Source organism: Macaca nemestrina, chromosome 1, assembly GCF_043159975.1.
Source record: "Macaca nemestrina isolate mMacNem1 chromosome 1, mMacNem.hap1, whole genome shotgun sequence".
NCBI classification, from domain to species: Eukaryota; Metazoa; Chordata; class Mammalia; order Primates; family Cercopithecidae; genus Macaca; species Macaca nemestrina.
In genome coordinates, this window is record NC_092125.1 from 230,440,475 (window position 1) to 231,563,026 (window position 1,122,552).

A 1,122,552-nucleotide genomic window follows, 5' to 3' on the forward strand; every position below is an offset into this window, starting at 1 on the left:
GTTTTTCTTTTCTTTTTTTTTTTTTTTTTGAGACGGAGTCTCGCTCTGTCACCCAGGCTGGAGTGCAGTGGCCGGATCTCGGCTCACTGCAAGCTCCGCCTCCCGGGTTCACGCCATTCTCCTGCCTCAGTCTCCCAAGTAACTGGAACTACAGGTGCCCGTCACCACGCCCGGCTAGTTTTTTGTATTTTTTAGTAAAGACGGGGTTTCACTGTGTTAGCCAGGATGGTCTCGATCTCCTGACCTCGTGATCCGCCCGTCTCGGCCTCCCAAAATGCTGGGATTACAGGCGTGAGCCACCGCGCCCGGCCGGAAGTGTAAGTTTTTCTATGAAGATTTAGTCTAGGAGGAATGGGCTCGGTGGAGTGGTTCATAACTGTAATCCCAACACTTTAGGAGGCCAAGGAGGGAGGATCACTTGAGCCCAGGGGTTTGAGACCAGCCTAGGCAACATAGGGAGACCTCAGCTCTCCAAAAATTTAAAAAAAAAAAAAAAAAAAAGGCCAGGCGCAGTGGCTCATGCCTGTAATCCTAGCACTTTGGGAGGCCGAGTCGGGCGGATCACAAGGTCAGGAGATTGAGACCACCCTTGGCTAACACAGTGAAACCCTGTCTCTACTAAAAATACAAAAAATTAGCCAGGCGTGGTGGCGGGCACAGGTAGTCCCAGCTACTCGGGAGGCTGAGACAGGAGAATGGCGTGAACCCGGGAGGAGGAGCTTGCAGTGAGCTGAGATCATGCCACTGCACTCCAGCCTGGGCGACAGAGCGAGACTCCGTCTCAAAAAAAAAAAAAAAAAAGGCCGGGCGCGGTGGCTCAAGCCTGTAATCCCAGCACTTTGGGAGGCCGAGACGGGCGGATCACGAGGTCAGGAGATCGAGACCATCCTGGCTAACACAGTGAAACCCTGTCTCTACTAAAAAATACAAAAAACTAGCTGGGCGAGGTGGCGGGCGCCTGTAGTCCCAGCTATTCGGGAGGCTGAGGCAGGAGAATCGCGTAGACCCGGGAGGCGGAGCTTGCAGTGAGCTGAGATCCGGCCACTGCACTCCAGCCTGGGCGACAGAGCGAGACTCCGTCTCCAAAAAAAAATAAAATAAAAAAAATAAAATAATAAAAAAATTAGCTGGGCATGATGGCATGTGCCGGTGGTCCAAGCTACTCAGGGTGCTGAGGATGGAGAATCACTTGAGCCCAGGGGCTCAAGGCTGCAGTGAGCCATGATTGCACCACTGCACTCCAGTCTGGGCAACAGAGCTAGAGCCCAGCTCTTAAAAAAAAAAAAAAAAAAAAAAAGGGAAAGGAAGGAAGGAAATGAAATAAGTGAGTTCTCAGTTGTAACGGGGGCATCCAGTGTGTATTCGCACAGGTCTTGTAGTGGAAGGCTTTTCCAGTTTAGAAATGTGTGGCCACAGCATTTGGGGGTGGCCACTGGGGAACTGCTGGCCGGCAACCCCCAGCCCCGGCACCATCAAGTCAGGGCACAGAACTGCAAAGGACAGTTGTGCTGGGCGTTCCTGGTCACGCTGTAGCCAGGCCATAGGCTGCGGGCACAGCCAGGAAGCAGGGCACCTTGTCCCTGCCCCAGCCCTACCCCAGTTTCCGTGAGGCCTCAGACAAGTCCCCTCCCCTTGCCAGGCTGGAAAGGTGACCAGCGTTCCAGGTCCTACAGTGACCACAGCAGTGGGAGCAGGACAAAGACCAGTCACCGAGGGCCCTCCAGCAAACCCAGACCTCAGCCTGCTTGGATCCTCAACTCTAGGGGCCGCTGCACCAGCTGCACCCCAGGGAGAGCCCCCTGCACCGGCTGCACCCCAGGGAGAGCCCCCTGCACCGGCTGCACCCCAGGGAGAGCCCTCACACACGTGTGACTCTGAACAGGAAGAGGCTCACACCAGCAGTTACGCCCCCAGAGAGCACAGGTGGGCTGGTGAGCGGACTGTGTGGCCCAGAACACTAGCCTGCCCAAGCTCCCTGGGGCTGAAAAACAGGCTCTCTGCCGACTCCTTGGTTTGACTCAACCTAGGGGTTCTCACCAGGGACAACTCCAACCCAGGGGATGTTCCCATCTGGGAGCATTTTCAACAGGGTCAGAGGGTGCTGCGGAACCTAGTGTGTGAGACAGGGATGCTGCTCAGCAGCCTACGTTGCTTAGGGCAGCTGCCCACAGCAGAACGCACACCCAGGTGTTGGGGCCACGGTGGAGAGGGGGTGCTGTGCCATCGCTCCAAGCTGAGGCTGGCCGGGCACTTTGCAGGGCCCCAGGCTCACACAGCAACCCTGCCCCAGTCAGGGATGAGGAGGTAGAGGCTGGGAGGCCCAGTGGCTCGCCCAAAGCTACCGAGGGCTGAGGAGCTGGGACTCCAGCCAAGCCCGGGTCCTCTGATGGCCTGGCCACACCCGAATGGTCCCCTCTGCCCTGTGGGGAGGAGTCCTCAGCCCATGAGGGGCTCTCAGGCTCTCTCATCTCACCCTGCCCACCACCTCTGACCTTGTCTTCCATAGCTTCCCATGAAAACCACAGCCCCCTGTCCCCATGCCCTGTCCCAAGCATTCCCTCCCTGTCCCCAAGCATCCCCTCCCTATCTCCCATTCCTCTGTCCTCTCCCTGCTCCCCTGTCCCCATAGGTTCTTTCCCTGTCCCCTTTCCCTTTGTCCCCTAGCTCCCCATCCTCTGTCCCCTCCCCATCTCCTGTCCCTCTGTCCCTCCCTGTCCCTTGTCCCCATAGGTCCCTGCCCTATCCCCATGGGTTCCCTCCCTGTCCCTGTCCCTTTGACCTCTCCTTCTCCCATCCTTCATCCCCTTCCTAGTTCCTGTTTCTGTGTCCCCTCCCTGTCCCCCATCCTCCTGTCCCCTCTGTCCCCCACCCTCTGTCCCTCCCCATCTCCTGTCCCTCTGTCCTCTCCCTATATCTTGTCCCCATGGGTCCCCTCCCCATCCCCTGTCCTCAGTCCCCACATGCCTGGCTATGTACTCTCTGTGTTCAGCCTTTGTCCACCACCTCCTCCCCACCCTGCCCATCTCACCCCTATCCCTCCAGGCCAGGCCAGGACCCGGCCTCCTCCAGGAACCCCGTCTCTGGTTGACAACCCATCCTCTCCCCTCACCACCTGACAGGAGGTGGGAGCACAGACACCTCCTGGGCCATGGGCCCACAGGTAAGGCCTAGTCAGTTCTCCCACCCCTTCCACCTCTGCCCAGGCCTAGGGCAGACAGGGCTCCACGACCACCTCAGATAAGTCAGGACACTCCACCCCGACTAAGCCCACTCTGGAAGAGGCACTCCCCATGGGGACACCCACTCCCGCCTGCAGGGGAACTGGCCGCAGGGCTGCTGTTACCCACCCACCCCTCAGTGGAGCTCTGAGACCGAGCCATCTGCACTCAGCCTGGGCAGGAGCCGTCTGCCCCGTCTGGCCCGGCAATCCCGGACGCTGGCTCTTAAGGGGTATCACAGGAGGGGTGCAGGGTGTCCTCCTCCATCCAGGGAAGAGGGAAAAGCCCCGAGGAGCTCCACCCGCTCGGGCCACCCCTAAAGCAAACAGCTCAATGCGCTTCTGATTCCGGTGCTTCCCCATCCGCCAATGATTTCACCTGTTATTTCAGCAAATCAATGGATTCCAATCTGAAGTGGCGAAGAAACCTGAGGCCACTGTGGGAGGAGACGGCTTCAATCCCCTTGTGCCCTTTACCCAGGGACTCAGACAGAAGGTCCCAGGACCCAGAACCCAGAGAGCCCCCGCCTGGGCAGAGGGGTCGGGCGGTCAGCGCTGGCCCTGTGTGTGACAGCGGCTCTCCCAGGCAGCGGCCCCGTCGAATTCCTGCAGGGCGTCATCAGAGTCCAGAGAGGGGCCTCACTCTCCCTTCCCACTACCCCGAGAAGAGGGGCCACTCTCACATGGTGGGCTGGGGCCAAGGACAGGGGTCCCCCAGAGTGAGGGCCAGGAGGGCCTCCCTCTCAGAGGCGAGGCCCTCTACCAGCATTGCCTGCCCCTCCCAACAGAGGCCAAGGACCATGTGGCTGGCCTCCCTCTGTCGGGAGTGGGTGGGATGGGGCCAGACCCTTCCGCCAGGGTTGCCAGGATGGCTTCGTCAGCAGGTCAGGGGCAGGGGTGAAGACCTGTCTGCAGGGCCTGGTGAGGAGGGTGCGGCTGAGAGCCCCCCTCACTGCTACAGATGGCATGCCTGCCGCCCCGCTCCCCTAGTCTGGGGGAGCCGAGCATGGGGATGAAAGACAAACACAGCCTCCCACGGTGGGGCAGCGTGCACCGTGTGAAACACGCAGACAACTAGAAGTGCCTGAGCAAGCTGCCCTCTCCCTCCTGGGCCGTGGCCCACAGGAAGCGGGAGGAGAGGGGAGGCAGATGCCCAGGACTGTCTGAGGGAATACCTGAGCCTCACCCCAGAAGCTTGAGGCCATGACCAAACCAAAATGCCGGAACCCCCATAGGTGGGGGTGCCCCCGACCAGCTTCCCAGGTCAGTTCACATGTAGCCAAGTGAAATGAAGAAACACCAAAGCATGGCCGATTCCCGGGGATTCCGGCCACCCCACAACAGCCCAGTGAGGCTGCACCACATGCCATGTTACCAGCCAGGAGACACGCACAGAGAGGGAAGGCCAGCCCTCCACGGGCACACAGCTGGTCAGGGTGGAGGTAGAACCCAGCAGCCTGGCTCTACCCCGGCCTGGCCTGGAGCTGAGCATGGGGGGCGCAGGCCCAGCTGCAATCCCCTCCCCAGTCCGTGTTCCCACCGCACAGCCCCACCCCGCACCCTGCCTGGGAAGCCCCTCTCTGGAAAGCCCCTGCCTGTCCATCTTTCATCACCGGTACATCGAGGCCCAAGCCACACCCAGACATCCAAGGGGCCTGCCCTGTCCTCTGCTGCCTGCCCAGGCCTTCTTGCCGTCATAAATGTGTTTGGGTCGTACCAGGACACACGATTCCTGCCCCATCGCTTCCTGCCCTGAAGCCCAGCACTGCCGGGCACACACCCCAGTTCCCTCTCCTGCTCTGCCCACGCAGCCCACCTCTGCCCCTCTCCAGCTGTGTGACCTCAGACAGATGTCTTGCCCATTCTGAGCCTCTGTTTCTTTGTCTGTACAACAGAGATAATTGTAGTGCCTCCCAGAAGCGCTGGGTGGAGTGAAGGAATTCTACGCATATAAAAAGCATAAAGCACTCCTCTGCCTGGGCACCCGGCGGCAGATGCCCCATGAACAGTATCGAGCTGCAGTTGACCGATGACTACTTAGTATCAGGTGGTGGCAGTGGAGAAAGCACCAATGAGGCCCGGGTCCCAAGGGCACCAGGCTGAGGAATAGAACTGCACACACGAGGGCCAAAAGGTGGGGTCTGGAGGCTGCTGGGTCCCTGGCTCCTGAGTGCCTCTCCATTGCACGGTCAGCTGGTGTGTCTCACCCCCTTTTTACAGTGGCCACCGCGCCCTTTTGCAGAGCACCAGCCTATCCTCGGTCTCTCAGGGAATGAGGCGCCTTCGAAACGGGTAGTGCCCAGTCGCAGTGGCAGCCCGGTGCCAGCTCCATGCCCGGGGACGTGCAACGTGGTAAACAGATACCCCTGGCCCACTGGAGGCAAATCATGTATGTCTGCGAGGCCCTCAGAGGCTGGGTATGAGGAGTGCGGGTGGTGGAAGAGGAGTCTCCACCCCAGCCCCAGCTTGCTTGCACCTCGGAGTGGGCAGTGCTCCTGGGGGTAAGCGGGTCAGGAGAGTTTGGAGGTGGGGGTCAGAGGCATGAGTGGCCTGATGGGCTGAGCGTCCTCTAAGAAAGGGGCAGAAGGGGTGGGCAGGGACATGGCCCTTGGGGGGACGAGGTTGGCAGCGGGAGGGAACTGAGCAGGGCCAAGTCAGGGCACTGGGGCTGTGAGCTTGGCGACGCTTCCTGCCAGGAGCCCACCTGTTAGAGGAAGGGCCACCCCGGCGGGGGCGGTGGGAGCAGAGCTGTCACAGGGAAGTTCAGACCAGCACGGTGAGCACAGGAAGAAGACCCAAGGGACCGACTGCCAAGGACGGGGGGTGGGAGGTCCAGGGCTGGGACAGAGCGGAGCTTATGGCCAGAGTGGGTGTCTGAGTCGATACCTGTGTTCACAGGTGGTGAGAACAGCGCTGCCCTCAGCAGGGCAGGTGACTGACGGGGCCGCAGCCGCCTTCACTGGAGCTGCCACAGCCTTGCTCTGCTCAGACACATCCCTGTCCCCTGCCCCCTCCAATCCTCCTCTCCCACCCCCTTTCTACCCCAAGGATCACACCGGGGGTCACAGCCCTTGTGTGGCCAGTGGCCATGTTGGAAGTGCCTGTGTTGTCCTCCAGAATCTTCTTTCTCTCCCCGGACAAGCATTTCCGCTCCTCCAACCAAGCAAGGATGACCCTTCCCAAGCTGCTGTCCCCACCTGGCCACTCTCCTCTGGACACCCCTCGGCGGGGATGCTCCACTCTGAGACGTCCCCACCCTGCACAGACCCCTCACCTCTGGCTCTGGGCTTTTCTCTAAGGGGTCTGGGATGCGCCCACCGCACCCGTGGCCGTGTCTCCCTGCTGACCACTCCCCACCCTGCGGTCCGAGTGGACGTGCCCTTCCGGACAGCTGTCAACCCCCTGAACTTGTCACGCATCCCGCTGAGTCCCACCCTGACTCAGTGCACAACACTCGCTCCTGGAGTGCTCCCTTCCCGTTCTGCAGTCAGCTGCTCAGCCCTGTGACCTCCCCCGCGCGGCAGTGACGGGGTCCACCCGCCCCTCACTCCTTCCAGAGGCAGCCTCTATTCTTCCTCAGAGTGGCTGTCCGCTGGCCCTCAGGATTGCCTTTCTGATACTGCCACCCATCATCCCCTGAGCCCTCACCCTGTGCCAAACCCTCCATATTTTCAAGCTCATTCAATCCTCAGAGGAACTCAGGAGGAGGTCTCCAGGTGTTCCCAGAGGCCCCGAGAGGGCGAGCAGTCTGCCCAGGGCTACACAGCTCGGAAGCGCCAAGGCTGGCTTGGCCTGGGCTCTGGTGAGCTCCACCTTCCTGCCAGGCAGCCCGTCCTCTGGAGGCTCTGGCTCCTGCAGGGCAGACAACGACCCAGCCTTTGACCCCAGCGTGAAGGGGGCTCCAGACAATGGCAGGGTTAGCCCAAGAGCCGTCAAGGCCCTGGGCAGGGCTGTGATCTTGTAAGACTCACAAGCGAACGGAGGGGCGCTGGCCATGGTGGAGCTCGGCCAAGGGGCAGCCTGGGCAGCCCGTAGGTCAGGGAGAGGCGGGAACAGCAACCTGGGGCTGGACAGGGTACAGGGCCACCTAGGGCACATGGCTCGTAGCCTCCATGCTACTCCAGGTCTAAGGGGGCTGCCTCCTGCCGCACTCCCGGCTCTCATACCCCACGCCTCTCCAGGGACAGGCCCACTCCTGGCCATCCCTGAGGCAGTTCCAGCTGGAGCCCTGGAACCCCGAAACCTGGATAAGTGCCAGCCGACCTGTGCTCTCAGCCCAGCCCTGAGGGAGGCTGTGCAGCCAGACCCCACTCTGACCAACACGGCACTCATGAGGGACGGCTGTCAGGAAGCCTCATTTCTCAGGGCCCCTGCACCCCCATTTAAGAGACGCTGGTCTCCCTCAGACCTGCCAGGCCTCCTCTCTCTCAGTACCCACCGCATGGGGAGACATTTGCTTGCTGACTCTTTGCGGCCAGACCACCAAGCCCTGCCTGCTGTGCTCTGCAGCCCCAGCACCCGCCTGGCACACGGTGCTCCGCACTGCAGCCCCAGCACCCGCCTGGCACACGGTGCTCCGCACTGCAGCCCCAGCACCCGCCTGGCACACGGTGCTCTGCACTGCAGCCCCAGCACCCGCATGGCACACAGTAGGTGCTCCGTGAAGAAGCGATGACAGAATCAATGAGTTGGTTTGAGCTACTGGAGACCAGCAGGTCAGGTCAGGACAGGACCAGGGTAACTGCTGAAGAAGCACCATGTGGGGTTAAACTGCTTGACTTCCTCCTCATTCCTCCTCACTTTTCTTTTTCTTTTTCTTTTTTTTTTTTTTTGAGATAGCGTCTCGCTCTGTCCCCCAGGCTGGAGTACAATGGTACAATCTCAGCTCACTGCAACCTCCGCCCTCCAGGTTCAAATGATTCTCCTGACTCGGCCTCCCCAGTAGCTGGGATTACAGCTGGACGCCATCATGCCCAGCTAATTTTTGTATTTTTAGTAGAAACAGGGTTTCACCGTGTTGGCCAGGTTGCTCTCGAACTCCTGACCTCAGGTGATCCGCCCACCTCGGCCTCCCAGAGTGCTAGGATTACCGATGTGAGCCACCACATCTGGCCTTCTTCCCTGCTTCTAAGGGGCTCCTGTATATCCCCCACCTGGACATGGGGCTCTTGAGTAAGTTCAGTCTGCGGGACCCCAGGGAGATGACACCGGCATTCCAGAAGCCTGTGCCGGTGTGGTCCCCCTGGCCCCATCATCCCTGCCTTCAGGATGGGCAGAGAGATCCCCAGAGCGGAGTGAAACAACCCAGAGCGACACAGCAAGCCAGGAAGAGCCCACAGTCTCGCCCCCGAGCCACATGTCCATCCAGGAGGCAGGCTGGAGTCTTTGCTAAGAGCCAAGGGAACAGGATCCAGAGGCCCTGGCCCGCCCCTCGGATATTCCCCCAAGACTTCAGGGAGGAGCCGGTCACTCAGTTTCCCTACCCACCGTCTCACCTCCAGCATCGCACTTGCACACACGGGCACGCGCACACACCTATTCACATATGCGCACATGTATGTGTCCATAGGCATTGCCACGTACACCCTCTGCCCTCCTCACAGCAGATGCCCACAAGCCCCTTCCCTGTCCTCCAGTTTGATGGGTCCCTGAGGATTCCCCAGCCTGGGAGTCCAGCCCTGGAAGCAGGACCCAGGCAGAAGGAACAGGACAAGCCCAGCCCCTTCCTGCCATCCAGGTCTGGGTCAGGCTTGGGAGCAGCTGCGTGAGTGCCAGGGTGGCCAGGGCATGGCTTGCTGTTGCTCGAGAGGCTCCGGGGCCACAAGAGAGTGAGGGGGCTGGGGAGAACTGGGAGGCTCTGGATCAGCTGTGTGAGGCTGAGGATGGCGGCCCCCAGCCGGGAAGCCCCTGGACGTGCCAGGCTGGGGCAGTCACTCTGCGCCTCCTTGGCAGGGAGTGGAAAGAGGTCCTGGCGGGTCCAAGGGGTGGAGGTGGCAGTACCAGAGCCACTTCTGCCCCCCAGCCCAGGGTCACACGAGGAGCCCTAATGTGCCACTTGGGGCAGATGGCTCCCCAGAGCTGTGGCTTGTCCCGTCAGGAGAACCATGGGCAAGGCCTCCCAACCCTGGCCTGAACAGTACTGTTTCCTGGCTGCCTCCTGGGAGGCAGTAGGAAGGGGCTCTGTGCACCCCAGGGTGGGCCCCTGGAGCCAGTGCACCCACGGTGGCGAGGAGACTCCCCCCGACTCAGGCTGAGAGGAGGGCGAGCCAAGCCCAAGCCTACCTTGGCTAAGCCTGGGCCCCGGAGGGTCGGTGGGGCCAGGTGGAAATGGCCCTCGGCTGGCTCCTGGCTCCCGAGGGCAGGCGGTGGCAGCAGCGTCCCCGTCGCCTAGGTGATGACATTGGAGCTGGGAAACTAGGCAGCAGCGGCAGCGTGGCTGGCCTGGAGCTGCAGGGCAGCTGGGGGCGGAGCATGGCCTGGAGCCCTGGGGCTGGAGATGGGCCTGCTGCTGCCCGCCACCCGGCATGCACGCGCCACCCTGCACCCCTGCTCCCCCCGACCCTCCTCAAGGCAACCGACAGGGCAGAGCTCAGGGCAGCCAGGACAGGGCTGTCTCCACCCAGCTTTGCACTGGTTTCTACTCCTCATTGTGGACACTTCCAAGCACACTCAGAACTAAAGGGAACGGCCCAGGAATTCATCCGCAGTTCTTGTCACTCTGACCTGCGGCTTTTTGTTTCCTGGGGCATTTCACAGCAAATTCCACCTGTGAGACCATCTCATCGGTAATACGCCAGTACATGCTTCCAGCAGGTAAGAACCTCTCTTAAAATATTAGGTAAAACCATGAAATGGCTGATAATCAACTGTTTTGGCCCTACCAACAACACACACACACACACACACACACACACGTGCAGCAAGTTCAGATAATTCAACATTATATGCAGCCATAATATCAAATTCTGAATCTTTAACGCTGGTCAGAGGATTTTGAGGAGCCCTGCCCCAATTCTGGAGAAAAGAATTTGTATCGCTGCCACTGTGCCACCTTCCTCCCCCGCCCACTGCAGCAGCACGGAGCGGACAGGACGAAAGGGACTTGGCCGACAGGATGAAGGTACGGATCTCAAGACGGAGAGATGACTCAGGATCTTCCAAATGGCCCCATGTAACCACTGTGTCCGTATAAGAGGGAGGAGCAAGGACAGGGAGGAGAGAAGGCGCCACGTTGCTGGCTTCAAAGATGGAGGAAGGGGCCAAAGGTGAGGGATGCAGGCGGCCTCTAAGCCTAGAGAAGGCAAGGAACAGGCTCTCCCCAGGGCCTCCAGAGGGAGTGCAGGCAGCTCCACCACACCTTGACCTCAGCCCAGTGAGCCTGACCTCAGGTATCTAAGCTCCAGAACCAAAAGAAGATAAACCTTGATCGCTATAAGCCACTAAGTGTGTGTAATTGGTCATAGCAGCCACAGGAGACTAATCAAATGCCACGAAACTCCAGCTTGGGAAACCTCTCTTGCAAGGATGTCTCCATTGCCTGGGGGCCCTGGAACAGGCCTAGAACCAAATTCCGTCTGAGCAGAAAGCCTGCAGGTGCAGGCGGCTTTGCTGGGTCATGTGCACAGCTCACACCGCCCCGCCCAGGGACCAAGGGGCTGGCGTCTCTTGTTGGCACAGTCCGGAGGGATGCCTGGTGCTTTTCTCCGCTTCCTGGGCAGGCAGGGGAGGGCCTGCATCTGTGCCCCACACACGGCAGGAACACAGCAGGCTGTGCGCTTGGGAAAGTGGCTCTCAGATCAGTGGCTGTTCCAGGTGAAGTGGCAGCGTGGCAGCTGAGGCTTCCCGACTCCCACTGCCCCGGGGACACGTGCTGAATGCGGGCACATTGCTGCGGAGCGGTGTGTCTGTGTGTAGTGTGTGCATCCGTGAGATACAGCGCAGCGGGGGATGTATTAGTCATGGAAAGTCAGTGCATTTCTGCCTACGTGCTGCACGGATGTGTGTGTGACCGCTACTCATGGGTGTTGGCTCCCGTTGGGGAGATGGCCCCTCATTGCAGCCAGGTGACTCACTGGGAAGTGTGTTCGTGGTTCATTCTCGAGCGCACCAATCTGGGTTCCTCAGCTGCGGTGACTTCCTAGCACGCACCCCTCCTCCCCCACCCCCAGTTCATAGGAAAGTGAGGGGAAAGACCCACATCCAGCGAGGTTGGTGCCTGGCTCCTCTCAACATCCTTGTTGGGGACAGAAGGTGGGTGGGTGACAGGAGTGATAGCAGCTGGACCCTGGCCACAGCCACGGCCAAGTCTGTTCCCTGGTCTGAAGAGCAACTAACACAGAGTGACAGTGGCCATGGGCTCTGGGGGGACACTCAAGGGGGAGTTAAAGGAGAATTTTTGCACACCTGTGCGCCGTAACACAAGGGTCGAAAAGCTATTCCCTAACTCTCCTACCCTATTTTAAGCTGGGTGGTCCAGATGTGAACTACAGGGCAAGCCCTTGTTTATTTCTCTCTCTGTCTCTTTTTTTTTTTTTTTTTTTTTGAGACAGTCTCACTCAGTCACCAGGCTGGAGTGCAGTGGCGCGATCTCGGCTCACTGCAACCTCTGCCTCCAAGCTTCAATGATTCTTCAGTGATTCTCCTGCCTCAGCCTCCCGAGTAGCTGGGAATACCAGCATGCACCACCACGCCTGGCTAATTCTTTGTATTTTTAGTAGAGATGGGGTTTCACCATTTGGGCCAGGATGGTCTCGATCTTCTGACCTCATGATCCGCCCAACTCGGCCTCCCAAAGTGCTGGGATTACAGGTGTGAGCCACCGTGCCCAGCCGCCCTTGTTTATTCCTATCCGGCAAGAGCTGGAGAGGGGACTGTGCAGATGTGAGCACTGTCTGTTTTCCACAGCTGCTGTAACCAGTGACCACACAGTGAGCAGCATAGAACGAGACAAATTTACACTCTTACAGTTCTGTAGGTCAGAGTCCGAGATGGGTCCCAGGGAGCTAAAACCAAGCTGTGGGCAGGGCTGGCTGCTTCTGGAGATCCTGGGAGAATACATTTTCCCCTCTTCCTGTCTTTGGGGGGCCCTAGGAGAATCCCTACTTCCCCGTCTTCTCCCGGTTCTGGAGGCCCTGGGACAATCCCTACCTCCCCGTCCCCTCCGGCTTCAGGAGGCTGCTGGCATTCCTTAGCACGTGACCCTTTCCTCCATCTCTGAAATGCATCCCTCCAACCTCTGCCTCCATCATCAGCTCCTTCTCTGACCCCTCTTGTGGGGCCCCCTGATGCCACTGGACCCACCTGGATCCTGCCAGATGGCCTCCCCATCTCAACATAGCTGAATCACGGTCCCCTTTGCCGTGGGAAATAACATAGACATGGTTCTGGGGATTGGGACACGAAGACCTTTGGGGAGCCACTTTTTTCGCCAGCCATAAATGTCCCTCATTGAAAAACATGTGGCCGGGCACGGTGGCTCAAGCCTGTAATCCCAGCACTTTGGGAGGCCGAGATGGGCGGATCACAAGGTCAGGAGATCGAGACCATCCTGGCTAACACGGTGAAACCCCGTCTCTACTAAAAATACAAAAAATTAGCCGGGCGAGGTGGCGGGCGCCTGTAGTCCCAGCTACTCGGGAGGCTGAGGCAGGAGAATGGTGTAAACCCGGGAGGCAGAGCTTGCAGTGAGCTGAGATCCGGCCACTGCACTCCAGCCTGGGTGACAGAGCAAGACTCCGTCTCAAAAAAAAAAAAAAGAAAAAAAGAAAAACATGTTTTCTGAGCCCTCTGTTTGGGGGTCAGTCTCAAAGCTGCCCCAGGAGAGACATCCACACAGCACCGAGTTGCGTCTGTTCAGATGGGCACCATCCCTACCACCAATGCTTACCCATTTCTGAGCTGAAGGGCTTCTGGGATGGTCTGTTCCTGCTCAGTGAGACACACAGGGCAGACCTCTCTGAGGTCAAAGGGCACCATAGCCTGCAGTCAAGGCCAGGGAGGTGGGCAGGTGGTGGCGGGGAGGGAGCCAGCAGAGGGGCCATTAAAAGTCCCCTGCCCACGTACCCACCTTCACCGTCAGACCCCTTCCTTTCTCCCCACAACTCTTCAGTATTTGCCAGCAGCCGCCTGTGTGCAACAGTGAGTTCTTGAGGGCATGCACAGAAGTGAAACTGTCACTGTGACCCGTAAGCTATGCCCCACCCAACACACAGCTTACTCTGCACCAGGCACCATTTAAGATTTTACATTCGTTAGTGTGGGAGACACAGCCAGACCCTGTCTCTAAAAGTAAGAAACAACAAAAAATAACTGGATGTGGTGGTGTGCACCTGTGGTCACAGCTACTCAGGACACAGGCAAGAGGATGGTGGCCTGAGCCCAGCAGTTGGAGGCTGTGGTGGTCAGCCGTGACTGCACCGCTGCACACCGGCCGAGGCTGCAGATGCAGATTCTGTGTCTTTTTTTTTTTGAGATGGAGTTTTGCTCTTGTTGCCCAGGCTGGAGTGCAATGGCACGATCTCGGCCCACTGCAACCTCTGCCTCCTGGGTTCAAAAGTGATTCTCCTGCTTCAGCCTCCCAAGCAGCTGGGATTATAGGCATCTGCCACCACACCCAGCTAATTTTTGTATTTTTAGTTGAGACGGAGTTTCACTATATGTTGGCCAGGTTGGTCTCGAACCCTTGACCTGGTGATCCACGTGCCTTGGCCTCCCAAAGTGCTGGGATTACAGGTGTGAGCCACCACGCCTGGTGATTCTGTCTCTTTAAAAAAAAAAAAAAAAAAAAAAGGCTGGGCATGGTGGTTCACACCTGTAGTCCCAGCCACTCAGGAGGCTGAGGCAGGAGAATTGCTTGAACCTGGGAGTTGGAGGTTTCAGTGAGCCGAAATCACACCACTGCACTCCAGCCTGGTGGCAGAGTGAGACTCTGTCTGAAAAAAGAGAGGCCGGGCGCGGTGGCTCACGCCTGTAATCCCAGCACTTTGGGAGGCTGAGGTGGGTGGATCACGAGGTCAGGAGATCAAGACCATCCTGGCTAACACGGTGAAACCCCATCTCTACTAAAAATACAAAAAAACTAGCCGGGTGAGGTGGTGGGCACCTGTAGTCCCAGCTACTCGGGAGGCTGAGGCAGGAGAATGGCGTGAACCCGGGAGGTGGAGATTGCAGTGAGCCGAGATCTCGCCACTGCACTCCAGCCTGGGCGACAGAGCGAGACTCCGTCTCAAAAAAAAAAAACCAAAAAAAAAAAAGAGAGACAAACCAAAGGATCCAAAGGATCCAAAGGATCCAGGGATCAGAGAGTTATGAAACTTCAGAATAGGAATGATTTACATAATCCCACTCATATCAAGTCCTTCTGGTTTTAAAGTTCTGTTTTGCATAAATCTTGTACACTTCATTGCCAAGAATAGACTCTTCCTGTTATTCTAATAATTTCAAATATCAAATCAACCAGCGGAACATTAGATAATGTTCTTGGAGTTCTATTGGCCTCAATCTTACAAAGGTGTATTTTGCTATTTTTATCAGAATTCATCATTTTCATATTAATCCAGTTAGCATCCTGTTTACCAATACCTCGTGTTTTAATTTGCAGCTTCCTTCTAAAAGCTTGGGGGGACTTTCACAACTCGACTGTCCTCCCTCATTACTGCCAAATAATTAGTCAAAGAGCTGTCCCTGATCAAAAATTAAGAACCCAGAAGCAAGTTGGAGCATGCCTCACTCCAGAAGAAAACATGACAGGAGACTCGTGCAATCATGAGGGGACTGGTTGGTGGTCATGATGGCAGCTGGCAAAGACTGTGATAGCAGGAAGGAGAGACATGCACCGACCGAATCGTGAGCATGGCAGACCGCAGCTCATTAACTAGCTCGGAGTTTGCATCTCCTGTTTAACTGACAATGACCGCAGAGCCTCTTGCCTGTAATTTGCGGGCTGACTCCACCCTGCATTGCGCACGGTGCAAACGGCAAGGACCACAAAGAGAGGACGGTGAGTTGCCCTACCCGCTAAATCGGGCACCTTATCTGGGTCATTGGATTCACAGGAATCACCTGCCTCTAAAGGGGGAGCACAACTTCCCTTTGTAGCCTGACTGCATCTGGCAAGAGTGGCTGGGTTTTGTGCAGAAGACAGACCCCTCTCTTTGGCCCAGCCAAGGCCTCCCGCAGACTCAACAACCCCTGTTCCCCAGCCGTCTCACAGTCAGGGAGGACCCACACTGGAGCAAGGCTGCTCCCCTGTCCCCCATACAACCAGGCCCCGGTCCGGCCAGTGGGCACCAGCCAGGTGGACCCTGAGGCCAGGAGGCCGTGGAAGAGAAAGCTGCAGATCTGGCTTACGTGTTCAGGCTGGTGGAGAAAATGGAGCCAGGAAGTCATTGCTAAGATCAAAGGAAATGGTGCAGTACAGGCGAGCGGGAGCTTCCCTGCCCTCTCCAAAGGACCCAGTGAAACATGGCACTTCTCCTGCAGGAGGGGCAGCCTGCCCCCTCAGCCCAGGCTTCTCCAGGTGCCATCCCCACCCTGCCTGACACCTCGGAGCAGCAGGCGAGCTATTAGAGCCCCCACCCCTCCTCACAGGCACCCTGAGCCACGGGGGGCCTGGCAGCTGGTACTGGGCAGGGAAACAGGTGGGTCCTTCCTGTCCAGTGCAGCGCCCCTGGCAGGGGGATACACCCTGGGCTGGGTGGGAGCCCTGCTGGCTCAGGCCCCGCATCTGGGCTGGTAGGAGGGTAGGAGTCGCAATGCCCAGGTGCCTGTGCCCGGGCTGGGAGGGCAGAGGGGCTGCACCAGCCTCACCTGCCAGTGGCAGGTCTGCCAGTGGCACCCTTGGGGGTTCTCAGGTCCCACAGGCAGCTCAAATCGAGCTCACAGTGGGGACACAGCAGTGGCCTCCCCAGAGAGCCCGTGGCATGGAGGCAGGTGGGCCGGCCACTGACTGGGGTCAGGACATACCACTACCCCAAAATCTGGCCTGTAGAGGTCCCTCGAGGCCCCCTTGTGACGTCCCCTCCACAGCCCTGACACCTGCGTTGGGGCTCAGGACACACCACCCCACCCCAAAACATGGCTGGAGGGGACAGAATGTGCCACCCCAAACATGCCTTGGGCATATCGATTATTTCGAGAAACTGCAGACACAGGAGTGGCTCTGCCCAGCGCCCGTCTGGGAGAGAAATGAAAGACATTTCCATTCATAAAGGTCACTATGTCGAGAGGAGAGCGGCTCCAGGCAACTCTGATCACCTGAGAGACGCATGTCCGCATGACGAGCACATTCATTCACCAGGCAACTCCCCTGCTACAGCTGGTCCACACCAGCCTGCAGCAGCCCCACGGCCCTGTATCTTCCTGCAGCTCAGGATGACACAGATGCCTCTGCCATCTGGCCCCTTCCCCCAGTTTCATCTTCGTGTGGGACTCCCATTTGTGGACATATCATTAAAATGGGTTTTCTCCTGTTAATCTGTCTGATGTCACTTTTCCTCCCCTGCAGCTTGGTGACATGAAAGGATCTCCGTGGCTGGCCTTACTCCCTGTGGATGCCACAGCTGCAGGATACTGGTGCCCCAACAGAAGCCAGTGAAGGAAGAATTCCTGCTCCAGCAGGTGCCTGGTCTCCACCTTCAGGGGCTGCTCAAGGAGAGCGGTAATTTGGGGCAGCAGGAGGAAACATGGGTGTGAACTAGTTCTTTTTTTTTTTTTTTTTTTGAGACAGGGTCTCACTCTGTTACCCAGGCTAGAGTGCAGTGGTACAATCATAGTTCATCGCAGCCTCGACTCCTCAGCCTCCTGAGTAGCTGGGAGACAGGCAAGCACCACCATACCCAGCTAATTAAAAAAAAAAAAAAAAAAAAGGCCGGGCGCGGTGGCTCAAGCCTGTAATCCCAGCACTTTGGGAGGCCGAGACGGGCGGATCACGAGATCAGGAGATCGAGACCATCCTGGCTAACACAGTGAAACCTCATCTCTACTAAAAAATACAAAAAACTAGCCGGGCGAGGTGGCGGGTGCCTGTAGTCCCAGCTACTCAGGAGGCTGAGGCAGGAGAATGGCGTAAATCCGGGAGGCGGAGCTTGCAGTGAGCCGAGATCCGGCCACTGCACTCCAGCCTGGGCGACAGCGTGAGACTCCGCCTCAAAAAAAAAAAAAAAAATATATATATATATGTATATATACACACATAATACATATATGTATTATACACACACACACTCTATACACACACACACACACATAGAGTGTGTGTGTGTATATAATACATATATGTATTATGTGTGTGTGTGTGTATATATATATATATATATAATGCGTGTGTGTATTTACACTTTGTTGCTCAGGCTGGAGTATAATGGTGCGATCTCAGCTCACTGCGGCATGAATCTCCCTGCGCTCAAGGGATCCTCCTATCTCAGCTTCCTGAGTGGCTGAGATCACAGGCATGCGCCACCATGCCTGGCTAATTTTTGTAGTTTTTGTAGAGACGGGGTTTTACCATGTTGCCCAGGCTGGTCTCGAACTCCTGGGCTCAAGCCATCTGCTGGCGTCAGCCTCTCAAAGGGCTGGAATTACAGGCGTGACCCATCACGCCCGGCCAGATCTAAGATTATTTGAAACTATCTAACTTTCTGCATTTCTCTTTGAATATTTCATTGTTACTTTGATTACATGAGAATTAAGTATTATTTCATGATGACGTGGGATTCCATTTAATCAAGTGCTTTAAGCCTTTTGACATTTTGACAACTTTCCAAAATCACACTCTAAATTAAGTCTTTTTGACCCCGAATTAACGTTTGGGATTTCCCTGGAATATCTCAAAAGCATTCTTTTCTCTCCTTATAAAAAGATAGATTATTTTGCCAATGTTAAAGGGAAAATTTTGTTAAATAAAATAAAAAGATATTAAATAAGTCAGGCTTATTTGATCAACTAAATTTGCATAGAAGCACTGTAAAATATGAGGGGATGATTAAGCTTCTCTGAGTGAGTTATATTTGCATGGATAAATATTAATATAAGAGTTTCAGACATTTTATGAAATTCTTAGAAATCTGATACTTTCTATACTAGTTGTAATTCCAGTTATTATCTAAAAGTATAGGCCGGGCGCGGTGGCTCACGCCTGTAATCCCAGCACTTTGGGAGGCCGAGACGGGCGGATCAAGAGGTCAGGAGATTGAGACCATCCTGGCTAACATGGTGAAACCCTGTCTCTACTAAAAATACAAAAAAAAAAATTTAGCCGGGCATGGTGGCAGCACCTGTGGTCCTCCCCTACTCGGGAGGCTGAGGCAGGAGAATGGTGTAAACCCGGGAGGCGGAGCTTGCAGTGAGCTGAGATCCGGCCACTGCACTCCAGCCTGGGCGACAGAGCGAGACTCCGTCTCAAAAAAAAAAAAAAAAAAAAAAGGGTATACACCGCAGGAATAACCAAACTTCCTCATCAGTTACATTATAGTGATCTCATCATATCTTTAGCCAAGGCCATTTTAAGCCTTTCTGTCATACACAGTTAATTGTTTCGCTCTGATGGTTTCCTGAAAGCTTTTGCAAGCAACTGTAATCCTAAAGTCTCGTGTCTTCAAGAAGATTTCATGGGGAAGACTTTGACCAGTACAGGTTTCTGATACATTAAGATCACACCACTGCATGGCAAGAATTTCCAGAACGTAAGTGAAGAAACTACTTATAACTTACAGCATTCCGGTACATTATACTTTTGTAAGCAAAATTGAAACGATGACTTTTCTCCCTACCTGATCTCTAGAATTTGGAAACTATTAGCAATTTTGTTGTTATGGCCATAGAGTTATTTGCTTAAGTTCAGTATGAATCTGCTCCCTTGTAATAGGAAACAATTGGAAATATTGGTTAGCTTACAAAGTGTTTGACTGGAATATCATATTTGAGAGTGATGTGCATAAAATCAGATGTGAGTAGCTTTAAGGAACTAGGGTTGACTTTATGGAGCCAATGAAACCCCTTGGAGGAAAACAAAATTGCCCTTGTACCTGAATTAAAGGGCTTCTGTGGCCTCACAGGTTGAGGAAAGACTGTCCTTTTTTGGCAGTATTTCTCAAGAATATGTCGGGAACCTTGAGAAAGAGGAATTCACCCAAATCTATAGGTATTCCAGGTAAAGTCTGATATCAAGTCCTTGGCTTGACTTCTTAGCTTCAAGAGGCTTTTGAAAGCCTAACCTGAGATTTCTTATTAAAAGTTCCAGCAGCCGGGCGCGGTGGCTCATGCCTGTGATCCCAGCACTTTGGGAGGCCAAGCGGGTGGATCACGAGATCAGGAGATTGAGACCATCCTGGCTAACATGGTGAAACATGGTGAAACCCCGTCTCTACTAAAAATGCAAAAAATTAGCCGGGTGTGGTGGTGGGCGCCTGTAGTCCCAGCTACTTGGGAGGAAAATGGCGTGAACCCGGGAGGTGGAGCTTGCAGTGAGCCGAGATCACACCACTGCACTCCAGCCTGGGTGAAACAGCGAGACTTCCGTCTCAAAAAAAAAAAAAAGAGAGACAAACCAAAGGATCCAAAAGATCCAAAGGATCGGGGGCAGAGAGTTATGAAACTTCAGAATAGGAATGATTTACATAATCTCATTCATATCAAGTCCTTCTGGTTTTAAAGTTCTATTTTGCATAAATCTTGTACACTCCATGGCCAAGAATAGACTCTTCCTGTTATTCTAATACTTTCAAATATCAGATCAACCAGCGGAACATTAGACAATGTTCTTGGAGTTCTATTGGCCTCAATCTTACAACGGTGTATTTTGCTATTTTTATCAGAATTCATCATTTTCATATTAATCCAGTTAGCATCCTGTTTACCAATACCTCGTGTTTTAATTTGCAGCTTCCTTCTAAAAGCTTGGGGGGACTTTCACAACTCGACTGTCCTCCCTCATTACTGCCAAATAATTAGTCAAGGAGCTGCCCCTGATCAAAAATTAAGAACCCAGAAGCAAGCTGGAGCCTCACTCCAGAAGAAAACATGACAGGAGACTTGTGCAATCATGAGGGGACTGGTTGGTGGTCATGATGGCAGCTGGCAAAGACTGTGATAGCAGGAAGGAGAGACATGCACCGACCGAATCGTGAGCATGGCAGACCGCAGCTCATTAACTAGCTCGGAATTTGCATCTCCTGTTTAACTGACAATAACTGCAGAGCCTCTCGCCTGTAATTTGCGGGCTGACTCCACCCTGCATTGCGCACGGTGCAAACGGCAAGGACCACAAAGAGAGGATGGTGAGTTGCCCTACCCGCTAAATCGTGCACCTTATCTGGGTCATTGGATTCACAGGAATCACCTGCCTCTAAAGAGGGAGCACAACTTCCCTTTGTAGCCTGACTGCATCTGGCAAGAGTGGCTGGGTTTTGTGCAGAAGACAGACCCCTCTCTTTGGCCCAGCCAAGGCCTCCCGCAGACTCAACAACCCCTGTTCCCCAGCCGTCTCACAGTCAGGGAGGACCCACACTGGAGCAAGGCTGCTCCCCTGTCCCCCAAACAACCAGGCCCTGGTCCGGCCGGTGGGCACCAGCCAGGTGGACCCTGAGGCCAGGAGGCCGTGGAAGAGAAAGCTGCAGGTCTGGCTTACGTGTTCAGGCTGGTGGAGAAAATGGAGCCAGGAAGTCATTGCTAAGATCACAGGAAATGGTGCAGTACAGGCGAGCGGGAGCTTCCCTGCCCTCTCCAAAGGACCCAGTGAAACATGGCACTTCTCCTGCAGGAGGGGCAGCCTGCCCCCTCAGCCCAGGCTTCCCCAGGTGCCATCCCCACCCTGCCTGACACCTCGGAGCAGCAGGCGAGCTATTAGAGCCCCCACCCCTCCTCACAGGCACCCTGAGCCACGGGGGGCCTGGCAGCTGGTACTGGGCAGGGAAACAGGTGGGTCCTTCCTGTCCAGTGCAGCGCCCCTGGCAGGGGGATACACCCTGGGCTGGGTGGGAGCCCTGCTGGCTCAGGCCCCGCATCTGGGCTGGTAGGAGGGTAGGGGTCACAATGCCCAGGTGCCTGTGCCCGGGCTGGCAGGGCAGAGGGGCTGTACCAGCCTCACCTGGGCACCTCAAGTCTGCCAGTGGCACCCTTGGGGGTTCTCAGGTCCCACAGGCAGCTCAAATTGAGCTCATAGTGGGGACACAGCAGTGGCCTCCCCAGAGAGCCCGTGGCATGGAGGCAGGTGGGCCGGCCACTGACTGGGGTCAGGACATACCACTACCCCAAAATCTGGCATGGTGGCATCTGAGAAGCCAGGGAAAGCAGAGATAAGTTTTTCTTACAAAAGAAAACTTCATTTTTCTCTGAGAACCCTCAGAGCGGCTGGAAGAGGCAGCCCCATGTTGTCCTCACACCAGGGACGCCTCCCTGCACTCCCCAGCCAGGTCTGTCCTGAGGCCTTGCGGGGAGCTGATTCCATCTCCAAGGCCTGTAGAGGCCCCTCTAGGCCCCCTTGTGACGTCCCCTCCACAGCCCTGACACCTGCGTTGGGGCTCAGGACACACCACCCCACCCCAAAACATGGCTGGAGGGGGCAGAATGTGCCACCCCAAACATGCCTTGGGCATATCGATTATTTCGAGAAACTGCAGACACAGGAGTGGCTCTGCCCAGCTCCCGTCTGGGAGAGAAATGAAAGACATTTCCATTCATAAAGGTCGCTATGTCGGGAGGAGAGCGGCTCCAGGCAACTCTGATCACCTGAGAGACGCATGTCCGCATGACGAGCACATTCATTCACCAGGCAACTCCCCTGCTACAGCTGGTCCACACCAGCCTGCAGCAGCCCCACGGCCCTGTATCTTCCTGTAGCTCAGGATGACACAGATGCCTCTGCCATCTGGCCCCTTCCCCCAGTTTCATCTTCGTGTGGGACTCCCATTTGTGGACATATCATTAAAATGGGTTTTCTCCTGTTAATCTGTCTGATGTCACTTTTCCTCCCCTGCAGCTTGATGACATGAAAGGATCTCCGTGGCTGGCCTTACTCCCTGTGGATGCCACAGCTGCAGGATACTGGTGCCCCAACAGAAGCCAGTGAAGGAAGAATTCCTGCTCCAGCAGGTGCCTGGTCTCCACCTTCAGGGGCTGCTCAAGGAGAGCGGTAATTTGGGGCAGCAGGAGGAAACATGGGTGTGAACTAGTTCTTTTTTTATTTTTGAGACAGGGTCTCACTCTGTTACCCAGGCTAGAGTGCAGTGGCACAATCATAGTTCATCGCAGCCTCGACTCCTCAGCCTCCTGAGTAGCTGGGAGACAGGCGAGCACCACCATACCCAGCTAATTAAAAAAAAAAATATATATATAATACATATATGTATTATGTGTGTGTATATATATATATAAAATGCGTGTGTGTATTTACACTTTGTTGCTCAGGCTGGAGTATAGTGGTGCGATCTCAGCTCACTGCGGCATGAATCTCCCTGCGCTCAAGGGATCCTCCTATCTCAGCTTCCTGAGTGGCTGAGATCACAGGCATGCGCCACCATGCCTGGCTAATTTTTGTAGTTTTTGTAGAGACGGGGTTTTACCATGTTGCCCAGGCTGGTCTCGAACTCCTGGGCTCAAGCCATCTGCTGGCGTCGGCCTCTCAAAGGGCTGGAATTACAGGCGTGACCCATCACGCCCGGCCAGATCTCAGATTATTTTAAACTATCTGACTTTCTGCATTTCTCTTTGAATATTTCATTGTTACTTTGATTACATGAGAATTAAGTATTATTTCATGATGACGTGGGATTCCATTTAATCAAGTGCTTTAAACCTTTTGACCTTTTGACAACTTTCCAAAATCACACTCTAAATTAAGTCTTTTTGACCCCGAATTAACGTTTGGGATTTCCCTGGAATATCTCAAAAGCATTCTTTTCTCTCCTTATAAAAAGATAGATTATTTTGCCAATGTTAAAGGGAAAATTTTGTTAAATAAAATAAAAAGATATTAAATAAATTGGGCTTATTTGATCAACTAAATTTGCATAGAAGCACTGTAAAATATGAGGGGATGATTAAGCTTCTCTGAGTGAGCCACTTTGGGAGGCCAAGGTGGGTGGATCCTGTGAGGTCAGGAGTTCAAGACCAGCCTGGTCAACATGTCAAAACCCTGTCTCTACTTAAAAAAATAATAAAAATACAAACATTAGCTGGCCGTGGTGGTGGATGCCTGTAACCCCAGCTACTCAGGAGGTTGAGGCGGGAGAATCACTTAAACCCGGGAGGCAGAGGTTGCAGTGAGCCGAGCTCATGCCACTACACTCTAGCCTTGAGCGACAGAGTGAAACTCCATCTCAATAATAATAATAATAATAATATTAATAATCTTACTGAGATTATTTTTAGTAGAAAGAGAGGTGATGTAGAGAGAACATATATTTCAGTAGAAAGCCATATTGTGTGCCCCATATTAGATTCTCATCCTGTTTAATTTCTTTGGGGTTTTGTTATCTATTGATGTCTATAAACTGGACTGGTTCCTGATGTTTCTAGTTTCCTTCAGTATCTTGCTGCAACTCTCCAAATTAACACTTTCAATTTTCTCCCACCGTTCTTATTGGAATCATGAAGAACAAAACTGCCCTTTGCCCAGAAATCCTGCAAACTGAAGCTGGACGACTTGAAATAAACATCAGTGAGATGAGCACGAAGCCCAGGTGTGAAGGGCCCTCATGCCTGTTGCTGTGTGGGCCTCCCAGACATCACCAGAGACCAAACCGCAGAGGACGCTCGGAGCCCAGGATCTACAAACCGGCCCTGCCACAGCCCCCACACCCAGAAACGAGTTTTTAGTCAGCTCCAATGATTAGCATTTTTTGTCTTTTGTTTTTAAGAAATGCCTCTTCACAGCATTACGAGACAACACACCAACCCAGTTTCTGTACCATGGAGCTTCTTGGGGAAGTTTCAGACTGGGAAACAATGGGACTCAGGACACATCACCCCAAAATATGACTGTAAGAGACCAGGATATGCCACACCAAAATGTGACTGTAGGAGACCAGAATACGTCACCCCAAAAAATGACTGTAGGAGACCAGAATATGCCACCCCAAAATATGACTGTAGGAGACCAGAATATGCCACCCCAAAATATGCCATGTTGATATGTTGATTACTTTGAGCTAAAAGAAACTGAGAACCAGCCAACAGATAAAAGCTCTTCAACTCCCTAAAATAAAGCGTAAAACTCTCTTTTCTAAAGGAAATTGACATCTATAAAGGACATTTTCGTTAGTAATGATATGTGCGCCAGGAAGAGAGCCGCGCCAGGACACATTTTCTCACCAAGAGACTGATAGCCTCACCACGAGGCAGCCTTTACACCCAGATGTTTCCTCCCTCACCCTCTCCTCGTTTGTCTCCACCGCTCCCGAGAAGCCCAGGCCCCCTTTCCTTTCTGTCGCTGAGGACGGACATCTGCACTGCTCCCATCTGGCTACTGCCGAGTCTCCTGTTTTTATGGCACTTCCAGGCGTAGGTACAGCCTTAAAACTGTTGTCTCTTGTGCATCTGTCTTTTGTCAATCGTTTATTGGCAGTCTAAGAATCCAGTTGGGAAGAGGGAGGCAACTTTCCCCTCTCCACAGCTTGCTCTTTGGGGAACCTGATTTAATCTCCACGGCCCATGGACTCTTCCGGCCACTGTCCATCTAGTGTCCCCCATGTCCCCTCCATGGTCCCTGCTCCATGAGACCTGCCTTCTGTGCCCTCGATCTGGCCCCAGCAAAGTCCTTCCTGCCATCTGGTCTCTCCAGGCCTCACTGGAGGTCACCACTGGGACGGCGTCTCCTCTCTGTCCCAACTCCCTGAGAGGTGCCTCTCCAGACCCTTCAGTGCAGGCCGATGCCCCCTGACCCTCTGTAGTACCCACAGCCAGGTCCAGGGCTGGGGCCCAGGTCTCGCCTCTCCTGGTGGGGCTTCTTGTTCAATATGTGTCTGGTTTCTCTCCCTAACTGGGGGCTATAATGGCCCAAGCAGTTCCCAGGTAGAGGAGCTGCTGGAGTGCGTGGAACGGCCTGTTTTCCAGGATGCAGAGGCTGTGGAGGAGGCGCCAGGCAGGAGGTGCTGGGGGAGAGGGGGGCTGCCCATCTTCGGCTGTGCCCAACCCTGACCTTCAGTGTCCGGGTTCCTGATCCTCTTCCTAAAAAGACGGGCATGGCTTAGACTTGGCTTCTTCCCTATTTGCACCACGACCCCTCAGGGAGCCTGGGGAATCTCAGATGCCTTGTCTGGGAGAATGTTTTAAATACATGAAACAAAATACACAGGATGGCGAGTTACTGAAATTCAGCCGCTCTAGTGGGTTGGATGCAGCCTCCTGGAATGAGCCTCAGAATGTGATGTTATTTGAAATCAGGGTCTTTGCAGACGCCACTTAGGTAAAGGTCTCAAGATAAGATCATCCTGCATTTTCCAGGTAGGCCCCCGATCCAAGGACAGGTGTCCATCTAAGGGACAGAAATGGAGAGACATACAGGGACACAGAGGAGAAGGCCATGGGAAGATGGTGGCAGAGACTGGATGGCACATCTGCACGCCCGGGAACCACAGGATGGCCGGCAGCCCCCCAGATCCTAGGAGGGAGGCAGCCCCCTCTCAAAGCCTCCGAGGGAACCCGACCCAGCCCCCACCTGGCTTCAGATTTCCTGCCTCCACAACTGTGAGACAAACACTCTCCATTGTTTCCAGCCACTTACTTTGTGGTCATTTGTAATGGCAGCCTGAGAAAACTAAAAAAGTGACCCTAATATTTAAAAAGCAAAATTGGGAGGTGATTGTATGTGTGTTTCTTTGTTCATACATGAAGTCATAAGCCTGAGAGCAGATCTAATCACCGCCGTAATTGTAACTGAGCAACAAGCACGAACCACTTTTTAAGATTCTGCAGCAGTCACCGGACACCGTGAAAATATCAATGGTTCCTACTGGTGAGGTCACAGGTACTGCTATGACTAGTTTGCTGACTACATTCAAAACTGGAGGAAATGCTGAAATTTGAAGTTAATACAAGGTGCCGTTTTTCCCCATCCAGGCTCACAGCACCTTGGATTCTCTACCCCTGGCTTGGATGGTCTGGAAGGGCCCTTCTGGGATGAATGTTCCACGGTTCTAGGTGTCTGGGGGACGTGTCTTGTATTTGCAGTGGGCCTGAGCCAATGGCAGACTCAGGTGAAGGATGGTTTGGCAGCCCCAGGCCCAGCTTCATGGTCATAGCTGGAGTCCTCACTCCCATACTTTGCAGCTGTGTGACCTTGTGCAAGTAGAATAGCCAGTTGAAGCCTCAGTTTCCTCATCTGTAAATGGGCATAATTATAGTATAACCTCAACGGGCTATTGTGGGGATTACAGGGAAAAAATGTAAACGTTTTAGTCACGTACCAGCTCACAGCCACCATGGGCTAAATGTGAGTTATTACAGACATTCAAAAACAAGAGTTGGGCTGGATTATCATTTTCTTCTTTGGGTCTCTGATGTGCAGCTTGTCCAGGAAAAGAAAGCACTTTGGATGAGCGAGTGTTCAGCCTGCAAAGAAATACTGAGCACAGAGTGGTCAGGCAGAGGGCAGGCAGGAAGCCTGTGAGCACATGCGTACGTCCATCCGAGCCCACTTTGGTATAAGCTGTCTTAACTCAAACGCCAATGAGCAGAGGGATTTTTTTATTTTTTAGACGGAGCCTCACTCTGTCACCCAGGCTGGAGTGCAGTGGTGTGATCTCGGCTCACTGCAAGCTCTGCCTCCCGAGTTCATGCCATTCTCCTGCCTCAGCCTCCCAAGTAGCTGGGACTACAGGCACCCGCCACCACACCCGGCTAATTTTTTTTGCATTTTTAGTAGAGACGGGGTTTCACGGTATTAGCCAGGATGGTCTTGATCTCCTGACCTCGTGATCCACCCACCTCGGCCTCCCAAAGTGCTGGGATTCCAGGTGTGGGCCACCGTGCCCGGCCTTAAAGCATGTTTTGAAGACTTTTTCTGACTTTTTGCAAACCCAAGGTTCACCGTGTTGCGATGTTACTTTGGTGTGCTCGGAGTTTCAGGGTTAACACCGCTGTTGGGCGAGGGCAGGGCCTCGTCCAGGTTCTCGAGTGGGTGTGTGGCTCCTCTCTCGGACCTCAGCCTCTTCTCTTCTCTCTACTTGAGCTATGCATTTCACATGTGCTCAGTGTTATCAATCCATTCTTGGACCTGGGTGGGGCATGCCCTATAAATAAATACTAAACCAGGCATCCTTGCCCCAGTGCATACTTCTGACAGATGCCATCGGCCTCCACCCATGCCTCAGGCAGATGCCTGCCTTGCTGCCATCCCTCCTGCCCTGGAGATAGCTACCAGCTACTAAAGAGCCGGGTCTCTCCCCAGGGCTCCTATCTCTCCCAGCTCTGGAACAGAGCCTGGGACCCAAAGCCATCATATGTGGGGACACCGAGCTGGTGCCAGGCACTCTCCCAAGCCCTTCGGATGGCAACTCACTGACTGTTCTCCAAGCCTCTGAGGCAGGAACTATTACCCTACTCTGCAGATGGGTAACCTGAGGCTCCAAGTGGTTAAGTGACTTGCTGGAGTAAATAGGGAAGGGGAGATTTGAACCCCAGCATTCTGACTTCCACACTACTCCCTTAACCACTGTGCCAGATCAGCTTCTCATGGGACTGGCCTTCGGGATTCGGAGACAGCCATCTGTTCACCGTAGCCTTCACAAGAATGACTGCAAGGCAGGGCTCACATCCCTGGCCATTCTCGGGCGGCTGCGGTGCACAGACAAGCCCTGCTCAGGCCCTCCTTCTACTCACCCCAGGCAACCCCTGACTGACAACAGGCAGCTGCCACACTGCAGCCTCTGGCACCAACTTTTTATCTTATTTTATCTTTTTTTTTTTTTTTTTTTTTTTTTGAGACGGCGTCTTGCTCTTTCGCCCAGGCTAGAGTGCAGTGGCGGGATCTTGGCTCATCACAAGCTTTGCCTCCCGGGTTCACACCATTTTCCTGCCTCAGCCTCCCGAGTAGCTGGGACTATAGGTGCCCACCACCACACCCGGCTAATTTTTTGTATTTTTAATAGAGACGGGGTTTCACCGTGTTTGCCAGGATGGTCTCGATCTCCTGACCTCGTGATCCACCCACCTCGGCCTCCCAAAGTGCTGGGATTACAGGTGTGAGCCACCACGCCCGGCCATTTTATCTTATTTTTTGAGACAGAGTCTTGCTCTGTTGCCCAGGCTGGAGTGCAGTGGCGTGGTATCAGCTCGTTGCAACCTCTCCATCCCAGGTTCAAGCAATTCTTGTGCCTCAGCCTCCAGAGTAGCTGGGAGTACAGGTGCCTGCCACCACGCTCAGCTAATTTTTGTATTTTAAGTAGAGACTGGGTTTCACCATGTTGGCCAGGCTAGTCTCGAACTCCTGACCTCAGGTGATCCACCCACCTCAGCCTCCCAAAGTGCAGGGATGACAGGCGTGAGCCACTGTGCCCAGCCAACTTTTTATCTTATTTTAAAAACTACATACGTAATGCATACATTCATATATGGCAACATTTCAAACACCATGTCCTGTTCTTAATGCAATGCTTTTTAATCTTTTCCCGAATAAATCCAAAGAGGGGTGGCTCAGCGCTCAGTAAGCGCCAGAGGCCATGCGTTTTGTTTTCTCCTCCCCCAGAGCTAAGCCTGAACAAATAAACAGCAACGACAGCAACAAAAAACAAAACAACACAAACCAAAGCATTGTGTTAATGAGCCTGAACCATTTCCAAAAGTCCAGACAGTGGAGAAACAGATGGCAGCACCTTCGGAAGCAAATGACCTCTGGTCAGAAGTTTGGGGTGCAATGCGTTTCCCTGCACCCTTGCTAGTTGAAGATGGTCTACCTGTCCCCTGTTTATGTAGCAGACATGTGCATACTACGTGGGCTTATTTCCTAGTGTCCAGACCAAAATACAAGCTGAATGAAGGTAATCATCGCTCCCCAGTCCAAGCAGCAGCGGGAGAGGCAGGGGCTGCAGGAGGAAGCGGCCCAGGAGCTAAGGGGGCGGGAGGTGTCTCCCTCCAGGCCGGCCCGGACCGTTTCTTCCCGGGCTTTCTCTACCTGGGACCGATCCCGCGACAGGTCAGGAGCCCTCGACTGACAAACTCAGGGCCACAGGGAGCTGTCCCTCGGAAAACCATCGAAACCGCTTAGTAACCAACTCCCTGGGTCAAGGCCCCCGCCCAGATCCTTCTCCCTGTCCAGGGAGGGCCTGGCTCTGGCTCCTCGGGGGAACTAAGGCCTCGGGATTGGCACAGCCCTTCAGGTCGGAGGGAGCGCGGGGGCGGGGAGGAGCTTGCTGGCGATTTCCACCTGCACCCGCGGCCCGCACCCCTGCCTCTTCCCGGGGTTACCCTGCCAACGGCCCTCGGAGCCCGGGGTGGAGAGGGGACAGCAGGAGGAGGGCCCTCCCGGAACCCCTGCGGGGCTGTCTTTGGCGCCAAAGGCGGCCGGAGCTGAGGGCAGGACCCGCATCTCCTCGCAGTCTCGACTCTGGCCGCTCCAGCCCCTCGCGAGCGCCAAGTCCCAGGGGCCGATCCAACTCCGAGGGAGCCCCTGTGTCGCCTTGTCCCAGCTCGTCCCCGATCGTCCTCCCCTCACCTCCCAGCTTCGGAGCTGCGAGCCCAGGTGGCTGCCCAGCCCTGCGCTCCAGCTCCTGCCTGCCGAGCCGAACCGCGCCCCGGCCCCGGCCCTCCTACCTGCAGCCGTCGCAGCTCCGGGCATCGGCGTCCGTCCCGGCCGGCCTGGCGCGGGCCCCGGCTTCGCTGCGTCCCCTTCGCGGGAGCACAGGCCTCGGGGCGGGTGCGCGGGCGGGGAGGCAGGGCGGGCGGCCCGGCCCCTAGGCGGGTTATATGGGCGCGGGGAGGGGAGGCGCCGCGGGGAGTAGGCGGCCGCCGGCGTTAGCGCCTTTTTAGCCCGGCGCGCGGGAAGGCAGCGCGGGCCACCCAGTCGCGGCGGGGCCAAGGTCTCCTCCCGGCGCTCCGCCTCCCCAGATGGCCGCGTCCGAGTCGGGGTCCCGGGCGCGCTCTGCCCCGCCTCCTTCCCGCCGCCGTTTGGCGCGCGTCGCCCCTGCCGAGCCCGGCGAGGCCGCCCACTCAGGGCCGAAGCAGGTCAGGCGCCAGGGCCCCTCCCGCGGGCCAGACCCGACCACGACCTTCGGCTGGGCTGGGGACGCCGGTGCCGACTCTGCGCCCGACGCCTGCGTTTCCCCCGGACTCCCTGCTGTCCCCCAGACGGCCCATCTTTCCCAACACCCGGATTCTCTCCGGGCCGCCGCCACTGGCGCTGGGCCCTTCGGCGCGCGGGGCGCTTGGAATCCAGGGGGCAGGGGATGCGGCCGGCGGGGAACAGGGGTGAGGGGCGGGGAACAGGGGTGAGGGGCGGGGAACAGGGGTGAGGGGCGCCGCTCCAGGGCCGGGAGGAGGGGAACGGCTGCAGTCCGCCAAGCAAGGCTTGCCACCCACTCCGCCTGTGGAGCCGCGGTCCCGCCCGGCAGAGGATCCCGCGGAGACCCTCTGGGGGCTGCTCTCCCAATCTCAGCCGGAGTTTGGGCCCCATGTCCTTCCAGGGGTCACTCAGGACGCGAACACTACCGGGCGGCGGCCAGCACCCTGCTCCCTCCCCCGGCCGCCGCCTGTGGGCTCGGGCTCTGGATCCCCTCCGGTGTTTGGAAGGAGCTCGCGGGCGTCGGTGCGCTTGGAGTTGCTCTCTGCGCGCACCAGACCCGCGCTAGGTCAGGCCGAGACTCCCTCCCGGCCGGCGGCACACGCCGTCCCGCTTGCCTGCTCCTCCTAGGCCACTGGGGCTTCCAGGGCCCTAGACCACGTACACCAGGCCCTGGCTAGGGGACCGGACATGCTGGGCGAGTTCCGAGCGGCTCTCAGTGGCGGCGTTGTTTATGGTCTGATGCTTACGGGGCCCGTGATCTGGCTCCGAACCGATGCCCTCTGCCCATGGTTACCCCCACGTCTTGGAAGGTGGCGTCAGTGAAGCCCTAGGCGTCTCGAGCTAGCCGGGCTGGTGCAGACTGGGTTCTCTGGCCGCAGCAGGTCCGCGCCTGACCGGGAGGGTCCGGCTGACTTCCGCACATCTTTATGGCTCACTCACTGTTTGCTGGGCGCACGGGGTGGGGACACAAAGACGAATCCCATGCAGGGGTTTGGGTCCAGTAGGGAATAGAAAAGGCCGGCACCGCCAGAGTAGGACGCGCGCGCACCACCATCCATTCCCCCGGGGAGGCTGGGGCGTCCGCGGGGAACAGACCCAAGGCTGGGCGCCCGGAGGTGCGAGCAAGACCCTGGCCGGCTCTCAGCTCCCAGAACCCAGGGCCAGGCGGGGATGACAGGGTCTGTGCGTCTGGGGGGCCCTAGAGGCGCCGGCGGGGCCTGGCGCGGACTACTAGCGGCCTGCCGGAGCCAGGGGTGGAGGGGGCCGCTGTCTAGGGAAGAGGACCGGGGTCCGGAGTAGGGGAGAGGACGAGGCACGGCCTTGAGCCTGCGAGACCTGCGGACCGCTCGCCCGCGCAGGAGCTCGCTCTCCGGTGCCTGGGGCGGCTGCAGCTGGGCCCCCAGGTCCCGGACCCGCACAATTCTTCGCCCGGTGCCAGCCCAGATGCGCGCGGGTGAGGCACTGGCGGTGCCCGCGATCCACGCGCTCACTTCGCCCAGTCAGCGGCAAATTCGTTCTCTCCTTGATCTCAGTGGCACTGGAGCGTGAGGCAAGGGCCAGGAGGCAGGTAGCGGGGCCGGACTCAGCAAAAGCAAACAAAATCCCAAGCAAACGAAATAAATACTTATACATTACATACACGATATAATATATGTGCGACAGACACCGTATTACGTATTAAAGATATATTTGTATGCAAACATATATTTACATGTAAACATACATTTACATATAAATATAAATATATATGCATGTGTATACACACGCAGACACACAGGTCGCCCAATTAAATTTGAATTTCAGATTAGCGAGTAATTTTTCCTTATTAGCATGTTCCGTGCAATATTTAGGAACATACCTATAACTAGAAAGCGATTTGCTGTTAATCTGAAATTCAAATTTTACTATGCTTTCTACATTTTTATCCGCAGCCCTAGCTGGAGAGGACTCCAAGGCCTCCCGGCCTTGAGGGAAGGTTCTCTGGTCAGAAAGCCCGGGTCGGAAGAAACGTGGGCGTTTCCCTTACAGCCCTGCGGTACAAGAACTACAAGCCCCACAATGCTGCGCGGCCCCCTGCGGCGCTGATAGGCTGCAGCTCACTTCCACTTTCTGACTTCCGGCCTCGGAGGCCGGCGGAGGCGGTTGCGGACTCCAGCGCGTCCGGGGGTCCCGCGGGTTTTCGAGCGCAGGGTGGCGCCCGCGGCAGGCGGCGGCCATGAACTTCTCCGAGGTGTTCAAGCTCTCCAGCTTGCTCTGCAAGTTCTCCCCGGACGGCAAGTACCTGGTGAGCGGCGGGGACCTGGGCCGCGGGCAGGACATCCTCGGTGCCAGCGTCCCCGGCGGGGAGGGCCGGGGGCGGCCGCGTGGCCCAGGGGTGGAGGCAGCTCGGGGATCCTGCAGGTGCGGTGCCCGGACAGGTGCAGGGCCCGGGCAGGTACCCGGGGCAGGCGCAGGGCCTGAGCAAGTGCCCCAGACAGGTGCGGGACCCAGGAAGATACCCTAGGCAGGTGGGGGGTCTGGGGAGGTGCCCTTGGAAAGGTGGTTATCTGCAGCGCCGATCGCACACAGGTGACGGTATAGGACATGTCGGCTCTTTGTTGTTATTTTGTCACAAAAGGCAAATTGATCATTCTGTTGCCTGTAAACTGGTAAGTGGTGTGGCTACTTTGTCATCTCTACTTCTCCTCTTAATTCTCTTCTCCTCTACCACATGCCGAATAAATGATTTAAATGCTAGTATCCTATCCCCAGGTAGGGAAACAGTTGTCCCCAGGTAGGGAAACAGTTGTCCTCATGGCTGGGATTTGAGGTCTTTGTTCCATGGGTGGCAGAAAGGTGCTTAAATCACAGAGCTGTAACTTTTAAGCTTCAAAACATACAGTGTATGTACCTGGATGCCTAGTAGTGTATATCCTCAGAAGAGGGGGATAACCCAGATGCCGAGTACACATGTCCTCAGAAGGGGGATAATTGGCATTGGAAAGCCACTAAGAAAAAACATGCCTCCTAAAAAGTGGGATTCATTTTCTTTATCCACCACCTCTGCTAACTGACTGATGCGTCAGGATGCTTTTTCAGGTTTTGCTTCCCCTGACAGTCCTGTGCTCTGTCTAGCCTTTGAGAGTTTAACTCTCAAATTACGTTTTTACCTCTTCATGGAGGTTTTATTCCAAATCACATAAAATATCATCAGCTACCAAACAGAAAACCTCATCAGTTTAAATGGCACCTCAGCCTTGGTATATTTTTCAACGTGCCCCCTCCCCAATTAAATTAGAGGTTTGTTTTTTGTTTTTACCATTTGTGAAAATTTCAGTGAATTATAAGGAGAAAGAGTACATTTGCTTGCCTCACTTGGGTGTTTTTTCTGGCTCCTACGCTCGTCAAAATACCCTGAAACACTTGGTAATGATCTGTTACTGGCATCTTCTTGAAAGCCCTGAGGACTGGGGAGAGCAGGTCCATGCTTCTCGTTTTAGTGTCTTGCAGTAGAGTTTATATGGTTCCTCAAGGTGTTAAAAATATTCCATGTCATAAGGAATTCACTGTAACTGATCACAGTTTTCAAAGCTACAGTGTGAGAAAGTAAGGGCTGCGATAGCTGCTTGTTCCAATCTGCAATCACCCGCCCGTCTCTCATCTTTCCGATGGAAAACTAATGTGGCTTTCTCTTTTGGTATCAGTTCATAAAACACAAACTAGTTTGACCTTGATAAGTAAAACTAACGAAGCAGTTAACATTTAAAAATCAGTTCTTGATCTTTAGACTGTAGTATAATATACAATCAGCAGGTGAGTACTCAGGTGTTATTTATACTTGAAATTGTTTGCTTAGATAGGGACATAATCAACAAATATGGACATGAAGAAACTATCTTTAAGAAAATAGTGCTAGGCCGGGCGCGGTGGCTCACGCCTGTAATCCCAGCACTTTGGGAGGCCGAGGCGGGCAAATCACAAGGTCAGGAGATCGAGACCACGGTGAAACCCTGTCTCTACTAAAAATACAAAAAATGAGCCGGGCGAGGTGGCGGACGCCTGTAGTCCCAGCTACTCGGGAGGCTGGGGCAGGAGAATGGCGTGAACCCAGGAGGCGGAGCTTGCAGTGAGCCAGGATCGCGCCACTGCACTCCAGCTTGGGCAACAGAGCAAGACTCCGTCTCAAAAAAAAAAAAAAAAAAAAAAAAAAAAAAAAAAAAAAAAAAACAACAACAAAAAAAGAAAATAGTGCTAACACTTAAACATTTCCTGTTTTGTATTAGGAATAGGTTAACAGAGATAAATGAGCATTATATGAGGTGTCTTTACTTGTGCAGAAGTGAAAGCCTGTCTTTTGACCTTCTGTTGTTTTGGTTCTGAGTTCGGCACTGCATAAGAGGATTGAGGTGTTCCTTGCCATTTTCCTTGTGAACTGGGAAGCCTTGATTCTTATCCTTTATAAATTTGAGGAAATTGTCTAAAAGTGTTTATAAAACTAGGAGAGGATTTTGGTTATTAGTTCACAGAAGAGCTTTTTCTCAATGCTACTTCCCATGTAAGTTTAGTTTTTGACATACAGTTAAGAAGGGACTTAAAAATGTCTTAGCTTTAAGTGGCGAGTTAAAACATACTTTTGGGCCGGGCGCGGTGGCTCAAGCCTGTAATCCCAGCACTTTGGGAGGCCGAGACGGGCGGATCACGAGGTCAGGAGATCGAGACCATCCTGGCTGACACGGTGAAACCCCGTCTCTACTTTAAAAAATACAAAAAACTAGCCGGGCGAGGTGGCGGCGCCTGTAGTCCCAGCTACTCGGAAGGCTGAGGCAGGAGAATGGCGTGAACCCGGGAGGCGGAGCTTGCAGTGAGCTGAGATCCGGCCACTGCACTCCAGCCTGGGCGGCAGAGCGAGACTCCGTCTCAAAAAAAAAAACAAAACAAAACAAAAAAAACATACTTTTGGTCAGACGTGGTGGCTCACACCTATAATCCCAGCACTTTGGGAGGCCGAGGCGGGCGGATCACGAGGTCAGGAGATCGAGACCATCCTGGCAAACATGGTGAAACCCCGTCTCTACTAAAAATACAAAAAAAAAAAATTAGCCGGGCGTGGTGGCGGGCGCCTGTAGTCCCAGCTGCTCGGGAGGCTGAGGCAGGAGAATAGCGTGAACCCGGGCGGCGGCGGAGCTTGCAGTGAGCGGAGATCGCGCCACTGCACTCCAGCCTGGGCGACAGAGTGAGACTCCGTCTCAAAAAAAAAAACAAAACAAATCCTGGTTTGTATATTTCAACATTACCCTTGTAGGAACTGATCTTTAGGGGCTGGGGATGTCACTGATGATCTAGACGTGAAACCTCTGGCAGGAGACAAGGCCACAGTCACTGAAGGCCGGGGCAGTAGCGTTCTGAAGGCCCCCCTCTTTTGGAGTGGAGAATGTCAGGTGCCTGCTTTCTCGTATTTTTTAGGCTTCCTGTGTCCAGTACCGGTTAGTGGTCCGGGATGTGAACACCCTTCAGATCCTTCAGCTGTACACGTGCCTAGACCAGATCCAGCACATCGAGTGGTCAGCCGACTCACTCTTCATCTTGTGCGCCATGTACAAGCGAGGGCTGGTGCAGGTGTGTGCTGCTGCGTCGCCTAGAATGTGGACACCTTCTGAGTGCCACTTGGAAGGAGGGTTTTTTTCTGTGCCTTTCTAGTTTGGAAAAAAAAGTCAGTGCAGCTCAAAGCAAGTTTGCAGCACTTTGGGAGGCCGAGACGGGCAGATCACGAGGTCAGGAGATCGAGACCATCCTGGCTAACACGGTGAAACCCCGTCTCTACTAAAAAATACAAAAAACTAGCCAGGCAAGGTGGCGGGTGTCTGTAGTCCCAGTTACTCGGGAGGCTGAGGCAGGAGAATGGCGTAAACCCGGGAGGCGGAGCTTGCAGTGAGCTGAGATCCAGCCACTGCACTCCAGCCTGGACGACAGAGCGAGACTCCGTCTCAAAAAAAAAAAAAAAAATTATAATGTTCTCTGAAGTTCAAGAACACTTAAACTAAGGAAACTAACGTAGTCTTAATTTCTAAGCAATATAGTTGAGAAGCAGGAGGTGTTGACAGATAGCAGTCTAGCCACTCGGACATGGTGTGTTTCAGGAAGTCCTAAGAAGTCATGTTTTCTTATGTGTCCAGAGCTTAACTAAATGAGGTCTTAGGAATGACAATGTGAATAAACTGTTTTAAAACGACAACGAAATGAAATCACCAAGAAGCGTGGCTTACTTTTACAGTGAAACCCAGTACCAGCCCTTCATCATGAAAGGTTGTAAGACACCCTGTGCGATTGGGTCTCCGTTGGTTTTAAGCCAGCTGTCTGTCGGCGAGGCCTCGCTGTCAGGTGCTGATGAGTTCGCACTTGTGTGTTTCTTTCTTCTCTCAATCCAGGTCTGGTCTTTAGAGCAGCCCGAATGGCACTGCAAAATAGACGAGGGCTCGGCTGGGCTGGTGGCTTCGTGCTGGAGCCCAGACGGGCGCCACATTCTCAACACCACGGAATTCCATGTAAGTGTCAGCCTCAAGGCACCTCACTGGCCGTGTGATCCTGTCCTCTGCTCCCAAAACAGCTGGGGAGTGTGCGAGGGGATGTTTGGAGTGTGCTAGTCTCTGCTCATCCCCAGGGGATGCATTCTAAGACCACCAGGGGATTCAGATCATACCAAACCCTGTATTTCCTATGTTTTTTCCTCTACAGCATACCTGTGGTATATTTAATTTATAAATTAGATACAGTTAGAGATTAGCAGCAATAATCATATAGAACAAGGATGACAATATACTGTTTATAATTGCATGGATGGAAGATTTGGTCTTACTGAAGATCTTAGCAACAACCTCAGCATAGGATTGTTTTTTTCTTTCCTTGTTGCGTCAAGAACTTTCAGCTTCTCATTTAAAGGAAGCACTTTGCGGCTTTTCTTTGGCATATCCAGATGGCCAGCACCACTGCCCATGCTTTAGGCTGTTACTGAGTCAGATAAGGGTGTCATGAACACAGACACTGTCTGCTGCCCTGGGTCTGATGACCGAGGTGGCTCCTGAGTGGCTGATAGATTAGGGGGGTGGAGGGGGGCCGGGAGCGTATATGGTGGTGTGTATATTTTAGGTCAGAATATTATAAGCCATTAAGTATTATTGTCTGATCTTTTGTCCAGTTTTAAAGAAAAAATTTTTAAAATCTTAATTTAGACTTTTTAGGATTTTGGCAGTCCCTATTCAGCGATAGAAAATGCCCTGTGATATAAGCCGGCTCGTACTTTTCCTTCAGGAGCCGGGTCTTGGGGGTGGCTCCAGGCGTCGGCAGCTGCTGATTCACCTGCTGTAGGTACCGCACACCAGCCTCCATGCGGAGGGGAATGTCGACATCCGAGAGTAAATCAGAGGGATCTGGGATAGGAAACTGCATTTTAAGTTAAAATTAGGCATATGTCAAGTGTTTAGATACCAGGTCTTTGGTGCCCGCAGTGTCTTTTTAAGATACAGAAAAATGCGCGAATCTCTTTAATAATGTGCTTTTCTGATGGGGTTAGATCCCGGTGTTTCGGCCCAAGTCCACTGAGTGCTCGTAGCCGTCTGGGCTGCTGGCTGCACCTCGGCAACCCTCCGTCCCGCTGCGCCGCGCACACTGCGAGGAAACCCGCCGTCCCAATGCGCTGTGCACACCACGTAGCTGATGGCACTTGGGAGGACTTCTCCCAGCGTGAGGCTGCAGACGCCCTGTAGGGTTTCATTCGACTTTTTTCAAGCTGGCATCAGCTGGGATAAAGTTTTATCTGGCCATGAGGGGTTGCTGAATCAACTGCTTCAGATGGCTGGATGGGTTTACATCTTTTTCAGTTTAAATTTTAAAAAACATTCTAAATCTGATGTCTGCTATTATGGGCTGTCAGAGAATAAGACAGGAACCAAAGGCCCACCAACGTCTCCGCACTATGTATTGACATTGGAAGACACCTTCGGCCCGAGTTTTTCAGAGAGGATAATTTGAGCTTTTCATGCAGCTGAGTCTAACAGTCTTCAGGCCTGTAATGCTTTGGGCCCAAATCTGTCCTCCAGAAGGCTCACGGCATGGGGTCAGCCTTGCTGTATTCTCTTATTAAATGGCCCAGAAGGAAAACTACCATCTATGGAGTTTAGAAACCTTAAAAGATGTATGAAAACCTGGTTTTGTTGAGCCTCCCATGTCACACACACCAATATTGAAAACACCTTTGCTACAGGCAAACTGATTTTTCATAGAGTACATTTAGATGACATTGTTCCACCTAAGACTAAGGTCATGACCACATTGCTGGTGGCCTTAGAGGAAACGTTAAGACCAGGTGGTGGACGAGGACTGGTAACCTCATGGCACGGGGCATCTTGACCAAGATATCAAAATGTGTCTCCAACTTTGCATGCAAACTTAAATGACTGCAAGTGAGGAAACAAAACCGGAATTCCAGACGTGTCTGCTGGCCAGGAAGGGAGCCTGCAGCCACCATCCATCAGTCTCATTCACAAGAGCGAGGACCAGGCCCGTTCTCTGGGGCTTAGCGGGGCCACTGGGTCCCCTTCTGAAGGCACCACCCCATGTCCAGGCCTTAGCGGGGCCTTTGGGTCCCCTTCTGCAGGCACGACCCCATCTCTGGGGTTTAGCGGGGGCCACTGGGTCCCCTTCCGAAGGCACCGCCCCTGTCCGGGGCTTAACGGGGCCACTGGGTCCCCTTCCGAAGGCACCACCCCACATGAGGGTGTCGTGGAGCATGAGAGATGTCCCTGCCTCTTGCACTTTAACGTGAAAAGGCAAGCTTGCGCCCTTTAGACAAGGTTCAGTGAGTCATCAAAAGCAGCTCACCCCTAGGCCTGCAGTGGAACACCGCCATGCTTTCAGAGCCCTGCTCTCCCTCGTAGCAATGCCCTCCCCACCCGAGGGCACCTTTGTCCTGCATCTTGCGTGAGTCACATCCTCACTGTTCTTGAGTCTCACTATATAGATGTGTCTAAACACCACATTGCTTGGTGTGCAGTGTAAAGTTGATTTATAGGGGCTCGTACTTTGCAGTCTCTGCTGTTGCTTGTTCACATCACTGTTTTTAGACTCCTCCGTGTTGACAGGCATCGCTGGGCCTTCCCTTCCTTGTGAGGAACGCCATTCAGTCCTTCCCTGCTGGACGTGTGTGTCTCCACGGACGGTGTGGCTGTGAATGTATTGTCCACGTCTCCTGGGCACATATGCAGAGAGCCTCTCTAGGAGAGCCTTGCTTGGCCGTAGCAGATGGAGAGGTTTCATTTGCCAAGGCTTTTGTGGCAGGATTACAGTGATTCCATCCAGGCGACTAAATGATACTGCAGTTTGGATTTAGTTTGCATTTCCCTAATTATTGGTGAGGTTGAGTGCTTTCCTATCTTGTTTCATTACACACATGCTCACACACATGCTCACGCGCTCACACACGCGTTCACACATGCGCTTACTCACGTGTGCTCACACGCGCTCACACATGCGTTCACACACACGCTCACTCTCACACATGCGCTCACACACGTGCTCATACATGCGCTCACACACACGTGCTCACACATGCGCTCACACGTGCTCACTCACGCTCACACGCTCACTCACACGTGCTGACACGCTCACACGTGCTCATGATCACACATGCACTCACACACACCCTCACGCGCTTACTCTCACACGTGCGCTCACACACACGCACTCACACATGCGCTCACATGCACGCTCACACGTGCTAACTCTCACACGTGTGCTCACACACTCACATGTGCTCACACATGCGCTCACACACACACACACATGCTCCATTTAAATGAAGCAGGTTCACATGGAGTTTATGGTGGGGCACAGTGTGGGGTCTGAATCCATTTCTACCTTTTCCCAGCAGCATTTTTTTTTTTTGAGACAGAGTTTCATTCTTGTACCCCAGGCTGGAGTTCAGTGGTGCGATCCAGGCTCACTGCAACCTCCGCCTCCCAGGTTCAAGCAATTTTCCTGTCTCAGCCTCCCAAGTAGCTGGGATTACAGGTGTGCGCCACCACGCCCGGCTAATTTTATATTTTTAGTAGAGATGGGGTTTCTCATGTTGGTCAGGCTGGTCTCAAACTCTCGACCTCAGTTGATCTGCCCACCTTGGCCTCCCAAGGTGCTGGGATTACAGGGGTGAGCCACCGTGCCTGGCTCCCAGCAGCATTTATTTAGAAGACTATCTTCACCAGCTATAGCAGGAACTCAATTCCGTTATACCTGCAGGATCGTTTCTGGTTTTCCATTCCGGTCCACTGTCGGTCCATATATGTGCCAACGCCACACTGTCTACATTATTGAGGTTCTGTAGTATGTTTGAATATCTGCTAGGACTGATTTCTCTTCATTGCTCTTGTAGTCTGTCAGGTTTAAAAAAAATTTTTTTTTGTAGAGTTGGGGTCTCCCTTTGTTTCCCAGGCTGGTCTTGAACTCCTAAACTCAAGCAATCCTTCCTTCCCAGCCTCCTGTATAGCTGGGATTACAGGTGCACAACAGTACACCCAACTCTGCCAGATTTTTAAATGTATTTTTGAGACTTTGTTGTTAGCTGCATACAAACTTTTAACTGTTTGTAAACAGATTTCCTAGTGAAGCAGTTTTCATGCTTTCACGGTGGCCCAAGCCTTTTGTTGTAAAGTATTCCTCTTTCTGTCTCATGGTTCTTTTTGTTTCAGAGTCTGATTTTTCCGGTACGAATGCGGCAGTGCCACCTTTCTCTTGGTTAGGATTTTCATGAAATGTCTTTTTCTATGCTATTACCTTCTACATTTCTACATCCTTAAACTTGAGTGTGTTGTAAATAGCCTATAGTTAGCTTTAAAAATACATCCAGACTGAAAACTTTTTCTTATATCTGAATAAAGGCAATTAAAACAATTTATAAGCAATAAAATTCACCCACTTTAAGAGGATAGTTGAGTGAGTCACTCTGCACATTGTTGCCACCATGATCAGGACCGAGGCTGTTCACTCCATGGTGCGGGGCTGCTGGTGCCCCTTGTGCTCAGTCTGTCTCCCACCTGTGCCCGGCAGTGGGTACCTGCTGCGGGGCGAGCAGCACTACCTCTTTGGAATCCCATCTGCACAGAGCCGTGGTGCGTGGACCTGTGCGTCTGCTTCCTTTCCCCTGGCGCCTGGCTGGTTTTCAGTGTGCTGGGTCGTGGCGTGGATCAGTGGCACGTTCCTCCATCTTGAGAGTGCTGGGTTGTGGCATGGATCAGTGGCCTGTTCCTCCCATCTCGAGTGTGCTGGGTCATGGCCTGGATCCGTGGCCCATTCCTCCCATCTTGAGTGTGCTGGGTCGTGGCCTGGATCCGTGGCCCGTTCCTCTCACCCCGAGCATGCTGAGTTGTGGCCTGGATACGTGGCCCGTTCCTCTCACCCCGAGCATGCTGAGTTGTGGCGTGGATCCGTGGCCCGTTCCTCTCACCCTGAGCATGCTGAGTTGTGGCCTGGATCCGTGGCCCGTTCCTCTCACCCCGAGCATGCTGAGTTGTGGCGTGGATCCGTGGCCTGTTCCTCTCACCCCGAGCATGCTGAGTTGTGGTGTGGATCCGTGGCCCGTTCCCTCCATCTTCAGCACACTGGGTCGTAGCGTGGATCAGCAGCCCATTCCTTCCCTCCTGAGTGCACTGGGTCGTGGTGTGGATCCCTGGTTCTCTCTTCCTGCTGCTGGGCGCTGTGAAGCCCATCCCATGAGTCTCTGCTGGCTTCTCCAGTGCTCAGGGGAAGGTAACAGCGCTGATGAAGGTGTATATTTAACCACCTTTTTTTCTTACTGGGTTTTTTAAAGTTGCAAACAGTTATCTTTGAAAGGTTTTTTGTTGGTTTTTGTGGGAGATGAAGGTAAAAATGAGGCTTAAAGTGCTCCGTGCATTTCCTAAGATGTGCCTGAGTGGGCAGCCTCAGCCAGGCACACCCCACGGGGATGCAGGGCCATGGGTGGGAGATGTGCTTTTCTCCTGTGACTCTGCAGTGGGCTCTGGAGGCGGGTCTCTGCCCTGGATGGCACAAGGACGCTCCTGATGTCCAGAGGCTCGGGCGCTCCACCCTGCCCTGCTGATGCTGAGCGGCTTGGGCAGGGTTTCAGCCTCAGACACGCTGGTGGGAAGTAGCACGCTTCCTCGCTCAGGCCCCAGCACCCTCCTTGGCCTCAGCTTGCGGAGCTGTTAGAGGAGCAAGTGCTCCGTCCAGCTGGAGTTCCGAGGCGCCGGTCCCCAGAAGGGCCAGTGTGTTTCGGGTTCAGCATCAGCACTGGAGCCCTGCCGTGCTGCCACGGTGACCCCTGGAGCTTGTGGATCCACTACCTGTGTGTTCAGGACTTTTCTCCTGAACGCCGTGTATGTTGTTTGGAGACACAGTTACAGACATCGGATTTTCTTTTCTCTTGTAAGAAGAGATGATGCGTAGACATTTAAATTAATTCATTTGTTAATATCCTATACTGAAAACCTGGCAGCGTTTGGAGGAGTGACATTGTGGACACGCGATGCTACACGCTGCGTGTGGCTCCAGTTACTGCTGGAGGCGGTCCCCACCCCGGGCCTCATCCTCACTGAGGGCCCCTGCCTGACACACACGGACCTGGCAGTCAGCACCGCACCCCGCACGGAGCCGCGCAGCCCTGTGTTCCTGCACACGGAGCTGGTGGTCAGCACCCCACCCCACATGGAGCCGCGCAGCCCTGTGTCCCGCCCCCCGCACACGGAGCTGGCGGTCAGCACCCCACCCCGCACGGAGCTGCGCAGCCCTGTGTCCCTGCACACGGAGCTGGCGGTCAGCACCCCACCCCGCACGGAGCTGCGCAGCCCTGTGTCCCTGCACCTTGTGTCCCCACACCTTGTGTCTCCACACCTGGGCCACATTTCAGTTAACTACCAGATTCATCAGTGGGCCGGGTATGTGGGAAGCATGATGATTCCCTGGTGGGCTCCACAGCGTCTCAGTGGGAAATGTAGGTGGAGGGATGCAGTAGCCCTGTAAGTCCCGCGGCGCTGCCACGGGGAGGGCCGGACCACCTACTGCGGTGCCTCTCCCCCAGCGGGCACGGCCTCATTGGCCTGGTTAGGAAATCATCTTTTGGCCTCACCGTGCCAGTCTAGTCGGCTCTCAGCTCCCTGAGTCAGGGAAAGGGGTGGAAAGGTGGACAGTCCAGCAGCGCATGTTCTAGAACCCTCTGCAGATGCAGCCGGGCCAGCGAGCACGTGCAGGAGGTGGGCGGCCACCTTCTTGGGTGTTGAGTGACTGCTCCTGCCTCAGGGCTGCAGATGCAGGCTCACAGCCCCCTGGTGAGCCCCGGAGCGGCAGCATCCAATTTCCACATCCTCTGTCTTCCCATAAAGGAGACCTAACGTGGTAGTTTCTAGATAAGATTTTTCTCTAAGTAACTCAGGGTTATTTTAACCTGCAACCTGTGGTCACTTTGAAAAAGCTAATGAAGGCCGGGCGCGGTGGCTCAAGCCTGTAATCCCAGCACTTTGGGAGGCCGAGACGGGCGGATCACGAGGTCAGGAGATAGAGACCATCCTGGCGAACACGGTGAAACCCCGTCTCTACTAAAAAATACAAAAAACTAGCCGGGCGAGGTGGCGGGCGCCTGTAGTCCCAGCTACTCGGGAGGCTGAGGCAGGAGAATGGTCTAAACCCGGGAGGCGGAGCTTGCAGTGAGCTGAGATCCGGCCACTGCACCCCAGCCTGGGCGACAGAGCAAGACTCTGTCTCAAAAAAAAAAAAAAAAAGAAAAGAAAAAGCTAATGAAAATGCACTTCGAATTAACTTTGTGTCACTCAATATTGGTATAAAACAACAACAACAGAAAACCAAGAGCACTAAATTTACCTTAACCACAGTAAAATATGCATTTGAATATTCCGGTAGGAGGGTAGGAATCCCCCAGGTCCTGACAGATCCACTCCAGCAGTCAGGCCTGTACTTGGGGATGCTTGGGCAGTTTGAGGATTGAGACAGTCTCTAATGATGCTAAGGAAGTGTTTCCTTTCTCTTTCCCTTTTCCCCCAACAGCTGCGGATAACCGTCTGGTCCTTGTGCACAAAATCCGTATCTTACATCAAATACCCAAAAGCTTGTCTGCAGGGTGAGTCGATCGGAGCTACGCAAAAGCCATTTCTTTGCAGTTGTTTGACTTTTTGTCACGGGAAGTTTCAAGTAGGCGGAATTAGCTTCAACAGCATATCAACGCATAGCCCGTCTGTTTGTCTCTACCCACCCCACCAACAGCATATCAACGCATAGCCCGTCTGTTTGTCTCTCTACCCACCCCGCCGACAGCATATCAACACATAGCCCGTCTGTTTGTCTCTCTACCCACCCCGCCAACAGCATATCAACGCATAGCCCGTCTGTTTGTCTCTCTACCCACCCCGCCGACAGCATATCAACGCATAGCCCGTCTGTTTGTCTCTCTACCCACCCCACTGACAGCATATCAACGCATAGCCCGTCTGTTTGTCTCTACCCACCCCCCCGACAGCATATCAACGCATAGCCTGTCTGTTTGTCTCTCTACCCACCCCACCAACAGCATATCAACGCATAGCCCGTCTGTCTGTCTCTACCCACCCCCCCCGACAGCATATCAACGCATAGCCCGTCTGTTTGTCTCTCTACCCACCCCACCGACAGCATATCAACGCATAGCCCGTCTGTTTCTCTCTACCTACCCCACCGACAGCATATCAACGCATAGCCCGTCTGTTTCTCTCTACCCATCCCACCGACAGCATATCAACGCATAGCCCGTCTGTCTGTCCCTATACCCACCCCACCGACAGCATATCAACGCATAGCCCGTCTGTTTGTCCCTATACCCACCCCGCCGACAGCATATCAACGCATAGCCCGTCTGTTTGTCTCTCTACCCACCCCGCCGACAGCATATCAACGCATAGCCCGTCTGTTTGTCTCTCTACCCACCCCGCCGACAGCATATCAACGCATAGCCCGTCTGTTTGTCTCTCTACCCACCCCGCCGACAGCATATCAACGCATAGCCCGTCTGTTTGTCTCTCTACCCACCCCGCCGACAGCATATCAACGCATAGCCCGTCTGTTTGTCTCTCTACCCACCCCGCCGACAGCATATCAACGCATAGCCCGTCTGTTTGTCTCTCTACCCACCCCGCCGACAGCATATCAACGCATAGCCCGTCTGTTTGTCTCTATATCCACCCCGCCGACAGCATATCAACGCATAGCCCGTCTGTTTGTCTCTACCCACCCCACCGACAGCATATCAACGCATAGCCCGTCTGTTTGTCTCTACCCACCCCCCCGACAGCATATCAACGCATAGCCCGTCTGTTTGTCTCTCTACCCACCACCCCGACAGCATATCAATGCATAGCCCGTCTCTCTACCCACCCCGCCGACAGCATATCAACGCATAGCCCATCTGTTTGTCTCTCTACCCACCCCGCCGACAGCATATCAACGCATAGCCCGTCTGTTTGTCTCTACCCACCCCCCCGACAGCATATCAACGCATAGCCCGTCTGTTTGTCTCTATACCCACCCCACCGACAACATATCAACGCATAGCCCGTCTGCTTCTCCCTATATCCACCCACCCCTTGGGCTATTTTGAAGTAGGTCTTAGGTCTCCTCATGCTTCATCTGTAAATATTTCCATGCGTGTCTCAGAAAGGCAAGAGTCCCCTTTTAAAACATGACCACAGTGACTCAAGATAATGTGGCTTAAGACGTGGAAGAACAGTGGCGTTGATGCCAGTCTCCTTGACCTTGGTGGCAGAGCTGGGCGTTCAGACCCCTTCCAGCCGATGCCTGTCGAGAGGCCCACCTCAGACATTCAGTTCTGAGCTTTCTCTCTTCTGTGGACTAAATATGATCTCTGCGAAGGCAGGAGGTCTTGCCGTCATCTCTGGGCATCCCGGAGGGATATGTGACCAGTGTCCCTTCCTTGTGGAAGTCTGTGAGCCATCTGGAAGAAAGGGGGCCGGCTCAGGGTGGCCCACCACCAGCGCGTCTAACTGGACGGTGCAGAGCTAGTGGGAGGCGCCACTCCTGAGTCCTGAACAACACGCAGTGTCTTTCACGGGATGAAACGCTACATGGTTGAAATGATGCTTTCATTCTTCTCTGTTGCTGCCAGCGGTTTGGAAATTGCATTTGAATAAAATGCAATCACACTCTTGTTTTTCGTTTTTATAGTTGGAATATTAGCGTCCCTCCAGATGAGACACACATTTCTTGAGTGGACACCATATTAGCACCCCTCCAGATGAGACACACACATTTCTTGAGTGGACACCACGGTTTTGTCATTTGAGGTATTCTCTTCACTCATGAATGATGAATTCTGGCCTGGGCTTTTAAAGCTAATACAGAACTGGCAAATAGAGTCTAACATTTTCAACTAGTTTCTTCCACATTTTCGTCTTATGATTATTTTTTTGAGACAGGGTCTTGCTCTGTCACCCAGGGTGGAGTGCAGTGACGCAATCACAGCTCAGTGCCGCCTTGACCTCCTGGGCTTAAGTGATCCTCTCACCTCAGCCTCCTGAGTAGCTGGGACTACAGGCACACACCACCACACCCGGCTGATATTTTGTAGAGACGGGGTTTCGCCAAGTTGTCCAGGCTCCTTTCAAAGTCCTGGGTTCAAGTGATCCACCTGCTTCAGCCTCCCAAAGTGCTGGGATTATAGGCGTGAGCCACCACGCCTGGCCACACATTTTCATCTTTAGTTTACTTCTTCCAAATAATTAAATTCAAAGGTAAAATAAACATGGCAGGAAACAGCCACCTTTTGCCTAGCTGGAGGTACCCCTGGGTGTCTCGCAGCTTAGCCATGGGGGAATTCGAAGGCCTTGTGTTTCTCAGTCACATTTGTGATTAATCAGAGGTCACATCACTTGGTATTTTTCACAGAGCCTTGCAAACCAGTTCCTGTGTGTGTACAACCCTCCCCCAGCACGCACTGTGTTGTGAGGGGTGAAGCCACAGTGCCTCAGGGTTTCTCCTCTGTGCTAGAATGTTCTCGCCTGTCTGAGGAGCAGTGCTCGGCATTGTGCCATTTCCCTTCTTTTCACTTCTGCTTTCTCTTCCTCCTCCTTCCTTCTGAATTACTACTGTGGTTTCTCTTGCTTGATTTTGTGGCCGCTTGATTTCAATGCATTTTCCTCTTCCCGCAGGAATCACCTTCACGAGGGACGGCCGCTACATGGCGCTGGCAGAACGGCGCGACTGCAAAGATTACGTGAGCATCTTCGTCTGCAGTGATTGGCAGCTCCTGCGGGTAAGGCGTCCCCCAGACTGGAATGAAGTTGTCCTGGTTGACTGTGGAGGGACTGAGTGAAGTAGATCCTTTTCCAGATTCCAGGGGATCTTTGGTAGGATATGGAGCAAGGTGATGTTGTATTAACAAAGGGCAGGTGCACTGTGAATCGCTGCCAGCGGCACCCGGTTGTGTGTTCAGGAGACTTGGTGAAAAGGACACATGCCCAGGTGTTTTTAAAGTGAAGATGCCGTCACATTTGAGCCCTTTTCCTTGTCCTGTGTGATGGTGTTTGCGCATGTGTGTGCCACGTCGGGAGTGGGGAGGACATGGAAGTTCACCTTGGCTGAGGGCCTGCGTTAGGCAGGGCGCTCTGCCAGGTGCCCAGGTGCCCCCACAGCAGACATGTGAACACGATTCCAGCACAATCCATCGTTAAGGTACAGCAACCTCTGTAATGCTGTCAGAGCACAGAACCCAGGACCCAGGCAGTGCTCTGGAAGGGACTTGTCTGAGCTGGGTCTAAAGGAGTGAGCCTGGCCAGGCAAGGAAAGGTGAGCGGGGAGAGTGCACGTGAGTGCAGGTGCGGGGAGACCAAGCCGCCCTCGTGGGCTGGCCAGGCACTGATGCTGGCACCTGTGGGGGGTGCAGCCCTAGCAGCAGCTCCACAGGGATTTCCTGCATTTCCAAGATAGAGCTGTTGAGATTTTGTCCATTTCTATATAAGAAAATTAAGTGCATTAAGAACATAAGTTATAAATGCAATTATTTATTTACAAAAATATTTTCCAAATTTAATGTTGCCCCCACTTCCTTTGGAAGCATTTTGATACGGACACCCAGGATCTCACAGGGATCGAGTGGGCCCCAAACGGCTGTGTGCTGGCAGTGTGGGACTCCTGCTTGGAGGTATGAAGATGGCCAGGTGACGTGTTTGCTTTTGAGAGCTTTTCCCAGAATTTCATGCTTTCTGACTGCTGCAATATAGTTAGCTTTATCTTATTTCAGATAACGAGTTGAGCTTTGTTTTAAAAGACAGGGTTTTGCTCTGTCACCCAGGCTGGAGTGCAGTAGTGTGATCACAGCCCACTGCAGCCTTGACCTGGGCTCAAGTGATCCTCCCACCTCAGCCTCCCCAGTAGCTGGGACCACAAGCGTGCACCACCATGCCCGGCTAATTTTTGTATTCTTTGTAGAGATGGGGTTTCACCATGTTGCCCAGACTGCTCTTGAACTTCTGTGTTCAAGTGATCTGCCAGCTTCAGCCTCCCGAAGTGCTGGGATTACAGGCCTGAGCCACGGTGCCCGGCCGAGTTGAACTTTTATCAGCGAGCCATTAGGTTGACCTCCCAATTTCCCCTTTTTCTCATGCTCTCACTGCCTCTCCAGTGACTGTCTCAGTTCTAGCTGGCAGTTCCAGCTTTTCCGGGGCCATGCGGACAGTCCTGCCAGCTTTGTGCTGTCTGCACCAGTGTCGCTCTGCAGCACCCACCTCTGTGGCGTGTTCCCGGCGAATGGGACGTATTCATCGTTAACGGAAATGTCTCGTCTGCAGTACAAGATTCTGCTGTACTCCCTGGACGGCCGGTTGTTGTCCACGTACAGCGCTTACGAGTGGTCCCTGGGCATCAAGTCTGTGGCCTGGAGCCCCAGCAGTCAGTTCCTGGCGGTTGGGAGCTACGATGGAAAGGTGGGAACCAGTGCAGGGCACTCAGGAAGTCCGACTGCCCAGCCGGCCGGGCCCTGCCTTACCTGTGCATGGCTTCTTTCCTCAGGTGCGCATCCTTAATCACGTGACTTGGAAAATGATCACGGAGTTTGGGCATCCTGCAACCATTAATAATCCCAAGATAGTAAGTCTGGAACACGTGTTTCTGCCGGAGCAGGCTGCTGGGGAGGGCGGTGGGAAACCGCTCCTTAGCTTTTGCTTTCTTGATTGCGGTTTATTATTTAAACCGGGCACTTCCATCGCCGTAAACTTGCTGCTGTGACATTTCACATGTCTGGCCCTGCCCCGGCCTTTGTTCTTCCTCCTCCACGCTGTCCAGAGGGTCTGAAGTGGGCCTTGCCCTGGCCTGTCCTCTGCCACTGCCACCCCAGCCCGGGTGTCTCCTTCGTGGTCTGTCTGGATGCAGATCCCCCGAGTGGTCGGGGTCTCCTGCCCCCAAACACTGAGCATCTGCTGTCGTGCCAGGCACTGTGCTCTGGGCCGCAGCCAGAGGAGAACAGACAGACACCTGCACCTGCAGAGTGCGGCTGGAGAGACAGGGAAGGGGCTGGAGAGCTGGGTGTCTCCATGGGGTGGCAGGGAGTGGCCACCAGCGAGGGATCAGGCACAGATGCTGAACCAATGTTCAGGGGTTCGGGGAGGGAGCGTTCCAGGCCAAGGGAATAGGAAGTGCAAGGGCCCCGAGGAGTGGGCCACTCTTCCATGTGTGCAGTGGGCACTTGCCGCGCCTCTGTGTGCGGTGGGCACTGCCCTGGAAGACAGTCGGGGGCCAGAGACAAATGCTGCCCTCCTGGTGTTGACCTGCAACCGGCAGAGCTGAGTGAAAGGCGGCTTGGATTCGATGAAGAGGCCAGTGAGTGGCTGGGGCTGGGCATTCCAGATCAACCACAGACGGGGATGCATCCCAGAGGGTGTTTAAGTGCAGACCAGGAGGAGGAGCTGAGGAGCCGCGCAGTGTCTGGGCAGAAAGGGCCACTGCCGGGGACGCATCCCAGAGGGTGTTTAAGTGCAGACCAGGAGGAGGAGCTGAGGAGCCGCACGGTGTCTGGGCAGAAAGGGTGTTTAGGCAGAGGGGCCTCCTGATGTGGCCAGTGGTTTGTGTGGCTGGAGGCCAGGGCATCTGGACAGATGAGCCAGAGCAGAGCTGGCCACACAGGTCCTGAAGGTTTGCCTGCGATTCTGGCATTCTCCAAATTCCTTCGCCACACAGCAGCAGAGCGCGCCAAGCTTTAAAGGCACGAACCAGGCCAGGTGACTCCCTTACCTGGGGCTCTTCAGGGGCGCGGGGGCTGCCCGCCTTCCACTGAGCCTGGGCCGCTGTCCTTTGCTTGGCAGGCTCTGGGGCACAGATGCCCCCACCTCAGGTCTGTGTCTGCCGCTCCTGGGGCCTCCGCTGTCTTGGCGCACGTGTTCTGTGTATCCCCTTATCACGGGGAGAAGGCCAAGCCCGTTCCCTTGCTGGATGATGGTGGCTGCAGTGGCCTCCCGTCTATAATCACAGGGCACACATTTGCTGCCTGTGTCTCATAAGGGTGGGCTCCCCAGCAGGACATGAGCGAGGGTGGCTGGGTGATCTCAGCTCTCGGGACTGCGGGATTCGTGTTTCCGTCTCTTTCTCCCAGTGGCAGCAGGACCAGGTGTCATGGCAGGTGCACGCCTGTTGACCATGTGCCGTCACAAGCATTTGCCACATCTATCCTCATCTTCCGGGTCCCTGTCCTGAGCTGGGCGTGGCCACCTTGTGTCTTTCAGGTGGTGTATAAGGAGGCCGAGAAGAGCCCGCAGCTGGGGCTGGGCTGCCTCTCCTTCCCGCCCCTGGGGGCCGGGGCTGGCCCTCTCCCGAGCTCAGAGAGTAAATGTAAGTAGCACTTGTGATGACATTTGTTTTCCTTTTTAATGCAAGATTCCTCATTGTCCAGATAAACTTCGGATGTTCCTTATGTTTAAAAAAAAATTTTTTTCCTTTCCGTGCTTCCGGCCAGCGTGCCCCTCAGCCTGTTGGCTGGAGGTTGACTGAGGTCTGAATTGTGTAGTGGGCCATGAATGCGCGGCTTCTGTTACTGAATATGAGCCCTGGAGACCAGGATCTGACAGCGGGAGCTCCGAGGGGGATGTTTTCCAAAGAAACACTTTTCCGTGGGTGGTGCTCAGAGCGCGTCTGGAGGCCGGCGGTGCTCCCGAGCGCTGTCTCCAGCTTGAGGCCCGATTCTGATGCAGCCTCTTGACTCTGGGCATTTCCTATGTGTCTGTTTCCGCATCACTGAAATGGGCACAGAAAAAGCACTCACCCCACAGGGGCACGAGGGCATCTGAAGGTTGCAGGTAGAGGAAACGGTGCCCCGAGGGCTGATGGACCCACCCCGGGGCTCGGTGTGTGCTCAGGACGGGTTAGGACAGGTGCAGCCTGGCACACAGGAGGCGCTCCCCAGGAGCCCAGGGGCGTCCTTGTTCCACAGCTCCTGCCTCTGCTGTGATGATGGTTTTCCCACAGCCAGAAAGTCTAAGGGTACTGATGCTGAGGTGGAAGGGATTGTGAACTCAGATGCTGGCAGTTGACAGAAAAGTGCCGAGGAGTTGGAGCTGCTGACATTGCAGCTGGGACCCGTCCATGCTCCTCTCCAGTCAGCCCCCAGCACGTGGGGTCCACCCCCCACCTAGTCGGGCCTGGCAGGTGATGGTGCCACTCTTATCTGGGGCACTTGCAGGCAGGCCCCTCGCTGCAGCTGCCAGGCTCTGCTCAGCTTTTCCTGCCCTCGGGCCGCACTTTCCTCCCCTTTGAACAGAGGAGCTGGGTTCGTGGTGCCTGATGCAGGCACAGCAGCCTCTCAGCCGCGTACGTACTTCCTGAAAGGGTGATGATGGCATGTTCTTCTGTTGGTGTTCTAGATGAGATCGCCTCTGTCCCAGTCTCCCTACAGACACTGAAACCTGTTACCGACAGAGCAAACCCGAAAATCGGCATAGGAATGCTGGCATTTAGTCCTGACAGCTACTTCCTGGCGACAAGGAATGGTCAGTTGTGCTGACGCGGGTGCTGTCTCACCCCTTACTGTGTCCTGTGGCCCCAGGTGTAGAAGCAACTGGACACAGCACCTCCTTCCAAGTTTCTGCAGTAGTCGAGCTGCTGGGCCTGCTGTCCTGCAGCAGCTGCAGGCCCACACATGAGCCAGGAGGCCTCCGCCTCGCTCACTTGCTCTGCTCTGCTGAGTAGAAAGCAGGGCTGGGCACACTGCAGCCCGTCTTTTGTTAGTGATGGCCATCCTGGCCCTGGCCAGGAGCCCTACAGGGCCCAACTGAACCCAGACTGCAGGGTGGAGCCGCCCCACCCCACCGGTTCTTCCCCTCCCCTCCTGTGGTGTCAACAGCAGAGCAGAGGGGCAGGGCCGAGGGGCAGGGTGACACAGAGGAGTCAGGCAGGGATGACACCGGTGCCCTGTCCTTCCTTCCTCAGATAACATCCCCAATGCCGTCTGGGTCTGGGACATTCAGAAGCTGAGGCTGTTCGCGGTGCTCGAGCAGCTGTCCCCAGTGCGCACGTTTCAGTGGGACCCACAGCAGCCGCGGCTGGCCATCTGCACGGGAGGCAGCAGGCTCTACCTGTGGTCCCCAGCGGGCTGCATGTCGGTGCAGGTGCCTGGGGAAGGTGAGCACATCCCCGAGGCCACGGACGTGGCAGGCTTGCTCTGTGCAGTCTGGCGTCACACGGGCTGAGCTGTTGAAGCCCAGCTGCTGTCTCCAGCCCTCAGAGTCTGCATAAACCTCAAGGCTGGCACACAGGGGACCTGCTGCCCTCAGCTTTATGGGCTAGAAGCAGCCTCTCCCTGACTTGAGGCAGCTCTGGGGCTCCACCCTGGCTCTGCCTATGTGGGTCACTCCAGGCACTGTGCTGGCCTGCAGGACAAGGGGGTGCCCATCCCGCAGAATCTGGGCCTCTCCCGCTGTAATCCTCTGGCCACCTGTCTCTCTCTAGGCGACTTTGCAGTGCTTTCTCTGTGCTGGCATTTAAGCGGAGACTCGATGGCCCTCCTCAGCAAGGATCACGTCTGCCTCTGCTTCCTGGAGACGGAGGCATCGGTCAGCACAGCCTGCAGACAGCTGGGCGGCCACACGTAGCAGTGGTGCAGTAACGTGCGTGCAGAAACAGGGACTACTCTGCGTGTTTCCAGTGTGGGAAAAAACAGAGCTTCACCAGGAAGTTCTCCACCTGTGATGGTCTGGATTCAGTGATTGATTCTATTTTTCTAAAGCAAAGCATTTTTGTAAATATGTATGGTATAAAACTGGAGTTATTATTATTTGAAGTAAACACTTGCTGATTCATACAACTGCTTCTCTTCTCGAAACATTTAGGTCCAGGCGGGTTTTCTAGGTTCGAGTTTCTGGTCAGTGTTAGGGAAGATGGACAGCCCTACAGTAACTGAGCCCTGGGCCACTGAGCTCCCGCCAGACACCCGGCCTGCTCTGGGTTTTCTATTTGGATGTGTTAGGACAAGGGGGGATCTCTGTGGGGCACATCCAGCCTCCCCACAGTGGGTTTGCTTTGAAGTGTGGGAAGGGAGCCTTGGCACCTGAGTGCAGCGCCACCCCCAGGTCCAGTCCCCTCAGGACGGAGCTGCAGGTCCCTGATCCACTGAGTCAGTTCCTCAGGAAGTCTCACGTCTACTCTGGTTTGAGAACCAGTGCGCGTGGGTCTCCACCCTGGCTATTTGCAGAAGTGCCTAGAACCACCCAGAACCATCCCATCAGTCTCTCCAGCTGGTGCTCGGCAGGCAGCCAGGCTTGCTTGGCACCACAGGTGGGGGGCTCAGAGTTGCAAACCTAGGTTGTTGCGTACCGTCATCTCTCTCTGCAGAGAACCATACTCAGCACTGCTATGAGGCAGTCCTCGTGGCACAGGCAGAGCAGGCCCACAGAGCTGGCAGAAATGGGGCAGGCTTTCAAAGAGGGAAGACACACTTTCTTGGTTGTTGCACCTACTTTAATACCAACTTCAGAAAAGGAAAAACATCCATCCACTTCTAAATGTCTTTACGAACACAGAGGCTGGAGTCCCCAGCCAGCTTCCGAGGCAGCCCTGCACATCCCGCAGGTGGCCACACTCAACCCACACCACACCGTTCGCTTAAAGCTACAAGTCTAGAGACAAAGAGCTGGCGAGCCAGCACGTGAAACTTATCAACAGCGCTTCTAGCCACATGAGCAAGCTGTGTAGATACGGGGAGGTGCGTGGGTCCCTGTGGAGAAATCCTCCAGGCACATCAAAGCCCGGGCATGTTTAGTGCGAGACGTGGACAAAGCCCCGAGTCTATGCTGGAGCTGTTGAGGAATCAAGGCAGGCATCAGCTGCTTCATAAGGATCTGAGAGACGGAGCCTTGCTCTGTTGCCCGGGCTGGAATGCAGTCAGTGGCGCCATCTCAGCTCCCTGCAACCTCTGCCTCCTGGGCTCAAGCAATCCTCCTGGCTCAGCCTCCTGAGTAGCTGGGACCACAGACGCGCCACCACGCCCGGCTGTTTTTTGTATATTTGGTAGAGACGGGGTTTCACCGTGTTGCCCAGGCTGCTCTGCAACTTCTAAGCTAGAGCAATCTGCCTGCCTCAGTCTCCCAAAATGCTGGGATTACAGGCGTGAGCCACTGTGCTGGCCTGACACGGTTCCTTGTTTTAAAGTGCATTATTCAAAAAGCAAACCACCCAATTCCCTTTTAAATATGAATACAATCCAAACTCAGAATCCAGAGTTGTAAAACCTGTGTGCAAAGAACTGTCAAGGTGACTTTCTCAAATTAATAAATTGTCTTAAAATGATTTTCTGTAAAGCTTTCTGGGTCTGGGAAACAGACCTGAAGTATTAACACAACTTGGGTTAATTGTGGAAAAAGTGTGACTTCAGGTCACCCATTTCCAAAAGAGCAGCGGGTGACCAAGGGGCCCACAGGTACAGACCGGTCTTAGTCAACCGGTCTGCTGGCTGATTTCACATGAGCTGAAGTACAAATGGAACATTTTAAAATACAAAACTGGACACCAAGTGTAAACATACTTGCAACTGCAGGCACTCAAGGTACCAGGTGCCTCCGTTTTCAGCAGCCTATGCGAGCGCTGAGGGGCGTGCTGTGGGTCCCGCGTGCTGGGCCAGCGAGGGTGGGAAAAACCGCAAGAAGCCAAGTAGATACTCGAGGAAAACACCAGAACTGAAGTTACAGAGGATGAAATACCAGCAGCACAGAGACAGCAACAGTCTTTTGGCTTTTGTCTGTAGCCTGTATTAGCAGAGTCCCATATCCAATTAAATAGATAGAATTCACTTTACTATTCTAATGGTGCTGAGATCCCTAAAGGTAAAAGACCTCCATCCTTCCAGCCGGCAGCAGGGCGGCATGAAGACTGCCAAGCCTCCCAGTCCCCCAGCCCCCACATCCCTTGGCCTTCTCGGGACGGGGAGGAGCTCCCAGAATGCAGCCAGCTAAAAGCCTATTTTGCCCCTGGTCATGGAGTAGCCTAGTTTAGCCTCGTTGTTAATGAAGGACATGAGTCCCACGTAGGTCTCGATGAGCAGGGGACGCTCCAGGATCAGCACGCCATTCGCCTGTCCTGGCAAAGGGCTTTCTTTTTGGGCTTTTTTGACAGCTTGAATTAACAGAGCCTTGAAGCTTTCCAACTTTAAAGAGAGAAAAACATGGAGCTTTAACTGGCAGGCAAGATAAGAGCGTCTATTACTTGAAAAAATTAGCATTCTGAGACACTTAAATCCCTCCAAATGCCACCTATCTCTTCGTCCCTTCACTTGAAAGGGCTGCCTCTGCCACATCCTGGCAGTCCCTCAACTCTCGTCCCCATGGAGCTCTCTAGGTGTATGGAAATCTCACCACCATGCTCTTCTGTAGCCAATGGCAGCCAGCACCTGCAGAACCCTTCCTGTATACAGGGGCTGAGTGGCTTTGCCCTCACCCAACCTACCAGGTCAGTAAATAGGCTGAGGCACAGAGCTGGGGAAGTACAGGACCCCCGCCAGGCTCTGGGCTCTGCTCTAACCCCAGCCCCGAGGCCTCCTCTCCTGGTGTGCATCCGCCCTGGTCATCTGGCACGGCTGGGTCTGCTGCCGCTCTCTGAAGCCCAGTGGGGGCCCTTCTCCACCCAGATCACCATCAGGAGGTCACATAACGAAGCTAGGCTGACCAGCAGCCACTGGCCGCACAGGGCTACTTTAACATAAATTAACCAGAATTTCTGAAAAAGTAGGGAATAAACTCTAAAATGAGAGTTTCCTCTCTGTTCCTAGCCTCGTCTCAAGTGCCCAGCAGCTCCGCGTGGCCGCCGGACAGTGCAGACCTGAGTGTCTCCGTGGCTGGGGAGGGTGTTTCTGTCACTGTGGGGGGGGTGTCCGTCACTGCGGGGGGTGCGGCTATTACATGCCCGTCTTCTTACCTGGCACAGAGCTGCTGTCTTCTCATCTGCGCCAGCCATCGGGTGTTCTGTGAAAGTGGCATAGGGCACGTTGGTGGACCAGGGATTCCATCTGTTTATGAAGGAAGGACGACTTTGCTTGTCCCACTGAATTCGAATCCCGAAACCTTCTCGCCTGAAAAGTCAGAAGAAATAGCCAGACTTAGCATGGCAGGCCACAGTGCTCCCACGGACAATCTGACAGTCTCATCAGTTAGGAGAGGATGACGGCAAAAAGCACTTTCACGTTTACAGAAAAGACCTATGACATATCACAGTGGAAAATGGCTAGTGGTTTTTAAGAGTAACTTCAATCTCAACAATTGCTTTAAATACTGTACTTATAAATATGACAAATTAAATATATTTTGGTTATTAAATGTATCATTTTAGTAATCTTTACATGATTAAAAACTAATAAACAGGAATACTGGCTGGGCACACTGGCTGATGTCTATAATCCCAGCACTTTGGGAGGCCAAGATGGCAGATCTCTTGAGCCCAGGAGTTTGAGACCAGCCGGGGCAACCTAGCAAAACTCCATCTCTACAAAAATTACAAAAATTAGCTGGGCTTGGTGGCAGGCACCTGTAGTCCTAGCTACTTGGGAGGCTGAGGTGGGAGGATCACTTAAGCCTAGAAGGTGGAGGATACAGTGAGCCAAGACTGTACCACTGGTGCTTGGGTGACAGAGTGGGACACTGTCTCAAAAAAAAAAAAAAAAACAAAGAGGGAATAATGATAGATAGGCTATCCAAATGAGTGAAAAGCAAGTGTAACTTTCCTTTCCCTTATGTCATATTAAATGTTCCTTAAAATTTTTAAATAAAATTTTAACCAACATTTAATAAAAATAACATTTTATTTTTAAATATAAATTTATTTTTATTTATTTTTAAAATAAAAATATTAACCAAAAGCTAAAATTTTTATTTTAGCTTCCTGAATTCCCCACCCAAATCTCTCCATCAAAAATCTAAGTTCTACAGCTTAACTGACTGTAGTAATGTCTAGGTTCCTCACATTTCAGAAAATTATCCTACAGCAAAAAGATCAACTCCTTAAAGTTGGTCATTAAATATTTCCAAATTTGTCTAACTTTTAATGGTATCTATAAATTAAAATGGGACCCTCCTTTTCTCTTTAAAAAATTAGCCAGAGCAAGACTTGATGTGTCATGCATCTGTCCCTGGCTGGAGAAAAAACGCAGAGTTTGGCCTTTACGTGAAGAACATCCAAGTTTCTTTTTATCACGTTGGGCTCTACTTCAGTGCATCTTGAACTCATGTAAATCTTTTTACTACAAGCCTAATAGCTGCCTTCTGTGCCAGATTTCCTTTTAATGCACTCAATTGCCCAGAAGTCGCTTCTTTTTAAGGAACTTCCCATTGATATTTGGAGCTGGGGCTTTTATGCTTATAGATAATAGCAGAGAAGATACGCCACTTGGGGGGCTGATTTAAAAGGGCTGAATTGTAAGGTCCACTCTGGCGCTTACGTCCAGGGATACCGGACTCTGAACAGACTTACTTGTTGAGCGATTTCGGGGGAAACTGGAATTCTCCGTAGGAAATGGTATCTACTGCGTTGAGCGCTATCCGGACCACCTGCTGGCACTGGAGACTGATGAAGTCGTATTTACAGATAAGCAGTGACTGCTCCGTGACCAGCACCAGCCGCTCCTTCTCATTGTTCCAGTGATCCACCCTGCAAGCAGAGGAAGGGCCTCAGTCCACACTGGACGCGACTGTCTCGACTTAGGCAAAGCCAGCCCGCCTGGAAGGGCAGCAGGGGCGGCGCGGGGCCCCTGAGCGTGGCACGAGCACCCCGGGAGGTCCTCGCAAGGTGCTGCGCGGCGGCTCGGGGCGACTCCCCCCAGAGAGGAGCGCGCAGCCCCGGCTTACTCGGTCAGCAGCCACACTCCCTGGATCTCGCCGTCCTCCACGGGCCGCACCACCACGCGGATCTCCTCCACGGCCTGCTCGATGCTGCCGGGCTGGGCGGGAGGGCGGGGCGGGGGCAAAGATCACAGGTCACAGGTCGCTCCCTGCGGGACCGCCCGGCGCCCGCCTCCGCCACCACCCGCCACCATCCTGCCCCGCGCCCTCGGCCCCGGCCCCGGCCTCACCCGGAACACGAAGTACTCCTTGACGCGGGCGCGGCGCGTGGGGTCGTGGATGCTGAGAGGCCAGAGTGTCTGGCGCAGCGGCGTCCCCGTCCCCGGCCGCCCCCCGCCCGGGCCGCCGCCTGCCCCCACCTCCTCGCCGGCCGCCAGCACCGCCGTGGGGCTAGTGCTGGCAGAGTCCACCGAGTCCCGCAGCTGCAGCATCGCCGCGCCTCTTACCGACCCCAACCCTGACGCCGACGCGGCCGCCGTCGCCGCAGCCACCGCCACTGCCACAGCCCGGCCGCGCCCCGGCCCCGCCCCGCGGACCCTTGCGATTGGCTCCGCCTTGCCGGCCGCGCTTCTGGCTCCGCCCCTTCCCGCGCCCGCTGACCCTCGGGATTGGCTCTCCTCCTGCCGTTTTCCGCGATTGGCTCCGCCCTGCCGCCGTTCACAATCGCTCCCGCCCCTCCCCGCGCCGGAAGCGACCGTCACGCGCAGGCTCACTTCCTGTTTACAGGACTAGAAGGGGCGGGGCCGAAGCCGGTTGTCAGGGTGTCTCGGAGCGGCCCGGAAGGAGGGGCTGGGAATCCTGTAGCCCCTTGGCCCGCGGGGAAAGCGGGTGACCCGCCCTGCAAGTGGGATGCCCCCTTCGGCCTTCTGGAGCGCAGGCGGGAACTCGCACTGCACGGAGGGTCGCGGTGCCCGGGAGTTGAGGTTGGAGGATGCGGAGCGGTGGCCCCGGTGCACCGAAGGGGAGTTCGCACGCCGGGCAGCGGTCTCCTGCCGGGACCCGGCGTTCGTCACACACGGCGCATTCGTGACTGATCAACAGCACAGTACACTCTGAGGCGGGAGGGTAGAAAGTGCTGGAGTGCGCGCCCAGGCCCTGGCTGTCGCAGCTCCCAGGCTGTCGCGAGCCTTCAGCGAGCCAGTGCGCACGGAAGGCTGCCCAGAGCTCCCGGTCAGCGCTCGCAGTTCGAGGTGGAACGTGTGTGTGCCCTGCGCTAGCCCCCGTTCCCGGAGGTGCCCCCAGCGCGTGTGGAGGGGGCGATGAACGGACCCGCAATCTGGAGGAGGCTGCGGGAAGGAGGCGCGGAGTCCAGGGGTCAGGGTTACCTTCGGGCAGGAGAACAGATCCCTCTGCTCGGAGGTGAGGAAGACACACGAGGCGGGGTGCACGCAGGCGAGGAGAGTGAGGTGGGGGGAGAATGAGTTCAGGGTACATCTGTTTCCTTCAGTCAAGGAGTGGGGATGGAGCGGAGTGCTGGTAAAGATGGACAGTTTAGAATCGCCGGAATGAGAAACGGGCAGAGAGAGCTGATCAGGGGAGGGCATGGGGATCTCTGAGCAGCTGCGAGACCCCAGGGAAGTTTGCAGTGGCGCCTCCCACGCGGCATCTGGGGCAGGGGGAGAAACCAATGCTGGGCTGGTCTAGACGGAGGAGTTTGCTGGTTAGCAGTGGTCAAAGACCAGGGAGAAAAGGGAGGCCAAGATCCTCGAGGGGGTGTTTGCCCAAGAATGGTGTAGTGCAGGAATTCTGCCCCACTTGCCAGCAGACAGGCCAGCCTGCCAGAGTTGCGTGGGCGCTGGCAGAAACACGCAATACCCCCGAGTCAGAGAGGAAAGACTACAACGGAAAATGGGCGACGCTGATGTGCCCAGACACATGTTGCCCCACAGTGGGTGCGCTACAAAACGGCACCCTGGAGCTTGTGGACCAATGTGGTCTTTGTCCCAGAGGGAGGCTGTCTCCCGGGCAAAGGTGCCCACTGCAAGCACAGGCCTGAGAAATGGCCCAGAAAAGAGTGGTCAGGGCAGTATGTTCTTGGCACGCCCAGCAAGACCGGCCAGAGGGACTTACAGACGAGTGTGCCTCCCAGCTATCTCCCCAGCGGGGACCTTGAGGTCCACGTGTCCAGTCTGGTTAGAAATGGCCGCAGATCCAACAGGCGCTGGTGAGTGGGAGAATACCCCTGAGGGAGGAAGAACAGAGGGGAGGAGGGAGCTGAGTGAATGTAGATGAGAAATACCTGGACACTGCAAGCTGTGGTCAGTGATGAGCAACTAGAACCAGAGGTTCCAGAGAGGGAGTGAGAAAGAGGGAGGGGAAGGGAGAAAGAGAGGGAGAGAGAATGGGGGCGAGAGAGAGGGAGAATGAGGGAGAGTTCTGAACGGACGCCAAGGATGGAGCTGTGGTCCTGGAACCAGATGCCCGGGGAGTGGGATGAAGAACCCTGGGCATGGGAGCCCAGGGCCAGTGACACTGGCTGGGGCCGAGGCTGCAGGCTGCTGGCGGGAGCTGGCAGGACAATGAGGATTATGAACCAGGTGCCTGAGCCTTCTGTGGATATGGGGAGTGACTTGGATGTCTATACATAAATTCCAGAAATGACAGGAGGGATAGATGATGGAGGGACTGTGTTTTAGACAATAAACACATTTCAGTCAGTGTGGATGAGTTTCCTGGGCTTCTGTCACAATGCACCACAATGCATCACAAACTGGTTTGTTTTAAAAACAACAGAAACGTGTTTCCTCATAGCTCTGGAGGCCAGAAGTCCAAAATCAAGGGGTGGGCAGGGCCATGCTCCCTCTGCAGCCCTGAGGGTTGAGGCATGCCTTACTCTGCCAATGTCTTGTGTTGCTAGCCATGCTTGGCATCCTGGGCTTGCTCATGCACTGCTGCCATCCCTGTCTCCATCTTCATATGACCTTCTCCCGGTGGGTCTCTTCTGCAAGATCCCTATTGGATTAGGGACCACCCTAGTGACCTCATCTTTAGTTGATCATCAGCATCTTTGACCAAATAAGGTCACTGTGTTTGTTTGTTTTCACACTGCTATTCATGTGAAGAACTTACCTGAGGCTGGGTAATTTATAAAGAAAAGAGGTTTCATTGACTCACAGTTACACATGACTGGAAAGACCTCAGGAAACTTACCATCATGGCGGAAGGCAAAGGAGAAGCAAGGCACGTCTTACATGGCGGCGGGGGTAGCAGGATGTGCCACACTTAAACCATCAGATCTCGTGAGAATTATGACAAGAACAGCATGGGGGAATCGCTCGCCTGCTCCAATCACCTCCCCCCAGGCCCCTCCCTCGACGTGGGGATTACAATTCGAGATGAGATTTGGGTGGGGACACAGCCAAACCATATCATATTCTACTCCTGGCCCCTCCTAAATCTCATGTCCTTTTTACATTTCAAAACCAATCATGCCTTCCCAACAGTCCCCCAAAGTCTTATTACAGCATTAAAAGTCCACAGTCCAAAGTCTCATCTGAGACAAAGTCCCTTCTGCCTATGAACCTGTAAAATCAAAAACAAGTTAGTTACTTCCAAGATACAATGGAGGTACTGGCACTGGGTAAATGATCCCATTCCAAAAGGAAGAACTTGGTGGAAACAAAGGGGCTAAAGGCCCCATGCAAGTCCAGAATCCAGTGGGGCAGTCATTAAATCTTAAAGCTCCAAAATAATTTCCTTTGACTGCATGTCTCACATCCAGGGCCACACTGATGCAAGGGGTGGGCTTCCAAGGCCTTGGGAAGCTCTGTCTGAGTGCCTGTGGCTTTTCCAGGCGCAGGGTGCAAGCTGTTGATCTACCATTCTGGGGTCTGGAGGACAGTGTCCCCCTTCTCACAGCTCCACTAGTCAGTGCCCCAGAGGGGACTCTGGGGGCTCCCGCCCCACATTTCCCCTCTACATTGCCCTAGCAGAGGTTCTCCATGAGAGAGGGCTCTGCCCCTGCAGCAGACTTCAGCCTGGACATCCAGGCGTTTCCATACATCCTCTGAAATCTAAGCAGAGGCTCCCAAAGTTCAACTCTTGTCTTCTGCACACATACAGGCTCCGCCTGGGCTGTACCTTAACCCCTTTTGACCCTGACTGGAGCTGATTTTGCCTCCAAGGCCTCTGGGCCTGTAATGGGAGGGTCTGCCGTGATGCTCTCTGAAATGCCCTGGAGACACTTGTACAGCTCATGGCTTGAATTTCTCCCCAGAAAATGGGTTTTCTACCACATAGTCAGGCTGTAAATTCTCCAAACTTTTATGTACTGCTTTGCTTTTAAACCTAAGTCCCAATTTCAGATCATCTCCTTGTGAATGCACATGACTGTACGCTTTCAGAAAAAGCCAGCTCACATCTCGAATGCTTTGCCGCTTAGAAATTTCTTCTACCAGGTACCCTAAATCATCTGTCTCAAATTCAAAGTTCCACGGATCTCTAGGGCAGGGACAAAATGCTCCTAGTCTCTTTGCTAAAGCATAGCTTTGCTCCAGCTCCCGGTAATTTCCTCATCTTCATCTGAGACCACATCAGCCTGGACATTGTCCATATCACTATTAGCATTTTGGTCAGTACCATTCAACAAGTCTCGAGGAAGTTCCAAACTTTCCCACATCTTCCTGTCTTCTGAGCCCTCCAAACTGTTTCAACCTCTACCCATTACCCAGTTCCAAAGTCACTTCCACATTTTCAGGTATCTTTGTATCAGTGCCCCACCCTCCTGGTACTAATTTTCTGTATTAGTCCATTTTCACACTGCTCTAAAGAACTACCTGAGACTGGGTCATTTATAAAGGAAAGAGGTTCCATTGACTCACAGTTACACCTGGCTGGGGAGCCCTCAGGAAACTTACAGTCATGGTGGAAAACGAAGGGGAAGCAAGGTACGTCTTACATAGTGGCAGGGGTGCGGGACAGGAAGTGCCACACATTTAAACCATCAGATCTCCTGAGAACTCACTATCACAAGAACAGCAAGAGAGAAATATGCCCCCATGATCCAATCTCTTCCCACCAGGCCCTCGACACGTGGGGAATTACAATTTGAGATGAGACTGGGGTGGGGGCATAGAGCCAAACCATACCCGTCATATTCACAGGCACTGGGGTTAAGACGGGACTGTGCCTTTCTGGGGGACACACGTAATGATGTGTCACACATGTGCATGATGGAACGTCCAGCCAGATGGCCGCTCTCTCCACACACACTGGTGGTGGGGCAGGGAAGATGGTTTGTGATTGGGGTCTGGCTGTGAGGTCCCAGGAGGGGAGCCCCTGAGTTTGTCTATTTCTTGGGGCTTTGAAGAAGCTATTTCCATTTCTGTCAGCAGGTGGCAGCATCAACCATGCGAGGCCTTCCAATCAGAGGGCACGGCTTTGTGCTGGGTGTGTATTCAAGCTCTAGATGAAATCATTATTTATCTTCCTGCCCCTGGAAATCTCAGCTGGGAAGTGTGGGTTCTTATCTTAATTTCCATATGTTATGGTTTTGCATTTTACAAAATCAGTGGGTCCTGCCTTTGCCCTCATTCTCTGATGGATGTGGGAGTCAGGGGGCCACGTGCCAAAGGGCAGCCCAAGGGTGGGGTCCTCTAGGTGCCTGCACCAGCTCCCCCAGGCTGGAGGTCAGTGCGCAGCCTGGAGGCTCTTCCTGCATGCAGGGTCCTTGGCTTCCAGAGACAGCTGTGCTTTGGGGGATGCACTTTGAGCTGAGGAATGTTTCTCAGCCTCTCCCTTCTCCATGGAGCCAGGGCTGGGTCTTGGCGGGTCCCAGGGCTGCGTGCAAGGGTCCGGAGCGCTTGGGGCAATCATGAGCGCTCAGGTGGTGTCTTGCAGACACGGCCCTTACTCTTTGGCAAGTCATGACAGAAGCAGAAGCAACTTCCACAAATAAATGCCTCTCCATGCAGGCAGGGAAGGGGCCTTTCGGATGGGTTTGAGGATCAGGAGCAGGCTGCGGGGGAGTAGCAGGGGTGTCATTCTCATGCAGTTCTCAAAGGCTGAGTCACGTGGATGGTCATTTCCTCCATCCCTGCACCCCAGCAGGAAGACGGTTTTGCGCTGCTTCCCACCTGCCCCTCGCCGTATGGGGCCCAGGGTCCCCAGGTGTTCTCTCCGCCGTGGATCCAGTGGGAAGGCCTGGTCTCGAGGGGTGGGCTTCCTTTGGGTGAGCGGGACCCAGGAGGAGGCTGGAGACTTCAGGTTAACTTGGGGGCCAGAAGGTCTTAAACAGAATGTTGCTGGGGACTGGGTGTCGGTTCTGGTTCTGGTCAGTGTGGCAGGCAGGGTGGGGCCCACACCGCTCTGACCCTGAGAAACGCACAAAGCCTGCTGGACAGCAGAGCGCCCTACCTTCCAGGCTCGGACTAGACGGGGACGGCGCCAGGGTGACGGAGGAGTCTCCGTTCCTGTGTGTAGGTGCCGCTAAGGCGGCCAGGGCCAGGGGTCTGCAGGGCATCGCTGCCCCAGGGCCGGGAAGGGCAGCATCCTCTGTGGAGGCCCTTCTCCTCTCTGAGTCGGGGGCTCCCCAGTGACAGGGCCTGAGGCGCCTCACTCAGGAGTTTCCTGCAGTGCTGTAACAAGTGACCGAGGACTGGGCTGGCCTGTCTCTCTCCCAGCTTCTGGCAACTCCAGCAACCCCTGGTTCCCCTTGGCTTGTGGACACATCACCTCGGTCTCTGCCCCTGGCTTCACGCTGCGCTCTCCCTGTGGCTCTGTCTCAAATCTCCCTCTGCTTTCTCTTACAAGGACACCTGTCCAAGGATTTAGAGCCTGCCTGGAAAATCCAAGACGCCCTCATCTGGAGATCCTTTACTTGATTATATCTGCAAACGCCTTTTTTCTTTCCCAGTTTAATTTATTTTTTCTTCAACTTTTGTTTTAAGTTCAGGGGTCTGTGTGCAGGATGCGCAGGTTTGTGACACAGGTAAATGTGTGCCGTGGTAGTTTGCTGCAGAGGTCAGCCGTCACCTGGTTATTAAGCCCAGCATCCATTAGCTCTTCTTCCTGATGCTCTCCCTCCTCACTGCCCCTCCACAGGCCCCAGCGAGTGCTGTTCCCCACATGAGTCCATGTGTTCTCATCATTCAGCTCCCACTCATAAGCGAGAACGTGGGGCAAACACCCTTTTTTCAAATAAGGTCACATGCACAGGAGCCGGTGGCAGGGGAGGATGTGGGCCGATGTCTTCGGAGGCACTAGGCTGTGTCCTGAGCTGCTAGCAAGGTGGCGAGAGTGGGTGCAGTTTTCCATCTGAGTGTCAGTGCCTGGTCTGAAACACCTTCACATTTCCAGACCTAGCTCCATCCTGATGCTGCCCCCAGCATTGGAGGGAGGGATGGCAGAAGCTGGGGGAGGGTGCGGGGCGGGCGTGGGCAGTTGGGGGGGCCTGCATGGCACAGCCCAGGCCTGTGTGTCTGGGGTTGGAGGGTTGGAGGGTTGGAGGGAGGGACGGCGGGAGCGGGGCGTAGAGGGGGAAGCCTGCACGCTGACCCCCAGGCCTATGTGTCTGGACACCGTCTAGTCCTCAGAACAGCAGCTGTGCTTCTGGTACCATGGTTCAAACGCTGAGCAGGAACCGGAACCGGAACCGGAGGCTGCCTCTCTGCTGTCTCCACTGTAACCCAGGAGGACACAGGCACAGAACCAGGAAGGCAGGCAGCCCGGTCAGGCAGCAGTTGGGAAAGGGGGGGTTCTGACCGGGCCATCTGCTCCGGGATTCCCGTTCTCCCCCGCCACACTTGGGGCCACATCACGCAGCCCACGTTAGGTATGCCACAGATTGGCCTTTTCATTTTACTTTCTCTTTTGGGGCAAATTCAGAGGCTCAGAAATGAACTTCAGAGTTGGCTACCCTAAGGCTGGCCATAAACTCAGTGACGTATTTGGTGCAGGGTTTCTGGTGCGATCCTTTGCTATCTGGAGAGCCTCCCACCCTCTCTCTCATCCCTGTCTCTGGCCATCGCCTGCGTGCTGGACTGTGCTGGATTTTGTGGTCCTCTCACACGGGGGGGTGCTGGCAGAGACCGGCGCAGTGCGGGGCTGTCGTTGGTGTTGACGTGAGGACTGGTGTAGGCGCCTTGCATCTGAAGGTCAGAAAACGCCTTTAGCATCAATGACTTTGCTCTCTCTCCTGTCGGGAGAATTGTCTGTGAAAATTCAGAAACGATGCTGGATTATTTTCTTGGACTGACAGAAATGTTCGTTCAGGGAGCTTTCGGGGATGTTTTGCATTTCCCTCTGTGGGACTCTCAGCTCTGGAAGGAGCGTGCGGCCACCAGCCCGCGGACCGGTCACGGGGAGCAGTTTGCTTTGGAAATTAGCGCCTCAAGTTATCCACCGAGCTGGTGGTTTGATTCTTCTTTCTCTCTCTGTTATTTCTCCTCCATCCAAAGGTTGTTTTTATTATTTCCAGCAGAGAATGAGACGAAAACATTGAAAGGTAGTGTCTTTTAGTAATGCTTTTCAGGCAAGTTAGAGGAATTCTTTACCAGATTTAAAAATGGAAGAAATGGAAGCATATCCACCCCTCGTGTCTGTTGGGGAGAGGCTCTGAGCCAAGCCCAATTTCCACCCAGGAGTGTAACCCAGGAGTGGTGGCCTGGGCGCCCCACCAGGCCTGAGGTGTTCAAGGCCAGGTGGGATAAAGAGGGCTGAGGCCCCTGGATAAGGCGGTGGGTGGGGAGGCTGGGGCCAGGTGGGTGGGGCCCACACCCAGGCTTCCACGCCAGGTGCCGCGGCTCAGGGCCCTCTTGCAGGCTCAGGTGAGGGCATCTACATTTGGGATCTAATATAGACCTCCATTCGGCCTGCTTCCCACCCGGTGCCTTCCCAAGAACACGCAGGGCTGTAATGACCCATTGGGTCTGTACCTCCTAAGTAGAGTTAGCAAACCTAGCAGTGGAATTGGGATGTTTGGCTACGATTTCCTGAAAGATTTTTAGGATGGAACTTGTTCTGGGAGCTGAGGCCTGAGCTGCAGCTGTAACCCAATGGGTCTCTGAAGCCATGGGAAGCCCCCACTTGGAAAGAGGACCAGAGGGAGGCCAGTGGGTCCAGCCACGGGACCAGTGGGTTCTAATACCTGTGTTCCGCACCAGGGGGCAGTGCCCCGCAACAGTCTCTGCAGCTGCCCTTTCTCTCCTTCGCCTCCTTGGGGGTCAGAAAGTGCACCCCCTGCTGCAGTCCCTGCCCTTCCCAAAGTGTGATGACTCTGAAAATGTCCATTTTTCTCCATGCATACATTTAAGGCAATTGCAATGAGAAGTCCAAAGCAACTTTGAAGGGACAGGGCAAAGTGATTCCAAAATTCATTTGGAAGAATGACGGATAGGAATTACCAGTATAATTTTCAGGGGAAAGATGAGAGTATGGGGGAGGTATTGGCTGTGCCATCGTTTAGACGTGTTCCCAATAAGCTGTCATGAGAATCAACATGGCGGGCCCTTCTGTCTCGTCCTGGGCACGCAGGGCAAGGAGGTAAAACAGTCTGGGGCTGAGCTAAGACCCAGTGGAAATACCCAGAGACAGAGTCTGTTTATGATGAGTTCAGGATGAAGAAGCTGCGTCACATCAGTGGAAGGAGCTGGGCTGGCTGATGGTACCTGAACCACTGGCTAACCAGGGAGATTCCTCCTTCACAGCGGACAGCAGAATAAATGCCGAGGGAAATACATAAATAAGTGCAACGGAAGCAACAAAAAAGAACAAACATTAGTGAACCTTCTAAGCTTAGTGCTTACTTCTAAGCAATGGAGGGAACTGCAGAGAAAAAACTACATGCATCTTACATGAAATTCGAAGCTCATATAGTCTGACAACCTCAGTAACCATATTAAAACCAAAACTACAGACTGGGAAAATGTTTGCAGTAACTGTTCCACAGACTGTCACTTTATTATGAAAATGGACAAAGATCATTCTTGGAGAATATTTACTGTGCTCTGTGTAGTTTATTTTTTGCTACAAAAGAAACCTTGTCTACCATGAGTTAAATCTGCATATAGAATTATATTAAACACACACGCCAGGCTAATGCCTTTCTTCATATATCAAGTCTAGGCACCCTCTTTGGTGTTCGGCTGTCTTGTGGGCAGGAAGACACACTTTGGGACTGACACGGTCACATGTCTGAGTGACACCCATGCCCTCCAGTACCAGGCTGGGCAGAAGACCTGGGCTTAGGGTGGAGGCGGTGAGATGTAAGGGCACAGACCGCCCCAGGGGCCTGCCTGTCAGAGAAGTGAGCTCCCTTCTGTGCCTGAGAATGAGGGCTCTGTCTAGGGACAAGCGAGCGAGCGCAGTGGGGGAAGACCACAGACCGCCCCAGTGGATTGCCCCCATCACCCTGAAAAAACTAGGCATGGCCTGGGAGGGCGCAGCAGGTGTCCTGGTCACAGGGATTTCCAGCAGGAAGGACATGTCCCCTTCCTGCCTGCTTCCCCACCTGGGGCCTGCCCAGGACTCTTACCTGCACCCCCCCAGCCACTTAGCGCAGTGCCTGGGACAGGGAAGTGCATAGCAGCAGTGCCTGGGACAGGGGAGTGCACAGCGGCAGGGTTCTGCGGGGCCAGCAGAGGTCATGCTTCAGGGTCCTAGAAATGCACACACGAGGTAGAGTATTTTTGTAAAATAACTTACTTTCGTATGATTTTACTTCCAGATGGCCCCTCATTTTATACATTTCAGGCTGCTCAAAACCTGAACCCTCCCCTGCCCGGAGACCTGCTTTTGAACCCACAGGATCCATCCAAATTCTTTCCTTCTTCCTCTGATAAACTGGAGAATGTTCTCAGTGAGTCATCCTCCTCCACCCCCGTCCCAGGGCTGGCTGGAATTCAGCAGAGAAGCTGGTGAACTTTTTCAAGGTGTTAATTCATTCACTTGACACACACTTGTTGACCACCTGTGTATGCCAAGCCAGCTCTCAAAGAGCAGTGATCAGATGTAAAGATGGGGGAGTCATTCCACAGCTCTCAGGGCCGGGGAGACACTCACGGGTTTGCACCTCCACCCGAGGATAAGGGCCCAGCGCAGAAATGGCGCACTGGGGAGGTTGTCTTGGGTGCAGGCTCTTGGGAGACAAGGAGGAAAGCAGCCCCAGACCCAGGCTTGGGGCAGCCCCTGCAGCTGAGATCCCGGGAAGGGTGGTCAGTGGGTGTGGGTGAGGGGCAGAATCGAGAGCCCCGTAGGACAGACTAGGGCAGCATTTGGACCATCAGCAACGGGGCACCAGCTGGTAGTTGGGGTTTCAGCAGACAGTGAACTAACTCACCTCTTGGGGACTCCCGGCTATTTTGTGCCTGTCAATGTTTGTTGTTGTTTATAAGTAGCAGATTACAGGGTTAGGCGAAGGTCCCCGAGCCAGACACCTGTGTTGAGTTCCTGCATCTGCAGTTCACAAGCTGGGTGATTTGGGGTGCTCCCCCTCCTGTGACCTCGGTCTCCCCTTCTGTAAAGCTGGGGTGACAGTGAGGCTGGCCAGATGGCCACCCACCCCCAAAAGACTGTAGCCTCCAGGTGGTGTGGAGGCACAGACAGCCTGTGTGCGTTGGGGGTACTGTTGAAGACAGTCGGGGTGCTCCCTTCCCAAGGCCCTCCCAGCCAGGACTCCCTCCAGTGTTCCCTATTAGAAGTTCCTCCCCCAGACCACACGAAGCCTTGGAGGGGGAAGGTTCCAAGGAACAGGGCCTGGCCAGGCTTCAGTGGCTGAGCTGATGGCCAGCACGCCTCTCTAGCAGGGACCAGCAGGGCTGGCTCTTTGTGTGGCTAATGAGGGGGCCACATCTGGCCCCCATCTGGTCCCACCCAGATTGCACCTCCCTCCACTATTCAAAAAGACTCTCCTGAGTGATAGCTCTGACCCGGGAGCCTCCATCTCCATCCCTGAGGCTACCTGGTCCTGGTCCCTGGAGTCAGTCAATTTCAAACCAAAACCAGGTTTCAAAGGAGACAAGTGAATCTTGCTTCACAGAAGCCTCGCCCTAGACAGTGCCTCTGTGCCCATGGGCATCCTAGAAATTAGCACCTCCTCCGGTCTGCGGCTGGGACCCCACGCCCACCCACACCAGGCCACTGTCCAAGAACACGCAGCACAGAAAGAGGAACGGGGATGCCCACAAGGTGGTTGGGAACCAACAATGCAGGTCCCCGAAGCAGGGGTGTCCAGGGTGCAGACGGGCTGCAGAGGTTGGCCACGCCCTCCTCAAGCCCTTCCCCGACCCCTGCCCTGCGGGAAGCGGGTGAGGTGTCAGGGCGAAGGTGGACGGAGCGTCCACGGGCAGGACAAGCCCAGGCTGGCTTCCCCGTGGGACTTGAGAAGTGAGGGAGGCTGAAGGCTGTCTGTTGAGGTCGAGGTCTGGGGTCCGGGACCCCAGAGAGCTGCCTTTGCGGGGTGTGGCCCCCTGGCGCCTGGCCCCTCCTGGATTGGTCACTGGAGTCGGTTAGGACTTGGACTTTCCGCATGAGACGGAGTAAGGAGCGCAAAGGGGCTGCGCCAGCCCCGCGGGGGTCTGGGGCGGGACTCGGGGAAGGCTGTGGGCGGGGCCGGGACCGGAGAAGGGAGGGGATGGGGCGGGGCTGGAAGCAGGAGCCTGGGCTTGGGTGAGGGATCCGGGCAAGTCCAGGGGCCGTGCCGGGGGCGGGGTGCTGGTGGGGTAGGAGAGGGGGAGGGGAAGGGGCGGGGTCGAGGGCGCACGGGGCGGGGGAGCTGGGGGCGGGGTCGGGACTGGGGTCCGCGCTGGGGGCGGGCCGGGGGCGTGGCGGCCTTCCAGGCTCTGGGCCCGGGGCACCGTGCTCACCGCGCTGGGGCGAGTGTCTGCAGGGTGGACCCGGCGACCAGGTCTCCGCATTGCTGCTTCGGGCGCGGGCGGGAAGCCGGACTCTCCGCACCTGCAGCGACTTTGGGCTCCGCGGATCCGGCGCGGGCACCTGTGGCTGCGTCCTATGGCGCACGTGGAGGCGGAGGCTCCGGGGAGCCGCCGGAGCCGCCTGTGAGCCGGGAGCGGAGGAGGCACCGGCGCGCACGATGTCTTTCCTTGAAGAGGCGAGCGCAGCGGGGCGCACGGTGGCCCTGGCGCTGGTGCTGCTGCTGCTCCCCGCCGTGCCCGTGGGCGCCAGCGTTCCGCCGCGGCCCCTGATCCCGCTGCAGCCCAGCATGTGAGTAGCAGGAGCTGGGAGGGCTCGGAGGGTCGTCCAGAGACCGCGGGGCCCGCGGTGGACCGAGCTCCGAGGCTTTGTCCCTGGGGCTCCAGAACAATGGGCTGTTTGCGTTAACTGGGGAGGAGGTGGCTGCGACCCAGGGCTCCTGGGTCGAGTCTGGAGCCCTTCCGTGGCAGGGCCCCTCGCCGTGTCCCCTCCTCCTCTCCCACTCTCCCCTTCTTTTGCTCGGTGATGTGGGTCCTGCAGGCTCAGGCAGATACTGTACTTGGAAAGCGGTGAGGAATCTGGGCCCCTTTCCGGGCAGGGTCTGGCCCCAGAGCCCGGCTGGGAGAAGGCAGAGAGGAAGCCGCCTGTTCCCGTTTCCCTCCAAAGCTTGTCTCCTGGGGTCTGGGGGCCTTCGCAGGGGCGAGCCATGCCCAGACGGGGGAGCTGAATGGAGTTGGTCTGTGTGTTAAACACGTGTGCTTTGGGCTGTTGAAGAAGGAATTTAGTGCCAGAATGGGCAGGAAGAGAGGGTCAGGGAGCCAGCCGAGATGAATTTAATTTTGAAAGATGATTCCCTAACGGGCTGTTTAGCGGTCTCTCTTGAACAGCAAATCAATCCTTGTGTTGGCCTCAAAGGAAAACTGGTGCTGCAGTGGAGAAGGAGGAGGAGGAGGGGAGTCGCTGGCGCCGCCACCCAGCACTCCCTGGCCTTGCTGGGCAGGGGCGGTGGGCGAGGGCCAGGCCCAGGTGAAGGCCTCCTGTCCGACAGCCTCTCCCTCCAGGGACCACAGAGGGGCTCTCAGGCTGTTCCTGTCCAGCACTCCCCCGCAGGGCCTGGTGCTCGAGGGCCTGCCACAAACCTGGCCGTGCAGGACCGAGCTGCAACTGGCTGGGGACTGAGAGAAGAAGCTGCCACGTCAAGCTGGTGGAGGGGAGGGGGTCCAAGCTCCCAAGATCCCACCCTGGGTCTGGCTTTACTCCAAAAGGCCTCCAAGAGGCCTTTTCAAAGCCGTGCGGTCCCTGGGTGGGGGCCTTGCCATCCGCAATGTGAACGGCCCTAGTCCTGCCTCCACATGACGACAGAACGTTCCTCTTTCCTGTGATTCCAATGCCTTTGTCTGAGGAGAGCTGCAGGCTCAGAAGGGACACCACAGTGGCCTTCGCTGCTCAGCCAGCCATCTCCTCCCAGGACCAGCCAGGGGCTTCCAGGGGCATAGGCTCCCCGGAGTCCCAGGGCTGGGCTGCTTCTCGGCGGATGGCCCGCTGTCTCTGCTTGGATGTCCCTGCTTTTGCGAAGGGCCTCTGCCACCAGTGCCCTGCGGAGACCGTCGGTGGCCTTCCTGGGCCCCTGCCGGACTCGGACTTGCTGGGGTCTCCAGGAGAGGAGTGGACGGTCTGCTTCCTGTGTTCTGTCTGTGCACCTGGGCTCGGGAGGCCCTTCGTGAGCCTGGGGCAAAGCCGTTTGAAATGGTGGAAATGGGTTGCAGGAGAGTTGTCTGTCTTTGCTCATCCTTTCTCCAAACCTCCCCTCCTCTCCCTTCTCTATCCTTCACATCCTACGCTTCTCCTTGGGAGCCTCCCTGGCTGCAGTAAGTGGCGATGGCTACGCTGGGGGCCTGTGCCCCTGGTTTATCTTCTTGGCTCCAGGCATATCCACTGGGAGCCTCTGCTCACTCTGCTCACAGATTGTCCACCAGCGAGAGTCTGAGTTCTGTGACAGTGGCAGGCATGCCTTCCACAGGCCAGTTGTCCTGTAAGCACCTGGCACGTGCCTGGACATGCAGCCAGGCCACACTGGGCCACAGTGTGCTGAAGTTGGCCGGCTGAGTGAGTGCGGGGACCCTGAGCTGGACCCTGGAGAGGTCCCCACTGGGCTGTGGAGAGCAGGGCCTGTTCTGAGGCTCACTCTGTGGGGCAGAAAGGAGGAGGAAGCTGTGGGCTCTGGTATGGGGGTGGGGCAGGGGTGCTCTTGGCTCCCTTACCCCAGAGGAGCAGGCCGGTCCCAGAGAGTGCTCGGTCCCTACTGATCCTGTACTCCCCACCACCCTTTCCTCCTGGGAATCTGATGAGCAGGCAGAGCCTGGCATGGGGCAGTGGCACCCCCTCTGGCTGAGTTTTCCTGAACCACTGGCTGCTGAGTTGAAGCCTTACTGCCAACCTCCTGTTAATGCTAGAAGCCGGGGCCTCTGGGAGACGCTGTTGGGGGCAGTGAGGGGGGTGTCCCTCACTCGCAGACCCAGGTGCTTTGCCCCATCTCTGGAGCGGGCAGAGCTGATCTATGTGCTGATTCAGGTCACTCTGAAGTGAGTTTCCGCTGCGAGGAAGGATGGCTGGCCTCTTTCCTGGGGCCTCATGCAGGACGCCCTAGGCTGCTGGCTGGGCGTCTGGGAACAGGGTCTGGGAGAAGGGGGCGATTGCCCACCTGCTAAGGCATGGACCCACAGGGCTTGGACCAGCCATGGTTGGAAGTTCCACATTTTGGAGACCCTGAGAGGCGCTGCTGGGCTGCAGAGAGCTCAGGTTCTCTCTGATGGAGTCCCCTCTGGGCAGCTGTGCTGCAAAAATGGCCAGTGCTCTGGAATCAGCTAATGATGCGATGCCTCCCCTCCAGGACGGGTCGGGCCCTGCAAGCTCAAATCCAATCTTGCAAGTAGCTCTTTGGAACCACTGGCGCCATGGGCTCCAAGGGCCCCGTTTCTGAGCCTGAGGCCTGCAGGTTGTCAGCAGGTCTGCTCCCCAACCCCAGGGTGTAGAAAGCAGCTGTTCTCAGCCTCCCCTTAGGGCCCTGAGTTTCACAGCACAGTGACATGGAGGAGAAGGAGCTCTCTGTGAGCTGCTGCCTTTGGGGCTTCAAGTGACATTGTTTGTTGTCTCCTTGTCTTTGGGAAGGCACCTGAGGGTCTGAGGGGCCCCAGGGCAGGAGCTGGGCTCCCCCAACCCCAGGGCCTTGAGATTCCCCCCATGCTGGCTGCGTGGGGGCCAGGGAAGCATAAGCAGAGGAGAACCGTGGGGGTAAAAACGAGCCTTTAAAAATAAATGTGAGGACCGCAGTCCTGAGCAAACCCCCCAATTCCCCCCTCCGGCCCCCGCTGCCCACAGGGGTTTGTTCAGGGGCTGCATTCAGCCAGGCTGGGGAGCTGAGCCAGGCTGGCTGCCCGGTTTCTGGATCCCCCGTCCCCAATCTGGTGATGCCGTCGCTGGGCCCAGACTGTCACTGCCCGCCCTGGAGGGACCCTGCGGCATGCCCATCTCTTGCCAGTGGAACCCCAGGTCTGCTCGGGAGCAGATGGCCCGCCAGCTGGAACGCATTCCACCTCTGACTGCACCGGGCCCACTTTGTAGTTTGGGAATTCCTGTTCCACCCCCCAGATGGGAGGCAGGCTCCAGCCGCAAGGAACAGTGAGGCCTGGGACTCTGGTCCTGTCTAAGGTCACCAGACGTTTTATTGGGTTCTTCTCAGACCCATGTGCAGCAGTGGGCAGGTTTCTTTTTGTCCGCTCCTCTGCCTGCCCTCCCCCCGCCACCTTCTCCATCCTCCCAGGTGGGAAGGCCTCTGGGGCCGTGTGTGGGGTGCGGGAAGGCCTCTGGGGCTGTGTGGGGTGCGGGAAGGCCTCTGGGGCCGCGTGTGGGGTGCGGGAAGGCCGCTGGGGCCGTGTGTGGGGTGCGGGAAGGCCGCTGGGGCTGCGTGTGGGGTGCGGGAGGGCTGCTATGGCTGTGTGTGTGGTGCTGAAGTCCCCAGAGGAGACAGTCGTTCCCACACTCACCCCTCCATCCTTGAAAGCTGGCTTGATGGATGATCAATCAATCTTGTTGGGGGTCACTGCAAGAGCCACCCAGGAGCCGTTTTCAGGGACCACAGCCTGGCTGGGCAGGGCAAGGGCCCTCTGGCCTTGGGGAGAGCCGTGAGGGGGAGAAGTTACTGGGGAGACATAGGGCGCACCAGGTGGGCAGGGGCCTGGAGAGTGACGGGTGTGATGTGCGGGAAGGGCTGCTGGGTGGTCGAGGGTGGGGTTGGCAAGGGGTCTTGGTGAGTCCTTCAGCATTGTCATCTTGCTGGTTAGTGGCAGCTGAGATTGCTGAGGTTTGAGGAGGGCCAGGAGGGACAAGAAGACCCTTCAGAAGGGAGCACCCAACCCCTCAGGACCCCCAGCCCCGGCCGTGTCCCCGATGTCTCCAAGCCCCAGGGGCCCGAGCTGTCATCACACCTGTTTTCCAAATGCTGAATTGAGGGCTCAGAGACGGTCAGTGATTCCTCAGGCTGCACAGCAAGCCCCAGGCCTGGGGTGTCTGCTGAAAACCTAGGCTCACAGCTCTGCCCTCTCTGTGTCATCTCCATCCTGAGATGGTGACAGAGTCCCTTCACAGTGGCTACCCTCAGCACAGGGGCCATAGCAGAGTCAGGGGCTGGACCCTGTAGCCCAGAAGCTCGGGGATCATCGGCCTACCCCCACCCTGCCCCCCACTTCTGTTTTTTTATGGCAAGCAATTCAGGGCCACTTGTGCCCAGGGCTCGCCGTGGGTAAGTGCGTTGCAAGGCACAGGGGCAGCAAAAGCGTTCAATGCCTGTAGCAGTTCCTATGGGCCCACTTTTGAGGTACGAGTGACACTTTTTCCGGAATAAACAGTCCCAGCATCTGCAATAACACTGGCTCACACCTCCCGAGGGCTGTCAGGAGCCCTTTTCTGTGCGGGCTCACCTAACCCTCATGACAGCCTGGCAAGGTCAGTGCTGCGAATCCTCATTTTACAGGTGACGGAACTGAGGCAGAGGTTCAGTAACCTGCATGTCTTAAAGACGGGCTGTGGGGAGCTGAGCGTCAAACCCAGGCTGCCTGGCAGTGAGACCTTGCTTCAAACCGCTAGGCCTGGGGTTACAAGCTTGAGTGTGCTCCGGCATCCCCTGGTGGGCTTGGGCAAACACACGCAATCCTTCCCTCCCCAAGGATTGCTGGGCCCCACCCCCAGCATCCTGGATTCGGTGGACCAGGGTGGCACCCAGGAGTGTGCATTTCTGCAGGTTCCCAGGAGGCGCTGCTGGTCCCGGCCGGGGGATCCCACTTTGAGAACCAGTGCATGATGCTTTGCATCCCTAGAGCCCGACGGTCGGTGGGGTGGGTGCATTCATCACGAGTTCTGCCCTCCAAGATGCACTAGTGCTTTAAAACACCCATCTCTGATCCCAAATTTGACACTGTTACCTGAAAGCGTGGCTTTTTGAGTTTCAGAGGGACAGTGTATCTGTTAGTAGGAGGAGGACGGGGTGGCACTGTCCCAGGAGGGGTTGGGGAGGGGTGTTCACAAAGGGTCCATGCTGTGTGGAAGGTGCATGGGCGAGGAAGCACGGGGGTGCCACCGTGGAGCCAAGGCCATTCCTTGGGTGGGGGCTGGGTCCTGGAACCTGGAGAGAGGGGGTGCGGCCCCTGCCCCTGACAGGAGGGCCAAACCCCAGTGCCTCTCCCACATCTCTTGCTGGTCCTCCCGTTGACTAAACGCACCCTGCAGCCAGAGGGCAAAGTGTGTAAGTGTGTGCCTGTGTGTGTATCTGTGAGTGTGTGTGTGAATGGGAGTTTGAGAGTGCATATGTGTGTGTGTGTGTGAGTGTGTGAGCTTCCATGCGTGACAGTACAGAAGTGTGTGTTCATGAGTGTGTGTGTGGTTGTGTGTGTGTGTGTGTCATTGTATGAGTGTGTGTGATTGCGAATGTGTGTGTATGTGAGTGTGTGAGTGTGTATGAGTATGTGTGATTGTGTTTGAGTGTGAATGTGTGTGTGTGATTGTGTGTGAATGTGTATATATGTAATTGTGTGTATATGTGTATGTGGGTGAGTGTGTGTATGAGGGTGTGTGATTTTGAGTGTGAATGTGTGATTGTGAGTTTGTGTGTACGTGATTGTATGTGGGTATGATAGTGTGATTGAGTGTGTGTGAACATGTATGAGTGTATGAGCATGTTGAGTGTGTGAGCATGCATGTGAGTGTGAATGTGTGTGATTGAGTGTGCTTGTGAATGTGTGTGACTGTGTACGATTGTGTGTGTGAGTGTGTGAGTGCATTGTGTGTTAGCGTGAGTGTGTTCGAGTCCATGTAAAGTATGTGTGACTGTGTGTGGGTGTGTGAGATTGAGTATGAGTAAGGGTGTATGTGATTGTGAGTGTGTGATTCTGTGGGTATGAGTGGTTGTGAATGTGTGTGAGTGTGAGTTTGTGTGTGATTGAGAGTGAGTGTGAGAGAGAGAGTGTGTGTATGTGCAGGTGCTGGGAGGATGTGATCCACAGAGGTCAGCCTTGGGTCACAGCAGGATGGGGTGGGACAGTGGCCCTGGGGGCTGTGAGACCATCCCCCATGGGTGCTGTAGTCTGGGGGTCAGGAATGAGGTCAGGACCCAGCTCCAGGGAGGCTGAGGAGGGACCTCCCTGGAGACTTGACCCTCTGTCCCTGATCCAACCTCTGGCCCTGCCCCCTCGCCTATTTTCACGCTGGGATCCGTGGCTCTTGGGACACAGAGGCCAAACAGTGCTGGTGGAAGGTGGGAGAGGCCTGGCCCTTAGTCCTGTCTGTACCTCTCATTAGCTGGTGACCTTGAGCAGATCAGGGGGTCACTGTCACCTCCTCCCTGGGAGGGGAGAGATTCAATGATGTAACATCGGGAAAGGACCTGGTGCTGGGCACGGAGGAGGCCCTCCTGAGCGAGTCACCTCTTCTCCAGCTCGCGGGTAGAAATAGGGTTTTTGGAAGTCTCGCTCCCTGCCCAGGAGGGAGTTGTCTTCCTGGTGCAGGAAGAGGCAATGGCAGAGCCTTTCCACCTGCCCTGAGTTCCTGCAGCTGATTCCACCTGGCTGGAGGGTCCCCATGGCTGTGGAGGCTTCTTGGCTGCAGCTGCAGGTCTGTCTGGGAATTGGTGGGGAGCCTGGACTCTGCTCATGGCCAGGAGGAGCTCTGCCCTGCCTCTCACCCTGCCTTGTGCCCCTGCCCTGCAGTCACCTGAGCTTGGACTCCAGGGATCAACGCTGCCTTGGGTGGGCAAGCCTCAGCCCTGGGATGGGCAGTTTGGGAAACTGCGGGAGAGTGTGGGCAAAACCTCTCAGCAGGAGGTCACAGCAGGACGTGTCCAGCGGCAGCCCCAGCCCCTCTCGGACTGGACTGGAGATCTGGAGCTGGACTCTGGTCCCAGCCTTCGTCTGTCCCTTTGTGGGTGGGCAGCTGGAGGCCAGGGTCCCTCCTCTGTGCCACAGCTGCCTGGTGGAGCCCCTGCTGTCCCAGCTGGTGAGGTCCTGCCATTTGCTGCTCTCAGCTTGGCGCCGCTGTGCTGGGTCTGTGCTTTCTGGATTTGTTCAGCACAAGGGGGTGGGCTGAAGTCAGAGGGGACACAGGGCTTCCCACACAGCACGAGCCCCAGGAAAGAGGAAAAATATAGTCCTCCATCGCGAGAGCCTCCATCTCGGGGTGGCTGGCCTGGGGCCAGGGTGGCTGTACGGGGCGGGCAGTCTCTGAGTGCTGAGCCAGGGTCCGGCCCACCAGGTGGCGGCGGGTTAGGGGCTCCTGGCAAGGCCTGGGCAGAGGGCGGTACCGAGCCTGGACAATATTCCTGGTGGAGTGGGGACCTCTGATGAGGGGCTGGGGAACCCCTGCCACCTGCTTGCCCCCAGGAGGTGGGAGGGGTTCTGGCGGGATCTGCCAGGCTTGCTGCACCTGAGGCTGGAGGGGAGACACCGGCCCACACCAGGTGTGCCTGGCCCTGGTTCTAGGTAGCAAGCCCAGAGCTGGGAGAGCAGGACAAACCTCTTCTTTCCACTGAGGCCCCCCAGACATAACCTGACTCAGTGGGACACGAGCGTTGGAGCCTTGTCCTCTCCCCTCAAATTTGCTTCTGTAGAGGGAGCCCGCCTCACCCCTCGGTCAGGGTAGGCCAGGGGTGAACCCCTGCTCGGGGGGTGCTGGCCCGTGTGGCCGTCTTTGGAGGGTCCCTCCCTCTGACCCTTCCCCCTGAAGGGTCTGAGTCCTTTCTCCACCTGCTCCGAGCCCGGTGGGGTCTGGATGGCTGGCTTAGGGCACCTGTCCCTGGCGTGTTCCCCTCCCCTGGTTTATGCAGGCTCTGGGCTGGAGAGGCCTTGGAGGGGACCTGAAGGAGTTTGGCAGGGATGGGCCTGGGGTTTTCACCTCCTCCTCTGAGAGCAAACACTCACCAGTGTGAGTAATATGATGCCGGGGAGCCACTGACTTCACAGCGAATGGGCCCGTGTTCACCTCACCTTGCCGTGGGCGAATTCCTGCTCAGCCGTGTGCCCCAGCAGCATCAGGGCTTGGGACATCTCTGAAGCAAGGCGGGGAGGGCTGGGGTGGAGAGGACAGATGGGTCTGGGCTTGGTCCTGAATTCTGGACCAGGCGTGACTGTGCCTCGAGGCTACAGTTCCTGTCTGTTGAGGCAGCGTCATTGGTGGTTGTGTCCTGAGGTCTTGGAGGACCAGGAGCCACGCTGTAGCCCATGCATAGGGATGTGTCGGTCATCTTGCCTTTTCCCCTGAGCTCCTGTGCCCTCAAGCCTGGGAGAGTGGCACGGGCACTGTGCTGTGGAGGCCTGGCCATGGGTCTGGACCTCACTCCAGATGGGCTGGCACCCAAAGCTGGGGGTGCAGGAGGGGTGGGTGCTGCTGGCTAGGAGTGGCCGAGGCGCTGACTCTCTGTGTCTCTGTTCCAGGCCCCACGTGTGTGCTGAGCAGGAGCTGACCCTGGTGGGCCGCCGCCAGCCGTGTGTGCAGGCCTTCAGCCACACGGTGCCGGTGTGGAAGGCTGGCTGTGGGTGGCAGGCGTGGTGCGTGGGCCATGAGCGGAGGTAGGTGCAGGGGCCCCAGGGGCCATGTTGGGGGAGGGGCTCTGTTCACACAAAGGGCAGCACTGACCACCTGGGAGCTGGGCAGCTGAGGCTGGGACTCCGTCCTGGTCCCGGGGCCACGCAGACCCCTGCCTGAAGCCCTCATCTGAACCTGAGGCCTCTCCCACCCTCCGGGTGAGGCTGCCATGGGGCTACTCAGATGCTGTAGCCCTCACCTGTTTAGCCAAGCACCTGGCCCAGGAGGATGCTGGCCACGCAGGAGGGGGAGACTGGTCTCAGCCTGCCAGGGGCCCGGCGGGAGACGGCTGCTGCTTGGCCCTAGGGTCTTGTTCCCAAACACACGTGAAACTTTTTATTGCTCAAGATTTTATTTCAACACCGAACTTGAGTGCCTGTGCACACCTCTCCCCTTTTATAGCCTCAGGCTCTGCAGAGCCAGCCCCACTGCAGAGTGGGTTGTGTGGGGAACTGGCAGCCACCCCATGTCAGGTGGAGGGTTTCCGTGTGTCTGGGGGAGGGAAGGCAGGAACGCGTTCTCAGATAAGAGTGTGGCTTGGCTTCTCAGCCTGGGACCTGTGGAGGAGCTGAGGCCCTGCTCTGTGCTGCTCTCGTGGGCGTGAGGTCCACGCGGGACACCTGCATCTGCTGTGCCCACTCGAGGGGCCCCAGCAGCTTTCCAGTCAATGTGTGTTTGCTGTGCAATTCAGGTGTGTTCAGAGTAGAGGAGAAAAGAACCGTTAAGCAATAATGGCGGTTTTCACTCAGGGACGGTTCTGTCTTGCTACCCCGGGACAGTGGAGATGGGGAGTCAGGTTTGGTGACAGGTGAGCTGGGCAGGTTGAGGGGCCAGGGATGCTGCTCAGCATCTGCAACATGCAGGACAAGCCCCCAGATAGATGACCCAGCCCAGTGCAGCAGGGCTGAGGCTTAGGGACCCTGAGCCCCCAAACAAGAGATCTCAGGAGGGCTGAGGCTTAGGGACCCTGAGCCCCCAAACAAGAGATCTCAGGAGGGCTGAGGTTCATTGGCCCTGAGCAAAAAGAAGAAGAAAGCTCCTCTCATTGTTTTCCCCAAAATAGCAGCTTTCAGTCTATCCTGACTGTCATCTGTGTGTGGACGCGGGCCCGTCCTGTGGGTGTAACGCACGCGTGGACGCGGGCCCGTCCCGTGGGTGTAACGCGCGTGGACGCGGGCCCGTCCCGTGGGTGTAACGCGCGTGGACGCGGGCCCGTCCCATGGGTGTAACGCGCGCGTGGATGCGGGCCCGTCCCGTGGGTGTAATGCGTGCGTGGACGCGGGCCCGTCCCGTGGGTGTAACGCGTGTGTGGACGCGGGCCCGTCCCGTGGGTGTAATGCCTGTCCTGTGGACACGGGCCTGTCCCGTGGATGTAATGTGTGCGTGGACGTGGGCCCGTCCCATGGATGTAATGTGTGCGTGGACGCGGGCCCGTCCCGTGGATGTAATGTGTGTGCGGACGTGGGCCCATCCCGTGGATGTAATGTGTGTGTGGACGCGGGCCCGTCCCGTGGATGTAATGCCTGTCCTGTGGACGCGGGGCCCGTCCTGTGGATGTAATGTGTGTGCGGACGTGGGCCCGTCCCGTGGGTGTAATGCGTGCGTGGACGCGGGCCCGTCCTGTGGGTGTAATGTGTGCGTGGATACCGGTGGATTTACTTGTGGGAATTTGGTCTCCTCAGCCAGGTCTCCCGTCAACAGCTCGTGGTGGAAGAGCTCCGTTTCTGGAAGCAGCCAGAAGCCACCTGAGCGCAGGGCTGGAGAGTCCTGGTGGCCCGGCTGAGGAAGTCCCCCTGCCGTGGGGGTGAGATGTCTCCGTTGCGGTCTCCAGCTGGCCTCAAGGCAGGGTGGGAGCAGTGTTGCTGATGTACCAAGTTCCTCAGCCTCCTGGCAGGGCACTGGGGGCAGCCGTGGACAAAGTCCCCCTGCCTGGAGGCCTCCGGCAGGGGATCCCCTCCTGGCATCACCCAATGCAGGGTGTCCGGGCCTCTTCACCAACGCTCCCTCCCGAAAGGTGGCCGTTCTGCCCCAAGGTCCCAGGCTTGTCACTGGGGAGGGGCTGACATCCACCTCCGAGGACTCTGGGCTGTTCTCACCTGGCCCCCACTCCTGGGGGAACCAGAGGCCTCTTCCCACCCTGGTGCTGGGGGATGGGCGTCTCGTGTGCTTTACTGGAACCAGCCCCAAGTGAAGTGGTGACACACGGCCCGGGCTCCTGTCCCTTTGGGATGCTCCTGGGGCTGTTCATGTGCACAGGGTGCTCCCAAATCCCACGTTTCCTCTTTGTGTCCCCTCCCAAGCCTCTGGGGGCTGAATCCAGCTGTGCAACCTTGGGGGAGTCTCCTCAGATGCCCGGTCCAGACGTCACTCCACGCGGCGAGACTTTGGGTCGAGACTGGCCTGGGGCCTGCTCCCTTCATCCCTCCCAAGAGCCAGCCCTGTCTCCTGACCTCTGGCTCCCGCCTGTCCTCTTTCAGAGCGTTGCTTCTCCTCCTCTGGCATCAGGAGTCCCTGTCCCTAACCCTGACCCCTTGCCCGTTTGCCCTCGAGCCCCCAGTGCTTACGACCAGAGTCCCAACTCGCTGTGGAACTGGTGGGGACCCCAGCATCCCAGCTGGGCTCTGGGTGGCATCATGGAGGTGGGCACAGGCCAGTCTTCCTGCGCCCACGGGGACAGCTCTGCCATGCAGCGGACGCCTGGGTATGTGTGACTGGGCTTAGCAAGGGCAGGGCTGCTCGTTGGCTTGGCCACCATTCAGCCGGGGCACTGAGCAGTTGAGGCCCCTGGATTCTGGGGAGATGCAGGGAAGGAGGCCCGGGCTGCCCTTAGGAGGACGCAGAGGGGCGAGGGCTGGGCAGGCCTCTGGCATTGCAGCCCAGGCCGGGGCAGCTGAGGCAGGACCCCAGAGCACCGTGGCACTGAGGGGTGACTCAGGGGTTAGCTGGTGTCGTGGGAGGCTCGTGGTTTCATCACTGGCTCCACCCCTACCAGCGTGGCGACCTCAGCCTCCTTTTTCTCACCCGTGAACTGAGCTGACAGTGTCTCCTGTACCTGGGGTCGTGCCTGTCACAGCCTCACCCTTTCTGGGCTGCCTGGCACAGACTGGGGCTCAGAAATAGGGTGCGCAGGTGCAGAACAGCCCCAGCAGGGCAGGGGTCAGGGGCTGGCCTGGGCTTCCGCAGGCCCTGGAGTGAGGAGCAAGCATGAGTGCTGGCAGGCAGGGCACCATGCTCGCCCCTCAGCCTCTACACACCTCCATCTGCCTCCTCGCCAGCTGGCCGAGACTGCCACCAAGTCCTCCACCATCACGTGGCTGGGTGGCTGGTGACTTGGGCTGTGAGGCCACAGCTGGGCTTGGCGGCGGGCACCCTGCCCAGGCCTGAAGGGCACCACATGTGGCTCTGGATGTCCAGCTTTGCCTGCGGCGTGCCCGTGCCAGGTTGTTGGGGCCTCGTTGTCAGGGCCGTGTCCCCGAGGGCTTGGCTTCTGGCCTTCTCTTTCTGTAGCGATTCTTCTCCACTGGTAATTCCCAGGTGGTTGGAGCAGGGTGCAGGGTGGCTGAGAGCCGAGGGCGAGAGGCAGCAACTGCGCACCCCACAGCCTGAGGGCACTCTGGCTTGCCTGGTGCAGGGTCACCGTCCTGCCCTGGACAGACAAGGAGACGCCTCCTCTCCTGAGTTCTGGGGGGAGAGGCCAGCAGGCTGGATGAGCCCCAGTAGGGTGGGAACCTGCTGTAGCCTCAGTTTCCCCACCTGGCTCACAGCAGCGGTGAGGATCAGATGAGCCCCCTCCCCGGGCTGGCCCCGAAGTGGCTGTGTTGTGGTAGCTGCAGTCAGAAGGGCAGCGGGCATCAGCCCCTCGTCTGCCTTGTGGGCTGTGGAGCCTGCTGCCAGCCTCAGGCAGGGCCGCAGGGTGATGGGTGCTCCAGCTCGGCCCAGAGTAGGTGAGGCTGTGAGTATAGCTGAGAGAGCGCCTGGGTGTTCAGGGGTCTTGCTCTCAGCCCCCTCAGTGGGTACTTCCCCGATAAACCCAGCCGGGGGGCCCTGTGAATAAAGGGGCTTCCGCCCTCTGAGGAGCAAGGTCCCTGAGAAGGAAGGGGTGGGGGAGGGGCTCTGAGGGTGGAGCTGCTGCTCAGGTCCCTCCGGCCAGGCCCACACTCCCTGAGCGGTGGCCTCCACTGTGAGCTGGTAGCGCCAGAAGGCAGAGAAGTGGGCACCTGGGGGCGGCCTCATTACCACAACGACCCCTGCCCTGCGGGCACCAGCTCCCCAGCGTTGGAGTCCATGTGAGCTGGTGCTGGCTGCAGGGGAATGAAGGGCTGGTCTTCACGGGGGCTGTAAGGGCAGCAAGGGTCATTCCCTTTCGGGGGGATGGAGGGGGTGGTCAGTGGCCCGGGGAAGCAGCACGTAGCCCGGCACCATTGCAGCCCGGGAGAGGGAATAAATATTTACCATGCACAGGCCCAAACACTCTCAGCTCTGCCAAATATTGTTCACTGCGGTGGTCGGTTTCTGTCCGGGCAAGTGGTTTCATGTCCTGCCAAGACGGGGTTTGCGAGGCGCTCCCAGAGCGTCTCTGCAGTGCGCGTGCATGAGCCCACGCTTCCGGGAAGCGGCCGCCCGCCGGCCCCTGGCCCCGCTTGTTTGTTGGGTCAGGGTTCCCAGGGCCCACCTCCGGCCTCCCATGCAGCAGCCCCGGCAAGCTGCGGGTGTTTTGTTACCCAGAGATGGCAGCCTGGCTGCCCCGGCCGCTCCCAGAGGCTCAAGGGCCCTTGATCCCAGGCTGTTGGCTGGGCCCCTGGTCACCGCCCCTGCAGACAGCGGCAGAGATGGGGGAGGGTGGCTGGCTGTGGGGTCTGCAGGCTGCGGGGCAGGCCCGCGGCGGCTGCATCTTCTACTCCTTCGTTTTCTCTTCCTGTGTCTGTCTGTCTCGCCTCTGTCCCTCTCTGCCTCTCTCTCCGTCCTCCCGCTGCGCACATCCACGTGAGCTGTTGTCCTTGCAAACACAAAGGCCTCAGAGCCCTGGGACCCGTGGGCCTGTGCCACGCAGAGAGCTGTGCGAGAGTCTCCTGCCACTGCTGCAGTGAGCCCTGGAACCAGGTGGCTTCAAAGCAGCAGGCTTTGTTCTCTCCCAGCTCCAGAGGCCGGAAGTCTGAGATCAAGGTGCGGGCAGGCTGGACCCCTGCAGGGGCTCTGAGGGGGCGTCTGTTGCAGCCCCCAGCTTCTGCTGCCGGCGTCTGGGAGTGCCTTGGCTTGTGGCCGCCACTTCTGTCTCTGCCTTCCTCTTCACACAGCCATCCCCTGTGCCCGCGTCCAAATTTCCCTCTTCTTATAAGGACGCCAGTCACTGGATTAGGGCCTCCCATCCCCTGTGAATGACCTCATCTTAACTTGATTGCAGGTGAAGCAAAGACCTTATTTCCAAGAAGTAAGGTCACATCTGGGTGGGCCTGAATTTGTGTGGACATTAGTCACTGCAGAACAAGCAGCGGGAGACAGGGCGTCCGGGTGGGCAGGTGGCACAGGTGGCCGTCTGTCTTGCTGGTCCTTGCTAGAGTGAGGGTGGAGGCTGCTTGGGCAGCGGAGGGGTGAGGACCCAGGCGTCGGGATGGCTCCCCGGGGAAGGACGGCAGGGTTGGTGGGCAGGTCCTGGGGTTGATGTGGCCCATGCTCTGAGGAAGCAGGAAAGAAGCTTCCTCGAGAGGCAGCGAACCTTCCAGAAGGCAGAGGAGTAGGCACCCGTGTGGCAGAGGCCTTGTTCCCCTGATGACCCCAGCCCTGCATGAATGAGCTCTCTGGTGGCAGTGGAGCCTGTGTGAGCTGGTGGTGGCTGCAGGGCAATGAGGGGTCGGTCCTCACAGGGGCTGCGGGGTCTGCAGGCGCACCAGTCCTCTCCAAGGGTCGTTCACTTTAGGGGCCATGGAGCGGGTGGTTGGTGACCTGTGGGGGCAGCTTGAGTTGGAAGAGTCCCAGGCAAGGAGGAATTGAGACTTAGGAGCCCCGGGCCGGGGGTGTGATGGTGGGAGGCTTGCTGGGGCTGCGTGGGCTGGGGTGCCCCCACCTCCCACCCTCCCTCTGCTCAGGGCGAGTCCCAGAGTGGCAGAGGCAGGCCCCTTGCCAAATGCTCTGCCAAGACTTTCCATGCAGGGGGCTGGTGATGCCTGCAGGAGCAGGGTGGAGACAGGGGCTGGGCAGGGGATGGCGCAGGGTGTCCTGAGGTGACCGGGCTTTGTGGGCTGCACGGTGTTGGTGGCCTGGGGCAGCCTCTGGACTTGGGGAGGGGGATGGCGTGTTCTCTGGGTAGCTGGGGTCTCTCTGGCTGTGGGCACCTTCTCCCGCTGGCCGGGTTGGGCTGCCCATTCCCTACCATTTTCTGCTCAGCCTTAGTGACAGCCCCAGCCCATCCCGTCTGAGCAGGAGCCAGCCTGTGGACCAAGGCTGCCCTGGCCACACTGCCCCCGGGAAGCCCTCCCTGCCTGCCCGCTATGGCATCTCCTCTCTGACCTGGGCCCACACAAGTCCTCCTGCTGCTCCCCATAACCACTTCCTCCAGGGCCCCTCTGTCTCCCCAGCTCAGCTTTGTCTTCCTAGGTGTAGGGGTCGGTGGCCATGGCACCTGTGTGTGGGGCTCCCACTGGGGCCATCTGCTTCACTGGTGGACTGAGAGTATGGAGTCTGAACTGGCACCTCCCGTGTCTGGCACAGCCCACCCAGCCCCGGGCACCACGGGCCCACTTGGCTTCATCCCAGAAGCCATTCTGGCTCCAGGGCTAGGCACTCTCTAGGCACTGAGAGCCAGATGAGCGGTGAGATGCGCATCCCAATGCCAGCCTGGAGCCAGGACCACCATGGGGAGGGAAGGGGCCGGGCAGAGGCAGTGGGGTAGTGTGTTCCCGGGTTGCATGCAGCACAAGGCCACTGTCGCTGGCTCCAGCACGGCCCCTGCTGCCTCCATGCTGCCCCCTCATTCAGAGGAACCTGGCTGGGCATTAGCATCAGCCACCCCACTTGAGAACCGTGATTCCACAGCCTGTGCAGCTGGGAACCCGGCTGACGCAGAGTCAGTCTCCCCAGGGGTGAGTGAGAGCCAAGTACAGCCGGTCCTGCGATGGTAAGCACTTCCCTTCTCTCTTTCTTTCTAGAACTGTCTACTACATGGGCTACAGGCAGGTGTATACCACGGAGACCCGGACCGTGCTCAGGTGCTGCCGAGGGTGGACGCAGCAGCCCGGCGAGCAGGGCTGCCTCTCGGGTGAGTGCCGCCTGCGCCTCCCCGCCCTCCCCTCCACCTCCACCGCAGATGACTCAGTAGAGTCATGAATCTGCGCCCGGCCTGGTGGGGATCGCCCTTCCACGGCAACACGAGCGACGCAGGGGCCACTCGCTCAGCAACGCCGCTTGCCAAAGGCTGCAAAAGCAACCTCAGCCGAGGCTGGCAGAGCTGTGGAAAGAGAGCTGGGGCCGGGTGGGGTCAGTCCACTTTGCTGGCTCTTCCAGAGGATGGGAGCCTGCCATTGGTAGGGTGTCTGAGGGTATCCTGGGGGCACGCATTGGTGTCTGTGGGTTCATGTACCCCTGAGCCTAGTTCGGGGTTCACCTGCCACACCACGCTCACCCCCGGCTCCCTGAGTCCCTCTCCCTGCCCCATTTCCCTATACCATGTTCTCCCAAGGCTAATCTGGGCCGGGTGGCAGGCCTCAGCCTCCATGGGTGCGAGGGAGCCGCTCCTTCCTCTCTCTGTATGTAACCAGCACAATTCGAGAGGCCCATGCTGCATACAACCTGACCCGGGCAGGTGCTGGGGTGCTGGGGCTCGGAGGTGCGGGCCCAGGACTGGAATTGGGTGGTCTGAGCTGAGTGGGCGGCTCTCAAGCCTCTGGTTTGTGAAAGGACTGGGGTTCACAGCTACAGAGGTGTTTGGGAAGAGTTTCAGGCATGGGGACAGGAGTCCCGCAGATGCAGCTGCCTGGGCAAAGGGGTCAGTGTCCCCCGCTGGGAGGGGTTGGCACAGAGGTCGTGGGACCCTGTCCCATAAAGCCGGCCTCCGCTAAAACATTGAGGTGGCATCCTGCCAGTGAGGGGCAACATTGAGGTGGCATCCTGCCAGTGAGGGACAACATTGAGGTGGCATCCTGCCAGTGAGGGACAGGCTATGCCATGGAGTGTGGCAGAGAGTCACGCACTCCCCACATTTTTATTTTTATTTTTTACTTTTTATGTTTATTTATTTATTTATTTATTTATTTATTTTTTTTTTTTTTGAGAAGGAGTCTCGCTCTGTCGCCCAGGCTGGAGTGCTGTGGCCAGATCTCAGCTCACTGCAAGCTCCGCCTCCCGGGTTCCCGCCATTCTCCTGCCTCAGCCTCCTGAGTAGCTGGGACTACAGGTGCCCGCCACCTCGCCCAGCTAGTTTTTTTATTTTTTTAGTAGAGACAGGGTTTCACCGTGTTAGCCAGGATGGTCTCGATCTCCTGACCTCGTGATCTGCCCATCTCGGCCTCCCAAAGTGCTGGGATTACAGGCTTGAGCCCCCGCGCCCGGCCTTATGTTTATTTTTTAGAGGCAGCGTCTCACTCTGTCAACCAGGCTGGAGTGCAGTGGCACCATCACAGCTCACTGTAGCCTCAAAATCCTGAGATCAAGCGATCCTCCCAGCTTAGCCTCCCAAGTAGCTGAGACTGCAGGTGTGCACCACCACGCTGAATAGTTATTGTATTTTTTGTGGAGACAGGGTCTCACCATGTCGCCCAGGCTGGTCTTGAGCTCCTACGCTCAAGCAATCTTTCCACCTCGGCCTTCCAAAGTGCTGGGATTACAGGTGTGAGCCGCCATGTCCGGCCAACACTCCCCACATCGAGGGTTAACGGGCAGCGGGCTCCCCCGGACTCCGGTGACAGGAACAGAACCCAGCTGTAGGGGTCTTTATGGCAGGTAGTTGCCTGGAGCCGCAGGGGCTCTTCTCACACAGGAAGCGTGCAGACTGCAAACCAGGGCTGAAGTTGCCCGTCCTGGCTTGAGCTCCGGCAGGAAAAGGGGAAGAGAAGGGATGATGGCCGTGTTTTTCCATTAGAGGAAGTGGATAATTCTCTCCAGGAAGGGAGGAGAGTAACAAGGAAGAAGGAGGCGACGGGGCCTCTGCTGGCAGCAGGGAGGGGGTTGCTGGCCAGGCGCCCCTCGGAGGGGATCCCAGCCTCCACCGTCACTGATGGCGCCTGAGCTGTGCCCTGTTTCTCTGCTCCTGTCGTCTGGGAGGAACAAAGGGGTCTTTTTAGTGGGGAGGGGGCAGACATCAAAGCCAAGGTTCCCCTGAGTTTCCACTCTGAGGCAGGGATTCTGGGGCCTGCCCAAGGGGATTCTAATAATGGGGCGAAACAACAGGCAGCTTGGAGCAGGGTGGGGGCGGGGAGGGGAAATGGGGCTGCCAGTCCGAGTCCCCAGGTTTACGGGGGGAGAGCGGGCTTTTTGCTCCCAGGGGGGACTTGAAGGCCCAGCTGCATGGATGGCTGGGGCGGGGCTGGGGGTGTCCCTGGGCCTGGGGTCCTAGGTGGGGCAGGGGCGGAGAGCCTGGGCAGGGAAGGCAACTGCAGGTAGACGTGTGCGCGGCCGTGTTTCCCCGAAGCCGTCCCCTCTGAGCCCCGAGCTGGGCTCTGGCTATCCTCGTGTACACCTTGTATTCATCTCCATCAGCAGTGATCATCTCAGAGTCAGGCTCGAGGGCAGGGGCCGGGCCAGTCCCCTGAGGCTGCTTCAGCCTCTACCTGCTGTGGGGACATCAGGGTCTCGATGGTCCCAGCAGGGCCTAGTGAGTGTGGCCATCTCCATCACCAGCCTGGCCCAAGGTGAGCTTTGGGCCTGTCCTGCCAGCTCCGTCTGCCTGTGCCGTGGCCAGGCCCTAGGCCGCCATCCGAATATGGGACCCAGGGGCCTTAGGAGAACATGGTGGCTCTGCCCTGGCCGGGCTCTGCTGGCTGGAGTGGGGTGGAGGGCGTCTTGGCTGAGACCCTCACCAGGGCAGCCCGGGCTGGGCTGGGTGGAGGAGCTGGGCTGAGGCCGGGGGCGGGGGGCAGGGGAGGGTGGGGGTCCTGGTTGTCACGTCGGCGGGGTCCCCACACGGATCCTGGACTTGAGCTTTTCTTATTGTTTTTAAAAATTCGTTTTTAGCGCAGGATTTGCTTGTTTGTGTGTTTTGCTTTTATTTGCTTGTTTTCATGGCCCCGGGAATCCCTGTGATCTCCTTCTCCGGCCGCTCTGTTCACCCCCACGGCTGGGTCCCAGCAAGTGAGGGAGGCGGTGGGTGGGTGGGAGTCAGTGTTCACAGGGGCTATGCCTGAGCCCCAAGGGTTGGAGGGGTGTTGCCTGGCGTGTCCCGTGCTAGCCACAGAGTCATTTGTTTATTTGGTCACTCAATTGTTTGCTGGGTTTTGGCTCAGCTGCTGCCGAGTACTGGGGGTTCGAGGACCCTGGCAGTGGGTGCTCACCCATGTGGAGCCCATGGCTGGGAGGCTGACCGTGAGCAGATGCTTCTCATGTGGCCAGGGTGTGACGAGGCCTGCAGAAGTGAGGATGGGCAAATGAAGGCCAGCGGGGGTCTAGGGGGTGGTGCTGGGGACAGCAGGAGTGTCTGGGGGGCAGCCTGGGAGTCTGGAACATCAGAGAGGGCGCAGTGAGTCAGGGTCAGTGGGCGGCCTGGCCAAGGCTTTTTGGACCTCCCCCACCACGAGGCCTCCAGTCCAGGCAGGGAAGCCTGTAGGCCCTTCCTCAAGCTGCCCCTCTCAGGGGAGTGGGCTGCACGCCGGGACCCGCAGGCCTAGGGGCACTGTGCTAGCCTCTCTCTGGACCGGCTGCTCTCCCAGGGCCACTGTGTGAGGTGGTTGGGCCGGCTGGGGCTGGGGGCTTCTCTGCATCCCACAGGAGCGCCCTGGCAGGGCAGAATGGGTGGCCTCGGGGAGCCTGGCCTGGCCTGAGCCAGCATGTGGAGCAAGTGTTTGTTGATGGGCTGGATGCCGATGCCCGTCTAGGCAGCCAAGAGTGGAAAACATGGCTCAGTCCTGGGCTCAGTTCCCCCAGGTACCTGGTGAGCTCTGAGACCTGGTAGCAGCTCCCACCAGCCCCCTCGCTGGAGGCCCCATCAGGCCTCGAGCTCCAGGATGTGGGTGTGACAACGTCCACCTGAAAACCTGGGATTAAATGAGTCACTTCATGTGGAGCCTTTGTTTGGTGCCTGTATACAGTAAGCGCTCAAGCAATGCCAGCTCTTGTTCTTAGAGGAGGAGGCCTGGGTGAAGCCTGCTTGGCCTATGGTGACTCCTGTTAGCAGCAGTGACCGTGGCAGTGGCACACACGGTGCTCGGGCACCTCGGTCACGGCATCACTTGGCCAAGGGCTTGGGTGCAGGGGCTTGTGGGCAGGGCTCTCTGGTGACGGAGCCCAGGGCCTTACCCGCTGCTCGGTGGTTCTGGGACGTCTCTTCCCGCCTCCCCATGCTCAGCTGAGGCTCTGCCTTCCTGCCCCGGGTGAGCCGAGCGTTTCCGACACCACGTTCCAGCTCTGTTGTGCGCTTCCCATCTCTGCCGGCTCATGCAAGGAGGGCAGGGCGCAGCTGCTAGCGGGGTCAGGGGCTTGTGTTGGGTGGGAGTCTCAGGGTCCCTGCAGGTGCCAAAGCCCCTCAGCCCCTGGGAGGCTCTCCCTCTGTGGGGTCAGCTGAGATCACACGTGGCTGCTCACGGTCTCCCCAGTCAGTGTGCCTGTGGGCATTGGGGCCACACCCAACCAGGGTCCTCCCTGCTCCCCAGCCCAGGGCACCGCTGTCCTTGAGAGCCGGAGGATGGCAGTGGGGTGCACGCCCCCGTGCAGGACAGATGCTCACTCTTTAGAGGGCCCTGTGGGTCAGGGCTTGGCTCTGCCTTTGCCTTCCCTTTTCTCACCCTTTGCCCCTTCCTCGTTTCTTTGTCCCCCTCCAGCCCCTGCTGGCAGGGGAAGGACAGGGGAGGCCCCTGAGCCGATGTTTCCCCACCCCCAGTCATTGTGAGATTTCCTTGCTTCCATGTGACCTGGACACCCGGCCATGGAGGACAATGTCAGGACCTGGGAGCCCTGCCGTGTTTGTGTAGGAGCGAGGAGTAGGCTAACGCCCGTGAGAGACTGGCCGGAAGCTGCTAATCGTGTTATGATTTCCCTGAGAGCCACTTACTTAGTGCCAGGTGGGGCGGCTGGGCCTCATGACCGGGGCTTCCCAAGCCCATGAGGCCCTGCAGAGCCTGTGGCCTGGGTGCAGTGGGGTTCGGAACTACTTCTCTTGCTGGGGGGTGTCCTTCCTGCTCAGGGATTCTCTGAATTCCGCTTTTATCGTGGTCCAGTGCCAGATTTTTCCCAGACCCTGACAATGTTTCAGCCGGAGTCCCCCTGGTCCTGGCAGCACCAGTTACCTTGGGCACCCCTCCTCCAAGCCGGGCTCCCAGGTGGGCAGAGTGGCAGATGAGTGCCAGCCTGGAGCAGCTGACTCGCCGGTCCTTCCACGTGTGCACCCTGAGATGGAACTGTGGAGGAATGGGGCCCAGGAAGACCCTGCTGCAGCCCCCCCATCCCCCGCAACTCTTCATATGGGTTGTGCTGGCCTGGCCTGGGGGAAGGGGAGGCCACTGGATGGAGAGGCAGGGCCTCGGCGTGGAGCTAGGAGCTGCACCAGCTCCGTGCGCTGTGACGGGCACTGGGAAGGGATTCTGTGTTCCAGTAAGCGCTTCCTAAACCAGAGTTCAGCAGACTTCTTTTTTGCAGGAATTCTCAGAGCCTTTAATATGTGAATGTGCTCTGTGGATTCCTGAGACAGACTATACAGGCTTTTCCAAACTAATTGCACCTTGAATCTAGAGGCTGTCTGAGAAAGGAAAAATAAAGAAGCCACAAAGTCACAGAGATAAAACAGTACCCTAAAGTCTGTGTTGAACAGGGCTGATGCAGGCGATCTGCTTGACACACGGTCATGGAGGCCTGGCAGCGGCTGGCACGGTGCTCAGGACCCAGAGGGTAGCAGTGAGCAGAATCCTGCACCTGCCCTGACCTCCTGGGGCTCTTGTCCTTGCAGGGGACACGCAGGAAAGGATGAAGCTGCCATGAGAAATGCTATGGAGAAAAGCGAGGCAGGAGGAAGGGGCAGAGGGTAGGGTGAACTACAGTTCACTCCATAGTCAGAGCCGAGTGGTGCTGGCTTGGATAGGGGTCCAGGAAGGCTCCTCTGTCCAGGTGGTGGTGGTCTGCTGATGTGAGGGGTGGGCCTTGCACATGCCTGGGAAGAGATCCCAGAATAGGGAACAGAAGGTGCGGGGTCCTGAGGCAGGATCTTGTGTCTGGAGCAAATGGGACGGGCGTGAGGTGGGGGTGGGAGGGGGCGCAGATATGAGCTCCTGGGGCTGCCGCAGCAAGGGACCACAAGCCAAGTGCTGAAACAACGTGAATGTCCCTCTTTCTCAGTTCCGGAGGAGAGAAGCCTCAGATCAAGGTGTCAGCAAGGCTGTGCCCACTCCTGAGGCTCTGGGGGAGGGTCCTTCCTATCTCTTCCAGCCGCCGTGGTGTTCCGTGGTTGTAGACGCCTCATTCCCCGCTCTGCCTCCGTCTCTACGTGGTCGTCTCCCCTCTGTGTGTCTCTGGGGCCTTTTCTGTAGGCCCTGGGGCCCACCCTAACCCAGCAGGGCCTCACCTCAGTCGCGGTGTTCTTCACATCTGCAAAGATCCCATTTCCAAACAGGGTCACATTTGGAGGTCACAGGAGGGCAGGAATATTTGGGGGACAGGATTCCCCCCACCACAGGGGCGTAGGCCTGGGGCCCTCATGAGGGCAGGGCAAGGTCTGTGCAAAGGAGAGGCTGGGCCTGCTGTGCGGGGCAGAGGTGGCAGTGAGGGCTGCTTCACGGTGGCCCTAGTGAGAGGTGACAGGGCTGAGTTTGGGGGGTCAGGAGGGCGGAGAGAAGGGGTGGGATTCTGGATTTGCAGAGGGAGCGAGAACTGAGTCTAGAGAGCTCGGACCTGGCTCTGCCTCTTCGAAGGCTGGGGGCTGCAGGACCTTGGAGCCCCTCTCTGTGCCCAGCCTGCCTGGCCCTCGACTCTGGGGCAGACCCTCAGGCACCCACGGCCCAGGGAGGATGCCTTAGTTCGACTACCCAGAGCTTCTCTCCAGGCTGTCCCACGCCCTCCTGGCCACTCCTGTCCCCTCCTGTCGACTCCTGTCACCTCCTGGCCACTCCTGTCCTCTCCTGTCCCCTCCTGTCCACTCCTGTCCTCTCCTGTCCCCTCCTGTCTCCTCCTGGCCCCTCCTGTCCCCTCCTGTCTCCTCCTGGCCACTCCTGTCCCCTCCTGTCTTCTGGCCCCTCCTGTCCCCTCCCGTCCACTCCTGTCCCCTCCTGGCCCCTCCTGTCCTCTCCTGTCCCCTCCTGTCTCCTCCTTGCCCCTCCTGTCCCCTCCTGTCTTCTCCTGGCCCCTCCTGTCCCCTCCTGTCCACTCCTGTCCCCTCCTGTCTTCTCCTGGCCCCTCCTGTTCCCTCCTGTCCACTCCTGTCCCCTCCTGGCCCCTCCTGTCCCCTCCTGTCTCCTCCTGTCCCCTCCTGTCCCCTCCTGTCTTCTGGCCCCTCCTGTCCCCTCCTGTCCCCTCCTGTCCACTCCTGTCTCCTCCTGGCCCCTCTTGTCCCCTCCTGTCTCCTCCTGGCCCCTCCTGTCCCCTCCTGTCTTCTCCTGGCCCCTCCTGTCCCCTCCTGTCCACTCCTGTCTCCTCCTGGCCACTCCTGTCCCCTCCTGTCCACTCCTGTCTCCTCCTGGACCCTCCTGTCCTCTTCTGCCCACTCCTGTCCCCTCTTGTCCACTCCTGTCCCCTCCTGGCCACTCCTGTCCCCTCCTGTCCCCTCCTGGCCCCTCCTGTCCCATCCTGGCCCCTCCTGTCCCCTCCTGGCCCCTTGCTACCTGGGGGATGCTGGGCTGTCCAGGGAGGACAAACATATTCTCAGGAAATCCACGGCCTGTGCAGGCTTTGACTCTGTAGGGAGGTGTTTGTGATGGTTTTTGTCTCATGAGCAGTGCAGGCTCAGAGATAACCAGGTCCATGCACGATCGTGTCTTCCCGCAATGTCAGACTTTATTGATGCTGTTTCTATCACAGAGGCCGTGAGCTCCATGGAGTTCCCGAGGAGGCGATTCTCCTTCGTGCTTCCGGTTTACCCTGTAGTCAGAGCCACAGGCACACAGGCTCCCGCCACTCCACACGCCTGTCAACATTGCAAACTATATATCGTAGTTGTACTTAATATATAAATGCTATAGATTAAACATTTCACAACAAACAAAGTCACATTGAACACTGGGAGAAAAAGAGATAGGAGAAAGGGTTAACGGGAGAAAAGACAAAAAAAGACAGAACAAAGACAAAAAGCATCTCCTGGTCTGGCCCTGGTGGCCTCCGTGGGCCTTGCAAGGGACTCTGATATGGCAGAGACTTCGGGGCAGATGCTGACTTCTTTCCACGAGGACAGCCCTTTTCAGCAGCTGAAGGCCTGCTCGTGTTATGACCACGGAGTCCTCAGTGAGGCCTGAGAGTGGAGCGTGCTTGTTTGTGTTACATGCAGTCTTTATTTTTTAAATTTGTTTATTAAGCAAAAGGCATCTTGTTCTTGTTGGCAAAGTGCCCTGTGAAATGTGAAATAGAGTCTGACTCTTAAGATGGAGTTATTTATGTCAAGGGTGCTATATACAGCTTGTATTGTTGCAGAAACCTGGGACAGGGTTGGTGCCCTTCCCCCTTGTACACAGGTGGAGTTGGCAGAATCGATGGGGGTCCAGGCCACTGGATACTGCCCTGGATCTGGGCTCTGGCGCACCTGCGACCTTGGCACCTACAGTCGGGGGTGCCCAGGGTGAGGCCTGGGCTTGGGGCCCCGTGTCCAGCTGTTGGACCATCAGGCCGCCGGGCCCTGCAGTCTATCTCCCCTCCTTGCTTGTCCGGGCCCCACGGCCACTGCCCACCAGGTTGGCTGGGCCTGCTGGGAAGGGGCTGCAGGCCCTCTGTGGGACCCCATGCATCACTCACACCTACAGACAGGTCACATACACACAGAACGTGTCACACCCACACACAGGACATGTGTCCTTACTCACACTCATATACAGGACATATGTCACAGCCACACACAGGACATGTGTCCTCCCTCACACCCACACACAGGACATGTGTCCTCCCTCACACCCACACACTGGACATGTGTCCTCCCTCACACCCACACACAGGACATGTGTCACTCACACCCACACACAGGACACATGTCATTCACACCCACACACAGGACATGTGTCACACCCACACAGAGGATGTGTGTCACTCACACCTACACATGCTCCCATTCATGGCTGCAGCTCCATCCTCACACATAGCCCAGAACTTCCTTCTCTTTCCTCTTCAGCATAAGAGCTGCCCTGTAGGGTGGTGGGTGGGGAGCCCCGTGACGCCTTAGAGTCCCCAGGCATCTCCGGGCTGGGAGCCCCATCCAGGGGGTGTGCAGGTGCTGAGAGCAGCGGCCTTACCGCCCGCCCATGCCTCCCCGGTGCTCAGGGGCAGAGACACTACCCTGGATTCTGTGGTTACCGTCTCAGATGCAGGCCTGGGGACTGCTCGGTGTTCTCAACAGAAGGGGCAGGAGTCCCTGATCCTCGGCTTCATCCCCATTCCCTGGAGGGCTCTGCTGGTGCGTGGTGAGGGGACGTGGGCCTGCCCTTTGGTGCAGGGGGAGCACAGGCCATGAGGCACAGAGGTGGTGCCAGTCACCAGTGTCTGGAGTGACCCTTAGTGGCAGCCAGAGATCCTCCTTCTGGAAGGTTCTGGGTGCACTGCCCCTACTCCAGCGATCATCTTTGGAGAGCTGGGCTGGTGGGCGAGGAAGGATAGGACGGCTTGATCCGCCTGGTGGTCACCCCAACTTCCCATAAGATGGCTGGGTTGTTCAAGGGGACAGGAAGAAAAGTTGCCAAGGGCTCTGGCCAAGCGGCAGCTCCAGAGAAGTAGCTCAAGGTCTTCACCTGCAGGAACTGAGCCCCTGGAGGGGAATCCAGTCCCCTTTCCACAGTTAACCGGATTCCAGAAATGAGCTCCAGCCACTGCAAGAGGTGTTTGCTTGTGGTTCAGTTCAATGTGAGAAAGTAGGGGTTGTTAAAGAGGCTACAGACATGGACATGCTGCCATGCACTCCCCAAATCTGCCATCCTGTGCCAGTGGCACCCCGGATGCCTCTAAGGGCCCTCCCAACCTTTGGTCTAGGAATTTGAGGTAGACCTGCCCAATTTCACCCCAAAGCAGACGCCTGGGAAGCTGGGCAGCCGGCAAATGGCCACGGTCCTCACTGCCAGTTCCAATTCTTTGAATGAGGGAGAGGTGTGGCCCTTGACGGCTTTGGAGGCCGGGCTGCTGCATTGTCAGGTGGCTGTGCATCGTCAGGTGGCTGTGCATTGTCAGGTGGCTGTGCATCGTCAGGTGGCTGTGCATCGTCAGCACATGCTGCAGTGGGGAGGGGATGTGGACGGCTTGGGGATGTCTACCAGGAGCACCTGCTCTCCGTTTGGAGCACTGCTTTGTGCATCTTTGTTTTAGGGCCTCCTGGTGTTTTTCCACCCCTTGGGAGGGAGCAATGCCTTGTGCAGCCCTCCTCCTCCATCCCCTTGTGCCCTCCCTTTCCCCAAGGAGCATCCACAGGTGCCTCTCACACCCGGCTGGCCTGGCCATGCGGTGGTTTGTTAATTCATTCACTCCTTCGTCAACAAGCTTGCCGGCACACCTGCGTGTCGGAGCTGGGTGGGTGACGGTGATCAAGATGGAGTTCAGGGCTGCTCTCAGGGAGCCCGGGGCCTGGCATGGGAAGTGAGTTGTCACCCCAACTGAATGCCTAATCATGGTTGAGGGGCACTAAAGGGGGCAAGAGCGGGGCTCTGTGGGCCCTGATTTGGAGACGGGGCTTAGGGAGCCTCCCTGTGGAAGTGACATTTGGGGAAGAGAAGAGTTGTGCATGCAGAGAGCAGCTTGTTCATGGGAGAACCCCAAGCAGGGAGAGCTGAGTCTAGGGGGAGGCCAGGAGTTGGACGGGGGTCGGATAGGGAGGATCTGGGGACCGCGAGTTTTGTGCCGAGTCAATGGAAAGCAAATGAAGGGTTTTGTAACCAGGGAACCAAGATCTGAGTTGTCTTCTAAAAAGTCACTACGGCAGTGGGGTAGAGAATGGAAACTGAGTGAGCAGGAGAAGCTGGGGCCAGCTAAGAGGCGTCTGCGGAGGGCAGGAGATGACGGTGGCCTTGGTGTCATGGTGGAGACGAGGTGGAGAAACGTGGGTGTGTTCAAGGTACCCTGAGGGTGGACCCAACTGGACTGGCTTTGAACAGGATGTGGGTGAATGATCCAGTGTGTACGGTGCTATCTCCCAGACCCCTGGTCTGAGCCGCTAGGTGAGCTGCTAGAAGGATTCGCTGTGTGCTCATCTGAGTGACTGGCCCGGGGTCCAGGGAGCATCTTGTGGCCGTGCCCTTCCAGCCTGGGACAGACGTTAATCATTGGTCTCTGTGTCCTCTTTCTAGCCCAGGATGGAGACCAGTGATTAATGTCTGCCCTGGACACTGAAGAGAGGGCAGCGGCTGCCCCGGGCCTGGTGTCCTGCTGGGTGCACATGTGGTAGGGTCCGTGTGCGCCCCTTTCCGCCGGCGAGAGTCAGCTCTGCCTGCCTGAGAGACGATGTCTTCATCCGCGGCAGCGGGCACTCTGGATCTGGCTGGGATTTTCAGAAGCACACTCCTTTCCCCCTTCGTTTCGGATTTAGGCAGATGCTTCCTGGGGGAGCAGGGAGGGAGGGAAGGTGTGGAGTTTAGAGGAGGGATACAGGGTGGTGGGTGTGGGCTCCAGGAGAGGGGCCCTGAGAACAGCAGGGTGGGGTCCAGCCGGTGGGAAACAGAGTGGGAGGGGGGAGGCAGTGAGTGGCTGCTTTTCCCCGGGCTCAGAGATCCGGGCAGGTCCTGCCTTCCATCCTTCAGCAGAGCCCGGGGAGGGCAGCGTCCTAGGGGTAGACTCCGGGCCGGCACCTGCTCCCCACCCAGGGGTGACTGGTCTTGGCTGTTTGGGGCTGGAGGTCTTCAGGACGAGGAAAACCGGAACCTGCGTGGTGGGAGCTAAACACAGCTGGTTTGCTCTTGCAGCTGTGCGTGTCAGCAGGCTTCAGGCCTCACACCTGGGACACGGATGTTTCCTGTTGCGGGGCCCCAGGCTGGTCCCCTGTCCCTGGGGAATTTCCTGGGCTGCTTCCAGGGTCATGGCAACTTCCATCCGGCTTCCCTGCAGCCCCCCGGCCCCTACCCTGTCGAGTTCGGACACATCCTCCAGCTGCACGTGTTTGGCTGGAGGGAAGAGGCTGGTGGGGCCTGGATGTGGCCAGATGCGTGTGAGGGCCCAGGCGGGGAGGGGATGCCCCCATGCCCGGGGCAGCGGTGGTGGCCGTGATTGCAGGAGGCGTGGGAGGAAGAAGCTTTCACAGGGACCCGTGTTTCTCTGTGCCAGTCCAGACCCAGGCCCGGTCGTCCTGATCCCAAGTCCAGGTTTGAGTGCTGGCCTTGGGCACATCTGTAAATGGGACGACCACACAGGCCCTGAAGCCCGAGCCAGTCATGGCTCACTCTGTGGTCCAGGCCAGGTAATGAAGTCTGTGAGCCTTGGTTTCCCCACCGGGCACAGCCCCTGGTCTGGGGCTGCTTAGATGATGAGTGGCCAACTGTCTTCCTTCCTCTCAGCTGACCTGGCCCGTGCCTGGGAATCCTGGGAGCCCTGGCGCAGCCACCACAGGGCCCACCTGGCTAGAGCTTCCCTCCCGACTCCTGGCAGGGGGGCCATGAGTGACACACAAACTCACTGAGCCCACAGGTCGCACAGGCTCTGGGTGGGGCAGGGGTTCCCAGGTCACTGCCCTGACCATGCAGTCACCCAGCGAGCACCCCTCAGGAGTGAGCGCAGCCCACGCACCTTGGCCTTGCCCTCCTGAGTAGTAACGTGCAGGGTAGGGGTTGCCCGGTGAAGGAACTTGGTACTGGAGTCCCTGGGGGGCACCTGGTCCAGCCTGGAGGGCACCTGCTGTGGAGGGGGCAGCGAGGCAGTGTGGGACTGCCAGTAATGGGGCTGCCTGCCACGCCGCACGGCACCCCCCTCTCTCCAGAGCCCCCACCTGGCCTCTCAGGTCCAGCTGTGGCCTCCTCCACCCTCACACCCTGGCCTTGCTTTCCCCAGGGAGCCCCAGGGCAGCTGCTATCAACACTTGGCTCCCCACCTGCTAGGACCTTACCTCGTCCCCTCCCTGGGGTCCGACTGGCCTGGGCCGGGGCCACCCCTCCCTGAGAATGGGGCCATCCTAGTAGGTTCTACCATCAGGGTCTTGAGGGGGGTCCTCAGCCGGCCCTTGTAGCTGTGCAGTGCTGACCACTGGGCAGCCCACCCCTCCCCACTGCACCCCCACCTTCCCTCCCCCACCCCTCCCCAGCCCCCACTCCCTGCGCACCTTCCCCAGGAAATGCCCTTGGCTCCTCCCCATCTAGGTGAAGTGAATTAGGGCTTTACTGCACTCTAGAGGGGTTCCGCCTAACCCCAACTGCATGTAGCCGTGGCTGGGGGTTGGGGGACACTGCAGCCACCATTGGTGGCTGGGCAATGTGTGACCCAGGACAGAGAGAACAGGGCTGGGGACCTGGCAGGCTGGGTGGGCTGCCTGCCCGAGAGACCCTGAGGCCTCACCTGCCCCTGCCTCGCCCCTCCTTGCCCGTCTCACTGATTTGCTCCTTCCCTCCGCAGCTGAATGCAGTGCCGGCTTCTGTTTTCACGGTGGCCGTTGTGCGCCAGGCTCAGCCCAGCCGTGCCACTGTCCCTCCGGCTTCCAGGGACCCCGCTGTCAGTATGGTGAGTGGAGCCCCTGGGGCACCAAGGCCCTGGTCATGGCCAGCCTGTGGGCGAGGGGCGGAGATGTGTCGGCCACTGGCTGTCCCCAGCACAGCTGTGTAGGGCACACCCTGAGTGAACGGGCATTCTTCTGAGGACGTTCTGCAATCCCTCCACCAGTTCCCTGCAGCCCCTCTGAGGGTGTTGAGAGGAGGGGTGACCCCAAGAGAGCCCCCTCAGTGGATGGTGCTGGAGCATATCATCTTGGCGCCCACCGCGCCAGCCCTGCTGTTTATAAAAGGGGATGCTGGCCCCCTGGAAAGGCAGAGGGTGGCCAGGTCCCAGGGTCTCCAGCTGTGCTGCCACCTTGCCGAACTGTGGTTGTCCTCAGTGTTACAAGATGGGGGACACCCGGGGGTCCTAGCCAAGGCGACTGGTTGAGTAACCGCAGCACAGCCTAGACAGGATTCCCTCACAGGCCCCAAAGACCAGGTTGAAGCAGAGCTGGCAGTGGGGAGATGCTTGCAGGGAGTGGGATGGGCTGAAAGCAAGCCATCGGGTGACGGGATTTCTGTGAAGAAAAGTGCGCGCCAATGTGGGGAAAAGCGGCAAAGCCTCGTCCCGATTCCTTTGGGCCATGGGCAGCGGGAGTCTTCCTTCCTCTGTGGCTTCCTGCTCTGTCCCGGGTTGCTTCATCCTAGCCTCACGCAGCCTGAGCCACAGCCGTCCCGATGGCATGAAACACTCCCGGTGGCCCTGGGGCTTTGGGACTGCTTGTGTGGTGGCCACCGGGGCTCCATGCCAGGCAGATGCCAGGGCAGAGTGAGAGATATGCTCCGGCGCCCAGGCAGACAGCGGGGGAGACTCGAGGAAATCAGAGGAATCAGGAGGTCCCCACGTTTGTGAAGGGCACCTCTGCCCACTCCACGTTCCGCTGGGGGCCGGGCTGAGGAGGGGTTCTCGAGAGGTGCTGGTCTCCCCAGAGTTCGGAGCTGGGTGCCAGCAGCCTGGGGCATTGGTCATTGTTGGAGGGTTTATTGGTGCTGGAGGGTTTATTGAATGTCCTCTGTTAGCTGGGACGGCCCCTGCCGAGTCACCGTGAGTGCCTGTTGCTTCCTGGATGCTAGGCGGCTGGGAGGGCTGCTGCCCCGGCCGGGGACTGAGACCCGGCTGTCTCATGTGGACGAAAGGGCCCCCCCGGGTCCCCTGCCCTGTCACTGACCTGCGACATCCAGGCTGCAGGCCTTGGCCAGGCCTCCCTGTGGTCAGAGGTGACCCGTCCCAGCTCCGAGGGCAGATGGGGGTCCACACAGGATGGAGTGGGCTCCGACTGTCACGTTTGGCCTCTTGAGAACTGTAATTATGGCCACAGGTAGGAGTTGAGAAATGCCCCGAGGGCCTTTCCGTCTCATTTGTCTAATCTTTTGGCGTGTGCGTCGCTTCATTTCCGTTTCACACGGAAATACCAGGGCTGACTGGGCTGGCTGGGGAGGTTTCCGGGACAGGGCTGTGGCTCACTGGTCAGCCAAGCAGAGCCTCCGGTGGTCTCTGTTCCTAGGGGAGGGCAAGGAGGAGGTGGCCTTGGGGGGTGGCCTTTCCTGGCTGTGTCCTCTGGGAGGGGATGGAGGACACCTGACCTGCCCCCTCAGGGCTGGCCTCCTGCCCACCGTCAGTCCCCTCCTCCCACCTCATCTTTGTCAGGAGCCTGCTCAGAGCCCCCTGGTCCGTGAGACCCTGACACGCGGCCCCCAGGGCACCAGCAGGCACAGGGTTTGTAGGAGGCTCACTGGGGGCTGCACACCCCGTGGGGGAACTCGGCGTCTCATGGGGGCAGGGTGCACTCAGGTGCCCTGTGCCCCACCAGCCTCTTGGCTCTGACTTCTGCGTCACAGACTCTCACGGCGCCTGGGCTCCAGGCTCAGCCTCCAGAGCAGCAGCCCCATGCGCCGGTCACCGTGGGAATGCGCCAGTCACCGTGGGAATGCACCGGTCACCGTGGGAATGCACCGGTCACCGTGGGAATGCACCGCAGAGCAGGGAGGCTGGAGGCCGGGAGCTCCCTCCTGGCTCCCAGCCACTCTCTTCCTGTGTCACCTCATCAACTCCACACTTCATTTGCTTCCTGAAAGAGGAAACCAAGGTTGGGGAGACCCGGCAGCTGCTGGTGCTCAGCTCGCAAGTGGCCTAGCTGGGGCTGAAGCCAGGTCTGTCTGAGGGAGTGCCATGTACTCCCTTCTGGCCATGCTGCCACCTGGTGCAGGGAGAAGCCTTGGTCCTGGGGGAGCCGCTGAGATTTGCTTTGGAGAAGAGGGGAGCAGGGTCCCCGGCAGGGCAGGAGCGTCCCTACCTGTGGCTGGCTTGTGGCCCTTGGGTAGTGGGCCTCCTGGGAGAGTGGCCAGTTAGGGCAGACGTGGCCTTCACAGGGGGCAGTTGACAAGCTGGAGGGTGGCTGCCTGGCCTCCTCCCTGGTCACTCTCTCTCGGAAGAAGGGGAGGGTGTGGAGGCTGGGTGTGCAAAGCCGAGGGTACAGGGCTGAATTATGCAGGGTCGAACTGTGTAGGGTGAAGTGTGCGGGGCTGAATTATGCAGGCCTGGGCATTCAGGATGGAGTGCGTAGAGCTGGGTGTGCAGGGCCAGGCCTGCAGGGTTGAATTGTACAGGGCCAGGTGTGCAGGGGTGGAATGTGCAGGGCTGGGCATGCAGGGTGGAGTGTGCAGGGCTGAGTGTGTAGGCCGGGTGTGCAGGGCCAGGTGTGCAGGACCAGGTGTGAGCGGGTGCTGCCTGCAGGTGTAGCCCCTGCCCTTAGCACTCCCACCTAGACCTCTCACCATCACCTTCCTGTCCCTCCTCCACTCTGGGTCTGGACACTGTAGACCTGAGCTCAAACACAGTTGGGAATATTTAACTAACCCCCCAATTATAATAGATTCTAGTTTTGAAAATAAAAGCCATATTTTCTGGTTCCCCCAAATTATTTCATTTGAACAACAGAGTCGGGGAGGGAGACAGGAACTCTCTGGGCAGCTACGGAGGGCAGTTGTGGGAAGGAGCCTTCCCCGCTCCCCACAGCCCCAGCTTTCCCTCCTTGGCGCAGACGGGGTCAAGTCTCGGGTGTACAGCAGGCGGGTGCTTTGCAGCAGTTTCCCTGAGGCCCTGAGAGCCTTTCCACAGAAGCAGCGGGAGCTGTGGGAGCACAAAGCGGGCCTGTCTGCCCCGAAGGTGGAGGGCCTGGCCTGGGCCAGGGCCTGCAGTGAAATCTTCCCCGGCCCAGTGCAGGCCTCGGTGCAGTCAGAGTCAGGGCCAGCTGCTCATTTTGTCCAGGGCTGGCTTTGGTATTCCCCAGGCCTGTGCCTGTGTGACCACTCCACCTCTCGGACCCCGGGTCCCCCTTCTGTTCAGCAGGGAGGAGATTTGGCAATGTTTTGTGCAGGTTGCGTGAGTCCATGTAGGTGAGGCCCAGAGTGGGCCCGGCAGAAGGGTTGGGAAGTGGGGGTCATGGCAGGGACAACCATTGCGATGGCTCAGGTACAGACTTTGTCCCCAGCTGGTATGGTTTGGCTGTGTCCCCACCCAAATCTCACCTTGTATCTCCCATAATTGCCACGTGTCATGGGAGGAACCCCGTAGGAGGTGGTTGAATCATGGGGGCAGGTCTTTCCCGTGCTGTTTTTGTGATAGTGAGTAAGTCTCGTGAGATCTGATGGTTTTATAAGGGGGAGTTTCCCCGCACAAGCTCTCTCTCTCGGCCTGCTGCCATCCATGCAAGACGTGACTTACTCCTCCTTGACTTCTGCCGTGATTGTGAGGCCTCCCCAGCCACGTGGAACCGTGTGTCCATTAAACCTCTTTCTTTTGTAAATTGCCCAGTCTTGGGTTTGTCTTTACCAGCAGTTGGACAACGGACTAATACCCTGGCTCTTGGGTTAACTACACACTGAGCACCCAGCTGCCATGTGGAGTCTCCCGGAGTGGTCCAGGGTTCGGAAGACCCCCCAGGACTGCCAGTATCCTTGCCCTGTGGGTCTGCAAAGGAGGGAGGAGGGAGGGAGACCCTAAAGACCCCCTCCCCTGTCCCTGGGAGGGCTTTGGGGTCCCCTCAGAGCATCAGTTTCATCAGACCAACCAGGAACAATTTTCACAGCCAAAAACCTGGCCTCGTCCTGCCTTTGCACCCAGGTCCCACCTGTGTGTGCTGCTCTGGCAAGCGTGGGTGGACGCCCCCACCCCTTCCCCAACACCCACTGGTGACCTGGGCTTGGCACAGAATCTGTAATGAAAAGACCGGCAAGAAGAAGTTACTGAGGACAAATGACCTCCTAATAGATGTCTTTTGTACCACACAAGGTGACAGAAATCTCTACAAATCTACTAATTGCTTGATCTGGTCTCAGCTGACCTCGTGGAACAAGGGCAGGCTCTGAGAAATGAGGCCTGGGTCACCTCTAGGTACTTTCTTGGTTCAAGAACCTTTGGCTCAGGCCAGGCGTGGTGGCTCACACCTGTAATCCCAGTACTTTGGGAGGCCAAGGCAGGCGTATCACTTGAGCCCAGGAGTTCAAGACCAGCCTGAGCAACGTGGTGAAACCCCGTCTCTACCAAAAATACAAAAATTAGCCAGGCGTGGTGGTGGGTGCCTCTAATCCCAGATACTCAGGAGGCTGAGGCAGGAGGATTGATTGAACCTGGGAGGTGGAGGTCTCAGTGAGCCAAGATTGCGCCCGATTGCGCCACTGGACTCCAGCGTAGGCAACAGAGCGAGACCCTGTCTCAATCAATCAATCAATCAATCAATCAATCAATGTCTTTGGCTCTGATTCCCTTCTGGGCCTCAGTTTCCCCCCATCAAAGGGGCAGGTCAGACGGGTCTCTGGCACCACCACACTAGAGTGTTGCCACCCTCACTCCTGGGTCCAGGTGAGTGGTCAGGGCTCCAGCGATGCCCAGCAGAGGCTTGGCTGCCTCAAGGACTTCCTGGAGGAGGTGGGCCTGTGGGCTGGGGAAGGGTTGGGAGGTGCAATTTGTTCTGGACAAGTTTCCAGATGGGAGAGAGACAGGAGCTGAGGAGCATAGTGGAGGAGGAGAAAGTCATTTTGGCCCTGAGATACAGGGTAGGGAACGAGGGATGCATCAGCCAAGCTTCTAGAGGGTCCTCGGCCTCTCTCGGTGAGATGGAGCCAGGCGTTGCTGGGGGCTGGCTGGCAGGTGCTCCCAGGTACCTGCTGTGTGCCTGCCGAGCCGGGAGAGACGTCAGTGGTCCTGCCTGGAGCCTCAGCACCCAGGCCCACTCTGAGTCCTGCACCTTCGAAGGAACCTTAGTTTCCCCACCTTGAGCAGGAGGCCCTCAGTGGGGGTCTCTCGGGTGTGGGCTGGAGGTGGCTCTGGCAGCTGTTGGGGCCCTGAGGCTATGCCAGGAAGCAGAGCCCTGGAGAAGCTGGGGTGGCCAGGGCTGGGTGGGGTCCTGAGCCTGTTTAGCCCTCGGCGTTGGCACAGGGCGACTTTCTAAACTGGGATCATTGATTAATGGAGAGGAAGCGGCCCTCCCCGCTGCCCTTCAATGCTGCCCACTGTGTCTGAGGGTGGGAGTCTGACCCCTCGCCCGAGCTCCAGATGCCACCCAGGGCTGCTCTTGGCGACCAGCCACGGCCAGGCCTGGGAGCTGCTGCTGCTGGCCTCGGACTCTGTGCCCCAGGGAGTGGTGGGAGGGGAGGAAGGGGCTCCTGGAAGGGTGGGCTCCGGGGCAGGGATGTTCTTTTCACGGCCTCTCTCCATGTTGTGCACGGCCTGGCTGGAGCTGGAGCTGGGGCTGGGGCTGTCTCTGGTCGTGCTCCCTGCCATGGGACCCTGTGCAGAGGCCTGCAGCCTGCAGCAGCCCCAGCCTGGGCTGATTCCTGGGGAGGCATCTCGTCTTTGTCCTGTGGACGTGGCCTTGGGTTAACTTGACCCTGGTCCTGGGCTGTGGTTCCAGGCTCCCCACACTGGTTCCCATGCTTACCTTTAGGTGCAGGCAGGCAGAAGGTTTCCATCTGGGCCTGGAGCTTAGCCAGGAGGCCACCCTGGGGGAGGCTTTTTGTGTCTGGTGTGAGAAATGATCCTAGCATGCCCTGGGAGGACTAGGGGGCACCTGGCGGGGGGATCCAGCACACCTGGAGGACCCAGCAAACCTGGGGGAACCCAGCACACCCGGGAGGACCCAGCACACCAGGGAGAACCCAGCACACCCGGGAGGACCCAGCACACCAGGGAGAACCTAGCACACCCGGGAGGACCCAGCACACCAGGAAGGACCCAGCACACCTGTGAGAACCCAGCACACCCGGGAGGACCCAGCACACCTGTGAGGACCCAGCACACCAGGAAGGACCCAGCACACCTGTGAGAACCCAGCACACCCGGGAGGACCCAGCACACCAGGGAGAACCCAGCACACCCAGGAAGGACCCAGCACACCCCGGAGGACCCAGCACACTGAGGAGGACCCAGCACACTGAGGAGGACTCAGCACACCAGGGAGAACCCAGTACACCCAGGAGGACCCAGCACACCAGGGAGAACCCAGCATACACAGGAGGACCCAGCACACCAGGGAGAACCCAGCACACACAGGAGGATCCAGCCTACCAGGGAGGACCCAGCACACCCAGGAAGGACCCAGCACACCCAGGAGGACCCAGCACACCCAGGAAGGACCAGCACACCCAGGAGGACTCAGCACACCAGGGAGGACCCAGCACACCCAGGAAGGACTCAGCACACCCAGGAGGACCCAGCACACCCAGGAAGGACCAGCACACCCAGGAGGACTCAGCACACCAGGGAGGACCCAGCACACCCAGGAAGGACCCAGCACACCCAGGAGGACTCAGCACACCAGGAAGGACCCAGCACACCTGTGAGAACCCAGCATACCTGGGAGAACCTAATACATCCGGGAAAGACCCAGCACACACAGGAGGACCCAGCACACCAGGGAGAACCCAGCACACCCCGGAGGACCCAGCACACCCAGGAGGACTCAGCACACCAGGGAGGACCCAGTACACCCAGGAAGGACCCAGCACACCCAGGAGGACCCAGCACATCCAGGAAGGACCAGCACACCCAGGAGGACCAGCATACTAGGAAATGACCCAGCACACTTTGGGGGAGGATCCAGCACCCTTGGGGCGGACCCAGCGTGTCGGGGGAGACCCCCTCACCCAGGATCCTTGCTCCCTGGCCTTTGGGGCAGGGAGGACCCAGCATCCTTGGAGAGAACCCAGCCTGTCTGGGGGGACCTCCTCAGCCAGGAACCTTGCTCTCTGGTCTTTGGGGCAGGCTGGCCTTGGTCTTGGCGTTTTCCTGCTCTCTGCTCGGGGGTGGGAGTCCTCTGAGAGCAAGACCAGGCTTCTGGCCTCCATGGTGGGGTCGTGTCCTTTGAGCGCCGGACACCAGACCGCTGGGCCGGGAGATGCCTCACTGATGCCCGCCCTGCCTGCCCTGCCTGCCCTGCCCGCCCTGCCTGCCCTGCCTGCCCTGCCTGTGGCTGCCCTGGGTTCCAGGCTTGGAGGAGCACTCTGGTTTCTGGGCCATTGGAAAACCCAGCCGCCGGCCATGGCGGTCCTCTCTCTGTGGGATGGCCCAGGGCTGCCCCTGGTCCCCCAGACCCTCTCTCTGTGTCCTGCTCCCCAGGCTGATGGATGCCTGTGCCCACAGTTAATGGGGTCCCTGGAGGCCCCCAAGGAATATGGAGGTGTCGACCATGAAGACAAGCCGGTGCTGAGCCGGCTCAGAGTGGGAGGTAGGGCTGTGGTGTGTGTGTGTCCCCGTGTGTCACAGCCTCCCTGGGGCCCTGTCCCTGGGGATTGGTGGAGGGCGGAGACTGGGTGGTCCTGGGGATGGCTGGAGGGAAGGCTGAGCCTCCGCCGTGTGAATGGGGAGGATGACTAGCCTCCTGGGCAGGCTCAGTGCCTGGTACCAGGCTGGGCAGTGGAGGGGACAGGATAAGCTGCTGCCAGGCCAGTTGTGGGCTTCACACCCTGCAGGCAGTGAGGACCTGGCGCAGGGACAGCCTCCTGTCCTCTCATTCCCAGGCCCGCATGGTCTTTCTTGGAGGTGAGGTTGGTGGTGCAGTGGTCGTCCGCTGGGCAGGGCTGGAGCAGGTGTGCCCCGGTGGGTAGACAGAGCACCTGGCACCTGGGCCGGAAGATACCTCCTTCACTCTCGCCCTGTCTGGCCGCTCTCGGGTCCCAGGCTTTAAGGAGCTCTGCCTAGTTCCTGGGTAATCAGAAAACCCCATGCCCAGTGGCCCGCTTGGCTATCCTTTCCCTGTGGCCTCCGGCTTTTCCACACCCCTTTAACTGCACTGAGCCCCTGGAAATCCCCTGAGTCCCGCTTCCCTGTGGGAGCCAGTGCCTGCCGGGCAGCCCCTTCCGCCTGCAGGGCGTTGAGCGGGCGGGCAGGTGCCTGACTTTGGCTTCTCTGGCCTCAGTCCCTGCATGACAGTTGGCTGGGACAGGTGTGGCTCCTCCAGGACCATCTTGCTATGCTCAGGCCGGGCCACCTCCTGGACAGGACAGCCGGGGAGACTGAGACCGCCTGCAGAATCCACCCTGTCTTCCAAAGGGCTGACTCTGGGTGGGGGATTTCTGTTTGCCCAGTGAATTGTTTAATTACCAGGTTTGCTCTTCCCATTCCCTGCCACCCACAAAAGGGCCTCTGTCTTTATCCTGGGATAACGCTATCCTCCCTGGCCTTGGCTCTGTGCACAATGGGACTGTGTGGCCTCTCCCAGGCTGGTTTCACAGACGGGGTGGTCTTTTAATGTCATGATTACAGCAGGAGACATTAAGAGGCAGACCCTCCCAGGCACTGCAGGGCGGGGGGCTCTGTGGGCTCCCCCCACTGCCCCCGTACTGCCTGGTGAGTGTGCACCTCAAGTCTCCCTGCCCATAGCACAGACGGCTGTCCAGACAGCTGCCGAGCCCAGTGGCAGGCCACTCTGACACCGTTCAGAGGATGATCAGGCCTCTTGGCTCCCTGTGCCTGCTGCAGACTGGAAACCCTGTGGCTCCCCAGTCTCCTGGGTGGTCTTGGACAGCTCTTCCCACCAGCTGGGTACATCAGGGACCTTCAGCCTCCAGGATCCTTTGAGTCCCCTGCTCCCTGCCTCAGCCATCCTGTCCCTTCTAGACCCCCTGGACTTCAGGGCAACACTGGGGCTGGCCGTAGCATCCAGGTGTGGGGCTGTGCCTGTTCCGTTTCACAGATGGGGATACTGAGCCCCTGGCAGTTCTTGAGTTGCTTGGAGTCAGTGGTGGACTTGGTATTGGCCTTTGCCCCTTGACCACCTGCCCAGGGCAAGGCTTAGGTCCTTTGGGGGCCCCGGCTGAGGGGCAGCTGGGTGGTGTCTGGGCACTGGTGTGGCCTGGGTGCCCTGCGCTGGGTCCCAGAGACTGTCCCTGCCTCTTTGGGTCCTGCATCTTTGAAGGAGCCTCTGTTTCCCCCACCTGAACAGGAGGCTGGTGTTGGGGGTGTCTCGGGGGTGGGCTGGAGGTGGCTTTGGCGGATGGAGTCGGCTGCAGGAGCTCCCTCCGGGAGTGTCTGGGGTTGTGGGTTGTGCCCGGGCCTCTGGCAGACCCGTACCGGGCAGCTGCCAGCTGAGTGAAGCCAGGCTCTGCCCACTCACCCAGAAGCTGAGTGCCCAGCCTGACAGCTCTCATGGGCCACACTGAGGGTTTGCATGTTCTCTTCTGGTGGAGAGGCTGGGCCAAGCTGCGTGGAGCTGGGGTGCAGACCTACACCCTGTGAACATTCTCTGCAGGCCCTTGCGGGCTCAGGCGGTGTCTGGCTGGTGGAGGGAGCAGAGGGGCAAACACCACCCACAGGGCTTCTGTGAAGTGCAGAGGACACAGGTGTCCCCTGCGGTGCTCACGGCCCATCCTGCTGATGTGGAGAAACCCACCGTCAGGAGGGGCTAAAGGGCTGGCTGGCAAGGTCACAGGGCACTGGCTGGCATCCAGGGCAGGGCATGGGGGCAACAGAGGTGGCTCGAAGAGGCCAGGCAGGGGATGGCGTGTGGGTGTCCTTGCATCTGGGGGCTCTCAGCCTGAACGCTGGGGAGAGCTGCTTGGGGTGCAGGTGATGGGCCCCCGTCCTGAAGAAAGTGGTTGTGTGCTGGGATTCCTGAGGAGCCTGGCGGGCTGAGATGCTGCCTGAGCCTCACTGTCCTGCTGTAGCCAAGGGGGTGGCCTCGGACCACTACTGAAGTCCTCGTGCCCCTGCCATGTTCCTGGAGGCCGGACCCCTCAGGGCCTTGGTTTTTACCCAAGCACAGAGTGGGTGCGCTGAGGGCTGAGGCCCAGAGTGTCTATGACACGTTCATGGCAGGTCCTGAACACCGTACCCGCTCATCACTCCAGCAATCTCAGGGAGCCTCTGCACCCCAGGCCTGGCTGCGGTAGACATGTTGACGAGTCAAATTGCAGCCTGTGGCTGAGCTGCGGAGGAGACTCTGGGTGCAAATTCCTGGGCAATTCCTGCAGACGATCCTGCACTCCAGGCCTCCCAGGCATTTATGGGACGGGTTCTGCCTCCTCACCAGCTGGGCCCTGTGGCTGGGCCTGTCCCACAGCCTGGCAGTGCCTGTGAGACCCTTGGGAATGAAGGGTCCAGGGTGGTGGGCAGCAGCCTGGGGGAGCCCAAGGCTGGTTTCTAGGCTCCTGGCAGGTCTCAGCCTCCTAAGGGAGGAAAGAGGGGAGGGGCTCCTACATCGAGGTCCTGCCATGAAGGTGTCATAGAAACACAGGCCTGTCCTGCCTGCACCAGGTCCCGGAGGGCAGGTCGGTGGAGGGCTGTCTCCTTCGAGGTCCCTGCCGCCTCCCAGCTTGCCTCTGGCTGGACAACCCCGGCCTGCAGGTTAACACTGTGTCACAGGTGCTCATAAGGACCGAGGCCCATGGTGTGATGGCCAAGGAGCTGGGCCAGGCTGGCCATGTCCCCGGCAACCGGGACCTGTGGTCAGAGCCTCCCCCTGCAGGGCTGCGTGGTGCTGGCTGGCAGGTGGCTTGTCCTGGGAGAGCCTCGGAGGGGCCATGTCCATGCTGGGCGTGCAGGAGGGATCCCTGCCATACGCAATCCACGTGCAGTCAATAAACACGCAGGGTCCGCAGTCCCTGCCTGACCTCTGGCAGTGCCGGTCCACTGAGAGCCCCGCTTTGGGGAGCTATGCCTGAGACAGGGGCCTTTGTGGGGAGGGGAGGGTCCCAGGAGAGGTGAGGAGGCAGAGCCTGGGCCTCCTGGAGCTGTGGCCTCAGGGGCAGGTCTGGGCTAGGTGAGCCCTGGCGGGTAGGAAGGGAGGAAGCATGTCCAGGCCCTGCCCGTGTCCAGTGCATCCCTGGGAGGGAGGAGGACTCCGTCTCACCCCTGTGTCCCGGCTCCTGCTCACATCTTTGCCTCTAGCACTCTGGCAGGGTAGGTGCAGCATTGCCCATCTGCCAGCACCGTGTGACCAGGGCTGGGGCCCTTCTGGCCACCACAGGGCAGCAGCAGGCCCCGAGTGCCCCTGCCGCCGGGGTGTGGGGCCCTGGTGGGTTTGGGCACTACACCTGGCCAGGACAGCATTGCTGTGTCTCAGTTTCCTCCCTGGGAATCCAGGTGTGGTAGTGAGGGCCGCTGTAGGGGGCCGTGGTGAGAGTCAGACGGGCACTCCACAGGACTCGCTCGGTCTATCACCCGGTTGTTTCTGAGGCTGGAGGAGAGAGGCGCCACTGCCTCCTGAGTCTGGGTGAGCTCTGGGGGCCACTGCTGTGCAGCACTGAGGACCCAGCCAGCCCAGGTATCTCTTGGGAGCCCTGCAAAGCCCCCCTCGGGCGTGCCCTCATGTGCCTGGGCAGCTGACCTGGGCTCTGTGGCTTCTCCAGCCCCAGCCATTTCCAGCTGTTTCATGGGGTGCTGGGGGGCTCATAGCATGGAGTGCATTGGGGGAAGGGCCCCGGGGTCCCTCTGATGGGCCGAGCAGCTGGTCCTTGGGGTCCGCTTGTGACGCTGCCCAGAGACGGTGGGGCTTGCTGGCCCTGCGGGGTTCCTTCCAGCAAGGGAACACCCAGGTCTTCCAGAGCAGCTTGTGAGCAGCTCGGTTCTTGGCCTGGCCGCCAAAGTGAGCCCCAGGTTGGCCGGTGTCCTGTGCCCCCCCTGCCTGAGCGCTGGCCGCCCAGTGCCAACCCTGTTCAGGAAGGCAGATGCCAGGACCTCTGCTGATTGCCCGTTTTCAAGATTTCTGGGGCGGTGCCCATGCCCCCCTTCCCATGGCGTAATGAATGAGGCTCTGCAAGCGAGGGGCTGCGTGCTTCTGGAATCTGTTCTCTGACTTTGCTGCCCCAGGCATTCCAGAGCAGGGCCCGGCCCTCTGGCCCGGTCAAGCTGGGGGCCTGGGCAGCATCACTCAGGCCAGGCTGGCCAAGAACAGGACAGTGACTGCAGGAGAAGGAGGTGTCTGAGGTGCTGACAGCCTCCTAAAGTCTCCAGCCAGTGCTGGCCTCGGGAGTCTGCTACCCAGGTCAGCCTCACAGGCCAATGTCTTCTCTGCTGGGAGCGTCGGGGGAGGTCACCCACTGTGGTGGGATCAGGGCTGTATGAACCTGCAGGGTAGTGGTCCACAGCAGGTCCTACAGCGGCTGACCCTGTGGTCTCAGGGAGGAGGAGGCTGGATCCCCACTGCACCCCGCGAGGGTCCCTGTGCTGCCGGGTGTCAGGGTCCACAGTGCCTGCCCCGGATGGAATGCCGAGTGTGGCTGGAGCAGAGTTGGAAGGCACCCGGACGTCCACGCACACTGCTGTTCTTGGTGACGTGGCCACGTCCACTTGGGGGTCCTCTGCCCTCCTGGGAAACTGCGGTGTGCTTTGGCATACGCAGGCCCCTGAACCCCTGGGGCAGGGAAACCTGGACAGCCCTGTGCCACCCGGTTTAACTGGGCAATTCAGGAGGTTCCTGAACACCGGGCACCCTGGTGCTGTGCCGCAAGTCCCACCATGGGGACCGTCCAGGGCCAGGCCAGGCAGCCCCACACGAAGCATCCTTTTCTCAAGCCAGGCACTGATAGGCTCCTGGTCCTGCTCCCTGGACCCCTCCTGGAAGGGGCCTTCGGCAGAGGAGGGGTCCCCACCTCCCTTCTCACCATGTGCTCAGGGTGGGGCGCTGGCACCCCCTGGTGGCCCTGAGAGGCCAGAGCAGGCGCAGGGACCCCGGGGGTTTAAGGTCCGGCTTGGAGGAACTTGGTGAACTCCGGGGCAGAGTGAGGTCTGAGGATGGGCTCTGCACGTGCGTTTTCTCACCCACTGCCGATGCCATCTCAGTGCCACGTCTGATAAACAAGGAGGTGCCTGGGGATGCCCAACTGCCCAAGCCTCGGGGACACAGTGGGAGAGAGGATGAGACCCAGGCAGGGGGTTCCAGGGCAAGAAGGGGATACCTAGGGGGCTTCATTCATGTGTCCATCGCTGGACCCCACTGCGTGCCAGGCCCTGTGCTGGGAACCCACCAGCCAGTCCAGCAAAACGCCTGCCCTCCCGGGTCCGTGTCCCGGTGCTGGGATGGAATTGGAAGGAAGGAAAGGTGGTAATTCAGCCGTGGTGCCTGCCGTGGAGAACGTCAGGATACGGGCTGGAGAATGTCAGGATACGGGCTGGAGAATGCCTCGGCCGGAGCGGGGCCGTGGTAGTGAGGATGTCGGGGCCTCACAGGAGGGGAGGTCTGTCTGTGTGAGGACCTGGGCGGGCCTGGATGGGGGTGCAGGGGGCCCATTCCTGGGTTCTGGCGAGCCTGGTGCAGGGTGGGTTTGTCCGGCGAGACCCTCACCCCTGTTGCATGGCTGAGGGTTTTAAGGAAGTGGGGGCCAGACCCCTGCCTTGGGGAGCTCCCTCTGGTCATTGGAGGTTGAGGAAGGCAGCCTAGTGAGGAGGTTGTGTGGCCACCAGGGGAGATGGTGGTTTGTGCCAGGGCTGGGCTGGTGGCCAGGGCAACCTTAGACCAGCACAGTGGGGAGAGGAGGCTAGAGCTGGGCACAGGAGAGCGGAGGGAGGGGAAGCTTGGGCTCCAGTAGGTGTGAGGGAACGAACAGGAGTGTTAGGGTCACCCCGACCAGACTGTTCCCCCTCCCTTCCCATAGGTCTTACAGTGCAGTCCTTTGTGACCTCCTCTGCTTTTGCCAGGAGGTAGCCCGGCAGGATTTACAATAAATGAGCTTGCCCGAATGTGGGTCTGCTGGCCTCTTTCCTTCCTCGGCTGTCCTTCCAATTATCCCTCACAACACGCAGTTGCTGTTTGTGCCTTTGCCCAGGAGGGGCTGGCCTGGCAGGACAAGTGCCCTCAGGTTGCAGGGCTTTGCCATGGCCTTGGGAAGTGGCGGGTTCTGGCCTTTCGGGTCACCTGGCAGGTCAGACTTCCCTCCCCAGATGCGCAGACACCACAGGGCCTGCGCCTCCCCGACTCGGGGTGTCTGTGCCAGCCTCTCCGTCTCAATGTTCCCATCTGTAGAATGGGAGCAGGACTTGCTGGCTGTAGGGCCTCCTTAATTCAAACAACATCAGCCTCGTCTCTCTTTCTTGGGGATGTCTGGGGAGCTGGAGGGGGACTCTTTGCAGAAAAACATAGAACCGACGCCAAACCCAGCTCATGAGTGAAACATTCCTCACTGCATGTCCCGTCAGCAAAGTGCGTTCTTCCAAAATGTCTGCTGGCCTTTCCCGGGTGCCAGGCACGACTGGGGGCTGGCCAAACCCTGGTGGCGAGCTGGCATGGCCCGTTTTCAGGGACCTACAGTCCAGTGGGGAGGCAGACACCCCCTACCCAAGCTGTGACTCCAGCTACGATGAGGGGACGGACCTGTAGCTGGGGCATGGCCTGGTCCGCGGACAGGGCAAGTGCTCTGGGTGGCGGGAGGCTCTGTCCACCAAGCCCAGACATCTGGGGTGCTGTAGGTGCCAGGCAGGGGGCTTGACTCTGGGGCCTGCAGTGCCCAGCCTCGTGGCCATACATGAATGACAGGGAGACAGGCTTGGATCATGGGAAACGATGGTCTTGATGAAGGTTTGGGCAGGTGGGACGGGCCACCCACAAGGTGCAGGTGCGACGCGTGTGACTCACTGTGAGGGGCCGGTGCTAGGCTCGCACATAGGTGGTAGGGGGCAGGGCTGCTCAACAGAGCAGGCAGCCTCCAGGGAGGGACCCTTACTGGACCAAGAAGGGGTGTGGGCAGCACCAGCAAGGGGATGGCAGCAGGTCAGGATGGGGGCTGCCTCAGTGGGCAGGGAGATGCCTCAAAGCCTTCCTCCAGCCATGGCCTGGGGGCTCCTGAGGACAGCCCACTGTCCTTCCTGGGGGTGGGTGCACAGAGGGGCTGGCCCAGCAAGGTCCTCACCTCCACTGTCACCAAGGTCCTGTCCGGAGCTGGCCCAGAGGGAGGTGTTGCTGCCCGGCCTCGCGTGCTGGACAGGGTGGTCTGGTCGAGGGGCTGCTCTGTAGGTGCTTGATCAACAGAGGCTCAAGCCTGTCCAACCCTTTGTTTCAGACCAGAGAGATGTGAGGGTTCGGCTGGTCCAGCCTGGTGATGGCTCTCCAACCTGGGGGGTTCCCAGCGAGGCTCCAGCCCACCCCGGCAGGGGTCTGAGCTCTGCTTAAGGAAATACTAGAAAAGTGCTGAGCCCCGGATTCTGATTCTTCTTGCTCTGCACTCAGAGGCTGAGCCAGAGGTGCTGGGAGTGTCACAGCCTGTGTCCAGACTGAGGGGGACACTGAGGGGGACGCCCGGGGCTGGGCCCTCTAAGCCTCTGGGTTTCTTCCTGCGGGTATTGACTATGTGAGGGTTTGGGGGTCTGGGCAGACCCCATGTGAGTCAGAAATCAGTGCCCTTGGGGGAGAGACAAAGACAGAGAGGGAGACACAAAGAGAGACAGAGAGACACAAAGAGAGACAGAGAAACAGATATTGAGAGACACAGTGAGAGACCGGGATGAAGAGAGACAAAGAGAAAAAGACAGAGACAAAGAGACACAGAGAGACAGAAAAAGATAGAGACAGAGAAAAAGAGACAAACAGAGACACAGAGAAAGGACAGAGAGACCCAGAGGCAGAGACAGACATTGAGACAGACACAAAAAGAGACAGAGACAGGGAAATAGAGCGTGTCTGAGAGATACACGGAGGAGAGGGCGGAGAGCCTGCCAGGCTCGCCCACACCAGCCCCCTACCCCTACCCCTTACCTCTGCTTTGGGGCAGCCGCTAGGCATGGCGCTGGCCTCCCACCAGCACTGCCAAAGAATGAAACGTCCCAGGAACTCGGCCGTGGGGGGGAGTGAAGACCTGGATCTTTGGGGGAACCAAGGAATGTTCTTGGCTTCCTTCCCAGCCTTTGACATTTTGTCTCGTTTTCTGAGAAACAAATGGGAAAGAAAAACCCCCTCCCACGTTTTGGAGGCTGGTTTGTAGAAACAGGACAAACCTGGTAACTTCAGAGTCAGCAGAGAAACTGTCAGAAGTCAGGAGAGCGAAGTGAGACGGGGCTGGCAGGACTGGCTTCCCTGCTGTGTGCCCCCTCACCCGACCCCACCACCCCACCCCGTGTTTCCTATTGCTGCTTCTGCGTTTCTGGAAGAGGCAGGTTTCCTAGGGCACACCCAGGGTGTGGGCAGGAACAGTCTTTGTCATCAGCCGCACCTGACTTTGAATCCAGACCTGGCTCCTGGGCCTCCCACAAGCTCCCCCGGACCTGTGACTCTGTCCCTGCGGGGTGCATGGTCCCCGACCATCCAGGCCGGGAGTCTGCAGAAAGGGCCTCTCCACTGGCAATGACGGTGAGGGCGCTGGGTCCTGGGCTGATGGCAGAAGGTGATGGGGTCCTTCTGGTCCTGCGGGGTGACCCCACTTCTGGAAACAGTGTTAGTGACTTCTTCACCCTGGGGTTCTGCGTGGGAACCTTCAGGGCCTCCCGTTGCCAACTTGCCGGCCCTTCCAGATGGCTGAGTCCCTCCTCCCTCTCCAGCTCGGGTCCCCTGGGGGCTCCTGGCTGGACAGGAAGCTCTGAGTCCCCCATAGCCCTTGCTCCTCAGTTGAGTGTGAGGGGCCCTCCCTTGCCCATTCCCTGGAGCCCAGCTCAAAGCCTGCATCTCCCCCTTTCATCAGCCTCAGGCCTGCGTGCAGCCTCCGCTCGACCTGCCGCGCCGTCTCCCCTTGGAAAGGCCGTCTGTCCTGCCAGCGGGTCCTTTCCCCTCGTAGCATCTCCCGCCAGAGACCAGGGCAGACTTGGGGGAGAACCTTCAGCTTCACGTGACCCAGAGACTCCTGTGTGCCTGGCTCTGGGAGTACAGAAGGGCCTAGAGCTGACCATGCCCTCCGAAGCCCCTGGGGCACTAGATGGATGTATGCCAGAGGGTAGTAGAGGCCCCGGGGCGTAGAGCCCAGCATCCCCTTCCTGTAGAGACCTGGGGGAACAGCCCAGCAACCCCCTCGCAGCCAACCCCTGAGGCTGTTCCTGGCTGCTCCGGTGGCTGCCAGAGGGGACTGCCGGGTGACCCTGGAAATCCAGAGTGGGTGGGGCCTGTCTGACCATTTCTAGGCGACCCACTCTTGGTTTCCAGGGTTGCCCTGGAAACCACAGATGGGGAGGGGTTGATGGCACCCAGCCTCCCCCAAGCCTGGGAAGGAACCTCGGAACCCCAGAGCCTTTCCCTGCCTATGGAGCTTTCCTCTTGGAGAACGGGGGAGCCTCTCAGCCCCTCAATGCAAATTGCTAAGTGAGGACAGCAGGCTAAGGCCACACACTGCTGGGAAAGGCCACAGCGTAGACAGCAGACACGAGGGGATGCCAGGGGTGAGGAAGGAGGGAGGAAGGGGTGAATAGGTGGAGCACGGAGGGTTTTAGGGCAGGAACTCCTCTGCGTGATCTTACAATGGTGGATCCAAGCCACGAGCCACTTGTCCAAGTCCCTGGAATGCACAGCCCCAGCGAGCCCCGAAAGGAACCCTGGACTTCAGTTAATGACAATGTGTCAACTTGGGCTCGTCCACCGTGTCATTCCGATGGAAGATTGAATGATACAGGAAATTATGTGTGTTGGGAGAAGGAAACTCTCTGTACTTTCTGTCTGGTTTTTCCATAAGCCTAAAAGTGCTTTAAAAAATAAAATCTATTAGTTAAAAAAAAAAAAAACCCAGCCTTCTTTGCCTTCTGGGACTAACCTTGCCAGGCCTTCTCCTGCCCCTAGAGCGCCTCCCTACTCCCAGGAGACGGGCTTATCGGTTTTTGTTTTGTTTTTTTTTTTTTTTGAGACGGATTCTCACACTGTCGCCCAGGCTGGAGTGCAGTGGTGTGATCTCCACTCACTGCAACTTCTGCCTTCCGGGTTCAAATGATTCTCCTGCCTCAGCCCCCTGAGTAGCTGGGATTATAGGCACTTGCCACCATGCCCAGCTAATTTTTTGTATTTTTAGTAGAGACGGGGTTTCACCATGTTGGCCAGGCTGGTCTGGAACTCCTGACCTCAGGTGATCCACCCGCCTCAGCCTCCCAAAGTGTTGGGATTACAGGCATGAGCCACTGCACTGGCCAGGCCCATTGTTTATTTGGGTGCTTTCTTGCTTGGTGCATGTTCAGATGCCTCCTTTCCTGTGTCTTCCACAGAGGATGGCTCCGTGCTTTCGGTGTCTGGGCTTGATACTCCCACGGCCCCACTCCCAAGCCATTGGGTTTGTAATTGTGATTACTACAAGTGTTTGCAAGTAGACTTCCTTTTTTTTTTTTTTTTTTTTTTTTTTAAGAGACAAGGTCTAGCCCTTTGTCCAGTTTGAGTGCAGTGGCACAATCATAGCTCACTGCAGCCTCGAACTCCTGGGCTCAAGTGATCCTCCCGTCTCAGCCTCCCAAAGCACTGGGCTTATAGGTATGTGCTACCTTGCAGGGCTGCAGATTGATGTTTGAGCGGTCAAATGTCAAGGTTCCTAGTGGAGTGAGGAAGCTCTTCTGTTGCAAGACCAGTAACCTAAATTAAGAGGAACCGCCCCATGGAAGGCAGTAGTTTTGGAATGACTTTTCAGGGCCTGAGGCTTAATGACGGGGCAAGTGGCTGCCTTGCTGAATGGCCTTAGTGCACTGCAAAGGCCCCCAGGGTTCCTCCTCTACCCACCTTGCAGAGTGAGATGCATCCCGGAGCTCCCAATGCAGAGGGGTGGGATGAGGGATGGAGAAGAATCTTCTAAGATATGTGGTTTAATTTTTTATTTTTATTTTTGTTTGTTTTGTTTTGAGACAGGGTCTCACTATGTCACCCAGGCTGGAGTGCAGGGGCACAATCATGGCTCACTGCAGCCTTGAACTCTTGGGCTCAAGTGATCCTACCCCTCAGCCTCCTGAGTAGCTGGGACCACAGGCACCCCATTATGCCCAACCAATTTAAAAAAAATTGGTAGGCCGGGCGCGGTGGCTGAAGCCTGTAATCCCAGCACTTTGGGAGGCTGAGACGGGTGGATCACGAGGTCAGGAGATCGAGACCATCCTGGCTAACACGGTGAAACCCCGTCTCTACTAAAAAATACAAAAAACTAGCCGGGTGAGTTGGCGGGCACCTGTAGTCCCAGCTACTCGGGAGGCTGAGGCAGGAGAATGGCATGAACCCGGGAGGCGGAGCTTGCAGTGAGCTGAGATCCGGCCACTGCACTCCAGCCTGGGCAACAGAGCGAGACTCCATCTCAAAAAAAAAAAAAAAAATTGGTAGAGATAGGGTCTTGCTATGTTGCCCAGGCTTGTATTTGTTAGAAACAGGTGCTCGGTGCCGCAAACAAGAACCAGTACTCAGACCGAAAATTTCTCAGCAAGGCAACTTTACTTCTGCAGAAGCGTGCTGCTCACATCCATCACGATCGCAAGGGCACACCGAACACAGAAAGGAAGGGGTTTTTATCCCTAACACAGTTCTGGTTTCTGTGTCTTTCCCCTATTGACTGGGGTTGGACCGAACAACCTAAGCTGATCCCAGTTGGCTTAGATCTAAAGTTTTTCCAAATAGGGAAAACATGTATCTTGTAAGCAAGAAAAAGGGAAGTGGGGGAATGAAGGGGGTAGAGTTGATTTACAACCTTACAAGTTATGACCAGGAAGTTGAATCTTTGAAGAGGAACTTGTTGTCCCAACATACTGAACTCCTGGCCTCAAGTGATCCTCCTGCCTTGGCCTCCCAAAATGATGGGGTTACAGATGTGAGCCACCGCACCAGACCTAGATATTCAGTTTTAGAAGAAAATTAGAAAGGAGGTCGACAGAGTCACATGTACATTTATGCATGACCAGTTGATGGAGCGAGAGAGAGAGGGGACGAGAGAGGCAGGGTCCTCAGAGGGAAGAAAGGAGAAAAGCTGGTCAGGCAGTTCCTGGAGCTGTCACCTGGGGGTGACATTGGACCAGGACAGCTGGGTGATGTGTGTCCTCCAGGCAGTGAGTGCTGAGGGTCTAAAGGAGACTCTGAAGTTAGCACATCCAGACCATGGCCACTGGCCCAGCTGAACCACTGCACGGAGCGGGGAGGGGAAGGCTGGCTGCACCGCAGAAGCCTGCTTCCTGTGCAGAGGGCTTTGCGTGGCTCTGTTAGACAGCAGACCACCCAAGAACACTCACGACAGGGCTGAGCTGTCAGTGTGTTTCCTGAAAGCCCGTGGAGACACCCAGCCCTCTTGACTGCTGTGCCCGCCCAGACAGCGCCTCATAGATTAGATGGTTTTCTCTGAGCCTATGCAAGTGACGTCTGCCCACAGGCCGCTTCTTCTGGGAGGCCTTCCCTGATGTGCCCTTCGACACTTTATCCCCTAAACTCCCCCGCCGCCAGTGCTTCCTGGATCCCCCGTCTCTCTTTGCCTGGTCTGGGCATCCCTCGGTACTCTGCAGTGCTGGCTGTGGGAGTGAGTGAGGGATGAGCGGGCCCCGTGTCCGGCTCTCTGTAGGCTGTGCCAAGGCGGGGCGGGGTCTGACGGGAATTGGGATTGGAATGTTCTGGCTACCGCAGGCTGGCAGGCCTTCTGAGCTGCAGGCGCAGAGATAACCGCCCAGCGAGGTGGGCACGTAGCCTGGACGCCGGGCTTGCTTAGACAGTGGCTCCCCTTCAAGACCCCTCCAGGCCAGCCTGGCCGGGCAGGATGCCCCCGCCATCCTGGGAGCCAAGGGCAACTGCAGCCGGGAGCAGCCTGCAGAGCTCTGCGGGGGAAGCTGGGTTCCGTTTGTTTTTCATGGTAAAGGTTCAATTTTTCTTTTGCTGCCATGAGAAATGGTTAGAAGTGTAATGCTTCAAACAGCACAGATCTGTGATCTCTAGTCATAGAGGGCAGAATCCCAGCTCGGGTCTCCCTGGACTTACGTCAAGGTCTTGTCAGGGCTGGTCCCTTCTGGGGACCCAGGGAGAGTCTTGCCGTCTCCCTGCCTTTTCCAGCTTTTGGGGAGCTCACACATTCCTTGGCTCGTGGCCCCTTCCCCCATCTTCCAAGGCAGCAGCACCCGTCTCTCCTGGCTACTGAGGCGTCCTTACCTCTCTCTCTGACTCCGACCTTCTCTCCTGCCTCCCCTGCATCCCCAGCACCCACGAAACTCCAGGTGATTCCACCGGGCCCCCCAGATAAGCCGGGATCGCCTCCCTAGGTCAGGTCAGCTGAGGGGCAGCCTTCGTTCTTTCTGCAGATGTGGCTCCCCTGGGCCGTGAGGCAGCCTAGCCATCCTCACCCGGCAGGCTCAGCAGTTTTTAACATTCTCCGGTCTGTGAACGCACGTGGTTGGGACAGGAACACGAAGTACCTGCATCCTTGTGTTTTTACCGGGGCCTCTTCTGCTCTCCAGTGTCCTGTTTTGAAAGATAATTTATGTGCCACCCCCTGTCCACAATGGAGCTCTTAAGCTGCCTGGTCTTGCTTGGCGGTCAGTCCTGTTCGTCTCCAGCGTGTCCCAGCCTCAGGCAGTTGCGAGGTCGTCTGTCCTCTCATTTGCAGGGGCTGCAGGTAGCTCTGCTGCTGCAGCCTCCATGACCTGCTCCCAACTCGCTGGAGTGGGAAGCAGGTAGAAAACCGAGTGGGCGGCCGAGAGGAGGCCCAGGGCATCTCTTGCTTTGCCGAGGTTTCTCCTACCCCTGCTGGCTGCGGCTCCACGAGGAGGTCCCGGGCCAATTTGGTTCAGCTGGCCAGCGGTTTTGGATGTGCCACTTACCATGAAACTCACTTAATGAGTGTGACGTCATCACCTCCGGGAGCTTGTGGGGGTGTCTTTGTGCCAAGATCATGGAGTTTGATTCTGACCCGGCCTGCTGGCCTCACACAGAGCTCCAGGTTATGTGTGGGGACCCGCCCCACTCCCCCATCCTGGGAAATCCTGACGGAGCTGGGGGAGCAGAGTGTGGACACGCAGGGTGGCCCCGCAACAGGGACGTGGTTCACTCAGTGCCCGGGCCACGGAGGGCCACGTCTGCTGTAACAGGCGGAGCCCCACCCCCGAGGTCTCTGAACCCAGCCCACCTTGGAGAGGGGCTCCCCTGGCCACGGACTCCAGCTGGTTCCAGAGCCAGCCAGGATCCCGCGAATCCTGTGGGAAGGTGGGCAGACTGGAGATATAACTGGTCCTGAGTGGACTCGAAGCCACAGCCCCTCCCCCAGAGATGATGGGACAGCTTTTGAGTTGGGGACTTACTTGGGGCACTTTCTTCTTGGATAGATGCTCAGGAGGATGCCAGCTCAGCTCTTCCAGGATACCGCGCTTCCTCAGTTGGGGGCAGGGGCGAGTTCAGCCTTTGGATGTCGCCGTCAGCCCGGCTTCCCGGGTCTTGGCCTGAGACCCCAGGAGGAGCTTCTAGCAGGAGCGGCAGCAGGCGCCTGACCAAGTAGCCCTGCGGGGTGGGGTGGGCTGGAGTGGGCTGCACTTGGCCCTGTAGGCTCCTGCTGTCTTACTGACAGGTTCAGCTCCCTGGGGCCCCCTTTGCAGCCATGAGAACCACAGGGGTCTTGGAGCTCTGCCACCTCCTGCTTTCATTTCTGACCCGCCCACATTAAACACAGCGCCCTCAGTGCTTACTGGAGTCTCCTTGCACCAGCTCTCATCCTGCCTGTATTTTCCTGTCTCGTCTGGACATGGGGGGTGGAGGCCCAGAGTGGCTTGGGGATCAGCCACACCCAGCAGCCTGAGGCCATGCCAGCCTGAAACCTGGTCCTCAGGCCTCTGCCCTGCCTTTGGGCACCTGGCTTCCAGCTGAGCATGGGTGGAGGTGCAGGGAGAGGCCTTCTGCAGTTCACACCCTCTTCGTGCCCAGCTCCTCCTGCTGGGTGTCATTTTGGGCAGAAGATGCCCCTTCTCGGCCCTGATCCATAGCCCTGGGTGGATGGGTGGTGGGGACCACCTGTGGTTCTCTCTGCCCGGCAGGCCCCGGTCCTGGTGGGATCTGGGCCTTGGTCTCTCCTGCTTTCTCCCATTGCCCTGAACGAGAGGCTGTGGCTGGGTTCCAGGACAGGAGAGGGCCGGGCAGGGCCTGGGATCAGCCCTTGTCCCACTCCCCTGCCAGCCGCCCTGTCTCTGCCCTGAGGGAGCTGGAAGAGGCCAACGCCCAAATCAGTGGCCCTAGCCTACACACTGTGGTCTCCTAAATAATGGCCCCACGATGTCCACAGCCTAATCTCGGGGACCTGTGACCTTTACTTTGAATGGCAACGACTTTGTAGATGTGATCATGTTAAGGAATTTGAGATGGGGAGGTGGCCCTGGGTTGCCCAGGTGGACCCTGAATGCTGTCATACATGTCCTCGTGGAGGGAGAGAGGCTGGCACAGGAGAGGAGGGGCAGCGGGACCACGGAGACGGAGGCTGGAATGAGAGGATCTAGCTGTGGGAGAGGCTCTGGAGCACCTGCCCCAGGGGCCCAGTCATTCTGACTTTGGACTTATGGCCTCTAAAACTGTGAGAGACGCTTCTGTTGTTTAAGCCACCTGGTTAGTGACACTCTGGTATATCAGCCCCAGGAAACGGATATAGCTGCCGCCTGTAGTAGCTGGGACCCTGGGGCCCTTACCTGACTCCAGGTGAATTACCTGCCCCTCTTCCCCCGGGTCGAAGCCACCCTCCCCTCTCACCGGGACCCCTGGAGTTCCGTCCTCCTCCCGCCTGGCCCGGCTGGGTCCTCACCCCTCGTTAGATCCCGCCGGCTTTTCCAGTGCCCCTGCCATCCCCCAGTGGCCCTCTCTGGAGCCGCCTGGTCTGGGCGCTGGTTGATGCTCCCGGCACAGTGTGGCAAGCCCGAGCCCCCACCGTCTCCTGCCGAGGTGTTGTCTTAATGCCCATGCCCATGGCATGCAGCAGGGTGCACGGCAAGGGGGCCATGGTGGCTGCCGGGGGTGGGATGGGGTGCATGTGCTCTGCCCCACCCCAAGTGGGCGTTCCGGAAGCAGGCGCCAAGCTTGTTCCCCACAGGATGCTGGGAGGCGTGTCGGCCCCGCAGAGCAAGCTCGCACAGGGCCCCCCGCTTGTCCCTGCCCCTGAGGTGTAGGGGGACCCAGCTGGGTTCCAGGCAGAACATTCCTGGGGAGGGAGACCAGGCAGGCTGCAGCTGTGCCACACACCCACGTTGGCACTTTCTGGTGTGCTGGCCAACGGGGAGCTCCCGGGCCCACCTGTTCCCAGAGGTTGGACCTCTGGGGCACAGCAGGTGAGAGGCTGCCCACCCATCCTGGAGGGGGGCCTTTCCAGCGCAGGCCCCCCTGTGAAGCCCCCGATGCCTGCCGTTCCCCTGCCTCTCCCCTGCCTCTCCCCTGCCTCTCCCCTGCCTCTCCTCTGGAGCCACGCGCGGCGGACTCCGGGCCAGCTGGTTTTCGTCAGCGCTCCTGGCTGAGGTTTTGGGAGCAGCCCTGACCTGCCTGGGTGACACCGGGCTGCAGGCTGGGAAGACTCGTGGCCTCCCGGGCAGGCAGGGCCTCGTAAATCCTGCTCCTGCCGTAGCCCGAGGCCCAGTGGGCGGACTTGGCTCAGGGATCACCGTCTCTGAGGACAGCTCCCCTGCCTGGGGTGTGGGGCGGCCTCTCTCCCGTGGCTCCAGCCTCTATCCTGCATGGTGAGGCTCCCCCTCCTCATCAGCTCTTTCTCCTGGGGCTGGCAGGGGGGTCTTTTGCCTGTGCCCCCGTTCCGCCTGTTCCTGAAGACTCTCAGGAAAAGACCCAGCACGCCCAGGGATGTGCAGTGGCGGTCCTGCTGGAGGCACCAGGCTCACAGGGTACCCAGAGCACCCTGGGGTGGGGGGAGCTGGGCAGGCTGGGCCCCTGGTGGCAAAGCCAGTCGGCCGTGGATCCCCATCCTCAGGCTGGAGCCAGGGAGGGAAGGAAGAGGATGGGGGGGATCAGTAGGGGGCGGGGCATGTGATGGGGCAGTCTGGCTCCAAGGCCCTGGTAGTTAGGCGGAGCTTGGGGCCTCCCTGTACCCTCAGAACGGAGCTGTGCATTCCCTTTGAGGTCCCTACCCACCAGCCCTAGTGGCAGCTAGGTCTGTCTGGAGGAGATTAGGGACTGGGCACCTTGCAAGGTGTCCTTGGGGCCTGGTCAGGCCCCGAGCCTTGGACTGAGCCTGAGCTCTAGCGGGGACCTGGGCAGCAGCATCTGATCTGTTCACTGGTGGGGCCTCAGGAAGAAGCAGCAGGCTTAACTGGTGGGGGACTGGAAGACCCAGCTGGGCTTGGGGGGCAAGGCAGCTGCCGAGAAAAGTGGGGGGTCTGGGCCCAGTGGGTGGGCACAGCTGCCCTTTCCCCTCAAGCCACCCTGGCAGGCTGTGGCCTCCCCACTTCCAAGGGGAGTCTCCCCAGGTTTCTTTTCTTTTTTTAGAGACAGGATCTTGCTTTGCTACCCAGGCTGGAGTGCAGCGGTGTGACCATATTTCACTGCAGCCTTGAACTCTTGGGCTGAGGCCATCGATCCTCCTGCCTTAGCCTCCGAGTAGCTGGGACGACAGGCATACGCCACCGCACCTGGCTAATTTTTAATTTTTTGTAGAGACAGGATCTCATATGTTGCCCAGGCTGGTCTCAAAGTCCTGGCCTCAATAGATCCTCCGGCCAGAGCCTCCCAGAGTGCTGGGATTACAGGCGTGAGCCGTCATGTGTGACTTTACCAGGATGCCTCAATGCTTTCTTGGCTCTGTCCTCAACCCCATCCTGCTGCCCTCCTGGCATCGGGTGCAGCCCCAGGCAGCTTGTGTTCCTGTGGGGACCTGGACACCTGCCCTCACCATGTCCTCGCCATGCGTGGCCTTACCAGAATGCCTCAGCACTTTCTTGGCTCTGTCCTAGACCCCTGCTGCCCTCCTGGCATCGGGTGCAGCCCCAGGCAGCTTGTGTTCCTGTAGGGCCCTGGACACCTGCCCTCACCATGTCCCCACAGCCTGGAGCAGGGAGATGGCCCTGCCTGGGAGGCTGGCCCTGGTGGGCGGGGTTGAGTGCTAAGGCTTCTTTGTGGCCGTTTTGCATTCACGCCCATCGCTGTGCCCAGGGCTCAGGGGCCTAGGGAGGCTCCGTGCTTGTCGGTGGAGTGGCAATCCTGAGGGGAGCCACCGCTGGGGTCCCGAGGGCAGGGTGAGAAAACGCACCCAGAGTTGAGCCACAGTTTAGCGTGTCCAGAGCAGGAGTCCCCTCCGGTGCCTGGGCTGATGCTAACGTTGACTTGGGGACAAGTGTGGTTCAAGGGGCTGGGATTGCCAGATGTCTGAAACGGCCCACCTGGGAGCCCAGCAAGGCTTGGTTGAACACAGGCACCAGAGGGAGCTCAGCTCTCAGGCTCCCGTGTGGAAGTGTGGATTGGGAGGTGACAGGGGTTTTACAAGTGCCGGTGGCTCCCAGAAGGTGGCCTCGGGCAGGGGGATCACCCGAGTGGCTGGTTTTCCTGATGGAAGCCACAGCCCTGCTGGTTTCTGGATGCCCCCATCCAGCTCCTGACTCTCCGGCTGCCCTGCAGTGTGGTGTGTCTGGGCAGAGGGGTGTGTGGGGAAGGTCGGCAGATTGCTGTCTCCTGTCCCCTGCGGCCATGGCAGTATAAGTCAGAGCCAGCCTGTGACCGCTGAGAGGGCGAGAGCTGGCCCGCATCCTGGGAGCGTGTGTTGGGTCTGTGTTGACCCTGTGTCTGGGAGGGAGGGTTTCCAGCCAGCCTGCTAAGGGGTTGTATTGGCCTCATGGCCAGTGCCTGGTCCTAGGGGAGACACAGCCCGGAGTGACTTGTGGAGCTGGACTGGCTCAGGGCCTGATCCTGCCCCGTTGACTCGGAATTTGGCGAGAGTTTCTCCTGGTGGAGGCTCCCCACATCCCACCCCTTTGGCCCCTTGGGTCCTGTCGTCCCCAGCAGCCTCTCTCAGAGTGGTTCATGCTGGCTGAGACCCCTGGGGTCTGCACGCAGGAGCGGGCTGACACCAGCTGTTCCATCCCCAGGTGTGATCCTTGGAAACACTTTGTCACCTGCATGGGGTGGGGCCACCCCCAAGCAGAGCCCCTGGTGTCTCACCACCACGGGGGCTGGGTCTGACAGCCCCACATCTGTGGGGCATCTGGCCTGGTGTAGGCCAGGAGGCTGGCATCGCTAGAGGGGAGCTGCCCAGACACATGGCCACACAGGTCCGGCTCTCGGAGCTGGGAGCCACATCTTCTTCCTCACCTGCTGCACACTCGGGGGTCCCAAGGCACACAGGGAGCTGCCCAGCCCCGGCCGGCTGGAGCCTCAGATCCTGGCCCTGTCCACATCTGGCGGCTGATCTGAGAGCCCCATTGTCACACCCGTTAGGGTCTCCTGCCAATGGACCAGCACAGGGCGGACACTGGCTCCCCCAAGGTGAGAGTGCCCAGGTGGTGGGGATGTGGGTCCCCTCTCGCTCCCCCTGGGTTCTCGCTCTGCAGCCTGTGCTTGCTGGATCAGCTGCAAAGGCTGGGTCTTCGGAGCCCCTGCCCCGGCTGGGTGGCTGCTGGGTACTTGTGACATTGCTGTCACTGCTGCTGAGTTAGGCCCCTGACATGGGGCCAGATCTGGCATAGAGCACCCTGGAGGCCTGGGCACGCCTGCTTCCTTCTGTACCAAAACTGCTGGAGAAGTGAGGTGCAGCGTCCAGTCTTGAGATGCCATTTTTTTCTTTTTTCTTAAATGAAGGTGAAAGTCACATTGCATAAAATAACCCCCTTTGAAATGTAGCAACCCTTCATGCATGCATCGTGCTGTGCAGCTATCACCTCTATCTCATTCCAAGGCATTCTCCTCACCCTCCCAGGGGACCCCGGACCCGCCAGCAGGTACGCCCCATCCTATACTGTGTTACCTTTCGAGATGGGCTCCTTTCACGCGGCACGAGGTTCGAGGTTCCTCCTCGCTGTCGTCCTCCGTGTCTGTCTCCATCACCCGCTGGTGGGTGCCCAGGTGGCTTCCTCTTTCTGATGGTTGTGGACGAGGCTGCCGTGAGCGTGTGCACACACCGTGGTTTGAGTCCCTGTTTCTATTTATCTTGGGCAGGTGCCTAAGGGTGGGACTGCTGGGTCTATGCGCCTCTGGGTTTAACTTGTGGAGGGAGCTGTTGCTTTCTGCTGGTAGAAAACTCCTGGGATGGGGAGGGCTGGGGGCGTGGAGCCTGCCCCTCACCACCCTTCAGGCTGGACTCACAAGGTGGCATCCGCCATCACTCACAACTCTGGGGAGAGCGGGGACCCCTGGGTTGGGGCTGGCGAGAAGCAGTGAGGGCAACCTTTGTGAGTCTCCAGGTGAAGACCCAGAGCCCCGCCTGTTTCTGACCTTCGACTGCCCGCCCGTGCATAGGCTTGGGCCGCCTCTGGGAGAAGCTGGAGCAAGGGGCCTGTCCAGTGCCCATGAGAGGTCCCTGCTCAAGACTCACCTTGTGCAGGAAGGCTGGTCAGCCTCTGGGTGGTTCCCTGGGCTGCAGTGTTGCCAGGTAATTCCAGGGCACAAATGACAGCCCATAGCCCGAGCTGGAGTCCTTGTGGGGCCAGAGAGCAGGGTGAGCTGTGGGGAGCAGCAGGGCCGGGTGGCCCTGGATGCCCCATGCCAGTGTCTTCGGTGACTCGATGGACCCTTCTGCATGCAGTCAACTGATGGGGTGCCAGCCACCTGCCAGCCTACACCTGAGCCTGACCATGGGCCCCAGAAGCCCCAGGCAACCTCCCGCCTTCTCACCTAGACTGGAGCCCTGAACACCCTGGTCCTGGGTTTTGGAGGAAACGGAGGCTTCTACCGGCTTTGGGGAGGAGCTGTCACCTGCTCCCAGAGCTGAGCTTCTCCCTCCTGGGCTCTGGTCTGCCTGTGGCCATGGGGCATCAGCCTGACTGGTACCCAGAGTTCCAGCCCAAGCCTGGGGCAAGGGTTGGGGGAGGCCCGGCTGCCCTGGAAGGCTCTGGCTTTACTCCTGGTGGCTGGTTCACCTGCAGCTTCTTCAGTATTCACCAAGGGTCTCCTGCGGCCCTTGTGGGCTTGTTCTGGGCTGAGCGTGGGGGCCCCGAGACTAGTGGGGCCAGTCCCCACCAGAGCTTGCGTGGTCCAGCTGGGGGCAGATCACCCATCCAGAGCCACGGGCATGTTAGAGCTCAGCCCAGCCTGGGATGGAGGCGGTGCCCACAGGTACCCAAGGTGGGGTCCCAGCCAGCATGGAGATGCTGGGGTTGGGGGCTTTGGGGGGATAAGGAGCGACTGCAGCCTCAGCGAGGGTGACCAGGCAGCGGTAACTGTCCTGAGTGCCAGACCCTACAGCCCCCATGCCAGGCCAGGCTAAGGGGCTTTTCCTGTGGGTGTGGGGAGTCCCTGAAGGTCCCCAGCTGTGGGCTCCTTTCTCCGTGGAGCGTAGCAGCGTCAGGGTGGGGTGCTGGGAGGCTGCCCCGGTGCTGGGGACCCGTGCTCACGTGGCCAGCAGTGTTTCAGGCCTGGGCAGCTGGGGACCCAGCTGTGCCAGCAGCTGTAAGGAAGCTCACCTGCATCCAGCCCCACCTGCCTGGACACCGCCCTCCCAGCCACCTGGCCTAAGTGTCAGGACAGGTCCCAGAGCTTGGGTGCCTGCCTCACACTGGAGAAGGGGCTGCTGCTTGCCTGCCAGGGCAGGCTCTTGGGGCCAGGCAGACAGGGGACCCTGGGCACCCTGGCTCTGACCCCGGCCTTGGCCGGCCTCCGTCTCGCCCTGTGTAACTCTCTAGGAATTCCCAAAAAATTCCCACCGTGGACCTCCGCAGGGCTGTGCTGACAGCTGCATTCCAACAGTCCGGAGACGGCTGGCCTGCATTCCGCTCGGCCGTTCTCATGGGACGGTGCTCACCCTGAGGCCCTTGGCCCGACCCAGGGCTCTTCCAGGGCCTGTCTTAAGGAGGTGCGGAGAGAAATGCCCCCGGCGTTGGGGAGCCTTGGGCCGGCTCAGGTCCGGAAAGGTCCTCACTGGGTTCTGTCTGTCTGGGTTGCTGGTGGGAAAGGTCGGCCTCATCTTCTGGGAACAGCACGCTGTGGGCTGGGCTGGCATCTGGCCATCTGCATCCTCAGCATGCTGGGGGCTCCACTGGCTCTGAGCCTGCCTCCAGGTTCCGATCCCCATGCAGCTGGGGAGGGCCTGGCTTTGGCCTTCAGAGGCAGCGCACGGGGGCTGAGCATTCCCGGAAGCTTGGGTGGTGCAGCTCAGCAGGGGTGGATGGGCAGAGGCGCCTGGTCCCTGCGTCACCTCAAGTTGGGTCCAGTACCTTCTCAAGGCAGGTCACTTGGTCCCCTTCGTCCCTCAATCCCCTACCAGCCCAGTCAACTTGTGTGGGGAGGCAGCAATGCAGCCTCTGCCCAGGACCAAGTCCCGGGGGGCGTCCTGCTGCCTGAACCAGGCAGAGGCACACCCCTGGAGAACTGCCACATTCCTGCACCCGCAAAGATGGAGGGCGGGCTAGAGCATGGGCTCTGGATCCTGGCAGGCTGGGCTCAGCAACATGGCGTGGTGTTCAGGGCTCCTAACCTGCTCTCCAGGCCCGACTCAGATGCCACAAGATCCCCAGAGACGCACCAGGAAGGGAGGATGGGGCCTGGGGCTGTCCGAAGCGGGGAGGGGGTGTTGCTGTGCAGGTGACGGTGGAACTCCCGGCCTCAGAGCCGAGGGAAGCCGGGTTTTTCCCGAAAACCCAAAGCTGTGGCAGACCGCTTGACCGGAACACACACAGCGGCCGATCTCTGGGGACTCACAAAAAGGGTGTGGCTGTTTTACGGGAGCAGGGCCACCTCCTCTGCCAAGCCATACCCAAATGTTGCTCCTGCGAGTCACACCACACTGAAGGCCCGGGGAGCGGCCACTTTCCCTGGGAGCGAGGGAGGGACCCTTTTTGCAGTGTGGCTCCGCTGCTGCTCAGTTTACACACGCAGGCCTCCCTCCGGTGGGCCTGTTCTGCTGGACCATGTCCCCTGTGCTGTGGGGAGCCCTGAGCCTCATCCATCTGAGGCCTCAGGTGGGCCGAGGCTGAAGGGAGGAGGTGGCCGCGTGGCTGGCACCACACCTGCTTCTCCCCTCGCAGACGTGGATGGGTGTGCCGTCGCCAGTGGGGGCTGTGCGGGTTGGTGCCGTGACACCGTGGGGGCTTCTACTGCCGCTGCCCCCCCGGACACCAGCTGCAGGGTGATGGCAAGACTTGCCAAGGTGGGGCATGGCCCAGCCCACTGCCACCCTGCCTCGGTGGCCTCCCTGGCACCCTCCTTCCTGGCCCACAGGCTGCTCCAAGGGCTCCACTAGGGGTACTCCTCACCCAACTTGCTCCGTAATCCTGACATTGCCTCTGGGGGGACTCAGAGGACCTGGTGTTGGTGGGAGCCACCTTGGGGGCCGTGCAGGGGGAAGGAGGGGCAGGCAGGGATGGCTCAGGCAAGGCCCAGGGTTTGAAGAGTTTGCGAGCTCTGGGCAGACCCTGTAGCTCAGCCCCGCCATGGCTAGCAGGCTGTCGGCAAAGTCAAGAACAGACAGAAGGAAAATCCACTGGGAGAGATGGTAACAGTTTAGAATTGAGGTGGGGGAGGAGGCCGAGGGGGGTGGCGGTGGGGGCCCTGAGCTGTCCCCATCTCGCACTCACACTCCTTTGCCTGCTCCAGCCTCTGCCCTGGCATCTGACCCTGGGTGAGTCTGGGCAGCCTGGCCCCTGGGAGAGAGTCCTCAGGCCTCTGCTCTGCTGTCCCGGGTCAGACACTTACTGTCATCATCTCCCAGAACTTCCCCTGCCAAACCCAACGCTGTCTCCAGCTGTCCAGCTGCGAGCCGTCTGGAGCGGGGCAGGGGCCAGCCTGCTGGACTTGGGGTCAGGAGAAGTGGGAGGGGCATCTGCTCTGTCTGGGATGTTCTAGAAACAGATTCTGTGTGCTCCTCTCCAGCCTGTGCTTGTGGCCGCGTGAGGCTGGGGGAGGGGAGAAGTTGCTGTGACCTTTGGGGCCTGGGAGGCTCGGGAGCCCTGGCTTAGTGAGGAGGGAGGGTGGCTGCACCTGTGCATAGTCCCCGCCGGCTCTCGGACCCTGCTCCTTTCTGACTTTTGCTGTGGTTTCTGTGAAAGGGGCTCCACTGGGCTGGCGGAAAGCCCCAGAGGCTCCAGGACGAGCCAGGTGCAGGTGGAGTTGGGCAGGACAAGGGGAGGAGAACCCCCTCCTAGACCCGGGATGAGGAGGGGCCCGGCTGCCATGCCGTCTCTCATGCAGGGCCCCTACCCTTATCCACTCCAGGTGTGGGATGGTCCCGGGACTTGGCCACCTCCACACGTTGGAGGTTCCCAACCACCGAGGAGCCTGTCCCAGGTGGGATGCAGGAGGAGCGGGACAGCTTACGTTTCCCCACCTGGGGCGGCCTGTGCAGTCCCTCAGAAGGGTCCACTCAGCCCCCACCCAGGGCTGCTCACCGGCGGGGACTGGGGTGTCAGGGTTAAGACCAGACCCCGCTACCTGGCCTCTGGCATTGTGGGGTGCCTGTGCTGAACCGATTTCACCTCAGCCCTGGGGAAGCAGCGCACCCCTCTCAGGCTGGTGTCCCCGGGGCTGGGAGTCCCTGCAGAGGCAGCACCAAGACCCGCAATGGACACAGGCGCCCCCCGGCCCCTGAAACTCGCCTGCTGTAACGGAGGGGGTGGGGGCCTGTGTGTCCTGGGGAGAGGGCTGGCCCCCCTGCCAAGCCGTGGGACCCAGGCAACTTCCTTCTCCCCCAAGAGCCTTGTATATGCTCCCCTTTAAAGTGGGGGTGCCCACCCACCTAGGGTAGGGAGCAAAGGGATGGTCACTGTCCAGTGACCCGAGTCATCCCCCCGAGGTCAGCCTGGACCCGGCCCTGAGTGCCACCTGCCCCCTCACCACCCTGCCCCCAGCTCCAGGTGGGCCCCTCTGCCCCACTGTTCCTCGGCCCAAGCCCGCTCGTCTCCCCAGTTGCTGCATGGGGTCTGAAACCCCACTCCTTGATGGTGTGTGGGAAGCCACGGGTCTGCCAGGCCAGGGCTGGTGCCGGGCCTTGGTGGGGTGTGGTGTGGCTCCCAGGTGGCCTCAGTGCCCGTGGCTGGGAACGTCAGGCAGAGCAGAGTGAGAGGCCCAAGACCCTGCTGGGGGCCTGGGCTGGGGGCTGCCTGGCAGGTTCCCAATGCTCCAGGGCTGCGGTTGTGTGGCACACTCCCCAGGCTGGCCAGCATCTGCTGGTGTTGGGGCCTGTTCCAGCAACCTCTGCATGAGGGCAGGCTCATGCGGTGGCCCAGGCTGCTGCGTGGGGCGGTCCCTCCTAGGAGGAGCTCCACTGACCCTGCCCAGGCCGGCCCAGGGAAGCCAAGAGAGAGGCCCCAGGGCCCCCTGCACAAAGGCTGTGCTCCGGAGTTGAGAGCACCTGTTATGGGGTGCAGACGGTGCTTGGGGGCAGAGGGGTCGGGTATCGCCCTGTAGCCCCACGAGTCCCTATTCAGGTCTGTGGGCTGCAGAGCTTGGTCAGGCTGGCTGCTGTGATGCTGCGGGAGAGGGTTAGCCTGATGCTTGGGCCTTCCTTGTCTCTCTCAGCCTGGGGTGGTGGGAGGCCCCATAATGGGGTCCCTGGCAGGTGTGTGTCAGGCCCCGGAAAACAGAGTGACCACACTCCCCCTTCCTGTGTCACCAAGTGGTGTGGCGCTCAGAGGCCCTCCTGCAATCCAGCGGCTCCGGGTGGTAAACGGGCTTCCCACTCCCCGTGGCCAGAGCTCGGGGTCTCGTGATTCGTGTTCTGGGGCTGCTGGCCTGTGTTTATGCCCCTCCAGGGCTGACGCCGGCTGGGCGTCCAGTCACGGCAGGTGGTGGGCCTCTGGAATGTCAACTCCATGACAGACACTGCCGAACCCAGCACGGTGACGGCAAACACATTAGTCCCGGGCCTCGACCTGTATCCCTTCGGGAGGTGCTACGGACGGGAAAGGTCTTTGCCATCTGGCAGAGCTGGCCAGAGGCAGGGGCATGGACCGGATGACCCGGGGCCAGCCAGGAGACTAGACGGCATCTCGGCCAGGGACCGGGCCACAGACCCCGCCTCCCAGCAGCAGTAATGCTTCCTCTCCTGCCCGATCCCTGGCCTCGACCCCCCATACTGTCTGAGCGTTCTCACCCCCAGCCCTGTGTGTTTGGGATGGCTGGGGCTCCGAGTCACCGTGTGGCCAAGGGGGCTCTGCCAGGGGCCAAGAGCCTGCTGTGTTTTCTCTGTCCCTCTGCCAGCCCAGCCTCCCCCGAAAACGCAGCCTTGCCGAGCGTGTGAGTGAGCGCGTGGCTCAGGGGGTGTGTGAGCCCCAATGCAGGATTCGGGCCGTTCCGGAGCAGGGAAGGGCCGCGTTGCTTGGCCACTCACAGGGCAGTGTGTGGCAGGTTGATGGGGTGGGCCCAGAACCCGCTCGCAGTGATGACTGGGCCCCATGAAGCTCGGAGTGCGTGCTGGCACAGGAGCCTGGCCTCAGGGTGCCTTGGCCCTGGCCCTGGGAGCATCTCCAGGCCAGTGTGTTTGTCATGTTCTGGGAGACTGGCCTGGGGCAGGAGCTGAGCTCTGCTCTGCTGGGCTGGGCAGTCCGGAGAGGGCTCATCTCCCAGGTGAGGCTGGATGCCTGCCGCCATTTTTGCCATTTCCTGGGCAGGGCGCGGCTCTGACATGTGCCCACCCTCCTCCCAGGACTCTGGGCAGGTGGGCTCAGGCCTGTGCGTGACGGAGCTGGCAGGCCCTGGGGAGGAATTTGCACTCCACTGTAGAGCTCCTGCCTGGGCTGCCTGGCCCCGAGCTCACCTCCAGGATGGCCCGGGCTTTCCAGGGAAGCCCCTCTGAGAAGGCCACTGCAGAACCAGCCACTGGTGTCAGTGAAGGCCAGGTTTGAGCTTCCCTAAGCTCCTTATTATGTGGCCTTGGGTGAGTCGCTCTGCCACTCTGAACTCCAGTCTGTCTCTGTAAAATGCGGCAAGTAATGCTCTCAGCCGTTACAGTAATCTAAAGGATTTGGGGGAAATGCTCGAGGCCCACGGCCTGGGCTGCAGGGAAATGCCCAGTGCCCAGTCCCAGGCCTGGACAGAGAGAAGAGCTACCCCACCTGCGTGGCCCATCCTCCCCTCGGCCTGGGCTCCCCACCCTCTCCACCTGCCTTCCTCTGCCTCCTCTCGACCATGGTCCTTGGAGACCAGGACCCACATCAGGCTGAGTGGGGGTGGCCAGGACCCTACATCCAGGCCTGGGGACCCCTGGCAGGTCTCCATAAGCAGCTCCTTCCTCCACTGCCAGCTGGGTTGGAGTTCAGTCCTGTGAACATTCCACCTGTAAAATGGGTCCAGCCCTTGCATGAAGCCCATGGTTTGTCTGGAAGACCATAGTGACAATGCACTGGGGAGAAGTGTTCTCTGCTTTTCAGAAGGAGAAAGCTGTGCTGCATTCGGCCTCCGGGGCCGGGTGGACCCCCTTGTCCAGGCCTGAGGGCTGCCTTCGCACACTGGGGCTGGATTCAGCCCCGAGACTGTGCTGCTCCCACCCCGGCTGACCCCTCCTTCCAGGAGATAAGGAGGGATCGTGGGGAAGGGGACAGCCAGGGGTGGGGGGAGGTGGCCAGGCAGGGGCTGGGCGGAAGAAGGTACCTTCTCTGGTGGAAGTGGCAGCTCTTCCTTCTCGGTGCCAGACCCCGGCTCTCAGCTGCTCCTTGGCTGCGGGGGCTTCCAGGCTGGAGGTGGGTCTTCATTGGAGTGTCTGTGGGACGCCAGCGGGCTGTGTGGGATGCCACCCTTGTCAGGAGCAAAGGGACCTGCTGTAAGGGGGTGAGCTCAGGGTAGCACAGACCACCAAAGAGACTCCACCGCAGTGCCCCTAGGGAGTCCCTGTGCCCGGGAGTCTGTCGCTCTGCCCTTCCCACCCATCCCTGCCCACTCTCTGCTGCCACTGTGGGCTCGGCCTTTCACACCCTTGCCTGCTGCCTGAGGGCACTGCCAGGTTCCCACTGTCCCCAGGGAGAGGAAGGCATGTGGGAAGTGACCGAGGGCCACGGACTAGGAAGCCTGGGTGCTGACCGGCTGCCTCCCTCAGGCCAGCTGTGCCTCTCCCAGGGAGCCCAGGCAGGGGAGAAATGAGTAGGCAAAGGGCCCTGATTTGGACCCTGGTCCTGGCACCCAGGGCAGGTACCTGCATGTCTGCCTGCACTCCACGAGGGCCTTGGTGCTGGAGCTTTTTCTCTGACCTTCCTGTGGGAGCAACGCTTTGTCCCACCCATGGCAGGGCCTCCACCCAGGAGAACGGCATTTCCACGGGCATCTCCCAGGAGGTTTTAGTGCTTTCAGGACTTTGTCACTTCCCGGGACAGTGTACTCTTGCTGAACCGGAAGAGGGGGCATGGTGGCCAAAAGCCCCCGCAAGCTCTGTGTGACCCACACTCCATGCCAAGTCTGGGCGGCAGCCCTGCTCCATGACGTTAAGTGCTGAGGCCCCCGACGGAGCAGTGCCATGGGGGGTTTAAAGAGTGAAGCAAGAGGCCCAGGGAGCACAGGAGCATTTGCAGAGTCAGAGCTGGAGGGTGGCAGAGGGGATAGATGCCCAGAGCCCCTTGAAGTCCAGGGCAACCTCCAGGGCCCCATCCTGCGCCTGGCCCCACCCAGCCCTGACGCCTGGGCTGCTGGCTGTTTGGCCCCAGGATGCCATCTGCCCTTTCTAGCTGGTGGCTTCACTGGATGTGGAAGAGGTTTCTTACTCATTCCCAGTCCCCGTGCCAGCAGCGCCTGGCACTTAGTGGGTATTCCACAAACATCTGGTGTCGTGACCTGAATATCGGTGTCCCTGCAAAATTCCTGCGTTCAGATGGACTCCCCAATGTGATGGTGTGAAGAGGTGGGGCCTCGTAGGCAGTGAGGGGGCCAGGAAGGCTCTGCCCTGGGGAATGGGATTACTGCCCCAGAAAAGGTCGGAGGGAGCGGTTCCCCTTCTGCCCTGTGAAGCTGCCCGGGAGGAGGCAGAGGGCTGGTCTGCTGTGCCTGGATCTTGGACTTCCCAGCCTCTGGAGCTGTAAGACATACATCCAGGGTTTGTAAATTACCCGGACTAAGGCATCTTGTAGGAGCAGCAGTAGTGAACAAGCGAACACAGTTGTGGGGCAGGCTGCCCTCGCAGGGAAAGAGATGGAGGCCGGAGGTGTGGCGAAGCCTCGGCGTCCCTCGCGCATGGGCCCTGCCCAGGCCTGAACCTGGGCCTTCTGGTTGCAAAGCTGGGGCCACGTTCCTGCAGGTGGCTGAATCTGGGCCTCCCCAGGCCAACATTCTTCAGCTGGCTGTCTTCCCAATGCAGCGGGAAGCCGGGCTGCAAAGTGTGTTCCTTCCAGGCAGGATGGCAGCATTTCCGACAGGGCGTCTGTGGTCAGAGGCCTCCTCCGTCCGAGGCGCTGTGAGTGAAAAGCTTTCATTTCCTGACTCTAATGAGCAGACCCTGGCAGGCACGTTCTCAGTTAAGGCCAAGCCGGGAAAATAATAGCCTTCAACATCAGCGGTGAGAGCCAGCCCAGCAACAGAAAGACAAGAGGCTTTCTGTGACTGCCCAGAACCAGGACGCTGGGGCGGTTTCCCTGAGGACACCCCGAGCCGGGCAGCCCGCAGGCGTCTGTGGCTGTGCTTCAGATGAACACAGAGGGCTGAAGGGCCGTGGGTTTAGGCAGCAGCCCGGAAGGCCTGGGTTTGGATCCCAGCCCTGATGGTGGACAGGTGCGACCCCGGGGGCCTGCGTAACTCTCAGAGGCTGCAGTCCTCAGACTCGGAGCTGGGGGAGGCTCAGTGGACACCCTCACATGGCAAAGCTCAGCGCACCCTGGGACCCTGGCCTGGCCGGGGAGCCATCTGTTGGGAACATAAGCCCGCACCTGGGAAGGTGACCAGTGATGCTTCAGGCAAGGCCTTGCCCTGGTCCTAGAAGCTTCTGCCACCAAGTCAAGGGCCTCCTGGGCTGGGGAAACCGAGGCGTCAGGTAGCCACTTTCCTCTAGTCCTCCCGGAAGCCCCAGTGGCCCCAGCTTGGTTTCCCAGGGGCTACTCACGAGGAGGCTGGAGCGATTGCACTCCAGAGTCCGGGGCTGTGAACTCTCAGAGCTGCGGATGCCTCAGGAGGGCAGGTGCCTCCTGCATGACCCGCGCCCAGTCACGTTCCCCCTGTGCCACCTGAGAGTGGAACCCACCGTTCCCTCCTGGCAGGGCCGAGGCGCTGAGCCAGGTATGTGCGGGTGGGGCCGTGTTGCTAGGAAGGAGAGACCCTGCTGAGCCCCTGAGCCTCCCCCTCTCCCGTCATGTTCCCTCTGCTTTTATCTCCCACACCCACCCCGGCCCCTCCCCATGCCTGGCCTTTCTGTCAGGGGTCCAGCCTCCTGATGGCCGGCCGCTACTGCCGTGTCCCCGGCCACTGCTCCTCTCTAGGCCTTGGATCTGTAGTGACACTGCACCTTAGACCCAGCACCCTGGGCTGCCTCCTCACCACGCCCTCTCTTCCCCAGGGCACCCATGAGCATTGGATTCGGCCCAGGCCTTCCCCCGATTCTCTACCCCTCACCCCAGGATCCTGCAGGGCTCTTGACCCCACTGAGGCCTCAGCCAAACCCCCAAATTCTGCCTCGAATTCTCCACCTCCCCCAGACTGGCCAGACGTAGCTCTAGGGGTCGGGGAGGTGGGCTGTGCAAGGAGGCAGAGGGCCAGAGCTTCCCTTGCCTGGAGAGAAAGCAGTGCCCAAGGCCGTGAGAGGCCTGGAATGACCAGACCTCTAGGGCCCCAGCACTTCCCGTGGGAGACCTGGAGGGGAGGGTGTGGACGCTCCGAGCCTCAGGACTGATCACGAGTCCAGGCAGGGAAGCCCAGTGAGTTAGAGCTTTGCTTCTCTGCGTTCTGTGTAGACACGGTATCCTGAGCTGGGCCCGTGCGGTGATGCCAGTGGCCTTGGGGACTTGAGGACTTCTGGGATGGCTTACCCAGGAGTGATGGGCCAGGGCGAACTCCATGCATGGACTGGGGAGGGGGAGCCACACTGGGGGCCTCAGAGGCAGAGGAGGGTGGCATAGGGGCCTCAGAGGCTGATGGCCAGGCCCTGCCAGCTTCAGGCTTGGGCAGCTTCGAAGGCAGCACAGGCTGCTGGCTGGGCCCTGGGCACAGGGTGTGATCTGGCTGCCACCCCCCGACCCCGGCGTTCTGTGAGCAGGTTCTGTTCCGCTTCCGGTGGAGAGAGGTCAGCAGCAGTGACACACTGGGCCCCGGGGTTGCTGGAAGCCAGCCTGGCGATGTACCCCGGCCACCAACTACTGGTTCATTTGAGCTGGCCAGGTGCCTGCTGTGGGCCAGGCCCTGAGCACCATGTGGCATGTCTGGGCTGGGTTTCCAGGCACACAGCTTCTGCTAAAACTCCCTGCCTGGCACCTGGGCCTTCCCTGAGCACCCCTACCCCCAACCTCTTCTGCTGCCTTGCCCAGCTATCCTGCACCCACCCCATATGGCCTCCAACAAGCCTGTTCATGTCCCTGAAAATGTCATGTCCAAAGGCCAGCTGAGCACCACCTCCTCCAGGAAGCCTCCCGGATCACTCCTCTGAGTGCAGTGTGAGACATCCTCTTGCCTGTCTGCAGTCTCCGTTCCCCTGGCAGCTCTGATGTCCCAGCGAGAGTCTGGGCTCTGGGGCGTGGGGCCAGCCTTGCCTGGGGACTACATCCCCAGCGGGTGCTGTGTCAGCCCTCGAGGGCTCAGGTGTCCCTGGGCCTTGCACAGCTGGGTGGGAAAGAGCCTGGCAACAGAGAACCACAGACAGCGCGGTCACACACACGCACACATGCTCTGCTGGCCCGCAGCAGAGTCTTACCGGGACAGACAAGGCCTCGGGCTCTCGGGGGCGGCTCTGGGAGTCTGATGCCTCCCTCAGAGCCGGGAGACAGGGCCATTCTATCCTGGGCTCACCCGGGGACTGGTGTGTACAAGAGAAGGGGGCTCCCCCCTGTTTCTGCCTGGCCCCAGCCAGGGACAGCTGCAGTCAGGAATGGCAGCTGGGCTCACGGAAACAGCGGTGGTTTCGATTTTCCTTCCTTTGGCTTGGGTGAGGAGTGGAGGGACAGGGTAATGGGTTTACCATGAGGCTGACGTTGGAACGGTTTGGGGAGGCCCTGCCAGGCCCTGTGTGCTCTGAGGCCGGGTGGGGGCCCCTCTGCTTCTGATACAAGCTCTGTGGTGGCAACAGTGAGAGAAGGGGTGGGAGGAACGTTGGGGAGGCCATTCTGCTCTGTCACCACAGGGAGGCAGCTTAGACTGTGTGAGACCCCAGGCCACAAATGGACCTCCTGCTCTGGGCTGGGCTCTGGAGGTCAAGAGTTGGAAACCGCCGGGCAGGTCCACATGCCACTCACGGAGGTAGGGTGGCATGGGAGGGCTTTGGGGCTTAGGAGCCTTGAGCCCTTGAAGGCAGATTAAAGAGAAGCTTGAGAGTGGCCTCCTTCTAGCAACTTCCTGGCCATGCTGTCTGTAGTGGGGGTCAGCAGGTGCACACTGACCACTGCCCTGTCCTTGCAGCCCTGTGCCCCTTGCTGCTCTAGGTGGCTCCTTTCCCCAACTCCAAGCCTGGTCCCAGCCCCTCCCAGGCCACCGATCTCCACCCTCCCCCTGCATTAGCTGGGATAGTCTCCACCTGTGTATGGACCAGCACTTTTGCGGGGGACACGCCCTTACCTTCCGGTGTCCATGGCCCACCCCATCATCCCATCCAGACCCCAGATCAGGTCCCCTTACCAATGCATGTGCCCAGGGCAGAAGTGGGATGAGAGGACCAAGAATCTCACACTTGCTTTTAAATGTCATGGCCGGAAGTGATTCCTGTGCCCTCCGCTCATGTGGCCACGCCCACCATCTCCTGCCTTCTGTGGGAGAGGGAAGAGTGAGCTGCAGGTGTCCGTGAGGGCAGAGCCCAGGGTCTGGTGCCCCCCAGTCACTCGTTCAGGGTCCACCTGCCCACCTGGGAGCACCCCTGGCCTGGCACACAGGGCACACGCAGGCCGTTGTGGGCGGTGGTGATTGCCACTCCACCTGGGTGCCTGCTGGGCCTGTGAACCCTTTCCCTGCAATGTGGCCACCTCAGTCAGGACTATGGACTGTGGCTCCTGGTAGCTTCTCTGAGTGTCACTCCTTCCTCTCATACCCTCAACCCGCCCGCCACCAGCCAAGGGCCTATCTCCTTCCCCCTGTTTCATGCCAGGTGCTGGGTCTGTGATGCCATCCCCAGGAGCCTGGCCAGGTGGGAGATTGCCCGCTGAGGAGGTAGACTGGGCTGGGCACTGGGCTGCCTGGGGCCTTGGCCCCCTTGGGCCCCACTGGCGGCCCCCTCTCCCCATGCCTGAGCCCCTAGGAACCTGGGTGGAGGCAGCCCGCACTGTGCCCACAGCCTCTCTTACTCCCATACCCAACCCAGCTTTGCCCAACACTAGCTCTGTGTTCAGAGGCCGGGGCAGCATGGACAGCCCGGCATCGTCTCCCTCTCAGGGAGGTAGAGGCACGTGTCCAGGCGCCTGAGCTGCAAGGCCGGAGGGGGGCGTTTGTGGAGCGGGTGTCAGAGGTGAGCACTGAGGGACAGACACACACAACAGTGGGGGTGTTGGCTGAACCCCGTCCACTTTCAGGCTCTAGTTTTGCCTGAAGTTCTAGAGTCAGGGCCCAGCCCCAAGGGGGAGCAGTGACATTTGGGGGTGGCATTGGCCCTCACCCTGGCCTGGGTCCTGGCAGGAGACCAGTGGCCGCCCAGTTTGGAGAGAGAGGAGAAGCTGGAGCCAGCCACTGGGGGCTGGGAGAGCCTTCTGCTGACACACACACATTCCCAGGCACAGACGCCGGCTGCATTTCCACATCGGGAAAGCATTTCCCAAACAGCTTCCAGACCCCACAGGCTCCGGCCGGGATGTGTTCGGTGGCGGCACTGAGTGGGGGAGGGGTGTTGCGGGTGCAGCCTGGGCCTCGGAGGCGCTCTGCCCCGGTGTGCTGCTGCCCCCCACAGCCACGCCCGGAATCCTGCCTAGCCTAGCAGGAGGGATGGCCCGGAGCCCTCCGCACCCCAGAGCTTCAGCTGGGGCTCATGTATACTCCAGCCCTCCCGGGCTGTGGGGACCTGGACGGACATCTCAGTCGGGTGGGGCAGTGCCACCGTACCCCAGAGCCACGTCCTGCCCGTGGTGGGCACACACATCGTTGTTGAACGAAAAGCTAAATGAATGAGCCAATGGAGGGGTGTGGTAGAGGAGGGTGGGCAGGGGTGGGGGGTCCAACCTAGGGTGGGCCGGCCAGCCGGGCAGGCCTTGCAGAGGTGACCGCTGAGTTAGTGTCTTTGCAGGGTGCATCGGAGTTCATGGTCTGTTGGGCAGGAGGAAGTGTGGGTGTCTAGACTACCACGAAGGTTCGTTCGGGGAGGCCAAGGCCACCAGAGGACGACCAGAGCCAGGGTGTGAAGCTGGAGCTGCCTAGAAACACTTTGCCCAGGCCCCAGGGATGCCCCCTTGGGGAGGTGCAGCACTGAACCCTGCCCGACAGTCTGCCCGGTGCCTGCCATGACCTGGGGAGGGTAATGAGCAGGAGAGACCATGTGCCCAACCACAGGGGCGCCTGTGGGTGCCCGCCAGAGCCACTCCCTTGGAGGAACCCGAAGGAGGTGGCCCAGTGAGGACAGGATTTGGGGGAGAGTCGGACGTGGGCCTCCTGGGCTGCGCTTCTCTTCCCTGCGTGGCCCTGGGGAAGCCATTTCTCCTCTGGAAACTGGCTTAGCAAAACCACAGGAGAATGTCCCAGGAGCCGTGGGCAGAGGGCAGGACCCAGAGCCGCCAGGGGGGCAACCACACTGGGGTTCCACCTGGGCAGAATGAGGGTTTAATCATGGGCCTGCATGTGAGGGCAGAGGGGAGGTGGGCAGGTGGGCGCGGTGCAGCAGAGGAGGGGAAGGGGAGCGGAAGTGGGGGACTCCAAGCTATGGGGTAGGAGGAGCCTGTGTGGGGCCAGGGTAGGCTGTGTGGGGGTCCAGGGGGCTGGGTGAGCGGAGAGGGCAGCCTCCCTGCTGCCTGTCAGATGAGGGTGTCTGATGCGAGCAACCCTGAGGGTGAGATGGGGATGTGATCCCAGGAGGCTCCCATAGCTCCTGGGGGCTTCGGGGCAGAAAAGATAATTTCCTTTGCCTGAATTTGTTGGCAAGAAGCTTCCCGAAGGCCTCGCTGCACTGTGACAGCTGCTCCCTGGAGGCTTGCTCTGCTCTGTTGGCCGCCCTTCCCTGCCTGGACCCCGCGGCCACCGTGGTGGTGACACACCTGGTCCCGGTTCTCCTTCCCAAGTCACATGTCTCATTGCTTCAGGGCCCCTGAGCTGGTCTCATTCCAGCCTCTGCCCATGCACAGATGAGGAAACTGAGGCCAGAGAGGCCCTGGGATGTGGCCATGCCATACAGCCCTTCCGTGCGCCAGGAGCTGCCTCTGTGGTCCCAGTCCTGCGCTGGGTACTGGGCACACGGGCTGTGGTAGCCCAGCCCTCACCCTGGATGGACGTGGGATTTGGAGTCCAGATGAATGGAAGGGGTGATGGTAGCCCCAAGGGGAATGGGTGGGCCGGAGCGGTGGCCCCCAGACGGCTCTGGTGGGGTGCTGAGGTGGGGGTATGGAGGTGATGGCTATCAAGGGAGAGGGCCAAGGCTCAGGTCCATGGCTGGCTTCCAGGATGCCTCTGGACTATGGCTGTGTCCACCATGGCTTAGGAGGTGGACAGGTCCCAGGATGTCCCCTGCCCTCTGAGAATCAGCTCTGGACACTGTCTCTCCCATGGGTCTCTGCATGGCCTTGGGGTGTCTGCAGGAGCAAGGGGCCGGGAAGGGGCATGGTCAGGCCTCCAGACTCGGCCTCCCAATCCCACGTTTGTTGACTTTTATGGACCCTCAGTCAAGTGCTTTTCCCATAGGAGTGAGGTACTATTGTTACAGATGGGGAAACGGAGGCACAGAGCGTTTCCATGGCTCACCTGGGGCCTCAGTTCTTAGTAGTAGAGCTGGGGCTATTCAACAGAAACAGAATGTAAACCACACATGTAAGCCACACACACTGTCTCACAGTTTCTCAGGGCCACGCTGGAAAAGCAAAAGTAAATAGGTGAAATTGATGTTAATACTATATTTTGTTTAACGTAATAGGTGCAAATATGATCCTTTTCAGCATGCAGTCCATCTAAAAATGGCTCATCAGGTAGTTCTCTTCTACTCATTCTTACTAAGAACATACTAACTGAGATGGTGACGTGTGACGCTAGCACGCATGTCCATTGGGACAAGCCACAGTGCACGGCTCAGTGGTCTTTGGGGCTTGTGGGCTCCGGCTGGCCCTAGACTCTGGGCGTCTGCCCTTCCCTGCTCAGGGCCTCACGCAGTGGCTCCTGGGCTCCTTCCTCCTCCTCGAGATAGCGCGAGGCAGGAGCCCTTTCCCAGGTGGGCAAGACTTGGGGGACAGCGTGGGATCCTGAGGGTGCGGCTGGTGCTTCCCGCTTCCTGTGGATTTCTTCCTCCTCCCATGACCCCGGAGTCTGGAGGGTGTCAGAGTGGGGCCTGCATGAGCTGGGATACAGCCTTCGAGGGCCTCTTGAGGGACCTTCCCCAGATGGGGTGCTGATGGAGGACCCCAGCCCCGTCGCCTGTTGGTGAGGGTGACTGGAGTCAGAGGTGCAGGGATTCTGTTGCCCAGGCTCCTGCTGAGTACTGGGCCCTGTCCTGCAGCAGGCGGAGAGGCACAGAGACCAGGGAGAGCTTGCAGGGTGGCCGGTTGTGCACCTCCCGGAGGATGGATGCTGCCTCTGCGGCCCATGCCCTTGCAGGCCTGGCCTCTGATGTCTTCCCCTGTACCCCTCTCAAGCCTGGCCCCCACCTCCATGGAAACTGCTGGACTGAGGCCCTGTTGGACTGTGGCTGTGGAGGGCGGGACCCTCGAGCTTCCGTTGGCACTTGCTGGTGAGCCGTTGGCAATGGGATGCACATTACGGTCATAAATGATGTCGCCCTGCGTGGAAGGCACCTTCAAACCGACCCGTCAGCCTGTCTATCCGTGAGATTGATGGAGGCTGCTCATAGCCAGGGCTCAGAGGCTGACGGGAGGGGCTCCCTAGGAGGCCCCGCAGACAGGCAGGGCCCAGGCAGGCCCGTTTCTGCAGAGTGTTGGGGGCCGAGGGGGCGGGCTGTCCTCTGGATGGCGGACAGGACGGGGCAAGGTGAGACAGGCTGGGACTGGGTGGGGCCTCTTCTTTCCCACGTGCTCAAGGGTGGCCCCTCAGCCCTTGCTCCCAGGTGCCTTGGATCAGCAGAGACTGCTCTCTGCCACGTCTTAGCACTGGGCAAGCTTCTGAGGGGTGGGTCTCGGCTGGCAGGCAGGCCCCTGGCTGTAGTGGGGAGTGGAGAGAAGGTGGAGGCTGGAGGCTCTGCTGGGATGGGCTGTCTGCTTCCCTGAGTTGCCCGGGCTGGAGTCCTGCTCAATTGAATTTGACCTGAGGACAGCATCCTGGTCTGTCTGGGCCTCAATTTCCTCACCTCTAAAATGGGGACAGTAGCCCTCCCCTGCAGGGAATGGTGAGGATGGTGCTGTGTCTCCAGAACCCGGGGCCTGGCATGGCAGCTGCAGCTGAGGTTGGCAGTCCTTCCCCGCAGCTCTACCCGCGGCTCTGCTCCTGACCCGGGCTTGCCCAGATACAGGGCCTGCTGGCCCAGGGAGCATGAACCCTCCTTCCTGACAGCTGGAAGATGTCCCCAAGCTTTCTGTCTCTGCAGTGGCCCCAGTCACGTGGCTTTGTGCCCACTGCTCACCTATTGTCCTGTGAGAGGAGACACAGGCTGTCTCTGGGGACAGGCTGAGCTCCAGGGACGCTTCTCCTGCCTTTCGGAGGGAGATTTTTGGGCCTTCCTGGAAAGGCTGGGAACAGTGTGGGCGGGCGCACAGTCCTTTTGTGGACCCTCACCGCCAGTGCTGGAGGTGGTGCTGGGCTGGACCCAGGCAGGGATCACTGCTGAGGGTCATTGAGCACCCCAGCTTGCTGGTCAAATCTCTTCCATCTCCATGGAGGCTAGCAGTGGGAGCCCAGTGACCCCCCAAGGATAGGTGCAAGAAGGGGCTCAGAGAGGATGGGGGGCTCGGGGAACTCTGGTCCAAGCCGGAATCACAGCCCTGGCTCTCCTGCAGAGATTAAGTGCTGGACGAGGCTCTAATATGTGGTTCCTTCTGTTGCCGACCCTAGGAGGACTGCCTCCCCCAGGCTACGCCCTCGAGGAGCATGGGGATCCAGGGCTCTGGGGTGGGAAGCACCTCCATGGCCTTTGCAGCCTGACACCTGGCCACTGCTGGCTACCCTGCGGGCAAGTTCTCCCTGCTCTCTGTCCATCACCACCTGCTGCAGGGATGCCAGGGTCCCTCCAAGTACGGGCCCTGGGCCAGGGGAGGGCAGGACAGAGCAGGCACTGGAGGTGGGGACTGGGGACTGGGGCTGTCTCAGCCCCCGTGTTTCCACATTGGTGCTGCAGTTTCAGGCCCGTTCCCCATCTTCCCCACCCTTGTCAGAGTTCAGCCCCACCAGCCGCCTCTGCAGGCCCCACCCCCACAACGCCTGGCCAGGACAGCTCCCTTTGCTGCTTTGGCTTCTTTTCTGTGTTGGCTCCAAGAACACACATGTTTGTGCATGTGTGTGCCTGTGCGTATGTCCGTGCGTGTCTGTGTACCTCCTGTGTGCATGTTTGCACACATGAGTCTGTGTGCCTGTGTCTGTGGGTCGCATGTGGATGCCTGGGTTTGTGCCTAGGTCCCCATCTGTATCCGGGTCCGGGAGCGCGCACTCTGGAATGCGCGGGGCGGGCGGGCCGGCGCGGCCCCCTGGGGGAGGCTGGGCGGGGCTGGGGGCGGGGCTGGGGGCGGGGCCAGGCGGCCCCCTCGGGCGTCCGCGGACTTGGCGTTTACCTGCGGGGGCGGAGGGAAAGCTGAGAACTTAAAGGCGAGGGGCGGGGCGCGCCGGGCCCAGAGCGGCTCCCGGGCGGCGCCGAGCGGAGCGGAGCAGAGCGGATCCCAGGGCTCGGCTTGCGCACCCGCCCGGAACCCAGAACCACCCCGAGCCGCCTGCCCCGTCGCCCGGCCGCCGGCTTAGGGCGCAGCGCGGCTGGTCCTCGTGCCCTCCCGCCCGCTGGCCTACCCGGCCATGGTGACGTCCCGGGACCGCAGGCTGGCCGCGCTGTGGTGCCTTGGGCTCCTGGGGGGCCTGGCGCGCGTCGCGGGCACGCACTACCGCTACCTCTGGAGGGGCTGCTACCCGTGCCACCTGGGCCAGGCCGGCTACCCCGTGAGCGCCGGTGACCAGAGGCCAGGTGGGCGCCGGGCGAGCCTGGGCAGGGGCGGGCGGGGCCAGGGCGCCTTCTCCCGGGCGTGCTCCCTTTGTTTCCTCTTTTTAAAGTTTGCGCCAGGGCGCTGCCAGCTAGGCTGGAGGGAGCAGGGCGGGGCAGTGCCCTGCTTCTGGGACAGGGCCCGTGGGCGCTGAGAAGTCGGACACCCCCGTCCCCTCTCAGGGCTGTCGGCAGAGACTGCTAACGGCCGGGTCCCTTGACCGGAGGAAAGAAAAACATCCCCTGTGTTTGTCTGTGGGAGCAGGGTCCCCCGCTCCCCATGGCACTGGCGTTTTGGCAGGTCAAGTGAAAAGGCAGGCTGGAGAGAAAGGCCCTTTGGGACCCCCGGAGCTGAGTCCCCAGGGTCCCCAGAGCTCAGCCCCTTTGGGGTCCTGTCTGTGAATGTGGCAGGTGCCGTTCTTCCTGGAGCCCCACAGGCATGGGCAACTGAGGACCCTGGTGACCTGGGAAGCAGGTTACAGCGCTGCCCTCTTTCCATCATGCCTTTCTCTGCAGCTGGGATCTGGGGCCCGCACTGGGCCTGCCTGCCTCCACGTGGTTGCTTTGAACTCCCCGGGATCCACAGAGCTTGGAGCTGGGCACCCTCGGGAATTGGAGGAGGGCTTGTGGGGTGTGCAGCTCCCAGTGAGTCATCAGCTGCATTATCTGGGGTAGGCAGTGGCTGGTGGGGGCCCTGAAATGCCTCCTCAGAGACATCACCCCTCCTCAGCTGTTTCCAGTGCTGGTCCGAGCCTCTGCTTCCGTCCTGCCTGAAGGACTAAGCACCACGCCCTCAGTGTGGCAAAGGCTTCCTTCATCCCTGTCTTGGTCACTTGGCCTGGGGGGGTCCAGGCTCTATCTTCGCTGGGTAGGCAGCCTTCCGGCTGGGTGGCTCAGCCAAGGCCAGGTCCACCCACAGTGGCACAAAATGCCTTGCGACTGAGTAGCATCCAAGGCCTCTGGCTGGGTGTTGCTGGGCTCTCCAGAGCTGGGAGCCCCTGTCCTGGTCCAGGCATGCTCCAGCTTTGCGGGGGGAGAAGGAGAAGGGCCCGTAGGTAATGGTGTGTGCTCCCTAGGGGTGAGGACCCCGTGGCATGTGTGGGGGACAAAGCAGGGCTTGGAACTTGATAACCGCCCTGAGCGGAGCTTTCTGGCAGGGGCCCAGAGCCCTCTAAGTTTCCTGTAAGTCCCGGCGGGCTTCAGAAGGGATGTGTCTTGGGTGGTTTCTGCAGAGGCAGCTGGTTCGAGGCAGCCCAGCCATGCCTGTCCACTTGCCTTTGTAGTCCTGGGCTGGGAGCTGTGGGACGTGGGTGATGGTCGCTGGGGGCCCCGTGGGCTCCCTGAGGCTCCTCCACTCCCCAGCCTGGTAGACGCTACAGGTCCACTCCCCAGCCTGGTAGACGCTACAGGTCGCACCAGTCTCCCGGTGAACCAGCCTGTGTTGGCACAGCCGTGTCACCGTGTGCCAGTGTGCTGACGGTTCTGTTGTGAGGCTGCCAAAGTCCATAGTCTCGTATCTAGCCGAGGGCAGCAGCAGGATCCTGGCCCAGCTGTTCCTTAAAATAGCTGCTCTCTGAGCCCACTTGTCTCCCACCAGATGGCTCCCCCCAGGTTCATGTCGCAGCTGTCTGGGGCCTGTCTGGCCTGCCACCTTCCCCGTGTGGGGCTTGACCTGGGACTGGGCAGGGACAGTGGATTTGCCTCCAGGCTGGGCCGTTGTCACTGGAATGAGCAGGTTTTGTTGCCTGACTCGTAGGGGCCTCCAAGCTCCTTTCGGCCTTTGCTGGGGCCCTGCCCACCTCAGGCTCAGGCCCTCATACTGGCCTCTGAGTCTCGGGGGCCAGTGCTTCCTGGGGTCCCTGGTCCCACTGCGGGGCTCAGTGGGCAGCACGGTCTGTGTGTAGGTGGCACGGGCTGGTCCTGGAGCACAGGTCTGCAGAGGAGGGAACCCAGGGAGCCAGCTTCTGCAGGGCAAGCAACTCCCGTGAACCTGGCTGTGCGACCAGCCCCACAGAGGGCACAGGAGCCAGGGGGCTGGGCTGCCAGAGCTGGCACTGGGAGCCCCAATTTCCAGCCCAGATGGTCTGAGTCTCTGTGACTCCTGAGACGACAGTGAAGTGCTCTGCAGTTGTGTCCCGTGGGTGCGGTAACAAATAACCATACACTCAGTGCTTAGGACAGCATGGATTTATTACCTGACAGTCCTGCGAGGCCCAGTCCAAAGTGGGCTAAAATCAAGGTGTGGGCAGGGCTGTGCTCCTTCTGGAGGCTCTAGGGGGAGTCTGTCTCTTGCCCCTTTCAACCTGTAGAGGCCGCCCGCATTCCTGGTCTTGTGGCCCCTCCTCCATCCTCAAAGCCTACAGCACACACCTGCCAATCCCTGCCTCCCTCTGACCTCTGCTTCCATGCTCACATCTCCTCCTCCCCACCCTCTGACCCTCCTGCCTCCCTCTTATAAGGACCTTGTGATCACGTTGGGCCCACCTGGATATGCCAGGATAACCTCCCATCCCAGATCCTCAACTCAGTCCCATCTGTAAAGGTAGGTCCCTCTGCCAGATGAGGGTCTGGGGATGAGGATGTGGACATCTCTGGGGGATGTTCGTTATTCAGCTGACCACATTGTCCTGAAAGGCCACTGTACCTATGGCTCTTCAGGTCACAGCCACAGCCAGGGTCACCGGCTCAGCACCTGCGGGGTCCTTGCAGCCATCTGAGAACAGCTCAGCCCTGCCATCACGTGGGGTGCCTTGGGAGTGGGGCGGAAAGGGTTTGGGTGACGTGTTCCTGCCTTACTTTCTGAGCAAAAATCATTTCTATTAAGGCGATTTGCTCAGTTCAAAGGGGCCGAGATCTCAGAGTGGAGGGGACCCCGGCAGGAGGTTGTCTGGCCAAGTGCCTGTCCCTGTAGGCCTCTGTCGTCCAAGTGGGAGGCCCCAAATCCTTCACCCTTGAGCTGGCTCGCTGTGTCCAGAAGCTGATCCTGGCTGACAGCAAACAGCAGGCACCGGAAGCCTGGGTGTGCTTCAGCGCCCCCACCCCCCAACCCTGTCTCCATCACCACAGCCCCCTGCCACTACGAGACGGTGCGGCTAGGGTGAGAAGGGCTTGGCCTAGCCGACCTGGGCCTGTGCATTTTCAGAAGGAGCGTGGAATTTCTGGAGGGACTAGTGGCTGAGAGAGGTGGGGCCGAGCCCTGCGGGGATGCTGGAGTCCCACTGTTCCTGTCCACATAGCAGGAGGACACTTACATCATTACTTTTCCCCCTCTCGGGGGTCTTGGATGAAGGGATCTGAGCTCAGGGGGAAAGGGCCTCCTTCCTGAGCCCTTCAGGTGGGTGCCACCCACCCTGCCCTGCCCATTGGGCATGAGTCTGCCCCCCAGCTGACTCTCATTGGAGGGCACCAGGTCCCTCTGTCCCTCGAGCTTCTTTGGGGCACTGTTGGGGGCCTGTTAACCCTTTGCTTTCAAGCTTCTTCCTGGAAACCATCCTGGCCTTTGTGAAGGTTGCACTGATGACTTCATGGTGCAGGTGGAGAGGGTTCCTGGTCTCATTTGCAGCCCCCTCTGGGAGGCAGCCTCAGGGCTTAGGGACCCTGGGGGTCTCCCCAGAGTGGGTGTAGCTTGTGCAGGGAGTGGATGGCTCTGGAGGTCCCAGGCAGAGACCCCGGCCTCCTGGGGCTGTTGGTGTCATCTCTGGGTTGCAGGCACATCCTCAGAGCGTGGATGGGCAGCAGGGTTTCCATAAGTGGTGGGCACAGCCTGGTGGGTGGGTGTCATCCGTGGACTCAGGCTTGGGGACAGCTCTGAAGAGCTTCTCGGTGTGTGCTGGCGCTGGCCGCTTGCAGCTAGCTGTCAACAGTGCTCCGATGCCGGAGTTTTAGGATTTAGTCCCGAAGGCGGGCGTTTTCACGGGGACCGTGGGTGGGAACTGGTGGTGGGAAGGCTTGGTGGTCACAGCTGATCATGGACCTGGTGATTGTTAAGCAGAATTAGAGAGCCTCGGCTCTGTGTAGCCCCTGGAAGTGAGGGATCAGGCTCGCCATGTTTCCCATGCGGTCGAGGACTTGTCGTTTGAAATCATAACATTTTCTCTCAGCGAGGCCATGCCCAGAGGGAGTCTGCCGGTGGCATTTTGAACTGAATGTTGCCTTCCCTCTCGAGGCAAGGACAGCGGGCAGGTCCTCCATTGTCACCCTGGCCAGAGGGCCCCAGACGCTCGGCTCAGAGCTTCCGGAAGAGCACGTGTTTGTCTTTCTCCCCATGGTGACTCCTTGGCGGCTCTCAGAGGCCCCTCCCTCTCTTCAGATCTGTGAACCCGGCTGCGGGGTGGGTGAGGTTGTTGGATAAAAGGTGTCACCTGGGCTGGGCGTGGTGGCTCACACCTGTAATCCCCACACTTTGGGAAGCCAAGGCTGGCGGATCACCTGAGGTCAGGAGTTTGAGACCAGCCTGGCCAGCATGGTGAAACCCTGTCTCTATTAAAAATACAAAAATTAGCCGGGCGTGGTAGCGGGTGCCTGTAATCCCAGCTACTCAGGAGGCTGAGGCAGGGGAATCGCTTGAACCCAGGAGGCGGAGGTTGCAGTGACCCAAGATCACACCACTGCACTCCAGCCTGGGCGACAGAGCAAGACTCTGTCTAAAAAAAAAAAAAAAAAAAAAGCGTCACCTGGCCTGAGTAGCAGGCGTGGACTGCGGTGCCTGGGGTGATGCCCATGTCTGCCCTGACCTGGGTACTGGGCTCTTGCCCTCCTCTCCTGGCACCTCCTGTAGTTGGTCCATGCTGTGTATATGGCCCGCGCGGTCTCTCCCTCATGTTAGCCTTGGCCTCTCTGGCCGGGGCACTACTGGCACTTCCAAAGCTTCCACCGTGCCCAGAGGCCCCGGACCCCTAGGAGAGTCCTCCTGGAGTGCTTCTGGAAGTCTCTCCAGTGGGGGTCACGGTGTGTTCTCTGGGCAGTGCTGAGGCTGCACAGCTCCATCTGTGCCCGCCACTGGCTTCTTCTCCTCTGAGAGCCGCTGTGTGCTGGGCGCTCTGGCCAGCTGGCAGGGCTTCTGACCCAGGTTAGCCCAGGGGCTGCACACACAGGTGTCCAGGAAGCCTGTGGCCTCCTGCCTGTCTGCTCTGTTCTGTTTGCCTCGATCGCTGCCTGGATTCCCCTGAGGCCCAGCTTGGCGACGTGGGCCTGGAGGGTGAGATGAGAGGCTGGGCAGCCCAAAGCCATCTCCACATCTGTGCTTTCCTGCTGCGTTTCTGCCGAGGGTGGTGATGGGCCTGGGTGCAGCCCCCTGGGTCTCCAGCCCTGGCAGGGTATCGGGGGAGGATGCCTGGAGCACCACCGGCTCTCAGCTCGTGGTGCATTCTGGGGGTCCTACTGCACCTTTGGGCTTCCAGCCAGCACTTTCCCTATGGCCTGTGCCACGGGGCTGGGGATAGAAGCAGGTGGGCCCAGGTGTCCTGTGGTAGGAGGCTTCCTCTCAAAAGTGGACTTGCCCTTGGATCCCTCCCTGTTCTCTTCAGCCATGCTTATTCAGGGGGCTTTGTAAGCAGCTGGGAGGACAAGGGTCCTGCGAGGTGTCTGTGGCCTTGGGTGGCTGCTCTGCTCCCCTTGGCCAGTCCCCAGGCTGTGGAAGTCCAGGCAGTGCAGATGCATGGAGAGTCCTCAGGACCAGACTGCCCTCGACCCCTTCCTGCTCTCCTATTCCCCTCTCCCGACTTTGAGTGGGGCCTCAGCTAAGTCTGGAACCTGAGGACACGTGGTTCTAAACTGAGCTGGCCCTTGGGCAGGGAGGGTCTGACGGGGTCTGGGCTGCTCTGGGATGGTGGGTGGCACTTCACAGGGGAGGGCACTGGCACAGCGGGGCCTCCTGCCCTGGGATGTGGTGGAGCTGCCCTTCTGGGTCCTTGCATGGGGAGCCTGTGGGTGTGGGGGGCCCAGGCTGACCCCAGCTGCATTGGTTTCCCAGGGCTGCTGGAATAAACACTGCAAACAGGGTGGCTGCAAACAATAGAAGTTTCTTTTTTGACTATCTGGAGGCCAGGATTCTGAACCCAAGGTGTCCACGGGGTCACGCTCCCTGTGAACCTGTAGAGAGGACCTTCCTGGCCTCTTCCTTCTGGCCGTCCTTAGTCTGTGGCCTCGTCACCACAGTCTCTGCCTGGTCTTCACATGGCCCTCTCTGAGTGTCTCTTGTCGGGACACGGGCATTGGATTTAGGGCCCACCCTCATCTGGAACAATCTCATCTGGAGCCAGGACAGCTGCAAAGACCGTGTTTCCAGACAAGGCCTCACTGGGAGCCTCCAGATGGCCATGAACTGTGGGGACACTCTTCAAGCCAGCACGTCCTCTCCTTCCCTCCCATTGCTCAGACTTCCCCCCACAGCCTGGGCATGGCCATCTCAAAAGCTGTCAGTTTCTTTTTTGGGGGCTTGTGGGTCCTGGTGAAGTGGTTGACACTGACCAGGAAGCACTTTGTGGATTTGGACTTAAGAAAACCGCGTGTGCTCCAGGTTCAGTCTTGAAAGGCGCTAGGGGCCCAGCCTGTCCCTGGAGCCCTCTGCTGCTCCCCACCTTCCGGCCGGCCCTCGAGGCGGTGGCTCTTCCTTCCTGAGCAGGTGTCCAAGGTGGGAGCGCAGACCCTGCCTCCTCTGCTCCGGCTCCAGCAGGTGTGGATGAGGGGCTCAGGGATGGTGCCCTCGAGGCACAGGGGGGTCCTGGGTCTGGGTCCCCGGCACCTGGGGGGCTGTGTCGGCAAGGCAGGAAGGCGCGGGTGCCCAGCTGCTGACCCTTCCCCATTCCTGCCCAGATGTGGACGAATGCCGAACCCACAACGGTGGCTGCCAGCAGCGCTGCGTGAACACCCTGGGCTCCTACCTCTGTGAGTGCAAGCCCGGCTTCCGGCTCCACACTGACAGCAGGACCTGCCTGGGTGAGTGTCGCCTGGAGACCCTGCCTGGGCTCCTGGCTTCGGCCATCCCTGCCTTCTGGGGTGTGCCCGGGCCTGGCCTGAGAGGGTGGCTGTGGACATGGAGAAGCAGAGGCCGCTCTGGCGGTGGCTCCTTCCTGTGGAGCGTGGCTCTATGGAATCCTGGCCGCACCTTGCCCCAGGCTCAGGCCAGGAAAGGGACCGAGTGCCAAGTTGCCGGGTCCCCATAACCCTAGCTGCAAACCCTCTGCAGCCACAGTAAGCCTCGCTGTGATGCTGAGGCCTCTCTTGGTGGACTGGGGAGTGAGCCCGTGGGTGGAGATCCTATTAAAGATTCTCTGCAACAGAAGCTGCCGTGGTTGATCAGCAGGGACCTGGACTGGTTGTGATGTCCCTTAGATTTGATTTGAGGGAGGCCTGGGTTGCTCACTAGGTGGTGGGGGAGGCTGGCCGAGGAGGCCTGGTCCAGGGCAGGGGCTGCATGAGGCCACCCGTCACCTGCAGAGCCGGGCTTTGTGGGCCCAGGTGATCCCTGCCCATCCTTGGGGAGCCTGGAGGGTGTGGGCTGTGGCAGGTGGGGTAGGGGTGACCGAGAAGTGGGACCCTGGCCCTCAGCTTCCTCTGCGGGGTCTCTTGGATGTGGGAATGGGCTGGAGGAGGTGTCAGGGACAGGAACTGTGGCCGCAGGGAGGGAAGGTAAGAGGGAAGGAGGGGAGGTGCCAGGCCCCGAGGAACCGGCACAGGGCTGAGCAGGGGACTGGAGCCCAGGAATCTGGGGTGAAGAGTAAGTACACAGTCAGCCACCCTCTCGTGCCCCCGCTCCTGGCTGGCTCTGGACACAGGCGCCCCAAGCAAGGACAGGACTGACCCTTTCGCTGGCCTCTGTCTGGAAGGCATGGGGGGTCGTTCTCTGGGTGACTGGGGTCAGGACGCCCCTTCTTTCTGCCTTGGAGGCCCGGAGCAGGGCCCAGGCCGGCTCCGAGGAGCCTCCCTCCTGGTCCTGCCTGCGATGTGGCAGGGCGGCCTGCCAGCCCCGGGGGCCCCCCCGCACACACTCACATGTCCCGGCCGCCGTGGGGATCCAGGCAGCGGCTCTGCAAAGTTTCCCTGGGTCTGAAAGTAGAAACAGATGCAGGAATGTTGTGATGTACTTCAGGACAACGGAGATGGGGTGCGGCCCCCACCCGCCGCCCTGCGGGGACTTCTGGGAGCCTGGGGCACTTTAGCCTTGCACCCCCCAGTTCCCTCAGGCCCCCTGGAAGAGGCAGCTCTTGGGGCACATGTCCTTTTCTGGACCCTCCTCTCAGGCAGGGTCTTCCTTGTAGAAGGCCAGTCCAGGTGTCAGCCGGTGGGGCCTCTCCTGGCCTCTAATCGCCCCTCCTGGCCTCTACTCCCCTCTCCTGGCCTCTAATCCCCTCTCCTGGCCTCTAATCCCCTCTCCTGGCCTCTAGTCCCCTCTCCTGGCCTCTAATCCCCTCTCCTGGCCTCTAGTCCCCTCTCCTGGCCTCTAATCCCCTCTCCTGGCCTCTAGTCCCCTCTCCTGGCCTCTAATCCCCTCTCCTGGCCTCTAGTCCCCTCTCCTGGCCTCTAGTCCCCTCTCCTGGCCTCTAGTCCCCTCTCCTGGCCTCTAATCCCCTCTCCTGGCCTCTAATCCCCTCTCTTGGCCTCTAGTCCCCTCTCCTGGCCTCCTACTGTGAGTGGGGGCCTTGGAACACTCACTCTCCTAGGCTTTGTTTTCACCATCTATGTGATGGTGACCTTCCCTGAAACCCTCAAAAGGGACAGGGACCACCCCACCCACCACATCCCACTGCCCACCCGCCCGTCACTCACTCGGCTGGAGCCTCCTCCTGTAGCCGGGCCTTCTGGGATTTGCCTCCTAGGAGGCTGTCCTGGGGATGTCTGCACACTTGGGGCCCCAGAAGTCTTAATTTGTGGTACTCGCCCATTTTAAAGGTTTTCTCCGGCAGATGCCAGGGCCCCTGGGCAGGGCCTGCACGGCCTGGCAGGAGGCTCCTGGGACCTCGGGGCCCGTCTGGCCGTCACCTCCCAGGGTGCCCCCTGTGTGAGTGGTGGGCTCCCGGTGCCTCCACAGCCTTCTGCAGGGCTGGTACCGGGCTCCTGGCCTCCTCGCTCCATGGAGGGCCCAGGTGAGACTCGCCTGCATGCCAGCCTGTCACCTAAGTGTGTTCACCTACTTGGGTCTGCTGGACGCAGAGTGGTCACCTTGGAGTGCACCTGCTCTTTCATTGGACTGCGACTCCCAGCAAGGCCTTTACACCGAAGCTTCAGGAAGTACAGCCCCGGAGCTGTGATGCATCTCTTTCGCTACGGAAGATGCTGGATGTTTCACCCCCTGGGAACAAGTGGTGACCCTCGCTTTGACAGCAAGAGTGACTTGGGTCCCACTAGCCTTTGGCTGAGTTGAGTTGGAGAAATGCCTTCCTCTCCCTAAAGTCCCTGGTGGTGGCCTGGGCACCCCTGGCCTGGGGACACGTGAAGACTAGCCCCATTCCTAGGCCACCCTGCCGGGGCACCATCCAGAACCCCTTCCTGGCACTATCTGGGGCATGTTGTCCCCCCTCGTCCCTTGCCCATGGTGGCCTCTGTGTGAGAGGGATGCCACAAAGGCTTTGCCTCTGTGGGTGGGGGATACCAGATGGCGAGTTCCTGGGAGCTGACACCTGCAGGGGTGGGGCTGGTTCCTCAGTCTCCCAGGAGTTTCCAGGATTGGCATGGGTTTGTCAGCCTGGGCCCACCGGGAGCTGCTCTCTGTGGGGGCCTGAGAAGCTTCTAGAGTGGGGCTGGAGTCCTCTGGGGGCCACTTCCCAGGCAGAGCCAGGCATGTTTGTTTGAGGGCTGCCTCACCATCTCAAGCCCCTTCTTGTTGCTGAGGACCCGGCCAGGGTGTGGGCCTGAGACGCCGGCCTGGGATGGGGAGGGTGTTGCGGCATCTCAGCTCCTGGCCAAGGGCTGCCCTGAGGGGGGTCTCCTGCGGCAGCTCAGCCTGGGCCTGTCAGAGGACACTGCCCACCCAGTCTGTGCCAGGCTGCCTGGACTCTGTGAGGGCTTAATGGGGGTAGGGCTGGATTTCTGGCCCCTGGGGAGTTTGGAACCCTTCACCCTCCACTGCCTCACCTTCCTGCCTCGGTGTGGGGGCATCTTCAGATTCACACTGGCACCCTCTGCCCAGGCCTCCGTCGGCAGGAGTGGCCTCTCCCATCAGCTGTGGGCGGGCTGCTCGACTGGAACCTGGAGCTGCTGCGGAGCCCCTCCCCTGGGCCTGCCAGGGTCATCCTGGCTGGGAGGGTGCTGTGACCCCTCCTGGGGCTTTGCTGGGGGACAAGGAACATGCCCCACAGGCTTGAGGCCCTGCAGTTAGACTCCCCACTAGCAGCTTGGAGTGAGGCTTGCAGAGAGGCTGGTGGAGAAGCTGCCCAAAGATCCGCCCTTCCTTCCCCAGCCTGGGGCCAGAGCTCTCAGGGTGCTGACACCTTCAGGGCCCGGAGCAATCTGGGAAGGCTCCAGAGGAGGCTGTATCTGAAGGGGGCCTTAAAACACTCCAGAGGGGCCTTGAAACACACTTGAACTTGCCTCTGAGGCAGAGAGAGGGCAGGAAAGGTACAACCTCCACACCTCCCTGCCTTCTAGATGATCTTATGGAAATCAGACACCCAAAGGGTTCCCCCCTCAAAAGTGAGAATCTACAGGAAGGACTTTGCCGTTGGCTCCCACGTTGCGAGAGTGTGGGTGTCCGTTCCCCAGCCCTGGCCGCCCAGTCCTGGTGCGCCCCATTGCCCTGGCCGCCCAGTCCTGGTGTGCCCCATTGCCCTGGCCGCCCAGTCCTGGTGTGCCCCATTGCCCTGGCCGCCCAGTCCTCATGTGCCGTATTGCCCAGGGCGTCCAGTCTCTGGGGTGGGAAGAGCAGGGCCTAGTGAGGCCCAAGGGCGGGGCCACACCTGCTTCTTATTCTCAGTCCCTGAGCCTGAGCCCGCCCTTGCCTTCCCCGGTGGTGTGGGGAGCAGTGGTCTGGCCCGAGTGTCTGCTTTTCCATGACACCCTGCAGAGTGCCAGCGTGCAACACCCAGAGAGGGAGCAGCTCCCATGTGGTCTAACACTGCACTGGAGGCCTCCGCCTCCATGTACCTGGGGTGCTCTGAGCCGGCACGATGCCCGCCCGTGCTCCTGGAGGCGGCCTGGCTGCCCTCTGGACCGTAGCCTTGGACATGGCTGTTCCCTTATGTCCCCTGGGTCGAACAGCACTCCCAGGACCTGTCTAAGGGTCACAGATGTCACTGGCTCAACCAGCAGAGGTCCCTCCAGATGAAACGCCCTGTGCAACCCCAGGGAAGAGGTGGGCCCTCTGTCCTCCCCATCTCAGCCCATGCCCATCAGGCCTTTGGGCTGAACACTGTGGGGGAGGGGACTCTGTTGTCACCCCCTGGTGGCCTGGCCACCCCCTGCCTGTGTCCCCCAGAGTTAGATGGACTCATGTGCACACGGCTGGGGAAGGACTCCCGGCCCTGCCTCCCCACCTGGCTCTGCCATGGGTGTGCTGTGTGCCCTGGGGCAGACTTCCCTCCCCGGGCCTGGGTCTCCCCATCACGGCAGTGAGAGGCTGCATAGACCCCCCACCTGGCCCCTTGGTTCCTTCTTGGAGGGGAGGCCCGGCCCAGAGGAGGCTGCTGGCAGGCAGCTCAAGTGTGTGAGCTCCGGGCTGCTCCTCAGAGCACACGTGTGCAGACCCAGGACCTGAAAAACCCAACGCGGACTGCAGTTGCAAACTGGGAGTCTGCCTCTCCAGCCTTATGGCTTCGAGAGGCTGGCCTGGGCCCAGCCAGTAGGAGACAGGGGAGGAGCAGCTGATGGGCAGCCCCCTCAGTCCAGGAGACCACCCTGGGCTTCCGCACATGGGAAGGGGGCCTCTTGTGGCCTTGCCTGAGTCTAGAGGTGCTGGCTGAGGCAGAGTGGGGTGCTTGGGTACAGGGGTGGGGGTGTGGGATGGTTGCACCCCAACCCAGAGAGGCCATCTGGGTTCTGGGTTCAGAAACCCAGCAGGAAGGTGGGGCGCTCGGGCTGGGGGCTGCCTTGCTGCAGTGGGAAGGGGAGCCGCTGCCCTGCCACGGTAAGAGTCGGGAGCAAAAGGAGGTGAAACCAGCAGAAGGGGCTGAGTCAGGGCTCGTGTGGGGGCAGGGAGGAGTGATAGGAGAGGCCTGGGCCATGCCTTCAGCTGTGGTGAAGGGCCAGGGCTGGCCGCCTTGCTCCCCTCTGACCGCCGCCCGGTGTGCTGGTGCCAGGTACTGCTTAGGGAGTCGGTTGCTGTCCTGACGATACAGACCAGGCCTGCCCTCCCAGGGCTCTGGTGACAAGGAAGCCACCTTCCTAAATGCTCTGAAGAAGCTGAACCAGTGTGATGCTCACGCAGCCGTGGGTCGGGGCCTCCCTCACGAGGGCAGGTCAGAGCTGACACTCAGCAGTGAGTAGGCACATGTGGTGGTGCAGGCGCTGCGGGCATTGGGTGCCCACAGTGCACCCTGCAGCTCCCACCCTGGAGTGCCCCTGTTGGCGCCTGCCGTCTGGCCGCCTTCATTCCACGTGTGTGGTCCAGCTGCCGCCCGCCACTCCCTAAATCACCCGGTGTCCCTGGTAGGCCAATAGGATGCTGCTAGCACTTGTCTCTAGGGACCCACCTGTCACCTTGGCCAGTGGGTCTGGACCACTGCAGCCAAGCATGGGCCCAGCTGACCACCCAGAAAGGCGGGCGCTGGGCAGGACAATCTGGCTGGCCCTGGGCGGGGGTGGGGGCCTTGCTGCAGTGTGAGCTGTGGGGTCAGCTTAGCCTGGCCCATGGAGGGGGATGGTGGGTGTTTCCTTCCCTGCTCCGTCTCTGGATGCCTGGTGGCCATGCTGAAGGGTCAGTGTCTGCCTGGTACTCTGTGTTGTTGGGGTGACATCATGGGCTCAGACCCCTTGGCGTGTGGATGAGGACAGCCACTCTCACAGGCTGTGAGTCAGTAGTGCCCTGTGCCACAAGGAGACCCCATTGAGAGGGCAGGGGATGGGGCAGGTGTACAGGGCAGGAGGGCAGGGCCGCCTGGAGGGGAGCTGGGGGATGAACACGCACCCCAGCCTGCCATCCTGGCCGTGTCCCCAGCAGAGGGCTTCCTAGAAGGCAGGGCTGCGGGTGACCACTGACCACATGTGGCAGGAGACTCAAGGCCTAGAAACCACCCCAATCTGAGGGCAGTAATTATAAGCCCCGTGAAACCAGCAGGGACCAGAACCACCCTGGAGAGCTGGCCTCGAAACCACTGGGCTGGGTTTGGAGGCTTGGGCAGAAGAGCTGGTGGGCCCACATCCAGCCCCTGCCTCAGCTCTCAGTCAGCCAACGAGCTCAGAGGCTGGGCCTGGCCACTGATGCCCCACCCTCTGTTCCATCCGCCGCCCAGGACACTGCGCCTCCAGCAGAGACCAAGCTGGATCAGGCGGAAGGAGGCCCCTTTACCTTTGCAGAGCTCCAGCCTCACACGTGCCAGAATCCTGGGTGGTGCCACCTCCTGCTGGCAGAGGTTGGCATTGCACCCTAGCCCGAGTGGACCTGCATGTGCCTGGGCTGGAGTGATGTCTCCTAGAATTGGTAAACTGGGGAGTTAGGGTGACCCAGGCAGCTCTGGCTGCCATAATGGAGAGAGTGCTCTGGGTCTCTTCCTTCAAGGACACTAATCGTATCTGGTCAGGGCCCCACCCTATTCCCTCTCAGAGACTCTATCTCCAAATACATTCACCTTGGGGATTAAGGCTCCAACATAGGATTATTTTAGGGAGGACGCATTCCATTCATTACAGAGTATCCCCCAGCAACAGTCAGTTGCATCTAATCTGGAAGTGGGCGAGGACTGAAGTTAGGTCTTGGCAGAACAAGACTCCAGAGTCAGGAAGGGACGGAAACGTTGGGCAGGATCGCCAAAGCACCCGGTGCGATGACGCACACTGACCATCAAACTCTCACTGGGTGGGGATTTTTTCCTTTGAGAAAACACCACTTCAGTATTAAAGAAGCGAAAGACACAGTAGGGCTTGCCGTCAAGCCCGCGTCTGTCCACAGGCGAGCCAGGTGAGGGCTGTGGAGCACAGACGGGGAGGGTCTTCCCCCCCGGGAGGCAAATCCCCAGTCCGTGTCTGATGGACACACTCAGCTTTGCCGGGTCTGAGCTTGGTCCGCTTTGCAGGGCTGTAGCAGGTGCCAGTCTTTGGCTGTGGCCTGGGCAGGGGTGGCTGGGCTGTGTGTTTTGCAGCCAGGTCTCAGTGTCCCAAGGGTTCTGGACACATCCCCAGCAGTGCTGGGCACGGGCCATGCAGGGGTGGCCGTTCCTGAGCTGCATGTCCCAGTGCTGGTGAAAATCTGCCTGGTTCGGCTTTCCGGGAATCTGTGGCACGGGATATATGCGATGACACTGGGCTTGGCTCCCGGCTGTGCACAGCTTGGGAGCATCTGGGGTGTTAGAACTGTGTGGAGAGCAGCAAGAGGATGGGCTCTGGGGGGATCCCTGCCTCTGACCCCCCGCCCTGGTGGGCTTCAGTGGGCGCCATGCCCGGTGGTCCCTGGGTACATCTCGGGTCTCTGCCCGTCTGGAGGGGCTGACGAGCAGCCTCTTTCCCAGCCCTGCCACAGCCTCCTGGGTCCTTGTGGTGCCTGGGTCCTGATGGCCCAGCTTCCCTGCCATGGGCTCTGTGCCCCCTGTGCCTGCCTGGCCTGCCAGGAGGGGTCTGTTTCCTATTACGTGTTCCAGACAGGGGTGTTGTTGCTGTGGTGAACACAATAAACAGGGCCCCCCGGGAAGGCGGGGCCGGCCCAGGCCTTGTTCAAAGTCCCCTGGAGCCACGGTAGTGGCTTCAGCAGAGCTGTCTCAGGTGAGGCAGGCTGGGCCTGGGGGCCAGGACAGCTCCCATCTTGTCTGGGCAGTTAAGTGGATGGGGCTCGGGGCTCGGAGGCAGACAGGCTTACCTGCGTTCTGCCCTGGGCTCCCCACAGCCTGCACGTGTCAGGGCCACGTGGGGCGGGAGACAGAGCCATCACTGCAACCCCCAACAGCCTCCCAAGGCTGGCTCTGCCCTAGGAGGGGACCCTCAGCGCCTGCTCCCCTGTGGGAGACAGGTACGGCGAGCAAGGTGGGGTTTTTAAGCCAACTTGCTCTGAGGGGCCTTCTCAGGGCCCAGAGGCAACTCCACTGCTCCAGCCGCTGCCTGCTCCGTTGACCTCTGACTGCCCTCCCCTCCGTGGTGCCGGGCTTCCCATCCACCATGCAGCAACAGTAGATGGGTTCCCCAGTCTTGGCCCCGGGCCCAGCCGACTCCCAGGGATGTTGGCAGCCCCCCAGGAGGTGCCCCAGAGGAGGCGGCATCTCAAAGAAGCCTCCCCGCTCCGAGAGTCTTGGCGCTTTGGTAATGGGGTTCGGGATTGCTTTGGGCACAGGCCTGGGCAGACGGCGTCCCCTGCCCGGGCACAGGCAACAGCACATTCTTGCGGCTTCTCTCTGAGCTTGGGGCTGACTCCCTCCCTAACCACAAGGCGACTGCCAGAGACATGACAGTAACCAAACCCCCGCCAAGGGGCTGGCTGCAGCTTCTGGCAGAGGTCTAGTGCCCACCCTGGGTGCCCAGCCTGGCCCAGCACCTTCTCCCCCCGTCCCTGGGCCAGCTCAGGGCACAGCCCCATCCATCCACTGGGTACAGGCACCCGCTGAGTCAACCTGACCCCACAGCCCATGCCCTGCAGGAATGCGCATGGAGGAATGAGAGCGTGGGCACTGCATGGGGTCAGCCGTGAGGTGTGGCCTGGCCTGGGGTGGGTAGGAGCTGTACTGGTCCCTTGGGAACTGGGGGCCAAGCCTATGGCCCATGGCAACTGTCCATGGCATCCCCACACCTGCCTCCACCCTGGCCTAAGGACCACGGTGGTGAGATGCCTGGGTCTCAGTCACCGCCTGCCAGCCTGCAGCCTCCTCCAGGGAGATGCAGCTTGCTGGGGCACTGAGCCCTTACTTGCAGCTTCTCAGAGACCCCTGGCGCTTAGTGTTCTGTGCTGGGGGGTGCTGGGCTTCTGTCTGGGTGGGGCCCCCTTCTGTGTCCAGCCCTCGAGCAGGCCGGGGCTGGAGGGTCCAGTGAATCCCTCGCGGGCCTGAGGATTCTGTCTGCGGCAGAGAAGGCAAAACCAGGCTTGTGGGCTGGGCAGGAGGCAGCGTCTGACGGTGGAGATGAAAAGGCGGAGGGGCTCGGAGTGCCTGCGAGGGGTCCTACAGCAGGAGGAAGTGGCCATGCCACTCCTTACTCCATGCCAGCCGGGGACAGACTGTTGGCCAGGCGTCCTCTTGGGCTGACCTGGGGTCCTCTCCGTGTCCCCAGCCATTAACTCCTGTGCCCTGGGCAATGGCGGCTGCCAGCACCACTGTGTCCAGCTCACGATCACTCGGCATCGCTGCCAGTGCCGGCCCGGGTTCCAGCTCCAGGAGGACGGCAGGCGCTGTGTCCGTGAGTGCAGCCAGCCTGGGAGGGATGGAGGACCTGGGGGTGGAGGCAGGATGAGCTGCCTTGCCTGGGCTGCTAGAGGAAGTGGGTCTTCAGGAGGCCCCCAAGCTGCTGAAAGGCCTGGTAGGCCATGGCCCAGCCCATTAGGCTGTGCCCCAGGGTGGCACATCTGGGGCCAGGAAGCTCAGGATGGGAGCCGCCTCACTACTGTAGGTGCCCACCTGATGGGGGCTGCCTCACTTCCATAGGTGCCCACCTGAGGCTTGCTGCCCCTGGGAGGAGGAGGCGGGCCAGGCCTGGTTTGGCACTTTGCTCTGAGTCCTCAGGACTTCTTCATGGAAGGAGGGGGCTTTGCTGATGGTGACGGTGGGGCAGGCTCAGCGGTCCTCCAGAATATGGAAATGGGGGCTGTGGGTGGGCAGGTGCTGAGAGAATGCCCCCACCTGGCCTCTAGGGTCCTCCCCAGTATGGGCATGAAGGGGCTGGAGTCACAGAGCTGGGGGGCCACCGCCCTGGTGTCAGCGCCAGCACCTGGACAGAGAAGGGTGGTGGGAGGAGCTGGCCTGGGCTGCGGTTGACCTGGGCTGGCTGGCCTTGTCCTGAGACTGCAGAGTCTTCTTGGCATCTTGGGGGCTTCCCGCACCGGGGAGGAGGGAGACCCACTGCCCAGCCCATCAGCCTGGAGCACTGAGTGGGGAGAGCACTGGGTGAGGGGGGTCTCACAAGAAGCCTTGGGGCAGGTGCCCTGCAGCCACTGGGATCCCCTCTCCCCAACCCCCTCCTTGGGTCCGTGGCTGCAGGGAGAAGCCCGTGTGCTGACAGGAATGGCGGCTGCATGCACAGGTGCCAGGTGGTCAGGGGCCTCGCCCACTGTGAGTGCCACGCAGGCTATCAGCTGGCAGCGGACCGCAAGGCCTGTGAAGGTAGGACGCCCCTCCCCTGCTCTGCCCCACCCAGGGTCAGAAAGCACACCCAGGCACTATGAAGGGACCTGTGTCTAACTCTGGGGCTGTGGCCTCCCATGGGACCAGGCCCTTTGGGAGCAGGGCTGGCCCTGCCTTGCTCCCCTTGGGTGACCTGGGACGTGACGGTCTCATCTCCCCTGCTGGGGGCTGAGGGGCGACGGTAGGAAGGCTCGCCAAGGGTGCTCCCAGCCCGAGGCTCCTTTCACCAGAAGTGCACCACGGAGCCCAAGTGTTGCTTATAGTTTTTAAACTATTGTATTTCCTAAGTAGTGCCTGCCTGGCAGGAACACCAAAGAGATGAATAAGAGAAAAGGAATGAGCCAGGCACGGTGGCTCACACCTGTAATCCCAACACTTTGGGAGGCCGAGGAGGGAGCATCATTTAAGCCCAGTTGCTCAAGACCAGCCTGGGCAACGTGGCGAGACCCTGTCTCTAAACAATAATAAAACAAAATTAGCCAGGTGTGGTGGTGCTGTCTGGAGTCCTAGCTACTCAGGAATCTGAGGCAGGAGGATCACTTGAGCCCAGGCAGTCAAGGCTGCAGTGAGCTATGATCGCGCCACTGCACTCTAGCCTGGGTGGCAGAGCAAGATTCTCTCTCTCTTTAAAAAAAAAAAAAAAAAAGTCCAGGCATGGTGGCTCACACCTGTAATCCTAGGACTTTGGGAGGCCGAGGTGGGCAGATCACTTGAGTTTAGGAGTTCAAGACCAGCCTGGACAACATAGTGAGATCCCCGTATCTACAAAAAAAAATAATAATAAAACCCAACTAGCCGAGCATGGTGGTGCACACCTGTGGCCCCAGCTACTCGGGAGGCTGAGGCAGGAGTCCCAGCTACTCGGGAGGCTGAGGCAGGAGTCCCAGCTACTCGGGAGGCTGAGGCAGGAGTCCCAGCTACTCGGGAGGCTGAGGCAGGAGTCCCAGCTACTTGGGAGGCTGAGGCAGGAGAATCACTTGAGCCCAGGAGGTTGAGGCTACAGTGAGCCATGATTGCACCACTGCGCTACAGCCTGGGTGACAGAACGAGACCCTGTCTAAAAATAAATAAATAAAATAATAATAGTAAAATAGAACTAAAGAAGAAAGGAGACGTTGCTGCTGAGCCCAGGAAACACCTGGACATGTGGGATGGGCTTCTGCCTCTTTGCTGAGGCTGTTTGTGAATGTGCTTGTTTAGAGTCGGGTCGCAGGCAGGTGCCATTGTTTGGAACCCACTGCCACACCACACCACCCTCTGCAGCATGGCTGGGGAACGTTTATTTGTTAACCCCTCCCTGCACATCTGGGTGTTCCTGACTCTTCCCTGGGTCAAGCGGCCTTGGGGAGCGATTTGGTTGCCGCCACCCTGGGGGTCCACAGGGTGAGTCTCTGAGGCAGCAGGGTGTGTCCAGACCAGGCAGTGGTCAGTTTCCAAGGGTATTAGTCCATTTTCATGCTGCCAATAAAGACATACCCAAGACTGAGCAATTTACTAAAGAAAGAGGTTTAATGGACTTACAGTTCCACATGACTTGGGGAGGCCTCACAGTCATGGCGGAAGGCCAGGAGGAGCAAGTCACACCTTACGTTGATAGCGGTAGGAAAAGAGAGCGCTTGTGCAGGGAAACCCCCATTTTTAAAACCATCAGATCTCATGAGACTCATTCACTATCACGAGAACAGCACAGGACAGACCCGCCCCCATGATTCAGTCACCTCCCACTGGGTTCCTCCCACCACACGTGGGAATTGTGGGAGTTACAATTCCAGGTGAGATTTGGGTGGGGACACAGCCAGACCATATCACCAGCACCTGCCAGATGGCCACGGGGTGTCGTGGTGTGTGGTTCCATGTCTTCACTGATACCAGGAAAGTGTTGCTTGGGTAATGGCACCTGGTCACTCAGTGGACTTAGCGTGAGACCCATGTGGGTCCCAACTTCTTCATCCCAGGGGACCTGCAGGGCTGTGACCAGTGGTCGTCAGGGACAGTGGGATTGGCCTTGAATGCCTGTGTCATGTAGCCACAGGCCCTGCGTGTCAGTGGGCTGTGTGCTATCTTCCACTGGCCCCATGCAAAGGCCCTTCCTGGCACCTCTGAGTCCTCCCCGTGGTCTCTCCCCTCCAGATGTGGACGAATGTGCCGCAGGGCTGGCCCAGTGTGCCCATGGCTGCCTCAACACCCAGGGGTCCTTCAAGTGTGTGTGTCATGCGGGCTACGAGCTGGGCGCTGATGGCCGGCAGTGCTACCGTGAGTGGGCAGTCGGCAACAGGTTGAAGGTGCCCGGGATGGCCATGCCACTCCCCAGGACCCCACGGCCTGCTTTGGTCGAAGAACAAAGAGCTTCCTTGTCAATCAGGGGCAGCCCTGCGTATGAGCCCTTGGTGGGCAGAGGGTCGAGGGAGGGCAGGGAGTCCCAGACCCGACAAGGCCTGGGAGCTCCATGTTGCTGCTTCCCACGGGTGTCCCCGGACCCGAGGCTGGCTGCTGGGTGGAGGTGGGGGGAACCAAGGTAGGTGGTGGTCATCCTAGCCGCCATCCCACATCCCGCGTGGCTGGTCTCATGGCAGGGATCGAGATGGAAATTGTGAACAGCTGTGAGGCCAACAACGGTGGCTGCTCCCATGGCTGCAGCCACACTAGTACTGGGCCACTGTGCACCTGTCCCCGTGGCTATGAGCTGGACACAGATCAGAGGACCTGCATCGGTGCGCACTGGCTCCTCCCAGATGCCCACACCCCCCTCCAGGGACCTGCTGCTGCCCTGGGTCTGGGATCAGTTCCATGCCATGACTTGGAGGTCCTCTTCTGTCTCCCTGAGTCCTGGTCTGGCTACCTGGGCCCAGGCGGGGTGGTAGGGCAGACCTGACAGAGGCAGCACCCTGGCCAGGAAAGACCCTAGGTGCCCACATCAGCCTGCAGGGCCCATACCCACGGTCATGGCACCCCCTTACCCCGTCAGCACCTCCTCAGTACCGCCCCATCACCTGGGAAGGACCCAGTGTCCTGGGAGTCACACCCCAGACCCTGACTCTCAGATGGAGTCCCCACCCTCTAGCCCCAGTCCCAACACCTTGTTCCCAGCTGACAGGCGGGTGGCCCCGGGGCTGTGACATGTGTCCTGTGTGTGTCTGTGTATGCGGGACCAGGAACATGCATGTGCGTGGGTGCGATTTTGTGGTGGGTGCGATTGTCTGCAGGTGCCATTATTTAGGTGTGCACGCGTGAGACTGTGGGCAGGTGCACATGCAGTAGGGCACATGGGTTGTGTGTGGTTGTATGCAGTTGCATGCAGTTGTGTGTGGGTGGGAGCGTGTGCACGTGCAGGTGCCTGGTACCAGGGGGCCCGTGGTGTGTGCCCACAGATGTTGACGACTGTGCAGACAGCCCGTGCTGCCAGCAGGTGTGCACCAACAACCCTGGCGGGTACGAGTGCGGCTGCTACGCCGGCTACCGGCTCAGTGCCGATGGCTGCAGCTGTGAGGGTGAGCACTGCCCTGCCACTGCACAGCTGGGGTGGCCTGGGAGCAGGGCCGCCCTAAGGAAGGACACGGGGCTGGCTCTGGTCCCCCCGTGGTGGGCATGGGGTCAGCCTGCTCTGTGCCCTGCTGCGGGGCTGTGGGTTCTGGTTGAGCACCTGCTGCATGCAGGGCTGTGGGTGTTGGCTGAGTGCCCGCTGCATGCAGGACTGTGGATATTGGTTGGGTGCCTGCTGAATGCAGGGCTCTGGGTATTGGTGGAGTGCCTGCTGTGTGCATGGCTGTGCTGACCTGCCCGGCTACATGCAGGGCTATGCTGACCTGCCCCCTCCCTCCCTCTGGCCTGAGGTCACTGGCTGCTCTCTCCTGGAGCTGGGCCTGTCCCCCTGGCTGCTGCCTGGCTGGCCCCGCCCAGCCTGGCCCCTCTAGCAGGTGTCTGCCATGGCTCTGACCCTGGGGTGGGAGGGTGGCCAGAGTGGCCGCTGTGGCTGGGGGTGAGTTTTACTGGCTGGTTCAAGAGATGAGCCACTCACCTCTGGCAGGGCCACCAGGGCTTCAGTCCTGCAAATAGGACTGGGTGGGCAGGAGCCTCCCTGGTTCCCCACCTGGGAGCACAGGCCTCAGCGGCCCCGGGTCACCCGCAGATGTGGACGAGTGCGCCTCCAGCCGTGGTGGCTGCGAGCACCACTGCACCAACCTGGCCGGCTCCTTCCAGTGCTCCTGCGAGGCCGGCTACCGGCTGCACGAGGACCGTAGGGGCTGCAGCCGTGAGTCTCCCGCCCTCCGAGGAGCACCGGCCTCTGCCTTCTCGAGTTTGCCCCAGCTGACCCTGTATCCCACAGGCCTAGCCCGCCCCACCCCCACCTGCCTGGGGTCCTTTGTCCCCTGGCCTCTCTGGGCCAACACCACCTCAGAGGCTCTTGGGCCCCTGGGGACCCACTGGGGTCCTGCCTCTTCTGAGGGCCATGTGGGGATTGAGGACAGTGGGGGGGGGAAGCTGGTGAGGACAGGCATCCTCCTGCAGCCCAGCACCTGTCCTGACCAGGTGAGAGAAGGCACCGAGACCTAAGGTGATGTCCCTGGGACTGATGGCAGCTGCTCCCACCTCTACCCCTCTAGGCCCCAGAGTCCTTAGAGCTGGGATGAGCCTGGGGGCAGAGGGGCAGGATTCAGGTCCTCAGGGCCCGGAGCCTTCTGTCCTGAGAAGGAGGGTCGGGTGCAGCTGGGATGACCCCGGGACCAGGCTGAGGAGGTGGGGGTAGTGGAGGCAGTAGGACGGTGGCAGGGGCCCTGGGGTGGGGCTCAGGCCCAGCCCTACCCGCCGGGGAGTCGCTGGGGCAGGCAGGTGGGTGGCAGGGGCTAAGGGGCATCTGTGCCCCTGGCAGCCCTGGAGGAGCCGGTGGTGGACCTGGACGGCGAGCTGCCCTTCGTGCGGCCTCTACCCCACATCGCCGTGCTCCAGGACCAGCTGCCGAGACTCTTCCAGGATGACGACATCGGGGCCGACGAGGAAGAGGCAGAGTTGCGGGGCGAACACACGCTCACAGAGAAGTTTGGTGAGCACGAGCCCAGCCCCCCGGGGGCTCCTGCTCGCAGGGCCGGCAGCCAGCGACCCCTCGGGCAAGGCTGCCATCCAATCAGAGGTTGGGGACGTGAGGAAGGACCCCTGCAATGCCATGTGAGACCAAGGCCCAGAGAGGTTGTGCCACTGGCTCAGTTTGCACAGCTCATGCGGGCTGAGCCTGGGCAGGACTGGGCTTGCAGGTCCCAAGTTAGGTCTCCTTTTGGCCCCAGCATCTGCCCTCATGTCACCCTTTTGGGCCCTCGTGGGCTGAGGATGCCCCTTATGCCCCTTCCCTGGCATGAGGATCTATGCCTGCTGAGGCCAGGGGTCAGGCTCTGAACACCCCCATCCTGGTCTGCCCCCCAGTCTGCCTGGATGACTCCTTTGGCCATGACTGCAGCTTGACCTGTGATGACTGCAGGAATGGAGGGACCTGCCTCCCGGGCCTGGATGGCTGTGACTGCCCCGAGGGCTGGACTGGGCTCATCTGCAATGAGAGTGAGGCGGCTGGGCAGGGGCTTGGGGCTGGGAAGGGGCCTCTGAGCCCCAAGACCTGGGGACAGCCCTTTGAGCCTATTCAGTTTTACTCCTGGCTGCTGGCCTTGGGCGGGGAGACCCGTGCAGATCCATTCATTCATCCATTTGTTCAGTCCCTTGATAACATCCCCTGGCCGTCCACTCTGTGCCAGGCACTGTTCCAGGCAGCAAGGATTCCCTGGGAACAAGCGAGCCAAGGTGTTTGTCCTTCCTAAGTATCAGTCTTCACGGTCCAGCAACAAGCAATCCAGCAAATAACTAAGACAGTGAGGGCTGTCTGCTGAAGGGTTGGGTTCCTCTAGCTCAGATGGCCGGGGGCCCGTAATAACTGTGAGGCTCTGCCTGTTTGAAAGAGCTGGTTCAGAAGGAGGAGACTCCTGTCTCTGCTGGCGTTCGGAGAGAGGAGTCAGTGATCCGTTAGTGGTGTCTCCCATGAGCATGGGCAGGGGTGATGTGGCACAAGTGCCATCATTTTATCTCTAGGCAATTCCTTCTAAACCCAGAGCCTCCGACCCTAGGAAGGGGTCTCAGAGTGTCGTGCTGGCTGGTGACCCTGACGCTTCCCTGTCACTCTTTGTAGCTTGTCCTCCGGACACCTTCGGGAAGAACTGCAGCTTCTCCTGCAGCTGTCAGAATGGTGGGACCTGCGACTCTGTCACGGGGACCTGCCGCTGCCCCCCGGGTGTCAGTGGAACTAACTGTGAGGATGGTGCGTGCAGTCTCTTCTGATGCTTCTGGAATTACCCCCTGGGCTGTCAGGGAAGTGGGAGGCACCACCCCTCCTTGTCTCCTTCCTCCCACTGGAGCAGGGAAACTGCCACCAAACTTTTCCTAGACTCCCTTCCCTTCCTGCCTCCCCGTCTCCAGAGGTTTAGGCTGTGCTTGAGAGGGAACGAGGCCCTTGAGTGAAAGGGGTGTTGCTTTTTCACTGTTGCTAATTTTCCCAGGGCCTGACTGTAGCAGAGGATAAGACTTTACAGAGCAACACTTTTAGAATGGGTTCCCTTGGGAGGCAGTGAGGTCCCCGTTCCTGGAAGCATTCAAGTAGAACTGTGTGATGGCTGGGTGAGGTTTGCAGAAGGGATTACTCAGGGGCCAGTAGCTGCAAGGGATGATGTTGACGTCCTTATTAACTGAAGTTTCAGCCTTTCTGGAGGAATTAGTTCAGAAAATGTTTCCCAGGTGGTTAAAGCTTCATCTTTAAGTCTCCAGACTTCATCATTTCTGCTTCTTTCGCTGGAGAGTGTAGCTAACGTATCATAAACTTTCTGCCTTCGTGACAGCAAGATAGCCAGCCCTAGAACCTGTGCCCCATGCCCAGGTGGCCCTGTGAGCTTGCCTGGCTGTGTGTGCTGTGCTCTGCAGGGCTGGTTGCCTGGTGGTTGTGGGGACCCCGGGCAGCTGCACAGGGCTTCCTACCTCTTCCCTGTCGGCGTGCCTCCCTTCCCCACTTTGTCTGCCCTTTCTATTCTACAGGGGGCTGGGGAACCCCCATATTCATTCCCGGGCACTGCACCCCTGGGATTGTGCTGTACCCTCCAGGCTGCCTGCAGCATCGAGGGGTCACCTCCTCTTCTCTAGGCCTCCTCTTTCTGTCTCAGCCTCCGCCTGCCTCTCTGATGAGGATATCTGTCTTTGGGTTCAGGGCCAACCTGGATAACGCAGGGCTACTATGGCAAGCCCTGTCGCAAGAAATGCAACCGTGCCTTGTCTCCAGGTCCTGGGGCATAGTCTCCATGTCGTTATCGGGGCACCTTCAGCTTACTACTGCCTTCAGTACGAGGAAGGACGTGGGGCAGGACCCAGCCAGAAGGAATTGTTTGGGGAAGAAAGGCGAGGACCTTTATAGCTCTGGGGCCACCTGTGGCTTGGGCCTGGGACCCTGGCCACTGGGGCCACGTGTCCTTCCTGCTTTGAGGTTCTGAGGTCAAGCTTAGTGACTGCCGTGGGACAGAAGTCAGGCGGCTCCTGAAGGGAGCCGGACTTTGGGGAGAGTGGAGCGTGAGCTTTGTGCATCTCTCCAGTGTGGGCCAAGGAAGGTGCTCCTCCACCCGCCCTTGCCGCAAGCCCTGGGGGCAGGGGATGTAGGGGACGGACCAGCCAGGGCAGACAGCCAATCCTCGAGGCTCACCTAGTGCCCTGGTGGGGGCTGCTCCCAGCTCCTGTGCTGGGCCCTGGGCCCCTGAGCATCCTACCACGTGGGAGTACCACATGTGGTAGGCTGGCTGCCACCAAGGTTCTCACGGAGCCCCGCTGCCCCCAGGCTGCCCCAAGGGCTACTATGGCAAGCACTGTCGCAAGAAATGCAACTGTGCCAACCGGGGCCGGTGCCACCGCCTCTACGGGGCCTGCCTCTGTGACCCGGGGCTCTACGGCCGCTTCTGCCACCTCAGTGAGTCTCACCGCCCCTTCCGATGTCCCCAGCGGCCGCAGCGGGTGGAAGGGATGGTGTGTGTCCTATTACCTGTAGTCTGGGTTGGGATGAGACCATCAGGGCCCAGCCAGGTCACCCACTGGGATGTGGGTCTGGGATCTGCCCTGAGTCTGTGGACTCCGAGCCACATCCTCTCGACGGCAACTGTGCTGGCATCCAGGGCGTCTGGGTGGACGGTCCCCAGCCTCGTGGTGCCTCCCAGCCCTGATGGGTGGGAGGGTTGCCGATGAGGGCAGGGCCAGGCCTTTTGCAGAAGCCTCCAGGGGATGAAGCCTATCTTGACTTTTGGAGATTCCTGGCAGCAAGGCCAAGCTCTGAGTCCCTGGTGGGGTCACCCATCCCTGGGATTCAGACACTCGGGGAGGAAGGGGCGGTGGGCTGCAGGGGGAGAGGTGGATGAGGACAGCTCCCTGCATGATCTTGGCTGTCGTCCTGGCTGACCCAGGGCCGGTGGAAGTGGTCTGGGAGGGCGGGGCTTCAGACGGGGCCCCTCTCATGGCTCCGTGGGTGCAGCCTGCCCGCCGTGGGCCTTCGGGCCGGGCTGCTCGGAGGAGTGCCGGTGTGTGCAGCCCCACACGAGGTCCTGTGACAAGAGGGATGGCAGCTGCTCCTGCAAGGCCGGCTTCCGGGGCGAGCGCTGTCAGGCAGGTGAGTCCTCGCATGGGGTTTGGGGGGCGCCAGGGCCGGCTGACCCCACCCACCCCTCTCTCACACCCTGCAGAGTGTGAGCCGGGCTACTTTGGGCTGGGGTGCCGGCAGGCGTGCACCTGCCCAGTGGGTGTGGCCTGTGACCCCGTGAGCGGCGAGTGTGGGAAGCAGTGTCCTGCTGGCTTCCAGGGAGAGGATTGCGACCAAGGTGAGTGGCTGGCTCCTGGGGCTCCCGGCGGTCTCTGTGGGTCTAGGCTGCCTGGCTGGCTGGAGGGTGGGCTTCAGAAGGCCCTGCATGGCTGTCACTATTGGCCTCCTTCGCCTGAGCTCAGGTGGTGCCTGGCCTTGACAGCTTGTCACACAGCAGTGGTGCGGCTGCTAGTCTGAGTCTGGTCTGCTTAGGGCAGGTCTGCTCTGGGCCTGGCCCAGAGAGGGGTTGGTGCTTCTCCAAACTCCTCCCTTGCCTCGACTGGAACAGACTGTGGGCTTCTCTTGGAGGCTGGAGCAGCAGCTTCCTCCTCACATGTGAGCCGGCAGCAGAGGCTGCCCCTGGAGGTGGTGGTTCGGAGAGTGGTCTGGGCCGCAGTGCCGGCCTGGGGTCGTGGCTGCAGGCCCCTGGATGTGGATGCTGCGGCCTGGGTCTAGCAGGCACAGAGCCTGGGAGCCCCACACTCACATGGCAGGCAGGGGAGGAGGCTGTTAGGAGCTGGCTGAGAGATGGACCAGCTGAGTCCGTGCTTAGGTATTTCTGGAGACCCGGGGACTAACTCCCCGAAGTGATTCCAGCCCGGCGTGCATGGGGCTGGAGGCTTTTCCAAGAGGGCTAGGAAGCTGGGGGTGTCCTGGCTGCCCCAGCTTGCACTGGCGGGAGGTGCAATGATCAGGACAATGGCATGTGGTCCTGGCCAAGCAGAAAGCTGAGCAAGCTGATCTGAGGCTCAGAGCTGCGGGATGGTCACTCCTCAGTCTCATGACCGGGGTAGGAAATACCCGAGTGTGTCATCGGCTCATGAGGGGAAGGAAGACATCCTCGGCATGAGTAACGGAGCTGCCGCAGCGGCCACCGACAGGGCCTGGGCAGGTTGGAGCCTCCCTTGGCGCGGTGCACGCTGTCCACACCCATTGGCCGGGAGAGACGGGAGCCACGAGGGCCTGCCGTGTGACCAGCATGACCACGTCCTGGGCTGGAGAGTGAACGAGAAGCCCGGTGCCAGCCCCCTCCTCTGCCTCCCTTGGGGCCATACTGGGGGCTGTCTGGACTCAAGCCCCCCCAGCATGGGCCCTTCCCCTCCCCACTTCCATCTGGGGAATGAGAAGGGGCCCGCAGAGGGAGCAACGTCCACCCAAGGACCCACCAGCCAGCTCTTAGGCCACCCTGGTCCCAGCCACTAAGGGTCGGAGCACTCTAGGCCAAGACTCCCAACCTGGCCTCGAAGGAGCTCTGTGGCCTCAGGCCGGCGTGCAGCGGCTCTGAGTGCCCACTCCCCATCTGTGCACAAGCCCTAGGGCTTCGTGAGTGTGTGGACGTGGGACTCGCTCCTCCTGACTCCCTGGCATCCTCTCCCACCCTTCCTCCCACTCCCCTCCCCAAACGTGTACACGCACACGTGCACACACCACTTACACACACACACACATGAATGCAGGCAGGCGCACGCACACACACGCCAGCAGTTCACCCTCCCCTGATGCCTGTGACCCTCCTTCCACTCCCCGATCTCTACACCGGAGACAGTGAGGAGGCCTCGCCAGAGACGCACCTCCACCGCTCCCAGAGCCCCCAGTTCCTAAGAGGAGGAAGGCTCCTGCCCTGCCCCTCCTCCGCTCCTCCTCTGCCCCTTCCCCTCTTTTGTTTAAGAGCCTCTGGTGCCCCGAGGATAAGCCACAGGATGACATCTGAGTGCTGACATAAAGATCAACACTCTTTATTAAGATAACATCCTCTCTTGTTGGTTCTGGAAACTGTTTCTGCCCTGCACTCATCTGCCCCAGTTAGTGGAGGGGGCTTCCCTGAGGCCCTGTCGGGCTGCTTTGACCAGCGACCCCCCAACCCTGTGAACACCACCCAGTGCCCTAGGGCACGCTGAGTGCCAGGCCTGTAGTCCCAGGGACGTCCTTGTGTCCCTGTGTCCCTGGGGATGGGCCCTGGTGACAAGGGTTCACCGGCGTGTGTACTCAGGGCCTCAGCGGGGCCAGGCCTGGTGCTTTGCCTGTATTACCAGCGCTCCTCCCCAGGCTGGGCACGTCCTGGCTCTCAGCCCCGCTGTGGGCTTCTGACGCGTGGGCTCTGTGGAACTTGGGTGTGCAGCACAGGGTCTCTGTCGACTGCCTTCTTGGGGCTGCTGTGATGCCGTTGTGAGCCCAGGGAGAGGTTCAGTTCGAGCAGCAGGCAGGGGCATCACAGTGACCGCGCCTTGCTGGGGGAGGCAAGAAGGCTGCCACCACAGCTCCCGGCCCAGCCTCGTGCTCTGTTGTCCTCACAGGGGAGGCCAAGGCCGGGCCCTTAAGGGCAGGGCAGGCGTGGGAGAGTAGAGAAAAGCTCTGCCAGGGAGGCCGATCCAGGGCTCCCAGCACCCACGGCTCTGCCAGGCCATGGGGAGCGGCCCCTGCAGGCCCTCTCCAGGGGTCCCGATCCTCAGCCCCCACGTTCTCTCCCGAGGTCCCCCTTCCTGGGATGCTCTGACTCCCTGGCCTCTGTGCTCCCTGGGGTCTCATTCACCTGCTGGGTGGAGGAGGGGGACCCTAGGCCTCCAGGAGGCCACCTGCCCTCTCCATTCTAGCCCTATCCCACAGGGAAAGGGCAGTGGCTCTGGGGGTGGAGCGAGTGGGTGCACAGCCTCCCTAACCCTAGGGCTGAGTCCCTGGAGGGGCTCCCAGCTGGATGTAGGGGAGTAGGAGAGACTGGACCAGCATCGCCAGGTTGGGCTGGGGGCACACTGGCCTGACCAGGACAGGTCCTCTGGTGACTATGGTGGCGGAGGAAGAGTAGGCCCTACCTCGGGCTCCCGGGAGCTCTCCAGGGTCCTGGACAGCTGAGGGATCTGCTTCAGCCTCTCCCAGGCTGCCCCAGCAACCCTGCCCCTCCCCTCTCCTCCCATCCGTCAGCTCCCCTTTCTCCCCTCCCTTGCCTGTTCCTTTGACCTGCCTGGCCACTCTGGGGACCCCAGGTGTGCTCAGCAGCCCCCCAACCCCGGGGCTAGAGCCAGAGCCCATGTGGGGAGGCGTGGGAGGCACACTCGCCAGGAGCCCCTGGGGGAAAGGCTCTGGTAGGGCCGCTCCACATGGCGTGGCTGAGGCCCCTCGTGCTTCTTCCTGCAGAGTGCCCGGTGGGGACGTTTGGTGTGAACTGCTCAGGCTCCTGCTCCTGTGGGGGGGCCCCCTGCCACGGGGTCACGGGGCAGTGCCGGTGTCCGCCGGGGAGGACTGGGCAAGACTGTGAGGCAGGTGAGTGTCGGCTGCAGCCCCGGTTCTACCTCCCTGGGCTGCACAGCTCCGAGTTGATGGGGCCCTGAACTGTGGGGGCCCCAGCCCTGCGGATCCCAGGTCCGTCTGTAACAGATGTGAGAACTCAGAGTGCACTCCCGTGTGGTAGGGAATGGGGATCTGTGGCTGCCCCACCAAGCCCCTGGGGCCTACAGGCTGCCCTCTCGAGCTGCTCCCTCTCTCCATGTGGTTCCCAGTCTCTAACGGGCTTGGCTCCTTGTGTTGCCAGCTGAACTGTGCCTGGGGCTGGGGCTCCTCTCCCATGGTGGGCACCCCGCAGCCCGCAGCCCCAGGAGGCGCCCGGGCCCTCTCTCCTCCCCGGGGCAGGCTGAGATGGTAACAGTGGTTCCGCCTCCTCGGCTGTGGCTCCAGGGGCATTGTGCCATGTTGTGTTTATTGATGTGTTGAGCAAGGACAGCTTGGGCACTGACTGGCCATGGGGGGTGGGTGCTAGATTGTCCCGAGGGCCGCTGGGGGCTGGGCTGCCAGGAGATCTGCCCAGCATGCCAGCACGGTGCCCACTGCGACCCTGGGACTGGAGCCTGCCTGTGCCTCCCTGGCTTCGTCGGCAGCCGCTGCCAGGATGGTGAGTGAGCTGGAGCCGCCCCTGAGCCTTTGACCCGGGGCAGGTGGCCAGGCCCCACTCACCCTCTCTCTTCTGCCTGTAGTGTGCCCAGCAGGCTGGTTTGGTCCCAGCTGCCAGACACGGTGCTCTTGTGCCAATGATGGGCACTGCCACCCAGCCACCGGACACTGCAGCTGTGCCCCCGGGTGGACCGGCTTTAGCTGCCAGAGAGGTACAGGGACGCTTGGCTTGCCCTTTGTCCAGACGTCCCTCCTTTCCTAGCCCTTGGAGAGGCCTCTGCCCAGGGCCCCTGAGGACTGGGGGCTTGCATGAGGCAGTGCCCCAGTCCTGAGATGCCCCTGTGCCTGACTTGGTGGTGGTACCTGTGGCCTGCACTGGGGCCTGCTCTGGATGACTCTGAGTTCTGTTGCAGCCTGTGATAGTGGTCACTGGGGACCTGACTGCAGCCACCTCTGCAACTGCAGCGCTGGCCACGGGAGCTGTGATGCCATCAGTGGCCTGTGTCTGTGTGAGGCTGGCTACGTGGGCCCGCAGTGCGAGCAGCGTGAGTCCTGGCCCTGCCTTTGGCCGCACCCCCCTCCTGAGCACACACACACAGAACCTTTGGCCATGCCCCCTCCTGCGTGCACACACACATATGAAGCCTTTGGCCACACCCCCTCCCATGCACACACACATGCACAGAGGCACACACACACATGAACACACACAGAACCTTTGGCCGTGCCCCCTCCTGTGTGCACACACACAGATGAAGCCTTTGGCCACACCCCCTCCTGTGCACACACACACGTGCACATGCATGCACACATGAACACACACACACACAAAAAAACCTTTGGCCAATACTCCCTCCTGCGCGCACACACACACGAAGCCTTTGGCTGCGCCCCCTCCTGTGAGCGCATACACACATGCACATGCATACACACACACACACAGACTTTGGCCGTGCCCCCTCCTGCGCACCCACACACCCCAACACATGCACACACACACATGCGCACTGCGGCTGGGCCCTGGCCTGGCTTCCTCTGTCTTCCCTGAGCTTTCCAGCGCCCACCACCCCACTCCACAGCCGGGACTAAAGTCTAGCCTGGACTAAATGATGCCCCCGCTGTGTGGAGAGTGTATGAGGTCCCTGCTTAGCCCAGGGTGCTGCAGGGGGTGTGCCGGGTCCTCCATAGGAGACTCCCTCCTGCCACCTGTCCTGAGTGACCAAAGCTGCCAGGCAGCCCCCCGGGAATGATGCTTTGCTCACTTGTGCCAGAGTGTTGGTCCTCTCACCGACCTGCACCAGGCTCACCGGAGATGCAGCAGGAAGGGGCAGGTCCCGTGCCCCACTGCGGGAGGCCTGGCACCTGGGGGATGGAGAAGGGGTCTGCTTAGGACTGAGGCTGGTGTCCTCCAGTGTGTGCCCCCAAGGCTTGGTTGGTGGAACTAGGGGAGGCCTGGGTCGGGTGTCCTAGAGGCAGCCCCTACAGAGTTCCCATCCCTAAAGCTGCTGCCTGGAGCTCCCTCAAGCCTCCCGTGGCCCCACCTGGGTGGGGATGAAGCGTGTGAGTGAGCCCAGTCTCCCTTGGGTGAGAAGGGGCTTCTCACGAGCCAGGCCTGTCCCACAGTCCTGGGGAGGGCGGCAAGGCCCAGGCACAGCTGGGTCAGGCTCCTGGCCCTCTGACTGATAGTGGGCCGGGGCCGCATGTCTCAGGGTGTCCCCAGGGCCATTTCGGGCCCGGCTGTGAGCAGCGGTGCCAGTGTCAGCATGGAGCAGCCTGTGACCATGTCAGTGGGGCCTGCACCTGCCCGGCCGGCTGGAGGGGCACCTTCTGCGAGCGTGGTGAGCCAGGGCACAGGCGGGGGCTACCTGGGTGGACTCCAATGTGGGCCCCTTCACATCACTGCCCCCTGCCTGCAGCCTGCCCGGCCGGCTTCTTTGGATTGGACTGTCGCCATGCTTGCAACTGCACTGCTGGAGCCACCTGCGATGCCGTGAACGGCTCCTGCCTCTGCCCCGATGGCCGCCGGGGCCCCCGCTGTGCCGAGAGTGCGTGAGGTCCCTGCTTAGCCCAGGGTGCTGCAGGAGGGGGTGCCGGGTCCTCCGTAGGAGACTCCCTCCTGCCACCTGTCCTGAGTGACCAAAGCTGCCAGGCAGCCCCCCTGGGAATGACGCTTTACTCACTCGTGCCAGTGTTCGTCCTTTTTTGTGGCCACTCTGCTGAGTGGGTGGCCTGAGCCAGAGGGAGGGGAGAGTTGGCCACAGCAGTTGAGGGGACCCTGGCAGATCTGCCCAGCTGCCTGTGATCTGCTGCCAACCCCTGGGGTCCTGTCCACCTCCAGCTCTGACCAGTCCTCTCCACCTGCAGCTTGCCCAGCCCACACCTACGGGCACAATTGCAGCCAGGCCTGTGCTTGCTTTAACGGGGCCTCCTGTGACCCTGTCCACGGGCAGTGCCACTGTGCCCCTGGCTGGATGGGGCCCTCCTGCCTGCAGGGTAAGCCCCACCCAGGAGTCCAGGGACCGGGGTCTAGGCCTGAGTGAGGGTGCTGGCCTCTTGCGGGGCCCAGAGGACACTTGGTGCCTGCGGGAGGGAGGAAGGGGCTGTTAGGACTGAGGACCGTGCCTTTCACCTGTGCCCCTCTTCAGGCAGGGATGGTGAGTCAGGCTGAGCTAGCAGGTCATCCTAGAGGTAGCCCCTTGCAAGGTCCCTGACCCCAAAGTCCAACATGGGGCTGGAAAGCCAGACAGACCCTGTGGGGCCAGCTGGCTGGGGGATGCAGGTTGCTCCCTCTTCCCCGGCCCCAGCCTGCCCTGCCGGCCTGTACGGCGACAACTGTCGACATTCCTGCCTCTGCCAGAATGGAGGGACCTGTGACCCTGTCTCAGGCCACTGTGTGTGCCCGGAGGGCTGGGCCGGCCTGGCCTGTGAGAACGGTGAGTCCTGGGCGGCAGAGGAGGAACATATCCCAGCATGCCTGGTGCAGCCCTGTCTGCAGGCCTAGGAGGGCTCCCAGGTCAGGGGGCAGCGCCCTGGGGTGGGGGCTTTGGCCCTGTGTAAGGGAAGCATGAGCCAGAGTCTCCTGGACCCAGGAGGCAGGACCCTCACCCTCATGCCTGCCTCTGTTCCTGTAGAGTGCCTCCCCGGGCACGTCGGAGCTGGCTGCCCGCACAGCTGCAGTTGCCTCAACAGGGGCCTGTGTGACCCGCGCACGGGCCGCTGCCTCTGCCCGGCCGGCTGGACTGGGGACAAGTGTCAGAGCCGTGAGTGGGGCGGGGCAGCAGGGCAGTCTGGAGGCCCTGCTGAGAAGGGGTGTCATGAGCCTCATTGCAGGGCTGAGGACTGTGCCCGGGGCGGGGCCTCACCAGGGGATCTGTTGTCCTGTGAGTGCAAGAGCTGCCGTCTGAGCACCAAGGGTTCCTGTAGGCGGGGGCTCAGCCTAGGAAGCTGGCCTGTGGGGAGAGTGCGCTGCCTTGCCTTGGCAGGGGTGTGTGGCCCCGGCCAGCCCTGTGGTGGGTGGAACGGAGGATGCTCTGGGGCTCGGGGGCCGCTGCTGCTTCCTGCATGCAGAGAGGGGCCCCTTCACCCCTTGTCCTGGAGCCTGTGCTGGCTGGGGGCCTCCTGCCAGTGAGGGGTCTGCCTGTGGCTGCTGTGCCAGCAGGGCCTGGTTCACCCAGCAGGGCCTCGGCCTCTCCAGAGCCCAGACATGCCAGGGCAACACTGCCTCATTCCTCAAAGCTCCGGCCTCCCACCCAAGCCCCTAACACCAGCCCCCTTCCAGCAGGGGCGCCGTCCTCACTGCTTGGGGTGCAGCGTGGGCGGCCCCTTGCTCAGGGCCGGAGCCTTGGGTCTGCTGTCTGAGGGAAGCCTGGGCACTTGGCTGGCCTCAGGGCTGTCGCTGGCTCCCGTCGCCTCAGTGCTGAGCCCCAGCTGCCATATCCCTGCTCCTTCGCCTTCCATGGGGCGGGGCCGCTGGAGGCTGAGCTCTCAGCCCTGTCTGGTCCCTGCAGCCTGTGCCAAGGGCACATTCGGGCCTCACTGTGAGGGGTGCTGTGACTGCCGGTGGGGAACCACCTGCCACCATGCCACCGGGGCCTGCTTCTGCCCTCCAGGGTTGGGGGGACTCGAGGTGTGAGAATGGTGAGCACAGCCCCCAGTTCAGCCAGCACCGGGTGGGTCCTACCCACAGCATCCACTCTGGGCCTGTCCTGGCCCACAGATCCCCAGCAGGCCCCTCCCAGAAAGCCTCCCATCCCTCATCTTTCTGCAGGCTGCCTGCGGGGCTGGTTTGGAGAGGCCTGTGCCCAGCGCTGCAGCTGTCCACTCGGCGCTGCCTGCCACCACGTCACTGGGGCCTGCCGCTGTCCCCCTGGCTTCACTGGCTCTGGCTGCGAACAAGGTAGGTGCTCCCAAGCCCCCACCCCGAGGAGCAACTGGGTCGGGGGAATCCAGAGAGGCCACCTGTTCCTTGATCGGGCTGGGCCAGGACCGACCCTGCCTGTCTGCACCCAGCCTGCCCCCCCGGCAGCTTTGGGGAGGACTGTGCGCAGACGTGCTGGTGTCCCGGTGAGAACCCAGCCTGCCACCCTGCCACTGGGATCTGCTCATGTGCTGCTGGCTACCACGGCCCCAGCTGCCGGCAACGTGAGTGCTGCCCATGCCCACCCAGGGACTCGGGAGTCCTGCTGGGCCAGTTCCCCTGGTCCCCGGGAAGGCCCTCGTCTGAGGGGGTGGAAGACGGAGGGTGTCGGGGCCTCACGAGAGCTGCCTTGCTGTGTTCAGGGACACTGGGGAAGCTCCAGCCCCAGCCCCTGCAGCTAGCCCTCTCCCTGCAGGATGCCCGCCCGGGCGGTATGGGCCAGGCTGTGAACAGCTGTGTGGGTGTCTCAACGGGGGCTCCTGTGATGCGGCCACGGGGGCCTGCCACTGCCCCGCTGGGTTCCTCGGGGCGGACTGCAGCCTCAGTGAGTGGCTGGTGGCAGCAGGGCTGAGTGGTGCCTCCTGTGTCTCCGGGGCGGGGCCAGCCAGCCTGCAGGAGGACGGCCCCCAACTGCCCACCTCCCTGCCCTTCAGCCCCCTCTGGCTGGGCCTGGCCCCAAGTGGGACTAAGCCAGAGGGGCAGCCCTGGGGGTGTCTGTGACACCAAGTCCCCACCAGGCTTCTGCTAGCTCTGTCCCTGCACCTGCTGTGCCTGGTGACCTGCGCCATGTCTGCCAGGGGCTTGAGCACAGCCGGGCACAGAGGTCAGCTGGGCAGCTCAGCTGTGGCCAAGTGTCCTGCCAGGAAACAGGCCTTTTCCCGGAGTCGTGCAGGGACTTTCCCTTTCTGGAACCCGGCAGAGCTGGCGGGGTGGGTGGGGGTGGCAGTGAGTCGCTGCAGAGCGGGTGGCAGCGGCCGGACCCCCAGCAGGGCCCGTGGGTGGAAGGGAGATGCCAGGGTGGGTGCATGGGAGCTGGCTGGCCCCACCCTGTCTGGGGCAGACCCAGGGTCCCCTCACCCCATCCCATCCTGTCCTATCCCCCCGCCGGGGTTGACTGGGCAGGGAGAGAAGGGAAGCCAGCCACGCTCACCGCTTCCTCCCCGGCAGCCTGTCCGCAGGGCCGCTTCGGCCCCAACTGCACCCGTGTGTGTGGTTGTGGGCATGGGGCGGCCTGCGACCCTGTGACTGGCACCTGCCTCTGCCCCCCGGGGAGAGCCGGCGTCCGCTGTGAGCGAGGTGGGTGTTCAGTCTGGAGGGTGTGCTCACGGGCCCCTCAGAGATGTCACTGATGAGCCATGGGGATGCTGGAGGGTGGGCCCAGCCCAGGCACCCACACATCCTGGCTGCCACCGGCTCCCCACTTGACCGTGGGGCTGAGGCGAGAGTGCTGTAGCTTGTGTTGACTGTGCTGCCCTACTTGGGGGGATGGACCGTCCCACGACACCCCAGCCCCTGCCTCGACACTCTGCTCCCGAGGCTTAGGCCACCCAGTGACCCCATCCTCATCGAGGTGGCCGTGAGGGCTTCAGGTTCCTACCCAGCACCTGCCTGGCCCCTTGCAGGAGGGACCGGGTGGCTGTCTTCTGCCTGAGGGTGGAGTCCTTCCGGCCCTTTCTCCCAGACCCAAGGCCCAGGGACCAAAGTGGAGGCGGGTCTAGAGCACAGTCCAGAGTAGAGAGACGGGCTGGACCCAAGGGACAAGCGTGGTGGCTCCTGCTCCCACAGGCCCAGTCCCCATAAACACAGCCACAGCCTCTTGGGCTGGTCCCACCCTTAGTCTGCATCAAGGGGCTGGCTGCCCCCCACACCAGTTCTTGGCCTTCGGGACCCGTTGGGAGCCTGTGGCAGCAGAGGGTTCAGGATCCCAGGGCCCAATCTCCAGCCAGGATGTAGCCTGGCCCCGCCTCACTGCCAGGAAGGATAGTGCCATTGGGCTGGTCACCAGGCATCCAGCTGTAACAGCAGGGCCGCAGCTGGCCACCTGAGCCCACGGCAGCCCAGCCATGTTACTTCTCAGGCCTGGAGGATGTCCACTGACTCCCAGCTGGGAGACAGCTGGTTCACAGTGGGCCGCTGCCTCCATGAAGCCTTCCGTGAATCCCTTCCTGCAGGCTGGGCAGGCGCTCACCCAGCCCCTCCATGACTGAGCCACCCTCAGTTCCTAGACCAGGCCTGGTACTTGGCAGCCTGAGATGACCAATGAATGAGAGGATGCGGCTGGTGCCACTCCCTGGCATGTGCCTGTCCAGCAGGCAGAGACTAGCACTGACAGGCCTCAGGAAGCATTTGACTGTCAGCCTGTGGGGACACGTCCCCAGAGGGAGCCCAGCCCTCGGCCAGAGCTCCAGGCAGCACCTGCCTTCTCTCCCCAGGCTGCCCCCAGAACCGGTTTGGCGTGGGCTGTGAGCACACCTGCTCCTGCAGAAACGGGGGCCTGTGCCACGCCACCAACGGCAGCTGCTCCTGTGGCCTGGGCTGGACAGGGCTGCACTGTGAGCTGGGTGAGTGTGTGGGGCCAGTGGGACCCCAGCATCCCCTCAGGGATGTGCCCTGGGCTGCCATAGGGTTGGGCAAGGCTGGTGCCTGAGGACTGTCCGCCCGTTTCTCCCCGCCCTGCTCTGTCCCCAGCCTGTCCCCCTGGGCGCTATGGAGCCGCCTGCAGTCTGGAGTGCTCCTGCCGCAACAACAGCACGTGTGAGCCCACCACGGGCACCTGCCGCTGCGGCCCCGGCTTCTACGGCCAGGCCTGCGAGCACCGTGAGTTGGGGGCCTGTGCAGCTGGGCTGGGGCCCCTTTCAGCCACTGTCCACTCCTCCCGTGTGGGTGATCTGGATTGCAGTGAAGTAGATAGGTGGGGAGCCAGCAACAGTGGGGAGGGACGAGGAAGGGCAGGAGGGGGCTTCTCACGGGTCCCCGAATTGGCGGGTTTTACTCACTCTGGGCAAACTGGACATTTCTGCCACCGTGTGTCCTTGTCTCATGGTAACTGGCATCCTTCAGCCTGTCCCCCTGGCTTCCATGGGGCTGGCTGCCAGGGGGTGTGCCAGTGTCAACATGGAGCCCCCTGTGACCCCATCAGTGGCCGGTGCCTCTGCCCCGCTGGCTTCCACGGCCACTTCTGTGAGAGTGGTGAGTGCTTCATGCCCTCTTCCTCTCCCCACCCTGAACCCCCACTCCCTGGCCCCATCCTGTCTGGGTACAGGGCAGGAGGGGGACACTGAGCCCACTGCCCCCACCAGGGTGTGAGCCAGGTTCATTTGGAGAGGGCTGCCACCAGCGGTGTGACTGCGACGGGGAGGCACCCTGTGACCCTGTCACCGGTCTCTGCCTTTGCCCACCAGGGCGCTCAGGAGCCACCTGTAACCTGGGTGAGTCTGGAGTCCTGCTCAGGAAGGGTGTGGGTGTGGGTCTCCAACAGTGACCAATACTGATTGGTTGGGCCCTACCTGTGCCAGTCCTGGGCTGGGCACTGTGCCCTCCTATGGCCTCTGCACCTGGCCCATGCCCTCTGGGGGGGTTGGAGTCAGCTGCTGGGACATGCAGTGCCAAGCACGGCACTCCTGCTGGAGCCTTAGGCCAGGCTCTGCCCTGTGGGTCCCACAACGTCCCAGGAAGGCCATGGTCATGGGAGGGGCTCTGGTCGGGTGGAAAGACTTCCCTGGATCGGGGGATGTCGAGGGGGCTGTGGCCCCTCCAGCCCAGAGGGCCCCACCTGAGGATAGGAGGCGCCCACCTGAGGATAGGAGGGGCTCACCTGAGGATAGGAGGGTCCTACCTGAGGATAGGAGGGGCTCACCTGAGGATAGGAGGGTCCCACCTGAGGATAGGAGGGGCTCACCTGAGGATAGGAGGGTCCTACCTGAGGATAGGAGGGGCTCACCTGAGGATAGGAGGCGCTCACCTGAGGATAGGAGGGAGTCACCTGAGGATAGGAGGGGCTCACCTGAGGATAGGAGGGGCTCACCTGAGGATAGGAGGGTCCTACCTGAGGATAGGAGGCGCTTACCTGAGGATAGGAGGGAGCCACCTGAGGATAGGAGGCACTCACCTGAGGATAGGAGGCGCTCACCTGAAGATAGGAGGGGCTCACCTGAGGATAGGAGGGGCTCACCTGAGGATAGGAGGGCCCCACCTGAGGATAGGAGGGTCCTACCTGAGGATAGGAGGGGCTCACCTGAGGATAGGAGGGAGTCACCTGAGGATAGGAGGGTCCTACCTGAGGATAGGAGGGGCTCACCTGAGGATAGGAGGGAGTCACCTGAGGATAGGAGGCGCTCACCTGAGGATAGGAGGCGCTCACCTGAAGATAGGAGGCGCTCACCTGAGGATAGGAGGGGCTCACCTGAGGATAGGAGGGTCCCACCTGAGGATAGGAGGGTCCTACCTGAGGATAAGAGGCGCTCACCTGAGGATAGGAGGCGCTCACCTGAAGATAGGAGGCGCTCACCTGAGGATAGGAGGGGCTCACCTGAGGATAGGAGGGCCCCACCTGAGGATAGGAGGGTCCTACCTGAGGATAGGAGGGGCCCACCTGAGGATAGGAGGTGCTCACCTGAGGATAGGAGGGGCCCTGCTGCTGGGGCTGCATACCTGGCCCTGTGGCTCTCAGACCTGTTGTGCCCTGAGGGGGCATCCCTGACCACTGGCTCCCATTTGCCCTCCTGGGGCAGGGCAGGAACACAGTGGTGACTGGGTGTGTGCCTCGGGCCTGGGCTTTCTCATGCAGGAGCTCACTGGCTGCAGAATGTAGCTGAGGAAGGCAGGGCAGGGACTGTTTACTCCTCAGGGGAAACCGAGGTCTTAGCTTGGTTAGAGGCCCAAGGTCTTAGCTCCCACACATACCCAGGCGGAAGCTTCACAGCACCTGGGCTCTGCCGGGGCCCCCTAGGCCCAGGGTCCCTGGCGCAGGGAAAGCAGGGATGATGCTCAGGTTTGTCTCCCACCCCCCGGCCTTGCAGATTGCGGAAGGGGCCAGTTCGGGCCCAGCTGCACCCTGCACTGTGACTGCGGGGGTGGCGCTGACTGCAGCCCTGTCAGTGGGCAGTGTCACTGTGTGGATGGCTACATGGGGCCCACATGCCGGGAAGGTGAGCTGGGCTCCCTGGGGAAGGGCGGGAAGGCACCATCCTCCTATCAGCACCAGCTCCACCCTGGCCGAGGACCCCTGTCTCACTCACTGCAGAGTTGGCCAGGTCACCCTATGGCTCTTCAGTCATAGTGAATGTCATCTGTCCCCACCTGGTACCCAGAGTGTCACTTGGCTTCCGATGGGTGGAGTGTGAGCTTCACAGTCACTTAACCAGGGCACGGGGTGGGCCATTCTGCCAGCCGGAAACGGCTTTCCCAGCCCCAGCAGCTGCAAGGCTGGGCTGCAAACTGCACCGGCGGCCTGAAGAGGGTCATGACCCCATGGCTGGGCCGGACTATCCACAGTGTGGGTGGACGCTGGCTATCCCTACCCCTGCTGCCCCCCACACACATGCACCAGGGTGCGAGGGTGTGTTTGTGCACGAATATGCAAGGGTGAGCAGCAGGGTATGTGTGCATGTGTGCCAGTACATGTGTGGCATCCAGTGTGTGCCAGTCCATGCATGCAGTCCTGCACTGGCAGCAGGCACCTGTTTGTGTCAGTGCCTGTGTGTTAGGTGTGCATCAGTGTGTGAATGTGGCCAGTGGGTCTGTGCAATAGTGCCCGCATGTGCTGCAGGGGGCAAAGGCATGTGTGCCAGGCATGTGTGAGCGTGCACCAGCACCTGTGTGAAGGTGACTCCTTAGCACCTAAGCCCTTGAGGCTGTCCTGGAATGTGCTCTCTGCCTGCAGGCAGTGCTTTTGGGATGCCCCCACCCCTCTGGCCAGCCCAGACTTTGCTGCCCGCCCCTTCGAACCGTGTACCCCGCAGCAGTGTTGGGAAAGGTGGTCTCTGCAGAGGGAAGTGAGAGGCAGGCTTGGGGCGCGTGCAGGGCAGGACATGTGGGCGGGGCAAAGGCCGGGCGCCAGGCTACAGGCTCTGCCTTTTGGCTAACTGGGGATTTCACACTTGGGGTCCTCGGCTTGGAGGCCCCCAAATCGTCTTGGCTTTGTGTATGTGTGCATCTGTTTGTGCCTTTCTAAGGCAGTCCTGGTTGCAGATTGTTCAGAGCCTGAAGACAGGGGAGCCCCGATCTCGGTGGAGTGGGGCGGGGCGGGGCGGGGCGGGGCGGGGCGGGGCAGCAGCCTGTGCGCTGGTACAGGGGACAAAAGGCTGTCCGGCAGCGGCATCTAGTGGTCAGATATGGTGCTGCACCGCCGGCTGCCGGGCACCTGGGCTGGGTGCTGGGGGCAGTGCCTTGACGTTGAGCTGGAGGCCTCGGGAGCCTGGGGCCTCATGGGCAGGGTCTTGCTGGGCGTGGGGAGTCCTGGGTCCTGTGCCCTCCACTGGAGTGGACTTGGCTTGGCGTTGGGTAAAGCCCCTGTTATGGGTAGGGGGGGTTGGCGGGGCTGAGAGCTCTCCTTTGGGGAGAGGGAGAGCCCCTGGCCCGCCCCTGTTCCTTCCCTGAGTGCAAAGGAGTGAGAAGGGAAGGAGGCTGTGCGGGGAAAGTGAGGTCCTTGAAGCCTGGATGGGGTCATGCCTGGCTGAACTCAAGGCTGGGGGTACTAACATGGCTTGCCCTCTCTCCCCTCCAGGTGGGCCCCTCCGGCTCCCCGAGAACCCGTCCTTAGCCCAGGGCCCAGGTAAGGGGTGTGGGGAGTGCCTGTGGATTTGCCAGAAGGGTGGCTTATGGAAAGTCAAAGCAGAGTGCTGAAGTATAATCTGGGCCCCACAGGGCAGCAGCTGCACCTGGGACCTTGGGGCCCAGGAATCTGGAGCTCAGAGACCAAGGCCAGGGCCAGAGCTGGGAAGGACAGGCTGGGAAGGACAGGCTGGGAAAGACGGGTGGGCCCCGCCCCACCCCCGCCCCACCCCCGCCCCACCCCCGCCCCGCCCCGCTGGGCTGAGCTGCTGAGGGAAGGGGTGGGAGGGGGAGGTGCCAACCCAGAACCCAGTCTGTTTTGGGAGCACCCGTCCCGCCCTAGACTGGGCCTCCTTTCTCCTTTTCCCCAGTAGCCACGCTGCCCGCCTCCAGCAGACCCACGTCCGGGAGCAGTGGACTAGCGAGGCACTAGCAGAGGCGCCCCGTGGAGCCCGCCTCTCCATTCCAGCCAGACGGGACCCAGGCCTTTGGTGACTACTGAGGACACTTCATGGGCCCAGAGCTCTTGGTACTGCCCTTCCTCTGAGGGCCGTGGAGGGCTGTGGACAGCCCAGCAACCTGTTGCTCTTGGAGGCTGGTGTGGCCTTGAGGAGGGAAGCCTTGCATGGCCGCTGGAAGAGAGGCGCCGCCTGGCCTGGCTCTGCAGAACCCAGGGGCACGCTCTGGGCCTGGGCTGAGAAGGCCCCACTCTCCCTGCGGCTCTGAGTTGGGCTGAGGACAGGTGTGGGCGTCAGTGTGGGCGCAGGTGCAGGCACAGGGCCACTGTCCTCCAGGCAGGCTTTTTGGTGCTAGGCCCTGGGACTTTAAGCTGCCCAGCCCGTATTTATGTAAAGGTATTTATGGGCCACTGCGCATGCCCGCTGCAACCCTGGGATCAGCTGGAAGCTGCCCGTCATCTCCTGCCCGATGCCCAGAAACCCTGATTCAGGTCTGTAGGGTTCTGCGGGCTCACCAGGCTGCTGGCGCCGGTACCGTGTAAACCCAGGAAGGTAAAGGAGCAGGCAGCCTCCTCGTGGCCTGTGTGTGTGCTGCGTTACGTGGACTCTGTGTGGGCTCCTCCCTGGGGCCTGGCCAGGATAAGGGTGCACACGGGGACCTCCCAGTGTACCTGGGACCCTTTGCAGGGGTGGGGGTGCCACACAAGTGAAGAAGTTGGGACTCATCTCAGTTCCCGGTGCTATTGGGGAGAATGCTGGGGCTGCATTCATTACCACTGAGACCCCCTGAGACCCAGAGAGTGGCTGGTCCCGAAGAATGGCCCAGGGGGAGGAAGGCTGGTGTGGAGGGGCAACCTGGACTGAGGCCGAATTCCCTTAGGCCCACCCCACCCACCCCTACCTAAGCATCAGCAGTCGGGGGGAGGGGCTCCCTGGGTGAGTACAGGCCGACCCTCCCGAGCACCTGGCACTCATGGGCTGAGGCTGATGTCTCCTGGAAGAAGGGCCCAGAGTGGACAGTAGAGGCAGAAGGTAGAGGCGGTGGCTGGGGGCTCCTCTGAAGGGTGGAGTGGCCAATGGAGAGGGCTGCACTCAGACTGCAACACAGGATGCTCTCTCCCTTGAGAAGACCCCCTTAGGGTCTGGGCTGCTGCCCCCCATCACCCTAAAACCAGCCAAGGTAGCTGAGGCCCCAGGGCAGAGGATTTCACCAGCAGCAGGAGGAGGAGTCCAGTGAGCTTGGTTGCTCACAGACAGCAAGGGAGCTGTCACAGAGGAAGCCAATGAATGGACCGCCGTGGGGAGACTTTGAAGTAAAACAGTGATAAGGGAGGGCAGGATGGTGGGGATGCAGGAGCAGCAGACGGAGAGAGATGGACTGCGGTGCAATGGAGTGTGGAAAACGCACACTGGGAAATGAAGCATCCAGCAGATGGGGTGAGTGGATACAGCTCAGGAGATTCTCCCAGGAGTAGCAGGGAGGCGTAAAGAGAGACAACGTACAGAAGATAGACGAACGGAAATGGGTAAGGGAGGTGTTCATTCACCTCCATCTAACTGCAAAATACAAAAATAAGAAGTCATTGACATGAAGAACGATGACCAAGACATTCTCAGATCTAAAGGTGAATGATCTCAGTCAGACTGGAAATGCACAAGGTGGAAAAATAACAAAAAAGCCATAAGACCTTGAAGAACATCAATGTCAAAGATAAATTCTAAAGTCCCAGAGAAAAAAGAATGAGAATCGAATTGACCCAAGACTTTACGCGAGAAACACGGAGAGCCAGAAAACTGTGATGTTCCATCCTCAGAGTTTGAAGGAAATATTTGAAGCCTGAATTTTATGTCCAGCTAAACTATCAAGGGCATGCAAAGTCTATGTTATTCTTAGGCCTTCAAGGCCTCGGCCGTTTTTCTACAGAAAAGCCTGATTTGAAAATGCTCTTAGAGACGTTCTCCAGCCAGAAGAGAAAGCAGCCAGGAGGGTGCTATGAGATATTCAGTCACCACAGTTCCCAAATGGCCCAGCAATTCAGAGAATCAAAATATCCCCATTACTCCCCAGTGGGAACCCCCGAAAGTCTCAGCATGGTGTGAGGGTGTGGACGGGGGCAGGTGCCAATCACTCAACCCGCTCAGTGAAGACACATGTTCAGCTACAGGAAGCCATAAGGCAGGCTGAGCTTCTGCCCACCCGGAGGAAATCTCAGCTATCCAACAGCAGTCAGGAACAGAGGAGAATAAAGCAGAATAACTAGAAAACAGGCTCACAGATCCTAATGCTAACGGTTACAAATGACAATGGAAAAACAAATTCCTGACCGTATATTATATAGTTTCAAATAGCTAGAAGGAGGATACTGGACGTTCTCAACACACATAATAAACGTTTGAGATGACGGTATGCTCATTACCCTGATTTGATCACTAGACATCCTATGTATCAAACATCACTGTGTATCCAATGAATAGCTATAATTATTGTCAATTAAAAACATTAAACACAGACTAGACTGCATTAAAAATATACTAAATAGTATTTTCACTATAAAAGACATGCTTCAAAGGGTAGAAATACACGCAGAGTAAACCAAAGGAGAATTGGGGCAGGCGTTTGAATATTTCAAGGTGAGAAGCATCATGATAGTCTGTAAATGTACATACACATATATGCACCCAACGAGGCTCAAACATTCATTCAGCAGCGATGGATAGAACAGGTCGAAATAAATCGCTGTCATGGGTGATTTGAATGTACATTTTACAAAAACCAATGGGTTGGCTGGGCACGGTGGCTCATGCCACTAATCCCAGCACTTTGGGAGGCCAAGATGGGCGGATCACGAGGTCAGGAGATTGAGACCATCCTAGCTAACATGGTGAAACCCCGTCTCTACTAAAAAATACAAAAAACTAGCCGGGCGTGGTGGCGGTGCCTGTAGTCCCAGCTACTCAGGAGGCTGAGGCAGGAGAATGGTGGGAACCCGGGGGGCGGAGCTTGCAGTGAGCTGAAATCGGCCACTGCACTCCAGCCTGGGCGATAGAGCGAGTAGAGCGAGACTCCGTCTCAAAAAACAAAAAGAAAAACCAATAGGTTAAGAAGGTGCGCTTTATAAAAACCCATCTGTTAAGCAAGTAAGTTAGCAATGATAACCTGAATAAGCTTGAACACACATGGTACATCTGTATTTATCCTTACATGTTTACTGTATTGACGTATATGTACCTTTTCAGTGTAACAATATGTATGAAGTTAAGGGGTACATGTGCAGTTTTGTTACATGGACATATCGCATGGTGGAAAAGTCTGGGCTTTAGTGTTACCATTACTGAATAGTATACATATCTGCCCACATCCCTCCCACCCTCCCACCCTTCCAGTGTCCAATGTCTGTCATTCCACTGTCTGTCTGTCTGTACATGTTATTTAGCTCTCACATATAAAAGAGAGCATGCAGTATTTGACTTTGTTTCTGGGTTATTTCACCTAAGATAGTGGTCTTCAGTTCCATCAATGTTGCTGGAACAGTCATGATTTCATTCTTTTTTATGACTGAGTAGTCATCCATGGTGTGTGTGTGCATGCAAACACTGCATGTCCATACTACATGGAATGTATATATATATATGTACAATTCACACATGTGCGTGCACACACACACCTCCACACACCACATCTTCATCCAGTCATCCACTGATGGACACAGGTTAATTCCCTATCTTTGCTAGTGTGAACAGTACTGTGATAAACACATAAGGGTGAGCATCTTTTTGATATAATGAATTCCTTTCCTTTGCATAGATGCCCCGTGGTGGGATTGCTGGATCGAATGGGAGTTCTATTTTTAGTTATTTGAGAAAAACCATAGCGTTTTCCATACAGGCTAAGCGAGTTCCCCCAACAGTGTATAAGCATTTCCTTTTGTCTGCATCCTCAGCAACACGTTATATTTTTTGACTTTTTAATAATAGCCATTCTGATGGTGTGAGATGATATTGTGGTTTTTTTATTTTTTTGAGACAGGGTCTCACTCTGTCACCCATGTTGGAGTGCAGTGGCACCATCTCAACTCACTGCAACCTCTGCTTCCCGGGTTCAAGTGATCCTCCCACTTTAACCTCCCAGGAAGCTAACTACAGTTGCGAGCCACCATGCCCGGCTAATTTTTGTGTTTTCTTTTTGTAGAGACGGAATTTTGCCATGTTGCCCAGGCTGGTCTCGAACTCCTGAGCTCACGCGATCTGACCGCCTCAGCTTTCCAAAGTGCTGGGATTACAGGTGCGAACCACTGCACTCGGCCTCGTTGTGGCTTTAATTCACATTTCTCTGATGATGAGTGATACTCACACTTAGGTTTCTGTGTATAAACTTTATATTCAGCAAGTGGAGAATAATGGAATGCTTAAGAAAACCAAAATTTCCTTCTTTGAAGACTAAGAAGCAAGAAAACACCTTGCAAGACTGATTTTTTAAACACGAGAAAAAAATACAGAAGAATCAACTGCAGACACAATAGAGAAGAAGGCATAAAAATTATGAGCAACTATCTACCAATAACTTGGAAAACACTTAGAAAAATGATAACCTGGGGGAAAAATGCCGAGACTGGTGTAAGTAAAGAATAAAATTGCATATCAGGCGGTGGCCTAAGAAGAGATAAGGAGCCACGGGAGAGCCGCTCCTCCCTCTGCTTAGCCCCAGGAATCCTGGCACAGCTGTAGCGTGCATGGTTACACCAGGTGTACACCATACACTTGTCAACCAGGACTCGTTCCAGAGATTTTAAATGGCGGAAAAACAGCTCACCTCATCCCACAAAGGCAGCGGAAACTTGGTTCGAAAACCGAGAGAGGACAGTAACAAGGAAAGGTAACTGCAGACTCATTCTATGTAGGCAAAAATCCTAAATCAAATATTAGCTATCCAAGTAAGAGTATTTTAGCAAGAACACTGGCCTGACCCAATGGACCAGATCAAAATCAAGGACAATTTCACATCAGAAGATGCGTCGGTGCATTTGGGTGAGAAGAGAAATCAGATGACTGTACTGATGGCAGCAGAAAGAACGTTGGACAGAGTTCAATGCCTATTTGGGATAGAAATTCTTGGAAACCTGCCAAAGGACCTTTTTTTTTTTGAGACGGAGTCTCGCTCTGTCGCCCAGGCTGGAGTGCAGTGGCCAGATCTCAGCTCACTGAAAGCTCCGCTTCCTGGGTTTACGCCATTCTCCTGCCTCAGCCTCCTGAGTAGCTGGGACTACAGGCGCCCACCACCTCGCCCGGCTAGTTTTTTGTATTTTTTAGTAGAGACAGGGTTTCACCGTGTTCGCCAGGATGGTCTCGATCTCCTGACCTCATGATCCGCCTGTCTCGGCCTCCCAAAGTGCTGGGATTACAGGCTTGAGCCACCGCGCCCGGCCCAAAGGACCTTTTTAAATAGTGGTTAGGTGCAAATGTCATGTTTAGGGGAGAAACTGATGAATTCAGGTCTGTCCAAAAGATGCCGCCCAGCAGGGCCTGCTGTGCCCACTGGGGTGACGGTCGTCTGGTCCTGCTATACCTCCTCCCAGCCGCCTACTCTTCACAACCCTGCCATGACATCCTGTGTCTTTGCTAGGCCTTCCCCATCACAGCACAAACTCCAGAGGCAGGGGCTTAGCTGCACACCCGGACCACCCGGAACTGGACCTGGGGAGAGCACGATGAGTGCCGTCACAAGAGTGAATAAAGTCAAATCAGAAGATGCCGGCATCAGCCTCGCTGCCCCCCACCACCCCAGCAGAGCCCCAATGGCTGCAGGCAGTACCTTCAGACAAGGAGAAGCAACTGAGGTATAAGGATCCCAGAGGAAGACACACCTGCCGTGGTTCTCAGGGGACAAGATTCTCTCCACAGAAAACCCCAAAGGGCTAACAGACATTGTTATAGCTGATAAGGATTCAGCAAGGTTGGCAATAAAATCCTATAAATCATGGAAAATGTACAACATGTGTAAAACCTATAACATCAATAGTGCTTCAACACCGACAATAACCAACAAGAAAACTACAAAACAAGACACCGCTCAGCATCGCAACAAAACCTGTAAATCTACAGGAATGTATCTGGCAAAAGAATTTCTGGATTCTTTCAATTCTTCTAGTAGCGTTTATAAAGACCTCAAAAGGCCTGAACAAATGACAACTGGAAGGCACATGTGACGTGAAAAATGTCACTTCCCAGCTATGTCGGATGCGTTCCAGTTTGCTGGAAAGGCTTAGCAACGGAGCCCACAGGTGGCATCTGGTGGGCAACCTGCCATGTCTAAAACGGACAAAGGTCTGGGGTCAAGAATGGCCGAGCCGAACCAGAGAGAGGAGGACTGAGCTGAGCCGGAGAAAGGAGGACCCAGCCAAACCAGAGGAGGATCGAGCTGAGCCGGAGAGGGAAGGAGATGGGCAGAATTCACAGAGACCCCACAGCCAAGGCCAAGTGTACGGAGAAGTTCTGCCCATCTTGCCAAGACCAGAGATCTGCACATCAAAACACCGGTCAACGGCTTACTCCCACTAGCAAAAGTTGGAGGCAGAGGGCTCTGAGTGAATGTGGGGTGAGGATCCCCCCAAGAACCACTGGGGTCCCAGGGCCAGCCCTGGAGCCGGCGGCAGTCGGGGCATCGGTGGCCCTGGGGCCCAGCCAGCAGTGCCTCTGCCAGACACCAGGTGGCGCGAGAGGAAGGCGTGCAGCAGGCTGGGGAAGGGGAGTCCCTGCAGAGGACACTGCCAGGGCGGGGCATGTTCCGGAATGTTCCAGAGGGGCCAGATGAGCAGAGCGCCACTCAGATAGATCCTAAAACATGGTTGTGCAAGAGCAGGAACTAGGATGAGGTCATGTGTGTGCGCACCCTGTGTACAAATTCTCTGCCGGTCACAGGACAGCAGTAGGGGCTCTGTGGGCTGAGGACGCACATGGCACACGGGATGGGGTGGCGGGGACATGGGGGTGGGATGGAGGGACGTGCTCACTGTGAGACTCCAGATCTGACAGGTGACAGACCCAACTGTGCCTGTATAGACAGACTGGTGGCCTGTCCCATCTCTGGCTGGATGGAGGGACCGGTGGCCTGTCCAGTCTCTGATGGTTGTCCTGGCCTAGCCGGGGCGGCCTCTCCCACCTGGCTTCTGTGCCCCTGTGAACCACACCCCCCTGGCTCGCACAGCCCCAGGAGAGGTTAGGTGATGCCAGTCTGGACCCAGCAGTGTCTGGGGCTGCCCGCCCAGGGCTGGGCACTGAAGTTTGCCAAGATGAACTCCAGCCCTCGGCCTGGGCTGCCCCGAGCCTGGGCTATCCTGCCCTGGGTGGCCTTGGGGACGGGGCTTGGGTTCAAGGCCTCAGCAGCAGCCCCCTCCCACTGCCCTGCATCCACACAGCCCCCACGGCATCCCAGGCCAACCATGACCTGCAGGATGGGCTGGGACACCAAGCGCCACGGGCACCCTGGCACCCTACTCGGGACACAGGCCTTGTTGGCTAGACGGGTGTCTTTAGAGCCCTGATAGCCCCCTGCAGTGGGGCCCACTGACCCCTGCGGTGGGAAGAGGGTCTTTGGGCCTCAGTTTCACCCCCTGCAACGGGAAGGTCTGGACCTACCTAGGCTGTGCGGCTGCACAGGAGGGCTGGGCCAGGCAAGTGCTGCCTCCCGGGACCCCTCTGCAGCTGAGCCGGCGTGGCAGGAGCTCCCACGGGACCCCTATTATCTGGGGACTGCGGGCAGGGAAGTGTCCCTGGGTCCCAACACTGAAGTATGGGACGGGCTGAGGTTCCATGAGGAGAGTGAGCAAGAAGACCCTGGGGAGGGGGTGGTCGTCCTGGGGGTCCAGGCTTGCTCTGTCCTGCTGAGGGGGCCATGGCACCGGGGCCAGTGAGGGCAGCACCCCAGGCTGAGCAGGGGCCCTCGGAGGGGCGTGAGCTGACACTGGTACTGGGGACAGGGCTACACAAGTCTGTGGCCCTCTCTCCTGACGCCCCTCCTGCCCAGAGGTCTCGCCCCTGCCTGGGCCCCCACACCTCATTGGCAGCCCAGGCCTGCGCTTCCTGACTCCTCCTGGAGGGGTTCTTGTCCTGAGCAGGCCTGAACCGGGCCCTCCCCCAGTTTCCCCAGATGCCCCCAACAGCCTGGCTGCTGTCGCAGCAGGACAGCCACCCAGCCTGGGCCCGGACCCCCTTCCTGCAGGCTGAGCATTATCATTGCCCGCTGAAACGCAGAGGCTGCTGGAGCCGCTTGCAGACGGAACTGAGGTGCAGAGGCTGAGTTACCTGCCCCAGGTCACATACGCGAGTGAGGTCACAGAGTCAGAGGCCAGGCGTTCCAGACCCACCTTGCTCCATGAGCTGAGCATGAACTTGGCAGTGAGAACCACCAGGAGGCTGCAGGGCAGCTGGGTTTACACGAAAATGCTGCCCCCTGGCCACCAGACACACGCAGAGACAGACATGCTAGCACATGTGTACACACCACATGCCAACACACATGCCCTACCTTGGCTGCCAGTTTGCTCCCACAGCAGCTCCAGGAAAAGCCCAGGGAGTAACCAGTTCACAGGCGGGATGGCGGAGGCTGGAGGTGGCCATGTCGGGAGTGGAGGGGCTGGCCCCATCTCGGGATTCTGCTCCCAGGTTCCTCCTCTTTCCCAGAGCCCTGGCTGTGCCCCACCCTGCGAGGTGGCCGATGACCAAAGCCCTGCCCAGGACAGTCCTGCGTGGGCTCTGAGCCTGGCCTGGGCCATTGCTGCTGCCCAAGGCCATGGAGGTGACCGGGAGAGGAGCTGGCCCTCCGCCCACTGCATGGCCCTCCAGACCTCGCCTCCTCCCCTGAGCCCTGGTCCAGCAGGCCGGGGCTAGGAGGAGCTCGTTCTCTCAGCCCACCCCACCTCTCATGCACCAGGTCCTGCAGCTGCCCCAGGCCTGGGAGGGACGGAGGGCAGCCACCCATCACCATTTCTGGTTGGCATCTGGGGTAGATGAACCCCTGACTTTCCTGCAGAAGCCAAGGGCCCCAGACCCAGGAGGATCAGGGCAGATTCTCAGGTGTATGCTGGGTGCTCCCTCCCTAAGGACAGCATTACCCAAGCCCGCAAAGGCAACGGGCATTGGCGTGGGACACAGGAGGGCTGGCAGGGGCTTTCCTGGGACAGAGAGAACCAGTCCTCCTCTTGCCGTGCCAGCCCAGGTCAGCCGACTGGCTCGGAGACTGCCTCTTCTGCCTGCAGGTCCCAGGACGAGATGGCTGGGAGGAAAGGCTGGGCGGGACGTGGGGCCTGCCTCCAACCCCGGGGACACTGCAGAGGGATCCCCAAAAGTTCTACTGAATCCCTGAGTCCTCTAAACCACTGGCCAGCCTGAGCCCTGCAAGGCGCAGCTGTGCTGCCCCTGGGTTCTCAGCACACAATTGGGCCACTGGCCCTGTTCCAATGCTCCAGCCAGTGAGCAGACTGGCCACACCAGGGGCAAGCTCGGGGCAACCACGCATGAGGGGGTCGGTACTGGCCCACAGCACCCAACACAGGGGGGCCATGTCCAGGGGGCCCGGTGCCGGGCTGCAGCATCCCGAGTATGTCCCTGGAAAATGTGTGGCCACGGCCTTTGCCTGGGCTCAGAGTCACTGAAAATCCAGGTTCTTAAGAAATAACTTTAATGTATTTAGAAACCTCAAAACCGAAATCTCCCTGCCGGGTCCCCTCCCTCCAGCCAGTCCCCCTCTCAGAACGTGGGGCACTCCTGGGAACTCAGGGTCCTTCCTGTCCCACGTGGGGGTAGGAAGGGCATAGGACGAGACCTCACATTGTCCCCAGTAATTGCTCATGGTGGCCCCTGTGCCCATCAGTCTGGGTGGAGTTGCCCCGTGGGTGCAGCGGGGAGGTGGTGGGGCCCAGCAGCTGAGAGAGGCCCAGCCAGCCAATGGGACTAGGCTGGGCTCCTTGGGACACGGCATGGCCCCCTCGAGCTTGACTAGGGGTGCCTCTCAAGGGACATGTGATCTTCATTCTGTGAAGTGTCCGGAGCCCGGCACCACAGTCACAGGGTCTTGGGAAGCCCCAGGGAACCATACTGGGTCCTTGAGACAAGCCCCTCACACTCTCTGTAGCCAGGCACGGCCACTTGCTGATCAGGGGACAGGCTGTGCTGCCGCCGGCTGGCCTCACCAAGGCTACACATCTGTCTCCACCCGCAGACGCTCCATCCTGCGGACATTGCCCTCCACGGCCACACGGCTGGTGATGAAGCGGGCAAAGTCCTCAGGGAACCAGCCTGTCTCTCCGTCCCGGAGCCTCTCGCCGTAGAGCCACCCTGAACACGGATGGGGTGGGAGGGAGGTGAGAGGAAGGCCATGGGTCCCCCGGCCCCTTTGAGCTGCTGTGCATGAGCACGCCAGGGCCAGGCTTCTCCTAGAACCGACCACCCGCTCCTGCCTCAGAGCAGACAGCTGCCGAGGCCTTGCTCACAGTCACCAGGCACCCGGCCCCTGCTTTGGTGCTCGCCACTGAGAAGGGTGCTGGGCTGAGCACACCCCACACAGCTCTGCCTGGCATGAGGAGGTGCCCTGCCTGCCCTCCTGCAGGCTCGTGCTGGGCCGGCTGAGCGGGGATTCCCTGGGAGGGCAGAGACACCTCCTCCTCCCCACATGGGACACAGTGACCATGAACTCGCTTTTGGGCTCATGGATTTTGGGGCTCGGGGATGTGGGAGTGTTCCCTTTGAGGAAGCCCTTGAGGGAGGGTGAGGCAGGCTGGAAGCGCATGGGCAGCTTGCAGCCCGGCATGCTCTGGGCCTGGCCAGGCTGGATGGTGACTCACGCCCGCCTGTCCGTGCCTGCCCATCTGTGCCCGACACGCCCACACTCACCGTCCTCCTGCTGCAGAACCAGGACCACGTCCGCCTGCTGCAGTGTGACCTCGTCTGCCTGCTTTGCAAAGAAGGCCTTGGTGATCTCCACCTGGGGCAGGTCTGGGTAGGGCAGTGGCCATCACAGGGCTATCAGGAGGCGTGGGCCGGGCTCCACTCCCCGACGGCCTCCAGCAGACACACCCCTGGGGCCGGGGTACCCCACCTCCCGACTGCTGGACCCCACCACAAGGCCAGGTGCCAGGCTCCCTTGGGCTACAGTGGGGGCCAAAGTGCCCAGCCGTGGCAGAGGGCCAGCCCCGCAGGCCCCCAGCCCGCACTCACCTCCTTTGTTGGAGAGGCCCTGCCACTGTCTCTCGCTGTGTGTGAGAGCCACGATCCACCGTGCCCGGTCACTCCTGGGGGCCAGAGACAGCACGAGTCAGGCCTGGAGGCCGATCCCGCCCCTCTGATGTTCCCTGACTTCTGACAGCCACCCATGGGGGTCCGTGGCAAGAAGATGGGTGGTGGGGGTGGGCAGGAGTGGCTGGGCAGACTGTGCCAGGCAGGCTAGCCCCCAAGTCACCCCAGCCCCAGCTCGCAGAGTTGGGTAGCAGCCACACACCCAGACCCCAGCCTGCTGGACCCAAGGCCACCCCGTTTCCTGGCACTGGGTCCTAGCTCCCTGCCCCTCCATTTGCTGTGGCAGACTCAGCCCCAGCATCCTTGTTTGGAAATAGGGCCCAGAGCTGTCCTCGGTCAAGAGGAGCTGAGAGGGAATATGGAGACTGGCGCACCTGCGTGCCTGCCTTCCACAGGGGCCCTGCAGAGACCCCATCATATGCCCACTCCCATTTCAAGCACCAGGACCACCCTGCTGTCCAAACTGGCCCCCACTGGCCAGGCTCGCTGCACCCCAGCAGCATTGCGGTTTGCCTGCAGCTGTGCCCTCAGGGCCCAGGGCTCTCCTGCCTCGGGGCCTTGGCACAGCTCCACCTCTGCTGAGCAATCCCACCCTCCAGCCCCACCTCCCTCTGCTCACGTGGGCTGAGCCTTCCACAGGGCGCCCCCCGCACCCCACCCCCCACCTTGTTTCCTTTCTTGTTCCCACTCCTGGTGGCCCAACTGTTGGTGCGTCCCCTCCCGGGAACATAAACGCCACGAGGACAAGGCCGTTTCTGTTCTGTCCCCGGCTCTACCTCGGCACCTACGGCAGGGCCAGGTGCACGGTGGGTGTTCAGAGCCAGCCGTGGAACAGCGAGTGAGGCAGGCAGACAACCCGGTCCCCGTGGAGCTAATGTGCCTGGGGCCTGGGAACCACCCTCCTAGGAGCCCCTTACGCAGAGTCTGAGGAGAGCAGGAGCTGCTCCTGGCGGCCCTCACTGTTGCGAAGCAGGGTCACTTGGAAGGCATGGGGCACGGAGGAGCTGCGGTTGCCGCCCCCGGGCAGAGGGAGCTCAGACGGCTCTATCTTCTCCACCTGGATGTGGTTCATCTGGGCGTAGTCCTGGACCACGTAGCTCTCCTCGCTGTGGGGACACGGACAGTCAGTTGGTGGGACCGTCCCACCCAGCTCCTACCCGGTGCCTGCTGGGCTTCCGGCCAGGTCCCACCCGGCTCCCCTGCAGTGGTGGGGAGGCAGCCATGGAGGACAGGCTCCAAGAGTTCCCCCATCCCACAGAGCAGAGGCCACAGCTTTCGAGTCCTCCTCGTGGCTGGCACAGGCAGACCCTAGTCTGCAGGAGGCCAGAGGCTGCACAGCGAGCATCACCTGCCCCCGAGTGTCACACAGAGCATGTCCCGAGTGGAAGCCGTGCCCCAGCTCTGAGGTCAGAGGGGCCCAGGGCCAACTCCCCCAACCTCCTGCCCCAGGGCCAGCGGCCCAGTGTCCACGGAGCGGGGCTCCCCACACCCTCCTGCCCTAGTGCCACCTCTTCTTCTTGGTCACAACCAGGACATCGTTGAACAGGAACAGGTAGCACGTTGGCCGGCTGGCGATTTTTCGAAAAAGTCCAGTTTCTTCCACTAAGAACAGCTCCCCACGCTTCAGCAGCCACCGGGAGGCGGAGATCAGTGGGAGGGACTAGGGGGATAGAGCCAGGATGAGCAGGTCCCCAGGGGGTCAAGGACACACAGCACCGGGTCGGACTGACCCCTGCCTCTGGACTGTCCCCAGTAAGGGTTGGATAGAGGAAAGCGGCACAATGTGTCCAGGCCTCAAATCAAGGTGCGACAGGCCCTGGACCAGATCCTGCCCGACAGCCCAGGGCTGGGTGACCACTGAACATTTCACCCAAGCCAGGACCCAAAGGCCAGTGCTGGGGAAGCCTCCATGCACACCTCACTCCTCCGTGGTGGGAGGGCTCCATGGCGATTATGCAGACGCTGGGCCTCCTGGGCACAAGGGCCCGCTCAGCCCCGAGGGAGGGTTGGCAGGGGCAGGCCCCTCCGTGATGACCACGCTCCATGTCTAGAGCCTTTCCTGGCTCCTGAGCCACAGAATACCCTCCCCCATGCCTGGTGCTGAGTTGCTGGAGTCAGTGGGGGGCAGAGAGATGGCAAAGGCCAGGGGGTGAACAGTGCAGGGGTAGTGGGGGTGGGCTGTGTGGGGGTGGGCATCGCAGTGGAGGGTGGCAGCACGGGGCATGGGGTGGGCGGCACAGGGGTGATGGGGGTGGATGGCACAGGGGCGATGGGGTGGGCGGCATGGGGGCGATGGGGGTGGGCGGTGGTGGGGGGGTAAGGGGGGTGGGCGGCACGGGGGCGATGGGGGTGGGCGGTGGTGGGGGTGTAAGGGGGGTGGGCGGCACGGGGGCGATGGAGGTGGGCGGCAGGTGGGCGGGCATCGTGGGGATGATGGGGGTGGGCGGCACGGTGGCGATGGGGGTGGGCGGTGGTTGGGGGTAAGGGGGGTGGGCGGCACGGGGGCGATGGGGGTAGGCGGCATGTGGGCGGGCGGCGTGGGGGCGATGGGGGTGGGCGGTGGTGGGGGGGCGATGGGGTGGGCGGTGTGAGGGCGACAGGATGGGCAGCGTGGGGATGATGGGGGTGGGTGGCGTGGGGGCGATGGGGGTGGGTGGTGGGGGGGCGAGGGGGGTGGGTGGCACGGGGGCGATGGGGGTGGGCGGTGTGAGGGCGACAGGATGGGCAGCGTGGGGATGATGGGGGTGGACATCGCAGTGGGGATGGCAACACAGGGTGGTGGCGTGGGCAGCGTGGGAATGAGGAGCCTACCCACCAGCCCCCGCTCCTCAGCCACTGTTGACACCTCCCCACCTGCTCCCTGTGGGGCCCGCCCACCGTACCTGTGCCCACTATAGACTCACCTCCCACTCCTGGCCTGTGCCACCACCCTCCCTCCTGGATGAGCCTGCTCTCCCCACCCCCACACCCGTTTCCAAGACCAACTTCAAGACCACGTGGGGGTGAGAGCCCCACTCGGGGGTGGGCCAGGCCTGGGAGGGGGTCCTTGCTCTGCCAGGGGCAGATGTTCTAGGATCAGGGAGACAAGTGTGAGGCCTGCACGGGTGTGGGCTTGGCAACAGTGGCGCGAAGTCACCGCCCTAACGCCCGCTCCAGGCAGCCGGCCCTGACCCACCCTCCCCGAGCTGGGACCCCTGTACCCTTGCTCGGTTGTCCATGGCCCTGAGCGAGGGTGGCCTGTAGCCTGTCACCCACTCCTTGCTCCCCCCTGAAGGGCACCCACTGGAGGGAGCACCAGGACAGGAGACCCACCTGGGCCCGCCTTGTGGGAGGGGCCCTGGGCTGTCCTGGGACAACAGAGGACGGGACCAGTGTGTGGGATTGTGGGTGGTGGGCTCTGGAGGGAGAGGTCCGAGCCCCGTCCATTTGTGACAGGGACTAGGGCTGTTGGGACCTGGGCTGGAAATATTTCACCCTACCCAGAATCCGGGCCTCACTGGGAAACATGAGATCTGGGCCGGCCCTAAAATCACCCTGTCCCCTCCCCTCTGTCCTCAGGCCCTGCCCAGCCCCTGAGGGGCCAGCAAGGAGCCCTGGCCCCGGTCAAGCGTACTGACAGGGCCACTCCTGTTGCCCCCTCCGCTTGGTCACTCAGGGCCTGGGGTCTGCCCTTTGCCCGTGCAGTCCTGGGGATGGAGCAAGGGCCACAGAGGCCCACCCAGTGGGAGTAGGGGAGGGGACACAAGGGACACTCCCAGATGGGGAGACTGAGGCCTGGAGAGACCAAAGGCACCAGCCCTAGGAGGCCCAGCCCCCAGGCCTCATGAGGGCAGGCACCCACTCTCCAGCCCTCAGGCTCAGGGGTGTGACCTCTCACGCAGGCCAGCAGGGCGGGCCGAGTGGGAAGTGGCCTGAGTTGCCTGATGTCCGGGGCCACCTACCTTGACCTTGCTGAAGTCCAGCTGCGTGTGCAACGTGTACATCTGCTCCATGCGCTCCATCCTGTGGGCCCCCTCGTTGCACTGCCTCACCAGCTGCAGGGCATGGTCCCCGTGTGAGGGGCTGGTGCTGCAGGGCCCTGGCACTGCCCACACGTTCCACAGTGTGCCCAGGACTCCTGCCCAGCCAGCCCCTGGCTGACCACAGTGCCTGCCCTAGACCAGCTGTGCCATAGGCTCATCAACTGTGCGAGAGTTCCACTGGCTCTGGGCCTCAGTTTCCTTGTCAGCGCTGTGAAAGGCTTGGGATGGATAATCTGAGAACCTCTGGGCCTCAGTTTCCTTGTCAGCGCTGTGAAAGGCTTGGGATGGATAATCTGAGAACCCTCGCTGCCCTGGACGGTAGGGGGAGCCAGCCCTATGCCACCAGGTAGGGTGGGGTGGGGACAGGGTCAGGGTACAGGACTTGGGCGGGACTGGGGCCAGGCCCCATCTTACCTTGCTGATAGCCTTCAGTGCGCGGCTGGCGGCCTTGTACCTCTCGGAGTGGCCCTGGGTCTTGAGGCAGAGCGTCTGGATGAACAAAAGACACGGGACACAAAGTCCCCTCTGGCATCCCAGGTGTAGAGGCTCCCACCATCACCAGACCCTGGGTGGGGCTGCAGGGTGGTCAAGAGCTGCCCCCAGAGGGCTCCTGCAGGGCCCCACCACCAGCCCCTGAACGGCCTCTGCACCACCTGGAGCTCTGCCAGGTCCTCAGGCCAGGTTGAGTGGGAACAGGAGCTACCACCCCTGCCTGGAACCTTCCCTTCCCGTTCTTGGCCATCTCCATCCTCTCCATCCAACCTGGGGAATCGTCAGTGGAGGCCCCCTGGCAGCCCCATTTCTGCACATCCCTGGGGCCCCCAGGAATGTGAGGTTCTGTTTGGCTTGGGCAGTCCTGCCATGTGTAGCCTCAGGGAGCTTAGCTCAGTCCTGCCATGTGTGGGGCTGTGTGTACGGGCAGCACGCACACGTGTGACTGTGCCTGTGTACTGTGTGCGTGCATGTGTGCCTGCATGTGTATGCATCCACATGTGTATGTGTGCACTGGGTGCATGTGTGTGTGGTGCCTGTGTGTGCATGTATGCAAACGTGTGTGTGCACTGTGCGCACATGTGCATGCATGTATATGTGCAATGCAGTGTGTGCACATGTGTGCAGGCATGTGTGTATTGGTGTGCATTGATACACATGCATTGCGTACACATGGGCACCCATATACATGAGTACATGTGCACTGTATATACATGTGTGCGTCTGTGTGTACACCTTTTACCGTCATGCGTCCTCTGCCCTGTGGCATCCCACACACACAGCCCACGCTGCTGGGCCCCTCTGAGCCCCTCTCTGCATCCACAGAACGGGGAGAGAAGGTGCTGGGGACAGGGCTACCACGTCTAGGAGGACTGGTGGGGCGGGGGCTGGGAGGAGGCTCAGCAGGGCTCTGGGTGATGCCAGTTCCAGATCGTCAGTGTGCCTAAACCTCATGAACCATTGAGTAAGTGAACACAAATTCGCCAAGGGCTGGAACAGCTCCCGGCACAGTGAGGTCTGTGGGTGGCGGCGACCACAAAGTTATCCTGGTTATTAAAGCCATCTTAGGATCATAACTATTAGAATATCATAGGCCAAGCCTGGAGGAGAAGGTCACAAAAGGGTAATCAAGGGGGAGATCCGGCAGTGGGACCCCAGGACAGTGTGCCCAGCCCCAGCCCCAGCCCCGGGCCGTGGACTCACATCCGTCAGGAGGGGCAGCCGGGTCACCCGCTGCATGGGGAGGATCAGGAAGGAGAGCACGGGCAGGCCCCCACATGCTGGCCGCCTCTCAATCTCTCTCAGGACCTCTCGGAAGGCGGTGTTGCTGCTTCTGCAAGAGGACAAGGCTGTCCTTCCAGGCTCTGGATGGCCGGCCTGTACCCAAATCAGGCAGCACCTACAGAAGCCGGGCTGGGAGCAGGAATGTGCTTTGGGAGACCAGGGTGCAGGATGCTCCCGAGCCACCCTCTGGGCCTCAGGGCCACCCACTCACGTCAGCTTCTGCAGCGTGCGCTGCTGATAGACCTCGTTGGAGCAGTAGGCGATGTAGGGGTGGAAGTGCTTCTCGGCGTGCTCCTCCAGGATGTCACTGATGTCCTCGACCAGTACCTGGGCCTTGTGCCGCTGCTCCAGGTCCTCGAAGAACCTGAAGGCAAGGAGGGGTGAGGAGGGTGCCACGGGCCTGGTGGTCGGGCCCCATGTGTGCACACACACAGACGTGCATATCACACATACTCACACATACATATACGTGGCAGGAGCTGAGCTCAGCTCCCAGAGTCAGCAAGCAGCAAGCACTCAGGGCAGGACCCAGACCTGGGATGCAGGACAGCAGGGAGGGCAGGTGGGAAGTGGTCACAGAGCCCCCCGCCACGATCCCACGCACTGGCACTGTCCCTCTGTTGTCCAGGGGCAGCCCCAGGGGCTGTCTCCAAAGGTGGACCCGTTTGGACCTCCTGTCCTGGTGCCCTGTCCAGTTGGTGCCCTTTGCCCTTCAAGTTCCTTCCAGCTAAAATGACTGGGCCTCCACACAGGCCCGGGCCCCCACTGCTGCACCCGCCTGCCCCTGGGAAGAAACTCAAGGACAGAAACTCAGGGGACAGGCACAAGAGCCCAGCCTCTGGGTCACAAAGAGGGGCGATGCCTGGGGCCACCCCCTCCAAGGATGAGTCCCCAATCCCAGGCAGCTCTGCTGGTCGAGCTCCTAGCTGGGTTCGCGAACTGTCGGCTGACTTTCACTGGGTCCCCCACCCCGTCCTGAGTGAACAGTCAAGGCCAGGGGGGCCAGGTTTGGGCTCTTGGCAGACTCTGACCTCCTCCGTGACCCACGCCTTGGCCCGGGGTGATCAGGACGAAGGGAGTTAACACTCGGTAAGAGCTAGGCCAGGGCTGCCGGGGTTCTGCCGCCATGGGCAGCCAGAGCCACCCACGATGTTCACTTGGTGTGTGAGGCGGTGGCCGGAGCCTTGTCCATCCCACAGACCCTCAGAGCACCCAACCTGAGACCACATCCATGTCTCCAGGCCCCTGCCACAGGAGGTCCTCCCACCCCAAGAGCTCTGTCCTTCGGAGGACTCCCTTGCCCAAGGTGGAGGTGGGTGGCAGTCCCTCCTCCCCCTGCTCACTGGGCCCGACTGGGCCTGCCACCCACACAGGAGCCATGCTTCCTGCAGGGAGAGCGTCCTGAGAGCTGCTTGCCCTAGAGAAGCCCCAGGAAAGCTGCAGTCCCCGTGGATGAGGACCCAGGAGGCCATGGGAGGCCTCGGCTGCTGGATGAGCAGGGCCATGACACGTGTGGGTGCCGAGGCCGGCCAGGCCAGTCAGCAGCTCACATGGGAGACTGCAGGTTCTGAGAAAGGTCCGGGAGAGCTGCCCACCAGCCGCCGACCCCAAATAGCGATGATTCCCCAGAGAGTTCACTGTGAATGCCAGGAGCTGTCCAGGACCCAGCTGGGGGAGGAGGCTGAAGCTTCCCCCCCTGGGGCAGCAATCTAAAGCCCCAGGAGGTCAGAGGCAAACACACAGCTGCCTGAGGCAGAGGGGACTGGAGGACACAGAGCCTGCATGGCTGGGGGCAGAGCTGGGGGAGGGGCAGCCGCTATCCCAGACCCCTCCCCCTCCCCCTCCCCCAACCCCAACCCACAGATGAGTCAGAGTTTGGGAGTTTCCCATAGCTGGTCCCTGGAGCTCTACAGGAAGCCCCTGTCTCCAGGGACAAGGCGGCTCCCCGCCCACCCTCAGGGCCCCAAAGCTCCGCAAGGGCACCCCACAGGCAGCAGATGGGTGGGACTCGCCAGGGGCGTGGCTGATATAAGAATGCGCCAGCAGCCACCACTGTTGGAGCAGCCCCGTGCCAGGCACTACAGGCCCCTAATCATCTCCCAGCACCACCCAAGCCCATGAGGGGGCCAGAGGCACCGCCCCTCAAGTTAGCATCGAGGCTGAGGCTCAGGAGACCGAATGATGCTCCAGAGTCCACCTGTATATAGGGAGCAGCACAGGGTTGAGACCACACACACCCCTGCCCACGCACACAGGCCCCTGCCCACGCACACACACCCCTGGCCAGGCACACAGACCCCTGCCCAGGCACACACACCCCTATCCACTCATACCCCTGACCATGCATACACATGCACACACACCCACGCACATACACCCCTGCCCACGTACACACCCCTGCCCGTGCACACACCTGTCCACACACATACATCCATGCACACAACCGCACACACACAACCATGCATACACACCCCTACCCCGACACACCCATGCACACACCATGCACACCCACGCACACACACACCTGCCCACGCACACACACCTGTCCACACACACACCAATGCACAGACACCCGTGCACACACCCCTGCCCACATACACCCATGCATACACACCCGGGTGCTGGATGCTCCCGAGTCACCCTCCAGGCCTCGGGGCCAGCCCACTCACACACACCCCCCACGCACACCCCCGTGCATGGCTGCAGCTGCATGTCCGGCCTTTCCTCCACCTCCAGGCCCTGCAACCAGAGCTCAGGTCCAGCCACCAGACACCTTTGGGTGGAATATGACCCAGAGCTGCAACTAGAGGCTTCCTGCCTACAGGTGAGCAGCTTGTGGCCACCGCTGCCTGGGTCACACAGCCCTCTGTGGCTGGGCGTCCTGGTGGGATGGTGCTTGGCAGTGGGGCAGGGCTGGACCCCTGGGAAGTGCTCCACATCTTACGAACAACCTGGATGCTACAGCCCCAGTGCTCAGCCCGGCCCTGGGGCCAGCTCTTGGTGGCCTCAAGGACCATCAGAGGTCATCACACTCCATGGGAGCCAGCAGCTGCCCTAAACCATCCCCGATCAAGGTGCAGCTCAGGCTCCCCAGGGCCTGCTGCCGATGGTGCGGTGCCCATGGGGAGAGGCACCTTCCCGGCAGAGGACCCTGTGCAAAGGCTGTGGCGTGGCCTCACCTCTGACTGGCACCCAGGACATCCAGGATGTTGGAGAAGAGGTGGTGGTGCTCCATCTGCGTCACGGTCGCCCGCAGCTCCTTGGACTGCAGGAACTCCTCCACCAGGACGCTCAGGCTGTGCTGGTAGGAGAACTCCGATGTGAGGATCTCGAACATGGCCTGCGGAGAGGGGCCTGGGTGAGCCCCACAGTGACGCTGGACACGGGCGTGCCTCGGTGGCCAATTCTCAGAACAGGAGGACATGCCCCGGGTGGCAGGGGCCGGTGGGGACAGGAGTCCCGGACAGACCCCTGGATGGGACCATCAGGATGGCCAGCCTGGAGACGCCAGCCTGACGTCCCTGGGTGCCCCTGGCTGGGTGCCTGATGAGCCGCATGAAGCTGGGCAGCGACCCCACCTCCTCGTCAGAGAAGGGGGAGATGGCGGCCCCTGGACTCCGAGGATTCACCCGGTGGCGCGAAGGGGCTCTGTGAGGGCCTGGTGCAGGTGGAGGCACAGCCCGGGCCTGTGTGAGGCGCTGGTGAGTGTGACGGGGCCTGGCGCTGGAGGTGGCCGCAGAGGGATGGCCAGGTGGCACCACTGTGGCTGCTGCCCCTCCCCGGGTGTTGCATGGCCCAGGCCATGGGGGACAGCCCTCCCGCCCAGGGCCCTCCCCTCCCGCCCAGGGCCCTTTTACCTCCTGCCTCTTCCGCTCCTCAGTGGAGAGCTGGTCCAGGATGCCCAATTCCACCACCTGGGGGGACACAGGCCCAGGAGCTGCAGGTCACACATCCTGGAAGCCTGGGCCAAAGTCTCCCTTCTTTCCTCTCCTGATGGACCAGGGCCAACATGGCCAGCAGAGGCGGGGCCCGGGCAGAGCACCCACAGCCACCCCACACGGCTCAGGGAGGTCCGATCCTCGAGTAGGCCTGTCCTGCCCGGGGTCTATCCCCGTCATCTTCCTCTCTGTGGACCCTCCTCAGGGCAGCCGCCCCCACCCCCGCCCAGCCAAAGAGCCGCAGAGCAGCCCAGAAAGAGCATGGGGCATCCAGAGGGAAAGGCCAGAGGACGGGAGATCTTGTCCCGAAGACCTTCCTGGCAGACGGAGAGGCGTGGAGCCCACCCAGGGAGGAAGTGTGGAGGGCAGGACTGTGACTCAGACCCCACCTGGGCGAGGCGAGTCAGTGCCCTGCCTGGAAGGTATGGGTGATGCTGTGCCCGCCGGGCTCCCTCCTCCTTGGGGCCCACAACTGGCGGGTCGCCTTGGCGGGAGCGTGGCTCGCTTGGGGGAGCGCATCAGGACCAGCGGGGCTGCTACACTGCCCGGGGGTCCCCTCTCCCCTCTGCAGCACTCAGGTCACCCTGATTCGTGCTCTGCTCCTCACTGGGCCGGGCAGAAAGGCCTCCCACAGCGCCTGGGCCACGGGTGAGTCCCCCATTCCCCAAGCCAATGCCTCCTTCCTATGCAGGGTCGGAATCTCTGGCAGTTACCAGGGTGCAGTACTGGACACTATCCCAGACAGAGGGAGACCACACGCCCCCAGCTCCCAGCAGGGGAGTAAGACTGCACTTCCAGACCTTTCTATCTGTGGGGAGGCTGCCCGCTGCCTGCCCTCACCCCACACTGGGCCTGCCCTGGCCGGGGTCCCGGGGTACGCAGCACCATGGAGCGTGGTGGGCGGGTGCAGTACCAGCCCCTCTGGATGGCAAACAAGGAGCCCCATTGTACCACAGGTGGGGGCCCACCCTCCCTGCTTCCCGCCACGCCCACGGCCACATGGTCCCCTCCCTCGGGCCTCAGGGCGCGGGTCACATGCTGGTCCACCTGGGGTAGGAGCAGTCACCTCCCCCAAGCACAGGGACCACTGCCAGGCCACGCTCTCCACTGAGACCCCCGTAGGGCAGAGACGGGCCCCCCGTTTCAGATACGGAAAGTGAAGGAGTGGCTTGGCCCTGGCCTCAGCTCCAAGCCCCGGCCCCTCCTGTCCCAGCTGTCTCCCTACGAAGACCCCTTAGCTCTCTCCTGGGGCGGGGGCCCTGGGAAGGGACTCATGGTGCCCGCAGCTCCCTGCAGGGCAGTCTGAGCAGGGCCGGCCCTTGCACGCACAATGGCAGGGCCCTGCATGGGCAGGGCGACTCTGAGGGCACAGGAGGGAGACTCCCAGGTCCGCCACCCACAGCCGAGGGGCTTCTGGGAAGGCTGCCCACCCTCCCTGGGAGGACTGGGCTGCTGCTGGGGACCAGCCACCTGGGCTCAGGGAAGAACAGTGGGGGGACCCCTGTGGCTTCTGCCTGCCTGCCTCTGTGGGGCAGCCTCACCCACCCTCCGGCGCTACCTCCGGGAGCTGGCTCCAGGTGATCTGGGCAGGCCGGTAGCTCTTGACCACAATGGTGGTGTCCATCTTCCGGGCTCCCTCGGGGCTGGAGGACTCATCAAGGATGTCATCATCAGACTCCTGGCTGGTGTTCAGGCCCCGCTCCTGGATCTCCTGGTAGAGCTGGGGGTCTAGAGAGAGAAGGAGGGTGACCTGTGGCCCTGGGGGATTGGAAAAGGCTGCGCCTCCCTGGAACTTGCCGGCTGCGCCCTCCCAAGGGCATCTCAGAGCCCATGATGACACGAGGCAGCACAGGCCCTCGCGGGTGGGTCCTCTAGCACCCACAGGCTCTCACGGCTGTATGGGAGAGGGAGGCTTTGGGAGGGGACTGCCCCAGGCTGGGCGCCAGTCCCAAGACCTCTTCTATGCCACAAGCCCCACCTGAAATGGGCTGGTCCCGGCTCAGGGCACCTCCAAACCCTCACAGCAGCCCCCAACCAGCCTTACCCTGAGACACGGGGCATTGCTGCTGCCTCCTGGGGACACTTCCCAGAGATTTCTGTAGAGGAGGCCTGGGTACCCCCTCCTGGGCCCGTCCCTATCCACAAAGCTTCTGGGGGATGGAGGGCGCCACTGTGTCTTGGGGCCTCAGGTCTGGAGCTGGGCACTTGAGGCCTTAGCCCTCCCCAGGCCTCACTGCCTCCGATCTCTACACCCCTGTGCACTTTGATCCAGGTAGCAGGCACCTCCCTATGTCAACCTCCCCGTGGGATGTTCTCATCTCCCCCTAGCAGGCTGAGTGTGCACCACTGCCACCCCTGCTGGAGGCCCCAACACATGGCTGCCCTTCAGCCTCGAAGAGTCCGGGCAGAGCCCGTGGCGTGGGGCCGGCACCCTCTGATCTGGCCTCGGTACCCCAACACGGCCACTGTAGGCTGGGCCCAGTACACATATGGGGTGTTCAGGGCAAGACTGGGGGCTCTGTCTGTGCCCTGCTCTTCAGAACACACAGAATAGAGTCCAAGTGAACTTTCTAGACCTTTCTAGACTCAACAGGGCTACATGGTGAGACCAGCCACTGGGACCTCAGGACCTCAGCCTCTGGAAGGATCCCGTCAAACAGCTTTGGTGACCCCGAGACACCAAACCAAGGCCCACCCGAACCCCAGGGTGCCCCAGTGAGTCCAGCTTCAACTGGAACCCAGCCCAGCCCAGCCCGCGGTGCCTCCCAAAGCCACACTCACCGTCCTTGAAGGAGCCCTTGTGCCCACGTTTCCGCCCCAGCGTCTTCTGCACAAAAGAGACAGAGAAAGCGCAGCTGTCAGCCGAGGCGGGCGCGGCCCACAGCGATTCTGCCTCGGGACCCCAGACACCTCACGGCTCCACACGCGAAGCTGTGCCCAAGAGATGTCAGCTCCAAAGGGCCTCAGGGCTGCCAAGCAGAGGCCAGGACAGGTGGGAGGAGGGCTCAGAGCAGGCAGGACGGGTGACTGAGGGTTGTCAGGTCCAGGAGGGCTGCTTGGAGGAGCAGGAAGGGTTGAACTCATCTCGAAGGGATGCTCAGGAGAGTTTCGAGCAGGACTGGAGGGAAGCCGGTGGCAGGGCAGTTACGGTGGGGAGAGGGCTGTGAAGGGACAGTGGGGCAGGACACAGGCCCCTGGGGACCAGGACCTGGTGGGGCAGGTGAGCAGGGACTGGTCAGTCAGTGTCTAGCCCCAAGCCTGGGCCTGGGGGCCCCAGCAGGAGGCCGGGATGGCAGAAGCGATGGGAGGGACTGGGCTCCTGGGAAGCCCCCAGGCTCAGGTGCCCGGCTCGGAGCCCACCCTCCTTGGCTGGGACACCACACTTTGCCGACGCCACAGGTATGCCGATTCCCGGAAGGAAAGGGGCTGATTTCTTGGAACGAGTTGGGGCCTGTAAACTCCCCTTACTGGTTGGGAGCGTGTGGCGCTCCCAGCTGCACCTGGCCTGGCACCCTCAGCCCCATGCCCCGCACCCCACCTCAAGGGCTCCCCCTAGCCCCCTTTTGACCTCCAGGTCTGGCTGGAACTGTTGCCTCCCCCACCCCTCGACCCCGTCCTCTCCTCCTGTCTGCCTCTACCCTAACCCTCCTTCCTCCGGGACCCTACCCTGACCCAAGGCCACGGGGAGCCCCCTCCTCTGTGCTCCCAGCAACCCCGAGCTGCCCTCAGCCCAGCCCTCGGCATTCTCCCTGCCCTGGTGGCCCTCTGAGGACCAGGCCCATGCCCCTGGGCTCACTTTGGAACCCCAGCACCAAGCATGTGGCAGGTGCCCAGGAAGTGTCTGCTGACTGCATGAAATCAACAGTCAATGAAAGAATGAGCCCCGTGGGCCTACTCCTTGTGGGTGCAGAGAGTGCTGGGGCCCTTCCAGCCCCTGGGGTGCAGGCGCCTGTGGCAGAGGTGCCGAGGCATTTCTGAGTCCTGGGCGTCTCAGGTAGGCACAGCAGGAGAGAGCCGTGACTGAGGATGGTGACTGGTGCTGGAGACATGGGGGGGCCCCACCTCAGCCACCATCGGCCTCCAGTGGACGCCGATGGGACATTCTGACAGGTGGTCTTGGCATCCCCTGAGGCTGGCACTGCCACTCACAGTCTGGGCAGGAGCCGGGGCTGAGGAGGCAGCAGTGACGGCAACCAGTGAAGAAGACGCTCTGGCACGTGCCTTCCGTGGACACTGTCCAGAGGACGCCCAGAGGACGGCTATGATCTTTGCTTCCACATGGGGAAGCCAAGGCTCAGGAAGGTTCAGGAACTCGCCTGGGTCACACGGCACCTGCCCCCGCCCTCGTCCTTCACTGAGGCAGCCCATATGCTTAGGGCCTGTTTTCCAACACGTCTGAGCGAGGCACCCAACAAGAAGGGTGGCCCTGGGACCAGCCCTGTACCTGCTCTGCATTCCTGAGGGTGCTTGGCGCTGCCAGGGCCTCCTGATGGGTGGTTCCAGAGCAGCTCGCCTCCCCTACCCCAGCCCTGCCTGAGCCCAGACCCACCAGCTAAAGAGACCAAGCAAGGGCCGGGCGCGGTGGCTCAAGCCTGTAATCCCAGCACTTTGGGAGGCCGAGACGGGTGGATCACGAGGTCAGGAGATCAAGACCATCCTGGCTAACATGGTGAAACCCCGTCTCTACTAAAAATACAAAAGACTAGCCAGGTGAGGTGGCGGGCGCCTGTAGTCCCAGCTACTCGGGAGGCTGAGGCAGGAGAACGGTGTAAACCCGGGAGGCGGAGCTTGCAGTGAGCTGAGATCTGGCCACTGCACTCCAGCCCGGGCGACAGAGCAACACTCCGTCTCAAAAAAAAAAAAAAAAAAAAGAGACCAAGCAGGGTGGCCAGAGTCCCAGTCTTGGCCGGGGGGGTGTCCAGGTGCCATGCCACTCTCCCTGAACACAGCTCCCAGCTCCAGGGCTGCCTGAAATGAAGGCCTGACCCCCAGCCTCAACGGATGGTGACTCTGAGGATGAGGGACACTGGGCCCAGGAACCCCAGCAGGACGCTCTGTCCCCTGGGCCCTAGTGACACATGCAGCCAGGCTACACCCTGCCCAGCGAAGGGTCTGCCGCCACCATGCCCCAGACCTAGAGCCACCGCCAGCAGGCAGGGAAGCAGGCTCTGTACAGCGGGAGCGTGCACACTTCTCCTGAGCCCGAGGCCGCTGCACAGCTGCCCCGCCTGAGTCCCTGTCCGGAGCTGCGGGGGCAGATGGAGCCCAGGCCAGTCACTGCAGCAAGGTCACCCTGAACCCTGTCATCCAGGCAGGCTGGCTCCTGTCTGGGGCTTGGAAACAGGGACTGGGCCCTTCCAGGGATCTGCCCTCCAGCAAGGCTGGGAGCGGGGACACCAGAGTCTGGGGCCTGGATAGAACCCTCGACCTGTCTGAGCCTCTGCTGCCTCGTCTGTAAGGTGGGATCTTCACACTCACAGATTGGGCTGAACTGGAATAAACCAGTTGAGAGTCCTCATGCAGCAGGTGCTTACTAACGGCAGCTGCCACGATGCAGAAGATGACAGTGGTGGAGACGGCCAGGCCACCCCTCTGCCTAGCAGCACCGTCCCCGCGGTCCACGCGGGCAGGCCCCTACCTTGTTTTTGGCTGGGTTCCGAGTGGGAGGCTGGCTGGGTTCCTCGGCCAGAGCCTGGAGCTTAGGGCTTAGCGGGATGGCGTCCCCCTGGCCACCTGGCTTCCCCAGGCCCTTCATGGCCGCCCGGTAGGATTGGTTCCGCAGGTTCCGCCTCAGCATGCCCCCGGGGTCCTTGTCCATGTCCATGTCGTCCAGAGAGAAGCTGGGGGCTGGGAGGAGCTCAGGGTCCCGCCGGGCGGCCTCCCTGCTAAGTACAGCCGCCCCGAAGCTCTGGTGGCGGGCTGGGGTCTTTGCCTTGCTGGCCACGGCCAGGCTCTTGGGGATCAGCTGCTGGGTGCCCAGCTTGAGGGCCGCCGGGCTCTCTGTGCTCAGGACGATGGGCCGCGGCTCCTCGTGCCCTGGGGACCGAGGCTGTGGGGGTGCCGGGACCTCGGGCTGGAAGACGGCATTGTCCCTAACACGCAGGGAGCCACGGACCATCGGGAGCCCAGAGGCTGGGTTCCCACTGGTATCCAGCCGGAGCTCCGAGTGGAAGCGGTATTCCAGGAGCTTCTCCTCCAAAGAGCTGTCTGAGTGCCGCTGGGACATGCCGGGTGGCTGTGGGGTCCTGGGGAAAGGGCAGAAGTGAGGGTGTCGTGAGGCTGCTCTCCCCTGTCCCCTCAGGTGTCCACCCCCCTGCTCTTTCGCGTATGCCTGGCCGGGGCCCCAGTACAGCTCCCGGGACACAGCGTGCAAGCACAGCAACGCAGCCAGGAGCAGAGTGGGTCAGCGGCACAGCCAGCCCTAACCACCGGGAGCCAGCCACGTCTGACGCCGGAGGCTGGGCACAGGACGGGATTAGGCAGGCACTGGTTCTCCGAGCTCCAAGGGACCAGGTGGGCACAGCTTATGGGGGGAGGCTGGACCTCAGAGGCTGGGAGGCCACACTGCTTCCTCTGACGGGCAGCACGCGCTGAGGACACATTCCTGAGCCGGGAGGCAGGTGGGGCAGCTCAGGTGCAGGGCCCTGGAACCCTGCAGACCTGGCCTGGACTCCTGGCTCACACCTGGCAGCCAGGCAGCCTCCTGGAACCACTTCCTTGTGGTGAACATGAGGGTGCTGGTGCTGCGCTGGGGGCTTCCTGAGGTCAGCATCAGCCACAGTGGCAGTGACCACAGCCTCTGCCTCACTGGGGCCTTCCAGACGCCCGAGCCAGGCTCTGCTGGTGGGGGTCAGGCACATTTGCCCACATGCTCCCGGCCCGAGCCCAGGCCTGTGTGATTCCCCTCTCTCAGCCACGCAGGGACATGACTGTGGCGGACTGTCCATGGAACATTTCCACACACCAGGCAACACGCTGGCATTTTTCCACGTTTCTGAACTGGGCATAAAGCTGACAATTCTGGTTTCAGGGAGTCCCACCAGGCACCAGCCTGAGAGTCTGGTATGACACCTGGCCACTGGGCAGGTATGGTGGCGGCAGGGGTGGCAGCCCAGAGTCCCACGTACACCACCCAGCACAGGGCGGGAGCTGACCTGCAGACATCGTTGTAGCCCGATTGCCACACCCTGTGGGCTGTCCCACCCCCACCACCCTCCTGCCCGTCCCTCCTGGCAGCACGTGCCCCCCAGCCCATCTGTACCCCACTGTTCCCTTCATGGTCCAGGGCTGGCAGCCCTGCCCCGACACTGCTGTTTCCTGTTTCTCACCTTCCTCCTTCCAGACCCGAGGCAGGGCTGCCCTACTGCCCCTTGGGAATGGCACAGTCCTGTGACTGACTTTGGGACATGTGTCCCCGCCAGGTAGGAATGTGGAGAGCCAGCTCTCGACCTGCCTCTGCACCTTCCCTGGGTGCCATGACTATGAGCTCGCGTGGCTAGGCAGAGCCCCAGTGGCCTGGAACCCGTGTGACCGAGATGTGCAGAGCCCCCAGCCGACACGGCCTGCAGGAGCCGGGGCCTGGAGGTCTGTTTCCAGGCACTTCGCTGGGCTTTTGTGGCTACACATCACCTCCTGAGTGACAGCACATTGCTTGCCACAGCGGTTAGGCCCACAGCAAGCTTTCACGCCCCAGGCTGCTTGCAACCCTCAGGCCACTGAGCAATGGGTTCTGAGGGTCTGGTCTCCCAGGCCTCCCAGCTTTCCCCTCTGCTGCTCAGGGGCTCCCCACACGTGTCAGGGGGCAGCCCTGACCGAGGCACGTGGTCAAGTGATGCTGCCTCTCTGTGCCTCAGTTTCAAAATCTGTAAAATGGGCACGATAAGAGCAAGGCCTACCTCCTGAAGGTACTGCAGTAAGTGTAAAGCGTGCAAAGTGTGTAACAGGCCTGGCCGGTGTGAGGCCTACATCCACGTTGTGGTGACCAAGCCTTGCTGAATCAAAGACAAGCTCACGTTCCCTATGCTCAGGGAGCTTTGTAGGTTCAAAGGCAACAACATGGAGAAAACTCACTGCTTTCATTCTTTCCCTTTTAAAACATAAATACAAAAACAGTAAGAGCCACCACTCAGTATGCCTCCTATACACCCAGAACGTCACACGCATGAAAATGACCGGAGTCTCTCCGGGGTGGAAACTGATTTTTCTGATGGGAAAACAAGGCTGAGTCACTTGCTCCAAGTCACCTCCTACAGGGAGGTTGCCTACAGTCAGCCACACAACTGACCTGAATTCACACTTTTGGAGCACCCGCAGGGCACCTGGGACACCGCTCTGTCCCTGCTCAGCCCCAGGAGCCACCAAACTCTCCCAGGACACACATTCTCTGCTAAAACCATCCCAGGAAGGCACGTGCAGCTGAGCCTCCCAGGCCGTAGGGAGGGGCGGCCCCCACGCTGGCTGGGAGGGTACATTCCTCAGGACATTCCGAATCACCGGCCGAGGACAGCAGCAGACACAGCAGGCCTCCCCCGGGGCTGGTGTCCATGACACTGACCCGGCGCTGGTCTGCACCATCCCAGGATCACCCGCTCACAATAACGTGTCTGCGTTTTACCCAGGCCTGGCCGAGAAATCTGTTTCTTTTAGGTTTCTGTCTACATGCCAAGCAGAACGCACTCCAGCGGGCAGCCAGTGTAGGCGGCCTACGGTCCTGCAGTCCTTTTATTCTAAACGTGATTTCTTTACCTGGGGGGCATCTGACGTGGGTTGACATGCCCACGTCGTCACTGTGCCCGGTCTCCCACCAAACAAATGTCCCCAAGACCCCACAGCCCCCAAACACAGAGGCCCCAGCCTGCACTGTCTCAGCCTCCGGCTCTCATAGAGGCCTTCCTCCTCCCTAATGGGGCCAGACTGCCCAGGCCTGACGGTCCCTGACCACGTCCTCTGAGACAGTGTCCTGGCCCTGGCCAGCAGCATTCCCTGGCTGGCGGCGGCTGTCCCAAGAGAGGGCAAAGTCTGCTCCACTGCCAGAAGGCGCCCAAACGGGAACCTGTCAGGCGAGCCAGAGCCAGAGCCATTGCTGGGTGTGACCTCCGCGCCCACGGAGGCAGCCACACCCACAGGTCTAACAGCCCTAGGGGTGTGGGCAGGGGCGCTGGAACCCAGAGCTGTGGCCCTGGCAGGCACCCGCACCCGTTGCCTTCTGTTTTTCAGTTTTTCTAAAGAACTGTGAAGACACAGACACCGTTTCAAAAGTCAACGAGCACCAAAGACTTAGCATGAAAGCCCAGCGTCCCCTCCTCCACGCTGCCTGGATCCCCAGAGGCCACCGCTCTGGGCTCCTCAGCTTTTCCCAGAAAAAGGCACAGCCTGCTCTCAGTGACCCCCGCCTATGGGCATCCCTACCTGCTCCTTGCCTCTTGGACGAGGACTCCATCACAGCCGGCCCCATCACACGGTGTCTGTGCCGGCACAAGGTGCTAAGCCCTGGGGCAGAGTAAGGCCTTGCCCACCTCTTGTTAATCATGATTTTCTCTCATTCCACCGGCCTGGTTTTCCCCAGTTAAATTTTCCCTGAGTGTTCCGGCATCTCTGCCATGTGCTTCTTGAGAATATATTCTATACGCTTGGCAGGCCAGCTCTGTGTTTTTCCCAGACACCCCCTATCCTCCCTCCCAGAGGGCCTGGTGCTCTGGGCCTCACCCTGGGCGGATCCCAGGACCTCCTCTGCCGCTTCTGGGGCTGGAGGCTTGGCCCCCAGTCCCCTCTCACCCGCTCCGGGCCCTCACTGTGCTGAAGCACATCCCCAGGCACTGAACCCGGAAGCCACACGGGAGGCATCTTTTGGACGCCTGAAAATGTCTTGTTTCTTCCTCTCCCCTGACTGGTGGCGAGGAGACGAGTGTTCCCACTGTAGATGCTTTTCTCCCAGAGTCGGGAAGGGCCCTTCCCTCATCTTCAGAGTTGCTGGGGAAGGGCCCCAATGCCCCGATCTCTTCCTCGTATCATGACCGGTGTGTGGTTCTCCCTGGCCCCACTGAGGGTCTGGGGCACCTGCTGGAGGCTGGAAGCTCTGGCTGTCGTGCTGATGTGCCTCTGTAGGGTCCACATTCGTTCACTGAGCCAGGCACTAGGTGGAAACCCCCATGCGGTCACTCTTGTCTTCAGGGCTGTACGGATTTTCATATTATTTCTTCCATTTTGTTTTCTCTTTTTGGAATACCCACTAATGAGTATTAAGCTCTGGCATTTTCTCCTAATTCCTTACCTTCCCTCCCCTACTTTGTTCTTTGTGTGAGGTTTTCTCTACTTGATCTTCTTATCTGCCCCATGGTCTTGTCATTTTCCTTATCGTCAAAGAGCCCTCTGCTCTTCATTCCTGGCATCCTGCTCTTGTTTTATGGGTGTAACATCTTCTATTATCTTAGAGAGGAAGGATTACGTTTTCTTTGGAGGGAGTTTCTTTCTTTCTGTCACGGGCTGCTGGAGCTGTGCCCCCACCCCACACTTCCTCCCGTCTCCGCCTCTGCTGGCCTCTGTCTCTCAGGCACAGGGCCTTCCTCTGCTGGCCTCTGTCTCTCAGGCACAGGGCCTTCCTCTGCTGGCCTCTGTCTCTCAGGCACAGGGCTTTCCTCTGCCGGCCTCTGTCTCTCAGGCACAGGGCTTTCCTCTGCTGGCCTCTGTCTCTCAGGCACAGGGCTTTCCTCAAACATCTGCTGCTGGTGGTTGATTTGCTTCTGCTTCTATTGAGGAGAGAGGCCTTATGCTGGTGGGAGGCCCAGGTGCACACGCCCTGAGCACAGGTGTCTCACTGGGAGGCCCTCTGGGACCCCCAGCCCCACGCCAGGTCCGTATCCTGAAGTCTCTCCTGAACGATGGCTGGTTTCTGCAGTGGCCTCTCTCCATCTCCTCACTCAGATGCTGGTCTGCTCCTGGTGCCTGGAGCCAGTGAAGGGGAGGGGCTGAGAGCTCAGACTCCTTTCAGCAGCTGGCCATGCTGTCCGGGCCACAGTGCCACAGAGGTCGGTCAGATTCCCTGCAGCAGCCTCGTGGGTCAGTGGCAGACCTGCTCCCCAGTAAAGGCAGCCCTGACTTGCTGAGTGGGGGCTGCCAGGAAAGCTCCTTCAAGCATGCACAGGGCAGAGGGAGCTGCAGGCTGTCTGTCTGTCTTTCCTGTCTCCCCATGTGTGTGAGCCCTTGCAGGGCAGGGACAGTTTCCTGTTCGTGTCCCCACAAACAGTCGGGCTCAGTTCCGGCACTAAAAAGCAAATGCCTGCCTCGGCACGTGCTCTGCCCTGGTCTCCTTACCTTGATTCTGTGTCTTCCCAGAGAGGCCCTGGTGTTCCGTGCCAAGAACCAACTTGCAAGGGGACTTTGCTCAAAGTGAGCAGAGGCTGGGCCAGGGCAGCCCACAGAGGTTCCAGGCCTGTCTGTGCCACTTTTTGGGCGACTTCCTGCTGCTTCTGCTCAGGGTGGGCTGGAAAGGACCTCCCATGGCTGAGCCCTGGGACCCAGAGCTGTCTCTTTTCCCTTTACCACTGAATACCCCACCCTGGTATCCCTGACGCATATAGTTACAGGGCACGAGGGACTTGTGCAGGAGGAGGCGTGTAGCAGAGGTGAGTAGGTGGAATCCGTGGTCTCTGGCCAGTCTCAGGGGCCCCTGCCCAGCCTGTCCGTTCCTGTCTGCACTTGGCCTTGGCTGATCTGCCGGATCTCAGACCCAGCCTTGGTCGGGTGGGCCACTCTGCAGTCCCGCCCTCCTGCCCCCTCATTCTTCCGGAGAGATGGGCTTCTAGTGACTCTAGTGGGTGCCAGCCCCATCCCTCCTACATCCCCACAGCAGTACAGTGTCCCAGCTGAGGCCTGGGGCTCTGAGCACAGCTGCTTTCATGGCCACCAGGACCTAATTGCCCAAGTTTGCTGCCCCTCCAGTTAGGACGCTGCACGGGCCTCCAGCTTCATGTGGTCCCACCCTCGGGCATTTCTGTCCCTCCTACCCTGGCCTCTAGGTCTGGCTAACCCCACTCGGCCCAGTGTGGCGTGGCCTCTCTAGCACCTGTCCATCCAACCTCAGTGCATGCAAACTCAAGCCACAATGATGCCCTTGTACTCCGGTAATTCTGCCCAGCCAAACTTGACTCAGTCACATAATCTGAGGGGAGGACTTGGTTTTGTAAATCATGCAGCACACATCAGCCAGCTCCGTTTGCAAGGTGGCCAGAGGTTCAGCTCTGCGGCCTGCACTGGGGCAGTTTTGCCCCCCAGGGCACATTTGGCAACGTCTGGAGACACTGCTGGTAGTCAGGAGTCCTGGCTACTGGTCGGCAAGGCTGCTGGAGAGACCTGTTATCTGGATCAAGGCCCCTAGGGCTGCGGTGGGGAAACCCTGGGCAGCTAAGCAGAGAGCCACCCTGCATGGTGGGGGCGGGGAAGTGCATTTGGCCCTCCCACCTGGACGTAGCCAGCTCAGCCCAAAGCGCATTCCAGTCACTCCCCAGCTCCGGCTCTGAATGAGACGTCCCATAAACCCAGGCACTGTCCCTGGCTCTGTTGCCACTCACGGGGTTCCCCCAAAGGGTGGGAATCACAGCCTGCCTCTGACAGGTGCCTACGCGGGGGATAGGTCCCCTGCCACCCAACCAGGTGCAGAGGGAACGTGGCCTGCCTGGGTGGGACTGCTGGCCAGGCCCTGTCCTGACCTGGATGGCTGTCCCCAAACGGGGACGGGGGGGCAGTGGGGCTTCTGGCCTCGGCCAGGGAGTCACTAGAAATAAGGACACTGCTCCAGACAGACGGTCCCCTGCGCTAAGGACAGGAGCAGCCCAGATCCATCCGGAAACCAAAACTAAAATTCAGACCCAAACTCACGGGGAGCGCCTGCACCTGGATCACAACGTGAACACAGATGGCCATCCTCAGGATGGGGACCCGCGCTCCACATGTGAGCTGTGGGGACCCTGGCACGCCGCTTCTCACTGCTTCACTTCTGTGCCTCGGTTTCCTCATGTGTAGGTGGAAAGTGCTTCCCACATAGGGTGGTCCTATGGGTGAGAGACGGCCCCTGGAGAGCCAGTGCCCTCAGGGAGGCACCCCCAGCAAGGGTTTCTCCCCAGTGTCCAGGTTGGGGGAGTGGGGAGGGCCCATCCCACCCTCCAGGTGACTTTGGTACAGGTGACTTACTTCTTCCAGGAAGCCCCCAAGACACCTCCCTTCCAGCAGGACTGGGTGGGTGGGGAGTGCCCACCTTCAGCCCACAGCTCCTGCTCTGGATAGTACCTTTCACCCTGTTCCCCTCTGCTGGCCGTGGGCATCGCATAGCAGGGACCACATCTGCCTGGCACACTTGTGGGTCAACATCTTCTAACTCCTCAACACTCCTACTAGTCCCATTTTACAGATAAGGAGACTGAGGACCCAAGAGCTGTTAAGTTCACAAAGAGCCAGGATGTGATGGGCACACCTGGGAACTATGCCATGGAGATGTCAGGGCCTGCAGCCATGCACAGCACCTGGACCCTGTTGCTGGTCCAAGCCAGGCCCACATGCACCCCCTAGGCCCCCATGTTAGGTGGTACACACACTGTTCCCCTCAAGGACACAGAGAAGATTCAGGCCTCGATTCAGGTCAGATGCAGAGGCCACCAAGACCTGCCATCACTGCCACTCCCTCGGTCCCCCCACCTACTCAAATCTCAAAAGGGAGCCTGTTCCCATTTCACAGACGCAGAGAGAGGCTGAGCAGGCAAGACAAGCCGCCACGGCTCCCTGGTAGGTGGGACGCCCCCCTCCCCCTCCCTGCCTCCCTTCTCAGGGGAGACAAAGCAGGTCCCTCCCTGCCACCGCCCACCAAGTCCACGGGGTGGGGGAGGGGCGTGTGGTTTGGGTTTGTCTGGGGTGTTGGGTTCTTCCTTCTTGGAGCTTTTCTGAACTTTTGGGACCAAAGCAGGTTTGGGCGTCAGATTCCCCAAAGAGCTCCCGGGAGGGTCGTTCTGTTCTGCCCCCCACCCCATGCTCTTTCAAACTCTCTGGGGCTTCCAGCGTCCTCCGCGCTCAAATCGGAACCCAGGTTCCGGTTGCATGCAAGTTTTCCTTTAGGAAGAGGAAGCGGCCACTGGGGGTCGAGAGCGGGCAGCGAGCGAGCGTGCAGGGGCAAGCAGGGGGCTGCCTGGGGGCGGCTTAGCCCGCGAACCCTGCCCCTCCCGCCCCGGCGGAGGCACGGGAGGGTCGCGAAGTTGTTGCGGCTCCCGGGGCGGGGCTTGCGGGAAAAGCGAGGGGAGGAGAGGCGCCCCCGGTTCCCGGCGCCTCCCCCGGGCTTACCCCCCTCCCCCGGCTCCCCCGAGCCCCGGCTCACCTGTCTCCCGGCTCACCTGTCCCCCAGGCTCTCACCTGCGCCGCAGGGCGGAGGGACGGAGGGGCGGCGCGCGGACGGTGCAGCTTCCAGCGCCGGATCCCCTCCTATCCTGCAGCCGCCTCGCTCCTGCGGCCGCGCGGTCCGGCCCGGGGCGCCTCCTGCACTTCCTGCGCTGTCTGGCGGGAGGGCGGCGGCTGCGGCCCCGCAGGTGGGCGCTGGGCGGGCGGGGCGGCTCCGGGTCCGAGGGCTCGGCCGGGGAGGGTCGGGGAGGGGGCGGGGCGCGTCCCGGGCACCTGTGGCGGCGCCGCCTGCGTCACAGGTCACAGCCCCACCTGGGCCGGCTGGAGCCCACGTGATCGCCCGGACTGGATCGCGCTTCTCGATTCCCTCCGAGCCGCCGCCGCCCGGTGCCTGCGCCTTCCCTCCCCGCGCCCACGCCCCCTCGAGGCCGGCCCGGGCGTCGCCTGCCAGACGTGGGGCCGGAGCGGCTCGGCTCCCTCCTGCGTCACTGTCCTTCCAGGCCCCGCTCCACCGCCTCCTCCAGGAAGCCTTCGGGGAAGGAGACCAGCCTTGCGGGGACCGATGTTGGCTGTAGAAAGGCCCGGCCCTGGCCTTCTGGATTCTTGGAAGCCAAGCGGCCAAAGACAGCCAAGAGGGCGCAAAGCACTCTGGCCACCTTCTTGGTGTGGTTGAGTGGCGGTCATCCCCATTTCACAGAGAAGGACCGAGTCCTGGAAAGGAAGGCTCTCGCCAGCGTGCACACGGCTGAGCCTGGACTCCGAGGCTGGCCTTTCCTTGCTCCGCCTGCTGGGAACCAGTGTGAAGGTGAGGGAGGGCCCCCCAGCTGGGGGTTCAGGAATCAGGCTCCCTGGTGCTGTGGGAGGGGCTGGGGGTTGAGCCAAGCCTCCCAAGCTTGGGCCTGGCCATTCAGGAATGTGACCTGAGGTCCCAGGGCTCAGACCCACTTCTGACCTGCCTTCCTCATCCCCTTTTCAGGAAAGGCCTGTTGCCAAAGGCTTCCGTGTGAACATCCACACTGGGCTTTGGATCAGCTTCCACTGGCGTCCCCTCACTGACCCCAGGCCTCGGGGCGTGGGCCGGGCACCTGTGTGCCAGCCAGAGGCACTGACCGTCCTCCCTCCCAGGACCTGCCTCCCTGGGCCGGGCAGCCCTGAGATCCCGTTGCGGGGTGAGGAGACACCGCAGGCTCTGGGGCTGTAACTTGGCATCTTCTCAGGTGTCATGGTTAGAGGGACTGCCTGCCCTTCTCCTTCTGCACTGGTCGCCCCACCCACTAGTCCCCCAGTGTCTGCCCTGCGGCAGGGGCTGCCTGGGTGTCAGGTGCCACCTGGGCAGGGCACAAACTGGCCTCAGGGATGGGTCCCATGGGCCATCCGTCCTCCAGGGGGCGGGATGAGGGAGGAGCTAAGAGCTGACCCCTGTGGGCGGCAGCCTCCACCTGGAGCCGTCTGCGGGGAGGTTCCACTTCCAGGCAGCTCCTGGAAAAGGCAGGTGGCTGCTGCCCTCCAGAGTCCATGATGGGTACTGCACCTACAAGGCCCAGCTTGCCGGAGGGAGCTGGGGTGACCCGGAGCCTTGACCCTTGAGGGGACTGAGGTGCGTTGGGGTCACTGAGGCCCCGTGGGGGGACGGAAGCCTTGCATCAGGCCACTCAGTGGGACCCAGGTTCCCGATTCCCACTGAGTGCTTTCCTGTAAAACCCTCTTTCAGAAGCTGCCTCCGAGTTACCCCCAACCCCACACCTTCTGTCCAGGCCCTGCTCGGCCCGTCCAGCCATCTTGGGTCTGGCTCTGTCTCTCCATGTCCTGCTGGCTCCTGAAGGCCACTCAGCATGTGCTTAGGACAGTCCCTTTGCTGGGGATGTCACCTGAGCTGGTGGCAGGACCTCTCTGTGCCTCTGTCACCTCCGCTGTAAATGAGGGCCTGATGATGACCCAGGAGATCGCCCTGGCACGAGGCCCAAGGCAGAGGTTGGAAGGAACCAGCCTGGAGACTTAAGGGGCTGGCAAGGAGAAAGAGACTTTGGGGAGGCCTGCCAGCGGGGTAGGCTGTGGCACTCTCTGCACCTCTGTGGTGGGATCCAGAGCCTGTGGCTCAGCCATGTGTGTTGCCTGCCCTGGGGGCCTTCCCCTCTCACATAACCAGCAGGGGAGAAGATGTGGATCCCCCAAGCTTAACAGCCACTGGGCATTGCTACAGGGTGGGCAGCGCTCTGGCCGGGCACCGGTGTGCCAGCCAGAGAGCACACCTCTGTCTGCAGGAGCAGAGCTCCTTCTCTGCGGCTTGAGGTGGCATAAGCTCCTACAGGCCTTGCTTTGAGTTTTCCAAGCTTTTGCTCAGCCACTGGGGCCACAGCACAGACAGCCCGTGGCCTTAGGTGGTGCCTGAGGCCAGCAGCCCCATGGGAGGCCTTTTGGCTTGACCTTCCAGGGTAGGTGCCCAGGGCTGAGGGTGAGCTGAGGCTGCTGGGCAGGTTTGTCCTCCCTGCTGGGCCGAGTGGGCAGTGCTCCTACCTGCTCCTCTCCCTCTCTGGGGCCCTGAGGAGCACACGGGGTGGAGGGAAGGTCATGACAGCCCTTAGTCCTCAGGCTCTCAATGCTGGGCTGCCCTGTTACCCACTGCAGTTCCATGGGTGTCCTGTGCAGCCCATAGGCAGCTGGGAAGGCGCCCCAAGGGTGTGGCTGTGAGTGGGACGGAGGACAGAGATGCGTCTGTGCTGGGTGGGTGGAGGCCCATGGCTGGGGGGCCGGGCTGGTAGGGAAGAAGGTTGGGTTTGAGGAGCAAATGCCCCTCCTCCTTGTACCCTAAAATAGCAGGTGGTCATTACTTCCCATTAAGCACCTACTATGTGCCAGCCTCATGCTGAGGGCCTTGCATGCGTCATCTTAGTGAATTCTTACGGGAACCCCCTCAGATGTCGTTGTTGTCCCCACTTAACTGAGAGGAGAAATGTTTTGCCCCTTGTTACCTGGCTGGTAAGTGACCCAGCCGAAGTGAGAGTCCAGGTCTGTCTGATGCCAAAGCCCAGGATCCCTGGTCATCATTAGGGACCATTTCTGGTTTACAAAGACATAACTATAGTCTTTATATTTTTATATAAAAATGTATAAAAGCAACCCCATGTATCTTGCCCAAGTTGAGAATTTAAAACATGTCACGTGTTTTGGCCATGACGAAGTCGTCGGTACCAGACTTATCTGTCACCACAAACAACTCGAACACGGAACAAAAAATATGAGAAACAGCTGTTTCTAACACTGGACAACAGGTGCAGAGACAGAAATTCTTGGAGGAAGAGGCAAATAAGCCTTTGGCCGAGAGAACCTGGTGGCTTCACTGGGCTGCAGGGGACAGAGTTGGGAAACCAAGGAGGCCAAGGACTATGGACAGAGTCCTGGAGAGAAGGCAGCAGTGCAGGGGAGCCCCGAAAGAGTCCTGGAGAGAAGGCAGCAATGCAGTGGAACCCCCAAAATCCCCACAAGGGTCCACTTGACCCTTTGGCTGAATACTGAACTGTGCATAAGCAGAGTAAGATCCCACGAAGCCAGGGACCAACAGTGACCAGGGAGCTCTGTAAGCAGAATGACACCAGAGTTCACACCAGGCCAGGCGACGCTGGAACACCAGCCACCGGGAGCTAGAGTTCACACCAGGCCAGGGGATGCTGGAATGACGACCACCGGGAGCCAGAATTCACACCAGGCAGGGGATGCTGGAACACCGGCCACCAGGAGCAAGAGTTCACACCAGGCAGGGGACGCTGGAATGCTGGCCACAGGGAACCAGAGTTCATACCAGGCAGAGAATGCTGGAACGCCAGCCACTGGGAGTCAGAGTTCACACCAGGCCAGGGAACGCTGGAATGCCGGCCACGGGGAGCCAGAGTTCACACGAGGCAGGGGATGCTGGAACGCCGGCCACCAGGAGCCAGAGTTCACACGAGGCAGGGGATGCTGGAACGCTGGCCACCGGGAGCCAGAGTTCACACGAGGCAGGGGATGCTGGAACGCTGGCCACCGGGAGCCAGAGTTCACACGAGGCAGGGGATGCTGGAACGCTGGCCACCGGGAGCCAGAGTTCACACGAGGCAGGGGATGCTGGAACGCTGGCCACCGGGAGCCAGAGTTCACACGAGGCCAGGGGACGCTGGAACATCAGCCACCAGGAAGGAAGAACCCTCCCTGACTATCCGTCGTCGACCTCAGCTGCTTGGGAGTCTGAGGAGGGAGGATCGCTTGAGCCTGGGGAGGACAAGGCTCCAGTGAGCTATGATCAAGCCACTCTACTCCAGCCTGGGTGACAGACCAAGACTCTGTCTCAAAAAAAGAATGGCTGAAAAATTTCCAAGTGTGATAAAAACCCGTAGATCTGCAGATCCAAGAACCTCAAAGCAATGGAGAGTAAGTACAAAGAAGTCAGAGCAGCATACGTACAAAGCAGACCACGCCACAGTACCTCATAATGAAATGGCTGAAAACCAGGGACAGAGGGAAAAACTCTTGACCACCCAGAATATGCAGTAGATACCAAAGAAGGCCATGTCCTAGGTGAAGGGCTGAGGTAATCCTAGGGTGACAGCTCCTCTAGACATGACCTAATGAAGGTTCAAAACAAGTCCCGAAAGGACCAGGCTGATCCACAAATATGTTAACTGCATCAGCATAACCCTCAACATTTTTTTTTTTTTTGAGACAGAGTCTCGCTCTGTTGCCCAGGCTGGAGTGCAGTGGCTGGATCTCTGCTCACTGCAAGCTCCACCTCCCAGGTTTACGCCATTCTCCTGCCTCAGCTTCCCAAGTAGCTGGGACTACAGGCGACCGCCACCTCGCCCGGCTAGTCTTTTGTATTCTTTTAGACTACAGGCGACCGCCACCTCGCCCGGCTAGTCTTTTGTATTCTTTTAGTAGAGACGGGGTTTCACCGTGTTCGCCAGGATGGTCTCGATCTCCTGACCTCGTGATCCGCCCGTCTCGGCCTCCCAAAGTGCTGGGATTACAGGCTTGAGCCACCGCGCCCGGCCAACCCTCAACATTCTTGAAAAGAAGGCCAATAAAATCCAGAAACTCAAACACTTTGACATTTACAACCTCCAGCACCCAATGCAAAATTACTAGACATGTGAAGAAGCAGGAACAGGAACCTGTGACAGATAATTGGGAAAAAAATCAGTCAATAGAAACAGACCCAGAAATGACGTGGATGACAGGATTCACAGAGAAGGCATTTAAAACAACCATCAAAAATACGCCCAAGGATCAGCTGGACACGGTGCTGCATGCCTGTAATCCCAGCACTTTGGAAGGCTGAGATGGTGAGTTGCTTGAGTCCAGGAGTTCAAGACCAGCCTGTGCAACGTGGTGAAACCCCATCTCTACAAAAAATACAAAGAATTAGCCAGGCGAGATACTCGGGAGACTGGGGTGGGAGGATCAATTGAGCCTGGGATTTGGAGGCTGCAGTGAGCTGAACTCGCACCACTGCACTCGAGCCTGGGCAACAGAGCCAGACCCTGTCTAAAAAAAAAAAAAAAATCTATCTACCTACCTACCTACCTACCTCTTCAAGGATTTATAGGAAACCATGATCATAGTCAAAGGAGAGATGGAAAGTATAATAATGAATCAAATGGAAATTCTAAAGATGAAAATACACAATGTATGAAACAAAAAATCTACTGGATGAGATTAACAGCAGATTAAACTACTCAGTAAACTTGAAGCCAGGATAATACAAGTTACTTGAACTGAAGCATGCAGAGGAAAAACCCGGTGAAAAGGAAGAAACAGAGCCTTGTTGACCTGTGAGACAGCATCAGGCATCAAGCAGTCTAACAATATGTGTAACTGGAGGACCAGAAATGGGGGAGGGGGAAGGGAGAAAATATGTTTAAAGAAATGGCTGGGCTCAGTGGCTCACTCCTGTAATCCCAGCACTTTGGGAGACTGAGGTGGATGGATCACTTGAGGCCAGAAGTTCGAGACAAGCCTGGGCAACATGGTGAAACCCTGTCTCTACTAAAAATACAAAAATTAGTTGGGCGTGGTGGTGCATGCCTGTAGTCCCAGCTACTTGGGAGACTGAGGTGGGAGGATTGCTTGAGTCCAGGGAGGTCAAGGCTCCAGTGAGCCGTGGTTGGGCCACTGTACTCCAGCCTGGGTGACAGATCAAAGCTCTGTCTTATTAAAAAAAAAAAAAAAAGAATGGCTGAAAATTTTTCATATATAAAAACTCGTAGGTCCACAGATCCAAGGACCTTAGAATGAAATAGAATAAGTACAAAGATGTCAAAGCAGCATACGTACAAAGCAGACCACACCAAGGTATCTCATAATGAAATGGCTGAAAACCAGTGACAGAGGGAAAAATCACAAGGGAATAAAGACAAAAATAACTGCTGGCTTGTCATCGGAAACACTGAAAGCTGAGAGAACTAGAACAACATCTTTAAAGTGCTGAAAGAAAACAAAACTGTCAACCAAGATGTCCATTTCTCGTGAAAATATCCTTCAAAAATGAAAGGAGAATAAAGACATTTTAAGGCAAATGCTGAGAAAATGCATCACCAGTAGACCTACACTATAAGAAATGTCAAAGGAATTTTTTCAGGCTAAAAGCAAATGATATCAGATATAAATTAAAGTCTGCACAAGGCGCAGAAACCCACTGGAAATGGCAAATATGTCGATAAATTTGAGAGGCGTTTTTTCTGTGCTTCAAAACATTCCTTTTTTTTTTTTTTTTCTTTGAGATGGAGTCTCACTCTGTCACGCAGACTAGAATGTAGTGGCATGATCTCAGCTCACTGCAACCTCCACCTTCTGGGTTCAAGTGGTCCTCCTGCCTCAGCCTCCCAAGTAGCTGGGACTACAAGCATGCACCATCATGCCTGGCTAATTTTTGTATATTTTTAGTAGAGATGGGGGTTTCACCATGTTGGCCAGGCTGGTCTTGAACTCTTGACCTTGTGATCTGCCTGCCTTGGCCTCCTAAAGTGCTGGGATTACAGGTGTGAGCCACCACACCCGGCCCAAAACATTTCTTTAAAAGATCAGAGACTAATGTGAAAATAACGACAGTGTATTATCACATTTATATGTAAAAGTGAAATATATTACAGTAAAAGCACAAAAGGCAGGAGGAGAGAATAGAAATATACCAGAGTAAAGTTTGTATATTTTACAGTGAGTATAATATCACTTAAAGATAGATAATGATAAAGGTAAATACTGAAAACTCTAAATCAGACACTAAAAATTAAGGTGAGGAGCGATAGCTAATAAGCCCAGGGAGAAGAGAGAATTGAATCCTAGAAAATACTCATCCAAAAGAAGGCAGGGGAACAGAAACAAAGACGAAAACCAGATCTGACAAACAGAAAACAAATGGCAAGATGGTAGCCTATATCTAACCATATCAATAATTATATTAAAGGTGAATGGATTAAACACACCAATTAAAAGGTAGAGATTGTCAGACTGGATCAAAAGCAAGACCCAATGACATGATGCTTATTAGATAGGGTGATTCAAATATAAAGATACAGATAGGATGAAAGTAAAAGGAAAGTAAAAGATATGCATGCAAATACTAGTCACAAGAAAGCAGGCATGGCTCTGCTAATAGTAGACAATAGCATATTTCAGAATAAGAATATTACCATGGGGAAATATGTAATAATAAAGGATTCAGTTGGTCAAGAAGATAGTCCTAAGTGCCTATGCACATAATAATAGTTTCAAAATACACACAAGAGCAGATGATCACTGACCAGTCTGAAAGGAAACCAGACCCACAGTTATAGTTGTAGGTTTCAACACTTGCTCTCAACAACTGATAGGACACTAGATAGAAAAATCGCCAAGGGTATAAAACACTTGACCAACCCTATCAACCAACTTGACCTAATTGACATTTATAGAGCACTGTATGGACTATATGAACTCCAGAATTCATATTCTTTTCAAGTACACATGAAATATACACCAAGACAGACCACATATTAGGCCATAAAACATGCCTGCATACATTTAAAATGACTGAAATCCCACAGAGTATGTTTTCTGACAATACAATTAAATTAGAAACCAATCACAAAATGATATCTGAAAAATTCTTAAATATTTGGAAATTAATGCACTTTTAAGAAACCTGAAGGTCAAAGAAGGAATTGCAGAAGAAATTAGAAAATATTTGAACTGAATTATAATGAAAATACATAATATGAAAATGTGTGGACTGCCCTTAACGATGACTTTGAATGCTTATTAGAAAAGAAGACATGTTGAAAATTGATCTAAGCTTCCATCTTTAAGTGAAAAAAAATTAGTGCAAACTAAAGCCAAAGTAAATTAAAAAATAATAAATCAATGGAAATCAGTACCATAGACAATAATAGAGAAAATCAATAAAATAAAAGGCTATCTTTGAAAAGATCAATAAAATTGATAATACTAGATTACAAAAGAAAGAGATAAGGCTCAAATTACCAATATCAGGAGAGAAAGAGGGCCATGCTACTGATCTTGCAGACATTAAAATGATAAGAAAATATTCTGAGTAAGCTTTTGCCAATAGATTCAATCACTTAGATGAAATGGCCATTTTTTTTTTTTTTTTGAGACAGAGTCTCGCTCTGTCCCAGGCTGGAGTGCAGTGGCACGATCCTGGCTCACTGCAAGCTCCACCTCCCGGGTTCACGCCATTCTCCTGCCTCAGCCTCCTGAGTAGCTGGGACCACAGGCGCCCACCACCACGCCTAGCTAATTTTTTGTATTTTTAGTAGAGACGGGATTTCACCATGTTAGCCAGGATGGTTTCCATCTCCTGACCTCATGATCCACCCACCTCGGCCTCCCAAAGTGCTGGGACCACAGGCATGAGGCCATGTTCTTTAAAAGACACAAATCATCAAAACTGGCATAAGAACAAATAGAAAATCAAAATAGCACTGTGTCTATTGAAAACATGCAATTTTATATTTTGTTTATTATTACCATTATTATTTTTTGAGACAGGGTCTCACTGTGTCACCCAGGCCAGAGTGCAGTGGTGCAATCATGGCTCAGTGCAGCCTCGACCTCCCAGACTCAAGCAGTCCTCCTACGTCAGCCTCCTGAATAGCTGGGGCCACAGGCATGCACCAGACCCAGCTGATTTTTAAATTTGTTGTAGAGATGGGGTTTTGCCTTATTGCCCAGGCTGATCTCTTGAGCTCAAGTGATCTGCCAGCCTCAGCCTCCCACAGTGCTGGGATTACAGACGAGAGCCACTGCACAGGGCCTGTTTTTTATTTTTTTATCCCTAAACTTATGGTAAGAATCCTTAATTAAAAAACAAACAAAAAACCAAAAAAACCTTTACACAAAGAATACTCCAGGCCGTAATGACAGCGCTGGTGAGTTCAGTTAAACATTCAGTGAAAAGGAAGAAATAATACCAATCTCACATAACCTCTTTCAGAAACATGAGGAAGAAAAAAACATTTCTCAACTCATTTCATGAGGCCGGTATTGTCCTGACACTGATACTAAAAAGTCACAAGAAAATAAAAGTATAGACTAATATTCGTCATGGATATAGGTATGGAATTATTTTATAAAATATTAAATCCAGCTATTATCTAATCAGTAACATCTCATGATCGAGTGAGGCTTATCTTAGGAATGCAAGGTTGGCTTAATATTTGAAAATCAGTCAGTGGCCAGCACTTTGGGAGGCCGAGGTGGGTGGATCACCTAAGGTCAGGGGTTTAAGACCAGCCTACCCAACATGATGAAAACCCATTTCTACTAAAAATACAAAAAATGAGCCAGGCATGGTGGTGGGCACCTGTAATCCCAGCTGCTCAGGAGGCTGAGGCAGGAAAATTACTGGAACCTGGGAGGTGGAGGTTGCAGTGAACCAAGATCGCATCACTGCGCTCCAGCCTGGGTGATAAAAACTCCATCTCAAAAAAAAAAAAAAAAAAAAGAAATTCAGTCAGTGTAATTTGCCACATTAACAGACTGAAGGAGAAAAATCATATAACTTTTCAATAGGTCAAGAGAAAGAATTTGACTCAACCAAATGCTTATTAAAAAAAAAAATCTAGGCCGGGTGTAGTGGCTCACACCTGTAATCCTAGCACTTTAGGAGGCTGAGGTGGGTGGATCACAAAGTCAGGAGATCGAGACCATCCTGGCTAACACGGTGAAACCCCATCTCTATTAAAAATACAAAAAATAAATTAGCTGGGCGTGGTGGCCGGCACCTGTAGCCCCAGCTACTCGGGAGGCTGAGGCAGGAGAATGGTGTGAACCCAGGAGGCGGAGCTTGCAGTGAGCCGAGATCGCACCACTGTACTCCAGCCTGGGTGACAGAGTGAGACTGTCTCAAATAAATAAATAAAATAAATAAAATAAAAATCTCAGTGATGTAGAAACGGAAGGTCACTTGCTCAGTGTCTTAAAGGGTACCTGATAGCTCACAGCAGACCTGATGCTGGAGAATGGATGACTTTCTCTTTGGGATCTTGAGCCTGGCAAGGAAGTCCACTCAGCACTGCCACTCAACACTGGCCTGGCTTGTGCAGTGAGGCAACAAAACGTAAAACAGGATGTAACAGTAACTGTCTTGTTCTCTCTCTCCTCTCTCTGTCTCTGTCACTCTGCAGGTGACCTGAATGGGATTTAGAGAACCCTGAAGTGTCTACAACTGCACATAAAATTGAAGCCCACCCTCCAAGCCTGTTCACTCCCCCGGCCCCCAGCCCACCACCTCCCTTTCTTTCTAGAAGAAACCACAACTCGGAATTTGGTATTTATCCATCTCATACCACATTTTTGTTCCCTTGCTATGGGCATATGTAACCATCAAAGCCTACAGCGCTGCTCTCTGTGTTTTTAAACTCTTTGAATGATATCAAGCAGAAAATCTGTTCAGAAGCTCTGTGCTGGCTCGGAGGGGCTGGAAGTAGGCATACCCCAAAGGCCTGGGGCCAGGCAAGGCTGGGAGCCCACAGCACTGGCCCTCAGCAAAGCCAAGACCCTTTCTGCTCCTTGCCACCCACCCTTCCACCCCGCCCCACGCCCCCAGTCTCGAGGACCCCCTGGGCTTGCTGCTGGTCAGCTTGTGCTTTAGTGGGGGAAGAGCCTCTCCAAGGGTAGGAGTGTAGGTCTCAGGGTAGGGGAAGCCTGGGTGAGCCTAGGAGTGTAGGCCTGGGGGAGTGGGGAGCCTGGGTGAGAAGTGCTGCTTTAAGCTGCACCAGGGCCTCCAGGAATGGCAGCTCCATGATAGACCCCAGCCTTAAAGTGGGGATGGGCGGGACACACAGTTTTTGACAAATGATGTTAATCGAGGCACAATTTACGTGCAGTAAAATCCCCCTTTTAAAATGTACAGTGAGATGAGTTTTAATGAATGTATACCTGTGTAACCACCATCATGATACAGGATGTGTCCGTCGCTCTAGAAGTCTTGCTGTGCCCATCGCAGTAAGTCCCCTGGCCCTGCGCCCCCGGCGTGGATCTGTGCCCCATCCCGTAGCTTTGCCTTTTCCAGACATCGGTTGCACAGAACTCTCCAGCCCATGGCTCCCTTCACTGGCACACTGGCTTAGAGATTCAGCCGTGTGGCTTTGAGGCCCGCACCAGCGGCTGTCCCATCATTGCCGAGCAGTCTTCCTTCCAATGGAGGCATCACTGTTTTCAGAGGTGAAGTGGACCAAAGGCCAGACCATGTGCAGGACTAGAGCACACTCAGCAATAAGAAAGTGCCCACCTGAACAGACCCCTCACAGAGAAGATCTGCAGAAGATCTGAAGCAGTGGGGAGACACTCCACATGGCATCGTTAGGCGGCTGCAAATTGAAGCCCCAGTGCGTTGCTGGTACACGCCTGTTAGAACGGCCCGAATCCAGAACACAGGGGATGCCATGTGCTGGTGAGGATGTGGAGCAACAGGAGCCCTCCTTCGTGACTGATGGGAATGCAAAACGGTACAGCCATTCTGGAAGACTTTGGTGTTTTCTTACAAATGTAAACACACTTTCATCGTAGGACACAGAAACCATAGTCCTTTTCACCCAAAGGGGTTGGAAACGTATCCAAACAAAAACCTTTATAGTGGCTTCCGAAACTTGGAAGCTGGCACGATGTCCTCCAGTAGGTGAGTGGTTAAATAAACTGTGGTCCATCCAGACAGTGCAATATCATTCAGCGCTAAAAGACATGAGTGATCAACCCATGAAAAGACATGAAGGAGGCCGGGTGCAGTGGCTCACACCTGTAATCCCAGCACTTTGGGAGGCCGAGGTGGGAGGATCACCTGAGGTCGGGAGTTCGAGACCAGCCTGATCAACATGGTGAAACCCCATCTCTACTAAAAATACAAAAATTAGCCAGGCGGGGTGGAGCATGCCTGTAATCCCAGCTACCCAGGAGGCTGAGGCAGGAGAATTACTGGAACCCGGGAAGCAGAGGCTGCAGTGAGCCGAGATTACGCCACTGCACTCCAGCCTGGGCCACAGAGAGAGACTCTGTCTCAGAAAAAGAAAAGGAAAAGAAAATACCTGAAAGCATCTTAAATGGATATTTCTACGTGAAAGAGGCCAGTCTGAAAAGGCTGCATACACACTGTGTGATTCCAACGACATGACATTCTGGCCAGGGCAACGCTGTGGAGAATAAAAAGGTCGGGTTGCCTGGGTTGCAGGGAGGGAGGGATGAAGAGGCAGAGCCCAGAGGATTTTTGGGGCGGTGAAACCCAGCTGTATGACACTGATGTGGGGAATCCGCGCCAGTCCACGTTGGTCAAAACCCATAGAATGTACTCCAAGAATGAACCCTGACGGGGACTGTGGGTGAGGACGTGTGGATGCAGGCTCATCTGCTGAGATGGGGGACGGTGATAATGGGGGAGGCTGTGTATGTGTGGGGGCTGGGAGCACATGGCCATCTCTGCACCTTCTGATTGGTTTTATTGTGAACTAAAACTGCTTTAATAATGAAATTTTATTTAAAAAAACAGCACTCACTTTTCATTGCTGCAGCAATGAAAAGCACTAACGTCTGCCACAGCTGGCCCCCAAATGGCCAACACTTGATTGGTAACTGACGGCCTCCCTAAGTTTTGTCCCCACTTCAGTTCATATTCCAACTCTTCACAGGCCCCCTCCCTAATCCCGAAGGACACCTGCTTCTGGTCAGCCGCCTCCAGCTCCCCAGGCCAACAGCCTCCATCGGGGCTCACCTGGAGCCTTCCCATCTCCACTCTGAAGCTTCCCAGCCCCTTGCCTGCCTTGGAGGCTCTGCCAGGCAGGCCATGGCGGCCGGCTCTCTTGCTACAGCAAGCTCTGAGTAAGTGGCCTCTGCCTGTTCTCATTTGGGAGGTCTTTGTTTCTTTGCATAGTCCCTGCAGGCACCAGTGGGTGGACGTTTGGGTCCTTTCCGGGTTGGAGCTGTGATGACAAGGCTGCTGTGGGCGCTGGTGCACAGATCTTACATGGATGAGTGCCTGCTATTCACTGCGTCTTAAAGCTGGACCCTGCTCTGTCCTTGCCTCTCTGGCTTCCTGGAGCCTCCGGGTAGCCTGATGGGCTCAGGAATCCAGGACCACATACCCCAACGCGGGACAGAGGAAGAGCCAGCTCCCTCCCTCGGGCTCTTGGGTGGGCCTCAGCGCCTCTTTGGGGTTCGGGTCATGCCTGGGCTCTGCTTGTCATCTCAGAATTTCTTTCTCTTATTCCCTGGAACTGGGGGCGTGAATTCCATCCGGTTTCCCTGTCCTGAATGAGGACCAAGGCTTGTGGGAGACATTGTCCCGCCGTGGAGAGCCCGGACCCCGTCCACCAGCAGGGGTGGCAGCCAGGCTCAGGGCTGGTGGCTGCCTCTATCCCAGAGTCCCCCTTGAGCAACTTATGCTGCGGGACACATTTCTCTGGGCACCTCTGTCTGTACAAAAGCCACCCTCGTTCTGGCCATTTTACCCTGAATGAGGACACATTTTGATTTTTGGGAGGCTTTGCTGCCATGAGAATTAAGGTTAATGCTTCTCAAAATAGCTTCTCTGCAAATAACTGACAAGCTCACTTGGCCCAAAATGAATCTGAAGGGGAATTAAAAAGCATCTCTTTTCCCAGAAAACAGATTCCTCATTGACACATTTTTTTTTCTCCTGTTGATTTTTCCCTGTTTCCAAAATGGAGCCTTTTTCCTCAGTCTTTTATGCGAGGAACCGGCCGCAGGAAGACAAAGTCCACTTGTCAGCAATATTCTGTGAGTCTCTGTTCTCTCTCCCTCTGGGGTCGCCCTGACAATAGGGCCATTATCAGATAGCTCCCTTATTCCATAGATTTTTTCCTCTCTCCTCCAGGGCTAATGAGGAGAAAGTTTGCCAGGCTGAACAAAGATGGGAAGGGTTTTTACTCGTGGAGGCCCAGCGTGGCCAGCTCCAGGGAAGGGCCATTATGCGGAGGTTGTGTACTGTCATTCGATTGCTGTGAGTGACTTTTGGGATCAGGGCCATCCATCAGTTCTGTGATTCACATAATTTGTCCTCTGAGAGCGGAAACGTGTTTCCCAGAGAGAAGCCTTCCAGGCTGTCTCTGGGCCTCAGGCTCCCGGGGCCAAGCCCACATCTGACTGAGGGGGCTTAAGATCTCACCGCCGCTTCGTGAATCACATCGGGAAGGGAAGGAACCTTGAAATATTGAAAGGCATTGCCCCAGCTAGTCCAGCACTGTGTAAACACTTCACGTGGTGTTGTTAAGAACATAAAAATGCTCAACACCCCAGACTCGGGTCTGGGATCTTGTTCTGAGATCAGCCTCTGCGTGTGCCCGTTTGGCTGCCAGCAGGAGCTGCCGTTGAGGACCCCGGCCCACCCTCCCCCCCCCCGCTTCCCTTTACCTACATTAGAGCCTTCTCTGGCCGCTCGGTGGACTTGGGAGGCCCTGGTGATCCCAGAATCCATGCTGAGTAATGGCCCTCACAGCAAGCCACTGATTCACTCATCCCGTCATTCATTCAAGCAAGCAGCCTTCTCCCAGGCATGGGCCCCAAGCCAGGCTTTGGGGGCCGAGAGATGAATCAGGGAGCCCCCAGGAGTCCTCACAGCCCCAAATCCAGTGCATGTGGTATTTTTGGACTCAGTGGACAGAGGCTAAGGGGTGCCCTGCATGACCTGGGGTCTCAAGGTGCCAGTCTACGGGGAGGCTTAGAATCCCTGAGCACTTCAGCTGTGCTGGAGGAAGCTGAGCTAGTTCCCTGCCTACAGCTGCCTCTCCTTCCACAAATGCGAAGGGATAGATACGGGGGTGTCAGACGGGCAGCCCAGGGCTCTTGGCGTGTGGAAGAGGCGCTGCCGAGCCCCCTCCCGTGTGGTCTGGCAGGTGGGGAGGATCTCTTGCTGGTGGTATTATAGGTCCTGGGAGTTCGGGGCTGCTCCCTGGGGACTGGAGGGGCTGAGGAGGGTGGCATGGAGGGGTGGGGGTAGGGAGCTTCAGGGAGTGGGGAGGGGAGGCTGTAGGCAGGAGGGTCTGTGAGGTCTCAGGCAGGTGAGAGGTTCCCATAGGCACGGCCAAGGCGATAGCTGTGGTGGTGGCTGATGTGAGCAGGTGTCTGGCATCATAAATGTCAGTTTTATAATCAGCCTGGGCCACTCTCAAACAGGGGCCCTTGGAAGAAGATGCTGCTGGGAGATGGTCGAAGGCCCGCGGTGTTGACTCCGAAGCAAGGCTGTTGACCGCGTGTCATGGGTAATGACTGCCCACCTTCCCGGAACCCCAGCCAGGCCTGTGTTCCAGACACTCGGGGGTGAGGGAGGGGAGAGGTGTAGGGCACAGCTCCAGAGCCTGGCAGAACGGAGCCCAGGAGGCATTCAGAGGCCCTGGGTGGGAAGCCAGGTTGCCTGGGGCACATCAGTTCACCTCTGTGTCTGCAGGGAGCCAGTGGGGACCTATGTGGGTGAGACTGTTTGGGGCAATCCTGGCTGGGGAGGCTGGACTCGGCCTGGCTGGACATTCCCCTTTGAGGTTTACCCACCCTAGGCTTCTGGGTCGGGGTCAGAGCAGAATCGGGGTGGGGGATGGAGCCTCTCCCGGAGGCAGGAGGGCCCCAGGAAGGAATGCCAGAGAAGCCCCTGAGGAAACTGGGTCTTCTCCAGCCCCAGGGCCTCTGCTTCCCACCCCCCACCCCATGTGGCTGTCCCTTGTCAGGACAGTGTTAGGCTGTGTGAGGTGCTGGTGGACACAGCTTTCAGGGAGGGCTGACATGGGGAGGGCCACCCTTAGGAAGGGGTGGGTTGAGGACCGGCCTAGAACAGAGGTCCCCAGACCCCAGGCCATGGGCCAGGACCAGTTCTTGGCCTGTTAGGACCCGGGCCGCACAGCATGGGGGGAGAAGTGGTTGAGCGAACCCAGCTTCCTCTGTGTTTACAGCCGCTCCCCATCGTCCGCATCATCGTCTGCGCTCCACATCCTGTCAGATCAGCGGCAGCGTGAGATTCTCATGGGAGCGTGAGCCCTATTGTGAACTGTGCGTGAGGGATCTAGGCTGCTTGCTCCTCATGAGAATCTAATGCCTGATGATCGGTCACTGTCTTCCATCACCCTTAGATAGGACCATCTAGCTGCAGGAAAACAAGCTCAGGACTCCCACGGATTCTACACTATGGTGAGTTGTAGAATTATTTCATTATATACTCTAATGTAATAATAATGGGAATACAGTGGACGATATATGTAATGCACTTGAATCAGCCCCAAGCCATCCATCCCCTGGTCTGTGGAAAACCTGTCTGCCATGAAACCAGGTGCTAAAAAGCCTGGGGAATGTTGCCGTGGAAGATCGGTTCCCCCAGCACCTCCAGCAAGGAATGCTGCGTCCCCCGGAGGCCTCGGGGCAAGGCCTGTGGGGTAGGCCCTGGGTCCTGTGCACCTGGAGGCAGGCACAGCTGGGGGACATGCCTGGAGGCTGCTGCATCTATAGGCCATCATGCTTGGCGGAGGGACACACCTGGAGGTCACCGTGCTCACTGCAGGGCTGTCCAGGGAGTTGATGCCTTCCTGAGCTTATTCTTTTCTGGAAAATGGGAATAGCCAGGAGTCTGCCCTGGAAGATGGAGGGAACAACGCTCCAAGGGCATCAAGGCCTGGCCCCGGGACTCCTCAGTCAAGGCCAGGGAGCCTGGACCTCGGCCAAGTCCTGGCTTGCGCCTCCTCTCCCTTCCACAAGCCTGGGGCCTCTCCCTCAATGAAGCTCGCGGGCACCGAGGCTTAGAAAAGCACACAGATTTATTGCATATCAATCTCATGTATAAATTCATTGGAGCATTGGAAAGATTACATTTGGTATACAGTCCTATTCTACAGCATTAACCTCAAAATCAGCTTCTCCTAGGCCTTCTCTTAAGGAAATGTCTCTACACAAGTACATTTGTCTTTATCACAAGCATCAGAATGAAATTTGCAAAGTTGTTCTTTTCATGATTTCCTACACTTCATGTCTCATTTCATTCTTCTCCCACAGCGATTTCCGTATTAATTGGGAACTGTGCCTCTTTTGCGTCGGCAGTTCAGGACTCCTAGTCTCGGACGTAGATCCTAATCACATATTCAATAAGTGCATCTACAGAATTTTCCTTTTAATAAAAATTTCACCAACAGACACGATAATGACCGCTACGCAGGAGTCATGCACAGTTTACTTATAAACAGAAGCAATTTACAATCAAGGGGGACGTGGGGCGAGCGCCAGCCTCCTCCTCAATGGTCTTTTTAAACATTATATGAAAACCGGACATTTACATTTGATTTGTTTTTCAACACTGTACAGTTCTAAAAGAAAAAACAAAACAAAACAAAACAAAACGAAACCAAATCTATCATGTAACAATGGCAAAAGGTGGCGGGCGGCACAGGTCTGTGATTCTGCGAGGATTCTTTATATAGACCTTAAGGGACAAAGTCCGTATACACACACGCTTTAAATTACGATTCTGACACCAGGGCTCAGCATCCCTTGTGCTGAAAGAGAAGTGGCAATGCACGTGACGCCAAAGGCAATTGTTAGAATGACTTTTGTTCACGAGTGAATCGCACGTTTGGAAACTCAAGCTGCCTTTTATTTATTTATGTAGTTTTTTTCCAAAAGTGGTGATACGAACCAGTGACAGAGAAGAACAAAACAAACACAAGTATGGAATGGAAGGAGCTGAGGAGCTCTTCTCAGAAGAACGCAAGAATGTTTTCGTCACAGTATCACTCATTGCTACAGAGACACAGTTTCATGGCTTTTGATACCCGGCTGACCTCCACTGACCAGGAGCAGCTACGTCCTGGCATCCCTGGCTGGGAGGGGAGCCTTGCCCTCCCCCCCAAGGCTGCAGTGCAGGGGCGAGCTCTCCTCTCCCTCCCCTAGGACAGCACAGTGAATATAGCTCAGTAGGTTTCAGTCACTTGGGCAGGGGGACGGGACAGAGGAGCAGGGGACCACAATCCAGTGCTTCGAGGCTTCGAGTCTAAAATACGTGATATGTATTCAGGCAAGTGCTTTGCAGACGCTCACGGGGAAGCGGGGAAGGCAGAGGACACCAGGGCCCTTGGAATTTCCAGGGCTGGACTCTGGGGATGTGGAGGTCTTGGCCCGTCGGGGTCTGGATGGGACAGCTGCAAGCATGGCCTTGTAAAGGAAGGCCTCTCCAGCTGGGTAGTCTCTCAGGCCACGCCATGCCCATCCCAGCCACTGCTCCACACCCCAGGGCCCCATGCAGGGTGCAGGGGCTCGCTTCTCTGGGTTGGAGTCAGTGACATCTTGGGTCCCCCTCATGAAGGGTCTGCCGGGCCCACAGAGGAGCAACCCCATGGGCCCAACCTGGGGATGAGAGCAGGAACTGGTGGGGACGTCGGCTCGCTGGGGGTTGGGTTCTGAGGAGCAGCAGAGGGCAGGTGCGAGGAGGCCTCCTTTGGAATTTCCGTTTGGGGGATGGGGGTTGACAATCCAAGGAGTTAGCATTGGGGCAGCATTTAGGCTGAACGGAGGGGCCCTGGACCCCTGGCTTGCAGCCCTGACCCTGGCCACCTGGCCACAGACACAGCCAGTTGCCTTGTCGCGTCCCTGTCCATGCTACACAGCGACATGGGCCCCTTATAGTGTGGTGACAGTTGAAGGCCAGAATCTCTGAATTCTCACACCTGGGCCGGGCTCCCTGGCCCATGTCATCTCTGGGCACCAACACTGCTGGGCGGAGCAAAGCTGGGAGGGCAAGGCTCGCTGGGGCCTGGGGCCACGCTAAGTGTCGGCGCCATGTTTTGGGGTGCACCAGCCCAGGAAATAAGTGCTGTCTTTGTCAGGGGCAGTAAGAACAGGGCCTCCTGAAAATGCCAAGTGCTGGGACCTGGGGGCTGGATGCTCAGGAGAAACTGGGCTTGCTATCATTTTCAGGGGGACAAAAATATGTGACTTAAAATGTGCAACCAGGACTCTTGGGAAGGGTGGAAGGAAAGAGCGCCGAGAGAAGACAGGATGCTTGGGAAGACAGCTGAAAACGGTGGGATGGGACAGGGAGATCCGGAGAGCAACGGTAAGGGTGGCCCTCATCGGTTCTGCTTCTGCCGAAAAGACGCGCTGAGGGCTCCATCCGTCCGAACGTCCCACTTCAGAGAGATGGGGCCGTATTGCAAAAAAAAAAAAAAAAAAAAAAAAAAAAAAAAAAAAAAAAGCACACACCTTACTCTTTCACAGAAGAAATCATATAATTTGGGTTTACAGAAATGGGGTGTTTATGTCCGAGGTTGAATTTTTACAAGAATCCCATCTAGATCAAGGAAAACTGGAAATTCCTATGCGGTACCTGGTGGGTCTGACCCAGGGGATGTTGTGGAAATGCATAAGGAGGCCTGAACGGTTGTGTTTGCAGATCCTGAATCCTTCCCGACACACCAGCTGGCTCTTCTGCAGGCAGCTCCCCCGCTGCCCCGGGGGGCCACCCAGGCCGCACGTGGCCCCAGCGCACGCACAGGTGGGTCTCGTCTTGTCACGCCGTGCAGATCTGGCGTGGGAGGGGTCCCTTTCACTGTGATACATCAGGTGGAGCCTCCTGCAGGAACCTCCCCATGGCAAGTCTTCAGTGCAAGCCTGGACCGCCTGGCACCCACAGAGACGATTGTCTTTTGGCCTGGAGCAGCCAGGACATCTCCTGTCACCGCTGGGGACAGCTTGAGATGTCCACGCGTGACACAAACCCACACCAAGGTGGCTTGCACCACTCCTGTTTGTATTTACGCTCTTTTTTTTTTTTAAGGGCAACGTGGGCGTTTTTTTTCTCTTCTTGTTGGGACACTATCATGATTTTTTCTTCCAAACAATACAAGAAATAAATAGAACACTTGTCTTAAATGCAAATGCAACTGAAACGCAAATTTAACAAAAACATATGATTGTCTGGTAAACGGCAGCAGGGACAGCAGGATTCATGGGGGGGACGGGGGTATTTGGCACATAAAAAATCGCCCCACTCCCACACGACACACAACCTTATTACACGGTTTTGGTCCTTCACCAGATACTTATATTAACATTATTTCTTCACAATAAGAATGTCTAATGCCAAAAATACTGTTAAGGAGGAAATAAAATAAGAAAAGAAATGAATTAGAAAAAAATTACAAGTTATATACAGATTAAGGTAAATTCCATCAGGGAAAAAATTATTATTTGAAATTGGCCCCTATGGGAATAATTTAAAGCCCATCCGAGTGGGGAAGAAGTTGCATCCCGAGAGAGGGAGGCGGCCGGGCCCCGGGGGTTGTGCTGTCTCTGCTGCTTGCGGCAGGCTCCCCCGACGCCCTTCTGTTCTCAAGCTGTGTCTCACCAAGAGCGCACAGGAAGAGCGACGTGGTGACTGTGTCGTCCATCCGGAGTCTCAGGCACAGGTACGGCTTGGTGGCCCGGAGCCATCCGCTGGGATCGCTCCCCAGGGCAGCCACGTGGAGGACACCGGAGAGGCTGGGGTCAGGTGGGAGTTGGGAGACCCAGGACATGGCCAAGGCCCTGCCTTCAGAAGACGGCGGTGGGTTCCGGCGTGGGGTGGCCAAGGCAGGGACAGAGGAGGGAAGGAAGGTGGGTGCCCGGCCACATCTCTGCATGGTGGACTCAAGCCATGGGCCCTCGACTTCCCCGTACAATTGAGGGGTCTTAGGTGGGGGCCTGTGGATTCCTCTGAAGGCCACGTGGCGGCCCTGGCACCAATTCCATGTCACATGATGGCAGGCATGCTCCCCATCCCAGCCTCGGGCAGGCCTGCAGCCCAGGGCACCCTGTCTAAGACTTCCTCAGCAGTCTGCACGGCTCGCGGGTGTGGTCCCATGCCTCTTGTTCTGCCTCGGGGCACCCAGCGTCACCTTGGTGTATACAAATAGGGACAGAGATAGAAAATTTCTCCATTATCTACAGTATAAAGAACACGCCCAGGCACAGTGCGGGTTCCCAGGCAGACTCGGGTTTGCAAACGAGCTCAAATTTCAAAGCAATGCAAAATTACTTTTAAAAAACAATTTGCAAGTCATTTTTTGATTTTTAAAAAATACTGTCTATTTTTAAAACCACATGCTTAAATAGACTCTGTAGTCAATACGATTACCAAAAGGGTTATTCTTGTCATTTCATTATAAAAATCATTTGAGTGATCTCTCTCTTTTGAGCACACCCGTCTATCCACTCCCTTCTGCGACCCCACGCAGGCACCCAGCAGTGGCCACCAGCTTCTGTCTCAGCGGAGCGTCCACCTGTCCACGGGTGGATTCTGTGTCTCAGCGGAGCGTCCACCTGTCCACGGGTTGATTCTGTGTCTCAGCGGAGCGTCCACCTGCCCACTGGCTGATTCTGCGAGGCAGCTCCGTTGGCTGTCTCTGGACGGCCGCCTGCAGGACCATCACTGAACAGTGTTCTCAAGACCAATCGTTGGAGATTGTGAGATTCTACGGCTGCTTTAGGGACTTTCGGGGTCTGAGTTTCCACTGGAAAAGTCGGAATGAAACATGGTGGGTGGGGAGGATGCTGAGGAGTGGCCACACGCAGGGACGGGGTCCTCCGCGGCCCCGTCAGCCTCCGTCCTCCGCGGCTGGTGCCCTCACTCTGGCCGCCGGCCCCCGGCCGCCCAGCCCGTCAGAGGTGGTTGATGGGGTGAAATGCTCCAGACTCCGACGTGGCTCCAGTGATGTTCAACCAAGCGTCCAAAGAGCCCTGGGAGGGGGTGTGGAGAGGAGTGTCTTCGGAAAGGGACAGCATCATTGCATATGCCTGGCGGGGAGGGGATGACACACACACAGGACAGGCAGGTGAGCATGTGGGCAGGGCGGGCCATCCCAGACAGGCAGGTGAGTGCGTGCGCCGGGCGGGCCATCCCAGACAGGCAGCGCATGGGCAGGGCGGGCTGTTTCACACAGGCAGGTGAGCGTGCGGGCAGGACAGACCATCCCGGGACGGCAGGGCCAAGCCTCGTCTGTTCCCAGCCTCCCGCAGCCCTGGCCTGGCTCAACCTCGCCCTGGTCCACAGTGGGAAGAGGGAGCAAAAGGGACTAAGAGACCCAGATTCTCTCCGCAGCCTGGAAGAGGAAGACATGAGCAGCCGTGACAGTGGGAGGGAGGAAGGCCACCCGCTGCTCAGAGTGATGCCGGGACACTGGAGTGCCAGTGCGGGGCCTCCTGTGCACACCAGTTCCCTTGGCTGCTTTGGGGTCCTCCCCCTCAAAGCCTCCTCTCCTTCCCACCCCTTCCCCCCAAGTTTTCTCCACTTGGTGATCAGCAGAAACTACAGACACGTGTCTGGTCTAGGAGGGCCCTGGGGGTCAACAAGAGCCACCCCTGCCAGGGGATGCCTGTTTTGGTGACCATGGGGACACTAAAGAGCTGCCTCTGGGACAGGGACGTGCAGCATTTCTGGGCCGATGGGATTCTTAGGAAGTGCAGGTATGTTTCCAGGCATTAGCTCATGGGACATCCTTCTGCCCCCAGCACAGGGCAGGTGGGGATGGGACTTGGGGAGCGTCGTGTGCGGGTTAAGGGCAAGGAAGGTGGGGAAGCCCAATGCTGTCCCACCCGAGTTAACACTCCAGACAGAATTAGTAAAAAGACAAAGACAGACACGCAGACGGCTTTTGCTGAGACCTGGGGCGGACCTGTTTCCTCTGGGAGGGCTGTAGAGAGCTGAATGAGACCCCCAGTCCCTATAGACTGGAGAGATACGTGGGCAGGGCCCTGGGGCCACCTGCCCTAAGGAGAGAAGCTGAGAAGCACCTGGGGCCAACCCTGGTGCCCTTGCTGACCTCATAGCTCCAGCCGGGAAGCAGAGACCGCCCGGCTGGACAGCTCTTCCCGTGGGAAAAATCCGGACTGCAGGCCACTGGGGCCCAGCTCAGAGAGGGAGTGAGACGAAGGCGGCTGGGCGGGCCAGAAACCTGCTCACAGACCTTTCCCACTGAGGACCACAGGAAGGTGAGCTGCCCATGTCCACGAGTGAGCTCCCTTGTGAGGGTCCCGCCAGGGTCATCGGCTCTCAGCCCCTCCCTGCTGCACCCCAGCTTGCGGGAGGGCGGTGGTCACTGGGGCCTATCTGGAGGATGCAGCACGGGGGCGTTAGTAGTGATCAGAGCTTCCCCAGGCCTGGGAGGGCCACGGCGGGAGGTGAGTGCTGGCTGTCCCCTGGCTGAGGAGGCCAGGTGGGGTGGGGGCGGGGCTCTGGTGGGTACCTACCTGGTTCTTAGCCTGCCTGCACAGTGTATGTTTTAAAGCCTCAGAATCTAAGGTGGAATTAAGCACATCTTTAACTTCAAATGCTTCCTCAGCTGCTCTGCGGAGGTCCAGCCCCTTCCCAAAAGTCGGCATCGGCTCCAAAGCTAACAGACCGCCTTCATGGTCCTCAGCACACCTGCACCAATGACCGGGGAGAGGGAGGGCCTGCTGTTAGCAGCCTGGCCTTGGCCGCCTCTCTGATGCCGCAAGGCCTGCTCCGGGCCTGCATGCACGCCACTGCATCTCTGCCAGCCACATGCACAGGGAGACAGACACACGGACACACAGACGCCTGGACGGGAAGCCACACGGATGCAGGAGAGTGACAGACAGAGGTCAGGGCGGGGGTGAGTGCGTGCACACACATCAGGCAGCAGGCAGGGGGCTCAGATCTTTCGAGTGGAGGGTGGAGAAGGAGGCTTCAATGCTCTAAGACCCCAGGCAGCTCCGAGAGGCCCGGGGCTCCCTCTCCCCGGGGAGGAAGCACCGCCTCCAAAGGGCCTCCTGGGGGATCTGGGAATGCTGGCAGTGTCGCCCAAGCCTGATACTGGCGGTGAACACTGAGGACATGGGGAAGTGGCTCTGGCTGGCACAGAATAGTGGGTGCTTGGCCCCTGTGCCCACGGCCCTCTAGGGGCTGCACACGCTGTCCCAGGCTGACGGGCAGCTCTGCTGCAGGGCTGGGGGCCTCCATGTCTGCTCAGTGCAGGGAAATGCCTTCCCCTCCACACTCTGCTTCCAGCCTCCAGGGCCCCTGGGGGTGGGTGGGGGGCTGAGAGCCCCTGACCCTGTTGCCCGTGGCTCAGCCTTGCCCTGGCCTGTGTGTAGGAGCCCCGAGAGCCCCGAGGTGGCTGTGCTGGAGTAGGGGCTGAGCCTGGGATAGGCTCACAAGTGGTTGAAGAGGGAGGTCCCCCTCCCGATGGACGCCCACGTTCCCCCCTTGCCCCGTCCAGGAGCACACGGCTGCCCCCACCTTCGGGTGTGGTCAAAGCCCACGGCCAGGGAGGTGGGTGGTTCCTCGTCCTCCTCGTCCTCATAGGTGGCCTGGGGTTCGGGTGCGGGGGACACCGTGTCGTCCTGCGACTTCCCGGCCAGGCTGTCCTCATCGTCCTCCTCCAGGTCATCGTCATCCTCCTCCTCCACGTCCTCCTGCTTCTCGCTGGCTAGGCCTGGACACTGGGAGCTGCCGTCCACGTCCTGCATCTCCGGCCTGAAATGACACAGGAGGAGATTGGCCAAGTTCAGGCGTCTCTCTCCTTGCCACGGACCCCCAAAGGCTGGTGACTTGGCTCTGCCCCCACTGCCTGCCCCAATGACCCTCAGCCCCCTTCCTGAGGGAGCTCCCACCGGTCCCCGGGCCCAGCCACTGAGTCTGCAGAGTGAGAGGCACGGAGGCCTTGGGGCGGTCCCAGGAGAGGAGGACAAGTGCTCAGGGTGGTGGGGGCGGGGCAAGGCCCAGCAGCAGGCGGCTGTTGTGGCCGTGAGGGCACCAGGGCCAGGCGGTGTTGGGGAGGAAGAGGTGGGCAGTCCTGTGGGGAAGCTGGTCCTGCACTGGTGCGGGGACTGCGCACTGCACGAGAGGCACCCTCAGGGCAGACTTCGGGGGGAAGGATTTCAGGCTGACAACTTGAGGACGTGAGCACTGGCCCGAGAGCCGGGAGCCCCGGAGGGCTCTCTGGGATCTGGAGAGTGAGGGCCCAAAGCCTGTTGTCAGCAGTCTGACAGCACCAGGACAAGCTTGCTTCAGAGCCTGAGGGGACTCTCCTGCAGCCCAGGGCTCTCCTGACTTCCCCCAGGGTCACTGCAGCCTGGCAGGACCCTCCACTCCGGTTCCTCAGTATTAAGAAAAGAACAAAGTGTGCATGGGCGTGGCTGAGCGTTCTCATTTCTTTCAGGAAGAGCCACTAGAGTTTGGCTCATCTCCATGTTCATGGCCAAGAGCTGTGTCTTGGGTGGGCTGGGCCCCAGGGGAGCCGAGGGCCCCTGGGCAGGTGCTGGACATGCTGGTAGACGGGCCCAAGCAAAGGGCAGGGCACGCAGTTCTTGGACTGCCCACGCCCAGAGCCCCAGGGCCACTCTTTCTTGTCCTCACTCTGCCTGGGGGCACTGCCCCCCGCCGCCCTGGGAGGTACCCACAGTGCAGGGGAGATGCAGGAGTCCTGCTCTTGGCATCCAAGCAAGAAAGTGACAGCGTCTCCCAGTGACTGACTTCCATGTCTCAGACTCGCCTGTGTGCACAGGAACTGGGCTTGGGGAGGCCGTAATCCCCCGGCTCTCCACAGATGCCACGTCTCTATCTCTTGTCTTTCTGCCTTCCAGGATGGACAGAACTCAGCAGGCTTCAGGGCTTGAGGACAGTTCCTCGGTCCTGGTCGCCTATGTTGGGTGCTGGGAGTGTCTTGTATACACACCCATCTCCTCAGCCATGGAGCTGCTGGGATCTGGGTCCTGGTTCTCACTCTGGTTGTTGGTGAGGTGCCCTTGGGTGGGGTTGTCTTTGGGGCCTGTGCCCTCTCGATGACCCGAGGACATGCCCCTCCCTGTCCACTCTGAGGACGGGATGAGATGGCGCAGGATGAGAGCCCAGGCTCATCACATGGGTGCCTTCCTGTCCACTCCGAGGACAGGACGAGATGGCGCAGGGTGAGAGCCCAAGCTTATCACATGGGCATGTGCCGTGAGATCCATCTGGTGGGCCCACGTGGGTTTGCATGGAATCCCCGCCAGCTGGGGGCAGGGGCTCTGCCCTCTTTATGTCTGCTGCACACCCCCTGTGCACAGAGTATTTGCTTTCCAGTGTTGGGGAATGGAGTGTCCGGCTCGGACACAGAACAGGGCCTGGTGGCTGGTTCGGCTCCAACAGGGAGGACAGTCAGTTTCCCAGAGCTGCCCAAACCAAACCCCACAGTATGGGGGCCTGAAGCAGCAGCCGTGGATGCCTTTATAGCTCTGAGGCCAGAAGTCCAAGATCCAGGCGAGGGCAGGCCGGGTTCCTTCTGAGACTCTGGGGGAGAATCTGTCCCTGGCCTCTCTCTAGCTCCTGCTGCTGCTGGCCCTCCTTGGCCATCCTTGGCAACCCTTGGCCTTCTTTGCCTCTCCTAGGTGACCCTTGGCCCTCCTTGGCCATCCTTGGCGACCCTTGGCCTTCTTTGGCTCTCCTAGGTGACCCTTGGCCCTCCTTGGCCATCCTTGGTGACCCTTGGCCTTCTTTGCCTCTCCTAGGTGACCCTTGGCCCTCCTTGGCCATCCTTGGCGACCCTTGGCCCTCCTTGGCCATCCTTGGCGACCCTTGGCCATCCTTGGTGACCCTTGGCCCTCCTTGGCCATCCTTGGGGACCCTTGGCCCTCCTTGGCCATCCTTGGGGACTCTCGGCCCTCTTAGGTGACTCTTGGCTGGGAGGCGCATCACCCCGACCTCCGTCTCCGTTTTCCCTTGGCCTTCTCCTCCATGTGTTTTTCTCCAAGTTCTCCCTTTTTTCTTTTTTTTTTTTTTTTTTTTGAGACAGAGTCTCACTCTGTCGCCCGGGCTGGAGTACAGTGGCCGGATCTCAGCTCACTGCAAGCTCCGCCTCCCGGGTTTACGTCATTCTCCTGCCTCAGCCTCCCGAGTAGCTGGGACTATAGGCGCCCGCCACCTCGCCCGGCTAGTTTTTTGTATTTTTTTAGTAGAGACGGGGTTTCACTGTGTTAGCCAGGATGGTCTCGATCTCCTGGCCTCGTGATCCGCCCGTCTCGGCCTCCCAAAGTGCTGGGATTACAGGCTTGAGCCACCGCGCCCGGCCACTCCCTTTTTTCAAGACTGTCAGTGCCGCTGGATTGGGGCCCACTTTACTCCAGTGTGGCCTCTGCTTAATCCCTCCTTAAAGACCTTATCTCTGAAGAGTCCCATTCTGAAATGCTGGGGGCTGGGACTTCCACCTGGGAATGTTGAGGGACATAATTCAACTCAGGGGTTCGCTGGGCTGCAGGACCAGGACGCCCGACAGGCAATGGATCCTTTCTGACGGCAAAGGACAGGAGCTGGTTCCGCAGGAGGCCCAGGGAACGCCCTGCCACCCCAGGGACTGGCTGCCTATGTCCCTCTTGCCCTATTCTCATTTTCGACAGTGACGTGGGGGCTCTCAGGACGAGGCCAGTTGGACCTGGGGACTTTGCCTCTGCAGGACGGGCCTTCCGAAGGCCTGGGTCTGTGGCCAGCTGTGCCCATATGTTCTGAGGTGTTGAGAGCCTCCCTTGTCCCCATCCCCAGGGCTGTGAGGAGCAGGGCATGGTGGGCCTTGGCAAAGGCGATGGGGAGGCCCAGCCACACGTCTTTCTCCTGGAGACAGCCCTCTGTCCTGGTGGGGCTTCTGCAGTATGGCCGGGCTGCCACCCTAGCTTGGGGCACGGGGGCCTTGCTGTCTTCCAGGTGGTTCAGCCTCTGCACACACTCCTGCTCCTGGGCTCACCCTGGCAAGGATGCCATTGAAGAATCCTCGCCCGTTCCTCACCTGGTCTTGCTCTGGGAGCTGCAGTTTAGGGGATCGTGCCTGAGGACAGGGCTGTGGGGCGTAGGTAAGGCCTGGCCCATGGCACTTACGGGTCTGACATGCAGCTGCAGGGAACACGAACAGCTCCCGTGCGGCTGTCTCAGCATGGCCAGAGCTGAGTTCCCTTCAGGCCGTTGTTCCTGGAGCCCAGCGGGGAATGCAGGGACAACCTTGGGGCTGCAGAGCAGGTGGGGTTGCAGCAGGGTGGAGGTGAGGCTTTTGGGACCATGGCCCATGGCCAGCTTCTCCCCCTGACCTGGGCTCTGATGGAAGAAGATGCTGAGGGCCCTACAGGCGAGCTCACCTACCTAGGAGGGGCAGACTTGGAACGTGGCTTTGCCAGAGCCAGTGTCCAACTGCCTCCTGTGTTTATTGCTTGGACGCCTCTTTCCAGGTACCCCCACTCTCCTAGAAGCAATGACAGGAAGACGCAGCCCTGCCCTGGAGGAGCAGATGGACTCTTAGGGAGCCCGGGTTTCAGGGGGATTATTCCTCACCTGCTGGAGGTGGTAGGGAGTGAGCTGGGCCCTGCGGGTACACAGCCTTAGACCACCCATGGCCAGTGCGATAAGAGCGTGGGCTCTGGCTCCAGGTTCTGGGCCTGAGCAATGCACCTCACTTCCGTGGGCCTCGTTTTCCCTTCTGTAGAATCAGGGGATCACCCCCTCAGGCCTCTTAGAGTTTGGAACATCTTCGGTTCTCTGCCAGCTGGCCTGGCTTTAGCTTTTACACAGGAAGCAGCTCTGCTAGGGTGTCTGAAGGCTCCCCCAGAGTAAGTGGGGCACATGGAGCCCTGATAACCCAGGTTGCACAGAGCACGTGCCAATATTCTTGGATCTGAATTCCCCCCTTGTTCTGCTGCTCTGTGTGTTTATATACACATGTGCACATGCATGTACATGTGTCTCTATGTGTATGCACATGACTGTCACACGTGTATGTGCACACACTGTCCATGTGCATGTACTTGCATGTGTGCACATGCATGTGTGTAGATCTATGCAGATATGTTTACGCATGCACATGTTATGCACACATGTGTGTGCATGTGTGTACATGCATGCCTGTATTTGGGCACCTGCATGCACCTGCATATGTATACATATGTATACACACATGCATCTCTGTGTGCATATGTGCATGTGAATGTGTACGTGTACATGGGGCATATACGTATGTGCACGTGTGCATGCATGTGTATTACACACGTGTACACATGTGTATGTGTGTGCATGTGTGTATTTCAAGGTGAAGCATTTTGGTTTGGAAACTTTTAGTGCCTCAGATTAAATCAAAATGTCCTCGAGTTTCAGAGGCACAGCTGAACTTGTGGTCGGCTTGGTCACCTGGCTAGTGTTTTGCGCACATATCTGTTAATAGTGAGGTCAGTAAGCCCAGGGGTGCTTACTCTCATGACTCTCCAGGTGGAGGAACTGAGGCAGACAGCACAGCTTCCCCAGGTTCCCAGAGCCCGGGGGCCTCACCCTCTGTGGTGAGGCCCCCACTGTGCCTTTCTGGATGTGCCAGGGGCTGGTGCTGGGGTCCTCTGAGGGTGGCCATGCAGGGCTGTTGGCCGGGTCCACACCTTACCCAGCCCGAGATAGTTTTCTTACCGTTTCTCTGTTCGCGTTGATGCTTGGTTCATCTCACTATTGGCAATAAAGTTTCTGATTTCTGAGAAATAAGAGTCTTCTTTCTCATCTAAAAGTGCGTGGTTGTCCGACTCTGAGGTTGGAGAGGAGGCGCTGGTCCCCAGGTGGTTCGTGAGGACCCCAGGGTGCTGGCTCACTGCGGAGGGGAGAGAGTGTCAGGCAGTGGCCTCTCGGTGATCCCCTCCCTCCATGGGGCAAACCAGCTGCGAACAGTGCACACTTGGGGTGCTCTTAGGGAGGCAGGTTTCTTAGGGACACTGGAGAGCTCTGGGTTCTCTTGAATGACTACGGTTTGAGGGGTGCCTGTTGGCTTCCTGAGGTATCATCTGTGGCCCTCTTCCCTGCCCGGTGCCCCCTACCCTCCTCTTCCCCTCCCCCTCTGTGGGGCCTGACCTTGTGGGTGGCCCACCTGGTGCGTTCTCGTGCTCGTGCTTCTTGAGGTGCCGGTCCAGGTTGGTCTGCTGCCCGAAGCAGCGGTTGCACAGGTGGCATTTGAAGGGCTTCTCCTTGTTGTGGATGTTCCGGACGTGCCGCTGGAGGTTCGAAGAGATGCTGAAGGAGCGGTCGCAGTACTTACACCTGGAAGAGGCACACGCGCTCCTCAGCGCAGGCTCTGGCTCTGCCTGGCAGGCCGGGCCACAGAGGGTGGGGGGAAGGGAGCTCGTGTCCCTGCCCTGCGCCCCGTGCACAGCTTTGCCCCGCTGTGTCCCGGAGGCTGCTGGATATCCCAGCTGGAGAGCCAAAGGCGTCCTGGGGAAGCTGTCCCTAGAAACAGCCCTGACTTCAAGAAGTAGGGGTTCAAGGGCCGGGCACAGTGGCTCACGCCTGTAATCCCAGCACTTTGGGAGGCCGAGGTGGGCGGATCACAAGGTCAGGAGATCAAGACCATCCTGGCTAACACGGTGAAATCCTGTCTCTACTAAAAATACAAAAAATTAGCCGGGCGTGGTGGCGGGTGCCTGTAGTCCCGGCTACTTGGGAGGCTGAGGCAGGAGAATGGTGTGACCCCAGGAGGCGGAGCTTGCAGTGAGCAGAGATCGCGCCACTGCACTCCAGCCTGGGTGACAGAAAGAGACTCTGTCTCAAAAAAAAAAAAAAAAAAAAAAAAGCAGGGGTTCATTCTTCTACTGTTCTGTGGGTGGTGGATCCCCCCGGAGAGTGTCCCACGTCCCCTGGGCAGGCGGTGCCCCTGATCTTCCAGCGTCTCCCGCCCTCTGTTGTCTGGTTCTCCCTGGTCCCCAGGCCCCGCGGTGGGCAGGTGGGCCGCCGGGGACGACGTGCTCCTTGCAGCCTCCGGAGGGCGGCCTTGCTCCATGGAAAGACGCATGGCAGGGCCAGTCTCCCAGGTGAAGGCTTCCACAGACCAGCACCCAGACCAGCTCCCTGTGACCTTCCGCCTCCAGCCCTCGAGGTGGCTGGGGGCCCCTGGGCAGGCCCCACCTCACTTGGAGCCTCAGTTTGCCGATCCATTCATGGAGGGCTTGGGGGCTGCCCTGGAGGCTGCTACCTGTTGGCTGCCTCCTCTATTAAGGACACAAAGATCACACTGGCCCCTTTGAGCACTACCAGCTCCGGGCTCGGCTTATCTTTACTCCCCCAGGGTGGGCAGGGCTGCGGCCAGCCTGCACCACGCACACGGGAAAGTTGGGATGAGACCCCCTTCCTCCATCTAGCCTCCACGGCATCAGGCAGAGCAGGACTCTAACACCCTGAGCTTAGCAGAGCAAGGCCTTTTGCTGCTGGAAAGTCATCACAACGAGCGATCGAGGAGGGCTGTGTGTGGAGGTTCCCCCTCAGCGTGGGGCCCTTGCGCTGGGAGTGACCTCCACAGCCACACGTGGTGACCCTGCAGGCAGGAAAGGGGAGGGTTGTTCGCTCTCATTTTGGAGAGCGGGGCTGAGAGTTAGGGGGCCTGAGCAACGTGCATTGAGCAGCAAGAAAATCACGCCTGAAACGGAGAGGGAGAGCTGGGCATGAGCTAAGGAGGAACCCCACGAGCTCTGCAGACGCACGTGCGCTGCCTCTGTGAAGACACAGCCTCCTCCCTGGGGGCACCCAGGGCGGGCAGGGCTGGCTTACTGACACCCGGCTGGGCTGGGTGACGGTGAAGGGAACCCTGACTGCTTGGTTTTCGGTTGCACGTGTGTGCTTGGCGTGTGCATGTGTGCCCCGCCTGTGTGTGCACATGTGTGTGTGCTCTTGGCTATCAGAACGCCCGCAGGGGTGCTTATCTGATCCCAGAGGCACACACACACACTTGAACATTCTGTTTATATGATCGTGCATTTTCATATTTTGAAAACAAAACAAGCTCCATGATGTCCACGGCACAGCACGCAGAAAGTCCATCTGCTGTGGCAGGATTCTGGCAGTGGGGGCTCGGCAGCAGCCAGAGACTGGGCCAGGGCCTCTGTGGGAGCCTCTGTGGAGGCACCAGGACCGGGCAGGGTTTGTTCACCCGAAGGGGGCATGGCTGTTTTAAGCACAGTGGCCTTCATTCCCACAGAGGACAGGACTCGGAGAGGCCCCACCCCGCCCCGACCGGTGCTGGTAGCCCGCTCCAGTGCAGCATACGGGTCATGTGCCCTTGTCACATGGATGGGGACGTGCCTGGCGACACTCGGGAGTCCTGGCCTACCAGACCGGGAAGGGGTGTGGTTCAGCCTTCTTGGCGCAGTGCTGCCCTGTACAGGAGGGGCCTGGACTGGTGTTTGCTATCACAAAAGCCTGGCGAGGGAGTCTGACCGCCATCAACACACCCGCAGGGGCCTCCCCGAGGCAGAAGCTGCAGTCCCGCACCTTCCGGGCCCAGGAGCTCAGCATTCCCCACACGGAGGGGCTGTGGCCGTGAGAAACTGTCCTTGGAATCTCAGAGCCTGCGAGTCTCCCCGGCTCCCCAAGCTGCCTGGTAGAACCTAGGAAGTCTGTCTGATAATGGGTCCCCTAGAGAACGGAGGCAGTCCCGGGAGAAGGGCCCTCCTCTCCCACACCTGGCCATGGCATTTCCACGTCCCACCCACTTCGCCCCTGGCGCTGCCCTGAGGCTTCATCCACTCAGTTCCCGAATCTTCCAACTGTTGCCAGAGGTCAGGCTCACTCTGGCCTCTTCCACGGGAGACAAGCAAAGAACCATTTGTGATGGAAGTCCCCAAGCTCCCCCGAAGTGACCCTCAACCTTCTCTGCTCCTGAACCCAGGGGCCCGGCCTGTGGGCTTCTCTGGGAGCCCCTGCTCCTCCCCAGGTCAGCTGAGCTGCCTCCGGGTACCCAGGTCCCAGCCTCTCCTCCCGCAGCCCAGTGACAGGCAGCGTCCTGGCTTGTACCGGCCATCCACAAAGCCTGCCCTGGGCGGCGCTGCAGTTTTGTTTTACTCGGCCTGTGAACTCACACAAGAGTAAGGTTGAGGATGGAGCCCTTTCGGCAGCTGGGGTGGAGATGCTTGGGTGCCCCCCTACCCGACATGTCCCACACAATCTCCGGGAAAGGAGGGATTTTACACCCCCGAATGCATTTTCTCACATCCCCCACCCTGATACATCCTTAGACTGGAACGGTGGTGCCCGGCCCTGGGACCGCCCTGCTTTTGAGGCTGACAGACTGCCGAGAAAGGACACACTGGACCCTGCGTCTCCAGCCCAGATGCAAATTCAGGCCCTGCCCAGCCAGAGGCTTCCCACCCAGCTGGGGCCATGTGCCCCTCTGGCATGTGGACGCAGCCCAGTCTGTCTGCCTGCCTGATTGTCTGTCTGCCTGCCAGTCTGCCTGCCTGCCAGTCTGCCTGTCTGTCTGCCTGCCTGTCTGTTCATCTGTCTGTCCATCTGCCTGTCTGTCTGCCTTCCTGCCTGTCCACTCTGCCTGTCTGCCTTCCTGCCTGTCTGCCTTCCTGTCTGTCTGCCTGCCTGTCTGTCCATCTGTCTGTCTGCCTGTCTGTCTGCCTTCCTGCCTGTTTGCCTGCCTGTCTGTCTGTCTTCCTGTCTGTCCGCCTGCCTGTCTGTCCGCCTGCCTGTCTGTCTGCCTTCCTGCCTGTTTGCCTGTCTGTCTGTCCGCCTGCCTGTCTGTCCACCTGCCTGTCTGTCTGCCTGTCTGTCTGCCTGTCTATCTGCCTGTCTGTCTTCCTGCCTGTCCGCCCTGGCTATCTGTCCACCTACCAGTCTGTCTGTCTGCTTTTTGCCTGTTTGCCTGTCTGTCTGCCTGTCTGTCCGCCTGCCTGTCTGCCTGCCAGTGTGTCTGCTTGTCTGTCTGAATGTGTGCTCACACACAGCTCATTCAGTTCCTGGTTTCTTTGGAAATGCAGTGACCTTTGCAGAAACTCCACCTAATGGCTCCTGTGTAAACCCCGCAACTGGGGATCCGAGGTGAGAAACGGGATTGGAAAAGAAGCTTGTTCATGAAACTGGTGGAGAGCAAGTCCCTTGTGTGAAGTTCTGGGGCCGGGGAGAGCCACGGACGGGGCTGTGCATTCCATTTGGTTGCGGAGAGCCCTGAACGTGGCCCTCTCTTGCTTCTAATCTAAATAAATGGCCCAGAGAGAGAAGTCCATTTGAAATTTAGGGGAGCCGTGAGCCCAGGGCTGCAAGGGAGCAGAGTTCTCCGAGCAGCTGGGGTCTGCGTTGTAAATAAGCTGACAAGCGGCCGGTGAAATTGATGGCCTCACTGTGTAAAATAACACGCCTGTGAGCTCCAAAAGGAAGGAGAACGTGCAGGGTAGCCTGGCCCCAGCACACTGCGGAAGGGAGAGGACCTTGCTGTGACAGTGCCTGCCGCACTCCCAGGGAAGCCATCGGCAGGGGGACAACAGAGCATGGGCAGGTCAAGGGGAGGTGGCCAGGGCCCCCGAGCCCCTGAGCCCTGGGCAGCAGCATCCTTCCTGGGATCCAGTGGGGTCTCCTGCAACCACTACAGGGGGAACTGCTTTTGGTGACTGTAAAAGGGAGGGAAGAGGAAGAAAGAAGGTATTTTGAAACCCAGCAGTAAAAATAAAACTAAAAAGGAAAGGACAGGCATGGGCCACCGGCAGCCCCCGATGGAAGCACAACTATGGCTCCCTTGCACGCTCCAGCTTCACACAGAAGGCAGGACTGAGCCTGGGGGGATGACGGAAGCACACGGCAGACCAGGGAGCCAGCAGCCCTGAGGCGGGAATCTCAGGTCCCGGCAGGAGTCCTGGGCAGCCCGAGCAGGCTCGCATCCAGGGTGTGACTCCAGGCTCCACTGGGCATCGTCCCAGAGAGACCTCCAGGCCGGCCGTCAGGATGAAGACCAAGGAGCAGCCCCCTTCCCCATTCCCATTTCAATGTTTATGCTTCTCCAACCCAAATCCCACAAAACCTACATGCTTTATTTTTATTTTTAAGAAATAAGAGTGACATTAACTGAATCTCACCTTCCCACTTCACTCAAAGACCTCGAGGCCAGGAGAAGCTAGGGGCCAAGTTACCTCCAGGAAATGTATTTGGTGCACCAAAGGCTCTACGTTCCCTACCTCAGGGCTTTGAAACACATTCTGAATGATTTCAGGTCATTTGAGGCAAGGACCTAAACGGAAGAGGCTTCCAATGTCATCTGGTTTGATTACCCGATCGCTCTAGGCAACCCATGAGAAGCCCGCTTCCTCCTGCTTGCGTGGGGCTGCGTCAGCCCGACCTCTCCAGGGCACACACATACGCACATGCAGCGGGCACACGCGTGGGTGCTGGCACCGGGAAGGAGCTCACACTGGGGTGGGCATGGGGGGCTTGGGCTCCTCTTGGCGGGCTTCTGGGGATGGCCAGCACTTTCCCTCCTCCAACTTAAAATCCTTCTGATTATCAAAGCCAGTCCAGAAACCAGATTATCAAAGCCAGTGGTATCAAAAGGAAAGCTACACGCTCCAAACCCCTCGGCACAGACCTGCCTTGAGCCAGATAAAGTCAGGATTTGCAACACAAACTTGCAAAGCAATTATTGTTACCAAAGTCGAAACTCAGATTGGAGAGAGCAAAAGAAATCAATGATAATTAAATTCTTCTATAAACACCACCCCAACCCTCTAGGGGCTCTTAGCACACAACGCTGTCCAGAAGTCGGCTCTCATTACAGAAAAAACACACAGCTCATTTTCTGGGAGGGGACCAGACCAAATAAATCTTTCTGTTGCTAGCCTTTGTTAAGTTGTAAGTCACTATTTTTTGAAGGGTGGGCAAGGGGGGGCCTGTGAGTTGGGGAGGGCTGTGAGCATTGAACAGATGACGTATAAGTAGTATGAGCTGTCATTTACCCTGCGAGTTGGGACACAGCCCTGGAGCAGCCGGGGATGCTTGCTCTGTCTCAGAGTGGGGGTCAGTGACCAAAACATGCACAGGTGCCTCAGCTGGTCTCCTTCCCCAGGGATGGAGACACAAACGGAGTCCCCAGTGCTTGCATTATCATGTGGTCCCTCTAGCTCTGTGTGGCCAGAGGAGAGAAATCTTACGCTGTCAACTTAAGTCGTGTGAAACACTCTTTATCCCCAATGGCCTCTGTGAACAGACACACCCTGCATGTGTCACTAAACCAACCTTGGCAGAAAACCAGTGTTTCCTCCTTCGCCTCCCAGTTACCATTGTCTGGGGCTCTCGCTTAAAATGCCCACTCCCAGGCACTGACCCTGGTGATTCATGGGACATCTCTGAGCCTCGGGCCCCTCATCTTTGAAACGGGATGACAAGCCTGTTGGGAGGCTGTTGTGAGCTCCAAATTCAATGCCTTCCCCATCCTGATGAGCTGTGTGACTGCTTCTCTGCAGGTGGCAGCCGGCTCCTCAGGTGAGAGGAGCACAGGGGGATCCTGGAATCAGACGCACCGCTTCCCATCCAGGCTGTCCCTAGAACCCCTTAGAATCCCTGGTGGGCTCCAAGTGCAGAGTCCCATCCTGCCTTTAGCCCACTCCCTAGCCCACCAGGGGTGAGGGTGTGGGGGCAGCTATGGCTGTAGCTGAGATGAACGGAGTTGGGCTGGGGTGGGGAAGCTGTTTTCTCCCATGTGGACCCTCTGGGCCATGGCTCTGCTCAGCCCTGCTCTGACGGGGATCCCCTGCCCAATGGACACCCTAGGGTGGCTGGAGAGCTGCTCCCTCACATCTTCGAGAGCCAGGCAGATGCCTTCCAGAAGGTTCCTGGGCACCTCCTGCCTCATCCTCACAACATCCTGGTGAGACCAGGAGGGGAGGGCCAAAGTGACCAGAATTGAGCACCCGGCCCCGCCCACTGCCTGCTCACTCCAGCAGAGAGCCCTGGGAAGGGCACACTGACTCCTAGAAGTGGGTCAGCAGTGCACGGAGGCAGGTGGCCCCGCCCCACACCCGGCCCGGGCGGCACCTACCTGTACGGCTGCTCCCCAGTGTGCGTCCTCAGGTGTCTGGTGAGATTGGCTGATCTGGGGAAGATCTTCCCACAGTACCTGGGGTGGAGGGAGGTGGGAAGGGTGAGGGAGGATTAGGGCAGGTTCACAAGGCCATTTCCCAGAAATGGTTTCATGCTAATGCTCAGGGTCTCACACCTGATGCACAGGTGGGCCCATCCCAGCATCCCAGTTTCAGTCTCTTCTACAGCCCTGAAGCCCAGCCTCAGTTACAGAGCAGCCTGCCATGGGCCACAGGAGTAGACAGACCAGCCCCTGTCCTCTGAAGCAACCTGGCCCCTCAGTCTGGCATTGGACAGTGCAGGCTCCAACAGAGACTTGGACGGGCCTGCACCAGCACAGGGTGGCTGGGAGGGTGTCATCCTGACACTGCAGAAATCGGCTGAGGCTGTAGCACTGGACTGCCCATCCCTCCAAGTGCTGAGGTTAGTCACTGACCAGCACACCCCAGCCCCAGCCTTCCCAGTTTAAGCTGGGGTGAAGTTGCATTTTCTTGAGCTCACACGAGCACAGCATGGTGTGAGGCAGGGGAGGCCACCCATGTCACTTATTTGCAAAGCATGACCTCAAGCAGATAATCAACTGATTACGGTGCTGTGCTTTCCTGTGGCCAGGACTCTGAGTTTTTCCTGGAAGCATAAGTTCACAGCCACAGGTGTAGCATTTGAGCCCCAACAGGGCTGTCCCAGCAGCACCCTAGGACCCCTCACCTGCACGTGTATCGCTCCTTGCCCTTCCTGAGGATGGGATCAGAAAGCGTTGGGGGTGGGGACCGGAAGTTGAAGGGGTGGTGGGAGAGGGGCTGCAGGGAGCTGCCCGAGTCGGCCTTCATGGCTGCAAAGCTCTCTAGCTTCTCCGTCATGGTCTCTATGGCTGACATCTGTAGGCATAAGAGTGGGAGGTTATGGACTCAGCTGACTCTCACCTGTTTTCAAGGGCATGCACTGTTGGGGGTTCTGTACAACAGCATATCTTAGGGTGCTCAGGTGGGCACTGGAAGCAATGGTCTCCTAGTATCTTCTTGGACCCTGGGTTGGATTCTTACACCTTTCTGTAGCCAGCCCTGCTCTTGTTCTTCCCTGAGTCCCTCGTTTATAGTTTAAGGTCTTGCCTGCAGGAGCTGAAACTGACCTTTAGCCACCAGCCTCACTGCCTGGTTTGGGTGGGACCTGAGTGAAATGGATAGCTGATGTTTATGATTACCCCTTATCTGACCCAGGCCGGCAAAATGCCCAGCTGACTTGACTCCTGGCCAGCACTTCTGGTTGGCTAGTTTGGGTTAAATGTAGAATTACATTTAGTTTAACATCAAACATTTCATTTTTTAGTCTTGAAAAATTAAAATAGCAACCTGAATCTCAGTTTAAAACATAGATTGTGGGCCTGCCAAACCACTGCCACCACGTGGTGGCATGCCATAATTGCAGGCAAAGTTCTAAGGAATTCAACAGCCTCTTTAAGACTTAATCCCACAAAGGAAATATTCAAAATAATAACGCCAAATGTCACATGACACAGGGCAATTTGATATGGGCAATAGGAGCTGCCTCTCTGCTCCCTGAAGATGCCCAGGGCTTGCTCGATTAGGAGAGTGGAAGCATGGGATTGGTCATTTTCACCCAGTGGGCAGGCTCTGATCAGAATACCAGACTGTCCTGGCCCCACTGAGGTCTCCGACAATAGTGACAGGAGAGGGGAGGGGCTGGGCTGATGGAGCTGCTCAGTGTCAGCCCCGCCTCTCCCAGCTCCTTTTCTCTTTGAAGATAAGGAGTAGCTCCCAATGGAGAAGGAGACGGGCTGTGATACCTGCTGTGTGCCAGGCCCTGTAGGGGGCTGCGTAGGGGCTGAAAAGGAAGAGTGTTCATCATCACCTGAGGGGTAGCAAAAGGCAACACAGGGAACAAACCCGGGGCCTCCGCACCACACCTCCAGCCTCCAGACACCTTTGCTAAACAGGTATTTTCATAGCCCGCCTCCCCTGGGAGCTCCCAGAGAAGGGGATGGTGAGGGAGGGCAAGGGTGAGGCAGGAACTGATAGAGATGCAGAGGGAAGGGAGAGCTTGGGGTTCCCCAGGTGCTGGTGTCACTGGGAGGAACTGGCCAGGGTGTGGGTTCTTGGCACCCAGTCTCCACGGAATAGGTGTGGGGGTGAGGAGAAGGGCAGGTGGGGACCTGCCTCATCCAGGGCCCTCGTGTGGGGCTCGCTGCCTCTGGGCAATGCTCAGAGCCAGCTCCATGGGGGTGACCTGCCCATTTACAGCAAGACCCTGGCCCTGGCTGCCCACTGGCAAACAAAACTATCCCATCACACAGCTGGGGCCTCTCAGAGTCCGACTGCCTGGCACTCAGCTTTTCGGAGACCTGCTTGCCAGGGACTTATCCAACCACTGCTGGTAGGGAGCAGAGGGCTTTCTACAAATGCTCCCGGAGACCACACGACTCCATAGTGGGGACGTTTTGCTATTTGGGGAACAACTGACTGGTAACAATAAAAATACCCAGAAAGAAATGAACAAGTAGACACTCGTGTCCGTCCACAGTGGCCGAGGCCTCCCCTCTGGCCCCTTCCAGCCCCACCCAGGCCGTGGAGGTCAGGCGTCTCCCGCCTCTGGGAGGCAGGCATGTTCTCATCTTGATGAGAACCGGTGATGGGCAGATCGAAGCTGCCCCACTCTCTGAGCCATCAAGTGGACCTCACCAGCCCGTCTGCAGCCCGGAGCAGCGGGACTGAGGTCTCCGCACAGTCAGCCTCTTGGGCTTTGTCGAGGCCGTTAGTAACTGGTGCCTTCTGCTCGAGTGATGGCCCAACCTTAGACCATTTGGTGACTTATTAGTCATCTCTCTCTTCCCACCCCCACCTCCTGGCTCCGGGCTGCAGGGACAGGCAACGGGGGTGGCAGGCCTGTGGGGACAGCAGGCAGGAGGGACAATGGCAGCTGCCCCCCGCCAGGCTCCCTTCCTCGGGCCTGGGTGGGCCTCTTCTGCCCGGCTTGTTCCGCCCAATCAGATATTCCCGGCCTCGATCCCCGCACAAACACAAACACAGGATGCGCCTGGCTGGCTCGTGGCTCTTTCCAGCCCATCCCGAAGAAAATCAGGGGAAGTTATTAACCAAACTCCACGGCCCCGGGGAAACAATGGGAGGCACTAAGTTTAGCTGTGAACTCAGCTTGGGCGCAGGTTTCACAAACCGGGGGTGGGGGGCCCCGTCCACAGCAGGCTCAGCCTGGGCGCAGGTTTCACAAACTGGGGGTGGGGGGCCCCGTCCACGGCGGGGAAGGCTGAGAAACAGAACAATGCCCCGGCCTGGTCTGCGGTCTGCCAGGGCCAGGGCCATTGAGCGACCCCCAGAGTGCAGCCCTCCAGGTGCAGCCCACAGCCCTGCGGAAGGGGCCAGGCTCCCAGCAATGAGACCAAGTCAGTAGGGGACAGGAGACTGGGGAGACTCTGCCCTGGCCATGCTGCCCACCCACTATTTTGCTCCCAGGATGTGGCCTCAGGGGCAGGCAGGAGCGACTCCAGGCCTGGCAGGGTCTGCACCCGCCTGTCCAGACTGGGGGGCCCTCTGGGTCTCTTTCCAGACCCCCTGCCCACCACCTCCCTGGGGCCTGGCTCCATGCCCCTCTCTGCATGCTCAGGCCCTTCCTCTCTTCTGGTCCATTTGAACACACTCAGGTCCTGTGCACCCCGGAGAGCGCGCCCACGCTGTGTCCTGGGGCTGCCACCTGAGGCTGCTCCCCTCACTCACAATCCCTGCCCTCGATCCTCCAGGCTCTGCCCATGACTCCAGTGAAGCTCCTTCTCCCTCCTGGAGCCCAGATCCAGGGGTCAGAGACGTCCCTGGGGCGGCCCCGTGAGAATCACTCTCAGTCCTCAACCTCTCCAGCCTACAGTGACCTGAGGGGCCACAAGGGGAGAATCCTTCTCCGCCTTTGAGGGCGTCTGTGCATGGTGTGGCCTGGATGGGAACTCAGGCTCCAGCCTGGCCGCTGAGCCTCAGCAGCCGGGCGGTGGGGCCCCTGGCATGTGGGTTACAGGGCGTCCTGGTCTGCACTGAGGACATACCTGGGGGTGGAAGAGCAGCGGGGACGGCCGCAGGTACTTCTCCTTCAGGGCTCCCACGGGGTCCGTGACCTTCCGCTTTTCTACCCTGCTGGACAACAGCACAGAGGGTTACGTACCCCACCGAGCCGCCGGCCCTGCCGAGCCACCCGCCCCACAGAGCTGCCCACCCCACCTGTCCATATGCCCGGCCAGTCACAAGGTCATGGTGTGGGCCTCGCTGGGGCTGCCCTAACTTTGACCAGACTCCTCTGTGGGCCTTGGGGATGTCAGGGGCCCAGCCCACCTGCACCCCTAGACGGACCCTCCCTGTTACCACTTGCCCCTGAACATCTTCCTTGGTGGTTCCCAGACACCTCCCACACCTCCAAGTTCCCCTTGAGAGCCTTCAAAGACCCCTGGCTGCCAGCACCCCTGCATGTCATGGGTACTAAGCCCCCACTGCCAGCACCCCTGTATGTCATGGGTACTAAGCCCCTGCTGCCAGCACCCCTGCATGTTCTGGGTACTAAGCCCCCACTGCCAGCACCCCTGTATGTCATGGGTACTAAGCCCTCATTGCCAGCACCCCTGCATGTCATGGGTACTAAGCCCCCACTGCCAGCACCCCTGCATGTCATGGGTACTAAGCCCTCATTGCCAGCACTCCTGCATGTCCTGGGTACTAAGCCCTCATTGCCAGCACCCCTGCATGTCCTGGGTACTAAGCCCTCATTGCCAGCACTCCTGCATGTCCTGGGTACTAAGCCCTCATTGCCAGCACTCCTGCATGTCATGGGTACTAAGCCCTCATTGCCAGCACTCCTGCATGTCATGGGTACTAAGCCCTCATTGCCAGCACTCCTGCATGTCCTGGGTACTAAGCCCTCATTGCCAGCACTCCTGCATGTCCTGGGTACTAAGCCCTCATTGCCAGCACTCCTGCATGTCCTGGGTACTAAGCCCTCATTGCCAGCACTCCTGCATGTCATGGGTACTAAGCCCTCATTGCCAGCACTCCTGCATGTCATGGGTACTAAGCCCTCATTGCCAGCACCCCTGCATGTCCTGGGTACTAAGTGCACACAGCTGGAGTCTTCTCTGAAGGCCCTGTGCACCCCAGCCTCCCTCCCGCTAACTGGCCGGTCAGCCCTGCATGAGTGGGGACCACTCTGACGGGGGTCCCTGGACCTGCTCACAGCACAGTGTGACTCACACTGGAGGCTCAAGGCCTCCTCCCCTCCTTCCCTGACTCAGCCCTTGGCACACATGGGCGTGCTGCCCGTGTGTGCTGATGAACGTGAGTGACCAGCAGGTTTCTGTCCTGGGGAGGTCACCAGGGGCTTCCTGCGGCACCCGGACAGGGGCCTGTCTAAACACCCTCCAGGGCTGCTGGAAGTTACAGCTCCAGAACCTTCCCCAGATGCCGGTGACAAGCCTGCTCATTGAATCACAATACAAATCTCCTGTGGTAAACAGAGGCAGCGGGCAGAGCCATCTGCTGGCCCTCCTTTGGCCTGGCGGCTCTTGAAGGCGGCCTGCTCTTCTCTGTCTGCCTGGTCTGAGGGTTAGATTTGGGAAACTCTTTCCCGTCACTGAGAACGCTTTGGTAAATCTGCTGCCCCGCTCCGAGACCCAGCACCCCCAGCATGTCTAGGACTGGCCGCTTTTGCTTTATTTGGACGGGACTTGCTCAGGGTTGCCTGCCTGTCTCCTTACATGGTGAAGCGGAGAGCACAGGGAGAGGTGCTGGTGGGGTTAGGACCCCCTCCCCAAGCCTGGCCCTACTCTCCCAACCCACCTGCATTCTAGGGAGGGGCAAACCTGCCCAGAAATTAGGGAGTGGCATTAAACTCACCTCTCCCCAGGAGGGGCATCAGAGACATGGGGCACTGGGGTCTAGAAAACTAGAAAACCCTCCAGTGCTTGCTTCCTCCCGGCCTCCTTCTCCCCTCCAGGGACCATTGGCTCCTTCTCTGATTCCCCTGGGCCTCCAGAAAGACGACCCCTCCCCACTCCCCCTGCTTCTGTGGCTCCAGGGGCAGGAGCGCACCAGGAGGGGGAGGAGCGCACCAGGAGGGGGAGGAGCGCACCAGGAGGGGCAGGAAGCACTCAGCCCAGGCCCCTCTGACTTCTGCAGGTGGGGGCTGGGGAGATCCGGACCAGAGACGACAGCTGGAGAGAGGGGTGGGGAAGGGTGGGTTTGGGACGGGGGTGGGGGTTCCTGGACAGGAGGGGCTCGAGACCAGCTGTGTGATGTCTGAGTGGTCATCAGTGCAAGAAAACCGCACGTGTCTGGGAGCACCCATCCTGGCCTCCCAAACACGGCCCGGGCCAGGCACCTAGCTTAGGAACAGACAAGCCAGGCATCCTCCTGAGGGGTGCAGACCCCCCCAAGAACAGGGGCATCTTCCTGAAGTCAGCAAAGGCCAGGGGATGACCTTGGAGGAGCTTGAAAGAGACACCACCATGCACTGAGCCCGCCCAGCACTGCTGCGGCCCCGCCCCAGGGAGAACCAGTGAGGCTGGGGTGCTGAATACCTGTAGATGGGGTCCATGAAGAAGGGCGAGGGCTTGGCGTAGTGGAGTGGGGGCTGCTGGGGCATCCGCGCCGGGCACACCTGAGGCAGCCCCTCACCGACACCCAGCTTGCGTTCCCCGTAGACGTGGTTCTTCCGGGGCTCCCGCCCGCCGCCGTTCTGGCTGGCACGGGCCCGGCTGCCGATGCTCAGGTCCAGCGGCTGCTCCTCGCTGGATGCGGGTGCCGAGGGGCCCTTGGGCATGGGAAGGACGGGCTTCACGTCTTTGGGCTTGGTGGTGAGATCGAAGGGGCACTCGGCACTGGGGCCGCCCACCTTGAGGGCGTCCCGGGGTGACTTTGGCTCGGCCTTGACCAGCAAGTTGTGGGCGAGGGCTCGGTCCGTGAAGGGGTAGAGGGAGTGGGGAAAGTTGGGCAGGAACTGGAAGGGGAACGCCGAGTGGTAGGGGAGCGAGCCCAGCTTCTTCTCCTGCATCCCCATGAAGCCGGGGCCAAAGTACTTCTCGGCAATGGACGCGATGGCCTTGATGGAGTCCCCGGCAGCGCCCGTTGCCGTCAGTAGCTGCTCGTCAGGCGGCGGGAAGAATGAGTGCTGGGAATAGAAGACAGGCACCTCGGCCACGCTGTTCGGGGCTCCCGGGGGCGCCAAGCCGCCCCCAAACTCGGGCTGGCCCTCGGCCGACTTGCCCTTGCCCTTGTCCTTGTCGGGGTCGCTGTCTACGTCGCTGTCCAGGTCCGAGCCCGTCCCCGTGGTCGTGTCCAGGTCGGTCCCCGTGGTGGTGTTGACGTCCTCAAAGTCACTGCCGTCTGACATGTCGCTGCTCCTGGTCTTCAGCTTCTCCACACAGGAATCCTCCAGGCGGCTCTCGAACTTCTCCTCGGGCCCCGCAGCTGCCGTCGTGCCCTGGCTGCTGTTGCTGACGGCGGAGACCAGAGGCAGGGCTGGGTTCCCCAGGGGGCTGGGGAGCTTGGCGTCCTGGGTGTGGTTCAGGGGGCTCTTGAGCAGTGGCGTGGGAGGTAGCAGAGGCGGCCGGGGGTACAAGGACGGAGGGAAGATGCCCGGGAAGCCGGGGGTGAGTGCGGGGAACGCGGGAGGCGCCGTGGAGAAGGGCAGGCTCCCTGGGTGTGGCCTGGAGGGGAAGTACTCGTTGAAGCCCAGGCTGGCATGATTGAGGCTGGGGGAGGGTTTTGCTTTGTCCATCATGGGACTGGGGGTCAAGGGCAGGCCCGGGGCGAAGATGCCGCCCGGCGTGTAATGGTTCTTGCCCTCGCAGAAGCGCCGGTGCTTGTTGAGGGAGGAGGTAGTGCTGAACATCTGGCCGCAGTCCTTGCACTTGATCTGCGTGCGGCAGTCGGCGTGCATCCGCTTGTGCCGGCACAGGTTGGAGAACTGCGTGTAGGACTTGTGGCAGACCTCACCTAAAACATCAGCAGGAGCCAAGACAAACCCGCATGAAATGACCGGGAAACCCTGCTGAAAATGCCGCATGAAATTGCTGGGAAACCCAGCCGCTGGAGGGGCAGGGCTGGGGCTGGAAGCAGTCTGGGTGCACATGCATGGGCATGGGCGGATATGTGTGTACTGTGCGTGCATGTGTGTGCATACACACAAATATACAGGCAGGTGCATGTGTGTCTGTGTGCGTAAGTGTCCGTGTGTGGGGGGGCAGGTGTGCATTCTGCAAGCGTGTGTGTCTGAGTGTGCATACACGTGCACACATGAGCATGTGGAAATATATGTGAGTGTGCATGCGCCCACCCCAAGGCTGGCCTCCAGTGACCAGAACAGATCCTGGGGTCAGTTGGTACAGATCCTGCTGTGCCTCCACCTTCTTTGCTGGAGAATGGGCTTGCGGCTGCTGTTCCCACCCTCCTAGCCCATGGTGTTGCTAATTTGGGAGCCAAGATTTTCAGAAGTCCTTGGGGAAGGCGAGCCTGCTCCCCAGGGTGGGGCACGGGCAAAGCGAAGGTATGTGATGGTGTCTGCCACCCCATCAGTGGACTCAGGGCAAGCTGGCTCAGGGACTGCCCTGCTTTCGTCTTCACTTCTGCAGCTGTTCTAGGAGGGGTGGGGGCAGGATGCTGACCATGCAGACTGGGCCTTCTCGTCTCTAGAATTTCACAGTGTTCCTGGCGTCCTCCGGCCTCCCCCTCCACCCCAGTTCCTGCTGCCTGCACCCCAGAGAAGGTAGCCTCTGGGGTGACACAGACAGTTCCTGAGGTTCTCAGGAGGCCCCAACTCGGGGAGCTCAGACTTTGGGGCTCCTGGCGGTACTCGGCCACCCTTTGGAGATGGCTCGAGGTGGACATGGATAGGAGGTCACCCTGGGCAGGCGCCCCATGCAGAGGGACTATTCCCTGCTTGAGAAAAGTGAAAATCCTGCCACTGGGCACCTCCTCGGACTGGAATGGAAGCTGCCGTGCCCAGCTCTGGCTGGCGAGCGCCAGCATCTTCTCTCAACAGGAGAGGGCAGTGCCGGCCCGGCCAGAATCCAGGACCCAGCGGCCTGGGGGTTCTGACCATTTTCCTAAAGGCCTGTGAACGGGTGTCACCAAATTGCCAGCTTGTCTTTTGCCTCTTGTTTTTCTAAGAAGAAAGGGAGGAACACACACACATCTACACGCACACACACACAAGCACACACCACATTCATACACATGCACACACACACCACACACAACACACACACACACGCACACGCACACACACACCACACACGCACACACAACACACACACACGCACACGCACACACAACACACACACACGCACACACAACACACACACGCGCACACCCCTCCACACACACGCACACACACAACCACAACCCCACAAGCACACACACACCACATACACTCACATACACACACACCACACACCCCCACACACACCACACGCATGTACACATACACCACACACACACATCACACACACACCACACACACAACCACACACCATACACAGCATACATACACCACACACACACACCACACACACACACACGCATGCACATGCACACATGTGCACACACACATGCCACACACACCACACAGACGCACATACACACCACACCCACACCCACCACACACACAACCACACACCACACACATGCACACATACACCACACACTCATACCACACACACGTGCACATACACACACCAAACACACACCACATTTACATACACCACACACACCCCTCACCACACACAACCACACACAACACACATGCACACCCACCACACACACGCACACACATGCGCACACGCACACACCACACACACACACACACACACCCTGGCGAGTGTCTCTCTCTCTCTGTAGGACGATTTGCTTCCTAAACACAGCGCAGTGGAAACAATGATTTCAGCAAGCTTCTCGCTCACCAGAAATGGTCGGCGGCCTGATCTCCTTGGATTCCAGCTGGGAGCTTTTCCCCTGAGATTATCATGTTCTTTCATTACAACATCTATTTATATTAACCGCTCTACCCTCCTGCTCGTCCAGCCTGGCGGGGCGTTTGCAAGGCTGAGGGGAGAAGAACTTGGTCTCGTTTTATCAAATCTGCCCTCTCTGGAGGGCGGCTGATGGACAGGTGACCCTCCACAGAGAGGGTCTGTAAATGCCCCTCGGTCACCTTCCTGGCCCTTGGGGAGGCGCTCAGCCCTGCCGGCCAAACCAGCACACCCTGGCTGTATCCTGGCCTTTGCCAGGCCCTAGTGGTGCCTGGTCAGTGGCTACTGCCATCCTGACTTGGAGACTGGCTTTGAGCAGCCTCTGGCCCAGGGCAGCTCCAAGGAGGGGCCTCCCAGGCCAGCGGCTGTGCCTGGGCTCAGGGACCTTTGGTTCCCACCCATTCTCACTGATGGAGGGCCCTGAAGTGGGGAGATGTACAGAAGGACTGGGGAAGAGGAGGCGACTGGAGAGACTGGGGTCTGTGCAGGGGCAGGTCCTGAACCCTGGGGATGGCCTCAGCTGGCTCAGAGCTGGCAGAGGGAGGCAGTGACCTGAAAGGGTGGAGGACGGCCTGGGCAGCCAGTGAACCGGACCTGGGGCCAGCGCCTGCAGAGGGAGCCCCCCTGGGTCCTGCCGAGATGGGAAGGGTCCAGGCTGGTGCTTGCTCTGGACAGCAGTTTCTTCTCCTCGCAGGGTATCTGTGTGAATGCACACTCACACTCAATCCTGCACAACTCACACACACCGACACACGCACCAGCTCACGTGCCCACACTCACGCTCTCACACACATCGACACACACACCAGCTCATGCGACCACACTCTCACACTCTCACATGTGCTGACACACACACCAGCTCATGTGCCCACACTCACGCTCTCACACATGTCAACACATGGACCAGCTCACGTGCCCACACACATGTGCCGACACATGCACCAGCTCACGCACCTACACTCACACTCACATGTGCTGACACACACCAGCTCACGTGACCACACTCTCACTTGCGCCAACACGCACACACTTGCACCAGCTCACGTGCCCACACTTACACAATCTCACACATGCCAACACACACACCAGCTCATGCACCCACACTCTCTCACACACCGACATATGCACCAGCTCACGCACCCACACTCACACTCTCACACATGCCAACACACGCACACACGCACCAGCTCATGTGCCCACACTCACACTCTCATGCTGACACATGCACACATGCACTAGCTCAGGAGCCCACACTCACACTCTCACACACGCTGACACATGCGCCAGCTCACGTGCCCACACATGCTCTCACACCAACACGCACCAGCTCACGTGCCCACACTCACACGCTCTCACACACATCAACACATGCACCAGCTCACGTGCCCACACTCTCACACACGCACACACTTATTAGAGCAAAGGCCCTTTCTGAAAAGTGCCCAGTGGGAACCTGTCCACCTCATTCCCGGATATACTTCCTCTCTCTCCTGTTCTCCTCTCCTCTCTCCCTACCCCCCTTTCTCTTATACCCATGCACACACACACTTGCGTGTACACACCCCAGCGCACAGGTGAGTTCCTTGGTGGGAAAGACATCACCAGGAATGACACCCTGTCCGTCTGTGTGGCCAGTGAGGTGGGGGCTTAGGGCTTCCATCTGCCTGTGCCATGGGTGTGTCACCCAACGGGTGGACAGAGTCTGGCTGTGAGTGCCTGCGTGACTGTGACCTCTCCTGCAAGCAACTGACCGTTCCTGGAAAGGGTCACACTATTTGGGCTCCCTCGCTTGTTTGCAAATCCTCCTCTCCAAGCCTGAAGACCCCCTTCCACAGGTGCGCCAAAGGACGCTGTGCCGCGGCCTGGGGGATACCAGGGCTGGGTTGCGTGTATCTGATCTAATTTCTAAGGGAATGAGGTCTTTGTAAACCCGATCTGCCCATCTCTGGGGTTTTCCTTTAAGCTTTATCCCCTTAGCCAAAAGCCAAGGCACAAAGGTGAGCCAGGAGTGTAGACAAGAGGTGCAAGAGCCGCTGAGGCCAGGCAGGGCCAGCCGAGCTTCCCTGTCCTCACTCCCTCCACACGGGATGGGGAGCAGCTTGCAGCGTGGTGGGAACTGTAGGCTCCAGCCGCCCAGGGTGCTGCAGCTCCTGGAATACACATCATTAATGTGACGCAACGGGACTTTAGAATGCTCGTCTGCACGCCCAGAGGGGCAAGGACGTTTAAATCTAGGTCCAATGTTTGTGCTTCTGAGCTTGCTATAGAACTCCGCACTGTCATCTGAGGCACTGACTGGTGCTGCTCTCGCGGTGGGAGTCACTTGACCTGCATCTGGGAGCAGTCACCCCCCACCTCGGCCCCTGACTCCTGCCCAGCTTGCCCGGTGCTGGCTTCTCCCAGAGGGAAGGGGTACTGTGCATCGGGGCGCCAGAGCCGGGCACACTGCACGCAGGCTCCTCCTGGGAGATCGGTGGTCAGCAAATGGGAAAATGGTACTTGTGGAACGGCCAGCAGGGAGAGCTCCGTCTCCCTTTGGCTCTTCAGTTGGTGGGGGCATGTGGCCCAGGTTGGGCTGGGGGCTGAGTCATCCCTAGCAGGACGGCTGGACGCTGGGGCTTGGGAGGTGGGTGGGACGGGCACAGTCCAGGTGCTGACAGGGCCTGGCTGGCTGGCGGGCACAGTTCTTGTGCAAGTGGTCAGTGCCTGAGTGGTCCTACATCAGCAAGAACACCTGAGCCCAGGTTCCCAAGCTCCCAGCATCCCTCCTCTCCATGCTGATGCAACAGAGCCTGGAAGGTTCAAATCACCCAGCCAGGGGCCAGGAGCCGGGCTCCCAGAGCTGAAATTTGGGCTGCACAGCCTGGCCTTGAGCGCACAGTCACTTAATATCTTGTGGCCTCACTTTCCTCCTATGACAGCTGGAGACAGAAGCGCCCCACTCTCAGGCTTTTGTGAGGATGCCACGTAAGAATGCTTGGGAAGCGATGACTTGACACAACGTGTGTGTGAACTGATGACTCGGCACAAGGCCCAGCAGACAGGACGCTTCAGAGGCCTCTGACTTCACTGAGAATCAGGGTCAAAGTCCCTGCACTGGCCTGCAAGGGTCCTGGGACCCGGCCCCGGTGACTTCTTACGTCTCTCTTATTTATTTTTATTTCTTTACAGACAGAGTCTTGCTCTGTTGCCCAGGCTGGACTGCAGTAGTGCGATCTTGGCTTACTGCAGCCTTGAATTCCTGGGCTCAAGACATCCTCCCACCCTTAGCACCCTGAGTAGCTGGGGCCACAGGCACGCACTCACATGGTTGGCTAATTAAACAACTTTTTTTTTTTTTTTTTTTTCCGGTAGACATGGCGTCTTACTATGTTGCTTAGGCTGGTCTTAAACTCCTGGCCTCAGGTGATCTTCCTGCCTGGGCCACCCAAAGTGCTGGGATTACAGGCATGAGCCACCCCCTGGCCGTTTCTTCTCACTCCCCTCACTCACTCCTTAAACAAACCCTGGCCTCGGGGCCTCTATGCTCACAGCTCCCTCCTGAGCCTCCTCCACAGGTGCCCAGGGCTCACTCTCCTCGCATCTCTGCTGGAACGCCTCTCATTGAACAAGCAGGCGCAGCTCCCATGCCAGGCTGCCAGCCTCGCCCCCTGTGAGGCTGTAACCCTGCACCGCTGCACCCAGAGCTGTGCCTGCTGCCTTGCTTATCTGGCTTGCCTGTCTTCTCCCGTTGGTGTGCGAGGAGCCCCATAAAGACAGCTGCTCTTTTATTTAGGGCTGGCCCCGCACTGGAACAGCGCTGGGCACACACAGGGCCCCCTAGAGACACCACCCTGACAATCCCCGTGGGCGTCTGCTGGGACTGCCACGTGCAGGGCAGCACAGAAACACGCCGTTCTGCAGTTCGGCATGGGTGGGTAGTGAGTTCGCGGGACGGGAGTAGCCACAGGGAGGGAGGGGCCAGCTCCTTCTGCAGGACCCTGGTCCCTCCCATCACCTGCTGCCCCCCTCCAGCCCCTGTGAGGCGAAGCAAAGGGAGCCGTGGAGGAGGACGGGATGGGGAAGGGGAGCAGTGAGGGACAAACTCGGAGGGTGCCTGCTGGGGAACAGGCTGCACATGGCACAGATGTCAGAACCTGCCAAGATGCTTTCGGAACAAACTGGGGTCCCTTGGATTGGGGGAGACCTTGGGGGACGGCACACCTCGGCCCGACTCCCACAGCATCCGAGCACTCGGAAGGCGGGCAGCCAGGCTGGGCGACCACTTACATATGAAAGGTTTCACCGTGCTGTGGATATGCTTGTGCTGCTTGAGGCCGGAGGATGTGGCAAAGGTCTTCCCACAGTCGGGACAGGCGTGGGCCCGGGCGCCCACGTGCTGCGAGCGGATGTGCCGCTGAAGGTTGCTGGGGTCCGTGAACACCTGGGGAGACGGAGGCCGTTGGCTCGTGCCCTGCCTGGACACCCGCCTTGGCCTGGTTCTGGCTGCCGGACCAACCAGCCGTGAGAGCAGGGCCCTGCCTGTCTCCCTTGCCACGTTGCGGTTTGCACCGAGCAGGGACAGGTCTCTGCTGTAGCCAGGACCCGCTGGATGGCCTTAAGTGAGCCACGGAGCCTCCCCAGCTGCTCTCCTCAAGAACAATGACTGAACTGAGGCTGCGTGAGACAGGGCTGCAGAAAGCGCTTTCAGCTGTGGCGCTGCGACCCTGGCGGGCTGGGGGTGGAGGCTCAGCCCCGCAGCCTCTTCCTTCCACACTGGCGGGAGGACAGGAGCCGTGCCCGGGAGGGGCCTGGGTTCTGGTCTCGGCCCTGATCCTTCTGACCTGGGGGACACAGTCTTCCCTGAGACTTCCTTTCCTTCCTAGTAACACGGAAGGGCCCGAGCCACCACAGGGCCCTCCTATCCACTCTGCCGCACTCCATCTGCATTTGGACCAGGGGGTGTAAGGAGCATGGGAGCGGGCGCCCGTCTGCAGCCTCCCGCTGTGGCGGGGTTCAGATGCGGCTGCCCTGCATGTTACCTTCACGCAGTTTTCACATTCGAAGCGTTTGCCGCTGTCGTGGGACATCTGGTGGCGGATGAGGTTGGACTTCCAGTTGAAGGCCTTGGGGCACTGGTCGCATTTGTACTCACGCTCCTCCGTGTGGATGACCATGTGCTGCTCCAGGCTGTGCAGAGGATGGGGCTTACTGTGGGGCCCAACTACCTACCCTCTGCCCAGGACGGGACCCCAACCCCGCACAGCTTGTTCCCAGTGCCCCTTTGGAGCCCCCACCACACTGCCGGGGGACAGAGCACATGCTGGCGTCTCCCTGCCCACCTCCTCTCTGTGATGGCCGGGGTGTAAGGGGCCGAAGTGGCCTTCCCCTAGCAGATGAGGAAGCCGGCACCTGGACGGTTCTATCCCTCACCCAAGACCACCCCCAGGGCGGCTGGAGGCAGGGCTGGATCCTGGCCCACACTGCCTGGGTGCCTCTCAAGATGGTCCTGACCTTGAGGCTAAGCTTGGGCCTAAGAAAAAGGGGGTTCAATGTTGGCATGAACCCAGGAGTGGGGCAAGTCCCCAAAATCCAAGGATGCCCCTCTGAGTGCTGGGCACACACCAAGGAGGCAGGCCGGGAGTCACTCGGGGGTCTCCAGGTGACACGGAAGGGTGCAGAGCACAGCTGCTCGGAGGGGCCGCTGCACTTGGATGAAGGAGTTGCTCTAATTCCCTGCTCTCGGGGGACCCCCGGCTTCCCCCGTCCCAGGGATGACCGTTAATCTTCATGAGCAAAGCAGTGATATATCACGGCTCGTTAATTACGGGGCCCAGCCATCCATTCAGATCAGAAACGCCTGGTTCCCGAGCATCAGGAGACTGTATCTTTTCCCCTGTTGTTAATTGTGATTTATGTGTTTATGTAAAGAAAACACGGACCCTCTTGAGCGGCGTTTACTGGGAAGGGCCGCAGTCGGGATTTGCCCAAACGCTTATTTTCTCAGTCATCTGTTCCGGGTGGAGGGTTTGCCGTCCCCAGGGAGTGGCGCGGGGATGGGCGGTAATCCCCAGCAATCACATAGGCGGTTAGTGGCCTGATGGGCTTTGCTCTGACTTTGCGAGGCTGTCCTGGAGGAAACCCTCAAAGGCAGGAGGAGGGGCCCATGCTGGAAAAGTCTCCATAGCTCCTTGCAGCACTGGACTGAATGTCCTGGTTTTACTCCCCAGAGAGACCAGGAATCTTGTCGTTCCCAGGTGGTCACAGGTCCCTAAGGCCGCCCAGGTCCCAGATCCTGGCTCCTGCCTGGTCTTAGGGCAGGGGAGGGCCAGTGTGGGCCCGCTCACGTCTCTGAAGCCCCTCCTGGGACAGGCCGCTGCCATCCGGTGGGGGAGCAGGGCTGGTGTCTTGGGGATAGGGGTGACCCCTTCCCGCTCTTGCCTACCATCTGAGAGGGAGTCGTTCCTGTGTCCAGAGGGTGGGGCCGCCATGAATCCCTCAGTGGTGGGTGCTGCCACCCCCATCCCGGCCTAGGACCTTATTACAGAAGTAGCCTTGGGCTGAGCGGCTGCAGGTCTCGGCTCTGGCCTGAGTTTTCTCCTTTCTAGTTTCTCCCCCTAGCGGGCTGGTAGGCAGGGCCACGAGCCTAGGAGGTGGCTTTCTGGGGCCAGGACATTTGCGGTCAGAGCCAGGGGACACCTGCGGCTCTGGCCACGGGACCCTGCACCTGCTCTGCAGTGTCCCCCCAGGGGTGCATATCCCCCAGGGTGTGTCCCACTAGGGGGACCTGTTGGGGGGCGAGGCAGGGGAAGGGAGGTGGGGAAGACTCAGAGGAGGGCGCAGCACCTGTACTTGTTGGGGAACATCCGCTCACAGTCCTTGCACTCGTGGGCTTGGCTGCTGCCACCTCCAAGGCCCTCGGGCTTGAGCTCCTCAGCCAGGCCCTCGTAGAGCGCAGCCCCCACCGAGCCGCACGTGTACTTCTTGTGGCGCCGCAGGTCCAGCTTGGACTGAAAGAGTTCGTCACACTCGTCACAGCGGAACGTGGGCTCCTCTGCAAGAGACAGAACGAGGCGGTGGTGAGAGAGCCAGAGACCCAGCCCAGGGCTCCTAGGGGACTCTGGAGACCTGGCCCCTTCACCACGGTGCCCCAGGACCTGTACCCAGGCTGGCCAGCCCTGCTCTGCCTCCTGCCAAGGTTCATCCTGGGGCCCACCAGCCTGCCATGGAAACAGGCATGTGGAGTCCCCAGGGCCCAGCCCTGGGCAGCACCAAAGGACCCCCGAATCTGTGCCTCAGCGGGAGCCCCGAGTGACACCCGGCCCTGCCTGTGCCTCAGGCAGCCACCGTGGGCTGGAGAAGGCCCCGAGCTTGGGAGTGGAGGAGGAAGCCGGGCCAAGTGCTTTGTTTATGAATCAGGAGAAAAACGATGACAGAGCTCCAGTGCATATAATAAATTATTGTCGTCAAGGTCAAACAAATTAAAAGGGGGGCAGCTATTATTAAGTTTACGAGGCAGCATCCTGACCGCCTTGCCAAGCCAAACAACCGGCCTGGAGCTGTCATCCTGGTGGGGGGCTCTGGGCCCGTCCCCGCCTCCCCTGCCTGCAGCAGCTGGGCCGCAGCCTTCCGTCTAAGACAGGAGGCCCCTCCCCGCAAGACGCCTCAGCCCCCAGCTTGGAAAGAACGCTGGCACTGAGCTCTTTCCCAAACGAACTGAACAATGGTGTGTGCACCAGTGTGTGGGTGCACGGGGGCGTCTTGGGTGTGAGCATGCAGCTGTGTGTACACATGTAAGTGTGAATATCAGCATATCTGCATCCACATTTGTGCACCTTTGTGTGACTGTGTGTGCGTGTCTATGCACTTACACCCATGTTTGTGTGGGGCTGCATGGGTACACATGTGCACGTGTGTGAGGGTGTGTGTTCCTGCATGCACCTACATGTGTGAATATTTGTGTTTACTGGCATGTTTCCATACCTGCACATGTGTGGTTTGTGTATGCCTTTGTGTTTAGGTATGTGAGCACCCGTGTGTTCATGTGGGTGCATAGTGTGAATGCATGTGTTTCTGTCTGCATGTGTGTGCATTTGTGTTATGTATGCATAAGTGCATATTATACATATATGTTTGTGTGCATGGGTGACCGTGTATTATGTGTGCATGTGTGTTTGATGTGCACACATGTGCGTGTGAACGTGTGTGAACATGCACATTGTGTGTTGACCTGTCTGTGTGTGTGTGTGCGCCAATGGGTGTGCAGTTGTGCACATGTGAATATGTGTACACATGCTTGTATATGAATGTGCATATGCTAACGTGCATGTTTGTGTTTGTGTGCATGTGATGTGTGTGTGCATGTGATGTGTGTGTGTGCATTTGTGTGCTTGTGGGAATGTGTGTTTGGGTGTGTATGCATGTGCACAAGGACTGACCCAGTGCCCAGCGCTGAGCAGAGTCTTAATGAACTTGGTCTGAACGTTGGCTCAAAGGCCTGAACCTAAGGATTGCTGAGGAGAGGAGGGGATGGGGGCAGATGGAAGAGGGCCGTCACTTCCTGTCCCCTCCCTGTGTCAGAGAGACCATCATGGTCATAGGCCTTTAGAGTCCTAAGGAAAGGGTGGGCTGCTTTGCAGTCTGGGCAGTGCGGGGGTTGCCAGAAGTGGCACCTCCTTGCTGACTGGAAGCTTCCCTGAGCCTAAGGGTGTAGATGCTGCTATTTGGCCTGGGCCACCCCAGCACCCCTGGCGAGTCCTCAGAGCCTGGCTCCTTGAGCCTCAGGTGCCCAGGTGGGGATTCCATCAGGGTGCTGGCCCTGAGAGACCACAGCAGGCATACTGGATGGCACCTCCCCCCCCACCCTTGCCAACCAAGGCACAGACACCAGCTCTCCAGATGTGATTTTCACTGCTGTCTTTGGACAGAGGTGAGTATCTGGCTGACAGGGAAGGGGTGCCTGGCCGAGAGGAGCCCCGGGGGTGTGTGCGCTGGGGGTGAGTGGGCGGGCACCACTGCCGGTCAAGATGCGTGAAACACTGAGATTTCGTTCTCAGCCGGTGTCCAGGTATCCTGGTCCTGCTCGCTAACCTGAACCTCAGGAAAGCACTGGTCTGGGGGAAAACAAGATCATGAAGGGAAAAAAGCCAGAGGATTCCCAGAGCCTGCGTAGTCCACTTCCCACAGGACTGCCGTCCACACCTCAGCTCTGTTCTCTGGGGCTTGGAAGCCTCCGTCCCAAACCTCTCCGGGGAAGGCTGCCACTCAGAGCTTCCCAGACGCTCGCTGAACAAACCAAACCCACCTAGGAGCTGCCAGGAGGGATCCTCAGATGGAGGGATCCTCAAACAGGGAGCATGGACTGGGGGGATCCTCAGACAGAAGGGATCCTCGGACAGGAGAGATCCTCAGACAGAAGGGATCCTTGGACGGTGCACAGACTGGGGGGATCCTTGGACAGGGTGCACAGACTGGGAGGAGGTGGGTGAGAAATACTCACCCCAGAAGTCTACAAAATGCCACCTTGAAATGTGATTCAGGCCTGCAGATTGTTCAGAAAGTGCTCAATGTGCAAGTGATGTGGGCGGCAAGGCTGACCCCTGGGGTCTGGTGGGAGCCCCACGTGGCAGGTCCTGTCCTCAGAGCTTAAGAGAATCCGGGCACTGAAGCCTTGCACGGACCTGCGAGCACCCAGGGAAGGGCGATGGTATTCGCATGCCCGCTTCAGAACTGGCAAACTGAGGCTGGGTGAGACTGAGTTGCTTTTTCAAGGAAGAGGTGGGCCTGAAGCCTGCCCATGGTTTTGGGGCCCAGGAAGCAGGGCTGGCAGGGCCCCAGTTTCCCACTGAGGGTTTTGGGGAAAGCGAGGTGAGCCTGTGACAGAGGGATGCTCACCGTCACGCCCTCTCAGGCCTTCCCTTGTCTTCAGAAATTGGGATTTTCACTGGGGAACAAGCCCTGCAGATCTTGGTGCCAAGACCACTGCGGAGCACAGCCAACCCGCAGACCCGGGGAGCTGCCTGTGGGTGGATTCCAACGCCCCCGGCTGGAAGGAGGCTGAGATGGGGGCCTCCAGCCAGCATCGTGATTCAGTTAGAAATGCCAGCTTTTATTTTACTCTTTCTGGACCCAGTGAAGAACAATCACAGAAGTTGAAATTTGAAAACAAAGACAAGAAGAAATGCCAGCCCCACCTACTCATATTACTGACCAACTTATTTTTTCCAGTTCTCATTTAGAATTTGGGATGAAAATAAAAATTTAGATTGCAAGTGAGAATCCAGTCTGATTCTCACTCCAATGGCTTTGGAGGGTGCCCTGGACGTGATGGAGCGGACTTCAGTGACCATCCCTGCCCTGCTGCTCCCTGCCCCCAGCCCTCCACGGACGGAGCTGGGCCCCCATCAGAGGACAGGGCCGGGGACAGGACACACCTGAGCCTGGCCTGCCCTTACTGAGTGGTGTGGATGGGTCTCCCGGCTGTCTTCCAGGCAGGTAAGGCTGGCCCCGAATACACCCCTGGGGCTCGTGGAGGGGCCGGAAGCGGGGGTAGTTTATGGCATTTTCACTTTCTCGGCACAAGAAACTTCTGCCTTAAAGAAATGCTGAAAGAACACGACCTATTCTGATAATGTTTCCCATCTTCTTATCTCTGATCTCACGATCTGGCTGGCTCTGAGCTCATTCGCTCTGTGCCCCGTGCATTGCCTCCTCTTGGCCTCTTCTGGAGCGAGGAGAAGCAAATTATCAGGAGGCTCTCTCAAAAGAAAAGCGTATTGGAATGGAAGTAACTTTCTTTATTTTCTCCCAAGAGCAAAAAGTTCTCACGAAAGAGAATTCTTTCGTCTCCATTGTAAGTGTAAAAACAAAACACAAAGTCAAATGCATCTGAAAGTGGCTTCCCCATGGTCTGAGTCACTTGTGTGAAAATGGGCCTTGCATTCCTGACAGAGCCGCAGCTCTGCAGAGGGAATGTGTCCAGCCCCGGGACTGCGGGGCAGAGGCTCGGTTCTCCCGAAGCAGGCTGGCCCCCAAGGGTCTCCTGTGTCTTCTTCGCTACCTGAACGTGGTCTCCAGCCAAGCCCTCTTCTCCCAACAAAAGCGCAAAAAACAGTGATCGGAAATGAAACTCTCTTCATCTGGCGGGGGTGTGTGAGCTGCTGTACAGCATCCACCTGTCACCTACGCCAGCTGAGCCAACGCCGTGGTGAACTCACATTTTGTTTGTCATATCTGCGCCTCGCTTGCCTATCTGAAGTTCCATCAGCAACTTTCATGGCAGAGCAGGAATGTAACAGAAAAATAAATCAGTGCCTAATGGCCCCGGAGAGCCGAGGGGTTCACAATTATGTGGCGTCTATGTACTAATCTACCAGACTCGAGGCTCAAAGGAGCTCAAGAGCCTCCTCCAAGTTCCTGCAGTGATAAGGGGCTGGCTGCATTGAGCTGGGGTTGGGATAAAAGATTTTTTATGATAATTATCTTAGTGAGGAACATTTTTGCATTTTCTTTCTGTGCGATTCAGAGTTTAACTGGTGGGGGAGGCGGTTACTGGGGAAGCATGATCTTGACAGGAAAGAGGAGGGAAAGTCAAATATTTGATGTTGGGCTATTATGTGTGGCAAGCAATTAGCCCACAGATGTTTGATAAATTATTAGGAAAATGTAGACCCAGGTTATTTAATATCGGGGCTGGAGGGGGGTGGGGAGCAGAAATCAAGGTTTTTAAAAAACCTTTTGGAAGAAAGAAATTTCATTGTACAAATGAAATTCCATAGTCAAGCACTCTCCTTAAGTCAAGTAGATTTGTCTCTTGGAGCTCTTGTGTGCTATCTGAGATTCATAGATCTTTTCAATAATTATTTTAAGGAAAATGAGGCCTTCCTCCCTGCTACCCAGATCTCAGCAATTTATTTTTCTTTTCTCGACGGCCTAAATAAAACCATACTTTAGAGGACAGTGCAGATAGGCTTCCGCTTGTTAAACTGTCATTCTGTAGTCATTTCCTTTCGGACACTCAGGGACATGAACGGATACTGCACCAAGGAAGGACCCCGCTAGCTGGGCCACGCTCGGTGATGGAAAGGGTAAATGAAGGCAGAGTTCTCCATGTCTGGTCTCAAAGCCTTCCTGCTAATTCCAGCACCATTCCGTCACCGTGAAATCAGAGTGGTTCCTTGGAGAAACTTGCAGTGAACCGCATTAATCATTAAGCCTTGGTGTGTTTGGAGGGGAGGTCCAAGAAGCAAGCAGGAAAACTCAGCCTCCCTTCAGGCTGCAGCACCAGCAGGAATCACCAGCTCTGGAAATGGCCAGGAGGGAGCTTGCGTTCCTATTCACTTGTGGGGTCTCACCCAAAGAAAAGCAGTTAGGCTCGAACTCTGGAGCCGTCTGCTCAGAGGGACCGGCATGGAGCCGATGGGCCAGGGCCCCGCTGCCCACAGAGCCTTTCCTGGCCAGCTGTTCCAGGACCCCGTAGGGGAATGGACACATGGCTTCATGATGTGACCATCCCTGCCCTGCTGCTCCCTGCCCCCAGCCCTCCATGGACGGAGTTGTGCCCCCATCAGAGGACAGAGCCGGGGACAGAGGAATGAGCCTTCATCTGAGAAGAGCTCATCTGTGTCGGGCTGGAATTTTCTCAGGCATCCTCTCAGCTGTACTTGGGTGCAGAGGAAGGTGAAAGGGAAACTCACTTGTCCCGCCTCTACTCGACAGAGAGGGGCTGGCCGATCTAGGGAAAAGGAAATTCGGAAGGCTTCCCACAGCCCAGTCCGGAAGAGCAGGGCAACTCCGCATCACTGTGAGACCCACCTCAGACCCTGCATTTTCCCTCTGCCGAATGAAACTTCCCCTCACACTTCTCTTGGACTTTTAGCTACAGATGCATATTTTGCTTTGAAAGACACACATGCCATCATCTACTCTCTTCAATGAAACAAAATCTTTCCACAGCACAGAGAGCTCTGGGGCAGCCAGAAATGCTTCGAAGCTACAGAACTGGCTTGGTGTTTGTTCGTTTAAGTACCGGGGAAAGCAAAGGCTGCTGTTGCTGCTGCTAATAAGAACAATAGCAATAATAAAACATAGTTTAAAAAAATCACCTGGGACCCTAACACTGCAAAGCTGTCATCCACTGGGTATCAGTTCGCCCACTGCCCGAAGCCCTTCTTAAATTCTGGGTGCACCTCCTGGGTGCCCCAGGGAAGAGGAACAAGAAAGCCATTAGGTTGAGCCTTTGTGGGGGCAGGCAATTTCTGCCGGCCTGGGGTCTGCAAAAATGGAGGCACCCGGCAGTTGGGGGCCGCTTGGCCCTCATTAGGTGGCTTGAGGTGATGAGAGGCCCTGGGTCCTCCCAGGCGTCTGCTCCTCTTCCAGGTGGGCTGGGGTCTCCCAGGGGCCGTGGCCCAGTTCGGGGGAGGGGTCTTACCGTCCAGGCAGGGCGGCACTGTGCCCAGCGGGTAGATGCCTTCCTTCACGTGCACCAGCAGCTCCTCACCTGGCTCAATGTCCTTAATGACTTTATAGTAAATCTAGGATGGAGAGACCAGAGAGAAAGGGTGAGTGTGGTTTGCTGGTGTCTAGAGAGCCTCTCAGTGCACACTCAGCCCTCACACTGTGGACGCAGCTCAGCCTGCACTTGATTTTCCTCTAATTGCCACCAAGAGGGTCTCCTCTAGAACTTTTGCGGAGTATGCACAGAAGGAATTGCGTCCCCTTTTAATTTGCTTTATTGGGTTTTAGGATATTCATAAAGGGGGTGGCTGACTAAATAGGTAGGATCCGCATCAAAGTTCCCAGCTGGGGGTGTCCTGGGGGCACAGCAGAGCCCTGCTTCCACCAAGAGCCCACCTGGGTGGGTTCTCAAGTTTCTTTTGTTCAATTTCGTGTATGTAAGTGAGACACCCTTTGCCAGTGGTGGTGGGGGACGGGGAGCTCAGGGTGTGGAGTGAATCTGGTTGTTTCTGAAAGTGGCCATGAGCTGAGCCTGGCCAGTGGGTCAGGACACAGGGCTGTGGTTCTTCCATGAGCGGGGATGCCATCAGCCAGGATGGCTGGGGTGGGCAGGACTGTGTGCCCACTGTCAACTTGGCGCCTTGAGGCTGACCCCACAGGCGAGAGTCTGGGATGGAGGACACCCTTGAGAACTGGTGGGCTCAGGTAGATTCTGCAGCCTGGTCAAGCCCTGGGGGCGAGGGGACCTCCATTTGGAACTCCACTCACTGAGCAGTGCTGTTGGGGGCTGTGTCACCGTGGCTTGCCAGGGGCCTCCTGAAAAGAGGAGGTTGTCTTGGGGTGTGGACGTGGTGGTCGAGATGAAGAAAATTAGAAGCTCAGAAAGGGGAGGCTGGGCCATCTGAGGCCTGGGTCAGGGCGTGGGCTGTGCCGCCAACACCAGAAACCCTGCGTCTTTGGTCTGGGAGTGTCTGGTGGTAGGTGTGTTTCTCTTGGGAGAATCATTGCCCACCCCGCACATGTGGGTGTTTGAGACTCTCTTCTGATCACAGTAACTGAGGAGCTTCCAGGGACCTGCAGGCCTGGCCGGAGGACTGGCTGCGAGGCTGGGGAGAAGCCCAAGGGAAATCCACCTGCCCCTGCGGGATCTGGGGCTGAGGCTCCTCCAAGAAAACAGAGTGGTTCTAGACTCAGAAAGGGAAGAGCTCCCAGGGATGGAGGGGACACGGCCCTCCTTGTGGGTGACACTCCCATCCCCACTGACCATCCTGTGTCAGGCCAGGCTCTCCAGCAGCTGGACCTGGCTGGGGTCTGTGGCTGGACACAGCTGGGCACCCCCAAGACAGGGCTGGGCATGGCCCCTGCATGTTCCTTCCCATGACCCCCACATTGTGGATTTCACTACAGTCTGCCAGTCCCAACTGACTCCAGAATGACACCAAGGAACTCTCAAAGGACACACAGACGCCACAGCATGACTGTAACGCCCAGTGTCTGTTACTCCCAAGACACCCAGACAGGAACTGCACGCAGGAGGATAGCAGGCGCACAGCCTCCCTCAGCAGTGTGTGAAGTTCCCTTAGGGTGCGTCACGTCACAAGTTGCTAAAACTATGAGGAGATGTAAAAGTGGAGAGGAGAAATTGGCCCACGGTAACTTCTTCAATTAAACCCATTGTTATTAGGACCCCAGTTTTGTATCATCTTATCAAAAAATAAAATCACACAGTGGCTGAATAATTGTCTCTTTTTCGAAAAAGAAACTTGAGCCACTGTATTAGAAAATTGGACCCAAAGTGCAGGATGAGAAGCGGCAGCTGGGACAAAGCCCGGGTGACCCTGTGAGCCGTGCTGCGGGTGGCATTGTAGCAGACGCAGGTGGAAGGGGCTGCTGAGTGTCCGGCCTGGCTGACGCCCCTGGGGCAGGTGGCCTGGCCCGGGCACTGGGCAGGAGAGAGGAGGGTCAGCGGGCGCATCGGAGGCTTCTCAAGGGTCCCTGTTAGAGGGTGATGTGGACCCTGGCCTCCGGCCCCTTGGCTCCAGGCCGCACCCCCCCCAACATGGAGGGTCCTGATGTGAGACCTCTGGCATCCTCCGGCCCACCCCGCTGCTCAGCCCCGCTCCAGTGGCGGGCAGAGGGCTGGTGGGCAGACCGGGGGTGGGCGCGGCCCTCCTGGATCCTCCGCCTGGCCCCCTCCGAGAGCCTGCGAGACTCCCCTGACCCCCGCCCCCAACCCATCCCCTCTCTGAAGCCCACAGACACTCCCAGGACACCGCCCAGACTCCCTTCTCTACACCCTACCCTCCCAGGGCAGCCAGATCTCCTGGGATGCCCCCCACCCAAGGGTGCTGGTCCTCCAGGGATCCCCCACCCCAGCTCCGAGGGCGCCAAGCCTCCCTCCTCTGATCCACGGGGCTGCGGAAGGAAACCCCTTCCCCCCTCTTCCCCCAATCCGAGGGCCCCCGTGTCTCCTGGGACCCCACTCCGGCTCCGAGGGCACCAGATGTGCCGGGAGACCCTGCCCTCCGGCGCAGACACTGCCCTGGAGCCGCCGCGGCTGGAGGGCGGCTGGGCCGCGGGCGCCCCCTCCCTGGCCCGGGACCTGCAGGAGGAGGGCGCCTTGGCCACGGAACTTGGAGCCGCAGTCGGAATTAATCGCTATTATTGCTGATCGCAGGGCCCGAGGCGGGGCGGGGCGGGGTGGGGCGGGGGTCCCCGACCTGCCTCCAACTGCTTTGGGGGTCAGAGGTGAACGGGAATCCGCGCAAACTTTTCCGAAGTCGCAGGCCCCGCCCTTGCCAGCGGCGCTGAGGTGCAGACAAAAGCCGGCTGCGTTTTTACAGCCTGTCCCCGGTGTCACAAAGGCCTTATCAGCCAGACGCGCCGAGAACGCCACTGTTCCTGGCCGGCGGGGTCAGGCGACTTCCCGGGACAAAGGCCGGCTGCGGTGGGAACCGGGCGTCTGCGGACCCAGCCTGGGCCGGCTCCTGGCTCGAGGGCGTCACAAATTGCGCATTTACTGTACTGCAGGCCCCTTCCTGCAGGGCCTGTCATAAATTATGACTGCAGCTCCCTACACATTCCTGCCGTCTGCTTATAATCCTCCTTCCTTGTGCGACCCGCGGTGGGTCCTGCTCAGACCGCACTAAGGCAGCATGGTGGGAGAAGTTTGTTCAAGCAAAAATAAAGTCTGGAGTTTCTGATAGCCTTTAGCCCCCAGCAGCGGCCTCAGGGAGGGGGACTGGCCCCCAGAAAGGAAGAAGAACAGTATATTTTCTTAAGCGACAGCATCTAAGCATCTATGCCTTTTTATAAACACTTGCGTCCGCTAGGCTGTTGAAGTCGTGCCTGAGTCCCCGGGTTGTGTTGCACCGGCAAGGCTGGAATTTTCTCTTTGGTTTAAGGATCTGAGAGGGTGGGGAACCCTCTTAACAACAGCTGAGTTTACTAGCGCCAATAAATGTCTGCTCTAAATGGCTTTAAAAAATAATGACGCCAAACAGACTGGATTTGAAGTTAAGTCCTTGTTCCAACACTTCAGGTTCTCTTTGTAACAACAATGACTTGACTGAACACGGGTGAACCACACGAAACACGGGTCCTCGGAATTCAAACTGTATTTAGCATGACCCTGCCTATTTTCTCCCCCTTTTATCACTTTCCAGACACAAAGAGGCGGCTTCTTGTAGGTAAGCGGAGTTCTGGGACAAATAAATGGCCACGTTCTCAACAGAAGGCAGAGAAATTGCCTGCGAAAAAGCCTAGAGTCAGGCTGGGGTTTCGGGGTGTGTCAGCGTTCATTCAGGCGGAGCCTTTTATGAAAATTCATATCATTGCTCCCCCGCAATATTCTTTAAGACACAGAAATCATTTAAATTTACAATGGCTGCCAGCTTTGGGATACCTTCTCCTTACAGGTCTTTAAAGAAAGCTTTTTAAAATATCAAATCAATTCACAAGAAAAGAGACGACTTTCGAATATGAAGCTCTAAGTGGTACGGTTTTCATTCCCGCTTAATCATAGAATTTAACAATATACATAGACGAAAAACTCCACGTAAATGCCACCAGGAGGGAATCACCCGACTGCAGACTAAAAGGCGCTGGGGTGAATCTGAGCAGCGGCTCTTCCTGTTTTCTCTTTCCTGGAGTAAATGAATTTTTTCCATCAAGCGAACTTTTGGGCTTTCTTGTCTCTTTTGGACCAGTATAAGAAACTTTAAAGGCAGGCTTGAATCAAATAGGTGAACCCTCCTTCCATGTGCTTACTGGAAAAAAACTCAATCGCTCACCATTCTGGATTTCAGAATTCAACTGTGCTTGAGTTTGCTGTGCGAGACGCTTTTCTCACAAAACATGTGAAAGCAGCCAGTGGAATCGAAATTCTTCCAAAACCGTCTCCCAAAAGCAAATTCCCCTGGTGACCCAGTCTGCCTCTCACCTGGCCTTGGGAGAGAGAGAGGAGTTGGTCTGAGGATTGTCCCCTGCATTTTGGTTTTAGCTCTCGGGACCTCCCCGGAGGCGAGGCGGCTGGGTCTCCGCGCTGCTCCCGGCTTCATTTTAACTCCTTGCTGTCTCCACGCGCTGTGAGTGTGGGAAAGCGCTGTGATCCCCCCAGCCCCGAGGCTGGCCCAGAAGCTGAGCATGTAGTGGTGATGGTGCTCTAAATGCCAGCAGGGCCAGCACCCTGACTTGCAGTGCTGGGGTATGGACAGAGGTCTGTTTTCTCCCTCCCCTGTGCACGCCTGTGCTCACGAGCCTGCCTCTGGCCGGCCTGGCTTCCCGGCTTCCCGGCTTCCTCTGTGCTAAGCGGCTGGAGGAGACCACAGTCAGGCTCCCAGACTGCAGACAGTCCTGTCCTCTGGCAGAGCGAGGAAAAGCCCGCTGGAGTCCCGGGCTTTGCCACATTCTTCTCCTCCCGCACACGGCTGAAGCATTTTTATTAAGCCTAAGTTTTATGATTGTGTTGTGTGCGATATGCCGTCACCTTCCCAGTGATCAGACACGAAATAAAACTCTGTGTACACTTATCTGTTTCTAGTTGTGTGGTTTGGATCTGGATTATAAAAATGTAAAGGACGGGTCCACAGTTAAATTACCTTGATCATTCTTAAATAGCTTCTTCTAGTAAAGTGAGCCTGTGATGAGCAGGAAAGGAATACACACATCCCGACAGGTGGTTTGCGAAGGGGTTCAGACGGCACAGTTGAATTTAAACCTTTTTTTTCACCAAGAAGAGGATCAGTTTGTTCCAAAGGGGGCCCCGTAAAATGGGAATCAAAGCAACTTGAATATGCTTTGGGAGTCTTTTGTAAGCTGGTTATGAAATGCTGAAAGGAGCGCCCTGCCTTCCTCCTTCCCATTTCAAGGGGGTAAACTGTATCTCATGGTTGGAGGCTCCTGCGTGCCCTGACCAAATTACCAATCTATGATTTTTAATTTAAAAAAATTATGAGGATGGCCGGGGGTGATGGCTCCCGCCTGTAATCCCAGCACTTCTGAAGGCCGAGGCTGGTGGATCACTCGAGGTCAGGAGCTCAAAACCAGCCTGACCAACATGGTAAAACCCTGTCTCTACTAAAAAATACAAATTAGCCAGGCATGGAGGCAGGCCCCTGTAACCCCAGCTACTTGAGAGGCTGAGACAGGAGAATCGCTTGAACCCAGGAGGTGGAGGTTGCAATGAGCCGAGATCGTGCCACTGCACTCCAGCCTGGGCAACAAGAGTGAGACTCTGTCTTAAAAAAAAAAAAAAAAAATTGTGAGAGATAAAAGCAAAGGGAATGTGGACATGTCTGGGGTCAGGGCAGAACAAGATGATGGGTGTTGGATGCCGTCCGTTTAAAATCCCAACCCTGACAGGGCATACGCCCAGACAGAAACGCAGGACACAGGTCAGAGCCCAGGACGACAAAGCAAAAGAGAAAGGCCCTCTGCCGACCCGGGAGACCCCGGGTTCTCATGCACACCCAGCATGGGCTCTTGTCCACGCGGTGCTGCCTGGCCACCGGCGGCCACTCTTCTAACACAATGCCTTCGCGGAACACGCTCTGTTGGGGGGCTGCGCTGCTCCACGGCGGGCGCCGGGACCCCTGCTCTGCCCCTGGAAGGCGCAGGGGTTTCGGGGTTTGTCTGCTGCCCAGGCAGCCCCAGGGTACTGTGCAGATTGGGGCTGCTTTTCTCAACTCAGGGGTGCTGCAGGTTGTTTGCGAGCCCCACAGCCGTTCCGAGGTACACTGGGGGGCCCGCACCCGAGTCTGGCTCCCTGACATTCGTGTTCGACCTCAGCCCCGTCCCCCGCCATCCTCACCCCGCTAGCCAGTTGACATCCCACCACCACCATTCTTGCGCTATTGAGGCAACGTGAGAAAAAGAAAAACCAAAAAACAAACAGCGCCGGCCGTGAGAGTCCCTTCCCTGCCTCACGCGTCCCCCTCTGGGCGCTTCATCGCCAAGCTCTTGTTTTCTTTCTTAAAGTTAAAACAAATTCAGGAACTGCCCCTGTCTGTGCCTCCTGAAACATCTCAAACCAGTTCATTTGTTCATATTTACAGGAGAAAGCACCACCCAGGGGTGATCTGAGTGTCTTGAATTTTCCAAAAAGGAAAGTAGGAGCCGGAGGATGGTGGGGGGGGGGGGTTGCGCATCCCCAAAAAAGTGCACGGAGATCCCGAGGGTCCCTCTTACGCTCATGCTCAGATGAGGCAGCAAGTCAAAGTCTCCCACGACGACTTCTGACACCTCAAGGCCCTACCTCCCTTGCAATCCGATTGCCCTGAAAGTCCCAGGGCAAAGGCTCGGTCCCCCAAGCTGTGTGCGTGGATGTTTCGCTCCCCGCAGCTCCCCAGAAAGCCTGTGCTGCTTCAGGAGCAGCGGCACCCTTGGCCTCGGAAGGGGCCAGCGTGTCCTTGGCTGTGATCTGGGGCCTCTTTGTGCAAATAGAAAACCACAAGTCCCCTGTTGGGCGACACGGCCGGGCCCAGGAGCAAATTCATGACCCATTGTGGCCTCTGCCTCTGCTCAGCTCTCCCATGAGCCATGAGGAGGCCTGGGATGGGCCTTAGAGAAGCAAGGGCCGGGGATGGGCCCCGTCACCTCTCAAGACGTCCCCTGGGGCCAGGAGGGGGGATCTTATTGCTAGATGAGAACGTGGAGGTGGGGCCCACAAGCAGCCCCCTCAGCCCCACACCATGGGGATAGCTCTTGTTCATGGAGAGGACGGTCCAGTGCCCTTAGGGCCTGAGATGGCGAGGGACAGGATGCTGGGCCAGCCCCGCCTGGGAAGGAGGGTATCCGGGCCTCCATGCCGCCCTCAGCTCAGCCGATCCTGCCTCCGTTCATGAGGCACCGCGGGGCGGCAGGGCAGCGGGGAGCCTCTGGGGAGGTGCTGGCCGGTTGCTGAGGCTTTCCAAGCTCTGGGGCTCACATGTTCTCAAGCCCCTGTCCCTTGCCTCTCCCCAGTGGCTGTGGAGGAGCACATAGCCAGTCCTCTTTTGTACAGGGCAGGTGTCTTGGGGCATGTTAGGTGATGCTAGGGAGAGGGACACGTGGTCAGTGATCTGAGCAGGCTTCTGAATGGGTCCTGGCCAGACAGACAGAACCGGGCCTGTGGGTGCTGCACCACCCAGCTCAGCAGGTGCCCTGGAGCGCCTGAAAGCATCAACTAGAGCGCCAGTACACTGCACAGAACCATGAGGGATGTGGGGGTGGCGCCGCCCCCAGACCTCATATCAATGCACAGCAGCCCGCATCCAGCGAAGGCCAGGAGGAGCCCGGGATGGGCCAGAGGAGGTATGTGACTCCCCTGCCTCCAAAGTGCCCCTGAAGTGTGGGTCTCACCCCAAGGACATAGGAGCACCCTGGAGCCCAGGCCCCAGTGTTTGCTTAAGTCCTGGCTGCCACTAGCAGGAGACTCAGGAGGAAAGCCCCAGCCTGGGTCCCCATCTGAATATCGACCTGAGTTTTCAGTTCAGAGCGACCTCTCTCCTCTGCCCAGCAGGAGAGCTCATCTCTTCTGGGAGGCTGTGGTTTCCAGAACTTTCTTTTTAGGATGTTTGGACCATCTTCTGCCCCAGTCTCCTTTTTCCTCTGAGAATGGGGGCTGAGGTCACATGTCTCGAACCTCAAAATGACGGTGATGCTTTTCTGACCGAAGTATTTTCCCTGCTGAATGCCATTTGGCAAATTCGACGTTGTTTTACGGACCTCAGATGTTCAGATACGGTTCCTTCCCTTCTGTGTCTGTGCTGTATTAGAGGTAGGGTGTGTGTGCAATCTTGCAAAAGAGAGACAGAGAAAGAGAGAGGGAGAGAGAGAGGAAGGGAGGAGCATTGTTCACTTGTGTGTGTTTGTGTGGGGGGAGTGTGGTGTCCATAACAGCCAGAAAATCCCAGTGGAACTTCTGGCCTGGTGGAAATCTGAGAAATGGCGTTAGTGTCATGTAATGTTTCTTTCTCAAAGAGAAGCTGTTAAAAACTTTTTAAAAATCTTGGTTTTATTAATATTTCAGGGCCATTTTTATTTGAGATCCGCATAGAGTCAAATAGGTTGCTTTGCAGGAACCCACGTTTCCGTGGTCAAGGCCAGGGAATGGAAATGCTTTCCACTGCGGCCATGTGGCCATCACAGCGCACACGAGAGAGCATTAAAACACTAGATTGAAATCTATGATATCCCTTTCAAAAAGGCATTGCTAAAAGTCATTTCATACGAGAGTCTATGGGTTTCTGAGAGCAGTTTTTCATATTTTTAGTGTTTAAATGTTATTATTATTCGAAGGAAAATACGTCCCACACAATGCTCATTTTCCTTTGATAACTGAAATTCACGGTTGAGATTTCAGGAGGAGAAGCTCCCAACTCAGCCACCTCACTCCCCGTGCCTGGGCAGCGAGTCTCCTCCAGCCTCCGGCCGGCTCCTGCTTTCCCGGGCGTTTCCCGGGCATTCCAGCCACGTGGCTTATCCAGCTCAGAGGCGCACCTTTGCGGGGACATGGGCAGGAGCGCTGGTGGCCCTGTAACACCCGATGTCACCCGCCGTGCTACCTATGAGGGTGTTCTCAGAGCAGAGGGAAGGGTCACACAGTGCGGTTGAGGGGGTCAGAAGTGCCCTGAGCGGAGGAATTTCTCTCTGCTTTGGGCCAGTTTGGCGTTGCATTTGCTTAAATGTGCATTTCAAGTTCCCTCTGGGTTTGTGGCTTTAATTCAGCCTACCGACCGGACCGAAAGCAGAGAGAATGAATCCCTTGAGGCGGTGTTGGAGAGAGCCGTCTAGCGGGTCAGGAGGTATCCCAGTAGTTTTGACATTATCTGTGGTTTGGGTAATAGAGCCAAGTACGTTTCTGACTCTAGGACGGAGCTTTGGAGGGAGTCCGCACTGTGGGATAACGGCGGGGTAAAGGGAAGGAACGGATCAGGATTCAGGATCATTCTTCCATCCTGGCAAAAAGGATTTCTGCCCCTGGTCCTGACCACGGAAACACAGTTGGCTACAAAGCCGTCCCTTCCTTTTGGACCTCGTGTGTAGCTAAAAGGAAAGCTTCCCTGAAATATTAATAATACAATGAAGATTTTTTTCAAAGACAGGCTTCTCTTTGAGAAGATTACACATCTGTTTGTTTTTTAAAAAGCTAGACACATAAAGATACCCACTTTACTGCTTAAGTTTAGTTCCAATGTTCTAATAAACATTTATTTCTTAAATAAAAAACTCTGGGTCCTTCATTACTGTAGTTTGCATCTCACAAAAGCACAGCCCTGCCCCAGCACTGTGGTGCCCCTGCCCCTCGGCTTCCCAACAGACGACCAAGGACACACACTCTCTGCAAATCTGAGCCCCAGAAAAGGATGGAAAGACGCGTCCTTCTACGCACCTCAAGCCCAATTTTCCTTCACTCCAATTTCACTTTCATCTGGAATAAGGAAAATATTTTTTTAAGTTCTGTTCTTATGTTTATGATTATTCTTTTGCTTCCTCTCTGTATTTTTTTTTTCAATCATAAAAAGTTATTTTAAACAGTTTTGGCTCTAACTGAAGGCCATGGAAATCCTGGTAGGACAGCAGATTCATGTCCCCATCCAGAACGAGCTTGTCCAGCAGAGCAACTGCTCGGTGGAGACTCTGCTCCACAGCCAAGGGGACAGCAAATGAGGGAGAGCCCCTGGCAGCAAGCCGGGGCCTGCGGGACCTCCCTGGAGTTTGCTCTCTGCATTTCTTAATGCAAAATTGTTTCTCTCAAGTCGAGAGCCTTGAACCACTTTCAATGGCTTGCACAGGCTACCCGGGAATGTTCCGCGACGTGGTCTTCACACACATTTTTCACAGCCATAGGATCCCTTTTTTTTTTGCAGATGAAATCTCATGTATGACCCCAAGATATTACAGGAAAAACCAGACTGCTGTGATGGAAGGGGCCGGGGACCCCGGGCACCCCGAGGAATGCACGGTGTTGAGCACGCAGGGTGGAAAATGCCGCCCGGGAGGCCTGGCTTGAGAGTGAGAAGAGCCTCCAGGGGCCACTGGCAAGCTTGGAATAGAGAAATTCATGAAGCAGCGACCAACTCTGGGGACACGGTGCCTTCTGGAGTGGAAAGAGACTCCACATCTTCTCCCCTGATCAGCCTGTGGGTCTGGACGCCTGTGCCGGTGGTGGTGTGGACCAGCCGTGGAGGTCGAGGGTCCAGTGAGCTTAGTGGGGGCCTCAGTCTTGAGGTGGCAGGGACAGAAGCGAAGGTGTCTCTTGCCTGGTTCACTGCCCGCAGGACAGGGACTTTGTGCCAAAAAGGCCAAGGCCTTCAGCAGGCTGGTCAGAGGCCCTGGAGGCTCGAGGAGGCCCCTGAGTGGCTGCCTCATTGGCCGGTGCTGACTCTTTGGAAAATTTGGTTAAACAGCGCCATTTAGATGGGTTCTTGCAGTGACGATTCCTGCTTCTGCTTCTCCCGTGTCCTTCGGGGAAGCGGCATTTGCAGGAAGTGTGGACCGTGTGATCTGGGGTCCTGCCTGCTTCATTGCTCTTTTCCACCCGAACCACCATCCTGGGGTTCAGGAGCTGCCAGCCTCGGGCAGGGGCCCTGAGCAAGGCTCCGATGGAGCCCTCTCGGGGTGAGTCAGCTCCCCAGAAGCCAGCGCTGGCCGAGCACCAGTGCCCCCACCGCAGGCCAGGGCTTGGCAGATGTCCCCAGAGAGGCTCAGACAACCCTTGCCTCGGCACCTCCGCCAATCTTGGTGCCGCGTCCTCAGGGACAATTCCAAGGGGCAGAGGTCCCCGTTATGAGCCCGGACCTACCTGCTCACTGATCTGACACATGGTGAGGTTCTGATCATCGCAGGAGCACGCCACACGGATGTACTTGAGCCAGCTGCCGGCCCCGGCCTGATTCGCATCCACACAGAACTTCTCGCTGCCCAGGTCTTCGGAGATCTGCTGGGAGGAAAGTGAAGCAGGAGTCAGAGGTGCCCTGTGTGCTGGAGTCTGCACACTGCCTCTGGCCACCCGGAAACCTGGCTGTTTGGGCTCAAGGAGGAAGGCAAGTCGGCGTTCAGACCTCAGCCCACCCTCCGGGCATCAGCGGGGCTCCCAGCCCACCCAGACTGCCCAAGCCTGGGAGTCTCCAGGAGTCTCCAGGAGCCCAGCGGAAAGGCAGGGAATGGCCTTTTCTTTTCTCACCGAACAGATCACTGCCCTGGCCCGGCGATAAAATGAGCCTCCAGAGTCGCAACCCCCACCCCCGCAGCAAAGCTGTCCCACGTGTGAGAAGGCAGAGACCACTGCATCTGGGAGCAGAGCCCTCTGCTGAGGAGCTGGGGCGCTGGGCTAGAGAAAAGCGTGTCTGAAGGCGAAGGTGTTGCTGGGCGTGCATGTGCGTGTGTGTGTGCACGCTCAGGGCAGCCTGCACACCACTCTGACAATAAGAAAAGCATCTGGTTTCTTTAAAGCTGGAGAGTTTCAGTTTGACACCCAGCAGCGTGAAGACGCCTAGCTGTTCTCACCACGCCCGCAAAGTCCCACACACACCAACTTGACTTTATTTTGTTGTTGCTGTTGCCTCTGAATGGGCAGAGTGGCCACCCCTAGGGCTTTGCTTATTTGCTGTTACCCCTACTCCTCTGAGGACCACTGATGAGGAGACCTGACCTGCTGTCCACTGTGGAGAGATGGTGTCACCTCGACCAGCCTGACCACGGGTGGCGGCTGCAGGCCTCCCAGTCTCCCCCACTCTGGCCAGTGGCTTCTCTGGGTTCTGAATTCAAACCAGCGGCATCTTGGGCAAGCTTCTTGGGCAGCCCAGCCCAGACAGGGCAGGAGGGAGGACAGGGGGCAGGGGCTGGGGACACACCACACTCAGGTCCCAAAAGTAGAAAGGCTATGTCTCTGTGGGCAGGAGTGCCCTTGGGCAGGTGTATCCTCCTGGATAGGTGTATGTGGGTGGGCAGCTGTGTCCTTGGGCAGGTGCGTCCTGCTGGACAGGTATGTCCAGGTGGGCAGCTGTGTCCTTGGGTAGGTGTGTCCTGGTGGGCAGCTGTGTCCTTGGGTAGGTGTGTCCTGGTGGGCAGCTGTGTCCTTGGGTAGGTGTGTCCTGGTGGGCAGGTGCATCCCTGAGCAGGTGTTTCTGGGTGGGCAGAGGTGATGGATAAGGAAGTCAGAAGGAGCCAGGGAAGTCAGGATGCGACAGTGACCTGTCCAAGTGAAAACAGTGGAAGCTGACTCTGGGCACCATGGGCTTCTTATTCTCTGGAGTTTTCCTGACTGCTCCATGGTGAACTCTAGGACCTGGCAGAGGGGAGGAGCCGCCCACCTGAGGTCGGGAGCTGCCCTCTTCTGACCAGAGAGTCAGGTGCTTTGTGAACAGTGCAGGCGTTCCCCGGGCATCCTCAGTGACCAAGGGCCCACCTGGCCTGAGAGTCCACAAGGAAACGGAGGTTTCAGGAGGCAGCTGCTTAGCTCAGGGGTGCACAAGGGTGCTGTGGAGTCCGCCTGTGCATCTGCATCCCATCGGCCCTGAAACCACACCCCCATAGGGCCCATGGGAGCTGCTGTGGCAGCCTCGTCCTCTGAGTGACAAGTCTCTGAGCAGGTACACTCGGGCCAAGCTCTGTGGGACACCTTAGGGGCTAGTGTGGAAAGAGGCTGTGAGCTGAGGGGCCTCAGTTCTGAGACTTTTTGCTTTTTGGGGACTTTATCATTCGTGCCAGAGCCAAATGGAATGGACCTAATTCTGAAAGGGAGGACGTGGACCACAGACAGCCAGGTGGAGCCTGGGCAAGGCGGAAAGAGGCAAGGATGTGAAGGATGGGGAGAGACAGCTGAGGAGCCTGCCAGGGCACAGAAGCGCCCCAGCCCAGCCTCTGTCCTCAGCTGCCAGCGTCCAGACCCTCAGGAGGTTGGGGCCAAGAGCATCCACTCCTGTGTGCACAGGTCCTGGTGACCCCAGTGCCTGACCCTCAGATGCTCAGCATGCACTCTCCCGGGTTCCTGGCCATCTCAGGCCTGGTTCTGGGATTCTTTTGAAAAGTTCAACGTCAGCACCAATCAACGGGGAAGCGTGTTGTCCACGTGCCCCGGCCTCTGTGTGTGGCTTCCAGGGAAATTTGCCCCCAGAGCACAGCAGAGACGGGGAGAGGGCCTCGAGTCTCCTTTCGCTTCCACTTACTCTCAGTCTCCTCGCTGACATCCTCTACCAAGCTGGGGTTCCCGACTAAGGGTTTCCAGAGGTGCTGGGTAAGACAGATTGGGGTGCAGGGTGGGCGGTTGGCCAGGGCAGACGGGGGTGCTCCTGGGGTCCCCCTATTACACATAGCCGTGCCTGCCCCTGGAGCCCTTCTGGCTCTATCCAGGGCAGTGGGAGATTCACTTGAAGGCTGTCTTATTTCAGAGACGGCAGTGGCAGAAATGCTCCCAAGCTCATGGGCTGTGGTTGCTCCAGTCACCAATGAGTGTGAGTGAATGGCCAGGCCCCTTCTCTGCCCGGGGTTGGCCGTGAGTCCTGTCCACTCGGAACTGTAGATGGGCCTGTGGTCCAGAGAGGACGTGGATCCGAGAAGCATAACTAGGCTAGAGGCTGGCGCCCGAGGAAAACATTGGTGGCGGGGGAACGCTCAAAATACAAATGATGAATTAGCAGGAGCACAGCCGGCCACATGGGGCTGGCAGCATCCCAGTCCCGTCCCCAGCCCATGGGTCCACTTCTCCATTGAGGCCTGCTGATGTCACAGCACATTGCACACAATGCCTGTGGGCTGAGGGCTGGCACTCACCCAGGGCGGGCCGTGCCCTCCCACCTGGGACCCGGACTTTTGTCCTCAAAGCTGGAGTACCTGGGCCACAGCACTCCACTGGTGCAGCCAGGAGTACGTGCTCCTGAGTGCATCCCCCGCTGAGCCCAGGGACCAGCTGATGGGGCTCAGGCCACTTCCCGAGAGGCAGGACTCACTCCTAATGCACCCAACATATGGACTCAGCCAACACCTTCCCCTGTTCTGGGTCCCGGTTGGCTCAAGCCTCGCTTTGGTGGGGAGTCTGTGGCCACCCCGCTGCTCAGGACTCAGGGCAGGCTCCCACGGAGATTCTCTCTGTGTTACCAGCTTCTGCAGAGACAGCTCTGCCCTAAGCAGGACTGCAAATCCCCTGACATTTGAGGTCCTGTTTCCTAAGGGGCTGCAGGAAGGGCCCTCACGCTGTCCACGGAGGTCACTGCCTGTCCTGCCCAAGTCCAGGGCCAGCCCAATCCAAGAACCACAGACTCAGCAGCCCGCCCCACCGCACCCCATCTCTTGCCAGGACAGGAGTGGCAGGGGCATGGCATGGAAGGGAGGAGGCCACAAGCGGCTGGTTGCCACTGGGAAGGTAGGCTTCCCATCCTGTAGGTGCAGACCCAGGGCCACCAGCCCACATGGTGAGGCCCCTCCCCAGGCACAGAGACCTCTCAGGGCCCTCTCACTTCCCACCCTGACTGCTGGTGCGCATCAGGAAACGGCTGGAAAGGCTCGCCAAGCCAGAGCTGTGGTCGGCAGCCCTGCCATCTTCCTCTGCCACAGGGAGGGAGTGAGGCTGGGCTGGCCAAGACCCACAGGGCCCCGTCCCACCTCATCACTGGCCAGGTCTAGGCTGGAGGTCACTATGGGGCAGGGGACTCACAGCCCCTGTATAGGTAGGGGCCTGGGTGCCGGTCTCTCCCTCTCTCTCTCCCCTGCTCTGCTTCTCTGTCTGTCTCTGTATCTCTCCCTCTCAGTATGGGTCTCTTTTGGGCTTTCTCTCCTCATATACGGTGCAGGGGCTGGGGAGAAGATAAATGACGCTGTGAGTGACCACAGCCATGGCATGGGCTTCTCCTGGGGCCTGGTTGTTGACTCGAGAGTGTTGGCCTCCGTCGGGCGTGGTGGCTCACGCCTGTAATCCCAGCACTTTGAGCGGCCGAGGCGGGCGGATCACCTGAGGTCAGGAGTTCAAGACCAGCCTGGCCAACATGGGGAAACCCTGTCTCTACTAAAAATACAAAAGTTAGCTGGGCATGGTGGTGTGCAGCTACTTGGGAGGCTGAGACGCAAGAATCACTTGTACCCAGGAGGCAGTGGCTATAGTGAGCCGAGATTGTGCCACTGCATACCAGCCTGGGTAACAGAATGAGAGACTCTGTTTCAAAAAAAAAAAAAGGAGTATTGGCTTCACTTTGACTTCCAGGCCTTGGGGTCCATTTCCCCGGGAAATCCCTGGAAAAACAATCTGTGTCCCTGGCTGGCTGACCAACCACTATTTTAAGTGCTCCCAAGCCCCTCGCCTTACAGGCGCGCATGTGTCTGGGTGCGTGCTTGTGTGTGGGCGTGTGCCTGCATGTGTGCACAGGTGTGTGGGTGTGTGTGCATGTGTGTGGGTGCACCTGTGTGTGTATGTGTGTGTGTGTGTCCATGTATGTCTGCTTGTCCTGGGGGAACGGGGCGAGAAGCCTTCGGTGAGCAGAAGGCTGACGCCGCAGGAGGACATTGAAGCGATGGCCAATTCCCTCTCAAAAACGTGGGTTCTGTGTCTGGAGGAGAACCCTGGCCCCTTCCATCCAACCCCACATCTGAGGCCTCCTCAATGCCTGTGATCCGGCCACTGATGGCTGCAGGTCCAGGGACCCACCTGTGCCCTGGGACAGCCAGTCTCCGGACACACACCACCGTGCTCTGTGGAGCAGCCGCCCACTGCGCTCCCAGGTCGCCGGTGTATTGTTGAATGCATCGAGTCACCGGGAATTGGTTTTTGGGGCATAGGCTCTCCTTTCTTGCAATGCCCCCCTCACCTTGCAGAATAAGCCTCTCTTTTCCACATGACGGCCCTGCAGGTATTTGCATGCGGCCTAAGTCCTAACCCTCCCGTGCCAGGGTGAACATCTCTGGCTCTCTCAAACGTGTCTGAACAGGGACACGGCTGGTTTCCCACCCACATGGGACAGTGTTCTGGAGCGTCCGGTCTGTCCCTGACCCTCTCGGGTGCAGAGGCCTGGAGACCGGAGGCAACAGCTTCCCCAGGGGTCCTGGTCCTGAGTGTGCGCCCAGACTTTGCTGCCCTGCTGGTGGGGTCCCCTCCCTGACAGCCTCTCCTCCCTTGTCACTCTCATTTCCTGGGCATTTCTCCTCGTCCCCGGGAGGCCTGGGCCCCAACCCCTGACCAATTGGATGGTCACAGGGTGGGAGTTACACCTGCCTGGGGTGACTGAGGAGGGCTTGGTTAACTCCTTCCTTCTACAGAGGGGTGTCTCTGAGGGGGGCCAGGTGGGCGCTGACCCTTCCTCCAGGAGAGCCAGGACGAGCCCTGGTCTAAGGGCCCTGAACCAGTGACAAGTGTGCTGGGAGGGGGTGCTGGAAGGACATGCACCAGGAGGGGTGTGCCGGGAGGGGGTGCACTGGGAGGGCTGTGTTGGGATGAGTGTGTTGGGATGAGTGTGTTGGAAGGGGTGTGTTGGGAGAGGGTGCATGGTGAGGGATTGCACTGGGAGGGGTGTGTTGGGAGGGGTGTACTGGGAGGGGTGTGTTGGGAGGGGTGCGCTGGGAGGGGTGTGTTGGATGGGGGTGCATCTGGAGGGGGTGCACTGGGAAGGGTGTGTTGGGAGGAGTGTGTTGGGAGGGGTGTACTGGGAGGGGTGTGTTGGGAGGGGTGCGCTGGGAGGGGTGTGTTGGGAGAGGTGTGTTGGGTGGGGTATGTTGGGAGGGGCTGCGCCAGGATGGGTGTGTTGGGAGGGCTGTGTTGGGATGAGTGTGTTGGGAGGGGTGTGTTGGGAGGGGGTGCCCAGTGAGGGATTGCACTGGGAGGGGTATGTTGGGAGGGATGTTTTGGGAGGGGTGTGTTAGGAGGGGCGAGTTGGGAGGGGTGTGTTGGGAGGGATGAATAGGGAGGGGTGTACCGGGAGGGAGTGTGCTGGGGGAGGGTGCACCTGGAAGGGTGCGTTGGGAGGGGTGAGTTGGGAGGGGTGTGTTGGGAGGGATGAATTGGGAGGGATGCACTGGAAGGGGTGTGTTGGGAGGGGTGTGTTGGGAGGGGTGTGTTGGGAGGGATGAAATGGGAGGGGTGCACTGGGAGGGAGTGTGCTGGGGGAAGGTGCACCTGGAAGGGTGCGTTGGAAGGGGTGAGTTGGGATGAGTGAGTTGGGAGGGGTGTGTTGGGAGGGATGAATTGGGAGGGGTGCGCCAGGAGAGGGTGTGCTGGGAAGGCCAGGCCTGTGTCTGCTATCAGAGTCAGGTGTAGGATCTCCCCTGAGATGCCTGACCACATCTGGCTGCCTGTCCCAGCCCTGTGGGGATCCTGCTGGACCCATCTGGGAACTCCTGAAGGAGGGAGGAGGTAGAGCAGGAGCTTGGACGGAACTTCAGAAGCCACTGCTTTTCTGCCTCAGACCAGAGAAATGCTCCTGAAGTGGCCCCGGGTCGTGGTTCTGGCAGGTGGAGGTTCAGGCCTGGCTTCTTCGGCATGTGCCGTCTCTGATTCCAGAAAGGGCAGGTGTTGCCCCAACCGCTGCCTCCTCCTGCTGCCTTTCCTGTCCTCTCTCGCCTTCCTCCCCAGGGTCTCTGTGCACTCGGGGCCACACTGGGTGCTGTCGAGACCCCTCGCTCAGTGCCGCGGGCCTGTGAGGTGGATACTGTGTTGCTGCCCCACAGTACATTTTGTAGAGGAGAAAATGGAGGCCCCTGGAGACAGGGCCAGCTCCCAGCCCAGGCTGCTGGACTCCAGAACTGTGCCATGGCCGCCCCGTGTGCTCTCCAGGGCCGACTCAAGGACCAGAGGGAGGGCCCACACGCCCTGTTCTGGGGGTCACAGGATTTCATGTGCTCTGGAATCCACACAGCAGGCCTGGGCAGTCCCAGGTCCCGGTCCCTGCTTCCCTTGGCGTGACACTTGTCGGCACCCACAAGGACAGAGAGAGGCCACCCCTCCCTAGCTTGGTGGCCCTCAGGCTGCCCATGTTGCATCTGACCGGGGCTTTCCTGGGCTCTGGGTGCTCCTGGAGATCAGGGATCCGTGGAAGAAACATTGGCAACAGGGAGGCTCAGAGGGAGATGGTGTCAAAGGTCACAGCCATGTACACCTGAACACAGGCTCCTTACTGTACCAGGTGGGGCCAGCGCCAGGATCTGTGCCAAAGGCAATGCCTCTGCCTGCCCTAGGGCGTGAGCCCAGCCTTTCCAGCCTGGGTGTATGCTACATCCGGCCACGTCTGGGAACTGGGCCTGTTTTGGTGTAAAGTCTTCTAGCCCTGACACCTCCAAGGCCCTCTGGGAACCTCTTGGGCGGGCCTGAGTCCTGGGATGTTCTCCGTGACATAGGAGGCCAGTACAGATGAGAAGTGGGTAGATGAAGAACGGACGCACGCACAGTGACCTACCCAGGCTCACTGCTCGCTTCTATTTACATGTGATCAATGAACGCAGGAGGGAGCCACAGAGGGAAGGAGTGGCCCAGTCCACATGTCTCCACATGGCCAGCTTTAGCAGGCAGTGGCCTGGAGGCCACTGTGGCCATTGGGCTGTGTCTCTCTCCAGATCTGGAATCCAGCTGCCTGCCTGATCACTACTTAAAAGCCTGGCTTTGGCTGTTTGGGGCTGAGCCTCAGGAGTTCTAGGACTTCCAAAGGAAACTGCCCTCATGCCCATTCTCTCCCACTCCCCGGTGCCTAGCAGCTCCCCGGCGCCTAGCAGCTCCCCCAGCTCATAAATCAACCCCATCAGAAATGTTGAGCTATGAAGTGAAGGAAAATTTCTCTTAACCTTTACTTTTTTTGCATATAATTTGAGGTTTCCTGCACTTCTAATTTGTGGGCTCTCTGCTGGGCTGGTCCTCCATGTTCAGTGGGCACGGCCAGCCGCTGGCCCCGTCCAGGGTGTGCGTGCAGGTGGGAACGCCGCGGCGTCCATCATCAGCTTGCCTAGTGGATTCTGAGCGTGCAGGGAGCAGCAGAGCCCTGGGACGCTGCCCCCTCGGTCCCACCTCCTGCTGCTGCCACGAGGCTCCCCAGAAGCCCATGGTATGGAGTCCACCTCTGACAGCCAGGAGCTGGCGCGAACCGGGGGGAGGGTCTCCTTACCCTGACCCCCTTCTTTGAGGACCCATGCGCTGATTCGGAGTAAGAAGCCCTGGCTGTGGAGCCCTGTCATAGGCACGTGCGCACACGTGCACGCACACAATGGTCACAATTGATGGTGTCCACGAGTAGCTGAAACAGAACAGCCCATTCTTGTGATGCAAGGAAGTGGGGGAAAGGCGTTCTGGAAACACCTCAGTCCGGTGTGAACAGAGCCTGGATGAGCTCATAAATCCCTGTCCTGATGCCCCAATGGGGGGCTGGGTGGTGATGGGACCCAGTGCTAATGAGAAATGTGGCTGGTGGGATGGGGCCACACCACGGCCAGGGACACGGGAGGCCTGGCCGGCGGTCAGCAGGCCTGGGGCCACCTGCTTAGGCTGAGAGGGAGGTGGGAGGAGAGGAAAGGATGGAGGATGGGAGGGTTGGGTGGGGGAAGGGTGAGGGGGAGAGAGAGAGAGAGAGAGAGAGAGAGAGAGAGAGAGAGAGAGAGGCTGCTGCTTGAAGAAACAGGCAACTCTTGGCAGCCATTCCTCCAAGACGGAAGCCAGCCTCTCGCCGAAGCCCACAGAGAGACAGGGAGCAAGGGTGGGCTGTCTGGGGTTTGTCCCTGGAAGAAGCTGGAGGGGCGGTGGCTCTTAGCTCCTGCCTGACTGTGGTCTCACTGGATGGTTCTCAGGCCGTGGGGCGTGCTGGGGGAGAGATGAGGGCCAGGGTCCCAGGGTCTCAGAGAGCCCCAAGAACATGGCCCAGAATTTGGATGCTTGTGGCCCGGAGGGACTCTCATGGCAGAGGAGGGCCCAGGACATGTGGAGTCTATGCCTGGGGGGCTCTGCTCTGTGTCAGCGCTGGGCAGATCTGAGGAATGCAACACGCTGGAAAAAGAGTCACCAAATTCCACACTTTGTAGCCTCTTGTGAAAACCTAGTGAAAGCCACAGACCAGAATTCACAGAGCCACCCAAATGCCACGTGGAAGCTCAGGGTTTAAGAGACCCTCTCCCTCTAAAAGCTCCAGACACCCAGATGCCCTGCAAACATGGAGGCTCACAGATTATCTCCCCCTAAACACCCAGACACTGGGATGCTGTGGCGCTCCCGGGGTGCACTGACCATCTCCCCCAAAGCACCCAGACCCCAGATGCCGGGGAACTCTGAGGGAGTGCATGGCCCTCGGCAGCCAGCACACAGCCCAGGTTCCAGAGCTCTGCCATCTCTGCTATGGAATTTCCTCTTAGTTCTCTTTCTCGCCTTCGTTCCCTCCTCCCCTTCCTTCCTATTCCCATTTTCTTTATTCTTTGGGCGGGGTCTCCACTTGGGCAGGCGGCGACCTCCCAGCAGCATCTATGAACACTGAAGAAAACTCTGGTTGAGACAGAGAAGCAAAGAAGAGTTTCCATCTGACCGTGCACAGCTCCCAAGCCCCTCAAGGTCCCCTGGGGTGGGACTTACACACCCTGATCTCACACCAGTGGTGGACAGGGGCCACACAAGCCCGGGCCTCGAGGCTGTGCCATGCCACCTGCCGCAGGAGTGGTCCCTACCCCTTTCTGCAAACTGCACACAGCGTGCCCCTGGTGTGTCCCCAAACTCGGCCCTGCCACTGCTCTCCCAGCAGCCTGGGGGTGTTGGGGGCTGGGCTTCCTCCTTGGCATGTGGCTCGTCCATCGTGGCACCTCTGAGGTTTGACTTGTTAGCCATGGGCTGTGGCCCTGACTGTCAGAAATAAAGGAGCATGCTGGTGACTCAGACCCACGCTGTTGCAGCTTTAGTGAAATGAAGGGTTGAAACACAGGCTCATGAAACATGGAACACCTAGAGGTGATTGGCAGTGCGTGGAAGGAGCAGGGTCTGCGGAAACCTCAGGCCCGGCAGCCGGTGGGGTGGACACAGTGGGGAGCACCATGTCCTGGGGGGAGTACCAGCGGGACTTGGTGGCCCCCTCCCTCCAGGATGCTTCAGAGACTGACCTCTGAGTCACACAGACCCTCCCAACCCCGATCTCCCACCGTCCTCATCATGACAATGTGGGGGTTGTCTGGGGTCCTGCCTTGGCATCCCCCTTTGGAACTAGAAAGCCTCTTTTCTGCTTTCCAGCTGCTTGGAGGCTGTGGCTACACGCAGGCGTGGTGGGCTCTGAGGAACTGGGAGCTGGCCTTCGGCACCTGCTGAAGACGTCCTGGAGGACCCCTGTGCTCAGCTCTGCCTGGACACTGAAGGTTCTCTGCTGTGTGCCTGTGGTGGCCACTTCGGGCCACTGGTGGCTTGGGGGCCTGCAGCTCCCCCGCCTGGCTGCTCCTGCTCACCTGCTCTTCAGAATGAGGCCTTCCCTGGGTCTTTCAGATAAGCAAGAAGTGCAGGCACCTCTGGCCCTTTGGGAAGCCTTTAGTGGGGTCCTCAGGACCCCCGAAGGGACAAAGCAGCCCTCGCAGTGAGTAGGAGAGGGGCACCCAGTGAACAGGCTACGCCGTGCGCTCTGCCTTAGAGAATGCTTCTGCCGCCGCTTGCAGAGCTCCCCCTCCCCATTGCAGAAGGTCTCAGATGTGCACGGGGACCCCAGGAGAAAGCCCACAGTCGCACAGAGGGCCCTGGGCTGAGCCTCAGGGGCCTTCCTCACCGACCCAGGCCAGCTGCTAGGTGGCCTGGACCTTCCTCTGGGGGCACACATGTCCAGGGAGCCTCCGTCCCTGCCACAAGTGTTGGGAGCAGCTTAGGTATAAGAGGTTTCACCTCTGAAAAGCTGTGTATAAACCGTATTTCTGTAACGGGGATCCCAGCTCACAGGTGTCATTTTTAAAGGGATCCTGAACTATGGTCAAGTGCAATGCTCTTTGCCAAGGGGGCACCCTGGGTGCCTTTGCCTGGCTCTGCTGGCTTTGATCTGGGGACCCCAGAGCAGGGCAGAGAAGGGTCTTGTGTTGATGAGGATATGCTGGTTTCGGGGCAGGGGTGGAGGCAGCAGCAGCATGAAAAGCCGGCCCTGGCCCTTGGCGGTCAGCGGCTGGGATCCCAGGATCCAGTCCTGGCCCTCCTGAGCGGTTTGCCTGGTGCTGGCCTTATACAATACTCCCTTTGGGAGGGCATGGGGACCTCCATGTAAAGTGGCAGTCACTTTCCCACTCAGCAAGCCCCCAGGAGGACACCTAAGCAGGCCGAGCTGCACCCGGAGCTCCAAGTGGAAGCAGCACGGTTGACTCCAGTTGGCTTTGGTTGGCTCTGGTCAACGCCAGCAGCCTGCGCAGGGTCTGTTCCCTGCTCCGTCCTCTTCCTGTGGATACTTTCAGGCAGGACGTCCCAGGCCCGGCCATGTGTCCCCGTGGGGACAGCAGGGAGGGCAGCACGCGTTGGCTGGGCTCCTTCCTGGCTACAATCCCTGCTGTTTTTCTCACGGAAGTGCAGGCTGGAGTGGGTTTGCCTCACGGGGCCAGGCTGCTGGAACTGATGCCCCAGCCCCGCTCGCCCAGCACCCCCAGGAGAGAAGCCCCAGGTCCCGCATCTGTCCTGCCTGCAGGGAGGGACCCCAGGAGTGGTCACGTCTGTCACGCCAGGTTGACCAGGCCTGGTTCTGTGGCCTTGCAGGGGCATTTTTCATAAGCACAGGGACAGATTTCCACAGCTGTGTAGACGACTGGGTCAAAGCAAGGATGTGGGGGCCCGAGCCTGAACCTGCTGAGAAACGTCCGCAACGACGGCCTGGGACATCCCCCTGAGCCCCCTGGCTCCCCGAGGAGATGTCTGGAGTTGCCACGGTGTCTGCTTGCCCAGATGTGGGTCCCCGCAAAGGCACGCTAGGGTGGGACCCTCACTGTTTCTCCAGGGCATGGCGATGTCCGACCTCAAGGAATCTAGGGGCTCTAAGGAGACTCTGGGTGTGAATACTCTGGCATTGTTGCCATTTGCCGCTGGCACTGCTGCCCTCTGCTGCCGGCACTGCAGCGGGGGGACCGAGACTGTCCTGTGGAGCTCGCATACAGAAGCAGGCTCCCCTAACCCCCATGCTCCCAAGAAACCCCAGCTCTGAGGAGCCTTTTGTGTGTGCTGAGCTCAGCCCCGCCCCACTGGGTATCCTGCTTCTTACGAGGTGGAAGCGTCCACGTCCTGGTCCTGCGGTGGTGAAAGTTTGATGCCCAAGCTGCTGCTGTGATAACATCCAGGCAATCTGGACGGGTTAAGGCCATTGGTGCAAAGTCCCCCAAGCCCCGCTAGCCGGTAAGTCATTCCCTGAGCCCGCAGGCTCTGCCTCAGGCCCACTCCCCACCCTGCCCCGCAGCAGGCCCCGCACCAGTCCCCGCTCCTTATGCTGGGCCCAGAACCCCGTCCGTGGCGCTGGCTCAGGCTCTAGAGGAGGGTGGGATCCGGGGCAGCTATGCCAGAGCAGCAGCTTCTCCACCCAGAACAGGCTGCCACAGTTCAGACATTAACAGCTCTAACAGGTGTTCAAACCTGAATTTGATTTAAGTTGGGTCAAGAGCAGGAGGAGCCTCTGAGCCTGAAGCTTGCACGTTACCGCAGACTTGGCTGTGACATTCTCAAGTGAGATACTTTTGTTTTGGTTTGGTTTTTGAGCATAGCAAAGATTAGAAGAAAAAAAGCCCAACAGCCCCAAACCAAAGGCTCATGGCAACGTCCTTGCCCGGGGTGAGGCTGGAGCCCAGGTCGCCCACAGGAAGCGGTTTCTCTGTGAAGTGACACGAGGCCCTGAGAAGTGTCACAGTCATAACCTTTCTCTGGCCACTTAGATGGTGACACACTGCAGAGCTTGTGAATGTGGCACCCCACAGCAGATGCAGGAGGAATTCTTCATGATAGCTTGAGCTGATGCAGCTGGGGGTGGGGGTTCCCTAAAATAGCTGGCTTGCGCCCTGGAGCCAAGGGAAGCTGGGCCTTTGGGGCAAGCCCAGAACTTTCCTTTGTTGGAGAAAAGCCCCCAAATGTGGCGGCTGAATGCCAGGCCGAGGAGCCTACCAAGGACTCCTGGGGTCTCTCCCCCAGCTCTCCCCCGTTAGTTGGTTCCTGGGGCGTTGTGCATGATCTCAGTAAGAGCTGTGTAGAGGCTCATGGCCTGGCCACCCTCAGACCCTCTCAAATGTGCAGGCTGCACCTGGGGAGTGACTTCCAGATGGACCTTAGGAGGACCAGACACATTTGAGCAGGAGCAGCTCAGAGTCTTCTCACTAGCTTATTCTCTGGAGAGGCCAGCGCTATGCAGAGCTGAGGCCCACAGGTGCTGAGACTCACCACTGAGTCACTGTATGCTCATGTCTCCCCCAGGGGTAGCCACCCTCATATCCACATTTGTCAATGAGGGAATGGAGGTACAGAAGAGTTAAGTAATTGGCCCAAGTTTGCAAAACCAGAAAGGCCAGATGGGCTGGGCAGTGGGCACTGGCTGTCCACCTGACTTCTTTCACACTGTCAGGACCAGCATCATGCACCCTGGCTTGCCCTGCCCTGCTCACTCTCCTCTAATTGATGATGGTAGCCAATAGCAACTGAAGCTCTTCAAGGACCTCACCAGGATCAGTGTTCAGTCGGAGCTCACTGAATGTTTCCATGAATGGATGGATGGATGGGTGGATGGATGGATGCATGGAAGGATGGATGGGTGAGTGGGGGGATGGATGGATGGATGGGTGGATGGATGGATGGATGGGTGGGTGAGTGAGTGGATGGATGGGTGAGTGGGTGGATGGACGGATGGGTGGGTGGGTGAGTGGGTGGATGGATGGATGAGTGGGTGGATGGATGGATGGATGGGTCGGTGGATGGATGGATGGGTGGATGGATGGAGGGATGGGTGGGTGAGTGGGTGGATGGATGGATGGGTGGGTGGATGGATGGATAGATGGTGGATTGGTGGGTGGATGGACAAATGGATGTATGGATGGATGATGAATGGATGAATGGGTAGATGGATGGGTGGATGGACAAATGGAAGAATGGATGGAAGGTGAATGGATGAATGGATGGATGATTGAGTGGATGCATGTATGGATGGATGGATGGATGGATGCATGGAAGGATGGATGGGTGAGTGGGTGGATGGATGGATGGGTGGCTGGCTGGATGGATAGATGGTGGATGGATGGGTGGATAGATGGGTGAGTGGATGGATGGATAGATGGTGGATGGGTGGGTGGATGGACAAATGGATGTATGGATGGATGATGAATGGATGAATGGGTGGATGAATGAGTGGATGGGTGGTGAATGGATGAATGGATGGATGATTGAGGGGATGCATGGATGGATGGATGGATGGATGGATGGATGTTGAATGAATGGATGAATGGATGGTGGATGGGTGGGTGTGTGGATGGATGGATGGATGGATAGATGGTGGATGGGTGGGTGGATGGACAAATGGATGAATCGATGGATGGTGAATGGATGAATGGATGGATGATTGAGTGGACACATGGATGGATGGATGGATGGATGGATGAATGGATGGTGGATGGGTGGGTGGATGGATGAATAAGTTAATGGATGGATGGGTGGGTGGATGGATGGATGAATAGATGGTGGATGTGTGGGGGGATGGATGAATAAATGAGTGGATGGGTGGGTGGGGAGCAGACCCTCCCCTCAACTTGCCCAGACACTTCTGGCTTCCCCAGCTTCCTATGGTGAGACACAAGGGAACATCCTTCCAGGAGTTGTCATGGTGGCAGCACAGGCACCTCTCCTGGAAAGCCTGCCCTGGTCCTCATGTCAGGCTGAGGCCCCTCTCAAACACTCTCACAGTCCCTACCCTTCTTAGCATGGACACTGCACTGGGCCATAGCTATCACATCGCAGGTCATTTCCTCTCCTCTAGTGGTTGGTGGGGTTGGAAGGTTTTATCTGGCTGATTCCAGACCCAGGCAGACCGTGAGTGCCTGACACATGCTTGGGGAACAAATGAATGAATGAAGGCGCCTCCAGATGACTGAGACTGTCCCCCAGCACTCCCTATGCCTCCCTTTCCCAGGGTTCTGTCCTCATCCCTCCATTTCCCGTCCTTTCCCTTCTTATTCACGGACTCTGCTGAGGGATGTGGAAAGCCTTTTCCTGGTTACTTGCCTCTCTGGAAATGAGAGTTGCAACATTTTCCAGGTCATTGTCCTCTGGAAAGTGTTATGGTTGCAATTTTCCCCTAGGTGCAGTGTCACAGTGGCCAGTCTCCCCTAAGCAGAGGCCATGGTGGGCTTGTTCATCTCAGCACCCTTTGGGCCCTGGCACATAGTAGGTGCTTAGCAAAAGTCTGGTTGCATAGAGAAGGTCCAGGACGGATCCAGTCCGGTTATATTTAGTGCCTTCCCTGCAGCTGACTCAGTCTCTCCAGGCCCATCCCTCTTCCTTCTCCCTGTAACATGCTGGGTTAGAGGAGCTCAGTGACTCACTGCCTTTCGTATCAGGCCTGATGTTTTGAGATCAACTCTTGCAAATAGCTCAAATCTCAACAGGCCAAGTCTAAGCAAATACCTTGCCAATCCCCATAAAGAACAGCTCTTGCTGCTCTTTGACATACAAAAATGGTCATTGGCAAAGGATTCTTGGTGCAGACAATGTTGTCTTTGGATGCCCTGCAAATAGCCAACTCTGGTTTCTTCCCGGACTAGGCCCAGGTATGCGTGCATAAAAAGATGCTGGCCTGGGCCTCCTTTGGGCTTAATTGAGAGAGGCATGCTTTTCCTCCAAATGGTTCATTATAATGATTCTACTTCCCAGGATTTCTATTTTTCTCAGCAGAGCCTGGAGCTCAGCCACAGTCCGGCTGGTTGCGTGGAGAAGGGCCTCAGGGTCCATGAACTGGAACGAATCAGCCCATCCTTTCTCCTGATACCCAGCTGCCCAGCGTCAGATGTGGAAGAACGGAGGCACTGGAAGATGCAATGCCGGATATCTGGATGACACAGGCTCCTTCCTGGATGAGCTGCTTCTCAGGTGGTAGCGGCCCAGCCAGAGACCACCCAGATGCTCGGTGATGGGCTTTGAGCTGTGTGCTAAGCCCACTCTTGGATGTGAACTCTGCTCGAGACATCTCCCTTGGAAGCCAAAGCTGGCTTCCTTCCCAAACCATGGGCACAATGGGTCAGATCGGCAGGTTAGGAGGTGATGCATAGACAGAAGTGCCACAGAGTCACTTTTGAGTGACAAACGGAACCAATTAAGTTCAACAGCGCACTCACCCCCCCGAGTTCCAGCCTGTACCTACAGCTATCACCTTTGACAAAGTATATCAAAGGAATTAAGAGTGTGTCCCCCACAATGATATTACCTGGATCCTTTTCAGGTCCTCACCAGCCACGTTCAAACATCTATGCAAGCCCAGGAAACAGAATCAAAACGGTTTATTAAAAATCTAATCACAAGCACTCCTATGTCACAAATGATTCTGAACTGCATCCGCCAGCCCCGGCCTCTCGGAGGGGAGGCACAATGCGGCCGATTACCCGGAATTTGAATGGGGGTGTTTAGAAGCCGCGGAACATTTTAATCTTGATCTTTCTTTGTGGATTTGGCTATTGTTATTTTTTTTTTTTCTGTTGAAAAAGACAAAGATGGGAGGACACATTGTCTTTCCTCCCTGGAGGGAGCTGCAGCGATGACTTATTCTGGCAGATCTGCCTCTATTGATGTTATCAGGATGTGAATAAAAACTCATGGGAAAAGAAGAAAAAATCCTGCAGAATTTAAAGCAGTACAACATGGTTTACGGGTGGGTCTCTGTCTGCTGTCCTGAGTCAGGACACCTCCCTGGTGACTGCACTGGAGCTTTCTCAAGAGGAGGACCCTGCGCGAGGAGGACCCTGCCCAAAGAGGGCCCCTTTCCCCTCAGGGTGGGAACTGCTGGGCTTGGGGAAGGCACTGTCTTTGGGGTGAGGCATGGTTCGTGGCCTTTGCTTGGCTTTTGGCTGTCTGGAGCTCTAGATTCTTCACAGGCACTCAGAACAACCATGGATACAGAAGAGTCTCCTTTGGCATCTTCCTGGCCGGGGCTCAGCCAGAGCCAGGGCTCCACCACCCAGGGCTCCACCACCCGGGACTCAATCATGGCGCCCTTTTCTGGTGGCCAAGGCCTCCCCCCCAACTTCCCTCCAGACAGAGGTGTTGAAGCCTCGCCCCTGTTGCGGCTCCTAAGCTGGGAAGTCCACCATGAGGAAGCATCTGTTGGGGCTGCCTGCTAATGAAGGTCAGGTGCCTGTGTCAGCCACGGGCAGGTGGCTCTGGAAGGATGAGCAGGTTCTCAGTGATTTCAGTAGATTGCCCTCACCTCCTACCCTCTGTTGGGAATGGATAGACTGCTTTCTAGAAGGTTTCCTGACTCTTTGAGGGGACTGGGTCCTCTGGCATGTCAGATACAGAATGTCCCCCAAACCCTTCATCTCTGTCCGCTCCTCCTGCTCTCTGCAGATGATGACTTTACTTTTATGTTAAGTTGCTTTTGTTTAGTCTTCCTCTGTACACAACAACTACTTTTAAATGATATTTTAAAGTACAAAGAATTAGTTTGATTCTTCCTCAACTGCCTTCTTTTGAAGACAAGCTTGCCTTTTCAATTTCATATCCCATTTAACTAAAACAAAATATCACCGAATCATAACATTGAAAATCAGTGCACTCACTACCGGCTCCATTAATTCTTATCAGTATAAAACATACATTCAGAAGTGTAAGTGCTTTAAAATACACCCCTTCCACTCTTGCCGGTATGTTCTATTTATACACGTCGTCTACAGTGGGGGAAGAAGTAGTTCTCCCTGTGAACCTAGGGAGCCGCAGGACGGCACATGTTTTTGGACAATGGATGCTTGAGCCGGGCACTTCTGAGAGCCGTTGGGCTGGCAGCTGTCACATTCCAGCCACTCCCCAAATCCATTTGGCTGTGGGTGCGTTAGGCCTGGGATCAGCTGAAAGGTAGCATCGAGGGGTGTCCCCACCTCGCTCAACCACGGCAAAGAGCTTGAATTCAACTTTCCTCTCTGCCAGACAAGACCCTTCCCAAGTCACATCTGCCATGAAACCCGCATGCACTTCCTGTCCACATGGAGCAGAGACCTCCCCATGGCAGCTACATCCTTGAGTTGCAAACGCTAAAGATGCTTCTCCATCTTTTTTTTCTTTTCTTTTTTTTTTTGGAGATGGAGTTTTGCTCTTGTTGCCCAGGCCAGGCTGGAGTGCAATGGCGCAATCTCTGCTCACTGCAACCTTCACCTCCTGGGTTCAAGAGATTCTCCTGCCCAGTAGCTGGAATTACAGGCATCCACCACCACGCCCAGCTAATTTTTTGTATTTTTGGTAGAGACGGAGTTTCACCATGTTGGCCAGGTTGGTCTCGAACTCCTGACCTCAGGTGATCCGCCCACCTCGGCCTCCCAGAATGCTGGGATTACAGGCATGAGCCACCGCGCCTGGCCCTTGCTCCATCTTTAGCCGGTCGCCAGCATCCTGAAAACAAAGCCCGGCAAAACAAAACACGCACGTGCAGCCCCCTCACTCCCAGCATGCTACAAAGTTCTCTTTGTGCGCTACAGACCGGGTCGACTGGCGTGGTGTTCACAGAGACGGTTACAGCCTGATGTTATGCAATAGCATGTTAACCACACATTCTAATGAAAAAATAAAATAAATAATAATAAACATTTGACCTAGAGTAGAGATCTTTCACGAGACGCCCTAATCATTTTTCTGCTCCGACCTCAGTTTTTTCTGGAACTGCTCCAGCAAGCCCAGGGTGGTGCGACGGCCTCTTTCTCTCTGGGAACAAAAGGTCTTTTTTAGTCCTCAGGGCTGTCAAGTTTATCCAAATATTCTCAGCTTACTACTAGCCCCTTTCTGAATTGATATTTCCAATAAAAGGACACTTTGTATCTTTAAACCACACTGGCCCCCGAGCAGGCTACGGAGGCTGGGAGGCCCGCTGCACAGCCCTGGTCGGTACGGCCTGGGAGATGGGCGGGAAGAGAGTGTCCCGGCTTAGTGAGCGGGAATGGGCATGGAGGGCCCAGGGCAGGGGTCACGGCCGTCCACTTGAGGGGAGAAGGCAGAACCCACAGAGTGCTCGCCCTCCCGCCAGGACATCAGCGCGTCCCTGAGTCTTGCTGCACTGGGTCTAATTTTGGCCAAGCCTGTCTCGTCTGCGAGCGGCCGCCAAGCGCATTAAGTCATGGTCGTGCTCAGTGGCAGGAAAGAATTCATTCCAGCCAGGCCAAGCTGTGCGAAGCCTGTGTTCTCCGGCTGTCGGCACATCGGGGCGCTGGAGCCCCCCTTGAGCCACAGGTCAAGGGTTATTTCTTAGCCTCACCTCTTCCCCCTCTTCCCAGACCCTCCCTGGCCCCACAGGCCAGTTCTGTGTGCATGTGGCATGAACATGTATGTGTGTGTGTGTGTGTGTGTGTGCATATGTGTGCGTGTTTGTGTGCATGCGTGCGTGTATGTGTGTGCATGTATGTGTGCACGTTTGTGTGCATGCATGCGTGTACGTGTGTGTGCATGTGTGCATGCGTGTGCACATGCATCCCTGTGCACATACACACATGCAGCCGACAGCCTTCAAACTCGTCCCTGCAGCCACACAAAGGGCATTTCCTTCCACCCCAACCTCCTCCAAACGGCTCTGATTAGCACAAATGATAATTCTCATTAATCACCTTTGGCTGCTGCAGAATGGAAACGAGGCCGCGGTGAGGTGACGGGAGCCACTTAGGCGGGATTTATGACCTGTGTGTGCAGTGGCAGCTCCAGGGCCTGACACCTCTGCCTGCGGCTAACATTCGGGGCCGCCGGCTGCCTAGCACAGAGCCCCCAGTATTCCCTCTCCTCGTCTGTTGGCTGACTCTAGGGGTGCCACCAACCCCATGGATCACCCCATGGTCCAGAGTTTAGAAAAGCGGTGGCTCTTTTAGGTCCCATGGTAGAATAGAGCGTGGCTTTGGGGTGTGGGCCTGCTCAAATGGGAGGAGGAAGAGGCAGGAGGGAGCACTTGTATCGGCCAGGAAGTCCCCTCCTCACCGCCTCTCCTTCCTTCCCAAACCCAGCCACACGCCCCTTTCCTCTCCCTCACCCTCAGGGGCATGGACTGCCCCCAGCCCAGGGGTGGGGAACCACATCTGGCACATGTGTGACACACAGTAGGTGCTTGGTAGGGGTTTCTCGGCGCCACAGCAGGCTGAGTGTGCGGCAGAGGAGGACGGCGGCACAGGGCACCCAGGGTTACTGCACCCACCCAAAGCCCCCTGGGCACTGCCAAGCTCCAGGCAGGGGACCATGCGACCCGACTCCCACTGTCCTGAACAGACCCAAAAGGAACCCACAGCGCCGGCTCCAGGTTGCTGCCCTCGCCCACTGGCCGAGTGGCTCCCTGGCTCAGACAAACCCATTTTCTCCAGGGGACCCCGGTGCCTTCCCTCCCTTTGCATCCCCTGGGAGGAAACTTCAGGGGCCCGGCACTGGGTAAGGCTTCCCCAGGCTGTGGGAGGGAATGAGGCAGCGCGCAGAGGGCAGTCGCCATGTGGGAACAACGGCACCCAGAAACCACGGGGTCCCCGAAAACATGCTGCTTCCTTCCGAAGCAACGTGTCCTGCTCGGGGCACCTGGGCTGAGGCTGCACAGGCCCATGTCGGGCCTCTGGGCCTCCTGGCCCAGCCATGAAAATTACAGTTTTGCTCTGCCTCTGGTTTCCACAAGGCCTCCCTGTCCCCCGCGCGGCAGAGTGGGGGAGGAAGTCACTGCCCCGCAGCAAATAACTATGCTGCTGTCCAGCCTGCTTTAATTTTGCCCTTGCACCAGGGGGCCACGTGCAGGAGCCCAGGGTCATTACTAGGCTGTTGCCGGGGGTGAGGGGCTGAGCGGTGGGAATCCTGGGTGTGGACGGCTCCGTGGAGGCCTGGGTTGGAATGGAAGAGGAGCTGTCCTCCGGGGGCTTGTCCAGAAAGTGCCCCAGACAGGGCGGGTGTCACCGTGTCGACTTCCAAGCACTTCAGGAGGCTGTGGCTCCTTGCTGGGCACTTTTGGGTTTGTAAATTTCCAGGTCAAGGTGAGGCTGCCAGGCAGAAGAGCGACTTGGGGGCCACTTCATGGAAAGCCTGGGGCCCCTGAAGAACCAGTAAACCACCCATAATACAGACCTTCGCCTGGGATCTCACGCTGAAGGAAAAGCATTGCTCTGTCTTCTTAAGCAATTCACTGCCACATTGTGGCCACAGTTGGGTGGATTTGGGTGGGTCTGACCCCTATTCCCTTCCAGAAACCCACCTGGAGCTCTCAGAGGACTGAGGCCGCGTAGCAGGACTTTGCATCTTATCCAGCAGCTTCTATGCCCGAGGCCACACGCAACAAGACGTGGGGGAGGCATGTAAACCTCCCTTGGCGGACAAAATGAGCGAACTTGTGAAGGGCTGTGGTGTGCGGAGCGGGCTGGCTCGGGAGGCACTGCCTTTGGCTGGGCTGCTTCAGCTGGAGGTGGGAGCTACAGCGGGCCTGCGTTGTGATGTTTGGAGTTTGCTGCTTTCTCCTCCTTCCTTCCTCCTCCTTCTCCTTCTTTGAACGGATTTTGGTCCTGACATCTCAGCTTCCCGAGTTTTTCCTCCTGCGTGGCTGTGGTCACTTTGGAAAAGGACCATCAGGCAGGCAGTTCTGAGCTGTGCACCTACCGGTGGCCACTGTGGGGCCTTGTTTCCTGGGGGGCCTTACTGGGGGGCAATGGAAGTTTGCTATGAATTTCATGCTCGTGAAATCAAGGCAGGATCAGATTCTCACAAAGGAACACGCCCATGGATGGCACTCAGGACGCCCCAAGAAAATCAAACTGCCTGAATGCAGGATCTGGGCCCGAGAAGGGCTTGGCAGAGGCTTCCAAGTCCCAGCTCCCCCGTGTTCTCCGGGATCCCTCGGCCCTGAGCATCCGGGGACCAGCAGCCCAGAGACTCCCTCCATGGTGGGAGGAATTTCCCGGAGACGAATACCTTCCTGGGGTTATGTTTAATTAAGGGCCATGTGAGCTTGTCCATCTCATGTGGGACGGTGCTGTGTTCAACAAGTTGTCAAAGGAAAATGACAGCGGACAGACAGCAGTTAATGGGACACCTGTCTTGGGGGGTGGGCAGCCCTTCTCACACTGTCGGGGGCCCTGAGATGCAGTCAGGACCGGACAGCAGCCTTTCACCACCCTGACCCCCCAGGCTGGAGGGCTTTGGGCATCTGCCTTTGGTCTCCCCAGGGGAGGTTGTCTGTGACAGGCCTTGCCCAGTCAGAAAGCGCCCACTCTGGCAGGGCTGGCAGCCTCTCAGATGCCAGGGTCCTCCTCTCTGCTCACTGAAGAGCAGCCAAGAGGGGCTGATTGGCTCCTACATAATGATGCAAGCTGTGGTGTCTTCGAATCCCGAGGCCATGTTGAGCTGGAAAGAGGGCTCGTTCCTGTGTGAACCCTGAACAGTTCCAGTTCCGGGCCGCTGAGAGTGCGCTGCAGGGAAGGCTGTGCTGTTCCTGGCTCCCCCACGCTCCCTGTGGCTCCCCAATGCTCCCTGTGGCTCCCCGATGCTCCCTGTGGCTCCCCGACGCTCCCTGTGGCTCCCCGACGCTCCCTGTGGCTCCCCGATGCTCCCTGTGGCTCCCCGACACTCCCTGGAGCGGGTCAGGGCAGGCTGGCAGGAGACCATCCCACGGGGGGCAGATTTTAGGATCTGTAAGGTTGTGAGGCGACCTGGCCGGCTTTGTGACAGCCTCGAGAGGGCTCCATCCTCCGGAAGATTCTTCCTGCCATGGGATCTGTGGTAGCTGCTTCCAGAGAGTTCTGACGAGACACACTCCCACTCTTTACAAAGGAGCATCTGTGACCCGAAGGCCCTCGGCAGTCCCAGGTGACCCTGCTTCCTCTTCTCTGTCTCCCGCCGGTTCCCACCATGAGCCTGGCCTGGTGGACCCTGCCAACACCCGCGCCCCATCCTGCTGAGCTGTCCTGGCTCCTCCGGACCCATCTCTGCCCGCCCGCCCCATTCCTGGGCGCCTCCCCAGCCTCCTTTTCATTTCCTTAGCTCTTCTTGCCACAACCATGACCGCCCGGTGTGAGCCCGAGTCTGTTTTGGCTGCCTGGTTCCCAGGTGGAAGGACGCCTGGGGTGCCCCGTGCAGAGGGTGGACAAGTACACACACCACATGCCCGCTACGCATGGCTCCAGAACTTTCCATCAAGTTTGACATTTGCACTCACTCATCTCATACGCCAGTGGCACGTCTGCTAGAAGGAGGACAGGGTCACCAGGGCTAAAATGAGGACAAAGGCAGGGGAGGGAGTTGAGGCCACTCCACGCTCCTTGGAGAAATGTCTGCCTCGGGATGGGACTGAGTGAACCCAGGTGTCTTCCTTCCCCTTCCAGATAGATGTCGCCGGGACCAGCTGGCCACTGGCAGAAAACCCTCCTCCCAGGCTGCAGGCACTTCTCACTGCCCGGCCACGTCGTCTTCTATTCCGCTCTTCACCCCAGCCCACGTGGGGTCTTCTCACTGCCCGGCCACGTCGTCTTCTATTCCGCTCTTCACCCCAGCCCACGTGGGGTCTTCTCACTGCCCGGCCACGTCGTCTTCTATTCCGCTCTTCACCCCAGCCCACGTGGGGTCTTCTCACTGCCCGGCCACGTCGTCTTCTATTCCGCTCTTCACCCCAGCCCACGTGGGCACTTCTCACTGCCCGGCCACGTCGTCTTCTATTCCGCTCTTCACCCCAGCCCACGTGGGCACTTCTCACTGCCCGGCCACGTCGTCTTCTATTCCGCTCTTCACCCCAGCCCACGTGGGGTCTTCTCACTGCCCGGCCACGTCGTCTTCTATTCCGCTCTTCGCCCCAGCCCACGTGGGCACCCCGGCCACGTCGTCTTCTATTCCGCTCTTCACCCCAGCCCACGTGGGCACTTCTCACTGCCCGGCCACTCGTCTTCTATTCCGCTCTTCACCCCAGCCCACGTGGGCACTTCTCACTGCCCAGCCATGTCGTCTTCTATTCCGCTCTTCACCCCAGCCCATGTGGGGTCTTCTCCAAAAGCCCCACAACACCATCCTTCCGATTCCCCACTTGCTGCCCATCCGAGGAGCTCAGGGTTGGGCCGGCGTTATGCCCCAGGTCAGCTTCAGGGTTCCAGTTGGGTAGGTTGTGAACTGTGGCATGGAGGAACAGCAGGGCCATGTTCCACAGATACCCTTTTCTTTGTAGCCTTTTCCTTCCCTCCACAAAACTGCAATTATCTTGTGCTACACACAACTTTCAGGGGCCGTTCTGCCTGCTGGCTGTGAGGGAGGAGGGCAGCTGCCCAGACATCGGTGGAGGGTCTGGGCCATGAATTCCCAGTGTGGCTCTGGGTCCTGGACGGCTTCAACACGTCCTCCCCAGAGACCCCCTCTCCAGCCCTGCCGGGCGCTGGGTGCAGTTGAAGCCTGTGCTGAGGAGGGTCCCAGGGAAGACGACCCACAGCCTGTGATGGTGCAAGCAGATGCTCCATTTAAAGGGGGACGTCTCAAAGGGTATCTGTGGCACCCTCTGTCCACGCCCCAGAGCCGAAACGTGGGGCAAAGAATGCGGCCTCTTAAAACTGTTCCCCACTTGAAAAGGCCTTTCCTGTGTTCAATGGAACGCTGTTCCACAGACACTGCCGCCATTGTTAGTTGGCGTCCTCGCTCCAGCACACACAAGTGGCTCCACCGAGAAAACGAGAGTGCACAGACCCCGGCCGCCAGCCGCCTGCCTCCTTCCCGCCGCGGGACGGCGCCCGCACATCTGGCCCCACGTTTGTGACTTCCCAGGGATGTTCCACTTTGGGAAAACGCAGTGGCCTGGTCCTAGCCGGGCCTGAGTCGGGGGTTCCTGCTGGGAGCCGGGCGGGTGGGACGGCTCTTCCGCTCCTGTCATCATCCCCGGGCGCTGTGGCCACAGCACTTGGTCAGTTGGATTCCTGTTCCGATGGGTGTGCCAGGCCCTGTGCTTGTCCCACCCAGGTCTGCCCAGAGGCCCACGTGGCCTTCCCTCCTCCCCACGGGACCAAGGGAGGGCGTCAGCATGGCATCTGGCTCTGATGGCCCTCCTCCTCTGCTGTGAGTGGGGGTCTCCGGATGTAAGGGCAGTGACTGGACAGCCACAGAGCAGCGAGCACCTCTCCCCAGCATCTTCGCCACAGTCCATCCCGCACTTGGCCCGGGCTCTGCTGGGAGCTCACCGGCAGGCCTGGTGCCCAAGGATGATGTGTTGGTGGTGTCGACCGGTGACAGAGGTGAACCGAAGCCACTGGCATTGTTCTTAGCCTCGTGTTTCTGGCTGGGGACCTATGACCTGGCACAGAGGTGCATGCCCCTCACAGAGCACGAGGACCTCCATCCCGGCAGGGCAGAGCCTGGAAGACTTGTTCATCCAAGAACAAAGAGCCAGCACAGGCTCCAGAAGACTCCGCTGCTTCTAGAGGGGACCAGTCGCTCTGGCCCGTAAGTGCCCTGAGCCGCACCCGAGCTGCCGCGGAAAACGTGTCCCGGACCTGCCGTTCCTGATCAAGAGCACGCAAGCTCTGCACATGTGTTCAGCATTACAGCGCCACGTCCTGGACGACGAGATAAAAGAAGTGTTCGATTCATTTACCAGAGCTTTCAGAGATGTGACAAGTGGGGAAAGGGATGGCGGCCGGCTAACGGGAACGCATGGAGTTAATTACGTTTGCTGTTGCTTCTCGTTGGCTGCTGAGCTGTGGCTGAAGGGAACCGTTCTGAGCTGGGCGGCCTTCTGTGAGGAGCTGGATGCCGTCTGAGCGTGCACGTGGCATCCGTCTTCCGAGAGACCCTGCACACGGAACACACTGGAAGCCCTTGTCAGGTGCCACCTTCTGAGTAAACATCACTTTGAGCACGGGCGTGGTTTCGGGCCGGGCTCGTTTTTCCCACCTTGCCTTCTGGCTGCCGCTGATGGATCAACCCAGCGCGTTCCCCTCAGCCACACAGAGGACGCTTTTCTTTCAAGGGGGAAAGAAGTCAAGATTGCCAAAAATTTTCTAAAGACCCTTTAAGACGAGGCCCGGAGAGATGGGGCTGTGAGTGTTGAGGAGGATAAACAACGATGACAGGTGGAGGGGAGGTTGAAACCCAAGCCCAGAGTAGCTGGAGGGAGAGATCCAGTGCAGATGGCATGGACAGGCTCACCTCGGGAGGCCGCAGCCACTGTTCTCCTGGGCTGCAGATCTTGCTGCTTTGTGTCTCTTTCTGGAAGCTCTGCATCAGGCCCTGGCTGGAAGGGAGACCCTGATAGGTCTGAGGCTGTTTTTATGGACATTAACACCCGGGACAAAGGGAGCTGCCCTTGGCCAGGAGGGTCAGCAACTTCAACAAGTCTGCATTTAAAAATGTATATAAGCCTGAGGAACATAGTGAGACTCCACGTCAACACAAAATGGACATATTAACGAGGCATGGTGGCACCTGCCTGTGGTCCCAGCTACTCAGGAGGCTGAGGAGGGAGGATCGCTTGAGCCCGGGAGGTGGAGGCTGCAGTGAGCTGTGATGGAGCTACTGCATTCCGGCCTGGGCGACAGAGTGAGACCCTCAAATAAATGGATATTTGTCTATTTGAAGACTCTAGTTGACCAGCGGGGACTCCGCAAGTCAACTGGCTGCAAGGTGACACGAGATGACAACGTGAGTCGCAGGGCTGTGCTTTCCTCCTCTGACTCCTCATGGGAGCTGGCTGCGGTGCACATCTTCACGGCCGCGGTGCACATCTTCGCGGCTGCCCCACCTCATCTGCAGCCCAAGAAGGGTGTCTGTTTTCTTCAAAACGGTTTGAGTTCGGAATGAGGTCTCTCCTCCCTGGCAGGAATAGTCACACGCTGTGACTTTGTGGAGACTGGAACGAGGTGGGACTCACACACAGTGTCCTGGGGTTAGGGCAGGTGACTCAGCTCTGATCGCACACGTGGCGATGTTTGTTCACGGGAGCCCCAGCCGGCCTGCTGCTCGGGGAAGATGGTCTGCATGGTGTCCCAATCGGAGACGTTTCTGAGCTCTTCGGCGAGGGCTGCGGGCAGGGAGGGGTCCGAGAGCTCCTTTTCCGGCCCCGTGGGAGAATTCAAGGCTCTGCCTGGTGACGGGAAAGGGAGCACTGGAACCTTATTCCAGCTGCATCCAAAGCCATGGCCGGGAGTCAGGGGCGCAGTGGCTGCCTCCAGAGACAACACGTCCTCTACAGTGGGAGATTTTCTATGCCCGCTGGGGTCTTTTGTCATTTGTCCCCATGGCTGCCACCCACTGCCCAGGTCTTCTCCAGCACCCTCGGTTGTGGGGAAGGTCTCGCATCCAGAGAAGACCTGGTTCAGGACGTGCGTGACTAAGGTTCCCTGGCAGGCTGGGCCCCCGGGAGGCGGAACCATGGGTCTCATGGTGACTTTCTCTGTGTACAGGGACAAGGACAAACTTCCCTCCAAGGCCAGAAAGTGGCCTCCTGCGCCGTGTCTGTGTGGTCCACATTGCCCTGGGCGAGGGGGTCATGGCCAGCCCCAGTGTGTGGTTCCAGGATGGACCCATGCATGAGGCCAGGACACTGGGCACCCCCGTTAGCCAGGGCACCCTCCTTCAGTGGTCAAGGTAGACTCAGCTCATGGGTGAGCATGTCAGCGAAGGGCACAGCAAGATTCATGCGTGGGCCTCTTGCCTTGTGGTCAGTGTGGGTCAGTGGTTTCGCTGTGTGAGACCGCAGGGTTTCTCTGCCTCACCACTGGCGACGATTTGGTCTGGTCACTTCCTGCCGTGGGACCTGTCCTGGGCACTGCAGGATGTGGGGCAGGGCTCCTGGGTGCCAGCTACCAGATGTCACCATCCTGAGAGGTGACAACCACAACCATCTCCAGGCATTGCCAGTGTCCTCTGGGGGTCAGAGAGGCCCTGGGTTGAGAAGCGCTGCTGGAAGGCCACTGCTCCGGAGGCAGAGGCACTCGCGGCCATGGGCGTAGATGACTGGGCAGGAAGAGAGCAGGTTAATCGCAAGAACAGGACTGAGGACAATACCCGGTGGGCCGGCTGTCTCTCTCCATCGGCACTGGCTGGGGGCCTGTGGGGGGAACGGCGCTTTCTGGATCAAGGGGAAGGAGGGGTGGACCCAGAGCTCTGGAAAGCTCTGACCCTGAGCCTCGCGGGAGGCACCGGCCCAGGTCCCGCGGTAGGACTCCCCATCCTGCCTGTTGACTGGGCTCCATTTCCCGCGGCTGGAGCTGGAGACCTGGGAGGGAAGCACACAACTGAAGGTTCTCCAGCTCAGGGCAGGGGCAGGGCTGGCATTTAACAAGAGGCCACCAGGCGCATCCAGCCATGAAGAGCAGGAATGGGGAAGGCAGGAGGCTTCTTTTTCAGGAGGGCACAGCAGGGCCTGACAGTGAGGTCCCCGTTCATGGTCCAGGTGGAGGCATGCAGACGCTGGAGGCCAAGAGCCAGGTCTGCCTGCAGGTGGACTGGCCGCTCAGGCTTCCCAGGGCCCGGCCCCAGACAGCAGAGACGGGCCGGCATGCAGCCTTCCTTGGGGCCGGAGGCTGTTTACGCGGCAGAAACTCCTCTTCTGCGCCCAGCTGAGGATGGCAGCAACTTTCAGCGTCCTCAGTGGGGGCTGCTGTGGACAAGCCACAGCCGGTGCAGCCTCTGCATCTGGACAAAGTCCAGGCTGGTGTGTTTGCTCCAGAGTGTGTGGAACGGAAAGCAAAGCCACTCGGCTCTCAGGAGACCCGGCCCTCCCGCTGCCGGGATCCAGGGTGGCCAGCTGGCGCCTGGGTTCTGAGGGTCCCTAAGGTTTATCAACCTCAGCGCTGGAGATGAGGAACCACCACACTGGCCCAGTCTCCAGGACTCTCACCTCTGAGCCTGGATCCATCCTGTGCCCACCTTCCCGAGCTGCTCGATCTGCCCAGTGACTTCACGTCTCTTGCTGTCAGCTTGTTGGTCTGTAAAGGCGGTTTAGAGACAGTGCCTCTTCCTGGGGCCGCTCTGGGGCAGGGCTAAGATCATCTACGTGAAGCATCCAGATACAGCAAACGCTCCATGGGCTGTCTTGGCGCTGCGGCTTTTATTTTTAAATACTCTGCACCCAGGCAAAGAAGAGCAGAGCTGGGGGGAAGCCTCCTCTGACTGACTCCTGACAGTGTTTCTCTGTTGGAGAGGGAGGATTTCAAATGCCTGCCTCCCCTACTCCCGTCTCCTGGGAGGGCAGATTGTGAACAAGGGGTCAGACCTCCCTCCGGCTGATGAGACGGTGGCCGCACGTCGTAAGCGGATGGTCATGCATCAGGCCAGAGTGGCCACCTTGGCTGGTGGCACTGTCACCTTTAGAGATGGTGGCTTGGAGCAGAGGGTCTGGGGGGTCTTTGGAACAATTCCACAAACACCAGACACGCCGGCCTGCTTGAGCCCCCTGCGTGACTCATCTGTGCCCGCACGCTGGTGTGCGCAAGGACATGATTTGCTCAAGATGAGGGAGGTTCTGCTAACGCCCTTGTGGGAGTCATGGGAAGAGCGAATGGCACCATTTCCAGAGGAACATGGGAGGTCTTGGACCCTGAAAGTTGCACTGGGTTCAAAGTCCATCACCTGTCACCGATGGGCCACTCGTTCTCATCAGGACGTGCCTGGAGGAGCGGGGAAAGGCGTGTTTGCTCACATTCACCTCAGATCTTGTGGCCAGGGTGTTAGTGGGAGGAAGGGCCTGAGATCCACAGGGCACCCTGATTTTCACAGACACACAAGCTGGGCAGGCAGGACTGGCCTCTGAGCCAGCAGCCTTGTGCACCCTCACACGGCAGTCCACTGTCTCGGGGGCAGGTGGACGGCAACCCCTGAACAGTACGGACCCTCAGGGTGGCGGCTGCACTTCTCCTGGCCCCAATTTCTCATCTGTGTGGTCTGACAGGTGCTGAGGGTCCGGGGCCACAGGAGTGAAGGTGTGTGGCCAGCATAGCAGGTCCCCCAGCAAGAGAGCACCCACCGTGGGGCGGATGCTGCCCTTGCTTTAATCGTCATCGTGCACGCTTGGCTGCAGGGTCAGGGTCCCTGCAAAACCCCTCCTTCAAACAAGAGCTGCTACCAGCAGAGCTCCTGAGATGCAGCTCCCCAGGAAGGCCCGAACCAACCAGTAGGGACTGTTTAGTTCAACCCCTTGCCTGAGAGACAGGAAAACGGAGGCCAAGCCCCCCGCCAGGCTGAAGAAACGGAAGGAGAAGCTGTGTTGGAAGAGCAGGGGCGATTACTTCGTGAGGTCAGATGGTGGGGTGTGTGGCCATCTCCCTGCATTAGGCCCTTCTCACTTTGCACCTGATACCCCGGAGGCCTCCACTCTGTACCACTCCCCCTCTCCCTCCTGCCAAACCTCAGGCCCTGGCCCAGATGCAGCTGCAGAGCTGGGGAGCTCGGAGCACCCCCGACACACCTTCAGGTCTGGGCATTCTGTGGCCCACGATCCAATCCTCAGCACTACGAGGCCTGGTCTCAGGGCGGGAATCCTCACCTCGGCTGGTCTGCCAGGCCTGGTCTCAGGGCGGCACTCCTGGCTTTGTCCCAGTGGGGTCCCCTCCTGGTGCTCAGCCACGGAGCACACTGCGGGTTTTTGCCTCTAGTCAGATTTCCACCTCTCCCAAGCTCTGGACTCACCGACCCCACTCCCTTCAGCAGGTGCAGACCTGGCCAGGTGGCCCTTCACCCTGCGGCCCAGTTTTGCCTCTTTTGCCTGGGAACAAAGAGGAGACCTCGCCATCCATCGAGGTGTCCCCTCCTGTGTGTGCATGACTTGGTATCAGCCGCCTCTTGCCTGGGTCGGGATTTAGACGTCCCGGTCCCAACCTTGGAGCCGGCGCTGACTCAGTGAAGAGGGAAGGAAATTATCCAGTGAAAACGGAGCCCTCTGCAGACACTCCATCAGCACAGAGCTACAGCACTTCCCCCAGACCACCAGACACCCCAGCCTGGGGAAGGCGACTCTGAGCCCCCATGGCCCCTCTGTGGCCTTGTCCACCTTTGGTGAGTGCCTGTGGTCAAAGGGCTGAGGGCCTGGATGACCCCAAGGAGTGCAGTGGAGAATCTGGTGGCAGCTCTAAGCTATGTTTGTTTTGTTTTGTTTGTTTTGTTTTGGGACAGAGTCTCGCCCTGTCGCCCAGGCGGGAGTGAGGTGGTACAATCTCGACTCACTGCAACCTCTGTCTCCTGGATTCAAGTGATTCTCTTGCCTCGGCCTCCTGAGTAGCTGAGATTACAGGTGGCGCACCACCAATGCCTGACTAATTTTTGTATTTTTAGTAGAGATGGGGTTTCCCTAAGTTGGCCAGGCTGGCCTCAAACTCCTGACCTCAGGTGATCCGCCCACCTCGGCCTCCCAAAGTGCTGGGATTGCAGGCCCGAGCCGAGCCACCACGCCCGGCCCAGCAATGGTTCTTTCTCTGCAGCTTCTCAAATACTATGCAGTCCAGAATACGCCGCCATTTAATGTTTAATGGACATTTGTAATCCCTGAAGGTTTCTCTGTGGAATTCAGGAGACAAGTGCCTGGACCAGGACCCAGTTCCATGAGTGTGGCTGGGGCAGGAAAGCTACTGAGAGCCTGAAGTTGGCCATGCTTCCCCTTTCTCTTGGGGCTGTGTGGGCTCAGCAGTGTGGGGTGGGCAGCCCTGCATCCACATGTGTGTGCCAAAGGACCCCTTGGCTTCTAGAAAGACCCCCTAGGTCTACAAAGCTGCTCCCAGCTGTGCCTGTCATCACTGCTGGCTCCACTGGGAGCAGGGGGTCCCCAGGGTAGGGCCGCATGACAAGACACAGAAGCGAGAGTCAGGAGGTCCGGCCCCAAATGTAACCCCCTTGGCCACTCTCTGGCTGCCTCGGCATCCCCAAACCTCCACCAGCCTGAGCTAGGATTGTCCCGTTCTCTCTGCAAAGCCCGTGGGCGCAGTGAGGGTGGCCTGAGTCAATGGTTTGTCAACTGCCGGTCACACTGTGGGGCTAGACTCATGCCCTGTGGCCTGTGCCCTCAGCCTGTGCCCCCGCCCCCCAGTACTTGGCTGGATTGTAAGAGGGTGGCCAGAGGGGGCCATCCTTGGGCTCCCATGGCCCAGGTGCCTGCCAGAAGCCAGGGCCAGGGCTAAGATTCCTCGACGACCCCAAGGACAAATGCAGAGGCTGCAGGATGGCGTCCCCCACGCACATTCAGGTCCACTTTCAGATGTGTCCAGAAATACCCTGGGCCTCCCCCGCCCAGTCAGGGCCCTGCCATAGCGCCCAGGCTGAGCCAGGCTTCTGCAGGGACCCAGGCTTCAGGTGAGAAATGGGCCGTCCCAGGCCTACAGCCGCCCAGCCCTCGTAAACTTTTACCGCACCTCAGGCAACATGCATTTCACACCCGGTTAACTTTTACTACGGGAGGGCATTGGTCAGGAGGAAGCAGCAAATCCTGCTACGAGGGGCGGCCCTGCGTGGGAGTCTGGGCTGGGGGCCAGCTTTTGAGCTCTTCGGGTGCATGGCTGCAGCCTCCCTTTCCTGGCTCCCGGCTTCAGAGCCCCTGGCCTGGTCCTCCTCAGGGCACTGCTCTGAAACAGCCCTCAGCCCAACGGGGAATTCCGCTGCCAATGGCCTCGCTTGGGCCCCGAAGCCTGCAGGGTGGACACTCAGGCCCCTGCGCAGAGGACGGCCCCCTCCCCATCGCAGGACTTGTATGAACACCAAATGCGGCCTGACTGCCACCGAGAGCTAGCTATTGTTCCTGACACTGGGCAGAGGCCTTGGAGGCGGCCCTGAAATTTGGGAGGGGGACGAGTTGGGGGCGGGGGCTGTCTCATGTCTGTTTTCAATATGCAGCCAATCGCAGCCTGCTTCTCTTCTGTTTAGGATAATTTTATACTGGGTGGGTGTATTTAGGGCCTGAACGGCCTGACAGTGATGATTAATACCGTGCATTAGGCGATTCCAGCGCAAGTATTCGGGAACAAGCTGTGCCGCGCGGTTCTCATCAGATGGTCAGGCCCGCAGGCCTATTAAAAGCAGCAGGAGGCCTTGAGGCTTAATCACAGAGGCTGGGCCCGTGGAGGGAGAAGAAAGGGAAAGGAAAGGAGAACAAATGAAATGATAGAGCGGAGGGCGGAAATGCTACTGGAATCCCTGTCCCCTCCCCCAGCCCACGGTGGGCAGCAAGGGGGGTGCCGGCTTCGGAGGGGAGGGAAGGTCAGTGGAGAGCATTTAAAACAATTCAAAGCTCCAGCCAGCCGCCAGGACCGCAGCTCTGCCGTGGGAAGTCGTGGGAGGGGTGGGCACGCCTGGGAGGGGGCAGAAACAAATCAGTCAGCGGGCGGGGGCGGCATGGCTGGGTGGAGGGGAGCACTGGCCCGTGGCAGAGAGGGCCAAACACGGAGGGAGAAGGGCCCCCAACCTGCAGTGCCGGGGCCAGGCAGGTGGACCATGCACCAGTGTGCCAGGGTTGGCCTGGGGCTGTCTGAGCTGGTCATGCTGCCCAGAGTCATTCACACCACATTCGCTATTCCCTCCCAGGAGTGTCCCCTCTGTAGGTAAAGTGTGTGGTCATCTTGCTCTTTGGGGAGGTCCTTAGGTTCTCTGGAGGGTTTGGGTGAAGCTGAGGATGGTACAGCGCAGCTACCCTCAGGCATCGGCCCCTCCCTGCCCCCCCCCCCCCAGCTCTCCCTTCCACACCAAGTCACAGGTACAGAGTAAGTGTGTGAGTTCTCAAGGGGGAGGCAGAACCCCCCAAATGGCTGGAGACTGCAAGAGGAGGGGCTATGGTGAGAGAGAGCAAGAGAGAGGAAGGGAGGAAGAGAAACAGAGGGAGGGGAGAGACAGAGGGAGGAGGAGACAGAGGAAGGGGGAGACAGAGGGAGGGGAGAAAGAGGGAGGGGAGAGAGAGGGAGAGGGAGAGGGAGGGGGGAGAGAGGGAGGGGAAGAGAGGGGGAGGTGGAGACAGAGGGAGGGGAAGAGAGAAGGAAGGGAAGAAAGAGGGAGGGGAAGAGAGATGGAGGGGGAGAGGGAGAGGGAAAAAGAGGGAGGAGGAGACAGGGTGGGGGAGAGAGAGGGAGGGGCAGAAAGAGGGGGAGAGAGACAGAGGGGAGAGAGGGAGGGGGAGAGAGAGGGAGGGGGAGAGGGAGGGAGAGAAAGAGGAAGAGGATGAGAGAGGGAGGGGGACAGAGAGGGAGGAGAGAGAGGGAGGGGGAGAGAGAAGGAAGGGAAGAGAGGGAGGGGAAGAGAGGGAGGGGGAGAGAGGGAAGGGGAGAGAGGGAGGGGGAGAGAGGGAGGGGGAGAGAGAGGGAGGGAGAGAAAGGGGAAGGGGATGAGAGAGGGAGGGGGACAGAGAGGGAGGGGGAGAGAGGGAGGGGAGAGATGGAGGGGGAGAGAGAAGGAGGGGGAGGGAGGGAGGGGAGAGAGGGAGGAGATGGAGGGGAGAGAGGAGGAGGGGGAGATGGGGGGAGAGAGGAGAGAGGGAGGGGAGAGAGAGGGAGGGGAGAGAGGAGGGGAGAGACGGGTTCCGATATGACACAGTGAGCTAAGGGCCCAGCGTTCCTATCACGACGGGTTCTGATGTGACACAGTGAGCTGAGGGCCCAGGCACCTGCTCCAGGACCAGGGATGGGAAGGGGAAGACCTATGCCCCGGCGCTGCTCCCTCTGCGTTCCTATAGAGATGGGTTCTGGGTTCCAAAGAAATTTTGGGACCCCACATGGGCCCTGGATGGAGCTTTCTCCCTAAACCCAGCCCAGGACGGCAGGTGCTCCTCAGTCAGAAGCCTCTCCGGGGTCTTCAGAATGCCAAATGAACCTTTTCCACCTGGAGGGACCGGGAGGGACACCCTGTGGCCACTCCCTGGCAAGGGTCCCTGTGGCTGGCCACCCAAGTGCCTGGCGGGCATGAGAGCTGGCACCGGCCAGGGGCTGGGGTAGACCCCGTGGGAAGCAGGTGCTTCTGAGACCACAGCTCAGAGACTCACGAGCTGGTGAACATGTCCCCAAAAGGTCTGGCCCAGCAAGCCAGTGGCCATTCCCAGGACACGGGGATCTCCTGGCCTGTCTGTGCCCTGTCCAGAGGGCCGCCAACCAGCAGCTCTGCAGACAGTTCCCGCTCTCTGCCGGCTATTTTTGGAAATGGTCTTCTGACTTGTTTTTCTCCCAGGCTCTATAATAAAGCGAGAGCTGAAGCGAATCCCCAAACCCCCTTCAGAGTGGGCTCTGCAAGGAGTGGGGGGTGTGTACCCCAGAAGTGTCTGGCACTGGCCGGGCCCCACCCACCTGGGCTCAAAACAGAGTTTGAGGCCCAGAAAGAGGAAAACACTGGACGTGGCATTGGGAAGAAGTCGGCAGACACAAAGCTCTTGTCCTGGGAGGAGGAACCAGCCCGGCCTGGCCATCTGGGAGGTTCATGGTGCCAAAGTCCTGCCTTCTGGGTGCTCCCAGGGCCCTGCATGGAGCCAAGCTGTGCCCAAGTCCTGGCTGGGCAGGGCTGGCTCCCAGCTCTGCTTTCCACCCGTCCACGGCTGCCTGCCACCCCGGTCCCCTCCCCTTGTCCTGCAGGCTGCTGGGAGGCCACACCAGCCCCGGGCCCTTGATCTTAGCACACATTATGTCTGGATCCAAGTGTCACCAAACCTGACTAAGACTGCAGCCCCAGGCTGCACGGACGGAGCCATGGGGACCAGGAGGGAAAGAGGGGGCGACTTTAAGGGTGCCCAGGTTGGAGATGGCAGAGCCGCCTCCCTCCCACTTCTAGATCTTTTCTTTTCATTTTTTTGAGACAGGTCTCACTCTCTCACCCAGGCTGGAGTGTAGTGGTGTGATCACAGCTCTCTGCAGCCTGAACCTCCTGGGCTCAAGCAATTCTCCCACCTCAGCCTCCTGAGTAGCTGGAACTACCGGCACGTGCCATCACATCAGGCTAATTTTTGTATTTTTTGTAGAGATGGGGTCTTGCTATGTCGTCCAGGCTGGCCTCAAACTTCTGGGCTTCCTCCCGCCTTGGCCGCCCAAGGTGCTGGGATTTTGGGCATAAGCCACTGTGCCCAGCCCAGGTCTTTTCTGCCCTGTCCTCTTCCCCGCTCGAAGACAGGAGTCAGGTCCAGGCCTCTGATGGAGTTGGGTCCAGGCCTCTGACTGTGGTCTCTCCTCCAGGGCTCAGGACCCCGCTAGGCAGAGAAGAGGCTGCTTTCAAGGGGCTGGAGGGAGCAGAGCTAAACGTTCACGGCAGAGGGCGCCTGAGCAAGCCCAGCCCTGGGCTGCGGGGGCTGCGGAGACTGCAGAGGCTCGTCCGTCCCCAAGCCCCGCACCGTGGCCAGCAGAGCCCAGGCCTCTGTGAACACTGAGAACAAAAAGCTCCCAGTAGGCAGCTCAGCTGGGGAGCTCTAAAGATCCCCAGAGTGCAGGATGCCGGGCTGCATTTGAGTGGGAGGGAGGGGAAGCTACCGCCCAAGGCTGGTTTCACGGGTGGCCCCCAGCTCTGCCGGCTGCCTCGGCTCCACTGCCCCCCTCCCCAGCACACCAGCTGGTGGGGAGGAGGGGTCAGCTGCCCCGGGACAAGGACATCCTGGGTTGAGGATGACAGCTCTGAAATAAGCTCGGAGCCAAGCCCTGCGGGCAGCCAGTGGCTGCGCCGATTGGGTGCTGGGTGCACTCGGGTGGTGCAGACAGCCCTGCTTCCCGCCACGGCCACTTGCTGGGAGCCTGACCTCCAGGTTATCGGGGCAGCAGCTTTGGCGATGACCTCATTAAGCACGGTGCCACGTCAGCACCTTTCCAAAGCCCCTTTTATCACTCACAGCGTGCCGGTGCGGCCCCGTCCACACCTCCTCCCCGACACCGGCTCTATCTTATCTCCCGTGGGGCGGGGACCCTCGCTGGGAGCCAGAGAGCAGGCCCAGGAATGCTGCGCCCAGACAGCCTGGCCATTGGCGCTATGCGGATGGAGGTGGGGCAGGGCAAGGCTGTGGTTTCTTGCTGACAAAATTGTGCAGAAATGCATTGACTCCTGGCTTTTCAAATTCAGTAATCGTTATGGTGATTATTACAAAGCCCCAGCCGCTCCAGCCACGCTGGGCCCCGCCCGCACCCCCACGAAAGGCAGGAGCACACGGCCATGCCAGTGGGCTCTTCCCAGGCCAGCACTGCCCTGGCGGGCCCTTCTCCTAACGCCTCTCAAAGTAGGGTACCCCACCAGGTGCCTCTCCCCACCACGGATTCTAGGACATGGGCCGCTCCCTCATTTTGGCCGGCCTGAGTGGAAAAACTGCCCACTGCAGATGCGGGAAGCTCTGAGCTCTTTGGGAGGGTGGGTGGAGTTGGGTGAGCCCCAGGGCTCCCACCCCAGGCTCACTGCGGCCCTGGCCCCCAAGGGCGGAAGGGAGGACAGACTGTTCCCGTGAAGAACTGAACAGCTAGTGTCAGGAGACAGGGACAGGGCTTGGTGGCACCTGACATTCAAGGTCATGTCCCAAGAGGGGCACTGTGAGTTCAAAGCTCTGGGGAAGCCCCACTGCTTCTGCTGGAGGCCACGGCGGAGGCCTCTTTAAGAAGTGTGCGTGTCCCTCCCCACTGTCCCTGCCCATTCAAGCTGCCTTTGTGGGCAGTAGGAGCCGTGCCCGCTGCTCTCAATGAAGACGGCTCTTTGTCCAAATGTCCTTGGCCCGCAGATTTTGGGGATGGTGCTGAAGAGCTGCTCCCACCGCTGGCCTCTCTCCACTCTGCTTCTCCCAGGCCCGAGCACACGAATACTAACAAGTGACCCGGCCAGGCAGCCGAGTATTTGTTCCAGAAAGCTCAGGGCCTGGAGCCCAGCCTTTGAGGGTACCGAGGGCTGCACCACACGGGCAGATCCCTACGGTCCTGGACTGAGCCAGCGAGCCTCATCCTTGCAGCCAAACCCCTACAGAACCATTCAGGGGCCCAGAGGGCCACGGCTGGGCCAGAGCCCCCAGGCTGGGATGTGGGTTGGGGAGACTCAGCAACCCCTCTGCGCCCTGGGCAGAGCTCTGCCTGCTGCCAGCAGATGGGCACAGGCTGCCCCGTGCTCCGACCAGAGGCCTGGGCAACCTGACCGGAAGTTCGGTTCTGACCTCGGCCAAAGCAGACTGAGCCACCAAGATGCACGGCCCTGTGTTCAGAGGCTCATGGAACTCAGCGCCCGGCACCAGCCCTGGGTCTGCTCACAGCCACTGCCAGGACCCCGAAGCCACAGGGGATGGGCTCGGGCAGCCGCTTTGCATGAGGAACCCCTTCCTCCTGACCACACCACCAGGTGGCTGCCCTTCCTGTTCCTGCCACAGCCCTGAGCCCTCAGGGGCTTCGGAGCAGGCCCCAGGCCGGGTCTGGATCAGGGGAGCCTGCAGCTCTCACCAAAGCCCAAGCATGGAGTTTTGCTCCTTAGACCAGGACCTGCCCATTCAACTTTGCTACCCCAGAAGTCTGAGAAGGGCCAAATGACTCCAAAGTGGGAGCTGGGGCAGAGCCAGGGACTCCCAAGCTACTCCGAGGACTGGCCCTCCCCAGCAGCGGGAGACGGCTCTGCCCTACCCCACCCCTTGACTGCCTCTCGCCTTGATTCCACAGGCCCTTGTTCCCACCCAGTGTGCACAGAGCCTGCGTAGGACCAGAGGCAGCAGGGCTGGGCCTTCCAGGAGCAGATGAATGGCTCTTGCCAGTGGGACCTGCACCACCGTAGTGGGGCCCAGGGTGCTCCAGGCTCCTTCCTGGGATAATGCCAGGGAGCCAGTGGCTGTGGCCAGCGTGTATGGAGGCCCTGAGGGTCTCGCCCTCTCTGGGCCTGGTTTCTCCTTCTGGAATGGGGCTGAGTTGCTTTAAGCACTGGGGCCAACTCTGGGCTGGATGGAGCCCCTCTGCCTGTCTGCCTGGTGCAGAACCTTGTGGAAAGACTATCATCCAGGAACCGGTGGCCTGGGACGCATGGCCCCCGTCCCTTCCCACACTCCCACTCCCGGGGCTGCCTACTGTCCTGATCCCTCCACCCTCCCAGGAAAGACTGGGCACCTGGGTCTCCTGGGCACCTGTGAGGCCCTCAAGGTGGTCGCTGCAAGTTGCTTCAGGGGCGTCCCGAGCTGACGGTGAGCGCTGGGCACTTCCAGAGAGGATTAGGTTGCAAAGCCAGCCCTGACACTCAGGTGTCCCCAGCCCCTGCCTGGGGTCCCTCATTTTACAGATGGAAGCACGGAAGGGGAGCGGCGGAGCACCGGTGAACAGTGTTAGGAGCTGCTCAGGAGCCACTTGGTTGCATGGTCACTCGTTCTGTCTGTTCAGTCAGTCACCAGGGCACCGGGGCGGGTGGGCATGAGAGGAGCCCCTTCCCTTGCAGAGCCACCCACCCTCGCCTCACAGTGGGGCGGGTACTGTCAGGCACCAGAAGTGACCCCGGCCTGGGTGCAGCGGGGGTGAGAAGGCGCATCTGCCGGTGCCTCCTGACAGCCGGCTGGGAGGAGTGAGGGGTGGGCCCGGCCAGCCATCGAGAGGCTCGCGGGCGGAGGGGGTGCTGTTGCCTGACCCCAAAGACTGGGGACTGTGGAGGAGAGAGAAAGGCGACAGCAGGGTGAGCAGGGAGGCGGGAGGGCCATGTGCTCTGCGGGTGCTCCAGGCGGAACTCAGGCTGCTGAACAGGAACTGTGGGACAGTAGTGTCTCCAGAATGTTCCGCCTGTGCTTTAAGCACCAGGCAGGCTCCCATGTTATGCCCCAGCCAGGCCCTGACTTTTCCAGGCCCTCTTGTCCATGGAGCTCCATCAGGCTCCTCCACTGGAAATCCCCAAGCCCCCTGCCTAGGTCGCACAGAACTCGACGCACAAACACCTCCGAGACGTCCTGGAGGAGGATACGTTGCTCACCACCGCGGGGCAGAGCCAATGGGAGATACAAAAAAGGAAGCCTGATAAACAGTTTCCATATCCAACATTTTCCACATTCAATTAGTTTTAAATTAAATAATCTCTCCCTAGGAGAAAAAGGAAAGTTCTCGCTCAGCTCAGCGCAGCCCTGCCAGGTCTCACAAAGCCCACATTGTGGGTGCTGACGGAGAATGAGTCTCCTTGGAGCCCGCCCCTCAATGCCCCCTTTGATATGCACACTCACAGGCAGCCCCTCCACTGGCCCCTGGATGGGGGAGACACTGGCCCACAGCCACGTGGCCTCTTTGGGGCTCTTGTTGGCTCCCAGGAGCCCAGGGTGGGGGGACTGAGCAGCTCTGGGTGGAGTGAGGCAGCTGCCAAGAAAAACCCTGGGCTGCAGAGGGCAGCACGGGAGGACCTGAGGGGTGGCCCGGACCGCAGAGGGGGGTCCTACTGCGTCCTGGTGACACATTTGGAACCAACAGTGGAAAGAGCATGGGATTTGCCATCAGCACCTCGGGATTCAAGACCCAAGTCCCATTCCTACTGGCTGGGTGTCCTTAGGTGGGGTACTTGGCCAGTTTGAACCTCATTATTGCCACCTGTAAAATGGGATGCTGCCTGCTAGCCACTTCCTAGGGCTGTGGCAAGGATGACAGAATGAGGCCACAGAACTCTCAGTGGAGATGCGTGAGGCTGTTGGTTTAAAATGGATGTGCATGTGGCATAATAAAGAGTGGGGCCCAGGAGGCTCCGGTTCCCACAGTGGTAGAGCAGTTTTTGTTGGATGTATTCTCCTGCAGATAACAAGGATACACTTGGAAAAAAATAATTTAAAACAAACAAACAAACAAAAAACTTGATAGCACTAGAGAATAACAAAAAGCAGGTAGGAGCTGGAGGAATTGAACCCTTGAGGGAAAGCAGTGCACTGTGACGGCCACTGTCATCTGGATACTCCCCCAAGGCCACTGTGCAACCCACTTTGTACAGGGCAGCTGGAACTCGGGCAGAAAGCTGCAGTCATATGGGACTGATGCATCAGAGGATGCAGTGTGAGGCTGTCAAAGCATCTGTAAGTTGAGGGGAGAAACCCTAGAGTGGAAGGAGCCATAAAGACATGATCCTCCAGTGTACACATACACCCATCAAACCCCTGAATTGCACGTGCATTAGGGAGGTGGCAAAGGGCCTCAGAGAAAACAAGAGCTACACAGAAATTTCACCTGCTGCTGACCAAAGCAGGGTTTTGGAATTTGAGTCCCATCAACTTAGAAGAGCTTGATGATCACCTTTGGCTTTCTATTAAAGTCCCAGAAGGGCTTTGCCTTAAGAACAAAGACTAATCCTAAGGACAAAACTGAAGCAGATCCAACCTAATAAAGTGTAGAGCCACACTTCTGCAAACTCAGGGTGAGCAGCTAGTGATTGAAATGCTCTCTAGAACCAAACCCGAAACTTTTCAGAGGAATACAACAGAATCCAGAGTTTCTACAATGTCATCTACAACATCCAATACAATAAAAAATTACTAAATGTTCACAGAAACAGGAAAGTGTCACCCATAGCCTAGAAAAAACCACAGCCAATCCAAACCAACTCTGATATGATCCAGATGTTAGAATCAGCAGATTTAAAAATAGCTTATAAATATGTCCAAAGACTTAAAGGCAAAGGTAATCACAATGAACTAACAGAGGGGAAATGCCAATTATAATTAAAAACCAAAAGAAAATTCCAAAACAGAAAAGTATACTGCATGAAATGACAAGTCCCTAGATAGGCTTATTTTTTTTTAGATGGGATCTTGCTCTGCTGTCCAGGCTGGAGTGCAGTGACATGATCCTGGGCTCAAATCATCTTCCCACCTTAGCCTTACAAGTAGCTAGGACTATGGCTGTACACCATTGCAACAGGCTAATTGTTTAATGCTTTTGTAGAGAGGGGGTCTTGTTATGTTGCCCAGGCTGGCCTGGAACTCCTGGCCACAAGTGATCCTCCCAGCTCAGCCTCCCAAATCACTGGGATTACTAGCATGAGCCACCACACCCAGCTCCTGGATGGGTTTTTAACAGCAAGTTGGAGATGACAGAAGAAAGACTGAGTGAACTTGAAAACAGATCCGTAAAATTATCCAATCTAAATAATAGAAAAGGTACTGAAACCAAAGGAAAACAGCCTGGGTGATGTGTGGGATGATATCTGATACATACATAACTGGAGTCCCAGGAGGAGAGAAGAGAGGGGAAGCAGAGCAAAAAATTAAAAAAAAAAAAAAAATCTGAACAAAGCACTAAACCCAAAGGAAGAGATTTAAAACATTCACCAATCAAAAGACTCAGTTAAGAAAATAAAAAGCCAGCCCACTCATTGGGGAAAAATATTTGTAATACATATAAACGACTAAGGACTTGTATCTAGGATACATAAAGATTTAAAAATCAATTGATAAAAAGACAAACAATCCAATTTAAAAATGGACAAAAGGCTTGAGCAAACACTTCACAAAAGCAGTTACACCCAATGAAAATATCACAATTCATCACAGAAATGCATACTAGATCCACAATGAGATATTCTTTCACACCCACTTAAATGGTTATAATGTAAAAGACTGACTACACTAAGTGTCGGTGATGACAGGAAAAGCTGGAATGCTCACACATTGCCACTAGTGGAAATGCAAAACAGTACACCTCTTTGGAAAACAATTTGTCTCATAAATTTAGACATTCACGTATCCTACAAGTGAACAATTTTACTCCTGGACAATTTACATCAAAATGAAATGAGATGAAAACTTAGGTCCGCACAATGCTTGCACGTGAATACTTGTATAAACTTTATCTGTAATAACCCACATCTGGAAACAACCCAAAATGCCCATGCCTAGGACAATGGATAGACAACCTGGGACCTATTCACACCATGCCATGCTACTGCCATGCAGAATAAAAGAACATGCGGCTGACAAGCGCAGCAGCATAGATGGCCCTCAGACATCCTCATGTTGAGCAAAAGAAACTGGCTACAAAACAGTGCCTTCTGCTTGGATGTCTTTATACGGAGTTCAAAGACAGGTAAAATGAATCCAAGGTGACAGACATCAGAACAGCGCTGGCCATTTGCCCTTGGGGGATATTGACTGGAAGAGACCAGGAGTGATGGAAAAACCTGTTGATTCTAGTGGTGGTTATGTGTGTCAAAGTCATCCAAGTGTGCCCTCATGGTATGTACAGGCTACTGTATATATCACATAGCATATAGGCATGGGGGCTCTGAGGCCAGACTGCCTGGTTTGAACCTCACCTCTGTCACTTCCTATCCTAGCCGCTGCTAACCGTGGACACTTATTTTAGCAAGCTGCCTTGCCTGCAGGCAGAGAGGTGACATGGCAGAAGGGGCCACTGAAGTAGTGGGTGGCTTGGCTGCTCCCACCTGCCTGGAGGGCTTCCCAGGTATGAGTTGTTAATTTCTCTCCCCTGGAACTTTCCACAAAGAACTTGATGTGTTTTGGGAGTTGGGAGGGTATTATCTTAGGAATGTTCATTCATTATCCCAAGGACCTGGTATGGAACTGTGGGTTCCAAGGTTACTTCTGGGGCTCGGTGGGGAGGGTGTTGGTGGCACGGGTAAGCCACACTGGCACGAGGCTGCCCTCTCAGAGGCCAATGTGTGCCCTGGGTTTCCCTAGCTGCCTCATCCAGGCTGAGATGCCTGGGTCGGGAAGATCACCAGCAACCTGCAACCTCAATCATGGTCTTTCCCATCCTTACATTTAAAAAGGACAAGTGCTCTTCAACTTGAGATTCAGTTACCTCCCAAGAAGCTCATCATAAATTGAAAATATTGTAAGCCAAATGCATTTAATACACCTAACCTACCAAAAGAAGACAGCTGGTCTCACCTGCCTTAGATGTGCTCAGAAATCTTACAGTCAGGCAACATTGTCTGGCCACACAGTGCCCTGCTGAGCGTGGGGGGGTTCACCTTCATGACTGTGTGGCTGGCCTGGGAGCTGCCACTGCTGCCGTTGCCCCACATAGCAAGAGGGTGTTGGGCCACAAATTGATAGCTGGGAAAAGATAAAAATTCAAAACCTGACGTATGGTTTCTATGAATTGTTATGATCACTCCCCCACTGTCATGAAGTCAAACATTCCTAAGTTGAGCTATCATAAGTTAGGGACCCTCTGTGTGTGTGTGTGTTCTGACATCCTGGTTTGTTCCTCTTTGTGCTTCACAGCGGGTCTCGCTAGCCAGGCTGGCCGGACACTGATCTCGGTCTGCCGGATGGCCCCGATTCTTCCATTCAGGAGCCGCTTAGGAAGCACGAGGCAAAGTCGTCAGGTTGCCTCCCTTGCTTCCCCTTTGGATGGGAAGCTCTTTAAGGCAGCAGCTGCAACCACAAGGCCCAGGGCCTGCAGCCTCTGAAGGAGGACAAGTGAGCCCCGGTCACTCCCTCTGAGACCTGCCCTTGCCAAAGGGGCTGGAAACCTGGCTGGGGTAAGACAGCCGCCATCTGCCGAACCCTCCAGACGGCCGTCATTTCTTGAGTGCTTTGCACCCCAGAGCTTGTGCAGCTCTGCTGCATCCTCTGTGGCCTGGATGCTCACCCATCATAGCCCAGGAGAAGTGAGGGCTCAGAGGGGCAGCAACTTGGCCAAGGAGCGTGCAGGGCTGGACGCATCCCCCTCCCTAGCCTGGAGTCTTTTGCTGCCGCACTGCCCAAGGGAAGGTGTACTGGGGCCAGCTCAAGGGGGCCATGCTCCTCTTCCTCCAGGGAGGACTCCAGCCAGCTCCGTCCTGCTGCCGCACGGCCCCCAATGCCAGCTTCACTTCTGTCCTCCAATCTAGGGGTACACAGGGCCTTCTGCCTTCAGCCACCCCATGACTTCTGCCCCACACCCTGCCACCATTTTGGCTATTAATTTCATGAAGAGGCCGTTGTTCATCTAGATGGTCTTTACAAAACATGTCCCCAGCGAGTGGAAACATTTAGTTAATAATTTAACACTGTGCTGGCTGCTGAATTTTCAGGCCCCCAAATAAGATCGATGGAGCTAACAATTGGCTTATTGAGTTTCCCGGCTCTATTTCCTGAAGACACAGACGCGCGTAGAAGGGACAGAGTCGGAGTTGGGGAGGGGAGCCCTGTGCAGGGAGAAAAATGTAGATGGTATTGATGCGAGTTGTCAAAAATAATTGTTTTATTTTCCCTCGGAATGTTCCAGACATCCCCGGATGCACTGATCCATGACGCTGGCTCTCCGGGAGCAGGAGTTTGGTATTTATGGCGTCTCGCAGCACCCCCGGAGATGGGGATCCGGTAAACACTCCTGCCTCACACTGGTGCCATCTGTCCCCAAATTGTTTCAGGAATGGGGTGAAGGGAGGGAGAGGCCACCACCTGTATCTCCCTCCAAGGAGCAATGGTGGCTTGGAGGGTGGGTTCGCGGGGTCTGCTTGGGGATTTAGGGGGTACTGTGTGCAGAGGGCCCAGGTAAGAACTCGGGTACCACAGCAGAGGACCCCAAGGAAGACCCAGACCTGGAAGCCCCCACCCATGTTTTACCCAAAGGAAACAGGGTCACGCTTTACCCATGAAGCCACTTGACAGCAGATTCCAGAGGACAGACCTGCAAAGCCGGGCAGCGAGTCCGTCCATATGCAGCAGGGATCACCTGCCATTGACGGAGAATCAGACAGAAATTTCACGTGGGTCCCAGGGAGAGTGGGAGGCGCGCTCAGGGGATGGCATGCCTGTTCCCCCAGCCTGATGGCCCTTCCAACCTCAGCTGCTGCCCAGAACCGCATCTTCCTATGGGACTGAGATGGGCTGCCCTAGCACCGGCCCTGGCCAGAGTGGATTCTTCCTCCCTTTGAGTGACAGGGGCTCTCTGAGGATTCCAGCAGCTGGGGAAGGGAACGGTGGGGGAGGTGAGAGGGGGATTTAGCCCCATCTCCCACAGTTCTGAGGGTGGCTGAGGCAGATGGGGTAACTGAGCTCTGCACACCCCCCACCACACACACAATGCAGCCAGGGGTGCTCAGTAGGACTGTCACCTTCACTAGCAAGGTGGGAGGTGTGGGCGAGACAAAGGCGATGGTCTCTCTGAAGCCTTCTTCCACACTCCTTGCCACCTAACTGCCTGAATCCGTTGGTGAGAAACAAAGCCTTGTTGCTCTCTAAGTCCCAGCCTAAGCAGCGCTTCCTCCAGGAATGCCCTGCAGATTCACTGGGTGGGTGTCGTGCCCTTTCTGCTCTGCTCTGAGCACTTTCTAGGGTCCTACTGACCACCCAGGATGGTTGCCACTCATCCACCCATCCCTCTGTTCCAGCTTCCAGGCACGGATGTGCGGCAGCCCACCCTGTGCCTCACCCTGGGCAGGGGCCAGGGACGCCATGACAGGCAGGACCTCTGTCTCTGACGGTACTGTGGTGGGTGGGTGAGCTGTTTCCCGTGGGGGCAGTATCCCACAAAACGTGGTCTGGCTCTCAGCAGCTGGAGGTGAGAGTGGCCAGGAAGTTGCCCTCCAGAGAGAGAAAGCAGGAGATGCCTCTGAGCACCCGGAAAGGCGGGACGTGGGGAGGCCACAGAGGGGAGTACACGGAAGTTCCCCTTCAATGGCCTTGAAGGGTGCCTGTCACTCTCACAATGGGCTTCTTCCTGCTTGCTGGGCTCTGGGGAGCTCAGCACAGCCTCATAGAAAAGGGCAGAAATGGTCCACTGCCATCAGACAGCCCTTTCTCTGCTGGCCTGTCCTCATGGGCTCAGCCTGCTGTGGTCAGCTCCAAAGAAAACAGGACGGTGGCATGTGTGTCCATGGTGTGTCCTGCCCAGAGAGGACCCTGGCCTGGCTTGTGCTCAGACACCTTCTGTCCTGGCTGCCTCTGGGGCCCCAGGAGGGCATGGTAGCCACAACCCCCCGGGTTCACCCAGGAGCTTCCCCAGCCAGCCAAGCGGCCCTCATGGCATGGGACCCTGAGTGGTGGAGGCCAGAGGTGGAGGGGCTGAGCACCCAGAGGTCAAGCCCTGGTGAGATACTCATCAACTGGCCACCCTGGGCAGCCAGACAGATGAGGCAGCTTTCCCTGGGCGCCCCATTCCCACTTGGAAAGGAGCCTTTGAAATGAGGAAGTCGGGTTGGAAGCCAGGAGGGCACCTTGGCCCTGGCTTCCTGGTTCACTGCTCAGATAACTGAGGGGTAAACAGAGCACCTGCTCCGTGGACAGTGTGTTTGTGATAAACCCAGAGGCCAAATGTCCTGGGGCCTCAAATTGGGCCCCAGAAGAGCAAGGGAACATCTGTTCCCCACAGGGCTTCTCATCTGAGGCCACAAGAGCCCCTGGCAGGACCACGGAAGCCCTGGCATCTGGGAGGCTTGGGGCCCGGCATGCCCCCTTTTCCTGCCTTGCAAGGATCCTTGCAACTCCTCAAAGAGAATTCGGCTGCGCTTGTTTCTCTGGAAGGATGAGAATAGAATAAATGACAGCCGAGGCTAGAACTTCATGAAGCAAGATGTTCCTGCGTGTGCGCACGTGTCTGTGTGCATGTGTGTGCATGTCTGTGTGCATGTGGTGTGTGTGTGCATGTCTATATGTGTACACATATGTGTCTGTGTGTATTAATTTGTGTGCATGTGTTTTTGTGTATTATGTTCACACATGTGCATGCCTGTGTGTGGGCATATGTGTGTACATGCATATCTATGTGTACACAAGTGCCCATGTGTGTCCGTGTGTGTGCCTATCTCTGTGCCCGTGTGTGTGTGCCCGTGTGTGTGCCCATGTGTGTGTACCCATGTGTGTATACCCGTGTGTGTACCCATGTGTATGTGCCCGTGTATGTATGTGCCCGTGTATGTATGTGCCCATGTGTGTGCCCATGTGTATGTGCCCGTGTGTGTGCCCGTGTGTGTGCCCATGCACGTGGGTCTGTGCGTGTGACTTTTGTTTCTTTTCCCTCCATCTTTTGTTCCAGCACCAATGCTCAGTGTCAGGCTCCAGGTCACCAGGGTGAGGGGTGGAAATGCCTATCAGCCAGGAACTCTATTCTGTGCTCTCTGGGGATCCCCAACCAGAGAGACCCAGTGGAAAACCGCACAGCATCACACCAAGGGAAAGCCAGCCAGCCTGGGGCAGAGATAGTTGCATGGTGTGTGCCCGCAGCCCCTGTTGGGGGGTTTCCCCCAGCTCCCATCCTAAGGGCCTCTAGCACAAAGGTCCCTGCACACAAAATCATGATTCCTTGATGATGTCTTGGTGACCTGGCATGGCCCCTACTCTAACCCACAAGACCCCAACTTTAGACATCGAGCACCTCCTAAGAACCCTAATGAGCCTGTTCACCCAGAAAAGAGGGTGGCCACAACCTCAGGAGCAGCAGTCGAGTGCCTTCGATGGAGGACTTGGGGGGGATGCTCAGAGCACTGGGGAGAAGAATGCGCCAGCTCTCAGGCAGGGCCTTTCTCTCCTCTCTCCAGAATTAGAATTCACAGGGGGATTCACAGATGCACATGCACGCAGACTCACACCAACACACGTGTGCATGTATGCATTCACACACAGAGACTCACACCAACACACATGTGGATGCATACGCTCACACATGCACACAGACTCACTCCGACACACATGTGCATGCATGCATTCACACACAGAGACTCACACCAACACACATGTGCATGCATGCATTCACACACAGAGATGCACAGCAACACACATGTGGATGCATGCACTCACATAGATTCACACAAACACATGTGCATGAATGTGCACACATGCACACAAACTCACTCCAACACACATGTGCATTCATGCACTCACACAGACTCACACCAACACACATGTGCATGAATGTGCTCTCACACAGATTCACACAAACACATATGTGTGTGAATGTGCACAGACTCACTCCAACACACATGTGCATACATGCACTCACACACACAGACTCACACCAACACACATGTGCATGCAGGCACTCACACAGACTCACACCAACACACATGTGTATGCATGTGCTCACACACACAGAGATTCACACAAACACATATGTGAGTGAATATGCACACATACACACAGACTCACTCCAAAACACATGTGCATGCCTGCACTCACACAGACTCACACCAACACACATGTGGATGCATGCACACCAACACACATGTGGATGCATGCACTCACACATGCACACAGATTCACACCAACACACAACTGCATGAATGCACTCACACAGACTCACACCAACACACGTGTATGTATGTGCTCATACACAGATTCACACCAATACACATGTGCATGAATGTGCACACACACAGGCTCACTCCATCACACATGTGCATGTATACACTCACACATGTACCTGCACAGACATACTAACACACATGTGCATGCATGTGCTTACAAATATGCACACACACACTCCCCTCCACATGAACACACACACGCACATATACACACACAGTTACAGACACATACGTGCTCATACACAAAGATACACATGCCTATACCTACACACAGACACCAACATACATATATACACACGTGCACACACGCACACATAAGATACACACACCGATACATATGCATGTCCCCCGCCATCTTGGCACATCAGTAAGCCTGAATGCAGGGGCTGGACCTAGCAGTCAGACCCCACACCCTCTCCCTCTGTCTTCACTGCTCTCAGGCATGGCCACGGAGACTGGGGTCCTGCCATTCAGCGTCAGTGATACTCTGGGCAGGCTGTCAAGACATCATAGGCTCCTCTGTAGGGCTGCCTGGCGGATCCACAACTGACTTCAGGGAGGGGAGTTCATAGGAAGGAGGTTCTGAGGACCAGAGAGAGAGCAGGGCTGGGCCAGTCATGGAGACCAGTCTGAGCTCCCCCACGTTTCAGTGCAGAAGCATGGGGCCCTTGGCCCCTGGGGCCTCCTGTGAACCTGGGCAAAGGTGGCTGGGGTGCCGGGGGAGGTGTGGGCAGCTGGGCCCTGCGGGCTCCTGAGTCCTCCTTGCCCCTGCCAGGCCAGCATCTTCCACCAGGATGCCGGACAGAACGGGGAAGAAGGCTGGATTTTGAAAGAAGTAGGTGTTTTTCTTTGGAAAGTTTATTTGCAGATTTATGTCCAAGGGTGTGTGTGTGTGTGTGTGTGTGTGTGTGTGTGTGTGTGTGTTTTAACCTCAGCCAAAGGTTAGATTTCAGATATCCTCCGATGCTCTGTTTGAAGCCCTGTTTATTTGTTTGGATTGGCCAGTCGAAAGTTAAAAGAAATAAACTCTGCTCCCTTTGGAATCCTGTTGAGCACACTTTCGGACACGCGATGTGCCAACGCAACCGGGCTAAGGACGTGTTCTCTATGGATGCCCTGAGGGGAGGAACTGTTCCGTGTCCTCCAAGGGCCTCCATGTCCTGCTATTTCCAGGCCGGCCCCCGCCCTCAGTCAATAACGTTCTTTCATTCACTTTCCCAAGCGGAAGGTTGTGAAAAGCCTCCTTCGAAGTGCCTTTCTCGGTGTGGGGACGTGGCTTCCCTTTGCACCCAGACGCCAGCTCCCCAAACACGCCTCCTCTCAGGCCTCAGAGGAGGATGCTGGGGCTGTGCAGGGCAGGGGGAATTCGCATGCTGGGCTCCTTCTAGGCAGGGACAGGGGCCTTGAAGCGAGTTCTTGCAGGGCACCCACCTTCCCAAAGCCACGGCAGAGAACCTGGTCTCCCTGCCACCCCGTCCTCTCTGTGCCCTTGACATGGCGAGGCTGGTGCTGGGGACTCTGGCTCTGAGCCTACGGGGTCGTATTTCTGCTATTTGTACAGGCACATCCTACGGGGTTGGAAGCACGGACAGCTCTCTGCAGAAGCTCAGGCCATTGCTGATCCTAGTTGGTGACCTCAGAGGCCTCGTTTCCTCATCTGTAAAATGGATTAACAGTACCTGCGGTACAGGGTGGCTGTTGGAGTGAAATGAGCTAAGTGAGGGCGAGCGTTCGTTAACTCTGTTCCCGGCGAGCACTCGGCGATGACCATTGATGGGCAGAGCTGAGATCCTGTGAGGAGGACGTGGGTGAACCTGGAAGTGGCGGAGGCCACAGCGGTGGCTTCAGTGGAGCAGAGCCCGGCGGTCTCTCAGAAAGCCTGGGCTGGGCTGGTCTCCTCCACTGGGCACAGCCTCTGCAAGGCAGGCGTCATGGCCATTGTAGGCGTCGAGGGCTGGTTCCCTGTCCCACTTTCCTCCCCACAAAAGGAGTTGATGGCGCCCAGCCAGGAACCTCAGAGACTCCGTGGGAGCCAGAATTTGAGGACCTGGTCCTCAGCCACGCTTGACTTCAGAAATGACCCCAGTGACATCTGGGGCTCTCCTCAGAGAATGTGGCGGCAGGGGGGCGGGTTATGGGCATACTCACTGGCCTCGCCATCTCCCCTTGGCCTTTGTGCCCTTCCCGATGGAAACCCCCGACGTGGCGGGACCTGTGGCAGCCCCTACATCCAACCCCAGCAATCCCTGGCTGGGCTGGGCCAGGCCGCAGTTCATTGTCTGGAAGCTTCCGCGCCTGCTCTGTGTTCCCTCTTTCCCGAAGGCTCAAGGCCTGGTAAATGCTCGTCCTCAGGGTTTGGGTTATTTTGTGAGCCTGTCTCTGTTTGACAGCTGAGGAAGTGGCTGCCCAGGGAGTCACAGGCTCTGCCCTGGCTCACACTGCTGGTAAATAAACCCTGTGCCAGGTCAGCTGCACTTTACGTGTGTTACGCCGTTTTGCATTACTTCAAAGAAACACCTGAGGCTGGGTAAAGAAAAGAGGTTTCATCGGCTAATGTTGTTCCTGCAGGCTGTATAAGCATGGCACCAGCATCAGCCTGGCTTCGGGGGAGGCCTCAGGGAGCTTTTACTTATGGCAGAAGGGAAGGGGAGCCCACGTGTGACATGTGATAGAGCAGGCAAGAGGGAGAGGCTGGGGAGGTCCTAGACTCTTTTAAAGCAGATCTCACATGAGCTAAACGAGGGGGGACTCACTCATCACCAATGGAGCCAAGCCATCCATGATCCATGAGCCACTCGCCTCCCGCCAAGCTCCACTTCCAAAATCGGGCATCAGACTTCAACATGAGATTTGGAGGGGATGCACATCCAAACCCCATCACCACATCTGTGACTTTAGCCGTGATGGCTCTTGGCCAAGAGAAGGTTCTAGATGCCTTTGGAGGAAGGCTTTTTGGAGGAGAGGCATCTGTGCTCATCAAAGGGGCAGACTTTTCCTCCCTCACCGTGCTGCTGTAGGTCTGAAGCCTCTTTTCCTGCATCCCTACACGAGCTGGAAAGCTAGGGCACATTTTGGAGCCTGGTTTCCAGACTCTTTGGGTCAGATGCAGCCCCAAGATCCTGAGATCCTGGAGCCAGGCCAAAGCGCTGGCCCTGCTCAGCCTCCCCATTGTGGGAAGTGGCCCCTCCTCCAGCACACAAGGCCCTGGGCTTTCTGAGCCAGACCCCTGCCATGCCAAGGGAGTCTCTGCTACTCCTGCCTCCTCTGCTGCAGCCTCCCTCACCCCCACGAGGGCCTCTCTGTGTCTGATGCAGAGGGACAGGCACTCACTTCTCCACGATCCCTCGCTCTCCTCCCCACCAGCCTGCTGCCTGCACTCTGCCACTGTAAGCTAAGGAGGGAGACCACATGACCTGCAATCCCAAGCCTAGATATAGACCCAAGAGAGCTGAAAACAGTGTTCAGACAAAAACGTGCACACCCATGTTCGTAGCAGCACTGTCCAAAATCGCCAAGAGGTGGAAAGAACTCGCAGAGGAGTCTGCAGTGGAGTATTAGCCATGAAAAAGAGTGAGGCACTGGCCCATGCTACAGTGAGGAAGAAGCTGGAACACAGATGCTCAGTGAGAGAAGCCAGGCACCAAAGGAGGCAGATCATAGAATTCCATAGAGAGGACAAATCCAGAGGCCGAACAGGGATGGATCAACGGTTGCCAGGGCCTGGGGGGACAGGTGGTGGGGAGTGAGTGCTGCTGGGGTGCAGTCAGGGCCTGGGGGGACAGGTGGTGGGGAGTGAGTGCTGCTGGGGTGCAGTCAGGGTCTGGGGGGGACAGGTGGTGGGGAGTGAGTGCTGCTGGGGTGCAGTCAGGGTCTGGGGGGGACAGGTGGTTGCCAGGGCCTGGGGGACGGGCGGTGGGGAGAGTGCTGCTGGGGCACAGTTTCTCCTGGGGTGCTGAAAACCTTTGGGAAGTAGGCAGAGGTGGTGTTTGCACAACACTACGGATGTACTAAATGTCACCGAATTACACGCCTTAAAATGGTTAAAAATAGAAATTTATGTTATATGTATTTTTGCCACAATAAAAAAAAAATCAACCCTTGAAGTGTAAGACTGATCTAGAATGGAAAAAAGCAACCCATAAATCCCCCAAAGCAAAATAAACCAAACCAAACCAAGGGCGGGCCTTGGCCGTGCCCCCCACGGTTCCCTAGCCGCCCCATGGCCTGCCCCACCCCTGAGCCCCCCACGGCCCCCACCACCCAGACATTAGAGGCCTGGGGATTACTTGCCTAATCCAGCTCCCGCTGTAACAACAGGGCTGCCTAATTGAAACGTATGAGAAACAATTAAGAGTAATTGGAATCAATTAATAGATGATTTTCTCGGGAGTGAGTACACAGCGCGTGGCAGATTCTCATCATCACTTCCTAGTGCACGCACCACCCAAACCAGGCCAGCCTGGAAAGAGGTGAGCGCGTTGTCGGGAAAGCACGAGATGCAGAGGCCTGAAAATGGTGGAAGGCCATGGCAAGAGGGTCGGGGGCTTGGCCAGACAGAGGTGGGGGACCCTAGGGTGCTCCGGAGCAGGGAGCCTGGCAGGGTGGGACCTCCAAGCCCGTCCCCAGGGCCAGGCTCTATGTTTTAGGGGCATGATAGAGCCGCTGCCTGGGCAGAGAGGTGACCCTCCCTCATCCTGAGAGGTGGAGATATCTGTGTCAGGAGCCTGGAGTCCCTGAGGCCCCCCAGGGCTGTGTGCAGAGCTGGCCACAGACGGGGCCGGGCCACCACTCCCACCCGAGCTGGGAGCCTACTGACAAGGCGGCACTTAACCCACAGCAGAGCCATGGTGAGCCCAGGATGCAGCCCAGGAGCCCTGGGCCCGGGTGCCGGGCAATGGGGAGGAAGGCTCTTCTCTGCCCATTCCCACAGAAGGGGCTGTCAGCCGCCCTGGGCACCAGGATTCCTCTGGGCAGCAAACTAGAGGATTTGGACAAATGTGTTTCCTCTCCAGGGTCTGGCTCCTTAAAGAACGAGGCTCAGAGAAGCCCCTCCCAGCAGCCCCCCTCCAATGCGTGTCCCTTTGTAGTAGTTACTCAGCCTGGAAGTGGAGCCTGGACTATTCGCTCATCTGTTCATTCATTCATTCATTCATTCATTCATTCATTCACTCATGCATGCATGCATCCAACAAACGTACTTTGAACCCCTCTGTACCTGGGGTCCTGCTCGTGGGGGTTCCCTGGTGGGCCGTGTTCTCTGTGGAGAGAGTCCGTTCATCAATGGACTCAGGGGTGAAGGGGGTTGCTCGGAATGCCCCCCACCTCCAAGTGTGCCGGGAGGGAACTGCCTTTCTCCAGACTCCAGGCAGCTCCCAGGATGCGCCCTCCCAGGTTGGCAGGGGGAAGGGGCAGTGGAGAAGTTGCACAGCTTCCCCCCTGCAATCCACAGGGGACCAAAGCCCACTCAGGTGCCGGGGGTATGGAGGCCAGGGCAGAGGAAGGCCCCCTCCTAGGCTGAAGGGCAGGAGCAGCTTGTAGGGCTGAGCGGGCTGGCGGCCCCTCCCTTGGCCCCTGGAGCCCGGGTGGGCGCTGGGGCCTGTCAATGTGGGGTTTAGTGGGGCCTTATCAGATGGAATCACTGCTATTCTCCGCATTCAGACCCACTTCCTGTGAGCTGAAAGCCAGGCCCTTATCTCCTCACCCCCTGACCCTGGCAGGCACACCCCAGGCGGCTCCGATTTCTGCCCCAGAGCAGCAGGTGAGAAAGTCTCTGGCTGGAGGCAGAGAGAGGAGGGCCCTGAGGGCAGCTCGGGCCTGTGCGAGCCAGGGGCCCCTCCACTCGGCCAGAGATCCAGGGTCTCTGGGGTCTGACTCTCCCTTGCTTAGGAGGCTCTGTCTTGATGACTGCAAGAGCTTCTCAAAAACCCACCCTCCCCAGCAACTTCCCTGGACTGTTTGTTTTCTGTCACTGGACTGGCAAGTGGGTACTGAGGCTGTGGGGCAGGCGTTGCCTCGGGATTTGAGGTCGGGGGACAAGGGTGTGTCCGAGACCCCAGGATTAGAGAAGTGGCCCCTGCTGAGGCAGCAGCCAGGCAGCCCCTCTGTGCCGAGGGGTGACGTGGTGGGGATGCCTAGGGAGCGAGGGGCAGATGGGATGAAGAGCAGAGGAGAATGGGCTCTGTGCAAGGCCTCTGCTCTCTGTTCAGGGCTACTGTCATTGGCATTATTTTGTCCCTGAAGTCTTACAAGGCCACCAGAGAAGGCCTTGAGCGGATGCCTTGCTGAGTGACAATTCAGAAAAAAAAAAGGATGAAGACTTAGACATGAAAAGCATCTCCAATTTCTAATTTCAGTTTCTGAAGCATCTGGGGCCTCCTGCTCTGCTTGCCGGCCAGGGCCTCTCTGCTGAGCCCTCAGAGTGTTTGGGGTGTGAGGCCCACCCAGCCTCATTCCCCACCTCTAGCTTTGTGCTCGGCTCTGGCCAGGCAAGAGTTAAACTCTGCCATTTGATTTGACAAGCCCAAGGTGAAGTGGGTGACCAGAAGTCTCAAAGGCATCCTTAACCCCTCTTGGCGGAGGGCTCTGCTGCTGTTCTCTGGGCAGACTCTGCCATCATCACTTGTGATCGCAATCAGAGCCCTGGCAGAGGACCTGCATTCTTAAAGGGACAGTGATCTCCAAGCCTCCTTCCAGGGCCATCTGTCCTTTCCCCTGACCCACCTCCTGGGTGCACTTCTTCCCAGCGGGCGGGGCTCGGCTCAGCCCAACATAAGCTCAGCCACGGGCACCTGTGGGTGAGGCAGGGACTGCGTGGGAGCCCAGAGAACGCAGCCCACTGTAACCAGGGGACCTCTCCCAGGCGTGCCCCTCTCTCTAGAAGCCGCACTGCCTGGGGTGCCTCCTGCCCACTGTCCTGTGAATGTTTTCTTCCCACAGCCAGAATCACACTCAACCCATTGGGCCGGGCAGCTGGAAGAGAGGGGTGTGAAGGCTCATCCCAGGCTGGAGGGCTCTGGCACCTGTGGGGCCAGCTCCCTGTGAGCCCATAGCCCCTTCCTCTGCCTGGTTTTCCTGTGACGATGATGAGGTCAGGACGGCTCTAGAGACTGTGCCCCATGGTCTGCCTGTTAAGTTACTAAGTGTTGCTACAAACCCCTCGGCCCCCGACACTACAATCTGGGATACAGCTTGGGTCTCTCCTTCCTGGCTCTCTGTCCAGGGATCCCGTTAATTTAATTCCTGCAAAACTGGACAGTGAGAAACAGTTGGGAAGGGGTGGTGAGGTGGTGGGTTGGAGGGGTCCTACCTGGATGCTTGAACCCTCAAATGAAGAAGTGGGAGGAAAGGCCCCCCAGCCCCCCAAATCCAAGCATGTCTGTCTCCTGCCCTGGCGCCATCTGGAACGCCACCGCGAACACCACCATGCCCGCTGGGCAGCTGTACCCGGCCCAAGGCTGCTGGCCAGTGCTGCTTCTGGGACAGGATGTGGTTGGTGCCTTCCCTGGGCAGTTTGGGAGGCCCTTGGGGGCAGAGCTGGTAAGTGTAAGAGGGGTGGAGGGGGTCACAAGTTTCCTTGGAGGGGCCCAGGGTGAAGGCACCCTTTCATCGCCTGGGAGAAAGGGTCTGGCTGGGTCCCTGTTCTCTGGCCTGGGAGGAGCTGGGTAGTTTCATCGGTGCCCTCCCAGGGCAGGCCCCTGTGGATGCCGGGCTTCACGGTCTCACTAAATCTGAATGGGGGGTCCAGGGCTTGGGCTCTGGCGTCTGTGTCTCACCCTTTACGTAGGAAACGGAGGTGCAGGGGTCGGACAACGGCCCAAACCCAAGCCCCCACCTGGCTGCACATTCCGAGTATGAGCTGCGTGAGCTGCTCCATGTGCCCGAGTCCTCAGCAGGCACTGACGCCCAAGCCAAGTCTCTGGGGCCCTGGGGGGGTTTCCTTCCTGGGTCTGATAAAACAGACTCCTGGTCTGAAAGCATCTGTTCAGGCCTCCGTTCTGGGAGACAGCTACGCCCTCTGATGGGAGCCGCATCCACCACAGCAGCCCCAGACAGGACCCCTCGGCCGGCAGCACAGGGCCCCGTGCCCTTTGAACCCACAGGATCTCCGCCTGCTTTCCACCTGCTTTCCTGAGAGCCCCGGCTGCCAGGTGAGTGACAAAGCTCTGCACATGCCGCTAGCCCTCCCCCAGGAAGGCTGACACAGGCAGGGCCCTGTCATCAAAGCTCCTGGCCCACGACCAAGGAGAGAGCTCTGGTTGTCACTGTTGTCTACTGGGCAGAGGCAGAGACGTTGTGAGCACCGCCCCCCCACTGCATAGGACGGCTCCCCACAACAGAGTCATCTGACCACAAATGTCAGCAGTTTCAAGATTAAGAAGCCCGACCAGGGAACAAGTCCCTCAGCCACAGCAGCTGGGGGTGTGGACAGGGCTGTGGTGTCTGGGGAAAGGGGGCATCTTGGAGCTTCTCGCAGGCCTGGTCTGTTCCCTACTTGGCCCAGCAGGGGCCTCACCTCTGGGACCCCAACACCCAACACATCCAGCTTCCCGGAGGCTCCAGCCCCAGGGCTCGGAGCCCCACAGGGCTTCCCTCCTGTGAGGGATTCCGGTCCCCAGAGACGCCTGCTCCTTTCCCCAAGGAGTCTCTGAGAAAGCCCAGCATTTTCCAGCTTGTTTTCTTGTGTGAACTTGCATTTCTGTGTTGTGGGTGAGGTCACACACTCTGGGCCGCTGAACCCCAAGTGTGGGCTGTGGGTAACAGTGGCCTTGGCTTCCCAGGTCACTGCCAGCACCAGCCAGTGCTGGGAGGCAAGCGAGGAGCCTCCTGGGGCTCTGGGATCACCGTGTGGGGTTACTGTGAATCTCTTGGGGTCTCCCCTGCAGGTGGGAGGGGGCCAAGTGTGGTGGTGGCCCTTTGAGTATGCCTTGGCATCCCCTCTGGCACCCACGCACCATCTGATGTGCCCATCCCTGCCACTGTGACCTCCGCCTCCAAGAAGAGGCTCAGCTTCTGGCCCAGATGTCGTGGGCGGCAGCCGTGTGCAGCGGCTGATACGCTCTGCATCAGTAACCAGATCAGCACTGGGGTCAAATAACTCCCTGTCGGGCAACAGAATCCCTGCCCAGGACCGCCGCCGTTGTTGGTCCTGACCGTGGGATGAGCGCTGAAAGACGACGCCTGTGGGTGGGCCTGGGGAAGGCGGGGCGGGGGCTGAGGGGCCACTGGGACTGGGTGTCTGCATCTAAGGGAGGCAGAGGGGGCAGGACTCCCCCAGGGCCGCCGCCCCACAGAGCTCCAGGCTTCTCCTCGGAAACGGCCTCTCCAGCCGGCCTGTGGCGCCGCCTCCTCCAGCAAAGACCTCACAGGCAGAGTTCTGCGTGGGGCGGCCACACCTGGATTTGGGCTATTTTGTCCCTGAAGTCTTACAAGGCCACCAGAGAAGGTCTTGAGGGGGTGCCCTGCCAAGTGACAATTCAGAACAAAAAAAGATGCAGTCTTAGACACGAAAAGCATTTCCACTTTCCAATGTTAGTTTTGAAGAGTCTGGGGCCTCCTCGCCTTGCCTGCAGGCCGGGCTGACTGCTGAGCTCCCAGAGGCGTTCGGGGTCTGAGGTCAACCCAGCCCCACTCCAAGCCCTGTGCGTGGGCTCCTCCCAGGGCAGGCGTCTGCGGGTCCCTCACGGCCTGGCGGGGCCTGAAAGCTGATTCCTGCAGAGGGATTTTCTCTCAGAGACAGAGGAGACATTGTGCCTAGTGAGGCTGAGCGTGGCCCAATGGGGGCAGGAGCCCACCTTCTCTGTTCCCGACCCTGAGACAAAGTGGTCCCCCCTGCTGTCAGGCCATGCGGCGGCTGGCGGGGGGCTTGGGAGCCAGAACGCTCCAGAGAGACGACTGCCAGAGGCCTGAAAGCCACAGCCTGTGGTGGCCACTGCTTCGAGGCCTCCTTCCTCCAGACGGAGGCCCTATTCCCCGCTCCTCTAATCAGCCCTCGGGGAGGTGGCACACTCATGAAGATGGGCACAGGGCTGGGTGGGGGCGGTGGTTCTGAGGTGCCAAAGGGGAGGGGATGGGTCACCTCTGCCGTCACCCTTGGTTGACCTCCAGGCCAGGTTGGATTCCAGGGCCAGCTCCCACCACGTCTGGCATCCTCAAACACAAGCCCTTCCCTAGGGCTGACTATGGGCCCTGCAGCAAGCTGAATCGTGCTCTTCCTAAAATTCATGCACTCCCAGAACCTAAAAGGTCACATTTTTCTGGAAATAGCATCTTTGCAGATGCAAATTAATCAACATGAGGTCACATGGAATCAGGATGGGCTCTGAACAAGGAAGGAGGGTGTCTTTATAAGAAGACACACAGGGAAGTGCTCATGTGAAGACAGAGGTGGGGATGGAGGTGACGTGTCTAGAAGCCAAGGATGGCCAAGGAGGGCCAAGGATGGTCAAGGATGGCCAAGGAGGGCCAAGGATCATCAAGGATGGCCAAGGAGGGCCAAGGAGGGTCAAGGAGGGCCAAGGAGGGCCAAGGATGGCCAAGGATGGCCAAGGAGGCCCAAAGAGGGCCAAGGATGGCCAAGCAGGGCCAAGGAGGGTCAAGGATGGCCAAGCAGGGCCAAGGAGGGCCAAGGATGGCCAAGGATGGCCTAGGATCACCAAAAATCGCCAAGGAAGGCCAAGCAGGGCCAGCAACACCAGACCTGGAGAGGTAGGGGACAGGGTCTCCCTGAGAGCCTCAGAAGAAGCCAACCCTGACCTCCCCTGGATCTCAGGCTTCAGGTCTGTAGAACTGTGAGAGCATACAGTGTGTAGATTGAAGCCACCTAGTTTCTGGTACTTTGTTACAGCAGCTCCAGGAAATAAACACAGTCCCTGAGAGTCACCCAGGGCGCTCCTGCTGGGACACCCATCTGGCCAGTGGTCAGGGCTTCAGGTGGGACCATCCAGTGGGACTTGTGTGTGCCTCTACTCTGGGGGCATGGCCAGCCCTCAGCCTCTGCCACAGGGACTCGGTCCACTCCCAGGAAGGGCATCCCCTGCGTTCATCTCCCAGAGAGAGCTGATGCTCAGAGCTGAGCTGGCTCCCTGCAGCTATGCGTACCCTGGGGCTGGCTGACACCTCCTGGGAGCCCGGCCACCTACCCCAGCCGAGCAGCTTACCCAAGTCACTCCTCCCTGGCAGGCTCCTCATTAGAAGAGGGGCTGCAGCTCACAGGCGTGAGAGATTTCCTTGGGGATACTCCCTGTGTCCCTCAGAAGGATCTGGGGGTTTAGGGGTCACCCCTCCAAGGGACGCATTTTCAGTAATTAAAGAGACAGTGGGGCCTGGAAGAGGCTGAGCCAACTCTGGGCTGGGGGAGAGGTGGTTGGCAGAGTTCAGAGGCCACATGTAAGGGCCAGAAACTGCCCTATCAGGTGACCAGTCGTGTGCATCCTCCCCCTGGGACATCAGTATTTTCTCCAGCACCACCCAGGGGCGTCTGTTGGCCTGGACCCTCAGGGATTCTGGCCCAGGGCAGGGTTCTGTGTCACACCAGCACAAGGGAGGGCTGGATGTGCTGCCCACCACGATGCGAGTCCCACAGCCGATCTGCTCACTCGCCGAGTTTGAGAATCAAGGCTGGGCATGCAGGGGGTTGGCGACGGAATCAAGGGGGACATACAAGGGAGGGTTGGATGTGCTGCCCACGACCGTCGGATTCCCACAGCCGATCTGCTCACTCGCCAAGTTTGAGAACCAAGGCCGGGCATGCAGGGGGTTGGCGACGGAATCAAGGGGGACATACAAGGGAGAGTCGGATGTGCTGCCCACCACCATTTGAGTCCCACAGCCTATCTGCTCACTCGCAGAGTTTGAGAACCAAGGCCGGGCAGGGAGGGGTGACGACGGAATCAAAGGGGACATCTGTGCTTTAGATCCTAACCCCTATGGAGTCGGAGCCTGCCTGTACCTACAGGATCATGCCAGGGCCTCAGCGCTTGGGTGGGGGCCATGTGTCCAGTTCAGAGGCCAGCGTCCAGGGAGGGTGCTGGGTCACTCGGCTGTTCAGATGTTGTCACAGGGGAGCCCTCTGGTTTCCGTCCCCGGGCATGAGGCTTCACATCAGGTGCAGTCTTTTGGCCAGGAATGAGGGGATGAGCGAGTGAGCTGTCAGATCCATGTCTGAGGACCCTGAGCCTAGCCAGGAGCATCGTGGGGCGTGTGGAGAGATTGTCTGGGAGTGGGTATAAGGGTTTAGGAAGTCTTTGTGGGGGCCTGTCAAGATGGCCAGGACTGGCAGGCGGGGAAGGGTGGCAAAGGTGGCCTCAGAGAGGAGAGTGAGCCTGGCAGGCTGGGGGCAGCCCTTCAGGAGGAGTCCCCCTCCTTGGGGCTTCTAGTGCCCCAGGTCCCGCTGTGGGTGTCCTGCTCTGCGCCCACTTTGTAGAGTGGCTGGGGAGAGATGGAGACCCCTGGAGGCCCCATGCTCCCTCTTGTCTGCATCGAGGCAACACCAGGACTCACTTCTTTGGCTGGCAGGAGTGTCCAGGAGGGGCTGGCCCTGCTGCTGGTAGATCTTCCTCCCACCCCAGACAGAGGGAGGGTGGCAACCCCCACCTCAGCAAGCCCTTTCTTTCCTTTTCCCAAGATGAAGAAGCTTCTCCTGGTGTCTCAGGAGCATCCGCTGCCTGCAACGTCGGTGGGGTAAGGAGACGTGGACGGTGCAGAGCCGGGGGAGCCCTTGGGGGCGTCTCTGAGCCGAACAGGCCTCTTTGACATCATTACATAAGCCATCCCATTGTCACAGGCCATGGCCAGGAGTTGTAAATACTCAGGGAAAAGCCCTCTTTGCTTTGAGGTTCCGGGATGTGAGACGGTGCAGCTTTCACTGCTCGGGATTAAAGGAAGCCAGGCCTGTGGGGAAGTGTAACCGCTCCCGGCACCGGCCCCGCCCTTGACGGTGCTTTTTATGACTGCACATGTGGGTTTCCAGGCGGGAGCTGGGGGTTCCCTGGCCTGGGACCCAGCAAGCACTGGAGGCATCTGGCAGGGCCCCTGATCCTCACGGACTTCCTCCTCCCTCCGTCGTCTCCCCGGCCTCCCTGGGCTTCCCAGGACAGCGCTCCGTGCCTGCTGTGGGAGGAAGACGCTTTCCCGAGGCAGGGGCCAGGCAGCTTCTGTTGGCGCCTGGAACAGCTTCCGCTCACCGCTTCTGGTGGCACACACTGCACGGAGGTGAGACTGCAAACGCCGCCCACCCCACGTGGTGCAGGCCGAGCGCTCTGGTGTTTGTCTGAGCTGTTCCAAGCCCAGGAGGTCGGACTCTCACCATCGTCTTGGTGATGGCGACCCTGTGTCCTGCCCCACCTCATGGTTGCCCCTGACCTGTACCAGCGAGGCCTTGGGATATGGGTGGGGTGGATCCTGCCATTCTCAAGGGCTAAGTCCCGAGACCCTTTCGAAACCCCGTTTGAAAAGGTGACCATAGCATATGGCTTCCCACACCAAGTGCACACAGAACACTAACGATAGGCACACGGGCAACACAAAATGGGCTGCTCCGTGCTAGGGCGTCGCAGAAGCACGGGCCAGAGAGCCGGTGGCTGCCCAGGACCAAAGGGACCCACATTAACATGCTGGGCACCGGGGCCTAGAGCGTGACCAGAGCGTGATTAAAAGAGGCCAGATCACAGGAAGCCCCAGTCCACCGAACCACAGCCAGAAGGTAGAAAGGGCAGAAGGCCACGAACCCCTGCTTAAGAAGAAGACACCACTGCCCTCCCTGTTCCCCATCCTGGGACACGAATAGGGTGGCGTGTCCTGAGCACTGAGGAGGTGCTGATGGCAGGGGCACAGTGATGGGCAGGGAGCAAGGGATGTGGATTTCTGGGTGACGGGTTGCTGCACCTCGTTAAAGGGTGGCATCTGAGGGAGAAACAGCTCTGAGGACCCTGGCATGGCCTGTCGACTGGGGGCTTCCAGGCACCGGCCTGCACCACACTGGGTGCCACAGGTCTGGGAGGAAGCTGGACGCACAGGGAGGAAGCTCCGGAGACAGCGGTGGCCTCTTCGCCACTGGCCTCAGAGTGAGGGTGGGTGGGAGTCCTGGGTGCCAGGGAGAGTGAGAGCCCCAGCCAGGGGCACTCACTGGTTCATTCCCGAGGCACAGGAGCTGGAACTGAGGAGCCCAGGAGGCTCAATTGTGTGTAAATTCTGTTTTTACAATGAGCATGAGATTTATAGGCTCTGGAGGGGAAGAAAATAATGTAACTCGAGTCAATCAACAGCCCGTTTATTCCGGGCCTGTTTCCCCTCTCTCTGAGCTCCCCGGCCACCGCTATACACTCGGCCATAACAGAAAACCACCGCCACCCACACACACACGTGCAAGTCCACACTCACGCACACAATGTGCACACACACGCATAGTGCACCCACACACAAATACGTGTTCACCCACACATTGTGCATATCACAATCACACAGAGCCACACACATATGTGCAGCCTCACACACGTGCACTCCCCACACACACACGACCTCCAAACACTCTCACACACATCTGCACTCACACACATACTCACACACACATACACACTCACACACACCCACCCCCACACAAATATACAGTTTCACGTACATACATGCATGCCAAACACACACACATATGTACCCTTTATACATGTGCTCCCACACACATATATACACCCACACACAAATACATTCACACACAGACACACACATGCACGCACATTGACCCACAAATGCACACATGTACACGTGCACCCATACACGAGCACACACACATTTGCACAGCACACACGTGTACACATATACAAACACACATTGTGCAGAGCACACACATGTTCATCACATACAAACACACACATGCACTCCCACACATTGTGCACACCACACACGTGCATCATACACTCACACATGTGCACCCCCACACAAGCACACACACGTGCACCACACACATGCGCACCTACACATTGTGCACACCACACAGAGTGCACCCACACACAAACACACATGTGCACCCACACACATGTTCACTCATTGTGCACATCACACACAATCACACATAGACATACACATATGTGCAGCCTCACACACACGTGGAACCCCCCACAGATATGTGACCTCCAAACACTCACACACACCTGCACTCACACACAAACGTACACACACACACATGCACCCACACACAAATATACAGTCTCATGCATGCCCCACAAACACACACACGTACCCTTCACATACATGCCCCCTACAAACACAAACACATCTGTGCACCCACACACAAATGCATACACTCACATACAAATGTACACATTCACACACGGACCCACACACAAATGCACACACACACGGACCCACACACAAATGCATACACTCACATATGAATGTACACACTCACACACGGACCCACACACAAATGCATACACTCACATACGAATGTACACACTCACACACGGACCCACACACAAATGCACACACACACGGACCCACACACAAATGCACACACTCACATATGTGTACTGCCACACTCACATACATATAAATATTCACATGCATATTTACCCCTGTGCATGTGTGCACACATGCTCTCCCGTCAGCCCACCCGGGGTTAAGGCATCTCTGAGGGAGCTTCCACACACACCTCAGATTCCCCTCTCCCAATTTCTCCGATTCCTCTAGTCCTCTTTGTGAAAGTCCCCTGGTCTCGCACAAATGACACCCACGCAGCTCCCATGGTAAGTGATGAGGGCAAACCACAGTGTCCAGGCTCTGCCCCTTGCAGAGGACACAAGTCAGGCTCCATGAGGAAGGGCATGCGTTCATCTCCCTTGGGTGCTTGGGTCAGCCATGTGCCTGACTGGGGGCTGGAGCAGGCAGGCAGGGAGGGCGTGCCAGCCCTCTCCCTCAAAACCACCATCCTCCCCAGGACCTGACCTAGCCAGGCTCCTCTCAGAGGACTTGGCTGGAGCCCCAACTGAGCAGGTGTAGCTCAGAAGCTCTTCCTGTCACAGCAGCAGCTGGGGTGTGTAAGCAGGGCCTCTGAGTAACCTCTGCATGGAGATCGATGGAGATCAAAGAACTTGACCTTATCTCGGGAGGACCTTTGCGCGGGGCCAAGGGGGTGGGTTCAGCAGGAAGGCACTGGGCTTTCTAACAGCGTGAGAGTTTTCTTTAAATAGGCAGGTCCACATTATTGATTCCTCCTCTCTGCCCCTCTCTGTGTCGGGGGGACAGACGCAGACTTTGTGCCCTGAGACGATAATAACAGTGACCGGGGTCACCTGGAAAATGATCTGTTCTCCAAGAACCCTGGTGGCAGCCAGCACACAGGCCCTTCACCCCACCTGCTGCCTGTGACTGCACCTGGGAGGCAACCTGGGCACACAGCCTTTGCAGAGACCAAGCCCCACATTCTCACTCACATACACCTGCATGTTCACACCAGTGTGTGCATGCGTGCATACACACACACACACACATCTACTCTTGAGTTGGACCACGAAAATCCCAATGCCTCACACTGAAATTCCTAGGAACCTGTAGGGTTTGGTCCTTCACAGACAATAGTCTCTTTTCCTGTCACAGCCCACTGTGTGTGTCTTGTAATTTGGCACATGTGTGTTATCTTATTTTGGTGCTGCAGTATAGCTAACTAACAGTAGAGGGCAGGCGTAGGTGTACACTCTGCCTGGTTCTATATCCAGGAACAAGGAAGTAGGTCTCTCAAGAGGCCATACCTGGTAGGTGTGGCCACCAGGCCCAGGCACTGTTTTCTAGGGAATGCTCTCTTCATAGTCACCCACTATGCGTAGCCAGTGGCTGGCTGACTATGACAATAGTCATCCCTGGGACACTTGGCTGTAAGCCCTGGAGGCTGGAAGGCCCATTCGCCCAACATGGCTGGTCCTGGCTTGTCTAACTACTTGCAAGTATGGGCAGAAAAGGCACCAAAGCTCTGCCGGAAAACCAGTGAAAGCCATGGGAGGAGCGCCCACCTGCTGGTGAACAATGGCTTCCAGGTCGTGTGGTTGGCTGGGTGGCTCAGAGGAAAGAGCCTCAGATTGGAGGCCAGCAGACCTGGGCTGAACCTCATGGGGAAGTTAGTGAACCCCCAGGCTTCAATTTCCCCAAGCAGCCAGCAAAGTAGCGGGTCAGAGGAATGCCTGATGCCTCCACACTCTCCTTCCATCCCTGGAGCCAGGGGAAACTGGCGAGATGCTGATCCACAGCCCCGGCCTGGGAGGGCTCTCCCCTCTCACTGCCCTGACTGCCAGCCTGGTCCGATGGCCTCAGGCTTCTCTCTCAGCTCTGCCAGACCAGGAGGCAAGGCATGGTCCCCATCACCCTGCATATCCATCCCCCTGCCCTAAAGACTGACCCTCTCATGGTGGAGAAGGCCAAACATTTTGGAATAAATACCCAAGGATATCAGAAGAAAACAGTGACCTTTTTGCCCTTCCAATGTTGAGCCTTGATGCCAGCTCTTAATCTCTCCCTTGACCTTCAGAAGGGAGAGGAGGATCCCATACTTTAGACCCAACGATCCCTCACATCAAAGCCCTCTCCCAGCTCCCCATCTCTGCCGGGCAGCAGGGAGCCCTGGGCTGTGCCCTTTGGAGCTGGCTGGACCTCCAGCCTCAGCAGTCCCCACTCATGCTAGACGACCTCTGAAAAGTATTTTTGCTCCCTGGGTTCTGAAAAAAATATTCTCCTCCTGACTTAGCAACAACCCCCGCACAGATAGTCTGAGCAGGACTCACTGGGCTGGAGTTTCTGGATGTCACTCCAAATGTCACGCCACGTTTGTAGCCATTTGCAGCATTAAAAATGTAAATGAATTAATTACAGAGCTCAGGGGCCTTTATTTTACACTCACAGTTACGCTTTTCCTAGGAAAGTGGGGAGAGTGCTGGCAGCAAGCTCAACTCCTTTGGCGTTTTTATTACTTTTTATTGTTACAAATCTTTCAATAGGTAGGGGGAAAAGCCCTCCTTTTTGGCATGCCTTAGTTATCCAGATGATGCTGGGGGGATAAGTTCATTTCTGTGACTTGCAATTTGGAAATGTGGTTACTGAGATTTGCTACCTTAGGGAAAGTTCAAAGGTCATGAGGGTTGGTCTGGCGAGGACACAGCAGTGTCTCATGTTGGAAAAGAAATTAGACAGATAGATAGATAGATAAACTGACAGATACATAGACAGATGAGTGATAGATGATCATTTGATTGATAGAGAATCAATAGATAGCTAATTGATAGATGGATTATCAATTGATTGATAGATAATCGATAATAGATGGTAGAAAAATAATCAATATATAATCAATCAATAGGTGATAGGATGTGTTGAAGCTTCCTTTCCCGCATTTTCTGGTTTAAATTGTAGAAGAATAAGAATAACAACAAAAATTACATGGAAAAAAGTGAATTTGAACCAGATCACAATTTTCTTAAAAAAAAAAAACAACAAAAAACCAACCAACAACACCCAAACTGCTCAAGAATCGGAATAAGCTGGAGGGAGCTGTAGGTTAAGAACCTGATGGGACTAAGCAGAAAGGAGCTCGGAAGATCTTCTTAATGCAGTTATTAAAAGTCCTATACGTGTCTTCCCTTGTCATTGAATTTCACCACACAATTTAAGGAAAGCCACACAAAAAAAACTTGCAGTAAAAAACTGGGGTATAATTTTCTTCAATCAACTCCGGCTCATGACTGCAATTACCCCGAACCCTTTGCGAGGCTCGCTGTGATGCTCCGGGGACAGGCCTCGGAGCCGCTGTGGGTGGCTTCCTTTCATGTGCCTCTCAAACCCTTCTTTATTGTAAGGTTTCAAATTAGCGCTAGCAGCAATGAGCAAATTTGATAATTCGATCTCAAATTAGTTAATGTAATGTGCCAGTAACCACTAACTAGTGCATTACAAAGAGGAAAATGTATCTTTTTGGAGTTGGGATATAAAGTTAACCAGCCTGTCATTTTGCCTTTGGAAACTTTTCTGGGTCTCTATTAAAAGGGAATAATCCTATAAGAAATGTGCATCCTCAGGGCACTGGTGGTGTCCGGAGGAGGAGGCGGTGCTCATGGGCGGGCTCCGGGCCGGGGCACCCATGCACGCCCAATGGCTGCCCTCAGACGGCTTCCCAGGAGCGGTTGCGTCTGCAGGCCAGGGCTGCTCAGAGTCCCTGGCAGAGTCAAGGGGCAGGAGGGATCCGCCCCATGTGATGGCTTCGCTTTCAGAAGTCAGGCGCTGAGAAAGAGTGGGATCTGGATGGAAAGAGGGCACTGCTAGAAACCCAAAGAACCCCAGACCTGGAGACCTCCAACTGCCTCATGCCGGACACCAGGACCCTGACGGCCACGCCCGCACTCCTGCTTAGCGAGGAAGCCAGCATCGGCAGTGCCTACCAGACAGAAGTCATACTCGTTAGTCCGTCCTTGTCAGCTGGGGCTCACTGCAGCCTCACTGAGGGTACAGCTAGGAATGTCCTTGTCCTCATCTCCTCCCTGTCAATTCTCCCAGGTAAGAGGCAGTAAGGTCTCCAAGATCCCTTGTTTAGGTCATAGAAGTAGACAGCCAGGATGCAGACAGCCAGGATGCAAACATCCCTTGTACCAAGTGGCAAGAAAGAAATCATCCTCACACCGGTCACACTGTCCAACCACAGCAGATGATGGGCGCCAGTCTGTGGACAACCTCAAGCGCATGTAGGGCACTGTCATTACATATGTCACTGCGCCTTGGCTCTACTGTGTCAATGTTTTCTGGCTACACTGTGTCCCTGCTTCTTGCTTACCCTGATACTGCTTCCTGGCTACCCCATGTCACTGCTTCCTGGCTACCCTGTGACACTGAAACCTGGCTATACTGTGTCACTGTTTCCTGGGCACACTGTGTCAATGTTTTCTGGCTACCTCTTGTCAATGCTTCCCAGCTACACTGTGATCAACTTCCTGGCTACATTGTATCATTACTTCCTGGCTATACCGTGTCAATGTTTCCTGTCTACCCTGTGTCACTGTTTCCTGTGTATCTTGTGTCACTGTTTTCCTGGCTCCACTGTGTCACTGTTTCCTGTCTACCTTCTGTCACTGTTTCCTGGCTTCACTGTGTCACTGTTTCCTGGCTCCACTGTGTCACTGTTTCCTGTCTACCCTGTGTCACTGTTTCCTGGCTCCACTGTGTCACTGTTTCCTGGCTCCACTGTGTCACTGTTTCCTGTCCACCCTGTGTCACTGTTTCCTGTCTACCCTGTGTCACTGTTTCCTGTCTACACTGTGTCACTGTTTCCTGGCTACACTATGTCACTTTTTCCTGTCTACGCTGTGTCACTGTTTCCTGGCTCCACTGTGTCACTGTTTCCTGTCTACGCTGTGTCACTGTTTCCTGTCTACCCTGTGTCATTGTTTCCTGTCTACACTGTGTCACTGTTTCCTGGCTACACTATGTCACTGTCTACACTGTGTCACTGTTTCCTGGCTATACTATGTCACTGTTTCCTGTCTACCCTGTGTCACTGTTTCCTGGCTCCACTGTGTCACTGTTTCCTGTCTACCCTGTATCAATGTTTCCTGGCTACATTGTGTCACTGATTCTTGGCTACACAGGTCCCGTCATCTCTGCTATGTTTTCCACTCAGGTTCCCATCCCAGGTCCTCCCTGTCCTGAATCCCTCCCAGTACTTAGTGTATACCATCGGCACTTCATAAGTGCCCATTCTTCCCTGGAAGCTGGATGGGTGTGCAACTGAGGCTGGGGATCCTGCAGCTTTTGCAGGCTAGACCAGACCCTGCCTTAAGAAATGAAAAGGCAGGTTTCCTCCAGAAGGCGAGGCAACCCCAACCCCACCCCCACAGTGTGGATAAACCCGGTCAGTGACTCGGGAGAGAAGGATGGGGAAGGCTTTCCAGAGCTCCGCTGCAGCCCTGGACTTGCTACTTTAATCAGAGCTGAAAGGTTCCTCCCGCCCCCACCCGCCCTCAGTCAGTGACAGACGATTCCTGCCTGAAACGTTTAAAAAGGAACAGGAGAAGCTCTTTATCTGTGTGGCCTGAGCCCATTTACTCCGAGAGAAAGGCCCAGCCCCTGTCCGACTGAAAGCCACAGCTTGTTCTCTCATCTGATGGATGAAAGGCATTTGGAAGCCTGATACTGTCCCCTGAGATGTCATTCAAATCCTGAGATACCTTCTGCAGGCAGGGCCACCGCCACTCGGGCAACGCATCTCTTTGCCACCCCCACCCCATTCATCCCGGGCCCCTCACCTCGGAGCCCGGCTCTAATCAATACAAACCAGAGTGACCTGTGGGAGTCTCCGATTGGTGGCCAGGAAAGTAAAAACATGATTAGAAATGAAGTCGCCAGGGATGCCCTAAATTGGAGCTCTTTGAAACCAGCCTGGGCAGATCGGCTTTCCTTCATGGAGGGGTTTCTTGTCAGTTTTCATGTAAAGGAAAAAGATGAAAAATGTAAAAGACAAAAGCACTCAGGCCCCTCCTCTCCAGGCTGTGCCATGTTCTCTTGGCTCATTAAAAAAGTACAACAAAGAACAACAACTTGTTAAGTGTTTCCTCTCAGAAAGAACAAAGAGAAAGCCGCAGGTCTTAATGGTTCTTATTGATGGCTTATAAATGTGCCCATGTCCTTCAGCAAGAAGCTCTTCCTACCCAGCCCTCCTTGGTTTGATTCCAAACTCTCCTTCCACCGCCAGCCCCCACCCCTCCCAATCATAATTCAGCTAAACTTTAAAATCTATAGATGCGGCATTCCAGGGTGATGGATTTGCCCCTCTTCCTGAAATTCAAATATAAATCCCCCAGCCTTCTGCGAAGTCACCATGGCAGCTTGATTTATTTGGGCTGCTGTGGAACTGCCCTGTAGAGTTTCAAACACTTGGAAAAGGCAAAGAATGTAGGGAGCGGGAGGGAGGGAGGGAAGCAGGGCAGACGCGGAGTGAAGCGGGGCAGAGAGAGGAGAAAGAGAGAGAGGCGGTACCAAGTGTCTCACTGCTCTCCCAGTTGGGGTTCCCGGTCCCACTGGCCTTGGAGGAGGGGGGCTTTCCCAGGGGCTGGGGAGGGAGGGTGGGGCTTTGTTCAGAGCGATGCCATGCTCTCAGTCAATCCATCTTTCCCCGGATATGGCTAATCCGCACATTTCTCTTCCTGTGTGATGTTACCATCACTTTATCATAAATGGGCTATGAAGACATTTGGAGCTGCTACTGTTGTAATCTATCCAAGATGAATAGGGCGAAGGCTGAAATAAACTCCCCGTTTCCTGTCCCATCTGTCTGCCAGACTGCCGCTGCAGGTCAGAGCATCCTCCCTCCAGGCTGGTAATTGCAAAAAACGAAGCAACTGAACCCGAACTAGAAGATCAAAGAGCTCAGGAGATGAGGAGGAGGGGGAGGAACTTTTCTGAGAACAAACTGGCTACGGGGGCGAAGGCGATTAGGGGAAAAAACAACAACACACAAAAACCCCCAGCCTTCCTTCATTGACAGAGAGAGGGAGAGAGAGAGAGAGAGAGAGAGAGAGAGAGAGAGAGAGAGAGAGAGAACACTCACACACACTTGGCAGATGAAGTTTGCTCCTGGATAGAGCAGGATAACTGTGTGGGGAGGTTGGGGGACTTTGTAAGGTGGGAGGGTTTCAGGAGCTGTCCTTGTCCCCATCCTCATTGTGGCCTTCCTCTGACCTGCAGACTGTCTCTGCTACCTCATTAGCTACACAAAAACAAATCCTTCTGATTCGGTACGGAGACACCATCTCTCTCTCTGTCTCCTTTCCAGGACCGATTTTAGAAACAGTCCAGGGCACACCAGGGTTGAGAGGAGCCACCCAGAGTGATGCAGACTGTTCCAGCTCTCTAAACCGCCACCCAGACACACTGGTCCTGTCCCTAAAGGTCCGTCCTCTCCCACCACATGGGGCATCCTTGTTGCGGTCCTGGAAACCCTGCACTCCAGTCTCCCTGGGCCACTCCGGGGCTCAGGTGGTCTGCTCCTTAAGGAACAGTGGCTTGGGTTCATTTTATGTTCCCGCCCCCTCGGTGGGTAGGGACGGCATTCCTGGGCGTGGGTCCCATGCCTGGACCTTATTTCTCGAGGCCTGACACTGGGTGACTCATTAATTACATTTCATATTCAGACGAGTGAAACTCTGCGAGCAACCGATGTTTTCCCCACAATCGGCAATAAATCGCAGCCGGGGCGCGAACAGTGTTCACATTTGCTCCTATTAATGCTTCCTGTCTCTGGACGCTGGGCCGGGTCCAGATTCGCTGCACTACAAGGCTTCCTGCTGGAGGAGCGAGGCCTCTAGGCTGTGTTCCAGTTACAACTGGCAGCTAATGCCTTCACACATTCGCAAATCCCAGGCCCGCCGGGGCAGGAGGCTGCGCGGTTTGCCTGGGGTCAGCAATTGCGGCAGGGGCGGCAGCCCCCGGGAGGTGGCTCTGGCCCCCAGGCGGGTGACTGGAGTGGGGTCCACGTGGCCTGGCAGGCGCAGGCGAGGGGCTTTGAGGGAAGGACTCCTGAGCAGGCCCAAAGGGACTATTTCAAATTTTGGATACAACTTTCCATTCACATCTGAATTCTTCTTTCCAGGTGGTTTCTCTCCCCTGGATGCCTGTGGGGGTGGGGGCAGCAAAGCCTCAGATACTGCCCGGAGATCACTCGCCGGCTCCTTTTCCCGCCCTGCAAGCTGCTCAAGACGTCAGACGAGGCCAGGCTGGTCAGCACACGGGCTTCTGGTAAGTGCCGCCCTCCCGTCTGGGAGCTGAACTCTCCCCTTCTGACTCACTGCTCAGCACTGACTCATCGTGACGGCGAGTGGGGCTCCAGCTCCGCGGCGTTTCATAGACAGCGCGGTCACATTCCTTTCCAACAATCGCTCTGGCCTTGATGTCTAAGGCTCCGTGGGCAGCGGGCCTGTGGATGAGGCGGTGGAAACCACATCCTCTTCATCATCCTCTCATGAGGAAGGACACTGACAACTTCGGACAAGGCTGCCCAGTGTCTGCAGGTGCCCTTGGGAGATGGCGTGGGACGCGGTGCCTGTGCCTGCGTGTGCACACCACGTGGGAACACCAACTGGGAACGTGGCCCCTTCACAGGCAAACTCAGGCCTCCTGGAAGTCACAAGTTGATAGCTGTAACCGCCCCTTTTGAAGACGCACGCCCAAGGCATCCGTGTGTGCGTACATATCTGTGTGTGGACCTCTGTCCACACGTGTGTGTTTCGAAAAGCCTTTCTCGCCACATGTTAGGATCACACGTGTTCAAAATCTAGGCACACTTTTCAGAAGTTATTTCTGGAAAAAATGTTGAATCTCGTAACAGCAATAGAAGGAAAATACCACCTCAGCCAACATAAATGTCTCTTTGGAACATGCCTGAAAAGCGGCGGAATATTTGTGTAAGTTTCAATTCCAGCCTCAGAGCCGGCAGCTTGGCCGAGGCCGGGTTCTGCACAGGAGGGTAGCCGATCCCTTTCTGAAAGCCCCTCACCAGACTTCTGGGAACCCGGAACCCATCCCGGCAACCCAGCCTGCCAGCCTCGGATCCGGATGGGCTCCTGATGCGTCCCTCAGGGAGGATGCTGATGTCAGACACCAGCAGGCTGGGGAAGAGTGGCTGTGAGGTGTAGCCGCGGGGTGAGAGGCCAGCCTCCAGGACAGGCCTCGGAGGAGGGTGGGGGCCGCCTGCTGTCCTCAGGGCCCTGTTGTCCCACCACACCCGTACCTGTCCCAGTGATCCTCATGTTGCTGGGCCCATGTTGCTGGCCCAGTTGCAGGCTGCTGAGTGCTGGGCTGCTCCCCCTCGGAGGATGAGTGTGGGAATAACCCAATGGGGAGAGGATGCTGACGGCGCCACGGCCGCCCACTGAGGGCCCGAGATGGGCCAGACTGAGCTCTGTGCTTTGGAGTCAGATCTCATGTAACCCCAGCAGCACCTCCCATTTCACATGTGGGAAGGTGGAGGAGTCGGGATCAGAGAGCAGGGCATCGCATCGGGGAGCAGCTGGGCTGCGATGCGAACCCTACGGTCTGCCCATGAGCTGCGCTCCTGGGCCGGATGCTCCAGAGCCTTCTCAAGCAGCTTTCTTGGGGCTCAATGAGCACCTGGCTGGACGCTGCTGGTCTGGAACTCTGGACGGGGGCCCTGGGAACTGCCCTGCAAAGGTGTAGAGCGACTGCGAGACACTGGCAGCTTCGCAGCCCCTCTGGACCCAGGATGGGGTGGGCTGAGCATCTGGCCTTCTGGGTCTATCTAGGAGGCAGGGCTGTCTCAGATCTGGGGCCTTCTGAGAAAGATGTTGAACCCAGGCTTCTTTGGAGAAGGAGGCAGATGGAGCCCAGATCACTCTCCCGGGTGGGAAACCAGCTCTGGGGGTGCCTTCAGGGTCGGGCAGACCTGGATTCACCCAACGCTTGCCTTTTCTGGCTGTGTCACTTGATGAGCTCCTGAGTCGCTCTGTGCCTCGGTTTCCTTGTTGATTAGATCAGGCCAAGGATTAAATGATGGCAAAGCTGGACCACGCTGGCCGGTTTGGGGCCTGTGGGGATTCTTGATCATTTCTTCTCTTTCTCCTGCTGCAGCTCCAGGCTACCCTGAGATTTGCCTGCCGGGTCTGGGCTTCATGGCGGGGCCAGGTTGGTGCCTCGGAGCAGAGGGCACAGGACAGAGCGGGCACCAGTGTGCGGGCAGGTTTCCAGGCACTTTGGGAAGAAATAAAATTCCACCCAAGAACCTCTCCCCAGCTGTGGCCTTGGCTCCTCCTGTTTGTTTCCAAAAGTGAAAGAAGGCAAAAGAGTGAGCCGAGGCCCACCGGGAACAACAACGAAGACCCGGCTTCGGAGGCAGCGCCGCGGCCACTGCTGCAGGAGAGCTCTGGTTTCCATTAGTGGGAAGCGACCGCTTGGTCTCAGGTCAGAGCTTGGGCCTTCAGCCCTCGGCGGGTTAACCCTTCCCCACCTCACTGCCCTCACCACAGGCAATGGGCACCCCTGAAGCTGGGGAGTCCTGGGGCCACGTTCAGCTGAGGACTCCCTGCATCCTGCCACCACCACCACCCACACTGGCGCTCACAAACACACATGCACACTCACATGCACGCACATACGCACACGTGTGCCCACACACGCCCACACATCCCCACACATATGCATGCTCACATATGCACACACACTTATACATGCACACATGTGCTCACGTCCACACCAGCACACACACACATATATACACACACACACGCACATACACATGTACATACACAGACATGCATGCACATACACACCCATGCATGCAAACACATATTGCTACACAGGGACACACCACTCCGGAGCCATGTCTTCTGAGGCCAAATGAAGGGTGGGCAGAGGCGGAAAGCCCGGAGAGGTGGCGTGGAGGCCAGAGGAGGCCCCTGGTGAGAAGTGTTTGCTGGCTTGGCAGGTGGAGGGACTTGGGGACCAAGTAACCCAGCTCAGTCAAACATTCTCCTCTGAGGCACTGATGCTGTGTCCTTGAGGAGCCTGCCCTCCCCAACTGGAGCTTGGCTGGGACTCCTCAGCATCCCAGAAGGCCCCTGTGGGCTGATGCCAGAAACAGAGCCAGACTCAGAGGCAGTACAGGGACTATGGCTCCCCTCGAAAGATGGCTCAGGGTCCCCGGGCTCAGCAGAGGGAGGGCGTGTCAGGGGCGGTGACCAGGTGGCTTTAGGAAGATGGGTGGGGGGCACTTAACTCCCAAGGCTGAGGGAGGAGAAAGGTGTGTGCTCACCGCAGGCATCCGGCCTTTGGGCCTCACAGCGCACCCGGTAGGTGTTATCTCCATTAACGGTTGCAGCCGTTGTGGAGGTGGCTGCCACCATGATACCCATTGTACAGATGAGGAGGCAGAGGCAGGAGGGGTGTGGCCTGTCTCCACCTGACAAGGATGTGTGTATGTGGCCACAAGTGGACTTGTTGTTTTAAAATTTGGATTCTACTGGGGACAAAGATGACAATAAAGTGTGTGTGTCGCACACAGGAAGGCATGCCCACTGGGTGAGGGTTGGCTCCAAGGGGCCTCTCGCTGCAGGTCAGGCTCGCTCCGGGGCGGTTGTGCCTGGCCCCTGTGTGAACCTGGAGCTGGCCATGGGGAGAGGCTACTCTCGGGCTTTTCAGAGAATCTGTGGTTGAACCTGGCGCTGGGCGCCACTCCTTCAAGGGGGCCACGCTCCTCCTCCCTGGGTCCCCTCCCCAGCCCCTTCTCTCTCTCAGGTCCTCCCTCTGACAGCGGCTGAAGCCCTCTGCTTCTAGCCCAGGGCAGCCCTGGCTGCTAGAGTCACAGTCACGTGTTCAAGGGCTGGCCCCTTTCACAAGGTGAGCTGGTCCTGCAGGGATGTGGGAAGTGTCAGAACATAAAAACAACCAGGACAAGGACAGCTCAGCTTACCCCCGTCCAGCAGCTTCTCCGGGTCCAGCTCTTGGCCAGCCCTGTAGCTGCCTCCTTGTTCCATCTCTGTGGTGTTTTATAGATGAGAAATGAGCACAGAGAGGTTAGGAACATTGTCCAGTGCCACAGAACTAGCATGTGCTTGTCTGGGCTGAGAACTCTATGAAGCCTTAGAAATGCTCCCTGCATACGGAGCGGCGTGGTCAGGCCCCACCTGCACCATGGCTGCTGGGGGCAGAAGGGAAGGATAGGCTCGGGTCTCGCATCCCGGGAAGAATTTCTCCTCAGTGCAGCAGGGAATTTCGCCTGGTGATGGACTCAGGTTCTTTTCCCCATGACCCCTCCACCATTAGTGTTCCCAGAAAGTCGGGGACTGCTGTGCACAGAGGAGGTGCACCCTGGGAGCACCATCTGCAGGAGAAACTAGAACAGAAACTAGGAACAGATGAGGGACAAAGGAGGGAGGGCAGAAAGTCTGCTGCCCTCAGTTTCTCTCCATCCTTGGGTCGGAAACCTGGGATGGAATGAGTGAGGTCCACAGGGACAGGATCTGGGGGATTCTAGGGGCTGGGGTTGCTCATTCTTTCCCAAGGAGGAGCCAGGGAAAAATTAAGCTCATAAGGAATGTCAGGTTCACTGGGCCTGGTGGACTCCAGATCCCAGGGGCAGGGCACCCACACATCTCTCACCGGCACGCACCAGGCCCCCGAGAGCCGGGCACCATCATGGCGAATTACATTACATTGCATTACCCAGGGACCGTTATCATGACCATGTTGGGAGAGGAAACTGAGGCACGAAGTTGCCAAAGTCACACAGCCCACAGCACCGGAAGGCAAAGCAGCTCTGTCTGTCTGGAGCTCAGAACTGGAGCTGTCCCCTCACTGGGCGAGACCTAGAACCCCGTGTTTGCTTCTTTTCAGAGTAGCAAGAAGACACAGCAGGGCTGCCCCCAGGCTGGAGGCTTGCAAGTTGGAGGTGACCACTCTCTAAGCAAACCAGGCATGAGGAAACACATTCGCAAGCCTGAGAGGATGAGTGGTGATTATCGGCAACACAGAAACGGCCTCCTGAACAGGACGGGAAGAATCCCCACCCCCAACCGCCTCCCTGAGCTGCTCCATTCCCCACGTTCCTGACCTCCTAGGGGAAGGAGCAGGAGGAACCTGAGGCCACCAGAGGGGCCTGGACTGTGGGTGCTGCCGAGTCTGTAGGTGACCCGGTGACCAGCCCAGTTTGCAGGGTTCTGAGATGCTTTCTGGGATGCGGGGCTTTCAGTGGCAACAAAAAGACCCCACTCGGCAGCCCTGGCAATCCAGGACAGCGGGTCACCCCGCACAGCCTCACACCGCGACGTGGAGTCTGCAGCTGGGCAGCACTGGGCTGGAGGAGGGAGGATGCTGCCAGCATCATGGGGAGGTCACCTGTGAGACGCTGGTGTCTGATTTCCCCTTCGGGGAGCTTTCTTCACTGCCCCGTCCTTGGAAAGGGTCACCCAGTCAGATCACAGAGCCTGGACCATGATCTAAAGCTGAGTGGCACCCACCAAAGACAGTGTTCGCAGTGCTCAGGAGCCCTTGGGCCTTTGTGAGGTGTCTACCTTGGGACTAAAAACACACCTGTCCTCAGCTGACAGCATGCTGCCTTTGAAACACAGCTCTGTGAGAACACACCTGGCAAAGGCAGTCTTGGGGGCCACGCGGCAGGGACCCCTTTCCTTTCCCAACTCTCCCAGGCTGAGCCGCTCTCGCTATGAATGTATGTGGCCTTGGTATGTTCTCCAGCAAGTTTATAAGTGGAGGATGGAGTCGGCTGGGAAGCGAGGCTCAGATCAAGGAGGGTTACCACCAGGATCCCTGCAGAAACGGGACACAGGCAGAGATGGAGGTAAAATCCTTGAGCTTTAAGGGGTAAGCTCATGGAGCCCTTAAAAAATATGATCGCATTGCAAATGTCGACTTATAGACACAAATATTGTGGAAGGAGGGCACGTTCAGTCTCACACACTGTAGGCTCTTCCATGACTGGCAACCTTAGTCACCTGCACCCTGATCGACCTCTCATCCCTAAAGCCTGCTGGGAGGTGTCTGGGAACAGGAATGAAAATTTACAATGTCCTTTGGTTGTTTAATTTTGAATTTTCTCCCTCATTATTACTGAAACTGAAACACCTAAGAGGACACCCAGATTTATCTGAAACCAGAAGATGACACGTTTGAAGGATCAAGCATCCATCACAAACATAGGCAGGCCAAGGAGACCTAAACACATCTAGGACCATGCCAAGCGTCAGTGACGATGTGGAGACATGGAAAGCAGCAGTTCCTTGAAATGGAAAGCAGGAGTCCCATGACCCAGCAGTTCTACTTTCAGGGAAGTCCCCAAGAGAAACAGAAACGTACATCTTCACAAAAGCTTGAAAATGCATGTTCATAGCAGCATGATTCATAAACATCAAAAAGCAGAAACAGCCTAAATGCCCATCAGTGGATGGTTGGATAAGCACAACGTGGCCCCTCCATACGACACAATATTACTCAGCCATAAGAAGGAGTGAAGCACTGGCACAGGCCACAAAGTGGGTGAACCTGGGAACCATGGGACTGAGTGGAAGGAGCCAGTCACAAAAGGTCATGTGCTGTCTGATTCCATTCATCTGAATTTCCAGACTAGGCAAATCCTAGAGATAGAAAGTGGGTTGGTGGTTGCAGTGGCTGGGGGCAGGGGGACAGGGGGAGAATGCAGAGTGAATACTAATGAGTGTGTGGTTTCTTTTTTCAGTGATAAAAATGTACTAAAATTTACTGTGATGGTTGCACAACTCTGTGGCTGAAAACCACTGAATTATACATTTTAATGGGGTGCATTGTTTGCTGTGTGAATCATATCTCAATAAAGCTATTTTTAAAACGCAATTATTGCACAATGCAAACATTTTTCAGGGTTTCTATTTCTCTGGGATACTTAAAATTTCCTCCAAATGGCCCAAATCTGTCTGCAGGAGGAGCTATGAGGTAGTAGATTTTGAGGGACAACTTCCATCTATAAGACAAAAGTCTGTCTGTGTCCACGTGGCTGTGTCCAGGTGTAAATGAAGGTCGTCCTTCCAGAACCTGTCAGCGCCTGAGTTCTTCCAGACATTCAAGTCCCCCTGGTGAGAGGGGTGCCCTCCTTTCAGCCCCTTGCTTTTTTATATGGGAAACTTCTAACATGTGCACCCCGTGTCTTGGCCTCCTTAAATAAGAGAAATATCAGCAATGTGGGTGTCATTGTCACTGATTCTGTGCAGTGACACTGTGATGTCCCCAGCACTGAACTGCCCACTGCAGATGGCCCAGCGATCTTTAGAGCTGGCTTGTGTGGCAGGTCCCATCTCTCTGCTGTCAGGACACCTGATGGCACCTGCCTTCCAAGCGGCAATGAAACCATGTGGTCTTTTGTTCAAGAACATTTCCGTGCAGATTTCTGAAGGACCTGTCCCAGAAGAGGTTCCCACAGACACTGAAATAACAAAACGTCAGCCACATCACCGCAAGCCCCCAGGAACCGCACGTGCAGAGCCCAGCACTGATGGCCCTTGGCTAACTCCCCCAGCGAGTACTTCCCCCTTGCTTGGGATGTGCTAGAGCTGCAGAGATCAGAGAGCTGGATGGTTAGAACCGTTCACAACCTGGAAGGAAGTGGTGTCTGAGAAAGGCTGTCTCATCCCAGCAGAGAAGGAGTGCTGTGCCAAGGATGCCTCGAGCTTGGGACCATACCCAGCATGTGACCTTGAGGCAGATGCAGAGAGTGTCACTAGGGCCCAGTCCTGTGCTTGGCATAGGTGGCTAGTGGCAAAGTGTTAAGTCAACAAGTGAATCAGCAAATAAATGGGCAGAAAAGCAGCCCGGAAGGGGTCCCTTCTAGCATCCTGGATCTCAGTCCCGTTCCGACAGGTGAAGCTGCCAGTCGTCTGTGGAGATGAGGCATGTGATGCGGATCCCAATCTCGCGAAAGTCGCAGAGCTGGGCCTGGCAGTCCTGCCTGCTCCACAATTCCCCACCATTTTCCATGGGGTGCTTTCTGCCCTGCCCGGGGGCCTCTGACACTTGAAGCATTCAACTATGTTGACTCCACGAAGGATATTATTGACTGATCAACTTCCATTCAAACAGTGAGTTTCAGCTAACATCGTGAGCTGCATGTGGGAGGCTGTGGACGAGTGGGCAAACAGACATGAGATGGTCACCAAAGGAGCATCCGCTTACACCTAATAGGGAGCTGGGCAGTAACCACGGATCGGGCCCTGGGTGTCCAAAAACAAACACCAGCTGGAGGCAGCACAGCCAGGCGGGGCCTGGGCACCTGGGCCTCCTGTACGGGTCCCATCAGCTCTCTGCCTGCGCCAGGCTCTGCACATGTGGTTCCTGGGGGCCTGCGGTGATGAGGCTGACATTTTGTTATTTCAGTGTCTGTGGGAACCTCTTCTGGGACAGGTCCTTCAGAAATCTGCACGGAAATGTTCTTGAACAACAGGACCACATCACTTCACTGCTGCTTGGAAGACAGGTGCCAGCCTCCCTGCGTCTGCAGGCTTTCCGGCCTGGAGCACCGCACATGTGGGTTTATTCACCACCCCACCATCCATTTCTCAACGCGGTTCACTCGATTGGTCAGAAGTGCAGGAAGGCAGAGCACTGTCCTGCTTCAGCTGGGGACACAGACGCCGGGTGCCAGGGAGATGGGCCCCCAGTCCTGGGTGGCAGCAGAAGGCAGGCCATGGAGGAATGGGGTCTGCCTGGGTGGCCACCTCCCTGGGCTCCTCCACAACTGTGGTGCTAGGGCTAAGGAGGAGAAGGCCACAGGGGCAACAGGGTGCCCTGAGGTCACTTCCTGCTGCATCTAGAGAATTCCAGAGCATTGGACCCCTGCAGGGAGGGAAAGGGATGGTGAGTGTCTGTTAGGAGCCATCAGACATACTCACAGGGACACTGACACCGCCCTCCCTTATTTTCACTGTCATCAGTGCATACAAAAGACCTACGTGGGGACATCAAGCAATGCGCTCCAGGCCGTGCCCCTCGTGTGGACGAGCAGTTGAGGACAGTGGCTCTGTGACGCCAGGGATGCAATGCAGGCTTTCATTGTTCATATAAAACGGGGCAGGCATTTGTCTGAGGCTGCAAGTTTGATTTCAACGGATGGAGATCACCTGTCAAGGGAAAGCCAGCTGGAAGACTGCCTTCTATTCTCCCCACTCTCTCAGAGGCAGTGTTGCTCACACGGACACGACCAACCGGGACCGCAGGGCTTGGCTGGGGTCCCACGTCACTGTCCCCAAGGATTAAATAGCCCATGGCCTCCTTTGCTCCCCAGCGCATCCCTCAGAAGACAGAGTCTCAGTGCTCCCCAGTGCATCCCTCAGAAGGCACAGAGTCCCTGCGCTCCCCAGCGCCTCCCTCAGAAGACGGAGTCTCAGTTCTCCCCAGCGAATCCCGCAGACGACAGAGTCTCAGTGCTCCCCAGCGCCTCCCTCAGAAGACAGAGTCTCAGTGCTCCCCAGTGCATCCCTCAGAAGGCACAGAGTCCCTGCGCTCCCCAGTGCCTCCCTCAGAAGACGGAGTCTCAGTTCTCCCCAGCGAATCCCGCAGACGACAGAGTCTCAGTGCTCCCCAGCGCATCCCTCAGAAGGCACAGAGTCCCTGCACCCCCCAGCGCCTCCCTCAGAAGACAGAGTCTCAGTGCTCCCCAGCGCCTCCCTCAGAAGGCACAGAGTCCCTGCACCCCCCAGCGCCTCCCTCAGAAGACAGAGTCTCAGTGCTCCCCAGCGCCTCCCTCAGAAGGCACACAGAGTCTCAGTGAGATGCACAGCACCCCGCAGGATGGCTGCAGTCCCAAAGACAGGCCGGTGTCTGCCAGGACGTGGGGAAGTTAGGACCCTCACACTCCTGGTGGGAATGTGAACCGGTGCAGCCGCCCTGGAGAACAGTCTGACAGTTCCTCAAAAGTTAAACAAAGCCATCTGACGACCCAGCAATGCCATTCCTAAGAATACGCCCAAGAGTAATGAAGATGTATCTCGACACAAACGTTTGCCCCGGGACGGTCACTACGGCACTCTTCACAACAGCGAAAGGCAACCAAAAGTCCATTCGTGGATGGACGCAGACAGAAAATGTGGCTTTCATGCAATGGGGTATTATTGGGCCGTAAAAAGGAATGGGAGACTGACACGTGCTCACCATGGCAAAACCTCAGGAGCCCTATGCTGAGTAGAGAAGTCAGGCCCTAAGGATGGCACATTGTATAGTCCCACTTACAGGAAACGTCCGGAAGAAGCAAATCGGGAGGAGCTGCTAGTGGTCAGAGGTTTTTTTTTGGGGGGGTTGAATTGCTCTAAGATTAGACTGGCGAGGGCGTGCCACTCTGTGACTATACTAAAATCTAACACTTCTAAAGGCAAAATTATATGGTATGTGAATTATGACTCAATAAAACTGACATATATATTATAAAGCTGGTATATAAGTATCTATATCAATAAAACTGATATATATGTATATTATATAGGTTTTTATTTATACAGTTGAGCCTGATTATACCCAGATTTTATATTCCTGAATTCGCCTACTTGCTAAAATGTATCTGTGACCCCCAAATCAATACATGAAGCGTACCCAAGGCTATTCCTGTACTCGCACTGAGGGGCGAAGGACCAGGTTGTCCAGCACGTGTGCTCCCAGCTGGGGTCTTCTCTGCCCTCTTGTCTCAGCCCTCGCACTGTGACCAGGTGTTCTTTCCAGGCTACTTAGCGCCATGTTTTCCACGTTTGGTTTTTCTTTTTTTTTTTTTTTTTGAGACGGAGTGTCGCTCTGTCGCCCAGGCTGGAGTGCAGTGGCGCGATCTCGGCTCACTGCAAGCTCCACCTCCCGGGTTCACGCCATTCTCCTGCCTCAGCCTCCCGAGTAGCTGGGACTACAGGCGCCCACAACCGCGCCCGGCTAATTTTTTTTTTTGTATTTTTAGTAGAGACGGGGTTTCACCGTGGTCTCGATCTCCTGACCTTGTGATCCGCCCGCCTTGGCCTCCCAAAGTGCTGGGATTACAGGCGTGAGCCACCGCGCCCGGCCCCACGTTTGGTTTTTCGTGGCTGATTCCACTGTTTAAAATGGCCCCGTGCACAGTGCTAAAGTGCTGTCTGAAGTTCCCAGGCACAGGGAGGCTGCAAGGAGCCTGATGTAGAATTACACGTCTTAGGGCAGCTTAGTTCAGGGGGAGTTACAGTGAGGATGGCTAGACAATGTATCCAGGCACACTTCATTTCGCTGAGCTTCTCTTTGCTGTGCTTTGCAATATTGCTTTTTTTTTTTTTTTTTTTTACGGATGGATACTTTGTGGTAACAAACGGATACTTTATGGCAACCCTGAATCCAACAACTCTACTGGTGCCATTCTTCTAACAGCAGGTGCTTACTTCATGTCACTGTCCCCTTTTCTGGGCAATAAAGTATTTTTAAATTAAGGTATGTACATTGTTTTTAGACACAATGCATTGCACACCGCACATACTACGGTATAGCGTAGACCAAAACATTTGTGTCACTGGCTTTATTGAAATATTTATTGCGATGATCTGGAACCAACCCCGGGAAATCTCTGAGTATGCCTGTGTTAGATAAGGTGTTTTTAAGCAGAACCACATGTAGGACACGGTTGTTTATTGACCAGTTGATGAAAATGTGACCAGAGGCTTGCAGGAACCTAACCCAGCATTTCTCCTAGGAGCAACAGTTTAGCACCTGCTAATTTGGTGTTCCTGGCAACTCTACAGAACAGAACTGCAGCTGAGAATAGTGAGAATGAACTGTTTACTCCTATCAGCAGAACAAACTGCACTCTCATTTAGCCACAAGGCTCTCCAAATTCGGCCGGAGCTAAGTCGGCAGTCCCCCAGTGACCAGCAGGCGCCAGATGGATTTCCACAGGAAGGGCCCCAAACAGGGCAGGCATCAGGAGATATTTCCACAGAATCCCACGGCTGGGAGCTCCTCTGCAGGCCTGGAGCACACAGGAAAACACAGAATGTGGCTGAGGTGTGGTGTGTGCCCCTGTGTGCCTGGGAACACCCTGGACGTCTGGGCCAACTTGGGAGAGTGGCTTTGCTTGGGGTTAGTAACAAGCCATCAGACACAGAGTAGAACCCAGTTTTCTGGCCAGGCCTCCTCTATCCCCTGTCCTGCCCACCTGACATTTTTCAAGTCCTGGATACAGTCTGTAGTTGGGTCTTACAGAGTCCTTGCTAAAGGGAGCTGGGCTCCTCTAGAGGTTTCAGCCTCAGCACGCCAAGATGTCTTCTCTTAAAAATACAAAGACAACTAAGGGTTTAATAAAGGGGTCACTTAAAATGACCAAATCTAACATCCCCTTTTCTTTAAAGCACATATCCCCAACTACAAATGCATTTATTGGCTTTTCATGTATTCATTTGTTTGGCAAGCATTCTTTTCTTCCTTCCCTCTTTATTTTATTTTATTTTTTTTGTGAGATGGGGTCTTGCTCTGTTGCCCAGGCCGGAGTGCAGTGGTGCAATATCACAGCTCTTTGCAGCCTTGACCTCCAGGTGATCCTCCAACTTCAGCCTCCCGAGTAGCTGGGACTACAGGTACATGCCACCACATCCAGCTAATTTTTAATTGTTTTTGTAGAGACAAGGCCTCGCTAGGTTTCCCAGGCTGGTCTCAAACTCCTGGACTCAAGCAATCTGCCCTCCTTGTCCTCCCAAAGTGTTGGGATTACGGGCATGAGCCACTGTGTCCGGCCCAAACATTTCTTGAACCTCACTCCATGTCAGGCTTGGTGGGGGGTAATGAGTGCAGACTTGCACTTGACAAGCTCCCTTGGTGGAGATGAGAAAATGGGGACTGCCTTCTGGGTGATAAGTGCCAAAAGTAAACAGATAACACCATCTCTTGCTCAGTGGGTAGAGTAATTGACTTCACATGCATAAATGGGGGTGGAGGGATGGTACAAGGTGGAAAAGACAAATAATAACAAAGAGAAAGGAGAGGGAACTCTTAACGATCACATGTGGATCTTGGTAGAGTCAGACACCGGCAGAATCCATTTTCCCCGGCACAAGTGCGCCCCAGTTGCACCGTGGTTCCGAGGCTCCAGGGAATGAAGACTTGCTGGAGGAGGAAATGTACTCATAACGCTGGAAAACCGCAACTGGGATCTGAAACATCACGGCCATCGCACAGCATCTTCAACAAGGGCCGAGTCAGCGTCTTGAGGGAGAGGAGAGAAATGCTGTGTGCGTTTTGGTGGTAGTGGCGGTCCGAGCACAAAATTCCAGGAAGCCCATTTACGGATCCTGCAGGTCAGACCCTTCACATCCAGACAGCCCTGGCTGGACGGGAGGAGACCGAGCCTGAAGGCCAGAGCACTCTGCTGGGGCCAGGCTCGTCGGAGATGTGGAAGAGACTTACGGCGAAGCGAAAGTCCAAAGACAAAAGCACATTTTGGCCAAACGTGGTTGGAGAAGCATGAGATGGCCCCTTGGTCTACGATCCCTACAGCTCCAGAACTGGCATTTCTAGGAGATTCCTTTGCCTATTTCCTCACCAGCCCCCAGGAACCAAGGGCCAGGGGTCCAGGCAGCATCCTCAGACCTCAGCCACCAGAATGTTGGCATTGAACAAGCAGGAGAGTCTCTTTAGCTAAGACTGGAAGGAGCGTGTCTGATACGAACTGGGAACCACACAAGCAAAGCTGCTAGCACAATTCGGTGAGGACCCACAATGCGCTGTGGACACACAAAGGCATAACATCCGGGGCTGCCCTGGCCAGCGGCAGTGGGGCAGGGGTTCGATGTCACTTAATTAAAACTAAGTAAAGTGAAAGCTTCCGTGCCTCCATCGAGCAACCAAGCTCATTTCCGGGCTGGTGTCGGCCGTCGGGGCACCCAGCCCTGCAGTGCTTCCCTCCTCCTGACAGCGAGGCTGTTCTGAGCCTCTGCTGGTGCATTCAGGCCTTCAAGGAGGCAGACAGGCTCTGAGTGCTCAGAACACAAGAGTAGGACAGGGAAGGAGAGGGGTGCAGGACTCGAATACGAGGCACATTTGTGGAGGAAGGTGTCCCCTGCACACTCAGGGTCTCTGATCCATGCCTGATGGGAATCCACTGATTTAAGGAGCGGAAGATGCTGTCACTTACACAAACCCCCAAGCCCCAGAGGTTGAGCTGTCAGAAGCCTTCTCTGGTGCGTGGCCCACACTCGGAACGTCCATCGCCTGGTGCTGCAGAACTCTCGGCAGCTTCCTTAGTGTACCTTGGGTGACATGCTGGCCCCTGCAGAGCTTGCAATGCAGTCTGGCCGTGTTTCCCTTTGGGGCTTCTATTCCCTTTTTCCTCCTGGAGTGTGGGACTCTGTACTTTTTTCTTCTCTTGGTACCTTACTGCCATTGGGCAGCCCTTCCCTGACTCCCTTCCTGTCCCCCGTTTCCTGCCGCTCCAGACTGCGGTGTTGTGGGTAGGAGTCGGCCTGCTGCCAGCTTCAGTTTGACGCCAGGACCTCATCCCCTTCTCTTATCCCTTCTGCCACCACCAGCTCCCTACCTGCCTGCTATAAAGCCACCCTTGGTCCTCAAAAATCCTCTCATCAGGCCGGGCGCAATGGTTCACACCTGTAATCCCACCATTTTGGGAGGCTGAGGTGGGTGGATCACCTGAGGTCAGGAGTTTGAAACCAGCCTGGCCAACATGGCAAAATCCTGTCTCTACTAAAAGTACAAAAATTAGCCTGGCGTGGTGGCAGGCGCCTGAGGTCCCAGCTACTCAGGAGGCTAAGGCAGGAGAATCGCTTAAACCCGGGAGGTGGAGGTTGCGGTGAGCCAAGATCATGCCATTGCACTCCAACCTGGGTGACAGAGAGAGATTCTGTCTCCAAAAAAAAAAAAAAAAAAAAAAAATTCCTCTCATCAGACATTGACCTGGACGGGATCTCACTGCTTCGGGGCTCACCTGAAATGGACAGAAATGCTGGTGATGCGAGCTCGAGGAGAGGCTGGGACTTGGAGAGGCCACTGGGCAGAGAGCGGACAGACGACAAGGGCTGACGGCTCCCCTTACGGTTCGTACACCCCACGAGGTCTGAGCTCTGCAAGCATTCAGTGGAAACCGTGCTCTCAGGGCCCACACGGCCATTCTGATTTTACTTTCGGTACATTCAATAAATTATGTGAGACAGCCAGCCCCTTACCCTGAAATAGGCTTTGTGTTAGATGAGTTTGCCCAACTGTAGGCTGATATGACTGTCTGAGCACGTTTAAGGCGGGTGAGGCTAAGCTGTGCCGCTCAGTGGGTTTGGTGTGTGAACTGCGTTTTTGAGTTAGGATATTTTCCACTCGCAGTGGGTTTTTTGGGACTTGCCCCCATTCCAAGTTCAGGAGCAGCTGTACTTAACAATGGCACATGAGCGTTCCACAGAAAGATTCTTCTGAAAACAAATCGGCCCTCCTTCCCGGCCATATCCTTCCTACTCAGCCCCTCTCTGCATCCAGGCTGCCCATCCTGGTCCACACACGACCGCCATGGCTGCCTCTGGCATGTGCCCACTCTGGCCTCAAAGGCACCCATGGCCTCCTCTGGCTTTGGTCCCCCTGTTGGAAGCCACTGCTGGCTCCCTCTTGGCCCCCTCCTCTCCCACACATCAAACAGCAGCATGAGGCACCGGGTTAGGGCCGGTGCAGCCTCTCGCCTCCTCCACTCAGACAGGCTCTGGAAGGCCAGGCTGTGCCCATTCCTATCTCTGCCCCCGGCTCCGGTTCTGCACAGAGTGGAAGAAGGATAAGCATTTGTGGGAGAATGGGTGGGTTTCTCTCCATGTCTCCAGCTCCCTGACTGCCTTTCGGACCATAACGACTTTGAGCACATCTCTAGGAGGAGAATGTGGCTCCGGGTCCCTGCAGATGGGAAATGGGGCTGGACGGCAGCTCCAGGGGGCACTGGACATGTGCCTCACAGCCAGCAGGGACCCATCAATCAAGCCGACAGCCACTTGCCCGGGACACTCTGCCATGACCCGTGCGGTCACGGGATGTAAGGAAGTGAGACCCTCAGGTGGGTCTGAGCAGATGACCACCCAGGCTGAGGCTTGAAAATGGCTCCAGCTGTCCTTTTGGGGAAGTCCCCAGGTTAGGATGGAAGTGGGGCTGTTGAAGCTCTTCCTCCTGCCCAGCCCCACTCAGGTCTTCTGGAACATTCCACTGCATAAGCTCTTCTGATCGGGGAGGGCAGGCCTTGTCTCAGTGGGCTTCTTGTGGGGGGAGGGGTGTCACGCCCCAGTTACCCCAGTTCTCACCATGCACAGCTTGACCCACGGCAGCTCTCCAGAGAGGCAGGAACTTCCCCACTTCACAGGGTTATTCATTCTCCCCTCAGGCTGCACACGTGGTGTCTTCAGCCTACAGAATTCTGGAAGAATTTGGAGGAAAAAAGAGCCCATCGCCCAGAAACCCTGTCAACGGAGCTTCCCCCAGACTAAACAAAGCCCACTGTGGGCGAGCGTGGTGCGCAGGCCTCGGAGCCGGGTGGTCAAGCCTGCCGCCACCGGTGGGAGGGAGAGGAGGACACTCGGCTCCTGAGTTACGTCCCCCGGGGTGGTGACAGTGAATGGGGCCCTGCGTTCACTCCGCACATGTGCACGGCTACCTGCACACCTGCATCGAAGGACAGCCTCTTCCCAGCCCCCACACGCTGGGGCTCCTGGAGGTTTGGGGTGCAGGGGGTCCTCCAGGGATCTGGGAGGAAGTCGCACCTCCGTGAGCTCATCATGGAAGTCCAGAGGGACCAGCCGAGGTGAGGAACCCGGAGAGCTGTCCAGTCCCCCCGCAGCACTGACACCTTCCTACCAATTCTCAGCTGAGCTGCACCCTCATTTAAAGAGGGGAAACTGAGGCCAGGAGGGGCTTACCCTGCAAGCCAGCTGTCCTGCCCACCACCTGATGCCTTTCCTGGATACCCTGTAGCTGTAATGCTGTAATGGCCTGGCTTCTCGTGTTGTGAGCAGGGACCTCATGCATCTCACCTGAGCAGTGCCATGAGTGTACAGATGGGCCTGCCACAACCTGGGTCTCCTGGGAGGCAGAGGTGGCTTTTAAAGAACAATTTCGGACCACAGGCAGAAGAGCACCTCAATGAATGCCCAGTGGGGCTGAGGGTGCAGGGGTGAACCACCCCAGAACCTGCCACAGCCTGCCCGCAGTGAACAGGCAGGGGAAGATGTCCCTGAGACGGGGCCTGACGCCGATGGCTGCTTCCGTGGGGTCTACCCCTCTCCCCTGGGTCTGCAGTTCTTAAGGCACGTGGGGTTGGTTCCGGTTTGTGCGTGTGATCAGAGAAAAGAGAAAATAAGAACAAAAACATTGGCCATGCCCGTGATCAGGACCTGGGCTTGGTTTGTGTTTGATTCTTTAGGAGCTCTTGGCTCTGAGTCTCTCGTGGGCTTTTCTTGGAGGAGAATGGAGGTGACTTTGTCAATGCTCAACCAAACGCAGCTCAGCCCGCAAGGCCCCGGGGACAGAGGATGGTGCTGGCCGAGGGGGCTCAACCAAACGCAGCTCAGCCCGCAAGGCCCGGGGGACAGAGGATGGTGCTGACCGAGGGGGCTCAACCAAACGCAGCTCAGCCCGCAAGGCCCGGGGGACAGAGGACAGCACTGGCTGAGGGGAGGCAGCATGGGAGGAGGTGCCTTTTCCCCCAAGTCCCTCAGGATACTGTTCTAAAGGGGGCTGCTCTGGGGACGTTCCTGGGGGGAAGAGAAAGGGGACACATGGAGGGCCTGGAATGGAGGGCTGTGTTGCTGATGTCGGGACAGAGGGGCTGGACACTGACCCAAGGGTTTACCTGGTGATCTGGGAAGTCAGGGGCTCCTGAGGCCCCTCCCTACCTCAGTCCTGTAGCCCCTTTGGAAGAGAAAACCCTGAGGTGGGGTCAGGACTGCCGGAAGTGCCTCTGAAACAACAGCTGGCGAGAAGATGAAGAGAAGGGCTCAATCTATTTTCTCCCTGGGGAGAAGTCCGAGGATGCCCTCCAGCCTGGATACACCCCCACTCCACAGCGACTCCTAGCCAGCAGACTCTGCCCCCAAGAGAAGCTCTTTACACCTGACAAGGTTTCACCTGTTTACCTGGTAGACAGGTTCTAGGTAGGTGCCATCATTTCTGACTGCCAAGGCTCAGGTGGGCACATGGCAGGAATGCCTGGTCCCAGGGGAGTAAGGAGTCACCACAGTGGGGCAGGGGAATAGCCTAGCCCAGGCTTCTAGAGAAGCCAGAAACCCAAATCCTGTCATGTGCTCACAGATGCACACACAACACGCATGTACTCACACACTTCAGGCACCCATGAGTGTGCTGGGATTACGGGGGTGTCTCCAGGCCCTCAGACACCTGCAGGGGCTGGGTCGCGCCATCGCCTCTCCGAGGGGCAATGTTCACCAGGAGATGGAGAAGCCGGCGAGGGATGGAACAACATCGCCGCCAACTCCCGGATCCCTGGCGACCACTGAGCATCCTGCACAAACAGCCGTGTAGGACTCGCCCATAAATCCTGCTCAACAAGCTCTTAACAATGAAATACCCTACTATTAGCCGAGACAACCACTTACTCAAAACAAATACTATTCAGAACGGAGCTCAAACGCATTCCCCTCTGATCATCGGTTCCTGGCCTGGGTACTTCAATCTCTCTATTTATGAAACAATAATGGAATTCTATTTAGCGGCGCAGCGCGGAGTTCACTGCCTCTGATAAGTTTGCATTCCAACTTTGCCCCTGGCCATCGCGCCTTCCTATTACCTCCTTGTCCTGGTTCACAGACAGATGAATCATCACCCAGATAGCAATACAACCTTTACCCACATATTATTATCAAAGCCGGCGTTCACGGTGTTTTCAAAGGTTGCATGCTGACACAGCTGATGGGCCTGGCATGCGGTGCTGGTCCCGCTGAGCTGGACGGGGTCTCACTGCTTCTCAGGTGGAGAGGGAGCCCCTGGGCTGCTTGGCTTTCCACAGGCTTCACTGAAGCCCCCTCGCCCCCCAACTTAGGATCCTCTACAGAAGCAGGTTCACTGCTGGTAACTCTGCCCAAACATGCAGTTTTTCACTTAACACACGTCTGAGCCCCGGCCACATGCCAGGAGCTGGGGTGGAATATGGGGTCAATAGGATGCCGTCCCTCTCCTCATAGGTGACATCCCTGTGAAAGGCACCTGGATGTTCCCTTGTCCTAGTAATTAGCTGCAGAAAGACAGCCGCACTGAGGCTCCCTCAAGAGTCCAAGTTCATGCCCGGAGCAGAGTGCCTCCGTGACGGTCAGTCCACAGAAGATGAACAGGAAAAGGCCAACGCCTCCTCCCTCCTCCCACGGGTCTACTCGCCCCTCTCGGCTGCCAGAAACGCACCCAGGCCATTCAAAGATACAAGAGTTTCGTCGCTTGGCAATGGGACCGTCCTCCTGAGCCCCCACCGATGTGCTGGTGGAGGACATTCAGCCTGGGGTCCCCATTCTTCCCTTCATGCCAATTCTGTGACCCCTGTCTCCTGGGGCCACCCCCACCCCCAAACCTCCACCCCACAGGAAGGGAGGCGGGTTCCTTCGCTATCTGGCCCTGCCTTCCCTTCAGGGGAGGGGAGGACAGACTCTCCTTTCCTCTTCCGTCTGGACAAGCCGCTCTCATCCGGACAGTGCGGTCAAGAGTGAAGGTCACGGTGCCGCTCGCCAGGAGAACTCTCTTCAGCACTCGGGGAACGCCGCGGCCCCAGATAGAGGCGCAGCCGGGCGGAGAGCGACGGCTCAAGTGTGGTTTATCTCTCTGTGTTCTTTGCTTCTCTCTTGCTGGAGACACTGGGCGGAGGATCAAAGGCTGAGGGACAGAGCCGGACACCACTTTGATTCCTAGGAGCTAAAAATGAGCAGGTTTGGAAAGCCCAGGCCCGCTGCGCCCGCGTTATCACCTCGGCTCTGCTCTGGCTTTTCGGCGTAATAAGCCAAGTGTTGAGTAACAGGACTTGAGGCTGGGCCACGGCAGGTTCCTCCTGGCGACGGCATTGGACAGAACAGCTCAACCCGCTCTCCCCTCAATAAATCCGTCATGGGCCCCAGGTTGTCAGCGCAACCTTGAGAGGCCAGCATCCTGCCAAGGCCTGTGGGCCCAGAAACTCTGCCCTCTCCACCAGCCTTGCTGAAGGGGCCGTGCACCTTCCTGCCGCGTCCTGTGGCCAAGCCCAACACACACAAGACGTAGAGGTATCTTGAGTGTGCCAGGCACCGGATGGGCCCCAAAGGAGCCCCAGGAGAAAGCACCTGCTGTGTGTGGGGAGACAGGCCCAGGAGGGGCCCTGGGAGCCTCCCAGGTTGGTCTCGAGCAGTGGCAGGTGCTCTGTTACCTTTGAGGAGAGAAGCAGTTGGAACCAGAGTTCACCTGCTATGTCCAACCCAGTGGGTCTCAAACTGGAATGCAGCTGTCTCTCCGGGCTTTGACACGGAACCCCCGTCTCCCTCAGTGCTGAGGCTCAGGGGACTTGCATTTCTAACAAGCTCCCCGGCACTGCCAAGAGCTGTCTTGACTCAACACGGGTGCTTCGTAACATTCAGACCTTATTTAAAATGGACACCGATGTGATTACTTAATAGGCAGCCCATGGCCTGGTGAGGCCCCTTCAAGAGGGGATGGGCAGGGGTGGGAGAAGTGTGGGACTCTGAGGTCTGCGGGGCCTGTGGGCCCCTGGAGCTGGCCCTCCCATGTTCCAGCTGCTAGAACAGTGATGAGAGCGGATGGTGTTTACTGGGGTATCTTCCAAAGGTCAGACGCCTTTCCTTGGCCTCCCTTAACCTGCAGACAACCCCATGGCAGCTATCGGGATCCCCGCGGTGCAGAGGAAGCAACAGAAGGGCAGAAGGAGTTGGTCCCCCAGGGGGCCAGGTGGGGCCACTGTGAGCGCAGGTGTGTGAGATGCCCAGGCCTCTCCGGGCTCCCTGTTCCTGGGAACGCCCTGACTGGGGTCTCCTGGGCCTGGCTCTCTCCGGTGTCTGGGGCATCGTTATTGCCACCTCTGAGAGAGGCCGTGTGGGCTGCACTCAGCTGTGCATCGTCCTGGTCACGCCCTGCCTCATGACCTAAGCATCCATCAGGAAACTGCTACTCGTGTCTCCAAGGACTCCGGAAGCGGGTGGGGCCGGTCCTGCCTGGGCGATCCTCCCGCACCTCTCCTCGAAGCCGGAGACAAGGATGGCCTCTCCCAGGCCCCTGGAGTCAGGAGGCCAAGCCGCTCCTATCACATCGTAAGAGGGTTAATAAGGCCCCCGATGAATGATGAGTATGGATTTCTGCACCACTAATTTCCGTAACCATCACTCTTTGAAAGATACCTCGGGCCCCCGGCGCTCCGGGCCCTTCCCAAACAGAGCGGCATTATGTGGCCAAGTTCAGCTCGGCGTATCCCATTTCAGGGATCTCATAGGGCCTGCCTCGGGAAACTGCAATATTTTCGGATCCACAGCTCCCGGCTTGAGTTTCTTCCACGCCCTGCGCGTGGCCCACCACGGCGTCCTGGAGGGATCCTGCAGACGGAGCCAGAACCACGGGGCTTCTTTGGTGATGCCATCTCTCGCTGTGCCAAGCATTCACCTCTGTCCTCAGCACGGGAGGGGCTGGCCAGACACAGGCTCCTTTGAGCTCAGAAATGTGAGGGCACAAGGGCCGCAAGAGAAAAATCACCGCTTCGAACACAGCAGGTGGGGGCAGCGGGCTCTTTGGGGAACCGGTGAATCTCCCCCTCTCTGTGCCTCCTCATCTGTAAGGTGGGGATACTGAGAGGCCCTCCTCTTCGAGCCATTTTGAGCATGGAAGGGGCTGACACCGAGGACCCCCGAGCCCTGTGGGCTGGCAGGCAGATCTCTCCCACCCCGTTGTTCCTTCCTTCCCATGTCTACTTCCAAATGCTCGGAAACCTGCCCACCTCATGGGAGCCCCTGCACTGGCCAGCCTTGGAGTCGTAGGGCGTGATGCCCAGGAGAACAGCGCCCAGGTTGGTCACGTCAGTGTGACACACGCACTCTGTGAGTTTTCATTCAGGAAATAACTCTGCGCTCACAAGCACACTTTAATGCCAGAAACTGCTCCACAAGGGCAGGCACAGCCGCGGGGGCAGCCCTGGGTGGGAGTGGGGTCCCGGCGTCCAGAGAGGGAGTGGGGTCCCGGCACACGGAGGGGGAGTGGGGTCCTGGTACCCGGGGTGGGAGTGGGGTCCTGGCATCCAGAGGGGGAGTGAGGTCCTGGCACACGGAGGGGGAGTGGGGTCCCGGCGTCCAGAGCGGGAGTGGGGCCCCGGCACACGGCAGGGGAGTGGGATCCTGGTACCCGGGGTGGGAGTGGGGTCCCGCCACATGGGTGGGAGTGGGGTCCCGGCACCCGGGGTGGGAGTGGGGTCTCAGTATCCTGGAGGGATTGAGGTCTGGTGACTTGGATTGAGTGAGATCCTGGCACCCTGGAGGGAGTGGAGTCCAGTGACCGGGCAGGAGTGGGGTCTCAGCTCCCTGCAGGGAGTGGGGTCCTGACTCTCAGGTGGGAGCGGGGCCCCGGCCTTCTTTCCATCCTTTGCCCTGGAACTAGAGCTGACACCACAGGCACAGCAGCTGTGAAGGCCATGACTGTCCCATGTTGCCTGGACACGTCCCCTGCTGTCCTGCCCCGGGGCTTTGCCTGTGCCGTCCCCTCCCCTGGAAGGCTGTCCCTGCTTCTGCCAGCAGCTCCGGGGCTCACCGTGGACCTGCCCAGCTCCTGACCTGCCCGCAGCCCTTGCTACTGTGTCTGTCTCCTCCTGCTGGGCTGTGGGCACCGGGACCGGGTTTCCCTCACCCTAAGCCCCCAGCCCTGACACAGGGTGGGCACAGGTGTGGGTGAGGAGGGTGAAATGATTTCTGGAAGCACCAAACAAAAACAGCGCGGGGAAGCAGCACGTGGGAACTCACTACAGGCAGGTACTTGTGAATTTGTCAATGGACACCCATCTGGCAGCTGCAGGGGCTGCACTCAGACTCCAGTGGGCATTGGGACACCAGGGAGCTTGCCCACGTGCAGATTTCCAAGCTGACCCTCTCCCTGTCAGTGCACCCGGGAATGTTTAATGCATACCTCGGGGGGCCTAGGCAGGGGGCTTGGGCCTCAGTCTCAGCAGCCCTGCTTCTCCCCACCTGTGACCTTATCCGGGGCCTTGTCCGTGGCCACACAGGTGGGTCTCCCTCCACATGCAGGTGCTCCCACCGGAGCCCTGCAGCAGGGGCCGGGCGAAAAGCACAGGAGGGAAGAGGCAGTGGTCACCCCGGGTGCAGCCTCAGCCTCCTCTTCTGCAGGGCTTGGGGTCTTCGGTCAGGGGCTCATGGGTAGCTAGTCAAGTTCCGCTGCCCCCAGGCCCTGTGAGGAGGTGGTGAGCACCCAGGATTGGCAGGCCCCTGCCTGCTGTTCTACTCTAGGGGACTTCTGAAGCTTCAAAGACCCAGGAGCAGCAGGCACTGGTCAATGCGGGAGGAGAACACCCAGGAGGCCCCACTTTCTTCCCCAGAAGGGGCAGCCTGGACCCTGCACGTGACATTTGGCCCCGCCCCTTCCAGGGATGTCTGCTCCCTGCTGTGAGGAGGGGAGGGCTGGCTGCCCCTCTGGCTGCAGGACTTGGGTCTTTCTTATCTACACCTTGGAGGTTCCCATCTTTAGAGCCCCTGGGGTGGTGGGGGAGGGGTTATGAGTGGTGGTGGCCTCGGTCCCACCAGGACCCCCAGGCGAGCACAGGCACATCGGCCCCCCGTTTGGGCTGGAGCTGGGCTGGGGACCCACAGGACCCTTTTGCCACCACTCCTGGCCACAGGCTTGGGTCTCAACATCTGGTCGTTCCCAGCCAGGACCCTGGGCTTCAGAAAAAGCCGGCTGGAGCCCTGAAGGTGAGGGTGTTCCCTTCCAGCTGTGGGATGTAGAGCCCAAAGAAGGCCTTCGTCTAGAAACCGAGGTGGAGAGAGACAGAGCAGGGAGTGGGAAGGGTCCCGGCTGTCTGGCCTTGCCCCTGAGCCTGGGTCCACACAGGACGACCAGGGACCTGCTCACGGTGGGCCCCCAGGTCTCAGCTGCTTGGCCCACATGCTGGGCCTGGAGGCATGAGGGTCAGAGGCCAGCCCTCCACAGCCACAACCTCCAATGCCGGAATATCTGGCACCTCTTCCAGGCTAAGACCAGCTGGCTCCTCGGGGACTCCATTTGTCAAGCGTTGTGTAGACAGACTCCTATGGCCAGGCAGCTGGCTGGCCCTGCCTGGCTTTGCGGGCCTTGCCTCTTTGTGGCCCCCATGGCCCTGGGCTTGGTCAGGGCCACCACCCACCCCTGGGCCCAGGGCTCTGCCTCTATAACTCAGCAGTTTATTCTCGCCCTGTGAAACGTGGCGACGCAGCTGCCCTGACCGGGCTGAGAAACCCTGGCCGGGGTGAGAAACCCCAGGGTGTGTGAGGCTCCGTGCAGGGAACAGCTCCAGTCCCAGTGAATGCAATCCTGGATGCCTGGGGCCTGGAAATGTCTGCGTGGCTGGGAAGTGGAGCTCTCTTACGGCGCTCAGGGCATCCTGGAGGTGCCATGGTTTCAACTTCCAAGTGTCCATGCTGCCGCCCCAGTGGGGCAGGCCTCCTGTTGACCCCAGGGGACTCCAGGCCCGCAGGACCTCATGGGCCAGACCAAGGGTGGGAAAATGAGTGTGAGGGGAACAGGACCCCAGCACCCAGGAAGGGTGGGCAGACCCAGCTTTGAGTCCCACGCTTTCCATCCTCTCCCATCTGAGCTGGGTGGCCCCTCCGCCCTCTGTGCCTCTGTTTCCCTGAGTGAGGCTTGCAGGCCTCCTGTGAGTTAAGCGCCCGGCAGGTAGAGGCTGTCAGTATGAAAATGGTGACTAGAATTGCCACCAGCACAGTTGGTGTGGGAGGAACTTGGGGGTGCAGAAGGCTGAACCCCCAGGCCCTCAGGCCCTCACTGAGGACACGGGGTCCCTGAGCATCCAGCTTTCTCTGAGGGGTCCATGTCCTCTTCTTTCTCCTCTCCTGCCTGTCAGTTCAGGAGGCTGCAGGCTCCGCTGGGTCCAGCTGGTGAGGAGGTGTCACCAAGAAGAGGGAGAATCGTGGCCATGTTACCGTCTGCAGAGCAGAGCAGGGGCTGATGGGAAACAGGAATCCAGGGCTGGAAGATTCCGGAAGGCTTGCATGCCACCCACCCAGGGCTCTGCTGGCGGGGGATGGCCCTTCGGGCTGGGGGCACGTCATGCTCTCTGAAGGGTTAACTGCAGTTGCGGTCCCCCTCGGTCCGCAAACACTGACCACTTTATCAACACGTGCTTCCCATTACCCACACAACTTGCAATATTCCTGGTGTCTGTATCAACTTGATTCAATTACTGGGACCACTGTGAGGGAACATTTCCTATAGGGGAGCAAACGCCCCAGCGCCTGTGGACGAGGAGAGGCTGTCGTGGGGAATGCTGACTCCATTCCTTGCAAACTCCTGTAATTGACTTTTTAGAAAACGGCATTAGCATTTAAATGGTCCCGTAGTTATGGGGGTGAAGGTTCAGCACAATATGATCAATTTATTGAGCTCGTCAAATGTTCTTTTGATATTTATTTTTCCTTGTGTCACGCCGCAGGGGCCTTCTAGGTTTTCTTGTTGGCGGAGCACAGATCTTTGATTGGGCTCCACGCTCGGCACAGACGAAAACCACGACGTCCACCTGCCCTGGGGTCTGAGAAGCTCTTGCCGGAGAGGCCAGCGCTGCTTCCCCAGGTGGACATGCCACGTATCCAGGGGAAGCTTTCCTCTGCCATGGCCTGGGAGCAAGGCTGGCGTCTGGACAAGCAGACCTTCATACAGCCATTTCCAGGGGGAGGAAACCGACCTGGGCCATCCAGGGACCAGAGACGGAGGGGCTCAGACATGCCCTGGGCTCAGGCTGGTTGTGACCATGGCCGATGTGGACGTCGCGGGTGTGGGTGAAGAAGCCTGAGCAAGCGTTTCACAGCACAAGGACCAGAGTCCCACCTGCGCCCAGGAAGGCAGGGGACATGTCTGTCCCGAGCTTTGTGAGTCGGGGCGACTCAGCAGCTGCAGCAGGGGTGCTCAGTGGCCTGGGAATGCTTTGCAGAATCACAGGGATCAGGTGAAAATGTAAAATGACCTGAAAGGCAGCCTGGGGAACAATGGGGTGAGGGCAGGGGACAGAGCTGCTTTCTCAGCCACACCTGGAGGGGTAATCAGAACGCCCAGGTGGCCAGCTGGAGGGGAGAGGCATTGCCCTCCACCGGGCTGGGGCCGGAGGCCCGGGGTGCCCCAGGCCAGACTTTGCTCCCAGCTGCAGTCCACACAGCCCACCTCACCCCAGGTTTGCCCAGTGGGCTCTGAAAACCTCACCAAGGACCTCGGGAATCTCAGCAGGAAATGCTGGGGGCTGACCCAGAACTCGGGGGGCCAGAGAGTGCCAGCCTGCCTCCCTTGTACCCTGTCCAGGGCACCAGATGAAGCATTCCATGGTCAAGGGCTGTACTGGCCAGAGAAACCTACCAACATTTGCCTCCGAAAGCCCCAGGCCCAGAGGGGAGCAGGTCACTCGGGGCTTACAGCCCAGGAAGGGCCAGTGTGGTGAGTAGGTGCACCAAGCTCAGAAGCTTCCCCGGCGGCTGCAGACTCCTCAGCTCGGCCTCCAGCTCTGACCCCTCTCTGCTCTGCCCTGGCCTGGGCAGGACCATGCTGGGTTTCTCAGGCTCTGCCGCCCCAGGTTCACAGGTGCTCCCTGAAACCCTCGAGACGCAAGGCCATTTCTAGGAGCAACACCCTGATCCTCCTCTCTGGCTGAGAATGAGCCCTCAGATTCCCCGTCATAAGGCCACAGAGTCTATCTAAAGACGATCTGTATCAAGACCACACTCCCACGTTCTCAGGGTGCAGGGCACCCCCGGCCGCCCCTTTCCCTGCAGGGCTGAACTCAGGCTGCTGGCAGGGCCCGGCTCCCAAAGGCTTCATACTGACAGTGCCAAGAGAAGCCCGCCCTGGCAAGCCAGCCCCACCTCGCAGTTGCTTTGCTCTCTACAGACTCCTAGGCCACAGGGAAACAAACTCATCATTTTGGCCACGCCTTGTGCTGGTTTTCTCTGAAAATTCTGTCCTAACAGGAGAAAGCCCACCTGGTTCTTCCTCCCTCCCTCTCCAGATAAATACTGCCATCTTAACACTTTAAAACACACGCTCCAGGAACCACTCGGTTTACATAAAAAGCCAGACGGGGGCTGAAAACGCTTGACTCTTTATTTTAAAGGTTCCCAAAAGGCAGATAATGTCTGGGGAACCTGGGACGCTTAATGTCGGTTTGCAAAGGCAAACTGGTGTGCTTTGGCGAGATGTCCCCCAGGCAGGCGATAGAGGGCGCCTCCACCCCAGCTTCCCGGGCGGGCGGTGGGTGGCAGGCGGCGGGCGGCAGCCCCTGCCCCAGGCCCAGGCCGTGGGAGGAGAGCCCCCAGCTCCAGGCCCCTCCAGGCCGGCTACCCTAGGATGTCGGCATCCCAGGCAGGACCACAGGCCAGGCCCCCAGCGCGCTTCTAACCCTGCGATGTGCCTGCTTCTCCCGGACACGGCGCGGGCCCGGCCCCCAAATCTGAGCCGCGTTCCTCCCGCTGAGGCACTTGGGCTTCTGCAGATCCTAACCTCTCAGCTTTGCAGGCTTGGATATGGGTCAGGGAGGCTGTGTGGCCGCACCACCACCAGCCGGCTTTGCTAGAAGATGCTGGGGGAAGAAGGCGGGAAATGTACTCTTCCTCTGACCTTGAGGTCTGGTCCCCATAACCCTTCGCTGCCCGCCCCCTCTCTCTTCCTCTGACCTTGAGGTCTGGTCCCCATAACCCTTCACTGCCTGTCCCCTCTCTCTTCCTCTGACCTTGAGGTCTGGTCCCCATAACCCTTCGCTGCCCGCCCCCTCTCTCTTCCTCTGACCTTGAGGTCTGGTCCCCATAACCCTTCACTGCCCGTCCCCTCTCTCTTCCTCTGACCTTGAGGTCTGGTCCCCATAACCCTTCGCTACCCGCCCCCTCTCTCTTCCTCTGACCTTGAGATCTGGTCCCCATAACCCTTCGCTGCCCGTCCCCTCTCTCTTCCTCTGACCTTGAGGTCTGGTCCCCATAACCCTTCGCTGCCCGCCCCCTCTCTCTTCCTCTGACCTTGAGGTCTGGTCCCTGTAACCCTTTGCTGCCCACCCCCTCTCTCTTCCTCTGACCTTGAAGTCTGGTCCCCATAACCCTTCGCTGCCCGCCCCCTTTCTTCTGTGTGTCGGTCTCTACTGTGGACTTAGGGGCACCGCACAGCATGGGGCAGAGGCTGTTCTCTCCACTGTGGGGAGTGGGCGAGTTGGGTCTGCCTGGGGCTGTCCTGTGCCATAGAGCCCACCTCCAGTGTCTGCTGCAGGAGGGAGAGAGGGAGAGAGGGACAGACGGAGGGGCATTGGAGAATGAACAAGGTTTGGGGGGGCAGTTGTGTCCTCCATTGGCCCAAGGCCATTTGCAGCCACCTCAGGCCCTGGCCAAAGACTGGACAGATATTCCCTGGCACCCCCCTTGCAGGGGCAGCTCCGCCTCTAATGGGCAGCTGTGCCTGGGATGGGCTGTGGAGCCCGGGCAGGAGGGAAGGTGACCAGGGGCTGGCTGGCTAGTTCCCACCCACGAGCCCGGCCACTGGGTCAGATCCCTCCAAAACCAAGTGTCGGGAGGGGCAGAGTGAAGATGCACCTGCTGAGAAGCACTGCCTCCCGCCCGACCTCACAGCCTCGCCTGTCCCACAGGGAGCCTTCTGCAGCATGGACTCTGCACTGAAAGATGACAGTGTCAAAGAAAAGTCAGAAGGAAGGGAAAGGAGACACCCTCCTCAAACTGCCCTGATACAACCCCACCTCTCAAAACTCAGAAGGAAGGGAAGGGAGACGCCCGTCCTCAGCCGCCTTTACATGACCACGCCTCTCACTGTACCTGCAGGGGAGCCCTCACTGCTCCTTGGAGTGACCCTGGGAGCTAGGGCTGGCGCTGGATGGCCACAACCCTCGTGCCCCCTGGCTGTGGCTGCCTCCTATGCCCCGCGTTTGCCAGGCTTCGGATGGACAACAGTGTCTCCTCCCCAGGCAGAAAGGAAGCTGCATGAGGAGCTTTGCAGTGGCGGTGACCAGCTCTGGTGGCCATGCTGATTCCCGGGTCCCGGGAGATGCCTGCTCTCTTGGTGAGTTTTTTCTGGACACCAAGACCAGGGAGGCTTCAGTGACCTTGGCGATAAGCCTTTCCCCATCTCCCTGAGAAGCTGACCATCCTCAAGTGGGTTGAATCGTAGTGAGAGGTGTGCATGGGGCAGCATCAGGGGAATCCTCAGCTAAGTGCCCCCTGGGGCGGGGCTGAGGAACAGGCTTTCCAAACCAGGGGGCCCTGTGGTGCTGGCCCCAGGGCACAAAGCACGCCAGGTTCTGCTGAGGGTGACCCTGGCCTGTCCTAAGTCCGACAGTGGGGGGACAAGGTCTCTGGGTCGAGGACCTGTGGGGACCAAGCAAGGAGCCTAGAGCCCCCTCCACACACAGGCAGCCCCCTACTAAGCCAGCTGGTAGGGCCAGCCTGTGTCTGGGGAAGGGCCAGTGTCTGGCACCCACTGACCTCTCCAGGGAAATGTCTGCATGCTGAAGCGTGACCTCCCCAAGCACATGCCTCTTCTAGAACATTCTGGGAACTCACTGCTCAGGCCTGTGAAGTGAGCCAAGGTTCGGAAGCTTTTCATGTGCAAGCCCAAAGCTGCTTCGGTGGTAAGGAGAGAGCTGGTGTCCCATACCCAGAGGCTGGACCTGGGGTTCTCTGTGCAGGTTACATGTTTGACTGAAGGGTTCATGGCTGACCTGACTGCAGCCCAAGGCCTCTCCTGCAGGCCAGCACTCTTTCTAGAACACCCCTCCACACCCAGGGCTGTGGGCGCACACCCCAGCCTCACGCCAGCCCCAGGCAGACCGGGGCTCCAGTCTCCCTGAGCACCCTGCACTCCCTGGTACAGGGATGGCGTCTGCCTGCTCCTTATCCCTGGTTTCTCTTCCTGAAAGCAGCTCATCGATCTGACCATAGCTCGTCAATCAATCTGGCCATAGCTAATCTGTGAATCCAACCGTAGCTCATCAATGAACCCTATCAGAGCACACCAATCCGATCATAGCTAATCAATCAAGCTGGTCATAGCTCATCAATGAATCCAACCATAGCTTATCAATGAACCTGATCACAGCACATCAATCTGATCATAACTAATCAATCAAGCTGGTCATAACTCATCAATGAATCCAACCATAGCTCATTAATGAAGCCGATCACAGCACATCAATCTGATCATAGCTAATCAATCAAGCTGGTCATAGCTCATCAATGAATCCAACCATAGCTCATCAATGAACCTGATCACAGCACATCAATCTGATCATAACTAATCAATCAAGCTGGTCATAACTCATCAATGAATTCAACCATAGCTCATCAATGAACCTGATCACAGCACATCAATCCGATCATAGCTAATCAATCAAGCTGGTCATAGCTCATCAATGAATCCAAACGTAGCTCATCAATGAAGCTGATCACAGCACATCGGTCTGATCATAGCTAATCAATCAGTCTGGTCATAACTCATCAATCTGATCATGCCAAGTTGTGAATAACTGATAAAGTTCAAGTCTACTTCTCTCAAGGAGATTGGTGTTTTATTGGGAGGCACAGAAGTCGTCCTTATTTCAATTTCATGTAGTAGACATGTACTTATTTCTAAACAACCATGGCTGGGGTGGGCGTCTTGGTGCCAGCCTGGTCTGGAGCACAGGTGGAGGGTTCTGACCATCGGCAGCTGTAGGAAGGGAGTGTCTCAGCAGCCAGGCCCCCTCCTGGGCGACAGTGCCCACAGCTGCTTTCTCAGGTAGGGGCTGGGTGTGAGCCAGCAAGGCAGATGGCAACATTTCGAGTTGAAGAGGATGTCTGGGCATCTTGCAGTGTCCTCCTAGGGCCCAATTTCTCAGGCTTCTTGACAGTCCGGGAGGCCGATTGCCCCACTTTAGAGACAGTGGGCTGAGGACAGGTGCAGGGACTTGCCTGGTGTTGAACAACAACCCAGGGAATGTGGCCCGGGCAGTGCTGTCCTCAGCCCAGAGCCAACCTCTCTGGGCAGCCACTCGGCCTCCCAGATTCAGAATTGGGGAGAAAACAAAACCCATGAATGGAGAGGCCCTGAGAGTTCTGCATTGTTTCTGACCAAATTTCCCTGCCCCTGCCCCAGGTGCTGTGAGAACCTCCCCTTGATTTCTCCTGGGAAGAGACCCCTTGGAGACAGGGTGGGTACAGCCCTGGACGGCCAGTCTATCCTGCTTCCCACTTTACCCAGGAACGGGTCTTTCTCCAGGTTCCCTTTCATTCGCATTTACTGTTTTCAAAGCTAAGCAACAGCCTTCATGCCTCAGAGAAGGTCTTAGTTCTTAGTTGGTGCCAGTGTGACCTTAATGCCACAAACTTTGCTGGGGTGACAGGTGGGTTCTTCCAGCAGCTTCCAGGCTCCACGTGGGGGTCGAGGGAGGCAACGGAAAGTCTGAGGTGGGAAGGATGAAACTTGTTGGAATGTACGCTGTCCCTCCACACTGGAAACTCGCTGGCTTTCCTCTGGTGCAGGGTTGGACGCTGGCAGTAAGCGTCGGGGACTCGGCAGGAAACCACTTCCTCTGTGTGCAAACAGAGAACTCTGCATCCTCCCAGATACACCTGCCGCCAGTGAGACGGGCAGCCACACACTTGAAGACACGTCCCCTGAGACAGCCACTGGGCTGCAAGCACGCACACACATGTGCACACACATCAGGTCACGAGCACACTCATGTGCACACGCCATGTGCAGATGCCAACACGCGAACACACAGAGTCAGCTTCAACAAGCCACAGACTTGGCACTAAGCTGGTGACCCGCTCGGGGCAGCCACCCCTACCCACGCCGTGGGTGTTGAATGTCTCTCTCTGGCTATAACTGGCTTCCACACAGCAACAGAGGACTCACGGGTAACTCTGACGTTCTCATTTAAATGTTCTTGTTTGTTTGTTTGTTGTTTGTTTGTTTGTTTTTCACCCTGCTTGTTTTACAAAAACCGTATGGCGTTATCATGATTGGAAAATAAATCAATATTTCTTTTAAAAGACTCGGGATTCCATGAGGTTTTGTCCTGACAGCTCATGCTTCTCTGCTGATGTCCTGGGGAATGGTGTGGACCCACGTTGGTCGTGGGTGCCCGGGGGTGGGAGGAGGGGCTGCCTGTCCACTCCACACTGGCTCAGGGATGTGCTGGCCCCAGAGGTCGCTTCCCTGTCCCCACCCCCACTGCAGGCCCGGGTCCTTAGGCAGCAGGGGAAGGGGCAGGAGGTGGTGGAGACCCCTTCTTCCCGCCTTCCCTCCTCCACCATCCCGTTCAGCCCCATTCCCCCGACCCTCTGCCCTCCTGCAGCGCCAACCCTCCCTGATGGCTGCCCGTTCCCAGCACGTGGCACAGGAGCCTGGAGAGGGGCCGGCACCTTCCTCAGAGCCTCTTGCTCAAGTCTTTCCCTTCATCATCCACAGAGACAGCCCAATCGCAAGGGGGCTCTGGCCGAGGCAGCTCAGAATGAAGCCAGGCTGGTGGCAGGGGCAGGCGTGCAGGGCGTCCCGGGCTGAGGCCACCGGGCAGGGCAGCTCTGCAGCCAGTATGGCCACTTGGTCCCTTACCCGGAGCGGCCGGTGCTGCTCACCACAGCTGCTCTATGGCACTGTGAGGGCCTGCCCTTCCTCCCTGCGTTTCAGATCTTAGGGGAGCACATCTACCCCGTCCCGCTGTGGCGGTGGCCTGACCGCAGGCTGTGCAGGACCCAGGGATGACTCATGCTCTAGCTTCTGCCAGGCTTCTGCTCAGCCGAGGGCCTGCACCTGGGCATGAGACGCCGGTCTTTCCGGGAACGGTGAGCGATGCTCTGAGGCTCCTGGTGACCACCCGCACCCCCGGACTCGGGGTCACAGCTGCCCAAGTGGCCCCTGGTGGCAGCTTCCACGTCCACCTCTTTCGCAAAGTTGACATGGAGAGAAACTGGAGCCAGCCCAGCTGCCCCCACCCCAAAGGTGGACAGGGCTGACGATGACAGACACGGAGCACACGGCCAGAGCCGCGCTCGGCACCGAGTGGCTCTACGTCTCTGCAGAGCTGGCCGGAGGGAAGCGTGGGGGGAGGGGAGAGGCCACAGCTCGCTGAGTGTCTGCAGGAGCCGGGCCACGTTGAGAGGACGCAGCAGGGACGTTTTCTGAGTTTCGACACGTCTGCCAGAGAGGCCAGCAGTCACACTGGAGAAGTTCTCGGGTGGCCAGTTTTCTAAAGGTCCTCAGATCACAATACCCTGGCCGAACCAGACCACAGACTCCAGAGAGGGCGGCCCTGTGGCTGCCGGGTGTCCTGGCTGACTGCGCGCCCCGCCGGGCAGCAGGGAAGTTTCGGGTGCGGCTGAGGTTCCGGGGCCTGTTTCGTGCCCAGCACAGGGATGGTCCATTTGCTAGTGATCACGCGTTAGGTGGGTGCTTAGAAGAGGGGGTTGCTGATGTGAGGAAATGTGCTGCTGCTGAAATACCCTGCATGAATGTGAACTCCGCACAGGCCCCTCGCACACTCTGCAGGCTGCCCCGGGGTCCTGCCTGTGCAGTGGCGTTCATTTGGTTCCCTGTTTCCACCCGGACAGCATTAGGCCTAGGTGTGGCTGCAGGGGTGCAGCCAGGCTGTCCCTGGGAAAGACGCCCCTTTATCCACACAATGTGGGAGATGGCCCACGGGGAGGGTATGGGGTGTTGGAGGAGACGCAGCATGGCCCTGAGGGGGTCTTCTCTGCCCCAGGCAGGGTGGGAGGCTGGAGAACCAGGTGAGGACGGTAAGGCCGGGCTATGATAGGGGTTTAGGGACCTGGGTGGGGTTGGGGGAATAGCCATGAGGATGAGGAGAAGCCTTCACACTGTCTCGAACTTGAATTAGGAATGACCCAGACACAGTTCCTGCAGTCACAAGAGTCTATCCCAGGCCCTGCCCTGCCCTCCCTCCTTTTCAGAAGAGAGGGTCGCATGGCCTGCTAGCAATGATTGCTGACCTAGAGCTCCCAGATGCACGGACTTCGCGGCGTTGGAGAAGTGCGTGTGCTCACGTGCACGAGTGTATGGGTCTGCGTTCATGTTTGTGCCTGTGTGTGTTTACACATGGGTTGTGCACATGTGCCTGTGCATGTCTGTGCACGTGCGTATGCTTGTGTTCACAATTGTGCATGTGTTTGTGTGTGTGCATGTGTGTGCATGTGTGTTCATGTGTGTGTGCGTATGCTCGTGTTCACAATTGTGTGTGCATTTGCGTGTGCATGTGTGTGCGTGTGTGCACATGTGTGCGTGTGCATGTGTGTGTGTTCATGTGTACGTGTGTGTGCATGTGTGTGCATGTGTGCGTGTTCATGTGTACGTGTGTGTGCATGTGTGTGCATGTGGAGTGAACAAGGGCTCCTTCCCCTGCTTTGGGAGCTCTGTGGATTCATCTGGGGTCAATGCCTCTTTGTGCCCGGGCCCCAACCTTTGAGACACTTTCACTGACCCTGTCCCCAGACAACATCCCAGGGGCTTCAGCAGACTCACAACACAAACCCATTCTTCCTCCCAGAGAAGGAGAGGGTCGGGGCCAGCTTGGGGCTTCCCTTTACTGGGATCCTATCTCGACAAAGGCACCCAGAGACCCTGCAGTGAGGAGAGGCCTGAGCAAGCACACCGCATGGCAGGGAAGGGCCCTGGTGGCCTGGGCTTGGGGGTCCTCGCAGCCTTCCTGGCTGACGTACCTGCTGGCCTCTGAGGTGGGCACGGTGGATACCAGTGCACCCACAGGGAGAGTGAAGCGTATGGCAGATGACACCATCCCCGGGTGGCGCGGCAGCCAGGACTCGACTGTTTGGAAGATCCAGCCGTGTGCAGAGGGGCATGGGGTGGGCCACATCCGTTAGTCCCACTCGGCCCTGAGCACAGGCCCGGCCTCTCCCGAAGCCTCATCCTGGCCTGGCTCTTGTCTGTCTGCTGGTCATTGTGTAGTGACCACAGGCAGCAGGTGACGAATGGCTGGTGTCAAGTCCTGTCATGCCAACAGGGTCCTGGGGGAAATGCAAGAGGCTCTGAAACCAGCTTTATTACCAACCTGTGGCCACCGAGATGATCAATCAAACTGATCGGTGATGGCAAACACCACGGGGACGAGAGGCGGATGCTGCCAGGGGTCGTGATGGGGGATGGGGAGAAGATGGTGGAGGAAGTGCTGAACTTGACCAAGCCCAGCCCCGTTTTGGGCTCGCTCTCTTTCCATCATCAGGCTGGCCTTGGGGGTCCAGGCTGAGGCGGTCCAGGCAACAGGAGATGTCAGATGGGGCAAAGGGGTGATTTACAGGCGGCTGGCTCTGTTCTCCACGGAGAAAGGGGTAACTCTGGGGAAACAGGCACCCCTCGCTGGCTTTGTTCACGGCACCTTGAGCTGGCTGGGGCTGACGAACTGAACACACTGCCAAGGCCCGGCAGCTTCCCTGGGATGTGAGCCCGGGGCTTCCTGTAGGCCATGGGCTGGGACAGCTCGAGGACAGACATCGGTGGAGTTAGGGCCATGGGGCTTTCCTGCGAGTGGGTCCGGGTCTCCGGCCAGTCTTCATGCAGCTGACGGTGCGAGAGGCTCCCACAGCAGAGGCGCTCAGGGCTGGGCATGAGAAGAGTCCGCTCTCCCCTCCTGAGCTCCCAGAGGTTCAGGGGCTGCTTTCCTTCCTGGGATGGGCCCACGGAGCCCTCCACGAGGCCTGGTCGCTGCTGGAGGCTGCGGTGCTGAGACCAGGGCTCCCACCACGGGCCCGACAGCAGGCCTGGCGAGGATGGTGGGGGCGGGGGGGCTGCCGGGGCAGGATGAATCAGACCTCTCTTGGGAAATGACTCCCGCACAAGGACATTTTAGTCAGACATAATTGCAAGGAAAAATAAACCTGCCTTAACAGAAAACAGCTTTCCAGTTGCTTTCCCCCCCCTTGAAGGCTTTTCAACTCCAGGTTTTGGCAAATCCTGGCTGTGGGTAATTGTCAACACGACGTGGTGTCCGGAGACCAAAGCCGGCAGAGCGGAAATGGCACCCACAGCGTGAGAGAGACCCGGGAGGCTGCGGCAGGCGCGCGTGTGCTGGCGCGCACGGACCCACAGGGCGCAGCTGGGTCACAGAGAAAGGGAAACACGGTCTTGGCCGCAACGCGAATGGCTCGGGAGGGCATCTCAAGACTCTGACCCCGTGAGAGGAGACTAGGGCCTGGCTGGGTGCCGCCAACTTCCACGCCGGGTGTGCACGGCTCTCCCCAGTTTGGAACGACTCCCCTCCCGCCCCCCTGGCTCTCACTGGTGGTTCTCACGTCACCCTCAGCAAAAGGTCACCTAAAGTCCAGGAGGAAGGTCCCTTTGAGCCCTGCCTGGTCTCTCCTGGAGGGGACCGGATCGAGTTCTTGAGGGAATTGGAGCACTGGATAGGGCCGGCTCTGGCATTTGGTTTGAGCACTGTGCCAAAACTGCCCCTGCCGAGTGCTGCTGCCTGCGCCAGGACAGGGTGACCCACTCACCTCGGGGCATGCCGAGTGCCTGACCACTGTTTGTCGGGAAGCCCCAGTAGCCAGGCCCCCCAGGCCCTCCTTCTCCTTGCCCTTTCTTGGGGGTGCCCTGAAGAGGGGTAGGGGTGGGCAGAGGGGCCAGTGAGAGACAGGCAGCCAGGAAGGAGCGAAGGCTGGGGTTTGCCTATGCCTGTGGGACGCGGTGCCCTCACTTTTTCATTCCCGACATCCGGTTGATCATCTCCAGGAACTTGTTACAAGGTCTGTGAAGCCCATGGCTGACAGGCCGATGTTACTCACTTGGCTGGATTCTGGCAAGCTCAGGTTCATTTACCAGGCAAAATTAATGAGAAAAGAAAGACTTAGATGATGAGATAGTAATTTACGACTTTCACTGGGCCTGTCTCCTGCTCCCGGTGCGCGGCGGCACATTTCATTTGAAACAGCAGCCACCTAAGCGTCCAGAACGGCTCTGCCGGGCGCACCTGGGAGCCAGCCAGATCCGTGCTCCTGCTGAGCTGGGGGATGCTCGGAGTCCAACCGTGTTGTCTGTACATGACAAGCGTTCACAACACCCATCTCAAATCTCGAGCAAAACCAGCGAATTCCCAGCGTATCTGTGCACCCTGCATCCCCAGAGCAAGAACGGCTTTAGCAGATGCCGGGTGTCCCAAGCTGGCTGTCTCAGGACCCGGGACCCACACCCTGACATTCCTCCTCGTGCCTCCATGCCCTCGACACCACTGCGCCCGAACATACAAAGGAGAAGAATGTAATGGAAAAGGCAGCCATGCAGCAGCAAAATAAACCTTCCCTAATGGCTACCAAACTTGCGAGTCTGTAATAATCACGCAGCTCGCAGACAAGGCCTCGCTCCGGCAGGAGCCAACGTGACAGAGCCTGGAAGGCAGGTGCTACTGTAATTAGCTATTGTTTGACTATCAAAAGTCAGGGCTGATTAAAGCCACTAAGCACAAGTGCACTATTTTATTTCAAAGAATATTATGAACTGCACGCTGGGGCCCTTTCAGAATGGACCTTCCTTCCGCAGCCGGCTAAGAGCCCATGCCAGCAGTAATCAAACGCAAAATCTGCATAAACCTTCAGGGTTTAATTCAAGCAGAGACCTTTCATTAGAAATATGTTACTTTATGAAATCTGGTCGCCAGCAAGGGGAGAGAAATGTGACTTCTTAAGAAAAGTGAATGGCACCTCTTTAGTGATTAACCCGAGATTAATGGAGGCCCCCACTGCTCGGCCTAAGTCCATTTTATTGCTAATTCATTTAGGTACCATTTCAGAGATGCCTGATGAAAGTTACCTGCCAGGGCGTCAGGTTTTGGCAAGCGAGGATAGCCATTATGGTCAAATCCCAAATACACTTTTTATTAAAGAAGCTTTGAAAAGTGTCTCATATTCGTCTTTTCCTCCCTTCTTTCTTAGGGACTTTCTATTTAATGTACTCAATTAGTTAAAAATTTGGATCCTAATTCACTGATCAGAGATGGATGTGGCTGGTTCCCTTTCAGCGGTGTTTTTTTTTTTTTTTTTTTACCTCCCCATGCCAAGTCCACGGTGACAGAGTGGTGCCTGGGACACACGCACACAACACTTACATGCCACACATGCACATGCACCTACCCACACGTAGGCTGGAACCCCCATATAAGCAGCCCATATACACACACACTCACATTTACATGCACACACACCTACCCACACATGTGCACACACGAGCATGTACCCTTATATATGCAGCCCACAAGCACCCACCCATGCACACACATGTCCTTACATGCTCATCCATGCACATGCACCTGCCACACACGCACACACACACACACACACAGGAATGTACCCTCATAGATGCAGGCCATGCACACATATGCATGCACACACACACGCTTACATGCCCACACATGCACACACACCTACCCACACGTGCACACACAGGCATGTACCCTTATATATGCAGCCCCCATGCACCCACACATGTGCATGTACCCTCATATATGCAGCTCATACACACATGCATGCACACACACACATTCACTCGCACCTACCCACACGCAAGCACACGTGTGTGTGCACCCTCATATGTGCCCCTCTTCCACACACAGATCAGAGTATGCCAAGGGCACCACGGGTGGGATCATAAGAGATGTGGAAGTGTCGCTGCTGCTCCCCACTCCTGCCCAGAAGGCACCTCGAATGGCAGAACAGACTTTCTTCTGGGCATCGAGGTGGTGATCCAAGGTTGGTGCCCTGGGGAGGCAGCCTCCCCATACCCAACAAAGAAACCAGCGTTGGGGGATGGTTAAGAGCCGGGTAAAAACCTGCTCTGCCATGTTGCCCACCTCATCCTTGCCCCTGCTCCCCACTGCCCCGGACTCCTCCCTGTTTCTGGGCCTTTCTGCCTCTCTCTCCTTTCTGCACCAGCTTCTGGTTCTGAACGCACACCCTCTCCCGTGCAGACTCTGGCTGCCCTCTTGGCCGCAGCACCAGCGTAACTGCAGCCTCAGGTAAGCCCCCCAGGACGGTCCCACGACCAGGTCCCCACCATTTGGCAGACACAAGACTCGAGATTCAGAGTGGCCCGGCCCTCAGAGCCCAGGCTGGGGACTGGCAGAGCCGTGAAGTCACCTCTGTGTCCCCTTCACTGGCACAGGAAGCAGGGGAGCCAGCCCTTACTGTGGGGACACAGGGCAGCTCCAGAGACAGGCTCGGCCTCGCCTACCTTGCTCCAGGCCTGGAAGGCTGGCCCCCAACCCCACATTCAGGCAGAGCTCCCAGTGGCGGTGGGGCTCACAGGCATCCCATAGGGAACTTTCGAATCTTCCTGAACGAATGTGGAACTGAAGCAATGCAGCCAACACACGGGTTACCCCGGGACCCGCACACGGGAGCTGGGGTGGAGCATGACTGTCCTCAGGCTCACTGGCGGGACGTCCCTTTGGGGAGCGGAGCCCCAGGAGGCAGGTGTTTCCTGAGCCCCCAGTGTGAGCCTCCCCGAGGTCCCAGAAGGAGCCCCACGGCAGAGGCTGTACAACTCTGGCGGTCATGCCCAGGGCAGAGTCCAGCGCGTGCCTGCGCACCGGGGTATAGATTTCTCTGTGCCCTGAGAGCTGCAAATGAGAAACACAGCCAGCCTTGGCCTCAGAGACCATGGGAACCTACAGAGGCCCCACGGAGAGCCTCCTACAGAGCCCCTACCTCCCTAGATGGGCCGTAAAGTGCCTGACTACAGCCAACTCTGTTGCCACCTTCCCACCACGCACCTGCCCCCGCGGAGTGCTGCAGATGCAGGATGAGCAGGATCCGGTCTGAGAGCCTATGGGCCTCGCCAATTTGCCCTGGAGGAAACTGTGAGCCCAGATTCCCTGGGGTGTGAGCACTGCCTGGCCACCAGCCATCTCTGGAAGTGTCTGCAAGCACTGGAAGTTCTTGTCCTCCTGCCATTCATGTGGGCACCATGTCCCAACCCAGGTAGCCCCTGGTAGACAGCAGGTGCTTTCAGGGCTGGGAGAAGCTGTCTCATTCTGTGTGTCCCACGGCAATGTGCGGTCTTGCCATCAGGCACCTTATCCTACCTGCAAGACAGGCGGTGGCGGTGGTGTGCGCAGGTGGCAGCAGGGACCCGCAAGACAGGCGGTGACGGTGGTGTGCGCAGGTGGTAGCAGGGACCCGCAAGACAGGCGGTGACGGTGGTGTGCGCAGGTGGTAGCAGGGACCCGCAAGACAGGCGGTGACAGTGGTGTGTGCAGGTGGCAGCAGGGACCCGCAAGACAGGCGGTGGCGGTGGTGTGTGCAGGTGGCAGCAGGGAGACGTCCCCAGATGGGAGCAGAAGAGAGAAGGGAGCCCTGTGCCCAGGACTCCGCAGCCTGCCACTGCTTTCTGTGCTGGGGGTCAGAGATGGGCCTGTGCCAGCCAAGGTGATGCCAGGATCGTCCCCAGCCCCTGAGGTAGGAGCTTTTCCTGCCACCAGGTACCCCCTCCAGCTGACATCACCAGGCGGCCCGGGCTTGCCATGAGCCAAAGCTGAGAAATCCAAGCCCTTGGTTCTCTGCCAGGCCCCCGGACTACCCGGACAGTCCCCCTGTCTGGCCTCAGGCTCCAGCTCACGCAGCAGGTTCTAGATGGTTCCCCCCACAGGCAGCTCGCAGCATCAGAATTTCCACACCTGCTGCAGGACAGCGGCCTTGGGCTCTCGCCGGGTCGAGCTCCTAACGGCTACCGTTTTCTTTATATTTTAGATTTGGCTGGGAGTGGCTTAAGAGTGAATTCTTCACCCCACACTTCCCTTAGCCACTGTTCCCCACTGAGGGAGGCCTGTGGGGGGAGAGCTCTGCTAGAAAGAAACGAGTTTTTCAGGAAGCCTCACTCTGACTCCCCGGCTCTCAGACGCCTCGCAGAGCCAGACTCTGTTCAGCTGTGGGAAGTGGCCTCCTCGCCTGGCGGCAATGCTTCGTTCCTTCCTCAAGGAATATCAGTACGAGAGGACTGGGGCTTTCATTCTGACCTGGAGACGTCCAGGGCCCCACATTGGTGTGAATGTCCAGTCTCTGGCCTTGAAAATCTCCAGCACTTCCTGCCACCCCATATCCCCTGCATGCACGTGGCGGGGCAGGCAGAGCCACAGCCACGGCTGGGAGGAGCGTGGCAGACACCAAGGCCCGCCTCTGGGAGGCCCTGGAGGACTCAGGGAGCAGGGCCCACACTGTCCTCCTCTGGGACTGCTCCTCTGGAACTTCCATCCTCCCCCACTGTCCTCCTCCGGGACTGTCCTCCCCCCGACTGTCCTCCTCTGGGACTGTCCTCCTCGCGACCGTCCTCCTCCGGGACTGTGCTCCTCCCGACTGTCCTCCTCTCCAACTGTCATCCTCCAGGACTGACCTACTCTGGGACTGTCCTCCAGGACTGTACTCCTCCCCAACTGCCCTTCTCCCAACTGTCCTCCTCCCGGACTATCTTCCTCTGGGACTGTGCTCCTCTGGGACTGTCCTCCTCCCGACTGTCCTCCTCCAGTACTGCGCTCCTCCCGGACTGTGCTCCTCTGGGACTATCCTCCTCCTGACTGTGCTCCTTCGGGACTGTGCTCCTCCCCGACTGTCCTCCTCTGAGACTGTGCTCCTCTGGGACTGTCCTCCTCCTCCAGCTGTCCATCTGGGACCCCAGCCACTGCCTGCTCCTTGGGACTGAACCTGTCTCGGCCCTGAGAACCCCCGTGGCCATGGCCACTGCTCTCTGGCCTGGAGCCTCCTTTTAAAGCCCACCCCAGAGCCCACCCACCTGTCTTCTGTTCCCCACTTGGGAGCAAGAAACAAGCCCGAGATGCCTGTCTCTAAGACCTGCTGCTTCTGCAGTGCCTGTTGAGGATGTGGGGGCCTGGACAGGCTCCCTGGGGGTGGGAAGCTTTGGAAGGACCCCCAGGTCATGGGGTCCCCTCAGGTAAAGCAGCTGAGGTTGGCTTGGCACAGCACGTGGAAGCTTCTGACACTGCCCCTTGCCCTGAGGCATTCGGTGGGGCAGGCTGGGAGCCCCTGGACCAGGTCAAGGCTCACGACTGCCCTCCTTGAATATACCAGGAATATTAGAATATTCTAGTGACCCCAATGGGCTCTGAGGCTGCGGTTGGGGGTGAGAAGCCCTTCTTCAGGGAACTCTGGGGTTCCCACACCCTTGCGCCCCTGCTAAGGCAGACAGGTGGGGAAGGGGTGCTGCAGGGGCAGCTGTGCTTTCTGCTGAGAGTGATGGATTTTTTAAAGCTGGCTGTAGGAATGAGGGTGAAGGCTTCCTGTGACCTGCCCCAGGTTGCCATGGCCTGCCAGGCTGCCCACTGTTGCTCATGAGCCTCACCCCTCGCAGGGCCCGTCTGCCCTCCCCGGCCGCCCTGCACCAGCCTGGCCATCCTGTCCTCCAACACCCTGGTCTAGCGGCTCTGTGAAGTGCACGTGTTAATTATCCTGCCACTGCTGTAATTTCTCCCCGTAGTCCATTAATTAAGGGGTCACAATCCCAGAGCATGTTTACCCAATAAGCCTTCTTTTTTAATTATCCTAATTGCTCGGAGACTGACAAAGACTCTGCCCTTCTCCTTCCCCCGTGGATTAGCGGATGACAAACACACTTCCACGTACACCCGGTCTGACATGAGCCGTAGTGGGGGCCTGCAACCATGGCAGGAGCCTCGGGCCCTTCCCTCGGGGCCAGTGGGCCAGCCGGAGTCTAGGGCCTGCTCACCATACGCTCCCACGCGTGTGCAAACAGGCACCCCGTTAGATTCGGGGGTCATGGATTGAGGGCCGGGGAGCCATGGTCCGCAGGCCCCTGAGGTCAGCAGCCGGGTCGGCTGGTTTGCACCCACGTTGGTTGCGAATGGCAGGCAGATCCACCCCGTCAGAACAAAGCCAAAACAACAGTGTGGACTCCTCAGGGTTCCCACCTCCTTCCTGGCTTGGAATCCACTTCTGACTCGGCTTAGGATCCACGTCACGGACCTGTGTCCTATGGACCAGGGAGGCTCCTTGTGGGCTGGGGAGCCAATGCCACCACCGACACCCACTGTGGACCCGCAGTGGCTGGGGATGGAGAAACGGTTCACAGATGGAAGGGCTGGTACTCCGCTCAACTTTCAGAAGGAGGGGCAGGGGCTGGAATCACCCTGGTGCTGGAGGGGCCACCCCTTCAGCCGCTCTGTGAGGCCGCTCCTCGTTTCTGAGCCGCTCTGAGTCAAAAGAACACAGGCACCCCGGGATATGAAATGATATAAACACCGTGGTAAAGAGTCTGGCGGTTCCCCAAAAAGTCAGACATAGCGTTATTGTGACCCAGCCATCCCAGACCTAGGCTGCTCCCCACGAGAATCGATCCTTGTACACACGTACACAGAGCAACACGATTCACAACACCCGCAGATGCAAACAAGCCTCACATCCTCCGGTCAGGGATGAGTGGATAGAAGAGGTGTGGCCCCTCCACACAGGGGAACATTACTAAGTCAGAAAAAGGCACAGAGCTCCGACATGAGCTACAACATGGATAAACCTTGACAACATTATGTTCAGTGAACATTTTAGCCATAAAGGCCACACACTGCATGATTCCATGAGATGAAATGTCCGGAACAGCAGATCCAGAAAGAGAAGGCAGACTTGTGGTTGCCTGGGGCTGGAAGAGAGGGGATGGGAGTGGCTGGAAGAGAGGGGATGGGAGTGGCTGGAAGAGAGGGGATGGGAGTGGCTGGAAGAGAGGGGATGGGAGTGGCTGGAAGAGAGGGGATGGGAGTGGCTGGAAGAGAGGGGATGGGAGTGGCTGGAAGAGAGGGGATGGGAGTGGCTGGAAGAGAGGGGATGGGAGTGGCTGGAAGAGAGGGGATGGGAGTGGCTGGAAGAGAGGGGATGGGAGTGGCTGGAAGAGAGGGGATGGGAGTGGCTGGAAGAGAGGGGATGGGAGTGGCTGCCCACGGGTACAGGGTCTCCTTCAGGGCTAACAAAGATGCTGCAGAACTAGACAGAGGTGGCTGCAAAATACCAAATGTACTAATGCTGCTGCTTGTCCATTTTAGAATAATTGGTTGTATGTTTTGTACATTTCACATTGATTTAAGAAAAGAAAGAAAAGGAGACGGCTCTAAAATGCATGTGGTTGGACACAGTGGCTCACACCTGTACTCCCAGCACTTTGGGAGGTTGAGGCAGGTGGATCACCTGAGGTCAGGAGTTCGAGACCAGCTTGGACAACATGGCAAAACCCGGTCTCTACTAAAAATGCAAAAAAAAAAAAATGTAGCTGGGCCTGGTGGCGGGTGCCTGTAATCCCAGCTACTCAGGAGACTGAGACAAGAGAATTGTTTGAACCTGGGAGGCAGAGGTTGCAGTGAGCTGAGATCGTGCTATTGCACTCCAGCCTGGGTGACAAGAGCAAGACTCCATCTCAAAAATAAACAAACAAACAAACAAAACGCATGCCCCACCGCAGTCTGGCTGGAGCGTGGGAGCGGCAGAGGGTGCAGGACCATGCCTCCCACCTGTGAGACAAGCGGGTCTGAGATCCAGGGAGTGGCTCCCGCTCCTGGGGCCCTCTCCTCGTTGGAGGAGCGGAGCAGCAATGCCTCCAACGCAGCTCCCTGATTAACTCTTTGCAAATGCGAACTGCTCCGTCCTCGCCGGCCTCTCTGGGGCTCTCAGGGGCAGAGAATTAACTCGCATCTGCTGAGGTAAGCGCAAGGGGCTCTCGGGGAGAAACGGTTGCGGCGCGCATTTTTCTCCGGTGGATTAGGGGTGCTCGGCCATCCTTGGGCCACCCCTGCCCGGCTCTCCCGGCGTCCGGCTGTGCCAGGCAGGCCTGCTCGTTCCGTGGAAGTTTACGTCTCTTTAATAAAGATTAAGATGTCAGAGGGCCAGCGTTGCACAAAATCCCACTTTTATTAACTTCTCATTACCAGCTGAAGAGTGAAGCCCATTTCTGAACTTCTGAAGCAGCGCATTTTCCCCAGGAAGAAAATAGTTATTAAATATGCATTTATGATGACTGCAGCTCACGGGTTCTTGCTGACTAAGCGACGGGCCGCACACCGCCCTGGATGGACTCGAGACGACGGGGACTTAATGGAAAGAGGGGCCAGGTGGCCTCGCCAGGCTGGAGGGCGCCCCTCGAGGTGGGGGCTGGGCCTGGCCTCGCCCTCCTGGGCTTTATGAGGCACGCACCAAGGAACCCTGGGGAGCACTGCAGAGCCCTGGGGAGCACTACACGACCGTAAAGGGATCACAGAGAGCGAAGGACCTGGGCACGACCCACCGAGGCAGGATCTGGGGGCTCCCTGGGCAGTGAGGACAGGGCATGAGGTGCCAGTTGGATAACGCCTGTCTGGCTGGGGCTCACCGTGACCTCCTGGTTAACCATGGTCAGCTCCTATCCTCACCTTCCCAGGACAAACCCAGGCAGCCCCGGGGCAAGAGGTCTGGCCTTGGCTGTAATTTCAGGAGCTCCCAGTCCCAAGAGGGGCCTCTTTGGTCTGCTTCTCCCTCTCCCACCAGGACAAACCCTTCTCTTCCCATGAACCTTGGATGGGTCCCTTGAGTCATACACCTCTGCATCTGCCTCCTCCTGGCAGCGAAAAGCAGGCAGGGCAACTCACCTTCCCACCCTGAAGCCTCCTAGCCCCTCCCCAACCCCCTACTGGGACACGATCTCAGCCTCCACTAGGCCCTTCACATCATCAGTCTCAGGCCCGTCAGGCCTCCCTATGAGCTGTGCCCAGCAGCTTAGCCCTCTAGCTCCTGTCCATTTTCAGCCCCTTCCCACCCACACCTGCATTCCTGTCCCCTCCCCCTGCACCCTGGGCTTCTGTCCCAACCCTAAGGGACATGCTTTTGTCAAGCCATGGTCACAATTTCTCTGGACCCAGAGCCCTGCTCCTGTCTCATCCCTGTCCACCACCCTCAGTCCCAGTCCTAACAGCCACTCCCCTTGGCCTCAGTAGGTGGCTCCAGGGATTACAGGGCTGCTTCCCGCCTCCCTGCTGGTCTCAGCTCCCTCCTGGGCCCTGGGTCAGGGAAGGGCTGGGGGACTCAGTGGCTCAGTCCAGGTTTCTCTGTGCTCAGAAATCTGCATCTGTCTGCCTGACGCCTTCTCTGATATCCACCATCTCCATTTCCGTCTCTCCGCCACCCAGTCCCCTACCCTGGGCATCAGGGCTTCCCATCCCTGCCAATGAGCCCATCCCCACTGTCCTCAGTCCCTGTTTCCATAGACTGATCCTTCTCCGAGACGTCCCAAATATGCCTGTTTGTCATCTTCTGTTCCATCCTTGTCCAAGCCCCTCTGCCCTTGGCTCTCTGCAGCCCCCTCCCGTCAGCACCCCAGGGACTCATGTGCATGGGACCTGCAAGCTCCCTCCACGCCCCTCCCCTGCCTCCCCCCTTGGCCTGGGGTCCTCGAATGCCCCTCCACGCCCTTCCCCTGCCTCTCTCCTGGCCTGGGGTCCTCAGATGCCCCTCCATGCCCCTCCCCTTTCCTCTCCTCCTGGCCTGGGGTCCTCAGATGCCCCTCTGCGCCCCTCCCCTTTCCTATCCTGGCCTGGGATCCTCAGATGCCCCTCCACGCCCCTCCCCTGCCTCCCCTTCTGGCCTGGGGTCCTTAGATGTGCTGCTCCCTCCACCCGGAAGGCTCAGCTCTGCTCCACATCCTGCTCCAGCTCAGCCTCAGGGACTCCCTCAAGGCCCCTCCGCAGAGAGGCCCCGGGTCACACAGCAGCCCATTTTCGGCCTCCATAGCACTGCTCACGACATTGTTGTTTCTTTTTGTTTTTTATTCCTTTCCTTTAGGAGGTGGTGGGCTCTGGGGAAGGGCCTGACTACTCACAGCCTTGGCCTCGGAGACCTATGCTCCCTAAGCTTGCGGGAGGAGACAGCCAGGTGTCTGCTCAGCTGCTCATAGCTTCAGGCAAAGTCCTGCCCCTCCCTGAGCCCTGGAACCCCCTGATGAAGTGGGGGTCATAAAGAGAGAGGGCGAGTGCTTGTGCAGGAGGCTCCGAGAGGCGTCGACTGAATGAAGGAACCAACAACCACAGAAACAAAGGAATGAGTGGATGGCGCTGCCACCTCCCACCTGCACCATCTGCCTGGAGGTGGCTTTTCTAATGGGGGGCAAAGCCTTCTCCTGGTTTCATGTTCCAATTATTAGATGAGACACCTCCTTTGGTATATCCATCTTGCCATCCAGGCGGCCTCCCTGGAGCCGTGGTCAGGGCTGTGAGGGCCTGGAGGAGCCTAGTCAGGTCTGGCATCTGCAGGGCAGCATGGGCAGGAGCCAGCAGAGAACTATGGCCCAGACATATGGGCCATGTCCCTTGGGGCAAGTTCCCCCATAGGATGGAAGAGCTCAGGGACTCTGGCAACCTGTGCCACTCTCGGCTGCATTCAGGCTCTGCTGGGGTCTCTGTGAGTGAGATCTGGGTGAGTGGCCAGGACAGATGCCCAGGGACCACTAGGCCAAGTTAGGCCCCCCAGGATTCCCACCACCAACAGGTGGTCCCATCTAGAGCGGGCCTGCGGGGTCCCTGCGGGAGAGCAGCACGCCCTGTCTACTTGGGATGGTCCCAGAATTCTGGTCTAGACCTGATGTTTCTGCACCTGGGGGCGAGGCCTTCGACAAAGCCGGGTGGGGCCGGAAGAGCCTTAGACACAGTCAGTGTCCCGGTGCTCAGCCTCAGCTCACCGTGTTCTCTGACCAGCCTTTCCCATCCCCGGGCACTCAGAGCAACTGAGGACAGAAATGGAAGAGGCTGCTGGTGCTTGAGACCCACGTGGGGTGGGAGGGGCCGCCACACAGGCTGCAGGGTCTGAGGAGCCCCTAGGGTGCACACTGAGCCGTCATCTACCAGAGGCCACGTGCCTGGAGCAGCTGGTGCCCCCACGATCCCCTGTCCACCAGGGCACCTCCATCTGAAACAGACCCTCTCTCTACGGCCCTGCCAGAGGCACGATCGCTCACTCTCAAGGATCCAGTGCTTGGCCGTCACCCCGCACCTCCCAGCACCGTCACGGTAGCACCCCGCAGGTGTCATCCCTGGGACCCCATACCCGCACACCCTCGTGTTGTCTCTGTGTTGTCATTACTGCTGTCATCGTCACTGAACTGCTTCTCCCACTAAAGAGCACGTGTGTGTCCTGTGGGATTTTTCTCTGTGGGGTCTTTTCAAGCTGCACCTCTTCCCCACAACCCCTCAGCAAGGACCCCATCACTCCAACTTCATCATCTGGTTTTGAGGAGAGGAGTGGCCAGGAATAGCCTGCAACCAGGAGTAGGGGGCCACAGAGGGAGGGGCCCTGGCCAACCACACCTCCCGCCAAGGGTGACACTGTGGATCCCGGGCTCCTTGATGAAGCTGGTTCCTTGGGGGCCCCAGGGAAAGACTCCTGCTCCCTCTGGCTGAGTTTTTCCCGATGGCTGAGTTTTTCCCGATGGCTGGCTTTGTCTTCAGATGGACTCCTGGTGACTCACAAGTGTGGGGCTGTCTCTCCGATTCCCATGTTCCCAGAATAATGTGGAGTCCCTGGGGGAAGGAGGGAGCCCTCGGTCTTCAGAGTCCGGGGACGCAACTGGGTCACAAATGCACTTTAATGGGTCAAATAGGAGCCTCATGTTGGTGCTTAGCACACAGAGCCAGAGCGCCTGCGTTCAATGCCCCTCACAGCTGTGTGATCTTGGGCAGGTTACCGAACTTCTCTGTGCCCCATTTCTTCACCTGTAGAATGGGTACTGCTCACCAAAAGCACAAGTGCCTGAAGGCACATTAGCCAAATAAACAAGCAGACTGGGTTTTCAGTCCTTCCCTCTGAAAGTGCCCTGTACTGGAAGCTTCCATTCAGTTCCAAGGGCAGCAGAGCAGATGGCTTAGAAAAGAAAAGCAGACAGGGTTGGGGGTAGGATGGCAGCTCTTTTCTTTCTCCTCCTATTGCCTCATGGCCCATGGGACCAGGAGTTGAGCAGGCTGCAGGCCAGACCCCCCATCAACTGAGCAAACCTGGTCCCCGGGGCACGTTTCTGAAAGGAGCCAGGATGGAGGGTGGGGACCAGGATGGAGGGTGGGGCAGGCGGAACGCCAGTTCTTCCAGCCTCTTTCAGGAGGCAGGCTGGGCTGCCACAGGAGGAGTGGAGGAGGTTCCTGAGAGTCTGGCTCCAGGGGTGTCTGGGCAGGTCTCCCCCGCGAACCCAGTTAGGTGGGTCTGGTGTGTGTGTGGGTGGGCTGGTGGGCAATGCCGTGTGTACAGGTCATCTACCCGGCCCCCCTGGGTTCAGTGCCTGCGCTCCAGGGCCTGTTTGCTGGAGAGGGTGAAAGGGACTCTCGCCACTGTGTAAATAGACTTTGCAAAGGCCTCGGCTTTCTCACCCCGTCTCCAGCTCTCCAAACTCACGCTATGAATTGGTGGGCTTATCAAACCCCGTCTGGCAGTTAAAAGATGTTTCCATGCATTGTGAGGCTGCATGGAAACCAAGTCATCTCGCCCCAAGGACAAAGGAACTCAAGTGTTTGAAATGCAAAAATATTTTGACCCGACTACATCATTTTTCAAAGGAAAAAAGTAATTCGCGGCTCACAATTCACTTGCTATCTCACAGGAAGTCCTGTATTTCTTATTCACTCCCCAAGGCCTGCTTCTCTGTGTGAGAGGTCACCTAAGAGGACCAGGGTGTGAGGGACATTCAAGAGTTTTCTTTCCGCCTCTTCCTGTTTTTTTTTTTTTTTTTTTTTTTTCTTGTTAATGCCTCATGTTTGTGAAGTACTCTCCTGAGCCCTGTTCTATGCCTTATCTCCTGGGGTCCTCCCCACCCCAGGAAGCTGAGTGGGGTACAGAGCATCTACCCTCTGTTGCCAAGTCAGAAAGCAAGGCCCTAACAGGTTAAGTGACTTGCCCCAGGTCATGCTGATTGATGATGGAGCCAGCACTGAAGCTCCTGGGGTCTCCCGGTCCCTTGATGTCTGCCCTCTCCTGGGCTCTTTAGTTCTCCCATGTAATGACTGTGTCTAGATGGGACCTTGAGGCTCATCATCATCATTGTCATCATCAGCAGTATCAACATCATCATCACTATCATTGCCATTGTCATCATCTCCCTCATCACCTAAATGATCCTCCTCCTCATCATCTGAATCACCACCATCACCAACATCATCACTATCATCACAACCATCACCATCATCATCACCACCATCACCATTATCACCATCACCACCACTATCATTATCACCACCATCACCATCATCGCCATCACCACTATCACCATGATCACCACCACCATTACCATCATCACCATCACCATCATTATCACATCATCAACATCATCACCACCATCACCACCAACCCCATCACCATCATCATCAGCACCACTATCATTATCGCCATCACCACCATCACCATCATCATCATCACCACATCACCATCACCATCATCACCATCACCACCATCACCATCATCACCATCATCATCACTACCATCACCATCATCGCCATCACCACTATCACCATCACGACCATCACCATCATCAGACCATCACCATCATCACCACCACCATCATCATCATCACCATCACCATCATCACCACCACTATCATCACCATCACCATCATCACATCATTACCATCATCACCACCACTATCATCACCACCACCACCACCATCACCACCATGACCATCATCACCACCACCACCACCACCATCATCACCATCACTATCATCACCATCACCATCATCACCATCATCATTACCATCTCCATCATCACCACCATCACCATCACCGTCATCACCACCATCACTATTATCATCATCATCAACATCATCATAATCAAAGCTACGATCATCATCGCCTTCATCACTAACATCATCACTACCACCACGGTCACCGTCATCTTCATCTTCATTATCAACTTCATCACCACCATCATCACACAAATCTTGATCTCACTATGAGTCTCAGGCATGTGCCAGGTGCTATTTCAAGTTTACTTTACACCCCACAACTTGTCTAGTCACCACCATAACTCTGAAGCAAAAGTTATTATTTCCACTTTACAGATGGAGAAATTAAGGTGTCAGTAGCATAAAGAAGTTTTCTTACAGGCCCTTTGCCTTCCAGGAAGTTCTTTTCACCACTAAGTCTCCCAAGTCCACAGAAAGTGCTTGTGGACAGACCTTCATGGGGACTCTGGAGCAGCTCAGAAGAGGCTTAGCAGAGAGGCAGCCTGTGGGGTTAGAGCTGAGTAAAACCCCAAAGGCCTGTGGAGCTGTGCTTGGGGCCTGGCCCCCAGAACCACAGAAATCCAGACAATCAGGAAGTGTTCCCTGCTGGGCCAGGGCTTGGGTACTTGCTTGGGTTCACACAACCAAAGCTGTTTGAAGAGCAAGAGTTTCTCTTTGAGAGTGGGGTTTCAGAAGGGGTTCCCTGAGGGGTACACTGCAAGGGAGATGCAAGTCTTCCCTGGAGTTGTGTGGGGAGGTGTGAAGGGTGTATGACGCTGGAAAACCAGGGGCCCAAAGAAGGGCAGGGGGCTTAGGGGATACTATGGGGAGAGTTTGAGGGCCACAACTTAGTAATGGAAGATCCTGGGCACCCTGTAAGGAAGCCTGGATGAGGGACATGCAGACGGCACCTGCTGCGCTAACGAGGGACCGACAGCTGGGACCAGGCCTGACCATGGAGAAGGGAGGCATAACCCAGGCCCAGGACACGGTCCCACCATGGAGCGGGGAGGCGCATCCCAGGCCCGTGGAGGCGGCTCGTGCAGAAATCCCTCGCTTGGGGCTGGTTGTGGGGACCACACCGTTTCCAACCTCAGAAATCTGGACAGCCCAGAGCATGCGGCGCTGTGGGCTGCACTGCAAAACACTTCACTGGGTCCCCTCTTGCTCCAGCCTCCTGTTCACTAGTTGGTCTGGGTTTCAGGGCTTTCTTGGGGGGCCTGATTTGCCACTTACTGCCTATGTGGCCTTGGGTGGTGAGTTTACCTGCTTGAATGCAGTTTTCTCACGATTATGTGGAGGGAAAGAAAGGCAGCTGCCTCACAGGGCCGCTGTGTGGCCCCAGCACTCACTGGCTGTGCCCTAAGATCATCCCTTGGAGAGCTGCAGGGCAGCCTCTACCACCCAGACCTGAGCCCAGCGTGGCCAGACTTCGCACAGGGAGGGTGCTGCCATGCCCAGGCACAATCATCGTGGTGAACGAGGCCCGGAGATGTCTCGCCAGCCCCAGCTGCAGCCCCTGGAAGGAATCCCCGGGGCCTTCTGCTTCCGGCGCCTGCCTGGACCCTCCTCGTGGGTAAACTGAGGGTGACTTGGGCCTCCCCTCAGGCTGGTGTGACCTGCCGAAGGGCTGTGCGTGGGCAGACACGGGACAGAGGTGCTGCTCGTCCCTGGACCTCCTCCCCCGACCCAGGGTGCCCACGAATCCAAGCCTTCCTTCCGGTCTAATTTGCTGCTTTCTCCACCTTGCCAGTTCCCTTTTGCTCCCGCCTCTGCATTTCTTGTCCAAAACAGAAATACAAAGGGAGGAAATCTATTCAAAAGTCCTCCTCCTCATTTTATTTTTGCAGCTCTCTGGGGTGCCCAGGCTTCAGATTCTCTTCCGATAATTATCTGCCCTTTCGGGGCCTTGGTAACCCAGAGCCTCAGGTTTGGGAGGCAAGAAGGAAGCTCTGGCCTGGCTCGAGCAGGGAGCCCGTTCCCCAGCAGACACCGCCGCGCGCTCGCCCCTTCCCCTCTAACCCGGTGTGTGTGAGCCGGCTACAGTGGTTGCTTTTTGTCTCTGAATATCTCCACTTCCTCTCAGCTGATCCGTGATGAACACCAGACCAGACTCTTTTTATGTGATAATTTTCCATCCCAGGCAATTCAAACATTTCTGTGGCTAATAATCTGAGTCTTGGCCATTGCTCAGAAATAACAGAGGCGAGGTTCCAACATAAAATAATACGTCTTGCTTTTTATTACTTAATTCATCAACACTATACTGGAGAAACATCTTGTTAACTGGGCAAGAAGAAACAGTTTCCCAATGCAGCCCTGGCTGATGGAAGCGGGTGTCAGGTGGAGTAATGAATCCCGTTAGCATAAAAAGAGGCCAGCGCTGAAAGAGGGTATTATTCAAAGAGGGAAATATTACTAAATAAGAAATCGGTACACTCGCACGGAATCTGTTACATTAAGAATCCCACTCTTTCTGGCCAAACTCAATTTGTTATCCTCACAATCTCCCCCCGTAGATAACAGATGAGAAGAGGAATAGCCCCGAAAAAGTGACCCCTCGGAATCTGCGAAGTACAGGGACGCAGCCAAGCCCACCACAGCATGACAGTAGACGCTTGCCTTTCCCACCCTCCAAGGTCTGTGATGATCTGATTTGGACCCTCACAGCGGAAGGCCCCCAGGGACCTGGGGCACCAAAAGCAAAGGCCTAAGAGGTCCTTGTTGCAGGGAACTGAAGTCCCAGAAGAATTCAGACTCCAGGAGGAGTCTGATGAGCTTGGTGGAATCTAACCTCATGTCTCCAGCACCCAGGACAGCTCCCCACCCACAGTAGGTGCTTCCTAGACACAGCCAGCCCTCGCATGTGTGGAGACGCTGGTTCCCACTCACCTCCTCCCGCTGCAGGTGCCCAAATCCAAGGATGCTCAAGTCTCTTATAGAAAATGGCATCACAGTGAATTAGCCCTCTGACTCTGTGGGTTTCAATGTGTGGTTGGTTGTATCCCGGCAACACTATTAAATGGAGAAGGGTCTTCAAACGCCAGCCTACAAGACCCCAAGGCAGGCATATTTGTTGAATGAATGAGTGAGTGAATGAATGAATGAGGGACGTTTTGAAAATGTAGAACTGAATCAGACACAAGGAACTCACTGAGCAGATCAGTCAGGGCGAGCATGGTTATGCCAACGTAACAAACAGCCTCTAAAACTCTGTCTTAACCAAATAACAAAGTCTTATTTTTCCTAAATAAACGTGTGACTTTTATTTTTTTCCCAAGCCCAGTGTGACTTGGCAGGGCAGCTCTGCTTGTGGTAAAGACTTGAGGAGCTCTCTGGGACTCTCTGGTTGCAGGGTTGGAGAGCAAAGAACTCCGGAGGGACCACACCAGCAGCTGGTGCCCGGCCTAGAGCGGCAGTGCCTACCCTCATACTCACCGGCCCGATGCTCCACCCAACCCCAGGTGGGCAGAAAGTCTCATCCTACCTCATTCCTGGAAGGCAGAGAGCCAGAAACTGGGGCCAGCTGTGCCAATGGCACCCACACACATGAAGGGATGACCCACAACCCTGGGCCACAAGGATTTTAGAATCCAGCCAACTAGAAGAGCCTTCCACGGCCTGCCAGGTGCTGCCAGTGTTCACTGACTGCCTTTACCACTTCCTGAGTGTGTGCTGCAGGTGGCACAGCCCTATGTGCTTCACTTCACATATTAACAAGTAAAACACCCCCTATTGGTGTTCATTTAAAAAAATCATTATCTCACCAATAAGGGATATTATCATTTAAAACTATTTCCAGCCGGGCTTTTCAGACACATATGTCTTTATGCATGTGCACGTTGTTTGCATACAACATGCATCTTCTAGAAAACTCTTTTTTAACGAAGACTTTATTTTTTAGAGCAATGTCAGGCGCACAGGAAAACAGGATGGACAGTACATTGCTCCCTTCGACTCACTCTCTCCCTGTCTCCCCGCAATTCCCCCGTGACGCACACCTACGTTGGTGTGATACTCTTGTTACAATGGAGGAACGAGTATCAGCCCGTTATTATTAACGGACGTCCACAGTGGACCTCAGGGGTCATGGTCACGTGTGAATGTAGAATGGCGCCTGGACCCGCCCTGGGAGTGTCACACAGAGCCCTGCCCCTGCCCTGCCCACTCGTCCTGCCCCCCAGCCCGGAGCAGCCCCTGATGGTTTTGGTTCTTCTACAGCGTTGCTTTGTCCCGAGTGCCGTGGGGTTGGAGGCATGGAGCATGCAGCCTTCTCAGACTGGTTGGGTCAAGCCGGTTTATCTTCTCTTATCCTGATGTCTCCTCTCCTCTTCCCTCCTGGTTAACCTCACTACCAGTTACTCAGCATCAGCGAAAGCAAGGGGCAGCCTGAGCTGTTCTCCAGTCCCGCTCCCAGGTGAGGCGCTGTCACTGTGCCACATACCTGCTCTCTGCCATGTAACCATGTCCTCCCCTGAGAGGCGGGCTCATTCCACCCCTGTGCTGTTGGTGTGGCCCCGGGGTTGGCTTTGGGTGTCGGTGTGGCCGTGGGGTTGGCTTCGGGTGTCGGTGTGGCCGTGGGGTTGGCTTCGGGTGTCGGTGTGGCCGTGGTATTGGCTTCGGACACAAGTGACGATGGGCTTGTTCTGAGCCAAGGCGTAAGGAGGATGAGGACTACGTGTGTCTGCCGTCCTCTTCTGCTGCCACCAGGAATATTTCATGCCCCCAGATAGCTCCAGCGTCCAAGGAGGGCAGGCAGTCAGGACAAACTGGGCCCAACCGCCAGTGTGGACCAAGCCCTGCTGCGTGTCCACAGCAGCTAAGTCGAATGCGATACGGATAGGCACCATGTGTGGTTTCGAGCCACCGAGTTGGGGGATGGCTTGTGTCTCCCGCCCCCTCCCCATGCCACTGTGGCCACAGATGAACACTGCACCTCCCAGAACTCCACCCTGTCCGTCCTGCCTCTCTCTGAGCCCAACTGTGTTGACAGCTCAGTGCCATCCTGGGCTGGGCTCCTGAAGAGTCGGGGGCAGCCCTGACTTCGTGCTGAGAGCCGTCTGGGAGGCCATGTGCTGCACGCGACCCTCAGGACCCCACTGTGAGGTCTGCAGGCTGGCGTTTGGAAACTGTCTCCTGCGATTAAGAGTGTCGTGCATTATTTTCTGACGTGGCCTGGTGGGGGTGATACTACCTGGATGGCTAGTGTGGAGATACATTCAGGAGAATCGTGGAGGCTGTGGAGCGTGTGGCGCCTGGCGAGCATTCTGTAAGCGATGGTGACATGCACAGCAGCAGCGAGCAGGCTGGAGGGGTCCCTGCACATGAGGCTGGTGTATGGTAGAGGACAGCCCGGTGTCGGAACCAGGGAGGGGGAATGTTGCATCTCCATGAGCACACACCCTGCCTTTTTCCTTCTTTCCTGCATGACCCTCCTTCCCGCCCCCACCCCCTCAGCACAAGGCTGAACACACACCGTCTCATGGCCAGCCTGGAACCTGCAGTGGCAGTGAGGCAGGAGGGGGAGGCTTGGCACTGCTGCTCAGTGGCCCCAGCTGGGACCCTCACGGTCCACACACCTGTGGGATCACAGTCGGCCCCAGGAAGCCAGTGCCCCCACCAGAGAAGTAGGCTCATGGAGCACAAGCCTGGGATGCTTGTGGATCTGCAACCTTCTCCCGGGGCCTGGCTGCCCCACCCTGCTGCCCACCAGCCCCACCCCCAGGGCAGGTGCTTTCTCTAACAGCAGGTGGCTTCTTAGATAAGGTGGGGAGATACCACCTTCCATGAGGGGCCCACCTCCTGCGGAAAATTTCCACCAGCGAGATAGGCCTCACGGACCCCCACCGCAGCCCCCACTGGTCACATGAGGCCCTTACTCTCCCCAGAGCCTTCTTCTGGCCTCTAGAGCAAGACTGGACCCCAAGAAGCCCGGGAAGATCCTCCCTCTATTTGAGGGATTCAGGGCCCGCCTGGGGCCCAGCCTGGACACCGCTATGCAGAGGAGCAGCTGCAGAGCCCAGCCCCTAGTGCCCGCACAGGGACACCACTGGGCATGGCAGGACTTCAGAGCCCAGCCCTCGTAGCCGGGAGCACTCAACCTGCACCACGAGAGGGAAGTGTGCTCAGGCCATTGGGTACCTCACCTAGGCGGAGACAGTGTTCGGGGAGAGGGGTGGCACAGTATGACATCACGGACAGTGAGGAGCTGGGCCTCGGGAAGGGACCCAAGTAGTCCCAGCACCCAGGAGAGCTGCCCTCTTTTACCCTGGAGGGGAACCCGCCCCCCGGCTCACTAGCGCACAGAAGCCCAGGTGATGAGAATGGTGGTAACGAGGTTTGGCAGGTGTCTCAGGAGGGAGGCGGTGTGGCTGTGTGGAAGAGAGAACTCCCCGCCCAAACCAATTACCGCAGACTTTGCTGAGGTGTGTGTTCATGTTTAAAGCAGAAGAGGCTAAGCGGGGCTCAGAGCTGATCTATTTTTCTCTCCTAATAGTGCGGCACAATTTAATTAACTCAATATTGCACCCACCTGAAGATTACGGACGGGGTTTATTGACACCACCATCTGGCTCCTATAAAGCTGGTAATGTAGCCAATAAATCCTGCTTCAGAACCAGGCGCCTGCGAGAGGTGTCCCGCCTGCAGGGTCTCCCCGTGCGCCCTGCTGCGGGAGCTGCTTGGGTGGCCACGATGGAGGGGCTGCCCTGGGCACCCTGTGGCATCGGTTCGGTTGTGGAGAAAGGGTGCTGGTTCCAGGGCAGTACCCGTGTACCCTGACCCCCGCAGGGGCCATGGTGCCACTTCAGAGGCAGGTGTCTGCCCAGGGGCCCCCTACCCTGGTCACTGGGTTCCCGCTACCCCGACTGGTCCCCTCGTTCCCACACCCAGTAAAGAGCAGCCAAGCCCTGGACATGGGTTCTCAGATGCCGGGTGCCCAGAGCTGTGCCTGACTGTTGCACTCTCACCCCACCTCACCCCGGGTGCCCAGAGCTGTGCCTGACTGACATGCTCTCACCCCAGTTCACCCCGGGTGCCCAGAGCTGTGCCTCACTGCCGTGCTCTCACCCCACCTCACCCCGGGTGCCCAGAGCTGTGCCTGGCTGACACGCTCTCACTCCAGTTCACCCCTGAACCACGCAGCATGTGAGACTCATTATCTCCCATTGCAAAGGAGGAAACCAAACGGCAAGGCCTGGAGCTCAAGGCTGAGGGCCGCACTGTCCCGGGCAGAACCAGGTCCAAAGGGCAGGGGTGGGCGGGGAAGGGGCCCTGGCTTGGTCTGGCTCCTCTGGGTCTCCAAGGTAAGAAGACCCCTCTGTTTAACTTGGGGTTAAGGCAACGTCTCAGTGTGTCCTAAAATTTGTGATGTTTTGTCTGCTACTGGAATTTAAGTTTCAGCATAAAGGCTTAGCACGATAGAGGTCATTCCTGATGACAGCAGGGTCCCCAGAGCCACCTGTTCTCATGCCGAGCCAGGGACCCCGAGATGGGGGACACAGCTCCCTGCCCTGCCTTCCAGGCTCCGTCCACACCAGCCCCACTTCTGCGGGGCCTTTATGCCAGGCTGTACCCTCGTAGGCCTTTCAGAAGCTTCCCAGGGATGCTTCAGGGTGAGAAAGAAACCCAGGCTCTTCTTTCAGTCACGCAGAAAAAGGACAAGTTAAATTCTCATGTCCGCCCACACACTCTTGGACTTGGGCTGGATCTGTGTGAACAACCGCCCTCCCCAGGCTGCCCTGAGCCCCCGGCACCCTCAGGCCCTGGGGCCTTGCAGAGCAGAAAGGAAGCCACCTCAGACACGCAGGGCGGAGACCACGGCACCACCACAGCAGGTAATAAGCCACTGTGCAGGACGGTAATTAGCTACACCCCTCCCAGCCGAATCTGACGGTTTCCGCTGATTCAAGGGATCCTTTGGTTGAGGTGGGGGTGGGGTAAGTGGAATCAACTCAATTTAGAACGGGGGGAGGGGAGGCGGCAAAAAGGTTACGTTGATAAAGTCGTCACCCAGCCTGGAGCTGCCCATAACTCACCTTGGGCCACGCTAAACGGGCCATTAATCACCCTTATCAGCCTGTGAAGGGGCCCCTGCGGGACCGCCCTACCCCAGGGGGCAAGTTCAGGTGTGGCGAGGTGGCGAGAGGTCGGAGTCCACCCAGGGCCGGCTGCCACCTTGGAGGCCACGGGAGCTGTGGCTGCGGCCCCTCCCTCGGGCCTGATTTCTGCCCTGCGGACTGGAGCCTCGGGAGCAGAGCAGCCTCTCCAGACAAGCCGCAACAGTTGTGAAAACAGGATCCTGGGAGTGGGGTCGGGGGAGGCGGGAGAGAAGGCGGAGAGGGCGGAAGCCAGGCACCTGGGCTGGTCCCCGGGGCAGCTGAGGGTCCCCAGGGCCATGGCCCAGCGCTGCCTTGGGAAGGGGATGGCGCGGGCGGTGCTTTCTGACTTTCTGCTGCCTGGGCCGCCTTACACCTCTCCGCCTGCAGCCTTTGATTCAGCAAAATCAAGGATGCAAACTTCTTAGGAATACTTAGTTTCCATGGTAACCGTAGCTGACCTCAACATTATTGTTCTCAAGAGGGGACTGACTTTACTATATGTTCATTCACTGAATTAATGGACTCCCAGTTCTTTTATCAGCAACCCTGGGACAATGGAAAGAGAGACATGTCGTCAAAGGGCTTTCAGCCACTGTCCAGCCTTTTGTCCGCGGCTTACTGCAACGAAGTAAGTCTATTCAGGCTGAGATTATCAAAATCAACTCGGGGCTGTCTCCGGGGCAGCTAAACACACTTGGATTTCATAAAGACATAACTGATCCCACATGCAAATTAATAATTTGGATAGCAGGGTTCTTAGGGTTAGGGACTTGGGTGTGCATTTTTTTTTTCTTTTTTGGTAATAAAGCGCATGGGTAGGTAAATGCAGTTTAGTGACAGCACTCTGGCGGGATCTGTGTTGCTGGCTGGCTGCTAAGGGAACAGGGGGAAAGGCGGTCTGAACCTCACTCACCTCGCTGGCATAGACCTCAGCAAAACCAAGCTTAGGGAGGCCGCAAAAAGCCTTCTAGATCCGGTACACACCATAGAGCCTTCTAGTTCCCATATGCACCAGCTGAGCCCGACGCATGCACAGCAGCACCTCCTTCTGCAGCTCTGTTTTTCAGGGTCCCTGCATCTCTCCAACCCCATCCCCTCCCCTCCCTACCCCCGCCCCCCACTCCTTTCCTCCCCATCCCTCCAGCCTCCTTGAGGAGGAAAACAATACAAACAGAATACAGTAAGCCACAGGCCTGGACACCGAACAGCAGTCTCTGGCTGCGTGGTGCTGTGCTGGGCTCAAAGCCCGGCATGGCCAGGAACTCGGTGTTATCCCGCTCGCAAACTGCCCGGAGTCCCAGCAAGGTCCCAGCCGCGTTTGGACCTCAGGGTGTGTGGCCTCCTCCAGTAACTGCTGCACAAAAGACACTTAGCAGTTGCCTGTCTGTCTCGCTCCCATCTTCCTGGGATCAGGAGTCATCCTTCATTAGCCCCCAGTCCCCACGGGACGGGCACAGAAAACCTCTGGATTCCTCGTTACCGGAGGCATTTTGCCCGGGCCGAGCTATAGAAAATGCCCGCGCCACAGCGCAGTGGGACAGGCCATGGTTCTAACATCCAAATAATCATTTCACAAATTATCATCATTATCAATCAATCACCCTGTTTGGACAATGCGAGGCTGGGCTATCAGATGACTTTTATGACCTGTAGCATTTTGTATGTAATAATAATAACCGGGAGAGATTTATGGACCCATCACCGGCCCCTCTTCCAGCGGAATGACTTTATTAGCTCGATTTATTTTTGACCCTCCTCTAAGCCTCTGCACTCCCGCCCCTCGCCCTGGGGGCTGGCTGGGGTGGACGCATTTTTCCGAAGCTTCTGAAGGGTTTTTTTCAGGTCCTCAGGCCTAGCCGTCCCATGCGAATTCACGATGTATTTATTTTTGGGAGGAGGGGGATAAAGAAGCGGAGGGGAAGAGAAAATAAAAATAAGAGAAAAGGTCACTTCCTTTTGTGTGTGTTTTCCCGTTCTGTATTAACACGTCTTTCCTTTTCAAGAGGGGGAAGGAAAACACGATAAAGTGGACAAAGGGAAAGGCTGCCGGGCCATGTTTCCCCTTTCATATCGCCAGAGATTGAATCAAAATTCTTTCAGCTGATAGCATCTCCCGGGTGGACTACACTCTTGTTAACGGATAAATTCAAGCCCTCCAGAAAGTCAAAGAATAAATTTAAGCCTTTTGCCAAATGTCTATCCTATTGGATTTTGATAAGATGGCCATTGAGCCTTAATAATGTCTTCCATCCATTTTCAGCGAGCCCTTAACACGGCTCTTGATTCGTCCCCAAAGCCTCTTCGCCCGGCCTTTTTATTACCGGCTCTGGCGGGCTCTCCAGGGAGCCGCGCGCCCCGAGTGATGGATGGACAACTCGCTAGATTATCTCCCGCAGATGTTTGCTCTCCAGGAGCCCCCGGGCTTTCCCTCTAAGTAAACAGAGACTAAATAGAGAGTCCGCTGGAGGGAACGGTCCCAGAGGTCCCCGCACCGCGGCCAGGAAAGGCGCAACGCAGCCCGACCCACAGTCAATGTGACTTTTGGGAAGCGCCGGTGACGCGCGCCCAGGGCGCACCAGAGCGGGCGCGGGGACGGGGCCAAAGCTCTGGGCTGCGCGGGCGCACGAGCTGCGGAGTGAACGAAGGCGCAGAGGCCCGGGTGGGAGACAGAGGGGACACGGGAGGCCAGGGCGAGGCTGAAGGGGCACAGGAGGGATGAAGGAGGACCCTCCTCTGCGGTTGCTGGTGGCTCCGCCCTCCTGGGGGCGGGGGTGGGGCTGACGGGAGGCACCTCTGTAGCTCCCACAGGAGCCCCGCCCCGCGCCACAGTCCTGGGTTCGAATCCCAGGCCTCCATACATCCCCCGACCCGGCCACCCTCGCCTGTACATTCTGAGTAGAGTCATCCTGCATCCGGCCCCTTCGGAAACCTCGCTCTCTGATACTTAAAATTCCTAACCGTGGCTTCCTCACAAAATATCACCTTTTCTGTAGCTCATGTGCCAAGCTGCTGATTGAATTAATTAACTTCGTCACATTTCACTGAGGCAGATAAAGAACAGGAAGTTTAATCCTCTCAGCAGTGGATGAACTGAAGTCAGAGACAGGAGTTGCGCACCCACAGGTCACACAGTGCTCCCCCTCCCCCCCGCCACACCGTGATGTTCCCCTATGAGGTTTTTAATGCTCCCAAGTGCGCCTTTGGGTGACGCAAACTACAAAACCTTGAAACCAGAGTCCTCGTCCTATAAGTAAGGATTGCACTGAATTCATCCTGAAAACAGCACCACAGTGTGCACAGTTACCGTAGCAATCCACACATTGCACCTATACCGATAGCTCTAAGTGGCGCCTCTGTTTGCAGGGTGGGGCCTCTGTCTGGACTGATGCCTCTCGAGGGCTGTCTGTCCTGGTCTTCCTGGCCCCCGAGTCTGAAACCTTTGCCTTTGAATTTTAGCTCACATCTCTCAGTCTCTCAGCCCCAACTCCCCTGGGCCCCCGAGAGTGCCTGGAAATGTAACTGAACGGGTCCAGTCAGAGCCCTGGGGTTAGGGATCTGATTCTCCCACCAGCGTGGCCTTGGCAAACACTCGAATCTCCCAGACCTGACGGTGTTTAGTGTAGAGGCTGAAAAAACTGTGAGTTGACAGCTCAGGCAGTGCTGTGTGGCAGCCTCCCCCTCTGGTGGAGCTGCGCCTAAGGACTTGGGTGAGGACGCCTCCTCCAGGCAGCCCCCAGCCCCTCGGACTGGGCTTGCAGGACAGCGGCAGGGAGGAGCCCTGGGCTGGGGTCAGGGGGCCTGCTTAGACAGGACCGCCCACCAACGCCCTTGATGCTGGCTCTCGTACCCTGCACTGAGCTCCCTGCAGCTGCAGTGGTGTTGTGGGGGGTCTCGTGCATCGGGTCTGCTCTGATTCTGTGGGATGGCGGAAGCTGGAACTCCTCAGCCCAACCCAAGGCTCTCAACCAGCTTTCCAAGGGCCTGCGTCAGAGGGATGCCTGTTGCCCTGGGCACTTGGAAGTCGGCCCCTGGCTGGACAGCACCTCATACCCACCCCGGGAGCCGCTCTCAAGAATGACCTTGGGCCACATTGGGCAAGACCTGATGGCCCCATATATGAGACAAAAAGGCAAACCCCACTGTGGCCCAGAGACACAGAAGGTGGTGCCCACTTCGCCCTCCTTCTGTCCTATTTCACTCTGGTTCAGAAGCAGCCAGCACTTGCCTCCTCCGTGCCCTTTAAATCTAGACTTGACCTTTTAACCTTCTGCCTTGACCCCTGTTCCTAGACCAAGCAATCCCTCCCGTATAAACTGATCCCCTTCTAACCTCCTGCCAGGCCACCTCCACGACGCATTTAGGAGAGGCGCGGCCAAGGAGGGCGTCTTGAAAACGTCAGAGGGTCCAGGGACGCATGGGGTGGAAAACTCAACACTTTCAGGCTCACTCGAGAGCTTGAGGGATTTGCACTAACTGCAGGTCACTTTCTGCATGAAGTGGAAATATTGCAGTTCTCGGAAATCAGCAGCGCTGCTTACTGTTTCCTGCTCCTCTACGTCCTTTAAGAAAATGTGAAATCATTTAAAGAGGCAGGAAAGAAGAAAGAGGGAAAGTAGAAAAGACCAGCCCTGGAATTTGCTCCATGGCGCAGTCAAACATGGGTGCAGGAAGACCTCAGGCGTCCTGTGGATGGCGGGGACTGAGAACTAACACCTTGTCCTCAGACAGAAGGACCCCAGCAGGCCAGACACAGCCACACGAGTGATGGGGAGGGACATGGGAACCAGTTCGCCCGGTTTCGAGAGGCCCTTCAGTGGGTCACTGCGGGCTCAGAAGAAGTCTCCATTGCCATGGTTTCTCTAAAATCAGTGTCTCTGGGGTTGAACCTGGAGAGAAGGGTCAGGTCCCCTGTGCTTAGCTCTGCCCAGATGGTGGGTCCCCGTCCCTCATAGGCAGCTCCACCCAAATGCCTCAGCTGAGAGACTGGGAGTTTGGTGGAACTAGCACAGGGCTTTCCTTTGACTTTGGGAGAAAAAGGGCATATCGATGACTTAAATACTCAGCTCAGGTCGTGGGGTCAGGCCTTCCTAACCACAAGGCCGCCAGTACCCCTCAAGCCCATATTCTGCGTCACGGAAACCAGTTGTAATTCTTACAGAATTGTAACAGCACTCGGTAGGCACTGACTCAGCGCTGGCTCCTCTGTGCCAGCAGCCCCCACGGTGCCCCCTGTCCCCTGCGATGCTCTCTGGGTGGAGATGTGTAAATGTGACTCTCTAAATTTTATCTTGCTTTAAAGCAAAGATGCCAAGCGAGAGACTGTTACTTTAATTTTACTAGAAAACCCAAGCAAATAGGAGATCGGCCACCATGTGTGAGGGTGCCTGTGTCTGTGGACGTCTGTGTGTGCGTGCAGACAATGCATAGCCCCTGGAAGCCGAGTTCTGGCTGCTGAATGGGTTCTAGGTTTTGGAGCTGCTTTCCAGGCCGTTCCTCCTCCTGGCCGTCTAGACTGCAGTGTGCACACCCAGCGACACGTGTGACTGTGTGTGTCTCCCCAGGGCCTGTGTGTTTCTCTGCATATCGTTCTCCCTCTGAATCTGTTAGAGCTAATGTCTGTCCACCAGCCGTTACCCACCACCAGTCAGCAAAGCTGTGGATAATGCCACGTGGACCCTTTATCTTTCGCCTCGTGGTTTGCTTATTTAAAGCGATGCTTCTTTGGAAGCTACGAGTGCAGCAAAAGGCTTTGTTGAATCTGCAGCCAATTTTTCCCCGTATTCTTTTCATGAGAGTATCCAGCGAAGACAGTTAAATAAACACAACCTGCGTTTATTTAATTTTCCTGTCTGCGTGGCCTGAAGCTTTCCCACAGGTACAGGGCTCTCCTCCGCTCTTGGGAGTTAGGAGAGTGGCGGATGGCCCTGTACCTGTGACCCTACGGCGACATTATCCCCACCTCCCCACACAATAAAAAGACGCATCCCTGCTAATGACAGCAAAGCCACTGTCCTGTGCACACGTCAGTCCATGGATAACACATTGCTCAGGGCCCACCAGCAACATTCCGACTGCACGCTTGTTAACTCAGGGACAGCTGGGATGGCGGTCGCCCCGCCAGGAGCTCCGAGAACTCTGGGGAGCCGAGACGGCGCGGGGCGAGCTCTCCTACCTTTTTGATGCAGCCTTCCTGGGGTGACACTTCCGCATCCGTCAGTATTTGCTGCAAAACAATTTTGAGAGGGGTTGTTAGTTTCTGAAAAAACGTCGTTCTCAAGCTACACTGGGTTCTAAATGGTGGGGACAGATCCACTGTCCCCAAAAGTCACAGGGTGGGACCCAGCGGCTTCTCCACAGCAGGAAATGAAGACTCCATTGATCGCAGGTACCCCTTCTTCCAGCAGAGGCTCCCCAATCACCGAGGACCCCAAGCAGCCCCCAGGGACTTCACCTCCCTGGAAACACCACACTCCAGGGATGGAGACACAGTGTGTCGCTCACTCTGGCCCTTTAGTGGTTGGGTGGGGACCCAGGTCAAGGCATCTCAAGGTGAGCCATTTGTATTATTTATGAGAAGCATCTGGGCAGAGCGCACGGACACCCTGGATGCTGAACAGACTCTATTTTTATTTCCTTCGAGTTCCATGGACAAATCACACCGTGTGTATTTAGACATAACTTGGCCTATGTTGTGCTTGGCCCTGGACGGGTGAGGGACAGCAAGGTGCGGTCCCTGCCCTTGGGGGGCTTACAGTCCAGCTCGGGAGGTGGAGGTTGGGGGGAGCTAAACTCTGCCCAGCGGTACCAGGAGACAGAGGCGGGCGGCCAGAGCGAGGGGCAGAGGTTGGCCAGCGCCCTGCAGAAGGACGGCTTGGTGGGTGCTGGAGAGAGAGGGAGCTCATGCCATTTCTCTGCTTCCTCCTTTTTGTCGAATCAGAGGTGTAAGCGTTTTAACTGGCTCTTCACTCCCATCCATATCCCTGGGAGGGGGATGTCCCCTATGGTTTTTGGAGGAAACTTCTCAAAGGAAATCAAGCTAAGGCAGAAAAGCCGCTGTGCCTAGTGTCATGCAGGGGCCCAGGATGGCCACTGAGGACCCCCCAGCAGTTCGCTGTGGGCCTCACAGGAGCTCCCGCCCCCTCACCCACGTGTGACAGAGGCTGAGACAGGGAGGCTGGAGTGGGCCAGCAGTCAACTTGTTCTTCCTCCAGGGTTGCTCTAGCTGGAACGTTCTTTGGCTCTGGAGAGCATTTTGCCAGGTGTCTCCTCTTAAAAGCCACCAGGCTGCACTCCAGAGGGGCGGCGTCTCAGTGACCCGTCCCAGAGTGCTGTCTGTGCTAAGCAAACTGACAAACGAGCTCTAGAAATTGGATTTTTCCCTTCTGGACCCAAAGTGGCCATGTACGGATGAGTATACGGAAACCGCAACATTGTTTCCATAAGAATAGAACCAAGATTGAAACTGATACTTGAAAAATAAAAGGAGAAATGATGCTCAAGCCAAAGGTTTTCCTTCCCCTCCCCTCAATATTACATGATGACTTTATACATCATAAGGACAGAGCACAGCGTGCCTGCCAAGGCGCAATTGACAAGCTGGCGTTCCCAGCCACAGCGGGGCCCAGCCTGATCGCCTTCCGGGTCACCCTGTGCTAATGTGAATGGCAGTGACGGCTGCTAGATTCAGGCACCTAGATGGGCTGCGTTTGGAAGAGGAGAAAGCCTTAGGAGGGGTGTGACCTGCCCGCGGGGCCGAGGCTGGAGGCAGAGCTTGAGACGTATTGATGACTTGAATACTCAGCTCGGGTCGTGGGGTCAGGCCTTCCTAACCACAAGGCTGCCAGTACCCCTCAAGCCCATATTCTGCGTCATGGAATCCAGTTGTAATTCTGACAGAATTGTAACAGCACTCGGTAGGCATTGACTCAGCGCTGGCTCCTCTGTGCCAGCAGCCCCCACGATGCCCCCCTGGAGGCAGAGCTCAAGGCAGTGCTCATGTGGAATCTGTCCTCGCTCTGGATGCTGGAGGACCGTGTGGCCGTCCCAGGTCTGGTGAAAGGGACGCCCATCCCACTGGTGGCCCTGGAGCTCTTGAGAGTAGAAGGACAGATCCCGCCATAGTGAGCCGCCCCGAGCAGAGAAGCTGTGGATCTCGTTGCCAGTTAAAGGCTGGGCTGAAACCAGAACCAGGGCCTCCGCAGTCCTGCCTGCTTCATGAGGCGCATCGAGGAGTGAGATGCTGGTTGTGTCTCTCTGGCATTTGCAGCCAAGTCACAGGCACCTGCGCAGACACCACCAGCGAGAGGGCCCTGCCCTCCCCACCCTGCCCTGCCAGTGCCTGCTCACAAACCCACACACCTGCCCAGAGCCCACAGGGGCCTGGCGCTGGTCTAGGAGCATTTGGTGGCCTCTGGTTGGGCATTTTCCTGGAGGCTCCCTCCTGTTCCCAGTGGGAAAGTGCATGCCACAGCTCATTCAAGCCATTCCCAACGCAGGTGACACCCCCACCATCATCCCCCGGCCAGGTCAGTCCAGAAGCCCTTGTTAACACCGCATCCTCACATTCAGAGGGGGCTAGAGCCCTCCATCCACCCACCGATGCCACCCTGGGCCTGCTGTGGCCTCAGATGCAAAGCTTTCAGGTGGGGGCTGCCCTCACCCTCCCTCTGTCCACGCTGCTCTCTGTTGGGTGTGCTCCGTTCCTGCTGTGGCCAGCTGCATTTTCACTTGCACTTTTGGTGGCCTGATCTTCCTGCCTCCCTGCCCTCCGAGTGGCCGGGTGGGATGGAACGCCCCCGTAAACCCACCTGTCACGCCATGTGGAGGCCATTTTTGCCTTTCTGGCAGAGTCTGACAGGGTCTGTGCGTGGGCTTGGCCAGCACTCCTGCTCCCCGGAGCTTGTCATCAGGTGGGGACGCAGGGACGGACCTCCAACACTGGCCCCAATAGTTGAAGGCGTTGCATGCGACGCACCGACCAGGAGGGCCCGGTCATACGGGGTGGCATCAGGAGGTGGGACCTGGCCAGCCTGGGGTGGTGGTGGGGGCAGGTGCTATAGCTGCTGGGCTCCCGGCTGTCGCTCTGGATCCTCTGAGCGCAAGGCCTGGGCCCCCTTCGGGCGGAGGGTGTGGGCTGCTGAGGACTGTGGTCACAGCGGAGCCCAGTGTGGAGCCACGGAAGAGCCGCACAGATGTCGAGCCCTCCCCAGCTGCCCTGCACCCTCTGAAGAGGAAGCCGGCGCCCGATGGCAACAGAGAAAGAAGCAGCCTCCTGCAGGAGGGGCACTGGGGCCTGAGCCGCGTTCCGGAACTGCCTGCCCCATCTCACAGCCCACCTTGGCAGGTATGAAGACCATTCACTCTGCCTCTTCACTCGCTGCTGAGCTCAGGTGGAAAAACGGCCGGACGCGCTCTCCGGCTTCCTCAGCCCCGGCCCCCTCCCTTGCCTGAGCCGCCGTTCTGCTGAAAACCCTCTTTATTTTGCTAGCTGGGCCCTCAGCACACGCACCGCTGGCCCCTGGATTGCTGGCAATGGCCACCGCGCTCTCCACCTCTCCGCACCCCGGCAGAAGTATTAGGTGTGTTTGATTAAGCGTTTTAGCCAAAAAAGCGAGGTCTGACCCCTGGCATTTAGCTTCTCTCGCGGGTGCCAGTGCCAGGATTTAGCTAAGTGGGGTTGGTCAGAACCTCTTTTTTGACTCTTAAAATAAATACCCTCTGTTCTCCAAAAAGCCAGCAAAGAGGCCACGTACGCAGAGGCGCTTACGGCTCTGGAGTTCTGGCGCGGCCCCAGGGGGGCTCAGCTTGCTGTTCGGTGTCACAAATGGATCCCAGAAGGTTTCTCTCCCGTCAAAAGTATCTGTTATTAAAGTATCTGAGAACCTAACAAAGGAGGAAGTCCAGAGTGAGCCCCGGCCACGGAGCTGCTTCCAAACCGGCGGGAGGTGAACGGAGCCTGGCGCGGCGGAGGCTGAGGCCCATGAGGGCCCCCAACACTCCAGTTAATGCACCCCTTGCTCTTGGCATTGAGAGCAAACCTCCTCTCTCTAACCGACTTCTCTTTTCTTTTTTCTTCTTCTTCTTTTTTTTTTTTTTTTTTTGAAACAGGGTGTCTCGCCCAGGCTGGAGTGCAGGGGTGCAATCATGGCTCACTGCAGCCTCAGCCTCCTGAGCTCAAGCGATCCTCTCAACTCAGCCTCCTGAGCTCAAGTGATCCTCTCAACTCAGCCTCCTGAGCAGCTGGGACAACAGGCACACCACCACCCTGGCTAATTTGTTTTATTTTTTGTAGAGATGGGGTCTCACTCTGTTGCCCAGGCTGGGACTCCTGGACTCCAGCAATCCTCCCAAAGTTCTGGGATTATAGATGTGAGCCACCATGCCCAGTCGGCTCTAAACCAACCTACCTTCCTTCCTTCCTTCCTTTTCTTTCTTTCTTCTTTCCTTTCTTCTCTCTCTCTCTCCCCACCCCACACCCGCAGGCTAGAGTGCAGTGGCTCCATCAGTTCACTGCAACCTTGACCTCCTGGGCTCAGGTGATCTTCCCACCTCTGCCTCCCAAGTAGCTGGGATTAGAGGCATGCTCCACCATGTCTGGCTAATTTTTTGTATTTTTTGTAAAGACAGGGTCTCACTGTGTTGCCCAGGCTGATTTCTGACTCCTGGACTCAAGCAATTCTCCTGCCTCGGCCTCCCAAAGTGCTGGAACGACAGGCGTGAGCCACTGTGCCTGGTTCTAACCTACTTTTCTTTCTTGCCCATTTCTGAAGTAGCTTCATTGGACCCAAAGATGTGGGTCTGAGTCTAGAACCTACTAAAAGCTGATTCCAAGGCCTCCTCTCCTTGAAGAAGCCCCTATGGGTGGAGTCGGGGGGTCAGGGTTGTCTGTGCAGGGCACCCAAGGGTGTTCAAATGGCAGGGCTGATGGAGCCCTCCACAACCCCCACATCCCATCTAGGCTGCAAACCTCGCTCTGCTCACTGCTGGGAGGTTGTGGGGTCGAGGGGCTCAGGGTTCTGCAGGAGACACAGCCTGAGCAGAGGTCTTGGTGGTCAGCAGCTTCAGCTTCCCTGCAGCCTACATGTTCAGGAGGGTTTTACAGCCAACTAAACAGTGCCCCTGGCAGGGCTGGAAGCTGATGACCAGGCCACACTGAGCCTCCACATCTCAGGATCATCTCTAACTCTTGGAGAGCCACCCACACACCCTCCTTTTCTGAGAGATGGAGTTTTTAAAGAACAAATCTCATTCTTCATTTTCTTTTCCAAATGGAAGCCCTGGGTGCTGCCAATTTCCCTGGTGTAAATGTTGCCTCAAGGTGATGGCAATGCTGAGGCCAATCATCACAGCAGCAGGTCATCTTCTGGGGCCCTGCCGCATGTGGGGGGCCTGTCTCAGGCACCGAGGATGCAGACCTCCTCCTCACAACCACATGTGGGAAGCAGGAACCAGCAATGCCCCTGCTGTGTAGACGGGAAACAGGGGCTGCAGAGTTGAGGTGACTGGGCAGTTGATGAGGAGCTGCTCAGGGCGGTGCCCGCACTCGAATGCGGGCCTCCTGACTCCCAGAGTGTGCGCCGGTGGGACAGAGGCCTCCGGGTGGATGCCTCAGCAGGAAGAAGCCACACGCCAGGCCCTTCCACCCAGGACTTGCACCTGAACCCCGGCCAGGCCTCTCTCTGTGGCCAAGCTCCCTCTGGCCGTGTGGGCTCCAGCGGAGCTGGGTGGCTTCCCGTTGGCAGCTCCCGCAAGAACCGTGAAAGGCGGTTAGTCACCGGCCGCCCCGGCTCTGGCTCCCAGAGCAAAGACTGCACTGGTGTTGACACAAACCCTTGAGCTCTCAACCGGGAGTCGGGTAATATTTATTTATTTTTTGCATTAAAAAAAATCAGCTTGGCCGTGTTTGAGCTACAGAAATGATTTTTTTTTAAAGCTCCTTGGACACTGTTTTTAGCTTTTATGCCTAAACAGATACTTCTCAGTTCCTTCAAGTGAGATCTATCCAATGAATGGAGGCTCTCTCTTTACTCCTAAGAAAAATATTTACATAGTCAAGTACGGCACAGAAAAGGACCTGAGCTCTGGAGAGCCCGTCCCGAAATGCACAGAGGTCTCTACGCCGCTGTTTACACTCCCAGCCGCCACCTCCCTCACTCCTGCCCTCTACATCCCCCCACCCCAACCACCAAAGCCTTCCCAAGTCTCCCGCGTTGGGCCCTGTCATCAGGGGTGGCCTGGGTTCCTCCTGAGAACCCCACGGGGCTGTGCGACACGAGGGGACGGCCCCTAAGCCCTACCTTCCAAACCCTCTTTGTTTTGGCCAACGAGAGAAGCCAGGCCGCTCCGCTTCCAGGGCCCCGAGCAGGGGACAGCACTAGGATGCAGCATCTTCGCCCCCAGCCCCACAGGACCCGAGCTCCAGGCAGGCAGCATCTCCGCCGACCTGGTGTGATGGGGCCTTCTGCTTTGCTCTGGCCACAAGAACTACTGCGGGGGCCAGCAGACTTCAGTGCATGCCCAGTGATCTTCTCTCAACCTGCAGGGCTGCCACCGCCTGGCCAGTGAGGCCTCGAAGGTTCGAAATCTGGGCATGGCCTGCTCTGTTTCTGATGTTCCAAGAACACTCTGTTCGCTGGCAGCCCCGCCTGTGAGCGCTGCCCCTTGGCCCGGACACGCCGCCCGGGTGAGGCTGGCCCCGCGTGCATCTCCCTTCCTGTGGGGAAGACTGAACGAGCACTGCTCCTCCTCTCCCTGGCCCCCAAGAGCAGGCTCCACACCCCTTCGTGTCCTCATTTCATAAGCGGTATTGAGCACCTTTGGTCTATACTGCCCCATGGAGGGTGCCTTGGAGACATTTAAAAAATACAGAAACAGAGTTTAGTCCAGAATTCGCTACTCTGGGGCGGAGACAATGGATAGGACCCACCCTGCCTTCCACGGCAACATCAGCACGAGGAAGAGGAAAGACCTCCAGTCTGGGAGCTGAGGTCCTCTTGCGGCGGGGGTCCCGGAGTGCGGGGGGGGTCCCGGAGTGCGGGGGGGTTCCCGGAGTGCGGGGGGGGTCCCGGAGTGCGGGGGGGGTCCCGGAGTGCGGGGGGGGGGTCCCGGAGTGCGGGGGGGGTCCCGGAGTGCGGGGGGGGTCCCGGAGTGTGTGTGGGGGTCCCGGAGTGCGGGGGGGTCCCGGAATGCGGGGGGGGTCCCGGAGTGTGTGTGGGGGTCCCGGAGTGCGGCGGGGGTCCCGGAGTGCGGCGGGGGTCCCGGAGTGCGGGGGGAGGTCCCGGAGTGTGTGTGGGGGTCCCGGAGTGCGGGGGGGGTCCCGGAGTGTGTGTGGGGGTCCCGGAGTGCGGGGAGGGTCCCGGAGTGTGTGTGGGGGTCCCGGAGTGCGGGGAGGGTCCCGGAGTGTGTGTGGGGGTCCCGGAGTGCGGCAGGGGTCCCGGAGTGCGGCGGGGGTCCCGGAGTGTGTGTGGGGGTCCCGGAGTGTGTGTGGGGGTCCCGGAGTGCGGCAGGGGTCCCGGAGTGCGGCGGGGGTCCCGGAGTGCGGGGGGGGGGGGGGTCCCGGAGTGCGGGCGGGGGCCCAGGAGGTGATGGGGGCTGGGAGTGAGGGGTGGGAGCCCAGGAGGTGATGGGGCTGGGAGTGAGGCAGCATGCACAAAGGTGTTAGCAGGGGGCAAATGAGCGCCCCAGAGATGGAGGAGCCCCGGGTTTGGGAGGGCCTGGGGGGACTCTGCTGTGGCCCTTTGAGGACCAGGCTGAGGGATTTCACTCGGGCAGAGGCTTTCGGATGCAGGCAAGGAGGAACAGTTTGCAGGGAGGACGGCTTCCTGCGTGCACGGGTCCCCACAGGGTCCCCACGGGGTCTCCCTCTTCGTGTCTGCTCGGAGGAGTATGTGGGGGTCTTCCCTGCTGACCCAAGTGTGGGGCCCCGCAGTGGGCTCCGTCGGGCCTGCGCCCCGCAGCTTCCCCCATCTGCCAGGACCTGTCTGGCTCTCCTCACACAGAGAAGGAGGCTACCCAGGACAAGAACCCTCCGTGGTGAGGTGGAGGGCCAAGGGCCAGGCAGGCTGGGCTCTGCACTGGGTACTTGGCCCACATTAATGCCTCTAAATCCCAGAACATGCCCACGAGGAAGGCTATGGCTTCCTGATCTTTGTAGAAGAGGAAGGGGCTCAGAGAGGTAAAGCAGTCTTCTGAATTTGCACAGCAGGGGAGTGTTAACCCGGGCTCACCCTGGATTCACAGGGGGCCTACCAAGATCCAGGTGAGTGGGCCCCGAGGAGGTGGCGCATACTGAGGGCAGGGCTGGACAGCCCCTTTTCCCAGGGAAGCCTAAAGGCATGCAGGTGTTGACCAGCCCTGGCCCCCAGCCCAGGTCACGGAGGCACCCATCACCATGGCACAGTTTGCTGGTGAAGCACCTAGGAGGCCCCCACTCCCTTCCAGCCTGCAAGCTGCCCTGTGAGGCCTCATCACCAATGCAGTGGTCAGACAAGTGCCTCCCAGGTCATTAGCAAGTTTGTAGTCCTTGATCTGGAAGTCATGGGAGCCTCTCAGAGGTCGAGGCTGCTGGGAGCCCTAGGGTGGGGGGCCTGTCTCTCACTCCAGCCGCTCCTGGCCTGGGAAGCCGCCCCCCGCCAGGCCTCTCCAGGCCTCCTTCCCAGCCTCTGGGGCTGCGGGAGACAAGGAGTCGCTGTGGGGTCCCCCTGGCCTGCCCCGGCTGTGACCTTGCTCTGCCCTCTGCCTCTAGCACCTCGGGGCACAAGGTAGAGTTTGGGGCAGGGATATAACTGACCACCTGCACTGGGGCTGCAGGTGTCTGGGGAGGGTGGTGCCTGCAGGGACACCTGCTGTCTGGATACTGCCCCCGCCATGCTATCCCTTTCCGGAGAGGAGAGAGTGCAGGTTACCGCACTCAGAGCTTCCCAAGCTTCCGGAAGGCTTGGGCCATTCCAGCCACAGCTTTGAATTCTCCACCAAGCCAAAAACACGGCTCCTCCACCACACAACACCCCTCCCTGTGCTCGATGGGCTGCTCCAGATCTCAGAGCCCCGCCCCACACCTGCAGGTCAGCTCTTTCCAAATGAGGGGCCTTGGGGAGATGGACCCAGCCTGGAGATGCCCTGGAGCATGGCAGGCTTCCGGGGTTCTACGTGGCTGAGACCCACCCCCCTCCTGGACTCAGGGGTGCTCTTTCTCCTGTGTCAGGCTGAGCTGGGGAAGGCCTGTTTTTCCTGGGCTCCACCTGGGAGCACCTGCTGTTGGAGCGAGGTGAGAGCCGGTGAGGGTCACCTGGTGCTGGGACTGGCAGGAGGCTATCAGCCCCTGGGGTGCAGGCTCCAGAGCCCTTTCTCTGCTGGGCAGCAGGGCGAGCAGGAAGGATCTCTGCAGGCCCCCGTCTCCGAGCCCAGGGGTGTCCAGCCTTGCTTCTGGCCCTCTGTGGATGCCTTCCTCCTTCTGCTTCCGGAAGATTGATGCCCCCAGGGGAAGGGAATGTAAATCATCAAAGCGGGTGACGTGTGGCCCTTGCGATCAATGGCTCATGACGAGTCATGACTTCCAGCATGAGAAAGGGAAGCAGCGGCCGGTCCAAGAGCCTCCCGTAGCCAGCTCAGGAACTGGACATGCGTGCCCTGGAAATGAGGGAAAGTTCTGCGAGGCTGTTTGTTCCTGGAGCTGGTCTCAGAGCTTCCGTCTGAGGGCCTGGGTTCTAGGAGAGGAAAGGCAAGACCTGGAGCAGCTGGGCGGCCTTGCGGGGCCCAAGGCCCTGCAGACAGGGCTCGGTAGGGGGCTCTGGCTCGGACGCCGGGGGGCCGATCCCAGGGACGCCCTCCACATTCTGTAGCTCCTGTGCTAGGAAGGTGGTGTTGAGGCTGATGGTTCTAGGTGGACGGCAGGTGACCTTGACCCAACCCACTCACACTGCATTTCTCCACCAACTTTCATTAGAGCCCTGTAGCCTGGAAACGGATGGCCGGCACTCACTTCAAAGCTGCCCAGTTGTTACAGGCAGGCTCGTCCTGCCTCCTGGATTAGACACCCCTTTAGGCCAAAGGCAGGGTGTCAGGCACCATCACGGGCCCTCCGAGCAGGAACACAGCGGAGACCCCACGTGGCATTTACCGAATGATAAATCATAAGCTACTGAATGGAAAATGGGAGCTCTCCTTGTAGGATGTACAGAGCTGCTACATGATCGTGTTCACCTGGGCTGGGCCCCTGGGAACCAGGCCTTGGCCTGTGGGTGGGGGGTGGGGACTGGCACAGTCACTGTGGGGTCCGGCCATCCAGCCTGCAGGGACCCTGTGCTCGGGGTGCCTCTCTGACTATGGGACTTAGGGAAGCTGCCCTGGCCGCCCTGACAGGCTCAGGGCCTCTTGCTGGACCAGGCGTCTTGGGCAGGCGTCTGGAAATCAGATACCCGGGCCTCGAGGCACAGGGTCCGGCTCCCGCCTGTCTTGCTGCTGCTTGGCCTGGAAGTGACCTGGCAGGGGCAGCCTGGGGAGCTGAGGATGGACCTGAACTGCTGGAGCGGGGACAGCTCCTTTGTGCAGGCTCCGTGTCAGTGCCCCACGAACAAAGGGACCAACCTGTGACCAGGACTGTTTGGATTTGAGCACTGAAAGCCCCTGTCCCGGGAAACCCCTCCATTGGTGACCCTACTGGAGAGGAAGCATCAGAGCTACCCCAGAGGAAGGCCCTCCAGAAGAGGGGATGAGTCAGGAATGACAGCCCTGAAGACAAAATCAACACAGCCGTCCTATGCCCGGGTGCCAAGTGCCCAAACCCTGAGCACACCCCCAGGACACCAGGACCAACCCAATCGCAAACCTGAAAGTCACATCCCACCTGGTGGGAGTGTCAAGGAGCCAAGGGCTCCAGGCTCAGCCAGGACAAACGAAAGGAGAGCCGTGGACCCTGTGCCCATCCTCCAGCAGCCACTCCCGCCTGCGAGAGGCCATCTCAACAGTCTCCCAGAGTTTATAGAATTTCCCCCCACTTAAAAAAAAAAAAAAACAAAACCCAACACTTTATTGCGCTATGATTGGCATATAAAAAGCTGTTGATATTTAATGTAGACAACTTTATGAGCCCGGAGACGTAAGAATGCACCGAGAAACCATCGCCACGATCCATGCCATAAACCCATCCATCACCTCCAAAAGCTTGCCTGCCCTCTTCATTCATCATTAGTTTATTTTGTGAGGGGACAATCTACCGTCGGCTCTCCTGTCTTAGTAAAGTTACGGAGGCCACACGGAGGCTGCTGAAGGAGACTACTCCAGGCCCACTGGGCAGACAGGACCAGACCAGGCCGGCCGCACCCACAGGGGCAGGGAGAAGGATGCTGGCACAATGTTTCTCCATCTCCCAAAGGCCAGTGTCTGTGAGCAGGGGATGATCCACGCTCAGCCTGAGCCCTTTGCGCCCCAGGATAGATTCTGCTCATCACGAGTGGCAGCGGCAGGAGGGGACCCCAGCTCTGGGGGGTGCTCTGTACCTTCCCCCATTCACTTAAACCGACACCAAGCTTTGGCATTGCAAACCCCGAAGTGGCTGTCCCGACTCACATCTGAAAGGTGTGCCCTCCCAGGTCCACTGCTGGCCATTTTCCACCCTGCTTCTGAAAATACTGATGGTCCCTTCCCCACACCGACGACACAGGAGGTGCTAGGCGCTGCGCGGCCACCGGCCACCCCCATCCTGGGGAGGGGCAGTTGCTGGAGGTTCCCCCACTGGCAGTCCTCCAAGGCAGCCCGGTGGGTTCTGCGCCAGCATCTCCCCAGGGAGCTTCTCTTTCCACGGGGAAAATAAATCACAGGATCAATGATTGGTTCTATACAAACATTTATCTTTTATCTCAACCCTTTTTAGTTATAGAAATGACCTGGAAATTGACAGAATCATATTAATGCACTTCTACTTGACTCTGCTGATTGATCCCTCGTTTACTAAGGTGATTCTTAATAATCATAAGTGAATAAGAAGGGTTGTAGATCTCCTGGTCACGGCGCCTGGGTCACACACATGTTTGAAAGCGCCAAGACCCAGGACTAGGCGGGGGAATCTGACCTCCCCAAATTGGGTTCTTTTCTGGCTGTGACTTATGGCTCCACTCACTGAGGTTTGGGGAACCCTTCAGGATCTGGAAGTGGATCCATATCAGAGAAGAACATGGAATTTTAACTCCCTTAAAAATGGCAGGCGGCACTTTCTGGGGATGGAGGAAGCAGAAGCAGCCACCAGTGTCCTACCCGCCTTGGCCCTTACCGGATCAAATTCAGTCTTCCTCTCATTCTCACTTGTCACGCATGCCACTTACTCATGAAGCAAGCATTTGTGGACTCGCATGTCTGGGTTCCACAAACTTGCAAACCAAGGAGGCCAGAAGTACAACTGTTTCCCATTGTATTTTATTCTTGATTGAAATAAAATAACAGTGATAATCATAACAGCAAATATGCTAGCTCTGCCAAAGGCATCATTGCATTATCCTATTTAACACTTGAAATAATCCTATGATGATAATCCCCATTTACACCTGAAAATGCTGAGGCCCAGAGAGATTGGGTTAAGTTGTCCAATGTCACAGGGCCAGGAAGTGGCAGAGCTGGGATTCGAACTCAGGCCATGCAGTTCCACAGGGCATTATCCAAGCCTTTGGCTTATCTGGCCTCCCTTGAACTGGTTCCATTTGAAGAAGTGGGGGAGGTGGATTGGCGGGAAGGGAGAGGGAGATGAGGAGCTCTGCTTTCTCTCACATGAGGAATGTTTCGAATCTGTTGTAGGGACAACATGCAGAGGCCCGAGCGCCTGGGTTTCGGTCACAGCTGCCTGCGAACTCGAGACCACCGTGCGTGAGGGCAGCCGGAGGCCGAGCGCCACCAAACAAGACTGCACACTTTGCTAATGGGACACAGTGACAGGAACAGCTGCAGCGAGGAATTCCGGGCTGATCTGCTGTGAAAAACTGGCCGCCTCTGGAGTCTTGCAGCGTCCATGCAACTGTGGCTGCAGCTGGGACCCCTGAGGGCCCAGCTTTACTCTCTTGGGATGGGGATAGTGGAGAAGCTGAACCAGGAAGGCTTGGCAGGTGAAAGGCTGCCCACTCTGCCCCGGATTTCCAAGTAACCTCCCGGGGTCCCACGTCTGCATTTCCAGGCCATACTGAGTCCAGGGCCAAGCACACTGAAGGTGCGGGGCAGAGAATTCACAGGACTGCCCAGCCTTGCTGAGACGCGGGGCAGACATATGGCCAAGGCTGCCTGCCCTGGAGGATGCCTTCAGGGGCTTCCTGACCAACACGGAATGTTCCTCCAACCTTCCTTCCTTCTGGTGCCTTTCACAGAGCTGGGAGGGGCTGCAGAAACCAGGCAAAGAATCCTGGGCTCCCAGCCAGCGCCTCCCATTCTGAGTCCTAGAAACACTTCTCAGCCCCTGCATCCCCTGAGTTGATCAGTCTTGATGCCCTCATCTGTGAAGCGGGAGGCAGACGCCCCAGGGAGACGGCCTTGACCGCTGTCCATGATGACGGAGAAGATGCAAACAGCAACCCTGCCTGGCCAATCACTCCCTTATTTTGCAGCATAAGCACACAAATAATGATGACACTCAAGACGTAACCACCCGTTTTCAAGACTGCCACACTCGTGGACCAAAAGCCTCTTGTGGCGATTAACCTAGTAAGGGTGATGGAAGGATGGGCAGCTTTTACATGTACGAAGAGTTGTAAAAGCAAACAAAAACATGTATGGGACGGAGATCACACGGGACACAGAAAGCCTAAATTATACATGATCTGGCCTTTTACATTGGAGGCACATTGACCCCGGCCCATGGCAGAGACACCACAGCTCCAAGGAGGATGGAGATAAGAGGGCACTCATGTCCTTGGGTAGCCAGTCCAGCTGCCAGCAGAAAGGCAGGGACAAACCTTCCCCCGCCTTTCTCCAGGACTGAGAGGCTTCCGTGAGCAGAGGCGGCTCATCTGTCCCTGCCTCCCTTTGCTCACACCTGCTCCCAACACCAAAAGGCCACGGCAAAACCCCAAGCAGAAGAAATACAATAAGGTCGTCACTTTGAATGCCTCATGGTGCCCGAGGCTGCAGTGTGGTCCCACTGGGCAGGTGTGGGGAAGGAATGTGCACAGGTACCACACAGCCAGCAAGACGGGCAGGCAGGGCTGCTGGGAACACCCAATCCTGGGGACAGCTGTCCCGCCTCACCCCAACCGGGGCTCACTGGAGCTGCCTTCTCAGCTGGAGCCTCCCACGGGGAAAGGTGGCGTGAGATTGGAAGCAGCCTGAAACGGCTCTGTTCATTTACGTTTTTCTTATTCTCCTCCTGTTTGTTTTCCAACAAGGAGAAGCACACGAAGCACACGAACTTGCCACAAGGGAGATCCCCAAACCCTCAGAATGTCAATTTCCATCTGCACAACTTCCCTGGAAATTCGACCTCCTCTGGGATGGTGAAGGGTCTCTTCCCTGGGGCAGGTCTTGTGGCCATGAGTCCGGTGCTAACTGAGCTTCTCACCTGGATGACTGTGGAGGGCAGTGGAGTCTCACTCCATGCCCACACCAAGGGCTCATCCCAGGAGACTGGGAGTGGAGTCCTAGTGCAGAAAGGCATCCATGAGGCCTGGCAACACCCAGAAATCCAGAATGGCCATCTAGTTGGCCCCCTTGCCTGGCCTTGTGGAGAGCCGTGGGGCAGGTCAGGATTGCCAGTGGAGGCCAGTCTGTCTCTCTTGAGGTCCTTGGCTAGACAGCACGCTGGGTGCCCGAAAGCATCCTCTAGTGATTTCATCTCACAGTGACCCTGTGGGGGTCCAGGGACCCCAGACAGCTGCAGGGGGATGCGCGTTCCTCCTTGGGCCACAGCAACGCATCGGAAGCGCACGGAGTGTTCATGCAAACGAAACACGGGCGCCAGGGCAGCTGCTTTTGGTCCTGACATCTGCATGGAGCTGCAGTTTTATTTTGCACCATCTTTCCTCGCTTTCTAACAAGTCACTGAAACGAGAGCAGAGACCTTGCTCTAAGTAAGAGAGCAAACCGCTCTCCCTCCTGCCCGTGTCTGAGAACGGAGCCTGGGCCAGGGGCTCCTCCGGGGATTGCTCCTGCCCGCTGGCCGTGAGCCTCAGAAAAATACACACACCTGCTGGCCTCCGTTCTCTTTTTAGCCCTAAGAGAAGAAGAAAGAGACCCTTAAGGCCTCCCTGGTTTGTCTCCAGCATGGAGGTCAGCATGGACAGCAGGTTCAGTGACCAGGCTCACGGGCTGCGAGCGGCTGGGTGGGACTGGGTTCCGGGTCCGATTCTGCCATCCTGCCTGTGAGGCTTGGAATGCCCATCCCATGGCTTGGAAGCCCTGACAGGGAAGGTGGGAGGTGGCGCTTTGATGCCTAGCTATGCTGTCAACAAACGTGACAAGGTCACCATCTGTCTGCAGGATGGACTGAGAAAAATGTTCCTTATTAGTGCAGGAGAAAGACAGGGGCCCGGGGGTGAATGTGCTTCCCAGGCCATCTAGGGGAGGCCAGGGAGGGGCCCACGGGGCACCTGCAGGTGTGGGCACCTCTTGCCCGATCTCACAGTCCTCCCTGACTGCTTCTGTGCTGGACTGTGGGTGATCAGTGCTCCCAGGGACACCTGTCCACCCAGCCCGTGTGTGGGTAACGTTGGCCCCGGGGGAATATCCACCAGTCAGTAGTGGAAAAGGTGCCTTCCTCTCGCCATGACCCCGGGCTCCTCGCTGGCCGGCTTGCTGCATGGTTGCAGAACGCAGAACGCAGAAGGGCTGCGTTCACGGTGCCCTGGGGAGGCCCTCTGCCCAAGTGGCTTTAGAAACGGGCACCTTCCCTCCTGCGAAGGCATTGGCCCAGGAAGGCTCATCTTGAAGAGCCACAGAAATAGTCTCAGACACAGTTACTGAAACTGTATTCTTAGGGCTGGGAGAGCTGTTCCGAAGTGTGATTTATTTGCCCTTCCCAAGGACTGAAAAGAGGGGTAAGGTTGTGCCAGCTGTGAACCAGGCAGGCCTGTGGGAAAGCACTGCCTGTGGGGGTGATGGCCCAGGGCATCCTGTTCAGAGAGAGAGAGATGGAGGGAGAGAAAGGAGAACCCCATGGCAGGAGGCCTAGGGGAGCTGGGTGGACAGTGCAGGTGGACAGGCAGAGGGTCTCACACGCAGAACTAGGTGGTACTATTTCTGGAGGGACAGGGCATGGTGAGGAGCCCCCAGCTCATAAGGGACGATACGCCCAGGCCGAAGCCCTGGTTCTGAAGCTGGGGCAGCTGCAACATTGTCGAGGCAATGGGGACGGGGCAGGGAGACGACACAGCCCTCGTTCAACTTTATGCCCATCTTGGAGTCCTCTGAGCCTGGCACAGGCCTTCCTTCCCGGGGCTGGCCCAGAGCTCCCTTTGGGCCACAGGAGAGCAACAGCGTTACTCTGAGAGGCACACAAAAACCGCTTTCTCTTGACCTCCATTCCTACTAGCTTTGTATGGCCTCAAGTAATTAATTCTGGTACATTCCTACACTTAACAAACAGAATTTTCTCGGGGTGTGCAGACTGCCTGCGCAATCTCGGGGTGTGCAGATTCGCCTGCGCACGTTCAGGCAGAAAACGGTGGGATCCTCTTCCTCTCTCAGCCCACTTTTAAGGTGTCTCGTTTATCGTGAGTGAACGCAGGCGCATCCCATCCTCGGTTTGCGTCTCTTTTCTGGAAAACGCTTCGTGCTTTTCCAGGCTTCAATCCCGGGAAGGACACACTCTGGACACATCCCCCGGGGACTCTCTTCAGAAGAGGGAGACCTCCGCACATTCAGTCCGTGTTGCCAACTGGCAGGGACAGCCTCGCCACCGGCACTTCAGTTTTATCTTCAAGATCTCGCTTTCCCCGAGCGGAACAACATTACTTGGATGTGACCGTGAAGCTTGGGATACTGCAAAGAGCCCATGGTTCGAAACAGAGACTTGGAGAAAGAGCGAACTTGACCCACTCAGGTGCGGGTCACACAGTATTGGTGCTTGTTGTGATGGAGAAAGAGAGAGAGAGAGAACGCCAGCTCCAAAGCCCCTGCTTCCCAGCACCTGTCCCCACAGGAACTCTTGCCCAGGAACAGGTCCTGCTCAGGAGATCCAGCCACCGCCTGCAAGAAACTCTTCACAGCCATCTCTTTCTTCCAGTTTCTTAAGAGGAACTGAAGGGTTAGCGCCAGCAGAGACGGGCAGCCTGGACAGCCAGCTGCGGATTTGGGTCTTTGCATTTTACCAAACCAGGTCCCGGAGCTGAGCCCTACATCTCAGGTCCTGGGGGCTGATTTGGGCCCACGGGTCCTGATTTCCTTTTAGCACTGGCTGTTAAGAGTGTGCCGCAGAGCCCAGCCATAGCTGCGGCCCCATGCTGGACTGTCACGGTCCCGCCGGCTTTACGCACCTTCACTCTGCAGCTCCATGCCTGAGAGACACCACAATCTTTTTACCCAATTTTCCAGCTGAGTTGACGGAGGCCCGTGGAGGTCAAGGAGCTTGCCCGGGGTCACTGAGTAAAACAGCGAAGCCTCTGGCCTCGGGACAAGGATGCAGGACTCTGGTTCCTGTCTCTAATCACTTGGCCAAAGGCTCTTTCATAAATAATAGAAATAACAGGACTTCATTTTTCTTTAGAGGATAAACTCCCCAAACGGCCACCGGGGCTGTGGTCCGCGAGCTGCAGGTCCTCGCCGGGCGAGAAGGCAAGGTCGGAGCTCCAGCAGCCCGGGGATGAGGGGCCTGGAGCACAGGCTGGCTCCCGTGAAGGCATTAATTTGTAACAGACGCCCAAAGAGCTGGAAAGAGCGTGGATGTTCGTTGCACGTGACAACGGCTGATTATTCATTGCTGACAGTTATTAGCCTATTATTAAACGTATGAATTGCCTCTTTCATACCACATTGCCTATCCTTAAAGTGCTTTATTAACTGACATTAACCAATCCAATTAGCAAAAGACACTGTATTTGTGTAATTAGTAATTTGAGGCTTTGTTCTGTCTTGGTCTTAAAGAGAACGGGCATTGGATGTTGATTAGCGCGGCGCACTGTACAATTAGGAGAAGTGGTCGGAGATTAACCGACAACGTTCTCATTCCCCGGCGTCCCCGTGCGGGGACCCAGTCCCGCGAAGAGGTGCAGGGGTTTATGTCTGCGGCATTTAAGTGAATCCAATTGCTTCCTCTTGTATCCAAGCTCCTCTCTGCAGTTGGCATGGCCTCCAATGTCAGGAAAGGGAAATATTTATTTTTATGATAAATGTAGAGGCTGAGCAATAAGGAACCTTGTTGTTTAATGCTCCAAGCCTAATTCTGCAGAAAATCTCACAATCCAACTCTGAGTATTAATTGCAAGGTTTTTTTTCCTAATCAGATGCCAAAAGGAACATTTCAGGGAAAGATGTTTTAGGGCCGCCTTTGCCAAACGGCATTTCTGTTTATGTCTCTGAGTGAGCAGAGACGGCCAAGATGGGGCCAGATGCTCTAGATAAGGGGGAAGCTGCGGAGGGATCCGGGGTGCCAGGCACGGACTCACCGCACACCCGAAATACGGGACCAAGTGAAGAGCGGCGCTCAGGCCCCGTCTGAATGACGCGGCCACAACATGTCAACGTCCCCGTGTGCCCCTCAGTGTTCCTCTCAGATGCCCCCAAATGTCGTTAGATTGTAACAGTGCAGAGAAGACCTCACGAATCTCAGCAACCAGCCCCGTGCTTCTTGGCAGCTTTTAGCTCTGAACAGGAAGGAAGTGGGTTGGCCTCGGGGTAGCTGGGTAGCTGCCCCCAGCCTTACCTGCTGGCACCTGAGCTACCTGGAGGAGGAAGCTGGCATTTCACTCAAGGGTCCTGGGAGGCCTGCCTGCCTGCTGGACGAGGTGAGGCCAAGGCTCTGGCCCTGTCCTAAAAGTGGCTGCCACAATAATCTGGGCCCACTAAGGGCTGAGGCACGGATGCAGGAGAATCAGCCTCACCTGATCTGATTCGTTCCTGCAGAGGTAAAGAAGATGGCCCCGCGTTGGAGCATGCCACTGGCCTTGCCTGTGCGGTGCCCACACATCTGGCTGCCCCGGCGGCTCCGTCCCCAGGAGCTGTGTCCTGTGATCTGACACTTCTGGAGGGGGGCCGATTGCCCACTTGGAGCCCAGATGTTTGGGCTGGGAGCAGACACTGCTGACTTCATTCCAGTGCCGGTTTTAGAGCCTTATTTCAACTCCTTCAAGTAGGATTCTCATGTGTTTTTTTTCCCATTCCACGCCAAAATAAAGTTAGAATTCTTGAAGTCCCAAAGCCTCATCCCTTCACTGATCTTCTTTGCCTTTCCTTTCTGCTGCACATGCGTGCGTGCGTGCACACACACATACATACAAATACACACATACACACACACACATACACACACATACACATACACACACATACACAGGCACACACATACACACACACAAACACACACACATATACACATACACGCACACATACACACACATACACACAAACATACACGCGCATGCGCACACACACACAGGCAAGCTGCACGTCATCAGGTCAGGCTGTGGAAATCCTGCACCCAGGACGTAGAGAGTGGTGTCCACGCGCCGCGCAGGCTGGACCTGCCCTTCAGAGGCAGACAGGGACCGGCGCACACAGGCACTCACTAAAGGTAAGGCAGAGAGGAGACCTGGGTGCAAACATTTCAGAAACCTCTTCAAAATATTTGGGTTTGTCAAAATCCCAAACCGCCGTTTGCCAGGCACTTTTCCCGCTAGTGTTTGAGCCCGTGGGTATTTTAAAGGAAATGAGATCCGTGTGTTTCTGATTTATTTATACTTAACTCATCAAAATGCTGTTTTAAAGAGCTATTTTGTGTCCAAAATGCCCTCTATCCTTTTTTTTCCTTCCAAGCTAAAAGCCATATTTTGCCAAGCATATATGACCTTAAACTCTAACATTTTCAAGGTTCTTTTGATAGTCAAGTTCATGAAGTCCAAGCAGACCTGAACCGTAACCAAAGGCGCCCCTCACCCCCACCCCAGGAGGAGCCCAGTGAATGGGAAGGTGACGCCCTTGGCCTTTTCTTGCTTTTTGTCTCTGACCCAAGCACCGTATCTGTCCCTGTGGCCCCACCAGAGTCCCCGAGACGCTGCGTCCAACAGGAAGGAGCAACTTCTCTGGAGACAAAAATCCCCAGAGATGCGATTGCATAGTCCTTCCCAGAGCTCTTGCCTGGAGCAGCTCAGGGTCACCTCAGGACCAGGGTGGCACCGGAGCAGGCATCCTCCCGCCTGGCTTCACAGTAGGGGTTCCCCTTCTCATCCTGTGGAGCCCACAGTATCTTTTATCCAGGCCATGGCCCTCATTTCTCCACTTCATTGTTCCCCTTGGGGCCGCCTAATGCAGGTGGCCAGAGGGGAACACAGTTCTCCTGCAGGTTTAAGCCAAGTCAGACCGGAGCACATTTTCTCTTCTCTAAGGAAAGAAAAAGGGAAGCACTGGCCAAAGCCCGGGACGAGTGGGGAAGGGGAGAGGGAGAGAGAGTGGCCCTGGGCACGTGCGGAAGGGGAAAGGAGGAGAGAGTGGCACTTGGAAGCTGGTACCCCAGCGAGAGGAGCACACCGGGGCCTCCAGCGGGAGACACAACTGGGTTTTGGCAACACTGTCGCCTGACCCATAACACCGGACGAACTCGGGTTATATGTTTTTGGGTGTGATATTTATCTCTGGCCGATTTCATGCAATGGAGTTCAATTATGAATTTGATTGCTTTTTTGTGCACAATATAAAATCCTTTATCTTCGTAGCATTTAATTGTGTTCCCTGGCAGATTTGGTATTCATCACGGCCCTGCTGTCCCCAGCCCCAAAGATAAACCATCCGCAGGGCAATAAATGTCCACTCTGGTTATTGATGCTTTCAGGGAAATTGATTATCTATTTGAGGGGCAGAGCCGGCTGATGTATGGCCACCTCTTTACCTGACACAATAGCTTCCCTGGAAGAGAAATCCCTGATCGGTGCCATAGATTTTCTATTATATGTAAAATTTCCAAAAGTGATACCCGTTTATCTTGATATTTGTAAAAGGAGGAGACGCCTCGGATGGGGTTGGAAAACTGGCTTCCTTGTTCATCTGCTCAAGGCATTTAAAGTTGGAAAAGGCGGTGGACAAGGTGGGTGATGAGACAGGGTGCTGGTCCCGCTCTGGTTATTCCCGGTTCTCGCTGCCCATTCCGCTGACCCCCTCCATTCCGGGGACTGCCCACCGGCCCTGGTACCACATGACCTCTCGCACCTGGTCTGTGATTTACTGAGAAGTTTATTCCTAGGGTTGACATCAGTATGCAGACCCAATACTCAAATTGATGGTGCATTCCCCGGCAGCCCTGAGAGGTAAAGCAGGCTTTGGATGAGTTTAGTTTGAGCTCAAGAAAAAGAAAATCCAAGCAATGTTATTCTAGATTGACCATCACATACTTGGATGGCCAGTCTTTCTCCCTCTTGCCACGATTAAGAGAAAAGTGCCTGCATGCCAGGGGTGAGTGTGGGGTCAGCACCTGTGTGAGTCATGACACTCCTGAGCTGGGGAAGACGCCTGGACCCAGGAACATTCCAGACAAAAGATGAACTTCGGCTCATCAGCAGCGCTTCTATCAGCCAAACGATAACAGGCATTGTAAACTCCAGAAACGTTTGCTCCCGACGAAAATCGATAGCAACCCGGCAATCAACACTGTGAGGAACCGCGCCCTGGTGAAAACTGGCCCAGGGTGTGTTCATTTGCTAATTCCCAAACTCCAGAAGGAAGCCTTGATTTTCGGAGGTTGCAGCGAGCCGAGATCGCGTCCCTGCACCCCAGCCTGGCAACAGAGCAAGACTCTGTCTCAAAAAATAAATAAATAAATAGAAGCCTTAATTTTGGCCGTGGTGGAGGCAGGGCCACCTTGGCGGCTCCAAGGATGCGTCTATGAACTGGAGCTTCCATCAGCAAACGCTGCTCCACGCACACTCATGTCTGGGAGTCCCTGGAGCTGGGGATGCCTTGACCGATCCAAATGCCCCTCAAGCTGGTCTTGCTCCCTGCCCCCCACCCACCAGGGCTCTACCCCGGCCTCGAGGGCAAACTGCACACTTTCTCCAGGCCCCTTTGGATGCAAAGGACCCTCACATCAGGCTTCAGTTTTGGAAACCACAAGCCTGGGAATCACAGATGGATGTGGGGAAAGGCCCAGAACTGAGCCTGCATCTGCTGCAGTACTGGGAATGGGGGCGCTGGTCCTCGCCCCACCGCACGCTGGAGACAGGGGCCCTGCAGAGCACCCATGCCTGGTCCGCCCCAGAGTCTCATGTTGGGGTGTGGGCCGGGCCTAAGTGCCCTGGCGTGGGGAGCAGGCCGTCCCCTGCATGGTAGCTGGTGCGTGAGGCCTGCTGAGCAGGGCCATGAAACACACCCAGCACCAGCACCATTGGTTGGCAGGGGCCCTGCAGGTTCCGCCTCCTGAAGCCAACCACAGGCTGAAGGAAAGGCTTCCCGGAGGGAGAAAAGGCGGGGTAGTTGGCAACAGCCTGCGAGCCCCCATCCCTCATGGCGGAGGCCGGGAGACAGACCTTCCCCAGCGAAAAAGAGGAAGCCCCAGCACCCAGGCCTGCTGGAGTCTCAGCTTGTTCTTCCAGCTCAGAATGCTGGAAAACACATCTCAGGGCCAGCAGCTGGGGGACCGCTCCCTCCCGGGGGAATTACATCTGTCGTCACCAGCTCTTCACCGGGGGAGGCTGGGCTGGGTGGGTGAAAGGGAACCCACGTGGGCAGCCCTCTGGCTGGTTATTTGCTTTGTCAGGGGGTGGGACCTGAGCTCAAGGTCACGGCACCTGCAGCGGAGACTGGCCCTGCAAACGCACCTGTAACAGTCCCTCCTTCCCCTTGGGCCTCCCTCATCTCATTTCCTGCCAGCACGGGGCCTGCAGACCTCTGCTGAGGAGCAGCGGACGGCCTTCAGGGTCTAGGGAGCAGACAAGACATCAGACAACTTCATGAAGTTTACTGTATCCCCATCTACATTTGTGGCTTTTCTTGCCCAGATTTCTCCGTACCCTGCAGACCCTGAGGGTGGCTCCAAGATTCTGAGGGGGGCTCAGGATGGGAATGAATTCTCCATGAGGAAATTGTGTATGTGTGTGCACATCTGTGTGCACATGTGTTTTGCATGCATGACCTGTGTTTATGTGTACGTGTGCATAGACACACATGCATGTCCCTGTTTGTTTGCACACATGTGCGTCTGTGCATGTATATGTGTGTGCATGCGTGTACATGGGGGCATCCATGTGTGTCCCACATGCCCAGGTTCTGGACACTTCAGGGCCAGGCAGGCACGAGGGTGAAAAGGGGGAAATGCAAGAGGCCGCCGCTGCCTCTGCTCTCCGGGCAAGAGCAGTGCGCAGCGCTCATCTGGCGCCAGACTTCTCTATGATCGATGGCCTGACCAGCAACGCTTTATTTTGACTAAAAAACACACAGTGTTATAGAGTGGGTGCAGGCCGGACAAAGGGTCTCCCCAGTGAGGCCAGCTGCAAGCGCCTATTTGTGCAGACACAGCACGTCCAAGCAGCTCTTGCATCTTCTGGAGAAAAGTCCCATGGCCATGATCCGGTTTGATTGTCTCTGTTACACTGAACCGGAGGCCCAGAGAGGCTCATGACTCTAAGGACACACAGCAGGCAACTGCGCACTGGAACCGGGAGGCCCAGAGTCCAGTCTTCTGCTCTCTTAGTCTAGTGACTGTTTCCCTGAGGAGCAGAGCAAGGCAAAGGCTGGGGGGCACTGCCCATCTTTGCCAGAGACCGAATGCTGAGGCTGAGTTGCACACGGTGAGGCTGCACACGTCCCAAGGCCCTGAGCCAGTGTCATCATGGCCAGTTGGAATTCCAGGGCCCAGCCACTGGCAACCCGTCCCCTCTTCTCCACCTCACTGACCATCCTTGGTTGTAAACATGACTCCTGCTCCCAGACAGGGTCTCCCTGTCTTGAGTCTGAGCATCAAGTGGCCTGATGGGATGGATTCTGAAATCACCATGTGTCAAAGGGCTGGAAGAGGCTGGCTCTGCCACTGTGGTGCGCTTTCTCCCAAGGCTGGGCTAGGCTGGCCCTTTCCTCCCTGGGTAGTTTATCTCAAAAAGACCAAGGCAAGGAGCTTCCCAAGGCAGACTGTAGCCGCACCCTTCGAGGAGGTGAGCAGCCGCACGAGCCCTGCACCCCAGTCTGCCTCCCTCTTTGGGTTCCTGTTTGCCAGGCCCCTGCACACCTGTCATGGGCACCAGGAAGCTTCTTCCAGTGACACCCAGGAACTGCCAGAGAATTGGGGGAGGGAGCAAGTGGTGTCCTTTCAAGGAAGGGCTCCTCTAGACCATCCCCAAAGTCAGCCTTGCCTTGCCTTTCAGGCCAAGGAGAACTACAGCAGCGTGGGGGTAGGGCAGGACTCTAGGCCAGGTGGGCCGGCTGCTCCTGGGGCCTGGGGCCCCTGCACCTGCGAGCAGGTCTTGGCTTTCTCAGCCCTGCCGACCCAGTGTTGCCCCCACATGTGCTGGTCCTGCGTGACCAGGTCCCAGGCCCACAGAGCTGTGGGGGGTGGCAGACACAGGGAGGGCTGCAGGTAGCTCCTGGATTGACCCTGGGCATGAGTCTGAGCCAGGACAGACCACAGGTCCTCGGGCTGCCCTGGCTGGCTGCTATGATGCCGGTGACGTGGCTCCACAGTGTTGGGGACAGGTTTTGTGTGCATCGGCCAGGAGACTGGGTGGGCTGTGGGGCTGGAGAGACGCATGGAGGAAGGTGCTGCAGACGGAGCGACGGCGTGGGCACGGCGAGGACAAGATGCTTTCCTCCCAGCGCGTGTGGGCACGGAATGAATGTCTCTTCAAAATGAGGGCTGTGTCTGGAGCTGCAGGCAAACCCGTTTAGATCCTCTGAGAGTCCACCCAGGGGCTTTTACTGTCTGAGGTTACGTGGTCAATGGTTTTCAGGAGAGGCTCATTATTACTTCAGCGCCAAACATCTGTGGCCAGCACCGCTGCCTCGCCGTTTCCCCAGGGAGACTCCACCGGTCTGGGCGTAGTCTGTGCTAGCTCCGTGGATCCGGGGGACCTCATGCCTGTGGGGGAGCTGGCTTTGCTGAGATACCCTCCTCTGGCTTGCCAGAGGTGGGGAGACCACGCCCGGGAGGCATGGGGGGTTTCTCCCGAAGTCGGTGAAGCAGGGCAGGCGGGCGGTTACACAGCCTTGAAATGCAGCGCGAGAGATGGCCGCTCCTGCCATGTTCAGCCCTCACTCCTGCGGGACATTATCTGCACAGAATCTCCCGGGTGCAGAGCTGTGGCTGGGATCTGGGAGAATTTTATCGTCCTGTTCCCGAACACTGCAGACAGACCTGGGTAATTATTAACCCGGCTTCTGACTCCCTCGGTTCCCAAAGATGATACCGCTCTACCGAGGGCCTGCCAGCCCCCCGCGCTCTCCTCCCACGCTGGACTCCTTCCCCCGCCCCGGCTCCGAGGGGAAGGAATGAGAAGGCAGGTCCTCCGGGAGCTGGCACGGCAGACAATGTGTGTCTTGTGTGAGTAATTTAGCGCTGTGGCCAGTCAATCTGGTTTCTGGGCCCGCTGCCCTGACCCTCTTTAGAGCTGCTTGCTCTCGCCGACACAGTGTGAAACATTTTCTTTCACTGCGCTGACACTCCGCAGATTGAGACGTCAGCCTGGTCCAACTGCAGCAAATTAGCAATTTTTCTTTTGCTAATTGGAAATAAAAATGTTTGCCGAGGGAGCCGTTTGTCGGCATGCGGTTTTCGGTTTCTGTGCACGGTGAGGCTGCGTTGAAACTGCATCCTGAGGTGCTGCCCACCCTGGGGTGCCCCTCACCACAAATCCTGAAGGCCTTCCTCGCGGCAGTGTGCAGACACGCCTCTCCCCTGCAGCTCTCCGCTCAGCTCGGCACTGGACGCGAGGACCCCTCCTCTGGGAGAGCTGGGCCCCAGGCTATGCACTTTCGGAAAGCCGTTGGGATTGGCAGGTGGCAAAACTGTCTAGGGTGAGCTGTGAGAAAGCTCTTTGCAGGGAAGAGAGAGAACATGTCTCCAAAAATGCCAGCTGCGTTAGAGGATTTCTGAGCGAACATGTTTGGGGTTGCCCACTTCGTCCCCTGAGCGTGCACCTGGGGGAGGAGTGTCCCAAGGCCTGGCCTCCAGGGCACATCTGACTTCAGCCACCCCTGGCTGCCAAGAGTAGAAAAGACCCCAGCTTATGGGTAGAAGGTGGCAAAGGCACCTGCCAGAGTGGATAAGGGGAGGAAGCATCTTCTGCTAATTGGAACAAAGAAAGAAAAAGCCAGAAGGAAGGCAGAGAGCATCCCTTTCTAAGGAAGGGCCTTGAGATCAGGTGTAGCCATTCAAAATTTGGTGAAGAGACGGGCCCCATCTATACCTACCTGTGTGGGCACATCTGTGTGCATGTGTGCGCACGTGTGCATTGGAGTGGGTGGGTGTGCCCAAGTGTGTTGTGGCCTGTTCCTGCACACTGAGGTGGCCCCGGCTGCCCCCTGGGGATAACTGGGGTCTCTGGGGAAGCCGGGGCTGCTGGCCAGCACCTAACGGGTTACTGCGCTCCCCCCTTCTCTGATAAAGCATTTGACAGCCATGCCTAATAATTCTTTCTGCTGGGTTTTTTTCTTGATGTCTTTATGTGAATATGAAGCCTGAATGAAAGGCTTTGGGAGACCCCCATGAGAGAGGAAAAGCATGAACCAGAGAGGAAGAAAGAGCGCTGTGCTCCCTGCCGAGAGCCAGGCACCTCCCCTGGCCGTCACGCCAGGCTGCAGAGGCCCTTTGTAAGTGCAGGCGACTCTTCTTCACTTGGCCACCACAAAAGTGTTTTGTGGCGAGGGATGGGGTGGGGCGGCAGCGAGGGGCTCGCCCCGGGGCCTGCAGATGTTGGATGAGGGGTGATTTATTACTCCAGTGTCCTCCTGCATTTGGCTACCTTCCCAGACCCCAATGCGGGCGACACAGGAGGGAGGGCCGGCAAGAGAGGGAAGAGGTCGGTGGCAGCGGGCCAAGGGGGCACCCCAAAACCTTCCGTGGGGAGCAGAGTGGGGAGTGAGCGAGGTAGCATGCAGGTGGCGTCCCGAATACTTCTGGGCAGAAGAGCGCGCATCCCAACCAGCCCAAAATGAAACGCGCAGGGCCTCAAGGAAAACCGGGCTGAGTTTCTCAAGAGCTCTCCCGTGTTGAAAAAAAAAAGATCTACCAGGATGCACTGCACGGGGACCTGGTCCCGGGCAGAGCAGGGCCACGGGTGAAAATGCTGCTTCTGGACAGCGTGCACTCAGCCGCAGTGGCTGGGAGAACCCTTCACCCTCGTCCTAGACTTAGGCCAGTGCACTCAGCATGGCAGCCAAGTTCCACAGAGGCCAGTTTATACTCCCAGGCACTCTCGAGATCCACTTTCATTTGGAATGAGGAGCAGAAAGGAGCGGTTTCCCACTTGGGTTCTGACCTGGCCCGAACCAGAGAAGTCATAAATCCAACCAGGAGGGCTGTTCCCATGAGATCCCTGCTCCCATTCCAGACCAAATAAGCCGGAAAGAGCTGGGGGGCAGCCCAGCAGCTGCTGCAGCGTCTTCTGAACTGACAGCCTCCAGGCCGCCATGCGCCCGCTGCTGTGGCCGCCCCATCCCCAGCGGTAACCCAGGCTAAGGAGCTGGCCGCCAGCCGCCCAGGACGGGATTCTGGGTCGCTTCCAGGGAAAAGAAATCACTGCCGATCAACTCATACGCGGACGAAAGCCTGCTTCCCAGTGAAAGGTGTGTGAGGAGAAGGCCACCCGGGGCTTTTTATCCTGTTTGGGAATGAGCTTTGGTCACAGAACCCTGAGGAAAACACCACACAGAAAGCGTGCTTCTGTCCACACAGTGGGTGCTGTTTCCCCTGCTGCCCTGCAACATTCAGACAGGGAACAGTGCTAGGCTACGAGTTAATTCACAGAGGACCTGCCGCCATCCCAGTGGGGGGCTTCGGGCTGTCAGAGACAGTGGTGGCCCAGGGAGGGACCAGAAGCCTGGGAGGCTGAGGAAGACGGAGGTGAGGACAGAGGGCACCTGATCTCTATGGCGGTCACGGATGACTGGTCACAGGAGCCTGTTCCCTCCAGTTCCGTGCTGACGGCCACAGCCACAGACCCACCCTCTGCAAATCACGAATGGTTTCAGCATCTCCAGCCTCAGGCATGGCCCAGACCCTCTGATTTCATGAGTCCAACCACAGCCTCCAGACAGCGTGGCTCCTGACTCCTGCCCCAGGTTTGGGGAGACTCTGGGATGCCCAGCTCCAGCCTGCTGGGATGCCCACCTATGCCTTCTATGGCAGGTCATGGAGTGTGCCCCGCTGTGATGTGACAACTAGGCCTGGTTCAGCAGGGGACAGCCACCAGGGCCTCTGAAACCCACCAACCCACCAGACCTGGGTGGGGATATGTCTGGGTGTGTCTCCCCAGGCAGGCCATCTTGGGGAAGGCCCTTGGATTCTCCTTCCCTGGTGGGTTCAGGGGGGCTGCAGGAGCATGCATACTCTGTGGGACTCCTCTCTGCGGAGGCTCCTCTGGCTTCCCAGCCCCGTGGCATGGATGTCACTGGAGTGACAGCACTGTGACAACCACTGTACTTTCTGCGGTCTGGACACTCCTTGGACATGGCTGGTTCAGCATCTCGGGGGCCTGGACACTGCCTCGTCAGCACAAATCTCTCCCCAGTTCCTCGCTGGGATATGTGGAAACATTTTTCCCATGGAAAGAGAGTGTGGCCTTTGTCAGGGGGCCACGGCCGGCCCGAATTACAGTAAAGATTAATCCCAAACAAGAGACAAGAGACAGAGACAAAGAGCATCATACACTTGGGTTTTCAATGGATGTTTTCATAAATGTATGAATAATTTAAATTATCATTGCCGAGTATTTATTCGAGTGTTTCAGGGGGAAAAATGCCTCCTCTTTTTTCTCCCTCGATTCTTTTCATTTTTGCCTCATCTCTTTTATGTGCTGCATAGGCTGTTTTCTTGCCATCTGAATCGGCCCCGGGAACAATGGGATGTATGAGGCTGAGGGGCCGGGGAAGAATGCGCCCCTTGTTGCCGACGCTGCGCCTTGACATTGATTAATGAGGGTGCGGACACGGGCAGAATTTGTGAGAGCTGAGGGGAAACCAGAGGACGTGGGGGCACCCGAGGAGGAGGGCAGGGGCTGGCAGGGGAAGGCCACGGCTGTCCCTCCACGCCCAGTGGGAAAGGGCCGAGGGAGGGATGGCCTGGAGCCACCGTGCAGAGTAGCACTGACTGGACAGGTCCCCGGAGGACAGGGCGCCAGGTGGGGGTCCAGGTTGGTCTGCACAGTGGAGGGAGGGTGGGGCTGCAGCCAGGTTGCTGGGGCTCTAGGCAGGGCCCCCACCTTTCTTCCCCTCCCACTCGTTTCCACCCCACACAAACCACTCTCTCCCGCCTCCACTCATGACCCTCCTGGAGGCCCTGTTCTCCTGGACGCCGTGGCCTTGCCTGTCCCCGGGGCCCGTGACCCTCCTGGAGGTCCTGTTCTCCTGGACACTGTGGCCCTGCCTGTCCCCGGGACCCACGACCCTCTTGGAGGCCCTGTTCTCCTGGACCCCAGTAGGCCTTGCCTGTGCCCGGGGCCCATGACCCTCCTGGAGGCCCTGTTCTCCTGGACACCGTGGCCTTGCCTGTCCCCAGGACCCGTGACCCTCCTGGAGGCCCTGTTCTCCTGGACCCCGTGGGCCTTGCCTGTCCCCAGGACCCGTGACCCTCCTGGAGGCCCTGTTCTCCTAGACACTGTGGCCTTGTCTGTCCCCAGAACCCGTGACCCTCCTGGAGGCCCTGTTCTCCTGGACCCCGTGGGCCTTGCCTGTCCCCAGGACCCGTGGCCCTCCTGGAGGCCCTGTTCTCCTAGACACCGTGGGCCTTGCCTGTCCCCGGGGCCTGGCTGCACTTCCATGACGTGGATCTTTCTTCCTGACATGGTCCCAGTGGCACCTGTGGATCAGCCACAGAGAGGTCGGGTTCCGTTCTGCTCTGTGCCATCCGATCCTGTTTACTGAATGACAGATTCCTTAACGGGAGGAATGGACTTCTTGGGGATGTCCTTTTGGTTCTGATAGAATCCTCAACCCAGGCTATCCGGGAGCCCAGCACTGACATCAGGCCCGCGGCAGTGATGGGGAAGCAGATGGGACAATGTCTTTGATGATGCTTCGATATAGTCCCATTGGCTGAAAAAACACCTTGGTCAGCTGACCACACAGTCTCCACACACAGGCCCCCACTGTCAGGTCTGCTGCATTGACCTCATAGATTGGTGGCCCTGAAAGGAAGGTTTGCAGGACGATGCCCAGGATATCACACCAGGGTCTCAGGCCCTGCCTAGCCAAACGGTCTGTGTTCACCACAGAAGCATCCTGGGGCCACAGCTCCAACGGTCAAGGTCAAGCTCATTGTAACCATCTCCCCCTGTGTTGGTATCTCTTGTTTGATGTGGAATATGTTAGCACAGGGCCAGGCACCCAACAGGGGCTCAACACGTTATTCAGAATAAGAAGAATCTGTCTCTGGATGATACTGATTTAGCTGAAGCCATTCTTGCCCCTGCAAGATGCTAGCTATTGTGGTAATGTATCTCGGCTCACTGCAACCTCCGTCTCCTGAGCTCAAGCATTTCTCCTGCCTCAGCCTCCCAAGTAGCTGGGATTATAGGTGTGTAACATCATGCCCAGCTAGTTTCTGTATTTTTAGTAGAGATGGGGTTTTGCCATGTTGGCCAGGCTGGTCTTGAACTCCCAACCTCAGGTGATCTGCCCGCCTCAGCCTCCCAAAGTGCTGGGATGACAGATGTGAGCCACTGCGCCTGGCCAAGGGCTTGGAGGTCTAAGGCCTGTGAGTCTGACAGTGCTATCGGTTGGACATCAACTCTTAAAAGCCGCCATCGCCCTGGGTCGCCTAGCAGCGTTTGAACTGAGAAAGGCATTATTTTTGTGTAGAAAGAGAGAGGTAGGGTTGGAAGTTGCCCAGCATGTCAGACCCTCCTCAGATCTAAACGTTTCTGGTTTATGTCCAATAGGAGAATGGAATGAAAAGACGCCTGTCTGAAAAGGAAAACCATTTTCTCTGTTAACTATTTTCTCCTCTTTTCTAGTAAACTTTTTGCAGGGAAACACACTCTTTGCTGGCCAAGCGGAGCCTCCCGAGCAGTGCTGCATCCTGCAGACAAGGGGCGGGGGCCGTGGTAGGATGAGGATGGCAGATTACAGCCGAGGCAGACCCAGTGGCCACACGAGACTCAGACATGTGTCTGGGTGCAGCTTGCCTGGCCGTTCTGCTTGCTGCACTGGCCACACCCTGTCACCCGCGTGCTTCTGAGTTAATGTACCAGGCAGAGTGACCTTGATAATGATCTGGAATTGCAGGATTAATGGGGGGTGGCAAGGCCTCCTGGGAAGGCACCGGCTTGGCCTCGGGAGTCCTTGGTCTACAGCCCTGGCTGACCTTGTTTGTAGGTGACCTGGGGTGGACATGGTGTCCCGGAAGCCCTGCTTCCTCGCCTGGGGAGAGCAGAACCTCCTGGGCCAGGCAGAGTCTCCTGGAATCCTGGGGAAACGCTGGGTTAGAACAGGAGGAGCTTGGAGCATCTCATGGAAACAAGTGCCACCTCCCTCCAGAATGCCGCACTTGCTCCTGTTCCTTGGAGAAAGAGTGAGTTCCAGGTGTCTGTGCCCCCAGGGAGGCGACAAAGGACTCTCTAGTGAACCGCACGGGCACAACCAAACCCAGGGCAGCACCCGCACAGCTGGGGTGACTGCCTGGCCAGTGACAAGCCTGAGTGGAAAATTACAGTCGTCCCAATTTTATAATTAATGACAACGGCAGAGCCGAGACGCCCAGGATCCGCCATCCCGCCCCCAACACCCCTCTCCCCAGCAAAATAGTTAGGGGGATTTGTGTCAGCAAATTAAGCAGAAATGGTTGTCTCTATGACTTGATGGACATGCCATGTTTAATTCATAAAGATTTGGGAAGGTGGTTTCTTCTCCATCTCCCTCCTCACCGCGGAATGGGTGGTGTTTATTGGCTCATCTGGGGATCTCCAAATCTGTGTTTCTGTTGCCGTTGGCGGTGGCATTTCCTTTTTTGGCAGCGGAGGGGCTGCAAGCACATAGGATGGGATTTGCCGCGTCTTCCTGAGCTCAGCCTCCCGGGGAAGCGTGCGGCAGGCGGGCGAGCCGACCCTGCTTTCCTTTCTGGGTGAGGCCTGTTTCGTGGCCACGAAGGTCCCGCTGACTTCCCTGTGTCCAGCTCTGCTGCCAGGGAGCTCTTAAACGAGTACCTGGGGAGCGGTCCCCAGCAACGTGAAAAAGGAAAGGCTCCAGGCCTCTGTGCCAGGAGCAGGGAAGAGGGCCCCTCGCCAGGTGGGTACTTAAAATCTGAGGCTAAGCTGGAGGGAGCGGGCAGAGCTGGGGTCAGGGAGAGAGCAGGCAGAGCCAGGCGAAGGTAGCAGCGGAAATGCAGGTGCTGGTGGGAGCCAAGATGATGGGACCTCCCTATCTCAGTTTGTGTGAAGCCCGTCCACAGTGACAGAGAGGACCGCAGCGAGGGGGCCAGGAGGATGAGCGGGGGCCTCCACTCCACCTTCAAAGCCTCTGGGATACAGGCATCCAGCCAGGACCTCTGCGAGGCACCCAGAACATGAGGATGGAGGCACGAGGCTGTGAGGAGAGAGGGGCCTTGGCCACCTCTGCCGTCCCTACTGCAGGCCAGTGTCCGGCCAGCTCCAGGCCCAGACTCCCAGAATTCCGAGGTGCCCCCGCTCAGGCAGCCCTGCCCCCACTGTCCACTCAGGCCAGGGCCAGAGGGGTGTCAAGATCACCTGAAAAGGCAGCCCCTGAGGGTGACCGGAGCCCCGAGCCCCAGCGGGGACAAATGAGGAGCTTAACTAGCACAAGGCCGCATGAAAGGGAACGGGAGAGGAGGGACAAAGCCTCACCCATGCGCTCTTTTGGGCTTTGTGCGCACTGGCCCTTTTCCCAGTATATCAGGCTCCCAGTGAATGGAGGCCCGCGCCGCGCAGTCCTTCCGCAGCCCTGATGGTTTCACGAGTCGGTGAATGGAGTGCAAATTAGCAGGGTCCCCGGGAGCCTTGTTACTGTCACTCCCAAACTGACGGCCCAAAGACGATGCGAGGATTAATCCACCCCGAGAACTCGCCCATTATCCAGGCAAGGTAGGAAGCTATTTATTGTCCCCTCTTTCATGTCTCCTCCATGTTGCCCACTGCAGCGAGCCTTTCCAGCAGAATGGAGCAGCGATGGATACACACCCGCTCCCGCCCACACACTCACGCCGGGCCCGGGCCGCCAGGCGTGGATGCATGCACGTGCACACACATGCACACGTGCACACACGGATGCTGCAAGGCCATGGGGCACCGTGTGCTGTTCCGTGCACATTTATCCTTCTCTGAGGACCCAGGCCCACTTGTCCGTGAAGTGCCAACGTTAGGGGCTGTGCAGGGCAGGGTTAGCAGTGCTGGCCCTCACTGCTGCGGCCAGCGGCCTGGACGACCAAGGACGAGGCCCGAGCCTTGGGAACAAAGTTCCAGCAATGAGGCAGGGACCTCACAGCAGAGGGAGCTGGACCCAACAAATCTGCTGCAGCCCCCAACGGGCCCCAAGAGACCCTGTTTTGAGTCTTTTCTTAGGAGCCCACCCACTGCCGCATCTCCAACTAGATCAAGCCCATGGCTTTTCACACTGCTGGACTAGACACCACGAGAGACGTTCAGTCAACACTGTGTATATCTCAACTTTCAGGTGGACGCTGCTTCCTGGAAATGACTTTTACTTATTTTCAATCAGTCTACTTAGCAAAAGAAAATCAGCATTGACAGCGCTTAGACCTAGACAGCTTAGGGAAGATGGGCAGGGTGGCTGCTGACCGCAGGCTCTCAACAGACCTGTGTACGATGGGTGGGTAAGCACGGGTCCGGGAGTGCAGACAGACAAGCAGACGTCTAATGAAGGAGGAGACAACCAGCATTGAACAAATGAACAAGAAATAGATGCCTAGTGAGTGACTGGATCAGCAAATGTATACACGTGTGCATAAACAGATCAATATCTAATATCTAAACCAATAAATGTATGAACAAATAATGCCTAATGAGTGAAAAAACAAATATCTAATGAATGCATGGACAAATTGATATCTAACGAATGGACGAACAAATGCATATCTATGGATGGATAAACAAATAAATATCTAATCAATAAATGAATAAATACCTAATAAATGGATGAACAGATATATTCCTAATGAGTGAATAAACAAATATCTCATGAACACATGAACAGATAGATATCCAATGAATGAATGAACAAATGCATGTCTATGAATGGATAAAGAAATAAACATCTCATAAATGAATGAATAAAAACCTAATAAATGTATGAACAGATATATGCCTAGTGAGTGAATAAACCAATATCGCATGAATGCATGGACAAACTGATATCTAATGAAGGAATGAACAAATGCATATCCATGAATGGAAAAGAAATACACATCTCATAAATGAATAAACCAGTGGATGTGGAGCTGGTGAATGGATAAACAAATGTGTATCTCGAGGCTAAGGGCGGCCCCTTCCAGCTCTGTGAACCCTGTGACATACATTCAACCACAGGTTTTCCTGAATTCTGATCCCCTCAACTTAGAACAGGTGCCTTTATGTTCTTTAGAGCATGTCTTGGAAATACTTTATCAGCCTTTGCATGTAGCTTGAGTAAGTGGACTCGGACGTTGAAAGTCACACGCATGCACACACACACGCGTGCACGCACACTCTTCCGTGATGCCCACAGGCTCCGGGCAGGGCTCTCTGCAGCTGTGGTTCCAGCTGGGAGCCTGGGTTCTGAGCCTGTGCGGCTCCTTCCTGAATCTGAGGGGGCAAGCCTTCCAGGGCCTCGGTTTCCCCATGGATCCCAGGGAGCATGTTCCCATCCCCACGCTCAGAGCTGGATCAGGAGTGATGCCTCGATCTGCCTTTATGTGGAATCCTGGTGCAAGGATCCTGCAAAGCTTCGAGCCAGAGGACAGCCCATCTGCCTATGAGTGCAGGTTGGCTGCCCTAAAAGCCCATAGTAACACGAGGCAGCTGCAGGAACACATCGGCACATAAAGAGCTGGTTTCTGGCGCTGCAGTTATCCAATATTTATTGAATAGATTTCTGTTCTAGACATCCATACCTGGGTTATGGTATGGATGTCAGTTAACAATAAGATGATAATAGTAGTCACTGATTTTCTGTAGTTGAGAAAGAAAATTGGCTTTAATGTGTCAAATACCTTCCTGCAAATGTCTCTAGAAAATGCTACGATATTTTCCGTGCTAAATAAGAGTTCTGAGAAAGGGTTAACACGGGTGCATCTTTTGGAAGTCCCCGTTAACCTCAGATCAGGAGGCAAATGAGTGTCACTACTTTTCTAGCACGTCCGTCTTAGATCCCTGTGTTCTGCCAGTTTGGAAAACGCTGGACACGGTCCTGGCTGTAGGGCTCAGGAAACTACAACACACGTTCCTGGCCCAAAACTCAGGGAAGGGGATCTGTGGTGGGTGGGAGGGCCGTGACTCCTGGTGGCCATTGACAACTCAAACCTCTCCAGAAGCAGGAGGTGGCATTTGTGGCCAATCGGTCTCAACCAAGGATCCCAAAGTGAGGCTCCAGGACATTCCACTGAGGCGCTCAGCTTCCACGCGCACCCGCAGGGAGCTTCCTTTGGAAATGTGCAAGAGCAGAACCACGGCCTCCCAGCGAGGCCTATTCCACACGCAGGCCTGTCCTCCTGCCTCCCTGGCTGTCCCGGGGGACACAGGCATGCATGTGACCTTCACAGACCTCCCCAGGAAGAAAGGAGCACAGGCTGGCTGCAGTCTGTCCCAGGTGACTCGGGGCAGGTGTGCCGGTCAGGACCGGCCACGTCAGAGCTGCGTGCCCCGATGTCAAACGTGCGGCACTGTGTGCCCCTAGTTATTGTTCAGCGTGACTGTGCTTAGTAAATCCCACTCTGAGATTTAGTTCCTGTCCTTCCCTTCTCGTTCCTTTCCTACTCAGTCACGGGCCTTTACCAGATAAATGATTAATTTTTTCTTGCCCCTGGAACCAAAACATTCCCATATTTTTGACTAGGATATTCAAAGCCACCTGCTGTCCACCCTGCCCCAGGTTTAGGTTGGTGCAGGGCATTCCCTTCTGAGCTCCTTCTGAATTCCCACTGCTCTCTCTCCCTAAATGCCCTTGAGAGTTAAGTCCCAGCCACTCGCGAAGAAGCAGGTGGTCGCTGCATGACGGATGGAAAAAGACACTCCCTTGATGTGGGGGAGGGGACACCTGTTCATGGGAAAAGCCAGATTTCTTCTGTTCCCAAGACTTTCCATCCACTCGTGGGGGTCTGGGCGGGCCTCTGGACAGGCACTCCGGGAGCAAGAGGAGATGGCTTCAGGGAGCAGAGATGGTTCCAAAGGACAAACCCCACAAAGGAGATGGTCGCCCCCACCTTTGACCAGTGGCTCTCCATTAGGGCAACTCTGCTGCCCAGGCAGACACCTGGTGATATCTGGAGACATTTTCTTTTCTTTTCTTTTCTTTTCTTTTTTTGAGACGGAGTCTCGCTCTGTCACCAGGTTGGAGTGCAGTGGCGCGATCTCAGTTCACTGCAACCTCTGCCTCCCGGGTTCAAGCGATTCTTCTGCCTCAGCCTCCCGAGTAGCTGGGATTACAGGCGCCCACCGCCACGTCCAGCTAACTTTTGTATTTTCAGTAGAGACAAGGTTTCACCATGTTGGTCAGGCTGATCTCGAACTCCTGACCTTGTGATCCACCCTCCTTGGCCTCCCAAAGTGCTGGGATTACAGGCGTGAGCCACCGCACCCGGCCTCTGGAGACACTCAATCGTCGTCACCACTCAGGGTGGCCTCGGGCACACTAAACATCCCACAGTGCAGGACCGGAGAATCTCTGCCCACATGTGAACAGAGCCGGGAGAAACTGCTTTAAACAAAGGTCGGAACAAAAGATTCTGGGAAGAAGAGGTGCCCTTGTCAGGGAGGCTCCATCTGGAACCCCGTGAGGCTCCGAGCGCGGCCGCTCTGGCTGGTTACAGGGCCCTCGGGCTGTAGATGGAGCTGCCATGTGGGTGCAGAGGTGCTGGGGCAGGTGCTGGCTTGGGCTTTCTCACGCAGAGACCCCTGTCATCCCTAGAACGGCCCAGGGAGGACTCTCGCAGATGAGCAAACCAAGGCACAGGGCGGTGCAGTGATGTCTTCAGGATGCCAGGCAGACAGGCGGCAGGGTTAGGGTCCATGCCTGGGTTTCTCAGCCACTGTGCCAGCAGCCTCTTTATGAAGACCCAGGGGTTTACTCCAGGGGTCAGGGACTTCCCGCCTTCTCCTCTGGTTCCTGAGAATTTTGACAGCCTTGGTGAGAGACAGCGACTCTATTTCACACTCAAAACCCTGGAGACGGCCTTGGAGTCAGATGAGTGCAATTATCAGGGTAATTCTGACTCTAGAGAGGGGGATGGAAGAGGAGAATCCTGCCTCATTCTCCGAGGCAGAACTCCTTTCCTCAGCTCCCGAGAGACCACAGCCAGCACGTGGCCAAGGCCAGCATCCCCAACACACAGGGACCGTTACCTTCACAGAACGCCCGTTCAAGGAGCACCGGTGGATGAGCGAATGCCAAGTGCCAGTGTCTCAGGTGACAGGCGTGCACAGGGCAAGAAGAAACCAACAAGAGGCCAGAGAACTGGGCAAAGGGACCTCCTGCTGCTGCCGCCACGTGGGCAGCTCCAAAGGGCATCGTCTCCCACATCATGCCTGCCCGGTGACTTAAATCAGAAACGTGCCTGCTTCCCCTTTAAAACCGTCCCTGGAAACACTCTGGCCTCTGGGGGAAGCAAAACTTCACTTCTCTGCCATAAACAAATGCCAACGTTCCCGAGGTCGTAAAACTCGCCCTTAGCGAGGAACCCGGCTGGGCCGAAGCATCCGGGAGTATGCGCCGTGGGGAGCTCGGCAGCGGCATTAACCTAATGACCTCGCATTTTGTAGCTGCAAATTTCTTTCCAAGTCATAAAAAGGGGATCAACGGCGCTCGGCTAGGACGTTTTCTGGGTAGCTCTTTCGGAGATGGCAAAGGGCGGGGCTGGTGGGTTGGCACCGTGAGAAGGCGTCCCCCAAAGCTCCCTGCACCAGGACACCATCCTTCCTGGCTGAGCCACAGCTGTGTCTCCTCTGCTCTGCATCCCATGGGACTTTTCCACCTTCCTGGAAGCAGGTCCATGCGGGGACACGCAGGCGGCATTGCTGTCCTCTATGTCACCCCTCGGACAGGTCCTCTGGGTCGCCGTCTGCCCGCCCTGCTTCCTGGGCCGACCGCCCCTCCTCCTCTCATCCCTTTCTACTCCACCCAGCTGCACAGGTCCCACATGTCAAGCTGTGTCTCCCTCTGCAGAAAACTCGAATTCCTGACCAGCCTTGGGCCAACTGGTGCCTTGTGACCTTGTCTGGCCCATTTCATGGGGTGGCTCGCTCTTTGCCATGCCAGCCTCGCTCTGCCCCTCCTGCTCAGATGCCACATCTGGGAAGCTGCTGATCCAGGCATGGGTTCCAAAGCCTCAGACCCAGCTCACCCCCGGCCACGGGTTCCCTACAGGTCCTCTGTGGAGGGGCCGGGAGGGGTGTGTGCACGGGAGCGTGGGAAGGCATGCATGCATGTCCGGGGGGGTGAGCAGACTCAGGAAGGCACTTTCTGAGGATGCGCCAAGGCGTGTGCATCTATCTGGCATCGGGACTTCACCCCTACACTCCAATCACTTCCCATCTCGGAGCTGCCTGGAGGGCACGCCTTCTGACCTAGACACGCCCTCAGGACCCCCAGACCCCCGAGAGGAACTCCGTGTTGCACAAACAGCAAATACACGCGGGCTTCCTTATCCCCTAGGGCATGGGTCCAGGCCCACTGGTGGTCTGTCTGGGAAAGGGCCCTGTGTGGTGGTTCACAGGGAGGATCTCCAGAGGTGTTACCTGGCCCAGGTCAGCGTGGGCCACTGGCTCAGTTTGGGGTGTTGGTTCTCCCAGAGTAGGTTCACCCCATCTCTGTGGCCTCCGATGAAAATGGGAGCACCAGTACGAGTGGAGGCACCTCTGTTGTGAGCACCGGTAAAGGGGAACGCAGGTGTGGGGCTGTTAGCCCCGGTCCCGGTCACACACAGCTGGGAGGGCAGAGCCGGGCCACACTGCTGTTTTCTGCAATGCCCCTGAGTCAGGGCAGGGGGCTGGGGGCTCCTTCGGTGTTCAGATCCCTGGGAGAGGGTTAATTATGTGGGATTCGGGGATTCAGGTGGTTCCATCCAGTCCATGCTGCTGCACCTGCTTCGGGGTTGGGAGGTGGGTGAAAGGGCAGGGGATGAAACTTGAACATCAGATCAGCTGCTCCACGGGCGATTACCGAGGCCTGGCTAGGAAGCCGGTTCCAGCCTCGCCCCTGGAGTGTCCAGCCTCCAGCTTCACACATACCACGTCCCCTTTACCTCCACCGAGCCCGCCCTCATAACCCGATTCCACTTCCTTCTTAATCCTTATTTTCTTTAAAAAATGGATTAGGAAAATCTCATCTGGAAAATTAATTAATGTACGAATTCAACAAATATTTACTGAGCACAGCACTTTGTTAAGTATTTATTTTCCTATGTAACCTGCTGTGCCCCCGCCCCCCACCTCTGTTTTTCTGGCCTTTTGGGTTTCTGGCTGGTCCATTTCTATATTTCATGGGTTTCTCTCCTCCTTCCAATAACATTCTTTTCTAATTTGGCCATTAGAATACATTTCTCTCCTATGCAACTGGCCACACAGGCCCATCTTACATCTCGGCATCTTTCCGGACGTCAGTGGAGGGACCTGATGGCTGCTGAGGGGCAGTCTCCCCAGCGGGTGCTCTGGTGAACTTGGGGCCGAGGGAGCTCAGAAGGCGCCTTGGGGGCTCGGGTGGGTGCCCTGTGACTGCACCGTTCCCGCTGCCCGTCAGGGGATTATTTCCAGTGCCCCCTTCCCCTTCTGCCCCTGGCCCCCGGCTCTAGGTAAGAACATACTCTGAGAGCAGCCCCGCCCCCAGCAAACAAAAGTGAACTTGCCCACCCTCCCCGGGAAGGGGACGGGAGCCTTTCACGGGCAGTGAATGGGGCCCTCATTTAGGCCGCATTATACCCGGGCCTGCGTTTCCCCTTCCCTTCTTTACCCCATTCAGGGGACTTCTGACTTCAACTAATTCGATAACAATCCCGCGGGGCCTTCCCAGCTCCTGGTTCGGAGCACATTGTCCCGGTGAGGGCCCCCCCCAACGGGGGTCCCACTCTCCAATTAGCCAACCGCTGGGCTCCTATCCCCTCCACTCCTTTCCTGCCTGCCCGCCCATTTTTTAACCATTTCGTTTTTGAATTGCACTCCCAAGGGCCTTCAAGGGCGAGCGACCCACAGCCACAGCTCCACAAACCCGGGGCCAGTCAGGGCGAGCGACCCACGGCCGCAGGTCCACAAAACCGGGGCGGATCAGGGCGAGCGTCCCACAGCTGCAGGTTCGCAAACCCAGGGCCAGTTGGGCCGAAAGCAGAATACAAGATCATGCATGTAGTTAAACACCAAGTCAGGCCATCGACCTGGCTTCTGAAAGCCTGCACCGTCCTCAAAGAAGACTTTTAAAATTACAAATAAAGGAGCAGCCGAGCTGTCGGCATTCCCAAAACCTCACCCACATGCTAGTTCGGAAACGGAGCCACAGGCTCCCCTGGGACAGGGGCAGGGCTAGAAGGAATTTGGAGGCTTCTCTGGCGGCCACTACTCTTCCAGGAGGATGTGTGTGTCTGGGACGGTAAGGCTCCCTCTCCAGGAACCGTAGGGATCAGTGTGGGATTCCTTCCTGTGCTTTGCAACGTTCACATGACATCATTTTACCTCCAAACCAACTTTTTTCTGTCTGAAAGTTGTAGGAGCCCTCCGGGGAGCAGGCGGGATCCACAGTCACCCCAATTTCCACTGCCCTTCCCCCACACAGACGTTTCATCTGTGGAAGTCACCACCCACACACACCACAGGGGCACGGGTATCTGTGAGCTGCCAAGTCTGCTCTGATGTTTATTTCACTAACATTATCTCCAAATGGAAAATACTGGAATTGGTTAAAAATGCCAGCCTTAAAAAGGCATCTTACTGTTAAGATGCGGGTTGGCACCACCATTCATATGTCACTGGTCCTGAGTTCTAATCACTTCTGGGCCTACATGCCTCCCTTCCTAATCCCAGTGTGGTCCCCTTCAAGTCCCCAGACGGGGTCTGTCTGGGAGGTCTCAGGTGCCAGCGTTTGCTGCAGGGACGTAGGGATCAGGTGTGCACTGGGGCACCACCTTCTGTCACCTGCTATACCTGGAAATGCCCAGGCCCAGATAGTTGACATCTAAGGGGTCTATGTAAATTGTGTCCCCCTGAATTCACCTGCTGAAGCCTTCATCTCCAGGACCTGAGAACATGGCCTGAGTTGGAAATGGGGTCTTGGCAGATGTGACGAGTCAACACAGGTAGGGTGGTCCGAATCCAGTATAACTAATATCTTTACCCAAAGGGGACGTGTGGACACAGACACATGCAGGAAGGAGGCCACATGAAGATAAAGCCAGAGACCTTGAGGGGGCTGTGTCTGCAAGCCAAAGCATGGGGAAGATTAGCAGCACTCCCTGGCCCCCCGGAGAGAGAAACGGACGGACCCCGCCCCAGAGGACTCTGCAGGAGCGAGGCCGACACCTCCATCAGGGGCTTCTGGCCTCCGGACCTGCCATCTCATGGGCAGGCCATGCGCATGTGGCACCTTGCAGCACACCCCTATGGCCCTAATACGGGCTCATAAGCACCTGCCTCTCGGTCACAGCAGTGTGCCAGGCACCTCTCACTCTTTGTTCACCTAAGCTAGTCTATTGGAACACAAACATAGAATGAGAACTCAACGGTTGTGTGGGTGGCAAGGTACCTTTCTCAGACTGCCTCGTCATTCACTAAATCCACCTGCGGCGTGGGATGCAACCGTCTCGAGGATGACCGCCAAAGCCCCGGCCCCCGCCACCCACGGCTTAACTTCTTTGAGAAAATCAGCAAAGCAACAGACGACGAGGTTCTCAGAGTGGCTTTTCCACCTCAGCCCGGGGCGGGGGGCGGATGGTGTGCAACTACCTTGCTTTATCTTGGTGACCCCACGTGACAGCAAATTCATCAGGGATGAAGAATGCCAGTCTGGGAGAACACAGCTTCCAGGCTGGGGGCGAGGGTACGACCAGTGGAAAATTACCCACTTTTCTTCAGATTCCGTCAAAGAAATCTCCTTCCCCGCACCGACAGCCCCGTTCTTCATCTCTGCACCTCTTGGCTGTCAGAGTACTCAGACCACAGGCTGGAATTGGGTGGGACCAGCAAGATGCTCCTCTTAGTTCCTCATTTAGCAGGTGGGGAAACTGAGGCCCAGAGGCCACGACGGCTTGCTCAAGGTCTCAGCAGCATCTGTGAGCCTGAGTCTGAGCCATCCTCCTCTTTCTGTGGTGCCAGGGCCCCAGCCCTGTGATGCAGGCATCTCAAAAACCTGCACATTGCTTTTCGAAAACCTCACAAAGCTACTGAGGTTGACAAGGAGGAAGCAGGAGTGTGCAGAAGGCACACACCATCCCTCACCTTTAGACGGTACACACTGTCCCTCACCTGCAGACCCTTAAAGGGACATGGGCAGTGCAGCCAGAGAGCAAAAATGCAAAAGGCCCACTGAGGCAGAAGCAGGTGTCTGCTCTTCTAGGATTCCGAAGTCATCTGCGACCAAGGGAACTGAGCCCTGACCCACCTCTGCCTCTCGGTGAAGCCCGGTGCAGAGGGGCCCTGCAGGGCAGCCAAGTTCTCCCAGCCTGCCCCAGGATCCCCCAGCATGAAGGATGCACCTGCTCCCTGAAGATGGGGGAAGCGGGAAGCCCTGCAGTCTGCAGCTGACAACTGATGTCCTGGTCACAGCTGCTCCATCAGCAGCATCGTGTGCTCTTTCTCTGGCTCAGTTTCCCCTCATGGAACGCCAAGAGGATGAAAGTCTACCATGAGGTCATGTGGGTGAAGTGGCAAGGCCAGGCTGCCCTTTGCATACCTTCAGGGGGCGTCTCCAAGGACATTGGTGCGTTTCCCGGATGTGCTTTCCCTCCCTGAGGCAGGTGGAAAGCCCTCCTAACCCCAGGAGACAGTGGGGACCTCTCCACTGTGAGGGCGTCCCCTGCCTTGTGGATGTGTGGGACTCACTGTTATGTACAGGCACCAGTGAAGGGAGAACACTACAGGAGCTGGACCCCTTGCTCGAGGGCCCCACTTGGAGGTCCCACGGAGAGGCGGAGGCCTCTGAGTCAGCGCCTAAGCTCATGTGGGATCCAGGAAGCTGCGGGCTCAACAGTGGACACAGAAGAGGGCGGGAGAGGCCAACCCGAGGTAGAAACAGAGGCCAGGCGGGAGAGGGCCCGCGTGGAAGCAGGACAGACACGACCCCACTCGGCTCCAGCTGAAGAATGTGTCACCAGCATCCAAGTGGGAGGTCCTGCCCTGCAGGTGCTGGACGTGGCTGGGGTCCCCGACCTGCCAGGGGTCACTGGAGAAACATCAGAGCCGGGGCTCCCAGCCCCCAAGGCCACGCTCAGAAGGAGTAAGTCCCTCAGAGGGCAGCTGCCCCGGGCGGCCCTCCCGTCCTCCCCACAGCTGACATAATTCCTGATGACTGCAAGGGCCCAGGTCTCACAAGGGAACATCGCAGTGAGCAGGAGGCTGGGCCCTGCAGTGGGAGCTCTGGTGTGGGGCCAGGGTGAGGCTAGCTCCTGTGGCTTGGACTACTGGACTTCAAGGCCACCTCTCTGTGGACTGGACACCCGCCTCTGAGGGCTGAGGCTGCATCTTGTTCATCTCTGTGCGAGCTTCAAGTCAGTGCAATTGAAGTAATCCCCATGACAAAGCGAATTTTAGAGTAAAGGGAAATACATTTTTCTTCAGTCCAGCAGCTCCTATGATCATATGAATGGAGTTTGAAGGCTTTTATAAAAATTAAGCCCAGACCCCTTTTTCCATCCCTGTCCTCAAAAGAAGGCAACGTGGTCTATACTCCCAAAATGCAGGGGTCATGACGTCCTTCTGCCATCAGAGACTTCAGTCATTTGGGCAGCTGGCCTTCCCCGGAGTCCCCACTCCAGCTAAGGGGTGACCCTGGACTCAGCTCTCAGCTTTCCACCTTCTCTTCCCCTTCCTTCCCCCTCCTCTTCCTCCTCCTCCTCTCCCTCCTTCCTCCTTCCTGCTCCTCTTCCTCCTCTCTTCCTCCTCTGCCCCTGGTTTGGCTCTTGTTCTCGTCTTCTCCCGTGGTCAGGTCTGAAGCTCTGTGCTGGGTCCACAGGCAGCACCATCAGGGTGGAGGCCAGGGTCAGGTGCAGGAGACACTCACCCTGTGACTCCCCAGCCCCGTCTACTCAGTGGAAGGTAGGACAAGCACCACTCTCTGCATTTCCAGGAGGGCCACGTGTGCCGGGGATACTTGAGTTGTTCTTCAGATCCCACACAGGACTTCCAAGCTATTTTAAAATCCACCTTAAGCCTAAAGGAGGGCCCTGGCTAAGGGCCTCAGTGGAGCCCGTGGTTTTCTGTGGGTGTGCAGGCTCCAGCCCACGTCCGTCGTGGCTGCAGCCGGCGGGCCAGTCTCCCAGGCCCCTCTCTCCAGGCCATTGACTCAGTGGTTGTGAGGAGAGCCTCTGCCCCTCAGGCCCTGGCACTCATCACGGGGATTGTTCCCTCTACTGGAAAGGCTGGTGAGCCTCAGCCTCTGCGGTGGGATACCATGAAGAAGGTCCCATGTTTGACTTCCAGTCTGATATCTCAGCGCTCACCCGTGTGCAGCAGGGGTAAGTGAGGTTCCTTCCCCAGCAAGACCCTGGGATGCCTGGAGCCTCTGCATTCCCCTGGTCGGGGGAGAGAGACGGAACACAAGGACATCCCTGTGCCGGGATCACCGCACAGCTGTTCTGGAGGCCTCGAGGGGCAGGGTCACCTCTGAGAGCTCAGACTTAAGACAGGGTCCACCGTGGTCTCTCCAGGAGGACAGCATGGTGCACGTGTCCACGTGGGCAGGCGCCAAGGGCCAGCAGAGGGGCTCGAGTGCAGCTAGGGCTCCTGGCCGAGCGAGACTTGCGCTTCTCAGCCCCCAGCGATTCTTCATGCACTACAGAAGCTCATCAGAGGCCCGCCCCATGGGACGAGGATGCTTCAAGGGGGCCCGGCAGCTCCCGTGCAAACCTAGCTCCAGGAGCCAGGACAACTGGAACCTTCTGGAAATGGGACTTTGGCTGACCCAGGAGCCTGAGCAGCCTCTCCTCCCTTCTTGTTCCTGCCTAGAGACCCTTGTTCCTGGGGTGGGCAGGAAGGGGAGGACCGAGCCGGCCAGCCTCTGCAGGTGGAACACGTGAGCTGTTACTGAGAAGCTCAGCAGAGCCCCACTGGCGAGGGGCTCTGGGGGCCCAGCCATTTCATGTTGCTTATGTTCACGTATTTCCAGCCTGGCTTGTTTTCACACTAGGTTTTATTTTTGTGCCCCTGCCCTAGGCCCTGAGACCCCCCACGCTCTTTGGGGGACACCTGGCTGTGGTTCCCCACCCACGGGCAAGCTGCTCGGCGGCACCCCACGGCCATTGGCAGGATCCAGAGGTGCCTGTTGAAACTGCAGAGCAACCAAGCATCCTAATCCCCCTCCGCCCCCACCCCGCACAGCACTCTCTCCAGCCTCCGCGGAGCGCCAGGGCTGAAACGAAGGCTGATAAATTAGTCTAGAGGGAAACAAGGCCGCTTCTACTTGTAAAAGGTCATTTCGACTTTGTTCTGGGTGAGGGTTTATCTCAGCTGCTGCCGCGACAGACAATGCCTGGGGCCTAAATGGCAGAAATCTTAGCTCTGCTCGTGAAATTACGGTGCTGATAAGCCGGAATGGACTTTAGAGAGATCTAAATGGGAACGGAGTGGACGTAGGTATTTTTGAACATGATTGAACAGAGACGACACAATGGGATGTACAATTAAACTGGGCATTAGCCCAGAAGGAAGGAACTCTGCCGACTCTGCCGAAAGCCAGACAAAGGGGGTTCCTGCAGCCTGCGTGCGGCTGGTAATCCCTGCCCCAGCCCGTGGCAAGAGGCGCAGCCGGGACCGGAGGACCAGAGTGGACGCACGAGAGCTCCTGGGCGGCTGCTGCTGGAGGCTGGTGCCATTCCTCATGCGGCAGGGGAGAGTGGGGCCCACTCACCAAGCAAGCTCACTGGAAAGCATGGCGGTGCTGCCCACGCATCCCAGGAGGCCGTGGCCCAGTGCCACGCCAAGCACTCCAGGTGGGCCCGGAGCTGCAAAAGCAAGAAGAGAACACGCTCCCCTGAACAGCAGACACGCTCGTGGCATCCTGGCAGCTGAGTAAGAATAGCCACTTTGAGGCCATTCTACTTACATATGTTCTAAACGACAGGAAAGGCCCAGCCAGGGGCATGCAGAACGCACCCTCCACGCAGGCAACGGGGCTGTCTCGCAGCCATTCTCCAAAGGGCCTTCTCAGGCACTCCGATAAACTGCTCACCCCAGAGAGACGCTGCCCTGGGTTGACCAGGCCCCTCAAGGCGGGTGCCTAAATCACAGCAACCCAACCACACTGCAGCTCGGGGGTCCAGAGAACGCATGGAGTGCCCTGCCCCTGTCCCGAGCAGACTCTCCCCGCGTGCAGGAGGCAGCAGAGACAGGCGGCCCGCAGGGGTGGTCCTCAGGTCGCTGCCCCTCAGCGGGTCCGTGAGTAGTTGCGTCCCCCTCATCTCTGGCTGAGGCCAAGGTGGCCCGTACCACCCTGAGAACACATTCCTACCCCAGCTGATGACCCGGCCCTTGAGAATTCGTGCCACAGGAGAAGCTCTGACCAGCAGCCAGGCCTGGCGGGAGGGCAGTGGGACCTGCTGCTGCCTCCTGAGGAGTATGAGGTTCACGCGTGCGTCCCGACCCTTGTCCCTGACCCGGGGAGACCTCTGTGGCCTGGAACGCATGGGACCTGCGTCTGACCCAGGGGAGGGAGGGCCACCCAGGAACTGGCCCACAGGCCTCAGGGGGCCTCCCCAGGGAGCCACCAGGTCACAGTCACCCACCCTCAGGAGGGGCTGCCCTCCCCACTCATTCTGTTCCCTGCGAAGTCTGCTGCTGGAAAATTACTCGAAATTAAAAGATCTCAAGCACAAATGACCTGTACCATAGATTCTTCAGTCTTAGTGGGTCCAGCTGCTTTCTGCCACCCTCGGAGGCCCACCACCTGACAGCACAAAGCTAACCCCAGCACAGCGTTGCAGGGACCGCACTGTGGGTGCAGGTACCAGAGGCGAATGAGCTGCTTTTCAGGCCTGTGCCAGCCCTGCCTGGCTCCTCCAGGATGCCAAGGCTGTAGGATCACCCAAGGGACAATCGGACTGAGTGCCTACAACAGGCTGGGGCCTCTCTGATGGCTGGGGGCACACAGGAGGGAGGGGCCTGTCCTGCTCACAGCTGATATCCAGGAGCTGCAGGGGCAGAAAGGGCCCGCCTGGGGTCGGGACCCTGGGCTCTTGTCCTGGGTCCACCCAGCCCGTGGTCCCACATGACTCCCTCCCTGGAGCCCAGTTCATAACTGCATTGGGAGGGGGAGGAGACGGTGATGCCCCAAGTGGGACTCAGGTACAACAAGGAGCCCCTCCTATCCCAGCCATCACCCCATGCCCGTGGGGTGCGTGGTTGGTCAGCCTCGGGCCGCCCTGTGTAGCTGTGGCCGGGGACGGCAGCCATGCTGATGAACCAGAGGTGTGAAGTCCACCCCAGCCTCAGCCGCTGCCTAGAGCCCCTGGGCAACAGTGGGGTCCCCCAGTGGCCCCAGGTGCCCTCCTCTTCGCAGCCCCAGCTTCTGCTCCTTCTACCTGCCCTGCTGAGGCCCGTGGTCAGGAAAGGCTCTGCTGCTACCCATCAGCCGCTGCACCTTCAGGAACAGCCTCTCTGGGCTCCCATGGGTACGGGAGGAAGTTAGTTCAGGGTGGGCCCCTTTCCCAGGGCCTCCTCCTGGGCTGGAATCCTCCAAGTGCCCCCACAATGATTCCTTCTTAGAATGCAGATTCCTGGGACCTACCCCAGGAACTCTAAGCCAGGAGGTAGAGAATGGGGCTGGAATTGGGTGGGGGTCTCACAGGCTGACCATCTGGGTCAGGAACCCATGGGGTTCCTGGCTGAACCCATCTCTGGTGCCACGAGCACCCTGGGGCCACTGAAGAACCCCAGCTTCAGGAAGGGGTACTGGGTGGTGAGCCTCACTCCCTGCCAGGTGCCCCCAGCATTCTCAGGCCCTACAAGGGCCCATGGGGCTGGGTTTGGGACCTGCTTTCAAAGAAGGGGACAGCAGCTCCTAAGAAAAAGTGGGGCTGAGGTCACGTTTATGACACAGAATTCCCCCGAGCCTAGAGAAGGCCATTGACTGTACTGAAGTCCAGTTCCAGGGCCTGGCTGGGTCACGGACCTGCAGAGGACAGAGCCATGTTCAGGCAGAAGCACGAGGCGCTGGGCCTAGGCAATCGGCCTGCGAGGCACAGAGTTGAGACTGCCCACCTACATGCTGTTAGTGCGGGCGGGAACCGGGTCTGGGCCCAGCTCCCGCTCCTGCTGGAGCTCACCTGTACCTCTCCCATCTGGCAGGAGCCTGGCTACCCCCAGTGAGCTCCTGCTGGGGTCACTGAGCGGGACCCCCACCCACCTCGGGGTCCCTGCATGGACAAACCTGGGGGCCAGGAGCTATTCCTTCCTTCTCGGCCCCAGGTTCCCCTGTCAGAGCCAGGGTGGCCGTGTCCTAATCACGGCACAGCTGGGAGGGTCCCAGTGGAGACAGAGCCTCACAGAGACCGGGGTGCACAGCAGGTGCCCGCCAGGCCGACACAGAGGCCACATGCCTCTGTCATACTCCCTTCATGTCCAATCCTTATTTTCCCTAAGGAAGAAAGGGAGGAGGGAAAAGGGCAGGAGGCTCTGGAGCACCCTGTTCTCACAGGGAGCCTTGGGGAGCCCAGAGGGAGGCTGGGCCACGCCCCCACGCAGAAGCCCTTCTTCCTCCTGCTTCTGGCAACCCTGACGATGTTTTCAGGCCTCTTGGTACAAGCGGTCGGTTCCTGAGTAAGGGTGGGCTCTGGGTGTCACTGGGGCGGGGGGCGTGTGGGATGTGATTGGCAAAATGCTATTTAAGAAGTTGGTATTCGCAGATGTCTCTCGAATATGAAAAGAAAATATTTATTTCCTTTTTCGCTTGTGAATCAGAATGCTCTATTTAAAGAAAGTCCCCTCTGCTGGGCTGCAGTGGAGTTATTACCCCTTAAGGAAGTAAAGGAGAGCCATCAGGGAGGTATTCTTAGTCATTCTCTCTCCTTTTTTCTAAAATTCCTTATATACCCGTGCCTCCGAGCCGGGCCGAAGATAGTGCAGGATTTCATGGCATTCTTGGGCTAAAAACGTCTAGGGCTGATGTCACGGTGCCGGGGGAAATGGGAGGTCTGTGCTGTGACTCCTGCATGGCACTGTCGGCTGCTCCTAGAGCCGAGGCCCGTGGGTTTCTCTGCATCCCTGTCCCCATGGTGGCCTCAGGCTCCGCACCATCCCACAGGGCCCCGTCTCTCTCCAAATCCCGATGCTGTGTGCCCCGCCGAGCTGCCGAGTGCCGCCTCCACAGGAACACTCCTCAGAGCATCCGCTGACCGGCGTGCTCACGGTTTTAGACGTGCCGTGTTAGGCCACCATAGAAATATCCAGAAGCTCCTGAGTGGGGAAGCACGGCAAAGCTTCCTGGCGTCACGCAGAACTCTGCATGCAGAATGGAGCAGCAGAGGCGCCCAGAGCCAGGCCAGGTGCCCGGGCCGAGAGCATGCATCTGGGAACCTTGGAGTGAAAGGGCAGGCCAGGAACAAGTTTTGGCATCTAGACGATAAAATGCGGGACTGAGAATACCAGGCCCTAATGTGTGGCAAGCAGACGGTGGCGTGTGGCGGGGAGACGGTGGCGTGTGGCGGGGAGACGGTGGCGTGTCGCGGGGAGATGGTGGTGTGTGGCGGGGAGACGGTGGCGTGTGGCGAGCAGACGGTGGCCAGACGCTGCAGAGTCCAGCCTTGACATTATCAGACCTGCCCCAGCCTCCCTCCCTGAGACTAGAACCCGTGCCAAGGCCCCCGACACCTGCCGTGGTCTGCCCCTTCCCCTCTGTTGGAATTTAAAGGATAAGGAGTAACAGGGTGATCTAAAAGCTCAGCCAATGAGCGCCGGCTGCCCCTACGGCAAGCCAGTGAGGAGGGCTCATGGCGGGGCTCAGCTCCAGGGTGAAAGGGGCACGGGACAGACAGAAGGAAGCACCCTGCACCGAGAGGTACCAGTGAACACCTCTGCAGGGCCCAAGATGTGCCGGTCGTCTGCTGAGTGACCAAATGCCCTCAACAATCATCCTAAATAGCCCCTCAGGGTGCACTGAGCATTGCGGAAGGCCAGACGAGTGCTTTGGGAGCCCTTGTTCCTCAGCCCTCCCACCTGTCCCTTGCCCGGCAGTCTGGTGCAGGTGCGGGACAGGACATCCAGGCGGGCTCTCCACTCCCCCTTTCTAGGTCAGCTGTTCTGGGCCCAGGCTGTAAATTAGGATCTCCTGGGAGCTTCCACATGTCTGATGCCAGAGGGGTTTGCCAGGACTTTGGGTCCAACACTGAGATGCTCCTGGGCAAACAGGCAGGTTGGTCGTCCTCCCTGGCTCCAGCCCAGCATCTCCGAGGCAGGCCTGGCACCTGTATTTCCCATGCTTCCCAGGCAACACCAACACGCAGTTAAGGGAAGCCCACAGCCCCCAGCCTCTGCCCTCAGGTCTCAGGCACCCAGGAAAGACTTGAGAGCCTTCCTGACCACCCCCTCCCTGAGGACAGACCGACATGTGGGAGGGGCACTCACTTTCACATTTTTCTATGCCCTCAGCAGACACTGTTGGGGGCAGGAGCTTGCACCTCCTCCCAGGCTGGGTGGGCGCACTTCCCAGAATATGCCTGAGCTGCGGGAGCTCTCTGGGTTGAGCCTTCCTTGCCTGCCATCCTGGGGTCCCCCAGAGCCGGATGGGATGGAGAGTGTGGAGGTCCATGACTGTGGACAGCTCCAGGGGGTGCAAAGGGAGCACCCAGCCCACTGAGCAGTGGGCGCTGGACACATGAGTTCTGCTTCTACAGAGAAGGGCTATGTCAAACACTTCTGGGTTCAAACCAGCCTCCGGTGGCTGGCAGGTGCCCCTTCTTCCTGAATCCCAGAGCCACGAGGCAGCCTGAGGATCTCCTAGGAATGGCTAGACCTGGCACTGGTGGGAGCTGCTGCTCCATCCCTTTGGTGGCCGAGCAGGAGCCCGAAGCCTCAGGAGGTCAACCCTGGAGGTGGGGTGGGCAGGAAGGCAGCACATCCTTCCACAGCTGCAGGGAACATTGGTGACTCTCCCAATGCCTGCAACACACCCAGAGCTGCCCCCTTGTAAGCTGCTGTGTCTGTTGGGTACTCGCTGTCTGGCCGCTGTGTCTGCTGAGTACTCGCCATCTGGCCGCTGCGTCTGCTGGGTACTCGCCATCTGGCCGCTGCGTCTGCTGGGTGCTCGCCGTCTGGCCGCTGCGTCTGCTGGGTGCTCGCCGTCTGGCCGCTGCGTCTGCTGGGTGCTCGCCGTCTGGCCGCTGCGTCTGCTGGGTGCTCGCCGTCTGGCCGCTGCGTCTGCTGGGTGCTCGCCGTCTGGCCGCTGCGTCTGCTGGGTGCTCGCCGTCTGGCCGCTGCGTCTGCTGGGTGCTCGCTGTCTGGCCGGATCCTTCCTAAACTCTGCTGTGCACACGAACCACCAGGGATCTCGCTCAATTGCACGTGGTGACTCAGTGAGTCCGGGGGAGGGCAAGGTTCTGCATTTCCAACAAACCTGCAGGGAGGCCAGCACTGCTGGTGCAGGGACCACACTGAGCACCGAGGTCTGGATGGAAACAAGGCAGCTGTGTGTGTCCGTCTCCGGGTTGATCTTGATTTCCTGTTTGCTCATGAGGCCACAGGGACTGAAAGGGACTGAAGCAGAGTCCCAGGAGCCTCGACAATCCATCCGGGGCAGGAACTGGGGCTTGGTTAAAACGGGGTCACTTCTGCCTGGGCTCAGACCTATGGCCAAGCTCACCTTGGTTTCCCAGCCCAGGACCCACGGAGGGGTCTAAGTCCAGCTCCTGTACCAGCAGCAAGCCCCACCCGCTGCCGTGAAAACTGTAGGAAGGTGGAGCCTCCAATGGGACCTCCTACTTCCCCAAACCTAGTCCCGAAACCCACATCCATCATGAAGAGATTGGCCAATCGGAACACGAGCGGGCCAGAGCGTGAGGTCTGGATGGAGGGACTGACTCCTTAGGGTCTCCTCCTAACACCCTGAGCCTGGTCATTAATCCAGAGCCTGGAAGTGTCTGTCCAGGATCTTCTGGCTCAAAATCCAACCAGAGCTCCCAGAGAAGCAAGCTCCGCAGGCACCCAACCCACATGCCTCAAGACAGCCAGCTCCAAAAGCTGCTGAGCCCAGATGGGCTGGCGGCACAGATGACCCCCATCCTTAGAGGCCAAGGCCCTGTCTAGGACTTCAGGCAAAAACTAAGCTGTGGGGGGCATTTGTGTGTGCAAGCTCACACACAATCTCCTGCAGCAAGTCATGTTAATATTTACTGGTGAGGGGACATTCAGGAGGAAGGGAGAAGGGGCTGGGGTTCGTGTGTGGGAAGGGGTGGCCTGGGTGATTCCCTACCCTGCCCTATGGGTCTGGCCATATCGCAAAAACCCTGGAGCAAATTTGCCATTGCCCCTCCTGCCGTCGGACTGAACTAGATCTCAGCACGTGGGGCCCTCCAGTGCTCCCCGGTACGTGGGGAAGCCGGTTCTGGGGGCCGCATGTTTATGCCTGCCCCACGGTGCCTTTAAAAGCCCATCATGGACATTTGTGCTGTGATGTCGGAGACTGAAGCCCCATAGCACTGCCCTTCCTGTTGTCCCAGGGAGCCAGATGCCTGGCTGGGCTGCCCCCACCCCACTCCATCGTTATCCTTTCACTTGGGACCAAAATGAACCTGCAAATGTGTTTCCCATTTCTCCCACTCAGGAACAGAAGAGCATCAGTATTGCAAACATATGTAGGGGGACTTTACTTCCTCCCAAATCCTGCCTTTCTTCAAGGCTTTCATCAAGTTTTAGATGAAATTCCATATTACATGTGTGCCCATTTCTCATCTTCTGAGGGTGCAGGCTGGGCTTGCTCTCACCCATCCCTGGCTGCTGTGTAGCTCCTGGTCCACAGGGGAGACTGGCAGGTCCTGGCCCTGCCAAAGACTCTCAGTGGGCTCTGGGGACCCTGGAGGCACCAGCTTGGGGGTCCCATGATGGTAGTGCCAGATAATTGGTGTGGCCTAAGGCCTCTGGGCTGGTTCCCCTGTGACCCCGGAGCTTCCCACAGGCCTTGGCCTAGACACAGAGCATTTGTTGATTGAACAAATAAACACACATTAATATTCAGTAAATAATGCCGGGGGTGAGGTCGTCCACTTCAGTACATTCTTTAAATAATTGAAACCCCATCAATTCACATTAACATTTTTCACCTGGCCTCTTAAGCAGAGGCAGAGGCACTTACTCATCAGTGTTCTGATTACAGGCGGGGCTGGTGATGCAGTCGAGAGCCTTTCTGGGGAGACACAGTCAACAAAGAAACAAGCAGACCTTGGGTGGGAGACAGTGGCCGACACACTGAGAAAAGTGCCCCCAGTGCCTCCCCTGGGGGTCCTGCAGGATCCCGCCCCAGCAGGCCCCGAGCCTCAGGGCCCTGGGCACACAGCTGAAGGCCCAGCTGGGGGCAGGTGGCCTCACCCAGCGCCTCACCCACTGCCTCCTCCCTCTGGGCTGCCACTGGGCAGCCACCTCTTAATTAGCAAAACAAACAGCACGATGATAAATGTCAGATTTACTCAACAAATGATCAAAACCACTGTTTTTGCAGACCCCGGGGTGATCAAATGCCCTCACGGGTGATTTCCTCCAGGCAGGTGGGCTCCGGTGGCGGCAGGCGGGGTGTGATATTTGGGAGGAGACTGAACCCGGCTGTGTCCAGATGGAGGAGGCCAGGCATTTCGGGTGCGCTTCCTGACAAACCCCCTCCCTGAGACGAAGCTCAGGGGGCCCTTTCCACACACCTGGGGCACATACACAGCCACGCACAGGGTGAACCCCCAGGTCGGAGGTGGGGCATCTGACTCAGGGCACATCTCAGGGTGCCCCACAGCACCCAGGAACAAAGCGGGTTTAGTCAGTGACTATTCCTAATACATAGGAGGGAAAGAGGAGGGGGCAGCTCTCCCCACCAGCGTCAGCCTCAGGAGTGCAGGCTTCGAACCAGCGACCGAGGCCGGAGGAAAGTCAGTTCCCAATCCCCACCCTCATTCCCACTTTGCTAACGGAAAGCTCCCGCTTGAAGTCAGGCTGCCCCACAGCCTTGAACCCAAAGCTCGTGGGTGCCTCACGTGCTCCCTGCCCCGTCCCTCATCCCCAGGGAGTCGTGCTGTCATCTACGTCAGCCCCACGTCAGGGAAAGAAGGGCCCCGACCCTCCCCAGTCATCCCAAAGCCCAGCGTTGCCTGGCAGCGTGTCTCTTGTGATAAAAAGAGAAAGGAAAATCAACCTTCTCATTTTATTTTATTTCAACTGAATTGTCCAGAACAAGAACTTTGTTCTCAGAGTAGAAAGAAAATGGTTTCCACCGTGTCCCAAAATGACAGTAAGAATAATCCACGTTACTGTTATTTCAAACCTGTCCTTCGAGAGACGCACACCCTGTTCCTGCAGGGGCTGCTACCCGGCGAGATCCCTGTGCTCACGCCACTCCCAGATCCCCTCTCCTCCAGGGGAACCCTGCTTCTGAGCCCAGAGTGGCCACAACACCACGCTCCTGGCCACCACGTAAGGAGGCCAAAATGACACCGATCCTTCTCGGATTTTGTTTGTTATCTTTGCTAAAATGTCATTACTTGTTCTTTTTCAGTAAATAAATACTGTGGACATTACAGTAAAATCAAATCACTCTGATTCATAATACTTAATTACCAGTGTGAAAGTGAACAATTATACACACGAAATTCAGGACCATCAGAGATAACACACACGCATGGGCCATCCCAGGCCTGACCTCGAATCCCACTGGCGTGACGCTGGCACCCCTGTTTTCCTCTGACCCAGGCCTGACCTGGGATCCCAGTGGTGTGATGCTGGCACCCCTGTTTTTCTCTGACCCAGGCCTGACCTGGGATCCCACTGGCGTGACGCTGGCTCCCCTGTTTTTCTCTGACCCAGACCTGACCTGGGATCCCACTGGTGTGATGCTGGCACCCCTGTTTTCCTCTGACCCAGGCCTGACCTGGGATCCCAGTGGTGTGATGCTGGCACCCCTGTTTTTCTCTGACCCAGGCCTGACCTGGGATCCCACTGGCGTGACGCTGGCTCCCCTGTTTTCCTCTGACCCAGGCCTGACCTGGGATCCCACTGGCGTGACGCTGGCACCCCTGTTTTTCTCTGACCCAGGCCTGACCTGGGATCCCACTGGCGTGACGCTGGCACCCCTGTTTTCCTCTGACCCAGACCTGACCTGGGATCCCACTGGCGTGACGCTGGCACCCCTGTTTTCCTCTGACCCAGGCCTGACCTGGAATCCCACTGGCGTGACGCTGGCACCCCTGTTTTTCTCTGACCCAGGCCTGACCTGGGATCCCACTGGTGTGATGCTGGCACCCCTGTTTTTCTCTGACCCAGGCCTGACTTGGGATCCCACTGGTGTGATGCTGGCACCCCTGTTTTCCTCTGACCCAGGCCTGACCTGGGATCCCACTGGTGTGACGCTGGCTCCCCTGTTTTCCTCTGACCCAGGCCTGACCTGGGATCCCACTGGTGTGACGCTGGCACCCCTGTTTTCCTCTGACCCAGGCCTGACCTGGGATCCCAGTGGTGTGATGCTGGCACCCCTGTTTTCCTCTGACCCAGGCCTGACCTGGGATCCCACTGGTGTGACGCTGGCTCCCCTGTTTTTCTCTGACCCAGGCCTGCTCTGATCGAGCTCACTGCAGAGGCATGGAGGGAAAAGGGCTAGCAGGGCCGCCTGGTTGGTGTGAGTGGCTTGGGAAGGGGACTCAGCAGAAGGTGCTTCTCGTGTCTGGAACTACAGAGGGATCCCAGCCCTGAAGCCTGGTGCTCCTTTCCTGTCTCAGGCCCCTGTTCACGGCACTCGGAAGACAGGCCAGGCAGTTGGCAAGAGGAAGAAATCCTCAGAGAAAGGGGCACCCGCAAGTCACTTCTCCCTCCAGGGCCACCTCGGGGAAGGCAAAAACCCAAAGGGAAATGGCAATCAGCTCTTTCGGGACGCGTGGAAAATTCTGGGAAGGTGGCTTAGGGGACGATGTCACTTTTTCTGCCCAAAGGCCCCAGCTGAGGTGGCTGGAGGTGGGGAGAAACCTCCTTGATTGACGGACATCGCTCATTTCAGGCAGTTGGGGCTGCCACCTAATTTCCACCCCCTGCTTCCTCCTCTCTGTCCTTCACAGAGGAGGTGGTGGCTTCCTGCCCAGTTCCAATGTCAGCTCCCGAAGGCACCGACGCACATGGCTGCCCCCTGCCCCATCTCATGGAAGTGACAAAACCCAAAGGTGGCCCCAAAGCCAGGGAGTTGGTGCCCGAACGCACAAGGAAAACAAGGTCGGGCGAGATCCTGCCGGGTGTGCGGGGAGCACCGTTTGAGGGCGTCGGGGGGAGAGTAAATATTTCTAAGCACCAGCAGGAGGGGTATCTGTCAGGTGGCCACCGTGGAACAAAGCCCTCCGCAGAAACGGGAGGTGCACCGTGGGGAGAGCGCGTTCCCTCACGTACACACACACCAGGGATAAACACGCCGCAAAGTCAACAGGCAGCGGCAGGCAGCGGCGCAGCCTGCACCGGGCCTGGCACCACACGGACATCGTGATATGGGCCATTTCTTTTTTTAAAAAAAAAGCAAATAGAAACTTGTATCAGAGTACCCAAGAACAAAGTCACCTGAAGGTCATCCAAAGTGCTACCTGCAGGGCCCCTGGACCTCTCACATCCACAAGCCACCTCCTAATTAAACAGTCCAGACCTTTCTAAGTGTGAGGGACACACACCCTTGAATTCCTTTCCCACACACCAGGGAGGGCGGGACAGGGCGCTTCTGCCAAAGTCACTTCCACTGCACAACCAAAGACGAATGTTGCTACCAAAATGCTCTCCTTGGTCCCATGAGGGGCCTGTAGGGCCATGAAGCTGGGCAGTGTCTCCACCGAGGTCTTCTACTCCAAACTCTCTCCCTGTCCTGTCTAACTGGTGCCCCTGGCTCCTGGCCAGTCCCTCCTGAAGGTAACCTGACCTTGGGCCCACACTCACTGTCCTCTGCCTCTCGATGGAGGGGGGTGGTGCGCCCGGCCCACAGGTGCTGCCCGTAGAGCTGCGGCTCCCACCCTGCTGGATGGCTGCGGACTCTGCCACATGCTTTTCTTCAGGCACCGGGACCCCCATAGCTCTATAATTAGCGGAGGGGGGAGCTTTAAGCTGACACTCAGGGAACAGCTTCTGAGTCTCCCTATATCCTTGACGAGGAGCCACACAGGACTCTGTGAGCTACCAAGGACCACACCTGCCTGCTGGGAGCTGCCGAGGTGCCCTGGTCTTGCCCAGGGAGGATGCACTTAGCTCTGCAGGGTGCGGGCAGCCTCTGGCCCCCAGGCTGTCAGTGTTCTTACAAAGGGCTCTTAATGCCGTCAGCCCAGGGAGGTGCTCAAGGGCTGCTGGAGGCCACAGGGGCCTCCCCAGGGCCCATCTGAGTTGGGGCAGGCCTGATAGTGAGCATGGAACTGGCTGGGGACTTCTCCAGAGTCACGAGCGGCCAGGAGAGGAGGTGGGCAAGACGCAGGATCCTGCCCCCATCCATCTGGGGTTCCTCTTCCCTGCTCAGGCCATTTGCCCATGAGGAGCCTACCTCCATCTGGGCACTTCAGAGGCTGGAGGCACAGGGGAATCTGCCCGGTGTTCCCATTTTCTACCCAAGCAGCAGCCCTGCCAAAAAGACCACCGACAACTGGCTGTGTGGGGCCTGCAGAAAGGCCAGGGCCCACCAGGAAGTACACTTTGTGTGGGGGGTGGGGCTCTTAGTCCCCACAGGACCACTCGAGGGCCCCCAACACCGGTGCCTCGCGTCCCTCACAGCCTGGGCAGGATGCTCTGGGTGCTCCCCGCTCAGAGCCGTCCCAGGGACGCCCTGTCTCCTGACCCCTGCAGCAGGTTCACCAGGCCAGCTCCAGACCCTCTAAGGCCGGTCACATCGTGGTGGGAAAATTTAAACAGTCAGCCATCCCTTCCAGGCCGGGGCCTGTGCCCCTGGAGCTGGAGAAGCTCGGGCTACTCTCAGGCCACTGGCTGACCGGGGCAGGCGGGGAAGGTGGCAGCCGGGGCAGCGTGGCCACCAGGTGTGATTTGTGAGCTGCTCCACATTGCCGTGGCCTGGAATGAAGCCCTGGAGTGCAGCTGCCTGTTCTGGGACTTTCTGTGAATCTCCCTGCCCCGCCACGATGGCCGCGTTCACGCCTGGGATCCGGCGGGAAGCATGGGATGTTTTAAGACATGAGCTCATGAAAGACACATTTCCGGGAGAGAGTGGGCGTGCCCTACAGGGCTGACAGGCACCCACGAGGACCTCTGATGCTTTCTGAGTCCCGTCAGGCGAGCTGCAGGATAAAATAGGCTGGGAAATGTGACATTTGAACGCTCTCTCTGGCCGCGCCTCCCGCCTCGGGCAGTGGCTGCTCAGCCCAGCTTTATAAATAGATGGAACACAAGATAAATGGCCGTGATCAATCATGCTCAGGCGCAATTGCTCACCTCCCATCCGAAGTCCGTCTCCTTCGCCGCCGCCCGGGGCACCACCACGCAGGGGCCCAGCCTCTCCCCGGCTTCCATCTTCCTCTTGGCCCAGACCCCCAGGCCGGCCCCCGGGATGGAGGACTCTCGGAGCTCGAAGTCCGGTGGGATCGGAATGTCTTCAGGAATGTAGACCGGGGCCTCGTACGGCGAGCCCTCCTTGGGGGTGAAGTCCTCGCTGGTGGGGAAGGGGGACGGTGGCCCCACGGGGATGGGCGACATGGCACTGTCCTCGGCCTCGTCCTCTGCGCTGTGGCCGGCCAGCAGGTCCCGGTCGGGTTCATACATATTATTTACAACGTCACCGTCACCTAAAGGAGACAACGCAGCGTCAGCCTCTGCAGCACGTGCCCCTCCCGGGGTGTACGGCTCAGGGAGTGCCGGGGACTCGGGCGTCAATGGGGACCGAGGGTGCTCAGGGACCCAGAAGGCCCGGCTGCCACCTCTGCCTGGGATATGCCACCTCCGCTCCACCCTGAGCCAAGCTGCCATCATTCCACGTCAGAGGCTCCGGAGGATGGGATCCCGCCAGGCTCCACTGGGGCCAACCTTTCTGATGGGGTGGCACAGCCCAGCACACCCTGGCTCCCCCAGCCTGGCTCCCACAGCCACCTGAGGATGCGCCGGCTGGTCCCGCCCTAGGGGAACTAGGGAAGGAGCTGCCAGTGCCTGGCAAGCTTGGCGACAGCCGGTGAAGCCGTCATGCGTGGCAGCTGACCCAGGGCTGGCTGATGGTGAAATATTTGCACCGGAATATTTCAAATGTCCTCTGTAGTCTTGGAAATCACGGATGGCAGAAGTCCTAAGTGCCTGGGAGGACTCAGAATTTGGGTGACTGTGAAATGTGCTCAGTGCTGCTTCCTTGCACTTAGGCCGCAGCCTGGACATCCCCACACTGAGGCCACAGCCTGGACATCCCCGCACTTAGGCCACAGCCTGGACATCCCCACACTTAGGCCGCAGCCTGGACATCCCCACACTTAGGCTGCAGCCTGGACATCCCTGCATTTAGGCCACAGCCTGGACATGCACTGGGGTAGGGCTGGCTGGGTCTTGGGGAGGCTCGTGGAAGTTCCTGATGATCTCGACACAGGCTAGGAATAGGCCTGCTGAGGTCACGGATGTCGGAGTCATGGGGCCCCAGGTCACCCTGACGATCTCGACACAGGCAGGAATAGGCCTGCTGAGGTCACAGATGTCGGAGTCACAGGGCCCCAGGTCACCTTGATGATCTCGACACAGGCTAGGAATAGGCCTGCTGAGGTCACAGATGTCGGAGTCATGGGGCCCCAGGTCACCCTGATGATCTTGACACACGCTAGGAATATGCCTGCTGAGGTCATGGATATCGGAGTCATGGGGCCCCAGGTCACTGAGCTGAGCAGTAAGAGGGTGCCCAGTTTGTCTGTCTGGGGTAGACCTTTGGGGTCCGTCCTAACAGAAGGTGGGTGCCAAGAGAGTGTGTGCGTGCAGCTGACACTATAGCAGAGAGTAGCCCGAGGCACTGGGGGAGATGGGCAGGGTGAGGGGGAGTCTGGACAGGAAGAAAAGCAAAGCTCTCCACCGACTGCAGCCAAACCAGGACTCAGGCAGGCGAATGTTCACCGTGGCAGATTCACCATCGCCGGAAGGTAGAAACAGCCCAAACATCCGTCTTCGAGGGAATGAGGGAGCGAATGAGTAGTGGATGGTACCACCCTCTCCAAGGAGGAGCACGGCCTGGACCAGCCCTGGACATGCGGCACTCGGCGTAGGAAGCCGATGCAGAGGGTCACACCTGTGGCACCATCCCTCCCCAAGGAGGAGGGCGGCCCTGGCACGCACAGCCTGGACCAGCCCCGGACATGCGGCACTCGGCGTAGGAAGCCGATGCAGAGGGTCACACCTGTGGCACCATCCCTCCCCAAGGAGGAGGGCGGCCCTGGCACGCACAGCCTGGACCAGCCCCGGACATGCGGCACTCGGCGTAGGAAGCCGATGCAGAGGGTCACACCTGCCTGGCGGCGTTTAGGTGACTCATCCGGCACAGGCCCCCAGAGACAGACGCAGGTGGGAGGCTTCGGGGACTGGGGTGGGGGTGACAGCGAGAAGCCCAGGTCTCCTTTCGGGGTGATGAAGTGTCCGGGAACTAGAGACGGAGTGGTCGCACCTCTGGGTGAACGGCTCAGTGCCGCTGAATCGCCCCCTTTACAGTGGTTGAATTCTGCCTCGATAACATAGAAAAGGCAGATGTGAGTGTTAGTTAGGTGGGGAGCAGCGGGAATGGGCAGGAGGTGGGGTGAGCTCCGTCACCGTGACCTGATCTAGATCTTTCCACGCAAGCCCCTCCTTCTGTGGCTGCCTCGAAGACCCAGTCCCGCTGGCCCTCGCCTCCCGGCCCCCACCCCGCACCCTGACGTTGGCTGGGCACACAGAAGCCTCCAAGGAGACCAGAACTTTTAAGTACAGGGAAAATGACTTCAGATTCCTCACACTGGTTGCAAACAGATCAGCACAGGAAAGAGCAAAATGCTTTCTTTCAAAAGAAACCAAAGTCTTGGGGGGAAAAGTCGCAAGGAAAACACTTATTTAATTTATCAGCATTCAGAGAAGTAATTATTATGTTTTAAGTGGCCAACGGGTCCTTTCTAATTGACGCGGCGGATCCTTTCAGAGACGCAGCCACAGAACTGCCGCTGTTGTTCCTCCACCCTAAAGACCTGAAGTTGTTTAGGTTTGAAAGAACACCCCCATAACCCCCGCCCCACTGTGTGCGGCATAAAGGTAAATTGGGGGGGGGGTAATTAACATGGCATCTTATTATTTGGAACTGGTAACTGCACGGAGCTCGCAAACAAAGTCGGGTTGGAAGCCAAAGCTCCCCCATGCACTCCTTAACTCCCCTCGGGCGTGGGCGCCTCCGCCTGAAGCACAAGTAGGAATTAGAACCCCAGGTGTTTCTGGGAGTTCCGCTGGAGCCCGAAGTGGGGCAGTGTCCCTATCAAGTGCATATCCGTTGCAGGGCTCTGTTTAAAACATGGCTTTTTTCTGTTTGAATTCTACTTCCCAAAACCCCTGACCCGCTGGAGGAAAATCAACGCTTTAAGGGCATGTTTAATTTACTGGCCAAGCAAACAGCTTAGGAGAGAAAGGTAGTGTTTCCTGCTGATTAAAGGGAGGTCTGTGCATCGGGCCCCGGCCTCCCTTCCCCGGCGGTCACAGGGGTTAAGCGATTGCCCACAGCCTCCAGGAAAAGCCCGTCTCATTTTGCTGTCCCCGTTGCTGGGGGAGAGGGAGCTCTTCTTTCAAGGGTGGGTGAGAGGAGGGCTAATTAGTGTGCAGAAAACACGGTGAGAAAATGAGGTGCAGAGAATAGCCCTAAAGCCCAGAGAAAGCAGGAAGCCTGCACAGAGGCTCCAGCAGGGCCTGGGCCCACAAATCGCTCGCTGCCCTACACAGAGGCTCCAGCAGGGCCAGGCACAAATCGCTCGCTCTCTGGGGTCCCCGGGGCAACCAGAGCCGGGAAATCAGGCTCAGCCCTCCTCTGCCCTGAGCTCCAGCCAGGATGCCCCTGAGAGGGTCAGCAAGGTCAGAAGGCTGCCCAGTCCTCTACCCTGCTGGACAGGCTTGTTCTGGACGTGGGCATCTTTTCACTGAGGTTCCCAGACCCTACTGCCCAGGCCTCCATGACACGGGGGTGCATTTCCGGCAGGCATTCTCTCGCAGGTCAGCGTGCAGGGTCAGGATCATGTATGACTTTGGAGATGCAGGCTGTGTAACAACATGCAATTGACTTGTCAGGAGACCTGACATCCTTTATTTGGGATTGCTGTGATCTCATTCCAGGGTACCGAGGCCATCATTTCTAGAATTTCTATGGGGAGACCTACGGAATTATAAAAGCAAGGAGGGGAGTGGGGATACAGGGAGCTCAGGAGGGAAGAGGCAGACTTGGCCAGCAGGGAGCTGAGCGACCCCGAGTCGGGGCCAAGGCCACCCCTTTCTGCCCGTGAAGAATCTGCCAAGCTGCCAGTTCCAGCCGAGTCTGTATTCTCAGCCAGCGATCTTCACGGAGAGGCCCCGCTTTGAGTCTTGTCACACACACGTATGAGCGATAGTCATTTGATCACACAATACAAGTCAGGGAGGTGAAGAAACCCTGCTTCTGCCTCAGGCTGGGACAGAGGCCGAGCTGGCCAGGAGCCCACGGTGACCTCAGCCCCTCACACTGCCCCTGGGCTCCACTACAACCCTTGGTTTAGGGCTGAGTCTCTCTCAGCCTCACAGTGGATTTCTTCTTCTGCACCCCTCACCCAGGCTGTAGGAAATCATCCCGGAACAGAGGCCACCCCCACCATCTCCCAAGAGAGCCATGTCTAGAAAGCAAAGCTATGGCCAGGGTTTTGGGGTCTGGAGAGACAGAGAGAAGAGGCCACAGATCAGGACCACTGTGCTAAACCAGCCAAGACAGGGGCCCAACAGCCAACAGAGGGTCCCTCATCACCGTCCACCTGGGGCTGGCCCACACGAGCAGTGCCCTCACAGGGGGATTATCAACATGACGATCCATTCCCCGAAGCCTGAGCGCTGGGCGGCTCTGTGGCAGGGATGGGCAGATTTCAGCCTAGATTCTTGGCCGGAGGGAGTACACGGGGGTTTTTTGGAGTCGGTATCTGCCTGGCTGTGCTTCCTCCTTCATCATGTGGTTTTAAGGAGAAGCCATGAGGCCTGCAGGCCCCACTGGGCAGGAAAGAGGCACCGTGCGGCAGCTGGCCGGGAAGGGCGGCCCCCGGAGTGCACGTGAGGGTGAGCATCCCGTGCACATCTGTGTGTAAGCATGTGTAAGACCATGTGTAAGACTGTAAGACTGTGTGTGTAAGACCATGTGTAAGACTGTATGTATAAACATGTTACTGCGTGTGTAAGAGTGTGTGTAAGACTGTGTGTGTAAACATGCTACTGCGTGTGTAAGAGTGTGTGTAAGACTGCATGTGTAACCATGTTACTGTGTGTGTAAGAGCATGTGTAAGCATTATAAGACCGTATGTAAGACCGTAAGACTGCATAAAACCGTGTGTAAGAGTGCATGTGTAAGCATGTGACTGCGTGTGTAAGATCATGTGTAAGCATGTGTAAGACCGTGTGTAACACCGTGTGTAAGACTGCGTGTGTAAGCAGAGGGCCTGGTCAGGAACCTGAAAAGGTGTCCAGGGCAACCTCAGCTGACCCCAGCCTCTATGCGGCCTCTCGGTTGGGAAACCTGTTCTCTTCTGTCTGGAGAACCGTCAGGAGGAAGGGTCTCCCGTCTGCTGGGTGAGGGGCTGAAGTTTGGGCCCCCTTGCCTCCCTCCCTCAAGGGCGAGGTGGTGAATGGCGCTTGGCTGCCCCGGGCTGTCATCGTCCAGGCCCCATGCGGGCTCCCTGGGGGCCTCCTGATGCCGGCCTGGGTCTTCACTTCTGCGGCCCACGGGCCCTGTGGGGACTCGGTCCTGCCCAGCTGCACACCTCTCTGTGGGGCCAAGCTGCGGTCCTGGAGATGCCCAAAATAGGACCCACCGGGAGAACTGCGCCAAGAGCAGGCTGGGGTTCTGCGCGGCGTTTCTCACAACGGCACACGCGGCCACGTGATTTCAAGGAACATTTCAGTGAAAGGAACACCCGCTCCAAAAATCCACGGTTCCTTACTCCACCTGTGTGCACGTGGATGTGTGATGACTTCGGGCCTGTGAGTTTACAGCAGAACATACTTAATGATTCCTGCCCAGCTCAGAGATACCTTGTCTTGGCCTGGGGGTGGGAGGAGCTGAAAAATAAATGGAAACAACAAAAACAACTGTGGAGGGTGGCAGTGAGTGCTCCTGATCAACCTGAGAAACACGAGGGAACCCTTTGCTGTGCAGTTCGCTGAAATGTCACATTTCAGAAAACCTAAGGTCAAAAGTCTGAGAGGGAAGGGACAGGAAAGTCCAGGGTAATGATTCTGGGCAGCAAACCACCAGGAACCTTGTCATTCGCTAATTTCTGTGTCATCGTGGAGCAAACAAACCCGGTGGCAGCCTGGGGAGGGTCCACCGTGATAGGAACAGGGACCCGGGGAAGCAGGGGTGGCCCCCACCCCTGTCCTGAATTCCTGCGGGTCCACTCAGGCCCTAGATCTCTGGGCTTTGGGAGACGTCTCTGTAACCAGAAAAGCTTGTACGAGATCACTTGGGGCTGGATCACCTTGGGATCTTCCACACTCTCCAAGGAGGCTGGTTCCTGGTGAGCAGGGCAAGGCGGACGGCAGCGAGGCGCCAGGACACAGGCGCCCGGCCTTGAGAGCAGGCAGCCCCTTCAATCTGCCCTGCAGTGCCATACCGGCCTGTCCTGAGTCCAGGTTGGCAGCTGGGTGGGTGCTCGGGAGCCCTTTTCTCTCCCTCATGCTACCTGATGGATCTGCCACCCCACAGCAGGTTTCTCAGCCTGTTTCCAGCTGTTGGGACAGAGGTGACGTCACAGTCTCTCTGTTGCCTGCACCCAGCCATGTGGACGAAGCAGTGAGTGGCTCCAGGAGGAGGGTCTGCTCCTCCCTCAGGGGAGCTACCCACTGTACAGCTGGGGAAACAGAGGCACAAGGGGGTGAGGGAGCCTGTCATCCCCCAGTGAGGGACTGAGGGCTGGAGCACACCCATTTCTGAATCCACGCTCCCTGCCCCTGGCACCCAGCGCAGCCATGCCCTGGGGCACAAGTGCTCCGACCCCAGTCCTGGCCCTACCAGGTGGCCCCTCTGCCTCACCCTAGTCCAGGCGGAGCCCTCTTATTTTGATTGGGATCCACTACATGTCCCCCACGACCATCAGGCAGAGAAGTCCAGAGCAGAGAGAATGCGTGTGGTGGGCGCCATATGGACAGTTTCAAAACTGGGGAGAGCCCTGGATGGGGTTTGTCTGAGTTCCTCCAAGCCCCTGACAGTAACATCAGGCCTCAAGGCCCGTGAAAGGCCCAGGATCGGGTCACCTCCTTCTCTAAACCCATAGGGCCAGGGCCAGCCCAGGGGAAGGGCTGGGCCAGGTGTGTGGAGCGAGGTGGGACCAGAAGGTTTTAGAGGTCAGGCGGACCCCTCTGTGGGTTTCAGCCCCCGTGGCTCAGGAGTCTGAGTGGAGTCCCCGACGGCAGCCTCTGCATCCCCTGGGGACTTGCTAGAGCTGTAATTCCCGGGTCCACCCAGGCCCACTGACCGAGGCGGGGCTGGCGTGTGCAGGCAATCTGTGCAGCAGCAAAGCCTCTGGGAGGGAGGCCCTCGAGGAGCAGGGCCCTCCAGTTTGTGAAGTGGGGGGTGGGGACAGATGGGGAAGTGCTGAGTGACAAGGGTGCATCTGGGGGAACAGGGTTTAACACAGAGGGAACCAGGCCTTTCTAAAATGTCAAAAGATCACCCTGAAAATCTGAACTGAAACCCTTATTGACCCTGAGGTTTTTCAAATAAGTGCACACATTTGCCACCCAGTCGGAGAAAAGCAAGCGGCAGCCTCCAGGAGCCCCGGCCTCCGGGAGAACAGCAGCTGGGCTGCAAAGCACTTTTCCCATCCAAAGCATTCCCAGGAAGACGTGGCTGTTAAAGAACCACCTCTCTGCAGAGCTCGGTTCTGGGTGTGAGGCTGTGCAGAGGTGAGGGAGGCAGATGGAGGCCTGTGGGAGGGAGGGGAGATTAGCCAAGAATTTCAGAAGTGCTGTGTTCAAGACGCCCCTCGCCTGTCTGTGTAGATCTGGTCTCCAACAGCTTCAAGTCTAAAACTGCCCCCACAACTGCTTTCTCTCATGCATGGCATTTTTTACTGGGTGTGAGGGGACCAAATATTTGCCGTCATATAGCCACATGTTCCTCGATCTTCTCCCCTAATATCTCTGGCAGGAGGAGGATCCACTCCCCAGCCCACCAAACACCGGGCTGTAGCTCCTGTAAAACCCAGCCTTAGCTGAGCCTCCCAAGTCTGTTTTTAACTGCAGTCTCCTGGCCCGAGGCAGCCAGATGCTGCGGCCTGGTGTCTGCTGGAAGGGTCTTCCCGCTCTGAGGAGCTGTGCTGCCCTGCTCTGAAACAGGCAGGACCCAGCACGAAGCAGCTCCTCCCCAAAGGCCACATCAAGATGTGCATGCCTCAGGTTGCATTCAGTCTCACCTGGCCCATCCAAAACAATATCTAAACTTACTAATCAGTTCAGGCCAACGTACACATGCGATTACAAAGGAAGGCAAACTTCAGGACAGAGAATGCCTACATCACAACTCCAAGACTGTGAGGAAACATGGTCTCTGGTTGACCACACAGCTGTTCGATTCCAGAGTGATGCCAGGAAAGACTTTGGAGCAATCAGCTTCTAATCAGACAATAGAGCACTGACATTGGCTCGCTCTCCTGGGGACTGGCCGGCTGCTGATATTGATGGGGCCGCGGAGCATGCAGCCAGCACCGTGGTCCAGTTCATTCTTGCAGCAGCCCTGGAGGGAAGGCAGAGTTGTGACCTCACCCAGTTCATACATCAAAGAAGTGAAGCTCAGAGAGTGAGCAACTTCCTAAATGCCATACAGCTAGTCAGGAACAAGCTGGGAGTTGTTCAAACAGTCTTGATTTCGAAGCTCTCAAACACCACTCTAACAACCCCATGTTCTCCCTACAATGACAAAACACCCGAAACAGTTTCCTGGCAGTCAGTAATGGACTTCGTCATGTCCAGCAGAAGAGGTATGGGTGGGAGTGTGAATAAATGTTTGACAGATGGATGGAGAGATACATAGCTGAATGGATAAGTGGGTGGGTGGATGAATTTATGAATGGATGGAAAGATTGATGGATGGGTGAATAGATGAATGAATGGATGACTAAATGGATGGGTTGATGGATGGGTGAATGAATGGACAGATGGTGGATGAATACATAGATAAATGGATGAATGGATAAGTGGATAGATACATGAGTAGATGGATGAGTTAATGGATGGATGGATGAGTGGGTAGAAGGAAAAATGGATGGATGAGTACTTGGATGGATTAATGGATGGATGGAGGAATGAATGGGTGTGTGAATGAATGGGTGAATGCATGAGTGGATAGATGGGTGGATACATGGATGGACAGAAGGAAGAATGGATAGGTGAATGAGTGCACGGATGGGTTAATGAATAAATGGATGAATGGATGGGTGGGTGAATCAACACATGGATGGATGGATGGATTTATAAGGGGATGGATGGAAGGAGGTACAGATGGAAGAATAGATGGACGGATGGATGGATGGATAGATGGGCAGATGGATGGATGGATGAATGGATGGATAGATGGATGGATGGACAGATGGTGGATGAATGCATAGATAGGTGGATGAATGGCTGGGTGGATAGATGAGGAGATAGATGGGTACACAGATGGATAGATGAATGGATGGGTGGATGGATGGATGGATGGAAGGAAGGATGGATAGATGAATGAGTGCATGGATGGGTTGATGAATGAGTGCATGGATGGGTTAGTGAATGAATGGATGAATGGATGGGTGGATGAATCAATGGATGGATGGATGGAAGGATTTATAAGGGGATGGATGGAAGGAGGTATGGATGAAAGAATAGATGGATGGACGGATGGATGGGCAGATGGATGGATGGATGGATGGATGGATGGATGGACAGATGGTGGATGAATGCATAGATAGGTGGATGAATGGCTGGGTGGATAGATGAGGGGATAGATGCATAAATGGATGGATGGATAGATGAATGGATGGATGGATAGATGAATGAGTGCATGGATGGGTTAATGAATGAATGGATGAATGGATGGGTGGGTGAATGGATGGGTGGGTGAATCAATGGGTGGGTGGATGGATGGATGAATGGATGAGTGAGTGAGTGGATGGATGGATAGGGTTGAGAACAACCCTCGAGGGCAGCTCTTAAGAGAAAAGGTAGAAGGCAGGACCCTCACTCCCATTTCTGACTTTCCTTCCCTAGCAGTGAAGCACCATTAACAACTCTGGCTCCTCTCTGCCCTTGACCCTGATCGACTCATCTGAGAGGAACATCTGGGCTTTCTCAGCCAGGCCCCACCTCTGAGAGAGGGCTGGTTTCTCTGCTGCTTCTTCAGGACTGACTGGCTGTCACCCTCCCTGCACCCATGTCGGGGGTGGGCAGGTCTGAGTTCTGGGACTTGGCCGGGGATGTGCCTGGCTCCCACAGTGAGTGCAGGTTCCACTCGAGCCTTGTGGAGGCCCCATCCTCTGGCTCCAATTTTCCTTCTCAGAACCAAGCAGGGAGGAGCGCTGTGTAGTGGGTCAGAGACCTGGAGAACGCTCCCCCATCTGGTTGCCTACAAGTCCCCATGAGCTGTGAAGGGCCATCCTGCCCCCTGAACAAAACAGGGAGAGGGAGAGGCGGGCACATCAGGCAGGCTGCGGCTGTGGGAGCTGATCAGGGAGAGCAGGCACGCACGGAGGCAACTTCTAGAGAAAATATAGGGTGTTCCCTTTCTTCACAGAGGATTCTGTACACCTACATCCTTGCAGAGTGTATCTCGGGGAGCAGAAGGCCCCTCTTCAGGGGGAGGGCGCCTGGAGGGGCAGGGGTCATCCTGAAGGGCCCCTTCCCAAAAACAGTTTGCTAGAAAGAGAAACTTGGGAATTGATAGAGTTCTATCTTGTTCTTTTCTGTCTTTAAAACTGTGCTGTAAAGGCAAAAGCTTCTCCCCTCACCCTGGATCTTGGCCTCGAGACAAAAACAAAGCTGTCGTAACTCCAGGAAACGGTGTTAGGAGGAGCCTTGGCCGCTGGTCCCACCTTCTGACCTGCCCCGGGCCGCGGCTGCCCTGCAGCGCTGGGACTCATTGGCATTCACCTCCTGAGCGTCTGCGCCCAGAACCAAGCGGCCGCTATTAACACAGCAGATTAATAGCACTGAGAAAGCCGTTTCTGCAAACATGCTAAATATTAATAATGATCAATCGCCGTTTCTATTCCAAACCTGCACCCGGGACCTGGCCCACAGGGACTGGGGAACGTTGAACCCCAGCTGCGGGGCTGATGAAGCCGAATTGTCATTAGGGCCCGGGAGAGCTTGAGAAGGCGGGGCCCTGACCTCAGAGGCAGGCTCCCAGCCCTCTCGGAGCCACCGAGGTACAGAAACCTCCCCAGCAAAGAGGTGGGGCTTCCTGCCTTGTCTCCCCAGTCCTGACCAGATGCAACCCCCTGGCCTGGCTACCTTCACACACACTCGCCTTTGTCGCAGACACGGAGGGAGGCAGGGACGGTCCACAGCGCTGCCTCCGCTTTAGAGATGAAGGAAGTGGACGGAAACCCACTCCAGGCCTTGTCCAGGGCACAGCGCGGGGAAGCGCAGACACAGCCCTTCTGACTCGGGGAGTCTCCACCAGCCCCCACTGTCACCCGGGCTGGCCGGCGGCTCCCAAGACTGTAACCAGTTGAATGATGTCACCCCAAAAGGCGCGTTCAAGCCCTAACTCCCGGCCTCAGAATGTGACCTGGTTTGGAAATAAGGTCTTTATAGCAGTAACCAAGTTCAGATGAGGTCACTGGGGAGGGCCCTGATTCAATGGGACTGGTGTCCTTATAGGACAAGGAGGAGGACACAGACACATGCCCAGGTGACACCCGTATGATGACAGAGGCAGGGATTTGCCCTGAGCCAAGGAAGGCCTGGAGCCACCAGAAGCTGGGAGAGGTGAGCGGGGACTCTTCCCCCAGAGCCTCCAGAGGCAGCAAGACGCTGTCCGCAGCCGGGCTGTGCGTCTCTGGCCTTCGGAGCAGGAGAGCGCCCTTCGACTGTTTCCGTCCACCCGGTTTGTGCTCTTTTGTTAAAGCAGACCCAAGACACTCACACAAAGACCAAAGCAACCACAGCATGGGCCTGGCCGAGAACACACGACGCTCCCTGCCAGCCCCTCTGGCTATAACCTGCTCCCGGTGCCCTGAAGCAGGTTGCTGGTCCCCCACCTCCCAGAGGAAGAAACAAAGGCTTGCACCAGGAGGATAAACCACCCAGATGAGCCATGTTGCTGAGCAGGGAGCCTCGGCCCCATCACAGCCTGGAGGATGCATGGCTGCCACTCACGCCCCAGGGACCAGCCCTGCAGCTCAGAGAGAAGCACATCCGCTGCCAAGGGGAAGGGCGAGCAGCCCCAACCTATGTGCGGCCCACGTCTCTGGGGCAGGCGGGTGGGCCTGGGTGCGCTGCGCTGCACAGACCACCACAAAGTCCCACTGGGGTCCATGAAGCCACTGCCCACGAACGCCCCTCCCAGCCCCCGGAATCTCCCCAGACCAGCCAAGCTGAATCTGGCCCTCACGCAGGACCACGGAGGCCTCCGTCGGACAGCTCAGGCCACCTGGCCCTACTTAAAGCCGAAGCATTATTCTAAGACGATTATTTATCCGTGCAATGCTCCAGGGACAGCAGTGTTCCCATTTCAGACCCCGCATCCTGTATTTCCTCGCCGCCTCCATCGCCCCGGGCAGGCACTGAATGACTCGCGATGCCACTGTAATTTTTATCAAGCCTTGTTCCTGGTAAAAAGCCTCTTTGTTTCAGAGAGATGTGATTTGGCCTTTTTTCTTCCTCTCCTTTATTCCTTGGTTAATATACCACTTCCCCGAGCCCCGGGGGCAGCAAGGTAGCCCACGGATTGCTCAAATCTCACTGTTTCCCTCCTGAATCACAGCCGAGGCTCCCCGGCCCTGCGCTAAGCAGCATCTGGGCGGCAGCAGAGTGGGGTGTGCAAGCACTGGGCCCCTCAAATACCAGGGGGTGTTGGCTCCAAGCACTAGCTCCACGACCTGAGATCTGGCAGCCTGACAGCGTGCTTCTAAAAAGACTGTGGGCAAATACATATAACACAAAATGTATCATTTTAGTCGTTTTTCAGTGCACAGCTCCCTGGCATTAAGCACATTCACGCTGTGTGCTGCCTTCAGTCACCACCACCTATCTCCAGAACGCCCGCATCTCCCCAGAGAGAAAGTCTACCCCGTCAGACACTCTCCATCCCCTCCCCCAGCCCCTGGCACCCACCATTCTACTTTCCGTCTCTATGCATGCGATGACTCTAGGGACCTCCCGCAAGTGGGATCCTACAATATTGGCCTTTCCCAACCGGCTTACTTAGCTTAGCACAATGTCCTCGAGTTTCCTCCAGGTGGTGGCGTGTGTTGCAATTTCCTTCCTTTTGAGGGCTGAGGAATGGTCCAGGCATGTGCATGCCGCCTCCGGCTTATCTCTTCACTTGTGGATGGACACTTGCGTGTCTCCACATTCTAGCTACAGCGAAGCACACACCAGTGAACACCTGAATCGACGGTGTACTCTTAGCATCAACAAAACCCACAGGCTATTCCACCCAAGTGAAACGAGGTTCCCGTCAGCAGCCCCACTGCCCAGGTCTCAGGGTCTCTGGAAAGCAGGTAAGGTTGACGTCCCCCACCACCCTGGTTGACTCTCAGTCCTATAAGCAAGGGCAGGGTCTCCTTCCAGCCTGTGTGCCTTGGGACTGGGGTAAAGCCACTTACACCTTCTGGACCTCAGCCTCCTCCTCTGTAAAACAGGCACAGATCCAACCTGGGAGACTTTGGGGGACGTTCAAAGCCGTAATGCCCTGCCCCTCATCTGCATGTGAGTGGGTGATGCTGTTCTCAACTCCTCCACCCTGATTGCTAGGCGGCCCCCACACCTAAGGCAGCTGGCACGGCAGCTGGCAAGGCCCACCGCAGCATAAGGACATCGTGGGGCCGTTGAGCACCTCACAGCCTCCCGCTGGGCCCAGGGATGTTCCTCCAGCACCGGGGACCCCATTCTACTGGATCGCAGCTCCCCCACTGGGGCGGAGGCCAGGGGTGCACGTGGGGCTGGGGTCGCTGCCCCAGGACATTGTGCTCAGGAGGCCCCTGATCCAAGCAGGATTACTAGAGGTTCTGGCTGGTGGAGGGCTCAGGTGGCCACAGAGAAGAGGGTCACCTCCCACCTGGAGGCTTCCTCAGGCTCCTGCTGGAGGCTCAGCCAGGTGCTTGGGCATTCTGGAGTACTGGGGTCCTTCAGGTTCCACGGAGCCAACCAGAACCCAGAAGGGGCCTGGGCTTGCCAGCCCGAGGAGCGCAGGACAGGAGCCAGCTCAGCTTGTGGCCAGAGCAGATTTGGGGAAGGGGCCCCCAACATACACAGACAGCTGTGTTTCTGCAAACTCGGAGGCTGTAAGTGGGACACCGAGGGCCGAGGAAGGGATGGTCAGCTACCCCAAGATGGCCACATCTGCCTGCTGCCAGATCACCTGGGGCACTGAGGGTTTGGGGGGAGTTGCAATCAAGGCCGGGGTCCTTGCAGGAGGCTCTGCAGGCCAGGCCACCTGAGGACAAAGTGCACTCAGCCAGGGTTCGTTCAGAAAAGAAAACACACTTGGAGATTTCTGTTCTCTGCTTCCCTTGCCCTGACAGCGGGGAGGAGGAACAAGGGGTTAAATGCTGAGCAAGCGCCGTAACAGCCGACCGCCACCAAACTATTTATAGACTTATTTATCTCTTTAGTTCCTACCAACTGGGCCTGTGGCTGCCGTGCACAGGCCAGAGCAAGTCACGCCGCAAGTAAACAAACGTGGCCCCGAAATAAAAATTGCAAGAGGGAGAGAGGGCCCTGAGCGCTGCCTGTCAGTCTGGACAGCGCAGGTCTCCCTGGGGCACTGAGGGTGCGGGTCCCTCTGGGACAGGGGTGCCCCTGCCCCAGGCTTCTCTTAGGGGCTGCAGCGAGGCTGTGTGGGCTCTCTAGCCCAGGTGGACTGGGGAGCACAGCCTCGCTTGGGCTGGCATCATCAACCTGAGCTCTGGGAGGTGAAACACACGTTTTCCCGGGGGCCTGCCTCCACCATGGCCGCCGCAGACAGAGCAGGCCACGGGCTCCTGACAGACCTGGCTGCTGGGATGAAAACTGGGGGTTTGCATCATGGGGTGGGGAGGGCAGCGTCCATGTCCGTGTGCCTCCAGCCCTGGTGACGGGAGCGGCCAGGACAGCTTTGTTGCCAATGGTGGGTGCAGGCCCTCCCTTCCCCTGCTCCCCCAGCCCCGCCTCCTCTGGGCACAGAGGCGGGCTGGCTCACTGCCCTGGCCTGGCCTCCCACCAGAGTGGGGGTGGGGATCCACAGAGGCTGAGGCCTTTGAGGCCTGACTCCCCGCCCCTCACAGCCAGGGTAGGGGCTGGGGGCCACCCAGATGCTCCTAGGGAAACTGGTACCACCTTGGGCTCTGGCTCTAGGGGCCAGGAGGACCCTCCCTGGATAAACGCATTGCCCAGCCCCTGGTCCTAATCCACTCAGCTCTGCTCCCTAATTCCCTCCCACATGGTGATGGGGGCTGCAGTGGAGGGGTGGGGAGAACAGCCTGAAGGTGCCCCCATCACCCTTGGGGCCAGAGAGCCCGGGGCAGCTGCAGCCCCTCTCTGGAAGCCTCACCCCTTCAGGCCTGGGGGGCCTCTGCACCCCCATCCTGGAAGGGCCTGCAGCCACTCCTGGGGGAAGCAGCCAGGCTGCAGGTGTGAGGCCACCCTGGCCCTCTGGCCACACTCGCCCTGATGAAGATGTTCATGGTTTTAACCATGGAATCAAGAACTTAACCCTTCCCAGCCCGTTCACACTCAGCCGCCCTCAGATTCATTTAGCAGGCCAGCGGTGAGGAAAAAAAGAAAGAAAGAAAAAAATTCATTAATTTTTATTAACAGGGAGAGCCATTTGTTCCCTGTGACAATATTTGACTTGTCGAAATGATTTTCACCTCTGCCACGAGGTGCGCGCGGTCCACATACATCACCCGATTACTCGGAGCGCGCGGGCCGCAGTCATTAGGCAGTGAATTAACGACAGTCCCCCCGCTATTAATCACCCTGACAAAGGCGTTAGCTTGCCACTGACCCGAGCGCGGCCCGTGGACATGGCAGCCAGGGAAGAGGGTCCGAGGCTCGCGGGGGAACCAGGGGCTGCGGGGGCGCCCAGCCCTTCCCTGCCTGCCCCCTCAAGATCCTGATGGTGTGCAGGCCCTTGCAGGTGTTGGGGGCCCAGGTGGGGGGCGGGCTCTGTTTTTTTTTCTTTAATCGTTTGTTTTCCTCTGTCAGGGATAATCTACCCTTCAGCAACCGTCCCGGGGCCTGGCCTGTTATTATCTCCATTTTATGGATCAGGAAACTGAGGCACAGAGAAGCCAGGACCTGCCCCAGGCTGTGTACGGGAGAGGGGTGGGACTCAAGCCCCCGGGCCAAGGAGTTCCTTGGCCTGCACTCCCCGGCTGCACGGGAGAGGGGCAGCGCTGGGACTCAAACCCAGGGGAGGAGCTCCTTGGCCTGCACGCCCACCCCTGTGTGGTGTCTCCCCACCCCGGGCCCTGAGGAGAGCCGCAGGGGACGGGGCTCCCATGGCAACCGTGGGGTGTGTCCCTGAGCTCCGGGTCAGCCCCACAGTGTTTTCTAATCCTAGGGATTCAGAACGGTGGGGGCCGAACGGAAGGGCCTTAGGAATCAAATTTGTGTGAGGTTTGTTTCTTCCCGAGGTTCCAAACCATGGGTTTTGTTGAAAAGACACAGTAGAAATGCCACACAATACCTCCATGGGTCCATTTAGCATCAGGGCCAGCTGAGGCTCAGAAAGTGTCTGGGGCCACACACCACACTTGTCACAAGCCTTCCACGGAGAGGCTGGAGACCCCAGCAGCGGCCACCACAGGGTCTCGGGACGTCCCTCTTATAGGGGTGGGGGTGCTTCTGTTGGACTCATCAGCCTACAGGCTACAGTCCCGTGTTGCTTTGCACTGGTCCTGAACCTGCGCCCTGGGCGTGGCCACAGGGGTCAGCGCAGGCGGGAGGGGGTGTGGGCAGCAACCATCAGGCTCCAGGAGTAGGCCGGGCAGGCCAGGGCTTCTCATCTGCAGACGCGGAATGACAGTGGTCACCTGGCAGGGTCCTTCTGAGTGTTCTGGGAAGTGACGTTGGCAGCGCACTTTCCACGGGCCAGGCAGGTGGCAGGTGGCCCAGGAAACACGGGTCCCCACTTCCTCCTCATTCCCTGACATACTTTAACCATTTTTTGCACATTAATCCCATTAATCATCTTTACATTTTAAAGCAATTTCTTTGCATTAACCCAGGCATCAGATCTGTATTTCGGTCTGGTCTAAACCAGGGTGTGAAAGGGCGAGGGGTGGGGGTGGGGCGGGAATAGCTGCGGGTCCATTTGTCTTCTTTCTCCGGACTTCTCATTTTTTATGCCTCAGCAAATTTCCTAATTTTCCTCATTAGCAACTAATTTACAAGTCTCAACAATCTTTCCACCTGTTCCTTCCACCGCGGGTGTTGTAAGATTGGAAAGAGCCACTTGCTCACTTGTGTGATGCTGGTTCCAGGGGTTCCAGAAAACCAGGCAGGGGTGGGGTGGGAGGATGGCTGCGTGGGAGCAGGGGCAATGCCACAGAGGCGCTGGGAAGCAGGGATGGGGTGGGAGGATGGGGAGCGGGGGAGATGCCACAGAGGTGCTGGGAGGCAGGGGTGGGGCAGGAGGATGGCAGGAGTGGAGGCGGGAGGATGGCGGGAGCAGGCACAATGCCACAGAGGCACTGGGAGGCAGGGGTGGGGCGGGAGGATGGCGGGAGCAGAGACGGGAGGACGGTGGGAGCAGGGGCAATGCCACAGAGGTGCTGGGAGGGGGCTCCGGGTTGGCACCTTCTTCACCCATGGCAGGATTCATGACTGGGAGGCCCTTCGCCCCAGCCGCACATGAGCCTGAATGTGACCCCCTGGTGACAGGCACAGGGACCTCCTCCAGCACCAGCCACCAGCCCCTTGTCCCTAACCCTGAGGCTCTCCCACGCAGGCTGGAATTCCCAGAAAACTGGGAGCAGCTTTGAGTTCTGCGGAAGACGGATTTCAGGACTGGCTTTTAACGGGGTAGTGTTCAGAAATTCCTCTCACGTAAAGGGCAACCGCTGGGCTTTGTGTATAGGCTGGAGGCCCAGGAGGGACAGGGGCCTTCACCCTGGCTCCTCCTCCTCTATTTTTCTCTTGATCATATTGTTGAAACAATCGCTTTCTCGGGCTCCCTGGTGGTAGTAGCAGCAGTATAGACCAGCACCAGCTGAGCCTTCCCGGCCAAGTGCAATCCGGATCGTCCCTGTGTTTGCTCCCTGCATGTCCCTGGGAGTCCTTTTGGGGATGGAGGGTGGTTGGAAGGTGTGTGTTCAACCTTTCTGGACGGTGTCCACTGTGCATATTTGAGCAAGTGCCTCGAGGTCTCTGGGCCTTGTGGCAGCGTCTATGCAGCAGGAGAACAACAGCGCCTGCTTCGTAGGCCACCATCGTGAGGACAGAGCCATTGAACCGGGGTGCACAGCCAGCACCTGACACAGTGAGCTTCATGGCAACTCCAGTTTACCGGTGAGAACCATGGGGCCGCTAAGGGAGGCAAAGAAGCTCGCCTGGGTCAGTCCTCTCGCTTCCCCCCACCAGGTGCCAGGCCCCAGGCCGCACTGCGGTTCCCTTCCCAGCCGCCATCCCTGAGTGATGGGAGGTGGGCATTTGGTTCAACCTTGTGGGTCAGGGAGCCAGGGCCAGTGTGCAGATGAGAGGAGGCCGCGGTTACTGGTGATGCGAGGGACTGTCCCCTTCGTGAGCACTTTCTCTTTCAAGGCCAGTGAAATGTGCTCCCTGGGGCTGTGTTCCTGAGAAGGCCTCATTGAAAGGGAGCCGCCAAACCAAGTGGGCTTAGCAAAAGCAGTTTGTCACCCGGCAGCACGTGTGAGCCTCGCCTAGACGCTCCTCGGCATTTGGCTCTTCTTGCTAGAATTGTCCGCACACACTGTGGAGAACCTCTAATGGTTCTCCACGGTCAGACACCTGGCCTGTGGCACCTGGCAGGGACCCCTCATGGGCATCGGAGTCACCTCCGCAGAACACCCACCACCAGACAGCCCCGCGTTTGAGCAAAGCTCATTGGGAGCTGTTTCTCATTATTTGCTTGCATCCATTTGATTTTCTCTGCTAAGCAAAAGGCTATGGAAAAAGCAGGGCTTGGAAATCCATGATTTCCTGGCAGTTAATGAATTTCAGCCAAACGGAAAGCAAGGTGAGGTTCCCATGTGCCACTCAGACACAGGAACAGGAAAGACCAGGGGCTAGGAGGGGCCCGCCTGCTATCCCGGCCCCCCGACATGCCGCAGGGAGCCCCTTCCCAAGCACTTCCTCAGTGTGCACCTTGCTGGGTGTCCACAACAGAATGGTGTGGTCACTGGGAGAAAAAGGCTAGGCCTCCGCTCCTGAGCCCAGGTGAGTCATTCTCTGAGCCCAGGTGAGTCTCTGTCCCTAAGCCCAGCTGAGTCCATGCCCCTGAGCCCAGGTAAGTCACTGTCCCTGAGGCCAGGTGAGTCCCACCCTGAGCCCAGGGGCACTCATGCCGGAAGACTGCCTGCCTGCTGAGTCCCTGCATGAAGGGCCAGGCAGAGGGGGGCCTGGAGCTCCTGTGATTGGCCCGACAGGCCACGCCCAGGTATCTCCCCAAGCGCCGCATCACTTGGCACAGAGAGGCGCCAGCCTACCATTGGAAACTGGCTGATCCTCAGAGTGGCAAGAGGCCAGTGCAGGGCGGAGGTCACGGCTTGCACCTCTGGGGAGCAGCCACGGGGCCCATCTGGCTCCCCATGGTGGCGACGGCCCTCCCACCTGCATCTCCCAAGGAGCCGGGGCCGGCAGAGAATGGAGGCAGGCTGGGCGGTGGGCGGAGCACTGCGACCCCCGTTTCCCAACAGCCTCCCCCAACAAACACAGCCCCTCCCCTGCACTGCTGCCGGGACGCCTGACCCCATGATCACGCAGGACCGCGACCTCATTTCCCTCGCAGGTCACCTCGCTCGACCACGCCGCCTCGTAGCCCCTCACCTGCCGCCAGCGTTTAGTGAGCAATCCCTCACGCCTCCAACCATGGTTTCCAGAGACACCGAGCCAGCTACACACCGGGAAAGTTTTCTGTCCGCTCAGCAATGCCCTGGGATTGCTTATGGGATTGAGGTTAGCCAAGGGAGGCCGGGTGCAGGTTTCCAATTTGAAGACTGGAAGCCGTCCTCACTCTGCATGTGGCCATGGCCCTCGATGCCCTCCCCGCAGGGTCCCCTGCCTGGGTCCGAGCAAGCTGGGAAATCGTTCCCAGAAGCTGTCGGCCCAACCTCACGGCTGACATCCATCATGTTTCTAAAAATTAGAAACAAGGAGGCAAAACCTTTCAGTTTAAAAACTTTGCCTTCTCAAATTGCCTATTACACTGTTCGCCAACCCCAGGACAACCTAAAATTATTTTAAATCGCTTTTCAAACCTTACAAAACCACAAACACGGAATGATCTCCTCTGTTTCTCACGCTTTATACTTAAGCCGCTGGCCGGACGTTTGCATAGTGTGTAATTCATGAGGCAGTGGCCTCTGGAAGCTGGTGGATGACACAGGCTTCAGGGCGCGGCGGGCCAGTGGCCCAGACTCAGAACAACCTGCTTTAGAGGGAAGGGGCAGCTGGCTGGACGAGGGTCGGGAACATCCCAGCAGGGCCTTGGTGGCAGCTGCGTCCCCTGGGCCCCGGGGCTCCCTTGGGAAGAGGGGGCAGTGGGAGATGAAGTGGGATTATCCATATTCGTAGGCTGCAGTCCTAGCGGCCATTATTTGGAAGAAGGGTCATTGCGGATGCGACGGGTTAAGATAGCTCACCTTGTTGGGGGTGGCTCCCCCATCCAAATGACCATGCCCTTATAAAACGCAGCTCTGGACGTGAACACGCACGGGGTAGAATACGACGAGCACACGGAGGCAGAGGCTGGGTGATGCTCCTACAAACCAGGGAACGCCAAAGATGCCGGCAGCCCCAGTGAGCCAGAGGGAGGCCGGGACAAGGGTCCTCAGAGCCTCCAAAGGACCTCCCCGCCACAACGTGATCCCAGACTTCTGGGCCTGAGGACCGTGGGAATCTGTTGTTTCAGCTACTCAGTCTGGGGTACCCGGTTAGGACCTCCCCAGGAAGCTAAGGCCGTGTGAGTTTTACTGACCAGCACTGCTTGACCGCCCTTACTCAACACCTACTCCGGGCTGGACAGTCAGAGGTACTCACTCAGGCCATGGGCTGTGCACACCTTGGAGATCTGCGTCCTTCACCTGAATCTGAGCTTGGAACCCGATGGTTGTGCTGAGTGACCCACCAGAAGGGGACCACGCCAGGGGCTGCACGCATCGCCTCTCCCAAAGCCCTCTAGACCCAGGGGCCCGGACACCACTCCCGCAGCGGTGCTGCTTTGACCCTGGACCCTTGACCTCTCTGGCTGCCTGTGTGGCTTCGATGGTCACACAGGGATCATCAGGTCCCTGCCACACAGGAGGACTGAAGGGTGAAGGAGCGGGCGCAGCTGCTGACCGAGCCTGACTCCGCGTTTTCCACACCACTCATCTGCCGTCGGCCCAGCCTTCCTCGCGCAGGCTTGCCGCTGTCAATCCTAAATTATTCACTTCCTGGGAGCACGGTCGTTTTCCAGACCAGGCCTCTCACAAAGCCAGGGAAAGGCGGTTAATAAATCCGTAATGACGACCTTCGTGGGCCTGCGACCTCGGCCGGGGGGAAGGGGCAGGAGCGGGCTCTGCTGGGGTTGCTGCAGCTCTCTCGGGAGTTGTGAGTACGCTTGCTTCCCCGGGATGAGCTTTTCCATCTTCAACACACGAGCCGGCCTATCCACAGGGAAAGAAAGTGGAACCGAGGCTTCGGGGCTGCGGGAGGAGGGAGGCAGAGTCACTGTTTACCGGGCACGGGGTTTTCGTGGCGGGTGATGAGAAAGTCCTGGGCAGAGAGGGGAGCTGGTTCTGCAGCAGCCCAGGCGTTTTGAATACCACCTAATGCCACACTCACAGGTGGTTAAAATGACAAAGATTACATTTGTATATTTTACCACAATTAGCCCGTGTGTGGTTTTGGGGTCTTGGGGTCTGGGGGGGACAGGAAGGGGTGGCAGCCCCTGAGAGGTTGTGTGGAGGTCCCGTGTGGAGGGGCGAGCCACCCTGGCAACGTCCAACCAAGTGCCCTGACGCAGCCCGAACACAAGCAGCTCTGCCCAGGAAGCAATTCCAAACCGAATCGTCTCCATTGCTTTTGTTAAAGATCTTTAGGGAAGCCTGGGAGACCCGCTCTGCCGAACGTGGTCCAAATCCTCATGGAGACAGGCACGCCCGATCCTGCTCCCAGGAGCTGGGACATGGCCGGCACCGGCCTGCTTAGGACTGTTCAGGTGCCGCAAAAATCCCTCCACCAACCTCTGATATTTCAAGAAAAAGAGTCTCGCGGCTCCCGCGGCCGGGCCCGCTGGGGCTGGAGCCCTCTCTGCTGACCGGCCTCTCCGCGCCGGGCGGGCAGGGGACATTTAATTGTGGAGCTGGTGCTGGCAAAAAGCCCTCCTGGTCCAGCGGGCAGCCAGCATGATAATGAGACAGTTTCTATGGAAATGAGCTTATAACTATTCATTTTCTCCCCATTCCCGACCCATCCACAAAGAGGTTTTCCAAAATGACCCCCATTTTCCTACCCCCAGCATCTCCTCACGCCATTGCCCGACCCGCTAATCAGCTCGAGGAGAAAGGAGAGAGGAAATGCCGTCCTTTGACAAGATGTGGGAAACCACCTCGGTTTGTACTTGGTGTGGCTGTGACCGGCAAACAAAGAACCCTCCCCAGCTCTGGGGCCAAGTTGCCAATAAACTTTTCCCTGAGCACTTTCGAGCACGGGGTGTGTGTGTTTGCTGGTGAGAGCCGAAGCGCTCCTTCGCCTCTTTTAAGAAACTTTGAAAACTGCCTGTTCTGCCGGAACTTTCCGCGCTGGCTTCTTCCTGCTCGCCTCCCTCACCTGTCAGCTGTCCTCGGCCGAGCCCTGTCTTTCCTGGGGGAGGAGAAGGCTGGGGCAGGGAGTGGGGACAGCAGAACGTCCCCCCCGGTTCCTGCCTGCAGGCTCGGTGGGGCTGGGGGTCACCCCTCTCTGCCTTTTCTCCCCCCTTTCAGGGTCTCCAAATAGACGGACAGTATTGTCAAGGAAGTCGCGGGAAATAAAGAAATGAAAGCCACCGGCTGCATCCTGCCCGAAAAACAGCTCAGGGCTCACACCCAGGCTCAGCCTCTTGCTGGCTGTGCGGCCCTAGACAAGGTGCTTGACCTCTCTGAGCCCAGCTACCCGATCTGGAAGTGCAAGTAGGAACAGTGTCCCGCCCACGAAGCCGGGAGAAGTAAACGGGCCCATTCCTGCAGTCCCCACCGCACAGCACCTGAGGCACAGCTGTCCTGAGCCGAGGGTCACCGTCATCCTCAGGGTCTTGATGTCAGCCCCGGGCGAGGCTCTAGGGCAGGGACCGAGATGGTGCTTCTCACCCAGGCCATGTCCAGAGGCCTCCGCTGCACTTTGTGGGCAGGAAAGAGGAGCCTGTTTTATTCTCTGCGGCCCAGGCCATTCCCTGTCCTCTCCTCTTGTGTCGCCCTTACCCTGGACGAGGCAGGAGGACACTCCGTGAGGGTCCTTGTCCTTCCTGCGCTCCACAATGTCACGGTGGCACCCACGACTGCCTGGTGAGTTCATCAATGAGGATGACGTGGCAGTTCAGGCCGACACCACCACCCCCAGCCAGGGGCTGAGACTTGCGGTGCGCCAGGGGCCAAGCACACCAGGTGTGGGGTCTGAGGTGGCCACACTGGCCGCGCAAAGGCTCCCGCACCAGCCAACGGCACATCCTCCCTCCAACACATCCTGCCTGCCCAGCCCATGCAAACGGCACCAGGGCAGGAACTGCGGCCTCACTGGGGGTCCCCAGGGGCTGGTCCCCGCAGGGCCCACCCAGCTCTGTGTGCCAAGGGCAAGGCCTTTGGCTTCAGGAGCTCGGAAACGCCCGGCTGCCCACAGCTGGTGCCTCCTGTGAACTCGTGCCTGACACTGGGTGTGTGAATCTCAGCCCAGCACAGCTGGGTTAGGAAATAAAAACATAGAATACCACGTTACCCTTGCATTTCAGATACACGGTGGATGTTTTTTTAGTATAAGTATGTCCCATGAAATATTGGGATATGCTTACCCTATAAAAGTATTTGTGGTTGATATGAAATGTAAAGTTCACTGGGTGTCCTGTATTTTTTCTGGCACTCTGAGTCCAGACACTCCTTTCACCCGAGCCCACTTTGATGGGGTAGGTGCCTCTCACGGTCCCTCTGGGCAGTACCAGGAGCCCCTACTGACCTCTTGACAAGTGTTAGACCTTGACAAAACCTGTCCCAGGACAGTGTCCGGATCGGGCCACCTGGACTCCCACTCGACTTCTTCCTCCCACACACTGGCCCACCACCCACCCCTGTGGGTTGACTGTGTCCCCAGATTCACACTTTGAAGTCTCAATCCCCAGGATATCAGAATGGGACCGTATTTGGAGAAGAGGTCTTTAAAGGGGTCATTAAGGAAAAGTGAGGTCACTAGGGTGGGCCCTGATCCAATCTGACTGGTGTCCTTGTACGAAGAGGAGATGAGGACACAGACACACAGAGGGAAGGCCCTGTGAGGACACCAGAAGGAGATGCCAACTATGAACCAAGGAGAGAGGCCTCGGGAGGAGCCAGCCTGCCGACACCGTGTCTTTGGGCCTCCCGCCTTCAGACGGTGGAGGTAAGTTCCTGTTGCTTAAGCCCTGCGGTCTGTGAGGTGCGTCGTGATGGTGACCCTCGCTGGTGAATGCAGCAGTGCTTCTGCACGTGGCCTGGTGCTGCGCCGGTAACACACGGCTCAGGTGCCAGGACAGGCATCCAGCTTCAGTTCTCATGCCACCCCGTGTACCTCCGGCCTCCCTGTCTGCTTTGGGGTCCCCCAGCCCAAGGTCTCAGGCTGTCCCTGGCGGGATACCGATCAGGGGCTCAGTTTCCATACTTCCTAAAGAAAAATCTCGGCCTGGCACGGTGGCCACGTCTGCAATCCCAGCATTTGGGAGGCCGAAGCAGGTGGATCACCTGAGGCCAAGAGTTTGAGACCAGCCTGGCCAACATGGGGAAACCCTGTCTCTGCTAAAAACTACAAAACTTAGCTGGATGTGTTGGCAGGCGCCTGTAGTCCCAGCTACTCGGGAGGCTAGGGCAAGGAGAATTGCTTGAACCCAGGAGGCGGAGGTTGCAGTGAGCTGAGATTGGGCTACTGTACTCCAGCCTGGGCAACGGAGCAAGACTCTGTCTCAAAAAAAAAAAAAAAAAAAAAAAAAAAGGAAAAAAAAGAAAAGAAAAGAAAAGAAAAAAGGAAAAGAAAAATCTACAACAAACTCGTCAGCTCAGTGTCCTCTTTTACCCCCATAACAGCTGGTCGAGCCCATGGCGATGAGATTGTGAAGTCATCGTGTCTTCTCGCCATGCCAACAAAATTGAATTTTAAGATTCAAATGACTCAGCAAAAATATGGAAATATCAGTGACTCAGGTATAGGCGAGAAAGATAGGTTTTAAAAATGTTTTAATTAGATTTTTATTTTGTTTCAAAATTATTTTGTTTTAAAATTATTTTAAATTTAATTACATTTACATTTTAAATTAAAACTTAAATGTAAATGCTCACAGTACATTTCCAACAGAAGACAAGTTTTAAAATTCAGCTGAGCCCAGCTTCCCCTTTGGGAAAGTAAGCCCCTTGAGGTCAGGCCCTTTCCCCCTTTGCAGTGTGCCTCTAGAATGCCCAGGGGTCTGTTGATGGAGAATGTGACGCGGTCAAATGAGAGAGGACCACTGTCCCGTTACGGAGATGGTGGCAAGCAGGTGTGTTTGCCAATACAGAATGGGCACAGCCTTGTATGAGGTATTCCACACCAGAAATCATTTATGTGTGTCTCCCTATACGATGCATGTGCAAGACTGGAAAAGTATTCCGGATATTATCTCGAGAGGAGGAGACGCAAGGTTTTCCATTTCAAAATGTCTTTCTGTATTTTCTGCAGTGACCAGTCATTGTTTTCATCCTTTGTAATTTTGTAATTTTCGTAATATATCTGTCCTAGGTCAAAAGAGAGGTTTAAGTGGGAGGAAGATGGCATTCTTGGTGCTGGGACTGAGGCGTTCACCCCGGCGGTGCTGGGGGAGGCCAGATGGCCTCGATGACCCTGGGCACATCCCCAGCCTCCGCCAGCCGACACGCTCTGCCCGCCTAGGTGTTGTCTCTGGGGCCATCTCCGCTAGTGGCCAAACACAGTCTCCCGTGGGTATTTGCTGAGGCATCTCCCTGTCCAGCAGGTGCGAATCTGGGAACTTTCCGGAGAAGTCTGTTCCGGCCCCACCATCCCATCCACGACCAGACCCAACAGGTCCACTTTCCTTGTAATTCCCCACCTGTGACTTCTCTGTAACCTACAGTCTCTCTTCTTTCTCATCTACAAGCTCTTTTCTGTCTATAAAGACCTTATCCTACCAAACAACTGGATCTGGCCTACGTCTGTTTTCAAGAGACGATCAGCCCCCAGCCCCCTACAAAGGCGTTTTTTTTTTTTTTCAAATGGGGTCGCAAAAGGGCTGGGAGCCTGGGGGCAGGTCCCCAGATCAAACGCTGTAAATTCAATCGATCAATAGAATAAATGCAGTAAACACAACAAAATGCAGGCTGTGTTTGGGACGTACTTGTGTGCTGTGTATCTGAAATTCAAATTGAACTGGGTGTCCTGGATTTCATCTGCCGGATCTGGCCACGCTCCCTGAGGGCCTGAGCTCTTGCGCCGGCTCAGCGGTTGCCGGTTGCTGCGTGGCCCTCCTCTTCCAGGTCCCGCCCTGTGAGCCGCCCAGGCTGAGCCCGGCAGGTGCTAACACTCCCTCCTCCGGGACCCACCATCTGGGCATCTGGGCAGCCACGGCTGGTTCTGGCCGGCGGTCACCTCTTGGCCCTCGTGCTTAGCCCCAGCCCAGCCTCTAAACAGACACTTATTGGCGTACGACTTGCACCACACGCAAACTCCATAGTCCTACAGCACCCTCCGTTCTGACGTGCTGGGAGACCCCGTGTCCCCACTGAGGCAGCTGGAGGCCACCCTGGAGCTGATGCCTCCACCTGCTTCTCTCAGGCCACAGGGTTGGTGCAGAGTCTCAGACAGAAGCCACTTCCTCTGCTTCCCCCGAGGAGCTAAAAGCAAGCCCACATGGGCCCTGGGGCTCTGACTTTGAGCTGGGGCCGCTGCTTGAGCTGGGCAGGGGCTGCGTGGTGAGCCCTGCCCTGGAGCTGAAGGACGGAGGCTTCTCTGAACGGGTCCAACCCTCTCTGGTCTGGAGAAAAAATTCCCAAAGCAGATTTGTTTCCCTCCTCCTTCCTAGTTCCTGTCAGTTAAAAATCATCGAGAGAGAGGGAGACCTCCAAATGCATAGCTCCTGCCTCTACTAGGAGGAGGGGTGACAGCAAGCAAGATCCCTCCAAACTAGAAAACCATTTTGTTCTTCTTTTGCAGGCATAGATATGGCTTTGGGTTCATCCCTCTTCTTAAGGATAGGCATTGACTTAAATCCAGCCATAAAACTAGAAGCAATGGCTACTTTTTCCTCTGTAGACAGAGAGAGGATTTGCTGCAGAAACCATCTTTGCCGATTTCCCTCCAAGAATCATTTCCCCCAAAGTCACCTAAAATCAAACCGATCACAATTAAAATTCAAAGTGACCACAATCAAACGCGTGGAAACTGTCCTGCCGCCCGGGAGCCCTGCAGACAGCCCCATCTGTTGCTCGGGGCAGCCCGGGGCCCTCATTCTATCACGGCTCAAAGTAGGTTATCTAAATAAATGGGAGAGGAAATCAACGAGATATATTAGCGCGGTGGGATATTTGTCATCTCCTCTGTCTTTCCTTCCCCAAGAATATCGGTGATGAATTTGCAAATGGTCCTGGATTATGACAGAGCTGTTTTCTCTCTTCATTATTTATCCCTTCTCTGAGCACCTCGATTAGAGACCACAGTGACAAATGCATGAATAAAAGGCAAAGACAATATTTTAGCAATGTGTTGTAAATCTCCTTCTACGCATTATTAATTTAAAGAAATCCATTACACCAAGCAGCTCTGAAGAGGAAGACAAGGGTAATGCAGGGGTGCCTGCTGCTCTGGAGGGTCAGGGTAAAGGAAAAGCAAAATCAGCTGCGTCCCTGAGCTGAGGCCGGGCTGGTCTCTCACCGAATCCCCGAAGCCTTGCAACCACCTAGATTTTATTTAAATAAAAGGTGAAACATTTGCTCCCCCAAACGCAAGCACATTTTGCAAAGTGGAAAACAGTGCTGTTTGAAATTATCTCATTTTTCAGGAGCGGGGAAGGCGAGGCCGGCGGCCCTCCCTCCTCCCCGGGTGAGACGCTGCAATGCTGCTATATCGGGAGGAAGGAAAAAGGAAAACAGATGGAAGGTGCTGGTCGCGGGAGCAAGTGCATCGGGAACAATGGAGGGGCCCCTTTTCTGCTCCCTCAGAGAGCACCACGGTGCAAATCTGTGTACAGCGATACCACCAACCACGCAGATAACAGGGCAATAACCCCGCGGACCCGAACCAAAGTCCTCGCGGAGACCATGCTAATTGGGCGAAGCCACACGGCAGCCGCGGCCAAGCCCTGCAGCCTGGATTTTCTTTCCCCTGTTTTATTTCCTTTCAAAACCCTCCAAGAAAGGAGCCATGGGCCCCGGGTCCCATCCCCTGCCATGGCTGGTGATTGAGTCAGCTCTGGACGCCTCCGGAGAGATGCCTCTCCCGGGGCCCTTCCTAGAGAGGTCAGCAGGATGGCAGCCTCCCTCCAATCTGGGGTCCCTAAGGAAGACTCCGGAGCCCCTGAGAGGTCGGGGGGATGCCAAGTCGGCCCCCAGAGCTTGGCACCCGCATGGAGCCTGCCCCTGGAGTTTGATGTGAGGCCCCAGGGCCCACAGGCGGGCTTCGGGGTCTGGGAAGAAACGTTTAGTTTGTTTCTACCAGGGATGGCGGGGGTTGGTTCACACAAAACCTCCATTCACCCACATGAACCAAAGGCTTACTTTGGTGTCTTGCTTTGTTTTTTAAGACAGAATTTGAGTTTCTTCTTCATTTGCTTAGACTGATGATCCCCCTCCTTATGAAGCAAAGGGATTTTTCTAGCGGTTTTTATACTTGCTACCCACTGCCCCCTGACCCGGGGTTCCTGGTGGAGGGGTGAGAACGGCCTGGAGGTCAGCATACATCTCAACCAGGGTTCCGTGCCTTCCTCCACCCCGACCAGCACCAAGGTCTCCCGGCCAGCGCAGGATGCCCGGCCGACAGCGTGAAGCTGGAATGGTGCCCATGCCGGGGCCTCAAGAATACTGGGGAACCCAGCTTGGGCCATGGGGGCCGAGGGAAAGTGGGAAGGGCCATGGGGGCAGGAGGTCTGGGGCATGAGGTAGGAAGGCCATTCCTGGAGCCGGGAGGGGTGTGCTGCCCACAGCTCCGTGCTGCAGCCCTGGGGCAGCCCTTGCCCGTCTGACAATGCCTCCACCTGGTATCCTACTCCGTGAAGTTTCAAGTCATTCCCATAGAATGTGCAAGGCTGCCACAGCGACAGGCAGCTCCATCCTCTCCTGTAACCGCCCACCCAGTGGGGATGGGAGTGCCCCCTCAAAAGCGTCCGTCCCCCGGTCCACCCCCCTCCCCCCGCCACCCAGGGAGAGTGCGCCAGCCTGTGGTGACAGTGCCGGTCCGTCCACTTAGGGACACGGTGGTGGATCGCCATGGCAGATCCTAACGACTTGTCACAGGCACGGCCGTGGCAGGTCCCGGCGACAGCCACAGCAGCACACACGGGAAACAGCAGCAGGGCCCAGTAGGACCCGGCAGCTCTAAGATCAGAAACTCACAAACAAAGGACCCCAGATTGGGAGAGCGCACAGGAAGGGGAGAGCCGTCCCTGTGCTGATTTTACTGTATTTGCCGTGCGTCAGCCTAATTGCTTCAGAAGCTGTGGCTTTCTTTAACATGGAGCTCGCAAAGGAAGCCTCCCTGGTAACATGTGAAATCAAAAGTTGGATCTCTACGCAGATATGCACATATTAATTTGAATTTTGTAAGACAAGTGCTGCATGTTATTAATATAATTACTGGTTATAGAAACTGTGTATTTACTGCGCTTTCTATATTACTTTGCTTTCCACGCTTCTCAATGGCGCGGGTTTAATATTCAGCTGGTGTTTACTTAGCATATGACTGTTAATCAGCGTAAATTAAATGTGTACTTGAAACCCCCACTTAAAGCCCAGCTAATTATTTTTTGATCCAAACAGGACTGCCTTTTCCGGAAGGGTGAATCGGGGCTCTCCGGGACCAGCTCATGGCGAGAGAAACTGTTGCCAGCATTGAGGACCGGCCTCCAAAAGACACCCGGCAATTTTCCTTGCCCTGTTTCTCCTGCAGCAAATGATGGGTTGTCTCCAGGGGAGCCCCACTCTGGTCCAGCCTGGGGACCGCGCCGTGGGGAGCTTCTGCCCCCGGGGAACCGCCCGCCTGGCCTGTCTAGCCGCACATGGGCCACTTTGCCAGGAAAGTGCAAACCACGTGGCTTCAACACTGCTTCAGACACACGTATAGACACGCACAAGCACACACGTGTGCACACCCAGCCCAGGGCTCCGGGGCCTGCTGTGGCTCCCCAGGCCCACGTTCCTCACCCCTTTCAGACCCTGCCTGGCCCAGAGCTCACCTCTCCAGAGCTGTTGCCTGAGGACATGGAGCAGCAGGGGTGAGGAGGGTTGCAGATCCCTCAGGTGGCAGGGGAGGGATCACCGTGCACCAAACAGGGAGGCCAGGTGGCACGGCCCCTGTTCCCACTCAGAAGAAAAGAGGAGCAGATCTGAGCACCACTGGAGCTAGAGCTGGCTCTGGCCTGGCTGGCCCCGGCCTCGGGCCGACTGGTTCACTCCTCTGGTCTGGTGATTCCTGGGCACCTCTCTGACTAGGGGCCCTTTAGAAATTGACCCGTTAGTTTGCTCTCCTGGGAGCCATCCTCAGATCCTGTCTTCTGGCCTGGGCTTGGCAGAGGGGAGAGAGGGCATAGCAAGAAAGCAGGCACCAAGGACAGGCCAGAGCCTCTGGATAAAGCCCCTCCTGCCTGAGGACGGGGACCTCCTGGGGCTCAGGTTATGGCCTTGGGCATCTCTGAAGCCGAGGACCCATGCTATGGCTGAGTCCCTGCAGCCCTCCCCAGGGTGCCTGACCCAGCCATGCATCAGAAGCCAGATGGACAGCATCATAGCCTTGTCCTCAAGGGCCACTGGCCCTTGCTCTTAGAGACCTCAGGGGGAAGCATAGCTCCCTGAGAAATGTGCTCACTGCCATAGCAGGCAGCACCATGGACCAGTGCTATCTCTAGAAAAGAGGTCAGAACCCCTCCAAGCCTTCATTTCTTCTTTGGGAGATGGGATCTAATTTAGAGAGTCTGCTCAGAGGATTCAGAAGCCAGAGCGTAGCCACTGCCTGGCAGGTTGAGGCCCCCAGTATATCTCCATGGACAGATGGATGGATGGATGGTGGCTGGGTGAATGGATGAATGGATAGATAAATGGATGGATGGATGGATAAGGATAGATAAATGGATGGATGGATGGATGGATAAATGGATGGATGGATGGATGAATGGATATATAAATGGATGGATAGATGGATAGATACATGGATGTATGGATGGGTGAGTGGATAGATAAATGGGTGGATAGATGGATAGATAAATGGATGGATGGATGGATGGATAGATAAATGGATAGATAGGTGGATGAATGGATGGGTGGATAGATAAATGGATGGATGGATGGGTGGATGAATGGATGGATGGATGGATGGATGGATGGATGGATGGATGGATGGATGGATAGATAAATGGATAGATGGATGGATGGATGGATGAAAGGAGTGATACATGGATGGATGAAGGAAAACTGCTTCAAAGCTCAAGAGTCTTCATTGCTAGGTTCCTAATGGGGCCTAACCTGGCATTGCCCCAGATTCTGAATCAGGAATTCTTAGAGACCCCTGCCTTCCCCACCTCCACCATCACAGCAGCAGCTATGGCAAGATGCCCTCAGAGCCACAGCAGAGACTCCAGCCGCATCCATGCTCAGTCTGTGTCTGGTCCTGTTTTGGATCCTGTACAAATCTGTGAGGATGAGGCCATTCTGAGCAATGTGCCACGGAGCCAGGCAGTAACCAGCACAGCATCAGGAAGCACCACGCAGAGGACAGAGCAGACTCCCACCCACCAGACCCCTGTTCTCTCCAAGAGTGGGGTGTGTCGACCCAAAGGCATATTCCCATTTCTGAGGTTTCGAAGCCATAGTTGACTGGAAGGTGCTCCAGAGACAGGGGGCGCAGGCCAGACGCGATGCCCGCAATGACTTCCCACACTCCCAGGGTGAAAGCTGACCCTGTCGGCCCACAGTTGGGCTCTCTTCTCCGGGAGTGGAGAATACAGTGAGCCGTGGCGAAGCTGAGCTCTTGCCTAAGGCATGCCTGGCCACTCAGACACTCTGGCAGAAGCCGGTGCTGTGGGCGGCCCCCAAGAACAGCCGTGGGGCTAGCAGTGTCAATGCTGGCCTCTGCCCCAGGTCCTGGCTGGACACAGCTCACACATGCTGCCTAGGAATCAGGTAGGTCTCACCTCTGCTTTACCCACCCACAGGCAGATGGAAGTCTGATCAGAACACACCCTCTGGGAAGCCTGTTAGTACAAGGAGGAAGGGTACCCACGTGGAACCACCTAGAGTGAGCCTGTTGGTCTATGGCCCAACTTGGCAGGGTGGACCCCATAGGCACCTTCCCTGTCCCTCGCCTTGCAGCAGAGTCTGTTCCCAGGAGGAACTGAGAGTGGGGTGCTCCCTAATCCCTAACCCAAAGAACAGCCCCCCAGTAAGGACCCTACTTCTGTCTGGACTCCGTGGAGGTTTGGACCTTGGTCGAGGCTTCTCTAGACCAGATGGGGGTATAGAGTGTGCCCCAGGACCCTGCCCCCATCCCCAGCGAGGGGACAGACACTGACTCAATTTGTTGCACCCAGAGACAAAGGCAATTGGGAGCCTGGACAGCTGCCCAGAGGCAGCCCACGCAGGAGACACAGAGATGTCTGAGGACCAGGAGGCCCAGGGGTCCCGCCACCCCAGTGAGGGCGGCCAGTGGAGGACCAGCCCCCGCTTCCATAGCTCTAGGACCAGTCTTCTTACCCACTGCCATAGCTCTAGGACCAGTTCCCCCTATCTGCTTCTGTAGCTCTAGGACCAGGCCACCCCACCCCCAGCTTCCAAACCTCTAGGACCAGTCCCCCCAACTTGCTTCCAGAGCTGTGGGACCAGCCCCCTGCTTCCATAGCTCTAGGACCAGTCCCTGCTGTCCCCCTTTCCATAGCTCTAAGATGAGTCCCCCCACCCCCGTTTCCATAGCTCTAGGACCAGCCCCTCTGGCCTCCATAGCTCTAGGACCAGTGCCCCTGCTTCTGTAGCTCTAGGACCAGTACCCATTGCCCCCATTTCCATAGCTCTAGGACCAGCCCCCCCAGCTTCCATAGCCCTAGGACCAGCACCCCTGCCCCCCAGCCCCATTTCCATAGCTCTAGGACCAGCCCCCCTGGCCTCCATAGCTCTAAGACCAGCCACCCCAACCCGTTTCCATAGCTCTAGAACCAGCCCCCCAGCCTCCATAGCTCTCGCAGCTCTGCCATGGGCCTCGGAGACCAAAAAGCAAGGAGGAAGCTCAAACATCCACCATGGCGAACTGGCTACTCGAAAAACTCTGAGTTCCCCCGTGTGTTTAAAGCTCGAGTCGAAATGCCCAGATTCTTGGGAGGGTGGGCAGGTGGGCACCACAGATGCCAGGGAAAGGGGAGTCCACAGTGGACGGCACTGTGTGTGTGTTTGGATAGAGGCTGAAAACCTCCATTTTTATTATATCTTTTTATTTTATTTTACTTTATTTTTGAGATGGAGTCTCCCTCTGTCACCCAGGCTGGAGTGCTACAGCGCAATCTTGGCTCACTGCAACCTCCGCCTCCCAGGTTCGAGTGATCCTCCCACCTTACCCCCCGATTAGCTAGGACTACAGGCATGGGCCACCACACTCAGCTACATATATTGTTTTTTTTAATTAGAGATGGGGTTTCACCATGTCGGCCGGGCTGGTCTCGAACACCTGACCACAAGTGACCTGCCCAACTTAGCCTCCTAAAGTGCTGGAATTACAGTCGTGACCCACCACGCCTGGCCCCAAACCTCAATTTTTAGATAGCCAAGGGCCAAGTGTCAGACCCACAGCTTTCCTTTTACAGACAAGGAAACAAGTTCTGGAAGGTTACATGGCTCTCCCAAAGCCATCCCCCTACAGAGTGCAAGGCTTGTAAAGCTGGCACGTGTGTTTTGGCGGATTCCAGCAGATTCGGGGAGGGATGTCCGCACCCCGTCATGGTGTCCAGGGTGACCTGTGTCCTCTCCTCAGGGCAGGAACCATGACAGGAGATGGACATGCCCCGGCCACAGTGTCCACTTGTCCTGGCCTCTTTGTCCATCGGTGGTAGCAGCAGAGCCTGGAGAACCCCGGGGCTCCTGCCTCCTTGAACCCTGTCTGGGCCCAACAGGAACTAAGCAGCTTCGAAAGTGACAGCAGGAGTACACGAATCTCAGAAAACCCATGTCCCTGGCCTTGAGCTTGGATGAGTAGGGCGGGTGGATTGCTATGTCCCCAGCCTGCCCGGGAGCCTCCCTCCCTGCAGTGAAGGTGGATGGAGGAAACGGTAATTAACAAGGGAACTCACTGGTTCTCCTTCCTGATGAAATAAAATTCGGCACCATCTTGCATATAAAGGGCGTTCCCTAACTGTGGGCTAGGGGCTGCCTGAGGCTTCACAAATGCCAGTCTGGCTCATTGAGTGGTAAATCCAGGAAGACGGTGTGGATTCTTGGCCTCCGTCAGCTGGGAGCACCCACACCTCCCTGCAGAGGTCCAGGTGGAGTCTGGATACACACAATGCACCCTTGTGTAGATTCATGTCCTCAGCCAGGAGCGGCAGGGCAGGCCTGAGGGCACCCACAGCACCTGTATGGGTAGACCTCACAGTGGGGGCCCCAGGCTGTCTGCCCCCACCCGGGTCTCTGTTCTCCCCGTCCGGCTCTGGCCCCCTCCCTCCTGGTTTTGGGCATCTCAGAACCACTGGAAACCATTCTGCCACCCTAGACCTGCCTGCTTCGTCTTCTTCAGGAGGAAGGAGCTATGGGTTTGTGGCTTTCGTCCTCACCCACGTTCTCCGTCCCCCAGTGGCTGCCCCTGCCATGAGGCTGACAATATCTCATCCAGGCTCTTTGCCCAGGCATCACGCCCCCCACCCCAAGGCTTGCTGTGACTCTTGTACCCCTGCCCCCCACTGTTTCCATCTCTCCCAGCTTCCCAGTGCCCTTGCAATAAGGAATCCGCAGAGGCGGAGAACCTCGGAGGAGTGACGGGCGGAGCAGGGGACAGAAGCCGGGGTGGCCAAGACGGAGGGCCCCTGGGATGGGGGGCTCCCGTGACCCCCCAGATGCCAGCAGAGCTGGGCTCCAGCCCTTCCCCACTGCCCTCTGCCAACATTTCCTCCGAAACTGAGATCCTCCTTTTTTGGAACGACAAACCCCCACAACATACTGAATCTCAAAAATGTATTAACAAACACGCTGGCTTTCTAGAAGGACTTTCAACATGTGCTAAGTAAGGGGGGATGGATTTGGGGATTTTAGAGAGATGTTGTCCCTCCATGGTCCCAGGCAGTGCCCAGATTCACCACCCTCCGGCTTTGCACCGCCACTCTGATACAAACTGGACTTCCAGACGGACTGGGCTGGCTCGGCCAGGACAAGTCACCGCCCACCTGAGATTGGATCTGAGCCCCGTGAGCATCAAGGAGGTCCCAGCAAGGAGGTGACATCTCCTGGACTGTAAAATTCCGACACTGCTCCCCAGGGCTGGGCCACCACCATGGGGAGCTGCCCCCTCAGGGGTGGGGAAGGTAAAGCAGGGGGTCCACCTGCTGGGGGGAGTGGCTGGACACACCCCATGCCTGACACGCAGCGCAGCCCAGCCCAGCCCTGCCGGAAAGCTCCTTCCTCACTTCTGGCCACCAGCCCTCCTGTAGCTCCTGGCTCCCGGGTTTGCAGGGCCACCTGGTGAGGGACACCCCTAGAGTAGATTCCTGGGCGGCCACCTGTGGCTGCTCCGTCCTGGCGCCCGGGCCTGCTCCCACCAGGGCCACCAGGGCATGAGATTGCACCCAGTTTCCTCACTCCCCTGGGGACTCCTTCCTGCCTCTCAGCCCGGCCCCTCCCACAAAAGTGTCCTGATGCCCAACCGCGCCCACCACCTGCAACTGAGGTGGACAGAGGGCCCCCGAGAGAAGATGCCAAAGGCGGAACTTGAATCTGAACACATCTCGGTATTGCCAAGTTGCCCTCAAAAGGTGAGCTGCAAGATGGGGTCGGCCGCAGGACGGGGTTCAGAGAATGGGGATTGAGGTCAATGCAGAATCAGGCAAAGCAGCCTGGCCCAGTGCATCTGAACCCCCCTGCTCTTGCTGGGTTGCAGGGTGCCAGCATCAGCCTCTCAGCCTGCCCCACGGCCTGGAGGAACCTCAGATTCACCTCTGGCTGCCTCCTCTCCTGGCCCAAGCCCCAGGCTAACGGATGAGGACCAAAGAACCCTGAGGGAGGTGGCCTGACTAAGGTCCCCCAGGACGTGGAACGCCTGTTGGACAGGAGCCAAGTCCTGGGTGCCCAGAACCTTGCTTGGGACTGGCGCTCTGTGCGATGCAGGACCGAGATGTGGCTGGGCCTCCCCAAACAGCCCAAGGTCAAGATTTGGGGTCGTATTCTTCACAATGACCATGCAGGGCAATGATGATAGTTTCCAGGAACTGGAGACCCCGTTTCTCAAAGAGAAGACGGCAGAAATAGCCTCAGGGAACGGAGCCCACAGCCAGACATCTCAGCACAGGCGGACCGCACAGATACATGGCCCAGGGCGCCTGGTCGGAGGCCCCAGTCTCCCTGTGGATGTCTGAGCTCTGCCTGAGGATGATTTGCCCATGAAAGGCACAGGGCAGCAAACAGGCCCGGGTGCACCCACATCACACACCCCAGACCCCAAGGCTTTCTTTTCCTTCTAAGTCCAGAATTATCCAGCACTGATGATGCTTACTCACATCCCAACTTAGAAGTGAATACACACCTGTGCACACACACCCCACATTGAGCACACACACGTGCATGCGCACACACCTCACACCAAGCACACACGTGCACACACACCCCATTGAGCACACATGCGTGCACACACCACACACATCCCCCACACTGAGCACACACACGTGCACACACACACACACCATATCGAGCACACACACGTGCACACACACACACCCCACACCAAGCACACACACGTGCACACACACACACCCCACACCAAGCACACACACGTGCACACACACATCCACCATATCGAGCACACACACGTGCACGCACACTCCACACCGAGCACACATGTGCACACACACACATCCACCATATCGAGCACACACACGTGCACACACACCCCACACCAAGCACACACACGTGCACACACACCCCCCAAACCTTTGACAAAGGACGGCAAGGCAGCATGATGGTTTTAAAGCCAATCATTTTTATGAATTACTTCTGGTTGGATTTGTGAACGATTTATACGATTATCCCCATGCACAGTTGTTTATCTTTTTCAAAGAGAGTGAGAGTGTGGCTGTTAGCAGAGAGGCCCCCCCCTCGGATGAAGTCAGCGAACGTTCATTGGTTAGTGGGACCCCGGTTTCCACCCTCTGAGGGGAAGGAGTCGGGGTGGGCGGTGCAGAAGGCAGCAGAATATCCCAAATGTGCAGGGGCCGGAGAGTCCGCAGTGCGGCAGAGCCCTGATGCCCACGTGTGTTGTGGGGTGCGGTGCGTGTCTAAATGTTTTCCTGCTCGGCCAAACCCTCTGTCCTGCAGAAAACAGGTCCCCACTGCGACCCTAACAGGGCTCAGGAGGCCCAATCTCTGTGGTGAGGCGTGTGAGTCCCGAGGTGCTGCTCACACCTTGCGAACTTCTGTGGCCCCAGGGAGCGCCGGGGCCTCTCCAGGATGGCAGCCTGACCCCCGGCTGGGCTGACTGGGCTGCCCACCTGCTGGGGCGATAGGGAGCCAGACCTCACTCAGACAAATTAGATAATTAAATGGACCCCGGCTAGATAAATTGCACTTTCTTAATGAGGTTATTGGGAGCCTCGGTGGGCAGGCATGACCTCACTGTCTGCAGAGCCGACAGCCCAGCCAGAGTGCCTTCTGTAGGGGTGGAGGTGAGAGACGGGGAGCGGGTGGGGTGGGCAGGTGAAGCCCCTCCTGACTGTACAGACCACGCAGGACACACGTCTGCAGGAGACTCATGGTTCTGTTCTGCTGTGGAATTTCACTGCCGCACCACGCGGAGAGGGACCAGAGCCCTGGATGTGGCTGGGTCAGGGGACTCTCGGGAGAAGCCCCCTGAGGTGGCCTGGGAACTTCCCCTGGGGACTGTCCAGTCCAGGCTGCCGTACAAGGGTCCGTTCCTCCGTCCAGGGCTGCAGAGGCAGGGCCGGGGAACACCCAGAAGCACAGTGTCACCTCCTGGCCCTGCAGTGTTAGAGGTCACCGGCCAGTGGGCTCAGGGCCCAGGTCACCAGCGCCAGGCCCCTGAAGAGCCACCATGGCAATGGTTTATGGGCTGACAGGTGCTTTGAGGAATTGACACGGTGCCGCATGCACCCTCCCCATCTGCACGTGGACATTCCTAGATAGCAACCAGGAGCTCAAGCCCGAAGAGAGGTGGGAGTGGTTTCCTGCTGACACCAGGCACACGGCTCCCGGGAAGCCTGGCTGCGTGGCGTGGAAGATCCCCTGCCAGGTCAGCCCCTGTGTGGGACCCACTAGGGTTGGCTGCACAGACATCCAAGTGCACGGACATCTAGGGTGTTTCTTCCAAGATGGGCGGGAAGAGGGGCTGAGGCCGCTACCGGCATTGCTCTCTCAGGTGACTTCACCTGAAGCCACACAGGGGTTCCTGAGGCCCTGGGGGTTCACCAGGAGGTGGGAGGAGGGAGTGAGGACCCCTGGGTTTACCTGACTGCCAGCCCTGCCCTCGCCTGGTGGCTAAGAGCAGGAGGGCCCCCTGACCCAAGGCGATTGAGACATGTGCATATCTCTGCTTTCTGGTCTCAGGGCATTCTTGAGGCCTCCCAATTTAGGGGAAAGAAAGAGCCGTTTACTGGGGGTGACCCCGTGCAGGGCCTGAGCTGGGCGGCTGGGTGCACAGCCCATCTGTAGCCTGAGCAACCGTGCGGAGCCCCCGTGCCTTGGTTTCCTCTCCTGAACATGGGCACACACAGCACCATCTCACAGGGCGCTGTGGGGTCTGCAACTGCCAGGTACAGAGAGCGAGGGCTTTACACAGCTCACGGCCACTTCCTTCCCCACCCACCTCAAGGTCGTCCGCCTCAGAGTGGAGCTGGGAAGGCGGAGGCTGGGTCAGCCCTGGACACCTGGACACGCCCTGCCTGGGACCTGGCCAAGTGGGAATGACCCTGACCATTTGGAGGGAACTGTGGGATCTGTGAGTCAGGGACTGTCAGCCCCTCTCTGCAGACAGGGCAGATGGGATGGAGAGGAGCCTTTCCCAAAGCCACACAGGCCTGTCTGCATCCAACCTGAGGGACAGCCAGCACCTGTTTCCCTCCCAGGGACTCAGGTTACCCATGGACCTGGGCTGGGTCCCCGTGGGGCTGGGCCCCCATCCAGGGCAGTAATGGTGCCCACAGGCTCAGAGCCTTCCTCAGGGCAGTGGTGGCCGGGGCTGATCACGAGTTCTCCCTCCCATAGTGCTGGGCCCAGGTGGCAGATGGGTCCCTACGCCCTGGGCTGGGGTCTGCAGAGGCCTGCCACTGGAGGCGGCCAGAGAGGAAATCCAAGAAATGAAGTGGGCGGCAAGAGGCCCAGTGGCCACGCAGCTGTCTTCACAGGCATCAGAGAGGATCCTTTCGCATCTTTCCCCCTGACCTCAAATGTGCCTGTGCAGCCTTCACTATGACCGACACATGGACGAGATGCCCCAGGAACCCCAAGCTCCCCAGTCCCTCCCCCTCCGTCCACAGACAGGGCCTCGGCTCCCCAGTCCCTCCTCCTCCTCCGTCCACAGACAGGGCCTCGGCTCCCCAGTCCCTCCTCCTCCTCCGTCCACAGACAGGGCCTCGGCTCCCCAGTCCCTCCTCCTCCTCCGTCCACAGACAGGGCCTCGGCTCCCCTGTCCCTCCTCCCCCATCCACAGACAGGGCCTCGGCTCCCCTGTCCCTCCCCCTCCGTCCACAGACAGGGCCTCGGCTCCCCAGTCCCTCCCCCTCCGTCCACAGACAGGGCCTCGGCTCCCCAGTCCCTCCTCCCCCGTCCATAGACAGGGCCTCGGCTCCCCAGTCCCTCCTCCCCGTCCACAGACAGGGCCTCGGCTCCCCAGTCCCTCATCCCTCCCCCATCCACAGACAGGGTCTCGGCTCCCCAGTCCCTCCCCCTCCGTCCACAGACAGGGCCTCGGCTCCCCAGTCCCTCCTCCCCCTCCGTCCACAGACAGGGCCTCGGCTCCCCAATCCCTCCCCCTCCTCCCCCGTCCACAGACAGGGCCTTGGCTCCCCAGTCCCTCCTCCCCCGTCCACAGACAGGGCCTCGGCTCCCCAGTCCCTCCTCCCCGTCCACAGACAGGGCCTCGGCTCCCCAGTCCCTCCTCCCTCCCCCATCCACAGACAGGGCCTCGGCTCCCCAGTCCCTCCCCCTCCGTCCACAGACAGGGTCTCGGCTCCCCAGTCCCTCCTCCCCCTCCATCCACAGACAGGGCCTCGGCTCCCTAGTCCCTCCTCCCTCCCCCATCCACAGACAGGGCCTCGGCTCCCCAGTCCCTCCCCCTCCTCCCCCGTCCACAGACAGGGCCTCGGCTCCCCTGTCCCTCCCCCTCCGTCCACAGACAGGGCCTCGGCTCCCCAGTCCCTCCCCCTCCGTCCACAGACAGGGCCTCGGCTCCCCAGTCCCTCCCCCTCCATCCACAGACAGGGCCTCGGCTCCCCAGTCCCTCCCACTCCGTCCACAGACAGGGCCTCGGCTCCCCAGTCCCTCCCCCTCCGTCCACAGACAGGGCCTCGGCTCTCCAGGGGCTGCAGACCAGAAGTGTGTGACACATGACTACCATCTGGGCCTCACTATTTAGAAAAAAAGAATAGGCCAGGTGCGGTGACTCAAGCCTGTGATCCCAGCACTTTGGGAGGCCGAGGCGGGAGGATCACCTGAGGTCAGGAGTTCGGGACTGGCCTGACCAACATGATGAAACCCTGTCTCTACTAAAAATACAAAAATTAGCCGGGCGTGGTGGTGCACACCTGTAATCCCAGCTACTCAGGAGGCTGAGGCAGGAGAATCCTTGAACCCACGGGGCAGACTGCAGTGAGCAGAGATAATGCCACTGCACTCCAGCCTGGGTGACAGAGCAAGACTCCGTCTCAAATAATAATAATAATTTTAATAAAGAGTTTCAAAGGTCATTTGCTTTGCTAAGAAGAAAGAGAGAAAGAAGTGGAGAGAGGAGCTGAACCCAGCTCAAGTTGGGGAGGCCACCTGCTGGGACTGGGGCGAGGGGCTGCTGCTTGGAGCCCTGCTGCCTGAGGGTCCTGCTATCCTGAGTCCTGACACCCGACAAAGTCCTCAGCCCGGACCCATGTCCACACTGCCCAGCACGGTTCCACACACCCAGGGGTCCCTGTGTCTCAGCCAGCAAAAACCAGAGCCCGGAACACTAGGCCCCCGAGGGGCTGCAAACCAGTAACTCCTCCCTGCCCAGCATCGCCGTTGCCACACGGTCTCCCTTCTTACTTTCATTTTAAATGACAGGCAACTGAAAAGACAGAGCTTGGGCTTCCACGGGTGCCCGCGGGTGCGAATTCTCCAGCCCCCATGTGATCTCATCAGCAACACAGCCCGGATCCTGCATCCCAGCAAACATGTCGGATTCCCTCATGGAAAAGCTGCAGCTGAGAGACCAGCGTCCCACCTGAGGGCCCCGGCTTGGGGGGGACAGGTGATGTGGTGGCAACTTAGGGTCCGGTCAGCCGTGCAGGTCCCTTGCCCGGGCTACCCTCTGCAGCCTGTAACACCAGGGCCCCGGCAAAGGCCATCCATCAATTTCCCCTCCTGGACCCCTTTGCCCCTTCCAGACACCTCCCCTCACAGCTTGGCGGGCAGGGAATTCTGTAAACGTCTGGGCCTCCAGTATATACGGTCCACATCCAGGTAATTACCCACTCTCGGGGGAGCACGAGGCTTGGAAATCCCAGATGCACCGTTGGCTGTGCGCACCCCGGGGCCTGCACACTGGGAACACACACGGCAGTGGCAGGCTGTCTTCCCTGAAGCCTGGGATGCTGCTCGGCGCCTTTGGATGTCACAGCAGGTGGGGAAGATCCCCCGTGCTTTTGTGCATCCCTTATGACGGCGACTGCCCTGAGACCGAGGAGCAATGCCAAAAGGTCAACCAAGGCTTCGACGGAGCAGCCGAGGACCACGCTGTCGGGCCACGTGCAGGAGGGCCCAGCTCAGGTCTCCGGCGGGAGCCAGGGAGGGCCAGTCCCCACCCCACCCCCGGGACAGGGCTCCCCGTGTTCAGCCAGGCTGCTGGTTGTTAGCACGGCCAGATGTTTTCACTCCATTTTGCAAATCTGCTCCAGGTCTAAGACATCGCTGTTTGTTCTAGAAATCAAAAGGTCTTGGCTGGCTGTGAAAGACGCTTGACTGACAGCGGCCCCCAGCCCTAGCCCGAACCTCTTCCTGGAGGACCAGACCCCGGAAATGGCCCCGGACTGGGGGGAGCGGGTGGAGGCTGGAGCAGCTCCGTTTCTCACGAGCTTGGTTTTCAGAAGTGCTCCCAGCTCCTGCAGCGCGGACGGGTGTGCGTGGCACAGGCCAGAGTGTGACTCCGTGGCTGATGAATGCAGCGTGGCCCCACGTTTTCAGAAATGCCGTGCACCATGAGTGTCCTCGTCCCAGGCAGGCCTGAGGGCCAGAAAGGTAAAACCACCTCCCGTGCATGGCACATGCTTCCGCGCAGAACGGGTCAGGTGGCGTCTTCTCTTGGGGTCCACCCGACCGACTGAAGGCTGCCCCCACCCCAACTCAGACAGTGAGAATGTGTCAGTGCTTCCAGAAAGTTCTGAATTTGTCCCACCTTCTCTGTCTATGTCTGTTTCCCCTCTCTGCTTCAAATATCAAGACTAGCAAAGCACAACAGAAGAAGGCCGTTTGTTTCCACAAAATTTATCATCTCCTTAACGGGCCGCTTTGGCCACGTCTGATTAACGCCACCACGTCGGGGTCCGCCCTGGGCTTTCTGACTCTCATCCTCGCAGGTGGGGCAGCCCTGGAGAGTCCGGGCAGAGGCCAGGCCAGGCTTTGATATCTCACTGATAACGTATTGTACAATTAGATCAATTTGACAATTTCCATTATGGCTGATAAAATATTTATTGAGCCTTGGAGATGATGTCTGATCTCTGCCCCATTTGTTCTGCTAATGGGGGGAGACCAAGGAGGCTGCAGACAGCGCTCAAGCCGGCTCCCCCGTCCCTCCTCCCCATTAGGTTTGCAAATTGCAGGCACCAGTCATAAATTACCGCCCAGCCCAGCGAGATTGATGCCGAGCTGACAGGGCAGGTAGGTGACTTGTGATGACATTGTTTCATAGAAGCATTAATCACGGCAGAAAGAGAAAATACCCTCAAATTGGCCCATAAGTCTAAATATCAGGGATGAGAAGCGGGCGGACGGAGGATGGTTTTACCGAGAGCTGGAAATTGGGGAATGAAAAACATTTTCTATTATTTAACAAATCATCTTAATAATGTCCAGTGTTTTCCCCCAGAGTTCTGGGAGCCAAGGGAGCAAGGACCGACCTTGCCTGTGCCCTCTTGCCGTTGGTGATGTTGATGAAACCTGGGGAGAGGGGGCCGCCTCTGGCTTTGGGTTTCCATGCTGGGGGAAAGGGATCCGTATCGGGAGTAAAAGCCGTGTCATGCCCCCTGCTCCGACCGCCTGCTTCTCCAGGGGCACCCGCACCAGCTCCGGCTTTCCTTCTGCGGGATCAATGTGGATGACGGTTTTGCCGAGGGAAGCCCATCCATCGTACCGTGGAACGCAGGATGCGGAAACGGAGGCGGGGCCCCTCATGGGCTGTGGGGGTCTGGGATGCAGAGATCCCCTCTGGCTGTGGCCCCACCCTCACACCTGGGAGGCCAGGCAGCCCATGCACCCCCATACGCCTTCTAGGAGCTGCCGGGCGGCGACGCTGTCTCGGTTTTTACAGCCCTGAGCTCAGCTCTGCGGGTAAAATATCACTGCAAAAGATAAATAGCCCTTAATGAATTGCCCCTGAGTTAGAGAGCCAACGTGGTTTTAATGGCAAATGAAAAATAAACACATCAATGAGGGAGTGGAAACCATGGTCGGGGCCGGTTCTCTGCAGAGACAGGCGAGGGGTGGGGGTCAGAGAACCTGGGCTCTTCACCTGCCCCTTCTTGGAGGCAAATACCTCGCAGCCCCGTCAAGGCCTCCGCGCTCATCTTGAGTTGGGGGCCCTATGTGAGACCCCAGTAGCCACATCTCGGCTCAGAAGGCTACAGTGCAGAGTAATTAAATCAAATTGATGCTGTCCCTGGGCTGAGGCCACCCTTGATTTAAGGCCAGAAAGGGAAGCAATTACATTTAATAAAAACCAGGTTCCTAAACAAAAATTCGTGGCAACGGCCATCCGGGGGCCGCATCCGCCTGAGGAGCAGGGACCACTTCGGGTGCTGCCGATGCTGGATTGAAAGTGAAAGAAATGATCGCCTCCCAAAGCCGCTTTTCCAACATGCTGCTTTAAAATGCCAGTCTCGCTCGTGACTTTGTCAAAATCCAGAGCCCGCGGTCCATTCGCCGAGGGAGATGCATCGCCGGGGCTGACTGCAGGAACTCCAAGCTGCCATGCTTGTCTGGCAGGCATAATTAAGAGTGGGCTGTCAGGGCTCAAGGTCACGGCGCACGGCCCCCAGCCAGAGCCCGGCGAGGGGATGGCTCTGAACCCGGGGGGAGGAAAAGAGGTGGCTGGGTGTCTTAGGACCGTCTTTCACCTACCGCCACCCCCACCAAACCACTCTCGGCCCGGAGCTCCTTCCCTTTGACGGGAGCGGCTCCCTTTCCTGCTAACAGGACAGGGGTCAGGTGCACGGGTTTCCGAGGTGACGTTCTCCGGGCCAGCAGGCCGCAGCTCTCACAAAGTTCTCTGCACAGAGATGAGAAAAAAAATCACAGCCCGGGCCTGGAGAACAGGAACCACGGCAACCCACAGATATTGTAACAATGCTTGGCATTATTTGCGATGGCATTCATGGTGACAGAGAGTGGGCAGTGCCCGAGCACCCCCAGACGAGGCACTGCTGGGCTGAGCTCCTGGGTCTGCAGCCCCCGAGCGACCCCGCCCCTGCCAGCAGCTCTGTCCCATTTGATCTCCCGCGGGACCCACAAGAGCAAGTTGCCTGTTATCAATCCGGGGCCAAGGGGCATGTGATTCACTATTAGTCCTCAGTCTCTGCACCCCAGGGTCCCAAAGGGCAGCTGCAGCCCTGCTCTTTCCACGGGTCCCATCCACATGGCTCAGCTCCAGGAAGAAGGAAGGAAGGCACGGTGTCAGCCAGAGAGCAGAAGAATTTCTCTGTGCCGTGTTCCAACACTCCCAGTTCCACAGAGGGGAGGCCCGGTGGCACCAAGGGGAACTAAAACATGGGTCCCCGCCTCCCCGATGCAGCTACTGTCCCCTCTGAAACGAGAACCTGCAAACTCAAAATGTGTCTGTGTTTAGATTGATCAACAAGGGTAAGTCATGGAGACCAAATGGATCCCTGCAGACCTGGCCCCGAGCCCCCACTGAAGCCGCTCCCCAGAACAGAAGTCCCATTATCTTATCCCAAAGGTCAAAGTTGAACGCCCACAGCACACAGGAAAACTGGCCAAGGGGGAGGTGAGAGGCCAGCGCAAGGAACGGCCTCATCCTGCCTCCCTCTTACTGATGTATCCAGAAAACAGCAACACACTCGGCCCATCGCAAGATGGCAGCTGCGCCAAGCCCAGGGAAAGCCGGCTCTGTGCCAGCATGCAGGGTACCTGGCTCCCTCCACGGCCCCCTCCTCACACGATGATCAATGTGACCCTGAACACGGCGGGAATACCTGAGTGTTGGCACCCGCTGGTCTGAGCGAGAAAACTTTCTGGAGCCCTGTCTTGCCCCACTCCCAAGGTGCTGGCACCATATTCAGAAAGGAAGGGGCTCTGACAAGATGGCAGGCTCCCTCGGTTGCCTTCCAGCCAAACTTTGCCCACCTCTCCCAAACACTTCCAAGTACCAGGTGAGGGCAGGTGTGTCACTGGCAGTGGGAGGCGAGTGTGCCACCCTGGCGTGAAGACTTCACCCATAAGCACAGGAAAGTGAAACCTCAGAGACTGGACGCAGACCCCAATGCTGGCTGTGGGGGCACAGCCGTTACACCATAGGGGGCGCAGGGTTGCCCGGGGACAGCCCAGATGCCTCCCAGCTGGCGGGCTCCCCGAGTCTCAGCTTTTGTATTTACTGGATGGGTGCTGCCTTCAGCTCTCTTAGCAGTGGATGCAAAAAGGCTTGTGTCAACCATTGTTGAACTTGAAGCAGATCCTTTCCTTTCTGCACAAAGCCATACCCAGTGGTTGCGCTAGGAGGGATGCGGCCTCTCCCCAGGATTACAGGAGGGGGACAGAGGGAAACGGTGAGGGAAGCAGGAAGTTCTCTGGAAGAGGGCTGGGGTCCCCCTGCTTTTTTTCCCCAAGAATGACAAGTTGGGCTTGCCAGGCTGGAGCCCTTCACTGGGGGAGTTTACAGGGAATTCCAACTCCCAGTAGGACTCCCCTGCCTGGCCAGCTCTGCACATAGCCCCTTGGCCCAGGGGAAGACCCTCCAGCCACAGTCCAAGGACTACCGGCCTCAAATGCATCCTGGGACATTTAGCACAAATGGGTGCCTGGCCCTGGAAACTGGCAAGCGTCGGCAAGGGAGGACGGCGGGGCCTGGCTCATGAGGTCAGGGACTTCCGGACAAGCGAGGTCCCAGCCGCAGGTGCTGCGGCCCCTCCAGCTTGCACTGCCTCCTGTGCAGAAGGATTAGAAAGGCACTCTGCGAAAAGCAGGCATTCTGCTCCACTGTCAGGAATATTTCATCAACACGCTGGTAGGCAACCTGACTCCCGCCTTCGTGGGACGGGGTTTGCCCGCAGAGGAGGAAGCCTGCAGTGCTGCTTCTGGGAGCCACCACCCTCCTCCATCCACACGAAGCCACCTCCTCCAGGGGGTCCTCCTGGATGGCCCTTCAGGACCTTGCCACTTCCAATCTGACCCCCAGTGTCTCCCCTGCAGCCGACCCCGAGTATCCAGGGAGGGGTGCTGCTGCTGGAATGTTCTGGAACCATAGGAAGAAACATGCAAAGGATGTCGAGTCCCCTGGCAGCCACCACTGTCCCCAGCCTCTCTCACACACACATGATGAGGCTTTGCAGGAAGGAGGGAGACGCCACATTCCTTGCTCCGAGTGACAGGCTTGTGTCTAAATCTGTACCGTGTGACCCACCTCACATGCCTGCACCCGGGCCGGCGGCAGCCAGGTCAGCGTGGGGAGAACTCGTTGTCCAGGCTGCTGGTGCAGGAATGGCCCTGCCCTTGGTCTCCAGAAGCCTGGGCTGAGGAGGGGATGCCGGAGCAGCCAGGGTCACCCTGTTCTGGTGGGAGTGGCTCCAGGCTAGGCCTGGACTCCCGTCCCCTGCACCGTGTCTCTGACTCAGTTTCCTCACCTGTGAAATGGGATGACTCCTTCCGAGGCCCTCCCCCCCACCCCACCTCTCTGGTGATGGGACCCTGGGGGTGAGAACCCCAGGGCCAAGCCCTCTCCCTGCACCAGCCCCTCCCCAGCCCGGAGCCAGTGGCAGCAGGAGAAGCGTCCACTGTTTATACCTCCAAGTTCCAGCGGGCATCTTGGCCAGTGGGGGCCGTAAACCAGGTCAGTTCCCAGCATCCTGGACCCCCAGGTGACCCAGTCACCCAGCATGGGACGAGATGAAATATTGATTACGGCTGTCAGGAGGAGGGGTTTGTATGGAGTGGGGGGTGCCTGCAGCCATCAGAGAGCAAAGTGTGTGTTTACCAGGAGGGGAGAAGCAGGGGGCGGTGGGGCCAGGAGATGCCTGATAAGCCCACTCCTCTGTCGACACCCAGCAGCCAGAGCTGAGGGCAAGAGAAATGTCCTGTCCTTTGTGGTCCCAGAAAGCAAGGGAGGCCCCACTCCCTTAGAGTCCTCGGAGCTGGCCTAGAGCCCCTGTGGACCCAGGGACTTGGGGGATCATTCCACCCCTAAACTAGAAACTGGCTTCTCGCCACTGTGTAATTCAGGAAAAGTGACACTGAGACACAGGAAGGCCTGGAGAGCGTCAGGCCCGGTCCCAGCCCCAGTTCAGGCACTCTAAGGCGGGGACTGTCGGTCCGTCTTTCTGGGCCTCCACTGCCTTGTCTGTAAAATGGACGATACCAGAGCTGCCCCAGACAGCGGGTCTGAGGACTCAGTGCCCGGCGTGCCCTGCCGAGACCCCGGAGCATCGTGCAGGGCTGGCCAGCTGGGAAGTGCGGGCTGGGCACGTTCCACTTTAGCTGTGCTGCAGCCCCAGGCCCCCAACTCCGTCAGCAGGGCGGCATCGCCCCTGGAATGAAGGCCCTAAGCCGGTGGTTCCATAGCGAGGCTGCCCGAGACCCCCTTTCTTCCCAGGGGCGGTTCCTAGGCTGCCGGAGGAGTGTTCTACCCCCAGCCCCGCCCTGGCCTGGTGTCCTGTGGCTCCTGGACAAAGCCAGCCAAACAATCTCCTCACACCTGGACTCTGCTTTCAACTGCTGGAAAAACAAAGGGAGACACCCAGGCTCTCCCCAGCTGGGCGCCCGGGCCACCAAGAGGCCCCAGCCCCGCTCTGCAGCCCCAGGCTCTGTGGGCCGGGGCAACAAGGAGCATCGAAGAGGAGTCTCGGGGGGGGGGCACAGGGAGACCTGGCCCAGGGAGCCACGGGGAAGAGACGAACGGTCTGGGGACGGCTGGGGTCCAGCTCCAAGGAGGTTTGTCCTAAACAATGTGAATACCTGTTTCTCGGGGTAACCCGACCCTATAATTACGCCTAAGCCCCAGCAGGGTGTGCGGGACCCACAATGCCAGTGCCTGGAAGCTGGGTGAGGAGACCCTTCAATTGTCATTGCCAGGGCTGCCGCATCAGGTGGGCTCGGGTTACCCAGGCTCACAGCTGGTGTGTCACCTGCCTGCCACAGAGCGGGAGGGCTCGGTCAGGCCAGGACACAGAACCAGCGCTCGCCTGCAGCCACTGCTGGCCTTGGCAGCAGCCGCTGAGAGCTCCTGGCACGTTGAATTCACTGCGAAACCCCTTCCCAGGACGCCCGGAGCTCATTGTTTAACTCAGATAAGAAATGTGGGCTCTTGTGTTTTCTTTTCTTGAGAAAATGTCGGGCCCGCGGTCGGTGTCTGCAAGGCAGGAAGAGTTGGGTACGGTGAAGGGCCTCACGCGGCCCACCCTGCCCCCGCTGCAGACCTCCCTGAGGCCCCCCACCCTGCCCATGGGGCCACCATAGCCAGTCCACCCCAAAGCCAGGGGCGGTGGTGGAGCCTGGGGCCGACTGGGCTGACTCAGATTTGCTGGTGCGGACCAGGCTGGACTCTTGGAGCTGCCTTGCTGTTTCCTGGGGTGCTACTCAGCCCCCCAAAATAAAAAGCGAGCTCCCGAGGAAAGTGCCCTTCCTTCCAGGAGCCCCTGACCCGGGGGCGGCAGCACGCGGACCAGGAGGGCCTCCCAGGCCTGGCCTGCGGGTGGCCGGCAGCTCCCCTACCAGGCCAGCAGCTCGGCCGTCTAATCCCCGGCTAATACCCGGCCCGATCCCCTCGCCGGGCTCTCGGGAGGTGGGTTCCTGGGTGTCCCACGCGGGCTCGGGTGGTTCAGCCCCTCTGCCAAACAAAAGGCCGCCTGTTTCCCGCCTCTGCCTCATCCAGGCTTAAGGACATTTTTGTCATTTTTGACCAGCTAATGTCTTGAAAAAGAAAAATAAGTTGTCTAATCGCTTTAAGTTTAATCTTCACTTTTTTTGAACACTCTAGGTGCCGATGTTGACTTTCCTGGACCAATTAGGTCAAGGTCCTTCGGGCCGCTGTGGTTGACTCCGGAGGTTTTCACGGTTTTTTCCTATTTCCCCTTCCAGGGGAGGCGGGCTCCACGCGCCCTGAGTTGGTCTAAGCAGGACGGGGCTTCCCAGGAGTGTGCAAGGGCGCGGGTTCTGATGCCAGAGGCTGTGCGGGAGGGGAGGGGAGGAGGGGGGGATGGGCATGAGCGTGGCCCCTCAGCCCTGACTTTGGGGGCATCTTCCTGACTTTGAGGGCATCGGCCCCCGCCCAGCCTATGCCCGTGCTGTGCTTGCTGTCCCACTGCCCGTCCCCAGGCCTGCGTCTCCTCTGCTGTCCACGTCCTCTCTTCAAGAATCAAGCTGGGCACCATGTTCCAGGGAAGCTCCGAGCCTCCGCCGAACGGCTCTCTGGCCTCCTCCACACTCTCCCCGCGCTGTGGGAGCCTCTGTGTGGAGGCTCCCCCTTCCCGCCGGACAACGACGCTGGGAGGTGCCGATCTCCAAGGTCCCAGCAGGAGCCCAGGGGCAGTCTTGAGCCCAGGCCTCCCGTTCCCGACACAGCTGGACGGTCCTGAACCCAGGTCTCCCACTCGTGACCCAGCTGGATGCGCTCCCTGAACTAAAATTTTTTCCCCAGTGCTTTGCAGTCTTGGGGGAGGAAAGTAAAACTCTAGCCTTCTTCTTACACGTGTGTGCTTTGGGCCTGCTCTCAGACGGCCCTGTGTTTGTTTTGAACAAGGCGAGGTCCAACTTCCTGGAGGCCGATCATTTCTCCAGGGGGAAGGGAGGGACTAACTTATGTCAAGTAATTGTGCACAAATTCCCCCAGCGAAGAGCCCCCTGCCTCCACACCCTTGGCGCCCAGCAGGCAGCACTGGGAGCTTCACGGGGCTTTCTCCCTCACATGAAGGAGAGATGGGGGAGCTGGTTCTGGCCCAGTCTTGCCAGCCCTCGCTGAACCATTTCAGAGAGAGCCGTTAACCTCTGCAAATGGCGTGGACAACTTCCACGTGGCTTTCTGTAGAAATCAGATGGGGCTTCACGCAATGGCACGGCCCCTGTCAAGATGGATCTTGGTAAGCAGGAGGGAAGGTCTCTGGGCATCGTTTCCGTTGGGGGCAGCCGACTGGGGAGCAGTTCTAGACAGACCTCGCCCCCTTCTCACCATCGTGCGGGACAGACAAGAGCCTGGGTGTCATCTCCAGGTGGTTCCAGGGCTGTGGCTTCGAAAGGCCAAGCCCCACCGCTCTGTCCTCTGCTGAGAAGATCCCCTCTGAAAATAGACTTACAGGAGCCTCCCCCAGGCCCACAGCCCCGAGGTGCCTCCCTTGCTCTGGGAGAGTCTGACGTGGTTTGCAGTGGGAAAAGCAGCCCTTAGATTTTCCTGTAGGAGCCTCCAGAAGGGACATGGGCAGAGACCTCCCTGGTCTTCCTACAGCTCCTGCCCTGGAACCTGAGTCTCCTGGGCATCTGACCAGCTGTACTCCACCACCAGAAGCCAGGTGCCACCGTCCTTCGGGCTTTGTCTTGGAGAGTGTGGGGCTGGTGTAGACCACTCACGTCTGGCGGTGACCACTACCCAGTCAGAGGCACGGAAAGTGCACCTGCTGCAGGGATGCTGTTTGAACTTCTTCGAAACGTGGTGCAGTGTTTCCTGAAGACATTTACCTCCATGGCAGTTAAATACAGTACAGTGTCAATTACAGGTCCATCTTCTGTAAGTCTGGGACAGAGTCACAGTATCTGTGTTTGCATGAGGCTGGGGTTCCGGGTGAGTGGACCGGCTCCATGGCCCTGCCCAGCCACCCTGACGGGGGCTTTTTATCTAACCCTGCCCCACCCAGTCCCCGGGGAATTCCTAATCAGATGTGTTCAAAAACTGCTGAACCAAATAAGGTTCACTTCACTTCCAACATAATTTCTCTTTTAAATGACTCATCTACTCTCTCTTAGGAGGCAGAGGTGTTGACTTGTCAGGCAACAGTATGAACAGGGTGGCTCTAGAACATTCTGGACCTCATGGGGGCTCCAGATCTGTCAGAGAGACCCCTCGGTGGGGAGGAAGGAAGGCAATGGGGGGTGGAGGGAAGAGCCATTTGGAGCAGTTGAAGAACTCCCTCTGCAGTCCAGGGACTCAGAGTGAGGAACTGCCCATGGCGAGACAACTCCCTGCAGCCCATCTGCCTGGGCAGCCATGTGTGCCCCTCTAGAAGGTTCTGGAAAGTTCTGGAAGGCTCAGGCCTCCCAAGGGCCCAAGGTAGTGCCCTGACCAGGCCCAGGTCCCCTGTCCCATCTACCCTCTATCCAGCAGGCTCTGCTCCTCTGCCCACCGGACACAGAATCAGTTGGGCAGGGACCACATCCAGGTCCTGACACTTCGTAAACATCATCCAGATAATAATACGCTGAAATGGCAGAGTTTTCCTCTCCGCGGAGCTGCCGTGTAACCCTTCATCCTGGTTCCAAATTTGCCTGCACGGCCCTGAATGCAGACTGCAAACCCCAAACTCAGATAAATACTTCTAAACCTTTAAAAAGTGCCCCTAATGCCCCATTGAGCCCCTGATCGCTCATTTCCCAGCTATGTAATTAGCACATAAAGAACCCTCTCCTCTGAATTAAATGGCAGTAATTGGGTTTTTAAAAAAACTAATTTAAATCCTAAACCCTTTGAAAAAAAATTGTCATTGTTTACATATTAAACGGACTAGCATTTTAAGTATTATGGGGCTCATTTAACAGGCTTATCTAGGACATAGGCCCAGGAGGGAGGAGGAGGAAGGCACAGTGGAGGGGAGGAGGGCGGGTCCCAGGAAAGCTGCCGGGAGACCCCAGGGCGGCATCACTACAGGAGGCCACGGCCTCCCCTGTGAGGTTTGCGGGACCTGGAGCTACAGCAGCACCCAGCGGCCTGCACCATCACCTGCGGCCTCAAATGGGGGTGCCCCAGCTTATCACCATGCAGCACACAGACCAGAGCGAGGCCAACCCTTGCTTTTCTAATGGCATGGAAATTTTGCTCACGGTTGCTAGAACTGTCTCATTATTTTCATTTTTTTTCCTGCAGTAGAGGTATTAAAGAAGTATAAGAGTTTTAATTATTTCCATTTGATTTTTTTTAACTTTCTGGCTAAAAAATCCTTTGAAGTAAAACCCAGCGAGAAACAGGTCGCAGCTCTGTAAACGGAACTACAAAATGTGAACTAAAGCCATTTTGTTAGGAACCCTGAGAAATGGACAGCCGCCTCACATTCCTTCATAGGAAGAACTAAGGATTATAAAGCGTCCGGTCCCCCTAACTCAAATACAGAAACATAACAATTTTACAAAATAAACCTCTTTCTAACTTCAAGAAAATGGCTCCAAAGTCTTTCTCAAAGGCAAAATAAATACACAAAACTGGACAATGACGAGAAATGTCTGAGAGAGAGAGGGAGTCTTGCTTTTCTGTGAGTTTAAGTATTTGACATGGATCACGAGGATGATGAAAACAACGAAAACAACCAAACACTGTGACTGCGGCACAGCTCGGAGGAAGCCGAGGGCAGAGTCAGCCACACACCATGGCGTGGCCAGAAGATGAGGGCAGGGGCCTCCCTGCAGGACCCGGTTCGAGCGTCCCTCCCACGGTCTGCATGTCAGGATAAACATGGGCGGGTCAGGTTCTCCTCCACCCCACAAACTCAGAAGGTGCTGGAACACACTTAATGTGAATATGGCACAACTTGCAGAAAGAAGCGGCAGCGTTCTAGACTGGAGTGTCGAGCAAGGGCTGGCGGGTCTGACGCTGTGAAACCCGGAACCGTGTGCCGGCAGCAGAAAAGATAAAAAACAACAACAACAACAAAAAACGCCCCCAGCCAAGGAAAAGGGCATGCGGCTCACAGGGAAAAGGGCGACAGTATTTGAGGGAATGGAGGTGACATGCGTCTGTAATGGGCTCTTGGAAATTAAGAAAATGAAGACAAACATCCCCAAAGAGAAGGCGGCAAGTTACAGAAAGCGCAGAGCTGTGCGTGGCGCTCGCGAAGCATCGGCCCTTCCCTGAAATCCCAGCGGTGTGAATTAAAATTGCACTGATGTTTCAGCGAGAAAACCCATAGACAGGGGGCAGCGGTGGGCTCTGGGGCGGGCCCTGGGGACCGCCTCTGGGGCCAACTCGGGTCTCTGCGTGTTTCCAAAGCCCCACAGCCGCAGGAAGGGCCCACCTCTCAGCTGCGTTTGTTCCTTATCCTGGCCTCCCCAGGGCTGGTGCTGTGTTTGGTTTGGGTTTGTAGTTTGCAAAGGACACACTGGGATATGGGGCACAGTGGTGGGTTTAGACCACAGACCTGGAGCCCCCAACTTCTCCCCAGAACCCCACAGTCCACATCACCTGCCCAGGGATCCCGGGAACCCCTCTGACACTCGGCCTCCAGGACTGGCTGGGCCTGCACAGGACAAGAACAGAGAGCTGGTTTCTCACCAAGACCCAAGGCCTCCTCACTAGCTGTCCCCGAGCCCCTGACCTGGCACTAAGCACGCAGCCCAGGACCTGCTGGGGGAGCAGGAGGCTGCCCAGGGGGCCTCCACCTCCCTCTGGGGTGCTTGAGCCCCCCTGTCCCAGAGCAAGCCCCCTGCACTGCCCACCCAGCCCAGCTGGTTGCCTTGACCCATCAACCCTTTTGGATGCCCTTGGCGGATACAAATGGCTGAGACCCTCCCGGGACCAAGGGAAGAGGGAAGTAGGAGAGGGAAGTAGGAGAGAGAGAGATTGAGAGACGGGGAGGGAATCAGACAGAGAGAGACTGAGAGGGGGAGAGAATCAGACAGACAGCAACTCCTGTTGGGGCAGAGAAATGCTTTCCTTGGGAAAAGGGGTTTTGAAACCCCAATTCTCTTATCTCTTCCAGGGATTTCTGCTCCGTACACGGTCTGGGCAGTGTTGGAGGAGGACTTTTTCCCTACCTGTGGCACTGAGGGCCCTTGGGCTCTCCCACGCAACTGTGGAGGACCTGGGAGAACCTGCATCAGGGGCCCCGGGTCCCCATCCCATCCTGGCCCTCAGCTTCAAGCACCCAGCAGGGAGGGTCTGCCCCGGCTCCTTTCCCAGGTGCCCTCAGCAGCCCTGGACGACACCCCTGCGGTTCAGCTAGTGTTGTAAATGCACAGGCAGGACACACACACATGCACACGCACACACACGCACACCAGGAAGGACACACACAGACACCCACACGCACACACCAGGCAGGACACACATGCACACGCACACACACACTCACCCACATGCACATGCACACACCAAGCAAGACACACACACCCACATGTGCACAAAAGGCAGGACACACACACGTGTGCACACATCCACACATACACACTAGGCAGGACACCTACACACGCACGCCAGGCAGGACACGCACACACATGCACACTCACCCATGCACACACACCAGGCATGGAATGCACACACGTGCACACGCACCCCCCCCCCACACACACATGTGCACCAGGCTCCCTCCTGGTTTCCTGCTAGGGGAACAGCGACCACACCCCCAGCCTCCCCTGGGTCGCCCTCCTCATCTCATCTGCACAGCCGCTCCCACTCCCCAGATGAAGAAACCAAGGCTGCCGGCCACGGCTGTGCACCCCACCCGGGGCCAGGGCAGGCTCCCCAGGACTGGTGTCAGTGAGGGCCGAACAGATCCAGCTCCCAGCAGGGCACTCACTGGGCTGTGAACAGCTGTCCACTCTCCAGGCTGTGCCCAAGGATTCCAGCAAGGGAACCAGGGCCAGTGGAGTGTTGCCACCACCGGAAAACAGCCACCGACCTGGGTGGTGTGGTCCCCAGTAGCATGGTGGGAGGAACAAGGCAGTCCACAGAGAGCTGGACGCTTCCTTCCACAGCTCACCGGCCAGTCACCGTGGCCAGTCACTCTCTGGGTTCCCGAGTGGGAGTCCTTGGCCCTCGTACCCTGAGCCTGCAGGGCACCGTTGTGGGAGAGAATGTAGCCACCACGGAACCACCCCAGGGTCCTGGGTGCCGAAGTGTGTGGAGGGAGGGTGTTCAATGCTCTGCTACTTGTGGCCTGCGTGTCCCAAAGCCGTGCATGGGATGTTGTGATGAGAAAAAGGCAGGACAGAAGCAACCCCCGAATACTATAAATTCCACTTTAACTAGGATAAAATAGGAAATCCAAGTTGATGTGACGACCCCCAGACTTTCCAGGACAAGGCACCCAGTGTTGAAAGCGAGCAGCAGATTCCCACGGCTGCCTCTCTGGCCCCGTCAAACGTGAGGTCTTTGTTTCCCTCTCAGAAGAGAGATCACGGGTCTGTCATCACAGGGCATGGGTACAGAACCAGACCCAGATCTAGCCTTTGATTTCCACACACTCAGAAGGACGGTCTCTCTCCAGTGAGGGGCGGAGTTGATCCCTCCAGAGTGCGGCTGACGGGGGAGTCAGGAGATTTTCATGCGGACGCCCTCTGAAGTGGATGGAAGCGTGCTGGCCCTTTTCTCAGGAATTGGCCACTAAGGAAAAAGCTGGAGGACGTGTTCCCAGATGCCAGGAGGCTGACCAGAGGCAGGAGCCCCTCCTCCATGGCCACAGCACCCAGCCTTCTGCTCCAGGAAGCCAGGCCCCTTGATGGGCAGCCAAGTGCCTGCAGCCTCCCCGAACTCAAAGCTTGTGGCCTGCCCACCTCCCACTGTCCCCCCGCACCATGGGGACGCTCTGCCTTTATGGGGTGGGCCTCAGGCCTTCACACTCACCCTAGGCAAACCGGCCTCTCGCTCAGAGATTCAAGCTGGGCCTTTCCACCGCACAGGGGACGTGGCCCAGGACAGTCCCTCTCGACCCTCGTCCTACTGTCCTGGGCACTGGGGAGTGCAGTGGCCCTGAGCATCTGTATCGGTTTACAGGCAGAATGGATCTGCTTAGCAGCCAGTCTTCCAAAACGAAACCAGAAACCAGGTCGAATCATCTGAGCTCGATAAAGATTCCTCAAGTGCCCAGGGAAGCTGGGCTGTGGCTCGCTGGTAACTAGTTTGCTTTCTCTCCAGACGCACAGATCGTGCAAGCAATAAAATGAAATACGCTGGCTGCACCCACAAAGTGAAGGGGTGGGGGATCTATCTCACAAGGGCATCGTCTGGGTAAGATGATATCCGATGTAGCAAACAAGAAAAGCAAAGTTCAAGAAACCAACATATATCAGCTTTTGGCAAAGCCTGTACACCGCCGTTATGCATTTTAAATAACTCGCTGCCAAATCGTAGCAGGCTCTCCGTGCCAGAAACCATGAGAGGTCAAGCGAGGATCGCAGAAGAGCGCAAAGATTTGCCTTTAAAACGCACAGTGCTGAAATCTATTTTGAGTTTTGCAAAACAAGAGACCGTCTGGGCCTCTCTCTCTCTCTCTTTTTCCTTGGCCTTTCCCTTTTCATTTTAAAACTAACATCTATGTCTTGTCCCCACTGCCAGCCTCCAGTTCGGGTCCCAGGCTGGGCTGAGCCAGAGTGTGAGGACAGGACCCCAGCAACTGTCTCCAGGGCCAGTGGTGGTCCTGCCCTGCTCCCAGAATCGAGGGGCCTCCCAGCTGAGTCCAGAGTAAGCTCCCCATCCCCTAAAGTTTGCTGGAACAGACAGCGAGCCCGGGCCTGACACCAGAGCAACCACGCCCTACCTACACCGCGTGTGCGCCAAATCAGAAGCCCTTCCGGAACCTTCCTGTCTCTGCCTTTTCGAGGTGCTGTGACCATCACTGGCGACGGGCACCTCATTGTCCCAGGCCCAGTGGGGAGCCCACTTCCAGGACTGGTTCCTGTCACCTCCTCCCTCACTCCAGAAGCACCAGCCCTACAGGGCAGGGTCCCTGACAGAGCCCCAGGCTAGAGGCTCCTGGTTCAGTCCCCAGCCCTCTGCCCACCACAGAGCTCAAGGACGGTAGGGCACGACTTGGGATTGGGTACATGCTCCTGGGTTTTCAAAGCTTATCTGGGGATTCCAGGAACCACAGCAGGGTCTGGGTCCACCTGATCTGACCTGACTGCCCCTCGTTGAAGGCTGTCGGGACCCCGGGTGCTGCCTGCAGGTAGCCAGCCCTGTCCCTTCCTGTGCAGCTGCAGCCAGCTCCTCCGGCCTTGCCCTGTCCACCTGAGCAGTGGACTGAGTCCCCGGGGGCATGGGAGAGACCTGAGGAGGAGGATGCCATTGGCACCTGTGGCCAGGGCTGGCCTGGAGCCAGACTGGCCGACACTGTTCCCAGGCACAGCCAGGCTGGCCGCGTGCGGCGGCAGTAAGGGGTGCGGGGACCGGCTGTGCCTCTGCAAGCCCAGAGGAGCTGGGCCGGGAAGAGCGGCCAGCAGCGCCCGGGCCCACAATGGCCCCTTTCTCCCCGCGTTTATTGAGACAGTTCGGTTTGGAATATTTAAACAGTTGTATATTCACAGATTGCAAGAGGGAGAGGATTACCTAAGGACGAACCCAGCCCGATCAATGCATAATCAGATAACTGCCCGGGCTCTCTACAAGGTTTTACGGGAAGATCCGCCACTCAAACGCTAATTCCTCTTGCTAATTAAGCAGCCTGTTAATTGCTCTCGGGCCTCTAATGCCCCTGTCATTATGCCTGTAACAGCCCCGTGACAGCAATGGGCCTGGAGCTGGGGCCCACAAAGGAGCTGGTCCTTAATGAATCGGGCCAGTGCAGGGACCTGCACCCTCCGCTGCGCCTCGCCTGTGCCGCGCTCCGCTCCGAGGGGCCAGGCGTAGCGGGGTCAGTGCCCCCCGAGCGGACCAAACTCGTTACAAATGGCCCAACCTGCCGTGACCGACGGCAAACACGGCTGAGCTCCTGGGAGAGCCACAAGGATGTTTTCCTTTCTTTCCTTAAAAAATTAAAAGCAGAGTCCGGTCCAGGGACCTGCATAGCCGCTCCCTTAACTCATTGCTCCTCTAGTTCCCCCCAGAGGCCTGTGCTTCAGAGCGTGTGTCCCACTGAGCCGGCGACTCTGCCCTTCCGAACAGCCAGGCAGCTGCCGAGTGGGGGGCCTCGGTTTCCCCATGTGCCCTGGTGATGACAGTGGCTACTCTGGAGGGTCAGAGGAGACCTGGGCTGAACAGAGGCCCACATCCAGAAAGGACAAGAGGACTGTCCTCTTTGCCCATCCAATCGGCAGGCACTGGGCTGGCCTCCTCTGGTCAGCTCTGAGGCCTCTTCAGCCCAGAGCCCAGGGTCTGGGCTGTTCGCTGAGAAGCCAGCCTCAGCCAGAGAGACTCACGGATGCGGGAAGCGTGCTGGCTGAGGACGCCCAGCATTCTCAAAGAGGTGCAGCTGCGGGGTGCACACATTGTCAGCCTTTGGCTGGTGACTGTGCCTTCGAGAGGCAGAGAAATGTCAGAGCTTTAGGCAAAGAGAAACTCGCCAAAACTGTGGTTGGTTTGGGTCAGCTGGGCAGGTTTTTCCAGAGACATGCAAAGAGCCCAGAGGCCCCCGGGGGCTACTGCGGAGCTGACAGGAACCTGGGCATTGCGGGAGCTGGCACCCAGGACCACGCGGGGGCCACACTGCAGCTGCTCGCTTCCGGTACGCCAGAGACCTGGAGCCCCTTCTCCAGCCTCCTTCCCACAGGGCTGCCCAGGCGGGAGCAGGGAGGAGGCTGTGGATCGAGGTCTGGGCCCTGGAGCTGGCCCGTTCCCACCCTGAACCCTCACGTTAGCCACCAAGGGCACAGAGGTCTCCCCACCCTGCTAAGGCCCACCTTAGGTGGAGGGGGGCTTCGAGGGGCTGTCACCAGGCTGAGTAGGGACGCAAGCTCAGATACTTCTGACTCCCAGCCCTCATTCTTCCTTCCCCTCCAGGCCTGGGATGTGGCAGGTGGCTCTTTCCCCAATGGAAGGGTCAGGGTTGGCCAAAGGGCCAAGCTGATCCCAGCGTTGGTGCTATAGTGGTGAGCCTAGCTGCCTTCCAAAGGGCCAAGCTGATCCCAGCGTTGGTGCTATAGTGGTGAGCCTAGCTGCCTTCCAAAGGGCCAAGCTGATCCCAGCGTTGGTGCTATAGTGGTGAGCCTAGCTGCCTTCCAAAGGGCCAAGCTGATCCCAGCGTTGGTGCTATAGTGGTGAGCCTAGCTGCCTTCCAAAGGGCCAAGCTGATCCCAGCGTTGGTGCTATAGTGGTGAGCCTAGCTGCCTTCCAAAGGGCCAAGCTGATCCTAGCGTTGGTGCTATAGTGGTGAGCCTAGCTGCCTTCCAAAGGGCCAAGCTGGGGCTGTCACCTCTGTCCTGTCCACGGTCAGTTACTGGACAGCGGGTCACGTTTAGAGGTCACGAGAGCAGAGGGTCCTGGGTGAAAGACGTAGATCAGCCCAGCCAGGCCAAGAACCACTCAGCGAAGCCAGTCGGAGCTCAGAAGAGCCCTTTGCAAAACAGGAGACCGTCTGGGCCTCTCTCTCCCTCTTTTCCTTAGACTTTCCCTTTTCATTTTAAAACTAACATCTAAGTCTTGTCCCCACTGCCGGCCTCCAGCTCGGGGCCCAGGCTGGGCTGAGCCAGGGTGTGAGGACAGGACCCCCAGGACTCCAGGAGCCACTGTGGCCGGCTCCACGGCCCTCTCCACCTCCGCCAGCCCTTCCCTAAGTGCCCAGGTCCCAGCAGTTCTTGACGGTTCTCACGGGTGGTGGCACATCTAACACGGGGTCCCAAAGGCAGCCTCGGAGACAGAAGTCATTCCGCACAGAGCCTGGGAGAGGGGCTGACCCAGACACCCCCCCAGCCCAGGTGCTCAGAGACAGGGCCTCTTTCAACCTTGACAAGGACACAAGTCTGTCTTGTTCCCAGTTGAGGAGAGGCCAACTGCCTTGCCCCAGACCCCACAGCTCATACACTTAATGTCTCGCCACAGGGGCAAAGCCCTGGGGCACCCCGTGAGCACCCTGCTTCTCAGGCCACCGAGAGGCAAATTAGAACAAGATGTTGCTGCCCTCATAGCCACATCTCCTGAGTCCAGCCTCGCCCCAGCTTGGCCTTCGGCATGCCAAGGAAGGGGGCAGGGGATGGGCTGCACCCCTCCCAGTCCCAGCAGCGCCTGCCGCACTGGAGAAGACTCTGGGCCCCTCGCTGGGAGTGGGATCTGGCCACCTGTGCTGAAAGGGCAAACCAGGTGGGGCAGGTGTTTGCGTCACCGAATGGCCGCCCCCTCCTCCGGGAAGGCCACAGGCTCCATGCAGCTGCGGGCAGACACCCTCCACCCGTGCCTGGGCATTGATCTCAGCCGCCCACAACTCCCTCTGCACGGGTGCCACACTTGGGGGTTGATACATTTGTCAGATGCCTGGAGATACATTGCTTTGGACCCCTCAGCCCAGGACGGTCACCCGTTAGGGTCCTGTCGGTTTTCCTGAGGGCCTCTCTGCCGTGGAGACAGACACGTTCCTGGGAACCTGCTACCAAAGCATCCTGCAGCCCCTGTCCCCTGTGCAAGGGTTCAGCTTGGCCATGACGGCAGAGGAGGGGTGCGCTGAAGGCTTAGGCCTACTGTCCCGTATGTGAGGTGCAGGCACACAGCCGGCACCACAACCACGCATCCAGCCCTCAGGCTCTTCACTTTACACCAGAGAACGCTGACTTCTCATCCAGCACCCGGTGAAATCAAGGAGGTTTCTTCCCACCCACCTCGGCCCTTTGCACACCACTGCCCTGAGCACCAAGACCCCCTGAGCCGCCCCCCAGGCCTCGGGCTCCTGCGCAGGCGCTCCGCCTCTCGCCCTTCCCGCACTCCAGTCCTGGTTTGAATTTGCAAAGCTGGGGCTGGTTCTCATTCCCAGCCGCTGCCTCCCTAGAGCCCTACAGGAAGATTCAACCTGTTCAAAGTAGAAATAAAATAAAATAAAATACAACAGCATCTCCCACCCCTTATTAAATTAAGCATTCTGGCCAGTTAGTGAAAGCCTAAATTTGATTTCCTTTCCTGGGCTGTTTTTATTGTGGGGGCGGTGGGGGTTGTCTGGAAGGAGGGCAGGGCTGTGGTATTTGCTGAGTCGAGACGGTTCATTTTTTTCACTCGTATAATGATCCTTTCTTCCCCTTGCAGGCACTCGAGTTTTGTTTGTTCTGCTTAAACCCTAAACTCCTCCACGTGGCCACTCGGAGCCACCAGGTGGGCCCCAGGGGAGGCCGACCACCTTCAAGGGGTCCGTTTGCTTCTAGGGTCGGAGTTTTGAAGAGACATTGCTTCCGGTTTGTGACGGACTCAAAGCCTTTGATGGCATCTGCAGAGACCCGCTCATTCCGGGATCCGCCATTCCAGGGGCTGCTAACCCCCGGGAGCCGTGTTTGGACGTTTGAGGGACATGACAGAGCAGCCACCGGACAGAGGAGGGGATCTGCAGAGAGCGTCAAGGGCCCAGCATCTCAGGGGTTGATTGGAAATTGTTAGAAGGGGCACTTGGTTCTTCCCAGCACTGCATGGGAGGCCGGGAAGGGTGTGCAGGCGAAGCTTCCAGCAGGAAGTCCTGTGCCGCACGGCCCGGCTGCCTGTGTCCGGGCCATGGCTGGACGGACACGTCCGCCTGACCTCCACAGACACCGTGCGCAGGAAAGGGGCTCGCGGTGAGGCCGGCTGCCCTAATCAGATCCATACTCCGCCGGGTGCGCATTTCATAGAAAAGATCTGGCGATACCAACCGCCCGCGCCTGCCACTCTGGCCCAACTGAAAGGCCTTTGTTCGGGGAGATTAGAGTGGGATTTGCTTTCATTTTTCAAGATGTTTCACTCACTACATCACCCAGGGTACTGACGGGGCTGCAGCCCTTCTTCCTCCACTTCCCGCCCGGGGCCACACATTCCGGGGTCTCCAGCCGCCTGGGGAGGGGGTGCTGGCTGGAGGGAGGCCCAGCCGAGGAGGGCCAGCAGCCGGCAGCGAGGTGGAGGGCCACTGTCCCCCAAGGCTGCCGGTGGCACTTGGCCCTGCCCCGGATCCCCTAATCAGCTGGCTCCCTGTCCTTCCCTTCCTCAGCACAGCCTCACATCTGTTTCTCGGCATTCGGAAGCCCATTCATTTTTCACCGCCGCCCTTTGCCCTGCACTTCCAGGCCGGGCCCAGGCCGGGAGACACTTTCGGCCTTGCAGGAGGCAAGCGACGTGCGGAGTCTCCACAGAAACAGTTTGCTCCAGCTGGGGGCCTCTGAGCTACCTGGGGCTTGTTCTCACTGTGTTTTGTTTTAATCAGGAGCTGATCTTTTCTGAGCCGGGTCCTGAAAACAGCTCCAGGTTGCTCTCCTCCAGGACAGGCTTTTAAAAGAAAAGCTGTTTTTAAAAACAAATAATGTAATTCTCCTGCTTGTGTCCTGTCCCCAAACCAGTGCCATTTTCAGGGGCAGATGCTAGGACCGGAGGCTCCGCAGCCCCAGGCCCTGCTGGGAGGGTAGGCTCCTGGGGCAGGCTCCGTCCTGCCCAGGCCCGCGGATCTCACGCAGCTCAGGGGCCAGGCCTGTTCCTGTGGCCTGCGGGCTCCGTGACAGGCAAGCTGTCCTCTGGCCCCAGCCTCCGCTGCCTCCAAGCCGGGCACTAACTAAGGCATTTTCCTGCACAGAAAGAAAGGAGAAACCGCACGCTTACCTTGTCCCAACACAAGATTCTAACACACTCACAAGTCAATCATATCCCGTTTCCAATCCAAAGCCAAACATCTGAATGTCCCTCAAACGTTCAAACACAGCTCCCGGGGGTGAGGAACCCCCAGAATGGCAGATCCCGGAAGGAGCAAGTCTCTGCAAATCCCTGCAGAAGCGGGAAGTGGCTTCTAGTGGTTCTTTCTGGGGCCAGCAGCCTCCTTGCACTCTTGGCCGGGGCTCAGCCCTGCCATCCGGCTCCCCAGACTCCGCCTGGCTGGGGTCACTCCCACGAGGCCCACCGCTTCCAGACCCTCTCCTCACCAACTATCCACCCCGCCTTTCACCGCGAACAGCGTGTGAAGCTCCAGCGCTGAGACTCAAGGGCAGGCGTCCTCCCGCTCCCCAGAGCTGCCGGGGACGGGGCCAGGGACAGAGGGGTGGGGGTCTCCCGGGTTCCTTTCTGGCTGCCTGGGTTTCTCTTTCTCCAGCTTTGAGGGGATGGTGGCAGACACTTTGGGGTCACTGAAAAGAAATGACCAGGTGCACATTTGAAGTGGTCTTTTTGTGTATGACGACCCCCCAGTTCAGGAGCAAAGCCCCTCCTCTCCTCCCAGCCACTCTGCGACTCCTGTTTGTCACCGGGCCTTGGGCCAAGCCCCAAAGCTCCCTTCTGTGGTGACGACCTTAGCCAGGCTGAAGCGCACCAGACACGTCCCTGGAATCTTCCAGTGCCCCGGGAGGGGAGGCTGCCAGACAGGGGGGCAGGGAGGACACACGATCTTTGTGGAACGATGTGATACGGGCCAGCGTGGAGACATCCCACAGATTTAATCCATCGCCTTAATTACTTGGATTTCAAGCTGTGAACTGATAACTCTGCCGGCAGCGAGGGCTGGCCCCGCCACCCCCACGGAAGCTCAGGGGCCACCTGTGGGATAAGGGCTAGTGGCGGGCAGACTGACCACTTCCACCTGCTCCTGAGCAAGGAGGCACCAGCGCCCCAGCCTCTCACTGGGTTTCTTCAGCCCTGGGGAAGGGACCTGCAGCCTCAGCCGCCAGGCAGGGCTCCCAAGCTAGGGCAGGCAGGCAGGGCTGCAGCCTGGGTGCCCCTTCCTCTCTCCCCCTCCAAGAAACAGCCTCCAGGCAGGGAAGGGGCTGTGGGGCCGCAGGGATCCCAGGGGCTGCCCCTCTGCCGGCTTCCCTCTCCCCCGCGCACTGCAGATGGGCCGTGTCAGCTGCTGAGCAAGGGACAATCCGGCGTGACAGGGGCAGGCCTTTCTCAGCGTCTGCAGCAATTCCAAACACTTAACTCCACAGCTTACGTGAAGAAAAAGGATCGGTCATAAAAATCTCTTTGTACAAAACATGGCACCCCCAGCCACTCTCCCACGTTCCCGAGCCTTGGCCCTCGGTTTCCTATCTGCCTCATCGGGCCATGGCCAGGCTTCTAGAACCCTCTCCCCAGCCAGGTCACAATCAGCAGCCTGATTCAGAGAGAAAATACACAGCACCACCCCCTGCCCTGGATGCCAGGCACAGGACAGCACCCGAGTCCCCATCCTGGGGGGCAAGGGTTTGAAGTGACCCAAGGCCACACTAGAAAACTCAGCCCCCCTGTCCCCTGACCTGGCCCAGGCGACCGTGGAGGCCAGGGCTGGATGGGGAGCCCTCCTCCCCACATCCTCTCAAGGAAATGACTTTCCACACCAGTGTCTGGAGAAAGGTAATTAACCAGACCCCAGAGGGCCAAGCCTGCAGTGGGTCACCCGCCTGGCCGCACAAAGAATGTCCACGGCACCAGCCGAGGCACCGGCCCTCCACCAGCGCCTGGAAAGGAAGCCCCACTGTGGCCGCCGGAGCGGGCTGCTCCTGAAAGCAAATGGCCAGGCTCTGCCAGGCAGGGGCCGTCCAGCCCTGGGTCGATAGCTGTGCAGCTGGAAGTCACTAGGCCAGCCAGTCCCGCCAAAAAGGCCCTTGGCCTGAAGGAGGGCACAGGGTACAGAGACGGCCATACCGTCTCCCACCTCCCAGGCCACCCTCAGCTCTGCAGGGAGGCCCCTCCTTGCCTGCTTTGGGGTCAAGCAACCCTGTGGGCCAGGCTCCCAATCCTCAGCCAGGGTCTCTTCCTGCCAAAGTGACTTAGAAGGTCGGGCAAGGGGCTCTCCCAGGCCTTTCTTTGACGGGAGTCTTCAGTCCCACTTGGGCACAGAGGTGCCTCGGGCCCTGTGTCCATACACCTGCAAGTGCACACACGCATGCACGTGCACACACGCTTACACACAAACGTGTACACGCATGCCCTAGCACGCCAGCAGCTGGGGTCTCCCTGGACTCCCTCCCTCCATGTGGCCCCCCCAGGCTGAGATCAAGTCCGCTCTGGGGGTCCCTGACAGCCCCTGACTGCCAGTCTGGAGACAGGTCACATGCCACAGAGCACCTGAGCACGTGGTGAAAGCCACACAGACGCCCTGGTTCTTTCCCGGCTTTGCCTCCCCCTCTCCTGGTGGTGCTTTGATCGTCTCCATGGAGACCTGGGCAATGAGCTGGGGGCTGATGCCATCATGCTGGGGAGGGCCCCAGTCACACCACCCCAAATCCAACCACTTCTAGTTCCCAAAGCTGCCCCCTTGCCAGCTCAGGCCCTGGGTAGGGGGTGTCCAGGCACACCCAGGAGCCCCTCCCTTTGGCTATCATGCTTCCCAGGGGCCAGCTGGGGCTGCAGGAGTGTGAATTGCCATCCAGGCCACCAGGGCTCCATGCTGTTTCCTTCTAGATGGCTCCATTTTCTGCACTCTGAGCAGGTCTGGCTCAGCCTTCTGGGGATATGTGTTTTCACAGGGATGGTGAAAAGGCTCTGACAGTGTGTGTGTGCGTGTGTGTGCGTGTGTACATGCTTGCGTGCACACACAATCTTTCCAAACACACACACACAGCATGAGCATGCACGCACACACACACACAGAACTTTCATGGATTTCCGGTACCAGGAGCCTCTTGGAGCCGGTGAATCTGTGGCACCACCTGGAGCCTTTGTCCTGCATTCTAAGGGGAAACATGAATGTGCGGAGGCCTCCCTAAGACCAGCGAGCCTTGGGGTCTGTGGTCCCATGGAGAGCCAGCACCTGATCGCCGGAGCACAAGGACAAGGCGGGTCTGGGCCTGTGGCTCAGGCCAGCGGTCAGTAGGAAGCCAGACGGGACCTGGGCCTGGACTAGGCTGGGGTGCCAGGCCCCCTCCACAGGTAGGGCCTGGCCCTGCTCCTCACCCTAGAGATGGAACCTGGGGAGCCAGAGTCCTTTTCTGCTCTGGACAACTCGGCAAATCAAGTGGAAGGAAGCCGGGAGTGGGGGCATCACAGGCAAGGCCTGCATGGTAGCCAGAGGTGAGGTGGCATAGCGAGGCCCCCAGGCTCCAGACCTCTCTCCAGACACGCACCTCACAGGCTCTCTGGGCCAGGAAGGGTGTTCCTTCCCTCCGTGTCCTCACCCGCCAGCTCCCAGCCACCTCTGCGGAAACCCTCTGAACCCCTGGTTTCAATTGGCCCCGTTCCCGCACGGTCTAATCCAATTTCCGACTCCTGAGGAAGGCCAGGGCCATGACCACCGGGATGGTCATGCACTCCCGGTCCAGCAGTCCCTGGGACCAGCACTCCCGGTCCCCACTTGCCATATTTGTATTTAAATGCCTGTAAGCCTGGGTCAGCCTGGGGCCACTCTCATAGAGGCTGGTGTGAGACAAGAAACCGGGGATGAATGATCCCCGGCTGATGGGAGTTGAAACAGCCGGAGCAGAAGAGCACATAGGAGGGGTCTCCTCCCACCGAGGAAGCAGCCCCCAAAAGAAGCCCCTCACTCTAGCCCTTCCCGTGGGTCCTGGGGGCAGCTGTGCCCACCTGTCACCTCACTTTCAGGGCCAGAATTCAAACTCACTTTCTATACTTCCAGGATGGGTGTGGACCCGAAGTCCTGATCCACTCCAGGTGTGAGTGCTGTGGAGGGAGGGAGGTCAGGCTCGGACGGTGACCAGGCTGTGCTGCAGTGGGTGCCCAGTCACGGGGGTGTGTGGAGGGCCTGACTGGGGGCAGGTGGGGGCACACGGAGCTCCAAGCCCTCCACCAAGGCACCAGCGGTGCAGACCCATGGAGCAGCTAGGCCTGCTGTGGTGAGGGCGTCAGGGCTGCAACAGCAAGGGTGTGGCGAGAAGTGGCCTCTGACCTCTGAGGTCAGCCTGACCATCGTCTGGCCAGAGCTCGGGCGTAGACCCGCAGTGACAGGCCACACCGTGTCCACCATCAGAGCCGGAGCTGTGGGCCCCTTGGGCAGCCTCTGTCCCGGGCAGGGAGAGAGGAAGGACTGAGCAGACCCGGCACTGCCCCAGCCAGGGAAAGACAAGCAACCGCGCGTCCCCGAGTGACAGAGCCCAGACCAGGACCTGTAGCTTGGGAACGGGGTCTGGGCATTCAGGCTGGGCTGCCATCTTGAGGGCAAAATTCCCACAGGAAGGGACAGAGAGGTGGGCGCCAGGTCTCCTTCAGGCCACCCGTGAACCTGCGTCGCCCCCGTTGTTGGCCCTGGCTCTGGGTTCTCACACGGTGGGCATTAAGCTCGCACCGAGGAGTGAGGACGCTGGCACAGGGTAGCCAGGGAGCTCTGCCTGCTCTCCCCCGATGAGACGGACACGCTGCAGAGATACGGGTGCCATGGGGTCTGGAACCATCCCTCCCTGTCACCTGCTCTCCCTGGTAAGGAACAATTCAACGGCCACCAGTGCTGCCCCTGAGATGACCACCCGCGCCAGGCCTGGCCTTGGCCTCCCTGAACCCCAAGGACTCAACCTGACACCTGCCATGTGAGGGGCTCCAGCCACATCTGTCTGCATTTAGCACCTGCCATGGAGCCCCGGCCCCTGGGGAGCTGCAGACGCCAGGAGGGGCTGCCTCGGAGTCCTCCGGGGAGACTGGAGCATGGACAGCCTAGATAGCAGCCCCCAGGTGCTGGGCACAGGGTGGGAGGCTGCAGTGCTGGCCTTCTGACACCCGAGACTTCGCAGCATGGGCCTCTGGGGTGGCCAGAGAAGAGAAGAGGTGGGCAGAGCCAGGCAGAGCAAAAACAGCTTTTGGGAAGACAGCACCTGGCACTGGGCACCAGCAGCCCGAGGGCACCCTGAGGATGCCAACCTGTAGCCATAGGAGATGCAGTGGACAGGACTGCAGGCCAGGGGCTGGACACCCAGGCCAGTGGCACCCTCAGTCAGCCTGGCCTTTGCCCCCATCACTCAGGGGATGCCAAGACCCTCGGTGGCCCCCACCCCCTCTCGGCTTCACTCAGGCTTACAGCGGAGGCCGGCGCCGGGGGCAGTGTGCACAGACTATCGCGGGATCTCGCCTTTGTCCACATAAACGCCACTTGCTAGGCCTGGCGCTCCCCTGCCTGATGGAATATTGATCCTCAGAGTGCAAAGTCCGCGTGCCATTAGTCCAATCTCTCTCAAGCTGACACAATCCCATCATTTGTCATCTTCCCGTCCCGCTGGGTTTGCTCAGGAGCTGGCGTATTTGCTCTCACTGCCACTTTCCAGGCCCCCTGCACTCCCTTTCTGACGGGCGCTGATGGGGCCACCACATTCTCACAGCCCCTCTGCCCCCACCGATGGGACAGCTGGGGCTGCCTGGGGCCTGAAGCCTTCACATGAGGGTCTCGTGAACTCCAACATGTGGGGGACCCAGGAGGGGTGGGGTCACAGGGTGATGGGTGCCATCCCACAGCGAGTGCCCCCCCCAACCACTCACCGTGGAATGTGATGATGTGGGATGAATGGGGCAGGGCACAGAAGGCTGCAGCACTCAGGCTCAGAGGCTGGCCAGGCCCACGCTGTGGCTGAAAACGGAATGTGTCACCCTGTGGGCCAGACTCCAGAGGCTACGCCCAGATGTCACCAGCCAGGAGTGGGGTGGGCCCAGGGCGGAGGTCAGAGAAGCAGGAGGCCTTGGCCAGGTGTGCAGGGAGGTGCCTCCCCTCACCCTGGGGGCTGAGTGTGAATCCTACATCCCAGCCAGGGCCTCTTCCTCCCCTCCCCCTGATATCAGGACTCTGGAGATCACCTGCAGGGCCAGCCTGGGATGATTTGGGCAGGGCTGGGAGTGGCGGCTGTTTAGTGAAGCGCAGGAGCTCCCCGTCAGGGGCCTGCAGGAGGGTGACTTGCCTCTGTGTGTGCATGCCCGGGTGCATGTGTGCATGTGTGTTTGTGTCTGTGCACGTGTGTGTGCTTGTACATATGCGTGTGCATGTGAGCATGTGTGTTCGTGTGTGTGCATGTTTGCACGTATGTGTTTGTGTGTGTGTGTTTGTGTGTCTGTGCACGTGTGTGTGCTTGCACATATGTGTGTGCGTGTGCATTGGTGTGCATGTGTGTGCATGTGTTTGCACGTACGTGTGTGCATGTGAGCGTGTGTGTGTGCACGTGTGTGCATGGGGGTTTGTGTGTCTGTGCACGTGTGTGTGCTTGCACATATGTGTGAGCGTGTGTGTTCGTGTGTATGCATGTGTATGCGTGTTTGCACGTGTGTTTGTGTGTGCACGTGTGTGCGTGTGTTTGTGTGTGCACGTGTGTGCGTGTGGGTTTGTGTCTGTGCACGTGTGTGCTTGCACATATGTGTGAGCATGTGTGTGCATGTGTGTGCGTGTGTTTGCATGTGCGTGTGCGCATGTGTGTGCGTGTGTGCAGGGGTACATGCTGCTGTCTTAATGCAACATTGTGCCGTCACAAATGAACATCTAAATGCAAATCTGCGCTTCAAAACTTGGCAACTTTGTCTCTGAAACTCCTCCGCACATGACTAGTGGGTTTAAAAACAAAACCAAAGAAAACAGAGGAACCACTCCAGTGTTTGTCCTTCACATCCCGAGTGGGAGAGAAAAAGAAGAAAAAAATTCTTCCTCAAAACGAAACAGAAAATATTCTCAAGGAAAAGCATCTGCCTCCTTCGATTCCAGAGCTTCTGAGCCGAGAGCCGGCCTGAGGGAGGCAGATGCAGGGGCACCTTCGAGGGAGTCTTCGAGGGAGGATGCAGCCTCTGCCTCTGGCCCAGGGCCCCCGGCCAGGGGTTCTGCCCCCGGGGCACGTGGCCATGTCTGGGGACGCATTTGGTGGTCAGCTCTGAGGGGAGCCACCCGCGTCTGGTGGGCGGGGGACGGGAATGCTGCTCCGCACCCTGCAGCCCCCGGGACGACCAGCAGGACAAGGGATTATTCGGAGCAAAGTGTCAGTGACGCCGAGGTCAGCCGTGGACACAGGCCCCTCCCTGCCAGCTCAGGCCTTGGCCTTGGTCATGACGGGTCTGTCTCGTCCCCTCCCCTCCCTCCCTCCCCGCCTCCTCTGAGCCTTCCTCTCCAGGCACCTTTGCTAAGCACCTAATATGTGCTGGTCCTGGGCATCCCCACGCCCTCCCCTGCCCAACTGACTGAGTCACACTCGGGCTGGAACCTGGGGTGAAGGAGCCACTGTGTTCCGGGGTCGCAATCCCCTAGCCGTCCCGTCTCCTCCGGGCCCCTGTCTTGCCTCCCCTCCCACTCCCTTGTACCCAGTGCTGCCTCCAGCGGCCCACAGCAAGGCCACCGCAGATGGGCTGACCAGAGCTTGGGGGAGAACGTTGCAGTGTGCACACACAGGTGTCCAGCCCCCTCTCTGGAGTCCCTGTGGCCCAGTAATATCTCAGACCCGCTGGAGCCACACAGGCCACAGCCCCCGCCACAAGAGGCCCCCCAGTATCACAGAGGCTGGCTGTTCCCTGAGTCTGGGGGCTATGGGTCCCCACAGCAGGCCCTGCACCAGTCCGGGAAGACTTGCATGGCATAGGGAGCACACCCCAGTCCTTGTAACTGCCAGCTGAGCCCTTTGCACACGTGACCTCAGCGAGTCCCCACAGGCTCTGCCCCCAAGAAGGATGGCCTGGGACCTGTTCCACAGCAGGATGATGGGGCTGGAGCCCAGGCGTGCCCTCGGGGCTGCCCACCCTTTGCCTACCTGAGCGACTCCAATTAGGGGAGTATGGCCCTCAGACGAATTTGCCAGTGCAAGGGTGACTGTCCCCTTAGCTGGCAGAAACCCTTGCTGGGGAGCAGCTGCCTGGCTGCAGGGGGTGGTCCACGCACACGGGAAGGCCCTGTCTGCAGGAGGTGGCTGGGCCAGGGCACCAGCGATGGAGGACAGCCTCCGCAGACGCTCCCTCCACCAGCAGCGTGGGTTGGAGCTGCAGGTTGCTGGAGTCAGGGCAGCAAATATAAATTCCCAGGCGAAGGCCGCTGAGCGGGGCCCTATGGCGAAGCTGGCCCGGGAGCTCGCCCTGAGTGTTTGCGTGCAGACTGCCTCCTGCACCCCAGGCTGTGCAAGCGTGGGGCTCCTCTTACTTGAAAAAAAAAAAAACCAAAACGTTTACAGCACCCAGACAATGCTTATGACTAGAGAGAGGCGAAAAGAGAGGCTGAGAGGCCGGTCCCCGTGGCCCACGATGGACACCCAGCCCTGAATTTTCAACATTTTGTATGAGTGGGAATCTGGGGACAAAGCCGTGCTCCCTTCTGTTTCCTCTGCCTTTTGTTTTTCCTCTGCCTTTGGTCACCAGGAGTGAAACGCGGAGGCTCCTCCGAGGTCCGTTTAATCCTTTTAAGTGACGCCCTGAAACCAACTTTTCCTTCGCTAAGACCTTTCTGGTATTCCCTTCTGAATTCACCCCCCAAAATAAAGGGGGACAGATAACTTCTCAAGTTAGTGAGCATGGATGGGGCAGGAGTTTTATTAAAGTCTTTCCTGTTTACTTCCCACCTAGATAAGATCTTAATCACAGCGCCCCCAATTATCCGCACTGACATTTATCAAGGCCGGTCCTCCCTGGCCGCCACGCCAGCCCATCAGCCTTTCTTCCTGCCCTCCCTCTCAATGGAAGTTAATTTCGAGTACATGATTTATCTTGCTGGGGAGCAGCGCAGAGGCGGCCCACCTTTTCAAAGGGCGGGCTGGGGAGTGAATTATCGCGGCGCTGTCCAGTGATTGGGTTCCGCGGGGAAGGAGAATAGGCAGCCGTGTGTCGCCTGATGTGGCGCTGGGCCTTTTCAGCCGCGAAGAAAAAAAGATTAGGCCTCTGACAGCGGGGCTGACAGGCGAGCCCAGGGCAGCAGACAAAAGGCCGGTACCTGAAAGCCGGCCTGCGCCCCTGCCCCAGGGGGTGTGTGCCCCTGACCCGCGCCTCCTTTCCGTGCGCTGGGCTCCCCCCACCTTGCTCCGCGCCCTCCTCCCTCTTCCCCTTCCTCCTCCTTCTCTTCCTTATCCCACCTCTTTCCCTCCACTCTCCCCCTTCCCCCCCTTCTCTGGTCTTCCCTCTTCAAGGCCTCCTTGCCTGTCCTCCTCCCCCTCCTCCCCACGGGAGTCCGTGTGGCACTGGGTTCACACAGGTGCCTGGCCTGGCTTTCCACCCCTTGACAAGAATCCGACCTCCATGTGTGGACTTCCTCCCAGCACCGCCTTCAGAAGGGAGACACTTGTCCATCCTGCCTCCCCCACCACCCCGCGCAGGACCACACAGAGGCTGGTGCTACCCGCACCCCACTAAGGCGGTGGCTGAGGGCAAGCCCCTTTCCCTTCTCTCTGCATCTCCCAGGGGCCTTGGCACAGGCAGGCTGTGACGTGGGCACAGGGGCCGAGCAGTGGCCAGCAGGGCCCAGGGTCAGGTGTGGACAGGGGCCTAGGGGCCTGCCCTGGGAAACCCTCGGCCCCTGCATGTCAGCCAGTGTGGAGCCTCCCCCCTCCAGGTTCCCCATCTCGCACTCGGCAGGCTTGGGGCCCAGGGATTCCTCAATACATCTGTGCCACATCCTCACCAGCCCACCAAGCTAGGCTGGCACTAGCTCCCTCTGTCTTGCCCAGAGCCAGGCAACCTCTGGCCTCCTTTGATTCAGACCCATCCCCCAGCCCACCCCGGGGCCTCAGGCGGTAAGGACTCGGCAACTCTTCTCATCCCACGAGAGGCGCCTCATCCTGGCCCCAAGCATGTGCCCCTCACACGCGGCCTCCATCCCTCCCACGCTCCTGTTAAAGAGAGGCCGAGCCGGAACATTCTCTCCAGGACCACAGGAAGCCCACAACTTAGAGATGCCACATGAGGACAAGGGAAGTTCACACCAAGCTGATCTTGACATCCTAACAAAAATACATTCTCTCTTTAGAGGATGATTTGCATGAATATTTGAGAAAACACCCACATTAGGGCCAACTTTAATCACTAAAATATGTTCCCCAGGACATGGGGGAGCCACGGGCACTGTGTCCCTGCACCCAGGACATGGGAGAACCACAGACACTGTATCCCCACACCCAGGACATGGGGGAGCCACGGGCACTGTGTCCCCGCACCCAGGACATGGGAGAACCACAGACACTGTATCCCCACACCCAGGACATGGGGGAACCACGGACACTGTGTCCCCACACCCAGGACATGGGGGAACCACGGGCACTGTGTCCCCACACCCAGGACATGGGGGAACCACGGGCACTGTGTCCCCACACCCAGGACATGGGGGAACCACGGGCACTGTGTCCCCACACCCAGGACATGGGGGAACCACGGGCACTGTATCCCCACACCCAGGACATAGGGGAGCCACGGGCACTGTGTCCCTGCACCCAGGACATGGGAGAACCACGGACACTGTACCCCACACCCAGGACATGGGTGAACCACGGGCACTGTGTCCCCGCACCCAGGACATGGAGGAGCTGCTCTCTGTGTCTGTGGCTGGAAAGAGGTAATGCCCGCTGAGCCCATCTCTAACACAAATGAGCTTCCCTGAAAACCACAACGACCACTCATCCAATCTCTCCATGGGCCACTCAGGTGGTATGTGGGGGGAAATTTGGCTTTGAGACCCGCAGTAACTCCCATACTCGTTTGCTTTCATGTCCTTTGCTCAAGCACAGAGAAGGGATGGAAATTCCCCTGCCGCACTCGGCGGGATGGACTTGATGCTTTCCTGGAGGAGATGAAAAGCCCTAAGCGCTGCTCAATTAGTCCTCGGCGGAAGCCCCGGTCTAATGGTCTGCGATGCTTCACTAGGGCCTCCCAGGAGCGTTTAATATTAGACAGTTATTAAAAGGCAGTTGACTTCTGAGATCTGTGGCGAGGAATCACTTTAGCGTCTGTTTAGGGAGCTCGTCTGAACATCTGCAGGAGGAGGGAGCGCGAGAGCTGCAGCCTGCACCCTGGGGGCTCCGCGGATGGGGACGCAGCTGCCTCCCCAGGATAGTGCTTCCCCTTGGTGAATGGTAAACTAATCATAACGATAATAATACCGAATACAAGCTGGAATCCACAGCGTTCGGTCCATTCGAAGGAGCTGGTGGCAGCCCGCCCACCTGCAAAATGTGGACCGGATCAGCACACTTAGCCCCAAGATGACGAAAACCTGAGATGCAGAAAGAAGGTAAAATGCCCCAGCCTTTTTAGGGTGCTGCATGGGACACACCTGTTTTTCAAAATATGTGATTTTGTTTGACTTTTTTTTTTTTTTTTGAGACGGAGTTTCGCTCTTGTTGCCCAGGCTGGAGTACAATGGCGTGATCTCGGCTAACCGCGACCTCTGCCTCCCAGGTTCAAGCGATTCTCCTGCCTTAGCCTCCCTAGTAGCTGGAATTACAGGCATGTGCCACCACACCTGGCTAATTTTGTATTTTTAGTAGAGACGGGGGTTTCTCCATGTTAGTCAGGCTGGTCTCGAACTCCTGATCTCCGGTGATCTGCCCGCCTCAGCCTCCCAAAGTGCTGGGATTACAGGCGTGAACCACCATGCCCGGCTGACATTATTATTATTATTATTATTATTATTATTATTTTGAGATGGAGCCTTGCTCTGTCACCCAGGCTGGAGTGCAGTGGTGCAGTCTTGGCTCACTGCAACCTCCGTCTCCCAGGTTCAAGCAATTTTCGTACCTCAGCCTCCTGAAGTAACTGGGATTATAGGTGTCCACCACTATGCCCAGCTAATTTTTGTATTTTTTTTTTTTTTTAGTAGAGATAGGCTTTCACCATGTTGACCAGGCTGTTTCACATTATTTTAAAACTTTGCCAGCACCCTTCGGGACAATCTGTTGGCATCCTAAGCACCAAGGGCGCACTGCCTCTGAAGGTCCTGCTCAAATGGCCCCCTCCTGGCAGGATAGGAAGGGAGCAGACATCTGGCACCAGCTCCCATCTCAGGGCCACTCGGCCTTCTTAACAGTGCTTTGACCTGGAGCAGCTGCCCAGAGGCACCGTCTCTCTGTGCCTTGGTTTCCTTCACTCCTCCAAAAGCAGAGGTCAGCACTTGGCAGGGTGCCCATCCCTAGCGTATGGCGATTACTCCAATAGCTATGTCAGGCATTGTAGCATTGCCCAGGCATAGACCAACTGATGATTGGGAAGAAAGAGATGAGAAACCCAGAGACAGACCCTCACTGGGACAGAACTTTGACTGTCACAGAGATGATTTTGCAGGTTACTTGGTAACATTTTAAATCCCAGAGGCGAATACTTGCCCTACATAGACCAGGCTGGGATGTTGCTTACCCACTAACTGCATGAAAGAAAAGTTAGATCCCTACCTCATACCATACATAAAAATTCACTATTGGTGGGCTGAAGGATTTCATGATGGAAAGTAAAACTTCAAAAAAGAATTAGAGGATAATTTGGATTGGGAATAGGGAAGGATTTATTTTTAAAGGAAACAAAGCACTAAGGACAAAAGGTAAGACCCATGGCCCCTTGCTAGACATGCTCTCCCAGTCCTATGAATGTAAGGTTTCACACTCTGTGTGCTGCAGCTGCATCTCCCAGGCTGTGGGACTGAGATTAATAAGAGCTCCCAACTCAAGGTTTGTCTGGAGAAAGGAATCAGTTTGGCATGGCCTGGTGTGGAGCTGAACTCCCTGACACCAGCCACTGTGGCAGTGCCAGTGCTGCCTTGCTATTCCCTGACAATCCAGCCCCTCTCCCAGGCAGGGGTCACATAGCATTTAGCTTAGGACCTCTCAGGAAAGCCCAGTCCCAGGCTAGACACATGGCATGGCCATTGAGGGTCAGAGCTTGGCCGGTAGCTGCTTGAGCAAGGTCTGGGGCAGGGAGAGAGTGGGGCCTGGAGCCAGAGCCAGCACGACCAGGAGGCAGCCGGGGTTTGGCTAGCAGAATTCCCAGGGATCGTGTGTGTCTCTCACAAGGAAAGGTGGTTTCGAGGCACTGGTCCAGTGGGGAGGACAAAAGGGAATGGAAATCCATCCAGGACGCCTTCCATGATAATTGTGACACCTTCACGGGGTTTACCACAAACACCCGCCATCAGAGAAATGGGCTGAGACAGAGAAGTTAACCAGCAGCTACTCTGAGATGAGGATGGCCGTAAGGAGATCCGCAGGCTCCCTGTCGGGCATTAAATGATATATACTTAAAGGATTGCTCTATTTACATTAGAATTAGTTGTGCAGACTGACACCAAGGAACTGCTGGCTTCCAAATCCCAAGCCCAGTAATCCCTCCCTAAGCCTCACACTCTAAACCACCTGGGCACAAAATCAATGGCTCCCCCAGCCCAGCCAGCACCGTGGAACCACCTGCTCCCAGCTCTTTGCCGAAGCCCGAAAACCTAGCTGGAGCCACAGCCATCTGGAATCCACCAGAATCCACCAGATTGGTCCCCCAAGACCAACAGGGTGGGGACACAGGCAGGGTGAGGTTCAAGGTGAGTAGTTTTGCTCTTGGAGACACTTGACCCTGGGAAATGGCAGCCCTGCTTCCTGGGCCCTCAGCTTCCTTCCCTGAGGCCAGGACAGCAGCACACACCAACATTCCTGGGGCACCTACTGGCCCCACCCTGATGAAGTGTGAGCTGCCCCTGCCAGGCTTAACCCCATGACACCTGGCCCTAGGGCCTGCCCCCTGGCCACGCTGCCATCCTGGCCTCTGGTGAGGCAGGGGAGAGAAAGCCTGGCCCCCTCTCCTTCTGGTCATCTGGGTGGCAGGGCTGTGTTGGCCCCAGGCACTGTTGTCATGGAGCCACCCCTGCCCACTAGAGAACAGGTGCCCACTATTCAGTGACCAGGGCCAGCCCTATCAGCCCTCTGGGCACAGCTCTCTGCCCTTGCCTTCCGGTGCCAGCCCCGCAATGGCCAGCACTGCCTCACTGATGCCACATGGGCCCTCAGGCAGCCCACCGGGAGCTGCTGCTCTCCATATCGGCCTGGCCAAATGCCGCCACTGGCCCAAGTGCTCTGGGCAGAAACTTGGGGGTGCCTTCCCTTTCCCAAACCCCTCCTGTAATCTATCACCAGTTCCTGCAAACTCCATCGCCCAGCACACTCACACCACACCTCCCCAGCCCCTACCTTGTCCAGCCTTTGCCCTGTGACCACTCCCCCAGCCCTGGCAGGATCCCCCTCCCTGCCTCTGCTCAGGTACTCGCTGTGTGTGAGCCGGGCAAAGCTATCCATCTTGCAACAGCCCATGGGCCCTTGAGCTGCTTCTGGCCCTTCAGTCCCCTCGGGCCCTGGTGGGGCCACCACCCCGTCCTCCTCGAAGCACCAGGCTATTACCAGCCTCAGGCCCAGCGCCCCAGCCCCTCTGCCCAGCCAGCTCCCCACCCTCCCAGCCTGTGTCTCTCCTTCAGCTTCCAGGTTGGATACCCCCATCGCATCCAAAGAACTGCCTGCCAGGTGTTCTCTGCGGACCTGGCCACCTGCTCTCCGGTGCCGCTCCCCCTGGAAGACAGGCCCCCTCAGGGGCTTCACCCCGCACCCCACCACCCTGCCAGGGCTCCATCCACATGCACTAGGTGGGGAGCTGGGCTTGCATCCTTTGAGGCCGAAGGCAAGATGGGCCCTAGCCTGCCCCCTTCTCAGTCCTGAGCCCTGCACCCAGGAAGCTTCGACAGGAAGCTAGGGCTGGAGGACAGGGCAGAGCTTTCAGGGCATGTCCCACCCCCACCTGACGAAGGCGCACAGGTGGACTCCGGGGCACACTGAGGATGGCTGTGGCAGAGGGGCTCTGGGCTGCTCCTCCCTAGAAGACACTCTATGGCCGCCTGCCCCGGCTGCCCTGGCCTCTTGCCTGTTTCCTGTCCTGTCTGGGGCGCCGCAGGGGGAAGGGGCTGCACACAGCAGTGGCCTCTGCTAGCCCCGTTCTCAGGGCGGGAGGCGAGGCCAGCGGAGCGCTAATTAGCATGCTGCTTGTGGGCCGAGTTAGGAATGTAATTACTGCGGGAGGCAGAGCCTGCCCGAGGAATGCATTTTGAAGGTTACCATAGGAATCTGCGCTGGCCTATTCATCCCGCAATACTAATCACAGTCATGAGGAAGGGATTGGGGACAGCGCTAGGCTCACATCTGAGGGGATGCCGGGAACAAAGCGCACACTTGCTCCTTAACCCTTTGGGGTCCAGACCGGTGACCATCCGAGGGGTCCTTTCCCGGGCCCAGGCCTCAGGTGCAAAGCTGCGCTCCGGAAGAGCCTGCTGACCGGCCCCTGGCCCGGAGAGGGCCCTGACCAGACCGTGCGTCCACACACAGCGCCCTTCCGTCTCTGGACCCACAGGGGAGAGAGTGCTGCAGTGCAGACCGGAGCCTCTACTCTGGGCCAGGTGCCTGCAGGAAGCGGGGTGTCAGAGCTGTGACGAGGCCGGGCTGGGCCCTCAAGGTTGGGCCCAGGGAGGCTGGCGGGCAGGACAGTGGTATCTCCAGGTCTAAGCCCGCAGGACACCAGGCGGGCAGTGGACGCTCCTGCTCCCCAGTGAGGAGCCTGTGGCCATCGTGGAGAGGTCTCACTCCTTTGGGAGATGGCCCTGCTTCTCCTCCTGCCCAGGCACTCCTGACAGCTCCTTCCAGCACCTTCCAGAGGGGACAGCAGATCCTCCCATGATACCTGCTCCAGAACAGTCCGTCCTGCCTCCTCCCCATGCGCTGAGGGACACCCTGTAAGAGCCCTATCCTTGGAGGCCACCCCACCTCCAGGTGCGTGTTCACCTCTCATGCATGTGTTCAGTGAGCGTTCATGAAGTGGCCACTGGGTACCAGATGCTGTCAGGAACCGGGAGGAGCAGGAGGAGCATGTGGGCAGGGTGGCCATGGCCCAGGAATGCACAGTGAGGGCCGGGTGACATGGGGAGCGGGGGGGCTCCAAGGAAGACTTCACCAGGGGTTTGTAGCCCAGAGGGGCCAGCCAGGGTGACGAGGAGGCTGCAGCTCTGAACGAAGGCGGAAGAAGTGATCTGGGGAGAGGGCCGCCGGCACGTGCTCCTGGATGTGTAGGCAGGGCCAGCAGCACCAGCTCTCTAGACCTTAGAGGCCACAGCTCCACTGGTCTCACTTGGTGGGGGTTACTTATCTCTGAGCCCCTGTCCCTGGCTGGACTGAGGGCTTCTTGAGGGCTGGCTGGGGGGCCCACCCTTGTGAACACGGGACAGACACCTGCTGTGGTCTCCCACACATGAGATGCCAGCTGACTCAGCACCCTGTCCTCTCCAGCGCTGTCCCTCCTCGGGCAGCCTCTGCCTGTTCACTCAAGCTTCTAGAACAGCAAGGCCCTGTGCGTGGAGGCATTTGCCTTCCAGCCCCTCCCAGCTCCTTCTAGCACCTTCCAGCAAGGACGGCAGGTCTTGGGCTGCCTCTGCACAGCCCCGACTTCCCTCGGGGAGGCTGCCTCCCGGGTCCCCACAGGGCCGCCTGGGAGCTGGAGTCCTGAAAAGGCTGGAAGCGGGGAGCAAGCCTGCAGGCTCCTGAGCCACGCTGTTCTCATCAGACCTCGGGGGACCCTGTCTCCGTGGGAATCCGCCATTCAGTGGTGGCCCAAAGAGCTGTGTGTTATCAACACGCCTTTACCCGGCCAAGGAGCAGTGACTTCAGCGGAGGAAGGCAATTTGTTTGTGAATTTTGCCCTTTGTTATGGAAAGCTGCTGGGTTTTAAAAAATTGTATAGGTTTGAACCGTTAACTCCCAGGGTAGTCCCGCCCTGTGGATGGGGAAGTTTGTGGATGTGTTTATTTCTTTATTTTTTAAAAAAACATACAGAATTGATGTTAAGTAGCCGTATGCAAATTCCCTGGGGCCTGTGGATTTTATTCTCTTGAAATCTTATTGAAAAGGCTCAACCCCACAAAAACGGGGAAAATTGTGCTCTCCAGAGCAGCCCTGATTTCCAGGGACGCCTCTCAGGTTTGAGGCCTGTCTTTAAGCTCGTGTAGCCTCTCGGAACGGTGCATGCATGCCAATTACAGAACTCGCGTCCCCTCCCGCCCTGCACACCTGCTCAAGGAAATGTCCAGTGGCCTGGGCACCCCCCACAGGTTTTTCTGCACCATCCCTCGGGGGCTGGCGTTTTGGGCAGTATGCCAGGTTATCACTAACAGTGATGCTCAGAGACCCAGGATGAAGAGCCGCTGCTAGTCAACACGGCATTGCAAGGAAGGGCATGGGGTTCCCTCAAATTCACAGGGCGAAGCCCTAACCTCAGGAGCTCAGAATGTATTTGGAGAGAGGGTCTGTAAAGAGACGATTAAGCTAAAGGGAGGTCATTAGGAAGGGCCCTAATCCAATAGGACGGGTGTCCTTAGAAGATGAGGACACAGATGCAGAGGGATGACCATGAGAAGACAAAGGCAGAAGACAGGCTCAGGAGGGGCCTCAGGAGGGGCCTCAGGAGCAACCAGCACCACGGGGACCCTTTGCTTTGAGAAAACAAACTCCTGCTGTCTAAGCCGCCCAGTCTGTGGTCCTCGGTCCTCGGTTACGGCCGCCCCAGCTGACCAGGACAGGCGTGGTGGTCAGAGACGGAGTCGCCCATCTCCATCTCTCCTGACATTGCTCTCGCAGTGGCCCCAGGTCCAGCAGTATTAGAGGAGGACCTGTTGAACCTATTCGCACCCCAGACTGGGAGGAACCTGAGCTCCTGTGACGCCTCTGTGCACACAGGATCGCATCTTCCAGTTTCAGGGAGAGGAAGATTTGAAGGAAACAATACATTCAGACTCACGTCACCTGGGATGTTAGGTGGCCCTGATGTTGGGCTACTCTGACCTCCAAAGCAGCGGGGCTACCTCCCACCTGAGCATCTGCTCTGGAAGAGGAAGGGGAGGAGCCACACATGAGGTAGGAAGCAGATGGTCCCAGCCCATCCAGAGTCCCTTCTGCAGGGGCCCCAGCGGGCAGGCTGTTTGCTCACTGAGAATCTGGTAACAGGTACAGGTCTCCTTGTTCAGGCAATGGTTTGGGTCCTTCAGTGGAGCAGTTGGAGATAACTGGAAAGCCAGAAAGGGCCACAAAAGCATATTAAAGCCCATCCCCAGGGGCGAACTCTGTGCACACTGCAGAAAAACCCATGAGCACACTTCCCCAAATGCCCAGAGATGGAAATGCCCGGAGATGGAAATGCCCAGAGATGGAAATGCAGGACACTTCAGATCCAACCGTCCAGTCTAGGCAGGGATGCTGGGGGGTCCCACCTGCTGTTCAAGGCTGGGGATGGGGTTTTGAGGATTCAGAGCTGAAACTTTTAGCTAAGATCCCACCAGTGGGCCCAACCCACGAGGACCCCAGAGGCGGCTTCCCGTGACAGTCTTTATTCCAGGATTCCATCAGGAGGCTGACCTGAGCTGACAGGCCCCAGAGAACCAGAGGGGACAGCTACGAGGTGGCCGGGTGCTGGCAGGTCCTCCTTACCCTGAGTGCCCTCCCAGCTCTGCTGGGGAGGCCTGGGTGGTGGCGCCACCCTACCTGGCTCCCTGTGTGGCCTGGACTCGCTACCCACCCTCTCTGAGCTTTGGGTTCTCCACTGTGAAATGGGGCTCCTGGGAGCATTGAACGAGGCTGTTCAGCCCGGACGTTGCTGTGGCCGGGATATCCTCCCCAACTCTGCCTTCACTGGTTTTGTAAATTAGGACCTCATACAAGGTTGGGGTTAGAAAGTCCTGTTGCTGAGAATGTTGAAACCCCCCCCCCCCCCCGTGTAAACTCTCCTTCCTTGGAGGGGCTGTGCTTTTCGGAGGGCCTCCAGCCAGCAGAAACTGTGCCCCAGCCCAGGACTCTAGCACTAGGTCCAGCTGGGACTGGGGGTCTCGGGGTGGGGGGACAAGAACGGGTGGTTTTCCCAGTCTTGCTCTAACACAGATGTAACCATGCATAGAAAGTTCCAGATCACACATGCTGAGCTGGGCCGGCATTCCTTCTCAGTCTCAAGCTGCCTTGAGGACATGTGCCATTTTCCCCCACCCCTGGCTGGCCGTCTGACCTTGCCAAGTTCCGTTCCCTCACTTGGTGGCTTCCGGCTCTGCCAGGCCCAGAGCAGAGACCCCCACGGGTGCTCCGGCTCCTCCATGCACAGTGTCGGGGGAGCAGTCAGAGCTCAGGCCAAGCCTGCCCTCCTGTGCCAGGATTCTGTGGCCTCTCCAGGCCCCGTGTCCCCTTCCCCGATGGCCACCGCTCCCCCAGCCTGTCCCGAAGGTGCTGGGACGTCCGCTCACGCTGGTGGTGCGGCCGCCCATTCAGGACAGATAAGCCCCTTTAGAAAACGAGGGGGAATTTAATTCAGTGCCTGAGTGACAGCGCGAAGATTTATCCCCTGGCCAGACAATACGGCCCTGGGGCTTTAATCTCCCCTAGACAATGCACTGCCTCGCGGCCCTCATCTCAGGCTTTTCCCACGATGGCTGGTGATTAGCCGAGGTGCGTTGGATGGGAGCCACTATCTCTCGGGAAGAGTGTTTGCTCGTCCGCCGGGGCCAGCGGGAGGAGGAGCAGGAGGAGAGCTTAGCTCATCGTGGCACAGTCTCTGTTCCCCAGACCGCAGGGGCACGGAGAGGAGGCTTCCTGCGGCATCCTGCAGTGCCAGCCGGTCGAGATGGGGACATACCTGGGGCCCAACAGCATCCACTCCCGCCGAGGGCATTCCCCATGAGGGAGCAGCCCCTGTACTCAGCCGGACACCTGCCCCCTCCAATGCCCCTTCCTCAGGCTCCCCGGGGAATGTCAGCCAGCAGCCACATGACCAAGTGCCACCCGTCACCTTCAACAAGCTCCTCCCCATCGCGGGTACTTGTGGCACCACCCTTTCCGGGCCATATTCATCTCTCACCTTCCACTCTCATGGCGCCACAGCTGGATCCGGCTGTGCTGAGTCAGCCCAGGTCCTCCTGTCCTGCGTGCCACCCCACAGGACCCACCAGCCCTATACGGCGTGTGTGGGCACATCTATCTTCCACATGGGAACCTCACCCGGGGCAAGCTCCTCCCTGGGCAAACGGGTTACATGGGGGACTCCAGGAGGCGGCGACAGACGCCCCTTGGGAACTGGGGGTGCTTGGGAAGACCGTGGGCTGTGCCTGGAGCTCGCTTCTCCAGGCCTGTCGAATGCCTCAGGAAGCCCCCGCAGAGGCCCCGTCCACTGAGGGCAGGGGGTGGAGGTACAACAGCGGCGCCACAGAGAACAGCTCAGCTGCCCCACACCCCAGCCATCATGTCCTAAAGACTCATCCATGTCCCAGGCCACCATCCACGGTCAGGGATGGGGAGGTGGCTCAGCCTGAGGACTCGCTGGAAGACAGGACCCAGTAGAGGACTTAAAGACAGGAGCTAAAGCAGCCGAAAGTCACTCTGCATTTTATGAAGACCGAACGGGTCCGTGATGTGGCGTTGCTGCTGCAGGCATCCATCTGCCTCTCTCCCAGAGAGTGGGTGCAGGGGCTATGTCACAGAGCGGGCAGGGGGCAAGCCCTGCTCTGGTCCCCACCTCTCCAGCCAGGGAGGAAGACCAGAGGCCCCAGGGGAGGGCAGGGCCCTTCCTTCCCACGGATGCCAGGGGACAGCCACCTGTCAGGGACCCACAGGGCAGTGCCGGGCTGCTCCATGCCCCTCAGAGGACAGGGCTTAGAGGAGCAGGCGCCCTCTAAGGCTCCCTCACCTGGGGTTGCCGAGCCCAGTGGCCTCCATCTCATAGGTGCCTCCTGGGGGCAGCCTTTGCTTGCCACCTGACCCCCGATTCCTGTGCCCATCTTTGTCCATGAGAGCCTCCGGGTCCTCTGTAGCTGCACTGGAAGGAGGTGGAGAAGGAGGGGGCACTATCTCACCCACTCCCACGGCCCTTCACTCTCTAGCACCTGCATTTCCGCCCATGTAGAGGGACGCTGGGAGCGTTTACTCTTAAACGGTCTCTGATGCACGTCTTCCGACACACCTGCCACGGCAGCCCGGTGGGCGGCCCCAGCCCGCACGAGTGAGCCTGCTCCCCAAGTTCCTGATGAGTTCATGCTTGTCTCTGTGACCCACTGCACTTGGCTTGTGCTGGCGGGCCTGGGATCAGGGAGCACCTCTCTCTGTGCTGTGCCTGGAGTGTTTCTGAGCACCCCAAACATCCACAGCCCAGCACCAGCCAGTCCCCAGGAGCTGCCTGCAGGGTGCCAGGATCCTTGCCCCCCACCGCTGGGGACCCCGTGCCGAGCATCCGGAACTCCGGGGCCTCCATGAGGCTGGTTACAGGTATAACTGAAGCCGCACAGTGGGTGCATGTTTCTCCCGGCCCCTTGGCAGCCCTGCCAGGCAGGTGTCACTGTCTGTGTGTTACGGTGAGTTCTAAGCAGTTTGGGGAGTCATTCGGGGTCCCTCAGTGGCAGGCGGCGGAGCCAGGGTTAGAACTGGGTTGGTCAGATGCCCAGTCCACAGCTGAAGGGCTGACCTAAGTGCCCCCAACCTGGGCCCAGCACCCCAGGGGCCATGTGCAGAGCCCCTGAGGAAGCCCATTTGAGAATCCTCATTGCAGGTGGCCTGGATTCCCAGAGGAGCTTGCTTCTCAGCACTCCCACATGCCCCCCGCCACTCTGGGTCCCCTCGACAGGGCTTGACGGAGCGGGTGGCCCAACCCTCCTACTCAGCCGGGGATGGACCAGTTCCTTTGCTCACCCTCCTCAGTGAGGCCGCTCAGCCACTCAGCAGGCACTGAGAAGCAGCATTTGCCGGGTCCTTGGTGGGGAGGTGGAGGCAGCATCATGGATGGGACACAGTTCGCCTGCAGGACCACGCAGCTGGCAGTTAAGGACAGTGGGTATGCAGCAGCCAGGAGCCCAAGGAGGCAGCCAGCTCTGCAGGGCTGAAGCAGCGAGGGGCATCCGAGGAAAACCCCCTTCTTCCTTTAAACTAACAGCACCCCCTTGTAGACCTCAAGAGAAGCAGTTTTATCCCCCAGAGAAACTGACGCATTTTAGAAGACAGGGTTCCAACACAGCGGCCGCGCTCCCTGGGGTGCCTCCCTTCTGTGGCTCTGCCTGGCGTCTTGAAGCCAGAGGAAGCCAGGCCCTGAGTTGGACCTTCGCCCATGGGGGTACCTCACTGGTTGCAGGGGCATCCCTCTCCCCAGCTGGATGGGAGTCTGGGGGAGGCACCTGGGTGGAGCGGCTAGAGGGGGAGACAAGTGGGCCCCTGGGCCAGGCACAGCTGGCCTTTCTGACCATTGAGCCCCCTGCCAGCTTGCCGCTCCGCAGCCCCTCAGTGGGCAGCGAGGGTGACCTCGCCCAAGAGTTGACGCTCCAGGAGCTGGGAGCAGGGAGCCGGCCCCGAGAAAACCTGCTGGGCTGAGGCTGGGGCAGGGTGCAGCCCAGGAGAAGGATTTTCCAGACCCAGGATGGGAAACCGAATCCAGCCCCATGACCCAGAGGAACCTTCCCAGGCCTCAGGGAGACCCTGTGACTGCCGCTGTCTCTGCCTCCCTCCATGACAGGAAGAGCAGCTGCTGAGGCCAGGACCCCCAGAGGGGCTGTGGGGTAGGAATCTCCAGGCTGGAGATGGGAGGGCAGGGCCAGGGGGGGTCACTGGAGGCTGAGCTTTTAGAGGTGCAAGTGGAGAAGAATGCATTTTTAAGTTCATCACTTGTGTGACATCAGCTGGTGCTGGCTTCTGGTCTCTGGAATGAGGGGACCCTGACCAGCACCTACGACCATTCACCTGCGGGGAGACACCAAGTCAGGGCACAGGGGCGGCAGCCTGGCCGCTGTTGTTACGCACAACCACTCTGCTCACTGGGCACCAGCCCCTTTGGAGACGTGGCCCTCGGCAGCCCTGCCAGGCAGACACCATCACGTTCTTTCCATACTCAGAGAAATTGAGAAATTCGTCTGAGGCAGGTCACGTGGACAACAGATGACCCATCAGAGACCAGAGCTTTTTGGACCCGGCTGAACCTCATCCAGCTGTGGGTGCGGAGACAGGCTCCTCAGTTCCACCCTCAACCCTGCCCATGACCTTGGCTGTGAGGGCAGCTTCTCCTAGAATCCCGACCTGGGTAATGTGCTGTCTGACCCCAGCCCCAGCCAAAGCGTCCCCCGGGAGCACACGCACCCCATGCACCCATGGCTGCAGCAGGCGGCTCCCTCGAGAGTCTACTGGAAAGCCTGGGAGAGAAGTGGCGCAGACAGCAGCCTCGGCGTAGTTTTAAATGGGCACAAAATCACCCACGTGGTTCCATGGGTGGCTTCTTCCTAGAAACCACGGCGCTGTCTCACCTGGGGGTGGGCAGAAGCTGCCCAGGCTCCCATGCTGGCACAAGGAAAGATGGGCACTGGGGAAACTGAGGAAGACGAGGGCCACAGCACACCCACGCTGCTCGGCTCTCGCAGGGAGAGACAGCCCACTCACCATCCGCCCCTGCTCTGGAAGCCTCGGAGGGCTCGGCAGCCCTGAGACGGGGCTGTGTCTTCCTCGCTGGTCCAGGTACAGGAGAGGGAGTCCCCGGCGTCCCTCCCTCATGACCCTTCAATGCACAGGCGGCGAGGCACTGAGGGAGGGAAGATGCCCCGGCCAGCAAAAGAGGAAGAGGCAGGTGCAGAGGGGAAGCTCGGGCTTTGCCAGTGGTTTCCAGCATCAGCCACGAGGTGTGGATTCGAAACAGACCCTCGCCCTCTGCACTCAGGCCCAGCCGCCTCTCCTCCCATGACCTCATTCCTTCCCCTACGGCTCCGACTTGACCAGGGATGGCGCACAGAAGCTCCTGGGGGTCCTGCGGGCAGGAGACCTGAGGAAGCGGCCCGCGGGGTTCTGGGGCTGGAGAGGACAGGACGGCGAGGAGGCTGCCTCGGGGGGAACTGCCATGAGCAGGGAGGTTTGAGAACCCAGGGAGAGGCAGGAAAGAAGGCAGATAAGGTGGAAGAGGAGTAGGAAAGCAGAGGTTCCTGCCCACGTGGGGGTTCAAAGCACCGGGGCCTTCCTGGCGTCCAGGATATTCTAAGCATGGGGTGCACACCCTGCACCCCAAATAGACAGGCACCAGGACACTGGGGATGACAGGCAGCCAGGACTGTTGTGGGGCAGGTCCCGAGGGCTTTGCGGGAAAGTGGGGTGTCCCAGCCAGGGCCCACTGAGCTGTTTGGAGGAGAGGACACAGGGAGTGTGACGTTCCACTGGCCCCAGACCCCTGTCACATGCTGAGGGGACCTCAAGTCCACACTGCAGGCAGAGGCCACCCACTGTGGAGGAGGACCCACACAGTGAGCTGTGATATGAGGCTCCCCCGGGGCACCCAAGCAGCCCCCCAGGGCATTCCAAGGGGAAGACGGACCCCCACACGTCACCCCGGACTCCACAGAGTCATCTCCCACACCGACCCCTGCCCCCTCAAATCCTACCCTCCTGGCCGGGGCCAGAGGCTGCCTGCAGCACACACCGTGTGGCTGTGTCTTGAGGTGGCTATGTCTCAGGGCAGCACAGGGGTCCCCAGGGTATCTGGAGGAGGAGACCGTCCTGTCAATCCTGTGGATGTGGAAGCTGAGTCCAGGGGGCACTAAAAGGACCAGCAGTCCAGCCCGGCCCCCCATAAGGCACACACACAGTGCTTGGGCTCCCCTGGGACACAGCTGCACAGGGCTGTGCTCGAGGTCCTATGGGCTTTCTGCCTTAGGAGTGCCCCCCACCCCAGGAGGGGGACACCGCTGTCCATATGACCTGTGAGGGTAGGTCTGAGCCCAGGACATCTGGCACCTCAGCGGCACCTGGCACCACTGGAGACACACTGAGTTCGCTACTCCGCTTCCTCTGCAGCCCTCTTCTCAGCTGCCTCCCTGGACAGCCCTGGGCCACCTCAACCCAGCTGCAGGGCTGCTGGATGAGGCCTGGTCACCAAGTGCCAGCGTGGTTTGGGCTGGCGGTCAGGAAGGTGGGGCTCCAGCCTGGCTTTTCACGCACTGAGCTGGAGAGGGGCCTTCTCATCACAGGCAGGTGGGCAGGGCCCTGGGAGACCCCTGGCCGCTCGTCTGGGCCAGTGCCCCATCAAGACAAGCCATGGGATCCTGGCTCAGCGTCTCCCCAGCTGGGGAGTAGGCCAGGGCAGCAGAGCCGTCCCCTCCCGCTGGCTTCATCTCACCCAGCACGGGCAATTCCCCCATGCGGCCGTGAGAAGGTCTCGGTCACGAGCACCAGGGGTTCCAGGCTGTGTGGCTCCATCCACATCAGCAAAGACCAGGAAGGAAGACCCACCTGGCACTCATGCAGACCCCTCCTTCCCACCAGGAGTCCCACAGCGACCATAGCAGGGACAAGGCCCCCGCCTGCCTGGCTACAGGGAGTCCAGGGAGCCCGAGAAGCACCTGGGGGAGCCTTGCTCATTTAGGCAGGAACGGCGCAGCCACTGAAACTCCTTGCTGGGCCGGCGCTCAGGGGATGCCGGCGTGTTCTGTGAAACGAGTCTGTTCACACCAATAAGCAAAACATATTCCTGGTCATCAGCATGGAAGTCACCTCTTCATCACAGCTCACCAGGGCCCAGTGGAAATGACGGCCATGCTTTATAGCATCCCAGACCCGGCTCTGAACCTGCCGGGGGCTGAGAAGGGCAGCCATGTCTGCACTCCTGTGCCCAAACTGCCCTCTGACTGACCGGATCACGATGCCAAGCTAATAGCTGCCAGTCCGGCATGAACAGGCCTGAGACAGGCTGGGGCTGGGGGCCGGCATTGACCTTGGGAGCCCATGTCCCTGCAGGGTAATGTGGCTGGTACTCTACTCAAATTTACTTCTAAGTCGTTCCACTCTGACAGTTCCGTGGCCGCCCAAGGGGTGCTTAGGAGCCACCCAGGAGCTGTGGAGGCAGGGGGGGATGGCGGGTGCCTGCTGCCTGTGCACCCCCGTGCCACCAGTCACCTGTCCCCTCTGCTGATCCAGGCCTGGGCGGCGAGAGTTCCCCTTTCCCTCCCCAGCTCTGCCCTGCGTGCCCCGGCCCGCCTCTTGCCCTGCACACTCAGGTGTTCGTTTCTGGGTCACCCGCAGCCACAGACCACACTGGCTGCAGCCACCACTTTCCCCAGACCAAGTTGCTGGCTGGTGTCACCACTTCTGTCTGGCACTTCCTGAAACACAGCAGCCTGACCACAGAATCGCAGAAGCCCACACACTCGTGGCAACTTCTAAAAACTTCTCGGGGCTCAGGGAAATTTGCCAGGAACTCCTTCCTTGTCTCACCTGCTCTCCGCTCGGGTGGGTTGGGGTGCACAGGCCTGGCCCCACAGACCCCCGCACGCTCCCCCTCCTTCTCTGCGCTTTGGGGCTGGGCCAAATTGGCCATTCCTCAGCCATAGCCAGGTGGGAGTGGGCATTTGCCCCGAGCTCTGGCGGGCTAGCCTCACGCTGTCCACTCTCCCTCCCTGCCCTGCTTTCATCTCTTTCCTAGGGCCCGCCTTTCTACCTTACCACCACCACAGCATGCAGCCTCCGAGAACTCATGTGAACCCCACAATCTAAGGGGCCCACGGGCACTGCGACCTCAGCCTGCACAACCAGACACACAGTGGAGACACTGGTGGTCCCAGGGCGCCCAGAGGCAGAAAGCACATGACCTGTGGCATTGAGGCTCTCGTTCCCCACTTGATTCCAGGGCCCCCAAAGTCTAGAGAAACAATCAATTGATTCTGGAAGGGGACTCTTCATGGGCAGATGGTTTCTGACCAAGCCCCAGCCGCATCCCAGTCTGACCGTGTTTGCAGCCTGGCTGTACGGAAATGTGGAGGGCAGACTGTCCTGGTGCTCCCAAACATCCCAACGCTGGACAGTACCCAGGCTCAGCCTCCAGCATGGAGCTAGCCTGGGCTCTGCTCTGACATTGGGCTAGCCTGGGCTTTGCCTCTGAAATAGGGGTAGCCTGGGGTCTCCTGACATCAGCCAGCCTGGGCCCTTCAAGAGGTCTGGGTGAGGAAAACAGTATTAAGGGGTGAGAACTCCTCTTTTCACCACTTCTCACTTCTCAGCCGGGTCAGGAGAAGAGGTCTGCTCAGGGAAGTTGCTGCTGAGGGCGGTCAACCAGGGTTGGCCCCATGTTCCTGGCTTTACAGGCATTAGACAGTGATTCCAGAGTTGGGACGCCACCTCCGTCCCTGCAGCAGGGAGCACTTGGCCCAAGGGGCCCCAGGGGTAGAGGTAGCAGCCCTGCCTGCCTCTCACTTCTGTCTATGTCAAAGTCGTGGAAAAGGGGCCGCAGCTGCAAGGTTTCCCCTCTGCCCCTGGGTCTAAGATGTTGCCTTGAGATTTCATGTCCTCCCTGAGACAGCCCCTGACCCCAGCCCCAGCCCAGGTTGCCACCCTGGAGCTGCCGGGAGACCCCAAAGTGCATCAGCCCCCAGCTCGTGGGTCAGAGCCCAGACCAGGGGTGCCCAGGCAGAGGGAGGAGGCTCCCTGCACCAGGCGTACATCCAGCACGTGGTTGTGCAGACCCCTCCACAGAGCCCTGAGGACGCCCGGCCGGCCTGAGGGGGATGTAGTGTGTGCCTCCCACTCACTTCCCACTTGCTGATCAGAAATGGTGAGTGCTGGATGTTTTCTAACTAAACAGTACATTTTGCCAAGGAAATAAAAAGACAGCTCCCAGCATGTCCATGGTCACGATGCCCCGATCCTGAGACCTGCTCCATTCATGGACCCAAGTGCTGGTGGCACTCGGTGCCTGCAGGGTATGGGCACGTGTGAGGAGAAGCATGCCTGCAGGGTATGAGCACGTGTGAGGATGAGCAATGCGGCAGGACCCGGTGCCTTTGCCCCTGGTGGCTGACACCCTCAGGAGCACACAGTAGCCTCTGCCTCGGGGCTCACGAACAGCAGCCCTCATGCCTGGCACCTCCCTGCAAGACTGCCTCTCTGAGCCCCTGGGGTCGGGCCCTGCTGCAGAGCCATACCGCGTCTCCCACCACCTGGGGCTCCGGGCACAGTCACGGTGCTCTCTGAGCCTGGCGTCCACGTCTACAAGCAGGTGACACCAGCACCATGCAGCAGTGCCATGACACGGGGGTCCAGGGAGTGTCCTGCATGGTCCACCCTTATCCCCGGCTGGCTCCATCTTATCCTCTATACTGAGACCTGCGTCCCGCTCCCCACGAAGCCGTCCTGGGGCTCACGCGGCCCTCCCAAACCCAGCATCTCTCACAGTCCCACTGATTTTCCAGGCAGGCTCTACAATGTGAATTATCTCGCATCTGACCACCTGCCAACCATCCATCACCCCTATTAGAGGGAGGCCCTCTGGGGACAGGCCCTTTCTCTCCAGGCTGGGTCCCCACTGGGCCTTGGGGCTCACAGAGTCGGGGTGAGTGGGGGCCCCTCCATCAGCCTGAGTCCACTTGGAGCAGCCGGCTCCACCCCAAGCTCACGGCCCCTATGTCTATGGAGGGACAGCTCCATCCCCTCCCCCCAGGGCTGTGGGGTGATCATGCAAGGAGCTCAGCACAGCTGCTGGTGGAGTGGGTGCTCAGCAAAGGCAGCTGCGGCCCTGCCTGGCAGAGGTGCCCTCCGCAGCAGGGACCCCAGCCTCCCTCAGACTCTCCCACAGTAATGAGGGATACAGGGAGAAGTATGGCACAGCCAGGGGGCAGGCGGGGAGAGGAGCTGGATGAGGATTGGATTTGACCCAACCCTGGCCCTTCTCACCAACTCCCCCTGGATCTGAGTCCTGCTGAAAAGCTGAGCATTGCCAGCCTGGGCATTGCCAGGAAGATGGGCCTTGGAAGATGAAGGAGAAGTTGTCATCTCCGTGCGGGCCTGGCTGCACCCACCTGAGTGAAGTCCAGTGCTGGTAACGTCCCAGGTGACCTCCACTCCCAACCAGCCTCTCCCTGGGCCTCAGTTTCCCCATCCAGACGCCCTGGGTTTCAGAGAGCCTGTCTGGCTTGGCCAGGTCACGTCTGATGGAAGTGCTCTGTGTGGTTTAAGCTGCTATTGGTCAGTGGCTCCTTGGGACTGGATTTGGTCTCCCTGTTAGCAGTCATTCCTGTCTTTCCCCTCGTGTCTCCTCATGGCGCCCTGGCATTTAGAGAAGAAGCCCCGTCCAGAGCCAGAGCTTGGGGTTGCAGGGAGAGTCGGCAGGTGAGGTCTCCAGGCAGACTTGTGGGGAGAAATGTGACTTTCCTGAGCTAGACCCTGGAGCCCCGGGGGCTGTCTGCTTCTCGTTCGTGGCTCCCCATAGATCACACGCAAGGACACCCAGGCCTGTGCACCTCTGAAGCAGGTCCTGGAGATTCTGCTTTCGGCTCGGAGCCTGAGGGTCCTGTCTCCCGCCCGGCAGGAGTGTCAGCTGCTGCTTCTGGGAACCTAAATTAGATGGCCAGTATGGCCTTCAGGGGCCGGTGCCCAGGCAAAGACCCGGCCCCTTTCAATCTAGGCTCAGGCAGTGGTGCAGCCAAGTTCAAAGTCAGAGGCTTTGGGGTTCTGACGTGACCTGTTGGTGTCAGACTGGGGAGTATCCAGGCTGTGTGTCCAAGTCTGCCCAGGGACAGAGTCAGGTGAGAAGCCCTTGGGCGTGGGCGTGCAATCTGCCTCTTCGTGGGGACCCGCACCTGGAGAGAGCACAAGAAGCCCGGCCTTTGCCTCCATTTGGGTGAAAACAGCCACTGGCTGCCTGAGGAATGTCCACGTTTCGTGGGAGCCAGGTGCCCAGCCTGTGTGCACAGGCTCAGAGGAGCTCCACCAGGCCTGCCCAATGGCAGTCACCAATCCCCACCCAGCCTCGGGGGCATGTGGTGCTTCTCACTGGGCCAGCTCCGGTGCCTGAGTCCCCCAGCTGGACTCCCTCGGAAGTGGACGGCAGCGCCTCGGGAAAGCGGCAGTCACAGCCCTCAGTGTCAAGCCCCGTCTGCTGGGCAGTCCCGGGCCAGGTCTGGACGCTCCATGTCCTGTGGGGGACCAGCTCCGCGGTAGCGTTCAGGGCACATCTGGGCACCAGGGAGCTTGCTGGCATTCTCTTCTCCAGTCCCCATGGCACGAATGAGCACACAGGGCCATCCTGGCTGCGGGCTTGGTTTGCCTTTGAATGGCAGTCTACTTTGCGGGGAGGTTATATCTTATTTGTCAGGTGAAGCTATGAGCAAGTACGAGGCTGGAATAGAGCTTCTTGGAACTTTGGGAGATGCAGAGTAGGCGCCACCCATAAAAAGCCATGGAAGTGCGGCAGGAATGAATGAATGAGTGAATGAATGAGTGGATTTTAGACGCTGGGACACAGTGTTTCCAAGGAGCTTTCTCTGTAGCTGGCGTCGGTCGGCCGGAGGAAGTTGGAGCGAGTCACCAGCTTGGTGTTCCTATTTTCAGGAAATCAAATGGAGCATCCCTGGTGGGGGTGGGAGACCCGGCCTCGGGACAAATATCCTGGATCAGGCTCAGCCCGGAGGAGACGCAATGACCAGGGGAATTCGACAACGCCAGACCGGAGGCTCCCTGCACTTCCTCGGCAGTGGCCACTGTCCCAGAGCGAGCCACGCGGGGAGCCCCTCGCCAGCAGGTGCATTGCTGTTTAAATTAGGAAACGCTGTTGTAGAAAGGCCAGAATGAACAGTCTTGGTTTTCTGGCCTGGAGATGCTTGGCGGGGGTTTTATTTTCCCCACATGGGAAGGCTGACAGGCTACTGTGCTCTGAGAAGTTTCCACCCGCTTCCGCCTCCTGAGAACCAGCTCGCACTGCCTCCCTCAGCTCCGAGTTCCCAGACCACAGAGGGTGCAGCCAGGTGGAAGCAGCTACGGTCCTACGGTGCACGTGGCCACAGCCCCGGTGTGGAGTGGGTCCTGGGGATCCCCACACCCCTCAGAATGGAGGTTCCGCCTGGGCTACCAGCTGTCCCCATTGTGCAGGGGTTGGGTGCAAGGAGTTTCGGGGTCCACACCCTTTCTCCAGGCAGGGGCCGGGGCTGGTGCAGACATGACCTCCATCCAAACATCGAGTGGGAGGGGCCCAGGCCTGCAAACACCCTCACCGCTGAGGACAGGTGGGGTGACAAGGGACCAGGTACCAGGCAGCTCTCAGAATCCCTGCATCTCGGACTGACACGATGGCTCACGCCTGTAATCCCAGCACTTTGGGAGGCCGAGGCGGGGGATCACCTGAGGTCAGGAGTTCAAGACCAGCCTGGCCAATATGGTGAAACCCCATCTCTGCTAAAAATACAAAAATTAGCCGGGCGTGGTGGCGCACGTCTGTAGTCCTAGCTTCTCAGGAGACTGAGGTAGGAGAATCGCTTGAACCCAGGAGGCAGAGGTTGCAGTGAGCCGAGATCACGCCATTGCACTCCAGCCTGGGTGACACAGCAAGACCCCGTCTCCAATAAATAAATAAATAAATAAATAAAATAATAATAAAAGAATCCCTGCATCTCCCAGCACATGTGTGGAGAGGGGTCCTTGTGAAGTGGGCCTGGGTCTAAACTAGAAACTGGTCTCACTCCAATCAGGGAAAGGCAGGAGATAGGAGGGGTTGGGAAGGTCCAGCCACAGCCTCGCAGCCCTAGTGAGTGGCCCAGGGCTTGGGAACCTGGGAACCAGCGTGCAGGTGTCACTGAGCAGATCCTCCGCCTCTTCCAGACAAAAACATCCCTTGGTCCGTCCTTATCCAGAGGAAGGGTCGGGGTGGGGCCAGAACATGGAGGAAGTTCTGGAAATGTGTCTCATTCCTCTCCACCCAGCGCAGCCAAGGGTCCAGCTTTAAGTTTATTCAAACACATAAGAGCACTCTGTGGGAAAGCCTGCTGGGGGGGAGGGGTTGTTACTGGTTTCTGGATTGTTCTCAGTGACTTGAGCCCCCAGCTCTCTGGTTGAATGCAACAGAAGGGAAAGGTGGGTTTTTTTGTTTTGTTTTGTTTTGTTTTTATTGCTTTCTAGACTGTGCCCAGTGACTTCGGCCCCCAGCTCCCTGACTGAATGTAACTGCAACTCCAGAGTCCTGCCCACGTCCTCGGCGAGGAGATTTCTCAGCCAAACAAAACTCCTGTGTGTGCAAGCTGCACTGGCAGCAGTGGCGGAGGTCAGGCAACGGAGCAGCACAGGGAGAATGTAGAAAATAGACAATCCTGTTGGAAGTTTAGGCCTCATAAATCTCCACCGGGCTGCTGGCTGACTTTAGAAGGTGAGAGAAACAGCAGTGAAATAAGGAGGGCAAGAAGGCGGTGGCACCAGGGCCAAAGAGCAGGGGCGTCTCAGGGGACGGAGGGAAACAGCTCACTGAGAAATGTAGTGTAATCTTTGCTCAACCACAAACAGGAGGCCAGACCCCAGAGCACAAACAGAAACGCGCCTCCCTGGAAAATTGATTTGTCAATAACCAGAGACTCGTCGTCCAAAGGCATCTCAAGGTGGTTAAAAAAAGAAGAGTAAAAATGGAAACGATATGGTACTGGCAGAGACACTCAAGATGGGATTTTTGAAAAGAGTGATTCCAGCCATCACGAGGGCCACTGGCCAACCCTGGATTGATCATCTGGACACGGCATTCCTTGGTCATGTCCAAGGAAACAGGGTGCATTGGGCATTTTTGACTAAGAATGCATCTGCAGATAAGGAAATCAAAGTTGGTTTCAATCTCCTCCTATGATCTAAAAACTACCCCCAACAGACCCAGAAAATGTGAATTTCCTCTTTTAGGGCTGGGCAGCCCACCACAGGCAAGGAAGGACCCTAACCTAACCTGACCTCAAGGCAGGAGCAACTTCCTGCCAGCCGATCCAGAGGGGGATGTCCAGGACTACTGCCCACCTGCTCTCACGTTCCTTGGCCCATGCTCTGGGGTGCACTGGGTGCTAAGATCACAGGGTGTCTTGCTGCTGTAGAAGGGATGTGAAGGTGGGAGGCCCTGGCTGGCTCACAGGTGGGGCTGGTCTCAGGTGGGGCTGGTCTCAGGTGGGGCTGGTCACAGGTGGCGCTGGCTCACAGGTGGGGCTGGTCTCAGGTGGGGCTGGTCACAGGTGGCGCTGGTCTCAGGTGGGGCTGGTCACAGGTGGGGCTGGTCTCAGGTGGGGCTGACAAGCACATGGTGAGGCCTCCTCTTCTGAAAGAATCCTCACGTTAACCCTTCACCTCCAAAGGAACAGGCGCTCCCAAGACGGTCTCCGGCAGCACCTGCAGAGTTTCCATATGAACTACGAGCATGTCGGTGTTGGCCTGAGAACTTTGGTCACTTGGACTTCAGCCTTTCTCTTTCCTTTTTTTCTTTTTCACTCTTTCTTTTCTTTTTCTAACTTTCATTGGAGGTGAGTGATACCATGTTTAGATTGCGGAATTCCATCGCTTAATTGCTTCACTACTGGAAATTTCAGAAGACTTCTCATTTTTCACTGAAATCTCCAGGCGCGAGCGCATTTCTGCAGATCTTTTGCCTAATTAACGGCATGCTCCATAAAAAAAATAAAGAAATGAAGACGGCAAGCCCCGGCAGACGACGCCAAGAACCACTCGTTAGCTCCGAAAGGAAGCAGCGGAGTAACTTGGGAAAATCTCCACCCAAAAACTCTCTGGGGGAGGACGTCAGTGGCCGGGCCTGGGTCTGGCCGCTGCAGCTGGGGGAGAGGAGCCCTGGTCTCCCTTTCCAGCCCTTCTGCTTCCAGACAGGACCAGGAGACATCTCGATGAAAAGGCAGCCCAGCAGGAGGAGGCCGGGAGCAGAGGGAGGACCCTGCACCCACCCCTCGGGCGTTTTCCAGCACAGGCTCTGAGGGTGGGCATGCAGGCAGCGCCCGTGGCATCTTTCCTGACCAAGAAACTCAGAGCCCATCCCTGCATCACTTGACGGGGGCAGAGAACCTTGGCCTGCAACAGAAACTGCAGGCCGAGAGGACACTGAGCCTGGGGGTCAGAGCAGGTACGCCCAGGGCAGAGCCAGGCCCAGCCACCCTGGCTGTCATAGCCAGCCAAGCGCCTTATGGCTTTTAAGACCTCATGCACTCACGAGTTCACCCTAAGCAACCTCAGGTTCCCCATCTGTCCTGCCCTAAGAAGACGGATCTGGAGTATATAGACAAACTGGGGCCTTACAGGAGACCAGCATCCAGCCGCCCCAGGCCATGGTGACCTTCAACAGAGATCTGTGTGCCTGCAGCTGTGTACGCATTCTGAGACTGACTTAGGCCAAAGGAAGGTGTCCGGCCTATGGCCCAGACCAGGGCATGGGGTCAGGTGCAGACCCTGTCCCTCCTCTCTGTCAATGTGAACCCACATGAGAGGCGCACCAACTCAGGGCCGGGCACCCTGCTGGACCCCAAGCAGCACTGGGGAGACAAGACCTGGGTGGGGCTCCCACAGCTGTGCCCAGCTGGGGCCCTGCAGGTCTGGTGGGAGGCAGTCCTGGCCGAGGGCTGCCTGCTGCCTGCTGGCCCTATGTCCCAGAAGGTCAACTCAGGTCGCAGGAAGAGACCTGGCACGGCCACCCTGAGTGCAGCCCTTCCGTGGCCTCCAGGAGGACACACACATGGGCAGGATGCTGGGGGTCCTCAAGGGACCACCCGTTCTTTATGACACCACAGCCCCACAAGGATGGATCACCCCACTCAGCAGATGGGCACACTGGGCTCAGAGAGGCCCGGGAGGAGCCAGGGTCACTCAACTTTTGAAGAGTGGGTGCCAGGATTCAATCCAAGTCGGCCTGAGCCAAAGCCTGCCCTGTCCACTACCAGCCAGATCAAGAGGTCAGACGCCACCAGAATGGGGAGCCCTGGGGGGCCCTGCGGCCCAGGGTCAGGTCCCAGCAGTTTGCAGCTTGTTCAGTGAGGGAACTCGGAGCCTCTATAGTCCCCAGGTCCTGCCGAGTATTGAGCCGCACCTTGGTTCTTGGCTGTGGAATGATCCTAGCCCAGCAAGGCGAAGGCCCCCATAGCCGTGGCTCTAGGAGACTCTGAGACCCTCCCAGCACACACCCAGGCTTCATAGGCCTTGGCCAGGCAGGTCTTCCCGAGGCTGCGCTGCCCCTGCCCATGGTGGTGTCCAGATTCCACCTGCACAACCGTTCTAGGTCAGGGTAGGTCCTGGGCACCAGCCTGGGGCAGTGGGAAGTACCCATTCTCTGCCTAGGCTGCCCACTGACCCAGATGGGTATGACTGGGGACCAAGGGGTGCAGGAAAAGGGGCTGGATGCTGGGCAGAAACCATCCCAGCTGCTGGAAACAAACCCCAAGCACCCACCTGCCTGCAACACCTGCCGCAGGGTGTACAGCTGAGCTCCGCTCCTGGCAGCTGCCCTGGACCCACAGGCGGCCCAACTCCAGCCCCAGGTGGGCACCCGGGAGCTACTGGCCCAAAGAATCCCTTCCCTGGCCTGCCCCCCGACAGCCTGCGGGGCTCAGCATTTGTGATCCAAGGGTGACACCCGAGAACAGTGAGGCTGGGAGGGAAGATGCTGCCCGGGCCCCTCTGGATGTTTTTCTGCCCCACTTTGTTTTTTGAAGCAGGTGGGAGCCTTAGGTATAAGCATTGGCAGATGTGGCCTCGACTCAAATTCTCAAGGACAAGTGCAGAATGGACGGTGCCTCCCTGGCTCAAATGTCTGGGGACAGTGGCCTCCACTCTGGGGCTGCACCTCGAATTTCGGCGACAGAGCAATTGCAGCAAGCAGCCGCTTTATCGAGGGCCCATGCGAGCTCGATATTGCTGTGGCCCCTCGCCCCCAGCATTCCATGCCTCCCAGGGGGGCAGATAATCCCACAAAGGGCCTCGTGCCAGAGCAAGGACTGTAGAGAGGCTCTCTATGGCCGCCGAGCGCTTTCGGCCCCGTCAGCACTGTGTTCCCTGGAATCTTCTTACTGGGCCCCACGCTTCAGATCGAATGTCCCTTTGGAAGGGCCAGAGGCGGCCCCTGTGCCCTGCCTCTGGGTCTGCCTGACACCAGATCCAGGGGGCTCAAGCCTGACCTGCCCCACCCGAGGGGAACAGGCCCCCAGATGCCCCAGGGCCCGCCAGGACCTCAGTCCCAGGCAAGGAGAGGAGTGAAAGGCCTGCATTCTGGCCCAGCAGACACCAAGGCCCTTTCTCCTCCAGGGAGCCCGCGGCGCTGGGATTCGGTCGTCCCAAGCCAGCTCTCCCCTCCCTCCCTACACAAGTTTGTGGGGCTGCCAAGACCCAGGGACATCTCTCCAAACAAGAGTCCTGTTCTCTTCTCTCGCGAACAGGGTCTCCCGATCTGATCTCTGCATAAGTCTCCACAGTAAAACCAGTCCGGCTCATGGAGTCAACCACGTGTCATCCACGTGCTCTGTGTCATCCACGTGCTCCACGTATGTGTGCTTGCATGTGCGTGCGTGTGTGGGCACGATGCGCTGATTACCGTGAAGCCCCTGTCTCCTGCAGTTCCCTGGGCAAGTCCAAAGGGTGTCCCCTCAATGACATCACAGACACAATCTCAGCAGTCGGAACGTCAGGTGGATAATGGCAGGGTGGGGAGGAACAGCTCTTCCCCTCTCAGCTGTGGCAACTGCCACTCTGATAAACACTACCCCCAACCCCCCGGAACAAAACTAACAGGAAACCCCCAAGAGCAGGATCCAGCTCAAAAGCCCCTCCCCACCCAGCACGGAGCTGACGCCCACCTCCCCGCCTGAGCGGGCGCCGCTGTGTCCTGACCTGAGGGTACCCCTCAGCAGCAGGCTGGTGACATTCCTTGGTTCTTCTCTTCAAGGAAACAGTGAAGAAGCCTAGGCTGTGAGTGAAACCCCCAATCCTAGAACGGTGTCTCCCCGGGCCATAAACGCAGCACAGCTTCCAGGTCAGCCCCTGGACGATCTGCCCGCCTGGCACACAGCAGGCCCCGCCAGCACCAGGCCCAGCCCAGAAGGCCGCACTGCCTTGCAATGAGCGTGCCACCCACTCCAGGACAGGGTTGTGATGGGGAGGGATGAGCTGTTCCAGGGGCCCAGCCGCCAGGTTGCTGCTCCGTGGGGCATAGCCAGAAGGCCCGACCCGTGCGTCTCCTAGCCATTGGCACTCCGCTCATCCAATGGTCTCGGCCGAGATGTTTAATCTGGAGGCCGCATCCAGAGGAGCCTGCCCAGCTCTGCTCTCACACACACAAGCCTGTCTTTGGCCAGTGAAAGTTCCAGAAACCCCAAAATAGCTCCTGACTGCCTGGATCCTAAGGACAATAATAGCAATAATCACAGCCACAGGCGAGCATTCCGGGTGCACTGTCCCGGCAGGGGGGCTTGGTCTCCAGTGCCCCCACCTCTTCCTCTGTGTTTCATCTGCCCCGTCCAGAAGCGTCAAGAGGGCCAAGCATCCTGCCCTAGATGGGGGGAAAGAGAAGGCAGCGGCCACAGCCCCAGGGACCACAGGTACTCACTCCCACGCAGCACCCAGGCACCGGCCCCATCGCTCTCCACTCTCACCCTTCCCCCAGGCCCCCCCGCTGGACTCCGCACAAAGTGGGCAAAGGCCAGTGCTCCAGCTCGGCCCTGGGGCCGCTGAGATGAAACGCACCCCCTACATCTACTTGCTGCAGCCAGAGAGTGCCTCCAGCTCCCCAGGCTCAGCTCCAGGTCCTGGGGGAGGGGGTTGCTGGGCATTGGCCCCCGACCCTGGCTCTGTCCTGACCCAGCCGAGGCATGGACGCCAGCGAGGGAGTCTAGGAGTGACCCTCGGAGCTCTGGCTGGGGCGAAGGAGGTTTCCCCGGAACCCCATCTCTGAAAACTGAACCCCACTCAGCCCAGCTCAGGGCTTCCTTGGGAATGGTCCCCAGACCCTGGAGGGTGAGGTCTCTCACCCTGGGTTTCCCACGAGTGGCCACTCTCCCACCCCATCCTGTGGCCACAGCAGGGGACAATGGTCCAATTGCAGGTAGGCCATGACCCCTCTGACACTGGCCAGGCAGGCCCCAAGGCGCCCTCCTGGACCCACAGGGCCTCCTGCCTGCTCCTGCAGAACCCAAGGAACAGAAAATGTCCCCTCAAGGAAGACCACACAGGGCCAGACTGCACAGGACCTGACCACAGAGGGCCTGGCCGCGGAGGCCTCCCACCTTCCTGGTCACACCAGAGCCCCCGGGCCAGCCGCCTGCCCATCAAGTTCCTGTGGTTGGGTCCAAGGTCATCGAACGTGGTGGAGCCTCGGTTGGTTTGGGAAGTGAAAGCCAGGCGCCGTCTCTGAGGTTGGAGGCTGGCGGCGCTCAACTTTGAGGCATCAAGGGAATTTCAGAAGCCTCCACATGTCAGGGTTGCAGGGCTTAGGGCAGTGCTCACGGGGGCTTCACAGCTACCTTGGGGCACCGTGGCTTCATCTGCCCATCCTGTCGCTGGCGCTGAAGGCCTCTGCCTCTGGGTCTGTCAGGGGAGCAGGGCTGGCAGGGTCTTGCTTTTGCAAAGCTGGTGTTTAGCCAGGGCAGCGAGGAGGTGGTCTCCCTGGCCCCCGACACGGGCCTTCCATGGGGGTCTCCCATGTGCCCTGTGGCCAGGCTCTACCCGCTCTCTAGTGACCGACACCCGGGGGGTGGGAAGCAGCTGTATGGCCAGGAGGTCCAGCAGAGAGAGAGCTGGGGACTGTCAGGAAATGCAAGACGGCACTCTCCCCACCTCAGCCCTGCTCCTCACACGGCCACGCTCGGTCTGGTGGGAAAACGAGGAGTCTCTCCAGGGGCCGGCGGGGCCAGGCTGCAGGAATGGGCCTCTCACGCCCACTGCGGCCACCAGCCCCTCGTTCCCTTTGAACGAGGGTCACCTGTCAGGAGCGGACGCAACCTAAAACGCTCTGGAAAGAGCACAGAATGACCCCTTATCAGCCGCCAGCACAGGGGACTCGGGGTGCAGCTGCGAGGGGCCTCGAACCCAAGTCCCGCCGCCGTAATTAGCAGATGAGATTCAATAACAAACAGCGGCTTTTAGCGGCTTTATCTAACCTCGGGAAGGTAAGACTAACACCTCCGACGGAGGGAAAGTTAAGACTCCGGGGCCTCCGCCCTGAGGCTCCGATTCCCAGCCGTGAAACCAGAGAGCCCCTCGTGGCCATGCTGTCTGCCCCCCGATTCTCTGAGCTCCCTTACTCTCTGCTTTTTTTTTTTTAGGCCTTTTGTTCATGAGGACACTCGGCGGAATGTGCACCCCCCCACCGGCCGGCCACCCGCTCCACGCACACACACTCTCAGGCACACACACTCTCCAGGAAGCACTGGGTGCTCGGGCCCGGATTCCGCTGCTCACGCAGGCTCACGGTCAGAGACGCCGAGTCTCCGGGGCTCTGAGATATTAACAATCTGCCATCGTCCCAGATTCGCTTGCGGCTGCTCAGATTTCCCTGGCCCGGAAGAAGCTGCCCAACATGTTCCTCAGAACAGAAATCCAGGAGCAGTTGCCCGGTCCGAGGGGAGAGCAAGCTGGCCTTGCTCAAGTTTGCTTTTTCTCAGGCTGCAGGCTTAGGGGCCCGGGCCTCCCGTTTTTGCAAAATGGATTGTCAGCCGAGTTGATGAAACAAAATTTGGGGTTTCAGAGGACACCGCTTAGCATATCTTAGTAGATCTTATTTTTAAAGTCATGTCAAATCACTTCCAGGGAAAAATTGATCTGTCTCTGATAGCTTTTCTTCCTGCTAATGGGATAAATAAATAATTAGCCACATTGTCGGGCTGTTTCATTAAAGAAAAGGATGGCTGGATGGGCCAGGGTAGAGAAACCGATCGGAAAGCGCGGGTCGGCCGTAAATCCCCGGTGCTTCGTGGCACCATTTGTATTCTGTCAGTCACTCGCTGTACGCTCAGCCTGGGCTGGGAACTGAATACCCCATTCAGAGAGGCACTCGCACGGCGTGTTATTGCAATTTAATATTTTCACACACAGACACATCATTATCTGGGAACCTGACACTGGCAGCATAATTCTGTAATTTTTCAAGAGGGCCTAATTTTTCTAAATGCAAGCACCAGGGCCCGGGATTATCTAAACAGCCTCGTTTCCTCTTTGTTTCTTCTCAGGGGTTACAGCGTTCAGAAAAGTGCTCCAGATTGCTGCTGCCTCTCCACCTTTGAACTTTTCCGGTCTCTTCTCCCGCAGTGACCAGCTGCAGAACAGCTTTGGGCCGGGTGCGCACGAGCTGCTGAGGCAACCAACTCTGGCGCCGTGGAGGGCTAAGGACCGAGGTGCAGCCGAGGCAAGTGGCTCTTTCAAGGTGCAAGAGGGCAGGGAGCCGTGCGATGTCGCTGATCAACAGAAACAGAGTAGCTTGGCGGGCCCTCTCGGGCCGACCTCAGAAGCACACTTGCCTGCAGGTGTGTGTGTTGTGGACAGACAGAGCACACACACGTCCGCACGCTCCCTGGAGACAATCTCAACATGCCAGCCAGATGAAGGGGTATGTGAGGGGCCACTTCTCCCTGAAGCAGTGTCAGCTCTGGCCAAGAAAACGCCCTCTGGTTTTCAAGTAGTTCAGAAACGCATCGGCTTTTCCAGGAATAAGAGCCTGCGGGTCACCCGCAAGGAAGGCCAGAAATCTCCCAGGGAGCCAGCTCCTGTGGCACGTCCCTCAGGCCAGGCCGCTGCATGCAGCTTGCTGCCTAAAGCAGCAGTATTTTCACCGAGTCAATAGATACTCTCTGCGTTACAGGCTTCCCTCCGAAAGGGACCCACGGACCTTGGGGCAATCCCCCTGACAGCCCTGCAACCGCGCCCCGAAGGAGCCCTGTGCACACACAGGGGCTGGGCCAGCAGGGCGGCACGCGGGAGAGGGATGACAGCAGACCCTCTGATGTGGGGCTGGAAGGGGCTGGAAGGGGCTCTCAGGCCAGCACTGCCGAGAGATGCTGACATAGCCAAGACCTCTCCTCCCTATCACGGCCTTCACTCGGGAGCATAGTCTGAGGCCAAACAGGCCCGGGCAGCAGCGGAGATTCCGGGACGTGGCTCCACCAGGGAAGCGGTGGGCAGCAGGGGGTAAAATGAGGATTAATGCCCAGAGCCGTCAGAGACAGTCACGCCGACTTCCTGTTTGCCCGGGGACCACCGCGGCCACCCTGCGGTCACCATTTGGGCTCCTCCGGTGAGAGTCACTTTTGGTCTTTGTTTAAATGTTTTACGGACTGATGTGACCAGCCTCTCTGACGAGGCTGTTACAGCCCGTTGGGCAGAGAGAAATGTCTGGGCATTTTTCAACGCGTTCCCCTTTCCCTGGGAGACCCAGCTACAGGAGCCATGGCGGAGTCTGTTATGGAAATCCACAGCTGCCGTACTATCGGCCGCCAGGTCTAGATCAGATACAGGATTCAACCATGTCACGGGCAAGAGCTCCCGGTCACATTAGAGCCCGTTCCTCACGCATGCACCTCATCATTTCCTCCCTCCGCTAAAACCTTGGCGGCGTCCTGCCTGCCACAGGTACTAGAGAAACGAATTTCATTTGAACTACCGAATTAAAGAGAGAGAGACGGAGGCTCATGGCAGCAAAGAAAATTACATAACCCTCCTCTCTGGCAGCCTCCCTCCCTCTCTTCTGGGCCTTTCAAATGTGAAACAGGGCTGGGAACAGGCATCACCGCGCCACTGCAGAGAGGAGGCCCTGAGCCTCGTGTCTCCAGCGGCGGGGATTGGGGTGAGCTGTTGGTCGGATTCTGGCTTTCCTGCCATCTTAGAACACCATGGTCCGGACCCCCAGGCGAGGGACCACTCACTCCCCAGTGAGGACACAGAGCCTGCTGTGGAGCTGCTGAGCCCCTGACTTGCCACAGCGGGAGGCAGCCTGTACCACCCAGAGCTCGGGGACCCTGTCTCCCTCCAGGTGGGCCCCAAGCATGCATCCTGCAGCTGGAGAGGTCCTCTGCCCCCTGACATGCAGGTCTCAGAGCCCGGCGCACAGGAATCCCACCACACTATGCTTGGCACCAGGAAAGATGAGCGGACGGATGGGAATGGAACTTGCGAAGCCCCAAGCCCCCTGCAAGAACTAGGAGGCCTCTGATAAGAAAAAAAGTGGCACGTGCCAACAGCTGTTTCCACCCCAGGACAGAGGCAAGGACGGAGGAGACCCAGGGAGGCCGACTGTGGGGAGGCGGCGGGGACGGGGGAGGCACCCACTGCATGTGGCAGGGGCCAGAACAGATTCCGGCACCTGCGCCTCCTAGTTTGAAATGAGCAGCTAATAATCATTGCATGTTTTATTTCAGGGCTGAGCTATAAGGCAGGAGTCAGAGCGGTTCTTCTGCTGCAGCCTAGGGAAGACCCCCGTGTGGTTTGGCTTTATTATGTGGTCCGGGCCCTGCCTACAGCGATGCCGCAGTACTGGTGGTCCACGCACCGGGCCTGGCCTGTGAGCCCCTGCGGCCTGCACACCCACCCCCCACAACACACACACAGGCTGGGGCTGAGGACTGACCAGTCAGCTTCCCAAACAGACCAAGGAGACAAAAACGAAGCTCCCCAGCTGGCCGCCTGGCTGATTGGAGGAGACATTGTGAAGCACCCCAGCCTGGCTCTGGGACCCCGACGTCCGGGAAAAAGCACGCACTAAATACCCTGGTGGACCTTCCAGATCCTTCTGTGCAGACACCCCTGCTGGAGGAACCGGTTCACACGCGTGCAGACACGGCCGCACTTCTTCAACCAAGTTCAAACTCACTTTTATTGTCCAAAGTGTCCTCACCTTTACCTGGTTTCACAAAGGGGAGAGTCCAGCAGCAATGAGGGAGGGGGCCAGCAGCAAACCCAGGCCAGCATGGGGCTGGGGACCCTGGGAGAGCAGGACACGCACACGATGCAGAGTTGGGGCGAACAGAGCCTGGGTTTCTGGGGCTGATGTGGGACAACTCCTGGGCCTGTGTCATGGGACAGGGCCAGGCCCCACGGGAGACCTCGCCAGCAGCCTCCAGGAGGCCCATGGACCAGGACTTCATATTTGCCCCAAACATTCAGCTTTGTGATTCTTCTAAAGTGGGAAAGGAGACAAAGCTACTGATTTCCCAACTCCGTAGCACACCCCACGGAAAGCAAACTGCAGGCCTGGAGACCTGCCCTGTGGGGGGCCACTTCAACGGGAACTGGCCCCAGAGCCACAGGTTTGGGGAGAGCCAGCCAAGATGCAGACCAGCCCCTCTGAGAAGCAAGAAGGGGCTTCAGACCCAGAGATGTGTGCTCTGTGGAGTTCCTGTGTCCCCCCACAAAACACCCACCATCACCCCAAGCTGAAGTTCCTTATAGAATACACATTTGGTATCAGAGGAGAAAACCAAACCTAAGTAAATCCATCAAGGTAAGTCGAAAGGCTAAGGAGGAGGGACAGGGAATAGTCCTTAATGTGCCCAAGCAAACCGAGCAGGTTTCTGGGAATTACCTAAGCAGCACCCGTAAAGCCTGGAAATCCTCTGCTCCGCACACCCAAGGGAAGGCAGCCCTGGCCCCGGCCTCCAGCTAACTCCTCTGCACACCTAAGGGAAGGCAGCCTGGCCCCTGGCCTCCAGCTAACTCCTCCGCACACCCAAGTGAAGGCAGCCTGGCCCCTGGCCTCCAGCTAACTCCTCTGCACACCTAAGGGAAGCCAGCCCTGGCCCCTGGCCTCCAGCTAAGTCGCCTGAGCCCTTTCCTTCCTGTTAATGCCCCCCTGGCACTACCTGTGGGCGAGGAAGGAGACAGACACCCTCGGAGAAGCCCCGGGCTCCACTGCTTCTGCCCAGAGATGCTGGGAGCAGACAGAAGCTGAGCCCATGTGTCCCTGCTCCTGCACACCCAGACACCTTCCCTGAGCCACTCCACGCGGGGGACCAGCCGGCGGCCACTAGCAAGGGCGTCTGTGGCACAACTCAGCCTCCTCAGAGCACATCTCAGAAGCAGGAAAAGCAAACCCTTCCCTCGTCTTCCCGGCCCCAACAGATCCTCTGAGAGCCCCAGGTCCACCCCAGTTGGACAGGGAGCATGTATCCCGCACCCTCCCTGCATCCAGCGGTCAGTGCAGATGTGGCCAGGGCTGCAGTAAAGACACGGATCGCAACACACACGCACACTTGGACACACACACACGTGCTTGGACACACCCCCTCGCACACCCACGCTTGACGGAGCATGGGCTGGAGCGGCACAGTGTGCTGGGAAGCCTGTTATCCCGAGAGGACCGTCGATCTGGTGGGTTTCCTCACAGCGGGCTCAGAGAGCCGCTTTGCCAAGCAGGGCCTCGAGGTGGGCAGAGCAGAGGCTGCTCCTGGTTCTATACATTTGAAGTGGGCACCCCACGCGTGGGGGGCTTGGCTCACTCTCGGTCAAGCCTGGTGCGTGACTCCTCCTCCCCCAGGAGGATGGCGAGCAGCAGCTGCTGAGGGTTCTGCAGCCTCTGGCCTCTGGGGTCCCCTCTGGCCCGAGGTGGATCGCAGGTGAGTCTGTCACTGCACCCACTACTCCGCCGGAAGAGCGGGGTTCAGGCCAGAATGAAAAAGTGACTCCTTGTCACCGGGTTCGTTTCAACACAGGCTCCACGGCCTCCGCCCTGAGAGGTGCGTGTGCAGGCTTGGAAACAGCACCGCCATCAGCGCGGAAAATGCGCATGGGATGGCACAGAGCCTTATTCAGAGGAGATGAAATAGTCACTAGGACCCAGCCATGTTTTAAAATGATTATAAATTATTTTAACAGTGCATTTGCAAAGGGTTATAAAAACAGCCATAATATATTTTTTTCCTTAGATTCTAGAATTACCAGTGTGACAGCTAATGCAATAATGATTTGTTTCAAATGCCAGTGTTTAAGCTGTATAAAGCTGATTTTATACGTTTTTCCAGTAGGCCGCATTGTAGTTAATGAAATTAAACACACCAATCGCATTTGTCCCTAGGGGACGAGGAACTGAACACACCACTGGTTTATTTTTTTATTAAAATAAATTGCAGCCGGCAAGATGGACTAATTGCATACAGAATTGAAAAAGAAACATTCCATTGATATAATTAAGCCAATTTTCATGGACAGAAATAGTTATAGTGGATATAAAATAAGCAAAACCTTCACCAGAATCTGACTTCCCTCCTTTTTTGTCCAAAATGTTAACTATTAAACAAATATGGTCTTGGAGGGGCTGGCACTCCTGTCTTCAGGCCTCAGGGCATTGTTCCTGCCTCTCAGGCTAGGCCCGCCAGGCGGGCCAGCCCAGGCACCTCCAGACCGTGGAGGATTTGATGGCAAAAGCCCAAGAGTGAAGTGGTCAGAGCAGGAAGAGGCCACCCCTCCCCTGCTCTGGGCCCACCGAAGCTTGGGAGCACTCCTGGCCCAGAACGGCCACCGTGGCCCTGCTGCAGCCTAGGAGACACCCAGACTTGAGGAGTCACGGCCCATGCCAGGCTGGACCAGAGACGTCAGCTGCCATCCCTTTCTGCCCTGTAGCTCAGACCAACAGGGCAGCAGCAGCTCCACCTCCCCTTGATTGCTGAGATGGGGGTGAGGAGGGGGGAGGGGGTGGGGGTGGTTATTCGCCTCCAGATCTGAGGGGTGGCAAGGGGCAGGTCCTACACCTCCTGGACCAACCTGAACCTCCTGCATTTCTCCTAAGGCAGTGAGCGAGGGGGTGTGGAGGGCGCAGGCCAGGCCACCTGACCAAGGCTTCTGCTCCTCTGTGCCTGTCTTTGGGGGCAGGACACCCACAGCAGGGGCAGGAGCGGTGGGGGATGGAGCCCAGCAGGAGTCCAGACCCTGCGAAGCAGGAATCCAGCCTACAGGTGTGAGGTCACTTACACGCTGGACGCGTGTGACGTCCTGCCTGCTTTTTAAGAACAGACCTGCTACAAGTTGAGCACTGGCCTTGAGAAAATGCTTAAACCCTGACACACACACACACGCACACCCTATGGAATTAGCAGCAGCCTGCAGTGCTCTGTGGGGGAGGGGAATGCTACGTAAGAAACCCTGGAGGTCTTCATTTCACTGAATTTCAGTGGAGCCCTCAATTTGCTGTGTGGCCTCCCAAGAGTTACTCCACCTCTCTGCGCCTGGGATTTCTCACTTCCAAAAGTGGTGCCTGCTCCTCTGCACTCTGTCTTCCCGGGGTCAGTGAAGGGAGGAGGTGTCCTGTCTTCCAAGTACGCTAGGAAGCCCTGCCAGTCTCCCGCGGTTGCCCAGCAGGAGCCCAGGCTGCGGATCAGACTGGGCAGGCAGGTCTACCCTCGAAAGCCGGATCCCCACCCTCTGCCTCGGTTTCTCTGCACTTCCCTCTCCCTACAGCCCCTACTTAAGCTCAGGCGGCGCGCGCTCCCGCGTCTCTCGGGGCGCGGGTCGGGGATGCCGCAGGGAACCGAGGCAAAAAGGGGCCTGGCGCCCACGGTGTCCCGCACGAGGTCGAGGGTCGGCGGTTGGGGACGCGGAGGCTGCCCTCCTCCGCAAGGGAGACCAGGAGGAGGGGACCCTCGGGTCCAAGCTGGGGCTCTAGAAGGGGAGAGAGCCGCTCCCGCCCGGCCAGGGTCGGGGCGCCAGGCTGCGCTGTGTAGACGCGGGCGCTGCTCCGCGGTAATTGGCCGCGACTTTGTGCGCGGGGAGCGGGAAGTCTGCCTAGACCACCAGCCGGCCAGGGGTCTCCCAGGCCCCGCTCCCCGACCCGGCCCGCGCCGTCTGCAGCCCTCGGCGGCCCGATTCTGAGCCCGCGGCCGCCGCTGCACCGCGGCGAGGCCCCAGCCAGCTGGCTTCGCTCGCGAAGTTTCTTTCCCGCACGGGCAAGTCGCCGGAGCTGCTCCTGGTCCTCCCGCGCCGGCGACGGGAGCTGCAGCTTCCAAGACTTGTTACACAGGTTTGATTCAAAACCTGATAAATTGTATTTAACGCTATTTGAAAATTTTAAACGAAATTATTCAAAAGATTTTTAATCCTGGATAATTTTTGTTGAAACTCTAATTATACATCACCTTAATTACCAGCCCCAGCCCCCCAAGGATCCCTAATTGCCTCCTAATTGAATAAAACAGGGGGCTAATCGGGCCCACGGCGTCCCAGCGAGCTGCCACCAGCCTCGCCTCCCTTGAGGGGCCTGGTGGGGGGAGCCCCTGGCTGCTGGGCCACCTTCCCCCACAGCCTCCCGGCAGAAAAGGCAGCCCTGGTCCCCTGCTCTGCGCACTGCCCAGAGGAGGGCTTGGGAGAGGAGGAAGCCTTGGGGCCAGGAGGGGCCAGGAGGTCTGGCCAGCACCTGCTCTGGAAGAGCCGCTCACAGGACAAGCAGGACGCCCCCAGTGGGTGTCTGGTGGTTGGCGAGCCTAGGGCATGGCCAGCGTCTGTCCCCAAGGAGCCCACCCAGCAGTTGCTCCAAAGCCAGCTTGGCAAGCCCCCTCCTGCCAGCTTCCGAGCCATGGCACACCTGCGAAGCCAGGGGCACAGGGAGGGCCTGTGGGCGACACACAGCCCCCTGCCGTGGGGCACCAGGCCCTGGCGGCCAGCCCTGCACTCCACCCCTCCACCGCAGCCTCTATGTTTTCGTCCGAAGCGGGGCAAGAGGCTGGACTCCCGCCGGACGTCCTGGCGCTGCTGCCCTAACCCGCCTCCAGACGGAAGGCTGCCGTCCTGGCTCCGGGGAGGGGACTGGTGGAAGAGGCCAACTTCCCCAGGGAGGGTGGGAGAGGGGAGGGTCCAGTCAGCCTGGCCTGTTTCTGCAGGAAGAAGGAAAGAGGCTGTGAGTTGGGCCTCCAGCCCCGCTCACCTCTACCCTGTCTCCAACACACCTTCCACACACATCACCCTCAGAAACAAGCAGGACACACACAGTCCCCATCTAGGGGGGCCGCAGCTCCCCTACCCCAGGGGCTAGATGGCACTTGTGGAGAGGACACTCCCCCTGCCCTGGAGTATGTGGCGTCTAGGACATGGGGTCTGCCACCTAGGTGGGGATCAGGCCTCAAGGAGCAGCTCTGATGGGGGCACCGACTGGCACATCCTTCTCCTGCACAGAGGTCCCCAGCTGTGCTGTGAGGGGGATGGTGGTCCAGAGGGCACCTTGGTGGTGCTAACCCCCCACCTGCCCACCTGGCTCACAACAGCCCTAGAAACAATAAGCTTTTGTTAAGCGTTGAGTTTGTGATGTGGGGCCGCAGCGGCCCCTTCCCCACCGGCCCTACTGCCCTGGCTTCAGTAGGGGGACCCTGTCCCTGAACTGTCCTCACTCTGCTCCTGGCCCCCAGGCTCAGGTGGAGGAGGCTGTAGGTTTCCCATCAGCTCAGCCACAGCCCCGGCTTGGGTGCCCCAGTGGCCACCTCTGTCCTTGGAAAGCTCAGCTGGGAGCCCAGGTCACCCCCAGAGCCGCCACTATTCAGCCCTTCACCAGACCCAGCCCGGAGGAGCAACCCACCTGAACGGAGGCTTGGAATGGCGTCTCCAGGGAAACACAAACGAGATTACACCTCCAGATGCACACTCGGCGGTGGCCCCCAAAACGCTGGGTCATGGGGTCGCCTCCACTGGCCTGGTGGCTGTTCTGTGCCCAGCCTGAATACCAGCCTGGTAACCATGACCTTGCCCCTGCCCCACCCCACAGTCCCCTGACCTGGTCAGCATTGTGGGGAGGGGAGGACCTGCTGGCTGCAGTGCTGGCCCTACCGCCTTTGATTCGGGTAATGGACTGTGGTCCCTGGGGAAGTCCACATCTGCTTAAAATATCGCCTGATGAAATGAAATTCTTCAGCGGATCCTGCCTTGCTCAGGGCAGGCAGTGTGATCCCCAACCTGCCTCAGCCACCTTGGGGGGCCTGGGGACAAGCGGTCCCAGCTGTGGAGCCCGGAAGGAGGGGTTCCCAGCGCTCGGCCAAGTGTGGGCAGAGGGCTGAGGCCTTGCAATCACCTCTCATGGGGTTTTTCCTCACTAAAGACTCTCGGGAAAAGGAAGCCAGCGCTCGGCGCTCCCGCTGGGCCCGGCTCTCCGGCCTCCGGGCCAGGCCACCAGACGGCTGCCAGGCACCAGTTCTGGTCTTGAGCGGACCCGGTCCCGGGCCATCTTCCCCACCTGGCAGAGGTGGAGCCAGCGGAGAGCCGGGGCCTCTTGGAAGTTTCCGAGGCCGCGCGGGTGCGCCGAGTCCGCCTCTCGCTTGCAGCGAAGGCCCCGGCGTCAGCGCGGCCGCTTTCCCCTTTTTCGCTCCAGCTTCGGGCCCACCCTGGGCTAGGGCCTGACCTGGTGGCCCACACGCAGCCCGGTGGTCCCGACTCTGAGCAGGACCGCGGTGCACACACAGAACCGAACCCGAACACGCACACGTACACCCCACGCGCGGAGGGTCCGCAACGCCGCGCACAGACAGCCCCTTCGCGTCGGCGGCGAAACGCCTGGCCTTGTTCGCACCAAGAGGGGTCAGAGGTCACGAGAGGCCGAGGCCAAGGGCACCCGGCAGCAGAGCGCGGCGGGAAGGGGGCGCCTCACCGAGGGGCCGGGAACGGCTGACGGCGGGGCGCAGGGGCGTCCGGCATAACTCGGGAGCTGCTTTTCCCTGGCGCACAGAGCGCGGGGCCTACGGCCGCCGGGCCGCTGTTGGGACTAGCCGGGCGGGTCCCAAGCCGAGGGAGCGGAGTTCGGAAAACCTCCGAGAGTCCCGCGCCCACCCGGCTCACGCTTGGGGTCTCGGCCCCGGGAGCTGCGAGGCCGGCCTGGCGGGACCTGGCCCTGGAGGCGCGAACGGAACGGCGTGGGTCGGGCGGGGACCTCGAGGGGAGCGGCCCGGGCGCCTCTTCCGCGGGTGGGCGGGCGGGCGGCCTGCAGAGGAGGGGGCGGCGGGAGCAGGCGGCGCCGATTCCGCTCCGCGCGGCACTGGCCGCTTCGCTGCAGCCGGGGCTTCGGCGGGGCTGCGGGAGCCGCGCTGGTCGGGCCGCGGCGCCGCCCGTCCTCACCTGCCCGCCGGCCTCACCGCGGATGGCGCCGGCGGCCGGGGCTGCGGGGTGCGCGCGGGCTGCTCGGAGGCGCAGTGGCGGGCGAGGGCGCGGGTGGCTGGAGCAACCGGCCCGCGGCAAGGACCGGCTGGAGGCAGGCGGGGCGCGCGGAGCCCGGGGCTCGGCCGAGACGGAGCGAAAGAGAAAGTAAGACCGAGGACCAGGCAGTCTGGCCGGGGCAGCTCTGTCCCCGCCGGGCCCGGCTGTGCCAGGCAAGCGGGTACAGAGGGGTCCGCGCGGGCCCGAGGGCGGCAGCGGTGGGTCGGGAGGTCGCCTGGTAGGGACCCTCCTGTCGGAGGCACGGTCGCCCGGGCGGCCCGCGCAGGCTGCCGGCGTCCCAGAGGAGCGCCCTCCACCATGCGGGGCACCGCCGGGGGATAAACTTCACGACCACAGTTCCCAGCCCGGGCAAAAGTCTCCATTTTGCTCCCCAAGTGGCTGCGGCTGTCCCGCCGTTGCTACCCCTGCCCCTGCGCCCGCGGAGCCGGGTGGGCGCCGGCCCGCGCCCCCTCCTCCGCCCCTCCCCGGCTCGGGGTCTCCCTCCTCTGCGCCCGGCTGGCGGACGCCAAAGGCGGTGCTCTAGCGCCCACTATTTCAAAAGCCCGGAATATGATTTGACCAGGACTGAGAGCCACTCGGAGAGAGAGAGGGAGAGAGCGAGCGGGGAGGAAAAAGTTGCTCTCCCCTTTCGTCAACTTTTCGCTAACTTTCACTTTTCGCTCCCCTCCACCCCCGGCCCTCCCCCTCCGCCCCCCTCCCCGGCCCCCACCGCGCGCCTCGGGTTCCCGGGCCCGAGCGCCTGACACTGGTGGGGGGGGAGGGGGTTCGGCGGGGAGGGGGCCGGCGCCTTCGGGGAGCGCGCGGCCCGGGCGCCCCGAGCCTCCGCGCCGAGCCCGGTCGCCCCGGAGCGCGAGAGGCGGAGCAGCCCCCCGGGCCGCGCGGCCGAGCCGGGGGCCCGGAGCCGCGGGCGCGCCGGCCGCGCCCCGACGCGCACCCCTGGCCCGGGCGCCCCGGCCCGGCGGCCCGGGCCCCGGCGGCGCGGCGCGGCCGAGCGCGGGAGACTTACTTTTGGCTAGCTTCCTCGCCCTCGCCTTGGATCGCATGGTGTCGGCTCGCGGAATCTCTCTCCTCCTCCTTGAGTCCAGAAGCAGCCACACACTATCTTCATCTCCCCAGCATTGTCAGTTTGGACACCTTCGCACATGCGCACAGAGCACTCAATCTGACACCCCTCGCCGGGGCCAAAAAAACTTTGCAATGTATTCATCATCCTCATCGTCGCGCCGCCGCCGCCGCCGCCGCCGCCTCGGCGCGGGATTGGGGGGCTCTCCTCGGCCTTCTCGGTCTTCGTCTCACTTATCTCTCCCCCCTCTCCCCCCCCTTTTCAGCGCAGCTCGGAACTGGCCCTTTAAGAAAACATTCCGTGCTCGGCGCTCCCGCCCGGGGCCCGCACCCCGGACACTTTAAAAGGACCCAGGTGGCCCCGGAGGCGAGGTGACTATCCCCCCACCCTGCCCCTGCGTCGCGGCGCGTCGCACTGCTGCTCCCGCCCCAGTCGGGGCCGAAGATGGGGCGGCGGCTGCGGGTTTCCACACGACTTCCTTGGATCTCGGGGCACACGCGCCGATAGTTCGGACGCGGGTCCGGGCTGGTTTTGCTCCATTTTACAGCGTTTTATTACTAATTAAAAAGCTTTGCATTCCCAGTCGCCCCGGCCCGCTTTTCTCCTGCACTCTCCCCTCGGCCCCCGTCCCCGCCCCGCGGGGCGCTGGAGGGGGCGTCGGGGCTCGCGCGCCAGAACCCGGCTCCTCCGAAGCCCCTCCGGGCCCCGCCGCCCCCCTCGGGCCTCCCGGCCCCCGCCTCCTCCCCTTCGCCCCCACCCAACGGCTGCTGCTTCGGGCTTCGCGGCTCAAAAACAACAGCGGAGGCGCCGCCAGCTCTGCGCTCCGCCACTGCCCAGGCCGGCGGGCGGCACTCGGACCCGCCGCCCTCGGTCCCTCGCGAGGCCGCGGAGGCCAACACGCCTCGCAAGGGGGGACAGCGCAGGGGCGGCCGTCCAAACACCAGGCGTCCTCGGCTGGTTGTCCCAGGGCGCCCGCACCTCTCCGCCCGCGCGCTCCTGCCGCCGCGCCCCCCAGGTGAGTACCCGGCTGCGCGAGCGCCCGAGCTGGGCCACCTTCGGGGACCTGGGCCTCTGGGGACACTCCCCTCTGGCCTCTCCGGGCCCAGGTGCGTAGGGGGCGGAAGGGCCGGCGGCGCAGGTGGAGCAGCGCGGATAGGAGCCGACCAGACGCTTCCTCTTCCCCTGCAGCCCCCAAACTCCGAGGCGCTGCGGCGGAGGGGCCGGGCTAAGCGCAGGCAGGGTGGCCCCGGCCCAGGAACCTGACGGTCCAAGTGCGGATTTCTCATCTGAGTATCTGGGAATCGAGAATGAATTGGAAGGAAACCGAGGCGCTGCCCTGGCCGGGTTGCTCCCCCGCACCCTTCCGGAGCACCGAGGTCCTGCCCGGGAACGGGACTTGGAGCTGCCGCAGAGTCAGCCTGAGCTCGAGGCAGGGGTCGCGCCCGCGATGTGGGGTCTCTCCGCCGCCCCGCGAGGCTCCTGGCCGTGCCCTCCCTGCCCTTTGTTGTGTAATGAGACCTGTGGCGGCTCCACTGAGACCCACACGTGGAACTCCGCGCCTCCGCGTTAAAGGAGGTGAAACGCAGCAGCCCTGAGAAATCCGAGACCCCGGTGTCCTAGCAGAGGCGCCCCGGATGGGGAAGGGCGTGCGGCCGGCGCTACCCCAGAGGAAAAGCCCAGCGGAGCGGGGCTGGGCAGGAGCCGGTGGCGGCGGTGCGCTGGGCCTTCTGCCTTGGATCCTCCGCAGTCGGCACCACTTCCCTGCTCAGATTCGAACCCAGATACGGCTCCCATGGCTCCAGGGTGCCCAGTCTTGCAGCCAGCTCGCCGCCCGAACCCTGGATGGAAGAAGCGCTCACTGGCCGCTACCTCTGCTGTTTCTGGCACCAGGTGAGTGTTGCCCAGGGAAGGGCCATGAGCAATGGCACAGCCCCATTCCCTGCCATCCTTCTGAGGGTCTATCGACCCCTTTACCCACCCTCCCCACACCCTGACCATCTTTCAACAGGGGCTGGGGCACAGAACAGCTCAGTTTACAGGCCCAGCTCTGGAGGTCTTGATCAGCATAGCAGACTAGGGCACTGCTGCAGCTCTGGACGGCCAAGGCCGGTTCTGAACCTGCTCACCCGAGTGGGCGGGAGGTGCTGGAGCCCAAGAACACAGGCGCTGTCCTGCCTAAACCCTACCAAGGGCAGACTCCCGATGGTAGGCTCAACCTGGCTGGAGCTGCCGGCTAGAAAGGACTCAAGGTCACTCCCGTATCTCTACACCCAGTTCCCCCTTGCTCCCGCCTGAAGCCTCCGCAGGTTTGGGAGGAGGCCTGGGGAAGTTACCATAGTGCCTGCAAAGCACTCCCACCTGCAAAGAGGGTCCCTTCCCCACCCTTACCCTGCAGCCCAGCAAAGGCCTCCTTTGCCTGTGGCCTGGAGGTAGCCAACAGATGCCAAGGTTGTGTAGTCCTGGCCTTCTTGTAGGGGTGCCCCAGCTCTCTCAGGTCCTTTCCATGCCTCCTCCTCCAGCTCAGGAGGTGATTCTCAGAACCCTGACCAGGCCAGGACAGGACAGCCATCCCTGGCACTGTTGCCAGCACCTAGGGAAGAAGGGCAGGAGGTATGGGAGCAAGCTGGTCTGTGCCATCTGGCTCCTGCCCTCCTCCAGGCTGTAGGGTAGGGATGAGGTCACGGATCTGCCTGGGGAGGGGTAGCTGCCGGTCAAGCCTGGCCAGGGAGAAGCTGGGCTGCCTACCCGCAAGGCACTGATGCAGCCCTGGCTCCGGTGGGTCAGTGTCTCCCCAGCCTGCTCGAGAAGCCAAGGCAGGCTGTCCCCAAGGCCAGGGCCCTGGCCGGGGTTGCATCCTGGCCTGGCCAGGCCCTGCCCCCGCGTGGCCAGACTTAGAAGCGGAGTGCAGGTCAGGATTGAGGAGTCCCATGAGGAAAAAGAGTGAAGCAGGGAAGAGGACATGCAGATCCTCCCTGGGGCCCAGGTCTGTGTTCCTGTCTGGCAAGGGCTTTGGGGGGCTTGGGGAACAGGTAGGGCAAGTGGAGGCCCAGTGGGGAAAAGGTTGGTATTAAAACTTTTAAGGGCAATTTTCAAACCAAGTCTAGGTCTGCAGAGCCTTGGGGCAGACGCCAGGCCCTGGGGCCCCTGTGCTGGCAGTGTGAGTGCTGTGAACTCATTCCCACTGACCTCCTTGAGTTGTCCAAGGACAGTGAGTGTGGGGTGACCACAAAGAGGCTCCTACACTGGACAACTGCACGCTGCTGTCGAGTTCCACAACCAATCTTATAGCTGGGGTCTTGGAGGTTAGCTAACCACCTACTTCTGCTGGGGTCTGGGCAGAGAGGGAGTCCATGGAAACGTGATTTCCCCATGAGCCCTGCAGGCTCCCAGTGTTTCTAGCGGCTGCAGACCGATGACCAGGTTAATTCCTTAGAGAAAAGGGCAGACTTGAGAGCCAGAAATGCTGGTCCTGCAGCGCTGGAGGAAGCATCTTATTAGACATCGAGTAGGAGGGCCCCAAGCCCCAGGGGTTCCCCAGAAGCCCATTGAGTAGCAGAACTACCATGTCGGCCCACCCTGCACTCCCTGAATCTACAAATGCATTCTAGGGCTAGAGAGCCCCTTCGCTTGGCCAGGTCTTGTGCCCCATGCCAACTGGCAGGATCATAGCTGCCCCAGCTGCCCCCACCTCCAGCCCCTCAGGTCCCAGAGAGCCCTGCTTTGGGCTGTGTGTGCAGGACAGGAGGTGTGCAGGACAGGAGGTGTGCAGGACAGGAGGTGGGCACGGCACCTTGCAAGATGGACTGACCTCACCAGGTTCTCACCCCTTTCCCTCCTGCTCCTCTGTGGGGTTTGAACTTGGCCATGGGTTTTCAGATACTTGGCCTCAGGCTCTATTGAATTCCAAGTCAAGGTTTTACTCACTCCACACCCCCACCTTGTTCCTCCAGGTAGCAAGGAAGCACATAACCTCTGGTTTACCAACGGGCTTTCCTGGGAGATTGGAAATGCCCCAGGTGGGATCCAGACCGCCAGCACTCACCCCACCCCCAATATCTGGGCCACTGAGTCAGGCCAGGATGAGGCTCTCACTCTCTGGGCATGTTCTCCTGCCCCACACTTGGTGGGAATGTCTCCCAGACTTGAGCAGCAGGAGGCAGGAGACCACAGGGGCCCTTGGGGATGGCTGACTTGGCTCCCACTAGACAGAGGGGAACATGGAGGAGGGCTGCTTGGACCCCCTACCTCGCAGGGTCTCAATGGGGGCTGAATGCTGGAAGGAGCCTGCGTTTGGTCTAGAATGGTGGGGGTGGGTGGGAGACACAAGTCATCGAAAAGGCCATTTCTTCCCTATTCAGGCCTCTGAAATGACCCGAAGTGGGTGCTTCCTCCAGCATTGTGCCTCAGCTGCACACTGGGGCCATAGGAATCCCCCCCAGACTCTGGGGTCAATATTTCTGGGTCCCTTTGAACCTTCTTCTCACCCGAGGCCTGGGAAGCCTTCCTGTGCCCTGGAATACTTGGAGAGGACACGACACATGTCCCAGTTCTGGCCCAGTGGTGGCAAGGTTCCGTTCCCTGCACTGCTCAAATGTAGGGACCTCCCAAAGCCGATACCCGATTCCAGGTCCCAGAGTGGGTAGCTGGGAGGAGTGGACTTCCCAGGAATGTGAGCCACGTCGCTGATTTCGAACAAACCCCAGATGTGTGGAAACTGACTTATTTTGATTGCAAGAGGATCCTTGTCCCTTGCAGATGGGCAGCTTCCGGGGACCGGCTTGCCATCAGCAGGCACGATGCTGTGGCCATCCCAGTGGAAGCCCTCTGCCCGGCTTTGTGTCCTGGCATCCCCACCAGAGTGCCCCGCTGTCCTGCGCAGATGTCAGGAGTATCTGGATGCCCCATGGGCACTTCAACGGCCCAATTCGGAGTTTTTTGTTTTGTTTTGTTTTAAGAGATTGAGACTGTGAACCTGAACTCCCTTGATCTCCTCCCGTTGGGCCCAGGAGGGAGCCTAATCCAGGCCCAACCGGGCTCACTGAGAAGGTGCAGGAAGCCCCCAACGACTCCTACTCGTGTGCGGCCCTTACTGGGCCAGGACGCTGCAGTGGTCGAGCCGCTGGGTGTCTGCAACCGGGAGCTCCCCCGCCGCTGGGGGCAATAAACGGAATCGGTTTCCCACGCTTTCCCTCTTGATCTCAGAACCTTTAAAAATCCGCCAACGAATGTCGTTGCCTGGATGCGCTGCGTGTGACCTTCAGCCGTGTGTTCACGCGTACTCGCAGCCGTGGAGTGGCGGTCCCTTCCTGCCGCCGCAACCCCGGGGCCGCCGGTCTGCGCACACCGGCAGCAACTTCGTTACCCACAGCGCCCGCGTCCTGCGGCTCGCGCGGAACTGCGCGCGGGAAGGTGGCAGAGGGACCGCTCCAGAACGCTGCTCGCGTAGACGCTGCCTCTGTCTTCAGATCGCAGTTCGGCCGCGCGCGGGCGGGGCCCTGGCAGCAACGAAAATGGCGAGTCTCGTAGCCTTCCGGGCCTGATGGCCGCATTCCGGGAGTCGCCAGGTGGGAGTCCGCCTTCCGCGTCCCCAAACGCCCAGAGCGCGGGACAAGGGCCGGCGGCCGGGTGACCAAGCCGGTTCCCCGCATCGGCTTGCGCCAGAATCCATATTCAGCTTGCAAGGCCCCTCCGGCCGTCTCTCCGCAGAGCGCCCTGCCCCACACTGCCGGCCCTCTTAGCTTGAAAACCAAATTTTGCCTTTGATCCTGAGAGATTGATACCCCACAGGTGAAACCGTGGAGACGGAGCTGCGGTGGGTTTCTTCTCTACGCCTCAGTTTCCCCGTCTGTGAAATGGGACCCGGCGCGCCTGTGCTCCTCCGGGAGTTTATTGCAGGGCTGGCTGGAGAGAATGGCTGGGTGGAAGCCGCCAGGTGGAGGCCCATGGTCGCCCACCCCGTGGGCCTCGTTTGCTGGGCGGGGGTCAAAGGCTTGCGAGGCAGGGATCGCCCCAAGGAGGCTCTGGAGCCGGCCCTGCCCGTCCCTGTCTCCTCTCCTCGCTCCCCTTCCCCCGGCCTTCCCGGAACTCTCTTCGGCCCGCTGGGTGGAGGAGGGGCGAGGGCCGGCTCCGCCGTCCCCGGGGTCGCTCTCCTCCCACCCCCACCGCAGAATCTGGCCCGCCCTGGGCTTTCCTCTCAGGTCCCTTTGGGTCTCCAGAAACCCGGAGGTTTCGCGCAGACTCGAGCCTGAGATGGCATCATCCAGCACCCCAAATCCTGCGGAGGGCAGAGGGGATTTGGGGGAGAAGGCAGGGGCTGCCAGGGGCGCTTTGGCTACTGGGGGTGGGGGACAGGGCCTGCGGGAGAAGCGGGTGGGGGAGGACTGGAGACCCAGGCCCCCCTAGATACAACGAACCTCGCGGGAGGGAATACGCCATCCCCGTACCCACTTCCAAGGACTAGGTCTTTTAGTACCGGCGGGCCGCGTTCCCACACATCTGGGCGGGGCCCCGCAGCATGGCCTGGGGAGCTGAGGCTTCTGGATCTGACACAAACTACCTTTCTGGGTGTAGGAGGAGGAGGTGGGGTGGGGGAAGCAGGGGGCCGTGGTCTGAGCATAGCTTCTCGCCTCTGGGCCTCCCACCTCCTGGGGCAGGACCTACGGGGAAGGACGGGAGCGGAGTGAGGTGGCCGGAGGGACACCCAAGGGTCTACCCCTGCGAGCTTTGCTTTCTACTAAACCAGTAACTGTAGTGGTGGTGGCGGTCGAGACACAGCTCAAAGAGCCGGCAAGAATAGAGCAGATACCAGGATCGCCCCAGGCAGGGAAAAAATGACCACTTCTGTAGAGTGACCCGAAGGTGATGGAATCACTCGGGCGTCCTCCTGGGAAAGGGCTGCCTGCCCCCGCCGCCAGAACGCTGCCGGCGTCCATGCCCCCGGGGCTGGAAGAGCAGCCAGGCACAGGTAACTCAGGAACTCTGGTCTCCTCACCCGGTGCTGCGCTGTGGGGCGCCCTCACCCCCACACTTTGTGTCCCTGGGCCTCCTCATCAAGGCAGGGGCCCTGAGTGGCAGGGACACCCCTGTGTGCACAATATGCCCCCTGCAGCCCCCACAGGTCACCTGTTTGAGGACCTAGGTGGGGCCTGCCCTGGGTGAAGAGGGCAGGTCCAGCCTTCAGCAGCCCCTCCCCCATGACTTCAGTGGAATTACAAGGGGAACACCCAGGGCAGCTCCCATAGGCTGTAGAAGGGAAGAGGGGAGGGCTTCTACTGAGGTGAGACAGAGTGATTCACCCCTCCCACACCATCAGCCTCCCTCCCCTCTCCACCCTTCATTGCTGGGACCCCAGGGCCCATAGACAGCTGGGGGAGCGGGGAGACAGGAGGAACTCAAGCTCAGCTTCTGCCTCCTGTCTCCTGGGACCCTTGAGCAGCCCCTCCAGCTTCCTGGGAGTCCAATTCCCCAAGGTACAACAAGTGGCGGCAGAGCCTGGCCCCGTCGTGGGGCGGCTGCACCCAGGTGAGTGGCTTGCAGTTCCTGGAGCCCTGCAGGTTGTTGGAGAGTCAGGGAGCCTTTCTTCCTCCCACCTGCCCTCTTGCACTTCCTCTCCCACAACCCAGGGCTACTCCCAGAGGCTCTGAACTGGAGCCCTAGAAGGTAACCACCTCCTGGCTGGACACAGAGAGGGCAAGTTGGGGCCAGGAGTGAGGATAGGTGCCCTAAGAGCCACCTGCTCCACTCATCCACGAAGGCCTTAACTGGCTCAGGGGCCCCTGAGCTCTCAGTCAAGCCCCGCCCTCCTGACCTTGTCCTGCCCTGGTGCTGCCAGTCGGGTGGAGGTGTCTCAGGGCCAGCTGGTCTCCTGGCAACTGAAGCTCACACTTCCCTTCCATTCACTCATTCCTTCCTTCCCTCACTCAGGAGGCGCTGCAAGGCTCAGTGCTCCTGGAGCTTCGAGTCTATGATATGAGTTAGGGTGTCTCCTCCATCAGTTCTACAGGAGGGTGTCTCCTCCTTCAGACCTGGAACTTCCAAGGCATTTTACCCAAAGCTCCAGCACCTGACCCAAGGCTGGGCTGTGCTCTGTCCTCAGTGAAAGAATGGATGAGTGATAACTGAGTGATTGGAGAGAGCTGAACGAGTAGGTTTCCCTGGGTTTTCCACAGGCGGTTTCAGCCCAGGGGAAGACCCAGAGAGATGAGGATGTCATGGTGTGGAGGCAGCAGCCTGGGGCAGGGACTGTGCTGAGTGCCTGAGGCCGAGACACCCCTCTGTAACCTCCATAATCCATCAGGTCTCAGAGGGCTGTCCTATGTTCAGTTAGCTAATGCCAGCACCATATGACGAGGACACAGCAGTGAGGAGCTGCCCAGGTCGCTTGCACTGTGTTTGGAAAAGGAAGCTGGCTTGTTCTGGGGTCCCCAGCAGGATGGGGAGCAGGGGTGGGGACCCTGGCAGAGCGAGAGTTCTAGGAGAGAAGCTGGTCCACCCACAGGCTCCCTGGCCTGAGTGCCGCGCCAGGCAGGGTGCTAGGCGTTGTGCTGCTCGCTTCCCATCCCTGGGCTGCAACTGTGGGCTGTGTGGCCTTCCCAGTTCTGTGAGGTGGCTGCTGTGATTGTGCCCACCTTACAGATGGGAAGACTGATGCTCAGAGACTTGAGCAACCTAGGCAAGGACCTGTCCTTAGAGGCAGAAGCAGTACTCAGAGGAAGAGCTCCCTGACCACAAAGCCCCAGATGACTTACACTGCAGGGATAGAGCTCTCCGGGGTGTGCAGGGTGGCGGAGGTGCCTCTGAGAAGAGATCTCTGCCTGGGACCCTTTCCTGGGGCTCTTATGGTGCTGGGAGTGTGAGCACCACAAGAGCCCCACTACAGCGATGCCACCCAGAGGGCGCTCTGGCCTATTGGTCACCCGTGTCCTTCTGACAATGACCAATACACTTATTTGCCAGGGTCCAGGAAGACTCAGGCACTGGAGTCTGTATTTCCTGAGTCCGCCTCTCACTGGTAAGTCCTGAGCCCCCTTCCTTCCCAGCACCCACCCTTGGAGCAGCTCTCCAGGGCTGTGCTGTGGCTGCTGCTGTCAGGGAGAGGGCTCCATGCTCCAGCCAGGGGCTTTAGGGGCTCAGTTTAGGACTAACACGCCAAGCAAGTCGTGCTGAGTGTCTGGGCTTCTTCCAGGAAGGTATTTCCAATCATCAAATGTGCCACTAAAAAAAATGCGTGTCAGTGAAGTGTGCACTAAGCCTGGACCACATGGGACATAGTTGTTCTAATAAACACGAATAAGCCAGTTTTCACATTAGAGAAATAACAGTTTCTTGTAGAAATGTGGTGCTTTTAAAAGAGGTTAATTAATAAACAGCAGGTAATTGTTCATGGCACATTGTGGCAGAGGGTAATTTTCATTTTAGAGGATGGAAGGGCCAAATACCCCTCCCCACTCAGCATTTTTCTCTAATAATCACCTCAGCTTCACCTCCGCCTTTCATTTTTACAGCTGGAGCTGTTTATCATCGCTCCAACTTTCACTAAAAAGGAAAAACTATCACTTAAACAAAGCCATTGAAAACCCAGCATCATATGTGGATTTTTTAACATAAATAAATCATACAAACTAAGATTTATGTTCTTGGAATGATGTCATTCATTGAAGGCTGCCTTCCCAATCAAAGCCGTGTTTAGTGGTTTTTCTTTGGTGGGTGTGCTTTTTGCTAAATAGGAAAAACCCGTTCGGTCATCCTTGCTGCTGTCTTTTCTCAGCTTGGCCCAGAACATCAGAAAGGTTTCTCCCTGGGCCAGTCCATAGAGCCAAATGGTGAAAATGGTTTTAACTCCATAGACTGCTTTTAAAGCCTTTGCTGTTGAACCGTAAGTCTGAGATGAAAAGACTGTTAAACCTTCCCTAAGAATGTTTGCAGGACACAGCAGAAGTTTATGGTCCTCGCAGGTCTCCCAGAGCCTAGAACGAATGTCGCTGCAGAGTAACGCGTCTGCAGAAGCTTCACCGAGTTGAAATGAGTGAGGTGCATTGAAATCAGCACGCGTGGATAAATAAGATGTGGCATATCCATGCAATGGAATACTATGTCGCCATGAAAAGGAGTGAAGAGCTGACACTTGCTGCAACATGAAGGAACCTGGAAAACATGATGCTCCATGAAAGAAGTGTCATAAAAGGTCACACATTGTGTAATTCCATTTATATGAGATGTCCAGGATGGGCCAATCCATAGAGACTGAAGACAGATTAGTGGTTGCCTGGCTGTAGAAGTAGAGGCAGTAGTACCCTGGCCCAGTGAAGGCACTGGGAACAGATGGGCCACACCAGAGTCCAGCTCCGGCCCTCCAGGCATTGACAGGAGACCATTAGCTGGAAGCCAGTGGGAAGTCGGGCTGACTAATAGGGACAGGGGTCCAGGAGGCTGCAGTGTGAAGTTTTCATTTGTTCAAGCAATGCACATTCACTGCGCGCTTACTATGTGCCAGGGACAGCCATAGGCCCTGAGGCTGCAGCGGTGATGGAGACAGATGCTGCTCCCATCAAGGTCATGTTTTGATGGGGAAGCAGCAATAAGCCAAATACACGTGGGTCTGGCGTGCCAGGCTAGATGATTCTAGTGCAATGGACCTGAAGGAGGAGAAAGGTGAAAGCACAGTCTTCAATCAGTTGTTCAAGAAAGGCCTCACTGAAGTAGCGACATTTGGGCAGAGACATGACGGAGGAATGAGGGAGTCACCCAAGAGTCTGGGAGAACAGCACTGGGGCAGAGGGAACAGCCAGTGCAAAGGCCCTGAGGCTCCAGTGACCAGTGTGGCTGGTACAGCAGGACGAGGAGGGGAGGAGGGGAAAGCCCTGTAGAGTGGCAGTGAGAGGACAAATTAAGGCTGAAGATGGAATTAAAGTTGCTCTCTCAGCAGATTTTAAAGTAGGGAGATAATTCTGGATTATCTGGGTGGCCTTAATGTCATCACAAGGATCCTTAAAAGTGGAAGAGGGAGGCAGGAGAGTCAGGATTAGGATGAAGAGGAGATATGTGAGAATATAAGGAAGATTTCCCTGGCTGTCCTGGCTCCGAAGACAGAGGAAGGGCCCATGAGCCAATGTATGTGAATACCGACAGACTCTAGAAGCTGAAAAAGGGAAGGAAATGGATTCTAGAGCCTCCAGCAAGGAAGGCAGCCTTGCCCATGCCTTGACTTTAGGACACTGAGATCCATTTCGGACTTCTGACCCACAAAACCAAAATCTAGCAAGTTTGTGCTATTTGAAGCCGCTAAGTTTGTGGTAATTTGTTAGTGGTAATTTGTTAGAGCAGCCACCAGAAATTAATATGGGGAGGAAATAGGGATTTCATCTGTCCAGGGTCAAGACATCTTGGGGGTGGTAAGAATCTGAGCCCATCTCACGTAGATGAGAATGAGAGCATGATGACCACAGAATAGTGGTGATGGCCATCCTCACATCTGGCTCCATAGCCACCCATGCCAATATAGATTGGCAGCCTTCTATGTCCTGTCCATGGCCATTCTCTAAGGAAATTCCCTTGCATCTCCTGCGACCTTTACAGACTACATATTTTGTTGGATTACTTTCTCATTTTCACGAAGCATATCTTCTAGTAACATCTGATAAAAGATGTGTAGGAGATAAATATTTTAGGACTTCCACGTACCAGAATGGTAGTTGAGCTGGGTATGGAATTCTAGATTGGAGATGATTTTTTTGTTCGGAATTTTAGATAATGTTGCCCCATTATCTTCTTGCTACCAGGCAGCTATTGAGAAGTCTAGGAAGATTCTGCTTCCTCGGATTTTGTGTGCAATGTGATTTTTCCTTTTTGGAATTTTATAGAATCTTCTATGTCCCAAGTGGTCCAATATTCCACAATGATGTGCCCTAGAATGTGTCTGTTTTCATCCACTGTGAGTTCTTTCATACTGAAAACTTGTGCCCATTAGCTCTGGGAAATTTTCTTGAAATACTTTGTTAGTTATTTCCACTCTGTTTTGTTTCTTCTTCATTTTTGGAACGTGATATTTATATGAGCTTTCTTCTGCAGATATGATCTGTGTGTCCTCCAAATGGCTTTGTTCTATCTGTTTCAATCTGTCTTTCCTGAGGCATCTGCTGATTATTGGCTTTCTGCCCATGATGAGGACCTGACTGGAAGTTCTGACAGTAAGAGAGGAGGGGTTCATTGCCCTTGAGACTCATGGATGGGGGTGATCCTTGATCCTTGGATGTCAGTATCTTTAGGAACTGACCTGATTCCCAGAGAAGTTACTAAGGGAGCAAGGGAGGGGTCTGGCTGCCAGTCTTCTTGGAGTCAACTTGGAGTTAAAGGCAGGAGTCTTTGCAGTCAGCTGCCTGAATTCTGGGAAATAAACCTCTGGACTTTTGCTGGTGTCAGGGAAGGATAAGGAGGGGATAGGAATCTAACTTGATCACAGGTCCCCTTCACTCTAGCCTTCCTGATCATAGCCACTCTTGCACCCCAAGTCCTAGAGGTACTCTTTCTTTCTTTCTTTCTTTCTTTCTTTCTTTCTTTCTTTCTTTCTTTCTTTCTTTCTTTCTTTCTCTCTCTCTCTCTTTCTTTCTCTCTCTCCTTCTTTCTTTCTTTCTTTCTTTCTCTCTCTCTTTCTTTCTTTCTCTTTCTCTCTCTCTCTTTCTTTCTTTCTTTCCTTCTTTCTTTCTTTCTTTCTTTTTCTTGACAGAGTTTCACTCTTGTTGCCCAGGCTCGAGTACAATGGTGCAATCTTGGCCCACTGCAGCCTCTGCCTCCTGGGTTCAAACAATTCTCCTGCCTCAGCCTCTAGAGTAGCTGGGATTACAGGTGCCCACCACCATGCCCGGCTAATTTTTTGTATTTTTAATAGAGATGGGGTTTCGCCATGTTGGTCAGTCTGGTCTTGAACTCCTGACCTCAGGTGATCGGCCCACCTCGGTCTCCCAAAGTGCTGGGATTCCAGGCATGAGCCACCGTACCAGGCCCCTAGAGGTACTCTTATACTCAGTCCTGAGTGTTGGGGTTCCCCTTGGTTATAAATCTGGTAAAATCTCACCTTTCTGCTCTCTATTCGGGACTTTCTCTTGTCTCTGACCCAGTTGCCACAGGTCCATCAGCGATTCAGCTTTCAGAAGGGAGACCCACCCTATGGGTAGATGTCTTTTAAAATCTCTTTATTGTGGTTGAAGTGGGGCTTATAGAGGGGACGCTATTGAATGGGTGTGTACTTAATTTGCCATCTTAACCCAGAGGCTTTTGTGGCTGTTTTAGAAAGACTATGCCCATTCTTAGGTCCAGGCCTGATACCATACACAGTGTCCACACACAGGGGCTCTGACCCCACAGGGTTCTTTGGGTTCTGATCAGTGATCTTTCTAGAGCCTCGCCTATGACCTGCTTCTGGCCACAGAAACAGCTGATAAATGAAATTTGTTAGTTTCCTACAATGGGGCGTTGCATCGGCAGTGAACATAGGGACAAGAGGGCGTGCTTATCACCTTGCTGACTTGTCCCTGAGACATGGGGGTGACCTTTAAGAATGTCAGCTGAAATATTAACAGAGGTTTTCCCTGGGTGATGAGATCTGATAATATCAGAACTTTTTTCTGTTATGTTTCTCTGCATTTAATTTTTCTCCACTGACTATATGTTAGTGGTAGAACTGTTACAATGTTTAAAAACGAGAACATCAAAAAATTAGCCCAGAGTGGTGGTGGCATGTTCCTGTGGTCCCAGCTCCTCAGGAGGCTGAGGCAGGAGGAACTCTTCAGTGCGGGAGGTGGAGGTTGCAGTGAGCCAAGATCTCACCACTGCACCCCAACCTGAGTGACGGAGTAAGAGCCTGTCTCAAAAAATAAAAATAAAAATGAGAAGAAAATCCTATCTGTCCTTCAATAACCAGCTCAGCCACTGCTACCTCCTGGGATTCTCCCGTATTCCCACTGTTGGGAATGCTTCCTACATCATATTAAATAAACTGCATTTTCTAAATATCAATTTGATTTCTGGGTTTGTCTCTCTTCTCCTGGGGTGTGGACAGCTGGAGATGTGCTCTGAGCACATCACATGTTTGGACGGGAGAGGCACGCAGGCTCCCAGCCCTGAGATGTGGGCAGGTGAGTAAGGATGCAGGCTCTGGAGTGACTCTGGATCCATCATGCCCTCGCTCTGGGCTGGAGCTGGTCACAGCTGTTCTGGCCTCAGTCTCCCCTTCTGTAGATGTGACCAGTTTGAGGGAGAGGGTCATTGACTCCATGTAGGGCTGAGGACCGTGCTCCATGCAGAGTGCAGAGCCCAGCCACTGCCAGGTTAGGTGTTTGTAAATGAAGTCAAATACAAGCCACATACAATTTCACATCGTAACCATTTTTAAGTGTAGAGTTCAGTGGCATTGGGCACATTCACACAGTTGTGCAGCCATCATCACCCTCATTTCCAGTCGCTTCCCGTAGCCCCTCCCAAGTCCCTGGCACCCCTCTTTTTGCTTTCAGTCTCTACGGACGTGGCCACTCCAGGGACCTCATAGAAGTGCAGTCCCACAGGATTTGTCCTTTTGTGACTGGCTGATCTCACTTGTCTCATGTCCTCAAGGTTCAGCCGTGTTGTCACACATGTCAGAATTTCCCTCCTTTTTAAGACAGAGTCATCCTGCATCACATGGCTGGCCCACATCTTCCTTGTGTGTTCCTCCGTGGACAGTCCCAGCTGCTTCTGCCTCTGCCACGCTGTCTCCAGCAGTGCCCTCCCTCTGAGCCTTGTTTCTGTGCTGCCCTTGGTAGGGCCTACGGGCCTCTTTGGGGGTTCAAGGCATCCTCTTTGACCTGCCTTCTCTGTCCCCTCCTGCTTTGGGGCTCTCGGGGGCTATGTGGGGTCTGATTTGATTTTTTCCCTGTTCCCCAGGAGGAGTGCACTGGGCGCCTTCTCAGAAGACCCCAGCGAGTCAGTAATGGACAATGCTGTCTTTTTGTTGAGATTTTACTCACTTTTCATTTGAGGCTTAAGCCCCACGGGATTTCCAGGGCTGCAGCAACTCCTAGGTCACTGTCCCCACCTTGTCTCTGATTGGATGAGGAAGCAGGGGATGGGGTGAGAACTACACCAGAGGGATCGGGGGCTCTTTGCTGAGTACTTGAGGACAGTGACTGGCCTCACACCCCTAAAATTGGGTGTGTCCCCCCAGAGAGCCAGGGACATGGCTCCTGCAGATCCTGCGGAGACTCACGGAGGGGCAGTAACCTAGCCCCCAGCCCCACTAGATCCTGACCCTCAGCCTCCAGGCAGCTTCAAGGGGAGGATGGCTACACTCCGGACCCCAGAGCTCTCAAGAAAGAACAGATCCTTGGAAATATCCTCAAAACAAGGCCCTTTCTCAAAACAAATGGTGGCAGTGTTTAGAAATGAGAGGATGGGCCGGGCGCGGTGGCTCACGCCTGTAATCCCAGCACTTTGGGAGGCCAAGGCGGGCGGATCACAAGGTCAGGAGATCGAGACCACGGTGAAACCCCGTCTCTACTAAAAATACAAAAAATTAGCCGGGCGCGGTTGTGGGCGCCTGTAGTCCCAGCTACTCGGGAGGCTGAGGCAGGAGAATGGCGTGAACCCGGGAGGCGGAGCTTGCAGTGAGCCGAGATCGTGCCACTGCACTCCAGCCTGGGCAACAGAGCGAGACTCCGTCTCAAAAAAAAAAAAAAAAGAAAAAAGAAATGAGAGGATGGCTGGAGGAGTTTCTGTCCGCTTGTTAGGGAGATCTAGTCATCTGAGATTTGCGGTGTAGGAATTATATGCACAGAGCCATGGGGCCACTCGCACACTCTATGCCATAAAGACAGATTTCATAAACTGGGCTGGAGGGCACTGGATGAGGGTCTCGTGTGTGTGGAAACTGCCCAGGCTTCAGGGACATTGCTTAGCCACTGGGAGTCTGAGGCTGGGGTAGGCTCTGCACCAACCCACCCAGAGAGGGCTAGCCCTCTTGCTGCCCAGGGAAGCCCCTCTGCACGTGGACAAGGAGAGTGCGGCCCCTCAGGTACTGCAGGGGGCAATTTCCTAGAGCTGAAAGGCCATTGATATGCTTTGGATCTGTGTCCCACCCAAATCTCTTATTGAAATGTAATCTCCGATGCTGGAGGTGGGGCCTGATGGGAGGTGATTGGATCACAGGGATGGTTTCTCATGGTGGGAGGTGATTGAATCATGGGAGCAGTTTCTCATGGTTTAACACCATCCCCTCTTGATGTTGTCATCACCATAGTGAGTTCTCTTAAGATCTGGTTGCCTAAAAGCATGTGGCACCTCCCCGCTGTCTGTCTTGCTCCTGCTCCCACCATGTGAGACGCCTCATGCTCCCCCTTAGCCTTCTGCCATGACTGTAAGTGTTCTGAGGCCTCCCTAGAGCCTGAGCAGATGCCAGCATCATGCTTCCTGTACAGCCTACAGAGCCGTGAGCAAATTCAACCTTTTTGCTTTATACTTTACCCAGTCTCAGGTATTTCTTTACAGTAGTGCGAGAATGGACAAATTCAGCCACCTTCTCCCAAAGCCCTCGTCCCTCCAGTCCAGTGGGGTTTGCCTCTTGCTCTCTGTGTCTACGGTACCCATGTGGACAGCAGTTATGAGCCCAGGCACAGCTGGGTTCCCACAGGAGGGGATCACAGCCCGGGCACCCCTGCCCCCAGCACAGAGAAGGGACACCAGCACCAGCGGATGCCCCTGTGTGGGGCCGTGTGGTCAGAAGAGACCCACACGGAGAAGTAAACTGAGGCAGTTCTTGGTGTCCTGAAGTTAAGCCTCCCTCGAGGTGGGGTGGGGGAGTCTGGTGGCCTGAGGGGCTAAATCAGTTTCCAATGCCCTTCCCCATCTGTGGCGAGGATCAGGGGCACTCTGACCACTCTCCTGCAGACTCAGCCTGGGGTGCACCTTTGGTGTCTTTCCTGGCCTGGATGCACAGATTCCCAATCTTTTCCAGGGCAGGGGTGTGGCGGCTCCACAGTCCCCAGAATCCACAAGGGCCTGAATGCTTCCTGATTCCTTTCAGGTCAAGGCAGCCAGCACAGACTCCTCTTCCCACACACCCTGGGCTGAGCTGGCTCTGCTCCCACACCCCATGCCCCTCTGCTCCCTTGCAAGGGGTGGTCTGGAGGGGCCCAGAACACAGGCCTTAATCCCCACAGGGGCGGCAGCTCCTCCGTCCAGGGCAGTTGCTGCCTTCTGTGTCCACTGCCACCACCTTTTCCTGCACTTGTCACCTCAAAGACTTCCTGAACGGTCCCAAAACCTCCCCCGCCAACACAACTCTGAGGGTGTCACGACAGGGGGGCTTCTTGCCTGTTCTGTTTTTCTTTGTTCCCCAGTGTATAGAGGAGAGCATGGCACACATGAGATGACCAACAAATGGTTGTTGAACAGATGGATGGAAGATGAGTGAATAATGGATGGACAGATAGAGGTTGATGGATGAAGAATGGAGTCTGGATTCGTGGATGAATGAATGGATGGATGATGGATGTGTGCATGGAGGGATGGATGGATGGGTGGATGGATGGGTGGGTGAGTGGGTGGATGGAGGGATGGGTGGGTGGATGTTGTGTGGATGGGTGGGTGGGTGGGTGAGTGGATGGAGGATGGATGGATGATGGGTGTATGTGTGGATAGGTGGATGAGTGGATGGATGGATGGATGGATGGGTGGGTGGGTGTTGGGTGGATGGATGGGTGGGTGAGTGGATGGAGGATGGATAGATGATGGGTTTGTGTGTGAAGAGATGGATAAGTGGATGGATGGGTGGGTGGGTGGATGGATGGATGAATGGATGGGCGAGTGGATGGATGGATGAGTGGGTGGGTGTTGGGTGGATGGGTGGGTGTGTGGATGAGTGGGTGGATGGGTGGGTGAGTGGATGAAGGATGGATGGATGGATTGGTGAGTTGGTGGATGATTGTATGGATGAATGGGTGGATGGGTGGGTGGATGGATGGATGAGTGAGTGGGTGTTGGGTGGATGGGTGGGTGTGTGGATGAGTGGATGGATAGGTGAGTGAGTGGATGGATGGATGAATGGGTGGATGGGTGGGTGGATGGATGGGTGGATGAGTGGGTGAATGTGTAGGTGGGTGGGTGGGTAGATGGGAGATGGATGGATGGGTGGGTGGATGTGTAGGTGTGTGGGTTGGTGGGTGTTGGGTGAATAGATGGGTGGGTGGGTAAATGGATGGATGGATGGTGGGTGGGTGTCAAGTTGATGGGTGGGCGGATGAATGGATGAGTGGATGGATGATAGGTGAGTGGGTGGATGCATGGGTGAGTGAATGGATAGGTGAGTGGGTGTTGGGTGGACAGGTTGGATGTGTGAGTTGGTGGATGAATGGTTGGATGCTGGGTGGGTGGGTGTTGGGTGGATGGATGAGTGGGAGGGTTGGGGAATGAATAGGTGGATGTGTGGATGAGTGTGTGAGTGGGTGAATGGATAGGTGGGCAGGTGTTGGGTGGATGGGTTGGATGGGTGGGTTGGTGGATGAGTGGGTTGTTGGATGGTTGAGTGGATGGTGGGTGGGCATTGGGTGGATGGATGAGTGGATGGGTGGGTGGGTGGATGGATGGTGGTTGGATGAATGGATGGGTGGATGGGTGGAGGGATGAGTGGGTGGATGGATATATGGATGGATGAATCCCTCCACCCAATGAACTGATTGTAAAACTGATGCCTAGTAGGAGAATGGCTTCTGCTCCAAGTCACAGGGCACTCTGGCCACAGAGCTGCCCTGAGACCCCAGATCTCTGTTCTTGTGCCCAGTTGTGTGCAGTGGTAAGTTTCACCTTGACAAGCAGGTCTGATCCATGTCTGCTGTTGACCCAGGGCAGAGCTCTCCGGGGGCAGAAACCTGATCCTCCTCACCTCCATTTATTGCATCTGTAGGTACAAGTACAGTCCCCAGTCTGTCACTCCTTGGCATGTGACTCTGGGCATATGACCCAAGAAAGAGAGGTGATGCCCACCTCTCAGGGTTGTTGCACACAACAAATAAAGTGATGGGCTTTATGGAAACAGGTAAGTGGCAGGCAGATGACATCCATGCCCTTGCCCCACCAGACACTCTGCCCATTGTCCCTCATTCTGCTGAAACTGCTCCCCAGGGTCCCCAGAGATGCCTGAATGGCCCTGCCCCATCTTCATTCTCCTGGGCCCCCTGCAACATGCTTGTGCAGCTCATTCCTGAAGATGGACACACACCTCATGGCTTTCATGAGGTCTCTCCCTGCAGCAGGGTCTTGCCAGGATCCTACGTCAGGAAAAGGCTAGAGTCCAATTGTTCCAAGGAGGATGGGAAACCCTGGAAGCTGCTTGGAGTGGGAGGGTCTTTCCTCTAACCCCCTTTTGTGCACCACCCTCCCACTGCCCCAACACGCAGACAGACACACACTTCATGTAAGTTCATTAACAGCCAGAGCCAATTCTCCCCAGTCCTGCCCATCTCCCTTGGCTGAGTCCCTGAAGCCACACAGCAGGGCCCAGCTGAGACCCTGACCTCACCCCGTAGAGGGAGCAGTGATGAATCTGGCTGGATCCTTCCTGGACCCTCCCTGAGTAGGCATCTTGGGGCCACCCCTGAGGCTTACAAGCTGCCATGCCAGCAGCATATGATGGGTACTGTGGTGGGGGCCGGGGCTGTTCTTGGCTGTGACTTCTGATGACGGTGTCACAGGTACCCCCAGGGTCTTTTGTCAAACAAGCAACTTTGTGGAACGTGGTCCTCTGTGGGGAGGCACTGGACTCTCTGAATGAGGCACTGCAGGAGCAGCTGCTCTGTGCTCCAGAATTTTTATGAGTTTGCCTTAAAGATTTTATTTCCAGAAAAAACCGAAAGCAATTAATCCAAATTACAGAGTAGTCATTTGCAATAATATTTGCTTTAAATATATGTATTTTTTAAAACCCCTAAGCTGTGGGCCTCGAGTGAGTTCGAGGTGAAGGACACCTTGAAATAATTACATTTTTGCTCGTTTTATGTTGTGAAAATGGCTTAGTTGATTTGGGGAAGAATTGTAAAATGTTCAGCTGACTCCCTTATAAAGGCGACATTATTTTTTTCTCCCATTTCTGCCAACGTTACCACACTGTGGTCATTTACCCTCTTTCTTGGAGGTGGATTTCTTCCAGAGGATGCCCCAAACATTGGTGCAGCTGCCTCTCAGCCTGACCCTGACCAGCAGTGGGAGCCACGCCCATCCCAGAGGTATGCCTGGTGGGTGGCACTGGGAGTCCAGGAGGACCAGTATCTGTTCATGGTGGGAGTCCACGTGCTGGCAGAGCAGCCAGCTGCTCCTCGGGTTGGGAGCAAGGAGGGGAACCAAGGTTCACCTGCCTGCTTTGTCCCATTGATGGCCAGAACCGTGCCCGTTGGGATGGTTGTGGTCCAGAGAGCAGGTATCCCATCCAGCCGGCCAGGCTCCTTGGTCAATGAGTATGCCTGTGAGATGTTTAGGAGCTTGGAAAAAGGGACTGTATTTAAAGATTAAATGGTTCTCAGTATAACACCAGAAGGTTATACTGCTTTTTCCAAGCTCCTAAGGCAGGAGGCCTGAGGGAGTGGGGACCTCAGGCAGAACTCTCCTTCCCATTCCCAGACATGGTACCATCCAACGTCTCCTTCCCCAGATTGATGATTTGTGAATATGTTCTCCTAGTATTTGATTTGCCTTGTCATTTTCTTAGCAATGTCTTCTGAAGAACCAACATTTTAATTTTAGCAACATCCTATTTTTTAATTTCATTTATGATTTGTGCTTTTGTTTTTGTCCTGTTTAAAAAACCTTTGCCTCACTCAAGGTCACCAAGATTTTCTGCTATGTTTCCTTTAATGTTTTGTAGAGTTATAGTTTTAGTTCTTATATTTAGAGCTAGGATCTATTTTGAGTTAGTTTTTTTTTTTGGGGGGGGGTGGTGGGTAACGGAGTCTCACTCTGTCGCTCAGGCTGGAGTGCAGTGGCATGATCTCAGCTCACTGCAAGCTCCGCCTCCTGGGTTCACACCATTCTCCTGCCTCAGCCTCCCAAGTAGCTGGGACTACAGGCACCTGCCACCACGCCTGGCTAATTTTTTGTATTTTTAGTAGAGACGGGGTTTCACCGTGTTAGCCAGGGTGGTCTCGATCTCCTGACTTCGTGATCCGCCCGCCTCAGCCTCCCAAAGTGCTGGGATTACAGGCGTGAGCCACTGCACCCGGCCTCGAGTTAGTTTTTTATGTGGCGTGAGGTAAGAGTTGAAGTTAATTTCTTTGCATTTAAATACCCAATTGTTGCAGCAGTCTGTGCTGAGTTGTCTGTGTTGAGAAATCTATGACTTTCCCATTGAATTGCCTTGACAACCTTGTCAAAAAGTAATTGGCCATATATGTGTGGGCCTATATGTGGACTCTGCTCTGTTGATCTGTGTGTCTCTCCTTCTGCCAATTCCACACTGACTCGATCACTACAGCTGTGTTAAAGCCATGAGATATAGTGTAAGGTGTAAGTCTTCCAACTTTTGTCTTGTTTTTCAAAAACGTTTTAGGCCATTTTAGGTCCTTTGCATCTCCACATAAACATTAAAACTAACTTGTCCATTTCTAAAAGAAAGCATTCTGGGATATTTTTATTGGTATTGCCTTGAATCTATAGATCAATTTCAGGAGAAATGACATTCTAAGAATACTGAGCATTCCAATCCATGAACTTGTTATATCTCTCCATGTAAGTCATATTTAATTTGCCTCAGCAATATTTCATAGTTTACAGTGTATGATATGAGCCTTATACATTTTTTATTACATTGATCACTAAGTATGTAATATTTTTATTCTATGATTTTTAAAAAATTTTAATTTCCAGTTATTCATTGCTAGCATGTAGAAGTCCAATTAATTTTGATACATTGACCATCTGTCTTGTGACCTTGCTAAACTCACTCACTAATTCTTGTAGCATTTTTGTAGTTTTCTTTGGATTTTCTACATACACGAATATGTTACCTGCACCTGTTTCTCCTTGAATGAGCATAAGTAGTTTGTGCCTTTCGGAAATTTACCTCCTTCATCTTAGTTTTTGAATTTATTGGCATAAAATTGTTCATACTACTTTCTTATTATCCTTCCACTGCCTGTAGGTTTATTAGTGATGTTCCTTCTTTCATTTCTGACATTGGCCATTTGTGTCTCCTCTCTTTTCTTACAGATGGGTCTGGCTAGAGGTTTCTCAATAAGCCTTTTAAGAGCTAGATTTTGGGTTTATGAATTTTTTCTCTATTGTTTTTCTATTTTTTCTATTTCATTTATCGTTGTTATTTTCTTTAATATTTCCTGGTGCTTACTTTGGACTTCAATTATTCTTCATTCTATAGTTTTCAAAGAAGGAAGCATAGAGTTTTACTTGGAAATTTTTCATTTTTTTCCAACATAAGAATTTCATGTTACAAGTTTTTCTCTAAGCACTCCTTAACTGCATTCCACAAGTTTCAAAATATTATATTTTCATTTTTATTCAGGTAAAAATATTTAAAATTCCTTTTGTGATTTATTTTTTGACCCGTGAGTTATTTAGGAGTGTATTGGTTAGTTTCCAAATAATTAGGGATTTTCATGTATCATTCTGTTATTAATTTCTAGTCTTTTGAAAGATTTCGATCCTTCTAAATGCATTGGGACTTATTTTATGGTCCAGGATATGGTCTCTCTTGGTGATGGTTCTGTGTATACTTGGAAGGGATGTGTATTTTGCTGCTGTTAGGTCTCTATACATTTGGGATCACTATGTTCTCCTGAAAAATTGACCCTTTTATTCTTAAGAGATGTCCTACTTTATCTATGCTAATATATCCTACTCTCAAATCAACCTTTATTGATGTTAACATAGCAGTTCCAGATTTCTTCTATTGGTGTTTACATGGTATATCTTTTCCCGTCTTTTAACTTTTAATCTGCTTTGATTTTGTCTTTAAAGTGAGTGTCTTGTAGACAGCATATAGCTGGGTCTTGAATTTTTAAAATCCATCGACAATTTCTGCTTTTTAATTGGAATGTTTTGGCCGTTTACATTTAATGTGATTATAGGTATGATTGAATTTTGGGCTTATGAGCTATACCTTTTCTCTTTAGTGGTTGTTCTAGAATTTATAGAATACATCTTACTGTAACAGTGTGCCTGCAAATAATGTTAAACCGCTTTACAGAAAGTGTAAAAGCCTTGGAATAGTTTAGCGGCTTCCACCTCCCTTCTTCTGTTCTTTGTGCTACTGTTATACATTTTTAATTCCGTGTATATTACAAATTTTAATATATTATTATTTTTCATTTGAGAAGTTATGTTTTATATTTTAAAAATTAATTTAAATGCTTTTATATTTATCCACATATTTGTCATTTCCAGTTTTCTTCACTTCTCTGTGCAGGTTTATATTTCCACCTGGCATAATATCTTTATGAAGAATGCTATTATTTAACATTTATTGTAGTGCTGGTCTGTTGACCATGAATTCTCTCAGCTTTTATTTGACTGAAAAATTATTTATTTGCTTTCATTTTTGAAAGATATTTTTTATTAGGTATAGAATTCTAAGTTGACCTTCTTGTTTTTCTTTCAGCACTTTAAAGAAGTCGGCACTGTCTTCTGGTTTACGTAGTTTCTGTGAGAAATCTACTTACATACTTACTTTTGTTCACTTGTATGTAGTATGACTTTTACCCTCTGGTTACTTGTAAGACTTTCCTTTTATCATCTTAATGATTTGATTATGATATGCTTTGGAATGGTTTTCTTTCATGGAATTCTTTTTTTCCTGCTTGGAGTTCATTGAGATTCTTAATCTGTGAGTTTACAGTTTTTAAATCACATTTTGAAAACTTTTAGCAAGTATTTCTTCAGCTGTTTTACTGTCCTGCATCTCTTTCCTGCCCTTCGCAAAGCCCAATAGATATATATTAGACTGCCTTATATGACTTCACTGATCACTGCTGTTCTCTTCATGTTCTCGGTAATTCTCTTTTTGCATATCATTTTAGATAATTTTTGTTGCTGCCTTAAGCCCAAGTCTTTCTTTCCTTCTATTTGTTTATTATTTATTTTTAATTAAAAATTTTTGGAGCTACGCTCTTGATATGTTGCCCAGGCTGGTTTCAAATTCCTGGCCTCAAACAGTCCTCCCTGCTCAGCCTCCTGAGTTGCTGGGATTACAGGCGTGAGCCACCACACCCGGCCCAGGTCTTTCCTTAATGCCCACTACATACTGTCAGGTACAGATATTTATGGAATAATTTGGGTACAATGGGTACATTTCTGAAAAAATGCAAAGTGCCACGCCTGGTCAAGAAGAAATGCACAAGAGCTGTGATGGAGATGTACAAGGACACGGTTTTCATGCCTGCTAACACAGCATCCATTCTGCAACCCATGGATCAAGGAGTCATTTCAACTCTCAAATCTTATTATTTAAGAAATACATTTCACTATGGTCCATATACACCATGGAATACTATGCAGTCATACAAAAGAATGAGATCACGTCCTTTACAGCAACATGGATGGGGCTGGAGGCCATACTCCTGAGTGAAATAACACAGGAACAGAAAACCAAATAGCACTTGGTCTTGGTTATGAGTGGGAGCTAGATATTGAGTACTCGTGGGCACAGAGAAGGGAACACCAGACACCAGGGCCTACTTGAAGGCAGAAAGTGGAAGGAGGGAGAGGATGGAAAAACTGCCCATCAGGTGCTATGCTTATTACCTGAGTGATGAAATAATCTGAGACACACAACTTACCTATATAACAAACCTAAGATAAAAGTCAAAAATAAAATACATTTCACAAGACTATAGCTGCCAAAGATAGCGATTCTTCTGGTGGGTCTGGGAAGAGTCGACTGATAACGTCCTGGAAAGGAGTCACCCTTCTAGATGCCGTGAAGAACCCAGGGGATTCATGGGAGGAGGTCAAAATATTAACATGAACAGGAGTCTGGGAGAGGTGGATTCCAGCCCTGAGGGGTGACTTGAAGGAGTTGAAGACTCTGACAGAGGCAGTAACTGCAGATGAGGTGGAGACAGCCAAAGAACTAGGTTCGAGGTGGAGCCTGAAGATGGGGCTGAACTGCTGCAACCTTGTGGGAAAATTGGAAGTGAGGAGAACCCGCTTTTTATGGATGAGCAAAGAAAGTGGCTTCTTGAGGCAGAATCTGCCGCTAGTGAAGGTGCTGTGGATAACGTTGAAATGACAACAAAACATTTAGAATATTCTGTACCCATTTTTTTTTAGATGGAGTCTTGCTCTGTCGCCCAGGCTGGAGTGCAGTGGTGTGATCTCAGCTCACTGCAAGCTCCGCCTCCCGGGTTCAAGAGATTCTCCTGCCTCAGTCTTCCCAGTAGCTGGGATCACAGGTGCCCACCACCACATGGCTAATTTTTGTATTTTTAGTAGACATATGGTTTTACCATGTTAGCCAGGCTGATCTCGAACTCCTGACCTTGTGATCCACTCACCTTGGCCTCCCAAAGTGCTGGGATTGTAGGTGTGAGCCACCACACCCGGCCTCTTTACACTTTTTTTTTTTTTTTTTTTTTTTTTTATACAGGGTCTTGCTCTGTCACTGGGACTGGCATGCTGTGGCACAATCTCAGCTCACTGCAACCTCCCCCTGCTGGGCTCAAGCCTATCTCCCACCTCAGCCTCCTGAGCAGCTGGGACTACAGACGTGCACCACCACGCCTGGCTCATGTTTGTACTTTTTGTTGAGACAGGGTCTCACTATGTTGTTCAAGCTGGTCTTGAACTCCTGGGCTCAAGCCATCCACCTACCTTAGCCTCCCACAGTGTTGGGATTATAGGTGTGAACCACCACGCCTGGCCATATTCCATAAACTTAGTTAATAAAGCAGCAGCAGGGTGGGAAAGGATTGACTCCAATTTTGAAAGAAGTTCTTTCGTGGGTGACATGCCGTCAAACAGCACTGTATGCTACACAGAAATCTTTCATGAAAGAAGGCCCATGGATGCAGCAAACCTCACTGTTGCCTTATTTTAAGAACTTGCCACAGCCACCCCAGCCTTCAGCAACCACTGACTGCCCTGATCAGTCAGCAGTGCCAACATGGAGTCGAGAGCCTCACCAGCAAAAGGATTACCACTCACTGGTGGCCCGGTGAGCGTTCGCATTGTTTAGCAGTAAAGGTTGTTTTTGTTTTTTGTTTTTTGGGTTTTTTTTTTTGACAGTGTTTAGCTCTTTTTCCCTAGGCTGGAGTGCAATGGCACGATCTTGGCTCACTGCAAACTCCACATCTCAGGTTCAAGTGATTCTCCTGCCTTAGCCTCCTGTGTAGCTGGGATTACAGGCACGTGCCGCCATGCCCGGCTAATTTTGTATTTTTAGTAGAGACGGGGTTTCTTCATGTTGGTCAGGCTGGTCTCAAACTCCTGACCTCAGGTGATCTGCCCACCTCAGCCTCCCAAAGAGCTGGGATGACAGGTGTGAGCCCCTACGCCCGGCCAGCAGCAAGGTATTTTTAAATTAGGATATGTATGTTGCCTTTTCTGACATAATGCTATGGCATGTTTAATAGAACAACATTTCTGTGGCTCATCTAATTGTGGTAGTCTGGAACTGAATCCATAATATCGCCAAGGTAGGCCTACGGGAAACTTACACAGGTCAAAAGCGGGAATCAAAGACCCCACCGTTCTCAAAAAGAGCCGTGTGGCAAGACGTTTAACAGGTGCATTCTTTTGAGGGACAGATATATCTGTCTTACAAAAAAAGCTTATGTCTTGTATAAGTTTTTCTGGTAAGTAATAATATAGGTGAAGCAGCCTGTTTCATTTTCACAGACTGGTGTCAGTTTGGTTTCATATCTGGACCAGGGCAACAAAATGAAAGAAAAGAAAATACAGGCCCAGTTTTCTTATGAACATCTCAAATAAAATATTAAATGCTGGCATCCAACAGTGTATTTTAAAACACTCACCAAAACAGCTAAAGTTAACTCCAGGCTGGGTGTGGTAGCTCACGCCTGTAATCCCAGCACTTTGGGAGTCTGAGGTAAGAGGGTCACTGGAGCCCAGGAGTTTCAGACCAGCCTGGGCAACATAGCGACACCCTGTCCCTACAAAAAATACAAAAATTAGCTGGGTGTGTTGGTGCGTGCCCGTGGTCCCAGCTGAGGGAGCTAAGGTCCACCACTTACCTGGAAATACATTTAAAAAGATGAACGGATGGATGAATAGGAAGATGGATGAATAGATGAAAATGTGATCAAGCATTTTGGCAAAATATTACCATAATGGTATAAAATATTAGTAAATTTTATTAGTAATATGTTAGTCTGAATAGTAAGTATATGTATGAGTGTTCACTGTAAAATGAATATTGAACATTTTCATAATAAACTGTTGGGAAAAAACACATAATAATCAAATGTTTCATACTAGGATTGCAAAGGAGGCTTAAATTCAGAAAATTGGAGGCCGGGTGTGATGGCTTACACCTGTAATCCCAGAACTTTGGTAAGCCAAGGAGGGTGGATCATTTGAGGTCAGGAGTTCAAGACTAGCCTGAGCAACATGGTGAAACCCCATCTCTACTAAAAAAAAAAAACCCATCTCTACTAAAAATACAAAAAAGTTAGCCAAGCGTGGTGATGGGTGCCCGTAGTCCCAGCTACTCGGGAGGCTGAAGCAGGAGAATCACTTGAACCTGGGAGGCAGAGGTTGGAGTGAACCGAGATCACACCACTGCACTCCAGCCTGGCTGACAGAGCGACACTCTGTCAAAAATCAATCAATCAATCAATCAATCAATCAATAAAAGAAAAGAAAAAGGAGAATTCACATTCGTAGACTACAAAGGTGATTAACACATGCAAAAAATAACTTGACAAAGCTCAGTCCTCAGCTCAGTTTAGAAACTCTCTCTCTAAAGTTTCTCAGAAAAATAGGAATAAGAATCTTTCTTAACCTGATAAAGGTGATCTCAAAACACCCATAACCGATACCACACTCAACAGAGCTTTGAAGAGTTCTCTTTGAGATGCTTAGAAGACAAGGTTCCCTGCCACTCACACAATCACTCAGCAAAGACGGCTAGTCTTGTCCTCTCAGTCAGACACAAACAAGAAATAAGGGCTGCAAAGAGTTCATGTTTGCAGATGAAGAGTAGTCACCTGTATAAAAATCCTAAATGCAGACAAACAACAGCAGCAAAATAGTGGGAGAGGACAGTGAGATTCTAGATAAAGGAAAAACTCACAAAAATGCTAGAATTTCTCTGCTTTGATCATCATAAAAGCAATTTTTTTTTTTTTTTTTTTGAGGCGGAGTCTCGCTCTGTAGCCCGGGCTGGAGTGCAGTGGCCGGATCTCAGCTCACTGCAAGCTCCGCCTCCCAGGTTTACGCCATTCTCCTGCCTCAGCCTCCCGAGTAGCTGGGACTACAGGCGCCCGCCACCTCGCCCGGCTAGTTTTTTGTATTTTTTAGTAGAGACGGGGTTTCACGGTGTTCGCCAGGATGGTCTCGATCTCCTGACCTCGTGATCCACCCGTCTCGGCCTCCCAAAGTGCTGGGATTACAGGCTTGAGCCACCGCGCCCGGCCTTAAAAGCAATTTTTAAAAAGCTGCTATTCACGTTTGCCGCAACGTCTGTAAAGTACCTAGAAAATATTCTAATAAAGAATTAATGCGGCCTTTCCAGAAATGCTTAACCTCCATTAAAGAAGATAAAACAAGATGAGTAGAAAAGCCGAAACATGCTGAGGGATGAACAACTTCATCATAATATTTCAACATATTTAGGGGGCACGTGGTATTTTGATACATGCATAGAATGTGCCACGATCAAACCAGAGTAGTGAGTGTTTTCAACACCTCAAATAGTTATCACATCTCTGTGTTGGAAGCATTTCAAAGCTTCTCTTTTAGCTGATTTGAAATACACCATGTATTACTGTCAACTGTAATCATTTTAAAGACAGGAGTTCTTCCTATCACAGAATCCATTCCACTTCAATCAAAATTTCATTGGAGCTTTTAAAGGACAGAATGAACTTATTCTAACATTTGCAGGGCTGAACTAAGGATAACAAATAGCTAAGACATTTTTGAACAAGAAGAGTCAGGATGAGATATCTATGAAGCCGCAGTAAGGAAATGAACCTATGTGATGTGGCTATGGGGCAGGTGCAGAGCCACACAGGGCAGGGCAAGCTGAGAATGAAACCCCGTGAGCTGTGGAGGTTTTGTCTCTGGAAAAGGGATGGATGGTTCAGTGGCTGTGTTTGGAAAACAGCTTGCTGTATGACAAAAAGTCAATTCCAGACCCAAGTGACCTCAGATGTGTGCAGTCAGTCCTAGGTGTGACCGTTAAAACTACCCCAATTTTATCAAGAAAAGAACATGTGAGAAAATATCTTTGTCATCTGGATAAAGATGTCTGGTCAGGGAAGAGCACAGTAGAGAAAATCAGCCGAGGGGAGGATATTGGCTGAAGCTACTGAGTGATCAGTGCGGGAGATGAAAGGAAATCCTACAACTACAAGCTCTTAGAGAAGGGGAGACCTTGGTGGCCAGCATGCACATGGAGATTTTCATCCTCAATCATCATTGAAGAAATGCAAATTTGAGAAGTGATTTTCCACCTCACACCCAACCAATTTGCAAAAATTTGAAAGTCAAATAATTCCAAGTGTTGGTGAGTGTGTGGAGTGTGTGGGGAATGGAATCCCTCCTCCTCTAAGGGGACCTGGCAGAGCTTAGGGAAATTCTGGAGATTTGCTGCCAGGGCAGGCTTGGGACAGACTCAGCCCTGTTTGTGCAGGTGCAGAGCTGGGGTCGGCCTGAGGGGAGGCAGGAAGGAGAGGGTGGGCCGCATGCAGCACTGAGGAGCCATGGCCTCAGCGCCGGCACTGCTGGGTGGGTGGGTCCACACAAACATGCTGTTCAGTGAAACATACATGCAATGCTGTGAAACCAGCACCATGGGAGCAAACTGGACATGTGCAGACACACCATTATAGACACATGATGCAACCCCCATACACAGAACATGTAGCCCCCATGCACACAACATGCAACACCCATACACACAACACATATGCAGCATATACACACAACATATATATACACAGCCCATATGCACACAGTACATATACACACACCATGCAATACCCATACACAGAATGTGTGTACACAGAGCATGGACACAGAACACATATGCAGCATATACACACAACATACATATACACAGCCCACATGCACACAGTACATATACACAAACCAATACACACATAAACATGCAACACCTACACACACAACACATATGCAACATATACACATGACATATATATACACAGCCCACATGCACACAATACATATACACAAACCATTATGCACACAAACATGCAACACCCGTACATGGAACACATATGCAACATATACACACAACATATGTATACACAACACATATACACACAATACACATATGCACACTATGCACAGAAATATGCAACAGCTATACACAGAACATGTATATGCACCACATGTACACACAGAACGCATAGACAACATATACACACAACATATATATATACGCAGCACATATACACAGAACATATGTATACACATAGCACATATACACACAACACAATACATATACACATATTATACATTATACACACATTACACACAAACACGCAACGTCTATACATACACAGAACCTGTGTACACACCACACATATGTGCAGAACATATATGCAACATATACACACACGTGATGTGTGTACAACATATATAAACACAACACATATACGTATACACACAAATAGGCCACACATATACACAGAATATATATGCAACATATACACACAACCTATCTACACACAGCACATATACACACAACACATATACACAGCATATATACACGTAGCATAAGTATGAGACATATACACACAACACACACATAAGTGCAAACACCCGACCATGACCTCCAACACCAGCAGTCACCCCTTGCTTCAGTCGTGTTGGCCCCAAGGGCAGGTGCACTCATGTTCTAGAGAAGGGAAGAGGAACGCAAGTAGAAAATAATAAAAATGCAATCTCCAAAAGTGCTGTGAACCCAGGAAATAAGAAGGGGGAGGATGGAGAGGAGGGGGAGGGAGGAGGAGGGGGAAGGGGAGGCAAGAGTACCTGGGCCATGGCCCAGCCTGCCCAACCTGCCATGAGTGCCAGGGGTGCCACAGCGCACGATGCCTGTCTGCGCTGCCCCTTCCCTGGCTGGCCAGTGGCCTCTGCCTTTGCACCTGTCCCTTCCTCTGGCCAGGACTGCTCAGGCAGGGAGTGAGGAAGAACAGGAGAGAGGAGGGAGAGGAGAGAGCTGCTGGGGCCACAGGGAGTCCCGGCTGCAGGGCACAGTGCTGCCTCTTCTTTCGCTCCCAGAATCTGAACCGGACAGACGTGGCCTTCTGGGTGGTCCACAAGGCCCCCGCCTGGAGCAGCTAGATGTCCTCCACTGAGTGTGGCCGTCCAGGTTGCTGTCAGTGAAGGGTGGGCAGCCCCCAGCCCTGCTCCTCGAGCCCTGAAAGTGGCACCATTCCCAGCCCCAGGCTGCGGGATCTGGGGACCCAAGCACGGCTGTGGCGGGCATGTCTCTGGGGGCACAGAGCTCAGCAGCAGGTGCGGTGCCAAAAGCACCAGCTGGTCCCAGCTGTGGCTCAGCAGGCTCAGCCCAGGACACAGACCGTGAGAAGGGCCTCCTTCAGCCTCCAGCCCCTGTCCCTGCCCCAACCCTCTGAGGGCCTGGGGTAGCAGCTCCCGACCACCATGGTCTCATTGAGGCTGGCCTGGGGTGCAGGGACCGCACAGCACCCCTACCCCTGGATGGTGCAGGTACAAGGCAGGTTCTCACCCACCCTCCCGGGGGCGGTTCCAGCAGGTGAACTGGGGGCAGTGGGGCTGTGAAGGAGCCCTGGTTGGGTGGGACGAGCGCCCACTTTGATGGGCCGTAAGCTTCTACTTTCACCCCATCTGCCTGACACCTTCGTGGGCCTCTGGCAGGCTGTATGGATTTTCACATTCCTTATGTATTATGTGAGGTAGCAGAGTCACAGAGCCCAGGTTACCGCCCGAGGCCTAAAGCGGGCAGTGTCCAAGCCGAGTCTGGATCCGAGACTGGCTGCCCCCATGCTTGTTTTGCAACCACTGTCCTTGACTGCCTGGCACAGGCAGAAAAAATGGGTGAGGAGACGCAGGAGCTGCAGGAACAAGGTCATGTGACGGGCATCGGGGCAGGTGTACTGATGTGCAGACGGAGGTAGGGAGTCCCCGGTCAGACTCCAGGCCAGGTTGCTGGGCAGGAAGGGGGCTGGCTAAGACTCTGGGACTGCTCCCACCTCCTGGCCTCGGAACTTCTGCCCCTGCTTTCCATTCCCTTTCTCCAAGTCACCCCTGCTCGTCCTGCAGATGCCAGCTCTGTGGACCTTGGGGGAGCCTCTGCTGATCGCCCTCTGAGGGGAGTTAAATGTAATCTTTTCAGGGCTGAAATCATGACTTTGAGAGAAACACAAAATAACAATGTCAACAATTCCACTTAGTTTGTTAATTTATGAGACACCAATCAGATGTAAAAAACAATTAAAGGGCTATCCGGAGTCCAGCCCCAGCTGCACAGGCGGCCGGGAGCACGGAGAGCAATCTGCGGCAGATGAGACCCAGGGAGAGGGTCCCTGGCATCTGCACCTCGCTCTGGGTGGGACTGGTGGCACCTGCCCCATGTGGCATCCCCTTACCTCCTTCTGGGAAGGGGTCCTCTGCATTACCCTCCTTGTTCTCCCAGGCACAGGGCTCTAGAACAGCCCAGTGAAAAGCAGAGGCACGGAGCCTGTCATTCAGATGAGCCGGGAGGGGCTGTCTGCTGGGCAGCCTCGCTGGAATGACAGCCAGTGAGTGTTTGCCTGTTTCAATGTTGGGTTTTGCCCGATGGGGCCAAATGCTGCCTTTGCCTCTCCCCTGTGCACCTGTCACCTCAGTCATTACCCTTGGTACCTGTTGGTCGTGGCCTCCTTCCCCAGCGGACAGTAAGCCCCGGGAGAGTGGGGACCTGTGTTCCTTACCATCTCGCTCTCACTTGGGCCTGGGATAGCCATAACCATGGCAGCCACCCCAGCGAGCACTCCTTAGGCAGCGCTCCCCTCAGGCTAAGGTTGGAGACACTAGTGTTGCCCACAATGTGCTGAAGGAGAAATTCCAACCAGCTTCTCCATCACCACCGTCCTCCCGTGCTGGGGAAGGGCAGGTGGGATCTGAGACCCACAGGCTGGCCTTGGAGTCAGGGTTCCTACCTCCCCACTCAAGAGCCTCCTGCAAGGTGAGTGGGAGTGAAGGGGCCGAGTGAATGGTGGGGACACTGGAAAGGGCTGTGTGAGGAGCTTCCTCCTGGTAGGATGAAGGCCTCCCGGGAGAGCTCGCTGCTCCATATACTCGGCTGCACTCAGGGGAGTGGGAGGCAGACCCTGGCCCACAGGGAGAGTCAGGGGAGACACTGCCGGGTCCTGGGTTCTGGGCGGTGTCATAGAGAACGCACCCATCAGGAGGAGCCAGGTGGATCTCACTGAGCAGCAGGGAGAGAGGCGCTGCGCAGAGCTGAGCACTGCTCAGAACACAGCAATGCCTCCGGACCCTGCAGGCAGCCGGCAGACAGGGGACAGCTCCTGCAAGAAATCGATTTGGTGTCAAGGGTGGGGGTTCTTATAAACGGTCTCAGCAGGGTTCTTGCTAAAGTGGCTTGGCATGCCAAAGAGAGCTGACCAAGGCCAAACCAAAGTCAAGGCTTCATCAGAAGAGCCTCCAAGGTTGAGGAAGGAGCCCTTCTCCGGGGGTGGGGCTTCCTTCCTGTCCATGGGCCTGGGGCACCCATAAAAGCCAGGCTCAGGGTCCCCCTCATGCGTCCTCCCCAGGTGCTGAGACCTGGAGTGGCTGGGTTGGCTGTGGTGACCTTCCCTGCCACTCCCACAGGCAGCCCTCACCCCCCGTGCCCAGGCACATGGCCCCTAGGGTGGGCATTCGGATGGGTTTCACATCCCTCCCCAAAAGCCTGAACATCACTCTGCCCCTGCCTTACTCCATGTGCCCAGCCAGGCTGCTGGGCTCAAGCACAGCCTGGAGTCAGGAGGGCCGACAATGCCTCACAAAGTTCCCAGGCCATGAGCACCAGCCACTTCCACAGCCTGACAGTGAGAGCTCCTGGTTGTTAAGGGCCTGGATGCTTTTGCTCGCTGCGTGTTTCCAAACATTCTCTGTGCTTCTGCCTCCTGGACGTGGCCGCAGTATCCCCAAAGCACACTTTGGCAGTTAGGATGTGTCCTGCGTGGGGTAGGGCTGATGGCATCCAACTCTCACAGCTCATCAGTGGGCAGGGGCCCCACCCCGTTTCCAAGGCCGAGTGGAGATGCGCAGGGGCCAGGCTGTGTGGGGGTGGTGAGGACCCTCATATGGAGACCAGCACTCAGGGTCCCCACCTCCTGTAGAAAGCAGGTCAGTCTTCAACTGTCCCCCTTGGCTGTATTCCATGAAATGGCCTCTGTCCTCACTGGCCAAGGGCTTGGGGCAGAAGGTCTCACTCCTTATCCCCGGAACAGAGAGAGAAACATTTAAAATAAAAGCTATTGTGTAATCCTTGTGGAAAGAATGATTTTGGTTTCATGTAATCCCCGGCAGAAAAGCTGGAGTCATTTCAGACTTTGGCTGTGTAAGAGCTTCGCTGGTGAGGGGGCCAGCTGGACGGAGCTGCGAGCGCAGGAATCCCCCCAGACCCTGCCGAAGAAGCTGAGCTACAAAGTCGTTTTGTGGAGCTGAGCTGCCTTGCTTTCCATCTACACATGTGGCTTCTAGAAGGGGGTCTCTCAGGCCCCCCAGGACAGCTCAGCCACAGCCACTCGGCTCCTCGCATGAGTCAGACCTCAGGAAGGAGGCTGGGCTCCACAGCCCCTATTGCCTGACACCTGGCCCCTGCCCAAACTGCTGGCCATGAGCAGGCGCTACCCAGGAGGGACCACTTTGGAAGGGAGGGAAGAAGGGAGGGAGGTACGTACCTTTTCAGATCGTAGGCAGGGAAGCCAGATGGGGCGCCCCAGGCTCCCGAGGGTCAGAAAAGATATCCATCCTGAGGTTTGATGCCCCCAGTACTTGTCATGGGCTTCGATATTATGCTCCAAGCTCTGCTGCCCTGGAAAATCTGGGTTTACTGAATGCCAAGCATGCAGCTCACTTCTCATCCCGCCGCTCTGTGGCCTGGCTGGGCCCATGGGTGCTGCTCCCTACTCAAGGAGCCCAAGCTCCTGATGGGCTAGGCCCTGACCCCTAGGTCCTCCCAACCCCATGCCCACCTCCACTCTCACAGCAAGTCACTATCCTGAGGATGAAGCCCTGGAGTTTGCTGCTGCAGAAGATACCTGGCGTCCTGGTTTCCCTGAGCATCTCCTACACCCGCCTGGGTCATGGACACAGCTGCCCACGTGCACCTCCTCCCAGCGCCTCCCCTACCAGGATCTCCAGGCCTGAGGCAGACATCCGGGTGGGGACATGTGGTCGGTCTGAACACACTGCTTCATCATGCTCCTGTGGGTGACTACTCTGGAGGTGCAGGGGACAAAAGAGGGCCCTCCCACCCTGGTCAACAAACCCAGAGAAGGGCAGGACACAGTGCTTCCTCCCCTCCAGGGACCCTCTCTACTCCAGGCTTGTCCAGGGAATCCTGCTTCTGCAGGACTGGATCAGACCGAGGATTTCATGTATTTACTATCCCTGGAAGGTCACGCATGAGTCTTCCCTGCAAATCTCTGGCACTTAATTTGCACAGCAAGGAATGGCCATCTGGAAGCCTGGGTAGAGTCAGAGGCTGACTTGCACATGGAGCTGATTGCTGTTTCTCCTCCCTCCATGTTTGTGTGTGCATGGCAGCACACATATACGTGTGTGCACGTTTGTCTACTTGCATGCAAGCATACATATCCACGTGTGTGCGCATGTATGTGTCTACCCCATAGCCTGCTGTGCAATACAGAGGATCACCACACTGCAGGTGGCTGACCTGGGGTAGGACGAGGACTCAGGGTTGGGAGCCTGCCTGACACCTCACAGCCCCAAGGGTCAGTGTCACAGCCCCAGGGTGAGTTGCCCAGGATTTGTCTTCAGAGGAATCACCAGCTTCTCTCTAACTGGTCAGAGAGTGCACAGCAACTTACACTGTGTGGATTGCTTTCAACAACGTTGGAATCTTTTTTTTTTCCTAGATCTGGCCTTTGCTATGGTTTTGGTTTTAAATTTGTATTTGCATTCAAAAAGAATTGTATCCAGAAAGGATTCCTACCTTTCATTGACCAGTTTTCAGAAAAGCAAGCTGGTTTTCTAGCATCCTACAAAAGTGGCAGGCGCTTAGTGAGTCTGCTGCTAGCATCTCTGTGAACTTGGGCTTAGGGACTGGGACATGCATCCATCCTCCATCCATGCCGCAGCCCAACCTCTCTCAGGGAAGCCTCTGTGTCCCTGGCCGAATGTCACTTCCCTGTGTTTCATATCCAGGGACAGGGGCTAGAGCACTCAGAGCTTTGTGTGCAAATGGGAGGAATTTTGCCAAAGCCAGCAAGCCAGACAACACGTCCAAAATACTCACAGCAAAAACGTGAGCCTGAACTGCAGAGCGGAGCTGGCACTCCCTGCGTGAGGTCTTCCTCTCCAAGAGGACCCTGATTGGATGGGCAGCCTGAGTGTCCATCCCGACACCAGTAAGCCCCTGCCTGGCTCTGTCCAGTCAGGCCTCGGGGCCCTCCTGGGCTCTCATATGGCACCCCTGCACCGTAGGAAGTGCTTGATAACAAGGGGTCTTTTGAGCAGAGGGCGTGTTGCGTTAAACGTGTGCATGAAACGTCATAAATATTTCCCATCACAGTCCTCCTGTTGGCGAGGGTTCTTCAGAGAAACAGAACCAATAGGAAGTGTGCTAGACTCTAAGTGTATGGGTGGCACGGGCGGTAGTTCAAGGAACTGGCTCTAGTGATTGTGGGGGGCGCTGGCAGCCTAGACTCTGTATGTGTGCGTGTTGGGGGGTAGTTTAAGGAACTGGCTCTAGTGATTGTGGGGGCGCTGGCAGCCTAGACTCTGTACATGTGTGTGTTGGGGGGTAGTTTAAGGAACTGGCTCCAGTGATTGTGGGGGTGCTGGCAGCCTAGACTCTGTACGTGTGTGTGTTGGGGGGTAGTTTAAGGAACTGGCTCCGGTGATTGTGGGGGGCGCTGGCAGCCTAGACTCTGTACGTGTGTGTGTTGGGGGGTAGTTTAAGGAACTGGCTCCGGTGATTGTGGGGGGCGCTGGCAGCCTAGACTCGGTACGTGTGTGTGTTGGGGGGTAGTTTAAGGAACTGGCTCTAGTGATTGTGGGGGGGCGCTGGCAGCCTAGACTCTGTATGTGTGCGTGTTGGGGGGTAGTTTTAGGAACTGGCTCTAGTGATTGTGGGGGCGCTGGCAGCCTAGACTCTGTACGTGTGTGTGTTGGGGGGTAGTTTAAGGAACTGGCTCCAGTGATTGTGGGGGTGCTGGCAGCCTAGACTCTGTACGTGTGTGTGTTGGGGGGTAGTTTAAGGAACTGGCTCCAGTGATTGTGGGGGGCGCTGGCAGTCTTGGCAGACTGGAGATCTCAGAAAAGTTGATGCTGGGGTTTTGAGTCTGAGGGCAGGACCCCCTCCTTGGGGGGGGTCTTCTCCTCTGAAGGCCTTCCGTTGATTGGATGAAGGGCCCCCGTGCGTGATTCAGAGCCCGCAGATGTCAGGGCTGTCCACATCTAAAAACACCTTCACCACAACATCTGGTGAACTTGGGTGAAGGTGGCCCAGCCAAGGTGATGTGCAAACTCGCCCACTCCCTACGCCTTACACACGCGACAAAGCCATGGCAAGCTCACAGCTCCCAACACTCCCAGCCCGGAAACGCCCCCCGAGAGGCCCAGGCTTTCCTGCTGAGCCCCTCCCTCCACTGAACGAAGCCAGTGCCTCCAGGCCTTCCTCCAGCCTCACTTTTGCTTTTCTCCTTCCCGTGTCTGGGGATGGGCTTTATGAGAACCATTTCCTGGGCTCCGTGAGATAAGAGACACACCCCCTGCTCAGCCGCACAGCCCCTCGCTCCCCTCGTGGTCTCTACCAGGCTCCACTTCCTGACCAGCTGCTGCCCCTTCACCACCGTGGAGGGTCGGCCTCATCCGGGACCAGCTCCAGGCCAGTCATGTCCTACTTGTGGGACCCCAGCCTGGGGTGCATGCCATGGAGCATGTCCCCCTCACCTCCTCTCGGGGCTGGTGGTGACTCTTGTTGCATTTGGCTGGCCCTGGAGATGGCCAGCAAGAAAGCGGGCTGTGCCCTCTACAGATGCAGGGTGCCACGCCAGGGTAACGTGCCTTGTTGTGTGTGTCTCCCCTCCCCTGGGCCATCCTCAACATCAAGTCACCCCAAAGCCTTGGAGATGTCCCTAGGGCAGCCTGGCACAGCCTACATGGTCCTCCTTTTCCTCAACATTTGGAGGGCATTCACTCTGCGCCAGGCCCTGAACCAGGTGGTGGGATGCCCCTTCCTTCCCCGAGCTGACGCTGGCTCCTGCCCCTGCACTGTGAACTCCTGGTAACAGCCAAGCCTGGGCTCCTGTCAGAATCTCTGGAACCCAACAGGGCCTGGCTGCTCGGAGAGCCCATGTCCCACTGGGGACCCGCCTCCAGGAATCCCTAGGCAGAAAAAGGGAGCAAGAGTGTCTCTGGCTGTCCCTGTATCTCGCACCGCGTTAGTGTGTGAAATGTCCCAGTCTAACTGGGGGAAAGAGGAGAAGGCTCCGGACGCCTCCCCCTGTCCTCCCCAGGGTGCCCGGGTGGCAGCAGGGCCAGACCTCCACAGGGTGGGTCAGGCCTCACAGCCTGCAGGCCTTCCCGGGAAGGCTGTTCCCCCATCCAGCCCCCAGCCGGCTCCCTGAGCTCCCTTTAATTGGGCCTGACAATTTCACACTCTGGAGCCGGACGGTGCTTGTTTTGGCTGGCCGGGCTGCAGGCCCATCCTCGCTGGCCCGGATTGCTTAACTGTGAGGTATCCTCTTACGCCGGCCGACGCCTCTCAGTGAGGCCTGAAGCCCACCATGGCGGGTGGAGCAGGCTCCATGCTCCCTCTCTGGGAGGCGGCCCACCCCTGCCAGGCTTGGGGTGGGGGCTCTCATGTCCCCTGACCCCGAGGCCGGGCTGGCAAAGGTACATGGAGCCTCCAGCCTGTGGGAGCCAGGAGTGGCCACCTCTGGCCAGAGTTGGCCTGCAAGGGTGGTGGCAGGCGGGCGTGTCTCCACCCTCTGATCACATCTCTCCCGGCGTCAGCGTCATTGCTGGCCCTGCCAGAGACTGTGGGCCTCGGGTCCAGAGACAATGGTGAGGAGGGGATGAATCCAGGAGTCGCCTGCTGGGAGTCCTTGTTGCTGGCCGGCCCCCTGAGGGATTCCTCGGGGAGCGGTACCCGGCTCCCTGGCCCCTGTGGGCCCCTGGATGCCAGCCCAGATAGGAAGACGTCCCAGGGGCCCTGAGTTCCAGCCCGACCACTCTCTCCCTTCCAGTGCTGCTGACACCCAAAGGTGGAGTGAGAGAAAGAGATTTGAATAATAGGAGAAAATTATTCTGTCTTGGTAAGCTGGAGCCCAGCCCCGTCCCCCGTGGGTGTGATAACTGAGGATGTCTTACATTTCCCCGTGCTGAGCCAGGGCCAGCCGTGACAATGTCTGCGTTGTTTCCCGTGCTGGGCATCGTCACCAGAGGACGGTGCCCCAGACACACGGGCCACGGCCCACAGGGATTAGTACGCACTGGCAGATCATGGACCCCTACCGGAAAGCCGAAAGCTGTGGCTAGATTTGAAAGCAAATGTGGAGGAGGGAAGTGGTGGCTTTTGCTGCTCCTGGCTTTGTGCTGTGGCCTGGTGACAGTTTTGCCCCCAGCGGGGACACAGCCCTGGGCCGGTGGGGGTACCAGGCGCCCTGGCAGACAGGCAGCCATCGCCCATGGGGTGAAGAGATTTTCACTTTTAGCAAAACTGTGAGGCTGGAGGAGTTCCGGCTTCCTCGCTGGGGCCGGAGTGAGGGACTGGATCTTGATGGCTGTGGGGCCCGGCCCTGCCGGAAGAGGCCTACTCTTAGGGCAAGAGCAGGGAATGAGAGGGTTGGTCTTCCCTGGTTCCCTGTTCCACAACAAGGGCCAGGGAAGGGTACTGCGCCAGGTTCCCTTTGGCGAGCCCGGCATTCCCTCATCCCACCAGTCCAAGTGCCCCTCGCTCTTTCTGGGGCAGCCCCACTCTCACAGAAATTCTCTAGAGTCGTCCTGGTGACGAATGCCAAGTGAGCCAACCTTAGCACATGCGGCCACCCTGGCCCTGCCTCCCTTCGCCCCTGCGCTGGGCTCTGGGTTGAGCGGGAGCCTTGAGAGCATGGAGTCTATCTCGGCGTCCTCACCAGGTCCACCCTGAGACCTGGGCCTTGTGCCCTGACCTTGGCCCATCGCAGCTTCACACATCCTTGCTTATCCCAGGATGGGCACTGCGGAATGTGCCCGGCACCCGGCACAGACCTGACTAGAGGGCCGGGCCTGTGGGAGGACCCGCTGTTCCTGGGAGCACCTACCAGGCAAATGAATGACCTGAGATCTCGGGCCCCTCCTGGCCTTGGCCAGACCCTCCTCCGGCTCCTGGCTCATGCCCGCACTGCAGGGCTTTCCTGCCCCCGGGACCACAGGCGTGGACTTCACCTTCCGGGAGCACTGTAGTCTGTGCAGCCCTCGTGGCATGCCCAGGAGCCTCGGCTTGTGGGGTGCTGACAATTTCACACTCTGGAGCCGGACGGGGCGGCTTGCCGACTTCCAGATGAAAGGGGACTTATGGGCTCTTAGGAGTTCAAGCGAGTTCCCACCAGCAGCTGCTGGAGCCCCTGGTGGCAGAGGTGCCCTGACATAGCCTCCCTGATGTCCCAGGAGGCGAATGCCATGTGGCATGGGGTGCTTGAGGGTGGGGGTGCCCTCTTGGCCCAAGCCTCCCCAGTGTGGCACTTTTTGTGTCTAATCACTTCTAGGCTCCTGGCCTAGAAGGCGGGAAGGGAGCACCATGGCCCCTCCATGGCACGGGGGCACCCCACCCCACCCCACAGCGTCTATCACCATACATTTAGGGTCACATCCACGTGCCTGCGTACCAGGGGCTACAAGCACCGGGGAACCCCACCAACTCCTTCATGGGGCCCGTGAGCAGCGTGGGAGCCAGACTCCTTCCTTTCATGGCTGGTCTCTTCTGCCTGCAGGTGCCTGCCCAGCTCCCAGGACCATGAATCCGCCCTGCAGCGGGGCCCGTCTCAGGGACAGCATCCCCCACGCCTTCCACAGGGAAGGGAGCTGTCTCCACATCGGGATGGACAGGGCAAGGGGGGCCGGGATGAAATCACCCTGTGGGAAGGGTTCTGGCTTTGTGTGCCGACCCCTGGGGTCCCCTCCCAGGTGACAGGGGCTCCGCCGGGAAGGGTCCTGGCTTTGTGTGTCGGCCCCTGGGGTCCCCTCCCAGGTGGCAGGGGCTCCGCCCGCAGCCGCACTGCACTCCTTATCTGCGTTGGATTACCGGGAACCCGCTTGAACTCCTAAGGGCCCGTAAATCCCCTCTCATCTGGAAGCCGGCAAGCCGCACAGCATTTAAACTGTCGACAGTTACACCTCATTTGTTTACAAGCTTCCTGCGCTGGTTCAGGGGGACTCACATCCCTGCATCGGGTTTCCTGGGGACCCCCGGGAAGGCCCAGTCCTGCCCTTACCATCCTGGAGGCAGAGGAGCCCCGTCCTACCCTCAGGAAGGAAGGTGGAGGGTTGAGGGGTGTGGATCCAGGGCCCAAAGCCTCCGCAGACCATCGGCTCGAGGGGAGTGAGGCAAAGGGAGCTGAGAGCTCTGTCCCCTGCTGTGGGCCGCCCACTCCGGTCCCCAGAGTCAGCAGTGACCCCTGGGTCACCTCTGGCCTCCCAAGCTGGGGTCTGGGTCCCTGCAAAAGGAGAGAGTGAGTGCAGTGGTCGGGGCACTTATCTAAGTCGGCTGTATGCCTGGACACACTTGGAGGGGTGGAGGCCCGGAGATAGGGGTCAGGGTGACAGAGGCTCTCTGTGAGCCCCCAAAAGCCTGGGAATGGCAGGGCCCTGTGCTCTAAACACCTGCTGGCTGGATGGAGGGGGCTAGGGCCTTAGAGGCCCTCAGGGTGGAAATTGCGGACACCAGGGTGCAGTGGGTGTGAGGAGAGGGCTGGGGGCTCCTTCCCACCCAGCTGAGGTCCATGCCCAGGACCGCCTGGTGGCTGCTCCAGGTGGAGAGTGGCAGCTGCGGCAGAGGCCGGAGCTTTGCCAAGCTTTGCCCCACATGCGAGGGCCAGTGCCTGCCTGGGAAGAGCATTTGTACCGAGCTCCCTGTAGGTGGGACAGGTGACCCTGCCATCCAGGAAGGCTGAGTGCAACTGAGCAGAGCTCAGTGGATTCCTGGAACCTTGACCTGGGCCTTCATCATACCGAGTAGCTCTAGGGCTTAGAAGGGCCAGACTCTACCCCCGATGACGTGGTCACTGGAGAGGACAGAGTCATGCCTGTCTTCCTCAGATCCTCCCGCATCCTCTGCCAGAGTCTGTTGGGAGCCTCTTCCTAGTGTCCTGCCCAACTCACCCTCAGCCCAGATCACAGAAGGTCCTGCTCTCACAGAAGCTGGCCCGGGCGTCAGGCTCTGTCTTGCCCTCTGGCTGCAGCCATGCCATGGGGCAGGCAGCCGCTCTCAGGACTGTGCGCCATGGCCCCCCACTGCCTCCCCCGGTGGAGATGAGTCTGCAGGAGTGTAGGACCCTGGAACACCAGGGCCTCCAGAAAGCATCATCATGGTGGTGCCATTCAGCAAAGGATCATGGCGCCTCCATTGGGGCACGGGCCTCTGGAGCCCCTGGTGGCAGAGGTGCCCTGAGATAGCCTCCCGATGTCCCAGGAGGCGACCATGCCATGAGGCATGGGGTGCTTGAGTATGGGGTGCCCTCCTGGCCTGATCCTCACCTAGAGTGGCACTTTTTGTGTCTAATCACTGCCATAGATGAGGCTCCTGGGCTCCTGTGCAACCTGTTTCTGAGGGTCCATAATGGAAGCCAGGACTGGAAGTCGGTGGAGGAGATGATGGAGGCAGGGGCACTAAGCATGGGGTATCCCTGATCATCTTCCACCTGCAGGCACAGCAGTCACTTCTGAGATGCCCTCTGGGCAAGGGGCAGGAGCCCACAGCTTGAGACGCCCCCTGGGCAAGGGGCAGGAGCCCACACCTTGAGATGCCCCCTGGGCAAGGGGCAGGAGCCGACAGCTTCTGGGCCCCAGCAGTGTTGCTACAGGGCCAGTCTCAGAAAGACCCAGGCCTCATGCTCTCTGGGCTCTGCTCCATGTCCTCTCTTCTGCCAGCAAGTTTTGAAACAGAAACCCCTCCAGCAGAGCTCCCAGAGGGCAGCATCCAAATGGCACTTCACAGAAAGATCTTGTTTAGGACCAAAGCAAAGAGTTGATTGGGGCTCGTGGAGTCCTCTGACAGAGTCTGGGCATGGGAATATGTATGTTCCAGATAGGGAAACGGGCTCAAGCCAGCTCCCGTGGATGCCTGCTAGGCAAGGTCAAACAGTTCAAAGCCAGAGGGAGGCTTCTCTCTCCTCCTCCAGGGCTTAGCCCAGCCCACCCCCTGGCCTTGGCCCTTCACTTTGAACACCTCCAGGCTGAAGCAGGGTCAAGTCTCAGATGCAAAGGTTGACCTCACAGTTCCTCCCAATTCTCCTCCCTTGCTAGCAGCAGCCTCGTCTGCTTGACATGCTCTGGACCTTCCACCCCTCTCAAGGAAGCCACAGTTAAAAGCCAGCTGGGTTACAATGCTCTTTCTAGAAACTCCATCAGGGCCTTGGGGGACTGCTTACCATCTATTCACTGCAGTGCCCCAGGAAGAACATAGTTCTGAAGAACTAGAAGTCAGAAAACCACCATCACTATTTTCACCACCATTATCACCACAGTCATCTTGATTGTGGTCATCATCACCATCATTACCACCATCATCATCATCATTACTGTTGTCACCATCACTGTCATCAGCACCATCAACACCACCACCATCCTCACCATCATCATGATCACCACCACCATGTCATTACCATCACCATCATCACCATCATTACCATCATCGCCACCATCACCATCATCACCATCATTACCAACATCATCATCACCATCATCACCGTCACCATCATCATCACCTCCATCACCATCACCATCATCACCACCACCTTCCTTACCATCATCATGATCACATCATGTCATTACCATCATCGTCACCATCACCATCATTACCCTCATTGCCATCACCACCATCATCACCATCATCACCATCATCACCACCATCATCATCATCACCACCACCACCGTCATCATAATCATCGCCATTACCACCATCACCACCACCATCCTCACCATCATCGTGATCACCACCACCATGTGATTACCATCATCACCACCATCATCACCATCATCATCACCATCACCACCATCACCATCATCACCTCCATCACCATCATCATCACCACCATCATCATTATTGTCATCATCACCATCATCACCACCATCATCACCATCATGACTAGCATCATCATCACCATCACCATCATCATCACCTCCATCACAATCACCATCATCACCACCACCTTCCTCACCATCATCATGATCACATCATGTCATTACCATCATCGTCACCATCACCATCATCATTACCCTCATTGTCATCACCACCATAATCACCATCATCATCAACACCATCACCACCATCACCATCATCACCTCCATCACAATCACCATCATCACCACCACCTTCCTCACCATCATCATAATCACCACATCATGTCATTACCATCATCGTCACCATCACCATCATCATTACCCTCATTGTCATCACCACCATAATCACCATCATCATCACCATCACCACCATCACCATCATCACCTCCATCACCATCACCATCACCACATCATTATTGTCATCATCACCATCATCACCATCACCATCATCATCACCATCACCACCATCACCATCATCACCTCCATCACCACCATCACCATCATCACCTCCATCACCATCACCATCATCACCATCACCATCATCACCACCACCACCATCATCATCACCATTGCCGTCATCACCACCACCATCCTCACCATCATCATGATCACCACCACCATGTCATTACCATCATTATCACCGTCACCATCATCATCATTACCATCATCACCACCATCACCACTATCACCACCACCACCACCATCACTGCCATCATCACTGCAACCATCACATTCCTACCACCATAGCAACAGCAACAGTAGCAGAAGCCACCATAAGAAGAGAAGCAGGGTATCTTGAATAGAAAAAGGAAGTTTTCTTTTAGTTCTGTTTTATTTATGGTGTAGTTTATTAGTAACATGGGGACCATCTAGAGTGGAGAAGGGTCTAGAAGGAGTATATAAAGAAGAAAGAGCCGTGGTCTGCGACTCTGGACTGAGCTCTGCTCTCAACTCCCTGTGTGGCCTTAGAAAGTCATAGGTTCTGAGCCTTGACATTCTCACCTGTAGACTGGAGTGACCCTGACAGGAAGGACTTCGATGGTGGAGGCCAGAAGACCTCACTACATTTCCTTGTAACTTTCAGGTTCTATGGAAAGAGATAAAAACCTCATTCAAGGACCCCATTCCTCCTAGGTCCTCCCTTAAAAGGCTGGATGTAACACAGCAAACACACATAGAAAGACTGGGAGGTGGAAGGCGGGCAGGCCACCCAGGGACCTTGGGACTGGGGCTCCCAGGCTTCCTGACTGTCTCCCACACATACCTAATAGGGTGCTCAGAAGCCTCCGACCCAAATCTCCAACAGGCACAGACACAAAAAGTTCCCAGTATAGCCTGTTCCCACTGGGAGCAGGGTGACCCAGAAGAATAGCTTTTTGGAAATACCTGCCTTAGTCCAGCCCAACACCGATGAAAACACCTCACCCCACCTTCGCGTTTCGGTGGGAAGAGTGGGGAATTGATCTAACACCCTACCCCCACCTCACTCCCACCCCATCCCACCCCCCCATTACCCCCACTCCTCACCCCACTCCATCCCCTTCCCTACCCATCTCACCCCCATCCTATCCCCACCTCCCTCCACCCCCCACCCCACCCCACCACCCCCAGCAGCAGCAGTGAGGCTGAGCCAGGTGGTGTGAGCCAGTCTCATCGCCACCACTTCAGCCTGACCCTTAGGGTCAGTGGGCTCCCTGCAGGGAGGTGAACCCCCAGCATTCATGAGGTGGGAAAAGGTGAAGGGATAAGCCCAAAGAAATCCACCCCAAGACGCATGAAAATTAAACTTCTGAAATCTAGAGACAGTGAAAACTCTGAAGCAGCCACAGAGACCTGACCCTTGACCTGGGGAGCCCAGCGAGTGACAGAAGATGCCTGATCTGAAACCAGCAAATAACAGAGGATGCCTGATCTGAAACCAGGCGGCTGGGGAGCCCGAGAGCTGAAAGGAAACTGTGACCTGCAGATTTCACGTGCAGTGGACACAGCCTTCAGGGATGAGGCAGAAATTAAGTCACCTCAGTTGAAGGAAGGCAAAGATTCTGTTGCCAGTGTCCTTTCCTTGCAGAATGGCTGCAGTAAGCTCTCTAAACACAGGAGGAATAACAGCAAAATGAGTCTTGGGCTTCAGACAGGACAAAAGAACCCCAGATTAGGGGTCAATAGATTCAATATGATGAGCTTCTTAAATCATTTTTGATGGTTGAAGGAAAAATTTCAGACCCCTCTGGTGTTGCGTTCAGTGCACGCACAGCAGACAAGACAACTGTGTTTTAGAGGTGAGGGGAGAAGGGTCCTGGACAGAAGAAGGTTTCACGTTTCCCTCTAGTGGTACCACATCAATGCCTGTAGCTCGTGACGTCATATACATCCCCACATATACGGCGTAATACCCAGGGTGACCACTAAGAAACCTACAAAATAAGGTACTCTAAACATGCTAAATAAATCAACACACAATCCTGAAACATGTTCCAGTAACCCAGAGGGAGGTAAGAAAAGAGAAACAGGAATGAGAAGCAGAAGACACAGCAGAGAGTGATCAGATGGCAGACTTGAGATTCCGCATATCGATGGGCTACCAGGTAAATGGACCAAATACACCAGTCGAAAGGCAGAGACTGGTAGGGTGGATGAGAAAATGACCCAGCTATACACTGTCTTCAGCCCAGCCCCGTGCTCACTTCCGACACAGCGTAGGTCAGTTGAAAGTGAAATGATGGAAAAAGATACACCTTGTAAAGATTGAAAGACACACGCATTTCAGGTAAATGGGTTTGTTTCATTCAGGCTGAATTTCTTGAGCCCTTTTTTTCCCTTTCTTTTTTCCACCTGCATTGCCTCTCCCTCCCTCTTCCCCCTGCGACATGCTGGAACCCACAGTGCGTGCACTTGGTAACCACATAGAACACAGGCATGGGTCCATACGAAGCTGCGGACACAGGCAAAGACGCGGGGAAGGGGCGCTGTTTCTTTTCCAAAAAACCAAGGGAAGGACCATGTATAAAGAGTTATTTGTATTTTCCACTTCTCTCCCAATAATATTTTGGGTTAATTCCACCACATCAATGTGGAAAAATTCCCTCCATGCATAATTTACTCAACTGTTAACGTTGGTGATGGCCATTAACTCTGTTTCCAGCATTCTCCCCCCAAACAACGATGCTATAAACATCCTTGAAAGTAAAAACAAATAGAAGAATCACACTCACTAAACAGAAGTGTTAATTCTTTGTACTTCCTTTGGGAGCAGGACCCCTGAGTTTAGAGGGCCCTAAGCAAACGGTGACTTCTGTTCCTGTCTGTTCCTATCTGCTGAGAACGACACCTCCACCCTGTTCAGCCGCCCGGCCTCTCACGAGCAGAGCCCAGGCCCTGGCATGCTAGCTAAGGGCCCACATGAGTAGGGGTTTCTTGCTGAGCCCTCAGAACCAGGCGCACCCACTAGTCCCCACCCTCCCTGCCGACTCTCTCGGCCCACCTAAGACCCTTGTTTAGAATGCAGACTTCAGTGCCCTACTCGCCTGAGGTCCAGGGCCCTACTTTCCTACAAACTGCAGATGGAATAGTTGGACTCAGCCCGGGCTGTCTTGGGAGGAAGCAAAGGGGAGTGGGTGTGGACCAAGCCACTTCACAGATTCACCACCAGGGCCAGAAATGACTCTGCCGCCCCCAAGAAGGAACTGAGTGGAGGCGGCCACAGGTGCTCCGGTATTTGTCCTTTATTGAACATCCTCCCAAAGCTGGGGCTCGGGTTCACCCCCCACTGTGCCCCGCGAGAAGCCGCCTTCAGAAGCATCTTCTCTGCACCACGGAGCTCCCAAACTCCTTGAAGTCTGCGGCGGTGACCCACATCTGCTTGAAGCTACTCAGAGAGGTGACGATGGAGGCTCCAATCCAGGTGGAGAACCACCGGTCGGGGGGAGCCGTGATCTTGATGGGAGTGTCCTTGGAGGCCAGCTGCTCCAGCTCCTTGAGAAGCCGGTCATCCAGCCCGTGGAACAGGGTAGTGCCCCCCGACAGCACGATCTCCCCAAAGAGGATCTTCTGGATGTCGGCATCACACTTGGTGATGCTGCTGGAGACCATATGCGAAAGCCCGGGGCTCTGGCAGCCCAGCTGCTGGGGCGTGAACAGGGCCTCGGGCGCCTGGTACAGCGGGTCCCCGAGGCTGATGATGTTCCCGTCGGGCAGCTTGTACTCCCTCAGGACCTCCTCCGGCCTCCGGGAAAGCTCCTTCTCGGGCTCCAAGGCCACGTAGCACAGCTTTTTTTTGATGTCATCCACCAGGCCCTTGTCCAGCTCGCAGGAGAAGGTGTGGCCGCTGGCCAGGAGCAGCTGCGTGAGGAGCTCCGTGATGTCCCTGCCCGCCACGTGGAGCTTGGTGACTGCGTGGGGCAGGGAGTAACCCTCGAAGATGGGGACAGTGCAGGTGACCCCATCCCCGCTGTCCACCACCAGGCCCGTGACGCAGGCCGAGGCGTAGAGAGCCAGCACCGCCTGGTCCGACAGGTAGAAAGCGGGCACGCCAAAGTTCTCAAACATGACTTCCGCCATCTTCTCTCGGTTCTCCCTGGGGTTCAGGGAGGGTTCCGTCGCGAGCAGAGGCTGGTCGCTGGGTTTCACACCCAGCTCCCACTCAAAGAGATGCTTCCAGAGTCTCTCCATGTCATCCCACCCTGTGATCAGGCCACGCTCGATGGGGGAGTGCAGCTGCAGGGCCTCGAGCTTGTACAGGGCCTCCTCCCCCACAAAGTACTTCTTCTGGTTGGCCCCCGCTGAGGGCGCCTGGAATTTCAGGTGCCCCACGATGGAGCTGACGATATGCCGGGGTCCAAACTCCCCGGACAGGCCCGCTTTGCAGAGCCCCGAGCCATTGTCGAAAATCACAGCCGGGGAGTCTAACGCGTGCGGATTAAACATGCCCGCAGCCTTCCCTTCTCAGCCTCATCAAAATAAAGCCCAGCCCTCCAGGGCCACTTTGTGATGCAATAGGGGATCCCACGGCTCTCGGGGTGTCTCAAGGCAGGGCTAGCACCGCACCAGGGAGCCCTCCATCCTCAGGCTCAGGTCTGCTCTCCCTTCAGGGGGCCCCCGCCTGCTGAGGCCTCTTCTAGGGGGCTGCCTCCTAGGTAACAATCCAGCCAAGGCAACGATTGTCCTGAGCCTCAGCGGCCCGGGGGGCGGGGCTCTGAGTCCCCCATCCCCCACAGGGTGAGGAGCTCAAGAGAGGGAGGCAAGCGCATCCTAGGGTGGTGCTGGACAAGCGTGTGGGCTGAGGCAGAGACTTAGCTTTAGAGTGGAGAGAAGCAGCCCAACCTGGGTGCACCCCAGAAAACCAGCTTCTCTGAGCTGCAACCTCTGGGGTGACAACACTTCCCTGTGCTAAGGGGGAGAACCAAGCACCAGGTTGGAGGGGTGTGGTAAGCAATTCTGTCCCAACAGGCACTTAGAACGTGCTTTTGAATAGTGACTCCTCCAGGAAGCTCTCAGGGATTTCTCCTCCCTCCATCCCATTAGTCCCGGCTGTCTGTCCCACTGGGTGGACCCTATTCAAAGCCCTCTGGGCTGCTGGCCCTTTGTCCAGGAATACATCTCTGCTCTGGCTTGAGGCCAAGGCCCCTCATTCCTCTCTGCAGACTCTGAAGTGCCGGCACACAACAAAGTCCAGCGGCCACAGAGTTGGGAACCCCAACAGCCCCGAAGATATGGTCCACTGGTTTCACACGGGCAGCCTGGATTGCAGCCTGTGACACCTCTCTGTGTCTACGAGCTGCCACACAGTCAGGCCACAGCCACAGAGGAACGCTCAGAGATGACCAGGCCATTAAGGGTCAAGGTCTGAGCACAACCAGGAAGGAGGCACTGGGCCAGGCCAAGGGCAGCAGCTCCGGACTATGAGAGGACCCACAACGGTGCGTGCCCGGCACTCAGACCCCCACTTGATCTTCTGCTTGGGGAGAAAGTGGGAGGGGATCCAACGTGGGAACCAGCTTCACTTTTTTCCTGAGGAGGGTGGAGGTGGCCTTGGAGAATATGAGGTTTATTCCCTCTCTCCTGTCATATCCACAATCACCCTGCAGCCCAGCTTGGTCTCCCAAAGTTCTCCCAGAGGATGCCTCCCGGGGTCACTCCCCTCCTGGAGCCCCTCGGCTCCTGCTGGTGGCCCCCGCTGTGTGTCCTGCCTGCCCTGCTGACCCAGCAGCAGGCATTAAACCCACGGTGGTGTAGACACATGTCGTAGATGGGCAGTCTAGGCACATGGCACAGGTAAATGGTGTAAACACAAGGTATAGACACATGGGATAGATGGGTGGTGTAGACACGCGTTGTACACTCGTTGATGTGTGGTGTAGATGTGTCTTGTTGATACATGGTTTTGTGGGCACCACTGATCCCTGGGCGGGAGTCAACAAAAACTTGATTATTGAAAGATTTTCCTAGAGGGCACCCCCCCAGAGGGAAACTGAGTCAAATGCATGCCAGGGCGGTTGTGGCTTTTAAATCTCCATTTCTCTGGAAACCGTGGCAGCCACCCCACAGCTTGCTTGCAGTTGTCTCAGAGACCTCCAGGCTCCCCGCGGCGGTAGGTGTGGACGGAGGCACTGACCCATGGGCATGGCCTGGGGCCCTGTGGCCTCCTTGGCAACCTGCTGAGCCAGGCCCTGGAGGTCCTCCCTGCCCACATCAAGGTCACCCCGCAGGTCCTCCTGAAGGTCACCTGAGGCCTGGCCAGTGCTGGGGGACGGGGAGAGTGTCCTGGGACAGGGGCAGGCACCATCCCGACCCTGTTCCTGTTTGATAGCGTGCACGGGCAGAGGGTGCCCCCCTCGAACGCCGTCTTCCAGGCACGTCCCAGGCTGCAAGGTGAGTTGTCCTCCGATGCCTTTCCGGTTCTACGGTGCGGCCACACTCACAACAGAAGGGCCACCCTGCATGGGAAGAGCTCCCCCCACGCTGAACTGGGAGACCACAGGCACCAGTCCTGGGAGATACAAGTGGGCCCATCCCTGCTGACCTGCACAGCCGGGGGTCCTGGCAGAGGTGTGGCTGTCCACAAGGCTGGCCCTTTGAAGCCCTGGGACAGGATCTGGGTGGCTCTGTCCTGGCCCTGCAAAGGGGCAAGGACCCCCTCCGTCACATGCCCTGCGGAACAATGGCTCAACATCAGCTGATGCTGCCAGAGATGGCCCCAGATGGACACCAGGTTTACCCAGGAGGGCGACAGAGTGCCACTCAGGGATGGTATGCATCCCCACCGGCTGAGCCCTCTGCCCACAGCCCCCGGCTGAGCCCCCTCTACCTTGTAGAGGTGGTCTCGGCCTGGGAAGGGCCCCCAAGGCTGGGACGACCGAGCCTGCTGTGTTGTCTCACAGACCCTGGCTCTGCACAGCCCAGATCCACCATCAGCTGCAGGGATTGCTAAGGTTTCGAGTCTCACGTTTTGGGGAGAGCATTCCCTGGCTGGCTGCTGTGTCTTGGGGTTCCAGCCCGCAGCCGTCACAGACGGTCTGCATCCTCGGTTCTCAGGTGTGGCTGGAAGTGCCTCGGTGTCGCCTGAGCTGAGCCGGGAGGAACAGGCTCTGACACTTCCTAGATTCTGGCTCTGCCGGTGGCCACAGTGGGAGGCGGTGACAATGCTGGGTGGGGAGGGCTCTTGGGTCAGGCACAGAGACACGTTGAGGTGGCCCTGGGTGGGCTGGGGTCTTGGGCATCTGCAGGCAGGACAGAGGAGGAGACAGACCCACTATGCCCGGGCTGCTGAGCTCCTGGCGGGGTGTTGTGGGGCTTCTCCGTTCCTCCGTCCCCTGTTACTGTCACAAGGCACAGTCACAGCATCCCGGGCACAGCCTCTTACCCTGTGCACGTCCTGCAAAAACACACAGGCCCCTGTCTCCGCCCTGCCCGGCCCAGCTGCTTCCCCAGCCTCCGCATTAGGTCTGGGACTTTCCACCTGTTTCCAGCTCTTCTCGGTCCCTCCATGACCCTGCCAGTCCCCGCTTTGGAGGAGACAAGGGCATACCCCCAAGTACATAGCTGGGAAAGCCGGGGCACAGGCAGCACTGGCCAGGTCCTTTTTCCCTAAATGTTTTCTCTCCCTGCTGAGCCTGGGAGCAGTGGTGCCCTTGGCCCTGGGTCTGGTGGCCTGACCCATCTTGGTAACTCAGATGATCGTGGCCGGGGTGCCATGTGCCCGGCAGAGCAGGCCCTGTGAGGCCCACCACGTTGCTGTTTGTCTATTTGGGAGAACCAATTGGCAGGCAGGGTGGTCTTGCCCCAGTTACCATCAGGATGCTTGGACACCCGGGGCGAGGCTGGCTCCATCACCGTCATATCTGGGTTTGCTGTTGGAGCCGAGAACCTCAGGGGCAAGGCCCGGCCACTGGCTAGGCAGGCGCTTCTGTCCTAGCTGCTCGGTGTCTCACTGGGCTGAAGATTGTCCGCCATGTGGGCAGAGCCAGAAGAAGCAGGAAGGACCCTGAAGACCCCCCACCAAGGAGGCAACTGTCTGGGGCTGGCACCACGTGGCCACCGAGAAGATCCAGTGGGTTTATGAGCCACAGTCTACGTGACCTTGTACTGGTTTCCAGCTGCCCCAGGGCAGAGGTTCCTCCCTGCGGTTCTCAGTTCTCAGGTGCCTGGGAACTTCGGCCTCCTCCCGGCAGTGGTGGGAGACGCCGGGCTCGCCGTCCACGAGGAAACATCTTCGACCCTCTTACTACTTGGTCTACACCTCCTGGAGGTGCCCGTGTGAGACGCACAGGGGTCCTTGTCACCTGGAGGGGTTTGATGTCCAACTGGACAGAAACCCCAGTAACTGAGTGGACTTGGAGCTCAAGGGGAGCGTTGGTGGTGAAGGTTGTTATTAACACAAGGACGTCCTCCTTTCCCTGCTCCAATTAGAGGCCACAGTTCCGCCTTGGCCCGCCCCGACCCATGCTGACCAAGCCTCATAAATCGCTTGAACAAGTTTATGGGCAAGCTGGCTGCACCGCCGTCCCCCATCCAGGGCAGGGCTCACCCTGAGATGATTCTGGGGCCATCATTTCGTCCTACACAGAAAGCCTCATTCTTCCTTCTGCTGGAGTAGTCGCACCCGGCACAGGCCCCTCCCACTCCCCCAGCACCCCCCACCCACCTCCCATCCCCGGGGAGGGGCCCCGAGACTGCAGCTGGAGGTGACGGACATGGGTGTCCCTGGGAAGCTGCCAGGCATGTGAGCTTGGAGTGGGTAGCCCTGTATCTGCTGGGCACCCCCTGCCCCCACCAGCCTGGCTCAGGGTGCCTGGGTCACCCAAACCCTGGGCGAGGGGCCTCTCTGTCGGCCCCATTGTCCCTGGTTCCATCTGTCACTGGTGGCCAGAGCCTCAGCCAATTATTGACCAGTGGACAGGGCTCATTAGTGCCGGCCCACATCTGGTGGCCAGATCCCGCTGGCTGCGGGTTCCATGCCGGTGTCGGCAGTGAAGCAACAGGCGACTCTTAGATGGCAGGAGGCACACTGTCCTCGAAAGAGTGAGGAGGGTGTGGGGAGCACAGGGCCCACAGGCGGTCGCAGGAGGACCCGGTGCGGCTGCTCCCCCACCTCTCTGCCCGTGCATTCTCCCTGGCAGCTCAACCAGAAGGGCCCAAGCCCCAGCATTCTCCCCGGCAGCTCAGCCCTTGTGAGTCCCTGAGATGGAATCCGAGTCCCCTCCATCCATCTACCCACGTAGCCACCCACCCAGTATCCGTCCTTCCAGCCATACTTCATGCAGCCAGCCTCCCACCCTCTCCTGGCTCCCCCCTCCCCCTCCCTCCCTCCCACCTCCCTCCCGTCCTCGCTTCCTCCCTTCTCCCTACCTCCTCCCTCCCTCCCTCCTTTCCTCCTGCCCTTCCTCTCCCCTCCCTCCTTCCCTTCCTCCCTCCCACCTTCGTTCCCTTCCTCTCTCCTTTCTCCCTCCCACTCTCCCTCCTCCCTCCCTCCCTTCCTCCTGCCTTTCCTCTCTCCTTCCTTCCTCCTTTTCTCCCTCCTTCCTTCCCTTTCTCTCTTCCTCCTTTTTCTTCATTCCTTCCTACTTATCTCCTTCCCTCCTGCCTTCCTCCTTCTTTCCCTCCCCTGTTCCCATCCTCCTTCCTCCATTTGCCCTCCCCTCCCTCCTTCTTTCCTCACTTCTTTCTTCCTACTCTCCTTCCCTTCCTCCCTCCCTCATTCCCTTCCTCCCTCCTCCCTCCCTCCTTCCCTTTCTCCCTCCTCCCTCCCTCCCTCCTTCCTTTCCTCTCTCCTTCCTCCCTCCATCCCTTCCTCCCTCTTCCATCCCTCCTTCCCTTCCTCTCTCATTCCTCCCTCCTTCCCTTCCTCTCTCCTCCTTCCCTCTTTCCTTTCCTCTCCCCTCCCTCCCTCATTCCCTTCTTCTCCCCTCCCTCCCTCATTCCCTTCCTCTCTCCTCCCTGCTTTCTCTTCCTCTCTCCTTCCTTCCTCCCTCCCTCCCTCCTTTCCTCTCTCCTGCCTCCTTCCTTTCCTCTCTCCTCCCTCCCTCCTTACCTTCCTCTCTCCTCCTTCCCTCTTTCCCTTCCTCTCTCCTTCCTCTCCCCTTCCTCTCTCCCCCCTCCCTCCTTCCTTCCCTTCCTCTCTCCTCCCTCCCTCCTTCCTCTTGTTTCTCCTCCCTCCCTCCCTCTTTTCTTTCCTTCCGTGGTGCCCAGAGCCTCAACCAATTAGTGGCCAGCAGGGGTGGTCTAGGGTGAGTGGGGGCTCCAGCTTCCCTGGTCAGGGGATAAGCCCCACCTAGGCACACACTGGGTGCAGAGGTGGCCTGTCACCTGGGACAGGTGTGGCAGGAACCTGAGATGGAGGTTTGGGAATATTGGGTTCTGGATGCTAAAAAGACAAGGGGCCTCCCCGCAGCAGCTTCCGGGGCTCTGTGACTTGCTCCCCGACTGCAGGCTGGGCTGGAAAACGCAGACCCCAGGACCATCTCCCTCATGGGGTGTCGGGTAGGTGCCAGCCATAAGGGTGGGCTAAGCCCTGGGGCCCAAGCCCACATCTCAGTGGCATCATCCACATGCAGACAGATGCTGGTAGACAGCTCCGCGTGGTGCCCAGAGATGGCTGCTGCCGCTGAGGGCATCCTCACAAAACCCACATCCTGGGGACTTCGACAGAGGTTGCTGACCTCTCACAGTTCTGAGCCTGGGAGTTTGAGATCAGGTGCCAGCACTGCGGGGTCTGTGAGGGTCGTCTCTGACTGCATCCTCAGTGGCAGAGAGGGAAGGGACTCTGGTCTCATTCTCTTCTCACAAGGACTCTAACCACCTCCCAAAGGCCCCATCTCCTGACCCCACCATGCTGGGTGTTAAATGGCTTCACAGAGGACTCTGCAGGGGAACATTCAGTCCACATGGGACCGGCCCTCTTCAGCTCTCCATGCAGGGGCCTGGAGTGAGGCTCATGGGCAACGTCGCCAAGGCTCGAGTGCCACTGCAGCCCCAAAGCACTCACGAGTGTGCACATCCTCAGGTGAGCTCTGCTCAGTCATCAGCATTATGAGTACTGTTGTTATTTTCCAATGCGGGGGCTCGGCGCTTCCCCTGACCAGGACTCAGTGCCTCACTGCAGGGCCGGGGGGAGCATCCAACCCTGGCACAGGGGAGGAGGAGAGTGAGCCCGGACACTGCCAAGCTGCCAGGCACCTCTGCCCGGAGGAACAGAGGCAGGAGGGTGGCGGGAGGACCGAGCTGCAGGGACACTAAGTCTGGAGGCTGGGCAGTGCCTTTGCTCACCTGCCTGGGACAGGGTGGCATCAGCGCACAGGGCAGCCTCATTCCTCCGGACTCGGAAATCTTTTGCTCTGTGCACACATGTGGTGGGGGGTGTGGGAGCCAGGCCTCTCCTCTGCCCCATCCACGGCAGGTGAGGCTGGAGCAGGCTTGAGGCTGACTGGGCAGGGCCACAGGCACAGGGGCCTGAGGGATGAGAACAGACCCTGCCCACGCCCACCTCCCTCCGGAGAGCTCTGCTCGCATTTGTATTATGACTTTCAAGGGGAACTGGGCTTTGACCTGGAGCACTGGCGCCCAGCACGGTGTGAGGTGCCAGGAAGCCCCCTCCCAGCCCTGCTTGCTGCTCCAGTGTCACTGCAGGTAACCTGGGTCCGGCGCGTCCCCCACGTGTCCCTGCCCCTCCTCCTCTGAGCGAGCGTGTGGAGCACGGCGCTGGTCTTCCGAACAGCTGCTCAGTGACCTGTTGTCTGCTTTGCCCATTTTATTAGACCAACCCGCTATTGAGGTGTTTGCATTTAATAATTGTTCAATTATTGAGGTTTTTCTGTTTTTTTCTTTTTTCTGTTAGAAATGAAGTGCCGTCAATTGCATCGCACATCCACTTGCACATGCTTGCTGTGTACTTAGGGGCTGTACTGGAACTCAGGGCTGGTCCATCCAGGGGTGCACGTGCTCACAACGTGGACAGAAACTGCAGAAAAATGCTTTTCAGCTTCCTCCTTCCCTTTCCCAGGGTCCAACACCCGCTATGTGAGGAATCACGGGACAATTCCTCAAAGGGTTGCTTTCCTCCCAAGGCCTTCTAAAATTTCCACTTGAAAACTCGAGGGCGAATGGAGGGGTGGATTCTGGCAGCCGTTGCACCCGTGTCCTGGGGCGGCTGGAAGCACGTGCCGCAAACTCAGTGGTGGAAACAGCAGAAACTCATCCTCCCGCAGTCCTGGAGACCAGAAGTCCAACATCAGGGTGTGGATGGAGCTGCCAGCCTCTGAGGGCACTGAGGAGGTACCTGCTCCGGGCCCAGCTCCTGGTGTCTGGGACTCCTGGGCTGTGTGGGTGGCATCACTCTAGTGGGCCCTGTTTATGCCTCTGCATCTGGTTCCCCTTCTCCCAAGGACACCAGTCCTTTTGGGTTAGGGCCCACCTCAATGATCTCATCTTGCCTTGACCATCTGCAAAGACTCTATTTGGTCTCATTCCCAGGTGCTGGGGGCTAGGACGGGAATACGTGCATTTTAGAGGGAGCCAGAGTTCAGCAGGTGCTGCCTGCCCGCTGGGAACCAGCTGTGTTTGTTCACAGCAAGCAGCGGTGCTTCCTGCCTTGGGGATCCAGGTGACAGCATAGCACCCAGTGAGAGGCGGGAGCCTGGTGGGCATTTCAGGAGAAGCTGCTGCATGTGGAGCGGAGAAGGAGGGGCCATGGTCCTGTCCGGCCTCGTAGGGAGTTACTCTCCAGTCCTCTCCAGCTGGGTAAGGAGTTACTCCACACTTTAGCAGCTTAAGACAAATGTTTCTCATCTCACATTTCTGAGGGCCAGGAATCTGGGCACAGCTTGTGTGGGTGCCTTTGACTCTCAGGTCCTGACGAGGCTGCAGCTGAGCTGTGGGCAGGGCCTGCGGTCTCATCTGAAGGTTCAGTGGGGAGTGAGAGGGGAGTTTGACCTCCAAGCTCTCATCTAGCCATTGTCTGGTCTAGGTCCCTTGCCACATGGGCCTCTTCTGGTGGCTTCACACATGGCGTAAGCTTCCCTTGGGGAGACCAAACCGAGAGAGAGAGAGAGACACACACACAGAGAGACACAGACAGCAAAAGAGACAGAGACAGGGAGAGAGGAAGAGGGAAAGAGAGAGCCAGAGCAAAAGGTGGGGAGAGAGAAGGAGGAGGCAGCCAGCCAAGGCAGAGGCCAGAACCCTCTCTGGAAAGTGGCATCACCTGTGCTGCTCTCCACCCATCAGAAGTGCTCTGGTCAGCCCAGCTGAGGGGCAGAGAGGTCATCCAAAGGAAATGGCACATCGAGGGCCATCTTGGAGGCCCCCTGGACAGGACGTAGGCCAGGGCCCCAGGACCGAGGCTCAGAGTCACCCCCTGGGAGCTCCTACCCAATTCCAGCCCCTCCAGCGCTGTCAGCCAGTGCCCGGGCAGGGCTGGGGGCCAAGCCCGCCACACACAGCCTTTTGGGGAGTGTGGCTCCCGTGGCACGGGGCAGGTGGCAGGGGCACCTGGCAGGGCTCCTGAGAGATTGGTGGGGGGGCTCTCCCTGCTTCAAACGACGACTTCCACCCAGTTCCTCATTCTTCAGCATCGCAGGTCCTGATGTGCGACGTCCGGAAGGAACTGGGTCTTCCTCTGCCCCTGCATCCCGGGAGAAGCCTGGCTTCCCTGTCCCGGGAGCCCAGAGCCAGGCGGGTCCCGCGGGAGCGCCGCGTGGGGCCCTCAAAAGAGAGGCTTTCTCGCCCCCTGCCGGCGCGCGGTGGGACTGCCACGGGCCTGGGGAGGCGGCGGGGTGGGGGCGGTGGGGATGCGGGGACAAAGCTGACTTGCTAATTTCACAGAGGCAGGACCATGGGGGAGGGAATAAAAATCAATGTTTGCTAAATAAGGGGAAAAAATCGCCCTGCCTCGGTGGGGAAAAGGTTTATTTTCAAGCGTATTAAAGTGATTACCCAGAGGAAGGCCAGGCAGAATGAGTGTGTGTGCAGGGGGCCAGCGCTCGTTTTCCCAGCACGGCCTGCAAATGCGCTCCCTCCGACTGGACACAGCCGAGCTTTCGGTTTTAAATAGTTTATAACATTTCAGATGCAGCTCCTAAGTCAGCAGTCCCCGGAGACGCTCAACAGACTTCTACACTTAGCCAGTGATAAATAACCGGGAGAACACAGGGCCTGGAAGGATCCAGATTTAATTCAAAGAATTTAAAATCGAATGTTGAAAGAGCGCTTTGCATTCATGAGGCGTGCTCACTTCCAGCTGGAGAAAGAAAAGGCTTTGTGTTTGGGGGAGAGGCAGGAGAGCTAACCTTTCTGCCATGTGCCTGCCGCTTCCAACTAGCTCGCCGACATTTTTCATCTGCAAATGGCAGGCGTCGTTTCTGGAAGCCGACACGAGGAGAGATTTATCATCTCCGTGGACTTTCGGCTCCAGGTGGAAGGATTTTCCTCCACGGCGAGGTTGCCGCCTAGCCAGCCCTGACGGGGAGGGGAAGGTCCTGCCCCTTCTCTGTGGACACCTCTCTGGTTTCCAGATGGAAGTGCTCCCAGCAGTTGTTGCCCGCTGCAGGCCCCGGGCTGTGTCCTGGATGACAGTGCACGTGCTGCCGGCTCAGGGCCGCCTGGTCTCTGTCACAGGTGGGGGCACATCAGGGGCTGGATGGCCGGTCTAACACGTCCTGCACAGCCAAGGCCATCTGAAGAGGGGGCTCCCGGCCAAACTGCTCCCTTCCTACCTGCTGCTTCCCCTCATTACAGAGATCAGGACCCTGGCTGGGCCCCAAGGGACTGGAATTGCAGCTCATTCGAGCCTGAGAATCCACATTCAGTTTTGAAGGATCTGTGCACCTGGGTGTACCAGGTTGAATAACGTCCACCTGGCACCTTCGGAATGACTATCTGGAAATAGGGCCTTTGCAGATGTAACTAGGTAGGTTGAAATGTGGCTATACCGGATTAGGGTGGGCCCCAAACCCGATTACTTGTGTCCCAGAAGAGACACACGGAGAGAATGCCACGTGACAAAGAAGCAGAGATTGCAGTGATGTGCCCGCAAGCCCAGGAACTAGGCGGAGATTGCAGTGATGTGCCGGCAAGCCCAGGAACTCCAGGAATGGCTGGCCACAAACAGGGAGGAGGCAAGGACCAATTCTACCCAGAGTCTAGAGGGAGCAAGGCCCTGACCACACCTCAGTTTGGGACGTCTGGTCTCCAGACCATGAGAGCATAATGACACGGAAAGCTCATCCATGTCAGGCTAGCATTTTCCAGATCCTGTTTTAAACAGCCACAGAAAACGAATGAAGTGGTTCATCAGAGCCACAGATTGATTGTCAGAGCTTTTCTTAGGTTGCGAAGCTGCAACATGCTCCACCTCTCTGCTGTGTCCCTACTTGACATGGTTTGGCTGTGTCCCCACCCAAATCTCATTTTGAATTATAGTTCCCATAATTCCCACGTGTCGTGGGAGGGACCCGGTGGGAGGTAATTGAATCATGGGGGCCGGTCTTTCCTGTGCTGTTCTCGTGATAGTGAATAAGTCTCACGAGATCTGAAGGTTTTATAAAGGGGAGTTCCCCTACGCACGCTCTCTCTTGCCTGCCATCATGTAAGATGTGACTTTCTCTTCCTTTGCCTTCTGCCATGATTGTGAGGCTTCCCCAGCCATGTGGAACTGTGAGTCCATTAAACCTCCTTTTCTTTTCTTTGTTTTCTTTTTTTTTTTTTGAAAGAGTCTCTCTCTGTCACCCAGGCTGGGGTGCAGTGGCATGATATCAGCTCACTGCAGCCTCTGCCTCCCGGGTTCAAGTGATTCTCCTGCCTCAGCCTCCCAAGTGGCTGGGATTACAGGGATGAGCCACCAAGCCCAGCTAATTTTTGTGTTTTTAGTAGAGGTGGGGTTTCATCATGTTGGCCAAGCTGGTCTTGAACTCCTGAGCTCAGGTGATCTGCCTTCCTCTGCCTCCCAAAGTGCTGGGATTATAGGCGTGAGCCACCACGCCCAGCCCCTTTTCTTTGTAAGTCATCCAGTCTCAGGTATGTCTTTACTAGCATCATAAAAACAGACAAATGCACTACCCTTCCCCCCAGTTCTGCTCTGAGGTGGCCTTTGGGTGCTCTGACCCCCACAGATCCCCTTCTTCAGCCAGTTTTCCCTATGATCCCCCACTGTCCACTGTCCACAGAGAGAAAACCACACTTGCCAACTCACCTTTTAGAAATTATGAACTTTCCCTCTTGCTGGCTGTTATTCTTTTTAACAGGACCCGCAGGGCCTTTGAGTGGAAGGTACCACAAAGGCAGCTGCTAGTCTCAGACTTCACTCCCAGCTTGGATGATGGAGGCCTTGGAGAGTCTTTGGGGAGAAGTGGAGGCTGGGGGTCCATTGGCTCTGGGCAGCTGAGAAGGTTGGCTCCCCACATAAGCAGGTCTCAGCCTCACATTGCAGCTCAATATCTCTCCCCCAGAGATATCTCAGTGGAAAGCCTGTCTGTGTCAGGCTTGTATTCTCAGGTTCTGGGCAACTGTCAACAGATTTAGGATTTTAGGAGATGGGGATGATTTATTTAGAAACAAACCCAACATTGGCCTTATCAAGTGGCAAAAAGAGACATTTCAGGCTCCCCACCCAGCTTCTGAGGTTCTGCCATTTCCAGGGACCATGCTTCCACCTCCAGAGGGGCAGGCAGCTCCAACAGGGGCATGTTTGGGGACTCTGTGACAGATGATGTGGCCATTCTGTTGGAGAGGATGAAAGAACTCTGCTCTGAAGAAGGGCCACACATGAGCCAAGCTGAGCTGCTCCAAGGAGCTGGCATTGCCTGTTGGAGCTTTGCATCATCCCCTACTTTCTTGCCCAGGGGCGCCGTGCTCTGGGCCTCCTATGTGAGCAGTCAATAATTACCTTTCTCTTCAGGGATTCTGCCAACAACAGCTGTGGAGCAGCTGGTACAGCTCCATCATCCCACAGGAGGTGGGCATGGAAGGCTGGGCCAGGACACACCTCCTCCACATGCTGAGTCTGTATACTCGGCTCCACGTGGTCACTCAGAGCCCAGGGGATGGGCACCATAGTGTAGTCCATGAGACAGATGTGGGAGGATGCTACCTCTGCTTAAGTGACACATGTCACTTCTGCTCACACCTCATCAGTCAGGATGAGTCACATGGCCACGCCCACCTGCATAGGAACCAGGAAATGCGGGCGAGCAGAGAGCCAGCCTGGTGCACAGTCCTGAGCCTGCCCCAAATGGGCTTGCCTGATTCCCACTGCCCCAAGTGGGACATGCCTATGCAGCATATTTCTCCTTGTTCATCTGAAATTCAAATTTAACTGGGTGTCTTAGGCCATTCTTGCATTGCTATAAAGAAATACCAAGACTGGGTAATTTATAAAGAAAAGAGGTTTAACTCATTCATTATTCTACAGGCTTTATAGCAAGCATAGTGCTGGCATCTGCTCAGTTTCTAGGAAGACCTCAGGAAACTTTACAATCATGGTGGAAGGCAAATTGGGAGCAGGCATGGCATGTGGTGAAAGCAGGAGCGAGTGAGGGCCTGGAGGGGTGCCACACACTCTTAAATTACCAGATCTTGTATGAACTCAAAGCAAGAGCTCACTCATCACCAAAGGGATGGCCCAAGGCATTCATGAGGGATCCTCCTCCATGACCCAATCACCACCCACCAGGCCCCACCTCCAAGACTAGGGATGACATTTCAACATGAGATTTGGGTGAGGCCATACATTTAAACTATGTAAGTCCACCCCGACCCATCCACAATCTCATGGCCTTCTCACATTGCAAAATATAATCACGCCTTACAAACAGTCCCTCAAAGTCTTGACTCTAATTTCTAGGGTTAACTGAAAAGTTTAAGTCCCAGGTCCCAAGTCTCATCTAGAGATGTTTTCCTTCTACCTATGAGTGTGTAAAATCAAAACAAGTTATTTACTTCCAAGATACAATGGGGGCAGAGGCACGGGGTAAATGTTCCTATTCCAAAAGGGAGAAAAACTGACCAAAAGAAAGGGGCTATAGTCCCTGTGAAAGTTGAAACCCAGAAGGGCAGTCATTAAATCTTAATACTCCAAAATAATCTCCTTTGACTCCATGTCCCACATTGAGGACACTCTGGTGATAGGGGTGGGCTCCTAAGGCCCTGGGGAGCTCCACCCCTGTGGCTTTGCAAGGTACAACCCCCACAGCTGCTCACACAGGTTGTTGAGTGCCTGTGGCTTTTCTAGGTGTAGGAGGCAAGCTGTGTAGGAGGCTCTACCACTCTAGGGTCTGGAAAAGGATGGTTCCCTTCTCACAGCTCCACTAAGTAGTGCCCCACAGAGTAGAGCTCTGTGTGGCAGCTCCAACCTCAAATTTCCCCTGCAACAGTAGACATTCTCTGTGAGGGCTCCACTCCTGCAGCAGGCTTCTGCATGGACATCCAGGCTTTTCCATACATCCTCTGAAATCTAGGCTGCCAAACCTCAACTCTTATACTCTGTGTACCTGCAGGCTTAATACCATGTGGAAGGCTTATGGCTTGCATCCTCTGGAGCTGCAGTCTGAGCTATAACTGGGCCTCTTCCAGCCCAGACTGGACCCAGAGCTGCCAGGATATAGAAAGCAGTGTCCTGAGGCTGCACAGGGCAGCAGGGCTCTGGGCCTGACCTACAAAATCATTTAGTTCTCATAGGCCTCAGGGCCTGTGATAGGAGTGGAGACCAGGAAGATCTCTGAAATGTCCTCAAGGCCTTTCTCCCACTCTCCTGGATATTAGAACTTGGCTCCTTTTGATTCATACAAATTTCTCTAGCAAGTGGTTGCTCTGCAGCCTGCTTGAATTCTTCTGTTGAAAAAAGCCTTTTTTTTTTAAATTTGTCACATGGTCAGGCTGAAAATTTTCCAAACTTTTATGCTCTGTTTCCCTTTTAAATATAAGTCCCATCTTTAAGTTATTCCTTTGCTTCTGCATCTAAGCATAGAATGTTAGAAGCAGCCAGGCCACATCTCAAACACTTTGCTGCTTAGAAATTTATCCTGCCAGATCCCCTAAATCATCACTATGAAGTTCAAACTTCCACAGATCCCTAGGGAAGGAGCAGAAGGCAGCAACCAAGCTCTTTGCTAAGGCATAACATGTGTAATCTTTGCTGCATTTCCCAATAAGTTTCTCATTTCCATCTGAGACCTTAACAGCCTAGACTTCAGTGTTCATACCACTATCAGCATTGTGGTCACAACCATTTTACCAGTTGCTAAAAAGTTCCACACTTTCTTTCATCTTCCTGTCTTCGGAGCCCTCAAAACTCTTTCAACTTGTCCCCGTTACCCAGTTCCAAAGTTGCTTCCACATTTTCAGGTATCTTTATACCAATACCTGACTCCTGGCACCAATTTTCTGTATTGGCAGGTTTTGCATTGCTATAAAGAGATACCTGAGAACCAGGTAATTCATAAAGAAAAGAGGTTTAATAGGCTCATGCTTCTGCAGGATTTACAGGAAGCATGGTGCTGACATCTGCTTGGCTTCTAGGGAGCCCTCAGGAGGCTTACAATCATGGTGGAAGGTAAAGGGGGAGTAAGAATGTCACATGGCCGGAGCAGGAGCAAGAGACAGAGTACTATGGGGAGAGATGCCACATACTCTTAAAACCACCAGATCTCATGTGAACTCAGAACAAGAGCTCATCCATCACCCAGGGGATGGCCCAAGCTATTAATGAAAGATCCACCTGGATGATCTAAACACCTCCCACCGAGCCCCACATCTAAGATTGGGGATTACATTTCAATGTGAGATTTGGGCAGGGACATGCATTCAAACTGTGTCACTGGGCGTCCGGTATTGCTCAGCTTGGCCACCCTACCTATGTGGTCAGACTTCCAATGGTGAATTGCCGTCTCTCAAGTAGACAGTGATTGGTATGCAGAGAGTTGGACTTTTCCAAATGCGGGTCTTTAAGTCCAGAGAAACATTGGATCAAACTAATCAGAAGGGAGTTGTGGCTGCCCCCACCTGCCCAGGGCTGAAGGGAATACTGAAGGAAGAGCTTGGGGAGATGCTGGCCGAGCTGCCCTGTGCGGGTGGTGCTCCACCCCTCTCTGCATCCTTGCCAAAGACAGACAGGGCACCTTCCAAAAGGGAATTCAACCTAAAAATGGAGGCTGACGCCTTCTCTCTCTCCCCTCCCCTGCCCTGCCCGCCCAGACTCCCAAGAGAGGACCGACTGGAAAATGTGTTGGCAGAACCTGGCAACATCCACATTGTACTGTGATTCTCAGGAGAGCCTGGAGGTAGAAATTACTCAGGCACGAGCCTTATCACCCAGTTCCCAAGGTATCAGCGAGATCATGTAGCCAGAGCAGCCCAGCGCAGGGGGAAGGAAGGTGCAGACTCCGGGGCAGGGGTCTGCCATGCTGCAGGGAGAGCAGTGGTTCTCTTTTGCCAAACGAAACAGGAGATAAAGCACACAACCCCCTTCCCTGGCTGTTTCCTCCAGTGGTTGAAACTTCAAGGATGCTGCTTAAATGATTTCGTGTGGACCAGGCCAAGGTCCCCACCTTGTCCCAGGTGCCCCTGCACCCTCATAGCTCCTTCCCCACCTACTCTTCCATCCTCCACCCCAGGTTTGAGCTGCCTTCCCATCACTGGACACCATACCCCGTGTGTCTGAGTCTCCGTGCAGGTGCTGAGATGCTGGGGATGAGGTCAGGACACCCCCTGCGTCATTGGCCTGCAGTCAAGAGCAAGGGAAGGGGGTGGGGTGAGGGAGGTGTCAGCAAATTCAAAACAAGATAGTGCTGAAGTGGGATATGCCCCATGAGGAAAATGAAACAGTCAGGGGACAGACTGAGCTGAGGGCGAGTTACATGGGGTGGGCAGGTGGAGGGTGCTAGGGGAGACCAGGAAGCAGCAAATTCCTGCACGGGGAGGGAACACCCAGACAAAGCCCTGGGGAGGAGCGCTGTCAGCCCTTCCTGGTTTTCGGCTCATCCCAAGCCCTGGCTCTGTGTTTCTCAACCAGCCTTGACCTGGTACACGAGAGAGGTTCCTGCCGGGGAAGTGCCACGCAATCCCAGTTGGAGGCAGCCCTGCTTGGCAGGGGGCCCCACACTTTTGGCGCAGGTTGCCTGGTGCCAGTCCCTTCCCCTGGTGCCTGTGGACACAGCCGCAGCTGGGGTCCTTGCCCCCAGAATGTGGGAGGTTCCAGAGAAAAGCCTCAGTCCCAGGGGCTCTGTCTGTGCCGGCCAATCAGCTCTGTCAAGAGGTCCCTGTGCCCTGGCTTTTGCTCAGTCTGGTGAGCAGGGGCAGGGCTTGTGAGCCCTTTGGGGACATCTCCCCACAGCCTGAGAGCCAAGCTGAGCTGGAGCGGGCACAGGGCACATCCCAACGTGGAATCGCTCCTGTGGACTCCTGCCTCTCAGGGCCCATGACAGCCTTGGCCGTATGACGGAGACTGCACAGCTTTCTGTGTCTGGAATTCACTGCAGTGACCAGTTTCACCTGCTACAAGCAATGGTAACCAGGGCTGCAGTGGTGCCTGTGCATAGGACATCCTGGCACGCGGTGTCCTCAGCTCCACAGGGCGAGTCCTGGGGTGAGATTTCCAGGTTAGACGCCCCCTCAGGCACCTTCCTGTGGCTGACTGGCTGCACTGCTTGGCATTCTGTGTTCCCTGGTGATGCACAGGGCTCAACCTGCCAGGGGCTGCCACTCACTGCTAACAGCCTCCTGCATCCTTCAAGTTTTGGGAAGTGGCTCTAATTCCCACCATTCCCCACAGCCTTTTCTACTGTTTTCACTTTGCTCTCTGGGCCGGGGCAGGCCTGAGGACAATTTCCATGGCCTCCACACGGCCGTTCCTGCTAAAATACATCACCTCTGCCTCTGCCGGCCGAGGGAGCAGGGTGAGGGTTTGCAGTTTTTGGGATTCAGGAACAGGGGACAGGATGCCCCACTCAAGCCCTGTCACTATCTAAGTCACCAGTGTGGCCCCCGGGAAGCCGGATGAGCTGTGGTCATGGTGAGTTGGTCACAATCACAGCTGAGAAACAGCACAGCTGCAGCCCTGAGGATGGAGGGAGTGTCGCACTCGAGCCCGCACACCTTGGCTACGCGCTTTGTGGGGGCCCATCTGCGAGCTAATCCTTTTCCACGTCCATCCCATGGTGAGGCTCAGAAGCCGTCCACATGCACGTGGCTTGGCCTCGGTGAGCACCCCCAGTGAGCTTCACCCTGGGGCTGTGTGGAACCTCCTGCTTTGACAATGATGAGAAGGAAGGGAGGCATTGGAACCACCTGGACATGGCCCAGACCCTGACAGCAGCCCCATACGCTGAAGCCAGCACGCAGATGGAGCTGGGGACTCGGCAGGGGTGCACACCTGGAGGGGACTCAGGGTGGGGGACACGCCCCCTCCAGAGGTGGCTGTTGTGGACTGGATTCCTGCCGCAACATCCTGAGGCCCCTGAGGCTATGGAGGCAGCATGGCCTGTGCTTGGCACCCTGATCCTGCCATTCGTCAGGTACCACCCAGGCAGTTCCTCTTCCGCAGGCCCAGGCCCCAGCGGGCGCTGCAATCCTCCCAGGCTGTGTATAAGCAGCTCTGTCTCTTAGGCCCTACAGCCTGGGAGACCCCGCGAGGTGGAGCACGATGCCCACCAAGAGAGTAGCCGTGCAGACCCCGGAGCGCGGGAGCCAGGCTCCGTTATTGCTCTCTGTGGGAGAGAACGGACCATCTTTCCAGAACAGTCCCCGACGAGCTCCCGCACCTCGGCAGGCAGGAAGCCTCTGGCCAGGGGACTGCAGCTGTCCATGGAGCCAGTCTCACCCAGGGAGAGCTGTGCACCGCCAGGCCCCAGTGACAAGGCTGGACGATGCAGTGGCCATCCACCCTCGCTGACGGGGTCATCTGTGACCAGGCCCAGGCAGGTCCAGGGGGCACAAGGAGGCTCCACAAACAGGAAACCCACCTCCGTGTCCTCTGCCACCACGCACCAACGTCTCTCCCCCAACTCACACCACTGGCCTCATCGGGGTCTCTCTGACTAGTGGGCAAAAGAGGAAGAAGCAATCTTGACTTTCAGATGCTCGGTTCAGCTCTCAGGACAAGCCAGAAAGGAGCTGCTGCTGTGTGACTGCTCCGCAGAGGCCAACCTGAAAGCCAGCGTCAGGGGACACCCTCTGGGTGGGCGGAGCTCTGGGCCGTGCACCTGTACATCCCCTGTGAGTGGGGAGAAGTGAGCCTGGATAAGGATGGACGCGGAGTCGACGCAGTGGTGAATGGCTTGGAGGACGGGGAGGTCCCTGTGTCCCACATCCCCACGCTCCAGCGGGCATTGTGTGGAAGAGGCCCAGGATGAGCGCGTGGGCAGGGCAGCTCTGCCAGGTGTCAGGCAGCCTCTGTCCGGGGCCACTGCAGGGTTGGGGTGACGAACATGTGGTGGCAGTAGGCGAGGTGACAGGATCTGAAGCTATGCGTCCCCTCAGTGGCACAGGCTTCTCATCAAGGTCATTGTGATCACTGTCACTGCTGTATCAGAAACAGACCGCAGCTCATGTCCTGACATCGTCCCTCAAAGACACCAGCCAGCCCTTCAGTGGCAAACTGGTTACAAAGAACCACTCTGCACTGGAGAGGACAGGGGCCTGTCGGGACTGGGATTGGTGCCTGTGCCAGATGAGGGTTTGCTTTTCTTCATGCACCACAGCCAAGAGCCCAGATTCACTAACAGAAGGTCCCTAGCCACATGGCCGCTGACCACAGGACCCCACGATGTCAGAGGAAGGGGCTGGGGTACACAACCGTGGATCTCCTGGCCCCACCGTGGACCTCCCTCCAGAACTGGCCCAGCCAACAGGGACGGAGTGTCCTCCCAGAAGCAGCCTAGGCTTGGCTAAGAGATGACGTCTGAGAATGTGGGCATCCGAGAATGTGGGCATCCGAGAATGTGGGCATCCGAGAATGTGGGTGCTGTCCTTTAGTTTTCAGGATATTTCTCAAGCCAGTGACGATGACATGGTGCCATGTCCGTGACAGGCAGAACGCGTGGATCTGGGAGCCAAGGAATGGACACATAGGAGGTCCCCTCGCCATCGTTCCACGCAGCTCGCTGTGGGAACATGGGTTTGCCGCCCTCACCCTGTGGCTCTGTGGCTGCCTGAATGGTACATTTCCACCGGGGTGGCAGAACGAGTCCCTCTGGATTGAGAAGGCATTGCCATCTGGTCACCACTGCCTCATTTGTGTCAGGCGCAGAAAAGAGTCCTGGCAGAGGTCGCTGGCCCCGATCTTGAGGGGTGGAGATGGGGCCAGGGCTGCTGCTCCCAGGACAGGGTGGGGATGTGCCTGGAGTCCATGTGTCCCACGGGACACCTCCTGCTACCCCAGTGCCCAGCAAGTCCACTAACCACAGCCTTGTTAAGGTATGGCAGTTGGGACTCAGACTCCTGGCAGATCCCTCACCAGCCAGGCCTGCTGGACCAGAGGCAGAGGCAGCCTAGAGCGCCCGGCAGGTCAAGGGGTGGGTGAGGGTAAGTTACGGCCTGGAGACCACAGCGGGACCAGAGTTTATACGCCAGCCCCCTGCCGGTGAACCTCCCAGGAACTGAGGCTGCAGAACCGTGGAGAGCCTGTGCCTTGCACAGCTGCAGTGAACTCACTGACCTGTGAGCAGCAGGTGACTGTGGGCTGGCCAGGGGCAGACTGTTACAGGTGCCATTGGAGCCCCTCCAGATCCCCTTCACAGGCTCAGTGACTCCACCTCTAAGCTGCTGGAGTGAAGGGTGCAAATGGCTTGCATCCCCTGTCTTGGGAGAACGGCTTTCTTACCAACCTGAGCCGTCTTGCCCAGGAAGTGGTGAACCCCCTGGAGAGGCCCCTGGCCAGTGACTGGCTGTCCAGGCACAGACGGCTCGATTTTTTTCTCTGCAGTGCAGTTCATGTTCCAGAGATGCTCTGAGACCGGGCGATCAGCTCTTGACCCTCCCCTACCCTGCTTCACCATGACCCTCAAAGGCTTTTCCTGATGAGCTCTTCCTGGAGAAATGACACACACGCAGATTCCCATGTCCAGGGAGCCTGACTCAGGATGATCCTCTGCAGGTCCTTGCTGCTGGCTCGCTGGATGCCTGGAACTCCCCCTTCAAAAAAGAGAGGTCGGGATAAACTATGATGGTTAAGAACATGGACTCTAGGGTGAGAAAAATTCCGGGTTCAAACCCCAGGTCTTCACCTTAGCGGCTCTGTGGCCACAAGCAGCTGGCTCCCTCAGCCTCTCTGAGTTTCTTCTTGCTTTTTTTAATAAAGGAGAGAGAATGATGAGAAGGAAGCCCAGGCGGCTGGAAGGTCGAAGTGATGTGGTACCATGAAGCTCTTAGGACCTGCACGTGGGGAAGCGCTGGGGAGGGTCGGCCGCGGACGTTACAGTGATGCTGAGGAGGGAGAGGTGTTCCACGCTCCACGCTCTCACCAACCTTTCTAACAACCAGATTTTGGTATAAAGGGGCCCAGCCACCCCAACTCCGGGAGCTCAGTCCCAGCCCTGCTGCTGCCAAGTTTGCAGCCGATGGGATCACTGAGTGTTTGGGGAGCAGGGAAAGAAGGGAAAGCGGACCCTGTGGCCATGCAGGTCCATCTAGGTGTGGGGCTCGCAGGCTGGGAGGGATGTGGGTGCATCTTGATGGCTGGGAAAGCCCCAGACACACTTTCTAAGAAAACCACAGCCCTTGGAAGGACTCTCCCGCCAGTCTGTCCTTGGTCCATCTGGGGAATTCGAACCCCGCTGGATAGATGCACGTCTTCCTCTCACACGGGAGCCCTTGGCCACTCTCCCTTCAGCCCCACCCTCATTTCTAGCCCATAAAGTTCTCTTACAAACTGATCCACTTTCAGGACCACCAACTTCCTCCATCCTCTCCCAGCGCATCCCTTCCTCCTCCCACTCCTCCTGGCACCTGCTGTCCTGGACCTTGGGCCTGTGGACCTTCCACTTTCCCCGAGCGTTGGAGGGGGCACCTCTGCAAGTATCACCCAAGGCCCTAATGATAGTCCCAGGGGTTCCAGACCACTGCCTAGGAACGGCAGGCCCAGTGTGGACAGGCAGAGGCTCTGGGCAACAGGAGGCTCCCTTAGTCCTGCTGCCGGCAGTCCAGACACCCCACTCTTGTGTCACTAAACACCTCCAGTGAGGGCTGCAAGTGGATGAGGTGGACCTGAAGACCCCCGGGCCCAGGCCAGACCCTCTTACCTGTCTTCATGCCAGATGCCCCCACGCACCACCCTCAGCATAGCTGACATTCCTGCTTCTGTGTGTTGCGCTTGGCCACTTGTGTATGTGCGTGTTTCTGTGAGTTTTAAAATATACAGAGAGCAACTTTTTCCAGGGAGAATTTTGATCAAGATAACCCGAGATCATTCTTGGTTTTTTTTTTTTTTTAAATAGCTTAGCAATGCCAGGTAAAATAGGATATGCATGCTTTAAATGGAAAGCTGAGCTTGCAAAAGAGTAATGGAAATTTCAAGAGGCCCAAAAATGAATAACATGACCCAAAATAGTAATTGTGGTGACCTAATGCTTGGGCTGCCTGGGGGTGGTTCCCAGATGCCGCTTTTGATAGCAGGGAGCTTGCAACGGGCTCCTAGGACAGGGGATGAAGCTCTTAGATCCCCAAGAGGCAAGAATCTGAATGGAAACTTCTGTATAGAGCCATGGTCGCTGCTACAGCCTGAGTGAAAGGAATGGGTATAGCAAACCCACCCACCAGCACAGGAATATAACAAACAAGCAGGTCTGTCTTGATCCGGACTGACCTTTTTGCAAGACTCTCCTGAAGGGAAGCATTTCCAGAATAGTGGAATAAGGATCCCCATGTTCCGCCCCTCCATAAAAGCAAGGAGAATCCTTGCAAATAAAATGGCCAAAATTAACTTCTTAGATGCCCTGGAAGTTCACCAGGGTCAGGGGACATCCTCTTGGTGGGAGGAGCTCTGGGCCATGCACCTGAACGTTCATCTTGAGTGGAGAGAAGTGGCCCCGAGGTAAGGATGGACGGAGACTTGAGGCAGTGGTGAATGGCTCTGATATGGTTTGGATCTGTGTCCCCACCAAATCTCATGTTGAACTGTGATCCCCAGTGCTGGAGGTGGGGCCTCGTGGGAGGTAAGTTCTCGTGAAAGGTTTAGCATCGTCCCCTCACCAGCCACTGCATGGTGCGGGAGTTCTCATGAGATCTGGTTGTTTAAGTGTGTGACACTTCCCTGCCCCTCCTCCTGCTCTAGTAGTGTGAAGTGCTCACTCTCCCCTTTGCTTTCTGCCATGTGTGTAAGTTTCCTGAGGCCTCCCCGGAAGCCAAGCTGATGCTGCCACACTTCCTGCACAGCTTGCAGAACCATGAACTGATCAAACCTCATTTCTTTATAAATCACTCATTCTTCGATTTTTTTCACAGCAATGCAAGAACAGACTAATACAGCCTCCAACAATTTGAAGAGCATTTGTTTAAGAAAAAAGATTAAATCTTGGTAAGAATGGAGAGCTGTGTGACATTTCAGCTTGTCCTATTTCATCTCCCTCTCCCAAGCTGTGTAGTGGCCTTGAAAATTAACAATCTGCTGATCATGATAGCTGTGACAAATGGCAGCCTAACAGCTACTGGAGGGGGAAATTCCAAAATATTCCAGGATATTCTAGAGGGCCACATGCATGTGTCATGCTGTGCCCATGCCCAGGGAAGACCTGAGGAGGCGCTAGCCTGTCACCTCTAGCTAGCCTTGAGACTCTGCACAAGTAGGAACTGAAAGCTAAGGCAGAGCTGCAGCCTGCATGCTGGAGAACTGAAGTCCTCCTCCACAAAATCAGGGAGACTTTTTGCTCCAAGGTATTTGAGGAAATCTCTCCCTAGCCATTAGCTGACCACGAAGCAAAATGAACTTCAGTGGCTATACATGAAACAAATACATACTTTATAGACTTAATTCAGCAAAACAAATAGCAAAAACAGAATCTGTGGGGAGAGGAATCTAATTTCCAGAGCTGCTAGATTAAACTATTTAAAATGTCTACTTTTCAACAAAAAATTATGAAACGTGCAAAGAACCAGGACAGTATAGCCCATACATTGGATACAAAATCAGTCAATAAAAACTGTCCCATGAGGAAGCCCAGGTGTTGGACTTATTAGACAAAGACTTTAAATCAGCTGTCATAAATATGTTCAAAGAACTAAAGAAAACCATATCTAAAGAACTAATGCAACGTATGAGAATGATGTGTCATCAAGTAGAGAATATAAATAAAGCAATATAAATTATTTTTTTAAATCGAATAGGAATTCTGGAGATGAAAAGTGCAATAACTGAAATGAAATACCCACTAGATGAGCTCAACAGCAGATTTGAGCTGGTAGAAGAACTGGTGAACTTGAAGCTAAGTAAATTGAGATAATCCAGTATGAAAAACAGAAAGAAAAATGAATAATACCTCCAAGATCTGTGGGGACACTATCAAATATAGCAACATATGTATGATGGAAGTCTCAGAATGAAAGGAGAGAAAGTGCAAGAAAGAAATGTGAAGAAATAATGACCCAAACTTTGCAGATTTTGTGAAATGATTAATTTATACATTCAGGAAGCTCCATGAAGTCTAAGTAGAATAGACTCGAAGGTGATGCACACTAAACACTTCATAGTCAAGCTGTCAAAGACAAAGACAAAGACAAAGACAGAAATAAAACTCATTCTATGAAGTCAGTATTATCCTGATACCAAAACTCGGCAACGACATCCCAAGAAAATGACAGACCAAAATCCCTTATAAATACCAACGCAAAAATCCTTAACAAATACTAGCAATTCAAATTCAACAACATATAAAAAGCTTAATATACAATGACAAGTGAAATTTATTCTAAGAATGTCGGACTTGCTCCACATATAAAAATAAATTAATCTAATATACTATATTGGTAGAATAAAGGACAAAAGTATCGTGATCACCTTAATAGATACAGAAAAAGCATTTTGACAAAATCCAACACCCTTTAATGATAACACTCAACAAACTAAGAATAGAAACTCCCTCGACCTGATAAAGGACGTCTAGGAAAAACCCACAGCTAATATACTTAGTGAGGAAACATTGAAAACTTTCTTCTTAAGATCAGGAGCAAGACAAGTATGTCTGTTCTCGTAACTTTTCAACATTGGACTTGAGGTTCTAGCCAGGGGAACTAGGCAAGAAAAAGAAATAAAAGGAATCCAGATTGGATAAGAAGCAAAACCATGCCTATTAACAGATTACATAACCTTGTATGTAGAAAATCCTAAGGATTAAAAAAAAACCTATTAGAACTAACAAATTCATCAAAGTTTTGGGATACAAGATCAATATATGAAAAGTAATTATGTTTCTATACTTTAGCAATGAACTATCTGAAAATGAAATTAAGAAAACAATTCCATTTATAACAGCTTCAAAAAGGATGAAAAATTTCTTCTTTCACTTTCAACTTTCACTAGCCAAAACTGGGACAATTTGAGTAATAAAATAAAAATAACAGTATTGGACTAAAGTCCAGAAGAGAAAAATATCCACAGGTCCATAAATAAATGATGAATAAATAAGTAAATATGAGAGAATTGGAAACTCTTCCTTAGGGAAACATTTCAATTCATAAATGTAAAATGAATTAGTCCAAATTTTTAAAATCACTAATAGAAAACCACAGTAATAATTGTTATGGGCAAGGTCCACTGATGAATACTAAAATTACTGGGTAAAAGTTTAAGAAGGAACAGAATATTTGTGTAGTCTCATAGCATTTCGTCTCAGATATTTATTAATTACAAATGGAAAACAGTAACTTTACAGTAGAAAAACCTGGCAGACCTCACCTTAACCAAGGGCTCACATTTAACATTACCAGTATGATGTGACATCACATGCCCCCATTATGATGGACTAAGGAATTTTCCCCTAAATCCACAACCTTGATTTTATTAGAAAGCAAAACAAACTCAGGTTTATGAACATTCTTCAAAATACTTGACCTGTATTCTTCAAAAGTGCCAATGTCTGTGAACAAGGAAAGAATGAAGAACTGTCACAGATTGGAGGAGACCAAGAAGACATGAAAACTAAATACAAGGTAGAATCTAGATTGTAAAAAAGAAAAAAACAAAACAAAGAAATAGAACATTGGGGAAAAATTATGACTTTCAAATGAACTCTGTAAATTTTTTAAAAACTGACTAAAAGAGAAATATAAATATCTGTGATATAAATATCACTTTTTTATCTGAGCATTAAGGATTATTCAAAATATACCCATAAAATACCCCATTAGAATCAGAGAATTTTAAAGAGTAGTCTCCAAAATATTCTATAAAGTCTCAATTCTAAAAAACGGCTTCAGAGAATGTAAAGAAGGAAATGCCCTCATCAAACCACTTAATGATGCTAAAATTGCTTTGATATTCAGGATCAGAAAAAGACAATGTAAGAAGGAGAAATTATAGGTAAATTCACTTATAAACATTGATTTCTTAAAAGTAATAAATAATATAGCCAAAAATTGAATCCAGCAATGTGAAACATGCAAATATAAATTAAAAAACAAAATATCATGACCAAATTGGATTTGTCAGAGGAATGCAAGGATGGTTTAACATTAGAGAGTCTAATTCAAGTCAGTTGCTATGGGTATTAATTAGACTTCGGTTTGATGGCATTTGAGAGGGGTAAATGTCAAATATACAATGGTTTAAACACATAAATTTTCATTGTTCCTCACCTAATGTGGAGAGGCCACATCCAACACTGGTAGGATGGTCCCATTTTAGGAGGTCATCTGAGGAGTTAGACTCCAGTTTTGTTCTCAGCACTCTAGGGTATGACCCTCAACTGTCTGCTCCAAGATGATTAAACATTACAATCATATGTCAATATACAGGACAGAAGTGACAAGAAAGGTCAGAACACCTGTGAGAACACAGTCAAGAAATTATACATAGCACTCCCACTCCAATTAGTCAAATTGCCACCATGGTGACAACCAGCTGCAAGGCAAGCTGGGTCGTGGGGCTTATTCTGGGCAATCATGTGCTGAACTCACAACAAGGAATTGTATTGCTATGAGAGGATGAATTTCCATGTTGTTATCGTGCTGTCTCAGAGCTGATAACAGAGGAGCCAATAATGAGTGCTCCTCTCCCAGGTCTGGAACAGACTCCCCAGAGACCAGCAGAAGACAAGCCATCCACTCCCAACACGCCCAACACACAGCAGTGGGGAGAGGAACAGGACAGGGTTTGCAGAGGCAGTTAACATGGCAAATCTGTCATGAGGGAGATTACCCTGGGTGGGCCTCGCCTAATCAGATGAGCACTCAAAAAGGGGCAGAGTTCTTTTGGCAGAAGAGACGTGAAGTATGAGAGTGATTAAACAGCAGGGATGGTCTTTGCTGCTGGCTTTGAAGATGGAGAGACCACAAGGCAAGGGCATCAGAGAAGATTCTAAGAACTGAGAACAGACCCTGGCTGACAGCCAGCAAGAAAATGAGTATCTTAGTTCTACTATCACAAGGAACTGACTTCTGCCAAAAAATCTCAAGAGCTTGAAAGAAGATACTGAACTTCAGAAAGGAACATGACCCGGCTGACACCTTAATCACAGCCTTGTGAGATCCTGAGCCAAGAACACAGCCAAGCTGTACCGTGACTCCTGTCGCACAGAAACAGTGAGATGATAAATGTGCGATGTTCTGAGCCATGAGACGTTCACTGCTTTGTTACACAGCATAGAAATCAAAGCTGCCTTCTCTCTCTGTTTATTACTGACAAGCTCCATCCTGATTCGACTGTCATCCTTACAGACTCATGGAGCAGGACTGAGTCCAGAAACAGATGGACATTTACATGGGTTCTGACAAACATGGCAAATCAATTCTGCACAGGTGGAGGTTCCAAATGGTGGGGAAAGGATGGCATTTTTTTCAAACTTTTATTTGAAGTTCAGGAGTACATGTGTAGGATGTGCATGTTTATTAAACAGGTAAACATGTGTCATGGGGGTTTGTTGTACAGATTATTTCATTGCCCAGGTACTAAACCTAGTAACCATTAGCAATTTTTCCTGATCCTCTCCCTCCTCCTACCCTCCACCGTCTCATAGGCCCCAGTGTGTGTTGTTCCCCTCTGTGTGCCCATGTGTTCTCATCATTTAGCTCCCACTTATAAGTGAAAACATGCGGTATTTGGTTTTCTGTTCCTGCATTAATTTGCTAAGGATAATGGCCTCTAGCTCCATCCATGTCCCTGCAGAGGACATGATCTCATTCCTTTTTATGGCTGTATAGTATTCCATGGTGTTTATGTACCACATTTTCTTTATCCAGTCTATCATAGATGGGCATTTAGGTTGATTCCATGTCTTTGCTATTTGAATAGTGCTGCAATGAACATATGTCTGCATGGGTCTTTATAATAGGATGACTTCTGTTCCTTCGGGTATATACCCAGTCATGGGTCTTTATAATAGGATGATCTCTGTTCCTTCGGGTATATACCCAGTCATAGGTCTTTATAATAGGATGATCTCTGTTCCTTCAGGTATATACCCAGTCATGGGTCTTTATAATAGGATGATCTCTGTTCCTTCGGGTATATACCCAGTCATGGGTCTTTATAATAGGATGATCTCTGTTCCTTCGGGTATATACCCAGTCATGGGTCTTTATAATAGGATGATCTCTGTTCCTTCGGGTATATACCCAGTCATAGGTCTTTATAATAGGATGACTTCTGTTCCTTCGGGTATATACCCAGTCATGAGATTGCTGTGTCAAATGGTATTTCTGCCTCTAGGTCTTTGAGGAAACCGATGGCATTTTTAATAAATGGTACTGAGTCCATTAGACAGTTGTAAAGGAAAAAATGAAATATTGTACACCTCCCAACAGGCAAACAAAATATTCCCAGTGGATTGTAGCTAAACGTGAAAGGAAAAACACCTCGAGAGGATATCATGGAACGTATTCATGACCTTAGGCAGCTCTTGATCACAAGTTTCTGATCTTGGACAAGATTTTAAACCAAATACCTAAAACGCTAACTATAAGATAAAGCTGAATCAATTGAACTAGGTGAAAATGAAGGCATTTCGCCCGTTACTAGTATGAGAGTGAAAGGCAAGCTGCAGCCCAGGATGGGACACTCGCAGCAGGTCACTGACAAAGAGCTTGTGTCAGCAACACAGGTGGGGCCCACACCAACCAATGAGAAAACCACAGGCAACCTCCTATGAGCCCAGGCGAAAGTCTCCAACAGGCTGTTTATGGAAAAAGAGCACCAAACAGCCAATAAACATTTAAGAATTCCCAGCCTCAGCCATCAGGAACATGCACCTTATGGGCACCCTAAGCCACTGCCACAGACCTACACCTTGGCTAAATTCAGAGGACTGGGAAGCCCGGTGCTGGCAAGTACACGGAGCCACAGGAGCTCCTCACACCGCGTGAGGGTGTCTGTGGGGGCAGAAGCTTTGAGAGCCTGTCTGCAAGTCCCCCCAGACCAGGACATGTGCCCCGGCCCAGGAATTCCACCCCAGGCTTAAACTCGAGAAATGGCACAAATGCATATCAAAAGGCATTTACAAGAATGTCAGTAAGACTTTTAAGCAAAGTAGTCTAAAACTGGAAACTAGTTAAAAGTCCATGAATATTAGAATGGATAAATGAATAGACATTGAAATGAGGGGATACTGCAGAGGAACAAGCATGATTTCTCCCTGCAGTGACGCAGTGCACCTCACAAACACGTGACGTGCACAAAAGAGGTCGAACCTGAAAGACAGTCGCTGCATGATTCTACTTAGGTAAACTGTAGACGGCAGGGGGAAGCCACGCTGGCTCAAGTCACAATAGCTCCTGCCTTTGGAGTGAAAGGTGAGGAGTGGTGGGAGGAGTCCCTGGGGCATCTGGAGCCTAGGCTGCTGTTTCTGGACCTGGTTGCTGAATACATGGGTATGTCCACTGTGTGAAAATTCAACCAATTGCACACTTATTTTTGCATTTTCTCTGTATGTATGTTGTCTTTTAGTAACATGTTCATTAGGTTAGGCACAGTGGTGCACACTTCTAATCCCAGCTACTCAGGAGGCTGAGGCATGAGAATCACTCGGACCCAGGTGGTGGAGGTTGCAGTGAGCCAAGATCGTGCCACTGCACTCTAGCCTGGGCAACAGAAAGAGTCTCTGTCTCAAAAAACAAACAAAAAATATAAAAAATAAAATAAAATTGTTCATTAAAAAATAAGCCACAGTAAACCAGGTGCGACAACTTACACCTGTAATCCCAATGCTTTGGGAGGCTGAGACAGGAGGATCACTTGAGCCCAGGAGTTCAAGACCAGCCTGGGCAACATGGTGAGACCCTGACTGTACAAAAAATACAAAAATTAGCCTGGTGTGGTGGGGTGCACCTGTGGTCCCAGCAATCGCTTGAGCCCAGGAGGTCGAGGCTGCTGTGAGCCAATATCACACCACTGCACTCCAGCCTGGGTGATACAGTGAGATCCTGTCTCAAAAAATAAAATAAAATAAAAAACTGCAACAAGAAAAAATAGAAATGATGAGACAATCCAATGGAAAAATAGGTACAGGCTGTAAAGGGCCATTTTACAGTGGCAGAACTGCAAACGCCGGGCACCTAGGCAGAGACGCTCGTCACCCGTCACTAGGGAGATGCTAGTTGAAGTAGGAGTGACCGCCTATCTCTCAGGCCTCAATGGGCACAACAAGAGTTTTACTCACACCAGGTGCTGATGGCCTCACTATGGGCCACGGCGACGCAGAGCAATGTGGCCACTTCTCAACATGTGCTGAAAGACCACCAGGCCTGCCTGTGAATTACTGAAGGGAAGAGTGAAATCCCGGTGTGAGGGTGATAAACGCCACATGTGAGGGCTCCAAGTGGGAACGGGACAGGGCAATGCAGCATCCATGGCCGTGAACCCGACTGACCACACAGCTGAGCGTCAGAGGTGTTCCACCTGCTGTCCTCACACTTCTCAATGATCAAAAGATTCCATGCTTCTAAAAAGCACCTCCAAGAAGGCCACAGAAACAGAAACTCAGGTGAACTTCAGACGCTCCGCAGGGTCCGTCTCCGTCCCTGCACGCCTCCCCGGCCCCGATCAAGTCCTGCGTCCCGTGGGGCAGCCGCCCCCTCCAGCCTCGTGTATCTGCTTCACCCTCAGGCCAGAGCCACAGCCGTGATGGTGTCGCTCACATTTCTCCCACGTGGATGGGGGCGGGCGTACATCTTCCTCAGGGGATTTTCAGGTCTTGAGAGGCACAGACCTGAGTTCTGGTCCCCTGGCTTTCTGCAAATTCCCCAGTCCGTCTCACTTGCCACTGCCTGGAGGACCCCACACAGCCAGGCACGGAGAGCTCGTGGCCCACGCTGGCTACTGACTCTGCCGTCTGCCACCCACGGTGGAGAGTTGACAGCCTTAAGAGCTGAAAGCTTGGGATCTCATTCAGCTGAACCGAGGGCCAGGCTGCCTGGGCTCTGCTCCTGGCTGACTGGCCATGTCCGCCAGGATCCTGGGCATCTTCTCTGCTGCTGCCACTAAGGAGGGACCTGGTAGAGAACCTTGAGGATCTTGGAATGCTGGCCCAGGTCCAGCAGCCATGACCACAGATAGGGGTCATGGGAAGGCCACCCCCACCCCACCCACATTTCAGCCTGGGTACTAGCAGAGGGCAGGGGGCACACCTGGTCACCCAGAGGAAGGCATGGAGGGTGGGCCGGCCCCCAGTTAATGGCCCCTGACTCTCACTTCTCCAGTGTTAAGCTCCCGTTTCTCTGCTCGCTAATCATCCAAAGGTTTTTAAGACCCTGTGCTCAAGGAAGAGTTTCTTAGGGGGATTCGGGTTGAGCAGGGAGAGCCTTTTTGTGGGAGGGAAGCCCTCTAGGTGCAAGGCAGAGGCCCAGACAGACATCCTTCACTCTGACTCTGCATGGGCAAAGTTTGCTTATGGACGTCCCTGCCCTTTCAGCTTCCACTACCTGCCAGGCTCCCCAGCCTCCTCCAGAGCCCCTCCAGCAGCCACAGGAGCATGTGCAGTACACATGAGGTGGGGGAGGAAGAGAGTCCACACACTGGCTGGCATTTATCAGGGCCAGGTATTTATTGGATGGGTGGATGAGTGGATGATGGATGGACAAATGGATGGAAGATGGAGGATGGATGAATGGATGAAGGATGGAGTATAGATGGATGGAGGATGGATGAGTGGTGGATGGATGGATGACTAGGTGGATGCATGGATGATGGATGGATGGAAGATGGATGGATGGAGGATGGATCAGTGGAGGATGGAGAATGGATGGATAGATGAGTGGATGATGGATGGGTGGGTGGATGGATGGATGGGTGGATGGATGGATGATAGATGGGTGGGTGGGTGTATGGATGGAGGATGGATGGATGGAGGATGGATCAATGGAGGATGGAGAATAGATGGATAGATGAGTGGATGATGGATGGATGGATGATGGAGAATGGATGGGAGGATGAGTGGGATGATGAATGGATGGATGATGGATGAGTGGATGGATGGATGGAGGATAGATGGATGGGTGGATGGATGGATGGATGGATGGAGGATAGATGGATGGGTGGATGGATGGATAGATGGATGGATGGATAGATGGCAGATATTGCAGCCTTGGACTCTATCTGAAGCCAAGGTTTCCTTCTGATGCATTTTTTCAGATAAATCCAAGCAATAGCTCTCTTGGGAGCTCAGTACTTCCAGCAAATGGGAGGCCTCACTAGCCAGGGAGCTGTACCTATTTTAACTTCTGTGACAGAAGCAATGTCCTGAGATACCAGGAGCAGCTTCCAGGCCTGGATACAACAGTTCTAGCAGCAACAGCTTCAGTTGGCTGAACTGGAAAGGGTTTGGGATTGGACAAGGCTGCTTCTGGGCCTCCCTAGGGCTGGCTCTTTCTCTGAAAAAGTGGAAGACAAGGAAAAAAAACCCCCATTCTGCTCAGCAATGTACTAGAATCTATGTGTAAAACACAGCCAGCCCCTGACTTCAGGGAGTTTTCTTCTAGATTGGAAGACTCGGCAAATATATTCAAAATAGGAGTACACTGCCAAAAAGCTGTATTCTTAGAGAAAATGCAGGAATTTGTGGTCAGGGTGGTGGCGCAGCAGCAGGGAAAAGGCTGGGCGGTGTCCGGAGGACAGAGGCTTCCTGGCTAGGGGAGGCCATGGCCACAAAGGCTGGCAGCTGCTGAACAGGCCTGATTGATTCACCGGGAGGGTTCCGTGCTGAGTTCTAACAGCCTGGTGGCAGTCCTGGAAAGGCCACAAGAGCCTCGACCCAGAGGAGAGGAGCGACCAGTGCCCACGAGGAAACAGCTTGCCACATGGCCGGGCACCTTTTTATTGTAACCCAAACAACGGCCACAACGCTCCGCAGGCCTCGCACCCACGGAAGTTTTCTAAGAGACCCGTCACCAGTCTGCCGTGCAGAGTATTAGTGAGTTTTGTACATGCCAATAAAAAAATAAAAGCTGCTATTAAACGCGAAGTCCTGGCACATACCTGGTTTAGGTCGCATGGGAGCTGGCCTTTTGCACTGGAATTTGCAGCATCTGTTCCAATTAAGCCTTGTTTTTTAGCTTAAAGATATTAGCCGGATCACTAGTGTGCTGTGTGGGACATGAATGGTGCATTGTTCTGCCCCAAGCAGCCCTGCAGACGTGGCAGACACCATTAAACGGCTTCGCGGCCCAATTAGAAGTGGAGGTGGGCTGGAGGTGGGGGCGGGGACTGACCACCAAGGCACAGGCTTTCTGGCTGCAGTCAGTGGGGGCGGCCAACCTGGGCCACGTGGAGCCAGGGCGGTCCCGCATGTGCAGCCTCAGCTCCGCAGCAGGGAAAGACCAGGCACATCCCTTTTGAGGGACAACTGCAGAGCTCCATCGGGCAGGGAGGAGCCATGGGAATGATGCTGAGATGCAAGGCCAAGGATGCTGTGATGGGAGGAGGCCAGGCAGGGGCCCTGTCCTCCCTGCAGCAGCACACAGTCTCAGGCTCACACTCACACCCTCTTGCACCCTCTCACATGCATACACACAGCCACACACTCCTACACACTTACACACACACACACACACACACATGAAACTGAAGGTGCCACACCATCCCTGTTAGGAGGGCGTTATTTTATGACCTGCCTTTTGTCTGCTTTAATGCCACATCTAGACACAGGCCCTGGCATACTGAAGGGCCTGGTCGGTCGGGGTCCATGCATGGCTTTCTTTGTTGGGGGAAATGATTTTGTCCTATGGAACCATTTCCTGACAAGGAAGCCTCAGCCTCATGGGCGTCATCCAAAAGCGGCACCTGCCGCCCCCAGGGCCCTCCCGGTGCATCTGCCCACGGATGGAGGGAGTCCACCCCACACCTTCTCCGCATCCACTCAGAGAGCTAACCGTGGTTGGGTTCTGGGGATTGTTTTCCCAGCCATCCAGGTGTGGCCTGGCACCTCTCTGCGTGTCTATTCTATGCCACCAGATTTGCAGAAAGTGCCTGGCCCGTGTAACAGGCCATGCTGAGCATTTTGTTTATAGCCAAATCATCTCTGCCTCCCTGGCTTGTCGGGTCACCCCTGGGAATGGGGGCAGCCCCTGGCTCTGCCCTCCTTTCCCGTCTAGCCATGGTTCTGACCCCTCTGGGTCAGGAAGAACAAGGGTGGAAAGAGCTCTCCCTAAGCCCACACTGAGCTGGCCCCAGCCTGGTCTGGTCCAGGGCCATCCTTCTCATCTGGAGACAGCTGCCACCTGCAGTCTCATTTCACAGCAGAGCAAGTGGAGGCCCCGATAAGTTCAGGTGTTGGCCCTGGACTGCATGGCAGGGAGTGGCAAAGTGGGAGTCCCCTGCCATCAGCCTCTGGGGGCCCAGGCTGCTCTGAAGGTGTCTTGCCATTCATTATAAAATTGCCTGACCTGTTGCTGTGAACCAAGGTGAACATGGCACTCACTCAAGCTGCCTTGCTGTGAAACATGGGCTGCTTTATGGGAATGGCTGGCGCACGCTCCTCCCGCCTCTGCTCTATTGTGCCCGATGGGGCAGCCTTGCACTCCGCTGACTAGCTGAGGCCCTCCACATCCACCGCGCTGCCAGACGGGTGTTTCCTGAAGGTTCTTCACAACAAAAGGTTCTCAAGCAAATTGTCATAGGAATGTCATTAAGGGGCAGCAGCAGGTTGCAAAAGGCACATGTAGATTTTTCCAAAATAAAAAAGGATGAGAACAGATGATCAATATTTCATACATTGAGTATCAGCAATTCCATATGGTTTGATGTGAGAGATGGCTGGCTGAATGGATAGATGGATGAATGGATTAAAGGAAGGAAGGAAGGAAAGACAGATGAACGATTGATGGATGATGGGTGAATAGATGGAAAAAGGAAAGGAAGGAAGGAAGAAGGGAAGGAAAGAAGGAAAGATAGATAAGTGGATGACGGATGGATGAAAGAAAAGAAGGAAAGAAGGATAGATGGAAGGAAAGATAGGTAAGTGGATGATGGATGGGTGGATGGAAGAAAAGATAGATGAATGAATGATTTATGGATGATGGGTGAATGGATGGAAGGAAGGAAGAATAGATAAGTGAATGACGGATGGATTATAGATAGATGGATGGGTGGACGGATGGATGAATGAATTGATAGATGATGGATGGTGGATGGATAGAGGGTGGATGATGGATGGATGAATGGATGGATTGATGGATGGAAGGGTGGATGGATGAATGGATTGATGGATGGATGGTAGATGGATGGTGGATGGATGGAGGGATGGGTGGATGGATGGATGGATAGAGGGTGGATGGATTGATGGATGGATGGATGGGTGGGTGGATGGATTGATGGATGGATGGGTGGATGGATGGATGGATAGAGGGTGGGTGGATGGATGGATGGATGGGTGGATGGATGGATGGATGGATGGATGGATGGCTGGATGGATGGATGGATGGTAGATGGATGTTGGAATGATGGATGGTGGATGGAGGGATGGTGGATGGATGAATGATGGCTGGATGAGGGATGGTGGATGGATGGGTGAATGAATGGATGGATGATGGAGGATGGATGGATGGATGATGGATGAATGAATGATGGGTGAATGGATGGATGCATGAATGGATCAATGGGTAGATGGATGGACAGAATGAAGGATCAATGGATCAATGAGCTGGTGAGTAGGTAAGTAGAGGTACGTGATGGAAACAGAAGAAAATATAATGAAGTGAGATTTGGAATATTTTCTATTTCTTCCTCTGTAGGGTAAACATATATAGCTTTCAAAATCTGAAGGAAAAAACCCTCAAAGGTGTCAGCACTCCTCTCATTTCTGAAGCCAAGGCAGGGAGAGAAATTCCAGTTCCCGAGAAGCTGGCCTGTCCTGGCCCATGGGTTTGAAACAGAGGGGCCTCTTTCTCCCCTAGATCCGGCTGGCGGCCGCTATGACATCATTCCCGCGGCGTGTAACTCGAGAAGCATGTTGGGAAGTGTTGGGACTGATTGATCACGCGTGCTGGTGTCCTCTCCCCGGAGGCTGAGGGGCCGGGCTAAGGTGGCAGCTGGCTGTGTCTCTCACCAGCACTCAGGGTGGGGGGCAGCATCTTCATTCCACCAGGCAGCATCGGGGGAAGATCCTGGCAGGGCCTCATTTTTCGATGAGCACACTGAGGCCCACTGCCAGGGCATTGCAATAACTCACAGGGTCAGGGTCCCTTCCAGGGTCTCCCCCGGCCCCACCTCTCCCCTCACCCCTCACTCGCTGCCCCTGCCCGGCTCCCTGGGTGGCCCTTCCCCACAGAGAAGATAGAGGTGGAGAGGGCTGGGGGATGCTGTCCATGGCATCTGTGGGTGATGGGTCCGCACTGGTGGGTCGGGAGGAGGATGGGACCCAGGCTGCCTGGCCGATGCTGTGGACGCAGGAGGAACGGCAGCTTTGTTTTCTGTCATTTTGTCATCTGAGGCTGGGTCACAGGCAGATGCATCTGACAGGCCAGACCAGGCGTGCGGCAGGCCCAAGGAACTTCTCGGCCTGGCTCTACCTGCTGCCTGGGTGCTCTCACTGCTGAATGCCTTGAAGCCTCAGTGCTGCAGGCTGTAAAATGGGAAACCACCTCACCTCGAAAGGGTGGTCGCAGGAACAACGTGAGTATTAACTTGATGGCTGGACCCAGAAAGTGACTGGCCAGTGGTCCTGCCTGGTCACCTGGAACAGGACTCAGAGCCTCTGTCTGATCGGTTTCAGGGATCACACAGATCTCCCACCCTTGGCCACTGGACCCCCGGCAGGATGGCTGTGCTTGGACATCCTCCTCCCCCACCTCCAGCAGGGGAAGGGCAGGGCCTGTCTCAGCCCCAGGAGGAGCACCTCTGGTATGGGAGGGGTTGTTCTCTGTGGCCCCTTTTACTTTCTCGGTGTGTGAGCTCTTGGCACACAGGTCTCTGGGCCAGAGTACCCTGGACACCTCGCTGCTGAGGGCCTGAGAGACGGCGCGGAGGTACAGGTCTTTTGTGGTCCTGGTGCGTGGTGATGGCTGGGCGAGCAAGGCCCCTCACTGACCAGAGCCCCTTGACTTCATGGCCTCTGACTCTCCAAGGGGACTGACTGGCTGGGCCCAGGAGTCAGCATCTGTGTGTGCCAGGAGGGACGAGATGCCTCATGTTCCTAGCTTCCCAGGGAGCATCCAGGACCCACCATAAAGCCCCGGGAATGCCCTGGGGGGCTTCTGAGCCACTGCACGGGAGGCTGGACCTGCTGCCTTGCAGAAAGGTCAAGGACAGACCGGCTGCATTTTCTGAGCCTTACACGACTCTGTGAGCCAGAAATTGTGAATGCTCTTGTTCTCACGTTGAGGAAACTGGGGCTCAGAGAGGTGAAATAATGAGTCCAAAGTCACACAGCTTCTAATCAGCAGAGCTGGATTTTGAGCTGGCGTTTCTCTGGCGGCAAAAGCCCAGCTCTTTCTACGCGGTCAATAGCCTGGCCAGGGTTGAATGGCCCAGGCCAGGCTGCCTCGTGGGGCTCACCTGTGGCCCACATTAGCTAATGCAGTACACAAAGGGATGGTGGAGAAAAATCAAGTTGCAGTGAAACTGGCCATCTATTTTGGGGCAAAAACAATTACCTTTATGTTCAAGAGAAACAGGCAGAAAGCACTTATTTAAATTGCTGTCTTATAACTACCCAAGGAGCTATTTTCAGAAACCATTCAAATGCTTTTCCTCCCTTTCCTGAAGAAAGCCACTTCCAGTCCTCCCCGAGTGCCGGCTCAGGCTCTGGATGGCACAGGTCTGCAGACCCCCAGCCTCCTGCCCCGGGCTCCTGCGTGGAGTATGCCGGCTCAGGCTCTCGAAGGCACAGGTCTGCAGACCCCCAGCCTCCTACCCCGGGTGCCTGCGTGGAGTGAGGCTGCCCCTCCAGGGCCCGGGCCAGGCGGGGACCGTGAGGCCTTTCCAAAGCTACAGAGAAAATGAACTTTTGAGACCTCGAAGAGAACGTTGCCTTTTTACCATGGAGGGGGATGGGGAGGAGATAGGTCAGGCCCCCCTCGCCGAGGCAGTTAAAAAAGTGCACGCAGCCCCCAAATCACATTAAATATGTTAAGCAAACACGCGGCAGGCGGCGTGGATATTAGGTCATTTCTCATAAATATTAATACTGGAGTTTTCCAACGGGCAAAATTAAAGAAACAAAGACGCCTCTTGACTTGCAGCCTCGTGGACTGCAGCCCCTGGAACCGGCCCAGCGGAGCGGGGAAATATCAAGTAAATTCAGCTCCAAAAAAGCCTTCTCTGCACTCTCAGCAGAGCTGCCAGTTGTGGTTGGCAGGAGGGTGAACTTTCCCCGGCCCCGGCCCTGGCCCTGGCCCTGGCCCTGGCCCTTGTAGAGGCAGTGACTTGTCAGCGAGAAGAAGCCACGTGAGGGCCAGGACTCCGGCCTCCAGTGGGGCTGAGCCTCCCTGCCTTGGGGCTGCCCCTCGCCGGGGTGTAGAACTCCTTCTCCTAGTCCCCATGGCCCCATCCGGGGCTCACGACCAGAAAGTCTGGGAAGAAACTGCCCCAGCAAGCCCAAATGCCCTGGCACACTCTTCCGCAGGGGCCCACTCCCTGGCGCCCCAGGCCGTCCCTCTGGGACAGGACCCTGCATAGCCCCAGGCTGGTTGACCCTCCTGAAGCTGCTGATGAGGAAGCTGGAGTCCCGGGTGCCTCCCATGGCACCCAGATGCTGGTGTCCCTCTCGTCAGGGTCTGCTTCCCGCTCTGCACCTGCCAGGTCTCACGGCACCTGCGCAGGCCCCAGAGGTACCCCTGCAGGTCAGCATGCAGCCTCTGTCCTTGGGCAAGAGGACGGAGCTGGTCACACTTGACCCCCAGACTGCCCCCAGGGGTGGCCCAGGCGCTCTGCTCACCCCGACAGCTGTGACCTGTCCCTCAGTCCATTGGCCCCAGCGAGGCCACAGCAGAGACTTTGGTCCAAATCGACCTGATCAGGCCAAGGTTCCAGCCCGATGGTGAGAGGAAAGGACACCGGAGGGAAGAAACGTCTCTGTGAAAACTGGAATGCGTCTGCACAGCACTTGCCACACGGGGGCTGAGGGTCCCCCAGGCCTCCATCTGTAGACAGGGCTGTAGAAACGCCCCAGGGCCTTGCTGCCCCACAGTGTGACGGATCTGGAGGCCTGGCAGCTCCCTCCCTGCAGCCCTTGGGACATAACCTCCTCTGTGCTCACAGAGCCGCACGTCTGAGCACCCCAGGGCTGGGCCTGGGTCCTTAGAGCCTGTGTCCCCACCCAGGACCCCTACACACTGGCTGGCCTGCCACAGTCCACCCGGGCGACAGAGCAGCTGTGGGCGCAGGCTCTGGAGTCAGGCGGATGTGGCTGATTCTGATGCCCAGTGACCCTGGAAAGGGCAGCTCACTTCCCAGTTTGTTTATTTTTTTAACATGAAAGGGAGGCTGTGGGGGTCAATGGTCTTTACCTGGGTAAAGAGAATATGTTCACGATAAAGCTGCCCGAAGGCGAGGCCCGGGACGTCTTCACAGCAGCCAGAGAAGGAAGAGGTGTTGCTACAGAGGAATGGTGATGGCTTCTTGCTAGAAACAGCGCGAGCAAGGAGGTCGTGGAGGGGCCGCTTTAAAGTCCCGAAAGGGAACAAACCCCACACACCGGAACCTGTGAGTCTGCAATTCCACACCCTGCAAAAACCTACTCCAAGTGCCAAAGCGAAATGAAGACTTGTTTGAATGAATACACAAACGCAGGGAGAGTTCATGAGCAGCAGCTCACACTAAGAGGAATATCCTATCCGAGGGCCTGAACTACAGACAGATGCTGCAACAGGACCAACCTCTGAAGGAAGACCCCGAGAGAAAGGAGACAAAGGACTGCAGGCCTGTGATTCCCCTCCTGTGAGATTCTAGGAAACACAAACCAATCTGCAGCAACAGGCAGCAGGTCCGTGGTCGCCTGGGGAAGGGGGACAGCAAGAGGGAGAGCTGGCAGAGGGGCGGGGGGGACTTCCAGGGGCAATGGCGACGCTCACGGCCTTGCTTGTGGGGGGTAGGGGGGCCTTCTGGGGAGCAATGGCAATGCTCATGGCCTTGATTGTGGGGAGGGTCCTGCAGGCTCATACCTGTGCCAAAATTCATCACACTGCATGCTTTAAACGGTGCCATTTCTTGTAAGCCAACTGTCCCCCAATAAAGCTATTAAAGAAGATCCGAGACGCTCACTGCGTGACCTGTGAGGGCTCACGGCCAATAAACAGGAGCATTAAAAGTGAGCTTTTAAGACAGGGCTTGAGTGGGCCAATAGTGGAGCCTCATCCGGCACCAGACCTCCTGTTACCAGACCTCCTGTTGACCCATTTTGCAGGCAAAGCCCAAGTGGCCTGAGGAGCACCCACTGGAGCCCACCCTGCCCCACCCCTAGCTGCCCCTACCTGGCCAGCCCCGGACCGACTAGAGGTACCCCCCTAGTCGAAGCTCCGCTGCTTGGCAGAGCCTCCTGGGAATCTCACTCTTGCTGGGTTATTTTTGGAAGCTGTTAATGATTTTGTTTGCATTTCCAATGACCTCAAACGTTCCACTGCCTGGACCCCTTCCCCACCACGTGGGCCCAGCTGCCCCCCTTCCCTCCCTTGGAGCTCAGACCCACAGGCAAGGGGCTTAGGACCTGGGCTCCCCACTGCAGGCCAGGCTGCTCCCAAGTGCCCGAGCAACAACTTTGATAGCAGGAAGGGCGACAGAGGCCGTGTGCCTGGGGAGGGAGGCAGTCCTGCCACTAACTCAGCCCCCTGGGAGCTCCCGCTGCCTGCACGGTGGGGGCAGTCACAGCATGGCTGCCATGGCTGACGGTCGTGAGGATGAGATAATGGTATACAGGTCGGCGCTGCAGGCACTGGCATCGTACTGGTGGGGCTGGGGGTTGGGGGGATGGGCAGGGTGTGCACCTGCGTGGAACTGCATCTACGCTGTCTAAGCTGGGAACTGGGGCTGGGAGCAGGACGAGAGCCTGCCTGGGTCGTGGCCTGAGCTGGCTCAGCTCGGTTCAGCAGGGAGTCCCGTGCCGAGGACCTGCCAGCCGCCTCCTCTCACACTTGCAGGGGAAGCGTACGCAGCGTTTTATGAGCCCAAAGCCGCTTTTCCCCTTGATTTCCAAACCCACGTGTATTTATAAAGGAAATTTAATCGGGTTGTTTTTAATTCTCTCACACTTAACTCATCAAAATGTTATTTGGTGAGAGTGGGACCAGGCCCAGGGTGCCTGCCAAGTCTGCCTGCGAAGGGCTGAGTGGGGCTCGCCGGACACAGCCAGGTCCACCCGGGAAGGACGCGCTGAGTCTGGGACAGCTCGGCTCCGAGGAGCTCCTCCTCCCCACGAGGTCTCTGCGGGCCGGGTCCCACACGACAGAGCCTGCGCCCTTCTCAGCCAGCTGGGGTCCCCCTTCCCACTGAGAATCTCGGGGATCCTGGAGCTTGGACCCTGCACCCCAGGTGTAGCCCATGTGTGGCCGAGGCTGAGCACGCAGAGGTGGAAGCGGGAGGCTGGCCCTGCCCCTAATGCCTGAGGCCTCCTCCTGGAGACAGGAGCCATTCTCAGGAAGGAGGCAGGAGGGCCGTGTCCACAGGGGCCCAACACGCAGCCCAGCCTCAGGCCAGCAGACAGAGCTGGGGTGGACGGCTCTGCTGGCCACTGTTGGCCAGAGCAGGTTCGGCCACCAGAATGGAAGGGATGAGGCAGGTGTGTCTCCACTCATGACAGGAGTGGCCGGGCACCAGCACACCCCCCACACCAAAGGAGCTGAGAGCTGCTGGAAATGGGGCGTGAAGCGTTCGTGCTCACAGGGCCGGCAGTCAGGGGCCGAGAGGCCTTCGAGACACCGTGTGTGGGCATGGGGTGGGGAGGCTGCTGCCAGACCTAGAGCACGAGGAGGCCGCTGCCAGACCCAGACCACGGGGAGGCCACTGCCAGATCTGGACTGCAGAGCCCTGATGGGCAGTGGGAAGTCAGGGGCCGCCTCCTTGGCTCCTGAACACAGCCAGACATGCAGGCCCCCCTAACAGGAGCTGGACTCAGGCAGGATTGGACGCTACCAGGCTCCATGCACGACACGCACCTTCACACACACAGTGCGAGCCTGGGGCTCATCTTGCTGCCCCCTCGAGGCCTGCAGGCCAGGTGTGCGATAGGCGTGCCCCACCTGGACCCCCCAGGAAGCTCTCCGTCACTCCGTGTCCACTCCTGGGCTGCCCTCCTCCTTCACCGTCCTTTCACCACTGGGAGGAATGAGGGTGTGGGGAGGACCCTGGGTAGGGACAGCCCCCTACAAGGATGAGTGTGGTGGGTGCCCGGACAAGCGCTGCCCTTTCTCCCAGTGGGAAGTTGGCCCTGAGGCTGCAGAGCCGGGGTCTGGGGACCCGGAACCCCGATGGACCCCTCAGAGGAGGCCAGCGCAGGCGGCCCTGGCCCCCAGCCCCATGACATCCCCCTTTCCCTCAGCTGCACCTGCTGGCCTTTCCTGCCCCAGCCTTGTTTGGTGGCCCTGTGCCCTCGCTGCCAGTGGCTTCTGCTGGCATGTAGGGGTAGATTAGGGATGCCCTTGGCATGGCGAGGGCTGCCTGCCCCCACTTGGAGATCTCAGGCTCAGGCCAGTGGCTGCCTTGCCCCTGGGTGTCCTCAGGTTGGGAGACCTTCCAGCCCAGCACAATGGGCTGCCAGTGAGCCTGGGGAGAGCCCCGTGTCCTTGCCTCCCAGCCCCCTGTCCCACTCCTATCCGTGTGCCCTCCTTTGAGGAACATACCCTCAGCCCCTCGCCTCCCCTCGTGGCCCAGCTTGTTCAGGCCTGGGGGTCCCTTGGTAACCTCTGGGGCAGGGGTCTCAGTCCAGTGGGGAGGTGAACAGTGGCCAGGCAGTCACAGTCCTGTGAGACAGGGGCCAGGAAGGGGACCCCCAGGGCTGGGAGGAAGAGGTGGCCTCCACCTCCCCTCTGGTGGGGCCTGGCAGCGAGGAAAGGATGCAGGAAAGCATTGGTGGCCAACACCCTCAGTGAACAAAATCCCTGGGGCTGGGCAGATGCACCAGGAACACAGATGTCACCCCGAGGCAGGGGCAGCCCCTGAGCCAGAAGCGGAGCCTGATGGGGAGGGGCAGAGAGCGCTAAGGAGCCCCTCACCCACTCAGAAACCAAGAACCTCCCAGAGCAAGAAACAAGGCCCTGGTTCTCTGCTCCCGGCTGTCGCCATCTTTTTTCCCATGACTTAAGGTGGGGCCCTTTGGATGGAACACCAGCCCCCAGGAATAATCCGGGAGGTACCAGAGGCCACATCTGAGCCACCGTGTTGGAGGGGAGAAAAGGAAAACCCATGCAGACCACCAAGGCTGTCCATCCAGACCAGCACCCCCACTGGCCCCAGGTGGACACCAGGATCCAGGTGGACAACAGGCCCCAGGTAGCTACCAGTCCCAGGTGAACACCAGGGCCCAGGTGGACATTAGACCCCAGGTGGACATCAGCCCCAGGTAGACATCAGGCCCCAGCTGGACAGCCAAGGCCTGTGTCCGGCCCCCTAAGAGCTGGGTGGGCAGCCCTGCTGGGCACCGTGTCCGGGCCGTGCCAGGTCTCATTGTGTGGTTGACACATTCAGAGGGTGTGGATGGAGGTGCCCGAGAGCCCACAATCAATGGCCTTTTTATTTCATTCTATTTCACCTCCATTGAGTGCTCGCTCCACTCTCTCCCTAATAGAATTACTCTTATCTGCAAGTGATTTAAACTCTAAGGTTTACTGAAGATTTAAAGAGTGTGAACACAGTTGGAATGTTTTAAACTAACAGTACAAGTTGCATTTTAAGAAAATAATTAACTCCCAGGGGAGGTGTGGGTTTTGGAGCAATGACAGATTTTCAAGGTTGCCTTCCCTATATGGAGTTTCCAAATAATAAAATATCTTTGATTCCCTGCTGATGTCAGACGAGAACCTGTGAGTGTGCAGGCAGACTGTCATTTTTTTAAGAGGGCCCATTAGTGTCTTAAAGACGCAGAGCCGAGTCCGCAGGCGGAGGGCGAGGGGTGGAGAGCAGCCTTGGGTCTCGCCAGCCAGCCTGTCCATCTTGTGTCCTCCCCGTGCAGGTGCCCAGACCCCTCCTTAGGGCTCACCCCCTCGCAGGGCCACCCAGGCCCGAGTCTTCCCCCACGAGGCCATCTCCAGGTGTAGCAGGAACGCTCACTGTCCAGGCCCAGGCCAGGATGCAAGGGTGTCCAGGAGGGGCCTGGCGTCCAGGTGTCTGTTGAGCCCTGGCCCAGTGTCGGAGTGGGGGTGGCCTCTGGGACCTGGACATGGGGGGCAGCCCCAGGGGGACTGCCACCTGGCTTTATGTGTAGTGCCTGGCAAGGCATTTTAACTATATTTCATTTGTTGTTCACACAGCCTCCAAGGTGGGCACCTTTCCCATTTCACAGATGGGAACGACAAGGTTTAATGAGATTGAGGAACTTGCTGAGGGACCAACGCTGGTCAGGAACTCGGACCCCAGCGAGCCTGAGGCCCTGGGATTTTGTGGGCAGCCTTAATTTCCAGGTGTCCCAAGGAATCTGCAGGCCCCAGCCTGTGCCCTCTCTGTGGCCCCAGGGCCGTCTCTCTCCAGATTTGGGTTCGCAGCACGTCCTGGCCTTTCCACCGGGTCTCCAGCTCTGAGAAGCAATGTGAGGGCGGTCGGTCAGCCACCGCGTGGAGACTCCGAGCATGGAGCTGCTGGGGTCCGTCTCTGAGCCGTGGCAGGAAACACTAATGCTGGCCATGCCACTCTCCAGGCAGCCGAGGCTGGGGTGAAAGTCGAGGAGGGACTGGGGCTCCCAGGGATAGAGGGAGGCGGGTAAAGAAGGGGCTGCCAGGGACAGGTTCCCTGTGCAGCTTTCTCAGGGCAATTTCCACTTTCTAGGTGGCATTTTGGGGCAGCTGGCACAGTCCACCCACCCAGCCAGTCCCCAGGGACGCAGTCCCGAGTCTGTCCAACTCGGTGCTGGGCCCATCCAGGAGCCTCTGTGTGAGCGCCCCCCAGGTAAGTGTGACGCATCCTGGCCTTCCTCAGCTCAGGGCTCTGCCAGTGTCCTCCTTTCCGGCCAGGGTCAAAGCTTTGCTGACCATTTCCACAATGACCTGGCCCTCAGAGAGCCAGTCATTCCAGGTGATGTCCCTCGGCTCTCCTGGCCTGGCAAGGGTTGGTGAGGCGGCCCACAGGCCAGCTGTCCTCTCCCCGGGGACGCCTCCTGTGCCCTGGGTGGAGGGAAGAATGCCCCATCCCAGGACTGCCACCCTCGTCCTCCAGGCAGCATGTGCCCTGGGCTGGCTGGAACAGATCAGCCTGGACCGTCCACCTGGAGGAGGTACAGGTCCAGGGCAGCCCCTCATCTTGCTGGCTCCTGCCTCCAGGATTCTGGGGGCCCTGTCTGGGCAGCCCCTGAGCTCCAGCCCTTCTCCAGTAGGGAGAGGACAGACAGTTCTCCTCTAGCCAATTCCCAAGTGGGGGTTCCAGCTCACTCTGGGGGAGAGGACTGCCTCCGCGGGGCAAGACGGGAAGTCCAGAGCTCATCCCCTGCCCTGGCCGGGACCAGACCACCCTCCACGGGGGATGGAGAGGATCCTTCCTGTCCAGCCCCGGCTGCGAGAGTTTTTCCAGGAGCTCTGGCGTCTGTGCTGCTCTGGGCTCTCCCCCTGAGGAGGCGGCTCCTGTGGCCGGGAGGTTTGGGGGGCCACCACCCCTTCTGCCCAGCTTCATCCCGCCAGAACCTCAGAAGCCAGCCTGCCTGGCCCACGGCCCGCCTGGCCCTCTGTGCCTCAGAAAGATGGAGGGATGGAAAGCAGCGTTTGCCAGTTGTCCATTTTTCTAACACCTTCCCCAAAATGTCTGCCTCTCAGGAATAATTCTTTCTGGTAATTTACTTGCAAAACATTTGGCCATTAACACCCAGCCAAGAGTGGATGGCAGGTCACAGACTATTAAAAATATCCACACCTGGGCCCGGGATCGCCTGCTGAACCACTGCCCTGGGCCGGGGCGTCCCGCCAAGAGCTGTGCCTGCGGCCAGGCTGGGGCTCCCCTTTCTCCCTCTTCCCTCTGCCTCAGCACAGCCTCATCCTCCAGCAGGGTCTGGGGAACACATGTACGAAGGGGGTCCCCCGAGATGGCCAAGGTGGGTGAGTGCTTAAGGCAGGCTGGCCAGCAGGGGCAGCTCCCGCGCGGGCTGGGCATCCCAGCTCTGTCCAGGGGCCACTCATGTTGTTGATAGGACCCCGCTGTAGATGGACAGAGGACACCTCCTTGAACACAGGTTCCCCAGCTGCTGTCTGTCCCACAGGACACTGTGTCCTGAGCCTCCACCACGCTGACCAGGGTCCTCCCAAGGGGGGTCCCTTCTCCTGTAGGGTAGGGGAGGACCCCAGGACCTACTGAGAGGCCCTGTGGGGTATCAGGTGCTGAGATATGGCCTGAGTTGATCTTTCTGGAAGGACGGTGGATGGGGATGCTGTAAAAGTCCCTCCTCAACAAGGACGTCCGCATCGCAAGAGCTCAGCGCATCCAACCTGTTCTGCCCATGGCGATGATGTCACTTACTCCTCACTGCCAGTCTACAGGCAAGGAAACGGGGGCATGGAGGGTCAGGGGCTCATGCCCCCTTTTGAGGGGAGGGGATGGGGGGCTGAGCCCCGCCCTGACTTTCCTCTGGCTGTACCAACTGAGGCCCCTGGACCTCATTCTTTAGCATTTTCTGGAAGGCAGCCTCCTTGGGGATCCTGCCTTGGCCCCTGTCAAGGGAGACTTTCCTGCTGCTCGGTTGATCCGAGCCCAGAGCTCCCGTGTGTGACGGCTGCAGTGAAGTGTGTGCTGAGCCCGTGGCATGGGTGGGGGCCCCAGGAACCCAAGACCTCAGCCTGCACCCGGCCGAGCAGGTATCTGGCATGCCTCAGCCCTAGGGAAGTCCGCGGCCCGGTCGAACTCCCTCCCACCTCGCTTCCTGTGAATGTGGGACCCAGACCCCGAGTCTCTTGGGGCCCAGCGAGCTTGGGGCCCTGGGGCTTTGCAGGTGGCCTTAATTTCCAGGCCTCTAAAGGATAATACGCTGGCGAGGACTTCTGAGGGGACCCATGTGGGCAGGAGCCTGTGGCGGTGTGGTGGGGGCCAGGCTGAGGGGAGGATGAAGGGGCTACAACGTTGGCCAGGCGCATCCTCTCCATTCTGAACCCCCAGCATGGAGTCCTGCCATCCAGTGCACGCCCTTGGGCCCGGGATGTGAATTATTCTTCTTTCCCAGCCCCCAAAGCCCTCAGCCCAGGTCCACCCAGGAGGATGGGAGCAAGACCCGGGCACCACCTGGACCCTGGAGGAGCCCTGGTCCCCGTGCTGGGGGATCCACCTCACAGGTGTGAAAAACAAGGACTTCAGTAGCCAGAAACCCCCAACACCCCCTCCCCAGAGAAGGAGGAGGGCTCCCCCCGGGCAGCACCTTCCTGCGCCCTGGCAGGTGCTGCCACCCTCCAAGGTCAAGTCAGCCACCACTTTGTGGTGGGAGGACCGGGTACTGGTGTCCAGCCCATCCAGGAGTTAGCCCTGGACGCCTCGCTCAACCCCTAAGCTGTGGCCTCCCGGCAAGGCCAGGGCTACCCATGGACAGAACCTGTCAACATCTGAACCGCCAGGGCCCAGGGACGGCCTGGGGCTCAGGTGCTCAGGAAGCTGCTTCTCGGGGGCAGCCTCAGCCTGGCCCCCAGGGGCCAGTGTCAGCAGGGCTTTTCCACCCCAGGGACAGTGCCAGACCTGTACTAGGCCGGCCTGTCCCTTGGGGGTGCCTGTCCAGGAAAAGCCTCTTTCTTAAGCGTGAAGGGTGGAAGCTGCGGCTCAGAGGCTCAGAGCAGCAGAGGCTCATCTGCTAGGGTTTGGGGATCACAAGTGACAGAAACTGCAACCCAAACCGGCTTAAGCCAGTCTGTGCCAATGTACCCAGGCAGGGAGGAGGCAGGGCATGGGTGGATGCCCCAGGGCTCCAGGAAGCCATGAGCAACCACTGCTCTCCCCTCCTCGTTTGCTATCTTGGCTTCCATCTCAGCCCCAGTGGCAGCAAGAAGGTGGCCAGCCTCAGCCCCCAAACCCGCGCCAGGCTTCAGGCCTCAAAGGGCATCGAAAGGCCTGGCAGATCTCATTGGCCAGCCGGGGAACCACAGGGACCATCTCTTCCGCCTGGTCCAGGTCTCTGCCTCAGAGGTGGGGGTGGGGCCTGCTGCCCCCACGGGAGGGGCTGGGGACAGAGAGGGGCGTCTGCTCAGAGGGCCGCTGGGCCTGTCTCAGGAAGAGGAAAGGATGCTGGGAGTTGGGAAGGCCATGTCCACCTGAGGTCACCCTCTGGGTGCCCTGGCCTTCTGGCTCCCAAACCAAAACTCCCAAGCCATGGACCCTCCTGTCTCCCACTCTCCAAAGCCCCTAAAACCCAAACGCCACTGAGACCAGGCCCACATGAGGGCAGGGGGCACAGGCTTCAGGGACCCAGTGCCCCTGACAAGCAAGGCTCAGGTCCTCAGATGGGAAGGACCAAAGTCCTGGGAGGAGGGCTGGGAATCACCAGCTGGGTGTGTGACCACAACACGCTGCGGCCGCTGCCCATGAGACTGGATCTCCGCACTCCCAAGAGACTGGATCTCCACGCCCCGGGAGAGACTGGATCTCCGAACTCCAGGAGAGCCCTTCCCAAGTGGGGCATCGGGGCCATGTCCACCCCGGGCAAGGCTCTTATCAGACCTCGAGTATTTTCTGAGCCCTCCTCACCGAGCCCCATGGACATCTGTTGAGGGCCACCAGAGGACAGTCCCTGGGCGCACACCCCACACCCAGCACAGGGCAAGCACTCAGCATGCAGTGGCCCAGTCACCCAACAGCCAGCCACAGGGTCATTCTGAAGACCACAGGCTGCCTCTCTGCCAGCCCAGTTTCTGCCCAGACTCCTGGCAGGGGAGCACAAGGTGCCCGCCCAGCCACTGCAGAGAAGGAACCAAGGACGGGGAGGGGTGAAGTGGGCCCCCAGGTCTCAGCCCCCAGAAAGGCCATTTGTAGACACCCCCGCTCTGTCCTGCCCTCATCCCCATCACCCCCTCTCCCACACCAAAGGGGTTTATAAGGAACTGTTCGGCGCACCAGAGAAAACACCGCCATCATTAAGGGATTTAACGACAGCTCTGCCCGATTCAGGGGATTTGCTCTGTCCCTCATTACACACAGTAACAAGCGTTTCTCTGAGACGCAGCCCCGCGCCCAGGGCCGCCCTCCTGTGCTGTGTGTTACTTTCATTAGAAGGCGTTTTATGAAGCCACCGATCACAGACGCACGTCTAACCCACGGCCGCAGCAGCTGCTGCTCCCAGGGCCTAGTGTCCTGCGCTGGGTGGCCGGTGGTGCGCCGGCGGGCCTGTCCGCCATCCCAGTGCACAGAGAGGCGTCTATTACAATGGCTGTCTCTGCAGCCGGAGCCCCTCCCTGACACCCTCAGCCAGAGGGCGGGGGCTGGCATCAGGGACTGAAAGTCAGGACACCTGTTCACACCACTGTGGGGACCGAGCTCAGCCAGGGCCTCCTCTCTCTGGGCCTCGGATTCCTCATCTTGGCAGACAGATGCCTTTCACCTTATTTTAGCAGCAGGGCTGTTTTCCCACAAACCACTAAACCACTAAATCAAAGTAGAAAAGGCAGAGATGAAGCTGATTTTGTCAGCACAAAACGGCCACCCCGTGCCCCACTCCACCCTCACCCCTGGGAGGCCCCTGGGACACCCCAAATTCCTGACAGTCTTTGGAACCATGTGGTGGCTGTGCCCTGGGACTCCCCCCAGCTCGGTGCCTTGAGCCCCTAACGGTGAGTGTGGTTGAGGGGACAACAGCCCTGCCCCAAGAGTCAACCTGGGTCACCTGGGTTGCACCACCGGTGGTCAAGGGGCCTGTCAGGCCAAGCCCAGGCCCACGTGTCCAGCAGGAAGAGTGGCTCTCTCTGAAGTTGAGACCCAGGACTTTGGAGAGGCACACACCCCTCCCCAAGGTGTCTGCTGAGTCCCCAGCCCCAGGCAGCCTTCCCGGCCATCCAAGTGCCTGCTTGGCCCTGCCAGGGACACTCTCCCAGCAGATCTGGTGTTTATAAGATGAGGAAGACAGGAACTGGTCGCCCCAGAGGAAACTTCCAGAGAAGCAAGATTTGCAACTGGGAGGCCCAGGGTGAAGCAGGCACTGGTGGCCGGGGCGGCACTATCCCTCTGGTTCTCGGACCCTGGCCATGGACCTTCTGCCCTCCATCCAGACTGGCCACCCTAGGTCAGGACGGCAGCAGCCTCCCCAGATGCCACCCAGACCGCAGGGTCCCTCTCTGGGGTCCGTGAGCCCCTTCTTCACCATGCCTGGGGGGCAGAGAGGGGTGGTCTCAGGCTCCCCATACCCAGCCCTGTGCAGGGCTCTAAAGCTCTGTCTATAAACAGTTGCGACTCTGCCTCTAGATCAGCCAAGAAGCTCAAAGGAATCAGAGCCACAGCCCAGGCGAGGGGAAGGGGAGTGGAGAGGAGGCGGGACGCTGATGGGCCTCGGGGACATGGATGTGCAGGCAGGAGCACCCACAGCTTCTCCGAGGTCACCTCGGTCCTGCCCCGCTTTCCCAGACAAACGCTCGCAAGGCAGGGTCCTGGCGAGGCCTGGGAGCGCACAGCAGAGAGGAGTCGGCAGCTCCGCAGCTGGGCCGAGTGCACCCTGCCCCCCAGAACAGCCCATGAATAAGCCAATAACAACCCCTGCGAGCCGGCTCTGCCCTTGCTCGGGCTTGGCCAGGGCAGCGATTGCGTCCACAATACCGTGCATTCATTACGCTCCTTAAAAACAGTGTTGTGTGTCTGGAGAACAGGAAGTGGCCGTAAGTCCCCCGTGTAAAAGCCATCTGAAGCCACGGACCAGGTATGTTCTCAATCAGGAAGCAGGCAGTAAATAAACATTTACGTCCGCGGCCGCGCACCCGCCGGCCCCCAGGCTGCAGAGGGGCACAGAGAGCGGAAATTTGTTTAGTCCTATAAAAGCACAGGCCGTATATCAATAGATGATTAAAAATGGAAACGTTGCTGGCTAATGGATGGTATTGATTTTAATAAGCGTTAAGTACATGGGGTTCAAAGATAAGAACCACACGGCCATCTCTCCATGCTCAGAGAAAGTGGCTCCTGCCAAGAAGGAAAAAAAAAAAAAAAAAAAAAAAAAAAAACCTCTTTTCCAAATGGAAACTTTCACCCGTCTTATTGGGAGAGTGGTTTCCAAATCAGCGTTCATTTCAGAGGACAGAGTGTGACCCGAGTGATATATTCACTGACTCCTGCGATGAGGCGGCACGCCGCCCTGGAAACAGTAGCAGCGTGGGCCTGGGAGCCTCCTGTGTCCACCAGCCCGGCCTGGGTGCTACGGGTGTGGCCAGTGTGCACTCACCCCGGGCAGTGTCGATGCGTCCAGGGCCAGGGATGCCTCACCTTGTGCCGTTCCCTACTCAGGGAATCACCGATTCTGGGGATTTCAGGCTGCTCAAACCCAACCGCTCTCAACCTAACGGATCTTTTTTTATTTTTTGAGACAAGATCTCGCTTCATCCTCCAGGCTGGAGCGCAGCGACACAGTCACAGCTCACTGCAGCCTCCACCTTCCCAGGCTCAGGTGATCCTCCCACCTCAGCCTCCCGAGTAGCTGGGACTGCTTTCACGCGAAATGGGAGAGCAGGCTGGACCCTCGGGAGGCTCTATAACTTGACCTTGCTCTTCCGCTGAGTTCAATGGATGTCTGGGCTCCTTTTAGGCAGGAGGGGGCAGAAGACTGAGCTGACCATGCCCTGGGTCAGTGCACAGGGTCCCAGAACAAGGCTGTAGCTCCCATATCCAGAGACAGTCACCCTGTGCAGCCGCTGGCCGGACACAGGTCTGGTGCTGCAGCCTCAGTCACTCAGCCGGTGGGGGGTACAACTGCTTGGGGAGCATGGTGCGAGCCCCCGTGCCACGTCTGTTACAGCCCGGGTGGGAGAGGCTCGGTCCCCCTGGGCGTCCATCACCCGAGGGCCCCACTGCCCCACGGATACAGCTGGACTTGCCCCAAGCCCCTCTCACGGCTTCCCTGGCTCCGCATGAGGAGGCCACTTGCTTGGTTTGTCAACTCAACATTCTTCTCACCATCCTCCTGGGCTCCTTGCTTGCCAGAGTCCACGGTACAAGGGGCCCTAAGAAGCGGGATGGGTGAGCCCCAAGTTCACCCAGAACATGTTTGGTTGGGAGTGCCAGGTCCTCCCAGGAAAGATGCTTCTGGGCGGCAGAGGCAGGCCTCTGTGACAGTGACAGAGTGCGTCTGCCCATTCACTCAGCTCTGAACCCAGCCACAACCAGGCACCGGCTGCCAAGGCAGCACCCCACCCCCCAACTCCCCAGTGCCTGACCCGGCTGGGAAAGGCCCTCACCACGCCGCATTCTAACCATTACAGACGGTCACTGGGAATTTTCTGATAAATTATTTTGTCTAGCCTGCTTTCCAGGCCAACCTTTTTGGCCTCCACAGATCTTATAAATCATTTCCCATTGAGTGGGAAACTGAATTCTACCCAAGTCTCAGCTTCAAAGTGGGTGGAGTTTCTTTGTTTAGCGATTTCTCATTTTTATAGGCGATAAAGGAGACCCCACCCTCATCAGGGCCGCACCAGCTGGTCGGGACACGTGGCAGCCGGCTTGGAGGCCTCCCTGGCTGGGTCAGAACGCGTGGCGGACAGCTTGGAGGCCTCTCTGGCTGTGAGCTGTGAGAGTGGAAGCCACAGGACTCAAGATGGACAATGGGCTAGAGGGAGAGCCATGGTTGTTTTGCAGTAAATGAAGTAACCAGCTGTACATTCTAAAGCACCTACTGTGCATGCCAGGTAGGGTGCCAGGCTCCCCTGAGAGCTGTGGTTCAGGCCTAAGGTGGGATGGGCAGTGAATGAAAATGCCAGCCTTGCCCCAAAGCTGCTGTTTCCTGGGCATGTGGCATGGATCGCGCCAGCCAGGAGCCCTGCAGCTGTGAGACAGGGAGGCCAGCCCAGCTGGGGGCGAAGTGCTGGCCTCCTGGGTACCCTAACAGTTAGCATAAATGGAGTGCTAAACTTCTCCACACAATTGAAGTTTATTCTTTCACAGTTCTGGAGGCCAAAAGTATACAACCAAGGTATGAGCAGGGCTGCCGTCTCTCCAGAGGCCTCAGGGGAGGACCCTTCCCCTCTTCCAGCTTCTGTGGCTCCAGCAGTGCTTCACTTGTAGACACATGGCTCCAATTTCTGCCTCCTCTTCACAGAGCCTCTCCTCTGTGTCTCCTCTGTGTGTCTGAATTTTCTTCTTCTTATAAGGACACCAGTCATTAGTTTTGGGATCCACCCTCATCCAATATGACCTCATCTTAACTTGATCACGCCTCCTACATGCCCAGGTCTGTGAAAGCCCACCTGCCCCAGCACAAGGAAGCAGAAGATTCTACCCTGTGCTTATTTGAAGGGAAGGATCCCTTTCCATAACCTTGACTTCAGGAGCCAAGTCCTTCCTGCTTACCCACTCTGTTCCTTCCTTCCTTCATGTCCTCATGACTCACCCATTCCCTGAGTATCTTCCATGCATGGTGTCTTGTGCTGAACATGAAGATACAACATTGAGTAAAATGGTCATCCATCTATCCACCCATCCATCAATCTTCCCATTCATCCATCCATCCACCCATCCACCAGTCTTCCCATCCGTCCGTCCATCCGTCTATCCATCCATCCATCTTCCCATCCATCCATCCATCCATCCATCCATCCATCCATCCATCTTCCCATCCATCCACCCATCCACACACTCATCTTTTCAGCCATCCATCTCTCTACCTACCCATCTATTTTTCTATCTATTCACAATTCATTCATCCATTCACCTATCCATGCATCCTACCATTTATCTGTGCATCCATCCATCCACCCACTATACATCTACATCTATCCTACTGTCTATCCATCCATCCATCCATCCATCCATCCGTCAACGAAGACCCTATTTCCAAATAAGCTCACATTCACAGGCTCCAGTGGATGTGAATCTTAAGGTGCCCTGTTCCACTCAGCACAGATGATCCATAAAGTCCCCCAAGGAGCATCTCCTGACACTCTCCACTTCCCGGAGGTGCTGGGTCTGTCCTTCTCTGGGGGCTTTGAGCACAAGGCACTATCATGATATGTTGTGAACATGAGACTCCACTCTGCTTTCCAGACCCCCAGTCTCTCCAGGGCCCATCCTGGCTGTGGCCCTTTCCAAGTCCCCAACCCCAAGGGCAAGTTTAGTCCAGCCTTGGGAGTTTCACCCTTCAAATGTCATTTTACTTGTCAACTACAGGTCTTGGCTTAACCTCCCCCTCTCAGAAAGTCCTTTTCCCATTGCAACCTCCAGGGCAACTTATTTTCTCTACTTTTCCCCTCACGGTTTGTAATGATAGGTTAAGCTTTCCCTGTTCCCACAAGACGGTGGACTCCACAAAGGCACAGACTTACCTGTTCACCACCGTATCTCTGAACTGACACAGCACTTAGCAAATGGCCACTTGGGAAATAGTCATTGAATGAATGTGTGGAAGGATGGGTGGGTGGGTGGATGAATGAGTGGATGAATGGATGGATAGATGAGTAGTAGATAAGATGGATGGATGGTAGGTGAATGGATGGATGAGTGGATGGATGGATGGATGATGGATGGATGGAGGGATGGATGGATGGATGGATGGATAAAGTAGTTTGTAAGATGGATGGTGGTGGGTGGATGGATGAGTGAATGGATGGATAGATGAATAGTAGATGGTAAGATGGATGGATGGCGGGTGAGTGGATGGATGGATGAGTGGATGGATGGATGGGTAGTAGATGGTAGTATGGATGGATTGTGGATGGATGAATAGATGAGTAGAGGGATGGTAGGATGGATGGATGAATTGCGATGAATGGGCAGGTGGATAGATAAATGGATAGGTGGAAAGATGAGTGTGTGGGTGGGTGAATAGAAGGAGGGGGAATAGAAAGATCGATGAGTGGTTGGAAAGACTGATGATAGGTGGATGGATAAATGGAAGGATGGATGGATAGATGGATGGATGGATAGACAGTAGGATAGATGTAGATGTATAGTGGGTGGATGGATGGATGCACAGATGAATGTTAGGATGCATGGATAGGTGAATGGATGAATGAATTGTGAATAGATAGAAAAATAGATGGGTAGGTAGAGAGATGGATGGCTGAAAAGATGAGTGTGTGGATGGGTGGATGGATGGGAAGATGGATGGATGGATGGATGGACGGATGGATGGATGGACGGACAGATGGATGGATGGACGGACGGATGGACGGATGGACGGACGGACGGACGGACGGATGGACGGACGGATGGGAAGACTGGTGGATGGGTGGATGGATGGATGAATGGGAAGATTGATGGATGGGTGGATAGATGGATGACCATTTTACTCAATGTTGTATCTTCATGTTCAGCACAAGACACCGTGCATGGAAGATACTCAGGGAATGGGTGAGTCATGAGGACATGAAGGAAGGAAGGAACAGAGTGGGTAAGCAGGAAGGACTTGGCTCCTGAAGTCAAAGTTATGGAAAGGGATCCTTCCCTTCAAATAAGCACAGGGTAGAATCTTCTGCTTCCTTGTGCTGGGGCAGGTGGGCTTTCACAGACCTGGGCATGTAGGAGGCGTCAAACGCTGGCGGTCTGAACAAGTTTGTGAAATATGCCCCTAAGCCTGTTTCACTTTGCCCCAGCCTCACAGTGCAGCTGTGCTCCACACTATGTGAGGTGATCTCTTTTGTTTTTGCCCTAAGACTGTCTCTTCTTCAGGGATCAGTGGCTTTCACTAGGCAGGTCCAGAAGGTAAACTGTTGAGGCGGCATGGGCCTGAACCACTAAACTCTGCTGCTGGAACCTGAAAGCAGACATGGATAATGCAGAACAAATGGGCATGTGGCTGCATTCCAATACAGCTTTATTTATGGACATTGACATTTGAATTTCATATAAAGTTCATGTGTCACAAAATATTATTCTTCCTTTGATTTTCTTTTTTCAACCACTAAAAACTGTAAAAGTCATTTTCAGCTCATGGGACATTCAAAAACTGGTGGCAGGCTTGCTTAGGTCTATGGGCTGTCATTTGCTCTCTTCCTTCTTCCCCCAATACACCACCATCCACCATCTGATGAATGAGTGCGTGCTCATGCTTTGTTTTTTCTTTTTTTCTAGAGACAAGGTCTTGCTCTGTCATCCAGGCTGGAGTGGAGATTGCAGCCTCAATCAATCCTCCCATCTCAGCCTCCTCAGTAGCTGAGACCACAGGTCCATGACACCACGCCTGGTTAATTTTTGTATTTTTTGTAGCAGTGGGGTCTCACTATGTTGCCCAGGTGGTCTTAAACTCCTGGGCTTATGTGATCCTCCTGTGTTGGCCTCCAAAAGCACTGGGATTTCAGGCATGAGCCACCACACCTGGCCCCTTGTGTGCTCATTCTATAAGCAACTTGCAGGATTTGATAGACTGTAGTCATATTCCCTTCACATTTCTACTTGCTGGCTGAGATGAACATCATTTGTGTGGGGGTTTTATTCAGCAATGACACATAACAAAGCTCCCCCAGGTCAGTGCCTCCCAGCCACAGGCCCTGCTCCTCACCCCCACGGGCCAGCAGTGGGCTCTGCTTGAGGCTGTGCTCGGGCTCACGGCTGCCACAGGTCTGTGCATTCTGGGGCTGGGCTGCAGGACAGTGGTGGACCCCGGGCACACGTTCATAAGGGCATGTCCTCAGCAGGCAGGAGGCCAACATCCCTTGGCCAGAGAAATTGCAGGACCCAACCCAAAGTCCACAATGGGGAAGTCACCCCACCTCACAGCGAGGGGAGGAGGGGGGAATATTTGCCGAGCAACAATCCAAACGATCACATATGTTCTCATCAGTTTCTCTAAGTGACTATTAATTTCCTTAATAGCCCGGAGGCTCTTCGAGGCTAGGAGCTGTGTTTATGTTGTTCACCTTTAGAAAGCAATGAGCAAATATTTGTTTGACCAGAGAGTGACACCCACATGTCTAGGGTCCCATTTACACGATGTAATTGCCTCCCGCCCCCTCCCAGCGCCCTCTCAGCAGCTGTGCTGGAGGCTCCGCACCAGGACACCTTCTGGCTGGTCCAGCCCTGAAAGCTCGAAAGTCCTTGCAAAGGTACCGCAGACTCTGAGGGCTGGAACGGCAGATCTCTATCATCTCACAGTCCTGGAGGCTGGAAATCCAAGGACAAGTTGTGGGCAGGGTGGGTTCGTTCTGAGGCCCCTCTCTTGGGTGTGCAGAAAGCGTGTCTGTGTCCTAATCAACTCTTCTTCTAGGGACACTAAGTCACATTGGATGAGGGCTCACCCGAATGGTCTCACTCTCATTGATTTACCTCCTTCAAGAGCTCGTCTCCAAATATAGCCACATAAGGAGGTCTTGGGAGCTAGGACTTTAACAGATTAATTTTGGAGGAGACACAGCCTAGTCCATCACACAGAGGCTTGCAAAGAGGTCGGCTCTGCCCCCAGAGGGAGTTGGAGGTCTCAGAGCATCTCCCTGCTTCTGCCTTTCACTGCCAAGGAGCAAACCCAGCCGGGCCTCCAGGACACCACAACACACACAGCCCTGCAGAGGAGAAGCGCCCAGGCTGCTGTCTGGGGAGGTGGGTGCTCCTGTGCCAGTCGCTCTAGTCATGAACAGCCTCTAAATGCTGGAGGTCTTTTCCCGTTGATTATTTCCATTTCTTGCCCGAGGCAGTTACTTGGAAGGAATAAACACACCCCTGCACACCAAGGCATGCAAGCCTGGCCTTCCCAGCATCAAGGACCCTTCCCAGAGGGTCCTTGATGGCAATTTGAGATGAAATGGCCGTGATCAAAGAGAGAAAAGTGGAGGCGAGGCTTAGCGTCCCACAGAGCAGAGGCCGCTGGTTCCCCGGGATGGAGGGGCCAGGAGTGAGGACAGCCACACCAGACCTGTATTGCCGACTCAGGAGACAGAGGCCAGGACCCCCTAGGAGAGGAAGTCCCTGGTAAGCTCTTCACAGCACCCAGGCATTCTGTCTTCGTGCTCCTACAAAACCGGGCTTATGTTTGCAAAGTGTTGGGAGAAGTTGGAGGTCCCTGGGAACGTCGTGTATACCAAACAGGGATGCCTTGGAGGAGGGCCCACAGGATGGGAGATTCCCGGGCACCTCCCCAGGTGAGAGCTGGCGGGAGACCCCAGGTGCCACCAGCCCCTTCTTTCCCCCACCTGATGTCCGCTTCTTTCTCCTTAGTCTGCCACAGAAAGCCGAGAATTCAAAGGAGGACTGAGGCAGATTTCTGAATGTTTCCTTGCTCTGTGTCCTCTCCGTCCACACTTTGTTCTGGAGTTAAGGAGGGTGTGGGGTTGGGAATCCCACCCAAGGCTCCCAGCCTCTGTGCAGACCCCAGAGTCTGCCCAGGAAGCCATGAAACCAGTGCCCACACCAGCATGTGCCACTCAGGAGAGGAGAATTCAGTAGGAACGGAAGGCCTGCTCCCCATGGCTCCCCTCCAGGCCATCTTCCCTCCTGACAGGGACACCTCCTGCCTTGGAGAGAGGTGGGAACCAGCATCTGGGAGACCCACACAGCTGGTGGGGCGGCCAGTGAGGATGGGGAAGTCGTGTTCGTTTGGCCTGTAGTGACAAGCCAGCCACGGCATATGCTCTGCTGCTTGCAAGGATTCCAGAGGCCGGCAGGATTCTTCCCTCCACCCCAGGTTTCGCCACAGAAATGCCTGATCTGCCCAAGACTACCCTGCCGGGGACCAGGGGTTACTGATGTGCCTGCTCTGCATCCACCTTAGCACAGCGGGGAAGGATGCCTGCCCAATCCGTGCCACCCTCTCCTGTGTGCCAGCATGCACAGGTTTCCTCCATGCACAGGCCAGGAATGGCTGGCCAAACACTCTCACCAGGGGAGGCTGTGGGAACTCCCAGAGGGGCTAGCCTTGGCCTCTGTGTGGTCAGACCAGAAGGGCTAGCCTTGGCCTCTGTGTGATCAGACCAGAAGGGCCAGCCTTGGCCTCTGTGTGATCAGACCAGAAGGGCCAGCCTTGGCCTCTGTGTGATCAGACCAGAACGGCCAGCCTTGGCCTCTGTGTGATCAGACCAGAAGGGCCAGCCTTGGCCTCTGTGTGATCAGACCAGAACGGCCAGCCTTGGCCTCTGTGTGATCAGATAGAAGAGCTAGCCTTGGCCTCTGTGTGATCAGACCAGAAGGGCCAGCCTTGGCCTCTGTGTGATCAGATAGAAGGGCTAGCCTTGGCCTCTGTGTGATCAGACCAGAAGGGCCAGCCTTGGCTTCTGTGCAGTTGTCCCAGAAGAGCTAGCCTTAGAGAATCGGACACCCTTCTCAAAGGTTCACCTACCTAACAGTTGTAATTTTTAATTTAATCGTGTTTCTTGATGTTTTTGGCTGAATACTTTGGCTAACTAAATATACTTAGTTCAATGATACCTAATAAAATGTCCCATCTGGTGTTTGTAATTTAAAGTAAAAAGCAAATGAATGAAAATGTACCTCCCGCCCCTTTTAAGTAAGCCAGGGCTCACCCAACTGGGTGTCTTTTGGCAGCTGGTCTCACCTGCCCTAAGCATGTTAACGAGGAAGGCAGTCCCCCAGGCTTCACTCCAGTCTTGGGGCAGGTGGGGCACTGCACATACGTGCATGGGTGTTCAGGAGGGGCTTCTCTCCACATTTTGACCTTCCTAGCAGGAGAAGAAAGCTGTTCCATCTTATCTGACATTTTTGGAATTTCTTGTTAGGCAAAGTTGCATCTTTTTCTCCTAAGCATCTCTTTTCTCTGGCATTAGAGTAGAGAGAGTTAAGGGACAGCAGGTTACCATGATGTTTCTAAAGTGAATTCCTTCTAGGATGTATTCCCTGCCAGCTGCCTCATGAGCCCTTCACACTATCCCTTGGTCATTTGCATGGACACTGGCACGTGCGTGGCTCTTCCTCCTCATCCTGGGTGCTGCTATGATAGCCTGGCTGTTCAGGACACTGGAGCCACCCCTGCTTGCCCCTCACCCATGTCAGACATCAGTGATCAATTTGGCCTTCAAACCCCAGAACCCAGCATCCTTCTCAACCCAGCATCTCCGCCCCACCAGTGACCACCCCTTGACCAGGGATGGCTCGAATTGCACCTGGGATGGTGCAGAAGGTGGCCATGAGGGTGCGTCCCAGCAGACGTGCCCTGTGCTGCTGTCTGTGAACCCTGCTTGACCATTTCCCCAAGTGGTCCAGCACTCCCAGGGAGAAGGAGCACACCATCCCCCAAACCTCTCAGCCAGGCCCAGCTCTAGGGAGGTGCACCCACATCCCTGTCATAGAGATGCATCCGTTTATAGCAGCCCTCTCCAGAGACAGGCAGACGGCAGCCAAGGGTCTGGCAGAGGTTCCACTTCTAATTCCCTCCCCACAGGCTGCCAACAGTGCCATTTGTGCTTCTTCCCAGCGGGTTCAAGTCCACAAGCTTGCCTCAGGATCAACAGGGAGTAGCATGACACTGCACCATCAAATGCAGCCTTGGGACCCCAGCTCTGATCCAGACAAAGGCCTCTTTCCCCACCAGGGCCCAGGGCCCAGGGCCCAGGGCTGTACCATATGTCAAGAGTCCACACTTCGGTGACTGCTTCTCTGCTCTGACCTTTGTCCATGTGTCTCTCCTGGAGCCAATACCAACTGCCTTAATGCCTTCAGATGTGTAAGACTCATTTCTATCTGTGCAGCACAAACTCCCTTTTGGTTCTTCAAGAGTGAATTGGCTCCTCCAAATGCATTGATTTTTCATACAACTTTAAAAATTAGCCTGTAAGTTTTCATCGAAAATGATATAGGATTTTGATTAGGATTGTATTACCTCTACAAATCAATCTGTAAAGGATTGACAACTTTACCTAATTGGTTTTTTCAATCTATAAATATGGTATTCCTTAATTTACTTCTGTTTTTGTTAATGTCTCTGAAGGTTTCTATTTTTCTGTGATGAGGTTTTGTCTGCCTTTCACAAGATTCATTACTGGGCATTTGATATTTTTGATGCTACTATAAATGACTACATTTTTTTAAGTTTGATGCTATATAGAGAAATATTTGCAGGGCCAGGCATGGTGGCTTATGTCTGTAATCCCAGCACTTTGGGAGGCCAAGGCAGGTGGATTACCTGAGGTCAGGAGTTCAAGACCAACCTGGCCAACATGGCCAAACCCCATCTCTACAAAAATACAAAAATTAGCTGGGCATGGTGGCGCACACCTGTAATCCCAGCTACTCAGGAGGCTGAGGTGGGAGAATCACTTGAACCCAGAAGGCAGAGGTTACTGTGAGCCAAGATCATACCACTGCATTTCCAGCCTGGGTGACAGAGTGAGATTCTATATTAAAAAAAAATAGAGAATTAATTAATAATGTTATTACTTTTAATAGTAGATCTGCAGAATCTTTTTGGTTTTTTACTTACCTAATCATATCATCTGCAAAGCATGACAATAGTATTTCTTTGTTTCTAATAGTTATAACTTTAGTTACTTTTTCTTGCCTTATTGCACTGGCCAGGATCTCTAGTCCAGGGTTGAATGGAATTTATAGTAGCAGACATTCTTGTCTTATTTCCAATCTCGGAGAGCTTTCAACAATTTACCATCATGGTTGATATTTGTTATAAGTTTTGTTTGTTTACTTTGTCAGATAAATGAAGCTACCATTTATTCCTAGTTTATGAATTGGTGTTAAGTATCATCAAGTGCTTTTCCTGAATCTATTGATATTGTCATATGCTTTTCTGCTCTATTCTATATATGTGCTCAATTACATTCATTAATTTTAAGAATGTTAATCCAATCTTTTCATCTTTCTCTCTGGTAATGCTTTTTGCCTTAGCGTTTAATCTCATTGTAACTACTACAGCTTTGTAATGTCAGTCTTTCCTAGCACATCTTTTTTCAAACTTTTATTTCAATTTGTCTGGATTCTTATATTTAGATTGTCACTTTTATAAATAATATATACTTGAATTTTGTTCATGTAGCTTTTATAAGCAAAATATATTTGGATTTTGTTTTTAATTAAACATGATAACCTTTGTCTTTTAATCAGATCATTTAACCCATTTATATTTAATGTAATTAATGATATACTTGGGCTTAAATATATTTTTCTATTTGGAGCGAATAATCTATGTTCCTTTTAACCTCTTTTCTTGCTTCATTTGGATGATTCCATTTTAAAATTACTCCACCCTCCATTATTTATATAAATATTAGTTATTTTTATTTGTTTAGAGGTTATCCAAGAGATTATAGCATGCATTCTTGCCTTATCAAAGTATAATATTACTTGATACTTTTGCTCTCTTCTGAGACAATGCAAAGATTTTAGAATACATTAATTCTATTTTATTTCTCCAACTTTTATGTCATTGATATTATATATCTTAATTGCATATGTTTGTTACTTTTGTTTATACAGTCAGTACTCATATAAACAGAATCACACATTTACCATTTGTGGTGCTCTTTATTCCTTCCTGTATCTTTGACTTTCCATATGAAGGTCTTTTTGTTTCTATTGAACCTTTCAATGTTTCCTATTTAGTGAGCATCTGCTGCTTACAACTTCTCAGATTTTGTTTGGTTAGAAATGTCTTTTTCTGACATTTTTTTGAAATACACTTTTGCTGTCTATAGAATTCTAAATAGATAGTTATTGATACAGTTTGGCTGTGTCCCCACCCAAATCTCATCTTGAGTTGTAGTCCCTGTAATCCCCACATGTCATGAGAGGGACCCAGTGGGAGGTGATTACATCATGGGGGCGGTTACCCCCATGCTGCTGTTCTCATGATAGTGAGTTCTCAAAAGATCTGATGGCTTTATAAGGATCTTCCCCCTTTGCTCAGCACTTATTCTTCCCCTTCCTGCCACCATGAGAAGGATGTGTTTGTTTCCCCTGCTGCCACGTTTATAAGTTTCCTGAGGCCTCCCCAGCCCTGCAGAACTGTGAGCCAATTAAACGTCTTTCCTTTATAAATTACCCAGTCTCAGGTAGTTCTTTATAGCAGCATGAGAACAGACTAATACAGTAAATTAGTACAAGGAGTGGGGTGCTGCTATAACGATGTCCAAAAATGTCAAAGTGACTTTGGAACTGGGAAACATGCAGAGGTTGAAACAGTTTGGAGGGCTCAGAAGAAGACAGAAAAATGTGGGAAAGTTTGAAACCTCCTAGAGACTTAAAGGTTCAGAAGATAGGAAAATGTGGGAAAGTTTGGAACTTCCTAAAGACTTGTTGAATGCTTTGACCAAAATACTGATAGTAATATGGACAATGAAGTCCAGGCTGAGGTGGTCCCAGATGGAGATAAGGAAATTGTTGGGGACTGGAATAAAGGTGATTCTTGCTATACTTTAGCAAAGAGACTGGCACCATATTGTCCCTGCCCTAGACATCTGGGGAACTTTGAAGTTGAGAGAAATTATTTAGGTCACCTGGTGGAAGAAACTTCTAAGCATCTAAGCATTCAAGAGGTGACAGAGCATAAAAGTTTGGAAAACTTGCAGCCCAATGATGTGATAGAAAAAAAAAAGCACCATTTTCTGGGAAGAAATTCAAGCCAGCTGCAGAAATTTGCATAAGTAATAAGGAGCCAAATGTTAATCAGGAAGACAATGAGGAAAATATCTCCAGGGTACTTCAGAGACTTTTGTGGCAGCCCCACTCATCACAGACCCAGAGGCCTAGAAGAGAAAAATGGTTTCCTGGGCTGGGCCCAGGGCCCCACCACTGTATGCAGCCTTGGGACTTGGTGCCCTGTGTCCCAGCCACTCCAGCCATGGCTAAAAGGGGCCAAGGTACAGCTCAGGCCATGGCTTCAGAGGGTGCAAGCACCAAGCCTTGGCAACTTCCATGTGGTGTTGAACCTACAGGTGCACAGAAGTCAAGAATTGAGGTTTGAGAACCTCTGCCTAATTTTCAAAGGACGTATAGCAACTTCTGGATGTCCAGGAATAAGTTTGCTGCAGGGGTGGGGCCCTCATAGAGAACCTCTGCTAGGGCAGTGCAGAAGAGAAATGTGGGGTTGGAGTCCCCCGCACAGAGTCCCCACTGGGGCACTGCTTAGTAGCGCTATGAGAAGAGAGCCACCATCCTCCAGATCCCAGAATTGTAGATCCACTGACAGCTTGCACTGTGCACCTGGAAAAGCCTCAGACACTCAACGCCAGCCCATGAAAGCAGCTGGCAGGGGACTATACCCTGCAAAGTCACAGGGGTGGAGCTACCCAAGGCCATAGGGGCCCACCTCATGCATCAGTGTGATCTGGATGTGAGACATGGAGTCAAAGGAGATTATTTCAGAGCCTTAAGATTTAATTACTGCCTTCTTGGATTTTGGACTTGCATGGGGCCTTTGTTTTGGCCAATTTCTCCCATGTGGAACTTGTATATTTACTGAAAGCCTGTACCTCCATTGCATCTAGGAAGTAACTAACTTGTTTTTGATTTTACAGGCACATTGATGAAAGGGACTTGCCTTGTCTCAGATGAGACTTTGAACTTGGACTTTTGGGTTAATGCTGGAATGAGTTAAGACTTTCGGGGACTGTTGGAAACGCATGATTGTGTTTCAAAGTGTGAGGACATGAGATTTGGGAGGGGCCAGGGACATAATTATGTGGTTTGGCTGGGTCCCCACAAAATATCATCTTGAATTGTAGTTCCCATAATCCCTACACATTGTGGGAGGGACCCAGTGGGAGGTAACTGAATCACTGGGCTGCTTACCCCCATGCTGCTGTTCTTGTGATAGTGAGTTAGTTCTCTTGAGATCGGATGGTTTTATAAACGGTTTCCCCTTTGCTCGTCACTCATTCGTTTTCTTCCTGCTCCCATGAGAAACAGGACGTGTTTGCTTCCACTTTCACCATGATTGTAAGTTTCCTGAGGCCTCCCCAGTCCTGAGGTACTGAGTCAACTAAACCTCTTTCCTTTATAAATTACCCATTCTCAGGCAGTTCTTTATAGCAGCATGAGAACGGACTAATACAGTTATTTTATTTCAAAAATTTAAGTCATCATTTCATTATCTTTGGGCTTCAATTGTGTCTATTACCTAGCTTTCAGTCTAGTTGTAGCTTCTTTGAAAGTAATGGGTCTAACACTTTTTGGTTGTTTTTAGAGTTTCTCTTGTTCTCTGGTTTTGAGTAGTTTTCTATGAAGGCCCAGGAAAGATAGAGACAGGAAAGACAGAGACGGGTATAGATATGGAGAAAGACAGCATTTGCCTAGTGAACTTGGGTAGGAAATGGTCCTCACCCTGATGATTACTCCCTCCATCTTTCTGTATGCCACCTGATATTCACAGCCCTAACTTTCATAGACCTATTTGGGGTTTGTAGAACTTCTCAAATCTGTGGTTAGATGTGTTATGCAGTTTTAGAAAAATTATAGCAACTATCTATGCAAATATTGCTTCTTCTCTGTTCTCTCCCTCTTCTTTCTTCCTCTTGTATCTAATTAGAAGTCTATAGAATTTTCCCCTTTATCTTTTGTGAGTCTTAAATTCTCTTCTATATTTTCCATAGTTTGTATTCTCCATGCTTTAGTCTGGATTTTTTTTCCCCATCAATTTCCAAGTTCTTTAATTATCTCCCCATCTGTGTCTAATTTGTTTTGTTCACCCTATCCACTAAGTTCCTAATTTTGATTATTAAATTTTTCAGTTCTTGATTTTTAAATTTGGTTCCTCTTTTTATAGTTTCCAATTTTCTGTTGAAATTCTAAATCATTTGCATTATTTCCTTGAATAAGCACATATATTTTCATTTCTGTGTCTGATGGGTCCAATATTTGGGGTTCTGGAAGTCCTGTTTATATTTCCTATTGTTTTCCTGGTTTTCATTTACATTGTCTTATCTCCTTGTATACCTAGTTATTTTTTTGTTGAGTGCCAGTTATTTTTCTTTTAAAACTATAAAAGGAATATAAGCCTAAGAGTTATGTTTTCTTCCTCTAGAGAATTTATGTTTGTTTCTGGGAGAAAACTAGTTAGAAATTTGTTACTAAATAATTTCTACTAAATGTTACTAGATAGAAACACTAGCAATCCAAGATCACTTTAATCCAATGTCAGGCATTGAAGTGATGAGTCTGCCAGCAACATCTTCTGAAATTAGGAGAAGCCCCTGGTGAAAAGTCACATAAATGCTAGGTTCCCTTCTCTGGGCCTTGATATTATCTTTAATTTTATTCCTCTATGAGTTATCACTGCCTTTGCCATTCTAATTCAAGCTGGCTTTGCCTGTCTTTCCTAGTAGTCTGCAGTAGGAGGATTGGTCTGAATCATCTAATCTGTCATTGGTGTACACAGAAACCTTTTTCTTGTCCATGGTTTACTTTATGAGGCACAGCTACAAACGTTGTGCAGCCCAGAGCATTGTAGATGGCTGGTGGAAGAGTAGATGATGCAGGAAGATGATCTGCTGAGGTCCAGGCATCATGAGAACCACTGGGAAGGGTTGGGTGGCCAGGAGTTGGCAGGAGAGTGGAATCTAGCTGTGTGCCTGGGTTTGCAAAAGGATTCCTGTGCCAATAAATGTTGAATGCCAGAGAGCCTCATGTTGGCCCATGGGTAGCTCCGGTACTGCCCAACTGGCCTGCTACAACAGCAGCTTTATTGACTGACCAGGGCTACCTGATCATGTTCCCTCATCACTGACAGATACCTTCCAACCAAATCTCTGAGCATCATGGCTACAAGGAAGAGAGAGAGGTAGAGGGAAGGGGGAGACAGAGGGAGTGAGAAAGAGAGAGAGGGGCTGGAAATGGGATAGGGAGGAGGCGGACAGAGGCACAGAAGCAGAGGGTAGAGAGGAGATGTGTGGGTCAGGGGAGCAGAGCAAGCAGGCAGGGAGAAGCGTAGAGAGGGGAGAAGTGCAGGCAGAGCATGGACAGCCAGGAGGAAGAGTCAGAGAGAAGGGAAAAGCTGCGTGCACTCCAAGCACTTGGATGGGGCCGACTCCCCACATCTGTGCTCTCGGCTTTCCCAACCCATCTCCTTTCTTCCCATTCACAGTATCCTGGCTTCATGGACAAGGCCTTGCCTCCTGGGGCCCTGGTCTGGAAAATGCCTCTCCTCTGAGCCCCAGTCTCTATCCACGCATGGCCCCAACCCTGGGCGTTGTTGGGGCTGCAGACCAGCCTGGCTCATTTCTTGCAGCAACCACCCTCCATGCCGTCCCAGCATGCTCAGCCGCACAGGCTGTTACCTTGGGCACTAGAGCCCCAGCCTAGCTTCCCTGGGGCCAGTGATGATCTCCATAGGGGGTGTGACTGGGCCTCCCTCTCTGTTCCTTTGGACATTCTTGACCATGGAGCACATTCCAGATGCCTGGGGAGGGTGGAAGGGTCCTGTGAGCTTTAGTGTGGGGCCCAGGAGCTCTTCCTCCACATAGGGAGTGAGTGTCTGAATGGGGTTATTTTTACTTCTGAGCCCCTTGCCTCTGCTGAAGGTGGACTCTGCCCAGCCTATGCTTCTTTCCCATCCAGGCAGGTTTGATCTTGGCGGAGGCCAGCAACAGGCAGCTTGGAGGAACGAGGGAGAGCAGGCCAAGCATCTTTCCCAAGGCTGCCCACAGTTTCTTTGGAACGTTTCTAATCTCGGATGGCACTTCTGGACCCTCCACTTCCCCCAGCTTTGGAATTCCAGCTGCACCGTGGCTGGGACCCATCTTTCTCACTTCTCGCTAAGGGCCTGTGAACACACCAACGCCTGCCCCTTCCACCCGTCCCGTCCGGGGCCACAGATCTTGTTTCCACTCCAAGTCCGCCTTTGAAGAGGGCATTAAATGCCTCGCCAAGAGGCTTTTATCATCCCAGAAGCATTTTCAGCTCAGATGTTACCCAAAATAGATCTTGGAAGGCTCCATTTACCTCAAAGTGGAGATGGGGGCACTGGTTTGAATGAAATCAAAACCAACCTCAGGCCCTCAGGCATCGCCCCAAACAAAGCGGAGCATTTACTGAGATTTGGGGGAATCCCCTGGGCTCAGTGGGAGTGCACGGCCGTGCACTTTAGAAGTAATGAGAGCCAGGGCTCTGGAGTGGGTGGCCGGGAGCCCCCTTGGATAAGAGGATGGTGGGAGTGCCTGGTGCCCGCTGCTGGGCATGGTCTCCCCAGACTCTCCTTGGATGCTGAGGGCCACACAACAAGCTTGGAACATAAGGGGATCTCAGATGGGTTCTTCCAAGGCTACTGCAGCCCCCTGCAAATGCCCCCCACAACTGACCGGCTTCCTCTTCCTCCCCTCTGCATCTTCTGTTCCTTCCCGAGAACAAACTCACACTCTCGGCCTGACAACTAGTCCAGGCTCTGAACTTTCAAAACCCTGAAGGCCTTGTGTCCTGCAGCACAGTGGAAACCGCCCACAGCCCGGCCCTTCCCCAGCGCCCTGTGTGTCTCTGGCACCTGCCACAGCACCCTCGAGAGAATAGGCAGGGGCAGGCAGGGCCACCCACAAGGGGTTTGGGGCCAAGTGGCCAGTTTTGCGGGCTCCTTATTGCCTCCTTTCTAAAAACTGATACCAGCAATTCCCGGGCTGGACGATGGCACCAGGCTCTGCCATGAGCGTCTTCATAGAGCTAGCCAGGGTGCCCAGCAACCTGAAGGCAAGCTGGGGAGTCAGGGCCAAGGCCAGGGAAGGCAGCCACTCTGTCCTGAGCTGGCAGCAGGGTCTGTGCTGGTCACACCATCCTATGACCCAGGCCAACCCTGGCCAGGCACAAGAGAACTGTAGGACAGACACAAAGTTGGTTCTGCTTGAAGATTCAGGGAGATTGTCTACTTCTCTTTTGCAATAAAATACAGGTACATGTTTACATAGAGCTCAAAAGTCATGAGAATGCAAGATGCGGAACATACAGAAAGAATCTGAGTTTGGGGCTGTGGCCCCTTCATCGCCCCTTTCAGCTTCTGGGGTCCCAACAGTCCCTGGCCTTGCTTGGCTTGCAGCCACGTCACCCCCATCTCTGCCGTCCTTGTCACCTGTGCATTTTCCTCCTCGGGGTTTCTCTGTCCTCTCATCAGAAGGACACCTGTCCTTGGATTTGGAGCCCACCCTAATCCACTATAACACCTCATCTTAACAGGTGACATTTGCAAAGACCCAATTTCCAAATAAGGTTATACTCTGAGGTTCTGAGTGGACATGCATTTAGAGGGATGCTATTCAACCCACCAGAGAAACCCTCTGCCTTGGCTCTGCTCCAGCCCTGCCTCCCCACCTGCATTTGGGGATCCTGGGAGCCCGGCCTTCCTGATTACTACAGGGCTCTGGGCCAGAAAAGCAATGTCCTGACACTGCGGGTGTGAGGGTTGGCTCCCGAAAAGAAATGAAGGGCATGGAAAAAGGAGGAAGGGCTGCCAGGCTCGTAGGCATTGGGGATGCTGTAGGGGGTACCTGGTAGGAAAGGGAAGTGGGCGACTCTCCTTCCCCTTGGCTGCCAGCATGCATGGGCAGCCAAGCAGAGCCGTGGTGACAGCTCCTGAGGCCAGCCCTGGGGCCTATGGGGATTCTGGAATGGTCCCCTCAGCACACACCCTGCCTTCTCCCATGCCTGCTGCACCCGCCCCAAGTGGAGCCAGCCCAGTCCTGCAGCCCAGCAGCCCAGCACCGCCACAGAGCTGCCAGCACCACCCCTGCCGTACAAAGACAGCCTTGTTGCTGCTTTCAAACATGCAGCGTGCAGCTGTCACGCCAGGTTGACCTGAGCAGGCGTGGGGGGAAACCAATAAAGCCGTGTGGGTAGATGCCGGGGCCCACACAGCTCCAGGTATTGATAATTGCTCAAACCCCTGAATGCCCACGAATTAGCTAACTACACAAGGCTAACAGGTAGGCACACAGCTGGAAGGAGGCTTCTCAGAAGCATTGATCGCTGTAATCGACCACAGTGATTTTCTTTCCAATGGCCCCAATCACGGCCCCATCACCCAGCGACCGTGAATGATGGCAGTGAGCAGATGCTCTTCAGAGCAACCTTCTGCAACCACGGACGCCTTCCTTGTGAGGGCCAGGCAGGTGGAGGTCACCCCACTATGTCTCCAGCAGAGCCTGCCTGGGAGGCCTTTCGGGCTGGCCCTGGAGGGCAGCTGGGCCTGAGGTCTCCAAGGGGAAGGTCACAGTTCTGGCTTCCCCAATGTCTGGCCCTCTGCCTTCCCCGGCACCTGCCTTCTTGCCCTCCTTCCAGCTCTTCATGCTCCTCTCCCCTGGGTTTGATGTCTCAATAGAAATGTCCTCTCTTCAGAGAGAAGACCCGAGCCCTCTAGGCCAGGGGCTCTGCGACGATCCCATCTCGTTACCTGCTTGTTTTCACCATCGCACAGAATCACAAGCTGCACCTGTGGGCTTCTCCAGCTGTTTGCATCCACTGTCCACTCCAGGAGAACAGGTGCCTGCCCAGTACTGCTCCCTGGCTGGCCCTGGCTGCAGGAGCAGAGGGCACAGGCAGGAGGCCCTGGGCTCCTGGGGCTGCTTTGCCCTGAGAAGGCCTATCGCTTGCCCCGGTTTTCCTGAGAGCTGGGCTCTGCTCAAAGCCTCCCAGGGGTTTCCTATTCCCAAGAGCACCACGACCGGCACTGGGGGTCGGGGGCAGTCACCACATGAAACCTGGGGGATCCTCACTCAAAAGGGGCCTAGCCTGAGCTTTAAAATGCTCCATCTTTGCGGTCTTGAAATTCTTGTCGTTCTGGCTTTGAACTTGTGCTATATAAATGCAGTCCCATGGGCCAGGGCTTGCAGCCTCAGCTCCCACACAGTCCCACCACCTGCCTCCTGGGTGGATGGGTCCCCACTTCTGCTGCCAAGGTTCATTCCAGCAACCTTGAAACTCCTATAGGAGTAGGTCCTTAATAGTGAGGAGTAGCCGTGGAGGAGGGGAAGGAAGGAAGGCTCCCGCTCAGAGGGAACGACCACTGAAGACATGACCTGCCAGGGCAGGGGCGGGCGGTCCCAATGCACCTCGCATGGCAGGGGGCCTCGTGGGGCCAGGGGTCTGTGCGGCTGTCCTGGGTCTGCTGGAAACTGGGAGGGCGCCCGGGGCTCTTTACAGGAGGCTGGGCTGGTCTTGCTGGGCACCGTTCATTTTTCTGTTTCCATAAAGTCACTTAAGCGGCAACTAGCCTTGAAATTGATCCCCTGATTGGAGGCAGGTTGGAAGACATATTGAATTAATGATGCAGCTGGGGCCGTTGCTCCCCAAACCGTTTTTACAGCAACAGTGGGAGGGAAGGGGGTGGGGTGGGGGTGGAAGGAGGGAGAACTTCAAATAAAAGAGGTTTTGGTCCATGTTTTGTTTTGCTAATATTTGAATTTTACCTAAGATTACTTTTTCTCCCCTATTTAATATATTGTTTTAAATAAAAAATCCTAATAAATCTTGAGAGAAATATGTCATAGCAGAGCTTAAAAACCGTAGTGCAATATATAACAGTTCATAAAATATTCTATCCAAATAGCCAAAATCGCAGGGCATTTGGACCAGAAGTAGTTAACTCCGGGAACGGCCTTTTATTAGCTACTAAAATTAAGACAGGGCAGCGCTGTTTCACAGCCAGATAATTAAGTACCGTTTTCTCTTTTTTAATTCTATAAAATTAAACTTCCTGTTTTAAAGGTCTGGAGGGCCCTGGGCAAAGGGACCTTGGATGAGCCTTGAGGGCACAGGCAGGAAACCAGGCCGTGTGTGCCCAGGACTTTAAGACGCGGGGCTTGGGGGAAACATGCCGCAGTCAGCAAAAACTTGCAGGTCATAAATCAGAGATCCATTTTTTCACATCATTTTAACTAATCCATTAAATCGTGGTGCCCAGGGCTCTATCAGAAACAGAAGCTGCAGCTGTCCGGCACCCGCACCTCCTGGTGCTGTTCAAACACTACGAGCAATGACCCGGGTCCATTAAACCAGGTCCCGGCACCCGCACCTCCTGGTGTTCAAACGCCGTCAACGGTGACTCGGGCCATTAAACCAGGTCCCTGGAGCAGCGGCCAGGCCCTGGGCCCCTCATGACCCACTCCCGGCCCTGTGGGCAGCGAAGACGGGGTAGTGTCTTGTCTACTAAGAACGCCACTTTAATTTCCAGAGGTGAGGGGACCCACTTCCAGGGGACCAAGGTGTCCTGAGGCTGCAGCCTTGCCGAGAAACCAAACCTTTTTTCATTTCCTCAGATTTCTTACTGGTTTTGGCCAAGGAAATAAATCACTTAGATCGTGCCATGGGGGCCTGGGAGAGGCAAGAACTCCCCTCACCAGGGTGGGCCCAGGTTTTGTGGGCCTTCGGTGCATGCAATTTGTGAACCCCCTTTAAGAAAAAGACTACAAAACAGTTTAGTTTTGAAAATATTACAAAAACATGTGAGCATAGAGCACTGGGGGCTTAGCAGGCTCACCAAGGCTGTTTTGGGGCGGTGGCCATGGTTTTCTCTTGTTTAATTTTATTTCACTTTGCTTGTTTGTTTGAGGACCTTTTTGTTGTATGTGTAGGCAAAATCTTAATGAACTCAATTAAAAAAAATTCTAACAGAGCCAAGTGGGTTGCTCTGTGGTCAGAGGCTGAGGATGGGATGACCGAGGGGCTCTGGCACTCTCCCCTGGCCGGGCAGGTTCCTGAGACAGGGCGGCCAGACCCTGGGGGTGACCAGGCGAGGACGGGATCCGTGGCTCGCTGCCCAACACGTGGAGGTGCAGCGGCCAGATCTGGGCTCAGTCCATCCTCCCTGATCTACAAAACGGGTCTTGCTGGGAAAAGGAGCCCCTGGCGGCCAGCCACAGAACATGAGTCTCCTCGCCTCCCATCCCTCCAGCTGTTCCCCTCACCAGTACCATGCAGTGGCCTGTCTGGGGCTGTCCAACCTCATCCATGGGGGCCCAGGAGAAGGGGCTTCACCCCAACCTGGAGCCAGGCTGAAGGGTGCGTGTGTCTGCTGGTCTGAAAGTGTTGCAGGGCAGGGCCAGGGCTATGGGGCCTGGGGCTGGGGGCACAGTGAGGGTGGGGACCGAGGCACTCACTGGGGTACCGAGGAACCCTAGTGCGTGCGCCTCAGTGGGCAGGGCTAGAATCTCCCTCCTCTGTGCGCCATCCATGTGGCTCCCCATCCTGGGTGAGATGGGAACACCCGGTACGCTGGGTGCCCCCCTCCCCGCGCATAGGAGGCTCCCTCTGGTGCAGACCATAGTCTTTCAGTGAGGCCTCTGGGAGTGAGTGGTTGGGGTTCACTAGGAAGCTTTGAGTCCACACCAGATGAGGGTGGGGCCCCTGCATGCAGGCAGCCATCCTGCACCACCAGGATCTGTGAGGAGTTGACAACACGGGCCCCCCAGGCCTCCCCAGAGCCCAGGCCAGCCCCGAGCCACTGCCCATGGGAGCCAAGAGCCCGTGGCTAGAAGGCCATGGAGGACCCAACCCTTTTATTCAGTTATGGAAAAGCATGACCACATTTTTCTAACAAAATACTTGCTAAATCTTAAAAATATTAAAAAGCCTTTCATGTGACCATTAAGCTTTTGGCCAGGCCAGGTTATCAGATTTCAGGCATCTCCTGGTGATAGTTCCTACTCCTGATTCCTTCTGACAGGAGCCAGGGCAGGGAATCCTCAGTGAAGCCCCAAGTCACATCTGTGCCAGGAGGGATCCCCCAGAAAAGCCAGGTGCCACTGCACACTGTTGTGTGCGCTCACACTAATACACACAGAACCACATGCACACACTAACATGTACAGAAATGCATGCCCCCAACACACACACAGACACGCACACACAGTAACACACACTGATGTGTAATACATGCATCGTCACACAACATACACACAGACACACATGCACACACACTGATGTGCACACTCACTCATGTGTGCACATGCCAACACACATATACACAGACACACCAACGTGCATATTTGTGCACACTGACATGCTTGTACATACTAACACATACACACACATGCACACACCAACATGCAAACACACGAAACACACTAACACCTCTTTATATGCACAAAGTTGACAAGTGCTTCTACTGACAACACCAACACACACCCAACACACTGACCCACACACGGACACACATGCACAGGGACATGCACATGCACACACTAACACACATGCACATACACACTCGCACTCACACCAGCACACACGCCGACAGACACGCGCACTCACGCTCACACCAGCACACGTGCTCACAGACGTGTGCACTCGCGCTCGCACCAGCACACACGCTCACAGACGCACGCACTCATACAAGGACAGACCTACACAGACACACGTGCACACCTAGCCTACTCACATGCACACGCTCAAACATGCACAAAACTGGCACACTCACACACACCTGCACCTGGACACATACACTGAGACACAGGAACATCTGTCCACACAAGAAGCACTAACACTCAGCTCTCTTTCCGCCACGTGAGGACACAGGGAAATGGTGGCCCTCAGCAGCCAGGAGGCAGCCCTCACCTGAGCCCGACCCTGACCTGAGGCTTCCAGCCTCCAGCACTGTAAGCAAAAAGCCAAAATACACACACACACAAACAAACACAAAACTGACATGTGCACACACTCTCATACACACTGACATGCGTGCACACGTGCACACACACACACACACACCCTTCTTTGGAAGAGCCTAAAGAGAATCTTAGCAGCAGTGCAGGTTGGTCACCCTGTCCTGAAGGCTCAGTCCCATGTTCAGCTCTCAGCCCCCAGTTCTCCAAGCCCCCCAGCTGTTCTGGTTGCTGGGGGCAGGCCGTGCAGTCCTGGGCACTCTGACCTGGTCCTGGTCCCAGGATGCCATGCAGGGCAGCAGCCAGCCTGGGGCAGGACACAGGGAAGCCTCTCCTGGAGCGGCCAGCAGCCTTGGGTCCGCTCTCTTCTAGGGGCCAGTGGAGGGCAGGACATCTGAGGGGTCCCCCTAGAAGTACCCTGTGGGGATGCCCCTTCTCCTGGTTGTGAGTGAAATTCCCCAAAGCCGTTATACAAGTGAGCAAGGAGGGGGCCTCAGGCATCAGAGGGGAGTCCTGTGGCCCCACAGCAGTCACCAGCTCGGGCCCCCACAACCAAGGATCCCTTTAAATCAGTACAAAGGAAGGATGATCTCTCCTGAAGGAAAGGCCTGAACATGGGACTGGAAAGGCGTGGCAGTGGGTTTCGGGTGCCCCTGCTCTGGAGGCTGATCCCACACAGCTCACCTCTGCACAGGGGCAATTGTCAACCCAAGGGGACAGATGCCTGACAAAGAACGGATTTCCTGATGTATGGATTTGTTCATGAAAAGCCACATTGATTTTTTTAAATTAATGAGCATTTATTTATTTAATGGATCACTTAAAAGAAAAAATAAGGTTTGGCTGGGTGCAGTGGCTCACACTTGTAGTCCTTGGGAGGTTGAGGTGGGAGGATTGCTTGAGCTCAGGAATCCCAGGCAACATAGTAAGACCTCATCTCTACCAAAAATCAGTAAGATTAGCTGGACATGGTGGCACATGCTTATAGTCCCAGCTACTCAGGAGGTTGAAGTGGGAGGATCACTCGAGCCCAGGAGATTGAAGCTGCTGTGAGCCATATTGTGCCACTGCCATCCTGGGCAACAGAGCGAGATCCTGTTCCAGGAAAAAAAGTTAGGTTGCAAGAACCTGAGACGGGTGTGGGGAGGCCCAAGGTGCCTGTGTAGTGGGTGGTATTTGCCCAGAAGCCCAGCCCAGCACCAGCCAAGAGATGCCGCATTGCACCGTGAGGGTTAGAAGGCCTGGAGAGGTTGTGGCAACCACCGCGAGCCCTGGCAAGCCACTGGGTCCTTCTTGTAGCTTCATGTGGGTACTGTGCATGGCCTCACATGTGTGTGCGTGCACACAGATGTGCATTTGATCCTCAAGCCCTCCCGTATTGATTACATTTTTTCCTGAGGTTGGAATTGTGCCACCAAATCAAAATTGGTGGTTCCCATCGCTGGTGTCCTAAGGGAGGTGGAGGTGGACATCCAGGATAGATTGAAGCCACCGGAGGCGGCGTCCAGGCCAGCAAGCACCTGCTGCTGAAAGACATCCAGCAGCTGGCCGGCCAGGCTCTTCCTGTCAGGGCCTAGGTCTCGCCTTCCTGCTGGCCCCTGGAGGCCAATGGTTCCGTGGAGAAGCCCCTGCCAAGTCCTCACTCACTGCTCCATGGCCAACCCAGCACTGTGACTGGTCCAATTCCAAACTCCAATCCCAATGGCCTCTCAGAGCCAAGCAGGGAGGCCAGGCTGGACCATAAGGGCCAGTGCCCTCGGCGTTGTAACCAGCAACAGCCAGCAGGGATGCCCACATCTGCGGGTTGCTTCGGGGACTATAAATATGAGACTTTCAAGGCTGGCACCTGGCCAAGGCAGAGGGAGGGGCCAAGCAATGAGGGGCCACAGTAGCCAGCGTCTAGGGTGGCAGGAGAGGGAGCAGAAATAGATTAGATTTGCCTCCAGTGAGAATTTGCGGTCAGCATGCAGCTAGAAGCTCATAATGAAGGAATGTACCTCGAGGGAGAGGAATGTCTACATGGAGGGGCCCTTGGCTGGGAACATGGCCCCAGGGGCACCTAATCCAGCATCAGAGGTGAGAGGCCTCCAGGATCAGCAAGTCCAGGCTTCTCCTGTTATGAGTAGGGGAAACTGAGGCCAGCAGGAAAATGATAGTCACTCAGCAGCCCTAGGACCAAAACTCAGCCCCTGGCCCTGTTCTCCACCTGCCATGACACTGACCGTGACAGCCCAGACAGCAGCATGCCCATGAGGAGTATGGCACATGTGCCTCCTCTGAAGGGGAGCTGGGTTGCAGGGCAGTGCCTCGGTGACCTGGGAGTGGGGACCGGCCTGGGCAGCCACTGCAGGAACAGGAGCCACCAGCTGGGCTTTCCATACCGGCCCAGCTGCCGGCAGTGACACGCGAGGACAGAGCCCACCCGGCCCCCTTCAGAGCTTCTCTCCTTTGGAGCCTTCTTAAAACCCAGATGCCTGTGAGGAGACTGCTTTAATGGAAACCTGTTTAAAATCAGCAGCAGCAGAAGCTCCACTTACTTTCCAAGAACTCCATCAGGAATGCTCTGTCTACTAAGCCCATTTTATAGATGAGAAAATGGAGGCAAAAGGATTTGAAAGAACTTGCTAAAGGTCCTGCAAGGAGCTGCAGGAGCTAAAGGTCCTGCAAGAACTTTCTAAAGGTCCTGCAAGGCAGCACTGGGATCTGACCCAGGAGCCCACACTCTCCCCAGACACGCTGCTCAGCCCCCTGTGAGAGAAGTGAAATGGGATACAATTGGAAGATGGATTTGGGAGTCCTGCAGCTGACCAGGAGGGGAGAGCAAGGAAAACTGAGAAAGAGGCCAGGACTACTCAGCGTAAGGAATGAGAATTTATCCACACTGGGACATGGTACCATGATGTGCTATAAGATAGGGGGGAAAGATGTGCACTTGACAGCTTCTAGAGAGGAAACAAAGCAGATCCTATGCAAAGGGTGAGAACTAAAAATGGCTTCAGAGAAACTTGATGACAATGAAGCAACACCTTCAAAACGCTGAGGGGGAAATAATTTCCAATCTAGAATTTAGCGTTCAAACACACCATCAATAATGTCAGTGCAATACAGACAATTCCAAAGATTAAAACATTTCAAAAATTTACCTCCCATGAGCCCTTTCTCAGAAAGCTACTGAAGAACGTGTCCCAGCAAATCAAGGGGATGACCCAAAGGAGAAACCAGGACACAGAAAATGCAAACCTGAAAAGGCCAAGGAATCCCCAGGGTGATGACCAAGTAAGTCTCAAGACAGCCACTGCCTCAGTGGGCTACAGATGGGGTGACAGTCGGTCCTTATTCCTGCCTGTTTCTTAGTGGAATTCTTAATAGCACCCCTTTCACTTCCTCATGCATCCTGATTAGCATAAGAACTAGGAAAAAAAACAGAACGTCATGGAGAAAAAACAAAGACGCCTCCAAGAAAAATAAGTAAATTAAACAAACAGAACCCTGAAGCCCATTTGCAGAGAAATTTTCTAGACACTCATGCAAATGAAAATGTAAGCCAATTGTTAATGCACGCCAAGGAAAAGGTTCCTTAAGAAAGGAAATGAATGTTATCCACACATTCGTAAGAACAAAAGCGCAGAAAACTGATGTAATAAAAGGCTGTGGACTAACTGAATCAGCAAGTGTGTGTTAAAAAATGTTAAACTTCTGCTCTTCAACAGCGGTCAATAGAAAATCCTTAAAATCAAAACACTACATGTCATATAAGATACGGATAAATACAGATAAAACTCTGAAACCACTGAAAATGGTTGCTTCTGGGGCAGAAATCGGAGGATCAGTGAGAAGTGAGAGGTCACCTGTTTTCCTTTCTTACGTAATCTTTTCCATGCCCTGACTTTTCCTTTGGTTTATATCCTTGATTTGCTGGGATACATCCTCCAGTAGCTTTCTGAGAAAAGGTTCACAGGCAGTAAATTTTTGAAAAGTTTTAATCTTTGAAATTGTCTGTATTCCCCATAAGCCCTGAACTATATACATGTATCACTTGGACAAAATATTGACAGGTGGAATTCTGATACGAAATAAACTTTAATTGAAAAAAGAAGAAAGTGGAAAAACATGGACTTGTTCTTCATTTCAGGGCTGCGGGAGAGTCCCCATTGGTACAAGCACCTTGGAGGTGGCTGATCTTGAGCATTTCCTTGTGGGCCAAGACCTCTCTAGTGATCCTAAGTCCCCACCTGCAGGTGTTCCAGAATTGCCTCCTCAGCGATACAGGAATGCTGGAAAAGAAACTGATTTTCATCCACCATACTGGGAGCTGCTGCTGCCAGCAGATGCCTCTGGACAAGGAGGCAAAGGACGTCAGAAAGTGGAGAACTGGGACACATCAGTGTGGGGTGTCAGGGGACAGAATGTCCAAACAGCCCAGCCTTCCACGTGGCTGAGACCTTGGTGCAGGTCCCTGATTTCAGATTTCAGTCCTTGAAATTAACACTCCTCCCTCACTGCCTAAAATACAGCCCTACCATCTGACTCAGAGTCCATATTAGTTTAAGCTCCACTGTAAACTCCAGGGAGTGGTCAAGGGGTCTTTGTGTAAGGTGGGGGCTTCCCAAGACACCAGCAGCCGGGCCACAGCCAGCAGGAAGCCAGGGCAACTGGCTTCTGCCTGGGCAACTGCACCCCTGCTAAGCCCAGCCATGGTTCCCACAGACCCTCAGCCTCACCATGAGCCCTGCTGAAGTCAGATGTTCCTTTCTGTCCCTTCTTGGAAGCCTTCTATGTGTGTCTGCAGCAGAGGTGACCGAGGCTTCACTGTGTGCGGGATGTGTGGCCCTCCCCCCTCTGATGGCAGCCAGGGTTCTGTGGGGATGGACAGGAACACTGGTCACTGGCCAATCTGCAAGGCCAGGCATTCTCAACCTCGTCTGCCAAGTGCTGTCCCTACCACATGCAACCTGAAGCAGTGCCTGTGCAGTCTCCCTCTGGTCCTGACCCTGGAGGGGCTGCATAGCCTGCAACAGGGCTTGAGCCCTGCAAGAAGGGGGCCTAGGGCAGGAGGAACTACTGCCCCAGCTGACACCAAGGGAGGATGCGGACAAACGGAGGCCAGGGCTCATGGTGTCCTGGTCTCATCTCAGCAAGGGACCCATCCCCTCCAACTCTCAGGATGATTTGAGTCAGACCTGTCCTCACTCTCAGGCCCACATGGGCCACGGCTCCTCCAACTTCCAACTTGGACACAGCTCCCCACAGCATCCAGCCAGGATCCAACCCCTGACACCAACAGGCCGTGGCAGCCACCTGTGGCACCTCTGCACAGGGCCCTGGAGAGTCACGGTCACACTCACAGGCTCTGCAGCACAGCCACGCCACAGGAGAGCTAGCACCATGCTGGGTGTCCAGGGGCAGAGCCAGACTCTTGCTGGAGCACAAGCACTGCCAGCAGCCCCCCGCCCCACACGGTGGAGGCCCTGGAACACCTGACCTCAGCAGGGCTCACGGTGAGGCTGAGGGTCTGTGGGGAGCATGTCTGGGCTTGGGAGGGCTGTAGCTGCCCAGGCAGAGCCTTTGGGTTGGTGTCCATAAGACCTCTCTGCAGCCCCTTGGAGGCCTGACCCCTCGGCTGCTAAATGTGCTTGGCTCCTCCACTCCGGGAGTTCACATCAATTTCTTTCCTTCTATAGCAACAGTGTCCTCTCTAGGAGAGGTTGGTCCTGATGCTGAAGGAGTGAGTGCACACAGGCAAGTGCATGTTTGTGTGTGCACATGTGTATGTGTGTACATGCTCGCACAGGTGTGTATGTACATGCATGAATGTGCTTCTCTGTGTGTACACGTGTGTGTGGGCTTCTGTATGTGTTTGTGTGTACATGCATGAGTGTGTTTGTGTGTGTGCACATGTGTGGGGCTTTTGTGTGCACATATGTATATTGTGTACATGTGTGAACATGTGTGAGGGCTTGTGTGCACATGTGTTTGTGTGTGCACAGATGTGTATGCATGTACATGTGTGCATGGGTGTGTGTGCATATTCATGAGTATGCTTCGTCTGTGTGTGTGCACATGTGTGGGAGCTTGTGTGCACATGTGCATGTGTGTGCATGTAGGTGTGCACATGTATGTGTGTGTTCAGCCCACCCACAGGTGCTGACTGAGGTGTCAAGAAATGGGCAGAAATGGCAAAATGACAATACAAAGAATTGATGTCATTTCTCTTCGTCAAATGGTGCCATCAGCAGAAGATTAAAGTCCACTGGCATTGGGAAAGGCCAGTCTGGTCCCTCCTGTGCACAGTGCCCCTCCTGGGGCCTCAGCCTGACTTCTAGTTTCTTCCCAGAAGACAGGCCCTAGAACCTTCCCTGCTCCAGCCAAATATTGGGAATCCGGGCTTTTCCTTTTTATCCACTTATTAGTGATGGACAGGAGATTTTGACCTTCTTAAAGCCAAAAACCACAAAGTCATCCAAACCAGGGGGTCGCGAGTGAAGCCCCAGAGATGACCTGCTCCATGACCACAGAGGGTGTGACCCGAAGGAGCCAGGAGGCCGAGGATGTCAGTAACCCAGAGTCTGGCTGTCTGAGCCTTGCTGTCTGAGACCCGAGAAGCTGAGCTGGGCCCTGCCTGGACGCTGGGACTGAGCCTCTCCAAAGGCCACCACCTCCCCTCCACAAGCTCACTCGAAGCAACCTGCACTTGGCCTGGCCTCTCAGGGGCAGGGGCAGGGCCCGGGCCTTCCTCCCTCTCCTCCACACACTTCTCACTGCACGGGCGATTCTAGGCAGGCGCACATTCCAAAATCACTAGCCTGTACCTGGTGTTGAAAGAGGGCAAAAATGATAAATTGAATGAGAAGGAAAAGGCTAAGGGCCCCTATTCATAACCCACAGTAAAGGGTGCCAGGGCCGTGAATCTCCCAGGCACGGCTGCCGTGCTCATAAAGGTCCGATTCACGCCTAGGAGGAGCCGGCCCCGTGGACGCGCTGGCGGGATTTACCCCACGGGGGCTGGGGGAGGCCAGGGATGGGGGAGGCTCGGTCCGTGGCAAGGACCCTACAGGAGCACACGTGGACTCGCCTGGCCTGTTTTCCAAAGCGAACTTTCCCCTCTCCCACCTCCTCCACAAATAAGAGGGTGCCTGCCCACCCACTTCTCTCCTGGCCTCCCGGCCCTCTCTGGAATTCCCCAACCCAGGTGTACAGAGAACGGCTAATTGTAAAAACATGTGGCCCAGGTGGGCCCTCCTGTGTGGGTACATTTCCCGGGAGTGAACTCGAGCACGAGGGAGATGCTGGCACGGAGTCAGGCGGAAAGGGGAGGGGCCCTGCCTCCCCTCAGCACGCTCCTTACCGCAGAATCTCCCCCTTAGGTCAATGCGGCCATCTATGGTTTTGCTCGGATGTGGAGACTGTGCCTATTCAACCCTCCACACCCAATTAGAACATCCACAGATCATTGGGTGCCAGAGTCCGAGGCCAGGAGACATCAGGGAAGCAGAGCTGTCAATCCGTCTTCTGCAGGAACTTTAGCTCCATTTAATCTTCAGTTCTGGAAAGATTTGGTCATTTCAGGGTTAGGGTAGGTCCATTCAGGACTGGCCCCTCTCCTTCCTAAGCTCCAAGGTGACCTCTGGAGTCCAGTGGGGAGCCAGACTCACGGTCGAGGTGGTGGGGATGGCAGGCAGGGTCTTTGCTGGCATCCCTCGCCTGGCTTTGGCTGAGAAGAGTGTCATCCAGGTGGGTCTCGGGCGCCCCTGTGCCTGTGGCAGGTCTCGGTTCCCAACGCCTCCTCTGAGATGAAGTCCACCTTGGGCCTACTGGCAGTGTCCCTTCCCATCTGCCAACTTGGCCCCTCTTTGCTGCAATCCAAACCTTCTTCTGCGTCACTTCCAGGAAGCACGGCTGAGGCTGGCGCTCTCCCCACCCCTCCCCTCCACCCACACCTGGCCAACAGCCAGCCCAAGAGGGGTGGGGGCCGGTGCAGCCTGTCCGGTCTTGGCCAAGAGTTTGCTGCTTTGAGTCTACAATCTCATCACGACCACATCTCCTTGCCATGAGTTCGTGGCCGCCACCCACATGAGGATGAGGACTGGGGAGGAGGGAAAGTCTGGAGGCCCCGTCAGCGCGTCACCCCCGAATTCCAGTCACTTATCTGTCTGTAAAGCCCAGGACCCAGGACCAAGTGTGGAGTAAAAGGAGGCAAAATACTAGTCCCATCATAACCCCAGCCTGGGTTTGCAGCCCAGGGAGCAGGTGGAGTCCCTGCAGTGCGAGGGAAAGGATACTCAGGGGTCACTTGCAGAGGCTGAGCAAGATGAGCAGGTCTCAGTGCGTCCAGGCCCCAGGACTTCTCCCATGGGCGCCTTCGGGGAAGGGCAGGATGCTTCCCTAGGCCCAGAGCAGGGAGAAGCACAGGAGACCACTGCAGAGGCCCCCGGGGAGGCCCAGGGAGGCCTAGGGACTGCAGCCACCCATGTGGTTCAGCAGGGAGGAGCTGGGGGCTCAGACCTGCCTCTCAGAGCTTCTGCAGCCTCTTCATTGTCTGAGTCCCACCAAGGCAGACACAGGAGATGCCAGGGAAGCCTACTCCCCAGGGCGGGCCTGAGGGCTGCCCTCAGGCAGGTGGAGGGTGCCGGGTGGGTCTGGAGGGCACAGAGTACCCCCACACGCCTTTCCAAGACCATTTCTCTTTCTACAAGACGGATATGTTTCCTGGCCAACCTGCCTGGAGGCTGCCGGCTAACCCCTGGGGGTGGGGCCCACTCAAGACAAAAGCAGGGCTGTGAGTCCCACGGCTGCCAAGCGCCTGGAGCAGGGAGCACTTGCCTGCCATGCTGGGCACTCTCAGCACCCCCGGTGTGGGGCGCTTCCCCCAGAGCAGGGTCGCCCAGAGGGTCTGTAGTGTGTGCTCAGTGCTGGGAACCTAGCAAGGCCACTGCACGGCCACCATAAAGCTCCACAGATGAGGCTTTGGCAACAGAAACCCCCTCTCCCGCAGTGCTGGGGGCTGGAGGCTGGAGATGAAGGTGCCGCAGGAAGGGCCCCTTCTGAGGCTCAAGAGAGAAGCTGCTCTGAGCCTCCCATCGTGGCGATTCTTGGCCAGTCCCTGCCTTCATCCACACAGCTTCCTATGTGTCCCTTTCTGTGCGTAGTTTCGTCCTTTCCATAGGACACCAGTCATTTCGGGGTAGGATCCACCCGAATGGCCACATCTGAACTTCACCATCTGCAATGAGCCTGTTTCCATATCAGGTCACATTTCAAGATATTGGGGGTTGGGACTTCCACATGTGCATCTCGGGGGACATAATTCTGCCCGTGACACAAGCAAAGGGCGGACCCCAAGGCACAGACGGTCCTGCTCACCCCACAGGGCGCCCTGCCTTCCACATCGGTGGCCAAGAAGGGCATGGGGCCAGATGAGACGCCCAGGACCAGCTGCCTTTCAAGAGGTCCTGGTGGCAAAGCCAAGCCCTCCACGTCCCCCCGGAAAGTCCTGGGGCTTTTGCAAAGCCAGCAGCTGCTCCCGAAGACCGTGGTGGGCGCAGGACCTGAGACTGCCTCGGCGAGCTCCATCACACCAGAGGCCACCATGGGATTCCGCTGCCTGGAGCCCTAATAGCCAAATTTGTCTGGACTTTCAATTATCCCGACAATACCGAAAACACGTTGGTGAGGCCGGCATTGGGTTACGATCGCAGATTCCGACTTCAAGTGCAGCCATAAAACAGAGCCCCCAAGCATGTTTTTCGCTTTTTTTCCAACATTAGCAACTCATCTGATACTTACTCGGAGGCTCTGGTTTCCTGAAAGCTGAGGACACGTTAGAGCCCGGCTGGCCGGTGCAGGCCATGTGTAATGAGCGTGTGCAGACGTGGCTGGGAGCCGGGGGATCACAGGCACAGATGTGTCACCCCGGCCATAACTTTCTTTCATTACCCTCTGTATTAGGTTGATCCTTGTTTTCTACCTGAAAATCTTCAGGCATAAAAGATGAAGAGAGTGCTCTCCCGGGCTTGCTGCGGCTTAACCTCCCTCCAGAAGGTCAAGCGCAGAGCACAGTCTCTGAGTCACAGAGAATCCATAAACAGGGACCGGGACTCCTGCTCGAGGAGGAGGACGCCACCCCCACTTGAGCCGCCGAGGGGTTTCTGCGTTTGAAGTGGCCTCTTTGGAGCTGTCTCCACCTTAGGCTTCCCCAGCACAGCCCAGGAAGCACAGCCCACCCTCCAGGGGTCTGCGGGAAGCACAGCCCACCCTCCAGGGGTCTGCGGGAAGCACAGCCCTCCTCCAGGGGTCTGCTGGAGACCAGCACCCCAGCTCCCAGAGGGCCAGGCTCCATGTTAAGCTGGGGGTTTCTGAGTTGAGAAGCAGATGAGGGGATGGGAGGAAGGGAACTGACCCTCCTTGCATTCCCCGGCACCCTCCGCTCTCCACCCAGCTTTACTTTTCACCCAGTTCATCCTCCTCACCCTGCCAACTGCCGTTCAGTGCAGGAGGACGCTGAGCCTCAGGGAAGCAGAGACCTTCTGAGGTTGTCAGGCTGGGGTGTGGGACCGAGGCGCATAGCAGGCCTGCCCACCCCCAGGGCCTCTCCTGTGTCTCCTGCTCCCCCAAGGCCCCAGAGGGCAGGGGCAGTCTGGGGAACTGCAGGGGTGGGCAAGGGTGCGCCCCAGAGGGCTGGCCTCATGGGTCCCGCCGTGCAGAGACCCCTGCATTCCCTTCCATCCCCAGCCTGGGGCTCAGATCGGAGCCAGGTACCTGGAGGGAGGGTGGTGGCTGTCAAGAGGCAAGGACGCCTGTGATGTGTACTGGCGGTGCCACGCCTGCGTCAAATGAATGCACAGCACCGAGTGGGCCGCATGGAGCTGTAGGCTTTGGGGGTCCGCAGCACAGGGCCCAGGGTAGAGGCAGAGTTCCTGCACTCACAGCTGCTGGGCCCGACGTGGAGCTCTGTGTCTCAGTCTCCTCTTCTGCAAAGGGGCAACTCCAGCACCTTCCCTGCAGGGGTGGGGATTAGATGGGGAAACTGACCCCGTGGGAGCTGCTGGTTGACTGTGTGTGTCCCAACAGCCTGCAAGCTCCATGGGGACACTGCTGCCTGTCCCTCTGAGGGCTGTGTCCTCTGGTCCCTGTCCTGTGTCACCTGACCCCTGGCCTGTGTCCTCAGTCCCTGTCCTGGATCCCACATCCCTGTCCTGGATCCCACGTCCCTGTCCCGTCTCTGTTCAGCGTCCTGTGTCTCCTGCTCTCTCTCCTGTGTCCTGGTCTCCGTCCTGTGTCCTCTGGTCTCTTTCCCATGATCCTGCTCTCTGTCCTGTGTCCCCTGGTCTCTATCCCATGTCCCCTGGCCTCTAACCCGTGTTCCCTGGTCTCTATCCTGTGTCCTTGGTCTCTGCCCTGTGTCCTCTGGTCTCTATCCTGTGTCCTTGTCTCTGTCCTGCATCCCCTGTCCCTGTCCTTGTCTCTGATACTCTACTCTGAGCTGTCTCCTGTGCCCGTCCCCTCCAGCCTGTCTGTAGTCCCCGGTGCTTGCATGGAGGTGCTCACTTTACAGTGTCTGAGGCGACATCCGGCCACACTGGACCTCTCTCCTGCTCTCAGGGGGATCTGTGCAGTCCAGAGCTTTCTCCTGGGGGCTCCTCCACGGCACACAGTGTCTTTGGGCTGAGGGGAGTCCAGAGATGATGGAAACCCACACTCAGCCCTGAGGGAGAGGAGGGCACAAAAACGAAGATGGATGCCTTGTGCCAAAGGCCTTCCATGGTGCCCAGGTCACCAAGAGGGAACAATGCTTCTTGCCTGGGGGAAGGGGTAAGGAGGACTCAGGGACGGAGCGGGAGCTGCAGTGACACTGCACCCCACCTGGTAGGGGTGGACAGAATGAAGTCCAGGCCTTTCCACCAAGACCCGGGGGCAGGGGTCTTGGTCCACCCCTCGCTTGCTTCTCTCTGCCCTATATCCCAGCCTGGGGGGCCTTTGCCTCCCCAAACCCTCCATGCCCCTCACACCCAAGCATCTTCACGTATGCTCTGTCCCCTACCTGGACAACGGCCACTCACTTTTCAATCCCGGCCCCGTCCGTGTCCCCTCTTTCTCTGCGAGGTCTGGCCTGGCCCCAGATCAGCATCACCCATCCTGGGGCTTCTCCACGAGTCTCACACTGTCTGCACCTTCCAGAAGGCCAGGGTGCATGTGGCCTGCTCACTGCTATGCCTCAGCCTCTGGCACTGACCTGACACAGAGCAGCTCATGCCGATGTCTGCCGAGTAAAGATGAGAGCAAGCACGGCCGCTGCCTGTGGGCACCACTCCCGGAGCCCACGGTGCCAGGAAGGTGCAAGCCTCCCACACCTGCCCTGCTTGCCTCTCTGCTTCCTGACGAGTCCCAGTGGGGGCGGAGCGGACCCCTTGAGCTGGAGCCAAAAGGCCACAAGGGCCATATGGGGCCAATGTCCCCACTCCACGCCTGCACAAGAGCCGAATGGACCACCCCAGCCCTGTGCACAGAGGCCTGAGGGCCACACAAGCTTCCTGCCTTGGACCTGTGCAGGAGCCCAAAGCCGGCCCCGTCCCCTCCCAGGCCTGCGTGGGAGCCGGGCAGGTGACCGAGGTCCCTCCAGGCCTGCACAGGGGCCGCCCCCTGAGCTGCAGGGCTCCCCACACAGTGAGGCTGCACCACGCCCAGAGCCGGTGCGGCCCCACCCCAGATGTTCACCAGGAAGCACATCTGCGAGCCGCATGTGTCCAGATGATGAACAGAAACGCGCCCCGGGAGGGACGACACTGGTAGCAGGGCCGTAAAGGCCCATGCACCCGCCGCGCAGCACAGGAGGACCCTCGTCGGGCATCATAAAAATATCACGCCTGCTTACGGGGGATTTATAACGTCATAAAATGTAAACAAACAGCTTTCTAGATCAAAGTAGCATAAATAACAGACGCCCTGGCTTCTGGAGCAAAGTTAATAAACTGGGGGTTTTTCAGCTGGAAGCTGCTCCCGGCGCTAACACCTCCCAACCTCCCGGCTGGCGCTGGGTGGGGGCGGCGGGCCTGCCTTGGATCCATACACGACACGTGCCACGCACAGCCTGGCCGTCGAGGCCCCTCCATGGGGGACACTGTGTGGCCGGGACCACCCCCTGCTACGCACCCTAGCCCCGTGCTCTGGGGTCCCGTCTCCACATCGCCCCCACCCGGTCTGCGCCAGGCGGGTTCCCAGGGCATCCGGAGATGAAGCCGGACTAGAATCCTGTTGGGCCCCCCTAGCTCCCGGGTCTGCCTCTCTCTGCCTTTTGAACTAGAGAAGGGCGCCTCGTGTTTTCCCTAAACTGTAACCAGAGGCTGGCCTGGCCCTCATTTCCTTCATCATCCATCCGAAATCTGACCTGTGTGAGCCGCATCTCCTCGGGGCCTGGAGCCGCTCGTTAGCGCCTCCGTGAACCTCTGGGCCGACACCCGACCCCTGTGCCTGCCCATGGAGGAAGCCCGCATGCTGGGACCTGTGTGCACATGTATGTGTGCACGTGTGCGTGTGCACACATCTGTGTGTGTGGTCAAGGCAGCCTACAGAGCTGGCTTCTCTCCTTTTCCACCACAGCTCCTCCCAGATCAAGGGATTCAACCATCTCCACCCCCAAGTAAGGCCAATCTGGCCTTACACAGGTAAAGGGTTTCGGGGTCCAAGTCCTCACTCCCCTTGGGGCATAACTACATCTTGGGGTGGCCTCCATGGGGAGTCAAGGGGTTGCCCCAAACACAGGTTCCATGGAAAGGGCGGGCAGATTTAGCAAAGAGAAATATAGGATGTGTGGTTATGTGTGAATGTTAGGTGAGCAGCAAACATTTTTTAGGATGTGATGTCCCAAATATTGCATAGACATATTGTTTTCAGTTGAATGTTGTCTTCCCAAAAAGATATGTGGAAGCCCTAACCTCCTATACCTCTGAACATGACTGTATTTCTAGACATGGTCTTTAAAGAGGTAGTTAGAAATCGGGTCACCAGAGTGGGCCCTAACCCAGGAGGACTGGTATCCTTATACAAAGGAGATATGAGGACACAGACACACACAGAGGGATGATCACGTGAGGACACAGGGAGAAGACGGCACCTACAAGCCCGGGAAGAGGCCTCCAAGAGAATCAGCCCTGCTGACACCTTGATCTTGGGCTTCCAGCCTCCAGGACTGTGGGAGAACAAATTCCTGCTGTTGAAGTCGCCCAGGCTGTGGGATTTGTTTTGGCAGCTGAGCCAAATAATACACATGCTTGCAAGAAACATTCTTGTGGATTGTCTGAATTCACATCTGACTGGCAGCCCAGTCCTTGGGACATCTCCACACTCTCTCCCCAGGGAGGGGGAGCCCTCCCTTCTGCATTTCATGGTGATGTTTCCCCAGTGCCCAACCCAAGCCCTAGCATGACAGTTGCTGACTGCCGTTTCCACCCAGGCTGCCAACCACCAGCCACGTGACAGTGGCCATGCCACAGGTGCAGGGCCCATCCACGGGCCAGCTGTGGGCTACCCCAGGCCACCTTGGTGAGGTGTGAAGTCGATCCCACCAGCTCTGCAGTGGGAGGGGCCTCAGGACGTCACAATCGCCTCGGCCTCTCCAGAGCCCGGGAGAGTCGCACCGGCAGCCGTGGGGTGGAGCAACCCCAGGCAGAAGTCCTGGGCTGCAGAGGCTCTGGGGTATCTCACATGAGACCAGACACCCGCTCTGAGCCACACTCCAGCCCCAAAGGTGTTACTTGCTTAAAGGAACAGACGGCAACTCTGAGAAATGACAATGCGTGGAAGCTCAGGATCTCTCCGCACTGTTTTTCCGCATCCCAGTGGAAGCAGCAGTGCTCGCTCAGATCCGGCAAGTGGAGCTTTTGTATCAGCCTGCAGTCTCTGCAGCTGGGCTGAAATTAATTACCGCAGCAATTAAGACAACAGTGGTTCCTTGAGAACAGCTTGGATCCGCATCTCTGCTCTCTCAATGATTTTCACGCCATGTTTGCTTGTTTAGGAGTAGAAGCACAGTCTGTCTCACAGGCTGCTTAAAAGCCGCTGCATTTGAGGGATGGTCCAGCTGGGAGCCCCCAAGGTACGCGCTCCTCCTCATCCCGGCCCCACCTGGGGAGGCCCCAACATGCACCGTGTGGTGTGTGAACTGGCGGTGCTCACACACCGATGCACATACCCCGCAGGGCCACGCACACGCCAAGAGCGAGTGGACAACCGCACATACCACGCCAGAGCCTCTGTCCCGGGCACGAGGCAAGCAAGGTGGGAAGGTGGGTCCCCAGTTCCCCCATTCCCCACCACCCCCTCAAAGATCATGACAGAGCCTCTGTCCCGGGCACGAGGCAAGCAAGGTGGGAAGGTGGGTCCCCAGTTCCCCCGTTCCCCAGCACCCCCACCCCGAGACCACGCCAGAGCCTCTGTCCCGGGCACGAGGCATGCAAGGTGGGAAGGTGGGTCCCTAGTCTGCCCATTCCCCACCACCCCCCAAGCTAAGCACACTGCCTACATATACCGTGGTAGGCTGGCCTCGGCTCACACCCCATGTTCCTGCCCGGTCTTCACACCACAGCCCGGGGCGCAAAACTGCCCCACTTAGAGGACCGGAGAGTACCAGGGCTGCACCATCTCTGGGAGGCCAACCCGTCTCCACACCCTCCTCAGGCATCAGAGCGGCAGTTTTATTCCAAATGGGCTCGACTAAAAATATCCCCTTTCTGTGTGTTTTGACTCCACGCCCAAGAACACGAATGTGTTTCCGTAGAGAACAGGAGACGTGAGCCCAAAACATCTTGGAGTGATTTGGACGCCTTCCTCCCAGGACAGTCTCTCCTGGTGTAACACGATGGGTTTCTCCTGGATCTAAAACATCGATTTGGCCACAGCCTCAGCAGAGTGTTTGGTCTTCCAAACCATAAAGATCAGAGACTGTTGTTTCTTCAGTGTTTCAAAGCATAACATTGACACTGAGTTTTGCTGTAAAACAATCTGGGAAACATAATGGCCCTAAGAGGTTTTACGCAGCGTGGCGAATCACTCCAACGCCCGGCGAGCGGAGGTCATTCAGTGCCACCTGGTCATCCCTCTCACCAGGACGGCGACCGGGCTGTGGGGCCTCAAGGCCAAAGGATGGTGACCGGCATCCACTCGGCCAGTTGGGTGGTTAATGATGGGATGACTGGGCCCAAGCACCAGGTCGGCACGAAAACAGTGACTTTTTTCCCCTCTCCTCCTTTCCACACTCTGAACGAGACCCTTCCGTAAAAGGGGCAGGGACACTCGGAGTCACAGGTGCCTGCGCTTCCGCACGCTCGCTCTTCCCAGAGGAAGGATTGAGAGCTCGCCGGTGCCTGGGTGCGCGGGACGGGCCCTGGACGTAAGCCCTGGCTTCATACTCCACAGAGAGGAACTGCCGCGGGACCACGGCTTTCTCAGGTGGGATCCTGGGCCACTTTTCTGCCTTTCAGTTGAAGTCAGTTGATGAAATTTCACTCGGTGGATTTCACATTCTGACTTGGATTCTCTATGTGAGAAGCTAAAGTGGTACGATGCGAAACAAAGCTTGCCTCTCCCCGGGAAGGGACAGGATCATGAACACCCACCACCCCAAGAGAGTCGAACCAAGTCTCCTATCTGCAGGGGCAGGAAAAAGAGATGCAGCTCAGCCCAGCACAGCCCAGCACAGCCCAGCACAGCCCAGCTCAGCCCAGCACAGCCCAGCACAGCCCAGTCCAGCCCAGCACAGCCCAGCACAGCCCAGCACAGCCCAGCACAGCCCAGTCCAGCCCAGCACAGCCCAGCACAGCCCAGCACAGCCCAGTCCAGCCCAGCACAGCCCAGCACAGCCCAGCTCAGCCCAGCACAGCCCAGCACAGCCCAGCACAGCCCAGCTCAGCCCAGCACAGCCCAGTCCAGCCCAGGTCAGCCCATCTCAGCCAAGCTCAGCCCAGCACAGCCCAGTCCAGCCCAGCTCAGCCCAGCACAGCCCAGCACAGCACATCCCAGCTCAACCCAGCTCAACCCAGCTCAGCACAGGACAGCCCAGAGCAGCCCAGCTCACCCCAGCTCACCCTGGCTCAGCCCAGCAGAGCCCAGCTCCACACAACACAGCACAGCCCAGCACAGCACAGCTCGGCCCAGCTCAGCCCAGCACAGCCCAGCTCAGCCCAGCTCAGCCCAGCACAGCCCAGCTCGGCCCAGCTCGGCCCAGCTCAGCCCAGCTCAGCCCAGCACAGCCCAGCACAGCCCAGCTCAGCCCAGCACAGCCCAGCTCGGCCCAGCACAGCAGAGCACAGCCCAGCCCAGCCGAGCTCAGCTGTGGCCTCAGCCCTGTGTCCTCGGTACCTGGGTCCCCACCAGGCACCACCTATAATACCCCAGGATGTCCCACTGCCCCTGAAAGGGAGGGCTTCTCCAAGGCCACCTCATGCCGGGGACCAGCCAGCGCCTTCACCTAACTCTTCCCAGCAGAGAAAACACCCCCAAACAGAACCCTGCCCACCGTCTGAGGACCAGACTTTATGCCCACCCACAGCTGCTGAAATTCTCAGAATCAATTCCCTCCTCTCCAAGACCCCAGCAACCTGAAGCAGGCCCTGGGGGCATCGGCTGCTCCCCTTTCCCACACCCGACAGGAAAGCTTCAAGGGCCGTCGGGCCGGGCTTCCCTGGCCACCTCTGGAGTCCCCGGGGAGCGGTGGCTCAGGCCTGGCCCCGAGTCAGCACGCCTCGCCTGGGAACCCCAGCAGGCTGCGAGTCCTGTGGAATTCCTCACCCCACACTTGGGATTCTGCCAGAAAGTTAGGTTCCATGAAGCCAGCCTCACCCACGGCAGGGCGGGGGCCGGTGGTGTTTTTATTGGAAGGAAATGTAGCTCCCTGAACCCCCCACCAATAAAAAAAAAAGACAAAACAAGATGTGTCCGTGTGTGATACGTCGCGCCATCCAAGCATTTAAAATCTAGATGTATTCCCAGAACCCTGTTGATAGCATGTTTCACCGTGAAACTTCCCACAAAAGCACACTGGAGAATTCTATAAATTATTTTCAAAATCATAGTAGAAGGCCCTATGTAATCCTTCTTACCTTAGAAATAAAGACATTTGGCTGGATGGAAGAATTTGGGGATGCACTAAGCTGCCCCCACCCGCCACAGACACTGCAGAGGGGCCCCGCCCCATGGCGTAAAGAACAGAGCCAGGGCTGGTGACCCCAGACTCAGCATAGGGCAGCCTGCACTGTGCCCCTCTCCTCCCCTGTGGGATTCCAGGGTGCACACAAACACACATACAGAGGGCCCCCCCGCCCAGGGCCAAGCCCCGGGGCTGTCACCTGCAGTCCAGGAACCGTGGCTGGGCCGGCACTGGCATTCATTCCACAGGGCCGCTTCTAGAGCCAGACCCCCGGGTCAGCGGCTCCATCTGGGTGGACAGCACCTGCTGGGTGAGGCCCACACTTGGGGGACAGAGGATAGACCCAGACCCAGGCTGGCGCTGGGGGCTGACATAGGTCGGTGGGCTGCACCCCAGAGAAGAGAGCATGAGGGTCCCCACAGAGCAGCCAGGCACCCCAGGCCCATGGCCTCTGCATGTCCAGCCCTGGACACAGGACAGCCCCGGCCTCAGGGAGGGCCCAGGCCCAGGCACAGCAGCAGAGAGTCCCCAGCACCTTTGTCCTGCCCTGTGTACCCACCTTCCTGGGCACCCGGCCCCTCCACCATTCTCAAAACGACAGCACAGCGTCTTCCAGTCTCTCTCTCTGACCTCTGCTTCCGCTGTCCCACCTCCCCCTCTGCCAGCTCCGACCCCTGCCTCCCTCCTATGAGGAGGACCCTGTGATCACATCGGGCCCACCAGGACACGCCAGGAAAACGCCCATCCCAGATTCTCAACTTAACTCCATCTGCGAGGTCCTTTTTGCCACACGAGGTGACACATTAACAGGGGTTGGGGGGTCCCCAGGGGTCATTCTCCTGCTGATACCAACTGCTCTTGGCCCCAGGTTGGAGCCTGGGCTGCCTTCAGGAAACCCTGAAACAACAGTGTCCCCATAGCCAATCGAGTGGGAGTGACTGGAGCTCTAGCCTCGTGGAGGATGTGTTTTCTTCTGTCTTTCGGGAGGTGTCTGCAAAGGCCTTCCAGACAGGGGACACGGTAGTCAGGCCATGAAAACATCACGGTATGTGGAGACTCAGGGGCGGGGGGCGGGCAGAGAGAGAAGAGTGTGACCCATAAGCCCCATGGGGACACCTGCGGCCACTCAGGGAACAGGGAGCTGTCCGGCTGCTCAGGATGGGGACTGCCCGCTGAGGGGAGAGCAGTGAAGGCAGGCTGAGGGATGGCCCTCCTCGAAAGTCCTGAGGGGTGCAGCCCCTCCCCTGCTCATTGAGTCCTGGTGCTTTCCACTGCGTGCATTTGACTGCCACGCCCCCAAGAGAGAGGACAGAGAGGCGGAGCGGCCATCCCTCAGGACGACGCTGACCCCAGGGGAGCACCTGAGCCTCCAGGCCCATCCCTGGATGGGCAGCCTAGTCTGTTCTCTATCTGGTCCCAAGTCCTGGCCCCTGGGTGCCTGCTCACAAAGTCGCCTGAGGCCAGCTGGCAGGAGGCTTGGGGGAGGGGCCGCCATCGTGCGGACACCCCTTGTTCATTCCTGCGCGGTGGCTTCCATCCACCTCATCCTTCCGTGCGGCACGGCCAACCCCAGCCCTGGATCTGCAGTCATGAGGGTGGAGTGACCTTGAAACAAGACTTCGTCCTGGAGTCTTTGTCAGTGGCCACCAAATCTGCCCTCAGACCATCGGAGTCAGAGGCGGTGCCTGCAGCTTGGTGCGGTCACTGAAGGTCCTGGGGGCCTCGGGCAAGGCAGGAGATGGATGATGAGACAGCTGGCCCACGCCTGCTCCTTCTGCAGCTCCCCGGCCCCAGGAGGTGCCGTCCCATGGCACAGAGACGTGGGGACCCAGCATTGACTTACCTGAGACTGTTAGCAGAGCCCAGGTGTGATTTGGTCCCGGGAGAGTAGAGTCAACCCTGCCCCGAAGCCCCTTGAGCATTCTGGAGTCTTGAACCCGTCTGGAAAGCTGCTCACACTCCAGGTAAACTCCTTCACGTCCGGGCCTTGGAACTCCGGAGAAAAGCGCCCCTTGAAGATTCCCCGGCTCTGCAGCCTCTGTGCAAACCTGGGAAGGAAAACTCAGAGCCGTGGCGAGGCAGCGGCGGGAGCCCCACTGGGAAGCACCCCAGGTCCCTGGGCTTCCTGGGGAAGGGGGAAGGGAGTGGAGGGGCCCAGGGTGGGAGCAGGGGCTCAAAGCAGGGGCAGGCGAGAATCACAGCAGCCCACGAAAGGCCAGGCGCATGCATTCACGGCCACACAAGTTCACAATCGCCAAAAGGTGAAGGCGCCACAGATGCCCCTGGGTGGACAAATGGCTCCGTAGACGCGGTGAACTCATGCAGGGGGTCACGGTCAGCCCGGAGAAGGACAGCGGTACCCACACATGTGCATGCCATAGATGTGGTGAACGCATGGAGGTGGCTCAGCCCAAAGAAGGACAGCGGCACCCACACACGTGTATGGGCCGGCTGACCAAGAGTGCAAGGAGGAGGGAGAGAAGTTGGGCACAGGCTGCCCTGTGCACGGTGACATGTATCTGAAATGTGTGGACCGAGGGGTCCCTAGAGACAGAGCATGGGCCAGAGGTGACTAGGGCCCACCAGGGCTGGGGGAGGATCACAGGGTCCCTAGAGACAGACTGCGGGCTAGAGTTGACCAGGGCCTGGCAGGGCTGGGGGAGGCTCATGCCCGTAGTTTAAGGGTATGGGGTTCCTTTTGGAGATGATGAAAATGTTCTCATACTGTTTGCGGTCATGGTTGTGCATTTATGTGAATTTGCTAAAAACCATTGGATCGCACACTTCAAATCGGTGAATTGTATGGCATGTGGATTACAGATCGATAACGGTGTTTTTGATGACGATAGTGTCTGAGCCCTGAGGGGTGTGGCTGAGTCCAGGCCTCTCCAGGGCTGCAGCTTCGGCGATGGAATCCACCCTGGGCTCTGGCTCCTTAGTTTCCCGTGCGGTTCCAGACTCTTTATTTTCCATACACATTCACTGCTAGCGGTGCCAGAAAAAATACCACGTTCCCAGTTATCTCTGAATTTCACATCAACAGCGATTAAACTGTTAGTGAAAATATGTCCTCAATGTTTCATGGGCTGTACCTAGACCCAAACATCATTGATCCGACCCCTCTGACCCATCGTTGATCTGACCAAAACATCGTGGATTCAGATTGTTGATCTGAATTCAAATTTAATTGCGCTTCCTTAATTTTTAGATGCTCAACCTGGCCACCCTGCCTGGACCCCCACGGGGGGGCCACATACTCAGATCCCCAGTCCCAGCCTCAGTGTTTGTAGGACCCCAAGAAAGGCAGACCCCAGAGGGACAGGTGGGGACGAAGCTGGGCTGGCAGCCCTGCCCAGGACAGAGAGGGCGGCCGCGGTGGCAGCCACTCACCACCAGGGGGCTTGGCGCCATGGCTTCCTGGGCGTCCAGCTCACCCCCAGAGCCCAAGCAGACGGACAGGGGCGGCTACCCTTCTGCAAAGATGGGCAGATGGATGGACAGAGGCAATCGCCTTCCTGCAGAGCTGGCTCTGCCCATGCCTCTCCCCGAGACACTGCAGCTGGGAGCTCCATATCTGCAAGGAGCTGGGGACACAGGTCACTCAGCTGTGAGGGGAGAGGGGATGCGGGTCACTCAACTGTAGGGGAGAGGGGATGTGGGTCACTCAACTGTAGGGGAGAGGGGATGCGGGGGTCACTCAATTGCAGGGGAGAGGGGATGCAGGTCACTCAACTGCAGGGGAGAGGGGATGCGGGTCCTGGCCTCCGCAGGGATGGCAGGGGTCGGGGAGTGCAGCTCAGGGTGCAGGTGGGGAGCAGGCAAGGGTCTGTCGGAGGTGGGAGGCGTGAGGAGCTGCCATGGGTGAGATGACTTCCCTCGTGTGGAGCTGAGTGAGGGCCGAGCAGTGGGGCAGCAATGGGGGCTGGATCGCAGTTTTCCATTGCCAGAGCCTCCAGAGCAGCCAGATGCAGCCACCAAAGTCCTAAGCCCCAGGCCGAGACCACCAGCCACAATCAGGGGTGGGTGCATGTCTTGGGTCTGCCCCAGGAGCCTCAGGGGACGTCAGAGAGGACAGCAGGGCCCAGTGGAGTGAGAGCTGGGGTCCTAGGGGCCATTTGCCAATAATAGGGACCTCGGGGACCTTAGGGCTTAGGGCAGCCCAGGTTCAAATCCCCACTGCCTCATTCACTGGCCGTGTGAGCTGGGCGAGCGGTTTGATGTCTCTGTGCCTGCCTCCCATTCAGGCCTTCGAGTTCAGATGTGTGGCGCACTGGGAGCGGGCCTGGCGGGGACGCAGGACACCAGGGCAAAGGCATCCTTATCCCTCACGGTCCTGGCTCATGTGAGGATCCCAGGCTCTGGGCAGGAGCCTGTGAGTGAACCAACAGGGCCTGGGGGACCCCTGAACCCTGCCACCCGGGTCCCCCTCAATATTAGGGCTTCGCTGGAGATGGCTGGGCTGGGGGAGCTGGCATTGGAAGCCCCATGAGCAGAGGCCTGACAGGACCTCAGCCCGTGGGCTCCGGGAGCTCAGGGTCCTCCTCCCCAGATCCTGAGCACGGTTCCCCGCAGGTGGGCTTGGGGCTGGGCACAGCCTCGTCACTGAACACAGCCTCTCGGAAGAGCCCAGGCTGGGTGGGCAGGGGTCCCGTGCCCCCCAGCGGCTCTCCCTGCCCCCATCCGCAGTGAGCGGAGGGGAGCGGTGCTGCTCCCTGCTGCCCCCACCCACGGCGAAGCCCCCACAGCAGCCGCTGGGCTGAGCCCGGCCATCACACGGCCTTCGCTGTGGGTTTTCCCCGCCCGACTTTTGAGATTTTGAAGCCCACTTTTCTATTTTAATGCATGTTTTTATGGAAATATTTATGGTGCACATGTAGCACGTAAAACACCATTGTAAAGCCGTTTCTCCCCAGTGCTGCTGAAATAAATGATGTTACTGTTCTGATTTCACAGGGCTCGCAGGGGTCCAGCTGGCCGTAATGAGAATGGTCTGGGCCTGCTGCGGCTGCCGTCCCGAGGGCTTTGGCCTCCTCCTGCGCGCGGGACCTCGCAGTGCTGTAGAAACACTCCACGGCAACCTGTCTGCCTGGGGGAGAGGGTCAGGCCTGTGGTCAAGGGTGCTGGGGAGGGACCTCCAGGGACAGGATGGACCTCCGGAAAGACCCCCCCCCTGGACACCCAGGAGACTTTTTAAAGAAAGCCACTTCGAGGAGAGAACTCTGTCTGGGCTTGACTCAGTTTCCCCAGCTATGAACTGGCAACTTCTTAGTCTGCCTGCTCCCGCCTGGCCTCTGGGGGACCAGGCACACGCGTGATCATCCCGGCAGGACGCTTCCTGCCCTGGTCGCCCAGCCTGGATGGATCCCCACTCTGACTGACCCAGGAGCCTGACTCCTGCTGTCCAAGGACGCTCCTGAACCATCCTCCGTCACAAACAAAGACTCAAAAACCAAACTCATTTTGTCATCACCAACCTGGTGGCTTAAAAGGGGCAGAACTCAGGGCTGGCCACCAAAGTGGCAGAGTTTAAAAATTAATGCGCCAGCATCAGAAAGCCCTCTCCCGACCGGGACCCGGTCCACTGCCTCTCATCCCAGGGCCATGAGGCGGTGAATAATTGAGCAGTCCCTGTGTGAAAGCTCTGAGCGGGTGAGCTCAGGAACCCGTGTTCAAAGCAGCCCCGGATTTCCACGGTTCCGGGCAATGAAGCAGAGGAGACGGCGCAGGGAAGCAGGCACCGGGTGACCCCGGAGAGAGCAAGGGCTGTCCCTGGCCACGGGCCTGCCCAGCTGCAGGGGAGCCGGCTCTCCCGCTGGTTCTGCCTCTCTGAGGCTTCCCCACCTGCATGACGGGGGGACCATTGGGGTCTCATGCAGGCGCTGTGAGAATCAAGCAAGATGAAGAAGACGGCATTTGCGCAGAAATAGCCTGCTGGGCGGTGGAGACGATGATCCCCTCAGCAGCACAGAGGCCTACAGAGGTTCCCTCTGGCAGGGGGATAACACCGCCAGGGGCTCTTAGTTCCTGTTTCTGGCTGGGCCAGGGAAGCCCCCTCCTCATCCCTCTTTTCCACTTATCACTAGCAACACAGACCAAAAACCATGGCTTCAGGCTGCTACAAGCCTGAAACAAAACAAAAAAACAAAACAACAACAACAAAATAAGGCAGGTTGGACAACTTGGAGGCCTTGGAAAAGACCACATCCTTCTTAAGCCTTTCTAGAAAGTTCTAGAAAACCCCCGCAGAGGACCTGGCAAAGGCCCCATTAATTCCAGAAAATGGCTTCTGTTTGCCAAGGACTTGTGCATGGGTGTACTCGCTGCCCGTAACTGCGCGGAGGCGGGTGGGGTGGGGGCCGCGTGACACCCACTTTCAGATGAGAAAAGGCGATCAGAGGCTTGTGACTCCCCAAGGCCACCAGCGGGGAAGGCACGAGAGCACAGCGCAGGTCTCACCATCGTCTGGCTCAGCTCACGCTCCTCCTTCTCGCCCCCCGCCGGTCCTCAAGTGTCACAGAGGACAAGGTCTTCAGAACAGAAACGCATTCCATCCACCTGCCTTGGATAGCAAAGAGATCACCAGATGCCAGGAACAGGGAGAGCCAAACGCAAGGAAACCGTATCTCTACACTTCACAAAAATAACAAAGGCACCGAAATACATGGCGAGGTTCTAAAAATTGTTTCCCCAAATCTCACAAAATCTCATGACTTCTTTCCCTGGACTCTGAAATTCAGGGTTCCAAGTGTGGAAAGAGATAAAGAAGATACGTTAACTCAAGACCCTCCCACCACCCGCTGCCATGAGTCCGGGCGCTGGAGGAAGGGGGTCCCAGGTTCAGGGCACTCTCCTGCCTCTGGGAAGCCCCTCAGGCCATCTGAATATCCCTGGGTAGTCACTTGGTCCTGCTTGGCCTTAGGCTCCCCATCCTTCAGAGGACCCCAGTTGGCTTCTGGTTCATTGTTGTAGGTTGAATTGTACCCCCAAAAAGAAATGTTGAGGTCCTAACTCTGAGGACCTGTGAACGGACGGGCCCTTATTCAGTAATAGGGTCTTTGCAGATGCTGTCACGTTAAACTGAGGTCGTGACACTCAGGGAGAAGTTAGCCATGCGACAGGGCTCTGCAGCCGGGAGTCAAGGAAAGCCAGAGCCTGCAGAAGCTGGAAGGCCAAGGAGGACCCTCTCAGAGCACCTGTGGCCCCTAGATTTCTAACCCCATCCTCCAGACCTGGGGAGAAGGAATTCCCGTGGCTCTCAGCCACCTGGTTCATGGACCTTTGTTCCGGCACCCGTGTACGAATGCCTCGCGCTGAAGACACTGCAGCACTAAATAAACGATGGGCGTCCAGGTGCTCCTGAAATGAGCAGTGATGGAAGAGAGAGGCAGGATAGGAGCACGGTTGGGGCTTTTAAAATCTGCAAACAGTAAATAAGCAGCCGACAGGAAGGCAGAGGGGCCTGGGCTGCCCCGCCGGGACCCTGCACCCCTGCCCGCCTCGCCACAACGCTTCGGGGTGGTTGGCCCACAAGTCCGTTCACCCGCAGCCTCGTAGAGCCGCCACATTAAATATGCATGGCCTCTGCCTTCCCTGTCTCCACACCCTGTCTCCGGCCATGCACCTTCGCCTTATTTATTTATTTCAGGGGTTAAATATGTGTGTTCCTTTTGTTCCCAGCAAATGCATCTCCCACATGTTTGCATGTTTTAAATATTCACGCATGTAAAAGAACCACAACACACATCGTCGATTTATTATTTAGGGCACTTTTTCTCCGGTAAAACAGAAGCACCTCCATTTGAAGAGGAATTTTACGTTTTATTTCCATTAAAGCCTCTTGTTAAAGTTTAAAACCTGCTTTGTCCCTGTACCTAAGGATTGATATTTCCGTCTGTCAGGAAACCCGTGGTGCTTGTCGACATGACGGGGGGGAAACGCCAGGCGGGAGGGAAATGCCAGCCTGTCAGCCGGTGTGATGGGGCTGAGGGAATGCAAGGCTGGCCTGCCGGGGTCAGGACCCACCTGGGGACGAGGCCTCAGAGCTCGGGTTCTGGGGCAGCCGGGTCCGAGCCCAGAGGAGGAGAAGCCCCAAAATCCCCACGGTGACTCAGAAGAGCTCTGACAGCGGTGGTAGGGCAGACACAGGCCCAGGAGCCCCCGCGAGCTGCCCCGCCTCGGCCCCACGTTCCAGCACCTGAGCAAAAGTGCAGACAAGGACATACGTGAGCATGTGCAGACATGGGTGTGTGGGGACACAGCTGTGTGTACATGCAGAAGCAGGCACACAGGCATGCTGGGGTGGCTCCCGGTCACAGGCCACGCTTACGTGTGTGCACACAGCTACAATTTCCCACACCCATGCACAGACTGTGGCTGGCACAGCTGGGAGTGCCCTTTGCTGGCAGAGCCCCAGATGCCGGCCATCGAGAATCCTGGTCCCATGACACAGAATGTGTCTGAAGGCTGGAGGGGGCCTTGGGCCCTGGGTCCTGAGTGAGGCCATCAGGAGAGTGTGTACACGTACGTCATGTGTGGGTGCACATGTAGGTGGATGTGTGGGTGCACATCTGCATGGGTGTGTCCATGTGCATATGTGTCCATGTGTATTTTCATGCATAAACACGTGCATGTGTACATGTGGATATTGCACACATGGGCACGGCTGTACATGTGCACACGTGGGCAAACATTTGGGTGTGCACATGATTGTGTGAATGCATATGCTTGTGTGCAGATGTTCATGTATGTGTGTGCATGAGTGTATGTGTGCATGTGTGTATATGTGTATGTGTGTGCAGTGCAAGTGTGTGTGCGTTGTGTACATATGTTCATTGTGTTATCTGTATGCACATGTGTACGTGTGTGCCTGTGTGTGCTGTGTGTATTGTGTTTGTGTGTATATGTGTGTGCTGTGCAAGTATGTATGTGTGAATTTGTGTGTGTGCATGTGTGGGCATGTGTGCATTGTGTGTTGTGTGAGTGTGTGTGCACGTGTGTACAATGCAAGCATGGGTGTGTGCATGTGTGCACATGGGTGTATGTGCTGTGTGAGTGCATTCATATGTGCGTGTATGTGCTGTGTGGGTGTATATGTGTGCATGTGTGTGCTGTGCAAGTGTGTATGTGCATGTGTGGGCACGTGTGTGCGCCGTGGGAGTGTGTATGTGTTCCTGTGTGTGCATGTATGTGCTGCATGGATGTGTACATGCATGTGTGTGTTGTGCAAATATGTATATGTCAACATTTGTACATGTGCGCATGTGTGTGCTCTACAAGTGTGTATGTGTGCACGTGTGGACATGTGTGTGTGCTGTAGGAGTGTGTATGTGTGCATGTGTGGACACGTGTGTGTGCTGTAGGAGTGTGTATGTGTGCACGTGTGGACACGTGTGTGTGCTGTAGGAGTGTGTATGTGTGCACGTGTGGACACATGTGTGTGCTGTAGGAGTGTGTATGTGTGCACGTGTGGACACGTGTGTGTGCTGTAGGAGTGTGTATGTGTGCACGTGTGGACACGTGTGTGTGCTGTAGGAGTGTGTATGTGTGCACGTGTGGACACGTGTGTGTGCTGTGGGAGTGTATGTGTGCACGTGTGGACACGTGTGTGTGCTGTGGGAGTGTATGTGTGCACGTGTGGACACGTGTGTGTGCTGTGGGAGTGTATGTGTGCACGTGTGGACACGTGTGTGTGCTGTGGGAGTGTGTATGTGTGCACGTGTGGACACGTGTGTGTGCTGTGGGAGTGTGTATGTGTGCACGTGTGGACACGTGTGTGTGCTGTAGGAGTGTGTATGTGGCCCAGCCTTCTGCAGCTTTTGTCCCTCAGGAATTGTTAGCATGATGGGAAGAGGTGGCCCCACACCAAAAGGTTTCCAGAGTCATGGAGAGCTTCAGGCAGTGGCAGCCCAAACTCAGGTTGGCCTGCAAGCCCCTCAGGCCAGAGGGATTGGGGCCAAGTAAATTTCATGTACCCAGTGTGGGAGGTGATCACCTTCCAGCACCCTGGCACAGTTCCTGAACTGTCAAGCCAGGAACTCAAAAGGGCTCTGTCCTGCCCGACTGCCCCTCCTTGGACTCTTAAGGCAGACTCAGCAGAAATGCGTAGGGTGGGGTTTATGTCCCTCCCTCAGGGTTCAAGTTGGCAATTCAGGTGTTAGGCAACAAAGCCAGCCTAAATGGGGACAAATTTATCTCATGTTTGCACCACAGCCTCAGCCCTATGGACAGCACTTCCCATCCCTCTGTGGATCTACCACGGGGCAGGTTCCCACACCCTCACCCACCCCTGCAGGACTCAGTGGCTGGCCATTCTCTCCCGCCTGGAGCTAAGCCAGCCATGGGTCCTTCCTGGTGGAGATAAGGGTCTGGGGCCCACGCTTGGATCTTTCTCAGGAGGCCTTTCTGGAGAAACAGCTTTCTGCCTCCCTCTAGAGCTCTCTGGAAGCTCCTGCAAGCCAGGCCACTGTGTACACAGGGGTGAGGCAGGCAGATGCATGTACAGGATCCAACGCCCCTGGGTCCGTGTGGCTTCTGCCAACAACATCGGGAGTCGCTGGTCCAGTCTCCCCCGTCCTGCTCTGAGCCTGGCCCAGCCTCCCTCATCCTGCTCTGAGCCTGGCCCAGCCTCCCTCATCCTGCTCTGAGCCTGGCCCAGTCTCCCCCGTCCCGCTCTGAACCTGGCCCAGTCTCCCCTGTCCCGCTCTGAGCCTGGCCCAGCCTCCCTCGTCCCGCTCTGAGCCTGGCCCAGTCTCCCCCGTCCCGCTCTGAACCTGGCCCAGTCTCCCCCGTCCGCTCTGAACCTGGCCCAGTCTCCCCTGTCCTGCTCTGAGCCTGGCCCAGCCTCCCTCGTCCTGCTCTGAGCCTGGCCTCCCATCACCATCACCATCATCGTCACTGTCGTTTGCACAAACCCACACAGAAAGCAGTCCGAATCCCCTGCTGCCCAGCCAGCTGGGCCCTGCAGGGAAAGATCCTTTGATACAGGAATCAACACAGGAAGTTTCTCAGGTAGGCCCAACAGGTGGAGGTCCTGGGACGAGGAGCAGGACAGGGGGCTCAGCAGGCCCTGAAGGAAAAGGGCCCCGATGCTCCCGGAGCAGAGAGGGAGCCCGGCCCTCTGTGAAAGATGCTCCCCAGGGAGAGCACACGCAGGGCTCCAAGCCGGCCTGCACCTCTCCCACCAGCTTGCCCAGGGAAGCCCTGCCAGGGGCAGATGGAGAGAGCCTTGGGCACAGAAAGGCTAAATCACAGTCTGTTATCAGAGACCGGGGCATGGGCACTGGGAGCCCACCTGGCCAGAGGTCCCTTTCTGCCCCATCTCGTGCACAGTGGCCAGTGGCACCTGTGTCCTCTGGCCTCATCCAGTGGGAGCCTGTGTAGGTGGCGGTGAGGAGGGAAACACACCCATTCCCTGGTGGGGGTGGCCAAGCTCCACTGGAAGTCCCGGCTCTGCTGATGGCTACCCAGACCCCCTCGCCTTCTGTCTCATCCTAACCCCGCAGGCCGGGGGCTACCAAGTCCTCCCTGCCTTCAGGTTTGCCAGCAGCCCTGCATTAAATGCCCCCTAGAATCACTGACTCCAGGGGTCCTCTCTGGGCCCCCTGGGACCCTGCAGCCCCAGCACCCATGTTCCTGAGGGTGGAGCCTGCCAAGCACCTTTCTGAGCAGGGCAGGGTCCCAGGAAGCTGGGAGGTTGGTCCCTGAGAGCTGGTCCTAAAACCAGGGGCTGGGGGCTGGCAGACATCACTAATCAAAGGCAGCACTGCTTTCTTTGATGGGCAATATGGTGCCTGCCCCAGGGCAATTGGTCAGGTCCTATGAAGGGTGGGCAAGACCTCAAGGGCTGAGCTGGGCACACAACCACATGTGCCGCTGAGTGCCCTGGGCAAGGTGCTGTCTCCTCTGGGGTGAGAGTTCATGCCTCCAGGGGTGGTGGGAGGGAGGCTGTGGTGCCCCTGTGATGCAGGTGCTGATGTCGCTGGACCAAGACATGGTGGGGACACACAAGATGCCAGCCCAGGTCTGGGGTTTGATGGGGCAGTGCACCTGCCCAGTAGGGACCCCAGCCTGGTGGGGCACATGCTGCAGAGAGGAGCACAAGTCCTTTCAAGGCACGGAGCTGTCCTTCAAAGAAATTAGTGCCGCCTTTGATTAGTGATGTCTGCCTGGATATGGGCAGGGTGGCAACAGCACAAGCACCACCCTGAATGGGACAACATTGTGGAGGGTCACTTTTTCTGTGTTGTGTCCCCACTGGGCTGTGACCACACTCAGGCCGCCCCCTGTGGAGGCCCCAGCACAGGCAGCACTAGGGAGAAGCATGCAGAACAGACAAACAAGGCAGCCTGGGAACCACATGCAGTGAGGCGGCCGCACCCTCCTCTTCCCAGGTGGGTTCAACCACGCGGAGATCCAGCAGGGAGGCAGAGTGATGGGGGAACAGGGACGGCGATCCTCGGTCTGAGCCCCTGAATGAATGGGACGAAGCTGGCACTAGGAGGGCAGGGCCACCGCGGCTTCACCAGGGCAGACAGAAGGCTGAAGAAGTCATGACAGGCCGGGGTGGGTTCTGAGGCCTGGGCTGGAGCCACTGGGATGCGGTGACCCGAGCAGGGATGCTGATGCTGATGCTGAGGCAACGGACGCTTCCTCCCATACCCAGCAGCCATGTCAGATGCCGGCACCAGCATCTTCCCGGCTGAGCTCGCTGACAGCCAGAACCTTCTAGAAGCATGACCTCTAATGACTGTCTCTCGCACAATCCTTTTTACAGAGAGACTTGGTAATGGTGACAAGGATCCGAAGGGGAAGTTGGCCAGCCCCCCTTGCTAGACCCTCTGTGACTCAGGCCTGGCTCGCTGTCCTGGGAACCCCTTCCCTCCCCTCCCCAACCTGGAGGGGAAGCACGGTATTCAGACTCGGACACCTGGGAAGATCAACCTATGGGGAGGCTCTGGCTGCTGGGCATGGGGGTCACAGCCTACTGATGAACCAGTCCTGAGCCAAGCTGGGCTGGGGTGCAGCTTCTGGGATGGCCCCCTAGGGAGGGCTGCGAGTGGTTGCATGGGTCCCTGACCACCCTGGGAAAAAGCAGCTGGTGGGGCCACATCAGTCACATTAGAAAAGAGCTCTGGGTGGATGGACGGACGGATGGATGGATGGATGGATGGATGGATGGATGGATGGGTGGATGGATGGGTGGATGGATGGGGGATGGATGGGTGGGTGGATGGATGGATGGATGGACGGGTGGATGGATGGACGGACAGATGGATGGATGGATGGATGGATGGACAGATGGATGGATGGATGGATGGATGGACGGGTGGATGGGTGGATGTCTGGATGGATGGGTGCAGTGACTCACACCTGCCATCCCAGCATTTTGGGAGGCCAGGGAGGGAGAATTGCCTGAGCCCAGGCGTTTGAGGCTGCAGTGGGCCATGATTGCACCATTGCACTCCAGCCTGGGTGGCAGAGAGAAACCCTTTCTCTAAAATTAATTAATTAATTAAAATAAAAGAGCTTCCTCCACATGGGGTGCACCAGCTGCCTCTGGGAAGAGCTGCCTGGAGCAGCTGGACTCCCCAGGATCACCATCCTCGAACCTGAGGTCTGCTCTGGGCTCTGACTGCCTCGCCCCGGAGCCACCTGACCTCCCTCCCAATGAGGTGGGAGGGAGCTCCACCTCCCATGCCCCTGGGTCGTGGATCCCCTGACGCTTTTCCGCTTTCCTGGGAGCAGCCCGGGTAAGCGCTGCTCTCCACATCCTGCAGAGAAAATGGGAAAGAGGTGACTTCCTCCAACTGGGAGAGGAGGCCTGAGAGGCATGCAAAGCCTGTGCCCCGACATGGGTTCTCAGTCCCCATACGTGTGCACCCACAAGGTCACTCATACTCACACATACATGCACACACCCACATGCTTACACACACACACATTCACAGGCACCCTACATACACCCATACACTCCAAAATGCACATGCATCCTGCACACACACACAAGCCTGTGCTCATGTGCCCACCACCCCCACCCTCCCCCATCCTTCCCTCGGACCCTGAGATCCCCCACAGCCCCCATGCCTGGAAACAGGCAAGTCCAGGCCCAGCATTGATCGCAGCAGCCGCCGTGCCTCTGGGCTCCGAGACAGCCTCTAAATGCCGCAGGCCCTCCGAGCCCCCGGGTGGCCTCCTGACAGTGGGTGAGAAACGCCGGCGCGGGATTTATTGAACGGCGCTGGCGGATGGGATGGTGGTGGCTGCTTCTCCCATGCTGAATTATCTCTGGCAGAAATAAAAATCAGCTGAGCGCCAGGTTTCGATAGGCCACAATCTGTTAGCAGAAAATTGGACTGTCACCAGCATGCCATGTTCATTTTGGCTGATTAAAGAGATATTAATCTACTGTCACGGTTACGGCTCTGTCAGCGCAGTTAACAGGCCAGCAGAGACAGGGCTGCCGCTCAGGGACAGCAGCGCTGCGGCAGCCGCAGCGCAGGGACTCAGCGTGGGATCTGGGGCCATGCGCGTGCCTGGGTAGGGGCCGCCGTCCACTCTGGGCCACGTCGGGTCCCACTGGGACAGTGGACGGCCCATCTGTGTTGGCCTTGAAGATGGGAGACGAATCGCGTGGGTCCCACGCCTCCAGCGTCCTGGCGCCTGGGCTCTGTGAAAGCGTTTCCAAGGGGCAACGCCCAGACCTCTGGATGCCACCTTGGCCCAGGAGCTCGCCCGCCTCTCCTCTGTGCACAGAGAAAGACTCAGGAAGCTCGCGGGCAGCACGCTCTGTGCCTCCCATCTACACTGGCCACAGGGAGCGAGGGGCACCCAGCACACACCAGGGTGGCTCAGCAAGACTGGCTTGGCGGTCCTGGCCCTGGGGGCTCAGAACTGCCACGGGGACCCCGGCCCACCGCCCCCCAACCCCTCAGGCCTCCGGGCGAGATGCCTGGAGACCCACATCAGAGGCTCTGGGTAGGCACAGCCCCTGCAGCTGCCACACACTGCCACTGCCTAGAACACTGGCCCCCAGGTGGGTGGGCTCCAGAGTACCCCAGGTCCAGAACTCTCTGGAGGAGACAGCGATGTGGCCTACTGAATATCTCACCAACTCAACTCACCGAGAGAGTGCCCTGGGGTTAGGGTCCCTGTGGCGCAGGGAGGACACTCCCAACCCGAGGGTTTTCTGAGACTCCTTGGAGGATTAACGGGGCCCAACACAGGGCTTGGGTGGCCTGGGGGCTGTCCCTCCCTGACCTGGGCTGATGCTCCTGCACCCCCATGTCCCAGTGAGGGGCACAACCTTGCTCCCTGGGCAACAGTGACCCCTGCTGAGCCACGGCTCACAAAGCCCGCACAGATCAATGGGCTGCATCTCATGGCTTCTCCGTCCTGCGGAAGCCACCTGAGGCCAAGCTGGGCAGGTGCATCAGGCCAAGCTATACTCTGCTCCCCAGAGGCCCCTGAGCCTCCCTGTGACCCTCATCCTCCCATTTAGCCAGCTGGTGGGGGGCAGGTCATGAGGCCACTCAGCTGGAGGGGCAGGGCCTGACGCACGCAGGAGAGGCAGGGCTCAGGGCCAGAGCTGTGCCCTGGACATTGCCAGCCCTTAGGGCAGAGCTGTTGGAGCCAGGAAGGTGTCACGGGCTGTTTCTTGGCCTCTGCTTTGCGCCACTGGCTGAGGTCCCAACACAGGGAGGCCGGCTGATGGACGTCACAAACCCCCAGTGTGCCCCATCCTACTGTAGCCCTGGGGAGGTCCCTGCACTCACGGGCCCCCTGCACGCACGGGCCCTGTCCTCCAAAGCCTATCCAAGGGTTTTGCCCACAGACAGAACCATTGACCTCGACCCCATGCTAGGACCATACCGGACTCTTTCGGTTGCAACTGCAGAACACAGGTCAGAGCAGCTCACACAGAAAAGTCGCCACACGGCCAGATGGGACACCCAGGGATGCAGCTGGCTTCAGGCTCCCCAGGAACCAGGGCCCTGACCATGGGAGGGCATGGTCTCCGCCTGTGCCCAGCTCCGTCTTTCCTCTGCTTGACTCCAGCCTCAGGAAGTGCCTGGGAGCCAGGATGGAGCCGCCGCACTGCAGGCTCACCACATTTTGAGTGCGCATGGCTGGGCGGCAAAGCACCCAGGACCCAGTAACTCGAAAGAGCAGCAGCATCACTTCTCACAAGGAAGGTGGAGAATACCCCAGGGGGACTCTGATGGGCCAAGTTCAAGCTGTGTGACCACCTTCTGCCCTCGCTGAGGTCTGGGGAGGCTGGACTGGGCCTGAGTGCGTGTCCACCCTTGGAGGTGGGGTTCTGGTCAAGCCCCACTTGGCCCGTTGGGCAAAGGATGGGGGTGATTTGCTGCCAGAGACATTGACGACAAGAAACTGACTCCTGGTGCCATCCGCAGGTGTAGATCCTGGGCAGGGCTGCCCAGCCCATGAGCGCCTGGATTGCACACGTCCTTGATACTGCGAGGCCCCAGCCTGCCCTCGTGGGACTCCCAGCTTAATGGAGATGCAGGCCATAAATAAGTGAATGTGTGAACAAACAAATAAGAACCAAATTGCAGGGGTCCCGGTATCCCAGCCAGCACCACACCCGGCTCTGTGGCGCTCAAAGGGAGTGGTCAGGAAACTCCCCTCTGAGCCTCCCCTCGGAAGCCAGAGCTGGGTGAGTGAGTGGAGCCCCACCTGCCTCAGGTCCTCCGACCTAGAAAATTCCCGAGCTCAACCTAACTCCACGACCTGAGCCTTGACTTCCAGGGGCCAGAGCACGTGGCACGCCAAGGTCCCCTGACATTGGCAGGACCCTCTTCTGAACAAAGCCAGGATCTGGCAGGGCCCAGGCTCAAAGGACCCAGTTGGCACCAGGACTTGCCAAGGGGGATTTTCAGGCCAGAACCGCGTGCTGGATCTGTGGGCCGGGCCCCAGGCAGGCGCACATGGACCCTGGTGGTGCAGCTGGACTCTGCTCCTCCTGGTTGATGCCCACTCCTAGGCCAGGGTCCAGGCAGGAGACCTCAGGGCAACCGAGATAGCAGAAGAAACCTCAGGGCCACGTGGAAACCTCACTGCGACAAGCATGGAGCCACACGTGGCATAGGCACATACAGAGGAGTGGCCTGAGGTCAGAGGTGTCCCCAAGCCACAAGGCTTATGGGGGAAGGGGGCGCTGTCCGACCCAGATCTGCTGGAGACAGCGCTGGTTTTCTGAGCTGTGCCACTTGCTCTGCCTCCGTGTGCTCACACATGGCCCTTCTCTAGGTCAGACAGTTCAGGAATAGCGCGGGGCAAGTGACAGGATCCTGGACGCAGGCTGTGCCGGCCAGCGTCTCTCCCAAATGCCCAAAGACAACGTGCTGGGTGCAGCGGGCGATCGTGGCAGTGAGGTCCCCTCTGCTTGGCTTGGCCCAGGATTTCCGTTGGGTCTCCTAGGCACTGCTTCCTGTGACTTCTCAGAGCACACTGCAGGGACTCTCGGGCCTGGCCCACTGCTGACCCCAGAGTGGGACACAGCAGGGCGGGGAGGGAGCTAGTGGCAGGAATTTGCTCTCAGGGTCCTGCATACTGAAGCCCAAGGTCACGGTGGCAGCAGAGCTGGTTCTTCCCCAGGCCTCTCTCCTGGGCTTGTGGACACCGTCTCCTCCCTGTGTCCCACAGGGCCATCGCTCTGTGCGTCTGGGTCTGAATCTCTTCTTAGAAGGGCACTAGTGGCACTGGATGAGGGCCCACCCTAACCTCCCTCAGCGGAGGGCCCACCCTAGCCTCAGTCACCAGAGGGCCTACCCTAACCTCACACACTGGAGGGCCCACCCTAACCGTGCTCACTGGAGGGCCCACCCTAACCTCGCTCACCACTTTAAAGGCCCTATCTCCAAACAGAGTCACAATCTGAGGTCCGGGGGTCAGGACTTTAACATAGGAATTCGCAGCCAACACTTTATTCTCCTGAAACCTCCATCTCCCCTCTGAGCTTCCGGCATTTAATCAGGGATGAGGCATCCCGTGTGGTCCCAGGTGAGTGGAGAGCCGAGACAGTGAGGGCCCAGCCTGTAACTGACGGGCGCCCACTCTGAGCCGAGCCCATGACCGTGCTCATAGGAGGTGGGGGGTTTGACTCTAATTCCTCTGCCACTTCATCAACATCTATGCAGAGCGTCGCAGTGCGCGGGCAGCATGAAATATTCAAAAGAGTTCTATTATTGAATTAACTATTTATCGATTTATAATTTAAAAGATGTATGCCCAGCTGTTAACAAAGATTCCAAACCGACTTTCGCTTCCCGGAACCGCCAAGCGCCACCAGCCCCCAGGGACGTCTCTCTGCCGGCTCTCACCCTGGTGCAGAGTGCAGAGGCACTCGGGGTGACCTGGGGGACACAGGCACACTACAGCCCCTGCTGCTCACTGATACTAACCCGCAGGGGTCCGCAGTGCCCCCAGCCCCATCCCACCGGCTTCCAGCTCTCCTAGGCTGGCTCCGCCGGGAGCAAGGACAGCTCCGTCACTCTTCCTTAGTTCAGAGCAGGTGCAGAGCCGAGGTCTGAGCCAAGCTGACCACGGGGGCGGCATCTTGAGCCGCGCTGTGACTATGAGCTGGGTACAGCTTCTCCTTCAGGGCGCACTGTCCCCGATGAGGTGGGCTTTTTTTTCCCACTAGACTTTATTATTTAGAGCAGTTTTAGGCTCATTGCAAAATTGTGTGGAAGGCACAGAGTCCCCATGTGAGCACAGCCACCCCCATCAACCACACACTGCCAGCATGCTACACTTGCCACCGTGGCTGACCCGGCATTTACACAGCCTCACCCCGTGCCCAGAGGTACCGCCGGGCTCGCCCTCTACCCTGTGCATCCCGTGGGTGTGGACAGGCATGTGATGGTGTGGATCCACCACTGTGGGGTACTGCAGAGGGGCCCACGCCCTGGAGACCTCCCGTGCTCCACCTGTGCCTCCCTCCCTCCCTCCCCTGAGTCCCTGGCACCCTCTCATCTTTCGGCTGCCTCCGTAGTTCCGCCTTCTCCAGAATGCCCTTGAGCTGGAATCTCACGGCGTGCGGCGTTTTCAGACTGGCCCCTTTCACTGAGGAATATGCATTTTAGTTTTGAGGTAGGTCTTTTTACTGTGCCCATTTTACAGACTGAGGCAGGAAGAGCAGCTCAGCGGAGGTCACACACCAGGGCCCTGGTGGGACAGGAATGGAAACCCGGCCCCTGATGCCCCTGCTGTCCAGAGGCCCCTGAGAGACGCTGGCGGGAACTGCACACAGGCAGCCCTGGGGACTGGGGACAAGGCCTGGCTGGACGCAGCTCCGTCCCCGGGCAGCTGGGACTGGAGGCTGCAGCTCTCAGAGCTGAGGTCTGACCCCTGATTCCATCTTGGCCGCACATCAAAGCACAAGCAGTAGTTAGCAAAGCTGCCGCGAAGAGGCCGCCTGAGCGCGGAGAGCCCCACCCTCGCTCCCGGAAGCAGCGGAACGCGGTCTGGATTGCTCTGAGCTGAAGGCACGCACGATAAATAATCACTGTTTTAAGACTCCCATGTCGAGTCCCTAATGGCATTATGAGGGCACGGGGATTAAGCCCAGGAAGATAATTACCAGAATATCAGACTCCAAACCATAATCACATCTATTAAAAATGACACGCGAGGAAAATCTCCAGAATTACAGTGCGAGGGGGCTGTTGCCCAGGAGAGCCCGTCTGCAGAGATAAACGTACACACACAGCTGGGCCCCTCCCTCCCCACAGCCAGGTAAGCCTCTCAGGGAGGGGGAGTTTGCCCCAGGAGCAGACGGCAGACAGCATCTGAGTCAGGCGCTCCCATCCCTGCTGTGGGTTCAGGGCCACGGCTTTTCAGAGGCAGGAGTGTCCTCATTCTCCAGCACCATGGCTCCCAGGAAGGTGGGGGTGCCCAGCGCCAGGCAGGTGGCACTGCCCTGCCCTGCCCTGTTGAAAGTCCTCTGTGGGCACTGGGGGCAGCCTCCTCCACACCTTGTCAGGGAGCTGCCATCAGGAGGAAAGAGCACTGGCCCTGGCAGGTCAGCTGGGCCCTGGATACATCTGCAAACCCCCCGCGAGGGGCCACAGCCCTGGAGGGGAAGCAGCACCTTGTGCAGAGGTGCAGGAGGGGCAGAGGAGCTGGTGGGGGACAGGGTTCTCGAAGCCCCAGCCACAGCATTCCTTACGATGTCCTGACCACTGGGCCTGGAGGGCTGGAGCACAGAGGGTCCCCAGTGGCCACAGAGGAGGGCCACCCTCCGTGGGGAGCTGGGCCTTCCTGGGAGGCGTCAGCCCAGCCCTCCTGCATCTGAGTGGGAAAGAAGGTGAGGGGTAAACCCAACCCTCCAACACTGCTGATCTGTGAGGGCGAAACTGCAGAGAGAAGCCCCGAGGTCAGCGTCCCAGGGACGCGGGGCCAGGTGCAGCTGGAGGCCCGCGGGTCTGAGGCACCGAGGAGCAGGCCTGGCACTCACTAGCTTCCACAGCCCTGCACCCACCTGCCCGCCCACCTGCCCTTGGTGTGGAGCTTACGGGTGCCTGGCCAGTGGGTGAGGAGAAGGGTGGGCTGCAGCCCTGGCTTGCATCAAATCCCAAGTGGACACTCCCGGCTGGCCAGGCGGGGCTGCCCTGTTTCCCACCGTCGTGGGCTGAATATTCCTGCCCAGCCAGGGCCGTGGCTGACTTGTCAGAAAACCAGACCCTCCCGGGAGCACTCAGGGCCTGTCAAGGGGTCCTCGACATCGGCCACCAGAGGGGAAGATGGGCATTGCCCGGCGCCACCCACCTCCCATTGTACAGGTGAGAAAGCCAGGCCCCGGGCCACCTCCTGACCTGACAAACGGAGAAAGGAAGGAGCAAGGAAGGAAGGATGGGAGGGAGGGAAGGAGGACGGGAGGGGTGGAGGATGCTGGGAGTTCTGTTAACAGAGCCCCGACATGGATGCCCCTTCTTGGTCCCCAAGGCTCTGATCAGGGATAACGGCTTGGAAACGAGCTGGTCCAGCATGGAGACTCCTGCCCCTATGTGTCCCCAGCCAGCCACAGGGAGATGCCGAGTCCTTTTAGGGCCAAAGCACAGCTCACTGCCGGGAAGTCAGAGGCGGCCGAGGGGTCTCTTGCTTGTCGCAGGCACCGCCGTCCTGGGGAAAGAACACCACCAGCCTGACTTCCCAACGAGGGATCTGTGGCGTTTCCACCTGTGAACAAACAGAAGAGCTTCCCCCATGCACATGTGGGTGTAACTGACCTCATCCTCACAGCACCTGGAAGTCCCGAGTGTGCGTCTCTGCCCTGGGAGCTCAGCCCTCCCTCCCCAGGGCATCCCCTTCACTGCTTATCAGGAGCATGAGGCACTGCAGGCACCAAGGCCAGGTGGCCAGGGTGTGGGGTGGGCAGGGCCTCGGCATCTGTGCCCACCCCTCTCTCTCTGGACAGTGTGGACAGGAGGCGGGGGCGAGGCCATCTCCTCTGCCTCCCTGGGTGTCCGCACTATCCTCACGATGCCCCCACCTCTGTCTGCATCTCCACCCTGCAGCCCCTCCCTGAGCCTCTGGACCTGGGCAACCTCACCTCCACCACCCTCCCAGCCCTGAGTGGAGGCTGCTTCCTGCCTTCGCCCTCCAAGGCCCAGGCAGCCGTTCTGGGGTTGGACTCCCTCTGTGGAAGCACCCAGGGGGGTTCCAGTCCCTGGCTGGACGTTGGCTGATACTCATCCTGGGAACAGTCCCCAGAACCAGCCATCGCAGCGGGAATTCCGGGACGGTGGAGGCTGCTGTTACCCTGGAAACAGCGCTGCGCTTTCTACCAAGGAAAACCGGACACTGGCTGTCGGAGCCGTGCAGGGACATCACAGTCAACAGGACTGTCACTGTGTGGATTGTGATTGAGTTTCCTTCGAAGTAAGTTCCTTGGGGACCCCGTGGGGGCTGCACTTGACCAGGACTGTATTTTGCAATGGCAGCTGCAGAGAACAGGGCCGGCCGACTTCCGCTGCCCCTAGAACTCGCAGGGAGGCGTGACTCGCTCCAGCTACAGTCAAAGCAGAGACCTACGGTGGTGGCCCTGAAATAATCTCATTTCTTTTAGCCTCGGGGATGACTTCACCGAAAACGAACCTGCATGTAATTCAGCCGACGACGAAGCGCAAAGCGGAGGTCCCTCACGTGTCAAGGCTCTTCGGGGGACGTCGGGCGTCCTTCCGGAAGGGCCAGGGCCTTGGACCTTGGGGCGGGGACACAGGAATGGAAGTCTGCACCTCCTGCGCCTCTCCACGGCTCGCTTGCCAGGGGAGAGTCCACTGCCCGGGTCCGGGAAACCAGGCTTCGCTCCGGGACACCCCGAAGCAGCCTGGTCCGGGCGCTTGCTCTGCCGCCTGGAGGGCCTCCTGCCCTTCTTGAGATCCAGACGCACCACCTGCTTCCGCGGCGCCCATGAGGAGTCAGCGCGTGCTCTAGCGACAGAGGTGTCTAGCCCAGGAGAAGGTAACTTGGAGACCAAAAGCCATGTTAGGCTTTGCTGCAAACATCTTGGGCAAATCATTTGAGGGGTGATGTTTGGGGTCTCGTACCAGGGATCGGATGCAAGGCTGATCTGGGCTAAGTCCCTGCTAAGGGTTCACCTTCCAGAGACAGTGGACTTGCTGTGTCGACTGAAGGAGCCGGGGTGCTCGCCAAGTCTGGCTGGTCAGTGACAGACCCCGACTCACAGTGACTATCAGTCACGTTTATTGTGACACCAGAACGTTCCTGACCCAACAGAGAAGAGGCCACCGAAGAGGCCACTGGAGGCCCAGGGAGGAGCCAATGGGCTCATTTACCATGGGCTTCTCACTCCACACTGCCCCCAGCAGAGGGCCCGACTCCGCACTGACCCCAGGACAGGGCCCGACTCCGCACTGCCCCCGGGACAGGGCCCGACTCCCCGCTGCCCCCGGGACAGGGCCCGACTCCCCGCTGCCCCCGGGACAGGGCCCGACTCCACGCTGCCCCCGGGACAGGGCCCGACTCCACGCTGCCCCCGGGACAGGGCCCGACTCCACGCTGCCCCCAGGAGAGGGCCCGACTCCGTGCTGCCCCCAGGACAGGGCCCAGACACGCTTTTCCCTGGGCTCAGAGAATGAATCTGTCCGTGACAGAGGCCTGGCCTCTCACAAGCTCCACTGAGGCTGTCTGTGCTCCAGAGGCCGAGACGAGGCAGGGAGGGGCCTCGGATTCGTTTCCCGGGGATACCAAGACAAATCACCACAGACCGGGGGTATAAAACAACACATTTACTCTCTCACACTCACGAAAGCACGAAGTCCAAAGTTAGCCTCACTGGGCAGAAATGAGGGCGCTTCCTCTGGAGGCTCCAGTACGGAATCCTTCCCAGCCTCTCCCGGCTTCCGGGGTCCACCGACGTTCCTGGGTTTGTGGCTGCCTCGCTCCGGTCTCCAAGACCAGCATCTTCCAATCCCCACCCTGTCCCACATGGCCGTCTCCACAGGGTGTGGTCACGTCTCCTCTGCAACTCTCTGATGAGGACACTTGTGATGGAATTTAGGGCCTCCAGGGTTGTCCGGATATCCCCGCGTCTCGGGATCCTGCACCTTATATCACCCCTGCATGGACCTCGCAGTATCTGGCAACTCCCAGGGCTCCAGGGCTCAGGAGGGGAATCTCGGCGAGGGGCGAGGTGGAGGCATTTGCAGCTGACCACACTCCCTGGGGTGGGCCCCTGGGTCTAGTGAGAACGACAGGTTGGGGAGTGGCAGTGGCCGGGCGGGGTTTCACTGCTGCTGGCCAGTCGAGGACAAGAGCTGTCAGCTGTCGTGGGCAGTGGGGACAGAATGATCATTGGGAGGTTTAGCTCGGCATGTGCTTTCATCATGGCTGATTGATCAGGATCTCTGGGATCAATCAGATGGAAGGCCTAGTGAAGTGGAGCTCGACCTACAGGGCAGGTGTCCTCGGTGTCTACCCACCAGAAGCTTCACTTGTGGCGTCCCCATGAGGAGTCCCAGCCACTTACTCAGCTTCAGCACCAGCCAGGCCGCTCTCCCCAGGGTCCTGGAGCCTTCAGGAAGGTCCCCTACACACTCACAAGGAGGAACTTGGACACTTCCCCTGCACCGGCCCCAAGCGGGTCTGCAGCAGGCTGTGCTCGACAGCAGGGATCCAGCTGGGCCGTGTGGGAGCAGGCTCTGTGCCGATCTGCTTCCTGGAGACCCTGAGCCCCATGCCGCCTGAGCCCCATGCAGTCCAGAGGAAAGCGACACCTGTGGTCACGTCCACTTCCACGTGAGCTCCATGGCCTGAGTCACGTCCACAGTCCCGGAATGCATGATTGGACTGGACACAGTTGGCCACTGGGAGAATCCCCACGTTGGCCCCAAACCCACAGAATGACGCCTGTTGGGGTGGGGAGAGACAGCAGACACCCCTGGAGCTTCTCTCTACCCAGGAGAGGAAAGCCAGGGAGGCACAGCACCCTGTGGTGAGGCTGAGGCTGGGCCTGGAGCGGCAGGTGCCGGGATTCCTGGCACCGTGGCCTGTGCGGGAGGCAGATGGATCTCAGAAAGTGCCCCTGGATAAGGGTTGCACAATCTCAACACTTAGGACTTTGGGGACAGATGACCCTTTGTGGTGGGGCCGACCTGGTCTTCACAAGGTGTTGGCAGCTTCCCTGGCCCTCCCCTACTGGAAGCCTGTGACATCCCCCGAATGTAACAATTATAAATGTCTCTGGGCACTGCCCAATGTCCACCCACCCCCCACCCCAACTGAGAACCACTGCTGGGGATTAGTCTTGACTTCACCCAGGGGACCCAGCTGCTGACACTTTTCCAACCATGGAATCTCCACTGAGGGAGTGGGTCCTCTGGGAGAAGGCACAGGACAGGCCACTGGGAACGTGGTTTCCTGCGATCCCGGAGCATGAGCTTCCACCTGGCACAGGTGAGGGTTCATCTTCACAGCCCTGCCCGGGGCCTGCTTCACCCTCCTGATGACCCCTCTACAGGGATCTTGCTCACCGGGAGGTCCCGGGGCCACCGCTCTGGTCTCCCTGCTGATGACAGTTGTTCCTGATGGTCAGAGAGCAGCAAGCATCTTGCTTGACTTCGTAGAACACACACGCTTCGGAGACCAGCCAATATGTCCTTGAAATGTAGGGCCCCAGCGTGTGGCTGAGGGTCCTGCCGCCCTGGCCTGACGTTGCCATGCCATCTGCTGCCTGAGCCCGGAAAGAGAAACAGCATCTGGGGGCCTCCTCGGATCTCAGACCCTGAGATGCTTCGCTGGCCTCTGCAATGTCAGAGGTCTTCATGGCAGATAGGGCTACTGTGTGGAACCTCAGAAAAGCTACAGGGGGGAGAACGCGGTATAGACGCCCAGGGCCAAGAGCAGTGCTCTCCCCCGAGGCCCCGTGCTGTCTTTCTGAGAAAAGCCCAGACCCAACGGCTGACCACAAGACATCCAACCTGAGGGCTCCTCGTCGGCCAGGCACTGTCTGAGCCAGGAGGCCGCAAGGATGAGCCTAGTGCCAGCAACCCATGGTCCCGAGGGACGGCCCATGAGGGCTGAGGGAGGCAGAAGCAAGAGGAGTGGCGAGGCGGCTGGCACTGCCCCACACCCCCCTTCATGCACACCTCCTCGTCATCCCACACAGTGGCGAGGCGGCTGGCACTGCCCCACACCCCCCTCACGTACGCCCCCTCCTCATCCCACGCAATACAGCTTCGCCCACCTTGGACCGAAGACAAAAACTCGGGCTTGGTTCACAGCTGGTCCTGACTGTTTTCTGTTGACGGAAGTCAGCTGTGGCAGAATTACGGCTCTAACCCAGAGTCCTGAGAAGGCAGCGGGAGGGAAGCGATGGAGGAGGCGAAGCTCCCAGCCACGGTCTGTTGTCCACGTTGTCCTGATGGAGAAACAGGCAGAGGTGGAGATATACATCTCCCAGCTCAGGAGACCTGCTGATGGCCCCGGCACGAGTGGGGCCTGGAAAGAGGGGGACTGGAGGATGGTAGACAGGGAGGCTGAGGGCAGGGTGTGCGGATGGCCCTTTGGGGGGGCACGGGGATGGCAGACATGAGGGCACCGAGGCCATCCGCTGCAGGGGATGCTGTCGGAATCCAGGCAGAGCCACACTCTGGGGAGGTCCCTTGTCCTCTCTCTGGGGCCTGCTACCCCATGCTTGCTCAGAGGTCCCACCCAAAGTGGCCAGGATGGCAGGGATGGGGTTTGTCATGGGTTGAGTTGTGACCCCAGAAAGATATGTTCATGCCCCAACTCCCAGTACCTGTGAACGGGACCTTATTTGGAAATAGGGTCTTTTTTTTTTTTTTTTGCAGTGGGGAATGGACTCTTGCTCTGTTGGCCAGGCTGGCGTGCAATGATGCAATCTCAGCTCACTGCAATCTCTGCCTCCTGGGTTCAAGGGATTCTCCTGCCTCAGCCTCCTGAGTAGCTGGGATTACAGGCACCCACCACCACACCCCATTAATTTTTGTATTTTTAGTAGAGATGCGGTTTCACGTTGTTGGTCAGGTTGGTCTCAAACTCTTGACCTCCAATGATCCACACGCTTCAGCCTCCCACAATGTTGGGATTACAGGTGTGAGCCATGGCACCAGCCTGGAAATACAGTCTTTGCAGATCTAATCAAGTTAAGCTGAGGCCCTCCGGGTGGTTTCTAAGCCAGTGTGACTGGGAAAATGCTGCGTGGAGACAGACACGTGGGCACAGTGTCCTGTGATGACAGAGGCTGAGGTCGGGTGAGGCAGCCACAGGCCAAAGAAGCCGACGAGGAGCCACCGGGGACAGGGAGGGTCTTTGGAGGGAGACGGCCCTGCCCATACCTTGATTTTGCACTTCTGGCTTCCAGACCAGAGACATTCCTGCAGTTAGTTCTAAGCCACCTGGTTTGTGGTGCGTTGTGGTGGCAGCCCATACTCTAGAGACCACGCACAGCTCAGCGACACGGTCTCTCCTGGACAAGGTGAGCCAGGCGACCAGCACAGTCGTGGGACCCGCATACCGCACGTGCCCAAGCAGAAACCACCACTGGGGCCCCTGGCGGCAGCTTTTCCTGGACTTTGTGCCACTCACTCACGGGTGCCTGGTGGATGACCTTGGGCCCCTGAAGTCATGGGGGCACCGTGGAGGGGGCTTCGGGGAGTCCTCTCTGGGCTAGACTTGCCTCCCTGCTCCAATGGCTCCACCCCGCGCACCTGCCTCTTGCCTCTCTTGCCATCGAGGCACTCAGCTCCGTACTGTTTCCGGCCATGGAAGTCAACTCACAGAGCCTCTCGGCAATGGCTGGCAGGCGCCCTTGCAAATCTTTGGTCCACGGCATTCCCCACCCCTCTGCTGGCCTAGTGAAGACCTAGTTATGATGCCCATTGGACAAGCACTCCCTGAAAGGCTGGGCTTCTATCTTCAGGTGCAATTTATGTTTTAAACAAGCCATGGTGCCATTCTGCAGCCAACATACCCAGGTCCCAACATACCCATGTCCCAACATACCCAGGTCCCAACATACCCAGGTTCCAACATTGGTTGGATGCAGAAGGAGCTCCTTTCACTCACACCTGCAGACCCACTCCTGGAACACTGATTTCCTGTCCCTAGGACGTTGGACTCTGCTGGTTTAGATGCCTTGGTCCTCAGCAGAACGCTTCCCCTGGTGACACAACAGCAGGTCCGCAGAGCTGGAAATCAGTGTGGGCACTGAGCTGCTGGACTCTGTGTGCTCCAAATCCACAGGTAAGCCACAAGCTCCTGTGCCAGCCAAGGTGACAAAGCCCCTGCTGAGGGGGACCCTGGGATGCTGCTGTAGAGGAGAACAAGCAGCAGCCCAGGGCATCTCCCGGCGCCTCTGGGTACTGCCATGTGGAATTGTGAGAATTAATAGGCTGCAGCCACCAAAACATAGAAGTAAAGGAATGAGCAGGGCCACTGAGGACTCAGCCCCTTTGGTGACAGTAACTCAGTTTCCCCCAACAGGGAGCAAACCTTGACCAGATGAGAAGCTGAGAGAGGGCAAATGAAACAGAGAATGTGGGTAAAAGAAATATGTTCCCATAAATATGCACTGCAGCACATGACCAGCTGCAGAAACCGAGACCACATAGAAACATGCACATGCGTACTTACACAGGTGTGTGCGTGTACGTGTGTGCACACATGTGTAATGTGTGTAGATGTGTGCATGAGTGCATGTGCTTGCATGTGTGTGCATGTGTAATGTGTATGTGTGTGCATGCATGTATGTGTGTGCATGTGTAATGTGTGCATATGTGTGCATGTGTAATGTGAGTGCATGTGTGCATGTGTGTGCATGTGTAATGTGTGTAGGTGTGTGCATGTTTGTACGTCTGTGTGCATTGTGTACATGTGTGTTCGTGTAGCATGTGTGCATATGTGTGTACATGTGCACATGAGTGCATGTGTGTTTGCATGTGGCATGTACATGTGTGTGCATGTGTAATGTGTGTATGTGCATGCATGTACGTGTGTGCATGTGTGTGCGTGTGTAATGTGTGTGTGAGTGCATGTGTGCATGTGTGTGCATGTGTGCATGTGCAATGTGTGTAGGTGTGTGCATGTTTGTACGTCTGTGTGCATGTGTATTGTGTACATGTGTGTTCATGTAGGTGCATGTGTGCATATGTGTGTACATGTGCACATGAGTGCATGTGTGTTTGCATGTGGTGTGTGTGTAATGTGTGTGCATGTGTTAATTGTGTGTGCATGTGTGCATGTGTAATGTGTGTAGGTATGTGCATGTGTGTGTGCATGTGTGTGCATGTGTGCATGTGTAATGTGTGTACATGTGTGCATGTATGTGTGCATGTGTGTGTGCCAATTCCCTTCTTCCTCCCCTTCTCTCTCCCATTATTGTTTCATAAATGGACGGTTAGCAGTGGTCAGCTTGACAATGTATTGTATGTGCTACAGAACAGCCAGATGATCTCACACTGACCTGGAAGAGCAGCTCACCCTACCCGAGACGCATTCCACACCTGTGACCAGGCAGTGGCTCTCATGGCTGTGGGGCTTCTCCTCCTTTTACCGGAGGGTGGCGTGTGTTTCTTTTCACAACAGGCCAACCAGGCTTGTCCAGCAGCAGCATCCCCAGGCCACCGCTGTCACTGTCTGGAAACTGCCATGCATGTAACGGGCGTGCACTGATGCAGGCTCCCTGAAGGGTGACTATGCCCAGCATTTTGCTGGGGCCCCTCATCTCCCAGCCTGCCCTGCCACACTTTGAGATGTGGGCAAGGACCCAACAGACTCTTTCTCCCTTGCCCGCTGGCTTCCTGTCGGGTTCTGCCCATGGGCCCTGGGCCAGCTGGGAAGCAAGTGCTGAGGAGGACTTGGCCTGGCCACTCCTGCCAGCTCTTCACCAAGCGGTGGCACTCAGTCCTGGTGGCTGCGGCTGGTTCTGGCCTCCAGCCTCTCTGGGGACCCCATTGAGCTGGTCCCACTGTGCCCTCCCTAGCAGCACCCCAGCTCTGAAGGGGGACCCCTGTGCTGTGGGGCTCTCCTCTGAGTGTCTGGAACCTATGGCCCCAGACTGCTCCCAGCTTCCCTCACTCACCAGCCCTGGGCTACCCTCAGGTGCTCTTGTGCCCTGCAGACAGCCACGGCTCCTGAACCCGACGCCTTCATCAAGTCCCTCTGTGGAAACACTCAGTGTGACCAGTGCTCCTGCTGGACCCTGGCCAGGTCAGAGTTCTGGGGACTCGAGAGGCCACACAGACAGCAGCTCTGTGGGGCACCGACAGGCCATGGCAAGTGCCTGCCAGAAGCAGCCAGATTTCCCCAGACATTGCAGTCAGGAGCCAAAATGATGCCTGCCGAGGCAGAACTGTCCATCACTAAGCAGGATGCAGCGGTGACCCCATGCCAGCCACAGCCCCAGCCCCTCGCCCCCAACACGTCAGCTCCCTCAGCCTATGGAGGACTCATGTGGGCTGAACTGTGTCCCACAAAATTCATAAGTTGCAGATCTCAGCCCAGGACCTCGGAGGGTGACCTGACTTGGGAATAAACGTTCCTTTGACAGAACAATGGAGGTGAGGGGCCCACTGGAGTGAGGGGACCCTCGTCCACCATGAGGGGTGTCGTCACACAAAGGGAGGGTGTGGACACAGACACACAGGCAGAGAGATGCCCCATGAAGCTGCAGCCAGAGCCTGGGCAGCGCTCCCGGGAGCGGAGGAGCAGCGAGGAGTGTGCCACACAGCCACGGGTGGCAGAGGCCTGGGTGGATTTGCCCTCTGAGCCTCTGGAAGGAACTAGCCCTGCTCTTGCCTTGGTCTCAGACCTCCAGCCTCCAGAGCCGTGAGGGAATAAACGTCTGCGGTTCAAACCCCCACACCCGTGGTACTCGGTGGCGGTGGCCCCAGGACATCCTCACTGCAGCCACGCCAGGCTGAGCGCAGCCCAGGAAGGCCAGCGGCACCGCCACACTCTGCAGTTTTCAGTCTGTCTGCAAGTCACCAGGTGTGGCTCCAACATTCTTCGCCATGTGTGCCCTCACAGCTGGTGCCCAGGCGCCTCAGGAAGGAAGTCAGGGTGCGGAGGCAGCTGCAGGAGCACAGAGAAGGAACATTCGCCACCTCGGCCGACCAAGATTAGGTCTTGGGAGCCAGCATCTCAAGGCAGCCGGCACACGTGTAAAGGAAGCAGCCCTGTGAGGACAGCACCCACGTCACTCACCCAGCACTCACTCGGACGAGATGCCCTCCGGAGGGTGGCACACTCAAGCTGGGGCCCTCCCCACCAGGCAAAGCAGCAGAGACACCTCCAGCCAAGCCAGGACCTTTGACCTGGGGAGGCCTGGACCCCCTCTAGAAAGAAGGTCCCTTCCACAGAGGTCGCATCTCCTGAAAACAACCCTGGCTGGGGCCCCGGGGTCCTGAGATGTAGCGATCTGTCCTGTTGCTACCTGGGTCCCCTGAGCAAGTTTTGAACCTCCTGACACCTGAAAGGGACAGATATTGGCAAACCCACGGGTTGTGCTCCTCATAAGGGTGTCTTTGAGAAAAGAGAAGTTGGCCCTGTGTGGCACCGGGTATGAGCCAAGGCCCAGGCAAGCTCAGGGTGGAGCAGCCGCTGGGGCTGGATTCACAGGCCCTGCCAGGGCCAGGCTAGCCTGGGACAGAGGGGCCACCACTCCATGGCTGGGAACCGCGCCTTCCCATGCCCAGCACAGGGCCGAGACCCAGGGCATGGCGGGGCTGGAGTCTCCTGCTGGGCCGCAGACCACCGAGAGCCGGGGGGGTAGCACGAAGGGGTCCTCGCTGCCCAGGGTGGGAAAGTCAGAGTTGGGCAGGTCCCGGCCACCCAGCCCAGGCCTTGCCACAGTGACTTTATCATGGAGACTCCCACTGCAGCAAGCCTCCTTGCAACAGGGCCGGCCTGGGTCACAGGAGGGGTCTCTGGGTGGTGGACAGTGTGGAGAGAGAGCCATCAAGGTCAGGCTGGCACCCAGGCCACGCCAGACCAGAAGAGTGAACGACCGCTGGGCCCATGAGGTCCTCAGGCGCATGGAGGTGCACATGCGTACATGCAGGTACATCGTGTGCAAACGTGTGCACATGTGCATGCAGGTGTGTGCATGTGTGTGCACATGTGTGTCATGTATATTGTGTGGGCATGCATGTGCGGGTTTGTGCTTGTGTGTCCATGGGTCATGTCAGTGCATCTGTGTGTGGGTGTACCTGTGCACATGTGTGGATGTGGCATGTGTATGTATGTGTGCATGTCTGCTGGGGTGTGTGGTATGTATGTTTTGTATGCATCTGTGCATGTGTGTATATCTGCATGTGTACACATGTCATGTGTGTCACATGTCACGTGCATGCATATGTAGGTACTTGTCTGTGTGTCTGTGAGCTGTAACTCTCAGATGAGAAAGGAGAGGTTCTCCTGCTGTCTCCTGCATGAAACTGGCCCCTCAACCACTGCCCCACAGAAGATTGCTCTCCCAAGGACAGGCCTGGGGTTCCCTGACAGGGTGGGGACCCTTACCCTCCAGGTCCTGAGGCAAACCACACTGTCTCCAGGAGTCCGGGCCCTGGAGCAGGGTGGAGTGCAGTGGAGTGGGCGGGGCGGGGTGGAGTGGGCGGGGCGGGGTGGAGTGCGCGGGGCGGGGTGGAGTGGGCGGGGCGGGGTGGAGTGCGCGGGGCGGGGTGGGATGGGGTTGGCTGCGTCCTCTCCCCTCTCCTCTGCCCCTCGGCCCGGGGAGATGTTCAAGATCGCTGGCTGGAGCCCCCTGTGCCCCCAACACTCCCCCAGGGACCTGCTGATGGCCGGGGCCTACACACCCAGGCGGAGCAGATGACATCCCACAGATGAGAACTGATAAGGGCCAGGCAGCAAAGCTGCTGGACAGGGAGGCCATCGCTCTGCACAGGCACTTCCTGAGTGACCAGGGGCAAGGCCAGCCCCTCCCTCTGTGCCTCAGTTTCCCCTCTTTAACAGAAGCATGGGCTGGACTGTTCCCGCCCTTCCAGAGTGAAGATCCATGTCTCATGTGTGTCCCTGTGGCCAAAATTCATCAGAGACCATTAGGGCAGAGGAGCAGCTCCCCAGCGAGGGGACTCTGCGGGCGGGACCCCTGCAGCCCTTGTGTGGGCAGATGCGGATGTGGACATGTCCACCTCCGGCCAAGCCCCCATTCCTTGAGCCTGGGGTCTGCATGGGACAGGGCCCTGCTGCCTGCCTGCCCCGAGGGGTCCCCTCCCCACCCGCTCCTGGAGCGGTGCCGTCTCTCCACTTTCTTGGGCTGCAGCTCTCGGCCTAATTACCCATAACCTTCTGTTCGAAGACCGCTGTCCTTGCCTGATAAAAACCAGTAACTTTGAAAGCAAACTGGGTCTTAATTTTCCTTGACAGCCCTGCTTGAAGCATGCGGGCCAAGCTGGGGTTTAATTAAATGCACATTCGTATTCCAAACAAATTAAGTACAATTAAGGACTCTGAGTTATGGGTATCTATCACTCCGTGATGTTTTTGTAAAAATTACCCCATCAAGATCAAAGTCGGAGGATCCCTGCCTTAATTGCTTCATTAGGGCGCCGTGCACCAGGCTTCGCGAGCGCCGGCCCTGGTGTCTCTCTGGGAATTACTCAAACGACGGCCCTCACAATAATTGCTTCCATATTTCTCTCCCGGAGACGTTCTGGGCTCCATGGATCAAATGCAATGGCTTCAGGAACACACCTCGGCTCAGGTCCCCTCGGCAACGGCCGAGGCGTTTTTATGGCGCCTGCTCTGAGGCCCCACTGGGCTGGCTGGTGGGTGGGCTGCGCCCCGCCCCACCCAGGCTTGGCCTCTGAGCCAGGGCAGCTGGTGGCCCAGGGAGGGGGGCCCGGGCCAGCTCACAGGTCCGCCAGACAAGTGACCCCCGCCAGGCCTGCCCTCTGCTGGCTTGACAGCCATCCCGGGGCCCTCTGCACTGCCCAGCCTTTCCCTCCTCACTTCTTGCTTTAAGCCGTGTGGTGGGGAGAGGCATTCCCCACCCAAAGTCCTAGGTCTATAGGAAAAGCCACTTGCAAACGGCTGCCAGGGCTGAGACCACGCAGCGGCGGGGACCCTGGCTGGCTTTGGTTCTGAGCCCCTGAGGCCACTGGGCCAGGTGCAGAACCTCCCAGCCCCCAGGGCCTGGCCCGACACCACCAGACCCTTCTCTGGAACCCACTTCCCAGCTCTGGAGCAGAAAGGAAACGCAGCTGCTGCCCCCTGACCCTCCCTGACCCTCCCGGGAAGGGGTGCAGAGCCGTAGCCACCAGGGGCCCTCATCCTGGGCCCCAGCTTCTCTCACCCCTGAGTGGACGCACAGTGGCCAGAACGGAGTCACCGGGGATCCAAGCAGCATTGCCGATGAAACAGAGGGTGCAGGCACCAGAGAACCTGGAGCCACAGGAACCACTTCCTCGGGCTGAGTACGCCCCGTGCAGGATCTAGAACATCCTTACCCCGAATAGGAGTCCTTGTTGATCTGAAGCTCACGTTTAACTGGGTGCCTGCACTTTCCTTGGCTTAATCTGGTCACTCCAGTGGGAGAAGAGGGAGAACTCGCTCTCACGGAGGCTCACCCTCTCCACAGATGCCCCGGGGTGTGAGGGCACCGGCACCCAGCCCTGGGGACCCTGCCTCCTGTCTGGCCCCAGGGCGGGGCCCGTGAGCCTCCTCAGGCACTCTCTGCCTCCACAGCCCTGCCTCCTGCGGCTTCCCCTTTGTGGAGGGGGTTGGGGGATACCTTGGCACCCACGTGGAGGCCGCCTAGGCCAGGGGTGTGCCCCATGGGGGTTTGGGGGTTGAATAATGTCCCCAAAAGATGTGTTGGAGTCCTAACCCTCAGGACCTGGGGATGCGGCCTTACCTGGAAGCTGGGTCATTGCAGACATCATTGGTTCAGATGAGGTTGTGTCTGAGTAGGGTGGGCCCTACTAGTGTGACTGGTGTCCTTATAAGAAGAAAACAGGCACAGAGACCCCCACAGAGGGAAGACAGCCCAGTGATGGTGGAGGAAGAGGTGGGAGAGAGGCGGCCACAGCCAAGAGCTGCCTAAAGCTCCCAGGGCCTGGAAAAGGCGGGAGTATCCTCTCCCAGAGCCTTCCCAGGGAGCCTGGCCCTGAACACCTGGATTTTAGGCTTCCAGCCCCCAGACCATGAGAGAATCAATGTGTATTGTTTTAAGCCGCAACAACTCAATGTGTGTTATTTTAAGCCACAATAACTCAATGTGTGTTATTTTAAGCCACGATAAATCAGTATGTGTTATTTTAAGCCACAATGCTTGTCTTTGTTGCAGCATCAACAGGAAACTCATCCACACCCCTGGGAGGATGAGGCTCGGGGGGTGACAGGCACGCCCCTCAGCCTCAAGGCTCCAGAAGGGAGACAGGGGAGTGAGGGTGGGTGGGGCCACCTGCTCAGTCTGCGTCCTCCAGGGTGGGCCATCCATCTGGTCTTTGCTGGTGACAACACATTTCAGATGCCAGGCAGCAACCTCACCATAGCCATCCTCTGCCCCAGCCCCCCGTGGGTTCAGCCTGCCCTTCCCGTGGGACCCACAGGCAGGAAGCCAGGACCCCAGCCCCGGGCCCTGACCCATCTTGTGTCAGACAGCTCCCTTCCAGGGCAGCAGGTGCGCTGGGGTCCTGACTTCCATCACAGGCACCCTCTGGCTCGTACAAGTGTGGGAAGCACTCCCCAGTGTGAGGGGTCACTGTGCCCAGAGCCACATGTGCTGGCCAGAGGGTGGAGGCAGAGAGAAGAGACTGGGGCTTAGGGACCCTCTGGAGTGGAGCGGGTCTGCAGAACGGGGGCCGGTGCCCCTCCAGCCCCTGCCATGGGCTCCTCATCCCCCAGGCCCAGGTGCCTCCCATCCCCTCACACACAGGGTCTCCCCACCCTCCTCTACCCCCCTCCACCCGACTCCACTTCCCCCCACCTCCCCCCACATACCTCCACCTCCCTCCGCCACCCTCCACGTCCCTCCACCTCCCTCCACCTCCCTCCACCTCCCTCCACCACCCTCCACCTCCCTCCGCCACCCTCCACCTCCCTCCACCTCCCTCCACCTCCCTCCACCCCAGAACTGCCCTGCCCAGAAATGCCCCACCAGGAAATGCTCCTGCGTGGAACTTCGATGCAGGGCCAGGGGCCTCCCTCCAAAATCTCCAGGCCATTCTCTGTCTGCTGCTTGGTCACCCTCACCAAGCATGGGACACAGGCCCCAGGTCCCCAAAGCTCAGCCCCCACCCTTGGCTTTGGGGCTCCCACTTCCCCACCTTCCTCAGCCCCCGGCCACCCCTTCCTGGTCCTCCCATCACCTGTTCCCCTGAGCCCCAATGGCCTACCTGGCCTCAGCCCTCAGGGTGTCTGCTGAACTAGCAATGTCCACACTCAGCCAGGATTGACCCCGACAGTCCTCAGGGCAGGGACAGGGACAGGGACAGTGACAGGGACAGAAGGGGCCCCAGTACCTGAATCAAGGCCCCAAGTCACCGTCCCCCACCCATAAAGATGAAGTTCCTGCTATGTCCTCGGGGCCCTGGGAGCCAGGGGGGCCTTCTGTGTCCATCCCATGGCCACTTCCAGTCCTGCCCCCACCCTGTAACCACGCTCCCCACTAACACAGCGCTGGCGGCTGCCTCCCAGATCCTAGCATCATTTCCCAAAGCTTGATGTCTGGGGGTGCTCCTGGGAGTGGCAGGCACATCCCAAGGTGACCCCAAGTCACCCCCTGTGTGACCACTGCTCTGCCGTCAGCACTGTCCTCTCCAAGCTGGGGCTGGAGTGGCAGGTTAGGGGAGGTGCTGCCCACACGCTTCCTCTGGCCCAGAGCTGCACCCACCACAGGGGTGCACATTTGACGGGCCACCTAGTGTGGCCCCAAGCATGGCGTGGGCATTTGTGGGAGTGTGAGATCGTGGGGTGACAGGCTCCTGAGTGGGGGATGCACTGGCCGGGTGTGAGGGTGGACAATGGGTCTCATCTGGGAAACAGCCTAAAGGGGGATGAGTTGGAACCAGAAATTCTATACCCAGAGCCCTCTTCTCCCCCCTCCCCACCCCTCCTCACCCTCTCCTTCCCCCACCCCCATCCTCAGCCCACAGCACAGAAGGTCCCACACCAGCATCACCTGAGCCAGGAAAGTCGTGTCTGGCCGCAGAGGTGCTGGGTGGGGTCCGCAGGGCCGGCCACAGGGGAATGGAGCACAGGGTGGTTCCGGGGCAGATCTTCAGGAAGATGCTGGGCAGGGCCTGGTAGTGTCCAGTGCGGCCACAGATCCTGGGCCTGGGGGTGGAGCCGTCCTTGTAGTTGTGGACACAGACGATGGGGAGTAGACTGGCTGGGTCAGTGTTGGTCACTCGGAAAATGAGTCCCTGTGGCGGTAATAAATGTGTCAGGAAAACCGAGGTCTCAGGAAGCCCTGGTTGGAGGCACGTCCTGCCCACAAACAATGATGTACATTGAAACAGTGGCTCTGCTGGGGCGCTGGGAGCCTGGGAGGCTGGGAGGCCGGGAGGCTGGGAGGCTGGGAGCCTGGGAGGCTGGGAGGCCGGGACACTGGGAGACTGGGAGGCTGGGAGGCTGAGAGGCTAGGAGGTTGGGAGGCTAGGAAGCTGGGAAGCTGGGAGGTTGGGAGGCTGGGGCCCTGGAAGGCTGGGAGGCTGGGAGGCTGGTGTGCTGGGGTGCTGGGAGGCTGGGAGCAGGGGAGCCTAACCCCAGGAGTCCAGGCAGCCAGGCCCAGCCCACCCCTGAGATGGCCACAGAGGTTATCTCTACCCAGATGTACAAATGCCCCTACCCAGGCAGCTCCCTCCCACCCCCGGCTCACAGACACAGCAGCCCCAGCCTCAGCTCCCCGGAAGGGTGGGGGCTGTGGGTGATGCTCCGGCGGGAGGCAGACTCCTGCGTATTGAGATGCACATCCCTCCCCATGCCCACAAAGACGCCCCGGCACGGCCAGCAGAAGCCATAAAAATGCAAAAACCTCGGTGAGTGTTTGCAAAGTTCACCTGCCCACCGTCTCCAAGCGGGCGTCTGGAATAATGAGATCAAAGGCCACTGGGGCAGGGGTGGGGGAGGCAGGTTGTTACCATGGTTATTTATTAGTTTGTTCATTCACCCCCTGCTTGGTTCAGCCAAGATTTAAAAGAGTGGTTACTGTTCGTGCGTGTGTATCAATAATGGATTCACAGGGCACTCTGCCAGCAGCCGCCGCTGCTGCACTTGACCCCACAGCCTCCATCCAGGCCAGATGCATGGCTCTTGTCCCTGGAGCCCTGTCCCCAGCCTGGTACTGCAGTGCTCAGCTCAGAAAGGGGTGGGGGGAGAAGCCTGCCAGGCCTCCTATGCCCTGCTGGCGTCCTCCCAGCGTTCGCACGCTGTCCTCGGCATCCTGGTGTAAACACAGAAGAGGCCACTGCTCCACCCGACCATCAGACGGATTCCCATTCCTCACACACTTTCTATTACAAACCAGGAGGCCACCTCCCACAGTGTCGTGCATTGCATACAGTCCCCCAAATTCAGGCCCAACCAACCCTCAGAATGTGGCCATGTTGGGGAATGTAATTAGTTAAGGAAGTTGAGATGAAATCGGCCTGGATTTGGGGTGGGCTCTAATCCAACAACTGGCATCCCTGTAAGAGAGAGGAGGACGCATACACACACACACACACACACACACACACACACACACACACGAGGACAGAGACACAGAGGGAGAAGACCGCATGAAGGAGGCAGGGCTGGGAGCAATTCAGCCACAAGCCAAAGACCGCCTGGGACCACCAGGCGCTGGAAGGGGCCAGGAGGATCCTCTCCTGGAGATGTCGTGGGGAACGTGGTCCTGCCGACACCTCGATTTCCAAATCCCGCCCTCCGGAACAGGGAGAGGATGGATATTTGTTGTCCTGAGTCACCAAGTTTGTGGTCCTTTGTCCCTGTGTGGGCAGAAAGCTGGCCAACAGGTTGGTCAGGACGCAGCTCCAGGTCCCCTGTGCAGCCACCCGGCAGACTTGGCTCTGCCTCTCCTCTGGGAGTTCCCTCCAGCATCAGCAGCCTCTCCAAACCCCTTCCCACCGCGGGCCTCGTGGCAAACCCTGCCGCAGCTACAGAGAAGTCAGCAGGACCCACAGAAACATGTTCACCGAAGTCATCTGCCCGGGGGAGAAAAGCGCGGCTCCACCCCCTCCTGTTTCTTGGGCCCAGGGCTTGCTCCCCAGAAAACAGGGGCGCCCCCTCACTAAACACCAGCTTGCTGCTGTGCCTCCCAGGAGGTTCCCATGTGAAAGTGGCCCAGCCCGAATGGGGGTGTCGGGGCTCCGGTGACCACTGCGGGCATGTGTGTTGATTCTGTCCTGGAGATATAAGAGGAGATGGATGGGGAAAGGGGGCGGTCAGCGTCCGAGACAGGGAAATACACGGAGCCATCCCTTTCCAACCCGGGCAGAGAGCATTCGGTGGGGAGGAGGACATTGTCCTTTCGAGAACTCACGTCCCATCTGCCAGCTGAACTCACAGCAGACAGGCGTGGTGGGATTTCGCTGGACAGGCCAGGTAGGTGGCGAGAAAGGGGCCCGAACGTCAGCTTCCACAGCAACCCTGCTTCCTGGGAGCCCGGCCCAGGGCTCAGGGAGTCAGGCTACCATCCGTGAAGGCCAAGGGGCCTGACGGTTGTTCTTTTTCCTGCAGGTGAACACGAAGCCGTGAGGGCGGGCGCCCTCCCTGAGCCTGTGACACCTTCCCTTTGTCCTTTCCCTCCACCGGGGACATTGATTGCAAGTGAAAAGCCACGAATCTAAGCTTGACCGCTATTTGTTTTCCATAATGGTATCTTCTCAACCTTGAAACTACTTTCTGTTTCGAAAATTATCCGGCATCTGAAAAAAGCCGCATTTGAGGACATGTACTGGCCAGGGTCTCTGAGACTGGGAGCCAGGAGCAAATAAATGAGTTCTGGGTCTGCTGGTGCAGCCAGCAGGGAAGCGGACAGGGGTTCCTCCCGGGCACTCACGCACTGGCCCCCTCTCAAAAGCCCACAGCTCCGGCTGCCTCCACACCGAGGGCTGGGTCCCAAGCTTTGCTGCTCCATCAGAAAACCAAATCCAGCAGGCGCTGACCTCTGGGCTCAGAGACGGACTCACACCCACCAACAGACACAGACCTGGAACCATGTGGGACGGATGGGGCTGGGGAGAGATTAAGAGGGGCTTGAGGTCAACATGAATTACCCAGAACGGGTGTCCACAGTGGGTACCCGAAGGCCAACACGTGCACGTGTGGGACACACAGGCATGCCCACAGGCAATCATGTATGAAGGTCTCACACACACACACAGGCACACGCACATGCACGTGTGTACAGGGCTCCCAGGGCACACACACTCAGGGACACATGTGTGCCCACACACACACACACACACACCACACAGTCCCAGCACTGAGGTCTGGACAGGGCCTAGCAAGCGCCGCCCCTACTATGGGCCGGAAAGTGGATGAAAATACTCGCAGAGGGGCCAGCATCGGCCGAGCCCAGCCCAGCCCTGCAGCTGAGGCTGAAAGGGGCTACAGAGATTCACCTGGGCACAAGCTGGGCCCTGCAGGTCAGCAGCCCCCTCTGTACCATGAGCCTGCTGTTCCCAGGATCGGTCCTCCCCACGCCACAGGCCCTGCTCACAAGGTTAGCTGTGAGGACCTCCACCCTGCCCCTCAAGCAGGGGGTTAGCTGTGAGGACCTCCACCCTGCCCCTCAAGCAGGGGGCTGTACCATCTGGGCAGGCCTGGCCCCTGCCCAAGAGAGCCCCTCAGAGGCTCTGCAGATGGGTGAGACCCTGACAACAGCCCAGGGGGCAGGACACGCTGGCCGCACCCAGCCCCGACCCCCAGCCTGAAAGCTCGGGTCTCTGTGCTGTGCCCCCAGCCCGGGTGTTGGGAGACAGGCTCCAGCCAGGTGCATCATGCATGGAAACCCACAGAGGGCTCCACGATGGCCCAGAACGGCCGCTCCCCGAAGAGCCAGGGACACTGGAAAAGGGGGACAGGCCTGGGGTGCAGCTGTGTGCCGCCCAAACGGCCAGGGCAGGGTCCCAGCAGGGCCAGGCAGCCTCAGCCCCAGGGGCGGCTCGCCATGTCCGCCTGGCCGAGCGCAGGCTGGCGGCCCATTTGCTATTTTGAGGCGATGGGCGCAGCGGCTGAACCACTCAATGCCACCAGGAGCCGGGTGGGGGGAGGAGGGCAGAACCTTCAGAACTAATGTCAATTTTCTGCATCAAATATTTTGATAATTAAACAAAGCTGATCAAGAGAGGCAAGCAGCACGGCTCCGGAGCTCAGGAAGCAGAGCCCATTAAATAGAGGGGCCAGAAAGTGCCCGAGGCGGCAGCCTCAGATTAATGACTTGGCGGTAATAGATTTTCCCAAGCTCAGTCGCACGGGGCAGTGGGGGCAGGGCGCGATCAGAGCCGGCGCCCGGAGACGCCGTTAAAGGAGCAGGGATGGTAAATCAAGGTGCCCACGCGGACAGTGGGGCCGGCCTCAGGCTGAGACCCACCCACCCGTGTCTGACCCTAGGTGACTGCTCCTGCGGTGATGAGGAGCTAAGGTCCAGGTTCCCCGGACGCCCCCGGACCAGCGGGAAGTGTGCTTCCGGCACAAGGGGCGACGCAGAGAGGCGGAGGGGACAATCCCGCCCTCTGACCTCTGTCCTTTGGCTGCACCGATGCACGTCTGGGTCCTGGGGCAAGGACCCGTGCCCCTGAGGGTGCCCTCTGTGCTGCCCACAGAAGGAAGGTCAGGCTGATGGGGCTGGCTGAATTCATGCCCCAGACCTCGCCCACCTGATGCCCGCTCACATCCCCACGGCTGTGAAGTGTGGAAACCAGATGAAAGAAGCACGTTCCGGCCCGGCAGAGGCCTGACAGGCTCACACTGCAGGGATGGGTTAGATGTGGGATGTTTTCCAGGACTGGGGGCATCATAGGGTAATAAAACCCAGGGCTCCTGGCTGGCCCAGTCCTACGCCCGTGCCTGCAGCTGACCTGGGGAGGGCGGGGCTGCATGTTTGGGGAAGGCGCCCCCGGGACTCTGGTACTATGGGGAAGCTGGACTATGCAGGAGGAGGCCCTGCCGGCGGAGGCGGCCAGTGGGCTCCACCAAGCCCCTCACAGATTCTTGGGGCCTCTCTGTGAGATGCGAGTGTGGGAACTACCTGTCATGTGGTCCTCCGAGAAGCAGCACGGCCATCCCTCGAGAGAGCTGGCCTGGGTCCAGAACCTCCCGTGTGCGGATTCCCTGGGCTCCATCGGCCTTCGAGGTCTAGGGCACGCAAGGAGTGAGGGTGCAGGCACCATTCTTTCCGGCTTTCAACAGATGCATACTGGGGGCTGTGGTGGGCCAGGCTCAGGAAGACAGCTGTGGCCTAGTTGGGTGAAGCTCCCAGAGGGGCCAAGGGGTCATCCCTGTCTACACAGCAATAGTTGTGCAGCCAGCAGTCCCCCAAGAGGGGCTAGCCCGTCCCCAGGTGCGGGATCATGGCCTGTGTGCTACCTGCTCGTCTACACCACCCTGACAGCAAAAAAGCATGGGGAGTGCTCTCCAAGCTGTGTTGACTGAGGCCTCCCAGGACCAGCAGCGATGCAGTTGCCTCCCGATGCCTCCTCCCTGCGGGGCCTGCGCGCAGCTCTCGGGTAGAGAGGCCTCCTGGAGCTCACAGCAGGGAGTGAGCTGCGAGTCCTTCACTCACGCCCAGTCGTGGGGTCTGGGAGCTCCACACCAGGGAGGACTCCATGCTCTCTCGGCCACCCTCCCTTCTCATGGCCAGAGGGCCCCCAGCAGTGGGACTGGCCAGAGGGCGCCTGGGACACCTGGAGCTCTCGGCTACCCTATTGGTCCTTTCCCACCTCATGCCCCAGTGTGGAAGGGGAGGCACCTGTGTGTCCTTCCAAGGCCACGAAGGGTAACACAGGGCTTAGTCCTGGGTCAACTTGGCCCCGATCACCACTCCCTGCCCTGGCCCCAGAGCCCATGGAGGCAGGCTGGGCCCAGGGTCCTCCTCCAGTCCCAGCAGCCCTGCCGGCTGCGGCCCCCAAACCCTGTGCCCGCCCCCACCCCTCCAGACAGGCGTACAGGCGCCACCACCCCACCCAGGTTCTTACAACTGAAATCATCTCTTCTGTTTTACATCATTAGGAAGCGGAACCTTCCCATAACTGCCTGGTCGCCCTCTGGATACAATTTTTTCTCCGTATGGACATAGGTTGTTCTAATTAGAATCATGTATCCTGAGTATGCCCCAGTTTTTAACTCGCACACACCGGCCGGAGCCTGGACAGGCAGGAGTGTGGGTTCAGGGCCAGGTATGCCAGCAGGGAGGGCTGGGCGGTGCTGGCCACATGGGCCAGGGTCTCCCTGTGCTTGTAGAGTGTGTGGGCATGAGTGTGTGCTCACGTGAGTGTGTGCTTGCGGTGTGCATGTGTGCACACCTGTTTGCTTGCCAAGTGTGTGTCCATGCACGAGTGTGTGTGTGTATGCTCACATGCGTGTGCACCCTGCCCAGCGCCACACACTCAGGAGACCGTGTTTCAGGAGCCCAAGTGGGATAGAGAGCAGGTGGCACGGCCCCAGGCAGCGGCCTCCCCCATAGTCATTTGTGCACTCAGCAAACACTTGTCTGGCACCTGCCATGTCCCGGGTCCCCATCCCGGCCCCCACTGGGTTCCCACTCTAGTGTCTCGTCAGCAGGGCGGGGGCGTGGTCACTAACAGGTGCCCGGGGCTGACCGTCCAGCTCGAGGGGCAGGATCCAAGCTTGTGGACCAGCGCCCCCACCCACCACGAGCCCCACTCTCCAGCACTCCCTGCCTTCGCCTCAGAGCCACAGTGAGGTGCAAGGCCGCTCTCACCCCCACGCCTTTGCAGAGGATGTTCCCTCTGCAATGTTGCCCTTCCCTGCCTCACCCACCAGCAACAACCACCCTGTTCTCACAGGACCTGTGGAGGCCACGCTCCAGGTGGAGCCCCCGCCCCAGACACCCAGCCCTCTGTTCCTGTTGCCCTGGGGGCTTCACTGTAGCCCCCACCCGGTGGGTGCTGCCACCCCTCACCCACCCAGCAGGTATCCAGGGCCAATCCCTAGCTGCCCCAGCAGGCCCTTCCTCTAGGTCTGGACCTGGGCCCCAGAGCACCTGCCGGGCCCCAAAGCCCCACCGCCGCCTCCCTGAGCCTCCACTTCTCATCTGCCCAGTGGGCAGGAAACACCTGCGGGGTGGGGGTCCTGGCTGTGAAGCAGGGGCTGCCTGCCCCCAGGCCACAGCGGGTTCTCCCACCCCTGAGTCCTGCAGGGGGTGCAGAGGGCAGAGCGGGGTCCCTGGAAGCACCCCCAGGAACAGCAGCGTCTCAGCCCCAGGCAGCCCGGCTCAGCCCCGTCCTCAGAGCAGATGGTGCCACTCCGGGTTTGATTTTCCAGGAAGTGAATCTGTGCAGGACCACACCGGTGTTGCTGGGATTTGTGTGCGGCAAGGAGCCTAGAAACTTCCTTGAGAGGACTGTGGGTTAGGGACCTGCTGCAGCACCTACATGGCACGGCCGACACGGTGCACACACTGGGCCAGTGTCCACCATCCCTAGCTGAGTGGGAGACAGAAGAGCAGCCCAGGGGTCTTCCCACAGGCGGCCCTCCCCGCAGCATGCCGGGATTCAAGGGCCCCTCCCGGCCCTCGGTGGGTGACCAGGACCCTTGTGTGTCTGCTTCTCCAACCAGGTGCTCCTGAGCCAAATGTTCAGGATGGGGCTCATGGTGACCCAACCCTGAAGGCCCCAGGGCTCTGAATGAACTGTGGCTGATAACGTCCAGGCAGGGGCTCGGTGGGCCGCTGAGCAAGAAGGCGTCAGGGAAACTGCCCGGAGAGGACAGTGGGAGAGCCAGGCCCATAGCTGGAGCCGCAACCCAGTGGGGGCCAGTCAGGACGCCTGTGGCCAAAAATAACTTGGGCCCGAGGAAGGGGGTGTCCTGGATAAAGGGCCAGGATCTCAGGGAGCCTCCCGCCTTGGCTCAGGCCTTGACAACCGGGAACTTAGGGACCCAGCTGTCCCTTGAGCCAGGCGCCCATGTCCCCAGCTGAGCCACATCCTGCCCCTGAGTCCAGGCTGCCTCCTGGAGACCCTGTGCCCACACCAGCCCGGGCCTGGGTGCCCTCGGGCCCACCGAGAGTGGCCCCAGCTGCACTGGGGGACCTGACTCACGGCACTCCCCTGCACACTCATGAGGGTCCCTGCTGCGGCCCAGAACCCCACTGCAGGTCAGCAGCGGCCTCGGGATCTGCCCTTGGGAACCTGCATGCAGGGGCTGCGTCGCAGTGTCAGGATCAGACCCACCAGGTGCAGCAGGACCCATAAATCATGCGTGTGCCCAGTGCCGGCTCGGTCACTGCAACTACACAGTGGCTCAGGCGGCCCCGTATTTCTATTGGCTGTGACAGCCCAGATAAATCTGTCCTAGCCAATCCACTGTGGGCAGCAGGGCGTAGTGAGGATGGGGTGGCCAAGCCAGGTGTGTGCTGTCTGGAAGCCCCATGGCCGGGGGACGGTGGGGAGGCCGTGACCTTGTGGCCACCCTCGCTGAAGAGGCCCAGGGGCTGCCAGAGGTGGGAAGTAAGGCCACTTCCTCCCTGTCCCCTTGGGGGCGGAATGGCATGGCCCTGGCACAGAAACGCTGCTGCCCTCCCAGCTTCGGTGGCCATGCCTGTGTGCGAGAGGCCAGAGGGACTTGGAGCCCCTGACGGTGGCACCTGACCCCTGGGATCCTGCCTGGCACCTCCCTGTGGTTCCCAGCCTTGCACCTGCCCCTTCTGGCTTCGTGACCCTGGGCCAGCCCCTCATCCTCTTTAAACCTCCCTTTTCTCACCTGCAGACTGGGGACACGGCCCCCACTCTAATGCAGTCAGGACCGAGTGGGGGCCTGCTGACAGCTGTCACAACACAGGGGACTTTGGCTGTCCTCAGAGCACCCTGCCATGCCAGGGAACCAGTCATGAGCTCAATAAATCCCTCTAAGGGGCACTGACATGACAGAAGCCAGACCCAGGACAGCTGCCCCAGAAGGACCTCACCGCGCCTTCCCAGCCTGCTTCCCCCACACTACAGGGTCCCCGCCTTCCCAGCCTGCTTCCCCCCCACTACAGGGTCCCCGCCTTCCCAGCCTGCTTCCCCCCCACTACAGGGTCCCCGCCTTCCCAGCCTGCTTCCCCCCGACTACAGGGTCCCCGCCTTCCCAGCCTGCTTCCCCCCCACTACAGGGTCCCCGCCTTCCCAGCCTGCTTCCCCCCCACTACAGGGTCCCTGCCTTCCCAGCCTGCATGCTCCCCCCACTACAGGGTTCTCTCTGCCCCCCTCGGCCCACCTCCTTTCCTGGACAGCCCAACCCTCACCGGTCTCCTGAGATCCATGCATTGGCCACCCCGGCCCACTCCCACAGCAGCCAGCACCCAGGGCCAGCCTGCCCTGCCCAGAGAAGGTGGGTGACGCAGATGGGCCCCGCTGCTGGGAGCTGTCCCCAGACTTTAGATGACCAGTGCTGGCTCTATCTGTGTCTCTGAGGCTCCCCCAAGCTCAGGTCTCTGCACCCCACAAAGGTTTGTTGAGTGACGAGGGCAAAGATGGTGGCAGCCAACCCTCCTGGGGAGCCGCACACCCTGTTCCCTGCCAGCCCTGGAGGAGGGAGCTCTCCGTGAACCCCATTCCTGCCCAGGCAGTGCCCAGCCCAGAGGTCTCGAGGCCCAGTGGGTGGACATGGTCACGTGCCTCCCTCTGTCTCACGACAGGCCGCAGAACCTGCAACGAGGCCTGGGGATTTGCAGATTCCTGTGGAATTATGGCAGAGCCGGCCCCAGGCCCAGTTCCCAGCTAGCTCAGTAGGCACCTGCCACTCATCCTCCTGGGCTCTGTCCATGCTGCGTTACCTGTCCTCAGAACCTGGCCCCCGGCTTTGCCTGGTCACCATCAGCACGGCGCCTCCTTTGCCCGTGTCTCGGGATGCTGTCCTCTCATGTCCACTCCTCCTCTGTCCTCCTGACGGTCCCCAATGCTGCCTGCTCCAGGCCACTCCGCCTCTGTCCTCCTGATGGTCCCCAACGCCGCCTGCTCCAGGCCACTCCGCCTCTGTCCTCCTGACGGTCCCCAACGCTGCCTGCTCCAGGCCACTCTGCCTCTGTCCCTGGGCCTGGTCAGCCTGGCCATCTTCTCAACACCATCTCTGGTTCCAGCTCGGGAAACCCCTGGGGTCACACCAGTCCCCAGGTTCTTAGAGGATGGAGCAAGGGGTGCCACGGCTGAGGAATGGGTGCTGCTCACACCGGACAGGGTTTATCTGCAGTGTGTCCAGGTGGAGGAACGCCAGGACGACTCTGGTCAGCTGACCAAAGGCATGTTCACAGAGTGAAAGGGAGTCACTTACCAAAAATACTGCAGGAATAGGGCGGCGATGACCGAACCCCAGTCCAAGGAGGGTCCAGACTCAAAGCACAGAACAGTTCAAACGCCCATGTGGGTGGGGACCGGTCACCTTCCACGCTCCCGTAGCTCCTCCTGTTTCCAGCAGGCCAGGAGCCGGGCACAGAGTGGGCAGCAGAGGCTCATGCCAGTCCGTGGAGTGGGGCCCGGCCCACAGCTGTAGAGATGTGTCTACAACCCCAGGAAGGGCCCCAGGCCCCTGGACCGAGTGCTGGTCAACCGACAGGCCCATCCGCAGAACCCACACACGAGGCCATGGCCAGAGACAAAGCGTTTGGTCCACTTCAGCCCAGCACCCCTGGGACTGCCCCTCCACCGAGTCACCACGTGGCAGGGTCATGTGAGGCACCTTTGAAATCCTGGAACCCTTCTTGAAAGATGAGCCCAGGGATGGCTGACGGAGTTAAAGGCCCTGAACTGGGAACCCAGCTCTGCTTAAAAGCTAAGGTCAAGGGAGAGAGGACTTTGAGGAGAGGGATGCCAAGGAGCCCCTGAGCACAGCCAGGTCCACACCTTCTCCTGTGGCTTTCGGGACCCCTGCCCTGGGACCAGCAACCCTGGCCTGGTCAGCTCCTGCAGCTCTCCCCTCCCACTCTGATGGGGAGCCTCCGTTTCAGGGCCTGTAAGCAGCCGGGCCAGAGAGCCTTAAGCCCCTTCCTCCAGCATGGAAAGTGTCGCCTCTCCACTGGCAGCAGCTGGCACAGGGTGGATGGGACAGGCGGTGGGCACCTGGTTCCCTCCTTCCTCCCCTGGGAGTGACATGCCAGCGGCCCGGGCCCCCGACCCTTCCATCAGCCAAGAGACAGAGGCTGCATCCCTTCCATCTGCGCCCGATCCCCGTCCACTCTCGACACCCACCCCCCATCCTTGATAGATAATGGTTTAATAAGTGATCTGTTTTTTATTTAAAGGGTCGGCAGTAAAACCCAGATCACATTTCTCACTTGGTGGGTTAAAAAACCGCTTACGCTCATTTCTGCAATGTAAAGCGACACTATATCAAATCAAACATTTCCAGATGTGCCCAGCTTGCGCAGAGGTGCAGGCGGCCGCCGGCAGACCAGCAAGCGGGAAAGGCAGGCCGGGCGCCGGAAAGCAGGCCAGAGACACCACCTACTGGCCGGCCAGGCGGCACCGGGCCCAGCTCCCTCTGCCGATGCAGCAGATTCCCGTGGGGTGCGAGGGTCTAAGGACCCTTCCTATGTGCGGGGCCTGGAGCAGGGCAGGGGCCAGGGCCCTGGAGCAGGGCTTCAAGGCCAGGCTGGCCACTCTGCCCAGGCTTCTCTGACCGTGTTCTGTCCCCCAGCAGCCACCCCTGCCCACGGCAGCTGGAAGTGTGCCTGGAGAGCCCCGGGGAGAGAGGGCTCCTGCATGGAACACTGACATAGTATCCAGGACCCACTGGAAGGCCCAGAAGGCAGGGAGGACCTGAGAGACTGATGGGGTTCCTGAGCTTCCTCGGCCCCTCCTCGGCTGAGCACACTAACCCAGGGCCCGGCCCTGCGCCGGGAAACGGGAGTGGGTTTGTGACATCATCTTATGGATGGGACCCCAGGCCTCAAGGAGCCCCTTGCCCCCCAGACCACAGCACCAAGCGCACCCCAGGCCAGGTCACCAGGCGGCTCCATTCGAACAGAAAGAGGAGGCAGGGTCTCGGGTCCTGCAAAAGCCCCCAAAATCTGCAGCGATGAGACGGATGCTGGCCCATAACCCACACGGCTGCGCAGAGGTGACAGGTACTGGTGTGAGGGAACCTGCCAGAGCACCTTGGGGCAGAGAGTTCTAGAAAGCCAGTCCTCCAGGGGCTTCTGGACCCACCCGGGCCGTCTCTAGGGGTGGGGAGTCCTGGAAACACATTTGCTGGCAATCACCCTAAAACGCATTCCCGGGATTCCCCCCACAGTATGTGGTTTGCCCTTGGAATTAAAACCAAGGCCAACTTTCAATTTAGCGATAGAGTTGTAAACTCTCGAGGTGTGTGGAGCGCTGACCCACCCCAGAGAGGAGCCACGCTCTATCAACAGAGGTCCTAGGAAGCAAATTTGGGGATTTGGTCCAAAGCCTGTGGAATGACCTTTCGTGAGACCTGCCATGTGTCTGTGTGGGTCACGGCTGGGGCTGGGTGATAGGAGCCCCGTGAGCCCCACCCTGCTCCTCCTTCTAGAGGGTCTTCACTCCAGACACAGCACCGCGAAGCCCAGCGCCTGCTCCACTTTCTGGGCCATGATGAGGGGCGGAGGGAGGGAAACCGAGGATGGACAGGAGCCAGCTGGCCCGGGAGGTGCCGTCCTGCCTGGGTGGCCCAGCCAGGGACGATCTGGCAGAGCCAGCCGGACGCGCCCTCCCCCAGGCTTCCTGCAAGGCCAGCCCTTCCCCTCCACCCTGCAAACAGGAGTGATAGAGAGTCCTCGGGGGTCTCTGAAACGCCAGAACTCCCCCTTCCCCCTCTCTCTGATGTTGTGTCTGCAGGATGCAGACATCTGCCAGCTGATGCCTGCAGCCCAGTGGTCACTCCAAGCCCAGCTGGCAGAGCCGAAACCATGACATCACCCAACAGAGAACTAAGGGTTCTGGGCCTCTCTCTGCCCCGCCCAGCACCCACATGGCTCACATGCACACCCACAGGGGCCGTGTCCTGTAGACTCTGACCTGGAGGCTGACTATCCTCCCCAGACCTGTCTGAATTTTGCCCACCAGGATAGAGAAGGGTCCGCCCACCTTACACTGGGGTTTTGTATTTCCCAGGGAAAGGAAATTACACCTGTGATGGTAGGAGGGAAATGCTAGACTGCTCTTGAGCAAAATGCCACCTCTTCCGAGAAGTCCCCCTGGCTTCACAGCCCTTCAACCCTGGCCCCTCCCTCCTACTCCAAGATACTCTGGGACAGGACCTGTGTTTTTTCCTTTTATTTTCTTCAGGACCTCACCGCCATCACTCCCAGCCCTCCCTAGTTCCTGGCACAGACTATACTTCTGCCAGAGGGTGTGGGGCAGAGGCTGACCAGCAGGTGGGTTGTTCTCCATACGAAAGCACTGGTTGCATTTTTAATAATAGCACTGGGTGAAACATGCTGCTGCCTCTGTCTCATGAGGAAGGCTTCGTTTAACGAGCATCCAGGTGCCCCCTTTCCACACGCACCCCCGATCCTGCAGCCCCCCAGCTCAGAGCCACTGTTGCCCCCCATCTAGCCACTCAGGGAGGCCAGGTAATGCTGGGATGGGCCCCCGCCTGCCCTGGATGGCCGCTCCTAACTCTGAGACTTAAGCAAACCCATGCACTGGAGCCACCTTGCTGTTCACATTGCGTGTTTTCGCCAGGCCTCCTTCTGCCCCACGGCCACCCCTGCCCGACCTTCCAGCACCATCTCCAGCTAGACTTTCCAGGAGCTGGACAGACAGAGGCGCCTCCCAGCACCTCTGCGTCCTTGTCTGAGAACACGGGGTGAGGGGAGAGAACCCGTGCCCAGCAGCCACTGCGGGATTAAACATGGAGAGGCAGGTGTGGGGCCGCCGTGGGCACCCAAGGGGAGCAGTTCCTGTCACCGTCACTGTCGTCACCATCATCACCATCATTGCCGTCGTTGTGGTTTTGCCTAGTAGCTGCCCATGAGCCATCACAGTCTCACCTCTCTCCCAGTGGCTGCCTGTTCCAGGCCTGGGCAGAAGCCAGGGGACCTGAGGAGTGGCCGTCTCTGTCTTCCAGGCCCGGACAGCCTCAGAGGGCAAGCGGAAGGGTCGACTCTCACGCAGGGGAGAACTCAGAAATCCCCCGGGATCCACCCAGGGACTCAGAGAGGAGGAGGGTCTGGTGGAGCCACAGGGTCGTCAGGAGGGCTTCCTGGAGGGGGCAGAACTGGAAGAGAGGGCAGAGATTAAACCCACCCTGACAAGACAATCGCCCTAGGACAAAGGAATCTTAAAAGCCTCAGGGCACCTCCAGGAGAGAGAGAGACTCCAGCCCCAGGACAGCAGCACAGGCCTCCTGGGGTGAACAGTGGCAGCTGACAGAGGAATCCAGGCCCACGGACTTGGGGAGGAGGAAGGGTCTCCTGAGCTGATACCCAGGACAGAGCCACAGCCTGGAAGTCACGTTCCTTAGTTTCACTTCATCTTGTAAATAAAGCTGCAGTTTAGGGCTCCACATTTTTTAGGCAAAAAAAAAAAAAAAAGAAAGAAAGAAAGAAAGAAAGAAATCTGACCAGGCGCAGTGGCTCTCGCCTGTAATCCCAACACTTTGGGAGGCCAAGGTGGGTGCATCACCTGAGGTCAGGAGTTCAAGACCAGCTTGACCAACATGGTGAAACCCCATCTCTACTAAAAATGCAAAAAATTAGCTGGGCATGGTGGTGCACGCCTGTAATCCCAGCTACTCGGGAGGGTGAGGCAGGAGAATCACTTCAACTCGGAAGGCAGAGGTTGCAGTGAGCCAGGATTGCACCACTGCACTCCAGCCTGGGTGACAGAGCAAAACTCAAAAAAAAAAAAAAAAAAAAAAAAAATCCTCAGCTTGGCAGGCTGGGGAGAGCTTGCAGCTATAATAAATGGAGCTTGTACCAATAAGGTGTGGGTGGGTAACAGGTGCCTTTTCCTAGGCTATGAGGAGCACCTGGAAAAGCAGAGGGTCAGCCCCAGTGCCTGGGAGCCAGGGAACACAGGAGCCCTCCTACAGCAAATGCGCAGACAGGCCAGGCTTGGCAGGCTCGGCCCCCTCCGCATGCTGTCGTCCCTGGCTGAAGGTGGACATTTGGCTCATGCTGCCCTCCCGCACCCCCACCAGAGGGATAAGCTGCAATTAGGAAATTGGTAAGCAGTGGCTGGCACCCCTCAACCCAGAGAGAGAGAGAGAGGCTGGGGACAGTCATACCCTGGCCCAAGGAAAGCCATGCTGGGAGCAAAGGTCCTGGTCCCTGACTTGGAGCTCAGGGGCAGGGATGAGTCTCAGAGATGCCTGGCCATTGCCAGCTTCACCCGAGGCCTCACGGGGATGACCCACTGGAAAATGCTCTGCCATCACCCCACCTCTGCCTGGCTCCCCGGTCCTCATCCCCAGAAGGCCCCTGGGACACGCAGAGAAGAAAGAGGGGTTCCTACCCAGCTACCTAGGCCAGTCCTCCCAGCCCCCTCCAAGCTGCACAGAGAAGCCCTGGAGAGTGACCAAACAGAGGAACTCCCTCTGGAAAAGCATCTTCAAGACAGGAGGCTTCTGAGAGCTGCTGCAGAGGCCCAGCCCTGATCGGCCAAGCTGCCCGGCTGGTACCCAAAGCCCTTGGGGACTTTGTTTGTCAGGGATGAGTCACAAAGTGGTAAATTGAGGGGTCTTTCTCATATCAGCTCACCCCCCAGGTCCGTTCACCATCCCTTAGAAGGAATGTTCTAGCAGTCCCTTCCAGCTTTGGAGTGTTTAGTGTAGTGAGAGGAAAATATGAAGAGGCTGTGAGAGGTGGGAAGCCAAGACTGGGAAGCCAAGTGCAAAAGAGGAAGTGTGCTCCAAACACTTCCAGGACGGACCTCAGCCTGAGCTTTCCTCCATTTGGGGAGGAAGTGCAGCCAGAGGAGCTGGACCATCCAAGGCTGCACCACGAGGCGGAAGGATAGTTGGGCTGTCCAAGGCTGCACCATGAGGTGGAAGAATAGTTGGGCTGGGGCTGGGCCAGTGCCCTGGGATAAAACTCAGTCTGAATTTGCCCTTCCTGTCTAAGTTCACCTCCCCACTGGGCCATGGAGGGGATTCCAGCCCAGGGCCAGGTGCCTGCCTTTGAATCCAGCCCTGATGTTGTTGGCCAGGGTGACCCTGGCCCAGCCACCTAGCTTCGTGAAGCCTCAGTTTCCTTGCCTAGCTTTCACTTCACAAATTTTGTTCTCACCAAGTCCTTGCCCCAGAACTTTGGCTCAGGACACAGTAATCAATCACTAGGGGAGGTTGCTGGATTCAATTTTGTTAGAGCTCTCTGAGTTTCACCACCTTGGGGCTCCTGTTGGGGTCTCCAGTCAGACCCTGGAAGTGGGGCCATTTGACCCCTCAAGGTTCTGCAACCCATGATGTCTAGAACAGCCTCAGAAGGCCAGAATTCCTAGGCCCCCAGGGAGTCTGGGGAGGCCCAGTCTCCAGGCAGGCTGCTAAGACAGGCTCTGGCCAGCAGGCTCTGGCCAGCCCACTGGTTGGATGCCAGCTGGGCTCAGGACTCTGGGCCTTCTGGGTAGGGCTGGATCATGGAGGTGGTGACGATACCAGGTGATGCCAGGCGGGCTCCTCCCACTCACCCCAGCCTAACACACACCCCAGGGAGCCTGTCCACTTCCAGGCAAGGGGCTATCCTCTCCTCCACATGCCCCTGCCTCACCTGGTCAGGGGAGACCCCAGCTCCCCTCCCACCCTGTCTAATGCCCCCCTCCATCTCCATCCACCTGACAAGGGGCCCTGACCTCTCAGCACCCACAGCCCTCAGGGGGGAATGTGAGATGTGGAATCATCCAGTGGCCATGCAGGGCCAAGTGCCTTGATGGGGAGTGACAGTGTGGAGGGGTCAAACTCAGCCATGGGGATCAGGGAAGGCTTCCTGGAGGAAGAGGCATTTAAGTGGAGGCAAAAGAGTGGGGAGGTAGGGAGAAGGACAGTCAGCATCTGGAAGACCCAAATACCCAGGGAGGGCTAGCCCCAGGGGCTGCACTGGGTGGAGATGCCAGGAGTTGAGCTGCCTCCCAGCAAGTGAGGGCAGGAGCCTGGCTTTGCCTTCTATGGGGGCCACAGCGAGGATGTCCCAGGAGGGGACGGAGCTGGAGCCTGGTGCACAGTGGATGCACAGAGGGTATCTGTTGAAATGAAGCAGTGAACGCTCCTCACCAGAGAACCTGAGGCTTCGCACACTCTGAGGAAGGCTCGGGATCCCTATCTGCCCAGCCCTGTTCCCAAGGCCCCTCGTCCCCGTCTTCCCTCTGGGGTCTGCACACTGGCAGGGCAGGGGCCAGCTCTCCTCCTGGTGCCGGGCACGCAGCAGGCACGAGGGAGGGACCCCAGTTGCCCCTCATGGGCCAGGCCTGGATACAAATCTCAGGAACGACAAGACCTCCAGCCCCCACAGCTCCTCAGAGCCCCCACCTGACTGAGGACCCTCGCCTGGTGCAAGAGCCTTGGGGCGGCGGTCGCAGGCTGCCTGCTCCTGTAGGGAGAGCTGGATGGTTCTGGACCAACACCAGTGAGGGGATGGACGTGGAGGGTGAGGTCCCGGCTGGTAGCTCCCTCCTCGGGCCCCTGAGCAGTGGAGATAGCACTGCGTCCTTGGGGCCTGTGGAAAGCCCTGGGAGCTCAGGACGCTGTGGGGAGTCACCCCAGCTCCCAGGAAACTGAGCCGGTTTAGGGCCATAGGAAGGGCTCCAGGGCACATGTGGACCCACATTCCCCCAAGTGTGAGCTCTTGAGCTCTGCCTGTGCTAGGCCGGGCTCCGGGAGCCAGGGACCAGCTGCAGCCAAGCCCAACTCTCGGGGAGCTGACCACCCTGGAGTGGGTCAGAAGGTGGCGTTGTCCTAAGAAGAGGCCTCGGGGGTCTCGGCCCTTTCCTTTCTCCTCAGTGCTCACTCAGTTTCTCATTCTGGCCTCATGGCCACACCGGGCCTGTTGCAACAGCCCCCACTCGTCCCACTCCATCCTGCTCTCCGGGGGCCTTGTCCCGTCACATCTTCCTCCACAGCCTTCAGTGGGTCCCTAGGGCTCAGGACAAGAGCCCCACTCCACCTGCAGCCAGGCACCCCCCGGAGCAGCCTCTGCGGCCTGTTCTCTCCCTGCCCAGAGACCCTCTGAGCTCACAGATGTCCTCTGCCCACACACAGAGTCCCCCACCTCGACGGCCCCCAGACACCAGTGTTTCTCAACCTCCTGCCTTCCTGCATCCCAAGCCCCTGCCTGGGCCACCCCCTTCCTCAACCACTGGAGAGAAGCCCCAGCCCCTGACTCTAAAACCCCCTACCCCACCTTCACATTGCCTCCACTCCTGGCTGACAAGAGGAAGGCCACCAAGGCGGGTGACAGCAGTGCCAGCCCCCATCTGACCCCAGAGTCAGGTGGCTTCGTGGACAGCTCCAGGGACTATGACTGCCCAGCCCACCTTGTGCACAAAGACTCAGAGGAAGAGGCCAGCAACAATGGACTCTCTGCCCGTAGGCGCGGCCACGCCCTCCTGCCTCCCGCGGGGTGAACGCCCTCAACTTTCCGCCCTACAGGGCGATGCTTCTCCCCCGAGGGGGCCGGCACCTGCCACAGGGCCTGCTTCTCCACAGGGCGGCCTGGGTGGAGGTCCAGCTGGCAGGGCCGCCCCATGGATGGATGCTAGGTGGGGCCTTTGCCAATGGCAGCCCTGCACACTAGGCATGCTTAGCAAAATATGTGTAGCATTTGCTCTGTTTAAAAAACCCTGAGGTATTAGAGTGCACTAATCTTTAAAAAGGTTAATTTATTCATAGAGATTTTGACAGAGACGTATGGCCCAGCGAGGCCATGGCCCGTCCCGGGAGGCAGCGTGCAGAAGAGCTGGCGCTGCAGACGGACGACAGCATCCCCCCCGGGCCGGCCCACCCTCCCGCTGACCCCTGGTGTCTGCCCGCCTGGCCCAGCCTGGCTCCACCTCCCCTCCCCTCGCCGCCCCTGCCCCACATCAGGGAATGGCTCGATCACATTCCTGGGTAGGAAGAGACAGAGGCTCCTGAACCCCTGGCCTCCGCATGATGCCCAGGCAGGCAGCAGCCCTAGGTGACCCTGGGGCTGCAGGCCGGGATGGTGGAGGCCGCTGGCCTCCTTCTTGGGATGTGAGAGGCACTGAGGCGCTCCCGCCTCCAAATCAGCCCCCAGGGCCGGGGTCACAGGCCCTAGCTCGGAGTGAGCCCTGCCCCCTCGCTGCACCCAGGGTGTGAGGAAGAGGAGACCTCCTTGCCCCTGGCCAGGCTACTGGGGCTCAGAGCAGTGAGGGGCTGGAGGGAGGCCAGGGGACTCCACGGGCAGGCAGGGCTCCCTCCCGCTGCAGGTTATCAACCACTGCAGAGCAACCACCCCATCAGGCCATGGATCCAGCGCAGAGGGGAGCAGCAACTCTAGCATTTGTGTGTTGTTAACATTTCAGGGAAAAGAAAATGTCCCGCGGGCACTTCGATGGTGTGGAAATCTAATTTACAATCGCCTGTAACCCCAGCACCCTGAACAGGACGATGATGACATCACTGACGCTCTTCCTCCCTGCCGGGCTTGGGGGACACTGGGAGAGCTGGGCTGGTCCATGTTCCCCCAGCTCTGTGAGCACCAGGCCCTCATGGCCTCACCTCGCACCAGCCTTGGAGCTCTGGCCACTCCAGTCACCCATGCTCAGGATTAGCTCCACCCCAGGACCTTTGCACAGGCTCCCCTCTGCCCAGGACTCCTGCCCAGACCTCCTCAGCCCCAATGTCACCTCCTCCAGGAAGCCCTTCCTGACTGCCCATGGAACACCCTCCATCTGGGCCCCTGGATTTCAGTTTTGTTTTCTCCTTCCTCCTCTGAAAGGTGTTTGTTCCTTTGTCTTTTGCAAGTCTGTGGTTAGCCTGGCCAGGCAGCTCCCATGCAGCTGGGCAGGGCTTTCCTTGGTGGCTGTACTCTCAGACCGGGACTGGCGCCAGCACAAGGCCCGTTCTCAGAGGTGTTTGTCAAACACTGAGCCATCACCCAGTCCACGCAGCAGCGTGGCCTCTGGGTGGCCCCTGGAATCCTGCCTGGTGCCCGAGGCCTGGACACGCCAGGCTCAGCAAGCGTTTCCCTCAGGTAAGCACGCAGCTGTTTCTGCTTCTCCGTCAGGATTAACAGCCAAAACCATCCGTGTGCGTGCTCTCTGCCTGTTGAGTTGTTTCTAGGACAGAAGGTGCGGCCATCTCTTGGCTGGGTTGTGGGTTCTCTCACTGGGCCAGGGTGTTCTCTGCCTCCAGCAGCCCCGGCTCCGTCCCTGGGGTAACTTGTCCAGCCTGCCTGGCCCATGCCCTGAGCGTGGGCAGCGCGACCCCGGGAGCAGCCGGGCCTTCCTGATGCTGGCTGGGTGAGTGATTCCGAGTCCAGGTCTTTCCTTTCTGCAAAATGGGTCAGTGGCTCTGTCCAGGCCACCACCGAGCACAAGGCAGGCTGAGTAGACAGCATGTGCCTTCCTGGGGTCGTAGTGGCCCTCCTTGCTGGGCTGGCGCCAGCAGCTCCTCCTCCTGCCAGGTGAGGCCAGAACTCCTGTGCAGGTGCAAGGCCCCCTCCGATCACTCACCCCGAGGCCTCACCCAGCCTGTGGGCACCTACTCCACACCCCGACTCCACACCCTGAGTCCCAAAGGCCCCGGCTGCCGCCCAGCTGTCATCGAGCCCAGCCTGCCCGTGGACTCCCCCGTTCAGAAACATCTCTGCCGTCCTTGAAAGGCCGGGCAGCAGCCTCGGGCTGTGGGGGACAGATGCGCTGTCCTGGGCCACGGTAAACAGGCGGTGAGGGGTGGGGATTGGGTTACGCCGGTGAAATATCATAAAATAAATAGAAGGACGGTTGGTGTACTTCAGGTAAATTAGCCTGATTCAAGCTGTCAGCTTGAGGGAGTCTAAATAAACACAGCTTTGCCGCCTCTTCCCGGCGTAGGAAGGGGCGAGGACGCTGGTCGGGCAGGGCTGCTGAGCTAATCTGTCAAACTTCGGGCAGGCGGCCTTGGCCAAGAGGACGGGGGGTGCTCCAAGCCCCCCCATGTAGGGGCCCCCACTCGGCCAGAACCAGCCCCTGGCATGTGGCCGATGTCCCTGAGCCGCTGACTTCCCTCTGCGCAGGGCCGCCCGCCCATCTCTCTGGGTGCCAGGCTGCAGGGTGGGAATGGGTGTGTGTGAGCGCTGGATATCGGGGCCCCTGCAGGTCTGGGAGCATGTCCAGCCAGCGCACAGGGCCCTCCATGTTACCGCGAGGTGGGATAGGGTGCGGACGCTCGGTGGCTGCCCAGCTGGGGCGGGGGCTTTAGGAGGTGCTTCACCTTCCAGAGCCCAAGTATCCTATGCAGTGAGATGCAGGTCCCTCAGAACGCGTGGGCCTGAAATCAGATGATCCCAGAGCCCCTGGCACACCCCGGCTTGCAGGAACCCTGGATTCCACCAGAGGCTGCCCCGTGGCCGGCGCAATGATCCCTGTTTCAGAACCAGCCTCATCCCACACAGCACCAGACAGCCGGACTGAGGCCCTGGCAGGGACAGACAGGATGCGGTCTCTGGACAGTCACCCACACACCTCACCTCCCAGGCTCCTGGGCAGCCACATTCTGGGGAGTTCACCTTTCTGCAGTAGCCGCCTCTCTAGGCCAATCTCGTCCGGGATTTCAGACCCAGAGCTGCCAGGAGAACCCCAGGGCCTAGGCCAATGCCCTGAGTGAGATCTCAGAACCTGCCTCCCTACAGTATCCACCCCTCCCTCCCTTCATCTCTCTGTCCCTGTCTCTGGGTCTCTCTCATCCTTGCTCATCCTCAGAGCACAGTTGCACCTCCACCTCCCTTGCTTGGGAAGTGCAGCCAGCGCAGGGCAGGCACAGCTGGCTTGAAGGTTTGGCTGGCACTGGCCCCGGGTCCTGGGCCATCACCTGTCCTCAAGGCCTCAGCTCTCTCAGGGCTTGGGCTGGGCTGTGAGAAATCCTCCCTTGAAGGCTTCTGTGGATACAGCTGCCCACCAGGGCTGGTCAGAGGCTAGTCCACAGTCCCTGTTCTTCCTGATCCTCAGTCAGGGACCCCTCAACCCTGCCAGCCCAGAGCCTCTCGGAGGGGAGCTGCAAGAACCCCACCTGTGTGACAGTGTGGACCCAGGAGCACCCTGCCCTCTGAACACAAGTCCTAGGGGTGTCTGAGCCACATAATGCCCCCCACACCCCATCCTGGGAGCTGGATCTGGCTCTGCCTCCGGAAGTCCCAGCCACAGGCACAGGCAGAGGAGCCTTTGTGGGGGTCTCTTGGCCCGTGGAGCCCACTGGCCTGGCTCAGGTATGTTACTCCAGCCGGGCTTCCCAGGAGGTCCACGCTTCTCCCGCTGTGTCCTCCCCACAGTCTCGTGGGGCTCTGAGTCTCAAGGGGAGCAGCCATCAGAGAGGGCCCATGGAGGATCTGTCCTGCCAGGCACTGGCACCTCCCCAGGGAGCCCTAAGAGAAGGTGCAACTGGGCGCACATCAGCCCCAACACCGGCCCCGCCCTCCAAGATACCCCATCAGCGCCCTTGCTGGTGCCCCCACCCCGGCTGCCTGGGGAGCCCCTCAACAGCAGTCGTCTCTGAAAAGTGGCTGGTAGCAGTTTACAGGCTGGGTGGGTGCTGGGTCTTCCCCACGCCACAGTCTCTGGCTGTTTTGAAGTGCCCTTGGCCGAGGACACTAACTGCTCTGAGAGCTGGTGGCTCCCCCCAAGGTGAGGGGCAATGGGGGAGGCTGCCAGTCACGCTGTAGCCCACCCACTCACTGCTGGCCGCTCACAGCCAGCCCGGGAGGTCATGTCACCCGGGGCTAATGCCAATCCCAACAAGATCATCGGTTCCTGAGGACAGGAGCTCAGAATTCCAGTCCCTCCTGGCCAGGCGTTTCCTGGGGAGGGATTTTCGGATGCCCCTGATGGAAACGGCCTTGACCTGGTGCGCTGGGAAGCCGTGGCAGGGGCTCCCCCGGGGCTCCTCTGCTGCTCGCCGGGAGCCCACTGACTCTAATGATATTCGAAAGTGCAGAGTGGCCCCTTGGCCCTGCTCTGGCCAGCCCAGCTTGCCTCACATGCACCCCCACCACCCCTCCTGAGGTCCCCTGAGCCGGCACACGGGGCCAGGGAAGGCCAGCAGGACTGGTGGGGGCCGGGCGAGGGGGGCAGCACAGGAGGTGCTTGGGGAGGGCGGGAGGAAGCGGTTTGATCTCCGGGATGGAAGTTTGTTGATATACATTTCCTTTCCTAGAGAAGCTGCCGTCTGTCTTAATTCAGGGAAGCAGGCTGGAGTCAGCCGCCCCCAGAGCCGGCCCCGCCCTGAGGGAGTTGGGGGTGGGGGGTCAGAAAGAGACCCCAGGGGCTTTGCCCACCTGAGTGGAGCCCAACTAAGCTGTCGAGGGGCCGTCCCACTGGCGCCAGGGCACCATGGGGTGGCCCCAGACCTACAGCTCCTAATACTTGTGCCCTTCAAAGTCAGCGTTTTCTTCTCAGACCCCCACAGGGACCAGGGTCTCCGCGTTTTCTTCTCAGACCCCTGCAGGGACGGGGACCTCTGCCTCGGCCAGCATGTGGTGCAGCCTTCTTCAATCCCATCCAGCCTCAGGGGACCCCCACACCCACAGCTGGGCCTGGCTTCCCCAGGGACCCCTCCCCGAAGGCTGAGGGACTGAAGGAAGCAGCGTCCTCGCTCAGGAATGCCTCACAGCACCTCCTCGTGGGATGTGGGTTTTGGGGTGAATGTGGCCTGGCTGGGGCCTCGGCTTGCCCTTTTGGCCAGTGCCTCTACCGTGGCCAGCACCCCCTGTGGCCACCACAACCCCGTGGCCAGCACTCCCCATGGCCAGGACACCCCATGGCCAGGACCCCCGTGGCCAGGACACCCCATGGCCAGTAGCCCTCTCGTGTCCAGCACCCCCCCCACCAAGGCCAGCAGCCCCTATGACCAGCACCCCCCATGGCCAGCAACCCCAGATCACATGTGCTCTGTCCTCTCCTGCCCCTCCCTGGAGCAGGCTGCGGAGGCCCCTCCGGGGGGGGTTCCGGCCTCTCTGCTGCTTTCGAGGCTTCATTTCCCAGCAATACTGAGGGCCACGGAGAGGCCGGGAGGTTGGAGTTGCCCCAGGGACAGGCCCACAGCTCACCCCTGTGTGGCGTATCTGGGCTGGGCTCCCGATGACGGGGAGGTGCCCTCTCCCAGTTGGAAGCCAGCATCTCGGGCTCCCCTTAAATCTCAGTGTCTAGGGGTGGGTGAGCGCTCTCTGGGGCCCCTGGAAGAGGTTGGCTGAGTGTTTCCCGCTGCCAGGGGTCAGCCTGCTGTTCCCCCAGAGAAGTGCTGGCGGCTTTACCTCCACAGACTTCTGGAGCCCAGCGGCCCCTTTATTGGTAACCCCTTCCTGTGACCCGAAAAGGCTCAGCGGGCCCGAGTCTGACATAAAACCACCCCCGAGAGCCTTGGTCTCTCCATCTCCTGGGAAGTGCCTTGTGGGGCTGTGGATGGAAGCGGATCCCCATCACCCTATCCAGGGAGCGCCGCAGGTGTGAGGAGGCGGGGCCCCGGCCGGCAACAGCTCCCACCACGGGCAATTCGCTATCGTCAGTGCACTCGGAGCTGTCTCAGAAGCTGTCCAGCCGGATGGGGAATCGGGTATTTATGGCGGCTATCGCTAACAAATTGATCACGGCCTGAGTGCACTTCTGCAAGTTTGCAGCTCAGCCTGACGGTTGGTTCAGCCCCCGGTGAGCAGAATCTCTGAAACCCTGAGCAGCCTCCCTTGGAGGCTCACACTAAATTTAACAGATGACACAGGCTTCCGGTCCAGCTCACTCAGAGGCAGCGCTGCCACCCTCCCGTGCGCCAATGCTTGCCGGGCACTGGGACCCGAAGGGTCACTCAGACGCCTCCAGGTGTGTGAATTCAGAGGGCGACTCTCACTTCCACCTCATAAAGAAATCAGCGCCATCGCCTGTCAGAGACTGGGCTGCGTTCACAGTCGGATCACTGCCAGCCTCGGAGGGCAGACGGAGTCCATACGCACCAGCTACTGCGGCCAGGGAGCAGGTCTGTCTGCAGGCTGGGTCGTCCCGTCCTCGGGCTCAGTGCATAGATGCCAGCGGCATCCTGGCTCCACGCTCCAGGTCCGGGTGCCTCCCAAGCAAGGAGCTCCTCCTGGGGGTCGCAGGCAGGAGGCTCAGTTCCCCTTCCTGGATCTGAGGTTTTAATTGGAAAAAAACCATCCTCCAAGGAGCGAGGAAGGGTCTGGTTTGCCATGGGTGGGTTTTCCTCTGGGGCCACCCTCTCTGCCACCCTCCCCAGCTCCAACAAGCTGGGCTTTTCGCAGGGAGAGTGGTAGGTGGGGAGTCTGAGGACAGGGCCTGACTGCAGGGCAGGGATGCTGGCCTCTGGTTGACCAGGTGAGCTGCTCCCTTGCAGAGGCTGTGCCAAGGGCTCTGGAATGTCCCAGGGCCGGGTGGACAGGCTCTCCACAACCCCACCAAAGCAGGAGGCTTGTCTGACCCCACAGGTTCCCTTCCACCAGCTCCCTCGGGGGACGGGGCAGTTCCTAACTTGACCCGGCTCTGGCGGTGCTGACTTTAGGAAAAAACCAGATGTGTTTGGCCCAAAGAGGGCCCCCCAGAGACAGAACCCCCAGCAAGTGACAGTCTCTGCCCCGGGAAGGCGCCTGCCGGGGCCTGGGCACGGCTCACGGAAGAGCCGGCTTCCTCAATGCCAAGGCGCTGTCCATGGGTGCAAGGCTGGGACCACGTGGGCCAGTCTCGTTGGAAACCCCTCCAAGGAGACTCTGCCTGGGACTGAAGGGCTCCCCTGGTGAGCGCTCCCCGTGCCCCATGCCCTGTGTCCCTCCTGGCTCGCACCCCTCAGCGAGTTCTGCCAAGGGGTGGGTTCTCATTGCAACCCCTGTGCTTCCCACCAGCCCCCCACGCCCTGCTGACCACTCCTCAATGAAACCACAGAGCCAGCCCCACCAAAGCAGGAAGGAGGCTTCTCTGACCCCAGAGACTCCCTTCTGCCAGCTCCCTGGGGAGACGGAGCCCTGGGCTCAGCCTCTAAATCCACTTGTTCCCGAGTGTCCTGGAGGGGTGGGAAACAGCGCAGGTGACAAGCACGGCCACCCCCAGGTCTTCAGGCCAGAGGGAAGCAGCACAGAGGCAAAGGGAAGCCAGAAGCTAGGTCTACTGACAGCCCAGGGACGGGGCGAGAACTCGGCTGTCGGGGGTGTCCCCAGCGCTGGGAAAGCCCCAGTCACGTGTTGCTGTGTTTGCTTTTGTTTAATTTTTAGAAGATCAGTGAGGAAGAAGAAAAACCCTCAGAACACACTCTTTGGTCACCAACAAGGGGAGGGTGGTAGCCTCTCCTGGGATGTCGCCAAGAGGAGGCTCACCCACTATGGATGGTCACACACCGGGGTGTCCACACGGATGCTGAGCCAGGCACCCGGCCTCGGTGGGGCTCACCAGGAACAAATGGTTGCCAATGGCAAGAGCCCTTCAGCCACCTCCTCCCCACTGTCCCGGCCTGACCGCCAGAAAGAGGAATTCCGGGAGAGTGCCAACACGGCAGCTTTAGTGGAGGGTGTCCTGCCGGCCCCGTGGGGTCCCCTGAAGTTTGCAGACCTCTCTGTGTGTGGCATGGTCTCCCCCTTGGCCCCTGGCTAGGGCTGGGGCAGAGACGGGGGAGCAGTCAGGTGCCTTTGCGGAGGCCCAAAGACCCCCATCTCTAGTATGTGGGTGAGGGTCAGAGAGGCGTGGACACCACTTCCTAGGGGCCTTCCTGGGCAAGGTGGTGTGGGCGGCAGAAATCAGCCTCGTGGAGGTCCCAGTAGCAGAGGTGGCAAAAGTCTTCGCTCCGTTCACACTGAGCTGGTTATCGTGACGTGAAGCATGGGAAAGTTTTCTCACCCCTGCTCAGGGCCCCGATACCCGGGACCCCATGCTCTGCCGACCCCCGACCCCCGACAACCCCGTAGTGTCTCGGGGCAAGGGCTGTGTCATTCCACCTTATGGATGAGGAGACGGAGGCAGAGACCTCCAGCGGCTGTCAAAGGTCACCCGGGAGCAGGGGCTGAGCCAGGACCCTGCATGGGGCCCCCGACTCTGGGCCATCCTGTCCTCCGAGTCTAGGCCATTCATGACTCCAGGGGGCACCAACCATGACTCCAGAGGCGGCTGGAGTCCAGAGGCAGCGGCCCCACCACAGGGCACTTCCAGGTCACAGGCCCTTAGAGTCAAGGTTTTAATGGGAAAAAAACTGTCCTCCAAGCCATGAGGCCAGAGCCCAGGGGTCAGAAATGGCTTCATGACCCCAGGCAGACCACCTGTCTCGAGACTGCCTGAGCTGTCCCGTCTGTGACATGGGTGGGAGCAGCACCCACCTGAGGAGACAGCCACAGTGAGCAGGCCTGACTAAGGTGGAGTCGGCTGGGGGGTCACCTCTGGAGTGACTGGGGGCAGGTGGTGGGGGCTGAGGTGCACTTTCATGGGGAACACCTGCACCTGTGGGTTCAACAAGAAACATCTGTGCCTTCTGCCTCCTACCCCCGCTTCCTTCTTTCCAACCTCTGTCCTCCTTCCCTCCTTCCTTCGTCTTCCTCCCTCCTTCCTCCCTCCTTCCTTCCTCTTCCTCTCTGCTTCCTCCCTCCTTGCTCCCTCCTTCCTCCCTCCTTCCTTCCTCTTCCTCTCTGCTTCCTCCCTCCTTGCTCCCTCCTTCCTCCCTCCTTCCTTCTCCTCTCTCCTTCCTCCCTCCTTCCTTCCTCTTCCTCCCTCCTTCCTCCCTTCTTCCTCTCTTTTCCCTTCCTCCTTCCTTCCTCCTTTCCCCTCCTTCCTTTCTCCTTCCTTCTTTTTTCCTTTTTTCCTTCTTTTTCCTTCCTTCCTTCCTCTTCCTGCCTTCATCCTCCCTCCTTCCTCCCTCCTTCCTCCCTTCTTCCTCCCTTCTTCCTTCCTCTCTAACCCTAGAACCCACCCCTTCTCCACAGATCTCCAGCCCCTTCACTGGGGACGGTGTTAGAAACGGGATCTGGGTGCAGCGCGTGTGCATGGCCACCGAGGTGTCCCCGCTGGGCCTCTCAGCAGATACAGCGACATAAAACATGGGTGCGTATCAACCGGGGTGTGCATACGTGTGTACGCTACCCTGTGTACCAACAGGTCGGCATGCATGTGTACACAAACATACCAACATGTGTGTGCATGGGCTGGTACAACATATATGTGTGCCCAGGTTACATGTGCGTACATGTCTGTGCATACCTGTGCACATGTGCCTATGCACATAGCCCTGTGTATACCAGCCCGTGCAGGCACACGTATCCATAGCTGGCAGGGTGATTTTTAACAGGGGTGTGAGAGAGACTTGTTCACGCCCTGCGAGAGCTGGGGACAAAAGCACAGATTTGGGTGCTAAGGGAGTGTGGAGGGAAGCGAGACTCGGGTCAGTGAGCCAGTGGGGCGCTGCAGGTGGGGGTTTAAACTGAACCTTCAGGGACGGATGGGGTGACAGAGGCCAGTGTGATGGGGGATTCTGCGGGGCAGGCCAGCCAGGACTGGGAGCAAACCCCGGTTTGTGGAACTAGAGGGTTGGGGGCCCGGGTGGGGGGCGACCACACCAGGCACCGACACAGCCTGTGTCCTCCGAGGCAGTTCCTGATGGTTGATGTGGAAACTGGTGAATTCCGGAAGCGCCTGGAGCAGAGGGCGTGCAGCATGCCCTGGTGGCTTCTCCACCCGTGGGCACAGCGTGTGAGTAAAGGGAGCCTGGGCGCGGGCAGGAGGACTGTCTTCGGGAGGAGGCCGGGGTCCTGGAGAAGCCACCAGCCTGGGTTTGTCTGATGTGTTCCTCGTGTCTAGCCTGGGGTTGTGGGGTTTTGGAAAAACTCCTAAAAAGAGGGGCTATGGGAACTCTCTATACTACTCCTTTATTGCTTCTCTGTTCATCCAAAATTATTCCAAAATAAAAATTTACATTAAAAATCACTTTAATGCAGCCAAGGCTCAAAATCTAGGTACTCACTGGGGTCCCAAAGGCTCCCCAGGCACCCCCTTGCATCTGGGAGCACTCATGGTATGCAGGGCACTGGGTGCTCTCGGGAACCAAGGCTCAGAAATGCACAAGGTTGGGACCTCAGGGACTGAGGCAGCCCCCGGTTCACAGAGGACACCAGGCTCCCGGCTACATGCCCAGTGAGCAGCTCCAGTGGACACCAGGACAGTGAGGGCCTCCCGTCCTTACCACGACCAAGCCAGCCCCACGATGCCACCAGGACGGCATCCCCTGCCCCGATACAAAGGGGCCCTTGGCTGGGGGTAGGTCCCTGAAAAGCAGAGGCCCCCCCAAGCACAGGGCGGGGGTCGCAGTGACCACCAGGGGCCCAGCACTGAGCTCAGCCCTGGGCCCCAGGCAAGGAGGCGTCCCTTGGTGGGAAGCACGGCGTGAAGGGAAATGATCGGCCCCATTTCCAGTGAACCCCACTAATGACTGTTCAGCACGTCCGTGACTTTACCAACAAAACTCCGCCTGCGAATCCCCGACGAGCCTGGGTCCTTGATTAATGCTAATGGATTTTCTCACCAGCTGTGAAAATGCATTTTCCATAATTTAGCTGTCATTACAATGGGAAGGATTGATAAAACACACACACACACACACACACACACACCCCTCGTGCTTGCAGAGCCCGGAGGGAAGCAGCCCAGGAGGCCGGGAGGCCGCTGGTTCTGCCTGTGAAACGCGGGCACAGGTGCTCAGCCACACCCAGGCACTGGCCTCTGGCTCCCAACCAGGACGCAGTGCTGCCTCCCGACCTCGGGCATGGGGTCCACTGCAGCACGCTGACCTCCCCGGGGCTCTGAGCTTCAGCCTGGGTGCAGGACAAAACAGTGGCCCACAAGCGGGGACCAGCCCACCCTCCTCTCTGAGGCACAGCATCCACTGGGCAGCTCCAGGCTCCACCTCCACTTCACAGATGAGGAATTCGAGGCCCAAGGACCCGGCAGCTCCTGCAGCGTCAGCCGCAGCTGGGGAGCTAAGCAGGAAGTCAGGCTGGTGTGTCGGGCTCCACGCACTTCTCTGTGCCCCCGCCTCCCCTAGAGTGGGCTAGGGATCTCACTCCCTGACCTCCCAGGGAAATGGAAAGAGACGAAGGGAGGTTCTGAGACAGAGGCCCCTGACCCCAGCCCAGTCTTCATGGAAGGAAGAAAAGAAGGAGAAAAGGGGAGGCGGAGGGAGGGAGGGACTGGCCTCTGCGTGAGGCCCCTGACTGAGGACTGTGGCCCACCCAGCCCCCATGCCCAGCCCTTAGCTCTGGTGTTTAAGCTACTTCTGACCTCCAAGGGGTGCCGGCCATCAGCTCAACCCAGAAATTCAGAGGCAACTGCCCACTCATGGAAACATCCAACTTGCAGGCATTGTCTTCACAGTTTTTGCTTAAGAAAACTATTCTCAAAGCCACCCAGAGTCCAGGAAGGAAGGAAGGAAGGAGGGAAGGAGGGAGGGAGGGAGGGAGGGAAGGAGGGAGGGAGGGAAGACACAGGCTTGGCCCCAGGAGGGGGTGGGGTGACACCCAGACCTGTAATTTGAAAGCCCCTTTGAAGATCCCAGCAAAGCCTCCCGAGGTCACGGGCTGCGCAGGACCGGCCAAGGCTGCAGAAATCTCAGCACTGCAGTCTGGGTCCCACCATGGCCCACGGCCAAGAATGGGAATCCAAGTGTCCAGGCCAGTGTCTGGTGAGGGCAGCCCACTGGCAGCCCCCACCCAGCCCAGCTCTCCCCTGACCTGCAGGCACAGCAGGGGCAGGGACCCCCACCCCCAAAGTGGTTTCAAGCACAAATGAGTATCTGAAAAGTGCATCGGGGCGGGGGTGAGCAGGGGAAGACGAAGCAAAGCCAGCGTCGAATCAATTAGCGCAAGTTTTCCGAACGCCGCACGCTCTGCCTTCCATTAGCAGGTCCTGCCGGCCGCTGCTGCAGGCCCGGAGCCTGAGCCGCGGAAACGTTCTCCTTCTTGTTTTAATCTTTCGCCGAGCCGGCCTTTCGCCTCCAGCCCGTCTAATTGAAACTAATCTTCGCGGGCAAGGCCTGTCTCTCCTCCTAATCCTCCTCCGAGGAAGTTCACATGGTCCTAATTACAGCCACACCGGCCCTTTCATTCCCGCCCTCGCCTCCCTCTGCCAGCCTCGGGTTTTGAAAGTCTGCATTATTAACTCCATGCTTGCGAGTTCCTGCCTGTCACGGGGCCGCGAGATGCTATCGCGGGCTGCCCAGGGATAAGGTTACCACGAAGGCATTTTGTGGATTACGTTTCGCACAAGGCGACAGAGGGCAAGATAGCACAGAACCCGTGAGCTCCCTGGGTAGAGGGGGAGCCGGAGGAGGGCTGGCCCGGGGCCCGGCTCCCCTGTTTCCAACCTGCAGGGCAGAGAGTTGAGGAGGATTCTGGAAGCTTCCTGGAGGGGCAGAGAGGAAGAGCGGGGGAGCAGGGCAGCCCCACCGAGCACAGCACCCACTGCCAAGCCCTCCTGGCTCCCCCAGCTCCCCATGGGAGCCTGCCAAGAGGGAGACAGGGTCCCTGGAGCTGGGCTCAGCGTTACAACAAGCCAGACGGAAATCCTACGTTTCCAGGCTGTCAAGAATGTCAAGTTTCCGTGCTCCGGGCTGGAATCCCACCGCCGCCATGTGGGCACACTGGTGACCGTGGCTGATCAGACCTCAGATGGCAGCTGGGGATGTCTCTGATTAAACTTTTTGAAAAGAGAAACTGCAATCATTATCACTTACTGAAAGCAGTGGTTTAAAGAAAATTCCCTACCTCCAGGATGACAGAAGAGAAACAATGCAATGGGCTCTGACAGGGCCCTCGGCGGGGGTGGGGGTGGGGGGGAAGAGTCCGAGAGACAAGCCCCCGAGTCCCTCCCCCAGCACTGACCAGCTCCCCACCCCAGATGCCAAACTCTGAGCAGAGTTTCAAAGGTGGTGAGACTTGGCCGTCGTAAGGACAGGAGGCCCTCACTGTCCCCGTGTCCACCGGGGCTGCTCACTAGGCATGTGGCTGGAAGCCTGATGTCCTCTGTAAACTGGGGGCTGCCTCAGTCCCTGGGGTCCCGACCTCATGCATACTGGGGCCTTGATTCCTGAGAGCACCCAGTGCCCTGCACACAGTGATGTTCTGAGACCCGAGGGAGTGTCTGAGGAGCTGTCGGAGCCCCCTGAGTGTTTAGACTGGGGTCCATCAGTCTGCCCATCACCTTGCAGGGCCTGGGGCAAGGTTCCACCATTCCTTGACTCTGACCTATGACTTGCAGACTGAGTTGGGGACTTAAAGCTAGAGGTGCATAAATCCCCATCCACCTCCACCCTACCTGTGCACGCTGGCCGGCACCCCCACTTTTTTCAGAAGAGCCCACAGAGCAGAAAGAACTACCCACAAGAAACTCCACCCAACCGAGACCCCATGGAGTGGGCCCCCTCCCCATGCTCCCCTAGAAGCCCCTCACACCTCCATCCACCAGAGCAGGGTGCAGAGCTCCGGCTTCCAGGCCAAGCTGTGAAACCGTGGGCAGGGCTGCCCCTGTGACTAGGAGGACACCCAGGCTGAGGTGACGGCACATTGGGACGCTGCCCCTCCTCCTCACTCCACTTCCCCTGGTACCCGCTGTGCTGCCCAGCTGGGCCCTGGACCCTTAAGCTGGCTTCACAGTTCTGTGTCCTCCTGTAGCGTCTCCTTCATGGCAGTCTATGAGGCTTACCCCAACAGCAGCTCCAAGCCTGGCTTTCTATCCCATATCACGGAGCTGTAACTCCCACCTGGGCCAGGTAGGAATGAGGTAAGGGAACATCCCATGGCCCTGGCCAGCCTGGGCCTGGGGCAGGACGTGCACCATGCACCCCTCCAAAGGCTCTCCCCTCCCTGTCACCTGCCAGACCATCTACCATCTTCCAGCTTTCTAGTCTCTGCCACATGCCTGCCTCCTCTGGGCAGTGTCTGGGGGCTCCCGGCAGGAGCCAGTGCTGGTCTCAGGTCCCAAGAGTCAGCCTCATGCGTGTGAGTCTCAGCTCCAGATGGGAGGGGGCCCCTGACACAGGACCAGATGTCCCACACAGTCTGTGTCTGCAGCACCCAGGCTCACAGCACGGAGCTGGACATGGCAAACACTGGCCACCGCTTCAACTGAGTGCTCCTTCCTGGCCGGGCGGGGCAGGCAGGGGAGGCCAAGTGAAGATGAGCAGGAGGCCACAGAGATTGTGGTCAAATTCAGAAAAGAAAATCACAGCCTCTCTACAGTGTACACATGATGCACACAATAATGATACGTGATTTTTATTTGCCAGCCTAGAAGTTAAAAAAATTTTTTTTTACTTGCTCTGTCACCCAGTCTGGAGTGCGGTGGTGTGATTTTGGCTCACTGCAGCCTCGATCTCCCAGGCTCAAGAGATCCTCCCACCACAGCTACCTGAGTAGCTGAGACAAGTGTGCACCATCACACTCAGCTAATTTTTGAACAAAGTTTCAAAGGTGGTGAAACTTGGCCGCAGTAAGGACTGGAGGCCCTCACTGTCTCCGTGTCAGTGAGAGATGGGGTCTCATTGCATTGCTCAGGCTGGTCTCAAACTCCTGGGCTCAAGCAATCCCTCTACCTCAGCCTCCCAAAGTGCTGGGATTACAGGTGTGAGCCACCATTTCTGGACCTAAACAAAATTTTAAAGCAGAAGAAAAGGAACATGAAATAACATGAAACCTTCAGGATGGCTAAAATAAAAACAATTGACAATGCCGAGTGCTGACAAGATCGTGGAGCGGCTGGAACTCAGTGTCCCATGGCACAGCCATTTCAGAACATCATTTGGCAGTTTCCTTTGAAGTTAAATCCACACTTACACCATAGGACCCAACCATTCCACTCCTGGGTATTTACCCAAGAAATGAAAGCAAGTGTTCACCCAACAACCTGTAGGTGAATGTTCAAAGCAATGGTATTCATCGTAGCCCCACACTGGAAATCACCCAAAACTACACCAAAAGGCTAATAGATAAATAGTGTATGGTTAACCATACAATAGATACATGCAATGGACACAATGTGGAGGTGTATGCAGTGGATAAGATGTGTGGGTGTCCACCATGGATACAATGTGGAGGTGTATCCAGTGGATAAGATGTGTGGGTGTCCACCATGAATATAATGTGTGGGCATATCAAGTGGGTAAAATGTGTGGGTGTTGGCCATGGACACAATGTGGAGGTATATCCAGTGGATAAGATGTTTGGGTGTCGGCCATGGATACAATGTGCAGGTGTATACAGTGGATCTGTGGGTGCCCGCCATGGATACAATGTGGAGGTGTATCCAATGGATAAGATGTGTGGGTGCCTGCCATGGATACAATGTGAAGGTGTATACAGTGGATAAAATGTGTGGGTGTCAGCTGTGGATACAATGTGGAGGTGTATACAGTGGATAAGATGTGTGGGTGTCAGCTATGGATCCAATGTGTGGGTGTACACAGTGGATAAAATGTGTGGGTGTCCACCATGGATACAATGTGGAGGTGTATCCAGTGGATAAGATGTGTGGGTGTCAGCCATGGATACAATGTGGAGGTGTATCCAGTGGATAAGATGTGTGGGTGTCGGCCATGGACACAATGTGAAGGTGTATACAGTGGATAAAATGTGTGGGTATCTGCCATGGATACAATGTGGAGATGTATACAGTGGATAAAATGTGTGGGTGTCAGCCATGAATATAATGTGTGGGTGTATACAGTGGGTAAAATGTGTGGGTGTTGGCCATGGACACAATGTGGAGGTGTATCCAGTGGATAAGATGTGTGGGTGTTGGCCATGGATACAATGTGCAGGTGTATACAGTGGATCTGTGGGTGACCGCCATGGATACAATGTGGAGGTGTATACAGTGGATCTGCGGGTGCCCGCCATGGATACAATGTGGAGGTGTATACAGTGGATCTGTGGGTGACCGCCATGGATACAATATGGAGGTGTATACAGTGGATAAGATGTGTGGGTGTCAGCCATGGATACAATGTGGAGGTGTATCCAGCGGATAAGATGTGTGGGTGTCAGCCATGGATACAATGTGAAGGTGTATACAGTGGATAAACTGTGTGGGCATCCACCATGGACACAATGTGGAGGTGTATCCAGTGGATAAGATGTGTAGGTGTCGGCCATGGATACAATGTGCAGGTGTATACAGTGGATCTGTGGGTGCCCGCCATGGATATAATGTGGAGGTGTATACAGTGGATAAGATATGTGGGTGTCCGCTATGGATCCAATCTGTGGGTGTACACAGTGGATAAAATGTGTGGGTTTCCACCATGGATACAATGTGGAGGTGTATACAGTGGATCTGTGTGTGCCTGCCATGGATACAATGTGGAGGTGTATACAGTGGATAAGATGTGTGGGTGTCGGCCATGGATACAATATGGAGGTGTATACAGTGGATAAGATGTGTGGGTGTCAGCCATGAATACAATATGGAGGTGTATACAGTGGATAAGATGTATGGGTGTCAGCCATGGATACAATGTGGAGGTGTATCAGTGGATAAGATGTGTGGGTGTCTGCCATGGACACAATGTGGAGGTGTATACAGTGGATAAAATGTGTGGGTGTCCACCATGGACACAATGTGGAGGTGTTTACAGTGGATAAAATGTATGGGTGTCAGCCATGGGCAAAACGTGGAGGTGTATACAGTGGATAAGATGTATGGGTACGTGCAATGGACACAATGTGGAGGTGTATGCAGTGGATAAAATGTGTGGGTGTCGGCCATGGACAGAACATGGAGATGTATGCAGTGGATAAAATGTATGGGTACCTGCAGTGGACACAATGTGGAGGTGTATGCAGTGGATAAAATGTATGGGTACCTGCAGTGGACACAATGTGGAGGTGTATGCAGTCGATAAAATGTGTGGGTGTCGGCCATGGACACAATGTGTAGCTCCACATACAGTACATGAGAAGTGCTGGTGCCTGCAACGGATACCACCTACGGACACATGTCATGGATAGCATGTCTGGGTACCTGCAGTGGATGGATCCATACAAAGACCACACCCCAGCAATAAAAAAGCAGAACTATTGATCCATGCAGCAAGATGAATACATCACAAAATAATTATGCAGAGGGAAAGAAGCCAGACCAAAAACTGGGCATACTTGTACTCCACTTTCATAAAACTCTAGAAGAATCTAAACTAATCCACAGTGACCAGAATCAGATCTTGGGTTGCCTGGGGTGGAGGGTAAGGGGGATTCTGTGGCAAGTGTGGGAGAGAACTTTCTGGGGACACGGCAATGCGCTATAACTGGATGGAGTGGCAGTTACATGGATATGCACATTTGTCAACATTTATCCAACTTTACCTGGGTGCATTTTCTAATTGTGGTGAAATATACACAGAGCGTAAAATTTAACCATCTTCTTGATTTTTCAGTGTAGACGTCGGCAGCACTGGGCACATTCAGCTTGGTGTGCAGCCGTCACCACCATCCACGCTAGAATCCTTCCTCTTCCCAATCTGAACCTCTGCACTCATTAAACACTCACTCCCCGCTCCCCCTCCCCCAGCCCCAGGCACTCATCCTTCCACTTCCCGTCTCTTTGGATTTGACAGCTCCAGGGACCTCCTATAAGTGGAATTCCACGGGATTTGTCCTTCCGTGACCGGCTGACTTCGCTGAGCAGAATGTCCTCGAGGTGCATCCGTGTCATAGCCTGCTTCAGCATTTTATTCCCTTTTACACTGAATAACATTCCCATGTTTGGACACACAGCAGCCCCCAATCCTGGAGGACATGTGCCAAGACCCCCAGTGCACGCTGGACACCATGGGCATTACCACAGCGTCTCTATACTGTTTTTTGCCATACGCACCAATGATTAAGTTTAATTCACAGGTCAGGCACAGGAAAAGGTTAACACTAACTAATAATAAAGACAACTATAACCATTTACTGTAATAGAAAGTTACATGATTGTGGTCTCTCCTCCCTCCTCCGCCTCTCTCTTTCTCTCTCCTGAATATCCTGCTGCCCTGCGAGGTGCTCCCCCTCCTGCTTCTCAGGCTGATGTGGTGAGTTGCAGTGAGGCACAGGATGCAGGCACCGGGGCGCAGCTAGGCCACCATGGACCTAATGCAGCCTGGAATCTGCGTAACTGTCCCCAACTGGGAGTCAATGGCTGGGCGTCACTCTCTCAGAGGTGCCTTGCTGAGGTTCCGTACAGGGTGCCGTACAGGCTCTGTGCTTTCTGGGGTCACATGATGCCATCCCAGAACATGCTTCCGCTCCTGTCCCCCACGCACACACGGAACGCTTTTCATCTTCTCTAAGCACTTGCCGCGCTCTGTGGCCACAGCTGCTGCCGTTTGAGGTGCAACAACAAAACTAGCAGGAATTTCTGTCTCCTTCACAGTTTAAAAAAAGATTTGTTCTTACTGCAGATCTCAGCAAGCTCAGCATACAATTTCTTTTCTTTCCTTATTAAATCGAGAACGTTCACCTTTGCACTTCAAGGAAGCACTTCACAGCTTCTCTTTCACATAATTTCACTGAACTGTCAGCATCAAGACTCGTGTGCTTTGGGGCCATTAAGTCAAATAAGGGTGACTTGAATGCAAGCACCGCGATACCATGGCCACTGATCGGATCACCGAGGTGGCTACTAAGTGGCTCACCGGCAGCAGTGTAGACAGCACGGATTCACCTGCAAGGCGGGACAGAGGGGTGGCAGGAGATTCCATCACACTACACAGAATGGTGCATAATTTAAAGCTCATGAGTTGTTTATTTCTGAAAGTTTCTATTTGATATTTTTGGGGCTCAGTTGACTGGGGGTGACTGAAACTGTGGCACAGAGCCACAGATAAGGGGTTGACTGTACCAGGTGCTGTTGATCCATTTGTCTGCTGACAGACATCCGGTTTGCTCTCACCTTTTGACGGACATCCGGTTTGCTCTCACCTTTTGACGGACATCCGGTTTGCTCTCACCTTTTGACGGACATCCAGTTTGCTCACCTTTTGACGGACATCCGGTTTGCTCTCACCTTTTGACGGACATCCGGTTTGCTCTCACCTTTTGACGGGGACATCCGGTTTGCTCTCACCTTTTGACGGACATCCAGTTTGCTCACCTTTTGATGGACATCCGGTTTGCTCTCACCTTTTGACAGACATCCGGTTTGCTCTCACCTTTTGACAGACATCTGGTTTGCTCTCACCTTTTGACAGACATCTGGTTTGCTCTCACCTTTTGACGGACATTCGGTTTGTTCGCACCTTTTGACGGACATCCGGTTTGCTCACCTTTTGACGGACATCCAGTTTGCTCACCTTTTGACGGACATCCGGTTTGCTCACCTTTTGATGGACATCCGGTTTGCTCTCACCTTTTGACGGACATTCGGTTTGTTCGCACCTTTTGACTACTGGGGATTATGCTGCTATGTGTGCACTGGGGTGTGAGTGTCTGTGAAATCTCTTCTTCGGTTCTTTGGGGATATTCCTGGGAGGGGAATGGCTAGGTCATGTGGAGATTCTGTTTAATTCTTTGGGAATGCCACGCTGTCTCCACGGCAGCTGCTCAATTGCAAACTCCCTCCCAGGGCACAGGGTTCCAGTTTCTCCACATCCTCACCCACATGGTTTGCTGGTTTGCTTTTTTTAAATAACAGCCATTCTAGTAAAATGTATTCTGATGGGTGCATTTGGTTATATGTAAATTATGCCTCAAGAAAGTGATCTAAAATTTTAAAATTAAACAAATAAAGTGAAACCCCTGGCTTCTGTCCCTACCCAAAGTGAGGGAACCTAACCCTCTGGGTGCTGGCCTCCACACGGGCAGCTCACGTTATAAGCTCTCAGCACCCTAGGCCTGTGACAGGGACCTTGTCCTCAGAGAAGCCAAGAACCCAGAGCTGCCCCCCCAGGTCCCCTCCCCCTCCCTGGTCACTGGCCCCAGGGAGACCCCTCTCTGGGCACCTCCTGGGCAGTGCTCACGCAAAGCCTCTGAATGGGCCTTTCTCAGGTGACTGCACAGTGTGAGGACAGCAAGTCACCCATCCCTACCCTGGTCCTCAGCCCTGCTGGAGCAGCTCAGCTCTGCAGAGAGGGGAGGGCTGGCTGCGTGGGTGGAGATCGCCCTGCAGCCTGAGGCTTGAAGCAGAGGTGGCAGCAGGATGGCATCCTGGCCCCGTGGCAGCACCTGGCAGATCTTGGCTTCATCCCCGTGTGGCAGACAAGGACTCACTGCCCCTGTCTCCCGATTAGAATGACAAGCCTCACCCAGGGCTGCCCCGGGCAGAGGGGCTCGTTCCCCCACCCCTGGGACATTGCCTGTCCTCCCTGGAGGTTGCCCGGAGCCCTTTGCTGGCTATAGGGGTGAAGAAACAGACCATGGAGCCCGCAGCCACAGAAGAAGACGGGAGATGAAGAAGTAAAGAGGCAAAGCTGTGCACTTGCCCTCGTCTAGAAGGAAACGGGCCGAATGTGGCAGGAGAATTACCGCAAAGAGCTTCCTCAAAGGCATGGGGGGATGAAAAGCAGCTCCGCGGTGACAGCAGGAGGCCATCGCCCGAAGGACGGGAGGGCACTGGCCAGACACAGGCCCTACTTCCCTCTTCAGTGCCAGGGACAGGGGCGGCCAGACACAGGCCCTCCTTCCCTCTGCAGTGCCAGGGACAGGGGCAGACCCGTCCGGAACGTGCCCAGAGGCAAGCAGACAAGATGAGGAGGGCCCTCCAGCCACACCCCGTGTGCGGAGCTTAAAGAGAACAGCACGGGGTGACCAGCTGACACACTCTACCCAGCACTAAGGGAGTTACCAGGATCCAGGACTTTCTGTCATAAAACCAGGATAGTCTTGAGCAAACTGGGATGAGTTGGTCACACTGGGCTTTCTCCAGTTTGAAAAAGGCCATTGCGTGCAAAGAAAGAAAAGTGAATTCTGCTGAGATGGCTCAAGCCCCCACCAGTCCTCCTGGGAGGGGGAGGTCAAGCAGGGCTGCTGGCCTTGAGGGAGGCGGGAGCGGGGCACATATTGCTGGTTCATGTCCAAGACAGGTGCACCTGGCTGGGGGGATGAGCCGGGCCCTCAAACAGTCTCTGTCTTGTCACTTTATCCCCTTTAAATTGCACATTCCCATTCATACCCATAGTCCTCAGAGACAGTGGGTGCGTCTGGCGTCCCGCATGGTAGCTCTGGGTATTCAGACACAAAGAGGACCTAGAATTACGGAGAAACCACTCACAGACTTTCACTGAGGCTCACCATGTGTTGAGATCCTGCGCTGCAAAGCGCCTTGTAGATCTTTCACTCCCACAACAGCCCAAATGTAGGGATTATCGCCTTTCCCATTGCAGAGTTGAGAAAACTGAGATGGAAGTCAGCCAAGCCAACAGGTAGTCGGAGGTGGAGCCATGATTTGAACTGAGGCCCCCAGGACCCCGTGTCATTCCCACAGTGTGCACCTCGCCGTGTGAGATGTGACCTTTGCAAAGGCAGGTGAACCATCAGGCTCGGGAGATAGGGGCCAAAGAACTGCTAAGCCCCACTTTGGTTTTAGGAGGTTCTCAAGGGGTTTCTCCATGCTGTGTTGCAGAATCGACATGAATTTTTTAAAATGACCATGATTTGTTAACTTATTTCTTCTTTTTTTTTTTTTTTTTTTTGAGATAGAGTCTTGCTCTTTTGCCCAGGCTGGAGTACAGTGGCGCGATCTCGGCTCACTGCAACCTCCGCCTTCCAGATTCAAGTGATTCTGCCTCAGACTCCAGAGTAGCTAGGATTACAGGCACGTGCCACCATGCCTGGCTAATTTTTGAATTTTTAGTAGAGATGGGTTTCACCATGTTGGCCAGGTTGGTCTCGAACTCCTGACCTCAAGTGATCCACCCGCCTCGTCCTCCCAAAGTGCTGAGATTACAGGCGTGAGCCACTGTGCTGACCTAACTTATTTCTTAAGCAGTTAAATAAGTTGCACAGGGAAAAGATCAACTCTTGGTGGTTGGTCCATTGGCACCACAGTTCAATTTTGTAAAGAAATAAGCATGTTTCAGCTGGGCACGGTGGCTCAAGTCTGTAATCCCAGCACTTTGGGAGGCGGAGACGGGCGGATCACGAGGTCAGGAGATCGAGACCATCCTGGCTAACACGGTGAAACCCCGTCTCTACTAAAAAAAAATACAAAAAACTAGCCGGGCGAGGTGGCGGACACCTGTAGTCCCAGCTACTCGGGAGGCTGAGGCAGGAGAATGGCCTAAACCCCGGAGGCAGAGCTTGCAGTGAGCTGAGATCCGGCCACTGCACTCCAGCCTGGGTGACAGAGCGAGACTCTGTCTCAAAAAAAAAAAAAAGAAAAAAGAAAAAGAAAGAAGAAATAAGCATGTTTCAATTTGGTATTAAAAAAATTTTATTGTATTGTACATGATGATGGCTTTTACCTTCTACTATAATAGAGTAGGTTGTAGCAGACCAACCCTCCTGTATAGGTGCGGTGAGCTGAATACTGGCCCCCAAAAGATACATCCACATCATAATCCCTGGAACCTATGAATGTGACCTTATTTGGAAAAACAGGATCTTTGCAGGTGTGATCAATTCAAGGATCTTGAGAGAAGGAGCTTATCCTGGATTCTCCGGGTAGGTCCACGTATGCTCTGTAAGAAACAAAAAGACTGGACTGAGACGCACAGAGGGAGAAAGGCACACACAGCAGAGGGGAAGGAAATGTGGGCACAGAAGCAGAGATGGAAGGGATGCAGTCACTTCATCCACAAAGGAATTCCTGAAGCCACAGCAGCTGGAAGATGCAAGGAAGGTCCCCCCTGGAGGCGCTGGAGGGAGTGCAGCCCTGCCCACACCTTGAGTGGGGGCTTTTGGTCTCCAAAACTGAAACATTAAGATCCTGTTGTTTTGGTCTCCAAAACTGAAACATTAAGATCCTGTTGTTTTAAACCACTCGGTTTGTCGTCATTTGTCATGGCAGCCACAGGAAACTAATACACCGGGTAAGCCAAGAGAGGAACAGCAAAGCAGACGATAGAAGCAGACCCACAAGTGACCCTGCTATTGGAGTTACAGAGACAGGCTTAACAAAAGCGCACTTAAGAAAGTAGAGAAAGTAGAGAATTTCGCCAGACAATTGAAATCTATGAAAAAATAATACATGAAAATTCTAGAACTAAAATATCCCTCCAAAGGAACAATAATATAACAAGGGACTTCTCAATAGAAATGACAGAAGCCAGAAGGTAATGGCATGTCATAAAGTGCTGGGAAAATGTACTAAAAACAACAACTGCCAACGTAGAATTCTAACACAGGGAGAACAACTGAAAAAATAAAGGCCAACAGTTTCTTTAAAGGTTAAATATAGCCCAACATATGACCCAGTCATTCCACTCTTAGTTATGTACCCAAGAGAAAGAAAAACACATATCTATACCGAACTCTGTATTAAAAATGTTCATAGCAGCATTATACACAAAAGCCAAAAAGAGGATACAATTCAAGGGACCACCAACCAACTGTTGAGTGATAAAGTCAGGTCTATCCACACAGTGGAATATTATTAAGCCGTTAAAAAGCACAGATTCGTGCTAGCACATTAAAGTCTGATCTATCCATACAGTGGAATATTATTAAGCCATTAAAAAGCACGATTCATGCTAGCACATGGATAACAGCATTATCCCCAGTGATAGAAGCCAGACACAAAAGAACACATATGACAGGATTCCATTGATATAAAATGTCCAAAACATCAAATATAGAGAGACACAGAGCAGATCCATGGCTGGCTAGGGCTGGGGGAGGAAATGAGGAGTGACTTTTTTCTTTTTCTTTTTCTTTTTCTTTTTTTTTCTGAGACAGTTTTCACTTTTGTTGCCCAGGCTGGAGTGCAGTGGCATGATCTCGGCTCACTGCAACCTCCACCTTCTGGTTTCAAGCAATTCTCCTGCCTCAGTCTCTTGAGTAGCTGGGATTACAGGCAGGCTTGTTTCTTTTTAGGGTGCTGGAAACCTAAAATTAGATTGTGGAGACAGTCATGCAACTCTGTAAATATACTAAAATTCATTGACTTGTACACATAAAACATGAATGTTATGACATGTCAATTATATCTCAATAAAGCTGGTTTAAAAAAAGAGAAGGCAAAAAAATTGTGCAGACAAATAAAAACTGAGAGAACTGAGGTGGCAGCAACACACACGCACACACAAATACACACACACATAAATACTAAAGAGAATTCTCCTGCAGAACAAAATGATCCCAGGCTATAGAAAGGAAATTTAGGAGAAAATTAAGTGCACAGAAGTAGTAACTGGGTAGGTAAATATCAATGAATCTCAACTAAACAATAATGATGCCTTATAGGGTTTTAAATATACATAGAATTCGTGTATACATAGTAATCACACAACAGGTAGCAGCAGAAAATGGAGTTAAAATATTGCGAGATTACGTCTGTAATCTCAGCACTTTGGGAGGCTGAGGCGGGTGGATCACGAGGTCAGGAGATCGAGACCATCCTGGCTAACACAGTGAAACCCCATGTCTACTAAAAATACAAAAAATTAGCCAGGCATGGTGGCAGGTGCCTGTAGTCCCAGCTACTTGGGAGGCTGTGGCAGGAGAATGGTGTGAACCCGGGAGGCAGAGCTTGCAGTGAACCGAGATCGCGCCACCGCACTCCAACTTGGGGCAACAGAGCGAGACTCCATCTCAAAAATATATATATATATAAAATATATATAGATATAGATATATATAGAGAGAGAGAGCAAGCATGTCTACTTTCTATTTTAAGAGATTTGGATTCCCTAACCTGAGAGATTTCCTACAATGCAACCCATTGGGCGTGCGGTTATCACCCGACCTTCTTCCCATCACCTTGTGGGAACCGGAGCTCAGGGAACCTTCCCAGAAATTCTGATAGTCTAGCTACTGCTATTTCTATGTGTAATAAATTGTCTATTTCTGACTCAAGGAAAAATTAATTAATTAATTAAAATATTATAAGGTACTTGCCTTGCCTTGGAAGTGACAGGAGTATGCAATCATGGTAGAGTGTAATAAATCAAAGATGTGTGTTTTAAATCTTTTTTAGGGAAAAGACTAAGAGAAATATAACATATAGGATATTTAACGAGTTAACAGGAGGACAAGAAATAAAACAAGGGAAAACAGGAGAAAAGTGGATCAAAAAACAGATGAACCCAGTAGAAAACCAGATGGTCAGATAGTAGATTTAAACCCCAAATATTTATCATTATATTATATGTAAAAGTGCTAAATATTCCAATTAAAAGATAAAGATTGTCAGACTATATTTTTAAAAACCACTTACATGCTGCTTGTGACACACTTTAATTATAAAGACTTACAAAAATCAAAATAAAAGCATGGGAAAATCAGTGCCTTGTAAACAATAACCAAAAGGAAGCTGATGGTATGCTAACAGGAAGGGCGGACCTCCAGGCAAGAAGTCGTGCTTGAGATCACCGAGACAGTGTGTACCGGTTAAAATGATACAGGTTAAAACGGCCAATCCATCTGGAAAACATAGCATTTAAAATTCATATGCACTCAATAATATAAGTTCAAAAACATAAAGGGAAGGAATTGAGAAGGGAGAAATGGACAGAATTATCATCATAATGAGAAAATTTTCACCTGCTGATAGAACAGAAAGCAGATGAGTGAGGATATATTAATAGACAGTTTGAAAACATGATTTTAAATACAACCTGATGTATGGATTGTCTTAGTCCCTTTGAGCTGCAGTAACAAAGGATCCTAGATTGGATGGCTTATCCACAACAGAAATCTGTTTCTCACCCTTCTGGAGACAAAGTCTGAGATGAGGGTGCTAGCATGGTCGAGTTCTGGTGAGAATTCTCTTCTGGGTTGCAGACGGCTGACCTCCCTTGTATCCTCACGAGGTAGAAAGCGATCAACCAGCTCTCTGGGGTTGATCTGGCATTGATTTCATTCTTGGGGCCTCCACCGTCATGACTCCATCAACTCCTAAGGCTCCATCCACCTCCTAACACTGGCATCTTAGGAATTACGATTGCAGTATCTGAATTCAAGGAGACATAAACACTCAGTTCATTGCACATATACACAGCACTCTCCCCCAAAACTGCAGGAGACACACTGTTTACAAGTACCTGAGGAATAGTAATCAAAATGTGTCATATTTGGGGACAGAAATCAGGCTTCGACAAATGCCAAAGGAAGGGCTGGGGTAGGGTGAGTCCAGTGAGTTCCCCGAGGCCCAAAATATAAAGGGATGCTCACTCCCAGATTCACGCAAACAGAGGAGTGGGAGGCAACACAGGAGAACTCAACTAGAAAAAGATGAGTAGAAAGCAGGGAAAATTCACGATAAGAAAACAAACGATCCGAAAATAAGAGAAGGGAGTTTCCTTACCCCGATCAAAACCACCTACAAAATCCTGGAGCATATATTCTACCTAATGGTGAAATCATGGAAGGTTTCCCCCAAGATTAGAGATGAGACAAAGATGGCAGCTCCCCTGTGTAGTTTGAGCCACACATGCCGAGGTCCTCACCAGTGTGATCACACTGAGAAAAGGAAATAAGAGGCATTTGATTGGAAAGGAAGAAATAAAACTTTTATTGTAGGTGGACAACATGATTTTGTAGGTAAAATATCTTAAGGACTCTACAGATAAACCGTCAGACTGATTAAGTAAACTCAGTGTGGTCACCGGATACAAGGTCAGTATATAAAAATCAATGACATTTGTCTAGGCTGGTGTTGTGGTCACCCCACTGGAAGAAACAAGATAGACATCCCTCCCCCACGTTCCTAAAATTTGGTTTGGATGTGGATACCGATGATGTCTTGTGCACACACAAACACACACACCCCAATAGGGTATGCAAGGCTTACTAATCATGCAATGAGGCTTTCTGGGGAGAGCGGGGCTGACACCCAAGTTTGTCTCAAAGTGGCTTGAGGTGGCTGGCAGAGGAGGTGGTGGACTCAGCCTTCCCACAGGTCCCAGAGGCCGGGGGTGGGCTGGGCTGAAGGTTCCCACAGGCAGGCCGGGGGCCCCAGGCTTTGAACTTCCTGCCAGCACCACCAGAGGGGGACCCAGGCCTTCGCATCGGCTCACAGGAAGGTGGGACAGAAGAGGGAGGGGAGGGTGAGGCTTCAAGACCGTCTGCAGGAAAACCTCACAAACCGGAGTCAGAACTTTTACTGTTGCCGCGGATTGTGCTGTGTTTAGACAAGAAAATAACCAAGAAGTAAAATGAGATGGAGGCAGGAGAATAAGGTATGGAGGGGGGAACCTAAGGCTGATTTGCCCTGACTTCCTGGAACTGAATCAAAAGGAAAACCCCACCTTTTCCACCCAAGTCACAAAAGTTTCAGGGGCGACTCCCTTTGCAACGCCCCCCACCACCTCCACCGTGTTGCAGATGAGAAACAGAAAGTACCTCTGATTGGTCACCCCCGGCGACCAATCAGACCGGTCACGGCCTTACCCTTCTTTCTTACACAGGGGTGTAACCTTGTAGCCTCATTTCAGCCTCTGATTGGTCCCAACCACTCAGACTGGTCATGAGCCACTCCATTTACACTGAGTGTAACCGAGTAACCAATGAGACACCTGTAGAGGCTGTTTAAACCCCAGAACATTCTGTAAGCCCTTGAGCCGTTGGCTGGAGCCCACTCTCTCTCTGTGGAACGTACTTTTGCTTCCGTAAGTCTGTGCTTTCCTCACTTCATTCTCTCATCGCTTTGTTCGTGCATTTTGTCCAACTCTGTTCAAAACGCCAAGAACCTGGATGACTTGTAGCAAGACCTTCAGCCGGTAATAATATCATTTACAATGACACAAAATATCAAATACCTGAGAATGCATCTAAAGTGTGCAAAACCTCTCACAGAAAACTATAAAACATCATTTTACAAAAGTGATGGAGGCCTCAAGTGGAGGAGCCAGCCTCATTCACGGATCAAAGGTGCAACAACGGACAGATGTCAATCATCTCCACATTAGCAGAGTGATTCGATGCAACGCTCATTTTAAAATGCCAACAGGTTTTTATTGGTGGAAGGTAGCCACACTTTTAAAGTGTACAGGAAATGAAAAGGTCGGGACTGGGCCGGGCATGGTGGCTCACCCCTGTAATCCCAGCACTTTGGGAGGCCAAGGCAGGTGGATCACTTGAGGCCAGGAGTTCGAGACCAACCTAGCCAACATGGCGAAACCTCATCTCTACTAAAAATGCAAAAATTAGCCAGGTGTGGTGGCAGGCACATGTAATACCAGCTAGTAGGGAGGCTGAGGCAGGAGAATCACTTGAACCCGGGCAGAGGAGGTTGCAGTGAGCTGAGATTGTACCACTGCATGCCAGCCTGGGAAACAGAGTGAGACTCCATTTCAATTAAATAAAAAAAGATGGAAAGAAAAGACCAGGACAACCAGACAGTCTTTACGGGAGAAGAGCAACACAGAAGGACCTACCCCACCAGAGGCCAGGGTCTAAGATGAAGCTACAATAATTAAGCCAGTGTGGTGTCAGTGCACAAACAGACCCACGAAACGGACTCACAATAAATGGCGACCTGGCGTAGAACGAAGCTGGGGGCAGGATGGTCTTTTCAAGAAATGGTGCTGAGTCACTCGGGTATCAGTACAGAAGAAATAAGCCTCAGTCCCTATATCACACCATTCCTAAATATCGGTTCCTGGGATGCTATAGATTCTAAACATCAAAGATAAAACAATAAAACATCTAGAAGATAACACGGGTGAAATGTTGTATGACTTTGGGATAGGCAAAGATTTCTTAGGCTCAGATCTTATGGCACTATTAAAAAAGTAAAAAGGCAAACCACAGACTGTGGCAAAATATTTGTAACAAGTGTATTTGGTAAAAGACTCACTTCCTGGATATATACCAGATTTCTACAAATCAGTAAGAGCAAAAGGCAACCCAGAATCAAAAAACGGGCAAAAAAAAAAAAAAAAAAAAAAAAAAAAAAAAAAAAACTCCAAAGGGCATTTTGCAAAAGTTATCTTATAAGCATTTGATTAAAAAGTGCTAAATGTCAGCCAGGTGCAGTGGTTCACGCCTGTAATCCCAGCAGCACTTTGGGAGGCTAAGGCGGGCGGATCACAAGGTCAGGAGTTCGAGATCAGCCTGGCCAATAAGGTGAAATCCCATCTCTACTAAAAATACAAAAAACTAGCCGGGCATGGCGCCTGTAGTCCCAGCTACTCGGGAGGCTGAGGCAGGAGAATCACTTGAACCCGGGAGGCGGAGGTTGCAGTGAGCCGAGATCGCACCACTGCACTCCAGCCTGGGTGACAAAGCAAGACTCCAACTCAAAAAAAAAAAAAGGTGCTAAATGTCAATCCTCATCAGGGAACGCACATTAAAACCACGAGCCACCCAAACGCACCTATGAGAGAGGCTACAATGACAGACTGACATAAGCAAAGATTGGTGAGGAGACCAGCAACTGGAACTCCAGCACCCCACGTGGAGTGAAAGTGGGGTGACTCTGGAACGCTGGGTATCCACACTTCTTCCTACAGCTGAATCTACACATAACTTATGGCCCAGCAATTCTGCACCTAGCCAAGTACTCCATGGGAATATGCACACATGTTACCAAAAGACTTCACCAAAAGACAGCAGCGTGGTTAGCAACGTTGCCAAGGTCAGTGTGACCCACTGACGATAGGACGGGCAAATAGCCTGCAGTATCATCGCAACACAGGACGCTATGTATCGAAGGTGACAAGTCACAGCTCTGCCTGTCACGGAGTCATCGCAGCATCATAATGTTGAGGGAAAGAAGGGAAAGAAGCCAGACACACAGGAGGGCACAGGCTGTGATTCCATTTACGTAAAATTCAGAAAGGGGCAAAACAAAGCTATGGCGCTGGAGGTCAAGGTGGCGGTACCTTTGGGAGGAGAACCGAGTGTGCCGGGAGTGGACATGGCTGCCCTGTTTCCTGGTCCGCAGGGTGATTTCTCAAGGGTGTTCAGCCACAGTGGGGCAGTTTTCTGCACTCACTGATGCTTGCATTAAAACAGAGCTCCCTGTCCCCCAGGCCACAGACCAGCATGGGTCAGACCACACAGCTTCAAAAACCAGTATGGGTCTGTGGCCTGGTAGGAACCGGGCTGTGCAGCAGGAGGTGAGCAGCCAGGAAGTGAGCAAAGCTTCATCTGTGTTTCCAGCCACCGCCTGTCACTCACATCACCACCAGGGCCCCACCTGCTGTCAGATCAACTGTGGCATTGTGGCATCCATTCTCATAGGAGCCAGGACCCTATTGAGAACCGTGCATGCGAGGGATGTAGACTGCATGCTCCTCATGAGAATCTAATGCCTGATGATCGGTCACTGTCTCCCATCACCCCCAGACAGGACCGTCTAGTTGCAGGAAAACTAGCTCCCACCGACTCTACATGACAGTGAGTTGTAGAATTATTTCATTAGATATTACAACATAATCATCATAAAGTCCACAATAAATACAATGCCCTTGAATCACCCCCAAACCATCCCTCACCCTCCGCATCCACAGAAAAATTGTCTTCCGCAAAACCAGTCCTGGGTGCCAAAAAGGTTGGGGACCACTGAATTAAAACGTTCACTAACAAGGGCGGAAGAGAATGTTGTTTTATTTCTGACGGGATCAGCTGCAGGTTATTCAAGGTCCTCAACAAATCCCTCAAGTCAGGCACAGCTGTTATGGAAATCAGATTTCTTTTTAACATGACCGGGGTCAGAAAAAAATACTGGTACCTCATCCCCTCGCGTCACACAGATTGCACCGGGCACCCCATGTGGAGAAGAGCCGAATGTTCCATCTTTTTGAGCAGCAGGCCCCAAAGATAAATACCCTTGACCACAGCAAGGTCTTGTGTCGCTTTTCCAGACATGGCTTCCACTCTGCGGTGAGCTGGGAGGGGCTGTGCCGGCCACTCATCTCTGAGAATCAAACCCTACGTTGGCTGCATTCCAGGCCCTCCTGCTCTGCCTGGCAGGGCCCCCCCGGGGGCACAGTGGTCATCCTCGAAAGAGGTCAAGTAAATGAAATTTCCTTTCTTCTATCACCAGTTTCTGGAGACAATGGGACAAAGGGTTTTGAAGCAATCCCAAGTCACCTAGGGCCAGGCACTAATTCACATCTGCCCTGTCGTGGATTCTAATTACAGACTCGACCTCCCAGCCGAGGGAGGCGCCATCGATCCTCCAACTCACGCAGACTTGGTGCTGGACACCTCTGCGCTGTCCCGGCCATTACCTTTGTGGTTTGTTCTAGGACATTCTCAGTGGCCACGCAGCATGGATACTCATTCTGTGCGATTCTGAGTGGAATCGCTTCTCTACCTTTCGCAGCAAAATTCTTCCACTTAAACCTAAAAAGCGTTTTGCAATTGTTCTAGGGGAAGAAAATGGTTTTATCCAGAGGTCCCTGAGCTTCGAAAAAAAAAAAAAGACGACGACGACGACGCAAAAGCTTCAAGGGCCCCCTGCCTGTGTTTGACAAAGTTTCCCAGCAGATAATGCCCCGGGGGTCAGGGAGACGGACCTCGGGCCCCGCAGGCCTCACAGCTGCTGTGCAGCCCTTTGGAAGAAAACAATTATTATTTGCATAATGGGATTTCTGCAGAAATCATAATTAATCTTAAATTTCACATTAGTGAATATATCTGAACCAAATTGCTTCAGCACTTTTTCCTCGGAAACCACCACGCTGCCTGAAGACCACTTGAAAGTGGCTGCAGTCCCCCAGGGGTCCGCCACTGTCCTTCAGGAGACCCTGTCTGAGGCAGAGAGAAGGGGCGCGGCTGCAGAGTGCTAGGGGAGGGGTGCGGCTGGCGGTGGTGGGGAAGGGCGCGGGAGATGCAGCCTGGCCGAGGGGGTTTTAGGGACTATATGGATTTTATTAGCAGGGTATAGGGTAGCAGAACTGGGGGCCGCCGAGTGGCCGCTATGTGGGAGGGGGAGCCGCCCAGCCAGGTGTGGGACCACCGCTGAGCCACTCTTGTTTGGACAATAGCCTGGAAACTACCCCTGCTCGGCACTCGAAACCTTAAGGTGAGATTTAAAGGGACTGGGGGAGTTGAGGCCATTCTCAGTGAGGGCCACTTGACTTTTTTCCAGATTACCTCATGGGTTCAGGGGGCCTCCGGCTTGAGTGTCTAATGACTCCCAGGGGCTGCCCTCCTGCTCCTCCACCATACAGTGCCTGCCCCAGCCCCCGCAACCAGGCAAGTGTCCCAGGACCTGACCTGGAAACCTGGGTCCAAACCCACCATCCTGGCTGTCAGAACCCGAGATCCCCGGGGCCTTGTGCCCCAACCTTACAGCCTGGCTCGGTCAGAGGAGGCCAAGCTTCTAGAAGGCACCAGATGGTAAACTGCAGCAGGGGCAGGCAGCACTGGCTGTCGGGGTGAGGGCAGTGCACAGAGCCCCCATTCTCCTCTCTGCCCACCCCATGGAACGGTGGAAACACATCCAAGATTTCCAAGGAGGTCTGCCCGTACCTACTCCGTATCCCAGGGTGGCTGCACCTCCCAGCAACGCCTCTTTGTCCACGGCTTCCTGGCAGGGCCCCTACTGTAGACTCCTGCTCTGTAAACACCTCACAGCCCCCAACCCCTGACTCCCTCCGGCTCCCGCCTCCCCCTCCCACTCTCTGTACCCACAAACTTTCCCGGGCACCCACTGTGCTGGGCATGCTGGCGTTTGGGGGAAGCACACACGGGCCTGCCCAGGAAAAGCTGAGGCAAGGACAGCAGTGACCATCCTCCTAGCTCGAAGCGGTGGCCAGGAAGTGACCCAGCCCCTCCATGCCTGGTGTCCTTATCTCTCAGAGGGAGGAAAGGTGTCCTCCTCAGAGGCTGTTGGGTGGAGCGGCAGAGATGCCGCTGGGGCGAGGCATTTTTCCTGATATTTTCCCCAGGGCAGGGGAGGCATTCTCAGGGGCAGCCCAGAGGGTGCCACCAGTCAGCCCCCCAGAGCCCCGGGCCACACAGGACAGTGCTCAGACCCCCTCAGCAGCAAAATCACCAACAAGAAATGCACAAAGCAAGAAACGTGGCACTAAATAGACCTCGAGAAAGAGGCTTGCTTGGCGCTGGGTGCATATCCAGGTGATCTCAGGGCAGTGGGAGTATTGATTTAGGGACCGCCAATAGCTCTCATCACACAGGCAAATTTGTAAATGTGGAATCCGTGAATGAGGATCAATTAACTGTACTAAAAACAAATCACTGAATTGTACACTTTGAAAGAGTGTTTGGAGACTTACACCTCGAATGCAACATACGACAGGAAGCAGCCCTGCCCCAAGAGACAGGGAACATCCCAACACACCTGCAGTGGGAATGGAGACTCCTGGGGGCCCCACAGTACCGCTGCTCACTCCAACACCTCCCAGATCCTGGGGCAGGAGCCACTGCTTCTCCATCAAACCCCCCTCTGACCACTCCACAGCACCGTCCCCTTCGGGCGGCACACACGGTGAGGACGGGCAGGGCAGGACAGGTGCACCCGGGCAGAGACGGAGGATGGCTCCAGGGAACAGGTAGCATGGACATGGGGCTGGAGGAGGCAGTGAGGGGCTGGGAGGCAGGAAGGCCTGGCAGAGGGAGCCCCTGAGCACAGTCAGAGGAAGATATGGGGTGGAGTTGCATGGGGTGAGGAGACGCCCTGATGCCCGGGATGGCCCTAGTTTGCACCCACTGTCCCAGCCAACAAACAGCTCCCCCTACTCTCAAAAACACCCCAGTCTCAGCAAATGATTCTCTGGCAATCTTGCAACAGGGCAGCAGGTCACGGACGGCGTGGCTGCGGCACAGTGCTGGGGTGCACAGTGGAGGGGAATGGGGCTCACCCTCTCTCCAGGGGGGGTCTTTAGCTGGAGGGGCTTCAACCAAAACATGGACCCTGTTTCCTTCCCCGCTGGAGGCAGAAGGGCCATGCCTGGTCCCGGGAGGCAGCAGCACCCTGCCTGCCATCTGAGAGAAGCCTGTGTTGCTTGTGTGACGGCCGCTGTGAAGAGTCGGGGGAGCCCCTGTGCTGCCCGGGGAGGATGGGACAGGAGGCCCCAGTGGGGTAGCTTCGGCCGCCGACGCTGCCCCCACCCTCTGCACCGCAGCACTCCCCGCACCTGGCCCACATGGGAAAACGATGCAGACAGTCACCAGGGACCATCCTCTGCACGCACTCCCTCCCGGCCTCGAGTGGCTCTATTAGGGAGAGTATGTTTTATTAATATCAGATATTAAAGTTTAATACTGTGATTGCAGGGGAAAAATGGGACTTCACCTTCGAGGAGTATTAGCGGATTCCAAAGAGAGCCTGTGAGCAGGAGACGCATTTGTCACGGCTTTGCAGGACGGGCGCCCCCATCCATCACAGCCTTGGTGAGCTCTCCACGCTGCTGGCGGTGGCCACGGGGAGAGTGCCGCGACCCCCTCCGGCACTCCCGCCGGGTCAGCTCCCACCCCAGGGGTCTAGAGCCACCAGGAGAGGAAGTGTAGGTGACGCAGGGGCACCAAGACCCCAGAGAGGGGGCTCCAGACTCTGCATCCTGCACCTCTGGGTATGGCTGGGGCAAAGGCCGACTCCCTCCACTGGCCCCTGATTCTGTGCAGGGAGCTCTGTGGACCACCCCCCCCCAGGGCCTTTCCTGAGCCTCCAGCCTGGAGTGTACATCCCTGGCCCCCAGTTCGCCCTTCTGGGCCCCTCAGACCCTTCTCACGCCTGCATGCCTGTGATGGACAAGGGCCACCCCCTCCACTCAGAAGCCCGGGACCAGCAGGGTGGGGCGGGTGAGGAGCCGTGGTGGAGGCTCCAGAAAGGGGGCAGGGGTCACTGCGGGTTCCCCTCTAGCACTCTTTAGAACCCCTGTGCCTGCAGTTGGGGTGGGAGCCCCAGGCCCGGGGCTGGAGGCCCAGCAGCAGCTCAGACCCGGCCCCTAGGCTCCTCCCCCACTCACACCATGGACACCTCCAGCCACCTTGACTGCAAATGCACAGGCCACCTCCGCCTCCACTGGCTGCTCTCGCTCCTCCCACTGGCTGCACTGGGCCTGGCCTCTCCTGGCCTTTGGGCCTCCCCCCATACACCTTTGTTCCGTACCCCATGCTGATCTATGCATGTTTATGGGGGTGATGAAATCGATGAACACATTTGGGAAGGTGCCATTGGTAACAAAAAGAGCTGGTGACCAGGCTGTCAGGCCCTGGGGGGGCTGCACCCCACCCATCAGCTCACAGTGGGGCCCCAGTCCTTCAGTGTGGCTGTAACAGAATACCACAGGCTGCATAGTTTACAAAGAACCGAAATGTCTTTCTCACTGTTCTGGAGGTTGGGAAGTCCAAGACTGAGGTGGGTGTCTGGTGAGGGCTGCCTCCTGCAGAAGGGGACACCCTCATGCCGGGGTGGGCGAGCTCAGCAAATGCCTTGGACTCCCAGTCACGAGATGAGAGGGGGACACGCTCACACCAGGGCAGGCGAGCTCCCTGAACACTGTGGACTCCCAGTCATGAGAGGAGGAGCCCTAATGGCCCAATCACCTGTTAAAGGCCCCATCTCTTAATGCCACCACATTGGTCATTGAGTTTCAACACCTGATTTTAGAGAGGACACAATCAGACCACAGCAAATGGCAAGGGCTGGGCTAGCCAAGAAAGAACTCAGCCAGCAGATGGGCAATGACTGCCTCTCGCGTCCACCCTCCCATCCCTCTGCACATGGCAGACATCACCAATCAATTGCCACACTCACTGCTGCTCAGCCCCGACCCAGCTGGACCATCCCCAGCACCGGCCAGGCAGCCATGCCAGTTGGTGAAAGTGGGTGTCCCAGAGGGAGTCCAGCCAGATGCCTACCTTTTACATGGGACATAGAGGACGAGGTGGTGGGGAGGGCAAGCAGGAGTTCCTCAGTTTCCCCTCAGAAAGGAAACAGGACTGGCAGCTCTCACGTGGTAGTACTCAGGCACCCACCCCTCAGTCTCAGAGTCCAGTGCAGCACAGGGTACACAGCAGGTACTCCTTACATGCCTGTGGGTGGCCACGCCCAGCCCTGAGTGTGGAGCCTTCCTGAAGCCGCTGCTTCATGCGAGGCAGGCCCCACAGCCTCGGGAAGACCTCAAAGGCCATGCTCGCACACTCCACTCTTCCCAGCCCCTCAGGTTCCAGGCCCAGGGAGAGCACGGACCAGTGGTTGCTGCTGAGGCCCCTCCAGTGCCTCCCCAGAGCTTTAGGCCACCTCAGGGGGCAGGAGCAGTTCCATCCTCGGGATTCCGGGGCCTGGTGAGTGTAGGCTGGAGAGGAAGAGCGAGCTGGGAGCGGTGTCCTCTGGGGACCAGCCCTGGAAGGTTCCACAGACGGGAAACATCACTGCAACCACCGGGCCCTTCCTGGGAAGAGCTAAGTGTAAAGAGTAGCAGAGGCCACGAGGGGAACAGACCTTCTGGCACAGCAGCCCCGTGAGGGAGGCAGGTGCGACGTCCGCCAGAGGTGACCCCTCGGCCACAGCGGTGTGGACAGGTAGAGACCACACAGGAGGCCTCCAGCCCACTGTTAGCCTGGGACCTGCTCCCAGCCCCTCCTTGCAGAGCTGAGGGGACCCTGAGAGGGCAGGACCCAAGGGCAGAAGCCTGGGCAGGGTGGCGGAGCTCAGGGGCTGAGAGGACTGGAGGGGTGCGCCTGGCACAAGGCTCTAAGGAATCTGGAGGGCACAGTGCCCAGTAGCTGCCATGCCAAGAAAGGCACCTATGGATGGCAGCAAGACAGTGCCTGGCAGGAGAGGCTTTGGTTGGCGTCGTGGTGATGGCTGTGGTCTTGGCATCTTGGTAGTGGGAGCACAGGCTGCACCTGGTGCTCATGGCGCTGGCACCTTCCCCCTCACAGGGGCTCCAGGAGAAGAAGCAGCAGCGGGCAGTAGGGGCGGGGGCGGGGTAGGGCAGGGAGCCTCGCTTCTCAGGGAGACTTTGTGCATTCCAAATTTCATATTTTGTGTTCTTTAAAAATAATCAATTCAATTACAAATCAATACCCTCACACTTGTTCGACCACAGATATCTGCCACCCCAGAAATGCTGTTTGCCCCCAGAACTGAGTGAGAGGGAGGGCATTGGTGTCACCAAAGTGCTGGGAGCTTCTCTCTGTGTCAGAGGATTGTATCCAACGCACAGGGAAGTGATCAGAATTTCCCGGTTGCCTGCACCGTGCAGCGGTAGCCACCGACCAGAGGTGGACATTGAAATTTAAATAAATTAAGATAAATGAACTTTAAAATTCCATTCCCAAGTCACACTAACTACGTCTCAAGTACTCAGTAGTCTCACGTGGCCCATGGACGCAGGAAGTCTTGGCCAGCACAGGCAGCTCCAAGGATGGCACCGGCACCCACAGCCAACCCCTCCATCTCCCAGGGCTCTGCAGAGCACACAGTGGGAGCTCAGCGAATACTCCAAGGACACAGCCTCAGGTGGGCACTGTGTGCTCGGCCGTCTTCATAGCCACTCTGTCCCTGGCTTCCTGGAAGGAAGAGGCATTAACTGGGTGAGGGACTTTGGCACCGCCATGGCTGGGGTATCCCCAGGGCTCAGTTTGCTCAGTGGAGGTTCTAGGGGTGGGGCTGGTGAAGGAGGGCTTCCAGAAGAAGTAGAGCCTCGGGCAGCGGGGAGGGCAGTTACTTGATGAGTGAGCAGAGAAGACGGTGGAGGGAGGCACCTGGCTAGACAGAGCAGAGTGGATCTTGGAGGTGGGAACCCTCCAGGGGGACCAGGAAGACGCTGGCCAGAGTGCACAGAGCCCCAGGACATGGACTTCCATGGCCGTCCTGATGGCTGCATCCCAGGCCACCATCCTGTCCATGACTCTGAGAAGAGGAAACTCTTTCTGAAGGGAGGTCCCGGACACCAGGAAGGAGGAGGGGCCCCCAGGCAGCCCAGGCCTGGGCAGAGATGAGCCCTGCAGAGCCTGGTGGTCATGAGGTCACTTCCTCCACCCTCGGAGACCCCGGGCGGGATCCCCACCACCGGAGCCTCCCCTTGTCTCCCCTGAGCCTGGTGCCCGTTACCGAAAGCTTAAAGGAGCAAATAATGCGCCTAAACAGAGGCCTCTCCTTGTGTTGTGTTTTTTATTTAATTTTCCAAAGAACACACTCTTTTATCATCCAAAACCGTGAAAGTAAATTAAGAAGAAATGGGTTTCTTTCAATTAGGCTCTGCGTTGCTTTGAGTAACTGCCTATAATTCTGTTTAATGAAAAAATAAAATCATTATTCCACTCTCCCCTGCCCTGTCACAGACCCACAGACGGGCTCCATTAGCGTGCACCGTAGATTTATTTAATTAGAAAAATATTTTGTTTTCTCTGATTCTTTGGGAACAGAAAAGGGAGGGAAAAAAAAAAACCTCCAGGCACAAAATTAATCAAATCTGTTACCTGGTAGTTAATGGCTTCTACGCTCAGGCATCTCTCAATCCCTACGGTCATTCCCACCCTTGGATTTCCACCCAAACTCAATCGCACACCACCGACAGGCCACCACCGCAGCTCCCTGGCTGTGTCAGGCACTCAGATGCCAAGACCCTCGCTGCCGGGTGGGGGGACCCCCGAGGCAGGCAGATGGAGGAAGGGGGCCAAATTCTTTCATCGCCACAAAGCATCAGTCCCCCGGGCTCTGCATGATGGGCAAGAAGCTGGAGCCCGGGACACACACATGCTGCTCATTAAGCAGAGCCCAGAACCATGCCCACCTCACTCCCAAACCCAGGACAGGACCCCCACCCCGAGGCCTCAGCTGCTTCCCAGGGCCCAGGAGTGGCAGAGAGTGTGTCAGAGAGAGGCGAGCTCGCTTTGCAAAAGAGGCTCCCTCCCACCCTCCAGGGACTAAGCTAAGGTTTGGGAGTCAGGCCCTGAGGATCCCTCGTGTGATCTCCAGTGGCCCTGCCGTGAGCTTAGGGTCCTCCGACCATCCAGCAGGAACGTGCCACCTGCCATGCATCTGCCATGGGGACAGATGGACTCAGTGTGGACTCCAGGCCCACTCTGTGAACTTAGGGCCACTCTATGCTCTTCTCTATAGGCATCAATTCTCCAGTTCCTGGTCTTCCCAGAAGTCAAAACACAGACCCCACTGGGAAGCCTGTTCACGGCCCTGAGGCCCTATGAGGTCCCAGTGTTGTGGGGCATTGGGTGGCAGCAGGATGGTGCCCATGTCCAGGTCTAGGGGATGCCAGGGGAGCCTGGCTCAGACTGAAGAAAGAAATTCCCGGGGCACGGCTTCGTTCAGCTCCAGGGCAGCAGACCCCTGCACCAGGCCACAGCAGCAGCTCCAGGAGCACTGGCTGAGTAAATCACCCAAGAGCACGGAGGCCTCGGACCAGAGCCTGGAGATCCCCTCACACCTCCCTCCTCCCTCCCACTTCCTGTCACGCCTTCTTTCTCTTCTTCTTTCTCTCCCTTCCCGCCCCTTCCTTCCTTTCTTCCTTCCTTTCTTCCTTCCTTCCTTCCTTCCTTCTCTTCTCCCCTCTCTCTCCTTCTCTCCTTCCATCTTTCCCTTCTCCCATCCTCCCTTCTTCCTCTTCCTTTCTTCTTTCACTCTGGACCCTGCAGGACCCTGTCAGTGGAAACAGCCCACAGTTACAAGCAGAAACTCACATTCTCTGAGGACCTTTGGGGCTACTCTTTGGGGTGAGGAAGGAAGGAACCCCCAGAAGAGCCACAAGCAGGTTTCCCAGCCTGTGTTTCATGGGACGGGACGTCTGTGAGGTTGTCCTAACAAGAGCTCCCAGCCCGCTGAGCTTGGGGTGGGGACGGGGGACCCTGCAGATAAAGTTGCCGGAGAAAGTAGGCTGTCCACCTGCCCTGGCATCCCAGATCAACACCAGGCCATTTCTTAGTACAAGTATGCCCCCAAATAGTGCATGGGATATACTTACACTCAGAAGGACTCGCTGATCTGAGATTCGAATGTCACTGGGCATCCTGTATCTCTGTTTGCTCTATGTGGCCATCCCTGGGGTAGACCTTGGCCTCCTGGGAGGCCCCCAACGATGCCCCTTGCCCTCTAGAGGCTCTGAGAAGTGCTCGGTGTGCCCCTTCCTACCAGAGCCGGTGGCTTCTACTGCAGCTAACACATTCACCCTGCCACACGGAGGTGAGGCCTGTCACTGTCCCACCCCGCCGGCGAGTGTGGGAGCTCCGGATCAGGGTGCCTTTCCTTCTTGGGGAATCTCAACTCGGCAAGATGGGAGCCCTGGGGCCAGCTTTCCAGTAGTTCCAATGTGTCCTCACTCAGGCCTGGCCCCGGCCCCTGGCCAGGCCCCTTCCCACCCGACACTGTGCATGGCCCAACGGTTGGTGGGTGCAGGTCCCCAGCAGAAGAATGTGCCACAGAGGGAGGTCACGTGACTCAGGCGAGCTGCAGCCAGGCACCCAGACCTCGTCGTTCCAAAGTCAATCCCAGTCACATGGGATCCGGCACAAGGACACGTTGGCATGGCAGTGCCTGCCTGGGCCAGGCTATGGCCTCTGAAACAGCCACTGTCTCCCTCTTGCTTTCTGGTTTTTCCAGCAGAATCTCACCGTTGGAACTCGGTGCCTCACCTCAGGTGGGCGTGGACCCCACCCTGGTCCGTCCCACCCAGCTCCTGGAGGATGGAGACGGCCCAGGGGACAAGGATCTCCTGGGCTCACCTGAGAGCTGGGCTTCCCTCAAGCTAGTTCACCCCACCCAAACCACAGCCAGTGGCGTGATCGACTCCTCCCAGGGCCAACAGCTTGTGGGCTAATTGGGGATCAGAATAATTTTTCCTCCAAATTGTGGGTAATTCAGGAAGATGGTCTAGTTTGGCTGTGTCCCCACCCACACCTGTGTGGAATTGCAATCCTCCAGGGCTGGGGTGGGGCCTGGCGGGAGGTGGTTGGATCAGGGGCATGGCCCTTCATGCATGGTTAGCACCATCCCTTTGGTGCTGGTCTTATGAGTGTGAGTTCTCACCTGGTCTGGCTGTTGAAACGTGTTGGCACCTCCCGGCTCTCTCTCCCTCTCCCACCATGTGAGACGCCTGCTGCCGCTGCGGCGCCCTGTCCCCAGATTCCCAGCCTGCAGGGCGGTGGGAACAGTGCTGTGTAAATGTCCAGCCTGTGGTGCTTTGCTGTGAAAGTCCCCGCAAACGGACCCCACTCCACTGCTGCTTTCTGGCTTGAAACAAACAGAAACGTTTGCAAACTCCATCCCCAGATCAAGTCAGGAGCTACAGTGCTGAGTGTGGAGGGCGTCCTGAGGCAGAGCCCCCAAGGGTGGTGCCGGCTGCAGGGAGGGGGCTGGGGATCTTCTCCTGCGTTTACCTCGAGTCAGTGTGGACCAGAGCCCGCTGCCAGGATCCCTCGCGGCCATGTAAGTCGGCCCCTCTCTCCCTCCATCTAGGAAAGATGCTACATTTTACGTTTTTTACCAATGGTGACCGTAGTCCCAGCCTTCTCTAGGAGCCTGACTTTGACCTCACCTACAGCAGTTTAGTCTGCCCTGGAAAGCAAGCCCTCACCGCCACAGAGCTTAGCCCCATGGCTGCAGAACGGAGGACCCAAGTTGAAGCAGGTGACCACACAGGTGACTCCCACAGTCAGAGACACCCATGGACCCCAGAGGCTCCCCCTCCCCAGGGAAGAGCCACCAGGCATGCCCTCACCCAGCCCTGGCCCCGGGGAGCCTCAGACCGAGGGACCAAGCTGCCTAGTAGGAGGCAAAGTCCCCCTCCATCAGCCCAGAGGGGCAGGCTGTGAGCCTTTCCCAGGTCCTGGGGATGGAGTCCTCTCCCACCTCCTTCCTGCACTGCCTGCACTGGCTGACCCCTCAGCGCCCCCCGCCCCCTACACCGAGATGCTCTTTGGGCAGAATAAGCCCTAGGTGACCTCAGAACACCTGGACATGGGGCAGAGGGAGGAGGGGCGGTCAAGATTCGCCCCCCAGGCATCAGTCAGCTCCAGGGCAGCCCCAAACCAAGGTGGTGTCATTGGGATAGCTGTCCCCACCCAAATCTCTGGCTGAAATGAAATCCCCAGTGCTGGAGGTGGGGCCTGGCGGGAGGTGCTTGGGTCCTGGGGGCAGAGCCCTCCTAGTTTGGTGCTGCCTTAGTGACAGATCTGGTTGTTTAAAGTGTGTGTGTGTCACCTCCCCCTCTCTCTCTCTTGCTCCTGCTCCCGCCACATAAGACATTTGCTTCCCCGTCGTCTTCCCCCGTGATTGGAAGCCTCCGGAGGCCTCCCCAGATGCAGATACCACTGTGCTTCCTGCACAGCCTCCAGAACCAGAGCTTTTCTTGTAAGTTACACAGCCACGGGCATTTCTCTACAGCAGCATGAGAAGGGCCTAATGCACACGTCTCGTCCGGCAGCAGCTCCTGGGCGTTTGCTTCTCCTGGGGCTGGGATGTGCCACCTACATTGAACTTTCGCATTAGAACAGAAGACAAAAACCCTGAAATGTCCAAAGAAGGAAGGCAGTCAGCCACAATCCCAACACCCAGAGACGCCCTGTGTGCTCTCAGAGCTCGTGCTTCTGGGTGGCTCTGCTGTGTTCTCAGGTGGGCATGACGGGACTGTCCACCCCGTCTGTGGTCAGCTGAATAACGGCGCCCACAGAAGCCTGCATCCCAGTCCCCGGAACCTTACCTGGCACATTGGTCAGGGCTCTCCGGGGAAACAAAACCAGCAGGATGTGTGTGTGAGGGGAAAGGGGATCAGGAAGGCCGATAGATCCCACAATCTGCCATCTGCCGCCTTGAGACCCGGGAGGAAGCCCCTGGTTCTGTCAGAGCTGAAGGCAGAGTGAATTCCTTCCTCTCTGGAGAGGGGCAGCCCTCTCGTTCTCTGCAGGTCTTCAGCTGGTTGGGTGAGGCCACCCACATGACAGAGGGCAGCCTTCTTTACCCTGTCTACCCGTTCAAATGTCAATCTCTCCCACAAACAGCCTCACAGACACACCCAGACTCACACCAAGCGTCTGGGAACCCCACAGCCCAGTCCAGTTAATCCATAAAAGTAACCATCACACCTGGCAAAGGGGACTGTGCAGAGGGGTTAAATTGAGGCTCTTGAGATGAGAAAATTATCCAGGATTACCCAGGTGAGGCCAGTGTGATCATCAGGCTCTCCTAAGAGGGAGGCAGGAGGGTCAGAGTGGGAGGACATGCGGGCGTGGAAGCAAAGGTCAGAGAGAGGGACTGGAAGGAGCTGCGCTGCCAGCTTTGAGAACGGAGGAGGGGCCACGAGCCAAGGAACATGGGTGTCTCTAGAAGTGAAAAGGCAAGGAAGAGATTCTCCCCAGTAGAACCCCCAGAACCCCCAGGAGGAACCCGCCCTGCCACACCTTCATTTTAGGACTTCCAGAATTCTACAGTAAGAAATGTGTGGTTCTAAGCCTTAAGTTGATTTCCATTTTTATAGCAGCCAAAGGAGAGAACACATCATTCATGTTGTTAGTAGAATAAAATTCCATTTGACGTCTGTGCAGTAATTTCTAGGCTGTTCCTCCAGTTTGAAGACTTGGTTGTTTCCAATTACAGCATCATAAATAACACTGCAATGGACATCTTTGTTCTCAGAGGCCTCCGGCATTTTCCATTGCTTTTAAGGCAGGTGCCCGATGGGTTTCCAGAAGCCCAGCCCCACCCTGTCCACTGTGGCAGGGGCTGGCGGGGGAAGGAGGTTGGGGCCAGTGCTGATTTGCCCCTTTCAGGGTGGCCTTGTCAGCTTGAAGGACAACCTGCCTCAGTCCTGGCCTAACATGGGGGTGGGGCTGCGCTCTCATTTGCCCCAGGCCTGAGGCAAACCCTCCTTTGGGAGTGGTCCTCGTCCGGCACCAAGGTCCCCAAGCCCCCAAGACCTCTGCCACTTGCAAGGGCTCTTCTGTCTGGGGAGCACGACCTGCTCCCCTCCTGTCCTGCAACCACCTCCCAGCCTCCGTCCACTCTGAGTCCCCAGACAAGAGAATGGGCTGCACCCATCATGTCGTGTGGGTCACGTGAGCAGGGGGCCAGCCCCTCCCCCAGGCATGTTTCAACGCTTGTCCGGTGGAGCAGAGACCCCGGTGAGGACACAAGGAGGGGAAGATCCAGTCAGAAGGAGCTGGTGGAAACTTCTGTGAGAGTAACAGCAGGACCCCTCTGCCCTCTACGGCCCAACCATGGTTGGAAGCTGGAGGGGGGCTGCACTTGGACTCCAGACCACAACCCCTGTGGTCGCAGGCCCTGCAGCCTGAGCACCTCCTGCCCACCTGCCCTGTCTCCTCACACCTTGGAGAAGCTCGGCGTGGACATGCCCTCAAGCACCCCCAAGCCCAAGCCCAGTATGTGGGCCATGAGGATGCTCAGTGCAGGCCCAGCTCCAAGGGCGCCGGCCAGGGCCCCCACTGCACCCTTCCCACCCCAGGTCCAGGTCCGAGGCCCCTCCCGTGCCCTGAGCAGTGGTCTTCCTGCGGCCTGAGCCCCTCCTCAGCCTTCCCTTGACTCCCACCTGGAGAGGGGGCTCCAGTGGGGACAGCCCAGCTGTGCGTGGTGCACAGCTGCCCTCTGCTGGTGTCCACAAGCAGTGACCGTGGGAGGAGGCTAAGCAGCCACCTGCCCCAGTTCAGACTCTAGGCCCCCTGGGCGCCCACTAAGAAGAGCAGGGCCAGGACTCAGGAGCAGTCACTGTGACCTCTAGAGGGACCCCCAGTGCCTCCCTCCACAGCCTCGGCAGAGGCATCGCTAGCCTCCTTGCATTAAGGAGAAAACTGAGGCACAGCTGAGAGACAGCCACCTGAGGGTGGAGCTGCTCGGCCCCCACGTGCCCACCTTGGGCGAAAGCACCTCTCTCCCGAGGGCATGTCTCGCCCTGGACAGGGAGAGCCACGTGAGCATCAGTGCCCTCCCCACCCCCTTGCCCAGATGGAGAAACTGAGGCCTGGAGCCCCAGGCCCCATGTCCTGGCCGGCCCCTTTCAAGAGCTCATCCTCCCACAGGGCAGTGATCCGGGGACTGCCTCAGCCAGGGACGCTCTGGAGGGAGGCCCAGAGGGAGGCGTCTGGTGCAGGAGAGTTAGAGGGCTGGGCAGGGCCTCGGCTGGTGGGACTGGGGCTGCTCTTGGACCCCATAAGACCCTCTTCTCCAAAGCAGTCCCCAGGTGGGCTGGGGATTTCAATGGGTGTAGGGTCTGTCTGCAAGGGAGGTGAGTGCGAGGACCAGCTGCAGCCATGCCCGGGCACAGGATGGCCGGCTTCAGGGGCAAGGGCCTGGCCGGCCTTTTTGCACATTGCTGGACCATCCCCCTAGAAACTGGTTCCCCCCAGGCCCATTCACCCATGACCCCCTCCCTGGGTGCCGCATCTAAGCACGCATGGCTGCAGGGCTCTGCAGAGTCAGGCGATCTGCATTCAACGCCTGACTCCACCAGTGTCCAGCAGCCACCCCCAAGCCCGCAGACTCTTTTTCCCAGCCCACCATTCCCCAGAAGCCACAGAGGCCTGGCACTGGCCCCGGGACCCTCCTTGACCTCCTGAGACCTGGCTGTGCTATTCTCTAGAGCTGAACGCGAAGCCTGGCTCGGAGGTTCTGACTTCTGTGTCCCACCCTGGTGCCACCCCCAGCCATTGCCTCTTCAAGATGCCAGGGTTCAGCAGCAGCCGGCAGAACGTGCCAGCCGATGTAGCTGAAAGGCTTCTGGCTCCAGAAACAGGGGCCTGTTGGTCTTGGTGGGAAAAACATCAGGGTCAACTGTTTATCTGTCCTGATGGCAACAGCTGGGCCATTTCTGTCCCCTGAACCCTCACTCCTGGAACATCCACACAGCTGGACACTGGCCAAAGCATGGACAGGACTCACACCCAAGGCTGTGCTCACCTCCACCCTTCGCCAGAGGCCTGGCTGCTAAGAATTTGGGGCCACCACCCCACAGGCCTCTTGGCCCAGCACTTTGACCCCCTGCCTCCAGATCCCCAATGCCCTGGACCCCCCACCTGCTGGCTCCCTGGCCCCCAGTGCCTCAGTCTCTTCTCCCCCAAGACCCTGACCCTGGCCCCCTGGACCCCTGGATCCCTGGACCCCTGGTCCCCTGGTCCCTGGACCCCTGGCCTGGGACTCACATGCACAGGGGTAGGAGCATGGAGGACTCTGGGCCAGGCGCACACTGCACACCTAGGACTCCTAGGGCAGCCTCTGTGAGTGACTCTTTGGGCCTCTCAGCTAACTTGGGGTCACTGCCATGGGGAGAAACTGAGGCCTCTGAGGAGAAGGCAGGTCCTGGAGCCAGTGCAGGTCAGGGATCATCAGGGCTGAGCAGTAACTCAGGCTGAGCCGTTGCAGATGGTTGTCTCACTTCACTCACTCACTCTTGTCCTCCTGGGAGGGAGACCGTAATGTCCCCACTTCAAACATGGGGAATCAGTCATGGGGCGGCGAAGGGACGGGGAAGTAGTGGAGTCAGTCCTGGATGCAGATGCGCTGACTCCAGAGCCCCACGGGCACAGGCTTGGGCGCTGCACCCAGGGAAGAGACGTGGGAGGGTGGGGCAGGGGAGCTGAGTCCCAAGGTCAGGGCACAGCAAGGTCAGACTCAGGAGGAAGGAAAGAGCTGCTCCTTCTGGAACAGAAAGGAGGAGGCCGCATCTATCCTGGGGTTCACAGGGCATCCCCAGAAAAGACAGTTGTGTGGCAGAGCCAGGCAAGCGTGCCCACCAGGTGTGCCAGTGTGTATGACAGCAGGTGTAGGAGTGTGCATGCAGGTGTGAGTGTGCATGCAGGTGTGTGTGTGCAGATGTATGTGTGTGTGCATGTGTGTGCCAGCAGGTGTGTGTGGCTGTTCATGTGTGTTAATACAGGTGTGTGTGCGCAGGTGTGCGGGGGTGTGCATTTGTGTGCATGTGTGTGCGTGCAGGTGTGTATGTACATGTGTGTGCATGCAGGTGTGTGTGCAGGTGTGTGTATACATGTGTGTGCATGCAGGTGTGTGTACAGGTGTGTATGTACATGTGTGTGCATGCAGGTGTGTGTACAGGTGTGTATGTACATGTGTGTGCATGCAGGTGTGTGTACAGGTGTGTATGTACATGTGTGTGCATGCAGGTGTGTGGGTGCAGGTGTGTGGGAGTTGCAGGTGTGTGCATACAAGTGTGTGTAGCTTTCAGGTGTGTGCATACAGGTGTGTGCAGATGTGTGTGGGTATGTGCGTCCATTCAGGTGTGTACTGGAGTGTGTGTGATATGTGCACATAGGTATGTGTTCAGGTGATTGTGTGCAGGTGTGTGTAGGGAGAGAGGCTGCAATGGTTGGATCATAGAACATAGGCACTGGTCACATGACCCTGCACAAATTCTTGGACTTCTCTGTGCCTCAGTTTCCTCCATTTTAAAATGAGAATAGGGCAGATCCAGGTTTTGTAGGCATGAAGCTTTTCAATTTGGGAGCCCACTTTAAGAGAAAGGATATAAAATTAGGCACAGTGCCTGGAAGAGGCCCATGCAAATGAGGACCCTGAAATTAGCTTTCCAATACACGTGTCCAAACGGGGAAATATAGCCCCCTTTGGACGGTGCCTTGAGATCAGAGGCAGGACAGGACTGTGGGAACACCCGCCTAGGACTGGCGCTGTGCAGGTGTCAGGTTTCACTAATGGCCTGGGGTACACACACACATATGTACACACATGAGCACACATGCACACTCACATGTATAACATGCAACCGAGGCACATACGCACATGTATAGGCACACATGCATATGTTCATATGTACATGTGCACATTGCACTTTTCCACACACATGGCCATATACATGCATGTCTATGTATGTGCACTCACACCTGGGCACATGCACAGATGCACCTCTATGCACAGGCACACACGCACAGACTCGTAAGCATGGCATCTACACACATGTATGCACACATGCACACTCACATGCAGACACAGGCACACATGCAGAAAGGGCTTTTGTGTTTCTGGTGCCTTGAGAAAGCTTGGGGCTTCCTGGAGAGGAGAACATGAAGGGAGTACTTGAAGCCAGAGCCCAGGGAAGGCCCAAGACCCAGGGGAAGACGGCCAGCATGGCAGCGTCTACTTTCCCCTGCAGCACCACAGGGCAGGCAGCAGGGAGAGCCTGGGGTGCACCCGGTTCCCATGGTGGTTGGTTGTGAGTGGCCCCCACCAAGACCTGAAGCAGTGGGGCCCCCAGTTGACACCCCGGCCCAGTGGGAGGTGGGGCAGGAGGAGTGTGGGCCTCAGCCCAGCGCCCCCAGCCAGCCCTGAGCCCTGGAGGGCCTGGAGGCTTCTACGGCACTGTGGGGATGGGGAGCCCAGAAAAGATGGACACGGAACCCCTCAGGAGACGAGGGAGGACAAAGAGGTGGGTGTGTTTGAGCTGGAGAAAAAAAAAACACTAAGAAGATTCAGCACACACCAGTGCCATGGAGTCAAGGTCAAGACCAGCCAGACGGCCAGGTCTCCGTGGGAAGGTCAAGACCAGCCAGACGGTCCAGCCAGACAGCGAGGCCTCCGTGGGCACTGTGGGCCTTGTCCTGGGACTGTGGGGAGGCGCGGGAAGGGCTTGGCAGGGAAGCAGCATCCTCAGAACGGGGGCTCCTGCTGACCAGCAGACGAAGAACGTAGGCCACAGCCCACTTCCGAGGACTCCTGTGCCCCCGGCATCCCACGGCACGGGGCCACCTGTAACAGCCAAGGTCCTAGAGCGTTTACTGGTATACTGCCATGATTTCAGCATTTTTAAGAAATCAAAATCCAATCATGAGGCCAAGATCAATAATCCAATTGCTCAATTTATTAAAAAAGACAAACCCGGCAGAGCCTGGAAGTCTAGCGGGTTCCCATCCACGGAAGTCATGACCAGTACCCACAGAGCCCAGTGATTCCAGCTTCAGTCCAAAGGCCCTCTTCCAAAACAGTGAAATGTGTGCCTGGTGGTAGGGGGATTGATGCAGTCATAGACGCATCAGAACCTCCGTGCAGACGGAGGGAGCCTCAGGACGAAGACGACAGGATGCTCTCTAAACAGTGAGAACTTGCTGTCAAGAGGAAAAGAGCAGGGCCTTCAAGAAGATTTAATTTCCCTGTTTAGAAAAAAGAAAGTGCAGTTTGCTGCCAGTATTCATTTAATTTTACGTAAACACGCTCTTTGAGGCTGAAACAAATCTGACTGATTTTCAATGTGGAAATAAAATATAAAAACTGTTCTTGGAGTTATTTCTAAACAGAACTGACATCCGAATCGTCTGATTATCAGAATTGTCTATTTCGGAAAAATCGGATTCATCAAACCAATCTTCGGCCAACAAGCGTTTGAGAACAATGTCACCATCACACACGGGAATGGCATGGCTTTCTGCAGCATCGAAAATTACTGCATTTTGTTAAATGGAAATGCCACGACTAAAAACAGAATAACAGAAATAGAATGATGGCTTTTGTTTCCAAAGTCGATATTCCAGGGCGATGGGAAAATAATAAAAGCGAGATATTTTTTGGCAAAGCTATCTCAGTAAACGCTGCAGCCGCAGGCACTGCTGGTGAGTATTCTCAGGGCAAACGGGAAAAGGGTTCAAAGAATGTCTCAGAGTCCAAAGAGCAGTGGCACCATGAAGCGGCTGGGTCTCCATCCTTCCCGTCATGGCATCATTGGCAAGCTGGGATGCTGGGATGGCTACTTTTCCCGCAGGAGATGCAGGCTGACCTCAGCTGCTTCGAGTCCAGGCTGACCACTGGGATATGTGGATGCGGCAGCAGACAAGTTCACAGCAGCCCTGGGGCTTCCTCAGTCCATCTCTTCCTCACCCCAAAAAAACCTGCTTCTGCCGTGAGGACAAGCTCAAGCTAGTTGTTAGAGGATGAGAGGCCACGCAGAGGAGAATTGAGGTGCCTCAGCCCACAGCCAGCCCAGCCCTCGACCATGGAGAGAGCCAGCCTGGACCTGCAGGGTCACCCTACCCCATCCTCTGCTGACCAGAACCACAAGAACAGTGATTGATGTGGATTATTCCAAGCCACTGACTGCTGGGGTGATTTGTTAAGCAGCGATCACTGACCCACATCTACCACCCAGACTGGCATGCTGGGGCATTATCATGGCTCACTGCAGCCTTGACCTCCTCTTGGGCTCAAGCAGTCCTCCATATTAGCCTCCTGATTAGCTGGGACTACAGGTGCAAGCCACCTCTCCCGAATAATTTGACCTTGACCTCCTCTCAGGCTCAAGCAATCCTCCGTGTCAGCCTCCTGATTAGCTGGGACCACAGGTGCATGCCACCACTCCCGAATAATTTTTGTGTTTTTTGTAGAGACAAGGTTTCTCCATATTGGCCAGGCTGGTCTTGAGCTCCTGGGCTCAAGCAACCTGCCCGCCTCGACCTCCCACAGTGCTGAGATTACAGGTGTGAGCCACCACATCCAGCCTCTCCAGCTTTTCTTTTATTACATGATGTTTAATTTTTTATAACATACTTTGCTTTAATTCATTTATCTGCTAAAACTGTCTTTTAAAATAACAGTAAATGTTTGATGTCTATAGTTTTGTAAACATATATTTTTGCTTGATGTTGTAATATACTTAAGAACTTTTACATCTCAAACATAGCAAATGTTTAGTTTATTTGATTTTTAAATGAGATTCGAATACTTTAAAAATAATATGCTTTTTCAATATCATGAGAATAAACAGCAGAAGAACAGAACCATGTTCAGCTCTATAGCCACCAGTGCCAAAGCCTGGGCAACACTCAAAAATGCGAACAAATCCCAGGTCGGCACTGCCTGATCCAGACCCTGGGGTCCTCGTCCTCCTGCCCAGCATGGGGTGCTGGCTGTGCTGAGGCCGCCGCCAGGACTACAGGAACTGAGTTGCGTGATTAGGTGCGTTCCCAGATGACCTCTGGGCAGAGGCTGCAGCTCCAAATGGGAGGGCCAGGGAAAGGCTAGTCTCACCCTTCAGGCCAGGGAGCAACCTGGCCCCAGGTGGAGATGCCTGCTTCCTTCTGCCGGGGTCCTTGCCCAGCCTGGCCCTCCTGCTCCCTGTCCCCAAGCCCCAGCTGCCACCCCACAGGGTCTTAAAAAGTTAAAAACCCAGGAGTTTGAGATCAGCCTAGGCAACATGGTGAAACCCCATCTCCCCAAAAAAGACAAGAATTAGCCAGGTGTGGTAGTGTGTGCCTGTGGTCACAGCTACTTAGGAGGCTGAGGTGGGAGGATCACTTGAGCTGAGGAGGCAGATTGCAGGGAGACGAGATTGCACCACTTCGCATTCTCAAATGCAACAGAGTAAGACCCTATCTCAAAAAATCTAAAAAATTAATTAAATTAAATTAAATTAAATTGCAATCATTTTTAATGGGGGAATAGCTAAATTCCTTAAAACATTTTAGAAGGATTTAAATTTAAATTGAATACAGTTCAATTTTTTAAGTACTTCCATCATCTCATAAACAAACCTTCTCTGATACTTATTAAATGCCTCTTGGAATTTTAGTGAATTAAATTGATACACATAAAATAATCTTTAAATTATCTTAAAATTCCAAAACTATTTACAAACTTAGTAAAGTCATTCTATACCATTGAACTTAAAATTACAAATCTGAGTCAATTCCTCTATTACAAGTCTTAGAATCAAAAGGCCAACCTATTGGATTATGTAATATACCACATTCTCTTAAACATGGCAAGTACTAAAATACCAAATAGAAAGACATTATTTCTAAGTTTATCCACAAGATCTGAACATGATTGTTTGGCCTCCCTGTGCCAGTTCCGTGCTGGCGCCTATTCTCCAACGGAGAGAGGTGGTGGCTCACCAGTCAGATGATGACTTGGGTCCAAGCTGCCTTTCTCACGATCCACACAGTGAGGCTTTTCAAAACCACTGTGAAATGGCTCCAGAACTAAACAGGGTTGGTCTCACAGTCCAAGGCTGTGGGTTTCAATCCAGTCATCTCCCAGTGCCCCAGGGAAGTCTGTCACCCTCAACGGGGCTGGCCTCATTCCCTGGCACCAAACAGATTTGAATCAAGACTAGATGAACCCAGCAGAGTCCAGCAGGCTGCAGTCAGCCACAGGTCCTCAGAGAATGTAATCCATAAACAGTCATCGTAAGCCACCAAGATACAGGGTATATTAGTTCATTCTCACACTGCTAGGAAGAAATACCTGAGACTGGGTAATTTATGACGGAAAGAAGTTTAATTGACTCATAGTTCCACATGGCTGGGGAGACCTCAGGAAACTTACAGTCATGGCCGAAGGGGAAGCAAACACGTCCTTCTTCACATGGCGGCAGGAAAGAGAAGTGCCGAGCAAAGTGGGGGAAAAGCCCCTTATAAAACCATCAGATCTTGTGAGAACTCACTCACTATCGTGAGAACAGCATGGAGGAACTGCCCCCATGATCTAATCCCCTCCCACAAGCTTCCTCCCCCAACATGTGGGGATCGCAATTCAGATCACAGTTTAAGATGAGATTTGGGTGGGGACACAGAGCCAGACCATATCACCAGGCTTGTTTCTTACTGCAGCAAAAGCTGGCAGAGGTACTTTTGTTGCTCCTCTTAAAACATAAAAATGGCTTCTCAGCTGGCGTTGCAGACACTAGCATGCTGCCCGCCACATCCTTCAGTCCCCCTGTAACTCCGACTGAACTCCACTGAACTTGGATTCTTTTCCTCTGCCCTCGTAGGGTAGGACAACTCCCTTGGGTGATCAGGTGGCTTCCAGTTGAATTCTGCCTGTCTCTCTCTGCTTGAAATCATGCTACACACAGCTCTCCAAAATATGTAGGTATAATCCTGTTAGTCACTAAGCATACAATTCCAAAAATCGCACACCTCCCCACCTGGATGTGAGAACAGCACCTCGCCACCTGGCCCTGTAACATGTGTGGGGGTTCTCTGGGGCAGGGGAGTGCCTCCTGAGTAAAGGCATTTGGTCGAGGTTGTGTGTTAGAGTCCTATTCAGGGACATCACAACACATTAACCTATTAAAGGCTCTGAGAAGTCCTGCTGTGGGGAAACACATTTCGTTGTATTTGACCCTGTGTTTCCCCAAACATGTCGCATGGCAGAGCTGGTTTCCCAAGCCCTGATGAAGGGTGTGTTATTTGCTCACCGTGGTCTGTTTCCTCTCCCACCTTGCCAAGCCTCCCTGTGGGCAGAGTTTTCCTCCGCTGACCCCACTTGGCCCCCTCCCTTGCTTCAGCAGATGGTGTGGGAGTGAGCATGCTGTCACAGGCCTCCTGTGGCTTGGCTCTGCCCTTCTTGCACCTGCCCTTGCTATCAGCAGTCCCCATGGAAGAAGACCAAGGAGTGAACTGTTGTAAGCCACCAAGACACTGGGCCCATTTGTTACTGCAGCAAAAGCTGACTGGTACAGGAAAAACCACACCACAACCAGAAGCAGGGGTCAGCCACAGTATCAGCAGCAGCCTTGTGCCACTGGCTTCAGTGGCAAGAAAACCTGCAGGAGGCTAGAAGCACTACCAAGTTGCCACAAAGTTCAGGCAACAGCTGCCCAGGGGAATCGGGAAGGCAGACTCTGCGCCTGATGACCTGTGGCTGTGCAGTTTCTGAGACAGGCTCCAGGCAGGATGCACTGGCTTCCTTTAGCTGCCTTGAACAGGAGGCTCTGCAAGAAGGGGGCCTTTGAGAATCACTGGTCTGCTTACAAGGTGGGATGAAAGTAGGGAAGGTGCACAGATATGCTGGGACTGCAGGGTCAAAAGAGGCAATTCATTCTCAGGGATAGCAGCAAGATGTCCCACGTAAGACACAGCCTGAGACAGAGGCCAAATCAGGGTCAGGGCTCTGTGTCCTCTGTAAGGCCCCTGAAGTGGGGTTAGGGCAGCTCCTCCTAGACACCTGTGATGAAGTCAAAGAGAGAAATAGGTCTGGAAAGAACTGTGGCTTTGGAACATGGAGATGGATGGAATCGAATATCTTAATTCTAAAAAGATTTCCAGAAAATCATACTGACCAGAGGGCATCCAGCCCAGCTTAACACAGACGATGCCCATTCAAGGTGAGATGCAGCCCTCGGTCCCAGCTTCCCATGAGCAGGGAGCCAGTTAAGCCCCTCAGCGGTGTTCCTCAAGGCTCTGCAGAAGCAGCCCAGGAGGACACAGGAAGGGAAGGACGGCCCAGTGTCTGGAGCTCCTCCCAGGGTGAAGAACCAGCATTCCTACCCCAGCACGGGTGACATTGCAGCCAGTCCCAGGGGTGTTTCAGAATCCCCAGGGACCAGTGACTGCTGTGGGTCCCCTGATTCCCCTTCTAGGTGGGCGCGTTTACTGAGGCAAGCCTGTCCCCGGCTCCGTGCTTTGTGGGGCCCAGCAGGACTGGTCACTGGTCTTCTTAGTGCACAGTTCTCCAGGTTGAAAGGAGCCACGTGAGCCACGATGGTCATCACCAGATGCCGGGTGCCATGCTCGATGCCGTGACTGGCTGAGGCTTTCAGGGGTTGGGTGTTTTGTGTGCATCAGTGAAGCAGACATTTGTGACCCAGTATTGGGGCAGGCGGTTTCACTTTCCCACCATCACTGGTTCCCCTGTCGCCTCCCTGGAGGAGGGTGTGTTGCTGGTGCCACTGTGATGCATCATGACTCATGGAACGTGGACACAGATGAGGTGCGGCCCCATCAGCTCCACGGAAAATGCACTTGCAGGGGTCAGCCGAACCCCTCTTGCTCCTTCTCCCTTCTGGTAGTTTTCTATCAAAGATGCAACAAAAACAGCAGAAATTTACTACTGTTCTGGAGGTCAGAAGCCTCCAGTGGGTCCCACTGGGCTACAATCAAGGTGTGAGCAGGGCTGCCTTCCTCCTCCAGGCTCCACAGAATAATCCGTTTCTCACCTCCTCAGCTTTCGGAGGTTATGGCATCCCTGACTCATGGCCGCTTCCTCCACTGTCTCCGTTTCTCACCTCCTCAGCTTCCGGAGGCTGTGGCATCCCTGACTCATGGCCGCTTCCTCCACTGTCTCAGTGGCAGCGCAGCTGAGCCCAGCCTCCACCCTCACAGTCACTCTGCTCTTGGGCTCCGATCCTCCTGCCACCCCTTGTGAGTATCCAGGTGCCAGGGCCCTCTCCATCTCAATATCTCTAATCATACCTGCAAAGCCCCTTGAGCCACAGGAGGTCACACGTCCACAGCTCCCATGGACTAGGGTGTGGACATTTTGGGGGAGCCATGATGCTGCTTCCCACACCTCCATATGAACATATCATGGTCCAGACAAATTCTCCTGCAGCCTGGGGCCTGGAATGCAAAGGCCAGTGGGGCCAAATCAGCTGAGCTGAGCTGAGCCAGCAGAGCCACAGGCAGCAGCCGCCCCGTGAGCAGCTGGGAACTGCTGAGAAGTGGAGATGTTTGTCACAGCAGCAGCAACTGGCAGATACTTGCTATCTGCACATCCTGGGCACACACGGGCACCAAGGCTGGGGGTGACAGGTGGATTTTCTTTTCTTTGTAGAGATGGAGTCTCCCTATGTTGCCCAGGCTGGTCTCCACCTTCTGACCTCAAGCTGTCCTCCTACCTTGGCCTCCCAAAGTGCTGAGATTACAGGTGTGAACCACTGCACCTGGCCATTATTTTTAAATATCTTTAAACTATTTTAAAATAATCAAAAAAGTTGCTTTTTTTTTTTCAACTGAAACCTAAAGTATTTTTCTCACTTCGCTTCCTAGAACTTTATACCCTGGGGTTCTCGCCTGACAGCCAAGAAGGGAGTTTTCCCGTCTACCACCGAGAACTTCCCCTGAGGCCTCCCCACATCTAATCATTAGGAAGATAACATGGTCATCAACAATAAAAGCTGCAGAGGCAGGCGCCTGCACACGCATCAGATCAGAAGGTCATTCAGGCACAGCAAAAGGGGCCCACCCTCCCCAGGGACGACAGCTTCCCCAGGGCCGGGGAGCCACAGTCAAGCCCCCAGGCCCACAAGGCAATTGCAGGAGACTGCAGCCCCCACTCCTCGCTGTCCCCAAGGCACTGCCAGCCGGGCTGCCTTCAGCAGCCACACAGCCAAGCTCAGCTCCTATTTTAGCCGGAGCCTGAAAATGCCGCCATGCAGCCCCCTTTGTGGACAGCCCTCCACACACCTCACACCCCACTACGGCTTCAGCCCCTGGGGATCCCCTGGGCCGCTCTCAGGGGCTCCTCCTCTCTCTTCCCGGGCTCAGACACAGGCCTTAGAGCTAGAGCCAATCCTGTGCCAGCTGCTGGGGCTGGCCTGGAGGGCCCTGTGACAAGGACCTTAATCCCCTGGGAGGGCCAGCAACGCTGAGCCAGAACTGCCCCCGTGGCTGTTCCCCTGCTGGCCTGTGACCCCTGGGGCCCACCCCTACCCTACCTGCCTGGAACCAACAAACCAGGTCATTCTGCCCAGCAGGGCCCACTGGGCTGGGTGCCAGGGAAGGCAGGGAGAATGCAGCTCTTGGCCCCGAGGAATTCATGGCCCACTGGTCCATTCGAGGCCACATCCTCACAGGACAGGGGTCTCTCTGCCTCACAGTAGGAGAAGGGCGAAATGTTCAACAGAGAGAAGAAGACCGAAGTGCTGCAGATTTAGAGCTAGGGCCTGGGCAGTCCGGGAGGGCTGCCTGGAGGTGGCTGCCCAGAGGTGGCGGCCTGGTATCCTGACCTGGGCCCAGGGTATCCCAAGAGTGGGAGGAAAGAGGGAGCTGAGGGTCCAGACGTCTGGACAGCATCCTTGAGTCCCCGTGATTTCCTCACAGGGAGAGGCTCGCTCTGCCTCCTCCCAGAGCGTGATCCAGGCCCCCATGTCCAGTCCTGCACCACGGGGTTTCTGGGAGGAACAGAAAGGGCCTGTGCAGTGCTGAGTCCAGGGCCCAACACCAAGGAAGTGGTCAGCAAATGTGCCCTGTCCTAAACACACTGCTGTGAAGCCGCCGTCTCCCCCAGGGTCTCCCACCACAACGCACCTCCAGGAATTGTGCAGACTCCACCCAGCCCCCAGCAGTCCCTGGTGTGAGGGAACGAGGGGCAGGTTCCCAGGCCCTGCACAGGGGCACAGGGAGAGGCTGAACCTGGCGCTGGGGAGGGTGGCACTGGGTGGCTTTGAGGTTCACACCTAATAATACCTGCAGCTCATCCCAGGCTGAGACAGCTTTGGGGGTCCTGGTCCTGCTGCTGTCCTCACCACAGGAAGGCCGGCTGAGCTGGCAGGGGCACCGAGACAGACGGAGAGGAGTGTGGCATCCCCAGGAGGACAGCTCCCCAGTCAGGGGACGGTGGGGACGGCTAGCAAGTCCCTGCAGCTGGCAGGAGGGAGTTCAGCTGAGCTCAGGGAACCGACAACCCCCAGTCGTGTGCACAGCAGGGGCTGGACACATGGTCCTCGCCTCGAGGGCGCTGATGAAGTTACGTTAGCAGCATTTAGTCCAGGAGCACATGCGGCCACCCAGCCAGTCTCAGGCCTGGGACAACATGGGCACAGGGAGGGGAAGGCAGGGGCTGCGGGCTGCCAGACCCAGGGGCACATGGAGCAAGGTCCAGGGTTCAGGAGGGCTCAGGAGGTCCTGGGAGGACCAAGTGTCTAAGCAGAGTCCAGGGAACCAGGAAGAAGGTTCTAGAAAAGGAAACTGACCATGCAGAGGCTGGTGCCAGGAAGCAGGCAGTACGTCCCGTATGCTGCGCTGTGGCCTGCCAGGCCCACTGTGACCAAGGAGCAGTGGGAGGTGAGGGTGGCGGAACCCGGGCCATATGCTCAGCTGGGGCCACGGCCTCCCCAGGGAGTCCACGCGCTTCTCAGAGTGAATCTTCCACATGCTGCCCCAGACTCCCAGGAGGCTCTCGTTCAGGCAGATCTGGGCCGGATCTAAGGAATCGGACTCGCTTGCCATGGGGCCGGGCACCTGCACCACTCGAGGCCTCCCCGGGTGAGGCCCTAGGCCCAAGAGGGCGAGAACCGCCCCACCCCACCTGCCGGCAGAACCTTGGGCCAGGCCCACACTCCCTTCCCATGTGGCAGTTCTCAGGCCAAGGCCGCAGGTCCCTTGAGGCGCAGGGCAGGTGGCTTTGCCCCATCGTCCCCTCCCTACTCTGGGTTTGTGTCCTCACCCTTAACAAAGCCGCCTCCCTCCGTCCCAGGAGTGGCCTGTGCTGGCTGCTGGTGCTTGCTGCCCCCTGAGCCATCAGGCATGTTTCTGCCTCCCCACGGGAGACCCAAGGGCAGGGATGGTGGCCTCTCAGCTGGGGCTGCACAGTCACTCCCCGGGTTGCACCAGGATGGGAAGGCACAAGCAGCCGGCCACAGGCACCCAAGGACAGGCTGAGCGGACCAGGGCCAGCCCGGGAGACCCGAGCAGGACGTGGTCAGCGGCCGAGCTGGGGACTGTGTGCTGCTGCTGGTTCTAGTGCAGGGAGGGCGGGGCACCGCCCTGTGTCCACCACCAACTCTGCTGCGAGGCATATGTCCCACGCCTGGGGACACTGCCAGGTCCTTTCCAAGGAGGATCAGCCCCCCCCCCACCTCAATAAATGGGCACAGGGAACTGAGGGAAGAGCTGCAGTTCTCACGATGACATGGACACGGCCTCCGCCGCCAAGCTCGTCTTTCCTGTGTGGGTGGCTACACGCGGCGCCAGCTGCCACCTGCACAGAGCCGTGGAGCCAGGTCCTCGGCAGCCCTGCCCACCCCAATCACACCTGCGAGGCCGGCAGCCCCAGCTCCTCCACAGCCCCAGACCTTCCTCCGTGTGTCACCACCGGGCTTCTCCCATCACCGCAGCCCTGTCAGCCCCGCGAGGCCAGGGCACCGTGAGGCTGCTTGGCAGGGTCCTCACCGCCCCTTCTTCCCACCAGCACCAGGGCCCTGTGGCCCTCAGGCCAGTTAGTGACCCAGTTCCAAAATCCCACCCTAAAGTTCTGCTTTCCAAGACCACCTTGACCTGGGCTCCCCAGAAAGCACACCCTAATGCAGGGGGCAGGGGGCCTTGGGGCCGTTATCCTAACAGGAAGAACAATCCCCAGAGCGGTGGTGACCGACAGGAGAGGGAAGCCATAGGAGGTGGTCCCAAGGAAGACAAGTCCCCAGGTGTCCCCTGTACCTGGCCCGGGGGAACCCACACAGCAACCTGTGCCCAGGGCCGCCTTTCGTGCAGCAGAAAAGGAGAGGTGCTCACACTCCCTGCTCCCCCGGCCTCCCCCGGGCGCTGACTGTCCTGCAGGCTCTGGGCATGGCTCTGTGGCTGCGTCCTCAGGAACCCAGGCAGGAGGCAAGAGACAGCCCTACTGTGTTGGGTGGTGCCTGACCGAAATCACCCAGAGCCCACATCAAACGGAGAGAAGGCCAGGGAGGCCCAGAGGGTCTGAAATGGAGCATGGTGGGTGTCTGAGGCAGCAAGTAGCCGGCCAGGTGTCTGTTTTTAGGACGCCAACGTCGGATGCTGCGGGCGCAGGGCTGGCCCGTGTGTCTGCATGCTGTCCACGGCTGCTTTTGTGCTGCCATGGTTGAGTGGAATGTAAACTTTGCAATCGGAACCCTTTCCAAAAAACATCTTCAGCCCCTGCTCTAGAGTGATTCACGGCCAGACGTGCCCACACTCCGCAGTGCTGGGGAGCCCTGCTGCACGTCGGGCTGATCTAGGCACTGGGGAGCGGGGGGTCGACGGGACATGTCCTGCCCCCTGCGAGCCGGCACTCTCGTCAGGGAGACAGACGGGAAAACGCCGACGCTAGGCAAGAACCTGAGCAAAAATACCAGGGAAAGGAGGACGGGATGGAGGCTGAATGGGGCAGTCAGGATGGATGCCAGGGCTCTTTGGGACACAAAGGCCCTGGAGCAGGAACTGCCCGGCGTGTCCAGGGGCAGCAGCGAGGCTGCGGCGTCAGGGCCTGGGACTCACCAGCTAGGGCTGCAGGCCTGGGGCAGGTTCCCACCTCTCTGTGCCTGGGCTTCCTGCTTGCTGAAACAGGGTGGTGGGTCTCAACCCCATAAGGCTGTTCTGCAGGTGGGGGAGGGTGGGGCACATATGTCTGGTTGATTAAATGGCGTCTCTTGGGAGGAGCAAAGCCCCAGGTTGGCCGAGAGGCTCAGGGTCCAGGAGAGGGGCTAGGCACAAAAGCAGAGGACCTGGACTTTGGGATGGGAAAGTCCGGACAGGCTGCTGAGCTCTCTTCTCAGCTCAGCCTCACCTGGGCCCTGCTTTAGCCTGCGGGGTCCAGCTGTCACCGGCTAAGGCAGTTTCAAGCCTATCCCCGCCCTGGATATGGGATCACTCTGCCTTGAGCAAGAACCGATGAAGTGGGTTTGCAAGAATCCCTCTGCCCTGGTGTCCCCGCTTTGTAATCTCCCATCCACCAAGCCCCTACCCTGCTCCTGGGCTGTGAATCCCCCCTAGTCCTGGCATCCGGGGTCGAACCCTGTCTCTCTCTCCTACACAACAGTCTTGAATAAAGTCTTCCTCACCAAGGGTCAGGATAATTTCCCTTTACCAGGGCCCCCCGTTTCCTGGTCTCACCCAGCCCAAGCACCTGCCATTCAGGGGCCAGCCCGAGGTCATCAACCGTCACCTGCTCACAGCACCCTGCTGATGGGCATCCCAGAGACCACTGAGGCCACCGCACTGAGGCCACCCCACCCCACCCCCACCCCGCGGGAGAGGTGGCCTCGCCTGACTTCATTAATCTCACACCGGTTCACGTGTCAAAGTACACGCGATCTCTTGTAAAAATGATCTGGCTGTTAATTAGGCTGTTTATAACTTGTTTCCCCGGTCGCTAATGATAATTAACATGCAAATTAGCTCAGGGAGGGGAGGCTCTGGGGCCCCCGGTTCATTACCACGTTAATTACTGTTTGCATACTTAAGTATCACAGATATAAATGGCAGCATTTAGTGTAACGGGCAAGATGATAATTATACCAATGGCATTTTGAAAAGTCATTTCGCTGTGTTATTTTTCTGCGTGATTAATGATTCTGGGTTGCCTGGTTAATAAACTTCGTTAGTTCAAACCGATACAGGCTGTGTACACAACCCGGCTCCCAGCCCCCGCACCGCGTTCATCAATCTCTCCCCAGTGCCGGTTGGTTGGGAAGTTTCAGGAAAAGGAAAAGACAAAGGGGGACGTGGAGCAGCACCGGGTCGAGGAGCTTCTCAAACTTCTCGGTTCGACAGGAGCAGAACCCTGCCCTGCCCAGCTGAGTCCGGGGAGACCTGTGGCTCGTGGCTGACCTACTCCCAGGGAAGCCGGGCTCTCCCCTGCCCAGTGTAACACAGAGGTCGGAGAAAACATCTCCGCACGTCCTCCCTCCCTCTTTCCTTCCCTCACTCCTTCCTTTGCTTCTCTTCTACCTGCCAGGCACCTGCTGGGGGGCGGGAGCCCCACCCTGACCTCACCTACACACCAAGGTGGGAATGCCACCAATGCAAACAGGAGCTCGTGTCAGTGTCGGGTGGTGAAGGGGTGGGGGCAGGGAGGAGCAGGGGTGGGGCTGCGTGAGATGGGGAAGTCGGCCAAGGTCTGTTGAAGGAAGGATTGAGCCCAGACCTGACGGCTGTGGGGGCAGCAGCCGGCAGTGCAAAGGCCCTGGGGCAAGAACAGGCTGTGGGGAACAGGGTGGGGTCCAGCCCCGGAAGGGGACATCGTGGCTGGGCTGAGTGGCCAGGCACTGGGAGATGATGGTGCAGATCCCGAGGGTGGGAGCAGACAGGACCACGGTGGGCAGCCTCAGGTGTGCAGCCTCACAGCAGTGGGAGATAAGAAGCCATCACGCCCAGGACATGCCTTGACAGGGAAGCTGGGGGCCTACAGATGGGCCAGGTGTGGGTGTGAGGACAGACGAGGTCTTGGAGGGGCCACTGGGACTGTGGCCCCTTCCTTGCCCTGGCCCCGTCCCCCGGGGCTGGGTGGTCAGATTCCCTGCAGGCCAGGCAGGACGCTGCGGGGTTGAGTGTCCCCTGGAGGCCTCAAAAACCGGCCACACAGGGCTGGGCAAAGCTCCTCCCCACCCAGAGTGCTAGCCCCCGAGAGCCTCCTCCCCCAGCGTCCCCCAAAGGCAATGAGAAGTCCACAACTGAACTGTGGGTCCAAGGGAACCCCCAAGCCTCCACTGTGCCAGGATGTGAATATGGCAAACCTTCTCCTCCCTAAACAGGCATCTGACCCTCGGCCTTACCCACAGTAGCCCCCAGAATGCAAAATGGCCCTCAGAAACCACCCCTGCAACTGAGATCACAGCACAGCGGGAGCAGCTGGCGGGTCAGGGCCAGGAGGGGTGGGGGCTCCTCCCCCCACTGCATTATTGATCAAGGATGGAACAGGAGCCCGGGGAACAAGAGGAGCTCAGGGGCGGGGGTGGGCTCTGCCTCGCTTGCCGGCTGCCAGGCCTGCGAGTAGTTTAACTCGGGGAGGGAGGGCGTGGATTGGAGAGGCCTCCCCCACCCCAGGCTCCACCAGGGAGGGCTGTGCACTTCTCCGCCTGGCTGTCCACCTGCAGGTCCTGCCTGTGTGGCTCAGGGTCAAGAGGCGAAAATTTCATCTGGTGATGACCGGGCCCTCTGGCCCCACCCTGGTCCTGTGAAGCTGCCCAGGTCTCCTGGACGATACCCCAGGTAAGCCCCGGGCCCAAGGGGCTCCCCTGAGCTGAGATGCTCCAAGTCTTGGGGGAGTCTCCCAAGGTTTGGCATCCGGGGTTTTGAGGGCTCACATACCCTGGGAGGGCACTCTGGGGCACATGGGATGGAGGCGCCTTGGGTGGCGTGGACACCGAGGCCAGAGAAATGGCCAGAGCTGCACCTGCTCCCAGATCAGGAGGGTGGGGAAGAACCCCTGAGAGAGCCCAGGGGCACCCTTTTTGAGGTTTGGGGCACAGCTTCGAGCTGTTGCTAAGGCCTCCCCTCTCTAACTGGGGTTGGCTTAGCCCAAAGTAATCTGCTTCCCCAGGTGAGCACCTGCCTGGGAGGAGGGGCAGGAAGGTGGGGAGGCTGTGGCCCTGGGGAACCTGCAGGGAGGCAGTGCAGGGCTGGGCCCCAGGCCTAGGCTGTGGGGATCCCTCCCCTTGTGCTGTGATGGTAGGAGGACAAGGACATGCCCCACCACCCCAAGGTCACCAAGGGCCCCAGATTGTGGCCACGCTGGCAGCCCCCAGTGGCAGGAGGGTGCAGACCTCCCTCCCAGCTGGGGAGAAACAGCCTTGGGGCTGCTGGTGCTGGTGGAGTATTGGCAGGGTATGCAGGCAGGTGCTTGGCAGCAGCAGTTCACAGCCAGGCCCCGACTCCCAGTTGCGTGCCTGACCTTTGAGGGCACTCAAGTGTCTGGAGGGCAGGGGGTTCCTGCCCTGGACTAGGGTGAATGAAGCTCACCTGTTTGAATAAAGACAATGTGTGCCCTGGATTCCTCCTACCCGTCCCTCTCGAGGAGACTCTGAGGACGCCCTGGGAAGGGTTCCTAAAGACTCCCTTGCCCAATAGGCACACCCAGGCCCACTCTGGGGAAGCAGAGAAGGAGCTCCAGACAGGCTGGAGAGCCTGGTCCGGGGGCAGACACCTCGCTGCTCTGTGCCACCTGCAGAAAGGGCAGAGCGAGCCCCGCCTGCAGCCATGCCTGCCACGGCAGCCCCATGCACGACCCTGTGAGCCACGAGTACATGAGGTCAGCCTCGAGGCCGTCCCCAGTTCCCACCAAGTCAACTGCTTTCACTGCCGGCTTCAAGAACATTCTGGTGACAGGGCTCAGAGCTCTTCCCAGAGGATGGCGTCTTTATCCCAGGCCTTCGCTGTGACTGGGACGGGTCCTGCCAGCTGCAGGCCCTCCTGAGGGCATCTCTGGTGGGAACCATGTGCTCCTGCTCGGCCCCGGCGTGGGAGCCAGGCCCGTTCATTTCTACAAGTCTGAGTGTGGGCAGTGAAGGGGTCCTTGCTGGGGGCTGACGCGGAGTCCTGCCCCTCCCTCCACCCAGCCAGGTCTGACCACATAAACGGGGGCAGCCAAGCAGGCTCAGAGTATGAGGAGTGGCTCCCAGGGCGTCGGAAGCAGCTCCTGGGCCCTTCGCAGGGGTCTGTAAAGACAAGCGGTTGTTGTGGGTCCAGTCAAGGCCGAATGTTTCCGTCACCCTCAAACCCTGTTTTCCCCGAAGCGTCGGATGAGCCAGCTCCCTACGCTGTCAGTCTGCTAACGGTCTTGAACGGGAAGGTGTGCAGAGGGCGAATGATCAGTGTCCCCCGCCCCCCACTAGCCTCAAGTTGGAAATGCTGGAAATCCTTTTGACTCACTAACTAAAGCAACACAAACCCAAACACGAGACCCTGAAGCTGCCAGGCACCAGCCTTAGCCTCCCGGTCCAGCCCAGCCGCCCGCTTTTGTCTGAGGCAGAATCAGAAACGAGAGTGCAGAGTGAGAGGTGACATGGAGGAGGCCCTGGGGTTACCTGCATCCAAGTGGGCTGCTCTCAGGCAGGGGCTGTGATCGTAGCTCGGGACCCTCCGAGACTGCCAGGCTCATCTGGCCGGTGCTTGTGGGCTCCGGGCAGGGCACCATGCACAGGGCAGAGACGCAGGGGGCCTATCAGCGCTGCTGTGATGGCAACTGTCGCACAGACCTGCCACCTCTGTGCCCCAGGCTCTTCCACAGCCCTGGTGACAGCCCCACTCCATTACAGCTCTCGCCTAATTAGGGCAATTAAAATGAAAGTAATCAACACCGAGTCATGGGAAATCTCTTAATAAACTGCCCCCACTGCGTTACCTGCACAGGCCTTGGGCCCTGGTGAATGTTATACAGCTGAAGAACGAGGCCAGGCAGCCCTGGCCCTGCTGAGCCCCTGCCCTGCACCCTCAGACTGACCCTGATGGCTCTGCCCACACTGCAGGGGCTCCACACCCTCCCCAATGGGCCGGCGGGCACATCCCAGGAGCCCCAGCCATCGAGGGGATCATGGATGCCACCCCCACTCCCAAGGTCCCCACCCCCAAAGGGCACCCCCAACCCTGCTTTCCTGAGCCCCACAGAGGAGCCAGCATAGGCCTGGTGTCCAGGCACCTTGGCATCCTGAATCGGGAGGGAGCTCTCTCAGGGACGCACCACCCCCATTCCCCCTACCCATGCCTGCCCTCCAGGGCTGCTGCCTGTGCTGAGGTCTCAGCCTCAGGGACCTGAACCTGCCTCCAGCCACCCCACTCAGTCTTTCTGCTCCTGCGGCATAGGCTGAGGGTAGCCACAGGCTGAGGGTGGCCATGGGCTAAGGGTGGCCATGGGCTTAGGGTAACCACGGGCTGAGGGTGGCCATGAGCTGAGGGTGGCCACGGGCTAAGGGTGGCCATGGGCTTAAGGTAGCCACAGGCTGAAGGTGGCCATGGGCTTAAGGTAGCCACAGGCTGAAGGTGGCCATGGGCTGGGGGTGACGTTTCCTAAAACAGTCCTGAAGCTGCCACCCCTTCCTCAGCGACAATCAGGGTGCAGCAGGCTCAGGTCATGGCTCCTGCAGCTGCCTCTGGGCCTCAACCCGGTGATGGGGGAGGGGGTGCCCTCGGCTCATGTGCCCTGCCCTCCCTAGGGCACAGCTGGCTCAGCAGGTGCAGGCAGGACAGGGCTGCCTAGGCCTCCCAGAGGGAGGAAGGCCGAGGGAAACGGGCTGGCAGTGCACGAAAGGCCCCAGTCCCAGCTGCCAACACAGGGAACAGCCTGTGGGGAGGGGCCCCAGGACCGGGTGACAGGGACCTGCAAGAAGAGAAGTCAAGCTGGGTGGTGAGGGGCCCGCGCAGCAGCCCAGGCAGAGCTCTGGGGGACAAACCCAAAGCCTGAGTGCACTGGGTGGGCAGGCGGCCCCGCCTGCCTCCAGGAAGCGCCCTCCTCATCTGTGTGGAGAGGAGGCCGGGGGCACCCTGGCAGGGCAGGCAGGGCAGAGGCTGGTCCTGGGTGTGGGTTCTCCATCCCACAGGCCCCCTCTCCCCCAACACCCCCATGACCTCAGGGTTCTCTGCTCTGAGACAGCCCATTGGAGCCTGGCTGGGGCAGGGCGGGTGGGACCTCAGCCTGGTTGCCTCTGGCCACAGTGGGGCGCTGCAGGACAGCCAGGAGACCCGAGGGTGTTGACGCTCTCCCGGGAAACCGTGGGCTGTGCCTTCCCCAACCCACACGGGGCAGTCGCAGGAGCCCCTCCCAGGCCTGGGCCCTCCAGCCAGCCACATCCCTCTGTCCCCCACCACCCACGAGGGAATCTGGGTCCCCCGGACACAGCCGGTTCAGCCTCCAAGCTGCAGGCGAGTGTGAGTGTCTGTGTGTGTCTGAGAGGGATGCTGTGGGCTGCCTGCTTGATGAGGGAAGAAAGGGCTGTGCGGAGCTAGTTCGTCAGGTCAAGTAGCTTGGGGAACGGGAAGAGGGGAGTACCAGGGGCTGTCCCTAGAACTTCAACCTCAGAACTGAACCCCCCACCCATGGGCTAGGGTGGCTCCCCTGACCCAAGGGCCTGGCAGGTGCACTCGGCCCCCACCTCGAATGGCCCAGGTGTGAGAGGGTGGGCAGGGGTGTGGTCCTGGGTCTCACTGAGAGAGCTGCCTGGACTGATGGGGGGGGTGTGCCTTCCTGAGGGGCTCAGGGTTGGGAGAGGCAGAGGGTGGGTCTGGGCGTCCTATCGCTGGGCCCTCACCCCTCAGGCTTCCGTAACCCAACGTGGGCACTCAGGGGTCAGGTGTTCTTAGAGGAAACGGAGCTGGGTGGGGCCACTGTCCCATTCTGCAGAGGAGGAAGCTGAGGCCCCAGAGGTGAACAGTGGGCTGGAAGTCAGCCTGGGACACCTGGTAGGCCCCACCCCACCAGTCCAGGATCCCCCCAGTTTTCACCCAGTGAGGTTCACTGACCCTGGGGTCATTGGGAAGGAGTGGAGGTGGCTCGAGGCTGGGCACAGGTGGCCACAGGGCAGGTGAACTGGCCGCCCTCTGTGCACTCACCACGCTCCCCCACCCCCAGGTACTCTGAGGACCGGACATGGGCCCGTCGGGATCCCGGCCATGATGTCAGCCCAGGAGCTTGTGGCCTGCCTCTGCCGGGAGGGGGAGCAGCACCTGGCACTGGGGGAGCCGCCCCTGGCCACCGCCTTCTACCTGGCTGCATTCAGCTGCCACGCCCCCTCAGCTCTGCAGAGCGTGAGGACTGCCCTGACCCAGGCTCGGGGGGCGGCGGTGGTGGCCACCCTGGAGTCCTGGTGCCGCGGGGACAGCCAGATCCCCGCCATCCACTGGGACGGCATGGCAGTGGTCTCCCTGACAGGGTCACTGGCCTCTGCCTTCCTCGGCGCCCTCTGCCCGGACCACCCCTCTGCTGTCCTGCACCTGCTGGCACGTCTGCTGGCCCGCGGGCGCCACGAGGAAGTGGCACAGCGCTGCAGCGCCCTGCTGGACTCTCACACGCAGCAAATCCTGGAGCTGCAGCTGACCCGTGCCCTGGCCTGGGTCCTGTCCGGGGCGCAGGCAGCGGATGGTGTGGCCGCCTATCTCCAGGCCTTTGCCTCCAGTGCCGACCGGACAGTAGCTTTCATTCGCACCCACCAGCAGCCCTACCTCCCCCTGCTGCTCAGTGCTCTTCAGGACTACCTCTCAGGGCACCTGGAGGTTGGGCACAGTGCCGGCCAGTGGGACTCCGGTGGCCAGCGACTCCTGGCGGCTCTAGACCCCAAGTGCACCCGGAGTGACACCCTGTCACCTGAAGCTCTGCTCCACAGCGGCAGGTATGAGGACTGCCTGGCAGCATGCAGCCGGGCCCTCGAAGCCCGTCCCACCGGCAGCAGACCCCAAGGTAGGAGGACGGCATGGCCCCTGCAGAGCCAGGGTGAAAGCTGCCCCCGCCACTCCCTCCCCACATAGTTATGTCCTGCCGTGATGGGGTGAAGCTGTGATGGAGCTGGGGCCCCTCAGTGACAAGAAAGTCAGGCCCTGCCCCTTTGGAGCCCCTAAAGACACAAGCAAACTGCACGCTTTAAGAAATGGGACATGCAAGGTCCTGCTCCAGCCGGTGATCAGGGAAAGCTTCTCAGGAGAGGGGTCATTTAGGCTGAGACTGAGGGTTCCAGGCAGCAGAAGCAAAGTGCCAAGTCCTCACGGGAGCAAGAGCTTGGGCTGCCCCTGCCACTGAGGGGGCCAGGGCGACTGTCGGAGGGAAGGGGAAAAGGGATGGGGACTGCAGACGGCAGCTGTGGGGCTAGATCCTGCTGGCCTCCCAAGGCCCGTGGATGTTACCTTCAGTCTGTGAGGCTGAGCTATGGAGTGAGGGGCTGTGAGCTGCATTTTTTTTTTTTTTTTTTTTTTTTTTTGGTGAGAAGGAGTTTCATTCTTATTGCCCAGGCTGGAGTGCAGTGGGGAGATCTCAGCTCACTGCAACCTCCACCTCTTGGGTTCAAGAGATTCTCCTGCTTCAGCCTCCCGAGTAGCTGGGATTATAGGCACCCACCACCAATGCCTGGCTAATTTTTGTATTTTTAGTAGAGATTGGGTTTCACCAGGTTGGCCAGGCTGGTCTCAAACTCCTAACCTCAGGTGATCCACCTGCCTCAGCTTCCCAAGTGCTGGGATTATAGGCGTGAGCCACCTCGCCCGGCCTCTGATCTGCATTTTCAAACTTTCCTCTGGCTGCTGTGTGCAGAATGTGCCAGAGGAGCCAGGGTAAGGACAGGACCTGCTGGGAGGCTGGGAGTCTGGGAGGCTGAGAGGCTGGGAGGCTGGGAGGCTGAGAGGCTGTGAGGCTTGGAGGCTGGGAGGCTGAGAGGCTGAGAGGCTGGGAGGCTGGGAAGCTTGGAGGCTGAGAGGCTGGGAGGCTTGGAGGCTGAGAGGCTGGGAGGCTTGGAGGCTGGGCAGCTGAGAGGCTGGGAGGCTGAGAGGCTGAGAGGCTGGGAGGCTGGGAGGCTGAGAGGCTGGGAGGCTGGGAAGCTTGGAGGCTGAGAGGCTGGGAGGCTCGGAGGCTGAGAGGCTGGGAGGCTGGGAGGCTGAGAGGCTGGGAGGCTGAGAGGCTGGGAGGCTTGGAGGCTGGGCGGCTGAGAGGCTGGGAGACTGAGACAATGGTTCAGGAGGGAGATGATGGGATTCAGATCAGGGAGAAAGAGTTGCAGAGGAACCATGTATCTGCGAGTTGGAAGTGACGAGACTGTGGATGGATTTAACGGTGGAGAGACAGGCACAGAGGAGGAGGGTCAGGAACGTTTTCTGGGAGTTTGTCTCGAACAACTGAACCGCGGAGGGAAGCGCAGATGGGAAAAGGGATCAGAGGTTTAGACACTCCCAGTTTGAGACACTGCTCCTGCCTGGTCCCTTCACTGCCTCTCCCTTCTGGAGGAGCATCCGGGGCCACAGCCCAGCCTCCTGCCAGCACCCACCACCCTCGGACCCCCGAGCGCCTCAGAGACGAGCCTGCGTCCCCACCCCAAAGGCTGCTGTTTGGATTCAGTGAACATGCATAGCAAACCCTTAAAATAGTTAGTGCTTTACACACAGTCCTTTGAGCCCATCAAGCCTCATATCATTAGGCAGCCGGACAGATGAGCCCTGAGGTGAGAGGAGCCTAGTTTGAAAGGGGGATTTAGAGTCAGCACAAATAAGGGATTGAAAGTCAAGGCTCCTGACAGAGGCAGGGAGTGGGGCCATGAGACGTTCTGGAGCAGACAGGACCTCCTGGGCATGAGTGTGTCACAGGGCACTGCAGCTCCCTGCCCCTTCCTCGTGCCCCACCCCTCCAGCCCCCATCCCAGGCCAGCAGACATCTGGAGGTGAGGATGGCAGTATTAGCTGCCATTTACTGAAGAGCTAGTGGGTGGGCCCCATTTGATGGGTTTGATATGCATAATCATGGAATCTGCAGAGCAACCACCATCCTCACGTGACACGGGGCTGCCAAGCGCACACAGAGTGCAGGCGGCTGGGACTTGGCCCCTGGGGTGCTCCTAACCGCCCTCCATACTGTGCTTCCGGGGAGGAGCAGCCCAGAAGGACAGGAAGAAGGAAGAAAATTCGGAGCCCACGGGGTGACAAATCAGGGCCAGAAGAGGAGGGTGTTTGCAAGATAAAGATAGGTGGACAGCACTGAGAGCGGCTGCGATGTCCACAGGGAGAGGACAAGGAGCGTGCGTTGGGCGCGTGGTGCCAAGGTTCCTGGTGACCCCAACGAGAGGGTGGGGCAGGAACCGGTTAGAGAGAGCTGCAAAGTGAGAGGGAAAATTTGTTTCTGGAAATATGCTAGCACGGATACGCCAAGATCCAGCCCCCACATTTCTAGTAATGTTACATTTCTGGTAATGTTGAGCATTACCAGAAAATGATCAACAAAGTCACACCAAATCCTGAGCTTCTGAGGAAGGAGGGGACCCCGGGTGCCCAGAGCATAGGCACTCAGGGGCTGGTGGGTGGGGGCCGTGCCCACAGCAAGGGGGCCCCAGGAGGGAGGGGTCTTCCACTTTAAAGATCATGCAAGGGCACGAATTGAGGGTGAGGGTGGGGGTGGGGGTCACACTAAAGTTCCCTGCAGAAATCCAGAACCCCCCAAGGGTTTCAGCCTTGGGGAACGTGAGGGAAGACCCAGCTCCTCCAGGAAGGCCACCAGAAGCTCGTCTGTGTCTGCCATGGCTCTGGAATGTACGGGGAACACCTGCACTAAGAACTGTGCATCCATTAGACCCAAGTCACTTAGGTCAAGGGACTCCCCATATCGCCACCACCAGCACAAGCATGGTTTACGATGAGAAGAGAAGAAATGAATTTTCCTATAACAGACTTTTTACAAATGTGGTTTCCTGCAACAAATGGCCTTCCATCTGTAGGTTACTTTCCAAAGTCCTTGGAAACGTTGCACAAATCAGTCACTCCATTTGTACCTCTGTGACAGAATGCCACGGGCTGGGTGATCCATAATGAGTAGAAGTGAATGAGCTCCAGTTCTGGAGGCTGGAAGTCCAAGACCAAGTCCCAACAGGCTTGGGGATTCAGATTCCAAGATGGTGCCTTGAATGCTGCATCCTCAGTTAGCAGAAGACAGAAGAACAAAGAGGTGAAAGGCGCTGAACGTGCATTAATCCCACCCAGAAGGACAGAGCCCTCCTGGCCTAATCATCTTCAAAGGTCTGACCTGTCAATACCATTACAATGGCAGTTAAGTTTCAGCATGAGTTTTGGAGGGGACATTCAAACCGTAGCAAAAGCCTTCTATCATCTGGGAACTTTCTTTTTTTTTTTTTTTTTGAGACGAGTCTGGCTCTGTCGCCCAGGCTGGAGTGCAGTGGCCGGACCTCAGCTCACTGCAAGCTCCGCCTCCCGGGTTCACGCCATTCTCCTGCCTCAGCCTCCCGAGTAGCTGGGAGTACAGGCGCCCGCCACCTCGCCCGGCTAATTTTTTTTGTATTTTAGTAGAGACGGGGTTTCACTGTGTTAGACAGGATGGTCTCGATCTCCTGACCACGTGATCCGCCCGTCTCGGCCTCCCAAAGTGCTGGGATTACAGGCTTGAGCCACCGCGCCCGGCCCATCTGGGAACTTTCTTTTCCCTCTTTAGTAAGTAGATACACAGGGGCACACAATGTATGAGGATGAGATACAGAATAAATACCACTTCCACTCAAGGTAGCTGCTAAGTAAGCATCCAGGTACCATGATTTCCTACGTGCTTGTCTTCCAAAAGGACCGGGACGACCACTTCCGACTTGTTCAAGGTTCTTCATTAAGAGCTGCTGGGAAAGGTGACAAAGCATAGCCATGATTCCTGCGTTCCTCCCAGCAAGAGACGGAGTCTGTTCCCCATACAGAATCTGGCATGGCCTTGTGCCTTGCTGGGACCGATAGAATATGGTAGAAGTGATGGCTTGTGCTTCTGGAGCACAAGCCTCAGAGGTCCCACAGCTTCCACCTTGTAATGCTCCCAGGGTAAGGAAGCTGGAATCATGATCAGTGAGAGAACACACAGACTCACAGGCTCAGCTGACATCCATCACCAAGGGCCTGGACACATGAGTGAGGCCACCTTAGATTCTCTTGTCCAGTAAAGCCACTGGATGGCTGCAGCCACCTGAGCAACTCCTGGTAAGACCAACCGAAGAACTGTCCATCTTAGCCCAGCCCAAACTGAGGAATAATTATGGGCAAATATAAATGGTTGGATTTTCCTTTTTGAGACAGGGTCTTGCTCTGTCTCCCAGGCTGGAGTGCAGTGGTGCGATCATGGCTCACTGCACTCAATCTCCCAGGCTCAAGTGATCCTCCTGCCTCAGCCTCCCAAGTAGCTGGGACTATAGGTACATACCACCACAACTGGCTAATTTTTTTTTTTATTTTTTGTATAGATGGGGTCTCACTATGTTGCCCAGGCTTGGTTGTTGTTATAAGCCACTAAGTTTTACAATGGATGGTTATGCAGCAAGAGTTAGCTGAAATAACTGCTGACTAGGTCAAAACATCAGTTTTGATGCATGTTTTAGGCAAAATTTGGTCAAACATTATAATATAGAACTTAAAATTTTATGTTTCCAGAATTATATAATGTACTACATTAATTCTACATTAATTAATGGAATAAAGAAGAACATATTATCATTGCAGTAGATTCAGAAAAAGTCTTTTATAATATTTAACATTCCCAGAATTTTAACAATCAAGAAACAGAAGAAAACTTACTTAATTGAAAAAAGATAATATCTACTCAAAACCTACCATAAATATCATACTCAATGGTGACAATTGAGAAGCCTTCCATTTAAAATCAATTACAAAGAGGCTGTGCACTCTCCCAGTTACTCATCATTGTGCTAGAGATCCTAGCCAATGCAATAAGGTAAGAAAACAAGACAGAACATGTAAGACCAGAAAGGAAGTCACAAAGTTATCATTATTGCAGGCAATATGATTAGCTATGTATATAGAAATTCCAAAAGAAGCAACAAAAAGGTATTAGACATAGTAGCAAAATTTAATAAAATATGCAAAACATTATTTATATTTATAAACACCAGCAACAAATAGATGCTCTGTGATTTTAAAATATACCATTTACCACAGGGACATAAAATGATTAAGTTCTAAGAGTCATATGACTTTATGGAAAAAGTATAAAACTTTATTAAAAGATAATAAAGAATACCTATAGCCATGCCTCAGTGACTCATGTCTGTAATCCCAGCACTTTTGGAGGCTGAAACTGGAGGATCCCTTGAGCTCAGAAGTCTGAGACCAGCCTGGGCAACATAGTGGGACCTGGTCTCTAAAAACTTTTAAAAATACAAAAAAATTATCTGGACACGTGGTGCATACCTGTGATCCCAGCTACTTAGGAGACTGATGTGGGAGGATCTCTTAAGCTTGGGAGATGAAGGTTGCAGTGAGCTATAATCACATCACTGCATGCCAGCCTGGGCAACAGCAAGATGCTGTATCAGAAAAGAAAAAATATCTATATAAATGGAGAGATATTCATTGTCCACAGAAGAAAAAGGAGGATGAGGAGGGGAAGGGAGAGGTAGGGGAGTGGGGATGTGGGACAGGGGAGAAGAGAAGGAGAAGCAGAAGATGGAGAAAGAAGATGTGGCAGTAAGAGGATTTGCTCTACCAGTTAATACGAAGCTATACGAATCAACATAGAAGTTTATTGACTTCTATATATATCTATATATCAGGGATAGATAGAAAGACCAATAAAATGAATTAGAGAGCTCAGAAGCAGACCCACATCTATCTAAAACTTAACGGGTTACAGAGGAGTGTTGCAAATTTATAAGGGAAAAAAAGGAGCATTATTCAATGGACAGTACTGATTTCCTACCTCTCACCTTGCAAAAAAGTGAATTCCAGGTGGAAAGTGCTGCATTTTACAGTTTCTGAAAGAAAATATCTGAGAATGTCATTGAGATTTCTATGTACAGGTGGGCTTCTTAAGATACAAAAACAGGGAATCAATAAAGAAAATTTTAATACATCTGATTAAACTAAAATTTAAAACCTCTATTTTGCCCATAACTATAGAAAATAAAAGGACGATCCACAAAAGGAGAAAAATGCTTGCAAAATATACAATGAGCAAATCAATTAGTATGCAGAGTATTTGAAGAACTCCTACATATCAATAAGAAAAAAAAATTCAATACAAGTCTTGGCAAAAGCATTCCCCAAAAGAGGAAACACAGATGGCTAATAAAACATGTGAATAATATTCAGCATCATAGTAATGAGACAAATGCAAAATTAAAACAATGAGAAACCATTTTCCACCCACCAGATTGGGGAAAAAATTTAATAAGTGAACCTCACTAGTCATCAGGAAAATAGAAATTAAAACAATAATGTGATAGCATTTACATTCCCCTCAGCCAGTCAAAAATTGTCTATCTAACAATGGAAGATCTGGCTTCAAGTCACTATGGAATAGCTTGCCTACATGTCCCAGAGATAATGATTATAAAAGCTGGATAAAATATTAAAAGTGACTATTTGAAGGCATGGATAAGTAACCCAGTGCAGGCAGAAACCAGCAGTTGACTCCTGAACAAACCAGCAGTTGACTCCTGAACAATGGTGTTGTGTGAGGTGAGATGTGCACCCTGCAGCTCTTCGCCCAAGAGGGCTCCTCAATCTATGAGTCGTTGTTCAGTAGACACTGAAGTTCTCCTGGCTTGAGGTAGCACAGACAGTTCAGGGCTGAGAAAAATGGATGGAAAGTTAGATAAAGAATCCCGAAAAGGAGGGAGCCACGGAGTGGGTGCAGCCCCAAATCTGTGTATTAAATCTACTTAAATCTTCAGTCCACTGAAGTGCACATACAGGGGAAAGGCTAGGTGGGCTGAAAGAGCAGGCACTGGAAGCTGCAAAAGCTAAATGAAGACTTCAGCGGTGTCTACCAAAAAGCAATAGAATTTGGAGTTTAAACCCGGTCAATTTCACTGCTACTAAAACAAAACTCAGCCCTCTTCAGAGGAATATAACTGAATTCAGAGTCTCCACAAAGTGTCCATCATGCCTGGTGTGTGGGAAGAAACTACTATTCACGCAAAGAGACAGGAAAATAAAATGTGAGCTACAGTCAGGAGAAAAAGAAATCCCTCAAAACTGACTTCAGGAAAATGTGCCTAATGACTGAACTGATGTGGAATCTTCATAGATAAATGGAAATAATATAAAGGAACCAGGCTGGGCGTGGTTCCTTATAAAAAGGAGTGCTAGCACTTTGGGAGGCTGAGGAGGGAGGATCACTTGGGCCCAGGAGTTCAAGACCACCCTGAGTGACAAAGTGAGACTCCAACTGTACAAAAAAATCCAAAAGTTAGGTGGGTTCGGTGGTGCATGCCTGTAGTCCCAACTACACAGGAGGCTGAGCCTGAGGTCAAGGTTACAGTGAGCCGTGTTTACACCACTGCACTCCAGCCTGGGTGATGGAGCAAGATCCTGTCTTTAAAAAAAAAAAAAAAAAAAAGTGTATGGCAAATCTAGAGTTGAAAAGTGCAATAATTGAAATGAAAATATTAGAGACAGCAGAAGAGTCAGTGAACTGGAAGACAAAATAGAGATTACTCGATACGAAGAACAGAAGAAAAGTGAACAGAGGTTGGGTGGCCTGCGGACAATATCAAAAAATCTCGTATATGTAACTGGAATCTCGGAAAGAGAGGAGAGACCACCCTTTCACGTGGGAAAGTAAATAACAGCCCCCCTATCACCCCCAGGCCCAAAGGGTTCTCCCCTGGCTGCAGCTCCCTCGGATCCATGCACTTCTGCAAAACTCAGGGGCAGTGTTGTGTTCAAGGGTCAGTAGCTGACAGGAAAGGCTCCAAGTGTCTTTTACTTTGGCCACCAGAACTAGACAGAGTGGCCTTGTGGCTGCTCGCCTGGCTAGGCTCAGGGCGCCAGACACTTTCTGCTCTGGACTCTGCGCTTACCACAAAAGCAGCAGGGCAGGGACCGCAGGGGCTTTGCTTCTGCACCCTGTGTGGTATTTTGCCCTCTCCAGAGTCCTGTTCGAATGCAACGGATTGTTGCTATTGTTACTATTGAATGGGGTTATAAGGAAAAGCTGTTTGAAAATTCTGAAGGAGTCGGTGCAAAAAGCACTGAAGCAGCAGCTCAGAGGTCTAGGATGAACCCTGTGAACGTCCCTCCCCTGCAGCACCTTCATAACCTGTAAAAATAAGGTGGGGCCACGACCTGAAGCCCGCCTGGCGCGGAGTGTTCCCCGCCTCTCTCAGTGGCCTGTGCATCCTGCCTGGGGCCCTTTTTGGGATGGGGCGGCTACACTTCCCTACCAGTTAGAAAGCCGCATTCCCGTTTGCTCAGACACGAAATGTAACATGGGGCAGGGGCGGGGGGCGGCTGTGGGGGGAGGGTACCGCCCCTGACCTCACTGACTCACACGATGCACCAGGCCCCTTGCAGGCACTGGATGTAGGTAGATCCGTTTAATCCTCACACCCTGCGAGCATGGATCGTTATAACCCATTATAGTGCAGACCAGGGAACAGACGCAGGAGACTCCATAAATGCCCAGGTCCATCCTCAGTAAGCGGAAGGACATGCATCTCCGGTCCTAGACCTAAGGGAAGAGCTCGGCTTCAGAGAGGGAAGCGCTGGGTCCTTACTTGGCCCAATGAAGGCAAGAAACAAAGGTGCCCAGGAATAAATGGCCACCACAAAGGTCATAGAGTTGTAGCCTCAGCTCTGCCCTGGGAGTGGAGGGGCACTGATTCCCGGGCAGGAAACTCAATTCTAAAACCCATGGTTTAAATGTCAGGCAGGGGAAAGGCGTAACTGAATTTGGTTTGCACTGAGCGGTGGGAGTGACTCTGAACCCACCCTGAGAACACAGTGTCGCTGGCAGGCACGGTGGCTGCCCCCTCGCCGCTTGCCCAGCACGGTTCTCTCCCTGACCCATCACTCATGGGCCTCGGGCCTCCTGCCAGCTGGTGTCATACCCAGGGCCACCCGGAGACTGGAGGGAGATGCCCCGGGCAGGAGGACTCACAGGTTCCTGGGTCCAAGCCCCGGACCTGGTGGGGACCTGCAAGTGGCACACCCCCGGGTAGTCAGCCCCCAGGCAGGACCCACGCCTCTGTTTCTCTCCGCAGGTGAGCGCCGGGCCGCCCTGCTGGTCACCCGCGCGGCCTCGGCCTTCTTCCTGGACGGCCGGGCCCAGGACGTGTTTGGGGACCTTCAGGAGGCCTTCCGCGAGAGCCCCTCTGGGGCGCGGAGGCAGTTCCAGGCCGTGTTCTCCGCCCGGGACCAGGAGCGTGTCCGAGCTCAGGCGCAGGAGGTCGCGGACGTGGGCTTCGCCCGCTTCCAGGAAGCCGTGCGGAACCATCCTGAGTTCCGCGAGAACGCGGGCCGCGAGCTGCTGGCCCCGGTAACCCGCGCGCTCCGCGTCCTGCTTCGTCTGGCACCTACCGGGGCGCGACCCGCGCTGGGAGCCCGCCTCGCCGAGTGCCTGCTGCTGGCGGGGGACGCGGCGCGCGCCCGAGCAATGTGCGAGCGCCTGCTGCGGCCCGCGCGCCCTGAGGACCCTGCCGGGGACCGTGCGGGGGACCGAGCCGGGGACCACGCGCCCCTTCTGGCTCTGCGCGGCTTCTGCGCGCTGCACGCCGGGGACTCGCAGCGCGCCCTGGAGGACTTCCAGGCGGTGGTGGAGCAGGGGGCGCCGCACCCGGGGGGCTGTGTGCGCGCGCTGTGCGGCCGGGGGCTGCTGCGGGTGCTGGCGGGCAGCGCATTCCTGGGCACGCTGGACTATGTCACCGCCTGCAGGCTGCGGCCCGAGGAGGCGCTGCTGGCCGCCAAGGCCTACGTGCCCTGGAACCAGCGGGGGCTGCTGCTGGCCGTGCTGCGGGAGGAGGCCCGTGGGATGCTGCAGCGATCGCCACGCGCCGGGCCGTCGAGAGCGCAGGGCCGGAGGGAGGCCGCGGAGACCGGCGGCCCCAGCACACAGGAGGGGTGAGGACCCGCCCGGGCGCGCTGGGGCTGCTGCTTCTCGTGGGTCTCCTTCGAGGTAGCCAGGGATGTGTTTCCTACTATTTTACAAAGGAATGAACGGAGGCAGCGTGGCGGGTAACCTCCCAAAGCACCCGAGGCAGGTCTAGCTCCGCTGCTTCCATAGTAGGGGCGGCAGTCCCGAAATGGAAAGGGGAAATTAAAAGCCGCGGCTCACATTTCCTTCCAGGCCTTTCGTTTCGTGCATATAAAATAGCTCACCAAACCGAGTCTGTGCTGGACATGCGGTTCATTTGCTAATTTTCTTACTCAATAGGTCATGACAATTCCCTTTGTGGCTAAGTGTGTTTCGGTCAGCACCGCCCTGACCTGCGCCCCTGCCACTACTCCTTCCAGCAGTCCTGGGTTACGTTTGTTTTATTTTGTTTTGTTTGTTTGTTTGTTTGTTTTGAGATGGAGTCTCACTCTGCTGTCCAGGCTGGAGTGCAATGGCACGATCTTGGCTCACTGCAACCTCCACCTCCTGGGTTCGAGCCACTCTCCTGCCTCAACTTCCCAAGTAGCTGGGATCACAGGCGAGCGCCACCATGCCCGGCTAATTTTTATATTTTTAGTAGGATGGGGTTTCACCATGTTGGCCACGCTGGTCTCAAACTCCTGACCTCAAGTGATCCTCCCACCTGGGCCTCCCAAAGTGCTGGGATTCCAGGCGTGAGCCACCGCGCCTTTGTTCTTAGCTGGAATCCGTCGTGGGTAATGTCCTGTACCCAGAATGTTCTCTCCTTAAGACGGAGACAGGCATGCAGTTCCTGGGTCAGGGAGCACGGCCACTTGTAGGATCCTTGACTTCAGGAGCTGCCCCCACCTCACCACAGTCTGGCCACCGCCCATCCCCCACTCACCCCTGATGCTCATTTTGCAAATTCTTTGCCAGCCCAAAGCCCAGTGGGTGAATCTCTAGCTGCTTTGACATCCCTCGTCTAATTGCTGGGAGGTGGCAGGAAGGGGTTTCAGCAAAGTTAAAAGCACTGAGAAGGGGGGCATTCTTGGGGGGCATCATTGATGTCAGCCTCCACCCCAAGGCACACACACAACACACAACACACAACACATACATAACACACACACAACACACCATACACACACCATACACACACAACACACCATACACACACCACACACACAACACACACACACAACACACAACACATACATAACACACACAACACACCATATACACACCATACACACCACACATACAACACACACACACAACACACAACACATACATAACACACACATAACACACCATACACACACCATACACACCACACATACAACACACACACACAACACACACACACAACACATACATAACACACACAACACACCATACACACACCATACACACCACACATACAACACACACACACAACACACAACACATACATAACACACACACAACACACCATACACACACCATACACACCACACATACAACACACACACACAACACACACACACAACACACAACACATACATAACACACACACAACACACCATACACACACCACACACACAACACACACACACAACACACAACACATACATAACACACACAACACACCATACACACACCATACACACCACACATACAACACACACACACAACACACAACACATACATAACACACACACAACACACCATACACACACCATACACACCACACATACAACACACACACACACAACACACACACACAACACACAGCACATACATAACACACACACAACACACCATACACACACCACACACACAACACACACACACAACACACAACACATACATAACACACACAACACACCATACACACACCATACACACCACACATACACAACACACACACACAACACACAACACATACATAACACACACAACACACCATACACACACCATACACACCACACATACAACACACACACAACACACAACACATACATAACACACACATAACACACCATACACACACCATACACACCACACATACAACACACACACACAACACACACACACAACACACAACACATACATAACACACGCACAACACACCATACACACACCATACACACCACACATACAACACACACACACAACACACACACACAACACACAGCACATACATAACACACACACAACACACCATACACACACCACACACACACAACACACAACACATACATAACACGCACAACACACCATACACACACCATACACACCACACATACAACACACACACACACACAACACACAACACATACATAACACACACATAACACACCATACACACACCATACACACCACACATACAACACACACACAACACACACACACAACACACAACACACCATACACCACACACACACAACACACACACAACACATAACACATACATAACACACACAACACACCATACACACACCATACACACCACACATACAACACACACACCACACACACACCACACATACAACACACACACACAAAACACACACCACACAAACACACCATACACACACCATACACACCACACATACAACACACTACACACACACACCACACATACAACACACACACACAACACACACACAACACACCATACACACACCATACACACCACACATACAACACACCACACACACACACACCACACACACACCACACATACAGCACACACACCACACACACACACCACACACACACAGACACACACACACACACAGAGTTCCTCTGCCTTCCGGGTGTTTGATTCACATGGCTTTGATTTGCTGGTGGTGAGGAACTTTCATTATGTGATGGCGTTTATATTTGTTCTCTGGGAGTTGTCAAATTTGAGGCTCTGGCCCCATTGCCCAGTGAGCGCTTATTAACATTCCCACATGGACACGGGAACGTGCCGCATGCAGCCGCATGTTTTCTTCTTCTGCCTGCGCGCACACCCCTGAGCCCAGCAAGGCCAAATCGTTTGTGCTTTTGCGGAAAAGGAAACTGAGGCAGGGTCTGCTCAGGGTCAGCCCTGCCACTGTCTGTCTATACCGCCTCAATCCCACCTCCCACAGGGTGAGGGAAGGGTGAGGGAGGGCGTGAGGGCCGTGTGATAGGAAGGGCACCTTTGGCCTCTGGGGATGGCATGGCATGAGGGTCCCTCCAGAGGGAGCTGCCCAGGCCAGGTGCAGGAGATGGGATTTCCCCACTGCCCAATCACCTGGGCAGGTGGAGGGGTTGTCAAAAGGGGCAGGCCCCTCTGAGCTGATCTCCACCCAGGGACGCCCGCGGCGTGCACCAGCTGGCCACACTGCTGATGGAGCTGGATTCGGAGGACGAGGCCTCTTGCCTCCTGGCGGCTGACGCCCTGTACCGCCTGGGCCGCCTGGAGGAGACACACAAGGCCCTGCTGGTGGCCCTCTCCCGGAGGCCCCAGGCAGCCCCTGTGCTGGCACGGCTGGCCCTGTTGCAGCTGAGGAGGGGCTTTTTCTATGATGCCAACCAGGTGAGGAGGCCCGGGGGGTGAGAGAGGGCAGGTGGAAACGGGCCCAGCTGGGAAGAGGGCATAGGCCTCCCGTGGACTTGGCGCTGGACCCTGCAGTCTGAGCTTTGGACTGGGCGACTGCATTCAGCCCCAGCTCTGCACCTGCTGCAGGCCCTCACCTGTCTGACGCTCAGTCTCCTTATCTGGGTCCAGGTCCCACGGGTCGTCATGGAAATCGGCTGGGGCAGGTCCCTGGGGTCGGCAGATTCCCCGCATGCATAGCTGCTTTGTCGTACTTGCTTCCACTGTGGTTATGAAGCAGAAGGGCCAGGAACCGACTGCAGGCCGAGCTTCTCTCCAAGTCTCTCACATAAACTAGGCTTGGATGCAACCCTGCCTTGGGGAGGGTAGCAGAGGGGCCCTCCCTTCCTGCCTCCAAGACCCCCCGCTCCCAGGAAAGGCAGACCGTCACCTGCTCTGGTGGGATTCAGGCCTTGGGGCCTGGGGTGAGGGCCTTGTCGTGCCTTCTTCCCCCCGGGGCCTGGTTTGGGTTCTGATCTCCTTGCCCTGCCCAGGTTCGGATGCCCTGAACCTGCATCCTCTTGCTCAGCTTGGGGAACCCGTGTGCCCACCAGCGGCCAGCAGGGGGCAGCATTGGGCCTCCTTCGGATGGAGCTGTGGAGAGGGGAGGTTGTGGGGTGGAGGTCTCCCCTCGCTCAGAGACCTGGTCCTACTTGGCCGTGCTGGGCTTTTGCTCTGCGTCGTCTGAAGGACTCCCTGGCGCCTGTTGACCCTTCCTGACCTAAAAGCCCCTTCCTCTGCTTATGGGAGCACACCCATTCCTTGCTCCAGTGGGCCCACTGGGGCGGGGTCTCCACCTCCATGGGACAGAGAAGTCCTAGGCTCAGGACCCTGAGAGCCCCAGCCCAACAGTGCCATGCCACGGACAGACGCGGCTCTGACTGCAGCCCAGAGCAGGCTCACAGCTCCCCTCCCTGCCTGCTCCTCTGCACCAAGCTGGGGACACAGTCCCTGCCTGCTGTGGGACCCCCACCTGTGGGGAAACAAAATGCCCCCAAAGGCTCAAAAGGCCACGCTGCAACACACAGCCAACCTCCTAGTACTCAGATAGGGAGAAGCCCCCAGGCTTAAGGACACACAGCCAGGGGCTGGGGGAGGCAGCGAGCAGGAGTACGGGATGATCAGGGTGGCGGCACTGGGTGTGCCCTGGGGCAGAGAGGGTGGGGTGAGGAATTGCCAGGGGCATTGGCACTGGGTGAGCCCTGGGGCAGCAAGGGTGGGGCTGGGGGTGTTGGCACCAGATGGTCCCTGGGGCAGTGAGGATGGGGTGGGGGATGGCCAGGGGCATCAGTACAGGGTGGGCCCCAGGGCATCGGTCCCAAGGGTATGGGCAGTGACTGGCACTCCTGCAGTTGGTGAAGAAGCTGGTCCAGTCCGGTGACACCGCCTGCCTCCAGTCCACCCTGGACATCTTCTGCCACGAGGACCGGCAGCTGCTTCAAGGCCACTGCCATGCCAGGGCCCTGGCCATCCTGCGGGCACGGCCAGGCGGGGCCGACGGCAGGGCCCACACCAAGGAGGCCATCGCCTACCTCTCTCTGGCCATCTTTGCTGCAGGTAGGGGCTGCCCACCTGCTCCCAGGGCCCAGTCTTGTGCCGGGCACAGGAGACATGGGGAGCCTTTGCCGTGTTGGACAGTGGGGACACGCGTGCTCCCCAGGTGCAGGGGCCTCAGGAACACCCACGGGGTGGACAGGGCAGGGGCCACTCGCTGAGGGCATCTCGCCATCAAAGTGGGTGCACCAAGGCCTGAGACCGGCCTCTGAGACCTGGGGCCTGAGCTGGGATCTGAGCTGTGCCCTGCCTAGTGCCTGAGCTGCTGTCCCAGAAGCCTCAGCCCTGAGGGAAAAGGGCCCCTTTCCCAGTTAATGACAAGGAGGCAAGGTCCCTGCTCCCGTCAGCCCTTCCGAGAAACAATGACTGAAGCTCCTCCCGTGCACGCCTGGCCTCCCCACCCGGGGACACCCAGCGCGGGGGTGCTGCCTGCTTCTTGGAGTCAGTGCTGTTTTCTGGTGGGACCAAGTGTCTGGAGGGAAGGGGATGTTTCCCAGGACTCACAGGGATCTCCCGGGGTACAGGGAGTGTGAGAGCCTGGACCTAGATCAGGCTGCCGCGTGGAACCTGGCCATGCACTTAGTGAGCACCCCTCACCCTCCTCTCTCAAAGGCGGATGGCAGAGTAGCCCATGTGGGCTGGAAGTGGGATTCGGAGAGCTCATTCTGGGATAGAACCTGGCACGGAGAGCATGCCCTGAACGCGTTGGTGGGAACGCGCACAGCCCAGAGCAGCCCAGAGCGGCCCGGCACGTTGTCCCATGTCCGTCACCAGACAGACACCTAGAAGGGGCACGATAATGATAACCTCTTTGGGGAGGGGTCTCTTATGCCCAGAATCCAGGGGGCTCCTCCTAGACCGCCCCATATCCAAGCCTCACACCTTCCTGCTGCTGCCACTCCAGGTCCCGCCCCAGGACCCTGACCCCCTGCCCTTGCCTGGCCTCAGAGGCAGCTGCAGTGCCCCTTCCCTTGGCAGACCCCCAGCTGTCTCCAGTCCTGGCGGGGCTCCTCTTGCCCCGAAGCCAAGGCCCCCAGGTCCGCCGTGACTGTCTCTATGTGTCTCAGTGCCCAGTGGTGAGCCCTGAAGCTCATGCACCCTCTGCCCTCCCCGACCTGGGCAGGAGGGACACTGGGGGAGGGACCCAGCACAGGCTCATCCCAACCCCATGCCATCTTCCTGCAGGAAGCCAGGCAAGTGAATCCCTCCTTGCCCGAGCCCGCTGCTATGGGTTCCTGGGCCAGAAGAAGACGGCCATGTTCGACTTCAACGCAGTGCTGCGGGCTGAGCCGGAGAACGTGCAGGCACTGTGTGGACGGGCATTGGTGCACCTGGCCCTAGACCAGCTGCAGGTGCCACCCCACTCCCCACCTGGGCCTGGGCAAACGGGTGGGGGACCCAGGGAGCTGCCTCTACCCCAAGGAGAGAGGGAGCCAGGAGGCCGTCCTGAGCAGCAAGATGCCCATCAAAACCTATGTTCCCATCCCCACCTGTACTGCGGCTCATGGGAGCCTGGTCCCCACAAACCCAGTTTCTGGGAGTCCTGCCCTTTCGTCCTCCCAGCCTGTCTGCATGGATAGACGTGCAAGCCTTCAGAGGTACTACGGGTCCTCCCCAGCTTAAATAATGCTCAGTGCATGCAGGGGTCCCTCTGGGGCTGTTGGCCAGGAGGTGTTCCCGCGGCTGCATTGGTGGGGCTGCCTGGCCCCCGGTGTTCAGAGGGTTTTGGAGGACATACGCAGAGGGAGTAAGTGCTGGCCTCGGTCAGCCATGTCTGCCACAGACAGGTGTGGGGATTCAGCCCCTGGACCCTGATCTGAGCTTCGTTTACTTGCTCTTTAAGTTCGGTCTCGATGCATTTAAGACTTTCTTCTGCAGAAACTGCTCCAATGTAAAATAAAAGTTGAGAGAGGGGCAATGGCAAGAAGACAGATCCCGTTCGGCTGGGGGAGGCCTGTGTGCTGGAAGACGGTTTCTGTTCTGTTTGATTATGAGCATTCTTTGCTTGCAACTGCACTGCATTCTGTGTGGTCTGACTCCGAGGGACTCACACTGGACCTGTGTGCTCAGCCCAGGCCTGCTGCCCTAAGCTCTGTCCCTGGAGCCTGAAAGAGTTGGGTCCAGCTAAGCAACCTCAGCCAAATCATTTCACCTCCCCAGGCCTCAGTTTCCTCCTCTGTAAAAGGAGGAGGGGGCTAAACAACCAATGGATCACAGAAGAAATCACATGAGAAGTTAGACAATGCTTAGAGACAAGTGAAAATGAAAACCACACACCCCAAATTATGAGACACAGGGAAAGCAGTGCTGAGGGGGAAATGTATAGCTGTAAATGCTTCCAGTAAAAAACAAGAAAGATCTCAAATCGACAATCTAACTTTACAACTTAAGAAACTAGAAAAAGAACACATGAACAGAAAGAAAAAGAAAGAGAGAGAGATTACAGCAGAGATCAACAAAACAGAGGATCGAGAATAGAGAAAATCAATGAAAACAAAAGTTTGTTCCTTGAAAAGATAAAATTTGACCAACTTTTTGCCAGGTGGACTAAGAAAGAGAAAACTCAAATTATGACAATCAGAAATGAAAATGAGGTTATTATTACCAATTCTACAGAAATAAAAAGAATTATAAGATAGTAATAGGAACAATTGCAAGCCAATAAATCAGCTAATCTAGATGAAATGGATAAATCCCTAGAAACACAAAACCCACCAAGACTAAATCATGAAGAAACAGAAGATCTGAATAGACCTATAACTAGTGAAAAGATTGAGTCAGTACTCAAAAATCTCCCAACAAAGAAAAGGCCAGGACCTGATGGCTTCACTGGTGAATTCTACCAAACATTTAAAGAACTAACACCAATCCTCAAAGTTTTCCAAAAAATAAAAGAGGAAGGAACACTTCCTCACTCAGTCTATGAGGCCGGCATTACCCTGATACCATAGCCAAAGACACTACGGGAAAACTACAGACCATTATCCTGTAAGAATATTGAGGCAAAAATCCTCAACAAAATACTAACAAAACAAATTCAGCAATTTGTTAAAAGGATGACACACATGACCAAGTGGGATTTGTTGCTAGAATGCAAGAATGGTTCAACATACAAATGTCAATTAATGTAATATACCACATTAACAGAATGAAGGGGGAAAAATGATCATCTCAACTGATGCAGAAAAGCATTTGACAAAATTCAACACCCTTTTATGATAAGAACACTCAACAAACTAGAAAGAGAAGGAAACTGCCTCAATATAAAATCCATATAAGAAAAACCCACAGCAAATATCATATTCAATGATGAAAAAGAAAAGCTTTCCCTCTAAGATCAGGAACAAGGCAAAGATGATCACTTTTGCACTTCTACTCAACGTTGCACTGGAAGTTATAGCCAGAATAATTAGGCAAGAAAAAATTACCAAGCATCCAAATTTGAAAGAAAGAAATAAAATTATCTCTGTTCTCAGATCTTATATGTAGAAATCCCTAAAGATTACACACACACACACACACACACACACACACACACACAAACCTGTGAGAACCAATAAATGAATTCAGCAAAGTAGCAGGATATGAAGGCAACACAAAAATCAGTTCCTTTTTTATACATTAATAATGAATAATCTAAAAAGGGAATTAAGAAAATACAGTCACCACTTGGTATCCACATGGGATTGGTTCCAGGACAACCCTCAGATACCGAAATCCCCACATACTGAAGTCCTACAGTCAGCCCTGTGGAAACTCCAACCCCTAGATATGAAAAGTTGGCCCTCCGTATATGCGGGTTTCACATCGCAAGAATTGATCTGCATTTGACTGTGGATTCAGAACCCACCAATATGAAAGGCTGACTGTATTTATTGAAAAAAATTCACATATAAGTGGACCCACATAGTTTTAACCCATGTTCAAGAGTCAGCTATAGGCCGGGCGCGGTGGCTCAAGCCTGTAATCCCAGCACTTTGGGAGGCCGAGGCGGGCGGATCACAAGGTCAGGAGATCGAGACCACAGTGAAACCCCGTCTCTACTAAAAATACAAAAAATTAGCCGGGCGCGGTGGCGGGCGCCTGTAGTCCCAGCTACTCAGGAGGCTGAGGCAGGAGAATGGTGGGAACCCGGGAGGCAGAGCTTGCAGTGAGCCGAGATCGCGCCACTGCACTCCAGCCTGGGCAACAGCGTGAGACTCCGTCTCAAAAAAAAAAAAAAAAAAAAAGAGTCAGCTATAATTCCATCTACAATAGCATTAAAAAGAATAAAATACTTAGGAATTAACCAATGAGGTGAAAGATTTGTGCAATGAAAACTACAAAACATTGCTGAAAGAAATTAAAGAAGACATAAACAAAGGAAACACATTCCACGTTCATGTATTAGAAGACTTCATGTTGATCTACAGATTCAATGCAATATCTGTCAAAATCTCAATAATGCTTTTTACAGAAGTAGAAAAGATAAATTCTAAAATTCCTATGGAATCTCAGGGGACTCCAAACAGCCAAAACAATCCTGAAAAAGAACCAACAAGCTGGAGGACTCACACTTTCTGATTTCAAAACTTACTACAAAGCTACAGTGATCAAAACAGTGTGGTACTGGCACAAAAACAGACACAGAGACCAATGGAACAGAATAGAGAGTCGAGAAATGAACCCTCCCATATACGGTCAAATGATTTGACCAAGACCATTCAATGGGGAAGGGACAGTCTTTTCAACAAATGTTGCAGGGAAAACTATGCAAAAGAATGAAGTTGGACTCTTTCCTACCACCACATATAAAAATTAATTCAAAATGGATCAAAGACCTAAAACTATAAAATTATTAGAAGCACAGGCAGAGGCTTCACAACATTGGATTTGGCGATGACTTCTGGGCTACAACACCAAAGGCACAGGCAGCAAAAGAAAAAATAAAGTTGGATTTCATGAAAATTAATTTTTTTGTGCACCAAAGGACACTATTATAACAGAGTAAAAAGGCCACTGACAGGATGGAAGAAAACCACAATATTTGCAAGTCACATATCTGATAAGGAATATCCAGAATACACAGAGAAGTCCTAAAACTCAACAATAATAAAGACAAAAACCCAATTCAGAAATGAGCAAAGGACTTAAACAGACATTTCCCAGAAAAAGATATACAAATGGACAATAAGCACATGAAAAGATGCTGGACATCACCAATCATCAGGGAAGCACAAATCAAAACAACGAGATATGCCTCACGCCTATCAGGATGGCTACTACGAAGTTTTTAAAAAGAAAATAACAAGCACTGGTGAGGATGTGAAGAAACTGGAACTTTCTGCACTGTTGGTGGGAAGGTAAAATGGTGCAGCAGCTATGGAAAACAGGATTGCCATTTCCCAAAAAGCTAAAAACAGAACTACCAGCTGGGTGTGGTGGCTCACACCTGTCATCCCAGCACTTTGGGAGGCCAAGGCAGGCAGATCACAAGGTCAGGAGATCAAGACCGTCCTGGCTAACACAGTGAAACCCCTTCTCTAATAAAAATACAAAAATTAGCCAGGTGTGTGGTGGCGCGTGCCTGTTGTTCCAGCTACTCGGGAGGCTGAGGCAGGAGAATTGCTTGAACCCAGGAGGCAGAAGTTGCGGTGAGCCAAGATCACACCACTGTATTCCAGCCTGGGTGACAAAGCAAGACTCCAGCTCCAAAAAAAAAAAAATAGACCTACCATATGATCAAGCAATTCCACATCTGGGTCTACATCCAAAAGAAATGGAGGCAGGGTCTTTTAGAGACATTTGTACACCATGTTCATAGATGGCATCATTGTTCACAAGAGCTTGGATGTGGAAGGCACCAAGTGTCCACCGATGGATGGGTGGATAAGCCAAACATGTTCTATCCATACAATGGGGAATTATTCAGCCTTAAAAAGGAAGGGAATCCCGGTACACACTACAACATGGATGAACCTCGAGGACATTGTGCTCAGTGAAATAAGCAGCCACCACAAAGGGACAAACACTGTGTGATTTCCTTATATGAGGTTCCTAGAGTCATTGAATCACAGAGGCAGAAACCAGAATGGTGGGTGCTTGGGATTGGGGGAGGGGAATGGAGCAGATTTAACGGGGACAGAGTTTCAGTTTGGGAAGATGAGCTAGTTCTGGAAAGGGATAGTGGTGACGGCCACACAACATGAGGAATGTATTTAATGCCACCACACTGTACACATAAAGATAATTAAGAGAGTAAAAGTTATGTTATGTATATTTAACCACAATAAAAACAAATTGGAAAAAGAGGAGGGTGGGTGCTGCCCCTCCTGGGGATCAGAGGAGGCACCCTGGGGATGTGCCAGGTGCTGCCTGGCCCCTCCCCTGCCTGTCTCCCCCCACAGTGCTCCCATCAACCTTGAGTGAATGCAGGTGGGGCGGGAGAGATGCAGCTGAACAGTGGTTCCTCCAGCCTATAAACAGCCAGGACAAAAGGGACATCCCCTGTGATCTGCTGGCCACGGTCTTGGGTACCAGCCTGAGCTGTCGACTCAACAGGATGCAGGGCAGGGGCGGGAGGGTTCCACTCCCAGGCCCATGACAAGAGGCTGTCACAAGGCAGACCTGCCCTGAGGCAGCCACAGCTCCGAGGCCCTGTACTTTCTCGCTGGAGGCTGCCAGAGACGAGGGCACTTTCCAGCCAAGAGCAGTGTTGAAATTGGCTGTCTGCCCTGATGCTTCGCTGGGTGAAAGCACAGCACAGAGGCAATGTGCCTCCCAGGGTTTCTGATTTTCTTAAGGGCTGGAGTTCCAGGAAGCAAGGAAAAGCAACTCTAGAGGCCAGGAGGACGACAGCTCCAGAGGCCATGCTTGCTGCTGCAGGGCAGGCTGCCAGCCCAGGGCACCAAGTTTCCCCCAAGCCCACTGGCAGGCCTGACTTCCATGCCAGGCTGGGCCCCAGGGAGGGAGACATGCATTTGGGGCTGGGAGCCAGCTCTCTGCCTGCCCTTTCCTGCACTGGACAGACATCTGTGGCTGGCAGGGACACGCCCATTTAACAGCTGGATGTGGCTACAAGGGATCCTTGGAAACCTACCTACAGGTAGGTGCTGGAACCTCCTCCAAGGGGTACCATGGGATCCTGTCCCTTCCTCCCGCTCTGTCCAGGGCCACAGGGCCAGAGGCAGGGAAAGTCAGCCAGGATGTCGGAGGGCTAGCGTGTGGGAGTGATGGTAGGAGCAGGAGCCCCTCGCCCCATCATGCCTGTGAACTTGCGCATCCAGGAGGTGGGCCGATGCTGCACCTCCCCCATGCCCTCTGCCTCTTCACCCTGAGAGGAGGACATGGCACAGGCTTGAGGCTGTGAGCTCTGAGTCAGCGCTGGGGCTCAGCAGCAGGCCCCTCCTCTTGGCCAACAACCCTGTCCTGTCTCTGAGCCTTGGTTTCACCCCGGGGAACATGCGGGGTGCTTCTTCCAGGCTGTCAGATGCTCCCCGGGGGTGTGGGGTGCTGCTCCAGGCTGTCAGATGCTCACCTGGTGGAAAAGGACAGCACACATTCCAGGAATTCAGACACTAACCTGGAGGCAGGACTTGTCCATGCTGTCGGATGCTCCCCTGGGGGTGTGGGGTGCTGCTCCAAGCTGTCGGATGCTCCCCTGGGGGTGTGGGGTGCTGCTCCCGGCTGTCAGATGCTCCCCTGGGGGTGTGAGGTGCTGCTCCCGGCTGTCAGATGCTCCCCTGGGGGTGTGAGGTGCTGCTCCCAGCTGTCAGATGCTCCCCTGGGGGTGTGGGGTGCTGCTCCAGGCTGTCAGATGCTCCCCTGGGGGTGTGAGGTGCTGCTCCCAGCTGTCAGATGCTCCCCTGGGGGTGTGGGGTGCTGCTTCAGGCTGTCAGATGCTCATCTGCCAGTAGAGGTGCTGTTTTACGCTGCCAGATGCCCACTTTGGGGTGAGGGTGCTGTTCTAGGTTGTCAGATGCTCCCCTGGGGGTGAGGGTGCTGTTCTGTGCTGTCAGATGCTTAGAGAACTGTGGTTCTGTTCCAGGCTATCAGATGTTCACCTGGAAGCAGGGTGCTTTCCCAGGCTGTCAGATGCTCACCTGGGGGCAGTGGTCTTGCTCCATGCTGCTGGAATCTTACCTGGGGTTGTGTGGTGCTGTTCCAGGCTGTCATATGCTCACCTGGCGGTGGGCCTGGAGTTCAAGGCTGTCAGATGCTCATCTCAGGCAGGGGCTTGTTTTAGGCTTTCAGATGCTCATCTGGGGGTGTGGGGTGCTGTTTCACACTGCCAGATGGTCACCTTGGGATTGGGGGTGCTGCTGTGTGCTGTCAGATGCTAACTGTGGGTAGGCACTGCTCTTCCAGGCTATCAGATCCTCACCCAAAGTTTTAGGGTGCTGTTCCAGGCTGTCAGATGCTCACCTGCACGTGGGGGTTCCATTCCAGGCTTTTAGCTGCTCACCTGGCTGTGTGGAGTGCCTATCCAGGTTATCAGATGCTCACCTGCAGTGTGGGGTGCTGTCCCAGGCTGTCAGATGCTCACCTGCAGTTGTGGGGTGCTGTTCCAGGCTGTCAGATGCTCACCTGCAGTTGTAGGGTGCTGTTCCAGGCTGTCAGATGCTCACCTGCAGTTGTGGGGTGCTGTCCCAGGCTGTCAGATGCTCACCTGCAGTTGTGGGGTGCTGTTCCAGGCTGTCAGATGCTCACCTGCAGTTGTGGGGTGCTGTTCCAGGCTGTCAGATGCTCACCTGCACTTGTGGGGTGCTGTTCCAGGCTGTCAGGTACTCACCTGCAGTGTGGGGTGCTGTCCCAGGCTGTCAGATGCTCACCTGCAGTTGTGGGGTGCTGTCCCAGGCTGTCAGATGCTCACCTGCAGTTGTGGGGTGCTGTCCCAGGCTGTCAGATGCTCACCTGCAGTTGTGGGGTGCTGTTCCAGGCTGTCAGATGCTCACCTGCAGTTGTGGGGTGCTGTTCCAGGCTGTCAGATGCTCACCTGCTGTTGTGGGGTGCTGTTCCAGGCTGTCAGATGCTCACCTGCAGTTGTGGGGTGCTGTTCCAGGCTGTCAGGTGCTCACCTGCAGTTGTGGGGTGCTGTTCCAGGCTGTCAGATGCTCACCTGCAGTTGTGGGGTGCTGTTCCAGGCTGTCAAGTGCTCACCTGAGGGCAGGGAGCTCTTTCCCACCTGTCAGATTCTTATGTGAAGTTGTGGGGTTCTGTTCTATGCGTTCCCAGGTGAGCATCTGATAACCTAGAACACATCCTTCATCCCCATGTGAACATCCAAAAGCCTCTAAAATGCACCTTCCATCCCCAGGGGAGGATCTGACAGCCTGGAATGGGACGCCCAGCCTCAGGGGAGCATCCTCACCTGGGTGCGGTCACTGCTGCTGTCGGCTGTCAGACGCTCACCCGAAGGTTCGAACGTCGATCAGGCTTTCAGATTCTCACCTAAGTGTGCAGGTGCCATTCTAGGCTGTCAGACGCTTACCTGGGGATGTGGATTGTTGTTCCTGGCTGTCCAGTGATCACCTGGGGCTCTGGGGTGCTGTTTTGTGCTGTCAGAGGCTCACGGTGGGTTTGTTTCAGGCTGTCAGATGCTCACCTGAGGGGAAGTGCTATTCCAGGCAGTCAGATCACCTGTAGGTGGGGGTGCTGTCCCATGCCATCGGATGCCCACCTTGGGGTGTGTGGTGCAGTTTCCAGTTGTCAGATGCTCATCTGGTGGTGGAGGGTGCTGTTTCAGGCTGACAGATGCACACCTGGGTGTAGGGGAGCCGTTCCAGGCTGTCAGATGCTCCCCCGCGCGTGCAGGGTGCTGTTTCCGGTTTACAGAAGCTCACCTGGGGGCGTGGGTGCCGCTCCAGGCATTCAGATACTCACCTGGGGGTGTGGGGTGCTGTCCCATGCTGTCAGATGCTCACATGGGGACGTGGGGTTCTGTTCCAGGCCATCAGAGGCTCATTTTGCGGTGTGGGGAGCCATTCAATGCTGTCTGGTGCTCACCTGGGGGTGTGTGCTGCCCTTTCAGGATGCCAGATGCTCACCTGGGGCTGTGGATGCTGTTCCTGCTGTCAGATGCTCACCTGGGGGTGGAGGGTGCTGTTTTATGCTGTCGGATCCTCACCTGGGGGTGGAGGGTGCTGTTTTATGCTGTTGGATCCTCACCTGAAAGAGTGGGGTTCTGTTCCAGGTTGTCAGACACTCACCTGGGGCTGGAGAATACTGTTCCAGGCTGTCGGATGCTCCCTGGAGGTGAGGATGCCATTCCATGCGGTCAGATGCTCAGCTGGGGGTGTGGGCGCTGTTCCAGGCCATCAGATGCTCACTTAGAGGTGGGGGGGGTGCCGCTTCAGGCTTTCCGATGCTCACCTGAGTGTAAGGTGCCGATTGAGGTTCTCAGCTGCTCACTGAAGGTGTGGGCTGTTGTTTGAGTCCGTCAGAGGCTCACCTAAGTGGTGGTACCATTCCAGGCTGTCTTATGGTCACCTGGTGTTTTTCCGGCTGTGAGATGTTCATCTGGGGGTGGCAGGTGCTGCTGTGGGCTGTGAGATAATCACCTGAAGGTTGGTGGGGGGTGATGCTGTAGGGTTTCAGATGCTCACCTGGGTGTGGGAGTGCCTTCCCAGGCTGTCAGATCCTCTCCTGGGGTGCAGGGTGATGGTCCAAGCTGTCACATACTCACCTGGAAGTGTGGGGTGCATTCCAGGTATCAGCTGCTCACCTGCGGGTGGTGATGCCGTTCCAGGCTGTCTGATGCACACCAGGCAGGAGGGTGCTTTTCCTGCTGTCAGGTGCTCACCTGGGGGTGTGGGTGCTGTTCCAGGCTCTCGGACACTCACCTGAAGGTTGAAGTGCTGATCCAGGCTGTCAGATTCTCAGCTAAGTGTGCTGGTGCCATTCTAGGCTGTCAGATGCTCACCTGGATGTGTGGGGTGCCATTCTTGGCTGTCAAATGATCCCCCGGGGATGGAGGGTGCTGTTTTACACGGTGAGATGCTCACCTGGGGTTGTGGGGTCCTGTTCCAGATTGTCACAAGCTCACCTGAGGTTGGAGAATGCTGTTTCAGGCTGCTACACACTCACTCGTGGGCATGGATGCCATTTCAGGCTGTAAGATGCTCACACGAAGGTGGGGGTGCAGTTCCAGGCTGTCTGATGTTCCCCTGGATGTGTGGGGTGCCGTTCCAGGTATCAGCTGCTCACCTGCGGGTGGTGATGCCATTCCAGGCTGTCTGATGCACACCGAGGAGGAGGGTGCTTTTCCTGCTGTCAGCTGCTCACCTGTGGGCTGTGGGTGCTTGCTGTTCCATGCTGTCAAATGCTCACCTGAGGTGGGGTGCTCTTCCAGGCTGTGAGATGCTCACCTGGGGGTGGTGGTGCTGCTCCAGGCTGTCAGATTCTCGCTGGGCGATGTGGGATGTTGTTCCAGGCTGTCAGATGCTCACCTGGGGATTGCGGTGCCATTCCAGGCTTACAATGTTCCCCTGAACATGTGATCTGCTGTTCCAGGCTTTCAGGTGCTTACCTGGAGGTGTGGGGTACCGTTCCACCCTGTCAGATGCTCACCTGAAGGTTCAAGGGTCGATCCAGCCTATCAAATTCTCACCTAAGTGTGGTGGTGCCATTCCAGGCTGTCAGATGCTCACTGGGGCGTGTGGGGTTCTGTTTTGGATCGTTGCAAGGCCACCTGGAGCTGGAGAATGCTGCTCCAGTCTGTCACACCCTCACCTGTGGGCGTGGGTGCCATTCCAGGCTGTCAGATGCTCACCGGGGCGTGTGGGATGCCCTTCCAGGCTGTCAGATGCTCACCTGGGAGTGTGCGGTGCCGTTCCAGGCTGTCCGATGTTCACCTGCGGGTGTGGGGTTCTATTCCAGGTTGTCAAAGCCTCACCTGGGGTTGGAGAATGCTGTTTCAGGCTGTCACACATTCACCTGGGGGTGTGGATGCCATTCCAGTCTGTACAATGCTCCCCTGATGGTGTGGGGTTCTGTTCCAGGCTGTAAGACGCTCCCCTGGGGATGTGGGGTGCCATTCCAGGCTCTTGACAGCCGTATAAACTGGATATAATCCATGAGCAAATGTTTCCAGACACCAAACAACAGGCAGCAAAGAGCTGCGACCCTGAGAGACAGGAGGCCGCAGGAGGCAGGCACCACGCACCCCGGTTCCCTGCCTGGGGAGACATTTCTGCTGCTGCCCATGGAGGGCGGCAGTGGATTTCTGAGCTGTGGGGACAGAGATTGGCATCCCAGCCTGCTATGTGGCTGGAATTTGCATCGAGGGTAATGGAGGAGAGGGGAGGAGAGGGGCTGTGTGGGGAAGGGGTATCTGTGTGTCCATGGAATTCTTCACAGGTCCTTGTCTGCAGCCTGGGCTGCACAGGCAGGGGCAAGACTCAACTGCCCAGCAGTGACCACCTGTTGTGGGGCCAAGAGCTGAATGGGGGTACCAGGGTCAGGCAGGGCTGGGAGACACTGGAATTCTAACCCAGCCAGTGCAGAGAGGCTTTCTGAACATCTTGGGCACTCAGTGGAGACTCCAGAAAGGTCACACCCTAAAATTAAGGTTATACTTTAGGACTAAGTTCAAAAAATAATCCTTCCCTAACAAAGTACAAGATAAAGCCTGTCAGGGCCAGAATGATCCACCAGTAATCTACCTGCCCACCAGAGTGAAATCAGCCTCCTTGCAGGACAGCACCACAGCCCTGTCTACCACATGCCAGACACAGAGCCCAGCACAAAACCAAGAACTGCTAGGCACGCAGAGAACCAGGGAAATGGGACCAATAATAAGAGAAGAAGCACTTCGTAGAAACAGACCCGGAGATGGCTTAGATGTTTGGAATTTACACACAGGGGCTTTTAAAAGCAGTGACATAAACATGTAAAAGAACTGTTTGCTATAATGAGTGAGCTGATGGAGAATTGTAGTAGAGGAATGCAAAAAAAAAAAAAAAAAAAAAAAACTGTAATAATCAAGTGGAGATCCTAGAGCTGAAAAGCAGAATATCTGGAATTAAAAACTCACTAGGGAGGCATATCAGCAGATCTGAAACTGCCAAAGCAGGACTAGTGAACTCAAGGATAGACCAAAGAAAATTATCCAATCTAAGGAACAGCAGGGGGAAAAAAAAAAAAAAAAAAAAAAAAAAAAAAAAAAAAACTCCGTTTCAAATGATGAGAGCTGAACTGAGCATCATGGCTCACACCTGTAATTCCAGTACTTTGGGAGGGTGAAGTGGCAGCATCACTTGAGCCCAGGAGTTTGAGAACAGCCTGGGCGACAGAGTGAGACTCCCTCTCAAAAAAAAAAAAAAAAGAAATTTTTTTTTTAGAAGAGATGGAGTCTCACTCTGTCGCCTAGGCTGGAGTGCAGTGGCATGATCTCAGCTCACCGCAACCTCTGCCTCTTGGGATCAACCAATTCTCCTGCCTCAGCCTCCTGAGTAGCTGGGACGGCAGGCACGTGCCACCACGCCCAGCTAATTTTTGTATTTTTATTGTATTTTTAGTAGAGACGAGGTTTCACCATCTTGGCCAGGATGGTCTCGATCTCCTGACCTCTGGATCCGCCCGCCTCGGCCTCCCAGTGTGCTGGGATTACAGGTGTGAGCCACTGCACCTGACCTCTAAAAAACTTTTAAAAATTAAAAAAAAAAAAATGAAGAAAACTTCAGCGACCAGTGGGACAATTTCAGGCCGTCTAGCATACGTGTGATTGGACTCCCAGAGGATAGGGAGAACGAATGGGGCAAATATACACAGGTACTTGAAGAAATAACAGCAGAAAAATTCCCAAGATGCTCAACAAATCCCGAGAGGAAAAGCACAAAGAGAACCACCCCTAAGAAGGCACATCTTGGTCAAGTTCCTGAAAACAAAAGATAAAGAGAACATCTTAAAAGCAACCAGAGGAGTGAGTAAATGACATACAACAATGTGAGCGACAGCAGATTTGTCCTGGAAACAATGGAATCCAGAAGACAGTGGGACAGCACCTTTAAGGCATTAAAAGAAAAAAGTACCAACCCAGAATTACCCATATTGTTAAAATGTCCTTCAGAAACGAGGGTGAAATTAAAGACCCGTTACACAAATGGAAGCTGAGAGATCCGTCATCACTGAACGGTACCACAGCAGATCCTGAGGGAAGGTGGTGAAATTGAAGAGAACGGATGCCTGATAGAAATTCTCTGCTGGAAGAAGTGAAAAGCATCTGCAAATACAAAAGGATGTATTTATTTCTTCTTTTAATTGCTTTGAACAAGGCTATCTAAATTAAAAATAGGCTTGGTGTGGTGGCTCACACCTGTAATCCCAGCACTTTGGGAGGCCAAGGTGGGAGGATTGCTTGAGACCAGGAGTTTGATACCAGCCTAGGCAATATATCAAGACCCCATTTCTACAAAAAGTTTTTAAAATTAGCTGGGTGTGGTGGCATGCACCTGTGGTCCCAGCTACTCAGGAGGCAGAAGTGGGAGGATCACTTAAGCCCAGGAGTTCAAGGTTGCAGTGAACCAAGATCACACCACTGCACTCCAGCCTGGGCAACAGAGAGAGACCCTGTCTCAAAATATACATGTAATTAATTGACTTGAAATAATGCACTATATGAGGAAATGTATTGCTCAGTGTATGACAACAATAACACAAACTGTGGGATAATGGAAGTTACTGCTGTGGGGATCTCACATTTTAGGTAAAGTGGCACCATATCAACTGTACATAGACTGTGGTAGGATGCTCACCTGGGAGCTGGGGGCTTGTTCATAGCTGTAAGGCTACGTATTGTAATTTGCAAGGCAACTGCTAGAAAGATAATATACAGAGGCATAGTTAAGGCCAGGTGCAGTGGCTCACACCTATAATCCCAGCACTTTGGGAGGCTGAGGCAGGTGGATCACTTGAGATCAGGAGTTCAAGACCAGCCTGGACAACATCGTGAAACCCCGTCTCTATTAAAAACACAGAAATTAGCTGGGCATGGTGGTGGTACACCTGTAATCCCAGCTACTCAGGAGGCTGAGGCAGGAGAATTGCTTGAACCTGGGAGGTGGAGGTTGCAGTGAGCCGAGATTGCACCACTGCACTCCAGCCTGGGTGACACAGCGAGACTCCATCTCAAAATACAAATAAGAAATAAAAATTAAAAAAACAAGAAGGAAAGAAAGAAACAAACAAGCAAATAGGACACCTGGAGAACCAATAGAAGGAGGACAGCCTTGAAGAGGCTCTAGTGGTCCCCTGCTGATGGCCAGGTCAAAGGTCAGATGCAAATGACTTATCCTGATCAATCCACTGATCACCAGCACTCCCCTGAACAGGCCCAGCCTCTGCCCTGGCTTCCCGTGTGTGGTCAGGGCCTCTGCAAACCTCTTCTCCCTCCCCGCCTCCAGATGGCATGCCCAGTGCTGGGCTCTCCTACCCACGTGCCCACCAGCCTCAGGCACCAGCCCAAGTCCACTTCTGCACCCTGCAGTCTCTCCCTCAGGGTGTGCCTTGGCCAGCTCCACCCTGATCTCTCCCTTGGCAGACCTCTGACCTCTGCCCCAACTGGCTGCCACCCCGTGTCCTGCCTTGTATCGTGCACCAGATGGGCTGGGCACCCTCCTTCCGCCGCTCCTGGGAGTTGTGGGACGGCAGTAACTGGGCTTTCTATGCTTCTGGCGTCCCCAAGGCTACACGCACTGGGAGGAGCACCCGGATACCCAGGGAGATCCAGCATCCCCCGCTGGGAGGTGACAGATGCCTCTGTGGGGAGGGACAGGCGTGGAGGGAGCCAGCTACAAGCTGGGAGATCGACGGACCCAGGGAGGGCTCGCAGACTGCAGGCTAATCAGGAGATGGAAATTAGCAGCATTTGGCCTCAGAAAAGGGGTTCTGGGCCTGAAAACTTTCAGGGTCAAGGTCAGCGAGCTGGGTCCTTTCAAATGCTAACCAGAATCAGGAGGGATGGTAGGAGGCTGCAGCCACAGGAAAGCGGGAAGAGGCAGGAAGCTGGATGTTCAGACCCTCTAGGATCCCAAGGAGAAGATCAGGGAATGAAAAAGACAGAGCCAGCCCTCCTACTCTGACCCTCCACCCAGTCTCTCCACCTAGGACAACTCTGCACCCGCCCACCCTCCCACCTTGCAGGAAGCCGTAGACGACATCCTCTCTGCTCTGAAGCTCGGCCCCGGGACCGTGGTCCCTGAGCTCCGCTCTCTGAAGCCGGAAGCCCAGGCTCTCATCACACAGAGCCTCTACTCCCGCTGCCGGGCCCTTCTGAGCCAGCTGCTGGACACTGGGGCCCCTCTCGAGGACGAAGACACCCAAGGCCTCCTTGCTGTGGGGCAGGCGCTGATCAAAATCGATGCAGGGCAACTGGACTGGCACCTCCTCCTGGTGGACATTCTCATGGCACGGGGTATGTGGCAGCCCCAAGGTGGGAAACACAGGGTCTGGGCTTCTGTCCCTGCTCCTCTGACCTCTGTATCCTTTTCTATAAAATGGAAGAAAGAGACGTGGACCACAATAGCTTCCAAGGTCCCTTCCACCCCAAATCCCCTGGCCTCTGGCCCTGCTCCCTGTGTGAGGCCTGGTGTTCAAAAGCCTCTCCTCTCTTTACCCGGCTGGCTCTTTGCTTGCAGTGGAGGAGAAACCGAGGCATGATCTTGGTCCATAAAAGGTCTCGGACTCTCGGCCCCCTCATTGATTCACGCACCTCCAGCTGTTGTTTATCAGGCACCCATGGGATGCCAGGCCCTGTTCCAGGAGGAACTGTCATAAGCCCTATGTGCCAACATGCAGGCCTTTCCTGCAGATTTCCACATCCCCCTGGTGATGTGGAAACCATTTCACCGCTAATTCCCAAGGCAAGCTCTCTCTGCAGTCTGCATTTGCCCACCAAGGGCTTCAGGGACCCCAGGGCTGCTCCCCGCGTGCTAGTCTGCTCCAGCAGGCCCAGAGTTTGCCTCTAGTTGCTCGGGAGAGAAAGCAGCCCCTTGTAGTGTCCATGGTGAGGGGGCTCAGCATCGTGGAGTGGGGTCAGAGGTGAGTCCCTGTGACCTGCCTGGAATCACGGTGCACCTCTGCTCCCAGCTCCTTCTTCCTGGGGCTGAGCCATCATCACCTCCCTGAAAGCCAGTATAGGGCAGGGAAGGAGCAGCCAGCAAGTCTGAGCTCTCTTGCACCTCTGCCCCACCCACACACTGACTGTCCCTCCTGAATCCCTGACAGGCAGCTATGAGGAGGCTGGCACCCACCTGGAAAAAGCCCTGCACCCTGCCCCAACGTCAGAGGCAGCCCGGGCCCGGCTGGGCCTGCTCCGACTCAAGAAGGGAGACGTGCCAGCAGCTGCACGGGACCTGCAGGGCCTGGCCGAGGTGGATGCCCCGGATCTCAGCTGCCTGCTGCATCTCCTGGAGGCCTCAGAGCGGCAGAGCCTTGCCCAGGTGCGCAAAGAACCCCACGGATCTCCCACGCCAACCTTCCCCAGCACACAGGCATGAGACCCCTGGGCCGTCCACCCGGGCAGCCCTTCTTCAGTCTCTGCGGTTGGGTTTTCAGTTGGGTTTGGGGTGGGGTGGGAGACACCCAGTTCTGGCCCAGGAAGACAGTCTCTGGCCATCTTGGCCCTACAACCCCACCGACCTCTCAGCCTCTTTGTATGGGATGTATAAGCCACAGGTGACTTGGGTGCAAGAGAGGGAAGGGGACCTTGCCCTCAGGGCCAGACTGAGCCAGCCAGGGGCACCTTTCCCGGCAGGAAGCCCACCCCAAGCCCAAGGCAGGCCTGGAGAAGGCACGTGGGGGCAAGGCAGGCTGGGAAAAGGCACGTGGGGACAAGGCAGGCTGGGAGGCCAAGAGCACAGCAGGCTTTGAGGTCCCAGAGACTCAGAACTACACCCCGGCGGGGCCCGGACAGGATTTCACCTCTTTAATGCTTCCTGACACCAGCAGGTTCTAGCACTCGGGGGCCACTTAGGAAAACAGAAACCACGCTAGGAAGAACAGAGGGATCTCATGGCGGGGTCGGGGCTACACCAGTGTTTAAGGGGCAGTTCGGTGATGCGGAGGGGGCGCCGCCGCTCTGGGCTGAAGAGCAAGGCTGAGATCGGGTTACCGGGACCTGGAGGAGACGGCCGGGCTGGGGGGGTCTCAGAGCTCCCAGAGGGACTGGGGGTTTCGGAGCCAGGAGGAGGGGGCTGTGCTGGGGTCTTCGAGCTGGAAGGAGGGCATGGCAGGGGGCGGGAAGCCTGGCTGGGGCCATGGTCCTGGAGCCCAGAGGCGGCGGCTTAGATGGGGTCTCCTGGGCGGGGGTCACGGAGCCCGGAGGCGGGGCTGGGCAGGGGTCTCCGAGGCTGCAGACTGGGGCTGGGCGGGGGCGCCAGGAGGCGGCTCCTGGCCGAGGCAAGAATCTGCGGGACGCGAAATGGTTGCCTGGAGACGCGGACCGACCCGGAAGTGAGCCGACAGCGGTTTCGCCCCGCTTCCTGCGCCCCGTGCCCCGGCAGGCGGACCCCTCCGGGTGGCACTGCGCCTGCGCGGCCCGAGCCGCGGGATCAGGGGCATCTGGGGTCAGATTGAGCCCCCTTCCCCGTGGGGGCGGCCCGGGGGCTCCCGGGGTCCGACAGCTGCTCGGGGCCGCGCCCTCCTGCTGCCATGGACCTGGCCCAAATGTGCGGGGCCTGCGCGGGCCGAGGCTTCGCGACCATCCCGGGCCGTGAACTACGTGTCGGGGGCCGGGCGGGGGGTCAGGTGCCTCGGCCCGGAGAGGGGCGGCCCCGCGGGCCGCACAGCAGGCCAGGGACGTGGGTTCGAGCCCCTGCCTTGCTCGGCGCCGCTCACAGCTGGCAGAAGAGGCCACACTGTGCCCCGCGGGAGCCCAGCAGCAAAGCCGGGGCCGTGGGACCCCCTCGCTCCGAAGCACGGACCCTGGGCATGGACCTGGGCTTCACCCCCTGCAGCCGCGCCCGGCGGGGTCCTGAGTGCGCTGCGCTCCCCGCGGGAGGGAGCGTCGAGGACCGCCTGGCTGCTGGAAGAGAGGCAGGGCCAGCGAGAAAGGCGGGGCCTGCATCGTGGCGTGTTCCTCAGGCGGTGGGGAGCCCTTGCAGGTTCTTGAGCAGAGGAGGAGCCCAGTGAGGCGAGTGGATTTCTGGTCGTGGTTGACTCTGTGAAGACACTGGGTCACAGATGAGGCAATTGGGTCTGGGTGGGTTCAGGAAAGTGCCTGGGAGGAGTGGGGGCACAGACAGGCCTAGTCAGCAGCCGCCCACAGCAGAGGCTGTGCCCTCCGTCCATCAGCCCCAGGAGGAGGGTCTAGGGTGCTCAGAGACCAGGCAAGGGCCATATCTGCCACTGTCCTGAGACCTGGGACAGCCTTCAGAAGGTGGGCAGAGTGGAAAGGTTGGGCAGCAGCCACCTCAGAGGGCCTGTTGGAGAGGTGACTTGGCCCAGAGGGACGGAGGGAGGAGGCTGCTGTGGTCACCCAGGCAAGGGAACCTGGGCCCAGCTGGTGGGGTGGTAGGGCTGCCAGGAGGGGACCATGAGAAGGTAAATCCAGGTCCCTGATCCGAGGCCCAGGGAGAAGAGCGGTGGGCAAGGATGCCAGACCTTGGACTGCCGCTGGACCTCCAAGGGTCAGAACAGCACTTTGGCAGCTTCTGGGGCAGTGAGAATTACAGGGAAGGGTCCTCTACCCTGGGTCCCCCCTCCTGCCCTTGCCCGTGGTCAGCCAGCCCCTCCAGAAGCAGCGGGCAGCTCCTGTGCAGCCCGGGGCCCTGCCCTACCCAGGGAGCCAGCAGAGGCTGGCTTTGCAGAAGAATGCTGCGGGGCAGGGGCGGCCGGGCTTTTGAGGCTGACGCCACTCTCCCTGCCTCTCTCTGTGTCCTCTGTGCAGGCTGCAGCCTGGGAAGCCGGCACCCTACTGGACGCAGGGCAACCCAGGCGGGCGCTGGGCTACTGCTCACTGTCTGTCCTGGCCGGTGGCAGCAGTGCCTGTCACCTGCGTCTGCGAGCCACCTGCCTGGCCGAGCTGCAGGAGTTTGGCCGGGCCCTCAGGGACCTGGACCATGTGCTCCAGGAGACTCTGGGGGACAGTGACCTCCCAAGGCGGGCAGAAGACTTCTGCTGTCAGGGTCGCCTGCTGCTGAGCCTGGGGGACGAGGCAGCCGCCGCAGGGGCCTTTGTCCAGGCCCTGAAGCTAGCGCCCACCTTGGCCCAGAACAGCCTGCGCAAGCAGCCAGGCCGGGCCCCCACAGCACGCGTGTTCCTCCTTCGTGGGCAGCGCTGCCTGGAAGAGCAGCGTCACCCAGAGGCCTGGACGGTGGCCGAGAGTGGCCTCCTGGTGGACCCCGACCACCGTGGCCTGAAGAGACTGAAGGCCAGAATCCGGAGGGAGGCATCCGAAGGCTGCTGGCTCCAGTGACTGGGCCCGACCCCCTCCCCGCCCTAATCACGGTCCCACCCTAGCACCTCACCCAATGTCTAGGCCCGGGAGTGCACCCAGCTCCCCAAATCGGGGAGGTACCCACCTTGCCCTCCCCACACCCCCTTCTCAGTCCTCCCCATATCCCCCTTCCCAGCCCTCCCCACACCCCCTTCCCAGTCCTCCCCATATCCCCCTTCCCAGCCCTCCCCACACCCCCTTCCCAACCCTCCCCACATCCTGCTTCCCAACCCTCCCCAAATCCCCCTTCCCAGCCCTCCCCACACCCCCTTCCCAGCCCTCCCCACACCCCCTTCCCAGCCCTCCTCACACCCCAATTCCCAGCCCTCCCCACAGCTCCTTCCCAACCCTCCCCACATCCCCCTTCCCAACCCTCCCCTTCCCAGTCCTTCCCATATCCCCCTTCCCAGCCCTCTCCACATCCCCTTCCCAGCCCTCCCCACACCCTGCTTCCCTACCCCAGCATGAGTCAGTGTTGGACAGCCAGCCTCACGCCTTTTTGCCTTGGGAAGGAAAGGGGACAGCTTCCTACTTACATGAAGGGACCATCCTAGAAGCTTCACAGTCCCTTCTACCACCAGCAACCTCATCCCGGAAGTTAGGGTCCTCTTGGCCCACACCTGGGGCTCAGACCTTGAAGCAGCAGCCCCAGGTCTTGTCCCTGGTCTGGGATCCTACAGGTTGGACAGGATTGAGGCCAGACCCCTGGGGCCTTTGGGGAGACGGTACCAGCCCCAGAAGCCCCTCCTTGGCTGTGAAGCTGCATTTTGCTTGGACCCTGGCCTGAGCCTGGGGCCGGCTTCCAGTAGAGCCTGGACCCTCCCCAGAGACAGAGCTCCCAAATGGGCCCAGCCAGCCCATACCCCAAGCTGACCTTTCAGGGTGCTTTTCATGGGGGTCCTTCATCGAGAACCCAGTGCCCTGGGGGTAAACTCCCTCCCTCCTCCACAGGCCCCTCCCTTCCAAGCAGAGGGACCACCGAGGGGCCCTGATGAGCACAGTCCCCAGGCTCCCCCCAGACTTGTCTCCCAAAGCTGCTGGAAGGTATCGGTGGTTCCACAGAGCAAGAGACAGCTGGTTCCTATACGTGGGTTAAATGTCCCCAGGCCTTGCAGCTGCCAGTGAGCTCGGGGACTTCTGGGTGGGGCAGAGGCGGCCAGCCTTTGCCCATCACTGTGAGTGTCACAGACTGAGGCCTCAGCCCAGGGCTTTCTCTCGTGGCCATGAGTGAGAGACAAGCTGGGCGGGCTGGCTTGATGCAAAGCGTGCCCCCGAGCCCTGCCTGACTTCACCCTGGGGAGACAAGGCCACCACCCCCGTCCTGGCTTCTCTCTCCTCCTGGGCACTTGCATTTGTCATCAGCTCTAGGGGATCATGGAGGTTGCAACCCCAAAATTCAGACAGGTGACCTGGCCAGTGACACTGGTGACAATGGTCACCTGCCACACAGCCTCTCAGCTCAGGTGGCCACACTCCTCTGCCCCTGCCCCCTTCCTCTCCCAGGTGAATCTTGACCACACCTGTGCCATTCTCTCTTGTTCAACTCTGCGATAAATCTAAAAAAAAAAAAAAAACTCTTTTTAGGAGAGTGAAAGGAAAATAAATCTTGGGGCCCGAAAATCACTAAGCTAAAGGGAAAAGTCAAGCTGGGAACTGCTTAGCGCAAGCCTGCCTCCCATTCCATTCAAAGTCATTCCCTTGCTCCCTGAGATAGATGCATATCTGATTGCCTTCTTTGGAAAGGCTCATCAGAAACTCAAGAGTGTAACTCCATGTTACGTATGTTGATTGATGTCTCATGTCTTCCTAAAATGTATGAAACCAAGCTGTGCTCTGACCACCTTGGGCACATGTTGTTAGGACCTCCTGGGGCTGTGGCACAGGTGTGCATCCTTAATTTTGGCAAAATAAACTTCCCAAATTGACTGAGACCTGTCTCTGATTTATTGTAGTTCACAAGTGAGGGAGCAGAGGCTCCAGCTACGGGGGATGGGCTGGTGGCTCAATGACACAGATTCTGGGGCAGTGGGACCACCAGCCCCTTTCCCTCCTGTCCTGGATACCCAGGGCCTGACTTCAGAAGGCAGCTGGCAAGAAAGGTGGGGACCCCAGAGGCCCGGCTGTCGTCCCAGCACCCTGTGTGCCTCAGAAATGCTGGTGAGCCTCTTCTGACCTGTGCGTCTTCTCTAAGTGGGGCTCCTCATTCCTGCCCAGAGCGTAGCTGGGCAGACTTAGGGGAGAGGCCCTGCTCCCAGTGGGCAGAGGAAATGCCTGTTGGGCATGTCTGGGCTGCACCAGAGCACAGGACCTGCCACCAGTAGCCCAGCCTGAGAGTGTGGGGCAGTCACAGGCAAGCATCTCCAGGGCCTGAGGGCAGCCCCCACGGCAGGGTGGACACAGCAGCCTGGGTGAGGGCAGCCCCGAAGCAGTGTGGACAAAGGCTAGTGCCCTTGAGGCACACCCTGGCCCCAGGGCTGCTACAGGAAGCACTTCCCTGACCCCCGTCCCACCTGCCTCCTTGGATCCCTGAGCCAGGGCTTCTCTCCGGATCTCCACATCCCACAAGCTACCCCGAGAGCAGGACAGGCAGGGAACACCCATTTTCCCCCAATCTCCCCAGGAGATGGGATTAATGTCCACCTCCGAGGTGCTGGGCTCTGGCTATGCAGGTGTCTGGGGAGGACTATCTATGCAGGTATTTGCAGGGGTTGGTCTGTGTGGGTGTCTGGGTGAATGGTCTGTGTGGGTGTCTGGGTGAATGGTCTGTGTGGGTGTCTGGGGGATGGTCTGTGTGGGTGTCTGGGGGGACGGTCTGTGTGGGTATCTGGGTGAATGGTCTGTGTGGGTGTCTGGGGGATGATCTGTGTGGGTGTCTCGGGGGACAGTCTGTGTGGGTGTCTGGGGGGACGGTCTGTGTGGGTGTCTGGGTGAATGGTCTGTGTGGGTGTCTGGGGGGATGGTCTGTGTGGGTGTCTGGGGGATGGTCTGTGTGGGTGTTTGGGGGATGGTCTGTGTGTGTGGGTATCTGGGTGGACGGTCTGTGTGGGTGTCTGGGTGAATGGTCTGTGTGGGTGTCTGGGTGAATGGTCTGTGTGGGTGTCTGGGGGACGGTCTGTGTGGGTGTCTGGGTGAATGGTCTGTGTGGGTGTCTGGGTGAATGGTCTGTGTGGGTGTTTGGGTGAATGGTCTGTGTGGGTGTCTGGGTGAATGGTCTGTGTGGGTGTCTGGGGGACGGTCTGTGTGGGTATCTGGGTGAATGGTCTGTGTGGGTGTCTGGGGAGATGGTCTGTGTGGGTGTCTGGGTGAATGGTCTGTGTGGGTGTCTGGGGAGATGGTCTGTGCGGGTGTTTGGGGGACGGTCTGTGTGGGTGTTTGGGAGGATGGTCTGTGTGGGTGTTTGGGGGGTGATCTGTGTGGGTGTTTGGGAGGATGGTCTGTGCGGGTGTCTCGGGGGAGAGTCATCTGTGCAGGTGTTTTGGAGGTCTGGGTTTGCACTGCCCTGGGCACCTGCAAGTCTGTGGTGTCCAGTGACTGGGGTAGGTCTAGGGGTCTGCGGTCTCCTTGGCCTTTAGCCTCTTTTCCCAGTTTCTCTTGTCTGGCAGGTGCCAGGCTAGCATCCGAGCCTCCTGCTGTCACCTAGAAGCAGGGAGAACCCGGGAATAAGGGGTCCCAAGTTTGGCAGCCCAGGTCCCCAGGTGGTCTTGGGCCAGGCTGGGGGCTGCTGGGCTGGGCAGGCCTCGGGCTGGGGAAGGAGGAGCATGCACATGGCCGACCTTGGGGGATTCAGAGTCCAGGGAGCCCCTGCTGAGAATAGGCCAGACTCCTGCGTCTGTTTCTCCTTCTGTGGCTTTGTACCTTAGAGACAAGAACACTGTGACATCCAGAAAGGGCCTGCTGGCACCAGGGCTGTCAGGCAGGTGGGCTTGGAAGGGCTCTGGCCTCTCCCCAGGGCAGGAGCCTCCAGCCAGGCTGGACCCTGGCCCACTCCCAGCTCCCCAGAAAGGGTGGTCCCAGCTTCTTGCTTGGCTGGCCTTGACCTTGTTTCCATTTGGGCCAGCAGCCCAGGCAGCCTGAGGCCAGACTGCAGCTCCTGGACTGGTTGCTGGGCTTGATGGCAGGGGGCTGCCAGGACAGCCAGCAGGCGCCAGGGAGCGACTTCCCTGGCTCAGGGTGGTGTCTGGGATCTGATCCCAGCCTGGCTGCAGCTCAAAGCCTTTCTCCTCCCAGGGCCTGGCCAACCTAAAGGGCCATAGACAAAGCTTCCAACAGCACCCAGCGTGGGCGATCTGGCCGGGGCGGCCGTGAGGAGCAGTTTGCCATGGGACCCCTAGCTCTGTGGCCCAGCCCCGCCCAGATGCCCTGACACATGCCCAAGGCCTGGGCAGGAGGACTCGTTCTGGGGATTCAGAAACAGAAGCTAGGAACCTCATCAGGCCTGGAGAATCAGAAAGAGCCTGCTCTGCCCAGAACCCCCGTCCGCAAGCAGGGCTGGGTGCAGGGCTCACACTCTGATCACTGAGGACCCCCACAAGCCACACAGCTCTCTGCCAGCGCCAGCTCCCCGGCCAGGGCTGCCCACCCTCTGTAGCTTGAGGTCTGAACCTCACAGGTTTTCTGTGGGCAGCGGGAAGCAGCCAAGCCTAGGCTAGTTTCCCTGCGTGGGACCCTCCTGGCAGCCGGCGCCCACCCCCTTCAGGACCACCCCTTCCCCTTGCACCTTGGCAAGGTCCCCAGAACCCACCATCCTCCTTGGAGATTGCAGAGAAAGAACACCCAGGGTGAGGCCTTTGCAACCCCCTCACTGGGTGGTCGGGGCAGAGCAGAGCATGTGGAGTGGGAGAAGGGCCTGGCCTTCCTCTCAGCAGCCCCTGGGGCCCCATTGGACTGAAAGGTCAAGAGACAGAAGCAAGGGAGGAGGGCGGCTTGGGAGGCAGGGGCCAGAGACCCTGAGAAGGGCACCCATGAGGCAGGGCAGCCCGGGTGCCAAGAAGCTGCCTTTGGCCCCTCCCCCCACCCCCACAACACTCCCAGTGGAACTTCCTGACTCTGAGGCAGGAGTCACCGCCTCCAGGGAGCCCACGCCTGCATCACAAAGGAGGCCCGGAAGCCTGCAGGCAGCCTCAACTCAGCCCCAAGCCACTGCTCTCCCATCCCGGTCCCTGGAAATCCACCCACTTGGCCCAGCTCACCCCAGCGCCAAGCCACTGGGACCCAGTCTCCAGGGGCCTGATTGTGGGTGACGGCCACTCCTGAGTGAACAAGGTGAGTTGTGCTGAAGGAGGCGCCCGGCCTGCTTTCCTGGGCCTTGAAACCCTCTCCAAGCGCCCAGCCCCTTTCTCACGAGGCTGGATGGGGTGTCCTGTGTGTCATCTCGCCTGTGCTGAGGCAGGCAGCCCCCTCTGGCATATGGTTTATCTTACCCAAAGGACCCGCTGTCCCCCATCCATAGTAACCTGGAGAGGCCAATAGTGTCCCCATGGAGCCGCAGTGCCTTCGCCTCAGCAGACACTCCACACCTGCCCTGGGTACTTGGCTCAATTTGAAGGTGTTTATTTGGTGTGTGCCTTTGGGGCGCATGGAGCCATCTGTGGTCGCCTGCAGGACAGAATGAACTCAGGATGCAAGAGCAGATACATTAATTCTGATCAAAGTAAGAAGTTCTCGGGGCCGGGCGTGGTGGCTCAAGCCTGTAATCCCAGCACTTTGGGAGTCCGAGACGGGCGGATCACAAGGTCAGGAGGTCGAGACCATCCTGGCTAAAATAGTGAAACCCCGTCTCTACTAAAAAATACAAAAAATTAGCCGGGCGAGGTGGTGGGCACCTGTAGTCCCAGCTACTCGGGAGGCTGAGGCAGGAGAATGGCATAAAAACCCGGGAGGCAGAGCTTGCAGTGAGCCGAGATCCGGCCACTGCACTCCAGCCTGGGCGACAAAGCGAGACTCCGTCTCAAAAAAAAAAAAAAGTAGTTCTCGGAAGCCGAGCTCAGACTTGTCCGAATAATTGATCCATTCATTCATCATTCATTCATTCACTCAACAGGTGTTGACTGAGGTCTCTGGGGTGGGGTTGCCCGTCTAGGTGAAGCGGCCCCCACAGAGGGAGCCCCATCCCATGGAGCTGATGTTCTCAGAGGGCTGAAGAAGTAGCGAAGGGATGTGGAGGTGGAGCCAGGAGTCCCTGGAGAGACACAGAGCAGGGGAGGGGATGAGGCTCCCCACGTTGAACCCAAGACCGGGCCAAGGGAGGCCCCACTGGGAAGGGGACCTTGGCAGGAATCTGGGGAGCCGCCTGAGTGGGTGGGGAGGGTCAGGGGAGAAATCCGGGGGGGCCTGCCTGAGGGTAGGGGGAGGGCATAGTGAGAGGGGGAGGAGGGCCAGACAGGGTCCTGATATCAGGGCAAGGCCCGGCTCTTCCTCCAAGGGTTTGGCTACCAGGGGCCAGGGAGTGATGACCTCTGACTCTAGTTACAGGCCCCTGGGCCCTGTGGTGGGGATCAGTGCGGGAGACAGACCCCTCAGGGGAGGTGGTGGGGCCTGGAACAGGCAGTGAGTGGCCCGAATGAGAAAGGGTCCAACTGAGATGGGCTTAGAGGCTGAGGACTGGCACGGGGCGTGGAGGCAGGCAAGGGAGGCAGATGATTCCAAAGTTCAGTTTCAGCCACTGGCAGGACAGGGGTGTCTAGGGGCACAGCAGAGGCCGTCAAAGGAAGCGTCTGCACGAACGCCGCAGTTCACAGGGCCAGGGACTAAGAGAGGTGGTTGAGGGGACAGGAAGGAAGGAGCGAGGGACCTGGAAGAGAGGAGTGAGGTCCAGGTCCCTGTCCCAGCTCCTCACACAGCCAGAGGTCAGGGAGCCCTGGAGGAGTCGCCGAAATGAGCTGGCTGTGCCACCTTTGCAGGGTGTTGCCCAGACAGGCTAAGGGATGTCTAGAATCCCTCAGGGAGTCAGGGACAGAACTCAGGCAAGGCCAACAGAAGGGCGTGGGTGGGGTACAGGGGGGTGGAAGCACATTTAGCCCAGGTGCTGGCAGTCTCAGCAGCCAGTCCCTGACCCTCCCGCAGGCAGGACTGGGCCTGGTTTCCTTTTGCTGCTCCCCCATTATCCGCCCTGCCTGGTACAGGGTTAGGCCTGGGGCTCGGCACAGCAGGTGTGTGATTGTGTGTGGTGACTGAAAGTGCTGGAAGCCCCAAGCACCCAATCACTTCCCCAGGGCTGGGCAGCTTCCTAGCAGGGCTCTGAGTGCCGGCGAGGGATGTGCATATCCATGCATCTGCTCACATATGTGCACACTCACACACACACACGTGCATATCCACACACAATCATGCACATGCACACACGAGAGCACACACGTGCACACTCACAGAGACACACATGAACACACGAAGAGTACACACACATACATGCATATCCACACAATCATGGACACACACGCACGAGCATACACGCACACACGTGCACACTCATGCAGTCACTTGCACACACAAAAGCATATGCACACACGTGCACACACACATGCACAGACAAGAGTACACACACACATGCATATCCACGCACACCATCATGCACACACATACACGGGAGCACACGCACACATGTGCACACACAGTCACACACATGCACACATGAGAGTACCCACACACATGAGAGAACACACGTGCACACACACACATGCACACACCAGAGCACACGCACACGTTCACACTCATGTACAGTCATGCACATGCACACACCAGAACATGTGCACATGTGGTGCATACAGTCATACACCAGAACATATGCACACATGCACACACACAGTCATACATATGCACACGCCCAACCACATGCACACACTCATTTGCACATATGTGTACACTCAGGTTCACACTCACACACACACGTACTCACATGCACACTGGAGCATGCAGACTTGGAAGCCTCCTGAATCCGTGTCCTGTGCCCCCAACTCTTCCTGCCCAGCTCCCTGTCCTGCCTATAGCAGCTGCCTGTCCCCAGCCATGTGTTTTCAAGTGCTGCCCACTGCCCACCTGGCTCCAGGAGGTGTCCCCTCCATGGTAACAAGGTCAGGGGACGACCAGAGCTGCACACCAGCCAGGTGGCTGCCAGGGCTGACACTCAAGGCTGCCTGGCCCTGCAGGTCCCTTCCTGGCGCATGTAGTCACTGCCTGTGTGGGTGCCTACTGCTCTGGTCTCGCCCATCACTGGCTTCTGGGCTCCAACAGGAAAGGTGGGCTGGGAGCCCGGAAGCCCAAGTGGCCTCCCCGACAGCGTCACTGACCTAGCGCTCAGACCCACAGCTCCAAGACCCCCAGCATGAGCAGCCCAGGCGGGCACCACTGCAGAGGTCCCTTGACAGCACAGGAACTGAGCCTCCTGAGTCCAGCTCGCGACCCCAAGCTGGGAGCATCCCAGTCCTAGAACCTCCATGCACTCAGAGACTGGCCCAGGGGTAGTGTGGAAAGTCCCGGGACCCAGTCACCCAGGGTTGTGGGCTTGGAGAGGGAGACGGGAACAGAGTGTTCCAAAGGCACCCAGCGCCCGCTCCCTGCCAGCATCTGGCCCTTCCAGCCTCAGGCCGGGCTCGGGGAGCTCCACGTCCCTCTCCTCTGCCCTGGGCCTGCAGGTTCCTCCGCGGTGCTCTCCAGTCCAGAACCCTACTGATGGGCAAGTCCGAAGGCCCCGTGGGGATGGTGGAGAGCGCCGGCCGTACTGGGCAGAAGCGCCCGGGCTTCCTGGAGGGGGGACTGCTGCTGCTGCTGCTGCTGGTGACCGCTGCCCTGGTGACTTTGGGTGTCCTCTACGCCGACCGCAGAGGTGAGTGCGGGTGCCCCGCCCCCGCCTGTCCCCGCGCCCGCTCTCTGCGCTCGCCCTGCTGCACCTGCTGCATGGTCCGCCTGCCCCCAGACCGAGCCCGCCCGTCAGATGGGGCAGGCGGGTCTGCGCTGGGCACCCAGGGGCTCCCGGGGCCGAGCTGCGGACTCAGAGGCGGCGGGAGGAAAACTGACCTGCAGGGAGCCTGCAGCGCCTTCCAGAAAGCTCTGCCCCGGCCCAGACTCCCGCGCGGTTCCGCACCCGCCCGCCTCCGCCTCCTCCGCCGCCGCGGGACTCCCGGCGGTGGGGTGCGCAGACCCGGCCCCCACCCCTCCGCCCGCCCACTCCTTGCCTGGCCGCGCAGCCCCGGCTGGGGACCACCGGCCTCCGTGTCCCTCCCGCCGGCCGGGCTCACCTGGCTGCCTCCCTCCGCCGCTGCCATCCTGCGGAGAGACCTGAGGGTCCTGCAGCCCCCGCCCCGCTCAAGGCCGGGTCAGGTCACCGGACCACGGCGGGAGGGGACCACGCTGGGGTCCCACGGAGACAGAGGCGTGACCAGGGGTGCTCGCTGGGACCTCCGGCTGTCCCAGGAACACCGCCCCCGCCTCCACATCGGTCCCTCTCTTGCTCTCCCCTCTCGGGTCATGGCCTCCCAGGCACTGCAGACCTGGTCACCTTCCAGCCGCGCCGCCAGCCCCTCCGCAGGCACAACCCTGGTCCCTCTGAGCCGGGGCAGCGTGCACACATCGGGGAGCAATGCTCATCCCCGGGCAGGTGCACAGGGCGCTCCCACGGTGGCAGGTACCGGACTCAGAGCTCACAGCGGACCTCGCACCCCAGGTCCAACAACGGGGCGTCCAAGCCTGTGTTACTAGAATGTCCCCTCATGTCTGGAGCCCTCCACACTGCCTGGGACCACCCCTCCACCCCTGCGGGAGGCTGTGTCTGTGAAGCAGAACGGGGAGCTGCCTGTGGATGTGCAGGGCAACCCGGCCCGGGGCTGCCTGGCGGGGCCCATAGGCAGTGTGACTGCTGCCCAGACCGCCGTCCCTGGCCCTCTAGGGTCTCCCCCTGGGACAGAGGGGCCCTGCGACCTCCACGGGCGCTGGGCAGTGGGGGACAGGAAGGCTCACTCACCCTGAAGAGCCCAGAGCCCAAGGCAAGCTCTGTTCAGAGCCTGCAGGGCTCAAAACAGCTGCTTTCCAGGCTTTCATAAAACAGGGCTGACCCCTCACACACCCTCGGCTGTGGGGTAGGAGAAGGCCTCTCTCTTCTTCTGGGTGGAAGCCAAGAGGCCTGAGCCCACCCCTCCTGGAGAGACCCTCCCTGCCCAGCCCGGTGCCTTGGGAGTGCCCCACAGTGCCATGGATCTCAGCAAAGCCTGCATCCACCTGCTCCAGTGTGGAAAGGGGCGCTGGACCCCTCACTCCAGGGCGGCAGAGCCCTCTGTTCCCCCGTCAAGACCCCTGTGCCCCCACAGGGATGACCCCACAGCTGAGCTTGGCCTCAGTCCAGGGTTGTTTCTGGAAGGTTTTCTAAGCAGTTACTATCATTTATTTCTATGTATTTTCTCATTTCCATTATGACTTTTTCATTGACTTATAAGTCATTTAGAAATTTTTTTTAATTTCCAGACATGAGTTTTTAGTTACTTTTTTAAAGTTATTTATTTCTAACTTAATTGTGTTGTCAGAAACCACTGTTTATGCCATTATTTATGTGGTTCTTTCTTTGATATTTGCTGGGCTTGCTTTGGAGCTAACATTTGACCAGTTTTATCAATAACCCCTGTGCATTGTGGAACAGGCTCAATCACCGAACGCTGAGTGACAGGGTCTAATACATCCACTAGATCAATCCAGTCTTCTACATATTGGCTTTTTTTTCCATTCTTTTGATCTGAAAAGAACGAAAGATTTTGAAAGATCAGGAGAACGATTTCTTAAAATCGTGTACTGAAGTGTACGTGTTAAATCTTGCACTAAAGAATCACCCCTTCTTGTAGTTACATCAAATCTTACCTAATTTACCTATTTAAGGTTATGTTATTATGTGAATGCAAATTTAGGTATGAATTACAAAATTAGTTTCATAAATTTAATAAATGTCATAGTAAGATACACATATGAAGTTAATATATCTTTCACTGCATGTAACTGTGTAGTCTCCGTTTCTGTCTTAACAAGGCTTTTTGCCTGAAATCCTGTTGCGCCTGACATGAGTGTTAGCTGCTCATTAGCATTTGCTTTGTCTATTTTTCCCATGCTTTTGCTTTGAAACTTTTCATCTCCTTAGCTTTAGATGTGTCTCTTTTAATCGTGTATGGCCGGATTGGGGCTTTGTCTATCTTTTAATTGGAGGATTTTGTTGGTTCATAATTACCAGGATGACTAAAATATATGTTTTTCCTATTGTGTTCTTTTCTGGGGCTCATGCTTTTTTTCTCTCTTTTCTTGCCTTGTTTTGGATCAACCTAATATTTCCTCTATTTTCCCTCAACTAACTGGGAAGTTTTATATTTCTGTCTTTTTGACAGTTTTCTTCGATTTTTTGTTTTAATTATTTTTAAAGTTATAAACTTTCTTTTATAAAATCAGATGTTTTTACAAAAATGACAGTGAGAAATACAGTCTCATGTCCATCCCAGAATTCTACTCCTCTGAAGCAGCTGTATTCATTTTCTAGTACAGGGGTTGGCAAGCTGTGGCCCATAGACCAAATCTGGCCCCTTGCTTGTTTTTGTAGATAAAGTTTTATTGGAACACAGCCAGACCCATTCGTTTATGTACTATCTATGGCTACTTTCCTGCTAGGACAGCAAAGTTGAAGAGGTGAGATGGAGCATGTATGTGGCCCACAAAGCCTCAAATATTTACATCTGGCTTTTTACAGAAAGTCCAACCCCCAGACCAGAGTGCCGCCTCATGTGTATAAACCTGGTCCGTGAACACTTCTCTCTTTATCATACAGTTTAGATCATGAGGAGGCATTATCCGATTGTGGTTAGCACCCAGGCTCACAGTTTTTGACCACTCTGAGAGCTTCATCCACATACCTCTTCCCCAAATTTCTTTGTCGCCAATTTTCCAAACATGCTTCTTCCAAGCCCTTGACCATCCAGCCAAACCATTGGCTAAAGCCCATGAATCAGTACATAATCGCACATCTGGCCATTTCTCCTTCCAAGCAAATTGCACAGTGAGGTACGCTGCTTGAAGTTCTGCCCACTGGGAAGATTTCCCTTCACCACTGTCCTTCAGGGATGTCCTGGAAAGGGGCTATAGTGCTGCAGCTGTCCACTGACAGGTGTACCTGCATATCGTGCAGAACCATCTGTGAACCAGGCCCTAGTCTTCTCTTCCTCTGTCAGCTGGTCATAGGGAACTCCCCATGAGGCCATCGGTGCAGGCTGGGGAAGAGAAGGCAGGGGTGCAGGAGTAGAGACCATGGGCATTTGAGCCACTTCCTCAGATAACTTACTTGTGCCTTCAGGACCTGCTCAAGCCCGATCACGTATATACCACTTTCATTTGATGATGGAGTGCTGCTGTGCATGAGCCACTTTATGGCTACATGGGTCAGAAAGCACCCAGTTCATGAAAGACAATTCAGGTCGCATGGTGACTTGATGACCCATAGTCAAATCTTCAGTTTCCACCAAAATCCAGTAACAGGCCAAGAGCTGCCTCTCAAAAGGAGAGTAGTTATCTGCAGAAGATGGCAGGGCCCTGCTCCAAAATCCTAGAGGCCTCTGCTGTGATTCACCTAGAGGGGCCTGCCAGAGGCTCCAAACAGCATCCCTATCTGCCACCGACATTTCAAGCGCCATTGGATCTGCTGGGTCATATGGCCCAAGTGGCAGAGCAGCTTGCACAGCAGCCTGGACCTGTTGCAGAGCCTTCTGTTCCGGACCCCACTCAAAACTGGCAGCGTTTTGGGTCACTTGATAAATGGGCTGGAGTAAGACACCCAAATGAGGAATGTGCTGCCTCCAAAATCCAAATAGGTCCATTAGGTCTGAGACACCTTGTCTCAGATGAAACTTTGGGCTCAGAATTTTGAGTTAATGCCAGAATGAGTTCAAACTTTGGGGGACTATTGGGAAGGCATGATTGGTTGCAAAATGTGAGAAGGATATGAGATTTGGGAGGGGCCAGGGGCAGAATGATATGGTTTGTCTCTGTATCCCCACCCAAATCTCATGTCAAATTGTAATCCCCATGTGTCAGGGGAGAAGCCTGGTGAGATGTGATTAGATCATGGGGGTAGATTTCCATCTTGCAGTTCTCATGATAGTAAGTGAGTTCTCACGAGATCTGGTTGTTCGAAAGTGTGCAGCTCCTCCTCCCTCACTCTTTCTCTCCCCTGCTCCACCATGGTGAGACGTGCTTGCTTCCCCCTTGCCTTCTGTCATGATTGTAAGCTTCCTGAGGCCTCCTAGCCACACTTCCTGTACAGCCTAAGGAACTGGGAGTCAATGAAACCTCTTTTCTTCATAAATTACCCCAGTTTCAGGCGGTTCTTTCTATCAGGGTGAGAATGGACGAATACAAGTAGAGACTGAGATCAAAAGCATTTGCGCTAGGCCCGGAACACACTGTTAAGAACGTAAGAGCTATTGCTGTCATTAGTAATATTGTGTATTATTGGCAACATCATCGCAATACACTGCTGTGGGAGGGTCTGAGATACTTCTTTGCAGACTCCGATATTTGTCAAAACATAAAATCAGGAGCCTCATGAACAGTGTTTAAATTTTTACATAATAATACTTTGCACCATTTGGTATATGGGTCTTTTTAAAATGGTATATGCAGATGGGTTTCCTAATATACAGAATTAGGCACACGTCTTCCGTCAGCACGTGAGTGTGAGGGATTAAATTCCTCTGGTTAGGAGTTAGCTGGCCGGGGGTTCTACTGCTGTTGTTACCCTCAGTGCACCTCAGACTCACGTTTCTCCAGCAATGAGCTCCTGTTCCCTGCGCTTAGAGAAGTCAGCCCGGGGACCAGATGGTTCTCTCCTCTTGCCTGCTCCAGCCTTGGCCTTGAGCAGCCTGGATGCCCGTGACACAGAGGGCGTCCTCCCCATGCCCTGGTCCTTCTGAGAGTGGTGGGTTGTTGTTGCTGGTCAGTACTAGGCTCAGGCTGGAGGTGGGGGCTCTCTGGTGTCATGGCCCAGTCTCAGGCTTAGGCAGGCCTGGTATACCTGGGGCTGGGGGTGCGCCTCTTGGCATCCCTACCCCATTCCCATGTCAACCAAGCTTTGCCCTGTGCCTGAGTTGCCCACCCCTCCTCTAGCAGCAGGAGACCACTGCTTGATGTCAGTCTAGAATTCTGGGTCCACGAGGATCTCCTGCCCTTCCATGGGCCGAGGATTTTTACTCCTGACCCTCCTATGGAACAGGGGATTTGCCTGCTCCCTGGGCATAAGAGGGGTTCCACCTGCCTCAGTGATTTAAAGCTTTTGCTCCCTGCCAGACGAGCATAGTTTCATGCCTCAGCCAAAGCAGGTCCCTGCCTCCATCCCTGGGCCACCAAGGGAGGCTCTCTCCAGCCTTCTGAGACCCGCCCCAGTCTTTCTCATAGGCATCTGGGAAAGGCCATGGACAGAACGTGGAGTGAGTGAAAACCTCTTGGTGGTGGGGGCTCCCAGCTGCTCCAAACTCATGTAGCAGCCCACACTTGGCCTGTAAGAATGTGTGAAAAATTTTAGCTGATTTCTTCTGACACACTTGGAACATCTCTTACTCTCAGGTCTTGGCCAAAGTGAAATAATTTACGCATCCGGCCTTTCCCTAGAGGGCCTTGTCACTTGGAAATTTTTTCCCTTATTGTCTTTGACCTCAGGTCTTGGATGGGCTCCAAAAAGTTGTGCTTTTTGTAGATTATTTGCCTTTTTCTTATACAGAAGGAAATGATATTCAATTGAAGCTTTTGATGTCCTAGGCAAAAAACAGAACTTCTCTACCTTAAATTTGTATGTGCATATTGAACTTAAATATTAAACTAATCAATATCTCCATTATTTCTTCCAAACAATACAAGCATTTAGAACAGTTTAACTCTTCGCACCGCTACCCACGCTGTTCACATTATTGTTGTTAAGAGCTTGGTTTGGTTTCTTTTTTTTTTTTTTTTTTAAGATGGAGTCTTGCTCTGTTAGTCTGGAGTGCAGTGGCGTGATCTCGGCTCACTGCAACCTCCACCTGCTGGGTTCCAGGGAGTCTCCTGCCTCAGCCTCCTGAGTAGCTGGGACTACAGATGCCCGTCATCATGCCCAGCTAATTTTTTGTATTTTTAGTAGAGACGGGATTTCACCATGTTGGCCAGGATGATCTTGATCTCTTGACCTCGTGATTCGCCCACCTTGGCCTCCAAAGTGCTGGGATTACAGGTGTGAGCCAATGCACCTGGCCTTTTTTTTTTTTTTTTTGAGATGGAGTTTCACTCTTTCACCCAGGCTGGAGTGAAGTGACGCTATTTTGGCTCACTGCAACCTCCGCCCCCCAGATTCAAGCAATTCTCCTGCCTCAGCCTCTGGAGTAGCTGGGATTACTGGCGCCCGCCACCACCCCCAAATAATTTTTGTATTTTTAGTAGAGATGGGATTTTGCCATGTTGGCCAGGTTGGTCTCGAACTCCTGACCTCAGGTGATCCACCCACCTTGGCTTCCCAAAGTGCTGAGATGGCAGACGTGAGCTACCGTACCCAGCCGAGAATTTGGTTTCTATCTTACTTTTTACCTACTACAGATCAGCCACATTACTATTTAACATGGTCAATGTTAACTCAGATCTTCCCCTATCCTCATGAATTCCGTTACGCATCTTTCTTCTTACATCTTGGGCAGTTCTTATTAAATAATTTTTTCTTCTTTCTGAAATATATACTTCGGAGTCTCCTACTCAAAGTGTGGCCCACAGACCAGTGGTGCCAGCCATTGCCCGGGAGCCTGTTAGAAATGCAGAAACTCGAGGTCCAACCAAGGCTGCAGGACCAGTGTTGGTATTTCAGCAAGACCCCCAGGTGATTCATCTGCACATTCACGTTGGGAAGCACTGGTTTAAAACAGTGTTGACCACATTTGCTTGATAATCGGAATCACCTGGGGAAATTGTTACAAATCCAGATGTTGGGCCCTCCCTCAGTTTGCCTGGGCCACAGTCACAAAATGCTTAGGTGGCTTAAAAACAGAAATGTATTTTCTCATAGTTCTGGGGGCTGTGAAGTCCAAGATCTAGATGCCAACTGAATCAGACCCTCTTGTCAATGAAAAGAGTCAAACTCTGTAAAATATTTGCAGAGATTCATTGTGAGCCAAATATGAGTGACCAATGGTCCGTAACACAGCCCCAGGGGGTCCTGAGAACATGTGCCCTAGGTGTTTAGACTGCTTTGAATTTATACATTATAGGGAGACATAGACATCAATCGATACATGTAAGATATGGCTGGGCATGGTGGCTCACACCTGTAATCCCAGCACTTTGGGAGGCCGAGGCAGGCAGATCACCTGAGGTCAGGAGCTTGAGACCAGCCTGACCAACATGAGAAACCCCATCTCTACTAAAAATACAAAATTAGCCGGGCCTGATGGTGGGTGCCTGTAATCCCAGCTACTTGGGAGGCCGAGGCAGGAGAATCACTTGAACCCAGGAGGCAGAGGTTGCAGTGAGCGGAGATCGTGCCATTGCACCCCAGCCTGGGCAACATGAGTGAAACTCCGTCTCCAAAACAAAACAAAAAAAAATGTACATTGGTTCAGTCCAGAAAGGTGGGACAACCCCAAGTAGGGGCCTTCAGGTCACAGGTAGATTCAAAGGTTCTCTGACTGCAGTTGGCTGGAAGAGTTTATCTAAAGACTTGGAACCAGTAGAAGGGAATGTCTGGGTTAAAATAAGGGGTTGTGGGCCGGGCGCGGTGGCTCAAGCCTGTAATCCCAGCACTTTGGGAGGCCGAGACGGGTGGATCACGAGGTCAGGAGATCGAGACCATCCTGGCTAACACGGTGAAACCCTATCTCTACTAAAAAAAAAAAATACAAAAAACTAGCTGAGTGAGTTGGCGGGCTCCTGTAGTCCCAGCTACTCGGGAGGCTGAGGCAGGAGAATGGCATAAACCCGGGAGGCGGAGCTTGCAGTGAACTGAGATCCGGCCACTGCACTCCAGCCTGGGCGACAGAGCGAGACTCTGTCTCAAAAATAAAATAAAATAAAATAAAATAAAATAAAATAAAATAAAATAAGGGGTTGTGGAGACCAAGATCCTTATTACATAGGTGAAGCCTCCGGGTAGCAAGCTTTGGAGAAAATAGACTGTAGTTCTTATCGGACTTAGTCTATTCTCTCAGTCTTAAGGTCTCTGGTTTTGTTTGTTTTTGAGACAGAGCCTCATTCTGTCACTCAGGCTGGAGGGCAGTGGTACAATCACAGCTCACTGCAGCCTTGACCTCCTGGGCTCAAGTGATCCTCCCACCTCGGCCTCCCAAGTAGCTGGGACCACAGGCACGTGCCACCACACCTGGCTAGGTTTTTCTATTTTTTGTAGAGATGGGTCTCACTGTGTTGCCCCAGCTGGTCTCGAACTCCTGGGCTCAAGCAGTCCTCCCGCCTCAGCTTCCCAACATGCTGGGACTGTAGGTGTGAGCCACCACGCCTGGCATGTCTCTGATTTAAGGTGAATGCTGGTCAGCTGTGCCTGAATTCCAAAGGGAAGAGGGTATAATGGGGCACGTCCAACCCCCACTTCCCAGCATGGCCTGAACTCGTTTTTCAGGTTAACTTTGGAATGCCCTTGGCCGAAGGGAGGGTCCACCAGTCACTTGGAAAGCTTAGTTTATTTTTGGTTCACACTCTCTTCCCACAGGCCACATGCATTTTTTTTATTATTTTATTGTTTAAAAATGTTTTCTCACTTCAATAAGCTAGTCTACCAAATGGCCACCTTCTTATTATGTCCTCACATGGTGGAGAGAGACAGTGAGCTCTGTCATTTCGTCCTCCTCTTATGAGGGCACCAGCCTTACTGGGTTATGCCCCCCACTGGCCCTGCCCATTGAGCTGATTTTAAACCTCCTCACAGGCCCTATCTCCAAATAGTCACATTAGGGGTTAGGGCTTCAAACCATGAAGTCAGTCCATAACAAGCCCCAAACAGGGTAAGACCCAGGAATCTTGTAGGGTAAGACCTCTGAATCCCACACGCATTTGAAGCCTTGCTTGTGATCAGACAAGTTTGGGGAGCCCTGCTTGAAAATCATCTATCAGCAGTAAACTCTTGGCTCTTGTCTATGTGAAAATTACTTTATTTAGCGCTTGTCCTTCAGTGATCTTTTGATTGGTTAAACGAGTCTGAGTTGTTATTTTCTCTCAATATCTTGAAGGTTTAGCTTTCATGTCTTATGACTCCCCTTGCTGCTGTTCAGATATGGCTTCAGAGAAAAGTGCTGTCAGCCTACCTGCCGTTCCTCCGTTGGGTGAACGATCTTTTCTCCCTGTGCCATGTCCTCTTTGTCTCGGGTATTCTGAATTGTTACCATGAGTTGTCTAGCTGTGAAATTATTTTTATTTATTCTGCTGTGGATTTGTTGTGATTCCTGAAGTTGAGCACTGATAACATTTATTAATGTTGGAAAATTGTACCCATTATCTTCCTGGATTGTGTATCTCCCACATCATCCCTTTTCTCTCCTTTTCCATTTTCCACTGCATATCTGCTCCGTTTTTCCCACTGTCCTCCATGTCTTTCAGCTTTTCTTTCATATTTTCCATCTCTTTGACTTTCTCCTGCATTCTGGGTCAGTTCTTTAGAACTATACTTCATTTCACTAAATCTCTCTTCTGTTATGTCTATTGCTTAACTTGGCCTTTTGGATTTGTAGTTTTTGTTTTTTAAATCTCAACAACTATGTGGTTTCATTTCTACAGTTTACAATGGATCCTTTTTCAAATTGATTTTTTATTGTTCCTTGTTCTTGTTTTTGATTTTTTTTTTTTTTTTTTTTTTTTTTTAGATAGAGTCTCACTCTGTCGCCCAGGCTGGAGTGCAGTGGCACAATCTCAGATCACTGCAATGTCTTTCTCCTGAATTCAAGCGATTCTCATGCCTCAGCCTCCTGAGAAGCTGGGATTATAGGCGCCCACCACCACGCCTGGCTAATTTTTGTACTTTTAGTAGAGATGGGGTTTCACCATGTTGGCCAGGCTGGTCTCGAACCCCTGACCTCAAGTGATCTGCCCACCTTGGCCTCCCAAAGTGCTAGGAGTACAGGCATGAGCCACCACCCCTAGCCTAGTTTTGATTCTTTTTAAAGCACTTCAAGCCTACTTATGTTATTTTATTTTAGCAATTGGGGCCTTAAAAACCAGCCCAACACTCACTGGCATAAAACAATGATTTATCGTGAGGCACCTCCACTGTTTGCCTGGGGTCATCTCACCTAGGCTGGGCTCAGCTGGGGTGCTCTGTCCATGTAACTTTCATCCTCCTACTAGAACCAGCAAGCATTCTTGGGCAGATCCATCTCCTGACAGTGAAAGAAATCCAAAAGGACAGGTGGAAACATGCAAGCCCTCTTAGGGCCCAGGCTCAGAACTGGAACACTGTCATTCCCACCTCATTCTGTTGGCCAAAGCAAGTCTCATGGGCCACCCGCAGTCAAGAGATAGAAGAAAAAAAATCCTTTGTCCCTTTTGTGGGAGCAACTACGGAGTCACATGGCCAAGGCATGGCTGCAGAGAGGACTCAGTCTCCAGAGCCAGTGGTGCCAGCTGCCACACATTCTGGATCAGATCATTCCTAATTGGCAGCCTTTGGGGTTCTGGTTTTGCTGTTTGTTTTCTCTCACTAATGTAAGATTTTCTTTTTAAAAAATGTAAATACATATTCAAATTGGCTTTATCTATGGGGACTCTATGTTACTTGGGCTGAGAAATGTTCCCCCTGGAGAATATGTATTTGTTTTCATCAGGCACCTTGGGACACTACCAGCCTGGAGTTGCTTTAAATTGGCTTCTCAGCGGAGGTTTCCTTGGCCACAGAGTTCTGTAAACTCAACAACGGCATGACAAGCCATCTGTGATCACACATCCATCAGGGAGTGTGTTTCTTTCTCCACTCTATGAAGTTCTTTGTGGCTTTGTTTCTTCTGAAAGAGGAATGGAGAAGAGAAGAAAAAGAAAAAAATGTAAATCATTTACATCAGGGTTGTTTTAGTCCGTTTGTGTTGCTCTTAAGGAGCACCTGAGACTGAGTAACTTACAGAGAAAAGAGGTTGATTTGGCTCACGGTTCTGCAGGCTGCACAGGAAGCATGGCTCCCCATCTGCTTCAGGCTGTTCCATTCATGTTGGAAGGTGGAGGGGAGCCTGTGTGTGCAGGTCATATGGCAAGAGAAAGAGAGAGAGAGAGAGAGAGAGAGAGAGAGAGAGAGAGAGAGAGAGAGGAGGTGCCAGGCTCTTTTCAAGCCATTCATGAAGAATCAGGTCTATAACCCAAACACCTCCCACCAGGTCCCACCCCCAACATTGGGGACCACATTTCAACAGGAGACTTGGTAGGGAAAAATAAACCCTATCCAAACCGTGGCAGAGGTCTTATTCAAATCAAGGAATTTGGAAAGCTTTAGGAAAACAAAACTTACAGAGGACATGTCAAAAATAGTGTTTAAAAGGTAGAAAGCCTTTGTAAAAATGATCGGCATATTACAGGAGTTATTCAAGCAAATATAAAAGAACAAAGAGAAGATCCTGTGTCAACTGAGTATTCAGGAAAGCTGCCCCTCTTTGGAATTATGAAAAAGAGAAATCTCCTTTGGGGGAGTTCACTGACTGTGATTCCTGTGATCATATTTTAATATTAGGGTAAGACTTTGTTTCTTTTCAGCCATTGTGTCAAAAGGATCTCACTGTTTTTGCCTTTTCTCTTAGAAGAACAGAGACGTCAAATGGCAGTATGGGGTCTGGAGGTCTAAACCCTTTCACTCCTCCCAGGAAAGTGACCTTGGGTGTATGATCTTGCCTTCCCAACAGTTTTCCCAAGAAAAGTAGAGATGAAGTAGAGATGGGGAACCTTACAAGCTTCTTTTTTTTTTTTTTTTTTGAGATAGAGTCTTGCTGTGTCGCTCAGCTCACTGCAACCTCCACCCACCACGTTCAAGCGATTCTCCCACCTCAGCCTCCCGAGTAGCTGGGATTACAGGCATGCACCACCATGCCCAGCTAATTTTTGAATTTTTAGTAGAGACAGGGTTTTGCCATGATGGCCAGGCCGGTCTCAAACTCCTGGCCTCAAGTGATCTGCCCGCCTTGTGATGATTAAATGAGACACTGTAAGTTAAGGGATGACGTGGTAAAAACATGCCTAGCTCATCTAACTCAGTTTTTTTTTTTGTTTGTTTCTTTGTGTTTTTTGTTTTGTCTTGTTTTGTTTTTGAGATGGAGTCTCACTCTGTCACCCAGGCTGGAGTGCAGTGGTGCAATCTCAGCTCACTGCAAGCTCCACCTTCCGGGTTAATGCCATTCTCCTGCCTCAGCCTCCCAAGCAGCTGGGGCTACAGGCACTTGCCACCACACTCAGCTAATTTTTGTATTTATTTTTTATTTTTTATTTTTTGTATTTTTAGTAGATACAGGGTTTCACCATGTTAGCCAGGATGGTCTCAATCTCCTGACCTCGTGATCCACCCGCCTCGGCCTCCCAAAGTGCTGGGATTACAGGCATGAGCCACCGCGCCTGGCCTAACTCGGTTTTGAAAGTGTTGCTCAGGAGCCCACTCCATCTTCAGGCAGCCCTTGATCTGCATCATCTGGTGAATTTCCCTGGGGTAGATTTCCCCCAGCAACAAGGCTATGGGAAATCCTATGTTGGGAATGCAGCGGGGGCAGTAGAGGCAGGATGCAGGCATGAAGGAGGCACAAACTCGCCTCTTCAGTTGTCCTAATTTATTCTGGATACATCTGACTAGATGGGAAGCAAATGATTCAGAGGCATTGTTTGTGTCCAGGTCTCCCATCACACTTTGCTCCCTTTACCCTCCCTCAGGCTCCTCATTCCTGCCCACCAATCTGGTCTTCCCACTGGTTTCACATCTCTTCTGAGTGAAGACCTTCTAGCATTTGTTACAGTGCACATCCAGTAGAGACAAATGCTCTTGGCTTTGGTCTAAAATGTCTTTATTTCACTTTCACTTTTGAAATATATTTTTGCTGGGTATAGAATTCTAAGCTGATAGTACATTATTGTTTTTTTCAAGCACTTAAAGAGCTCATTCCATCCTCTTCTGGCCGTCATTCTTTCTGATGAGAAGTCACCATCATTCTTACGGTTGTTCCCCTGAATATAATGTGTCTTTTTTTTCCCCTAACTGCTTTTTTTTTTTTTTTTTTTTTGAGTTAGGGTCTCGCTCTGTTGCCCACGCTGGAGTTCAGTGGCATAGTCACAGCTTACTGGAACATCGCCCCTCCCAGACTCAAGCGATCTTCCCACCTCAGCCTCCCAAATAACTGGAACCACAGGTGTCCACCATCGTGCTCAGCTGATTTTTGTTTTGTAATTTTTTTATAGAGGTGACGTTTCTCCATGTTTCCCAGGCTGGTCTCAAACTCCTGGACTCAAGCAATCCACCTACCTCAGCCTCCCAAAGTGCTGGGATTCAGGCATGAGCCACCATGCCCAGCCCCACTGACTGCCTGAATGTGTCTTGAAATTAGTAATTCTGAATTTCTCTTTATCTTTAGTCCTCCACAGTTTGACTACGATGCTTCTGGGTATGATTTTCTTTGTATTTGCCCAGTTTGGGATACACTACCCTTCTTGGGGTAGATTTATATCTTTTGCCAACCTTAAATATTTCTTGGTCAGTGTCTCTTCAAAGATTGTTCTCTGGGTCTCTAGTTACATATATGTTAAGCCATTTAACATTGTCCTACAGGTCTGAGATCTTCTGTTCAGGTTTCCTTCAGTAATATTTCAAACATTTAGAACAATTTTAGATTTACAGAAGCATTGCAAAATAGTACAGAAATTCCTATATACCCCACCCTCAGTCTCCCCTATTATGAACATCTTTCATTAGCACACGATACATTTGCCACAAGTAATGAACCAACAGTGATAATATTACTATTAACTAAAGTTCATATTCAATTCAGATTTCCCTGTTTCTCCTCATGTCCTCTTACTGTCCCAGGGTCATACCCAGAGCACCACATCTCAGGCTCCTCTTGGCTGTCATGGTTTCTCAGACTTTCTTTGTTTTCTCGTTTGTGTTTTTGTTTCTTATGATCTTGACAGTCTTGAGGGTTACTGATGAAGTGGAATGACCCTCAGTTGGAATTAGCCTAATGGTTTTCTCATGATTAGACTGGGGTAACACATGTTGCAGAGGAAGGCCGCAGGTCACAGGTACACACTTTCACTGACTTGACTTATCACTTTGATGTTAACCTTAATTGCCTGGCTGGAGGTAATGTCTGGTTTCTGCACCGAAAGTTACTTTTTTCCCTTCTTTTTCATAGTGCAGTCTTTGAAAAGAAGTCACTGTGCGCAGCTCACACCTGAAGAGTGGGGAGTTATGTTCCACATCCTTAGAGGCAGAGTATTTGGATTTCTTCTGTATGAGAGATTTGTCTATTCTCCCTCATTTATTTATTTACTCAATGATTTGTGGATATTTCTTTCATACTTGGCATTATAATCCACTGCTATATTGCATTGCTCAAATTGTTCCAACCCTGGCCATTGGGAGTTGTCAGTTGCTTCTATGACCCTCTGCTGTATCCCCATTATCATGAATTTGGGGTGAGTTTTTTGGGGGGAGCACTTTCTTACTTTTTGACACTTCAGCATGCTCCAAGCTCATCTTGTATGTTTCCTACCCCAGTTGTATAATCAACCGTTTTTCTAAGGAGCCCTGGCTTATTTTATTGGATAATGGTTTCAAAAACCAAGAGCTTCTAGGATAATGTGGTATCTGAAAAACAAACAGAAACCAAGAGCTGGGTCCTATTCTTTGCTTATTGCTACTCCTCGGTTGGTGTTGCTTCTAGTCTAGCTCACCTGGCAGAGCAAAGGAATATGTGTGTATACTTGAACCCATCTAGATACTCGTATCTATAAATATTTATATGTGCAACCATCCGCATCTGTATTAAGCTAAAAATGAGTTCACACTGATGTCTCCAACTCTACTCCACCACCACATAAACCATTCTAACTTCCTTCCTTTCCTTGTCTGTAACTTCTCACTGCAACAGCAATAAGCCCAGCCACCTACTATCCACTTTTGCCATTCCAATATACATGTGTAGTGGTTTCAGAATTAAGTTGGGATCCCATGAAAGACAACTTTATCAACTAGAGTACAGCGCTTACATACAGCTTCCTTTGCTTTTAGTCTCATAGACTCTACTCATTTCTAAAGTTACTTAGGTCAACACTTTATTCCCCTATCCATTTCAGTGAGATTGTTTTACACATTTGTCTTGAGTCTTATTCTGCATTTCATCCTGGGATTCCCCTGACAGTCTAAATGATTTTTTAAATTTGCATACAATAAGGTTTACTATTTGTGCTATAAAGTTCTACAGGTTTTGACAAATGCATTCACTATTTACCTTCGCAGTATTGTACAGAATAGTCACCATTCACAATCACAGTATTGTACAGAATAGTTTCACTGCCAAATGCGTTCACCATTTGTCACTTTTTGCCCCCAAGAGTCCCTTGTTCTTCACCTGTTCAACCTTTTCAACATCCATTTTCCCAAACTCCTGGCAATCACTATTTAACATCTCTTCTCTCTAAAGTTTTGTTTTTCCAGAATGTCACATAATTGGAATCAGACAGTATGTAGCTCATAGCCTTTTTGTTTGTTTTTGTTTTTGAGGCAGAGTCTTAATCTGTCTCCCAGGCTGGAGTGCAGTGATGCAATCTCAACTCACTGCAGCCTCAACCTCCCAGGCTCAAGCAGTCCTCCCACCTCAGCCTCCCAAGTAGCTGGAACTACTGACATGTGCCACCATGCTTGAATGACCTTGCCTGCCTTGCCTGGCGTGTCTGCCCCTCCTCATGCTTTGACTCCAGAGGCAGAGCAGTCACAGGCCTCTCCTCCCCTCTCCTGGGAAGGCCTCATTCCTCCCTGGAATTTGACTCATGCTGGTTTCTCCATGTCCTCAGCTCTCGTGGGTTTCCAAAAGTGCCCATGCTGTAGCTTCTCCAGCTTGCTCTCCTGGCTAGGGTGGGGGCCACAGTCAATTTCAACTTTCTGCATCCTAATCAGAAGCAGAAAGCCCTTGCCCTCCTTGTCACCACTTTGGTCAGAGGTGATGTCCTTCGAATCCACCCTTTTGCTGAGGTGGGGTCCTCTGGAGTCCACAGTCCAATCTGTGGTCCATAGGCTCTGGGTTACTGCAATTGGCTAACCCCACAGAGCAGCCATGTCTTCCACTCACACTCACCGCCTCCTTTCCGTTGCTGGCCTGGGGGGTTCCTTTGCTCTGAAGCTCAGCCTTGCCCTTCAGCACTTTGCCTTGATGTGTGCAGTATGCAGCACTTTCTCCCTGTTTCCACTGGGCAATGGGCTCCTTGAGGCCTGGGCCCTGTTGGGCTCACATGTGAACTCCAGTGCCCAGCATCCGACCTGGCTCAGTCATCATCCAACGTTGGGTTAATGGCTTTTTGAATGGCCAGACCCCCAAGGACCTGATATTTTTGTGGCTTCTAACACCCTCTCTGCAGTCTCTGCCCAGGGATAGGCCAGGTTCCAGGCCTAACAACAGCCCTGACCTGAATGAGCCCTGTTCCTTCCTTCTACTCAGTCCTCTGTGTGCCTCACTGCTGAGGAAATTTGGCCCCAAGCCAGTTCTGAGGGTAGCCAGGCCTGGCTTGTCATCTCTCTGGACCTGGGGTCCCCTCTTCTGTCCACCCCACCCTCCTCTCCTACACCTCTCTCCAGGCAGTTGACAGCCATCCCAGGAGCCCCTGATGCTGACCAGGCAGGCCCCTCACAGCAGTCAGTGGAGGGATGGAGGGAGGGTGACTTGGCACTTTCAGCAGACAGTGAGGGTGGAGGGGCGGGGAACAAGGGTCATTAGTCAGCAGGAAGTCACCCTCTCTGAAAGGGCCCTGTCCCTCTAAATGAGCCTGCCCTGTGGGACCCCAGGAGTGTGCCACCTTGTGTGGGCCTGGCCAGGGTCAGGAAGATCCTGAGGCAGAGGAGGCTGTCGGGAAGAGAAAGGGCCCATCTCAGGACCCCTCTAGGCCCTGGTACATCCGGGATCTTGGGATGCGTGGAGGGAGAATTAAAGGGTGGGGCTGGCGAGGCAGGACACACTGCCGCCCATTCAAGCCCAGCGGGAGACAGAGAAGCAGGCCCTGCAGTGCACTCTGTGCATCTCCTGTCTCGCTGCCCTGGGGACCAGCCCTCACTACAGAGGTAGGGCTGCAGCGCCCAGCACTGTGGAAAAATGCCGTGCTGCCCCAGGGAGGCCCCCAGCACCCCAGGGAGGTGCAGGCAGGAGGCTGCAGCTGAGCGCTGTGTTTCTCCCCAGGGAAGCAGCTGTCACCCCTTGCTAGCCGGCTGGGCTTCTTACAGGAGGAGAGGACCTTTGTAAAACGAAAACCCCGAGGTAGCCTTTGCCTTCCCTTCCAAAACAGCCCCAGGCAGGTGGGTGCAGGCCTCCCAAGGTGGGGGGACTCCGTGGAGGGGCAGAGGCTGGGTTCTGCCCAACCCTCACACGCCGAAGGAGGGCCATGGGGAGAGGACAGCGGCGGGGACCTCAGCCGGGTGCACCTCCTGAACGTGGGAGGCTTGCTGGGCACTGTGGATGCTCCGCCCCAGCTCCTGCATGACCTCGGCACATTCAATTTCACCGACTGGCACAGGGGTGGGGCAGGCTGGGGCAGGGCATGCAGAGAGGGGCAGCAAGGCAGGCTGCCTGGAGGAGCTGGCCCTGGCAGCAGGTGAGAGTGGGCTGGGCAGAAGGCAGGAGGGCAGAATGGCCTGCTTCAGCCCTTGGGGCCTGGAGCGGCTGTGGGGGTCCGTGGAGGCAGAGAGTGTAAAGGGGTCCCTGCAGGGGTCAAGGACAAACGAAGCTCACTATCACTGAAGGCCTCAAGCCTGGGCCACCTGGGGAGGACTTGGGCAGCCAGGCTGGACCACCCATGGGGGTGGAAGATGGGGTGGAGGGCCACGCCCCAACCACCCACCCCAAGCCTATGCCCTGGTTACCCTGGCCTTGCCCTACTGGCTTCAGCCCATGCTCCACCCACCCTCACCTTGCCCCGCCCACCCCAGTCTATGCTCAGCCCCAAGCCACACCCACCAGACCTTGCCCTGCCCACACCCACTCCAGTCCTGCCCCACCCTCTCTGCGGCTCCCCGTGCTCAGGCTGCTCCTTGTCCGCAGGGATCCCAGAGACCCAAGAGGTGAGCGAGGTCTGCACCACCCCTGGCTGCGTGATGGCAGGTAAGCCTGGCTCCCTTGCCGTCCACAGCCTGCCCAAGGGCTGGGGGCTTCTGGCTGACACTGACACAGGCCCCGCCCAAGGCCCGGGGAGCAACTCCAAGACACAGCCCTTAGAGCTGGGTGGGCCAGACTCGCTGTGGAGTGGGGGGAGCTGGTGTTCTGCTGGCATCTGGCACCCGCTGGGCCCCCAGTCCCCAGCCTCCAGCAGGCAGGCCCTGCAGCAACAGCCATCCCGCCTCAAGAACCCCAGCGGCTTTTGTCCACATTTATAGAAAGAAAGGTTCAATGAATAGCCCCACTTTCTTACCTCAAATTTTCAACCAGGAATTTGTCTTAAAATTGGGAGTCAGGTACCACTATTTGCAGATGACAAAAACTGTTAACATGCTGTGAAAGCACCAATAGTGGAGAAGCTCTGGACTGTGACTCTTCTGCCCGTGTTGGGGGCTGGGGGGCCTGTGGTCGCGCCTTCTGTGAGGTCCCCAGTCCCAGAGGTGGAGTGGCCAAGACCAACTCGGACAGAATTTGAGGGGGCCGGGAGCGGTGGTTCTCACCTGTAATCCCAGCACTTAGGGAGGTGGGCGGATCACAAGGTCAGGAGATGGAGACCATCCTGGCTGACACGGTGAAACACTGTCTCTACTAAAAATACAAAAAAATTAGCAGGGCTTAGTGGCGGGTGCCTATAGTCCCAGCTACTCGGGAGGCTGAGACAGGAGAATGGCGTGAACCCAGGAGGTGGAGCTTGCAGTGAGCACTGCACTCCAGCCTGGGCGACAGAGCGAGACTCCGTCTCAAAAAAAAAAAAAGAATTTGAGGGACGGTCTTGGGTTGGGGGTGCAGCCCAGCTACCCCAGTTGAAAGCTTTCAGTGGGAAGCCTGGGGCTCCCCTGTCCCCTGCACATTCAGAGGTGCTGGGCCAAAGCCAGCCCCTCTGGGAGAATACAAACCCCCATGGTGGTGAGAGTCGCCCCTCCCTCTGGGGATGAGTAAGGGGGCAGGGGGCAGGGGGCAGAGTCGGGACAGAAAGGCCCTGGCCGACAGCCAGGAGCTGGGCCCAGCTCACAGGGCAGGTCCACCAGCTGAGCACCTCCTGTGAGCAGGCACCGTCTCAGCCATCGCCTCAGCCTGCAAGTCAGACTGCTGGTGTTCCCAGATTCACAGACAAGGAAATGAGTCTCGGAGGGTTGGGGCTCAAGGTCGTGTGGTTAATAAGTGAAAACCCAGCCAACTCATGCCGGAATTCCCAGCAACTGTGGAGGCCGAGGTGGGCCACCTGAGCCCAGGAGTTCCAGACCAGCCTGGGCAACACAGAGATACCCTGTCTCTACACATAAATGTTTTTTGAAAAGCATTCAGGCGAGGTGGCACACATCTGTGATCCCAGCTACTCGGGAGGCTGAGGTGGGAGGATCATTTAAGCCCAGAAGTTCAAGGCTGCAGTGAGCTGTGATCACGCCACTGCACTCCAGCCTGGGCCACAGAGTGAGACCCTGTCTCCAAAAATAAATAAGTGAAAACCCTAGCACTGAATCCAGGTTGGGGGATTCCCTCTCTGCAGCTCAGAGAGGGTGGTTAACTCTCCCAGGGCACACAGCTGCAACTGGATGGACAGCAGCCCCTTCCCGAGAGACCAGGCTGCCTCTTGGACCGGGAGGCGGGCTTCTGGACTGTCCACAACTCTCTCTGTCTCCCCTCTCCCTGCTCCACGCCATGGGGACGAGCAGCCGCCAGGATCCTCCAGAACATGGACCCGACCACGGAACCATGTAACGACTTCTACCAGTTTGCATGCGGAGGCTGGCTGCGGCGTCATGTGATCCCCGAGACCAACTCAAGATACAGCATCTTTGACGTCCTCCGCGATGAGCTGGAGGTCATCCTCAAAGGTGGCAGAGCATGGCCAGGGGCGCAGCGGGGTGACACCGAACAGGACAGCACTGGGCCAGGAGTTGGTCCTGGCTGTGTCTCGCCCCTGTTTCTGCTTCCTTCTTGGTCCGGTGGGCACGGAGGAGAGGGAATAAAGATCCAGCAGCTGGAGGGCCGCCTCTCGCCGAGCGCTGCAGGGGGTGTGGGAACCTGTGACCTGGCCCCTACAGCCTCGTCAGGCCTCTGTCCAACCTTTTCCTGTGCCCACAGCGGTGCTGGAGAATTCGACTGCCAAGGACCGGCCGGCTGTGGAGAAGGCCAGGACGCTGTACCGCTCCTGCATGAACCAGAGTGAGTGGGGGCCGCCAGAAAGGGGCCGAGGTGGGGGACGGGGGCGGGCTGCCCCTGCCAGGGCCTAGCACAGCCCCAGGACTCCATGGCTGCCCCTAGGGCAGGAGTGGGTGCCTTCGGGACTCATGCCAGAGGGTCTGTGTGCTGTGTCCCGCTCCCAGTCACAGGGTCCAGGCTCACAGTAATGCCAGCTGCCCTGCGGCCTCACTCACACCCCAACCCCAGCACAGACCACACGTTCCAGGCTGCAGGAAGACTGTGTGTGTGTATTATATGTATATGAGTATGTGTATATACATGCATGCATATTATACATTTATGTGCATATATGTGTGTTGTGTGTATATGTATGCGTGCACATTGTGTGTGTTTATGTGTATGTGTGTATGTGTATATATGTATATGTGCACATGCATGTATCTGTGTATATGTGTATATGTGATTTGTGCATGTGTACATGTGGGCACATGTGTATGTATGTATGTATATTGTTATGTATATGTGTATATGTATGCATGCAGTGTGTACATATGTGTGTGCATTATGTGTGCACGTGTGTTATGTGCACATCACATGTGTATTGTGTATAGTGTATAAGTGTATTATGTGCATATGCATGTATGTGTATATGCATATATTCTATGGGTGTGTTGTGTGTGCATATGTGTATGTTGTGTGTGCATGTATGTGTGTGTTATGTGTGTGTGTATTGTATACATATGTGCTGTGTGTACTTGTGTACATGTGTATATGTGCGTATGTATATGTATATATGTGTATGTGTGCATACGTGTATGTGTGTATGTGTTGTGTGTGTATTGTATATGTATGTCATATGTGTTGTGCATGTGGATGTATGTGGATATGTGTATATGTGTATGTGTGTATGTGTGTATATGTGTTGTGTGTGTTTTGTATGTATATGTCATATGTGCGTGTGTGTGCATGTAGATGTATGTGGATGTGGATGTGTATATGTGTATGTGTGTATATGTGTTGTGTGTTTTGTATGTATATGTCATATGTGCATGTGTGTGCATGTAGATGGATGTGGATGTGTATATGTGTATGTGTGTATATGTGTTGTGTGTGTGTTTTGTGTGTATTGTATACATGTGTCGTGTGTGTGTGGATGTGGATGTATGTGGATGCATGTGGATGTATGTGGATGTATGTGTGTGGTGTGGGGCAGATTATCCATGTTTCAGTTCCCATTAAAGGAATTCACGTGCTTGGAGCACCCCCGGCCCAGCACCGTTTAACTCCTCCACTTGGGGGTCTGCAGGCCCAGCCTGTGGTTGTGGCTGCGTAGAGACAGCTCCTCCACTGAGCACCAGGGCTCAGGGCTGGCTGTTCTCCCCAGGGGGTCTCGCGGAGCCTCCACCTGACAGTGGAACTCGCTGGGACCCTGGCTTTAGGGGGCGTCTCCATGAGACCCCTGCTTGGGTACACTGGGCTTGTCTCCTCCCCACGGAAACTGAAGGCCAGGCCCCCAGTCTGGGCAATACCCGCAGCTGCAGACAACTTCCTGTGTCCTCACCTTTACTTAATTTTTGGCCTGAGAGGCTGAATATACAAAGGGCAGGGGCCAGACCGTGTGGAAAACCGGGACGCGACTCCGGACCTACAGCCCAGCCCGGAACCCATCCCTTCATCCTCAGTGGGCAGCCCAGGAGGTCAGACGGTACCCCCACGGCATCCGGCCCCAAACAGCCGGGGCCTGCCTCGTCCCGGGCAACCTCCCCTGGAATGTCTGTCCCTGCTTCCAGCGGAGGACCCGAGCCAAGCCCGGAGGAGCCCGGCCTCTAGTGAGCCCACCACAGCGTCCCCAGGCCAGCGGCCCCCACTCGGCCCACCTGGGCCTCCCCTCTTCCACTAGGAAGCCCTGCTGCTCCTTGCAGGCCTTTGACCTGACAGTGCGCCTGCCATGCTGTGCCAGCCCCGAAGCCTTCGCTTTGCCCTCTGGGTGGTCTTCACTGATTCCCACAGTGACTCTCTCCGTGTCCCCACCTTTACTTAATCTTCCACTGCAGGGCTTCTGAGCTGCTTGTCGGGGCCCCACCACGCTGAGCTGAGACACAAGACACACACAGGCCCCAGGGCTCCCCTGCCTCCCCCACACCCCCTCCCAGCCCACCCGGCACCCACCGCCACTGCCTGAGTCCTCGCCGAGGCTTGGCCTGCGCGCAGAGCCTCCTCTCCTCTCCCGGGCTCCTTGCTTGCTGGCCGGCTCCCAGGTCCCAGGGGGTCCCTCCCACCATCCTCTTTGTCCCTCAGGGCTCGTGCGTTTTCTCAGCCCCCAGGTCTCCTTTCACACCTATGTCCAGCTTCAGCCTCCGCCTCCAGCGCTGCAGAGCTGCCAAGATGCTGCTCTGTGAGGGGAGGGTGCAGGTGTAAAGGCCCAGGCTGGGAGGCCGCCTCTCGCCGAGCACTGCAGGGGGCGTGGGGACCTGTGACACCGGCCAACAGTGCCCCCACAGCTCTGTGTCGTGGCACGTGAGCCACAGGGAGGCTGGGAGAGTGACCACTGCCTCCCTCCTCAGGTGTGATAGAGAAGCGAGGCTCTCAGCCCCTGCTGGACATCTTGGAGGTGGTGGGAGGCTGGCCGGTGGCCATGGACAAGTGGAACGAGACTGTAGGTAAGGCCGGGCCTGGTGGCAGCCTCACAGACAAACGGAACAGGACGAGGGCCAGGACTCCTTCGGCCCGAGACTTTCCAGGAGGGGACCCCACCCCCACCCCCCAGCTGCCTGCTCTCAGGAGCCCCAAGAGGCCCAACCCAGCCAGGGCAACCTCGGGGTCCTGGGAGGTGGTTTAGACTCCATGCTGGGGAGTTGGTGCCTCATAGCCAGTCCCATTCAGCCCTGCAGAGGGACGCCCCTCCTCAGCCCCTAGGAGCACTTGACGCTCAGGCACCAGCCAGGCCCCGGCCCCAGGGTTCCCCACTCTAAGCATGCGCTCCATTCCCCTGGGGGCAGGAGTGATGCCCCACGTGGCTGGCAGCCCTGACGACCCCATGCTGCGCCCAACCCCCTCCCGTCACCTGGGGGCCCGCCTGTGGCTCCTGGGCTGTTAGGGAAAGTGTCTCGCGTATTCCCCAGTCCCTAAGGCGCACGGGTGAGCTCCCCACCCTATGGCCCCCTAGTTCCTAGCTCCGGAGGCCAGATTCACTGACAAGGGGCCGGGCTGGGACCCCAGGGCCCACCAGTCTCCAGAGCGGGGCGCTGCCTCCCCAGGACTCAAGTGGGAGCTGGAGCGGCAGCTGGCACTGATGAACTCACAGTTCAACAGGCGCGTCCTCATCGACCTCTTCATCTGGAACGATGACCAGAACTCCAGCCGGCACATCATCTACGTACGAGCTGCGCCGGTGGGCAGGGGTAGGCAGGGTCCCCGAGCCTGGCTGGGGGCTCTTGCAGCACAGCAGGAGGACAGGCCAGGCGGTCAGGGAGTTCCAGGGTCTCCCGGGACCTGGGCTCCTGGCTCCTGTCCACGTCCATGGGCCCGGGGATGAGCTGCTGCTGCTGGAGTTTCTGTCAGGCTTCCTGGCCGAGCTGGTGGCCACATCAGAACCCGGCTCTGGTCAGAGGGGCAGGGCTCCTGAACAGCACGGCTGGAACCAGGGCAGGAGGCCTGACCTCAGGGAACCACTGCTGGCCACGGGCTGGAGGCCAAAGAGAAACACACGAAACAAATACACACCCCACTCTGGGGGAGCCGCGGGTGCTGCGAGGCCCAGGGCAGCCTGAACTGTTGCCCCCCACCCCCGCCACCCTCTCCAGTCCAGCCCAGCACCCCACCATCACTCAGGGCAGGGCCTGGGCTCCAGGGTCCAGCACAAGCTCTGCCACCAGCTCCTGGGCAGAGCATGTGTCCACGGGGCACAGTCCTGGGGGGAGGAGGCTGCTGCCTGCCTCAGCCAGGCTGTGGGGACTCCGGGCCCCTTGCCCAGGGTCACACCTTCTGTGTTTCCAGATAGACCAGCCCACCTTGGGCATGCCCTCCCGAGAGTACTACTTCAACGGTGGCAGCAACCGGAAGGTGGGTGGGTCCTCACCACAATGCCAGACGACCCCAAGACACCACCTCGCCCCCTACCCCGTGGCCTGGCCCTCCTGTAGCCCACCTGGCTTTCCTTCCCCAAAGCTGGTGTTATGAGCACCTGTGGAGGTTGAGCCTGGCACTGAGGGCGGGGGGTGCAGACGCAACCCATCGCTTGCCACCATCCTGGGGGGATGTTGCCTCAACACCCGGGCCAGGCCCAGGGACAAACTCAGCTCAGCAGCAGCCCCGTGGGGCAGAACTGCCCTCCCCGTCCCGTCATACAGAACCAGGCCCCGCGCCTGCTCCACCTCCCCCGTCCCGTCATACAGAACCAGGCCCCGCGCCTGCTCCACCTCCCCTGTCCCGTCATACAGAGCCAGGCTCCGCCACACCGGATTGCTGGGAGGGCCCCTGGAGATCTGAGCGCAGGCAGCCAGGCCCCGCGCCTGCTCCACCTCAAGGGGCTGTCAACAGAGGAGAGCGATGAGGAACCCCACTGTGGACAAGGGGACCTTGAGGCCAGCAGGCCCAGGGCTAGCCCGGGGTGCAGGGAAGGGTGGGGAAGGACAGGGAGCAGGTAAGGAGGGCACAGGCATCCAAGCACCAGGGCAGAGGTGAATAGGCATGAGGCATGAATGCCCCAGAGGGCCAGACACAATCCAGGGGGCCTCCTGATGAAGGTGGGCTATGAGCTAGACTTTGAAGGATGACCAAACCCAGAGGAAGGGCCATGTGGCCAAAGGTGGGCAGTGGTGCTGAGAGAACCAGGCCAGAGCAGGAGGGACTGGAGCATCTCAAAAGCGCCATGTATGGCCATGTGTTCAAACCAGGCAGCTGTGGGCTGAGCCTGGCCAGGGCATTGGCCTGCACTGGGGAAGCCCTGCCCAGCGTGAAGAAGGCAGCTCCCTGAGGAGCAAGCTTCCTCAGGATCCAACTCCTGACCCTCAGGCCAGGGAGCACCTGGGTAGGGAGGCCCCAATTAGCCCTGGCACCCACCACCCCAGCACCCACAGCCCTGGCACCCACAGCCCCAGCAGGCCCAAATTAGCCGTGGCACCCCCAACCCTGGCACCCACCACCCTGGCACCCACAGCCCCAGCACCCACAGCCCCAGCACCCACAGCCCCGGCAGGGCCAAATTAGCCCTGGCACCCCCAACACCAGCACCCACCACCCCAGCACCCACAGCCCTGGCACCCACCCTGTGCCAACTCTTATAGGCAGCCACACAGTTTAAGCCCTGAGCAGTCCCGCAGAGTAGGTCCCCTGTCCAGAGGCTCGGGCACAGGTCATGCATCTGAGATGCTCCCACTCGGCACTCTGTGTGCCCGAGAGCCTGCTGGTCAAGGTGGGTGGACACACGTCAGGGGCTGCCCCGTGTCCTACTCCCACCCCACCCCCACAGAGAGCTCTCTGGGGGTCATGGTGGCCAAGGTCATCCAGCCCTGCCCGGCGTCCTTTGACCCAGGTGCGGGAAGCCTACCTGCAGTTCATGGTGTCAGTGGCCACGATGCTGCGGGAGGACGCAAACCTGCCCAGGGACAGCCACCTGGTGCAGGAGGACATGGCACAGGTACTGGAGCTGGAGACGCAGCTGGCCAAGGTAAGGAGGCCGGGGTGGGCGGGAGCGGGCAGGGAGTGAGCTGGGAGCTCGAGGGGGCTTCCTGGCCACCCACCTGTGTGACCGCTCTCCCCGGCGCAGGCCACAGTACCCCAGGAGGAGAGGCACGACGTCATCGCCCTGTACCACCGGATGGGCCTGGAGGAGCTGCAAAGCCAGTTTGACCTGAAGGTGAGGCCACACCACACAGGAAGCTGGCGCTGGTCGGGCGGAGAGTCGTGGGGGACATGGAAGTGACCCTCTGAGAGGGCACCCTGCCTCGCATTTAAGCTCAGAAACATTCCCCATCCCCGAGCAGGGAGACCCTGTATCTGATCACCCAAACCTGCTGCAGAGCAGCACCAGCCCGATTTCTAATGTCACTGGGACAACAGTGCCAACTGTGCCGTCCTGGAACAGAGTCACCCATCGGTGCAGTGCTGTGATGGCCCCGGTCTTCTGAGCAGGAAACGGAGGCCTTAGGGGGCTGCTGATGTGTGGGGTGTGCAGGGTCCCACCCAGGGCTCTCAGACCCCAGGTCTGGCTTAGAACCTTAGCAGGGTGCTGCCTCCCAGTCCTGCCTGCCCTGAGGGTAGCAGCTGCCCCAGGCCACACCCTCAGGTGCTCCCCTCCCCAGTGCCCAGGCCAGGCACTGCCCTGTGCTTTGAGGTTCGGGCTGGAGAGGAGCAGCCCAGCCTGGGAAGGGACAAGTTCCCCACTCCTTCCGCCGACTCTCACCCTGCTGGAGCAGCCGGCCTTCTCAAGGGCCTCCTCCCCAAGGAGGCACAGGTGTGCAGCTTTGGCAAAGGGTGCCCAAGTCAGCAAGGGAGGGTAATGGCAAAAGGGGGTCCAAAGCCCCTGCCCCCTCAACGAGGGGATGTCCCTGAGTGTCTGGAGCCACAGCTCTTGCCAAGGGCAAGATAGACTCTGGGGAGAGCCTCGCCCCAGGGCACCTAGTGCCCTGGAAGGCTGGTGGTCTCTAGATCCGTGCTGGTCTCCAGGGCTGGCCTGCAGGGACACACCTTCCCCAACACCCGGCCGCCCCTCACACCCAGAGCACACGCAGTGGGGCCAGGCTCTATTCTGGCCCTGGGCTTTATCCCCTTCCCAAACAAAGGCCTGTCTCGATCGAGGTTCCAGTGCGGGAGAGGGACAGGAAAGCAGAGTGACCTCTAAAACGTATCAGAAAGACAGAAACGGGGCATGGAAGCGGCCCGCTGAGAGGGCACCTTGCCTCACGTTTATCCCCGAGCAGGGAGACCCTGTATTTGATCACCCAAACTTGGTGAGGATGAGCTCAGCCAGGATAGCAGACAGGAGGGAAAGCCTTGCAGAGAACCAAGGGCCATGGCTGTCTGGGGCCAGCGTGTCTCACACAGCAATTCCCAAGGGTCTGGGGCAGGGACTCCCGGCTAGTGAGTGCCAGGCCTAGAGAGAGATGGAGTAGGAAGTAAAGCGGGGCACACCGTGTCTGACCTTGGGGGCCACTTTAAAGTCTCAGACCTGCCCAGGAAGGGTGGGGGTACGACAGGACGTGACCTAGTTCACAAGTAAGAGTGAGTGAAGGGGATGGGGCAGGTGGCAGAGAAGCCAATCAGAGGCTGCCACACAGCCCGGGTAAGAGATGGCAGCTCTGTCAAGTGGGCTGCCCGTGGTGGATTGATTTCGGAGGTGGAGCCAACAGGGTTTGCAAACGGACTAAATATGGAGAGAACTCAGACGGCCTGAGGTTGCTGTGGAGACATCACAATGGCAGGTTCAGGGGAGCGTCCAGGAGCCCAGGGTTTGGGGACATTTAGTTTACAATGCGTTTATGATGTTCAGAATTGCCCCAAAGTGAACACGTCCACACAACCACCTCTCAGATCCTCAGATCAAGACATACGTGACCACTGACATCTCAGAAGCCCCCACATGCCCCTGCCTAGCCCCTGTGCACGCCTCCTTCCCTGGAGAAGATGATCCTGACTTCTCCCTGGAGGGAGGCCGGTCCCTGACGTGGCCTCTCGATTGCTGAGTGGCCTCTGACTCTAGGAAGAGACCCTGACTTCTCCCTGGAGGGAGGCCGGTCCCTGACGTGGCCTCTCGATTGCTGAGTGGCCTCTGACTCTAAGAACATGCGACAACTCGGGTCCCACTGTGCTGTCTCTGGGCCTTTTCTGAGTGACGCTGTCGTGCCCATGCCTGTGTGTGCCTGTGGCAGGCAAGTGGGTGGGACTGGAATTGCTAGGTCGAAGCACACGCATCTGTTCAACAGTAACAGGCACCGTCTTTCCCCAGAGTCATCCAGGGATGTGCGCTCCCCAACAGCGGCTGGTGCCACATGCTCGCCCGTGCTGGGTGGTGTCCGTCCTCACCTTAGCCATTTGTGCACCTGTGTAGTGGGGTTTCATCTGGGTTCAACGTGGCTTTCCCCAAGGGCAGATAAGGTTAAACGCCATCTCCTGTCAACTGGCCAATGTCGTTCCCTTTTGTGGAATGTCTGTTCGAGTCTTGCCCATTTGTTCTATCGGGCGATCTTTCTCTTATTGCTTCTTGGAGTTACCTATTTTAGATGTGACTCCTTGGTCAGCTTATGTGTACAAATGTTCTCCCCACTGGGCAGCTTTGCTTTTTTATTCTCATAAGAGTTTCTTTGTTTTTAAGGAGGCTACTAAATGGTCCAATTTATTGACTTAGCAAACGTGTGCAGATCTCTTCTTCGTGGTTAGTATTCTTTGTGTTCTGCTAAAGAACTCTTTGCCTACCCTCAAGGTTGCTTAGGTCTACAATCTACTTTGAGTTGACTTTTTTAATGAGCAGTGAGATGTAGGAATTGTTTCTTTCTTATGGATTTCCAGTCAATCAGCACCATTTATTAAAAAGAGCCCCCTGTGAGTCCCTGGTCTTGGTGCTTTCTGTGTTATAAATCAGGTGTCCCTGTGTGTCTTTGTGTGGGCCCATATGTGTATTTCTGGACTCTCTTCTGCCCCACCGGTCTCTTTATCTACCCAAGTGATAACCCCTACCCCCTCACTCCTTCAGCTTTATAATGTCTTGGTAGTCAGTAGAGTACGTATGTCAACTTTGTTCTTCAAGAGTGTCTTGATAATTCTCAGTCCTTTGCATATTCATATAAAACTTAACATTAGCCTGCCATTTGCATACACACACACACACACAAAGAGAAAACCCTGCTAGAAATTTGATAGGGATCACTTTGAATCTCTGTATCAATTTGGGGAAGACTTTGCAATGCCGAGTCTTCCAATCCATGAACATGGTATATGCTTCCGTTTATGCTTCAGTTTTTCTTAATAACTTTTGAAACTTTCAATGTCAAGTTCTTATACATATTTTATTCGATATATTCCAGGTGTTTGGTTTTCTACTGTAAATAGAATCATTTTGAAGTTATCTTATTTGTTGCTGACATATGGAAATACTGACTTTGTAAATATGCAGTCTTAATGCACTTATTAATTCTGGTTGTTTATTTGTAGAATAAACAAAATCGTATCATTTGTGAAAAACAACAGGGGGCTTGGGTTTTTTGTTTTTGTTTTTGTTTTTGTTTGAGACAGGGTCTCACTCTGTCACACAGACTGGAGTGGAGTGGCACAGTCATGGCTCACTGCAGCCTTGACCTCCTGGGCTCAAGCCTCCTGAGTAGCTGGGACCACAGGAATTCACCACCACCATGCCTTGGCTGATTTTTCGTTTTGTTTTTTGTTTTTCAGAAACAGGGTTTCTCTATGTTGGCCAGGCTGGTCTTGAATCCTACACTCAAGCAGTCCTCCCGCCCTGGCCTCCCAAAGTGCTGGGATTACAGGCATGCGCCACCGCACCTGGTCCAGTTTTATTTATTCTCTTTCAGTTCTTACTGGCTTTATTTCATGTTTGCTCTTACTGAACTGGCCAGGATTTTGAGCGTAATGCTGATGTCATGATAGTAGACATTAGAAGAAAAGCACATACATTCTTACCATTAAATTTTATGTTTGGCTGGACACAGTGGCTCACACCTGTAATCCCAGCACTTTGGGAGGCCGAGGCAGGTGGATCACCTGAGGTCAGGAGCTCGAGACCAGCCCGGCCAACATGGTGAAACCCTGTTTCTACTAAAAATAAAAAAAACTAGCTAGGTGTGGTAGCACATGTCTGTAATCTCAGCTACTAGGAAGGCTGTGGCGGGAGAATTGCTTGAACCCAGGGGTCGGAGTTTACAGTGACCTGAGATCATGCTGCTGCACTCCAGCCTGGGCAACAAAGCGAGACTCTGTCTCAAAAATAAATTTTTAAAAAAGTTATGTTTGCTATGGAGTTTTGTTGCTGCTGCTTCATACATTTCTTTTATCGGATTATAGAACTTTCCTTCTATTTTTCTTTTTTTTCTTTCTTCCTTTTTTTTTTTTTTTTTATTTGAGACAGAGTCTTGCTCTGTCACGCAGGCTGGAGTGCAGTGAAGCAATCTCAGCTCACTGTAACCTCTGTCTCCCAGGTTCAAGCAATTCTCCTGCCTCAGTCTCCCAAGTAGCTGGGACTACAGGCGTGTGCCACCATGCCCAGCTAATTTCTGTATTTTTAGTAGACACAGGGTTTTGCCATGTTGGCCAGACAGATCTTGAACTCCTGGCCTCAGGTGATCCACCCACCTCAGTCTTCCAAAGTGTTGGGATTACAGGCGTGAGCCACTGTGGCTGGCCCCTTCTATTTTTATTTGCCAAGCGTTTTTATTATGAATAGATAGCAGATTTTATCAAATGCCTTTTCTGCACCTGTTGAAATGATCATGTGACTTTCCTCCTTTATTCAGTTATCGTAGTGGATTAAAATGATTTGATTTTCAAATGTTATGCCGAACTCGTATTCCTTGAATAAATCTAATTCAGCTGTGAGGTATTATGGCATTTTGTATGAGTATGGCTAGGTTCTATTTGCTAATATTTTGCTTAGAACTTTTGTATCTATGACATAAATGAGACTGGTTTATTATTTGCTCTGCTTATAATATCCTATTTTGGTATTAAGGTTATTCTTGGCCTCATAAATCAAGTTGAAAAGCATTTTCTCATCTCTGGAAAGTTTTAGTACGATTGGCAGTTTTCTTTAAATGTCAGATAGAATCCACTGGTGAAGCCAGATGGGTCTGGAAATTTCTTTTTGAAAATTTTTTAAATGAAAGGATTCCATTTATTTAACCTAGAAGACTATTCATATTTTCTATTTCTTTTTTTGTCGTTTTTGCTAAGTTGTGTTTTTCTAGGAACTTGCCTATTATACTTAGGCTTTCACATATATCTGCATGATCACTTGGGTTTTTACAGCTGTAGGCTCTGTGATAATGTCACGCACCCTTTCCTGATTCTGATTACCTGCACGTTCTCTCTTATTCCTTGAACATTCTTCAATGGGGGCTGGGTTTCTTAGGTTCGCAGGAACTGTTTCTCCCTCTCTCTCTCCCTCTTTTCTCCCCACTTCCTCTATCCACAGGGATTTAACTGGACTCTGTTCATACAAACTGTGCTATCCTCTGTCAAAATCAAGCTGCTGCCAGATGAGGAAGTGGTGGTCTACGGCATCCCCTACCTGCAGAACCTTGAAAACATCATCGACACCTACTCAGCCAGGTGAGGCCCAGGGAGGGTCTCCAAAGGCCTCAGCATCTTTGCCCCTGCTCTCCCATCCTCCCCAACACAGCTTCTGCTCCCAGGAGGGGACCCTATGAAGCATCTGCCCTGAGGGGTGTGGGACATGACGGGTTAAGCTTTAGTGACCAGTGGAGCCTTACATTAAAGATGTGTCACATCCCAAGCACCCGGGGCAGATGGGCTGGATCTTGGAGGAGGTTTTCTCCAGCACCCGTAACTCTCTGTTTGGGGTGGAACGTGCTGGCCAAGGGCCCTAGGCCATATCTCCTCCCTTGCAAAGACCTCTCACCTGTTCTCCCCCTCACCCTCTACCTTCTGCCCCCAGGACCATACAGAACTACCTGGTCTGGCGTCTGGTGCTGGACCGCATTGGCAGCCTAAGCCAGAGATTCAAGGACACACGAGTGAACTACCGCAAGGTGAGCCCCTGCCCCACCCGGAGCCTGGCCCAGCACTCATTCATTCAGGCCACGATGCTGAGCATAAGCTGTGGGCAGGTACCGAGGTCCACACCAGGGTCACAGCCATGGACGAGGCAGGGCGAGGCGCCTACGCTGGTCAACCATGAGCGGTCAACAGGGCAGAACGCAGCTCTGCCAAAACCACAGAGCATGATGTGGTGCGGAGGCAGGGAGGGACGAGGGCAGGGAGCGTTGCTCCGGGGAGGTGACATTTGAGACCTTAAAGGCCTGAAGAGAAGGCAGGGTGATTTCCCGAGAGAAGAAACAGCCAGTGCCAGTGCAGAGGCCAGAGGCAGGAGCAGGCAGGGACCAGGGGGCCAGACCCGGGGTCAGCAGGGGACAGGAAGGAGAAGAGGGCAGGGAGGGAGGTGAGGTGACTGCGGCTGTGGGCCACAGCAGCCGGTTTGGGTTGTACTCCCTGTCTGAAAACCGCCAGGGTGCTAAGAGCAGAGGCTCGGTCAGATTTCCTGCTCTGTAGTCACTGTGGCTGCTCCCGGCTGGGGTGAGGGTGGAGACAGGGAACCGCAGGGAGGCCCTAGCGGGATTCTGGCTGTTCTGAAGACAGTGAGCTGGGTAGGGGGCAGTGTCAGCATGGAGGCCAATGTGGTCACCCAGGTGAGGTGGCGGGTTTGGCCAGGGTGGTGGCAGACAGACAGACGCGGGGGAGGTATTGGCCACAGCAGCTGAGGGATTGGGTACGGGGGCTAAGGGCAGAGGGGAGTCGGGACTCTCAAGACCTTTGCTGGAGTAATGAGAGGGACAGAGGCCCCCACTGCAATGGGGAGACTGAGGCAGAGGCAAACTGGGGGCAAGTCAAGCCTCCTGGTGCCATGGGGGCTCAGAGACATCTGTGAGCCAAGCGTCAGTGGGGCACTGAGTCTAGGAGCTTCTGGGGAGGCAGAAAGGGCTGCCTCCCTTTCCTAGGCGGCAGGAGGTCCTGCAGCCCAGAAGGTGTGGCAGGACGCTGGGCAGAGCGCTCCCTGGGCTTGCCTGAGTCTGGGGTCCATAGTCTCGTGCCCCTGTGTCCCTGGGGACAGATGAGCAGGTGTTCTCACAGCTGCTTCAACAATGGGGAGACCAGGGCCCTGGGAGCTGGTGGCTGAGAGGCACATGGTCCCAGGCCTTGCTCTGGGTTCAGCGCCATCCCAGTGCCTTGGGACTGGGACTGGAGTCCTGGATAGCAGAGTCCAGCCAGACAGCCAGGACAGGGACTGGGGAGGAACCCCCCAGCTCCCCAGGGTAAAGGCCCAGCTCTCAGTCGGGGGAGGTCCCCCAATCACAAGGGCATGCCCATCCTCCCTCTGCCACTGCAGCACCCAGAGGCAAGGCTGAGACCATCCCATGCCCCCTGCTGGCCCCGGGGCACCCTGAGTCTGAGGATAGGTGGGTCTGCTCACCCCGTAAGCCCAGGGCCCCATGCCAGGCTTGGCGAGGCTGACGTGGGGGCCGGTGGGATGAACGGGTGGCCCCGCCAGGCACTGTTCGGCACGATGGTGGAGGAGGTACGCTGGCGTGAGTGTGTGGGCTACGTCAACAGCAATATGGAGAACGCCGTGGGCTCCCTCTACGTCAGGGAGGCGTTCCCTGGAGACAGCAAGAGCATGGTGGGCACCCCTCATCCATGGCCCACCTGGGGCCAGCCTTCCGCAGGGACGCTGAGCCTCCCTGCCCTGGGACTCCCACCCTGCCCAGGCCTAGAGGCCCCTGGGAGAGCCACACTTGCTCCAGCGCACCAGACAGAGGGAGGCCAAGGGAAGCTGTGCCGGCCCCCATGCCCCTGACCCCAGCCGACCATTGGGCCCCACTCCTGGGCCCTGCAGGTTCAGCTGGGAAAGGCACAGGTGGTACAAGTTGCCCCAGGCCCATGAGGACCCACAGCCCAGCAGGGAGGACCCTGAAGTTGGGTGGTCATCTCGTCCCCCCAGCAGCCCCACACCTCACCCGAGAGGCCCACAGCTGGGCAGCCCAGGGCCTTGCCCCGGCAAGGCTCAGACCAGACCTCCCCAAAGCCCTTGAAGGTTGGTCATCTGCCCTCCAGATAAGTCTGGGACACGAGGGCCATGCCTGCTTCCCAGGTCAGAGAACTCATTCACAAGGTGCGGGCAGTGTTTGTGGAGACGCTGGACGAGCTGGGCTGGATGGACGAGGAGTCCAAGAAGAAGGCGCAGGAGAAGGTACATGGCTCGCAGAGGCTGGGGCAGCCCCGACTGGATCTGGGCACGGGCAGCACTGCCCCGACAAAGCCGCCTGACAGCCCCCATGGGGAGAAGGCAGCCCTGGGAGGCACAGACAGGACCACTCGTCCACTGTGGAGCTGAGGAAAAGCAGGCAGGGGTGGGAAGCTAGGCCTGGGACATCCACAGTGCCCCCCAGGAGCCAGCGGGGGTAGCAGTGGCCTCGGGAGTGAGGGTCAGACCCACCAGAAGCCCCTCTTTACCCAAGTGACAGACGGCAGCCAAGTGACCCCTCCAGGGCCCCTGCCCCCACCCAGGCCCCTGGCGGGCTGTTGGGCTGTAGGTCAGGTGGGCGGAGCCAGACCCCTGGCGGGCTGTTGGGCTGTAGGTCAGGTGGGCGGAGCCAGGCCCCTGGCGGGCTGTTGGGCTGTAGGTCAGGTGGGCGGAGCCAGGCCCCTGGCGGGCTGTTGGGCTGTAGGTCAGGTGGGCGGAGCCAGGCCCCTGGCGGGCTGTTGGGCTGTAGGTCAGGTGGGCGGAGCCAGACCCCTGATGGGCTTTTGGGTTCTAGGTCAGGTAGGCGGAGCCTTCAATGCTCTGTCCCCATTAAACCTCCCCAGAGACTGCAAGGTGAGAGCCAAGTCCCGGAGTCCCCCAGTCCCTCACCCACAGGACAGGGATAACACAGCCAGGATGCCCTGGGCCGACCCCTCCCACAGTGGGGCACTCACTGACCGGTCCCAGGGCTGACCCCATACGCAGTGGGGCACCCACTGACCAGTCCCTCCTCCCCACTCAGGCCATGAGCATCCGGGAGCAGATCGGCCACCCTGACTACATCCTGGAGGAGACGGACAGGCGCCTGGACGAGGAGTATTCCAACGTACGCCCCTCACCCCAGCCCTAAACCGCCCCCTACACCGTGGACATGGGCCCTGATTTCCTGGGGCATCCTCTGTGCCAAGCCCTGCGCCCTCCTGCTGGATGCTAACATAGTTATCCTCACCGAGCCCTAGGGTGGTGGCTCCAGCACTACTCTCAGTGTACAGATGGGGAAACTGAAGCTTGGAGGGATGAGGGACTTGCTCAGAGTCACGTAAATGCTCACAGCCAGGGCTGCCCCACCCACCTGCACCCACAGCCAATTGTCCGCGTGCAGACGCCTGGCGAGGCTTGAAGTCCTTCCCCAACCACCCGAGACCTCTCCCCTTGCCCCTCTGAGGGCCCAGCCCGAGCATCTGGCAGTGACTGCACCTCTCCCATAGCTGAACTTCTCAGAGGACCTGTACTTTGAGAACAGTCTGCAGAACCTCAAGGTGGGCGCCCAGCGGAGCCTCAGGAAGCTTCGGGAAAAGGTGGACCCAAATCTGTGAGTGGCATCGCTGGCACGGCATGGGGGGCCCACGGAGTGGCCAGGAAGGCATACAGGGCTACCTGCCAGGCGGGGAGACGATGCATGGCTGGGGTCCAGTGCCAGCTCAGGGGGGCAGTCACTGGGCCCATCTTCACCCTCTGCTTTCTGGGGCCCAAGTCGCCTCCTCCTCAGGGACCCCAGGAAGGAACCAGATATTGGGATAGGCCTCGGCCCCTCCACTGGTGTGGCCGGGTTGGGCTGTGGTCCACCGAGGCAGAGAGAGCCCAGAGGGAGGGTCCCCGGAGAGGCGGCTCCCAGAGACCGGTTTGTCTATCACAGCTGGATCATCGGGGCGGCGGTGGTCAATGCGTTCTACTCCCCAAACCGAAACCAGATTGGTAAGTTCCTCCCCCTCCCCGCCCGCCCAAGCCTTTTGGTGCCAGAGTTGAAGGGCAGCTTGCAGCCCCCTGCCCATCCCTTTCTCCTGGGGGCACCCCAGCCTGTTCTCGGAATGCTCTCCTACATCACCCCTTGCTGCCCCCATGGGGAACATTCGCTCCCATGCCCATCAGGGGCTCAGGGAGGGACTTGGCAAGCGGCATGGAGCCTTTCCTGTGGACAGAACAGGATGGTGGGAGGAGGCCGGACTGAGGTCCTGGGTCTGCCAGGCATGAGCCCGCCCAGCCTCTGAACCTCCCTGTCCTCATCTGTAAATTGAGGGGGTCCTGACCTCTGCCTGCCTGTCTGTGGGATCAAGTGTGAGAACCCCTGGCGGTGCCATCCCTGAGCCTGGCACACAGGAGATGCATCTGCTCACAGTTTATTCTTTGTCCCACCCTTGGGATCAGTGTTCCCTGCCGGGATCCTCCAGCCCCCCTTCTTCAGCAAGGAGCAGCCACAAGCCTTGAACTTCGGAGGCATTGGGATGGTGATCGGGCACGAGATCACGCACGGCTTTGACGACAATGGTGAGAGGCCGCCCCTCCAACCACACACGCCCTCCCCTCTCCGCAGAGAAGCAGCTGGGAAGGGGCCTGGGGGCGCTCCATGCAACCCCTTCGTGGTTTCAGTGGGGACACCGAGGCCAGGTCCTCAGGGAGCTGTGGGGGCAGAGCAGGCCTTGAATGCCAGGCTGGGGCCCTGTCTGGGGGCACTGACTCCCAGCATGGCGGAGGGGACCCAGGGACTCCAGCCCATGACCCTGACTCCACCTGGCACTGGGCACTTCCCTCCCACGGCCTGTGACATGGGGATGACGACACCGCCCAGCACAGCAGTGAAGCCCAGATCCCAGCCTGGGGAGCCTCTCCAGGCGGCCGGCATCCTCCGCCAGGGGAGTGTGTCACCCCCGCCATGGCCATGCTGACCTCTGCCCCTTGGTGGGGACTGCCCTGCCTGGGACAGGGGCCCCAGCTGGTTCTCCCCTGTGGCTCGGCCATCGGGACATTCCATGGGCAGCCCTGTGTCCCCAGGGACCACGTGCTCCCCTCACCTGGGGTTTACAGTTTGGGCATCACAAGAGGAGCCCTTAAACCATGATGCCTCCGAGACCACAGGACCCAGGCACTAGGCCCTAGCCTCAGGGGGTGGCATGGGAGACCACTGAAGCCCTCCCTCTCTGGGGGCTGTGTAGCCCCAGGCAGCTGCTGCTCTTTGGAGCCCGTGCCTGCTCAGACCATGGGCTCTCCGTACTGGGGCTGGCTGCAGGACGGGCCAGGCACAGTGGTTGCCGTGGGGCTGAGCATAGTGCAGCCAGGGGCATGTGGGCAGCCCTCCTCTGCCCCTGCCCAGGCCGGAACTTCGACAAGAACGGCAACATGATGGATTGGTGGAGTAACTTCTCCACCCAGCACTTCCGGGAGCAGTCAGAGTGCATGATCTACCAGTACAGCAACTACTCCTGGGACCTGGCGGACGAACAGAACGTGAGCACTGCCACCAGCACCGAGGCTGCAGGGGGACCGGATCCCCAGCCCCGGCCCTGAGGGAGAGGGGAGTCCGGGCAGGGGCTGCCTCAGTCCTGTCTCCTGTGCGCAGGTGAACGGATTCAACACCCTTGGGGAAAACATTGCCGACAACGGAGGGGTGCGACAAGCCTACAAGGTGGGGCCTGGCAGGGCAAGGTGGGGTCTGGCAGGGGAGGGGGTGTTAGCATGGCAGGGGAGGGGGCATCAGGGGCTCATTCAGGATGAGCACCATGCAGTGGGCTGCCTGGCCAGGGATCCCCCCTAGAGCCCAGTTCAGGGGTCTCTGAGTGACTGAAGTGGTGAGCACTCATCCATGGAGTGTGCAAGGGGCCCTTGCACAAAGTCCCTGCAGCAGCAGGACCCCCACAGGGGTAGGTCCTGGAGCCAGATCTCTGCTCTGCCCTGAGATCTGAGGGTTCTGGAGTCCAGGCTGGCAGGCCTGAGCCCAGCTCCCATCCGGTGCCTGCAGGCCTACCTCAAGTGGATGGCAGAAGGTGGCAAGGACCAGCAGCTGCCCGGCCTGGATCTCACCCATGAGCAACTCTTCTTCATCAGCTATGCCCAGGTGGCAGCCACAGTCCTGTTCCCACCATCCCCATGCTTCCCCACTCATCTCTGGAGGGCCCGCCCTGGGTTGCCTCCAGGGACCAGAACCCAGCGTGCAAAGCCCCTTGGGGGAAAAGCATGAGGGGTAGGGGGTGGGAGCTGGAGAGGATCCCAATGCTGATGGGAGGAGGGGGGCACCTGCTGGCTCCCCTCACCCCACCCTAGAAGGGGCAGCCTGGGGATAGTGGAGACCCTCCCCCACCCCTCCTGGCCACCCCATCTCCATCGCCTGTAGCCACACCCCCCCACACGCCCACAGGTGTGGTGTGGGTCCTACCGGCCCGAGTTCGCCATCCAATCTATCAAGACAGACGTCCACAGTCCCCTGAAGTACAGGCAAGTGCTCCCATACCCACAACCCCTTTGCCACCCACAACCCCTTTGCCACCCACAACCCCCTCACCCCCACCCCAGTGGCCTGTAAGAGTTAAAGAAGAAAGCACAAAAAGCGGCTCAGCAAAGACAGGTTTATTTTGAGAATCAACCTGAGAGGGGCTTCTGGCCAATTTCAGCCAAGAGCATTCTCTTACCGACTAAGGGTATTTAAGGGTTTAGGAAGGGGGAGCCTACCACAGGCTGGGAATGTTTCTGTGTGAAGGAAAGTTTTATTGCAGAATTGGAATATCTCTGGTTGTAAGGGAGGTTATTCTCGGGATTGGCATGTTTCTGGTCAGATGGGGGTTTATCTCACAGTTGAAATGTTTCTGGTCATACTGACATGAGCCATTAGGCTGATGTTTTGGGCTGGTTTTTAATCACGGGGAACTTAAAATGACCGTGTTTGTCCAAGATGGCAATGCTCCTGCTGTCACACCCGCCCACCCACAGGGTACTGGGGTCACTGCAGAACCTGGCCGCCTTTGCAGACACGTTCCACTGTGCCCAGGGCACCCCCATGCACCCCAAGGAGCGATGCCGCGTGTGGTAGCCAAGGCCCCGCCGCACTGCGCGGCCCACGCCCACCCGCTGCTCCGAGGCATCTGTGCGGAGAAGGTGCAGCCAGCGGCGACCCAGCATGTGCCCCGGCCCGGCCGACCATGCCAAGCCTGCCTGCCAGGCCTCCGCACCTGGCCTAGGGTGCAGCCACCTGCCCGACACCCAGGGATGAGCAGTGTCCAGTGCAGTACCTGGCCCAGAGTCCCCTCTACGGACACCCGCGGGGCTCAGCGCCCCTGTCACAGCCCTATAGAGACGATCAACTGTGTCCTGCCCACCCTCCAAGGTGCATTGTCTTCCAATATCCACAGCTTCAGACTTGAGCTAAGTAAATGTTTCAAAGAAATCAGAGGCCTTGCCTGTCTGGGAGGGACCAGGGTGGGCAGACAGGTGGCAGTGGCCTTGGGCACAACAGCTGCCCGGGGATGGGGGGAGAATGACAGCTGGGAGCTGATGGGGAGGGAGCCAGTTCCAGTCAAGTCTCCTAGGGTCCAATGCCAGGGCCAGCAGTGACCAGGATGCCCCCAAGTGCCCCCCCCAGGGACCACACATTCAGATGCGGGGAGCCCCGCTGGGGCATCGGGGGACCCAGAGAGCTGCAGCTGGGAACCTGACATTTAGCTTTGTGTAACTGAAAACCAGAGGAGGGGCTGAACCAAAGGGACGCGGTGGGTCACCTGCTATGCATTTGTAAATGGCCACTGAGAGGGTGGGGTTGGGGCGGGAGGGGAGCCGGGTGACCCGCAGGAGCCCACAGCGGCCCCAGGTTTGGACCAGGGAGTGCAGGGAGGGCTGCTGTTGTCACCGGCCTGCACGCGAGGGGAGGGCCTGAGCAGGCAGTCTGACCTGGGAGGTAAGGGGTTCTGCTCTGGGCCTGTTAGGATCCCCAAGGGAAGGTGGCCAGGAAGCTGGACATACCTAACTGGACTAAGACCCTCCCAGGCCGGCCGCCCCACAGGCCATCCCCAGCAGGTACAAACAATGATTCTGACATCAGTAAAGGGCCTTGGGGCAGGCTGGCCCATCACCTGAGAGTCTCCAGGGTCTACCCACCCCACCAGGTGGAATCAAGCCCAACTCTGCCCTGAAAACCCAACTCTCCTGTGTGGCTCCCACCAGACACGGCACTGACCCCGACCCCGCTGCAGCTGACCCCACACTCCTCTCCTGACGTGGGTTCGGGTCTGTCGCCTTTGAAGGGACTGACAGGGCAGTGAGGTTACCATCCCCAGTGCCCCACAGGCCAAAGGCCCAAGGTCTCCAGAGACACTCGCAAAGCAGGAAGATGACACCTGGGACTCACAGCTACCCTGCCCGCCCCGAGGGCCTCAACAGTGAGCGAGGCGGGAGCTATGGAGGATGCAGGGCTCGGCGCTTGTGAAGCAGTGCGTGCCCAGGAACTGCAGTGTTTTCTTGTTTTGTTTTTTTTTGAGACGGAGTCTCGCTCTGTCGCCCAGGCTGGAGTGCTGTGGCCGGATCTCAGCTCACTGCAAGCTCCGCCCCCCGGGTTCAGGCCACTCTCCTGCCTCAGCCTCCCGAGTAGCTGGGACTACAGGCGCTGCCACCTCGCCCAGCTAGTTTTTTGTATTTTTTTTAGTAGAGACGGGGTTTCACCATGTTAGCCAGGATGGTCTCGATCTCCTGACCTCATGATCCGCCCATCTCAGCCTCCCAAAGTGCTGGGATTACAGGCTTGAGCCACCGCGCCCGGCCAGGAACTGCAGTTTTAACGGCTGGTTGCTGCCGGCGGATCAGGAGAGGTTCGGCATCCCGGCCCAGCAACTGCACAACGGTTCTTCCACGTGGACTTCCAGCTCACCCAGGGCAGCAGCCGCCGTCCACATCCTCAGAGGCCAGGGCCTTCGCCTCCCTCACACCTCCCTGTCACACTGCGGGGACAGCAGGGGCCCATGGGGCCGCTGGACACTGGACCAGGCAAATGCCTGAGAGGGTCCCCTCAGACAATCCCCAGCCCTCCCGAGGCTGAGAGGACAGGCCTCTCTCTCTGCCCACCATGTGTCGCCCCCACCTCTGAGGACAGCCTCGCGGTACCTGTCCATCCAGCCATGCTGCCCTTCGGCCCCTCTCAGCCTGCCCCCCTCTGCAAGTGGGGTCACAGGAGCATCCACATCCCAGGACACAATTGGCATGACGCCCAAGGTGCTGTGACTCAGCTCCCAGCGAGGCCCAGTGCTCCTCCCAGGGGACCTGGGGGCAGGGCGTGGGTTGGCAGGCAGTGCCCCCAAGGCCTAGCTCACCTGAGGCGGGTTGCTGGCACAGACCTCCGCAGAGATGCCCAGGACCTGCAGGATGTGCTCCTGGGGGACATAATCGCCTGGGGACTTCTGAACGAAATGCAGCAGCACTTTGTCACCACCTGTAGCAGCGGGCAGGCAGTCAGGGCGCCCCGAAGGCTGCCTGCACCTCAAAGCCACGTACCAGGAGAAGGGAAGGCGGGGCAGACCTGGCCAGCCATATCCCGCACTCAGCTACCCAGATGAGTGAGCTGTTCTGCCACAGCCCAGCTCAGCCCAGCAGACATGCAGAACCAGGCCACATTGCGGTGGAAGGGCTGTGATGAGATTGACAAGCCAGAGAGAGGGCCTGGGCTAGGCCACCAAGTTCAGCAAGGTCCTCCCTGAGGCAGTGGCCGGGGCCCCTCCCTCAACCCACCTTTGCTGACCACCAGCAGCCCTCCGCTCTGCAGCAGGTCCCCAGACAGGTTCCCCTGGATGCCAACAGCCTTGGCCTATCAGGAGTGGGCAAAGCCTGGGTCAATCCTAGAGGAAAGGCCCCTGGGAGCTCCCACCACCCCCCCGGCCTGTACAGCCTTGACCCACACAAACCTTGGCAGCCACATCACGCACAGGCTTCCCCAGAGCCGCCGGGAGGATGCTCAGGCTGTTGTACCTGCGAAGACACCAGGTCGCTTGGCCAGACTCCAGAGAAGCCTGGGTCCAGAGCCTGCTCCAGTGTCCACAGACCAGTTCCTAGGTCAGGCCCCACCCCACCCCACCACTCACCTCACCAGGGCTCAGAGATGGCCCAGGCAGCCAGATCAGCAGCCAGCCTAGCCCACCGGCAGGTTGGACACCGAGCCCAGTGGCTGCTGGCCAAGGGCCCACAGAGGGTGCAGGGAGCATGGATGGAGCAGGCTGGGTGTGCTCAGGGATCTGGCTCAGCTGGCAACTGCCAAGCAAAGGAGGCAGTCTGTGGCACAAACACCAGAAAGCTAGGATGGCCCCTGATGGGGCACGAGGCTCCAACCTCCGAGGTGGTCTGGACACCGAGAGTAAGCCCTAGACAAGGTGGCTCGTTACAGTCGCCCAGCACCCAAGAGAAGGCCTGGCAGAAGGGCTGGTCGACAGTGCCACCAGAGCTGCCTTGTCAGCAGGGAGAAGAGGTGGCAGGGAGTGGTGGGCACCCCTGGGCCCTCCGCCCCATGCGACCTGAGGGTGCCCGTCCCCACTCACCGCTTGAAGCCCAGCTCCTTATAAAGCTGCTTGCTCTCATCCAGGTAGAGCTCTGGAAAGCGGAAGCCACAGATGTGTGCCCCAGGCCTGGAACCAGCCCCCAACCCACTCACCACCAAGGATCACCCTCCTCCTTCCGACCCTCTGTTCTTCTGCCCACCTCCGTGCTCAGCCCACCCACCCAGGGCCGGGAGAGGTAAAACAGGGCTGAGTGACCCCCTCCCCTCAGAAGAGGGGCTGAGTCCCAGAGGTGACAGGTGGAACCGGCGAGGCAGAGCTCGCCCAGACTCTGCTGCTAGGCTCAGGTCTGTGCAGGGCATCACCCAGCCACCAGCTGCGGGGCGGGGAGGCAGGGAGAGACGAGGGACGCTGACCTGTGGACATATCAAGGCCACTCCAGGAGACAGAAGAGCCAGGGCTGGGCAAGAAAGGGCCCCGAACGCCCTGAGTTTAGGGAAGGGTGTCTGCGCCGCCGCGTCGGGGAACAGGACGCACCTCCCGCGAAGTAGCCGCCGTCCAGGAACTCCTGCAGACCCAGGGCCTCGGGCCCCACGCCCACCAGACGCACACCGTGCTGGTCCAGGAGCCCCGCGAGGCCGCTGAGGTCCTGGGCGATCCAGCGGCACACCACGCAGCCGAAGCGCCGCAGCCCGGCCACCACGCACGCGCGATCCCGCCACAGGCTCCGCAGCTCCACGGCCTGCCAGGCGGCTGGGTCAGGGGCGCGCCCCACGGCCCCCAGTCCCGCCCCAGCCCCGCGGCCCCCACCACCCCATCGCTGCCAGGGCGCCCGGGCAAGAGCCGGGGACGCGCCCACCGTCCTGCGCTCGCCCGGTCTCACCTCCCCGGTCACCGCATGCTTCAGGATGCACGCGCCCACGCGGGCAAGGTCCACCGTGCTCATGGCCGCGGCCGCCCGCCCCGGTTCCCAGCTCCCCGCTCCCTGCTTCTGGTTCCCAGATCCAGCCCCAGGCCCCGCCTCGAGATGCCCCGGCCACGCCTCTCTCGCTGCCGCCGAGGCCCCGCCCTTTCGGGCTCGTCTCCGCCCCGGGCCCCCCCACAAGATGGCCGCAGAGCGCCCAGCCACGCCTCTGGCCACGCCCCTCCGCACCCCGAGCCCTGCTCCGCCTCCTCGGATACGCCCCTAGTCACGCCTTGCTTCCCCTCGCACTCCAGGCCAAGCCTCGAGATCGCGGCGCCAAATCCCGCGTCCGCCTGCTTGGGTCCCTCCCGCCTCCTCAATCCGGGCCTTGCTGGATGGTTGCTGTCCCGCGTCCCGGTCCCGCCCCTAGCCCCGCCCCAGCCCCGCCTTCCCGTTGGGCCCAGACTTGGACTCCGTCGGCCATTGGCGCAGCAGGCGGAGCTGGGCGGTGCGACCCTCGGCGCGCGATGCGCCTGTGCGGAATGCGGCGGGAGGCGGGGCAGGCTCACGGTGGTCCCGGGGGGTGGCTGGGAAGGCGCACCCAGGGGTGGTCCAGGGAGCGGCGGGGGTCTCCCTGCGGGCTCGCGCGAAACTGGGCTGGATTCAAGGTTGAGGGGAGAGGGTGAGCGCAGGGGTCGCGGGCATAGGGGACCGCGGGCCGGGGTCTCCCGCGGGGCGGGGGTCCCAGCAATGGGGGTGCGAGGGCTTAGCCTTTCCACGTGGTCTGGTTTTCGCTTGAAAATCCCCGCAAATGCGGCGGTATCTCAATTATACATGGACGCGTTGTCTTGAATCATAAAATACTGTTCATGTCGTGCCGGTTGTATATCAGCTTTTAACCCCCCAAACCTTGGGGCGAGATGGACCCCGGGGAGATAAACACAGCTCCCAGAAGTGCACTGCGGGTCAGGCGCCTGGCAGATGCATCCTGTTCCTCCCCCACTGCAGCCCTGTGATAGCGTTTATCACCGAGTTGGGATGAGGGCCGGGTCACAGGTTCACCCAGCCTGGGCTCCCAGCTGGGCGGGCCCGGCCTGGCAGAGTCTGTGCTCCTGGCACGGGGCCTCACTCCCCAGGACAGTTCCAGGGGCCTGGGCGGGCTGGAGAAGGAAGGGGGAGCCCCCACACTGTATTCCAAATAATGGGAGGCCCGGGGGGGTGCTGCTGCCCTCGCCTGTGCCCTCGCCCTGGGGTGGTGAAGGTCCAGACAGGGAAACGGAAGTCGTTCCTATGTCAGGGCAAAAGGCAAAACAAGGAAGGGGAAGCCCGAGGAGGGAGGAGCTGTGGCAGCCCCAGAGCCCAGGAGTGCAGCCCCCAGAGACCAGGGCTACCCCTCTACCGTGTCGGACTGTGCAGGAGGGGGCGCCTCCACCGTCTCGGGCTGGTCAGGAGGGGCCCTCTGCTGTCTGGGGCTGTGCAGGAGGATGCCCTTCTACCGTCTCGGGCTGGGCAGGAGGGGCCCATCTACCTTCCCCGGCTGCGCACGAGAGGCCCTCCACCGTGCTGTGCTGTGCAAGCAGTGAGCAAGCGCCGCCTCCTTGGGAGCTGGGATCCCAGACAGGATTCAGCCATTTTCAGAGACCTACCGAGAAACAAGAATGCCAGATCAATTCCTCGCCTGGCATCTCCCACCAGCGCCATCGCTGCAGGAGCCTCGCAGGAAGCCAGCGGGCAGAGGAGAGTGGGAAAGGAGCTTGCAGCCTCCCAGCACCAGTGCTGCGGAGCAGAAGGTGGCTGGGAGGCCGAGAAGCCGTAAGAAAACAGCAGGGCCAGCCCATGTGGCCGCTCAGATACATGCTGTGTGTGTGTTTGCATATGTAGGGCCTGGAAAAACTCCACCTCCATCCTTTTGAGGTCCTGGCTGAGCCCAAGAGTTAAATCAAGATAAGACAGATCATCATGCCAACGTATTTGATTCAGGTTGGATGTGGCTCGGGAGCCCTCCTAAGGAAATGAAGACTCAGTGAAGCGGCCTCAGTCACTCGTGTGCTGAGTTGGACGGAGAACAGTGAGGTTCCAGGAAGCAGCTAGATGATGTGAGGGCCTGAAAAGGTGAGAGGCATTTTATCAAGGACTGTATAGCATTTGCTGGTTCTCAGCTTCTCATACTTGAGGATCCGAGCTTTCTAGTGTAGGGAGAGCATCTTTCGCCCGGGAATTTCATCTTCTGCTTTTAAGAAACACAAGAGAGATCAGAATGGTCTTTTTGCACCTGTTTTTTTTTAGCTGCCTTTAATTCCAAATAGTGACTGCCAGAGCAGCCTGTATTGGGGTGGCACCTTCTTAACTCTGCATGCTGTGCATAACTGGCACACATCATTTAAAGTAAATAGACAGGTTTGCTTACTTTTTACTCAGGTGCAACGTAATTCAGAAAAGTGTAGACATGCTCAGTAGGCAGCTCCTTCTACCTGCCTGTCGACTTTCTTTCATCCATGACGTATTGGTCGGCTCTCGCTAGGCTGTGCTGCTGAAACAACTCGCAAGCCTGGGTCGATCACAGCAACCAAGTTTCCCCTCCCACTCACGTTTCTTGTTGGCCACGGGGTGGCTCAGCTCCTGATGCCTCCTTCATTCTGGGGTCCAGGCTGAGCAAGCTGTGGTTCTCTGGAACATGCCGTTCTCCTGACCAAGAGAGGACACGGAGGAGAGATGGAGAAACCATGCCACACTCTCCCAGTGGCCATACACAACTGGGATGTGTCGCTTGCACTCCCATGCCACTGGCCAAAGCAAGTCGTGTGGCCAAGGAGGCTGTCTGAGGGGCAGGGAAGAGCGCTTCCTCCTCCAGGTGGTGTCAGCTCTGGGACTGGGTTTTAGCTTTTCTTACAAGGGAAGAGCTGGCCCGTTACTGCGGCAGGGATGCTGACAGAACACATGAAACTCCGGGGTCAGAGACAAAGGACTTTGTCATTCACGGCATGGCAGGCAGGTGCTCACCTGTGTGTTTGGTCTTATCCCCTTGCCCCCAAGTTCCACGGACACCATGCGGGTAGGCCTGGGTGGGCGCTGCACAGTCAGTGAGTTTGCATGGCCACTGAGGAGCCCTGCACTGGGGGAGTCGGCTGTTTCTGCAGCAAGCAGTGAGCAAGCTGCTCTTTGTCCCTCGAGGACTCTCAGGGCAAACCACCCTGAGAAATGGGGGAGGGTACTCAGGGCCTGCGTTCCTGGCAGGCCCTGTGAGAGGTGGGGGGCACGAGACACTTGTGGAGGACTGCCCTCTTAACAGGAGAAGCTGCCAGTACCAGAGGCCAAAGGGAGTTACTCAGAGATTTCACTGGCATCCCTAGGCTGCCTGGTGCCACATATGTGAAAACAGTCATTTCATTGAAGCTTGTCCACTCAGTAGCTATTGAAGCGGGGAGGGTGTCTTAGTCTATTAAGGCTGCTATTTTAACAAACAAAAAAATATAAACTACCACAGACTGAGTGGCTTTTAAAGAATAGAAATTGATTTCTCACATTTCTAGAGGCTGGAGGTCAAGATCAAAGCGCCGGCATATTCAGGGTCTGGCGAGGACCCCTTCCTGGTTCCTAGATCGCTTCTTCATGCCGTGTCCTCACAGGGCGGAAGGCACGAGGGGGCTCTCCAGGACCGCCTTTTTAAAGGCACGAACCCTGGCCAGGCACAGTGGCTCACACCTGTAATCCCAGCACTTTGGGAGACTGAGGTGGGCGGATCACCTGTGGTCAGGAATTCAAGACCAGCCTGGCTAACATGGTGAAACCCTGTCTCTACTAAAAATACAAAAGTTAGCTGGGCGTGTTGGCAGGTGCCTGTAGTCCCAGCTACTCGGGAGGCTGAGGCAGGAGAATCACTTGAACTCAGGAGGTGGAATTTGCAGTGAGCCAAGATCGCGCCACTGCATTCCAGCCTGGGCAACAGAGTGAGACTTCACCTCAAAATAAAATAAAATTAAATAAATAAATAAATAAGGGCACTAACCCATTCGTGAGGGCTCCACCCTCACTATACCCACCTAAGCACATGCCAAAGCCCCACCTCATAATGTCATCGCATTAGGGATTCGGTTTCAGCATATGAACTGGGGGAGGGCACACAAACGGGGGAAATTGGCTCCACTGTGTGAAAATTGTCAATACCAAGGCAGAGTCACTTACGTCAGGACCCAAGCAAAACGCAGCTGGGAAGCCTCAAGGAAAGGTCCCTCATGCCCAGGTGCCTACGATGAGAACTGTTGCAGGGACTCCGACAGCACACAACATTCCAGATCAGCTCCTCCTATGAAGACGCCTCCCCAGCAACAATTGTGTTACCCGTGAGTGATCACTAACCCTGCAATAAGCTCCTGTACCCAGTGAAGTCTATTCCAAAACAATCTGTGTAGACTTCCTCATCTCACCCATAAAAGAAAGACACACGTACGGTCCCCTACAGCATGCATATCCCAGATTGCAATCCCCTGCCATCCCCCAGTAAACTTTGTTTGAGAGAGCCGGTCTCTCTGTTGTTTATTTTACACGGACAAGTTGCAGCATCGTGGCCAGCAGCAGAAGTCCTACTAGAAGTCCTACTAGGCTTCTTGAGTCTGTGGGTTGGTATCTTTCATCAGTTTGGGAATTCTTCTATTTTGTTTATTTGTTTGTTTGTTTGTTTGAGATGAAGTTTTGCTCTTGTTGCCCAGGCTGGAGTGCAATGGCTGGATCTCAGCTCGCTGCAACCTCTGCCTCTTGGGTTCAAGCGATTCTCCCGCCTCGGCCTCAGGAGTAGCTGAGATTACAGGCACCCACCACCATGCCCAGCTAACTTTTGTATTTTAGCAGAGACAAGGTTTCACCATGTTGGTCAGGCTGGCCTTGAACTCCTGACTTCAGGTGATCCACCCACCATGGCCTCCCGAAGTGCTGAGATTACAGGCGTGAGCCACCGCACCCAGCGGGGAATTCTTTTTTTTAACCACCGTCTTACAATGATGTCTCATTCTTTCCTTCCTTCCTTCCTCTTATTCTGGGAAGCCCAATACACATATATTAGATCTTTCAACTAATGCGTCTTGTTGAGTCAGAGTCACATGAGTCTCCTGCTCTGTGTTGTGCTTTTGTTTCCCACAGGTATTTCGGTGCCTGTTTGCACCGTTTCTGTTGCCCTGTCTCTGTCTCCCCTCCATGGTCCACCTGCCACCAAGTCCAGTCTGCCGTCACCCATCTCCTGAGGCTGACCTGCAGCCCTGGGATGTCCATTTGGTTCTTTCATATAGGTTCCAACCAGCTGTGGAATTCTCCATCCGGAGATCCCATTAGACGGCATTTCCTGTTTTTAGTAACACATTAATGAGTTATTTTAAAATACCTGTCTACTGACACTAACTAAACAAATAAAGGTACTAACCCATGTATTCCTGAGAGCTCCACCCTCACTGCCCACCTAAGCACATGCCAAAGCCCCACCTCATAATGTCATCGCATTCGGGATTCGGTTTCAGCATATGAACTGGGGGAGGGGACACAAATGGGGGAAATTGGCTCCACTGTGTGAAAATTGTCAATATCAAGGCAGAGTCACCTACATCAGGACCCAAGAAACTCACATCTGAGTTTCTGCTCCTGTTGCCTCTGTTTTCTTTTTATTTATTTATTTTTTTTTGAGATGGATTCTTGCTCTGTCACCAGGCTGGCATGCAGTGACACAGTCTCAGTCACTGCAACCTCCGCCTCCCAGGTTCAAGCGATTCTCCTGCCTCAGCCTCCCAAGTAGCTGGGACCACAGGCACGCACCACCACACCCGGCTAATTTTTGTATTTTTAGTAGAGACAGGCTTTCACCGTGTTGGCCAGGCTGGTATTGAACTCCTGACCTCAGGTGATCCACCCTCCACGGCCTCCTAAAGTGCTGGGATTACAGGCGTGAGCCACCGTGCCTGGCCAGCCTCTGTTTTCTTTTGATTATGGCACACACTTTCCTGCCTCTTCTCATGTTTACATCTCTGTTCTAGCCCTGGGCCCTGCAGACGTTAGGGGAGGTGTGCCTAGTACACAAACACACATGTGTGCACAAAGATGGGTCACTGTCAGGGCGTGGGGAGATCGAAGGACCTGAATCAGACCAGGGCTTGTTCAGATGCTAGCTCTGGCACCGCCCAGCTGGGTCACCGTGGGTAAGTCACCACCTTGTCTAAGCCTCAGTTTCCTCATCTGTAAAATAGACTCTAGTAACCGCCTTTGCCATCCGCACACTCAGTTGGCCACTCTGGCCGGCTCACCTTGCTTCTGAGGAGCAGAAATCACAGCTCCGCTGTGGCTGAGAGGATGCTGGACACACTCAGTTGTCGGCCACTCTGGCGGGCTCACCTTGCTTCTGAGGAGCAGGAATCACAGCCCCGCTGTGGCTGAGAGGATGCCGGAGCACTCCAGCTCCACCCCAGTGGCCCCTGGCCCCCGCGATCCTGCCCATCCTCCTCCAGCAAAGCCCAGGATGTCCCCATGAGACGCCTCAGGGACTCAACCAGGTGGGCAGGCTGCAGAGGACCCCTGGGAAAAGGCAGCTGTTTCCCCAAGTCTTGATCGACTTTCTTTTTTATATCTATTCATTTATTTATTTATTTATTTATTTATTTATTTATTTATTTTTGAGGCAGGATCTGGCTCCCTCACCCAGGCTGGAGAGCAGTGGAGCAATCTCAGCTAACTGCAGCCTCTGCCACCCAGGCTCAAGTGACCCTCTCACCTCAGCCTCCCAAGCAGTTGGGACTACAGGTGTGTTCTGCCTGGCTAAGTTTGTATTTTTAGTAGACACGGGGTTTCACCATGTTGGCCAAGCTGGTCTTGAAGTCCTGACTTCAAGCAATCCACCTGCCTCGACCTCCCAAAGTGCTGGGATCACAAACTGAGCCACTGTGCCCAGCCTAAAAATTATTTTGTAATTGTGATAAGATATACGTAATGTAAAATTCACCATGCAGGAGCATTTTAAGATCAGTTCAGTGGCATTACATACATTCACATTGCTGCAGCCATCACCACCATCTATCTCCAGAATTTTTTGACAATCCTGAACTGGAACTCGGCACCTATGAAATGCTAACTGCCTCCCCCAGCCCAGCATCCACCACTCTACTTCCTCTCTATAAATTTGACAATTGTAGGCTCCTCATAGAAGTGGCATCATGGCCGGGCGCGGTGGCTCACGCCTGTAATCCCAGCACTGTGGGAGGCCGAGACGGGAGGATCACGAGGTCAGGAGATGGAGACCATCCTGGCTAATACGGTGAAACCTCGTCTCTACTAAAAACTACAAAAAACTAGCCGGGCGAGGTGGGGGGGCACCTGTAGTCCCAGCTACTCGGGAGGCTGAGGCAGGAGAATGGCGTGAACCCTGGAGGCGGAGCTTGCAGTGAGCTGAGATCCGGCCACTGCACCCCAGCCTGGGCAACAGATCGAGACTCCGTCTCAAAAAACAAAAAAAGTGGCATCATAATGGCGTTTGTCTTTTATGAATGACTTAAGTCATGTGGCATAAATTCCTCAACATCCATCTATAGTGCAGCCTGTGTCCGAATTTCCTTTTCAAGGCTGAGCACCCTTCCACTGGACCTTTCAGCCACATTTTCCTTATTCTTGTACCTGTTGATGGACTTTTTCGTGGCGTCCACATTCGAGCTCCTGTGAACGCTGTGGCTGTGAACCTGGGTGTGCAAATATGTGCTCAAGTCCCTGCTTTCAGTTCTTGGGGATCTATGCCCAGAAGCGGAAGGCTGGATCTCGTGGTCATTGCAGTTTTAATTTTTTGAGGAACTGCCCTAATGTTTTCCACAACAGCTGCACCATGTCACATTTCCGCCAGCAGTGCACAAGAATTTTAATTTCTCCCCTTCCTCAGCAACAATTATTCCTCTCCCGGCCGGGCGCCATGGCTCACGCACTTTGGGAGGCCGAGTTGTGTGGATCACCTGAGGTCAGGAGTTCAAGACCAGCCTGGCCAACATAGTGAAACCCCATCTCTACTAAAAATACAAAATTAGCGTGGCATGGTGTCAGGTGCCTGTAATTCCAGCTACTTGGGAGACTGAGGCAAGAGAATGCCTTGAACCCGGGAGGCAGAGGTTGCAATGAGCCAAGATCTCACCACTGCACTCCAGCCTGGGCAACAGAGCGGGACTCTGTCTAAAAAAAAAAAAAAAAATCTTGCTCTCTGTATTGGGGGCTTTAAAAGAAGCCGTCCATCCCGATGGGCCTGAGGTGGTCTCCCTGTTGTTCTGATTTGCATTTCCCATTTCCCTAACGCTTGGTGGCACTCAGCCTCGTTTCATGGGCATGATGGCCATTCGTGTGTCTTCTGTATTCTAGTCCTTTTCCATTTTTTAATCCAATGGTTTCTCTCTGATGTTGTTGGGGTGTAGGGTTCTTTACATATTCTAGACGGAATGCCTGTTCTGATACACTTTCTCCTAGTCCATGCGTTGCCTTACATTCTATTAATTCATGTTTATAAAGTCCCATGTATCTATTTTACATGTTTCTGCCTGTCTTTTTCCTGTCATACCCTAGAAATCACTACCAAGTTTAACATCAAGAGGCTTGTGTTTTCCTTTGAGGTCTCAGAGTTTTAGGTCATACACGTTGAACAAGCACCAGCACCAGCAGAGTGGAGCTGCCACCAGGGGTCACAGCCAAGCGTCTGGAGCACAGTTGTGCACCGACCAGGGAAGGCCCAGGCCTGGGTGGGCCTTTCCGCAGGATCCTGGAATGTTGCTTAGGGGAGGCTGAGACCAGACTGGCAGTCACCTGTCTGGGAAAGCACCAGGCCCTGCGGAAGTCCCCATGGTGACAGTCACGTCCTGGCCACGTGAGCGAGTGTGGGGGAGGGAAGGCAGGGAAGCGGAAGTCCTGGTATTTTCCTGCAGACTGGCACGGGCAGGACCTGAGCGGCCCGAAGCCGCGAGGCGCTGCCACTGCTCCTTCTGTGCCCGGTGCAACCCCAGCTCATGGGGTCTGGGCTGCCTGTGATCCCGTGCCCCCCACTTCACACTCAGGGTTCTGGCTTCCCTGCTGTGAGCCTGTCTCTCCTCTGTGGGAGGGGCCAGCCTGAGCAGCCATCCCTGTGCCCACTGCCCAGCATAGAGTGGGTGTCTCATAAATGTGGGCTGAACAGAACCTGCCCCTGGGGCCTCCCTCACTGCTAGGCATACAGCAGGTGCCTCATAAATGTGGGCTGAACAGAGCCTGCCCTTGGGTCCCCCAACTTCCAGACATAAAGTAGGCACTTTATAAATGTGGGCTGAACAGAACCTAACCCTGGGGGCCTCCACTTCCCTTTGATGGGAGCAGAGAACCTTTGCCGGGCAGTGGCCACTCAGTGCCTGGGACAGGTGCCCCTTTCTCCCACCCTGGCCTATCTCGGGGCATCTGAGGGAGGGCAGGGCTGTGCCCCCACTTCACACTCGAGGGTCTGGCTGCCCCACCTGTGACCTTGTCTCTCCTCCGTGGAAGGAGCTGCGCCGTCTTTTTCACTCTCCACGATGACCATTCAGTGAGACAAGGTGACAGCGGCTCCTGCGTTTAAAAAGGAACCGTCTGCGTGGCTACTGCAGGCAGGCCCCGCACTCGGGCAGTGAGGCTTCGGCCCTGAGAAGGCCCTGACCCCACAGGCCTGGCCCTGGCTGAGAGGGAGTTGGAGTCCCCGGACTGGGGCAGCCCCTCTGCACCTGGGGTGGTGGAGCAGGAGCTTGGCTGCCGGTGGGGTTTCCTCCCAGCTCTGGGAGCCACCTCGCTGCAAACGCTGTGACTTCTGAGCGCCGCCGTCTCCGTTTGACACTGTTAATCCTTTAGGTGACTTTTTTTTTTTTTTTTTTAGATGGAGTTTTCTTCATTGCCCAGGCTGGCGTGCAGTGGCACGATCTCAGCTCACTGCAACCTCTGCCTCCGGGATTCAAGTGCTTCTCCCGCCTCAGCCTCCCAAGTAGCTGGGATTACAAGTGCCCAACACCATGCCCAGTTAATTTTGTATTTTTCATAGAGACAGAGTTTCACCATGTTAGTCAGGATGGTCTCAAACTCCTGATCTCAGGTGATCTGCCCACCTCCACCTCCCAAAGTGCTGGGATTACAGGCATGAGGCACCATGCCCGGCCTAGGTGACTTCATGGTGAGATAACGCACAGGCATGGTGAGCAGCGTGGCAGAGGACCCGTGTGCAGGGCCCTGTCTCCCACCAGAGACCCCTTCATCTGGGAAACCTCCGCTGCAGGACAGGGACGCCGTGTCGTCAGGACGCAGGGTCTCTCCAGGGCACTCGAACCTCCTCTGAGCCTCTTTGAACTCCAGGACAGGGACGCCGTGTCGTGAGGATGCAGGGTCTCTCCAGGGCACCCGGGCCTCCTCGGAGCCTCTTTACACTCTTTGGCTGCGGGCTTTCTTCTCTGTGGCGAAAAGTACACGTTTTATTGACCATTTCAGCCACTGGCAAGTGTGCAAATCAGTGGCTTTAGTCCATTTGTAATGCAGCTGGACCCCACCCTTTCCTGAATCCTACAGGCCAGAGCTGAGGGCGGGAGGGGCCTGTGCAGCAGCCTGAGACCGGCTGTCCAATGGCAGAGCTCCCTTCTGGGAAAGCCATGGTCCCCTGGGGCCAGCCTTCCCCCAGCAGTGGTGGTTCACACGTCTCTCCATCTGGCTTCCTGTGCAAAAACGACACAGACAGATGCAAACCCAAACAATGCAGATGTGGAGGAGGGAGAAAGTGAAAGTGGTTTCGGAGCCCCTCCAGCCACCGTCTGGGGACACCTGCCCCGCATTCTTCAGACACGAGCACTCCCGGAGGCCAGCGTGGTTGGTGCTCGCTGGAGGGCTGGCCAGGCCTGGGAGCCGATCCTCTCAACAAAGTTCTACCCCAGGGATGAGCCCAGCCAGAGGAAAGCTCTTTGCCTCCGGAGCTGCTGCCCTGGCAGAGCCATGCCCGGAGCCCGAATTCCAGCCGAGACAGTTCTGGACCCAGTTGTGTCTCCCCTGATTTTCTGTGTGGAGCCCTAAGCCCCAGTGATGCTGCATTTGGAGGTGGACTTGTAGGGAGGGAGAGACACCAGGCCCCCTCCCTGCCCTGGCCAAGGGGAAGGCTGGGTGAGGACATAATCAGAAGGTCCCGTCTGCAAGCCAGGAAGAGACGCTGCCTGGAACCAACCTGGCCTGTGCTGGCTCCGGGGCCTCTCGCCTCCAGGACTGTGGGAAAATGGTGTCCATGGCTTCAGACACCCAGGCTGTGGGACTGTGTCCTAGCCAGTCGAACAGACTAACACAGCCAAGAAAAGCCTGCACACGCGGGTAAACATACATGCACAGAGAAGCAAACAGTGCCGAGGGGTGGGGACACCAGACCTTGAGGAAGTGAACCCAGGGCAGGGCCGGGACGGGAGTGGCTGGGGTGGGGAGACCTGGGTGTGCCGGAGCCCACAGTGGAGCAGGTGGAATGCGACCTCCTCAGAGCCTGTGACTATCAGGGAAGCAGCGGCCCAAGGAGGCGCTAGCAGGCAGCCAGGGGCAGGGCCCCAGCGGGTGTCAACGTCTTCTGAGAGCTGGGCACAGCCTGGGCTTTTCCCAGGATGGGGCTGGACCTCCCAGGGGCTTGGGGGCTGGGCCAAGGCTCCTGGATTCATCAGGTTGCAACCACACTGGGATTGTGGGCCATAGGTCTGTTGGGTGCAGACGGACCCAAGGGATGGACAGACAATGGACAGCCTGGTACCAATTCCCACTTAGAAACATCACCTGCTTCAAGGTCCATATGACATCCAATAATGCACATCTGCTGTGAGACTGTGAGCCTTGTGTCTGGCAAGCGCCTGCCCTCACATAACCACCCTCATTTTTGTGATGAAGATGTTTCCAACAAAGTTCCTTTGTTGAGCTTTTATGAGGTGAATTATGTTTCCCCCAAGTCACAGGTCTAAGTCCTACATCCCAGTGTGACTGTGTTGAGAGATGGAGTCCTTAAAGAGCTGGTTAAGGTGAAGAGACGTAATGATGGCCAGCACGACACAGGAGGACGGGTGTCCTTACAGGAAGAGGAGGCAGCAGGGTCCTGGGGGCAGAGGGATGACCCTGGGAGGACATAGGGAGCAGGTACCGTCTCAGGTCCAGGAGGGAACCAACCCCACCTGCCACTGCATTTGGACTTCCAGCCCCCAGAACTATGAGAACATCACCTTTCCATTTCTTGAGCCTCCAACTCTGTGGCTCTTTGTTTTGATACCCCAGCACCATGAACCCCTTCCCAACCCCTCCCCAGCCCTGGCCCCATCTTCCTTGACCTCTCTCTCCCTGCAGATTAGATCTGTCTGTCCCAGAATTTCACCTGAATCACAAAGTGTGGCGCCTCGGGGCCTGGCTCCCTTCACGTGGCCTCATGTCTGCACATTCGTCGGCCATGCAGTGTGTGTCCACGGTTGCCAAGTAGCATCTCATTGTGTGGCTCTAGCCCAGTGGGTTAATCTGTTCACCGGCTGGTGGGCGTGGCAGTGGTTTCCAGCTCTTGGTTATCACAGAGAAAGTGAGTGTGAACTTCCACACACACGTTTTGCTGAGGACAAATCCTTTCATTTCACTTGGTTACTAGGGGTGGAGTTGCCGGGCCCTAGGGAAGGTGTGTGTTTCTCTCTCAAAGAATTGGCCAAACCGGTGTCCAAAGTTGTACCATTTTAGGCTCCCACCAGCAGCACGCGGGAGCTCGAATTATGCCGTGTCCTTCCCACACTTGGTGTGGTCAGAGCGTTTCCTCTCCATCACCGTGACGGGCATGCAGTGGAATCTCACGGTGGTTTTCACGCCGTTTCCCAAATGACTGTGGACGCTGACCACCCTTTCGTGGCTGCGGGGGCGTGGATTTGGTGAGGTTCAAATCCTGCCCATTAAAAAACAATAGTGCTGTTTGTCCTCGTGTTGACTTGTAAGAATTTTCTAAGAAGTGTTGTGAGAATTGCCACCCAGTGCGCGGTTTGCCTTTTCATTTCCTGAAAAACATACTTCCAAGAGCAGGAGTCGCCAGTGTCGATGAGTCCCAATTTCATTTTCTCTCGTGGCTCTTGTGTTCCGTGTCCTGTTCAAGAAATCTTTGCCCGGCCGGGCGCGGTGGCTCAAGCCTGTAATCCCAGCACTTTGGGAGGCCGAGACGGGTGGATCACGAGGTCAGGAGATCGAGACCATCCTGGCTAACACGGTGAAACCCCGTCTCTACTAAAAAATACAAAAAACTAGCCGGGCGCGGTAGCGGGCGCCTGTAGTCCCAGCTACTCGGGAGGCTGAGGCAGGAGAATGGCGTGAACCCAGGAGGCGGAGCGTGCAGTGAGCTGAGATCCGGCCACTGCACTCCAGCCTGGGCAACAGAGCGAGACTCCGTCTCAAAAAAAAAAAAAAAAGAAAAAGAAATCTTTGCCCACGTCCAGATCACAAATATTTTCTCCAGTGTTTTACCCAGGAAGCTTTATAGTTTGAGCTTTACATTCAGGCCCATCGTCCGTTTCAAGCTAACTTTTTGTGTCATGTAGGTAAAGATTAAGGCCATTGTCCCCTGTCATTTATTCAGTATTGTAGAACTTGTTTGCCAAAAAGGTTATCTTCTTCATGTTGCATTCCCTCGACACCTCTGTCAGAAACGTTTGCATCATCCGTGAATGGGTCTCTCTGGCCGCTCCTGTTTCATTGACCTATTGGCACTCCTCACGCCCACCCCACTGTCTCTCAATGGCTGAAGCTCTACAGAAGTCTTTAAGTCAGGAAATGAAAATACCCCAACTTTGCTTTCTTTTTAACTATTATTTTGGCTACTAAATGTCCTGTTTTCATATACATGTTTAGAATCAGTTTCTAGATGACCAAGCCTCCTGGAATGTTGACTGAGATTGCATTGGTCCATTTGGGGGAGAATGTGTATTTTCCTCATACTCAGTCTTCTGATTTATCCACATGCCATTCCTTTCCAGTTATAGGTCTTCTTTCACTTCTCTCGGCAACGTTTTTGCTGGCCTTGTGGGTATTTTGTTAAATTTCCCCTAAGCATTTCCTGTTTTTTGATGCTAATATGTTCTTGTTTCCCTTACACTTCAAATTCCAGTGTTTACTTTTTAAAATATTGGCCTTGCATCTTGTGACCTTGATAATAAAGTTACTAGTTCCCATAGCCATTTTGTCGATTTCTTAGAACTTTTATACACACGAGCACATTCTCTGCAAAGAGGCAAAATGTCTTTTCCCCCCTTTGTGTCCAATCTCTTTGCCTTCCATTTCTTTTTCTTGTCTTATTGCACTGGCTAGGACCTCCAGTGCCATGCTGAGTGCAGGTGGTGGGACAGGAGTCCTTGCCTGGCTCCTGACCCCCAGGAAGATGTGTCCCGTTTCACCTGCAGACTTGAGGCATGGGGCCCCTCTGCACGCCGCCTCCTGGCTCAGCTTCTCTGCTGCTCCCTGGTCTCTGCAGCTCTGTCTTGCAATTTCCAGCTGCCATCCTTTTGCTTTTAACCAGCCAATTTTTCTTGTTTTGTGTCTATCTGTTTTCCCCCTTTTTCTGGAGAACAGGGTCTCTCTCTATTGCCCAGGCAGGTCTTGAACTCCTGGGCTCAAGCGATCCTCCCACCTCTGCCTCCCTAAGTGCTGGGATCACAGGCATGAGCCACCTCACTGGACTTAACCAGCCCATTTCTTAAAATGTAAAGTGGGTTTCTTGTAGTCAGCCTTTAGTTGGCTCTTGGTTTTGTATCTAATATGGCCATGTCTGTATTTAACTGGAATATTTAGATCATTTATAATCAAAGTCATTACCTATACGGTTGAATGTGGGCATACCATCTCTCTATTATTTGCTGTTTCATATTTCTGACTTCCCGTTCTTCTGTTTGATTATTTTTGTAGCGTTTCATTTCATCCACGTGGTTGGCTTCTTAGTGATACATCTTTGTTTTCCTTATTCAGTGGTCGTTGCAGCATTTGTGACATCCATCTGCACTTATCACAGCCTGTCTTCAGGTTGTGTGGCCACTGAACACACCTGCACCTTCCCACGCAGCGTGAAATGCAGAAGAACCTCACAGTCACGCCCTTGCCTTTCCCCCTCGTAACTTGTACTACTGTCGTAGGTTTTAATTGTACATGCTATAAGTGTCACAATGCGTTGCTAACATGCTTGCATTAAGCATTTTATTATTTTTGAAGACATTTAAAAATGAGAAAAATTTCCTCCCACATTTGCCATTTCTTTCATCCATAATTCCTTTGAGCACATTTCAATTTCCACATGAGGCCAGGCGAGGTGGCTCACGCCTGGAATCCCAACACTCTGGAAGGCCAAGGTGGGCAGATCACCTGAGGTCAGGAGTTCGAGACCAGCCTGGACAACATGGTGAAAACCCATCCCTACTAAAAATACAAAAATTAGCCAGGTGTGGTGGTGCACACCTGTAATCCCAGCTGCTCGGGAGGCGGAGGCAGGAGAATCCCTTGAACCCAGGAGGCAGAGGTGGCAGTGAGCCAAGATGGTACCACTGCATGGAGACAGAGTGAGACTCCATCTAAAAAGAAAAAAAAGGGGGCCAGGTTCAGTGGCTCAGGCCTGTAATCCCAGCACTTTGGGAGGCCGAAGCAGGCAGATTACAAGGTCAGGTGATCGAGACCATCCTGGCTAACACGGTGAAACCCCGTCTCTACTAAAAATACAAAAAATTAGCAGGGCTTGGCAGCGTGCCCCTGTAGTCCCAGCTGCTGGGGAGGCTGAGGCGGGAGAATGCCTTGAACTCGGGAAGCAGAGCTTGCAGTGAGCTGAGATCACGCCACTGCACTCCAACCTGGGCGACAGAGGGAGACTCCCTCTCAAAAAGACAAAAAATAAAAAATGTCCATGTGAAAAAAAAAATTCCTTGTGCTTGAAGAAAGTCCTTGGATGTTTCTTGTCATGCAAGTCTGTCTGCTGCTGAGAAATTCTCTCAGCTGTCAGTATGTCCTCAGTCTTTGATTTGCTTCCATTCATTTCTATATATATGTGTATGTATATATATATATATATATATATATATATATATATATTTTTTTTTTTTTTTTTTTTTTTTTTTGCAATATGGTCTCACTCTGTCGCCCAGGCTGGAGTGCAGTGGCATGAGCTTCCCCACTGCAACCTCTGCCTCCTGGGTTCAAGCGATCTCATTCCTCAACCTCCAGAGTAGCTGGGAATACAGGCATACGCCACCATGCCTGGCTAATTTTTATATTTTTAGTAGAGATGGGGTTTCGCCATGTTGGCCTGGCTGCTCTCAAACTCCTGACTTCAAGTGATCCGCCCGCCTCAGTCCCCCAGACTGGGCCCGGCCTCCAGTTCATTTATTTTTGTAACTGAACAGAGAAGATCTTGCTGTGTTGCCCAAGCTGGCCTTGAATCCTGGGCTCAGGTGATCCTCCTGCCTCGACTTCCGAGTTGCTGGGACCTCAGGCTCAGGCCACCGTGCTTGACCCTCTTTTGACAGACAGATTCACTGGGTTTGGAATTCAAAATTGAAATGCTCTTTCAGCATCATAAAAACGCTTTGCTTCCCTTCTGACCTGCACCATTCCTGGGGACAAGTCCACGCGGCCCTTATCTTGGAGTCTTTGTACCCAAAGGTGGCCTCACCAGAGCCCGGTGTCCAGGTCCCCTCTGTGTCCCTGGTTTCTGGGCATTGATTAGGATTTGCTGGGCTGTGGGTGCCTCTCTATTTACCCGTCGTGGGGTCTGTTGATCTTTTTGCATTTGTGGGATCACAGTTTTCTTGTAGTTTAGAAAATTTTCATCGCTTTTTCTTGAAATGATTTTCTGTTCCTGCCTCTCTCTGTTTCTCTGGGACTCTAACTGCACTTCTGTTAGGCAGCTCGATATTTTCCAGGAGATCTTTGAGAACATATTCATTTATTCATTTTCTGCGTGCTTTTCATTTGGGGTAGATTCTGATACTGTATCTTCATGTTCCCTGGTGTTTCCTTTTGAGCTGTCTGATCTGCTGTTAATCCTCCTGGTTTTGTTTCTGTTTAGAGGCAGGGCCTCCTCCATTGCTGGCCAGGCTGGAGTGCAGTGGTGTGATCATGGCTCTCTGTGGCCTCGACCTCTGGGGCTCACGGGCTCAACTGATCCTCCCTCCTCAGCCTCCCAAGTAGCTAGGACTCCAGGTGTGCGCCACCAGGCCTGGCTAATTTTTGTCTTATTTGGAGAGACAGGGTTTTGCCTGTGCATAGGCTGGTCTGGAATTCCTGGGCTGAAGCGATCCTCCTGCCTCAGTCTCCCAAAGTGCTGGGATTACAGGTGTGAGCCACCACTCCTGGCCTAATCCTACTGTTATCAGCTGAACTGCATCCCTCCAGAATTCACGCTCGGAATGGGACGGGATGCAGAGATTGGACTGTAAAGAGGTGACCGGCTGAATGAGGCCATGTGGATGGGCCCCGATCCAGAAAGACTGGAGTCCTCCTGAGAGGAGGAAGTTTGGACAGAGACACGTCCAGGAGCAGCACGCACAGACAAGAGACCACGTGAGGACACACGGAAAGACGCCATCTGCAGACCACAGCCGAGCTCCCAGGGAACGAAAACTGCTGCCACCCTCACCCTGGCTTCCAGCCTCCGCACCTGAGACAGCATTTCTGTGGGAGAAGCCAGGCAGACTACGCAGCCGCCCGAGGGGACTGGTGTGCCTACAAGCACGTTATTCATTTCAGACCTGGTTCTTTGTTTTGTCCTCCGTTTCTCACACCGGGCTTCCATTTTCCTTTAGAGGACATTGTGATTGTTATCTCAGGATTCACGTCTGACAGTTCCACTGTGGCTGCCCTTCTGGGCCTGTTGCCGCTGACTCACGTTTCCACCGCCACCTTGCCCTGCGTCTGGGCATAGCAGCAGTTTCTTGTTGGGTGTGGACATTGTGTTGTGGCGGCTTTGATCACCCACCTTTTTTGTTGGGTTGTTTTGGCCTTCCTTTAAAGGACTCCGCGCTGTGTTCCGGCGTGGAGTTCAGCTCCTTCCTATTCACTTTGGTCTTCATGTGGCTGGTTCTGAAGCCTCTTAGAGCAGGTCTGGCCCAGTCTTTCCTGCAGGAAGAGTCCAGCCCCACTCCCAGGACGGGCCTGCTGGGTGGCTGCCGACAGCCCAGGATCCTCCAGGACTCTCCCTCTGGCGGTCAGAGCTCCTGTCTCCCGTGTGAGTTCTGGAGGCCGGGGGTCCCCCTAGGGCCCCCACCCATGCTGAAGAATCCACCTTCCACATGCATGGTGCCGACTCCGGAGGCCTCAGAGACCCTCAGACAACCTTCTGGAGCTCTGTGTCTGTGCAGTTCCCCCCGTTCCCGAGCTCTGCCTTCCAGGTCCCTCTGTGGACGCTTTCCTGAGCCCTGACCTCCTTCTCCTCAGCCCCCGAGGACCGCCCGACCTGCTTGGATGGCTGCCCCTGCTCGGCCGTCCTCAGTGGGCCTCCACCCCAGGGCTGGGGAACCCTCCTGGCGCTCGAGCCCGCCTGCCCCTCCTGCTGGGGATCCGGCCCCATGGTGCCCTGGTGCTGACAACAGTCCATCCTGAGTTTCAGTCTCAAGCTTCCGCGGCAGAAGGGAGACTGCCATCTGTGTTACTCCACGGCAGGTGGGGCCGACGGGACCAGCTTCCTTCAGAGCGGAACTTTGGTTGGTTCCAGAATTCTCCTTTGCTATGAAGGCTTCCAGGCACATCCCACACCGGTCACCCTCCACCTCGCATGTGTGTTTATCCATGAAACGCCGCAATGGGACCTCCTGGATCAAATAGTGTAATGATGTAAACACTGAGTATTGACCTGGAACCTGCCTCTGAAAGGGCCGTGCGCTCCCGCCTGGGATCCTGCTGCTCCTCTGCCGGTCACCCTGCACACGCCCCGCTGCCTCTCTGGGCCACCTCAGCCTTTTTAGGTTCCTGTGTGTGCACTGAGATGTCCACCCTGGCATGCTTCTTCCCCTCAGCAGGTGGTCCCCACACTGTGCCTGCCCAGCTCAGAGCCCAGAGGCCCCCGCAGCTCCCCACAACTTCATGGTGCAGTGACCTGAGGCCTCCCCTGGCTCAGTCCCTTTCCCAGGGTCAGGGGTCCATCTATTGAACCAGGACAGGAGGCACCTTCCCCCTGAGCTCTGTGCCTGAGCTGAACCTGGACGGCACTGCCCAGTGGCGGCTCAGACCCCTAGAGCCTCTTCTGAGGTCCGACACTCCTTTGCTTCCCCAGGGAGGCCCCGCTGGCCTGGACCCCAGCTCTCCGTGCCTCGGTTTCCTCACCTGGAAGGTGGGGATGTTGAAGGTGCCTGGGTTGTGGCTGTGCACTAACCTAGGGTGACTGTGAGCTTCGAGAGCTCGAATGTCTGGAAGGAAGGGTGCCAGCTGGGTGGGTGTGAGTGTCCTGATCATGGACACAGAGCGTGGGGCCCCTTGGAGGGCTGGAACCCAGGTGGGGATGCCCGGGTGGTGGGACACAGCGGGGCTAGAGGAGAGGGTCTGAGGAATGTTCTGGCCACAGAGACCCCAAGCCCATGGGAGGTTGGGAGTTGGTCACAAGGAGGGAGAGGTGGGGAACAGAGCTGGGGCCCAGGGTCCTGATATGGGGTGAGAGGAGACGCCATCCCTGAGGCAGAATGGTGGCCAGGGGAGGGGAGGAGGTGGGGGAAGCAGACAGAGGGGAGGCGGGGGGAGCCCAGAGCCAGGAGTGTCGGGGGCGGGTACCTGAGCCAGAAGCACCCTGAGGTTTCCCAGCAGGCAACTGATACCTTGGCCTGCAGCGTGGAGGAAGCAGGGCTGGACTGGAGGCCTGGGGACGCCTGGGGCTGCCCCGATTCCCAGCAGACGCCTCACCCTCTGGGAAGCCCCAGCTGCCCCAGATCTCTCCCATAATGCTCTGACCACCCCCAGCCCCCAAGTCCTCTCCCTTCTGTCCCCAGGCCCGAGGACTTGGAACTGCCCCCACCCTTGGCCTTGAAAGCTGGACAGAGTCCTCCAGGTTCCACGGGCCTCCTGCACCAGCACCTGCTCCACCCTCTTGTCGTCCCCGGCAGCCTCCCGTGAGGGCCGCCCACCTGGGTGACCCCAGAGCCTCCTCCTCACGCTTCTGTCTGCTCTGCACACCGTTCAACCAGCCTGACAGCTGCCCAAAGCCTCTAGAGCACAGAACGGGCCTGGTGTCTCTGTCTCCCTCTCGGGGTGGGCCACGGCCTGTTCTGTGTCCCGTCCCCTCCCCACTCACCAGCAGTGGACCCCAGCTTCCCTCTGCAGCAGCGCTCAACTCAGGCACTTTCTCAGGGAAGCACAGCCCGCCTCGCCCCCCCAGGCTCTTCTTCATCCCTCAGAGCCCCCCATGGCCTGGGCAGTCCATCATGAGTGCCCGCACCACATGATTGTAGACATTTGGCTTCTGGACTTAAATCCTTCACCGGACCATGACCAGGAGGGCAATGACCAGGCCTCGGCCTCAGCCCCCTGCCTGGCCTACACTGGCACAGAGCAGAGGAGGTGCAGGCCAGTCTTGAAGGCCAAGAAGTGGAGGGGGAGCCCTTAGCTGGGCCCCGGGACCCTGCCCTCCATCCCCTAGGGTGGAGCTCCAGTCCTCGGGTACCCACAGCCGCAGTCCCACCCTCTGTGCCCAGAGACTGCCATCAAGAGAAAAGGGAAGCGTCCTTGGGGGTTTCCGGACAGTCCCTTGGAGATGGTCCAGCCGGGAGGTTGGGGCATGGGGCTGGCCCTGTGGGGATCCACGGAAACCCAGGTCAGGGCTGTGTGGAGGGCCTCACAAAAGGGCAGAGGGGTGACGGGGTGCTGAGACCCAGGGCAGGGGTGATGGGGTGTGGAGACCCAGGGCAGGGGTGATGGGGTGCTGAGCTCTTGGGAGCTGGGGCTTCTCAATCTTTGCAGAGTTGTGGGGGGAGGCCCAGCCTGGGGGTGAGGGTCTGTGTTTTGTGTCTGTGACATGGACCAGTCTCAGCCTCAGTTTCCCCATCTGCCCCAGGGGGAGGTGTGCACAGAATGCCTTCTAAATCCTCAGCCTGGCCCCTGGTCCTGAGTTCATGGGGAGTGTGTCGCCCAGTGGGATCCCTGGGTCTCTGGGCTCAGGCCTTGGCTGTGACAGGAGTGGGGAGGGGCCCTGTGTCCCCGGGCCCAGGTCACAAGGGCATAGGAAGGAGAGGACCTGGGCCACCAGGGAGCACTGGGTCTGGGGAGTCCCTGCAACAGCAGGCACGGGGCTGGGGGGCTCACCTGCCTCCCTCTCCCTGCTGGTTCTGGTGGGCCTGGGGATGGGGGCGGTGATATTCTGCAGGCGACCTTGGTGGTGGGGACGGTTGGGGGCTGGGGAGGGCCCCGTCTCCCGCCTCCCTGGGCTGCCTCATTTCCTCCCTGATGCCCTGATGACCCTGGTGTCCTGGACAGGGCCTGGAGGTGCTGGTGCCGGGAGAGCCCGCGCTGGATGGATGAAGGAGTGAGTGCTGTGCTTAGCGGGGGGCGCTGAGCGCTGGGTCGGGAGCCCAGGACCTTTCCTCCTGCTGCCCGGGAGGCAACACCCTGGACCCCTGGAGTCTGCATTCCAGGAGAGCGGGCAGACCACAGAGAGGGGGAAAAGGGGCGGAGGGCTGAGGCCGGTGAACACATGGGGCAGGGCGTGGGGCCAGGGCTTATCAGCAATCAGAGAAGGCCTCACGGAGGAGGTGAGGGTTTAGGTGGTTGGTGAAGGTGAAGCCCCCAGGAATGGGTTAGTGCCCCTAAAAAAGAGGCCCTAGAAGCCTCCGTCATCCTGACCACTGTGTCAAGACACAACGAGGAGCCATCTAGGAACCAGGAAGAGACCCTCACCAGACCCCGAATCAGCCAGCACCTTGATCTTGGACCCCCCGCCTCCAGAAATGTGAGAAATAAACTCCCGTTTGTTTGTTTGTTTGTTTTTGAGATGGAGTCTCGCTCTGTTGCCCAGTGGCGGGTTCTCAGCTCACTGCAACCTCTGCCTGTTGGGTTCTAGCTGTTCTCCTGCCTCAGCCTCCCGAGTAGCTGGGATTATAGGCACCCGCTACCACACCCGGCTAGTTTTTGTATTTTTAGTAAGATGGGGTTTCACCATGTTGGCCAGGCTGGTCTTAAACTCCTGACTTCAAATGATCCACTTGCCTCAGCCTCCCAAAGTGCTAGGATTACAGGTGTGAGTCACGGCACCCGGCCACATTTCTGTTCTTTTTAAGCCACTCAGTCTATGGTAGTTTTTATTCTTATAGCAACCTGAATAGACCAAGATACCCTCCCACATTCAACAGCTACTGAGTGGACAAGCTTAAATGAAACAACTGTTTTCAAATATGTGGCACCAGCCGGCCCAGGACAGTGGTGCTAGTGAAATCACTCTCAGGGCTCTGCACTGCTGGCTGCCTCCCGCTTCTCTCCCCTCTCCCTCTGCCGTCCTGTCTTCTTTGCCCAGTCTCTCCTTGTCTCTCTCCTCCTCCTTCCATCCCCCCACCTCCCCATAGCAGGGCTTGGAAAAGTCAAACAGACTTCCGAGGTCTCATCCCGGAGCTGCCACTAGTCCAGCCTCCCCGGGACCTGCCTTCACCGCCCAGAGCCCTGGGAGCCGGGGACACTCCCTGGGGCTGAGTGAGCACCAGGGGCTGTACCTGCCGCTCCCACGTCCTCTGCCCCACTCCCGCAGGTGCAGCAGCTGGCTGGTGACGGAGGCCGGACCTGGGACCAGCAACTCCTGCTGGGTGTGGTTTCTCTCAGGGAGCCTCATTGTCAACGTCATTGTCTCCACACTTGGCCTTATCATATGCATGAAAAGAAAAAAGCCAAGGGGTGAGCACACAGCAGCCCCATCAGGACTCATGTCTCCAGCCGTCATCTCTCAGAGCTCTGTCCCCCCAAATCTGGGAGGTGGCCCCAGAGCTTTTCCACAATCTGCAGCTCCTCCCAAGAGGAGGAACTGCAGGCTGGGGCAGATGGCCTTTCTGCTGTGGCCAGAGCTCAGATGTCAGGTGGCCTCCCTGGGGGAGGGGAAGGTGGGACCCCTGACCAGGGAGCCCTCTGCTGCCCCTGCCCACTCACTCCATGGCCCTGTGCTCCTGCCTGCCCCCAGGCCTATGGGGAAAAGAACAGACTGTGCTTAGCTGGGGCCTGGCCTCCCATCCAGCACTGGGGGGCAGCCAGGTCCACGAGGTCAGCCTCTGAAGAGCTGCCTTGGAAATGGCCCTGGACGGTGGTCAGGAGCTGGTCCGTGCACAGGGAGGCTCAGTTCCCTGGAGAGCACACCTCCAGTCAGGGAGTGGGTCACGCGGGGTGAGGCAGCCGGAAGAGCTACTCTCTAGGGACCCAGGGCTCCAGCTGGCCTGCATGGGCCTCTCCACACCCCAGGACGCTGGGCCAGAGCTTCCCTAGGACAAGGGGTGACAGGAGAGGAGGTGGGGTGGGCAGCTCAGCCTGGGGGCTCTGCTAGAGGCAGGAGATGACCAGGAATGGAGAGGGGGCAGGGCGGGGTGGAGAGGGGGCAGGGCGGGGTGGAGAAGGGGCAGGGCGGGGTGGAGAGGGTGCAGGGCGGGGTGGAGGGGGGAGGGCGGGGTGGAGGGGGGAGGGCGGGGTGGAGGGGGGCAGGGCGGGGTGGAGGGGGGGCAGGGCGGGGTGGAGGGGGGCAGGGCGGGGTGGAGAGGGGGCAGGGCGGGGTGGAGGGGGGCAGGGCAGAGTGGAGGGGGCGTGCTCAGAAGGGCTGTGTGGCTCCTCCATCCTCATGGCATGGCAGCGGAATCGTTCCCCTCACCGCTTCTAACTCCAGACGTGGGAAAAGGGGCCACATCCCAAGCACAAAATGCATGTGTGGCTCAGAGGCCTGGGGACACCCCTGCCAGCAGGACCTGGGCCTGGCGGGTTCCCGGTGTGGGTGGGTTGGGGGGGAGCTGGGCACAGTGGGCGTCACTGATGCTGGGATTTCTCCATGAACACAGTCAGGAAGTGTAGGTCTGATATAGATCTGGGGTTTCTGTCGGGCAAATCTGAGACCATTTGAGCATCAGAATCAACAGCAACAGCCTCGGACAGAGTCAGCGAGGTCAGGAGAGCCCACTGAGAGCTCAGCTGCTGGGATGTGAAGGAGCGGGTGGGGCTCCTCCCTGGGTGGAGTGAGGGTGGAGTGAACCTCCCGGCGTGCAGGAGGAGGTCAGACATCCCCCAAACAGCCCAGCAGCCATCCTGGAACTCCTTGTTCAGCAAGAAACACTGGGAGGCGACAGTTTGAGGAGAAACAAGATATTTACATCTTCCCACAGCATCTCCCCAAATATACTGTTTCACAACAAATAGAAAACAGGAGCCAAATTCAAATCCAATGTAGAAAATTACTTTAAATGTGATATACATTCAATGCCACATTGTGGCCAACCCAGTCCAGCCTTGGCCGTGAGGCAGTGCCCGGGGCCTGTCCTGCTAAGACCGCAATATTCAGACAGGCAGACAGCTGGGGTCTGGCGGGCCCTCTGGGCTGGCCAGGGGGGCTGGGGGTGTGGTCCCTGAGCGCGAGGCAACTGGCGCTCTTCCTCAAGGCTCTGGGGAGCTCAGGCTGCAGCAGAAGGGAGGCCCCAGGCCCTCGCTGGCCCATGGGAATGGCACGGGGCGTCTCCAGCCCCACCCCAGCAGGGGCTCCACCTCTCCCTCCACTGGAGAAGATGGAAGCCAGCCCAGCGGGGAGCCCCCAGGCCTCCTGGCTCCTGTGGTTCCACCAGGTGGACAGCCTCTTTCAGCAGCCGTCGCTCCGGGTATCTCTGGTGTTGGGGTACAGAGTCTGTAGGTCAGCGGTTTCAGCTCCTCCCAGTGAATGCAGGTTCTGTCTCTTCCACGGCCACTGTGGTGATGTCCGGAGGGGTCTGCAGGGCCTCAGTGACTATGGCTTCACCTTCTGCCTCCTGTCTCTTCCGCTGCGGGCACACAAAGCGTGGAGACCCCGCCTGCTCAGGCGCCCCTGGGACTCCAGGTTCTCGGTTCATTTTACTGTTTTCAATTTGAGGAGGTGGGTTCTCTCCTGAGCTACCGTGGCTGTACTTGAAGGACTCAGGACCCTCAGAGAACTGGGAGCCCCCACCATATACACCAGAAACACCAGACTCAGCGGGGAGGGGGGAGGGGGAGGGGAAGGGGGAGGAGATCAATACCTGGACGGAGACGATCACCTTGACTACATCGCCTGCAATGCACAGACACACAGGTCAGGCAGGGGCAGTGTCTGATCAGGGGACACAGGCTCATGGCAATTGGGGTCTCACGGTGGTGGCAGGAGCACCAACTCCTGCTTCTCCCTGGGAGACCGTCCCCAAGGGACTGACCCTCTCTGAGAGCGGAGGAGGCCAGCTGTGTTGGGACTACTAGCCCAGCCTGTCCCCCCAGGAGGCCCAGCATGGGTGAGAGGACCGGGGGTGCCCAGCCCACCTCCCCAGCTGCCGCCCCCAAGTGCATAACTAACCCTAATTCAACCGTCGTCTGTGGGAGGGGGACAAGTGCTTCACAGTGGCAAGGCCCTGCCCACCACACCAGCAGGTGCCCAGCCGGCTGAAACTAAGCTGCTCCCCCGCCTGCCCCGGAGCCTGAGGCCCTGAGACCTCCCTGCATTGGAGGCCCCGGGTGAGGATTGGGGGCTTTGCTGCCGCCTGGCCGGAGGATGGGGCTGACTTTCCCTTCGGACCTCAATGCTTAGAAGCTGCATTCCCAGGGACTGTGCACAGGGCTCCCAGGGCCACAGCCAGGTCCACAATGCTGGGTCAGTGCCCAGGAGGCCAGGCACAGCACAGGTGCCCAGACCAGGGCGGGTAGGTGGAGGAATGAATGAATGAATGGCCTTACTCAGTGAGGACATAGCCTTGTCCCCAGCAGGACGGCTGTTGACCCTCAACCCAGAGCCTCTCCCAGCTGAGCAGAGCCTGCCCTGCTCCCCACAGCCCTGGCGGGGGCAGGCAGGAGCATGGGGTCATGGAGTGCGTGGGCAGGGGTGGCAGAGGGCTCCCTGGTCAGGGGTCCCACCTTCCCTTCCCCCAAGGAGGCCACCTGACTCCTGGGCTCCAGCCACAGCAGGAAGCGCACCTGCCCCAGCCTGCAGCTCCCCCTCCTGGGAGGAGCCGTGGATCCTGGAAAAGCTCTGGGGCCACCTCCCAGGTTTGGGGGGACAGAGCTCCGAGACGCAACGACCGGGGACATGAGCCCTGATGGGGCTGCCGTGTGCTCACCCCTTGACTTTCTTCTTTTCACATATATTAGGCCAAGTATTAGGCCAACAATAATGACGATGAGGGTCCCTGAGAGAAGCCACCACACCCAGCGGAAGCTGCTGGTCCCAGGTCCGGCCTCCGTCACCAGCCATTTGCTGCACCTGCGGGAGTGGGGCCGAGGATGTGGGAGCGGCAGGTGCAGCACCCGGTGTTCACTCAGTCCCAGGGAGCATCCCCGGCTCACAGGTCCCCAGGCAGTGAAGACAGGTCCCAGGGAGGCTGTGCTGGTGGCAGCTCCTCAGGATGAGACCTCAGAGGTCTGTCTGACTTTTCCAAGCCCAGCTATGGGGAGGTGGAGAGAAGGAAGGAGGAGAAAAGAAACAAGGAGAGATTGGGCAAAGAAGACAGGACGGCAGAGGGAGGGGGAGAGAAGCGGGAGGCAGCCAGCAGTGCACAGACCCCCAGAGAAGGGGAGACCAGTGGCAGACAAGGACAGAAAGTGGAGGGAGAGCCAGTGTCGGGACAGAAACGGTTAGAGCTGGAGATGGACAGGACCAGAGGACAAGGAGGGCAGAGTAGGATGGAAGGCCCCACCGCCGCCTCCCTGGGGGCCACCCCTGCTCCATCCCAGGCTCCACTGGAGGATCCCAGCTCCTCCCAAGAAGCTCTGAAGTCTCAGGTCAACCAGGGGCCCGGGGTCAGCATTTAAAGGTGTCCTCCCGTAGGCAGACGAAGAGTAGAGTGCTCACTTTCCCCCTCCCCTGAAGCCCAGGGGCTCCTCCCATGGCCCTGACATTCAGGGACACCCTGGGTCAGTGACCCAGGAGTGTCAGGGAACAGGGGCTCTGGAGGCAGCCTGCCTCTGGGCCTGCTTCTGGGAAGGCCCATCCTGAGCCTCCAGGAAGCTCGGATCTGATAAGGCTTTGTCTGGGCCCATGGAAGGGGTTATCTGGGGCACACAGGCTTCAGCCATGCAGCTCTCCTGGACACAGGCATGTAACCAGGGTGCCATCCAGGGTGAGACCTTCAGGCCTTTCTGCTGGAGAAGACGGTCATCTCCCAGGGAAGCAACGTGGAGCCCCCTCCCCAGGGCACAGCGCTGGGCCTCCCCCGGGGCCACTTACTTGGTCCCGTGCTGGCATTCCTCCAGGGTCCCATTGGAAGAGAAGGTCCCCGGGGGGCAGTTCTGACACAGGGTGTCCTGACTCTCAGTGCCTGAGAAGAGAGTAACAGGCAGAGGACGCTGAGGGCACCAGGCGGGGAGGGGCTGGTGGCTAGGGACTGTTTGTCTGTGAGCTTCTAGACCTGGGTGCTCTGTGGGTGATGGGAGGCCTGGCCGGGAGGGCCAGGCCCGCTGTTGGCAGTATCAGAGGTGAGGCCTGGGGCGGTGGCTCTGGCTGTCCTGGACCTTGAGTAGTTGGAATTTCATGAGTCCAGGAGTCCCTCTGTGTCCACATCCTGCAGTGTTGTGGGGGCTGCCCGGCCAGGTGCCAGGCCAGGGCTGGACAGTTACTCCTCCTAGACTTAGCTTGAACAGTGGCATTGACCGTGGTCATTCCCATAAACCCAGGCACCATGCCTGGGACCCGAGAGTGAGGCCTGGGGACTGGGGAGTCCCAGAACCCCGAGGTGGAGCCACCTGGGGTGGCCTTTCCCTGCCCCCTCCACCACCTCCATTGCCTGTTCCCCACTGGGCTGCTTCCAGGATAGGACTAAAGTGGGTGGGCCTGGTGCTGGCCAAGGTTCTGTCTCACCAGGGCCCCTGGGCAGGCCATGACGTCAAGGAGACCTGGGGCTCCAGATAGCGGGGCACTAGGGACCAAGGTGGAAATGGGAGGGATGTCTGCCACCCACTACTTACCTCCCTTCTGTACCCTCTGGCCCGGGCTGGAGGTGGCGTAAGCGCGGCACGCGGCGCAGTGGTCCCCGTCCTGGATGATGCAGAAGTGGCCTGGGCTGCAGCCACACAGGGCGTTTGCTGTCGTGGAGCAGTTCCGGCTTGTGCGCAGGCCCATGGCTGGGGTCCAAGAGGAGGGGCTGAGAGGGATACGTGGAGGCCAGGACACCACCCACAGGCCAGAACAGCATCCACAGGCCAAGGACTGCTGCCAGGGCCCCCGGCCAGGCTGAACCCCTGGCTCAGCCAAACGAGGTGCCCGGAGGTGCCTGGCATGGAAGACCTGAGGCTGGGAGGGACACCCAGGGACGGCAGAGTTGTGTGTGGGATGAGGGCCTGAAGGCGGGTCCTGGGAGGGCCTTGTTAACGGGAGCCAGGCCTCCTGGAGAAACTAGCCTTCTGCCAGATGGGCAGGATGCCAAGCTCGCACTGTCAGTTCCAGGACAGGGTAACTCAGACAGGTCCTCACCCCACGTGCCCACCCCAGACACCTGCCCCTCAGATGGGCTTCCCATCTGTGCAAACCAGGCCATTCCAATGGCAGAGGCAGGTAGGGTGAGAGCCCCACTTCTTCAGGTACTGGTGGAGGGGAGGTACCAGCTGGGCCTGAGCCCCTCCTGAGGGCAGCCTCACCTGCCACCTGTGCCCCCACATCCTCAGCCCAGGCAGACAGGTGCTTTCACAAGAGGGGAGGGGCATGGAAGGGGGCACGCAGGTTGAGGTGTGAGCCCCAAATCCCAGCCTGCATGCATGAACCCCCAAAGCACTCCAGCTTCCTCTTCTGTTCATGGCTAGCCCACCTGCCTCGTGCCTCCCTGTAGGCTCAGGCCCTGCCCCCAGGTGTGCCATCAGCCCTGTCCTGCAGATGCCGTACTGCCTGGCCCCAGGGAGCACTTGCCATGCTGAGCCTGGCATGAGGCTCCAAGAGGACAAAGCCACTGGCCGCATGGACAGGCTCTGCGCTCAGTGACTCAAAGGCAGGCCTCTGGGTCTGGCTCCCCTTTCTGTCTGCCTGGACTCAGGTGGGCACCAGTCTCCAGGTGACCCCTTCCCCTGAGGTCATGGGGAAACCAATATCTGGAGGAGAAAGGGACAAGAAGCCCTGTGGGGAAGCAGCAGGTCCCCGTGCCGGCCGGAGAGCCCCAGCACCACCCCACTCCACTTTGCAGCTAGAGACGTGGGAACAGGAGAGGTCTGGGCACCCACCCAGGGCACCAGAGGAGCCAAGGACGAGGGCTAATGGTCAGTCGCCAAGCTCAGGATGGCCCACCTGATGGCCCCGTGACAAAGTGAGAGGTGAGACAGAGGTAGACGGGGGCCGGAGGCTGGCCTGAAGGCGTCCCCTGCAGGATGCACTCATGGAGATGGGGTCGGGACCTGGCCTGGGGCAGCCAGGGCCCTCCTGGGGCACTGTGGTCATGGAGAGAGGGTGTGGGGTGCCCGAGCGGAGGCTGGGCCGGCTGTATTGGCCTCCTACCTGGGTCACACATTTGGCACTGCAGACACTTGCTCAGGCCATTGAAGTGAGCAATGTAGGTCCCCGGAGAGCAGGGTTCACACACCGTGCCCGTCTGCTCCCCACAGGCCTGCCTCACGTGGAAACCTGCCACACAGAGAGTGGGAACTTCGCATGTCTGCGGGAGGCCCCTTCGGGAGCCCATCCACCACTCTGCCTGTGCCCGGAGCCTGAGCAGGGAGACACCAGCTAAGGGGACTCAAATGGCCCATGAGCTGTTCCCCGAGGGACACAGCAGCCCATCAGCCACGAGTGGAGCCGCTCTGGGGAAAATCAGAAAGTTCTGGAAGCACATGGGGCCTCCTGGGACACCTGGCCCGGCTCTGGTATGAGCCTGTGTCTCTGGTCACGGTGGGTCAGCCACGTCTCTCAGACCATTTCCCGTGCAGTGTGACTGTGAGGGTCCCCCAGGGTGAAGAGTCCAAGCTGCTGGCCTGGGGCTCCTGCCCTCCATTTCTGTGCACCTGGCCTGGGGCTCCTGCCCTCCATTTCTGTGCACCTGGGCCCACACCCAGGGCCAGGGAGCAGAGAACACAGGGGTGTCTGGGGCAGGACAGGGCAAGAGTGTCTGCCCTCGGCCCACGGAGCTGGCCGCCAAAGGGCCGCACATACCTGGACCGCACTTGGGACAGCACTCAGAGCCCACTGGGTACTCGTCCTCTTTGCAGGAGGGCAGAGCTGGGGCGTAGCAGGGGGATCCCAGGAAGGTGAGATACAGCACCTAAGGGGGTCAGGACAGGCGTTGGGAGATGTCCTGGCTGCCCCTGTGGGCTCTGCCAGACTTGGCGTCACAGCCTGAGTCTCCCCTCTGTGCAGTGGGGAGGAGCGGCAGTGCCTGGTGGAGAGGAGAGAAGCGGGCCCCGGGCCAGGCTCATGGGACAACCTTGCCAACCTGTGGAGCCTGGGACCGGGTGGGGACCGCCCTTCCTCCAGCCGTGATGACCCTGCCTTGCAGCATGGAGCCCTGGGAACTGGCACTCTGCCCTCGCCAGGGACTCCCCACCCCACACCTGTCTCCCCACCAGGCAGACAACCTGTCGGCCCCCTGCTGGCCGAGGCTGGATCTGCTGACCCCGAAGAGCCAGCAGGGGCAGCCGGGGACGGGCCCCAGGGGCTCACAAGCCAGACAGTGGGTCACATCAGGGAGGGTGGCTCTGCTGTGGCCTCGTTCCTGGGCTGGCTCATGGGCAGTCGGGAGCCCCTGATGGGGAAAGGGGCTGGACAGACAGGAGGGTCACATGAGCACGGAGGGTGTCCCCACCCCTGTCCAGCCCCCTGCTGCACACTGATCTTATCACCTGTCACCAAGGTCAGGGCTGCCGGAGAGTTGGGTCACCTGCTCCAGGGCTCCGCCCAGAGACGCCCAGAGACACCCAGCCCCCAGAAGTGCCCACATCCTGCCAATGGGGGCCCACCAGCTGCCCGTGGATGGAGTGGTGAGCGGGCAGCACACACAGAAAGAGGTCTGCTGCGTAGGGCTGTTGCTCTGCCACTCACCTCACTGTGGTAAGCCCAGTGCTGGGGGTCTGGGTTGGCCCGAGATCTCCGGGCAGCCGGGGACAGGCTGGACGCAGGACCCAGCAACGGCCAGGACAGGGGCATGGGGAAGAGATCTCTGGGAGGCCCTGGGGTCAGAAGTGGGATCTGTGAGGCTCACCAGCGTCAAGAAGTCGGCTTTGGGGGCGGGTCTCCGGGGAGGAGACCCCCAACCTCCAGGAGGCTCCATGCCTCAGGCTCAGACTGGCAGCCCAGGAACCCAGCTAGCAAGACGAACTCCAGCAGAGGAACTCAGCGCCATTGCTGCGACCGTCGGCTAAAAGAGAAAGCAAAAGAGAAACCGCCTCGGTGTGACAAGCTGTGCCTCAGAACCCCAGTGGCAGGAGAGTGGGCAGCGGTGGGTGTCTGGGAGCAGAAAGGGGCTCAGGCCTGCTGGGCGGAGCAGCGCTGGGGGACACAGGTGGGCCCTGCGGGAGGCAGGAGCTGTCCAGGCAAAGCCGAGGGGAAGGGCCAGTGTGAAGGAGGCGCCTGATGGGAGGGGCCAGTTCTCCCCCGGCACCTTTCCAGTCGGCCCTGGGTTTCCTGTAGAAGGGGGAGCCCCCCAAAGTGCATCTGTGTTTCCCCACCTCACTCACACACTCAGGGACCCCTGGCTGCTCCCCATGGCGCTGATTGACATTTTTGCCGAATAAAGGGGCCCTGTGGGTTTCCTGTTCCCATCTCAACTTCTGCTGAACGGGGTAAACTTCCCTTCTGAATCAAACCGCCAGAATGCGGTCTGGCCAGTTTCAGTCACAGGCCCACCAGGGCTGTGTCCCTGTGTGAGGGATGGGAAAAGCCCAGAGTGCCCCCGCCCGTCCCCTGGGAGGGTGGAAGCGCAGCTCTTACTCCCCCTGCAGAGACGCTCCTCGGGCTGGGAAGGCTGCTGGCCTCACCCGGTCTCCCTGTGGACCCTGCACCCCAGCCTCCTGGCTCCCTGTGCCCCACTGGGCTTCCCTGCCCTGCAGAGCCTGGCGGTGGGGAGACCACTGCACGGAGGCGGCCCACAGCCCCAGAGCCCCAAGACAGGCACCAGTGAGTCCCTCGTGATGGCCTCACTCCCTGCATCACGTGGAACCTTGTGTGACGACACTAGTGCCCCGTGGCCCCTTCCTGCTGCTGGACGTGGTGCAGCCAATGGAAGCCCAGGTCTGTCACGCACCACCTGTGCTTGCCCAGAGCAGGTCCCGGTCACCCCCTCTGGGAGCTCCGGCTCTACACCAGGAACTCCCACCTCCAGCAAGCCCATCTGCTGGACGCCTGGCCCAGGACTGCCCCAAGCCCCTCCTGGTACTGACTTCTGCCGGGGACTCCCTCCAGGGTCCAGCCCTGGCCCCTGGGGGACTCAGTGGCATCTGGTGGAAAGGACCTTGGGGATCGTGCCCACCCTGACCTGCAGAAGAGTTGGCAGGGTGGCTGGACACAGGAAGCTGTGGCAGGAGCCCGGGACCCGCACCCCGACTAGAAAGTGTGTGGCCCCGCAGGCCAGCACTGGAGAGCGAGCAGGCAGGGGTGAGGTTAGGCAGGCTGTGGTGTGCGCCCCTGTGGGACCAAGCATCCCGAGCTCCAGAGGCAGGTGCACTGCCGACCACCGTCCGGGGTGGATGAGCCCAGGCCCCAGACTCCAGCACTCTGAGGCAGGGTGGGGGACCAGGTGGCGCCCAGTGGAGGAAAAGCCCCCAAGAGACACCCAGGAGCGTGGACTCCCACCCCACGGCTGGAGCCTGGGAGAGGAGCCCTCTCTGCTGTTTCCCTGGTGCACTCACATCCTTGGCCCTCAGTGCCCCCTGCCAGGAATGCCCCCCACATACAGAGCCCCCCCAGCCCACAGAGCTGCATGGGGCTTTCAAAGAAGAAGGGGGCCCCTTTCATCCTCCACTCCCAGGTGCCCCAGGAGGGCATAGGGGCTCCAGGGTGCAGGGACAGCACGTTCCCTCCCCAACTCCCCAGGAACGCCCAGCCTCCAAGAGCAGACACAGCGCCTACGCCTGCTGGTACAGGCCTCCAACCCCACTCTCTCAGACACGTCCTCAAGTCATCTCATCCACCCCACCCTGGGAAGGAGGGAAACTGAGGCATGGCAAGAGACAAGGCTAACACAGGCATCAGTGAGACTCGGCCCCTCCTGCCCCTTCCTCCATTCCCCTCCTACCCCACTTCAGTTTCCCACGCCAAGGCCCGGTCCTGACATAGGGTCCTAGGTACCAGGCCTCAAGGGGGCTGAAGGGAGCCCATCTGCCCCACCGAGAGTGGAGACAGTGCCAGGTCTTTGCTGAAACGTCACCTCTTCCTTGAGGCCTTCTCTGATTGCTAAATAAGCCCTGTCCCCAGTCCCTGCTCCATGTGTCTGCCCGCCTCGGCCCTCCGCCCGTTTTCTCCCTTCTCTGTGGTCAGCCTTGCCTCGGCCCTCCGCCCGTTTTCTCCCTTCTCTGTGGTCTGCCCGCTCTCCTGGAATGCAGACTCCAGGGGTCCAGGGTGTTGCCTCCGGGCAGCAGGAGGAAAGGTCCTGGGCTCCCGACCCAGCGCTCAGCGCCCCCGCTAAGTACAGCACTCACTCCTTCATCCATCCAGCGCGGGCTCTCCCGGCACCAGCACCTCCAGGCCCTGTCCAGGACACCAGGGTCATCAGGGCATCAGGGAGGAAATGAGGCAGCTCAGGGAGGCGGGAGACGGGGCCCTCCCCAGCCCGCAGCCATCCCCACCCACACAGTTGCCTGCAGGATATCACCGCCCCCATTCCCCAGGCCCACCAGAACCAGCAGGGAGAGGGAGGCAAGTGAGCCCCCCAGCCCCGTGCCTGCTGTCCCAGGGACTCCCCAGACCCAGTGCGGTACCAGTGCAGGCCAGGCAGGGGGCTGAGGCCGAGGCCTGGTCATTGCCCTCCTGGTTATGGTCCGGTGAAGGATTTGAGTCCAGAAGCCAAACATCTACAGTCGTGTGGTGCAGACACTCATGATGGACTGTCCAGGCCACGGGGGGCTCTAACAGATGAAGAGGGGCCTGCAGGGGGCGAGGTGGGCTGCGCTTCCCTGAGAAGGTGCCGGAGTTGAGCGCTGCTGCAGAGGGAAGCTGGGGTCCACCGCTGATGAGTGGGGAGGGGACGGGACACAGAGCAGGCCGTGGCCCACCCTGAGAGGGAGGTACAGACACCAGGCCCGTTCTGTGCTCTGGAGGCTTTGGGCAGCTGTCAGCTGGTTGGACGGTGTGCAGAGCAGATAGAAGCGTGAGGAGGAGACTCTGGGGTCAGCCAGGTGGGCAGCCCTCACAGGGGGGGCTGCCGGGGAGGGCAGGAGGGTGGAGCAGGTGCTGGTGCAGGAGGCCCTTGGAACCTGGAGGACTCTGTGTCCAGCTCTCATGGCCTAAGGCAGGGGCAGCTCCAACGCCTCGGGCCTGGGGACAGAAGGGAGAGGACTTGGGGGCTGGGGGTGGTCAGAGCATTGTGGGAGAGATCTGGGGCAGCTGGGGCTTCCCAGAGGGTGAGGCGTCTGCTGGGAATTGGGGCAGCCCCAGGCGTCCCCAGGCCTCCAGTCCAGCCCTGCTTCCTCCACGCTGCAGGCCAGGGTATCAGTTGCCTGCTGGGAAACCTCAGGGTGCCTCTGGCTCAGGTACCCGCCCCCGACACTCCTGGCTCTGGGCTCCCCCCACCTCCCCACTGTCTGCTTCCCCCACCTCCTCCCCTCCCCTGGCCACCATTCTGCCTCAGGGACGGCGTCTCCTCTCACCCCATATCAGGACCCTGGGCCCCAGCTCCGTTCCCCACCTCTCCTTCCTAGTGATCAACTCCAGACCTCCCATGGGCTTGGGGTCTCTGTGGCCGGAACATTCCTCAGACCCTCTCCTCTAGCCCCGCTGTGTCCCACCACCCGGGCATCCCCACCTGGGTTCCAGCCCTCCAAGGGGCCCCACGCTCTGTGTCCATGATCAGGACACTCACACCCACCCAGCTGGCACCCTTCCTTCCAGACATTCGAGCTCTCGAAGCTCACAGTCACCCTAGGTTAGTGCACAGCCACAACCCAGGCACCTTCAACATCCCCACCTTCCAGGTGAGGAAACCGAGGCACGGAGAGCTGGGGTCCAGGCCAGCGGGGCCTCCCTGGGGAAGCAAAGGAGTGTCGGACCTCAGAAGAGGCTCTGGGGGTCTGAGCCGCCACTGGGCACTGCCGTCCAGGTTCAGCTCAGGCACAGAGCTCGGGGGAAGGTGCCTCCTGTCCTGGTTCAATAGATGGACCCCTGACCCTGGGAAAGGGACTGAGCCAGGGGAGGCCTCAGGTCACTGCACCATGAAGTTGTGGGGAGCTGCGGGGGCCTCTGGGCTCTGAACTGGGCAGGCACAGTGTGGGGACCACCTGCTGAGGGGAAGAAGCGTGCCAGGGTGGACATCTCAGTGCACACACAGGAACCTGAAAAGGCTGAGAATTTCTCAGCAGCAGACAGACTTGCATGACAAGAAACATCCAAGGACTTTCTTCAAGCACAAGGAATTTTTTTTTCACATGGACATTTTTTATTTTTTGTCTTTTTGAGAGGGAGTCTCCCTCTGTCGCCCAGGTTGGAGTAGAGTGGCGCGATCTCAGCTCACTGCAAGCTCCGCCTCCCGAGTTCAAGGCATTCTCCTGCCACAGCCTCCCCAGCAGCTGGGACTACAGGGGCACGCTGCCAAGCCCTGCTAATTTTTTGTATTTTTAGTAGAGACGGGGTTTCACCGTGTTAGCCAGGATGGTCTCGATCACCTGACCTTGTAATCTGCCTGCTTCGGCCTCCCAAAGTGCTAAGATTACAGGCCTGAGCCACCGAAACTGGCCCGTTTTTTTTTTCTTTTTAGATGGAGTCTCACTCTGTCTCCATGCAGTGGTGCCATCTTGGCTCACTGCAACCTCTGCCTCCTGGGTTCAAGGGATTCTCCTGCCTCCGCCTCCCGAGCAGCTGGGATTACAGGTGTGCACCACCACACCTGGCTAATTTTTGTATTTTTAGTAGGGATGGGTTTTCACCGTGTTGTCCAGGCTGGTCTCGAACTCCTGACCTCAGGTGATCTGCCCACCTTGGCCTTCCAGAGTGTTGGGATTCCAGGCGTGAGCCACCTCGCCTGGCCTCATGTGGAAATTGAAATCTGCTCAAAGGAATTATGGATGAAAGAAATGGCAAATGTGGGAGGAAATTTTTCTCATTTTTAAATATCTTCAAAAACAATAAAATGTTTAACGCAACCATGTTAGCAACGCATTGTGACACTTATAGCATGTACAATTAAAACCTACGACAGTAGTACAAGTTACGAGGGGGAAAGGCAAGGGCGTGACTGTGAGGTTCTTCTGCATTTCACGCTGCGTGGGAAGGTGCAGGTGTGTTCAGTGGCCACACAACCTGAAGACAGGCTGTGATAAGTGCAGATGGATGTCACAAACGCTACAACGACCACTGAATAAGGAAAACAAAGATGTATCACTAAGAAGCCAACCACGTGGATGAAATGAAATGCTACAAAAATAATCAAACAGAAGAACGGGAAGTCAGAAATATGAAACAGCAAATAATAGAGAGATGGTATGCCCACATTCAACCGTATAGGTAATGACTTTGATTATAAATGATCTAAATATTCCAGTTAAATACAGAAATGGCCATATTAGATACAAAACCAAGAGCCAACTAAAGGCTGACTACAAGAAACCCACTTTACATTTTAAGAAATGGGCTGGTTAAGTCCAGTGAGGTGGCTCATGCCTGTGATCCCAGCACTTAGGGAGGCAGAGGTGGGAGGATCGCTTGAGCCCAGGAGTTCAAGACCTGCCTGGGCAATATAAAGAGACCCTGTTCTCCAGAAAAAGGGGGAAAACAGATAGACACAAAACAAGAAAAATTGGCTGGTTAAAAGCAAAAGGATGGCAGCTGGAAATTGCAAGACAGAGCTGCAGAGACCAGGGAGCAGCAGAGAAGCTGAGCCAGGAGGCGGCGTGCAGAGGGGCCCCATGCCTCAAGTCTGCAGGTGAAACGGGACACATCTTCCTGGGGGTCAGGAGCCAGGCAAGGACTCCTGTCCCACCACCTGCACTCAGCATGGCACTGGAGGTCCTAGCCAGTGCAATAAGACAAGAAAAAGAAATGGAAGGCAAAGAGATTGGACACAAAGGGGGAAAAGACATTTTGCCTCTTTGCAGAGAATGTGCTCGTGTGTATAAAAGTCCTAAGAAATCGACAAAATGGCTATGGGAACTAGTAACTTTATTATCAAGGTCACAAGATGCAAGGCCAATATTTTAAAAAGTAAACACTGGAATTTGAAGTGTAAGGGAAACAAGAACATATTAGCATCAAAAAACAGGAAATGCTTAGGGGAAATTTAACAAAATACCCACAAGGCCAGCAAAAACGTTGCCGAGAGAAGTGAAAGAAGACCTAGTAACTGGAAAGGAATGGCATGTGGATAAATCAGAAGACTGAGTATGAGGAAAATACACATTCTCCCCCAAATGGACCAATGCAATCTCAGTCAACATTCCAGGAGGCTTGGTCATCTAGAAACTGATTCTAAACATGTATATGAAAACAGGACATTTAGTAGCCAAAATAATAGTTAAAAAGAAAGCAAAGTTGGGGTATTTTCATTTCCTGACTTAAAGACTTCTGTAGAGCTTCAGCCATTGAGAGACAGTGGGGCGGGCGTGAGGAGTGCCAATAGGTCAATGAAACAGGAGCGGCCAGAGAGACCCATTCACGGATGATGCAAACGTTTCTGACAGAGGTGTCGAGGGAATGCAACATGAAGAAGATAGCCTTTTTGGCAAACAAGTTCTACAATACTGAATAAATGACAGGGGACAATGGCCTTAATCTTTACCTACATGACAGAAAAAAGTTAGCTTGAAACGGACAATGGGCCTGAATGTAAAGCTCAAACTATAAAGCTTCCTGAGAAAAACACTGGAGAAAATATTTGTGATCTGGACGTGGGCAAAGATTTCTTGAACAGGACACGGAACACAAGAGCCACGAGAGAAAATGAAATTGGGACTCATCGACACTGGCGACTCCTGCTCTTGGAAGTATGTTTTTCAGGAAACGAAAAGGCAAACCACGCACTGGGTGGCAATTCTCACAACACTTCTTAGAAAATTCTTACAAGTCAACAAGAGGACAAACAGCACTATTGTTTTTTAATGGGCAGGATTTGAACCTCACCAAATCCACGCCCCCGTGGCCACGAAAGGGTGGTCAGCGTCCACAGTCATTTGGGAAACGGTGTGAAAACCACCGTGAGATTCCACTCCACGCCCGTCACGGTGATGGAGAGGAAACGCTCTGACCACACCAAGTGTGGGAAGGACACGGAGTAATTCGAGCTCCCACGTGCTGCTGGCGGGAGCCTAAAATGGTACAACTTTGGACACCGGTTTGGCCAATTCTTTTAGAGAGAAACACAGAGCTTCCCTAGGGCCCGGCAACTCCACTCCTAGTAACCAAGTGAAATGAAAGGATTTGTCCTCAGCAAAACATGTGTGCGGAAGTTCACACTCACTTTCTCTGTGACAACCAAGAGCTGGAAACCACTGCCACGCCCACCAGCCGGTGAACAGATTAACCCACTGGGCTAGAGCCACACAATGAGATGCTACTTAGCAACCGTGGACACACACTGCATGGCGGACGAATGTGCAGACATGAGGCCACGTGAGGGGAGCCAGGCCCCGAGGTGCCACACTTTGTGATTCAGGTGAAATTCTGGGACAGACAGATCTAATCTGCAGGGAGAGAGAGGTCAAGGAAGATGGGGCCAGGGCTGGGGAGGGGTTGGGAAGGGGTTCATGGTGCTGGGGTATCAAAACAAAGCAAAGGGCCACAGACTTGGGGGTCCAAGAGATGGAAGCGCGATGTTCTCATAGTTCTGGGGGCTGGAAGTCCAAATGCAGGGGCAGGTGGGCTTGGTTCCCTCCTGGGCCTGAGACGGTACCTGCTCCCTATGTCCTCACAGCTTCGTCCCTCTGCCCCCAGGACCTTGCTGCCTCATCCTCTTCCTGGCCTCCGCGAGTGCTTGTGTCTGAAGAACGCTGGGCAGGTGTCCCCAGAGGGTGGCTGGAGGGGATCCGAAGCCACTTTCACTTTCTCCCTCCTCCACGTCTGCATTGTTTGTGTTTGCATCTGCCTGTGTGGCTTTTGCACCAGAAGTGGGATGGAGAGACGTGTGAACCACCATTGCTGGGGGAAGGCTGGCCCCAGGGGACCCATGGCTTTCCCAGAAGGGAGCCCTGCCACTGGAAAGCTGGCTTCAGGCTGCTGCACAGGCCCCTCTCCGCCCTCAGCCCTGGCCTGCGGGAATCGGGAAAGGGTGGGGTCCAGCTGCATTACAAAGGGACTAAAGCCACTGATTTGCACACTTGCCAGTGGCTGAAATGGTCAATAAAACGTCATGTACCTTTCACCACAGAGAAGAAAGCCCGCAGCCAAAGAGTGTAAAGAGGCTCCGAGGAGGCCCGGGTGCCCTGGAGAGACCCTGCATCCTCACGACACGGCGTCCCTGTCCTGGAGTTCAAAGAGGCTCAGAGGAGGTTCGAGTGCCCTGGAGAGACCCTGCGTCCTGACGACACGGCGTCCCTGTCCTGCAGCGGAGGTTTCCCAGATGAAGGGGTCCCTGGTGGGAGACAGGGCCCTGCACACGGGTCCTCTGCCACGCTGCTCACCATGCCTGTGCGTTATCTCACCATGAAGTCACCTAGGCCGGGCATGGTGCCTCATGCCTGTAATCCCAGCACTTTGGGAGGCAAAGGTGGGCGGATCACCTGAGATCAGGTGTTTGAGACCATCCTGACTAACATGGTGAAACCCCGTCTCTAGGAAGAATACAAAAATTAACTGGGCATGGTGTTGGGTGCCTTGTAATCCCAGCTACTCGGGAGGCTACTCGGGAGGCTGAGGCAGGAGAATCCCAGCTACTCGGGAGGCTGAGGCAGGAGAATCGCTTGAACCTGGGAGGCAGAGGTTGCAGTCACAGCGTTTGCAGCGAAGTGGCTCCCAGAGCTGGGAGGAAACCCCGCCGGCAGCCAAGCTCCTGCTCCACCACCCCAGGTGCAGAGGGGCTGCCCCAGTCCGGGGACTCCAACTCCCTCTCAGCCAGGGCCAGGCCTGTGGGGTCGGGGCCTTCTCAGGGCCGAAGCCTCACTGCCCGAGTGCGGGGCCTGCCTGCAGCAGCCACGCGGACGGTTCCTTTTTAAACGCAGGAGCCGCTGTCACCTTGTCTCACTGAATGGTCATCGTGGAGAGTGAAAAAGACGGCGCAGCTCCTTCCACGGAGGAGAGACAAGGTCACAGGTGGGGCAGCCAGACCCTCGAGTGTGAAGTGGGGGGCACAGCCCTGCCCTCCCTCAGATGCCCCGAGATAGGCCAGGGTGGGAGAAAGGGGCACCTGTCCCAGGCACTGAGTGGCCACTGCCCGGCAAAGGTTCTCTGCTCTCATCAAAGTGAAGTGGAGGCCCCCAGGGTAGGTTCTGTTCAGCCCACATTTATGAGGCACCTGCTGTATGCCTGCCAGTGAGGGGGGCCCCAGGGGTAGGCTCAGCCCACATTTATGAGGCACCCACTATATGCTGGGCAGTGGGCACAGGGATGGCTGCCCAGGCTGGCCCCTCCCACGGAGGAGAGACAGGCTCACAGCGGGGAAGCCAGAACCCCAATTGTGAAGTGGTGGGTACCGGATCGGGGTGGCCCAGACTCCATGGGCTGGGGCTGCACCAGGCACAGAAGGAGCAGTGGCAGCGACTCATGACTTTGGGCGGCTCAGGTCCTGCCCGTGCCAGTCTGCAGGAAAATACCAGGACTTCCGCCTCCCTGCCCTCCCTCCCCCACACCCGCCCACGTGGCCAGGACGTGACTGTCACCATGGGGACTTCCGCAGGGCCTGGTGCTTTCCCAGACAGGTGACTGCCAGTCTGGTCTCAGCCTCCCCTAAGCAACATTCCAGGATCCTGCGGAAAGGCCCACCCAGGCCTGGGCCTTCCCTGGTCGGTGCAGGGCTGTGGCCGCGATCCCTGGCAGCAGGCCAGGATGTGGGGGCCGCCCTGCGGGAGCTGGGGCAGGGCCCAGGGACCCTCCACCTCTGAATTTGTCCTGGGAGCTGAGACTTCCTGGTGAGAGACCTCAGACCTCTGTCTCTTCCTCTGAGCCACAGGGGCTGCAGGTCCAGGCCTTTTGCCTGGACAGGCCGCAAGCCACCAGGGGGCAGCAAAATCCAGGCCCTGCCTCCCCCGCCGCAGATGCGGCTTCCAAGAACCTGGGCTCCCTGTGCCATCACCTGCATGCCTAACCCTGGGTGTGCATTTGCGACCACACCCGCTGCAGCCCTTTAAGAATCCGCCTCCTCCTCCCTTCCCTCCCTCTGGGAAAACACAAGGGCTGCCCTCCATGGTCTGGTTGTCAGTGAGGGACACTGGGCTGGACCCAGACACTAGAATAAATCATTTGGGGGAATACATGGGGTTTGATGAGGGACCAGGTGAGTCCGTGGGGGCAGGGCAGCCATGGTCAGGGTGGATCGCAGTCCAAGGCCATCCCCTGCTGCTGCAGGGCCTCAGCCCCCACTCTCATGTCCTGTGTCCTTGTCATGGTCCCAGAGTGCAGGAGCCCCCACTTGGTCATCTCTAAAATGAGGTCATGTCGCTCTGCCTCCCGGGGTTATTGGGAGGTGACTGGCAAACACTCCCACAGGTGGCTGACACACAGCGGGGCTCACAGGGGCACGGGGCAAACCGGGGCTCCCCCAGATTGCTGTGGGCAGGAAGGAGCTGTCCCGGGCTCAGAGCAGCCCTGAGGGGCTTTCCAGCAGGGGCCAGGGGAGAGGCCAGAGGGGCAGGGCCCCAGCCCGGGGAGCCCCAAGCTCCCTGCCCATGTCCTGAGCAGAGGCCTCTAATCTCAGGGGCTGCAGTCGGCCAAGCCGTGGGCCAGAAACTCAGGAAGAAATTGCAGGGCCAGTGCCTTTATTAAAGCTCCACGGAGGGGCAGCTCCAAGGCCTGCACGCCACAGTCGGCCGCCATTGCTCAAATGACACACCGCATCCCCCCCAGTGCCACCACAGCCCCATACCCCGGGGCAGTCAGCACAGGACCATGCTCTTCCATTGCGCAGCGTTCACCCACCCCACCACCACTTCAGCATAAACCGTGGAGTCCTTTCCCAGGCTGAATGGAGCCGGGGTACAGCTGCAGGGCCTGACTGGGGAGGCGCTGCCCAGGCCCTCCCCACACACCTGCCCCTCCCCACCAGGCGCCTCCCCACCTCCCGCTGCCTCCAACCGCCTGCCTAACACCCCCCTTTCCCCAGAGCCCCTCCTCCAACACGTAGACTGGCCGCTTCGTCCATGGGAGGGGCTGCTCAGCCCCCGCCCCGCCCTGGCGCTGGGCACCAAGCAGGAGGGGAACGGAAACCCCCTCTGGTTCTCTGGGAGATGAGGGGTCTGGCAAAGTGGCCACCAGGGCGTCCACCGGTCCCCTGTAGGCCGGGTTGCTGGACGCTGCTCCTGGGCAGAGGCCGAGGTCTCTCCGGCCCGTCGCTCTTCATTCACCGTGGTCTGAGGCTCCCCAGTACTCGGTGCAGGGGGAACGCCGGAAGGCTCCCCGGAGGCGGCGCGCCAGGCCTTCCCTGAGGTCCATACGCGGCGCTCTCGGAGGCCTGGGCTGCGGAGTGAGGCGGCTGGTGAGGCCTGCGGAGCGGGAGGCCGGTGGGACGCGCGTCCTGCCCAGCGCAGGCGACAGACACCCCTGCCGCCACCCCCGCCAGGCTCGCCGGGGACGTTTCCTGCTCTGTCCCCAGCTGGGGGCTGGGCTGGCACCGCAGGAACTTCTCGGACAGCAGGGAAAGCAGAAAGGTGGCAAGGAGCGCCCACCAGCCCCTGCCCGGCCCGGCACGAGCGCCCTGCGCTGCCGCCGCACCGCCACGCTCCTCACTCTGGAGCACCGGCCTCACCGAGCGCGCGGGTCGGAGGCCGGCCGGGAGGCGGCGGCGGCGGCGGCGGTGCAGGTGGTGGAGGCGCCTTTATGGGCGCCCGGCGGTGGTACACCCTTTCCCACGCCCGGCAGCCAATTGGCGGCCAGGGCCGGAAGACGCATGGCCCCCGCCCCCTAGCTCCGGGTTGGGCTGGGATAGGGACGCGCCCCCCTCCAAACGGCCTCCAGCAGCGGGGTGTGGGCAGGCGTGGCCGGGGGACACGTGGGGCCTGACCCGGAGGAGGCGCCTGCCCCTGAGTCCCTCCCTCAAACCTGCTCCCTCCCTGTTCCCAGCTTTCCGGCCACCTGACCTGTCCTCCGTCTCACAGTCTTCCCGTCTGGCCAGGAGCAGCCCCAGCCCAGGCGTCTGCCCAGGCCTGGCCCCCTTAGGGGTGAGGACAGAGGCCGCAGAAGCAGCTCCAGCTGTGGAAGCAACAGGGAGACAGAAGGGCCAGGGAAGAGGCTGAGCAGCAGTCACTGCACAGGGAGGCCAGGGCCACTGCTCCAGGAAGCCCCCACCCTCCTCCTGCACTTCCTGATAATCCAGGCCAGCGGCCACCTCCCCCAGGAAACCCCCTGACTCCTCCTCCCTCCCCTGGGCTGGCTCTCATATTAAAAAGTCATCCTTGGAGGTGCTCTGGGCAGTTAATTCTGGGGAGCAGCCCCCCGCCCCAGCTTCTCCAAACCTGCTATTCGTTAACCAGCCGCCCTCGGGGGTCTTTCCATTAGCCTTGGGAGGCGGCAGTGCTGTCCCACACCTCAGATGAGGAGACAGGTCCAGGGAGGAGGCCTTGCCCAGCTCGCTGCCCCACCATGTCCCTCTCCTGCCCCCTGCACTGAGTGACAGGGTGGGCTGCTGAGTGGGCAAGAGGATGGATGCAAAGGGTGTGAGAGCCATGCAGGCCAGACTTGGAAGCAAGGAAGGTGCAGCCCCGGGGACTCACGGCCAGAGTGTGGGGGCGAGCGATGGGTGGTCTGACGGTGGAGGCACGACGTCAGGCACGGCAGTGGGTGCCTGCAGGGTCCTCCTAAGCCATCCTTTACCCAGGCACCCATGATAAATGATGGGCCCAGGAAGGGTGCCAGTCTCGGGCCAAAAGAGAGGGGGTGGCAGCTGGCCTGGGTGGTTGCACAAGACTGCCCCTATGCCCCCAGCCCTGCAGACCTCCCGCCCCCATGGCCAGCAGGGAACTGCCTCCCTATCACGAAAGTCCTGCTGGGGGTGGCCAGGTAGGCTGTGGCTGCCTCTCTGCCAGCCCCGCCTGCCTGAGGCCATGAATGGCCGGGAGCCTTTTGTGGGTGAGCAGCTGGCTGCCGGCCCTTTCTGTGGGGCTGTGGGAAAGTCCTCGGGCCAGCCTCTCACAGCCTCTCAAAGCCCGGATTATCTCTGGGTCTGCAGGACACCCTCTCAAGGACGCCCCCAGCATGGCTGGGGGCAGGGGCGCCTCTGCAGAGGCCCTGTCTGCTGAGCTCTGGCCCCTTGGCCAGGAACAGTCTCCTGAGTGGAAAAGCCTTCGGACACCCGGCTCCATGCCCCCTACCCCATCCGACTGCCCAGACTCAGAAATGCCCACCACGCCAGGCAGGCTGTCCTGGAGCCCTGGTCCGCTGTTGTCCTGGCCTCTGGCCCTCTGGGGGAGGGTGTGCTCAGCAGAAGAGCTTGCTGGGGGCTGCCAGTCCCCCGCCGACCCCAGGCCACGTGGCTGCACCCACAGCTGGGCAGACCCAAGCCAGGTCCAGGGCTGAGATCAGACTTGGAGATGCTCAGGGCTGAGGGCCTCAAGGCAAGTGCTCACTTACTCAGCACCTACTGCATACAGGCCATGCCTACTGCATACAGGCCAGGCAGAAGCTGCTCAGAGTCCTGAGACGGGAGCAGGACCACAGCTGCCCCATCCCCACCGAGCAGGGGTGGGACCAGCTCTAAGCATAGCTGCCGGCAGCCAGCTGGCCTTTCCCTGACCCCCAGCCAGTTCCCAGGAAGCCTGGAACACGGGCAGGGGTCGCCCACCCAGGAAACCGAATGAAGAAGGTGAGCAGAAGCAGAGCCTGGCAGTGCCTGGGGCGGGGGTCTGCCTGCTGAGGCCACCGCGCATGCCTCATCCACTCTCCGTCCTCAGCACAGGCCTTGGGTGGGACCGTTATCAGCTCCATTGCACAGTGAGGAAACAGCCCCAGAGGGCCCACCTACTGAGGGGCACTCCCTAGATTTGAACCCTGTGCCCACAGCTCTCCCCACTGGGCCGTGTGCACATAGCCTGCATCAGGGGTAGGGCAGGGAGGCAGGCGCCTGCCTTGGTACCCTCCTGGCGCCTAGTGCCATGCCAGGACCAGAGCATGCAGGGGACGGCCAGGAGGCTGTGGGAACTGGAAGGTTCTGAACAGGCCAGATGTGTGGGGTTTCCAGCGCGGTTGCTCAGGGAGCCTCGGCTGCTTCCTGGGCCTCAAAGGCAGCCTGGAGGGGGCCCTGCTGCCCGCTGGGACGACTGCTCCCCAGATGGCCTCTGAGGCCCGAGCTCAGCACACAAAGCCCAGGCAGCCCGTGGCGAATGAGTTTGTTGCCGCGCACGCGCCTTTTGTGCAGGATGAATGTCCGTGGGGGGGGTGGGGTGTGGGGGGTGGGGGGGTTGGGGGGTGGGGTGTGGGAACCCACCCAGAGCGGGCGCCAGCCCAAATGCCCCTCCAGGCAGGGGAGGTAGGTGGATGCCTGGGGCAGCACACAGACTCGGTGCCAGCCCCAAGCCCTGACACAGGCACCAGTGCCAGGCTCCCCTCCCTCCCCCACACCTCACGTAGGAGCCACAGGTGAGGGAGGGCTGAGGGTGGCTGCCACTCTGCTCTGAGGGTGGCTCCAGGGCAGGGGAGCTGCCTGATGGGACTGGAGCCCAGTGGGCTGAGGGCCACTGAGCAGGAGGCTGGACACAGCCCCAGGGGCTCCAGGGGCTGGGTCGGGGTGTTGGGGGGAAGCAGGACCTTCTGGAACCTGCCTTGGGCACCTTCAAGTCCAGAGGGTGGCTGCCCTCCAGAAGCCAGAGTCTCCCCTGGTTGGAGGCAGGATGCATCTCAGTCCGGGGGTGGGGACAAGAGGCTGAAGGTCTCTGCCAGACCTGGGGGTCAACCAGAGGATGAAGCCCAGACTCCCAGAGCCCCTCCCGTCCCTCTTCCCCCACCGCGGGACCAGCAGAACTCTTAGCCCTGTACCCAGCACACAGAGACCACTTAATGAAAAAGGGTGTTTCCTGCCCTGCTGGGCTGGCAGCCTGACCTCTGCCTAAGCTGGCCAGGCCTTCCCCTCCCTTCCCTCCATCTGTGACGGTGGTGCCTTGTCCACTGTGCTGCAGCAGGTCCCGGGAGACCCCCATCCGTGGCTGTCGGAGTGCCCCAGGCATGGGTCCTCCCTGCTGGTCACTGCTGAGGGTCCCAACGCTGGGCTGGAAGCCCCTGCCTGAGACAGCTGGCCCACCGTAATGGGGGTGAGGGGATGGGAGCCCCACTTGGCACCACACCCCAAATAGAGTGCTGATAAAGGCCAGCATCCCCTGTAAGAGTTAGGGTAGGGGTTGGGGGCATGTCAAGGGAAGGGCTGGGATCCAAGGCTCAGAGAGAAATGATCACTGGGGCCTGGGACCTGAGCCCACATCTGTGATCTCCCTGGCCCCCACACGCGGATGACAGAGGCTCATAGACGGAGGGTCCCCCCACCCTGGCCAGACAGTGCTTACAGAGCTAGGGCACCAGATGGGGAGGTGCTGGCACAGGGGCAGTGCAACAAGGCCAGGGCCACAGTAAGGGCCAAGCATCTGCAGGCCAGTGGGACAAGAGAATGGACTTCCAGATCCAGAGTCCCAGAGCTGCCAGCCCCCACCCAGGGCTTCTTAGGTAACCGACAGCCAGCAGCCCCCTCCCACCCCCCACCACCCCGGCGGTGTGGCCCAGACCCCAGCCCCTCACAGGCCCTAATCTGCTTCAGGAGCAAGCAAGCTGCCATCCCACAAAGCCCCCAGCACTGCCCCAGGCTGCTGCTCCCCCTGGACTCTGCTCCCCACAGAAGGCATATTGACCCCACCCTGTGTCTGTTTGGGGAGCCCCAAAGATCAACCAGGCCACCCCCTCAATAACCAGATGGGGAAAAAGGCAAAAAGTCAGCCCAGGACCCCAGCGAGTTATGTGGAGCTGCCAGACTAGCCGGGAGGGGAGCTGGGACGCTTTTTGGTACAAAGTGGGTCTTTCCCAGCAGTGGAAGAGCAGATCCACGTGCATGCTCTGTGGCAGGGACCCGAGGAAGTGCTTGAGGCCAGCGTGAGGGCCAGATAAGCAAAGCAGGTGCCCGACCTGGGTGGGTGAGGCTGCCCACCTGCCCTTACCCAGGGTTCTCTCCAGACTCTGCCTCCACCTGGCAGCTGGGCCCTCGGTTTCCATGGGCCTCAGTTTGCCTCCCTGTCCAATGGGCATGATGATGAAGCCTCAGGATGGTGTGGCCACACCCAAGTGCACACTCAGTCCCCTCCTGAGGCTGCCACATCAGCCCCAGAAGTGAGAGGAATGGGGCACACCCCCGGGGTGGTGAGGACAGCAATTGTGAAAGGCTCTGCCTGGCACAGGTAGTCCTTCACTGTGGGTGGGGCCAGTGCTTATGAAGAGAGCCAAGCAGTAATCACTGCAGACCATGTGGCCAGGCGTCTGTCCTCCCACACCACTGGTGTTGCACCAGGAGGTGGCCCTCCTGGACAGCAGCGGCTGTGGTGCCCGGCTATGTCTCTGTACAATGTTATTTATGGATGCTGAAACTTGAATTTCATCTTTTTCACATGTAGTGAAATATCCTTCTCTATTTATTTGTTTCAGCCGGTGCTGAGACCCGCTGACCTATAATCCCAGCTAGTCAGGAGGCCAAGACAGGAGGATCGCTTGAGCCCTGGAGTTCAAGACCAGCCTGGGCAACACAGGGAGACCCTGTCTCAAAAAACAAAAAAAATTAAAGAACACTGTTGGGTGGGGGTGGGGGGTGGTACAAAATCAGTGAGAGGCCCCGACGCTCACTCCTTTTCTAAAAACTTTACAAATATTAACGCGTCTGATCCTCCCAAAACCTAGTGAGGGGGCCTATCACTGTCTCCATTTAACAGATGAGGAAACTGAGGCACGGGTAGGGTTAAGTGCCCTGCCCGAGGTCCCACAGCTGGAGGACACCCTGGGAGTCCTCCCTGCTCCCGCCTCCCCAGCCTGTAAGAACCAGGGATTTGGGGGCTGGGGACGAGCCTCCTGAGCGTTTCCTCAGCCCCTAACTCCAGAGCCCTCCCGACCCGGGCGAGCTGGGACGCAGCCCTCCGCAGCCCTCCCCACCCCTCCCCACCCCTCCCCACCCCTCCCCACCCCTCCCCACCCCTCCCCAGCTCTCCGGTGCGCGGGTTTCCGAGCCCCTCCCTCCGCGGGGCTGTGGGTTCGCGCTCGCCGGCAGTTCCCACACTGCGCGGGCGGGCGGCGAGGGAAGCGTGCCTGGGCCCCCCCCCGCGGCATTAGTGCCGGGGTCTGACTCTGAATGAATGAGGGCGGCGGCGGGGGGCGCGGGGGGGCAACTCCCAAAAGACCATCTGGCTCCGCGTTATAATAGAGCAATAAAGGGCTTGTCTGCCTTTCAGAGGTTGGGAACGAGCTGCTCTCTGACACCGCGGGGTTTTTAACCAGCTTGGGACGGCGACCCGGCCCTGCCCCGGGGCGCACGGGGGCTGGGGGGAGACAGGCAGGGCGGGGCGCGCGGCCACGTGGGCCCGGGCGGCCCCTAATCCCCTGGCCCGTGAGACCGCGGGCCGCGGGCTTTCCCACCGCCCACCCCTGCGCCCCGGGGGAGCCCACCCGGCAGGTGCCCCATGGCCTCCACAGCAGCCTGGCTTTACACTAGGGAAACCGAGGCCCGGAAGGCTGGGCAGGGGGAGCCTGAGGTTGTGCCCATGCCCTCTGGGGTGTAGACTCCAGCCTCTTGGAGAAGGTGGGGCCTGGAATGGTGCACAAAGCTGAGGCCTCAAGCCTGGCCTCGGACTTGGGAAGGCTGCAGTCTGTCGGGGGTGCCCTCATGGGCTACAGGAGCCCTCTCGGCTTCAGGAACACTCACCCCATCTCTACAGATGCCCAGGTGCCCTAGGAGCAGTTGGTGCACCCTGCCCAGGGGTGTGGGCTACTGTCTCAGTGGGGGCCCCAGTGGCCTGTCAGGTGTCAGCCCCACGAGAATGGGGTCCTGGAGAACCCAGGCCCAAGCCAGGGCACCAAAGGGCTTCAGCTCAGTGGGCCTGGTGCACCCCCAATTCTCCAGCAAGGGCCTTTCCCCCGAGGTTCTTGGGCCAGGGAGCCCGGCCACAGGTCCCGGTGGAGGGATGGAGCCTCACCTTAGTCAGATGAGAAAAGAAGCCCTGGGCCCAGAGCACTCACCAGGCTGTCACCACAGCCTGGAGAGGAAGCCTCACTGCCTCCACTCTTTCCTGAGTAAACGAATTCAAAGCTGAGCAGCTGGCTGGGGGGAAGGATCTGCGTCCCTGAACCACAGAATCTCAGTCTGTGGGTTTGAGACCCACAGCCTCCGCAGAGAGTCAGACCCTAGCCAAGATGGGCCTCGGAAGTGGTACCTCCACGGCCCGGCCCAGCCCAGCCCACCCATAGTGCTCCCACACAAGGCTTTAGGCCTGCCTTCCCTGTTCAGACCCCACAGGTCCCTGTGTCTTGGGCCAGGCTGGTGTGAGATCAGGAGATGGGTAGAGGGCCCTGCCCCCTGACTTGGTGCCCCTGGCCAGGTGTGGTGTGCAGTGCGGGGACTGGGACACCTGTTTGGGCCCACAGGCCAAATTTCAGGTGAGAATCAGACAACAGGTGACCTGCCCCAGCACAGAGACTCCTGGGCTGGGGCTAACTGGGTATGGAGGGGGTGGACGCTACTCTGCAGTGCCCCAGCTCTTTCCCAGCCATCTTCAGGGTTTGTCTCACTTCCAGCAACCTGGAGCCAGGCTTCCTGAGGCCAAGATGAGCCTTGGCAGGGAAAGCCCATTTTACAGACCCATAAGCTGAGGCTCAGAGAGGAGTGGGGTGTGTCCAACAGTCTCTGAGTGAGAAAGACAAGGGCGGAGCCCAGCCTTGGCCTGGACCTGCCGCTTTCACCAAGCCACTCAGTGCCTGCCCCGCGGCCTCTCGGAAGGAAACACTCCTGGGGGACCCCTGCAGGTTCTAGCTGCTCCCAGACTCTGCACCCCTGCTCTGCACCCCAGCACGCCACTGAATGCCGCAGGAGACTGGGCAGTCTGTCTCCACAGGCACAGGAAGAGCAGACCTGAGGAACGGTGGGACCCTGCTGCAGGGCCTGGCCCGCTGGCAGAACGATTCCACACAGCCACTGTCCTGGGCATTGTCAGTGGCTGTCAATGGTGCTGCTGGAGATGACAAGCAGGTCTGGAAGGCACCCAGCTCACAGCGGGGGATGTGGAGGCCCCACAGAGATGGTTTAAGCAGGTGTCTGTGTTCCCAGCCTCAATAACCCAGAGCCTGGGGAGTTGCTGCAGAGTGGGAGCTGAGAGGCTGACCCCCGTGAGGGCCCCAGGAGCACACCTAGACAGGCCGGTCCCCTCACTTTGTGAAGCCTCAGTTTCCTCATCTGTACAATGGACTTGATCATCATAATCCAGAATCACAGAGCTGCTGTGCAGGTGCGAAGCCCTTCTGGGCTGTGCACACCGGGGGTGCTCACTTGGAGGTCAGACTGCAGAGGCTGTGAGCCCTGTCCCACCACAACCCAGCTTCTCAGCCAGTTGTGACACCACTGGGTGCTGCCAACAGGTGTTAATCAAGGCAGATGCTCTAACCCACTTGGGATGCTTAGGCCCCCAGGTAGAATTCAGGCCCAAGAGGTGATTGGGAAGGGGGGTCTGATGTCCTGACCTCAGCAAATGGGAGTGCTTCACATCCAGGGGAGGCGCCACATACTGGGGGACTCAGCACACGGCAGCGGCTCTGCACACAGAGGATGATCTGCACACAAGAAGGGCTCTGCACATGAAAGGTAACGACACACAGGCATGCTCTCTACACAGGAGGGGTTCTGCACACAGGAGGGGCTCTGCACACAGGAGGGGCTCTGCACACAGAGGGGACTCTGCACACAGGAGGGGCTCTGCACACAGAGGAAACTCTGCACACAGGAGATGCTCTGCACACAGGAGGGGCTCTGCACACAGGAGGGGCTCTGCACACAGAGGAAACTCTGCACACAGGAGGGGCTCTGCACACAGGAGGGGCTCTGCACACAGGAGATGCTCTGCACACAGGAGATGCTCTGCACACAGGAGGGGCTCTGCACACAGGAGGGGCTCTGCACACAGGAAGGGCTCTGCACACAGGAGGGGCTCTGCACACAGGAGGGGCTCTGCACACAGAGGAAACTCTGCACACAGAGGAAACTCTGCACACAGGAGGGGCTCTGCACACAGAGGAAACTCTGCACACAGAGGAAACTCTGCACACAGGAGGGGCTCTGCACACAGGAGGGGCTCTGCACACAGGAGGGGCTCTGCACACAGGAGGGGTTCTGCACACAGAGGGGACTGCACACAGGAGATGCTCTGCACACAGGAGGGGCTCTGCACACAGGAGGGGCTCTGCACACAGGAGGGGCTCAGGAACTGCTATTTACTTTAGCACAGTGTGAACAGGGAGGCCTGTCCAGCCTCCACCTTGGATGATGAGAGAGTTCTCAGCCCACTCTCTCACCGAGGTCACTCCAGGTCAGGGGTGCAGAGACAGGCCCAGCAGCTCCCAAGGACATCAGAGCCCCCTTCCCCAATCACCCCTTGGGCCTGAATTCTACCCTGGGGCTTGAGCATCCCAAGCGGTTACGGAGTCTGCCTCGAGTAACACCTGTCAGCACCACCACAGGGGTGTCACAGCCAGTGGGGGAGACCCAACTGAGAAGCCAGGCTGTGGTGGGACAGGGCTGGCAGCATCTGCAGCCTGACCTCCACCCCAGGAGAAGGCTCTGGCCCCTGCCCACCTTTCCTCGGGCCTCGGCTTCCCCACTGGACTCTGCACGCCCTGACCCCCCTCCTGGATCTGAGCAGCACCTCCTATGGGAAGCCAGTGTCACCCTGGGGAGGAGTGGCTGATCCTAAGCACTGAGGGCCGCACCCTGAGCTCTGTCCCTTCTTGATTCTGCTGCCAACTGACTGGCAGCATGCCCCTCGCCAAGACCCGCCCCCAGGCGTGGGGGGGGGGCACGACTGTGAGACCTGGGCAAGTTACTTTGCCCTTCAGCACCTCTGTCCCTCACCTGCAGATAGGGATGCACTTACCTGCCTCGGAGGGCCGCCAGGGGCCTGGCTGAGCACTGTTCCTACTGGGCAGGGCAGAGTGGGGGCACTCCTGTCAGGGTTTTCCCCACAGTCACCCCAGGGCCCAGGGCTCACGTGGCACAGAGCAGTGCTCGGCCAATGCGGGCACTCTGGGAGTGAGGGCAGCGGGGCAGGGTGGGGACGGGTGGCCCAGCTGAGGACATCTGAGCAGGTGTAAGCATTCCTGGGCACATGCACACAGATGCATGTATAGACACACATGGGCACACACGCACACCCACACCCGTACACACAGACACATGGCACACACACACAAGTACACAAGCGCACATACTGGTACACAGACACACAGAAACACTTGTACACACAGACACATGGGCACACACGTATACAAGCACACACATTGGTACATAAACACATGGGCGCACACACACTGGGACACACAGGCACATGCACACATACACATACACACAAACACATGGGCACGCATACACACAGGGACACAGACACACACATGTACACAAGTGCACACACACACTGGTACACACATACAGGCACACACACACTGGTACACACATACAGGCACACACACACTGGTACACACATACAGGCACACACACAGACATACACATGCACAGGTGCACTCACACAGGTGTATGCACAGGAGCCTCCTGGGACGGGCACAGTGGCTCACACCTGTAATCCCAGCATTTTGGGAGGCCGAGGCGGGCGGATCACCTGAGGTCAGGAGTTCAAGACCAGCCTGGCCAACATGGTGAAACCCTGTCTCTACTGAAAGTACAAAATTAGCCGAGTGTGGTGGCACGTGCCTATAATCCCAGCTACTCAGGAGGCTGAGGCAGGAGAATTGCTTGAACCCGGGAGGCGCAGCTTACAGTGAGCCCAGATCATACCACTGCACTCCAGCCTGGGCAACAAGAGCAAGACTGTCTCAAAAAAACAAGCCAAAAAAAAAAACACAGGAGCCTCCTTCCAGACTTGGAGACGTGAGTCCTGGTCACCTGGTCTCTCCTGCCCCGAGCTGGTGTCCCTGTAGTGCCCTCTGCCTGGAAGGTGCTTCCTAGAACTCCTCACCCAGAACTTGCCAACGCCCTCCTCAGTTACGAGCCCCTTTGGTCACCCACCTTCCCCTTCGTCCCCATCTCAGGGATTCTTTCTCGCCCTTCTGAAGATGCAATGACTTCCTCCCAGGCACCCCTGCAGGAACCTACACGTGTGTATGTGGGTGTGTGTGTGTCTGTGTGTGTGCGTGTCTCCGTGTGTGTGTCTGTGTGTTCGTGTCTGTGTGCATGTGTGCGTGTCTCTCTGTGTGTGTGTGCATGGGCGTGTCTGTGTGTGTGCGTGTCTGTGTGTGTGCGTGTCTGTGTGGATGCGCGTCTGTGCGTGCGTGTCTCTGTGTGTGTGTGTCTCTCTATGTGGGGGAGCCCTTTCAAAAACTGCACAAGTAATAAATGCTCATTCAAGAAAACACAGACATGAAAAATTAACCAAATCTATGCCCCCAAAACTGTGTTGGCTCTGCCAGGGGGCGTGTTGCTGCCCGATTCTGCCCCCAGTATCAGGTGGGCTCCAGCCCAGCTGTTGTGCCCGGCTTCACCACAGGTCGATGCCTGGCCCGGTCTACATCCCCAAGGTATCTCAACAGGTAAGAGTGTCCCCCGCCCCCAGTGCAGGAGCCAAGCCTCAGTCCCTGCTCAGCGTGTGTGCCCAAGCACCTGCTGACCAAGGAAAGAGAAGCTGCCCACCGAGGGGGGCTGCCTGGGGGGAGGAGCTGGAACCAGCCCCATTTCTGGACCCAGGTCTTTGGTCCAGTTCTTTATTTAGGAGGGGAGGGGTGCAAGGAACTGAGGCCACAGGGAGGCCACCACCGGCCTAGCAGAGGGCCCAGGGCGTGGAAAGGGCCGAGGACTTCCTCTTGGCCTCATGGTGGTGCCACCACCCCCACAGAGCACCCCCAAAGACGAGAGCCAAGAGGAGCCGTGCAGCCGGCAGTTCCCACACTCCGCGCTCCTGGCAGCCTTCCCTGGCGACAAAGGGCATCGCGCGTGCCTCGCTGGCCGCCTTCATGCTGCAGCCTCCCTTTGTCAGCCCGTCCGTGCAGGCCACCCGCCATCTGGAGCTCCAGCTCCCAGCGCTGATCGGATCGATGCGCTGCTCTGCCAACGCCAGAGGGTGGAGGGCTGCAGGGAGCGGGGGAGGCCACACCGTCCCTCAATAATGCCCCCTCCCCACCAGAGGGCTCCGAGCACGTGAGCGCCCCAGGCTCCCTTCCCCAGCTCCACACACCCCTCCCTTCCCAGCACCCCACCTCCTTCAGCTCCTCAGGAAGAAGAGGGGGCACACCACTGCAGATCCCCGTCTCACGTCAGACCCTCACCAGTTGTGCGGTGTGAGCACCTCTCTGTGCTGTGGACTCAGTGTAAACAGAAAATAAACAGCGCTCACCTCCCGGCTTCGCAGTCAAGTCTAAACTGGCAAGTACACGTGAAGTGCATAATAAATACTCGAGTGTTGACTCCTCCTGTTAGCTGACCCAGAATACATGTGACCTTGGGAACGTCACTTAACCTCTGTGACCCTCTCGCCCCCAGCCCCCCAGCGGTAGAGTGAGCAAAGGGCGTGCGGGAAGTCAGATTTCCACGTTCCATACCTGCCTGGTGCTTCGCAGGTAGATGCTCAGCGCCTGGGACCCTTCCTCCCTCCCCCGCTGCAGCTCCTGCCTGGAGCCTCAAAGAGCGATCTCCACCCCCTCCCAGCCACTCCTCCTCCCGTGAACAGGTGCCCTCCCTGGCCGCGGGTGGAGACTCGGAGCCACACCTGGTCCAGCTGCATCTGTTCACACCTGGGGAAACAAGCCGGTGCCTCCTTGAGGCAGATGGACTGGCTGCTGATGGAGGGGGGTGGCCTGGCCCCAGGGCCACCGTGTGTGGATGGGCCCAGGGCAATGGCAGGCAGTGCCAGCCACCGTTCAGGCAGGGGTCCTGGATGTGGGGGAGGCCACTGTCTCTGAAATCTGGAACGGGGCCATCTCCCTGAACTCGCTTCTCAGGCAGAGGACATTTTGCAGACTTCAAGTAGAGTTTCCACCCAGAGGCCCGCAAGCAAGGGCTTCAGGGGCTGGAAGAGGGAAAAGCTGGGAGCTGTGGTTACCCCGACCCTCCTTCCCCAGGTCAGCCTGGCTCCTGGACCCCACCAGCCTGCCTGCTCCCCACACCCCACACTGGAAACCCTTGGGGACAGGAACACCAGGTTGGGGGTGCCCGGCACCACACCTAGCTCCTCTGCTATGGCCATGAGGAGGCAGGGCCTGAGGGGGATTGGGGGCTATGACTGCCTGGGTGGGGAAGGGGCAGCAGAAGGGAGTTCATGGTTCTTCTCCAAAAAAGCTCCTCCTTCTTGTTTTCTCCGATTGTGGCAATATATATAAAACATGAAACAACCATCGTAGCCATTTTTCAGTGTAGAGTTCCGGATCATGAAGAGTATTCGTGATGTTGTGCCCCTGTCACCACTGTCCACCTCCAGAAAATGTCCATCTCCCAAGCCAAACCTCTGTCCCCAGGAACAGAGGCTCTGCCTAATCACCCCGGCCCCGGCACCCACCATTCCACTTTCTTTTTTTTTTTTTTTTTTTTTTTTGAGACGGAGTCTCGCTCTGTCGCCCAGGCTGGAGTGCAGTGGCCAGATCTCAGCTCACTGCAAGCTCCATCTCCCGGGTTCACGCCATTCTCCTGCCTCAGCCTCCCGAGTAGCTGGGACTACAGGCGCCCGCCACCTCGCCCGGCTAGTTTTTTGTATTTTTTAGTAGAGACGGGGTTTCACCGTGTTAACCAGGATGGTCTCGATCTCCTGACCTTGTGATCCGCCCGTCTCGGCCTCCCAAAGTGCTGGGATTACAGGCTTGAGCCACTGCGCCCGGCCCACCATTCCACTTTCTGTCTGTGAATCTGACGACTCTAGGAGCCTCGTACTATGGCATCACCTGGGATGGGCCCTTTTGTGACTGCTTTATGTCACTGAGCACAGTGTCCTCAAGGTGCAGGCCTGCTGTGGCCTGCGTCACAAGCTCCTTCTCTTCTGAGGCTGAAGAACGGTCCACTATGTGGATGGACCACATTTGTCTGTTCACGGACACTGGGGTGGGGCCACCTCTTGGGTTAGGGAACCGCACTGCTCTGAAGACAGGACCCAAATACATCCCTGAGGTCCTGCTTTCCATTCTCTAGGGACCTAGAAGTGGAGCTGCTGGGTCCGTGCTTCATTTTTTGGAGAACTGCCAGGCTGTTTTCTAATGTCTGCGCTGTTTGACCTTCCCAGCTTCACGTTCTGCTTTGGAGCTGGGAGCAAATGCCCCTGGAGCTTCCCACCGCCCCCCACCCCCAGGGGTCCCTCCTCTCCAGGGAGCTCTTCACTTTACTGTCAGCCCTGGAGGGGAGTGGTGCTGGGCGTGTGGATTATTTAGAAATGGATCATGGTTCTAGACGCACGCATTCTAACTTAATCATGCCCAACTTGTAGGTTTTGCCTGAAGGCCCCCAGCAAAGTGCCCTGCCTCAACAGCTGCTGAGCTGCAGAGGGAAACAGGGAGCCCGTGTTTCGTGGGGACAGAGGTTCAGCCTGGGGAGAAGGACATTTTCTGGAGATGGACAGTGGTGATGGTGGCACAGCATCGTGAATTGACGCAGCAAAGCGCCCTGCCTCAATGGCTGTGTGTGTGGAGGCGGGAGGAGTATTACCAACTCTAGATGCACCAACCCCACCCCAACTATCGAGCCCTTCAGACTTACGGAGCCCTCCAGGGTGGGGGGCTCAGACAGGTGCAGGCAGGACAAACTCCTTCCCTCCTCAAAGCCGGGCTAGGGGAGGACCTCCCCCATCCCACACTGACGGGGAGGACCTCCCCCATCCCACACTGAGGGGGAGGAACTCCCCCATCCCACACTGACGGGGAGGACCTCCCCCATCCCACACTGAGGGGGAGGACCTCCCCCATCCCACACTGAGGGGGAAGAACTCCCCCATCCCACACTGAGGGGGAGGACCTCCCCCATCCCACACTGAGGCAGCCAAGGTGGAGGCTCCCAGCCCCCAACACTCCACAGCGCGTCTACGTGGCAGAGCCTCTGCCAGCCTGGAGCAGCCTCCAGCCCTCCCTCCTCCGGCCCCCTCCGCAGCCCGCCGTGGATGGTGTGAGCCGGGAGCCTAGTGAGTTTCCCACACTTTGGCCCCATTCACAGTGTTAAACGGCCCACAAAGGCCAGGCGTGTGCCTCGGAGGCCGCCAGAGCTGCCATCTGGCCCGAACTCAGGGAGGGAACCAGCCTTTCATCCGGCCAGGATTCAACACCATTCATTTCATATTTCCCACAACTGAAAATTGGATCAAAGCTGCTCCAGTCCAGGGGGAGGGAGGAGGAGGCAGGAGGCGGCAGCCCCCACACGGCCCACCCACCACCCTCACCGCCGGCAGGCCGCCGTCCTGGCCCACTGCGGGTGGGCAGGCCGTGGGGGTGAGGGGGGTTGGACCACATCTCCCGGCGGCACGTGTCTCCTGTGGGCCGAAGAGCTGGCTCAGGGGAAGGGACCAGGACACAAGCCCCAGCCACCTGCCCCTCCAAAGCCTGCAGGAACAGGGCCTGGCCTGGGTGCCACCCCCATATCTGGGCACAGGCCCGGGTCCTCGCTGCCAGCAGCCGGGTGGTCAAGGCACACGTGGCTCAGGTTCTGTTTCCTGCTGGCAGAGGTGGTGGCCAGGGCCTGCCTGGGCTGGGGCCACCTGCCCATGCTCCTGCATCTCCTAGCCCGTGGCTGAGCACCTCCTTGGTGTGGGCACTGGACCAGCAGGGTGTAGGTCATGGGCACACAGGTGACTACCTCATCCTGCCCTCCCCATCCCGAGTCCAACCCCAGGGAGCCCGTAGGCAGGCAACGGACATGCCACAATGTCACTGCCGCCAGTATGAACCCCACTTTGGCTGCAAAATGGCTCCACTGAACACTATCAGATCCCCTGTGTAGCTGGGAGTCCACCACCCATAGTCAGTGCCAGCTGCCATCAGTGCTCAGAGCTGTGGGAGCCATGGCATGAGCATGTGGCCTGGACACCCCCACACAGGTTTGCCCTCCTGCATCCATCAAGTGCCAGAGCGTTCTGGTGGGACCCCACCTGCTCAGAGAAGAGCCCCCAGCTCAGGGTGCAGCAGTCCCAGCCCCCAGTGTCACTGCCTCCCTCTGACAGGCTGGGGCATGAGTCCCCTTCAAGGGAGGTGTTGTGGGAGTCCAGCGGGGGTATGACGGTGAATAGGGGTTCCCTTCCTGCCACCTCCAAAGTCACCTGATGTTTCTGCCTGGGAGCCTCCCAGCCTAACTCTTCACAATGGCGTCCAGCTGGCCTGTGGGAGGCCCACCCTGCACTGGCTTGAAGTCCTGCCTTCCCCTGCTGTCCCAGCACTGTCCTGGTTGCCCCCTGGACCATCCATCCTTGTGCTGAGGGCCTCCTGGAGCTAGGCCCACCAAGCGGGTCACTCAGAGCTGGGGGTCACTGCCAAGAGCCTCAGGGGAAGGCTCCTCATTGGACTCTGCCAGCTGGCCAGGGAACCCCACTCCTGGATTCAAACTCTGCCTAACCAGCCCTGAGGCCAGCCCCAGCTCCGGGGGCTGAGGCCCTTCCGCTAGGACCTGGCAGGGTCCCAACCTGTCCCTAGGAGGCAGCCCAGGCCCCGAATCCTCTCCCAGTCTCTGCTGCAGAGCATCAGAGGAACTGTGACCACAGGCTGGGGGTGGGGGTCTCCCAAGGGACCCTCCCCTAAGGACCCAGGGTGGGATTCATTGCCCCAAAGTGGCTGCGGGCGCTCGGCTCAGTTGGCCAGGTACCAGGGTTATTAGCTCATCCCATGGACCGGTGGGGGCGAGGGGGGTCTAGGGCTGGCATGGCCTCTGATCCTCAAGTCTGCCACCTGGCACCCACTCCCCTCCCACTGGCAAAATGCCGGAGGAAAGCAAGCCCTACAAGTGCCCTGGCTGCCAGAGGGATGAGGTGGGGCTGTGGCATGCAGGAACAGTGGCCACAGCAAGTATGCCAAGAGCCGAGGCCTCCCAAGCTGCGTGGACACCGAGGTCAGATCCCTGGCCAGATAGGGGTGGGGAGAGGCCCCTGAGGGACATCTGCCAGCTCGTGGAGCAGCCCCAGTGCTGCTGTGGGTTACAGGGCTCCTGGGAGGACAGGGTGCAGGAAGCAGAGAGAGCTGCCGGGTGCCGGGCTCCACGTGGAGCACAGGCCCCAGCTTCGTGGAGCTGCCGGGAGCCCAGCCAGGAAGGAGCGAGGCCCATTTTCTAGGTCTGGAGATGTCAGGAGTCCCAGGTGACAGTCAGGGGACTTGTAACATAGGCACGTAGGGCTGATCCTGAGTGTAGACCCCTCTGTCCCCCTCCCCTGGAAGGGCAGCAGGTCCCAGCCAGGGAAGATGCCCATCCCCCAGGAAGCCGTGGCACTTGTTCATTCTACAGCTTTCCCTTATCTGTGCCTGCGGCCTCTGCCAGCCAGCAGTGGGGAGCCGCTGGGGAGAGGCAGGGGAGGGGAGCTGAGGGGAGGGCGGGAGAGGGGGCCCTCCTTCCTGCCCCCCTCCCCGCTTGGCGGCCTGGGAAAAGGCAGCATATTGAGGCGCGGGGCTCCCGGCATCAGGCCCCGGGATGCTAATGAGGGCGAGCGCGTTCCCACAGCCCGGACATTGTGCCGCGCGGCCCACCTGCTCCTTGGGGAGCGCCCATTGTGCCCGCGCCAATTCACAGGCAATTTAGCGTGCGCTAATGGGCCGGCGCTTTTGTGCGGCCCGCGCGGCCATTGGTCGTGGAGTGTGGGAACGGCGGCGGCGCCAGGACCCCAGGCGCCAGGCCGTCGCCCGCGCCTATATAGGGCGCCGGCGCGCGGGGCCGGTGTCCTCTCCAGCCCGGGACGCGCTTGGCTCTGCCCGCGCCCGCTCGCTTCGTCTTGCCCGGCCTCCCCGCGTTGCCTCCTCGCCTGTTCCGCGCCAGGCATGGCCCCCAGCACCGTGGCCGTGGAGCTGCTAAGCCCTAAAGAGAAAAACCGAGTAAGTATGAGGCTCGCCCAGCGCGCTGTCCCCGCGGCGTCTGGTCCCCGGGTGTCCCCGCGCCGGGCCGGGCCAGCCTGACGCCCCCTCCTCCCGCAGCTGCGGAAGCCAGTGGTGGAGAAGATGCGTCGTGACCGCATCAACAGCAGCATCGAGCAGCTGAAGCTGCTGCTGGAGCAGGAGTTCGCGCGGCACCAGCCCAACTCCAAGCTGGAGAAGGCCGACATCCTGGAGATGGCTGTCAGCTACCTGAAGCACAGCAAAGGTGAGCGCGCCCGGACCCCCCGGGCTCCGAGTTCCCACCGCGCCCCGGCTCCCCCGCGCCCCGCCGTCCGCTCACCGCCGCCGCGTCTCCCCGCAGCCTTCGTCGCCGCCGCCGGCCCCAAGAGCCTGCACCAGGACTACAGCGAGGGCTACTCGTGGTGCTTGCAGGAGGCCGTGCAGTTCCTGACGCTCCACGCCGCCAGCGACACGCAGATGAAGCTGCTGTACCACTTCCAGCGGCCCCCGGCCGCGCCCGCCGCGCCCGCCAAGGAGCCCAAGGCGCCGGGCGCCGCGACCCCACCCGCGCTCTCCGCCAAGGCCACCGCCGCCGCCGCCGCCGCGCGCCAGCCCGCCTGCGGCCTCTGGCGGCCCTGGTGACCCGGCGGGACCTGCGGGCGCGCGGCCCGAGGACCGGAGGGCGAGCCTGCTCCTCTCGCCCGTAGGGAAGCGCCTTCCCGCCGTCGTCCGCCCAGGGCTTGGACGCGCCCTTCTTCGGAAGGCTCCAGCCCCAGGCTGGCCGGCCCGCAGGAGCCCCATTCTCAGAGAATGTGTGTGCAGAGTCCCTGCCGTTTTAGGACAGTCAGGGCCCATCTTCTGCCAAGTCTGACCCCATGGGGTTGTTCTGTGTTTGCATTTAAGCAAGTGACTTCTGGGAAGTCCCTGGCCGCCCGGGGTTCTATGATATTTGTAGTGCCGGGGTTCGCACGCCGGTGCCCCCAGCCTGTAGAGGACTTTCTTCAGGGCCCGTAGCTGCTGGGCGCACCCCTGGCAGGCGGGCTGTGCCGCGGGCACATTTGCCTTTTGTGAAGGCCGAACTTGAGCTGTATCCTCATAGGAAGCGGTGATCACCCCGGACGGGCGCCCAGGACCCTGCGGGCTGTGGCCAAAAGGCTCCGAGTGTGCCTGGTGGTCTGGCTGGAGCTCACAGTGGGCTGTCTGGGGAGGGTGGGTGCCTCCACTATGATCCTTAAAGGATTCCTCTGTGTGGGTGGATGCGTGTGGGCATGACTGTACTCAGAAATTGAACTCTCGGTCACGTGGAAGCCACGGGACTGCTCTGAAGCCGCTAATAAAATCTGACTGTTCAGCCCCCCCCCGCCCTGCCCATGGTCTGTCTTCTGCTGTGCCTCACACCTGTCCTTGGCAGCCACGGGGAGGGTCTGCAGGGGGTGAAGGGGAATGGGCAGGGCCGCGGTAGCAGTTAAGCAGGGAGGGACCCCTGCCAGTGGCCCGCTGGACCCAGGAAGAAGGGTGGGGTCCTTGCTCCCGAAGAACAGCGGGAGGGAGGGAGGAAGGGAGGGAAAGCAGGTGAGGAGCAGGGGCAGGGGAAGGTGGGCTGGAGGGGTGGACGTGGTCAGAGCCCTGGGTGGGTCTCCCTCCCAGGCCTTTCACTAGCTTCCAGAAGGTAGGGGTGGGGCAAGATGACAGTGCAGGGCCTTAGGCTCTGTCCACTGAGAGGGGACCCAGGGCCACAGCCCACAGTAGACCCCTCGCTACAGTCAAAGGGGCTTGACTGGGCCAAACAGGAGAAAACATTTGCCCCAGTTGCTGCCGTACTCCCACAGCCTGCAGCACCCATCCTGGCATGGGCTCCAGGGACACCTGCCCGCTGGCCACTGTGACAGAGCAGAATCCGGCAGTCCTAGCAGGAGCCTGCACAGGGCCATCCCTCGCCTCAGAAAGGGCATGTATTTTTAGGCAGGCCACAGGGTGTTGGCTGAGTCTGCAAGAACTGAGGCCTACAGCTCCCAGGAACCAGCTCCCAGGGGGCAAAATCCATCCAGCAAGGATTGGGCCGGAGTGGGCCGCATTCCCATCCCCGTTGAGTGGCAGCCCCGGGTGTGGGCCTGCCCTGCCTGCTCCTTCCTGCTCAGCCCCTCTCACCCCGCTCAGCCTTCAGCCCCTTTCTGGCTACTCCACAGGCAATGTCTAGACAGGGTCCCCCCGCCAGGCCAACCCAGTGCCTGCCAGTGGCCTCCTGAAGTCCCTACCAAGCCGCCAGGAATGGTGGGCAGAGCACAAGGAGGGCTTTCATTCGCCTGCATTTTTCCTGCATGTTCAGTGGGCACACAGGTGGGCGCCCCTCGTGGAGGGCACCTCCTGCCAGGCTGGCCCACGGCACACCATGCTGCCAGGGGTCTGAGCTGCCAGAGGTCTAAGCCGCCTGGGGTGTGCTCCACTCTTCCACTCAGGCCTCCCTGGGGCAGGCTCCGAGTCCAGAGCCACACACTCATACCCTTGGCAGACACAGGCAAGGACGCCTCCTCTCCAAAGCCTTGCCCCACGCACACAGATGCTTTATCCCTGGAATTTGTGCTGCCCCACAGGCCTGTGCTCCTAGGAGCCCTGCCAGACAGCTGGTGGCATCCTCCACGTGCAGACAGAGGCTGAGGGCCAGAGACGTGCAGTAATGACCCCGGGTTACCCGGGAGGGGCTGATCTGTCTGCTTCCAACACTGGGCTCTTTCCCAAGGTGCCCAGAGCCTCTAGAGAAGATGCATCTCTTCATGCCAGCACGGCTTCCCAGCCACTCACCCTGGAACCCTGGCCTGCCCCACCTATACCCCTCTCCTGGCTCCAGCTGCTTCCGAGGCGTGTTCCTGCACCCTCCCAGGCACCTGTCTTGCCCGCAGGCAGCCTGCCTGGCTTCTCCCGACCACAGCACTTTCCACGGATCGCCATTACAGCACACATCTTCCCTTCCCGCAGGTGCTATGCCAGGCTGGGCTCCTCCCACACGGGGCACGGTTCCCTACTCCTCTAGTTTGCATGGGACTTTTAACATTGAAAGTCCCACGCCCCTGGGAAGCCAGGATTGAGTCACCCTAGCAAAGACCGCATCACATTCGCCCTGGTGTGCAAGGCCAAGCTTACAGCAGGCACTCGCTGAAGGGCAGGGCTCTCTGACGGTCTGCAGACCCACGTGCCCCCTTAGAAGCAGGTGGGCGGCCTCTGCGGCCTCCCTCAGCAAGGCTCAGAGCACCTGAGTTAAGCCTGTGGACAGCGCGGTAAAAGAACATCAGATGTTCTGCGCTGATGTGCGATCTCTGGAGGATAACCACCCGCCCGCCCGCCCGCCGCCCCGGGCCTCTCGGACCCCTGCCCAGGACTGGCCCTAGTCAGCGGCCGAGACGTCAGAGGCCGGGGGGCGGGGCCGGAGTCTCATTAACATAATCTATGCGAGGGGCGTTTAGCAGTCAAATATATGCGCATATATCTCCATGGCTGATGAGCTGGCCGGGCACTTTCAAAATGGCGGAGTGTGGAGCAAGCGGCAGCGGGAGCAGCGGGGACAGCCTGGACAAGAGCATCACGCTGCCCCCCGACGAGATCTTCCGCAACCTGGAGAACGCCAAGCGCTTCGCCATCGACATAGGTAGCCGCGGGCCGGGCGCTGGGTGCGGGCGGCGGGGGCGGGCGGGGCGCCGGCGGTGGGCCGGCGAGCGGGGGCGGCGGGAAGGACGAAGGGCGGGGGCGCGGGCCTCGCGCACAGCCTCACGGGCCTTGTAGTCCGCGGACCCCGCGCACAGCCTCACGGGCCTTGTAGTCCGCAGTGGCGCCGATGCGCAGGCTCGGGGCGACGGCCGGACTACAGCTCCCGGCAGGCGCCGCAGGGACCAGAGCGGGGCCTGCCGGGCCTGGTAGTTCGCGCGGTCGTCCTGGGAGGCTGGGGGCCGGGGTCCAGCGTTACCCGCCGCGAGGTGGGAGGGTCGGCGGCCAGCCTGGCCCTGGAGCAGACGGAATTTTTTGTCTTCGGCCGCATGGGCAGCTGGGCGCCCCGGCTCTGCCGCTTGGCCGGTGGCTGGCCTGAGAATTGGGGTCCTTAGTTCTGGTCTAGATGAGGACGAGCTCGGCGGGAAGCCCTTGGCAGAGTGGCCCCGAAAAGGCCCCGCGTTCCCGAGGCCTGGGCAGCTGTGGCCCGCGGGCCGGACAGTCCGTGCATAGGCCCCGCTCTCTGGAGAGTGGACACCGGGCGTGAGTTCAGGCGGCCGTGGACGTACGTCCTGGGAACTCGTGCGTCTGGTTTAAAAGCCACTCGTGCCTTCCGTGGCCTTCAAGGCGGCCTGCATGTCTGCCCTGGCCTCTCCAGGGTCCGCTGCAGACCCTCCTGCCTGATGGCAGTGCTCTCAGTAATGACGGCTGGCCAGGCTCTGTTCTAGACCCTTTTCCCACACTCCTGACTCCTGGATCACACCCCTAGAGGAGAAACGCGAATTACTCCCATTTCCTAGATGAGGATACTAAGACCCAAAAAGGTGAACTAATTTGCCCAGGGTCATCCGGCTAGAAAGTGGCAGAACCAGGATTTGAACCTGCCACTCCCTGCTCTCCTACTCTGCCCATGTTTCAGACATGAGGGCTTCCTGGGGGCAGCTTCACCAGGAGAAACCCCCTTGAATAGCCACTGCCGCTTCACACATCTCTCCCTCTTAGCACACGTTTCTGCTGTAGGCTGAGTCCGCTTATGTGTGAATCCCACAAAAGCGGGGGTGTGTCTTGTAGCCCCAGCCCCCAAAAGGATACCCGACCTGTCTTTGCCGCCCAGTAAATACTGGGATGAATGGGCCTCCCGCTGACTGCTTCCCACCTCCCTGGAAAAATTGGGACTCAGACCCAGGCCATTGCCTCTGAACTGTATGCTCCTGGTGCATCCAGCGTGTTTGCTGCTGTGATGTCCTTGGGGTCGTTGGTGTCACCATCTCTCTGAGGTGCCCAGCCAGGGAAGGGTGTCCTCTAGGGAAGTGGGGGCATGAGAATGGAAGCAGCTGTAGGTCCTGGCTCCCACCTTGCAGTGAGCTTATGAGAGGCAGTGCTTCTTAGGGGTGTGGCCTGGTGCCAGGTATGAGGATGTGTGAGTAGCATCTTTAGGGAACCCTGATAGGACTTGGAACCGGCTGCCTATTGGACTGCAGGTGCTGAGCTTGCAGCCCCAGCTTAGGGGATCGTCTACTGCAGGCCTCGCCAGAGGCTCCCCAGCCTTCTGAGACCTTCGGGTTCGGTAGAGCGTGTGCTCTGAAAGGTTCTGCTGCCCTTACACTGGGGGATTCTGTTACCGGGAACAAGTCAGGATTAAATATTTGTGAAATGCAATTGCAGTTGACCTGCATAAGTCACCTGGGGAATGGCCAGGAGAACAGGGCTCACCGTGGATGTTCTGTGTGGCCACCAGAGGCCAGCGAAACCGCAGAGCTGGAACCGTCCAGGAAGGGCTGTCGCAGCCCTGGAGGGCCCTGGAGCACCAGCCTCTTCTCCGGGCTGAGCCCAGAGGGTTTCTTGGTAGAAGGACACTCTAAGAGGTCTGTTTAGTGCTGGTATTTATTTCCTCTCTTCAAAGTTTCTCCCTGTGTCCGGGTCCTGTGTCTCTGGTTCTTAGGAGAACCTATTGACTGACGCTGAGAGAAGACCTTTTGTTTGTTACTCCTGACCCAGCTGCTGGGAGGCCATGGCTGAGGGTGGGGTGTCTTCAACCCAGGAACCCTCAAAGACAATGTGCTTGTCAATAGTATTGTTTAAAAGCAGGCTTCTCCCATTTCCTCTTCCCTTGCCCATGTTTCCCGATCCAGGAAAGCTCACCTGCCCTGGGTTTTGGCAAGCTGTTTTCCCCTCAATGGGATGCTGATATCTGCTGAGCAGATTCACCTCTTTGAAAGCAGCAGGGACATTGTGTTTCTCAAAACACACCTGCAGCTTTGATCTGATTTTAGGTTTCTGCGGGCCGTGGAGAGGGTTTCTCAGGGACATGTGGGACAGGAAGGGGCCACAGGGCCGTGGTGTCTGCTGGGCTGTCCTGCCCTCCATTGGTGCCCAAAGAGGAAAGACAGGACCAGAGAGAATGGAAGAAGGGACGGGGGCCTGTGGGACAGAGAGAACTAGAAGGCCTTGGCTCAGGTGTGAAGAGCACATGTGACCAAACCTCTGGGAAGCCCCCTTCCCCACCAGCCAGGCGATGCTGTTGGCCTCAGAGCGGAGCGCGGGCAGCCTGGAGAGCCCAGGGGGCAAGCCTGTCACTGCCTTGCCAGGTGGTTTGTTGTGATTCCAAGGGGCCCCTGAGCTCAGCCCGGAAGGATCCCCGCCCACAGGCTCCCTCTGCTCCAAAAGACCTACTGCTCTGGGTGCCCTCCTCGCACCTCAGGCCCCCTTTTGTTCCCCCCGGGTGTGGGGAGTAGGAAGAGGGAACACTGGCTTTGCTGGGCTTCTCAGTGCAGGGGGTCTCGGGGAGGGAGGATGCGTATCTTGCAGAAACCAACCCACCCCCACCGCTGTCCCAACCCCAGTACATCCTGTTTGGGCGTGTCTTTAACACAAAAAACCCAGGTCCTGAAACTGGATTTCTGTGACCTGAGAGTTTGTTTATAGTGACTTTTGATGAGTCTCTTAAAATAGATCTTCATCCTCTTGCATCATCTGTCATTTTAGAAAATGATTTATTTGCCGAGGTGAGTCGACAACATGGTGCATTTTAGTGAGACTCTCCAGGCCTGGCCAGGATTGGGGGCAGGGGGAGGGACAAGGAGGCTTAAAGCCACGGGTCAGGGGATCAGGTTGATCCTGTGACGCATCCACTGGACTGTACGCCGGCCGTCGGGGAGCCCGCACTCACCACCAGGCAGGCAGTGCCATGAGGCGGCTGCTGTGGGGCCTGGTCACGATGGGTTTTGTTACGTGAACAACACTGGCTGTTTCCAGATCTCTTTACCGATGAGTGTTTGTTCTCAACCTTATAGTATTTTGTCAAAACACAATCATTTGAATATCGCTTTAGCCTCCTTACTCTCATGATGCGGGATTTTTGCCTCTTTTTTTCAGGCCCCATAAAAAATGCACTCTGTTCAGTCACTGTAGCACCACACAGTGAACTTAAAGTCACACATTTTGTTTCTTTTTCTGTTTGTCATTCATGGAGCTTCAAATCTATGAATACTACTGTAGCCTCAAAAATGTCCTTTTTTTTTTTTAAACTTAGAAGAATTGCCGGGCGCGGTGGCTCAAGCCTGTAATCCCAGCACTTTGGGAGGCCAAGACGGGCGGATCACGAGGTCAGGAGATCGAGACCATCCTGGCTAACACGGTGAAACCCCGTCTCTACTAAAAAATACAAAAAACTAGCCAGGCGAGGTGGCGGCGCCTGTAGTCCCAGCTACTAGGGAGGCTGAGGCTAGGAGAATGGCGTAACCTGGGAGGCGGAGCTTGCAGTGAGCTGAGATCCGGCCACTGCACTCCAGCCTGGGCGACAGAGCGAGACTCCGTCTCAAAAAAAAAAAAAAAAAAAGAAGAATTTGTCCTTAAAGGTCTTCTCCGAGAATCTTTTCACCTTTCCCTGAAACCTGGCTCAGGTGCGTAAAGCCCCTTCCAACCTTTGATCACAGCATCATCCTGGGAGCCGCAGGGGTTCTGTGGAACCGCAGACAGACTCTGGCCCTTGGGGAAAGAGACCTTGGTGGCCTCTGACTTCTTCTGGCTACTTTGGGGCTGGGCCTGCATTTTCTGCCCAGAGCCTCTCAAGGGTAGCCAGCGGCACTGTTTGCCTCTCCAGGGTAGGGGAGCTGCTCAGGCCGGGTGACTGCCCTGGGCTGTGAAAAGAGCCTCCTTTGTGTTGAGGGTGTACTTCTTAAAACGAGGGTGTACCTCTTAAAACGCCTGGATTTGTCAGCTTTTCGCTTTGGGTCTATTAGCAAGATCACTTGAAACTGAATTTTCTTAAAGCAATGAGGATAACCAAGGTTACCCAAAGCAGCCAGCTCTCCCTTTCATCTGCAGGACTTGGTGCCTTGGGGAAGTGGGACCTCTTGCACTCAGTTTGGCCAGGGAGCTGGGGAGGAGCAGAATTTAGAAAAAGAAAAGTGTAGATTTGATCGTTCATTTTCCCGTCGTCTCTTTTGCGCCCACAGGGTTTTTAAGTTCCAGTAGCCCCAAACCCCTCATCCACAGAAATTTTAGTCTCCAAGACACCCAGAGAGCGTGGGGGATGGACCCCCAGCCCCGCTCTGTCCTGGTCCTGAATTCTGCCCGGTGTATGTCTCCCCTGCAGGCGGGTCGTTAACCAAGCTGGCCTACTATTCAACAGTGCAACACAAAGTCGCCAAGGTGCGGTCTTTCGACCACTCGGGAAAGGTGAGCGTGACCTCCCGGGGCGGGACAGCCACTCCTCTGTCATCTTGAACCTGGCACTTGTCACTCAGTCACCCCTCTGCTGCCGCAGACCTCGGCTTCCATGTCCTGGGAGTTTCTAGCACGGACAGCCTCCCCTGCCTTCCACCCTGTCCCTGTAAGACCCTTTTCAGGAACCTGTGCCCGCCCGTGCTCCCGCTGGGGAGGCTTCTGCTCCTGCTGGGTGGCCCTGAGGTCGCCACGGTCCTGGGCTCCTCCCTCTTGCCCAGGATTCTGCCTCAGAGCCCTGCCTGGTTGAAGGCTGGTGTGAACGGCCAGCTCCGCTAGGGCAGGGTGTGCCCGGCCCAGCCCAGCACGGTGCCCCACACTCATGCGGCCTCCCCTACTCTGTTTTCCAGGACACAGAACGTGATCACGAGCCGCCCTACGAGATCTCAGTTCAAGAAGAGATCACTGCTCGACTGCACTTCATTAAGTTTGAGAATACCTACATCGAAGCCTGCCTGGACTTCATCAAAGACCATCTCGTCAACACAGAGACCAAGGTCATCCAGGCGACCGGGGGCGGGGCCTACAAGTTCAAGGACCTCATCGAAGAGAAGCTGCGGCTGAAGTGAGTGGGGACCTCGAGGGCAAGGAAGGAACATGTGGCTGCCCCGAGTCCCTGGTGCTCGTGCGTCCGATCGTGCCTCGGATCGTGCACGGGCCCGGCTGCCCCTCTGGGCCGGGCAGGCCTGCGTGTTGCACCCGTCTGTGGCCTGTACTCTTTAAGGGGTTGGCACTTTCTTTTCAGAGTCGACAAGGAGGATGTGATGACATGCCTGATTAAGGGGTGCAACTTTGTGCTCAAGAACATCCCCCACGAGGCCTTCGTGTACCAGAAGGATTCCGACCCTGAGTTCCGGTTCCAGACCAACCACCCCCACATTTTCCCCTATCTTCTTGTCAATATTGGCTCTGGAGTCTCCATTGTGAAGGTGAGACCCGGCTTCGTGAATGAATGAGTGGATGGTTCAGCCACAGTTTGTTAAGCTGTGTGCAGGAGCAGGAGCCAGGACTGGGGCCCAGTGGGTGGGGGGTGAAGCCTTGAGCTCAGAGCCGCTGTGGGAGGGGCATCAGCGCCCCCAGGCTCTGCCATCGAGAGAGTCCGCCCACTGGCGGTTCTGGGGTGGGGTCGGGGCTTGCCCCAGCGCAGCACACGGTGCGGTGCAGGGATGGCGGCGGGGACCTGTGTGGCTGAGGGCCTGCTGTGCACGCACCTGCCCTGGCTCTGCTGCAGGTGGAGACGGAGGACAGGTTCGAGTGGGTCGGCGGCAGCTCCATCGGAGGCGGCACCTTCTGGGGGCTCGGGGCTCTGCTCACCAAAACAAAGGTACACGGCGGCTGCCAGAGGCCCTCCGGGGTCTACAGAGATGTCCACTTCCTGTCCTCCGAAGGCCTGTGGCTGGGAGGTGCAAAAGCTGCTTCCGGGCCTCCGTCCTGACTCACTTCGGCGGGTCTCTGGCCTCTGCGGCTCGGCTCTGCGCCCTGAAGGACGGGTGTCCCAGCAGCCAGAGCTGCTCCTGACTGGGTGGCCTGAGGGTCCCCCTTGCTGCCTCCTGCCTTTGGTCCCGCATGATGAGGGCCCATTCACCCTCTGCCCACGTGTGCCTCCTCCCGTGGGCTTGGTTTCTGGGGTTGTGGGTATTCCAGCCGCTCCCGGCGCCTCACCCGCCCCCTCGCCGTGTCCCGCAGAAGTTTGACGAGCTCCTGCACCTGGCCTCGAGGGGCCAGCACAGCAACGTGGACATGCTGGTGCGGGACGTCTACGGTGGTGCCCACCAGACACTCGGGCTGAGCGGGAACCTCATCGCCAGCAGCTTCGGGAAGTCAGCCACCGCCGACCAAGGTGCCGGCCCTGGCCTCTGCCGCCAGAGAGAAGGGGGGTGGGGACACTTGGGGTCTTGGGGACAGCAGCTTCCCCCACTGTTAACTTTCCCACACCCGCTCCCTGGAGAGTCGGGGTCCTGCACCCTCTTCCTGCCGAGTCACCATGGCGCAGGCCGAGTGCTCAGAATGTTGGCGAATAAATACCGTGGTCTTGGTTTCAGAGGAAAAAACAGTTCCTCTGAGTTAGGAAAAGCGATTCGGGTTTTTTTCTCTCTGAAAACAAAGCCTAATCCGTCCAGGAATGATTCACGCATCATACACAGCCTCCCATGCTCGGGCTCCGGTTCCCCCACTCAGCTCTCTCTCCCCTCCCCTCCAGCGCTCGGGCTCCGGTTCCCCCACTCAGCTCTCTCTCCCCTCCCATGCTCGGGCTCAGGTTCCCCCACTCAGCTCTCTCTCCCCTCCTCTCCGGCGCTCGGGCTCCAATTCCCCCACTCAGCTCTCTCTCCCCTCCGGCGCTCGGGCTCCGGTTCCCCCACTCAGCGCTCTCTCCCCTCCCCTCCGGCGCTCAGGCTCCGGTTCCCCCACTCAGCTCTCTCTCCCCTCCCCTCTGGCGCTTGGGCTCCGGTTCCCCCACTCAGCTCTCTCTCCCCTCCCCTCCCGCGCTCGGGCTCTGGTTCCCCCACTCAGCTCTCTCTCCCCTCCCCTCCCATGCATAATACGCAGCCTCCCACTCTGGGGCTCTGGTTCCCCTAGTCAGCTCTCTCTCCCCCTCCCCTCCCGCTCAGCTCTCTCTGCCCTCCCGCTCAGCTCTCTCCCCCATCCCCTCCCACTCAGCTCTCTCTCCCCTTCCGCTCCTGCTTGCTGTCACATCAGGCACTTGCTGTGCTTGGACGCGAGCGCCTTTTCCTTCCCTTCTCCAGAGTTCTCCAAGGAAGACATGGCCAAGAGCCTGCTGCACATGATCAGCAACGACATCGGGCAGCTGGCCTGTCTCCACGCGCGGCTGCACAGCCTAGACCGCGTGTACTTTGGAGGCTTCTTCATCCGGGGCCACCCCGTGACCATGCGCACCATCACCTACAGCATCAACTTCTTCTCCAAGGTAACGGGCGCGCCGCCCTTCCCAGCCTCTGACGCGGACCCCCAGGGTCTTCAAAATCAGTCATGCTGGTCAGACACCGCAGCAGCCCAGGGAGGTCGAGAGGCCGGGGGGCCTGGAGGGCGGGTGGCCGAGAAGCCCAGCACCCCTCTCTTCTGGCTGGTTCTGGGGAGCCTACATTTTGTGGCACCGTGGCCGCCTGAGTCTGAGCAAATCACCAGTGATGAGCATTCTAGAGAGTTCTGGGGGAGTCCGCCGATTTGCGCTGGGGTCAGGGTGCCTGTGCCCCTGCAGAGGCGCGCCCACCCACGTCCCCGACGCAGAGACTTGTGGGCTAGGGACTCGCCGCATGGGAGAAGCTATCTCACCCTTAGCTTTCTTCGAACAGCAGCCCGCCCTCTGGCGCCCGGCGCGATTCCACCGGCAAGTATGCCGTGGATGCCTCTTGGAGGGTTTGGGCTGCGCAGTGCGAGGCCCACCCGTGTTGAGTTGGTTTGCGGAGGCATCGGGTGTTGTGTGGGGCCGACAGCAGCACGTGTGCTTTGGCCATGGCAGGGGGAAGTGCAAGCGCTGTTTCTGAGGCACGAAGGCTACCTGGGAGCCATCGGAGCGTTCCTGAAAGGAGCCGAGCAGGACAGTGAGTCGCGGTGCTGGTGCCCCTGAGCAGCGTTGGGCCTCAGCTGTGGTCTGGGCCTGTGCTCTGGGCCAGAGCGGCCCAGGGTGGAGGTGGGGTGGGGAGCGTGAGTCCTCAGAAAGTGACAGCAGCAGGCATGTCTGACATTTTAACAATTTAGTTAATCGGTTTTTATACCCTTTCCTCCTCCACTCTCTTGCTTTTGAATCAAGGACAAGGTTAACACAGGTGATCTGACTCTCTGCTTTCCAGATCCCAACCAGTACAGCTGGGGAGAGAACTATGCAGGCAGCTCCGGGTTGATGAGCACATCACCAGAGCTCGGCCCAGCGCAGCGGGCACGGAGTGGCACCGTGAGTAGTGGGCTCTGGCCGTTCCGGGCCCCGAGGGAGCGGCCTGTGCCGCGCTCCCTTCTCCTGTCCCTGAGAGAAGCCTCTTGTGGCTGTCCCGGCTGAAAGGTGCCTCTACCCATGGCGAATCCTTCCAAGGACCTGGGGTATAACTAGGGGCGGGAGGAGGACACTGTGGCTTGCTTTCCTCTCTCCCTCATTGGGTGCTTTCGTGTTTTGGAAACGTTCAGCAGAAATTACGGAGTCTGTGTGATCCGGTCTTCTTGTTTGCAGAGAGATTACTAAAGTTCAGGGGTGACGGGGGCATCTCCCACACCCGGGGGCCTCCCCCACACCCGGGGACCTCCCCCAACCAGAGGGCCCCCCCCACACCGGGGGGCCTCCCCCACACCAGGGAGCCCGTCCACTTTGGAGCTGAAACCCGAAACCTCGGGAGCCACCCAGGGCCCTGCGCTAGGACTGCGCACTCTGGCTGACGGTCTCTGTCGGTTAGCGTCTGCTCTCCTCGGGGTGTCCAGGCTCATTCCTCGGATCCCCAGTGGATTTGCCCTGGCCTGAGCTGGGTAGCACTGGTGGGCTGGGAGATGCACCCCATGTCTGCCGAGTTAGAGCTGCTTTGGAAGGGTTCCCCACCAGGACCTGTGTCAGCCACATGGAATGCCCCCAGCACAGCCCCACGTGGCAGAAACCGCCCCCGTGTCACAGGCTGTCAGGGTCCTCGACCGTGTCCCCCCGGGGGGCTCGTTCCTTCTGTAGCTGTGAACAGTTACCTGAGGTCACGTACAAAGCTAGTCGGACCCCTCAGGACAGGCCACTGGCATTGTTGGCAGGAAGTTGCTTGTCGGTTGTCGACACGGGGCTCCTTACAAGTCCGCGTCAGTATTTTCAAGACCGCGCCTGGCTGAGTTCTGGCTTCTCAGGAGCGCGCCTCCCTTTTGGGTGGGTCCTGCGGTTCCCCCTGGGCCACGGCCCTGCACGGATGCGCCACACTGGCCGCAGCCCTGGCCTGCCTTTTTCTCCGCCCATACTAGGCCCGGGAGTGGGGGCAAGGCCCTGGGGGCCTGGCAGAGGCCCAGCCTCTCGGCTTTTGCCCTGGTGTTGGGCAGAGGGGCTTGGTGTCTCCCAGCCTCCGTTTCTGCCACGTGTGCATAATTTGCCAAATGTCCTGTACTGTAACCTGGAGTGACTGCGCGGGCGGCCACAGCGCCTAGGGGGGCCCCGTTCAGGAGACGCTTGTTACCTGTTTGGTGCCCACCAGCGGCACAGCCCTGCCAGGCAGGAGGTGCCCCACCTTACTGAGGATCAAACTGACATGTGGAGAGATGGAGTCATTTTTTCGAGTTTATATTCTCCCGAAAAGGCAAAGCAAAGATTTGAACCCGTTTGTCAGGATAGAAGGAGCCTGCGACCCGGCAGGGCTGCACCGGGCGGTCCCGGCTGTGGTCCGTGGTAGTTAACGTGGGGCTCCTGCCGCCTTCTGCGCTGGCTTTGGGAAGTCACTGGCTTTTTCCTTGTGGAGCTTCTGCCCGGCGTGGGCTTCCCACCCGGAAGGCATCCCCCTTGCTGTGGAGTTCCTTGCCTGGAGGTCCCTGCCCACCCGGAGGCTGCTTCTCCAGCCCCAGCAGTTGCCGGCAGGGGTGCCTTGGTGGAGAAGGGCAGAGGGCTGGCATGTGACCTGTGGGGTAGTCACCGGAGGGTGGGAAGAGGCGGCCAGCTGCACAGTTCCCCCCACAGCCCCTCTGGTCCCAGAGCAGCGGCTGCTGCAGTTAGCGTGCAGGGAACTGAGTACTGGTGTGTGTGTTGGCTCAGCTCAGTTCAGTTCCTCCCGGAATAAGGTAGAAGGAGCCAGCAGGGCCCATGAGCACGCCTGTGCTGGGTACAGGTGGCTCCGGGGTGCCCTGGGCGCATAGTGGCCTGGCCTTGCCATAGCCCTTCATGGCGAAAGGAAGGTGCGTGTGGGGCGTGGGGGCTGCCTGCCTGGCACGGGGTGGAACACTGCCCAGCGCTTAGTGAGGACAGCACCCAAACCTGTGTGTGCAGACATGGCCACCTGGAGGACCAGAGGTGGGAACAGCGTGACTGCAGGGGTGACGGGGAGGAGGTGAAACTGCAGGGGTGACGGGGAGGGGTGATTGCAGGGAGGTGGTGATGGGGAGAGGGATGGTGGGGGAGGGTGATGGTAGGGTGGCTGCAGCAGTGATTGGGGAGGGATGGCTGCAGCAGGGAGGTGATGGGGGCAGGAGGCGTGTGGTGAGCAGACGCAACCTCAGTGTCAAACCAGGGGGTGAGTCAAGGTATCCGGCTCAGGCCGCTGGGCAGCTGAGAGGGCCCCGTGGGGATCTTCTCTGTGGCCCAGAGGCATGGCAGAAGAAGGCGTTACATCTTCTTCTTTATTAGAGTGGAAGATTCTGAGTGTGGCTTAGGTGGTTCTGAGCTGTGGTGACGTTTCCACCCTGCCACTGCCTGTCTTCCAGTTTGACTTGCTGGAAATGGACCGGCTGGAGAGGCCACTGGTCAACCTGCCGCTCCTCCTGGACCCGCCCTCCTATGTGCCCGACACGGTGGACCTCACCGACGACGCTCTGGCCCGAAAATACTGGCTCACCTGCTTCGAGGAGGCCCTGGACGGGGTGAGGGCTCTGGGTGCCGACTAGAGGATTCCGAGGCCGCGGCCGGGCTAACCTTCCAAGGCTCCCGGGGGCAAAGACAAGGTGGCGAAGTGGGACAGGGCAGTGTTTTCCAGAAACCCCTTGATCTCCATCTGAGTGTGAGGGGGTTGGTTTCTGTTTCTCAGGCAAAAATACCGCTCTTGGTCACTTGGTGGGTCAGTTAGGACGTGACGTCATCGAGGCACGTTTTGTCAGCTATTACATTTCTTCAGAAAGCTATTGAGTAGACTTTTCCGCTCCACCTGAGGTGCAGGAGGCCCTGTGGGACCCTGACTCTGAGGGTGGGGTGAGGCTCAGCCCCAACAAGCTCCGGTGAGGCCCCCTGGGGGCTCCTGCGTCCCACCTCCAAGGCCGGGGTGGTCCAGTGGAGCACATGCCAGGCCCGGGGCCACGCTGCCCCTCGGGAGCTCAGCTCAGGGCCGGGGAGCCCCAGTAGCAACACGCATTCGTCATGAAGCCCTCGCAGAGGCCGGGTGCTGCCACGGTTTGTCCTGAGGGAAGAGTCCCAGCCCTGCCGGGACCCGGAGTGAGCTCTGGGCATCCAGAGCCCCGTGGCCCCGGCACAGGGTGGGGCTTGAGTCCAAGGACATGGGTCTCAGCCTCGGGTTTCCAGAGCCCTGTGTCCCCGGCACAGGGTGGGGCTCGAGTCCCAGGACATGGGTCTCAGCCTCAGGTTTCCTGAGTGGTGAGGAGCCAGGGTCACTCCTGCTCCTGCCTCCCAGGGCAGCTGGGAGGGGCGAATGCCAAAGGGAAGCCTCAGGGGACTGTGAACTGTCACCGTCAGCCTTTCCTGTTCCAGTAGGAGCTGCCCTGACCACAGCCCGGGCAGCCCCCACCCTGCCCCAAGTCCCCCACAGCAGGCCCTAACCCTGCCCTGGGCAGCCCCCCACAGCTACCTCCTACCCTGCCTCAAGCAGCCCCCGACAGCTGGCTCCCACCCTGCTCTAGGCCCCCTTTAGCCGCCCCAACCCGGCCCTGGGCAGCCCCCCACGGCCAGCCCCCACCCTGCCTCAGGCCCCCTGTAGCTGTCCCCGACCATGGCCTGGGCAGCGCTTAACAGGCAGCCCCCACTCTGCCCCGAGCCCCCGGCTGTCCCATGAGGAATTCCCAAGCAGCAGGGCCATGCTTGGCTGACCCCTCCTGTCGCTGGCAGGTAGTGAAGCGCGCAGTGGCGAGCCAGCCAGACTCCGTGGATGCAGCTGAGAGGGCAGAGAAGTTCCGACAGAAGTACTGGAACAAGCTTCAGACCCTGAGACAGCAGCCCTTGTAAGTGCCCAGCGTCCTGTTGTGTGACTGCTTTTTCTGCCCAGAGGGCCCCTGCACCTCTGAGAAAGTGGCTGTGATGCTGGCATTTGGACCCCAGCTGGCTGGGGGTGGGTGTGGGCCCCGGTGGCACAGTCCCCCCGGGCCCCACCTCAAGCAGCGTTTGCACTGCCGGGCTCCCGAGGACATCCGTGGCGCAGCCCAGGATGTGCAGATGGGCGGGTGTTCGGCCTGTCCTGCTCAGCACCCTCTGCCGTGTCTGTCCCCAGCGCCTATGGGACCCTGACCGTGCGCAGCCTGCTGGACACCAGGGAGCACTGTCTGAACGAGTTCAACTTCCCAGACCCCTACTCCAAAGTGAGTGCAGTGTGCCCTGGCCTTCCGCTCACTCCTGTCCCCGTCCCGCTGGCGCCGTGGGTCCTGTCTCTCTCCCGCTGACTTGGGGCGTCCTGTCCTCTCTGAGGCCATGCAGGTTTGGTAGCAGCCCCACCTCCGGCACTGGCACCACACTAGCCAGGGCCTCTGTTGGCAGCGTCTGCTGAGGAGCTGTGTTACCCCCACAGATGCTGGCGCCAGTTAGGGGTGGGGACCGCTGTGACTGGAGAAGAGGCGTGTGAGCCCCGTGTGGACATGTGTTCCTGAGAGACACAGGCTGCTTGTCTGCAGGAGCCGAGGGCCTCCCAGCTTCTGCGAGGGTGGGCGATTGTGGCTGGGGACTGCCTGCCTCTCCTGGGCGCCCTCGCTGCCTCCTAGGAGGCTGGGCAGTGACCGGAGACCTCTTACCCCAGCAATGTGCAGGGCCATGGGAGCCCTCTGAGATGGGCCTTTCTGGGCATCCATCTTGCTTCCCCAGGTCTGGCGGCCAGAGCCCTCCTTGGCCCCTTCTGCCAGGAGGCAGCGGGCAGCAGCAGAGGCACGGCTTCTCCCTCGCCTTCTGGGAATGGCCCGCGCCACGCCTCCCCTCCCCTCACACACCGAGCCTCGTGACAGGGAAAGTCTGGGTGTTGAGGGTTTTGAGGCCAGGGCTTTGGGTACCCGTGGGGGCCTTGTCCTCCACCCGTGTCCTCCCCTTCACCCACTGCTGTCACGTGGGGGCTGAAGCTGTCCTGGGCCTCTCTTCAGAGCCCTGTGCAGCTGCGCGCTGGCTGCTGTCCCGGGGCCGATAGGCTTGTGCCTGGTGGGCTTCCGGTTGGGCCTGAGTCTGTGCTCCCGAGGGGTGTGGTGTGGAACAGGCTGGGCCTGGCGGGTGTCCAGGATGGTGCTCTGCCGAGGGCCTGTGGAGACGCGGCCTGGCAGAAAGCCAGGAGCAGCCCTGTAGGCTGAGGCCATGTCTCCGCTCAGGCCCAGCGTCTGGCATTTTCCGCAGGTGAAGCAGCGGGAGAATGGCGTGGCACTGAGGTGCTTCCCCGGGGTCGTGCGCTCCCTGGACACGCTGGGCTGGGAGGAGCGGCAGCTGGCGCTGGTGAAAGGCCTCCTGGCGGGGAACGTCTTCGACTGGGGGGCCAAAGCCGTGTCTGAGTAGGTGTCTGCGGGCTCGGGGCGGGCTCTGCAGCCTTCGGGTCCCTGTCCTGCCCCAGGCTTGCGTGCAAGGAGGTGGAGCGGGTCCCTCAGGGGTTGTGTTACACTTGGTGGCTTGGTGGCTCGGGGCTTTGGGGCCCAGGGAGTGCACATGGCAGCAGCCCCAGGGGCTGTGCAGGGCCCAGCGCCCTTGTCTGTCCCCTCAGGCTCTGAGGATGCCCCTTCCTTAAGCACAGATGCTGAGGAGGCCTAGGGGTGTGGCTCCCGAAATACGGGGCTGACATTTTCTTTTTTTTTTTTTTTTTTTTTTTAATTTATTTATTATTATTGTACTTTAAGTTGTAGGGTACATGTGCATAATGTGCAGGTTTGTTACATATGTATACTTGTGCCATGTTGGTGTGCTGCACCCATCAACTCATCATTTACATCAGGTATAACTCCCAATGCAATCCCTCCCCCCTCCCCCCTCCCCCCTCCCCCCTCCCCATGATAGGCCCCTGTGTGTGATGTTCCCCTTCCTGAGTCCAAGTGATCTCATTGTTCAGTTCCCACCTATGAGTGAGAACATGCGGTGTTTGGTTTTCTGTTCTTGTGATAGTTTGCTAAGAATGATGGTTTCCAGCTGCATCCATGTCCCTACAAAGGACGCAAACTCATCCTTTTTGATGGCTGCATAGTATTCCATGGTGTATATGTGCCACATTTTCTTTTTTTTTTTTTTTTTTTTGAGACGGAGTCTCGCGCTGTCACCCAGGCTGGAGTGCAGTGGCCGGATCTCAGCTCACTGCAAGCTCCGCCTCCCGGGTTCACGCCATTCTCCTGCCTCCGCCTCCCAAGTAGCTGGGACTACAGGCGTCCGCCACCTCGGCTGGCTAGTTTTTTGTATTTTTTAGTAGAGATGGGGTTTCACCGTGTTAACCAGGATGGTCTCGATCTCCTGACCTCGTGATCCGCCCGTCTCGGCCTCCCAAAGTGCTGGGATTACAGGCTTGAGCCACCGCGCCCGGCCTATGTGCCACATTTTCTTAATCCAGTCTGTCACTGATGGACATTTGGGTTGATTCCAAGTCTTTGCTATTGTGAATAGTGCTGCAATAAACATACGTGTGCATGTGTCTTTATAGCAGCATAATTTATAATCCTTTGGGTATATACCCAGTAATGGGATGGCTGGGTCATATGGTACATCTAGTTCTAGATCCTTGAGGAATCGCCATACTGTTTTCCATAATGGTTGAACTAGTTTACAATCCCACCAACAGTGTAAAAGTGTTCCTATTTCTCCACATCCTCTCCAGCACCTGTTGTTTCCTGACTTTTGAATGATCGCCATTCTAACTGGTGTGAGATGGTATCTCATTGTGGTTTTGATTTGCATTTCTCTGATGGCCAGTGATGATGAGCATTTTTTCATGTGTCTGTTGGCTGTATGAATGTCTTCTTTTGAGAAATGTCTGTTCATATCCTTTGCCCACTTTTTGATGGGGTTGTTTGTTTTTTTCTTGTAAATTTGTTTGAGTTCTTTGTAGGTTCTGGATATTAGCCCTTTGTCAGATGGGTAGATTGCAAAAATTTTCTCCCATTCTGTAGGTTGCCTGTTCACTCTGATGGTAGTTTCTTTTGCTGTGCAGAAGCTCTTTAATTTAATGAGATCCCATTTGTCAATTTTGGCTTTTGCTGCCGTTGCTTTTGGTATTTTAGACATGAAGTCTTTGCCCATGCCTATGTCCTGAATGGTACTACCTAGGTTTTCCTCTAGGATTTTTATGGTATTAGGTCTAACATTTAAGTCTCTAATCCGTCTTGAATTAATTTTCGTATAAGGAGTAAGGAAAGGATCCAGTTTCAGCTTTCTACTTATGGCTAGCCAATTTTCCCAGCACCATTTATTAAATAGGGAATCCTTTCCACATTTCTTGTTTCTCTCAGGTTTGTCAAAGATCAGATGGCTGTAGATGTGTGGTATTATTTCTGAGGACTCTGTTCTGTTCCATTGGTCTATATCTCTGTTTTGGTACCAGTACCATGCTGTTTTGGTTACTGTAGCCTTGTAGTATAGTTTGAAGTCAGGTAGCGTGATGCCTCCAGCTTTGTTCTTTTGACTTAGGATTGTCTTGGAGATGCGGGCTCTTTTTTGGTTCCATATGAACTTTAAAGCAGTTTTTTTCCAATTCTGTGAAGAAACTCATTGGTAGCTTGATGGGGATGGCATTGAATCTATAAATTACCTTGGGCAGTATGGCCATTTTCACGATATTGATTCTTCCTATCCATGAGCATGGTATGTTCTTCCATTTGTTTGTGTCCTCTTTTATTTCACTGAGCAGTGGTTTGTAGTTCTCCTTGAAGAGGTCCTTTACATCCCTTGTAAGTTGGATTCCTAGGTATTTTATTCTCTTTGAAGCAATTGTGAATGGAAGTTCATTCCTGATTTGGCTCTCTGTTTGTCTGTTACTGGTGTATAAGAATGCTTGTGATTTTTGCACATTAATTTTGTATCCTGAGACTTTGCTGAAGTTGCTTATCAGCTTAAGGAGATTTTGGGCTGAGACAATGGGGTTTTCTAAATATACAATCATGTCATCTGCAAACAGGGACAGTTTGACTTCTTCTTTTCCTAACTGAATACCCTTGATTTCTTTCTCTTGCCTAATTGCCCTAGCCAGAACTTCCAACACTATGTTGAATAGGAGTGGTGAGAGAGGGCATCCCTGTCTTGTGCCAGTTTTCAAAGGGAATTTTTCCAGTTTTTGCCCATTCAGTATGATATTGGCTGTGGGTTTGTCATAAATAGCTCTTATTATTTTGAGGTACGTTCCATCAATACCGAATTTATTGAGCATTTTTAGCATGAAGGGCTGTTGAATTTTGTCAAAAGCCTTTTCTGCATCTATTGAGATAATCATGTGGTTCTTGTCTTTGGTTCTGTTTATATGCTGGATTATGTTTATTGATTTGCGAATGTTGAACCAGCCTTGCATCCCAGGGATGAAGCCCACTTGATCATGGTGGATAAGCTTTTTGATGTGTTGCTGAATCCGGTTTGCCAGTATTTTATTGAGGATTTTTGCATCGATGTTCATCAGGGATATTGGTCTAAAATTCTCTTTTTTTGTTGTGTCTCTGCCAGGCTTTGGTATCAGGATGATGTTGGCCTCATAAAATGAGTTAGGGAGGATTCCCTCTTTTTCTATTGATTGGAATAGTTTCAGAAGGAATGGTACCAACTCCTCCTTGTACCTCTGGTAGAATTCAGCTGTGAATCCATCTGGTCCTGGACTTTTTTTGGTTGGTAGGCTATTAATTATTGCCTCAATTTCAGAGCCTGCTATTGGTCTATTCAGGGATTCATCTTCTTCCTGGTTTAGTCTTGGAAGAGTGTAATTGTCCAGGAAATTATCCATTTCTTCTAGATTTTCCAGTTTATTTGCGTAGAGGTGTTTATAGTATTCTCTGATGGTAGTTTGTATTTCTGTGGGGTCGGTGGTGATATCCCCTTTATCATTTTTAATTGCGTCGATTTGATTCTTCTCTCTTTTCTTCTTTATTAGTCTTGCTAGTGGTCTGTCAATTTTGTTGATCTTTTCAAAAAACCAACTCCTAGATTCATTGATTTTTTGGAGAGTTTTTTGTGTCTCTATCTCCTTCAGTTCTGCTCTGATCTTAGTTATTTCTAGCCTTCTGCTAGCTTTCGAATGTGTTTGCTCTTGCTTCTCTAGTTCTTTTAATTGTGATGTTAGAGTGTCAATTTTAGATCTTTCCTGCTTTCTCTTGTGGGCATTTAGTGCTATAAATTTCCCTCTACACACTGCTTTAAATGTGTCCCAGAGATTCTGGTATGTTGTATCTTTGTTCTCATTGGTTTCAAAGAACATCTTTATTTCTGCCTTCATTTCGTTATGTACCCAGTAGTCATTCAGGAGCAGGTTGTTCAGTTTCCATGTAGTTGAGCGGTTTTGATTGAGTTTCTTAGTCCTGAGTTCTAGTTTGATTGCACTGTGGTCTGAGAGACAGTTTGTTATAATTTCTGTTCTTGTACATTTGCTGAGGAGTGCTTTACTTCCAATTACGTGGTCGATTTTGGAGTAAGTACGATGTGGTGCTGAGAAGAATGTATATTCTGTTGATTTGGGGTGGAGAGTTCTATAGATGTCTATTAGGTCTGCTTGCTGCAGAGATGAGTTCAATTCCTGGATATCCTTGTTAACTTTCTGTCTCGTTGATCTGTCTAATGTTGACAGTGGAGTGTTGAAGTCTCCCATTATTATTGTATGGGAGTCTAAGTCTCTTTGTAAGTCTCTAAGGACTTGCTTTATGAATCTGGGTGCTCCTGTATTGGGTGCATATATATTTAGGATAGTTAGCTCTTCCTGTTGAATTGATCCCTTTACCATTATGTAATGGCCTTCTTTGTCTCTTTTGATCTTTGATGGTTTAAAGTCTGTTTTATCAGAGACTAGTATTGCAACCCCCGCTTGTTTTTGTTCTCCATTTGCTTGGTAAATCTTCCTCCATCCCTTTATTTTGAGCCTATGTATGTCTCTGCGTGTGAGATGGGTCTCCTGAATACAGCAGACTGATGGGTCTTGACTCTTTATCCAGTTTGCCAGTCTGTGTCTTTTAATTGGAGCATTTAGTCCATTTACATTTAAGGTTAAGATTGTTATGTGTGAACTTGATCCTGCCATTATGATATTAACTGGTTATTTTGCTCGTTAGTTGATGCAGTTTCTTCCTAGCCTCGATGGTCTTTACATTTTGGCATGTTTTTGCAATGGCTGGTACCGGTTGTTCCTTTCCATGTTTAGTGCTTCCTTCAGGGTCTCTTGTAAGGCAGGCCTAGTGGTGACAAAATCTCTAAGCATTTGCTTATCTGTAAAGGATTTTAAGCCGGGCGCGGTGGCTCACGCCTGTAATCCCAGCACTTTGGGAGGCTGAGGTGGGCGGATTACGAGGTCAGGAGTTCCAGACCAGCCTGACCAACATGGTGAAACCCCATCTCTAATAAAAATACAAAAATTGGCCGGGCGCGGTGGCTCAAGCCTGTAATCCCAGCACTTTGGGAGGCCGAGACGGGCGGATCACGAGGTCAGGAGATCGAGACCATCCTGGCTAACACGGTGAAACCCCGTCTCTACTAAAAATACAAAAAACTAGCCGGGCGAGGTGGCGGGCGCCTGTAGTCCCAGCTACTCCAGAGGCTGAGGCAGGAGAATGGCGTAAACCCGGGAGGCGGAGCTTGCAGTGAGCTGAGATCTGGCCACTGCACTCCAGCCCGGGCTACAGAGCAAGATTCCGTCTCAAAAAAAAAAAAATACAAAAGTTACGGGCACCTGTAGTCCCAGCTACTCAGGAGGCTGAGGCAGGAGAATGGCGTGAACCCAGGAGGCGGAGCTTGCAGTGAGCTGAGATCCAGCCGCTGCACTCCAGCCTGGGCGACAGAGCGAGACTCCGTCTCAAAAAAAAAAAAAAAAAAAAAAAAAAGGATTTTATTTCTCCTTCACTTATGAAACTTAGTTTGGCTGGATATGAAATTCTGGGTTTAAAATTCTTTTCTTTAAGAATGTTGAATATTGGCCCCCACTCTCTTCTGGCTTGGAGAGTTTCTGCCGAGGGATCTGCTGTTAGTCTGATGGGCTTCCCTTTGTGGGTAACCCGACCTTTCTCTCTGGCTGCCCTTAAGATTTTTTCCTTCATTTCAACTTTGGTGAATCTGGCAATTATGTGTCTTGGAGTTGCTGTTCTCGAGGAGTATCTTTGTGGCGTTCTCTGTGTTTCCTGGATTTGAATGTTGGCCTGCCCTACTAGGTTGGGGAAGTTCTCCTGGATGATATCCTGAAGAGTGTTTTCCAACTTGGTTCCATTTTCCCCCTCACTTTCAGGCACCCCAATCAGACGTAGATTTGGTCTTTTTACATAATCCCATACTTCTTGCAGGCTTTGTTCATTTCTTTTTGTTCTTTTTTCTTTTGGTTTCTCTTCTCGCTTCATTTCATTCATTTGATCCTCAATCGCAGATACTCTTTCTTCCAGTTGATCGAGTCGGTTACTGAAGCTTGTGCATTTGTCACGTATTTCTCGTGTCATGGTTTTCATCTCTTTCATTTCGTTTATGACCTTCTCTGCATTAATTACTCTAGCCATCAATTCTTCCACTTTTTTTTCAAGATTTTTAGTTTCTTTGCGCTGGGTACGTAATTCCTCCTTTAGCTCTGAGAAATTTGATGGACTGAAGCCTTCTTCTCTCATCTCGTCAAAGTCATTCTCCGTCCAGCTTTGATCCGTTGCTGGCGATGAGCTGCGCTCCTTTGCTGGGGGAGATGCGCTCTTATTTTTTGAATTTCCAGCTTTTCTGCCCTGCTTTTTCCCCATCTTTGTGGTTTTATCTGCCTCTGGTCTTTGATGATGGTGATGTACTGATGGGGTTTTGGTGTAGGTGTCCTTCCTGTTTGATAGTTTTCCTTCTAACAGTCAGGACCCTCAGCTGTAGGTCTGTTGGAGATTGCTTGAGGTCCACTCCAGACCCTGTTTGCCTGGGTATCAGCAGCAGAGGCTGCAGAAGATAGAATATTTCTGAACAGCGAGTGTACCTGTCTGATTCTTGCTTTGGAAGCTTCCTCTCAGGGGTGTACTCCTCCCTGTGAGGTGTGGGGTGTCAGACTGCCCCTAGTGGGGGATGTCTCCCAGTTAGGCTACTCAGGGTTCAGGGACCCACTTGAGCAGGGAGTCTGTCCCTTCTCAGATCTCAACCTCCGTGTTGGGAGATCCACTGCTCTCTTCAAAGCTGTCAGACAGAGTCGTTTGCGTCTGCAGAGGTTTCGGCTGTGTTTGTTATTGCCCTGTCCCCAGAGGTGGAGTCTACAGAGACAGGCAGGTTTCCTTGAGCTGCTGTGAGCTCCACCCAGTTCGAGCTTCCCAGCAGCTTTGTTTACCTACTTAAGCCTCAGCAATGGCGGGCGCCCCTCCTCCAGCCTCGCTGCTGCCTTGCCGGTAGATCACAGACTGCTGTGCTAGCAATGAGGGAGGCTCCGTGGGTGTGGGACCCTCCCGGCCAGGTGTGGGATATGATCTCCTGGTGTGCCTGTTTGCTTAAAGCGCAGTATTGGGGTGGGAGTTACCCGATTTTCTAGGTGTTGTGTGTCTCAGTTCCCCTGGCTAGGAAAAGGGATTCCCTTCCCCCTTGCGCTTCCCAGGTGAGGCAATGCCTCGCCCTGCTTCAGCTCTCGCTGGTCGGGCTGCAGCAGCTGACCAGCACCGATCGTCCGGCACTCCCCAGTGAGATGAACCCAGTACCTCAGTTGAAAATGCAGAAATCACCGGTCTTCTGTGTCGCTCGCGCTGGGAGTTGGAGACTGGAGCTGTTCCTATTCGGCCATCTTGCTCTGCCCCTCTGACATTTTCTATTGTCAGAATCCAAATTCATGTTTCCTACATGTGGTAGGAATTAAACATTTCTGATGTGATGATCAAAGGGGCTTTGCAAAGGAGTTCCCTAGACTGGCCTGTGGGACAGGCAGGTGTCTAAAGCTCGGGGCTCTGAATCTTGGAAATGAACCATTCCCACGGTAATTTACCTTCACTCCTGAAGAAGCTGCTTCCGGTCTCTGAGCCTCCCCAGGCGGCCGCACCATGTCTTGTGGTCCCTGCTTGTTTTACATGTGGGGCTGGAGGGAGATGCCTGGGTTCCCGGCCCTCCCTGGGTTCCACTCGTGTCTCCAGACATAGACAAGAATGCTGCCCCCAACCGTGGCTGCCCTTCTGGGACACAGGTCCCTCCCACAGCCTGTCGGGAGCGTTGAAGGAGGGTCCTGACCCATGGGCTTGGCCTTGTGGCCGGGGTCTCCCACACCGCCCGCGTGGGCGCCGAGCACGGGGACGTACTGCAGCTGCCAGTCACCGATGGGCTTCCCTGGTCCCATGGCTCTGAGTCCACCTTAAGAAACAGCCTGCGCTCTCTCAGACCTTTGCTCGGTGGTCCCCTGAGCCTTCTGCTGATCACCGCGTATCAAGAATGCTGCATCTGCTCTGCCTGGGAGCGATTGGGGTCTTCACATTGAGCAGCTGCCTCCGTCCCGCCTGGGAGGGATTTGGGGTCTTCACGTTGAGCACTCTGGCCGAAGGTTTTCGTTCTGTTTTTTCTTGACTTTCTTTTCTCCTCCTGCATGCAGTGTCCTTGAATCCGACCCCTACTTTGGGTTTGAAGAAGCAAAGAGGAAGTTACAAGGTACGGATGGCCAAGTAACCTGCGTCTTGAGCTGGGGCCGTGCCTGAGCGTTCTCTGCAACAACGAAAGCAGTTGCGGTCAGGGTCCAGGCACCTCCCCTGTTCGAGGCTCTGTCAGCCAGGCTCGGGGGCGGGGAGAACTTGCTTCCTGGAGAGACAAACCCCTGAAGATGCGTCTCCTAACCCCTGGCCTGGCGCGCCGAGCTGACCGTGTGTCCCTCCCTCTCTCTCAGAAAGACCGTGGCTCGTGGATTCCTATAGCGAGTGGCTTCAGAGGTTAAAGGTATGTGGAGGGGCTTCCCGCCTCTGCCCCTGGGGACACAGCGTGGGGCCCGGGGGGCGGGCGGTCACTGGAGGGAGGTAGGCATGGGCTGCCTCCGGAGGCCCTCCCCTCCTGTTAGAGTCTCACAGTCCTGCGGGCCGAGGCCTCAGCGTCCCCTGCTCCACACTTGCCCTCCTGTCATGACCACTTCTTAGGTCACCTGCTCTAGGCACAAAGCCTTGCCAGAAGAGACAGTCACTGGCCCCTGCAGGCTGATCCATCCCCGGTGCCTCTGGGGCCCTGAAGCCCCCGGTCTCGGCCCCTGCAGGGCAGCGGGGCGGGCGGCAGGGGTGGGGTCTGACTTGCTTGGATGCACCTGTTCCCAACTGAACGTCCTGGTTTTGTCTTACAGGGGCCCCCTCATAAATGTGCCTTAATTTTCGCAGATAACAGTGGAATAGACATCATTTTGGGAGTCTTCCCCTTTGTCAGGGAGCTACTCCTTAGAGGGACTGAGGTGAGTGGCGAGGTGGTGGGTGGGGCCCTTCCCCTGGGCTTCTCTGCTCTTGGTGGGGTTGGCGCCACCCTGGGCCTCTGGCGGTGGTCGGGCTCCTGCAGACGCAGCAGGTAGGTGCAGGTGGCAGTGTGTGGGAGGCGGCCCAGAGCCCTTATATGCTGGGGTGGAGGCTCCCAGCCCCCCGGGCTCAGGCCGAGGGTCCATGTGCTGAAGCCCAGGGCTGAGGCCAGGCTCCTGGAAGCGTGCACCCAGCAAGGAGGCTTTGGGACTGTGACTTCATGCCAATTGGAGACAGGCAGGTCCCAAGGGCAGGCTGTGAACTCGGTTCTGCCCCTCGGCTTGGCTCCCTCCCAGGGGCCACAGAGTGGCAAGGTCAGGCAAGGTCCCTGCTCCTCAGCAGCGGGTGGCTGGCCAGGCCCGCAGAGCACAGCACCCTCACCCAGGCCAGCCACTCGAAGGCTGGGGTGCACACAGGCACCATGCTGGGCCGGCACAGGTTCCTAAAGAGCCTGGGCCCTCCTCCTGCAGGTCATCCTGGCGTGCAACTCAGGCCCCGCCCTGAACGACGTGACCCACAGCGAGTCTCTCATCGTGGCAGAGCGCATCGCGGGCATGGACCCTGTCGTGCAGTGAGTGTTGGCGGATGGTGCTGTGGGGGCCTTGATGGGGAGGGGCACCAGCTGGGCAGAGTGGGCCACGAGGATTGTCACTGAACTGGGAGCTCCCGGGGGCCACCCTGCTGGGGGCGCTGACCACCTTGTGTCTGGCAGCTCTGCGCTCCGGGAAGAGAGGCTGCTGCTGGTGCAGACAGGCTCCAGCTCCCCGTGCCTCGACCTCAGGTAACCCCGCACCCTGCACCTGCTCTCTCCCTCCTGGGCTCCCTGCCCTCTGTGCCGTGCACCTGCACCCAGGCACATGCGGGACACCGACCTCAGGACTGCCCCTACGGCCTCTCCTGACCCCAGGCCCGGACTGCCCTCGGGAGGCGACAGAGATGCCATCCCCCAAGGTGGTCTGGGGAGAGTGAATGGATTCAGGGTCTGAGGTGGCTACACCTGGGCTGGGTTGGGGGACTTGGGGCAGGAGGGGCTGATGTCCCTGTGGCCACTCAGCTGAGGCTGAGGGCGACCTGGGCAGCTGCCCGGTGTCTGTCTCCTCTGTGTCCCGCAGAGACAGCAGGCTCTGCTTCTGTGGTTCTGGAGGCCCTTAGTCGATTGTATGTGGTGCTCTCTGTCCTGCTGATTGCAGAGAAAGGAACCCTTTAAATGAGCGGGTTCTGAGTGCTGGGGCCACTGGTCTTCTCTGCTTGGTGGGATTCTCCAGTGCGGGCTTCATCTGTGCTCCAGTCCCACCTCACCAACAGGGAGGGCGTGAAGGTGACAAGGAATCAGCCCCTAGAGTTCGAGGGAGATCTCGGGCAGTTTCCCGGCTGCAGCTGCTCTGGCCCTGCGGGAGCTGCCGCTCTGAGGAGGCCCCAGGCGGAGGCTGGGTTTGGAGGCCCCCATATCAGGGATTGAGGGGGGGGGTTTCGGCCTTCACGTTGGTCGCTGCCCTGTATGGGAGGTGGGGTCTGGGGTCCGCTCATCCAGTCTCTCTCTCTTCCTCCCCAAAGCCGCCTGGATAAGGGGCTGGCCGCACTGGTGCGGGAGCGTGGCGCGGACCTGGTGGTCATCGAGGGCATGGGCCGTGCTGTCCACACCAACTACCACGCGGCCCTGTGCTGTGAGAGCCTCAAGCTGGCCGTCATCAAGAACGCGTGGCTGGCCGAGCGGCTGGGCGGCCGGCTCTTCAGTGTCATCTTCAAGTATGAGGTCCCGGCCGAGTGAGGCACCGCGGCCGCCGGATGGTTCCGCTTGTCACTTGTCAGGAATGTGTTTTTGCCACCACAGGGAGACTACGTTCAAATCAACATATTTATATCGCACTACCGTGACACGGCACGTACGCCCCAGCCCGCACAGATGCGTGTGGCCGAGAGGCGAGACGCAGCTTTCTCCTGGGAGACATTCGTGTTGGAATCTATTTAACTGCTAAAGAACCTTTTATATATATGTATAAATAGAGAGATCTATCCAGGTATGTCTGACGGGACGCAGCGCCGTGGGCATGCACCAAATAGAGTTTTTAAAAGAGGCCGGAGCCGCCTGCGCTGTTTTGTTTTGGAGCAGGAGCCTCTCCCGACTCTTCCCGTGTGGGGAGCCCAGAGCGGGAGCCCTTCCCTGCGCTGCTTCTAGACCTCATGGGCACCGAGCGCCAGCTGCCCCACAGACCCGGGCCCCTGTGTCTCTCACTGCTCCCACCGGGCCAGAAGAGCCGCCCTCGTCCCTCTGGTGCCCTCCCGCTGCGCCTGCAGGACGTGTGGGTGCTGAGCAGCACTCCTGACTCAAGTGCCTGGGAAAGGAGCCCTCGGCATCGATCGCCCTCAAGGGTTCTCAGGCAGCCGGGCGCTGACGCAGCCCCTGCTAGGAACTGTGCGGACCGTGTGGGTTTTGTTGCTATGGCCTTGGGACCAGGCTCCCCGGGGCCCTGTTCTGTGGCTAGGGTGGGCATGGCTGGGGGGAGCTGGCAGCAGGGAGGCCTGCTGGTCCTTGCCCCTGGGAGCTCCAAGGCGCCTGGGGGTCCCTCCCGTCTCAGCCCAGGTGTGGGATTGAGACCACACAGCCTCGTAGAGAGGACAGGAGGGCGCGGAGCTTGCGGAGGCCCTGCTGAGGTGGGCTGGCTGCAGGCCACCGGCTTTGATTTCATGTGGTGGGAACTGTTCCTGGTGCTGAGCTGCTGGGCAGGCCCTGAGGAGGCTGAGCTGCTACCTTGCCCCCACCACCCCCCCACTAGGGTCCCCCAGATCTGGGAGCTTCACTGAGACCTCCAAGCATAGGCTGTCCTAGGCCAAGGAGGTGGGGTGGCATGGACCACCTTCCAGACAGCTTTGCTTGGTGGTCTGGAACCTGCAGAGGCTAAGAGCCCTCCCCCATGGAGACCCGGCCTGCCCAGAGGTGCCCAGTGGCCATTTCTGGACCCCACGGTGGTGTCTCTTCATGGCCTACCCTTGGAGTCTGCGTGGAGCCTGAGGCCCAGCCCTCGTGCAGCGGCCACCAAGGGGGCTCCTGTCCTGTCCTGAGGTTGACTGTCCACCTGGCTCCAGCTTCTCCCTCCTGTGGGTCCCCAGGGCAGAGGCCCAGCCCCCAGGATCCCATCGGCCCTTACCACTTTCCGGCCCTCTCCTCAGGCCCTGCTCTCTGATGGGGAAGCCCTCCCAGCCTGCATCTCGGGCCTTCCCTGGCACTCCTCAGCCCCTCCAGCTCTTGCTACCATCCTGGCCCCCCTCACTGGTGGTGGATGGCAGCAGTGGCCTGGCCACTCTGGGCACCTGGGTGTGTGACTGCCCGGCCTGACATCCACAGGGCTTGACCCCAGGGTTGGAGAGTCCATCTGTGCTAGGGGACGCACCCCCTGCAGAGGTTTGGCCAGAGCCTGGCCCAGACAGGATCCCAGGAGGAGGTGGGGGATGCACAGAGGCCTGGGAGGACAGAGCCAGGACAAGGACACCAGGGCCCAGCCCAGGCTGGTGAGCCCCTGCACACCCCCACGCAGGGCCTGCTAGCCTGCCTGTGGCCCTGGCCTCAGCTCCCCTCCTGCAGAAGAGGCCACCCAGCCTATGAGCCAGGCACCCCTGTGCCTCCGGGTAACCCTAGCCTCTGTGACCCCAGCCCTTCCCCAGCCAGAGCAGGTGGGCTCTGGCCTCCGCCTTGCTCCCTTGACGTGGCCATTTCGACTGCGCTTTTCTCAAGACACGATCTGGCCCCAGGCTCTCAGCCCCTCCTTGACTCCCGCAGACCCCCAGCTGGCTCCTCAAGCCCTGCTCTGCCCACAGCACCACTCAGGGGCTCACTGGGAGGCCTCGGTCATCAGGCTGCTGTCATTGTCATCGCCAGGGGCTCTGTGAGTCCCCTGTCCCAGAACTGAGACTCCTCAGGCTCAGGTGCCGCCCTGGGCCCCAGGCAACCAGCTCACCACACCCCTGCTCTCGGTGGGGCCACAGCTGCCCGCACGCAAGCGTCCCGGGGCTCGACGATGGCGATGTCTCGCAGGCTCTCTCTGAGGGGCCTGGTGGGGCTCGGGGAAGGGGAGCACCAGTGGCCCCTCTGCCTGGCTGAGTTGGGGAAGTGATGACAGCGGTTCCTGTGGCCGCCCACGATCCCTGCCAGTGTAGGAACATGATGAGGGCAGAGCAACTCCCCAGAACTTCCCCAGCACCCCAGGATTCCGGCCTCCGGGCCTCATGCCCACCTTCCCAAGGGCCCTGCCTAGGTGCAAGGCAGCCAGGGATGAGACGGAACACCCCGACAGCAGCACTCATCCGGGTGGTGGGCTGGGCGGGCCCCTTGGGCAGCAGCAGGTGGTGGAGCCTCACGGGGCAGGACACTCCTTGACCTTGGCCACGGGGTGGGCCACACCCACTCCCATTGTTGGGGCAGCAGAGGATGAGCTGCAGCACAGGCCTCTGGAGGCCCAACCAGCACCCCAGCCTCTCCAGGGTACGGCCTTTCTGGAACCACCATCCTCCAAGACTGCAGGCAGAGCAGCCCCCAGGGTCGGGGGGCCGGCGGCCCGGGGTTAGGGTCTGTGCCCTGAGGAGCAGGCTTTGCAGCCCACTCTGGGAGCCCATCCAGCTCAGCCCTCTGAGGATGGGCCAGGTCTTTTCTTGGGGTGTCCTTTGGGCCTGGCACAGGCTCTGACAGACACCTGGTGTCGCACAGGAGGCTGAGCGAGCGGGAGGCCCGTGCATGCTGGTGAGCACGTTTATTGGAACCATGTTCGGGAGTTTACAGAGGCTTAGGCCTGGTGCAGAGGGCAGCATGGTCGCAGCAAGGCAGATGCAGCCTTCAAGGCGAGGCCCAGGTAGCATCCTGAGCAGCCCTGGTGCCTCACAAGCACCCCAGCTTGTGCCATGGCCAGGTCAGCTGCATCTCCCAGGGCAGGCTCAGGACAGGTGTGCACAGATGCACACCACACACACCCGGGGCGAAAAGCCAGGTAAAAATGGAAAGGGATTTGGTATCATTTTAATGTTGTTATAAGTTTTGCTTCTAAAAATTTAAATATTTCTGTATGGATCGATCCTAAAACACCGGAAAATCTGCCTGGCAGGGCCAGCCTCGACCCCCTCCTGTGGGCCCCAGGCCGGCAGCTTCAGCCTTTCCTCCCCCGGGAGCAGGGGCAGGAGGGAGGCAGGGGCCAAGGGGACACAGGGCAGCCAGGGACACAGTTTTGGGGGCCTGGCTGCCCTGTTTCCTGAGCAAACACAACACGCCCACCCCTGTCCTGGGCCTCCAGAGCCCCCCAGGTTCCCACCACTGAGGTGGTCAGAGGCGGAGCAGGACCAGGTTTTCCGCGGCCACGGATGCTGACCCAGGGGCTCCCTTGGAGGGTGCTGGCGCATCCACACCGCCCTCGTGGCCCACGGAGCAGGCGCCCTCGGGGGTGCCCCGCTCCTCCTCTGGGGGTCCCTGCCGGCCCAGGTCCTGTAGTCTCTGCTGCCGCTCCTGGGCCTGGCGGGCCCGACTGGCAATGGCACGCACACGGCTCTGGCTGCGGGAGGAGGAGCGCCGCAGAAAACTGGGGCCCCCCGCCACCCCCTCCCCAGCCGGGCCCAGGCTGGTGGGTGACGTGATGTCTCCTGCCTGCTGGAAGACCGTGAGCCAGCGCAGCTGCTCCGTCAGGGCATCCCGTCTCACCCCTGGCCCCGACACCCGCTGTGTCCCTCCCGGGAGGCCCAGGCTGTGGCTCAGGCTGCGGGAGCCGCCCTCAAAGCTAGGGGCAAAGTCATCAGCAGTGAGGTCCCCCAGGCTCTTGGACTTGGCAGCCACGGGGCAGTCCTGCAGGCCCACCAGGGAGAGGCAGCCCCAGGGCGGCCGGAGCGGAAGGCCAGGCATCCGTGGGGCCAGGGGCCTGGGCCGCAGTTCGTCAGGCGTGGGAGGCCGCTGGCCCGCAGCCCGCAGGTTGGGGTTGGATTTGCTTTTGGTCACAGGTGGCAGGTCTGGGCGGGCAGCTGAAGCTGAGTGGGGCCTGGGGGGCAGGCGTCCCACATGGGCTCCGAGGAGGCTTTCACGACTGCGGCCCAGGCCCAGGCTGGGCAGGGAGAGGTCAATGACAGTGTCGCTAGACGACATGCTGGAGGAGGAGGAAACACTGTCTCGGTGGCCACATGGCTCCAGCCGCTGCCACAGCCGGTCACTGGCCGTGGCATCGAAGTACACGGCAGGGGCTGGAAAGGGACCAGCCAGGGGCCGCCATCCTCCCAGGGGCTCTGTGGGCACCTGACCCTCACTCTTCACCCTTCTAATCACGGGCAGGTGGCCCGGGGTCCGGGGCTGGCTCCTGCCGTCCGACTGGCTGCTGGGGGCCCCCTCGTATGCCCCGCTGGGACGCTTGCCATTGCACGGCCGAGGCCTGCTGTCTCGGTGTTCCTCAGTGTCCTCTGGGGGGCTTGTCACATCGGTTCCCGGTCCTGTTGGGTATGAGGGCCGTTCCTGAGAAGAGCTGGTGGGGACGGCCGCTGGTGGCGTGGGGCCAGGGCCTGGGGCGGGCTCCTCGGCAATGGTTTCCAGGCTGCACGGTGGAGGGAGCGGCCGCTGCGTGGAGAGGGGGCGGGTGTCTGTGGGGAGGTAGGGGAGTGAGAGCGAGAGAGAGCCAGAGGGAGAAGCAGAAGAGAGAAAGAGAGGAAGACAGGGAGAGAGGCGGAGAGGAGTTGAATCAGGGTGGTGTCCCCAGTACCCTGTGCCGAGGGTCGCCGGGCCCAGCTCCCACCCCGAGGCATCCCCCGGGCGCGGCACACTCAGTGTCCCCACTCTGCTGCTGGTGAGGCCCAGTCCATGCCCTGTGCCACACATGGGGCCCTCCTGGGGCTGGGACAGCACGGGACAGCAGGGCTGGGCCCCGTTACCTGTCGCTCGCCGCTCTCAGTTCCTAACTACGGAGGCAGCGTGGGTGGGGGCAGAAAGGAAAGCTTGGTCAGGGGGTCTGGAGGGGCAGGGTGGTATGGGGTGGGCTCCGTGTATGTCCCTCCCTCAGGGCCCAGGGAATCCACTCCACACAGCACTCGGCAAGCTCCAGGCGTCCCAGGGACGTAGGAGACACCCAGCAGCTGCACTACCTGCCCACATCAGACTTCCCAGGAGGGACCCCTGGAGCCTGCCTTGGAGGGCGGTGGGAATGGGATGGGACGTGGCCCCCAGTCCCAGGAAGGGCATCAGTCGCCAGCTGCCCAGGAGGTGAGTTTGAGGAAGCGCCCAGTCAGAGGGGCCCAGCATGTCAGGCCACACTCCTGGCCCCGGACCCTCAGCAAGAGCAGCTAGTTCTTTCCAGCCTGTCGGGCCTCAAACCAGCTCCACCCCAAGTCCCAGGGCCTCAAGGTCAGACAGGAGGGCTGGGGCTACTGGCCACAGGCAAGCCAAGGGAGCAGAGTGCCATGGAAACAGTGCCACGGAGACAGAGCCACGAGCACACGAGACGATGCCGTCTACGCAGAAGCAGCAGCAGGTGACCCAGGCCCAGCCATGCCAGGGGCGTGCGGGAGGACCGCGCAGGGCAGGAGGGGCTTACCGGTGGAGAACATGGGGGATTTACTCCTGATCTCCTCCAGCTTTTGAGCAAACAAGGCACTCATCTCTCCCTGCAGGGCCCCCGGTTGCCTGCAGGCACCCTCAGGCCAGTGGGGGGACCTTTCAGGGATGCCCGGGCTGTCTGGGCTGCTGGAGTCCGAGGAGCCGCTACCGCCTGGACCCTGCCTCCAGGCCCCGGGACCCTTGGGTGCCTCTCTGCTTCTCCCTGCGATAGCTTGAGGGTCCAGGCCGCAGCAGGGGGCCCCCAGTGAGTCAGCCCGGGCCCGGGGCTGCTGGCGGATGGCTGCCTGCGTGCTCGCGAGCCCCGGGCTGGGTGGCCGCTCCCTCTGCAGGCCCACGGTGTTCACGCCGGCGCAGGATCCCACCACACACTTCATGCATGTGGCGGCCATCCCAGCAGCCCCAGGGCCGTCCAGGGCACGCAGGGGCCGCACTCGCACAGGGCTCTTCTCTGTCACTGAAGCTGGTGCCTTACCTCGGGGGCTGCCGCTGCCGGGCCCCTCCTGGGCTGGGGCTTCCAGAGCAGGACTGGGGCTGGGGGGCACCATGTCATCCGCCACCCCCTGGGAGCCTGTGTCCTGAGTGCCCAGGACCAGCTCCGGGAAGCCCTTGCGGCCCGGCTTCTGGCTCTTGGTTGGGGCGCTGGCTGTGCGCCGCAGGAGCCTCTGGCTAACGGAGGGCCGGGCCAGGGGCCGCCCAGCAGCATGACTGTCCAGTGAGCCGGGCTTTGGGCCTCGGAGGAAGAGGCCTTTTAGGCCCAGAGCCTGCTTGACCTGCAAGAGAAGGAACCTGCATAGCTGTTGCCAGGGGTCCCAGCCCAGCTGCAGCTGCACCCCCAGGGCCAGCTTTCCAGACCGTGCCACAGACGTGTCTCGGTCCGAGGGGCCAGGCCACCTCAGGCTGGGGGCGTGTGGACACACCTGGGCCTTCAGGAGCAGGGTCCCTAGGGCATTCTGCCTGGGACAGTGGCTGCTACAGATCTAAGTACAGATGGCCCACCCCACCCTCCTGGGCATGTGGGGCCTGTGAGGGGCATGGAGAGAAGGTCCTTCCTCCGAAGGAAAGACCTCAAGTCCCAGCCTGGCCCACCACAGCCTGCACCTGCTCAGAGACCTGCAGCCCCATCGCTGGCAGGGGACACTGGTGTGGCACTCCCTGGTTGCGTGTGCCCCTCTCTCAGGCAGGAGTAGCTGGTCTACAGCAGGAGTAACTAGGTGCAGTGGGAGGCCTGCTCGCCCAGCCCACGTCCTGCTCACTCTCATGGTGATACTCCTGCCCTGGGAAGTACCACCTCTTCCAGGAAACCTTCCTGAATTCCCCCAGGCAGCCTTTTCTGGTCTCGCCGTGCCCTCTGCTCATGTGAACCCCCAAGGCCCACAACTGGCTTGCTGACCCCTGAACCCTGCCAAGATGGGCTCAGGCTCCTGGCCCACCAGTACCTGGCCACAGCCAATCTTCCTGGACAGCTAGGTCCAGGCGGTCCCTGCCTGAGCAGAACAGCTGCTGAGAGGGAGGCAGCTGCATCTCCAGGGTGCAGAGGCCAGAGGGGCCCTCACATGCCAGATGCCCCCGAGACCGGCAGCACCCACTGTGCCCCCATGATGAGCCGTGCTTGTGCACAGAGCGGCCCAGGCCCAGCAGGTGGGTCACCTCCCTGCAGGGCGCCTCTGGGCAGATGCGTTCAGATGGCCAGCACTTGAATCAGCTTCCTGATTCAAGATTCCAAATCCACGCATTTGGTCACAGTGGCTGGGAAGCCATTTAGAAGCAGATCCGGGATTCCAGCTCGGCGCACCGGCCTCAGGGGTGCCCTCATCCCAGGCACTGGGCATGGTTGGCAAGGACAGGGAAGGAGCGGGAGGGGAACTCAGAACCAGCAGCCTGAGGGTCCGAGAGGGGGGCAGGAGAGAGAAGGAGGGGGATAGGAGGGGTACAGCGGGGGCTCCAGCGGGCTCCCCACCAGGGAAAGGGCTGAGGGAGGGGAGGGAGGATTGAGGGAGAGGAGGAGAGGGGAGGCCAGTGAGAAGGCGGCCACCCAGCTGAACCCTGGATCTGCCTCGTAAATGCCACTCTGGCTGGGGATGGCCAGGGCCCCCAGAGCCATGTCATGATCCACGTCACAAGAGCGACAGTCCCCAAATGCTACCAGGAATCACGGATGCTAATGGGGCATGGCCTGGGCATGCAGGGGTGGCGGGCCGCACTGTCCCGCGCACCGGGTACCTTCAAGGCTCCTAACAGAGCTGGGCTTCTAAAGGTAGAGACTGAGGCCATAGAGAAGCCGACTGCAAGACCAAAGAGACAGAGGGAGCAGGTGAGGCAGCCACAGCAGCGGCCTGGGGAGCCCTGCGGCCTGGGGGACGAGGAACAGATGGGTGTATAGACGGCAGAGGCCGGATGGCACTTCTGGGCCCAAGAGCACGGCAGGAGAGTCAGCACTGGGCTTGGGCAGGCCCCTCGTGCTGTGTGAGCAGGGTCCTCCAAGGGCCAACTGCAACCAGCAGGACCCAGAGGGCACTGGGCCTCGGCTGAGAACCAGGGCATCCGGCTCTGCAGGGCAGCAGGGCCGGCACCAGCACCCCTTCCTGCGGAAGCCGAGTCCCCACTCTGACCTGGGGCAGGGGACAGACATGCTGGGTGTGGAGTGACAGGCAAACGGGGGCAGCTGCCTTCCATGTGACAGCAGGAAGTAGAGGGGTAGGGGGTGAGAGAGGGGAGGGGGCACCACTCAGTCCCTGCTGAGAAGCCAGATGGCAGCACTGTGGGGGTGGAGCCTGCGAGGCCGGCGGGGCAAGGCCCAGAGCACTTGGGACCCGCCCTGCCGGAGATGCCCACAGCCAGCCCTGGGGTCAGAGGTGGGCACTGGTAGCTCAGGAGCCAGACCCCCACAGCACCCCCTCTTGCAGGTAAAGGAGCAGAGGCCCAGGGAGGGGACCCTAGGCCTCACTGCCTGAGTTCAGGACCCAGCCCTGGGGACACATGGGCGTGCATAGGACAAGGGGCTGGTGCGGCCCCTTCCCACGATGGCTGGTGGCAGGGGTGACACTCACCTTACCACTGATGTCACTGACAGCCACGTGCACGAAGATGGAAGCCTCTTCTATCCCCTCCAGGTACACGTGCCTGTAGCCTGGAGCAGTGTGGGTCAGCAGGGTCATGAGGTCACAGCCTCCCGAGGCCCCCACCTGCTCTGTCCCCCACTCTACTCAAAGGTCCCAAGACCCCAAATACAGCCGACAAACCCAGGCCTGGGACCTCTGCCTCCCATGGGCCCAGCACTACCCCCACCTCCTCCAGGAAGCCCACTGGCATTGCACCAGCCTGCAGGGACCTCTTCCTGGGGGTGGCCCCTCCCCCACAGGCCGTGCCCCCCGCCCCCCGACCCGCAGGTCCCCAGGCTGGCTCTTGTCCTGTCCTCAGCCCTCTTCCTGGGGGTGACCTCTCCCGCACAGGCTATGTCCCCATCAGACCCACAGAGCCCCAGGCTGGCTCTTCTCCTGTCCTCAGCTCCTGTCTCTGGTGCCAGATGCAGGCCCGCCCACACAGGCACCAACTCGCAGGGGAAACAGTGCCTGCCCTGCCTGGGGGCCCTCAGCCAGTGCGGGGGGCACCGTGTCCACACCTGCCCACCTGGCATCATGCTGCTGAAGGCCAGCGTCCTCTGGCCAATGAAGTCACGCCCGATGGGGTCGTGGTCCCAGACGAGGAAGCGGACCAGCGCGATCTCCGGCATGTGCACTGTGAACACCAGGGTCTCCTCCCAGGTGGGGTTGAACCCTGGGGAAGCAGCGCCAGGAGGAGTGTCCCGTGGACAGGGCCCGGCCCAGCACCACTCCAGCCTGGAGCCCCGGCCCACACCACTCCCAATGCCGCTCCCGGTGCCGCTCCCGGGACTGCCCACCTAGAGGGGAGCGGCACCCAGGACTGTCACCGAGGGAGGCCTGGGCAGAGCACCCGGGCACACCAGGTAGCCCCAACCCTCCCCCTCAGACTTCCATCACCAGCGTGACAGAGCCACGGCCGAGCCTCACCGTTGTCGTCCACCACGCGGGTCTGCTCCCTGCTGCAGTCCACAGGGAGCCCGATGATCTCCACCTCCACAAAGGGATCGATGATCTGGGACACAGGAGTGGGGCTGGCTTCGGGGCCCATCACGATGCCCGGCCCACTCCCCACTCCCACCCGCCTGTGCAGGGCTGGCCCCCACCTCCCCGCGGTCCCCCAGCATGGAGTCGCGCGGCTTGGGGAGCTGCTGGCCACTGATGATCCGGAGCACCAGCTGCTTCTTGAGCTGCCCGGGCAGGGGGTCCTCCGAGTTGGGGTTGAACACACCTAAGGGGATGCCGGGCAGGTGGTCAGTGGCCCAGCCCTCAGCAAGCCCCCTACTCGCTGGGGCACGGCTGCCCCTCCCCGGCCCCCACATAGGAGACTGCAGCCAGTGCCAGGTGGAGGGAGGGAGGCAGCAGTCCGGGGGGGCACCTCGGGGGGGCAGGTGCGCCTGGCCCAGTATGGATCACCTTTGTGGCCACCGCAGCACGTGGGCCAGAGCCCATGCCTCCCACGGCTGAGCGGAGGAGGTCACACAGCTTCTGGGGTTGGGTCTGGGTCCCTGGGGGTTTGAGGGGTGGGGTCTCTGGTGACAGTGCCCTGGGGCCCGGTCAGGCTGAGAACTCCGAGGAGGGCAAGCCAAGGGCAGAGGTGGAAGTGGCCGGTCCACAGCAGTAGCCAGGTCCAGCGGAAGGTCCACTCGCCCGTCCCCTGTCCTGCCCACTCCCATGGTGATACTCCTGCCAGGGCCACAGGGGGACCAAGCTAGAAGTCATCCACAGCAGACAAAACAGAGGTATCTGAGAGCTGGGAGGAGGTTCCCTCCAACACCCAGCCCAGACCCAGGTCCTGAGACCCACAGAGGGGCCAGGCACAGGGGGCTGGGTCGCTGGCACTGGGCCCCCCTCAGACAAGTCCTGCCATGAATCTCACATGGGGCCCAGGCTCCCCAATTCTCCATCCCTGGATTCCTGGCAGAGCTGGGCCCTTCTTTGCAACCCTAGCAAGGAGGGTTTCCCCACCCACCTCCCCAGCATCCTGGGAGCTTCGTCCCAACCTGACCCTCCAGGGGACTCTGCCAAAGCTGCCCCCACCCCCTTGCTAGCCCGTGGGGCTCCGATCTCTGTTCTGGGGACACCCAGGAGGCCCATCCGAGCCCTGAGCATCCGAGCGCCTCACCCTGGCACATGCACTCGGGCTTGAGTACGTAGCCGCAGCCACCGTTGGCGCTGAACTTGGCTCGGTTGAGCTGCAGCATCCGCCCCTCTGACTGGTAGTTCAGGGCAACTGTGAGGGGGACACAAGGCTGCCCCGGTCAGCACCCGACCTTCCAGGGGTGTCCCCCACCCACCTGCCACCACACGCTAGCCTCCCCTGCACAGCTGCCGCGGATCTGCTGTCTGCCGCTCGTTCACCCAATATGAATGGGACGCTGAGGCTCGCACCTGTGCAGAACTGAGGCCAGCACATCCTGGAGGAATGTTCCTGGAGCTGGCGCAGCCAGCCTCGCAGGCAGGTGTCCCTGGGAGTACGTGGACAGGCCTGCATCATCGCTCCCACATCCCCCTGAGGCTCAAGGACCCTGCCCCAGTGCTAGCCTGGTGTCAGTGGCAGCCTGGTGTCAGTGCTAGCCTGGTGTCAGTGGCAGCCTGGTGTCAGTGCTAGCCTGGTGTCAGTGGCAGCCTGGTGTCAGTGGCAGCCTGGTGTCAGTGCTAGCCTGGTGTCAGTGGCAGCCTGGTGTCAGTGCTAGCCTGGTGTCAGTGGCAGCCTGGTGTCAGTGCTAGCCTGGTGTCAGTGGCAGCCTGGTGTCAGTGGCAGCCTGGTGTCAGTGCTAGCCTGGTGTCAGTGGCAGCCTGGTGTCAGTGCTAGCCTGGTGTCAGTGGCAGCCTGGTGTCAGTGCTAGCCTGTGTCAGTGGCAGCCTGGTGTCAGTGCTAGCCTGTGTCAGTGGCAGCCTGGTGTCAGTGCTAGCCTGGTGTCAGTGGCAGCCTGGTGTCAGTGCTAGCCTGGTGTCAGTGGCAGCCTGGTGTCAGTGGCAGCCTGGTGTCAGTGCTAGGCTGGTGTCAGTGGCAACCTGGTGTCAGTGGCAGCCTGGTGTCAGTGGCAGCCTGGTATCGGCAGCACGCCGTGGAGGTGTGGAGGCTCCAAGGGCAAGAGAGCTCGGACAGAACCAAGGCCCCAGCAGGTCCCCTGCTCACCGCTTGGGCTCCAGGGACCATCTGAGCCGAGCCCTCCCACCACGCCCAGTGCGCCACGCCCGCACCCACCCATTTGGCAGCCGGCATTCCAGAAGGGCTGCGGGTTGTAGTTGCTGGAGTCCACGCGGTAGGAGGAGGGGTAGATGCGGGAGAGCTGGTGCTGGTTGAAGCGCAGGTACTGCGCCGGCTTCTGCTGCAAAATCTGGTGGGCCTTGGTCTCGCTGAAGGACGACACCTGCCAGCTGGACACCGCTGTGGCACCAGTGACCGGTCGTCAGACTGCGAGTCCTCGACCTCACCCAGCGCCCAGCAGCATAGCAGGGATTGGGGACAGGGAGGCCTCCACCCGTGCCCAGGTCCCTGAGCCACTCACCCTCCATCTCTATGTCGTGGGTGGCCACGGACTTGGTGTACTTCACCAGGTCAGAGAGGGCCCGGGACAGCTTCATGGTCTTCTTCTGCCGGGTCGTCCTGTGGCAGGTACAGGGTGTCAGAACCCCTCCCATCCAGGGCCAGCCTGGCACCGAGCTCCGTGAGACGGGCTCCAGGACTCAGGCAGGTTCATTAATTCACACAGCGGGCCCTGAACCCTGAGAGACAGACCCCAGACTGGGCTGCAGGCTGCGGAAACCCGAGTGCCAGGCAGGATGTGGGCTGGCTCGGAGCTACCGGCAGAGGCAAAGGCTCCAGGCACTGTGTGCGGTGGAGGATGATGTGCTCTGCCAAGCGTGGCAGGTGTGGGGGCTTCTGGAAGGTTCTGAGCAGGGGAGAGCTGGGGTCAGGGCCTGGGTCTGGACTAGAATCACTATGTGGAGAGGAGGCCGGGGTCCAAGGGGGCCTCCGTGTCACCCAGGTGGCAGCAGCGCGTGTGGATCAGGTGTGTGCTGAGGGCAGAGCCCGGCTGGCACGTGGGACGGGACTGGACAGGAGGGGGCTGCACCCAGGCGAGGGGCACAGAGGAACCGCTGGGGGATGGAAGTGAGGGGAGACGGCAATAGGAGGGAGTGGGCAGCACGGGGGAGCCCAGGGTTGGGGAGGGGCGGAAGCTCTTCTGGGCTTGTAGGTTTGAGATCCCAAAGAGACTCCAGACAGTGGTGAGGGAAGCCTCAGACACAGGGGCCCGGGCCTTGAATTCAGCCTGACTGGACGGGAAGTGGGGGAGCCACTTCATGGCAGGCATTTGATGCCCCCTGGGGAGGGCATGAGGCTGGAGGCCTCATAGGAGGAGGTGAGGACCAAGGGCCGACAGCCCAGCAGCATCCAGGCCTGTGGGGACCTGGGCCCTCCAGCCACCTGCTCGGCCACCCCTGCCCCCACTGCTCGCAGCCACCAGCCTGCCCTGCACACCACACTCCCCACCACTTCCCACTGCTTCCAGGGGCCAAGAAGGGGGTGGGTCCTGCCCGGCTCGGGGTTGTCCCTGGTGGGGTCACCACAGAGAAGGGGCTGGCTGGGCCAGGCTCCCAGGAGCGTACAGGGCCTCCCCATGGGGCAGGGCACCTACCCTCGGCTCTGACCTCCCGGGGAGTCCTGGCCCTCATCTCCCTCCTCCATGCTGGCCGCCTTCTTCAGCTTGCTGCCCTTCTTCTGTGTGGGGGGCAGAGGCATGAGCTGTAGGGCCCCTGGCCCAGGTCAGGCCTTGGCGAAGCTAGGGCGTTGGGGAGGGCCTGTCCTCCAGGGTCCCCAGTGGCCCACGCAGCCTCCCATGTCCATCCCGCCTGGCTGGGCCTGCCAAAGCCTCCTCAGTGCCCTCCCAATCTGGGCTCCGGCGGACACCCAGGGCAGCCACAGGGCACCTGAGCTTGGGACAAGGGCCAGCGTGGGCCAGAGAAGGGATGTGAGCCAGCGAGGCACCTGCTCCCACCAACTCCAAGCCCAGGCTCCTGGCCCAGTCCCTGGCACCTGCAGCCGATAGCTCAGCCCGACTCAGAAGGGATCCTGCAAGCCAGGCTGGGAACCCTGGGGGCTGGGAACCCTGGGGGCTGGGGCAGGGCCCACTGGGGCACTGGGAGCAGGGAGAACACTGGGCCCAGACGGGGACCCTGGCCTGGGAGCTGCGCCGGACCTTGCGCCTGGAGAAGCTTCCCACGACGAGGCGCCCGTTGCGTCTGCTGGCCCCGGCATCCTCCCCAGACTCCACGTCCTCTTCAGCCTTGCTCTGAGTCCAAGGGAGAGACAGGGACACGGTGAGCCCAGCCTTGAACCAGGCAGGGAGGCTGGGACAGCTCCCTGGTCGCCACAGGAGGCCCTCCTGGAGGAGGTGGGCTTGAGCCAGGTCTGAAGTAAGGCAGACGGGGGAGGAGAGGGCAGGGCGGGGACAGGTTGGGGAGCCCCGTGGCAGCCGTTCCCAGTCCGCCCTGGCGCAGAGCCAGCTGCTGAGGAGAAGCAGCCTGGAAGGCAGGCCCCGGTGGAAACATGTGCTCACACCTGCCTCAGCGTCTCTCATGCGTTATTTTAAACTCATTAAGTTCGGAATCTTTTTTCCCCACCAGTGGTGACTACATAATAACTGCATTTGTGTGTCTGGAATATTCCTCGGCCAGGCCTGCTTGCATAACCCTTTTACGAGCGTTCCGTGGCCCTGCCGCCCTGACCTGTTCCCATAACGCGCAGGTACCTCGTCATCAGACAGACAGCTCCAGTGGGCGCTCCCTGAGGCGGGCCGTAAACCAGGGAACCCCAGGAAGCCACTGTGAGCCTTCCTACCACTGTGTAAGCAGCAGGCACATCCGGGGCTCCCCTGCTTGCCCCCCGCTGAACCCCGGGCCACATCACCAACTGCTCATTCATCCCAAAGCTCATTCCCAATGGAACCAGCAGAGCCTGTGCTGCCACTTGACCCCTGCAGCCCCCTCCACAGACACCCCCAAAACATGGCCCGGCTGTGCTCAGGAGGGGCTCCCATGCACATCCTGTCCCCCACCAAGGGTGGGGGCTGCTTTCTTCGAAACACCGCGAAGCCCTGGGCTTGCAGCAGGGGTCCCTGTTAGAGAGGAACTTCCGCCAGAAGCGGACACAGCACCCACCCGTGGCCGTGCCCCTGTAGACGCCCACCCCTCTGGACACACCCCTGCAACACCCACAACACGCCCCTGCACACACGCCCTCCTACACCCACGGATGCTCCCACACTGCTGCAAAGAGGCCACTGCAGCTCTCACGACCACAGACTCGGCGCTCAGCCACGCCGCAGCAAACCGCTCCTACTGCTCCCCGCTCTCACCAGCCTGGACCTGTGCCTGCCTGGACACTCCCTCACCGGACGCATCGGAAATCAGGACACATTGCGCCCGCAGGCCCCATGCCAGGCGGGCCTCTCAGTCCTGTTGACACGGCCGGGGAGCTCCCGCCAGCCTCCCTGTGCTCTGGTACCATGGCCCGGAGGTGTGGCCTGCCCCTCCTTCACCCTCACAGGGAGCCAGGATGGGATTGGACGGCCCTTCCCACAGCCCAGAGTGGCCGCGGGGCCTTCCCGTCACCAGGCTGCACTGGCCGGAGCCCGAGGCCCCGCGTGCACCGCAGCAGGAGGCTTCCGGGTTGTCCAGGTCCACACGGCTCTCAGACGTGCTCGTCTCTCTCCACCTCCAGAAAAGCCAGCCCCGGTTTCCTCTTAATTTATTGACGCCACAGCTGCCGGGAGAGGCGCCAGGAGCCGGATTCACAGTGCGCCTGGAGCCAGTCGGGGCCACCACACTTCACAGCTCCTTAAACATCCCCAAAACGCCGCAGTGACCCAGAGCCACGAGTGACTGTAAATCCAGGCATGACCAAGGAGAGGCACGCACTGACCCAGGAGACGGACGGCCAGACACAGCCCGTACTGCATGGCCAGACCTGCTGTCACCCCTGGGACTCCCAAACAGAGGAGACAGCAAGACCCGACCATGCTCCAAGGGGCAGCAGAAGGCCCAGGAGGCGAGGGGGCCTGGAGGGTAGTGGAGGGTCTCAGCCGCCCCCCAGCCCTGCCTCTGTCGGGGAGGCTGGGTGCTGGGCCCCAAGGGGGTGCTCAGGGAAGGGTGCCTGCCGGGCGAGGCTGTTGGCAGTACAAGCACTCACTGGGTTGTGCCCAGCTGTCTGGGGGTGGGTGCCCTCCTTACCCATCCGGCTTCTCTCCCCAAGATACCCATTCCTGCTCCCGGGCCTCAGGGACGCATGAGTAGAGGCCTTACGTCCTCAAGGTTCATGGGCAGAGGGGACACCGGCTGGCCCAGGGGGACAGAGAGGCACAGGTGTCCCTCGGTGGGATTTGCCATTCCCACGACCCCCAGCGCACAGACACCCTCTTCACCTGGGCCACGCGCCCAGTGAGCTCCAGGACTGAATGCATCCCGGCCTGGCCTTGGCATCAGCTCCGCCCCTCTCCTGTGCTAAAGGCTCTGGGACCTTTCTGGGGTGTGTGTCCACACCCAGCAGGGAGTGTCTCTCATCAGGGTGGGATTCCCGCTCCTTCTGCAACCTTAGTGGCTGTGCCTGAGCCCCTCCTCCTCCTGCAGGAAGCCGTCCCTGAGCACAGAACCCCCAGCAGCAGCTCAGACGTGAGGTCTGCAGGAGACCACTTTCCTGGACCTGCAGACGCATCTCCAGGTTTTGCACAGGCCCAGCTGGCTGCCCAGCAGAGCCACAGATGGCCACTCTCCCCCACCTAGACACCTTGGGATAAAAATAAAGGAACGCCTGTCAGCTCGGGCCCCGCAAGAGCCACCTGCACAGGGCATGTTCCTCGAGCTCTCCTGCGGTGTCAGCTGTGCCGAGTGCTCTGAGGACCGTGGGCGGAAACGCAAACACCTGAGTCTAAAAATACTGGTCCTGGAAGGGGACACAGCACCCCCACTTGGCCAGGGAGAAGTCACCTTCCCACCCTCTCCAAGGGTTAGGAAAACAGCAAGGTCCCTGCAGGGACAGGCAGAACAAGCCAGTGCCACAGGGCACAGTAGGGCTCTCCAGGCACCAGGAGACTGTCCCCAGCACAGGCGCCCACCAGCACTGTCACCCTGTGGAGGGTCTGTAGGGCCCACCCACGCTCCCCACTCGGTCCCACCCACAGCAGGACTGCAGGATCTGCCGGCCACAGCTCCTGGCTCCTTTGAGATCTGCAAGGAGGCTCTGTGACCACAGGACCCGGCCCGCCCTGCCTGTCACCTCTCACCCCACACACACTTCACTGTGTCTGCCATGACAGCCCCTGAGGGCCATTCGCTCCACGTGGAAGCTTCCCCACGTGGCCACAGGCAGCTCCAGGCGGGGTGTGGGGGGCTGGGCAGGGAAGGCCGTCAATTCCCCACAGCGGGGCAGCTCCCACGACTGACTGGGTTTTGAGACCCCGCTGGTAGGTGGGTATGGATCATGCAGGTGTATGTGCAGAGGTGTGCTTGTGTGCAGATTTGTGTGTGCACAGGTGTGAGTGCACACCTGGAGGTGTGTGCGCACAGACCCATACGTTCGGGAGCCCTGGCTGGCCCACAGGCTGGCTGTCGGGGAGACCTGTTGGCATCAGGGGTGTCACCTTTTTGGCCTCTACCTTGCGTCCGAGCTTTCCAGATGGGGACAGTGTGGAGACGGAGAAGTCATTGGGGTCCTCACAGTCCCGAATCTTCGACTCCTTGATGAGGGAATCCAGTTTCCTCTTAGCAATGTTTTCTACACGCTTTCGATTGGTGGATGCCTGCAGGAGCCAGAGGCCGGCCTGTTGGCATCTGCCCCAGCCCTGTGAGCAGTGGCAGTGACAACCCGCAGGGTCACAGCACTCTGCCCACCCCAGGCTCACGGAAGGCGTGAGTCACTTCGGGGCCTGCAGGCAGCCACAGGCAGGACAGGAACCCAGGCCCACCTGACTCCTCCAGCAGCACGAGGCTGCCCTCAGCAGAATGTGTGTGGCTTCTGGCCCCGTGGCCTGAGAGGTCAGTGCGCCAGCAGGCGGCACAGGGTCTGGAGTCCCACCACTGGCCGCCATGTGCCTCAGAAGATGGCAGGGCCAGGGGCAAACTTCAGGGTGGCCTCTGAGCTGGGCTGGATGCCCTTCCCTGCCAGTGCAGCCCCTCGGGTGCCCCTGATGAACTTGGAATCCTTGAGGGCAGGGCCTGGGCCTTGGGTGTCATATGCCCCTGGTGCCCGGTTGGAGTGGGCACAGAGCCGGGAGCACCGTGGAGCTGGCTTTGCCGTCACACAGGCCACACAGAGGCCTGCGCTGCACATCCCAGGCAGGAAGAGTGCTGCTGCCTCAGGACTTTCTAAAATGGTTGGCCGCGTGACCAGGAACACGCCACACAATTATCTTCCCATGCACGGCCCCTCTGGGAGCAACGGCCTTCGCTGCCTCGCAGCAGCAGCCCCAGAGCAGTGTCCAGAGGAGAGGAGATCGGCGCCCCCGAGCCCAGCACCTCACAATCAGGGGCTTCTGACTCCGCAGCCCCCCGCCCGGGCCCTGGTGGGGACACGGTGACGGCACTCTGTGGAGGTGCTGCTGATGAGAACCCCACGTCAGAGTTGACCTTAGAGATGGCACTGCTTGGAGATGAGGCCAGCACTGGCCACGGGGGTGGCTGGGCAGGACTACCAGCCACTCAGCATCTGGCCAGACTTGGTGGGAAAAAGGGCAGGAAGCTGGGAAATCCTGTGCCAGGGCCTGGGTGGGCCAGGTACCAGTGGGAATGGGGTGGAGTCTGGTGTGGGACCCAGCCCCCAGTGCTGCCCCCACTTACTGAGGGGCCAAGAGGACAGGGCAGGGGGAGTGGATGGCACCCCAAGAGTCAGCTCAAATGTGGGAGCTGAAACGGAACAGGCAGGCCTGCAGCTCTCATGCAGAGGGGTGGGTGGGCAGGGAGGACCCCCCAGGCTCCGGGCCACTGTGCACATCTGCCCCAATGTCCCCCTGTCCCGGACACCTCCCTTTCTAATTTGCCCCAGTAGCAAGGACGGACAGCTGTTCTTGAGAACTGCAGGCTGCACCCGCCCCCCCACCCCCAGCCCGACTCACATCCCCATTGAGGAGCTTGCAGTCATCGTCAATCTCATCAGCGCTGTCCTCATCAGACACCTCGCCTTCCTCCGCATCCTCGCTGATGTTGGCTGGGAGCTTCTTCCCCTGAGGGAGGAGGTGCACGATGAAAGGGGCCCTGGACAAAAGGCTGGGAAGCCGGCACCTGGCACCCACAAAGAGCCGCCGACCAAGGAGAGGGGCCTTTTCTCAAGCTCAGTTTTGGAATCTCAGCCATGGGGCAGGGGCCAGACTGGCCAGTTCCTTGTGGCTGCAGCAGCGTGGAGGGAAGGGCCTGGATATGCATGAGGAGGTCCTGAGCCAGAGTGACCACCATGGGGAGATGGAGCCAGGTCAGGAGCATGGCCAGCCCTCAGCCCCCAGATCTGCCCACAGATGGCATGATGCTCCTGCCTATCTGGAGCAGGGCACTGCCCCAGGCCCGAGACTCTATGTGAGCTGGTGCCAGGAGGGCAGGAGCTCACTCACCTTCACAAGGATCTTGCCCTTGAGCATCTGTGGAGAGGGGAGCATGGTGGCATCCTCACTGCTCACTGATGACAGGTCCAGCTTGTCCCCAAGGATGTCAGTCAGATACTGGGCCATTTTCTTCTGCTGGATGACACTGCAGTGGTTCTCGATGGACAGGATCACTGGGTACCTGTGGCCCCAAAGCAGAAGGAGCAGGATGAGGCCAGGGCCTCAGAGGATGGGTAGGCCCCACCTCTGCAAGGGCCCACCCCAACCATTGAATGAGGAGGGGTCTTCACCAGGAACCCAGGATAGCTGGGACTACCAGCAGCTCTGGGAGGTGGCCCACCCATCAGTGGCTTTGAAAAGCAACTGAGTGGGTGGGAAAGGAGCTGGGAGAATCTTAGGGACTGGTAAAGACAGCATGAGTTTCTTTCCCCAATAAGGAAAAAACCAAAGGCAACTAGAAACTCCAGGAAAATAAAAGGAACATTTGAAAAAGTCATGGTTTTAAAACGATGTGGACAAAACCAAGGTACAGTGTGGAGCAATAGATAGGCTGGGAAATAGAATCCCTTTGACCTAGATACTGGGGACACTGTCCTCTGAATGGCCCTGGGGTCCTGACATTGGTCCCATAAAGAAGGAGACATAAGCCTGGCACACACCATCTGGTGGAACATGGTTATTACCTGCACAGTGCAGAATGGGGAGTGTAGCAGGGACTTTTTTTTTTTTTTTTTTTGAGACAGAGTCTTGCTCTGTCGCCCAGGCTACAGTGCAGTGGCGCGATCTCAGCTCACTGCAAGCTCCGCCTCCCAGGTTCACGCCATTCTCCTGCCTCAGCCTCCCAAGTAGCTGGGACTACAGGTGCCTGCCACCTCACCCGGCTAGTTTTTTGTACTTTTTAGTAGAGACGGGGTTTCACCGTGTTAGCCAGGATGGTCTCGATCTCCTGACCTTGTGATCCGCCCGTCTCGGCCTCCCAAAGTGCTGGGATTACAGGCTTGAGCCATCGCGCCCGGCCCAGGGACTTTTAATTAGAAGCTTTTCAGCTTCATTTTTTTTAACCATATATACATTTTACTTGGATTTTTACCAAAAGGCAGCCATTATTATTTTAGAAAATGTAAGTGACCCAGAACAAGAGGTTAACCAGGGCAAGAGATGAGCAAGTCCTGTGATGTGGAGCAGGCAGGCAGGGCACCAGGGTGCAGGGGCTCATCTCCCCACTTCTCAGGCAAGAAACTGAGGCCTGAAGCCCAGGGCCTACAGGAAAACATTGTGCCTGCACAAATTACACTGGTCACAGGTGCAACCCTGTCCTGAGATCCCAGCAGGCCCCTGGCTCCTCCCGGCTCATCCCTCCTCCCCCTATCCCCACCCCTGTGCCCTGTAATGCCCTCCCCACCTACAGTCCCAGGGATGGGGCTGGCTTGAGACAGTGACAGCAAGGGCCAGCTCTTCCAGGGAAGGCCCATCTATTTCTGTCTCCTAAATCAATCTTGCTTCTCCTCTCTTTCTTCGTGCAATTAGCTCCTTCCCCACCTGCGAGCCTCGCGTAGCCAAGACTCAAAGGTAACTCAAACCACTCGGGGAGGTGGTCTTCTAATTCCAGAAACTAAATTGGATTTTTTTCAACAGTGTCTACAGCCACAGCTAAGTGACAGCAAATTGAGTCTGGACATAGAGTGGTTTCTCAGGGGTGATGAGTGTGGGAGCCACGGCTGCTGTGGGCACTGACACTGGGAGGTGCCACCAGGCGTGTGGACGAGCTGCTCCTGCGAGGCCCCTGCCTAGACCTGCGGCCACAATCTCTCCCTGCCCTCTCTCCTCAACCAGAGATGCCAGAATGAAACCAGCCCCCTGGTCACCACAGTCACTGCTCCCAAAGAAAGGACATGTGGGTGTGGCAGGAAGAGCTAGAGCCTGGAGACCCTACGCTGCCCACCTCTGGGGCCAGCCGCCCAGGCCCAGCCACTCACTCATTCTTGATGAAGGCGTATTTGTTGATGGTTTCGATGACATCCTTGAAGAGGATCTTGGAGGTCAGAGTGTAGCCATGGTGCACGATGGGCTCCCCATCGGGCCCATCCCAGCAGTCCACTGTAGGCAGGTAGACCTTGGTCAGCCCAGGCAGGCTGAGCTTTGACCAAAAGAGAACCTGTCCCATTGCTCAGTGAGGGACACAGAAGAGGCCCTCCCAGCCTCTGCCCAGAGATCCCCCTAGGGAGTTCCTCAGGGGCAGCCCATCTCCCACAGCAGATGCCAGCCCACGGCCACCACCCAAGGTCCAGGGCTTACCCTCCACGCAGCGGCAGCCAGCCTGCAGGACCCAGGCGTACATGTCCACCCGCGACTGGGACATGAGCTGGTCACCCACGAGGTAGGTGTTGTGGGACGAGGTGATGAAATAGTGGCTCAGTGGCTGCGTCATGTCCTGGTGCACGTGGTGGTGGTCAGGATTGAAGATGTCACCAGCAGGGCTCCTCGTGTAGTTGGTGAAGCCTGCAGGATGGCGTGGCATAGGGGCCATGTCAGCCCACCAGCAGCCTCATCTCATGACCACCTGCCCCCATGCCACACAGAACACAGAGAACCTGTCCCGGCCCACAGGCTGGGCCCTCGTTGCCCCTCCAGCATCCCAGGACAGCTGGGCTGAGAGCAGCACCCCACTCACCATCAATGCCCAGCAGCCCCTTACTCTTGTTTTCTGGGCATGGCTCAAACTGCTCGATGATGTCCTGGCAGCTCTCGAGGGTCACACCCGTCATCTAGGCCAGAGCAGGGGCATGAGCCCAGGTAGCCCATCCCTGGCCTGGGATAGCCTCAGGCAGCTCCCCCATCACCACTGTCCCCTGCCTGTCTCTTACACCAGGGATGACCATGGTGCCCAGGGGCACTGGCCAGCCAGCCCCAGTGTCACATGACTTGGGACTACCATGGATCACGTGGCTTTTGGATGACTTGCTCTGACTGTGAACTCTGACAGCACAGGAGGGGCCTCTGACCTCATCAGCTGGACCACCCCCAACCAGTGCAAGAGCTGTGGCCCAGAGTGGGCCTGGCGTGGAGCAGAGGCCATGTATGGGTGGGTACAGGAGAGCGAGAATCTTCATGCCCCCTTGGCAGAGCCAGGCAGGCACAGGCAGCCCCCTTATGCAGCCCCTCCCACTGTCTGCCCAAGTCCCCACACACAAACCCTCCCAAGAGATCTGAACACCACAGTCCAGCCCAGCCCAGCCCAGGCCGCCCCAGGCATCACAGGCTGAGGAACCTCCAGGGTGCTATGGTGCAGCTGGGCCAGGAGCTACACAGCCCACCGACGGGGCTTCTCGGAGTTCCCCGGGAACATGGTGAGGTAACAGGTGTGGGATCCCAGAGCCAGCTGTGGGCCCCTGGGGAGGCCCAGCAACCAGGAGGCCAGGAAAGGGCACCAGTTGCCGGCTGGAGGACTCTGGCTCCTGAGTGCAGGGAGGGTTCCAGAAGGCTTGGGGCAAAGGTCAGGGAGGGAAGGGTCACTTCTGCCTGCCAATCCCCCAACCAGGCCCCATTCCCACCTCTGCCTTTACTGGGACAGAGGACCTACTGTCTGCAGCCAGGTCACCCACAGACACATGCCGGTGCCGCCCCTGGTGGCCAGGGCACAGGGCGTCTGAGACAGTGGGGTCCAGCCAGCTGATGCTAGCCTCCCCAGCCTGGGCCATGCCTCCCAGGCATCGTGCCTGCAGGATTGGAGAAGCGGCTGCCACGGGATGGAGCCTGGCAAGCTGCGCCGTCAGGTCGGGGCATCCCGGGAGCTCAGGCCCAGGGGCAGCCCCAAAGGCCAGCTCTGGGTTTGTAGTAAGCTTGGGGGTGGGGTACTGCTGGGAGATCCTGGGTAAAACCCACCCAGACCCTACCTGGGATTCCCAAGGCTCCTCCTGCCATTCCCATCCTCCCCCTCAGACCATCACTGAGAGGCTGACGCAGCGCAGGTGGCCAGTAGAGTGGAGGTGCCTGAGCAGTACCCCCAAGCCGAGCCATCTTGGCCCCCTAAGGCTTGCCCTGTCCCTGCTGTCCTCCCTGAGGAGGGTCCAGGGTCCTCACCTGCACTCCTACAAGGCCGGAGGGTGGCCACACAGAGTCTGAGCCCCTCCCACGGAGCCCTGTCCCCACTGGGGCTCTGGCCTTCCCGTCCACTGCCTGGCTGGACCTGCAACTCCTGCCACCAGGGCATGTGGTACCCAGTCTCTGCCTAGGCCTGGTACAAGATGGCCAGAGCCCTGAACCTCTGGACATGAGGTCCCCGGTCAGTGGGGCAGCGTCCAGGGAGCACGTGGCCTTTGCATTGGTCTCTAAGGATGGTCAGGACTTCTTGGGATCTAAATAAAGGGGTGAACGTGCCCCTCTGGACTCCACGAGGCATCTGAGTATCTGCTGGACAAACGTGAGTGGACATTGTGGCGGGCCTGGCACCCTAGGGGAGCGAGTCAGCCAGACCCATGTGGCTGGAACACAGGGGCAGATCTCAAAGGCTGGGCCACAGAACACTAGTTCACAAGATGCTCAACACCAAGGCAGGAGGCGTGGTCAAGCTGTGGGAGGCGCAGGGTGTCCACAGTCAGGACCAAGCCATTCAGAGGCCCCTGGAGGAGAAACCGCAAACCTTCCGTACCTGCTTGGCTGCCCCATAGGGTGCACCCTGTAATATCAAAACTAAAGCCAACTTGGGGGGCTCTCAAATGCCAGGCTGTGACCTGCCCCACCCTAATCTCTCCATCTCAGAGCAGGGGCATGAGCCCAGGTAGCCCAGGGATGGCCTGGGATAGCCTCAGGCAGCTCCCCCATCACCACTGTCCCCTGACTGTGAAGCTCAAAGCTCAGAACAGAAGGCAAGGCCTGATGGCTGGCCCCCCAACACCTGCCCGGGCAGCGCACCTTCTGTTCCACCTGCAGGAAGCGCTGAAGGCTGGCGGCATCCAGGTGGTCCTTGTGGTTGCTGTAGGTCAGCATGAGCAGGTAGAGGTCCCGGCGGGTGGACATCATCTTGTAGAAGGCACAGAACTCTTCAAAACCCAGCGTCCCTTGGTGGTCGTCCGTATCTGCTTCCTGCAGTGCAAGGCCTTGGGTCCCCATTGGCACCTCGACCAGGGCTACGTGCACAGGGGTCCTTCAGGGCCGCCCCGCTCCCCAGTCAAGACCAACACTCAAGCCCACCCTCCTCTACTCCACTGCCCTTGTCACAGCCTCCAGTCACTCCCCAGGGCACAGGCCCACCCACCATGAGGACAGCCCCATGAAAATGCAGAACTGACACACCTGCCCAACGCCATATGCCTTTCACCTTCAACCCACAGCCAACTCCATATACTCACCCCACACAGCAGTTAACACCACCCACAAAGAAGCCACCACCACCCACATGGGAGCCAACACCACCCAGACAGGAGTCAACACCACCCACACGGGAGTCTACACCCCCGCACACAGCAGTCACCACCACCTACACGGGAGCCAACACCACCCACACGGGAGCCAACACCACCCACATGGGAGTCAACACCACCTTACACGAGAGTCAATACCTCCTACACGGAAGCCACCACCACCCACACGGGAGCCAACATGACCCACACGGGAGCCAACACCACCCACACGAGAGTCAACACCTCCCACACGGAAGCCACCACCACCCACAGGGGAGTCTACACTCCCCCACACAGCAGTCACCACCACCCACACGGGAGCCAACACCACCCACACGGGAGCCAAAAACACCCCCCCACACGGGAGCCAACACCCCCCCAACACAGGAGCCAACACCCCCCCAACACAGGAGCCAACACCCCCCCAACTCAGGAGCCAACACCACCCAAACGGGAGTCAACACCACCCAAACGGGAGTCAACACCACCCAAACGGGAGTCAACACCACCCACATGGTAGCCAAAAACACCCCCCCACACAGAAGCCAACATCCCACACACACACAGGAGCCAACACCCCCCCACACAGGAGCCAACACCCCCCCACACGGGAGCCAACGCCACCTACCTGGGAGCCAACGCCACCTAACATGGGAGTCAACACCACCCACACGGGAGCCAATAACACTCCACCCAGGAGTCAATGCCACCCACATGGGAGTCAACGCTCCCCACACAGGTGCCAACGCCACCTCACATGGGAGTCAACACCACCCACATGAGAGCCAACAACACCCCACCCAGGAGTCAACGCCACGCACACGAGAGTCAATGCCACCCACATGGGGGTCAACAACATCCCCTGGGCTGGAGGCCGGGCAGCCCAGCAGAAGCCCAAGGTGATACAGGGGCCGTGGGAATCCCATGTCGGCAATAAAGTCCCCATGGAAGGGGATGCTTGAAATTCCTGAGCCCTAAGGATTGAGGCCTTTGCCTCACAAGGGTATGGGAGCCCAGGGCTGGGCAGGGCAGAGTGAGAGCATGACCTACTTGGAGGTGACACGGCCCCAGTGTGACACCCCAGCTCAGTCGCCACTCACGAGGAACACCAGGCCTGAAAGGATGCAGTGCCTAGCTCTGCTCTTCAATGAGTTCCAGAGCTCAACATTTCAGGCAGGGGCAGCCCCGACAGCTCGTTTCACACATGCCCAGCTGCCCAGCATCTTGAGGGATCCTAGGCTCCCGGTGAGCCGCCTGCTGTCGCTTCGGCCCTGGCCCCCCACTGAGGATGTGGCCAGAGATGGGATGGACTGATCAGATGTACCTTGAAGGCAGGGTTCTGCCCTGTGCCTGCTCACCCCAGGCCTGGCCACACCAACATCCAGCCAGCAGGTGTCCACCTACACTGGCTGAGTCCTCGGGCCTCCACAGAAGCCCCAGACTGGGTACCCCGAGATCAGGAAATGCCTCCAAAAGTCGAGGAGGTGCTGCATCTGCCACAGTGGTAGCCTAGAGGCTTTGTGATTCGGGCTTTCAGACAAGCCCCACCAGGTCCTCTTCCCAGAGCCCACACAGGCTCAGGACGGCGTGCTCTCAGCAGCCCACCCGGGGGCTCCAAGGGGGCCTGCGAGGAGCCCAGAGTGGGGTCGAAGGAGCAGGCCACAAAGGGCTACCTGCACGCTGGCCACGCTTCTCAGGACAGCTCAATGTCCTGGTCCACAGGAGAGTGCCCAGGGCCCCGCCTCGGCCTCCAGACGTGCCTCAGCTGAACAGGGACCAGGGCCAGCTCAGCACCATGGACAGCAGCAGCCACCAGCCTGCGCTGGGGAACAGCCTTGCCTCCTCCTGGGGCCACGATCTGGGGTGGCCAGGGGTGGTGGTGCCAGCTCCCCTGGGATTCCCTCTGCGCCAGGGGAGTCACTAGTCGGGTGTCCCCATCACCCCCTTTGTCCCTGTCCCCAGGGCAGAGCCCTGGCTGCTGCACGCCCTACACCCATGGCTTAGCATGAAGGTCAGGACCCCAGGGACAGGCTGTGTGCCCACACTAAGGCTGGGATGAGGCCAGCATGGCATGAAGGGCCCAGCTAAAGCACTGGGACCCAGCAACACCAGATGAAGCCGCGGGTTGCCTGGTGCGAGGTGTGAGGGTAGCCCCAAGTCTGGGGGTGCCCACTCACTGTACCCAGGACAGCCGTGAGGGGGACAGGCTGCAGCTCAGAGGGCCCCCGTGGGACAGAATCTGGGCTGGTGGCCCTTCCAGGGCCTGTGGCTAAGCTGGGCAGAGATGCAGCCCTTCCACAGAGTGGCTGTGTGCCAGGGTGAGCCACTCGCCAATGAGCAGGAACAAAAATGCTCGGACAGTGAGGCCCTCGGGGGGCCGGAGCCCAACCCTAGAACGCCCCTGACAGTCACGCGGTATCTTTTCTTTCCACAAAGGGAAGCCACCGCTGTTGAACATGTACCTCGGCCGAGCCTGCCTCAGTGCCCACCCAGCACACTCTTTGGCAATTAGGCCCCACTGGGTCCAGCCCCCTTCCAGCCTTATCTTAGGTTTGATGAAATTAGCCTCAAGCCAGGTGTTTATGCACCATGCACATCTCTCTGATTCGGCCGTGCCAGGCAATGGGAGCTGTTTCCAGATTTCTCTACAGTGAAGCTGATGCCACTTCTCAGAGCCCCTCCAGCCTGGCTGCAGGCTCCTTCTTCCCTCGGCTCTGCAGGGCCGACAGAGGATGCAGCACAGATGGGCGGGGAGGCCCAGCACTTTGAAACTGGAGCCATCTCCACCTGGCTTGACCACCAAAGGCCAGGGCCACTGGGCCTCCACTGCATAGGGCTGGAGTGCCAGGCCTGTGACGTGACAGCAACAGCTGCCCTGCCATTCCTTTCCAGAGCCAGCCCCGCAGCCTGGTCCTGCCTCCGCCTGCCTGGGGTTCCCTTAGGGAGGTCTGGTTGGACCTTCAGGCCCCAGAAGCCGTGCGCTCTTGCTGGATTCAGTGAGGGGCATCTGTCTCCTCCCACTCAGAGGCCACTCTGGAGCCCGCACCCTAAGCCAGCCTGCTGCCCGGGCCCTGGCACAGTCTCAACTCTGTGGAGGGGCCTGCTGGCCCCAGAGCTGCCCCTGAGCCCAGAATGTGGCTGGGGATGGCCCTAGGCAGGCAGGGAGAGGGGGTGCAGACGTGCAGACTCAGCCACCTGCCAGCCACCACAGCCCAGGCAGACTGTCTCCCCACTGGGGCCTTCACGACTCCGGACAGTCCCCAGAGTGTCTGCGAGCACCCAGCCCCTAACTCACACACAAACCCCGTGCTGTGAACAGTCCAGCCTCCCTCGCTCCAGCCAGACATGACCAGCCATCTACAGTGAGAACAGGCAGGAGCAGACAGAAGCTGACAGGCGCTGGACACGGCGGAGCTGTCAGACTGTGAGCATGTGTGTGTGTGTGCACGCGTGTGCATGTGCGTGCCTGTGTGCATATGTGTGTGTGCACATGTGTGTGCACGTATTTATGCACGTGCATGTATGTGTGTGCACCTGTGTGTGTGTCAGAGACCCCGGGGCCTGGCGCTTGCGCCCACAGAACCCACTTTCCAAGCTGCAGCAAAGCAGCAAGGCCCTAGGGCCTGGTTTGCTGGCTCAGCCGGCGCCGCCCGGAACCAGGACCTGCTGACGGGCAGAGTTTCTCTCCCCCGGCCCAGCAGGCGTTCCGGAAACAGAAACTAATTACAGACAATAAAGGCCGCAGCTCAGCTGAAGGCTGCATTTTCATAACTCCTAACATCAGGGTGGCTGGGCGAGGGCCACACGGGGAAAGTAACAAGAAACTGGGCCCCGCCAGGGCTGGGGTGCTCCCCTCGAGGCTCGCCTTACCCTGAACATCTGCTTCACCCTCTGCCGGGGCAGGTTCACGTTGAGCTTGTGCAGCAGCTGCAGGACCTCGCCGATGCTCAGGCTGCCATCCCCGTTCTTGTCGGCCTCATCAAACGTCTGCTTCAGCCACTTTGGTGCCGAGTTAGGGGCCAACAGGGATCCATGGGTCCAGCTCCACCACCCCCACCCTCTGGCCTAGGGAGGAAGGAATAGGGGACCCCAGCCTACTGGCCGCTTCCCCAACATGTGACCCGGCAAAGGGCAGGGGCCCTCCCAGGGTGGGCAGCCAAGGGGCCGGTCCCTGGGTCTGCCCTGCCTGCTCAGTACCCAAGGATATTGGTCCCTGGTGCGCTGGCGGCGAGCCAGGCTGTCCTCGTCGCTGATGCCGGCCATGAGGTAACGCAGGCCAGTGACCCAGGTGCGCGCCACCTCGCTGCTGGTGGAGACCAGGTCCAGCGACTCGTGGTGGCTGCCGTGGTAGATACTGAAGCAGCAGTTGGGGTCAAAGCTGCCGTCGGGGTAGCGCTGGAAGACCTCGGACTGCCGCCCCTCACTCACCTCCTGGATGGAGTCGATGGAGACTGTGGGGTGGGGAGGGAGCACAGGTCAGGCCAGCCAGGGCCCAGCGTCCCCCTGCCGGCAGCCCCAACACAGCAGTGACCAAGCAGCTGGGAGCTCCTTGCCCACCTATGCGGGACCCTCGGCAGGGCTCAGGGTCCAGGGTTCAAGAACAAAGGGTGAAGATCTGCGAGACTGCACAGCCCCCCACTGCTGACCCGTGTCCCTCCCCCTTTCCCTTTCCTGTGGAAAAGACACAGCCCCCACGAAGGAAAGCGTCCGCCTCCCCCCACCTGCAGCCCCTGGTGCCCGGCTGGCCCAGGGCTCCACGTTTAACCAGCACGTCTCCACGTTCCAAGGAAGCCCCGGGCCACCTCCAGGGCCCCAGTGCCACAGGTGGGGACAGCGGCTCCAGGGACCCCCACCTCTGTGCTCAGGTGCATCGAGGCTGTCATGACCTCAGGACTGCCTGGGGGCTCCACAGCGCGGCTCTCTCCAGGGGCCCAAAGTGGCTACATGCTTGGCAATTGCTGGGCTGAGGCCTTGCCGGGCATGCCTGGGTCCTGCCCATCAGCAAAGCCCGCGGAGACCCTGGCTGCACCCTTATCCCAGCCTGTGAGGACTGCCATGTCTCTCCCCAAACCGTGGGACCCCACCCCGTTCCCCGTGTGCCTCAACCCTGCCCGCGCACCCCCTGCACAGAGCCTCCATCTCCGGTGGCCCCTGCTCCCTCCAGCGGCCCTGCCCAGTGGCTGCCTGGGCCACCCATCAGCATAACCCTGTGGGGTTCGTTTCTGTTTATGGGGAGCTGTAACCTCCCCAGCTAGACGGACAATGCTGTGCTCCTCCTCCCAGCCCAGCACTCAGCACAGGGCTGGGCGCAGCGCTACTTGCTCCTCACTGAGTCCCAGGGAGCTCTGCCAGGCGGGCAGGGAACCTGGATCCCTCCCGCCCCACAGCCCAGAGGTCACTGTGGATCCCCAAGGTCACTGAGCCCAGAGGTGTCCAGGCCTAGGGTCTCGCTGCTCCTCAGCCATCAGTGGCTGCCCTGGGAAGGTCCCTACCCTCGTGTCCCCCCGGGGACTCTGACCTGCCCCCCTCCCCAGGGCTCCTACTCACTCTTGGCCTTCTCATTCTTGCGTGAGGGCCTCCAGCGGATGCAGGAGCGGTGCTCGTCCAGGTAGTAGAAGCGGACCAGGCCCTTGGAGCCGCCACGCAGCTTCACCATCTGCATCCCCTCCTGCATGGCACCCATGCACCGCTCCACTGGACACAAGAGAGACACGGCCGTCAGCGGAGGCACGGCCACTCCTCACGGGAGAGACACGGCCATCAGCGGAGGCACAGCCACACCTCACCTCGCCCGGCCCCACCCACACCACCCTGCCAGCAACAAGGCAAAGGCCAGAGCCCAGGGCCACCTCCACCCCAGGTGCCGGCTTGCCTGGGTCACACAGCCCAGCTGGGCCCCGCCACTCCTCCCCAGATGGTCCTGGGGACTGAGGACCCTGCTCCCCACCCTGCTTAGCCACCTGCCGCTCCCAACACCTCCTGGACCAGTCCCAGCAGCCCTGGGAACCAGTGCTGGGTCTGGGGCCCCCAGAGCCACCACTCAAACGGAGCCAGCAGTGAACTCAACAGTGGGAAGGCCGGGCACAAGGCAAGACAGACGAGGTGGCTGGGCCTGCTGTCTGGGGCCACAGTGAGGTGGAGGCCCCTTGCCAGGCACAGGGTGGGCCTAACAGGCAGCAACCCATGCCCCCGCTCCCACCCCCGGTCACAGGCCACTTCTAGGAGCAAACAGTCACATTCCTGAGTGACTATGCCCCTGCCTGGGGTGTCTCCAGGAAAGCCCTCACCCCTCATGTGCAACAAGGGCCATGAATGGTGCCACAAATGTCCACGTCCCAGGCCCCACACAGCAGTATGGACTTGGGAGGCTGTGGTGCCGGATCTGAGCTTCACAACCCCTCCCCTCCCTCAGGCCGCCTGCCTCGTCCCTTCTCTCCCCTCCTCTGCCCATTCAGCCTCCTGCTGTAGCTTGTCCCAGGGGAGGGGGCTGCAGGCTCCAGGGAGTCCAGGCCAGAGTCAGCTGTCCCACCCCCTCGGTTCCTGTGCACCTGCTCACAGAAAGCCTGGGTCCCAGAGGTACCATCTGCCAAAGCTCAGAGACGTTAATCCCACCCCAGGTCTGCACACTGAGGGACCCCGGCAGGGTGTTGTGGAGGACCAAGGGCAGTACTGGCCAGGCCTCCCTGGGGAAGCTACTACATGATCACAAGCAGAGGGGAACTGAAGGGATGGAAAGCATGGCACAGGGGGCTGGGCTCTTCGGGGCACACGGCAGGTGAAGACACAGGTATGGCTGCAGGGATTCAGGAGAGGGGTGAGGCAGGACACGGGGGCGGGGGGTGGGCAGAGGCCTGCAACAGGGCAGCCTGGATGGGACCCCGTCTGCCACTGGAGCAGAGAGCTGGCAGGCCATCATGGACCAGGGCCCTCCACAGGCCACCACAAGACACACACTCCCCCCTCCCAGCCATGCCCAGCCAGTCTCCTCTGCAGAGTCTCCTAACGGCAAGGGCCCCTATGTCCAGCGCCAGCCCAGCTGCCTGGGCTGCAAGCACCAGTGACCCCAGAGCACAAGGGACCCCATTAATGAGAGCATTGGAGCCACCTGAGATCTCCCCCTGCCCCTTGGGTTCAGCCCCCAGGCCCCGCAGGTGCCTGGGAGACCAAGGTGTGCGGAGCATGCCTCTGAGCGGTCGAAGGGCAGGGCCGGCCGACGCTGCTGGACCCACATGACCCCTAGAGCACCCAGGGGATGGGAGAGGCGAGTGCAGGGATGGGATGGAGGCCCAGGCTTCCGCCACCTCCAGGAGCAGCCCCCACCCGCCAGGCACCTGGACAGGGCCAGCACTCATTCCGGGTCACTCCCCTGCCCCTTCTTACCCAGGGGGCCGAGCTGCCACTGTGAAGACAGCGCCACACTCCCTCCAACCCAGAGGAGTACCTCCGCCAGCCAGGCCACCGTTCCCTTGGTCCGGCTCTCAGGGGAGGGCCAGGGGCCAGACATGTCCTGACGACAGCCGGGCGGTTCACGGAGGCCACAGAGGCCTCCCCAGGCCCCCAGGCAGCAGAGGTCAGGCACTGGCAGTGCTGGCGGCAGGACCTCTGTGGGGCCTTCTCTCCTCCGCCTCTTCCTCCTCCTCCTCCTCAGGGCCCTCTGAAGCCCGCACAGGGCTGTGCCCGGGCCCGGCTGGCATTGGCCTGACCGTCACCTGCTGGCCTGATGGCCCCAAGGCCAGCCTACCCACCCTCCAGGGCCACCAAGGAGTCCCTGACGCAGCCGCCTCCCAAGGCTGGGGGAGCGAAGGGCCTCAGCCCCGCCCAGCCCCGGGCCCAATCCCTGTGCTAATCCCAGCTCCAGCCCAGCTGGCAGAGGATTTAGGCCGAGGGAACTCCCAGCTGGGGACAGGAGGGCACTGTGGAGGCAACAGTGTTTCCCAAGGCCCAGACTACCAGACCCACACCAGGGCTGCGGGACAAGAGCAGGACCAGTGGGGGCCCTCCTGAGACCAAGGTCCAGACCCACACCAGGGCTGCAGGACAAGAGCAGGACCAACGGGGGTCCTCCTGGGACCCAGAGGGTGCAACTGGAAGGCCTGCAGGGCACCATCCTCAGAGGACCCTGTGTGGGGTGGGCCTCCCCGCTGTGTGCCCACCACGGATGCCGAGGCTGGGCCTGGAGTGGTCCCTGCCCTCACCCCGCATCCCTACTTATGGGGACCTCTGAGTGGATCCCCAAAGTCCAGAGGCAGGCGGCTCGGAGCAAGGGCAGAAGCTCACCTCATCCCCACAGCGCCCAGCCCGGTGGCTGCAGAGGGGAGCCAAGCCGGAGCCCTTTCAGCAGCAACTCCCAGCCCAGGCCCAGGACGTGGGTCCCTGAGCCTGGGTTGGGGGTCTCCGTGTCTCCCTCATGCAGCTGCAGCCCCAGCCTGACCTTTCTCCCCGGTCACCAAGCCGTGGCGGAGGAGGTGGCCCCATGCCCAGGGCACGTTTGTCCCCACATTCTGCCCTACAAGGATGACAGTTGTCTGACCTGGAGAAGGGCCGCACCCAAGGAGGACCCACCCCACTGTCTCAGCTCCCACTGAGGTAAGGACTCAGGTCCCACTGCCACCAGGACCACACAGCCCACCCTGTTTACTGGCCCAGCACTGCAGGACGGCACAGGCTCTCCCATCCCTGAGTCCAGGCCGGGACACCAGGGGCAGCTGTGGGAATGGGAGGTGGCAGACCCCGGCTGAACACCAGCCACCTGTGTCCTGGCCATGCCCGTGCTTCATGACTACGCGGGGGGGAACCCCGCCCTTCTTCCCACCTACTGCCCAGGCTCTATTGGCTCCAGCAACAAGGACTGCAAGGTCCCGGGCAGTTGCCCTCCTCCCCTGACACCAGGGGAGGAGTTTGGCCTGCAGAACCCAGGACAGGGAGGTGCCAGGGCTGGGCATCTTGGCAGAGCTCCGGGGCCAAGGTCAGGCGTGGGAGGTGGCAGTCCCTGAGGAGATGGCCACGCATCTCTGGCTGACCACTGACGACCGGGGCCACACCCAGCCAGATCAGATGCAATCAGCGCAGAGTGAACCCAGGCCCCACCAGGGGCCCCGTCACAGGCTCTGCTGCTCTTGGCGGAAGCAGGTCAGCAGGCATTTCTGGGCTGTGCCGTGGAATTAGATTAGGGAGTCATGAGCCGTGGAGACAGGAGAGGGGCTGGAGTCCCGGGCGTCCTCAGGAAGACAGGGCCTCGGGGCACAGCCACCGTGTAAGGGGCAACACAGGGGCCAGGAGGTGGCCCAAGGGCCTGGAGACAGACCAGACGGCCACAGCCCTGGCCCAGGGCCCCTGCCTACCCCACACTGGGCTGCTGCGGGCTTCCACTCTGACACAGGGGTCCAGTTCTCCTTCCTGCACCTCAGAGGCCTCCTGGCCTGCGACACACCTGCTCTTCCCTCACCCTGGGCCTGGCCCCGGCTGGGGGTGCTCCCGCCTGTCACCCGTCCCTCCTCGAAGCTCCCCAAGGCTGGGCCTCTGCCCCCTCCCTCTCTCCCTTAAGCTCTCAGCCACTAGCTGATCCCCCATCAGCTGGGGTTAGGGCGCGGAGGCGCGGAGCCTGGGCAGGGGTTCTGAGAGGGGCCACGCATAGAGTGCCTGGCCCCAGCCCCCCAGCGTGGGGCCCAGGCTCCTGCACCCCAGGTCCCCTGACCTCCTCAGCAGCCGAGTCGGGCTCCTCCACTGACCAGGCAGGTGGAGGCCGGCTAATCCTTCTTGACGCAGGCCTCTGCCGGGGGCTGCCCCGCCTGCCCTGAGGACCAAAGGGACCGCCCACTCCCCTCCAAAACTCAGGCAGACACAAAACTGCAGCTGCAGAGTGAAGCCAGGGGTGCCCCAGGCCAAGAGACGTGGCAGGGGCCCAGGCCCAGGGACTTAAAACCCCTCCCCACGTGCTGCCTATGAACCAGCCCAGGGCCCAGCCCAGCCCCCACACAAGGTCAGGGAGGGGGTGCCCCACCCCCATGCCGGCAGGCGAGCCCAGCCCCACAGCCTGCACTGGCCGGCCCCCATGCTCACCCTGCCTGCCCTGAGCCAGGGGCCGGCCATCCTGAAAGCCCACAGGGAAGTCGAGGAAGCCATGCTCTGCTCTGCAGTTCCACACAGGGGCCCAGCCCTCAGCCATGGTCCACACCCACCCCAGGCCGCTCGGCCCCTCCCGTCAGCCTGAGCCAGGACACCTGATGTGGGACCTCAGGTGGGCTTGAAGCAATGCACCTGACTGTGGGCCCGTGCCGGGGGCCGGACTGGGAGGGGCCGGCAGTCCTGGTCAGGGGCAGATATAGGCTCCGTCGGGTAGAGGAGGGCCCTGGCTCACCTGCTGCTCCCCCAGGTACCTGCACACCACAGTGGGGCTCCCCAGTCTCAGAGCACTGCCTGACCCCGAGACATCCCTGGGGCAGGGACCTCAAGTCCTTCTCCCTGCTCTGCCCCTGTGAGGCCATGACCCAGCACACAGCAGGCACTGGCTGGACGCAGGTGGACAAGGAGGGACGGGCAAGACAGAGGCGGCTAAGGCCACCAGGCCTGCACTGAGGAGGTGACAGGAGCCAGCGTCCACACTGGTGTCCTGGGTGCAGCTTACCAGGGTCTGGTCGGCTTCAGCCCTGGGCCTGGAGAAGCCTCCCACACAGATGCACCCAGACAGGCGGATGGGCGGGCAGACGGGGCCCCCAGGTGGGGAGAGCGCACGGGAGGGCTGTGCGGGCCCCACGGTGACACCCAGAGGAAGGCGCCCGTGATCCCCTGGGCTCGGCCCCCGCACCTGGGCTGCACCGGCTCACCCTGACTGCCTGGCTCTGGCGGCTGCTGGGAAGCAGGGGTCCTGGACCTGCCCCTGACCTTGGGTTGTCCTCCCTGGCTCAGTGCCTCAGTTTCCCCACTCTGAGAAGTTTGCTCCTGCAGCCCCTTCCTTTCTTCCCAAGGCTGGAACCGGGTGGGTGGCAGCGGATTAGAGGACGAGCGCGTGCTGTCAGAAGCCAGGGCGGTGTTGGCTTAATTTTGTTTTTATGGCAGAGATCGATCTTGTCCTAACACAGCAGGCAGCACGGGCCTCGCGGCTGTCATCGACAAGGGGCCGGCGGGGGCTCAGCGTCTCCGCCTCTCCCCGGGGAAGGCTGGAAAATCAATGGAACCTTCCAACAAAACCCACAAATCACACCCACAGGCCTCCCGGCGCGTACACACACCTGGGGCACCTTTGGGTGCCGCAGCCCCTCCCACGACGGGGGTACGGGGACTGCACACGCCCCTCCACCAACCTCTTCCCTTCGAAAGCACGTATGGGGCGGGCAGGGGCCCCACCTCTTCCAGGCCTGTCCAGAGGTGGCCCTGGCTGCCTCTAAGCCCCCTCCTCTCCCAACGCTTGCTGCCTTTCAGCAGGACCTTCCACCAGGCCCACCCGTGTCTCCCTCTGAAGCCCCCACAGGGCTGTGCCTGGGCCCAGCTGGCATTGGCCTGACCGTCACCTGCTGTCCCGATGGGACCCAGGCCAGCCTACCCACCCTCCAGGGCCACCAAGAGTCACTGAGGCAGCCGCATCCCAGGGCTGGGAGAGCAAAGGACCTCAGCAGCAGTGAGGCATGAGGGCCGGACGCTCCTGCAGCCCTTCCTGGCCCTGGCCCTTCTGCAGCCCCCGCCTGCCCCTCACAGCCCCAGTGTCCCCCTCCTGTGCTGCCCCCAAGGGCTGGCCCAGCATGCAGGAGGGGCTGAGCCTGTGCTTGGGTGGATGGGAGGGAGGAGGAAGTGGCCGCCTTGCCCCAGCCACGGTACCCACTGGAGATCAGCCGGGCCCCTGGACTGGCGCCGCACAGGAGGGAGGGCCGGGCCCACACACATATGGCGGAGATTATTTAAACGTCTGAGAGAAGCGACTTGTCCCCCCGCACGTCTGGGAGCCTCGTCCCCAACTATTTTTATTTTATCAGGAGTGTGAGTTGGTGCCTCGAGCCCTCCCCGCAGGCAGGACCCCAGGGTGGCCGTGCTAGAAGCTCAGGGATCCCAGAACCAGGCTGGGCCTAAGGGGAACCAAGGGCAAGTGCCTAGGGCCCATGGGGCTGGGGCCGCTCCAGACACGCCTAGAGGGCACCGCAGGGACAGACGCTCTGCCCTTTCCTCTGGCAGCGCCCTCCGCCGCGTGGCGACCATGCCAGCTCTCAGCAGGAGGTGGGGGCATTGTGGAGGGGAGGGCCTGACCCCATGGCAGTACCCAGCTTGGCAGGGGAGCAGGCCGGAAGGGGCCCTGGGGCCTGACTTTGTTCTGCCCCCTTGGGTGGCTCCTGGTCAGTATGCACAGAGCCCTGGGGGAGCTGGAACTGCCAGCGCCCTAGAGGGTGGGGACAGGTTCTCCACTGGCTGCGCCGCCTGACCTGCCCACCACCTTCCACCGGCTGCAGAGCAGGGGGAGGACAGCAGCCAGGCTCATGCTCCCCTGGTGGCCCAGCTGCTGCTAGAAAGATTCGGCTCCCACGGGGCCCAGAGGGAGGGCCAGCAGACACCTTCCTTCTGTCATCCGGCCACCCAGTGTGGAGGGATGCACAGGAGGACTTGTGATGGTCACAGGTGTCCAAAGCAGTCCCAGTTGCACAGAAAGGTGCCCCTCATCAGGAACTTCAGGCCACTGGACCCTCCAAGCAGCCAGCAGTGGCAAGTGGGCAGGATGGCCTCTGAGGCCAGGGGACCTGTGCCCTGTACCTTCCCCCGGAGCAGCCCCTTCTTATGCAGGTGGGCACCTGCCCAGCCCAGGCCCAGGCCTCCACACTCTCCAGCCAGCCCGCTATGGCCAAGGAGGCCCCAACATCTGGCCTTTCTCTAGCTGCTTCAGGACAGCCAGGGCCAGGTCCCCATCTCAGTGAGGGTCCCTCCCAGAGTGGGCTCCCCTTCCTGCCCCCTCGCCGTCCCCAGTTGGTGGCAGCCCAGCTCACAGCGGCGGTATTAATCGTACTTGACAGCCCCGTCAGGAAGGGGACCCTATTAATAGCCCACTTCACAGTTCCCCCCCCACCACAAGTGCCCCCCGCTGTGTGTCCCTGGAGGCTCCTGTCCCTGCCACCAGCCACTCCTGTCCCTGCCACCAGCCACTGGCTTCTCTGAGGCCCTGGCTGCCTCTCTGTCCTCACTGAGCAGGGCATGGCCAGCCGGGGCATCGCACCCACCTGGCCTGGGGCTCTCTGCAGGCAGGTGCATGGCCTTGCCCCCAGCCACTGTCCAGGACACCCCAGAGGAGCTGCAGAGGGAGCCAGGCTCGTGGCAGCCACAGTGTGCGGGGGGGGCTTTCCTGAAAAGTCACCAGATGGAGCCTGGCCTGCCAGCTGGGAGAGAGGGAGCGCCTGCTGAGTGAGGGGAGGGGGCTGCAGCTCCAAGGGGAGGGTCCTCGGGCCAAGTGGGCGGAGCCAGCCCTGCCCCCAGCCCAGAGCCAGGCACGGGAGGGAGGGTGGCAGCTGGGCCGCTGCCAGGCAGAGCAGGCACAGAGCCATGGAGGAGGCGAGGAAACAGAAGGAGGCTGAGCCCGCCACGTCCGTCCCGGCACGGGGCTGCTCTTCCCGGCCAGAGCACCCCAGGTCACTGCCAGGCCGGAGAGCAGCTTCCTCGAGCAGCCTCATGAATGCGCTGCCAGAGAGCCTTGGACAGACAAGGTGTCCTGGAGATGAAGCTGGCCCTCCGAGCTCCCCTGCCTGAAGCTTTTGGCGTCTTGTACATTCGTTCCGTCCCTGTCTGGACCTCCTTGCTCAAGCTGGCCCTGGGGCTGGGCTGGCTGCCCTTTCTCCCACTCCTGCCTTTTGGGAGCCAGTGAGGTGCTCCCTGGGTTGGCCCCCACCCACACACCAGCTGACCCAGGAAGGGCACAGGGCTGCCCCTGAGAACTGGGCCACCCAAAACCCAGCCCTTGGTCAACTCCACAACAGGGGCCTGAAAGTCGGAGCAGCCGGGGGTCTGATCAACGTGAAACCACAACCACTCAAGTCCCTCAGAGGCGTGTTCCTGGGTCGCCAGGTCTGAGCAGGTGGAAGGAACCTACACCCAGGACAGTGTGGCCACCGTCCCCAAGTCAGGGCTGCATCCTGGTGCTAGGACCTGCCTGCTGGAAGAGCCCCCTGTGGCCCCCGCCCAGGTGCTGCTCTCTGGGGCAGAGCTGGAGGGGGCCCCACAGCCCCACCAGAGTGGCTCACTTGTATCTCCAGTGACCATAAGCCACAAGGCTCCCTCTTGGGGTCTTCACCCAGCTGGCATGGAGGCCCCCATGCCTGGGGCCACCCCGGTAAGTGACTTCTCAGGAACCAGAGGAAACGTCCTGTCCTGGGAATGGTGTCCACCAACTCCACCCTGCCCCCACGCGGGAGGCCCGCGCCCACTCGCCTTGCCCACACAGGAAGTCCGTCCAGCCAGCGGGAGCCCACGTACGAAGTGCTGGGAGCAAAATCCCGGGAAGAAACAGGCACGTCGGATTACTCATCCCCTTCCCCAATCCCTCCCCCAGCCCACCCTCAATGAAGGTGGAGCCGCTGAGCCTGGGTCCCTGAGAGGGCCCAGGCATCCCCCACAAAACTGCCCCAGCAAAGGGCACTACCCGGGCAGGGCCAGCCCATGGCTTCTGCAGGAGAAGTTGGCAGGAACTGGGACGCCATCGTCATCAGCTCATTAGTTGTGCAGATGGAGGGCTGGACCCAGGACACCGGCCCATCTGCTCCGTCCTCGGCGGCACGTGGAGTCTGTAAGGACCGTGCTGCTGGCTCCCCTCCCTCTGCCCAGAGGACGCAGGCACAGAGGGTGGGCTCAGAGCCACTCCCACCACTGCCCCCTCCTAAGACTAGGCCCTTCCCTGGCTGGCTGCAGACCCCAGGTGTGCTGGGTCTCCTGGAACCTGCGGCTTTGGGGCCAACTGGCAGCAGCCAGCCCCTGTCCACAGCAGGCAGGCATCCTGAGCCCAGTGGCCAGCACAGGGCAGTGACTCCAGGGAGCTCTCTGCAGGCCAGACAGGCAGGAACCAGGGACAATGTGCTCAGGAAAGCCCTGGGATGGGGGCTGTGGTCAGCGAGTGGGTGCACTTGGAATGACCTGAATATGCAGCACATCCTACAAACAGAGTGTCTGCCCCAGCAGCCCTGGTTACACCTGCCACACTGACCTCCATTCAGAGAGGGCACCTCCGACAGGGGTGGGGCAGAGGAGGGGACGGGCACCCTGGAGCAGTGGCACGGGCCAGGCACGGCACAACCACTTTGCAGACACGCTTGCTCTGAACGCTCCCAGCCACCCCGTGAAAGCACCCCATGCTATCCCTCTCGCCCATGGAGGCTCAGAGAGGCTCAGTCCCTTGTGTGAGGTCACACGGTTCATCAGAGGCAAAAACCAGCAACCCATCCCCAGTCTGCCCCGCAGCGATGCCATGTCCCAGCCCACGTGTCCACGTCAATCAGAGGACAGAGCAACCAGGTTCCAAACCACCAGGAGGCTCCTACCGTCCCTGGAAGCGCAGGAATTTCCTCCTGGTAGCCGGCCTGAGCCACTCCTTCTGCAGCCGTGGCCACTGTCCCCCTTCACCTTTTCCTCTCCCTGCCCCTGGCCCAGAGCTAGCGCTGTGTTTGGGGGGCTGGAGACCCTGCCCCAGCCAGTGCTGAAGGTGCCTTCCCAGAATGCCCTTTGGAAGCTCCTGCTGTGAACAGCCCGGGGCTCCCGCCACCCCTGTGACTCTGCTCTGTCTGCACAGGGCAATGTCCGGTTCCCAGGTCAGGAAAGCGTGACAGATCACAGCAAGAAATCTCCAACCCGGAGCGGAGTGGGATGGACCGGGCCAGCGTGTGACTCCAGGGAACCCTGAGGATGCACAGCAACTGCAGGTCCCCAGAGAAAGCGGCAGCTGTTCTGTCCATGGTGCTGACTGCAGCTCAGGGCCACCCTGCCGACCTGGATGAGGGGCTGGGGTGGGGTTGGGCCAGGAGAGCCCCCAGAGCCCCAAAGGCCAGAGCCTACCAGCCCCTGGCACCCCCAGACCTGCCCCCCACCAGGCAGTGTGCATCCGCTGGGGTCAGGCTGCAGGTCAGGACCTGTGTTAGCATGGCTGAGGGCGCCTCCCCCACTGCCCACCTGGACTGTGTTGGGCCCCTTGCAGGGAGCAGACCCTCTCGCTGCCAGGTGTCAGAACACGGCAGATGAGGCAAGGTGCGGGCACCAAGGGGTGGGGGCTGCATCCCTCCTCTGGGACCGCATCTGAGGGATGTGCAGGTAAAGGGGTCATTGGGCCGTGCTCCCGGAGACCCTGCTGGGAGGGGCCCTGCGCTGCCCTCGAGGGGTCAGTGGGTCACCAGTGAACAGCTCCGGTCCTGGGCTCCCCACGGGGACCATCACAGCCCCCTTCTGGGACCCCACCTGCCCCCCTTACCTTGGTCCTGGCTGAGCCCACCCGGGGGCCCAGGCTCTTCCATGGCTGGCAGGCGCCAATCCCAGTTACCGGCACGGCCCGAGGGACACCGGGCCCTGTGCTGGCCCCCGGCGTCCCCTGAGCCCCAGCCCGAGCAAGGGCACCCCGCGCGCCGTGCCCATGCCGATTGCAGCCCCACACACTGCCGCGCCCGTGAGGAAGGCGAGGGGAGGGCGGGACGGGCCGCTGCTGGGACCGCCCCTCCCGCGGGAGCCCCTCCCACTTAACCCTTGGCTGCCCAGCCCAGGCTCAGCAGCCTCTGCTGGGGTGGCAGGGGAGGGCACCCGGGCCGGTGTCTCTGGCGGGAGCTGAACTGGCTCCACTGAGAGGCCAGAAGGGGAGGCGGGTTGCCTGCTGACTCTTCCCATAGCAGCATGAGTGACCACCCGCTGTCCATCCTGCCCTCCCTCCCTCCTGGTGGGGCTTCTCCTACTGAGGGGTGGCTGCTCTCCCAGGACCAGAGCCAAATGCTCCCTGGCTGGCTGCCCCTCCATCACAGGGACCCTCTGGTCATTACACCCCAGGCCCCGCAGGCTGCAGCCAAGAAGAGCCACTCACCCAGGAGGGTCTCTGGGAAGAGTTAAGCACTGCCAAGGGTCACTGAGGTGACATTTCACTGGCTGCCCTGGGGGGCGTCCAGCATTGGGGGAGGCCGAGCCCCAGCAGTAGCTCCTGGTGATGATGATGGTGATGGCTGCAGCCCCGCGTGCTGCTACACCCTTTCCTGCACTCCCTCAGCCCCTCGCCTCCCCATCCTGTCTGTCCAGTGCTGAGCTGCCCGCCCTGGGGTCCTCGCCCTTGCCAAGCCAGCATTCTGCCTCCCCGTGCACACGCTGCTCCCAGCATCTGAGAGACGTAACATTTTCCAGACAAAAGAGACATCCATCCATGAGGGGTGTTCTGAAAGGAGCCACCTCTGCCCCAAGGGGCCTCGAGCCCCCATCGCAGAGCGCGGCCTGGGAAGCTTGTGTGGATGCTGAGTCCTGGATGTGGGCAGGGCAGGCAGGCACGCACGCCCGAGCAGGAGGATGCGGGGCCACCTCTGGGCTCTCTGAGCTGCTGCCATCTCAAGGTGTGACCACCTACTGCCAGGCGGGGCCCCAGTGTGGAGGAGGAGGGGAGCCACCAGCAACTGCAGTCACCACCTGGGTCCTGCCAGGGAAGACCCTTGGGCCCAGCTGCCTGGCATCCTTAAAGGAGCTGCTTCCTGCCTTCACCACCACTCAGGGTGACCTGGGACCCTCGGCTGGACCAGCCCCTGCCCTGGGCTCTTGGGACCTGCCCTCGTGAATGAACAGTCTCACGGCCCGTTCGGCACAGCCAGGGCCCCAGGGCCTGTGTCCACCTGGCTGGGCACAGCTGCCAGAAGGGAGGGGTGGTCCCTCCCTGTGGGTCCCTTGTCTCAGTGGGTCCCGGCGCTGAGCTGAGTGGCAGGGCTGAGGGGAGGCCAGGCCACAATGGGGGCTGTCCGGGCAACGACACTGCAGTGCGCGTGTGCCAAAGGTAGCCAGTGACCCAGGAGCAACAGGCATCCCAGCAGCCCCCACACCTGGGCTCTGCGTGTCCCCTGGGACAGTCCACTCAGGAAAGGGCCAGCAGCCCCAAGTCTCAGAAGGGAGAAACTGAGGTGGGGAGAGGAGACAGAAGGTGAAAGCCACAGACACGCCCGAGGGTGGGAAGGAGGGAGAGAGGTGTGCGGACTGCAGGTCCCGACCCAGCCACACCTCCCTGGAGTGGACAGAGGCCCCTGAGCCCCCCTCCAGAGGTCGGTGAAACCCAGGTTCAGGTTCTAATGAATAATCCATCCTCAGGGCCAGCCCCGCCCGCCACTCAGCCAGGAGATGATTTCCATCACCGCGGCCTGCGATTAAAGGTGGTGATTAAAAGCCGCCCACTGCACATGTTAATTTGCTTAAGATTCTGATCTCCTAAATCTCTTTTCTGGGCATTTAAGCAGAATTCTGTCTTTGAGAGCATTTGGCCCGGCAGGCGGCGGGTGGCAGGCAGGGAGGTGCCATGGTGGCAGGGGAACCAGGCCCCCAGGAGTTTAATTTTCTCCTCATTTGAAGAAGGCGACTGGAAGCAACAAACGAGCCCAGGGACGAAGAGCCAGCCAGGAGCCCGCCAGAACCCCTGCCCCTGCCCATGGACCAGCACAGCTGGGAGGACCACACCTAGCTCCTGCCTTGGCCGGAGGGTGGACGGCAGAGGGCAGAGGGTCCCCACCCTATGGGACCAGAGCTGTGTCTCCTCAGCCCCGCTTGCTGGGATTGGTCCTTGCCTTCTGGGTCTGAGAGGCTACCCCTGTCCCCACAGTCTAAGGCTGGATCTGGCTGTGAGCCCTGGCTGGATCTGTCCTTGGGTTCACAGGCATTGCCAGGACAGAGGCCGGAGGACACCACACCCTGAGACAGGGCGAGCTTAGACCTTGGGCCTGCAGCCCTGGGTTCTCAGCTAGGCCTGTAGGTGGACAGAGCTGATCCCCCTTCCCCTGTGCCTCAGTTTCCTCGATGTGCATTGGAAACACTGCACACCTGTGCCCCGGGCCCAGACACTGCACACAAAGGCAACCACTCCCCTTGCCCTCCTGGGCTGCAGTGACACCAGACCCAGCCTCAGGGCCTGCTGAGGCCCTAATGCCTCCTGCAGAGCCGAGCCTGAGGGTCCCATCTTCAGTCTGTGTGAGTTGACCATGAGCCAGCCATGAGCCCGAGGCCACCTGCACCAGGTGCTTCCCTGACATCCACGCTGCCCACCCCAGACTCCGCAGTGTCTCCATCCTCTCTCTCTCAGCTGGAGGGGCTTTCTTGCCCTGCAGGCTGGACAGAGGCCCCAAGTGGGCAGGGCACCGCCCAGCATCTCACAGGGGTAGGGGCAGGAGGCAGCCGAGTCCAGACAGAGCCCAGGCCCCGGCTTCCCTGCAGTGCACCTTCCATTCCTGCTTTCTCCATTGGCTTGGGGAAGCAGGAGGTGACCCCTCTTCTCAGCCATCCTGCAACAAAAGTTCCTTTACCTCTCATCTCCAAAGAAAATCATTTAGGTGGCCCCTGCCCCAGGGCACAGGTTCGGGAAGACATGGCCAACCCAAAGACGGGGGCCACAACAGGCCAGGGTTGCTCCAGTCTCCCGGGCACCCCAAGGGCCTGTGTGTACTCGTGTGCATGCCCAGGGGCCAGACAAGCGCTCTGTGCACCAGTCTGCATCAGGATCGCCAATTCTGGGCCCTCGGGTGACCCAGAGTTTGAGCAGAAACAGCCCCAGAGAAAGCCAGGGATGGAAGATGGAGACGCACATCAGGGGAAAACCAGAGTGAGGGCAGAGTGGGGAGGTAAGAAGCTCGTGAAGCCCCCCTGCCCACACACGAACCCCACGAAAAGAGACCTCACCCCCAGGACTTCCCACAGGCCAGCTGCTCCGGAGCCCCAGAGCCCTCTCCTGGACAGTGGGCCGTACCCTGTGCAGCTGGGGAGGCCAGTGGCCTGGTCACACCCACAACCAGCTGCCAAGCAGTCCCACTGTGCAGGAGCCTAGCACCATGTCCTCTGGGGCTGCTGGCGAGCGAGGGGTGCCCTGAGTGTGTTCCAGAAAATGCCACTGTAGACAGGAGCCAGGAAGGGCAGTGCTTCGGCAAGCTCAGGAGACCCCAGTCCACACCCTGGCTCTGCCTGACTCTGTGTACCCCATGGGAGTTTAGTGTCCCTCTGGCTTCAGTTTCCCCGTGTTAAACCAGGGAGGACCAGCAGTTCTCCAAGGGCCTGGCCAGCTGGCGCCTTGGCTCAGGCCGTGGAGGAGGAGGGTTCCCGGAGGAGGGCGGTGGACACCTTCAGTGGAGTCTGGCGGGAGACATTCTTGCACCAAAGTCCAAGTGCGATATCCCCCTGGGTGGCCACTGCTGTGCGGAGGGGCTAGGAGCCCTGTTCTCGGGTCACGGGCTCTGACCAGTCCCCGGGCGGCAGCTGTGTCCCAGCAGCCTCCAGGAGCAGAGCCCTGAGAACCGCCTCCCGCCAGCGGTGTGGGGCCTTCGTGGGGCGCCTCGGTTTCAGCTTCCGAGTTCTGTCCTACATATGTCTCCAAGGAAACGCTTCCCGATGACCTGCTGCAGTAAACAGATTCTCAGCTGCAGCCCCGTTCAGCAAACTTCAGCAGGCAGGGCTCTGCATCCTGCCTACCAGCACCAGGGCGACCCGGGGACACAACGAGGTCCCCCATGTGTCCCTGATTCTGCTCCTCCACCACCTTGGAATGCCTGAGTTAGACGGGCCCCCAGAGGCCCCTGGATCCAACCTCTTCACTTTTCAGATAGGGAAACTGAGGCAGGGGAATCTTGCTCGGGGTCTCACAGCCCAGCTGACCCTGCAGCTCCCCCTCCAGAGTGTGCTGGTCCCCAACAGTCGCACTGGCCCTGCAGCCCCCTGGAGGTGAGCACCCAGCCTCCTCATCGTGCACAGAATGTCCTAATTACCTCTCAGAGGTGCCAAGCGCATGTTTAAAGACAGAAATGCAGGCCCCTCCAATGATGAGACGGTGCTGACAGCTCTGCGGCTGGGAGAGACACAGCCCAGAAGCCCGTACCTCAGACGTTGCATTAATTATTCAACATCAAAGCGAATTCCGTGTTGCTTTCTCGCCTGGTTTAAGAGTTCTGTGGATGTTACAGCTTCGGTTAGGAAACTAAGCCCACTGTGGGGGCCTTGAAGGTCCAGACTCACCCCCACCACCCCGACACACATCTCGGCACCAGGATGGGCTGAGCGACCTCCTGTCCTGGGCAGTGGCTGGGGGGTGGGAGCACAGGATAAGGCAAGGGATGCCCCTCTAAGGCCCTAGTGTGTCCCCAACACAAAGATCCCCCTACTGCCTCAGCCCCCAGGGCCCCAGGTGGAACCAGCCCAGCGGTGCCCAGCGGTGCCCAAGCCCAGAGCTTGGTTCTGGAGCTCTAAGGTCACAGAGGAGCCCGTAGCCTCTGGCTGAGGAGGAAGACAGACCAGTGAGGACCTGGCCAAACTGACCACAGGCCACCCAAACTGACCGCAGTTGCCCCAGATGGACCAAGATGCCTTGGGACGACCACCTGACAGCAGGCCATGGGGACAAGACCACATATCAGGCAGAGGGGGTGTCAGGCGGAGGGGGTGTCAGGCAGAGGGGATGTCAGGCAGAGGGGGTGTCAGGCGGAGGGAGTGTCATGGGGTGTCAGGCGGAGGGGGTGTCAAGCAGCGGGGTGTCAGGCGGAGGGGGTGACATGGGGGTGTCAGGCAGAGGGGGTGTCAGGCGGAGGGAGTGTCATGGGGGTGTCAGGCGGAGGGAGTGTCAGGCAGAGGGGGTGTCAGGCGGAGGGGGTGTCAGGCGGAGGGGGTGTGAGGCAGAAGGGTGTCAGGTGGAGGAGTTGTCAGGCAGAGGGGGTGTCAGGCGGAAGGGTGTCAGACAGAGGGAGTGTCATGGGGGTGTCAGGCAGAGGGGGTGTCAGCCGGAGGGAGTGTCAGGCGGAGGGAGTGTCATGGGGGTGTCAGGCGGAGGGGGTGTCATGGGGGTGTCAGGCAGAGGGAGTGTCAGGCGGAGGGGGTGTCAGGCGGAGGGGGTGTCAGGCGGAGGGAGTGTCAGGCGGAGGGAGTGTCAGGCGGAGGGGGTGTCATGGGGGTGTCAGGCGGAGGGGGTGTCAGGCGGAGGGAGTGTCAGGCAGAGGGAGTGTCATGGGGGTGTCAGGCAGAGGGGTGTCAGGCGGAGGGGCTGCCAAGTGGCACAGCCAGTGCAGGCAGAGTTCCAGAGAGGGGCCTCCAGAGGAGGCAGCCCCAAGAAAGTGGGACTCAAGCAAACACAAGCTGGCAGGACAGGGCATCCCGGGTGGATGGCCAGGGAGGGCCAGATGCAGAGGCCCTGGGTGGGGATGAGTCTGACATCCCTAGTTGCCCTGTCCACCTTCCACAGTGCCATTCCCCAAACAAAGGCCCCAGCCCTGACCTGGTCCCCCCAAGCCTGGGGGAGTTGGCAGACAGGTTCAAAGGGAACACTGTTAATGCCAAGGCAGAGGCGCAGAAGAAACAAAGAAGAGAGAGCAAGAAACAGCTGGATTTGAGGCCCACAGAGGCGGGAGGCATGGGGATGCGGTGTCCAGTGGGTGTCACTGTCCCCACAGTGTTCCCTATTGCGGGCAGGAGGGGAGCCGAGGCCCCGAGGCTGCGGTCCCTGAGGCTGGGTAACGCAGCAGGGAGTGAAAGCTGGGGCAGCCTCAGGGACCGGAGCTTCGGCAAGGCTCTGGCCTGAATCATCTCAGCAGGCCCCACACATCCTGGCCTCCCGGTGCCCAGGGGCTGGGTCTCACATGGACCGAGCTCAGCCCGCCCTGCTAGCAGCATCCACAGTCACAGCAGGTGCCCACATGCCTCCCTCCTCCCTGCCACAGGACAGCCTTGCCAGGGAGTTCAGGCACCGCCAGAAGGGACCTGGCCAAGGTTGGTGGGTCAGGTGTCCAGCCCCGGGCTATAGAGCCCCACTGGACCTTGAGGGAGCAGGCACTGCCCTGGCTGCCCAGCCCTACCCCCCTGTACCAACCTGACCTAGATTTTGTGCCCGCGTGCAGCAGCCATGCAGAGCCTTGGCCAGCCTGGCACGGAGTCCAGTGAGCAGGATTCCAGGACGAACACTGCCACATGACCACCAATGCAGCCACGTCCCAGGACACACACCCTCAGCCGGGTCTGTCAGGAGCTGCTGGCCACCTGGCCCCACCCAGACCCTTCCCATGTGGGAGTGTGAGATCCAGCCCCAGAGAGGAGCACTGGGCAGACTTCTGAGCCCCTGCCCCACCAGGCTGGCCCCCAGCCTCAAGGGCCTGCTGAACGACGGGCAGAGAGAAAAAAGGCAAACCGGTGGCTGCTGCCCTGCAGGTGGGGAGTGTCACCCTGCACTGAGGGGTCAAAGGCTCAGAGAAGCTGTGAGACCTGCTAAGGCCACACAGCCAGTCACTGTGAAACCTGAGCTTGAGTCAGCGCCATCAGTCTCTGGCTGCTGCTCAAAGGCCCCCGCAGCCTTGGCCCCAGAGGCAGGCCAGTCCCCATCCCCAGGACCAGGCGCCCCTTCAGCCTCACCAGCCTCCACCAGGGTCATCAGGCCAGAGCAGCCCAGCTTACACCTGGGTGCTGCCCCAGGCCTCCCAGCTGCTCGCATCATTAAAAATGTGAAAATCCTTGAAAAAGAAGCAGTGTCCCTTTTCTGCCACTAAGCCCCTGCCTTTGGCTCCCACGATCCCAGTCCTCAGATTCGGTTCTCAGGCCAGAGGGAGCCCACACGGTCCCTGCCCCAGGGCCAAGACTGGCCATCCCCTGCGTCCTTCCTTGCCTGTCTCCAGCCCACCTGTTCCGTACCCCCAGCCATCAGCCAGGGTTTATTAAGCACCTACTGTGTACTGGGCATGGCTTAGAACTGGGGAGGAAGTAAGGAAACCAGAGGTAGGCCCCACACCCAGAGGGCTTCTGGTCTGGGAGACACAGAGCAGTGGTCAGTGGTCCTAGCTCTTGGGGGAACCTGGCCTGGGACCCCAGGGCAGCATGGCCTTAGAAAAGACCTGGAGAGAATGGGCTGATTTCCTAGACAGCAGGGCCCCTAGGGGCATGAAGGGCCAGTCCCATGGGGGCGCGGGCCCCTCCCTCAGGCCAGGCTAGAGCAGCAAGGTGAGGAAGCGGAGGGCAGAAGCGGCCTGGGTAGGGCTGGACGGCGCCAGCTGGGCCCAGTCACTGCCGGAGCAGAAGAGCGCTTGGCCCAGGTCCCAGCTCAGGGTGCTTGCTTGGATCCAAACAGGCCAGAGGGGAGCCAGCAGAGTGGTGAGGGGCCGATGGACCCTCCCCTGGCCGTCTGGACCTGCCCCGCACTGTGCCAAGGAAAACAGCCCCACCATGAGGCGCTGAGCGGAAACTGGCCTCCAAACACTGCCTGCCCCGGGCCTTCCACAGCTGTCCTGTCCCGCGTGTGAATGACTCAGGAGCATATTCCCCAGGTATCAGCACTGCATTCGGATGAGTGCTGGCTCAGTGTTGGCCCAAGGACTGGAAAGGAAGACCACCGGCAAGGAAGACCACCAGAAAGGAAGACCACCGGCAAGGAAGACCACCAGAAAGGAAGACCACCGGAAAGGAAGACCACCGGAAAGAAAGAACACTGGCAAGGAAGACCACTGGAAAGCCTGCAAGGGGGCACATGTGTCTCCAACAAGACAAAATAAACAAGCCAGAGAGGACCTGTCACCAGCGTGGCATTTGTCACCACGTCCCACGCAGGGCCGACAGGAGGCCCTGGGTGGACGCTGAGGGTGCATGGTTTTAGCTCCAGTGAGGTTCCTGGTGGGTGGCAAGAACCCACTGACCTCCTGGCATCACCAAAGCCCCTCCTGAGCCCCACCTCCAGATGGGGACAACCCGGCCCCAGGGAACAGGACTCAGGGCTGAGGCTGCAATGAGGGAGCCAGGTCACCATGAGGCAGTGGCTCGAGAGTGCCCAGGAGCAGCCCCACTGCAAGACCGGCGTGGCCCAGGCTGCTGTGAAGACCCCTTGGAGCAGACGGCAGAGACCCTGGAGCAGGGCGCTAGCAGGGGGCGGAGCACCTGCAGCAGGGGCCGTCAGCCGGGACCCATGACGCAGGAAGGGCTGGAGGCTGGGCTGGACAGGCCCCCGTGGGCACTGGCCTGGCCTGACCTGGACATGCCGAGTGGCTGGGGAACGGGCACCAGGCTGGCCCAAGTGGCCTTCCTGCTTTCACAGGAACTGGCAGGCGGGGTGGACCCAGTGGGACCAGCAAGGTCAGTGTGACCCCTCGGGCCCCCGTCTGCAGAGATGGTCAAGCACACATCACACTGCACAGGGACATCCCAGATGTAGTCACTTTTTACCATGGTTGCGTAAGTGCAGATTAAAAGCCAGTGAGAATCGGGAGTACAGGAGGCTGATGCAGGAATGAAACGTGACCTCGAGACCGTCCCTGTGCAGATGGGTCTTTGGGGGGCTGCCTGTATTGGGGGTGGGCTGCCTGTATGGGCGCGGTCTGGGCGGGAGCTTCCCTGAGGGAAGAGCCAGAGCCTCCTCCGGCATCTCCCCCGGCCACCCAGCCACTGGCCACTCCGGGGGCACAGATGGAGCCCAGCTTCTCCCCAGGCCCAGGAAGTGGGGGTCACACCGACCTTGCTGGTCCCACTGGGTCCACCCCGCCTGCCACCCCACCTGCCTGGTGCAGGGATGCACCAGGGAGCCCAGCGCCCACCAGCCCCGTGCCTGTGTGGCCCCCTTGGTGCCTGAGGCCCGCTCCTCGCTGTCCGCGCCCCCCACCACCTGCCCAGTGGACAGCGTGGGCTGGGTGGCCATCAGGGCTATGCAGGCAAATGTTCTTTTCCTTTTTATTTTTTTTCAGGTCAAAAACAGAAAAGAAGGCAGGCTGCCTATTAGGCACGAGGAAAGATCATCCAAGGGTTGGGAGCCGCCCCCAGCACGCACCTCCTGGGACCGGGAGGGTTCATGTTCTGCGCCAGGCCGTGGGTACCAGGATGCAGCCAGGACTCGGGGTGAGCCACCCTTCACCTTTGGGGAACTTGTGACTGCCCTGTGGTCAGACACTGAGGAAACCGCTTCCTTCAGGGAGTCCTCCGTGACTGCCTGCAAGTCGCTCTTGGGCCCCTCAGAGGCGGGATGCCATCCAGCGGCTCAGCCACTCCCCCAGGGTAGGTGCAGCCCTGTCCCGCCACACACAGCCCCCATCTCAGCAGATCGAGAACCCAAGGAGCGTCCTGGGAAGGAGGCCAGGAGACACTGGGGAGCAGGCGACTTGGGAACCCTGGCGAGAAGCTGCAGTGGCAGGAAACTGAGGCAGAGGGCACTCAGCCCCTTGAGATCACAGCCACAAGGCTGCTGGGAGCATGGGGCCCCCAGCTCCTGGCCACTCACAGGTTCCAGCCATGGCTGGAAAGTGCCCTGAAGCCCAGCGGGGAGGGGAGGAGGGGTCCCCACTGAGTGGAGGACAGGCTAGCCCGGCGTGGCCAGGCAGGCCCAGGTCTCATTCCTGTCCTTGCTGATGGACGGAGCTACCAGCCGGTCAGTTCACATCTCAGCCCACCTGAAAGAGCCCTGGGTCCCCCCCACCCCAGACCATCCTGTACAAGGGCTGGCCAGTGTGAGATGACCACCAGGGCAGGACCCAAAGCCACCACCGCCACACCAGGTGCCTGAAGACTAGAGCCCCAGGGGGTTCTGGAGGTAGGTGACTTTTGCCCCTTAGAAAAATGGAGACAACAGGCAGGGGCCCTGGCTGGACAGAGAGGACCTGCCCAAGGCCTAGGGGAGGTGCGGATCACCCCTCACAGTGCCGGAGTCATGCTGTGAACCTGGGGTCCCTTCCCACCTGGGAGCCCCCCGTGGCTGTGAGACCTGCTCTCCGCAGACCCAGCACGGGCCCCTCCGCTGGACCTAGAAGGGGCAGAAAAGGGTCCTACCAAGTGGGCCCCTGCTCTCAGGAAGGGTGGGCTCCTCCCACCAAGACCCCCGGACAAATCAAGGCCAGAGGAAGGCCCAGCTCCCTGGCTTCAGAGGGGGAAACTGAGCCCCAGGGAGGGAGGCTCCCTCAAGTTACAGCCATGACAGGAAGCCGACAGAGGCCGAGTCTCACCAGCTCCAGCACCTCCCCCATGTCCCCCAACCCCAAGGGGTCAATGGGTCTGCTGGGCGGGGGTTGCACAGGATGAACTCCCCCAGTGACCTCAGGTGTCCCCAGAAGCAGCGGCAGCGGTGACTGTGATGGTGACAACTGAGTCACCACCCGCAGCTTTTTAAGGCACAGCTGAGAGCAAGGGGCAATTTAAGTCTTTTTGACAAGCGCCAGAGTGCGTGGCTAGAGCGCCACCCACCCCCCAGCGCCGCCCCGCCTCCCAAGCCGGGCTGCAGCCCCTCCAATACAATACCCCGCAGGGCTCAGAGGCCACAGGTCAGGTGGGAGCCAACGCCCAGGGGACGAACTGTGGGGGCTGCGCTCGGAAGCCAAGGGAGGCCTAAATCCGACAAAGGCCCAGGGGAAACTGCCCGCCGGGTGACCTGGTGCTGGCGGCTTGGTGACTCCGATGACCCCGTGACAGGCCCAAGGGACACGCTAGGCCTTCCCTCGGGGCTCCACGTCCCACATGGCATCAACACCCCCGCCCACAGCCAATGCTGCTCCAGGCGACGCCGTTTCCTTACAAACATGGAATCTAATAATTCCAGTATTGCCAAGCCGAAAATAACCCACAACGCGCCTCTTGCCGAGCTCCTACCAGAGAATGCAATGGAGTCAAACACAGCTGCAGAGTCGCTTTAAAAATACACTCAAACACACGAGCACACAGCACGCACACGCACACAGCCCGCCCGCGGGACGCTCGCCTCCACCCACGGCGTGGCTCAACAGGTATGGAGGGTGAAGACGGGGGCACGGCCGGGGAGGGAGGCCCTGCAGTGAGATGGAGGGGCTGAGGGGCTCCTGGGGGCCATACTCCCTGAGCTGGGCCCTCTCACACCTGCCGCAGGTGCGCTTTGCCCCCTGGGAGCCTCCCACCTCCATTTGCAGCAAAGGCCTTGGGGCCACTCCTCTGAAGGTTCTGAGTGCTCCTGCCCCCGCCTGACCCCCAGGACCCCAGGGAACAAGCGTTGGCACCCCCACAGGCAACTGCTCCAGCTATGGTGGCCACAGAGCGTCCTTCACACTCACTGAGTCTAAGTCCACCTGCAGGAAGGTGGGCTGCCAGCCTCCCTACGCCCCCGCAGGCCCTTCTCTGGGGACCCGGTGCCCCTACCTTCTCTCCCTGGGGGGTGTCTCACAACCTAGCACAGGCTCTGGGAACAGCAGGTGAACCGTCAAATGTGGGGACCCGCACCAAGGGATTCAGAGGGGGCCTGGCAGGGCCGAGGGTCCTCCTGCCCTGACACCTTGGCGCTCAGGCCAGGCCAGGGAACAGGGACCTGCTGAGCCTCTGGGCAGCGCCCAGCCTAGACTGGCCATCACACAGCCAATGTCCAGTTCCAGGTGCCTGCCCGTCCCAGCTCCCACAGCCAAGGGTCCCATGCCCAGGCTAAGCCTGCAGACGGGTCAACTGGGTTCCTATCTCAGAAAAGAGCATGGTCTCAAGGGTGAGGGGAGAGCCAGGTCCCAGCCCCACTGGGGGCTCAGCATCATGGGGGTCCAGCCTGTGGAGGCTGCAGGGAGGAGCAGAGCCTCCTGGAGCAGGTGGGGGTCAGGACGCAGCTGGGCGTGCGTGCTCAGGCCGCACGGGGGGCCGAGGCCCGGCTGCCCCAGACAAGGAGGCCCCAGCCTGGACAACAGGTTTCTGGGGGTGACGTACACTCCGGGTGACAGTAAGAGGACTCCAAGGGGCTCCTGAGCCGTGAGCCACCTGCTCTGTCCCACCCACGCTGCCACAGAGCCCCAAACCTGGCCAAGGACGTAGCGCACAGACCTTCAGGAACAGGTCCTGTCCCAACAGCCCCGCAAGGGCCGAGACACCAAGGGGCCGAGCCAGGGCTGCTCTCAGGGAAGCCACCATTCCCGGTTTATCCCAGACCCTGGGGGACCCTGGGGAAGCCACTGGGGCTCACGTCCTGGCCCTTCCCCACTCGGAGGCCTCACCTAGGAGGGGGCTCCAGAGGCCCTGCAGCGTCCCAGACAGGAAGGCCTGGGGTCCGCCGTCAGGCCACCCCTTCCCAGTAAAAGGACATGCTCCATTCAGGGCATTGCTAGTTCAGCCCCTGGGGAGTAGAAGGTCCGTGGCCTTGAGCCTCCACAGACCATCCTCCCGGACAGGGCCACACCACATCGTGTCACATCAAGCCTGCCACGTGGTGCCGCCTCCTGCCATACCACACCATCAACCCCTCCCTGAGCAAGTGCCTGAGCTTCCAAGGATCCTGCAGAGGCGGCCCTAAGACCCTGTCTCGGGGCTGCCTGGGGATCCCCACGTGTCAGGGTGAGTCAGGCATGGTGGGCGGGGGGCTGGCCAGCGGGGAACTGGAGGGCCCAGGCCCGGGCCACCTCCAATGCTGCAGGGCAAGAAGGGAATAGGCAGTGCCTGCCCTAGGAGCTCAGCCAGGCAGGCCAGGACATGCCCCAGAGAGGCCGAGCACCAGCCCGGACTGCTGGAGAAGCCAGGTGGCCCTCACGGCTCTGCCCACAGTGGGCACCTATAGGTGGGTGACAGACTGGGGGCGGGGCTGGCTTGCAGCACCCCCAGAACCCACTATCAACAAGCCTCAGCTCTCAGAGGCTCCCCCACACAGTCTGGGGCCTGCCCTCTTTTCCCTACCCGACTCGGGAGACACAGGCCAGGCCTCTCCAGCAGCCCCCACCACCATTGCCCAAAATCCTGGGGACCCTGGAAGCCATAGCAGCCCTCCTGACCGGGAGACGGGGACAGGCACGGGGTTGGACCCAGGACTGGCGTCTGCTGGAGTCAGGAGAAGGTGTCCAGGGGCTACACACAGGAACAAGGACCCCAGAAAGAGGCAGCGGAGACCAGGTACTGGGGTACACTTTTCTCCGCTGAGAGCTCTGCCCCACTGGGGTGGAAGGAAGGGGTGGTGGAGGGTCCTGCCCCTGCCAGAGCGGGTGGCCCTGGGAAGCATGGAGGGCAAAGGCCACAGGGCCCCGTGAGGACGCTGGCCCCGGAACACGTGAAGGAGGTCCTGTGAGCCCCGTGTCTCAGCCCAGATCACCATCAACGTGCCGGGGCCAGCAGCCCCCTCTTCCAGGCTGGGGAGGGCCTGCGGTGTGCACAGACGCTCCCAGTGAGCCCTCCAGATAGTACAAGGGCCTCCCCTGCACCGCCTGCCATCCCCAGCCTCAATGTCCTCATCTTTGCAATGGGCAATAACAGGGCGGACCGGAAACATACGCCTCAGGGGCCTTCACCTCCCAAGTAGCACCACATGGGGAAGGGCCCCAGGGAGCATGGCGCCCGCAGGCCACATCCCAAGCACAATGGGGGCACTGGTGCCGTCGGGGGGCGGACTTGCGTTTTGGTAAATTGTCCCAGCTGCCCCACTGGAAGATCGGGGGACAGGCAAGAGGCTTGTGCCACAGTGGGGGACGGGCGGCCCAGGCCTGGGTGGAGGTGGTGAAGAGTCCCAGCTCTGAGAGCACTGAGGGGGCGCCCCCACCGGGAATGGATCCATGGGAAGGGGTGGGGTGAGCCAGGACTTCCCTCCTGAGAAGCCAGGACCAGGTGCCAGCAGGCATCCCTTCCTCCAGGCTGTCCTCCAGGTTGTCCTTCTCTAGGCTCTGCTGAGCTCTGGGCAGCAAAGGCGCGGCCCTGATTGTGTACTTGCTGCACTCAGGGCCAGGCCCAGGGGCAGTCAGCTGAGGACAGTGACTGGCCAGGCTCCAGGCCCTCCCAGGACCAAGTCTGACCGGGTGGCCAGGCGTGTCAGAGGGGAGGTTCATGCCCAGGCTCTGGTTGGGGAGCCCTAGGCCGCATCCCCAGTCCCCAGGGTCTGGGGATTATTTAAGCCCCTCCCTGGGCCCATCTGCTGCTCTCTGGGGCGGCTTGGGGTCGGGTGAATGATGTATTTGCCCCCCTCATGCCTGCGAGGGGGCCGCTGGAGGGAGGTGGACCCACCCCAGTCCCAGCCTCGCCTCCTGCTGCTCACGGTGGCCACTCCCAAAGGCCAGAAGGGCTGAGGCAGGAAGGGCCAGGGCAGGAGGGAGAGGAGGAGGCAGGATCAAGGGCTCCCATCCCCACCACAGAGGCCCCCCTCCATGGGGCTCACTCCAGGACGGCAGCTGTTGCCTTTGGGCCGAGATGAAATACTCCATGGGGCTGCTACCCGCAGGCAGGGCCGGGGCATAGCAGGCAACAGGGGGACCCAGGCCTCAGCGGCTCCTGGAGAACCTCCGGATTGCTCCCTGAAGCTCCACCGTCCTGGGTCGTGCGGCCCGGCTGCACTCAGCCTCCACCGTCCTTCCGCACACCTGGCTGCACACGGCACCCACTGCAGCTCCAGGCTTAGCAGTGCAGTGGGGGCTGCCTGCTGGCCCTACCAGCAAGGGAGCCTCGGGCCAGAGGGAGGGGGCGCCTTCCCGTGCACTGCCGAGGCTCAGGGCCCAGACGGAAGCCTCTGCTCAGCCTCCTCCGACAGGCCTGCAGCGGAGCAGACCTCACTTCACAGGGTTGGCATTTCTGAAGGATGACAAAGATCCCGGGGCTCAGAACGTGTTTTCTGTGTGAACAGACACTTCCCCACCAGCGTGCCGATGACAGGCGTCCGTGACAGCTCAGCCTGAATCACAGTCCCCCACCACCACCCACCATCCCCCGGCAGCCCAGATGCAGTGGGGGCAGGGCTGGGGCCGAGAGCACGTTAGGGTCCCAGGCCGGTGGGGCCAACTTATCCAGGCCCCTGTGATGCCACCCAGTCCCCAGGGAGGGGTCCCATTGGCTTGTCCTGCGCCTGTTACCGGGGCTGCGGTCTGGGGGAAGGGCTCCCTGCTGCCAACGGCGGCTGACCCTCTGAGGGATCAGAGCCCCCGAGAGCCCCCAGCCCACCCATGGCACAGACCCCCACACGGCTGCCCCCTCCACGGTGAGAGGACGTGTTGGTGGGTGGCGGCTCTCTGGCCTCACAGTGGCCCTTGGAGCCAGTTCCTGTGGCTGGAGTAGAGGGGCTTCCTCCAGAAGTGGGGGTATGTGGTGGTGGCCCCACTGGGGCTACCAGGGGTTAGCCAGGCAGCACTGATCAGTCCAGAGAGCTGGCACTGATCTGTACAGCCCGGAAGCGCACCTCCATCAGCCACGTTCTCCGCAACAATCTCTGCCTGTCACTGCTGGTGGCGTCCCTCGGAGACACAACTGCGTATGATCGTGCGGGGCTGGGGAGGCACACACGTCTCTGGCCCCAGACCCCACAATCAGGACGCGAGGCAGGCCCACCACCGCCTGCCTTGGCTGGGACGGAGAGGGCCCTGGGGAGTGGAGCGGCACCCGGCATCTTGTTGACGTGGACACCAGCAACAGGCCTCCCTCCTGGAGCGCACCCGGCCCAGCTGCTGGACTGGACCCCAGGCTCTGTCCCAAATTGCACCTTGAGTCCTGTTTCCAGACAGTGTGTGCCAGGTGGCCAAGCAACAGCCCCTGAGGCAGGGCCAGGTTCAGGGCCGTGTCCTGGGAGCTGACGTCCCTAGCATGGGCAGGGGTCCCCCTGACGGGCTGTCCCTCCTTCTCTACAAGTCACCTGCTCACCCTCACAACCACTGTCACCCCCTTTTCACAGATGAGGAAACTGAGGCCCAGAGACACAGGTATCTCTCCGAGATCCATAGTCCATGAACTGGTGGGAGGACGGGTGGGGATTTGAGCCCAGGCTGGGGTCCCACATACTTGGCCTTAAATGCGCCTGGTACAAGGATCTGGAGCCTGGGATGCAACAGTCAGATCTTCACTTCATGTGCAAGTCTCGGGGTACAGAGGCTCTGAAAAGCGGGGCACGTCCTGGTGAGCTAAAGAGGAGCCCAGAGGACCAGCCGCCTGTGCTGGAGGCCCCCAAGGAGGGAGGGAATGGCTGACAGCGACACGTGAAGCCACCTCTGCCCAGGGCGCCTGTTCCTGGACAAGCCTCAGGGGACGGGCCCAGCTGGGAGGAGCCGGGGCTCCTTGAGGTGGCTCAGGAGACCCCAGGGGAGCCAGGGAGACGCTGTGTGCAGAGAAACAGCCTCATTCACCCACTTCCCAGGGTTGAGCTTGGCGGCCGCAGCCCAGTCCGAGGCCGGCCTTCCACTTACGCATCAAAGATGGCTGCAGCCGCAGCTACAGCTCAGTTCTGAGGGCTGCTGGTTCTCCAGAGAATGGATGAGTTCCAGGGAGCGTCAGGGAGCAGGGGCAGGAGGGGCCCAGAATGGGGCAGCCACTGTCCCTCAGAGGTGGCTAGGCAGAGCTTACAAGCAGCCTTGCAGTTCTGTCCACAACACACTACTGCTGGCCCAGCTCAGCGGTGAGTCCCACTGCCCAAGGCCACACAGTTGCAGATTTGGGATCCACGTCTGCCCAGCTCCAGAGCCATGTCCTCCACCCTAGTGACGCCACCCGGGCAGAGCTGCCCCACCCAGGCCAGGCAGAGGCTGCTGCAGACCTGGACCCCCACCTCACCTGACACCACTCCCTCGAGTGTGGGCCTTGACACCCTGGTTTGTTTGTGTCTTTATGTTGAGACGGAGTCTCACTCTGTCACTTGGGCTGGAGTGCAGTGGCACCATCTTCGCTTACTGCAACCTCTGCCACCTCCCGGGTTCAAGCGATTCTCCTGCCTCAGCCTCCCAAGTAGCTGGGATTGCAGGTGCTTGCCACCACACACAGATACATTTTTGTATTTTTAGTAGAGACAGGGTTTCACCATGTTGCCCAGGCTGGTCTCGAACTCCTGATCTCAGGTGATCCACCCGCCTCAGCCTCCCAAAGTGCTGGGAATACAGGCGTGAGCCACCGTAGCTGGCCAGACACCCCAGTTTAAAACGTCCTTTTCTACTGAAATAGCTCCAACCTCTGGGCGGCAGGGGGTGGGGGTGGTGAATCTGCATTTTCCTCTGTCCAGGGGGACGTGAAGCTGCTACAGCTCCGACCAGGACTCCCAGCCCCGTCTGAGCCTCCTCAGAGCAGCTGGTAGGCCCTGGAGCCTACAGAGCCACTGATCCTGGGATGTGCTCCAGGGCCCAAGACCACGGCCCTTTCCCAACACCCGCAAAGGAGCCACGTGCAATGGTTTGACGAAACAAGCCTTCTGGAGGCCCCAGCTGCCTTGTGGGGCAGCGGCGATGTGATGAGTGGTGGCAATCAGGAGCAGCTGCTCCCTGAGAATGCAGTGAGGCCCGTCCAGGCCTCCAGCACCTCTCTTGGTCACCTGTGGAGCCAGGGCCCCACCCAGGGAGAGACTGGGATGGTGGGGAGCCAGGAGGCTGGGCTAGGGGACCTGTGGGACCCCAGCAGCGTGGGGTCCAGGGCCTGCCTCGGGTGGGGGTGCTGGGGTGGAGCACATGGCCACAGTAGGAGGCTGAAGGGCGACCACCTCTGACAAAACACACACACACATCCCAGAACCTGTGAATTTGGCCTTATTTGGAAAAAAGGTCTCTGAGGACGTGCTTCAGTGAAGGGCCCTGCACCGAGGAGATCATCCTGAATGACCCAGGCAGGCCCTAAATCCTTACAGGAGAAAGCAGAAGACTCGAGGTGCAAGAGAAGACGGAGAGAAGGGCGAGGGACGACAGGCAGAAGCAGGAGGCGGCCACAACCCAAGGGATGCCGGAGGCACCAGAGACTGGAGGAGGCCAGGAAGGTCCTCCCTGGGAGCCTGCAGGGGAGCGCGGCCCCACCTGCACCCTGACCTCAGACTTCTGGCCTGCAGGACTTCGAGAGAATGAGCATGTGGCGTTTTCACTGGCCGGTGCGCGGCAGCCGGCCCCAGCAGCCGCAGGAAACACCCTGCCAAGTCACGGTGTGCCAGACACCCGGGGCACCTGGCGCTCCAGGAGGGTGAGGGCAGCCCAGCTGTCAGCAAAGCCTTCCCGACAAGGAGTCACCTTTGCCTGGGTTTGGCTGCCCGGGGGCCACCACCAGGGAAAAAGGACCACAGCAGCCAGGGCACCATGCTCTCCGCCCACAGGCACTGTGCCACAGCCTGGTCTCAAATATCTCACTGGCTCTCCTGGTGCTGCAGGGGAAGGAGGGACATGCACTGCCAAGGTCCCGCAGCCAGGGAGGGACGGAAAGACCTCGGGCCTTGCCGCGGGGCACATGAATCCTCGGGGAATACATCCTCTGTATTCCTCGGTTCTGGTCGGCTGGTCCCCGGTGGGAAAGACCCCAGACTCAGAGCAGCTGCCCTGAAGTGGGCAGACGGGGTCACGTCAGGGAGGAGTGAGGCCAGGTTACCACGGCTGAAGCTCTGGTCAGACGTCTCCCTGGGCCCGAGGGACCAAGCTGGGGACATTTCAGCAACTTGCCCCCACCCCCCAAGCCCTTCCTGCCTTCCAGTCTCTCCAGGGCCAGCAGCTCAGTCACAGCCAAGGGTCACAATGGAGCCCCAGGTCAGCAGCCCCTCCCTGGAGCTGCAGGCCCCCAACATGGCCGGCTGTCTCTGGAATCTCCACCCACTACGCATGTCCGCCTTGCTCCCCAGTGGGAGGGCACCCTGTGAGCACAGCAGAACCTGGGGGAGAGGGAGCGGGAGCCCTGAGAAGCCCGGCTGAGCCCCTTCCGCCGTCTTGGGAGTGACCATGTGCAGGTGTGTGCGGAACACAGGTCCAGCAATCGGGGAGAAGAAGCTGACGGCAGAGTAGTCCTGGAGGATGCAGTTGAGGTGAGCAAATGGGCCTCCCCACACAGACTTGGGGCCCCACCTTGCAGCCACCCTAGCCCTGGAACCCCCCAGGGTCCCTGGTTTCTGCCATCAAGCCTGACTCCTCCTGGAGCCTCACCCACAGGGTCTGATCTGCACTGGGAGCTCAGAAGGCAGGTGTGAGGAGCCTGCTCCCATCTGCGGGGGTGGAGACCCCGGAATCCACACCCAAAGGCTGCTGGGAGCACATAAGGGGGTGGGAGGGGAAGGCAGGAAGAGGAGTCCTGAGGGCAGCTCTGAGGCTGGGGTGGGTACCCTCCGCCACCTCCACCTCCGCCAGGCCACTGTGCTGCCCTGAAGCTGGCCCCAGAGAGGTGCTGGTGCATGGGTACACAGGTGTGCATGCACACACATGGGGCTGCAGGAGCAGGAGGAGGAAGGAGCCCCAGCCCAGACTCGGCCCAGCCCTGGGGAGTATGAGGCAGTGAAGGGACACCCGCATTCCTGCCGGCTCTGACCCCTCTGCAGGCCCTGACTCCTCTGCCAGCTCTGACCTCCCTGCCGGCCCGACCCCTCTGCATGGGCCCAGACTAGCCAGCTCTCGGCTGGGCTGGGCAGCTGAGGCAGCCTCCTTTGTCCCTTTGTGCTGGGCGAGTGGAAAGGACAAAAGCTGTTCTCCCGGCTGGCTAGCTGCTGCCGCCGGAGATGTCTCCAGGAGCCCTTCCTCCCTCTGCCTCCAATGTGCGCCTGTTACACAACAGACCTAAGAATAATCCGGAGGGCGGTCGGAGTGGAGCTGCCCCGCCTCCTGGGACCCCTGCAGCTGGGGGGAGGGAGGGGCTCGAGGCACACAGCTCCTGCTTCTGCCTGGGGCCCCAGTCTGTCAAGGGCCACCCCACCCCCAGCCCCGAGAGACCTGGCTGCAGGGTCCTAACTCCAGCCTAAATCCACCAACTCACAGGCAGGGCTGAACCACAAGTTGTGAATAGGGGGGCAAGTGGCAGTGGGACCCCAGAATCCAGGACCACTTGTGCCCAGGGGCCCTTGGAGACAAGAGTCCCAGCTGGGCCTGTGACAGCCCCAGAGCGGGCAGCAGCGGGGAAGCTGGGCCTTCAGTGGGTGCGCTGATGTCCAAGCCCCCAGTGGCCACCCCTTCCTGGCAGCCAGGGGCAGCACCCAGGCTAGGTCTGAGGCAGACAGGGAAGCAGGACAGGGGTGGGAAGGCCAGCCAGGCAGCAGGAGGGACCCACTGGGCTGGTCCTCAGCCCCCCTCCCGTCAGCGTGCCCATCACTGGAGCAGGTGGCCGGCAGCTCGTGGGGCTCTGGCATGGGGCTCGGGCCAGGCTCCCTCCGTTCCCGGACAGACGGCACTGTGGGTGCGACAGTTAGCAGCTAATGAAGTGGTCCTATTAGGCGCACTAATAGGACAGAGTAACAGAAGATATGCAAATTGGTCCGAAGCTCTTCATGTGTTGTGGACATTAAAAATTAAAATCCAATTACAACTCGTATTGTCAGACCTGGCTGCTGCGGCTTCCGGCAATCCGTGTGTGCGGTGCGGATTATGTAACCTGAACTCCGGCAGTGGGAGTGAGGGCCTCGGGAACTGGGCTGCCGGGCCCCCACTACCACCTAGGAGGGTCTGTAGGGGGTCTCTCCTGCCCACCAGCTCCTCTGCCCCCCACCCCGGGTGGGGTCCCTACCTGGTCACCCACAGGAGGGGCCACTGCCAACCTGTCCCCATCCTCCCCCATGCCCCCAGCTGTTTCCCACTCACAGCCAGCTCTGCCAGAGGCTGGACATCAGGCCTGACCCCAGCCTCAGGCTCAGGGATTTGAGGCCAAGACCAACAGACTGAGCCCCGAGCCCCGTGTCTTCCACACACTGTCCAGCTGACACTCCCACCAGTTCCCCGGCTACTGCCCAGGCCGATTCCAGCCTCTTCTCTCACTGCCCTGGGTTCCCTGGGGACATGCCAAGCAGGCGCCAGTCTCCCTCCCTGCCTCATCCAGATGAGGCTGAAAGCTCAGCTCTCACCTCCCAGAGGGCAGGGCCATCAGGCGGTCAGCCTCCGGGAAGGGGCCTGTGGGGACCCTCAGCACAGCCACAGGCACCCACTTGCCCAGTGCACACCTGCCTCCCTCATCCTTTCCAGACCCCAGACCCTCCCCTAGGGCGGTGCAGAGAATGTGGCTCTGGCTTAAGTGCAGAGGGAACGTTGTGGGGGCCAATATAGAGCCGACTTCTCCCATCAGCCCAGGGTCCTAGGGGAGACCAACAGGCTGGCTGTGTCCCCACCAACCAAGCAGGAGGTAGGACAGTGGCCTCTCCCTCTGACTTGCCCCTCCCTGGCCTCCCATGGTGCCTGAATCCTCTCTGAGGCTGCACCTCGCTGAAGGAGTCTCTGGGATCAGACACCCAGGCAGGCAGACACCATGGGCTCCCCAAAACAGGGGTGTTGGGCACCGTGACCCCACCTCACCAGACCAAAGTGTCAGGGGAGGAAGAGGATGCGGATCGGGTCCATTCTCATGGAGGGAGAAGGCCATGGGGGAAGGGCAGTCCCAGTGGTCTCAGGGGTCACAGTGGGGATCAGTGGCCACCTTGGCTGCCTCCAGTGTCACCAGACAGTGTGGGAGGCGGGGAGTGGAGGGGAGGGGAAGCCGCCTATCTCCTTGGCATCTTCCTCCACCCGCTCCAGCAGAGCCCATCACCCCTAAAGAACAGCCTGTAGCTCTCTGCCGCAGGTCCAGAGTCCAGGAGGCTCCTCAGCAGTGGACACTCAGACACTTCCCCCTCCCGTGTCCTACAGACCACCCCGCAGGGCCGCCCCAGGGCCTCCTGAGCTCCCGCCTGCCTGGGCAGTGCCTGCTGCACCCCACCTGCTAGTGCCGGGAGAGGCCGGCTCCCCCGAGACGCGCACCTGCAGCCCAGGCAGATGTGCCCATGCGGCAAGTCCACGCAGCACCTCCCGGACCGACACAGGGTGCCCTGCGGCACCATCCGGCAGGGGTCAGAGGTGTCCGGCCGGGGCTCAGCACGGATCATTCTCAGCATGGTCACAACCCCAGCGCGGCCTCCGCGGAAGCCCGGGGAGGAAAGTTTTTAGAGGGGCGGCCCCCGGATCCCTCACCCGTCACCTCAGGCCGGCCGGAGAGCTCAAGACGGCTCCGCCCGTCCCGCCCACAGTCCCGCACCCGCACCCGCACCCGCACCCGTGCCCGTGCCACCGCGATCCGAGCCTCCGCTCCCGGGTCTGAGGCCCAGGCAGCTCGGCTCGGACCCGCACCAGGGCTGCGGCGCCCCCGCGCGTCCACCCGCGCATCCCGGTTGGCGGCGGCGCAGCGGCAGGAGCGGCACCTACTGTGCTTCTGCGGGGCGGCTCCCGCGTCCATTGTCTCCGTGGCGGCGGCAGCGAGGGCGGCGGGGGCGGGGGCTGCGGACCGGGGGGCGCAGTCAGCGGCCGGGCTCTGACTCGGGCTGGGACGCCGGCTCCCGCGGCATCGCCCCGCCGACTCGGGCGGCCCGCGGCGGGCTGTGCGCGGTGACACTGCGCCCCGTGGAGGCGCCGCGCGAGGAGCGCGCTGTCACTCGTGCCGCCCGCACCACACCCCCTGCCCGCCCCGCGCCGGGAGGGGGCCGGGGGCGCGGGCTCCGCCACAGGCACCGGGCGGGGGGCAGATCAGGCGCAACCGGGAGAGCGCGGCGCGCAGAACAGGTGGGGCGCTGGGCGCACGGCGGGACCAGCCGGCCCGCCCCGCGCCCGCCGCAGCCAAAGTACTTTCTCCGCAAAGATGCTCCCTCGGCCTTCGGCTTCTCCCACCTCCCCCTCCGCCTCCCTCCGGCTCCCCGTGACCCCAGCCGGCGGGACCGGGAAGGGGGCGGGGCCGAGAGCGCTTCCCATCTCCAGGCTGGGCGTTTGCCCAGGCGCCGGGAGAAGCCAAGACAGGGGCCTCGGCGACATTACTCCCCACCCCCCACCACATCACCCTGGTGTTCGAGGACTGGGGATTGGGCCACCCCTCCCCCAACTAAGATGTCAGGGGCACGTGCAGACCCTTGCAGAAGAGCCTAGCACTGCTGAGGAGGGGGTACAGCCCAGCCCCAAGAGGGTGGCAGGGCACCCTAGCTCCCATCGGGCGGCCATCCACCCACCTCTGGTGGGAGGGAGCTTGGTGCTGCATCCTGTGCCCCGGGGACAACCAGGAAGACCCTTCCCCTGGTCAGGTCCCTAGCCCCACACCAGCCACCCCTTCCACTGTTCCAGACCCTGGAGGCCCAAAGTCGCCCCACAGACAGGACCTGGACCCTCCCTGCCCACCAGGTTTCTCTGCTTCCAGGCACTTCCTCCTTTCCTGGCTCTGCTGCAGGCAGCCATGAAGGAGGAGGGGGGAGACATGTCAAGAGAGACTGCCCAGCTCTCGCCTGTGTCCAGAGAGGCCTCAACTCCCCCAGGCCTGCCTTGGCCACAGAGCGAAGAGGCAGAACTTGGCAGACTCTGGAATAAGAAGGGCTCCTGCGCTCAGAGCCCCCCAGTTTACCCACAAGGCCAGCCTCTGGCCTTAGAGGGAAGCCACAGCGTTCACCCTAGGGCAGCCCCGTGCACCCACACCATGCTGCTTCTGCACCCAAGGGTCCCTGGACTTTGTTCTCTGGGTCTGATACGAGTGGTTCAGACCGGGAGGGGGTCCTCGCCAGAGCTGAAAAAGGGGCACAGGCCACTAAGGACGCACACATCCCTGGGCCCGCCAGCTCCGCCTGCCAGGGACAGGAAAGGCTGAGTCTTAAGATGAGGCCCAAGATGGGCACCAAGCTGGGAACCAGGGAGGAGGCCAGGGGCGGGGTAGGGGTGCGTGGGAGCATGTCACTCGGGACCCGTGTTGCCAGCAGACCCTGCCCACCATCTGGCCCTGGCATAGTGACTGAAGAGACGGAAGACACAGGTGCACGTCGTGGTTCCCCACAGATTCACGAGGGGCCTCAGTCTCCCCTCCAGGCCTCAGTCCCCAGGAATAGACTTGCTGGTGTCTATGGTTCTTTCCCGATTGCTGCAGCCCAGGTGGTTTCTGACTCCCCCAAGCAGTCTATTGCTTGGCTGTGCCCCAGAGCCTGGGCGTGGTCAGGATTCCTCCTGGTGCAAAGCTCACCACGGAGAGACTGCGTCCTGCCGCCTGCAGGGCCAGCTCCGCTCCTGAGGCTTTCTGCTTTCCAGGAGCACCAGGCAGTGCCATCTCCACACAGCCCTGGCTGGAGACTCTGTGCCGGGTGTGTGTTCCCGGATGTTTCATCTGGCTGAGGCTGGGGAGGGTCCTGCGGCCTCTGCCCAGGGCCATGAGCCTGCAGTGAAGCCTCCATCACTACCGTGAGGGGCTGACGAGCCCTGTGCCCTGAGGTGTAGCTGCCTTAATGGGGGCTGTGGATGGAAGGCGAAGAGAGCTGCTCCTCCCCCGGCGAACCCTGCCGCAGCTCCAGAGCTTCCTCTCGAAGGAAAGGCTAGTTCCGGGCTCCCCTGGCCACACCAGCACAGGACTCCCGGACTCCACCCTGGCTTCCTCTCCCGGGGTGCTGGCTCCCGCAGCTTCTCTGCTCACCCCTACACCAGGGACCCAATGCCCAGGCCAGGGCAGAGCTGCTGCTCCTCCCTCTCCTCCCCAGGAGGAAACCCCGCCGTGACAGCACCAGCTGGTCTGGGATCCCAAAGTGAGAGTGGACTCAGCAGATGAGTGGAGGATGGACGTGCCAGTCGACGCTCAGAAACGTGCAGGAGGAATAAATGAGGTGTGGGTGAATGAATGAGTACCCACAGAGCTCTGTGCTGTGAATGAACGTGCCCAGGCTCCTGCCCACCCCCATGCCCCCACGCTCAGCCCCTCCCAGCGCAGGCCCAGGAGCTGGCAGAAGCCAAGCCCAGGCCGGATGGGATGCCTGCGTGGAGCTGGGAGTTGCTCTGGGACCACACCTGTGGTGCCAGCACCTCTTGGCTCCTGAGGCTTCATTCACAGCAGGGGCCGGGCAGCAGGGGCTGGCAGCGGGGCTCTCTCCTATGCTTTTCCCATTCCCCGGCCCTCTAAGGGCTTGTCTCAGACTAAAGCCTGAGCACCCTCTTCACTGCCTGGCTTAGAGACGCCCGGGAGCTGGGTGCAGTCAGGATGGGAACCCACCCCCTCCACTTCCTGGGCACCTGGAGCGGGCAGTGCCCTCTGAACCATGCCCATCTGCACCCCCTTTCCCGGACAGCATGGGCAGTTTCCTGGGGGCAGGACCACCCGGGCACAGCCAGATCTCAGCAGTTGTGGAGCTCAGTGGCCTCAGATGAAGCCCCAGGAGGAAAGACCCACAGCCTTCGGTCCCCAGGGGGATGTGGCCAAGCACCAGGGACCCAGGGACAGAGGCAGAGAGATGAAACCAACAGTAATGAGACAGAAGCCTGGCCTCCTGCACGAAGCCAAAACTGAAATGCAAATTGGAAACCATGAAAGAAATCTCCATCCTGAGCCAGAGGCTCCAAGAATCCCTGGTCGGAGCACGCAAGATCCCTGGGCAGGTTGGGCAGGGCCAGTGATAGACGTGGAGAGAGGCTGCCTGCTCACGGCAGGCTGTGTGGAGGCACCCACCACCATGCTGGGTGCTCCTGGGGCCAACGCCAGCAGCCAGGGCACACCGCCTGCCCCCCACCCGAGAGCCTCCCCAGCTCCAGCCCTCCCAGCCAGTCTTCCTTCCCAGGCTCTCCCAGATGGGCCACTTCCTGGACCATACCCACAGACCCCATCTGGCCTGCAGGCCTCACTCCAATACACCCACCCCTGCGGCTGGACCACAGGCTACATCAGCCCACTCAGCCTGGCACCCAGGGCCCTGTGGACAGGCTGCAGCTGCCTTCTCTATCCTGTTTACCTTCCCTCACAGACACTCCCCCAGGCCTGACTCCCCCTGCTCCACAGGCCCCCTGCTCACCCCTGCCTGGTTTCCAAGGTCAGGAGCAGGGCACCTCCTCTGGGAAGCCT

General features: G+C 57.6%; 15 protein-coding genes and 9 long non-coding RNA genes across 80 annotated transcripts in view; 11 read left to right on the forward strand and 13 right to left on the reverse strand.

Annotated features, from left to right (window-relative positions):
- The window catches only part of LOC105496668 (tumor protein p63 regulated 1 like), a 119,605-nt gene extending 58,723 nt beyond the window's left edge, over nt 1-60,882 (reverse strand). For 2 of the 8 annotated variants that reach the window (XM_071067503.1, XM_071067507.1), the window contains exons 1-4: nt 59,023-59,232; nt 58,799-58,890; nt 58,425-58,601; nt 56,877-57,030 (exon numbers count right to left, since the gene is read on the reverse strand). In XM_071067503.1, coding sequence (XP_070923604.1) covers nt 56,877-57,030; nt 58,425-58,601; nt 58,799-58,890; nt 59,023-59,223 — 624 coding nt within the window. In that variant the 5' untranslated portion in view covers nt 59,224-59,232. Of the gene's footprint in view, nt 1-29,959; nt 30,445-54,406; nt 56,110-56,876; nt 57,031-58,424; nt 58,602-58,798; nt 58,891-59,022; nt 59,371-60,862 lie in introns of those variants that run through there. The other 6 variants (XM_011767206.3, XM_071067511.1, XM_071067505.1 and 3 more) reach the window with 6 other exon arrangements.
- LOC105496666 (uncharacterized) lies at nt 14,861-26,503 on the forward strand. Of its 5 annotated transcripts, none has more exons than XR_011606479.1 (6): nt 14,861-15,215; nt 16,722-16,903; nt 18,773-18,897; nt 20,096-20,490; nt 22,191-22,343; nt 23,807-26,503. It is a non-coding gene; the product is annotated as an uncharacterized lncRNA (long non-coding RNA). The 5 variants fall into 5 exon arrangements; XR_011606486.1 differs by having other exon boundaries at nt 16,722-16,874; nt 18,741-18,897; nt 22,191-22,303; XR_011606476.1 differs by having other exon boundaries at nt 14,862-15,215; nt 16,722-16,874; nt 18,741-18,897.
- Nucleotides 32,539-53,775, forward strand: LOC105496671 (WD repeat containing, antisense to TP73). 3 transcript variants are annotated; one of them, XM_071067512.1, is made up of 12 exons: nt 32,539-32,712; nt 35,871-36,023; nt 36,833-36,949; nt 44,490-44,562; nt 47,639-47,742; nt 48,544-48,630; nt 49,277-49,411; nt 49,497-49,574; nt 51,203-51,308; nt 52,337-52,462; nt 52,902-53,093; nt 53,421-53,775. In XM_071067512.1, exons 1-12 carry the CDS (start codon nt 32,644-32,646, stop codon nt 53,561-53,563), a joined length of 1,383 nt encoding a protein of 460 aa, XP_070923613.1. In that variant the 5' UTR covers nt 32,539-32,643; the 3' UTR covers nt 53,564-53,775. The 3 variants fall into 3 exon arrangements, with proteins under 3 accessions (XP_070923613.1, XP_070923614.1, XP_011765507.2); XM_071067513.1 differs by lacking the exon at nt 48,544-48,630 and having other exon boundaries at nt 32,562-32,712; XM_011767205.3 differs by lacking the exon at nt 35,871-36,023 and having other exon boundaries at nt 32,579-32,712.
- Nucleotides 60,883-71,589: 10,707 nt separating the features above from the next.
- On the forward strand, nt 71,590-191,915 carry LOC105496673 (multiple epidermal growth factor-like domains protein 6). 8 transcript variants are annotated; one of them, XM_011767208.3, is made up of 37 exons: nt 71,590-71,950; nt 80,635-80,769; nt 87,928-88,037; nt 101,624-101,728; nt 156,376-156,498; nt 165,898-166,023; nt 166,821-166,943; nt 169,095-169,217; nt 169,538-169,675; nt 170,333-170,452; nt 171,091-171,213; nt 171,832-172,002; nt 172,377-172,508; nt 173,128-173,256; nt 174,811-174,939; nt 175,495-175,629; nt 175,703-175,837; nt 178,948-179,073; nt 179,567-179,698; nt 179,781-179,909; nt 180,111-180,242; nt 181,407-181,535; nt 181,614-181,742; nt 182,062-182,190; nt 182,502-182,630; nt 182,829-182,957; nt 183,965-184,093; nt 184,207-184,338; nt 184,530-184,658; nt 185,282-185,410; nt 186,547-186,675; nt 186,803-186,931; nt 187,175-187,303; nt 187,414-187,542; nt 189,133-189,261; nt 190,839-190,886; nt 191,257-191,915. In XM_011767208.3, exons 1-37 carry the CDS (start codon nt 71,820-71,822, stop codon nt 191,316-191,318), a joined length of 4,626 nt encoding a protein of 1,541 aa, XP_011765510.2. In that variant the 5' UTR covers nt 71,590-71,819; the 3' UTR covers nt 191,319-191,915. The 8 variants fall into 8 exon arrangements, with proteins under 8 accessions (XP_011765510.2, XP_011765511.2, XP_011765515.2 ...); XM_011767209.3 differs by having other exon boundaries at nt 191,260-191,915; XM_011767213.3 differs by having other exon boundaries at nt 187,254-187,303.
- A 9,079-nt stretch (nt 191,916-200,994) lies between these two features.
- Nucleotides 200,995-226,903, reverse strand: LOC105496675 (Rho guanine nucleotide exchange factor 16). Of its 3 annotated transcripts, none has more exons than XM_011767223.2 (15): nt 226,757-226,903; nt 218,004-218,610; nt 215,147-215,192; nt 213,924-214,093; nt 212,285-212,341; nt 211,607-211,767; nt 208,639-208,791; nt 208,347-208,476; nt 207,066-207,140; nt 206,571-206,663; nt 204,138-204,289; nt 203,547-203,735; nt 202,552-202,625; nt 202,228-202,329; nt 200,995-201,672 (listed from the first exon to the last, which is right to left on the reverse strand). In XM_011767223.2, the coding sequence occupies exons 2-15, from the start codon at nt 218,589-218,591 to the stop codon at nt 201,533-201,535; spliced, it is 2,130 nt and encodes a 709-aa protein (XP_011765525.2). In that variant the 5' UTR covers nt 218,592-218,610; nt 226,757-226,903; the 3' UTR covers nt 200,995-201,532. The 3 variants fall into 3 exon arrangements, with proteins under 3 accessions (XP_011765525.2, XP_011765526.2, XP_011765527.2); XM_011767224.3 differs by having other exon boundaries at nt 226,722-226,893; XM_011767225.3 differs by lacking the exon at nt 226,757-226,903 and adding an exon at nt 225,239-226,439.
- A 19,540-nt stretch (nt 226,904-246,443) lies between these two features.
- LOC105496680 (PR/SET domain 16) lies at nt 246,444-611,441 on the reverse strand. 7 transcript variants are annotated; one of them, XM_071067538.1, is made up of 17 exons: nt 611,088-611,441; nt 495,933-496,282; nt 436,865-436,915; nt 298,814-298,951; nt 287,504-287,606; nt 280,921-281,128; nt 279,117-279,264; nt 278,365-278,518; nt 270,646-272,062; nt 268,129-268,213; nt 264,774-264,943; nt 264,025-264,102; nt 257,098-257,267; nt 256,650-256,824; nt 251,481-251,717; nt 250,469-250,643; nt 246,444-249,016 (listed from the first exon to the last, which is right to left on the reverse strand). In XM_071067538.1, exons 1-17 carry the CDS (start codon nt 611,122-611,124, stop codon nt 248,882-248,884), a joined length of 3,831 nt encoding a protein of 1,276 aa, XP_070923639.1. In that variant the 5' UTR covers nt 611,125-611,441; the 3' UTR covers nt 246,444-248,881. The 7 variants fall into 7 exon arrangements, with proteins under 7 accessions (XP_070923639.1, XP_070923623.1, XP_070923646.1 ...); XM_071067522.1 differs by having other exon boundaries at nt 268,129-268,216; XM_071067545.1 differs by having other exon boundaries at nt 298,814-298,948; nt 611,088-611,440.
- On the forward strand, nt 249,207-251,107 carry LOC139355719 (uncharacterized). The gene is made up of 3 exons (XR_011606601.1): nt 249,207-249,685; nt 250,049-250,210; nt 250,561-251,107. It is a non-coding gene; the product is annotated as an uncharacterized lncRNA (long non-coding RNA).
- On the forward strand, nt 519,713-522,155 carry LOC139355709 (uncharacterized). The gene is made up of 3 exons (XR_011606578.1): nt 519,713-520,658; nt 521,336-521,452; nt 522,024-522,155. It is a non-coding gene; the product is annotated as an uncharacterized lncRNA (long non-coding RNA).
- Nucleotides 552,265-570,544, reverse strand: LOC139355712 (uncharacterized). The gene is made up of 3 exons (XR_011606579.1): nt 560,602-570,544; nt 560,240-560,440; nt 552,265-559,888 (listed from the first exon to the last, which is right to left on the reverse strand). It is a non-coding gene; the product is annotated as an uncharacterized lncRNA (long non-coding RNA).
- Nucleotides 574,601-609,893, reverse strand: LOC112429339 (uncharacterized). Its single transcript, XM_071067521.1, has 2 exons — nt 608,457-609,893; nt 574,601-607,761 (listed from the first exon to the last, which is right to left on the reverse strand). The coding sequence occupies exon 2, from the start codon at nt 584,779-584,781 to the stop codon at nt 583,714-583,716; it is 1,068 nt and encodes a 355-aa protein (XP_070923622.1). The 5' UTR covers nt 584,782-607,761; nt 608,457-609,893; the 3' UTR covers nt 574,601-583,713.
- Nucleotides 611,442-659,563: 48,122 nt separating the features above from the next.
- LOC105496682 (actin related protein T2) lies at nt 659,564-660,979 on the reverse strand. Its single transcript, XM_011767231.2, has one exon. The coding sequence runs from the start codon at nt 660,777-660,779 to the stop codon at nt 659,646-659,648; it is 1,134 nt and encodes a 377-aa protein (XP_011765533.2). The 5' UTR covers nt 660,780-660,979; the 3' UTR covers nt 659,564-659,645.
- Nucleotides 660,980-661,036: 57 nt separating this feature from the next.
- On the forward strand, nt 661,037-668,785 carry LOC105496684 (uncharacterized). 12 transcript variants are annotated; one of them, XM_071067607.1, is made up of 7 exons: nt 661,080-661,771; nt 661,940-662,126; nt 662,662-662,723; nt 666,780-666,830; nt 666,905-667,044; nt 667,159-667,353; nt 668,185-668,785. In XM_071067607.1, the coding sequence occupies exons 2-6, from the start codon at nt 662,118-662,120 to the stop codon at nt 667,170-667,172; spliced, it is 276 nt and encodes a 91-aa protein (XP_070923708.1). In that variant the 5' UTR covers nt 661,080-661,771; nt 661,940-662,117; the 3' UTR covers nt 667,173-667,353; nt 668,185-668,785. The 12 variants fall into 12 exon arrangements, with proteins under 12 accessions (XP_070923695.1, XP_070923708.1, XP_070923717.1 ...); XM_071067616.1 differs by lacking the exon at nt 666,780-666,830; XM_071067601.1 differs by lacking the exon at nt 661,940-662,126.
- Nucleotides 668,786-773,433: 104,648 nt separating this feature from the next.
- On the reverse strand, nt 773,434-782,154 carry LOC105496685 (uncharacterized). Its single transcript, XR_011606619.1, has 4 exons — nt 779,519-782,154; nt 777,081-779,005; nt 775,573-776,014; nt 773,434-774,990 (listed from the first exon to the last, which is right to left on the reverse strand). It is a non-coding gene; the product is annotated as an uncharacterized lncRNA (long non-coding RNA).
- Nucleotides 782,155-802,383: 20,229 nt separating this feature from the next.
- On the forward strand, nt 802,384-804,937 carry LOC139356983 (uncharacterized). 2 transcript variants are annotated; one of them, XR_011609582.1, is made up of 3 exons: nt 802,384-802,546; nt 803,556-803,818; nt 804,129-804,937. It is a non-coding gene; the product is annotated as an uncharacterized lncRNA (long non-coding RNA). The 2 variants fall into 2 exon arrangements; XR_011609585.1 differs by having other exon boundaries at nt 803,730-803,818.
- Nucleotides 804,938-875,713: 70,776 nt separating this feature from the next.
- On the forward strand, nt 875,714-915,006 carry LOC105496690 (tetratricopeptide repeat domain 34). Its single transcript, XM_011767232.2, has 9 exons — nt 875,714-875,842; nt 876,543-877,367; nt 886,648-887,503; nt 890,823-891,048; nt 892,461-892,665; nt 893,848-894,014; nt 908,782-909,052; nt 909,865-910,079; nt 912,527-915,006. Exons 2-9 carry the CDS (start codon nt 876,584-876,586, stop codon nt 913,052-913,054), a joined length of 3,252 nt encoding a protein of 1,083 aa, XP_011765534.2. The 5' UTR covers nt 875,714-875,842; nt 876,543-876,583; the 3' UTR covers nt 913,055-915,006.
- Nucleotides 882,295-883,448, reverse strand: LOC139356985 (uncharacterized). Its single transcript, XR_011609588.1, has 3 exons — nt 883,359-883,448; nt 882,851-882,966; nt 882,295-882,357 (listed from the first exon to the last, which is right to left on the reverse strand). It is a non-coding gene; the product is annotated as an uncharacterized lncRNA (long non-coding RNA).
- Nucleotides 898,933-904,615, reverse strand: LOC105496688 (uncharacterized). Of its 12 annotated transcripts, none has more exons than XR_011606639.1 (7): nt 904,008-904,615; nt 903,847-903,931; nt 903,645-903,685; nt 902,850-903,562; nt 900,224-902,726; nt 899,741-899,974; nt 898,933-899,117 (listed from the first exon to the last, which is right to left on the reverse strand). It is a non-coding gene; the product is annotated as an uncharacterized lncRNA (long non-coding RNA). The 12 variants fall into 12 exon arrangements; XR_011606637.1 differs by having other exon boundaries at nt 903,767-903,931; XR_011606632.1 differs by having other exon boundaries at nt 902,850-903,931; nt 904,008-904,168; nt 904,250-904,615.
- LOC105496686 (uncharacterized) lies at nt 914,595-917,063 on the reverse strand. The gene is made up of 3 exons (XR_011606640.1): nt 916,849-917,063; nt 916,583-916,711; nt 914,595-914,631 (listed from the first exon to the last, which is right to left on the reverse strand). It is a non-coding gene; the product is annotated as an uncharacterized lncRNA (long non-coding RNA).
- A 1,114-nt stretch (nt 917,064-918,177) lies between these two features.
- Nucleotides 918,178-961,694, forward strand: LOC105496691 (membrane metalloendopeptidase like 1). 2 transcript variants are annotated; one of them, XM_011767233.2, is made up of 24 exons: nt 918,179-918,337; nt 921,703-921,893; nt 939,442-939,519; nt 940,300-940,359; nt 942,087-942,248; nt 942,499-942,579; nt 945,123-945,218; nt 945,816-945,934; nt 946,555-946,620; nt 948,092-948,226; nt 948,326-948,415; nt 953,696-953,832; nt 954,179-954,272; nt 955,790-955,918; nt 956,390-956,488; nt 957,285-957,368; nt 957,751-957,854; nt 958,179-958,237; nt 958,688-958,807; nt 959,631-959,764; nt 959,877-959,942; nt 960,276-960,371; nt 960,672-960,748; nt 961,241-961,694. In XM_011767233.2, the coding sequence occupies exons 2-24, from the start codon at nt 921,740-921,742 to the stop codon at nt 961,338-961,340; spliced, it is 2,340 nt and encodes a 779-aa protein (XP_011765535.1). In that variant the 5' UTR covers nt 918,179-918,337; nt 921,703-921,739; the 3' UTR covers nt 961,341-961,694. The 2 variants fall into 2 exon arrangements, with proteins under 2 accessions (XP_070923752.1, XP_011765535.1); XM_071067651.1 differs by lacking the exon at nt 960,672-960,748 and having other exon boundaries at nt 918,178-918,337; nt 961,279-961,694.
- On the reverse strand, nt 960,866-965,925 carry PRXL2B (peroxiredoxin like 2B). 2 transcript variants are annotated; one of them, XM_011767239.3, is made up of 7 exons: nt 965,663-965,925; nt 965,317-965,521; nt 964,822-964,873; nt 964,195-964,258; nt 964,022-964,117; nt 963,607-963,693; nt 960,866-963,237 (listed from the first exon to the last, which is right to left on the reverse strand). In XM_011767239.3, the coding sequence occupies exons 1-7, from the start codon at nt 965,723-965,725 to the stop codon at nt 963,220-963,222; spliced, it is 585 nt and encodes a 194-aa protein (XP_011765541.1). In that variant the 5' UTR covers nt 965,726-965,925; the 3' UTR covers nt 960,866-963,219. The 2 variants fall into 2 exon arrangements, with proteins under 2 accessions (XP_011765541.1, XP_011765540.1); XM_011767238.3 differs by having other exon boundaries at nt 963,607-963,725; nt 964,022-964,097; nt 965,663-965,889.
- Nucleotides 965,926-990,040: 24,115 nt separating this feature from the next.
- Nucleotides 990,041-999,501, reverse strand: LOC105496695 (TNF receptor superfamily member 14). 3 transcript variants are annotated; one of them, XM_024797580.2, is made up of 9 exons: nt 999,422-999,501; nt 996,828-997,143; nt 995,943-996,051; nt 995,292-995,417; nt 993,779-993,934; nt 993,042-993,132; nt 991,936-992,078; nt 990,871-990,902; nt 990,041-990,636 (listed from the first exon to the last, which is right to left on the reverse strand). In XM_024797580.2, exons 2-9 carry the CDS (start codon nt 996,930-996,932, stop codon nt 990,520-990,522), a joined length of 879 nt encoding a protein of 292 aa, XP_024653348.2. In that variant the 5' UTR covers nt 996,933-997,143; nt 999,422-999,501; the 3' UTR covers nt 990,041-990,519. The 3 variants fall into 3 exon arrangements, with proteins under 3 accessions (XP_024653348.2, XP_011765543.2, XP_070923799.1); XM_011767241.2 differs by lacking the exon at nt 999,422-999,501 and having other exon boundaries at nt 996,988-997,377; XM_071067698.1 differs by lacking the exons at nt 990,871-990,902; nt 999,422-999,501 and having other exon boundaries at nt 996,828-997,406.
- Nucleotides 999,502-1,026,105: 26,604 nt separating this feature from the next.
- Nucleotides 1,026,106-1,027,629, forward strand: LOC105496697 (hes family bHLH transcription factor 5). 2 transcript variants are annotated; one of them, XM_011767250.3, is made up of 3 exons: nt 1,026,107-1,026,269; nt 1,026,369-1,026,534; nt 1,026,631-1,027,629. In XM_011767250.3, exons 1-3 carry the CDS (start codon nt 1,026,216-1,026,218, stop codon nt 1,026,909-1,026,911), a joined length of 501 nt encoding a protein of 166 aa, XP_011765552.1. In that variant the 5' UTR covers nt 1,026,107-1,026,215; the 3' UTR covers nt 1,026,912-1,027,629. The 2 variants fall into 2 exon arrangements, with proteins under 2 accessions (XP_011765551.2, XP_011765552.1); XM_011767249.3 differs by having other exon boundaries at nt 1,026,106-1,026,269; nt 1,026,369-1,027,629.
- A 2,123-nt stretch (nt 1,027,630-1,029,752) lies between these two features.
- Nucleotides 1,029,753-1,055,185, forward strand: LOC105496698 (pantothenate kinase 4 (inactive)). The gene is made up of 19 exons (XM_011767251.2): nt 1,029,753-1,029,909; nt 1,034,563-1,034,645; nt 1,035,041-1,035,255; nt 1,035,436-1,035,619; nt 1,035,922-1,036,014; nt 1,036,377-1,036,530; nt 1,037,435-1,037,616; nt 1,038,169-1,038,250; nt 1,038,500-1,038,600; nt 1,041,072-1,041,227; nt 1,042,420-1,042,532; nt 1,042,799-1,042,886; nt 1,043,896-1,044,047; nt 1,052,219-1,052,274; nt 1,052,507-1,052,556; nt 1,052,948-1,053,052; nt 1,053,581-1,053,681; nt 1,053,823-1,053,891; nt 1,054,665-1,055,185. Exons 1-19 carry the CDS (start codon nt 1,029,762-1,029,764, stop codon nt 1,054,876-1,054,878), a joined length of 2,346 nt encoding a protein of 781 aa, XP_011765553.1. The 5' UTR covers nt 1,029,753-1,029,761; the 3' UTR covers nt 1,054,879-1,055,185.
- A 2,902-nt stretch (nt 1,055,186-1,058,087) lies between these two features.
- Nucleotides 1,058,088-1,119,093, reverse strand: LOC105496699 (phospholipase C eta 2). Its single transcript, XM_011767254.3, has 22 exons — nt 1,118,913-1,119,093; nt 1,085,317-1,085,463; nt 1,083,977-1,084,220; nt 1,083,640-1,083,769; nt 1,079,282-1,079,452; nt 1,077,042-1,077,135; nt 1,076,666-1,076,869; nt 1,076,347-1,076,467; nt 1,074,380-1,074,551; nt 1,073,891-1,073,998; nt 1,072,436-1,072,579; nt 1,068,983-1,069,075; nt 1,068,422-1,068,504; nt 1,067,291-1,067,388; nt 1,066,987-1,067,169; nt 1,065,901-1,066,008; nt 1,064,882-1,065,006; nt 1,064,706-1,064,790; nt 1,064,305-1,064,451; nt 1,063,725-1,063,804; nt 1,060,655-1,061,447; nt 1,058,088-1,059,707 (listed from the first exon to the last, which is right to left on the reverse strand). The coding sequence occupies exons 1-22, from the start codon at nt 1,118,941-1,118,943 to the stop codon at nt 1,058,416-1,058,418; spliced, it is 4,653 nt and encodes a 1,550-aa protein (XP_011765556.2). The 5' UTR covers nt 1,118,944-1,119,093; the 3' UTR covers nt 1,058,088-1,058,415.
- Nucleotides 1,119,094-1,122,552: the final 3,459 nt, after the last annotated feature.

Bases quoted from the DNA above. Each gene is read 5' to 3' on its own strand.
- LOC105496698 (XM_011767251.2), top strand. From the start codon at position 1,029,762: ATGAGCTGGCCGGGCACTTTCAAAATGGCGGAGTGTGGAGCAAGCGGC. The intron at 1,035,256-1,035,435 runs GTGAGTGGGGAC...CTTTCTTTTCAG, and splicing joins GAAGAGAAGCTGCGGCTGAA to AGTCGACAAGGAGGATGTGA. The intron at 1,035,620-1,035,921 runs GTGAGACCCGGC...GCTCTGCTGCAG, and splicing joins CTGGAGTCTCCATTGTGAAG to GTGGAGACGGAGGACAGGTT.
- LOC105496675 (XM_011767223.2), bottom strand. From the start codon at position 218,591: ATGTCCCAGCGGCACTCAGACAGCTCTTTGGAGGAGAAGCTCCTGGAA. The intron at 208,792-211,606 runs GTGAGGCCACGC...CCTTGCCTTCAG, and splicing joins GTCCTGGGTGCCAGTCAGAG to GTTCTTCGAGGACCTGGAGC. The intron at 206,664-207,065 runs GTAAGATGGGGC...CATGCCCTGCAG, and splicing joins CACTGAAGGCTATCAGCAAG to CTGGTGAGGCAGTGCAACGA.
- LOC112429339 (XM_071067521.1), bottom strand. From the start codon at position 584,781: ATGGGGGGCCGGGCTGGACTGCTGGTCCTTTTAGTGCCCCCTGGACTC.
- LOC105496680 (XM_071067522.1), bottom strand. From the start codon at position 611,124: ATGCGATCCAAGGCGAGGGCGAGGAAGCTAGCCAAAA. The intron at 264,103-264,773 runs GTGAGGGGTCCT...CCTCCACCCCAG, and splicing joins AAGGAGCGATACACGTGCAG to GTACTGTGGGAAGATCTTCC. The intron at 256,825-257,097 runs GTGGGCCACCCA...TCCCCTCCGCAG, and splicing joins CGAGCACGAGAACGCACCAG to TGAGCCAGCACCCTGGGGTC.
- LOC105496673 (XM_011767208.3), top strand. From the start codon at position 71,820: ATGTCTTTCCTTGAAGAGGCGAGCGCAGCGGGGCGCACGGTGGCCCTG. The intron at 179,699-179,780 runs GTGAGTGAGCTG...TTCTGCCTGTAG, and splicing joins CGGCAGCCGCTGCCAGGATG to TGTGCCCAGCAGGCTGGTTT. The intron at 187,543-189,132 runs GTGAGTCTGGAG...CCGGCCTTGCAG, and splicing joins AGGAGCCACCTGTAACCTGG to ATTGCGGAAGGGGCCAGTTC.
- LOC105496695 (XM_024797580.2), bottom strand. From the start codon at position 996,932: ATGCCCCTGTCCTGGCCGTTGCTGGGTCCTGCGTCCAGCCTGTCCCCG. The intron at 996,052-996,827 runs GTGAGTGGCAGA...TGACCCCCTTAG, and splicing joins ACTGGGCTTACCACAGTGAG to GTGCTGTATCTCACCTTCCT. The intron at 990,903-991,935 runs GTGAGCACACGG...TGTGCATTGCAG, and splicing joins GAAAAGAAGAAAGTCAAGGG to GCGATGTAGTCAAGGTGATC.
- LOC105496684 (XM_071067594.1), top strand. From the start codon at position 665,535: ATGGAATCCGAGTCCCCTCCATCCATCTACCCACGTAGCCACCCACCC.
- LOC105496671 (XM_071067512.1), top strand. From the start codon at position 32,644: ATGAACTTCTCCGAGGTGTTCAAGCTCTCCAGCTTGCTCTGCAAGTTC. The intron at 48,631-49,276 runs GTATGAAGATGG...TCTCGTCTGCAG, and splicing joins TGTGGGACTCCTGCTTGGAG to TACAAGATTCTGCTGTACTC. The intron at 53,094-53,420 runs GTGAGCACATCC...GTCTCTCTCTAG, and splicing joins GGTGCAGGTGCCTGGGGAAG to GCGACTTTGCAGTGCTTTCT.
- LOC105496682 (XM_011767231.2), bottom strand. From the start codon at position 660,779: ATGTTTAATCCGCACGCGTTAGACTCCCCGGCTGTGATTTTCGACAAT.
- LOC105496697 (XM_011767249.3), top strand. From the start codon at position 1,026,216: ATGGCCCCCAGCACCGTGGCCGTGGAGCTGCTAAGCCCTAAAGAGAAA. The intron at 1,026,270-1,026,368 runs GTAAGTATGAGG...CTCCTCCCGCAG, and splicing joins GCCCTAAAGAGAAAAACCGA to CTGCGGAAGCCAGTGGTGGA.
- LOC105496691 (XM_071067651.1), top strand. From the start codon at position 921,740: ATGGGCAAGTCCGAAGGCCCCGTGGGGATGGTGGAGAGCGCCGGCCGT. The intron at 948,227-948,325 runs GTAAGGAGGCCG...TCCCCGGCGCAG, and splicing joins TGGAGACGCAGCTGGCCAAG to GCCACAGTACCCCAGGAGGA. The intron at 955,919-956,389 runs GTGGGCACCCCT...CCTGCTTCCCAG, and splicing joins CTGGAGACAGCAAGAGCATG to GTCAGAGAACTCATTCACAA.
- PRXL2B (XM_011767238.3), bottom strand. From the start codon at position 965,725: ATGAGCACGGTGGACCTTGCCCGCGTGGGCGCGTGCATCCTGAAGCAT. The intron at 964,874-965,316 runs GTGCGTCCTGTT...TCCGCTTTCCAG, and splicing joins CGGCGGCTACTTCGCGGGAG to AGCTCTACCTGGATGAGAGC. The intron at 963,726-964,021 runs GTGGGTTGAGGG...CCGCTGCTACAG, and splicing joins GCTGCTGGTGGTCAGCAAAG to GTGGTGACAAAGTGCTGCTG.
- LOC105496690 (XM_011767232.2), top strand. From the start codon at position 876,584: ATGATGTCAGCCCAGGAGCTTGTGGCCTGCCTCTGCCGGGAGGGGGAG. The intron at 892,666-893,847 runs GTAGGGGCTGCC...ATCTTCCTGCAG, and splicing joins TCTGGCCATCTTTGCTGCAG to GAAGCCAGGCAAGTGAATCC. The intron at 894,015-908,781 runs GTGCCACCCCAC...CCCACCTTGCAG, and splicing joins TGGCCCTAGACCAGCTGCAG to GAAGCCGTAGACGACATCCT.
- LOC105496699 (XM_011767254.3), bottom strand. From the start codon at position 1,118,943: ATGGACGCGGGAGCCGCCCCGCAGAAGCACA. The intron at 1,076,468-1,076,665 runs GTAAGCCCTGGA...ACCTGCCTACAG, and splicing joins TGGCTGCCGCTGCGTGGAGG to TGGACTGCTGGGATGGGCCC. The intron at 1,068,505-1,068,982 runs GTCCGGCGCAGC...CCCCCCACACAG, and splicing joins GAAGCTTCTCCAGGCGCAAG to AAGAAGGGCAGCAAGCTGAA.